Here is a 1,132,154-nt window from a genome sequence, read left to right on the forward strand (position 1 = left end):
CCTCCTTCAAAACAAAACGAAATTTCCCTCCGGACGACGGCGCACCCTCAACATTTTTGGATTTCATGCTGGCAGCGATGACGACCACATCCAAAATTCTCGACCGACCTCTCAAGGTGAGTCGAGAATTTGGTCGGAGGGTGAATTGAGTTCTTGACTTCAACAGAGCGTTTTAGCCTCTGGTTTGCAACCCTACCAACCTGGTTGAAAAAGTCGACCAAATCCAGCGTTATCATTTCCGGAACCAGTTCCAAATTTTGGAACTTTCAACATTTTCCTGAATTCTCCTGGAACTTTTGAAATTCCCGAAATGTTCGGGATCTTTTGCATTTTTCGAAACTTTCTCGGAACTTTTGGAAAAATCTAAAAAGAATTCCGGAACTTTTGACGGACATGGAATGGGAGAAATCGGAACAAAAAAGTTTGACAGTCATGAAATGGGAGCACCGGCCAAATGAATCGGGACGTGCGAAAACCGCTAATGTCCAGTTTTCCGGTCTTAAGTTCATAATACTTTTCGGAGTTGGTTGCACCCACGAAAGTGGCGTTAAAACTCGTTTTGGAGTTTCTTTAATCCCAAAACGAGTCCTTTCATCACCTCTATGCTTGTATCAACGATTTTAAGTATTACGAACTCAAAAAAACTTAGGACTGGAAAAATGAACATTGGTGGTTTTCGCACGTCCCGATTCAAATCCACCCGCGAAAATTCGCCTAATTACCTCGATGATTGCTTTCCTCCGTTATGAACTCATCATTACAAGGTGGAAATATTTTTTGGAAATTCTGCGGGTGATGTGGCAAGAAGGGCTTGATGATGGGAGACATAGAGTTCCTGTATACTGAGAGTCAAGACAATGTGAATCCATTTCTGATTGGTTCCTGTATTTTAGGCCTTCACAGTGTCACAAACGGGAATGAAGATTACATTTTCACCGATTGCAAAGATTATATTCTGGAATGGACCAGGGAATTACGGGTTCGGCAAGGAACAAACGGAATGAGAGAAGGAACAAAGAGAGGAATTAGAGAATGGGCCGATCAAAGATTACAAAAAACGTTCAATTTGTGTGATCTTTATTCCTGTTTGTGACTCCATGAGGGGGTGTTGTCTTGACTCTCAGTATAAAGGGAGTCTAATCGCTACGACGTGGAAATATTTGTTGGATATTCTGCAGGTGATGTGGCAAGAGGGGCTCGATGATGGGAGACAATCCCAGTTGCAGCGTATCACGTCGAGTCGTATCGATGCGGCGCGACAACGCAACGCTACAACGCTCGGCGAATTTCAGCGCGGCAGTGAACCTCAAAAATCAAATTAATAAGTGTCGCCGCGCCCTAGGGCCCGGCTCGCTGGATTCCTTTCAAAACCGCGTCCGCGAACCGTACCCGCATGCCTCACCTGAGAACACGGGATTCCGGGCTCTATTTTTGGTTGCTTCGCTTCGAGACAAACTCGCTAAACCCTCGCATCGATTTTATGCAGGGTATTACTGCAAATTATATCGAAGAAATATTATTGAGAAAAATGGACCACTAGATAAGGTATGAATTTCAGCATTCTGATTCATGTTTCTTCACCAAAATTTCACGTAAAACACGATGCGCTAGGCAAAAATTACCGAAATCAACTCCTTTCGAAGATATTTAATGATTCTTGGTGCGTGAATTGAAACCACCCGCTCATGAAAACTCAATGCTCTACGTGATATACAACGCGCGCTAAACGTTATCATGAACGCCTCTGCGATAAAAAAAATCTGTATGGCAACCTCAATCTTGACGCTCTGGTTCAGCTATAGCAAATTACTTATAGTTTGAACAACACATGTTGGGAAATAAACATTGCTCGATTGAGAAGATTGCTGAAACCGATGTAGTGCGCGATTTGACTCACGTGAAGCTTTGAGTTTCTTTTGAGCAGGAAGTTCAAATTTCTCGTAACCAATGTGAAATAAAAATGTTAATATCTCCATTGGAGTTGGTTTCAGTAATTTTCGTTGCGCGAATCGTGTTCTACGTAAAATTCTGGTTAAGAAACATGTATCAGAATGCTTAAAGTCGTACCTTGTCTAGTGGTCCATTATCAATATTTTTCCTTGAAATTTTTAGACATTTTAGACCAAATTACAAACAAAATTACCTGAGAAATTGGAAGAAGTATATTCACAAAGTTTATTGAGAATTAGTGCTTTGTCAAAGGAAATTTGGCAACGACTGAAGGCTTATACTGCATTTTTCCTCAGCACTATAGTATTCCTGGGCTTCCTATTGTTGGGTGCACTGCATGATTGCACCTTATAAAATGCCCCCAAAATGAACCAAACCTCTCGCAGTTTATATGTTAATAAGATACTAAAAAGAGGTCTAGGTTGAAAACTTTGAAATTATTCAAGCAAATTGAACAACGGGCACCCTGGTGAAAAATTTGCCTCCGTCCACTAATGTTTCGATGGATGGTCACAAATGTGTCTTCGCTCCAAAAGATTTTCCCCCGAATAACCGAGTGCTCACAAGCAGTATGGTCGCTCCTCCGACGCAAAGGCTTATCTCCATTTTCGTGCGCGCCACGAAAAGCATGGAGTTATATGGGCGAAAGGGCTCACGTGGAAATAGGAGATACGTCACTACGTCAGAGGGGTGACGAAATGTGCAACAGACATCTTCGAAGTAGTAGTGTTTGCTCCAAATTCACAGCGGTTGATTAATTTCCAGATTGTTCAATTCGCGCTCTCGTGTGAGCCTTTCCGATGCTTCTGCCGATCAATCACTTTAAATTGCATGCAAATTTCTTGTTACAGACTGCCAAAAAGCCCCGTGCCAAATGACCGGAGGTGAATCCGGGGCAAAAAATTGCTAGACAACTAAAATTGTCCCCTCCGTAGTTGACTCGATTTCAGAGCCTCCAGATTTGTGCGAGTAATGCCATTGTTTGAGAAGCACAGCATCTGGATCATGGGCGGAAATAGGGTGTGGTTGGGGGAGGGGGGTGGCCCTCCCCACGATTTTCCATGGCCCCTTCCAAAAAATGTCAAGGACCCAAGCTACTAATTAGTCCTGAGGTTAAAGGCATAGGGAATGTAATAAAATCCAACAGTGTTATGTTTTGAATGAACTAAAACCCACAGTGAAATGATATTTTTAAGTTAGCAAAATTTCCTCAATCTGTAATACTTAATTCCATTTAATTTGCCATTGAGAATGGCTTAAAAATTGTTCTGGAGACGTTCCAAGTTCTGCATCCCCCTGTGCCCCCCTCACATGAAATTCCTAATTCCGCCCATGCTAATGATACTAATGTTACTGCTCACCGCTTAGATATGAGATCAGTGCGCTCACTGTAATGAAATGTGATTCTAGGAAGCACAAATTTTGTTTCCTATACAATCAATCGATTTATGAAGAATTTTGATTCACTTAGAAGAAAAATAATCGCTGCTCTTGCAATGTGCCTAAGAGGAAAAACTCCTCGTAGAAAATAGCTCAAAATTAACGACGAGCGCATCAAAAAAGTCTGAAATGCATGTTTAACGACACAGTCTGCCTAAGAAATACGCGTTTTATTAAGCTTCCCGCTCCAAAAAAGATACTACGGCACAGGTGGACATCTCGTTAGAGGAGTCGTACCATCCAAACCTTGCGAACTAGGATGCGACACAATATATTCATCATGGCTGTCATCTCCGCGCGCTAATCGTGAGGAAACACCTTGGTCATTATCAACGCACAAAAATTGTGAATCTAAAACACGCCAGTTGATAAAATCCTGTCTTGTCATGTGCGTTTTGGCAGGTTGACGTCGGCCATGCGTTTATAGCAACCTAGTGCCCAAAAGGCATATCGACGGTGAAACTACCAAAACCACGTATCTCTGTTTGCGACGTCGCAGACTTTCTGTCATACTTTATTTTTTAAATGAAAAACTACTTAACATCCAGTCTTGAAAATTTCGGTGATTTTTTCTCTTTGTGCGGAGAAAATTCAGTGAAAATTTCAAGGAATGATATTGATTTGGTCTACTTCAAAAAAATAAAATGTGAGCGTAGATTTTTAAACACCGCAAACGAGATACGTGGTTTGGTAGTTTCACCGTCGATATTTCTTACGCAGATTGTGAAGTTAGGAGCGTATTTCAGACTTTCTCGATACGCTCATCGTCATTTTTGAGCCATTTCCACAAGAAATGACTCTTCTTTTATTTGCTCTAGCTAGAGTTTGCAGGCTTGCAAAGGTTTGAGACCCATTCTTTCAGTGGATTCCAGGTTCAATCTACTCCTTTAGTCTTAGTTACAATGTTGCTTCTGTGATGAAAATTATTCCGGTCTTCATAACAAATGCAGTGTTGTTATCGGAACCAAACTCTTTATTAGTTTTTTGATTACGATCAGCTATTTGGATGAATTGAACCATGCATTGAGGTGAAATAACTCTTCTTTTTGCTCTGGGTGGTATTTGCGGGCTTGCAAAGGTTTGAAGCCCATTCTTTCAGTGGATTCCAGGTTCAATCTACACCTTTATTCTTAGTTACAATGTTGCTTCCGTAATGAAAATTATTCCGGTCTTGATAACAAAATTTCTACCTGGAGCGAAATTCAGCTATGCATTCACCACTGCAAAAATGTCAAAGGAAATCAGCAAGCCCAGCGTGCATGAAGGCTTTTTCAATTGTAATCATCCTTCACATTCTTACGGCGCAATGATACAACTATTTGAACTCCCTGAATGCGTGAGGTATCACGCCGCATTTGAAGGCGTTTTCAAACACAGCCAAGTTCCGATACCTGGATTATCGTTTTGCATAGTTCATATTATTTTGTTATATTCCGTACCACCTGTTAATTGTTAATCCTCGTATAAAAACCACCTATTCGCTAAATACAATTAATGCAGTTTTGTTATCGGAACCATGCACACTCCTTATTAGTTTTTCGATTACAATCAGCTATTTGGATGAATTGAAACTGGCTTACCTGAAGCGCCTTTTTTGAAGGAATTCTTCGATTTACTTAATCTTCGTGCTATTTCTGTGTGATGTAATATTTTTTAGGGGAACCTAAACTGATTGGAGATCAAATTAAATTCAAAACCGTAATTTCCTAAAATTAATCTCAAGTGGCAGTAACCGAACACTTTTCACTCAAACGAATTGAATCAATGGCTTTTGATGCTTTCTCCACATAGAAAGTGGTCGATGATTCTGAAGTCAAAGATGAGTGAAATGAAAAGGTCCAAACCACACAAACACTCCCAAAGGTAGTCTTTCAAGTTGAACTCCGATGAAGTCTATATTGTGAATGGTCTTGAATTTGACCATGACCAATGTCATTTGTCTCTTTCGTAAATTGTGTGCGTTGTAAAATGTCAAAACCGCATTTATCACGACAGCAAACATGTTTTATTTTGTAAATTTATCATTCATTCACTGCGCTGTTTCTCCAAAAATACATCAGTATTTTATTGCATTCATTTCCCGCTGCCTATGCTCTTGTCATATTTTACTTTGCTGACAGAAATCTATATAAGGGTGGTTTCACGATAACTGGAATAGTTTTGTCGCCGTAACAGACAACACATTTTTCGGTCATATTTTTAGTAGAAATGATGATCAGAATATGACAGAAAAATGTGTTGTCTGTTACGGCGACAAAACTATTCCAGTTATCGTGAGACCACCCATAACTCAATGCCTTGAGACATTATGTGAATTTTGCTCGACTTACACGGAACACTCACAATTTTTATTCAAAATGTAGAAAATGAAAGGAAATGAGACAACGTCTGATATCGTTAGGTTGATACTGATCGAATCCGAACAGTAATCTGCCTTACCAAGGAAGAATGCCGTATGAACATTCGAGGGTTGCCAAATTCCCCTTGACAAAACGCGTGTTTTTGAGGACATTTTCGCACTTTTTCCTTGAAATTTTCAGATATTTTAGATTAAATTGCCCAACGAAATTGTCTGAAAAATCTGGAAAAAATATTCACAATTTGTCCTGTAAAAATTCGGTGAATATCGAAGGAAATTTGGCAACGTCTGAAGGCTCATACGACGTTCTTTTTTAGACTGGCAGTAATCTACTTACTGCCTCGCATCCTTCCGACATGCATAAAAATTTTCGCGTTTTGAGCTTCCGCTGTAAAAAAGTATACGTCGGTAAATACGCAATTTGACTTCCGCGAGTCACCTCACATTAATAACTCTACGTGCCAAACCTTTGCGTTAAACGCCCATCATATGACGCAATTCCTGGAGTGCCATGAAAAAATGTCCAAAAAAGCGATGGAGCTTCCTCATTATGAGGCATTTCGCCGTCATCACCAAGTTACCGGGCTCGGTCGTCGGGGAAGACGGATATAGTTGATTGGTAAATAGGTTTATTTGAAAGTACCTCAACTGTACAAAGTCATTAACACCTTAAATTAGGAAGATCGATACAGAAATTAATTTATGTACCTATAGTTGGTTGGTGAATACATTTATTTGAAGGTGTCTTGAAAACATAGCCGTTAACACCCTGGAAAATAGAGGTCGACACAAAGAGAGAAAAATCAAAAGTCAGAAAAAAAAAGAAAAAAATGGCGACGGTCGACACGGTCGTCGGGGGCGACGGATATGGTTCGATAGGTTTATTTGAAAGTACCTTAACTGTACAAAATCACTATCGCTTTAAAAAAGGAAGATCGATACAGAGTTAGTTAGTTATTTTAATTATAGACATTCAGCATCCTCAGTTAATTCATCCATTATGGGTAGTTTAACAAGGAGCATCAAATATTTTTTCGACCGTGCTGGCGTATGACACATCAATTGCAATTCAAAACTGACAAGATCGAAAATACCCTCTTTCTAATGGGTAGTCCGAATATTTTAACACGCGTCATGTCGATTTAAAAAGGTTTCCAGTTGTTTCAGCAGGAAATCTCGTCGCGGTACACTTAAAGAGAACATTTTTCCCGCGTGGGAGTTTACGCTCAGTATGCTCACACTTGTTCTTTGACACAATCACTCAAGGGAGTAACCGAATTTGGATAATATGATTTGTTCCACCCAAAACAACCATAACTTTTAACTTTTAATACTGTGCACGTTCCCTCTCCGGTCTGTGGGTGTCGGCGGCATTGCGGAGATCCGACGTGTTCGCAGTAGGGGATATCCGAGCGTAAATGCGAAACATCCTTCGATAAATATTTAAAAGCTAGCTTGCATCTGTCATCTCCACTCATTCTTTGGAGGGTTCTAGTTCCTGTTCCATATACCTGGGGGTTAATAGACGCAGGCAAATTCTCATTACAATAGTCAGTATGCAGGAGGTTCAGTAGTGAATTTCTCAGAACGTCTTTTCGTGATCTGCTTCGCCCCTAAATCATAAAAAACACAGTTTTTACAGGTATTAAATGATGAAGAAAAATCTGTTTCTTGTGATGAAATTGATCGTGATGCACCACAGCAAAATGTGCCTTGCTGTGGAAATTCAAATTCTTCAGTATCGAGAAAAAACAAGTTTGTGGTAAAAATACCGATTTGTATAGTTTTCAATGCTAAACAACGTCAAATACTCTTAAAAACATGTATCAATTCAAAGTTTTAAGCCATAATTCGCATTATTTGTAATGTTGTGAGCATTTGAAGTCAATTGTTCCATAGGACGCTATAGCTTTTTCTTCAATTTCCGCGATGCTGCAATAGGAAGGACAATTTTTGAATCACATTTTCTAAGGGTACAATCCATTTTTTCCTCTTAAATGAAATTGCTTCAGTTTGAGTTTGCTTACATTGGGATCTAAGAGTCCCATAACGTCCTAAAACTTATTAAGGAATCAGAGAGCGGTAAAGCTATGGAAATATTCTCCTCTGTATGTATTACGTTAGCCATTCTGGCCAAATTCATCCCCCATTCCACCCTATAAGCTATCGGGAAACCGGGGGATTTTCTCTCTCCCCATCTTTTGAATCATACAAACCTAGCTTGACATCCTTCCCTTTATTTCCCCCGAAAAATAACGTAGAAAACTAGAGAAAGTGCTACAGATCATTTTTTACAATATAAAATATTATTTTTTTCAAATCGGGAGGCTTACGTCCCCCTGAGTCTGACTTCCATCCCTCCCGCATGAAGCCCTGGAAATCAAGTTCACACCCCATCAATCCGAATTTTTTCGGAGAACGATTTCTGTTAAGACCTGTCAGAAATTCTGCGTGTTAATTTTCGATAGAAAAGCCCCTTATAACCCAAATTATAAAATTCAGGTCATTTTCGTGCAAGTTGAAGTGATGAGGTTGTATTAAGATTCGATGGTTTGTAGCACCAGACACGGTAGATTCAAACTTGAAAAAGTTTATTCTCCCATCTAAGTTTTTTGAAGTGAAAGTTAGAAGCCGTCGAAACTACAGTTTTGTTGTCAACTTTTTGGCAATTTTTTTTTTTTGGTAACAAAATGTTCGCCAAACAATCCTTCATGCAGTGGTAACAAAAAGAATAGGAATTTAAATGAAGAGAAAACCCTGGGTACTATAAATTTTATTATTATGGATTTATGTCCCCCAAAATCCGACACCGGAAATTAATTCATGTCATTAAGGGTTAAGTAGGTAATGCTAAAAGCTTTTAATTATATGCCCCTTGAAATTAAATGATAAAAGAACCTCGTTCAAAAAATTTTCGAAACTGGGATCAAGTTCATTGATTAATTTTGTTAGAAAGCGGCAAATTTCTACAATTTCACTTCAAAATATGTTTAATTTCGGAACATTTCAACACCATCGGAGGTGATTCTAATATTTCCGCAACTTTAAGTGAATTTACTTTTGAAAAATAGTACTCACGAAAAACATTCGCCCTCATGGAGCCGTCGCCTCTGGAAAAAGGGAAACTTCGATAAGCAAAAACACCGCGAGTGTTGAAACTGAGATGCGAGTTCCGAGTAACATTGATGACGGGACCACTCTGCTGCTCCAGCCAAGGAAGTAGCTCATGATACGCCATACTTTCCACTTAATATACGTAAGAGCTATTTTTGCGCGATTTTTCCCCTTAAGTTATCCACTCACTTAGTGACGCAATCAGAGTCACACTCTCAATTTGTAGAGGTTTCAGCAGTAGCAAAGTGACTCCCAAAATTTCGCCCCTTTTTCGGTTATTCGATTCGACCATCGAACCAAGGAAGGTTTAAGTGGAAGCTTATAATAACAGAAGACTCAGGAAAAAATTTCAAGATGAGTGTAAGAACCGTTTTTTAGTTATGGGGGGGGGGGGGGGCAAGGGGTCAAACTCCGGCCTTATTTTTCGCTATTTTCTTGTTGAATTGATGTGTCTACGGGGTTGTTATCGTTGTTTACACATGTTACACACACCGGTTCCTACGTATTTTTACACGCAGAATCGAGTTTTAATGTTGACGAGTCGATATATCGATCGGTTATATCGGTTTTTTAAGATTCTTTACGGAAAATCGACGATTTTTTGAGATTGAACTTGTTCATTTTTTATTCATGGATGACTAAATGCACCTAATATGACTGTAGTACACCGATACCTACGTCTTTTTTCTTGTAGAATCGATTTTTAACGTTCACGAGTCGATATATCAATCGCTTATATCGATTTTTTTAGGAAAATCAATGATATATTGGTATTGAAATTGGTTATTCTCCATCCGAGAACAACCAAATTTTGGGCTGGAACACATTTCCGGTCAGGTCGATTTCAGTTGAGTCAAGTTTTCGATTGGGGCACATTTCCGGTCGAGTAGAAATTAAGGTTTTCGATTTCCGGTGAAGTGAAATTTCGGGTGGATAATGAATCCCGTAGATTGTGGTTTCCGGTCGGTCAGATTTCCGATCGAATCAAATTTTCAGTCGAGTCAAATTTTCGACAGGGACACGGTACCGGTTGGAAACAGTTTCCAATTGGGTTAATTTCCGGTCACGTCATATACGGCCGGATGGATTACGGTTCCAGTGAATTGGAATTTTGGGATGGGTCAGATTTCAGGTTGGATCGAATTTCCAGTTGGGTCAAGTTTTCGATTGGAGCACGTTTCCGGTCGAGCAGAGTTTACAGTTGTCGATTTCCGGTTAAGTAAAATTCGGCCGGACGATTGGTCGATTGATTTGAGTTTCCGGTGGGTAAGATCACCGGTTGAGTAAAGTTTTAGTTAGCAGGATTAGATCAGGTTTTCGGTTGAGTAGGATTTGTGGTAAATTTGAGTTCCCAGTTCATTTAAAGATTCAGTTAATTGAATCAAGTGTCCCGTTTTATTGAACGATCCCAATTTTTTAATTGACGATTTGCGTTGTCCAGGAAGATCATCGATTTTTGAATCCAAAAATTCTGAGGGATGCACCAGAAACACAAAGAAACCACCATGCTGATTAGAAGAGAGAAAAGTACATGTAAACTTAAAGATGGAAATAAATATCTCTGAAATCTATATCAGTGTATAAGCCGCAGGGAGTCAGCAATCGCCGGCAAATTGCAAGCTCCTTCCGAATTTTAATTACGATAACATCGATATAGTGAAGATTTCTTTACGCCTTCAAATCCATGCAGCGATACTCTCCGCTTTGCCAAGGAGTTAGTTTAGTTGCATAACCGAACCTAACACAGATTATTGATGACATTTCTCGAAATCGCGAGTGTGCTAGCTGGCACTATGTATCCAAGAAGAAGGGGCTAACGCATGTTTGAATTCAAAGCATAATAATCCCTACTTCCAATCTCGTTTTTTCACCGAGTAAAAAAACTGTCTGCATTTCTCTTTATTGTTGGTAGAAGGGTAATAATTCTTGAGGATAGCAAGAATAAGATGTTTTTTCAAACTCCATCAGCAGTTTCAATAATTTCTCGAACTGTTAGAAAATACGGCAGAAATGCCGAGATTCGCGTTTTTGGCACTAAAAATCGACACTTTATCAGGAGACACGCATTTTTGCAATCAGTGTTTTAAACTTGGTGGTGGATTTGGATCATTTAAGACTGAAAAAAGGGTTTCACACTTCAAATTCCTTATCCGATAAGATTTAGTTGGTCATCGATGCTCCATCCATCAATGCTTCACACTTTCCTAATGGACCAGTGGACAAAGTAACTTTTCTTTAATTTTGATTATTCACAGTTAATCAAAGAAAGCTCATTTTATCAGTGCGAAACTTTTTAAATTCACAACCTTCTTTGAGTAAGTTGCGATCTAGTAAACGGCGACTCTTTCAGTTTCGCTTCAGAATACAATGACCGAACCAAGGGACTTAAAATACAAAATCTGATTCAGCCGCCTGCGCTCTCTTCTTTGAAATAAGACGTAGAGACCAAAAGCAATCTCATTATTTCTCCAAAATAATATTCCTCGGCATTTTTCAAATATGCGACTCGATTTAAAACCCAAAAGTATGAAGTTTTTGGTCAACATCATTGTACAAGGCCACTCACAATGGATACAAAAATGCGCCTTCAAATCAATTCGTTAACTCAATGTAAAGTTCTGACACCACTATTCGTGCGTCACGACAATCATTTTGCATACCCGCCCTTTTGAAGGATAATCATTGACTTCAGGCAATGGGGTACGAATTGCAGCAATGTCATTCGATATTCGTAGAGAGAAAAAAATCCAGAGGAGACCCACCTGGTTGGGCTCCTTCGGGGCCAGGTGGGCGGCCCCCGGTATCGACTACAACAAGGGTGTATACGGGCGATTTCACGATAAGAGGAATAGTCGTGTCGCCGTGGGTTATAAACGATATAGGACAAAAATTTTGAAAAACAAGTTGATAAATCAATAAGAATGATGTCTCTGAACTTGTCCATGCTAAAAAATATGATACATTATTATTATATTTAATGATATGAGACTTTAAAGGCCGAAGACGTCTGGTCGGCTACGCGTCGCTAACCCCGATTTTGAAACAAAGGAGCAATTTACAGTAATTAATCAGTACTGATCATGAATTGACCACTTGAACCTCCTTAACTAGTTGAAAATAAAACTAAAAACTAAAACTTATTATAGTCTAAAAGAATTTATCGAAGAACCTGTATAATTTCATTTTGCTTAAATTGTTGTGATTGTTGTATAAATTGTAAATTTAACTTGTGCCAGAGCTTTTTAGTACAGGCTGTATGCATCAATAAATTCTATCTAATCTATTCCATTTATGAATTCTTTGGCACTATTTGCTGAAAGGAAACTCTTAAGTTCAAGAAAATTGCCATTTTGAACTGAAATGTTTATTATTAAGAGAGAAATTTCTCTCTTATAATAATAAACATTTGGGTTCAAAATGGCAATTTTCTTGAACTTAAGAGTTTCCTTTCAGCAAATAGTGCCAGTCATTAGAAAGATGTATCGCCACATTTAGCAACATATTTTAGCAGTTATTAAGTGCGGTGTTTATCTCGCCAGATGGAGTCAGAGGTTTCAAAACTGTCAACTCATTACTCGCTGAAGTCTTCTCGACCAAACCATTACTGATAAGTCAGTTTTTTTTTTACAATGTAAACTTTAATTTTTATGAAAACCAGTGATTTTCAGGTGTGTAGCACTAATTCCTCACTACACAAAATCCTCAATTTAATATTATTAAACTAAAAGGAAGTCCCCAAAGTTTAGAAAAATTTTAAGGCAGCATTCACCACCTCATATCTCAAGAATTGCCAAGTTTCATCTTTTGTATCATCTTTTATTTCACATTTTCAAGTGTGAAATTATTTTATCAGAGAAAAATTTCTTTGATTACTTCCCTCGATTTGACAATCCGGAACTCCCCTCACTTTTCCTTGAGACTGCAAGACGCAGTAAAAATGGCTAAAAAGTTTCTACGCAAATATAGCCGAAGCTCAATTTTAGATTTCGCTACTTTTTTCTTCCTTTTTTCATATACCGTGGTGACGCCAGATCTTCCCTCAGATCATTTTGTCCCGACGACCTAGTCATTTTGAAAGTATGAAGGTTGATTTTTTTGCAGCTCTAAAAAGGCAAATAATTGAACAAATTTAAATATCTTGGACTACGTTTGAAAGTTCTGCCTTTTAACAGAGTCAGGAGGATAATGTTACATATGATATTAAAACATCTATTCGGTTTTTTTTTTGTTTTTGTTTTTGTTTTTGTTTTTTTTTTTGCGATGTTTTGAAATGTGTAAATGGAGTGCTTCCGTGATTAAACCGTACATTCCAATTTTAAAGGTACATGTCTTAACCGAAGTGTCATGCAGTATTTGTCATGATCCAGAGAGAAAATTAAATTTGAATACAAAACCGTTTAAGTACAGTGAATCTCGGACTATCCGAACTGATGCAACGGTCGGGCGACGGCAAACTGCCACCCGGTGGCAGTTTTCAAGAAATTTGTATGAAAACTGCCACCCGTATAAATTTGAAAACTGCCACCGGTAGTGAAAACTGCCACCCGTGTAAATTTTACAACTGCCACCCACATGAATTTCGGCGCACAGAGGGTCGAAGCGGACATTTAGAGATTTTCGGAGATCCCAGGTAAAGAAAAAAAGTAAGTGGGTGGATGCTGTCATCAAGCGATTTGATGAAAAAATCCCCAACAAAGAAGGCGAAGTGATGTCCCTTTATGACTTCATGAAAAGAATTTCCACTAAATTCGCCAAAAATCCCACCAACCTCACCAAAAAGAAAGAAGGTAAAAGTCAGAAGAAAGTTCAAATGGTAAAAAAGAAAAAAAAGAATAACAAAAGTAATGCCAAATGATGAAAAAAGCTCCTAGTAGTGATGTACTCTTTGACTGTAATTTTACTAAAATGTTACTACTTTTAACTATTTTTTACTATAAACATACTGTAAATTACTGTAAAAATACTTCTTACAATTTTTCACTACTTTCAACTAAGAGTAATGCCAAATGATGAAAAAAGCTCCTAGTAGTGATGTACTCTTTGACTGTAATTTTACTAAAATTTTACTACTTTTAACTATTTTTTACTATAAAAATACTGTAAATTACTGTAAAAATACTTTTTACAATTTTTCACTACTTTCAACTAAGAGCCCATTGACCTCTTTTCACCATAATAAAAAATTTTAAAAAAATTGTATTAAAAAATAACTTTTAAACACGCCTTTAAAAAATCATCACAGACACTGCTCAATTTCTTATCATGTGTTGATTTTCAGTAGACAGTCCTCAGCCTGTCCAAGTGTGAAGGAAAGTTTGGTAAACTGTGCGACCCCGCTCAATCGCGCTCCTTGGTCAAATTTCAACGGGTGGCAGTTGTCAAATTTACACGGGGGGCAGTTGTCAAGTCGGGTGGCAGTTTTCAAATTTATACGGGGGGCAGTTGTCCATGTTTCCAGGAAATGGGTGGCAGTTTACAGCCTCCCGCAACGGTCGGCCAGCAGTGGCGTGGCGTACTTAGCAATATATCGATTGATCTGCCATTTAAACCTGTAGAAGAGGATCGATTATCAGGGTGTTCGCAACGAACATTTAAATAATCGATTCTTTATCATAGCTTCAAATGGGGAAATATCGATGTATGTCGAAGCACGCCACGCTACTGTCAGCCAGTTCGGATAATCTGGACGTTTTGAGTTTTCGTAAAATGAATGAAAAGTCGATAAAATTAATGCAAATTACTTTAATTTCATACTTTAGAATACAAAATTAGGATACAAATATTTAGTATACTTATACACACATTTTAGGAACAATATAGAACGAAAGGGCTATCTGACATGCGTCATCGTCATCCTCCTATGCTGCCGTGCTAAGAGAAAACGCCGTATGATGAATCTTCAAGCTTTGCCAAATATCCTTTGATAAAACACGAATTTCTTGATAAACGTATGAATATTTTTCTTTCAATTTTTCATTTATAATTTTGTTCGCAATTTCACCTAAAGTTTCTGAAAATCTCAAGGAAGATTATTAAAAACTTGCCTCATAAACATTAAACAAAAAATAAACATTAAACATTACACAAAACATTAAACATAAACATTAAACAAAATAAACATTTTATCGAAGGAAATTTGGCAAATCTCGAATGTTCATACAGCGTTCCTCCTTAGCACGGCAGTATATGACCACCAAGTGAAAGTGTGGAATATGTTTCGACAAGTGTGTTCGGAAAATCCGGAGTTCAGATAATCCCGGGTTTACATACTTCACGCATTGCGCCAAACAGTACGGTTGGCGAAGCGACACGCATATTAGCGCCTTCAAGACTGCATGAATACTTCTCGCGTTGCGCGAAACTGTACGTGGATAAAACACACGATAACGTTTTATTAAGTACTCTTCATTGGAAAACAAACATATAATCACTCTCAGTGCAATACATACAAGTATGACTTGAAAGTTTCCTTTAAAAAATGATCGTGACAGATAAACCAAAGAACCCCGCATTGATTGTAAGGGGTTTAAATGATTAAGGCAAAGGTCAATTTCGGCGATCAATACTATTTTTTCATTACTGCCCACGAGCATATTCTTGCGCAACTTTCTGGCATTTAATTGATGATTCATAGACGTCGGATCATATCATAAAACACGCAAATGACATTATCGGGTGACAAAAATCACATATTGAACGAGTCAACCTCTTTCCTGTGAGGGTGAAGCCCAACATGATCATGATCGAAATGATATATTTCTCAAACCCTCCTCTTACACCCCCGACAAAAAAGTCTCCGAAACCTTTTATACCGGCACTTCCCTCCAATCGAGAAGGCACGCACTTGAGAGGTTCACATATGAGATTACATGTCGTCACCTTCCGGCCAAAGTGTCACAAGCGCCATGCGCACTGGAAAAATAAAGTCTGCTACGGTCAAGCCGTCTCGGAATCTTGAGAAAAAATCAGCTTGATTCAAGAATTTTTATCTTAAAACAAGCAATTTATTGCTAAATTCGAGATTCGAGATTCTTATTTGCAGCTACCTTATAGCTTGGATCACCTGCTAGCTTGATTTAAGCAGCACAAAAATCTTGAGTCAAACCTGCTGAGTCTCACATCAAACCAATCAAACCACCATGGCTGCTAATTCTAAGAAGTTGTTTCTTGATTCAAGATACTGCATACTCGATTCTAGAATCCTGGTTTCAAGCATGACACGAATCTTGGAAATAGCTGAAAGAATTAGACTTAAATTAAGTTTGCAGCCAACTTCTTGAATTAAGTTTCCATTGGATTGTAACCACTCCGCCTTCATTTTCGACACGGGCATTAAGTTATACATTCCTACATTCTCAAGTCATTCCAGGAGATCTCCAAAAGCCGCGCATTATAATATAGTGCTGCAAACCGAGAACAAAACCCGCGGCAACGCACGACGACTTCAAACATGATCCATGTCGGAGAATCAGTAACGTTCTATCCCTACGTTACGGAATTTTATGAAAAATGAATAAAACTTTCAGTATTTAGAATTGGATCCGAGCATTAAACGAGGGTAGCTAATTTCAAGCAGCACGGCCATACTTATTTCAAGCTATACGTTTCTTGGCGGCAAATTTAAGATTTTTTCCAGCTTGCTTCAAGCTGATTTTGATTTGTTTCAAGCTACTTTTTTTTCCAGTGCGACGTTTAAACTTTTCCGCCGCCATTTCATTTTCTCACAGAGAAATCGTTGGTAGAATATGTTTGGAAAATTCTCTGAATTTTACCGGCAGCACAAAGAAAATTCAGTGAAATTTTCAGGCAGCTTCGTTGAACGGTTTCTTTGTAACGAAATAAAATGACGACGGAAATTTTTAAACGTCACATGGCGCTTGTGATACTTTGGCCGGAAGTTGACGTTAGGTGAACGTCAGCCGGAAAAGAAGCAAATATAAGGTCCTGGAATATAGCCTGCAAGTTGATTGTTGAATCGAAATCGAATTACTTTGATCGATAAATACCACTCTTAAGATAGGGATTTATCGATCAAAGTCATTTAATAATGATTCAACAATCAACTAGGCGAACCGCGAGAATCATATGAATGTACTGCAGCGGGAAATTCGTGTGTGTCCTATGTCGCCGGCTTACAAACGCCTGGCGCTTATGCAATTTCTCAACAATGGTGCTAGAAAATTTGTTAACACAGACATATACGGCGGCCTGAAGGTTGGCAGATAACAGTTGAATAATGGACACAACTACAAGACAAACTGCGACTCAAATTTACTTTCATGCTTAAGTTTTGAGATAGACAACTGAATTTCATTGGGCCTTGGAATTTTCCGTGGCAATCCTCTGGAAGATCAAGAATGTACGCACATCTCAAGGCAGAATTTTGTTTATTTTTCTTTGAAAAAATAAATCATTAAAGGGAACACGGGGAAAAAAAATTTGATCTGGACTCCAGACTCTTAAAAACATCGACAAGAAAAAGTACTATTGATTCAATCAGAATCTAGCTTAAATCAAGAACCAAGCCTCTTAATCTAAGCGGATTTCGTTTTGATTCAAGCGAAAATCCGATTGAATCAAGAGCATTTTTTCTTGTCAGTGTTTTCAAGAGTCTGGACTCTAGATCCGATGTTTTTTCTCCAGTTAATTAGATAGCATATTTTTATCAGATTCCGACTCAGATCTAGTTAAGCTGGCTCTATATGCATCTGGCCAAATATACTGAAAAGGAAATCTGTCGAATTGTGTTATTCAGGAGTTTCAATACGGCATGGTTGACTTAGAGTTCTATTTCAAGTTTGAAAAAAAAGGAGAAAAAATCTTCAGAAGCTTGATGGCAGATGGCACAGTACTGAGCCCCTCTCCATTCCTTTGTCACGTACCTGTCGCCTTAAAACCGATCCTCCCCCTCCCGCTTGTTGTCAAAGCGTAACGTACCTTATTGACTTAAATATCTATCTTGTAACATGAGCCCTGCCATGCATGTATTCTGATGCGTCTCGCGACCTTTTACATGGTAGACATATAAAATACGTCCAATTGGCGGCAGTGGGGATTTGGCAACTGGGCAATACTGTTTTCCTCCCTTTAAATATTGAAAATATCGATCTTAGGGGTGGCAAGCTGCGTCACTGAGAGTCGATTGTTTTACATGCACTTAAATGGAGGAAAATCAGTGTATCCAACTTTCAAGAATCGCCACTGATTGGAAAGATTTCACTAGAGGTAGCTAGACTGCATTTCCCGGTGCCTAAAATCTTGTCATATTTTACTTTCTTGATAGAAATCTAAAAATCGCCATGCCCGAGACCTACCCACACAGGTCAGTCATTACGCATCTTTTTGAGATCCACTCCCCCGCCCGGCCCTAACTTGGCGGCACTCAATGCTACGTCACAATAGGTGCTCCCATAAGAAATACATTGCAGGCACTCGATACCACGTCACTGCGCAGTAGAGTTCCAAAACTCGTCCTCGGGAATGACTGCAGTGGCGTGGCGTGAATTGCGATGTATCGATTGTTATGCCATTTAAACCTATGGTAAAGAATCGATTATTACGGTGTTCGCTGCGAACACCCTGTTTATCGATCCTTTTCCAAAGGTTTGAATGACATATCAATCAATTTATCGCAAAGCACGCCACGCCACTGAATGACTGACCTGCGTAGATAGGTCTTGACCATGCCTGAAAACTATCAACTGCCTTGAATTTTTTACGTCTTGTACAGAACATTATCGCACACTGGAGAATTTGCATGCAATTTCTTTAGTGCCTCGTCTGAGAGTGCTTAAAGAGCCGATTTCACAGTATTTTTCATACTTTTTTTCTGATATCGGGAATAGTATAAAAATAGATTTAAAAGTGAGGAAATGCACCGCCTAGTGACGTTATATGGCCGCATTTCCCATTTAAACACACGTATTTTGGCAGATTAGATAATTTCGTCATATCTACTCCAATAATTGTTCGGTTAATGAACCAAGGGTATTCTCGTGTTCAGTTCACTCAGTAGTTTCCACTTAAACACGAAATTCATCAAATTCCAGACACCTGCAAATTCTCTATTTTTTTTTTTTTTTTTTTTTTTTTTTTTTTTTTTTTTTTATTCATAGAAAATATATAAATTCATAAAAAATATATAGCAAATTCTCTATTGGACGTATTTCTGCTAAAAGGAACCAGAAACGGGTGGCAAAGAAGACGTGTGCTCTTTAATTAAGGGCCGTAAGAATGAGGGGAATCGTAAGACACCAGTGACGTCAGCAGCGCGACGAAACCGCCACCGCGGTCGTTCGTGGGAGTCCAACTCATGAGCCCTGTACACAACGCTCTTATCAAATGCCCACGGCTCATGATTGCCATATATTTTGGCACTTCGTTTCGTTTCATTCAATGTGAAATTCCACTTTTCCATTTCCACCAAGGAATCACGTCCACTTTTACATTGACTCTCATACAGCTCTCTACAGCACACCTAATATGTCACACCCATCCCTGTTTCTTTTTGACGGAAATACGTCCAATTTAAGTCAACATATAGAACGAGAGAGGAAATGAGACAACGTCTGATATAGGTCGGTTGCTTTTGATCGAATTCGTACAATAATCTATGGACGAACTACGTAGAAAATTAGCAAGTTTTGAGCTTCCATCTCTGAAAAAGTATACCTCGGACCTCGCAAATACGCAGTTTGGTTCACCCGAGTCACCTCACATTAATCTACATGCGAAACCTTTGCGTTAAGTGTCCATCATATGACGCAATTCCTAAAGTGCCATGAAAAAGAATTTACAAAAAAACGATGGAGCATCCTCATTATGATGCATTTCGCCGTCATCACCGAGGTTCCAGCTTCGGTCTTCGGGGATGACGTGTATGGTTGATTGGTAAATACGTTTTTTTGAAGGTACCTTAGCTGTGCAAAGTCATTAACACCTCAAAGAAAGAAGATCGATATAGAGATTAATGTATGTATTGTGTGTATTCTGTATGATTGGTTGGTTGGTAAATACATGTATTTGACGTTGCCTAACAAAACACACTAGCCATTAACACACTAGAAAATAGAGATCGATACAAAGAGAATAATCAAAAGTCCAAAAAAGCGGGGGAATTTTCGAAAAAAGAAGAGTATATAAACACTCAGGTGTCTACCGTCGACTATTAATACATTTATGATAGTCTGACAATGTGCACCAAACATTTTTTCAATTAATGAAAGTTATCGGACCCGATCAAGTTTTCTTTTCGTTTTTTAGCACTTTTTTATCCTTTCAAAGTCCGGTAATTTTCAACTGAGGGATTCGACCGTGCTGACACATATAACACATCAATCGCGACTCAGAAATAACCATCGTGAATTTCGGAAACTACTTGTTTTAGCTCGTGTGAAATTGTGTGACAATTTAAGGCAATATTAAAAACAGCGTGGTAACGCAGGTGGTAGGTTGTCTTCTCGTTGGATAAAACAGTTGACCACGCAGTGGAGATTTTCGAGCCTTCATAATCCTGTCTCTCCTCAATTTAAATCCGTTTTAAATATTTATTGACTCTGGGTGAAACTCCGTCCATAAATATCGACTATTTTACATTTGTCACCGTCCACAGTAAAAGGAGCCTTAGCACACAAAGGCAAAAGTTTCAAAGGCTGGATGTTTGTCGATGGGTCAAAACACCGAATTTTGAGGAACACGTTGTGTCTGTATTGCTGAAGCGAAATAGCGTGCGCTTTAGTTCCTTTCGGTGTTCATAGATTGCGTTACCGCGCACTATACAGATAGGCCTCAAGCCCCCTCCATTCCGGAAGGAAAAAAGGGTATTTTTCAACAAAAATTGTGGGGGAGGACCCATGGACCCACGGACCCTCCTAATTCTAAGGGGGCAGACCTCTCACTCGGCCGGGGCCCCCCTCCAATAAAAGGCCTGCCATTGCGTCGGTGTACAAATTATTCGGTAATTTTCTACCATGAACATGCCAGCGCTAGAATCACAAATAGCTTTCCCTCGAAATAATGGCTTTTGAACTGCAAACTTTAAACTCCAATATCTCCTATTTGTTTCTAAAATAATTGTACTCAAAATGTCTGGGGAATCTTTTTTTTTTGCCCGAGGCCCAATGCCTCAATCTTTAATTATTGTTGTGGGCTAGGGTCCTCCATCCCGTGTATTGTCAGACACAAATCGACGGTGTAAGTCGGCAATCACATAACTCGGTTCGCGACGTCGCAGACTTCCTGTTGTATTTTATTTTTTAAACGGAAAACTACTCAACGGCAATTCTTTAAAACTGCCGTGATTTTTCTTCTCTGTGCTGAGGAAATTCTGCATAAACCTCTAGGAAAGATGTCGATTTGTTCTCCTTCAAAAAAAAATGACATAGAGGCGGAGATTTTCAGACACCGCAAACGAGTTATGTGATTGTCGAATTACACCGTCGATATTCTGTCCAGTCCAGTGTTCCTAATATACAAGAAACGCTTCTGAATTGATGAGCACAAGCAAGTTTCCTATTGGTTCAACACGGCGACAGGATTTTCGCGTTGATACGATAGAAAATATTATCTTTCTAAATTCTAATCTGTGGTCCGAATATTTTAACACGCTGTCATGTCGCTTTGAAAAGGTTTCCAGTTGTTTCAGCGAGAAATCTTGTCGTGGCACACTTAAAGGGAACATTTTCCCTGCGTGGGAGTTTGCGCTCAGTTTGATCAAACTTGTTCTATGATACACTCCCTCAGGGGAATAACTGGACTTTTATGATATGTTTTATACCCAAAACAACCACGACTTTTAACCATTAATACTGTGCACTTTTCCTCTCCGGTCTGTGGGTTTCGGCGGCACTTGGGCGATCCGATGTCTCGGCAAAGGGGGTCATTTGAGCGTGAGTTCGGATCAGCATTCAAATAGACAAGAGCATTCTTGCATCTTTTCTCTTTATCTTGATTTCTTAAAATAATATTCCATGAGTCCGCTGCATTTGTATTACAATAGTCATCTTGTAAGACGGTCAGCAGCGCTTTTCTTGCCGAGTCCGCTCTTCGTAATTTGCGCCTCCCCTAAATCATAAGAAACACGGATTTTACAGGTATGATGAAGAAAAATCTGTTTCTGAATCTGTGATGAAATGGATCGTGACGCAGCACTGCAAAATGTACCTAAAGGTAGGAACTCAAATTGTTCAGTACCAAGAAAAAACAAGAATTTCGATTTTCAGTTTTCGATGCGAAACGCTGTCCAATGCTCTTAAAAACATTCAGTCCAAGTTTCAAGTCATAATTCGCATTATTTACAATGTTGCGAGTGTTTGAAGTCAATTGCTCCTCAGAACGCTAAATTTTTCTTCAATTTCCGCGATGCTGCAAAATGAGGGATAAATTTTGGATGTCCTTAACGCCAAATGATGCAAAATTAACCGCTTTTAGATTGTGTATCTTATGAAAAACAGACACGATAAAATAATTAACCAATTAAGCCTGAAATTTCATGTAAATTGCCTCGGACGTTTCAGGGTGGTCTCGACTCCTCTATCAACCCGAAAATAAAAATGCAATAGTAAAATTAATAAAGTTAAAAACCCTCAGATTCCCAATAGATATGTTAAGAAGAAAAGAGAGGTTAAACACCTAGGTTTGTTGCACAATTTACTGTTTTTTTCTTTGTTGAATCATTCGCGCTATTTTTATATATTTTTCTTATACCTATACCTCGCGTTTGTCTTATGTTTCTTTTTTCTCGTCTCAAGGCAAATTATGCCCTGCTGCGTCATAATTTGTAAACTTCCCCTAGGGGCCTCGGTGAACATGAAAGATATCTTCAGGGTAGGTACGTGTGAGTACAAGATAATTAATATTAATTGATCCAACATAACTTTTTTATTTTTGTGCAATATTGAAATATTTCGTTCGTTAATTGGCTTCATGAGATGTACGACCCTTTCACGTTTTTATTTAATCTCACAATCAGCCTTATTTGATTTCCCACTTCTCTATTCTTATTTTAGGGTATTCTGCCGTGCTAAGGAAGAACGCCGTATGAGCCTCCGGCGTTGCCATATGTCCTCCAGTAATGAAACGAATTTATTGGGAAAATTTTGAATATTTTTCTTCGATTTTTTCAGACAATTTTGCTTTATATTTGATCTAAAATATCCGAAAATTTCAAGGGAAAAGATAGATAACTTCCTTCAAAAATAGTGTTTTATCCGGTAAAATTCGGCAACTCTCTAATGTTCATACGGTACTTTCCCTTAGTACGGCAGTATAACAGAATTTTAAATTTCGAGGAACTTGAAGTTAAAAAAGTATTAATTTTAACAAACGAAATTTTTATCTGTCATGCTCGAGGCTAAAAATCGTCGTTTCCCGCACGGAGGAACGTAACTCCATTTCAAGGTTGCAAAGTTGACCCAGAAAATTTAATTTTTTACATGAATGTACCAATGATGCTTTTTCCGTCGAAAATGTTTTTGATTTCCGTATGAGGTCAGGGGAAAAATCAGCGAAATATCCAGTTTCACCTGGTAAAAATATAGTTTACGAGGAGAAATTTGGCAGAGTTGAGATGCACTTACGTTCTTCCGAGATGGAATAAACGACGAAGTGCTGGATTATTCTGCAGCCCTACGCCCTCGTTTGGCACACAGTCGAACTCAATAGTTCTCAACAAAATCTTTGGAACACATCGAACCTAATTCACAATGTTCAACTTTTCATTTAAATTTTCTTCAAACTTGATGGTATGAAAATGTTTACTGTGTAATTCAATCGGGAAAAATTCCCATTCAATATCCAAAGAGTCCACAGAAAATTTGGATGAAAAATTGAATCGTATGAATTGTGCTATAGAGTGGTATCCACAGTAGACGCCAACTTCGATTTCCCAACTCTTACTGGCATAAATCGCTCCTCTGTATGTCGAAGGCCTAAGTGTGAAACCACGCATCTCCATCGAGATGTCTCAAAATTCCCGTCCCTCTTAAGCGTGAATTGATCGTTTCTTCCGATCAATTCACTAGGCCTCACTTTAAATTTCGAGGAACTTAAAGTTAAAAAATATTAATTTTAACAAACGAAGTTTTTATCCGTCATGCTCGAGGCTAGAAATTGATCGCTTCTTCCGATCAATTCACTACTCTAAAGATCTATGGTTCGTCCGTTTGATCGAAGCAAAAATATCGCGATCTATCGCATACTTCAAATGGTCCATTTCTGTTGAAATACTTCTGGACGAAAGAACAGTTCAAATGCAGTGGCACGGCGTGCTTTGCGATATATCGATTGTAATGCCATTTAAACCTATGGAAAAGGACCGATAAACAGGGTGCTCGCAGCGAACACCTTAATAATCGATTCTTCACCATACGTTTGAATAGCAAAACAATCGATGCATCGCAAATCACGCCATTGTTCGAATGAGCAATTTTCGAAAATCCGCGTTCATTTCAAGCGCATCTCAATTAACTTTTGGGTAATCATTAATGAAGAAACAGTTGTTAGGTTAGGTTAGGTTAGGCATTAGGTTAGGTGTCGAAGTTTTATTTGTCGACTAATCGATTATGAAAAATCTGAAAAGAATTCAGCTGATGAAAGACGTATTAATTTCTGCTCTCACGGCATTGCCATATTTCAACTCGCCTCCGATCGATTAAATTTAATAGATAAACAATTCGAGGGAATATTGAATCGCTTCCTTATCCGATACCCGAGGGCCGGAGATGTCAGCTTGTTTTATTATTTCGAAGAGAAACAAGGCAATTTTATGGCCTGAAATGTATACAAAATATTCTGCTAATAAAGAGGAAAAATTAAGAAAGTTCTCAAGGATTTGAGCTTACTAGTTTCCCGAAGAAAATAATGAAGTATGACAGGAAGTCTGCAACGTCGCAAACGGAGATACGTGATCTCACCCTTTGGCCATCGATATGATATGAAGCTGTGCTATGGCCTATCTCCCCGCAGGCGGTCACAAATCCTGTAATTTCAAGTAAGTAAAGCTCATAGGTAATGGGCCTGTTGCAAACTTTTGCTAGAGGAAAAATGGACGTATATCTATCAAACTGATCTATGTGGAGGTGAGAAATATGGGGTGTGCTCTAGAAAGCTGCATAAGAAACAATGTAAAAGTGAGCGTGGTTCCTTTTGAAGAATTGAAAAAGCGGGATTTTAAATTCAGCAAACAGAACTATGTGCTAACTGAATGCGGGATATTTGAGCCGCGGCCATGCCACAAGAGCGTTGTGAACGGGGCTCATGAGTTAAAGCCGAAGAGCTACAAGGAGTCCCGACCGAAGAGCCGCATCCATTTCCGTTGACGTCACTGGCGCTTTATTATTCTCATTCACTCTTAGGGCCAGAGAACTGACGAGCACACATTCACTCTTAGGGCCAGAGAACTGACGAGCACACCCCATATTTCTCACTTGCATATAAATCTGCTTGATAGAAATACGTCCAAATAAGAGTTGGACTGCATTTTGCAATTTGGACCTACAAATTCTGGCTCATCTGAAAAAACACTTATGTGCATAGGGAAACTAGTGGCATATACGTTGTTTTTAAACCGGGCCGGGATTTATAGGTCCAAATTGCAAAATGCAGTCCAGTTGTTCTTTAGAAATAATGTCCCAAAAATCACGGTGAGCGCATCGGCAAACTCTGAAATGCACTCATAACTTCACAATCTGCGTAAGAAAGTTGCGTTTGTTTGAGCTTCCCGTCTCAAAAAGGATACTACAACACAGATGAACATTTCGTCAGAGGAGTCAATCTATTCAATCCCTCCTCAACATGGCCGACGCTTCCGCGCGCAAGTTGAGGTGAACAGAGCACGAGGTCAATCACGGTGGATATCTTTCAACGCGATGAAAATGTGTATGTAAACATGCCGATTGTTATCAGGCGGTTAGAATCATCGTCCCGTCACATATGTTTTGGCGGATTGGCATTGGCTATGTTGAATATTGCGTAGTATCCTTGAGAGCAGGGGTTGGATGGAATGATTCCTCTGACGAAATGTTCACCTGTGCCGTGGTATAGTTTTTGAAGAGGGAAGCTCGAAAAAACGCACAATTTTCACGCAAATTGTGAAGTAAGGAGTGCATTTCAGACATTGCTGATGCGTTCATTGTGATTTTTGAGGCACTTTCTATAAGTCACAACTCTTTCTCTGGCAAAAGTTTGCAACAGACCCATTCTAATATTTTCAACTTTCAGTGAATTTGAGTATAAATATAAAAGTAGCTCCTGTCAGTCAGTTCAATGAATTTAATTTTAAAAAATAGTACTCACAAAACACCGCCACGGTGGAGCCGTTACCTCTGGAAAAAGGAAAACTTCGATGAATAAAAACACCACGAGTGTCGAAAGAGAAATGCGAGTTCTGAATAACATTGATGACGGGACTACACTGCTGAGTACTGCTCCAACGAAGATAGTACTTGATGACACGCCATATTTTCCACTTTATATACGTTAGATCTATTTTTGCGCTATTTTTTGCCAATAGTTATCCGATCTGCTGGTGACGCACTCTGAACCACAGTAGCAATTTGTAAAGGTTTCAGCGATGGAAAATTTTGTCGGGAGATGTGAGGTAAGTCACCTCCTTTGTAAAATTATCGTCCGTGATTGTCATCGTCGTGCATTTCTTTCCTCTTATCTTTTTTTATGATTTTTTTCATAGTGTCGCTCTGTTGTCGTAACGTCGTATCCTCATTTCAACGCGAGGCCTGCTGTTATTTATTTTCACCGGTAAATAACTATTATACTATTTTGTATCTCATTTCATTCAAAATTGTCCACGAAAAATTTTAAGGAGGTCTATTGCTTCATAATCTATTGAAAATTGAGACGCAGTCGAAGATTTTTAAATGTAACTACGCGGGGATACACATTTTGCGTCTTTAGCCATCGTTATATCATGGAGTCATAAAAAGTAAAGAAGGTTCGCAGTGAGGAAAAAATTATAATTTTGGTAACGGCAACAACAGTGTTTTATGGGAATTTTACATTAATGACAGTTACAGTTTACAGTGCTTTATTCTCAATTAATAATCACGTTCAATGGTGAAAATACTAATAAAATTTATTATTATTACGACCACCATTTTTTAATATTTCATATAGAACGTGCTGAACAGTGAATATGCAAGTAAAAAATACACACAGTTGAAAATTTCCGTTCTTTATGTCACTCTGTGTTACTTTTGTGTTTATTTTTTTTTTGTGTCAGGTCAACATAAAGGGACTTCGTTCCTCAGTATACTTTTGTGTTAAATCAACCCAAATTGCAGGCTACTCTGAGACATCGGATGATGAAGAGAGTGTTCTGCTCTGCCGTGCTAAGGAAGAACGCCGTATGAACATTCAAGAGTTGCCAAATTAACTTCGATAAAATGCTTATTTTTGAGCAAAGTTGTGAATATTTTTCCTTTAAATTTTCAGAATCTTTAGGTGAATTTGCAAACAAATTTATCTCAGAAATTGGGAGGAAAATATTCATAAATTTACCAGGAAATTCGTGTTTTGTCAAAGGAAATTTGGCAACGCCTAGAGGTTCATACGGCGTTCTTTCTGAGCACGGCAGTGCTGAACTCATGCACTCTTGCTCTCCTCCTCTTGATCAGAGATTGCGACTTGTGAATGGCTAGCGGCAGTGGCGCTACCTGAAAGTTGGCAACACTGATTTTCTTCCATTTAAATGTATGTAAAACAATCGATTCTAAGTGAGGAAGCTTGCCTCACCTAGCATTGATATTTTTAATGGATTTAAATGGAAACGAAACAATGTTGCCAACTTGCAAAATCCACTGACTAGCGCATTTCACTCTCACCGATGTCACTCAGGTCAGTGGCGTGGTGTGTTTCGCGATATATCGATTGATCTGTCATTTAAACCAATGGAAAAGTATCGATGCATAGTGTGTTCGCAAGGAACACCTTGATAATCAATTCTTTGGCATTGCTTCAAACGGGGAAGTTTCGAAAATCGATCATTTACGCCTCGCCACTGACTCAGGTTCGATCCTGGAGGCTAGCTACTAATTTTTAGGGAGGTCGCAGATTTTCAACACACAACTTTGGTCCCCTCGACCCAAAGATTTGGACGATTTGCGACACAGATGAAACTAGCACACAAAAAATTAAACAATGGCTTGTGTTACTTCGTGTTTTACTTTCTTTATTAACACAAGATTTTGGTTAATTTGCTTGCTGTGAGCAGAAAAAAAGGCAAGTATAAAGTCACGATCACAGAATCAACCCTTATCACAGAACAATCAATGGCAGATTCGTCATTCTGAAAATGAGTAAAGAAGAGTAGGTTGTTCTGTGGCGAACTAAGTACAAATGGAGATGTTTCAATGGTGAGGGATTTGCGATTTGACCATTGATTCTCTTATAAAAGTTCGTGAGAAACACGATGGTGCCACTGGTTTTCTCTGAAATCATCTCTCAAGCTCAAAAAAAGCTCTCAAAGTGAGGCCAAAATGGCGGGGATATCCCACCCTACCCTGAGAGTCCACCTCTACATCAAAACAAACTCTCCATGCAAAGATAGGGAGCAAATACATTAGCAGGATTGCCGTGTTTTCAGTTTTGGAGTCCCCAAATAAAGTGGCAGCCCTGTCAATGTATTTGCTCCCTATCTTTGCATGGAGAGTTTGTTTTAATGTAGAAGTGGACTCTCAGGGTAGGGTGGGATATCCCCTCCATTTTGGCCTCACGTTGAGAGCTTTTTTTGAGCTTGGGAGATGATTTCAGAGAAAACCAGTGACACCATCGTGTTTCTCGCGAACTTTTACATGAGAATCAATAGTCAAATCGCGAATTCCTCACACATGCAACATCTCCATTATGACTGCGCTAGGGTAGAGACATTTTTCGTGGAATTCCAATAATAATTTTTTCACGTAATTAAAGCCTGACTTTGAAAAACGTGATGACTCAAGCCAGTTGACACGCTGCTCATACGTGTTGGGTTGAATAGAGGAAAGGGTACCTATTTTTGGTGTCGACTCCATTCCCAGTCGCAAGTAAAATCGTCATGGAGAGACATTCATGATACTGCTGTTGATGCAAGGTATGACCTGTCTGAACGAAATCGACACGAGAGTAAAATTGTGACGATTTCCACTGTAAAATTTCAAAAAAAAAGAAAAAAAAAGGCGAAAAACATTTTAGCGGCTTCGGCGAGGCGTTGCCTTCCATCAGCTACATCCTTTAATGCCGCCATTCTGTTCGTTTTCGATGACGAGTGCACCAATTTACTGTCGTCTCTCTAACGTAAGGGCGTATCTCAATTTCCGTATGAACCCTAGAAAGCCTGGATTTACATGTAAAATAGGGCTCACGCAAAAATTGAAGTACGCCCTTACGTCAGAGGAGTGACGCATTGGCTCCTGTCCTCATCCGTGAAACGGGAGAGTACAACGTGTTGTGAACGCAAAAAAATTCACCGTTGCTCTTAAAACGTCCGTGGCAAATTCCAGGTACTAATTGGATATCATTTCGCAATAAGGAACTACTATTTTTGGCCTATTTAAAAGCACATATCTGCATAGGATAATTAATGGTATAATATATGATATTTCTAAAATGGGTCGAAACTCGTAGTTCCATATTGCGAAATATAATCCAATTTTACTCGAAACTACAATGTTACTTTTGGGGTAACAAATCAACACAGAAACTGCAAAATCGCGTAACTCGTTTCGCGGTGTCTCAAAATTTTCGCTCTCGTTTTATTTTATCAAACTAAGAGAAATTCCGCTTGAAATGTCTCGAGTGCACATTAGCAGCTTCTTAATCCATATACATCACTCGTGTTATATATGCTGTGTATTTGAATACAAAACATATACACTTTTTCTAAAAGAGCACTCATTACATCTATGATAGAAACCTAATACAGGCTTTACATTCTTATTCAATGTTCCGTTAGAATTCAAAATATATTTTGTATTCTAATATATTTATAATTCAATATAGAGGCTTCATGAGTTTAGAAACTGAACGATTTTCTGTACGGCATCATATTCTTTTCTTTTTATCAGAGAGAAAAGAAGGCTTACACCTACTCGACATAGTCAAATAATAATCAACTTCAAAACCTTGATACGAGCAGGTTTTGGCGCGATACCTGATCGTGGGTCAGATGTCAGATGTCAGATGCTGACCATGAATGCACCATTATAATAATCACTAATTAATTGCTCTTTGCCAGGACCTCTTTGTAATAATGCGAAAGAATTTAGATCAGGGGCCAACAGAACTGCAAACAAAAATAACGGCACTAATATAATAGGAGACCTCCGAAAGCACCTTTTGTTTAATCTCCCATTTAACAAATGGCCAGGTGAGATGCGTGCATTTTTTCTGATTGTATCATCGGATGCTTCTCTCCCTCATTCCAATGTTCTTATTTTGAAATGGGCGCCTTAAAAATTTTCGGTATATGTCATGGGTACATTGACATGAATGGAATATTTCTTTGACGGAGACATCAAGGTGAAACCTCAGCGATTCGCGGTTGGAAATTTATCCACCCACACTGAAAAAAAATCTCGGTGTATTTACTAAGAAAAGGGTAAAATTACCAAGAATGCAGGGTTCTACTTGATCCCAGTTTTTTCTTAGTAAAATTACCACTCATGGAATTGGTAATTTTACCGAGAAATCTCGGTAAAATTATTGAACTTTCTCGGTAATTTTACTGGACCTTGGTAAAATCGCCAATAATTTTTATCGACTGTGGTAGATTATCGATATAAAATGGCAAAGTTACCGGGAATTGATTACCAATAGAAATGGTCTTCTTACCTGAAAAAACAGTAAAATGCCAGTTTTTAGGTAAGCTTAACAGTCTGTTTTGGTAAAATTACCAAAAGTTGGTAATAAAAGTGAGATGGTAAAGGTATACCAACGGACCTTGGTGAAAACGCCGAGAATATTTTTTCAGTGCAGGAGAGACGGAAGTCATCGCGAATCAGATCTTTAAATGTGTAATTCTGTAGACTGAATGCAGCTCCAAGTTCTCACTTTTTTTTTTTTTTTATTGTCTTCTCTTTTAGTTCAAGCGCTCCGTTTTCCGATATGACGTATTTAAATCAAAATGACGTAAATAAATCGTAAATGCATAGTTCGTATTTAAATCTAACTGCATCGTGACACGATCTACATCATGTAAGTTACATCACAGATCTTAGGGCTCCTGGCCTAGGTCACTACGGAGACAATTCCTATTTATTTGAATACATCCCATTAATCCTGAACCCATGAATTCCTGCTTTTCCGTCAGCTCTTCTGCATAACATTCTCGCAGGCAAATTTTGAGCCGCGCGATTATAATCAAGTTCCAGGAGGAATGCGGAACTGTGCAGTTCGAGACGAAGCGCATTATGTGTTTTGATCGAGTTTTGAAACAGTAAATTGGCCCTCTCGCGATAGACAATTGCACGGTGCAGACCCCATCATCAAGTAGAATGGACGTGAAGCGGCGGCAACCGATTGTGGATAGCGATTGAGGCAAAAGAACCATAAAAGAATAAGTGAATGCCAGGAACTATCGGCGTTAAATTATATGCGACTGCGACACTGTTGGTGCGTTGAAAATCCAGCGTGCTGGGACTAGAGTGCCTGTATAGGGAGAGTACCGACAGATCGGTTCATGGAGGGCTTAGGGCCCAAAAGTGCAGCCACCCTTCTAACCAACTTCTAACGCACAAAATTTCACTGCCAGTCTGCAGATTCCAATTCTAACCAAGATGACCGAGAATGTACAGAAATGAGCGTTCTTCCGCGAAATTGAGTAAATTTATGCAAAAACTCAGTCAAACACGTGCTTAGTAAAGGACGGTTCGTAACAATAGTATCAGTAAATCGCTCTGGATAATTGAAATTCATAGGTTGGCTGCCCTTTTGGGCCCTAACTTTATTCGCGGAGGCATCGGTGAAGGCCTGATGGACTTTCGGAGTTTCAGATCTGTCGGTACTCTCCCTATACAGGTACTCTAGCTGGGACTATAGTCGCTCTATTTAGTAGAGCACCCACAATTGTTTTTGCCGGGGAGTTAAAAACACAGAAGTAATATGCTCGTTCACACTTTTTTCCTGGTCAAAGTTTGGGGTTGGTCGGAAGAAGTTACCGTAACTAATCTCACCAAGACAGACCGCATTAAGTGCAATATTTATGAACTTCGAGTGAAAACCAACAGTTAAGCTTTGGAAGTGCGTCGTAAGAAAGGGGTGCAATGATTTTTTTCGGTGACAAACATGTTAGAAAGCGAGAGAGTTATGTGCACGAAAAACACATGTTTGTACACTTCCATAAGCTTACGTTAGACCAATGAACTATGCTGTTTACCTGTTGGGAGGTGTCGTCCATGTTAAGTCGCCTTAAATTTTGCTGCGTAGGCAACATACTCACCGAGGTGCGCGAATAGTTACCTATTCGAAAAAATACATTTTTATATACACCTCCATAAGCTTACGTCGAACCGATGAACAATGCTGTTTACCTATTGGGAGATGTCGTCCATGTTAAGCCGCCTTAAATTTTTCTGCGTAGGCAACATACTCACCGAGGTGCACGAATAGTTACCTATTCGAAAAATTACATTTATATCTCTCTATGAGCTTTGATTGAACCAATGAACGATGTTGGTCTGAAGTTTGCCTAAAATTTTGCTACAAACACAACATACTTTTTGGAGGCATAATTATAGATCGAAAAACACACAGATGTACATCGCTCATACTATTTGATGGAACCGATAGACCACGTATAAAGTTATTGGCAGACGTAGTCTTCTGAAGTTCTAAGTTTACCGATTTGTTCTCCTTTCAAGAAATTAAAACAGGAGCTGGGATTTTCAAATACCGTGAAATTGAGATACGTGGTTGCGGACAACACCGTTGCACTAGGTGGGAACAGGAACACCTCCTTTCGGCACCGAAAGGATGATTTTTGAAGCACTCAGACAAATGTTCTTTACCAGCAGTGCAACAACCTTATTAAACACTCTGAGAATTTTGTATAATGTTCTTGCGATCTCAATGCCCTGCTGAAAAAAGGTCTAGTAGACACAACGAGTGTGCCTTTGAATAGAGTGCACGGACGAACACACCAATCTATACACGCAAAACAGACATCCTAATTTTCTACTATGAATAATTTGAAGCTTCAAGCGTTCTCAAAGTGTATTATTTTGGTATCATGGTGTCACTCAGTTGCCTGGAAACTCCAACGACTGCAAGTGCCTCGTTGTGCGAGTCCTCTTAAAGGACGATCATCTTATTGTAATGGAGATGTTGCATGTGTGAGGAATTTGCGATTTAACTGTTGAAACTCATGTAAAAGTTCGCGAGAAACACGATGGTGCCTCTGGTTTTCTCTAAAATCAACTCCCAAGCTCAAAAAAGCTCTCAAGTTGCGGTCAAAATGGAGAGGATATCCCACGCTATCCTGAGAGTCCACCTCTACATCAAGACAAACTCTCCATGCAAAGATAGGGAGCAAATACATTGACAGGGCTACCACTTTATTTGGGGACTCTGCTACGGGACGGCATCACTGCTAATGTATTTGCTCCCTATCTTTGCATGGAGAGTTTGTCTTGAAGTAGAGGTGGACTCTCAGGATAGCGTGGGATATCCCTTCCATTTTGGCCTCAACTTGAGAGCTTTTTTTGAGCTTGGGAGTTGATATCAGTGAAGACCAGTGGCACCATCGTGTTTCTCGCGAACTTTTACATAAGTTTCATCAGTCAAATCGCAAATTCGTCACACATGCAACATCTCCATTGAGATTTAGCATAGCCGAAACGGGTAATTGAGAGGCACGATCTTGCCGCGCGCCGCTAGGGGCCTAAAGGGCGTATCTCCAATTCCACCTGAGCCCTGTTGTCCACGTATCGCACTGCTTTCCGCGGCTCATGTGGAGATAGAGATGCGCCGTTATGTCAGAGGTTCGATGGTGTGGTGAAAAGTACAACTCAGAGGTGCTACATAATCGCCCATTGTGGTAATATTTTGTTAGTTTTTCAAGCTCAGTAGGCATTCTAGGTACATGCAACAGCCATGCTGTCATAGACGCATGAAGCGATAACTACGTTGTTACGAGGTGGTTGTCGTTGTCGCATTCGATGGGTGCACTGCAATCAATGGTATAGTCTGACGGACGGGAGTGGAAAATTTTATTTAGGAAGGGAATTTTCCCTCTTAACGTCACCGAACGTCATGCGCTAAATGGTCGTTCCCCCGCGAAAAAAACGCAATTACATTTCAAAGTTGCCGAAGTCGCCCTCGCAAATTGTATTTTTTTGGGAAATATCGGGCATATCGAAGTGAAAAACTCGCGAATTTTTCTTCAGATATCATGGAAAAACCAGGAAAATTCGGGGAATGATTACACAGGCGCTTATCGGTATAAAATTGAATTTTTTGAGTCAATTTTGCGACCCTGAAATTTAGTTACGCTCCTCGTCTAATGACGAGACGTGCTTAAAATTAGTCTGGCGCCTGATACAGGAGACATTACAACATTACGTCAGCATTAAAAATTTGAGGTAGGCTTGATGTCTGTCGCAGCCTTGCTCTTATTGCAAAAAATTGCTTTCAAGTTTTTAATGGATCCTATTAAAAAATGACGATGACGTTTTACTGGGCTTCCTCGTCAAATGGCTCCAAAAGTTTGGTATGAACTTAGAACACTGCTTTCGAGCCCGCGGCGAAGGACACCAGGCATCTGTGGTAATTTTTGGAAAAAAAAAAATCAATTTGAAGTGAAATTTTAGCTGCGCGATGTGGTGGATTTTTTTGGGACTACCGCTAAAAATACCACAAAATAAGCTGTTTGAAAAGCCGGGTTTGGAGCAAATGCCAAACTAATGCTGAACTGAAGCTGCACTGGAAAAAAAAAAAAACACATTGGATCTAGAGTGCAGCCTCTTGAAAACATTGACAAGAAAAAGGACTCTTGATTCAATCAGATTTAAGCTTGACTCAAAAGGTAATCCGCTCAAATTAAGAGGCTTGGTTCTTGATTTAAGCTTAAATCTGATTGAATCAAGAGTATTTTTTCTCGTCGATGTTTTTAAGAGTCTGGACTGTAGATCCAATGTGTTTTTTTTTCCAGTGTGAGACTAACCGTGTATTTCGGCCTTTTGAAAGACAACAATCAGCAATTTCAGCGAAGATGTCCTCAGTTCATGCGTGGACCGGTGCTTAAAATACATCAGTAGATCTCCGTAAGGGGAAAACGGTTCCTTGTTCCCCCACAGACCTTTCCCAGCTACGGATATGGGCTGTTCTATCCTTGTCAACACGTCTAGCACACTCACCCAATTCGAATGAGCCGTGACAGGAATCCTTTCAAGCGAGGATGACACTCAGGGCCAGCCCCGAAAAAGAAACAGTTACAAAGTCGCGACCGCCCACCCGCGGTAGGTAAACCGTCGAGCCTTACACGCACATACAGCGACAATGGCCGACCTCGACGCGAGGAACAATTAGGCCCTCGGTGCTGTATCATCGGCGGGAATTAGGCGGCCAAATTAACGCGTTCAAATAATACCTCTCATACCGTTAGACATTAGGACTATGTCTTTGAGCGCGGCGATCAGTCACGTGACCGGTCCTCTCCCACCGCGGCCGCGGACCCGGAGGACCGCGGACCAACCGACCGCCAGTTTCCAGCTGGTCGCGCGCCTTGATGGTTCGGAGGACCATGGTCTATCGTGCTAGTGTCTCGCCCAGTTTTAGGTTATCCCACGGAATTCGCTCTTGTGTTCCCCTTAGCGGGTTTCGCTCGTGATGTGCGCCTAAATGGTCGTTTTCTCAGTGGGTTTGCTTCAAATTTGTGCGCGCGCGAGCTTCTGACGTGCGCTTGACGCTATGGTGAAGTTAAGAAATTGTGTTTTAGTGTTGTGCCAACGGATCAGGAGTGGAACCTTGCTTCTCAGCTTGCTGTTCGTCAGTGGATATCTAACTAAACCAGGTGATTTATCCATTTGGATTTCTATCTAATGGGGGATTTTTATACGATTACCTACCGAATTCGTTTGAAAAATAAAAGTTTATTTATTTATTTTTTCAGCCAAGAAAGAGTTGAATTCATAATGAGTAAATGGTGGGAGGCTATCCGGGATAACTCAGACTTCTCCGATAAATATCACCAGTAGAACAATATCAAAATCAAGGTCAAATATTCAAGTTTTCTGCTGATCTCAATCACTGACATCAGCTCCGTGAATCATCTGTAATATCAGTTCAGCGAGCTGCTGACTTCTGTAGAAAATTTGATAATTTGGATGGCATTCTGACTCTGCTCTACTGGTCATTTTTTATCAGGGATCGGTTCCTTTTTTCACGTTGAAACTCGTGATTGGAACTTCGAAAGAGTGAGAGGTATCGATCGATTGCCTGGTTCCCTTTCGCAACTTCTGTATTTACTATACGTGAGAGAATGATTTTTTCGCAAAAAGCACCATATTCCTGCTTAGAAATGGAGGTAAATACTGCGTTTCAGGAATTAAATCCGGAATTTCTGGATGCAATGGTGTTTTCTGGTTAAAAATTGAAAGGAAATCGAGGTGGCTCGAGTGGGGTGTGGAGGTTGGCTCGTCGTTTTTTCGCCTTCAATTTTCAAACTAGGCCAAATATATCTTAACTGCAGCAACTGTTTTCTACCCGAGGATTTGTGTCATATGATTTCTACACACATGGAGATATGCTACCGTGCCATATGAGCCTTCAGACGTTGGCATATTTCTTTGACCAAAAGACCAATTTACTTGGAAAATTCAGAATATTTTTCTCCGATTTTTTAAGCAATTTTATCTATTCTATTTATATTTTTATTATTTCATCTGAAAACGTCTGAAAATTTCAAGAAAAATATGCACAACTATTCTCAAAAATAAATATTTTGTCGGAGGAAATTTGGCAACAAATACGCATACGTTGTTCTTCCTTGGCACGCCATTATACCATAGCTTCTAGACCCATCATCCTACGCAAGCACCGTCGTGCGTCAAATTCGACTTACAGGCGCTCTTGAAAATTTCCGTTCTGATCTTCCCATCAACCTCTCCTGAACCTCTCTGATCGTCGACCCAAGTGCCTCCTTGAATTGTTACCAGTATGAGAGTCAAATGAAAATTGGATAATCTAACGCCTGAGATCATTCAAGAACCGTGGAAAAAGTGGCAAATAACATTTCCTCGGAACAGATCTCATTCAGAATTTAGCACAAAACAACACTCTAATCGGTTGACCTTAGCTTCTCCTCAATAGAGAGGTCTCAATCGAACAGTCCGATACATTTGAATGTATCAAAAGCTACTATATCACTCCTGAGAAGGTGGGTCATATTTAAAAACGGGCAAATCTAATGAAATTAAACAAATTGTTAGATGGGAGAGAACGAGCCCATGAGACAATATGATTATTTTCTCTTTTAACCCTAAAAAATGGGGAGAACCTGAGCTTTGAATTTTATCAATGAATTTGTGTTTCTCGGGAAATTCATAAAACGCTCCCATTCATGCACACGTATGGAAAAAGGATATGAGAAATAGAGTATTTGCTATAAATATATTTACAATAGGTAGCTTCAATTAAGGCCATGGAATTTTCAGTGAAAAAAATTACGCTTTTAAACTAAAGGCAGTGGATCGTGTCATACACCTAACTCCACACATTCACCGACTGCCCCACATTTTTAACAGAAACGTGAGAGACAGGGGCAATTGGGCATGTATGCAGAATCGCGCAGTACACGGTCTCGAATTTTTGACTCCTCACTGTCAGCCAAAAAACGTGCGCAAACTATTTAATTTTTTTGCAGTCTGCGAGGTTCAAATGAGACTCATGTCAAAGTGCACGCATGACATGAAAATAAAGAAGAAAAAATGCTAAAAATGTGACCAATCACAAAAAAAGGAAGTGGGGGCCGTGAAAGTATTACGCAAGGCACTCTGGCCCACTGTACTGCCGTGCTAAGGAAGAACGCCGTATGAACATTCAAGAGTTGCCAAATTTCCTTTAGTAAAATGTTTATTTTTGAGGAAACTTATGAATATTTTTCCTTTAAATTTTCTGAATCTTTAGGTAGAATTGTGAACTAAATTATCTGAGAAATTGGGTGGAAAATATGCATAACTTTACCAAGAAATGCGCGTTTTATGAAAAGAAATTTGGCAACGCCTGATGGTTCATACGGCGTTTTTCCTTAGGACGGCAGTGTAGTACCCTCCTTGTACAATCAGTAAAACAGCCTCTCAGCTCCTTCTTTTGAACTGTACGTTTGACAAGCACGACACCTGTCTTTTTCCTTCTAATTCTTCAAAATATAACGGAGGAAACCTTAATTTTTATTGGAAAATAGTAAAATATATTTATTAAGAGATGTAAGGCTACGAGAGACCGAGCTTGACACCCTTTCTTCTTTAGTTGGGTCTCGTGAGACAACCTTAGACTCCCTTCTCTCTTAAGTAGCCCACATAATACTTGATCAAGTTGTGTTGAAAAATCGAAATTAAAAATTTTGCGTCAGAAACACAATCTATATATATGAGTCGCTTTTATAGCGCTCTTTGGCGCTGTGCGACGCCTAATCGCCACAAAGCTCGGTCTTCCCACAGGTCATCAGGGAGTTGACAATCTCTTATCTCATTTAACACCCCCTGTCGCCAACCTCTCACTGGGCGTCCCCTACGTCTCCTCCCAGGAGGAACCCAATCAAGCATCTTTTTTGGCAGCCTCTCTTCCGTCATCCTATTGACATGACCATACCAAACAAGTTGTTTGGTCATGACGTCGAACACGATGTCATTTTCGACTTCCATTATCTGACGCACTCTATCATTACGGACCCGATCTCTCCTAGAAACACAATCTAATATACTAAAATGTAAGTCGCAAATGGTTTCATTTATTTTCCGTTTACAGAAGATGAAAATTTGCATTATAATTGAAACATTTTGAGACGCGAACAAAAATAATCAAAAGTTCAAGCGGTTTTTTCTCAAGACCACTGGTTTTTTTAAAACAAATTTTACACTTTAATGGCTTATGACTGAGGGTTAGTTTGAACATTTTGGGTGTTTTTCATAATCAAACGTTCATGAAATCCAGCAGTACTGTCTCAGCACTGGTGCTAATTGCGCAATTTTGAAATTGTATGCACCACGTAAGGTCCTTTTTTCCGTGGATGATTTCAGTGGCGAAACGTGAGTAATCTATTATCGATATTTCTCCATTTGAAGTTATGGTAAAGAATCGATTATAAAGGTGTTCGTTGCGAATACCCTGTTTGTAGATTCTTTGTCTTTGGTTTAGACGGTAGATCAATCTATACATCGCACAGCACGTTACGCCACGGTGATGATTTAAAAGGAACAAATAGCGCGTGTCGAGTTGTTAAAATGTGCACGCACCACGTTAAATGGTGATAAAATGTGAGAATTTTGATAGCCAGATGTTTCCAATATTTTATTCCCTCGTTCCCTCTTGATATATTTACACTTAAGCTTGAGGTATATTGATTTTGCTACAAATCCGGTTGTTTTTTCTAGGCATTTAGCAGTTGTAGCGTGTTACTTTTTATGTTTATCACACATCAAAAATGGCGTTTTTGTGCTGCCACTTATTTTCAGGTTTTACTTTTAAAAAAAGAGAAAAAAAAGTCAATTAACGAAGGCACGATATTTCAGCGTCTGAGATAACGTAGCATTACTTTTTTCTCCCTTTTTACCTTCCCATAGAGCAAAATTACCGAATTCGCACTTCTCATGGATCGAAATCCATTAAAAATCCACCTGCCTTTTACGATATGTCCCCTCAAGAGCGTTACGTATTTTATGATGAGGCCCATACCTATTTTCGTTTTGAGCGAGGAAAATTGTGAACATTCGTGTGTTCACATGATTTCATCCTTAAAATATAGGCATCTAGTTCAAGTTCAAGTTCAATTTTTTTTTTTTTTTTTTTTTTTTTTTTTTTTTTTTTAATTTATTGGTGAATTGGTGCAAAACTACAGGGAACTAAATTGACGCACACATGTGAATAAGTGCAGTGCATATTTATCAGCAGTTGCGAAGAGTTTCCACGGTGTGCGATGCGAGAATGCGAGATGCGGCCCGGAATGAGATCACCAGGGATGTTGCGAAACTAAAATTTTTGAATCGGCCGGTTACTCAGCATGGCCGCACCGGAGCGAAACAGTGACACACACAATTGCTTCCAGTTGCAGCCGAAAAGGTGAACAAGCTTCTCGTCAAATCAGTGTCTGTCGACTCCTAACAGTGCTGCCGGCTCTGCATAACTAGCCTGAAAATTTACCCAAAGAAAGTTGGAAATTTTCAACCATTACTGACCATTTTTTCGTTCTCAAATGATCCAGACTAGATACATGCACCCGCATGAATATCGAATTTTGTATAATCATCGATCAATTTAACTCTTTTTTTTGGTAGGATCGAAAGAGTTCAGCGCCTCGATTGTTGAATCGTTTATCGAATGAAATCGATCGATAACTCCCTATCTTCACTGTGCTATATATCGATCAAGGTCATTCGATAACGATTCAACAATCGACCCGCAGGTCACGGTTTAGATCTAATTATAATTTGACGTCGGTGGCGATTCCTTACAGAAAATTACCATGAGATGGACCACTGCGGGTCGATTGTTGAATCGTTATCGAATGCTTCTGATCGATAAATCCCTATCTTAACAATGCTATATATCGATCAAGGTCATTCGATATAGATTCAAAAATCGGGGAGCTGGATGAGATATGAATCATGGCACCATGACATTTAATTATTCTTCAAAATTGTAAAGATAGGAAGCTATCTATGGAATAGGAATCTTGAAAATTAGTTTCTGAGCAAGATGCTAGCTTTACAACTCGTACATTCAACATGGACCAAACGGAAACAAATTGTATTCGTTGTGTAAAGTGTTATTGGAATATTTGATATTAAACCAATGAATTATGGAAGGTGCATTATGGGTATTCCCTGGGGAGGGGTTTAAACCCTCGCCCTCTCATTCTCCAAACAATTTCTTAAAAACAGGTCATTTTTCGCGGTTTTTAAGACTATTACAACTGTGGACCCAAATTTTTGATCATGGAACCTCCGCCTGCGACCAATCTTCTGCCATTGAAATATTAGCCTGAACCGCAACGTTCCCCGAGCGGCCCCTATTTGCTAGGAGGGGGCGCAATGTTCCAATTTCGATCCCCAATGACGTTACGTCCCTATCAGAATGTAGTCTCTCTCCCTCCTTTGTGGAGGTCCTGCCGTTGTAAGGACAAACACGTATGTGCCTTTAGACGTTGCAAATTCTCCCTGGATAAAATGGTTTTTTTTTTGGAGGAAAGCTATACATACATATTCTTTTAATTCTCAGATATCGATGGCTAACGAACAATACCACTTATCCGCAAACTGACAGTTTTGCAGTGCGAAGAGAAAACTTTGCCATTGTTGTAATTTTGAGTCTAGATTTGCAATTTGTTCATACATCACAGCCTCATCACAGCCTCATTACAGCGCTCAGCTACAGAATTGTAAAAAAAAAAAAACTAAAACCATCAGCTTTCGTATTTCATACGGTAGGATGCGTCAAAGTCATTGACTCATTTTTGCCAAAAGTGTCAGTTAGGTCTTGTCAGTTGTCAAAATTGTCAGTTAGGCATAGTTGAACCGCATTTAGCAGAAAGGAACCAATCCACATTAGCTGTTGCCAAATTTAACAGGCCAATTTAATTTTTTACATTAAAACGTTTGTGCGGATTCCTTTGAAGATGTTGAAGGAATTCCCTTCGCATTATACAAGAAATTCACTGAAATTTGCGCAAAATTCCGCACAACCGTTTAAATCGAGTACATCTGAAACATTTACGGAAAAATATTCAAAATTATCCTTTTTTATTGGCGACAATATGGCAACGTCTGAAGGCTCATACGGCGTTCTTCCTCAGTACGGTAGTATAGGTATGACGTCTGCATTGCCGTACTGAGGAAGAACGCCGTATGAACACTTGAGAGTTGCCAAATTTCCCTGGATAAAACATTTTTTTTTTTTTTTTTTTTTTTTTTTTTTTTTTTTTTTTTTTACAGCATTCATGCATGTTTCTCCTTGAAATTTTCAGTTATTTCAGATTAAATTGCGTACAAAATTGTCTGAAAATTTTGGAAAACAATATTCGCAATTTGCCCAGAAAATTCGGCATTTGGCGAAGGATACTTGGCAACGTCTGAAGGCTTATACGGCGTTCTTCCTTAGCACGGCAGTGCAGGTGCTGGGATCGCGAACATGGCAGCGCGCCTCGGCGAACGGCTGCTGAAGCAGGCTGGAGTGTCCTTACGGAGCGTTCTCACTTTCTAAACCACGCGGTTGTACGCTTGTATCTGTAATGTCATCTCTGTTGCCACGCCGACGCCACCGACGCCAGCCGGGCGCTGGACCGTAAAGCGTGAACGAGCCGGGGCGCCGCGACGCTCGGTAGCTGGGTGTGAACGCAAGAGCGGGCCCAGTCGCTAATTTGCGGGCCGACCTACCGAACCTACCGCACATGTTGAAACTTCCGCGAAATGCGAGCTCATTAACCCGCCAGGCGCTGATGTGTCTTCCCGGAGACGAAATGGGTCATCAAGGTTGCAGTTAGGTTGCAATAAGCATCAAGATCGGGTGTAGGAATCAGGAATCTACATATGAGGGGACAAGACGCATAAGTGCAGTTTTTGAGAGAATTAACATATTTTAATCATTTCAAGTGAAACTAGTCTCAATGCACATTCGGTGAAAACTTCGCCTCCAAATACCAATTTTTAAGCATCAAAAAGTCAGTTTGAAGTTTCTTTCCGCCATAAAGATCCATGTAATTTCAAAACTTTAAACACGTATTTCTCAAAATAGCAAAAAACTGCACTTATGCGCTTGTCCTCCAAGCCCCTCATATGAACTTTCCCGGGAATGCCCAGCTTACCCGGAAAGTTTTACAAAGAAGCGTACACATATAAACATACGTACACACGGTAATCCGACACTGGAAAGCCTGGGAAACGCAGTTAGGAACTTTCCCAATAATTTCCGAGAACGTTCCCACAACTTTTCTCGATAATTTGCTAAAATACTGGCTTCACGTTTAATTTCTGGTAGAAAATAGATTTTATAAATAAGATAAGATAGGATAAGATATAGATTTTACAGATAAATTCTCGGCCAAAATCTACCATAGAAACATGCAATTAAGTGCATGCAAAGTAACCACTCACACTTTGAAGGGTCACTTGGCATGTTTACACTAGGAGCTTTCCCGAATATTCCCAAACGGAAATGACCTGGGAAACTTTGACTATTTGTGGGACGACATTGGGAGGGCGCGTTAAACAGGAAGGAAGTATACCCCGAATTTCGAAGTCATTTTTACAATTTTATAGCGTGCGTAAGCACACATCGAGATAACGAACGAATTTGACATTTTTTTGCTGAAGTACTGGATTCAATCCGAAGTTTTTGGGGAAAAACGATTTCATTACTGTCAGAATTACGTTTCACCTGCCCCCCCCCCCTCCAAAAAAAAGAAATATCGTTTTAAAATCCAAAATTAAAGCTGACAGTATGCATACGCAAAAATTCTTTTCAGATCACTATTTGGCAACACTAGTAAAATGATGTTGATGCTCTGAAAAAATGTTGAAAAGCGGGAACCGAAGCAACAAAAAATTCCTTTTTAAGAGTCGCATCATTGTCCTATCGGACGCGAATGACGTGATAGACACACATGCTAGAACTTGCGACTTGCGCTTTCAATTTTCGCCAGCAAACTATTTTATGGCGGGGCCTTTATACTAAGGCCGATTTTTTTTCTGTTTTGTAAAGTTCAAACGCAACTTTCGGTGTTCATTGAAAGTAGTGATGTAAATCTAGTTAGGCAGCAGCCACCCGTCTTTTTTTTTTTTTTTTTTTTTTTTGGTCGTCATTTTTTAGGGGGAGTTTTTTAGGATTGGGCCGGGGTGGCTACCGCCACCTAGAATCATTTAGTCTTCAAGCGTGAATATTTTGCGTCACTCGCTTCCATTCTTCGATAGCTACTGGGGACTTTGCAGCATAAAAACAGATAGTCTATGTTCTTTCTTGCAAGGCCTCGAGCATACACAATCCGTTCGCATAAAGTTCGTCCATTGTGGCTCTTACATGCTTCGTTTGCGATTTAAGTACTTTTCTCGATGTAACTTTCAGTTACAAGCACCACGGTGCCTCTGGTTTTCATGTGAAAAGAACTCCCAAGTTTAATAAAAGTTCTTAAAGTTGAGGCCGGAATTAAAGGATCCCCTGCATTATGACTGAGTCCACTCTAATATCCAGTCAAACCCTCCATTCACAATTTCACACACAGGGAGCGAATATGATAACAGCATTTGCCATGGCTGTGGACTTAAATTCCCTCCAGAAGGTGGCAATCCCGCTAATGTACTTACTATACCTACACGAGGAGAGTTTAACTGGATATACCTGAAGGTGGACTCTTTCATAAGGTATGGATCCCTCCATTCTATGACTCAACTTTGAGAACTCTTTTGAGCTTGAGAGTTCGTATCAGATTAAACCAGTGACACCATCGTATTTCTCGCAAAATTTTACGAAAGATGAAAGCACTTACATTGCAAATCCGCATGGCATGCAAGTGCTTAACTATCCTTTGACTGAAGCACTCTCTACCGAGTAAATAAATGTGCTCATTGATGCACTTAATTTAGAAATCAGACAAGTAATTTAAATTATATTTAGAATTTGTAGGTCAATCAATTGATTTTTTTATCCTACAGTAACATAAAAATTTCCCTCACGAAACAAATTGATGTTGCTGATTTAACAATTTTGTAGTTTAAAAAAAGTGTCCGACATGTTTCAATGTAGGTTTTACAATAAAAAAATGCTAATTTAACCACCACCGTCGATAGATTAGCTCCCCACTTTTGTAAAATGTACATTTAAAACATGCCGGACAGATTTTTTAACAATTTAAAAATGTATTTGTTAAATCAGCAATCCATTTATTCCCGTGGTTTTGACTCTTACTATACTTCCTTTGTAGTTATTCCCTTGATTTAGTAAAAAATTCGACCGTTTTGGCTGTTCTATCGACCACGCAGTCGGACGCTGAAAGATGAATGTTTGTTTACTTTCTCCTCATTTGTGTAATTTCACGCCTTCCTCCGTCCATCTCCAACGAGGATGAGTCCACGCACCGAAATACTGTACAATTTAGGAAAGCGCAATCTTTAAATAAAATATGACTGCTGACATAAAGCCTCGCCAATCGGCACCGTGTCATTCATTACGAAGTCAGTGGTTGACAAATCGTGAAAGTATTTTCTAAGTTTCTTCCTCTATATTTCGCCTGTTGTCTCATACCAATAAACCAAGTACAGCCGACGCACACTGGACCGAGAATATGGGAGAATTCGGACAAAATCTGGAAACTTTGAAAGCTTATATTTTTGTAAATATGAAACAAAAAAGTTCAAGAGTAGTTTTCTTGGAATTTCCGTGAAATATTCTTTCAGAAATACCCTTTGAAATTGAAATTGTGACAAAATAAACATCAAAATTTGAAATTTTAGACGACAAATTTATGTCCGACTTCGTCTAATAGCTGGATCCACAGTGCGACGGTGAAACTGCGACAATTTAAGTTTGGTTTACGACTTACAATTGGACGGATTTAGCGAGAATCGTGGAGTCGTCTTACGTCAGAATCGCCTTAAGTCGAAGTCGGCTAACTCCCTTTCCTTCATCTTTAAGCACATGTAAGGCGCATTCCTCGGCTCCCTTCCCTTTAGGTCCCTACAAGAAATCTCTCAGCTCACGTCATCGCCAGAGAATCCGCTCTTCCCGCGAGAACTGTTCAATTTGCAGGCTTACAGGATATCCATTATAAAACTGCAAAAAAGCGTATTTTGGTTGCGGTGTTTCGAAATCTCCGCTCCTATTTCATTTTTTGGGAGTTTTTGCAACCAACATCATGATTTGAAGTTTCCACGGAATATTCTTGATACAGAGTAGAAAAATCACTGAAATTTTCGAAAAATGACGTTCAGTAGTTTTCTATGTAGAAAATGAAGTATGACAGGAAGTCTGCAACGTCACAAATCGAGATACGGATTTCTGCAGTTTCACCATCGGTATATAAAATGGGCTACATTTTGCAAATGAAACCACTGATTCTGGCTTATTGATACAGTCACTCCTCTGAATAGGAAAGCTGATGGCAAATGTGCTGTTTCTAATTTAAGTCCGAGATATCGTCACATTCTTGCCAAAATATCACAAGCGTCATGCGACGTTTAAAAATTCCCGCCACCATTTCATTGTTTGACAGAAAAATTGTTGGTTGGCAAGGAAAATTCAGTGAAATTCTCAGCAGCTTCGCTAAAAAATTTCTCCGTAAACAAATAAAATTGCGGTGGAAATTTTTAAACGTCGCATGGCACATGTGATACTTTGGCCGGAAAGTGACATTTATTCATCACAAAATGAATCGGTTTCCATGAATGAATCGGCGTAAGTCCAAAAACTCATGAGCCCTGGCGTCCTGCATGATGAACGGACGCCAAGACTCATGATTTTTTGAACTTATACGCGCGTCTAACAGAAATCGATTCAAATGTGGTCTAGCTAATTTCTCCAGCACGATCTTACAACTGCGACTGCTCTTGACTCACAGCCCGCGTCAGTTTGGGAGTTTGGCTTTCTTGGATGTGCCGAACTATCATTAAAACATCGCCCTCGGACAATTTCGGGTGTGAAGTTAATTCCTGCACGCACGCGGAACCAGTCTATTTTTGGCCGATGTTTACAGCATTTAACGCTCTTCGATCTTCGAAAGTTAGCTCTAGGTGTCCTTCCGCCTAATTATCGTCTAAATATGCTGCGGTGGAGTTTGATCAGGAGATAAAATGATTCAAAATTGTGAAATAATCTTGGGCTGTTACTCATTTTTGTGTCATTACTGATGATGCCCCTATTGGATTAGAGGTTATCACTAAGTGCGTATTTATTGTTTGATATAATCGGGGAAGTTGAAAACTCAAGGGTAGAAACAAAGATGAGAGATGGGAAAATTTCACCTTGGAGGCATTAAAATTTGATGCGTATTTATATGTCATATTGATGACCAAATTGCAATAACCACGTATTGAGCATGCATTTACCACGTTTTAACCACGTAAAACCCTTTTCTTCCAGAATTTATTTTCTCTTTGGAAAACTAGTCGGTATAATGTCTTGATAACCTCCTTGATTTTTCTTCTCGGTTTGCGCGCTGTTCTGTAAAAATTTTCAGCTATGAATTTAGCTGGTTTCTTTTCGAAAAAATAAGATAAGGGTAGCAATTTTGAAACATCGAAATGGATATACGTGGTTACGCGCTTTGGCCATCGACATATTGTCCCCTTGAGGTTTGCCTTCAATTTTGCCGCTTAGGCAACAAATACACACGAGAGTGCGAATAGTTATCTATTCCAAAAACGCATTGTTACATCGCACCATGAAATTTGATCGAGCTGATAAACGGCATTCTAAACCTATTGGCTATAGATATCTCACTCATGTTGTTTACCTTTTCTCTGGCATCATGCGTAATGCGTCTTTCTCGAAGTTTTCTTGTACAAAATTTGGTCGGAAAATACTTCAGCATAAGTGCGAGAGTAAAACTTTCCCAGTGAATATTGCAAATCGATTTTGTAACTCAAACTTATTTTCCTAGCTTACAACCAGAGACATTAAGGAACTACAATTTTAGACTCAATTCATAAACAACATATGTGTCATTAGCGTATCTATGCAGATAGGTGTTTTTGTGCGTAAACCAAGATTTGGAATTTCTAATTGCAAAATGTAGTCTAATTAGCACACAACTTATTACCGAAAGATCGCGGTGTGATTATTTATTGAAATTCGATAGCGGGGGAGGGGACTTGAGAAATTTACCCCTAATAGAGTGTTTATTTGTCTTCGATTTCAACTGCTGCTCGATTCTTCCCTACTCTGTCGTGCTAAGAAAGAACGTCACATGAGCCTTCAGATGTTGTCAAAGTATCTCTCGAATACTCACGGCTTTTCGGGAAAATTCGTGAATATTTCTCTTCGATTTTTCAGAGGATTTCGTTAATAACTTGATTTATTCCTAACTTTCTTCAAGAATAAATATTTTCTGCCAGAAAATTTGGCAACATTCGAATGCTCATGCGGCGTTTTTACTTAGCCCAGCAGTGCTAAGGCCCGGTCCAGACGTTCGTACCATGGTCAAATTTTATCCGAACTAGTTCGGCGAACCAGATTGAACGCAACTACATCACTGTCTGACGTGACAGTGTCTACTACACTGACTACACTGACTACACTGACTACGACACTGTCATCAGCGTCCAAAACTCCAAGCACTCGTACTATGGTCAAATTTTCCCGAACTAGTTCGGCGAACCAGATTGAACTCGACTACACCTCGTTTGACGAACCACAACATAAAGTTCCAGACCGCCTCGCGCTAGGTCCGTGTAATATCTCAATGCATTCCCCTCCTTCTCCAAAACGAGCCGAGCGTTTTTGCCCCTATGCGTCTGGGATTTTCGCCGACAATGTATCTTCCGACGATTGTTCCATTGTGTAGGTGAAATGGCGCTCTCCGCGGTTTTCAGTCCGCGGTGCTCGATCAGTACTGCCGTGCTAAGGAAGAACGCCGTATGAACATTCGAGAGTTGCCAAATTTCCTTCGATAAAACATGTATTTTTTACGAAATATATGCACATATTTCTTTGAAATTTTCAGATAATTTAGAGTAAATCGCTTACAAAATTGTCTGAAAATGTTGGGAATAAATATTCATAATTTTCCCAGTAAATTCGGTTCTTATCGAATGAAACTTGGCAACGCCTGAAGGCTCATACGGCGTTCTTCCTTAGCACGTCAGAGTACCGGCGCGAATTTCAGCGTCTGCGATGCGTTCCCGTTTACAATGCGAGATGTTCGCGCGTCAAGTTTCTAACAACTTTCCACCGCTCAAGCCCGGCCCGACTGGGAACCTTGATGAGCCCGTCGGAGGAAAAACCGCGCAACTGGATCGAAAATCCGATGCCGATACGCGGTTTCAGCATCGAACGGGGGAGAAGCAGTTAGTTGCGCGGCCGCAACCACCAACCTGTCTACTGCAGTGCGGTGGCTTACGATTAGAGTTGCCAAGTTCGTTGCGTGTTTTGCATACGTAATGCGACATGTGGGAAATTTCAACCAAATATAGTTAGAAAATTTTAATGTAATTTGGCGGTGTCGTGCTATTTCAGAAAATATGCAAAAATTACTCGTAATTGCCAAATAAAATGTGTTACAACGAGTGCACGAAAAAAAATGAAATTGCTGATTTAACAATTACGTAGTTTAAAAAAGTGTCCGACACGTCTCAATGTAGATTTTGCATTACAAAAATGCTAATTTAACCACACCCGATCGAGGTTGAATTAGCTTTCCTTTATTGTAAAATGTACATGAAACCAATGAAACCGCTTTTGAAACCTCGAAGTTTTATGTACACTGAGTTATGAGCTTTGAAAGTTTCCATATCATGTCTCACCTTTACCATTGACTCGATCTATTGTGCGTCGATGCGTGTGTGAAGTGTTGCCCACCAAAATTTAGAGGCGCGTCCCTTTTTTCAATCAACATATTGCAAACAGAGTATCGAATATGTATATTTTGAAGATATGTTCACGTTATATTTTGATTTAAAAAAAGAGGCGCCTTAAATTTTGATGTAGGCAACACGCGCATCTATGCCTCTCTGCGATCGCCTCATTTTGATCGTGAAAAGAGAGCTTTGAAGGTGAGAGACATCAAAGAATAATCAACACTAATGTCGAGCTTTGGCACGAGTTGGCAACGGCCAGTGGCCGGTGTCAGCTCACTTTCGACGACAATCCATCAAAGGTCGGGTGCAACCGCGCCACACGTCCAGACTAGCTCAAAGACGGATCACCGTGCTTCCCTGCGTGGCGTCTACTGGGTGACGTCACTGGGGGGCCTTTACGAGCGCGACCCCCCGACAGACCTTGACTTTCCAGTGTACATGACGCGCGTGAAGAACGCCTTTTTAATGCGGGTTTCGCACTAAAAATCTCGGCTATTTTCCCTCGGATCTCGTTCTCCGCTCAACCTGGAGATTTCTCATTCCGAACGAGATAGCTGTGCACGTCATGATTCGTCAGTACAATGGCGTGATTATCGCGTTGACGACTGGATGCGTTTAGAAAAAGCTAGTGTCAAAGGGCACGAGGGCACTTTTTTTGAGGATACTCAGATGAAAGCACCACTAAATAGTGATTTTAAAGCAGCATTTGAAAAAATAGGAAAAAATATATTTGGGAAAAATTCAACTGTGGGGGGAGGTCCATATTGGGAACTGACTGAAGCACCAATAAATGGACTGTATTTTGCAATTTGGAACTATAAATTCTGGCACTTCTGGAAAAACACGTATGTGCTTAGGGAAACTAATGGCCATATTCGTCGTTTTTAAACCGGGTTAAAATGTATAGTTCTAAATTGCAAAATACAGTCCAAATAAATGGCCGAAGTCCGAGACAACGCATCTCTGTTTGCAACGTTGCAAACTCCCTGTCATACTTTATTTTTTAATTGGAAAACTAGTCAACAGAATATCTGAAAAACTTCTTTGATTTTTCTTCTCTAATAGCAGAATATTTCGTAGAAATCCAAGCTGTATAGTTAACTTGTTTCTCGCAGAAAAAATAAAATAGGAACAGAAATTTTGAAACACACCAATGAAAATAAGTGGTTTGGCACTTTAGCTATCGAAATAGTGACTTTAGGCTACTTATATAGGAAGGAATAAAACGGTATTGACGATAAATAAATTTTGGCGGTGCAGGAACGAAGTGACAACCACTCAATATATTTCAGTTTGTTACATAGTGGACTAAAACAAAAAATGATCAATTTACGAAAGGGCCGTTTCTGAGAATTTTAAATTCCACTCCGACACCAATCCTCTAAAAAATTTTCAAAGTTACACTATAAAAGAGTCAGGAGACAAAACATTAATCCATCTAGAAATTATTATGGTGAAAAAAATTAAAACTAAAAAGGCATGCATGGACCTATTTTTCTTTCTGGGAAAGCCACATTATAGCACTGACTTTTAATTTAAAAATTTGTAGGGTGAATCACATGCAGGGGTCCCAAGTTTTTATTTCCACATTATAGCACTGACTTTTAATTTAAAAAGTAGGGTGAATCACATGCAGGGGTCCCAAGTTTTTATTTGCGCTTTAATCCTAAAAAAATTCATCGTGCCATAAAAAATGGACAGTTTTTTACGGGTCTCCAAAAGTTGAAAAAACTAATGTTCGTGCCCTTTTGTTACTATATCGACAGTGAAACTACCAGACCTCGTATCTCGTTTGCGGTGTTTACAAATCTTCGCTCTAATTTTATTTTGTTTTGCAAAATAATAAATCAATATAATTTCTCGAACTTCTTACAGAGTTTTTCTCGCACAGAGAAGAAAAATTGCGAAAGTTTTCAAGAATTGAAGTCTACCACGTCACAGACCGATATACGTGGTCTGGCAGTTTCACCGTCGATATGTTTCATACGTATAATATTTTAGGTCAAAAAATGCGTATCTCCGATTGCTAAGTTCAAAGCATTTATGTTTTATTTTATTTAAAAAAAAAAAAAAAAAAAAAAAAAAAAAAAAAAAAAAAAAATCAACCAACAAGAGCAACAACTGAGCTCCTTCCGAAATCCTCCGATTCTCTCCTCTTCCCCACGCCTCGAAAACGCCGGAAAATCTTCAGAATCATCACTCAAAGCGTCCTCAAAGACAGATCGACAAGGAAGGAAACGATCTCGTCGCTCAGACCGCGATTGATACCCCTGAACTCGCGAATTTCCTTTCCGAACCGCGGAGTGGAAAATTGAGCCGAACCACAATCAACTTTTTGCATTCCACCTCCCGCAACGGTGTGCACTGAGACGGTCATAATAGCCGGCGTGCATTGTCCATCTGCACTGTCTTCGGAGCCGTTTCTCTATGCTGCAAGAACCGCGGGCTCTGGTAAGGATTCTACGGGAGTTATGCGCTTTATACTTCACGTGGTAGGACAATGTGCAATGTGTATGACGAAATTTACCCCGGGTTGCCTCACGCCAGCTCGAGTTTTCTCCGCTATGTCCAGTGGGGGTTTTAGGTTGAAAAGCGCTGCCATCGACAAGTGTCGTAATGAGCAATGAGTGAATTGGCCTTATTCGTGGTGAAAGGAGTTATGTTACACGCTACCCCTATGCACATAGTTCGTTTCAGCATAAATACGTCCTATTTTCTTGAGAGTCAGCTGGTCGGTGTCATTGCGGCTATGGAGGGATATTAGCTGTCGGAATGGATTGAGAGGCTTTCACGTGCACTTTTCATTATAGCAATCTTAATCATGATCTATCAATCTTGCAGTTTTGGGGCTTTCCAACTGGCAGTGGCTGCAATAAAAAAAGAAAGTTTTAAAATAAATTTTAAAATTTAATAAATATATAAAAATACGCTCAAAATATCGATGGTGAAAAAGCCAAATTACGTATCTTCATTTGCAACGTTGTAGACGTCTTGTCATACATTATTTTTTCTTCGGAAAACTAGTCAACGTAATTTCTGAAAGACTTAGTTGATTTTTCTTCTCCGTCATCAGAGAATTCTGCATAAATTTCAAGCAAAGAGGCTGGCTTGTTTCTCTTAAAAAATAAAATAAAATAGGGCGAAAATTCTGAAACACTGCAAAGGAGAGATGTAGGTTTCCACTTTGGCCATCGATATTCAGGTAGGATCGTCGATGCCGGGTAAAAGGTAAAGAGATCCGTAAACAACTTTTTATCACACACTTTTTTCGAGAATTTTCCAAGAATTTTTTTCCAGTTGCCTTTTTCTTGTTGTCTCGCGTGTTGAGTGAGAAACAAGAGTAGGGTGGCTAGCATACATGTAGCCCGTTCGGAAAAGTTACAAAGTACAAAGGTTTTTCATACTTTTTTACATTTTCCCGGAGCACCTATTGATGAATTTTTCAAGTTGCGCAGGACTACGTCAAAGCACAACTACAACAACAACAAAAATTAGAACGGTTACATCGAGTTTTCATCGTGGCACGAGGCAGGTTCACGATGGTACAAGACGGTGTCATAGCATGTGGCATTGTGTGTTACACAAGCTTGCAATGCGTGCAGATTACTCAACTTATAGTTTTGAAAATAAGGGCTGTCTTAACTTTTTATTTCCACTGATCTAAAAATGTGCTATAAAATGTGAAAAAAGAGCCACGCTATGTCTCCCGCAAAATATACTATGAAGATGCATGTGAACGAAACTGCAATGGTACCTTGGGAGACAAATATTATCAAAATTAAATGGCCGGAATGATAGTTTGATCGTTTTAAAGATTCGTAGTCAAATCAAAACTACCTGACTATATTGTTATTCATCCCTTTATCAGTCACTTAAACGTAAATCCCGTCATTAAAAATGTGCAATGTTACGAATCTTCTTGATCGGCTGGAAATTGAAATTTTCAACTCGAAAACTCCAAAAGTTTACCGATAAATTTTAGTTTTCAACTGGAATATCTCCTTAGTGGGCAATGGGCATGAAAATAACTCAAAGGGATCACAGGTGAAGGAATTAGATGAGATTTCTCGTAATTTTCAGAGGAACGCTCTTGAAATTGGAAGCAAAATTATGAAAGCTTACGCCGTGAATGAACTTAAAAATCCAATACGGAGTTCCAAAAACCAAACTATCTTCTGTGTTGTATTTTCGACGAAGTTCACTCCTGGATGAACTCTATTCAAGATGACCAATATTTCAATTTTCTTTCGGAAATGTCACTCAATCTCTCCATCCGCGATACCCCTTAATTATTCAAAAGGGCACCATCTGAGCAACCCGGTGATTAAGATTCCTAGTTTTGATCCCATTAGCTTTAGGGAGAGCTCTGGCATTGAATCTTGAGTCCAGATAGTGCCTTATTAGCATGGTCCAGCCGTAAAGGGCCTGGACGCCGTAATTTTTACTTTCCTCGCGATAAAATCCGACCTCTCGAATGATTCCCGCTTCTCGAGCCGGGCCAGCGCACTTGATGGCGTTGCGAATCTAATGAGTCCAGTTTAATTGAGGCAATTCGAAATCCGAATCCCGGAAGATGAGTCCCCCGATCACGAACAATGAACCCGCGGAGAAGGGGATAAACAAAGCGATCAGCGAACCAGCCATATAATTGATCAGAACACCGCTGATCCAGGCTCAGATTCCAGTAGACTTCCTGGCGCTTGGTGGGCTAAAATTAAAGTCGAACTTTTGTGACGTCCTGGAGTTTGACATTTGACCGAATGAATTTACGAAAAACGCAGGAATCGTGGTTTTGTTCAAGGTCAACGCCGTGCTCATACTCATGGAAAGCTCTTAGAGTTGAGGCTGTAATGGTAGCCGCGTGTAATAGTAGAGTATTCTTAATTGAGTTCCTGAAAGGGCAAGGTCTTTGGGATTTAATCAACTGTGCTTCTGTCCAATTCCGCGAGAATCGCCAATATGGTTTCAAAGCAATTGCCGAGTTAATAGAATGAGCTCGAACACCATCCTATATTGTGAAAATTAACGTGGGATTATTTTGACCACATTTTGCAATTGATTGGGAACCACACTATTTGGCTCGATTTAGAAACAACTTATGCACCGTTAGTTTCCCCATACACGTTAAAGTGTTTTTAAAGATGAGCCAGGAATTGTAGTTTTTAATTGCAAAATGTTGTCCCTTTCGAAAGAGTTAACCAGAATAAGCATTTGGACTACATTTTGTAATTAGGAACTACAATTTGTGGCTCTTGCTTGAAACCACTTATGTGCATAGAGAAATGAATTGCACTTGCACTGTTTCTAGACTGAGCCAGAAATTGTTGTCCCTGAAATTGCAAAATGTGCTCCATTTCACGTTGCCTACTTTTTTAAAGAGAAATTCAAAACAAGATACCTTGTGCTCTGCGCTACTTCCCTACATTGCAAAGAATGTGCCCAAATAATTCAAGCCAAAGTTGCTTATTTTTGTCATCAAAAAGAAACAATGTGAAGAAATTAGGCAACGTCTGATGTTGTGAGGCTCCTCTTGGTCAAATTTATCCAATTGGGCTCCAACAAAAAAATAATTATTTAAAATTCAACTTTTCGAAAAAAAAATTCGCATCTGCTGAGTGCTATACCAATTTGACTGACGGGATGTTTGTTTTTCTTAATATCTTTTTAAGAAGGATAATCTCTCTCCAATATTGCTCGGTTGATCAAATCGAAAATTTCAGGATCTCGCAGCCTTTTCATGCTAGGATAACACTTTATACAATTGGTGCACAAGTTAAAATTATTGTCTTTCCTTGTGTCATCCTAGCACGTAATAAGGTTCGCAAAATCCTGGAATTATTGCTTCGATCTACCAGATCATATTAAACAGGGAGGATTCGTTGCAAAAAAAATGTTATCAGAAACTAATAGTTTATTATAATAGTGCTTTAATTTTTAGCGGTTGCGCATTTTTTCGAAAGGATCCTATTTCAGTCAGGGCTTTCTCATTATTTCTCGGCAAAAGTGGTAGAAAAACATAATTTGTTGGCCATGAAGACCTCAATTTGTGCGCACTGTGCGTCTCGCCGGTAATGGCGAACGAAAACGACAGCGATTCGCATTTCTGCGCCTGATTCTGAGTCTGATTCGGTCTACTGATTGCTCCTGATAATCCGTGTTCCGTGCGGAAACCTCAGCTTCAAGTGTTTGTTTATGGAAATTCTTTCGTCTTGAAACTGTGCGCCGTATAATATTAAGTGCTCTTGCTGATAGTTACTCTAGGATCCACCCTTTCCAGGTCGATAGATTTTTTCCCCCTTTTTTCTACAGATGGATACCTCACATAGAATCAATCTAATGTCTTCGTCGCCGACTTTTCTGTAATGGCTTATCTTAAAAATAAGAAAATATGCAGTCTTCTGTCATGAAATTTAGTGATCGGGTGTACCTTGACTCCCAGGCAGGGCCTGATTAAGGGGGTGGCCACATGGGCCGCGGCCCATGGCGGCAAATCTGTAGGAGGCGGCAAATTTTGCAATTTTTTAAATGTAGATATAAAAAAATTCGGATTTAGAAGAAATAATTACAAAAGAGAAAAAGGCGACAAAATCTCTAATTTTCTGAGAGTATAGCACTCTCTGCTTTTGTCGTCTTTCAGTGACATAAGAGACAGCTCCTTTAATTAGTTGAGTTCAGAAAGAAACCAAACACGCAATTTGGCCTGGAACGGCGCGACTTACCTAGAGAGAAATGATGACGAGGACTTGAGATGAAAAGGAGAAGCCCTCGGCGCGGCGATCGGCATGTAACACATATTAGCGCCTACAAGACTGCACGAATACTTCACGCATAGCATCAAACACAGTGCGGTCATTGCGGACAGCGTGAAACGGATAGCGCTAGGGTGGTCCAAACTGGGCAACTTCGGAAAATGAACCGCGACTCAATCTAAATTTGTTCCTTACCATCCAAATATGATACCTGCCAAATATTTTCGTTCTCCGATAATATTAACACGTGCCGACTTGAGGCTGAAAATCTCCCAAAAAATTACATTGATTTAAATGGGGCGAAAATCGGCCGATCCGCGGTATTTCGTTTTTCGGCTGTAAAATGCGCCAAAATGCAAATAACTTGCTCTTAACTTACGATGATACCTAGAGGCCTATTGTGAATGAGAAAATCACACATTCGACCCATTGGAAGGGGGGGAGGGGGTGACAGTGGAGCCGATTCATAGTTGCTGGGGCGCCGCGTAAAGTATCATGCGCTAGTGTGATACGCTCCGGGCAACTTCGGGAAATGGACCGCGTCGCTCCCTAAATTAGTTCCATTTGATCCAAAAACGACGCCGGCCACGTTTTATTTTACTCTCTTATAATGTTAAAACCTGCCACCGTAAGACTGTTTTTAGGAAAATTGCAAGAAATAGCAAAACAAGACGAATATTATTAAAATTTGTAACGTTGGTATAAAAAAGCAGCGTTGCACCTTACTTGTGTTCGACCGCACCTATAAAATACGAATTTCAAGTTTCAGCACTTGACATATAGCATTCAGAAAATTTTTTTTTGGAGAGAACCTAAAAAATATTCGAAAATATCAAAAACTGCAACAACGATAAAGTATCTAAAACATGTTCTAGCTTGAAAATTTCTGATGCCCGCTGATAAGTATCAGTGCGTATTTAAAAAAAAAATATCAATTGAAAACTGAATGAGTATGCTTTTAAAGTGAATTTAAAGCGAGTAAAAACACTGAAAATAATGATGATGACATAACTATAATAACGAGACTATATCCTAGATAAGGAGCAAGAGCAAGTACTCTATCTCGTGAACAAAAATGTGTTTTGTATTGCCAAATGTTACACAATAAATTATATACACATTAAACATTATGTAGACATTAGTTGTGGAATAGACTTTCGTAATTAAAGTTCTTAAAATAAAAAACAGGTAGTAAAAAGAATATTACCTTCTGTTCTATTCAGAAGTCTTGAGTCATCCTTTTTTTGTTGAGATCCCTGAAGAGCTTTCTGTACTCGGCAACATTTTGTAAAATACTTTGCCTCTGTGCTTATCAGCAGGTCAGTTGATTTGCTTTTCAAACTCTAGAAATAACATCATTTAATTTGCAGTACGGCAATGCGTATCAGGGAGCAGGGAGCCCGAAAATGCGAGCGCGTTCCTCTCTTATCAGTTTGGCGCATGGAGCCTCGCGCAGGGCCGCGGGGCCTAGGAATCGGCTCCGCTGTGACCCCCCCCCCCCCTCCCAATGGGTCGAATGTGTGACTTTCTCAATCACAATAGGCCTCTAGGTATCTTCGTAGGTTAAGAGCAAGTTATTTGCATTTTGGCGCATTTTACAGCCGAGAAACGAAATACCGCGGATCGGCCGATTTTCGCCCCATTTAAATCAATGTAATTTTTTGGGAGATTTTCAGCCTCAAGTCACGTGTTAATATTGTCGGAGAACGAAAATATTTGGCAGGTATCATATTTGGATGGTAAGGAACAAATTTAGATTGAGTCGTGGTTCATTGGGCCAAAAAAAAAATTTCCCCATGTTAACTTGGACCACCCTAAGATAGCGCCTACAAGAATGCATGAATACCTCACGCATTGCGGCAAACACGATGCGATCACCGTGAGACGCATAGCGTCTACAAGACTACGTGAATACTTCACGCATTGCGCCAAATACAGTGCGGTCTGCGAGGCGCAGCGGCGGAAGTTAAACTCATTAATTCACATTTATGTTTGTTCTTTTATAATTTTTTCGTTCATTTCTTATGAATGGAAGGCCTTGTCCACACAGAGATAGGTTTACGAAACTTCACTTTCGCGCGAAGTTCCGTGAACTTTTGCCAGAAGTGCTGACAGGGCTTTCCCAAAAAATGTGTTCAACACCAGTAAACGCGTCTTATGCACCTCTCCCCCGCTGGCACGTTCACTTAATGGTTTTTATTGATGTTTCAAAACGAATGAGAAGGGGGCGGCAAGTACGTAAATCCGGCCCTGCTCCAGGAAAAAATCACGCAAAGTTCCAGAGAATTATCACCGAAAAAAGTATGATGATTTCAACTATATTTCTGGCTAGTATCGAGGCCAATCAAGAGTTTTGTTAATTTGAGCATACTTCCAGTTGACTCAGCCATAGCGATGGCTGACTCAGAAGATAAAAATACACTAATTACCTGAAATATATTGTTCATGAAAACGGATTATATTTCATTGTAGAAGACAGCTTTGCTAAAAAAAAAAACTTTTCTCCTCTTGTTACAGGTATGTCTCGAGGCTCATTTCAAGAAAGAAATTTACCATTGGTTGTCAGGTTTGATTGATTTCTTTATTTTTAGTGATTAAATATGTGATGTTAACAGTACTTAATGAACAATTAATCGTGGAAAGTGAAATAATCCTAGGAGAGAATCAGGAGTTAAAATATGATGATTACAGTCTAATATTTAACGAGTATGGAACCTTCATATATAATCGAATCAAGGTCCGTTCATTATTATCTTTACCCGAATTTACTCATTAAATAAATTAATAAATTCTCCATAATATTAAGGATCCGCGAATTGGATGACGTCTTTAGCGAATAACTACGATGTGCTTTAAAAATTCGGCGGTCCTCGATATAACGAAGATGAGTTTAAAATTAGAGTCGCCAATTCAACATTACAGCACGCCACTATTTTTCCAAATTCTGTTTGCCCAAAAAACCGAACCTGCAAAATTCGATTGAATCCATGGTGTGGCAAAAATGGGGCAGTTCGAATCCGTGTGCATCTTGTCTCGCGCTTCCCCCAACGGGCAAGTCGTCGCCTCTGACGTAAGGGCGTATCTCCATTTCCACAAGAGCCTCGAAAAGCATGGAGTTATACGGAGAGCAGGGCTCACGTGGACATTAAGCTACGCCGTCAAAGGAGCGACAACGCGTGCTTATTCGGTCTCGGAGGAGAAATTTCTTCTGACCTGCACAACTGCCACACTCCAAGGTCAGGAGAGATCAAAGCTTTATATGACCTTGCACCATAAAATAGCGTTGCCGGTTTTAAACAGCATGGAGTCCGACCATAAAAATACTTTTGAGGATCTGTTGACTTTGATGGAAATGAGAGACTCCAATACTGCCGTGCTGAGGAAGAACGCCGTATGAGCCTTTAGACGTTGCCAAGTTTCCTCCGATAAAAACAGAAATTACTGGGAAAATTGTGTATATTATTTTCCGAAATTTTCAGACAATTTTGTAAGCAATTTAATCTAAAAAATCTGAAAATACCGAGGAAAAATATGCATAAATGTTGTAAAAAATACGTGTTTTATATCAAGGGAAATTTGGCAACTCTCGAATGTTCATATAGCGTTCTTCCTTAGCACGGCAGAATAATGCGCGATGAGGTGGATCCTGGGGAGCCTAGCTTCACATTATAAGTTGATGGCGTCATTGCCTCAAACGTATAGATCACCAATATAAGATGAAAAATAAATGCATCATAAGATGTGTTTCCTCATCAGAAGTCCATGCAAAGAAGATTGAAAATATCTAAAAATTTCCATAATTGAATAGGTTTATGTTAGCTGGGCGTAAGTCGGAAAACTTATGAGCCCTAGCGTCCTGCTTGATCAACGAAAGCCAGGGCTCATGATTTTTCGAACTTACGATCATTCATTGGCCAATGAACATAAGATGTTGTCCTTTATTGTTTCCCTTAAAATTCAGACGGGACCGGTGCCATTTCATTTCTATTGAAGATTTAGTACTCTTAATATATATTCTCAGTGTCCATGAGGGAAATGTCTTCCCATAAATAGTAAAAAGTTTCGATTTTTCGTACAAGATTCATAATTTTAGCCACGATTAAACAAAAAAAAAGTAATTTTCTTGTTAAAAACGACCAAACAATCATCTTTGTCACAAATTAATATGATATAATTACCACTATGGTCTGTTTTGGACCACGAACTATGATATGATCAATGTGTTGTAGGTCTGTATTTTATGTATTTCATATCCTGTCCACGTGGTAGCAACATGGTATCACTTGGTCGAGCGGACCATCATGAGACCAGTATGTTACCGTTTTGGTCCCATAGCAGTAACATACTGATCTCAACTCGGTATATTCATTTTCTCATGGTACTCTTTTGGTAACATGTTGACAGAATGGTGGCTACGAGGTACGTACCATGTTTCACTCATTATCAGCGTTGTTTTTGGCAGGGTTCACTCAACGAAGATAAAATTTTTGAAATTTAACGTAAAATTCCACAAACTACATTTAGCAAGCAGGTCTTTAAGTTCCTTTTTGCTGTTTGCAACCCACGCACACTTTCATCTTCGTTTACGTAGAAAACGAAAGGCATAATAACGTGCAAATCCCTGAACAGAAACCCGGACTTTCCACCGACTGATTGAGCTATTCAGCGGCGCGTATTGATGTCAAACTGACGATTACTCGAAGCTCATAGAATATTGAGTTGCCTGTCTCTTGATTTGCGAGACCGGTAACCGCTGTCACTCAATTTGCCAACTCATTCCATCTTAATCGTCGCGGTATTTCTTCCAATGCCCTATGAATTGAACATAAAGTAGCTGGTGGTGATCTGAAAAAGGTGTGTAAAGAAGGACTGGTGCAATCATTTCATAGAATTCGCAACAGTTGCATCTTTGTTCTCAAAATTGACCTAATTACTGACAAATCACTGCGTCAAAAATATGTAAAGAACAAAAAAAATTAATTATTTTTAAATTTTATAAGATATGAAGCTGCCTTTTGATCATTTCAGGGGGATGAAAAAAATTCTACTGACGTAGGTAGAATTTCTCCGAAGATATCAATTAAATACTCCTGTGAAGTATAAGTCGAATTTCCACTGATGGAAGAAGACCAAAAATGAGTAGTCCCACTGACCATTTTTCGGAGGGCATGTGGACGCCTCACTGAAAAAAAAAACTCCGGCCGTAAAGGCCGTGCTTACGGGCCGTATGGACATACCGTCCGTATTCCGGGATCAGAAGCCGAAAGTTCCGGGCGCAGCACCTGGAGAAATTGAAGCTGCGGTTTCAGTACCCGGAACTTTCGGCCTCCGAGTCCGGAACAGACTGTATGTGTCTATACCTGTAGCCTGTTACTTTTTTTCAGTTTATAAGAAAAGTTGAGATAGAAAGAGATTTCCACATTTGTCATTTGGACGTATTTCTATCAAACGGACCTAAGCGACTTAAGGGTGAGGAAGGTAGAGGGGGGCTTGGATTGGCGGCGGAATCGGGCGTCCGGCTTATTCCGTCCTATACTCGCAATGCTTTTCAATGGCGCTTAGGTCCGTTTGACAGAACGCGCTATCCGGGATTCTAAATTCCTCGAAAGGAACTCAAATTGGCGCTTAGTTCCGTTTGATAGAAATACGTCCATTTGTGCCTCCTTTGGATAACGTCATGTGAGCACCAACTCACCTTGGCAAAATGCCCAAGACGCAAGGATCTTATTAATATCCGCGAATTTTCCACCGAGGCCCGCGCACATAGGCTTCAGGCACGCGTTACGTTCACTGTCATCTTGTTCACTAGATGAATTTCGCAGGCAATTCTATTGTTTCCATAGACTCGACGACGTGAGCGGGGTGGAGACCTCTTTTCATTTTTAATCGGAATGTCACCTGCTGATGTAATCGGCGATTTCAATAATTTGATCCGAGCCCATCTGAAATCGAATTAGGCTTGGTGCTCGGTGGCATGCGACGTTTTCTGTTTGTTTAGACGCGGCTGCGTAACGCGGATCCCGCGAGTGGATTGGTAATTTGATTAGCGCTGAAGCATATAGTTTCTATGCTCAGTAAAACCACGTATGAATATTGCAACGCACTTGAAGTTAGGCGGTTTTGTAGCTGAGGACGGTAGAGCAGCGAGAGGGCATTCCGACGCGGCGTGAAGTATCTATGTTTTCGCTCTGAGAATTTTGAGGACGTTAATGTAAAAGTGTGTGTCATTGAATATACTTTAATTCATGCAGATTTATGTTGGGGTGAAATCGTGCAAAAATGATCGGTATTGGTCTCGATTGGATCATTAAGAATACAGGATGTCCAAGGTTCAACCCCTAGATTGTAGGAACATGTTCTGTGTGTTAAAATGAGACTTTTTCCCCTGTACGAAATTTTCTCCAAATAGTGCTCCCAGTCGAAACTAACCCCCGGCCCACCTCCCAAATTTTGAGAAAATCAACGTTTTTCCTGAATTTTGGTGATGGCTATGGATCAGATTCATGAAATGGGACCATTTTTATAAATTTCTGAGCTGAATTCATCCATGGTCTTATAAATGTCGACATCGCGAGGTTAAGGGAGATTTCGGAGAGTTTTGGACCCCAAAAAACAAAATTTTCACTGTAAAAGATCTGAAATCTTCAGAAATCTCCTTCTAATGCATTCAGTCCAAAAGTTTAGGGGTGGTTTGATATTTCCACTCATTTGAGTTCATAAACGTCGCCAATATTAGGGGGGAATATGATTCTTTTTAGATACCTGGGGACCGTATGACCGACTGATGGACTTTTTGTGGGAAAATGTATACAATTTATATAAAGGTAGTGATAATTTTTGCTATCCGTATACAACGCTCCAAAAGTCAAGCGGTTCAACTCAAGAACATCCTAGACCACAAATTTTCCGAAGTCCCAAACATTCAGTCATTTTAACCCTTATTACATGGGATGACTGGAACGTCCATCCATTTCTGAGCTTCAGATAGCCTTGCAATAGTTTAAAATGCACTAGAAAAAAAACACATTGGATCTAGAGTCCAGACTTTTGAATACATTGACAAGGAAAAGGACCCTTGATTCAATCAGATTTAAGCTTAAATCAAAAGAATATCCGTTCAAATGAAGAAGCTGGATTCTTGATTTAAGCTTAAATCTGATTGAATCAAGAGTATTTTTTCTTGTCGGTGTTTTTAAGAGTCTGGACTCTAGATCTAAAGTGTTTTTTTTTTTTTTTTTTTTTTTTTCAGTGTGGCCTATCCTATCAAAATTGAATCGCCAGATATCCATACACTCCCTCTAAAGGTACCCACATTTTGATCTCAGTCCCCTGCCCAAGATAATCCGGCTGTCTTCTATACAGCACGCGGGTGATCCGCCGCACGTCCGTGTCGGTCACTCGCGCGAGTTACGAAGCTGCTACACGCGCGAGTCAGTCGCGGCGAGTGTCAGATGTCAGACGCGAGTATCATTGTAGCCATAAACGTGAGGGGAACAAAGCCGCGTTTCCACCGACCAGAGCGAGCCGTTAATTCGTGGATTCGGGTAAGAACTGATTTCGCATGGTCCAGGGAATATGCAGTTGGCAGGGCCTCCAAGGCTCATGAGATTTTGGCAGGGACGTAGACTGAAAAACAAATTGAGATATCCGCTTTTTGTTGCCGCGGATTCCCAGCACAAAAGATCGAGGAGTCGGACGTGGGCTCTTGAAGGTGGTGGCCTGATCCTGGTTTGATTTCTCAAATCCGGCTGACGTTACTAATATCGAATCAGCGAGAGTAGCAAGATCTTTGAACGGTATTACATGAAGCTGTCATAAGTGTAGATGGAAAAATTTTGCAGCGGGGGGGGGGGCAGGGTGAAGAAAGATCCTTTTTATAATTTACGATAGTTATCTGGTATTGAGCAATCACATAAAATCATTACGTTTTAGGTGGAAAAGGGGGGGGGGACTACAGGACCATTGTAGCTCCACCCACTGGGAGCGATAATTTTATAATGTCTTATTAACAACAAATATTATAGAGATATGAACGAGCGATCCAGTGATGAAGCTATGAGACAAACCCGGCACTGATTACTGGAGCGTGTTGATTTTGATGACGAAACAAGTTTAATGCATCAGCAAACTTGAAATTATGTTTGTAAACTAATGTGTTTTTTTTTTTGTAAACTAATGGCAAAACCAGAAAAAAATATCACTTCTAACGCATTGACCTAAAATCTCTCCTCCTAATTATTTTATTTTCTCCCCATGGTGAAATGCGTACAATGTTTTTGCATAAAATCTGTAGGGAATATTTTCAGATAAGAAAAGAAGAAGTAGCAAAACTTTACCAATCAAAAGTGGTTCGTTATACCTGCTTCCTGCATCATAATAAAATGCGGAAAGTCTCCAAGAAGTTTCTATAGCAGCTAATTCAGCTGGTTTCAGCTAGGTTCATCATGCCACACAAGCGCGTGCACCAGTAATGGAATTACTCAAAGCCTCATGTGACATATTTGTGATCTAGAAAAAAAATTGTTTACAGACCGGGATGACAAAAGAAACGCTCGACATGAGTATATTACTAGAGGGGAATCCCCAATTTCAAAAATGCATACAGCACTGATTCTGGAAACCAATTTGGAAGTAAACTGCTGCTCAAAATCCAAACTTATGAGCCTACTTTATTTTTTGTCACGTGACGCACCTTATCGAATCATGCAAAGAGGTAGAATATGAATCACCAACCAACCGGTCATGCATGCAGGAGTTTTTGCAAACCATTCACCCCCAAAAATACGATTAAATATTGATACTTATGGCTAACAGTAAGCCAGAATGCTTAATACAAAATGCAGTCTTCCATCATTTTCCACCGGCTAAAAATAAAATCATGTCCCATAATCCCACCTCCTTCGTTGGTTCAAAAATTCCCATACAATACACAAGACGAGAGGAACTTAATTTTTGTCCTTACGTAATGCGACTATCACTGCAGCCACGCAACTATGATCGAAAATTAATTTTTCTGAGCAAAACCTGGTTAGAATGGGAACTTGGACAGGCTTACGAAACGCTCGCACAATGAAATTGCGTGAGATAAGTTGAGTCCGCTACCGAACAGCTGCCACCGTGGATCTAGTTTGCTACAGACTCTATTTCTTCGCTCTTATGCGGGCCACAAAAAAACCAGCAAGTCATCGTTTAAACTGATTTTTAAGATGTGCGCGCACGTAAGCCTGTCGGCGTTATTAATGATCCAGACTTTGAGGACCCTCTCGCAACTGATAATGAGTCTAATAAGGAACTAATACCGTGGTTCTATTAACACCGGCCGTTGGTTCATTGAATTGAAGTCTCATGCCTGAAACTCATATCGATGAAACGCACAAACATTAAAAATGAATTAACTAACCAAATTGAATTTGGTCGATTGGACGTTTGATATCTCTATATACAGTGACTTTTACTGCATAAACGCAAGAGAAGCATGGGTGTCTTAAAAGAGAACTTTGGAAGTGCTTTAATTTTCATTTGATATATTGTATTTCCCATCAATTGAAGTTACTTGAATATGCAGTTAGAGCAGGCCTCAAAACTTTCTGGTCGCATTTAACATAATGTGCTGAGTGGAAATGTGAGTAGGTCAACAAATCAAAACGCGAATTCTCGAACTGATAACCATTGCCGTTCGGAGGTTGTTGTCAACTCAAAAATTGAAGGCGAAATAACATTGTGCGTAACATTCGAACCTGCTATGCGTCAATAATTGTGCTTAAATGTTCAGCAGAGAAACACCACCTCTTAACCGTCTCATATTTTGAATGCAAGACGAATACTTAAAGGACACGTCTAAGTTAAGTATCTCACAGTTTTAATTATAATTTAAAGTAAAATTTACTATTGAGAGAGTTGCTTGTTCTGCCAGAAATTATGCCTAACCTCGAATGAAATTTTAAAACAAAATTTAAAATTTTTTTGAAGAAATTTGGAAAGCTGCAATCCTCACCCTGCCTTCTCATCGAAAATCGTTTGTTTTTGTGAATGTTTGATGCAAAGAGTATCCACATTTCCGTTTATTTACTAAAACTTGCCTCGACAGTCATCTCTTTTTGTCAGTTTGCACGAGATACTATCTTCAAGTTAAAATTCCTACCCTTGAACATCGAGAAAAAGAAAATAAGAATTAGAAAGCGACAGGGGAGACGTATTTTGCAAGAGTGAGTCATTAAATACATTGTACGTGGAAATATTTTCGATGTGTGGATGTGTGACTGTATGTGAGACGCCAGAATATGTTAATCCTTCAAACATTCAGCGGACCGATTATTGAAACTGATAGATAAAGCGATAGACAAAGACGACAAAAGGGATTTGGAAGGATCCTATTGGTGGAAACGGGTTGTTGCAATGGACAAAGGAGGTAGGTAATCGACTAAGTAACGGCAACCCACGAGAAACCCGACAGTTAGTCTATCATTTTCCCCCCTTAGTCGATGAGAACCACCCATTTCAACCAACAGAATTGCTTTATACCCCCTATGTCATCTTTGTCTATCGCTTTGTCTATCAGTTTCAATAATCGCCCCGCTGGACACTTAAAAAAAGGAGGAACGCTTAAAATGAGCGGTGCGATGATGCTTTGAGACTGATCTGTATTCTTCCCGCACATAGATTTCACCCGACATGAGTTGTGGCTTCTTATTCCATTGTGTCTAATTCAACAATGGGTCCTACTTTTTAATGAGCCCCATCTTCCCTCTCTGGTCCCACATGCTCATGCAAGTCAATTTGAAGGCGGGAGATCAACCGAACGAGTTCAAAAATAAGAAAGTATCCATGAAACGCGATGTAGAGTGTCTGAAAGAATGCGGGACGTTTCCGGAGTCAAAATTGTAACTACGCTACATTCTGGTTGTTGAGCACACGATTCCTCCCTATTATGCTGGGAACGGATCCGTTGTGCGTGTCGCGGATTTATGTTTCGATTGTTGATTCTTGTAGATCAGTAATGAATGATACGATTTACCGTAACGTAGAGTGCACCAAATTGCTGAGGGTACCGCCGGAGACCTGCATCTAAATGATGTTCGGTTCTAAGCAAAGATAACCTGTCTCTTTTACTCTTTTTCAGTCTCATGCAGTTGCATCTTCCATAAGTTGTCCATCGTGCAGTTTATCTCAAATTTTATTGCAGGTAGAGCTTCTTGTGCAGTTTCCGGTTAACCCTTAAATGCCCAGACTGGAACAAATTGCCCCGAGACATGCTAAAAGCATGTACCCCGCGGATTATATGGGTCGGTAAATACGATCTCTAAAAGAATCAGATATCAAATTGAAAAAAGAAGCATCGAATGTCAACACAGTCGAAAATAGGGAAGTCATATTCAGGTGGTCGGGTTTTGTTTTTAAACTCTTCTTCCACATCCGCGCGGCACCTCATTGGCAACAGCGGAGCATTGCAAATTCATGCCTCGCGGCATCGCGCCTTCAATTTTGCAAACGCAACACGGACATCCATCAAGCACGAATAGTTGTATCACTGCGCCGTCATCAACGCACATTCTTTCCCTTGCTCTATTTCCATGTTGTGTGAGTTCCGTTTGTCTTATTGTAGTGGAACCTCAAGGGCTACGTAATATCCCAGCCAAAGATAGGAGAGACGTAATTGGGCACCGATTTTTAACTTCTCTCCCGAATCTGAACGACACCTTACTGGCAGCATAGAGCGGACCATTGCGAGTTCACGTCTCGCGCCACCGCGCCTTCAATTTTGCAGATACAACCTGCACATCCATCAAGCACGAATAGTTGCATTTCTCACGCATTGCGCAATGCTTGAAGTATCCATCTAGGTTTGTAGGCGCTGTCAACGACGCGCAACCGACGAGAATCGACACGACTCCGAGGCGCGATTTATGGACGCTGATGAACTCCTCGCGGAATCAATCAGTGCGCGCTGCGCACAACTTAGAACTCCATTGTTTAATCGCAGTCGTTGTACTTAGCGGTGAACCCGAAGGTAAACAAAGAAATCCTCCGCGGGCGGGGGAGGGGGGGATGCAGATTTCGAGCGATAAATTGAAATCCAGCGGCACTTGGCGGTTATGGAAGCGAGACGGACATCGGACATGAGACGTCGGCGTCGGATTGATCGTGGATCTGGATTGGGTTCCCTCAAGGCCGGCTTGGCGCGGTGTGGCGGATCTCGGAGCCGACTTGACCAACACTTGCCGCTCCGGGGGGGGGGGGGGGGCTGAGGGCTGGGGGTCTCCCTTCACTTCTGGGCATTGCCGGCTCCCAGTTCTCGGCCTCTTCGGCCCCTCCGCACAGTTGCTCCAGTCAATCGGAGAGGTCGGACATGAAATTTTTACCAAAAACTGCGAACAGAGAATTTGCAGGTGTCTGAAATTTGATGAATTTCGTGTTCAAGTGGAAACTACTGAGTGAACTGAACACGATACTCTTGGTTTATGAATTGAACAATTATTGGAGAAGATATGACGAAATGATCTAATCTGCTAAAATACATGGGTTTAAATGGGAAATGCCGCCAAATGACGTCACTAGGCAGTGCATTTTCTCACTTTCAAATCCATTTCTATACTATTTCCCATATCAGAAAAAAGTTGTGAAAAATACTGTGAAATCAGCTGTTTGAGCACTTTCTGATGAAGCACTAAAAAATGTGCATGCAAATTCTCCATTTTGATGGCGGGTTCGTCACATTTTAGATTGAAAGGGGTGTTCCTGAAAGAAAATTTGACGAGGAAACCAATTGAACCACTTATATAACCTCAAAGTTTTGTACGAACGGAGTTATAGGCTTTTAAAGCACGTCCGAATTTTGTCCGAGCTCTCTCATTGGCTCGATCCACTGTACTCCGTCTCCTCTCCTGCCGGTCGGCCTTCTCGGTCTACTGGGTGTCGGGCAATCCGTGTATTTCTCCCGATGAGAGAGCATCAATGGATATGATGAAAACCGTAGCCTTGTTAGCACCGGTTGCTAGAATGTACTCAAGAGAGGGTTTTTGTAGACACATTTTCCCAGAAAATTTAGAAAAATTAATCTCTTTAAATTAAACTTTTTGTCAAAAAGCTCTTTAACATCATAAGAGATGTAAAGACCTAATAAGAGTTATGACTGTTATGCTGAGCTGTTATTACTGGCTGAGTATGCTGCTCAAAAAAACAGAGAGTAAGAGAATGCAATTTACCGGTCAGCATTAGCCCTGGATTTAAATGCATGACATATTAGAATTAAATTGCTGGTACCTTTTTCTCTGAGACATAATCAAGCAATTTCTATCAGAGAATCAAAATTTCAATTTTTCATCCTGCCTCACTAAAGTAACTCCCCAAAGATTTTGCTCCCACATGACTTGAGGTTCTTTTTCTCAAGAATGATCACATTTATAGACCTCGTTTCCAAATACAGCCTTATTTTATAATTTGAAGGCTTTAGGAAATTGCCAAGGCATTATTTAGTCGGGCCATCAAAACGAAAGAAAAGTCCTCCCCACTAAATCTGCAAGAATACCACTGAGGAGTGCAAATACCCACGTCAGTCATATTTTATGTCATATTTTTATTCCTACAAATTTGCAAAATATTTTCTTATTTTTTGTACTATGACTCAAGATCTGGTACCTGGAAATATGATCTCAACCTCAATGGGTACTTAAAAAAATACCCAAGGTCTCAGAGCCTGTGGATACCTCTCGAGCACAATACACGAAGACGTAAAACCGCGGTGCTGAGATGTTAAAAGCATTTCAACCGTGTCCCAAAGAAGATTTTATTACCTTATTCAACGAACAGACTCCACGATTTGAAGCTGACCAACTCCAGCGAGTTCTTCAAGTAGTCTCCCGGGAAGTGAGGGGATCAAGGGTCAAACCCATAACTCCTGCACAATAAAACTTATCGCAATAAAATTGGCTCGATCCGGGTCGAACCCGGGTTTTTTCTGCTCTGGATTCGTGTGTCAAATCGAATGTGCACTTTTTCCTCCTAAAACTCACTTACCTACGCCTTCATCGAGAGTACCATTGTGCAATACGTCCGTGTATCAACAATGTCGGAGTGTTAGCAAGAGCATAAATTAAATTTAAACTGAGCATGAAATGAAAACCCTGGCGGCCGCTGAGCACAGCTGATCGAACACCGCGGTGCCGTTTGAGTCGAAAACCTGATATTTCTCCCAGCAACTTCACTAGCGAATATATTAAGCCACCTAAGGTGAAAATCTAATGAAAATTGGGAAATAATGGAATGGGCATTGGCATTTTAAGTGCTGATAAATTAAATACGAGAAAAATACGTGAACGAAAATTTTAATTGGTTTTGATAAATTGACAAAATACGTCAATGACCATTTTTAAAAAAAAAATGTACTTCATTGATTCTTCATCGGTGAAGCCGTAGTAATTGCAGGAGTTGGCGGCTTTTCTGGGCCTTAATAGGTCCAAAAGAGAGTCGTTACAAATCTACGCATTCCAAGGAAAGCTGATTGGTCGTGCTGGCGGCGATCAGAAGTAAACTTAAGTTGTTTCAAAAATTGACCTGGATCATGATACAGAAATACTTTAAAAATCAAAACCAATCGAAATGTAAAAATCTTAAATGGCTCTTCTCCATGCAAAACCTAAAACTCTCAAGAAGGCTTATCGATGTCTTTTTCAGCCCTCTTGTCGGCCAGCGGTCCAAATCTGGGTAGTCGATGAGCCCTTTTGAAGGCTCAATTTTAGACCTGGAAAAACCGCGACATAAAGTCACAATCAAAGTATCAATATTGATGCAAGTAAAAATTATACAAGTGCATGCAATTGCATACAACAACAAGTAATTAGAAATAATAGGTTGGCTGCCTTTTGGGCCTTAACTACACTCGCGTAAGCATGGGTGAAGGCTTAATAGTTTGTTATAGATTACAAATCTGTCCATACTCTCTCAATCTAGTCACTCCAGCCAATACTCGCCCTGTAAAGGGTACTCCATATGGAGCACGATATAGGCAACGGAGTGGAGCTGAGCGACGTAGTGTATACAGTGTGCGGCACGGTTCATGATCCACATCTCCACTTTCTTCCTCGGGCCGATCTTTGCATGAACTTGTTATGCAACAATTAGTGCAGCTTTTTAGCACGAAACACACGGCCCGGCCCCGGCTCCGGCTGGCGTCTATTTTATGTAATGCAACTTGACTGCACCCGCACCCGACCCGGCTCCCGCGCGCTAATTCCTTTCCTCTTTTAATTAAACCCCTCTTTCTCCTCCTTTTCTTTTCCGCCCTAACTCCATACGAAGCTCTATTAATCGCCGGAACTCCTGTAACCGACCCGTTTAATAGACGTGTTTGAATCCGAAGGAACTATCTCTATTGTGATTTGGGTCTCGAGGCCCGTAAGAATGCATGTATGACAGGGCTCGAGATATAATGGAGATAGTTCCTTTTGATTTGAATACTTCGGTGTCCTTTCCGTTTCGATCGGGCTCTGATAGAGCGGTGTTACCTGGTTCAGTGTAATTGAGTAGACAGGTATGACGTCATGAGTGAAGTGCATCTCAATCAAAGGAGGAAACTCTCAAGAAGTATAGGTACCGGTCGAAGGAAAACTCTGTCGTCCTAAGAAAAAACACCGTATGAGCATTCGAATGTTACCAGATTTCTTCTCTAAAAATATGTATTTTTGGAGGAAGTCGTGAATATTTTGCCTTGAAATTTTGCAGACACTTTTAGATCAAACTGTAGGCGAAATTCTCTGGAAAATTGAACGAAAAACATTCAGAAAATTTCCCAAGAATTCATGATTTTTTTTCAAGGAAATTTACTCATACGACGTTCTTCCTTAGCATGGAAAAACAGGGGCCGCGCCGTTGAGGTGATGTTCAGACGATCTTAGACTTTGAGCAACTATTTTAACTTTCCGGAGATCAAATTGCCTAAGTGGCGAAATGAAGGGGTTTTGAACGAATCCGGTGCGTTTTGCATGGGCTCCCACTGGTATCCTAGTAAGAACGGGAATTTTTGCGCCAGGAAAGTTAGTATCTCTTTACGGGCGAAACAGTTTGCTAGAAAATTTGCATCGTAGAAACTTGTTTGAAAACTAGCACATTTTTTTGCTCATCAGCTAATAATGTTACATATTAACAGGAAAAAGTTTGAGATGTTTTTTGAGAATTATTGTTACAGTTAAACCTTTAGTGTCCATCTAACCAAAATTTTCGTGAGAATGGCTTCATGATGCATCTGAGAGAGGTCGATTGAGGGGCTCGGAAAACAAGGCGTATGAAAGCAGTTCTTGCTATTCCAAGAAATACGCTTTTAAAGTTTCAAATTTACATTGAGCCGAATGAAGTGAATTTTTCACAGAATAAATGTTAAGACTTGTTTAAAATAAAATCATAAATATCTCAATTATTTCGATAATTGTAAATTCGCCTTTTCTTCCAAGCCCTTCAAGTCTCCCAATTTTTATCAATGCCTCCGAAACTCCTTTCTGAGAAGATCCAGGCTCTTCCCGGAGAAATGGGCTCCAGAAAATTCGACCTACGCCTTGGGTTATTAACGCATACAGAATCGTTCCTAGGCTAGGCAAACAAAAAAAAAAAAAAAATTGACTACATTTTGTGTAAGAGTTCTTACACGTCAACATGGAATTGCTGAGCTTTATTTCACCAGGCCACAGGAGAAGCAAAAGCCTACACATTATTGTGTGTGGAGTTTATGTCGCGCCCGATACTGTTCTTCTGTATTAAGGAAAAACACCGTAAAATCATTCCAGAGTTGCCAAATTTCTCCGAATAAAACACGTATTTCAGAGAAAAGTTATGCATTTTTCTCCTTGAAATTTTCAGATATCTTAAATTAAATCGTGAACAAAATTGCCTGTCAAATTTGAGGGAAAATATTCACTATTTTCTCAGTAAATTCTGTCTTTCTTGAAGGCAATATGGCAACGTCTGAAGGCTCATACGAGGTTCTTCCTCAGTACGGCAGCATACTGTTGAACTATCCACGATTGAAAAACGTTCCGGAGCCAGCATAACCGTCAACTCCACAGTCGGCATTGGCTACGTGCCACGGGTATGACGGACGACCATTATTCGACCCCTCGCGCTAGCCCTCGCGTAGCCGGAAACACAATATTTGAACTGTGACTTTTGCGAGTTTTTATTTCTCGACGCTCGCTTTAACCCATTCTCGCGGGTTTTGCGGTCGTTCCAACGGGGGGTGTAATATTCTCCCCCCGTCAACTTTCGGGTGGAAAAACCGATTTACAGAAAGTTCGGATAATCCTTGACTTCCGGCAACCGCGAGTAAAGTTCTTCACCTCAGCTTGGCGAGCTTTTAAAAGGGAACTCGTGTTTTTTCAGCGACAAGTCGTTCGCGACACTCATTTGAATCCTTTTCAACCCTCCTTATCGGCCAGTTTTCACCCTGTTGCGACTTTTCATTTTCCCGGGCCCTTTTTGGAGTGTAATTTAAAACTTAGTAAAGCAGATACGTGGTTTTTAAGTTTATTGCCTTGACACCGGCAAGATCAGTAAAAGCCTAATTTCAAAAAGTACTGAGAAAAAAATAACCCAAAAGTTCGGTTAGTATGGGAAAGGGAACACAAAGTAACCTGGACTTTGGTCGATTCCGGTTTTCCATTGATGCTTGCGTTAAATTCTGCGCACTATAAAATTTCAGTTATTTCCTGTTCCACTCTTTCACTCCTTCAGTTAACCAAAATTAACACTAGAATACACATGTTTTTCTCAGTGATCACTTCAAAATTGAATGGATCTTATTTGAATGAACAGAAAAATTTCGTTGATACAGCTTATTGTGTTCTGATTGTTAAGACTCAAGTCGCGAGAAAGTAGTAAATGCCAACACTGGTAAAAAAAACCTCTTGGACCAATGCCTCGGTGCATTGACCTAAGAGTGCAGTTTCTTGTCACCGGATTTAAGAGTCTTGAACTCTTGTTTCAAGCGGATTTTGCATTGATTTAATTCAAAATCCGCTTGGAACAAGAGTCCAGACTCTTAAATCCGGCGACAAGAAACTACACTCTTGAACCAAGAGGTTTTTTTTTACCAGTGAAACATTGATGTAATTTCCGACCTACCAGCAGTAAGTCGACATTATTTTTGAGGACCGTAAGACTGCCTTTTGCAAAATGTTGACATTTCTCACCGACTTTTCACCTTATAGAAATTTGTCATTTGTCAAAACGTTACAGCATGCTAGTATGCAAAAGACATCACGTGTGACTTTAGTACCTAGGAAGGGAGGAATAAGACCATTTTTTATTTGTAAAGGTATTTATCGATTCTGGGAGAAGACGCAGAGGGCGCCCAATGAAAGGTTGGAGGGACGGGATTGAAGCAGAAATGTTGAGGTGCTCAATCCCCCAAGATTTGTGGTTTGAAAGAGAGCAGTGGAGGTTAGGAGTCGTAGAGCGCGAGGGAGTGCTGTAAAGCGACTTGTATGTATGTATGTATTTATCGATTCTTATAATCACTTTTAGGATCTTGAAGAGTCTTTTTACATGAGTACTGACGTCTTTACATGAACTAGAGGTCTTTACAAGGAGCAGAGGTCTTTACAAGAACTTGAGGTCTTTACAAGAACTGGAGGTCTTGGCCATAAAATGGTTAGCTTTTGAACACGTCTCAAAACTGTCTCAAACAGTCTGATAACGTCAATTTTGAAGTTACTGGTCTCTCCAGGAACACAATGGTCTCATCTTACCAATTTTTTTCCAACCACAAGTTCCATGGTGTTTTTAGCTAGCATCTTGATCCCTCTTCTTTGGCCGAAACAACAATGAAACTAACCCGACCTCTTTGTATGACTTGCCCCAATAAACGCACAGGCCTTCAAGAGATACTTCCTGCCCCTCTTCGCAACTCACTTGTTGAGGAAATGTAGTCCTCATCGGCAGTGACCGCTACTCTACGCGAGAAACGGATCCTTTAGACGTTATCCCTATTATTATCCCTGTCATTATATTGTCCCGTTGGTATTCCTGTTTTTTTCCCGCGGAGCTCCCTGCGTTTTACAGCGCGAAGTTTTTTAAATCGGACTCGTAGTAATTGTAGAGGGTACGCCCTGCTATTGAGACGTGCTGAAAACGTAATGATAATGTTACGAGTGGATGTAATTGCAATTATACCACCTCCCGAAGCGAGGCCCCGTGGTGTGGTTTTAATCCGGTGAGCTAGTCCTCTTTGGGTGATGATTTGCCGAGCCCTAACAGATTGAAAAAAAAAAATGAACATCTGTATGGAACTTCTCTCAAAAGGACCCATAAGATGAAACCAAAACCTGCCGCAAATTGAAAGTATACGATTTTGTAGTTTAAACTTGTGTCGTATACACATAAATTAGTTGTATTTTTTCTTATACGGGAGAGTATAAAAGAGTATGTGAGGGTTGTGAGGGGTCTGCAGCTAAGCTTTTTATAAATAAAGAATGAAAATGTGGAACATAGCTCGCGAATGTAATGATGTCGGTATTTCTCAGCAGTTTGCCTTCATTAGACGAGGTAGGCAACACGATCTCCTGAGCGTTCGAATAGTTGTATCATTTATCCGGACGTATGTTATCCCTGCCGCACTTATTGAATAAAATTAGTAAATAGCAACTAAAATTAGCAAGGGCAGCAAAACTTTTTTTACAGTTGCAGGCTTACCTTTGTTTTTTCAGAAATGAGATAGGTTTTTGTGCACTTATCGCTTCCTTACAACTCTCGTTTTTTTAAAATAGGACACATTTTACAGTCTCAGCTGAATTGGTTAGCTCGCTAAAATGAGGAAAATCGAAGTTTGGAGGAGTCTAAATATTGAGCGTTAGTGCTTATACATAGCAATATCGATGGCTATAATGAGAAACCACGTATCTACATTGCGATGTTTCAAAATTTCCGCTCCTATTTTATTTTTTCGAAGAGAAACAAGGCAACTTCATCACTAAACATTTACACAGAATATTCTGAGAAAAGGAGAGAAAAATTGAGAACATTTCCGAAAAATTATATCGACGATTTTTCCAAAGATGAAGTAAAGTAGGTGTGACGGAAATTTTGCACCGCCGCAAACGGAGATACTTGGTTTCGCACTTTGGCCAGCAATACGGCTCTCGAATGCAACTGGGGTGAATTCCAGCATGGAGAAAAAAAAGGAGGTGTTTGCGTTTCGGGCATCTTGGATTTTATTGATGACGTTCGGTACGGATGATTTTTATCGTCGATTTTCTTGAAAATTGTGTAGTTTATGGAAAAAACTCATTCTAAGTAATGTGTTTGAAATTATATCATGAGTTGATTCAAGCAAAAAAATCGGATGTTATGGTCCATTGTCCATACTTCGAATTACATAACAATTTCGATGGCTATAATGAGAAACCACGTATCTACATTGCGATGTTTCAAAATTTCCGCTCCTATTTTATTTCTTCGAAGAGAAACAAGGCAACTTTATCATTAAAAATTTACACAGAATATTGCTGGATTTTGCTGGAGTACCTGTGCCGACTTCCGTCACGGAATGATCAATCCTCAAGATGCAAACACCCTCTTTTTCTTCTCTATGGAATTTCACAAAACTGGCGAGAAAATCTAACGATCGATCTGGCAAGCTAGAGGCTGGTGCTCGCTCGCTCGTGCTGGCGCTTACTCGCGCGAGCGTCTCGCGCGTTTGGAAGGCGCCGCGACGCCCCGTGCTCTACGACATAGCTCTATTAAGCGCGAGTGCGAGCGACGCGGCTCCTTTTAAGGGAACTCGGGCTGACGCCGCGCGCACGCGCGGACCAAAAAACGAAAAATCATCGACCTGCTCCGCCACTCCGCCCGCCAGAAGTTCGATCAGTTAAAAATATATTAGTCCCGCTCCTCCAGGTTGCCACTTGCTAATACATTCCCACAATTTTCTAATAAATGCTAGATCCATAGATGCTTTGACAACGTTTACAGATTTGGTTTTTTCGAAGGGATTCCTCTGAATGGGTCAGTAGCGCTGGTGGCAGAATGGATATGTTGCATGTGTGAGGAATTTGCGATTTGACTGTTGATTCTTATGTAGAAGATCGCGAGAAACACGATGGTGCCACTGGTTTTCTCTGAAATCATCTTCCAAGCTCAAAAAAAGCTCTCAAAGTGAGGCTAAAATGGAGGAGATATCCCACCCTACCCTGAGAGTCCACCTCTACATCAAAACAAACTCTCCATGCAAAGATCGGGAGCAAATACATTCGCAGGGTTGCCACTTTATTTGGGGACTCCAAAACTGAAAACACGGCATCACTGCTAATGCATTTGCTCCCTATCTTTGCATGGAGAGTTTGTTTTGATGTAGAGGTGGACTCTCAGGGTAGGGTGGGATATCCCCTCCATTTTGGCCTCAACTTGAGAGCTTTTTTTGAGCCTGGGAGTTGATTTCAGAGAAAACCAGTGGCACCATCGTGTCTCTCGCGAACTTCTACATAAGAATCAATGGTCAAATCGCAAATCCCTCACACATGCAACATCTCCATTGTGTTTTGATGCTTGATTCTTGTAGATCACCTGAAAATAATATGATCAGTCCAAACAGCAACTTTCTACCTTAATTGTTATCGAGATATCTTGCTTTGAAAAGTAGGGTTTTTGATGTCATGCACCGCGGTAATGACACCCTTGGTTTCTTCCACCTTGCTTTCATCCGGGTTCCATGTTGAAAAACCAGTGCACATGTGCGTCTCACCTACTGAACTCGAAGTCTTGTAGGCGCTAGTATGCGTTTCACGCCAACTGACCGACTTCACTGCTTTTGGCGCAATGCGAGAAGTATTCATGCAGTCTTGTAGGCACTAATATGCGGTTCACGTCGATCGCGCTGTTTTGCGTAACGCGTGAAGTATTCCCACAGTCTTACAGGCGCTAATACCATTCATCCGAGTTTCACAACAACTTTCTACGTTCAATGTTAACCGAGATATCTTGCCTTGAAAAGTAGAGTTTTTGATGTCATCACCGCGGTAGTGACACCCTCTGGTATTTTCCACCTGGCTTTCATCAGTCAGTGTGACGCACATTTGCACTGGTTACTTAACTTGAAAATCGGATTGAAGCAAGGTGGAAGGAACCAAGGATGTCACTACTGCGGTGGATGACGTCATGAACCGAATTCTTCAAAGCGCGATATTTCGGTTAATATTGAACGTAGAAAGTTACTGTTTTTTTTTTTTTTTTTTTTTTTTTTTTTTTTTTATTGTCGCACTAGGTGGTTTTCAAATTTCCAAGGAAACACCCAGATCCGCAGAAACTTTTTGCCTGACAATCAACAATTTGGAAGAGCTTAGTGAAACTAGACAAATTATTGAATGATTTAACTCGCCGAATTTCAGACACCTGCGAATTCTCCTCTAAAAACATTAATATCTTAGCCAGAAGTCGATTTCGGTAATTTTCGTTGCGCGAACCGTGTTCTTTGTAAAATTTTGGTGAGATTTAACGTCTCAAAACGCTTAAATTTGTACCTTGTCTACGACTGGTCCATTTAGTTCAAATTTTTTGAGCCCGTGGCCTACGGGAGGCTCTATTTTCACTCTGCTAACTTCGCTTCAAACCGCTTCGTCCCCGACCTCGGTAGCCAGGCCGAGCATTGTGGTCGTCGCTTATTACGTCTCCACGTAAGGACGTAAACTCAATTCCCACGTGAACCCTGTCCCCCATATGACTCCATGCTTCCCAGGGCTCATGTGGGAATAGAGATACGCTCATACGTCATAGGAGCAACGATTACTGTGACAGTGTCGAAAACCCGTGGAAACCGCACTTGTCGACGACACCGGGATAATCGGGGACGGTTAAGCCCCCCGAGCCAGTCGCAGCCGACCGTCCGACGATTAGAGCCCGCGCTTTCGGGTTAATGAGATTACATAAAGTGAAAGTGTAGCGACCCGCGTCGAGCATGGGCATAGAGCCCCCCTCAGCACCCCCCCCCCCCCGCGGGCTTCACTCGCGACAATCCCTCCCCCGCCCTTCGGGTTGACAAATCTCGAACCCCCCCTCCCTCTACCGCCCTCGTTTCATCGACAGAACTAATCTATGGAGCGGATTGTTGACGGCCAGGACTCGCGTGGCCGTCTTGACGTGCTGTGATCGTTCGGAACCTGACAATCAGGGCCGTCGTGTCGCGAGAGTAAATTGTCACCCACGCAAATTAATGTGGTGGAAAGTAAGGAGAAGGTGATCAGGAAGATGATGAAGTGGGCGATGGCAATGAATATGATGAGGCAGAAGGTAAAACGCAGAAAAAAAAGTAACAAGAGGGAGGAAAAAGTTGAAGAGCAGGGAAAATAAGAAGATGAAGGAAGAACAGAAGGAGAAAAAAAAGAAGATGAAGCCAACAAGAAAAGGAAAAGAAAAGGAAGGTAGGAGGAGAGAAGACGAAGAATTAGGAAAATGAGAGGATGAAGGAGAAGAAAAGAGGAAGAAAAGGAAATAAGAATAAAGAGGAAGAAGATGACGAAAGAGGAGGTGAATAAGGAGGAGAAGGAGGAAAAAAGAAGAAAAATGAGGAAATTAAGAAGATGAAGGAGGAATGGACGAAGAAAAAGGAGGAGAATATGAAATAGAAGGTGAAAGAGGAAGAAGAATTTGAAAAAAAAAATAAAGTAAGGAAAGGACGAATGGGGAGGAAAAGGACACACGAGAATCTCTGTAAAATTAGATTAATTAAGTCAAAGAAGAGGAGTGTTAATATTCCTCCGGTTGGCGCCCTTTGTCAGCGCGTATTATTTGTGCCCTTTGCAACGGTTCTGCTGACATTGGAAAATTAAATTTTCAGTAAGTTGAGCGCCTCCCGTTTTCCGCCAAAAAACGGAGAGTTTTCGCTGTTAGCAAAATTACATCGATAAAAATCTTCGCTTTGACACTGAATTAAGCCTCTTGTCTTTAAAGTTTTAACCGTGATTGGTGGGGATATAAACGGAAGTTGGAAAAAATTTAAGGCGAGCACTCTCTCTGTAATTTACGGCATTCTTTAGAACGCTCAAGCATCTCATCCAGCCGGCCGTATTTTTGTGTTTTTCAACGAATGCGGAGCTTAAGAAAAAAAAGCTGAGAAAAAAACCTAAAGCTCCCGAGCCCGTCCTTCAATTAAGTCACATAGATGAGATATCTACGTTTGTCGAGACAAATTTTTGACCATAAAACGGGCACTTCCGTATCAAACAGCTCCAAATTTCTCGAAAAGAGGTGGGTATTAAGAAGCTTGTCCGAGTATTACAGTGTGATACTACCCGCTGCCGCAAGAGAGGAGAGGGAGACGGCGCACATGCGCCGTCTCCCTCTCCTCTCTTGCGGCAGCGGGGAGTATCACAACAGTATCTTGGGATTTAAGCTATTAGGGGCAGCGCTGGTTTAAATCTTTCAACAGCTTGAGATTTTCCGTCAAAATTTTGCCGTTCACGACGGGATCATCGATTAAATTCTCACGACGAAAATTGCATAAGGAGATAAAATGTAAGCAAATACATATGGAAATAAGTAGTCCTCAAGAATTCAAACATATTAAGTGCTCTAATGACAGTAAAAAACTTGACTATCATATTTTTCTCTAGCGTTTTTCTTTGCAGCTGCATTCCATCTTATTTATAGCTGCGACGCTTTTAATTGATGCGAGCGCTATTACGGTTCTAATAATTGATTTTTGTTTGTTTGTTGCAGGTAATATTATATGCCAGAATATATGTATATCCTCTCAAACCTGTCTTCAGTTCCGTAAGTACCCATTCACAGGCTGTAACAGTTCACGTTGAGTTGCATACCACGTACGATAAGAAGTACAAGAAGTCCTGAAAAACAACCAGAAATCGATTCATTTGGCTCATCAAGCAAATCAGTTCAGGAAACTGAACTTTTCAGTTCCAGAAACCGAACCGTGACCCAAGTAACTAGGGCTTTCAATCGTCACATTGAGACCAACCCATTAGCCTTCTAAGTGGACTGAATTTTGGAATGTGGAACTACTTTTACTGGTTGATCCACAAAAAGCATCTATACGGAGGAAAGTCAAAAGCACATGTATTGTTTCTTAGATGAGCTATTATAGTGGTTCTTTATTGAAAAATACGTTCCGATTCTACTAAAGACTTGGGTTATCTGAACGAAAGTTCACTTTCGACCGAAGACACTAGATACTCGACCCGAAAGTTTGATGAGCATTATGAATCGAAGTTTGGTTGTTCCAACCGGATTTTTTTACCACCCTGCAATATATGTAATCTTGTGACGTCATACTACCGGAGAAAACGATGCCATTTCGTTAATGAACTCGGTAAACGTTTCGCCCAAGCCAGCGAGTTTGTCTGCCGTGCACAGAAAAAATCGCATATACACATGGGATCTCCTTTAGAGTTAGGTTGTTACTGAAATGTTGCGAGGGAGGGAGGTAATGATCGTGTAGAAAACGACTTGTAAAATGAAACGAAGACAAGTGCATGCCGGGAGAAAGTTAATGACCACGGCTTCTGATTGATAACTGAATTACGATGATTAATTATTGAGGACGCTGCTAATTTCAATGCGTTGCGTTGGCGCAGAGCGATTTTTCCTCCGGAGAATTCTCGTATTATTGAATGTGGGGGAGTGCCTACCTTTATTGCAAAGCACGCTAATTACTTGCGCTGAATATAGCTTTGAATTTTTCTTCTTTTTCAGAGGCGGATCCAGCAATTTGGCAACACCGGATTACCTCCATTTAAATCTATGCTAAATAATCTATTCTTGTCGGAGCACCTGGCCCCTCCAAGAATCGATACATTTTCATATGTTTAAATGGAGGAAAGACAATGTTGCCACTGTGCTGGATCCGCTAATGTTTTTATTAATTTCAGAAAATTATCATGATTTTTCCCAATGGCAAACTAGGTCTCCGTCTGAAATTTATGATACGGACCTCCTATCCCTAGCTTTCGACTATTGTTTTTCCTCTAAAAAAATAAAAGAAATCCAAAGAAAAATAGTATAATATTAGGAATATCCCTTTCCCATTCATCCAGCATTAGTTGCATCTTAAATCATTCGTGTATAGCACTTTTCAGAAATCTTATCTCGTTGACGGGTGCTGGCATGCTGGCAAAAAAGTCTCTTGGATGCAGAGCCAAGACTCTTAATAAATTTGACAAGAAAAAACGGTCTTGATTGGATCGGATTTTTGCTGCAGTCGATGGCAAAGACCCTTAATTTAAGCGGGTTTTCTTTTGATTTAAGGAAAAATTAATTGAATCAAGATTATTCTTTTGAGTCAAATTTTTTCAGAGTCTGGAATGTGGATCCAAGAGACTTCTTTTTCCAGTGGGTGGTAAAAGTGACTTTGCCAGCGAGATGGGTAAGTGAGAAGAGAGTTGCGATTGGGGAGTTCGTGATCGTAGAGATTAATAGCAAATAAAATATGATATTATGGCTCAGGGTGTATTTTGATTCGTTCGGAAAAAAATTGTAGATACCGTGAGCGCGTGATCCTGGGACGTACTGACTATATCAGTATTTATAACCCACGTTGAGCTCATTTTATGTTTTCTCTGACTACCTCACGTTGACTATAAGCGCCTTTTGAAGAGGCCACAAGGCACCCAAATATTTTATTTATTGCTAGGCTTAGTGTCGGATAACAGAGCCCATTGAAACATCCTATGAGCCAACAAGGATCGCTGACGTCAAAGGCCTCTGTCTTTCTCGTCAACCCTTTTGTGAGAGCCGCATAGCCACGAGCCATACAGAAACCTTTTCCAGCGCTGCCACTTTACAAATAATCTAAATTTCTAAACATCAGATAACAGTCATTCCACCGTTGAGGCGTCGCAGACTAAAGTGCTTTGCAAATAATGACATGCAATCCCCAAGTAGTTCTGTAATCCCAATAGTTCAAATCAAAAAATTTATCGATGAACACGTCTGATAAAACTAGCCTCTTCTTGAGAGCTTTTTTTCGGATGTAGCTGTATGAAAGTTACATGTATTCATAACTATTAAGGGGCGAAACACAAAATCATTTTATTTGTAAAAAGAAACAAATAATTATGAGCATTAAGGTTTCCAAAACTGACGTATCTTCACAGCCCTGAGCAAATTATGTCACAAGAGAGTTGTACTTATTGCTATATTGAGTAAAACTGTAATCTTTTTTACCGAGTTTCTACCTTTAAATTTGTTTTTTGTATGTGTGTGTAATACGTATAATCGCGCAAGCATACAGAATACAGCACGTACTGCTCTTTTGCTCAAAATGAGATGAAAAACGCCTTTTTTGTAGAGTCGAATCAAAATAGGGGATTTTTAATAAACCAAACGATCCCTGAAAGGTTACTGGACGATTATTACTGGACAATTTTATGAAGATTGAACGCTTTGTTAGATATGATTTTTCGCTCAGTTGGGTCGCTGATGCCCGTTTTCTGAAAATGCTAAGTTCCCGCCTTCTTCTCTCTTCGAAGAGAAACGTAAAAATATAATGAAGAAATTCGATTTAAAGTTGCAGTTTTGACAGAACATCCACTCCAAATCCAATGAACAATTCTGTCTCAGCGCTTGGAAATCAATGTTTCTTCTCTATTTAAAAAACACAATTTTGTTCCCCTCGCCGAGGACAACAACGCCGTCGTTTGAGGAGCTTTATTGAAAAGGAAATCTGATTAGGCCGTGAGAGGAAGTGGCTGGCATTTTCCCCGCTTCCGCGCGGCGCACACTGGACCCAGTCAATAGGAGAGGTCAGACCACATTTGGAAACTTGTAAAGCTTACAAGTTTGTTCATACAAAACATTGCGGTTGTAAAAGTGAGTCCATTGGCTTCCTCGTGAAATTTTCGTTTAGAATCACCCCTAAAAATGTATAATTTGACGAATTATACATTAAAATTTGTAGTTGTTGTTAAAACTTTCATGTCCGACCTCTCTGATTGGCTCGATCCACTGTGCGGCGGGCAGCCTCGACAACGACGGACCTCGGGCTGGGGGCTGAAAACGCTCTGTGAAAGCGCAAAGCGGCCGTCGTTGACAAAGAGCCTGAATTATTCCGTTTTCATTAGTGGCCCCACAAAAGCTGAATTATGGCTCGCGCACGGGGTAGGCGCGACGCGACGCGACGCGACGCGCGAAGCACCGTTTCAAAGGTTTAACTTGGGCCGATGCGCCACGCTCTGCTGCCGTGTTACGGAAAAGAGCCGTAAGTGCAGTCTGGAATGAGCCACGGTTAGCCTCTGCTCTTATGTGTACTGCGGCTCATCCAGACTGCACTTACGGCTCTTTTCCGTAACACGGTAGTCTGTCCGAGCTTCCAGGCATCGGTTCTACTTCGACAAACGCCCCACGGAGGATAATCGCTCTGTTTACGTTCTCCTTGTTGCCCGGTTGGAATTGTGTCAAAGTAGTTTGGGGAAAGTTTTAACTAATGTTAAGTAGAATGAGAGACCAGGGTAAGTCAAACCATAGTCCCTTTACACTGAGAGTACAGACAATAAAAAACCGTTTCTCATTGGTTCCCGCATCATAAGCCTCCACAGTGTCACAAACGGGAATAAAGATTAGATTTTTACCAATTGCAAAGATTATAAACTAGAATGAACCGGGAAATTACAGGTTCGACATGGAACAAACGGAATGAGAGAATGAACGGAGATTAGGGATGAGTTGATCAAAGATCACAAAAAACCTTCAATTTATGTAATCTTCTACCCGTAAGTGACATCCATGAGCCGCGTTGTCTTAACTCTCTCTCTGAAGATCTCTAACAAGGTTCAATTATTAGACTACATTTAGCAATTAAAAACTACAATTATTTCCAGCTCAGTTTAGATAAAAAGTATGTATTACTAGTTCCCCTGAGCACATCAGTGTTTTTATAGATGAGCCAGAAATTGCAGTTGTAAAATGTAGTCCAATTCTGCATTTGCCTACCTTTCTCCATTGACCTAACTTTCCGCCTAGACTGAAAGGAGAACAAAACAAGTGAGGTTTTTGCCGATTTCGGATGCTTTAACTTTTTGTAAAGATAAAATTGTTCAATTTGAAAAAAGGGAAGTCTACAGAGAGTTGACCTACCTCAACGTGTGCAGTGCACATCTGTCGTGTTAAAAAATATTTTTTCGGACACTTCCTGTCTGATGTCAAAGGGAAAATGTTTTTCCGTGTTTCTATGTCACGCCTAATCTGTTGGTTCAAAAAGCTTTTTATCGTCAAAAAATGACAGCCAATCCTTCCGTAAAAAAAAAAAATAAAAAAAAAAAAAAAAAAAAAAAAAAAAAAAAGTTACCCACGCGGAAATTGGCTCTGTATAAACCGTCAAGATCGTTTTGAATGTCGTTGCAATGCAAAACACAATGCAAAATTCCGTTTTTCATGAGCTGTGTATCCAGTCAATTTCGTTAGTTTTAAACAAGGACTTTAAAAACACCCTCACTATTTTAGGGGATGATTTGAGACCAACAACTTAGTAGTGGCGATCTATTCGTCAAAAAAAAAAAAAAAAAAAAAAAAAAAAAAAAACAAGAAACTACGGTGTATTTACGACTAATAAAACCCACTTAGGGCATCTGTAGGACCTCAGACGATAGTGGGCTCCAAGGAATTTGGCGGACGAACCGTTAGTTAGCCGAGTAACCACAAGTCGCGCATCGCGCACGCAAACAGTGTTATCACTGTTATCAAATACATCTCAATTTTCTTCTGAGACTGTGAAAGAACAGAGAAATCTCCATAGGATGGCAACACTGCACACTACACCAAACTCTCAGCTCAACAACGCATTACATCCTTAAACATTTCGTCACCGGCATTCTTCGTCCTCGCACAGCATGTGCAGTTCAGGGTTGCCAACAACGATTTTATCCTGGCGTGGGAGTAAGGAACACAACCATCGTCGAAGAGTGTATCGGAATATGTTCTTGGTTTTCTTAAAACAGCAGAACAACGGTGGTGCTGAAATTTATAGACGCATTTAGTGGTGACGTTCGGAACGATATTGTTGGTTCGATATCTTGAAAGTCGGAATGTACTCCAACAAAGAAACACAACCTTTAAAACGAGCAATTGATAAAAAACGCTGAAACTAGCCTGAAACAAAAAAATTAATCCAAGGGACCGTAAAATTAGGAAAGCTAGTCAATTTTCATAACGTATATGAGATCACATTCACAAGAATTGATAATATAATAAGCTCACAACATAATACCTAGTCTTGAAACGAACGATATGTTCGTTTGTAGGGGCACATTTCGACTTTCGAGATATTGAAACTATATCGAGATGTGACGTCCCACTAAATGTGTCTATTGAGATTTTGCAATTTTTTTAAATGTAGGTGTAAAAAAATATCGGATTTAGAAAAAAAACTACAAACGAGAAAAGGCGACAAAATCTCTCGTTTCCTGAGAGTATAGTATTTTTTAATTTTGTCGTCTTTCAGCGATACAAGAGACAGCACCTTTAAGTAGTCGAATTAAGAGAGAAACCAAACATGCAATTCGGCCTGGAACGGCGCGGCGCAGAGAGCAATGATGACGAGGACTTAAGATGAAAAGGAGAAGCCCTCGCCTCGGCGCGGCGATCGGCATGTAACTCATATTAGCGCCTACAAGACTGCACGAATACTTCACGCATTGCATCAAACACAGTGCGGTCATTGCGGTCAGCGCGAAACGGATAGCGCCTACAAGAATGCATGAATACTTCACGCATTCCGCCAAACACAGTGCGGTCAAGAGCGGTTGGCGTGAAACGCATAGCGCCTACAAGACTGTGTGAATACTTCACGCATTGCGCCAAACACGGTGCGATCTGCGCGGCACGGCGGCGGCGGAAGTTAAAATCATTAATCCACATTCATGTCTGTTCTTTCATAATTTTTTTGTTCATTTCTTATGAATGAAAGGCCTTGTCCACACAGAGATAGGTTTACGAAACTTAACTTTTGCTAGTAGTGTTGACAGGGCATTCCCAAAACATGTGTTCAACACGAGTAAACGCGTCTTATGCACCCCTTCCCAACTGGCACGTTCACTTGATGGTTTTTATTGATACGAATAAGAAGGAGGCGGCCCATGGGCGGCAAGTAGGTAAATCCGGCCCTGGAGCTGATGTAAGGAAACGGACAAACGGGGTATAGTCTGAGATTTTTGGTGATGGGAAAAAGAGGTTGAAGTTTAAAAATGTCTATTGGAATGTGCAAAGGTCAAAATTCACACATAATGCTGAAAATTTCCACTTTTAAGGAGTTGTTTAGGGTTTTTAGCTGTGAGCACGTTTATTGGCCATGAGTTGTATTAGATGGAGCCAATGAAGGATGTACTGAGACTACTCTGTTCTCGTATTGAAGTTGATAGTGAATAAGGAACTACCTCTTCTGGCTCAGTGTAGGAACAACATATGGTCCATTGGTTTTCCCATGCAGATGGGTGTTTTTACGGCTAAACCAGAAATATGAGTTCCTTATTGGAAAACGTAGTCCGGTTGACTCTAAATTAATCTAAATATGACCGAAATTCTACGTAAAATTTGGAGGGCCTACTTTTAAGTCAATCTCAAAGCATGTAAAAACACAAATTATGAAAAAGATATCAACTAGTACTGAGTGATAGAAACAGTCAAACAACGCCAAGGTTGGCAACACAGATGCAATTAGCCATGCGGGGCGCGACGATTCGCCCGGAGTAGGTATGCCAAATGTTTTGGTAACGGTTGTTTCAGAAATAGGACGTGTCGCACTCCGACATGACGTCTGCCAGAAAGGGCCCCTCAATTTCTGTTATGACAACAGTTCATTTACGTGCAACTATAAACCGAGACGGAGAAGCAAATTGGTTCATGTAACTTATTCCGATTCTCAAGGGCGAGTCTCAGACTTGGAGGTGTAATCACATTCAAACTGTGGACTCATACAAATTATGAACTTCCTCTTCAAACGTGGGATTTGAATCAGACAACAACTATCAATAAAAATCACTTTAAACTCCTAAAAAACCTGTTAAAAGTCATTCATATAATAATTTTTGATGTGTTTAAAGTGGCTTCGTGAGACCTCTTGAAAATTAGAAAAATTTAGGAAAACGGATTCTTGGGTCCCTTGCGAGTTAGGGAGAAAACTTTTTTCTGGGCTCATGCACAAAGTATTCTTTGTAGAATAAAGAAAAATGTGTTTTAATGGCCAAGAAATAAGATTCATCAATCGGACCACAATTTGCAACGTAAGAAACCACTGTTTCTGGCTTGTCCGTAGAAGCACCTATCTGCAAAAGGAAGCTCATGCCAAATACGTTGCTTCTTAAAAAAGCTATAGTTTTTGGTTTCTAATTGCAAAATGTAGTCCATCCTCCTTTCGACAACATTAAGTATCACAAAAAAATTACAACATCGCAAATACGTGTATAGTTCTTTTTTTCCTTTCTTTTTTTTTTTTAATAACCACATTCCACTTCCGGGGTGCACTCAGAGATTCAAGTTCGTTTCAAGTAGATAAAGATGATTCACCGAGTTAACCTTTTTATTGGCCTGTTTGACATTTTTTAGAATTTACGAGCCACTTTTGGGGAATTAAAGCTCTGAGTTTACGATGTCCCTTGTGCCTTTAATGAAGCAGGGTTGTTCGAAAATGTACAGGGGGTTATGATTTATTGATTCGAGCTTTATCGTCTGTGCTCGATTTTACCAGCGCCCGTTTAGCTGTGCCTGAAGCATTGTCTCGAGCGATATTTTTGTTGGCTCGGTGTAAAGCAATACCATCAAATCAACACTCTCATCATTCACCGTTGTGTAATAATGTCGTATATTATGATCTTATTTTGCAATACGAAAGCTAAAACGAATGGTCTAACTTTTATGTCTCTTGAATATAAAATATTTCATGGGGATTTCCTTAAATTACGTATCTTCTCTGTGAGGTATTGAATGAGTTATGATGTAACGACATTAATTCATTTTGTCACTTTGCAGATAGAGGCGAATTCCAAGATTGCAAATTCGAGTCGGACAATTTTCTTTCTTACAGGATAATACAAATTTTTGTCAAAAATTTTGCTGATAGACGCGTATAAGTTTTCGAAAGATCCATTGTTTTTTCACCTTCAAGACTTCATTAAGAATAATTTTTTGAACTCGACTTGCACATACGAGCGAAGGGGGTGAGATACAATAGTTATAACTCTTCCCCAGCTCAAATTGCATTTGCTAGTAAATGAAGGAGAACTTAATATCGGAAGCTGGGAATGAAGTTTCTTAACCGTGTGGGGCGTACATAGGTTACGAATCCTGAACTATAGCATGTATGACCTCTTTCAAAACTATCAATGTATAATGGATCCATGCTACCTAATAGAATCCAGAGAGGTTTCCTTCGAAACTGATTTTTTCTCTCTTTTTACTGCCACTTTTTAAGTACCTCCGAGGAGTTATTCCCGCGTTTAATCCTCCAATCCTCTACTTTACAACCAACCCAAGGTGGACCCTGCTGGAGGCCATCGAACCGAGATCGCTCATCCAGGAATCGAATCCGGGACCTTCTGATTATAGGGCCTCCGCTACAAACATTACGCCATCGAAAGCCGAAAATACGGCACCTTTTCTAAAGTCTCTGCAAGATTGAGCAAATGGACCGCGGTCAGGAAAAAGGAACCAAGCCATAACTGCAGCTATTACCACATTTAATTGAACACTTTAATTTTTTACAAGAGAACATTTGTGTGCATTCCTTTGAAAATTTTAAAAAAACTCGCTTCGTATTATGCAGAAAATCTACCGATATTTGCACGAAAATTCGCATAACCGTTTTCTTGTAAAAGATTAAACCTCTCAATTAAATCTAGCAATAGCTGATGTGGCTTGGTTCCTTTCTGCTTAAAGCGGAGCAACTTATCTTCTTCAGTAAAGTTTCATCTAAATTCCATTGATATCTCCCGCACCCACCCAATCAATACTCAATTTTATTGTAACGCACGTTGGCTACATTTCCAACTTACTGTCAATACTCGATTAGGCAAACGTTGCTTGCGTAAAAGGAGTGATACAAACCTTGAAAAAGGTAATCTTTATTTTAATTAAAAAAGGTACCTGTAACGGAAGAGGTGCAACGAAAGTAAACTTCGATGTTGATATCAATGATTGTGCTGTGCATTTTTCAGTTGGTTGCAAGTGAGAATGACCGGCACCTTTTTTTCTCCAACCCACCGAGCCTTCCCATTTTGGGCGTTCCGCTGATCTAGAAAGCTAACGAGTTTTCGTGCCGTTGTTTCCATACTCGTGCTAAATCCACCGACGCACGGTGGTAAGAGCTAATGGAGGAGGTCGTATATGAATTTCTTGGCTAAAATTTCAAAATTTGATGTTTACTTCGTCACAAATTCTATTTCAATTGGTGTTTCTGAAAGGAAATTTCACGAAAAATCCAATAAAATGACTTCTGAGCTTTTTGGTTTAATATTTTAGGAAATATAAGCTTTCAAAATATCTAGATTTTGTCCGACTTCTCCAATTGATTCGACCCATGTGCGACGTTTGGTGAAATTTATAGAGCCGCACTTATCGATCGCTGCCTTGTTTCTAATTAGCGGTTATGAGGCGGACGCCTTTTCTGGATCTTGAGAGAGGGAATAATTTTCGATGACCTTTTTGGGTTAGCCGTGTGACAGAGACTTTATAACTAAATGTCTTTCAGTCGGGAAAATGTGCATTTCAACGCTATTTACGGTCCTGTGTTAAATTGAGTCTTGCAACACAACGCGCTTGACAAAAAGCAAGTGAACTACCTGTGCACACTTCAGGTAGTGCGACCACACGATGCCTTATCAGGGTTGTAAGTGTCAGGTGAAACCGGGGGAAGAAAAAAAAATCCTGCTTTAGAAAAAAAAAGTCTATTTAAATCATCTCATGATTATTTCAATGCAAAATAACACTTTTTCATTTCTTTTTGAAGCAATGACTTCTGTCGCAGGTTTTTATGAACGATAGTTCGTTTGGATTCAAATGGATTCTTTCCTCAGTGCAAATTCGCGTCATCGATTATCCGTTTCAACTGTGTTTAGACAAATTACTGAATTATTTAATTACTTATCATTATTTTTTTTTAAGATAAACAATCTCTAGTCTGCCGTGCTAAGGAAAAACGCCGTCTGAGCCTTCAGGCGTTGCCAGATTCCCCTCGATAAAAACCGAATTTACTGGGAAATTTTTTAATATTTTGCTTCAAATTTTTCAGACGACATTGTTCGCAATTCGATCTAAAATACAAAAATATGCATAACTTTCGTCAAAAATACATGAATACCTATAAAAAATATGGCAACCCTCGAATGTTCATTCGGCGTTTTTCCTTGGCCCGGCAGCAGTGACCAAAATTATTGACCTTACAAGCCTAAATGCTGCCCTCTGATGGGTCGAAAAGTGTTCGCCTCTTCGTCAATCTCCAACGTTGTGCGACCTTCAAAGGAGAGGTTATGACGTAATCTCTACATCATTAAATTAAAGGGTATCCCAGGATGAGGGCACCAAAATGCCCCTCCTCACGGATTTTGAATTTAATGGTCTAAACCCCTTCACGAGGTCCTAAAAACATGGTTTTGGGCAATTTTAACCTCCTGACCCCAACCACCCCTCTTCCAGCCCCGAAAAACCCATTTTTCGGGGAATTTTGGGGTATTTTCACGTTTTATTTCATATCTCCCACGTTTTTCAATGAAAATGCACCAAAATTTCACCAAATGTACATCAGGGCATTCACATTCTTGGGTTAAAAAATCAAATTTATCGAAATATATTTAGACTCCGAAAAAAATTCGTGAAAATCGTAAATTTTCAATTTTTTTCAGATTTTAGCGGTTTTAAAAAAAATGAGGACACATACATTTTTTTTTATTGGCTTAAAATGTAGGTAATATACCCAGTTGTTACCAAAAAAAATTTCAAGCCTTCACGCGTGGTGCGTCCCACCGAAAAAATAGTTTTTTTGGCGCCAAAACGGTCAAAATGGCTCTTTTGGCAACGGTTTACTCGCACGCTATCAAGATAGTAACACTAAAATCTCTAATTTTTGGTTTCAATGTTTCAAGAAGCATGCCCTAGTATCGTCAGAAAAGGTTTCAAGTCGATCGAGTCCTTACGCCCCACGTAAAGTACCGGTTTTTGGCGCCAAAATGGTCAACATTCCTATTTCAGAAGAGGTTACTCGCCGTAGGGTGGCCCTTATTTTTGACTTTACGGAATTTAAAGTGCAGAGCCCTGCAAATGGTTTCATTTGATGAGAAAATAACTGGGAAAAAATAACAATGGAGAAAAAAATATTTTAAAACGCGCCTCAAAGAGCCTAAAGTTCCGAGCGTGGCGTGCGAAGACGCGTTTTTTCGTCATTTTGCGAATTTTTTTCTCCCGATGAAATGTTTCTACGGCTTTGAAATTTATGTAGGTAACATACTTTTTAGAGTTCTTTACGAGAAAAATAATGAAATTTACCTCGCCCAATTTAAAATGCCCTTTTTACCTCATCAAAGAGGCCATGTCGTGCGATTTTGCCGATTTTCCCTTACAATCTACCCGCACGGCGCGCGGCGTGTCTTTTTTCCACCTTTAAATTGTTGCTTCAGTTTTGAAATTTTCTGAAGTAGGTATCACATATTTTATAGTAATTCACGAAAAAAATAACATTTACCTCGCTACTTTTAAAATACCCCATTTCCCCTTCAAAGTTGCCTCGTTTGGCTGCCAAAACTCGTTCAGGCAAACTGTGCCGGGAGAATGTTTATGAACAATCGACGAAATCGCATGATGTGTGATGGGCGAGGTAAATTTCATTATTTTTCTCGTAAATTACTCTAAAAAGTATGTTACCTACAAAAATTTCAAAGCCGTAGAAACATTTCAACGGGAGAAAAAAATTCGCAAAATGACGAAAAAACGCGTCTTCGCACGCCACGCTCGGAACTTTAGGCTCTTTGAGGCGCGTTTTAAAATATTTTTTTCTCCATTGTTATTTTTTCCCAGTTATTTTCTCATCAAATGAAACCATTTGCAGGGCTCTGCACTTTAAATTCCGTAAAGTCAAAAATAAGGGCCACCCTACGGCGAGTAACCTCTTCTGAAATAGGAATGTTGACCATTTTGGCGCCAAAAACCGGTACTTTACGTGGGGCGTAAGGACTCGATCGACTTGAAACCTTTTCTGACGATACTAGGGCATGCTTCTTGAAACATTGAAACCAAAAATTAGAGATTTTAGTGTTACTATCTTGATAGCGTGCGAGTAAACCGTTGCCAAAAGAGCCATTTTGACCGTTTTGGCGCCAAAAAAACTATTTTTTCGGTGGGACGCACCACGCGTGAAGGCTTGAAATTTTTTTTGGTAACAACTGGGTATATTACCTACATTTTAAGCCAATAAAAAAAAATGTATGTGTCCTCATTTTTTTTAAAACCGCTAAAATCTGAAAAAAATTGAAAATTTACGATTTTCACGAATTTTTTTCGGAGTCTAAATATATTTCGATAAATTTGATTTTTTAACCCAAGAATGTGAATGCCCTGATGTACATTTGGTGAAATTTTGGTGCATTTTCATTGAAAAACGTGGGAGATATGAAATAAAACGTGAAAATACCCCAAAATTCCCCGAAAAATGGGTTTTTCGGGGCTGGAGGGGGGTGGTTGGGGTCAGGAGGTTAAAATTGCCCAAAACCATGTTTTTAGGACCTCTTGAAGGGGTTTAGACCATTAAATTCAAAATCCGTGAGGAGGGGCATTTTGGTGCCCTTATCCTGGGATACCCTTTAATTTAACAAAGAAAAGGGGAAAAACTCCGGCCTCCGCTTCTTCACTCCTGAGTACTTCTGTGCTCATCTCTCGCACAGCAGTCCCGCGAGTTCCTCTTTTCAAAGGCGTGCGAAGCTATCCTTCCCGAGCCAGTAAATTCTCGTTTATTGGACCCCTCGTAAAGTAATTGAAATTTTTCGAAGCGGAATCCTGCGAACGAAGTTGTAAAAATTCCCAAGCGCAGGCGAGTGCAGAGCGCTTCACATCCAAGTTCCTCTCTCTTTATAACCGAGGTTAGGAAAAAAAAACTTCAATTTATATTCTATCAAAGTGGAGACTTGGTCAATATAGAGTCTAGCGAGTCATTTTAAATGATTTTCATTCAGACAGTACCGTTGAACTCATCATAAGCCCGCTACGTGACTCTTGAGAATCAGAGCGATGATTTGTTGAAGGATTACGTATGAGAAGTTCGTTCTGAGCTTTTTATATGGGCAGCTCTTAACCTTGACTGATATGTTTTCGGAGGGATAAAATACGCAGTGGACTCGAAGCTCGAGCGTTCCTACGTTGATGTCATCATGATGGGAACGCTAAAGGACTGCATTTATGTCTGTGAAGTTAGCACCCCGACTTTTAAAATTTCAAATTTTCTCTTTTGCTCATCATTGCTCATCATTTGCTCACCTCGAAAATCGCTTTCATTTTTTTTGCTCAGGCATGTACCCCCCAAAAATCGAACTTGAACTTTCAGAGAGGTCATTGACCCTAGCACCCCCACTTTGTCCGTTTGACCTGAAAATGGTCTCAAACGACGCAGAATCATTTGCTCACCTTTGCTCAGCCCTTAGTTTTCGTTGCTAACCCCTCCATCCCCCCCAAAATGAAAGGCGGCATTATGGGGGACATCAAAGGCAGCACCCCCACTTTGTCCGATTGAGCTGAAATTGGTGTCAAACGACGCAGGATCATTTGCTCACCTTTGCTCAGGCCTTAGTTTTCGTTCCTGACCTCCCCCTTCCCCCTCAAAATGAAAGGCGGCATTTTGGGGGACATCAAAGGCAGCACCCCCACTTTGTCCGATTGAGCTGAAATTGGTGTCAAACGACGCAGGATCATTTGCTCACCTTTGCTCAGGCCTTAGTTTTCGTTCCTGACCTCCCCCTTCCCCCTCAAAATGAAAGGCGGCATTTTGGGGGACATCAAAGGCAGCACCCCCAGTTTGTCCGATTGAGCTGAAATTGGTGTCAAACGACGAAGAATCATTTGCTCACCTTTGCTCAGGCCTTAGTTTTCGTTGCTCACCCCCCACTTCCCCTCCGAATCGAATGGCGGCATTTTGGCGCACATCAAAGGCAGCGCCCCGACTATGTTTAACCGCCATTCGTTTTCGGGAGGAGGTAGGATTCGGGCAACGGAAACGAAGGCCTGAGCAAAGGTGAGCAAATGATCCTGCGTCGTTTGACACCAATTTCAGCTCAATCGGACAAAGTGGGGGTGCTGCCTTTGATGTCCCCCAAAATGCCGCCTTTCATTTTGGGGGGGATGGAGGGGTTAGCAACGAAAACTAAGGGCTGAGCAAAGGTGAGCAAATGATCCTGCGTCGTTTGAGACCATTTTCAGGTCAAACGGACAAAGTGGGGGTGCTAGGGTCAATGACCTCTCTGAAAGTTCAAGTTCGATTTTTGGGGGGTACATGCCTGAGCAAAAAAAATGAAAGCGATTTTCGAGGTGAGCAAATGATGAGCAATGATGAGCAAAAGAGAAAATTTGAACTTTTAAAAGTCGGGGTGCTAACTTCACAGACATACTGCATTTTGCAATTTGGAACTATACATTCTGGCTCTTCTGGAAAAACACTTATGTGCATAGGGAAACAAATGGCACATACGCTGTTTTTAAACCGGGCTAGAATTTATAGTTCCTAATTGCAAAATGTAGTCCTAATGGACTGCGTCAAGCAGAAAGGAGCCAAGTTACATCAGCTATTGCCAAATTCAATTGAGAAATTCAATTTTTTACATGAGAACAGTTGCGCTGATTTTTGTGCAAATTTCAGTACATTTTCTACATAGTACGAAGCAAATTCCTTAAAATTTTCAAAGGAATCCGCACAAACGTTCTCTAGTAAAAAATTAAATAAATTTGGCAATAGCTGATGGCTTGGTTCCCCTCTCCTAAATGCGGTTCAAATGGTCAAGGAGTTCACAGAATCCTGGATCGTAAGCTCGCGTTCTTTTGAAAAAATTAATTCCTTGGAAACCATGTTTCAAACCATAACCATAACCAACCATGACCGTCAAAATTGTCAGTTTTTGTGAAAAAAAAGAAGACCTGAAAAGAAGTCAGCCTCTACTCCAACATGCACATTCCTGATCTGTGTAAGCTCGCTTCTTAATTAATGCAACAGTAGACATAATGCAGGAGTTGAAATGAGCAGACGCCATAGCTACCCACGTGAAATTGGTAATAATAACTGTAACTTGAATGAAGTCCACGGCTGTGGGAGAGTATATCTCAGGAAACAGGGTGTCAACTCTAGTTGGTACCAAGTGCATCTGTCCGGTGCGCTGGGATAAAAGATCAGAAAGAACGAGACAGTGTATTCAGAGCTCAGAACTGGAACAGATTTCAGCGTGGGCTGGTATCTGTGTTCCAAATCCATTCTTGTCATTCCTCCGCATTTATTTAAGCATTGAAGCTTGATTTAGATATTATTTTCATCGCGAGTGGCAACTCTGCGATTGGTAGTGAATAGTGCATGTAGCGGGACACTTATTTTTTAAAAAAATTTAGTCCTTGATTGGTATGTACCGACTTTGAAGGCGAATTTTTATGCAGTTTTAATAAGGCGGGATGTTTTTCAAAATCCCATTCGTTAATGGCAAGCTCAGGGACACCATAATTAAGCAATCTGTAGCCGTCAGTTATGTTTTAACTGTAAAAGAGCAAGTTTGGAGGCAAGCCTCATGAATACTCAAACTTCTAAATTGACGAATGAGGGGCCTGTAATTTCCCCTACCGAAAAACAGAGCTTAGCTTTTTCTCTTTTACTTTTTGTCTTTGTTGTAAAACTGGTACATTATGCTGTGTAGATAATCTTCACAATAAAAACAGAGTTTTCCGCTCTTTCCGACATAGCTCTGATGGATGGACACTAGCTAAAAGAAGCATTCAATTTACCATGAAAAATATTTCTGAAATTTTTAAATTAGCCTCTGAAATTTTTGAGACAAAATAACTTGCATTAAGCTTTGCGCAATATGTATGCTAATAAACTTTGGAGGCTTTAAATTTTAACTGATCTTGCAGCTGACTTTTTGTGTTGCTGAAATGTAGAATTTTGTGAGCTTATTACGAATGCTGTAAATCTATTATTTCTCTATGAACTAAGAAAAATACCCAAAAATAGTCAAAGCATTAAGCGGATTAGTTTTTTGCTGATCAAAAAAACAGGGAAGTAAATTCGCAGTGTTAAAGACAGTTCTATCGATTTCATTTTAAGCTTTACACTTTCCACTGCCTTCAAGACGGCTTTTCACATTCGATCAAGACCCTTCCTCTATTCTTATCTTCTCCCCTCCTTAGAAAATCTTGGCAACCACTCCGGACAGAGAAGGTATCCCAATATAATTTAAGTTAAATGGCTAGAAAAAGAAAAGAAAGGAGGGATTATCAGAGCGATGAAGCAAAGCGAGGGATCATTAATAATCCCCTGATGTCATATACTGCAAGTCGTTGGTTTTCAGACCAAAAAACCTAATTAGGGTCCAACTCAAGAACATTTTCACTCGCCAATTGTAATTTTACTCGCGAACTGTGCCAAAATTTTTAACTGTAAATTTCACTGAGTTGTCTCCTTTTTGCATGTTTTGCATGCAAAAATCAACAAAATTTAGGCAGAAATCGCGCAGCCATATTCCAGTATAGGGCGTCCATATACATACAAGTCCGGAAAGTCCGGTAATTGTACTGATTTAACGCCGGTCCGAGAGCACTGAAAAAGTGCGGAAAATCCGCGAGAAGGTCCGGAATATTTTCATTTTTGTTGCAATTCGGGCGAGGAATTCACATTTTTTAAATTTTTCGAATTTCGTCAATTGGAGTTACTGAAAAAATATTGAATTTTTCTGTTGAGGAGGCACTGAATTTCTTGGGAATGTACTGAACAAGTACTGTAAAAGTACTGATTTTGGCCAGCCTGTTTTAGTAGGCATACACCTTGAAGTAAAAAAATGCATTGTTTGAGTTAATGTTGCGACCTCTCTATGGAGATACGTATACCTTCATCTGGGAGCCGACAAAGCGTGGGGTGAGACTGGATGTTCGATCCGAGCAAATTGGATTAAACCGCGATTTGGTGCGCGTGCACGGTGCTCCCACTGCATTTACCAAAAACAGGAATACGGACGAGCAGACGAGAACGGGGCTAATCGCGCACTCCTCCGCGCATGCAGAATCATAATTTTGAATTTATGACTCACACGACCGATCGACCAATCAATGATCTCATCCGTGCGTGCGCCTGCTGCCCCACAAAACTCGCCGATCAATTTCCATTCAAAATAATAGGGGCGCCCGCCGATGCTCCTTACACGTATACGTACAGTTTTGTCGTGCTTAGGAAAAACGCCGTAAGAGCATTCGAATTTTGCCAAATTTCCTCTCTTAAAATATGCATCTTTGGAGGAGGTCATTAATATTTTTCCTAGAAATTTTGCAGACACTTCTAGATCAAACTACGGACAAAATTCTTGACTTTTTCCAAGAGGGCATAAATTGTCCCGAAATTCGTGATTTTTTTCAAGGACATTTGGCAACGTCTGAAGGCTCATACGGCGCTCTTCCTCAGCACGGCAGAGTTGCATACAATGGTGATTCCTTATCGAGGTAGCTCCTTATTCGGCCACTTCTTGCCCTTCTGAGGAGCGCTTCTGCGCTTCTCCATGTTTTAATGATATTTCAAAAAGGTCTCTCGAGCTGAGCGTACTCAGAGCTGCACGTTTTTTTTTTTTATTTTTGCTGAAAATGCTATAGATTTCGAGGAAAAGTTAGAGACCTGGATAGAGTGTCCTCAACTTACGTCCTCACCACTGACCTCTTTCTCGGGAAAATTTGGAGCCAATCCTGATAGTGTGGCACAACTGTTCAAATGAGAGAAATCAACATCGTGTCCTTACTTTTGCCTGTTGAACTCAAATTAACTTTGCTGCGGGCTGAGGGTTGAAACTGATCGACAAAGCTATAGACGAAGAAGACAATAGGAATATGGAGGGATCCTATTGGAGGAAACGGGTTGTCGCCATGGACATAGGAGATAGTTAATAGACTAACTAATGGCAACCCACGAGCGCCCATAAAGTTAGTCCATCATTGACCCGCTTAGTCTATGAGAACCACCCATTTCAACCGATAGGATCGCTCCATGCTCCCTATGTCTTTTTTGTCTTTAGTTTTGTCTATCAATTTCAACAAACAGCCTTCTGCGGGCCGAATATTGAAATTGATCGACAAAGCAACAGACAAAAAAGACAAGAAAGATATGGAGGTATCCCATTGGTGGATGCGTGCGGTTGCAATGGACAAATGAGGTAGATAATAGACTAACTAATGGCAACCCACGAGCGCCCATAAAGTTAGTCCATCATTGACCTGCTTAGTCTATGAGAACCACCCATTTCAACCAATAGGATCGCTCCATGCTCCCTATGTTTTTTTGTCTTTAGCTTTGTCTATCAATTTCAACAAACAGCCTGCTTGTTGGAAAATGGGAGGAAGCAGTCAAGTAGGGAGAAAAAACCAGAGAAAGCAGGGAAGAATCGAGGAGCAGGGCGGACAGAGGAAGAATACAATTTCGGGCTGCAATATTTCCACGCGCACTGCACCTGCGATTTTATTCCACTGCGTGCGTTTAACGCTCGATCCTCGATTCGAGATGAGCTGAGCGACCCGTCGCTTCGTCGTCGGGAGTGAATCCGCTGAGCGCGGCGCGATGAAAGTGGTGTGAAATCGCGGGAGACCTTTGCCAGGTAATTTGACCGTCACCGCGGATAATTGGCAAGAAGCGGTGACAGGACTGGTTCGGGAGGAGAGCTCTGTTGCCTTGGGTAGCCCGAAAAAGTAAAAGTGCCGAAGAGAAAATAAATTGTTTTTTAAAGAGATGCCTCCACATCTGGGTATTCATATACGAGTGAGAAATAATTGTATTTGGGTATTGGCTCGCAGACCGTCTGACTGTATTTAATCCCCAGAAAAAAAAGCGTGATCTTGATTGCCGACGGCGCTATATTCATAAACCTCTCAGTCGGGATGATTGTTGAAATTGATAGACAAAGCTATAGACAAAGATGACACAGAGAGTATAGAGCGATTTTATTGGGTATGGAACGAGTGGTTCTATATAATAGCATAAAAGAAAGAATGATGAACCAACTGTAGTGTCTCTTGTCGGTTGCCTTTGCTTATCTATTACTCACCTCCTTTGTTCATTACAGCCACCCACTTCCACCAAAAGGATCGCCCAATTTTCTCTCTGTTTTTTTATGTCTTTTGCTTTGTCTATCAATTTCAATGATCAGCTCATTGCATCTATGTTGATAAAAATTGAAAAACAATAAATTTACAGCCCTTCTTGGCTCTAAAACTCTCAAATATAAAAAAATAAAAATGAATACAATCTATTGATGAATAAGTCAATTCAAAGTGCACTGACCATGTTTTTTTCTGTCTGTTTTAGGTGAGTTCAACTGCTCAGGAATTTTTGTCGCATACCGTAAGCTACTTACTCCTTACTGCATAGCAGTTTTTTAATGGTCGTTTCGACTGTGTATTTTGAAAAATTCAAGTAAACGCTGTCAATCTTTTTCCGGAAAATGCAATCCAATTGAGATCAGAAGCTGAGGATTTTAACATCACCGAAGGACAAGCAGCGCCCGTTCTCGGAATCTCAACTTCAAGTTTGACAAGTAAACTAGATACTCATTTTATCCCTTTTGAAGTTTACGCACAGTGGGACGGTGGGTGTAAGTACCCTCATCTGAAGCTTGATTCGGGATCAAACTTTCCCGGAAAAGTCAAATACCGGGGATGAAAACGGATTTTCCCGGAAATGTTCTCAGGGGCTCCATACATATAGTCTATACAGTGCAACCAAGTACCGTTCAAAGTTGCACATGAATTGCATATGTAAGCGGTCAATGGTTACACGGTATAGAGCCCTTGATGACATTCCCAAGAATATACGTTTCCATCCCCGGTATTTGACTTTCCCGGAAAAGTTCAACCGATCGAAAAGTTTGATCGCGCGAAAGATGAGGGTCCACCCCCCGCACAGTGGATCGAGTCAATTGGAGAGGTCGGACATACATTTTTTTACTAAAACTGCAAATTTTGATGTTAATTTCGTCACATTTTAAAGTTTAAGGGATGCTTCGAGAAGAAAATTTCACGGAAGAACCAATGGAACCATTTTCAGAACCTCAAAGTTTTGTATAAATGAAGTTAAAAGCGTTTAAAGTTTCCAAATTTTGTTCGACCTCTCTTATTGACTAGATCCACTGTGCCCCGCACGTAAACTTCAAGTGCCAGCGCAACTGGCCCATTTTCGTGGACTTTTCCGTAAAAGCTACCGGTTTCGGGCTTATAGGGAACATCCCTCCGCATATCCCTAAGCTCAGTTCAATACGTTTATACTTGGCAAATGTAAGAGCCAGAAGTCAGAGGAACTTGAGGCGACAAACTGAGCACACGTGAGACAAAACGTACGACTAATCACGACAACTTGGACGACGGTTCAGACCGAGAATGTGGGGCAAGCCGGCGGTGGGTTCGGTTCAGTGACCCTGAAAACGGGCCCAAGTGCACCCATTGCGTAGTCAGATTACACGTTTGTGCCGTATGATTGCCACGCTGGGACTCTGGGCCCCCGGTCGGTGTTTTGAGCCATTAGTTGACGAGTTTTGCGTTGGCCGGTCCTTAATTCGTGCTACCGGGATTACGAGGTTGCCACGCAGGTCCAACGTATTTTCCTTGTCGACACATGTACAGAACTAGACTGCATTTTGCAATTTGGAACTACAATTTGGACTACAATTTGCAGTTAAGGACTGCAATCTTTGGCTCATTTTAGAGATATCATAGGTGCCATTAGTTTCCCGATGCAGATACGTGTATAGAAATTTAGTTCCTTATGACAAGATGAAGTTCATCTCTTGCTCAGTTTACAAACAATGTATGCACCATTAGTTTCCCTATGTACATAAGTGTTTATACAGATGAGCCAGAAATTTTAGTTTCAAATTGCAAAACTCAGTCCAACTGAGCTTTAGAAAGATATCTGCAGTAAAATCTTAAAACACGATTTGCACTGATAAGAATATGTACTTGTTCTTGTGTTAAGTTTTTTTAATATAGGAAGTTAAACACAGCCAATCCAAACTTTGTGTCGCTTTTAGTCCAGTTTGCGGTGAATTTAGCGGAGAAAACAATGAAGAGACTGGAAACCCTAGATTCAACCGAAGGCATGGGTTAATTTGTGTTTTACTCCCGTATTAACCAAACTTTCGTGTTGATTTTTCTCTCTGTGTGTGCTTAATAGTCTTGAATCGGTAACTTTTCCTATGCATACTACCCCAGGAATAAACGGTCAGGTTGCACAAAAAGGCCCCACAGGTCAAAATAGGACTCTCTTCTTAAGTTTTTTCCCAAAAGTGCCCCCAGTCCGAGATAAGGTCCCCAACCTCTTAAACAAATCTTCCTTTTGTCTGGTATTTGGCGACGGCTCGACGATCATGAATCAAAACTCTCGAAAAATGGGTGCGTTCATCAATTTTAGCGCGGGATCCATAGCCTTAAAAATTAATCTTAACTTAAAGGAGGGTCCTCGTAAAGGAAGCGCAATCTGTAAAATTATCGAGCTCAAAAATCTTCACATTCCTGAGCTTGGCACTTTGCCATTGGTTTTAGATTCGCGATCTTATTCCTGATCTTATCACTGCCGGCAGCATAGACACAATGCTTCAGCAACATTGAACTTGCTCTTAGCCGGCAACGCCCAAGAGCCGGACAAAGCACAGTGCATCTTTCTCGAGTCATTGCACGCGTAATTGCAAACTTGTGCGGAAAAATTAGCCACTATTCAATATGATATAATTTGCGAGGGCTTTCTTAACATGCGCTGTTGCCGGTGTTGATACATGACTTGTCAATTTTCATATTATGGCGAGGGTGGCCTGGTCTATTACATCACCAAGCACACAGGAGTAGTGCTTGAAGTAAATTCCACTCGCTAAAATTATAACTCAAGCAAATTCCCACGAAGGGGAATACATGTTACTCATAGTGCTATTTCGCCTCAAATATTCGAGGTGGGACTGAAGCCAATTATTGTGCAGGAATTGTGGAAGATTTGCCCGAGAAAATGTTATTATTTCACATGAAAGCGCCAGAATAGCTGCACTCAAGGTATCTTTAACAATTATATTCTCATTTGAGACATTTGAGAAGAATAGATTTAAAAGTGAGAAATTTACCGTCCTGTGACGTCAGAGGGAGGAATTTTTTCGAAGATAACATGTATTTTAGCAAAATAGATAAATAGATAGATAAATTTCAGACACATGAAAATTCTATTTTATCTTTTATGTATTCCAAGATTTGTATTTAGAATCCTTTGCTTTCCATTTGACTGGAAATAAGTGATGTCAAACTCGAATTTGAAGATTTCAACACCCGCTCAGTTTCTCTGTTAAAATTCTTTTGATTGAAAATAAATAAAAAACTAATGTGAAAATGTTAAAAAAAAACTCCTAATTTTTTTTAAAAAGTGGCGTATTTACAGAAAATTTCATTGGTTTGGATGACGATGGGTGTCATCAATGATGGTGTCAAACTATCGACCGTCACAAATCCCGCATGACTTAAAAGGCATTTACCCGCGTTACGTTAAGGAAGCGGCATGAAATGTCAACCAACTCGCTGTGACTTTGGATCTGTCAAATTTTGTCGCCCCCGAGGGAGACCCGCCTCCGGAGTCAAGCACTGCCGTGTTAAGGAAGAACGACGTATGAACCTCCGAGAGTTATAACATTTCCCCGAATGACACAAGTATTTTTGAAGGAAGTTATGTGTATTTTTCCTTAAAATTTTCCGATATTTTAAATTACATTGGGAATAAATTGTCTGAAAAATTGGAAGGAAAATATTCTGAATTTTCCCAGTATATTTGTTGGTTATTACAGGAAATATGGCAACACCTGACGGCTCATACGGCGTTTTTCCTTAGCACGAAAGAATACAAAGGCCTCAGTTAAGTAGTCAGTCACGCCGACTATTATACGCGGAAGCCTGCGTGCATTTTGAAAAAAAAAGGCTTCGTGGCCGCTTTTTGTATCGAGCACACCCACACAAAGCACCGCGCGTGTCCACTGAGAAGAAAGATGACCACTTCCCTCGTGCTAGGGAAAAACACCATAAGAGCCAATAGACGTTGCCAAATGTCCTTTCATAAAAAAAGAAATTTCGGAGAAGTTTATGAAAATCCTTTTTGCAATTCTTCAGAGCATTTTATTCACAATTCGATGTATAAAGTACCTGAAAATGTCGAGGGGGAAAATTCAATTTTCCATTCCAAATTCATATTTTCTCGGCAGAAATCCAGTGACAGTCGAATGTCCACACGACGTTTTTCCTAAGTCGGTCGCATTGGAAAAGAAAAGAACGACCCGGCATTTCACACCGCTCAAATAGGCAAACGTGACCGAGAGCTTTCTTTCCCTTGCGTTCAAGTCTCCGCGTCGCGGCCGTGAATCGCCGGGACAATACGTCGTCGCCGGGTTGACACAAGGACGTAACTAAATTTTAAGATGAGCCGCGGAAAGCATAGAATCATACGAAAGTTAGAGCTCATCTCCGAGTTCAGCGACGGGTTTACGTCAGCGGAGCTACGCGACGAATAGAGACAAAACCGGGCGAACGAGTCACCGACTCGAGTGTCATTCTGCCGCCCTAAGGAAGAACGCCGTATGAACATTCGAGAGTTGCCAAATTTCCTCCAATAAAATGCTCATTTTTGAGGAAAGTGATGAATATTTTTCCGTTAAATTTTCAGAATCTTTAGGTAAAATTGTGAACTTAATTATCTGAAAAATCGGGAGGAAAATATTCATAAATTTACCAGGAAATCTGCGTCTTATAAAAGAAAATTTGGCAACGCCTGAAAGTTTATACGGGGTTTTTTCTTTAGCATGACAGCATTGGGGCATTAACTGCCGTCCGCGGGCTCAGCGAAAGTTGAGCAACAGTTGAGAGAAATTCGCGGCCGGTCGTGGGCGTTTTGCGACTGGATTTTTTTTGAGCTGCCTTTCTACCGGCTCCTGTTCGGAGTCATTTCCGGGCTGGTCTTGCGCAATTATGGGCAAAACGAGTTTGGGCTCAGGTGCACGAGTGAAGGGTTATCGCTCGATGGATGGTGTATAAGAAGGACAGATAAGAATGAGAGGAAAGTTAGAAGAATAGAAGTGTAAGATCGGAATTTTAAGAAACTCCTTGAAAGAGACTATATTACAGTACCTGTATACGGGAGAGTATTGCCATCTCAATCCTTTTACTATAGAAAAAGTGAGCCGCTTTCGGTCGGCTGTAATGGAGCCCCAAAGTTGACCCAATGTTAGCAAACCCGAGCCCCTCCGCTCCTAGTTCGGCCTTATGTAAACAAACAAAACGGTGACAATGTTCTACAAAGTTCTAGACGTACTTTTGGATGTGATAGAAATTTTTTTATAATCAACTTCTGATCTGAGTTCGGATCGAACTTTGATGGATATTTTCGCCGAAAATTAACTTTTGAGCGTGATTATCATTCATTTCTCAACTGGTACTACGTATTCCTCAGTTTTGGTCCTCAGTTCCTCGGGTTTGTTTACATTAAGCCAACTTTTGAGCTCCATGCAAGGCTGGATTTACCTACTCGCCGCCCATGGGCCGCCTGTATTTTTCTGCCCCCTTCTCATTCGTTTTGAAGCATCAATAGATCGTATTCGACAGTGGTTCGATGTATCGTTTGGTTCAAAACAATAGAACATAACCTCAAACAAAAATTTTAGGATTTAATTCGGAAAAGCTGAAAATGACAAAATTCCTAACAACTTTACTTTTCATTGTCATTTGGTACTCGAGAGAATAACAACTCGATCACATAAGACCCGTTACCTCAGATTTCTAAATTGACTTTTGAGGCTGTGGTTATAACCACATATTGAACCAATCGATATCAATATAATCTCACCTGTGTGATCTGTCGAATACGATCTATGAAAACCATCAAGTAAACTTGCCGGTGAAGGAGGGGTGTATAGGACGCGTTCACTCGTGTTGGCCACATTTTTGTGAAAGCCCTGTCAACACTAACAAATGTTCAGTTCCGTAAATCCATCCCTGTTTGGACAAGGCCTTCCATTTATAAAAAACGAACGAAAAAATTATGAAAGAACAAACATAAACGTGGTTAATAATTTTAACTTCTGCCGCTGCCCGACCGCACTGTGTTGGCGCAATGCGTGAAGTATTCATGCAGTCTTGTAGGCGCTATGCGCTTCAGGCCCACTGCTGCTGACCACAGTGTGTTTGACGAAATGCGTGAAGTATTCATGCAGTCTTGTAGGCGCTATGCGTTTCGTGCTGACCGCCGCACCGCTCCGTTCCAGGTCAAATTGCGTGTTTGGTTTCTCTCTTAACTCGACTAATTAAAGGTGTTGTCTCTTGTATCACCGAGAGACGACAAAATTAGAAATTACTATACTTCCACTCTCAAGAAATGAGAGATTTTGACGCCTTTTCTCGTTTGTAATTTATTTTCTGAATCCGATTTTTTTCTCTCTTTTTTTGATACCTACATTCAAAAAGATTGCAAAATTTGCCGCCCCCTATATTTTGCTGCTATGGGCCGCGGCCCATGTGACCACCCCCTTAATCCGGCCCTGGCTCCATGATAGCCTAAAACTGCTGAACCAATCAGAGAGCGGCACAGAGATTTCAATACTCTCCCCTCAATAAGTACTCTAATCTGTAAGAAATTATGTTCGTCGTATCGGGAAGCTCCAAAATGCGCAAATTATTCAAAAATCTACCTCGAGGGATCTGAACTTGGCAATGACGAATGCAAACTTGGCAACGGCTCAAATTGATGTGTGGTCACGGACGCGCAGCCGCACTAATTAAAATCCAAATTTTAACACTCGAGCCCGAACATTTTTGCGAGTGTAATTGCGGCTCCAACGTTACGGAGGCTGTAAAAGCCACGACCGCTTCATTAAGCGGCGTTTTGAGGAAAGCTGCTCGGTGCTTCAGAACGGCGGCGGGAGGAAGTGAGAGCGATGAAGAGACGCGGTTGGCTCCTCTTAGAATGTACTTCCGGGCGGCTTCCGGAGTAACAAGTGTGCGCGGATGCGTCAGCCGTGGTGATTTCAATATTTTACGAGGTATTCCGTTACGCTTTGTTTAGTTTATGCTCTCCGGAGCTCTGTTGAGTAATGCACCACTAGACAGGGTCCCAGACGAGGCATTACAATACAGTTTTTCTGGAGACGAAGAAAGACGCTCACTGGTATCTTGAGGGTCATTCTTGTATACAGGGTGATCAGGGGTGAAACGGCCGGACTGCAGGAGCGTGTTCTTTGCGTCAAAATAAGGCTTTTTTGTTGGGGAAGTTTTTTTTCCAAAAGTGCCCCCAGTCGGAATTACGGCCCCCCAAAATCTCGGAAAGAAAATGGTTTTTCCTGAATTTTTGCAATGAATGTACACCAAATCTTATGAAAATTTGAACTAGTCTGTATTTTTATACCTTGAATTCATTAATGGATTGCATTTTGCAAAAAGGAACCAGAAGAATTGCGATGATGCTAAGATTGTGCATTTTTATCCTTTGCTATAAAATTACTGAAACCATGAAAAAATGTGAAATTTATATTGTAATTTTTGTAATTTTGTCTTAAATTTACAGTTTTTAGCGAGTAAACTAGACATTTTTAATGGATAATCATGTTTTCCTTCCAAGACAAAAGAAGTTGCACAATCTTAGCAACACTGCAATGCTCCTGGTTCCTTTTTGCAAAATGCAATCCAAATGATCTAAACAGAATCGAAATCTCCATTTAAAGAGGGGATTTGCGGGTGTTTCGGCTCCTGCATAGTCTGGCCGTTTAACCCTGGATCACCCTGTAGATCAAAAAATTATTTACTTAAGTTAATTCGCTAATTTTAGTTTAGTTAATCTAATGTCAGGGAACTACAGTAGTTCTACTACCTCACGAAGAAAACTTCGTGCGTGAAACCGGAAGTTGAGGTCAATGGATCTCTGAAGTTTTCTGATCGCGCATCCGAAAACCTGAGGTCCTCGATCCGCAAACTTCAGAGATCTATATGACTTCAACTTCGGGTCCCACGCACTCGGCTTTTATAACGTAAGCCCTCCACTTTACAAAAATAAATAGTATTTCCCAATAATGATTATTTTTCCAACTATCGCTCATGCTTTCTCAATTACTCTCCAAAAAAGTTTGCAAATACCTTGTATTCAAGAGAATCGGTGCAACTGTCCTCCAGGAAGAAAAATTCCACCATGAAATCTCCCATTCATTCCCTCTCTAGAAACACCGCCCATTTTCCCACAGCTACTAGACTCGTTGCTCGAAACGACTTTCCTCCGTTGAAAGGGCGCCCCACCCAACCGGTCTTGATAGCTCCCGGGCATCGCCTTCCGTCCGGGTCTGGACGTCGCATTGTGTCGCTGAGGAAGAACCGCGCATCTCCATAGGATCTCTCCTCACCTTACGCGGTTTTGCCACGGGAGTGATGAGCGGTCGTGATACAAATCACAAATCACCGTCCTAATCGCAGGAACGGGAGCAGCCGGAGCAATCGGCGACCGCAAATTCAGACAATACTCCCGCCACCCTCGCCCCCCCCCCCCCCCGAAAACGGGGGCCAAGGCGAAGCGGCTTAATATCTGCGCGCCCGGAAAATAATCGCACTAATTGAATAATTGTTCCGCTCTGTCATGCCATCACTTGCGCTCTTGCCAGAGCGGCATGGGCGACTCTTCTCGGTCTTCTCGTGACTTTCAGTCATCGAGAGTGTTGTTGAGGGCCTTGGAGCGCATTAGACATGCACCATTTATCGAGTGACGAATTATAAAAGATCGTAACTGCGAGCAGTTAGCAAAGATAACCGAAATGCTTTCGTTTTTTAACTTTTTCACGGCATGAGTTCAGTTTATTAAAGTTTATTGCTTACACGCAAAAAAAGGTATGACTCTGAAAATGGCTCGGAGATCCATAATTTCTAACCGAAGTGACTTACCGTCTATAGTATGGCTTTCTGAGCCATACTTCATTGGTCGTGAACCTATAAGCATGGCTCCACGAACTATATTTTGTGGCTCCATGATCCATAACTCGGCCGGTAAGTCACTCTTCATATACTTGTTTTTTGAGTGTACCTTGAGGCTTAAAATTTTGAAGTTAGATGAGATAGTCACGCAATTTTGCACAGTTGCACCTAATGGCACTTTGTATGTTTGGAATTCTAACGTGGTCGTCTCCAACCAGTAACCATGATGCCAAAAAAATACGCAATTGAGTCACAGGTACCACCGATTGTACCGAATGTCTAAAAATGTCGCATCAAGCTACAATTTTGACGTTTTTAAACATATTATAGTTTTTTAGGGGGAAAAATCGTAGTTTGCATAGAAATCTTTGAAAGTTTAGAGCTGTCGAATGCTGTGCTTGTTCACTGGTAAAAATCGAGGAATCATGAAAAAACTTTACCAGTTTATTGGTTCCAAAATGTCTACTCTCCTGTTTGAAACAGAAGATCATTTTTTCCATCAAACACTAAATCCTTGAATGCTAACGAACTGTGTATGTATTTGGCCCTGCTTTGACTTGACTCTGTGTTTCATCCAATGGCAACGTCTAGTATCAGCCCTCAAACTTACACAGAAATACATCCGTTCTCTTATTAGCTCTGGAAAAAGGAGTTGAAAGTTAGCACCAAGTGACAACATCTGGTCATTTTTCTCCAGCTACTTATCCGTTCTGGGCGACACAATCAGTTCCTCCGCTAATATTCTGGATCCGAGCCGGGAGCTGATTTTCCGCCGTGTCATCCGCCGTTCTACATTCGCGGCCCCAAAAGTGACAGCTATTGGCGACATCACGACTCTGAACCAAACCACGTATCTTGATTGTGACGGTTCTAAACTGCTGCGCTCTTTTTTTCTCCCTATGAGAGAACTTACCCCCATTGGATCGAATGTAATAAAAATGAGAGGCTTTAAGGACAGGTGGATTACATTTTGCAATAAGGAACCACTATTTCTGGCTCATTTTAGAAACAACACATATGCTATTGGTTTCTCTATGCAGAAAGGTGCTTTTACAGAAGAACCAAAGATAGTGGTTCCTTATTGCAAAATGTAATCCAGGTGGAAAGTGCAGTTTTTGCTATTTCAAGAGATGAGCGTTTTAACCCTCTATGGCATGAATTAATTTTGGATCTCAGTTTCTGGGGGGCACTATAATTTATTTTGTAGCTTGCATTAAAAACTTAAGGAACCAAATTTTTTTCCAAAATTTTAAATTTTTGAGAATTAATTTTTCAAAAAAAGGGAACACTAATGAAAATTTGTAAAATTATGCCACAGAGCAATTCAATTTTTAAAAGCTCGGAAATACGTTGTTACAAATTCGTAACGCTATGCCATAGAGAGCTAAGTTTCTATAAATTGAGCTTTATGGCGAAAAAAAAGTTCGACTCACTTCTCGATTGTTACGGATTTGATTTTAGTGGTGAACATTTGCCGGAGTATTTTAAGCCTAGTTAAAAATGAAATCATTAATATCTCATTTTCCCCCAAAACTGCAATCATCCCATTTTTCTTCCAAGCCCCTTAAAGGAACAAAATAACTTTGACTTATAACGTAGAAACATAGGTTTCAAGTGTTCTTATTCGATAAAACGCATTGTCAGTGTGTACTGTGAGCTTTGAATCAATATATTTTGAATGCAACTGTTTATACGCATAACTTAAAATCCGGTTAGAGAAGAAGAGGGGTGTATGACAGAGGTGAATTCTTGCGGTGACACAAATGCTGATAAAAGTGAAAGTAAAATGCAAATTCAATGCAAAAGTAACGGGGATTTTCTAAATTTGTCGTTGAAAACGAGTGTAATATGACCGGGTACTTTTGATTTGGTTTTGCATCGTCAGGGTTATACTGCGTCTCTTTTTAGAACTTCACGGCCCGTTCAAATCCATGTTACGATTTTAATAATATTCAGTACTAAGTTTTAAGAGATAGAGAGCCTTGTTTTTATTTTGTTTTGTAATCACATTTTTGTTACTTTTTTCCCTTTATTTGCAAATCTTCGGTTGAAGTATAGGGGTTGAAATCACTTAAAAACGTTACTTGAATCTAACTCATTTTTGATGTTTTGGTTTTTTCCGTTAAAATATTCGGGCTTCTTGTAACATTAGAAGGAAAGAGTAGCAACTTTGGTATTCAATGTTATTCCTTTGGTAAATCAACATTAGAACTGTCTGATATCAAGTAAGGCTGGTAAGCAGTTAACCATTATAGTATGTCCCGGCGTTACTTTTTGAATCTATTGCATTTAAATAGTTGAGCCACATTTTGCAATACTACTACTATCTCTAGGAACTACTATTTCTGGCACATTCATGGTACATGCTTGTTCACCAATGGTACATACTTTGTTTCTAAAATCAAGCCAGAAATTGGAGTTATTTATCGCAAAATGAGTCCAGTTGTTTTTCTTTACCCTGCGTTTAAGTCTCCGAATATAAATACCTTTCATCGGACTTGCTGCACAGCAATCGTACTCTGCACTAATCAGGATCAAAGTATTTCTATTCTGTCCTTAAATCAGTGTAAAAAGGAGTGTAGAATCTATTTCTGATCGTTTAAATAAAGAAGACTCTTCCCCTTCCTCAAGCGTCCTCACGGCTTAATCTGACACTCTCTTCTCTCGCTTAGCTCTTATCAAACTCTTCAAACAATACTTAGTGAAAATTTGTAAAAGAAAAGCTAATCAGCCTGAGAAAACAATCAAATAGAGATAAAAAAGAAAATGTATGCGCAGATAAAAGAAAACTAGAAGCTGTGCGTCGATTTCTACCACTCTCAGTTTTCCTCGACATCTTTCGCCCTCTTCGAACGACGTTGAATCTGTCCACTCCGTGACATAAGCACAATGGCCTCTTAATTGATTTCGGACTCAGCTCGCCCTGGAACTGGTGAGGTCCAATCAATCATGATTTGAGGTCAAGTTTTTTCTCTCTTTTTTTTCTTCGCAGTCATTATCTCTTATGACAAGTGATTAAACAGCATTAGATTGTGGACAACATTTGGCTCGGCACTATGGGCAACCGGACCACCCACTTGCGTTAAAGCAGTTTATTCTGAATTTGCAATTTGCGAAAGCAAAATCATATTAAAAAGAAATAATCTGTAATTTTTTTACGCCTTAGCTGACCGCGCTAAGTGCCAACTGAATTGGCAAGGAGCAGCTCGATTTTATGATCCTACACAAAAGCTGAGCTGTGATATCAGGGTACTTGCGCACACGTCTAATTGGATAGTTACAATATTAATGCAGGGTTTATCCCAACTAAATACATTTCAAACCTATATCAACTCAGAAAACATCGAAATCGTTAGACATGAAGTGCACGGAGCCGACAAAGAAATTTAGGAAATTTTGGACGTAAAAAAGGAAATTTAATTTGCGAAAACAACAAAATTTTTCAAAACTATATACGGCTGTTCCCGTTTTAATTTTATGGAGAAGTCCATTTACTTAGGTCCGCGGTTATTAAAGCAACCAATTCACTTCAGAAATAACCACTATTTGACTTATAAATACCAAATTAATCATAGCGAAAAACGCAGAAACCTTGAAGTTGTGTTTTTTCGAAACAAATCAAATTCGAGCCTATCTTTCCATTGTACAATTCGAGGGCTACGTAACAATACCGCTTAACTGACACTTTTGCAGCGACTTCGCCGCGTTCTACAGTAAAATATACGCAATCTAATGGTTTTAATTTTTCCAATTCCCCATGAGAGTGCTGTACTAATGGCGTAATGTATAACAAAATTGAAAATCTGGCCTCAAATTTACAAACATGGCGAAGTTTTATCTTCGTCCTACAAAGTTGTCAGTTTTCAGATAGGTGGTATTGCTCCTCAGCCATAGATTGGAGAAAATTGGAAAGAAATGAAAGGTGCTCGTGGTCCCAATAACCCCTTTTCCTCATTGAACCAGAATTTTCATTTTTTTTTAGTAGGGCATGGTTAGAAATAAGCGATACACCACAGCGACTTCAATTCGGCTCATAGTTGCAGAATTAATCGAGGTTAAAAACGGAGAATTTATGAAGCACAACGAACGTCAGTCCCTGAGTGATGCCGCCCGAAGTTTTCAAAGCCAGCTCCATCACGATGCAAGATGGAGTCCGTGAGATGCGGGCTGGTTGCAGTCATTTTTTCAATATCTCAGCCCCGATCGCTCCAACTCGCCGTTTCCTAATTGCGACTAATAATCTATTATTTCGCGCGCTCGGATCCACGTTTATGACGCCGCTGAAAAACGCTCCGAGACCCGAGCTCCGTTTCGGACAGGGAACGGTGCTTTCTCACTTTTCGTCTTCCCGACGAAGGGCCCTAACTCCGTTCCAACATGCGCCGCAGAGAGCACTGATTTAAACACATTTTAGGGCTCATCTCGGATCGTGGTTATGTGTTTGTGCCCTTTGAGCGACGACGTTTTTGACATCGCGGCGCACGAGCAGCCACGAGCGATTCGTTTGTTTATATTTTTAACGGTCGTGGATTTATGGTCCGCGATTCCTCATCCAGTCCAAAAAGCTGTGATCGGGGAATCAGGGCGGTGGGGTAATAAACTGCATGGAGGGAGGCGTAGCATCGATCAGAACTGAACTGAAACTGCATATTAAGTTTAATGAATTCCCTTCTTTGTTTATCTTCCCTTCTTTGTTTATCTTCAAATATACGAAAATTGGCTCAATCCAAGTGTGGTTAAATCGGCCAGTATCACTTGCCATACCAGGAGATTTTTTTTTTTTTCGGTGTGTGTTTGGCAATCTACTCTAGGTATTCAGTCTGAATTTTGAATGGACGATTGTCAAAGCGATCGTAATGGACGTAACGAATGGACGATCGTAAAAATATGTAAAGAAGTCGCAATAGTGAATTTGGGTAAATTTCTCGTTATGATAAGTAAAGAAAACTAAATTTTGAATCATTTTATATTACATTAACTAATGGCGTCCGCCATTTTTGGGTCCTAAGGGCTCCATTCAGCCGAAGATGGCTGAGCCAATCAGAGGTGGTAACACCAGTGGCCATACTCTCTCAATATGGGTACTCTAGTTTTCTCGTGAGGGAAAAGTACATGTGAAAAAAAAATAAAATCTAGATTAAAGTTAGGTTGTTCTTGCTGTGGACGGCAGCGGTGCTCTATTTAGAGGTCGTGGCGCGGCGTAGCGGATCCCACCGGAAACTCCGGGCAAGATATACGACGGTCAGAGCGGAAGCTGACGGGGACGGAGACCCAAACTTAGAAAACTGGGGCACGATATTATATACGATAGCGCCTTGATACAGCACGGCTCCTTTTGTTTTTCAGCCGGACGTGCCCGTTGCCCGTGCCGTATTCGTTCACTCTGCGAAAGGAGAGAAAAATGTTGCCCGGGCTTTATGGCTCTGTCACACTGATGGTGGAATTGGACACCAGTTGCCATGTCTCCCTTTTCACGCACCGTGCTAAAACGAAAACTAAATACATTAAAATGCAGATTTGAACTTTAAAGCAGCTTGAGCATCATTAATCGTTGATAAAATTGTGTATTGTGTCCTGTGCCGCGAAGAAGCCACTTGCCCTCACTGGAAAAAAAAGAACATTGGATCTAGAGTCCTGACTCTTAAAAACATCGACAGCAAAAAGTACTCTTGATTCAATCAGAATCTAGCGTAAATTAAGAACCAAGCCTCTTAATTTAAGCGGATTTCGTTTTGATTCGAGCAAAAATCCAATTGAATCAAGAGTATTTTTTCTTGTCAATGTTTACAAGAGTCCGGACTCTAGATCCAATGTGTTTTTTTTCCAGTGCTCCACTTCACAATACCGTTCTCTAACTGAAAATTTTGAGGAAGCAGAAATGACACGAAAGGGGTGATTATGGAGGTTACGCACATCGCTTTAGCGCCTTCAATTCACAATGTAGGCCAAAAAGCATCCCTCGTGCAGGAATAGTTGCCTATTCAAGGGTTTGTGTCCTGCATCGTATAGATCTTGCCTCATAATGATATTTGACACCAATCTGTCGAAGTGTATGCTGGCTCTGTTTGAAATTCAAGGCTAAGGGTAAAAAGGCTAGGTAAAGTTAATTTATCACGACATATAATTGGTGTATTATTGTGATCCTTTCCAAAAATCTACTTCCAATTTCACTTTCGAATTCGATTTGACTTGCGTAAAATTGTCCGTTTTATCTATATATTTAATATCCTAAGGCCTTTTTTGGCCTCCAACAGTTTGTGCTAATTCGATCTCGGAAACTACTGGACCGATTTTCCTCGGATTTGTTTTAAATGAAAGCTCTTACGCTGTAGACGTGCCAACATCCCTTGGTTTTTCGATTTGCGCGACCGACGTTGCAAAATTTACCTCGATTTGATAACGACATATTCGCATTTTTGACGCTGGACAGTTTGTGCTAATTCGATCTCGGAAACTACTGGACCGATTTTCCTCGGATTTGTTTTAAATTAAAGCTCTTAGGCTGTAGACGTGCCAACATTCCTTGGTTTTTCGATTTGCGCGACCGACGTTGCAAAATTTACCTCGATTTGATAACGACATATTTGCATTTTTGACGCTGGACAGTTTGTGCTAATTCGATCTCAGAAACTACTCGACCGATTTTCCTCGGATTTGTTTTAAATGAAAGCTCATAGGGTCTAGATGTGCCAAGACCCCTTCGTTTTTCGATTTGCGCGACCGAAGTTGCAAAATTTACCTCGATTTGATAACGACATATTTGCGTTTTTGACGCTGGACGAGTCATATGGTTGGGGGACCTCCCACCCTCTGATTTTCCGTTTCCCTCTCCACGTAAACCCATCCCTACCTGCTCACAACACGTGTCATCCTTCTACCCTAGCATGGGTCCTACGGCAGTTTCACTCATGTCGGGGGTCGGCTCATGTCTTCTTCCAAGAGAATTGGTGATTTATCTTCACCCTTTCGCACCGTTACATTTTCAAAAAGTGTTCTGATTTTCTTTTCCAGGAGTGTTATTTATTTTTCAAGGTTGTTTCTTTTTCTAAAAGTGGGTAATTTTTAGTTTCCTATTCTTTGTTTTTGAATTTATCATTTTGCCTCCAGGAAGTCCTCTAAGCACTGGTAGTAGCAAAATTTGGCTCGCGAAGCGAGCCAACAGTTACTCGCGGAGCGAGTAACTGGGGGTCCAGGGGGCTTGCCCCCGGCTAGCGGCGCAAGCGAGCGTAGCGAGCTGAAGCAGCTAGTATTGATTATAAGACTGTTAAAGACTTCTTGGTCACATCGTAAAATATGAGTCGTACTCAAAGTCGCTCCTTAAAACTGTAGGCTTCCCTTTGCCACAAGAATGACATCGGTCAAAGTGGTCGTGACTTCAATAGAACGATGAATAATACGACTCTACAGGGTGATCCAGTGTTAAACGGCCAGACTGCAGGAGCGTGTTATATGGGTCAAAAATAAGATTTGTTTGTTGTACACAGTTTTTTCAAACGTGACCCCACTCGGAGCTACGGCCCCCTAAAATTTCGGAAATTAAATCGTTCTTCCAGAATGTTGGCAACGGTTGTGAACCGAATCTCATGAAAATTTGTACGTCCCTGTACTAGTATGCCCTGAATTCATAAATGATCTAAAAAAAATCGAAATCTCAATTTAAAGAGGGGGTTTGGGGGTGTTTCGGCTCTGCAGTCTGGCCGTTTAACCCTGGATTACCCTGTAAAGGGTTTTCCTAAGGAAAGGAGCTGTCTAACACTAGGGAAAAAAACACATTGGATCTAGAGTCCAGACTTTTGAAAACATTGACGAGAAAAAATACTCTTGATTCATTCAGATTTAAGCTTAAATCAAAAGGAAATCCGCTCAAATTAAGAGGCTTGGTTCTTGATTCAAGCAAAAATCCGATTGAATTAGGAATTTTTTTTCTTGTCGATGTTTTTAAGAGTCTGGACTCTAGATCCAATGTGTTTTTTTTCCAGTGAATGAGCGACCATGAATACGACCTCAAGGCTTAAGTTAACAGTTACTCAGCTACGTTACAGTCAGCAATTTTGGATGGATCTAGGGGAGATCTCGAAGAATTCCAGTAGGTTGGCAGCGATGTAGACGGCTTGGTCGTTTCCGCGTGGCCGGGAGCCATGGTCGTAACTCAGACGAAAGAAACGTGAATTCTCCCATCGGACTGGACCGGGACTTGGGACCGGGGTCCGTTCACACTGGCTCCCGTGCAAGCGGCAGAATGGGTCGCCGCCGCCGCGCCGAACTGTGGAAAAAGTCTCACGCTTCGCACACACGGATCCGGGGCCACCGCGACGGGGCACGGTCCGCCAAATGCCATCTTTTCGAGTCATCTAGACTCGCCATGGCCCTTGATGTCACCTCGCAACGAAGATATGCGACCGGAAACGAAATATTTTGGAATTTTTCGACCTCCAACGAGGTTAAACACGTCGTAGTTGAGTAAAATAGAGAGTAAGATAGGTGGGATCAATTTTTGATACGCTGGAAAAAAAACCACATTGGATCTAGAGTCCAGACTCTTAAAAACATCGACAAGAAAAGATACTCTTGATTCAATTAGATTCAAGCTTAAATCAAGAACCAAGCTTCTTAATATGAGCGGATTTCCTTTTGATTTAAGCTTAAATCTGATTGAATCAAAAGTCCTTTTTCTTGTCAATGTTTTCAAGAGTCTGGACCCTAGATCCAATGTGATTTTTTTCCCAGTGTAGGCTCCACAAACTGTTGCAAAGGTTTAATTTTCAACGGTGATAAAGAGCAGGCCCGTTGTCGTGAGGCATTAAAAGTATATAGCAAAAAGCACAAAAAGCCTTGGGCACTAATCGTATGTGTGCTTAAACTCGCATTTCTTTTATAAAGTCAATTTTTCAAAAATTCCCATGTTATTGTTTACATGCCTTCTTCTTTTCCTCCTTCTACTGCTCTTTCTTCTTTCACTTCTTCTTTTCCTTTTCTTCTCTTTATTTGTATTTTTTCCTCCACGCCCTTCTTCTTCTCCTCCTCCTCCCTCTTCTAATCCGAAAAACAGCACGCCCTCATCATGAAGTTGAGTTCTATACTTCAGTAGATATAGGCACTCTATTCTAACAAAGAATCATGATCGGGGTTTTAATCTTCAGGTATTCCAACCCAAAAAAGATAAATATAGGTATGTATAAAAAAAACAGAAACAAAAAATCTGAAAAATCTGAAAAATCTGAAAAATCTGAAAAATCTGGAAAATCTGGAAAATCTGGAAAATCTGGAAAATCTGGAAAATCTGGAAAATCTGGAAAATCTGGAAAATCTGGAAAATCTGGAAAATCTGGAAAATCTGGAAAATCTGGAAAATCTGGAAAATCTGGAAAATCTGGAAAATCTGAAAAATCTGAAAAATCCGAGATATCGCAATGACTCTTCGGGGGGTATGGTCTGCAAAAAAAAAGAAGAATCCATGTGCCCACTTTCCATTCCAAGCACTTTTATTGGTCTTGATGGGCGCCAAAACTGTTTTCACTGATGACTGTTCACCTTTGCGAGGATCAGGACCTCGTGAATATTATGCGAAGAAATGTACCGAAGAATCAAGAAGGCGACACTGTGACAAGGAACTTTCGGATAGAATTTGATCATTTGCTATATCCTAAAAACTGAACGTATCTTCTGTGCGGAAAGGCAACGCTACCTACTTTTGATCCATCTTCACAAAGCAGAACCGGGAACCCAGACCGTGCGTTTAAATCACCACGCCTCTCTTGACACTATTAGGCCCGTTTTATTTTCCAGCCGTGGTGCTTCTCGTTTGGTCGCCTAAGGATCTAATCACAGTTTTGATTATTGGGAGGAACAGGAGAGATTTTTGGATTGGACTCCGCGCTGCGTTGCTAGATCGGTTGCTGAATGAATCAAATCCATAAAAAATTCTGTGAATGTCCAGAGGATAGTTGAACAGTCCATCAGACAACTAAGGAAATTAGCAAGGTCTCCTGGTGATCCTGTCCGAAGGGAAAGACCAGGAAGTGCATTCCAAATAGTAGATAATTTTCCAAGAATGGCCCTCCCTCTGCAAATTGATTTCATATTTTAGGAGAACCAAGTACGATTGATGATGAAAAGATACTCGAGACGCAGTTTTTAATGATTTTTCCACGGCAAAGAAAGAGCACTGAGTTTTTGGATGATATGGACGGACAATTTCCAATTAATTGTGATAGTACTCCATTTAGTTTTGATAACTATAATAAATAAATAAACTAAATAAATTAGGTTACTAACCTAAATTTTTCGGTACTCCCCCATCTTAAGTTGCGGCACTGTCACAGTTACTTCAAAATGTCCACATCATCCGACAGATGGGAGTAATACCACAATAATTTTAGGGGACAGTCCAAGACACTTTTCTTCCCAAGTTGTTTAAAAATTGACAAGTAAAATAAAATAAATGAAAATAAAAGAAAATAAAAATAAAACAAAACAAAACGAAGCGAAATTAAATTAAATACAATAAATTAAAATAAAATGAATTTTATGAGAAGCGAAAGCTTCAACCCCTATTCCAAAGTTCAAAATTTGTTTGTATTAAACAGTGTTCACAAGCACGAGGTAAGTTTATATTTCCACACTATTTTTAGTCACAAGCAAAACCTGATCCTGATCTCTTTGATCAAATAGGGCAAAGTTGCTTCCGAAGGCGAACGACACTGGGAGGAGCGCTAAAAAGCGAGCATTAAACACTAGATTAATTCTTCTCCTCGGTGAGAACACAACGAAACGAAGGCAACTCCACCCTGTCATCGCGGGCGAGGGAGACCGCATGAAAGGAGATCACATCCAGTTGTATAATAAAACTTTGTAAATTATGCATAGACGCAATCTTTGCACAGGCTGCGGGTAGAGAAAGCCGAGAACCCTTCGAGGAGCCATTGTGAGCCTCCAACTTTGATATCGTTTGATTATTAATTAACGCTCCAAGAATACCATTTGTGCAGATGGTTACGACTGACTGGCTCCGTCCTTCCTCAGTGATGTGCTTTTTGTCTGAAAAAGGGAAATGAAAATTAACCTATGAGATTATTTCTGAATTGGTATTTGGAGTGTAGCCGAGTGCTAGAAATAATGTAAAATTTTCTTTAAAAAACTTACATTTTATTAACAATCTTAGGCTAAGTCTTTGTCTAAGTTTATTAATAAAATGTAAGTTTTTTACAGAATATTTTACATTATTTTCAGCACTCGGCTACACTCCAAATACCAATATATTCAGTGTTACTACCTTTCAGACATTGTATTACAATGTTCGCTGATTGTGATTATTTCTGAAGTTGATGTGCAATTTCACCGTGAGATACCGTGACAAGAAAAACAGGATCACCATGGAGAAAGAGAGAGATAAAGCGGACAAATGACATGCGAAGGAGGATAAAGGGAAAAGGAGATACATGGAAACGAATGGAGGAAGCTGAAGTAAAAGATAGGAAAAGGGAAAGGATGCAAAAGGAGTCAAAGGAAGAAAGGGGGATAAAAAAGGAGAGTTAGGGGACGAAGGGGAAGGAGGGAGAAAAGGAGATGAATAGTGACAAAAGGGAGGAATAGGGATATAATGGTCCAAAATAGGGAGGAAAAAGGAGAAGACAGGGAGAAAAAGAGAGAAATCTTTGAAAATATTAGTAAAATTGCGACAAATTTTGAAGCTTGATACTCTGAAAAAGAGAGCAAAAAATTTAAGTCCAGATAAGTCTATATCCATGTCTACATACATCTCTAAATAGTCGATAAGTCGATGGTCGAATCATTTTTGAAAGCGTGTCATTTTTTTAAAATCAAAGTCAAAAGTCGCACATTCGTAGTGTATAAGTCAAAAAAAAGTAATTCGACTAAAATCGGGTTTTCGTACTTCAAAAATTTTTCAAATAGGCAATGCGAAAATTTCCTTGATAATTTCATAATTTCATATGAGAGGAGCTGTAGTTTCTCTTCGAGTAAAGATTAAAGAGGCGTGGTTATTATTCGAAGGAGTTGGTCTCAATGTTAGAGCCTGTTGAAACATCTCAGTCGTTAAAACCCGCTACTGTGATTTCAGTCAATTATTTGACTTGAGCGATACAACGGACTCTTTAAGCAAACAAAGTCAAGTGAAGCGTTTCGTTTCGTTTGCTTTAATTATTCCCTTCATGAGTCATTCGCAACTATTGTGGTGCGCATCCTCTTTAAGTCACCGGCGAATTTCTTTTCGCACAATAGATACGTCAACTCTTCTTTTCCTCTCTCTCCAACTTTTTTAGACCTACTCGGAAGAGAACAGTTACTCTGGTGAGAATATTCAGAGAGGAGACTGTTTTGTTGCTTCCTCGAGTAGAGTTTAAGCGGGTCACCAGGATACAGCTATTCTCGTGTCATTTTTAGTCCAATTAATCGTGAATTAAAGAATGCACTTGAAAGTGGGCATCTGGTAAGGAGGACGCCCAGTCCAGATTTCCTTTCACGATTTTCCCGATTTAAATAAACTACTCACCAGCAAGAAAACTTCCTTTGCACCCGATTGATCCACAGACTCGTGGACTTCTTCCATCGTGTATTGTATTTTGCATGTTTCGAAAATAGAGTTTTCCGTTAATGTACTTTCCTCATTCCAATTTTTTGAATTTGATGTAAGATTTAACTTCATTTTAAAAATTTGCAACTTTGCAAAAAGTGTCACATTCAAACTTCTCCACGGCTGATTGTCTCGTTTTAAGACTGAAATGTATCCGAATCCGCAAAAAAATTACCATGTCAAAATCATACAAATAGTTCCTATAACTTCCTTTCCTAATCGACTAATGTATCATTTCGATTGTTCCAGGTTGGTACCGGCCATTCAATGTTCAGTTTGGTAAGATCAAAAAAATTTCAATATTTTGCACAAAATTTCCAACTTTTTGTGCAAAATTTTCAATTTTTCATTACTGCAGACCTTGCAAAAAAGCTGATACCCCACCCGAAAAATACTTGAAAAAACTTTCCGTTTTGAATGATTTGCCCATCATCAATTTCATTTGCAATTCCAACTAATTAAGAAAATTCCACTTTAGCGCATGTTTATCAAACTTTTGGCTTTTTCTTAATAGTCTAAAATATTGACGTGACTCGTCTCATCATTACCACGGACCGATACCGGTACCAAGATTACATGGACTTCATTTTTCAATCAGAAACTACAATTTTTGGCTCATGTGAAAGAACACTTATGTGCATAGGGAAAGTAAGGGTACATACGTCGTTTCTACACTGAGCCAGAAATTGTAGTTCCTAATAATTGCAAATGTAGTCAGTCCATTTCTTGTCAACAAACTACATCTAGTTTTCAATTTTTTAAGAGAAAACTGAGTAATATTCCGCTTTAAATTTTTCTCTGAATTTATCGTAGATTATAAAAAATACGTTTATCTCTCAAATCACAATGTTCCTCATTTTTCTATCAAAAAATAGGACGTGAGAAGAGATCAGGTAACGCCCGTTATAATGAGATTGATTTCGGTTGAATCCACCCGAAAGAGATTCATTTTTTAAATTTTTCAGTATTGCAGTTGAAAGAGATTCATTTTTTAAATTTTTCAGTATTGCAGTTGAAATCGACGAGAACAAATTATATATAGCGGAAAAACTGTCAGAGATATTGGCTATCTTGTAAGGTCCACGGATGCACAGTCTAAATAAAGTAGGTAATGATGAATTGAGGATTCAGGACATCAGAGTGAAAATTAATTTGAACTTAACCCAGTCGCGTATAATTCAAACCCGAGGCGGATGACGTGTCCCGGGCTCTCTTGGTGGTGGGAAAAACAGAACCTCCAAACAAGGTAAACAAACCGGATTGCATTTCCAGCCAATAATTTTCCCGGGCAACGCCCATGCATGAAGCGATACCGCCGCGGTGGTCATCTCCGCCGTCTTCCCACTGACCTTAGATCTGCCGGATGCTACGGGAGACAACCGTAAGTGCATTTCGATATGAGCCGCAGTTGACACGTAGCCTAATGTGCTTCAAGGCTCAAACTGAAAGGTACTTACGGTTGTTTTTCATAGCCGCGCAGTTCAGCCGAGTGCAGAGTGTATGGAATTTAATTGCAGCGAACACCCATGACTCGGAGAGCGGTAACTCAAAGGTTCCGGAGATCACATCAACGACAGTGGCGTAGCGTGAATGATCGATTATCGATGTTGTCCCATTTGAAGCTACGGTAAAGAATCGATTGTTAAGGTGTGCGTTGCGAACACTATCTTTATCGATCTTTGTCCATAGGTTTAAATGATCGAAAGATCAATCGATATGTCGCAAAGCACGCCACGCCACCGATCAGTGAGGACTCCTTTGCCGAATTTGCCGGAGCTCTTCAAAAGATTCGCTATCGTTGAAGATTTTATAGATGATTGATCTTTTTGACATTAGGGATTCATTTAAGGAAAACAAAAAAAATTGTGTGTACCTGGATCAGACATTTTTCTACATACATACTCGGATTATAATTCACGCTGTGAATATTTATAAAAACTTGGAAATTATTCTTTCGGCTCTTAGAGATGCCGCGGGATCTCTTATGATGCACGAAAAACCAGGTAATATCAAGGAAGAAATCATGTCTATCAATTCTCCATGAAATTTTCATGGCTATAGACTCACTAGTGTAAGTTTCATCATTGCTTAAAATTGTGGAGGAATCATTCAATAGGAGTTGATATTGTGGAGGAACATCCTCCTGACAAATCACGAATTTTCAGGAAAATTGGTAATTTTTTTTTTTTTTAATTTTTCAGAGAATTTTAATCTTAATTTGATCTGAATAGTCTAAAATTTTCAAGGGAAAATATTCACAAGTTTCCTCACAAATAACGGTTTTCCAAGAGGAAATTTGGAACTCCCAAATGTTCATGCGGCGTTCTTTCTTAGCACGACAGACTACTCAACCAGCCTTTTATAACGCGGCGTGTGAAAAAACTGACATTGGAACCACGATCTTGATCCGGCTTGGAAACGTCACCGAGCCACTAGTGACGTCACCAGACCAGGATCCATGCACCCGAGCATTGAACCGATTACACTTGGCAACGGTCTATCATTACAGCCATTACGTGCACCGCGTAACCTTTCAGTTTGCACGACGGTTGAAGTGTTGGCAACTCGATCACGAACCCAATGCATCATGGGCACTGTGGAGGAGGGGGGAGGGGGGCGATGAAGTTACGGCGGCAGTCCTCAAAATTCCATCTTCTGGTAGCTTCAACCTGCTTCTGCCCACCCCCCGTCCCCCAAGGGGCACTCCGCCAGGTCAATGATGCTGAACTTTGCTTCGGTCGGCGTGCATGCAGTTGGATGCACAGGATTGTCCTTTTCCAACGTTGTCGTTTCACTTGTTTCGTTGGAATGAGGGGCTTGGAGGACAAGGTGCATAAGTGCAGTTTTTGAAAAATATGTGATATTAATGATTTCCGTAGTAAAACAAGTCTTAATGCATATTTTAGCGAAAATTCGCTCCCAATTTCCAATTTTTAAGCATCAAAAAGTTAGTTTGTACTTTCTTTCAGCCATAAGACTCTATGTAATTTCGAAACTTCGAGCGCGTATTTCTGTAAGTGGCAAAAACTGCACGTACGCGCCTTGTCCTCCAAGCCCTTCAAATATACTATGGTGAAACATCACACTGAAAAAAAATCAGTCATATGGATCTTGATACGGTCTTCCATGAGGTCCGAAGTATTACATGTAATCATAAGGAAAATACATTAAAAATGTGGCCCAGACCCTAAGTAACAGAATGATAGAATAATGTTGGGTCCACGCTATTCTGCGGGAAAAATCAAGGACCAAAATTCCAAAAAATTTAAATTAGAGGAAAAAATATGAAGTACATTCAGTGCATTCCCTGTTAGGAATATATGGTGTGAATGATGATGCTCCCGTCAATCTGAAGGATCAGCTCTTTGAGCAACTCATTGACGAGGTTCTGAGGGTTGGACGAACAAGGGAAGTCATTATCATGGGAGATTTGAATGGTAGAACCGGACGAATTGTAAAATTTTAAAAATCTAAAAACTTAGTACTTGGCTGTGCCTTTCAAAGCGAGAAAAAGGTTGTTGTGAAAGAAATTTTGATTACATAGTCACCACAAAAGTCTCTTTTTCAAGTGAAAAGTACTTTGGATGGGTTTAGCGTTTATGTTATCTTTCCCTGTCCAGAGAAGACTCATTTCTCAGAGATCATCCCGTCCAACTCCCTCTCAGGAAATTCGTGACGACCCTGAGAGTCAACTAATCCGGCTTCATTCCCGCTGATCTCGGATCGTTTTTCGCTGTTCTGTTTGTCACTGTTTGCTCATTGCACCTGCGATTTCGTGAGGTGGTGGATTTTACGACTTCATGATTTTTAATTGCTCGCCGCGCGGGCTCAAGCGCGGACCTCAAGTGCGGTAGCGGCCATTTGTTTGCTCGTCAAACATTCGAAATAAGTGGGCCACTCGGCTTCGCGTTAAAATGATTTGACGATTTGCCTCTTCTGACACGATTTTAAGGGCCTCCCGCATGTGAAACTCCCACGGGTAATGGATTCATTAATGTTTAATGTCCGAGAGCGATCGTCATTGAAAAAAAATTGTAAAGAAACCGTTGTTTCTTATTTAATTTAAAATATATTTTCTCTTCGACTCGATTTTTTTTTTTTTTTTTTTTTTTTTTTTTTTTGCTCCAGAGACATTTATTTTATATGAAAGAAAGTTTCTTCTGTACCAATTTTGACTTGCGAAGTTTTTTTATGTGTATTATATATTTTGTGTTCTGATGAGTTCTCTAATCCCAAAAAAAAAAGTTACAATGAGCGGCTTGAAGGACAAGGCGCATAAGTGCAGTCTTTGAAAAAATTGAGGTATTAATGACTCCAAGTAAAACTACGCTTAATGCATATTCCAAAACAAATTCCCTTCCAAATTTCAACTTTTAAGCATCAAAAAGTCAGTTTGAACTTTGTTTCCGCCCCCAAAGAGCCATGTAATTTCGAAACTTCAAACACATATATTTCTCGAAATAGCAAAAGCTGCAATTATGCGCCTTGTCCTCAAAGCCCCTAAAATGCTGTCGACAATAAGTTCAATTCCTTCCTCTGATCTAGAAACTGCATTTGAATAACACTTTCTTTCAGTCAAATTAATTTTGTTTAGATCAAAAAACTTTTTAAATGCAAAAACTCCTCTGTGGACCAGAGATAACTTTTCATCAATACTTGACGATTTTAATCAATTTTTCCGTTGTTCTGGCAAAAATCTAACCAAAATCTAAAACTCTGAATCGTATTCCCTGGAGAAAAACTTGATGATCCGTGAACATCCTACATTTAATTACAACTCCTCCATAGTCCAATATTTTATATTTATACGATGATTCAATTCAATTCTATGTATTTCAGCAATTATTTGTCCTATTCGACAATTTATAAACCATTAATCATGTATCATTATAAAATACTTTAGACATTGACTCCTGCCACCCATAACCTAATTGAATCCGTAAAATAATCACGGTTCCTCCCATGATGTCTTGTAAGCGAACATAAGATCAAGAAACCCGACGAATTCCACTATCGTTTGCGCTGCTATAGTCTTCGGTTGTATTCGTCGCTTGATTGACAAAAGGGCGGAACTACAATTTGAGATGAACCCGGGAAAACATTAAATTGCATGGACCTCAGGGTTTAACGCGAAGCGTGGTTACGCCCCTATGTTAGGAGGACGAGTATTATCATGAGAAAACGATCAAGCATCTGGCTTCTCAAAGGCGTCCCATTCCATCGGGTCACAGATAATCCGCAGAAGATATGACTCCTCACGCAATATCTTTAAGACCCCGCCTTGCCTATCCAATCCAAAGGGAGTTGAAGGATGAGCAAAAGTTGTTTTCGAATGGGATTTAACATTTCTTAAGAAGCAATAACACTCATCCCCTTTATTGAATGTTACATTTAAGGTAGATATGATAAAAGTGGGATTTTCCCCAGAGCGGAAAAAATTGGGTCACGCTCACAATCAGCAAGTGGGAACCAAGTTTTGTAGGAATGAAGGAGTCTGTTTTTTCACCATTTTCACCACGTTTCGTCGGTGAAACTACCAAACCACGTATCTCGTTTGCGGTGTTTAAAAATCTCCGCTCCCATTTGATTTTTTTGAAGGAGAGTAAATCAAAATCATTGCTTGAAGTTTGCACAGAATTCTCCTCATGTAGAGCAGAAAATTACAGTAGTTTTGAATAATTATAGTAGAGTAGTGTTCCCTTTAAAAAATGAAGCATGACAGGAAGTCTGCAACGTCGCATGTAGTAGATGCGCTGGCGATGTTTGTAGACATGATTAGACGTAAAAGGTTTACGGAGTTACCGCGCAATGCCATTTCGCCTTCCATTTTCGAGTTAGGCCAGAAATACACCTACGCGCAGCAACAGTTATCTACTCGATGATTTGGCTTTAACGTGGTTAAAAAGCTTTTTATTTAAGACACTACAGTAGAGTTCGCCTTCCAAATCTCAAAATCCGATGTTTCGACCTAACCCGACACATATTATTTTACCGAAAATGTTGCCTCCTTAGACTAAGGCTCCCCTTCTCGTATAGATGCCCACTCCTCCAGGCGGTTGATCATTGAAACTGATAGAGAAAGCAATAGACAAAGAAGTCTCTAGAAAAATGGAGCGACCCTATTGGTTGAAAGGGTAGGTTGTGTTAGAGGAAGAGGTAAAAGACGCACTGTAGGGTCCCTTAGGGTTGCCGTTAGTCAGTCTGCTACGCATACTCTTTGTCCATTGCAACCACTCACCTCCACCGATGGAATCACTCCATTTTCTGGGTGTCCTTTTTGTCTATCGCTTTGTCTATCAATTTCAATAATCAGCTCGCAGAGAGCGCTGTAGTAGGCTCTTTGTCTTTAAAGATTTCCCCATATCAATCGCTGAGATTAAAAGACACAACTACCCACACTCCCACAGCTCCTCTGGGTGGAATTCTGTGACAGCAAGAGAAAAAGAACCTAACGCTCCGTTTTTTTCGGTGGACCCCTAACCTCCTTCGATCCACGTCAAATAACCGCGGAAGTTTCCCATGATTCTGATTTTCACGATTTTCGGACCGCATCCGGATATCGATCTGGACGCGTCAATTTCCGCCGTCAACGATCGAAGAATTTGAGCGATTTCCTTCATTTTCGGTGCGAACTCAACCATTCACAATTAGCGCCACTTCCCAAGTCGCCCCGTTTAACAATCTTCATCGATGCCGAATTTCACAAATTGACTGTGAGCTGGACATTTTTTTCGCGGAGATATCTCATATATCGATGTGGCAACCACGCAGTGATCATTGTGTCGTACTGTCAATTGTTATCGTTATCTTGGGTCATTTTTTCCTGGGGCCATTTGGTGCACTCAAGATTTTTTTTATTTCCTCATTATTCTTCGTTTTTGCAAATCATCACACCGGTCATTGTTAGTGGTTCGTGTGAAATTTGTGGGCGGAATAGACCACCGAAGAATGACTTCCGCCTTTTCCACCGGTTTTTAAGAGACCATTTAAGAGCACTGGAATTCAATGGTAAGTGGGGAAAAAATTTCAGGTACTTACTTTCGATACTGACCTCTATTCATTGTCGTGTGTTAGTATCAATCAAAGTGCGGGTATTCTAAAATAAAAACAATTCTTTGACACAGAATGTTGAATTAAATATCATGGAAGATTAATGCTTATCAAGAAACTGTTTCCGCCGTGCTGAGTAAAACAATTGTATGAATATTCGAAAGTTGCCAAATTTCTTACAATTAAATTTTTATTTTAGGAAGAGTTGGGAGTATTTTGTCTCGAAATTTTCACATACTTTAGATCTGATTCAATGAGAATAAAATTATCTGAAAATTCTGAGGAAAGGTATTCACAGAATCCCCTGAAAAATTTGATTTTATCAAATTTTGGCAATCAGACGACCAGTAGAGAAAATAGTGTGAGACTCTCAGTGTGCGACAGAACAGTCCAGAGGGGGCTATAACTGCTAAAAGAAAATATTCGAGGAAAGGGCACTCCGGAACTGGGCATGTTTATAATGTTTCCCTCGGGAAAAATCTCCGCGTAGCCTTGAAAAAGACAGATGTTACTAATGTTGTAGGGATAATTAAAGCTTTTTCCCATCGCTACAACATCGATGCATAAATGCGATAGGCAAGCGAACATGGTCTAAATTTGTCGCTCCTTTGACGTAAGAGCTTATCTTGTTGAATGTTGTCCAAAATACATGTTTTATCAAGGGAATTTTGGCAACTCTCGAAGGTTCATACGGCGTTCTTCGTTTGCCTGGCAGAATCGTCCGTTTCACCCCCACGACAAATTCCACACTTTTCTCAGGAAACGAGGATGGAGGGAGGCGCGAGCAATCCGGTCAAGTGCGCGCGGGACGCCGCGAATGCGCTCGCCGCTCGCGGGCCGCCCACCATCGCAACGCTTTCGTCATGTCGCGCATTTCTCCGAGATTTCCTCCGAGGTTTTGAAATATACGATACCTCAATTAACCCGCCGCGGAAAGGAACGCCAACCGAGGGAAGGCCGCAATGTCCGACTCCATTTCCAGCGACGACATGTGAGACCATGTGGGAATTGAGACATCAGCTCACCGACCACGAAAATTGCAGACATATTGCTCCGAGTATTAATTTAGTTGCACCTGTTTGCTCCGAGGAAAAAACTTCGGTCAAACTGTGTTCTAAATCCTCCTGTAGAATCAAGACAACGGTTGGAAATTCCACTCTCGGTATATATCCTCCATCTCTTGTGGAAAGCTCGTTTCATGTTGAGCACACACTGAAAAAAAAGTCTCTTGAATCTAGAGTCCAGAATCTTAAAGAATGTGACAAGAAAAAAATGTCTAGATTCAGTTGCCTTTTTTGAGAGTCTAGACTCTGAATCCAAGAGATTTTTTTTTCCAGTGCAACGTGTGAATAATAGTTTTTCTTGAGAACATTGAAAACGATCCATTTGGACAACCCCGACCAAAAACAGCCCAACTACTACTTAAAACTAAGTCTGGATTATCTGGACTTAAAACTTCAGTATTCCCTGTGAACCAAATTTTTTTCTTTCATTAAGAACAAAACGAATGTTAGTAGTTCCTCGATTCCTAATTACATCAGTGAAGCTAGGAAATCAAGTAATCAGCACTAGGTTTCTGTCAGTTTTAATCATGCATCAGCAGGCTGATTATTGAAATCGATGGAGAAGACGAATGATATATTGTGCAATCCTATTGGTGAAATCTTCGAGAAAAATATAATAGGAGCGGAAATTTTGAAACGCCGCAATAGAAATACACGGCTCCTTACTAAGACTATCGATATATGATCAAGGATCTAGGAACTACACCAGTATTCTTTCTTTAGTCTACATGTTACTGAGGCAACCACGCTTGTTCTAGACCAAGGGGCTCTAAAAGTTGAAGGCCCGGTCGAAGACCCAGATGACTGATTAGAAATGCCACGCGACCGATGCTCCAAAAAAAAATCCCGATCTCGACTTCGGGGAACGCGACGAAAATCGTGATCCCGCGGAGAAAGTAATTACCCTCGCTTGATCTCGTAGGGACGACAACTCTCCGTTTGGCCGCGGTTGTGTTTTTCAGCTGGAAACGTGCACGGACCAGGATTTCCATGGGATCCTCTCCCGCCTCGGCAAGCAAAAACAACGTAACTCTAATGGGAATTCCGTGAGGATACGCGATTTCTGCTCGGTCGACGGTCATTCTATGACGGACACGGACGCACGGACGCGACGGTCGCCCGATCCACGGATCATCGAGAGTCATCCTTCTCCTGGGTCTCGTTGTCACTTTTAACGACCTACATCTGACTCGCAAATCTACCTACCAGCTTTGCCGGATGGTGCTTTAAGTAGGCAAATTTCCGCAGTTGAATATGTTATGACATACAGAATCTGGAAATACTGGGACCTAATATGTTGGTTATGTCGATGCATGCATTTTCATTTTTTTAAGTAAAATTGTTCCATGGAGTTCTTTGAGTCAGTTCTGAAACAAAATACGAAAATTGCAACCCAAAAAATGATTTTTTAGAATTATTTTAAATGTTATTATCGATTCCTAAAACTAAATGCAAATATCTTTCAAACAAGACCAAGATCAAGAGAATAGGTGTATTAGAAACATGTTTACGGTCATTTGAAAAATGGCATTTTTTCCTACTCTTTCGTTCAAGTCTCTGATGTTTTTCGTTTTCAGTGAATTTCAAACTTTGCCGTAACCTATGCAACACATTCAATCGTGCAGACCCCTTTAGCGACTCTAATCCCTCATGCTAGATGACAAAGTTGTGAATTTTCCCATTTAAACAAGGTGCGAATGTTCATTTTGTTGTCAAAGTCCGTTCGGTACAGATCTACCGGGGCAATTTTCATGATTTTTGCGGCTACCGATGGAGGATAGTCCTTGGATAATCTTGCTCCATTGAGACTAAATTACAAGGGCTCGCGTGCCGACCAGGGTGCATAGCCCCTTGGATAAGGAAAAATCAATGAATTTGCTCAAAACTCCTTCAAAAACGATTCCACCCTAACGCATTTGAGTGAGAGTGAAGGCTAGGGTTCTTATCAAAGATTTGTCCCTGCTAATTGAGTAATTTGTCAATTAAATTTAAATTCAAGACTTTGAACATGATTTGCTTTAATTAGTTCATGTTTTCTCAATAGCAAACTCATAATAATCAACACAGAACTTAATCTCAATCGAGAACTTCAACTTGATTTCCGAAGGGTTGTTTTTCGATGGGGACAGTGCCGCTTAAGTGTCGTATAGCACCAGAGAGCGCTGTCAAGCGACACGCATGTATGAATGTAGACTTAAGGTGATTCGATGGACACCATATTTTGTGTCAGAACGGTATGCGGTATATCGCATCAATTCGTTCCATTTTTTCAGCTACTCGTCATTTTTCTCCAATTTTGTGATCGCAATTCTGTTGTCAGGAGACTAAAGCACTCACTCACCAATTTTAACAAAGAAATTCAACGTAATAAAGGCGTGCTTTTTTCAGAGAGAAAACATCGCATTCGATACTGATATCGAGACTGCACTCGAATGCGATATTTTCTCTCTGAAAAAACCACGCCTTTATTACGTTGAATTTCTTTGTTAAAATTGGTGAGTGAGTGCTTTAGTCTCCTGACAACAGAATTGCGATCTCAAAATTGGAGAAAAATGACGAGTAGCTGAAAAATGGAGCGAATTGATGCGATATATCGCATGCCGTTCTGACACAAAATATGGCGTCCATCGAATCACCTTAAGGTTGTAATTGTTTACGTTTTAACCATCGAATATCGAGTGCCAGATCCATTAAACAGTCCGTTCGAAGATCGTGTTCCAGATGGCAGCACTGTCGCCGGCCGAGTCGGGTCCGAGTCCCGGCCGTGACGAACGACACGGACACGTTCTTCGTTTCGTTTTCGAGAGCTCTTACGCCTTACGCTCCGAGAATCCGTGATTACACGGAACTCCCCCCCCCCCGCATCGCTTTGACCCCACTGAACCCCCATTTTCGGATATTATCCGTGTCCACCGTCCAGTCCTCGACCGGAGGGCGTTTACCCATAAACGACTTAAAATTTCATCGCGGTAAAACTATTGTGTTATTTCCACGCAGACTCGATCTAAAACTTTTCTCTCTCTCTCTCTTTTTTTAAGCGTGCCAGTAGGGCTCGCTTTTTGAAATCACTCGGATGTACCATAGTACAGCACACAGATCAACCAATGCTATTCAACGGGTCGTCCAAATACTTTTTTCCTCGCACCCGTTTCTTTGTCTTTGAACCATTACACTGTCAAGCCCTGATGGTTTTTTACCAAAAAATCTAATGAACTGCTAATTGGAAACCCTTGAGAACATTTTTCTGTCAAAACCGTATTATTCAATTTGACAGAAACCTCATAGGAGCTTTCTTACGCTCGGAGGACTCAACTCTAGAACCTTCTTTCCCGCCAAAACTCTATAGCCAATGAGCGTCTTGCACTGTAAGTGCAATCTGTGATGAGCCTCGTGACTCATTATACTATGTACTAACCATGGCCCCTGCCGAAATCCACTTAAACCACTACAGTTATCTCGCGATATAGCTTTGGGTGTCCGGTTTCGAGCAAGGCAATAAAAGACGGCGAGGCGATTAACCGATTAACCATTCACCGTGATGCCAGGATCCAACAAATTTTCTCAAAAATTGTTTTCCGTCTATTTAGCGAGTTTTTCTTTACTTTCCGTTGAAGTACAAATAAAAAGAGACCTCATTTGTACAAATCGGCCGAATAGGAGAGAAGTTACAGTTCGAAATCCAAAGAGATTAACTGAACGCGATTTCGATGCACGGCAGTTCGCCCAAATCACGGTCGTGCGCAAATGCCGCATATCAGCTTAAAATCAAGATAATTGGACGGAATCTTTAAAATTAATTTACATTCAACGTTCATGAATCAATATTTTCTCCCAAGTTTAGCAAAAAGTACCAATTGATGCAAAAAGCAAAGACGTGAAAATAAGAGGTATTTGTCCAACATTTCAGTTATTCGGCACGCTTTTCCAACATACTCATGTTGGATTTTTTCTTCTTGTTTTTTTTTTTTTGTTGATAATTCGGATAAAATTGAGCCATGATAAGCATTTTCAAATCGAGCCAATCTGTACTGAAGATTTTGGTTTTAATCAAATTGCATGGCAGCTGGTTTGGTGCAGAATAACTTAATGTTGAAAGGTTTTTGTCAGTGGCCCTTTGTATTTGGCTCTTATAGGCTAGTTATTGGAATTGATGGACAAAGCTATAGACAAAGGACACCAAGTGAAAGTGGAGCGATCCCATTAGCGGAGGCAGCTGGTTGCAATGGATAAAAAGGGTTAGTAATAGACACACTGACGGCAACTCGCAAGAACCCCTGTAGTTAGTCATCATCGCGGTTTGATCTGAAGATTTATCGAGCCTACTTTCATAATTGGATGTATTTATGCTAAAAGGAACTATGTACATAGAGATTGCGTAAAATATAGTTCCTTTTAGCATGAATATGCCCAATTTTTGTGGCTATCGATAGAATACAGTCCTTAGGTGAGCCCAATCTCTTTAGTTTAATTAACTCATTGAGGCCCGCAAAGTGGGCATTACAGTGCGCGAATCGTCTTCTCGGGGACGGGCCGTAAAGCGGCCAAGGGACGCACCCCCCATCATATTAAAAGTCTAAAAATAATACACATTTGTCTCTTTTCGAAATTAACGAAGCAGATACAATAGTTCTGCGTGCTACTTAGGCATGTGTGTAAGGTGAATCAGACGGAGCAGTTATTGTTCCTTTTCGAAACATTTTCGAGCCCATGTAGCAGCGGCGCATAAGCAGCAGGGGGCGAAAGGTGTCTCGAAAACGTGCGTTCGCATAAGAAGCGACGGATTCCGCAACCCCTATAGACCTGTACCGATGTCACACACTTCATCGCTCCGGTGACGGAACCGCGTAACTCAACTCTCACGTGAGCCGCGGAAAGGACATAGTTACACGGAGGATAAGGCTCATCTCGAAATGTTGATACGCTGTTTTTTCACGAGAGCGACGTCCACTTACCGCTGCGAAGGATCGTTCAACGATGACACGTTAAAAGCACGACCTAGTCTTCGCCCGACTCCAACTCCTCGTTATCCGCGTCGGTGATTGGCGCCCTGCTATCGACGACATGGAGTCCGTGCCCGAGGGCACACTTTACTCGATTGTTAGGTCGTTGGTTTGTTTGTTTTACGGAGCGGAGACAATGGCTGAATCGCGTCACGCTGTGTTTTCACTCGTTGGATCATGCGTCAATTACACTTCGAAGTAAATGCTACGTCTTAATTATTTGATCGGTGCGATGAGGAGGAATCGATGACAAATTTTTGTCCTTGCTTAAAATGATTGACAGGTTTCGCAAGCATGTCTAGTAGTTGAATTTTTACATCAGAAATTATTTAATTTTATGGTCTCGATACACGATCAAATTCCGAACCAATTTTGATCAAAGTAGACTAGTTGATAGCTGATGATCACCATGCAACAGTTTTTTTTTATCAAAATTGGACGGGCCATCAACTTTTGATCAGAATGGAGTGTCACCATTCATCATTTCCTGCCGGACGTAACATTTCTGACAAGTTTTCATTTTAAAATTAGGCAAAGTAACGATTTTAAGACTAATAAATAAATCCCCACACTTTGATGGTAATTGGTTCGGGAATTTGATCGTGTATCGAGACCTTTAGTTTTCTTGCGTAAACTTAAACGATTTGTAAACCACATGTATCTAATTTTATATGGAGATCCTGCGATGTGATTTGCGTACATCGACGGTGTAACCTAGTAATACCTAGTACATTCACAAGTGTGTGTATCAGCCTTCTGCTAGTTACATCAGTTTGGTATGGAGCGGGTAGGTAACTGTACTAACTCCTTGACAAAGCGTAGAGTGTCATAGGTAAATGAAGGCGTTCCAAATCGAGATAGTTTTAAATACTTCATCGTTCAAACCTTAATTACACAGATGCAAATTATTCCAGTTCGTCGAAGAAACATGCAAGTCACTTGCAAATTGCCAGCGATTGCTAATTGCCAGCGACATTGCGACAATGAAACTGCAAAAATCGCGTATCTCGGGTGCGGCATTTAAAAATCTTCACTCTTATTTTATTTTTTAAAAGAAGACCAAAGGACCGAACCAACGTCATGACTTAAAATTCTTACAAAATTCCCTTAATAGACTAGAAAAATGACCGAAATGTGTAAGAAATGACGATTAGTAATTTTCCATGCAGGAGATGAAGTATGAGAGGAAGTTTGCAACACTGCAAACCCAGATACGCATTTCTACAGTTTCACCATCGATATGCACATGGGTACTGGAAGTAAAAACAATAATAACAATTTAACTACCTAGCGGGTTACACACCTAATTTTCACATAAATACCACTAAAACGTTTCGACTGAAAATCAAGCGTTCCTCACTTGGATAAAAACAGTAAAAATGTTTAAAAAAACTAAAAACTTAGTACTCGGCTGTACCTTTCAAAGCGAGAAAAATGTTGTTATCTGGTATTAATAGTATTATGTGAAAATTAGCCTTGTTATCTGCTGTTTAAATTGTCATTATTGTATATCTTGTCACGGGAAGTAAAAATTCTTCATGGTCGAAATTGGACGTATTTCTGCCAAACGGAGCTATGTGCATTAAGACATGAGCCCTGAGACCCATGAGAATATATGCATAACAGGGCTCACGTCATAATGCACATAGTTCCGTTTGGTAGAAATACGTCCAATTAGTGTTTCGGACACGTTACAAAAGCCTTTTTTGATGGTTGGTGCATAAGGATTCAGCAAATATTATACAAACCACTGCGAAGCCAAATGGGACCTTCGTGCTGGGTGTTTTGAAAGAGAGCTCGACGACGTGTCCTACCGCGCGGCGTCACGTCATGCGTCGAGGCGTCATAAGTTGTCGCCGTCCAACCGAATTATTTCCCGCCAAGTTGACTCCCGCAACACCGCTCCATCGACAGAACCACCAGATAGTGCTTCAAAATCATTTTATTTAATTTAGTTGTATTACTTTTAATATCCTCGTGGTTCCTGCTCTTGGGAAATCTCCTCGATTTGACAACGGAGCTCATCTGCTCGGTTTCTGATTGGAGGTAACTGCGCAAGTCTGATGCGGGATTATGCGGTCACATCGGTGAGGACTGAGTTCTGCAGCTGACCTTTTGCACTGACCCGCGGTCATTCCAACCGAGCTGGAGTGGCACCGCCTACACAGCTTCTTCAGTAATATTACCTACCTAGCTGTCACCGGCTTCTTATCGAGGTGCCTCTCGTCGTCTTGGAACTGAAAGTTTGCCCTGAATTCAGCCAAGTGAGCGTGTCAGGGATCATGTTTTGATGACTGTTCGCTTGGAGAAATTACAAACTTGCTAAATTGAACAGAGTAGGTCCGAACACTAAACGCCAAAAAATAAATAAGTTTCTGTCACAAACATCATTCAATACTTCAGGAGACGTCAGCGGCGATTTCTCCCGAAGATCGCGATTGAATCGGGACGTGCAAAAACCGCTGTCCATTTGATGGTCCAAATGTCCATTTTTTCGGTCTAAAGTTTATTTGAGTTCATATTACTTTCAAAAGAGTTGATGAGACCATACAAGTGATGAAAGTATTCGTTTTGGGATTAAGAAAACCCGAAGCCAAGTTTAAGGCCAATTTCGCGGTTGCAACCAACTCCGAAAATTATTATGAACTCAAAAAACTTAAGACTGGAAAAATGGACTTTAGCTGTTTTCCCACGCCCCAATTCAATTTTAATATGGAGGGTAAAATATCGGAATTTGAGTATTCACTTGAGAAAATTCTCATGTATACCAGAAAACAAAGCCATTAGCCATTTTTCGTAGATAAACTAATCGATTTCGAGTGAGGCAGACTCATTGAGAATCGATAATGACCAATAGCTTTGAATGGAGAGTGGAGGATAAACAGAGATGCCAATTTGTATGAATCGCTACCGTCCATTTCGCTACGATCCTTCCGCGTGCGTTTTGACCACACCCCAGCTATCTCGATTTTCCAAGCGCGATATGCTCGCCGAAGCGTCCTCGCAACCCGCGACCAGTGCTGCCATGTTAAGGAAGAACGCCGTATGAGCCTTCAGACGTTGCCAAGTTTCCTTCGATAAAAACCGAATTTACTGGGAAAATTGTGAAGGTTTTTTTGCAAAATGTTCGGACTATTTTGTACACAATTTAATCTAAAATATCTGAAAATTTCAAAGAAAAATGTGCGTAAATGTCGTCAAAAATTCATGTTTTATCAAGGGAAATTTGGCAACTCTCGAATGCTCATACGGCGTTCTTCCTTAGCACGGCAGAGTGGGCGCTAGTAAATTCCGCCGAAAATGGGTAAATTCCGCCGATTTTCCATCCACCGAAAGTGTAAATTCCGCCGATAGGTGCCACCGAGCGAGTGTAAATTCCGCCGATGGAGGAAAAGGAAAATGTTTTTGGAACGGCACTCATATTCGGCAAGAGCATCAAGTTAAGATGTTATTATCTGTTTGAAGGTAGATCTGCGCTCGAAGCCGAGGAGTTGCACTTTGATGATATCAGTAAAACCGATTTCATGTTACGCAGTCCTGGTACCGTAAAATTTTGGCGCTCGGTCTCGCTACAGCTTATAACGATGAAAAATCCGAAATCGGTCTTTGGCTCCATCATTTTTTCGGCCTGATATACTTGGACCCTGATGATGTTGATGATTCGTTCACTGATGATTTTATTGCGTCTCAACCAGACAACGAGAAGTGTCGTGCGTTTGCTGATTATCTGTGCGAAAATTACATTGCTAGCGACAGTTTGTTTCCGCCTCCAATGTGGGCATTTCACACCTCCGACACAACGCTAACGATCAACGCTTGTGAATCTTTTCATAGCAAATTCAGGGAGTACTTTTATTCCGGCCACCCTAAAATGACATGGGTCTCTTTTTTGTTTTATTTTTTGACGTGGGGCTCTCTACACCCTAAATGTTTATTTTCTACGCTCTCCTCTCCAACTTCAACTCATAGACATAGAGGTAAGCAAATTTGCACTACTTACAAATCCTGTTTCAAAAACATTGACCGGCGGAATTTACATTTTGGGTGGACGTCATATCGGTGGAATTCACAAATCGGGAGAATGATAAATCGGCGGAATTTACACTCCAGAAAAATAAAATCGGCGGAATTTACAACCTCCCGGCAGAGTGAGCATATTGCGTCACACTAGCCCCAAGCACGATAACCACGCCACCCGTCCATCACAGTCATTCATCCGTCGAGCGACGATTTTCATTCGTGATCCATGCGGGGATAAGGGTTATTGGGATGACTCAGAGGGTGGAACCCCCCCCCCCCCCCCCTGAAGCTTTTCTCGACCGGGCACGACCCACCACGGCCGTCAGCGGATCACGCCGCACGCCGCGCGCTGCTCCCCTTCCCTAGATCTGCTCGTGGACGGTGCGGGCTTCCATTCACGAATTGCTCGCAGATCGGAGTCGCTCATTCTGAGTCGGGGCGAATGTTGCCGAGCTGGTTGACTGGCGCTGATGTTTACTTAAAGTTTATCAGAATTACGATTCTTAACGATAAATTAGTGTGTTTTACACCGGGGAAAAAAAAACACATTGGATCTAGAGTCCAGACTCTTATAAACATCGACAAGGAAAAATACTCTTGACTCAATCAGAGTTAAGCTTAAATCAAGAACCAAGCCTCTTCATTTGAGCGGATTTCCTTTTGATTTAAGCTTAAATCTGATTGAATCAAGAGTCCTTTTTCTTGTCAATGTTTTCAAGAGTCTGATCCACTGGACTCTAGATCCAATGTGTTTTTTTTTCCCAGTGTACAATGAAATGAGCGTTTCAGAAAGATGAATTTCTTCTGGGGATTTGAGGGGTATACGAGTACTGCGTGAGAGCGAATTTGAAATTTTCCTCGAATTTTCAAAATCGAATTTCCTTTAAAATTTGTACCCATCTCTTTAAGGTAAAATCAATGAAACGGTAAAACAGCACAACTCGTCTTATTGTATACGTATATGAAAAGTAGAAATGAGGAAGCTATGAGTGCGCAAAGATGGAGGTTATTTTAAGGCATGTAAAGGCAAAACAGCAAAGCGCAGAACTTATGTACCCTTTCGACTCCTTTTTTATGGTGTCGCAGATGAAATTCGTCTATTTTGGTCACAATTTCTCAAACTTTTTAGAAGAGTTTTTAAAATTATTCCGAAGATTGAACAGTTCGTAGAATAAAAGTTTTCACTCGAACGCGACCAGGTCAATGTTCTCGCGAATTAATGTATGCACTTACTGATCGCACCGGTAGAGTCCATGCAAAATAAGTTCACGCACTTTCAGGCTGCAACAGAAGATCCACCATCTTGATTCTCCCATTTACATTACATGTAAAAGTGATGTCAAACGATCTTCTGTCGCAGTCTAAAAGTGGGTAAACTTATTTGGCGTATGCTCCAATGCTATCACGAAAAAAATCAAATTGCTGATCTAACAATTTTGCAGTTGAAAATAGTGACTGCAGTGTTTCACTGTAGATTTTACAATACAACAATGCTAATTTAACCACCCCCATGGTCTGCAGTCATATCGAAACATTGCAGTCATTTTTTTTAACAATTGAATTGTTAAATCAGCAATCCATTTTTTCCGTGTACGCAAATATCCCGGCTGAAAAACGGCGGATTTGCGAAAAATCCGACATCGTCTCTGTCGGAGCGAACTAAAGTTACGCAGCAAATGCGCTGTGCCCTGATAGAGCCATTACGGGCGATGGTCCCGGCAAAACGATTGTATCGTTCACGAATTACGAGCGGGCTCGGCGAGCCGCCCTCAAATTAGCGATAGCTTTTGATTGCGCGCCCGGGCCCCGCAGAACTCCCAGTCCGAGCCCGAGCGTGCCCGTAGCAGGTCTCGCTCCAGTTTTACAAACTTTTAACCAACTCACTTTTCCCCGAGCTTCCCTCTCATTTTAATTGATTGATGCCTTCGCGGTTCCGTGGGTGGCTTGCGCCGCCCCGCGCCACTTGCCGGACCGACGCGGAAATTGAGCTTTTCGAAACTGGAGGCTACGACGGAAGGGGCCGTCCCTAAATTACGAAACGCATTTTCTCGGCATTTTTTACCCCCTCTTATCCCTTGTAACGCTTCACTGAAAACAATTCTCGGCGTTTTTACCAAGGTCTGTTGGTACCTTTACCATCTCACTTTTTTTACTAATTATTGGTAATTTTACCAAGACAGACTGGTAAGCTTACCTAAAAACCGGTATTTTTACTGTTTTTTCAGGTAAGAATTCCCCTTTTATTGGTAATCAATTCCCGGTAACTTTGCCATTTTATCTCGGTAATTCTACCACAGTCGATAAAAAATATTGGCGTTGTTACCAAGGTCCATTAAAATTATCGAGAAAGTTCAATAATTTTACCAAGATTTCTCGGTAAAATTACCAATTAAATAAATGGTAATTTTATCAAGAAAAAACTGGGATCAAATAGAACCCTGAATTCTTGGTAATTTTACCCTTTTCTTAGTAAATACACTGAGATTTTTTTCAGTGTTTTGTGACGTACGTCTCTATCCTTCAACACATAAAAACAACAGGCGTAACGCTTTTCTCGATCCTTTTTCCCCCTAGAGCGTTACGTAATTGGACGTACTTCTGTCAAACGGAACTATATATGTGCATTTAGACATGAGCTCCGAGACCCATAAGAATGTATGCGTAACAGGGCTCACGTCATAATGCACATGGTTTCGTTTGGCAGAAATACGTCCAATTGATGGATGGTCCCGACCCCAATGGCGGCACGATGCCTTGCTTGGGAAAAACGCCTTATGAACATTCGAATGTTCCCAAATTTACTCATAGAAAATACTAATTTTTGACAAAAGAGATAAAGGTTTTTCATTGAGATTTCAGATACTTTACATCAAATCACGAATAAAATTCTCTGGAACAAAACTACTTACGAAATTCCACAAAAATTCGTGATTTTTCAAAAGTTTTCCAGTCTTTTCATAGTACGACGAATAAAATTCTAAATTGTCCAAAAGTTCATTCTATACGAAGCTCTTCCTTTCTGTGGTAGGTTGGGTCCGGCTGGGGTGACCCTTACCTTTGACTTATCTGAATTTTCACGGGTGGAACCCCTCAATAGGTGTCGTGTGGCGAGTAATAGACAAGATTTTTTTTTAAACGCACGTAATCCTTAAGCGTTGACAAAAATATATTTTAAAAAAAGAAAGAAAAAAATCCCCTAAGCAACGAAAGTAATAAAGCAACGTTCTTCTCGTGAGCAAGACGAAAAATCTACAGCCCATTTATTTGCAGCATTGCAACGTCTATGAATTAGAGTTTGGCGGATTTGGCAATATTGACTTGGTGGGGAAGTTTCCATTGGACTCAACTTTAAAGTGCTGAGATTAGCCTTCGACCCTACCTTGTGTGCTAAACTTCTCTCTTTTGAGACGTGGGGCTCCACAATTTCCCGTTTTCCGCCAACTACTTCACGCTTCAGCTCTTTCGGTGCGACAGAAGGACGTGAACCAGGAATTTTTCAGGTCTACGTCAGTCCCTATCTTGAAATACAGAAATCAATCAAATGACCAGAGCAGAGACATTCGACTAACTTCCCTTTCCGTTAGAACTGAGCCGTAAAATGTGTTGTCTAACTTGTTTTAAGCCACAAGTTCCCTGAGCTTTTTATTTCTTTTCATGAATGGGTCCAACTAGAACATCACTTATTTGATCCTCTCGAGAGATTCGTTGCTTCAAACGGAAAGTAATTATTTCAGAAGCCCTGTTCTCATAATAGCTCTCATAGTGAAATTCACTCGTCTAAGAGTAGTAAATTCACAATTGAACGCATCAAAAGGAACTATATCAATTCTGACTTGAGCCCTGAGATCCGTAAAAATGCATGCATGGCAGGGCTCATGTCACAATGGACAGTTGTGGATCCCTCGTGATTCATGCAAGGCACACACTCAACTAAAAAAAAAATTATTTTATGGATTAAAATTATTTTCTGCTGTCTTTAATAAAGAATATTCAAATCTGTTAAGACCTATAGCCTCAGCATAGACACAATTATTTGAATGTTCGCTCTCAACCTTATCCTTTTTCATCCCATTCTGATCGAATAAATACTTTGAACTGAAAACGGAATGCACTATTAAAATGATCCCGCGCAAAATCGGAACGCAGGCTGCGTTTCTTTGGCGATCACCAAGGATTGCGGGGGATTGTTCAAGAAAATGAGCTGGATTTGACACCAGCTAGAAACTTGCGATGGGAAATCTGCGTAATTTTCTGACTTACAGTCACTTTCATAAACCTGTGTTGGCAAATTAAGGAAATTATTTTGCAAACATCCTGGAAGACAACCTGGAAGTTGGATCTCTACCATGACAGATTCCTGTGGAGAATAGGCGTCGCAGAGCGCCCTAGCGCGCCGTAAAAGCGGCTCATACATACACATACATTTTGCAAACGCCACTCCACTAGTCCAGAAAAAGTCATTATTTTTTTAGATTTGACAATGGTGTTTCAAACTCGTCGCGTCTTGGTACAGTGGCGACAGTAATTTGTATTTGAAAGCTCGCATTCATCAATTGTCATTCGTATCATAATCTTGATTTCACGCTATCCGCCAATCCGTTCTCCCATTGTCTCATCAGAGCTTCCTTGACGCCTCCCTGCGAATTCAGCTTCTTACAAGGGTTCGCATGATAGCCCTCTTGTCGCATATATGCAAACAAGTCACTGAATTGGTACTCAAGGGGTTGTTCAGCAGAATGTTAGTAACAATTTTTCCCCGGAGTGTTTAATAAATAAACCAAAAAACTCCAAACCGCTCCAGGGCCGGATTAAGGGGGTGGCCACATGGGCCGCGGTCCATAGTGGCAAATCTATAGGGGGCGGCAAATTTTGCAATTTTTTTAAGTGTAGGTATAAAAAAAATTCAGATTTAGAAAAAAAAACTACAAACGAGAAAAAGGCGACAAAATCTCTAATTCTCTGAGAGTATAGTAATTTCTACTTTTGTCGTCTTTCAGTGATACAAGAGGAAAAACCTTTAATTAGTCGAGTTAAGAGAGAAACCAAACACGCAATTTGGTCTGGAACGGCGCGACTTACCTAGAGAAAAACGATGACGAGGACTTGAGATGAAACGGAGAAGCCCTCGGCGCGGCGATCGGCATGTAACACACATTAACGCCTACAAGACTGCACGAATACTTCACGCATTGCACCAAACACAGTGCGGTCATCGGGGACAGCGTGAAACGGATAGCGCCTACAAGAATGCATGAATACTTCACGCATTGCGGCGAACACAGTGCGATCAGCGTGAGACGCATAGCGCCGACAAGAATGCGTGAATACTTCACGCATTGCGTCAAACACAGTGCGGTCTGCGAGGCGCGGCGGCGGAAGTTAAAATCATAAATCCACATTTACGTTCGTTCTTTCATAATTTTTTCGTTTATTTCCTATGAATGGAAGGCCTTGTCCACACAGAGATAGGTTTACAAAACTAACTTTCGCGCAAAGTTCCGTGAACTTTTGCTAGTAGTGTTGACAGAGCTTTCCCAAAAAATATGTTCAACACCAGTAAACGCGTCTTATGCACCTCTCCCCCGCTGGCACGTTCATTTGATGGTTTTCATTGATGTTTCAAAACGAATGAGAAGGGGGCGGCAAAATACTAGCGGCCCATGGGCTGCAAGTAGGTAAATCCGGCCCTGAACCGCTCTTCTGCATGGGTATACAGTAATATAAATTGGACCCTACGAGGATAGAGATAGATTCGATCGACATGAATTGATCGAAAAACGAAAAAGTGAATCGATCGTCACCGATTCGATCGTCAAATTATTAAAAACCCGGTGTCGATTCGATCGACATGAATCATTCGAAAGACAAAAACGTAAATCGATCGACGGTTAATTTAAAAAAAAAAACCCGTGTTGATTCGATCGACATGAACCGATCGAAAAATGAAATCGTGAATCGATCGACGTCAATCAATCACCGATTCGATCGACGTCAATCAATCACCGATTCGATCCATTCACGCGCTTGTCGATCGACTCACGGGTCTGTCGATCGATTCACGGGTTTGTCGATCGATTCACGGTTGTAGATCGAATCGGTGTCAACCTATTCACGTTTTCGTTTTTCGATCGATTCGTGTCGATCAAATCGACACGTTTTTTTTTTTTTTTTTTTTTTTTTTTTTTTAATTAACCGTCGATCGAATTGGTGTCGATTGAACCACGTCGATCGATTCAAGTTTCTGTTTTCGATCGATTCGTGTCGATGGATTCACGTTTTCATTTTTTGACTGATTCATGTCGATTGAATCCAACCCTCTCCATAAGAGCTCCATATTTTGACATGTTCATACTCTTTCCATAAAGATACTCTCGGATTTATCTGTTTTCACTTGTGTGTTTTTGAGTTGATTAAGCTGTGTATCATCAACTAGAAATCCTCTCGCAGCTAATTAATGCCTCGTTCTCTCGCTTTCTTGCAGGTACATGATTGCTCTGCTTTGGAGGTGCGTCTCATGGAGGAGACAACCGGTTGCAAGTTCACGGTGCAAGGTGCAGGTGCAGTTTGCACTTGTTCCCTCGGCCTCGGCCGGCTATTCCACTCTCGATGTATTCAGGATCGGGGACCGGTCTCTGTTCTAGCGGACCCGCGCCCGCCTGCGGTAAGAGTGATTCACACTTTCGATTCGCCGACTGGCCTAGTTCCAAACCGGCCCTTCGCCGATACCCCCATCGTAAACTAGTCGATGTCCCCAACACCAATTTTGTCGCTCCTTTCGAGCGGTACAAATAGAGACAACGTGGATCGGAATTAGTAGAAACGAACCAAGTCGCATTTCGGATGAAAATGAGTTGAGGGTTGTTCTGCTTTCGACTAGAACGTCATTTTCAATATTACGCATGATAGTGGTGAACCGAGGTCCAAGAACTACTTTCTGAAGCGTAAACAATTTTCTGTGAAATTTTCACCTTCTTCTTGACATACAGGCGCTTTATCATCCCCCTCCTTCATTCGCTATGTGTAACTCCCTTAGAAGCGATGGTAGGTTCGATTTTTAGATACACGCATCCTTTATAGACCTCTTAAGAGTCCCTTAAACATATATCCTCCTTTTCAAATGACTATTGATTTGGACATACCATAGCATAGCTCGGGCAAACTTAACCTTAATTTATCTCGAAATTCAAAAATAAGAGACATCTAAAATGTAAACGCGATACAACTATTCGCGCAAGATGGATGTCCACATTGCATATGAAAAATGTAAGACGCGATGCCGTGAGTCGTGAACTCGCAATGCAAGACAAACGCAAACAAACACAATAAAGCGATGAAAAGGATGCGCGTTAACGACGGCGCAGAGATACGACTATTCGTACTTGATGGACGTCCGTGCTGCATCTGAAAAATTGAAGGCGCGATGACGCGAACCGTGAGCTCTCAATGCTCTGCTTTATGCTGTCAATGAAGCGTCGCTCTGATTCGGGAGAAAAGTTTAAAAAAAAGCCTGAGGACATCTCTCCTACCTTCGGCTGTATTACTCACATAGTGCTTGAAGCACCATTACGAATAAGACAAACGGAAACAAACACAATATGGAAAAATAGGGAAGGAAAGGATGCGTGTTTACGACGGCGCAGAGATACGACTATTCGTACTTGATGGACGTCCGTGCTGCATCTGAAAAATTGAAGGCGCGATGACGTGAACTCTCAATGCTGTGCTTCACGTTCAATTTTGCAATTTTTACTCCGTGCGATCAATAAGCTTTGAACCTGAAAATAGCGTAAACTTGTGCTGATTTGCCAAAATTTTCTGAACCCTTCTCCACGTGGGGAATACCCTACCAGGAGGTATCTCATTACGCCCCTTTAACCAGCCAAGGATCCACGCCTTCAGATGCGAGCCAGTCCGACCTAGAGTCCCTTTATACCCAGAGTTAAGACAACTCGATTATCAGCTGACTGGCAGCCGGCCTTGGCTGGCCATGGAGGCCGAAACGAGTGCACCCAAACGAACGATATTGAGGGATAAGGATCAGGAATCCTGCGATGTCTGTCACACAAAAACAACAACATCAACAAATTGATCAATTAAAAAGAAAATGGGATTGGTTTGTGAATAATTTCTTAATCTATTTTCATTTTGGACCGATGGAAATAACAATTTACTCTTGATAAACCACAATCAGGTAATATTTTCATTATTCTTGTTCAAATTCGAGGTACCGCCATCTTGGTGCACTCGTTTCGGCCTCCATGAGCGAGAAGCAATCAGAATTGGATTTTTTTTTAGGCCACTTTCAGCCCAACCCTGGCCCAACCAAAAGTGAGTTGTCTTAACTCTGGGTATAAAGGGACTCTAGTCCGACCCTGGGGCCCATGCACAAAATTCGTTTCCCCATGTAACTTTAACCACAAAAGTAGGTCAGTTCTACACAGAATCCATTACATACGTTATAAGAACAACAGCTCTTTTTCTCAGTGCTGAAGGCCGGCTAACAGACAACAAGAATCCCTTCCGCTGCGAGGCCTGAGGGCATTGGCGCCGTATCATGATCCGATATGAGCGCGGTGAGGCTGCGGTCGGTCGGGAGGTGTGAAGCCGCCGCCATAGGAGCTTTCCGTCGGTATGCGCGCGGCCTTGAGGACCCGCGCCACACACGAGTATCGATAGGTATCTCTATATTTATTGCCTTTTGATTATCAATTAACCGTTTACCGTATCGTGCTCGCGCGCGCACCACCGCGCCGCTCGAACGGGACCCCCGATTTATGGCTCCCCTAGCACACTTTCTTCGTCGTTGAGGTCCTCTTCACAGTAGAGTCCCTTTATACCCAGAGTTAAGACAACTCACTTTTGGTTGGGCCAGGGTTGGGCTGAAAGTGGCCTAAAAAAAATCCAATTCTGATTGGTTCTCGCTCATGGAGGCCGAAACGAGTGCACCAAGATGGCGGTACCTCGAATGTGAACAAGAATAATGAAAATATTACCTAATTGTGGTTTATCAAGAGTGAATTGTTATTTCCATCGGTCCAAAATGAAAATAGATTAAGAAATTATTCACAAACCAATCTCATGTTGTTGTTTTTGTGTGACAGACATTGCAGGATTCCTGATCCTTATCCCTCAGTAACGTTCGTTTGGGTGCACTCGTTTCGGCCTCCATGGCCAGCCAAGGCCGGCTGCCAGTCAGCTGATAATCGAGTTGTCTTAACTCTAGGTATAAAGGGACTCTACTTCACAGTGGTCCATCGTGCTACTGTGAGGAGGTCCTGGCGTTTTGGGCTAGGACGTGGTTCACACCACCTTTTTGAGCATCTGTGGCTGCGGGCGGGGCAATAGCTCCTCCTCAGGCTCATAAAGAGTGTTATCATGAGAAATATCAGAGACTTGGGGTCGGTTCGTCCTTACGGTAAAAATTTCAACTGATTTGACGTAAATCATACTTAATGTCAGTGCTCAGTGATAATTCTTGAATGTTTACGGCACTGTTTTTAACGGTATTATGAATAATTAAACCTGCGTCAGCAATCATAAAAATCATTAAAACTAAAAATGATATAGAATTGGAGTAATCCTTCGACTTCTGTCTGTCAGTATATTCAATGAGACTGAGGCCAATAAAATGCATTATGAGCTGATTCCGTAGATGACGTCATTCATTTTGTTTTTTATAAGATGGCCTCCATCTCAAAGACGTAAACTTTTTGAACTAGAGCTGCTCTGATCTGCCATTTTTTCGCAGAAATTTTAGATCCAAAATAATAAAGCAATTATTTTATTAGACGGGAAACTGTCATAATCAAGGCATCCTTATCAACTATTCTCGTTAAACTGTGACGTATGAAGAGCACAGCGATGCCCAGCCCACCAATGTTTAGATCAGGAAAGCGAAAGTTTTAATGCTATAGAGTATACACTATCTGAGGGCATTGAGGTAGACGAGAAGGGTAAAATAGTCATACTCTGAGTCACAAGGAGCCTCCATGAATTCTGTGAGTCACATGGACGTTGATGGATTGTCACTTCTATACACAGTTTTTGGCGAGAGGAAGTCTATTTGTCGACTTCAAGCAGTCGGTGGGGGCATGCATTGAAAATTTAAAGTGAAGGAACTGGTGTGTACATATTTATCTCAATGACAACAATTCTTCAAAGGTTTACAGTTAATTTGGCAAATGGAGATGATGCGTATAGATTCTTGTGGTGCAAATTTTATTTCCTCATCCATGTTACTTTGGTTTCTGTTAAAAATAGACACGAGAGGAAACTAGGCGCACCTTGATGTAGTTAGGCTGATTCTGGTTCACATAAATCTATCCAATTGCATTTCCGGTTACTGCTTTCTACTGCTAAGCCGTCATGTTTACACGAAGTTCAACCACTGGAGTATTGATACGAGAAGAGACGAGTTTCACCTCCCCAGAGAGGATAAAAACTTGATTCCAAATACGGCGCCTTGCACCACGCGTTGAGAGAGTCACAGATCAATGCGGAAAGGACCTGGTGATTTCAGTGGACGGGGATTCCGTTGTTGGTGTGAGAACACGACATCAGGTGATTGACTGCTGAAGATCAAGGTTGTCTCCGGAATAAAACTTTCTGAGTAGCAATGACGTTTATGGATGTACTAAAAGAATTAATGACCGACGTCCTTTGAGCCATCTGAACGGAGGAAAAGGTTCGGCGGTAAACATAACTTGTTAGGCTCGACGACAGTTGGGGGTAAAAATTCCGGCAACTGCAACTGTAGATAGACACTGAAATTGGCAGGTGTTTCAGCACCCCTTAGAATTGAGGGGCTTTGGAGGACAAGGCGCATAAGTGCAATTTTTGAAAAAATTGAGATATTAATGATTTCAAGTAAAAATAGTCATCAGGCATATTCCGTGGAAAATTCGCTCCCAAATTCCAATTTTTAACCATCAGGATGTCAGTTTGAACTTTCTCTCCGCCATAAGGATCCATGTAATTTCGAAACTTAAAACAAGTATTTCTCGAAATAGCAAAAACTGAACTTATGCGCTTTGTTCTTCAAGCCCCCTAATTGGACGCATTTATGCTAAAATGTATGCTGTGCACATAGTTCCTTTTAGTATAATTACGTTCAATTGTTATTAATCCAGACCTCAATCGTTCTCTTTTTCATGACTCGCGGATAGCCGAGCTTTTTCGTCGTGTGAAAATGTTCTTTCCTCAGCGATAATTTAAAGAGCTGGCATTAGCTTCTAAAAGACGCTCAAAATATTAAAGTATGACTGGACTGCATTTTGCAAAAAGGAACCAGGAGCATTGCAATGTTGCTAAGATTGTGCAACCTCTTTTGTCTTTGAAGAAAAACCTGATAGTCTATAAACAGTTAAAAACTATAAACTAACTAAACTAAAAATTATAAATTAAGAACAAAAATTACCATGTTAATTCATACTTTTTCAGGATTTCAATAGTTTTATTGCAAACGATGAAGTTGTACAATCTTAGCAACATTGCAATGCTTCTGGTTCCTTTTTGCAAAATGCAATCCAACTTTATAGCAAAAATACCCGATGGAGGCTACATATCCGAAAGCACATACGGCGTTCTTCTTAAGTACGGTATTATTTGTTCCTTACTTCAGCCCTAATTGGCTCGTAACAATCTCTCAGGGAATTTTCACCGAAATGCTTCTCTGACTTTTGAAACGTTCTTGATAGCGACGAGGGGCGCTTGCACTAAATTTGCGAAGTAGGCTAAACAATGGAAAACAAAGCCCGAAAAGAAGGCAGCACTAAAAGTTTTACGACACGTAGCGACTAATTAATTGCCACCGGCGGGACAATCTTAGCGCCTAATCTCTAATTTACTTTTTCGGCGGTCCGCCCACCCACCTATAGAGTCGAGAAATAGTGTCACTGGCTTGCAGGGAATTCAACTGGTGTAACTGGGCTGTAATTTATATTGCGATACAGGGTGACTCAGAATTAATTTCGGAGGTTAATTCTCCGAGTTCAAAGAAGACGTTTAAGTGATAAAACATGTTTTTCTTTCCTTCGCATGCTGCGAATAGAGTGTATCTTATTTGGACTCCATTTTGCGGCACAGAGCTGCTACGTCTCTGGCTAATTTTAACTTGGCTGTATTTATACTATGATACAGGGTGACTCAGAATTAAGTTCGCGAGTTCATTCTCTGAGTTTAAAGAAAACTTTTTAGTGATAAAATGTGTTTTTATTCCTTTTGCAATAGGTGACTCCTCTTAAACGGCCCACGAGGTTGCGTCGGGAGAAGATCGTCCCCAGATGCTGGGAAAGGCGTCGCCTACGCCCGTAGACATCACCCGCGCACTCAGAAGCTGCGAAAAGAGTGTATCTCATTTTAACTTCGTTTTGTGTACAGAGCTACTATGTCTGGCCAATTTTAGAAACAACTTGTATGCCAAGCATTTTCCAAAGCAGATACGTACTTTCATAAATCGTCGTTCCCCTCAAGGAAAAACGTAACTAAATTACAATGTTGTCAAATTTCCTCTCGCGAATTGCATTTTTATCCGCAGAATTATGAGAATTTTCATCTCTAGTTCTCGGGAAATTCGTATTTTACTAAAAGAAATTTGGCAACGCACGAAGGTTCATACGGTGTTCTTCCTCAGCACGGCAGAGTGGACGTATGCGGACTTTGAAGTTGTCGTAATCATCGAACTTTTTTTCTGAGTCACCCTGTATACCGTGGCAATAATTCGGAGTGTAATATTTTGATATTTCCGAGTATGCGCCACACTTGATGGCGGGTAGGGAGCCTGTTTTGAGGGGGGCGACCGCGGCGGCGGCAGGTGGGAGTCAGATCCCAAGATTAGATCGCGGATCGAGTCGAAAAGAGCGCCGGAACGCTGGCTCAGACGGGACCACGCCTTTCGTACAGTTTCATGCCTTCCAGTCACAAGGCCGCCGGATCATGACCGGTTGCCAAACTGAGATCCAGGCTGTTCTCCCTGGCTGCCGCCTACCACACGTGACCTTCGGCTTCGTCTCCGCTGTCCGACGCCGGGGAAAAAATGGAGTAATAGATCGGAGGGGAAAATTCTGATCTTTATTGAGCTCGAGATCAGAGCCGTTTTCGTGGTGTTTTCCTCGTATGCTGCCTCAAAGGTACTTGTGAGCTCATCAGAGTAGAGCCAATCGGAAAATCCATGAATCAGAATCAGAATCAGATGGACTGAAGAAGGAGTCAAGTTTTTTCGGCTAACAAGGGTTGTCTCGTTAGGTGCTTGAAGTACACCTGAAGCACCATTTTGCAGGTAGTTCCTTTCTTTGGATTAATTTCACCTGCGAGCTAGTTATTGAAACTGATAGACAAAGAAATAGGGCACATGGAGCGTAGAGTACCTTATTAGGGAGAGTATGGCCTCTTCGGTTTCCAATTCTGATTGGCTCAACCATCTTAGGCTGAATAGAGCCTTCTAGGACCCAAAATGACGGACGCTGTGGGTAAATGTAAAAACAAAATGAATCAAAATGTAGTTTCATTTGTATATCACAACGAGAAATTTACTCAAATGCACTGTTGCTACGAATTTACTCAGTATTACTAATCATGTGTAATTTTCGAGAAAAATCACCTTGGATGCAGTAAGGGTGGCAGCAAGTGCGGTTGGTGATAACTGTCAAAAGTTGGTAATGATCCCCCTCCCATCCTCAAAAACCAAAACAAAACACCGCCGTTTTTGGGTCTGAAGCCCCTCCATGGGGCCCAGAGGCTATACTCTCCCTATTGAGGTACTCTAATGGAGCGGTCCTATTGGTTGGAGCGGTTAGTTGTCATAGACCAAGAAGGAAAATGATGGACTAGAGCGGCGGATACACTTGCGAGTTAGAAGCGCTTGTTAAAAGTGAAACACCAATAGGAAACCGGAATTTCCATTGCTCGACGTCAAGCTATTGAAATCTTCCTTTCCTATTGGTGTTTCACTTTCAACAAGCGCTTCTAATTCGCAGGTGTATCTGGGTCTTAACCGTAGGGTCAGTGTCTGGTGGTCCATTTCGGCATCACTGGACTTAGATATGTCAAGCTTTATCGCACAGCTCATCAGTTTCCGAGGAGCGATATTTTTCAGCGAATGGGAAGGTAAAGGTCAAGAGGACTCGTGAGAGGGTGGACGAAGGGGAAACAATGAGAGGATGAAGATGGATGCGCTCTGCCCTGCCTTGGCAAACGCAACCGCAAGTGGGAGGCGTGAAGGTGCGACAAACTCGATGTCAATTCGATTTCAAGATCAAGTTTTTCCTATTTCGGACTCGCCAAGTCCGATCCTCACCCAGAACCTCTGTTTTAATAGGGATCGCTGTCAATGACACACGGAAACCACCGTCCGCACCAGTGGCGGATCCAGCGAATCGGCAACAGTGTTTTTCTCCATTTAAACCTACGGAAATGTATCGATTCCTGGAGGGGCCTGGTGCTCTGACAAGAATCGATTATTTAACATAGTTTTAAATGGAGGGAATCCGGTGTTGCTAAATTGCTGGATCCGCCTCTGGTCCGCGCGACGTTCGGTGGAGGAGATTTTTCACCTGACTCTTGCCGAGCCAAGGAAAAATGTCGTATGAACATTCGCGAGTTGCCAAATTTCCTCCGATAAAATTAGCATTCTTTAGGGACGTTATGAATGTTTTTCCTTAAAATTTTCAGGAAGTGTAGGTGAAACTGCGAAAAAAAATTATCTGGAAATTCGGAAGAAAAATATTCATAAATTCAGCAGGAAATTTCAGTTTTATCAGAAGAAATTTGGCAACGCCTAAACGTTCATACGGCGTTCCTCCCTAGCACGGCACTTAGTCTGATGAAGTTAGATCGTAGGATTCCAAAAAACACTATGTTGAATGAGAATGCATTAGAAATCGCTCGAAGGAAAAGCAGAAAAAGAAAAAGAAGAAAAGAAGGAGAAGGAGGGTAAGGAGGAGAAAACAGTAAAAAAGGAAAAGAAAATGGATATTTTTTCCCTTCTTTTTGTCTATTTTTCTCTTTTCTCAGCTCCTTCATACGTGTCTTCTCTTCACCTTCCTTGTCATTTTTGTCAAATCAAGATTAATTATTTTAATAATGCACAAAACAAAAATTAAACAAATTCAAGTAAACCTTATACATCCCTATAATCTTCTCAATAACAATTACACCACACTATTTAAGTTAATAAACTTCGTCGTCTTCTGGTGCCTCAGCCTCTTTCTCTTCTTCTTCATAACAATATTTCACTACTTCCGCTTCATTTTCTTCATATTCTCGGAAGCACAATAAAATAATGACTTCGGTAGATCCCTCTACACGCTTGGACGGAGGCCTGACGCAGAACTAGCAACACCAAGATACAACTATTATTGCTCTGCGGTTGCCCGGATTGCATAGTCAAGTAGATTAAGGCGTTCCGTTTTTACTTGTTCTGCGCGTGCAAAACATGTTGCACTGACAAGACAATAAAAAGTGTCTTGTCACTGTTCGTAAAGCCAAAACGATTCTTTCTCTTCTTCATCTCTCCATCTTTGTTTTTTGATTCAGAAGACGATGACTCGTTTCAGAGAGACCCGAATCTGATAGACTAGAGTTAACTCTCTACACCTATCTTCATTCCCAGCACCACTTTTTAGTCCAAGACGATCGTCTGACATTCCCTCTTATCCTCCAGATTTCAGAGGAGCATTCCTCTTACATTTTTATCTCCTCAATCTCACCGAAAGAATGTTTTCTCACACAAATCTACGGGTTCGGTCCGCCGAAAATCCGCGTTTGAGACGTGGAGGGTAAGGAAACAGGAACCAGCGAAGCGCTTCATCTCCATCACATGCATGAATGGGAATTTCTTTCGGACAAACACGAACGAAGGCAAAACAAAGCGGACAGTTATGCGCACAACGTGCATGCTGAGCACTCGCTCAGCGCTTGTGTAGATGTAAACCTTCCTATATAGTCGGCTTGTCGCATGAAATCAACGTCACCAACTAGCCCAGTCTGACAGATTCAAATTATAGGACTCCTTAATTATAGTAAGCCAGATGAGGACCTAATAGAATTGGAAGAAAGAAGGCGTAGAGAGAGAGAAGGAGAAAAAACGAAGAAGAAGAAGAAGATGAGGGAAAAAAGCAATGTAACAGAAATAGATCAAAGAAATAGGAAGGATTAAGTGAATGAGTAAGAAAACATACGGAAAATTCCTTTGATAAAAGTCTTACCAGAAAATTTTTTCTCGCGTAACTAGTGATCCAATTTTATTTACAAACCAAGTTATGATTTGGAAGATTTTTTTCTCTATTTTTTTGAAAAAGAAAATACTCTAAAACACAAATGGTTTATGTGATCGATCAACTCGTTATCGTAAGTACTGCAGATCTACTTGCAACAGCTAAGGTTGAAAAAAAAATGAAAGGACCGAATGTGACTCATTCTCACGGGAAAATATAATATTTCTTAGACCTTATCACCTTCCCCCTCAAGTCTGCTGAAAGAATAAACAGCATACCATAGGATATTCCTCAGTCTTGAACAACAATACCGTTTCACTTTCAGTCAAAAGTGAAACTTTTGAACACGCGCCAAACAGAATCATCATCTCGGTGCCGACTCAAAACAACGGCGAGGAGTAAATTACAAAAGTTTTTTTTTTTTTTTTTTTTTTTTTGTGGGTTTTGTGGCTTCTAATCCTTTATATTATTTTAGTAGGACTCTACAGCATCTATAGACAAAGGAGGGGTATATAGGGTTAAGAAGGGTTTGACAGAGTAGGAGTGTACAGAAAGGTTTTTGTAAGGTTTTTAGAGAATTGGGTGGGTAGATAGTAAAAGTAAGAGTCCCCTACACCATACAAAAGTTTAATTAAAGCAACTTCTCTCGCTTTCTGCCTCTGTTATCGCACAGCGCCGAGATTTAGGGAAAACGAAAGTCGACCGTGTAGAACACAATAAGGGTGTGAAGATACAATGAGACACCAGAGTAGACGAGGATGAGAACCTGTAGTTATTTTTTTCGAGACTGAGAAAGAGCAGATTAAAAATCCAGCGCGGTGGACAATGGCAGATACATGCGTGTGAACGCTAATTATGAGGTTTGCTAGGAGAGATTGTACTCTCTCTGTTGGTTTTGATTTGAAAATGTGATCGTTTATCGGGTTTCAAGAGCGCTTAGGAAAGTTTCTGCGAGAGGATACTGGAATTCTATCTCACATGTGAGAAGTACGTCTTTGGTTTAAAACTGAGATGCAAGTAGTTACGATCCCAGGCTTGACTTATTAGTGTCAGTGAAGATAGTGACTTGCCCAGACATGGCTACTGCAACTTGTAATTATAAAGATTTAGTGTGATGTAAGACAGTCCTGAGCCTCCCCCTTTCCCTCTGACAGACACCTGTAATGCAGCTTCAGCCCCCCCCCCCCCCCATTCCCCTCTCAAGCGTTGCGTATTTGCTGAACAGCCCCTAAACATATTGAGCCACGAAACAGGGTAATAATAATCAAAGCAACACGAGACATATTTTCTCGTCGAAATTTACGGCCAAACCTGTAGAAAATGTTGAAAAATCGATCCAAAGTCAACTCATAATTGGACATATTTATGCTAAAAGGAACTATGTGCATAGGATTTGCGTGGAGCATAGTTCCTTTCAGCATAAATACGTCCGATTGAGAAATCAGTACTTACGGTTCCTCCCGCTTTAAAAAAGTACCAAAATCAACCTAGCTCAAATCGACCTCTGAAACTTTTCCTTGTCAAATCGATAGATTTGAGATCCCAAAACATTTCATCTCCCTTCTCACACACGACCTCTGTAACTGTCAAAAAAAAATGTAGCTTCCTGAAAAAATCATTTCTTGGCAACAAACTTTGAAACTTTGAAATTAGGTAAGGCCCGAACTGACTCAAATAAATGTTGGTCTTTTGCTAAGCGGGAAGTTTGAATGCTCAACTACGCAAACCGCTGATTACTCACTTAAGAGTTAAATTTGGAATCCTCCGATGCATCCACCAGTTTGCACGTGGAACTTCGCGGATAAAACTTATCAGGTAATACTGCAGCTACTATTTTGCCTAGTGGTCCATGAAAGACTGCCAAATGCCAATGAAGCGGGTCTCTTGATGGTGAATCTCAGTGCAATGCAATGCTTAACCAAACGAACCGTAAGCTTCAATCCCGCTTTATATTCCGTGTTCAAAAGCAACGATAATAGCCCTCGGCAAATGACCATCCTCCGTCGAATTGCCTTACATTGGCGCCCATCGAGTCGCTAATTATCGGAGAAATGTAGAGCATCAACTTCTTCATTAAACACGAACAGAATCATCCAGCTCCATGAAGATTACGGCTAAACGTTCGAGGAGTTACAGTTACGCCGTTAAAGACCACGTTTTTCTTCGGCTCGGAACAATGGCACACCGCCGAGCCGTTGTAGCGCCGGTCAATGAATGAAGAACAAAACGAGGAAAACCATTATGATTGGATGCATAATCGCGCTGATGCCACATCTGAGGACGGTGGACGCTGGATAATTCGTCGCTCCTTTGGCGTAAGGGCGTATCTCGATTTCCGCATGAGCCCCAGAAAGCATGGATTTATACAGGGTGATCCGGAGTTAAACGGTTATACTGCAGCGGGCCGATTATTGAAATTTTAAAGCAGCCTGATAAGACATCGAATTGCGATATATTGCATGATTAAGATAGGGCTATGTCTTGTCGTGTCGGGTCGACATAGTTTCAATAATCGGACCGCAGGAGAGTGTTCTATGGGTCAAAATAAGACTTTTTTGTTGTATAAAGTTTTTTTTTTTTTCCAAAAATGGCCGCAGTCGGAACGTCATGTTAGCCCGCCAAATTTAGGAAAGTAAATCGTTTTTCCTGAATTTTGGCAATGGTTGTAAACCAAATCTCATAAAAATGTGTGCTGCCTGTAATTTAATGCCCTGAATTCATAAAAGATCTAAAAAAATCGAAATTTCAATTTAAAGAGGGGGTTTGTGGGTGTTTCGGCTTCTGCAGTCAGACCGTTTAACCTTGGATCACCCTGTATAATTTGATAAATGTTTCTTGATCACCTTTTCCCAGCAAACATTGTATTGCTTACACAACGAGCGAGGCGTCTTGAAAATGCCTTACCTCTAGTCGCGCCTGCAATTTCTCACCTGAGGAATCCGCCGTTTTCCCGTCATACCCGACGCCGTCGGCCCGAACATGCGTCATTACCGTCGCTCGGTGAGCGTCGGGTTTTGCAGAAGGGCGTATCGGAAGTCGGCGGTTGCTTTACGACGCGGGCGGTCCGCGGAATGCCGCCGCGAGCCATCGACTCTTTGTTTCTCTCGCCCCACTCTAGGAGTTTTCATACCGACATGGATTATTCCTCAAAGTGCGCATAATTAGACACGACTCATTTCAGCGCGAGGAACCCACGATTTCATGAGAATTTGGTCCGCGTGGCTTTTAGCGGTATCGTCTACCACCCGGATCCGGATTAACAGGCGAGGGGTGAGTTTGGACCAGCATGGAAGTAACAGGAACACAAGAGGGGTGGATTTTTCCAGCGAGCAGCGACTAATCCGACCCTGATAAGTGATAATAGTCAGAGGTAGAAAAAAAGGTGTTGCCCACCGGAGACAAAGAGACCTCCTATTGGTAACTTGGCAGTACTGGAAGATTTTACTTTTGGCACTCCAACATTTGGACGCATTTCTGCCAAACGGAACTATGTGCAATAGTGCATACAGGGCTCAGGCTCAGGTCTTAATACACATGGTTCCGTTTGGCAGAAATACGTCCTTTTAACTGATGACCTGCCTACAAAGTGGATGCTTGAAAACGTGTTGAGTATTCCGTTTTGAATCTGCACTGGAAAAAAAACACATTGGATCTAGAGTCCAGACTCTTGAAAACATTGACAAGAAAAAATACTCTTGATTCAATCAGACAAGCTTAAATCAAAAGGAAATCCGCTCAAATTAAGAGGCTGGGTTCTTGATTTAAGCTTAAATCTGATTGAATCAAGAGTATTTTTTCTTGTCGATGTTTTTAAGAGTCTGGACTCTAGATCCAATGTGTTTTTTTTCAAGTGTGTGAAATTTTCGGTTAGGAGTGCGCAAGATTCTCTTGATAAAAATGCAATTTGCAGGAGGAAATTTGGCAATATTGAAATGTAGTTACGTTCTTTCGTGAGAGGGATGACGAAAAATTTGCACATTTATGCTGAAAATGGAGAAGAATTATGGTCCACGCAAATTCCATGCACATAGTTCCTTTTGATTTAATGCACTTTCACATAGTTTCTTCAGCATGATACGACTAAATGTCTGCACCCACTTACGTCATCAACCTCTTTCCAAGATACCTGAGATGCAAACTGCATACAACGATCGTTTCAAAATCCACCGACTACAGAGACAGAAAATCCAGTCTGTGTCAACCCTTCGGCGGTGGCCATAAAACGAGGGCAAACCTCATTCCAGTCAGGAGAATGATATAAAGTACGATCAGTTGGGCCGCACTTGAAGAAAAAAACCCTTTCTATCTTTCAAACACAAAACCGTCCCACACAAACTCCAATATTTGAGAGCTACAAAAAGACCGCAGCAATTGAATTCGCGATGAAAAACGAGTTTCAAATCAGCGAGAGACAGCCAACACCGACGACAAATAGTCCAGTTCTCAACAACGCAGCGCTTAGATTCGACAGGTGCAACCGTTACCAAACCATGCGTAAAAGAGGCGTTTTTTCAATAATTCTCGAAGAGAATAAATAAATTTTAATTCGAAGCGGCAACAGAGTGGATGCTGTGAGACGCCGGGCCCGGAGCAAGGTTTATCGGACAATGAGCTTTTTAGCGGTGCCATAAAATTCGATTTTGCGAGCCGGGCCCTTGTTGGTTTTAATTGAGAGTTAGCGCAACGCTCAACTGTGAATGGGATGTAGCTTCGAGCGACTTGTTTCGAATTTAGCCGCTCTCAGGCTCGTCTCATCGACCTGCATCCAATCTCTCCTATTTCGCTTTTGAACCAGAGTTTTCTCGAGTGCCGTTTCACAACTCCTCAGGCTGAGGACCTCAGCTGTCGCGCTAAGGAAAAACGCCGTATGAACCTTCAGGCGTTGCCAAATTTCCCTCGAGAAATCACGAATTTTCGGGGGGAATTTGTAAGTATTTTCTCGCCAATTTTTCAGATAATTTTGTTCGCAATTTCACCTAATGTTCCTAAGAACTCCAAGGAAACATATCCATAGCTCTCCTTAAAAAGTAACATTTTATCGGAGAAAATTTGGCAACTCTCGAATGTTCTCACGGCGCGTTTCCTTCGAACGGCAGTCTAATGGTACCGCGCTTCGGGAGTACATCCGCCGGCTCCTCTGCTCTACATGTTCCAAGTTGCAAAATAAAACTGCCGAGTGTGATCCGGTTAAGTGGATCCTCTGGAAAAAAAATAAAAATATTCGATTCCCAACTTGAAGAAGAGATCGATTCAACTTTAACTCCAACACTTAACTATTTGTTTTATTCATTTAATTCTAAACAGACTGTATCATACTCAAAACTACTTTAATTGCCTCTAAATTGGAGTCTCCTTTAACTCGATCTATAGTCAATTAACTCGGCTTCCCTTCAATATGGGAACAGAATTCTATAATATCTAACAATGTGGACGAATCACGGACGATGTGGACGAGAGATCAAGCTGAAGTTTCGACAAAATTTCCTAAATCGTCGTCCCTCTGACATAAGGGCGTGTCTTAATTTCCTCGTGAGCCCTATTCGCCATATAACTCCACGCTTTTCAGGGCTCATGTGAAAATAAAGATACGCGCTTACGTCGAAAGGAGCGACGAAATCAGGAGGCACATTTTGAGTAAGTAGCGGATAGCAAAGCAGGCGGTAATTCGGTATGCCACCGCAGGAGCGTTCTCCGTCCTATTCGACGCTATTGCCACACGTCGCGTCGAGTGTGCCGTCGCACAGTGGATCGAGTCAACAGGAGAGTTCGGACAAAATTTGGAAACTTTAAACGCTTATAACTCCGTTCATACAAAACTTTGAGGTCTTAAAAGTGATTCCATTGGTTCTCTCGTGAAATTCTCTTTCAGAAACACCCCTTAAAATTTAAAATGTGACGGATTAAACATCAAAATTTGCAGTTTTAGTAAAAAATGTTCAGTCCGAGCTCTTTGGTTGACTCGACCCACTGTGCGACGTCGCGGCGTCGCAGAAAATAGCATGCGGTGCATCGGGTTACCGTCCTAGTCGCTTCGGTGACCACAGCCGCCGCCGCCACGGTTGCGTCACCCGGCGCCATAGTTACCGATCTTCCGAAAAATCACTCGGATTTTCCCCGGATTGCATTTTGCGCAAGATTAAGGATTAGAATCACGTGAGAAATTAGTCTACCGTAATCTGTAAATCCACGACGAGTTGGACTTTCTCATTATTCGAACTGCATTTTGCATTCAGAAACTACAATTTCTGGTTCATACCTAGAAACACCTATCTGCATTAGGAAATTAATGGCATATGTGTTGTTTCTACACTGGAAAAAGAAACACATTGGATCTAGAGTCCGGACTTTTAAAAACATCGACAAGAAAAAATACTCTTGATTCAATCGGATTTTTGCTTAAATCAAGAACCTAGCCTCTAAATTTGAGCGGATTTCCTTTCGATTTAAACTTACATCTGATTGCATTTAGAGTATTTTTTCTTGTCAATTTTTTCAAGAGTCTGGACTCTAGATCCAATGTGTTTTTTTTTCCAGTGTACAATGAGCCAGAAAATTTAGTTCCTAAGTGCAAAATTTAGGCCGTTTGCCTTGTGGGTTTTGCTGGCTTTTATTTCTTGCAGAATTGATGTATCGTGTTACAAGTAAGGATGTCTAAGGAAGGGTTTCTTCTGACATTATGTAGATCTTGATATTTTATAAGGAGTATGAAAAACGCACATTTTTCAAATTAGAGGATTTCTCACAAGCTTCAAAGTGAATTTACCATCGAAAAATCAAATTCAGATGTTTCAACCCAACTCGACAGAAATCTTTCCAAGTTCTGAAAATTTTGCTTTCGTGGGCCGAGATACTTTTTCCAGCTTAGGGCATCAAATCTAAAAAATGTGAGATTCTGATAATTCAAAATTATCAATTTATTCACAGCGCAGTAAGTCATATGATTTTCGAGGCTTGGCAAGTTTCCAGCTACCGAATAAATGAACAACGCGAGAGAAAAAATAATATGAAATTTCGTTAATGTAGGAAGTGAACCGCAAAGTGATCAAAGCTTTCGGTTGATTCTGGGGCTCACCGATTTGTTCATCATTTTCTGTGCTTAATTCAACATAAACTGCACTAAAATCATTCCAGAGGGCTTACTTTGTGTTTCATCTCTGATATTTACCGATCAGTAACTTAAGAAAACTCATATTTTTATTCGTTTAACAGTACGTAGAACTGTACGTCAGTTGATTTTTATCAAAGAAAACTGGCAACCTCGACGGGAACCTAGGACGTGTAACACGATTTAAGTACCCGTGTTCCGTGTGTCGATATGCCGTGCACCCAACTTCGACCGTCGACGACATACACTTGCCCGGTCACGTGAGGAGCTAGGACACCACTTGGCCCATTCGTCATTCTCTGATAAACATCCTTCACGTGTTGCCAATTCGAGGAAGAAGACCAAAATAGTCATGTTTGGAAAGATACTTGTTCTCTAGAGCGTACGCGTAACCTCTTATTCAAGTACAGTTATCGCAAGATTTGAAAAGTCAGCTTAACGTAATTTCGGTACTTTTAAACATGGTGACGATTTCGCAGAAAACCAAAGAAAACTGGGGAAAGAAAGTCAATTTTACATAACGATGTAGAAACTTTTCCCATATAAACTTAATGTCCTTCGTTTTGTTGAAACTTCAAAATGAGAATTATGATGGAATGCTAATTTGGAAGCCCGAAATTCCCCTGCTATTATGATTAAGCAAATGTATTGACTCGGCCGCCAAGAAGACATTTTTATCGAATCCGTAACGGAATATCGATGCCTATAGTGCAAAACCACGTATTTCATTGCATTGCTTCAAAATTTCCGGTCCTTTTTGTTTTTTTCATAGAGAAAACGAAAATTGTATGACTTGAATTTCATGCAGAATATTTTACCAATAAAGTGTATAAAGAAATATCAAGGAAGTTTTCAAGAAATTACGATGGATAGTTTTCCAAAAAAAACATAAAATATGCCAAGAAGTCTGCAACGTCGCAAACAAAGATACGTGGTTTCGCACTTTGACCATCGATATGCTTAGACCGAGAAGTAAGTCCCTCATATCAAGCAGAAACCTATTCGATTCAAGCACTTTTATCCATGATTTAAGAGAAAGTCTTCTTGACGGCAAATTCAAGTCACTTTCTGTGCACCAAAGCCGGAACGTGATTTGGGCTTTAAAATATTGTTTTTAGACTGTAATATTTCCTTAAAAAAACGTCAGAAGCTGTTACTTGATAAGAATAACAGAACTAAGCCCAAACCGAGCGTTCCACTTTGATGTGACTCACCTTTCAATGCAGTAACTCAGAGACTTAAACGCTGGAGTAAGAAAGTAGCGACAATATCAATTACATAGCCCGAGGCACTGCGCGGTGCTTTCACCTCCTTAGGAAATTTTTCGATTCGTGTATTTTGCTTTCAAATGTGCGTTTAAACATGATTTAAACCTAAAATATATAGTTATAATACCCTTTTGATTTCTTTTGAAACGGCAAGAAGAGAAACGCATACAATTGTACACATAATTAAAAGGATTATCTCCTCAATGGACTGGGTAACAAGATACTAATTGAAGCATTCCGATAAGCGTTTCTCGACCAAAATTTTACGTAAAATACGATCCGCACGACATAAGTTACTGGAATTTACTCTGAACCAAGATATTCAATATTTATCAAAGCGAAAATTCAAACCTCCCGCTCATGAAGAAGCATAGGTCTGCGTGTGTCAAATCGCGCCCTAGACGTTACAGTAACAGTCTCTGTGACATAAACATATGGCAGCCTTAATTTTAGTGAATCGGTTTAGCTGTTTCACGTTCTTAAAATTTTGGTGCAACACAAGGAGGGAGGGGGGCATTGCTCGATTAGAAAACTTGCCAAAACAGTTGTAGGACGCGATTTGATTCGAGAGGACTGATGTTTTCATGTGAAAGACAAATTCAAATTTCTCGTGGTCAATGTGAATTGAAGACGTTTATATCTTAATTAGGCGTTGATTTCAGTAATTTTCGTTGAGTGAATCGTGTTCTACGTGATATTTTGGTTAAGGAGCGTGTATCAAAAATGCTACATAATTCGTGCCCACTACTAGCCCATTATTGTCGGGGTTTTCAAATTAAAGATGGTGCATCATTTCCACAAAACGCGCTAATTACATGCGTAATACATTTTTAGATTATCAAACAGGCAGATTTAAGGGTGACACATAAACTTGCGAGGTGGATACGTACCTCCTGATCGTGCCACCAGGACAAAGTTCCGTGCATCTTTGAACAATAATTTGAACGGCAATTTCTTCCTCGGTGAGGTAATCAGACTCTTGTTTCGTTAACCTCTCGCAGAAAAACGACGCATCACATAAAATCCGGAATCTATGATGGAAAGTGCGGGTCAACTGTGAGGCGATGTCGGACCTTACACACGACTTACGTTCACCGCAATCACGTCTTGATGTCCTCCGATTGGAGGGTGTTGGCCGGGTGGCGCAAACTCACTTAGCGATGATTCATAAATAATTGTGCACGGAAACTCCGGCATAATCTCAGATTTAATCAAAGGCATAAACACAAGCATAGTTGATCATTTTGTCAGGCGTTCATTACTGGTAAGTGATGTCTCTCGCCGACACGCTAATCAAAAACCGCATAATTCCATCAGCAGCTCCAAGGAAGTCCGTGATTTTTGCTCACCGGTAACCACGATTGCCGATTTGTATCACGCTTTATCTGTCCGATGGGAGCTCGATTTATGGTTCTAGAAGCACCTCTGGTCCCTTTTCCCTGTATCACCGCTCAGATAGCTTTTCGATAATTTTTCATATCTTCAATTATCCTGTTCAGTTTCGCGTGAAATAATTTAGTTCCAGTACCGGGTAGGAAACAATTAATTGTCGTCTGGTAACTATGGATTATTGAATGGTAATTTTTTATCTTGCTTCGGTCGGTTGAAAATTAATAATCGTACACTCCATTCGTTCAACAGCACTGCTCTGCAAATATTTCTGGGCATTGATAAAGTGCTTTTGCAAAATTATTTTGTTTGATCGTAGTATCGTGCAGGTGTTATTCATCAACTTACCTGGCTTTCAATTACATGAATCCGACAGAAAAAATTTATGATAAACGTGCTTAACAAACTGAAAAGCAATCAAACCTCTGACAATTGTTATTTAAGGGGGGAGAGGGGGGTTGTGTGAATTATACATATATAACGGTATATCATTCTCAAAAAACCTGTACTCGGTTTGTCAAACAAGAGAAGCTACCGGAGACGGGGTTCGGTTCCATTGATAAGATTGAAGAAAATAACATACCAACTAATCCTGAGAGATGAGGTTTGCATGTGTAATTATCATATCAAAGATATGAAGAAAAAATCGTTTAAAGTGGACCGAGTTTATCAGAAAGGAACCAACCCACATCATCGAAAAAATTGAGTTAAGAATATTTTTGAGTTCCACTAGCCGTACATTTTCTCCTGCCAAAAACTGAGAGTCCAAAATCAGAAATTAGTGTGTTAATAAAGGGGTTAGAGTTTATTTTCTACTTTTAGCCTTGTGCAGGACTAAAACTTCAAACCTCCTTTTCTCAGTTTCAACTTGATAAGGGTTGGTTCCTTTCTGATGAACTCGATCCAATCGTAAACATAATTTTGACCTTTTAAAACCCATCGAAGTTGCCATCATTCATATATCATTACTCCTTTTACCGTATATCATATTGAATGAACGAGAGTACATAATACTACGATGATGATCTATGCAAGTAAAATTGACCATACAATTCAATTCACATGAAATATGATTCAATTCTTTCCTCTCTGCATTCATGTCGTGTTATGCACCTCTGCCTGGAGAAAGGGAGATCATATTGAGCGGTGGATTGCAAAACATCGAGTCTCATTCATGATCGTGCTAAATTAATATTTTCATCACAAACTCCGATGCAGGTGCGTTTTTGGCTCCGCCGATGCAAGAGTGCAATCTTTTTTGCAATTTATCACTGCTCGTGTGTGTTTTTTTCGTGCGAAATTACGTAACGCTCCGTGCAACACACGCGCCGAGGTGCCTCGCCGACAACCGGCGAGGTGTTTTTATAAGTTCAATTCATCCGGGAGCAAAAAACGAAACCGGAGAGATACATTAAAAGCCGATTTGAGTGCTCGTTGTGCTAATATTTCTTACAATCGTTAAATATTGATTCTTCGAGCCACGACCGCGGCTGCACATTAGGTGTGTAAGTTTCTGGCCCATATGTGCGCCGGTGAAAGATGAGGTGAAGGTGAAACACTTGGTGCGTGCTCTCAAGGTCCTAATTCGTGCTGAAAATGGGAACGCGGAGTAGGTTATTTTTTCTGAGCCTAATGAAGTTCCTCCCCCTCTCGTGCACTAACAATCTATATTAATAAAAGGTTACCTAATGATACTTGGATACTGCCGGTAAGGAGATCATAGAAAAAATGATCGCAGCACTGAGCTTTCATATGAGAGCAATGACAATGTTGCTTCAAAAGTTGCAGTTGCAATTTTACTTGCACTTACGACTTTAATGGACCATAGACAAGGTACGAATTTTAGCATTCTTATACATGTTTCTTGGTTAGAATATCATGTAGAACACGATTCTTGCAATGAAAGTTACTGAAATTAACTCCTAACTAAGATATTAACGTTTTTATTTTACATTGGTTACGGGAATTTTGAATTATGCCCGGTCATAGAAAACTCAATTCTCTACGTGAGTCAAATCGCGCCTCACGACAGTTTTAGCAGGCTTCTCAATTGAACACTCTCCCTTTCCCACCCTTCATCGTTCAAAGTGTGAACAATTTGCCATAGCTGAGCCAAAGCGTCAAGACTGAGGCTGCCAGATTTTCATATCGCAGAGATTGTCATGGTAAAGTTAAGTGTGCGATTTGACTCACGTAGACTATTGTGTTTTCATGAGCGGTAGGTTTGAATTCACGCGTCAAGAAACATTAAATATCTTAGTTAGGAGTTAGTTTCAGTAATTTTTGTTGCGTAAATAGTGTTCCACGAGAACTTTTGGTTAGGAGACGTGTATCAGAATGCTTAACTTCGTACCTTGTCTAGTGGTCCCGAACGACTCTAACTATTGCGGTAACTTGAGATTAGAAATGATTAAGTAGGTCTAGTTCAACCAGGCAAGTATTTAGAATCTAGTTCACGGGATTCTGATGCTTTTTCGTCGTTGGTGGTTGGTGGCTTCACCGCAAACACAAACGATAGTAAGCAATGCCGCAGAAGTTGAGCTTCAACTCAGTTGTAATAATAATTGAGCGCCCTGCTATGCACCTGCGCCCTTGTTGCCGTCTCCTTAAAAAATGTAATTTGGTTGCCTTAACAACCATTTAAGAGTCTTTTTACACGCGGTGTTATGTTTTTCTTCGCTGTCCTTTGTTGTGAATTATCAGGAATGCATACCAATTTATAACCGCCGCCGCGCCGCGGCAAGCTGACCGCACTGTGTTTGACGCAATGCGTGAAGTATTCATGCAGTCTTGTAGGCGCTATGCGTTTCAAGCTCACTGCACTGTGTAAGACGCAATGCGTGAAGTATTCATGTATTCTTGGAGGCGCTGTGCGTTTCACGCTGACCGCACTGTGTTTGATGCAATACGTGAAGTATTCATGCAGTCCTGTAGGCGCTAATATGTGTTGCGCCGAGGGCTTCTCCTTTTCATCTCAAGTCCTCGTCATCATTGTTCTCTGCGCCGCGCTGCTCCAGGCCAAATTGTGGGTTTGGTTTCTCTCTCAACTCGATTTATTGAAGGTGCTGTCTCTTATCACCGAAAGACGACAAAATTATAAATTACTATACTCTCAGGAAATAAGATATTTTGTCGCCTTTTCTCGTTTGTAATTTTTTTTCGAAATCAGATTTTTCTTATAACTTCATTTGAAAAAAAGTGCAAAATTTGCCGCCCCCCTAAATTTGCCGCCATGGGCCGCGGCCCACGTGGCCAACCCCTAAATAGGGCCCTGTTCTCTGTTGAATTTTTGGTTCAAATTCAGTCTAGGCTGAGAAAAAATGTTTGGTTTCGGACACTGAACTTCGGTTCATATTTAATACCAAAGTATACCGGCTTAAGCAACCGAAGTCTTTGGTGAAACGGAATGAATTATGGTATAGTTGAACCATAGTTTGGTTTCTGTGACTGAAAACTGTGGTCATTGAATCAAGAACCTTCTATATGCAATACGATCCAAAATTCTTTCTCCGTATTTTCTTGACGCGTAAAACATCAACTTTTTTCCAGCGCTCTTTTTTGCTCAAATGAAAATTAAATAATTTTTTTACATTAAATTTTTGTACCTGTAAAGAGGACGAAGCTCCAATCAAAGTATGTGGAGCCTCCTTTGGGCAGGTCGCATCTTTACAATGTAACAACGAAACAAAAGTGCGCGGCTGCGGTTTTTCGACGTTTCAAGGACTTGTAAAATCACCTCGTTCGAAAAGTTCCATGCTCCCTTTCCCTATGCTTGATGCCACGCTTTTGCAGAGCCGACTGCCTGCGCGCGTCGGCTAATAAAAACTCAATTAAAAGAAAAAACGCATTGTTCGTGTCCAGCAACTCTCGCACGCCGCCTCGCCTACATTTATGTTGTTGCCCGCGTATTCTCACCACAACACTGGTCTGCCGCATTTGGCAAGAGGCTATTATTTACATGGTATTTTAATTTGACTTACGCGCTTCTTCGTTAGCGCGTCAGCGGAATTTATAAAGCTCGAAAATAATCATATACACGCTCCCGCAGCGGTGTATCATTCGGTGAGTCTGTAAAAATAATTTTTTTATCCTCTCTTCTGTGCTTGCTGATTTCTCCGCTGGAATGGACTTAAAGATCAGAGTGATCTAACTGGAATAAAATTCAGGAAATGGTTCTTTTATGCGGGCAGAAATGACGTCATTCGCGCAAAAGTGAGAGTGCTCGTTAAGAATTATCTGTTAATAAAAATGAGTGGAGACCTAAAGTAAGTAATTATCTCATGATCGTCCCTTCTTCGCGTCAGAAAAGAGCAAAACCAGTGTGAAAGGTGAAAACACATAAAATTCAGCACTTGGCAAAGTTTGCTAAAGATTTTCTTAGAAAATATCATACAATTTTAGCTGATACACGTTTCATTCTCCTCCCGCGGCTGGTATTACAATTATTAAGTTTTTGAAAATCAAAGCCCGGTGTTAAGAGTGATACAAATCAAGTCCCAGAGCAATATATGTACAGAAATTGTATTGAATTTGTGTCTTTACTCTACAAATTTCAGCTCTTAAGAGTATTTTTCTCTTTTAAATACTCAGAAACACTTTTGAAAATGCTGAAATGAATTAAAAGAACTTAAAAGCTTTCGAAAAATAAGACTTAAATACCATTATCCTCCGTTTGGATTGCATTCCTCAAAAAGGAACCAACTTTTCTGCCACATCCAAAGAATCACTTATCTGCACTGGAAAATGAATGGCACGTGTTTTGTTTCTAAAACGAGCTAAAAAGTTAAGCTTAATGCACCACTGGATAAAAGCTCCTACGATAGTAAATTTTTGTTGAATTGAAAAGAATTATTCCTACTCTTCTTGAGGCTTCGAGGGGAATTCTCAAATAAAGGAATTTCAATTATTCCTAGATCATCCATTAAGGCTTCAAGCATTAAACAATGGAATAATCCTAGATTTAAATCAGGCAACGTCCTGAGGGATTACTTCTCAGGCGGACTTTCGAGACTAAACTCCTCGGTTTAGACTCACCTCCGACCGCGGAGATGTCTTAATTGACATCTTGCTCATTGCGCACGATTGCTTTTGATGTTCCCTTTCTCTCGATTCGTCCAACGTATTCGTGTTCATTAGTTAAGTTGCTGGACGTGAACTGTCGAAAAATAATGAAAAGAAAAAAAGAGATAAGCGAGGATGAAAAACCCGAGTGCACTTGGTGGGCTCTCTTCGTCTGCATGTCAATTATTACTCTTACTTTGAATACCCTCGTCTGTGTCTTGCATCTATCCTCACTGCCAAGAGAAAATTGAAGTATACTTGAAATTTTTACAATCAATGTTATGTATTTAAAAAGTGCATATTTTTAACTAATAAGTATTTAAACTGGAGCATTCTGTAGCATATTAGTATGTTAATACTTATATTGTCCTCTTCTTCTTTGTTGCAGGTATAGAGTTACAACATGAAAAATCACATTCAAGACTTATTTTGTGAGTTAAAATTATCGTCATTTTTAATCTGCTTTGAGATGACAATCTCCACAATCACTGAGATCAGGTATGACAAAATGTAATGCGGGTTTAATTTCTTCGTGGAGGTCATGTGAGGAAAAGATTGGCTATTTTCTTCGAGGATCTTTGGATCCTAAGGCGATGGCAGGTTTTATTACAGCTACACCCCTCAGATGTTTATTCGCATACATTCTAAACATTAAAGGATGTAACTTACAGACAATTTTATGAGGAAACTAATGAAACCACTTTTAAACTTCTACATTTTATATTAATAATAAAATGTGCTTCTAAAGGTTTCACATCAATGCTGACCTCTCGCATTGACCAGCTCCATTCGCCGTTTACTTTGCAAATTTCATTTTTACCGGGAGAAGTTTAGACATTTCTTCCTGAAAATTTCCGTGATTTTTTCTCTGATCGCACGGAAAAATCAGAAACATTTTGGAAAAAAATTCCACCAGGTAAATTTTTGTAAAAAATTGAATTTTTCAAGCCAATTTCTCAACCCTGGAATTAAGTTACGTTCCTTCGTGTGGGAAACACCGCATTTTGCGGCTACAGATTTAAAGTGGACCGCGTTAAGCAGAAAGGAACTAAGCCACGTCAGCCATTGCCGAATTCAAGTGGACAATTTAACTCCATGCACGAAAACGCTTGTGTGGATTTTTGTGCGAATTTAAGTGAATTATCTGCTTGGTACAAAACAACTCCCTTGAAATTTTCGAAGCAATCCGCACCACCGTTTTCTTAAAGAATTAAATTGCCCAATGAAACTCGGCAATAGCTGATGTGGCTTGGTTCCTTTCTGCTGAGCGCGGTCCAAGTATTTGCCGCGGAAGCTGAAGCACCCATATTTCCCTCTCTCTGAAACAGGTCTCCAGGTGAGCGATGCGACGCGCGCAGTTGCTAATGATTTCGACCTCCTTAGGATAGGTGCACCAAGTCTTCCGCTGGAAACCAGAGACCTCGGTGTAAGCATTTTCGGAGTGCACCTTGTACATCACCTCTAATCACTTAAAATAACCCTCCTTGACGGCAAGTGCGGCAAGCTGCAGTTCCCAACGGTCCGCTAACCACTCGTGAAGAAAACCGCTGCAGATGAACTCACCTTGGGCTGAGGTTTCGAAGGAACATCTGCTCAAGAGTCTGAACCGCAACTCTGCCGTAAACGCCGTATGCATATTCGAATGCTGCCAAATCATCTATCACTGAAAAAAATATGGTAGATTTTACCATTTCCCAACACAAGGATGCGAGTATGACGATAAACACCAGACTCCATGGTAGTATTTACCATATCATGGTGAGTGTCACCGGAGTTCTTATGAATACTACTATGGTTCTGGTTATTTTCACCAAATAGTATCACTGTGTAAAAAATCAAGTAGACTTACTGATGTTACCATATTTTTCTTTCGATTTCTCAGAGAAGATTCACTTTGAAAGTAAGTTATGGATATCGTTCCTTGAAATTTTCAGATACTTGAAATGAAATGGATAATTTGCTGGAGTCTAAAATTTTGTAAACTTTGTGTTTAAAATGAGACTACCAGGAGATTTGAGCACGAGTATCCCCTTGGTTTCTAATTTGAACAATTATCGGAGGACATTTGACAGGATAACCTAACCAGCTAAAATACATGTGTTTTTGAAAGGGGAATACCGTCAGATAATGTCTCACGATGGCACATTTTCTCACTGTTAAAGTAATTTTTCAAAATTTCTTATTTCAGGAAAAAAATCATGGAAAATACTGCGGACTCAGACCATTACTCACTCTCAGATAAAGCGATAAAACATTTGTGTGCAGATTCTCCATTACGAACAAAATTCTCTATCAAATCGGATTGAAAATATTTTACAAATTTTTCCCGAAAATTCGTGATTCTTCAAAGGAAATTTGGCAACTCCGAAGGCTCTTAAGGGCTATCTTCCTTAGCGTGGCAGAGATGGGACATGTTTACGGCATCAATTCCCTCGACCGACGACCGATAGGGGCGTCGCAGAGGGAAGCCGCGAAAAATACTGCCGTGCGGAGGAAAAATGTCGTACGAGCTTTCGGATGTTGCTAAATTTCCCTCAAAAAACACGGATTCGTTTGAAAAATTATGTTAATTTGTCTTTTAATTTTTCGGAGACTCATACTCGCAATTTCATCTAAAATATCTAGAAATTCGAAGGAAAAATGCCCCTATATTTCAACCAAAAGGAATATTACACCAGAGGGAATTTGACAACATTCGAATGTCCATACGGCGTTTTTCCTTAACATGGCGGGATACTTGTGTTTGCGCTCTCGCGCTCTCCTCCGACGCGTCTTCCTATGCTAATTGACCGCAGGTATCGATAATTGGGGCACCTAACTTGAGTGGGGGCGACAGGGAGGTGTCGAGATGTCTCAACTCTCGAAGCCCCACGATGATTGTGGTTGTTGCGGCCGAGTGCCGTTAGAGGGCGCGATTGACCCAGCGTTGTCAAATATGGCGTCTATTTTCTTTTAGAGAAAACAACCTTATACACATGATCAAACTAGTCTGCCTTCGTATACAGAGGAGAGGAAAAATAATGGTTTTAACTAGTTCTTAGCAGCCTGCGATAGGTTAATAAGGGTCATCTAGACTGGGTCTAGGTGACCTTGCCTAGATGGCCCCTGATAACGGTCTTTGCAGAAAAAACTAAAATGGCTGGCTCATAGATAAAAACACCTATCTGCATAGGGAAATTAACGGCACATACGTTGTTCATAAAATGAGCCAGAAATTGCAGAGTGTGGTCCACATGTCCCTACTCCGAAGATAGAGGCTTTGCCCTGTCACCAAGAGCCTTGTTATTCATGGAACTTGGACATCAGAAAAGCCTGCTCCTCGATTGTTGAATCGTTATCGAATGACCTTGATCGATAAATAGCATTGTTAAGATAGGGATTTATCGATCAGAAGCATTCGATAACGATTCAACAATCGACCCGCTGGTCTCTTCGTGAAATCTACTAGACCCCCTCCTAAAAAATAAATAATGTTGCTGAATAAATGTGTAACATATCGTCCATCTTTAAACATGTATTCCAATCAACTTTTCGGTTAGAAAAGTTTAGAATTGCTCCTGAACTGACTCCTGACTCGATTTTTCAAAATTTTCCTGGGCCTCCCTTCGGAGTTGAGGGGAACTCCTTCAATTTGTCCTTTGGAGCTGATGGAGACCCCTGGACCCCTTTTTGACGTCCTCCCCCTCACAAAATGTTCCTTGTTCCGCCTCTGAGACTTTATGGGTAATCAACGGTCTCCACATACTTGATCTAGGGCTCTCCATGAGTTACCACTCATTTTTCAGTCATATAACGGCTCTCGCATAAGCCGACTCAATCAGATAACAAACCCTCGTCACCCACGGGCAGCGCAGCGTTTCCAACGGATTAAAAAACACCCGGAGTCACAGAGTCCCTCAATTACTCAATTGATCCCATCAATTACGCAATCACCTTCCCGCGGGACCCTGAGGTGTTAACAAGGTGCGATGACTGGGAAGAACTCGAAACAATTATTATAATAACGTGTCAGCGAGGGCTTGAATGGGTGTCCGCGAGTTTTGACATGCAAATGGATAAATGGGAAACCGTTGGTGAAAATTGCGTCATGGGAGCAGTGCCGCACGGTGGATCGAGTCAATAGGAGAGGTCGGACAAAATTTGGAAACTTTAAACGCGTATAACTCCGTTTATACAAAACTTTGAGGTTTCAAAAGTGGTTTCAATGGTTTATATATATATAAAGTCGCTTTACAACGCACTTTGGCGTTCTACGACACCCAAACGCCACATATGCCTGTCTTCCCAGAGGTTATCGGGCAACTGACACCGCAACATCTCTTCGTCAACGCCCTGCCGCCAACCCTTTACGGGACGTCCCCGTCGCCTCTTCCCAGGTGGTACCCAATCCAAAACTTGTTTGGGCAACCTCTCCTCCGACATTCTTTGCACATGTCTATACCAGCATAACTGCCTGGACATGACGTCGTGCACGATATCTTTTTCAACCTTCATCACCTGGCGAATTCTCTCATTACGGACACGGTTTCAATGGTTTCCTCGTGAAATTTTCTGCCGGAGGCACCCCTTGATATTCAAAATGTGACGAAATGAACGTCTAAATTTGCAGTTTTAGTCGAAAATTTCATGTCCGACCTCTCCATTTGACTCGATCCACTGTGTGCCGTACGCAGTCGTTAGGAGAGACAATGCCCGGGCGGACCTTGGTAGATGTCTTGGAGCCCCGGCCTTGACCTACGGATGCCTCGGCCGCTTCAGCTTGACGATTCCGTCGCGGTGACGTTGGAATGTCATCGTGGGCCGATCAATGGACGTTCAGCGCTGATGCACGCCTGGCGTCTTCGCATCCGGAGTTCGGCGCCGGGTCATCTTCGTGGCCTAAATATGCGGTCCTCGAGATATTTTTCGTGTGCGAATGGAATGAACGGAGGCGTTGTGTTGACCACGCGTTACACAGAGAAAAAGCTATGGCCTATAAACCGATAAGTGGTTAATATGAAACATCACTAGTGTAGTAAAGGCAACATATAATAATTGCACATATCGACGGTGAAAGTCGGCAATCACATAACTCGTTTGCGGTGTCTGAAAATCTCCGCAACTATGTTATTTTTTTAAAGGAGAATAAATGGACATTATTCCTTGAAGTTTTTGCAGAATTTTCCTCGCACATAGAAGAAAAATCACGGAAGTTTTAAAGAATTACCGTTGAGTAGTTTTCCGTTTAAAAAATAAAGTATGACAGGAAGTCTGCGACGTCGCAAACCGAGTTATGTGATTGCCGACTTTCACCGTCGATATATACCTTAAGATGGTTCACTTATCGTTCACTGGTTAAAATGGTGCTTATGAGAATCATTAGTTCATTTACGACCACTAGTAGTGTCCCATACATATAGTAGTGAGCCACTAATAGATTTATGAGGCCATAGATTTTTCTCCGTGTAAAACAACAAAGCCACGCAAAAACAAAAAGCATTTCCAAGATCAGTGAAATACGTTCAGCAGTAACGTCATTTCTCCCAATCCTGAGGGGAGGGGAGGATAACCTGACATATCCCCTAACATGATACACGAGTAGAGAAATGAATAAATGATTACCTTGATGAGGGCATAAGACGTTAACCTAATTGAAGTTGATTTAATAACCGTTCATACTATTAACATGAGTTAAATAAGTGAATAGGGAATAAGTAATAAGTGTAGTATAGTAATAAGTAAAAGGTTGGAGGGAAAGGATTGAAGCGGAAATGTTAAGGTGCTCAATCCCCCAAGATTTGTGGTTTGAAAGAGAGCAGTGGAGGTTAGGAGTCGTAGAGCGCGAGGGAGTGCTGTAAAGCGACTTATATGTATGTATGTATGTATGTATGTAAATAAGTAAATATAAAAATAGTATGAGATTAAAATAGCCGATAAGATTTTTAAAAAATAATGTTTTCAGCAATTCGATCAATTTTTTCTGGGTCCAAATGAAATGGAAAAAAAATGACTCATCTCACCGTAAAGAATGACGTAAAAACCATAAAGAAACTTGATTATAAACTGCGTATTTGCTACAGTTTCAGGGAGCTCGACTTAAGTATATCGGTCCTCCGGGTTCTTTTCCGTATGCCCTTTATTCATGATGAATTCCTCGTTTACCAGGAATATTTCCGCGATAAAAACACGCTCGACTTAAAATTGGAATTTAGAGTCTCAATCGCTGCAATCAGTCGAGGAGAAAAATTTCTCATGGTGGTCTGCTAATAGAATTCCCATTTCATGAAAAAATGTAAAATTGAAAGGCCTCTTGTCAAGTATGAAACGTTCTTTTACGATAATTGCAGGTATTTACCTCGTGAATATGCGAATATTACTTATTTCCAGCTGTTTATAAATGGAAAGGACGGCAGGGAACGGCAGTGACCTTGGTATGAGAAGGCAACACAGTAACTTAGAGCGGCGAATACTTATCTCATCTATTCTTTGACCGCTAATTAAGGGAGTAGAGTCAGATGTGTCACATTGCCGGGTCTACGAATAGACAGCTTCATTCGCCTTTCATGCACGACTCAGTATGTCGTTGAATATTCGTTGAATCTGGCAAGGATCAACTGATTTTAACAGCCGCAACAGGTTTTATCATTCAACTTTTATCTAAGGCCCATTTGTTGAGTGCCGTGCACTTTTTATGAATCCCACATATACGTAACTGCCGGTAACTAACGTGTGCAAGGTTCACTATACGGAGAGAGATTCATGTAATGGCAATTTATATGAAGAAATTAGTTGAAATTATGAAATTCCGCACTTTAAATGTTTATTAAGAGTATAATCCCGGTGAAAAATATCATTAAATTTAATATCGTGATATTTCACGTAATTTCCAACATCCATGAGAAAGATATAATGAAAAATATTTTTCAAATTGTCAATTATCATACAGCATCACCGTTTATCCATACAGTGAGAAAATATTCGATAGTTTGACAATTTTGAACTAAAAATTAGTGAATAAACTCATCATGATAAGAACTCCGTATTGCTTTTGAGAATTTTTGTCAGTGTCTTGGAGTGACGATGATAATGCGTGTACATTCACCAGCAACGTAACATAATTTGATAGATTTAAACGCTCGGATAGGAAAGTAGCAATCCTTGGCAAAAATGTATTACATCTTGTAAAATGTATAATTTTGGCTCATCCATAAAGTTGTCCTGAAGTGATGATGAAAAACCGGGTACATCTTCCGCGTAACATAATCTGAGAGACTTAAACGCTCGGATAGAAAAGTGGCGATCCGCGGCAAAACCAGATTACATTTTGCAATAATACATATCATTTTTGGCACATCTATATAAAGTTAATCTGCACATTGGAGCTAATATGCGAGAGACTTAAACGCTTGGATAGAAAAGTAGCGATCTTTGATCACTACATTTTGCAATAAAGAACCATCACTTCTGGCTCATTTATAAAATGAACTATCTGCATAGACAAACCGATGGCACGTATGTTGTTTTTGAAGTGCATTTCCGGCAAGAAAAATCTACATTCAAGCGAATTTAAAACTACCCCTGACTCATTTTTTTTGCCATAAGGGACCAAATGCGTTTTTGTTGAACTCGGTTCGTGGGGTACAACAAACACTTTACTCTTTGTGTAAAACATTGTTGTGGGGTCTCCTCCAAAGTTGTCTTTACCGCACTGAAAAAAAATTCTCGGCGTTTTTACCAAGGTCCATTGGTACCTTTACCATCTCACTTTTTTTACCAATTCTTGGTAATTTTACCAAGACAGACTGGTAAGCTTACCTAAAAACCAGTATTTTTACTGTTTTTTCAGGTAAGAATACCACTTTTAATGGTAATCAATTCCCGGTTACTTTGCCATTTTATCTCGGTAACTCTACTGCAGTTGATAACAAATATTGGCGTTTTTACCGGGGTCCAGTAAAATTACCAAGAAAGTCAATAATTTTACCGAGATTTCTCGGTAAAATTAACGATTCCATAACTGGTAATTTTACCAAGAAAAAACTGGGATCAAATAGAACCCTGAATTCTTGGTAATTTTACCCTTTTCTTAGTAAATACACCGAGATATTTTTTTCAGTGCGAAGGCATTAATTATGATTTTGCGTCACTTGAAATTCGTATACAAGCACGAGTCCAGAAAATATCGCTCCTCTGGCGTAAAAGACGTATCTCGATTCTCGCATGAGCCTCAGATTGAATGCATTCACACGTGAAACAGGGCTCACGTGCAAATTGAGATACGCCTATACGTCAGAGGAGCGAATATGTGATCCCCGCGGTGGCAACAGCGTATCGGCATCGAGGGCGTCTCCGGGTCATATCTTAACGGTTCTCGCGAAAAAATTATACCTCCCGCATCAAACCACAGATTTGTGGGTTGTCAATGATAGTTCGGAATTACATATTTCTCCCCGATGAGGTTCCACGGAGTAGGTGTGCCGTTCGAGCGGATTCAGTGAGCTGAATAATGCAGATGTGCCAATTTTAATGACACCTTTCCTTCGCGGTTACTTATGAAGTTATGAGGAGAGATTCCAGAGAAAGATGAGATGGTCATCGATAACGTAGCGGAGCAGAGCCTTTGTCTTCTGAATTTATATTTCAGAGTTCAATTTCGGCACACGCCCAATTCAGGCCCCATTTTAATTTACTTTCAGAGGGGTGCAACCGCTTTCAAATCAAGTGAATGATTTTTAAGAGCATCTTTCGAAGGAATTTGCCAGCATAATGCATATGATAGAAATTAGGCTTGAGCTATTGAGCGAGACGTAATTTGGCAATTTTTAGCGATTTTTCCCTAATTGTCAAAATGTTTTTGTCTGTCGTTGTAGTGATATAGATCATTTAAGATATTGAATTATTGACTGGACAAACATTACATTGAAAATGAATAGAACACAAAATTCTGCCGTAAAGTTAGTTTTAGTATCAATTATTGTTTTTTTTTGTTAAAGAAAAAAAAAATAATGCATATTTTAGCATTACTGTAATTTTCTTACCTTTTCTCAGAAAACGCAGATTTTTTGGTTCATAATCGCTAGTTTTACGATGATACTGCACTATTATTATGTGTAAAAACCTGAAAAATGCTCATAGCAGAATATGCTGATCAAGCGATTTTATGAGCATGAATTTTATGAGCATTTTCAGTTATATTAACTGATTTTAACGAAATAAATATGATTTTAAAGAAATTAAATAGTCTTGTTGAGAAGACGACGTCAATTTCCAATATAAATGTCGATTATTCCTGAGAACTATCGCCCCAGGTATGCTCTCATGCTACTTTTAAAACTCCAGCTAAATGAATGCTCGACAGCATAATGCATCGTTTCAGTGGCGTGGCGTAAATTGCGATATATCGATTTTTATACCATTTAAACCTACGGAAAAGGATCGATAAACAGGGTGTTCGGAGCGAACACCTTAATAATCGATACTTTACCATAGGTTTAAATGACAAACCAATCGATATATCGCAATTCACACCACGCCACTGCATTGTTTGGCTCACACGAATCTTAATAACATAAACTTATTGCTTGATGATTGCCAGTGATATGATGTATGACTGTTTGAACACTTTCAATTCAAACTGAAATCGGAAATCATTTGCTTACTCTGTCTTGGCAAGCAATTGAAATTAATCATTATTAATTCAATGGATTATTCATCACTGTCTTTCAGCTCCTCAGGAGTCTCTCCTCTTATTTTAATTTTTTTTTTTATTCCTCTCTTTCCTCTTCTCCGTTTTAGGGCCCGGGAATAATTGATTGCTCGAAGAGTGAACTAGGCGTGGTGAAGCACCATTTGCTCACAGTGGAGGTCGAAGATGCACAGTATTTACCTGGCCGGTAAATTCAAGGTCGGAAAAAATTAAAAGCTTGGGTTTTTGATTAGATATCACGGACCCAAAATTACGTCCCTTCAAACTCGATTTATGTCTTTATTAGACACATAGTGATTTACGTGCCTCTCCGACATTTCTTCCCACTTTTAATGGATGAATTTAACATGTGTTATTATCCACTATTAGACATCGGAGGAAAATTCTAAAGTAAACTGTCGAGAAAATAGTGTCTAAGTGAGGGTGAAATGAACACGTAGACCCAGAATACATAGTAGCACCTCTTTGTGGCCCCTCCTCTTATAGCTAGTTGGTTCGACGGACTTGCGGTACTGTACAATCGGTGCGTACCTAAAGCAGGACTGTAGTTCATTTTCATGTTTGAATTATTTTTTGCAGATCTTTTCCTAGATAAAAACCTTTTTGGTTGGAATGAACTGCAGGGATTCATCCAGAAAAAGATAATTAACTCCAGAAAGAGTGAAATGCACTTCGGAATTTTCGAGTTTCGTGTTAATTATTCTGAGTTAAAAAATGAATGTTTCCAAATTTTTACATTAAACCTTGCTTATGCGCAAAATTCAGACAAAGAAACGAAATTAGAATATATCATGCTATATAGTTCTAGAATATATAATTTTGCAGAATACATAGTCCTGTTCAAATGCCATCCCCGTGACTATCGTTCAAATGCAAACATTTGAAGGAGTCACAGCTAAAATGGCTTAATTTTATCGCAAATCCTCTTTTCGTTTGACAACTTATTCACGCATTTCAAACGTTGGAAAATGTTCTTTCAAACTTTTCTATGAGCTTCCCTTGTATACTTCGACGAAGATATCCCAAAATTTGCAATATAAAACCATCACTCATTACTGATTTATTGATGAAAAATATGTTTCAAGTGAAAATTTGCAACGTAACAATGAAATCACGCCTTCATAGTTCTATCCCCATCATTTTAAGTCTCCTTGCAGCTATAAGAAAATCAGTGCTAATTGAAAATCAAAAGAAACTACCATCTAGGGAACCCTGAGAAACTATCTAAAGAGGAGGCTGCTCCCTCAGGTATGACGTCACCAGCCCGAAGCCCTGCAGAAGTCGCTCATCCGTGCACGTTCTTCGCAATGCCAAGAAATTAAACAAGTACATTATGTTGAAAAGGTCAGAGCATGCAAATGAAACACTTCTGTACCCTCCCGTGCGAGAGGAAGATGACGAAGTACTACTCAAGGCGACGCACGGTTGGACCGAGCCAATAGGTGAGGCCGGACAAAATTTTGGAAACTTTAAACGCTTATAATTCCGTTCATTCAAAACTTTAAGATTCAAAAAGTGGTTTCATTGGTTTCCTTGTAATATATTCTTCTAAAAGCACCCCTTGAAATTTAAAATGTGGCGAAGTAAACATCAAAATTTGCAGTTTTAGTAAAAAATGTTATGCCCAACCTATCTGATTGACTTGGTCCACTGTGCGGTGGGAATGCGTCCGATTCGAGGTGCTTGAACTATTCCACCGTGCTAAGGAAAAACGTCATATGAACATTCGAACGTTGCCAATTTGCTTTCTATAAAATATATATTTTTTAGAAAGGCCATGTATATATTTCTTTGAAATTGTCAGGTACTTCAGATTATGTCGCGAATAGCATTCTCTGCAGAATTGGAAGAAATGTATCCAGAGGTTTCCCTAAAAATGCATTTTTTACCAAGGAAAATTGGGCAATGTCTGAATGATCATACGATATTCTTTCTTAACACGGCAATAATTCTCTTGTGCGAGGATGGTGCCAGGGCCTTGTTTCAAAGAATAAACTTTTCAAGAAGGAAATGGGGCTTCAGATAAGTGATTGTTGTAACCTTAGAGCTGCGCTCGTTCTCTTGGACTCAACGTTTCATACGCATGACTCTGATGTAGATATTTAAGCTGGATTTATTCTCATTGATATTCGCAGTGAAGATAAATGTTTCTGTTCGATTGCTGTTCTTGTTTTGATCCGAAGGTGCTTTATTTAACAGTCATCTATAGTCATCCGCACGGAAAAAAAATTCTCGGCGTTTTTACCAAGGTCCGTTGGTACCTTTACCATCTCAGTTTTTTACCTATTATTGGTAATTTTACCAAGACAGACTAGTAAACTTACCTAGAAACCGGTATTTTTACAGTTTTTTTCAGGTAAGAATACCACTTTTATTGGTAATCAATTCCCGGTAACTTTGCCATTTCATCTCGGTAATTCTACCACAGTCGATAGAAAATATTGGCTTTTTTACCAAGGTCCGGTAAAATTACCGAGAAAGTTCAATAATTTTACCGAGATTTCTGGTTAAAATTACCAATTACACAAATGGTAATTTTACCAAGAAAAAACTGGGATCAAATAGAACCCTGAATTCTTGGTAATTTTACCCTTTTTTTAGTAAATACACCGAGATTTTTTTTCAGTGCGAAGTTGATAATCATGAAGATAATCGAGGTGGCTTAACTGATGATACTTTTACTTATAAAATGATTTTCCCCGATCTGAATATAGAACTACCGAAACAGCGAAGAGAGCTGTAAGTGCATTTCTGTGTGAGCCATGGTCAGCACATGCTCATACGGGTCTGGAGGCTCATCCCGGCCTGCACTTAATTACGGCTCTCTTCCGTAACACGGTAGAGCAGCACTATGGTAGAGATTTGGTCGAAAATCTTTTCTTGAATGTAACGCATAAAATTGGTCCTAAAACTGAAGAAATACCCCTAACTGTAATTTGAGACATATGCTCACGATAATGAAAGGGAGAAAACCTGATTTCCCGAATTTTTACAATATCTACTTGCCACTTGCAACGTCCGCCATTTCTTTTTCTTACGAGCTCCATGAAGTCCAAAATGGCTGAGCCAATCAGAAGTAAATCTTCCAGTGACTATACTCTTGTCATATCGCGTCTATAGTGACTTAGTGCCTGAAACTGTCCATTAGTGACCATGAAGTAAGTGGTTTGTATCCTTCCTACCATCATCCGAAGCTTTGAGTCGTCATTTTCCGAAGGTTTAAAGTTGATTTTAGACCAAACTAGTGGTTCCATCATATTTGAAAACAACATATAGGATCGGTTGGTTAAATTGAAAATCCTCACTACATTACGTTATTGCCCCCTCCGCCCCCCCCCCCCCACAGCGTGAAAATCTCATTGCGTGACAGTGCTCAAGTTGTCACAGTTCTCATAGGATCCGTGCAAGATTCGGCCTCTGCATTGGCGCCAAATTTCTGCGATTAAGCAAAAGCCTCGGTTCGTTTCCCCGCGAATCCACTCTGGACATCTCAAACATGTGTCCAAAGTGACAAGTCAGAAGCTGATCGCTTCTCTTCGCACTTGGAGTTGTTTCTCTTGTTCCCCCGCGCCCTTTCCGAAAAACCAGTGTTACAACATGACTATTGTTCGTTGTTTGACGGTCACCATGCGTGCGCTGCAAATCAAGCCTTGTTGCCAGAATCGGCTTCTAAATGCGAACGGGGTTATTGTGAACCTCCTCTGATATAGTCTATGACAAGACAAAAATATTTTTTGCAAAAAAATATGTAAAACGTGAGAGATAAGGCTAAAAGAGTTACGATTGAAAATGAGACGTTTTGAGGGGATGGCACGGTTAGTACACCACTTGAACACGGAATGTATAACACGGAATGTAGAATTTGAAAACGTATACTTACTGTTATTTTTCTTCATAAGTGTTTTTTTTTTTTTTTTTTTTTTTTTTAAATTTGTCTTGCCTACTTCTTTAATGAATATAAACGTATGGTTTGGTCAAAACTTTTAAGGTTATTGACTGCAGGGCCGGATTTACCTACTTGCCGCCCGTATTTTTCCGCCCCCCTCTCATTTGTTTTGTAACATCCATAGATCGTATCCGACAGTGGTTCGATGCATCGTTTGGTTCAAAACAATAGAACATAACCTCAAACAAAAATGTTAGGATTTAATTCGGAAAACCTGAAAATGAGAAAATTCCTAACAATTTCACTCTTCATTGCCAGAGAGTAAAAATTCAATCACGTAAGACCCGTTTCCGCAGATATCTAAATTGACTTTTGAGGCTGTGGTTACATATTGAACCAATCGATATCAATATAATCTCACCCGTGTGATCCGTCGATTATGATCTATAAAAACCATCAAGTGAACGTGCCGGTGGGGGAGGGGTGTATGAGACGCGTTTACTCGTGTTGGGTACATTTTTTGTGAAAGCCCTGTCAACACTAACAAAAGTTCAGTTCCGTAAACCCATCCCTGTTTGGACAAGGCCTTCCATTTATAAAAAACGAACGAAAAAATTATGAAAGAACAAACATAAATGTGGTTAAAAATTTTAACTTCCACCGCCGCGCCGACCGCACTGTGTTGGCGCAATACGTGAAGTATTCATGCAGTCTTGCAGGCGCTATGCGTTTCCAGCCGACTGCTGCTGACCGCAGTGTGTTTGACGCAATGCGTGAAGTATTCATGCAGTCTTGTAGGCGCTATGCGTTTCATGCTGACCGCCGCGCCATGCCACTCCGTTCCAGGTCAATTGCGTGTTTGGTTTCTCCTTTACTCGACTGATTGAAGGTGCTGTCTCTTGTATCACCGAGAGACGACAAAATTAGAAATTACTATACTTTTACTCTGAGGAAATGAGAGATTTTGTCGTCTTTTCTCGTTTGTAATTTATTTTCTGAATCCGATTTTTTTCTCTCTATTTTGATACCTACATTCAAAAAGATTCATGTGGCCACCCCTTTAATCCGGCCCTGATTGACTGTGTTTCCTGACAACTTATATCTCACGTTTTTTGTAATTTACTGTAATGATTACATTATAAAGGACACCGGGAGAAATTATAATGTTAGAGAGTAAAATTATTGGAATAGATGAGGAAGTACACATCGAATGTTTGACTCGATCTTCTTTAGCCCGCATTTCTGTTATAAATGTGCGATTCTCAGTTTAGTCAAATATTATGCCATTCCAGAATGAAAAACGCTTGGTATCAAAATACTATTTTGTTGCGTTTGCGTTTTATTAACTGCATCGCTTCGTGCCTGCCAAGAATAGTGTCTCTCTTTTCTCAATTCATTATTCGTACTATTTCAGTCGGTTTTTACGAGACCAATTATGCTGCAAATACTCAGAGGTCCAATTATCCTCTTAAGTAGCCGTAGCTCAATCTCCTAATTCACCACTAACTGATTTTGCAATGATCAGACTCGGGATAACGATTAGCGATCAGCGATTAAATCTCTAAATTCGGCGCAATCGAAGCGTATGGTGCGATACATGATTTGAGCGGTTGAAATTAACCGCTAATTACTGCAAATTAATTCCACCGCGCTGAGGAGAAACGTCGTATGAGCCTTCAGGCATTGCCAATTTTTTGGTAAAAAAAATAATTTTCAGGGAGACTTATGAATAAGTTTCCTCCAGTTTTTCACAAAAAAAATAATACGCAATTGAATCTGAAATATCTGAAAATTTTATAAAAAAATAATACATTTTTCCTCTCGAATAAATATTCCACTGGAGGCACTTTGGCAATGTCTGAATGTTCATACAGCGTTTTATCCTTAGCGTGGTACAATTTATCTCTCTTTTTATGTTCGATGGCTACCGAACACTATCTCTCTGCATCCTGCTTAATTTAACGCGGACTTTTTTATTTGGATTTATTTTCAGCCGCTGGTCCAACAGCTGCATGACTCTGCATTTTGCGATTTCCTAATTTAACTCATTGAGCACCTGTTCAGGAGCGTTCCTGTCATTTCTAATTGCAAGTGCAATATGAAAGGAATCATCGCAGAATTTCAAGACTTATCGAGCACCATGGAGTAGGTGTGGTGCGTGAATCCGCATACGAAATTATGAAGCACACGTAGACTGAAATGCAGCATTCACAAGGGAGAGCTTCTTTGTAGTACACAGAGGCAAATCGCCGTAGTTTATGTAATGAACCTGCTGGAGGAGTCTATGGCCCAATCAGAGACAAGAGACCCTCCACTGGCCTCTTGGCGACAGGTGGAAGCTTTTACTTTCGGGGATTCAACAGTTCCTTATGGACAATTATAAGGGAGCAACAGTCATCACCCTAATTTCGGCTGTTGACCTACCTACATGGTCGATGATGAGCTTCGGGTGACGTCATGAGCCAAACAACTTTCCCAAACGTCGGCCATTTTTGGCTTGTTTGCGAAACGAAACTGCAAACACGTTGTTAAACATCAACCATGTAGGTAAGTCAACAGTAGAATGCTGAAGTCCCGAAAGTAAAAGCTTCCGCCATGGCCAAGATACTAGTGGAAGGTCTCTTGTCTCTGGGCCCAATGTACGAACATATCGAGTGACATTTTTGTGATTACGAGAAATACAGGTTTAAAGTTGAACAATCGCCGGGAATTTTAACTCCCTGGATATAACTGAATCTAAAATAAAACTAGCGGAGTAAGGTTAAGAATTGAGGTATGGGATGACCCTCTATTTCCTCGTATATGAAATGCCAAGTCTGGGTCGATTCCATTCATCTTGCACAATGATCAATATCCCAATTTTTCCAAAGATGTCACGTGTTTCATGTAACATTTAAATAGACTAAAAGAGATAACAGAGTAGAAGGCTAAAAAATGTTCCAAGTTGAAAAAAAATGTGTATGCTAATAATGACGTAATCAAAAAATATATTCATTTAATCAAGGTAAAATTCGACATTTATCGATTCTATCATTTATTTTATTTATTCATTTTTTTTAAAAAATTTTCCCCTTCATTTTTAGGGAAGTTAAGAGGCACATAAATAAAAATAAAAATCATTCCCTTATGAATTTTGAGGAATTACATGGAGTGAGAATTTAAATATATACTAGGGGCTTATGGGGCTGCTTCGCAGCCCCTTATTTTTCCTGTACACTTTTCACTTTCACATGTTTTTTTTTTTTTTTTTTTATTTATTTATTTTCATTTAATTTTCTGTTTTGTCTTTGAATCGCAAATTTTTAATCGCAATATTTAAAGCAATAAGGTCCACCACCCGGAATATCAATTCGATTTGCAGAGAAAGAGGCAAAAGCAACAACACTATTATAATTTCTGATATGCTTTATGAAATTTGGAGAATATAAAAATAATGATTTCAAATCGGTATTTGTCCGAATAATCGGTAAAGAAATTAAGCCATTTTGGCAGCAGTTATTAAAATGACCATTGGACATTTCACCCTGAAAATGGCGAGCATCACAATGATGACAAATTATATTCATTAAACCGACTGAAAATTTGGTAACAAAATTTTCATCAAAGTTCTGATCATCAATTTTATACTTCCGAAATGAAGAAATGAAACTTTGATTTTCTATACTAATAACAGAGTTAAGTTCTTGCTTCACTAAACGAACATGCGAAGAATTCTGGAAAACGCGACCACGTTTTGGAGGACGACCGCCTCGGTCATTGAAAATTTCACTCATAACAACTGTTAAATTTAAAATTAAAATTAGTAAAAATTATTATTATTTTAACAAAATCATAACTGAAAAGTTCAATTTTTAAATTAAAAAAAATAAATCAGAAGAAAAAGGATGAAATGAAAATGGAAATTAATAATAAACATATTTATACACATTGAAAAGAACAGCGTGAAAAGTTCTGATCGGAAATGAGAAAAAAAACTTGGAGGTTATTGCCTTAATGAGGAAAAATTGGCAATAGGAAAAAGATGGAACCAATCATGAAAAACCGTAAAAAAAAAAACGCGGGAAAAGAAAAATGTAAGTTGATGGCAGTTGAGTGTTGGAAGTAACCTCACTTAATGATGATTGTTGCATGAAAACAGTTGATAAAAAGACAGCAAACAGTAAAGTAAGATGCGTAGCAACAAAACTTTTCCGAAAAACAAAAAACAAAAAACCCCCCCTTCCCCTCATCCAATTTATGAGTTTTTAGGGATTTAAAAATCGGGGACGAACCCCAGAAAATAATTTATAGTTTTCCCGAAGCATTGAGAACAACACCTTTCAAATGAACCAACGCCCCTCGCAATTAGTACAGTGGTTGATTCACAATTTCATTCTATTTTTCAAATTAGATATTAAGATTTTTTTTTAATATTAATCTATTCATCGACTTTGAAATCGCGAAAATAAATATCTCGGTTCCCGATGCTGATGATATTTTTTTCACATAGGAATAATCAGTTTCATTCTTTGAAAATTCTTTGAAAAATTCTTTGAAATTTCTCTGCTTTTTCCCATTCTCGAACCTGACATATCATGAGCTTTCAAAGTAACTGTATTGGTTTATTTTCCCTCAATAAAATAAAATCGGGACGTAAATTTTAAAACACCGCAAAAGAGTTACATGTTTTTGCAATCTCATGGCCGATATGTATTTTACAATGCGGCGAGCAAACACTCCGCTCAGCTTTCTTCTTTACAGAAAAATGTCAGTAATAAAACTTCAATACGAAGGAAAACCATGCTGAGAAGTTTTATCGGATGAAAGCTCTCAATTCCTTCCTGTAATGCGTGAGTAAGCTAGAATAGACCTCAATATTTTACGATTTGGCGAGTTGACAGACCATTCAACTTTCATCCTCGCAGAGCACTGCAAGCCAAACTCATGAAAGCTCCCGCTGGGCCGTTGATATCCCTTCAATTTTATTTGTCATATTTATGACCTCTTTTATGTCTTAGACGCATACATCCGTCTCTCGGCTGAGAAGTGCAGAGGATTCAATGCGTGAAGTTTACAGCTCGTCAACTCTAAGTAAATTAAACGGGCGTTTGATGAACTGTGTCTCATAATTTCACGGACATAAAGTCTCCAATCTTCGCCGAACGTCGGTGCCAATTTAGAGGTTAAAAGCTCCTTCCGATAGTTGATGAGCCGTCAGCTCTTTTAATTACCTTAACAGAAATCTAGGCGATTTCAATCGATGGTTAAACTAAAAAAAAAAAAATATTTCTCGAAGTAGACGGTCCATACTTCATGTCATATTTTGTTTTTTGAAGAACTATCTATTATCATTTCTCTGCGATATTTCGCATTCAATGGTTTCCTCGGATATTTCCGTTTCTCACCCTCAAACTAAGAATTGCTGTCATCGAGTCAATTTTCGTCATTTTCGGGTGTTTTTGCGACAATTAATTCGAAATTGATCCCTGTAAGCCGTAGTAAAGTTACATTATTTTTCTCCTAACCCTATGGCACATTTTACCCTGCTGCGTCAAATAAATATAATGGCATAGTTTTAGTCTCAAGATTACTTTTTTCCTCATGTCAAGTTAATCTATTCCAGATGGAATCCGAATTTCACCACCCTCATATAAATTTTGCCAAAATTGGATTGCGTTTCAATAATTAACTTTGATTTGTTTCACCCCGCTGGGACTAAAAAAAAGTCTCTCGATAGCAGCAACAAATAAAATAATCCTAATTTACTGTTGATAAGCATTTTTCTTGTTCTCAATGCGGCAACCTCTAAACTCTGGAAACCAACACCGCGTCCAATGTTCCAATCTGAGACACCATTGACATTCAAACTTGATGGGACTTCAATGGAAGTTACGGTCAACGGCTTTAGCGCACTTTAATGAGCCGTGTGCCGTCTTAATTATCCACAGTAGACCATGGTCTCAGATGCCCCGTATACCGGTGGTTCCCAATTTTTTAACCACATCAGTCTCAGTCAACGTATCATTGATCCTTCTGGACTAAAATTTTAAGCGAAAAAGATTTATCGTTAAAATGGTTCGAGGTTCGCTGGCAATACAATTTTCTATTTCGCCTTCAATTTTGGAAATTTGTAGAGAAAGCGAGTTATGCGGTAACTTGAAATACTTTGGTAAAGTGGGACGACTCATAAGAAACGCCTTCATTGTGAAAAGATACTTCTTAGCGTGGCCTGGGAGGTCGAAGAGTTGTGTCATTTTAAAACCCAGTCAGAAGTGACAGTAGTGAGTAATGCAACTGCTTTCATGCATATTATCGACGGGCAAGTAACGCCTTCGTTGTGAAAATATACTTCCTAGCATGGCCGTAGAGGCCGAATAATTGCATCGTTGGAAAACCTAATCAACAGTGTATAGTAACAGTAGCACGTAAATTAGTGAGAAGTACGGTTGCTTCACATAATTCTTGAATGAGAGTGACGACGCATGAGAAACGCCTTCGTTTTGAAACGATACTTCCTAAGGTGGCCTCGGAGGCCGAATTGTTGCATCATTTAAAAACCCAATTCACAGTGTAGCAGCGCGTAAATTAGTGATTAATGCGGTTGCTCCGCATTTTTTGATGAGAGTGACGACGCGTAAGTAATGCCTTCATTTTTAGAAGATTATTACATTTTATTTTTTAATATTGACTTCTTAAATATCGTTACAAGCCCTTAGAAGCACTCGGCACTCGGCTTGCTAACCGAACCGACCCTAAAATCTCGGGGTAAAGTTAGAACCGGTTTTAAGTATTTTGAACTTCTTGTCTGAGGGCAATATTTGGAGAGTGGAAATTCAAAACCTGATACGTGCCTTCAGGTGTTGCTGAAATTGTGCATAATGTTCATTACTGTAAGGGGAACCTACATTATTTTGCCTCGTGTACCTTTGATTGGGACATTTTCTTCAAAGTTTTGATCTTATTTTCTCGATAAGAATTTCATTTCGAGCGTTTTTTATCCCCATTACAAATGGGAAACAGTTGCTAGTTCATCGCAACACCTGATGGTGCTCATCAAGTTTCGAAAGTCCACTCTTCACTTGATGAGTTTGAGATTTTAGCCTAAAGAGATACAAGAAAAACCAACTTGATTCGTAGGACTTAACAAAATTAACAAAAAAGTTGAACGTTTCGAAGTATTTCACAACCTCATTTTCAAACGGAAAAAAGGGGGAGAGCAAGAAAAAATGAGCTGTCTCTATCTCGAAATAGCAGCAGGCCGACGACTCATTTTTCATCGTTTTTCTCCTTTTTACTTTTTTCCCTCTTTTTTACGTCGGTTAAAAAGTAGGTTGTGGGATACTTCGAAATGCCCTGTTTTTCATAGATTTTTTGTTTCGCAACCTTTTCCGACGATCCATTAGTTTTTAGCTGAGATTTTTCCAACGTTCACGAGCCCTTTTTTTGAGAACTCAGTGACGGCAGAGGAGAGGCGATTGAACTGCAGAGCGAACATCAAACACGCAGCCCGCGACGCATCGAATCCGTCGTCCATCTGCCGTAAGGACGTACCTAAATGTCTACGTGAGCCCTGTTTCACATATAAATCCATTCTTTCTGCGGCTCATACGGAAATCTCGATACGCCGTTACGTCAAAGCAGCGACGAATCGAATCCGTCGTCCATCTGCCGTAAGGACGTATCTCAATATCTACGTGAGCCCTGTTTCACATATAAATCCATTCTTTCTGGGGCTCATACGGAAATCTCGATACGCCGTTACGTCAAAGTAGCGACGAATCGAGCGTGGATTCACGGACAAATTGCGGCGGCGTGATGCGGGGATCAGAGTAGCGGTGGTGGGTGGCTCTGTCGCTCTGTCTGCTGCGCCAACCCCGCTCTGGTCCAAGTTCATCAACTGTCAATGGAAAGCAGAGTCATTCCTCATTCCTCTGTCCTCGGCATCCTCACGTCCATCTCCCAAGATCCACGTTGCCCCGCTAACTGCTTCACGCTGATTCACAAATCGAGCGATGTTGCGGGATCTTCTTCTGACGAATGGACTGCATGTTGCAATCAGGAACTACAATTTCAGGTTCATGTAGATGAAAACACTTATAGTCCAGTCAATATAGGATTTAAGAAAAAAAATTTTTAGGCTCAAGCAGGTTAAGACAGATTCTTATGTAATTTTGGTCGCTGACTCCGAATTTTTGGTTTCCCGAAAGATTCTTCTTGTGCTAACTCCGGAAAATCGGAAAAATCGCGGAAAAGCGCTTTCGAGAAACCAAAAATTTGGATTCAGCGACCAAAATTACATAAGAATCCGTCTTAACCTGATTGAGCTTAAAGCTTTTTTTCATAGCCCCCATTTGAGTCTATATTGACTGGACTATTATCTACCCAGGAAATAAATGGCATATATCCATGGGTTAAGTGCAAGATCATGTGCCTCTGATCGCAACGTTACAGACTTCCTGCCATACTTTATTCTGTCCGTGGATAACTAATTAACGTAATTCCTTGAAAGTGTAAAATTTCCCTGATTTTTTGTATAAGTCAGGAGGCTATGCTACATTGATTTCAAGCTATAAAGTTGGGTTGTTTCTAGTTAAATGCTCGTTAACTCGACAGTGATGAATTTCATTGATTCGCAAAGACGTAGTACAAGTGTCATACGTGAAGAACTCTATAAGCATGAGCTCGACGGAGAGCGCCTTCAAAACCGGATGATACTCTCTGCTTTGCCGGGCAGTTAGTTTAGTTGCCTATCCGAACCAAACCTAAGTAAGTTACTCACGAGAAACCCGTTCCCTCAGATTACTCAATTAACGTTTGAGGCTATGTTTACACGTTGAACCAATCGATATCGATACAATCTCACCTGTATGATGTATAGAATACGATCCATAAAAAAGGATCGATAAACTGTATATTCTTAACGAAAACATTAGTAATCGATTCTTAACCACATCTGCAAACTGAAAAATATCGATAATAATCGATCATTAACGCCTCGTCATTGGTTTCCGGCTTGATTTCAACCCCCGAAACGCTCTTTACCTTGCTCTCCTGCACAGCTTTCCCACACGCCGCTGAATTTGGCGTCCGCGGATAGAAGACTCCTTCAATTAGGCGTTCTTTTTAATGGTTCCGTTTATTAGGCTGCTTCCATCCATCCGTGCAGTGGTTCTTTGTGCTTCCCTCTCTTGAGTTATTTGTGCTCGTGTGGTTTCGATCATCTCGAAAATAAGACGCAATCATCGTGTCAGTCGGCGCTGAGTGCTACGAACTCGTTACCGTCGGGCCGCACCACTAAACCGAAATCCACGCTCTGTACCAACTGAGGAGATGAACCGCGGAACACTCCACTCAAGATTCGGGACCACTCAGAAATCCTGGAGATGAGAGTTGCAACTCGTGAATCAACCATGCCTCCAGTTGTTTTCGTCGCATGCATGAAAAATAACGACGGACGAGGAGTGAATAATAAAGGTTTGTGCATGACGTAGAGTCCCTTTATACTGAGAGTCAAGACAACACCCCTCATGGAGTCACAAACGGGAATAAAGATTACACAAATTGAACGTTTTTCGTAATCTTTGCTCGGCTCATTCTTAAATTCCTTTCTCCGTTCCTTCTCTCATTCCGTTTGTTCCTTGTCGAACCCGAAATTCCTCGGTCCATTCCAGATTATAATCTTTGCAATCGGTGAAAATGTAATCTTTATTCCCGTTTGTGACACTGTGAAGGCCTAAAGTCCGGTTGACCAATCGGAAATGGATTCGCATTGTCTTGACTCTCAGTATAAAGGGACTCTAGTGTGACGAAGGAAACCAGTGTTCGAAACTCACAGGCGCCAAAGCGCCAAATGCGCCTAATAAATCTGCCATGGCGCCTAAAAGACGAAGGCTCTGCGCCGACGTGGTCTCTAAAAATTGCCCCCTAAAAATCTGGATTTTCACAGAAAGTCACATAAAGAAAGAAAAATAAATCTATTTGAATTTATATAATTCAAGTTTTCAGCACTACAAGTGAAAGCTTGCTTCTTCTATCCTTCACGATTTCATTCTTGGTGCTTTTGTCTTCCCCAAGTTATAGCTACTTACTAGCTCTGTTGCGAAAACCTGTTGCGTCGAACTTTTCACTAAATTCGCCGTAATATATAGGCAAAAAGTCAATTTGGCTCCCAAAAAATCCTCAATGGCGCCTAAAAATCGGGCTTGATGCCCCACATGACTCCTGAAACTCAAAGGTGAGTTTTGAACACTGAAAGAAACGGCGGAAAATTTGATGTAGTTTTTAGCATCGTGTCTGAAAATGAAAATTACCTGAGGAATTTGAGTAAAAATATTCTTAAGTTTACTAGAAAATTCTTGTTTTATCGAAGGAAATTCGGAAACGCCTGAAGAATCATATGACTCTTGTCCTTAGCACGGCAGTGTAGGCGTGTGAACTAGATCACGGGGCAATAAATCGGGATGTTGGAAACTCCTGTGCATCCTGCGACGGGACCCATCATTCCCTCCTAGTACAGCTATGAGCTGCAAACAGGGTCGCAAACGCCGGTATCAAGAGCGGCACGCTAGTTAACGGTAGGTGATTAGAAGCCGGGATTCGCGTTACGAAGACCCCCCCCCCCTTCACCCCCGGGGGACGGGGAGCGGTAATTGGACGATGCTCACGCGAGAGCGGAGTCACCGCCCGGAAAACTCGCCGCCGCTCTTGCGGTAACGATTGCGCAATCGATTATGTTCCGATTAGAGTCGATCAAGCCGTTGCTCCCCGGTTCCCCGTCACCGTTCAACGACTGCTCATCGGGCTCGACATCGATTGTCATCGTGACGCCGCCGGGGTCACCGATTCTGATGACATTTTGGTAGGCATCCTCCAGACAGCTGATTTTATTAAAACATTTTATTTTATTGAGAAAATTTATCAAAAGCAGATGGTAGGTGAGTGCCTCGTATAATGTTCGCCTTCGTATACCTTGCTTTGCATTCATAAAGCCTTGTTGATTGGTCTACCTTGGCAAAACAGTCCCAGGAGAATATTGGACGAGTCTGATGAGAGCCCATCGGGATTTAGCTCAAGCTCCCATGCTGCTGTACCAAAGAAGAACGCCGTATGAGCCATGAGATTTTGGCAAATTTTCTTTAATAAAAAATGAATTTTAAGGGGAATCTGCGGATGTTATTCTTCGCATTTTTCAGAGAATTTAGTTGTAATTAGATCTGAAATGTCTGAAAGTATAAATGAAAAATATTCATAACTTTCCTCAGAGAAGAACATTCTATCGGAGGGAATTTGGCAACTCTTGAATGTTCATGCGGCGTTTTCCCTTAGCACGACAGAATAGAAGTCCTGAGAAAGCTTAAGGGAATTATCTGAGAGCCCTCAAGGTTCCTTCAGGTCACTCTGGCTGCCCTACAAGTTCCTGTTGGAGGAGACTAGAAGTTGGGTTCCAGTGGGTCCCAATGAAATCCCTATGTAGATCTCATAGGACCTGATGGGACCGTTTTGATGGGCTACAACCTGCAAAGCATACCTAATCACTCCTTTAACCACCCCTCAATAATAATCAAATGTTTCTATATTTCTGTTCCCAGTGGGATCTGACTCAACATGTGGCCATCCTGCCGTACCTGTAAACGCCAAAGTGTCACTCCCAAACGGAACGCTGTCTTCGGGGACCCTCGCTACCTACACTTGCGATGACGGCTACGAAATTTTTGGGTAAGTAAATTTCTGCTATTTTTCAAATGTGTGGCCATTGAAGCATAAACAGTTCGGAGATATCCGATCGTCGGACGAAACATTTTGTATCGTTTTTGTAAAATCTTTAAGTTCAAATCAGTACAATTCATATAACATGAACACATTTATATAAAAATAAATAACACGGAAAAACACTATATAGCACGAATTTTACTTCCAATTTTGTATATGTTGTCATGCACCATTAGAATTTGAATGCTAAAAACATGACAGAGTTCAACTTCAAAGGTGTACAAAAAACTTCGTCGAAAAAATGACAATGAGGCCTTTCACATCAACCTCCTTTACTGCTGGTGTCCTCAAATAACTAAAAAAATAAAAAATAAAATAAAATAAAAAAACATATTTAAAAAAAATTACTGAAGCACAGCTGAATGTTCTAAAATAATTTTAAACCAGAAAACTCCTTAAGATATTAAATCATTCTGGAGAAATAGTGGTTTCAAATGAGCACATTAAAAAAGTGTAGTTTCGATTCAAGTCGTTTAAAATTTTAAGCTGTAATGTCTAAGGCTCAAAAAAATTTGTGATAGTCTCCACTTCGTATGAGTGCGACGCTTTGTTACAACATATTATTTGTCAGATTCCAAAGAGATTAATACGCGCAATAAAATCATTAAAATCAACACCGACAGTTGTTGGGAGAGGTGTGCGAGAAGCCAAATTAACGTCTCATAATATTATGATTGAGCATTTAAATGTTGACACTAGTTGAGTGATTGAGTGAGAATTTGACTGCACCTTTAGCACGTCATGCTCTTTTGTGTGCGTTCGCTGGTTCGTCAGTGTTTCTTTGTCCATTCGGTTCGCGACCATGAAATCTCAACGCTCCGGAGAAATCGATGAAATCGGATCCAGTGAACCTTAAAGTGTGAAAAAAGTCAGCGAATGCGTGAATGCACGCAACGGAATCGCGAATACACCACTGGGGACAAATCGCTGATTGGCTGGCAAAAGAGAGTTACTACACTTAGAAATGAGCGCGGGAAAGTATTGAGTCAAATGGACGATAGGGTTCATTGCCAAGTGTAGTTACACCTTATGTCAGGAGGGTGACGAAATGAAGATTGGAAATTCAAAACATGGTAAGTGCAATCAGGTGTTGCTAGAGATGTCCTTTGCGTTTATCTCTGTAAAAGAACCTAAATACCTTTGCTTCGTTGGCTTATTTTTTGGAAATATTCTTAGAATTTGGTCTGATTTTCATGGCAATAACAGTCATGGTACGGATGGTGCATGACGTACTGCATGCGTACCGCGCATGTATGAAGTAAAAAAAAAACAGTTAACACAATCTTGGAGTCCGTGCAAAAGAAGTTCACGCATTAATAGACTGTGACAGACGATCGTCCGACGTCATGTTCAGCGTGGAAAGTAAATGCAAGAACCAAGTTGGTGAATCCTCTGTCATAGTTCAAAAGTGCCTAAACTTATTTGGCGTGAACTCCCAGCAACACCTGATGGCGCTTATCAGATCTTGAATTTCCACGCTTCAAAATGATACACAAAGCCTCTTTCTAATTCTAACTTATATTTTAACCGAAAAAAACCGTGTAACTGTTTTTGGTATCATGAATTCTTCTGAGTAGAAGCTGACATTAAAGCTTAATAAGTGTATGATTTAACCTAAAAATTTGCGAAATCAAATCTTGCATTATTCTGCTCAATTTTCAGAAGAAACAAATGGATTTGTCAGGGCCGGATTTACCTACTTGCCGCCCGTGGGCCGCCTGTATTTTGCCACCCCCTTCTCATTTGTTTTGAAACATCAATAAAAACCATCAAATGAACGTGCCAGCGGGGGAGGGGTGCATAAGACGCGTTTACTCGTGTTGAACACATTTTTTGGGAAAGCCCTATCAACACTACTAGCAAAAGTTCACGGAACCTTGCGCGAAAGTTAAGTCTCGTAAACCTATCTCTGTGTGGACAAGGCCTTCGATTCATAAGAAATGAACGAAAAAATTATGAAAGAACAAACATAAATGTGGATTAATTATTTTAACTTCCGCCGCCGCGCCGCGGAGACCGCGCCATGTTTGGCACAATGCGTGAAGTATTCCAACAGTCTTGTAGGCGCTATGAGTTTCACGCCGACCGAGCGCTGCTGAACGCACAGTTTGACGCAACGCGTGAAGTATTCACGCAGTCTTGTAGACGCTATGCGTTTCACGCTGATCGCACTGTGTTTGCCGCAATGCGTGAAGTATTTGTGCAGTCATGTAGGGACTAATATGTGTTACATGCCGATCGCCGCGCCGAGGGCTTCTCCTTTTCATCTCAAGTCCTCGTCATCGTTTCTCTCTAACAATAAGTCGCGCCGTTCCAGGCCAAATTGCGTGTTTGGTCTCTCTCTTAACTCGACTAATTAAAGGTGCTACCTCTTGTATCACTGAAAGACGACAAAAGTAGAAATCACTATACTCTCAGAAAATTAGAGATTTTGTCGCCTTTTCTCGTTTATAATTTTTTTTTCAAAATTCAAATTTTCTGTACCTACATTTAAAAAAATTTCAAAATTTGCCGCCCCCTATAGATTTATCGCCATGGGCCGCGGCCCACGTGGCCACCCCCTTAATCCGGCCCTGGGATTTGTGCCTTTGAGATCCTAACTTCTTTGCCGTTAGACGAATAACACCTTTGACGGCAGAGTGTATTGCCATAAAAAATACCTTACGAATAGCCGGTCGTCCTTCTGTTTAAAATTCCTTCTGGAACGCATTTTTTCCTGAGTTTTTCAAAGAATTTTCTTCGCAGTTCAGTCTGGTGTGTCTGAAATTTCCAAGAAAAAATTTGCGTAACTATTCTTAAAATCAATTTTTTTATCGAAGGAAATTTGGCAACCATCAATTTTCACGTCGTTCTTTCTTAGGCCGGCAGTTGTGTCAGTCCCAATCCGTGGACGGTTCGGCTGATGACGGTCTGAGGTAGCGCTAAGACGGATGAGTCACGAGCAACACGAGTCGCGGGTCTGATGAACCGGTGACCGGTGAGGCTGATGAGTGGCGGCGCTGATGGCTGATGATCGCGTTGCGGGAGCCCGCGTCATAGATGGGCGACGTGGGGCAGGGGGGGGGGGGGCGGGAAAAACGGGAGACAATCGATTGACTAATTAGCGAGGACGCGAAGACGCGGAATCGCGGAGACAATGGCTCGGGTTTCCAGTCGGATGAACGGGTCGTTACACGGTAGTCGTAGCATCTCTATTGCCTCCCGACACGACCCGGTCGTGCCAAGTCGGCGCGCCGACGGGGACTGTTTTCCCGGGTTTTGTAAGAATGAGGAAAAATCATGTGGACATTCAAACGGATCTACGGTACTGGATTACTGCCGTGCTAAGGAAAAACGCCGTATGAACATTTGGATTGCACTTTGCAAAAAGGAACCACAAGAATTCCGATGTTGCTAAGATTGTGCAACTTTTGAACCTTGCAACTATAGAGAGAAAAATTATGAATATTTTTCTTTGAAAATCTTCAGACCACTTTTCGATCAAATTGGCAAACAAACTTATCTGAGAAAATTGAAAAAAAAAATTATTCACAAAATTTTCCTGAAAATTAGTTGATTTGTCCGTTACGGATCTTTACCCCCAATAAACTATAAATTCAAGACGAAAATTACCTCCGGAAATTTAACTTTTTGCATAATGTCAGTGATTTCATTACAAAGATTGTAAGTTGCACAATCTTAGCAACATTGGAATCATCTTGGTTCCTTTTTGCAAAATGCAATCCATTTGAGAGTTGTCAAATTTTCTCGGGTAAAACATGACTTTTTGAGGAAAGTTAAGCATATTTTTCAGTGAAATTTTCAGATATTTTACATGAAATCGTTAAGAAAATTGACTGAAAATTTTGAGGAAAAATATTCACATTTTTTTCAGTAAATTCGGTTTTTCTTGAAGGAAATATGACAACGTCTGAAGGCTTATACGGCGTTCTTCCTTAGCAAGGCAGATCATGCTTATAGAGTCGATCGTCCCCCTAAAGCAGGGAGAAGGGAGCAGAGGGCTGATAGTTGAAATTGATATAATAAAGCGAAAACAAAGCGATAGACAAAATAGACATACGGAGCACGAGCACGGAGTAATCTTTTCGGTTGAACTGGGTGGTTTTTATAGACTGACAAAATTATGGACTTACTATTGGGTCTCTTCTGGGTTGCCGTTAGACAGTCAATTGCCTACCTCCGTTTTCCATTTTGCAACCACCCACCTCGACCAACAGGATCCCCATCCGTCCCCCCATATCCCTTTTGTCTTCTTTATCTATAGCTTCATCTATTAATTTCAACGGGTAGCCTGCGGTCAAGGGATTTGCCACTCTCCCCTTTATGAGCGTGGCAACAGGTGCAGCAGGTGCTAAACATTAAGGGTCGGCAACGAACCCCTCTTATCCGCTCTCATCAATAGTCGCTGTCACTTTTTTATCCTAAGGGTCTCCATCAGACTCAGTGTCGGTAGCATACTCTATCATACTCTATAATATAAAACGATGGTGAAATTTCTGAACCACGTATCTCCGTAGACTTCCTGTCATATTTAATTTTTTAAATGAAGAACCACTCAACAGTGATTTTTCTTCTCTGTGCGTAGCAAATAGTGGACATATTTCAAGGAGTGGTGTTGATTTGCTCTCCTTCAAAAAAAATGGGAGCTGAGATTTTTAAACACCACAAAAGAGATACGTGGTTTGGATGTTTCACCGTCTAAAATCATGAAGGGTAACGCGTAACGTATGACGCCTGAGGCGTGAAGCACTTCGGGGGATGAACTGCGAAGCGGTCAGGGGATGATTCTTTGATGAGAGTGACGACGCATAAGAAACGCCTTCATTGTGAACAGATACTTCCTAGCGTGGCCTCTGAGGCCGAATAGTTGCATCTTTTGAAAACCCAATTAAAAGTGTGGCATGAAGTAGCAGCCCTACTTCTTGCGGGATGTGTTGATCCTCGGGGAAACGTTTTCTTCATGCTAGTGAGGGGGCCTCTAAAAGATTTTGTCCGTGCCTTAATGCCTTATCCCACAACCCTGAGTCATATGCAGACCCTCCTGTAGCCTCTTGGCAACAGGTGGATAATGCATTTTTCGCGTCTAGGTATCGATATGTTGCCAGTCTTGAACTATTCTGCCGTGCTAAGGAAGAACGCCTTGTGAAAATTCAAGGGTTGCCGAATCCCCTCCCCCCCCCCCCCCGATAAAACCAGTATCTTTTAGGAAAGTTAAGAATATTTTTCCTTGAAATTTTCAGATATTTTAGACTAAATTGAAAACAACATTGTCTGAAAATTTTGATGAAAAATATTCACTACTTCTCCAGCGAATTTAATCTTAATTGAAGGACATATGGCAACGTCTTAAGGCTCATACGGTGTTTTTCCGTAGCAGAGCTGTCTATTGCACTTATGTATTCTTTCAAAAGCCCAATGGCGGATTGACGCGGTTTTCCCGCGGAAATTCCTGCATAAACCGGTCCCTGGCGGCTTGGAATCCGAGACCGGTCGAAAGCGTGAAGACGCGATGCGGCGCGTAAGCGAGCACCAGATGCATCTTTTAATGAGCAGCGAATTACTGCGCGCATCGGAGTCCGGTGTCGGTGCAGCGTCGCGTCGTGTCCGCTAATGCCCGTCCAAATCGATTTCCGACCGATTTTTATTGGCAAGGCCCGATGCCCGGTGCCGACTGATGCAATGGAGATGGGCTCCGCTTGGGCAGGTATTCGCTTGGATTACCTCATTAAAGCCCTAATGTAATACCACTTTCCTTCGCCAACCGCGCAAATGCTAATTCGATCTGGACGCAGACGTGGACTCGCCTGGGTTGCAAACTAATATTTTGCTTAATTCATTCGCCTGCTCTCAGCGTTTGCTTACAAAGTTCGCCTCCAGCGATGCCACGTGATCTAGGGACGAGAACCGCCCTTATGTTGCGCTGTAACCCGGTCCGTGTTTATGAGCAGCAATAATATCATAATAAAAGAATTTATGCAGGAAATTTATTTCGCTCAAGGCGAAATTTTCCGAAATGTATGTGTGAGGGGCTTGGAAGACAAGGCGCATGAGTGCAGTTTTTATTATTGTGGAAAAAAAACGAGTTTAAAGTTTTGGATTTTACTCGGACCTATAGTGTGCTCTGAATACCTTCAAAATTTACAAGTGTTTGTCTCGTGCCCTCACGGACGTCTTCTGAAATTTTCAGCTCCGTTGCGCCAAATTGAGGCTAGCAGTTGAGCTTAAAGTGACGGTGGGTCGCACTTATCCCACGCCCCCTCTAAACAAAAAATGCACTTGTCCCATTCGCTGTTTTCTGCGCGTCAAATGACTTCGAGACAAAATAGCTTGGTATTCTGGTAGACCTTACCTCCAACTACCAAAAAACACGCACAACTCCATTTTGATCAAGGACAAGCCTTTAGAGCTTCCGAGTACAGGATTTTATTTTTATTTCCATCCTTCCTTTTTCAACACGGAAAAACACGAAATGGTCCGGATTGCTGTTTCCCCTTGGCTTTTCCTTCCTGTTTTTATGTACTATGCGCTTAGTGAAGTCCAGTCGTTTTCTTGTATCTAACCTGTTGAATACAAGCATCGAGCTATAACACGCAACTGAGGCAGCTGAGCTCTAGTCTAGACTCGCATTTCCAAAACTGCTTTTATGCGCCTTGTCTTCCAAGCCCTTCATATATACGTTTCTTGCACAATTTTTTCTGCAGGAAAGTTATGGTAAATGCACTTTCTGAAGTTTAAGTATACCTAAAACTCCTAAATGGTTTAAAACTTGGCAATATTTGTTTTTCGCAGTCCTGCACCAGTTCAAGTTTATTTACAAGAATATATATGCTCTTAACTGATCGCGTGGGATGACAGTCAGCAACCAGTTATTATTGGTCACCGATCAAGCCCACATAATACGTACCGATTTTACTGCTCTCAGTGTATCGACTGACTTTGTAATTTTATCCCCTCAGTTTCAACGTCTGAAGCCAATTACTGTCGAACTTCAGCACTGGAATAAACCCTTTCCTTTCCTGGCCTAGGATATCCTGTTTCGGCACTGGCGGATATGAATGTCATTTTCTGTGTCAAGGCTTACTTTCAAGGAAGCTTCATACAATACCACATTTTATTGGATAAAAATACTCTGATGTTCATCTGTTTTAAGCATTTTATGTGGCTCACAAGGACCAATGTAAATAGACTCGATCTAGAAGAATTTGTATTATCATGCAGGAGGAATGAATGACACACACACACAGGAAAAGTGTGATTCTCGAAAAAAATATCTCCTAAAAGTCTATTCAGGGCAAATTTCAAAAAATGGAAATTGAATAATCCTTATCACGTCTACAACACCATTACCAGCCTCTTTGCTTACCTCAATCTAAAATTAGGAGTGAGAAGGCTACCCATGTAAGTCTCTCGCCGATCAATCAGGGAGCGAAAAATTTTTCCTGTAGTGAAAGGATCAAGGCGGCAATACTATCTTTGTATTTGCACTTTACTGCCGTGCTAAGAGGAAACGCCGTTTGAGCATTTGGACCTTGCCAGACTTACCCCGGAAAAAATTGCGAAGAAAATTGTCTGATAAATTGGAAGAAAAATGTTCTCCAGTTTCCCTGCTAATTCGTATTTTATCAAAAGGTATTTCCCAATGTCTGAAAGCTCATGCGCTATTCCTCCTGCTTAACACGGCAGTTTGTAACGATCAATGTTTTTTTTTTCGGTTTTTTTTTTCATTACTTCAAGTAACGCTCAGGTGGTAATCCTGCGCTTTCAGTTAAAGCCCCACACCCCTCCCCCTCTGTTCATAGTTTACAACCAGCCCGACCCAACCGTCTAGGCTGGAATACGATTTCCGACCTGGGAACCCCCGATTACAGAGCCAGTGCTGCTATAACCACTACACCACAGGAGATCAAAATGGTGAAAGAACTTATGCCCTTCTTCGAGCAAAACAAGGAGGTTTGTGCAATGCTCGCACGAGGTTTTTATACTTAGTCATAATGATCCAGGGAGGATATGATTGATTTAAGAGGACGCATCGCTAAAATTGCCTTTCAAAAGCGAGGATTGCACCGATCGGCTTGGTTCTTAGAGAGTGATTTGACCGCGTCGGATAAACTCGGCGGATCGTCAGCCAGTGATCGATTCGTCATAATTAAGGTCGCGGGGGCGATGGAGCTCTGAAGACCGGGTCGGGGGCGCGGGTCGCTAAATCATGATTTCCCGGCTGCTGCTGTTGTTGTTAGTGCAGCGGAAAATGATGCATTGAGTGCGAAACCAACTCCCAACCAAGGGTCATTCCGCCCGCCGACGCAATGCCTCTGGCCCGGACCGTTCTCCTTTGCCTCTGGCCTTATTTTCCTCTCTGGATACTTTAGATTAGCGGGCTGAATATTAAAATTGATCGAAAAGTGATAGACTAAGATGGAAAACTATGGCTAAAGAACAATGCCACCTATCTGCAAACTGACGATTTTGCAGGACAGGAAGGAATTCGGCCATTTTTGTAATTTTTTTGGTAGATTTGCCATTTTTTTATGTATATCAGACTAGCGGGCTGATTGTTGAAAGTGATAGACAAAGCTATAGACAAAGAAGACATCGGGAGTATGGAAATTTCCCATCGTTTAAAATGTGTGGTTCCCAAGGACCCAGGGAAAAAATGATGGACTAACTATAGGGTCTCTCGTGGGTTGCCGTTAGTCTATTACCTACCTCCTTTGTCCATTGCAACTACCCGCTTCCACCAATAAGACCCCTCCATACCCTTTTTGTCTTCTTTGTCTATAGCTTTGTCTACAGCTTCGTCTATCAATTTCAATAATTGGCCCGGAGAGGATGCGCACCCAGTCTCTCTGACGAAAGATCGCTCATGCATCGAGTTCGCTCGCTAACTCGACTCCCAATCCCTGATTCGGACACACCGAAAGAAAAATCTCGGTGTATTTACTAAGAAAAGGGTAAAATTAGCAAGAATTCAGGGTCCTATTTGATCCCAGTTTTTTCTTGGTAATATTACCATTTATGGAATTGGTAATTTTACCGAGAAATATCGGTAAAATTATTGAACTTTCTCGGTAATTTTACTGGACCTTGGTAAAAACGCCAATATTTTTTATCGACTGTGGTAAAATTACTGAGATAAAATGGCAAAGTTACCGGGAATTGATTACCAATAAAAGTGGTATTCTTACCTGAGAAAAACAGTAAAAATACCGGTTTTTAGGTAAGCTTACCAGCCTGTCTCGGTAAAATTACCAATAATTGGTAAAAAAAAGAGAGATGGTAAAGGTACCAACGGACTTTGGTAAAAACGCCGAGAATTTTTTTTCAGTGCAGTTAAACTTCAGAGACTCTTGCAAAATGGCCACAGCGCTAAAAGTTCCCAAGTCTTTCAGAGATGAAACGATCTCAATTAATGGTCAACGAAGCTTACGTGGTTCAAGCAACCAAAAATCGACCAATAAAAGGTGGAAGTTGGCACTTTGAGCTAACAGTGCTGCGACGAATATCGATGAAATTGCCTCGTTATGACCATTGGCGACACTCCCGAACCCATTGAACCGATTCCTAATATTTAATTCACCCGATAATGCTGCCGAGTTCAGGTAAAAGGCCGTATGAACTTTTTGACGTTGCCACATTTCTTCTAAGGAAACGACTTTTCTGGATAACTTGTGAATATATTCCCCTCAATTTTTACGAAAATTTAGTGAGACGTCTTTGTATAAATGATACAAAATAATATTCGTAACAATTTCAATGGTCAAAATGTGAAACCACGTATCTCCTCCGTAGTGTTTCAAAATCTCCGCTCCCATTTTATTTTTTCCTAGAGAAACAAGTCAACTTTATAGTTTAATACTTGTACAGAGCGTTTTGTTGACAAAGAAGAAAAATCAGAGAAGATTTCAAAAAATTACGTTGACTAATTTTTTTTTTTTAAAAAAAGTCTGCAGTGTCGCGAACGAAGATACGTGATTTTGCACTTAGGCCATCGATTTGTAAAAATTAACTCTCTTAATCAAAATCCGTTCCCATGACTCATTTGTTTTTTCTACTTTTCCCACTGCACTGTAATGCTTAACGTATCCTTGCTCCGTTTGTTAAGTTTTAAACCGAAACCAAATTTCTTGAAACAAGCAATGTATCCTTTTTAGGGCAGTTGTGGCAATTTTTAAATGCTCATTCGCGGTTCTTCCTTAGGACAGAAGAATACCTACTACTGCTAAGGTAGAACGCCGTATGAACATTCCAGAGTTGTCAAATTCCCCTCGATAAATATGTATTTTTGACGACATTTATGCTCATTTTCCTTTGAAATTTTCAGATATTTTAGATTAAATTGCGTACAAAATTGTCTGAAAATTTTGGAAAAAAATAATCACAAACTTCCCAGTAATACAAGTTTTTATCGAAGGAAACTTGGCAACGTCTGAAGGCTCATACGGCGTTCTTCCTTAGCACGGCAGCGTAATTGTTGGCACGTTGACTCGCATCGCCCCCAAATTACCGGACATCGGAGACGATGTAGGGCAGTCACAGCAGTTCTGAAAATAATTGTCTGGCTGGTCATCGCTGATCGATACTCACCAATATGTCATAATCAATCGTAATAACCGAAAATAAGGCCGAACGGAGCAATTCTGGCCCGTTTCTTACACTCCAATAAGGCCGCTAAAATTAATAGTTCCCCATTAGGTGATAATTTATTGCCACTTTATATCAGCTAAACGTCATTTGACCGTTTCATTTTTGCGTCCTCAATTCAGGTCAGGACCCACTCATAAAAAATATAATTCGACACGGATTTTTCTCTTACACTCAATGTGCTACTTTTAGTTTATTGTAACTGTTTACAGAATAGGAACCTCAATGCCGAAAAGCTTAAAATATTCCCGTGATCTTGAATCCGCTGAACAGTTTAGTTAATTTTTACTGGTTGCGGGTGTATACAGGGTGAGCGAAAAGTCCCCAACCCCCCCCCCTCTAACTTTTGAACGAATTGAGCTAAGGAAATGAAACTTTGGGAATGTTCCTATCTCGAAGGGGACCATCTTTAAACGGTCAAATTTAATCACCTTAAATTTCGTTTTTTTAACTTTTCCCGAAATTTGGGGACTTCCCAACGTAATGTTGAACTGATTTTGACCTTACTGAGATAATGTGGAGGCAAATCCAGAGGAAATTGGCTTATTTCGCAGGAAAATTGAATGACCTTTGAATTGACGTATTTGGGGGTCCGAGCCCCCCCCTTAAAATTAAATCGAAGTGATTTCTGCAATTTTTACGTAAAAGCGAACACAATTTGGTAAATTTTCCCGTTTTATTTTTTTCTTTACGATAATTTGAACCGGAGTTATGATTTTTTGAAAATAGGTCAAATTTGACCTTTGACCTATTATAACTCGGTCAAAAATTGAGATATTGATCTGCGGTTTGCGCCAAAATTCTTAGTTTTTTATGCTCTTTCGAATGAGGTATCACAAGATAGGGGTTGCTATTTGAAAAAAAAAGTTGGGGGGCCCCTGTCCCCCCCTGAGGGGGGGACCAAAATTTTGACCCCCTCAAAAGATGGTCCCCTTCGAGATAGGATTCGCTCAAGGAGGATAGCTCAATTCGTTCAAAAGTTAGAGGGGGGGTCGGGGACTTTTCGCTCACCCTGTAGGTGTTTTTTAATTGAATTAATTATTTTTGAATTCGATTTTGAGCTCCGAACGTAGCACAGATCGAAATTTCTAGTAGCTTGGTCTCAAAACTACATTTTTTAAACTGCAAATTTCAAATCGTATCCCGGCTTTGATTTGAATTTTCAAGCGCATTTTGTGCCATAATCTCTGTAAAATTGTCAAAAAAGCAGTCAACAAGCACAGCAAAGCATTGTCCTTAAAGCTAAAAAAATACTTTTTTTACAAACTGACAAGCTTCATGGGCGCTTATCGATCAGAAAACTGCGCCGTCCGACAAGCAACGCGATTTCTTCGATTGACAGAACCTGATTCGATGAACCATAAATCTCGGCTCCAGAAACCAAAAAACTTCAGCTCATTTAGTCATGTTTCAGAATCGCCTAAAGATTTTCATCTCAGTGAACTGAGACTTTGGTCCGTTGAACTAAACCTTCGATCCACCGGACAAAACCTCGGCACTGTCAACCGAGGTGATCGATTCGAACCAATAAACGCCTCCTGAAATTATTAGTTTTCATAAACGAATTTTTTTTCTGCAAATAACAGCTCAAATTTGAGTTCCTTGACACTAAGGTCCTTCCCGCGTGAACGGGCGCTGTAAAGATAGGTTCTGAATCTTTTCCCAGGCTTCCTACCCCAAAATTCTTGTTAGAGCCCGCTTGTAATTAACAATAATATAACACTCTTCCGTGAGAGAAACAGTTCACATGGATACGATACCGTTGGCATAACACGACGTTTTCCTAACGAAGGAACGTAACTCCATTCCAGGGTTGCAAAACTGACTCGAACACCTCATTTTTTACAAGAATATGACTGTGCAATTGAAGCACTGGGTACAGAAAGTGTACTTCTCAGTTTCGGTGTCTCAAATGCTTCGCCAAAGTTTCATCCATTATGATCAAAGCAAATGTATGCAATTATTCTTCGAAACTTTCACTGGATGTTTTTTTATGATTTTACAACCCTCTGAACGGAAAATTTCAGAAATGCCATCCTTTAGCATCTTTTCTGAAGTACAAATTACCATTGGATATTCTGGGATATCGCAAAAAAACCCCTATCTGTGCCCAACGCCTCAATTTCTGTCGAAAATGTTGCTGATTTTTTAGTATTGTCAGGGGAAAAATTCGTGATTTTTAGTTAAGAAAGCACGACAATTTCCTAGTAAGAATACAATCCGCGAATGGAAGCTTTACATCGTTGACGAGTAGTTAAATACTTTCTTCTGGGAATTGACGCTAAGGAAATGAGCAGCATGAACATTTGAAATTTACCAAATTTCCCCTGGTAAAAATGTGTACTTTACAGGAAAATTGTAAATATTTTCCCCTAATTTTTTTTAACTTCAGATCGGATTGCGAACAAAATTCTCTGACAAAATTTGAAGAGGAAGATTCACTAGCTTCCCCTTCTAAGTCGTATTTCATCGGGGGAAATTTGACAACGTGTATAGGCTCTTACGGCTTTTTTCCTTCGCACGTTAGAATCGACACCAGACGTTACAAACACTCAAACAGACCTACTCTGCCGTGCTAAGGAAGAACGCCGTATGAACACTCGAGAGTTGCCAAATTTCTCCGGAAAAAACATGTATTTCAAAGAAAAGGTATGCATATTTCTTCGTGAAATTTTCGGATATGTTAGATCAAGTGCGAACAAAATTATCAGAAAAATTCGGGAAAAATATACAAAATTTTTCCAGTCAATTCGGTTTCTAGTAAAGCAAATCTGGCAACGTTCGAAGGCTCGTACGGCGTTTTCCCTTAGCATGGCAGTGCTCGCAACTACACGATATGCTTGCATTTCGTAGCTGCATCAGCGTTCAGCGCCCGCAGGAACGCATGAGAAAACCAAATTTGAATCGGTGTTTTTTCACACGCGGTTTTTTGCCCCGCTCGGGCGCGGATCGTGAATGCGCGGAAGACTCTGTCGGTTAGGTTACGTGTGTGCCCGTTTCTCAGGATTATTTTCGGTCGTCAACTCTGCGCTACTCTGTGCTACTCTGTGCTACTCTGTGCTGCGCGGACCCAAAAACAATAAAAAGCACTCATAATTAAATTCCCGCGTGCGGAGCGTCGTAAAAAAACCGCGGAACCCGACTTCCGAAACCTGAAAACGGTCCCTTCATCAAATGCAAAACCGCACCCGAACCGGTGCGGTGGGTAGGAGAGATGTTATCTCCAGCACTGGATCTACTCGTAATAGTTGTAGAGTGGTTACCCATTCGGGCACGGTTGTTCTGAGCGATGGTTGAATTGGACTGCACTAAGCAGCATTCACGGAGAAATAAACCTCGGGTAACCGAGTAATTCAGCGGGCTGATTATTAAATTTATAGACAAATCGATAGACAAAGAGAAAATGAAGCGACTCTGTCGGTTTACATAGACTCAAGCGGAAAATGATGGACTAAGGAGCCAAGCTGGCAGTTTTCCTTTTAGACGAATTCATTTAGGTAATTTTGTTCTGCCAATTTTTTATACTGAAAACTGATTTTCAATGTCTTGTTTCAGATCGTCAACGATAACATGCGGTACCTCAGGAACATGGCAAGGAGAAATGCCATTTTGTGGTGAGTCTCACGCTTTTCTTACTTTTTTCCTCCTTTCTCTCGCAAGCAAGCATGCAGTCATTATGTAGACTCTCATCTTCGATGAATGAGCTCATGTCTTCAGTCGATCAATGATATGCAAAGAACTTGAAGAGGGAAAAAAGCGATGAAATCTTCGAGAGTGCGAAAACGCAATGAGAACCCAAGTTAGGCCCTGTTGACAAATTGAAAAATCTGAGGTGCACACCCTTCAATTATTTTCAGATTTGATCGAGACAAATAGGACTTTTTAGAAGTCAACGCTCATGATCTTGCCCTGTGATGATTGATTTTAATTGCGGGGGGCTTGGGGGACAAGGCGCCCAAGTGCAGTTATTGCTATTTCAAGAATTATGGGGTTTAAGTTTCGAAATTACATGGATCCTTATTGTGGAAAGAAAGTTCAAACTGACTTTTTGTCATTTGAAAATTGGAATTTGCGAGCGATTTTTGCGTAGAAGATGCATTAAGACTAGTCTTCTTTGAAATCATCATTAATATCTCATTTTTTAAAAAACTGCACTTGTGCGCAATGTCCTTCAAGCCCCACAGTTGTACATTTTTTATAAATTAGACTCTCCGACTTTTAGATTCCTTAAAACGTTCCTCATCAATCATCACCAGACAAAAGGATGGTCCCCTAAAATAACGTTCATGATAGCAGAGAAAAGAGAGAAAACAAGAGTATTTTTACAGGGAAATTGTTGGCCGAGCCTGAAATTTCACTGAATTTTATCGGCAGCACAAAGAGAATTCGGTGAAATTTCGGGGAAAGTTCGTTGAACAATTTCTCTGTAAAAAAATAAAATGGCGGCGGAAATTTTTAAACGTCGCATGGTGCTTGTAATACTTCGGCCGGAGGGTGACGATATAATAATAATAATAATAATAAAGCAAACAAGTTTGAAGCCGAGCTCGGAGAAAACTTTGAAGTGGCCCCCATAAACAGCAGGAAGCAAAAAATCAAAAAGAAAATCTCAGAAAGCATCAGAACCAAATGGAAAGGAAAGATCATGCACGGGCAATATCCACTGATGCTAGAAAATGACTCTATCGAGAGTAATCTCTCTACCATCTGGCTCAGTAAAGGAGTACTAAAAGCAGAAACAGAGAGCCTAATTGTAGCGGCACAGGATCAAGCCTTAAACACAAGGTACCGAGAGAGGAAAATCCACAAGAAACATGTGAATAGCAAATGCAGAATCTGTCACCAGTTCGAAGAAACCATTGAGCACATAACATCAGGTTGCCCAATTCTAGCCCAAAAGGACTATATCGAGAGACACGACAGAGTATGCACCCAACTTCACTACAGCCTCTGCAAAGAATATGGAATCGAAGTCGACGCAGATAAATGGTATGAACACAAACCGAAAAACACTGCAACAACCAGAGATGGAGAGACAACGATCCTGTGGAACTTCCCTATCAGAACCGATAGAACTGTTGAGGCAAACAGACCGGACATCATCCTACGTAGGAAAGGCCAAACGTGTCTGCTGATTGACGTCTCTATCCCAGCAGACAGGAACATCACAAAAAAGGAAGCTGAGAAGAAACTAAAGTATAAAGACCTAGAGATCGAAATCAGCAGGATGTGGAAGACCAAAACCCGAGTCATACCCTTTGTGATAGGAGCTACCGGAGCAGTCTCTAAAGACTGGACTAAACTGAAGAACGAAATCCCTGGGAAACATTCGCTAGTATTGGCCCAGAAGTCTGCTGTGTTAGGCACTGCCAGAATCCTCCGGAAGGTCTTAAGCTAGGTGGAGCAGCGCGAATACACCTAGAACGTTCCCACACACCAAAAACACCCCTACCGCCTACCACCTCAGGAAAGAAACCTTTAGGCAGGCGTCCTCCAGACACCTACCCTGCCTCGGTTCCTAAAACAGGTATCCTAGTCCGTGACGAGCCACCCCCCAAGGGGGAGTGAAATAACCACCACCCGGCCACCCAAACCACAAACAGCCCTCATACCTAGGAGCATTGTTTGCCCCTGTGTGAGGGCTTAAAGCAACCCAGCAAAGCTGGTGACAGCAGTGAATATGAATAATAATAATAATAATAATAATATATCTTTATTTGTTTTTTTTTATATATGGGACGGTAGACAATGTGGGGTCCCTGAATTAAATAATCTAAGGCTCTGAATAGGTATTATTTGATAGCCATCAAGTATTCGATACCGTTTTTAGGATTGTAGAATTGTCACATTTGCTACAGTCAACACCGAACAAATACTGCTCACGGAAGCAGCAGCAACTGTATTTCATCTGTAGCCACGTACTTACCTAGGATATTCGATTTAAGTCCCTGCCCGTAGCCGCCGATGCATCCGTTTGACCTGAACTTAGGTCCTCTCACGAGATCCTCAGGTTTCACGATACGAGGTTAATCCTTGTTTCCGTTATGATGGCGCGGCGCGGCGCGACGGTACGACACGTTTTCCACGGCTTACGTCAACACTTAACGTCCAACATCTTGTTCCTGCACAGCATTCAGGAGACACCATTGATCCGACGATTAGCTCTCACCGTTGGAATCCATCGAGCATTCTGGCAGAAGCCCCTCAGAGATTCTAATCCAGAAGGATGTACAATTGTACAGACCCAGAAAACGTATGCTGGATTTCGTTGGATCATTCCCTCGTCTATAACTTGGGGATGGAGGAAGGACCGAACCGTCCTCCGTTAAAGAAAACCTCGTTTGAGCATGAATTACAACATTTCTCCAAGTAAAACATCAATTGGACGTATTTCTGTCAAACGGAATTTTAAGCGCCAATTTGAGTTCCTTTTGAGGAATTTAGAATGCCAGATAACGCAGGGGATCTGTCTGTGGATCTGGGGTTTGACGCTCCCCCGTACCCGAGTTAGCCGGCAAATTGCTAGAGATAGTCGGCTACCCTTCGACCCCGTAGACTGCCACCTCGGTGACTTTCTCGGGTTTCCTCCTCCCGCCTTTTGGCGGGATAGGCATCCCCTGATGTTGCCGCTCCACTGTGCCTGCGTCCTCGGTCGTTAGCCCACATCCTGTCGCGGCGGCAACGCGGCGGCAGATCAAGCGGGATCGTTGACGTGTCTGGTTTCGTGATTCCCGCGCCCCCCAGGATCCCGGAATGCGGACCTTGAGTCCGCGCATCCGGCCCTGGTGGTTGGCGGGGGCTGAAAGCGGGCCGGACCGGAGGAGCAAGTCAAAGTTGACTAGTGCTTCGGATGGGGTTGGCCGGCCGCGTCGCTCGCTACTCGTAGGGAGGGGCGCTGCGAAGTCTGAGTCCCATGGGTGCAGTGGGTAGGACTCGGAGCGCCGGCGTAACACAGGACTCCTTGGAGTCCTGGCCGGGTGCCACCTGGAATCCCCCACACATCCACGGGAGGTAACCTTTCCGCTTCAGAGGCTCCAGTGCCGACGGACCCCTCGGGGTACGGATTCCCATCCTCAGAGCTGCTGGGAGGTTTAAATCCCTCCTGGCGGGGGTTAGGTACTCCGGAGGCAACGGGGTGCTCCTATGAGGGTGGGGTCCGGCTGGACACTGCTGCGGGGGGCCCTCTCGCCTGACGAGGTAATGGCCGTAGGCTGACCGTTGGGTGGGAATTAAACTCGGACAAAAGGGGATGCGTAGTGCGGATGCATCTCAAGGGGAGTGTCGTTAGTGTTTGGCGGGCCTACCGTCATAGGCCAAACCCACATAACCATTCACACTCCCGGACCGAGGTCCCCGGACAGCGATGCCCGGGGACGTTCCACTCGGACCGGGCCGCGATTGGTATCTGATACCTGGGAGTGGGCCTGGAAAACCCCCCCGGGGCTCGCCGAATCTGGGGGCACTTCGGTTCCCCCTCAATCCAGTGCGGGAGAAAGCAGATTTTCACTTCCGTTTAAACAAAAAAAAAAAAAAAAAAAAAAAAGAATGCCAGATAGCGCGCCGGATGCCGGAACTAAGCGCCATGGAAAAGCATTGCGAGTATAGGACGGAATAAGCCGGACGCCCGATTCCGCCGCCAATCCAAGCCCCCCTCTACCTTCCTCACCCTATGGCGCTTAGGTCCGTTTGATAGAAATACGTCCAATTTTGGGGGGAAAAAAGTGAACATTTCTCCTTATTTCACTCAGATGAGTGCACTGAATTTCAAATAGGACTCTGAAAAATTGAAAAAAAAAATCGTATTTTCTTGGTAGAGATTGTACAACGTCCAAATGTTCTTACGACGTTTTTCCTCGCTTGATATTGACGCCCTGCCAAGCGTGGCACGGTGGCTTCAATGACACAATTTCTGTCCTGCCGTAATAGCGAAGAGAGCAGTATGTGCAAGCTGAGATGAACCTCAAGCAGTGGCGAGGCGTGAATGATCGATTATCGATATTTCTCCATTTGAAGGTATGGTGAAGAATCGATTATTAAGGTGTTCGTTGCGAACACCCTGAATATCGATCTTTTTCCATAGGTTTAAATGGCAGATCAATCGATATATCGCAATGCACGCCACGCCACGCCACTGACCTCAAGACACATAAAAACATGTGCTAATCATGGCTCATACAGAAATGCACTTACTGCTCTCTTTCTATCAGGACAGTGTCGTGGGTGCGTGAAGCTCGCGATTAGGAAAGACCGATGGAGGATGATCTGTGGTCAGCAACCGGTCAACTGATCGACTTTTATTTGACCGTTAGGCGCGGAGCTTGAACAGTGTTACGGTTTTATGGAGCCTGCGTATCCAAGGTCGCCCGCTTTTACTGTGTGGCTGTGGATATACTGCACCGTACCCGCCCTCTCCCTGTCATGGATCGGTCCTCTTTCTTTCTACGTCAGGCCGCGGTTTTGCAGATCAATCTTTTCTACCGTGATAGCGAAGAGAGCGGTAAGTGCAAAAATGAATTTTGAGAAACGGCTAAGAAGCGTGTGACCGGAAAATTGTATTGGAAGAAGCCTTCCTTCTTTGTAAAACTGCCACTTATCATCCGAAAGATTCTTAGAAATCGTTTTGATGATTAGTTATCAACCGATTTTATTTCAATGACATGAAAAGGGTATTTTTCATTGTCATGTTGGGCCAGTGTTGGACAAGACAGTCGTAAGTGCTATCATCCGAATGCTTTCATAGTTGCGTTTTCAACACACAACAAACAATTTTTAGGGTCAGAAATTGGCAGAAGAGGGCGGTTTTTTACTTGAAAGCACTGTTTTCATTGACTCTCTGGAAGAATAATGGCACTTACTGCTGTCTTGCCTAAAAGTACATGATTTTTTGCGCACTTACGGCTTTCTCATATGTCTCGTCTTCATACGTAATTAAGATGAATATTTTAGCTATTCCAGTGGATTCATCTAAAAGAGACAAGACGAGTTTTAAAGGAAACTCGATTTCGAACTTTTGACACTTACTGCTCTATTCGCTATCACGTCAGTTTTGTTGCCCTACGAACTTTGGTCCTAAGCTCTGACCACCTCTAATAGGTCAGCTTTCGTCAGTCGGGACGGATCCTTAATATTTGCACAATGCATTTTGGGTACGATCGATTCATTTCGAATTTTAACTTTTAGGTGGATTATTTTGAGAGGACCGAAATTTCACTTTACAAATCGAAGGAGTGTTTGTGCCGAAAATCATATTCCAAACATTAAAACAAAGTCGAAAGTACTGTTTGCGGTTAGCAATCGATTTCGATAAGTCGCAGGAGCCGGCAGCATGCGTGTTCGGCAAATTCAAATCATTCGCATCGATTCAGTAATGATTTGTTAGTAAAAAACTTTAAGATCACGATCTCGGTTTATAGCGCCTTCAGTTTTCGTGACACTCTCCGCTTTGCCAAGCAGTTAGTTTAGTTGCCTATCCGAGCCAAACCGAAATGCACGTGCAATCGAGCGTGCTAACTGATACCATACATTCTGAAGTGAAAAAATTCTGTTTCGATTCAAAGCATAATAATTAGTACTTTATACCGTATGTTTATCCCTACATTTTTACATTTTTCTATTCAACCCAAACAGCTTTCAATTTGCTGGCGATTACTAATTGCTTGCGATAGATGCATTAAAAGCAAAATGGAAACAGTATTTTTCGCTTTCTCTTAAGATTTTGGAAAATTATTTTTTGCACGAAGATGATGATCTAGAGACTGTTAGCACGATTTTTTTTCATATTCTTATTCACTTCAAGTCTTCTGCTCTGCAGCGTCCACTTAAGACAGCTCAAAAGGTCAGAAAAAAATCCCTCAGTGACCGTTTTAAACATTTCCAGCAACATATGCAACCTTTCTCGAGTATAAATTGTCGAGCCAAATCGTGCAACGTTGCAATGCAATTAAGCCCCTCAGGTTTTGTCCTCTGTAAATCTGACAGTATGACGGAAAATTGGATTAAAGCGAAACTGAATCCTCGCAGCTTCTCCGACAATGCTTGAAATTTAAAAATAGAATAATGACAGAAAAAAAACCTTGCACGATCGGATTTTACGACGCGACGCTGCATTCGCGGGATGCAAGAAGATCGTTAGGCATCTAATTGAATCGGGTGCCTCGACAAAGAAGGTCCTAATCTGGTCCGGTTTTCAATTCTCTTGATTTTTCTTTTTTTTCTTCTTTTCCTCTTTTTCGCCGTCTTCCTCTCATTCGTCCATTTCGTGGGATTCGCATTTCATTTGACAAGTCGAGAGGAAATGACTTGCCTCTCCATTGGTCCGTTTCAAGGTTAACTTCTCGCTCCGACGGGTGCATAATTTACGCAACCGATCGCAACCGGGGTGGATCTTTCACCCTGTTGCCATTTTCCTGAAAACCATTCAAATTTTTAACAGACCGAGGGAAAACAAACTTTACACCGGGTCGTTCAAGTATTACGTTAGGGACTTCTTACGCTGAATTTTTGAGCACCTCTCACCCCCTCCCCCTCTTGAATTCCGTAAGACTGGCCTGACCTCCCTTCGTTCTTCCCCATTTTTCAATGAGTGGAGGAGGAAGCCTAATAAATAGGTAAAAAAATTATTTCAATCGGAAAATTTTATTTTTTTCTTAAATTAGTAAGTTAACGTAAGGCCGGGTTTGACCCTCCCCCTCCCCCTCATGAGACCCCCATCTCTCTTTCTGTAGCTTACGTATTTCCTAAACAGTTCTTTACGTAAAGGAGGCAATTTTTTTGAGGAGCGCAGTTTTTCCATTGGCAAGTCGAAAAATCGGAAAGTTTTTAAAAATACCATTTTGTTGAAACCCAGAGAGAAGTTGTGAGCTGTTTATCTCACTTTTATGCCAGTGGAATTTCGTTGAAAATTTGCAGTGCGATTCAACTTTTTTGATCCTTAAACATCCTGAATTAAAACCTCAGGTCCAAATTTTGTTTTTTAAAATGCAAACTTCAAATCCTCAAAACTTGGCAAAAATAAAGAAGCCGGGATAACTTTTGGAGCGAAAAAATAATAGAAGAGAAAATTTCAATTGTATCTCTGTTATTTAAATGCCTGGATAATTTAGCCCTAACAAGACAACACTGTATTTTTTAAAAGGGACTGGACTCGTCACTGAACATCACTTTTCGTGCAAGGCGCTGCTGAATCCACCTGTAATTCAATTCCAACAGGAACTCCAGTCCAGTACCGCTAGTGACTAAAAATGAGCCACACTGAAGGTCCCCTAAATAAATATTTAGGGCCGTCGAGGTCAAAAAGGGGATCAGTTTAACGATCGCCTAATCTCTTGATCTCCTGCGCTTTTAAGCGAAAAGTGTATGTTCTCGAGATAGAAATGGACTATTTATGCTGAAAGGAACTATGTGCATGTGGTTTACGTGCAACACAGTTTCTTTTAGCAAGAATACGTCCAAATATCATATAGATTGACGTCTTTTTTAATGAGGAGGAATGAAGGGTGTGGGAAGAGAATGTTCTATTTCTCCTGGTGGTCGATGGAAAAAATTGTACCTTCTTCAAAGTAATAATTATGCGGTTTTTCTACCTGCTGATCCTTCCAATCCGCAATAAAAATAGTATTCAAATTAAGTAAGAAAACCATGATGTTAGAAAAACTCGTCGTGCAATTTCTGGTCCATATGCCTGGTCAGTGATAATTATCGGAAGGAGGCAATACCGTCTCTCCTTCGTTAAATCCTTAACAGATGGACGTAAATTTACTAAAAAGTACTATGTTCATTGAGCTTCCGTGCAACATCTTTCCTTTTAGCATAAATATCCATCCACATATTGCCGCTCCACTGAAATATGGGCGTATCTCAGTTTTCACGAAAGCGCTGTTTTCCATATTAAGCCAAGTCTTCTGGGGCTCATGAAGAAATTGCGATGCACTTTTACGTTAGAGAAGCCACGATATTATGATCAATAATACAGGTGAAAAAGTCAATTCTAGATGAGGCAGTCCTGCTCACCTACAATCCGCATTTATTCTGGATTTAAAAGAAGGGAAAATTATGTTGTTCAGGGCCAGATTCACCTACTTGCCGCCCATGGGCCGCCTATATTTTGCCGCCCCCTCCTCGTTCGTTTTGAAACTTGATAAAAACCATCAAATGAACGTGCCAGCGGGGGAGGGGTGCATAAGACGCATTTACTCGTGTTGAACACATTTTTTGGGAAAACCCTGTCAACACTACTAGCAAAAGTTCACGAAACTTTGCGCGAAAGTTAAGTTTCGAAAACGTATCTCTGTGTGGACAAGGCCTTCCATTCATAAGAAATGTACGAAAAAATTATGGAAGAACAAACATAAATGTGGTTCAATGATTTTAACTTCCGCCGCCGCGTCGCGCCGACCGCACCGTGTTGGACGCAATGCGTGAAGTATTCACGCAGTCTTGTAGGCGCTATGCGTTTCACGCTGACCGCACTGTGTTTGGCGCAATGCGTGAAGCATTCATGCATTCTTGTAGGCGCTATCCGTTTCACGCTGACCGCAATTACCGCACAGTGTTTGATGCAATGCGTGAAGTATTCGTGCAGTCTTGTAGGCGCTAATATGTGTTACATGCCGATCGCCGCCCCGGCGAAGGCTTCTCTTTTTCATCTCAAGTCCTCGTCATCATTGCTCTCTGCGCCGCGCCTTTTCAGGCTAAATTGCGTGTTTGGTTTCTCTCTTAATTCGACTACTTAAAGGTGCTGTCTCTTGTATCGCTGAAAGATGACAAAATTAAAAATTACTGTGCTCTCAGGAAATGAGAGATTTTGTCGCCTTTTCTTGTTTGTAATTTTGTTTTTATAAATCCGATTTTTTTTTATACCTACACTTTAAAAAATTGCAAATGTTTGCCGTCCCTTAGATTTGCCGCCATGGGCCGCGGCCCATGTGGCCACCCCCTTAATCCGGCCCTGGTTTTGTCCACTTACAAAAATCCCCGCTGCACATCCTTTTCCCCGATGAACATTCATAAGTATACTGGAATCCCTACATTACACTGTGCGTTAATTTTTTATTCCGTCTGGAATTGGCAAGAGTGACATTTACCATTTGGACGTATGTATGCTAAAAGGAACTATGTTGCACACAAACCCATTGCACATAGTTCCTTTTAGCATACGTCCATTTCAAGACGTCACCTTCGCCCCAACAACTGTCGGTCGTCGCCTTGTTGCAGTCGATTAACGTCAGATCAGGATCAGAGCCGAGCTGCTAAATCGTAGCTTGGCTCACAAAGGGGCGTAACCACACTTCGACATGAGCCCGGGAATGTATTAGGTTTTATGGACGACAGGGTTCATAGCGAATTGTGGTTACGCCTTTATGTCAGGAAGGCGACGCGACGCGACGGTTCCGTCATCGTCATCTCATGTATCGACCAACACAATGTTGCCAAACCGCGTTTATGGATTAGTGGCGCCAGTTATGTGTCATCATATAAAATCATCATTCGTAAAAAATGAAAGAGCTTTGAGCAGCTAAATTCAAACCATTTGACAACAACGGTATCGATTATTAATCAAAAACTTGTTCGCCTTGAATCAAACCACGCGAAATTCGATATTTTATCTCCCCTTTCACCTCTTTTCTGCCTCTTCATTCGCAGTTGAGGAACTTAGAATGTCGTGGAATTGAACAAAAAATAGTGTCATCCATGTCCGCGTTCTTAAAGTCATCCGCATCACCGCACCCTTTAACTGTCAATACCTATTCAGAATCTCAAAAAGAACTGCAAGGCTTGCCTATTATACATAAATTCTCATGGACTTACTTGAGACTACATCAGAAAAAAGCAAGTTATTTTTCGAATTCGCTGCAATAAAGAATATCTCATTGTCTATACACCTATACTGCCGTGCTAAGGAAGAACGCCGTATGAACATTCGAGAGTTACCAAATTTCATACAATAAAATGACTATTTTCGAGGAAAATTGTGAATATTTTTCCTAGAAATTTTCAAACACTTTAGATTAAATTACAAACAAAATTATCTGAGAAATCGGCTGAAAAATATTCAAAAATTTTCCTAAAAATTAGTGATTTGCCGGAGGAAATTAAGCAACGCCTGAAGGTTCATACGGCGTTCTTCCTTAGCACGGCAGTATACAAAGAAAGAAAACGTTGTATAAATGTGACAGCATTGATTCTCGTTCATCTTCGCCGACGAATGATCCTTCATGTTCTTTTCCATCCAGCTAGTGATGCATCGACCAAATGTCAGTCAGATGTGAATATCACTTCTCGCTGAAAGTGAATTCGATGCGACTTTTAACAATCCAATCAAGCGCCTGACTGTCTGACTCGGCACTTCTCAAAGGAGAGAAGTGTGGCGATCTTCGGCAGAATATCAAAGAAAATTCATCGTAGAGACTTACAATTAACGTGCAATTAAATGAAAGTAAAAAGAATTCTCTGTTGTGCGGAGAATTTACGATCCACGAGAGAGTATCCCCGTCTCCTTATTTTCGTTCTAATTGAATACCGAGCCGCTATGCGGTCATTGATTTAAATTTAATGGTGATTTTTTTCTTCTTTTCATTCTTTATTTCTTTGATGGTATGATGCTTTCTGTGCAGGATAAATGAATTTCAAATTTTAACCATTGCGATGAATTGTTTTGCAAAATCGAAATGTCGGTCGCTAGATCAATCATCAAGGAATGTTCGTATTGAGTATTCGTGAAAATAACCTTTATGAATTCTTAAAATAAAGTCTACGCGGTTTTTAATTAATCATCGATGCTGATTCTATACAAATCGATTAAGAATCTGAAGCAATAACGTAAAACTAATTTTAAAGCTTTCAACGTTGCTTTTTCTTCTTTTTTTTCATCGTCTATTTTAAAAATATTCCGTAATGAGTGATCTAGGGACCGATTTTTCAAAATAATATTCATAATGCCTAAAATCCTGGTTCCTCCTAAATCCAAAAATCGATGGTTAAAGTATAAAAATAACATGCGTATCCCAAATTGCGGTATTCCAATGTGGCAGTATTAAGTTCAAATAAACGCATAAATAAATCAATAGTTAGATAAATAAATGAAACACCATGGAGAATTTAAACCGTTGCAATGGAGAATACGCATTCCAGCGTCAATAACTTGACTAATGCGATACGTAGCGTTTATGTTGGCGCCTGGATACAACTAATCGTGCTCAACGATCGTCTGTGTTGCATATACAAAAAAATGAAGGCGTTTTGGTTTCCTTCTAATGCACACGGCGGCGCAGAGTGGATCGAGTCCATCAAAGAGGTCGGACATGAAATTTTTAACTAAAACTGCAAATTTTGACGTTTAATTCGTCACATTTTCAACTTTTAAGAGGTGCCTGTAAAAGAAAATTTACGAGGAAATCAATGAAACCACCTTTAAAACCTCAAAGTTTTGTATGAACGGAATTAAAAGCTGTTGAAGTTTCCAAATTTTGTCCGATCTCTCCAATTGACTCGATCTGCTGTGCGGCGGCCGGCGCGACTATCGATTTTTGACAATACGCGGCACTAAAAGCTGAGGATCCACCTTGAACAATGAACATCCCATTTTCCGGAATTATTGTTCTCCAGATTTTCTTTTTTTAATAGATTCATTTCTTTTTATTTTTTTATATTTTTTTCGTTTTTTTTATTTTGTTTGTTTTTTGTTTTGTTTTTTCTATTTGCTTTTTTTTTGGGGGGGGGGGGCTTTTCTGTGTTTTTTATTTTTTATATGTTTTATTTTATATTATTTTTTTTGCTTTTCTATGTTTTCTTTCGTGAATTACTTACTTTTGCGTAGCGTCGAAACGTGTGACTCATCCCCTCATGTTTTTTTCGCAGGTACGAATATCGCTCTGCGGCGACCGGCGAACCAATCGACGACCGTGCGAGGTGGAGCCGCTGGCAACGCCAACGACGGCGAGAAGACGACCGTCCACGATGGAAAGAGATGCACCGAGACGATGAAAGAAACCTCCCCGTGGTGGAAGGTCGATTTACTCCGTCCTTATCCCATCAAAGTTGTCCGAGTCACTACCAGAGGGTGCTGTGGTAAGTAGCGACCTTGTCTTGAGCTTTCGGACTGAACTTCATAAATAAAAATCTCTTGGGTTTAAAGAAGAGAGTTTTCACTCCTATAATTTTTTTGAAAGACAAAGATTTTGTTCCATTTGCCATTCTAAATAGGCCCAGAATGAAATCTCCTCATCTTTTCAGGTATTGAAGGACATGGTCTGAGACATCCAAAAATGGTTGAAATCATTACAAATTCTTCCTGGGAAGGGGGGGGGGGGGCATACGAAAAACAGTTTTTTTGCTTACAACTTTTGAACGGTTTAAGATATTGATTTGAACGTTTTTTTTTTTTTTTTTTTTTTTTTTTAAATGGGAGGTCGTTAAAAGAGATTTTTTTGTTGTAAAATGTTTAGTAGTTTGGTAAATTTTTGACGAATTCATAGCCTGTCGAAAAGTTTCCATAAGTCCAAAAATCTTAAACTTATTTTTGCAAATCATCCTACAGTTACAACACCGATCACACTTTTTCAAACATGGATTTAAATTACATTTGTTACATGTTTTTCTCCCTACCCGGTGGAAAAAGAAGTATTGCGATCCCCAAAAAAGGAGAAGAAGAGGCAGAGGAAATTAAAATCATACTCATGAAGATGTTATTGCCATCTTTCGGAGTGCTCTCCCTTCCGTAGATGCACATGTTTTGCCATGGACGAATCAAAATTCATTCCAATTTCTACGTATATTTTTCTTTCATCAAGTGTATGAACGTGGGTTGAACATGGGTTTCTCTATTTTTGCAGGACACCAACCACTTCAAGACTTAGAAATTCGCGTCGGGAACAGCACTGATCTCCAAAGAAACCCATTGTGTGCTTGGTTCCCGGGAACAATCGGTAAGCGATACCTATAAATCTAATTTTAAACCTTGCAGTGTATGTATATCATCCCAAGGATCACATCAAGCCTTACTGTTCCCTTTTAAGAGCACATTGGAGAAGATTGGCCATAGATTCATAGGACTCGGCTCTTAATTTTTCTGACAATAAGTCTGATTGTTTTCTTCTATCCCCCAGAATTTCAAAATACACTGATCCGCTTCTTAGATATTTTTAGTAAGAAAATAGATTAAATATCCATTGTGGAACTACCAAATCACGTAACTCTGTTGGTGAAGATGCAGATTTCTTGCCAATCTTTCCTGTTTTTAAAGATTTCTAATAGATTGTTATCTTTCTATTATCAAATTTTATGTTATTTATGATTACCTTATCAATAATCTTCACCGATGATTTCATGCAAAAACCTACGGTAGTCTCCCTTTAAAAAAATAGAAAATGATAAAAATGAAGTCCTGGTGCATTCGCGATATGCGATTTAATAGTTTTACAGTTGATGTAGTGTTGTAACTTTATCAAGTTCATCGAGATAACATTATCGATAATTAAATTAAAAAATGTTGATCATGGTGAAAGTTACTGGAGTGAAATATTCAAACTATAGAATATGCGGAAATAAAGCATAAAGAATTCAAGCGCCAAATTCGAATTAAAATGCTCCCTAAAATTTAACTTTCCACAAAATGAAGTAAAACTCTGAAACATGAGATTGTAAAATTTAGTCCTTAACTTAATCGTTGGTGAGTTATCAGAGACCTCGTAATATGTAAAAATTGGAACGCGTTTTCTCTAGATTGAAAAAAATGTCCGGAGTAATATTGACCCTGATCATTAAGATAAATTTTCCTCTGAAAACATTTTTAAGTTAATGTATTTCAAATTGCAGAGGAGGGCATAACGAAGACTTTCACGTGCGCAAGGACCCTGGTCGGGCAGCACGTGTTCTTGCAACTAGTCGGGGTCGAAGGTTCTTTGACGCTTTGCGAAGTCGAAGTGTTCTCAACGGACGGTAAGTGAATCCTTCCTTCTCACTTTCACACTCTCCTTCAATTATCTGTCAAATTGCTGTTTTCCGCTCATTTTTACACTGTACTTCCCGTTTTTTCGCATCGTTTGTCAGTCGCCTTTGAAGAAGACACCTCGTGTTGTAGAGAAGAAAAGTTGATCCTTCGTGCGCGCATCATCAATGCCGAAGAAAAATAAAAGATGATAGCATCATCTTGAACAACTGCAACTTCCTGAATGTTTAATGTTTATCACAATCGAAACGTTGGGTGCAAAAAGGGCATTACTTAGTTGCGGTGATTCAGAATCGCCAGTGCTAATTTTTATTTTAGAGAGGAAACCATTGGGTCAATTTTCTAAAATTTTACATTTTCAACACAGTAAAAGTAACAAGAAATTACATAAAGTTGCTTCAATTATAATCAGAAACGTTAAAACGTTGAAACGTTAGCTGAGATTTTGAGACACTGTAACCAAGAAAAGCCCTTTTTACACCCAGCGCTTGAATCGTGTAAAACTGTCCTCGGGAAAAAGGACGATATTGCCAAAAAACTGAAAAAGGGAACTCTAAAAAAGGAAATTGTCATGAACTTTTTGAAAAAGTTCACGGCTTAGTGAACTTTCAAGGAATATTCAACGGGAGGTTTCAATCTTTCATTAGTTTTTGACTTTTCACACCACATTGCCTCGAAGATCGGATACTGGTCTTGACTGTGTAGTGGCCAGTGGGAGAGCCCTAGTTGTAGTTCCTGATGGAAATGGAAAAGGACATCACTAGGTGATATCTCCTCAGTCGAAGGCAGTACCACACGTGTAAGGATCCAAGTTGGAACTTTCTCGTTCCTGGGGTTCCGGGTTAAAGTATTCTCATCCGGGAGATTTTGAGAGAAACACACTCCCACACACACCCTCATATGTACGGTGAATACTCACACTGTGAAGAATCATCGGTAGTGTTCTTAGAAATGTTCTCAGGAGCTTTTGAATCCTCCTCCACGAGTGCTGACAGTAACGCCTGCGGATGCAACTATTCGAACTCGGCGGATGTCCGTGTCGCAGATACACAAAATTGAAGGCGCCTTTGCTAACTTGATTGTAAAGCAGCGTCTAGATGCAAGTATTCGTGCTCAACCTGCGCGTGTTGCATACACAAAAAGTGAAGGCGCTTTTGGTTGCTTTGGAGCAATGTAAGTTCCGGGGTGAGATACATTTTGGATTTTATTCCAAGGTTTTTAACAGTGCAGATTCGAGGCCTAGACTCAGATTCGTAGCCTACTCACAACGGGCCTGTTGCATGCAAGAGATACAGCCGTGCGAATAGACTTTCTAGTGGTTAAATGACACGAAAATTACGATGCTCACATTAAAAAAGTCTGAAATACACTCCTTACTGCGCAATTTGCGTTGTCAGGAACGCGCTTTTTCAAATTTCCCGCGTCTGGGGGCAGTTTTCTAACGGAAACAATTAACGGCAACTCGCGGCTATTTCCGGTCAACTAAAACTGACAACATAACCTAAAAATCGGAGCTCGTGATATCGTGAAATGAAATGTAGAAGGATTGCGTTGGATATTTAAAAGTTGATCGATTTGGTTACTGCATAAAGCATATGTATATGGACCACTATAAGAGATCACGTTGGGTTTGTAAACAAACTGAAGGAAAAAATAACAACAACAACAACGACTCGACATCTTCCGGAAATCACCGAGCCCGCCGTTTGCTCGTTTCCGGTGATTAGAAAACTGCCCCCAGACGCGGGAAATTTGAAAAAGCGCGTTCCTAACAACGCAAATTGCGCAGTAAGGAGTGTATTTCAGACTTTTTTAATGTGACCATCGTAATTTTCGTGTCATTTAACCTCTAAAAAGTCTATTCGCGCGGCTGTATCTCTTGCATGCAACAGGCCCATTGGACGTATTTCTTTCAAACGAACCTAAGCGCCATAAGGTGAGGAAGGTACAGGGGGGCTTGGATTGGCGGCGGAACCGGGCGTCGGGATCATTCCGTCCTATGCTCTCAATGCTTTTCCATGGCGCTTAGCTCCGTTTGACAGAACGCGCTATCCGGCATTCTACATTCCTCAAAAGGAACTCAAATTGGCGCTTAGTTCCATTTGACAGAAATACGTCCAATGGACCACTAGACAAGATACGAATTCCAGGTCTCTGATACATGTTTCTTCATCAAAATTTCACGTGAAACACGATGCGCACAACGAAGGTTACCGAAATTAACTCCTTCCGAAGATATTTAATAATTCTTGGTGCGTGAATTGAAACCACCCGCTCATGAAAACTCAATGCTCTACGTGATTCACATCGCGCGCTAAACGTTTATCATAAACGTCTCTGCGATAAAAAAAAAAAAAAAAAAAATCAGGCAACCTCAATCTTGACGCTTTGGCTCAGCTATAGCAAACTGCTTATATATGTAGTTTGAAAAACACATGGTGGGAAATGAACATTGCTCGATTGAGAAGCTTGCTGAAACCGTTGTAGTGCGCGATTTGACTCGCGTAGAGCTTTGAGTTTCATTGTGAGCGGGCAGTTCAAATTCCTCGTGACCAATGTGAAATAGAAATTTCGATATCTCCGTTAGGAGTTGGTTTCATTAGTTTTCGTTTTGCGAATCGTGTTTGACGTGAAATTCTGGTCAGGAAACATGTATCAGAATGCTTGACTTCGTACCTTGTCTAGTGGTCCATTCTCAAAGGACATTTTGAAATAAGTAAGTTTCAGAATACTTGTAAAAAAGAAATCCGCAATTTCGTATCAGTCATCCTTGTCGATGACGAGAAGGAAGTACTACAACGACGCTTAACTGGACGTATCTCTATGCCTAAGTGCATTATGACATGCCCTGTCATGCATATGTTCTTATGGAACTTAGGGCTCATGTCTTAATGCACATAGTTCCGTTTGGCAGAAATACATTCAACTGACCCGTTTCTCTCTCGCTCGTCTTTTCATACATGTGGAGCCATTTCTTTCAAAAGCGTAGCGGCATGCGGAATGGGGAAGAGGTGAAATTACGTAAAGCAGCACTCCACTGTTGAGTCTCCTTCTTGTCGAGTGGCTTCTGCGCGATGATCCAACACTCCACCGCGTGACGCAATCTTGGATCGGGCTAATTTAAATTTGTCTAATCATCGCTCGGGTCATCGGAACCGCTCTTTTTTCGCACCGAGTCTGATTGATCCAGAGTGTTGGGTTGGGATCCAGCAGTTGAGACTGATTTCTCCATCAGACTGAATTGGCTACCCCCCCCCCCCCCCTAAAGAAAAAAAAATTGAGTTCTCTGATTTTTGTGGTTTTGAGGAGAGAGGGCTACAATTTTCATATTTTCGAAATGCACTGCAGAATTATTGATTCCTGGAATCTCCAGGATCTGCCTTGAAAATACTGAGGGTCAAAGCTCCACGGAAAATAGTGGATTGCTGATTAAACGATTCAATTGTGAAAAAAAGTGACTGCAATGTTTCAAATGTACGTTTTACGATAGTGGAAAGCTAATTTAACCACAAGGGTGGTTAAATTAGCATTTTTGTATTGTAAAGTCTACATTGAGACATTGTAATCACTTTTTTTCCAGAATTGAATTGTTTAATCAGCAATCCACTATTTTCCGTGGAGCTTTGACCCTCGGTATTTTCAAGGCAGATCCTGGAGATTCCAGGAATCAATAATTCTACAGTGCATTTCGAAAATATGCAAATTGCAGCCCTCTCTCCTCAAAACCACAAAATCAGAGAACTCAATTACTTTTTTAACTACAAAATTGTTAAATCAGCAATTTGATTTTTCTACGCGGGCTGACATCTCCATGTGAACCTCCGAATCCATCTATTTAAAGTGGACACGTCTGTTGTGATCTCAGCCACAATCGCCACCTCTCCTTGATCCGATCGCCCCGACTGAGCGATTACACGCTGAGAGCAGAGCGTATTCTAATTAGTCATACCGTAAGGATCAACGGTTTTGAAACGGATTAGCATGTTTTCCGCCATGCATTTACGTCTGAGTGCCCGAGGTGCATTGCGCAATTGGGTGCCTTACCAAAGAACCGCCAGTTTTCCTCCCTATTTTCTCGCTGCCGCTAATAGCACTTAAAAAAGAGCGATTTAATGGTGATAATAGTACCTTTAAAAAGGGCAGGTCAGGATATGCTCAACTCTTTCATGTGACTACAAAGAATTATTGCCACTTTCTGGCTCATTCCCTGTGTGAAGAAATCTACTTCCCGATTACCGTGTTTTGCATTAAAGAGCAATTTTATTGTGAGACTATCAAATTAGTATCCTGATCTGCGACGTTAAAAATCTGCTGGCATGTCTTGGTAGCAAAACCGATTTAGGGTGTAGAAAAATATACTTTCGGTTTTGATGCTGAACACTTTTTGATTCTCCCAAATTATTGGGTCAAAGTCTCAAGCCATGTTAATTATATTTTAAGTGTTTGAAGCGCATGATTCCTCAGACTGGAAACAGCATAGCACCGGCAAACTTTGGGACCGATTTTCTCGAACTCACCATTATTAGTCCCAGAACTTTGAACTGCTTTGAAAAATCAAATTTGGAGCACCCTGAGCCGAATGGACGTGTTTATTGTGAAACGCCTTCATCGTGAAAAGATACTTCCTAGCGCTGCCTCTTGGTCCAATAGTTGTTTCATTAGAAAACCCATTAAACAGTGCATACTTCACATAGGTCACTCCTTGATGAAAGTAACGCACGAGAAACGCCTTCAATATGAAAAGATACTTCCTAGTGTAGCCTCAGAGGCCGAATAGTTGCAACACTCGAAAACCCAATTAGCCGTTTAGCAGCACTTAGATTAGCTAAAAATATGGTTACTTCACTTAATGGCCCAGTTGACTAAGTAAGAAGCACTCTCATAAATATTTCTTAATAAAAATTTCAAGCACAGCACGATTCGTTCGGTGGAAATTTTTGAAATTAACACGTAACTAAGCTATTAAACGTTTTTCGATGCGTAAATTCAAACCTCCTGGAAATGGAAAAAACCATGGAAAAAACGGAAGTCTACCAGAGACAAATCGCCCACTAAAAGATACCGAATGGTCTCCGCGATATGGAAAGATGACACCCTCGATTTCGCCGATTTCGGTGCTTCGACTCAGCTGTTACACGCTGTTCACACTTTGAAAAACACAAGGCTGGGAAGGAACATCGCTCGATTAAGAAACCTCCCAAAACTATATTGTAGTGCGCGATTTGATTCAAGCAGTCCAGTTGGGCTTGCTTGTGAGCAGGGAATCCAGAATTATTGTGACCAATGTAAAGTAAAAACGTTCATATCTAAGTTGGGAGTTGATTTCAGTAATTTGAATCAAGCAAATCGTGTTTTACGTGAAATTTTGATGAAGAAACAAATATCAGAATGCTTAAATTTGTACCTTATCTGCTGGTCCATTCTTTGATGAAAGTGACGACGCATAAGAAACGCCTTCATTGTGAGAAGATACCCCCTAGCATAGCCTCTGAGGCCGAATAGTTGCATCGTTTGGAAACCCAATCAATCGTGTCGCAGCACGGCGTAAATGAACGAGAAATTAGATTACTTCACATAACTCTTCGATGAAAATAACGACGCATAAGAAACGCCTTCATTGTGAAAAGATACTCCCTAGCGTGGTCTCAGAGGCCAAATAGTTGCATCATTTGAAAACCCATGATCAATCGTGTCTCAGCACGGCGCACAGTGGATCGAGTCAATTTATGAGATCGGACATGACATTCTTTAATAAAACTGCAAATTTTGATACTACTTACGTCACATTTTAAAATTTTAAGGGGTGCTTTTCAAGGGAAATTTTACGAGAAACCCAATGGAACTACTTTGAGAACCTCAAAATTTTGTATGAACGGAGTTAAAAGCTTTCAAAGTTTTAAAATTTTGTCCGACCTCTCCTATTGACTCGATCCACTGTGCGGCGTAGATTGATAGGAAATAAGATTACCTCACATAATAACTCTTGAAAGTGACAGCGCGTAAAAAGCGTCTTCATCATGAAAATATACTTCCTAGCATGGCTTCAGAGGCCGAATAGTTGCATTGTTTGAAAACCCATTCAACCGTGTCGCAATACGTAGGTTAACGAGGAATAATATTACTTCGCATAACTCCTCGATGAAAGAGACGACGCATAAGAAACGCCTTCATTACGAAAAGATACTACCTAGCATGGCTTCAGAGGGCGAATAGTTGCATCTTTTGGAAACCCGACTAAGAGTGTAGCATGAATGTGGATAGAAATGATTGTGCTGACGATGGATGTTGTTGTTTCAGAGTTCTCGAACGACCGGTGCGCCCCGGTGGGGGTGGGGAACGACGTGGAGCTGGCGGCGTTCGACCACACGTGCTACGAGTTCAACGTCGGCTCGGGACGCTCCTTCGAAGGGGCGCGGGAGCAGTGCAAGTCCAACGGCGGCGACCTCCTCCACGGCCTCAAACCCATCACCAACTCCTGGCTCCTCACCGAGCTCGACCGCCGGAAAGAGCGGCTCAAGACCCAGCTTGTCTGGATCGGCGCCCAGAGGGAGCCCGGCTACACCTCCAGGACCTGGAAATGGGTCAACGGTAAGCACTCACACTGGAAAAAAAAACACATTGGATCTAGAGTCCAGACTCTTGAAAACATTGAAAAGAAAAAGGACTCTTGATTTTATCAGATTCAAGCTTAAATCAAAAGGAAACCCGCTCAAATTAAGAGGCTTGGTTCTTGATTTAAGCTTAAATCTCATTGAATCATGAGTATTTTTTCTTGTCGATGTTTTTAAGAGTCTGGACTCTAGATCCAATGTGTTTTTTCCCCCAGTGCAGAATATACACTCACACTGAAACTACTAAACGGAGAGGTGTCAGATTTCGTCACCTTCCGGCCAAAGTATTACAAGCGCCATGCGATGTTTCAAAATTTCCGCCGACATTATATTTTTTCACAGAAAAATTGTTGGTCGAATCTGTATGAAAATTTCACTGAACTTGATCGGCAGTACAGTGGGAAATTTAGTGAAATTTTCGGACAACATTGTTGAACAATTTCTCTGTAACAAAATAAAATGGCGGCGGAAATTTTGAAACGTCGCATGGCGCTTGTGATACTTTAACCGGAAGGTGACGATATGCATTTTTCCATATGAACTTGAAAGACTAACTAAAACTTTCCCCGTGATTCGGCGTGACACAGCAACATATCGGTCAAGAATGGATCGTGTTGAGCAGAGAGGAACCAAGCCACTTCAGCTATTGCCAAGTTTTATGGGACAGTTTAATTTTTTACATGAAAACGGGGCAACTAGACAATCTTAAAGTTTCGAAAGGACAAATTATTACAGCATTTTGTAAAATTCCTCATGAAGGCTGCAATATATTCCGCCCAAATGTCATTATTTTGTCGATAATATTTAATCTTGAAACTTAGCAACGTTGCAATAGGAGAGAAACAATTACCGGCCATGAAAATTTCCGGAAAGTCGGACCTTGTGCCGGAGAATAACATCCTAAAAATTCAGAGCAATCCAAGAAGAAGAGGAACTAATACCATCGTTTTATCTTCAAGTCCATAATTTTGAAGTTTGAAACTTTGCAACGTTTCTCCGGGAGCAAAAAAAAATTTCCCGGCTTTGAAAATTTCAGGAAAATTGAACCCCACACCGTAGAGTAACATACAAAAAATTCAGATCAATCCAAGAAGAAATGGGTTGCTGTGGGATTAAGCTGCCCCTTATGAATTAATTTTTTAAAAAAAAAATCTTAAAAACCATAAAATCGCGATTATTCCTAACGTAGCTTCTACAACTGGTTCGTTTCCATGTTAATAGAACACGTGAGTCTGTGAGATGAGCCATAGCAAGATTCCAATTGAATTCCCGGGTATATTGTCGTGTTTCACGGCCTAGGCGGCTTTGGTCGTCATTTGCTCATTCAATCTGGCAACGCTTACTACAAAATACTACGCGTAGTACTACGATGAGTACGCTGGCGAATTCTTGGTCTCTCATTGGTCCGTTCTGTTTTGGAATGTTCATTCATGAATCGAAATCCAATATGGCGGATTGGCGGTCACGCACATGGTCAAGTTTGTAAACAAAGTTAGCAATCGGTCAAAAATCTTTGGCAATCTGTGGATCATTCCGCCCTCTTTTGTATTTTTTTACGTCGGAAATTACTTTACTGGTGATTTAAAATTGTGTGTCACGTTAGATTTAGTCAATCAAATCATATTTTCGCAGACGTCAGCTTTATTTGTTAAAGAACTTGTGCTTTGCTCATGAAGTCATGAATCACTTACTAAGTGTGCGAAAGCTTGTAAGTTTTAAGTACCTACTCATTTTCGTTACTTCTACAGGACCCTTAGTTACCTTACCCATCATTTGAACAATTCATTAATGTTTACTTAAATTGTACGCTCACTCTGCATGGGTTTAGCTGTGCCATTATAACAGCTAACTTAAATCAGTAGGTATCGTAGAAACACTCCAGACCTCCTTTTAACACATAAAGTTATGGATTGAATTAGGGAAGTTCTAGGTGCACCATTGTAGGCAATCCTTGAACAGCAAAAAAGAAAAGTGCTGAAATTTTACTCAATTTTGTAGCTAACCTTTACTTTTGCTGCTCGCTTTCAGCAGCTGAAGTCTAATGTGTAGATTGCTAGCTCGAAATACTTAGATTTTTCTTATCAGGATGACTTTTTATGTCAAACTTACTTTTCAGGTGAAGTCATCGCCAAGCCATCCTGGGGTAAAGATCAGCCTAACAACTACAATGGAGAACAGAACTGTGTTGTTCTCGATGGTGGAAGGAACTGGCTGTGGAATGATGTTGGGTGTAACTTAGATTATTTGCATTGGATCTGCCAACATAGTAAGTATAAGAATTTTTCAAGCTTACACCTATCATTTTATCATCTGTTTTCCTCCGAGCAGGGGGTTCCCGGTTTTCATCATTTATTTAAAGATAGCTCATTAAAGGGTATCATGAATAGATTTCTAGCTAAAATTGTTTTGCTGACTTTCAGGCTGAGGCAGATGGTCCGCTATCTTGCTTAACCTGTTTGGTGTCTGCGGTAAAATTAAGACGTTAGTCCCTCATTGCACACTTCAAATTGCAGGAATAACTCATAGAAAAATGTAATCAAGCTATGCTCTTACCCAGAGCACATATGGACTCCGTTAAGCAGGAAGGAACCAAGCCACATCAGCTATTGCCAAATTTAATTGGGCAATTTAATGTTTTACTTCAAAATGGTTGTTCGCATTTACGCACAAATTTCAGTAAATTTTCCGCATAGTATTACGCAAATTCCTTCAAATTTTCAAAGGAAACCGCACAAACATGTACTTGTAAAAAAGAAATTGTCCCGAAGTCAGTGGCGTGGCGTGAATGACCGATTATCGATATCTCGCCATTTGAAGCTATGGTAAAGAATCTATTACTAAGGTGTTTGCTGCCAACACCCTGATAATCGATCTTTATTCATAAGTTTGAGTGTCATTTCAATCGATATATCGCAAAGCACGCCACGCCACTGCCGGAAGTCCTGTTGAAGTTAATAATAGCTGATGTGGCTTGGTTCCTTTCTGCGAAACGCAGTCCATATTTACCTCCCTAGAAATTAATGGTCACTCTATTACAGAGAAAAAATTGTTTTCTTGTCCACAGTAGCATTAATTAAAACATATTCAACAAAAATTTATCTGCTGTACTTTTTCTTTTAATTCTGGAACTTCAACATTAAAATTTGATGTTTCACTCTTAAGACAAATAGCCCTGTTTTATGATTATGAAATAGCCAAGCCATACCTAGTAAAATCCAAATGGAGGTCATAGGTAAATCAAAGCACTCAAAAAAGTGTCTCAACTCACCTCAGATGTTAAAAATTCAAGATAAAATAGGGAATTTCATACTCTGAAGAATGAAATTTCTAAATATGTGAATTGCATGATTGTAGAACTTCAATTAACTTTATTTTTTTCCCTTGCTCTTCAATACAATTTTTTAATCTTGCACTCTGCATTTATATTTTAGAATTATCATGATATTAAGTTTTCCTTATAATTTTTCTTTAACTCAATCATCAATGTTTTATTTTATCAGCACCCTCAGTTTGCGGTAGTCCAGATAAAAACCTGAATACAACTATCGAAGGAAATGATTTTAAGGTGGGGAAGGCAATATCTTACCACTGTCCTGAGGGACATATGCTTGTTGGTGACCATAACCGTACATGCAAGTCGGATGGATTTTGGTCTGGATCTGCACCTACCTGTAAATGTGAGTTGTCTTTGTAAAGAAGTGATTAAACACTCTGTACATCAAATCTAATTGTAAGCAGTCTTCCATGGCTTTGGTCACTATGTGTAAAATGTGCCTAAAAATTAAACTCTGGTCTCTGAAAATAAGGGTCCTTTGCAAAATTTGGCATTTAAGGAGGTAGCAAAGCCAAAAATGTTTTGTCTTTGCTCAATACAAAATTCGGCTATCTGTGCTGACTGCATCAGAAACCTTTATAGCTTTTTAAAAAATTCAAATGCTTTTGAAAATTGGACTTTCTGACTAAAAAGGCCTCTAATATTCTGAATGAAAATTTTGATGCTGGTTTGGAAGAGGCATACAACTCCTCTCTAAAGAATGATAAAAAGTCTTAAATGGCATAGCTATTTTTTGTTTCTCTCAATTTTTTTTTCCAAATTTGTTTTATTATTCAATGCAGTGATCAATGTATCTTAATATGTCAAGATTACCAAAAAATTGACTAAATACAGAATTGTGGATGATATAGCGATGGCCAAAATGTAAAATTGCGTATTTCCCTTCCAATGTTTCAATTTTTGAAGAAAAACAAGCTAATTTCATAGCTTGAAAATTGTACAGAATTCTGCTAATCGAAAAAAAAATCAAGGAAGTTTTCAAGGAATTCGGTTGACTAGTTTTCTATAAAAAAAAAAAATAATAAAGTTATGACAGGAAGTTTGCAACATTGCGAACAGAGATACATGGTTTTGCACTCTGGCCATCGATGAGTATTTGAAAAAGAATATTCATCAAGAAGAAAAATGTAAACAAATCAGCCAATTTCTTTTGAAATGTGGTATGAAAGTTGATTCTTACACTACTCTTTACGGGAGTTGTTCGTTTCTCCAGGCTTACGGATTTTGAAAGTCAAGGTTTAGGTTGATCAATATTAAAAGGCTGAAGGGAAGATGATTTTTCCTATGTTATTATTAATTTTACTTGTTCTTTCAGATGTGGACTGTGGGAAGTTAGGTAACATCGATCATGGGGAGGTCAAGCTAACTGATGGAAGAACAACACATGGTGCCACCGCAGTCTACACTTGTGCAACAAACTATACACTCATGGGAAATGCGCAAAGAACATGTGGAGATGGAGGAGTTTGGACTGGTGACTCTCCTCAATGCCTGTGTAAGTACCACAAATAACGCTAGTGATCACGGATTTTTATTCTGCACTAGCTCTTATTTGTACGGAGCTAAACAAATTTGTTGGCAAGTGATTTATGAGTCTCGTTATTTTCAGCACTTCTGATGCAATTTCATCGGAAGCAACATTTTTATGCAGTGATTTTAGGTATGCATGACTCAGTGGAGCATAGTTCTCAAGAAGAAAAGAGTGCAATTTTTCAATTTTTTCATTCTCACTTAAAAAATTCCCAACCCCCTTTTTTTTTTGGAATCTGAAAGAGTCCCTTTTTATAGCAAGAACATCGTCACTTGTCTTAAGATTTTTTCCCTCTCTGAGACAAAAAATCTCGGGTAATAAGATAATTTATGAAGGTGAGCTATATAAGATTTCTTGTGGTGGGCCATCGTATCTCAAATAATATAATTAATTTATAATAGAATAACAACTTCCCAGCTGCAAATGCCAGAGTTTAGATAGAATAGTTAGATTTTACCTTTCTCGGAATGATTTATCATTTGTGAACATTAGAATAAAGTACAATTATTTTGCTTGAAAAAGCAAAATTTTGAAGTGCAAGCTTTTAAATTCACGATTATTATATGTTCTGCTTTTCATTTTTAAAGCCATAACTTCAAAAACTGTGAATTATATTTATGTATGTATGTAAAGATTTTCTTAGCATCTCATTTGATCAATTTTTTTTATCTATTTTTCAGTTGATTGGTGTGCAGACCCACCACAAATAGCTGGAGGGATGGTGAAAACATCAAGCAAGCGCACAGGCTCAATCGCATCATACTCATGCGAACCAGGCTTTATTCTCTTTGGACAACATGTAAGAACATTTTTCATGAGTAATTTAACTTTTTCAAATTTAAGCGTGAAATTACCCTCCATTTCATATCTGGAACTTTTTATGCCTCCTTGACAAAGTGAAAAATTATTCATGTCTCCCTACAATCAAGCCGTAGATTTGTACTTCCAAATTTGGATTACATGGATACTCATGGAACAAAGTCTTGCCTCCTTTTTCTAATGTTAAATTCTCCTCATATTTAAATATTCCTATCGCTATTTGTTTCAACATATAATTTCTTAAAATAGCTATATTTATGCGAGGCTGAAATTTTATCATGGTTTTCATCCCTTTCTCTCTCTCTCTCTGTATCTCTCTTGAGAGGCCTAGAAAATGTTAATGAGCCAAATTTTTAATCTTATAATCTGTGACGTAAATATACTCATCATAAGTTTTCACAATCGATTATATTATCATATGAATTTTTGGTACTTTTGAATGTCGTGAGCATACTCTGAGTCCTGATCAAAACTTCCAAAATTCATATTTTTTCCTCTGACTTTGTTTTGCTGTCATAGAGTTATTCATGAATTAATTACCGTACTTTTAAATTTAACATCATTTGAATGTCTCTCTGTTGAACAGGAATTGACTTGCGGCCTGGGAGGAGAGTGGTCTGGCAAAGCCCCATCTTGCAAATACATTGACTGTGGAGCGCCACCAAACATTGATAATGGAAAATATCAGTTATTAAATGGCACTACAACTCATAGCAGTTTGGTTGAATATTCTTGCGCGGAAGATTACTGGCTTGAGCCCCCAGAAAATCGGCGGCAAATTTGTACAAGGGAAGGCAAATGGTCAGCAGAGCCACCGTCATGTGAACGTGAGTAGTTTCTGCTGGTGTGGACAGACATAATTTTGTTTGACTCTCTTTAAACCCTCAAAAGTCGTATGAAACTTGTTTGGTAGTATGTAACGTCTAAGAGATAACATTAGTGGTATATGCCTTGCTGCCGTGCTGTATGAACATTCGAATGTTGCCAAATTGCTTTTCAGAAAATATTTACTTCTGAAGACAGTTATACATATTTTCCCTTCAAATTTGCAGAAACTTTAGATCAAGTCACGAACAAAATTCTTCAAAAATTGGAAAGAAAAAGTTTTCAAATATTCCCGAAAATTTGGGATTTCTCGAAGGAGTTTTATCAACACCAGAAAGCTCAAACAGCGTTCCTCCTTAGCAAGGCAGCATGATAGTTGTTATAAAAAATAATGTACACCAAAGAATTGGCTGAAAGAAATAAAATCGATTTTCATGTCTGGAACTCTGAAGAATTTTATACCTAGTTTGGAAATCCTGAGGAAGTAGGAAAAAACTTCGGTTTCTCATGTGGGAATGAGATCCTGAAAATCAGGAATAAATCAGGGAATGAGCATGATTAAGAATTCTTGACACCATGCCTAACTGAGTTGTCCATTTAACTTTTTTTTATGGAGTGTTTTCCAAGGGAGAGAAAAAAAATTGTAATTTTAATTATTTTAAGTTTAAATGGATTTGTTTCTCTTTTTTTTATTCAAATTTTTTACTCATTAATCTTTTCAGGTAAATTAGTTCTGATTTTACCTTATTATTTATAAACCCGATTATTATTAAAAAACCCGACTTTCTTCTTACATCCTACAATTGGACGTATTTAAACAAAAGGAACTATGTCCATTGTAACATGAGCCCTGTCATGCATGCATTCTCATGGATCTCAGGGCTCATGTCAGAATGAATAATAATTCCTTTTGATTTAAATGCGTCAAATTTATGTTTCCATTGTACATGTTTTTTCAGTGATCACTTGCCCAGAGCCTGATGTGCCTGCCGGAGGATTTGTGGTTGGGTATGATTTCAATGTCCACTCAGTAATAGAATTCCATTGCGAAGCAGGTTACCTTCTCCGAGGAAATCCGACGCTAACATGTACCGTTCAAGGAGAATGGTCTCACGAGCCTCCAACTTGCCAATGTAAGTTTTCTTAAAATTTATTCCCACGTTTTTCTGAGACAACTAATGAAATTTTTGAAGTGGGCTCTAGTGTCTCATAATTCTGAGTTAAAGAATTGAAATATATGTAGACAGGAAAAAAATCACATCGGACAGTTTTTCATGTTTTGGTTTGTTTTTTAAGGATAAAAAAAAAAAAATTACATCAGACAGTTTTTCATGTTCTAGTTTGTTTTTTAAGGATTGAAATAGGATCTATTTAGATGAGTAAATGTCTAGTTTGGATTATTAAAGCCATATGTATACATTATCAAGTTTGTTGTGTTGTCTGACATAATGTGGTAAAATTTTGAACCAATGCTACACCATTTTAAATCATTTGGACTATTTTAATTGGCATTTACCGCACTGCATTTCATGTTGCCAAATTTTCTCTTGTTTTATTTTTTAAAACAGAGGACCGAACTACTTAATGATTTAATTAATTATCGTCTCAGTGTACAACAGGTAGCAACAGACAAATAGGTAACAAACAAAAAAAACAATGAACAAAAATAAAACACCCACTAATGACACTTGGCCATTGTGTTAGGTGGAGCCTCTTTGTTTGATTTTATTTTGTTTCATTATTCCCCCTTTTTTGCCCCTTTTTTCCCTTCTTTCAATTATGTTTTTACCCACTTCCCCCTCGTTTATCACTTACGGAAAAAATGAAATTGCTGATTTAACAATATTGTAGTCAAAACAATGCCTGTGAACTTCCTGTGCATTTACAAAAATTTCAAGTTTCATCAACGTTCAGTCTTCCATCTAAAAAATAAAATTTCAGAGAAAATTAAGCAACATTTGATTTAGTTTTGCTTAAATCCGTCCATTTTATAGTTACCTTATGCTGTAATACCTTTTCAAAAACTCTAAATACTGACAATTAGCCATCAATCATAGATATACTTATGCTAAAAGGAACTATGTAGCATGCAAATCCTATGCACATAGTTCATTTTAGCATAAATACCATTTAGCACTTTACCAATTTACCATTCACCAATTACCATTAGCATAAATTAGCATTTTTATCAGATCAGAAGTGTGTCATTATGTTGCGTCAGGGCTCATCTTTACGCAACTCTTTCTTTTACAACCCAGCATTTTTATCTCCTCCATTATCAGCAGCACACTTCCCTTTATTATCTTTAACCACAAATAAATATGCTGACCCTTCATTCCTTGGAGAATTTGTCTCTAATCAGCTCATTTAACACCAGTATCATCGACATCCCCCCCCCCATCTTTGCCTCTCCATGACTTTTGTTCTTTATGACTTGCAAAAGATAGCTACATCTACATAGTTGCTTTCTTTGTGACTCATCTTCCTACACCAGTCTCTTTGTTATTTCATCATCCCTCTTTTCTATCATAGAGATTAATGTTCTAGAATGTTTTTATGAGGAAAAACTGATATCTCTCCAAAATTTTTTGTGCTCCATTGAAAACTGTGCTGTCCAAATATCAGCCTCTCCTCTCATTATTAATCATATTGTCTCTTAGTTTTTGATATTTCTAACATCCTCATTTTGTGTTCCATTTTTTTAATATTTCATTTTTATATTTTAATTCAATTTTTCCTCAAACATGGGGAAACCTAACATCTCTGTTCTTGCATTGATTTTACTATTATCATTTTTTGTTATTATTTTCTCCTTCTTCCTTCTTTTCAATGTGGGTAATAAAAGTAAAATTGACATTTTAGATGTGGATTGCGGTAAACTACCTTCTTTACCATACGGTTCAGTTAATTACCTCAATGGCACAACTCATCTGGAGAGTGAAGTTGTGTATAGCTGTGTCCATAATTACCGCATCTCAGGAAATCCGCGCCGGAAGTGTTTGGAATCCCAACATTGGAGTGGCTCTGCCCCTAAATGTGAAGGTACGTAAACAATCCTAATTTTATATTCTGTCACCTTAATCATAAAACCTGTGCAGGGCTTAATGGAAGTGAAACAATTTTAGAATCTCATTTCTCAAATTTACTTAGGATTTTATTTTTCTTATAACTAAACCTGGCATCAAAATTTATTGATACCTAAATCTAAAATGAAGGAAAGGAAAATGTATGAGATAGTACTGGTTGAACCAAGACAAAGTTTTCTGTTTATTTTAACAAAGTTCTCATAAATTAAGTGGATTATGTCAAACATCTAACGAATTGAATAAAATATTTTTGTGAAACCCCACAGATATCAGCAATTTTTCTTAATCATCAATGAAAAATCATAGTGATTAGTGAAAAAGCAGAATTTTCTTCAAACAACACTTAACTAGCTAATCCCCCAAGATATGTAATCTGAGATTTGTTCACAATAATGTCTGCCGGACTCCTCAGTACTCAATTTTTTCTCCTAAATTCTTCTCAAGGTTATCTAACCAGATTTAATGTTAAAGTGTTTGGAAACTCCTTTATCATTTTAACCGGGTTTTATGGCGTACATGTTATAATTGGCTTGTTATTTCTAATCAGAAGATTTAAATGGTTGATTAGTAAGAGATTTAAATTTATGAAATTACATGTTTCAGTTTATATTCTCCTTTATTGATGAGGGATATAAAAATAATCATAAAATTATATATTTTATTAGTATATAAAATGTACATTTAACTGTATATCCATAGTACTAGTATAATTATCATTTGGTCAAAATTAATGGTCCGAATGTAGCACACATACTTCATAGCTTTTTATCTCAATTTTGTCCAAAAAAATTTTAACTTATCTGTTTGAGGTGTTTTCAATACTTAAAAATTTCAAATCTGATTGCTTAATTGTGATCAGTCAAATCTATGATTTTTTTTTTTTTTTTTTTTTTTTTTAAAGCGATGAAAGTAATCAAAAATGGTAAATACATCAGATCAGAGAAGTAGGAAAAATAAATGACGCAAATCAAAGCAGCTCACAGATTTCTTCTCCTTTTTCTTTTTCTTTGTAATGCTTAAGCATTTTTCTCATCGTATCCATCCTTTTGATTCTCCAGAAATTAGATGTCCTGAACCAGTTCTCGCTGAACACAGCATTCTGTCAGTCACTGGCAATGACAGGGTCTATGGTCGTACGCTGATCAAAACGTCTGACTCGGAAAGATCAACCGCAACCTATAAAATTGGAGCTCTAGTTAAGTATCGCTGTGAAAGAGGCTACAAAATTCAAGGAGACCCTCTCAGCACCTGTGAGGATACTGGACTGTGGAGTGGAGCTGTACCAGAGTGTGTCTGTAAGTTGAACTGACTTTATAACCCAGGGGGTTGCAAAAAGTTCTAAATCGCTGACTGTTTCCCATGGTCTGGCATCTCTGCCTCACAGCCAAATTTGCAATTCGCCTCCCTTTTGACACTTGAAAATTAACGTAGAGTTATTTTCACAGGAATATTATTATGATCAACACCCAGAAATGGAAATTATAATTGGCATTCAAATTTTTTTGCTCAATACTTAGAGATGTAAGAAGAAAAACATTTACTTATCTTCTGTTATTTCCTGAGAAAAATCTTCGAAATTAATTTTTCAAACCTTAGCAGGCTTCGTTTCATTTGAGATGATAATGCATTGTGTCTATTCTTTGAACAGATGTTGATTGTGGTATGCCTGAAGAAGTCAATCATGGAACTTTCAATTTGGCCTCAAATGTGACCTACTATGGAGCGGCGGTGCTTTATGAGTGCAATGAAAATTATGAATTAGTTGGGCATGCTCGGAGATTATGCCTGGAAAACGGAACATGGAACTCAGAAACTCCTAAATGTGAAGGTAATGAAACTGTATTCTCTCTACAATAAATGAACTTTTTTTTTTTTTTTTTTGGTTTTGTATCATCTTTAAAGTAACTGTAGATTGCTAAATATTACCCAATGTCTTGATGCAATTATGAGAATCAAGTCCCATACTGTTCTTCCGAATCTTTATTTATCCAATTTAAATTTACTTCTTTTTCCTTTTTCAGAAATACACTGCAAAGAACCTGAAACTGAAGGAGGGCTGACTGCCAAAGTCTCCATGTACAATGTCGGAGGAGTTGCGCACTATTCTTGTGCACGTGGACAGCTCATGGAAGGCAATTCCACAAGAATCTGTCTCAATTCTGGAAAGTGGGGTGGAAAACTTCCCAAGTGTTCTTGTAAGTTTTTATATCAAACCTTTCAATCATCAGTAATATGTATGTATACGTTCATGTTACACTAATGTGACATTTATATAGGCAGTTTAAGAATAAATTACCACAGGATATTGAATTATTAATTCACTGCAAAGTGGTTTGAATAAAACTACTCCATCACGTTCGTATAACCATCAAAATTAATAAAAAAGAAATCGAATTAGTCAGTTAATATGACTTAAAAGCCCTTCTCGAGGAGGGATCTATATGTTGCAAAATATAGTGTTAACTGCCGTTAATTTAAGAGAAAGAAAGCTTTATGAAAAAATTCAGACTGGAGGACCAAAAAAAATCCAAGATAGTGGAGAGTATGGTAAAGAAACCTGACTCATAGCAGCATCGTGGAATTGCTGTAATAAATATATTTTATTCAAATTGAATTTTTTTTTGTTTATTACTGACCTATGAATTTTACTAAAGGGTCCTTTCAACTTTTAAATTTTACTATTTTTTGGTTTTATTTACTTGCGAAGGCACCTTGAAGTAGAAGAGACAAGTTTACCTTATCTTACTTTGTAGACATTTTTCAGAAAAATTTCATCTTAATGATTGATCAAGAACTATCCAAACAGACTGTCAGGTATCTTACGACAACACTAATTTTAGGCGTTCTACCAGATCAATTTTAAAAATGCGTGCTGGTGAAAGATCTTGACGTCCTGTTCCGATGCTTGCAAAATTGTCAAACTTCCGAATTTCTGCCCCCCCCCCCCCCCATGACGCCCTACGTAAGACCTAATCATTTTATGTATTTCCCAACAGACGTTGACTGTAAACATCCTGGGAAGATTGAAAATGGAAGAGTGATCGTAATGAACTCTTCTACAATTTACAACAGCGCAGTTGAATATCACTGCATTCCCCAGTACCAGCGAATTGGACCGTATCTCCGCAAGTGTTTGGAGGATGGATCGTGGTCAGGAGAACAACCTCGCTGTGAAAGTAAGCCCAAATTTTTGTTTCCCTCTAAAAACCGGTTCGGACAGTTGAACTGTCGCGAAACTTATTTGATGGACCAAACTTAACTCTGTTAAAACTAGTTTTTTGATGAACCACACTAAGCAGCTTGACTGTCTGTACAGGACCTTCCTTCAAAACTAATCAAGAATATTCAGAAACCCCGAAAATCATACATTTGTTGAAAACATAAAATGTGCCTAATATGACCAGACCTGTGTGTGTGACTGGAGGACTCCTTTTCTTCCCACTGTCAGAGTATTTACTCCAAATTAGTTTGTATTGGTACCCTCAACCAATCAGAAGCCTAGTTTAATTTTTTACTGTTAGCGCTGTGTCTTTATTTCTTTGTTTCCGACACAATTATATTGTACTAATCTGCAATTTTTTTTTCTTTTGCAGTGATGGCAAGCGAAGCCAGTGAATCTCAAACTGTAGGATATGCAATTAGTGTAGGAATTGGAGTCGTTTTGTTTTTACTCATTTTATTGGGACTGCTTTTTTTAAGACTGTAAGTATTTTCATCACAAGATTTGTAATTATATTTTTCTCTGCAATTGATCACTTTTTTCTGATAAAAGTATCTAAAATATTTACATTTTTCTCTTTTTTTAACAGAATACCAACAGCATCGCTGTTCCATTTGCTGTCCTGCATACTCATGAGACTTTTAATAAATTCAAAGTAAATCTCGTTTTGACATGTAACAGCAAAAGATTTTGAAATTCACAAATTGGTAGAAGTAACCATTAACCAATGACAGCAGAGTTGTCATACGCCAAAGAAAAGTAAACAACTGCTGTCTTTTTGTGCAGTTTGTTCATTAAACCACTTAAAAGCCTGAAGCAAACAGTGATTTTTCCTCTCTTTGTTCTTACAACTATTTTTCCTTTTTTTCAACAGGAGAAAAGAAACGCCGGTCAAGAACACAGAAAATGTGGAAGGCGCAATAAGGAAAGAAGAACAGGGTGCAGCTGTAACGTTATACGCGACTTTGAACGGCAATGGACATCCGAACAACATCTATGATAACATTCATGACCCTGAAAGCATGTACGATTCTCCGTATGAAGAGACAAGTCATTATGAACTTTCGCCAACTGCCAGGAGAAATAACAGTGCCCAAGTCACAATTAATGGGGTTGCTGTTCGCTGATTAGGACTTAATAAATTTTAGGAATAAATTTTACTATGAAGATTTGCTTGGAATACATTTTGGAAAACATGCCCCACAAATTGTTAGATATTCATATGCATGTACAAGAGAGAAAATCGAAGTTCTCGTCTTTGAATGTACTTATACGTTGATCCAGGCTCAAATCATGGAAATATTTAGGCCCAAACCTCACCGAAGCCTTTTCATTTATGTTGGTCATAAAGGTAAGAAGCTGTAAGGATTTTAATCCTGCAAAAGTTTCATCTTCTGATGCTGGGAAACAGTATGTTTGGTATTTTCACAGTTTTGGCAATGAATAATTTCCTAAACTTCTACATCAGCTACTTGTATTTAGTTTTCTACCTAAAAAAAGTAACATGAATACTAAAACGAATGAAAAAAAAGGTAATGAAGTTTAAAAAAGAAACTCAAATTTTGAAACTTCAGTTGTCAAAATAATGAATTTTCACAGGGAAGAAAATTCCAACCTAATCAACAAATCAGCAAATCAGCAGCGCAGATCCAAGAAATATCTGCCCCTCATCTTAAGAAAAATCAAGTCAATGGAGTTTTTAGACATTTTCAATGTAATTATGTTTGTGGTAAAAAATTAAGAAGTCCCATCTAGCACTCAATTGGAGATGGGAAGTCTCCAAAATTGCAATCCATTTAAGAATTAATCAGACAAGCATATGGTTTTCCCCGATATCTAACAACGCCTGAAATGAAGTCAACTTGAGGATGGAACTCCCAAACCCTTGTATCTCAGTTTGTAATATCGCAGACTTCCCGTCATGTTTAATTTCTTCTATAGAAAACTTCTCAATGTCAATTCTTTGAAACTTCCAATATTTCCCTTCTCTATGTGAAGAAAATTCTTTGAAAAATTCAAGAAATTATGTACGTTGATTTGTTCTCCTTCGAAAAAATAAAATGGGAGCAGAGATTTCAACACGCAAACAAGATACGTGGTTTGGGACTATCCTTGTCAAACTCCCTCGTGCCTTCAGGGTATTGTTCTGGGAACTCACCTCTGTGAGATTGATTCCAAGCAAACTTTCAATGTCAGTGGTGCCACTTGCGGCAAACAGTCCAAGTATCCTATTGAAGAAACTTTGAGTATTTTTGCTGCAAATGGCGGTACTGCTCAGTACCCTGTGATCCTATTTTCTTTGTTTTATGTTTATTTTGTACATACATTATTTATATATGTAAAAATTTGAAGTTCCGACTGCATAGAATATGTTATTTCAAGGGGCTGTGTTTCTTTGTGCAGTTATTAATGAATGGGTTTGTCACCTGTAAGAGATAGAACCTAGTGAATAGACCTTTTATACTGCCGTGCTGAGGGAAAGTGCCACATGAATCTTTAGGTGTTTCCAAATTTTTTTTGATTGACAAAATTATAAATATCTTCCTCCAATTTTCTAGACAATTTTGCATAAGCTGTAAATCTCAAGGAAAAACATGCTAAACTTTCCTCCAAAATAAATTTTAAAGGGGGAAATGTAGTAACATTTGAAGGCTACCACTTGTCGTCCCTCCTTAGCACGGTAGCATAAGTAAAATCACACGAAAATTACAATGAGCCTATCAATCCATTCTGTAGTGCCCACTTTGTAAAGTTTACAAGCTGCTTTTGCAAATTTTTTGTGACCGCGGACAGTTTTTCGTAGTCGTCAGTAGCCAGGTCTGCCATAAGAGAGATTTAAGCAAAACCTAGCCGAAATAAACAACCAATCTTACAGACTTTTTCTGAGGTATAATTTTATTCATTCTCAAGAATTTGTTCTCTCTCCTAATTTCATTGTGTTGCAAAAACTAAAGCTTTTAATAAATTTATAACAGCTTGTTTTTTTTTGTTTATTTGAGCATCTCTCTCTCTAGATAGATGTATATGCTAACCGCTGAGAATCCTGTGGATCCGGAAAATTTGGAAAAAGTGTGTTCCTAACTCAGCAAATTGCCCTCAAAAGAGTGGATTTCAGAATTTCTTGGTGTGGCCATAGTATTTTCTGTGCAATTTTACCATTTGAAAGTCCTTACCTCTAGAAAAAAGCTGTATCTCTTGCATGCAACAGACCCACTGTATCACTTCATTTCCTTCAGTTTGTAAGACTTCCCTATACTTATCACCTGCTCCATTAATAGCATTTCCTCTTTCTTTCTCTGTGTTACAGTAGCATGTAGAATATAGATTAATTTCTGTCTGAATGCACTTTATTTCAGAAACTTGACTGTCCCTCTCTTCCTCGTCAAATTTTCATTTAGATTTCAGCTTTTTTTTATCCTCCAACTTTTTTACAAACCATTTCTTTCCTGTTTTTACATCTAAGTTTACAGAAAAATTAACGTAAAATTTCTTCCTCAATTATGATTGTATCTGTAATTACTTTATACTATGGCATAATATTTTCAAATGATTTTTTCCTCACAAATTTTTGCTCACTATTTTTTGTGTCTTTAGTTATGCCATAACTTTAAGCTTATTGTGTGTATTAAAGAACTTATGATTTGTAAATTTGTAAAGGTAAGGGTAGTTTTCGCTGCTTACACTGTTCTTTCTGCAGGAGAGATTACATGTATCAAGACAAGATATGAAGAATTATCTTCAATATATTCGCTGGCTAGCAGTTTTTTCTTTTTTCTTTTTTTTAGAAATTTATTCACAAACATAACAGTTAGCCAGAAATGTCTGAAGCATAAAATAATTTCAATTCATATAATTTCCCATGGGCGTGAAATCTAAGAACAATAATTGTTTCCTATGTACATGACTGTAATTTAGAACTGACCATGTAAAAGGAGTTGGGCGTTTTTCTTAGTATCAAACTTGACTAGTTGAGTTTATCTCCAGTAATGATTTCATAATACCATACAACAAATTAATTTTCAAAGTCATTTTAATCACTCATTATTATCTGGGAAAAAATGAAGAAATGAAAATCTTTTTATGCTCAGTCTCTGAATTTTATCGGACAAGGAGTGCAAGAGAACTCTTTTGTAAGAATTTTGTCAAAAATTCTGCAAAGTCATGCAATTATTTGTTATCAGGTATGCACTAACTTTAATCTGTTAAAACAAGTCTAAAAGAATTATGCAGTTTTTGCTTCTGCAAATCGTAAAAGGGTGAAATCCAAAGTCGAAAATGCCAAACTAATTTATGTTATAATTTTGCCTATTTTGGTATGTTAGGAAGACTGTCTTTCTCTGTTTCTTTTTGGTTGTGTATGCCTGTGTACTTTGTATTGTCTGCAACGCAGAATTATTCTTGTATGGTAAACTGCTATGGCCATCTTTTATTCGGAAGTCGTTGCACCCAGCAGACATTTAAAATTCTGATAAAACCGTTTACAAGATAAACCATGGCGCAAACATTTTGTAAAAAGCTGAGAGTTATGTTTCTAAATTTGATAAAATGAAAATACAAAAATGAAGGTGTCGCCACAAAAGGATGAAAAAATCAAGAGATTGGATAAAGTAGTTATTGCAGAAGCTTCTTTTACCTCCCAGTTTTATACTAGTTTAGTGTCACTATTTTTTGGCTATAAATAGAGCCTCAACTATTTTAAATGTAAATATTGTAGATTTTGGTACGTTGTTTGTTTAAGTGTTATTTTTTTCATAGAAACTTGTAAATTTGTGTGCAAAATTGTAGATAGTAATGTGAGAAGACCCATTGTTATAAAACTAGTTGAAATAAATATTCTCAACAGAAGTCTGTTTTTTTTCATTTCTTTTATTTCTCTCTTTTCTTTCCTTAAAAAAAATGAGCTATCAATGGCAAATATCCATCAACGCTCACCTTGAATTGAGAATTGAGACTTTAAGTGACACTCAGCACAGGAGTGAAAATTGGCCAACTCATTTCACTCATGACTCCCTACTGATGTGAAAGCAAAAACCCTTCTGTAGTCGATGCAGAGGGGCATTTTTGGTTCAGTCATAAGTACAAATTTTTGTTCACTGTTTTCTCTATTCTGTGAGCTCTAGAGTCAACACCGACCGACCTTCTTTCCAATTTTCAAGAGGCACTGCTTAACTTCCTTGGAACAAAAATATGAATGATCTTTTGAAATTAACCGAACTAGCAAAAGTTTCCAACCTTAAACTGAATCTACCCTTATCATTAAGGTATTAAGTAATGGATACAAATAGAAAATTGATACCAGTTGGAAGGAGTAAGAACCAGTGGGGCTTAATTGCATACCAACGTTGCAAAGTTTAATTTGACAATTTATCTGTTATGTACTCTAAAACGGATGCAAATTTTCTGTTTTTGATGTGGATTACCCTCGGGATTTAACTATAATTATCTAAAATTGTTTATGTAAAAAAGGTACCAATCATTATCAATCTTAAAGAAAAAAGTGTTTCAAAAGAAAGTGTAAAACGTTGCGGTGCAATTAAGCCTTTTCAGCACTCACTCCTTCGGTTGTTGAGAGTGGTGTGGATTTAGTGATTTAGAGAGGGAGGCAAAGTGAAGCACACCAGAAAATAAAAAAGTAAAAAATAAGTTGTATTTCTGGGAATTTTCAATTGTAGTATTATGCACTAAAGTACCACACCAAGGATTTTAGAAATTGACTTTGACACAAGCGTCTAGTTTTCGAGCTGTGGCAACACCAAGTTGGTGTTGGCTCTGGACAGAAAAAGACCGCTTTTTTGAATTGCGCGGTCAAAGGAACACTACGTCACGCATGACGTCATTGCGACATCGATTAGTAGCTGATGGTTTCTCAAGCAACAAGCAACCCACTGTTGCTATCTCTCTCTCTAACACACAGGAATGTCCCATTGCTGATTATACGGCAGAGATTATAAAATTTCTTTTCCCGAAATTTTTAAGGCCTCTTTGGAATTTCTCGACGTTGAAAAATTTTTCTAGTACCTTCCCCATACTCTTTCCTCTACTATTTATCATTAATTTTGGCATTTCCCTTTTTCCTTGAGTGGGGAGTTGACGAAAGATATCGATGTAATTAGGCTCTATCATGTTTCCACAAATCAGCTGTGTCGTCATGTTGACAAAATTTATCACCTGTATGGACGTTAGTCGTCGCTGAAGATAGAACTTTTGTGTAACTATCAGTAAATTTCATTAATTTTTAAGAGAAAAATCGTTGAACATGTAAAATATTTCATTAAGTGTTTTCCTGTTCCGTGTGAAAAGTAGTCGTGTGTTTTTCAATTCGACTATGACGAAATTCACTCTTGTGTTTGTGATTCAGTGGTCAGCTCCTGGCTTTGTTTTCTTTCAAAATTCAAAGTAATCATTTCATTTCTTAAGTTAATAAATTGACCTCAACCTTTTCAAAATGTCTAGCTACATCAGTAGAGGCTCCACAAGGAGGTAAGTGACTCTTTTTCAAAAGTACACTGCAGTGTCTCTCTGAAGTGCTCGGTAGATCTACCGAACCACAATTGATGCAATGATTGTTTAACACTTACTTATTATCCACTCCTTTTGATCTATTTTTCTCTCGATTAATAAATCTCTCTGCAAAGCAATGTTCTAGATTTTGTTGATCCTCACGCATCTGCAACGACATCAATATTTTGAGGTTATACATTGGTACCCGTACAAATACGATTCCTCAATTTCTGCTGAAAAGATGAAAATTATAAACGCTGATCTGCTACTTTTTCCTCTTACACTGCTAGACAATGCGTGATCATGCTTAAGACATTTTGTGCAGTAGCACTTTGATTTCCTAATCCAAGCTTCAATTGAAGCTGTGCTGTGAAAGTAAACTTACCCACTACTGCTTAGTTCTTCTGTAAGGACGGGGGAAAGAAATGATGGGACAATCACATCAGGAAACAACACCATTCATCAAATATTTTTTAAACCAATGTGTCAACTGATGATTGATACTGAAGCACAGGCTATTGTCCAATCTTTTCTCTCCCCAGTTCTAACCGATCGCAACCCAACGGTCTTAACGACCTTTGCTGATTGTTAAGAGCTAGGTAATGATATTCGACATTCATATGCTGACACACTATTTAGTAGGTAATTCAATCAGAGTAGGATGGTGCTGATTATATAGCATTGGGTGATTCTGTTTCCAAATAGTCCTAATCGGTTCACTTTGACAACGCACCGTAAGTACCGTAAGTGGTTGCACAAACGGTCCTGTCTTATTTTAATCATCAAAGAGAACTGAGAGGAAGTGCAAGATCATATGGCCACATGGGAATCTTTTAAGTCAGACTTCAAGGTTGACTGCAGGATCTGTGTTAATCAAGGATCAGCAGTTGGCACTCTAGCTTACCGTGGCTACTCAAATTTCTGTAACTACGAAGAATTCTTCTCTGTATTAGTTCAAAAATAGGACTAGTTTTTAACTTATAAATATTGGGTTGTATACTGAATTCCCTAAATTTAAATGATCCCAGGGCCCATCTGGGAAGATCCTCAGAAAATCGGGCAAATAAACGTTAGAGCCATGTAAATGGAAATGCTGCTAGGTTTTATGTCCAATTTCAATAATTTTCTCTCTCCTGTTTCAGCGATATTATGGATGATGATGGCACTGACAAAGATGACACCAAAAGGTAAGCAGTCATTCATTTAGCTCAGTTTATTTATTTTCGCAATTGCTCTTGCCCCGAACATTCATTTTTCCTTGTTCTATAAGGATATAAGTGGCATTTTTTAGCACTTTTGAGACAGAATCCATAGTCCTTCTAATCAGAAATCAAACAGAATCTGCCTGACCACATCAGTTGTTACCTTATTTTCTCTCCTATTCTCCTTTCCTTTCATGTTTCCTTTTATTTTTTCAGCAGAAAAATAATCAATATTCTGGTTCAAAAATTTTCGAGTAGTATATTATTCATAATCTAATTCTTGATCTTTTTTAGAACAACTGTAATGAAAATTTCAAGGCTTTTTATGGCTTTTTATTTTTTTTTAGGCTTTTATTTCTCTGATAAAATCCTAAAACTTGAGAGGAAATTATGCGCCATTAAGTGCAGTCAGGCTGATTCAGGTTAAAGTTGACAAAATCGATGACCAAAGTACGAAACCGCATATCTTCATTGCAGGGTTTCAAAATTTCTGCTCCTATTTTATTTTTTTGAAGAGAAACCAGCAAACTTTACACCTTGAAATTCATACAGATTTTTCTGCTGGTAGAGAAGAGAAATTAGGAAGTTCTCAAGAAATTATGTTGACCAGTTTTTCAAGGAAATAATAAAGTACGACAGAAAGTCTGCAATGTTGCAAACAGAGATAAGTTATTTTGCACTTTGGCCATCGAAATGCAATTCAAATTATTTACTTCAGATCGACAACCTTAAAGAATATGACCGCCTTATGACTGAAGGACAAAAATTCGAGTAAGGACTTTGTTGACAAGATTTCCATTTGACCTAGCAAGGATAGAAAATAAAATGAAAGAAGAATATGCTACATACTTCCTGAGACAGAAGAATTATAATACAAGAGCAAATTGCCCACGAGAAATGAACGCTATGAACAAAACTAGATGAAAAAAGCCATTAGTTTACCAGTAATGGTCTACGTTATCAATTGTAAATGGTTATTTTTGTGCTAGAAGCAGGCAAACAAGATCTGTAAATTTTTACTTTAAACATCATTTAGTTTTGTAAATTCCTTAAATTCAATTTTCTCCCTCTATTACAGGAGATCCAGAAATCTCAGCGAGAAAAAACGAAGGGATCAGTTCAACATGCTGATTAATGAATTGAGCTCAATGGTGTCTACGAACAGTCGGAAAATGGACAAATCTACAGTTCTCAAATCCACAATTGCTTTTCTCAAGAACCACAATGGTAAGTATCTGCAAGTTTTTTATCATACCTCACTTATTATATTGTTATGTGCTCAAAAATTCAAGGTATTCAGATATTTTTTTAATGGGGATTATTTTCTGGAGTTGGAGGACAAGGCCCAAAGGCAATAAGTTGCAACTTCATCCTAGATTTGTCAGTTTTTTGTGTCAAGAAAACTTGGAATATTTCTGCACTTGTATCTTCAGAATCACTGTTATGTAGCTTGGCAACTTGGCACTGAAAAATCTACCTTATTGCACCTTTTTTTTTTCTTTCTTTTTTTAGGGATCAAATGAGGAAAAACTTAACGCACTGTAATTTTTGAAATTTTTTCAAGTGCTTCAGCCCTATAGCTCCCCCAGTAAGTTTGGTCCAAAAATACTCTAGTCAACAAAATATTTAAATCATTGTGTCTTGTTTGAGTTGGAATATTTCCCTCTCAAAGTTGACCAACAAATTCTCCTGTTGCCAAAATGTTCAAGCAACATAAACATTTTCCTCTTCATGCATAATGGGCCAAACTGTTGAGATAGGTAGAAGAATGAGTTCATGGCAGAAACTTTATTGAGGCATTCATGCTCAAAGGAGTTAATTTTTTCCTTGTGAAACCTATCATTTATTTTGATCACTGTGAAATAAAAACGATCTTTGCGGAAAATTTTCAGTGGAAGAAAGTTTAAAACACTTTTAAACTATCATTATTTAGAGAGCTATGAGAAAATATTTTTGTGCCCGGAGGATGTCTGGTTTCATGAAGAGATTACCTCTGTGATTTACTCTTATTAGCAGACCACCAATGTACGTTTTGGTCCTTACGCCCTTCTTACCATTTTTTCTTTTTGTTGTCTTCCAGAAATAGCAGTGCGCTCAAGAGCGCATGAAATTCAAGAAGATTGGAAGCCCTCATTCCTCTCAAATGAGGAATTCACACATCTAATTTTAGAGGTAGGTCCATTTCTATTTCATCATTCACTTGTAACTTGTATTCAAGACTAAAATTATTTTAAATGTGACACTGGTTCAGTTTTGGAAATGCTTGCCACCAAATGCAAAATTCTTTGCCCACCAACTGAATATGTGACTGCCGTATTTGTAAAGAGAATAGTTAAGAAATAGTTTTAAATCAATTTCAGAATGAATAGGTTTTCTCTTGAGATAGTCGTCTGCAAAATCAAGGTGTCTCCGAGTCTGAGAAAGGAAAACCTGGGTTAATTTAACTTATTAATCCCTCAGACTTTCATATGAAGTAGAGGAATTTTTTTTTCTTTTGCTAGCCTTTACTCAATCTTCTGAGTTTTTCATGATACTCAAAACCGAGGCTCTGGCAGACTGTTTCTTAAAAAGAGGAAAAGTGAACTTTTTAAGAAGTAAGAACTAATGGTCGAAATTTCCTCTTTTTTTAGGTACTCAATAAAAGCATTAATTATTTAAGTCTTGTTGTTCCGTACTGTTCGAAAAAACATAAAAAAGTCTGATAAAAGTAGATGTAAAATTTTGTTACTTACTTGTGGTAAAATTTAATTAATGGAGACGCGTTTCGGAGCTTAGAGCTCCATCACTAATGGGCAGTGACATCATGATGGAGCTGCAAGCTCCCAAATGTACTTATCTCCATTAATTAAATTTTCTCGCAAGTGAATATCGACAATTTATACATTTTTTTTTATCATAATTGACTTGTGGCTATTTCCTTCCACAAAGTTTCTAAGAAAGAGTCTAAAAAACTTTTTCCTGAGCTCTTTTGGCAACAGGAAATCAAGCAATTTTCATCTCCGATTCTTACGTTTTTCAAATTTGTTTTCAGGCATTAGATGGCTTCATTATCGTTTTTTCATTGTCAGGCCAGATCATCTACATATCTGAAAGTATAACGTCATTATTGGGGCATCTACCTGTAAGTCAAGTTTGCTATACAGTTAACATTCAACATCTAGTTCAAACCTTTTTGTAATCAGGGCCTATTTTATGGACAATTTCGTCGGAAGTTTAGCATAAGTCAGCATGAGGAAAAGAAAAAAAATCCTTGTCGAAGTGTTTGATCATACCGTTTGGAAATCCAAAAATAGTGGAGTCAGGGAATTAGTGTATGAAGAAATTATGGAAATCATGAATCATTGTAGCGTTTTTATTGCGTTCAAACTTTTTTTCCATGAATGGGTCTCCACTGAATAGTGCAACATTAATCTCATCAAATTCTGCCGGCAGGTAAATACAGACTCAGCACTGTTAGTTTTGCAAATTCTGAACTTGAAAAAATTATCATATTTTTGCTTTGCTGATATTCATAAATCGTCAAAATCCATGAACTTTTTTTTTTCAAGTGGCGTGGCGTGCTTTGCGATAAATCGATTGATCTACCATTTAAACAAGTGGGAATGGATCGATTAACAGGGTGTTTGCAATGAACACCATAATAATCGATTCTTTGCCATAGCTTCAAATGGGGAAATATCGATAATCGATCATTCACGCCTCGCCACTGTTTTTTTTGCTGTTTTTGAGACACTGACCACAGAAAATACAGTTCTAAACCTATTACTTATGTGAGGAGACAATATATTTCCAAGACCCTGCACTAACAATGTGAGCAATGCTAACGGGCAAGACAGAAGTTACATTCAGAGGTTAAAGCTACTTTTCGCCTAATAATGATAGACAAGCAACTTATTGAGTACAGAATTTACCAAATAACGACTTATGATTTTTGGAGTGAGTACATTTCCAGGCGACTTTTTGCAAATTAGGTAAGGATTGCTAAACCAATTGCTCAGCTTTTTAATTATCTGTTATTATTAGGTGAATCTGAGCGTTGACTTGGGGAAGTAACTTTTACACAGTAGGGAAGATAATAGTGCAGGGTCCATAAAATATATTTTGTCTGTTTAGTGTCAGCGTTTCTAACAGTTACTAATCGAATTGTTTATTTAGTACACTGAAGGGAAAAACGTAATGGTATTTTTGTTCGGCTCGGTCAGGTGATTCAAAACAAAAAATTCTCTCATTGACTAGCGGGCACCGTTCTTTGCCACAATTCTAACTATGAAAGCAAGGCTACAATGGATCTATCCTGGATTTTAATGATTCTGATCCTAAGCACATAGCGTTAAACTTCTCCCTGAAGTGCTCCAAACCTCAATTTCTCAGTTTATTGTGCTCTCTTTTGCATCGTGCCTTAATCATTACTTTTATTAGTTTTACCCTGATTTACATGTATTTTTTTGGTATCCTTTTATCTTTTAATCTTCTTTTTAATTTTGATTGTTTGAAACTCAATTTACCATCATCAAAAGTCCTCAATTTTTTTTTTTTTTTACAGAGTGACCTTCTCAACTCCAGTGTGTATGATTTGGTGTCAGAAGAAGATTATAAAGAAATTTTCAATGTTCTGAATCACCCAGCAGTTAACATCCAATATAATGCAGACAAAGGTATTCAAAAATTCACTTGCTGCTTTCTCAGAATCAATTTCAGCCGAGTTATTTTTAAAATACTTGTATCCAATGGAATGTATTTCAAAATTTCATACTAAAGCATAAAAATGAATTGCTGTGCTGAATCTTTCTTGGAAATACACTCTAGTTGGTATTTCATTTCCCTGCAAGTTCTTGGGACTATTTTTGCATTCCCCTACATAATACAAAGGAATAAAATAAAATCGTTTCATTGCCCCGCAGCAAAAAAAAATTAGAATTTCATTGTCCCACACATAACTTATTAGACTCAATGTCAGGCAAATTATTGTAAAAGATTCTTTTTGCAAGTGTTTTCTTCTGTGTTGATTTTAATTTGGGAATAAAGTGTGCCTGTCAGTACTTAGCTTAAAGAGTTCCCTCATGGGAGTAGTATCTGAAAATTTGGTTCAACTCAAACTATGAATTACCTAACCTAGTAAGCACATCGCAGGCAACTGAGACCAAATGACAAAGGTGCGGAGGAACAAAATTGTAAAATTTTTGCGCAGGGCTGTGTAACAATTATGTTTCATTTCCCCGCACTTTTCATAGCACTGCAATAAATCGGTTTCATTGTCTTGTGCTATCAATTTTGTCGCATTGCTCCACACACCTTAATAGGGTCTGTTTCACAAAGCGATAGTCGTAGGGCGTTGCATTGTTACCTTTTCTCTGCCCTTGGAATAATTTTGTATTTTTTTCGCACTTAACTAATGATTTATATTTGTCAATGTAAGTCAATCTCGGCTGATGCTTATTAATGACATCTTTTCAATTTCAGAAAATAAAATTTCCTTTACGTGCCACTGTAAGAGAAATGACATAGATTCTAAAGACGGACAAATGTACGAGCCTGTACAATTTATTGGCTACTTCAGTAAGTTTCAAAATATATCCTCTTTGAACTCTACTTTTTTGTTTCTTTCCATTCTTTAGCAAGCTATCTTTACTGTTGGGTGTGAAACTTCCACGTCAACATATTTTTAAATTCAAGCTTAGAATATCTCTTATTATACTAATCTTCAATTAACTTAAGGTCATCTAATACATCCTAATGTGTGTTGTATACGATTGTGTGATGTAAAAATTTCGAAATATTCTCAATTTAGTCATTCAATCTTAATTTTGTAATATACAACTTAGACTATGCCGTTAGTTTTCCCATGCAAATAAGTGCTCTAATGTATGGACTAGAAATTTTAGTTCCTCAGCGCACAATGCAGTCCATTTTAAAGCTTAGTACCTTTCGTTCTCATAATCTCATGCCATGCTTCCCTGTCCTTTGTTAATTGTAAGTGTCTATTTTTGGAAAGTGTCTTACTTATTGTTCTTTTTCTCTATTTATTTTACAGGATCAAAAACAGAATCCACTTCCACCGACAGCGGAGGATCTGAAAAAATGTATGAGTTTTCAAATGAAAGCGACTCTAGATATCTAAGCTCACCGGATGATTCAAATGAAAGTAAAAGGTGTGGTTTTAAACCAAAAAACTTTCTCCCACGTATTTATTGCAGTTATCAAAATTAACAGAAGTGTTGTAATGGAAATTCATAGTGGAATTTGGGATACCTTTCAAGCAATTATGCTCCAGAATTAGTCCGTATAGTTCAGAAGGCATTGGCTTCCAATTAGTAATTGCTCAAATATCTGGCTGGAGAGTAACCATGAGCTCATTAATGTTCTTTAAATATTAGCCTGAATGGAGAAATAATGCTTGCTTTTTTGAAGGTGTTGAAAATATGTTGGAACAAACTCACTCGCTCTGCTGGCCAATTTTTTTTTTTTTTTTTACCACCTTGTTTGGATACTTGACATTAACTGTTTACATCCAGTTGCCAGTGAAGCTAATCCTATGCTGTGTGGCACTGCAGATTATGCACAAATACTACACGAAAATAACTTTAAATGATAAAGATAACGCTATGAATTAATGATCTTACAATTATATGACCATGTGATAAAGCTCCTAACCACAAAAATTACTGTAATCACAACTCATCCAATATATTGGAATGATGGGGGGAGGGGGGATTGCCTGAAACGTTTCATCGTTTGGCTAAAAAGTTTATCTTGAACTCAAGTCATAACTTGAAAGTCATGCAGTTAGTCTCATTTGAACATAAAATCTAGCATTCAATTAAGTTAATTTGTGTCTATTAATCACGTCTTTTTTTCCAGATTAATTTTTGTTGGAACAGGGAGACTTGAAACTCCTCAGCTCATAAGAGAGATGTCTGTTGTTGACTCCGCTAAAAGCGAGTTCACGTCAAGACATAGTTTAGAATGGAAATTCCTTTTTCTGGACCACAGGTTCGTCTAGTTATAATTGATTATTCTTACTCATTGTCTCCCCTACCTTCTGATACTTTGATTCAAGTCACTAAATTTTTTTTTTGCTGCACATGAACATGTTTCATTTAATTCTAAGGGAATCAAAACTAAAATTATAAAATTTCCCATTAACTGAATTTTATTTTTACCAAATCTTGTTAAACTGCATTAAAATGTTTGCTTGATGAAGACTCTATTATTGTCTTAATAGTTAGTGTGAGTATCATTTTCTCATTGCCTGAAAAAAAGAATAGCCCATTTTTAGGCCAGAGTGTTGGAATACCATGAAAACAAACCGATGGAATAGGAAATAATGAAAGCGCTCTTGGCCACTTGAATTTCAACTTTTATGGCACCAAATAATATCGCAGCCTTTTTTCTTCAGTTTTCATCACTCACTTTTGACAGCTCACCCCTGGTGAAGCTCTTTGGGTGGGTGCAGCAGTAACAGTTGCCTTACTTAGGGTTTTTGACGCCTTATGAAGTCCTCTAATACTTGAACTTTTTTTTTAATTTTGAGAAATCACTCAACTTTAGTTTGGAGATCTTGTATTAGGCATGATCTGTAGCCTGATCGGTTTTTTTAATCATGGTAATTTTTGAAGATTTTTTTCCTCTGCTACGGAGTCTTTTAAAATGTTGAATATGTTATTGTTCTTCCATTTTGGTTGGCTCCTACAGATAACTGAGATTAAAGGTATAGGGGTTTCAATTTTTTTTTTTTGGCATTCGTTAATACCTCCAAAACATTTTCCGTTTATTCTGGAAGTCCTTGAAAATTTTCTCAGCTGTCTCTTGTGCAGTCTTTTCACTTAGGTTCAAAATCTCACTCTCCCCTGCTCCAAACACCAAATGAGAGGCTTGGAAGACAGAGTGCATAAGTGCAGTCTCTGAAAAAATTGAAATGATTGCAAGTAAATCAAGTCTTAATACATACTCTGTGAAAAATTCGCCCCAAATTCCAATTTTTAAGCATCAAAGAGTCAGTTTGAACTTTCTTTCTGCCTTAAGGACCGTGTAATTTCGAAACTTCAAACCCGCGTTTCTTGAAATAGCAAAAACTGTACTTATGCACTTTGTTTTCCAAGCCCCTCGAATATCGAATTCTGTCATCAAAAGTTCTAGAATATAAAAACAACTAGAAAACAGCTGCTCAACATTTATCTTTCCATTTATTTTTGCACAAAATTCCAAATATTTTTGCAATTTTCAGGGCGCCTCCGATCATCGGCTACCTGCCTTTTGAAGTACTGGGAACCTCTGGTTACGATTACTACCATGTTGATGATCTCGACAAAGTCGTGCTGTGCCATGAAGCTTGTAAGTACTAAAATAGAAAATCAAATGAGACAAAAATCGTGTTCTGCTATAAAAGAAAATATTTATCTTCGGCTTGCTCACTGGAAGCTTAGCCTTTTCTGTTTTTTTCAATACGAAATTCTAATCTAATATTCTCTCTCCTTGCTAATGGACTAATTAGTCAACTGTCGTTAGAACGCAAGAAAAGAATTCAAATCAGTTATGTTTGCCAAATTTGTTTTGAAGACTGCAACTCGAAAAGTAGATAATACATAGAATAATGAAATCTTTTTAATTTAAGTTTTCACACTCAGTGTCATAGGAGGTACGTATCATCCTCAGAAAAATATGGTGGATGACTATGATGATTCCAGAAAGTTGGCAACACCGTTGATACTCTGTTTAAATCTATTGAATGTATCGATTCTAGTGAGACAGGCTGCCTCACCGAGAATCGATTGCTTAACATACATTTGATCATAATATCCTTACAGGACTAAAGTGGAGCCTCCAGTGATTGCCCTTTATCAAATCCTTCTCTCTTTACCTAAGATCTCGCCATTTTTTTTTTTTTTTTTTTTTTTTGTAAATCCTCTGAATTTCTAACTTTTTAAGTAACCTGAATAACCTATCGAATCTACTAATTTTTTCATATTTTTTACCCCATTCTAGTGATGCAAAAAGGAGAAGGCACATCTTGTTTTTATAGGTTTTTAACAAAGGGCCAGCAGTGGATTTGGTTGCAAACTAGATTCTACATAACTTACCATCAGTGGACTTCAAAACCTGAATTCATCGTTTGCACCCACCAAGTTGTTAGGTATGCTTTATTGTTTTTTCCTATTTTTAGATAGTTATTCCCATTTGTTCCAGAATTCAACAAGAGCCTTGTTTGCTTCTTTTTTACCGCAGGAGAAATTTGCAACACTGAAGGATAGGAAAAGAATTGAAGTAACAAGTGACCATAATCACTGATAGAGTAGCTTCACAATTATTAAAAATCCATTGTAACAAAGAGTAGAGTATCGATATTTCCTAGAAGAATACTAGTTTGAAATCTAACAGGGCGGTGGCATACTTTTACCTTTAAAATTTAAGTGTAAATTTTACACTTTAGTAGTTGCACTACTGAAATAGGAAACTTATGAAAAATTGTTCATCATTTGTTTTCTTACTTTTTCAGTTATTTGAACGTAATGAAGCAAATGCGGCGGCAGGCAGGGGCAGGAGTTAATGACGACAGCAATAGCACGGGTGAAAGGAGTGCTTCAACGAGCGCGTCGGCATACAGAAAATCTTCGAACAACAGTCGGAGTAATAATCGATATCTTAGTAAATGTAGCAAAGGTATGTTCAAGAGTTCTTCATTTTGCTGCTTTCCCAAAGTGTCCAGTCAGAAGTAACAAGAATGAAATGGGGTTTTGAACATTTTAGTCATGATTTTCGGGACTAGTTGTAAAAGTTTATAAATTTAAAAGAATTCAACCGCCAGTAACAAGGCTCGAAAAAGCACATTAAACCAAGATGTTGTGGCTGGAAACACCACAGCCTCCCTCAGTTAGAAAAAAACGTATTAAAATTTAAAATTTTAAAAACTTGGTACTTGGTTGTACCTTTCCAAGAAGAGGTGAATAATGTTCAATTTATAATTCCCATGGAGTGTGAAAAAACTTCTGGAGGAAATCAAAGAAGCGCCTTTCTACCTTCATTTTATTTTTTGTTCAAAGATTCATTTATGATGCTTATTTTTTAATTTATATTTTCTTCACAGGGAAAAGTTCACATTATGAAAGCAGACTATCAAATAAATCTCAATTTTATACCCCTGGTGACAGCTCAAATTCAACAACATCTTTATCAACGGATTCTTCCTCACTTGTCTCTAGACATCACACATCCGTAAGTAAAGTTCACTAATATGATTTATTTTTGTAATTCTTCGTTCTTTTACTACATTCAATGCTGAAGCGTGCTCAGAGTTAAATGAAAAGAGTCTCTCCCAAAGGAATGATGGTTACCCAGAATCGATGGTCAAAGTGCAAAACTACAAATCTCCATTTGCAACGTTGCAAGCTTCCTGTTATACTTTATTTTTTCTTTGGAAAACTATTTTGCTTAATTTTTTGAAAACTGACTTGATTTTTCTTCTCTATCAGCAGAATATTCTGTATAAATTTTAAAGTATGAAGTTGACCTGTTTCTCCTCAAAAAATAAAATTAGAGTAGAAATTTTGAAACACTGCGATGAAGATATGCGGTTTTGTACTTTTGCTATCAATATATTGTATTATTATGATATACCACGCAAATAGTATCATAATTAAACTTTCCATAAGTTTAGGAATGAATTTTATGACTATTTCATTGACATTCCCTTTTTTATAAAATTGCAAATATACTTGCTTATCTGGTTGGCATGCTTTTACCAACAGTACGTATGTTTTATCAATTGCGATTTTTGGTTTATGTTATAAAAGTAAGGATAATCAACTTTTTTTTCCTTCCTCACAGAGACAAAGGACAAATAATGCTTCCAGCCATTCTAGCCAACAAATTCCCCAGTCGCGATCAATGAGTGTGAAACCCCAACCAGCCATGACCTTCTACGAAATGCCACCAGCTGTCTATAATCTTGCTGCAGTTCCTTCTTACCCAATTCAAGGAACTGTCAGTCCAAATGTACCTCCTGAGGTTTGTTTTGCTCAACCACTAATTCAGATTATTTCATTTTTGTTAGAATCAAGTTCCGTTTTTTCAGAAAAATTACATTTCTTAGCAAAATAAAAGTAATCTTGAAGCTCTTTGAAGACTTCATACAGGAACTAACAGGATTTGGTAACTACCAAACTTGATCAGTTTCCTCAGAATTTCTGAAGATCATTCTACAAGAATCTAAATAAAATTTTGCCAGCTCAATTAAAAATTCAGGTGCCTCCATGCTGAAATATGTAGTCTTAATTCCTTCAAATTTGTTTAAAGTCTAAAAACTTATCGTCAGATAAGAAAATTTTATAAATACATATAGTAAAACAACATGTTTCAAAAATGACACCCCCCTTCCCCCCCCCACCCACTGGGCTCCCCTCAAATTTTGTCTATTTTTAGTGTATTTTCCGAAGAAAATTTTTCATGAACTGGAAATTGTAACAACATCTGATTGGAAATTCTCTTTTTCTTTCAGCTTTTAAGAACAAGTCAGCCTTTAGTTATGGCCTCAAATCAGTCTGAAATTCAAGATCAACTTCAGAGAAAGCACGAAGAACTACAACAGTTGATAGTACAACAGCAAGAAGAACTGAGAAAGATTCACGAACAACTGATCATGGCCAAATGTGGTTTCTTGCCCCCAATGGGGAACGTGAGTAGTCTTATGCTTTTAGATTGAGAAATTTCTACCGCATCTAAAACTAAAGATAGGTCGATGAAGTGGAGATTTTGTCTATAACTAAGCAAAAATCAGCGCAATGAAAAGAAAAGAATTTAAGTGAAGGTTTTGAACAGAGAATCAGAAAATGAAGAAACTTTGGAAACCCTACAACTGTTTTTGGATGAGGAGCAATATCAGCATTTAGAAGACCAAAGATTATTCTCTTCCCTCTGCAAAGGGTGCAAGTGGTTAATACGTTCATTACGGAGCCAATCATGGTGAACTTTTCAAGTGTTTGCCACAGGCAAAAGCAGTTTTTGACCATTCATTTCTCCAACATGTGTATACTTTATTTTCAAGCAATGAGAATACTAGCTGTAGATGTACTATGAGAGTAATCGTGTAATGAACTTTATAGCTGCATGCAAGCCCAGTGTTAGTGGCACGCCAGTCTTTTGTAATAATGATTTACAGCCCTCCTATTTCACCGATTCTCTTGGCCTAACAGGAATGTGCGAGCAAAAACATTTCAGCAGCAAACGTACGCCCCCTCAAATGTGTTGGTAACCCTTTTCAAGGCTAAAAAGACAGAAAATTTGTAGAAGTATGAAATTTTATGAATTTCATGTTTAAGGGGAAACTTCAGAATGAATAAATTGAGCCTTTTGATATCCTCAGTTGTAAACTTGAACAGTTATTAGAGAATCTGTAACAAAATGGCCCAGTCTGCTAAAATAATGTGTTCAAGTGAGAAATGCTGCCTGATGACGTCATGAGGCGGCGACCTTTTTCAATTTTATATCGATTTTCCTACAATTTCGCACATTAGTAAAAAGTTATAAAATCGCTGCGAACTCTTTTCATGAAGCTGTGAAATTTTCCAAGCTATTTCAAATTTTTCTAGCCAATTCTCCATTCTTTCATTGATTTGGTTAAATTTCTTTTTTTTTTAAGTATCTTTCAGATAAAACTGCCAAAAATAATTTATTTTTAGTTTTTTTACTCAAAGTTATTCTTTGCTTCAGGCTCCAACACTTTGCCCCGGAGGAAGTGAAAGTTCAACTTCTGTTGAAGCGCAAGCGAACTACGCATCAAGACCAGCAATGATGCTTAATCTACACCAGGTAAATCGTATGCATGTATCTAATGCAATTTGGTTGTCTTGCAAAGAATTGTTTGCAAGAATTAAAATTTTGGAAAGTTCTAACATAATTCGAGGGGTGATCTCCCAATCTTTCCCTTCGTGAAAGGAGGGGACAGCCCTCTTCATCAGGTCATCAGACTCCTCCACCTTACCATTAGTATTTTGTCACCTCAGAATCAAAACTGATAGGTTGGTTTTCTAATTTCTAATGGAAGATAGAAAAAACTGCACTATTTTGGTCATTCTCATAAGAAGTAAAATCCAAATTCCAGCCTTATTGTCTAAATTACACTCAAAGACAATAAGCCCTTAACTATGAAATTGTTCAAAATATTCCGAAACAATGGTTTCCAAAACTGACAGATTTTTGGTGTTGATCAGTAATCAATGGGTCAGTTGCGCTGGTCACAGAATCGTGATGCTTGATTCATGCTGATTAGCTAATAATGACAAGATCTGTCCAAAAAGCAACTTTCTACGTTCAATATTAACAAGGATATTGCGCTCTGAAAAATTCAGTATATGATGTCATCTACCGCGGTAATGACACCCTTGGTTTTTTCCACCTTGCGCTTTTCAATCAGTGAAACTAACATTTGCAGTGGCCACTCAACGAAGAACCTGGATGAAAGCAAGGTGGAAGAAATCAAGGGTGTCACTACAGTGGTGGATGACATCATAAAACAAATTTTTCAAAGCATGATATCTCTGTTGACATTAAACATAGGAAGTTGCCTTTTGGACAGATCTTATTATTTTGAGCTAATCTACAAGAATCAAGCATCAAAACACGATTCCATGACCAGCGCAACTGACCATTATCACAAGGAAAGAAACCTGTGGTCCACTTCAAATGAAATTGGCTTCTTACAGATGTTCTCCAATTTGGGAATGTCTCATAGAAATTTTTGATTCAACTCTTTGTTCATATTTTGCAGCCGAACGTCCAAGCGCAGTCCTCCGAAGAGTTGATTCCGTATCAAATGTCTCAGCAACAAGCACAACTTCTGCTCTCATCAAACATGACTACGCCCAACTCTTAATGAAAGTAAGCTGTTAGCCCTAAGGAAAATTTTTATTTTTTATACTTTTTTCTCAATTAAGTCAGTTCAAATTTTAAGATTTATGTTTCCCCCTACAAGGAGGAGTTCCACCCTCAATGTTTAATCAATTTATTTGGAAGACAATACATCAACTTTTCCAATAACTTTCTCGGTGATCATATTTTCTCTCTGTTGCCAACTTGTGCACAGGCATGGAAATTGTCTTACTAAATGGGTTTATTTATTTTTTTTTCCTAGATAACAATGGTTCAAAAATTCTTTTTCATACGTGGCTTGATTTTGAGCTAGTTCAGCTCTGAATCTGAGTTAAGTAAGAGGAAAGAAGGAGGTAATCTTGTTCTTCGTGGAATGTGCAAAATGTAACTGCAGTAAAGTGATACGTAATACTTAAAAAAATATTCCTCCTTCTAAGAGAGAATAAGGAAAGTGAAGACAGATGTTTCTCCCATCTTGGCAATAATTTGCTTTGCTTTTGCAATTTAAACAAAAAATTTGACTTATTATCCTTTTACTTTTCCTCCAAACCACTCTCAAAATTTAAGGGAAAAAAAACATTAAATCCTCAGATTTGGTTTTCTTTTTTGCTTCAATCTGAATTTTTGTACACCAGTCAGAAAATTTCTTTTATTTTAACACGTAGACTGCCAATGGCCAGACACTCAGGCGCCCATCATTGCGCCCGCTTGGAGCTTACAGAGACTTACATGCACATAATGGTAAAATCATAGCGCTGCAGGAAGCATTAAACATGGGCCATTGGCGGTAAAAAAATTAATAGTTATCAGGTTTATTCTAAAAAGAAAAATCTGACATTATACACCACGATAAAGCAAGCTGCTTGTAAAAACACTCTAAGGAAAATTCAAAGTTGAACTCCAAATTATTTTTGGAGTCAAGACTCTTTGAAATTTACTCACAAAATTAAAGACATTTTGGATATTACTGGTTAAATATTTAAAAATTCTCCCATTTTATCATGAATAAAGAAATTTGAAGCATCGTAAGAATCCCTATTTGAGCTCATTCAGTAATGAATTAACCATCCAAGCATCTTTTCCCTGTACACTGATCCATTATAGATTTATGAAGGCCACTGCATATCGTCGCATTTCCAATTTTCATTTTTCTTCCAGTTTTTGAAGGAGCTTTGCAAGCAGCTTTGAAAAAATATGTACGGCAGTCTTTAGCAGTCTAAAAATCTAGGGTTCAAGACAAGGTCTCCTTTCAACAACCAAATTTTCATCCTATTTTCAATGGTGGATTGACCGGGTACATTTTAATGTCAATAATTATGGTTATCATACTTTAGTGGGCGTATGTCTATCAAAGAGCTTTGACCATTAAAATTATAATTTTTAGCTACTTACAGATCATTTACTTGAATTTCTCATGATTTTTTAAAAGTTTGATCATCAAATTGAAGGCTGCTTTGTCTTTGATTAGTATAGAAATAGTTATTACTATGTTCTCTGTTGTATATACTTGTTAAAACAATTATGGGAACAAAAAATTTGTTAAATTTTTAACTTTCACATTTCGTATTTTAATGTAATCCTGAATGGAATGTTTCTACCCTGAACTGTATTCATGGTGTACCTAGCATAATTTTTGTACCTATAGCTTTTCTTCTATCTGTAATAAGTATGTGGTATACTAAATACTCAGGTTTTGTTATTAATTCAAATATTTTACCTAGCTAATAGTCGTCAGAAAAAGACCGAAGATTCTTAGAAATTTGCCTGTCCATGAAATTTTTGTCGTATTTGTCCCCACCCATTTGCCACCACTTGTTTTTGAAAACAGACTTATTCTACAGCTGAACGTCACCACTTTATATGATGTACTTTCTCTAGGCTCACAACTTTTTCTTTCCTCTAGTTGCCTCCTAGATTGATACTTTGTGAATTTTGGAAAAATCTCATTGATTTCACTTGTAAATATCAAAAGAAACTTAAAATAACCAGTGAAAAAAATTGATAAAATTTCACAGTTCAAGCTCCTACTTGCCTCACAATGGGACTGTCACATGATTCTAAAAATAGCATAATGTACAACAAACAGGCCACTAGACAGGGTATGAGTTAAAGCACTACTATGTAGAATTGTGTTCCCTCTTCAGAATTCCACTAGGAAGACGAATCATGTGACAGCTAGTCTAAAAATCAACTTCAGGTATTCACAGTTAACATTGAGTGAATGGCAAAAATACAAATTACGTCATTTATATGATCTATCTTCCATTTGATCCTTGGTAAAAATACTTCTTAACATCTCAGTCCAATACCTGGTTTCCGAACTTCCCACTGTGTGAATCGTTTTCTACGTAAGATTTTGAAGAGGAAACACGTGACGTTTTCTTCTAATTCAAACCTTGTTTAGTCGCTCATTATTTGTAAAATTTAGCAAGAAATGCATTTGAGTACTTATAAAAGCTCTAGTGATAAAGAGTTAATGTAAAGTTACCCATTAGCACTGTTGACCAACGGCCTTAACCACCATGGATCTCGAGTAAACAAATCAGTAATACGGCTCGTATTCATGAAAATGTCCTCGGAAGTTTTCTGTTTTTGTAAATTTATCTTATGAGTGTATAAGCCTGGAGCAACTCACCACCTTAAACAACTGTAAATTCTCTTGAATGTAAACAATGGTGGTAGAGACGCAACGGTCAGTTGTACACGTTACACCAAGAAATCTCTTGATAAGATATTTTTCTGTTAAAAGGTGGTTAAATTTTTAGCGACTTTGAAAGTTGTTTCCTAAGCTAAAATTTAATAATAGACAAACGAAGAAACATATCTCTCTTTAATTTGAAAGAATTTTCCATAGAGGAATGGAAATATTTTTGAACGGTTCCATTTGATTCTAGGTTTTGTAACTTTTAGGAAAACATTATTCGATATTTTTTGATCCGTCATTCCTTTTATAATCGCCCTCTGCCATTCTGGAAATGTTAGTAGTTCATAGAAGGTAACATTCATTTTCCCAGTAAGAGGCATCCTCTGACTGCCTGATCAATTTGACAGGCATCTTTTTGTAATTTTTTTATACATAATGTATTACATTTTTCAAACCGAGAGAAGTTTAAGTGCTAATACTTGTTTTTAGTTACTATCAATGGCTAATCAATCTCTATAGTGCACTCACAGCTCTATGAAAGTTAGTTTTCTTGAAGCATAGTACAGCAAATCTTGGATCATCCAAACTCCTTTCTGGGAGGAATTTGAATGAAACGTTCTCTAACTCAAATAGTTTTTCAGGTCTAGAACTGATAAGTGTATTCTCGCCTGAAGTTGGTCACAAATTGTTGCAATTTTTCTTGTTGTATTATGTTTGTGAATGGTGTCAAGTTTTTAGCCGCGTATTTTTAGGTTGTCTTCAGTGATCTCATCCTGATTTTTTATATCCAGACTTGACTGGCTCTCCTGTCAGTTTGGATGATCCAAAGTTTTCTTCTTTTTTTCATCAAGGAATGCTGCATTAAATCAACAACCCGCTCAAGTCACTTCCAGAGTGTTTCTCAGTTTTTATGTTTTTAGAAGTAAGTGCTACGTATAATGCAAGCACGTCTAAAACCACAGAAAAATTTACACAGCAGATGTATGTAAATTTTTAATTTACTTTAAAAATGTATGAAGTCCTATTCATATTATTAATTTGATTTGAGGAGGTCATTTCAAAAATTCACCACTAATGTTACCAAAAGTAAGAAATGTGCTGTGGTTTCCGATCTTGAGAGGGGTGTGGACATACTTCTGTATTTAAAAGTCAAAGAAGCATTACTGCATTTTCACCGATTTGAGGAATAAGGGGAAAACCATGCGACAGTTCCCTTGTCTGCTGCGTATTTTGTAAATTTAACAATCCTGTATCCAAGGCTTGGTGGTAGTTTTCATTATCAACCGTTTTACACTGATAGATCCTTTAATTAATATGTCGAGAATGTGAATTTCTTGATTTTCCAAAAATAATCAGTTCCGCTTCTTTGGCTCTTAACTATAGAATTTAGGATGTTTGCAAATTATTATGTATTAATGTCTCCTGCCTTAATGTATTGAATTTCCACAAATAACTTCTATCTCTATAATGTATTGTTATTTTTGGAAATAGAGAAGACAAGTGGGTATGTTTTACTTTTTAGTGAGATCGTGAAAATTTTCAAGAAAACGGAAATTTTGAAGTTATACTCCACCCATACTAAATTGTGATCCTAGAACAATGCAGTCATGGATGTTATCATAATCAGAAATATATTATAAGCCTCTTTTTGTTTTGGTCGATTTTCTCTCCTCTTTTGAAGTACTAAATAGCATATTTCTCTTTGTTGTTCGACCAAATTTAAAGAGAGTTGCAAAATTCTTGTTATTAGTTCTTTATTTTGTTTTACACACTGACATTTCTTACCATTTTATTTTTTTCTCTGTCCAAATTTTAAAATTATCATTCCATTTAATGCATAGCTGAGTTGAAAAACTTGAAAAAAATTTTTTATTATTATTACCTACCTGGATTATTTTACGTTGTTATCCAAAAGTTTTGGGTGCTTTTGTTCAAAGATTTTAGATCACAAATGTTTTTTGTTTTCTTTATTTGCTCTCTTCCATGTAAGTCAATCGTCAGTCAAATAATTGTCAATATTAACGATGTAGACATCAAAAGAAGATAGAAGTAGAAAAAGAAACAGTAGCCGTTTATCTTGCACTTGCTGTAAGTGCAGGGCCGGATATATGATTTTGTCACCACAAATTTTGAAAGCTGTATCTTTTTTTTCCTTCTTGTTTTTTTTTGTTTTGTTTTGCTTTTCAATTTTGTGTTTTTTACCTTCTGAAACAACAGATGGAAAAGCAAAAAATAGCCGTTACTTTCAAAGTCTGCTGCCCGAGACTCTAGCCCTGGAAGGCCCCCTAAACGTACCTCATGTGAAATGCAATTTTATTTCTCGCTTGTCTCATACTTTTATTACTTTTTCCCGCAATCCATTTAGTTTTGAATCTACGCATCCAAGAGCCACTATCACTGCCCCAGAAAACACTTAATTATCTTGATGTTGTAAAACTGAAAGGAGTAGGACAGTTGAAAGGGTCTGTACCCTTCTCGTAGGTTGATATTGTTGTGCGACAAGGTAATTTTTAGAAATGTCTGATCATAAAACCTACCTTTTCCCTCCCATGAAAAATTTTGGGCTCTGTCTCGGTTAGCACACGATAAATTAAAGAAGAACTAAAATGGCCCACCACAAAACATTACCGTATCCTAAGTTAGTTTTTTCATTTTTATTTTTGTTTTGTTTTGTTCTGTTATGTTTTTTTTCTTTGTTTTTGAAATTTTATTGAATTTTTCCAGCATTGTGTAAAAATATCCTTTTAGAGGAGTTGAAGAGGTAGTTAAAGCAAGATCTTTCTTATTGCACGCAGAATATGAGTTTTTAGATCTTTTTATTTGCTTGCGATGATGTCTCTGTAGTTAAGGGCCAAAGAACATTTACTAAATTTTCACTGACAATAGAAATCAAGGAAAAACTATGTGACTGCTCCATTGCTTGCCTCGTATTTTGCATGTATTTTGGGCATGGTGTTATGTATCATTACCAATTTTTTTACACACAGATCCCTCTCTAGGTCTGATGAGAATGCTAGTAACTCCATTCCTCTAAAATTGTTAGTTACGTCTTTTTGGCTCTTAACTACTGAATCATGCTTGTTTTTCTCTAGATAGTCATTTCTTCGGGCTGTAATGTTTATGTAGCCACTTGACTATTCATGATTCATTTTAGGTTAAAAACTTTATTGAAGCCATTATTATCATTTATATTTTTAGCATTTCACCTAAATCAAAAGTGAAAATTATTCTTATTGAGATAAAATGCCAGTTGTGAATTTGGCATTTTACAAAAGCTCAACGGTGCTTCAGATTTATACACATAAGGATCATCGGTGGAGTTATGAATGCTTTGAAAATTTTTTAAAAACCATAATTGTTATTGTGTTTGCAACATAGCGTTATTTAATACACCCACTTTTTCTAGGGATTCAATCTGTTTTTCCTCTCCAGCTGTGTTTGTAATACATAAGTTACCAAGCAGAAACATTTTGGATCTATAGAATGTTCCTGTTGATGAAGTGAGTAAGGTTTTTTACCCCTTGTGCTGCGTCAGTACCACTAGTTTCTTAATGAATGTAAACGTGGGTCTCTAATGCCAAGTATAGATGTTGAATTGCATAAAGAGCTCCATGTTTTGGAAAACCGTGGAGTCTAATTTTAGGTGGAATTTTAGGCTAATTTTTGCACAAATAGTTTACTTGACTGTGTAGTGAATTTTTTAATGAAGAAAGTAAAATTGTTATTCAATTCTAGTTCTTTGAGAGTAGATAAAAAGCTATTGAAACTCAGGAGAAGGGTGTATAAAATGCTCGATTTTGTGATCCGTGAATGGCTACAAAAATGAGCCGAATCTTGAGTAGTGAGGCAATCATCTAAAGTGATGACCTTTTCATCACTTTGAAGAATTGAGGTCAATCGCACATTTTGCCCTCTATGCGGGCATTTTGCCCTCTATTCGGGCATTTTATCATGAAACAATGGATTTTTTTTTATGAGCTAGAAATTTGGTTGTGAATAAAGATGACGGTGACAGTAGTCTGAATTTTGGAACTTTTTGCATCCCTGCTCAAATGGAGTTCAACATTTCTGTTCAGCATTAGAGACACCCTTTATTTTTGTATCATGCACTCTGCTCTTTAAGTTTATTGTATAATAATATTTATAGCTTAAGGCTAAAGGATCATCACCACATTTCCAAAAATTTAAGATATTGTAGATTAGTAATATATCAACCGCTTGGCCTGCGATGCAATTTTCTGTCTTTGGAATGTGTAGATCATTCCTTGCATCAAATAAGGTCATTTTTTATTTGTTCAGAACTTTCTGTAGGCGTGTCATGAATACAAAAGACTTGATCTTCTTAAAAATGTCAGCCATGATCCCGTGGCTCCAAGCTACAAAGTATAGTGCTGTAAAGTAATGTTTATCTGAAAATATAGATACTTGAGCTCTGTTTTTCATCCTTAATTAAGCATTTTTTTATCATCATGTGGGGTGTTCATTCTTTACGCCATCAAAAAGGGTTATTCATACATTTCCCTTGTTTCGCACCCGCCTATCTTGCTTCAATATCATCAGCTTATGGGAATGTACTTATATTGTTCCAAGAAAATTTGTTGCATCAAATCTTTTTTCAAGAGGAAAAATATATTTGTCAAAGAGAAGCGGTCACTCGATCTCGAGTTGACCGCAGAGCTTGAATATTACACATTTTAAACATAAGTTGCAAAAATCATCTTTAATGGAAAATAGGGAGGAAAGCTGGTTGAATAATGGAGCATAGACTTGGTTAATATAAGAACTGGAGGGTGGTTGGAAAGGAGAAAGATCCTGCAGGCCTGAGTGAGCGTTGAGCACGCGTAAAATGCAGCCTCTGCCTGGTACTAATAATAGAACTACAACGGCAACACTGCTGTGCTAATGAAGAATGCTGTATGAACACTCGTGAGTTGCCAAATTTCCTCCATTACAAGGATTAATTTTGAGGAGCGACATGGATATTTTTTCCTGAAATTTTCAGGTAATTTTGATCTGATTACAAATAAAATTATCTGTAAAACTGGAAGGAAAATATTCACAAATTTTCAAGATAATTAATATTTTATCAGAAGGAATTTAGTAACGTCTGAAAGTTCATACGACGTTTTTCCTTAGCACAGCAGAACAGCGCGGCGCCCGGTGGATCAAGTCAGTCAGAAAGGTCAGATATGAAATATTTGACTAAAACTGCAAATTTTGATGCTTATTTTGTCACATTTTCAATGACAAGGGATGCTTCCTATAGAAAATTTCACGAGGAAACCAATGAAACCACTTTTAGAACCTCAAAGTTCTATATAAACAGAGTTATAAGCGTTTAAAGTTTCCAAATTTTGTCCGACCTCTTCTATTGACTCGATCCACTGTGTGGCGGTTGCGCGGCTGGGAGCATCGACGCGGGCTCCGCTACATAGTTTTAACTCTTATTCAGTGTCTCGCGTCCACATTATTCAGGTGACTTTAGAAGAGGCATTGATGGTGCTTAGGTACTGAATACAATATGAAGGGGGGTAATACTGGGACGGTCAAATGTCAAATGTGTTTGATGTTTCATTACTTGTAGAAGTACTAGTCTTTCTCTTTTCATCGTGATACTGCCTCAAGTTATTTTCGAAAATTGAAATTAAAAGTAAAATTTAAATTATAATTACTGAATTAGCCAACATTCCCTGGCTTTTCACATGGGCAATTTGCATATGAAGATATGAAAATGAGCAATTTTATTTTACATTAATTCCACTACAAATGAAAGAAACGTGTGAGGTTTTTTCTGCAGGTACTTAGTAATTATTCAATTTAAAAAAAAATTACAATTCCTCTGTTCACTAAGTTTGACTCACAGCAATGAGTCCCGAACCAGACTGGCAATGAGACTAAGTTTGATTTGTGGACATGCAGCGCTGATGTTTTTTCAGTTTCTAAATTTCAAAAAAAATTTAAAATCCTGTCTCTTTCATAAAATTTTCTGACTTTTCCCTGACCTGATACGAATTCCTGACAATTGGTCACTAAATCATGAATAAATTTTGACTTGCGAATAAATTCTCCAGAGGTAATCGAAGCAGGAAACACGATGCGCACATTAAGAACGCACAATAGTAGGTAACTCCAAATCAGAGAAAAACACAGTTCAAAAAAGCGCAAATTTCAAGCACCCCGGTTTCGCACCAAACCGAATGATGGGCACCAATCAGAGGCAAGCACGGGTTTCTACGACTTTCTGTCAAATGTTTTTTACTTCTCGCATATGAAAAGAATAGAAAAGTCAACAATTGTTTTTTGAAAATCAAAGAATCGAATATCATTCATGTTGTAGAGTACATCTTGTAGTATAAGTTGTAAAAAAAAAAAAAAAAAAAAAAAATTAAAACTGGTAATTTTTATGAGTACGGGAAAAGAACTCGTAAATAATCAGAGACGTAAAACTTAACATTAAACATTTGTGATTAAAAGACGTTAAAAAAATTGGGTGATTGAATTGAAATCTTAACGTAAAAAAAAGTCCGGAAAAAATTCAGAGAAGACAATATTGTCCTTACGTAAAAATAGTAGTTTCTGAATTTTTCTACTGACTTTTTTCACGTAATAAATCACGACTTTTCTTTTTTATTTCTTTGAAGATCTATTTTCTTTGTAAAATATTTGGTCACAGAAATTGAAAAATTGGGGGAGAATATTTGTACTAAAAATTCGCAAAATTGATCAAATAGGAAATACCTTTGTAGTATTCATTACAAGAAAATTACGCAAAAAATTCGAATTTCCTCTGAAGATTTTTCGAGCCCGATTATTGGATACGAAAAACACGTTGTTTTGAACGAAGAAACTAGAGTTGTTAAAAATCTGAGAAGATTTTAAAAACTTATCTTTCTTTAAAAAATTTTCAAAATTTTTAAAAAAAAATTGATGCATTTTATAATAAAATTTAAGAAAAGAAAAAGAACCATTAAAATTTACATAATTTTTTTTACATATTCATGAACAACATAGATACTTTTGAAAGTATGCCATTTTTAAAATATCCATGATAAATGACACAAAAACGTAGGTAAAATCACGGAAATTCATACTTCGCGGTCTTTTCAGAGCGCCGTCGACGACCGCGCTGAATCTATCAGACCTCTATCAGACCAGCGCATGAACAACATGCCAGGGCATGCCCGCGTCCGGGCAAGTCTCTGGGCCCGCGACCATAGTACAAACAACTACCGCTGCAGCGCTGCGCATCCGTTTACGTCCAGCTCCATTAAGAGTCCGTTGTAAAAGAAACTAAACCACAGATATCGATGAAACTTTTTGAAAAGGCCAACAATCCCTCTGACTGTTGAAAAACATCTTCGCTAGGAGCGCGAATGTGTCCCTTCATCCCCTAACACGCTCCCGCGCGCCCATCAGACCAGCTCGGTTTTTTAAATTTACCGCGCGAAAGGGCAACTTTAAGCTCGAATATAAAAAAAACTAAACCACGGATTTCAATGAAACTTTTTGAAAACACGGATAATGTCGCCTATTATCGAAAAACATCTTCGCTGAGAGCGCGAATGAGTCCCTTCATCCCCTAACTCGCTCCCGCGCGCCCACCAGACCAGCTCGGTTTTTTAAATCTATCGCGCGAAAGGGCAACTTTAAGCTCGAATATAAAAAAAACTAAACCACGGATTTCGATGAAACTTTTTGAAAACACGGATAATGTCGCCTATTATCGAAAAACATCTTCGCTAGGAGCGCGAATGTGTCCCTTCATCCCCTAACACGCTCCCGCGCGCCCATCAGACCAGCTCGGTTTTTTAAATTTACCGCGCGAAAGGGCAACTTTAAGCTCGAATATAAAAAAAACTAAACCACGGATTTCAATGAAACTTTTTGAAAACACGAATAATGTCTCCAATTATCGAAAAACATTTTCGATGAGAGCGCGAATGTGTCCCTTCATCCCCTAACACGCTCCCGCGCGCCCATCAGACCAGCTCGGTTTTTTAAATCTATCGCGCGAAAGGGCAACTTTAAGCTCGAATATAAAAAAAAACTAAACCACGGATTTCGATGAAACTTTTTGAAAAGGCCAACAATCCCTCTGACTGTTGAAAAACATCTTCGCTAGGAGCGCGAATGTGTCCCTTCATCCCCTAACACGCTCCCGCGCGCCCATCAGACCAGCTCGGTTTTTTAAATTTACCGCGCGAAAGGGCAACTTTAAGCTCGAATATAAAAAAAACTAAACCACGGATTTCAATGAAACTTTTTGAAAACACGGATAATGTCGCCTATTATCGAAAAACATCTTCGCTGAGAGCGCGAATGAGTCCCTTCATCCCCTAACTCGCTACCGCGCGCCCACCAGACCAGCTCGGTTTTTTAAATCTATCGCGCGAAAGGGCAACTTTAAGCTCGAATATAAAAAAAACTAAACCACGGATTTCGATGAAACTTTTTGAAAACACGGATAATGTCTCCAATTATCGAAAAACATTTTCGCTGAGAGCGCGAATGTGTCCCTTCATCCCCTAACACGCTCCCGCGCGCCCATCAGACCAGCTCGGTTTTTTAAATCTATCGCGCGAAAGGGCAACTTTAAGCTCGAATATAAAAAAAACTAAACCACGGATTTCGATGAAACTTTTTGAAAACACGGATAATGTCGCCTATTATCGAAAAACATCTTCGCTAGGAGCGCGAATGTGTCCCTTCATCCCCTAACACGCTCCCGCGCGCCCATCAGACCAGCTCGGTTTTTTAAATTTACCGCGCGAAAGGGCAACTTTAAGCTCGAATATAAAAAAAACTAAACCACGGATTTCGATGAAACTTTTTGAAAAGGCCAACAATCCCTCTGACTGTTGAAAAACATCTTCGCTAGGAGCGCGAATGTGTCCCTTCATCCCCTAACACGCTCCCGCGCGCCCATCAGACCAGCTCGGTTTTTTAAATTTACCGCGCGAAAGGGCAACTTTAAGCTCGAATATAAAAAAAACTAAACCACGGATTTCAATGAAACTTTTTGAAAACACGGATAATGTCGCCTATTATCGAAAAACATCTTCGCTGAGAGCGCGAATGAGTCCCTTCATCCCCTAACTCGCTACCGCGCGCCCACCAGACCAGCTCGGTTTTTTAAATCTATCGCGCGAAAGGGCAACTTTAAGCTCGAATATAAAAAAAACTAAACCACGGATTTCGATGAAACTTTTTGAAAACACGGATAATGTCTCCAATTATCGAAAAACTTTTTCGATGAGAGCGCGGATGTGTCCCTTCATCCCCTAACACGCTCCCGCGCGCCCATCAGACCAGCTCGGTTTTTTAAATCTATCGCGCGAAAGGGCAACTTTAAGCTCGAATATAAAAAAAAGTAAACCACGGATTTCGATGAAACTTTTTGAAAACACGGATAATGTCGCCTATTATCGAAAAACATCTTCGCTAGGAGCGCGAATGTGTCCCTTCATCCCCTAACACGCTCCCGCGCGCCCATCAGACCAGCTCGGTTTTTTAAATTTACCGCGCGAAAGGGCAACTTTATGCTCGAATATAAAAAAAACTAAACCACGGATTTCAATGAAACTTTTTGAAAACACGGATAATGTCGCCTATTATCGAAAAACATCTTCGCTAGGAGCGCGAATGTGTCCCTTCATCCCCTAACACGCTCCCGCGCGCCCATCAGACCAGCTCGGTTTTTTAAATTTACCGCGCGAAAGGGCAACTTTAAGCTCGAATATAAATAAAACTAAACCACGGATTTCGATGAAACTTTTTGAAAAGGCCAACAATCCCTCTGACTGTTGAAAAACATCTTCGCTAGGAGCGCGAATGTGTCCCTTCATCCCCTAACACGCTCCAGCGCGCCCATCAGACCAGCTCGGTTTTTTAAATTTACCGCGCGAAAGGGCAACTTTAAGCTCGAATATAAAAAAAACTAAACCACGGATTTCAATGAAACTTTTTGAAAACACGGATAATGTCGCCTATTATCGAAAAACATCTTCGCTGAGAGCGCGAATGAGTCCCTTCATCCCCTAACTCGCTCCCGCGCGCCCACCAGACCAGCTCGGTTTTTTAAATCTACCGCGCGAAAGGGCAACTTTAAGCTCGAATATAAAAAAAACTAAACCACGGATTTCGATGAAACTTTTTGAAAACACGGATAATGTCGCCTATTATCGAAAAACATCTTCGCTAGGAGCGCGAATGTGTCCCTTCATCCCCTAACAACCCGGGCGCGCGGGAGCGTGTTAGGGGATGAAGGGACACATTCGCGCTCCAAGCGAAGATGTTTTTCGATAATAGGCGACATTATCCGTGTTTTCAAAAAGTTTCATCGAAATCCGTGGTTTAGTTTTTTTTATATTCGAGCTTAAAGTTGCCCTTTCGCGCGATAGATTTAAAAAACCGAGCTGGTCTGGTGGGCGCGCGGGAGCGAGTTAGGGGATGAAGGGACTCATTCGCGCTCTCAGCGAAGATGTTTTTCGATAATAGGCGACATTATCCGTGTTTTCAAAAAGTTTCATTGAAATCCGTGGTTTAGTTTTTTTTATATTCGAGCTTAAAGTTGCCCTTTCGCGCGGTAAATTTAAAAAACCGAGCTGGTCTGATGGGCGCGCGGGAGCGTGTTAGGGGATGAAGGGACACATTCGCGCTCCTAGCGAAGATGTTTTTCGATACTTGGAGACATTATCCGTGTTTTCAAAAAGTTTCATCGAAATACCGTGGTTTTCTTTTTTTATTATTTGCGCTTTAAAGTTGCGCTATATCGCGCAGTAAATCCAAGAATCCAAGCTGGTCTGGTGGGCGCGCGGGAGCGAGTTAGGGGATGAAGGGACTCATTCGCGCTCTCAGCGAAGATGTTTTTCGATAATAGGCGACATTATCCGTGTTTTCAAAAAGTTTCATCGAAATCCGTGGTTTAGTTTTTTTTATATTCGAGCTTAAAGTTGCCCTTTCGCGCGGTAAATTTAAAAAACCGAGCTGGCCTGATGGGCGCGCGGGAGCGTGTTAGGGGATGAACGGACACATTCGCGCTCTCATCGAAGATGTTTTTCGATAATTGGAGACATTATCCGTGTTTTCAAAAAGTTTCATTGAAATCCGTGGTTTAGTTTTTTTTATATTCGAGCTTAAAGTTGCCCTTTCGCGCGGTAAATTTAAAAAACCGAGCTGGTCTGATGGGCGCGCGGGAGCGTGTGAGGGGATGAAGGGACACATTCGCGCTCCTAATTCAGAAGTTTTTCAACAGTCAGAGGGATTGTTGGCCTTTTCAAAAAGTTTCATCGAAATCCGTGGTTTAGTTTTTTTTATATTCGAGCTTAAAGTTGCCCTTTCGCGCGATAGATTTAAAAAACCGAGCTGGTCTGGTGGGCGCGCGGGAGCGAGTTAGGGGACGAAGGGACACATTCGCGCTCTCAGCGAAGATGTTTTTCGATAATAGGCGACATTATCCGTGTTTTCAAACAGTTTCATCGAAATCCGTGGTTTAGTTTCTTTTATATTCGTGCTTAAAGTTGCCCTTTCGCGCGGTAAATTTAAAAAACCGAGCTGGTCTGATGGGCGCGCGGGAGCGTGTTAGGGGATGAAGGGACACATTCGCGCTCCTAGCGAAGATGTTTTTCGATACTTGGAGGCATTATCCGTGTTTTCAAAAAGTTTCATCAAATTCCGTGGTTTTCTTTTTTTATTATTTGCCTTTAAAGTTGCGTATATATCGCAGTAAATCCAAGAATCCAAGCTGGTCTGGTGGGCGCGCGGGAGCGAGTTAGGGGATGAAGGGACTCATTCGCGCTCTCAGCGAAGATGTTTTTCGATAATAGGCGACATTATCCGTGTTTTCAAAAAGTTCCATCGAAATCCGTGGTTTAGTTTTTTTTTATATTCGAGCTTAAAGTTGCCCTTTCGCGCGGTAAATTTAAAAAACCGAACTGGTCTGATGGGCGCGCGGGAGCGTGTTAGGGGATGAAGGGACACATTCGCGCTCCTAATTAAGATGTTTTTCAACAGTCAGAGGGATTGTTGGCCTTTTCAAAAAGTTTCATTGAAATCCGTGGTTTAGTTTTTTTTATATTCGAGCTTAAAGTTGCCCTTTCGCGCGGTAGATTTAAAAAACCGAGCTGGTCTGGTGGGCGCGCGGGAGCGAGTTAGGGGATGAAGGGACTCATTCGCGCTCTCAGCGAAGATGTTTTTCGATAATAGGCGACATTATCCGTGTTTTCAAAAAGTTTCATCGAAATCCGTGGTTTAGTTTTTTTTATATTCGAGCTTAAAGTTGCCCTTTCGCGCGGTAAATTTAAAAAACCGAGCTGGTCTGATGGGCGCGCGGGAGCGTGTTAGGGGATGAAGGGACACATTCGCGCTCCTAGCGAAGATGTTTTTCAACAGTCAGAGGGATTGTTGGCCTTTTCAAAAAGTTTCATCGATATCTGTGGTTTAGTTTCTTTTACAATGGACTCTTAATGGAGCTGGACGTAAACGGATGCGCAGCGCTGCAGCGGTAGTTTTTTGTACTATGGTCGCGGGCCCAGAGACTTGCTCGGACGCGGGCATGCCCTGGCATGTTGTTCATGCGCCGGTCTGATAGAGGTCTGATAGATTCAGCGCGGTCCGTCGACGGTAACGCGATCTCTTATCACAGATCGCAACTTGAACCCCTGTGTTGTGTTTTGTTTTGGTTATGACTCCTCGATTTTTATTCCTGGTATCCTGGTGTCCAAAAAAACGAGACCTAAACCGGCCTTTATTTAATAGTAATACCAATTATTAAAGAAGTGCAATCCATCAACGTGTCGGAATCAGCTCATTTGTTGGTGAGTTTTAACTTGCTTGTCACTTTCTTCACTGCACAGCTGTATATTCTGTCTCATGTCATGGGACAACATAACGTTAATCTGCAGCGAGCCAATTATTGAAAGTTTATGACAGCATAATCAGCTATTGAAATGGAATATATTGCATGGTCAATATAAGGCTGTGTCCAGTCTTGTCATGCTGGTATAGTTTCAATAATTGGGCCACAGGTCTTGTTACATGATCAAAACAGCAAGGGCAGACAGTGAGCTGTGAACGCAGGGTAAATATTCTTATTCTGCAGCCTGATCACAGACTTTTGCTCTTCTATTGAAAGGAATGGAACAGGTCTGTTCCTTAAGCCGGCTCTAGACTATGTGGCATTTGCCGAGTTTTACTCGCCAAGTCCCGAATGTTCGGCAAGTCCCGCGTAGTCTGGATGGAACATTCGCGTCGACTCGCCTCGTGTTGACGCAAGGCAAGTAATGCGGCTCGGTATTCGCTCCAACCCGCCCCGGACCCGAGCGTCCATCGCCACATTGAGGTGCCATCCAAACTACTCGTTCTCACTCGCCGAATGTTCGCTATAGGTATCCAGCATTCAGTTGATGTTTTGTAGGAAGGGGGCGAAGAGGTGCAGCATGCTCTAATGTTTTTTCCTCACCCGGCGAACATTTGTCGTTTCTTATCAGAAATTTGTTATTTCCCAAATAACGAATTATCTTTTTGCATTCACATCTTGCGCTTTCCTTGCTTCTCAATTTAGTATTTCTTTTGAATGAGTACGTATGGCTATTAACATGCTTCTCTAGAGAGAGGCCACAGGAGTGGAGAAAAATTCACCACTTGATGGTAATTTGTGTTTCTTGCAACACTCAATTTTCATGATGATGCGAATTGGTCTTTTCTCTTTAAAGATCCAACTTTGAGGCTCTCTCATTTTCGCATGTGCCCAATCTCAACACACCAGTCTCATGGTGAAGAAGTTTTTGCATCCCTGCGTTAAAAGCCCACCAGAAATATATTGTAATGTATTCTTGTCATTATCTTTCAGGTAATCAGCAGGCAGAATTGTGAGAGTTGTTGAAGTGATGGATTGAGCGGAAGTAGAAAAACAGAAATAAAATGGACAACACGGTGTTCGTTAAAGACATCCATGCTGGCATGAAAAATATCAACATTACTTTCATTGTTTTGGATATTGGTCTCCCTGTAACTCTCAAAGAGGGAAGAGAAGTTCGCTCATTGAAGGTTGCTGATGCAACTGCGTGCATTAATTTATCTCTTTGGGATGAGCCCGGTCAACTGCTGATGCCTGGGGACATCGTCAAGCTCACCAAAGGTTATGCTTCCATATGGCGGAACTGTCTGACTCTATACTCTGGCAAGAACGGTGATGTGGAGAAATTAGGAGACTTTTGTATGGTATTTAATGAATCTTTAGACATGAGTTTACCTACCTCTAATTCAGTCAATCAAAATTCAAGTTGTAGTTTTAATAGCACTGTAAATAATGGGAATTCCAATAATCGTAGCTCAAACCCCAAAGTTCATGAAACACATGCGACTTCCAACAATGCCGCACCTAGCAAGTTTACGGAGCCTGCCGGTAAATTACCCAGCAAGTCTACCTCCCGAGGAAGAGGATCCATGAAAAATGCTCCCAAATCAGAAAGGAGGTGATCCTGGTATTTTAAACTTGTTTTTTTCCTTGTTTGTAGACAATTAATTTTCCTAAGCTATTTATCTTACCTTTTTTCTGATTTCTGCGGTTTTATCAATTCATTTTCTCTTTAACTTATCTATAACTCCTGAAACTCTGACAAACTCCATTGATTGTAACTGTTTTTAGTGTACAGAAGTGATAAAATTAAATTCACTGTAAGCATTTATTTGAGTTGCTGTTTTAAATTTTAGTTTAGAAAGCTCATTGAATGGGTTAATTTACAATTAGCTCAAGAAGGACTGAGCAGGCATCTATTCCTCATCATTTTTGGCACAAGAAAACAGTGAGGACACGCAAGTCTTTCAAGACATTGTCCCTGCTGCAAAATAATGCTTGATTTTACGGTCCTTAAAGTCCTTGAAGCTTCTTTACTTTATTTCTTCTGAAATTCATCTTTATTTATTTTCAACACTGCATGAAACTAATACAAGTTTGTATTATTTAGGTGAAATTTAATTATTTTAATAATATATATTACAGATTTTTAAAAACTGTTCTATTTTGTGAACGTCTCTTTAACTTCTGTCTAGTGCATAATGTATAAGATTCATGTAGTAAAATACAAGTTTAAAATGGAAAGAAAATCTGTACAGTTTATAATCAAATTTTTCTTATGCAAATTTTTTGGCGTATTTAATGAGTAACACTAATGGATGGTTCCTGGGGGAGAAATGAATCTCCCCCTCTTCTCAGAACTCTTTGATCAATCTGTATGTAACCACATTAAGGGGAAAAAAGGCTAAAAATTTATCTCTGTGCTACATCCAAAGAGCGGGAAATAAGAAAATTGTTTTGAAGGCACAAAACCAATGAACCTTAACAGAAACGTACTTTTCAAACGTTCTAATTTTTTTGTGGTAATGATTTATTTTGATGTCAGGCAAGAATCCCTTTTTAATGTATCCACTCACCGTCAAGGTGAATGCCTTTGCTTTGAAAATGTTTTATTGGCTCCTTCAAAGTCATCATCAAGAAGTTACATAGCATGAGTGAACCACCTACAATCATGGATGATTTAATTAGTGCTAGTACTTAATTCAGAGATTTTTGTCTCCAATTTTTGTATAGGTTAGTGTGTATTTCACAATATCAGACCTACGTAAAGCTTAGAAATGCGTGCTGCATTTTAAGAATGTAAATATTTATTTTTATTTTATCTATTGTATCCCCTCAGCTGTTATTGTTATGTTTGCCTTGTAAGTCTCTCTGTAAAAATAAACAAATATACTTTCAACCTGAAACTGGTAATTTTTGACAAACAATTCTATTTGATTCAGTCTTATTAGTAGCAAAAGATTCGTGAAGAGAAGCTGAAGTCCAAAGAAAAATTTATTTTCTCCATAATTGAAAGTTTGTAGTTCATTTTCGAAAAAAAGGAATGACGCTATTTTTGTTTTTCTTAACGAAAAAGAAAAGAAAAAAAAAATATGTATGCTCTTTTGAGTGAGAAACATAGTGTACACCATGGATTGTTGGATATTTGAACTGGAAAGTAAGAGTGAAATCACACAAAACTTTACCAATTATTAACAACCTTTCAGTGGAATAAAAACAACCTCAATGTAGTAAATTAAATAAACTCATTTAATTTATAAAAACTCGATAAAAATTAACAAATTAACTATAAAAATTCAGACTGGAATACCATTATTCCTTTAGGCACCAGAATTAAGAAAATGAAAAAAATCCAACAAACTTAATGGGAACAAAAATAAAGAAATAAAAAAAAATGTGTTGAAAAACTTAGGATACAGAATGAAAGTGAGAAATTATTAAACAGTTTGTACGGATTTAGCCCGAATCGGCGTTGCGGTATGATGGTGTCAAATTTTCTTTGAAGTTCTATTTTTTAAACAGAAAACTGGCAACACTGAAACCTGAAATTTTTGTGATGATATATTTATAACCTGGGTTAAATTCACAAACAAATTTAAAGGCCTTTTAGTTCTCTGTTGAAAAATGAAACATGAGAGACTCAGACAATAGTATCTACATCAGAAAACAGGTTATTATAAGACACATTTTGACAATGATACATAAGACGGAGAAGCTGGAGCTTGCCGAGAATGTAAGAAGATGCGGAAGGGTCTGGGTGTGTCAGCGTCAACTCTTGAAGCTGTGATAAAGAATTATTTTCACTGTTGTTGATGAGAAATTCAAGTGAGGGAAAACCAGCAAACATGTTTGCACAATTTTTTAAATGTTGTGGGCATCGTGCACTAAAATAAACTCAGCAGAAGAAAGATGAGAACACCCAGTCCAGGTTAACGACTTAAGATTTATAAAATGATGTGAAAAAAGGCTAAGTAACGGTGGAGAAAAGGAGTCCTCTTGAAAAATTGCCCTCTGTCTGAACCGTGAGCTAACAATGTTGGGACAAGATGCGGGTAAAATCAGCATCGACTCATCGAGAAAAAACTGATCATCATCATCAGATGATAGGTCCAATGATTCGATTAGAGAGCCACAAGAGATTAGGGAATAACGAAAAGCTGGGCCAGAAATAAGATCTAAAAATAGCTTTAAAGTTAAATCATCAAAATTTCTCATACTACTTTGTAAATGACAGAGATCAGTTGCAACTTTTATCGCTTGCTAAAGCAAGTTGAGTCACAGAGGGAAAATGCTTGCTCAAAAGAATTCGGGATTTATATTCTGACTGCCATTGTAATCGATTAATTTTATGCTTAGGAGAATCTTCCACACGTTTCAAAATCATATCAAGCAAGTTTAGGATGACACCAAAGAGAGCATCATGAACTTTCTTCCTCTCATTAATTTTATTGCTTCAAAAGTACAGCTGAAATCAGAAAGGACTTTATCCACATATTTCTATTATCTGAAAAAATGTGTACCCTCATTGAACCGACAGAAGTTTCACTACAAATCTTGGGCATTTAGGTTACTTGACACAAGCATGATATTTTTTAACTTATGAGGAACTTAATAAAGAACATAAACAATTTGATCACACAGCAAATAGATCATAAAAATAAAATTCTCAGTAACTACTACTGAGTGAAGGATGCTTTCAAATGTTCACAAACATCTATTGTTTTTGGCATTGTTGAAAGAGTAACTTGACCTCCATCATCAAAAGAATTTCCTCCCCATCTCAGAGAAAATTAATAACGATACATGGTTGATAAATGTAACGCTAAAAACTGAATAGCAATACAAGCAATGAAAACAAGCCTCTCAAACATATAATTGTGTTTCACAATGATTAAATGTAAAAAATGCAAAACTCAATCGCCGTATTGAAGGAACTTCGATTATGTTTCACTTTCTTTAGAGAATACTAATCAGCATTTTCCCTTGCAATTTTGTAAAATTTTTTTCAGGATTGTAAAGGTTGAGGTATGAGGTATGCCGCTACCTGACTCTCATAAATATAATTCTAGACAGTGAGAAAGTTAAAACCATGATTATATCAAAACAGGATTTGATGATACGATGTCTCTTCAATTTCACTGACGATTCACTTCCATGTCAAAGTTATGGGTAACATATTGAAGTTCAATTATGAATCTGCCCTTGAAACACTTTCACAGTAGATAATACATTTGGAGGGTGAGGAGGTGGATACACACTTTGTGAATGATCCTTGCTTGTTGGAATAATACAAAATTATTTTCTCGAATTTACACCTTACGTAGTTTAATTTTTTTCTATAAGGATGCATAAGTTTTATGATCACTTTTTTAACTGATTTGTTAGATTTCAGTTGCCGAGAATATCACAAGTCGACTATAAATTGTACTGGCTCTGAAGAGTAAAAATGTAAGTATGGACAACTTTATGGGAAATATTAATATTATATTTATATTAATATTAGATATTAATCAATAAAATTCGGCTAGAAAATGAACTCAGACAGGTTTTTGATTGGTCTAAAAACTAAGCTTTAGAATTTTTCGAGAAAATTCAGCTGCAGGGATTTGCAATTTGAGTACTTTTTTTAATTTAATTACACAAAAAAACACAATGAAGCAATTAATTTTCTATGAAATTTTCCAAGCTAAAAAAACTCTCAAAGAAAGGCTCAAAATAAAGGAGATTTTCAACAAAATCCACTGCAAGGTTGCCACTGCTAATGTATCTCTTATGGAGAGTTTGACTGAAAATAGAGGTGGACTCACCTAAATACAGGCAACCCATTACAGTCTCAACATTGAGAGCTTTGGTTGAGTTTGGGAGTTCGTTTCAGAAAAAACCAACACCATCCTATTTCTTGCAAAATTTTACAAAAGAAAAGTACTTGAATTGCAAATCTCTGTGACATGCAAGAGCTAAAATTAGAGCGTTTTCCTGTTTCTCTCTCGGGTTGTGTTCCTTTTCCTGTGACCCTTTATTATTTTTTTGTACGGCGGTAAAGTGGTTTAAAATTCTCAATACGTACTTTTCTTAGAAATTGCAAATGTAACCTGGAGACTGGGCGATCAAGCAAGACACGCTAGTGAGACGTGCAGGAGCTCCCGTGTCACATGGGAATTGAAGTATTGGCGCTGAGGACTGGCACATTGATAGGGACAAGTACCATTTAAGATTCAATATGTTTGCTCGCACAGGCATCTAAGACCTGCGGCTATTTGTATTATCATTTAAGTTCAGGCAGTCATTTCCATTTTGGAACTCCTAGGAGTGCTATAAATAGAATCACATACAAGCTTTTGAAAAATAAAGTGTTGATAAAAACAGAGACATCCACACTTCACAATAATTTAACATCGTAATTATTTTCTTTGATAAATGATTCCATAGCTCTTCTATCGTCAGAACTTAGGTTGCAAGTAATGGATGCAATTCTTTCAAAATTAGCTACAACAAATTCCAGCATCCCTAAACTTATTGTGAAGTTATGAGAATGCATCAACCTCAAGTGCTCGAGCTGCTGCAAACGATTGGTCTCGAGGATAATGAGTAAAAAATCATTAAAAAGGATTTCGGCAGCCCGTTCAGCTTCAACGTCGATTTTCTTGATGTCATGAGCATGTTTCAAAATAAAATTAGCGTAACAAATTTGGGAGCAAGTGATCCAGGTGAGCGACTTTAGCTTCGTGAAAGGCTTAAATGGAGGTTCGATCCTGGGTGGAAAGAAAGAGTCTTCATCAAAAAACGCTATCTGTTTGAACTTGAGAATTTCAATATTGGGACAAAGTAATGGAACGGTGCTCATCATCTCGTTTAGATGAGACTGAACTCCACACAACACATCCAACTCGGTAATAAGTGAGCCGCAAAATAGAACGGCATTCTTGAAAGGTTGATTACCGATGGAAGGAAGAATTAGATTCAACTTGCTAAGACTCCCCATCATCTGAGGTATAATACTGAAATCAAGCATTCCTTGCTGATATTCTAAAAACAGTTCTGATATCGAAGGAAAGTATTTACTTAAGAGGATTAAGCTTTGTGTGTCCAAGTCAAAACAGCGAAAACTTTCGATTAGAATCGACGAAAAAGGGGCAACGGAATCCTTTGAAAATTGAGTGTAGGAGGAGTGCTGAGCAATTTGATCCATGCGAAGTAAGGCGTTTCGGAGGATATATCTATGTCCATTGAAAAGACACTCAAAATCTCTCAGTTGACTTGAATCTGATTCTGTGAGGAACTCAGCTAGCCCTGCTGAACTTATATGCGTTTCTGAGAGGTGTACTTTTCGTAAAAAACGGGACTTTTTAAGGCATCTAACGCAGCTATCTGACACATTTGAGGAGAATTTCACATCCAACACTTGAAGAAGTGGACAATTCAGCGCAATTATGTTAATAATCTTATCTGTACAAGTATAGAGCATCGTAAAAGACTGCAATTGGGACCACGAAGAACAGCGCGAAAAAATCCTTTTCCGGAGAAGTTCTCTACTGTCGTCGGCTGGATATTTTTGTGTGCTTTGGAAAATTTTCACATTAAGCAATTTATCGTACTGCTGAACGAGATTATGAAAAATATCATCACTCCACTCATCTGTATTGATCATCAACGGCTGAACACTTGAGAACACACTAAAAAGATGATTAGCTATTTGTTCCCTATACTTGTAAAATTCATTTGGTTTCTTCCCGATGCTTTGAGAGTATATTGACTTTAATCCTTTGACACAGAGTTGTGAGAGGAACCTGGGATGACACCGGAGGATGTGACTATTGAGTAGAATGTTAAGGGTTTTCAGCCGTTCTATGCCATTGAATTCATTCGAAGGAGATGGATCTAAAATAGCAGATAGAGTGGAGGCGCTTACTATTTCCAAAGATAAATCCTGTAGTGACGGTACTGCTTTCTTCGGTGCCATCTCCGGCGGGTTAAATGTTAAACACTCACCTGCAAAATAATAAAATGCATTAGACTCTATTAACACCTTTCATTCTCATTATGAATACCAAAAAGCTCTCGTAATTCAACTCTTCAAAATGAGGTAGAGACAGAATCTATTAGATTTTTCAAGTTTTTATTGTAGAATGTTTCAGTCCTCTCCAACCAAAAAGTTACGAAGACAATTATAGGATGCAGAAAATACAGGAATCCAAGGACTTTTGAGGTCATTTATGAGAGGACAGATAAAATTTTAAGGCTTCAATTTTTTATTTTACAATTTCAAGAATCATTTCATATTTTGAGACATTCTCTCTGATTCTTCAACCATTCTGATACACTTGACGAACATTAATGAAATAATCATGGAATATCTGATAAGACTTTGATTGGCTGCTTAAAAAAAACTTTAGGATTAATTTTAGGTCATATTTACATGATAATTCAAAGAATACTAAAAATTGGGTTGATCCAGAGAGAGAGGGTTGGTGACGGTACATCTGGAGAAATTTCTCTTGAAAGAGTTGATCAACATTTTTGAAGCCATTCGATCAATAGGAGCGTTCGGCTATTTACAACTGTAAGGGCATCATGATGGTCTAAATCTCGTAGACCAATTGAAAAGCTGCACAATTTTCCTGTATTTAACAGATAGGAATGACCATGTTCTGTCTATACAGGTACTATGATCTACAAAAGAATTGAATCATACAGGTATGCAAAGTAATGAAAATAATGAGAATATTTTGAAAGACTGAATTATGTGAAACGTGGAATATTTATAGCACTCACCTGTGTTTCAAATGTCGGAGATGATGTTTTGAAATTCTGAACTGCCAGAAGATGAAGATTTCCTTCTTTCTAGCCAGAAAATAATCTGAAAATGAGGAATTGAAATTCGTTGGTTTTAAAATGAAAAATTAGCACACTTATTGACACAGAAGGAAATCATTGAGAATATGTTACAAAAGAGCATTTTTAGTGCCAATAAGTGGAAATACTAGACGAAGAATAGTTTTTTCAACAAATCAATTTTGGTAGATAGGAGAGAGTAAGAACAAAAATGCAAAAAAATAATAATTTCAATGGGCGAAAAGCAAAGCCTCATATCTCCATTGCGATATAACAAAATTTCCGCTTCAATTTTATTTTATTTTTTTGAAGAGAAACAAGCCAACTTTGAGGCTTGAAATTTTAGGAACAGAATATTTAGCTAACAGAGAGGAAAAATCAAGGTTGTTTTCACGAAATTACTTGGGTAGACTAGTTTTCCAAAGAGGATATAAAATATTGCAGTGAGTCTGCAACGTCGCTAATGAAAATACTTACATGGTTTTGCACTTGTGCCATTTTTTTAGAATTTTCGCAAAACCCAAAAAAGTTCTTCAGTACTTTCTTCCAACAATTTGCTAGTTCTGCCATACAGTCACTTGCTAATATATTTACTCATTCTCACTACAATATTTTCAATCAAGATTGCAAGCTAAATTCAAATCTGTGGAAATACCAGTACATCTAGCAAATACTAAAAAATTGGCTGACAAAACTTTTTCTGCCCAGTAAGCAGAGTATAAGGGACAGGCTGTGCGGAAACAATAAAAATAATACTGCAATGAACCTGGTTCAGAAATAACAGGCCCTCACCAAAATCAGATTTTGCAATTATCTGTGCGCCTGAAAATTCCCTTTAGGTAATACTCTCCATCTAAACTCATTGCCATGACCATAGTAGAGTAGCTAAGGATTATGGAAGGTTACAACTATTTCTACATAAAGCTACAGCTCTGTTGCCTGACTTCAGAGTCCACGTACACTAAGTTTGCACACTTTTAGAGTGCAGCAAGATATCCACCACCTAGATTCTCGTATCTACTTTCAATATTTATTAAACTGGAGACAGCTAACCTTCTGTCCCATTCTAGATGTGTGAAAGGTTCATCGGCAAGGACTTTCATGCTGTCCTCTGCTGGGCCCATTACCCATCTACTTTGTTATCTGCTAAATTTTGGAGCTCATTGATGCAGATCTGAGTGGTGTATTCATGAAGGACCACTGAATGGCTTAATGCTCAATTGCAAGGCGGATAAAGAATGGTGGTTGCATTTCGATTTTGGCTGCCATCTTAAAGCGTTGTGACGTCAGGAGAGTATGGGTTTTGCAAATCGTGCAATTCAAGGTTGAGCTGGCCCCCCCCAGCCTCGGCCGGCCCATGTACCCGATACTACGTGACGTCCAGAGGGTACAAATTGCGACCGCCATTCCTTTATCCGCCTTAGCTCAATTGAAAGATACTCCACTTAAGACAAGGCTGTGGGTATTCAGCTCCAGACTTCCAGGATCAAAAGCAGCCATCTGAAGTACAGAATTTTGTTGCATGAACTACACAGTCAGTTCTGGTCAGATATACAAATCGACGGAGTAAGTAGGCAATCACATAACACTGTTTGCGACGTCGCAAACTTCCTGTCATACTTACTTTATTTTATAAGCGAAAATTTACTCAACGGTGATTCTTTAAAACTGCTATGATTTTTCTTCTCTGTGCGAGGAAAATTCTGCAAAAACTTAAAGGAATGATGTCAATTTGTTCTCCTTTGGAAAAATAACATGGAGGTGGAGATTTTCAGACGCCGCAAACGAGATATGTGATTGCAGACTTACGCCATCGAAATGCAAGATCTGAAGAGAGCATACATACTAAAATTCGAAAATCAAACGGCACTTACATTCGGACATGGGATGAAAATATTTGCAGCCCTGATTTTATGTTGAAATCATTGCAGAGGAGATCTGTTGTTTCAGCTTCCCAAGGATCCGCTTAACAGTTGACCAAGAAAAAAGCGAGAACGTGTCCCAACACTGGGATGGACAAATAATGCTGGTCGGTAAAGCTTGTCGACTTCTCAAAGTATAATGTTAGGCTAACAAAATTAAATGAAAAATGTTCAGTCAGTCACAATATTAATATGCACGTGAGAGAGTGTGATAACGTAAACTTTGCCGCTGTTTCCATATTTTCCGACAAGACAATCGAACAACCAACAGGCACTGACGTTGATTGCTGTTGATTCGGGAACAGTGTGTTTACCTACCACCTCGAGCAAAAGCAAAGATTGGCAAGTGTCAAAAAATTTAGGAAAATTTTATTCAAGTTTTCGCAAGATGTGACATTTGCTTTTGGAGTTTCCTTTTTTTATCCAGGTCTCCGGACAAACCTCGTGCATCTATGAACCTTGTACTTTTTAACAAAGTTAATTCCAAAGTAAGTTCTCCATATTAACCTCATTCACTGTTACAGGTTGTTGAGTTGCGATCGAGTTCCTCACTTATTATTTCTGGAGTTCATTGAAATTCTTTTAAAATTTCTTTAAACTTCTTTTGCGTACTATCTCGCTCCAATAATGAGCTCTCCCTGTCCTATTTAAATTTTTAATTCTCCAGCCTGCTGAGACTAAGACAGCTAGTTTCACGCCATTTCATTGAATCAATGAAACTGATAGGAATTTTTGTTTAGATGCCTTCGTACTTACCTCTTTTACTTTCTCCATGCAGTGATCCTAGGAATTTATCAAAACTGGAACTCACCTCAACATTAAATAATCCAAGAATTCACCGCAGCTTTCTTAAGATAGTCAAATAAGAGGTACTAACTGTTCTAAATTTTGGTTGTAAAAAGTTCACGTCTCCCTTATCAGATTTTTTGTTGTCATAATAATACGAAGATCAGTGATTACATTACGGCTAATCAAGAAAATCCTCTAGGTCACAAAAGAGTTAAAACTAGGAGAGAATAAGTACAAAACTTCTTACAATGGATAGTAAATATTCTTTAATCCAGATGTAAGGTATTCAAAATCGAGAATGATTAAAACATATCCCAGCAGAAATGTCATTATTTTACTTATCCAACAAAATTTTAGGAGTAAAATATTAATTGAACAGAGTGAAGTTTTTCCTCCATTTATTGTTCAAAATCGGTCGAGAATCCTAGAAAAATCTTAAATCTCTTGTGGGGCAAATAAAAATTTGCATTCTTGATAAATATGAATAAGTAAAAGAGCCCCAATTGAAAGTTTAACTATTTCCTCCTTTATCATCTTCTTGAACAATGCCTTATTTTATGGTTCAACTTTGCAAGCCCTAATTCTTCAGATCAAATCCTCTGTTAGCTTATCTGATGTCATTTTTAATTGTTTCAGGATCAAGATCTGAAACAAGGCAACATGTACTCTGAATGGGTTTCTCTGAGCGATGCCATTCAGAATGAATGTGGGGATAGCAGAAGTGTCTTGGACAAATTTTCTGTGGGCGATGGCAAGAGTGTAGCAGCATCTGTAGTTAAACAACTGACTTACAATCTTGGCATCACACAACCGCCGGAACCAAGTCTGCTAACAGATGATCGAGAGGTCCAGTGGTGTATGGAGGTGACCTAACTTTTTTCCTTTTTTGAGTAGCCTCTAAATCTAACTTATTTGAAACTGAAAGAAACCTTTCCCTCGGCCCTGAAGGGTCGTCCGTTTTTGCTGAACAGCCATTTCAGGAAGAGAAAATAGTTGAAGTAAGACTGGAAGACTCTAGACTTATCATTTTATCACTATGTCATAAATTTTGCATAGGCTCGCTTTTTCAAACTAAGATGAAGGAACAGTTTCAAAACCTTGGAATGAAACATTTCCATGGCATAATGCTGTCAATGGAGAGAAGAAAATCTTAAAGAGAGTATGCATACTTATCAAGTTTTTCTCAGATATCGGAGTGTCAACTTTGTTTGTAAATTCCCTCATATGGGCAATATTCATGGCAGCGGCTTCTTCAAGCTCACTGACCTGAGGTTAAAAGAATATTATCTTGGAGGGTTTTTGAACTTGCGACACATAAGCTAGGAGTCATTTATTTTTTGTCTGCAAGTGATAGCGCTGCCATTGTCCAATAACAATTGAAAATGGCAGCAGACACTGCTGTAGCTATACTTGAATATGCGCAATAGTCTACTGCTCTTGAAAGTCAAAATTAAACGACTGCTAACTTATCGTGTGCGTCTTCTACCTACTTTGATGAGAACTCGAAAATTGCCCCAAACATAACCAAAGCCTTAACCTTTTTTCATTGTTTTTTTTTTTTTTTTTTTTTTTTTTTTTTTTTTTTTTTTTTTTTTTTTTATAAGCAGCTTATCAATAACTTTTTAAGTCTACCCATCACCAATGGGATTTTAAATGTTGCTCTGATTTAATAGGTCATTTGTCATGGACTTAGTCTACCTCTGAATGAGCCGGACGTGATTAGAGATTGCGTCAATGTATATTGTGACTGGTTATCAGCCCTTCATCCAAAACCAAAAATCAGTGTTCCAAGACCGATTTGTGAAGATCCCAACATGTATGCCAGACGGATCATCTCTCACTTTCACAATTTGTTCGTCCCCCGCAAAGGAGAAGGTATTTTTTATTTTATTTTAGTGTGTCATCTTTTCATCTTATCTTTCATCAGATCTCTGTCTCTATACCAACATAGTCACCTAAATATAATGCTTCAATTGTGATTCTAAGTGAGCAGATTAGCATTTTTACATCCAGTTTAAACAGGTGTCTTGATGATCTCTCAGGAAAATTTCCTGAGGAAAGGCTCTAAGAAAGACCAAAAATTTTGCTGCTGCCTGTAAGATTTTTAGAAATTTATTCAAAAAAATAAATACAAAAGAAGAGGGGAAAAAATGAACAACCTATTGAATTAAAGTAACAAAATATTACCAATTTTTTTCCTCTTCTGATAAATCAAAAGTCTTTCACTCCCTCTCAAAATACTTGCTGTCGTGTTTGAAGACATAGGTATGAGCGTTCTTTTCATTTTGAAGAAATGTTATCTGAATTCTCCTTTTCCAACGTTTTTGAAGCAAACATGTGCCTAAAATACGAGGACTTAGTCTCAGTTTTTCAGATATCTACACTCCTAAAAGCCACTTTCACAGCGCTATCTGGCCAGGGTGTCTAGCACCAGAATTTTCCCGATTTTCCTGATTCTCTTAGGATTTAAGGAAAAATCCGTTGTAAAATCAGGATTTAAAAAAAGTTGGCAGTCCGATCGGATTTTTTTATGCTTTCATATACGTTTAGCAGAAATTTTAATTTTTCTCTGAAAAAAATCAGGATTCGGAAAAATTATGAAATCAGGATTTAGCATTAATAAATCAGGAAAAATCAGGACTTCCCAAAATGAAAAAAAAAACTAGACACTCTACTGGTGCTCTTTGATGCTTAACTGCCACTGTAGCACACGCACCACAGGATGAAATGAGAGAGTGCCAACGTCCCAAAGGGCTGTGGAAGAGCAGTTTTAGCTGATCCAAAAAGTAAAACCAGAGAAGATTGAGCATTATTTTCTCTGTTACCTATCTTTTTTCCCCTCTTATGTGATTCAGTTTCAATGGCTTATATATTGGTTGGATGGCATTTTGCATTAAGGAACTATCTTTTACTTCTGGCTTTTTAAAAAAAACAATGTACAAGGGGTATTCGTAAAGTAAGTTAATATTTGTCATATCTTCTAAACTAATAAAAATAATTTAAATCTGTAAAGAGTTTGTGAATTGCCATACTCTCAGCTTTCTAAAAAGTTTCAGTTTTTTAAATTTGGTCTTTTGAGTGCCGAGTGACATCAGTTTTCCCACACCCGTCCCTCACCACCGCGTGTCCAAAATTGACGCGCGCTGGGGAGGTCACAAGACGGTAGCATGCGGCTTCATCCTGTAAATTGTTAAAATGGAATTTTTTGTTTAAAATTTAAAATTTCCATGTTTGTGAAGATCTGGCTTTACTTTTCCACGTAATCCCCATCTCGTTGGACACATTTTACATACCATGACAAGAGCTTTTTTATTCCATCAGCATAAAACTGGCGATTCCGTTTTTGCAACCACTTTTGTACAGCTTCTTTCACCTCATCGTCGTCCACGGAACTTTTTTCGCCAAAACTCTTCTGTAGTTCAGATAATAAGTGATAAATCACGTGGGGTGAGATCCTGAGAATAAGGAGGACGTGGGAAAGGTCTCATTTTAAGGAGGTCAACAACTGATTGGCCACATGAGCTGTATGGGGCCTAGCATTGCCATGAAGCAGCATCACTTGACGATACAAAAGGCCAAGGTCTTTTCTTTTGAATGCTGATTTGTGAGCCTTTAATGACATCACATTTTCTGTTTGCATCAATATTTGTGCTTCTTTCTAAGAAATAAATGAGTAACACTCATCGAGCACCCCTAAAGACGCGCGTCAATTTTGGACACGCGGTGGTGAGAGACGGGTGTGGGAAAACTGATGTCACTCGGCACTCAAAAGACCAAATTTAAAAAACTGAAGCTTTTTAGAAAGCTGAAAGTATGGCAATTCACAAACTCTTTACAGATTTAAATTATCTTTATTAATTTAGAAGACATGACAAATATTAACTTACTTTACGAATACCCCTCGTTTATAAGTACCATTAGTTCCCCTATGCAGATAAGTGCTTTTATAGATGAACCCAAAATTCTACATAGTTCTTTATTGCAAAAGGAAGTTTGACTTCTGTGGTTGCACTAGCCTACCAGACATTCTTTGACAAGGATAAGGAGGCTGGTTATTATATTGAGATTCAGGTGATAAATCAATAAAACCTGACTCGTTTTTTCTCAACCAAGTGTTTATATCTTTATTGAACTTTATTTCAAGTCTGGCCTTTTTTGTATCAGGACAATTTGGGTAAGTCTCACCAATGGAAATGGTAGTTTTTCAGAGTTTTCTGTGGTCTGGAAAATATGCAAAGTAAGGGAATCCGTGGGAAAAGTTTGGGACTTTTGTAACTTGTGTGTCAGCCGATGCTAGTCAAGAGAGGGTGAACAACCTCCTAGTGCCTTTTTCTATAATTTGAATCTCTACAAGTTAGGGGTTTTATTCAAAGTAAAGCAATGGTTAACATAAAGAAAAGAAAACGAAAAAATCCAATCGTAAGTTTTTTTTTGAGGTTAGAGAAAGTCATGGAATTCGGGAATGGAGTCAGGGAAAAGCAAAGAAAGTCAGGAATTCCGATATTTTGGCAATTGGATTATGAAGATTTTTTGAAAATCCTGTTTTATATATTTCATTTTTCCATGGAACCACCTCATATTAATTCAATTACCCAGAAGAAAATCACAGAAGCCCTTAAATGGAGAGTTTCATTTTGGATAAAAAGCAATGAGCCAGAAGAATAGGGCGTAAGTGTACAAAAACTTGATTTTCAGGGTGATTCGGGGTGTCAAAATCGAAAATGCAATTTTTGCAAGGATACCATAAAATGCATCATAGTTAAGTACGAAAACAATAAGTGTGTTACTTTTCACAATAAAAACTGTGTAACACTTTTATGCAAAGAAACTAGTGAAGCAAGCAACCCTATATAGACTGTAATCAGCTTAAAAGGCAGCTTCAAAAACTGTGGAAGCTGCCTTAAAAATCTTCAGGAAAAGACTTTTTACAAACCTGATTCCTACAAACTTAATCAAATTCATCTATCTTTTTTAACCAGGTGCTGATACAATCAATAGACAGGCTGTTCTGTGTCATCGAGTCTTGCGAACATTACAGCATCTCGCCCAAGTTTCCTCCTCTCTGGATCGAGAAACGTGGGAGGCTCTCTTAATCTTCTTACTTTCAATCAACAACACTCTGCTCGCTCCTCCAACAGTTAAAGGTTTGTCATCTAAATTCAAAAACTTGTGTGGAAATTAAATGTCACCTCAGTCTACAAATCTTTTTAATTAACGTATAAGTGTACCGAAGGAAAGCACAGGTACTTCCTCAAGTATTTATCATATCAACGATGATACTCCAGGAAAGCGTATCTCGTTTGCAGAGTTTCAAAATCTCTGCTTTCGGGTCATAACGTGAGAGCAGATTCAACCAACTTTTGCTTGAAATTTTCACAGAATATCCATTACATAGAGAGAAAAAATCAAGGAAGTTTTCTAGTACATATGACTAGAAACTTGCAAACCATTACAACCTGAAAGTATGCATTTGCGCAGTTTCACCGTCCATATTCATTCTGATTCATGATTTTTTCGAATTTTACTTAGAAAATTTACCAAAAATTAAATCTATAAGAAATTAGTACTTTTCACAAAAGTTAAATTGCCAAGTTTTGGGTCAATAGTATCAGTTGAAAAATTGACCCTCTCTAAGTCAAGATAATAGGAGGATATTACCCCTCTCCGCAACTCTCTACTTGGTCTCAAAATTGACAAACGGTCTCTGGAAAAGCATAAGACTAACCCTGCCCTATCACCCCAGCCAACCATTGCCTGATACCATCAAACTCCGGTCACCTGCCCGGGAATCAAAATCTGGACCTTCTGTTCATGGGGTCAGCGCTACAATTACTACACACAGGAGACTGATGAAACCTGTAACTAATTTCAACCCAAGTTGACATCAAAAAATCTGAATCACCTCATCCTAAGCATTCAAAAAGGGGAGGCAAGTGGAAGCAAAAAAAAAGAAAAAGAACGAAAGTTTTCTTCAGAAAGTGAGGAAAGGGGAGTAGTTGCCTCTCTTTTTGATCCTTTTTTATCACGTGTTCGAAAAATAATGCAAAATCATTCTAATTAAATACTTGACTATTCTATTTTTTTTTTTTTTTTTCTAAATATTTTCCCTCATGAATTTTATCCTCTCAGATGATGTTGGAGACCAACTTTGCGAACGTGTGTTAAGCGTCTTATTAGAAGTTTGGCTGATTGCCTGCGTACGTTGCTTTCCTTCACCGCCTTTGTGGAAGACACTCCGAGAGATGGCCATGATGTGGCGTCACCGAACGCCTCTCATCGAGCAGTGGAATCGGGTCAACCTCATTCTCACTGCAAGGCTTTTAGATTTTATGTATGGACCCTCGTTCCCAGAGCTGAAAATGAGTAAGTGCAAAATTTTCTGTTCCTGCTTTGTCGAGCATTAGTGCGAGATCAACAAGAGACTCTTTCATCAAGTGATTTTCCACTGTAATTTCAATTTTTTAACTCAGTATCAGTGTGAATTGGATGTATCAGGCTCCTCACATATGTATTTTTTTTCTTTTATTCATTGCTTCATTAATTATTTTTACGCCCAAATTGGGTTTGTCGGCACGAGTCGCTTCAACACTGCTAGGTTTTCGGCTAACATGCGCTAGAGTTCATTTTAAAAGTGAAATTCTCATTTTAGAGGAAAAAATTCATCCAAGCAAAATTTCTCTCATAGAGAACTGCGCAACTTTCATTATGACTATCATGAATAATTTGCTCACGTCATGGCGGTAGGTTTGCTTGCGGCTGTTGCCGCATGCCCAAACCTTAGACTGGTTTTCAAGACCTCTTTAAGCTTGGAATAGGAAAATCAAGAGGCTGTGCTCCACTGATGATGGGTCCCATCAGACCTAAAAAGCGTCTGCAGTAGCCACCTCAGGGCTGCCACAGCCAGAGAATATGGGGAAATGTCAGGGAAAAATTGTCGGGTCACCTTTATTTCCTGTCTACATTAGGTCCAATGTTTCAAAAACACATTTTGCCTGAAAACTTTTTTAATAATGTCCTATTAACCATCTGGCATATGTTCAATTGTCAGGGAATTTCACCAGAATGTGTCTGGGAAATGAGGGAAGTGTCAGAGAATTTCATTTTCTAAAGTCTGTAGCAACCCTGCATCCTAATTGGTCATAACTAGTGTCTCGTGTTATCATGTTTTTGTACTAATCAGTTCATCATTTTATAAACGTGGACTTGTCTGCTCTATCAGGTGAGGAAGATATGCAGTTAATTCCCAGTGAAATGTCGAATGACTGCATTGCTCAGAGCTGGTATCGTTTTTTACACACGATTGGTAATCCTGTGGACCTCTGTCGACCCCACGTCATAAGTCAAACACGCATGTTCCTTCAATACGCTCTCACTAATAATAACTCTGACCCAACTTTACATCCTTGTCTGTCCGTTCTGCCCATCAATTTCCTGAAAGCCATAAAAGGGATAGCCAGTCAAGTCGATGCTTTTCTAGGTAAGTAAGACGGGTTCACATCTGTGTAACCGAGTTTGTCTCTAATTTATTTTATGATACTCTATTAGAGCTATAAGTCTATCAGGCATGTGTCCGAGAAATCATACATTTAATGAGTCAATTTGTGCACATCTTGTATATCTTCCGCTGTAAAGTCTGCATTTTCATGCTTTCATCTCCACCAGCACTACGGTTTGCCAACTAAGCCAAAGATAAAGCAACCAAATGGCTTTAAGCAGCTGTCTTCCACTTTTTCTCTCTTCTGAACCAACAGACTAGTTTTCTGTAGAAGATGTATTCTATGTATTTATTTATTCTGTAAAACTATCTTTGTTTAATTGGTACCACTCTTTGTCACATTTTACTCTTCTGTCATTCTTTTCCATTTCTCCCTGTTAAGGTGTGATTATAAGAGTTTTTATTGGCATATTTAAAGTACAGACATCTGGACGCTGCTCACTTTTAAACCTCAGACGGCTCAGTTTCTTGAAATTTTCAATTCTATTAATTTCTTGTCTCTGCTTGAAGCATGAGAAGAAAAGAAACCATAGATATGACTCAAATTTGGGAAGTAACAGAATATCAGAATAGTCCTGGATGTGCCCACATGGGGTAAATAAAAAATACCAAAAATTACAATCGGTGTTACAAAATGAACTTCAATGAGTTTGACAGGAAAGAGTGTTCAATAGGGTGGCCCTTATTTTGGACTTTTTGGAATTTAATGAGCAGCACCCCCTAGATTGGTTCTATTTGATGTAAAAACACTGTAAAAAAAATTTGAGGCCTTTACGTCAAGGGTAAATGGTGCCGAAAACAGGGAAAAGATGCAGCGCGTAAAACTGAAGAAGCGCATTTTCACGCTTTTCGCCGATTTGACTGCCGTTTTTAAGGGAGTTGTAGATGCTCAACACCCATTATTGATGGTGTTTCTAACACAACTTTTTGCGTAGATTTAGGATATTTTAACAGATTTGGCCTCAGGTAATTACCTACCCCCCTTACGGTAGGCTAAAGTGGCCCCAAAACGTCATTTAAGCTCCCGAAATCGCTTTTTTCCGAAGTTCGGCGCTTGTTACGGGCAAATGCAAAGGCTTCAAGAACTATAATTTTCTTGTATGTGGTACAACTTATTCCGTAGATTAAGTATATTTTAACATATTTGACCTCAGGCAATTACCCCTCCCCCCTCCCTCGCCCTGCGCACAGTAGGTTGAGGGGGCACTGAAACGCGATTCAAGCTCCTGGAATCAGATTATTTCAAAGTTAGGCGCTCGTTACTTGCAATTTAAAAGACTGGAAGAAGCATAATGTTCCTCCACGTATAAAATAACTTTCATACAATGACTTTGGTTAGTCCGCTCTACAGTTTCATCCGTAAAGTTGATTTTTTAACATTGGGAAAAGCTTTCCGATAATCGCTAACAACCTGAAGAATCCGTTGCCGCTCTTCGTCCGATTTCGTGAGTTTCTGGCTGTACTCTTCAAACAATTAAACGCCGCGTTCGGCTGTGTCGTTGACAACCTTGATTTTTTTCACAATTTCGCGATTTTTGAGGTACTGAGGATTTTCTAGCCATGTTGATGGATCTTCTTTAAGAAAGTTTGACGAGAGATGGAATCGCTCAAACAATTTATATGACGAACAAGAAATAAAATTGGAAACATCTTTTCCTGAAATGTCTTCTGCTGATTGTAGTTTTGTTTTCTTCTCACCATCTTCGAGAGGGTTTTATTTAGATAAAGCAGTTACCATTTTCCGTTTGCACTCAACAGAAATATCTCTGTCAAAGAAAGAAAACGCTGCAGCTTCAGGGATCAGGTACCACAAATGGCTCATGAGATTTGATACCGTAGCTACAGAGATTACCGAATCGATTTTTCTATAATTTGATAGAATTTGCAAGAACTCGATGTCATGTTGGGGAGCTTTCACTGAGCGCGTTGAGGTAAACCCGCAATTTTGATGTAAACTTTCACGATAAAAACACAGACATCAAAGATACCCTTGAGCTCTGATTCGCTAAGCTCAAATTGTCCTCTAAAGAGGTAAATTTTGAGTGAATAAATCGCTTTCATCATCCAGCGCGCGTGGTGAAAAGCACCTGGTGCGCATATTACCGGATTGGAGCCAAATTCTCCTAGGAAATATTTTGCTAAAATTGATTGAATTTTGATACCGTGTGTAGCTACAAAAGCTACGGTATCAAATCTCATGAGCCATTTGTGGTACCTGATCCTTGAAGCTGTAGCGTTTTCTTTCTTTGACAGAGATATTTCTGTTGAGTGCAAACGGAAAATGGTAACTGCTTTATCTAAAGAAAACCCTCTCGAAGATGGAGAGAAGAAAACAAAACTACAATCAGCAGAAGACATTTCAGGAAAAGATGTTTCCAATTTTATTTCTTGTTCGTCATATAAATTGTTTGAGCGATTCCATCTCTCGTCTAACTTTCTTAAAGACGATCCATCAACATGGCTGGAAAATTAGCGATTATCGGAAAGCTTTTCCCAATGTTAAAAAAATCAACTTTACGGAAGAAACTGTAGAGCGGACTAACCAGTCATTGTAAGTTTTTTTTACACCCTTCCTCAGTATTTTTCTTAAAATTTGTGCATTTGAAAGTTATTTTATACATGGAGGAACCTTATGCTTCTTCCAGTCTTTTAAATTGCAAGTAACGAGCGCCTAACTTTGAAATAATCTGATTCCAGGAGCTTGAATCGCGTTTCAGTGCTCCCTCAACCTACTGTGCGCAGGGCGGGGGAGGGGGGAGGGGTAATTGCCTGAGGTCAAACATGTTAAAATATACTTAATCTACGGAATAAGTTGTACCACATACAAGAAAATTATAGTTCTTGAAGCCTTTGCATTTGCCCGTAACAAGCGCCGAACTTCGGAAAAAAGCGATTTCGGGAGCTTAAATGACGTTTTGGGGCCACTTTAGCCTACCGTAAGGGGGGTAGGTAATTACCTGAGGCCAAATCTGTTAAAATATCCTAAATCTACGCAAAAAGTTGTGTTAGAAACACCATCAATAATGGGTGTTGAGCATCTACAACTCCCTTAAAAACGGTAGTCAAATCGGCGAAAAGCGTGAAAATGCGCTTCTTCAGTTTTACGCGCTGCATCTTTCCCCTGTTTTCGGCACCATTTACCCTTGACGTAAAGGCCTCAAATTTTTTTACAGTGTTTTTACATCAAATAGAACCAATCTAGGGGGTGCTGCTCATTAAATTCCAAAAAGTCCAAAATAAGGGCCACCCTAGTGTTCAACCTAGGCAGGTGCATTTGAAATATTTTGCCGGGGTCTTACTGCGAGACTTGAATTGGTTTTGCTCTTATTTGAGGACATCAGCAAGCCAAATTTAGACAAATCCTACCTTACCATTCAACATGCCCTAGCCAGTATTGAATAACCACCGTGGATACAATGTGAGGCGTGGTTCCAGAGTTCATCCTTGCGCCATTTGCCATTATTGCTGAACAATACTCAAGATATTTCTGACTTTGATTTACCCCTGAAATATCGCCAATCCAGCACTAGTCTAACATTCTATGGCATCGTTTACTTCTTCTTTTCATTGGCTTCTTGGCCTTAAATTTAGTTCTATGTTTAGTTGGTAAACCTATTTCTTAAACCGAATCTATTGTAAACACAACACATATCAGATTTTCATGGTAGATTGTTTTTCAACCTTGCAGGTATTCAGCTCTTTCTATATTTTCATCTTGGTTCACTCCTTGTGATATTAGTGAATTTTTTCAAAACGCACCGTACAAAGTATGCACTTTTTACTAGAATTAGTCCCAAGCAACTTGGGGGTAGCTCTCTACTGCTGATAAATTAATGCCTTCTCTAATCACTATTAGCAACCAATGGTTGTAATTGAACTCAAATTACATGTAATTGAGGACAAATTACAGATTAGAAGATTCTGAATAGCATGAACTATGTTAGATTATGGTTCTCATCGGGGAGCTCAAAGGTATAATTTCCCGAAAATTGCAAAAGAATGACTTGCTGTGGGGGTCAGGGGGGGGGGGGGGGCAATCCCCCTTGACTTCTCAACTCCCTAAGCTACACCTCTGTTTTGATCACATTTTATTTTTTCTTTAAGTCACTATGTAAGAAATAATAGATAATGCCTTCATGCCCCCGGGCTTTTTTATGAAACTTACCTGAATTATTCAATATGGTTTTCTTACAGAGTCAGTTACATGTTTTGATCAATTACTTGGATAGATTTTTTTTTTTTGGGGGGGGGGAGGGAGGGGGCACCAAATGTTAATTTTTCACATTAATTTGTTTGTATGATTCAGGCTGATTGAACTTCTAGCCCTGCAATAATGGGCTCCAAAAATTAATCACTTAATAGAAGCGGTTGTGAGTTTAACCAAGCTTCTAACAATAGCTAGCAACTAGTTTGACTAAAATTTCTCATGCCCTGTGCCGCAAAATTGATCATTAAACCTGTATCTAAGTGTGAAAAATGCGTATCTCAATTGCAATGTTTAAGAATCTCCCATTATGTTTTATTTTTTTCCATGAAAATTTAATCAAAATGTCTCCTTTCAATTTTGATTGATTTTTTTTAGAATGACTCAAGAAAATTCATAGAAAATTTCAAAAGGAACTGTCCGTTCATTTTTCTTCAAACAATGAAACATAATCAAGACTTACAATGTTGCAATCCAATATATGGATTTTTCAACTTTAGCTATCAAATGTTCTTATGTAAATCTAATTTCTCTTTCTTTTTCCTTTCTTTTCTGGTGCTTGGTTTTACTATTGTCTTTGTCTGGACTCAGGAATTCCTTCTACTGTCGTTTGGGAAGTCCCCTCTTCGGTAGCCGAGAAGGTGAAGCCCCCTACATTCTCTCCTACTCCCCCCTCTCAGCGACGTATCTCAAAAAGTTTTAGCGTTTCTTCTTCTGCAGTGACAAAGGGTAGGCATGGTTCTTTTTCTAATTTCTAGTATTTATGCCTAAATTTAGTGAAAGAAAATTTCTTCTCATCTCTTTCACAAATCAAATCTTTGGTAGGTTACATGAAGGTAGGGTTATTATAGAATGAGTCTGTTGCAAACTTCAACTAGAGTGAAGCCAAGATTTATTTATTTTGAAAACTGGCTCAAAAATCATGATGAGCGCTTTGACAAAGAATATATCTCCTTACCTCTCAATTTTCATGAGACATTCACACATTATTGAGCTTCCTCGTTCAAGATGTATACCGCACCGAAGACATAATTTAACTCAGATACAAATCTCAAAATAATTGCTGCAATCTGAGGCAGTTTCTTCTTTAAAAACAAACAAAATACATACTTTCTCTCTTCTTAGAAACTGTATCAATTGAACAGCAGCAGAGCAAAGATGTTGGACAGGAGGTGTCTGCTATGCTTCTTGTTCTTATTAAGAAACTATGTCATTTGATGACAGCTATTTTAAGTTTTGTAAGGAATTGTGAGATTTGAGTCCTTCATCTGTATCTTTGTACTTGCTGTAGGTTACTTTTCGAAGCAGTAAGTCCAAAAATGCGTGAATTTCTTATGTAGATTCTGGGGGAAGCAGTAAAGTTCAGACAGGCCGTTAGACAATTCCGACTGAAAATTTCCATGCTCTCTTGACATACTTTGATATCTTGAGTTGCTCTTAATTTTTAACTAACCTTATTTTGTATGGTTGATTCTATCAGCATGAGAATTTTGAATGAACCAACACATTTTAGATTTTTACCTAACCTCATCTGCAGTGAACCAATGAATCTGAATGGCAGGGACATTATTGTGAAAAAGATTTCTTGTCTTTTAAAATCTTGCAGGAGGTTTATCTGCAAGTTCTTCTCTTTTTCTGTAAACGTTTCTTTACCTTCGATTGTTGCTTGTAATTTTCAGAAGTTTAAAAATATTCATTTTTTAGAAATACAAATGAACAATAGATTTTATTTGTATATGAGGCTACCTGTCTGAATAGAAACTGATTGCTTTACAAGAATTTAAACGGATGAATTCCAGTGTAACCATTTTGTAACGGAATTCTCTTGCCTCCGTCCTCTTCTCTATCAAATTGGAAAAACATTTCTATAAATGGGTTCTTTAAACCCTATTTTTCAGAGTATCATCTGGGGTACCTTTATACATACCTTCACCTACTTTCTCACTTCTTCTTCGTAATTGCCACTAATATTTACCTCTCTGCTTAACAGGTATTCCTAAAGCATCATTAATTGGAATAACATCTAGTCGTCTCCCAAATTCAGGGCATCCATCCACTCCAACAAACTCTGGACCATCATCTACCTCTAGTTTAAGCTGTAAGTTATCATCAGCATATTTTTTTGCTCAAAGTTTTTATGCAAATGGAACCACTAATGCTAACAAACTCAAAAAATTCAATTGCCTTCGTTTTCAGCCGAAAAATCCAACAGATTACCTTCATTATTAATAATACTTTGCAACAGCTTGTCGCAAAGTATTATTAGAACAAAACAGTTGCTCCTTCAGCATAATTGCTGAAAAATTTTAATGAGTACATCGGTGGCAACAAGCTCAAAACATTCACTGTTTTGTGACATAGTTTGAAATTTACTTAACGTCTCTTTCTAGTTTCTAAAATCGCCAGAAATAGTCATTCTTTCTTGCAAAATGTAGTTAAACTCTACTTTTGATTATCGTGTATCATGTAAACTTCACTTTAGTATTCTATTTTACATCGAATATATTAGATTATGCAGAAGAATCTTCCTGGAAGGTAGAAAAAAATGTATGTGTTTTACAACTAAGGTTTCTTTACAAATCCTAAACATCTTGGAACCTAACTTTCATTTCCTTCATCCACAGCCATGTCCTCAATCGGTCCAGAGGCCCGAAGCCTGTTGGCCTCCGCTCGCCCCAAGTGCAATAGTATTCTGAGATTGTTCGGTGAATGGTTATTTGAAGCTGCGCAAATTGGATCTGATCTATATAAAACTAAACTCAGCAACATGAGTAAGCCCTGAATCTTTTCATAGTCTTACTTTAACTCTCTTAGATTTATTCATTAATTAATTTTGGCTGGAACATGCAAAATTCGTAACTTCAAATAATTTTAAATATCCCTGAAATTCATCCTCCGGGGTCGAAAATCGACGTATCAAGTATTCATATCAGGTCCTTTAAGGAAACAAGACAAAATTTCAAGCTTGTTGCTGTTATACCATTAATTTATTGCTGTCAAAATAACAAAAATTGTAAGAGAGCAAAGATCAGGAAAATATGAGGTTATTTTTCGTTTAACAGCACAATATTACAAAAATAAATAAGGTAACAAAACTGACAAAGTCATAAATTACAGTACGAAATAAGTTTCAAGTTGGCCTCACTACTCTTATGAATAAGTCCGAGAATGCGATTTGATGTGATGATATTGAATATCGTGAACATTAATGCCAAGTCAACTGACAGCTCAGAGTCATTGCTGTAAGTCAATGGGTCAATCGATTCCATCGTTATTTTACCTTTAGGTACTACCAAGCACAGAAAATAGTGTTCATGTACTTAAGTATGATAAGCTAAATTTTTATGCGACTGAAGTATTGGAGATTTTGTAGGGTTGACACCCGAGTTGGCATGAATGATGGTCCATATCTAGGAGAGGTACAGAAGGAAACCCAGTCTTACTTTCAACATTTTTTAAAAGACTGTCATCTCAATTTTCAATACTATTCATCCAAACTGTGTAAATTACCGATGGAAAAAATTATCCGTGTTTTATTTTTCTTACATTACCAAAAGCATATTGATAGCTAAGGAACAATATTGCCTATCCGCCAACTAAAAATTTTCAGGACAAAAAAAAATTCGCTATTTTTTAGGTCAGATTTTTAATTTTTGTGTACATTACAGCGTAATTGTAGCGCTCTCATGCGGAATTAGAAAAAACTTAAAACATTTGCTTGCCTATTTGATACTGTAGAATGCCCTAAAGTCGCTAACTCATTTTTACATAAACTGTCTGTTAGGCGGTGCTGTTCCCTAGGCTGCGATATGTAGGTATGATGTATGAGCAAACCACTGGTTGTTCCTCTTTCCTAGACAATTTTCACTCATTTTCATACCTTATTTTCTCTCTTTGATCTTCAGAAAATAGCAGCTCTTCGAAAAGGCCAAGTTCAGTCATGATAGCAGAAACAGCCAGTATCAGCAGCAGTGGATCCACACGCAAAGGCAGCGGTAGCCTCAATCTGTCCCAGCCAAACTCTTTAACGGAAGAACTAGACATTCCAGCAAATCTGACGTCTGATCGCTACCAGTCAGGGCGTGCCGAAGCTCTTGGCGCATTGTGTCGAATTTTCTGCTCCAAGAAAACCGGAGAGGAAGTCCATCCTCTATACTTAGCCAAATTTTATATTGCACTTCAACAAGGCCTTAGAATAAGTGATGTAAGTTATATCATTTCAATTTTTGTGTTCTTTGACCTTGCAGTCATTTTTCAAGTTTGATTTTTATTGTCTGTAAAATTATCTATACCTAGTAGCTTTTAAGGTAGGCTTTTTAACTAATCTGTTCTCTTCCGCTATGTATTTTGGTAACCTTTTGGGTAGCTTTGGAGCTCCAAATCCACTAAATCATTAGATGCCATGTGTGAAATGGCCTAAATATCCAGCTATGACTCTCCAAAAAAAAATAAAACATAATCGGAGATTTTAAAACGTTGCAATTGAGATACACTTTTTTTGGTTTTAGCCTCCTTTGTAGGGAAGATTGTATTTGACAGGTACCTTTACCAAAGGATCAGGAGAACATCAAAATTCCTCGAATGGAAGATCGAAGATTTTTTTCCCCTTATTATCTTCAAGACAGGATTGTATGTTTCAAAATGTACCTTTGTAAAGAGTCAATAAAATATTTAATTCATGAATTTACTTGTCAACAAAGCACAGTTTTCTTTCAAAACACACATATCATTCCTCTCATAATTTCAACCTGGCTGATTTTTCTGAACACAGAGATAGCATTTTTTAGCCTTCAACACAATAGCCTTTTCTGTTTCAATTTTTTGCTTGGTTAACTTACTTTTGCCTACCTTTTGGTTTTACAGAATCGTGAGTGTGATGAAACTTTAGCCTGCGCTCTTTTAAATTCATCAGACCTTCTTCGTTTGGACCTGGACGGAGTGCATCTCTTAGTCCCATTCATCATCGACGCTTTAGAAATAGTTTTACCTGAAAAGGAGCTCAAAATCAAGTAAGCATAATAATTTCCAAAAGGCAGTTTTACTTTCCTCAGAAAATTATCCTCACCAAGCCGTCTTATCACTCGGCCTGGTGATGATTAGCACAGCCTTGTGAGCATCGGAGTTTGAGCCTCAGGATGGGTGGCAGGAAAGCAGAGAGTGGCCATAACGGACTGGAAGGGAAGGGCACGAGTAGCGCGGCACAATGATGCGGCCGGTGAAACCTCAATTTACGCACATAAAACAGTGAATATCTAGAAAACCGCACTTGGGATCTCTTTCGGCCCATGAGTGCTTTTGATCAAAAAGACTAGCCGAGAAACATATCCATGTTTCATCAGATTTAACCAGGGGGGGGGGGACGGATTTCCTATAAGCCTTTTGCTAGCCACCCTGCAAATTCAATTATTTTATTTATACAATTTTTCTTTCTCTAAATTTTAATTGAACGTTAATTTGTTTGTTTCAGATCTACCATTTCTAAAAATGAACTACGGAGGGCATCAATTAATCTTTTGTTGTCAATGTTAGTTCTTCCTCTTCATTTTCAGGTGAATATAGTCAAATTTTTCAATTCCACGTCATTGTGAAAGTAGAGGGAGGAGGGTTTGGCTTTTCAAGCTGATAAACTTTTGGTGTATGCTTGTGGCTGCTCAAGATAACAGCCGGTATCTCTTAAGCACGCAGGCACGGACGAGGAACAGTAGATTTAGAGCTAAAGTCAGAATAAACTGTGGCATTAGCCTGCGATTTACAAATCAATTAACTTTTCATCTCTCAAATTATTTTTCTATTTCCCTGTAAAAGCCACCCTTACATGCACACACCAGGAGTTCTATAATCTAAAACTGTGCTTGCTGCACTATGAAATGCGCCAATCTTGGTATAGTGGATATCTCGGGCTCCTAAATTCTTTTTAGGAGAGAAAAACGTCATCTGTTCTTTGTTACAGTAGCAGCATCAGTTCTGGAAGAGAGATGACCACCCAAAAACAAAATGTCTTAATTATTGGATATTATATGAATGAATTGCTGAATCATTACTGAAATACCTTTTGCTTAAAAATGAAACTTACATTTCTTGGATTTTCAGAATATGGTGATCAAAGAATTAAACTCGACTGTGATAGGACGAAGTCCATTAAGATTTATTCAATTGAAGCCCAGACTGATGAACCTTCTGATCAATGCCTTACAAGTGGAAAAAGATCCTCAGAACACTCAAATGCTCCTAGGTAAACTGATTATTCTATATTTTCCTTCTCTCTCTCTCTCTCCACAATAAGAAGAATCCTTGCTAATTGAAATACCATACTGTAGTGGGTACCTGATACCGCCCCATGTAGAACTGCTTTGACCAGGTGATAACGCCCAGTGTGGCAATTTAATGTAATGGTTGATGCCGGTCATTTGCCATGCCTGATCATAACCACCTCTCAAGAATAATTATCACAGTCCCAGACCTTATTAATGGAGATAATTCCTCTTTTCTGCCGTGTTAAGGAAAAACTCTGTATGAATGTTCGAGAGTTGCCAAATGTCTCTGGATAAAACATATCTTTAAAAGAAAAGTTATGCATATTTTTTCTTGAAATTTTCAGATATCTTCGATTAAATTTCGTAGAAATTTGTTCGAAAAATTTTAAGGAAAATATTCGTCATTTCCCCTGTATATGTATTTTATATTGAAGGAAACATGGCAACATCTGACGGCTCATATGGCGTTCGTCCTTAGCACGGTAGTTCCGGAATGCCCTCTTCTCTTACTCCCATTATCCATGTAGTTGTGTCACAGCTAAAAATTGCTATTGGACCACTGCACAAGGTGTGAATTCAAGCATTCTGATACATGTCTCTCAATTGAAATTTCGCATAAAACTTGACTTGCATGAAGAAAATTATGAGAATCAACTCCTGACTAAAATATTACCGTTTTTTGTGTGCATTTGTCGTGGGAAATTTGGATTCTTCACGTGCACTGTGAAATCAATATATGCTCTGACTATAAGTTTTCATAATATTTTTCAGGTGGGCTGCTTCTTAGTGTCCAAGATTCAGCAATCTTCGAAGATGTAGAGCAGTCTAACCAATTAGATTCAATGGGTGGGAGTGAGACCGCCTCAAATCTTCTTTCCTCCGGTAAAACATTTTGAATATTAATTGACGTCAATTTGATAATTGTGTCCGATTGTTTCAAATTGCTTGTGGTGGGAAAAGTAATTGTAAACCTCCAAACCTGAAAATAACTTGGGTTCTTATGGATGTTTCTGTAATAGAAAATTTGACCTGAAAATTATCATTTTTTACTTATTGAAGGATGCCTGAGTTTTATTTCTGGACCCATATTTTCAAATAGTTTGTTCTGAATTTGATAAAAGTCTAGAACCATAAGAAACTCTGAAAACTGCAGACGTACCAACCATCCTTATCTTAACGTAACTTTTACTCCTAGTAAAACTCAGCATTGGTGGAGCAGAGGATCAGCCAATCTAAAGTTCTTGTATCGTCATAGTTTACTGTGTCTTCTGTGGTATCACTGATCACCTGCCTAAATTAACAGATGCCGCAATCACACGCTGAATGTGGCTTGAATGTGGAAGTCATCGGCCGGATGCCTGAATTTTACGCGCGATGCGCAAAATTCAGCAACGATTCTCAGCAACCATCGGACCAATTTTGAATTTGTTTGAACTATTCGAGTAGATTTAATACACATCTGGATGAAAAGAACTCGAATTTGCTAAATTTCAGCCGTTGGGCGATGACTGTTGACTTCCACATTTAGCTGCTAAATTCAGCGTGTGATTGCGGCAAGAGAAGATATGCACTCCAGTTTAATGCCATGGCAGTCTCTTGTTTTTATGTATTAACTGTTTGTCCAGTATGTTATACGCTTGGCCTATTGTTGTTTGGCTTTTACTTATGATATTTAGAATTTTTTAATTTTTTTTTTATTATTTGTTCTTTTGATTTTTTTATTCCTTTTTTTTGTTGCCTTCTGCTGCAAAAGTTTAATATTTTCTGTTTTTTTTACCGTATCTGTTTTTCTTGGATTTTTCAACCGTGGTCTTATCAGATTCAATGAGCACTTTTAGTTTATCGAGCGATTATCGAAACCACGGCCATGACGGGATGCTTACAGACGGCAGTTTGGATTCGGCCAATTTCATCCTGAGTGACGTAAACGATTATCCGTATTTCCTGACTGCATCAAATAGCAAAAGTAAATATTTTTCTCATCAAAAGTAACTTTTTATCTCTCGCACTCTTCACTCTTTATTCCGTTGTATTTACTAAAAATTATTAGCCTCCAAAACACGGCAAAGTAATTTGTCAGCTGTTATTCCTGAAACTTGGATTTGCGTTCAGACAGTGAACAGATTTCCTATCCTTTTATCATTTTTCTCTAAAGCTCTAAGCTTTCTCTCTAAGCTTTTACTCTGTCAATGAGCTATCGGGTGGTTTAAATTGTGTCTTCTCTGAGACTGAATAGCTGTCTGCCAGCCTCCTATATTTTACTTTCTCCTCTTTTTTGGTTGTTATATACAGTTTTCCTGCTATATTCATGTTCTGTTTGTTTCCTGTTCTTTTTCATTTTTCTCGTCTTTTTCGTCTTTTTTCTTTGCTGACTTGTTCCACAGCCCTTCAAGATTTTTATGCATGAATGAACAATTTATTTATATATTAATTTACTGTATCTATCAATAAGAAACAGGATCCTTGTGTATAGTGGCAAATTTTTCAGATTCACAAATTCTTGCTAACAAGGCGTAAATATGCCCTCGCAGCCTTTGCTCTCACTTAATCAATTTAATTTTTGATGCGAGTAATTAGTGTCTATAAATTTGCAGCTAATTAATTTGCATCAATCATTGAAACTTCAATCAGAAGTGAAAACTCAAGTAGTAGAAATCTGATGCATGTTCCTAAAAATACCCTGATATTTAAAAATTTTACTGTAGTCTGACTATATTTGTCTCTCTCAGTTGAAAATATCAAGCTGTTTGAAAACGCTGTCTCAATTCCTCAACTGATCTTGACTATTTTGTTGTTTTCAGATTTTGCTCATGCCTTATTCCGTCGTGCCACTGATCTCGTTTGCCATTGTTTGATCTATTCTTGGAAGACTGAACTCAATGTCTCGCTAGCTGCTCTTGAGCTCTTGTCTGGACTCGCTCAGACACATATCAAAGAGACAGGTAATCATTGAGTCTTGTCATGCTATCGGCAATAGCGTTAACCTCTAAAGTTGTTGATACTTAACACAAATTGAACTATTGCTAACACAAATTTGTTGTTTAATAAAATAACATTTTACATAGAACATGTTACATTTTCGTTTAAATTTACTGGAATAAAATGATGAAAAACTTTAAAAAGTGTGTAGTAGTATTTTTACGTAAAAAGGAAACAAAGAGTTCTCCTAACTCAAAAATTTTAACAGTTCTTTTAAGAGTTTTCTCCTTGAAATTTATAAGTTCTCCAACTATTTCTATAGCCAATGTTACTTGAATAATGCAATTTTGGGAGCAAAATTAGAAGTTATAAGGTATTTTGAAAGTCTATTCAAAATTTGATAGATGACTTGGATTGAGTGAAGCAAAACTGTCACTTTTATGTCGTGTTATTATTTCAAAATCTCATTTTTTATTTCAATTTTGTGGAAGGAAATCAACCAAAATTATTTTTACCAATTTTATGGAAATAACCTATAAATTGACAAGATAAATAAAACAATTTTAGATCATGGTTGTTGATCGGTTCTTCTCAAAAATGAAAATAGGAAACGATGTTTTGGAACACCACAATGTAGACGCAACAGGTTTGCTGCACATTCTTCACTTCATCGCTAGTGCCTATTCAACGAAGGGTATCTTAGTCAATATGGAAGGTGATTCGATGGACGCCATATTTTTTGTCAGAATGGCATGCAATATATCGCATCAATTGGTTCCATTTTTTCAGCTACTCGTCATTTTTCTCCAATTTTGAGATCGCAATTCTGTTGTCAGGAGACTAAAGCACTCACTTCCCAATTTTAAGAAAGAAATTCAACGTAATAAAGGCGTGGTTTTTTTTAGAGATATCGAAACTGCACTCGAATGCTATATTTTCTCTCTAAAAAAACCTTGCCTTTATTACACTGAATTTCTTTGTTAAAATTGGGAAGTGAGTGCTTTAGTCTCCTGACAACAGAATTGCGATCTCAAAATTGGAGAAAAATGACGAGTAGCTGAAAAAATGGAACCAATTGATGCAATATATTGCATGCCGTTTTGACACAAAATATGGCGTCCATCGAATCACCTTAAAAAACTAAGAGTTTGTGTGGATCTAATCATTTTTTGTTCATTCATAAAATTTAATCATCTTGATATGATACTGCTACCACAACTTCGCTCTTTTTTCTCTCCAAATCATGAGCTTTGAGCTGAAGCAAATCTTTTTATGTATGAAAAGAAAACTTTTTATCATCTTCCATCTGGGATAGTATTTTAGTTCTATTTCTGCTTCCATTTAGATGCTCAAGAGTGCAAAATTATCGTCAAGTGGATCTGTGATTACATTTCAAACCAGTGCTCCCGGCCTCCACCGGCTCATTCAAAAGACTTACACTCAACGATTGTGGCAGCATTCCAATGCACGTCAACATGGCTGATAGCACATCCGTACCTTTTACAAGACAAAGAATCTCTCTCAACAGTGCTGGAAGTTGTTGAATTGGGAATCTCTGGATCAAAATCAATGGTAGAAGTTCAATGAATAATTGTAGCCTTTTCTCATAAAATTTTCTAAAGTAAATGTTCTGCCAAGTTGAATATAAATGAGATGTGGAGCAAAGCAGCCAAGTCGAGGCATTCATAGAAAAAGTTAGAATTCTACGAATAGCATATCGGCTCAGCAACTTCAGCTGTTGCTATCAGAGAAAGCTTGAACAACCGGAACAACCTCTGGTTCTTTTTACTACAATTTGAATCTCTAGAAGCGGATTATCTGTCAACTCAGCTTAATGAAAAGAAAAAAATCAAAGTGAAAGTTTCATTCAAAGTTCAGGGAAAAGTCAGGGAATTTGGGGATTTAGAGTCAAAGAAAAGAAAGATTAGTTAGAGAATTTACTCAAAGTCAGAGAATTTGAAAATTTAGAGTCAAGGAAGAGCAAGTCAGGGAATTGAGAAATAAAGAAACTTGGGAAACCCTGTAGTCTTTTGTGAAGGAAGGTTTATACAATGCAAATTTTATTTTTAAAAAAATAATGTTTGTTCTTAGCGTTGGAGAAGAAGATAAGGAGTAAACTATTATTTTGCTTTTATATTGATACTTTTGTAGCAATTCTCTTCCTATCATACGACATCCATTTCATTTTCCAATTTTACAGGGTAAACCAGGTGAACCTCCGAAACTGAAGGACGAAAAAGACTTGAAACCTGCCTCTATGAGAGTTCGAGACGCTGCAGAGGCTCTTCTCACTGTCATTTTGGAACAGGTTAGTCATTTTACTTTACGTACACAGTAACTACAGCAACTTCAAGTTGTTTAAAATAGCTCCTTTAAAATTCTATAAACCTTTAAGCCATTTTATAATGGGCCTGTTGCAAACTTTTGCCAGAGCAAAATTAAGAGTTGTTTCTTGTAGATAATGTCTGAAAAATCACGATGAGCGCATCGGCAAAGTCTGAAATGCACTCATAACTTCACAATCTGCGCAAGAAATTTGCGGTTTTTTAGCTTCCCGCTTCAGAAATGATACTACAGCACAGGGGAACATTTTGCTAATGGAGTCGTTTCGTCGTCGAAAATATTCATCATGGCTGACGCCAATCCGCCAAAACATGTATGACGGGACGAGATAACACCTGACCAGGATAAGACCAGATAACAATCGGTGTGCTCACGTTCATATTTTCCTCGCCCGCCTTGATTGACCTTAATCTCTCCTCGAATTACGTGCGGAACTGCGGAAGCATCGCCCATGATGAATATCGCAGACAATGGAACGACTCCTCTGATAAAATTTCACCTGTGCTGTAGTATCGTGTTAGTGGCGGGAAGCTAAAAAAACGCTAATTGCTTACGCAGATTGTGAAGTTATGAGTGCATTTCAGACTTTGCCGATGCTTTTAATCTCCAGCGCGCAGCCATACTATTTAATTCTGCTAAAATGATTATTTTCAAATACTTCCTAATAGTCCTGCAAGTCATCGAAATGGAGAAACATCACTTGACAAGCTCTTTTCCACACCACCTTAGAAGAGCCCTATCAGACTGAGGATGCGGTGCTGCTCCTGGAGGTAGAGCTTTCGGCGCGTTTTTTTTAATGTGGTATCGCCAAGAGCCCTAATCCACGGGGGGAAGGGAAGAGGAAACGGGGAGAGAAAACAAAAAATGAAACACTTACCAACGCTGACGCAGCTCCATCTGATACTTCTCCTTGTCGTTTTTTATACTGCTGAACAGCAGCTGTCCCTCTGAAGACGAAAGTAGTGCCCTCATCAACTGATTAATGAAGAGAATTAAAATGGTATCTTACCTTCGGTTGCGGGAACGAATCCACCACCAGCAGCAGCACCTGAAACAGAAGAGAAAAAAAAAAAAAAAAAAAAAAAAAAAAAAAAAAAAAAAAAAAAAAAAAACACGACGATCCCGGTACATTGGTGATGATCCCGGAACGTTGGCGATGATCCCGGTACGTTAGCGATGATCCCGGTACGTTGGCGGCCTGCCCCAACCCTGGCTTCCGGCGTCCAGGTTCCTTTCCCACCCTCCTCCCTTTTTTTTTTTTTTTTTTTTGCCCCGTTCGTGGCTTGCTGAGATCCTCCAGGGCGCAACGCCCCGGAGTCCGCCGTCGCCGGCAGGGGCGCCCGTCGGGACCCCATAAGGGTCCGCTGGGCACCCCCACCCCCGACCCCCCGCGAGGGGGGTCAAAAAGCCCCCCCTTGCGGGGAGGCAAAGTGACCCCCCTCGCGGGGGGTCGGGGGCAGGGGCACCCAACGGACCCACGGGGTCCCGACGGGCGCCCCTGCCGGCGACGGCGGACCCCGGGACGTAACGCCCCGGAGGATCTCAGCAAGCCAGTCGCAGAGAAAAAAAAAAAAAAAAAAAAAAAACCCTACTCCTCCCCCCGTGATCCTATTCCGAGGCCCCTCCCCCCCTTGAAAACCCTACTCCGCGAACCTATCTAAACCCCACGAATCCCCCCTCTCCCCGGGAACCCCCTTGGGAAAACCTACCCCGCGATGCTGCATCCAACCCCACGGACCCCCCTTTCCCCGGGAATACCCCCCTGGGAATCCTCCTTTCGCGATCCTTCCCAACCCCACGAAACCCCCTTTCCCCGGGAACCTCCCCCCTCAGCGACCCCCCCCCCCCCCCAGCCCTTGCTTCTTCAGCCGCATCTTCTTTCTTCGTTCCCGCTCTGAAACAAACAAGAAAAATCAAGAATTACTAGTATGATTTACATCTGATGACAAGACGGGCTTCTTGAATGTCATTTAGTCCCTCAATAAAGTTCAAAGTTCAGCATCCATTAATTAGTTGCACAGAGCTACGGTAAAAGGAAGTATGTGCATGGGATTTGCATGCAAAATAGCTCCTTTTAGCATAAATTCGTCCAGTTCTCTCATCAAAATTTTAGTCAAGGCACTTTGCCAAAATTAATCAAATTTAAAATTGTTTCTATCAAATTTTAATTTAAATTGTAGTTTGATACTGTCTTCAGAGTACTCACATCATGCATCATCAATCACAAGTTTGCATTCTGTTGCATAATTGAACTGCATAACGCAAAAAGAAACTAATTTTTCTGACACTTTTATACTTATGTAGAAAAATTGATGCCCTCATGTATTTTTTACTGTGAATGGAAAAAATAATTTTGTTTTGCTTAATGCAGGTAATTACTTTCAGTCGAATGCACTGCTATTGTATATTAGTATTACTTGGAATAACAAGATTTTTTTGTTTTCAGCTTCTCATAATGGGAAAACAAAAGTTGAGCTTATGGCCGACTTTACAAAAATAATATGCAATAATTGCGACTCAGGCCATGCTTTAATAAAAAAACAATTCGCAAGAGGATGTTAATATATTTACAATTTTACCTTAACATAGTGAACTTGCAAACACCCACACTCTTGTACATTGTTTTTCTATTTAAGCATGGCCCGAGTCACAATTATTGCATATTATTTTTGTAAAGTCGGCTAATAGCTCAACTTTTGTTTTTACTTGGGATATATATACAGAGTGTCCCAAAAGTCCCTTCCACCCCCTCTAAAATTTTACCTAATTAATATTTTGAAACGAAACTTTGGGGATGTTCATCGATCAATGTTAGCTACTTGTGGGGCCCCCCCAAAATTTTCGGGCTCCCCCGTGGGGAGGGGCTGCGGACCCCAACTTTTATTTTTTAAATGGCAACCCCTATCTTGTGATACCTCATTCGAAAGAGCATAAAAAACTAAGAATTTTGGCGCAAATCGCAGATCAATATCTTAATTTTTGACCGAGTTATGATAGGTCAAAGGTCAAATTTGACCTATTTTCAAAAAATCATAACTCCGGTTCAAATTATCGTAATGAAAAAAATAAAACGGGAAAATTTACCAAATTGTAAGCACTTTTAAGTAAAAATCACAGACATTACTTCAAACCAATTTTAAGGGGGGTTTCGGACCCCCAAATACGTCAATTCAAAGGTCATTCAATTTTCCCGCGAAATAAGCCAATTTCCCCCAGATTTGCCTCCACATTAGTTCAGTAAGGTCAAAATCAGTTCAACATTACGTTGGCAACTCCCCAAATTTCGGGAAAAGTTAAAAAAAAATTTAAACGGTCAAATTTAATCACCTTTAATTTCGTTTTTTTTTTAACTTTTCCCGAAATTTGGGGAGTTGCCAACGTAATGTTGAACTGATTTTGACCTTACTGAACTAATGTGGAGGCAAATCTGGGGGAAATTGGCTTATTTCGCGGGAAAATTGAATGACCTTTGAATTGACGTATTTGGGGGTCCGAAACCCCCCTTAAAATTGGTTTGAAGTAATGTCTGTGATTTTTACTTAAAAGTGCTTACAATTTGGTAAATTTTCCCGTTTTATTTTTTTCATTACGATAATTTGAACCGGAGTTATGATTTTTTGAAAATAGGTCAAATTTGACCTTTGACCTATCATAACTCGGTCAAAAATTAAGATATTGATCTGCGATTTGCGCCAAAATTCTTAGTTTTTTATGCTCTTTCGAATGAGGTATCACAAGATAGGGGTTGCCATTTAAAAAATAAAAGTTGGGGTCCGCAGCCCCTCCCCACGGGGGGGCCCGAAAATTTTGGGGGGCCCCACAAGTAGCTAACATTGATCGATGAACATCCCCAAAGTTTCGTTTCAAAATATTAATTAGGTAAAATTTTAGAGGGGGTGGAAGGGACTTTTGGGACACCCTGTATGTATACAAAACTTGGAAGAATCGTAAATGCTTCTCAAATTTTCTTAAAAAACCAAGTGCTTTCAAGTTAAGGATGCAACACTTTTAAAATATGATTATTCTTTTAGATGTTATCTATGAAATTAATTAGAAATTGGTCAAATAAATTTTACTATCGATAAATTTTAAACAACCAATACACATTTTGGAGGGCACTACTTCCGTCCTCAGCGACTCATCATGGAGAGCATCTTCTTCGTTTTTTGCAGACCTGAAACAAACTAAAAATAAAAAAAGGAATGATTAGTCCTTATCCTAACATGAAAATACAAATTTTAGTAAAACAGTTTTGATCATGCCAAATTAACGTGTACTACTCTAATGAAAAATCCATTACTTATTTGGAACTTAATGCTGTTGCTTTTTACTTTTGTCTTTTCTATCTCACTATTTACTCTATGAGCAACTAATTATGTAGTCATTTCATTTTAATGTGCTCTCCAAATGCAGAATAATTGAACTGTTCCGGTAATTGGTGGTAAATCATGCCAAAATCTCTATTAATATCAAACATAATAATTAATGTGCCATTCAGTAATCAAAATTAGACTTGTCAATGCTTGCAGTGGGCAATAAGGCAATAATCATCTGCAATAAGGAACTGCTAATTCTGTATCATATCAGAAACAATAGCAGTTAGTTTCCTGATACAGATGAGTGCTTTTATGAGAGTGTCGGAATTCTTACTTCTCAATCACACAATGTAATTTAACTGCAAATGGTGTAGGAGAGGATGCTTTTTAAAGATTTAGAGAAAAACAAATGGAAAAATGAGAAAATTAATAAAAGGAAAGTGTATGAAACAAAAGTAAAAAAATCAAAATGAAAGTAAGTAAAATAGCTTTCACTACGCTTGTTTCTTGTCGATCTGAAAGAAAGATCGTCTTCTTCTAACTTCTGACTAGGGCCGTGACCCTGTTTGTCTAGCCCCTAAATTATTAGTATATAAATATGATAAATAAAACATGATGGCGATGAGAGAGATCACTCCGGGGATGAAAGGCAGCTCTGTGCCCATCTCTTGGGCGGTCGTCTGGGTCGCCTTTGGCTATGAGGTCGTCCCACCATACAAATCTTGGCAAACCTTTCCCCGTCCATCCTCTCAACATGTTCCGACCACATTTTCCGGCGCATCTTGGTCCATTTGGCAATATCTTGAATTTGGCTTTCATAGCTACTAAACTAAAACTACTTTCGCAGAGTTCTTTCCTTGCTGATCTGAAAAGAAAATGAATGAAGATAAAAAACAACACAGAGAGAAAAATTAGCATGATTTTTGACAGGAAAGTACTAATGCTGGAATGCAATTTTACTTGCAATTAGTATACTGAAAATTAACTTCCACTCTGACCCTGTCTCTTGTCAATGTAGGAAAGATATATGAATGAGAAAGAAAAATCAGTATGAAGCTTTTGAAGAGGAAAACAAACCCAGTCTAAGAAAATGAATTAAGGTGATTCGATGAACGCCATATTTTTTGTCAGAACGGCATGCAATATCATCGCATCAATTGGTTCCATTTTTGCAGCTACTCGTCATTTTTCTCGAATTTTGAGATCGTTATTCTGTTGTCAGGAGACTAAAGAATTTACTTACCAATTTTAACATATAAATTCAACATAGTGTAGGCGTGGTTTTTTTAGAGGAAAAATATCGCATTTGAATGCAGTTCCAATATCAGTATCGAATGCGATATTTTTCCTCCAAACAATCCACGGCTTCATTACGTTGGATTTGTTCGTCAAAATTTGAAAGTGCATTCTTTATAGTCTCCTGACAATAGAATTGCGATCTCAAAATTCTAGAAAAATGAAAGTAGCTGAAAAAATGGAACTGATCGATGCGATATATCACTTGTCATTCTGACAAAAAATATAGCGTCCATCAAATCACCTTAAAACCACACACACACAGACATCACAGGCAGTATGCTGGAAATGTATAGCCTTTGCATTTATTTTTTTTAATTTAAAATTTAAGAAGTAGCATATCAATAGCTGAAGGATAAGATTACTCACCTTTGATTGTGACGTTGTAAATCACTGCTCTTGTTTTAATGCTCTTAAACCAGAACTAATCAGCATAATTTCCTTAACATTTCTGAGAATTTTCTTCATTCAATATTCAAATATCCATTCACATATTCTTACAGAATTTGAGAGAGATGCATCGGTTACTTTTCTTTCAACAAAGTAAAATATTATCGAAAATTTTCGAACGTCGCGGAGGAGTTAGGCATTATTTGTGTTCATTCACCCGTTTTGATGAAGTTCTCAATGCAAAACTATGACCTGAAAAAAAAAGAATCATCAATTCAAGTCTAAAAACATGACAATATTGGGAAATAAATACTCTAAAATGTTATTTTTTAATTTTACTTTAACAAATAAGAACTTTCTTTAAAACAAACTGGGATTTTGATGGTAGACTCTTGTTCAATTTTTCCAGATTAAGCACTGAAAATTACTCAAGATTTTGCCATCAAAACCCAAGCGTTTTTTGGATGTTTATCTGTGCGAGTAGAAAGAAAACGACCAATATATTGTTGACTTACAGAGAAAAAAAAAACTTGAAAAAAATATTATGAAACATTACTTTCTTCAACGATTTTTTTTTTTTTTTCAAAGGATATACGTATCTACACTGATTAATAAAAATATAGACTAGCGCGACCGTAATGATAATGAAGTAAAATATAAAATACCTGAACTTTGAAGAATAAAAGAATCAATATTCATTTACTATTCAAAAAATAATAAATTTTAAAAGTTAGAAAGAAAATTTTTTGAAATTTAGAAAGTAAAATTTTTGAAAATTTTCTAAAATTCAAAAAGGAAAATTTTTTAAAAATTTTTAAAATTTAGAAAGCAAAAATTTTACATTTAAAATTGAAAAATGAAAGTATAACTTTATAATAATAGAAGATATGAATATGCTGTAAGATGTACTCACGTAACAGCGTAAATCATGTTTCGTCTCTGCAAATGTTACGATTCCCGCTGCTGGCTACGCACACTGAACCCCTGACCCACTGATCTGTTCACCCATCAGACCACGTCAGTCCCTGAACTCACACTGATTGAACCTCAGGGGTGGGGTTTCCCTTTTATAAGCTCGTGACCTGTTGTTCTGTAGCCACCACCAACAATCTCCCCCACCCCCTCCCTCTGCTGACCCTTCTAGAAATCGGAATGTAATTTAGAAATTTTTTCCTTGTTTTTCAATGGCGGGCAATCCCGAACTTTTCGGAACAAAAGAAGAAAAAGGCACCCTTTGTAAGCATCATTAGCCAGGTGTTCGGCAGGGCCTTTTGTTTCCTCGAGGTGGGGACCTCACGTGTCGAAAACAATGAAATGGGGAATGATGGGAGGGCGGAGGGGGTAAACAGGAGTGAACAGGAAGAAAAACATGGGAAGAAAGTATTTTTGGGGGCAAAGTCCGTGAAAGTTTGAAACAAAAGAAAAATACTGAACTGGAAAAGAAGGAGCAAAAAAGACAATTTCTAAATGAATCGCGGTGTTCGGAAAGCAAGAGCGTCCATTAATGTGATGAGAGGAGTATAAGATTTAAAAAAAAAAAAAAAAAAAAAGACAGCAGCCTTTGCTCTCAAAACATCGTAGTTCACTCATGATTTTTTCCTCGTTTTTACCCCCCCCCCCCTCCCTCTTTAGTTACGTATTTTTGTTAGCCCCCCCCCCCCCCCCCCCCCGGTTAGATTTTCCCCCTATCGGATCTGATTTATCTTTTTCGGGATGACTCAGTAGGATGTGAGATTTTTCAATTCGGCGGATTATTTGGGTTGGATTCCCTCATAGGGGTTGAGCAGGGGGTCAAAGGCAAAGGAGGTCTATCATTTGTGAACGGCTCATCAAATTGAGTCGAATTTTTTTCTTAATGAAAGATCACAAAAAGACCTATCTACATACATATGCTGTAAAAAGTAAATTAAAATTCCCTTTGGTGGGAAGTGATGGCAACTTTTGATTTGCCAGGGTGCAAAAATTTAAATTCTGCAATGTTCTGGCACTGCGCAATGACTCCAGCTGAGCAGAGACCAGATTTCCCGTCCACCCTCTCGCTCTCCTCCGTCGGGGAGGCCTGGACCAAAAATTCGCCATTTTTGAACGCCCAACATGGTACCGTATCTATGTCTACGTCATTTTTGTAGCGATTCGAGTGAGAATTTCAAATTCTCGAAATTTTTCGAATTGCGGCAAATGGAGGTAGTGAAATAGTACTGAATTTTTCTGTTGAGGAGGTACTGAATTTCTTGGGATTGTACTGAAAAAGTGCTGTAAAAGTGCTGATTTTTGGCCAGCCTATTTTAGTGGATACCCAGTTATTAATTCAGCGTCGCTAGAATGTAATATGAACAGCTGGAGTGCGCACATCAATATTCCAGAGTTGCTGCACAGATTTTTGTCAACCTGGAATGTTAAATAAGCAAATTTTTGTTTGTTTGTGCAGTTAAACCAGTTCATAACATAGAAGAGAAAAACTACCGAAATGTGGATGAACCCCCCCCCCCCCTCTCACCTCTGTTGAAAAATGATGGAACTAACAAAAACAGCGTTGCCATGTCTCATGAAGAGATATCTCGTCATATCCTAGAATGACTGTGACCAGAGTACCGACGGTGTAAGTCGGCAATTACATAACTCGGTTTGCGATGTCGCAGACTTCCTGTCATACTTAGTTTTTAAACAAAAAACTACTCAACGGCAATCCTTTAAAACTGCCGTGATTTTTCCTCTCTGTGCGAAGAAAATTCTGCAAAAACTTCAAGGAATGATGTCAATTTTTTTTCCTTTAAAAAAATAACATAGAGGCGGAGATTTTCAGACCCCGCAAATGAGATATGTGATTGCCGACTCACACCTTTGATACCTGCCATTACTCATGCATTGATGGGTAAAATGTTGAGACTTACTAACCTGGAGTTACCGATTACGGATTACCAATACACGAATATGAGATGGTAGATACCCTTACTTGGTCAATGATGAGGTCAATTTCTAGTTTCGTTGGGAAAATTTTCAGTTTCCCTGAAAGTTTTTTCTTTCAGGACCACATTCTTTACATTAATTTTACTGATATTTATTCTTTTACTCATTTATTATTTTTTCTTTTTTTTGTCTCTTGAAATTGAACTGATTAGCCTGCTGGTGTAATCTGCAATGTTTCAAGCCTTTCTGATGTATTTTACCATGTCTTTCTGAATTGATAAGGAAATTAATGACTGAAAAAATATTGTAGTTCTATAATTTTTATCTTCTCAATTATAGGTTGGCAATTTCCCCTCGCCCTGCGGAGCAGAATCAATTTCCTGTTTACTAGACGAGTTTTCCCTTGTCAAACATTGTAACCTGGGATTGGACGGCAAGATTAGTCAGAGGGATGCCATTAACAAATTCCGTTACTTCATTGTAGACAATGCAATAATGCTCGCATTACTGGAAGATCCTTTGAGTTTAGATGAAGGTAATTAAAATTTATCAATGTTTCCGGCTATGTGGGAATCCTGGAAAGTCAGAGAATTTTGGGAGTAATGCATCAACTCAGCAACCTTAGCCGGTACCATTTGAGAGAGTGCAAAAGACTTTCAAGCCTTATTTTCCTAAATTTGAATCTCGAATCTCTTTGAGTGGAACTTTTGTCCAAATTCCACTCAAAGTCAGTGTTATAAAAACAAATAACGTGCAAGTGATATTTTTTTAGGAAGGTCAGAGAAAGTCAAGGAATTCAAAAAATTTTGACTCGGAGAATTGAAAAATTAGGAAATTATTAACCACACTCAGTATAACAAGAACAAATTTCAATATTGATTAAAATTTCATGACATTTTCTCTGAGAAAGTTTTATATAACTTCTCGAAAAGTTTTAAAAATTCTACAAATTTTTGTGTACTTTTTAAGCATGTGTGCTGAATTCATACCTGGCAATCTTGTATAGTTTGCTAGCATTAATCTGATCTAAATGGAATGACGAAGTACGTAATTAAAATGAAATGATAATGAAGAATGTAATGATTATAAATTGTGAAATTTTATGCTTCTGGTCCTTATTCAACGTGTGTAGCACATTTTATTTAAGTGTTTACAATTTTACCAATGCTTCAGTAGACAACCTCTTCGGTTCATCTCTGCTCATTTTGTCTGAAACTTTTGTCATGAATTTTTTCCAGATCCTCAACCCACAATAACAGTATTAGTTCGAAGCCCTTTTGGCCGCTACGCTTGGACACTTCAATTAAGGTTCCTGCCACGTTACCGATCACCATCGAAGCACCATCACTCTAGCAACCCCGGCAGACCAATACCAATTGACGAACCTCTCACTCGACAAACAATTCGACAAAGATATTTCTCTGATATCATGGAAAGGATACCTCCCTGTAAAATGTAGGTTTTATTGAAAGTCTGCCCCATCTGAAGCTCCTTCAGATCGAAGATTAAACTCTCAAACCACTTATTTCGGTTTAAGATGTTGCTGATTGCCTGTCATACTTTATTTTTAATTCGGATATTGATCAATGGCAGCTCCTAATAACTACTGTAATTTGTCTTCTCCGTGCGAAGAAAGTTCCGTGAAAATTCCAAGGAATAATTTTGATTTTTTTTCTCATTCAAATATTTAATATAGAAGTGAAAATTTCAAAACACCACAAATGAGATACATACATTTCAGGTTAGTAATCAAATCAGGCATTTTTCCAAATTCCTCGGCTGAGTGTCAAACATTCTCTCTCTGATTAAAATTCTGGCTCTACTGCTAATTTTAGACAAAATAATAATTTGTCTTCATTAACAGGAATTATTGTTACAAATTTGCTGCCTTTAATAGTTGCTGCAATGTAAAAGATACATGATTATTTAGAACGTGCATAGAATGTGTATAATTCTGATGGTTAAAAGTGAAGAAGGAGCATTTTGAAACGGAAAATATAATACAAGTTTGTATTTAGATAAATTCTTACTTTTAAAATATTAAAAATTTAAGAGCTCTTTGTAAAAGCATGTGAAACTTCATAAACTTTTAAAAGTTGTTTCTCTGCCTAGACATTTGATAAAATGCCTGATTGCCTATTTTCCTGCAACTCATACGTGGTGCGGGAGTTTCACCTTCAATATGTTAATGGGACGTAGGCCATCAGAAGTGTAGGCTCTCTCAGTGGAAATCACAGGAGTGTAAAAAGTTCCGAAATGCGGGCCATTTTTAGTGATACCACGTTTTTGTCTTACAGCCTGATTTCCAATTTTCCTCGTGGCCAAATGTCACATTTTATGGTGAAATGCCAGATCTTCTGGTAAAACGTCCAATTTGCCCTACTTTTTAAAGTATTGAGCAAAAAAAAAGTTATCATTTCTTCAAATTGCTGTCATGTCAGCAAGAACCGGTAAATATCAGGAAAATCGGTCATTGATCAGGAAATTCTGAGTCTATCAAGCATTTTTCAACCACGTTCAGTATAGTTCATGCCAACTTCTAATTTGAGTCATCAAACAAGTTTGTAAAATCAGACAAAACTCAATTTACACGGGCAAAAATTCAGGAAATTTCCTTAAATACATCAGGAAAATCCAAAATAGAATTTTAGCAGACACCCTAAATTGCCACTTAAGCCAAAATTTGCCTCTTGTTTGCCGATGCCCCAGCAAAACCAGTTTAAATTTTTACTTTATTATCCTGTTTTTTTTCTGAAATACTGAATTGGAGCTTTGTGAGCCTGATCAAATATTTAGATTCAAGTAAGTCAGTTCTCTTTATCCATTTTTGCTTCTTGTTTATCACACAGCGATCAGTCGATCCCCAAGCTTGAAAGCTTTCTAGTCGAAAATGTTGAGTGCTCAGAGCTTTGCCAGTTGATTGATCAACAGCACTTGTCTGAGAAGCACGCTGCTTTGGAAGAAAAACCCAGTCCAGAATACGAGAAGGAGTGCGCTCCACCGTCGCCGTGTAATGATTTTCAAACTGCAAGACTTTTCCTTTCGCATTTTGGATTTCTAGCCAGGCTAGATGAGAAACAGGTTAGTCTCTATTAAATGAGCGCAACAATATTGATTCAGGATTTCACAGTCTATTCAGGGTTTTAGTTCTCCCCCAGTATGTAGCAATCACAAGAGTCAAGTGTGTGTACACCAACCTGAACTTATTCCCTCTGAAAGAAAAATGTTTTCGTTTTAGAGAAAGGACAAAAATGAGCAATTCACAGGGTGGTAGAATAGAACTATGTCCATACTTTTCGTGGTTTTCTTGATTATCATTTTCCAGTGTAAACAATAAAAATTATATGAGCATCATTTGATCAGGAATATTATTGATTCAAATACATAATATCCTAGATCTCCGAATTGAAAATCCACTTGTGAAAATTGAATTCCTAATGTTAAAATTTTGGTAACAGTTGTGTTTACATAATTTCAAAACAGTAAATTCCTATAAGGCAGAAATTGCCAAAAAAATAAATTTAGAATTGATTTGATTTTCTGTCGCCTGGAATTTATTTTTTGAACTAGATCATTTCAGCAGATTTTTATTTTGACCAACTGCGTAATGGATATGTCATCAAGCAGTTGATGTTTATGTGCAGAGGAATTTTGTATAAATATTGTATATAATCTATTATAATGCTTTTGTAGATTACTCGTATACTTAAGTCACCCACTAGTTTATTGATGTTCCATTATTGGCTTTGTCATTGAGAATTGTTTATCTCTTTCATTCTTGATTCCTTGTTCATCTGTAAGTATTTTCCTTCGGTGATCTGTCGTTTGAATATTAAATCTAAATTTCATTACTGCTTTCAGGAAACTCCTGTTCCTCCCTTAATTACCCTCGACAGTAAACACGCAAACTTCAGCGAAGATTTGCGAGCTCTAGACTGTGTAAGTGAAAGGACGCACGATACCTGTCATGTATTCTATGTTCGAGCCAATCAAAAGTCACCTACGGAAATCTTGAACAATGTTCTCAGCGAATCTATGGTTTCACCGCAGTTTTTTGAAATCCTGCACTCCTTGGGATGGCCTGTTGCTGTCGGATCGCACCCTGGTTGGACGGGACATGTGCGCACAAGCTGGAAAATCAGTGATAAAAACGTTCATACATCGAAGTCCGCAGATCAAAGTGAAGCTGTTCACGGAGGCTGCCTGTATAACGGGAAGTCTCAGGTTCTCTACTGGGCAGACGCCTCATCTGAAATCGCCTTTGTTGTCCCAACTTTGGATTCTATTTCAAATTCTACCCGTAAGATTTTATGATCCCTCTTTTACAATCTACTCAAAAGTACTGATTATAATAAAGGGTGGAAGAAATTCCTGGGTTTAGACAGTTTTTTTAGTAATCTGACTTTCCTTCCTGATTGTCCCAAATTACAGCCGCTTATTTGTATGTACCGTAACAAATCACAAAGGCTAGATTATACATTACATGGGACTAGTTTTCCTCAAAGTTTCCGTTTTAAGCAAATTTTGAGGTTTTTCCCTCATTCGCTGCAATCTGCTGATTGCAGCAAGATTAGGTATTTTTTACACTTTTGGCTCTTTGAATTTTTTTTTCTCACATTTCATTTCTTCTTGTCTTTTTTCAGCTTTTGAAATATGTTTCAACTTTAAAGAAAACATGCGTAATTTGATTTTAAAAAACTCAAACACGTAAATTAATTCTATTAAAATATTGAGTCAAAAGAAAAGGACAGATCTTTTAAAATGCACTAGACATTTAAAAATGTTAGTAGTCGCACATTTTTATACTTTGACTCTTTTCATTGTTTAATATTTACATTCTTACATCGAGTTTTACTCGCAATTTGTCAACTCGTTTCTGGTTCTTTCCCTCCGCTTCTATTACGTGCAAGTATTGCTCAAGCCTTAAATAATTAAGAACATTTCCGTTTTCCTTAGAACCAGAGAAAGACATCAGAAGAAGTCCAGCTCAAGGCAATGGCAGAACACATTCTCCTGCAGACAGCGACAATACCTCGAAAACTTCATCACCGCACATTAGTGAAAGTAATCGAAAACGACTTGTAAATCCTATTACCACTCTAATGCTTGTATGGTTGGAGAGTTTTGAAGATCATCTAACATTCCCAATTGGTAAGAACCTTCTTCACTGATTTCTTCTTCCTATTCCATAGATTTCATTGAACAAATGGTTTGTGATCATTCCATTCCACCCTTCTTTTGTATCATCAAAGGTTTAGCCAAATTTTATGTAAAAGTCTGTGCACAGGGTCTCTACAGGTCTGAAAAACCTGGACTTATCAGGGAATTTCCTTAGGTCAGGAAAAGTCAGGGTAGCTTATGAAAGAGACCGGAAATTTGGAAAATCTGGAATATAACATGTGAAAAAAAAAAATCAGTGCTGTCTACGCAATCAAAAAGAGCCTCAGTCTGGTTGAAGGATCAGTGCTCTTAGTCACTCTCAGAACAGTGAATTGGGAATAATTTTCAATGATGAATTACAATTTTAGTTAACTGAATGGTTCATAACCAAATAAAAATAGTTTCACATGGTTTTTTTGATTGCAGTGAAATTATTTGCCAAAACTTTTTCATTATCAGCTCTTCGTGTAAAAATTATCAATGTGAAAAGCTGAAACATTGAGAGTTGTTTAGTCAGGAAAAGTCGGGACAAACCAAGGAATATTTTCACACCAATTCTGTGTGAAGAGACGAGATAAATCTTAGATGATCGGAAAAATATGGAGCTAACGAAGTTGAAACTTATGAAAATGGAAACTAAAAAGTTTTTGGCAAACACCCAGCCGCCATTAGCAGAAACAAAATATGAAGAAATACAAAATTGAAACATTAAACAACTGAAATGTGGATTAGACCCAGAACTCAAGAAAAATCAAGCCTATTTTCAAGCATATGTGCAGATTTCACAATCCTAAAACGACAATTTTTTGGTGAGAATGAAGAGTTAAAAATGAGTCGTGTAGTAAAATTTAAAAGTAAGAATCTAAAGGCATCCAACTTTGTCCTCGACGATCTCATTTATAGCAACAGCATACCCTGTGATTTTAAAAAGTCAATACTTAAAACTTGTTAAGTTTTTATGTTGTTCCTCGTGGTGTGATAATATTGTTTTCTGATTTTTCAGAGGATCTTCTCCCTTACACTGACACAGGGCAGCCAGGATCAAAGACGCAAGATAGCTTCATTATTTATCTTCATGCCTTGAATTCAGGTTTACTGCGAGTGAAATTAGTTGGACCACCTGGCAGGTGAGCCATTTTTGAGTTTATTTATTTATTTATTTATTTTATAATTTGTACAATTGAGCCTCTGGCTGAGGCTATGGTACACGTCATATTCGGTACATGGTGAACAGTTACATCAATATTTGTAAGGTACAAGTGTTAAATTTTACTAGCCTACAAGTTCGTGAAGATTATAGAAGGAGGATATAGGAGTTACGGAACAAGCCCAGAAGGGTTTGGCATGCAAATAATGATTTTCTATGATTTTAGCACAAGAAAATCACTTACAATGAGTATCTCAAAATCTGTACAAAAAATTGTCCTCGCTGAAGAATGAAGGCCACTTTTACGCAGGTGTCTAAAATAAGTTTAAACAGAAATGCTCACATAGACTCATGAGTCTGGCAGATTATGTTGTGTAAACAAGATTGCAGCAGTGGCGTTGAAATCGAAACAAGGCTACCCAAATCATAGCTTTTTTTTATCTGTCAATAGATAGTCAGGCTAAAGAGAAGGGGAATTTTTGTCATTTTAATTAGAATGAACCTCGAGGAGTCAAAGAATTTTTTCTTTTTATGTTTGTAGACACCCTTAGAACTGTTTAATTTAAAATTAATTACCTGCAAATTGAGTACCTAACTTCACATTTTTCTTCATGAAATAAGAAGTTTGGTAGAGTTTGAGGGGGAAGGATTTAAAGGCATACTCAACTCCTAACATTTCTCGAAAAAATTCTAGTTAAAAGGAACAACAGGTTAGAATAATTGACCAATGCCTTTTCATTTTGAGCCGCATTTTTCCTTTGTTTTGATGAGTGAGAGAAAACCACTCTTGTAACCTTTTTTGTAGTAATAAGAGATGGTTAAAAACTTTTTGATTTTTTAAATCATAACTATCAGTATACTAATTTATCAGTTGATTTCAAAATGTCAATCCGTCAAATTACATAGTGTCATGTCCACAAATAGAAATAACTTTTCCATGTTTTCTTACAGAATGAGTGTTGCCACGCCGTTAGTGGATGGAATGGTCATAAGTCGTAGAGTTGCTGGAACGTTGGTGCGCCAAACTGCATTGAATATGTGCCGCAGGAGGAGGCTAGATAGTGACAGGTACTACTAAGTTTCTGACAATGTACAACATAGTTCCTACGGCTGAAAATATCTAATTTCAAATCATAACATTATTTTAGCTAGTAACCAATGTGACCGCCGACTACAGCTCTAATTTGAGTTTCAGAAAAGGCCTTGATTCAACAAGTTTTTGAATAATCAGAAAAAATTTGAAAATGCCAAATAGAAAATTTCCCAGCATTCAATTTTAAAAAGGTTAAAAAATTCATTTTCAAACCTCGACATTTTTTAATCTTGCCAACCAAAAACCATAATTTATTGACAAATAAATCAGTCCTAGGACTATTAGCTGACTGATTATTGAAATTGATAGACAAAGCTACAGACGAAGAGAAAATGAAGCAATTCGATTGTTGGGAGCAGGTGGTTGCAATGGACAAAGGAGGTATGTAACAGGCTGACTAACTGCAATCAACAAGAGACTCTATAGTTAGTCCATCATTTTCCCTCTTCGTCTTTCAAAACCACCCATTTCAACCAATAGGATCACTGAATTTTTCTTTTGTATTCTTTGTTTATCGCTTTGTCTATCGATTTCAATAAATAGCCCGCTTGTAAAAGAATTAAACCCTTTGATTTCTATCCATTTTTAATTTTCACCTATCATGCTTTGACTATATTCTCTCCTTTTTTCAGCTATCACCCTCCACATGTTCGAAGACGCTTGAAGATCCAAGAAATCGCAAATAAGTATCATATCCAAATGACACCTCCTGAACTTTTAACATACCTAATAAATCAAAATAGCTAGACTTAAAAACCTAAAAAACAATGAAAGAAAATTGTGCGGTCTCCAGGTTATGATCTGTTATTTTATTGACTCAAGAGATCATACATCTTCTATTTTATCGTACTCAGAGTTACGGTGCTATTTGACCTTTAAGTAATCGAAGTTCATAGGTGCCTTTTTAAAATAGTCATAGCCTGTTGACTCTTAAAATTCGTACTGAATATTATGGTTTTGGACACCTGAGAATAGCTTCCTTTGACCTCTTTTCAATTTTCGTTTTTTGAAACATACTTTAAGTATTCCTTTGTTTATCCTTCATCTTGATGGAAAATTATTCTCCCATATACTGTTATACTAAGGAAGAACGCCATATGAACCTTCGTTCATTGCAAATTTCTTATGATGAAATAAGAATTTTCAGGAAAACTGGTGAATTTTTTCCGTTTAATTTTTCAGTGAATTTTTTTTAAAAGTGATCGAAAGTATCTAAAAATTTCAATTGGAATTATTTGTAATTTTTCTTAAAAATCAATATTCAAAGCGGAGAAATCCGGCAACGTACGGATGTTTATACGACATTACTCCTCAGCATAACAGTAGGTAAAGATCATAGTAGAACTGAGAACTCTTTCTTTGTAACAAGCCACATTAAAAAAGTTGCTCCTGTAATGTAACAGTTTTTGAGACGGCTCTTTGGTGAAGCCTCTTTCAGGACCTTCAAATGAACCGAAGCACTGAATACCAAAGATTATTTATTTATTCCCTGTATCTTTTTTCCATAATACTGTGATTATTATACAATTGTTAGATTTAGACTTGATTGTAAATAGACTGTTCATCATTGCCTCAGTGAGTGTGCATCATGTACACAATAATTGTAAATATTTTTGAACAGATGATTGTTGAATTGCGTCTTGCCTGTCGGTAGGAAATTAAGATTTTTTGGATCATAAGTTATCCTCTGTATGCATTTGATTGTTTTTAACCAATCAATCTTCTCCCAGCCATTTAGCTTTTACTTAATGAACCAGGATAGTTTATTTTAAAACAAAGAGAGTTGTTTTATCATAGTAAAATATCTATCTATCGATATGAGGCATCAAGATCAGCTAGAAATAGTCGTCCACTTAGTTCAAAAATTACCCATGAAATTCACAATAATTCTCTCTCAGCCTGATTGTGGTAGTGTTTTGTAATTGTGCATAGGGGAAATATTTGAAGAACAGTATTATTTACAGGGTTACCACATTCAGGAAATGTCAGGAAAAATTACAGAAGTGTCACGGAAAAATTGTTAAGTCACCTTTGCTTTCCAGTGGGATTTGACGTTTTGAACATCAAATTTTGCCAGAAATCTATTTCAAAGTACGTTTTTTTAACCGTCTGGCATATCTTCAATTGTCAGAGAATAAAATCAAAGTGTGTCAAGTAAACTCGTTCTCTAAATTCTGTGGGAACTCTGTATTTAGACATCCGTAGGATTTTATATTTTCCTGTAAGACAATGTGACTTTTAAGTACTTCTGCAATTTCTTATTTTTTAGTCGTCTTTTTTTGTCCAGATATTTTTGCAAAATCATCAACAAAATAATTATCAATTGAAAAGTTATAAATTCTTTCTCCCCTGTAGAAAAAGAAAATTGTTGTCATAATTACGAAATAAGCGCGATTACGATTTACTTTAAATTTTTATCTTTTGCAGGTGTAACTTGGCAAAACTCAATTAATTTTTCCAATGAGAAGGATTGTGGCTGTTAAAGAAAAATTGCATGAATTTAGTTGAATTAAGCCTTACTATGTCAGACTTTGCCTAATTTCTTTCCATGTTTGATTTTTTTTTAGAAAACCAAGCAACATTTTGACTTGAAATTAATTAAGTACTTATATTATGCTTTATAATAATGTAGAGAAAGTTCCAAGGCGCCATGTTGTTTAGTTCTCTGTTAAAAAAAAAAAGGTAAAACATCAGGCAAAGTTAGACATCATCAAATGCAATTTGGCTGATTCTGCCTCAAAAACCATTTTCTGTGAAGTTCTAAAGAAGAACACTGTATGACCTCAAACATTTTTTTGGAGTTAGACATGATTTTTCGTTAACTATGTCTGAGAATTAAGTCAAAACAGGCGAATCTTCTTTATTTCAAGAGAAGTAAGGGGCACGATATTGAATAATCTAACATGACAACATGAGAAATTCTTCATGTGTTAGTGAATGAAGTAAATTTGAAGACAATTCCCCTCTCGAACTTAGCCCAAAGACTGAGTTCTAGAGAACATCTGATCTAATTCAAATTGAACTGATCTGTTGCTCTTTATCCTTGAAGTCTTATTTTTTAAACTTATTGTTCATGAATAGTTTTTTCAAGTTATGCCTCCATTATTTATTGTTGTAAAAATGTGTTAACGAGCCATTTTATCAGTCTCATTTATGTGATTCATTAATAGTTGTTTGTGCTCAGAGCATTTCTGAGACAGCAAGAGACTACCTGTGAAACTTAGTAAAATTTAGTTCTAGTATTACTGCATCAATTGCCCTGTAAATCACTTGTATTTTTAGTCATAAAGTGCCAAAGCCACTTAGATGATCAGAAAGTTGTTCATGTAAGTTTCTCAAATAATTCTCAGTATATTGCAGTGGTGCCCCATAATGATCCAGTCGCATCATTCATTGCCGTAACAAAATTTACCTCTCTTTATAAAAGACTTATTAATGACTAACAAACAATACCATCTATTCTCACAACTGATTATGTTACAGGACGAAGAAAAACCTTCGCCACTCTTGAAATTTTGAAGGTATGTTACAATTTTTTGTATACTTTAAAGCTTGATCCGACGCAAGATTGGAAAAAACTTAAAAAATATCAGCTTGCGCATCATATAATGTAGAATCCCACACCGTTGCTAACTCATTCTGGCACAAATTGTCTCCAAGGCGGTACTGTTTCTTTGACGAAATACAACATTCAAACTTTAAAAACAATTCTGTGACACACAGAATTCACTAGCAAATTAACATGATTGTTTGTAAGGTTTAGAAAATCCAAAAGCTTAGAATTTTTTTACGATTACTAAGGATTTAAATAATAAGGTTAATGTGAATTGACTGTGAAATTGGTTAGTTTCCAATTCTTTTTGCAAGCAAATTATTGACCCAAACGAAGAAAGCTGTTTATAAAAGTTTTTGTACTGAAGTCGAGTCTTTATTGTCTATTTTTGTTCAAAGTTTGTCCTTAAATAACACCTAATTCATTCTTCAAGATTTCAGGAGACTTTCAAATAATACTTCGTTCATTTTTGTACAGAAGCACAACTTTTTCTAACTACTCACTAATGACCCCAGATTTGACTAAAATATTGATGATGTACAAAATCGAAAATCTCAATTTAATAATTTAAGGCGATCGTTGTGGAATCATCTTCCTGTGAAAATGCTGAACATTATTCAGATTTAAAATATAAAGAGAACAAAACTCAGAAATCTTTCACCCATGAAAAGTAAATACTTATCCAAGTGTAACTCCTAAGAAGGTCAACTGCGTCTGTTTTTCGTTATCTAAAGAAAAAACGAGGTCCTCTCCAAATCGTCTGGTCTGCCAAAAGTTTGTACCTCCTTTTTTAAAATATTTTATGTTTTTCTTATTTAGTGTAACGCGAAATCCTTATTTTTCTTATTATTATTATTATCATTTTTCTGTTTCTTGTTGTTCAATTTTTTCACCAACAAAAATTATGGTATTATGTACTCTCTCCACCTAGACAGAAAATAAGTATTCAAAGTCATGTAATTATATTGCTAGCAAATTTGTTAAATTTGATTGTAAGCATTAATTCTAAAAGTTATGCAGTATTTATCTAACTTGTTGATAGTTCTCGATAAATTTTATCCGTCTCTTTAAGTATTTGTTAATATAATTTTTTTTATTTTCCGTAATTTGTTGGCTTCATTTTTTCAAAACATTTCAAAATTATCACATACTGGTTCTCAAAGGAATGCATTCAATCTGTAACCACAACCTTTATTTTTAGTTTCCTTTCACTGATGCATCATATTATATGAGAGTTATCGAACAGGAAAATTTTATTTGGTAGGGGGGAGTTGGAAATAGACACTCCATAGCAGGGCCGGATTGACTTGCTTGCCGCCCATGGGCCGCCTGTATTTTGCCGCCCCCTTCTCAACCGTTTTGAAACATCAATAAAAACCATCAAGTGAACGTGCCGGAGGGGGAGGGGTGCATAAGACGCGTTAACTCGTGTTGGACACATTTTTTGCGAAAGCCCTATCAACACTACTAGCAAAAATTCGCGAAAGTTAAGTTCCCTAAACCTATACCTGTGTGGACAAGGCCTTCGATTTACAAGAGATGAACAAATACATTATGAAAGCACAAACATAAATGTGCTTTATTAGTTTTAACTTCCGCCGCCGCGCCGCGCTGATTGCAGCGTGTTTGGCGCAATGCGTGAAGTACAGTCTTGTATGCGCTATGCGTTTCACGCCGACCGCGACCGACCGCTGCTGCACGCACTAAGTTTGACGTAATGCGTGAAGTATTCGCGCAGTCTTGTAGGCGCTTTGCGTTCCATGCCGCGCCGCCCGCTGTTGACCGCAGCGACCGCACTATCTTTGACGCAATGCGTGAAGTATTCATGCAGTCTTGTAGGCGCTAATATGTGTTACATGCCGACTGCCGCGCCGCGTCGAGGGTTTCTCCTGTTCATCTCAAGTTCTCGTCATCATTGCTCTCTGCGCCGCGCCGTTTCAGGCCAAATTCCGTGTTCGGTTTCTCTCTTAGTCTTAACTCGACTACCTAATTAAAGGTGCTGTCCATTGTATCACAGATAGACGACAAAATTAGACTTATACTCTCGGGAAATAAGAGATTTTGTCACCTTTTTTCGTTTGTAATTTTTTCTCTGAATCCGATTTTTCTCTATAGCTATATTTAAAAAAAAACTGCAAAATTTGGCGCCCCCTAAAAGTTTATGGAGAGAATGTAAGTGTGATTTCTGGATAGAGTATTCCGTTTGTTGCCTATGCCACAAAAGTGAAGTCGAAAGTAATGTGCAATTTCTATCAATAGATTAACAACATCATTCGTCAATCAGAGCTTACGAAACTATATGTATAAATGTGAGGTTTTCAAAATATAGGTATTATTTCCTTCATTTGCTCTCCCAGGTGGATTTGTTATTCGTTTATTCTTTTTTTAAAGTTCAAGCCCCCTCCCCTTCTTAAGCCGGTCTTAAGAAATTGGACACCTAGTGATTCTTGATAGAACCTCTGAATTAATTAATTTTCGCCCAACGAAAAAAAAAAATTTCAGACGGTTTTTGTCGTCGGAAGCAGAACCTGTGTCTGTAAAGTTAATGCCCCCTCCGTTTCTCACAAAACCCTCCGGAGTACTCATCAAATAATTTTCTAGCACAAATCCACAGAGAAAAAAAGGAGGTGTTTGCATTTCGGGCATCTTGGAATTTTTTTTATGACGTAAGTCGGTACAGCGACGTTTATCATCGATTTTCTTGGAAATGGTGGAACTCATGGAAAAAATTCATTCTATAAGAAGTGCTTGAAATCATATCATTAGTTGATTTAAGCCAAAAATGGGACATTATGGTCCGTTTTTCGTACTACGAATTCCGGATTTCGCTGGCCAGGTTGTACCGACCTACGTCATAGGGTAAACAAACCTCAAGATGCAAACACCTCCTTTTTTTTCTCTATGGCACAAATCTAGAACTGCCACAAGAATGACTGAATCCGTGAAAAGAGGGCTTACAATTCAAGAAAATACTTCATCCCTAGTAAAGTGGGTCAGGCGGACGGACGTCATTCTGAGTCAGGCTGGTTTTTGAGAAAAATTACGCTGACGTCAACCTAGTGTTACTCTTCTAATAGAGGGCACGTCAGAAATAAGGTTACGCACTTGGGTGCGACAGGAGATCAGTTGTCTTCAGTTCAGGAATGGAAGCAAATAAAATATTCATTAGTTGGCAGATCCTCTGTTCCACTCCAGAAGTGCGATTGAAAACTTATTTGACGTGAACTCTATTAAAATATTGTCAGTGTGAAGGCAAAGCGCCCGGATTCATTCAGACTGCATGAAACAAAGTTAGTCTGCGGGCTGATTATTAAAATTGATAGACATAGCGATAGACAAAGACAGGGCCGGATTTACCTACTTGCCGCCTGTATTTTGCCGCCCCCTTCTCATTCGTATTGAAACATCAATAAAAACCATCAAGTGAACGTGCCAGCGGGGGAGGGGTGCATAAGACGCGTTTACTCGTGTTGAACACATTTTTTGGGCATGCCCTGTCAACACTACTAGCAAAAGTTAAGTTTTGTAAACCTAGCTCTGTGCGGATAAGGCCTTCCATTCATAAGAAATTAACGAAAAAATTATGAAAGAACAAACATAAATGTGGTTCAATGATTTTAACTTCCGCCGCCGCACCGTGTTTGGCGCAATGCGTGAAGTATTCACGCAGTCTTGTAGGCGCCATGTGTTTCACGCTGTCCGCACTGTGTTTGGCGCAATGCGTGAAGTATTCATGCATTCTTTTAGGCGCTATCCGTTTCGAGCTGACCGCAATGACCGCACTGTGTTTGATGCAATGCGTGAAGTATTCATGCAGTCTTGCAGGCGCTAATATGTGTTACATGCCGATCGCCTTTCCGAGGGCTTCTCTTTTTCATCTCAAGTCCTCGTCATCATTGCTCTCTGCGCCGCGCCGTTCCAGGCCAAATTGCTTGTTTGGTTTCTCTCTTAACTCGACTAATTAAAGGTGCTGTCTCTTCTATCACTGAAAGACGACAAAATTAAAAATTACTACACTCTTAGGAAATGAGAGATTTTGTCGCCTTTTCTCGTTTGTAATTTTTTTTTCTAAAGCCGATATTTTTTTATACCTACATTTAAAAAAATTGCAAAATTTGCCGCCCTCTAGATTTGCCGCCATGGGCCGCGGCCCATGTGGTCATCCCCTTAATCCGGCTCTGGACAAAGAAGACATAGGGAATATGGAGCTATCCTGTTGGTTGAAATGCATGGTTCCTGTGGACTAAGGGAGAAAATGATGGACTAACTATAGGGTCTCTCGTGGGTTGCTGTTAGTTAGTCTATTACCTACCTAGGCTCCTTTGTTTATTGCAACCACTCGCTTCCACCAATAAGATCCCTCCATATCCCTTTTTTCTTCTTTGTCTGTAGCTTTGTCTATCAATTTCAATAATCGGCCGACAGATTAGTCTAACTTCAGACTAATTCACTCTTACCATTCATTTTTCATGCATGTTTGGACTCCTGTAGCTCAATGCAGAGGTTTGATTTCAAGAACAAACTTCAAATGACAAGAGGAAAGTCTCATTTCGCCCTGGGAAATCCCTGCCCAAAGAGCACGGATTGCAATATATAGCAACTACATGGTAAAATTATTGTTACCGCATTGGAATGTTTTGAATGTTGCCTATCCTTTGATTGAAGGGATACATCTTATTAAAATTTATCGCAATAAAAATTGAAATAGTAAGCTTCAATTTTTCGTTGCATTGCAAATTGCCTATCTCTCTGACACACGGAACTCATCTCGTTGATTGTTCAAATCTCATGTATCGACCAAATGATGCACCTAACATTGCAATGCCATGATCAAACATTTGTGATTTTATTTAATTAAATCGCAATATTTTCATTGCAACGCGCTTCTAGGGTTCCCAAATTGTTTGGAGTTAACTTTAGGACACCCTGAGCAATCGTGCTGGAGATATGAACAGGTGATCTCACCGTGCAAATAAAAGGATTGTGCGGGTATCGTCGCTACGGCTCCAGATACGTGAGGATTGAGATCGCAACCTTCTCACCCCCTTACGGGAACGCTTCCCTCCGATCAAAGGAAACGTTTCTATCCAATTTACTGTCTCTCAGTCTTGCGTGGAAAATGATATGAGCACAAACTAGATTGAAAGCAATCCGTTGTCCGTCGTGGAATAATTTCAAAGGGATTATGGCCCCTGCATGTTCCTCGGTAGCAAACGATATTGCTTGGCGCTCACAGCACAAACCACTACTTCCTGAGAGGCATTTTGTGACTGGGGTGTTGCAATTATTTTGCAATGATACCGTAAAAGTATTTCAGTTGTTGTACGATACGTATCGTTGTAATGTTTTCTCAACTTTCAAACAATCTTTTTTCTTTTTTTATTGAAAAAATTGTAATTTTATTGGAAACAAAATCGTTTGGGCCACAGAACTTTTAAACATTTTCAGCAAGAGGGTTACGCAGTGTCGCAGTTTGTCGGAACGGTTCTTTTGAAGAAAAATTGGACAAAAGTTTGTCGGACCTTTTCGTTCCCGAACAAAAAATAAAATTTTATTTATTTCATTACAATTTTCAGCCACCCTGAGTCCGATTAAAACTTACAATAAAATTAATACAACTTTATTGGAAATTTCAATAAAATTGTAAGAGGTAAATTGTAAAATGTAAAATTGCGATGAGGACTAGAGATGAAAAGGAGAAGCCATCGGCGCGGCGGTCGGCATGTAACACATATTAACGCCTGCAAGACTGCAAGAATACTTCACGCATTGCATCAAACACAGTGTGGTCATTGCGGTCAGCGCGAAACGGATGGCGCCTACAAGAATGCATGAATACTTCACGCATTGCGCCAAACACAGTGCGGTCAGCGTGAAACGCATGGCGCCTACAAGACTGAGTGAATACTTCACGCATTGCGCCAAACACGGTCCTGTCTGCGCGGCGCGGCGGCGGAAGTTAATTGGCGGGGGAAAATCACAATTATGTTACACTTATAGTGTGACAAAATAAAACTAAAATTGCCTTGCCAAAATAGTGTAATATGTTGTAATTAATGTTACTCCTGATGAATTTCCTTAAAACACGTAGAACTAGGTACCTAGGTGCACCATTGAAGATTCCCATCTTCTACGTGCAAAAGAAGCACTCACCGGCATTTTCGAGCTTCCAAAAATGTAAAAATAACTGCCCGTTTGCCAACAATCTAAAAGTATACCGAGTAAGTGGCTGGCGTTGAAGAAGGAAAAAAAACAATTTCTCAATGAAAGGAGTGATTAAAATCCTTTTCACCCTCATTTAACGAGGTGACTTAAATCAGGAAAAATTGACTCAGCTTTCCTCTTTTCTCTCTATTTTTTTCCATAAGTACAAAGAGGAGTCGCTACAACATTAGTTATTAGTGCGGGGGTTTCAGATCAGATAAGCTCGTCTGATGTTGATCTTTAAAAGGGCTTTTTGGAGCGCTGAAAAAACTCGCGCTATCAAGTTTGTTTTTCGCGGGGTATTCCAAACTCTTCCATATAAATTCAACGGGTCGAGTAATATTTAAAGCATAGTCAGGCACGGCTCGACTTTTTTCCTTCACTTTTAATAAAACTTTCAGGTCTCTGTAATTATGAAAAGCTGTTTTCCGTCCAAACTTTTCCTCCCTTTTCCTTCAATCTTCCGCAGCCGCCTTTCACACCACTTCCCCGCTTTCCTCGGTATTTTCATTCTACCGTCATTTTTTTACCTCTTCGGAATTTTTGACCTCATTCCTTTCCTTTTCTATTTTTCCTCCGCCAGATTTTCAACTTTCTCAGCCGTCATTATTTATAAAGTTTCTTATCCTTTGTGCGGCGCTGTTTTAAATTTTTTTTTACCTATCCCTTTTGCGCATTCCTAGAGGGACGGTGTAGGGGAAGGGGGGGAGCCGGCCCCCTCTAACAAATATGAGGGATTTTGCTGAATAATTTTGCGACATCATTTATCCTCCACTATCTAAAATTGTATTTTAATCCATTTCTTAGCAAGAAACGCTAAAACTTGCTCGTGGGACGACTCAACTTTTCAAAATTTTCTTAACACGCTTCAACTTTCTAACATTCATCGGTCATCATTATTGCCGAATTTTATTTCATTTTTGCTCAACAAGCTGCTCATTATAAGTATTGGGCGGAGAAGAGAGTTTACTTTACGTACCCAATCACCGTGATTGACCTATTGCTTACATTACCTATTAAGGCAGAATCTCCTGAGGTATATCGACGGTAAAACTCCTAAACGTATCTCGTTGGCGGTGTTCAAAAAAGTCCGCCCCTGTTTTATTTTTCAAAGGAGAACACATCAACATCAGTCCTTGAAGTTCTCTTAAAATTTTCTCCCATAGAGAAGAAAAATCACGAACGTTTTTAAACATTGACATTTAGTTCTCCTTTGAAAAAATTAAGTATAACAGGAAGTCTGCAGCGTTGCAAAGCGAGATACGCGGTTTGGTCGTTTCATCTTCGATTTTGTCTTCTGTCTGAATTGTCCAACTTGGCATCGACTGCTGCCACTCATAGGTAGCAATCAGACTAATTTTCAGCAATTAAAATGAAATCAAACCCTTGTCGAGTGCCCTTCGCTGAGCTTGTTTGTTTACTGACTTCTTACGATAATCAAGAGAGAATGAAACATGGTCCTCAACTCGTTCACAGTTCGGACTGCTACCATATTCCAACTCATGACGTGATATTTCGAATGCGTCACGCTACGTTCATTCATCGTCGCTGAAGCGCTTTTTTTTTATCCCAATTGCGGGTAGAAATTCACGGTACGTGACGTCAAATGATGCTACAAAAAGATAGTTGGAAGGAAGACTTTGGGAAACAATCCGATGACATTTACGTAAGTACGTGTCATTGGCGGATCCAGAAACTTGGCAACATTGTTTTTCTCCATTTAAACCTATGAAATGTCTCGATTCTTAGAGAGGTCAGGTGCTCCGACGAGAATCGATTATTTAACATAGGTTTAAATGGAGGGAACTCGGTGTTGCCAACTTGCTGGATCCGCTTCTGGTACGTGTAATGCCCTTTTAGAATGAATGAATCAGTGGGTATAAGCACTAAAATTCATGCCATCAATTTTTTACCCGTCCCCTCTTCAGAGCTCTAACTTAATGCTCTAAACATTAATGGATTTGACGTAAAGTTGCAAAAAATCGACCCATGCCTTTTGAAAAACATGTTTCCCACGCGTTATTTTTGGAATGCTTGATACTCGGGTATGATGAGCAATTCGAAAACTGGTCTCATAGTCACGGGTATCAGACTGATAAAGCAGAGCACACTGATCGAGTACAAAACGTAGACAGTACCTGATATTTTCTATGACCCCCCCCCCCTCCCACCTCCACTCAACTCACCGCATGAAGTTGAGATCGGAAAGTATCGCTGAAAAAAATTGCACCGGAAAATTTATCGTCCAGGATTTAGAGAACTTTAATTCTTTTCTTTTTTTATAAATTAATTATGAATTTTATCTCGACCCGCCAAAAATCGAGTCAAGAAGTTATGAATAGTGATAAAATCTATTGCGCCCCCTCAAAATCTAATGTCTTTCCCCTGAAAGGAGAGGAGGAGGGATCAAAATTGGCCTGCCACCCCTAAAAAAGTAAGAGATAATTTTCATAAAAAATTTAGAATACTGCCTTGCCTAGGAAGAATACCGCACAAGCCTTCAAACGTTTCCAAGTTCCCTTCGAAAAAAACCCCGAATTTACTGGAAAAGTTGTGAAAATTGTTTACCAAAATTTTCAGATAATTTTGCCCGCACTTTAATTCAAAATATCTGAACAATTCAAGGAAAAATATGCATGAAAATCGTCAAAACTACATGCTTTATCAAGGGAAATTTGGCAACTCACGAATATTCATACGGCGTTTTTCCTTAGCACGATAGTAAACCTATTCCTTCACCCAGTATACAATTTCTGGGTAAAGCACTCGTCCAAATGAATTTCCAATGAGAGAGAGCCTAGAGGTGCTACGCGAAAGTTCGATCATAACGCGACCCACGGTATCGATAAACTTGTGATGACGTGATTTACGGAGGTCGATCACAACATGAGCTCGGTGGTAATTCCGGAAGCAAATTTTCTGATTAATTTAATACCGCCCCCTCACACGAGTGCGCTCGTGGAAGTTGGAGTTGGGGGGGGGGGGGGCGAAAATGGGATCAATTAACTCTCGAGCCGCCAAAAGGAGGGGTGAGGGGAGGGGCACGGATGTGCGGTCAACGCCGGGAGTAAACAATTCAAATCCGTTTCCCATATTTGAAGGCATGCCCGGGGTGAAACTCGGTGATCCATCAGTGGCGAAGCGTGAAAGATCGATTAATCGATATATCCTCATTTGAACTTACGGTAAAGAATCGATTATCAAGGCGCTCGTTGCGAACACCTTGTCTATCGAGGCTTTTCCGAAGATTTAAATGACAGGTCAATCGATGTATCGCAAAGCACGCCACGCCACTGCATTCCATCCCTCATCATGAATAAGCAGTTAGGGGGAGCACTCAGTCTTTATTAATGTTTAGATTTGCCCACGGTTTTAGGCATGGAATTCATAACTTCTGACGTAACTGGGGGTGGATGGGGGAAGGGAGCGGCAAGTAGGGGGTATTTTGTTTTGTTATCTGTATGTTCAATGCTTTGACGTATCGCGGCGTTGCGGTAAACTTTTTCGGTGGCTCTTAGAATGAATCTATAGCGGGAGTGAGCATTTTTGAAGTATCGAACAAATTTTGCTAAAATTCTGGTTTCACTATAAAAGTAGAAAACGGGTTTGCTACGAATTTTCAGAACATTTCAGAACTTGCGAGAGTCCTAACTTACATCGCACTGACGGTCATTGATTGGTCGATTGATCGGTCATTTAAACTTATGAAAAAGTATCGATAAACAGGGTGTTCTCTGCGAACACCTTAATAATCGATTGTTTACCACAACTTTAAATGGGGAAATATCGATAGATTGCAAAGCACGCCACGCCACTGATACTGAGAAACGCGAGAAGTTGTCGATTCGAAAAACACACATTCTCACCACTTAAACTTTGTTAAATCAATGGAACATGCGTAAACCTATTAGCAGATATCTGTCATTATCCACATTTACTTTTAGTCCGTCTCCAATTGCGACACATAGGCAACAAACATACTAACGAGCGTAGTGATAATTATTTCAGAAACTTTAAATTGATAATGATTATAAAGTTTACCAAATGCGGCCATTACAATGTAAGAATAGGGAAGGAATGCTGCTTACCGAAGATAACGAGAGAACTGTTGATTTTCCTTTCTTCTTCGTTTGCTTCAATTTTCCATTTCATTTTTAGTAAAGAATGTGACGAAAAATTAACACTGAATATATTTATAATATTGTATGAGCTATTGAACAAGTTTTAAATTTTTCGTGTCCTCCTCTGGGCTATTTTTTTAGCGTAGCGGTGGCCTTCAAACCTCCCCTCACAAGATTAAAAAAATTTCTTTTTTCCCCTTGGCGGATGACAATATTTCCTCTACCCTAAGGTAGCGAGAAAGTAAAAATTTATTAGTTAAAAAATGTATAAATCTGGTGCTGTACTTTTTAGGACATGATTAGTTTTAACGCATTCTGTGCGTGTGCTGTGTAATGCAATACTTTCTGAAATATTGTACACAGAATGAGTCAAATTAATATTGCTCATCCTATATTCATCACACGATTCGAATATCGATGCAATTCTAAGGTGGTCCTCATTTTTGACTTTTGAGAAATTATAAGGTCAGAACCCTGCAATCGATTCCTTTTTATGTAAAAATAATGGGGGGGGGGGGGGAATTGAAACAAATTTTTACCTGCATCGCAATGGCGCCAAAGTTGGGGCCCGCGAAAATACGATTTTAAGTAAATCGCGCATTTACGGTATTTCGCCCTAAACTTCGGGCACGATACATTGCATGCAGGCGAATAAAAATGTGCTCCAATTTTCATGTTTTAGTGTTTTTTCACCCGGAATCATCGGATTTGAGCTAAAAACTGTAGAATTGCATGTTCCAAACCCTAAGTCACAAAAAAACTTCGTTCTTCCAACTTTTTTTTTAAACATGTCGCAACTCATTTACTCGATCTGAAGCTAATGATTCTCTCTTTCTCTCTCCGCTTCGCTCTGAATGAAACATTTATAGCGAAATTTTAATCCTCCCAACCCTGCACACCCCTTAGGTCATCGCAAACGTAATAAAAAACAAGAGATGAGATGGGCTAAGAAAGGAAGGGGTGGCCGTGGCGGTGTAATCTCTTGAGCTTAATTCACTCATGTTGTCAGTTCCAATCTCGGCGAGCGGCGAGCCACCGCATAACGTTGAAACGACTGTAAGTCAAGAGCCTGGCATTAATATTGCAATAACACGGCGTCACGCATGAATAAAGTAAAAAAATGTTTATTGAGTGTGACGTTTGTGGCTAATTACAATGTACTACGCACGTAAGTAGCGGTCGTCGCATGAGGAAGGGACCCTTGTTGAAACTCAAGGAGCTCCATCGAGATGAGGACAAACGCCGTACGAACAGTCGAATGTTGCCAAATTTACGCTTATAAAACAATTAATTTCGAGAAAAGTTCTCAACATTTTTCTTTGAAATTTTCAGGTGTGGTGGATTGCATTGCAAATAAAATTCACTCGGGAATGCGAGGTGAAAAGATTCGAAAATGTCTGGGAAATTCCTGTTTTGTTGGTTGAAATGTTGCGACAACGGAGTTTTCATGAGGGGTTCTTCCTCAGCGCGACAGGGCTCGCCTGTACCTATAATCAAGTTCTCGGCAAATTTATGGGGGAGGCATTTAAAATGTGTCATATTGGAGATATTTATGCGGTTAGAGGCAGAGAAAATCGTATAAATTGTTAGCGGCACTAAACTGCAGGTCTACGACGCCGTAAAATTCATTTTAATCGATCTCAAGTTGGAGCGGAGTCGGCATTATTAGCAATAAAACAATTTTATTTCGCCTTTTCACTTCGGTTTAAGGAGACATAAACCGCGGGCTTGAGGTGGTCGTGAAAAAAGGATTTTCATTGCTTGCAACCTAATCAGACCTGGGCTCGCTCTCTCCAGTCATCTCCCTCGGATGGAGTAATTCCTCCCGCGGGAAACCGCGAAAATTCATCGAGAGCTTCAAGATGAGTTATTGTATCGAATGATTGAACACATTTAATGTTATGATGCGCAATTACATGAACTTTGACTCATAGGCTACTTATGAAACCAGAGACAGTATATTTCAGATACCCCCAGTGCTCCCACACTGAGAAAAAACTATGGCTTATAAACCTATTAGAGGTAAATATGGAACACCACTAATAGTAGTACCTCTACATATAATAATAGCACATATACCTTAGTTATGGTACCTGTACCTCAATTAGGTACAGAGACCTTAGTATGGTTCACAGACCGAGAATCATTAGTTTATTTACGACTATTATAGGTGTTCCATATTTACCTCTAATAGGTTTATAAACCATAGTTTTTTCTCAGTGCATTCCATGTCCGTCAAAAGTTCCGGGATTCGAAAATTTTCGTTCCAATTCCTACCACTTTGTGGCCTTCAAAAGTCCCGGGATTCCTTTTAGATTTTTTCTAAAGTTCCGGAAAATGCAAAAGATCCGGCACGCGTCGGGACTTTCAAAAGTTCCGCACGGAGAAAAATCTATGGCTTATAAACCAATTAGTGGTTCATATGGAACACCACTAATAGTAGTGAAGGCAACATATAATAATAGTACATATACCTTAGTTATGGTATATATACCATACAATGGTAGGAGCTACCACAGTATAGTTCACAGACCGATAATCATTAGTTCACGTACTACTATTAATAGTGTTTTATATGAACCACTAATTGGTTTATAAGCCATAGCTTTTTCTCAATGCGGAGAAAATTCAGGAAAATCTCAAAAGTTCCGAAATTTGGAACTTCTTCGGGGAAATTGGAGCACCGGATAACCTGTAATGATATCTTCTCAATAGTGTAAAAGTTACTTTCAGAAGTCAATGCTCAAAACCGATGGTGACTCATCATAACCAAAGAGGTTAACAAGTGGTTAGGTAGTCATAACTTAATTTGAGGGGAGCAGCATGGCATCACGCTCACCCTAACATTCATCGGTCATTTAGCGAGTTTTATGTTGAACAAGCTGCTCATTAATCGACATTATGGTGCATAGTTTCAGATGAACGTAAAAAGGGGATCTCTTATAAAGCTTTATAAAGAAACTAGGTTCTCTACGTCAATTTCTTCGTCTTGATGGGTAGGCTTACATTTTTGACGGTGTACCGTCAGGTTCGAGAATCGATCCAGTTCAAATTGGCCGCCAGGGATCGGCATTTTTCAACATTTTTACATATACCCGAATAAGATGTTGTATCATATGGAATTTTGGTCTTGAAATTCGCTCTTGAAATTTAAAAAGTCCTTCTAAGAAAGGTCCAAAATCAAGATGGCTACTATAATAAGCCCTTCGCGGGAAAATGGCTGCAAACGCCTTTTCAAATGCTGCGTGGTATATCTGTCAATAATCTTTCGAAGTCAGGAATTTCAAACAAGAGATAAAAAATCAGGAGTCCAGGAGGTGTCTTATGGGATTGACCCTGCCGCGGTGGCCCTCCAAGAAGCATCACTTCCAGCATAGGCGGATCCAGATACTTCAAACGGAAGGGGGTTGTCCAGGGGCTCCCCCAGAAAATTTTCGAAAATACAATAAACACCACTGTAAAACCTCGAGCATACAAAAAGGAGTTGGAATAAAGCTTGCGCAGGATCAAAATGGCACAAAGTCACTTTTTACAACTTTCAGTGAGCTACAAAAAACTGAATTTTTTTTCAACACGATGCATTTTTTTTCCGTACGAAAGCTTGAAAATCAACCCGGGACTTGTGACATTAGACATGGAAATTTCAAAAGTCAAAGTCTACGTTTCTGTGGATTTCCTAGAATGAAAAATAGGTGTAAAAAAAATCATAGGTGTCATTTGAGTTCACGCTCTTTTGACCTTATAACTCTGTAATGGTGCAACTAAAAAAAGAAAAAAAAAAAAAAAAAAAAAAAAAAAAAAAAAAAGAAATAAAATAAAAACATCGCGCACAATCTCAGCAACACCTGATGGCGCTTACCACGTTTTAAGAATTCCACTCTTCAATGTGAACGAGGCTACGGTTTCGTTTAAGCAGCAAATCCTGAGAGATGCTTCACATCGATTTTCATAAATCTTGCATAGCACATCGAATCGCAGTCGCTTTCTGCCGTGCTAAGGAAGAACGCCGTGTGCACATTCGAGGGTTGCCAAATTTTCCTTGAGGAAACATGTATTTTTGACGCAATTACTTATATTTTCCCTTGAAATTTTCAGATAATTTAGATTAAATCGCGTACAAAATTTTCTGAACATTTTGTGGGAAAAAATTTACAATTTTCCCAGTAAATTCTGTTTTTCTCGAAGGAAATTTGGCAGGATCTGAAGGCTCATAAGGCGTTTTTTCTCAGCACAGCAGTTTTGGGCTCGCGTTCGAAACCTCCACAAAGCGCTCATAGATTAACCTCGCATTCATCGCTCCTCGAGACAGGAGGCAGTGACAGCCCTCGCTCTCACCCTGCTGTCACGCACGAAAGTGACAGCTCCCAGGGCTCCCTTACGACTCCCACCTCTATTCCCATTACTTAATTTCCTTTCTCCCGGGTTTTTTCCCTCTCTCGCGAGCACTTTCGGTTTTTCCTCTGATTTGACCCGCTGGGGAAGCTGCATGCAAATCAAAAGGCGGAACGAGCAATGTTGTCGAATCTTGGGTTAATCGTAAAGAAGCCCTACTGCCGTGATAAGGGAAAGGCCGTATGACTGTATGAGCCTACAGGCGTTCAGACAAATCACTAATTTTCAGGAAAATTTGTGAATATTTTTCTTCCAATTGCTCAGATAATTTTGTTTGTAATTTTATCTGAAACGTCTGAAAATTTTAAGGAAAAATATTCATAATTTTTCCCAAAAAAATAAACATTTATCGAAGGAAATTTGGCAACTCTCGAATGTTAATGCGGCGTTCTTTCTCAGTACGGCAGTACTGTTGTGCTAAGGAAAAAGGCCGTATGAGCCTTCAGGCATTGCCAAATTTCCTCAGACAAATCACTAATTTTTAGGAAAATTTGTAAAATGAGTATTCTTCTTCCAATTTCTCAGATAATTTTGTTTGTGATTTGATCTGAAAAGTCCGAAAATTGCAAGGAAACGTATTCATAGATTTCCTAAAAACTAAACATTTTATCGGAGGAAATTTGGCAACCCTCGACTCATACGGCGTTCTTCGTTAGCACGGCAGCTCAAGAGTGTATTCGTGGTTGATCCTGAAACAGCTCCTTTCCGTATCGACCACCAGACCACGTATCTCGTTTGCGGTGTTTAAAAATGTCCGCTCAACTTTTATTTCTTAGGAGGAGAACAAATCAATTCCATTCCTTGAAATTTCACGGAGTTTTCTTTGCACAGAGAGGAAAAACTACGGAAAATTCCGAGCATTGACGGTAAATAGTTTCCCATTCATAAAATAAAGTATGATAGGAAGTTTGCAAAATCGCAAACCAAGATACGTGGTCTGGTAGTTTCACCGGCGACATGTCACACCAAGCCGGAGTTATGAAGGCTTGAACTTTTCAGTTAGAACATTCATTTTTATCGCCGCAGTCATCATGACCCTATAAAATATCAAAATTACAAAGTGTAAGATATGTCACAAGGTTTGAGGAGGGAGGGAAACCCAGGGACGTACTGGTCCATCGGGACAGTTGGACATGTCCCGGAGACTGGGGCGCTTTAGTAACAGTTCGCCTTCAAAACTTGAGAGGGCAATGTGAGTTGCTTGGGAACAATAATAGTTGCTTGTCGCAGTTTAGCCCCGTTCTAAACGTTTATTAGCTTTCTGTATCACTAACGCATCAAATATAGAGTTCTTACACCAGTGCAGTGGCTTGCTGCTTAGCGAGTTCTCCTTCAGAACTCAAGCAGGCAATTTGAGAGACTTATAGGAGCAGTGGTAGTTGCTTGCTGCACTGCTGTGATAGCGAAGAGAGCAGTGAGTGTCAAATTTTTCGAAATTGAGTTTCCTTCAAAATTCGTATAATCTCTTTTAGATGAAATCAAGAAATAGTTAAAACAGCAAAATTCATCTTAATTGCGTCAAAAACAGACATATGAGAAAGCCATAAGTGCGCAAAAAAACGCAGTCTCAGGCAAGACAGCAGTAAGTGACCATATTCCTCCAGAGAGCCAATGGAAATGGTGCTTTCAAGTGTGCCGCCCTCTTCTGCCAATTTCTAACCGGAAAATGTGTTGATGAATGTGTGAAATGTGAAAATGGCCAGAAGTTCGTTTTCTCAAAACTTCATTTTTGCACTGTCATTTGCACATCCATATGTAGGTATAAAAAAAAATCGAATTTAGAAAAAAATTACAAACGAGAGAAGGCGACAAAATCTCTCATTTCCTGAGAGTATAGTAATTTCTAATTTCATCGTCTTCCAGTGATACAAGAGAAAGCACCTTTAATTAATCGAGTTAAGAAAGAAACCAAACACGCAATTTGGCCTGGAACGGCGCGACTTACAGAGAAATGATGACGAGGACTCCAGATGAAAAAGAGAAGCCCTCGGAAAGGCGATCGGCATGTGACACATATTAGCGCCTACAAGACTACACGAATACTTCATGCATTGCATCAAACACAGAGCGGTCATTGCGGTCAGCGTGAAACGGATAGCGCCTACAAGAATGCACGAATACTTCACGCATTGCGGCAAACACAATGCGATCAGCGTGAAACGCATAGCGCCTACAAAACTGCGGGAATACTTCACGCATTGCGCCAAACTCGGTGCGGTCTGCGTGGCGCGGCGGCGGAAGTCAAATCATTAATCCACATTTATGTTTGTTCTTTCATAATTTTTTCGTCCATTTCTTATGAAAGGAAGGCCTTGTCCACACAGAGATAGGTTTACGAAACTTAACTTTCGCGCAAAGTTCCGTGAATTTTTGCTAGTATTGTTGACAGGGCTTTCTCGAAAAATGTGTTCAACACGAGTGAACGCGTCTTTTGCACCCCTTCTCCGCTGGCACGTTCATTTGATGGTTTTTATTGATGTATCAAAACGAATGAGAAGGGGGCGGCAAAATACAGGCGGCCCATCGGCGGCAAGTAGGTAAATCCGGCCCTGATGAATGGATTCAGCGTTTTGAGCTATGGGTGGGAGCTATTTTTCATGAGTTTTGATCCTCAACCGTCACCAACACTAACATGATTTTCCACAAAAATGTGAGGGTAGGTATCTCTAAGGCTCCGAGCGAGGGGTTTTCTTTTTGGGGGGGGGGGGGGAGTAGGGAGACTATGGAAGAAAAAATAATCCAGAATATTTTCATCCAACTGAACATGCTCCCTGCTAAACATGGTGGCATTTAACCCTCTGATTTACTATACGTATACCGTGCGAACGTTTATCGAAATAGATTGCGAGTACATAGATTCTGCTCCACAAATAATATCGCAATCCCTTCCAGTGTAGAGAAGTATCGATACCACCTAACAATCAATATTTATCCCTCGAATTGGGGCTTGGTTCATTGGCTTCAGTCTTCAGAGCCAATAGGAGGGATGACCTTGCCGTATTTCTCAAAGAATAAGGGCTTCCTTTTCATTTTCATCGGCTGATTGATGAGATGTGGCATCAGCCGGGGGGAGGGTGTAAGACCGTCGCGAGACAATTCAACCGGCGCCTTTTCGGAATAAGTTCCTTGACGCGCAGCACCTGTACTCATTTACATATTTAGCATCAATTTAGTTTCGGCGAGGGTTCGAATTAATTTATGCGAAGGGCCCGTCACCCCGTGCGAAATCGAACCGAATCCTGCAGGATCGCCAGCGGATTATATCATTTTCCGGTCCTAAACGGCAACTGCGCCGCTCCGTTTGGTCCCTGCTTGTCCCCTGGCCACGTTCTCTTCCGCACCCCACCCCCTTTGTTGCTAATCAAGAACCGCGTAATCTCCAATGGAAAATACGTTTGCGCACGAGGTTTTAGATTAACACGGTAGCCCATTTCTCTATTCAGTCCTACAGCTGAAGTATCAATCTCTGCCTTAATGGCAAACGGTAAACTCAGAGGGTGCAAAACGCAAAGTTTTTCCTTCTTCTTAGGAATCAAATTGCCTCAAAAATCCGTCGAAATCCAAGGTAGATTTACACAGGTATGGACAGAACTAAACAACTGGCCTCTGATTGGCTCTCCAGCGGCCCCTTAACGTCAGCCATTTTGGATGTTTTGATTATTTTGATTTATTATGTTCGGTTTATCGTTTGTCAAAATTTTGTGGGATTTTTTGCACAATTTTGGTTATACGATATAGTCCAGGCGCCTGGTAGCTAAAAATGAGGCTACCTGGAATTTTGGGTACACAGCGATTTTTTTGGCTTACTTTATGTTTTTTGGGTCGCTGAATCCGAATCTGAAGTTTCCGCACGCGTATCTGGTGAGCATTTTCCGCTATTTTGAAAAAATGGCCTAAAAAGGCCTTTTTTTGCGGTTTTTTTTGATATAGCGGCTACGGATGAGGAAAAGTCCCGGATTTAGCTAATGTTTTGAATAGCTGACAAAATTTGGAAGAAAATGGTATATGAATATGCTAGGTTTGCTCAAAAATTGAGGAACCTCGGATTTCGGAACTTTAGAACGCTTCGGAACTTGGCTGACCGCGGCGAGCCGGATCGCGCGTTGACGGGTGCGCCGCGAAAACGTGAATAGGCGCGATGTTCACGATGCTGTATCTTCCTCAATTTTCAAGCAAACCTAACATATGTATACACCATTTTCTTCCAAATTATGTCAGCTATTCAAAACATTAGCTAAATCCGGGACTTTTCCTCATCCGTAGCCGCTATATAAAAAAAAACCGCAAAAAAAGGCCTTTTTAGGCCATTTTTTTAAAATAGCGGAAAATGCTCACCAGATATGCGTGCGGAAACTTCAGATTCGGATTCAGCGACCCAAAAAACATAAAGTAGGCCAAAAAAATCGCTGTGTACCCAAAATTCCAGGTAGACTTACCAGGCGCCTGGACTAATATTAATTTTAGCTTTTAAACGCACAAACGTTGGAATGTTAATTTGATTGTATAAAAAACGGGCCCCTTAACCTACGTCACGAGGTCATGTGACACGTACTGAGGCTCATGGGAAATTTTCAACTTTTCCATACCTGTGTAAATCTACCTTGGTCGAAATCTCTGCGTCACATGATTGTGAGCGTCTGCACAATGTTGCATGTTGCTGAGTTTTAAACCCTCCCCTCAATTTCGGCAGGAACTCCCTCCTAAGCCACTTTCCTGAGAGTTACGTTCCCCCAACCGCACCCCCATTACTGAAAAAGTACACAGAGCATAAGAAATGAACTCAGATATGGAACAAAAAAGTAAAACAAAAAAATAAATTATAGTTGTGGCACAAACGATTTGAAAACTGTCACCACTGCATAAAACATATGATAAAGCATTCATTTTCCTTTTTAAAATTTTAAACTAAGTTATCAAATATTATGATCATGAAAAATGCGTCAGGTCTTTATCACTTGGTCCCCTGTCCCACTATCAAGATCCCGCAAGGCGATACTGAATTTTCCCCCTCCCCTATTTCTCTATTTAATTTTAAGACTTTTTTTTCTTTCATTAGGAGCACCCCTCCTCTTAACTTGACATATTTTTGACCATAGATCCTTAACTCACCCTTAAAATTTTTTGAACATGACGCAGCAAAATACCATATTTATTCACCCTTACAATTTTCCTTTCTCTCTTAAAAATAAGGGGTGAACCCCTCCCCTTCCCCTTGGTTGCATCACAACGCTACGCGCCTTCAGACAACTACCTCACGACAATGAAATGCCTGGATCCTAATTTCATTATTCCAAAAGATATAATGAAATTGACATTGCAGTAATAAAAGAGGTCAGCTCTCCTAGTTCATAAACCTACTCATAGAAATACAGTTTTCGCATGGAATTTCAGCATCGTGGCTTGAGCCGTAATAAAAGGTCCTGTAAAAATTTGAATCGAGAGAGTTTCTATACCACTGGAAGAAGAAAAAAAACAGAATGGAAAATACATTTTTCAGATACAGCGATTTTTCTTCAAAAGTTTTTAAAAAATTCAAAACGTTAAAAGTAACTCAGTTGTGCCTAACGACTTTCCATTCAAAATAAGGTTGCAAAGATGTACTTAAATTTGACCCCGATTAGCAGAAAGGAACCAAGCCACATTATAGCTATTGCCAATTTGACTGGGCAATTTAATTTTTTACAAGAACGCGTTGTGCGGATTCCATTGAAAATTTAAAGGAATTTTCTTCGTATTAGGCAGAAAATTCACTGAAATTTTCACAAAAATCCGCACAACCGTTTTCATGTGAAACATTAAATTGCCCGATTGAATTTGACAATACCTGATGTGGCGTGGGAAAGTGATCTGAAAAAAAAGAAGAAAAAAAATTGAAAAAAAATAAATTATAATATTCTGTTCTTGAAATTTTTTCATTTTTTCTTGGGGATTTGAGTAATTCTGATGCATTCCATAAAATTCCCACCCTCATTGGCTGTAGCGCACCTTTACAAGGGTAGGCGTAGCGTAAGTACGAACATAACTGAATTTCTCTCTCGGCACGTGAGGGTCACCAAGCTTGTCGACTTTTACCCGGCGCCGATGGATTCCAAGCGTATTTGTAACGCAATCAATAACTCTTAAACATTCACATTATTTGATGGGAAGTGACGAAACGACTGGATCATAAGGTAAAAAACGGCGACAGAGCAAACAAGGACGCAAGGACGCAAGGACGCAAGCGAGAGGAAACCGTGGTGAATTCATTGACACGTTAGATAATGGTACGCAGGCTTGCAGCGGCTTTGTCACTAGCGCTAGTGGATTCCCGCGGCGCGCCGTTGGCATCACTGCTTCAGTTTACGGATTCAGCGTTGTTGACCGGTTGTGTGTCCGCGTCGCTCCATTATCGATTCGTTTCTTTGTAGTTAATTCATGATGAATAAATGTAAATATTCGTTTGTAGGATTACCTAATAGTGAATCTAGGCAATCGCGGTGATAGTTTTCGGTTAGCAGTGCCCGTGGATCCGTCACAAGTGTTCGAATTCGTCCTGTGCTCCATCGGCCATTTTATCTTCAGCCTGAAAGGATACCTCATCACCAACGATGCGGCAACATGGGTATTCGTATACCGTTCTCCGCCATTCTCCAAACAAAGTGTGTGTTTTTAGATAAATCTGTGTTTTCATGAAAATGTGATTAAATTCTCCCTAGTGCAATGCGGGTGTGCTTCTGTGTTTTCATTCGCTCCGCCTACTAAGCATGGAAAGTGAAGTGAAGCAGCGCAACCAGCGAAATAGGCGCCGTGAAAGGGCTCAACGCATGCTAGCCCAAAAGCGTGAAAATAAAGTGAATAATGGTGATAGTGCGGAGGATGAGTCGCCCGTTCGCGAAAAACCTCAAAGGCCACCACCGCCTAACCGGCGGAAAAAATCAAAGGAGCCTCTCTTTGAGGAGGATGTCATCGACGGATTCGCCATCATGTCCTTTCGTTCCTACGATGATTTAGAGGTAATTTCACTAATTATTCTTCACCAGTAATTAAACCGTAAGTAGTTCTAAGTCTGTGGCCTTTCCTGGTCTCGCACAGTATATTCTGTTCTCCGTTGAATGGCCTCCGCTGCGATCAGACTCAGCCTTATCACAGCTGTTGTTATCGCCTCGGTTTGTTGCCAACCCAACAGGGCTTGCATTTTGTTGTGGTTCTAAAATGCAATAAATTATTTTGGACCTTATTTCCCATGAAAGTAACAGTGCGTGTTTTGCATCTGTTCGATACGGCTAAGGTGAAAGCTTAGGTCCACGATAGAATCCCTATCGTTTATTCAAGAGGTCAAGCTAGTGTCCGCAATCTCCCTTGGATGAACCTAGCTGTCATACAGCAGGTCTTTATGTACAAACCAATTTCATTCAAATTTCAAGGTTGTAGTTAGTTGTTTTTGCTGGTGCGTAGGCCGGAATATTCTGTTATCAGTAACCCTGTCTTTGTTTGGAAGCTTGCTCAGGGAGAATCATTCTGAGCGTACTTTGGGTTTAATTCTGTGTTTGCATACGTACGAACGAAGAAGGCTTTGTTAGGCTATGTTTCCACGCTCTCATTGCTACCTTAGCAACTTCCTCTCTCAGAGACCTTTCATTTTGAATTCGGTTGAGGCTCATATCAGCTTACCTCTCGTTGTTCCCCATTTTCGAACTAAAGAACTATTCTACTTTATCTGGTGACAATTTCTGTGGTCTTTCTTGTCTATTTGAAGACTACCACGGAAAATCTGTCTTGACAATATAGTTTGTTTGCTCCCCTTTGCCTTAATTAATTATCAGTGGCGTTTTTTAAACTCTGCTACCATGATGAGGGGTTTTTAAGTTCAGGCATCAAACTATTATTATGCCTCGAGTATTAGAGGTATTAGAGGACCTAGTTCAGAACAATGTCTGTTCCAAATAGAATGGTTTCAAATACTTAATACTACTAAACCAAACAGCCCTAATGATACAACTTAAGGTTCAAATCACAGGCCATGGCAGTAATAATTCATGTGACCAGATAGAGCCGAACCAGTTCCTCTCCCAATGGAAAATGAAGGAGAGTTAAAATGTAAACGGAGGTATCCGTGGATGCATTATACCCACCCATACTCTATGATACCAGGTGGCCCGTGATAACTGTGTCAGACAGTTAGTTGCCTAAACTGCAAAGAGTGAGGCTATGTGTAGATTAATGGGCATGGTACAAGTTTCGCATCGTTTTTCTTTGGCCTATTGCTGAAAAGATTAACGACACACTATAACTCGCTTATTTTGAACTCTCTTTGGTCAGTTCTTAACTCGGTCTGCAAGACAGTCTCCTGGGCAGGCCTCATCCACGTATCACATGTTAGTTTTCTGAATTCTGGTCGCTGACTCTTCCATACTTGAGGCAAAGAAAATGTGGAAAATATTTCAGTATGTTTGACATTAATCCCCATCCCATTCAAGTGAAGATTTGCTAGTGTATATTGCTTCACACTTCTCCAAGACTCACTTATCATCGCACTTGAATTGCTCGGTGTTATCAGAGGCTATTAACTATCTTCATGCTTGTGTTCTTTTTTTATCAATTTCAAGTTGAAATAGGACTTGATTCTCAAGCACCTCTAAGCTGTTTTGTATCTCACATTAAGTAGAGGTTGTGTGATTGTTACCATTTATTTCCATTACATTTCTTAAATTTTTATCAATAAAAATGATACTCTTTGTATGATAAGGAATTTATGTTCAGTTTTGCCATATTGGTCTGACGATGCTTATCAGTGTCCTGAGCATAAATTCAGCTTTAATTAATTTTCTCTAGTGGCAGTATCTATTATGAATGGGCTTTGTTCCTTAAATTTTTATGTGTGGTTATCTTTTTTATTTTAATTTTAAATTGAGACAACCATGAAGCAAGCATTCTTTGGGTTTTTTCATTGTTTATTGTCTCTGTCTTGTGGAAATGATCATTTATTCAAAGAGCACAAGGAAAAAAAACTCTAAAATGAGCTGAACACTCTTCCCCATTAGTCTTGCTTTGATAGGTACTCATAAGAGTTCATATTTTTGACTCTAATGAATTTGGGAATTCTGGCCCTCCCACTTATCCTGTTAGCTACTTCCAAGAGCACTTAGTAAACAATTTTAGCTTTTATTTTTTTTTTACCGTGCAAAACAATAAGGAAAAAATGTTAAAAGCAGTTGCAAAACTATAAAATTACCTAAGTAACCATGCACAGCCAAGTGCCACGTTTGTACAACTTGTTAGGTAGCTCTTAAAAATAATTGAAAGATAGTATTTATTTTTGCATGATTATTGCAGAGTAAAAACCCTGATACCTTTTAAGGGGAATCAGATGGGTGGCAGAAATAATGCATCCGGAACAATTTACCCAATCAAAAAGTAATACTACGATTAGGATAACCGCCTGCATTCATTCTGTAAAGAGAGGAGAAGTTAGAACTTATTTATTTTCACTTCTATCGAACATCAGTAAGGTCAGTAAACTCCAAACATTTTCACTGTGAAGGAGTGCAAACTTATCTCTATGAAACCATTAATGTATGTTGCAAGTTATTTTAAACTTTTTTTCGATGACGCTTTGAGGTCTGTGTGAGAAGACCAGTCAAAATTACCCTGATCTTAATTCTTAACGTTTCATCATCTAAAACAAAACACATTAAAATTCATCATGCCACTAAATCGAACTCTTTCATTTTTTTAATCTTTAAATTTTGAGCACTCACTTTACCGTGAAAAAATAATACCTATTCATAACGTACTTATGTATTATCTTCCTAATCTTCATATTTTCAAAAGCTTTAAAACGTCTAAAAAGTTCTAAGTAATTTTGCGTGTTCTAAGGTTCAGTGCCCTTTTTCAACGAATACTACATAAAAAACCAAGCCAGCATGCATTCAACGCTGCATCATTTGGACAGATCCAGACAGAATCAGCTTAAGTGCACTGTCACGCTCACGTCTGATTTCTTTTCGAGTTTGAATTTTTTTTAATTTTTTAAACAGGGAACCTAGTAATACAACGTTTCGAAATTTGTTTTAAATTTCCTCTACATACATTATGAAGAATTTACTAGGAAAATATTTAGTCAGAATTTTAATTATGTAGATTTCTGTCGAAAAAATTAAGCATCAGAGGGAATTGGGCGACGTCTAATGTAGTTGAGCCCATCCTGGTCATTGGCAATTCTCGTAAGGCGGCAACACAGTTTTACCTCATTTTAGATGTATGAAAAACAATCGATTCCAAACGAGGCACCCTGCCCCACCTGAATCGATATTTTTAATGGATTTAAATGGAGGAAAGACAGTGTCGCTAACTTGCAAAATCACCACCGATCCCGGTTAAATCCGTAGATTTTTTCGCAAGTGGAGGAAATTTTTTTATGAAGATGATTCATGGTTCTGAGAAGCAGGAGATTGGAAAAATTATCACAACTAGCTGCTTCAGCTCGCTACGCTCGCTTGCGCCGCTAGCCGGGGGCAAGCCCCCTGGACCCCCAGTTACTCGCTCCGCGAGTAACTGTTGGCTCGCTTCGCGAGCCAAATTTTGCTACTACTAGTGCTTAGAGGACTTCCTGGAGGCAAAATGATGAATTCAAAAACAAAGAATAGGAAACTAAAAATTACCTACTTTTAGAAAAAGAAACAACCTTGAAAAATAAATAACACTCCTGAAAAAGAAAATCAGAACACTTTTTGAAAATGTAACGGTGCGAAAGGGTGAAGATAAATCACCAATTCTCTTGGAAGAAGACATGAGCCGACCCCCGACATGAGTGAAACTGCCGTAGGACCCATGCTAGGGTAGAAGGGTGACACGTGTTGTGAGCAGGTAGGGATGGGTTTACGTGGAGAGGGAAACGGAAAATCAGAGGGTGGGAGGTCCCCCCCCCCCCCAACCATATGACTCGTCCAGCGTCAAAAACGCAAATATGTCGTTATCAAATCGAGGTAAATTTTGCAACTTCGGTCGCGCAAATCGAAAAACCAAGGGATGTTGGCACGTCTACAGCGTAAGAGCTTTCATTTAAAACAAATCCGAGGAAAATCGCTCCAGTAGTTTCCGAGATCGAATTAGCACAAACTGTCCAGCGTCAAAAATGCAAATATTTCGTTATCAAATCGAGGTAAATTTTGCAACGTCGGTCGCGCAAATCGAAAAACCAAGGGATGTTGGCACGTCTACAGCGTGAGAGCTTTCATTTAAAACAAATCCGAGGAAAATCGGTCCAGTAGTTTCCGAGATCGAATTAGCCCAAACTGTCCAGCGTCAAAAATGCAAATATGTCGTTATCAAATCAAGGTAAATTTTGCAACGTCGGTCGCGGAAGTCGAAAAACCAAAGGATGTTGGCACGTCTAAAGCGTAACAGCTTTCATTTAAAACAAATCCGAGGAAAATCGGTCCAGTAGTTTCCGAGATCGAATTAGCACAAACTGTCCAGCGTCAAAAATGCAAATATGTCGTTATCAAATCGAGGTAAATTTTGCAACGTCGGTCGCGCCAATCGAAAAACCAAGGGATGTTGGCACGTCTACAGCGTAAGAGCTTTCATTTAAAACAAATCCGAGGAAAATCGGTCCAGTAGTTTCCGAGATCGAATTAGCACAAACTGTTGGAGGCCAAAAAAGGCCTTAGGATATTAAATATATAGATGTCACTGCCTCTACAACATCAATTTTTTTCCGACGAAGGTCTAGTCCATGAACGTAGGTCTTTTAGCTTCGTTTGTAAAAAAAAATCGGCACGCACACGCCCTTGACAATTTGTCTGTGGACTATCGACTTGTCGACTCTTCGTGCCTAGGTATCCATTTACAGACAGACAGAAGAAAAAGAGTGCTGGATCCACACTCTTTTGCATTGGTTGCAAGGCCAAAACGTGCAATTATTTCAATTAGGTAGAAAGGAAAAACCCTCTCTTGACTTTCATTGAAAGTTTGACTTTTTTTGGTATGCTTACCCCCCAAAATAGTGGCACTATTTTTCAACCCTGTTACCTCCACTGCCGTGCTAAGGAAGAACGCAGTATGAACATTCAAGTTGCCCAATTTCCTTCGATAAAATGTTCATTTTTGAGGAAAGTTATGAATATTTTTCCTTGAAATTTTTAGGAACTTCAGGTGAAATTGCGAGCAAAATTATATGTAAAATTAGAAAGAAAGTATTTATAAATTTACTAGAAAATTCGTGTTTTATCAAAGGAAATTTGGCAATGCCTGGAGGTTCATACGACGTTTTTCCTTAGCACAGCAGTAAAGTTTGGGCCACATTTTTTAGTGTTCTTTCTCTTGAATCACCTAAGTATCTGGACTTGGAATTGTTGGCTTTTACATATTTTTCCCTCTTTCTTTTGGCAAGGGTATTTGCATAGGGATGACGGCGGCATTCCCGGCCCCTAGTGTTTCTATTCGAGCGCAGGGAGGTTCATTGTCCCGCAGTCCTGTTTCTCGACATCAGGAGAGGGAGGGAGGTTGTCTTAGGAAAATGTATCTAGTCGCCCGTCCTGGCCAACAGGCAGCACTCAGCTACCCAGGATAAAGAGAGGGAATTCGTAAATCCAAGTCGGTATCAGACCTCACTTACATGTGGCAAATGGGCAGGTATGTAAATTCGCTGAGTCGTAACTGGATTTCTGATGCGGCTCGTGGAATCGCCCGCCGCACAGTGGGACTGACCGTCGGGAGACGTCGGACATGACATTTTTGACTTAAGATGCAATTATAGATGTCGCATTAGGAGCATCAAGAGGTCCTTCTCGAATGGATTTTTTAGGACAGGAATCTTTTTTAAAGATGAACGTTTTATATTAATGGGAAAACTAGCTTTTAAAGTCTCCGTATCATTTCCTATTTGCTGGCTCCATTGTGCGCCGTCTCCCGCGAACCGCGGCGAAGCAACTGAATGCATTCAACCGGAAGATAGCGTGGTTTTTTTCTTCTCTTTTTACTTTATTTCATTTTCTCGAACCTATTGCCACCACTGATTCCATCGCTGATTCCTCTGCAACAGTTCGGATGGGCTGTGTGATTTATAATGCTACTCACCGAATTACTCAACGAGTTACTCGCAGGAACGGTCAGTGCGTGCAGTCTAAAGTGGATTCCCTAGTCGGGAATAAAAAACCACTAGATTTCGTGGAAAATCCCTAAGTCCCAATATCGGTTTGAATATCCTCAAAAAAACCCTAGATCTCGTTGTCATGTTTGAAAGACGTTTTTATCGTGGAATCATGATACATTATCTGTACAGTATCAAAATCTGATCGTCTTGTCCTCAATTTAGAATGCTTTATTTTCTCGGTGTTCAGCAGATATTAACAGGCACTGCCAATTTTTTTTCCTTCTCTCGAAACTGACCCCAGTGCTCGTCATTTGAAGAATGAAACACACGCACATTGATTGAGGTCTTGCTGTTTGAACAATATTTTGTCAACGGGAAAAAGTAATGGTACCCTCAAGCCCGTTTGCTCTTGGAGGCTTTCACTAATGTTAGTTGTATCAACCTATCACGCTACCTAATGCGCAAATGATGGGATAAGCAAGGGGTAGGTAACTAGGCTAGTTTCAACGATTGTTTTAATCGGTCATTAAATGCCTATTTTATCTGTTCTCTTGAACAGTTGTTATATGATGATTGTCGCGTTATTACTGGGCGTCTATGTCAACGGCCAGGACGCAAAATATGATATGGTATTCTTTGCGCCCATAAGGAAACACTGAGGCTGTCATACTTCATCTAGGATAAATCCTCCTTATACATCAACCATCTACCCTTGCTCGCTGGCTTGTTTGATCTATTATTTCGTTGTTGTTGATATTTGCGCAGCTTGCATAGTTTGTCATGCGTTTTTTCGATTCAGAGTCTTTTTACATGGTGACGAATTGCGCATCGCAGTAACTGATCACTAAGCTAACTTAGAAGCAACGTCATTCGATTTTTAAGTATCGTTGTTCGATGGTCCAGTGTAAATAAAAATGTTACTTCGTCGACGTATTCATGCGTGTTAGAACAAGTCTATGTGTTCTCCCCGACAAAATTATTCGTGTTTGATGGGTCACAAAATGATAAATGAACTAACACATAATGAATGTACGTCATTCACCAAATAAACAATTTATCAGTATTCCAATTTAGGCTATATTTTTGTTTTCCCGAAAGAAGGTTTTGTTGTCCATATTGTTATCTTGATACTCCCTGTAGGTATCGTCAATTTGTATGGTATTTAACATCTAAGTTTTTTTATATTTTAATGAAAAAATTACTTTCTTAATTTTTTTTTGCAAAATTAAGTAAAATTTATTCGCAATCACTTTGCCCCGATAATTTCAACAGGTACTGAGATCGTCCCAAAAATGAAATAGCCATTAAGTATCATATCATCGCTTGCTTTTTTCGGTATAGCGAGCAGCCTCCTATACTGCCGTGCTAAGGAAAAACGCCGTATGGACCTTCAGGAGTTGCCAAATTTCCTTCGATAAAATGCGAATTTATTGGGAGATTTGTGATTGTCATTCTTCCAATTTTGCGGACAATTTTTTTCGCAGTTTAATATAAAATGCCTGAAAGTTTTAGAGGGAAATATTCATAACTTTCTATTAAAATACATATTTTATCTGGGGAAATTTGGCAACTTTCGAAGGTTCATACGGCGTTCTTCCTTAGAACCTAGACCCAAAGCCGTCTTCACCGTGAGTCTGCCACTCGAGCGCCTGATCCGAAGAACCGCTCATCCGCCGCGGAATCCCAGCGGTGTTTAGGCGGTTTTGCAAGCAAATCGCTCGGTTGGGCCTCCGTTATCAGTTGTTTTCCTCTCGGCGCGAAGTACGGTATCTTAATTACCGAGGTGCTCCGGGCAACTTAAAACTCAAGTGCCCTTAAGCCCATTTAATTCGATGGAACCGCGGAGCATTCCTTGACGTTTCCGAGATAATCCGCCAACTGCGAGTCGCCATTCACGTGGGAATGAATTCATTTGGACGGAAAGTACCGAGTCGCTTTTTGGAAAAAAAAGTGTAAAATCTCCAATTGGTTATTATCTATCTAGCTGAAACAACCTTCCTATCTGTAAGTAAAAGAAGTTCCCTAAAAATTAGCTTTTCCTCAAAAGTGTGAGAAATTGAGGCACTTTTCAGTAAAAGAGTGTATGAGACTTCCAATATCTGCTAAGATTGTGCAAAGTAGTTCTCTAGTTGCAATAAACTTATTCGACATTTCTGCAATGCATTTTTCCCTGAATCTGCTCCGAGGTTTTCCTCACTAGTGTGAGACACTAAGTCGACTGTGATACAATTTCATCCGCCGCAAACGCTGTAAAAAATTGCACAATTTTAGCAGCATCGCAAGACTCATACCTCCTTTATCGAAAAATGCCTCAATTGAGAGGAATTCTCGGTTTTTAATCAGGAATTCGCTTCTCAAAATCAGGGAAAAATCAGTTCGAACGTTCAAGAATTCTGGATACATACTCTGCCAAGCTAAGGAAAAACGCCTTCAGGCGTTGCCACGTTTTCTTTGGTAAATCTTGAATTTTTGGGAAAACTTGTAAATTTTTTCAGATAATTTTGTTGGCAATATCACCTAAATGCCTTGAAAATTTCAAGAACAAATATTCTTCCTTTTCTTCCTAAAAAAACTATTTTCCCTCAAACTCTCTAATGTTCATACGGCTTTCCTCAGAACGGCAGTACTATGCTTTAAAACATACCAAAGTAGGACTCCTTTGCGTTAACGCGTTCAATTGTCCAAATGGATACTCTTCTCTTTTTTGTGTGCTCCACGGGTAGCTCTCAACCGAAACAGTCTGAAGCCCTTCTCCCTGCCCCGAGATGTTTTCTCCGACCTGCGTGCAGGACGGCGGCGAGGGTCCGTCTGCCTCGGTTTTGCGGCCAGTTTGGGTTCCAATTAATGATATACCGGCCGGCCGCGAACCCCCTTCCCCCCTCTCATGCCCCAGGCTCCCCCCATCGCCCAGGTCCTCCGTGAGCATCACGGTTAGCCTCCCTCCACCCCCTCGTCTTGACTCACAGCTAGCCGCTCGGGTTGAGATTTTCACGCGAGTGGATCGGTGTTTTTCTCGGCATCCACCACACGCCGCTCCAATTTTCTCGAGTCGCCCCACCCTCTCCTCTTTACTTTCTAGAGAATGGTTTTTGGTTTGGTTTCTAAGAGTTAAAAAAGGTGGAAATAACGGAATTTGTCCGGGCATCGGTGTAGGAAACCAGGAATTCCTTGTCTTCGGAGATCTGATTTGCTCTTAAATCGAAAGGAAAATGTAGTTATTTTTTCTGGAGAATCTAAAAGAAAGTGAAACGGAAGCCTTCATCCCAAATATTTCTGGAAGTTAAGGAGTGAGAAAAGTCAAGACCAGAAATACAATCACACTTTGCCAAATTTCTCATTGCAAGAGTTTTTAGAAAAAGTTGTGAATTTTTTTAGTTAGTTAATCTAGGTAAATTTTAGGGGGGGGGGAGGGAGGAAGGAAAGGAAGGAAAGGTGTCTGAAGTAGGCCAAAGTTTGCTGAGAGGGGCAAAATTTCGAATATTCTCCAAAAAAGCTCAAAAATTTATCAGAGTTCTTCAAAAACGATTCGTGAAAAGGTGAGCCTCTCAGCGTAGAAGGGGTGGAGGAACTTGAATTTTCCAGGGATCCCTAACTTATCCGAAACCTCGGAGGAAGGGTTTTGACGGCTCTTGGCGAAAATGGACATCTTATCGATAGGAATTCGTAAACACTCGAATACTCGCGCGGAAATCGTACGAGCCGCTGATGCACTCGGGCAATTTCGAACGGGGCTCGTAAAAAGTGTCGAAGCCGGGCGAAACGCGGTTTCCACCCCCGATGAGACCCGCGGAGTGTTTTAGAGGACGTTGGCGTAAAAATTACGAGCTGTTTTCCCGGTGGACGCCACACAGTGGATCGAGTCAATAGGAGAGGTCAGACAAAATTTGGAAACTCAAACGCTTATAACTCCGCTGATACAACATTTTCAGGTTCTAAAAGTGTTTCTAGTGGTTCCGTCGTAAAATTAACTTCCAGAAGCACCCCTTGAAACTTAAAATGTGACGGATTAAATATCAAAATTTGCAGATTTAGTTAAAAATTTCATGTCTGACCTCTCTGATTGACTCTATCCACTGTGCGCCGCGCTGAAAAGAGTGGAATAATATGAGGAGTATCGGGAGACCCGCTCCGTATTGACTCGCAGTTATCATGTGTTGCTACGTTAAATTCGCGTTTTATTATGTCGCGCAAGCGGCGAGCGAACACCCTGTTGCCGCGCGGTCCTTTTACATGTTTGGCTTCGAAAAGGCTATAGTCCTGTCGGGAAATAATCGGGGAAAGTCGGGGGAAAAATTGTTTCAACGCTGTGACAAGAGTCCACAACTTGCAAAACACAGCTTTGACTAAAGTTTTTGATGAGTGCCCCTGACTGTCTTCTTTAAAAATTATTTCTTGCGAAACCTTTGTCCTCGAATTTTTAAACTTTTGGATCGTTGAAAAATTGTAGAAACGAAAATTTCGGAAAAGTCTGATGCCAGCGCTGGCTCCACCTTTTTCCCCCCTCCTTGCGATGGTTTTCCTATTTTATGCTAGGAAAGTTTTTTTTTTTTAATTTTTCCCTTTATCACGGGGGTTTCCTATTTTTCGTTAGGAAAAATTTGGTCCACGGAAATTGCACATTTGTTGCACAAAAGTTGTGGGACACAAACTTACCTTATCTCCCAGCTGGATCGTAAAATGTTGGCATTTTCATACATTGATCATCCTGGGTTGTCTCCAAAGTCAGGTAAATTTTTTCTAAGCTACTCAGTCTGGTTCAACCGGGAAAAGTCAGTAAATTTTAACCCTCAGTTTTCCACATGTCGTGTTTTTGTGTTATTACTATTTTATTTTCCTACACTCAGTAAATAAAAAGCTTCATCAGCTATTTTCTGCTAAACTGAGTACGAGTGAGTCCGGAATTTTTTATGAGCTTTTGTTTGATTTTTTAGGCCTTTTTCAATGTAAAGAAAAAAAAGATGTGATACTTTTTGCCCGTTGAAGTCGTTAAACTCGCTGTCGCTGCTTCGTTGTGCGTTTTTTTTTTTTTTTTTTTTTTTTTTTTTTTTTTTTTTTTTTTTTTTTTTTTTTAGTTTTAGTTTTCTATTTTTTGCGTGCGCTGTTCAAAGAGAGACTCAATACATGGAGAGTTTCGTTCATTATTTTCCCCCCACTGTCATATCTAGAACTCTCAGCACTTCTATGAATCGTTCTCCCACCTTCATGAATTTTTCAGTGAAACAAGATGTACCTACCTAGAAGGATAAATAGTTGGGTGCGATGTATGATTCCTGGAGAAAGAAGAACACTTTTAGTCATCCGGTTTCAATTCTCAATTCCAACATCCGAGAATTTTTCTTGAAAACAATTCAACACGTGCATACATCGCGTGTCAGTGAGAACACAGAAGTGCTGAATGGCCCATCTGTGATTTAATTTTTCATTCAGTCTCCACGCTTCTCAAAATCTATTTTGTAGAATTCCCATATAAAGTGTCGACATTTTCCCGTTTTTAGAGTTTTCCTCTAAGCGTTTCTCATCCACCTATCCCAATTCTTCCTTCTTTCTCTGTAACAATTATTTTCCCGATCGCCAGGAACCCTGCAACGATCTTTCTCCTTATAGGGTTTTTGACGGTCTGGAGAACCGGGAAGTCAGAGAATTTCGGGAATAGTGGGGTGGCGGCTCGGTAACCATAGCTGATGTCATGCAAGAGAGAGAGAGAGCAACAATTTTGAAGTGTCTTTTACCATAATCCTTATCTCGAGGAGTAGAAATTTCGGCTCAAGTTTCGCAATGGTCGGATAATTAAAAAAATTGAAGTTTTGTTTGAAGGTCTTGGAAAGTCAGGGAATTTAAGTAAGTTGGATTCCAGGAAAGCGAAGAGTCAGGGAATTTGAAATTGAAGAAATGAATTATGGAAATTTTGCTTTAACACCAAATAATTAACAGGTGTCAGATTCGCCATCAGACCGGACGCGAAATTCTGTCGACGAATCGCAAACCGGCGAACCCATCACCACCCGAGAAAAAAAAAGGTTCCTCGTGGTGGTGGAACGCGGTCTAATTTGAGGTTAGACCGTGGGAAAAGGCACGCGCAAGAACCTGCCGCGCGCGATCCGTGACGTCATCCCGGGGATTGACCTACCGGGGGGAGGGGGGGGGGGGTGGCCGCGACGTGTCCGACGAGAGCTGACAGGCAGGGCTGCCGGCCGGGCGGACTAACCGGGCCCGGGCGCTCCAGGTGATGCGAGTGACGTAATCTGGCAGCGAGGGAGGCTGAAGCCCCGGGTGACGGCGGGGGAGGAGGGGGAGGCAAGGCCATTGCCCCGGATATTTATGATCATTTTCGAATACAATCCTTCCGCGGTAAAACTCGACACTCTCCTTCCCCCTCTCCGCCGTCGCTCGCCGCGCCACCAGCTGAGAGCTCTCGTCCTCCGAGGACCGGTTGGCGGTTGCACCCGTCTTGGATTCGCGAGCGCGACTCTTGTGACGTCAGCGGCCGCGGTGGGGGGAGCTGCAGGGTGTCTGCCCGGCCGGAAATTCCGGTGTGAGGTGGGTATTTTTTCACGGTGGGTTCGAAACCCGGGGGAAATTGGGTAAGTTAGGAAATTGGCGGCGACCGGAAAAAATCAGGGCATTTGTGGTGAAAGTCGAGCAATTTCTGACGAATCTACTAATCTCTCATTTTCAACTATTAATCCTTTCTGGTCATTTTTCGTCATCCTCTAACCAGCTACCTAATGCCTTTTTCCACAATTTGATCACTAAATAAGGAAATATTGTCCAAAATTTAGCGAAAATCAGCTTATTTGGGAAAAAGAAAATGTTGGAAGTGTTGTTCGGAGGTCCGGCAAAGTCAGGAAATTAGAAAATTTTGGAGTCAGAGATTAGAAATTTTGGAGTCAGGGAAAATTATGAGAAGTCAGGGAATTTGAAGAGGAAGATATTATGGCAACCCCAGAAATAGATACGGTATGTATTATGAACCGCGCTTTGCTAATATCTCAACGGTGTGAAAATTCTCATCGGAAGTCAACACTCTGATTCACGATCATATTGTTTATCTAATCGGTTCAGAAAACCTAACTTCATTCGCAAAAATAAAATGCTCACCTCAATATTCGTAAGTCATCATTTGGCGTGTTTTTTGCTCAACGATTTTCTCGTCAATCATCATTAGGCAAAAAGTAGCGTTGACTTCCAGAACTTAATTTCAGCCTCAATCGATCACATCTCTTGGATTGTTAGCGCGGGGAGTCTAAAACATTTTGTCTCATTCAAGGAATTTTCTGAAAACTGTCTCGAGGAATGCTTCCCGAGAACATGCCGGGAAGTCTACAACATCGGTAAATGGGATACGTGGTTTCCATCCTAGTTGTTTCGTCGTTTTTCCCTGATTTTCCAACATGGCAAAAAATGAACGACGGCATCCAGCATGGCGAATATCACGTCCGAGCGTAACCTCTCGGCGCGAAGCGTCGTCTCGTTCATTATGCAACGTCACTCGCTGTTATCGAGTTATTGTTTTTACGATCCTAACGAGATAATTTTTCGCGATGCAGTCTGTGCAAGTCAGAGCCGTAAAGTCACTCGTAAAACGCTGGCAATTTAGTGCAATTACGGTGTCGGCGCTGGGTGTCAGCTTGTGAGCAAAGTGCTCGTGGCCTCTGACTCTCCTTTCTTCCCTCTCGTCGCGTCGCATCGCCGCCCTTCCCCCCCCCCCCCCCCCCCGGTCACGGTTCCGTCCCCCCCCCCTCACGTCCTACTAAGGAACCGATTGAACCTCCAGACGTTGTCAAATTTAATATAATAAAATCAGGGTGTCTACAAGTCCGGAATGTCCGGAAATAGTACCGATTTTTTAAGGGCGGTCCGGAAGTACTGAAAAAATGCGGAAATTCCGCAAAAAGGTCCGGATTTGTTTTTAAATTTTGTGTCATTTTTGTCGCAATTTCAAATTTTTGGAATTTTTCTATTTTCGTCAAATGGAGGTACTGAAAAAGTACGGAATTTTTCTGTTGGAGGAAGTACTGTATTTATTACTGAATTACTGAGTATTTAATTATTTCTTGAATTCTGTAAAAACATTGTCCGGAGATACATAAGTTTTCCTGCTCTAATACATTGTTTCCGAAAAAATTAGAATGGCGTTTTCGGCGTTTTATATTGCACGGCAGTATGCCAAGGTCGGCGTTTTTAAGGGTCTGTGTCGGAGTTATTCGTTGAAAGAGCATCCAGAAAATGATTCCATGCGGAGAGGGCGCTCCTGCTAAGTTCCGCCACCGTGCAAAACAGGGACGCTCCCCCAGGCTCACGCAAGGGAATGGCACTTAAAAAGTCCCGAAGTTTGAGGGTTTCTCGTCTCTCACGTAGCTATTTTTCACGGCGGATCCGCGGGGACTTTTTACGGTAGCCGGCGGGCAATTAAACAAATTGCCGCTCGTCGGCTGAAAAACCGGAGAGCCTAATTGGTATGCGCCGAGGTTCCCGTTAGTGTCGGGAAGAAAAACCGAGGAGAGAGCACGTTGCCCGATCGCGAAAATTCCCGAATTTGTCCGTCGTTTTTAAGAAAAACCACGCGTGAGCATATTAGCGTTGCCAAGTATCCGAAGAATAAATCTACTTTTTCAAGGAAACGTTTGGATATTTTTCCAAAAAATCGTTTAGAACGCTAGCTTTGGTCGTACATGTATTACGTTAGTAGGGTGTCTAGCATCAGAATTTTCCCGATTCTATCAGGATTTTAGGCCAATCAGGATTTACTCCCGATTTCATCAGGATCGGAGGAAAAATCGTACTCGTAACACGTGAGCAGAACGTCTAGCATCAGATTTTTCCCGATTCTATCAACATTTCAGTTCAATTAGGATTTAATCCCGATATCATCAGGATCTGAGGAAAAATCCGCCATAATATCAGGATTTGAGAAAAGCACTTGTTTTTAATGCTTAGAAGTTATTTCTAGAGTTCTGCTTTTGCATACGCTTATGCGGAAATTTTAATTTTACTCCCAAAAAATCAGGATCTTATCAGGATTTTGAAAAATGATGAAATCAGGATTTAGCAGCCAAAGTCGGAGTTTCCTGGACAATCGCCTTTCCATTGGTATACATTTGATAATTTGCAGTTTGTTTTTTTACTTGTTTTACGTGTTTTACAATTTTATTCGCAAAAATGGCCCGAAATACTTTTGATAATTTGCATTTTTTTCACTTGTTTTACGTGATTTACTATATTTTTTCGCGCAAACGGCCCGAAATCCGGCAAGATCGACTCGCGGACCGTTAGAGTGAAGAATTCGAAAAATCACGACCTACGCCACGGCTCATCTGGAAACCTTTACGCCCAAGATCTCCACCGTGTCCGCGGAGGGAGGGGGAGGGGAGGGGGAGGATCTGGAAAAACGCCAAAAATGCGCTCGGGCTTTCCCTCCGCCTTTAAATTTATTCGTGTTGCTGGTGTCTGGAGCACCGATAGGCGCGATACTCGTGGATCGCACTTCGATAGGTCGAATTTCGTCGGGATGTTCGGGTGATCCATCGAAAGATCGTCGCGATTTTTCGATTTCCGACCTTCGCGGTAGGAATAAAAATAAAGCAGCCCCTTTTGACTTCGCGTAGGCTCTCGTGCCTTTTGACCGGCGTTGTCGGTCGTTGAGGTTACTCCGGCTGAGTTTAAAAATGGACTGCATTTTGCAGCTAGGAACTACGATTTCTGGTCCAGTTTAGAAGCAACGTATGTTCTGTTAGTTTCCAAAGGAAACTATCGAGGGCTAACGAACAATACCGCCTAACTAACGGTTTTGGCAAAAAATTGTTGGCGACTTTCTGCATTCTACGGTATAAAACACGCAAGCGATGATTTTAGTTTTTTTCCAATTCTGTAGGGGAACGTTTCATGACGCTGTAATGTATGAAAAAATTGCAAATCTAACCTTAAAATGACGAAACCTCGCGAAGTTTTCGCTTCGTTCTGCAAAATTGACCAGTTCGCGGATAGGGAGTTTTGTTTCGTTAGCCTTCTATTAGATATTTGTTTTAACGGATGAGCCGGAAATTGTCAGTTCCTAAGTTACAAAACGCGGCCCAAATAAGGACTGGATCGAATACATGGGTGCGGCACGGTTATGAAACGTCCATTTTTGAAGGGGGATCAATAGCTGATGGTGTCGTTTCTGAAATGAGACAAACCGTGTTTTTGAATCGGTTCGATTTATGACGCAGCTGGACCGAAAATTGCTGAGAGAAACCGAGTACAAAGATGCGTTTGAAAGAAAAGTGTGTATAGACGGTGAAATCAACGACAGAAAGAGTCGTTTCTTCTTGTCGTTGATAATTGAGGTTTGAAAGTTCAAGGGTGTGTGTATATAGAACGATACACGCAAAAACTCTCACACTTCAGGAGTTTTTCGTTAGTAAAAACTTCTGAGCCTCCAAATTTTTTTGTCATTATTTACTTCCTTCTCGCATGTGTTTTTTTTTTCTAAACAGCGCATCCGCCGCATAACCTGTTGTGCGATAGGGTATTTTTTAAGAATGGATTATTGTCAATTAAATTTTGAACTGAACCTAATCTTAAAATTGGGCTCAGTGGCAACCGTAATTCTCCATTAAAACTCCAATTTTTGACTGGAAATCTTGCAATGAATATTACATTTTCTCAGCTGAGAAACGAGGTTCCGTTCTCGAGGGTATGAGGAAGCGTTTAAGATCGAAGATTAATCTAATCATAGGTACATTTTTTTATTTATTTATTTTAACCGTAGGCCGAATTTTTTCATTGCATCGAACGATTTAAGTTCCTTCCTCAAGGCAAACGTTTTGCTTGACTCCATGCAACGAGCTTAAAATAAGCAATTTCAGCGCGTTATGCGGATTGTCAAAAACTTTTTTCCGCGCCAGCGACTCGTCGGGCGAGGGTCGACATAACATTTTTAACATGCATTTAAACGCCCGGGAATAACTGCCGACAAGTTTGCTCAAGTGGAAGCTTTCACTCATCAAACATAAATACGAGCTTAACTTCGCGGAATCTTTATTTCACTCCCCGACAAGCCGAAGTGTCTGAGAGGAAATTCGCTCCGTCCGCATAAAACAGCGACGTTAACCGCCGCTGTTGCCGTTCCGCCTCGAAAAATGTTGAATTTCTCGTCCATCGCCTTCGAGGGTATCCAAGATTCCGCTCGACGTGACATACGAGAGAGAGGTGAGCTATACGCAACGCAGCGAATTCGTAAGCTCTCAACGTCCTAGGCGTATGCACAACTCCTGAACATCCCATGCAATATGTATGCAGCGCGCCGGGCCTAGTGCTTCCAGAGTTGCCAATCGGGCACGAAAAAACACGCCCTGATTTTTTTTTTTACGGCGTGGACGGGCGAGGGCTCACTGATAAAACTGAGCTTCAACTCTAAATTCCCTCCGAATTTTTCTTGTGCAGTTTTGTTATTAGGAGTTAGTTTTAGAAATAAAACCATCTAGTGCGATACACAGAAAGAAAAAAAGAAAAAAACCTTATGAGCCTTGTCTGATTGCAGGCCCAACCGAAGTTTCAAGCGAAAGTTACAAACTATTTTTGCCGAACAAATATTTTGGGAGTACTAATAACATCGCATTACTACAAGGACCAAAATAGTTATTACCGAAAAATTAATTATGCAACTTATTGTTTCACCTCACGCACACTATTTTTTTTTTTTTTTTTTTTTTTAAAGGAAAATAACAACCAAACTGTGTTCAATATGTTTATTTTGAATTTTTCCTTCTAATGATGCAAAAAGTTTGTCGCTAGAAATAAGTCCGCCATTCGTATGTCTATTTAAGTCGTATGTTTTGTTTCATTTTTGAAAATATCATCAAAGGTGGATTTTAAGAGGCTCAGTCTAGAATGAGAGTTCAGAATGCAATATTAAGCTAACTGATCCAATTTCAGACCTTTAGTGTGAAATGTATAAAATGATCTGTAGGATTCAGCATCGTCTGAAAGTTCAAAAACTTCAGCAATCCTCAGCATTATCATCCGAAATTGCCCCGCGTAAACTTGTGATGCTTTCAGTGTTGTACTTTGCGTACATTTGAATAACTCTCAACTCGTTTGGAGATGATTGAAGAGAGCAACGAATCAAAGACGTCATTAAAGTCTGACCGATTTATCAAGCAGTTAGTACTAAGCCGTCCCACTTGAGCGCCGATCGAAAGAAATAGAAGTACAAGCTTCAGCCAGAAGTGTTTCTCGTGTTTTCGGCGCTAAGTACTCCGCAACCTTCACAGACTTGTCGCGTTGCTTAATTCATGTGCAGTGTTGCCGATCGTGTTTTTGTTTTCGCGGACACGCACTATTTTCGGCGATGTATTTCAGCAGTTTCCGAAAATTTTCGCCCCCTGAGTCATGCGCACACTGGGATTGAGCTCGATTTAGTTACAGTTTTGCGTGAATGTTTTTTGCTCTTTCTATTATGATGGTTTTCAGAATTTTTAAGGCATTGAAAACGTGATAAATCATCGGAAATAGAATGAGGAAATGAAGGAAAAAACGACGCGTTGAAAAGTAGCCCGAAAAAAAGGAATTGCGCACAGGAAAATGAAACAGGAACTCTTTTCATCTGAGTTAGCGCTATGGAATGATGCGCAGACACTCACATTTTTCAATTTCGTCAGTGTGCTCGCCGGACTTCGTATTTTGACGCGAAATCATGCTGTTTTTAATGAGAACAGTTTTTCTTCCTTTATATCTCATCGCGGACGGGGACAAGTGTATTAACAAAAAGAGGTCTGTGCAAAAACGGCAAAATCCGCCCACCCTCAGATTTCAACCAAACTTCGGATTTTGATAGGCCTATATGCCAATAGTAATCCCTGAAAATTTCAGCCCCCAAAAATAATTACAAGAGGGGGGGCGGGGGGTCAAAGTTGGAAAATCGTGCAAAATTCAAACTGCTATATTTCGGCAACGGTTACAGCTTTTTGAATGCGGTTTGGACCAAAAAACGCAGAATTGTATGTAGTTTCTATTTCATGTATCGTTTGTTACAAAATTTCAACGCAACGTTGCCATTTTTGCAATTTTTTCAATTCTTATTAAATTTTGACCCCTTAAATTTGGCAACATTGTAAATAGCAAAAAACGTCATCTCGCGATTTTGACCAAAATAAGATATGTTGTTCTCAATGCAATTCCCTACAAAACAGCACAAGTCGCATACTGGGGAAACGATTGGTTCGCAAGTTACAGCTTCTCAAAGTTGCGCACCTCGAGGTTGTTGCGCGCTGCGCATGGTATTAGCGCGCCTTGCCTCGAACTACAGCGACTTATTCACGGTTTAAAAACGCTTAGACGCTTTCATATGTTCTATTCTACTGTATTTTTCATTAGAAAACGAGAAAAGGTCCACGGGTACCAAAAGAAGGGGGGAGGGAGCCGTAAATGATAGCCTTTTTTTACGCTTTTCGCAATATTTTTAACTCAAACGAGCGGAATTAGGGCTCCTTGCACCCCCCCCCCCCTTTTTAACTCACGCGTTCTCTTTTCTCAGTTTTCTAAGGCAAAAATGATGTATAATTAAATGCAACATCTGAAAATAGAAAGGTGTACCCGCTTGGCGACCGAACCCTGCACAAACAGTAGAATTTGCATGAATGGACACACTTGAAATTCTTATTTTCTTCAGGAGCTATTTCTGAAGTATTTTTAAAATTTTTAAACTATATCGATTCATCGATTTTCGACAATATCGCAGTATTGTATTTTTCTGTGAACACTGAACGATTTGGTAGGATTGGCTACCTTACACTGCATAGGGCGCGCGATCATTGATGGACCGCGGAGTTAGGAGATTGCGAATCCTTATCTGATCTATGGGTATTATTTTAATCAATCGTGAAGATAGATTAGCACAACACCGATGATAACATGCACATTGCAAATTGTAATAACACCTGTTTAAACTGATCAATTAGTTGACCTCTATCTTTCGATCGAGCCGGGTTATTTTCTTAAATCCTGTCATTTTTCTTTTACGATGAGTGGTAATGTACAAACATGCGTTGAGTGTAAAGTCTCGTTAGAGAAAAAAAGTCGTAAAGACAAAGTTTGCCGAAGTGGACAGTGGTTTTGTTTAAAATGTAGTGCGGAATTTCTCAGGAAATCGTCGGAAGTCGCGGAAAAACCCCCTGAAAAAGTGACAATTGGCTTTAAGTCTCCCTCCGTTAAAACTCACCGTAAATGTATTTTTGATTGCTCAGATTCATTAGATTCAGGTAATTTAATTTTTTTGAACAAACAGCTGAGAAGTGCAATTTTTTTTGAGTATAAGTTCATTATACGAGAGGGCAGTCGGTGTTGTGCTCATCATTTCACAAACGGTGTTTTGGATCCTTTATTTCTATCCGGTTTCATTGATAAATGCTCTGAGTCTTCTTCTTTTAGTGCAGGTGAAATTGAGGAGTTATTGTCAATAACGTGCAAATACCACAATTCATCCTCCGGAAAGTCAAGTGATAGTGCGACAGGGTTTTTTTTAAAACTTTCCGACCATGACATTCAGGTATGGACCGGCCTAAATAAATTGCAGTTCGAGACTCTACTCGAGTATATACCTGAAAAAGATGACTGTGTTTTGGGTGCTTATTTGATGTACTTGTACGCTGGAATTACTCAAGAGCAAATAGCAACAATTTTAAACATATCACGAAGCACAGTTAGCCGTAAAATTACTGAATGCAGGCAACATTTAAACGATAGTTTTGTACCGGTGTACTTAGGGAATTTTTTGCGCGAACAAATTCGAGCCGAACAATCTAATATATCTCGTGTTTTAAATTGTGTGAAGGAAGGAGATGACACTTTAATCACTATTTGGGACGGTACTTATTTGTTTTTACATAAAAGTTTAAACTTTAGGTTTCAGCGTCAGACTTTCGGGGGCCAAAAAAAGAGAAATTATGTAAAACCCATGATAGTGACAACAACAAATGGGTTGATTCTTGAAGTACTAGGTCCTGATGAATTGTATGCAGGAAATGTCTCCGATGCAGATATTTTGAAAAACATTATAAAGACTGACTTTTTTAAGAAACTCTTCAAGCCAGGTGATATCTTTATTTTAGATCGTGGTTTTGAGCGAGTAAAAGATGACCTTGAAGCACTAGGATTCAAAGTAACGATCCCTTGCCTAAAAAGGGATAATTCTCAGCTCACTACTTTAGAAGCTAACCAGAGTCGAGTTTGTACAAAGCAGCGGTGGGTTGTAGAGGTTGTAAATAGTAGTTTAAAGCGGTTTAAGTACTTGCGTTCGGTGATTCCCTCTCAATCATATCCATATCTATACACGGATGTTCGAATCGCAGCAGCTATCCACAATAATTTTTTCCAAAGGCTTTACAGCGACGAAGATGATTCTTCTGTGGCTACTTGCATGTTAGCGAATTTGGAAAAAGAAAATATTCTCCAAAAGGTCGTCGAATGTGAATCATTGGTGAGGAAGTACAAGAACTTCGAGAAATTATCAGAGGCCCATCTTCAAGATTTTCCGATCTGGGAAAGCAGTGACTTTAAACCATTCTGTGGAACTTATCAGCTTTCATTAGCACGCTCTTACATCGGGGATCATTTATACTCGGGAAAATATGAATTTCAAGTGTGCAAAGACTCTTACATGCCTAGTTTTTCTAATTACGGATTTACAGTGAAAAAATCACAATTTTTGAAGTGTAAACTGCTGTCTCGCCATAAATCGAATAAAGTTTATTCTATATTTATTTTAATTGATTTAAAAAAACGTTCGTCAGAATCGATTATCGGTAACTACTGTACGTGCAAAAACGGTGCTCGCACTATTGGTACATGCGCTCATATCATCGCTATCATTTGGTATCTTGGATACGGCAGATATCAACAGAATTTTAAAGGCCCATCGGATTTTCTGAATAGATGTTTCCCTCTAGGAAAACCATCATCTGTAGAAACTGATGAGGAAGAAGATGACGAGTAAGATGTTTAGGTAAGCCAAACTATAAACATAGTTATGTTATTTCGTTTCGTCATGGAACAATTACCATCAATTTTTGGTTGTGTATTTGTTATTTTTGGTGCTGGGTTCGGTCGCCAAGCGGGTACACCTTTCTATTTTCAGATGTTGCATTTAATTATACATCATTTTTGCCTTAGAAAACTGAGAAAAGAGAACGCGTGAGTTAAAAAGGGGGGGGGGGGTGCAAGGAGCCCTAATTCCGCTCGTTTGAGTTAAAAATATTGCGAAAAGCGTAAAAAAAGGCTATCATTTACGGCTCCCCCCCCCCTTCTTTTGGTACCCGTGGACCTTTTCTCGTTTTCTAATGAAAAATACAGTAGAATAGAACATATGAAAGCGTCTAAGCGTTTTTAAACCGTGAATAAGTCGCTGTAGTTCGAGGCAAGGCGCGCTAATACCATGCGCAGCGCGCAACAACCTCGAGGTGCGCAACTTTGAGAAGCTGTAACTTGCGAACCAATCGTTTCCCCAGTATGCGACTTGTGCTGTTTTGTAGGGAATTGCATTGAGAACAACATATCTTATTTTGGTCAAAATCGCGAGATGACGTTTTTTGCTATTTACAATGTTGCCAAATTTAAGGGGTCAAAATTTGATAAGAATTGAAAAAATTGCAAAAATGGCAACGTTGCGTTGAAATTTTGTAACAAACGATACATGAAATAGAAACTACATACAATTCTGCGTTTTTTGGTCCAAACCGCATTCAAAAAGCTGTAACCGTTGCCGAGATATAGCAGTTTGAATTTTGCACGATTTTCCAACTTTGACCCCCCGCCCCCCCTCTTGTAATTATTTTTGGGGGCTGAAATTTTCAGGGATTACTATTGGCATATAGGCCTATCAAAATCCGAAGTTTGGTTGAAATCTGAGGGTGGGCGGATTTTGCCGTTTTTGCACAGACCTCTTTGGTACTATTTGGTTGGCTCGCAAATTAATTACTGGTGTTAAACTTTTCATTATATCATGACTTTTACCTAGTTAGCCTTTCATTTGCAATTTTAACATCTGAATCTGTCTGGATTGAACTGATAACGGAGGATCAGATAACGAAGTAAAATATTTTCATAAGGTTCGTAAAAACTGAAACAATACACTCCGTATATTTTAATTGCTTCTGCAAATCTCAACCTCGGAAACGAAAGGAAAAAAAGAAGAAAAATCTGTTCATCTAAGTTTTTGCGTCCGTTATCTTATCACTCAGTGATTTAGTGCGTACGACATGATAGGATGAAACACTTCAATGAAGACCTTGCTAGACGAGAGGCGTAGTGCGTAGTATAGAGTGACGAGTTGCTCAAGCAATTGATGGTTGAAGTTTTCATACTTTTTCAACTTGAGATAAGCGCCCAAAAGGCAGTTGATTGCAAGTTTGGTTCTCTTGGTTGCGATCCATGTGACGGAACCTGCACTTAAAGCTTGATCATCTCTAAGAAAGGAACCTTCCATAAACAAACGTCTCTCTGCAGGCAGCTTCCTCGATACATCGTCTTTTCGACGAAAAAACAGAACTACGCTTCAGTGTTGCAAAATTTCCTCTTGTACATTGTATTTCTTCCAGAAAACAGTTGACAATTTTTAGCCGAAACTTTCTCTCTTTTTCGTTCCTTATTATTCGTAAAAGCAGAAACATTTTGGACAGAAACTGCCCCGTCATATTCACGTGTCGGCCTCCTGTGGTGTAGTGGTTGTAGCGCTGGCTCTACAATCAGGAGGTCCCGGGTTCGATTCCCGGCTAGGCGACCCGAGTTTGATGGTCTCAAACAACGGTTGCCATGGGCTGGTACATGGTAGGGACGGAGGGGGAGGGGCTCTAACTGGAAGCGCAAGGATTACCACTTGTGTGGTATTTGAAGTAGTAAAAAAAAAAAAAGAAAAATTGAATTTTTCGAGTCAGTTTTGCAACCCTAGAACGGAGTTACTTTCCTTCGTTTGGGAAACAACGAAAGGTATCGTTTCTTAGACTTTATCTAAGCATTTATTTTTTCAGATAACTCCGAACGCGGCAATTTTTTTCCATCGTAAGCGTCGCTGGCGCAAAACAATATTTAAACTCCCGTTTACGCTGCGATCTGTCTTCTAGGTTTCGCCCAAACCCAATTTTCATTTCTCGAGCATCGCACTCCTTAATTGCGGGTTTATTTCATTACGAACAAATTACCTCCCGGAAAACCGCGGCTCAAGGAATCCCGACGACTAAACAGGGTGGGGGAGGGGGGGGTAACGGGATTACCGTGCCGGGAGAGCTGGGAGGAGGAGGGGCCGGGGAGTCATTTAAGGGCGAGGGGGGAAGGGGGCGAGCGGCGCAGAGTAAATAACCCCGTTTGAACTTGGCAAGGTTGGTTTTACGAGCTGCAAGTATGATACTCGATATTAATTACGACACGGCTTTAATTAGCGTTTTATTGAAGCGCGTAAATCACACCCCGCGGATCCCCCGCGCTTTACGGTTTCGAGTGTGTGCGTTCTGCTCTGTTCGATCGGGCTGGTCGTTTTTAGGGGGGTGCGTTTCGCTGGTCGATAGGCCGCCGAACCGCGGATAAATGACCGTCAGTGGCGTGGCGTGGCGTGCTTTGCGATGTATCGATTGATCTGCCATTTGAACCTATGGAGAAGGATCGATAAATTGGGTGTTCGCGATGGACACATTAATAATCGATTCTTTACCACGGCTTCAAATGGAGAAATATCGATAATCGATCGTTCACGCCTCGCAACTGATGACCGTGATGATGATGATCTCAAATGCTACTCTAACTGCCTGTTACCGCTATCAAAATGAAGAGCTCTTCATAAAATACCGAACCTCCCCCCCCCTCCCTCCCTCCCTCCCGATTGCACCACTGATCAATTACAGTTTGCACATTTCGATGAATCGCTCCGTTTTTAGCTCCCGTTTTGACCATGGAAAATGGAAACAGAGCCTATGATACGTTTTAACTCCTTTCCGCAGTTAAATGTGGGCTCAAGTGCAGTGTCGATTAACCCCTAGACGGTGTTGATCGGTGGGAATGGCCGCTCCATGATGATTGGTGGTTAATGAACGATGAAAGATGATATGGATGATGGATGATTATATTGATGATGTTGAAATATTAATGATAGTGATGCCGATCGCTAATTCTAGAAATTATTTATCCCCGCCCTCATTGGAGGATCCAGCAAATTGGCAACATTGGCTTTTCTCTATTTAAACCTATGGAAATGTATCGATTCTTGGAGCCCTCCTGGGCCATGTGCTCCGACAAAAATCGATTATTTAGCATAGGTTTAAATGGAGGAAATCCGGTGTTGCCAAACTGCGAGATCCGCCTCTGCCCGTCCATGGGTCAATAAAGGGGTTTACTATTTCGATTAACTCCTAGACATTGTTCTGTTATTACATTGTATAGTCTATCCTGTGCGTCCTTTTAAGTATTTTTAATCGATTCATTTTTTATTTCTCTGTTTCAGGTATGTACCGGTCAATTAGATTTTTTGGATAGGAGAGAAATTCCGATTCCGGACTTTACCATGCTGGTGATCATTAATTTGTAGGTATGTTGCAAAAACATCTACATTCTTTTTTTTTAACTCGTAAAAACAAGATAGCGGAAACGCCCTCCTCGACCCCCCCCCCCCTTCCACCTAGACTGCCGTGCTAAGGAAGAACGCCGTATGAACCTTCGAGAGTTGCCAAATTTCCTCCTGTAAAATGTTTATTTTTACGAAACGTTACGAATATTTTTCCTTGAAATTTCGAGGACCTTCAGGTGAAATGGCGCAAAAAATGATCTGAAAAATTAGAAGGAAAATTCTCTCAAGTTTACCAGGAAATTCATGTTTTATCAAAGGAAATTTGGCAACGCTAGAAGGTTCATACTGCGTTTTTCCTCAGCACCGCAGTAGAGCGTTACGTACATTATGGACGGTCCTTGAGGTCCCTTTTCACAGCTCCGGTCACCTAAAGGAGTTTATTCGAAGGCTGCAGTATCCTATGAAGGTTTTAAATATTCTTAAACGGTAGCTTTACGGTGGCAGAAGAAAGAGAGAAGGAAAGTTCAGCCATGCTGGGAAAAAACAGCCGAGATTCGAAGTGAGTGAAAATTAAGTGATCCGACCTCCGGTGTTTCCTTTCCGAAGCAACTTTATCCTTTGACTCCGACTTCGTCCGACAGAGCCCGATGCCAGCCAAGCGAACGGGATTCTTCGCTTCGGCGTTTTTTTCGATGCCTTTTGTCTCGGAGCCTTTTACTCGAATGTTTCCGCTTTCTAATCGGACCTTTGCTTTGTCTCGCGTAACCCGCTGCTAGTTTCGCTCTTTTCTCGAGCCTTTCGGAAGAATCCGGCGATTCTATTCTGCCAGCACGTTGATAGGTCGATGGTTTAACAGGGTGTCTAGCATAAGGAAAAACCGGAAAATATCAGGAATTTTTGCCGATCAGGATAAAATCAGGATAATATCAGGAAAATCGGACGTTTTATCAGGAATTTTTCTCACTAAGGGCGATTCCTGTCAAATCATTCAGTTTATGGTAATTTATTATTATTTTTCGAATGCGGCTGAGTAAATGGTATTATCACAGAAATTCCGCGGTAGCCTGGAAAGTCAGGGTATATTTATGGGAACCTGAAAAAGTCAGGGAATTCGTCGAGAAAGTCACAAAAAGAGCTTGATGCAAAAACGGCTTTTTTCGCCCCCCCTCTGGAAGTTCTTCAGACTTTGTCTATTGATTACTCATACTTGAGCGCTTCTTTTCCCAAATTTTCAGACCCCCGAAAAATTTTGGGGGGGAGCTAGGGGGGGTGGAAGTCAAAACCTGTGAACCTCAATATCTCTTGAACGAAGAAAGATATTGAGGTCCGGTTTGGACGAAAAATCGTCTAAAATTGCATACTTTAAGATTCTAAAGGTCGAAATCCCGATATCACATTTTTAAGTCAACATATGTGCTTTTTTCCAGTTTTTAGGTCTAGAAAATTTCTTTTAAACGAAAAATTTACAAAGATCTCAATTTTTTATTTGACCCAAAACCAGTTTTTTAAATTTTTCGTCTTTTTCCGCATCCAACGAGTGGTCCATTAAGCTGGGGAACCAAACGGTTCCGGAGTTATGATCGATTGAAGTTTCCGCTCAACGCGCGCCGACCGATTTTCGCGCGCAAAAAAGTCGGATTTGACTGTTATTAGATCATATTGAATGTTCAAACTGAGCAAAATGCATTATTAGGGACTCTTGAGGGTCGCTGAGTTCAGAAATTACCGATACTTCCAAATAATTTACGTTTTTAAGATTACAGCTCCGCAGCGCTATTTTAGAGGCCCACTGAGCGCCGACCGGCCGCTCAGTGGTCCTGTACGAAGCTGCAATTTTAAAAACGTGAATTTTTTGGAAGTATCGGTAATTTCTGAACTCAGCGACCCTCAAGAGTCCCTAATAATGCATTTTGCTCAGTTTGAACATTCAATATGATCTAATAACAGTCAAATCCGACTTTTTTGCGCGCGAAAATCGGTCGGCGCGCGTTGAGCGGAAACTTCAATCGATCATAACTCCGGAACCGTTTGGTTCCCCAGCTTAATGGACCACTCGTTGGATGCGGAAAAAGACGAAAAATTTAAAAAACTGGTTTTGGGTCAAATAAAAAATTGAGATCTTTGTAAATTTTTCGTTTAAAAGAAATTTTCTAGACCTAAAAACTGGAAAAAAGCACATATGTTGACTTAAAAATGTGATATCGGGATTTCGACCTTTAGAATCTTAAAGTATGCAATTTTAGACGATTTTTCGTCCAAACCGGACCTCAATATCTTTCTTCGTTCAAGAGATATTGAGGGCCATGCCGGAAGAAGGGCGTATGTACAAGGTTCAGCGTCGTTAGAAAAACGCATTTGAAGATTTGAAATGGTGTCCCGAAAAATGAAATGCAGCAGTTGGTTAAACCAAAGTCAATTCTCTTAAACTAGATCCTACAGCTTTGAAATCCATTAAAAGTTTAAAAGAAATAAATAATTTGCCCTCTGTAATCATTGGACAAAGTAAGCCAGAGATACGCCCTTCTTTCGGAATCCTTGTATGTACGATAAAAAAGAGGATCGTTTTTCTTCGATAACTCATAAAGTAATGAAAAAGAAGAAAATCGGGGAAATGACTTTCTGCTAATACATTTCAGTATTCTAACGAGCCAAAGTTTTTAAAGATCGGGTCACTGGTTGCAGAGAAACCCAGCTTTTTCTGGGCGCACTTGTGATTGCTGAAGACACTAAATTCACTACTAAGTTGATTTCCTTCTTTTGTATCTCGTGACAAAATTAATTTAAAGGAAATCAAAGAAAACGGTTTCTGCAGAATTTCTTCAGCTTTCTAACGAGCTATAGTTTTTTAAAATCGGAGGTTTATTAGCGGAAAAAACTGAACTTTTCCGGTTGCACGTACATGAGAAAAGTGCATTGTTATTGTCGTCGGAAAACTGTTATAATCCGCTGTTGCTCCTTATTGAGTCTGGAGGGTCTCCAAAGGTGGTCGAACATTCAATTGGTTACGAATTGCACCCATTGGATTCTGTTTGTCTAATATCAATTACATCTTGCCCCCCCCCCCCCTTCCAACGGTATGGGATATGCTGTGTTGCCAATCGTCCAGAAATGAACCTTATTGGTATAGCGGTTTCTTCTTAAAATTATTGTCTTTTCTTTGGTTGTCATTTTAAACTGTGGAATTCCTTATATGTTTGAACCGAGTGTTGCTTAATAATTTGATACATTGTCCGTAAAAATGAACTTTTCAATGGCCAAACCTTCATCACCGAATGCTCCAATTTTATGAGGATGGAAAATGCGTCGATTTAATCATTCAAAAAAAAAAAAAAAAATGCCCCTATAGAGAACTTTTCTTGTCATTTTTCAAGAGTATCTGATGAAAATTCTGTAAGCTCTTGTCTGTTAAGCTTCATTGATCTTATAATGTTGCCAAATTTAATTAACTCTCAGATAAGGTACGCCCCTTGACCGCTTCCCACTCCAACCCCCCAAGCGCTTCGTCGGGTAATCATTTTCAATAAAAAAACCCATGTTGAATATTCTGTAGTTGTTCATGCGACAGATTTCCACTTTTATTGATTAAAAAACTTAAGATCTGTCCGATGTTGCAAAGTTTCTGCAATATTTTTCGTAATATTCTCGAGAAGTATACGTTCGCGCCTGCGAGTAAGGTGGCTGATATATGTAGGAAGTTCCACGCTGCGGCGCGTCATCACAGCAGCCATTTGGGAGATTTCACTATCGCGTACTTGTGTATCTTACATCAAACATACATAGAGTCACGAGAATTTGTTTATAAACTTGCAACTCCGAACAACTCCGAAACTTAAAGCTTCGGACTGCATTAACATTACTAATGTAATATGTGCAATAAATCGTAACTCTCACATTTCACGTTCTGTGATGTACAGTAAATAAAAATGAATAAATAATCATTCTATTCGGCTAAAACTATTCCTTCTAATGAGAACAAAATGGAAGTGACACTTCTTTCACCAGAAAACAGGTAAAAATCCATATCACGGAAGGCAAAATGTGTAAATAAGAGGAGAAAGTTCGTTGGCCGGAAGAAGGGCGTATCTTCGGTGTACTTTACAGGTCAATTATTCACGTAACAAATCGACAGATTTTTCTCAAACTTGGAGGATACTCTCACTATTCGACGTAGAATCAGAAAAGCAGAATGTTGAAAAAAGGGCGTATCTCGAGATACGCCCTTCTTCCGGCATGGTCCTCTATTGAGGTTCACAGGTTTTGACTTCCACCCCCCCTAGCTCCCCCCCAAAATTTTTCGGGGGTCTGAAAATTTGGGAAAAGAAGTGCTCAAGTATGAGTAATCAATAGACAAAGTCTGAAGAACTTCCAGAGGGGGGGCGAAAAAAGCCGTTTTTGCATCAAGCTCTTTGCGGGCAACATTCAGCAGAAGATCGTTTAATTCAAAGGAAACATGTTTAAACAAGTGGATGTTTATCGAATGCCTACGGAAGTCAAGAAATTCGACAATTTTGGAGTCAGTGGAAAAGCGTTAAAAAAAATAGCCATGGAAAGTCAGGGAAGCGGAAAATGAAGAAATCACGGAAACCCTGTATCATCCCAGTCTCGTCAAAAAGTTTCCTTGTTCGATTCTAGTTCATCGTGCTTTAATTTTTGTTCGTTTAAATCATCCAGTGCGGAAAAAAATGCGCATACCCTCTCCAGAAAATCGGACGAACATTTTCAACCGTGTGTAGAAAACCTCAAAAAATCCACTTTTCCATGCTCCCGCGACATTCCTGATTCCGAACAGGTCGTAAAGGAAAAACAAGGAACAGGATGGGAGGGGAGAGGAGTCGGAGAAAGTCCCGAGGCCCCCATCTCGGCGGCGGAAAAGTCCCGTTTCGAGCGACTGCAACTGCAACCGTGTCATTTCCGGAAGCCCGAATCACCCAGCTTGTCATCCGCTCCTATTTGTCAACGTAACGCCCCCTCCCCCTCCCCGCCCGCACCCGCAGCGGCACCTATTTTTATCGCTTGTGTGAAACCGCTTATTTTAATTTCGACACGCTCGTATTATCAGGACACGACCCGTCACTTAACACCTCCTCGATCGTCGTCGCGTCCATCCGACTCGTGTCAGTCCTTATCAATCGCCCGTCGCACAATGGATCGAGTCAGTTGGGAAGGTCGGATAAAATTTGGAATCTTTTAAAAGCTCGCAACTCCGTTTATACAAAACTTTGAGGTTCTATAAGTCGTTTTATTGGTTTCCCTCGTAAAATTTTCTTCTCTATGCACCCCTTGAAATTTAAAATTCAACTATTTAAACATCAAAATTTGCAGGTTTAGTCAAAAATTCCATGTCCGACCTCTCTAATTAACTTGATCCACTGTGCTTCACCCGGCTTCAATGTTGATTCCCACTTCGGAAACCCCGTGGAAATTCCTTCGACGGGTCCGCTCTGCCGTTAGTGCTGCCGTGCTAAGGGAAAAACGTCGTATAAGCCTTCAAACGTTGCCACATCTCCCGCAATAAAATATTGATTTTTGGGGAAATTTATTCTTACTTCGCCTTGAAATTTTTAGAAATTTCAGATTAATTTGCGAGCAAAGACGTGTGTAAAAGTAGACGAAGTATACTCTCAATTTTCCCTGTAAATAGGTTTTTTAAGCAGAGAAAATATTGGAAATTTGGAAACGTTTAAAGACGTATATAGCATTTTTCTTTAGCATGGTAGAATATTCCAAAACTCACAGGCGCTAAATAAGTGCAAAGGAATTTGTCACCCTGCACGGAGAGAGGGGTTTTACAGTTTTAGTGACAACAACAACCGAAAAATTAATTTTTTGAGTGTCTGAATGGTTGTAATGCTCTGTTCTGCACTTTTTGCTCCGGTACGAACACAGGAAAATTTTTAGATGAATTGCGTAAAAACACAGAGACAGTAGAATTTCGGATAGTGCTACGAGCTCTGTAAACATGCCATAGAGAATCACGACAGACTGCATAATAGGCCTCTTATAATATGAGAGAGAGAGAGAGAAAGACGTATTACCCCCAAAATCTTATAAACACAATTGCTTTGTAAAGCTCCATCAATGTATAATTTTTTTCTTAGCCCTGCGGAGCCAAAGGGTGAACGCATTACTTTTAAAAGCCATTTACACTCCCAATTAATCACCAATCTTGAAGAATGAGACTTACTAATGACGAACGTACTTGGGTTTATTCCGTAGCGTCCGCACAGAAACGGATGAGTCACTGAACGTGGTTGTAAAACGATAGAAAAACCCGTTTCCACTCTGCTGTATGACGTCTGGGTGTCTATTTTAAAGTTTGCATTAAAGGCAGCGTAATGTACCATTCTTTTTTTAAGAACCTTGATGGCCTGTCCATTCATTTTGTCCGCTATAGCAGCACGAACGATAGAAAAAAAATACTTCAATTTTTTTTTCTAAGGCATTTCGCTCGCGCGCAGTTTGTTAATCTACTATGCCTCCGATAGAAGTCAATCAGATTCGTTTGAGATACTGTATTGAGATGACTTTTCATTTTAAGAGCTTTAGCTTTATAAAAAGCCGACCTCATCGGAATTTTGACGCGACTTTCAGGTCCGAAAGTTATGAGCACTCTCGCAAACCAACTTTTTTTCTTAAAGACTTGCAGGCCTCCTGGCACCCGGTGTTGGCAAATTGCTGGATCCGCCTCTGCATAATTTGGACACTGCAAGAGGTCATATCTTCGTTCAACACGAAACGAGCTAAAAATCCATCGTTTTTATCCTAAATTTACTTCAAGGAAAGGGACCACTTCTAAAAATTTAAATTGTGATGAAATAAACTTCAAAGTTTACAGTTTTAGCCCGTAATCTCGTGTGCGATCTGTTCCAACGGTTCGTTTCGGGTGTGCGGTGGGGTGCGCGCGTGACGGCAATATTCCACCCCGGGGAAAACTCAAAACGTCAAGATCCCGACGACGAATCTCAAAGTAAGCAAGCGAGCAGCCGAAAACAAGCAATGGGAAGTGGCGCTATTATTTTACCTCCTCTCATAGAACTTCAACCGCCCCTCCCCCCCCCTTCACTACTCCAGGATCTCGGCCCTTTTCTCCCCCCCCCACCCCTCCGTTGGGTTGGACGCGAGGGAGGGCGCGGTTGCGGGTTGTCGCCGAAAAATCACTGTCACTCCCGATACTTTTGACGTGATTATCGTAGGAGACTTCTGCCGTGCTAAAATGCCGTATGAACATTCGAAAGTAGACCAATTTCCCCGATAAATTGTGTTTCTTCATATATTTCCTGGAAATTTTCAGATATTTTGCATTCAATTGCGAACGAAATCGTCTGGAAAAATAGGAAAAAAATATTCACAATTTTCCCAGTAAATGCGGTTTTTATTGAAGGAAATTTGGCAGCGTCTAGAGGCTCTTATGGCGCTCTTTCTTAGCACGGCAGAATTACGATGGTTAAAGTTGAAAAATGCGTATTTCCACTCCAGGGGTGCAGGAACTTTCAGATCATGCGACGATTATAATCGTGTGGCCCCTCGCGTGAAAAGTATAAATGCTGAGAAAATTAGGAAGGTCAGCTTCCAGTAGGTAGCGTTAAGTCGCGTGTTGTGTCTCTTCGAAAGTATCGCTTCGATGGAATTCGCGTGTTTTTCGTTGACTCGCGGTTTTTGCGTGTTTTTGCGATATCGCAAGAAGGTGCGAATGAAGCACGTCAAAAAAGTCATAGCTTTGAATATTTCAGGGAAAATGGTGTTTCTAAAATGGAACGGCCACCTTGGAAAATGGAAAGGGTGAAATTTTAATATATGAAATTATAATTCGATCAATTTTTTGTGAGAATAGTTCAAAATTGCTCCAGAGACGACTAAGTTTTTCAAAATTTTCCGGGTGAGGACCCCCCCCCCCCCCTCTCGCGGATCCTCAGGTCTAAATAAGATCCCCAAACTGTCTTCATGGGCTTGATTGTACTCCCCTAAAGCCCCTTGATGGCTTTCCACAAGAAGTTCCAAAGACCTTCTCTATGTTAACCTCCTATGTGTATTACAACCGTTTGAATACCGTATCGCATCTTCATTGCAAAACGAGTTTTTTTTTTTTTTTTTTTTTTTTTTTTTTTTTTTTTAAATATCAAACGGAACTTATTGAAGAGCATTGACGAAACAACTTTTTTTGAAACATTTTTGAAGAGCTTTTTGCTTTGCTGTAAACCTGCGCGTGGTTATTGTGAACAGTATTTTTTCGACCTGAAGTAAATTTTTCTCTAGTGTTTTTTAGGAAAACAGCTCGTCAATGTTACAAAAAAAAAACCCTTGTACAGCTCGGAAAAACTTCTCTTTCCTTATTAAAATCCGGCTCGTATTCATTGCACATGGAGATGTTGAAAAAGTGTCGCTTGTCATAGCACGAGAATATGATTCTACTCGATAGATGCGTTATATTCGCTATTTCAAAGGCGATAAATCTTATTCTCCAAAGTACCCACTTACGATGGGGTGAAGCTGTATCCTACAACCCCTACTTTGCCACCCCCGCGCCCGCGTCGGTATATCACGAGCGCGTTAACTCGGCGCTCGGGCACGCCATAAACCGCGGAAGCCAAATTATGCAACAGTAGATTACGCTGTTGCAGAACGGTGTTTTATTTCTTTGCATTATTCGTAGCCAGCTCTCAGCTTCGAGGGATCGTCATTCACAGTCCCGGGAAGTTTTCATTCAGAGGCGTATCGTAAGGAACTTGTTCAGGGTTGTTCTTAAGTGAATGTCTTGCTTCTAAAACTGCCTGACCTGGATGATTATTCCGTTTTATTGCTGTAAAGCTATTTTGGGGATCTTGCACGACTTTTAGTTATATTTTCTTCATTTTGTACATTGAGTGTCCGGTACGCTTTTCGTTCGTTTCGAGAAACACCCAACTTTACGTCTAATTTCAGTTTTTTCCCCGCTTGAAGCCCAACCAGCACTCTGCCGTGCTAACGAAGAACGTTGTAAGAGTCTTCAATCGTCGTCAAATTTCCTCTGACAAATCATGCATTCTTGGAAGAATTTGTCAACATTTTCCTTCCGATTTTTCAGAGAATTATGTTGTTAATTCGGTCTGAAGTGTCAGGAAATGTCAAGGAAAAATATTCATATTTTTCTCGAAAAATAAATATTTTCTGAGAGGAAGTCCGGCAACATTAGACTGCTCTTAAGGCGTTTTTCCTCAGTATGACAGCACTCCCCCAGGACCTTAGCTTGTAAATCACTCCACACAATTTCTAACCACCGAACATCGATCAAATTCCCCTCGTCCGTTTTTCACAAATTATGACGCAAACAGATTCATTTCAGTTGTTCATAGATTTTACCGAAGCGCTAACCGAACCTCCTTCTCCCTCGCCACTCACCCGATACACCTCTTGACCCCCCCCCCCCCAGCCCCTCCACGAAAGCGCGTCAGAAGGTTCCCACAGACTCTCCGATTTTTTTCCCCTCACCTTGTGGCTTTTGCGGTGTGAGATCGCTCGATTTCACAACCGCGAAGTGCAAAGCTAAAAGCTCGATAAAGTTCCTCGGGAGCGAGCAAAGCAGAAGGAGCGTCAGACAGAATTTGTTATTAATTGAATCCCTTCCCGTCTGCCCATCCGATCCTCCCCCCCCCTCACCACCCTTGCATCCCCCCTAGCCCCCCTCCCTTGAGCTCTCGCGAAGCCTTTTGTTCTCTCTCGTCTGCAAACATGACAATGTTGACGGAGCATATCGGAGACAGATCGGAGCAGGATATATCTTGGAGACCCACGCTGTCGCTTTTCTTTCTGATTTTCCTGAAGGATGGATGGTTTCCGATTCTCCCGAAGGATTTTCCAACATTTTTTCGGTCACTTTTAGTTTTTTTCCGGTTGGTTTTGCAGTTCTAATTCGTCGGTTCCCTCGCGAAAGAACTTCATTTAAACACCATTTTAATTAACTTCGTTTAAACACCAATAGGCATGCAGGATTTCGATAGCTCGACGTGAAGCGATCGAAATCCTATATTTTGGAGCCCCATGCTGTCGCTTTTCTTTAAGATTTTCCTGAAGGATGGATGGTTTCTGACCCTCCTGAAGGATTTTCCAACATTTTTTCGGTCACTTTTAGTTCTTTTCTGGTTGGTTTTGTAGTTCTAATTCGTCGGTTCCCTCACGAAAGAACTTCATTTAAACACCATTTTAATTAACTTCATTTAAACACCAATAGGCAAGCAGGATTTCGATAGCTCGACGTGGAGCAATCGAAATCCTGGTTTTCTCTTGGTGTTTCACTTTCAACAAGCGCTTGCAACTCGCAGGTGTATCCGCCCGCTTTACGCAGTGGCGATTCTGCCAAGTTGGTACCACTGAAATTCGTCCACGCACACACGCGAGAAACAATCGATACTTATCGAGGTAAGTCAGTTCACTCGGAACGGAGATGTTGCATGTGTGAGGAATTTGCGATTTGACTGTTGATTCTTATGTAAAAGTTCGCGAGAAACACGATGGTGCCACTGGTTTTCTCTGAAATCAACTCCCAAGCTCAAAAAAAGCTCTCAACTTGAGGCCAAAATGGAGGGGATATCCTACACTATCCTGAGAGTCCATCTCTACATCGAGACAAACTCTCAATGCAAAAACAGGGAGGAAATACATTAGCACGGTTGCCGTGTTTTCAGTTTTGGAGTCCCCAAATAAAGTGGCATCACTGCTAATGTATTTGCTCCCTATCTTTGCATGGAGAGTTTGTCTTGATGTAGACGTGGACTCTCAGGGTAGGATGGGATATCCCCTCCATTTTGGCCTCAACTTGAGAGCTTTTTTGAGCTTGGGAGTTGATTTCGGAGAAAACCAGTGGCACCATCGTGTTTCTCGCGATCTTTTAAATAAGAATCTACAAGCAAATTGCAAAATTCTCACACATGCAACATCTCCATTGATGGTTAAACATGGATCTAAACGGAGGAAAAAACGGTGTTACCGTAAGCCGGCCTCCCACGCTGGCAACGCGCATCGGGCATTGTTCCGAGAACGCTTCGTTTATGTGATAAATTATCTTACCAATGCGGCGACAACCGCGTTTAAATTGAAAATAATTTCGTCCCCCCGCCCCCCGCCCCACCTCCTGCGGGCCGTGAATGTTCACACTCGCGGTTGTCGGTTGTTGCCTCCTCGTGCGTGCGCCGCGTTTTTATCATCCATCGTAACGCGCTCCGCTCGCTCGCTCGCTGGGCCGTGTTTATGCGTTTGCGTTTCGGCGTGGCGAATTTTTAATTACCGTCGTCGGCGTCGCCGCCCGGGCCTCGGCCTGGAACGCTCCGCGACGCGACGCTGCGCTGGGCTCCGTTGCGGGGTTATTTTAAACCGCGCGTGTGTTTACAATGGGCCAATTATGATGTCAGCGCCTCGCTCGGCGGCGTTGCCGACGCGGTCGGAAAATTCGGATTTTCGGCGGAAAAAAGTTGTGGAACTTGTGATACTCTGTGATAAGTCGGCATCTCGACGGCGCACAGTGGATCGAGTCAATTAGAGAAGTTGGACACAAAATTCTGGACTAAAACTGCAAATTTTGATGTTTATTTCGTCAAGTTTTAAATATCAATGGGTGTCTGTAAAAGCAAATCGCACGATGAAACCAATGGAACCAAATTTTGAACTTCAAAACTGTGTAAAACGGAGTTAAAAGCATTTAAAGTTTCCAAATTTTGTCCGACCCCTTCTATTGACTCGATCCACTGTGCGGCGAAATTCTGCTATCATGTATCTCGTTTGCGGTGGTTGAAAATCTCCGCCCCTATATTATCTTTTGAAGGAGAACAAATTGACATCATTCCTTGAAGTTTTTGCAGAATTGGTGCGCAAAGCGAAGAAAAATCACGGTAATTTTAAAGAATTGCCGTTGAGTAGTTTCCCGTTTAAAAATACAGTATGACAGGAAGTCTGCAACGTCGCAAACCGAGATACGTGGTTGCGGACGAACATCGTAGATCTGCCGGTTATAGGAGGTTACTTTTCAGTTTCGATTGATCAGAACTTTAATGGGCAGGGTATCGTACTCTCTACAGGGTGATCCAAAAGTCCCGCTCGACCTCTTTAACCCGTAGGTCTATGCTCCTTTTAAGGGCGATCCCCTAAATTTTAGGGGACCTCGAAAGGCGTCTCCTTTGACCTAGGAGCACTCACAAAATTTCAATCTATCTCAATTTCTTCAAAAGTCACTGAGGTGATGCCGCGATTGCCGCGTGTTGGTGTTGTGGGACTTTTGAAACACCCTGTAGAAGAAAAAGTAAGGAGGAAAAAAAGCTCGGGAATCTGCAAGAATGTAGAGAAATGTTCTTCGGGACAAAATTATTCGTTAGCTCAGCTTCAAAATTTCCTCATTGCTTGAAAAAGGTCAAAAGTACACCTAGAGGCAAACACCTCCAGCGCGTTATTCTGTTTTTTTTTTTCTCTCTTTCTTTTTTTTCTTTTCTTTTTCATTCTTTTTTCTGTAGGAACAAAAAACAAACTGGAGGTCTACCGAAAAATTTCCTCACGCCAGCACCACACGCGAGAAGGCGCTCGCATTTTCGACTATAGTGTGCATTCCGGAAAGCTAGAAAAAGCCAGGGAATTTTTTCGTTCGGGGAGAAGATCGCTCTCAAATGTCGAGTTGGTCGAAAATGAATATTTTATTTATTTTGTTTGATTCTTTAGTTCGTTAAGTTAGGAAAAATTGATGGCATGTTTCCAAAATTAGTAATATCTTGTTTTTCTTCTCCAAATGACATGTGTTCCTACTCTGTTTTTTTGTATTTCCCGCGTGTAAACTTCAGAAAATAGATAAAACACGAAAAATTAGAACTTTCGAAAATATCGTCAACCTCGGACTTGACTCCCACGCGGTAAAATTAATACACTGTCAGCGACGAGGTTGAGTTCAAATACTCGAGAATCGAGTACAAATTACTGCAACAATAGACAATGAAACTTTCATTCCCTTTTCGTTAGTCTTTAATGCTCGAATCGGCATTACGACCTGATCTTTACGGCATGTGCGCAAGAGTTCAGACGAGAATGGTCGCCGCTCGTTTAATCCTCGATATCTCCACGCACAGCGCGGCGTTCCAACCGTTCTGTTTCCAACTTGCCGTTTAATTACGGCTCTTTTAGGAATTGGATGTTTAATTGAAGCCGCATAAGCCTCCGGTGAATGAGATTTCTGTTCAGAGGCACCACAGTCTCGGAACATACAAAAAATATAATTTTGCACATTTTAACGCAGCAGCGTTTCATCCTCGCGATATGATAACGATTTTTCTCCTCGGCTCCTCGGCGCGGCACGGAGGAATCGGCGAGATAGTGGAAGTGCAAAAGGAGAGCAATCCGCACGCTTATGGTGGCGGGGGATCGCGATTCGCGAACGAAGGAAGATGTCGCGCTGTCGGGAGAAAGTACGAAAAACATACGGAAGTTTGGGGAAAATCGTATTATCTTAGAGAATTATCGTGTTTTTAACGAGTGACAGGCGAACGGGAATTTTTAAATATCTCAAAATCGCAAAAAGTCATTCTTCAGTTTTACTCTCAATTTTAAAAACTCGTATCACACTCTCGAAGCTCAAATTCACAGATTTCCTATTCCTACTGTGTGAACCCCCGCGCGTAACACATGGACCGCGTTAAACAGAAAGGAATCAAGCCACATCAGCTATTGCCAAATTTAAAAGGGGAATTTGATTGTTTACGAGAGAACTTTAGTGCGGATTCCTTTGAAAATTTTAAGGAATTTGCTTTGTATTGTGGAGAAAATTGGTAGAAATTTGCACAAAAATCCGCACAACCGTTTTCATATAAAAAATTAAATTGCCCGAATAAATTTGGCGATAGCTGATGTGGCTTGGTTCCTTTCTGTTTAACGCGGTCCACATATCTATCCTCTCGGCGTTATCAGACGTATCTTTTTCGACTATTTGCAGAGGATAGCGGCGTTCAGTAGTCAGCACTCTCTCAGCGGCTTGAAGTGGGAATTCCGTTTCTACCCTGTCGATAGGTAACCACGTATCTGCAATGTAGAAATCCTATGGGTGATTTCACGATAAGAGGAATAGTCGTGTCGCCGTGGGTTATGAACGATATAGGGCAAAACGATTGAAAACCAAATGAATAAATCAATAGGAATGATGTCCCTGAACCTATCCACGCTAAAAAATATGATAAATTATTATCATATTTCATAATATGAGACTTTAAAGGCCGAAAATGTCCGGTCGGTTACGCGTCGCCAACCCCGATTTTGAAGCAAAAGAGCAATTTGCGGTAACAAATCAGTACTGATCATGAACTCTTTGGCAATATTTGCTGAAAAGAGACTCTAATGTTCAAGAAAATTGCCAGTTTGAACTGAAATGTTTATTATTGAGCGAGAAAAGTCATTAGAAAGAGGTGTCGCCACATTTGGCAACAAATTTTTGCAGTTGTATTGAGTGCAGTGTTTATCTCGCCAGACGGAGTCAGGAGTTTCAAAATTGCCATCAAATTGTTCGCTGAAGTCTTCTCGACAAAACCATTACTGATAAGTTAGTTTTTTTTACAATGAAAACTTTAATTATTATGAAAACCAGTGATTTTTAGGTGTGTAGCACTAATTCCTCACTACGCAAAAACCTCAATTTAATATTATTAAACTAAAAGGAAGTCTCCAAAGTTTAGAAAACTTTTAAGGCAGCATCAATTCCACCTCATAACTCGAGAATTGCCAAGTTTCATCTTTTGTATCATCTTTTATCTCACATTTTCAAGTGTCGGTTACGCTGCGTCTGTTACGTAACCGACACAATATGGCAGGGCCGCCATGTTTGCGTGGACCTCCAGCAGTCCCGCGGGAAGCGCTGATACCTGATTCAATGGCTTGTTTATCAATCACTTTAACTTTGCACTGAATCAAAATAGAGCGTGCCAAAGCTGGAAAAAGGAGGTTCAATACCTTTAAAATGAGGTAATGAAATCCTGTTAAAATTGGTGCACTTTTATTTTTAAGGTATTTCACATTTTAACTATTCCTGTTATCGTGAAATCACCCCTATGAAGATACGCGGTTTCTCCTGAGCGCCGGCTCCCGGTGGCCCGGGGCGTGGGCGTTCGGCGCGCGTGATAACGAAAACCGCGCCGAGGCGGCCTTTGTGCGTTTTGTAATCTGCATTCATTGTTCCTGGCGAGCTGCATAGTCAGCACCGGCACTGTACGCACTCGCTCGAAATGCCGAGTATCGACCCGCGAGGTTCATTTCGGCGGTGAAACTAGGAAATCGTCTATCTCCACCATCGCAGTGTTTCAAAATTTCCGTCTTTACTTTACTCCTTCCGTCGTCCCTCTGACCTAATAGCTTAACACAGGCTGTCAATACTGCCGTGCCAAGGCCGCATTACTCAGGCGTAGCCAAATTTCCTGCAATAAAATTTGAATTAATGGGGAAAGTTCATCGCTCCTCTGGCGCAAGGGCGTATCTCGATTTCCACGTGAGACCTGTTTTACATATGAATCCATGCTTTCCGGTGCTCATATTGAAATAGAGATACGCCCTTACGTCGAGGAGAGACGAGTTGTCATTATAATTCTTTCGATTTTTCAGAAATTTTGTTCGCAGTTCAGTCTGAAATATCTGAAAATTTTAAAGGAAAGTGTTCGTAACTTTCCTTAAAAATGAATGTTTTCATCATTAATGTTTTAAAACATGTTCACCAATTGCAAAAATTGTAAACTGGAATGGACCCGGGAGTTTGTAAAAAAAAATTGGAAAATGTTCCTTACCGTAGGTACCCCCGTATGGCAAGGAACAAGTGGAATGAGAGAGGGAACGGAGACAGGAATTTGAGAATGTGTTCATCAAAGATAACAAAAACGTCCGATTTGTGTAATCTTTATTCCCGTTTGTGACATCCATAAGTCGCGTTGTCTCAAATCTCTCTCTGAAGCGACTGTAGCTACTACTAGAGTCCCTTTATACTGAGAGTCAAGACAATGCGAATCCATTTCTGATTGGTTAACCGGATTTTAGGCTTCACAGTGTCACAAACGGGTATAAAGATCACATTTTCACCAATTGCAAAGATTATAATCTGTAATGGACCGAGGAATTTCGGTTCGACAAGGAACAAACGGATGAGAGAAGGAACGGAGAAAGGAATTAAGAATGAGCCGATCAAAGATTACGAAAAACGTTCATTTGTGTAATCTTTATTCCCGTTTGTGACTCCATGAGGGTGTTGTCTTGACTCTCAGTATAAAGGGACTCTAGCTACTACTGGATCCACTGAGTCGATCAACCAATAGCAACCCGGGTCGCCCGACTGCCCGCGTCTGCACGAACGGGCAACTCCGGTTGCAGCGCGGAATCCCTATTCGGCTCGACTACGCATCGCGTTTCAATAGGTTAATATGCCTCGATTGTTGCCGACACAATGCCCGATCGATTAGGAGGAGCCGCCGAGCATCCCGGCCCCCCGGGGGGGGGGGGAGGAGGGGGGACATCGCGCCGACTCCAATAAATCAAGGATCCATCAATTATGTCATCGAGGGGAGCCTTCTCCCCGGCCCGTGATACCGCGCCATGCGACACGACGCTACGTCACGCCGGGGCATATCACCGGCATTCCGAGATCGTGTTGCCATTCCACTCGAAAGTTACTGAATATTTCTGTTTCAATGATTGTGAGGAAGTACGGTTAATATGCGAAGTGCGGTACTGGCAGCGATCCCAGCCGATTTTTGCCGATTTTGTAAGGCGTTTTTTACACTCCTCCAGCCGCAGAGTTAGAATCGGGCTTCTAAGAGAATTTAGTATATGCTTTTCGGTGAAAAAATTTCCCTAGGCCTTAACCACACGAGCGCAGTTCGCGGAACTTATTCCTCGAACTTGGTCAGTTCCCGAACTTATTCCTTGAAACGAGGCATATTGTCCACACGGGTTCGTCCGAACTGGAACCGGAACTTCAATAAAACTATACAATTATTGCAAAATAATAGATTATTATGACCGCCAAAGTAACAAAAATAATTGTCAAGATCATATGTAAAGGACGTGAAAAACAAAAACAAGCAAATTCACATCAAAAGAAACATATTTAGAAGCTCGGAGCACGGGGGAAATTCCAGGTTTTGGAGGAATAAGTTTCAGCTCAGCAAAAAACTTGTTCCGGGAACAAGTTCCTCGAACTGAGTTCCGCGAACCGCGTTCGTGTGGACAAGGCCCTAGTGTGTGGCATTAGCCTTTCAGACTAGTTTACAAGTGTCGTAAATCAGGAAAGAAAGAATTTTAAGGAGCGTGGATCGCAACTTATTCGTACAAGGATATGTCGTAGGTGGATCTCCGAAAAAAAAGGAGGAAGAAGAAAGGAAGGAAGAAAGAAGGAAGGAACGCTTATATTTGGTTTATTAATAATGACGAAATTGACTCAAACTGCATTTTAATCAAATGCTTTAAAATTTCGGAAATTGTCTACAGGAAATCCCCAAACCCTCCCCCCTATCCGTTCAAAACGTCTTATTCATGGCACCCAATGGGAGATGTGTCTTTTCACGGACGAGCCATGCAGAAAAGTTGGTGCCTTTTTGCGTTATGACGTCCAATTAGACTTCAACTCTCTAATTCACATGTGCGAAGTCCGAAGCTCCGAAAGTTGAGGAATCTCGCGAATTCGTCGGCTGAAGCTGCGAAGTAAGTTCTCCGCGAAAGACGCGACGGGTGACTGGTGAGCAGTAAGCAGCGTGGAGATGCGTCCACGGCCCGTCTCGCAAAAGATTCAGCATCCTATTATCCGCATTAGCATTTTACGGTCCGCTTCATACGTCTGTGTGCGTAAATGCCTCAGAACAAATGCTCTCAGTCGCCCCCTCCCCTCTCCGCCCCATCCCTCGCCATCAAGGTTGCCAGGTCATGCATTGGAATGTGGATATTATATCAGGGTGTCCACTGTACGGAAAAAGTACGGATACTATGAAAGGGCACGGATTTCGGAGGGTCGGTACGGAAGTAAGGAGAATGTACGGATATTCCGTGGAAAGGCAAGGAAAATCGAGATTTTCGTGATGAACTGTAAATAGTATTCCTGGGTATATGCAATTTCCCAACAAATTTCATTTATTAAAACCCTGGTTCGATTCCTCGTGTTTTCGGTTTATTTCTTTGTGGTTGCATCATTCCACTTTCCCAATCTGTTACCGATAAAATTGCGTGTTCGGTAAGGAAATAGTAAGGGAAAGGCAAGGAGGAAGCAAGAATTTTTGAGAGTATTCAAAGAAAGGAATTTTCGGGAAAGTAAGGTAAAAAGCAAGGAAAAGGTACTAAAAACGCTAGGAATTCCAATGACAGAGTACCAGTAGATTCCGTGAATATTACACCTAATGGAGGGTAAAGTGCTGGTTTTCAGCACAATCTGGCAACAACGCTCGCCATCCTCGTCTGGAAGCGCGACCGGCCCGCTCGGGAGGAGACACGAGAAAAGTTACAACTTTCTCGAGTGATCTCGCGTATGCGAGTGCCAAACTTGCCGCGAGCATATTTCGCTTCTTTCGAGCTTTTTCCGCGCTTTTTCTCGGGGTTTTTCGCCGGATCCCCTGTCAGCAGTGTTGTTGAACCCGGGCGTTTCATAGGGAGGGAAAAGACGGCGGTGGCAGTTCGTCGTGTCCCAGACGAAGGAGCGTAACTCCACTCCAAGGTTGAAAAATTGACTGAAATAATTTAATTTTTAAAGGAATACACCTGTGTAATTTTCCCCAAAATTTTTCTGATTTTTGCATGAGATCAGGAGAAAAATCGGAGACAATTGAGTTAGAAATGTCTGAAATTCTCTCGCGGTAAATAATGCAATTCGTCAGCGAAATGACGAGTTTTGAATGCAGGGTCCGAAAATGGCTCAGCTCGGAAAAATTGAAATTTCGCCGTATTGCTGAAATTGTATTTAGGATTGCCTCTTTTTTTATTATTAGGTATTACATTTTCCGTAAGCAAGGCCGAGAACTGACAAATTAAGCACCTCTAAATTACCGAAGTACATTCTCTCCTCGAGGATCATGAGTGTGAATAACATCATTGGTTTTTAGTTTTAATTGTATTAGTAATTTCCGTTTGTCTTTCTTCTGTTACAGGTGAGTGGCGCGAACTTTTTCCATCTATACTACTTCGACTACATCTGTTCTTGCCCTGAAATCTCCCTGTTCTCGGTAACGTTAGTATTCGTTAATCCAGGACTACACAGTCCACAAATTTCGCCTAAGCTCCGTGTAAAAAATCTGGGTCAAGTCCGCCAATTTTTCACCCGAACGTCGTTGAAATTGTGTGACACTTCTCGATTCTCCGAGTGAGTAATGATGGTGACGAAACGGATGAAAAATGAACGAATCGTTCTTTACTCATTGTCAGCAACTTCCGTCGCCCGTTGACGGTACGGTCCGCCGCACAAGGGAGCAGGCCGTCGGACGAGATCGGACATGAATTTATTTTACAGAAAATGCAAATTTTAATGTTTATTCCGTTACATTATACATTTTAATGTGTGATTCTTGAAGAAAATAACACGAGAAAACCATTAGAGCCATTTTTAGTTTTCCACGCTTTGTTTCAACCAAAATATAAGCTTTTTAAGTTGTCTGACTTTTCCCATCGACTCGTGTCCCATTGTGCGCCGTTGCGACCGGCGCAGGAAGGAACATCGTGTTGCTGTTCTGTATCCTTCGTTTTTTCTCTCTTTTTTTTATTTACTCTATTTTTGCCGCGTTTTGTTGTTCTTCGGTGAGTTGATAAAACAAAACCGTCAGTGACAGCACTCGTGTGAATTGGATTCAGAGTCTAGCGAAGCAGTGTTGCCGTTTCGATGTCGTTTATTTTTGTTAATCAGGAGTGTAAAAAATGCTCGATCTCGCGGATCGAGGATCGCGGCAAACGTGAGGCAATTTTCGGAATTGATGCCGATTTTTTTTCAATTTTTTAGCGTACTGAAAATAAATCACCGCTTTTCTTTTTCTATTTACCTAGGTATAATTTTAAACGAATTTTCCCTCGTCGTGAATTGGACGTTTTGTCATGAAAGTAAACATTTGTCTGTAAAGCAAATGAGAGAATTGCCCGAGAGGCAACAACGCCGGCTCGCAGTAAACGGGCGGCGTTTTAGAACTTTTTGCACGATTTGCTGGGGGTTTTTTTCGGACAGGGAATACATGTTCGCCATCGGAACGCTTGAAACGCATGTTTTCGGATTCATTCTTCATTGCAGCCAAAATTGAAGAATTAATCAATTAATCAAATGTTGATTTGGAAGAAAATGTCAAATGTTTTCGTCATATGTTGGAATCAAACATTTTGCAACTAGAAACTATTTATTTAGGCTACCTATCTGCTAAAGGAGCCTACGGTACACTGGAAAAAAACACACATTGGATCTAGAGTCCAGACTCTTGAAAACATTGACAAGAAAAAATACTCTTGATTCAATCAGATTTAAGCTTAAATCAAAAGGAAATCCGCTCAAATTAAGAGGCTGGGTCCTTGATTTAAGCTTAAATCTGATTGAATCAAGAGTACTTTTTCTTGTCGATGTTTTTAAGAGTCTGGAATCTAGATCCAATGTAATTTTTTTCCAGTGTACGTAATGTTGTTTCTAAAATGTGCGTGATACAGTAGTTCCTCGCTGCAGAATGACGTTCAATTTTCCTTATTCGAGCACTTGCAACTTTTAACCAATTTTAAGGCCAATTTGCGCTATGGAGCATCCCCTCTTCTCACAATTTTTTCTATCCGAGCAGCGTCCTTGACGCAATATGCGACGGTGTGCGAGACAAAGGTCGGAGTTCAGGAGAGCAGCGGACTGGGGACTGCACGGCTGTCAAAACCGCGAACAGGCATAGGGTTTCAAACGGGAGGTACGCTGTTCTCGCCCGCAGGAGTGCGGTTCGGCGCCGGTGGGCGAAGGGTCGGCGGGAGGAAGGCGGGGCAAATGTGGTGGAAACATCCGAGTAAAAAAGTAATGAATGAGGCTTGTTCCCGTTCTAATCGCGAACACCCTCCTATTTACCGCCCCACCCCCCTTCGCGCTGCCGCATGCCCGCCCCTCGCCCCGCGCCTCGGCCCCCAGTCCGCCGCTGTTTTTGGCCCCGCGATCGATGCGCCGCGCAGGCTTACCGGCAGGACAAGACTGCCGTGTTAAGGAAAAAGGCCGTATGAACCTTCAGGCGTTGCCAAATTTCTTTTGGTAATTCACGAATTTTCTGGAATATTTGTCATTATTTTTCTTCCGATTTTTCAAAGAGTTTTGTTCTAAATTTGATCTAAATAGTATGAAATTTTTGAGGCTAAATATTCATTACTTTCTTCAAAAATAAGCATTTTCTAGGAGAAAATTTGGCAACTCTCGAATGTTCATACGGCGTTTTTCCTTAGCACGGCAGAAGATGCATTTGGATTTTAGACCTTTTTCTCCTGTAATTCGAAGAGGTAAAAGGTGTGGACAGGGTTACAAAGGTCGGTGAAATCCTGGGAAAGTCAGGGAATTTGAAAGCAACCTCAGGGTGTCTGCAAGTCCGGAAATAGTACTGATTTTTTAAGGGCGGTCCGGAAGCACTGTAAAAGTGCGGAAATTTCGCAAGAAGGTTCGGAATTCTTTTCAATTGTTCGTAATTTTTGAGCGAGAAATTCAAATTTTTGAAATTTCTCTGATTTCGTCAAATGGCGTTACTGAAGAAGTATTGAATTTTTCTGTTGAGGAGGTACTTATTTTCTTGAGAATGCACTGAAAAAGAACTGTAAAAGTACTGATTTTTGGCCAGCCTGTTTTAGTAGACACCCTGCAACCTGGAATGTCTGGGTGAAGTTAGGAGATTTAGCTCAGAGTCCGGGAAATTTTCAAATTGCAAAATTTCTGTGGAAAAAAATCGAGGGAATACTAGGGAACGAATAAAAAATAGAATTTCAGATTTTATTCTACATCAAATAAACAAAACTAGGTATAGATCAAATCACGCAATGAACAAAAAACATGTATTAGTAAGTAGAGAAAAAAGCAGAGAAAAAGTGAAACGAATGAAATAAAAATATAGGAATGAAGAATTGATATTCTTTTCGGCGATAACATCGTAACTGATGGAAACCCTTCGCACAGATCCGCGGTTATTTGTCTATCACTACAGATTACAGCAATGCACATGAGACGTTGCCAGTTGGTGCGAAGAGAGACCTTGCCTTCTATTCAAACCAGATGTCGCGATCCGTAAAATTCGGCATCACTGCACGTATCCAAAGCTCTGCTCATTAAGCACGGGAATAATTATTTTCGATGTACAGCCTAATGGACAGGTTGTGAACCCGTGACACTCGCCGGATAAAGATAACTCTTATTACGTCCGTCGAGATTTCCCTCCTCCCCTCCTCTCTGTTTACGCGACAAAATATTGTAATTTTCCCACGGCGCACAGTTCGCAAGAATATGAAACGGATATTTTCCGCTCCCAATCCGGGAGTACCGTACACTACTACGACCAGTTCTTATACATATTTTTGTTGGAATGCGAGGTAAATTAATAACGTCTAGTATCAATTTTAGTCAAATGCATCGGTGCAGTCAGGAGCTGGCCCGCTTTCTTCTAGCGATTTACTTTTCTCAATTTTCAACTACTGAATTTACCTCCAAGTAATAGGCCCCTTCTAACAGGGTGGTTTTTTATACATTTTCGTATTATGTTGTGTACTTGTATATTATACATATACAAGCAAATGAAAATACTGCTAATTCTTTTCAAAAAGAATTCTCGGCTTTGCACTACACATTCCGTGCATAGCTCTCGTTTCAACGGATTTCGACGCCCCTACTGGATTGAGTTAATTAGAGAGGTCGGACATGAAATTATTGACTAAAACTGTAAATTTTGGTGTTTATTTCGTCACATTTTAAGTCTCAATGGGTGCTTTCAGAAGTAAAGTTGACGAGGAAACCGATGGAACGACTTTGAGAACCTCAAAGTTCTGTATAAACGGAGTTACAAGCTATGTTAAGTTTTCAAATTTTTTCCGACCTTCCCTATTGACTCGATCCACTGTGCGCCTGCAACATTGTTGTCACGAACGCCGAGCTTTATCAATTATCACGGCGCGAACATTTTTAGCGTGGCCTCGATTGATAAAGGAGGGACAGGGAAAGGAGGAAAAAGAAAAAAAAACCCACGGTTGCGGCTCTCGGGTCGCGGAGGAGGCGAAAATGATTCGCTCCGGCATTGAGTCGCGTTTCACGTGCTCCGACCGTCACCGATGTAACGTCCGACTGAGACCACAAGTCCGTCCACGACGATGAGTGCACGTCCAATCTGCTGTGTCGAAAAGACGAGAAGTGATTTCCTACTGACTTGAGAAATCTAGTTTTCTGAGAGAATCGATAATATAATTGATCCTTTTTCGTAGATCAATCGATCAATCGATTTAGCGCAAAGCTTACCGAGCTTCCGGCGGGAAAGCTAGAGCGGATGAATTCCGTATGAATAGAAAACGAATATATTCCCGACATTGTGCCGCGATTTCTCGCTTCTAGGCCCCACCACCATTCAGACCGTAGCTCCATTCTCACGTGAGTCCCAAAAACCACTGAGTTAAAGCGGATACAGGGTTCATCTCTAAGTGCACTTGGGTTCTTTCACCGGTGGAGCGAGGACATCATCCCCCGCCCGACATCCCTAATATCCTGAGAGCTTTGTTTATGCAGCTCCCCTCGAACCCTCCCGTTTTTTACGTTTATTTTTTAATGCACTCCCCCGCGCTCGTTTTCGGCTTGTTAAAGCTGTTTTCGTTGTTTCGGATCCGGGCCGGGTAATTTTTCAGGCGTTTTGAAATATTTTCCGGTTTCCGCGCGAGCGGCCGGCCCTGTTGTTTGAAATATTTTCCGCACGGAGAAAAACCCGTGGTTATACGAAACGAATATAGTTCAGGGGTTGCTTGACGGTTCTATGCCACGAGGGCTCAGGGAATTCTGAGCGCTTCAAGCTTTTTTCAAACGTGCGATAAATTCTTTTAATATGTTGATATTTTACAATTCATTCGCGCGAATAATCGCGAAATCGCACCTAAAAAATCAGGTTAATCCAAAATTAACTATTAGGAAACATCCTGTACCACGTAAAAACAAAACGCCGTATGAACTTTCGAGAGTTGTCGAATTTTTTCCAATAAAATGTTTAATTTTGAGGGAAGGTATGAATATTTTTCCGTAACATTTTCAGGAACTTCGGGTGAAATTGCCAACATAATTATCCGAAAAACTCGAAGAAAAATATTCACAAGTTTACCAGGAAATTCTTGTTTTACCGCAGGAAAGTTGGCAACGCCTGGAGGTTCTTACGGCGTTTTTCCACAGCACGGTAGCCTATCCGAACGTATACTCAAGGTAGATTTACACAGGTATGGACAGAACTTAACAACTGGCCTCTGATTGGCTCTCCAGCGGCCCCTTAACGTCAGCCATTTTGAATGTTTTGATTATTTTGATTTATTATGTTCGGTTTATCGTTTGTCAAAATTTTGTGGGATTTTTTGCACAATTTTGATAATGCGATATTAATTTTAACGTTTAAACGCACAAACGTTTGAATGTTAATTTGATTGTAATTTAATTAAAAAACGGGCCCCTTAACCTACGTCACGTAGTCATGTGACACGTACTGAGGCTCATGGGAAATTTTCAACTTTTCCATACCTGTGTAAATCTACCTTGACGTATAGTCTTTTCTTTCTGTTCTTCTTCACGCGGTGTGATGTCAGGGATCCATATTGAATGGGTCTCAAACGGAGGAGGTGAAAAGGAAGGGGGTTGTGGAGGGGGTGGATGAGGCGATTAGGGGTTGGTTTGAAGAGCGGCTGGAACTCCACCCGAGTGAGAGCGGCGCGTCGCGTCGTTGAGAGGCCGAGTGGAGGGCGAGGTCCGACGTAACCTGTTATCGGATTGATTGAATTCCCTTTCACTGCCCACTTGGCTCCTGACTCGCCTCCACCCCCGCCCCCGCACCCCGGCCCCTTGTCGCGTCGCGGGGGGGGGGGGGGGCAGTTGTAGCGGCCCCCTCTCGAAGGTATGACTGTCGAGTGCCGCTGATTGTGACTTCTGAACTGCAACAATCACTTAAATCTGGCAGATGATCTCGGTTGGCTCGGACGGCTTGGATCTCATCTGGAAATGGACTTGTCTCCGTCAAGAAACGACTCGTTCTACTACTGCCGTGTTACGGAAAAACGCCGTATGAGCCTTCAGGTGTTGCCAGATTCTCCTAAAAAAAACCAAATTTACTGCAAATTTTTTAAATGTTTTAGTTCAGAATTTTCTGACGATTTTTTTCGCGATTTGATCTGAAGTACCTGTAAAATGTCAAGGAAAAATATAAGTAACTTTCCTCAAAAAATACACGATTAATTTTGGGAAATTTGGCAACTATCGAATGTTCACACAGCGTTTTTCCTTAGCACGGCGGACTAGTAGACACCATGCCTCTACTCAGGGTTTCTACCGTCAGTAGAAACTGGAACAACCGAAAAATATCAGGATATTCAATATAATGAGGAACAAAAATCAGGAAAGTATCAGAATCGGTCATGGATCAGGAAATTCCGAGTGCGTCGAACATTTTTCAACTACATGGAGTTTGGCACGTGTAAAAGTAAAACATTTCATTCGATTCATCAAAAATGTTAGATTGCAAAGTCGAACAAGTGCCACTTTATTCGCTTAAAAAATCACGATGTCATTAAACGTCATTTCTCATGTCGTGATCTCGTCGATACGTCGATCATCGTGTTAGTTCACGTAACATTTTGGGAAACATCAGGAAAATCGGAAGTGGAATATCACCAGACTCTCTGTTTACTACCTCGTTCACCTTTGAGGAGTTCCTTGGATTTCCACGAGCCTGTGGCACTCTCACCATTGTGCGCTCATTCGATTTCGTCGAGGAACGCGAAGCTCTCCGCTGGGCAATTTTCCCGAACGCTCACTTGAGCGCGGGGAACAACAACCCGTCGTACGTGACCGGGCACAGGGTCGCTCGGCCAACTCTCAGCCCCCGGAGCAAATTGAATTGCCTGGAAAAATTCAGCGCGGAAAATTCGATCAAACTCACCGAGATTCCAGCGAGCCGGCTTACGACGGAGACTAACAACGGAGGGATGAGTTCCGTTTTTAGCACTTTGTGGTCGTGAGGAGTCGTTTCCACAGGGTGTGTCGCACCATTGCCAGTTGAAGCAATTTGGCAACATTGCTCTATCTCTCTCTATTTAAACGTAAGAAAATGAATCGATTCACGGAAGGGTTCGATTCGTTTGTTTTTCATGAGAAAAAATTCTTAAAAATCGTGCAGGCGATTTGCCAACACGTCATTTTCAAAACACTGTGAATCGGCGAGTTTTTTACCAAATGAGCTCAACAAGGTCTCATTCGATCAGTAATTACGTTCTCTAGAGCTCTGTCTAAACCGCATGTCGATATCTTTTTTAGTTTTTTTTTAAATCGCCATCGCTGCATTCTTTTTGGGACAGCCTACGTATTTTCCAATGTTCCTGTTTCCTCTTCCTTGACCTCTTCGAATGCTCTGAATTTCTGTCCCGTAAACTGGGAAAAACTCTTTATTTTCGCGCAGCACATGACGACTCACCAACATCACACCAACTTCCCGCTATTTCTATCTGAAGAAAAAACCCCTAGGAATTAGGGCAACTAAACCCCCCCTCCCTCCCCCCCCCCAAAAAAAAAAACACGAGATGCAAAAATCCTTGCGCTTCCGTATGGAAAACGAGTCACGCGCCAGGTCGTACGCACGAACACGGCGCGCGCCGCTAATCCTCCAAACGTTGCCAATTTCACTTAAAAATTCGTCAGGAGAGGCTGAAGCAGAGGGAAATTTCGGGGAAATGGCGGCGTCGCAGCGGATTTGGAAGCGTTTAAAACGAACCTGTACAGAGAATTAGACTTGACGTAACAATGAATCGAGGACGTACCGCGAGAGGGGACGAAGGGAAGGGGCGGAGGGCAGGGAAAGTTGATGCCGGCAAACCGAAATCTCTTTTCGAACTACCCACCCGAGCAACAACAGCCAGTAGTCAGTCCGTCGAAAGCGGGGTTGTCTCTCATCGCGGGAAATAACAGTTAATGCTACGAATTTAATTTCTCACTCAAAAGGTTACGTATTCAACCGGCGAGTTCAAAAATTGTCCAATTCATGGGTTTCGGGTTCCTCCTTTCCGCAGAAACATGTTCTCTGGAGGTTGCCGCATCTCTAATGTGTTCGCGTCGAAACTGGAAGTATCCGAAGTGGTCAAACATAATTAATACGTATTCCAAATGGTCACGCCATCGATGAGCAACGAGGGAGCTGACGCGTAAAAGTCGTCCCACTTGCATGCTTCTCCAGAGAGAGAGTTGGGCTCCAGGAAGATGAGCAAGATCTCTCCCCTCGTTGACTTTTTTGACCGTTACGTAGTTTTTATCTTCCTCCGCGAAGGTAAGTTTTTTCGAGTTGGACGAGGCCCTGCGTAACGGAATAAATTCTCGGAAATCCGACAAAAAGTGACAACGATCAACAAAAGGACACTTGAACCGACTCCGGTATCCGCGGAGCTATCTTTCGGAGTAAAAGTTACTTAATTATCGGGGGGCCCACGCCAAAACCGGGGGGGGGGGGGGGGTCTTTTGCCGGTCGGGGAGGATCTTAGCGCGCGGGAACTGGGATGAAACTTGCAACAACAAAGGATCAGGAACATCAGGCAGTGTAATCAACGGGAAACGAAAACACGTCGCTCCCCCGAAAAGGCGTATCGCAATTTCCATGTGAGCCTTGTTTTCTGTATGATTCTATGCTTTTGGGGTCTCATCTGGAAATAGAGATACGCTTTTACGTCCGGGGGGCGACGAACAGTGCTCTCCGGCCGGGTGTCGCCGCGGACATCAAAGCGGAAGGGCGCGCGGAGGTTTTTAGCGCAAATATCACAACTTTAATCGGATTTCAAAACTTTTCCCGCCCGGGAGGAGGGAGTTTTCCCGGAATTTTTCCTCGTTCGCAGAATCCGGGGAGCGATAGGCGACCTGCCCCGCCCCCCTCCCCGAATGTTGCCGAATTTTCCTTCTCTGACGACTCGAAAAACCACGAGGGAAAAAGATTCCAGGTTTTTATCGGCAACTTTATTTTTCCCCTCTCTGGAGCGCGCTCGTTTTCTCCCCCGGACGATTTCAGCTTTTCTTCTGATTGAGCGAGATGACGATTCATTAAATATTCAATTATTAAACCCGAGTAAATTTTAAAATGACCTTAAAGACCTCATTATCCCATTGAAGTAATTCCGTACTCGAAGAAGGTTCGAATAATGGACGGGCTGAAGTCTTTGAAGCTCCTTTGTCTCCTGGATAGTTTCATTCTATTTTTCGATGAAAAAAACACCGATTTTGCACATTTTCCCCTCTTTATTTCTCCCGACACGAACGGGACAAACAACCAGATTTTTCCCCTTTTTTCCGAACTTTCGCATTGAGCCGGAGAAATGCTTTCACGAGCACAACTCTGCCTTGTTACCGAGTAAAGCAGTAGCGCTCGAATTTTCGAAATCAACGTTCATTCTAAATCTCACTGATCTAATTCAAATGAACTGACTGATTCAGTTAAAACCGGAAAACGTAATCGCACGCAACGCAACTATGTCGAAGGGAGCACATACTGTTGTCTTGCCCTCTGATGTGGATTTAAGAAAAAGATCCTTTCTACTCGCTATTAGGCTCATTTCGTCGATCCTCTGACAAGAGGGCGTATCTCGATTTTGGCATGAGCCTCAGAAAGCATGGACTTATATGTAAAATAGGTCTCACGTGGGAATTTAATATTCGCCCAGGACCGACGAGTTTTTAAAAACTTTAATTCTGCACTTACTGCTAGCTTCAGTAACACGGCAGAGTTGAAATCCCCTTGTCGGGACTTATACGTCCAGCCCGCCGCGCTAAGGCAGAACGTCGTATGAGAGTTCGGGTGTTGCCAAATTTGCCATTATAGAAAACTCGTTTTTCAAGTACATTTTGAATTTTTTTCCTTCGAAATGTTTTAGATGAACTACATTAAATTGCCAATAAAATTCTCTAAAAAATTCGATTAGTAATGTTGTTAAGTTTCCCGGAAAATGCGTGTTTTATCGGGAGAAATTTGGCAACGCTCGATTGTTCGTACGGCCTTCTTCCTGAGCATCGAGAGCAGACGACGCGGAGCTTCCCACAACTACGCCCGCGATGACGAGACGTCCGGGGCTTCGCCATTCACGAAAAAGGAGAAAAAGAACCGAGAAAAAAAGTCACGACAGCACGGGGAGGGAAAAAAGAAGGAAAAAGAAAAATACGGAGCGGCGGTAGATTCGTTAATTTCCGAAGGAATGCATGCAGCGGCGATGCGCCCGGTTGTCGAACCGCACGGTTAAACCTGCGTATGACGCGTCGAGTTCTCTCTTGAGATACAGAGTGTTGCGCATTTTGATTCTTCTACCTCAGAAAACTATGTGGGGTTCTTCGATTGGTCGGCGAATTCAAGGTTTTCATGGATATCCCTCCGCATTCAGTTTTGGACCTCGGTGAACCGACAAGAGAGAGAGAAAAAGTCGCAGACGTTGTAGGCATTTTCTAGTTTTTAACGTCTGAAGTAAGTTTTGAACGAATTTCGATTGATTTTTTCCCGATAATTACGATTTTCTGTGAGAACTATCAATTGGACCATATTTTGAAAATAAGGAACCAGTATTCCTGGTTTATTTTAGAAACAGTGTACGCGTCAGTGGTTTCCCTTTGCAGTAAGGTTTTTTTTATGGAAGAGTCTCAGATGTTGGTTCCCTATCGCAAAATATAATCCAATTTCCTTAATAATAAATTCCTCCAAGTTTGGTGTGTTTATAGCGGTGCATAGTGGTCTAAGAGCCCCACATGGGTATTTTAGCACGACAAAATCCTCAGAAGTCAAAGAAAACCTGGAAAAATCAGAGAATCTCGTCCAAACCTTTCAAAGCCGGGAATTTCGTTGCAAAACCATGACATTCTTCGTTCTGACTACAAAATGTATTTACTTCCTACAGTCCCACTCGCACCATCGGAGAAAAACTGGAAGCTTTAAGTTCTTGATTTTTTAATTTGTTTTATTTTTCCACTTTCAAAAGAGTCGGCGCTACATTTCTTTTGTGGGATGTGTTTCATGAGAACTAAGCCGAAAACCCCTCGTACTTAAAGTCATGCAAAGTTCAGGGAATGTTTTCCCCCAAAATTTTTAAAATGGAATTTCAAAACTAAGAAAGCTCGTAACCTCGCAACAACTCGACTTATCCCGAGAGAACCATGAGCCGACAACCGCGGCGATGTGGGAGGGAGCCCGCTCCGGGATTCTTTTATAATAATTCGAAGAACCGTGGTGGCGGGTGGGGCGGGGGCGGCGTTGCCGTTTCCGGAAAACCCTCGCCCGGACGCCGCGGTTCGAACCGGCCCGAAGCGGCAACGTCGGGGGAGGGGTGCGCGGTCGGGGTCGGGGGTGGGGCGAGCAGACGAGGGGAACAACGGGAGGCGAGGACTATAATAGAGAACGGCAGGGGTGCCGAATTACGGGGGTCCGTCGTGACGTGGATGGGGCTAAAAAGGGTAGAATGGCAACGTTGGAGTGAGGCGGCCACGACCACCTAACCGGAGGTAACTTACCTTGCCGGCCGGCGCTTGGTAGACTGGGATCCGGCTCCATCTGGCGGAAAATTTCGGAATCATAAATTGCTTGGATCGCGAGAGTGACTAAGGACTCTTATTTTGCAATTCGGAACTACAGTTTCCAGCTCAGGATAGAAACAAACTATGCACACCCCCTCTTACCCCCTATACCTTTAAGTGTTTTTACGGATGAGCCAGAAATTCGAGTTCAAAATTGCAAAATGAAGTTGAATTACAAGATCTTAAACAGGAAAAGCCTCGATGGTTCTCTATGAATGGATAGTGCCGGTAGGTATTGTTCGGCTCGAAAGTTCCGAGAGCTTAAAAATACTTCTTACAGGGACAATTCTTCCTTCCTAATATCATTACTTAAAGACATGGGCTCGGTTTTGAAGTTGTATCAGATGTTGAGGGTAGTATTTTGCATCTCAAAGTTGGGTTCTCCTCGCGTTATTCTCCAAAAATACCTAAAAATATCTTATTTTTCGATGCATTTTCTGTAATTCAACGATCAGCTCGAAGTTGACTATTTTCACCCCCTTTGAATATGTTATTGAAGTTATCAAAAGACATAGCATATTCAAAAGATGAAAAAAACAGCCAACTTTGTACTCGTAGTTTCATCACAGCTAATGCATCGGAAAATTAGCTATTTCTTTAGGGGGAGCATGACGAAACCCAACTTTGGACACCGAATGCTACCCTTATCATGCAACAGAACTACGAAGCTGAGCCAAAGTCTGAAAATAATAACGTTAAAATAGAAATTTTTCACGCAGAAACTTCTTTTGCGTCTTTACAAATAATAACCAATTCTAGGGCAACTAAACAAACCCTCGTTGTCACGTGTCCTTGCTGCGGCTTTCATGAGATTTCATTTTCTATTGCGGTTGCGGCCCACTGTCCGTCGGGCGGACTCGCTACAAGTGCGATGACTAATCTACTGACCATCTCCCGAGATACTGCAACGTGTCCGGGACTCCGGGGGCCGAACAAAAGCGCCAGCGATCCACTCCCGAGATCGGGATGAATCGACAGCAAACAGAACGGATTGCGTGCTCGCCCGGTATTGTTTCTTATACCCTTTCATGCTCCTCTATTTTAATCATTCGACCACCGATCAAAGGAAAAGTTAAGTGGGTTCGTTTCGTTGCGGCGATGCCGGAAACACACTTAGAGAGGAAATTTAGAACATTTTAATCGTTAGCAAGGGCGCAGTAAGATCTGCTGACCAAAAATCAGTCGGCATCTCACATTTCGCCTTAATTTCTACAGGATTGAAAGCATTGCCGATTAAAACAAGAATACACACATAGCACCGGAAAAAAGGCCCTTCCAGGGTTGCCACAGTTAGGGAAAACCGGGAAATGTTAGGGAAAATGTCAGGGAAAATTTGTTAAAGCACCATCATTTGCTTTCTAGGTTGGGTTTGAGGTTTCGAACAACAAATTTTGCCTGAAAACTATTTTCTATTATGCCTTCTTAACCATCCGTCACATCTTCAATTGTCAGGGAATTCCGCTAAAATGTGTCAGGGAAATGTCAGGGAATTTCCTCTTCTAGATTCTGTGGCAACCCTGCCCCTCGATCCAGAATCCAGACTTATTAAAAAGTTGACGAAAAAAAATACTCCTGATTCCTTTGGTTTTTTGCTTGAATCGAGAGCCAAGCCAGCTTTAATTTAAGCGAATTTCCTTTTGATTCAAGCAAAATCCGATTGAATCAAGAGAATTTTTCAAAATAGTAAAATAGTTAAAGATTTTCTCTAAATTCCTGATCTTTCTAAAGAAAAGTCTCCACGTTTGAAGGCTCATACGGCATTTTTCCGTAGCTCGGCAGAATTCTTGCCACAGAGTGAGGAAAAAAGAGAGACAAATGAAAAAAACAACAACCCCACAATCGAGGCCTCCCAGGTAATAACCGTCGCATCCCCCGCTGCGAGCATCGCGCCGTTTCAGCGAAAAATCCAACCCTGCGGTGGGGGTTGCAGCCGTTTAGCGGAGACACCGTATGATCCGAAACGCGCAACTGTAAACTGTTTGCGGAGCGTGCGACTCCTGTCGTAGTCGGAGCAGTCAACAACCCATCACCATCGCCGAGGCTCGATGTTGATGGCAAACAAAAATCACCCCGTCGCCCCTCGCCCCTCCGCTCCCGCCCCCGGAGCAGGGAGTCGAGGATGCGTGAACCCGTTTACTCGCCGGGATCAATATGAACACGATGACGGGCGCTTCCGCTTTCGGGGTGGATTCCTGGGGGGCGGCTCTCGACTCGCCGCCGACGTGAAGGCGCGCAACTCCACTCTCAGGTGAGCCCCGGAAAGCGTGGGATTTTAAGGGTGGAGGGATCTTTTTTAATTGAATAGCTTTGCTGGTCGAGAAGTGTTTAGTTCTGGGGGAAAAAAACTTCGGAAAACCGAAAGATTTGTATTCAGGGTTGCCGCGATCGTGAAAACGGGAACAATCACTGCAGGGTGTCATCAGGATTTTCCCGATTTCCCCGATTCTATCAGGATTCGATCCCAGTTTCATCAGGGTTTGAGACAATTCGGTCGTCTGATCGGAGTTTTTTATCGAGCTATTTTTGTGAACTTACAATTCTCCGCAAAAAATGAGGATTTGATCAGGATCTAGCGGTCAGAAATCAGGATTTCATTAGGTTTTCCCAAAATGAAAAATAAAAACTTGGACACCCTGATTAGGGAAAGTCAGGAAATGCGACGCTGGGGAAAAAGTCAGGGAATATTTTCAATAGCGAGGCGTGAATGATAGATTATCGATTATCGATATTTCCCCATTTGAAGCTATTTTGAAGAATCAATTATTAAGGTGTTCGTTGCGAAAACCCTGTTTATCGATCCTCTACCATAGGTTTAATGCCAGATTAATCGATTTATCACGAAGCACGTTATGTCACTGCTATGAAGCATGTCACTTATCTTCCAACTGTTAACACTTTTTGGTCATTTTTAAGGCCTGTCATCTTTTAACCAGTTACTGAATTAGAATTGTTCCCCAAAATTTGATCGCTAAACAAGGGAATTTTGTCCTAAGTGTAGCTGAAGTCAGTGTATTAAAAAAAAAAGACAATTTTGAAAATGTCAGCAATTTTCATGAAGGAAGTTCCGGCCATGATTTTTGACGGCTTTATCCGTCTTCCTTATACACCCTCCTTTCCGCGTTGGCCGGTTCAATCTCAAGTGTAAACAGCTCACGGAAATCCATACCGGGCGATACCCCCCCCCCCCCCCACCCTTCCACGTGCCCGAAGGTCCGGACGGATTATCTTTAAGATTCGGAGAAGTTTTCCCCAACTTCCAGCCCCCAGCCCCAGTGTCCCCCATTTCTGTTTATCCCACCGCAGAAAAGCGAACCTGAGCTCACAACTCTCCCGCAATTTAGAAGAGTTTTCCATAAAACGCTGGTTTGACCGGTCGACACCATGATATTTTCTGATTTGAGATCGAAATTCCCGAAATGCTCCGGATCTTTTGCATTTTCCGGAATTTTCTCGGAATTTTTCGGAAAAATCTAAAGGAGTCCCGGAACTTTTAACGGACATGGAATGGGAGCACTGCTGATACTGTAACAGGAACTTTTAGAGCTTTCGAAGTTGTGTAATTTTTGAACTTAATGATTCAGTTATATAGTCATCAAACAACAATGTGAGATCGTAACATGGCGAGATATTAATTCGCGGTAGGGTTGGTCGGTCGGCGTGGCTGACAATGAGTTATTTTCGCAAGCGATCGAGCTTGCTCTCGAAAAACCCTCGGAATAAATCCTGCCAACGAAAGCTGATTTTAAGTTGTAATTAAATCAGACTCGCTCCTCGGCGGCGGACTGTGTGCAAGAGACACGCGGACTAGACGGGGAGGAGTGGTCGCAACCACTGTTGCCACTTTCCGCACATTCCACGCCGTTTCGGCTGCTCTCTGCCGGAACGCAGAAAGTGGTCCTGTTTATGAGAAAAGGGATTGCAGTGTTGGGGGATGCATTTTTCAAGAGTGCAATGATTGTCGAGTTGGTTATCCTCCTTTAAACACCTACACTGGGGGAAAAAAAAAAAAAAACACATTGGATCTAGAGTCCAGACTCTTAAAAACATCGACAAGAAAAAATACTCTTGATTCAATCAGATTTAAGCTTAAATCAAGAACCAAGCCTCTTAATTTGAGCGGATTTCCTTTTGATTTAAGCTTAAATCTGATTGAATCAAGAGTCCGTTTTCTTGTCAACGTTTTCAAGAGTCTGGACTCTAGATCCAATGTGTTTTTTTTCCAGTGCTGTTTATGAGAAAAGGGATTGCAGTGTTGGGGGATAAATTTTTCAAGAATGCATTTATCGTCGAGTTGGTTATCCGCCTTTAAACACCTACGTTTTTCGGTTCAGGTGAACGAAGTTTTTTGGTCACAAAAACCGAATTTTGAATCAGCTAATGGAAATTCGGTTTCTTCGTCCGAAAACCTCGTTCATGTAAGGGCTGATTATTGATTATTGAAATTGGTAGACGAAGCAACAGACAAAGAAGACAAAGGGGAGAAAGAGCGATCCTATTGGTCAGGAAGAGTGATTCTTATAGACTAAGGAGGAACATGTTGGAGAAACCATAGGGTCTCTCGTGAGATGCCGTTAGCCTATCTATTCTTCCTTTTAATTACCTTCTTTGTCGGATGCAACCACCTATAGGATCGCTCCCATTTCCCTTTTTCTTTTTTGGGTATAGTTTTGTCTATCAATTTCAATAATCAGCTCGCTGAACCGTAAAAGAGATGTTCAGTATTGAATGAAATTCAGTCCCTGTAACTGAATTTCTTTTTCTCAGTAAAGGCGGAAGGAAATCCCGTGTTTTCATCTAGGAGTTCGTTTCCGACGATCAGAAGAATATCAAAGCTCAATAAAATTAAATGCAACCGGCGCAAGGTGTTTTTAAAAGACACCGTCTCTCCATTCTCGCCCGACGTGCAAAGATGGAGTTTATTTAAATCGCTGATCTTCTCCTCTCCACTGCCGTGCTAAGGAAAAACGTCGTATGAGCATTCAAGTGTTGCCAAAATTCCACAGATAAAACATGTATTTTGGGGGGGGGGAATGTTTTTATTTTCCCTTGAAATTGTCAGATATCGACGGTGAAACTACCAAACCACGTATCTCGTTTGCGGTGTTTAAAAATCTACGCTCACATTTTACTTTTTTGAAGTAGACCAAATCAATATCATTCCTTGAAATTTTCACGGAATTTTCTCCGCACAAAGAGGAAAAATCACAGAAATTTTCAAGACTGGATGTCAAGTAGTTTTTCATTTAAAAAATAAAGTATGACAGGAAGTCTGCGACGTCGCAAACCGAGATACGTGGTTTGGTAGTTTCACCGTCGATATGTTAGATCAAATACCATTCAAAATTCTCTGAAAAATTTGAAGATAAATATTTAAAATTTTCCCAGTTAATCTGGTTTTTATTGATGGAAATCTAGCGACGTTTTAAGGCTCATACGGTGTTTTTCCTTAGTACGGCAGTTCTCTATTCAAGGCGAACGCATCCGAGGAACTCATGCGAAACGATTCGAGTGATCGCGGTAATTCTTGCAGGCGACGCGGGCGCGGCGTGGCAGCGCAGCCGAAAAATCTGCTTCATTTGCTGGTCCGTTAAATTCAATTCCGATCATGACCTCATCCGCTTTTTGAAACGGCGCCAACTCCGGGCAATCGCTCGCGAGTCGCAACCCGCCGCGTTGCCCCGACGCCCGAGCGAGCCCCCTCCGGCGCCGTCGGACGGCGTCAGTTCGGCAACCGCGCGCCGCCGCGATGCACCGCTGCAACTCGGATGAAAGTTCAATAGCGCGGCTTGGGGATTTTCTCGGTTGGCCATGCGAGGAGACAATATATTTTAGAGGCCCCTCGCCGCGGCGTAAAAGTTACTCTCGGAAGTCGACGATCGGATTCGCTCTTTTGATGACTGATTACCGATGAGTTGAGTAATTGGTTTCGCAATCCCGACCTAATTTGCTGCTAAAACTCGCCTAGCGGAGTGCCTAGCCGTTCGTCAGTCAGAATCGAGCGGATTTTACGCTCAACAAGTTGGTCGTCGATTGTCGTTGGGGGGTAAAAGAGTGGTGATTTCGGAACTTGGATTTTGCCTTGTCCGATTTTATAGCTTGGATTGTAAGTGAGGCGCTGCGGGGGCTCCAAAATACATTGTTTCTGGAAGTGCAGGCTGCAAGGATGTACCTAGAATGAATTTCATGATCGTTGGGGAAGTGAGGCAATTTTTGTTGGAAACGGTACTGGAACAAATTTCGGAATAGAATTCCATGACTCGTCGATTTGTCCAATTTTTCGGGATGCGTTTTGAGCCCTTTCGACAACTACTTTGTGACGTTCTTTTCCCGTTCACGGAGCAGAATAAAATCACCAAGCATGATTTTGAGTTGTTAAGACAAAATTATCCCTCCAAAGAAAAAATGGCGCAAATCTGAGGGAAATTGCGGTAATTATCGTCGGAAACGACCCCGGAGAAAATCCCCGAAAAATTCAGGACCCTTCATCGATCTGTTCAACCGAAATCGAGAGTGAACACAATACGTAGTTTATGAACGCTCTTGAAGGGTTTATACGGTGGAAGGGCGCGTGGATGGGTGCAAGAGGATGCCGATGAAGGCGCTTAAAAACTCAGAGACCTCGTCAAGGCTTGAAACTCGGCCCTGCTGCGGGATCTCTCAGAAAGGCGACATAATTCGATCGCACATAACGTTGCCCGTTTGACGAAAGGCGTATTTTTATTCAAACGTGAGCCCTGGTCTCCGTATAACTCTACCCTTTGTGAGGATCATGTATAAATTGAGATGAGCCTTTACGTCAGGATAGTGACGATAATTCTATGCTCGACAAGGCGACAACGACGCGATCCCCGCAGGAAAGAGGGGGGAGAGGCAGACAGCAGTCACAGGCCCCGTTCCTCCCGACAAAATGTTTTGCCAAGAAAATCCGGCCGGGCTCAGGAGCAACACTTTAGCTCCTGGAAATCTTTGAAGAGGCTCCCGCCTGATTTATTAATCTACCCCTCGGGGCGAGAACCGCTCAAATCCCGCCGGGATTGTGTGGAGATACGCGGTTTTTCGCGGTTTACGCGGTAATCGCCTCGAGTCTCCGTTCGCTCACCCCGGTGTTTCGCCTCTCCGTGAGCGTCAGACTCGACGTGGAGTTGCGAGGGGTGTTCGTACCCCGTGGAGCTCATGCGAAAAATTAAATGGTTTTTTTTACGGGGAGGGGGTGAAATTTTATGGGGAGAGAAAAATTTGGTCGAGGCAAAATTTAATCAAATATCAAAGATATCTTCAAATTAAGTGAAAGACGCCCCCCACTATGCACTGGAAAAAAAACACATTGGATCTAGAGTCCAGACTCTTGAAAACATTGACAGGAAAAAATACTCTTGATTCAATCAGATTTAAGCTTAAATCAAAAGGAAATCCGCTCAAATTAAGAGGCTTGGTTCTTGGTTTAAGCAAAGATCCGATTGAATCAAGAGTATTTTTTCTTGTCGATGTTCTTAAGAGTCTAGACTCTAGATCCAATGTGTTTTTTTCCCAGTGTGTGTGTCACATTAATGATTCAAGGAAGAGGCAATAGTCCATGTCGATGTTCTGAGGAAAAACGCCCTCCATGTTGATGTGCCAAGGAAAAACGCCGTACGAACCTTCATCAGTTGCTGAACTTAACTCAATAAATTGTTTATTGTTGAAGAAAGTTACGAATATTTTTTCTTGAAATCCTCTGGAGCTGTAGGTGAAATTGCAAACAACACTATCTGAAAAATTGGAAGAAAAACCATTCACAATTTTACCAGGAAATTCGTGTTTTAGGAATGAAAATTTTGCAACGCCTGAAGGTTCTTACGGCATTTTTTCTTAGCGCGGCAGCATAGATAAGGAGCTCAGAAAACACCTCAAAGTTAGCGCAATGCTAACTTACCGGTGTTCGTCAGGTATAGGTAACAATGACGCTCGTTATTTTTTTCCAAGCGAACAAAATCAGGTCATTTTTGTATCGAGCCATCCAAATGTGTCACGGTTACGCTATGAAGTATCCTCTATCTCATTGAATATTAATGTAATTTATTATGCTTGTGTGTGTTGCAGGTGGGTGCATGTTTTGCCGAAATTTGAATATTCGACGGTGCGGTAAGTCAGTCAGCCAGCACCTGTAGTCCTTTCGAATCTCTTGCTCATCCTCCGCCTCAATAACAACTCAACATAAAAAAGCTCAGATTTTTATGAGCTTTGGCTCATTGCAAAGTCGGAGTAGTAGAAAATGAAGACTTGTTATAGGCGTCTTCTAGAAACAATTTCTGCACTGAAAAAAATGTTTTTTCTATTGCATATGAAAAATTAATTAGATTTTTCAGAATAGCTTGAATTCCTTCTGAGACAACTCGTAGCTTTTTGTCCTCTTTTTAAAATAACTGCGATTCTTTTTGAAGCAAACTGGAATTCTTTTTTGGGGGTCAGTGAATGGAAGTTTCATTTCTGAATATTTCTCTCAACCGTCCTGAAAATGAAAAATCCGCACGATAAGTCAGAAAAAATGCGCAGCCTTTAAACAGCTAAGCAATGTTCAGTCATGAAGTGAATTTACCCTTCACTTGGAAAAAAAAAACGCACTAGATGTTTAAAGCTTCACTAAATTTTTTTCTCTACCTGCTTACTTTTCGGCTTGAGGTTGCGAGAAAGATTGAAAATACTTTTTTCAGTGACTTCTCACGTGGAGCGTCTGCGATTTTTACGTGACTTTCCCCAGTACTCAAAAACTCCGTTCTCAAAGCTCACAGCTCAGAGCGAATGGCAGTTTAACACACCCCCCCCCCCTCCCCTTTTCCATTGACGAACGTATTATTCCGAGGCCACGCAAGAGAACTTCGACGTCGCCGTCTAAGTTCACCGAGAGCTTTTGTCAAACCCACCCTGCAGTATTGCCAAATTTACCGCTGATTAATCGACAGCAATGGCAAAGCTGCGACAATTTTGGAGACGAAGCGGCAACGGCGCCGGACGTCGACATAACCTCTTCGCCGCGGGCCCCGCCAGAGCTGCCTCAATAATAAATTTAGTCCCAATCACAGTTGGTGTTGCCGCGGAACCGACTTTATTAGAGGCACACTGCGAGCTGTGAGACTGTGACACACTCCCCTCGGGCCCCGAATTTGAGCAAGTGCTATGAATTAACTATGATACGACTGCGGGGAAACGAGGAGCCTGAGGGTCGAATGTTGAATATTTAACGACTATGATCGATAAACCCTATCTTATCAGTGTTATTTATCGATTGATTCGATAACGATTCCACGATCGAACCGTCGGTCAACTTTCCTCTGGGACAGATACTGCCGTATCAAGCAGGATTGCCACAGTCAGGGAATTTTAAACAGTCAGGGAAAACCTGGAAATGTCAGGGAAAAATTGTCAAGACGCCTTCATTTGCTTTCTAAAACGGGCTTGACGTTTCGAACAACAAATTTTGCCCGAAAACTATTTCCTCCTATATCTTTTTAAGCAACTGGTATAACTTCAATTGTCAAATAATTTTAGAAAAATGCAATAGGGAAATCGGGAAACTGCCAGAGAATTAATTTTCTAAATTCTGTGGCAACCCTGGCCGAGGAAAAACGCCGTATGGGAATTCAGACGTTGCTAGAATTCTCCCGATTTCGTATCTATTTTTGAGAAACGTCAAGAATATTTTTTTTTAAAGTTTAAGGTCTACAAGCTTTAACTGTGAGTCAAACTTTCAAGAAAAATCGCATTTGATCACAGGATAAATTTGGCAAAGTCATAATGTTATTACAGCATTTTTCCACAACGTGATAAAATGAAAAACCTCCTACAACCTCTTGGCAACAGGTTAGTGGGAACTTCTACCCTCGGGCTGACGAAAATCGGATTTATTATCCCGAAGAAACGGTTTCCTTTGCAGGTTCTCTGATTCTCGTTACTGGGAGGAAAATACTCCTTAAGTCGATCAAAGTGGCCATAATCAGGGAAAACCGAGAAAAGTCAGGGGAATAGAACAAATTAGACCCAAAATTTAGGAAAAACTGCTTCTGCGGTCGCGCTCCAGCACCCGCGATGGAAAGCTTTTCTCTTCAGAAGACGAACCCGATTATCCTGGTTTTCCGCGAGACGACTTGGCAACGCCGCATGACGGTTTTACACGGAAATTAATGCACCGTCAAACTGACTGTTTCTCCGGGTTTTATTATAACAGGATTGCCGAGCGCACAAAATCGTCGCTTATCAAAAGGATTTTACATCGTTTCGCCTCCCTCCACCCCCGTCCGCCGCTCCCCGATGCCTTTGTCAGAGGGTTGGTGGGCGGGGGTAGCTTTTCCGCCGTTGGAATCGCTCGATGCATCCCTTTTTCCGGCGCAGATGCGCGCCCTGATTCGGATCATCACGCCGCGGTTTTATTTAATTGTCACGTCGCCTCGATTGAGCTTTTTGATAAAGAGCCTTTTGATGAATTGTTGAATGTCGAGCCTCCCTTGAGTAGCTTCCAGGAACCCGTACAGAGTACTGGGCTCCGGTTCGACAGTTTAAATGTGATGTTTTGTGCTGAAAAATGACGTCCTAAAGACTATTTTCAAAAGTCTTTAATTTTTCTAGCTATCTCTGGAATTTGATCCATTTTCGTCCGGAGTGGAGACATTTTTTTAATATATTTGCACCTTTCCCTCAGAAATCGATTGGGTTTGCTCCATAAATTTTCTGTCAATAGTTTATACTTTGGGTCGGGCTATGTTGAATAATTTTCCAAATTTTTACCAATCGGTCGTGCCGCAGGGACCAACAGCTGTTCTCAGCTTTCGTTCACTCCAGCGTGGAGTGGATGGAACCCTCTCAGGTGACTGTCAGGAATTTCCAGTTCTTATTCTTCCCAATTTTCATTTTGGCCTTCAAATTTTAACCAGGAAAAACCTGTTTGCTCAAAAAAACCTTTAGCGTGATAACCCTCTTTCCCCCACTTTTTGTGTACAATCGCCCGAGATTTCCTCCTCAATCTTCCAGTTTCAGGACCTGTTTCAACCCCCTTTCCCCCACTTTTTGTGTAAAATCTCCTGAGTATTCCTCCTCAATCTTTCCGGTTTCAGAACCTATTTTCTACAGCCTTTCTTCCACCTGTAAACGCACTTTTATTTCGCGGCCTTCCCATTTTCACACGAGACCGCTCACTCGCGGTCGGGAACCCTGCACCCCTTCGGTCCTGATAAAACACGAAATGCGGTCGTATAACCGGGCAGTTAACCGTCACAATGACATCATCATAATCCGCGAGCTCGCCGCACATGCTGTACCCGCCCCCGCCCGGATTGCCATCCCCCCCTCCCCCCGAAGGCCATTTGGACGTATCTCTGTCAAACGGAACCATGTGCATTATGACGTGAGCCCTGTTGTGCATGTATTCTTACGGAGCTAACGGCTCATGTCTTAATGCACATTGTTCCGTTTGGCCGAATTACGTCCATTTATCGGATCCGTCTCGCCGAGCGAGCAGGGACGGAGGAGAACTTATCGAGAGCAGCTTTTGCTCCCGCGAATAAAAAAATGCCGAGTATTCGATTGATTTTCCTGTCCGTTTAAGCTTCCGCGCTGTTGACTCTCTGCTTTCCTGCGGTTTTTTCCTTTTTTGTCGCCCCCCCTTTCCCCCCTCCCCGCGGTGTGGTTCTTTCGCGCCGGTGTCGTGTTACGGGGCAATTCCGTTGCCCCGCCGTCGTCCGGAGCCTTTTGCTCCCCCCCTCCCCCCCCCGGGGGGGGGGGAGGGGCAGGGTCCTCGTTACGTTCTTTTTTCGTTCGAAATGGATATCGCGTAATTAATCCTTGTCTTCGGTCCGGTCTAGCGCTCTGCTCTGCCGTATGAGCGTCTAGACGTTGCCGATTTCCCTCCGGTAAAATGTGAATTTTCCGGGAAGTTTGCTAATTTTTTTTCGGTGAATTTTTCAGAGGGCTTCAGTCGGCATTGAATCTAGTGTTTCTGTAAATTTCATCGGAAAAGTATCGTAACTTTTTTGGGAAATAACTGTTTTGTCGGACGAAATTTGGCAACCTTTTTGATGGACTTACGGCGTTTTTCTTTATCACGCGGGTGCTGTTCTCCGCTCGACATACTGCGAATCGCGCTCGTTCCCCGGATGTTTTCCGTTTCCAAGGGGCGCGCGGGGAGAAAGGGGAGTCTTTTTCTAATTTCTGGGTGAACTAATCTCCCCGAGGGGCCGTTTGCAGTCGGAGACGTTCAAAATCGGATCCGGTGTTCTGCCGTGATAGCGAAGAGAGCAGTAAGTACATGCTGGAGTGAGCCTCGAGACACATAAAAGCATGTGCTAACCATTGGCTCAAACAGATAAGAACTTACTCTCCTCTCTTCGCTATCACGGCAGTGTTCCTCTCCGTGTTTTTGGTAATGTCTGTTTAATTATATTTTAATGCTTACCGCTATTCAACGATGACTTCTCCCTTCCCTCCTTCTTCCTCTTCCATTCCTTTTTTCTATACGTCTTCTTTCTTTCTACTCCTCTCGTTTTCCTCCTTCCTATTCTTTTTTTCCTTCTTCTTTCTATACTTTTACTTTTTTTCTTTCCCTTCTACTCTTTTGCTTCTCTTTTTTCTCCTTCCTATTCTCCTTTTCCTAATTCTTTCTATACTTTCATTTCTTCCTCTTGCTCTCTCCTCACTCTCCTCTTTTTCCTTCGTCTCCTCTCTTTCCTACTCCCCAATCTCCTCATTATCTTAAGTCTTCTTCCTCTCCCTCTTTTCTTTTTTCCTCTTTTCTCTCTGTTCCATCTCCTTCAAGATCCTCAAAAACCGAATTTAATTTTACTCATGTCACGCGATCACGAGAAGCTTCAGTTTTTGAGAACCTTTCTTTTTTATATGCGAAGAGAATGATAGGGAGAAAAAGCTCATTCAAGTAACTTTTGTGGACGGAAAATTAACTCGCTATCATGTTGATATAGAGCCAATAGATAAATACCATTGCACCTCTGACTGATGTCTCAAAGAGCGGTTTTCGCCGAGGGAAAATTGAGCTCAATCGACTTTTTCTCCTTGATCGTGAAAGTATTTAATTTACCGCACGATGGCTTACTCACTTGTACACATTTTTTTTTTTCAAAACGGCTCGTGCGTCAAACTGTCACTTTTCATAGTCCTCTATCCTGCAGATCCGATGGGATTTTCTTTTTTCCCGGTTGGTTTGAGTTGCGAGAGTTCCAAGTCCGAGCTTCAATCAGACATGTAGGTCCTTTTTCAGAACTCCCCGCGTGGATGGATCTTTTTTGTTCGCTGACGTTCGATAGCTATGGAAGTTTCCACTCCGAGCCGAGCTCGTTCAAATAGACCCATCACAAGCCGGAATCTTTACATACCAATACTATTAACATCGGCAAGCCAGCCGAGGATCCATCTCCTCGGTACCGCCTTTTTGATGGAGAGAGAATAACGTGGAGCTATTTCCAAATCGCACCAAGTCGTATTTTGGAAAAAAAAAATGAATTCTTAATTCAAATTGTGGTAATTTTTTACTATCAAAAATTCAGAGTCGAAAAAAAACTATATCAACGTTGAAAAATGGCAAGGTTAATCCATTCGAAAATCTGAACTTGCTGAAGTTTTTGCACGGATACTGCACTCTGATGAACCCTTGATGGCAAAGTGTCACTCATTCACAGCAACGCATTTTCGGGTCCTTTAAAAATTGAGTTACTCCTCTGCGGCAAAAAATCGCAATTTTTTATTCGGATTTTCTCTTTTCAAAAAATTATTTTCAAAATTTCAAAATTATGACAGAAAAAACTCAGGTCTGTACGTTTTTACGAAAGCTTTATCATTGATTTGTATCCCTCAAAATAAAATCCAAAATTACATCATGCCATTATTAAAGAGGTTCAGTATATGCCAAAAACTAGAATTTACTGGATTATCCCACTTATAATGCTCTCTAAGTGAGTACGGCTAAGTACTGATAAAAAATTCGGATTTTCCTGAAATTTCCACACGTACTGTCCACTTCCTTAGCATACCTAAGCACCGTACAAGAATCCAAGTCTACCGGATTTTTCGCGCTTCCAAGCGTGATAATCCAGGTTTCGAACATGATTTCAAGTATTTGCACTAAAAAAGAACAGTAAGTGTATGCTGGGATGAACCTCGAGACACATAAAAGCATGTGCTAACCATGGCTCACACAGAAATGCACTTACTCTACCGTGCTAAGGAAGAACGCCGTATGAACCTTCAGGCGTTGCCAAATTCCCTTTGATATAACACGAATTTCATGGTAAAATTATGAATATTTTCCTTCCAATTTTTCAGATAATTTTGTTTGCAATTTCACCTAAAGTTCCTGAAATTTTCAAGAAAAAACATTCAAATCTTTTCTAAACAATAAACATTTTATCGAAGGAAATTCGGCAACTCTTGAATGTTCATACGGCGTTCTTCCTTAGCACGGCAGTACTACTCTCTTCGCTATCACGGCAGATCTGTCAGCGCTCGATGCAATCGGGAATCCAGGCCAAAGCTTTCACAAGCCGGCGCGGCGACGCGATGATGAGCCAGGAGTGGGAAGGTCGTCAGGAAGCGGCGTTGCCAGAGGGAACGATTTCCAATTTGATTTTAAGGGGAAATAGGGATTTTTTCCGGTAGTTCGGCAACGTGGCGGGGCATGCGTCATCATCCATCAGCCGGTGGATCCGTCTGTTTGAGCCGTGATGACCCGTGAACGTCAAACGTGGCGGGGTTGCCGCGCAGGCATGACGAAGGAAAATGGGATTGACGTCCTACGTAAGAGAGCAGTAAGTGCAAGGATGAAGTTTTGAGGCACTGGATTCGCCCCTGTAAAAAGCGGCAAATGCCAAAAAAAGAGGTTTTGAAAAGTTGGAGCTGGAAGCGTTCGAGCAGAAAATTTTATTGATTGACTCTTCTGTTCCTCGTATAAAATTGTCAATAATAGCGTAAAAACTCGTAGAAATTATGTGGTTTTGCTGCTGTCAAATCTGAAAGTATTTCAATTCTTGAGCACTACTGTTTTCACTTTGCTCTTGTTTCAAAGCCTTGCCCACACGAGCGCAGTTCGAGGAACTTTAGGCCAGTTTGTTGCAGGGTCCTGCTATAAATTATCTATAACTTGTTCCTGGAACCCCCAGCTTGTGAACCTAGGTAATTCGTCCAAACAGCGCTCATGTGGGCAAGGCTTAAGGAATAAAACTAACTTTACTGTTTAAGTTGAATTATTAAAGTATCCACTACAACTCTGAGAACCGTGTTATCCAAGAGGGCAGTAACTCTAAATTCCACTAATATTAATATTAGTGGAATTTTGATGGAAAATTCGATTGCTACCACCCTCTTGGGGAGATATCAGTGGAATTTTGATGGAAAATTCGGTTGTTACTGTCGTCCAAGAGGAGGTTCTCAACGTTGTAGTGGATGATGAGAAAACTGCCCTCTTGGGTAAATATTAGTAGAATTTTGCTGGAAAATTCGGTTGTTACTGCCGTCCAAGAGGAGGTTCTCAACGTTGTAGTGGATGATGAGAAAATCAGTCACGTAGACGAGCCCTGGTTGGTGGTTTGCGTGGTCGTGTGATCAGCGATCATTCGTCGGTGCACATCGCTCCGTCAGTTGTCCGAGAAAAATATTGAGGTAATTAATCAGCGCACGAGGCGCGAGTCCGGGCCAATTTGCCCGCTTGCAAATCACCTCGTGTGGGCGTGACTCGAGAACGGGATGATGACTTTCTCGCCTCCGTCAGGTGAAAACACCCACCAAGTGGATAATTACCCGCTCCAGTACCTCGAGTATACCTCAAACATTCGTTTTTTAGTCAGTCAATTTCGTTCACTACTGAAAAGCCTCTTAAAACCTAAAAATTGCGTTAAAATAAATACAAGTTGGCGGTTTTTAAACGTTCAAATTTCTACTGCAACTTAAGTGATACTCGTTAAAGAAAATTCTATCGAAATAAAAGAGATGTGCTCTAAAAAATTCTCACAAGAAAAGTTCAGTCTTTTTTAGAAGAAATAAAGTTGTGTCCAAAATTTTCAATGAAAGTTCCTTTTGCTTCAAGGAGAATTTTTTTTTCAACAACTAGAGGGATCGCTTAAATGTTTTACCTCCATGGTTTGACAAGTAAATGAGGATAGACTAGTACAGTATTTTAATTGAAGTATGATTCCAGAATATAACTTCTGCTTAAGTGAATGAGACATTTTGACGTTTTGGGATTTGACGGCTCTTGCCGTCACAATTCTCTTTTTATGCTGAAAGTTGGAAGTTTCAGTTTTAAACGATTCAAACTGTGAATCAAAATCTGAATTTTTGGTTCAAGATTTATCATGGTAATTTTATCAAAGTTAATGTTAATTCAAGTCATGATTTTAACTAGTGTTCATTCAAACTCAGCCATTTGATTTCCAGCCAACGAAGTTACCTAGTAAAAGCATTACGGACATATTTTTCGCCTCTAATTTCAGAAATAAACGTATTATCGTAAACGTCCGACAGTATCGTGTGCACATAATTTTTTCATATATTTTTTTAATGTAAGTATCAAATGCGAAAATTACATTCCCGTGATGATGAATTTGATGACGTCTGCTATGAAGTGTACCCTGAAATCCGCGCCGCGTCATGGGAACATTTTATTCCGAAGCGCAAAAAATCGTCGCCCTTCTAGCAAAAACGCGTAACTACACTTCGAGATGAACCCTGTTGTCCGTATGACTCAATGCATTCCCTGGCTCATCTCTAGGATTAGTTATGCTTCTATGTCAGCCAAGCGACGAAATGATGATAAAAACGAAAGAGGAATTATTTCTCCGAGGGGCTCTGTGGAAAGGCGCGTTTACAGGACCGCAGCGTCAGTTCAGCCGGAAGTTTTTTTTATTTTTTTTTATGTTTCCCCTTTTCTCTCGGCTGCGCGGTGCGGCGCACGTATGGAGTGGGTGAAAAAATAACAAAGGATTCCGCGGTGATATTTTGCATTCTCATGTTGTGCCACTTGCAGCAGGGATGTGTCTTGTCCGTCCGCGTCCGCCCTCCTGCGTCGTGGCCGGTCGCGCCGCTCGACAGCTCATCGCCGCCTCGAGTGGGCGCCACCACGTTGGCAGATCCCGGAGAGTGAAATTATCTGTGGCCCATGGTTTGAGTTCGCTCGGACTTAAAAAGTCACCGTTCGGCCACGGCACACGATGGATCGAGTTAATGGGAGAGGTCGGGCAAAATTTGGAAACTTTTAAAGCTCATAACTCTGTTCATTAGGGTGTCTACAAGTCCGGAAAGTCCGGAAAGTCTGGAAATAGTACTGATTTTTTAAGGACGGTCTTGAAGTACTGAAAAAGTGCGGAAATTCCACATCATGGAGGTCCGGAATTTTTTTGGTTTTTTGTCATTTTTGTCGCCATTTGAGCGAGAAATTCAAATTTTTGAACTTTTTCGAATTTCGTCAAATGGAGGCACTGAATTGTTCTGTTCAGTAGGTACTGAAATTCTTGGGAATGTACTGAAAAATTACTGTATAAGTACTGATTTTTGGCCAGCCTGTTTTAGTAGACACCTTGGTTCCTACAAAATGTTGAGGTTCTAAGAGTGGTTCAATTGGTTTCCTCGTAAAATTTTCTTCCGGAAGCACTTCGTAGTATTTAAAATGTGATGAATTGAACAACTAAATTTACAGTTTTAGTCAAAAATGTTATACCCGACCTTTCTGATTCACTCGACCCACTGTGCGGCTTGCTGTTCAGTCCCTGGAAAACCAGTGCACGATCGTGTTCCTTTAGGGGACGAATAAAGGCGGAATTCGCACTGGATGCCGCACAAGAATATTTATAAAAAATTTAAAAAATTAGTCACTCATCTGCGCTTTATTTATCTGCATGTTCGTGCATCGCGGATGCGTTTTGCTCCCGCCCGTGGAGCATCATCAGCGCGACTCCATTTGTTTTCCACCATAGAATAGAAAGCTGGGAAAATTAGGGAATTTATCGAGGGAGCTTTCATAAATTACGTAACGAACTTTTTTGGCATTTTTGACCCCCTCCTCCCGCTTATTATTACAACGCAATGACGTCTTTTTTGTAGCGCAACTGCGGCTCAGCACGCTGCATTAGCCTCAGTGTCAGGCGAGTTCCGGAAGTATCTTTCATAGCGTTATCGAAATGGGGCATATGTTGACGAGCCGGCAATCCTGCGTTGGGGTGTTTGATATTCGGGTCGAGGAGCTCTCCAGAGAGCAGGCGCTTTTGGTTCTTAAGAGCTTAATGACTAATCAGCGGCCACCACCGCCCGGCCGCACAGTCGTCCGTCTTTTTAGCATTTTCCTGAAAATAACAGTTTTCAACATGGGTTCTTACCGAAATAAGACGTATTACAAAAATGAACGAAAAATCTTACGTATGATTTCGATTGATTCAAAGCATTTGTTTAAACACACATAAGAAATACAAATGTTCGGAATGATTGAAATCGTACGCGAGAATCATTTCTCGAGATAGTTTGTTTATTTAGGTCTTTACTAAGGAGCCGTTCATTTCTGATGCGTTCGACGTTTCCCACGATTTCATCACTCTCTGTTGGCTGCATCCCATGTGTGAAAGAGATCCATAGATAGATTTAGTGGCTACTTCATTTCCTCATTACTGTCATCATCAGTTCCTTATTACTGCTTAACGCTGTCCAATTGAACCAGCGAATATATGGACCGCCTTAAGCAGAAAAGAACCAAGTCACATCAGCTAACTTAGTTGGGTAATTTACTTGTTTATATGAAAGAAGGGTTGTGCGGATTTTTTTTGCAAATTTCAGTGAATTTTCTGCATTGTAGCAAGCAAATTCCTCAAAATTTCAAAGCATTTCGCACAAACGCTCTCTTGTAAAAAATTATATTGTCCAATTAAATTTGGCAATAGCTGATGCGGCTTGGTTCCTTTCTGTCGAGCGCCGTACATACTGTTCTATGGAATGACGTAGTCCCTAAATCAGTCTTATTATGTCAAAATTCCTCCAGGATTGGGGCGAAACGATGCCCGGCGGTGGTGAATGGTCACGCGAGCGGGTAGACCTCGGCTCGGCCCGGCCGTGAGCCCGTGGCTCGTTTGCATGTGCTCGGACACGGTCCCGACTTGTTAACACGTGTAGTCGCCGATGTACACGGCCCGCGCGCAGCGGTCCCGGGTCGTGCACGGGGTCCCGCGTGCATCGTGCGCGCTGCGCCCCCTCGACCCCGCCCCGGTCGCCGAACCGGGCGCCCGACCCTGCGGGAATCGCCGTCGGCCCGCGGTGATGTGGCGGCCACGCAGCGCCCGGAGTTGGTTCCAGCTGGGGCTCGGATCGACGAGTACTTAGCGCGAGGTCGTGGAAGGTACACGGGGATAATTAGCGCGGGTGAGTGATGATCCGATGTCGCGCGAGGATGTGTGTGGACTCGGGCGCCGAGAGGGAGTCGAGAGGTCGGAAAAACCGGGAATGGTCAGGGAATGCCATCGGAATCGGGATTCAGAAAACAGAACTCGAAGAAATTGAAATGATTCATATCGTGCAAGTACACAATTCCTAGCAGGTTTCATCTATTTTCTTCTTTGAAACAACCAACTTTGCTGATTTCATAAATTTCAATGAAGATTTGCCATGGGCGACTAAGAAAAACATGTGAAAAATCCTGAAGTTAAACTTCATATTTGACCTTAATCCGATGGCTCAAGTACAAAACACTTATCTCCATTGCAAAGTTCTATCCTATTTTCTTCTTTTGAAGAGAAACAAGCAACTGTATAGCTTTAAATTCATTACGGAATTCTCAATGATACAACAATTCATACATTCAAATCGACGTTTTCACTTAGTCACAATTTATGCAATTTTCAAAGTGAAGATTTTTTTCATCTCGTCTCTTTTGATTTTCGACTTATGACCCTTACTAATGCCCCTCTTTCCAGTTTTGAAGAGTTTTCCACATTATATTGAGGACGCATGATGGGGCATTCTCTGCACCGCTCGTTCCCAGAACGCAAATTGACCATCGATCATTTTAATCTAAGAAAATTCAGCAAAGTCAGGGTTTTTTCCCGCCAATTCTTCAGACACCCTGTTCGAGTCGGAAAAGCTCAACAAGCGGAAAGGTGCGAAGGCCAGGAAACTAATCCCAGCCCCGATCGAATTTCCACGCCCGTTCCGGGACGGCGGCAAAATTTCCCGAGCTTTTCCGGCGGGTTTCCGATCCTGCAGGACCGTAAAGTTCCCGATCCTCGGTGTCTAATCCGGGCCCGAACAAAAGCTCAAAAGCGGCCGGCGCTCCTCGCGAGAGGCGAGGCGGAAAAACGGAAAATAACGTTTTCGCCGCCACCGCCGCACAATGGGACAGGTCAGTTGAAGAAGTCGGACAAAATTCGGAAACTTTAAAAGCTCATAACTCCATCATTACAGAAAGTCGAGGTTTTGAAAGTGGACCCATTGGTTTTCTTGTAATATCTTCTCTCCCAAGCACCCCTTGAACTTTAAAATTTCACCAAGGAAAGTTATAAATTTGCAGTTAGTCGAAAATTTATGTCCGCTCTCTCCTCGATCCACCGTGCGCCGCTGAAGGTGGACGGCCGGTGATAAGGCGGGATGAAAAATAGAGTGACAAAAGCGGGGGGCGAGGGGGGGGGTGTGGATAGATCTCCCGCGCCCCGCGGGGCATAAACCGCGCAACTGCGATGGGGATACGAGTGATGATAAGTGGTTTTTGCCCTGTGGGGCTCAGATACGGTCGGGTCAAGACCGGAGCGCGGCCGGCGCGGTCGGGAGCAGTTGATGAGCCGAGCGTAAATGGATTACGAGTCCAATCTTAACCGAGCATCAAATCGCACGAGCAACCTAACCAAGGTATGAAATAATAACGAGCGCTGCTGCCGGATTTCCTCCGATAATGTGACGTTGTAAATAAAGTTACGCCGAAATTCGGGATCTTGGACCCGAGGCCGATGGACTTAAACGATTAGTCCAGTCCGATAGCGCAGTCAAGTATACGAATCTTCGCTGAATGGCCGCTTGATCGGCTCGCGTTGCCCAAAGTTTCCCGGGATTTGATGCTTCCATTCCTTCACGTCACAGTTTTCCTGATCTGACTACGTTGATTTTATTTGAATCGAGGGAAACAGTGGGAAGGAACCGTTTTATGAAATACGTAACGCTAAAAATCGAATACCTTAACTGCCCTCCTCCGTAACACATAGGTCGGTAACCTCCCCTCCCTCCCCGCTACAAATGCCACGTAACCCGCTCTATTCAACCCCTTACCATCCTCGAATTGGCATTTTGTAACTTTCCTAAATGATTGTCACTCCGGTTCGATTTTTCATCTTGAATTTTCCAAAAATGGGCCCTACTCGCGCAGATTGCAGCGTTACGAACCGCAGTCGTGGAGTCCCTCTCCATTGTACCGCACTCGTAACGCAAGCTCGTATTCTCCTTTTTTTTCAATAGTGTTATTACGTATGTTTTGAACGGTCCCGAACATACTTAGCGGTTAACTCTGCGAAACATTTGGGAAGTAGCGTAATCGTAAATCGATAAAATGCAGCTCCAGATCTGAAAATTCCGAAGCGTATCATGTAAGCAGACTGACCTGAGTCTGTCGATCCTAGGTTCACTAACTGATGGGAATATTTCCCCAAATTTGTCTCTAGACGTTCAAGAGCGGTCACAGCTATCTAACGGGGGAACAACGGTAAATTTCGGGTAGAAACGGCAACCGGTGGTAGCGAGCGAGGAGCGAGTAATGGGAAGTTGCGAGTTGCTGAGCATCAATAAAAATTATGCACCTCCGCGGAGCGAACGCGAACACGAGTGAGAACCGCGCCAACAGAGGGTGGAGGTGGTATCCCTCATTAAATCACGGTGAATTAGTGCAGCGTTTACGCCTAGGCTTAGCGGCCCAGTCTTCGCCACCCGTCCTCGCTTTTCGACCCGCAGGAGGTCCTCACTCGGGGCCCCGAGGTAACGTTCCTCTAGAGAGCGTTACCTATCGTACGAAATCGTTCCGAAGGAAAGCAGAAAGTTTCGATTTCATTCGCGAAGCTTTTTCTTTCGAAATCAGTCCGAAGGAAAACGGAAAGTTTCGATTTCGATTTCATTCGCAAAGCTCTGCGGAATTCACGATCGGTTTCTTCCTCCTATCACCGCCAGGTGAACGCAAATGCTCGACATTTAAGTCCGCAGAGTGTGGACTCTCTCAGTTCGAAGGGTGTCTAGCATCAGGATTTTCCCGATTCTATCAGGATTTAAGGAAAAATTGGTCGTAAAAGCAGGATTTGAGGAAAAATTGGTTGTAAAATCAGGATTTGAGAAAAGTCGGCTGTCCGATCGGACTGCTTTCGCATACGCTAATGCAGAAATTTTAATTTTTCTCCGCAAACAAGCAGGATTTGGAAAAATTAAGTAATCAGGATTTAGCAGTCAAAATCAGGATTCCATCAGGATTCCCCAAAATGAATAAAAACTAGACACCCTGGTTCGTCATCTCCCGGACGAAGCAATATAACTTCATTCCAAGGTTGCAAAATCGACCGGAACAATGCAATTTCTTACAAGAGTTCACTGATGCAATTTTTGTTCGAAATTATTCTAATTTTTTCATGAGACCAGAAGAAAAAGCAGTGCGAAATTTCTGATAGAAGTACCCAGATTTCTCTGTAAAACTGCAATTTGCAAGGGGAAATTTGACAACATTGAAATGTAGCTACTTTACACGTTAGGTTAAGGACGAGTTGAAGTCGAAAAAATAAAGCACGAGAGGAAATTCGGCAACGCGGGATGCAGTTAGGCTCATCCCGGTAATCCGCACGATAATCGAAGGAAAAGCCGGGCGCAACTCGGGGATTTCACTCCCGAGCTCTTCAATAAACACCTCCGAACTGTTACAACTCGCGCGGTAAACAATCGCGAGAACGCTCAACTTCCCCCCGACAGTCAACATCCGACGCCGGCCCGAGTTGAGTTGCAACGTAACGAACCACTTAAAACTCGCTCCCGCCTCATTCGGAGTCGAAGTTGAGCCCAAGTTCCGCCGCCGATTCGTGAACTCCAATCAGCCGCACACTTGTTCCCTCATCTGACGCAATGGCCATATCGTACATTTCCACATGAGCCCCGAAAAGCATCAAGTTTAACGGAAAACATGGCTCACGTGGATATTGAAGTACGCCCTTACGTTAGGAGAGCGGCGATTTGTTCGGCGGTTGCGATCGACGCGCAGTCTGTTAAACCGACTCATCAAACTCGCAACGCGTATCATTTACATCTCAATGCCGGTTCACAACTCGACCGACTCGCACGCAACAGTTGGCTCGTAAAATCCGCCACGAACGGGTTCTGCGCCCGGCATGAAGTGCCCCTTTATTTTCGCCCTCCCCCCGGGGGTGGTGAAGGAAAGGGGAGGGGGGTCGATTCCGATTTCCGATCCCGCTTCGGGCGCCGTAAAAGAACCGTTCGTTTCCGAAACGGCCCCCGAAAACTTGCGCGCTCTGCGAGTTGTGGTGGTTGAGGGAAACCCAGGCTCGAATCGGACGTCACTCGGGCTATTTTCGAAATAATGTCGTTCCTTTGACGTAAGGACGTGTATAGATTTCTGTGTGAGCCGTAGGAAAGCATGGATTTATAGGTGGAACAGGTCTCATGTGGACATTGAGGTGCGGCTTTACGGCAGAGGGGTGACGATAAGATGCGGGGACCTTCGGTTTTCGGCGCGTCGTAAACTTTATCGAGTCCCATCGATGAGCGGATTGGAAGAATTTTATTTCCTCGGACGAGTTTTCTCGGATTTCGGACAAAAATTAGACCGTAAAGATGTGACAAAGTTGAACGGGATGCGTATAAATTCTTGCTCCGCGATTTGCCGAAGGCCCTCTGCCCTCCAATTTCCCTCGCTTTTCTTGCTCTTTCGATATCTCTTGAGTCGGAGTTCGCTTTTCTCGGCTCGGGTGAGTTTTCACGCCTGATCTATAATTGAGCTGTTCTGCCGTGCTATGGCGAACAACCGAAACGCCTTCAATTGTGGCCCTATGCAACACGGACATCCGCAACGCACGAATAATTGTATCCAGGCGTTGAGTTGCCATCTAACACCGAGCGCGCCTTCAAATTTGCGTGTATGCAACATGGACATCCGTTGAGCTCGAATAGTTGTATCCAGAACTTGCCATTCCGCTATCCAATTCGACCGATTGTTTTCGGGGAAGTTATGAATATTTTCCTTCAATTTTTCAGATTCGACGGATCAAACTAGGTCTGAAATTATCAGAAAGCTTGGAAAAAAATACTCGCAAGTTTTCAAGAAACACTGTTTTATCTGAGGCAATTTGGCAACGTTCCAAGCCTCTTGCAGCGTTCTTTCTCAGCACGGTGGTGTATAACTTGCAGTTAGTACGACGAGAGATAAAATATTCCGAAGACCACGTATCGCTCTCCGAACAATGTTAGCGAGAGGGACCGAAGTTTTCTCGGCCCTGCAGTCCGAAACTTTAAATTTGTTTTTCTCGAATATACTGCCTCTCGTGAGCAAACTTCAAAACAGTCTCCAAGAGCAATTTTGCAGCAGGTTTTTTTTTTTTTTTGGGGGGGGGGGGGGATGCAAAACGAGTTCCTCTAAACAACGGCGTAAGCGAAACCGACTCGAAGTCGCGAGCTTGAGGATCTCCGATCTCGGAAGCTCCGTCGGAGACCAGACCGGGGGAGTTTAAGTTGAGTCGCCGCCCGTTCGTCGGTCGTAAGCCGGGGGAACTTAAGTCCCTGTCAAGCTGCCTTTTCAGCGGTTCCATCTGATTAGAGATCGCGACGCGGTGTTGCCGGACTGTCGCCGGTCGAGAGGGTTTTCACGGGGATTAATGGTGGGGTTTTTCGGTGGTTTTGGCGGCGTCGGCGATGGAGCCCCTGCCTCGCTCGGCAGCCGGCAGCGCATCCCGCGTAATCTTTCATCTCGACCGGAATCCCGTTGCGCCGGCTACGCGCTTTTATTGCTGCCCTCGAACGTTGCACCCGGATGACGTCATCCGATGTTGGATGCGTCTAGTGGATTCTTTGTTCGCTTGCATCAATAACTTCATGGATCAAGGAATATAACCAACACTGGAAAAAAAAACACATTGGATCTAGAGTCCAGACTCTTGAAAACATTGACAAGAAAAAGGGCTCTTGATTCAATCAGATTTAAGCTCAAATCAAAAGGAAATCCGCTCAAATTAAGAGGCTTGGTTCTTGATTTAAGCTTAAATCTGATTGAATCAAGAGTATTTTTTTCTTTTCGATGTTTTTAAGAGTCTGGACTCTAGATCCAATGTGTTTTTTTTTTCTTTTTTTTTTTTTTCAGTGAAGTTCAGCGGTGGAACTTTGATTTTTTGGCTTTTTCAGAAGTGACTTTTAATTCATTGATATGCACCGTGAAAAAATTGGGAAGAAAGTCCGCGGTTAGTCATTGGAATTGATAGACAAAGCTGTAGACATGAAGAAGTTAAAGAAAAAACGGAGCGATTCTATCGGTGGAAGTAGGTACTTTTGAGAGACAAAGTAGGTAACCACAGTTAGGCCATCATTTTTTCCCTTGGTCTCCCGTTTCAACCAATAGGATCGCTCTATTTTCACTTTGTCTTCTTTGTCTATCGCTTTGGCTACAAATTTCAATAATCAACCCGCTATGTTTATTTCTATAGAAGGCACATCTGCAGTGCGGGCCGGTCACCGACATTTTTTATTTCCGAGTGCAGTCTGATCGCATTTTGCGATTTTCGACAAGCTGTTTGAATCCGCGAGTGGTAAAATTACGATTCGTTTTTGTAAAATTTTACTTTCGGTCGGAGGCGGCGCCCAATTTGCGAAGCGGTAGCGGTGAAATGGGAGCGTAAACAAAGGAAACGACGACGCGTCGGGCCGGAACCATAGCTTGTTAACTCTCCTCTTCCGAACGGACGCTGCAAGTGGAAATTACGGGCCATGCAATTTCTCGCCGAGTCCCGCGTGCCCCTTGCAGTTGTAATTCGCCGCGAACAGACGCTCGCACGCCTCCCCCCGACATCCTTGCCAGATCGTGCTGGAAATTTAGGGAATTATCCCGGAGAGTTTTCAGGTGTTTGTAATGTGAATTTAATGTTTCAGTGGAAATGACAGAGTGAGTGAAACACGAGAATGTCCTCCGTGTATACATACTGTCTCAAATTAAACGCGAATTTCTCAGAAGCGATTTTTTGGCCGCCCAAAGTTTGGGCCGAAAAATGTGTTTTTCTTAATTGTGACTACAGTTATGAATGAAAATGCACGAAAATTAGAGCTTTAAGGTTATTTTACACGCTGAACACATTTCTGACCAAAATCATACTTCAAGGGGGGTTTTGGGGAAAGGGACTGTAATTCTGAAGGGAGGGTTGTTTGGGGGAACCTCATTCGTAGAGCAAAAATGTCTTATTTTGATTCCATAAATCGATTCTGAATATATTCTTTTTAACTTCTGGACACTCTGTAAGGTGATAATTTGAGGAGATATGACTAAATAGCGTAATCTACTTAAAATACATCCATTCAAAGGGAAGATTCCGTCTTAGACGTTACGTTTCATCTAGACTTACATTTCTCTCCTTTAAATCTAATTTTTCCTCAACACGCAGCAGCGACCTGGCAACCTCGCCTCCCGCCCGCGCTCGCCCCCTTGGCCAATTCGTTGCTCGGCCAATAAAGAGCGTGACTTCTTTCCCAAATGAGCCCTGAAAGCGTTGAGGTACACGGAGAATGAGGCTCATCTCTAAGTGTAGTTACGTTGTTTTATCGGTGGGACGGTGATTTGAGTGGCCGGCGCGAGGCGAGGCGTCCCGGAAACGCTCCCGCGCTTTGAGCCTCGAACGTAGGATCGTTCATTGACTCGAGCACTTGCTCGTGTAAAAATCAACGTCAATATAAAATAGAAGGGTCTATCTACAAAGAGAGCTTGAAAAATAGCTTGTAGTTCATATTATTTCACGAGCTGCGCTTTTTTTAAAAAAAAACCCTCTTCGTAGGCAGAACCCCTCTAGCAATTGGACTATATTTTGAAATGAAATACCATCATTTTTGGCTCATTTTGGAACCGACGTACGTCCTATTTGTTTTCTGATGTAGTTTTTTTAGTAGATGTTTTCCGAAAGTGGCAAATGTTAACGTGTCGCCGAGGTCTGTCCTCTAGCCGGATCGGTGAATTTTGGTAACTTTTTCGGGGATTTTTTCTTTTGGAAGCTTTAAATTCTATTCCGTATCGTCTCTGTGAAGTCAAGAGGTTTACAATGATTCATCGTTTCCCCTCCACTGTGACGTTGCTATCGATTTTACCATTTTCAACATATTTTATATTATATTTTTAATACCCTTTTATTAAACCATTATGTTTTTCTCTCTGTTGCAGGTTCGTAATCTTGTCCTATTCATAGAGACCTTCCATGCTGTAATCTGATGTAAGGATGACAGCATCAGTGACGATTTCACTTTATCGAGTATCAGGTAGTTTCATTTCATCTTAAGGTTTCGGATTCTGAAGAGGATTCTGCCTGTGAATCACCCGAAGGCTCACAATCGATGGAGCAAGTCTTGAAAAAAGGTGCATGAAAAAGCCATTGTCTAATATCTTTTTTGGCCTGAAACCAAAGTTTAACCAATATTTTGTGAGGAGTTTTCGGATCCTTCTCTACATCGTACAAACGATGTCCAGAAGTCCAGCACTGGAAAAAGTCTCTCGGTCCTGAGTCCAGATTCTTAAAAAATTTGACAAGAAAAAGTACTCTTGATTCAATCGGATTTTTTGCTTGAATCAAAAGGAAATCCACTTAACGTACGTAAGAGGCTTGGTCCTCGATTCAAGCAAAAATTCGATTGAATCAAGAGTATTTTCTCTCGTCAATTTTTTCAAGAGTCTGGCCTCTGGATCCAAGAGACTCTCTTTCCAGTGAGGAATGTTTGCCGATCCCGTAACAGAAAAGCTAGTGTATTCGTCGCGGAATTCTCGGGAGTTTTTTTGTCGCGTCCTCCTGATGAAAATCCCGCTCCCGCCCCATCACTGATGAATTTTCCTCCCCGAGTAAATACCTGGAAGGAAATCCCTGTGAGTCGGGTTTCCGGGTGATGGAAAATCGAGACTGTTTACGGGCGCGGTATGCTCACCCGGAAGCTGTCCAATTAAGCCACCGCGAAAAATGTGCAAAGGCGACTCGACCCCGAACGGCGTGTCTGAAAAATGGTCCACGATGGGAAGGGGGGAGGTGGCACTAAGGGCCCGTGTCAACGGTTCAAGAACAGCGTTGCCGTTTCTGTGGAGAATTCTCTAATTTTCACATAGGAATTTATTTGCAATTAAATATTAACTACAGACTCTGGTAGCTAAACTTATATGATTAAGGAAAATTCCTAATCGGAAATTGTACTTTTACCAGGAAAATGTTGGGTATTTCTTGCTTAAATGCGCACAAATTTTTCTACTGAGTCTACTGTAAAATCTAAAAAGAAAAAATTGGACAGAAATTTCCCAATTATCCTCTTGCTACAAATCGAGTCTCTTTTGCTCTCTTGCAATGTGCTGCTCTTGTTAAAAATCGAGGAGTGAAATTCGGTACCGGAGTCAATGTAGCGCCAAAAAGCCCCGAGTGACATGAATGCGAAGTGAAATTAGCACCGTAAACGTGTATGTCACTCCGCAAAAAGAGCACATCTCGCTCCGTAATAGCAGAGTGTAACTTGTAAGTCACTACGTAAGGAGAAAATATTTTGCTCCACGTTCATATCACTCGGGGGTTTAGGGCGCTGTATCGACTCGGGCATAGAACTTCACTCCAAAATTTTTAAGTGTAAAAATTGAAATTTCCGTAACTTGGGTCTGGAGTTACAATTCCCCACCTGGGAAACTACGATTTTTGAAATCGGATTTGCTTAGCCAGGCTCTCTTTAGAGCGAGCTATTCATTTACTCTAGGTCCCAAGTTTGCAAGCTTCTTTTTTTCCTTCAGAAAAATTGCAAAATGGCCTCGGAGAGGCGGAACGGCGGCGCGGCGAAGCGAGGCTGGCTTTTTCGCGCTCTATCAGTCGGATAATCGAGCGAGATGCCGGGGCCGGGGCACTCGTGAGCTCATCTCGCTGGAAATGCGGCTCATTGTTTACGATGTCGTAAAAGAATCTGCGGTCCCGCAATACATACCCCCTCTCCCCCCCCCTACGCCGCCCCACCCCCGGCTGCCCCTGCAACCACCTTCAAAGCTCCCCGGCTCCGCGACTACCCCCGCACACTGGAGCGAGTCAGCAGAAGAAGTCGGCCGAAATCTGGAAATTTTGAAAGCATATATTTTCGAAAATATGAAACAAGCAGTGGTGTCGACAAGTCCGGAAAGTCCGGCAATAGTACTGATTTTTTTAAGGGCTGTCCGAAAGCACTGAAAAAGTGCGGAAATTCCGCAAGAAGGTTCGGATTTTTAATTTTTGTCTTTTTTGTCGCAATTTAAGCGAGAAATTCAAATTTTTGAAGTGTTTCTATGTTCGTCAAATATTTGTAGGTACCTATACTGAAAAAGTACTTAAATTTTCTATTGAGGCGGTACTGAATTTCTTGAGAATGTACTGAAAAAGTACTATAAAAGTACTGATTTTTGGCCAGCCTGGTTAAGGAGACACCCTGCATTGGTTTTTTCGTGTAATTTCCTTTCAGAAAGACCCCTTGAGATTGAATTTGTGACGAAATCAACATCAAAATTTGAAATTTTAGCCGTAAATTTCATGTCCGACCTTTTCTTTAAGCTCGATCCACTGTGCTCCGGCCCAGCTTGCTTGCCTCTCGCGTCAACAACCCGGTTCGTATACGAGTCACTTTGCTCGATGAGAATCTTGAATTGTCGTGTCGAGAACGGGGGAAAAAATGAAGCGCGCGGGGGGCAGCGGCGTTTACGATAGAGCACCTCTTTAGGGAGAGTGTTGACGCTTGAGGAGTCGTTTCTGATTGGCTCGGCTCTCGGAGAAAAACAAAGAGCTCGCGTTTCCGGCTTCTTGGAATGAGGTCGATGATGCAAGTGGGTGCAGACTTTTTTCACTATTTTCTCCGAAGGAAATAAGTACACTATATTTTTTGTCATCGATTTCTGGGAATATTACTGTAGTTTATGCGAAAAAGTCCTCCCTAAGAAAGTGTTAAACATTGTGTTTTGTGTTGAACAACGCCAAAACGTATACATCTTCATATTGGCTTCCAGTCGGATTGGAAATTCCTAGAATAATTGGACCTTATTTTGCAATTAGGAACCAAAAAGTCTGGCTTAGTTTGAAACAACGTATATACCTACCATTATATTCCCTTTGGATGTAAGTGTTTTTACCGATAAGCCAGAAATTGTAGTTTTCCTAATTGCGAAGTAAGTTCCAATTATTTGGACGCAAGTAACTGACGTCGGCCGAACTGCATTTTACGCTACCTAACGTATTCTCGTGTTTTATATTTTTGACAGAGAACTGAACGGTCTAATGCCTTGAAACTGTCTGTGAATTAGACCAAATGTGTATGAAGAATATACCTCTAGAATCTCACGTTTCGTAGTTGTTTAGGTTTCTGTTTAAAAATAAAACATCACAGAAAATCAGGCAGCGTCTCATGCAGTTCAGCTGATTTCGGTTAAAGCCATTTTTCATACCGTACGGCCTCAAAACCTGAAGAATTTTCTTAAAATTGATCCGAGAAAACCTGAGAAAGTCAAGGAATTGCAAATGGATTTGAAATCTTAATTCTTTGTGGCTATCCTATGTTTTTTGTGCAACACATTCGAAGAAGAATGGAATTTCTGACTGTAATATCTCCAACTGCGAAAACTGAAAAGCGCTGAAGCCCTGAGCAGAAATTTCTCACACGCGTTTTTTTCCCGCCACCGCGAAAAACAAGAGCGAGACTCGAGAGGGATTTCTACGATGACAGAAATGTCGGAATCACTCCTCAGGGTGGAAAAGAGTATCACGAGAACCAACTGTTGCCGATCACTCCCAGAAAAAAAAAAAATAATTTCATTACAAGTTAATGAACGAGATGACAAGCAATGATTCATAAACTACCAGATTTTATACTTTTCGATGAGGCTCCTACAAGAAAATCTTCGCCAGCCAACTAAGCACACAGACGTACGAAATGGAAAATTCGGGGAGTTCGACAAACGTGGGAGGCGGAGAGATAAAACGCAATTTGACTGGGTTTCATGAAAGTTTAAAGAAAGTTGGAAACGGCTCGAGGGAGGCAACTGACACTTCTAAACTTTCTGCATCTCATGTCGTCGTGCCGTGCATACGGAAACTCGCATGCCCCTGAGTATGCAAAAGTACTCGTAGCGGAGGGAAAAACCCCCATGTTTTCGATGGAGATGGAGGAGTTTTGACCCGGTATTTCCCTCTATCGCTGTTGGTTCCCATTGACAACTTTTGAGCCCTAGGCGTTTCCGGATTGCCGAAAAGCTCCGATTTGGACTAACGGCTAAAACTTCCAAGTCCTGTAAGTGTAACTATCAGATGACGTCATCAACGGATGCTATCAGTACATGTAGTCTGTCGTTGTTGTCTGTTGCTTAAAAAATTGAACTGTCTTCACTAATTTTGTCGTTTGATAAATATTTGGGAAGTTATGAGACAAAAGTTGCCTCTAAAGCTGATTTTAGGTCATTTTTGCCATAGTGGGCAACTTTCCGATACGAAATTTTTAGTGAAAAGTTCGAATTCGGACTCAACGACAAAAAATACGTATGAATACCAAAAACTTAGCTATCCCCAACTTTTGCAGACCATGGCCCATTGTTTGGACGATTAGATGAACGCAGTAGTAGAGAAAGACGAAATTCTACGTCAGTAAAACAAAAATTAAAAAAAAGGGGGAAAAACAAGAAGATGAGTAGAAACATACAATTTCACCCTCAGTAATACCGTTTCAAAATTGTTGTGTCGTTACAGTTGAATCACCCCGCATCCAGAAAAAAGTCGATCGTTTTTATGATATGAACGACCCTGTCGAGTCTAAGTCAGAATAGAGCGATCATTCTCCTTTTTTACGACTGCATCACAAGATGATTCCCGGCGAAGTTATACCCGTCACCCTCGAATCATTCGCGGAGACGCGGGGGTTGATATCGCTCGACTTCCCCCGTTCTCGGTTCTCGGACGAAACGAGGCTTGAAAATTTTGCGGGAGAAATTTTTATGCGCGGCGCGAACGGGGAACGGGGATCGGCGCCGTAAAATTGATGTAGCTCGGCGTGTCGAGCAATTTGTCAAGTCTCGGAGATTAGGGACGAATTAATTAAAATTAGAGGATGAGGATTCGGGATTCGGGAGCGCCGAGCTTCATCCGAGCAGGCGGCGCGGCGGCGTTATTATGCCGCCGGCACCATAGCTGCGCACGCAGGGTGGAAGTTTTATTTTTAAGGATGAAGTTGCAGTCAAGGGTGTGGAAAGTTCCTCGGAGTATAAATTAGTCACAGTCTAAGTCCAAATATTATCCCCTTCCGTTAAAATGTCGAAAGAACGCGAACATTTTTCAAAAATCAGCGCGCCTGGTTTTTCTCTTTTTTTGCGGAAAAAAAGAGGAAAATGATAAGATCGTTTGCTTATCAAAGCGTAAGCTATTTAAATTTGATGCACCCATTGATTTTTGTAAAATCGATCTCACTGTGTTTGTCTACTTCCAGTGACGTTTTTCCTTTTCTCAGAATCAGGAGAATGATAAAAAGTAAGTTGAAATTGCGTCCGTCGAAAACCGCCTGTAATTTTCATAACATAAATGAACCATTTGACTCCAAAACAGATGAATAGGTCATTCTTAAATAGACTTAAGGCTCTGAACTTATAAGACGAGAAGTATAAACAAAAACGTTCAAATCAACCTGTTCCAAATCTTCTAGCATTCTTGTAGCGAAAACATTCAATTTTTGTTTCAATTTCCATGTTTTCACATTTTTACTTAATTTAAGATCTAAAGCGGGTCGATTAACACTGTTTTTACTGTTTTTCTTGCATTTTCATTTTTGGCGCTGAAGTCTCTTTGAGAAAAACCAGTTCAAACACGATGATTATTCATTCAATGTATGTATAAGTTGAAAATTCTGAGAAAATACATCCCTTTTTCTGTCCCTCATCCAGTTCTTTCCCCGCATGGTAATGCGTTCCTTGCGAAATTTCGAAAATTCCGCGGCCTTAATCCGGAGATCCCCTCGTGCGGCGTTCCGAGGGCGAAAGGAATTGTTTCCGCGTTTAATGGGAGGCGAAATGAGGAGCCGAGGATGTAACTCCCCCCTCCCTCCCCCGAGTTCTTAATGGGGCATAGATTTATTTTTTCGAGTCTCCTAGCCGGGCGTTGCGGTTATCCGCTCCGCCGCGATCGCCGAAAGCTCCGGTCCCTGGCACCGGCACCACCGGGACGGCTCGGCGGCGGCGGCGCGGTTATAAAGCGGAAGCGAAAACATTAGATTAGGACTAATTTATCGTATCGTTTTAATCGCCTTTAATCCCCTCACTCCACGGTCTCCCACGGCGGCGCGGCGATATTCAAATTAGGCCCCCCTTTTCCTCCCCTGCGAAATCGGGGGGAGGGGTTAAATTGCATTCGGTCGGAGAGGCTCCCTATGCAGCTTCGGATCGGCCAGGGATGCCAATCGGTAGGAGGAAAAAAATGTTAATAAATATTAAATGAAATGCCCCTCGGAATTTATGGGAGAAAATGGGAGGGAAAGAATCCGTTTGAGCCAATGGGCGGAATTCTGGGAATAGTCGATTTTTTCTCACTTGTGAAAAGTCAGAAAAATCTTTCAAATCCTACATTGCTCGTTTTGTCGAATATATTGAAAGGCTCTGATCGGAATCATACGTTTTTTTCAGTGGATTTCAGTTTTTGTCGTGGATTCGCCTACTGAAAAGCGTTTGCAGGGTGATAAGTTCTTGAAAAGTCAGGGATAACCTGGAATAGTCAGGGAATTTCGCCCAACCCTGACAAGTGATGGAAAAGTCAGTGAATGTTGCCACAGAGCTATGCAATTTTTTCTTTCAGCCAAATCATTGCATTTCGTAAACTTTAAGACTTTTTGCGGATACAATTTTCTGTGAAAACTTGTCACCCTGATTAAAGTTCGTATCAGTAGCAACTGGAAGAAAGTTTAAAGATGGACCAACTTTTGCAAATGAGAACTACAAGTTCTAGGTCATTTTAGAACCAACAAATGTGCCATTAGTTTTCCTACTTTGATAGGCGTTTTTATCTACGAGCCAGAAATCGTATTTCCTTATTGCAAAACACAGTCCGTTCAATACTGCTATTTCTAGCTCATCCGTACAAGCACCTATCTACGGAGGGAAGCTAACAGCACTTACTGTACCTAGAATGAGCCCGAAATGGTGGTTCTCCGGTGCAAAATGCACACCATTTGCTCTTCTACTTAACCCGTTTACCGCGGAGTTTTAACGTTTCTCCCCTCCCGTCATAACAAGTCTAGTCGGCTTGCTTCGTTACGATTCCGCGGAAGCCACCGCTTCTGTTCAGTTAATTAGAGTCTGTTAACCGGCTCATTTTCAGTCTGAAAAGTCGAGGCCTTTGCGCCTCGCCAACCCGGAAGTCGGGTTTTCGCGTCTCGCCTATTTTTTTTTCTTTTTAATAAGCTGAGCTCTCTCCGGGCGACGCGACGCGACAATGCCCCGACGTCGAATGGAAAGGGGGCGGCGCGTCGCGGTGCACTCCCCTGTGATTTTTCGTCACCGGAATTTCAGGGCGCACCGGGAATATCGCCTCGGGTTTATTAAATCGCGCCGGCCTGAAAGGAATTCCTGCCGTTTACCTGCGTAGCTGAACATTTTTCCGAATATTGCCGCGTTTCGAAATAAACGCCGAAGAAAGTTGGAATGTTGCCTAATTTCTTTTGATGAAAAGATAATCCCCTGAAAAATTTTTAAATACTCATTCAAAACCAAGCGCTTTCGAACTAACCCTAAACTTACAATGAATCGTCGCTCCTCTGACATGATGACGTATTTCGAATACTTCGTAAACCCTTTTTTATTTATAAATCCATCCTCTGTGGGGCTCACGTGGAAATGGTGATACGCCCTTACACTGGAAAAAAAAACACATTGGATCTACATCGAAAAGAAAAAAATACTCTTGATTCAATCGGATTTTTGCTTGAATCAAGAACCAAGCCTCTCAATTTGAGCGGATTTCCTTTTGATTTAAGCAAAAATCCGATTGAATCAAGAGTGTTTTTTCTTGTCGATGTTTTCAAGAGTCTGGACTCTAGATCCAATGTGTTTTTTTCCAGTGTCTGTGTACGGCAGGGGAGCGACGAAAGAAGAGGTTGCTCCAAGAAAAGTTTCTTAAAGACAGCGAGAAAACTCTTTAATTTTCTTTCTTTTACGGGTTTTTTTTCAATTTTCAATTTCATTCATGGTAAAGAAAGAGATGGGAACCAAACGTTGAATAAAAGTTAACATACCACATGAAGTACTTGAAACGTTTAAAAATGTGTGTAAGTCCTCTCCTTCGCCCCTTTTTTTAAGCTTTAGGGTGTCCTTCAAACCGTCCCTCACGGGCTTCTAATAAAACGAGCTCGCACTAGGTGCTAAATAGTCATCACTGACAACATCCAAAGTCGTATAGAACATTTTAAAACACTTTCAAAACATTAAATCAACTTTTCTGTCAGTGTTTTTGAATTATTGATGTTCTATCCGGAATGCGTGAAGCGGACGGAATCTCTCGTTGACTCGAGCGATCCAGACGATGCCGGGGCGAGAGGGGTCGCGCTTTTTATTTCGCAGACGTTTCAACATCCTCGTACGAGCTTCCCGACAGATGCTCGCGTCACGGCCGAGGGAAACATCCATCAAAACATTGGCTTTCAAACACCGCAAAAACACCGCCCGCCACCGCTCACCGCTCACCGCTCACCGCTCACCGCTGCCGCCCGCTTTTGATGCGAGAGCTGTGCGCAAAACGCAAAGCAAGCACGCCCGAGGCTGCCAGAGGGTGAGGGAGGATCCGCTGTTGCCGAATTAGGCACAAAAATTGTTATTTTATTTTCATATTTTATAACCGTCCCCATGTGGGAATATGGAACGTTGTTCCCGGAGACAGACATTTTATTACAGTAAAAGGGATTATTGTCGAGATCTTGACGGGGATCTCTTTCACTTTATATAGTCATGAAGAATATTTTGCGAGCGGTTTAGTTCTTTTTTATGTTGAAAGAGGGCGTTTGCATCGTGATCCGGCAATTTTGTGTCTTGCGAATGGCAATGGCAGGTTGTAATTTTGAAAAGTTTTTGCTCGAAATCAAGTCTTGTTAATTTCGAACTGCCAATTTTAAACCGTCTTTACTAAGATTTCTTTTTTGACATATTTGAGCTTTTTTTTTCCTCAAAATTTGGGTAACTAGAAAACTTGCCCATGCGCTGGTACCAGTATAACTCCATTTTGAGCTGATGAGAACTAAGAGTAAATGAAGTTTGATACTTGGCTCCCATTTTCATCTTGTATTGTCCCTTCATAAAAAAAAAGAAAGTTCGGCGAACAGATAGATATCGCAACAATCCATTTTTTCTGGATGGAATCATTGAATCAATTGAGCATTGAATGACAGCCACTTAATTAATCCATTAAAACGAGCCTATCAATAAAGTAAAGCAACAGCGTGATAATTGACTCGGGACTACTCAGGACGTGCTTTGACAGCAGGGTTGTCACAGTCAAGGAAAAGCGGAAAAGGTTAGGGAATTTTTAAAAATGTTAGGAAAGTGGAAACGGCAGGGAAAATGACGGAAATATCAAGGAAAACTTTGTCAATAACTTGTATTTGCTTTTTGGAACGTAACTATATTCCAAGGTTGCAAAATTTTCTAGAAAAAAAATTCAATTTTTTGTAAGAATGGACCCGTACAAACTTCCCCCCAAACTTCTAATTTTTGCATGAAATCAGATGAAAAGTCAGTGAAATTTTCAGTTAGAAATGCCTAGGATTCCCTTGGCAAAATTTCTATTTGCGAGCGGAAATTCGGCAATATTCAAATTTAGTTATGTTGTTTCGTGAGAGAAACGATGGATTGCAATGAATACATTTCGCAATAAGGAACCACTATCTCTGGCTCTTTCTTAAATCACATATCTGCATAGGGAAACCAATAGCATGTATGTTGCTTCTGCAATGGGCCAGAAGTAGTTGTTCCTTTTTGCATAATGAAACCCAATCGATCTATTGCCAATCGAATTGTTCTCCAAAGCGATGAAGATCCCCCGTTATTATTGCAAAGAACCTACTCTCTCGAGTGTGATCGGAAGTGGCAACGCGGGCGGATCGTAAATGGAACCGCAATCTGGCAGGAGGGGAGCGACTAAATAAATAATAATTCAACCCGATTACCATAGAGGGGTTTTTATTTATATTTATCGCTCCGCCAAGTGTGGGTATTTTTTCGCCGTCGGCACCCCCGCTCCCCTCTCCCTCTCCGCCGTCCGGAAGGCCTCGCGTCACCTTCTCGTTCTTCGTCTCTGTCCCTGTAGACCATGTCGTCGACACACATTACAGGGACCGCGCTTCATTACCCTCTCGCGCGGACCCTGTCGACCCTTTTTCGTCCCTGTTTGCACCTATCCCTGCACTAGCGAACGCTCCATTAAAACCTGTGGATCGATTGCTGAATCAGTATCGAATGACCTTGATCGATAAGTAGCTTTGGCACCTTGCCTTTTTTTTTTTTCCTAAGAAAAATTCATGACCAATTCTTATGAAATATCATGTAAAAATAAATTCGAAATATAGGAAGAAGACAAACTTTTTCCTAAACTTTTAAAAAATGAACACTTCTAGCGCCAAAACGACGTGAAAATGGAAATTTTGAAAATATCCGGCAGTGTATCGTCGCTTCTCTGACGTAAGGGCGTAACTCGAGTTCCGTTTGAGCCCCAGAAAGCATAAAGCTATACGGAACATAGGGCTCATGTGGAAATTGAGATACGCCCTTACGTCAGAGGAGCGACGGAATATTCTAACAGACGTACCCTTTATTCAAGATTCAACCAAAACGGAACCCTCCTCAAATGCTCAAGACTGTTATCAATCTCCGACTCGTCGGGTGCCTTTCTCGCTTTCACAGCATCATCGCGCGCGGATTCCGAAAAGCATCGTCGTCGTGCGAAAACGGCTCATTATTTCAACCATCGGGGGGCCGGGGGGGGGGGGGGGGCGGCGACATGGGTATCAACAGCCCGAGGCGTGGAAATTAGCAACTAGGCGGAAACAAGAGAGCCGGGCTTGACTCGAGAATCGGCCGATGCTAAAACCGCGCAAGTCCCGCACGCCGAGGTAACGGAGATACTCGGTTTCGACATCGACCGAGTCATGCGAGGCTGAGAGTGCGAAGAAAACAATGAAGAGTCCCCTCCCCTCCCCCTCCCTCTCTCGGAGCTTCATCATTGTCTAATCAAGAACGAGTAAACTTGGGGGAGCTTTTGAAAATCCTCCCCCTCCCGCCCGAGCTGCGGTGCGGGGGGCTGGAATTCCGAAGTCGGGGGGCTGCTAGCCGGCTCGGTCGATTGTTGGAACGACCTAGATCGATAGTTATAGTTGTTTGGATAAGGGTTTATCGATCGGGGTGGTTCGATTTGCGATTCGATCTATCGAGCCACAGTCACAGTCGGAGTGAACATCTGCGACGGGTGAATTTATGATTAGCTCGCTCGTGTAAACGTATTATTTTCCGACTGCGGCTCCACGTATTTATGAGCTCTCCCGGCCGGGATAGCGCACTTGCTCGTCGGCACACGGTGGTTAGGAAGCGCCGCGTCGCAGGGATGGACTTGGAGGGTGCCCGGTAAGACATTTTTACCCCTTAAATGATGGCGAGAAAGGATGATGTCCAGGACCCCAGGGAAACTGGGAAACGGATGTGGACCTGCCGAGGGAGCTCCAAATTTTGTCATGAAGGGTCTCGTCGGGATCCCTCTTGGCCAACCTCCCAAGTCCTATGCATTCTGAGCTTTTTGAGAAACCTCTCAAAGTATCACACGGGAGGATTGCCATAATCAGGGAATACTGGAAAAACCGGGAAATGTCAGGGAAAATGACGAAAATGTCAGAGAAAACTTGTTAAATCACCTTCATTTGCTTTCTAGAATGGGTTTGACGTTTCGAACAACACATTTGCCTGAAAACTATTTCTAATTATGTCTTTTTCACCATCTGGCATGTCTTTAATTGTTCGGGAATTTCACTAAAATGTGTTAAGTTGTTTTGAGCACAGGAGAACAGTTCAATTTCTTTTCAGTGAAACAAGGGGGGGGGGGGGGGTCCTATCTATATTTTTTGTAAAGAGAAAAATCATAATCGGAGGATTGCAAACTTCAAGACACCGTCGAAAAAGTCGCCCAAAGAAAATTTGTCCGTAGCAAGTTTCACTTCACACTATCATTAATTGCCGGGTGACTTCTCGTAATAAATTATCCAAATTAAATATTTTACTGAGCAGTTTTTTTATTATTTTTCTGTTTTTTTTTTTTTTTTTTAAATAATGAAGAAAAGAAGAATAACTCAACAGTTCATCGCTCATCTCGAAACGGTGAGCATCCGTCCCGTATTTTTCATCAAATTCAACCCGAGTCTCCAGCTATCGGTATCGGCCAACACCGATTGGCGGGCAATAAATATCAGGCGGGCGCTTACGCAAAAAACATCCTCCGGAGCGAGTCCCCGGGCCCTGACGGCGGTCATTAGGAACCTTTGTGCACACCGTGTGCGCTCGGCGCAATCGTGTTGGTAATTATTTAATACGGCGATAAATTATCGCTGTGTAAAGCTCCTGTTGAGGTTTCCCCTCCCCGCGCCACCCCCCACCTCGCATCCTCCCCTGACCACAGGAAGCGCTCCTCTGAAAGATGCTCGTGCAAATGCAACTCGCATGCTTACAATCCCGCAAATACCCGCGTTGTTTTCCACGTCCCTGCGTCCCGTTGCCGAACAGAGGGATGCGCCTGAGGGATACATTGTCGCTCGGCTGACATAAGAGCGTATCTACACATTGAGATAAGCCCGGAAAAGCATTCAATTATATGGAAAACAGGGTTCATTGCTAATTATAGTTACGCCTCTATGTCAGGCGACGAAATGTGTTACCGTGCGGAGAAGGAATAATTCGAGGTTACGGAAAGAACTGGAGTGTCCGCGGTTAAAGGTAAAGGATCTTTTAGCGCAGATGGGTAATCAGGCTACGTTTTGCTGAAAGGAACCACTGTATCGCGCTTATTTTTTAAATAGCATATGTGCTATTACAGTGGCGTGGCGTGATTTGCGATATATCGATTGATTTGTCATTTAAATCTATGGAAAAGGATCGATAGACAGGGTGTTCGCAACGAACACCTTAATAATCGATTCTTTACCATAGCTTCAAATGGGGAAATATCGATAGTCGATCATTCACGCCTCGCCACTGCGGGTCGATTGTTGAATCGTTATCGAATGAGTTTGATCGATAACTCCCTATCTTCACAATGCTGTATATCGATCAAGGTCATTCGATAACGATTCAACAATCGATCCGCTGGTGCCACAAGTTTCCCAATGCATGTAGGGTGCTTTCGTGGCAAAGTTCGGATCGCTTCTAAGAACAAACTTTTTCGATTCAGGGAATCGAAGTTTTCGGTCGGGGAAACGGAACTTTGGTGCAGCTTTCAGAAACGCTGTCCCTCAGACCGAAAGCTTTAGTTACGAGAACCAGGAAAGTTCGGTGTTATGCACCGAAGTTCAGCTCCTGCAACCGAAATTTTTTCGCCAAGCAATTTTTTCCACGAAACAGCGTGTATCTTAGAAGAAAAATTGTGCTCGAATGAGCTTTTTCCCTCTCTAGAGATTTCCAGTTTTCTGGATTTTGAAGCGCGTTGGCTACATTTCTAACTTGCTGTCGAAATTTTTTCCTCAGTGTGTATGAAAAAGGGTTGAGGTTACGCGTTATAAAATGGAAGAGGGTCTAAAATTAGATACGTGTATCGCGACGCGACGTCACGACGTATTTTAACGCCTCTGAACACCATTTCAACGAGGGCGGTGAAGGGCGGGGGATGACCCAGTGAAGGAACACCCCCAGAACAGTGCGTTGACTCCGATAGTGATCAATCGTGTTTAATTCTCGGCGTGCGATCCCTCACGCAACAGCACCGCGGCAACAAACAGAAAAAAAACGTGGATTATTTCATGAGGAACAGTGCCCCGGATTAATAGCACCTGCTCAAACAGTGCGTAGAATAATACGTCCATTCATCAATGCTCAAATAATGGGTATTGATCCGCGTTCCGAGTTACCCCCTCGAGCAGGTTCTCGACAGCACTGACCGATCGGAGTGGCAGACAACGTTTGATCGGATCCGAGTAGAGTGTGCAACGCGGGGTTGCCGATCCTCGGAGTGTAAGGCGCGTATGCATCTGATTTGGGTCACATTACGCACTAAGGAACTACTATTTATGGCTCGTTCTCGAATCAACATATGTACGATTGAATTCTCTGTGCAGATAGGTGATTTTATGGATGAGCCTAGAATAGTACTACTTTATGTCAAAATGTAATCGATTTTTGAGTTTCTCTTGTTTTGTAGCTCACGTGACAAATCAAACACTCGTTCAGCTCCGATCGTCTTTGAGTGCCAGTCAAAGTTGCAACGAAGTATCTTGAATAGCGATTAGACAAGGTGTTCCAAGGCTATTGGACAGTACTTAACGGTTCAATGGGTCAAAGAAGACTTTTTTGTAGTCGTAAAGTTTTTCCCCCGAAAACGTCTCTTCTCAGAGCTACGACCCTCTCTACTTGTATCTGAAAAATCACTTAAATTATTTCCAATTCTGCGCTTAAAATGTCGTTTTTTTTCCCAACCATTTTATGAAATTGATGGTTTTTCGTATTTGTATGACCATTTGAACGTCGCTAGATTCTCCGTCTCCCATGATAAAATATTGAATATCCCAAGAAAGTCGTGGAAACTCTCTCTTGCATGCTTCAGGAACACTACATTAAGTTCTAAATAAAATTCTCTGTGGAGCCGGAAAAAAAGCCACAAGTTTTTCAGGAATTCCGCGTTCTCCCAGAGGAAGTATGGCATTGTCCGAAAGTCCACCGGACATTCCTCCTCGGCAGGAAGACAGGAGAGGAGAGTATCGTCAACGCCGCACGGTGAAAGGCAGGGATACGGTGATAAATTAATTCACCCAGTTCCAGGACGTAAGCGAGTGTGTAGAAGCGGACGTCGGACGTGCGCGCCTGTGGGTGTGTGGGTGTGTACTTTACTGCCGGCTTCATTAGCACCCTTGCACCACCACCACTACCACCACCAACACCACCGCCGCACAGTGGACCGAGATAGTAGGAGAGGTCGGACAAAATTTGGGAACTTTAAACGCTTATAACGCTGTTCATATAAAACTCTGAGCGTTTCAAGAGTGGTTCCATTGGTTTTCTCTTGAAATTTTCCTCCGGGACTACCCTTTAAACTTTAAAATAAGACGAATCAGACATCAAAATTTGCAGTTTTGGTTAAAGATTTTATGTCCGACCTCTCTAATGGAGAATTTGCATACGATTTTTATGCTTCATCTGAAAGTGCTTAATGAGTTCGCAGTATTTTTCATAATTTTTTTCTGATATGGGAAAGTGGAGAAAAATAGATTTAAAAGTGAGAAAATGTGCCGCCTTATGACGTCATCTGCCGGCGTTTTCCATTCGAACACAAGTATTTTAGCAGATTAGGTTATTTTGTCATTCTCCAATAATTATTGTCCAATTTAGAAACCAAGAAGACCCTCGTACTCAGTTTTCCTAGCACCACACTGGAAAAAAAACCACATTGGATCTAGAGTCCCGACTCTTAAAAACATCGACAAGGAGGAGTACTCTTGATTCAATCAGAATCTAGCTTAAATCAAGAACCAAGCCTCTTAATTTAAGCGGATTTCGTTTTGATTTAAGCAAAAATCCGATTGAATCAAGAGTATTTTTTCTTTTCAATGTTTTCAAGAGTCTGGACTCTAGATCCAATGTTTTTTTTTTTTTTTTTTTTTTTTTTTTTTTTTCCATTGCGTCTTTTTAAAGATGAAATTCACAAAATTTTAGACACCTGCAAATTCTCTATCGACTCGATCCACTGTGCGTAGTCGCCAGTGCACCGTATCCGAAGCTACTGGCCCGAGGCTCGAGACGGGTGGGGGGAAGGAGGGGGGAGCAGGGGGCTGTTCCTCTTCGTCAGTCGGGTTACTAATCACTGATCTAATCCGGAGCTTAAACGACGACGCCTCCCCCCCCCTCCTCCGCCGAGCTCACGGCGCTCGGATTCCTTCTTAATTTACCGATTTGGATCTCGGAAGGCGTAAGCTCCGCCCGCCGTTATCTGGATCCGCTGGAACGCGATTCGATTTCTCAGTCTGACACGTCTGGTAGGTTGTGCTTTTTAGTTTTAGTACGCCCTCGGAACGAGAGAGGAAAGGACCTCGTAAAACAAACGGAACTTGATGGTTGGACGTGGAGACGAAGAGAGATCCTCTACTGGTATCTTGGCGATGCGATGGGGAAGCGTTTTCTTTCGGGAACTCGAACATTCAACTCTTGAAGATCTACCTGCTAGTTGGATAGTTAACAACGAATCTGTGTTTGACTATGGCCTGGTACCGTCTATATTCCGCAATTCGATCAAATGATGACAAATGCGTCGTGAGTTATCCAATTGATGAGTAAAATAATTAAAACAGCGTGTTGATTGAAATAAGCATGAAATCACGTGTGCGAAATCAGATGAAGGATGGCCACTTTCCATCATCTACCTTCAAATTTGCGGCCGCAGAAATTTGATGTATGATGATGCCACCAGTCACGCATTTGATCGGAAATCTGATGGGAATTTGAGCGTGTAACCAGCACATAAGAAAGAACTCTTATCCTACAGGGAAAGTAGCTGTGCGCCGAGATGGAAAATTTCAATAGAGCTAAGAATCTGAATTCTGACTTCATTCAATTTTCTTGTAAAATATGAAATTTCAGGCTATTTTTCATGAAATTATAGAAACTTTTTGAAACTTCATTGGAATTTCACAAAACATTTCAAGAGCGATGCGATCTCAGAAGCTAGTCCAAATACAATATCTCTGCGTTTCCGAGTGAAAATAATGATTGTCAGTTGAAATTCAGTAAGGTTCGAACGTCGTAATAATATTTCTCCCGGGGAACGACGAGCTGTCATGAACCCTGACATCGTAGCAACACCGTGCTTCCCTCGTCGGACCGCTGTTGACCGCCGCGGATCATCGCAGTTCGCTCGTGGGTGGCGACGGGAGGGATGGGGGCGGAGGGGTTGTTTCAGCCCCCGCTCTCGACGTTGTGGATTTAGTGGCTGTTAATTATCGGCGAGGGTTTATCAGTATCCGAGCCGGAGACCACGCGCGCGTCGATTATCGGGTCGGTCGGTCGGGTCGTCCAGCGCCGCCGTTGAGAGAAAACCTCGTAAGTCCGATGGAAACCCTGTATGGTATCGGTGGATTCTGCACGGAACGGCAGCGCTTCGTCGGGGTGCAATGCCCTCGACGCCACCGAGGGTGGGTTTCGTCGCGGCGCTGCTGCAAGGTGGATCGGCTTTTCCGGTTTTAGGGAAGCTCCGGAAGGTTTTTTTGAGGTTGGGTGTGTTGTGGTTTGGAGTTGCTGGCGATGCTGTCAACGGAGGATCGTTGAGAGTTTTTCAGAGATCTCTTAAAAAGTTAGGGTTAGTATTAGCCTTGAAGAAAAAACTGTAAATTTGACTTTTCAATGAATCAAACCGAGGAACTATTATTTATTTCTCACTACCTCTAAAATTACCCTATCCTCACTGTGAAACTTTTCTGCCGTACTTAGGAAGAACGCCGTATGAGTCTTCAGGCGTTGTCAAATTTTCTTCAATAAAATACGAATTTTGAAGGAATCTTTTGGAAAGTTTTCCTTCCAATCGTTCAGAGAATTTCATTCCCAATTCGATCAAAAATATGTGAAAATTTCAAGGAAAAATACCCTCAAACATTAATGTTTTATTAGGGGAAATGGGTCCACTCCGGAAGGCTCATACGGCGTTTTTGTTTTGCATGGCAGAGTTGGCAATGTATTTTCGATCTAAAATGAATCAGAGGTTATGACTCTTTATCATTAAAGGCAGTCCAATCAGCAGTTACTGCTAACATGAGGAAAAGAGGGGCTTTTCACAACGAACGTATAACCTATAAGTTGATCTACGCGACAGCGGCCTAAATCCTGATTCACCTCATCAAATTTTTTATCTATGACAGACCCAAAGTTTGCAGGGTAGTATTGCAACCTCCAGGAAACCAGCCCTTGGCGTCGCAACGCAGCTTAATCTGCATTCGAATTTCTCGTGTATGGTTAGTAATGGAATGAAACAAAGTCTGGAATTAGATCGATCGGAAAGTTGGACGTTGCGGTTCGAGCTCTCACCGCCCACGTTCGCACCGGGCAACACCGAAAAGCAACACCCCCCGCCCCCTCGCTATCAGAAGGGGGGGGGGGTTGGTGACATAATTAAATTGGCCCGCAATTACTCGGCTGCCAAGCGGACGACGACGACGCGGACTCGGTTCCGCGGGTTGATAACCGACCAATTTAATTATTCCGATAATCTCGGCCGCTTACGTGCGACGACCACCGACAACCCCCCCCCCCCCCCAGATCGAAAGGGGGATGTGCAATACCGAAACGAGGTGGGGGAAGAGGGGGGGGTCGATGGTCGATGACTGGGTGGGTGTGGACGCCAGTAGTGTGGGTGATCGCTCGAAAACAAGGGGATAATCCGATTTAATGTCTTGATTCGAGATAATGATCTCATGGCGACCGGCTCCCGACCCGGAGCGTGGCGAGGGGGGTGGGGGGAGTTTTCAGGCCTCGGTGAGCAGTGATGACAGCCGGGCTGCGAGCGGCCGCGAAGAGCTGGGAAAAAACGCGAATATCCCGCTGGGAATGAGTGGGAGGTGTGTTGTTTCTGCTGGGAATGGTGGGAGAGCCTTCCGCTTCGCGCTAAGCGGTCCGGGGCCTATCGCTGGTGAGCATCTCTATGGCGTCCGGTCAAGTTGGGCTCAAGATATACTGAGTGTTTTCAAGGCTGTTTTTTTTAGTAAATAGGTGTTATTAACCTGGATAAAGTTGATACCGTTTATTAGAAGAGAAGTATGTGCATGGACCAGAGTTCCTAGCATCCGGAGCTTAGGGACTTTAATTTGGCGGGAAAGAGCATGAAAAATACGGGTCTGGAAGGGGGAAAGCCCTGAAAATGCAAGGTATTTCAATCTATAATTCCCATACAGTGGAAATAAGGGACTTGATTTATGCAGGAATATGATTGAGCTTGCAGTCAACAAGACATACTTTTTGAATCAAGTAGGATGCCTCTATCAAGGATAAAGTCGCTTTCCATCAATTAAGTGGCTCAGAGGTTTTTCATCTGGAAGATTCATCCAGTATTCATTGAGTTTAACAATGAGTGCTCTTGTAGTAGTTATTTTAATTGGTCGAAATGATGAAGGAAATGATATCACGTGAATACGTAATTATGAAGATTCCCTGAGCCACTCGAGATATCGGGAGCTCATTACAAGCGATTTAAAATTTCTGAAATACTTACTCCGAGCATTCTAATGGAGTTGTCCTTGAAGTGCCAGAAAAAAGAAGAAAAAAAACATCTTCTCTATTGAAAAGATTATGGGCCGATTAAGTTGTTTTTTTCTATCTATTGAAAAGCCGAGTACTAAGACATCCATTTTTGGTCCTTACTACGAGCCTCATTTTTGATGATTAATTTAATACCTCCAAACAGAATTCTGCAAGAATATGGCTATGCAAATTCTGTGTAAAATTTCGCTGATTTTCCTATCAGTATACTCAGTGTTGCCACAGCAAGGGAATAGCGTAAAGAACGGGAGATGTTAGGGAATTTTAAAAATTCAGGGAAACCTGGAATTGTCAGGGAAAATGATGAAAATGACGAGAATGTCAGGGAGAAATTTCCTTTTGCTTTCTAGACTAGGTTTGACGTTTCAAACAATCGATTTTGTGTGAAAACTATTTGAAATTATGTCTTTTTAACCATCTAGCGTATCTTCAATTTTAGGGAATTTCACCAAAACGTGACAGAGAAATCAGAGAAATGTCAGGGAATTTCAATTGCTTCATTGTGTGGTAACCCGGTATTTTAGTATAAGTTATTCGATATCCTTATGTGTGCTCACTTCTGTTGCACTGGGAAAAAAAAAACACATTGGATCTAGAGTCCAGACTCTTAAAAACATCGACAAGAAAAAATACTCTTGATTCAATCAGTTTTAAGCTTCAATCAAGAATCAAGCCTCTCAATTTGAGCGGATTTCCTTTTGATTTAAGCATAAATTTGATAGAGTCCTTTTTCTTGTCAATGTTTTCAAGAGTCTGGACTCTAGATCCAATGTGTTTTTTTTTACAGTGTGCAAACAGAATCACTTTCAGCGCGACCTTGGACTATCAGAAGTCAGAAACACTCGACGTCGACACCTTTCTAGTGAAAAGCAACAGGAAATAAATACCACGCGTCACGAAATGGAAGCTGGAAAATATATTTCAAAAGCGGAATTATCTTTTTGCGGACAGGCGCGGCGCGCGGCGCTTCTCCGGCGATGAAAGGGGCGACGACGGGGATGCGAGCGAGGCGGCTCCGGACAAATTATCGTCGGGAGGAATCCGAATAAATTAAGCGGATATTTTTCTAAATTAATTGATTCTGACGTTTCTAATGAATTTATCGGGCGATGCAAATGTAGCGGTGTTTTAAATTCGACGAACACTCAATTAGCCGCCGCTCGACTCCCGGCTCGGGTGAGATGCACCGTTGCCGCGCCCCTTTTCCCCCGTCGCTTTTTCCCTCGCGTTTCGTCGATATTGATTTTCCTCCTCGCGGTGGAACTGCAAAAACGCGTATTTCGATGTTTACGATGCTGTAGACTTACGTCATTTTTTGGATTCTACCCTGATTTCGTCTGTCTGTGAAAAGGAAACTCCGAACTGGAAAAAAAAAAAAACAAAAACCACATTGGATCTAGGGTACAGACTCTTGAAAACATTGACAAGAAAAAATACTCTTGATTCAATCAGATTTAAGCTTAAATAAAAAGGAAATCCGCTCAAATTAAGAGGCTTGGTTCTTGATTTAAGCTTAAATCTGATTGAATCAAGAGTCCTTTTTCTTGTCAATGTTTTCAAAAGTCTGGACTCTAGATCCAATGTGGTTTTTTTTCCAGTGAAGGAAACTCCGTGAATTTTCCGAGCGATAGTCGTGGTTTCTCCCAACTCGATAATATAAAATGAAAACAGAGATTTTGAAAACCGCAAATGAGATGCGCGTTTTTGCAATTTCGCTGTTGTTCCCGGGTTCGTAGGAATATCGTGAAGTCAGTGGCGTAGCATGTTTTGTGATAAAACGATTATTCTGCCATTTAAACCTATACGAAAGGATCAATAAACAGGGTGTTCGGCACGAACACCCTAATAATCGATTCTTTAAAAAAATAAAAATAAAAATTTCGTCTTTTGGCTTAATCGTGAATCACAGCTAGATTTTCAGGGGAAAAACAACTCTTTTCCTAAACTTAACGAAAAATGACGAGTCGGGTCAAAAAAATTCCGCATTCATCAGGTTTTCCAGGGTGTCTAGCGACCGGGAAAACCGGGAAAGTCAGGGAAAGTCAGGGAGATGAAATTGGTCCGGGAGAAGTCAGGGGAAGTCAGGGAAGAAAAACGCAGAACCGGGAGAGAAGCGAACTCCCGTCGAAGATCGCGATTTTTTGAATAACTTCACGGCGCTTCGATACTTAGCCGTGCAGCGCTCTCTCCTGGTCTGAGGTGCCATCTGAACCGTTAGTGCTGACGTAAATAAAGAGACTACATAGCGTAGTCTCTTTATTCTATGGTGCTGACTAGTGGTGCTCCCTCTCTCTATCGCTGTGTTGCGTCCGCGACGCCTCCTTTAGCGTCCGCGACACCTCTGGAAGTGCCCCCGACGCCTTTTGAAGCGTCCACGACGCCTTTAAAGCGTCCGCGACGCCTCCTTCAGCGTCTGCGACACCTTTGGGAGTGTCAGCGACGCCTGTGCAAGCGTCCGCGACAACTTTAAGGCGTCCGTGACGCCTCCTTAAGCGTCCACGACACCTCTGAAAGTGTCCGCGACGCCTTTTTAAAGCGTTCACGACGCCTTCCAAGCGTCCAGGACGCCTCTGGTAGTGTCCGCGACGACTTTTGAAGCGTCCATGACGCCTTACGCAACTTAAGGCGCGTCTGTCCGCGGCGTCCTGGACGCCGGCGGAAAATGCTGCTACCGAGTCGAGGGCGAGAAGACGCTCACATTTCGGAGCACGGCACCTTAGGAGCGGAATTTGTGGATTTTTTCCGCTCTGTCCGCTGTCAATTTCTCGAATTTTCGTTGATCGGACAGTATGCTTTGAGCCGCGAAAATGGCTGGAGGCGCTTTTTTTTTAGGAGGGTGTGGATTCGATCGACAAGAATCGACCGAAAAATAAAAACGTGAATCGATCGACACCGATTCGATGGACAAATTATTAAAAAAGCGGTGTCGATTCGATCGACATGAATCGATCGGAAAAAACCGTGAATCGATCAGAAAAAAACGTGAATCGATCAGAAAAAAACGTGAATCGATCGGAAAAAAACGTGAATCGATCGGAAAAAAACGTGAATCGATCGACGAGAAATGATTGACAATTAATTAAAAAAAAAAACCGGTATCAAGTCAATCGACATGAATCGATCGAAAAACCAAAACGTGAACCGATCGACGTAATTCGATCGACTCACAGGTTTGTCGATCGACTCATAGGTTTGTCGATCGATTCACAGGTTTGTCGATAGACTCACAGGTTTGTCGATCGATTCACGGCTTTTGTCGATCGATTCACGGCTTTCGTCGAACGATTCACGGATTTTGTCGATCAATTCACGGCTTTTGTGTTCGATTCGCGGGTTTGTCGAACTGAACACATTCGAAAATATGTAGGAAAAGCAGCGGACTGAGCGGAATTTGTCGGTGTCTCCGCTCCGATCTGTTGGCGACAGATCGGAGCGTCCTCCATCGGCGTTTTCCGCAGCGTCTCTCCGCCGCTAAGGTGCCGTCCCCGCGCAAAATCATTAGACAGATTTATCGGCGTCTCTCCGCGGCGTCCAGGACGCCGCGGACAGACGCGCCTTAAGTTGCGTAGCTTAAAGCATCCGCGACACCTCTGGAAGTGTTCGCGACACCTGTGGAAGCGTCCACGACAACTTTAAGGCGTCCGCGACGCCTTCTTAAGCGTCCACGACACCTCTGGATGTGTCCGCGACGCCTGTGGAAGCGTCCGCGACAAGTTTTAGGCGTCCGCGACGCCTGTGGGAGTGTCCGCGACACCGCTTGAAGTGTCCGCGACGCCTTTTGAAGTGTCCACGACGCCTCCTTTAGCGTCCGCGACACCTCCGGAAGTGAACTATTTCTTCCTCTATTTATTTAATTCCCGAAGTTGCAAATGTCTATAAAGTTTTTTGAAGTAAGCAAAGATCAAGTTGATGCAATAGTGGAAGAAAGAAAAGAATCTTTTTTACGAGAGTCTCCGTTGACACCATGACACCCAAAGACCGCAGAAAGGTTTTATTCTTGAATTGTAATCCATCGCTTTGAAGGGTGGAAAACATCGTACAGACTGAAAGCAAATCTTGGTAAAAGGTCATGAAAAGTCAGGGAGAAAGAAAATTCAATAGGTCAGGGAAAACCTTGAAAGTCAGGGAGAATGAAAAGAAAAATTTGCTAGACAACCCTGGTTTACGGTCTACCAGTGGGAAAAAAATTAAAATGGTAGTAAGAAGTACCTAATAATCACCGCTTATATTACTAGGTGCTTCTATGTCGGACGTCGCAAATAATAGAAAAAAAAATCCGGGCGCTTTCCACAATTTTTGCCCGAGCTCAGCTCGCGTAATCGAGATTATTGTGGACCCCTGTTAATAAGTTCAAACCGCGCGTCCCATTCCTGTTTTGAAAATAACGATCCGACGTTCAAGGGCTCGAAGCTTCGGAGGAAAAAGCAGGGACGTGACAACGGCTAGCCGGGAGCGAGGTCCCGCCTGACCTATCAAAACTTTTCGACCACGGATGAGCGACTTTCGAACGAAGCGAACCACCGCGCTTCCGGGATGAATTCCCGATCCCAACTTCGCCACCCTGCGCCCCCCCCCCCCCCCCGCCATTCCAAATCCTCCCCCGGAGCCTCCATCGCGTCATCCGCGTTGCCAGATTGGCCTTGCAAGGGTGCCACAGTCGGGAAAGACCGGAAAATCTGGAATGTCAGGGAATTTTAAAAAGTCAGGAAAAACCTGGAAATTTCAGGGAAAATGACGAAAGTTTCGTGGAAAAATTGTTAAGTCGCCTTTATTTGCTCTCTAGAATTGGTTTGACGCGCTTCAAACGACAAATTCGGCGGGAAAATTCTGTCAGATATAATGTTGTTTTACCATCTAGCATAATTATATTTGATTACCAGGGAATTTTACCAAAATGTCTCCAGGAATGGGGAAATGTTAGAGAATCTTATTTTCTAAACTCTATGGCTACCCTGTACCTGCTAAGCAGGGTATCACGTCGGGAACAGTGTAAAACGATGATGTTCATGAGTGAGAATGTTTACCACACTGAAAAAAATGAGTTAGCGTCAGATGACTAAAAATGGTTTCTATACACTAACTCAAATTGTGTGATTTGGACACACATGATTTTTGGTTTCTGTACACTAACCACTATTAGTGCTGGAAACTAATTCCGCTACTCTAATTCGCATTCGGTAGGGTTGGGTCAACCTAACCTCAAAACTGAGAGAGGAGAAAACGGCTTAGCGAATGATAACTGGACAATACTTTCAGGAAAAGAAGATTTCTTAAAAGATGAGAGGTAAAAATCAACTGACCGGTTCCAAATGAACGACAGAGGAAAGGAATATCCCATAGGTACGTGCAAGTAGACAGAATTATCCTTTAGAGAGACACACACTCACACATGAAACGGTAGCGAATGTTCACACTGAATAAACATATCTCGTCCGAACACTTGAGATATTCTTTTGAAATTACGGGAGAACACGAACTATAGAAGTAAGCAGTAAGTTCACAGGTTTTCGTAAAATATAAACTGAACGCGGAACGCTTTAATCGCAATTTAATACAGAAGATTGACGACTCCAACGAATATCATGCTTGTTTACGTTTTGAATCGAACAGACGATTTCTAACCTTAACAGGTTTATTTATGTTGCTTTCGAACGTTTTCAAGAAAGAGAGGACACTATAAATCATACCGGGAGTATTTACATTGTCAAACGAGCCCGAAATTTCACATTTTAATTGATTTTCACGAGCTGACGCGATTGAGGCTGTTGTACCGACGCCACTTTTTTGAAACTAAATAAATGTAACGGACAATGTGGCAGTTAGCGTTGAGGGCGAATTAGTTTGACCCGAAGGTGAATTTGTCTTACCACAGCGCTAATTTTACAGCTAGTGCTGTTTTCCAATTCTGGTTCGCGCTCTAGTAAAGTGAAGTCAGCGTATGAAGCGAATTGATTGGTGCTTCAGTACAATAAATTAGTTCTGAAGCCTAATTTTGATTCTACTTGGCGAGAACTTACCAAATTAGTTCTCAACGCTAACTACTTTTTTTTCAGTGCAAAAAGAATAAAAATTGTAAGGAAATTGGGAGTTTCATGAAGATCTATAGAATTTTTCCCTTTGTATAGCAGGTGGAACTGACATCGATATTGTCTGAAAAGCAGGATGTTACACCTGGAATGCCGAGAAACTGGGATAATTTGAGGGGAAATTTTCCATTCCAAAAATCGCCAAGAAAACGAGGAACTCCATGAAAAAATATGGACTTTTTCCTGCATAGTGTCTGAGTGTAACTGGAAAATTGGGGATTTTATGAGAGAGCACAAAATATTTGGAGAAATAAAAAATAATGGGTGTTCGTACAGGGTGCAGACAGAGATCAATGTCAGGCTGAAGTGACTCAATATTCCTCGTTTAACTGTTCAGGAAAGTAGAGTTTTATTACAAATTCTAGAATTTTTCTCTTGCGGAGTGTCTATCCTGGCCTCGGAAACATCGAGGTTTGCCGCTCACCGGGATTCGTCGAGAAACGAAAAATATCCCGGAATATCGGGAAAGTCATCAGGGAATCGGTTTTAATCTTCTCTATCCGCTCGAAGATCATATTATTTTTATAGGAGACCTCACATTCACATTACACACTAACATGACCTCACGGGGCCCGTCGGGCAAGCAATCGGCACCTAGTCCTCCTGCCGTGCGCGTGCTAAGGAAAAATGCCGTATAAACCTTCAGGCGTTGCCAAATTTCCCACGATAAAATACGAATTTATCGGGTAAGTGTTAATATCTTTCCTCAAAATTTTCAGACTATTGTTTTCACAACTCAATCTAAAATATCTGAAAATTTCAAGGGAAAATACGCATAAATTTCATTATGAATACCCGTTTTATCCGGGGAAATTTGGCAACACTTGAAGGCTCATACGGCGTTTTTCCTTAGCACGGCAGTAGTCCTTCCTCTCCTTTTCCTTTTTCCTCGGCGCTGAAATTCCGAGCGGTCGAAGCCGCGGTCATGGTCTCGGCTCGTGAATTTATTATTCACGGTCCTGGTAGCCTGTCGAATTGGGAGTCGACCGACCGGGGAGGGGGGTGGGGGTGGGGGGCGGGAGGGGGGGGGCAGAAAGAATGAAGACCGAGGCCTGCGACATCCGCTCCGCGATTGAGCTTTCATTCTAAGGCTTCCCCCTCCGCCCCCACGCACCTCCCCCCCATCCCCCTCCTCCCTACCCCCACAGGCCCCCGACCCCACCCACGGCTCGCTCCGCTCTTGCATCGCGCCATCGTCTCAAGAAGCATTGAGTTTCGTCGGTTACGTATGCTGTGGACTGATAATTGAAATTTAATTGAGAGTCGAAGCTTTTGACGAAAAAGGGAAAAGAGAAATGGAACGATCCTATCGTTTGGAACGGGTGTTTGTTATAGAATTAGGGGGAAAATGATAGACAGAATGGAACGCGTTAAGCAGGAAGGAACCAAGCCACATCAAGTTTTTGCCGAATGTAGTAAGGCAATTTAAATTTTCACATGAAAACGGTTGTGCGGACTTTTTTGCAAGTTTCGGTGAATTTTTTTGCGTCGTACGGAGATGGAATCCCTTAGAATTTTCGAAAAAGTCTACGGCAACGTTCTCTTGCAAAAAATTAAATTGCCCAGTTAAATATGGCAATAGCTGATGTGGCTTGGTTTCTTTTTGTTAGACGTGGTCCAAGTGTATATCGCCGTTAGTTAGTCTAAACTTTCGTCCTTGCCTCAGCCAATCGCAACCACCCTCTCCCACCGTTAGGATCGTCCCATTTTCTCTTTGCCTTCTTTATCCATCGCTTTTGTCCACCGAATTCAATCATCAGCTCCACGCCGTGGTGAGGAAAAACGACGCATGAAAATTCAAATGTTGCCCGATTTCTCCTGTTATAATGTTTATTTTTGATAGTAACTGAGGCAAGGGGGAAAAACGTCTGTCTCTTCCATTATTGGACGTAGCGGACTTTTGCTTTTTTCCCCCGATTCCTGTCAGCTATTAAGTTCGTGAATGCTCCGTAAACATTTTAAAAGAGAACAGAAACTGATTAAATTCGCCACGCGGCAACGTAGCTTGTAATTGTATGTTAATTCTATGTATTGAGGTTCGGGGGGAAAAATGTTCAATTTAATTTAATTAACTACTATCAGTTTAGCAGGCCTGGTGGGGGGGGGGGGGGGAGGGCAGCCGAAGCGCAGCCCCATGTCTCGTACAACGTTGCCGGATTTCAACGGGAAACCATTGTTTTTTGGAAAAAGATGATGCAAAACCTTGGAAACGAGATCGTTACGCAGAGGTAGTTATTAAGGGGGAAGACGGTGAGCGCAAAGATGCTAAATCTCATGTTATTTCTTTAAATTTCGTTGACTTGTCTCGAAAAATTTAAGAGGTCATGAAACGTAAGCCTAAGATCTTAATTATTTTAAAAATCTGAAATTGATTTATGGCTAAAATTATGGAAAGTATTAAACTCTCGTCGAATTCTCAGATCTTTGTTGCTGGTTGCGTACTTTACCCCCTAAAATTCTTTGCAATTTTACGAAGCTCACTCTTTATGCAAAAATTGCATTGCCGCTAGGGTTGCACGCCGCATCCCTCTTAATTCAGACTTTGAAGTTCGGAGGTGGAGGGGGGGGGGGGGGCATCGCATAAATTGTGCCCCTCCTAATTCAAACTTAGAAGATCTGGTTTTCTCTCGAAAAAAGGAAATTGAATAATTTGACACAGCGGTTATTTACAGGAAAACTTCAGAAAATTTCGGACGTTTCGGTTGTGTATGTGGTAATATTGATAACCAAAAAAATGTACGTGTTTTCATATCCTAAGTCCTGTGCTGATTCTTTGGATTCACTTCAGGTATCCGAGTTTTCTAACACATCCAACGGCAACACGGGTTTCGAGGCATGTTTACTCGTTGTCGGGAGTGTAATTATTATTATCCTCTCCTTTTTTTTATTTTAGTGCTGGACTTCTCGTGTCCGTCTGTGGCCGACTTAATTATAACGCGCGCCCCCGTATCGACTGCGGTATCTCCCGCTGGATGAACCCGACATGCGTGTCGCGAACACCTTTCGCCGGGGCGTTCGCCCGCCCCCCCCCCCCCCTTACTCGGGTAGCCCCCGGGCCCCTGAAGATACCCGAAGTCGACCTTGGTGCTCTCTCGACAGGACCGTCTGTTGGGCTCATTCATCGGCAGGAGTTATTTTTCTCTTGGTGCACGGTGCACCGAGAAGAAGGGAAAGAAGCACCGGTAAAATTACCGGATCTTGCGGAGAAAAAAAACTTGATGACGTATTTTTATCGAAAGGAACCATTTGCATTGTGACATGAGCTCTGTCATGAATGAATTTTATGAATTTCAGGGCTCACGTCAGAATATGGATGTAGTTGCTTTTGATTTAAATACGCCCAACTAATTATTTTTCGATTGTTTCTTCTTTCTCAAAATAATTGACACGTGCGTATTTTTTTGTGTGTTTCAGGTGAGATTTTTGTATGGTTTTGTCTCTCAGATCCATTCACGTTCTGGTAACCTTGCAAATCTGATTTTATACGTTCAAAAGTAAGTCAAAGTATCAATGGGTTCAATGAAAAGTTCTTGTATGCTGAATTAAACGAACATATTAATGAGAACACTTTTAAATCGGTTATTATTTATTTTTAGTGCTGTTTGTATAACCTTTAGTTATTCCAGGGGTGCAGAAAGTTTAAAGAGAAAAAGAAAGAAAAAAAATAAAACCAGTGACCAGTGCATTGCAAATGTATTCCAGTCGCAAATATATAGCAAAAGTGACCGATTTCCTGGTAAAATGCGCCATTTCCTCCGTTTTTTTTATACATGGATCGAGAAGATAAAGGAAAATTGCCTCAGTTTCGCCGCGCATTGCAAGATCGGGCATTTTTTGCACCTTTTTGTTTAAAAAAAACCAAAGAACTTGGTCCGAAGTAGTGATTATCTTACTGCAACTCCCTATAAGCGCCACAAAGCGAACAGAGCAAGTCGAACAGCATTGGGATCTGTTCCAACGGACGTTTAATTGGTTCGGTGATAGCTTTGCGATACCAACTTGCGAAATACCTCCGTCGTCGACACCGTCCCGACATCGAAAGTTAATTCCGAAGTTCACTCCGAGCGCTGTCGCGCCAAGTCCACCACTCAACGTCAACAGTCAACTGCTTAATCGGACACGGTGCAACCGTTGACCACTAGGCGGGCTCGCACTCACGTCTCAACCCGGTTACCGAATTCGGACCTGATTGGGATTTGCGGTTTTAACGTGGTATACGTTGTTGCCACGATGATCAGGACTCTCGATAACCAGTCGGACTGATCGTTTGAAAAAGTTTTTGTATCGCCACGCCCAATAAAACACTTCAAGTCGAAGCTGAGACGAATCGTGACCTGATTATAAAAACAAAACTCGTAAGCCCTTAAAAACTTTGGATTAAAAGGTGACAAGTTTTTGAAAAGTCAGGGTGTTTCGCTGCGAAATCTTGTATTACTTTCTTCACGCTGAATCAGTGCATTATTTTAATTGAGGCGTTGGGTGCGAAAAGGACATTTATTGGTTGCAGTTTTTCAAAATCTCTGATCAGATTCTAATTCTTATTGTAGAGAGGAGACCATTGGGTAAATTTTCTGAAAAATTACTTTTTCAGCGCTGTAAATCATAAAAAATATTCAGTAAAAGTTTCGACGAATTTCATACATTTGCCTCAATTATAATGGGAGAAACGTTAGCTGAGATTTTGAGACACTGTAACCAAGAAATGCCCTTTTTACACCCAGCGCTTCAATTTCAAGAGATTGCGCTCAGAATTTTCGATGAAAACAATTTTTTGAGAAAATATGTAACAACATGAAAAAGACCAGAGAATTTCATGTTTAAAAATCTTGAAAATTCCGGGAATTCTAAGTTTAAAAACTAGCTAGTCGGAGAGTTCTGAAACCCAGGAAAACTCGTAATCCTTACTTGTTTTATCGGTTACGTGTACTAAAAACTCAACGTCCACTGCTAAAATACTTTATACTATCTATGAGCCAATAAGTTAATACATACATCCAGGAGATCCTCTTTCAATGACTCGGTGCACTTCTTCAGATTTGTTCTTTGTGCATTATGTTGATATCGAAACAAGGCGCGAGCAAGGTGAAGAAAGGAACTTTCCTCCAGTATATTTATGAATACACCCCCCCCCCTCCCATCCAATCGTGCTTTTCCCGTTTGACATTCCGAGATACCCGGCTCGGTCTCTCCCGTATCCGGGATTTTTCACGGATACGATCCCATCCCGGCGGCAAATCGCATGAGAGCCTCTAACTTAACCGTCGTCGGCGGAATCAATTTATCGCTCGCACGACTTGAGACTTGTTTCCAGCCCATATTTTCATGGAGTGCTGCGCTTCTTCACCCAAGATTCAATTTGCCGAAAACTGATTCGACTCGCGATCGCGACGCGACGGGGGAATCGCATTGTTGCCCTAGCGCACGAAAATTCCGCGATGTGACTTACTCTTCTCTTTTTGGCGCAGTATGGAATTATCGGTGCATTATTGCGCGGGAGCCGCGGATTTGAGCTTCAGGTTCGGATCCTGGTTTCTGATCGCTGTTTAAAATAAAAGGGGCGTGATTTTGCTAATTCATTGAAAACCGAGGAATTGTCAGTTTGTTGAAAATATCGAACCTGGGAAAACATTCCGGAATTCATATTATGGTAAATAAAATCAAAATGAGTTTTTGATGTTCGTCCTGCATACCTCGCTTTCCAGGATCCAATAGTAAGGTTTTTTTGGAAGGACAGTCAATAATTTTGAGATGGCAAATCCGTGGATAAGATTCTTGGAATTCACACCAAAAACCTTCATCCCTCCATTTCTCCCTAAAACTATGAGGAGACGCAAAAGGAACATTTTAACACATTCTCGTTTTTTTCTTCTTTAATAATGTCAATACAATTTTCTTTTATGTACCAATCGATTTAAGTAAATGCTTAGGAACTTTTTTGCTCGATAAAATTGGTGAATTTTCGTGTGGTTCAAGACTCTCTTAATTTTCACATTTTTGGGCGACCCTTGACGGTGGACCGAGGTTAAAAAGGAGAAAGAAAGAAGTCAAATTTCAAATGTTTATTCACGCGGTTGATTTTGCAATTGCTGAAATAGCTTTTTTTGCTCGATAGCAGTATCTTACAGTTGATTGAGAACGACGCATAGTGGATCGAGTCAATCCCAGAAGTCGGACGTAAAATTTTTGACTAAAACTGCAAATTTTGATGTTTATTTCGTCACAATTTAATTTTTAAGGGGTGTTTAATAGAGAGAATTTCACGAGAGAACCAATGGAACCACTTTTAGGACCTCAAACTTTTGTTTAAAGGGAGTTGTAAGCTTTCAAAGTTTCCAAATTTTATTCGACCTCTCCCATTGACTCGATCCACCGTGCGACGTAGGTTATCAAATGGGAGGACTTCCGGTCGAACCGAGCGCGGCAATGCCGGTCGGCGATCGATTTTCGGCGGAGCGGAGATCCGCGCGGTCCGGACAGCGTGAGCAGCATCCGTATCGCGAAGCTCCAAACTCGACGAGTCGAGTCGCCCGCAGCGGTGGAGCTTTTTCAATTCGGTCGCGGTTCGGGTTCGGGATCGTCGAGCAGGAAAAAACGGAGAGCGAGCTCGTGTTTTTGTCAGAAAAATTGCTCCGTTTTCGGTGTTGGCGTCTCTCCAAGCCCCTTCACCCACCCCCCGCCCACGACGACGACCCTTCCCACGCACTCGATCGAAAACCGTCTGCACTTGCATCGTGCAGTCGAGTGCATTGCACCCACGTCGATGTTGAGAGAGTGGTTCGAAACTTTTTTCAAATTTTGAAGACGTGTCTTCGATTTGAAGAATTTTTTATTCTCTGAAGGATTTTTTACTCTATGAAGATTTTTTTCAGCGAAAGGATTTTTCCGTCAATTATGAAGTTAGATTCGTGATCGAAGGAAAGAAGATAAAAAAGGGGTAGACTAATTTTGAAAGTGGTTCAAAACTTTTTTCAAATTTTGAAGACGTGTCTTCGATTTGAAGAGTTTTTTACTCTATGAAGAATTTTTTGAGCGAAAGGATTTTTTCGTCGATTATGAAGTTAATTTGTCATCGACGGAAAGAAGAAAAAAAGGGAGGAGACTAATTTGCACCCAGAAACAAATGTACCTAAGTGAAATTTATTTGCTTTTAAATAAAAATGTTGAAGAAGATAATTTTTCCGATGTGTTCAGCAAGCTAAGAATATAAACTCAATGGGCTGCATATTATTCGACCAATATTTTTTATATTCAACTTGTTGTGAAAAAAATGTTGGTACAAAAATTGTCTTTTAGCGGGAAACAATTTTTTTAAAGTATTAAAAGTTTGTTTTTTAACCATTTTTTTGGTGCGGGCCCAGTGTTTTGCACTGTGGGGACAAGCCATTCTCGCCCGGGGGATTACATAGTTCCAGTGAAAACCTCTTGTCTTTACGTACGGTTGGAAAAAAGGAATAAAGGACGGTATATCTAATTGCATTGTAGGGGCTGTTTTAAGGGGAAAAGTCTTAACCATCGCTGACATTCCAAGCTATTTGGATCAGGAAACCTCGAAGAAAACTTGTGCTCAACTGGCAAGTTTCAAACTGAAATCAAGTAAATGATTATGACTATTCCATGGTGGCGTTAAGTATCGTAATGCTTGGCTAAAAAATGAGAAAGTTCATCTAATCCACCGCCTCACGAGTAATGGAATGAAACGGTGCTCTTCAAGACCGAATGTAAAGACAACCGCATAAAACGGAGGATACAGTCGTTCTCAGCCAAAATGCGGCGATTCACTTTTATTAGGCACTAAAGTCAAAACCTCCGTCGGTTATTGGCATTCGTACTAAACAATAACGATCGCAGCATCTTGGCTTTATCACATTTGAACCCCTTAGACAATGGATGCACATTCGCCGCGATAACACGCATCTAAATCAATTCTATACACTCTTACTACATCCTAAATTGAGTAAATCGGATGAAATATGACCTCTGGAAGTACGTAAAATATTGTTCGCGTCAGCTTTTATCTCGATAATCCTATTGAAATAAAATCTTGACAATGATGGAGAAAGCGAGACATGAAGACATGCAGACATCGTGGCGGTTCGCAGGATTACCGGATAAGCGGACCGCTTTTAGCAGAAAGGAACCAAGCCACATCAGTTATCGTCTAATGTAACCGAGCAATTTATTTTTCACAAGAGAACGTCTGTGCGGATCCCTTAGAAAACTTTAGGGAATTTGCTTCTTACTTTGGAAAAAAAAATCACCTTTTTCACAAAAATCCGCACAACCGTTTTCATGTAAAAAAGTAAACTACTCGATTAAATTTGGTAATAGCTGATGTGGCTTGGTTCCTTTCTACTTGGAGCGGTCTAAATCCCCTCTAAAATGCTATGATATATCGTGGCACTCTCTTTTTCAGCCAAACGTTTCATAAAATTTCATGAATCGTCTCTGATTCAATTTCAGTATGGCAACGCGCCCGAACCGATCGCGTGTCCTTTATTTTACTTTTTTGTATCGGTGGCGCGACAGAAGCGGCGACTGCGATCATGTCGAGTAGATCTCAACAGCGCTTAAAGCTCCCTCTCCCCATCGCCAACCCCCCAACCCCCCCGCACCGTCCCCCCGTATTACAAGCCGCCGTCAATGGGCCAACTTGATGTCCAGTAGCTCCACGCTGTCCACTGTCCACTCGAGACGGTGTCTTCATTCGACTCGGAATGCCTCTCCGCGATCGTTCGCTCTCAATGATGATTCTTGAATGTTGGCAACAATGGGCTCCGCTCATTTAAATGTATGTAATATAATCGATTATGCATAATGGAGTTAAATGGGAGGAAAACATAGTTGCCAAGTCGAGGAAATCGCCATTGATAGCGCTGGTTGTCAGCTTGTGTTTTGTGAACCCTAGCACGCGAAATATTTGACATGCTCACGTTTTTTCTGGATTGAGGGTATCGTGATTTAGGGAGTTATGTGGATTTTTTGCAATTACGGGGACCATGTACCTGAAGTTAAGAGATTGCACTTACAAGATTATAACGTCATGACTCGTGGCATTCGATCTTTCAATGAAATAGATCTTAAAATGAGTTATATTTGCCAGGGTTGGCACTGTCAGGGAGTACTGGGAGATGTCAGGGAATTTGAAAAAGTCAGGGAAAACCTGGAAATGTCAGGGAAAAATTGTCAATTCACCTTTAATTACTTTTTAGAATGGTTTTGACATGTTGAACAACACATTTTGCCTGAAAACTATTTTAAATTTTGTATTTTCAACAGTCTGGCACATATTTTATTGTCAGGGGATTTTACTCAAATGTGTCCGGGAAATCAGGGAATCAGGGGAATTCATTCTCTAAATTCTGTGACCATCCTGATATCGACGAAATTTTTGACAATGTTTTCAAAATTTTAAGACAGCATTTCAGTTTTTTTTTTAATTTATTTATTTTCTATTTTTAACAGTACTGCAGCAAGAAAAATGTTTTAACGAGCCCTCGGCGAGTCGCGCCGGAACTCCCGATAACACTATGACGTTGCTCGTGGTCGTGACTCGTGAATCTAGCGCGGTAATTAGCGGCGAGCCAATCGTCAATCGTCCTCCGAGATTGGAGAGAAAAATCATGGACTGCCTCTCGGTGCAGGTGGAGGAGACTCAACCCCTAATGGGAGGGAGTCTGACTGGCGCTGGAGGAGTCATTAAAATAATGGAGCCGAGATTATACTCGGCACTCGCAGTATCCGCAAATCCTGGAGAATGCAAATGTCCTCGTTGCCAAATCGTATGAATTATATGAAACAAATTTAAAATGATAGTGTCTACACAAAGAAAAAAATTGTTTTTAACGTAAGATGAATGATCTTTCCTTTCGAACAAAATGTTCGGAATCTCAATAAACATCCTAATTTTTTTATGACCAGTGGGTATACTCTGGCAGATGAGGCTCTCGTCGCTACAAGTTAAAACGGGAAAATTACCAACTTTCCCGGTAGTTACTGATGACCACCTACTCCCAGTAATGTCATCGTGTTTCCATCCAGGGATTTTATCTATTTTCTCGTACCGAAAATATTGGAAGTACTGGCGCCTCTCATTGATCAAGAACCAGTAGGAAAATCGGTAATTTTACTTCCTCTTCTTCAAATGTAGCCTGGAAAATACTTCCGCGAAAGCGAGAAAAAAAGCGAAATACTCTCTCCTTGTTACTGAATTTTAAGTCGTCTTTAGACCAAAAAACTCGAAACAATCACCAACGTTTCTCAAGAAGAATTTTTACGACGAAGAAAGGTAAGGGATCGTTTTGAGTTACTTAAAAGAAAGGCCACTTAGAGCCTAGTAACAGATAGTCAATCATTGTTAGTTAGTCTTAAAAACATGTTAAAATCCACCTCTCAGTTTTCTCTAGTGATTCTTCTGGGTTTGTCAACATTAAATAGACTAGACTTTCAGTATAAGCTGGTCAATCTCTATTTATTAGACTCCCAAAAATATTCAAACCCTTTTATCAGTTAGTTTGGTGATTTTTCTGAGTATTTTAAAGTGGAAGGCTATTAACTTTGTAAGTTAGACAATCTTCGTCTATCAATCGCGAAAAAGTTTTCGAACCCTCTTCCCAGTCTTTTTTCTTCACTCGCGTCTCACACGAGACAGGATGAAATCATGCCGAAAATGACTCGGGTTGGCTCCCTTCCCACGCCGCCGTGAGGGATTGCCGGCTGCGTCATTCATGAAATTAATTCGGCGACTCCAACGCTCGAAAACACATTACTCACTTGATTAATTCTATTAGCGCCTCCGCTTCGCTTCGCGGGGAGTTAAGAATTATCGCACCGACCGGCACCCGAAGCGCGTAACTCGCGGGCAGAAGCTGAGTGGGCCAACGACCAGCAAATCGATTATCGAATCGGTATCGAATCATCCTTCCTATCTTAGCAATGCTTTTTATCGATATCGAACTATTGAATACTCATCGAATGAGCCTGATCGACGAATCCCTATCTTAGCAATGCTTACTATCGAATGATCTTGATCGATAAATCCCTATCTTAGCAATGATTTTTATCGATCGTAGTCGTTCGATATCAATTCAGTAATCGAGTCGCAGGCGCCGAGTCGAACTCCCACACTCACCGGCAAATGAAAAGCTTGCGCATCTCGAATCTCTGCATCAATAAACGCCCGTTTTGAGAGATGACGAATGGGAGTTGTTGGCGTGTTACGTAGCCCGTTCGCCGGTTCCCAGACGTGGAATGTAACTTTATTTCAAGATTGCAAATTGGATGTAACCGTCCAATTTTCGCCATCGAACTTTGAATTTTCGGGTTTTCGAAACTCATGAATGGCTCCTATCGTGCTCAGGCGTAGGTTTCTAAGTGGGAATATTCCCGCTCCCATTCTGTTTATCTGGTATTACCATTACTTCAATGATTGTTCAATCAAATGAGCCTAACTGCGTTTCTTGTTGCTTAATTTTCTCTCATGGTTCAATTTTCAAACCGAGAACGAAGCTTCTTAACGCCTGAAATATCTCTATCAATTTACCCTAGATTTTGAAGAATATACTGGAAAAAGTTCAAATGTTGCATAGTTTTCTGTTTTGAAAAAGAAAACATCATAAAATAGTAGGTAGGTAACTTGTTATGTGTTCAAAGTTCAAACCGATTCCGTTTAATGCTGTCCAATTTGGAATTCTGTCTGTTTAATTCTGCCACTTAAGGTGATCTCATGCTCAATCTATTCAATAGGGTTCTTTTTACTTATGAAATCTTTCAAATTTGAAGTAACTGCAAATTCTTAATGCACACGTGCTTTTTGTAATAAGTTTGCCAATAAATTAAAAGTCTTCCTCTCATACTGGAACCCGATCGCGAAGAAGAAAACGCGGCAACACGGTGATTTATCGGTGCGCGTGCATATCGCGGTCGCGCTATGTTGCCGGTTTTCCGACAAAATTTCGCCGAACGCATTCCCGCCTCAAATCTCCATAATGGAAAGCTGTATGGCAACGTTGCATCCCGGTGGGAGCGGAGCGAAGTGTGAAACAGCGGTGCGGCGCGTCGCGACGCCGCGCCGAGCGTCGTCGGAGCGTGACCTTGACCTCGAGAGCCGGGACTGGTCACCTCACCTCGGAAGAGTGAACCCGCGGCTGACCCCGCGCATTCCAGCCCGGTTTGCATAATCCCGCACCCTCCCCCCTCCCCGCCGGGGCCTTTAGCCTTTAGCACCGCGATTTTTACGCCACGCTCGTTTTTTTCGCGACACGGACGCTTATCGAGATCGTTCGTTTTCCTGTCTCGCGGAATGGTGCGCGACATTGACCCGGTGGCGCTATAATGAAATAGGTCGTCAGCCGATTTCATGGTATTTAGGCATAAACGCACGCTTTCGTGACTCTTACAACTTGACAACACTGATTTTCTGTCTTTTAAATATACACACGGTGAACCTAAAGTCTCGCACCACTCCTTCAACCCCTAAGGTTTCGTTTTTCAGGGTGATCCCCTTGAAATTTTGGAGGGTCCCAAAAGTCGTTTCCTTGGATTTAGACCGCTCTTCAAATTTCAAGTCTCTCTCTCAATTTGTTCAAAAGTTACAGGAGTGATGCCCGGTGCCGGTGGTTCGGGACTTTCGGATCATCCTGTATAAAGCAACTAATATTTGTTCAATTGGACGTATTTATGCTGAAAGGAACTATGTGCATAGGATTTGTGTATAATATAGTTCCTTTTAGCAAATTTATATATTCAATGGATTTTAATGGCCGAAAAACCGTGTCGCCAACTTGTCTGGATCACCACTTACGTCGTCTGTAGTCAGTATTTCGATCCTGTCTACAGTATGTACTTTCAAATAGAATCAACTTTCCGTGTGAAACGTCGTGGATGCACTAGAATTTAACAGGAAATCTGCCTTAAAACTGATAATTTTTCCTTCTCTCTCCTTGAATTTTGTTGTATTTAAAGTTGACGGTTCGCATTGATTTGGGACCAGAAGAATTAGTGCATGGATGGCTATCATGCTACTATTCATGGCTCAGTTTAGAAGCAACGTTTGTACCATCAGTTATCCTGTGCACTCAAGTGTTACGGATGAGTCAGAAATTGTGGTTTTTAATCGCGAAATGCAGTCCATTCAGTAATCTGGTTTTATTGGAATCTAATAGGGCATTATGCGTGGAATAAAAAGAGCAATCTCGAATGCAGTTACGGCACGTTTGCTGTTGATGGCAGGAGTATCGGCACCGGTGCTGAACGAGTCCAGCCGATAAAGCGCGGCCGAGCCAATAGGGCACTTTGCATTTTACAAAAGTAGAGGGCACGATGTGTGATGCTCGATGCGCACGGAGCAGAGCTTAACGCGTCATAAACCTCGCACCTCTGTTTTCACCCCCGACCCGGCTCGGCACCCGGCTCCGTAATGAATAAGAGCGATTTAATTAAGCGATACCGTTCCCTCGACGCATTTATCTCCTCCGACCGCACCGCAGCACTCCCATGTCGAGGAAGAACACCGTATGAGCAATGGAACGTTTTTAAAATCCCTCCTGTAAAAAGTCCTTTTTTGAGAATGGTTTAGAGTATTTTTCAGGGTGTCTGCTGTCTACTTTATGGAAAAAGCACGGGTACACTGAAAAAGTAAGGACTTCGGAAAGTTGGTACAGAGAAGGTACGGATGTTCCGTGAAAAGGCATGGAAATACGAGTTTTTCATGATGAACTAACTCTATAGTGTAGCCTTGGGGTATGCAATTTCCTATAATCTATTCATTAAGTTCCTAGTTCAATTCCTCTTGTTTTTCGGTCTATTTCTTTGTCATTCTATGATCTCACTTCCCAATCCGAATACACGAATACAGTTACTAATGCGTGCGAGGCAAAGAAAAAGTAAGGAAAAAGCAAGGATTTTTGAGGGTTGCCAAAAAAAGGAATTTTCGGGAATGTAAGGAAAAAGCAAGGAATTTCAATGACAGAGTGCCAGTAGACACCCTGTTTAAAGTTTCATATATTTTAGATTCAATTGCGATTAAAACTTGCTGTAGAATCGGAGGGAAAGTATTCTCATGTTGCATAGCGAAAAGCCCAGAACTCCTTCAATTCCATCGATGTGCAACATGGACATCCGCTAAGCACGAATAGTCGCATCCAGGCGTTTGGTTACAATCATGGCACCTTCAATATTGTGTATCTGCAACCTGGACATCCGTTGAACTCCAATAGTCGCATCCAGGCGTCTCTGTTGCTGTGACGTCTTGCTTGCTCGTTGCGTTCCCTAATTTCAAACATTTACGAAACTTGCAATCCTGCAATAATGAAGTGGAACAAAAACGACTTGTAAAATCTCGTTGTCACATACACAAAGTAAAGACTTCGGTCTTCACTTTGTGTATTGTTACAAGGTGTATTTTTCTCAGCGCAACGAGTTACTGGCAAAGAAATAGTATTATTGTGGCAATACAATCTGGTTTTATCCGTGTGTTTGTGGGTTAAATTAATTGTTCAATTTAGCCATGATCTAGCCGAGATTGAAAAAAAAAAATTAACGTATCATTGCTAACTTATTTTCCGCTAGCACACAAATAGTTTACTTGCAGCAATGTGGGTACAATTATGCTTCTTGAAACCCGTGCAACGCCAATGAATACACCTTTCTTTTCCTGATGTGGAATATATTCATCTTCTTTCAAGTCCTTATTTTATCGCCGTTTGAACAGGAGTTGAAAAACGCAGTCTTTCTCTGCTTTTAATTGCTAACACGTTTCCAAGCCGAGGAGCATGGAAGCAACAGTTCAACTCGCCTCATTAAAACACTCGGGTGAAGTGGCGTTGTGCGTGCCAGCCTATTGTGAACACGCCCGTCGTCGTACGCGGACGGTTCAAAATTCTGAAACACCTTCCTACACGCTCTATGAATCCGGCTAATATATTCTCAGCCCTTTTTTTTACGCTCTCGTTCAGCAAAAAACCGGAGTTCAGCGCTCGCGAATTCGTGATGAAAAGAAGCTCCCTGATATCCCATTCATACTCGTCATAATAAATGCGCTAACCTTTGTTTTTTTCAGTCGAGGTGTCTCGGAAGTAATCCTCGGTCTGGAGAAAGGATTCTATGTATTTAATCGTTCTTGATAGACAACAGAATGCACATAAAAATGGATGCGTTTTGAAAAATATTCACTCATCCACTTAGTTAAAATTATGTTAGCATTGAATGTAAGAGGCAAGAATCGTTGAAAACGACGATGTGTTGCAGGATGGAAAATCTCTCTGAATCTAATTTAATCAGTTCAACCGTTTCGAAAAATTGGGAATATTTTTTCTTTTTGTAAGGGAAATGTCGGGGAATTATTTTTTCCATCTCGTAAGAAATTTTAAATTTACCCCCGGTTTTTTCGGCCGTGTTTTTCAGGGAAATCAGGAAAATGTTAGGGAATTTTATTTTTGAAACTTGCTAGACACCCTGATTCCGCTGATATTGATCCATTTCTGTAGCGACCCTATAATTCTGGAGCACGATCAGCTCATTCTGTGATTCGTGAAGTTGCGGCCCGGGGCTAACAACGCAATAAGAATATTTTTCAGTAGAGACCGTCATTTTTTCAGTCTTCTCTCCAGAATCCACAGCCTGAAAGACGCGCCGAAACGTCGTCGTATCGTCGGCTCACCAGCCTAACTACAAGCGGAGAGAAGCAACAAATTGTTATTAATTTCAGGCCCATTCACCGCGCACCTCCTCCCCCCTCTCCCTTTCTAGCCCCCGGCCTGTCCGAGTGGGAAGCTTAAATCGCTGCACGTAGTCCGATGAAATCATGGCGTGCCCGCGCGTAGCCTCCCCCCCCCTCTCCATTTCCCCCCTGCCTTTTCGTAGCTCTCCGTTGCTATTGTCACGGAAAATCTTTCTTTTACGCACGGGTTCTTATCCGAAAATCCGACCGGATCGCGCAACATGGTGCTGTTCTCTCTCCGGTGCGGTGTGACCATATTAGCGCCGAACATGCACCGATCACCGCTCCGACACGGCCCTCGACGGGCCCGCGACTGTCAGCGCTCCGCTCACCGGTGGAATACGGAATGAACGATCGCTGATCCCGCGGACAGGACGGAGAAACTCGCCTGTTTGTGGTGTGGATGAGCACGGTTTGGCAACGCTGTCGGGGTCTGTCCGGTTAGGAAGTGCATGGCTCTGTCCATCGACCTGGAAACGTGTGTCAAGGCACTTAGCTGAAGGAAGGGGGGTTCGTATTTTTTTTGAGGATCGGTTCTTGTAATGGAAGGCTGCAGCAGTCCGTGAGACCCGGAAAACCAGGGTTAGTCAGGGGAAAATGGGTCAGGGAATAGGGAAAGGCAAGGGGATAAAATAACATGATCCGTAAGTCAAAGGTAAATTACGTATGGAAAAGCGAATTTTTAAGTGTGGCGTCGCACTCACACAGATTCAGCTCGCCTCTTGGACGGATCGAAAAAGCTTGAAATTATTATTTATCGCCTCGTAGTAAGTATCTTGAAACGATGATATTCAGGACCCTAGATAACCGGAAACTACTGAGATCCGCACATGAATTTGTGTTATGAACCGGGAGTTTCTTCTATTTTCGCCCCTAGATCACATGTTATTTTTCTCACCGCCCGCGTTGACAGAAAATAGAAGAAAAAATTGGACATTTTTTACTTGATTCCGGAAAAACGGAGGGAACTTGGGGTTTTAATCGGGTAATTTTTCTTCAGGAATGGTGGAAAATTAGGGAAACGAAGAATTTTCTACACATCTTGTGTGAAACGCTGTGCACCAAACTCCCTCTGTTTGGCTCCATTACCCCTTTCCATTTCCTCGTCACATTTTTCCGACACCGGACATAACGTTTCATTATTACCTGAGGCTATTGATATTTTACATCAGCACCAAGCATAATCTAAGATTTCGTTTGATTTGCAAAAATCTGATGAATACAGGTATTTTTCGTGTCAATGTTTTCAAGAGTCTGGACTCTAGATCCAATGTGTTTTTTTTCCAGTGCGGACATTTATCATAATCCGAGGCTTTTGATATTTTCCATCAGCACAACGAGACATCAAATTGCAAAATATCCACGTCTTCCTCCTTCGTGTCGATCTGGTTTCAACGAGTGCCCCCATTGTCGTGAACAATTTTCTCGCACGCTAAATTTTTCCCGGCTTGGATTTTGCTGAAAACGGTGCGCGGCTAGACTTCCGGAGCCGGCCGGTGTGTTCGTTGCTCCTCACTCCGACGTGAGGAAGTATCTCAATTTCACGTGATCCCTGTTCTCCGTATAACCGTATGCTTACCGAGGCTCATGTGGAAATACAGATACGCCTTACGTCAGAGGAGTGATGGTGGACGCGTGCCAAGCGCAAGTCGTTGCCTCCTGGCTGCCCGGTCTCGCGTCACGGCCTCACGGCGGCGATGTCGTTGACGCCGTGATTAATGTCTCCCTGACCGGATTTAATATCCCCTCGCTTAGTCGACGTTTCCTCCCGGCTCCCGGAACACGCCGTGGTAAAGTATCCGCGAGGGGTCCGGGGCCTAGCGCGAGTTTTCCTGCGGGTGACAGCGCGGTCAGTCTCACGTGTCTTCGCGAGGTTCCCGTCGGCGAATGAAGGTGGTTCGTTCTTTTTCCTTTTTTTGTCGAAGGGGCATCGATCTTGAGCGCAGTGCTCCAAACCCGCAGGTGTCATCGCGCGAAATACTCCTGAAAAATCGGCCATGACCGACGAAAAAATGAAGACTGGTCAAGCATGGTTCTTGAAAATGCATTCACGATCTTAATATCTTCGACTGGTGACTTTTAGTCGATCGGTGCGAAACTGAATTTTTTAATGGTCCATAACAATGAGCTTAATGGGCCAGATTACCCTTGAGACCCGTAAGTGAGTTCTGAACACAATTTGAGCGTCAAAGTCACCGTAACAGCCAATGTATGTCACAAAATAAGATCGTGAGCAAGATCAAAATTTCAGGTTTGACATATAATCCAGCATGAATACTGTAAGAACTGCAATTTCTGTTCCTTTGTCTAGAGCCTGGAACGTCCGATTTTTTGTGAAAAAAAGAAAATTCTCAGATTTTTTAAGGAATGCAGGGTTCTAAGCGACCTGGAAAAATAGAGAATTCGAGAAGGAAAATTGCGAAATGTGAACTGTGCTCAGCATAAATCGTTCCTAATTAATTTTGCATATTTCTATCGGGCGTAGTGTTTAATGTCAAGAGTCAGCACTCTCGCATGTCAATTTTTCAAGAAACACGCTAGTGTACCAGTAATGCACCAGCGTGCGTTAGCATAGTCCACTCCATAAACTGTAAATGTGTAAGAAATATGAGTTGCAAAAATGTAAAAGTTTCTCGAAAGAGTTGTTACGAAGAAAACCCGGAAAATGTAAATGGAGTAACAGAGCTCTTGCATATCAGAGAAGGAAATTGTTATTTTCGGCTGGCAAAACGGTTTATTCTGACGTTTATCTTTCCGTTAGTCTCGGCAACTTTCAATGCAAAATCTGCTCTTGTAAGTTCTACCGCAGCAGTTTTCCCAACATTCCTACCACAAGATGTCCTATCGAAAAAGTTGATCTCAGCCCCCGCTCTCCCCCACCTCTTCCACGATTGCTTCCGATGCAGTGTTGAGTGATGCAATTGATGCACCGGTGCAGTCGGAGCACTGACCCCGTTTCCTGTCGCATTTTTTCGCTGCGTTGCCGCCCTGCACTTATGGCTCCAATAAATTCAGCAGTTTCTCGAAGGGCAATACTGCTACCGTGGTACACGGAATAACGCCGAAGTTTCGGGCATTGTTCATTTCCCTCCTATGTGATGCGAATTTTCTGGATTTTTTGTGTTTTTGTACACTACAATTTTTAGACAATTTATTCGCGATTCAATGAAATGCGCCTGAAAAATGGAACGACCGAACAAGAATCAACCTAACAGCCATCCGCGTTGCGTAATTTCCGGTTTTGATTTAGTTATTAAATTCAGAAGCTAAATCACACTCTACTCCCCATTTATTCTAAAATTTACGCACTCCCTGTCATTCCCAAAATTCATGACTAACCTTCATCTCCACTTCTTCTCTCCGCCAAAAACCCTCTAGTAGCTTAGTTGCCTTTAGATGCGGTGAAGCCAATTAATGTTTTGTGCCATCTCTACCGTTTTTTGAAATATTTTCCCCGCCAATCAAGCAACTTTAAGCCTTAGACGTTCCGTGAATATCCTCTAGATTATAGAGAATAGACCTGAAATTCCAATGCTTAGTTTTCTTCGGGGAAAAAAAGATTTACGAGATGGCTACATGTGATGGAGTTTGGTTGACTCCGGTCATATACGTCCAAAAATCCCAACATTCTCCAAAAGAAACAAAATGTGTATCGAAGTGAATTTGGCAACATAGAAAAGCTCTCATCGCGTTCCGCTTTGAGACAGGAGAATATAGGTTTTTCCCGATGATCTAGCAACGAGCTTTTCCGTTTCCTCCCCAAGCGGCTTTCGTTCGTTCCTGTCCCTTTATTCTCGCGGTTTGAGCTTCCGCAAGTGACTAGGACGGGATTATTTTGTCCCTACTTTTTCCTGACTGTGCAGGGGCTCGGGTTTCTATGGAGGGGGGGGGGGGGGGGGGCTGCTGCTCGCTCGCACAAGACGGTCGATGTCTTCACTCTTGTCGGGGCTATTTTTACCGGGATGGATTGCGTAAGTTGATTGAGCAAGTTTACCGTTAAACGCAGACTCTTGAGCAGTTGCGCAGCGTTGCAATATTTTGGAGGATAATCGTAATTCACGAGCCATTATCTTTGCCTTTAGTTTCTGTTCGTACTGGTTCTAGTCCTACTATCGTCGTTCGACTATAGGGCACTCGTATTTTACGTAACGCGTTTCGTTTTATTTTTTTTATTTTTTTGACTTTGGTTTGTTTTATTTTTTTTTTTTTTTACATTTTCTCTGTCTCTTGTAAAGTGCCCACTGCCAATTGCAAAACCTGAACCTCATTTCAGAATTGCGTAAAGTTTACTTCACTACGCGAACGTATACGCTCACCAAGAAATTGGTCTTTAAAACCAACGATTTTCTCTTTTGCCGCGTGCCTCTACTAATTATTGGGCTCAAATTTTTTGATCTGCTTCAGCGCAGCATAAAAAAGTTGGGCATGAAATGACGAAAGTATTTCATCCCTTGTAAACCAAGAGAAAAATCCAGTTTCCCTCAAGGAAATCTGGAGGTAAGTGAGCGGTAACTTGGGTATTTTTGTCAGAAATAAGAGACTCGTCAGAAAATGAGCCAAAAATGCCGGACCTTGGATTGGACTGCATTTAGCACAGAAGAACTACTATTCCCAACTCACAAGGGGAGCTTCCCAAGTGTAACCGGAATTTCGAGTTGAAATTTCGCATAAAGATACTAGAGATGATTTTAGGGATGCCGTATTTTTTCGTTTTTTCGAATGGGGTCGGGAAAGCCCTCAAAAAAAGGGCTAAAGATGCGGAAAAAACGCGTGCGCTAGCGGCACAAGTAAATGTAGGTGATAGAGGCTCCGATCCTTATCAGTACCGCATGGCCAAACGGTAGCGCGCTCGCCTCGCAGGCGGGAGATCCTAGGATCGGATCCTGATAACAGCTCGTAATTTTATTTTACTTAATGCTTGTTTATCTTTCACTTACTTTATTTTGCACCATTCGCTCCGCAAACCGACTTACGAGGTAGAACACGTAGTGACTGAAGATTTTTTACATATGCTGATATAAACTCGAAGTTTCTCTTGGATTGAAACGTTATATGTAATTGAATTAACAAAACACTCTAAAACTCACCAAATTTCGTTGCCAAGCTGAATTTCCGGAGTATCAGTCGAATCTGTATCTGTATCTGACTGATACTCCGGAAATTCAGCTTGGCAACGAAATTTGGTGAGTTTTAGAGTGTTTTGTTTATTTAATTATATATAACGTTTCAATCCAAGAGAAACTTCAAGTTTTTATCAGCATATGTAAAAAATCTTCAGTCACTACGTGTTCTACCTCGTAAGTCGGTTTGCGGAGCGAATGGTGCAAAATAAAGTAAGTGAAAGATAAACAAGCATAAAGTAAAATAAAATTACGAGTTGTAATCAGGATCCGATCCTTGGACCTCCCGCCTGCGAGGCGAGCGCGCTACCGTTTGGCCATGCGGCACTGATAAGGATGCAGAGCCTCTGTCACCTACGTTTACCTTGTGCCGCTAGCGGACGCGTTTTTTTCGCATCTTTAGCCCTTTTTTTGAGGGCTTTCCCGACCCCATTCGAAAAAACGAAAAAATACGGCATCCCTAAAATCATCTCTAGTATCTTCATGCGAAATTTCAACTCGAAATTCCGGTTACACTTGGGAAGCTCCCCTTGTCAGTTTAAAAACAACGCATGTGCCTTTACTTTCATCACGCAGATAGGTATGTTTTCACGGATGAGCCCAAAATAGCAGTTCTCAATTGTAGGATGTAAACCGATTAATGACCGTCTCCAAGTGAAATCCGCTAACGCCGCGGTTGTAAATAACCGTCGCGTACACGCGATGCTGAGATTCTTTACACCTTTCCATCGATGCCGCTTCGTGCAAATTAATCAGCAATAAACCATGAAGTCCAGTGCTTGCACGGCTAGGTTTGGCAACGCTGGAATAGCGAGGACCCGCGAAGTGTGCGAAAGCTGATCGGTCCGGAAGAATGCTTGTAAAACCTTTCAAGTCGGGCATCGCTCAGTGGCGAGGCGATAACGGTTGAATATCGAAATTTTCCCATTCGAAGCTGTGGTGAAGAATCGATTATTAAGGTGTTGGTTGCGGACACTCAGTTTATCGATCCTTTTCTATTAGTTTTAATGGCGGATGAATCGATGAATCGCAAAGCACGCTAAGTCTGGCATCGTTCAGTGTCAACTCGCATTCGCAGACCGAGCTTTGAACCCTTCCGTGAAATTGGACGTATTTAAGGATGGATCTCCTAGTGTGACTTGGGCCCTGAGAGCCGTAAGGAACCAGGCATGGTAGAGCCTTTGTCGCAGTAGAGGTAGTACTTTTTTATTTAAATACTTCCAATTGTGCTGCCAATTTCAAGAAGCCGCGTAGAAATAAGAATAAGCCACGTCGGATCAAAGTTTTTCTCCGCAATGAAAGGAAAAGTATGTTCTTTTGGCTGTTGCCAAATATGTTTCTCTCCTTTCTTTCACTGGGAAAAAGTCTCTTGGATCGAGAGTCCAGACTCTTTAAAAATGTAACAAAAAAAAAAAAAATAATAATACTCTTGAATCAATCGAATTCTTGCTTGAATCGAGAGCCAAGCTCCTTTTAATTTAAGCGGATTTCCATTTTAGTCAAGCAAAAATCCAATTGAATCAAGATTATTTTTTTTGTCAAACGTTATAAAAGTATGGACTCTAGATCTAAGACCCTTTACTTAGCGTTTACCAGGATTTGCTCAGCTACTGCCGTATTAGGCTCGTATCAAATGGATAAAATTGATAAAAATGTGTTACGATCCTAACGAACGGTCGTCGAATGTTGAAAATCTAAACGCATTCATTCAGCTGCCAAAATTTGCGAATTTACAGCATTCCTGCCAAATTTCTCCCTCTAGGTAATTTATGAAATGTCGACGGAAGCTATGAAGATTTCCACTTGAGCTTTTCGGACACACCGGACACTGGAAAAAAAAGAAGAAAAAAAACACATTGGATCTTGAGTCCAGACTCTTAAAAAATCGACAGGAAAAAATACTCTTGATTCAATCGGATTTTTGCATAAATCAAGAACCAAGCCTCTTAATTTGAGCGGATTTCCTTTTGATTTAAGCAAAAATCTGATCGAATCGAGAGTATTTTTTCTTGTCAATGTTTTCAAGACTCTGGACCCTAGTTCCAATGTGTTTTTTTTCCAGTACCGGATGCAATCGCGAATGCATTCCTCTCAAAATTTTCACGCGTAATATTCGCCGGTCTCCAAGTCAATCCAGAAGAAATCCGGCAACGTCGAAGGTTGATACGACGTTTTTACCCAGCTCAGGTGGGGTAATAATTAGAACGATCAGGAGACTCGTTACCCCCGCGCGTGGGACGGCGAACCCCGGGTTATTTATGCGCGTTCCGAGCTTCATCTTGATAGCAGCCCCCCTTCGTCGTCGCCCTCCCCCTCCCCCTCCCCCTCCGCTCCTCCACGGGGGTGCTAAAGTGCTGTCGAGATCCCCGTATGCATATTTCAGCGCGGCGGCGGCGCTCAGTGGAGCGAGCCAATGGGGAACGTCGGACATGACGTTGAAACTTTAAAAGTTTATATCTTCGCAGGTTGTCTACAAGTCCGGAAAGTCCGGAAATAGCATTGCTTTTTTAAGGGCGATCCGAAAGTACTAAAAAAGTGCGGAAATTCCGTTAGAAGGTCCGGAATTTTTTTCATTCTTCTGTCATTTCTGTCGCAATTTGATCGAGAAACTTAAATTTTTGAAATTTTTCGAATTTCGTCAATTGGAGGTACTGAAAAAGGACTGAAATTTTCTGTTGAGGAGATACTGAAATTCTTGGGAATGTACTGTTAGAGTACTGATTTTTGGCTAACCTGTTTTAGTAGACACCCTGCTCGTTAATATTCAAAGTTAAAGCTTGTTAAAAGTAGTTTCATGGGCTGTCTCGTAAAATTTCGTCTAAAATAATACCCCCTTTAAAGTCTTGAAATAAACATCTGAACTTGGTGAAATTATCCATGTCCAATTTCCTCCAGTGGATTGTCCCTTGTGCGACGGCGGCGTGCCCCGGGTGGAATAGTTTTCGGTCTGTCGGGGAGGAAATCGGAGTCGTCGAATACCCCCCCCCCCCCCTTCATGTCGGCGCCCCCGCTGGGTTTGTTTGCGCTCTCGACGCGAGCGCGGATTTCGTGCCCCGTTTTGGGTCGAGTCAATCGAGACGGGTTTAAAGGCTGTTTTCGCGCGCTAAAAAAAGAGATTCGGACAATGAATGAATGAATGGGGGAACGAATTCAATGAGTGCGACCGTGTGTCTCATCGTGTAGTCGGGGCGAGATTCGAAAAAAAAGGGGGTAACCTAGACATAATTGCAAGAAAAGGTTTTTATACATCAAAAAACGCAGAAAAATCAGCAGAATCTGAATATCTAAAGGTCGCCAAAAGGCCGCAAAAATTTCACCCCAAAATGGCCGAAAAACTGAAAAAATTCCCAAAATTTGCACGTTTTTCCTCCTAAATTCCTATCTTGCGCCAAAACTATTGGTTTTAGCGCCAAATGTTACTGGAACAAATTTTTAGAGGATAAAATTTTACTATGGAAAACCTTGTTTTGAGGATCATACGGTGACATTGGACCCCAGAAAATTGCATCACAAAAAAATTGATAGTTAACATCAATCGCGGATTTCATGAAAATGACCTATTTTCCTCTTGAACCGTTCAATTTAGAGTGAAAAGTTACTGAACAAATATTTTAGATCGTAAAATTTTACCTACGAATAATGCAAGAAGCGCCATCGTTTGATAATTTGAAGCCTAGAAATTTCATTGGAAAGGGAGGCACTGCGGACCTCAAGTTTCCCATCGCGGAGGTTAAATGTAAACAGCATATGTGATAAACTGCGGGTCCTCCTGGTGAAATTTTGCGGTAAAACAGCATTATACATGATTACAGCAGATAGAGGCACCGTCAGCACTGAATTTTTTTCATTTATTGGACATGGGTACGGGGAGGGGGGCAGAGGAGGAGGTCAATAATGAACGACGTGTATCCGATATTCTCATGTGACTCTGTGATAGTCCGGGTATCCGAGCCGTTATACACAATTTCTCACGAGTTTTCTGCACTTTCCCTCGGAAATCGTTTTAATCATTTGGCAGATATTTAAGGCGTAGCTGCGGGATAAATTGTAGCAGGAAGCATCGGTGGACGGGGATGAAGGGGGGGGGGGGGTGATCCCTTCTGTTTCTCCGGGCCATACTAAACCTGTGCAAAGAGAGAAGAAATTTACACATTTTAGGCACATGTTTGAAACCTCGTAAGTCACCACCGTCAAATGATGCAACGATGATTAGCACGTGTCCAAAACTTCTGAACTGACCGAAACCGCGAATAGAACCGCGATAGAAATCACAGAGATTCAATGACGCAATACGCACATGCTTGAAACTTCGTATGTCATCATCGTCCGAAATTTTCAAAATTTACGGGAACGCGACTGAAAGTAACTGCTGACCATCTGCTGTGGTCATCAGTGCCTTAGACGGAAAACTGAGATGATGCTCTTAGCTCATCGTTCACCAAAATGCAAGAATGAACCCGTCTCATAGTTCGGTTTCGGGTTTTAGTAGAAAGACGTGCCTTAATATCTTGTTGTGAAAAATCGCGTATCTGTGTAAAAAATACCTCAGGAGCATGCGTTCTTTTGTCATGAAGTCAATGCAGATGAGAACTCTTTGCAAAAAGCCGCATGCATCTTCCGAAACAGTCGATGGAAAAATCGAGAGCTCTCAATAGAGTTCATTCGGCCCTTTTCTATTTCCATATGCAACAAATTCCCGCAAAAAGTCCCTGGTTTTCAATCAATATCTCGTTTTTTCGGATTTTTTTTGGCAAGATGTTCTTCCCAAATGCGTGGAGAATCTGGAAATTCGAACTGGAGGCACGTACAGTGGAGAGCCGACAATACTCTTGAGGAAAGGGTCACAGCACTTGATGCGTATTTTGCAGCTGCGAGAAAAGCGTGCATAATGAGGGATTAGCGCGGCCGCGACGCGCGGCGTCTCTTTCATTTTTAGGAGCCCTAAGGCCCAATATATTTCATGTTGGCAAACGTTCATTCTTCAGAAATCCGTCATTCCGAAACAATCGATACAGCATATTATAAGATAACCTTGAAAATAAACACATATCAACAATACTATTGTAAGAGAATGAACGTTTTGTGGAACTGAATATGGTTCTACCATGTGTCTAAGCTGTGAGGTCCAGAAGGATCCTCAGATGATCCAATTTAAATTTTGCGGAATTAATGATAACACTCCACTTCGATTCATCCACATATATATTTGACTTGGAAGGTTACTCACTTTCATATTCTAAGATTAACTATCTGTTTTTCTTGCTCCCGGCAGACCCGGGAAAAGTTTGATCCTCACTATAAGAATTTCACGAACAGAACAGAAACTATCGTTCAAATGTATCTTCTTGCAACGACGCCTAAAAGATCTGCCAAATGATTAAAACGATTTCCGAGGGAAAGTGCAGAAAACTCGTGAGAAATTGTGTATAACGGCTCGGATACCCGGACTATCACAGAGTCACATGAGAATATCGGATACACGTCGTTCATTATTGACCTCCTCCTCTGCCCCCCTCCCCGTACCCATGTCCAATAAATGAAAAAAATTCAGTGCTGACGGTGCCTCTATCTGCTGTAATCATGTATAATGCTGTTTTACCGCAAAATTTCACCAGGAGGACCCGCAGTTTATCACATATGCTGTTTACATTTAACCTCCGCGATGGGAAACTTGAGGTCCGCAGTGCCTCCCTTTCCAATGAAATTTCTAGGCTTCAAATTATCAAACGATGGCGCTTCTTGCATTATTCGTAGGTAAAATTTTACGATCTAAAATATTTGTTCAGTAACTTTTCACTCTAAATTGAACGGTTCAAGAGGAAAATCGGTCATTCTCATGAAATCCGCGATTGATGTTAACTATCAATTTTTTTATGATGCAATTTTCTGGGGTCCAATGTCACCGTATGATCCTCAGAACAAGGTTTTCCATAGTAAAATTTTATCCTCTAAAAATTTGGTCCAGTAACATTTGGCGCTAAAACCAATAGTTTTGGCGCAAGAGAGGAATTTAGGAGGAAAAACGTGCAAATTTTGGGAATTTTTTCAGTTTTTTCGGCCATTTTGGGGTGAAATTTTTGCGGCCTTTTGGCGACCTTTAGATATTCGGATTCTGCTGATTTTTCTGCGTTTTTTGATGTATAAAAACCTTTTCTTGCAATTTTGTCCGGGTCCAACCAAATCTCGCCCCGACTAGTGATGAAAAATTAAACATTGGGATATGCTTTTCGTGTCATTGCGTAGGCTCAGGTCTATCGCCTCTTGAAACGGTTTTGGTTGTTGGTATATTTTGCCGAGTAACTTAAAAAGAGTCCACGCACTCTCGTTTCTCGAAGTATCCCTGGTGTAGAAACTAGAAATGTGGATGAAAAATTGCCATCGTGCGTAGATTTTTCAACTTTTTTCATCCGTAAAAACTCTATTTTTCAACGCATAATTTCCAAATTCCGGGCCCACGTGTCGCCCCGAATCTATTTTATCAAACGAGCCCAACTGAACACACAGAATAATAATATGTCTATTATGAATGTCCCTACGATAATATTTGTCCATACACTTTGATAAATACGTCGATTTCGGTGAATAACAGCGATAACTCACCGCACCGGGGCCACATCCACAAGGACACGGCATACTGCTGCCGTGCTATGGAAAAACGTCGTTTGAGCCTTTAGACGTTGCCAAATTCCCTTCAACAAAAGCCGAAATTACCGGAAAAATTTTGAATATTTTCCTTTAAATTTTTCAGACGATTTCGTTCGCAATTTGATCCGAAACATCCGAAATTTTCAAGGAAAAAATATGAATAAATTTCCTTACAGACACGTGTCTTATCCGTAGAAATTCGGCAACTCTCGAATGTTCATACGGCGTTCTTCCTCAGCACGGAACACCGGTGCCGTGTCTCGTGACACGCCCGCTCGTGCTCAATATTCGTTCCACGTCACAATGTGCGAAACTGACAAAGAGATGCCTAAGGAAACCGGGGGGGGGGGGGGGGGGGGCACGGAATCGATGCTGAGGAGCTTCGTAATAATTCGCTGTCACGCTACGGTAAACGGCAGATAATGCCGGATCCGCCAAGTTCCCCCCTACCCTCCCCCCTCGCCACCTCGATCCCCTCCCTCCCCTTCACGACTCTGACTGAGTAATCAATTTGTTTAAGGTTCGGAAATGTGCAATTGAAATACAAGGACCTGTGTGGCTAGTCAGCGGTTGAGTCACGCGAATGGGGGGTGGAGGGATAGGGGTTGTTCATGAAATACGTGACGCTCTCGGGGGAGAGGGGGTGGAGGGTAGCGTTACGCCTTTTGAATTGCGTGTTGAGGGACCGTCATAGGAACGATGCAAAGGGGCTAAAAATCCAAAATTCAGCGTTACGTTTTTATAAACGGTCCCCTTGCTATGTCTTTGGTTAGAGTGTTGGAAACTTTTTATAATGTACTAAATTTTGTTCATTTTTTGTGTGTTTCAGGTGAGGATTTTATCGCACGATAATTTTATGGTGTTGAGTTTTGAGAAAACGTACGGTATGAAATTTTCCCAACTTTTTTTCAAATATTTATCATTGCAAGCTGGGTGTTAATAAAGTTTCTCACAGCTTTTTTCGTCAGTAATTAGGTGAGAGTCAAAGTTTGAGAACGCAATCGAGCCATAGTTTTTTATAAAAATTTCGGGCATTATGTGACGAAATGAACGGATACCTTTTTAAATTGGCAGTTTCAGGACGAGAATTTCCTAAAATTTTGGTTGGTATCCATTTCTTTGCCGTATAAATTCCTCGAAAACTTTCGATCATTTCATTCTTCCGATTTGTTCCTTCTTGTACAGTCTTAGCGGTCGGCATAACATGGATCCTAAACAGGATCACTGAGCGATTGCTTTTTTCCCCAGAAGTTCTTATTTACATTAATTTTTTATAGATATGTAATACTTGTCTCTTTTTTTTCGAGTGGCAGTACTCGAAAATGTCTCCCTGTGTCCTCACGAAAGGCTTCAATAATCATACGCGAAATTTTGATCGACGGATTGGAATGGCGGGGGGGGGGGGGGGGGGGGGGGGGTGTTACGGAGGCAGATGCTGGCCTAAGGGGCCGGGCAAGTGCAGCCCTGCTCCGTATAAATCATCATCATTAAACGCAGTTGATTTATCGCCCTAATTACGGGTATAATGGATTTAATCGTTCCCACGGACAACCCCCCCTCCGTCCCCTCCTCGCCCGGTCGGGACTTGTCGCAGCCGATCGGCGAGGAAGTCCGATCCGACGTTGTCGCTTCCCCTTCGAAAATCGTATTATTCCTTACGCACGCAGTGTTTTTTTCCGACGGATCGGCGACACCGCTGTCGGCGTATTAATTTAGACGTAGTCGCGGTGCCCCCGTAGCACGTTGTTCAGCGTCAATTATCGCTTGCTAACGCACTCTAACGCTAATTTATCTAAATTTGATTAATCGGCCCGCGCGGTTGCCGAGTGGTGCGCCCGAAATTCAATTTCGCGGTGGGAGTCGCGTGCGGAAAAGCGACGGCTCGGCAGCGGTGTCAGCACAGGTGTTATCGTTGGTAGGTGTCGCTCTCGGGAGTTTTCAGGTGAGAAACGATTAGGGATCTGTGTCGATCAGTTGGACGTATTTCTATCAAACGGAACTATGTGCATTAAGACATGAGCCCTGAGACCCATAAGTATACACGCATAACACGGCTCACGCCATAATGCACATAGTTCCGTTTGATAGAAGTACGTCCATTTCAGTGGCGTGGCGTGAATTGCGATATATTGATTGTTATGCCATTTAAACCTATGAAAAAAGATCGATTATCAGGGTGTTCGCAGCGAACACCTTAGAAATCGATTCTTTACCATAGCCTCAAATGGCGAGATATCGATAATCGATTATTCACGCCACGCCACTGGTCCATTTGTGACGAGTGAACTTGGACGTTGCATCCTCATGAGCGGGCAGGGCCGGATTCACCTACTTGCCGCCTGTATTTTGCCGCCCCCTCCTCATTCGTTTCGAAACATTAATAAAAACCACCAAGTGAACGTGTCGGAGGGGGAGGTGAGGGGTGCATAAGACGCGTTTACTCGTGTTGAGCACATTTTTTGCAAAAGCCGTGTCAACACTACTAGCAAAAGTTCGCGGAACTTTGGGCGTAAGTCAAGTTCCGTAAACCTATCTCTGTGTGAACAAGACCTTCCATTTGCAAGAAATGAACGTAAAAATTATGCAAGAAGTAACATGAATGCAGTTTAATAACTTTAACTTCCGCCGCCGCCGCGCCGCGCTGACCGCACTGTGTTTGGCGCAATGCGTGAAGTATTCCTACAGTCTTGTATAGGCGCTATATGTTTCACGCCGACGCGACCGTCGCCGAACGCACTGTGTTTGACGCAATGCGTGAAGTATTCATGCAGTCTTGTAGGTGCTAATATGTGTTACATGCCGACCGCCGCACAACTTTTATTTCCATAAACAACCATTATTTCTATGTGGGATAGTATTTGGACCGCGTTAAGGTTAAGCAGAAAAAAAACCAAGCCACATTCAGCTATTGCCTAATTTAAGTCATTGGGCAGTTTAACTTTTTACATGAATTTTTGTGTTATGGTTTGGCAGATTTTTGTGCAAATTTTAGTGCATTTTCTGCATAGTACGAAGCGAATTCCTTAAAATTTTCAAAGGAATCCGCGCTAATTTTATCTGGTAAAGAATTAAATTGCCCAGTTAAAGGCAATAGCTGATGTGGCTCGGTTCCTTTCTGCTTAACGCGGTCTATTTGAGGAATTCAAGCCGGAGAATCAGGGATACGTTTTTCGCTTGACTTTCAATGTAACGATGCGGTGTTTTAAGTGCCTCGCCTCATTCCAATCCTTTCCATTTTGCGCACGTTATGACGTCACCTACCGATTTTATAGAAAAAAAAATTCAGTCAGAAATGACGCCAGGTTTCCTAGTGCCGGAGGACACTCGAAAAAAATTCATGGGTTCTCGGTATAATTTAAATTACCGAATCCTGGAACGGTGACTAGCCGTTCGAGAATGTATCTTCATGCATGCCGGTTACGATTTTTGGGAAATCCGAATCATTTCGTCGTTTTCCTCTCGAAAGAACGTAACTATATTTCAATGTTGCCAAATTTCCCCTCACAAATTGCATATTGGAGGATCTTGGAAATTACCAATTGAAAATTTCACCGATTTTTCTCGTGATCTCGTGCGAAAATCGGAAAAATGAACAAAAATCTCATAGGCATACTCCTGTTCAAAATTGAATTGTTTGAGCCTATTTAGCAACCTTGAAATGGATTATATTTTGCAATAAAGAACCACTATCTCTAGCTCTTCCATGAAAGCACATTTCTGCATAGGGAAACCAATGGCACATATTATGTTCTTCCTAAAATGAGCCAAAAATAGTTATTGCAAAATGTAGTCCAAATGGAGTTACGTTCCTTTGTCCGGGAAAATACGATTTTGTTCATTTTGCTGAATAGTCGCCGTTATTGCCATTTTCTTTTTCACTTGTGACCGGGCAGCTCAGTTTAATTTAGATGTATTACACCGGCCACACGATCGATTACCAAAGCGCCGTAAGTCATCCGCGACCGAAAAGGAAGTAATGAAAGCATGTATGAGATGCTCCTGCACATTATTCGAGCAATAAATTAGTCCTAATTAACATACAATCGTAATTATTCGATTTTTTATTGCTCCCGCCGCGGTTGGCTCGGTCCTGGATGCGTCGAGCTGGAAGAAGTCGGACGGACCATAAATTGAATTAATCTTCTTCCTTTTTCGTCGCAAGAAGTGCAGCGCGACGCCGGGGGCGGGCGGAGGGGGAGGGGGCGGCTGTTAATCTTGCAACTTCCGTAGGCCGTAAAAGTAATTGTTTACATTCCATCTTTCATTTTCTTGCCTCGGAATGTTTTCACAACTGATTACATTAGCCGGCTCTTTATGACTCTCCGGCACGCCAAAAAGGGGAATGAGTGATGGCGCTTTTCGAACGAAGAATGATGAGCTTTCGCCGCGGTTGGGGACTTACTCGATTCGTCGAGCGGATTTCTTCATGTGGGGCGACGCGACGGCTCTTATTTATCTACTGAGGTTTTCACGGATTTTTTAAGGCCCCGACGACTGCCTCTTTCTTTCTGTGTAGCATAGAAACCGAATTGTTCCTCGGTAAAATTAAACGGCTCACTTTTGAAGGGGCCTCACCACCAAAAACTCATGAACACTAGAACGGCAGGGAAGAAGTATGCCCCAAGCGTTGGACCAAGTGTAGTTCGAAAGCCAAAGCCCCAGCTCATCAAAGTCTCTCGTGTCGAGTCAATAGGAGAGGTCGGACGAAATTTGTAAACTTCAAAAGCTTATAACTCCGTTTATACAAAACTTTGAGGTTCTGAAAGTGGTTCCATTGGTTTCCTTTTGACATTTTCTACGAGTAGCACCCTTTAAAAGTTAATATGTGACGAAATAAACATCAAAATTTGCAGTTTTAGTCTAAAATTTCATGTCCGACCTCTCTGATGGACTCGATCCACTGTGAGGCGGTCAAAGGCGGGTCGTAGGGAAAGAATCAAGGAGCTCTCTTTAGCCGGAACATGACTCAATTATCGAGTTCGATTTTCCAGCCCGCATTTCACTTTTTCCGCTCCGATTCCTCGGGTCGTCCCGGGAGTCGAGTCACCCCCCCCCCCCCCCATCCCTCCCGGTTTTTTCAGCCCCTCCTTTTCAGTGTTCAGAAAATGGTAGAGGATTCCCGGCTCTCGACAGTTGGACGAAATTGGATCTTTGTCGTATGGGTTCGTTCTCAATTTGTAGCCTCCGTTTCAGACTCATTCGATAGAGGAACTCTTTAATAAAATATTATTACATTTTCAAGAATAAATTTCCTTTAAAATTAGAGAAATCACTGTAAAAAAATTTGGAGTGAAATTCTGTGCCGGAGTGTATCCAAAAAACCCCTGAGACTTATGAATTTTTTTTAGATTTTATTAATACCACGACTGTGTAAGTATTACTTGTTTGAGATATGACGGAACGGAATCTCTACTCCTTACAGAGTGGCTTACACTGTCAAGGAGCGGAATGTACTCTTTTTGCAGAGTATTGTACGTTTTTATGGTGATAATCTCATTCCACATTCCTATCATTCGAGGGTTTTCGGACGCTGTATGGATTCCGGCACAGAATGTCACTCCTAGATTTTTACCAATGACTAGATTAATTTCCTTTCTATAATAAAAAATATTTTCCAGAAAATTCAAGGCGCAATGTCGGTGAGTAGTCGAATCCTCTACTCGTCTTGTTGAAAAAGTGTACACTCTGGATGAAAATGTCGTATCGTGGAATTCAGCCACGCTGACTCTAGTTAACACCGTCGATTTCTTCGTATAAGTGCTTACGATCACTTTTCGCAAATGCGGCTCCGCTGACGCAAGGGCGTATCTCAATTTCCAGCACGTAAGCCCTCGATTTCCATCTAACTACATGCTTTTTGTGGCTCACCTGGAATTGAAGATAGGTCTTTACGTCAGAGGAGCGACAAAATGTATCACATTTCTATAGCATTCCCGTGATTACGAGTCGAAAACTGTGAACTCGGAGCTCCCTATCAGACGATGCACCGCGCTGCAGTGTTACGGAAAAGCCCCGTAAATGAATTTGTGTGTGAGCCACGATTACCACATGTTTTAATGTGTTTCAAGGCTCATCCCGGACTCTTCTCGGGTCTTTTCCATAACGCTGCACCATGCGCAGTGCATTGAAGACGTGCAAAGTGCAACGCGAGGCGAGACACTTCTCTTTCCGGGACTCCATTATCATTCAAAACACCGCGTTTTGTTCCCTCCCCCCCCTCCCCCTAGTCTTTCGCCTGCGACATCTTCGCGACGCCCCCCCCCTCCCTCGTTCCAGGGGACCCCTTGTCTTTGATTCTGCTATTTTATTTCTAATCCCTTCTAATGCGGACGAAACCGTCGTTTTGTCAGGTGGATTATCGTGTTCCCTCGTGCGAGCCGCCGGCTACTGGATATCAAGTGTTCCGAAGGGAGGATAAAAGGGTCGTTGTCAAATGATACTTTTGTACACAGAGTGCGTAGAGCGAATTGTAATAAAGTTGGCATAGATCTTACAATGAATTTTCGAGACCCTGCGTTGCTGTAATCGCTGTATACTGTAAAACTTCCTTTCGGACGTCAACGTTCAGATTCACCTAATCATGCCTCTCACAATCAGTCAACTCCAAAGGGTTAGTAAATCGATGTAGCAACCATAACCTCTCTGAGAAAACTCTCCCACCGAAGTGTTTACTCCGCAATTTTTTATTTTATTTTATGCTCGACATTTTCAACAAGTTGCTCATTTATCATCAGCAGGCGAAAAGTAGCGCACTGGGAAAAAAAAACACATTGGATCTCGAGTCTGGACTCTTGAAAACATTGACAAGATAAAGGACTCTTGATTCAATCAGATTTAAGCTTAAATCAGAAGGAAATCCGCTCAAATTAAGAGGCTTGGTTCGTGATTTAAGCTTAAATCTGATTGTGTCAAGAGTATTTTTTCTTGTCGATGTTTTTAAGAGTCTGGATTCTAGATCCAATGTGTTTTTTTCCAGTGCGGTGAACTCCGAATTTAACCTCTTCATCGCCCGATCATATCGCTCAACATGTTGTTGCGGGGTCTCGAAAACATGTTGTCTCCGACGCGATTCCGCTGTTTTCGACTCGCAATCGGTTCGCCGCCTTTCGGGAAATATATCCCTTCCCGCGCGGACCATTCGAAAGTGTCATCTTTCGAACCGAAATCGCACCGAACATAGGTTGAACCTATTTGGTTCGGCGAACAGAGGAGATACCAATTGGTGCGGCATCGTCCTCCCCCCCCCCCCTTCATTGTTCCGTTTGATGTCGCCCCGAACGCTCGGGGCGGGCTCGAGCGAGAGGAAAATGATGAAGTGGTCTCCCCTCCCCCCGCACCTCCCGTCGGTGGGTCGTTACGCCGTGTTTATTTATGACAACCATTTGAACTCTGTAAATAAGCTCACTCGAAGGTAATTTCGCGAGAGGGATATCGCGCGCTTTATTGAAATCCGACTTTCTCGCGCGCCCTGTTTGTTTGCCGACTTAATTAGCATTGATACGAGCAGGTTTTTATATAATTTTTTTCTCTCGCTCTTTTTTTTATAATGTCATTATAATTATTTCGAGTCCCCCGTAAATTACGTTGGGCTTTTTTCCCGATTTTTTTTAATCTCCTCACCGGTCGTCAGGCACCCCATGTAAAAATTACGACAGGGTAAACTTACCCCATTGCCCTCCGCTTGTGTTCAAAATGAAATTTAAAAAAAAAAAAAAAAAAAAAAAAAAAAAAAAAAATGCAACTGGAGGGGATGGAATTCACCTGGATCAGACTAACTAAATTACACGTTGCCTACTTTCCTTTCCTGTTTTATTTCTATCTATTTTTTTTTTCTGCGAGGATATTAATCAGCATACTGTCTTGGAATAATTTGTGTAAGCATATTCTCTGTAGTCTGAGGAAAATTCACGAGCATTCTAGCCGTTAGGTTTCAGGAAAAACAATCAAACATGACAGAGTGTCAAGTTCTTAAAAAGTCAGAGAAAACTTGAGAAAGTCGAGGGATTTTGCTCAACCCTAGAGAGTTTAGAAAAAGTTAGACGGTTTTCCTCCGGAACCTTGCATTTTCCTTCCAGCCAAAACATCGCATTAGGGCGAACTATTCTCCGTTAAAATAATGTTTGAGAAATTATGCTGAGCAAGAAAATTGAAAAGTCAGTGCATTCTGAAATCATAGATAACTTTAGATAAAAAGGAAAGTAAGTACCGAGAAATTCCGTCACGTTGATTTCATTGCTTTCTTTTTTTTTTTTCTTTTTTTTCTCTTTTTTTTTTTTTGCACGTATCTCGATAATTTTCAACTTTCGAGATTCCAGTATTCCTAGAATTCCTCTGAATGACGAATTGTAGAGAGTGTACCTATTTTTAGAGTAATTCCGTTAGCTCAATGACGTGCTACACTTTTCACTCGTTATAACGAGTATCGTTTTTTGCCTCTTTCCTCCCCTATCTATGTATGATGGACATAAAATCTGAACCTTGCAATTACATTTGCTCTACAAAGGACGTCATGAAGATTTGTCGCGTTCATGAGAATTCGTTATTAATAAACCAGCCGTATCAGCGCAAAAAATTTAAAAGCTCCCGCTAAAACATTTTAAGGCGATCTTTTTTATGCGGCTCCAATAATGTCAGCGCTTTTAACGCACGACGTCAGAAAGTAACGCACGCATCAATCCGTGCCTCATTATTAGTGCCGCAGACTTTCCAAGCTCGCGTTAATCCTATTTCGTGGAACGTGCAGCTTTAAAAAAAAAAAAAAAAAGTCGTTCAAATTAATGGCATATTTTAGCGTGAAAATATGTTTATTTTCACTTAAATAAAAGCTCATTAAATTTAATCAGGAACCGCTCTCCGTGTCATGTGTTTCCGGAATGTTCGTTATTATTTAACGGTAATACTGAATGAATTTTTAAATATTAGTTTATTATCTACTAATCTATGAGTTTCCACCATCAAGAAACGATTTTGTTAACAGTGAGACCCAAAGCGCGACACTTTCTGCTGGCTCCGTTCCCAGAAAAATAAACTGCCGTGACTAGGTTAAGTGTCTTCGTTCCAAAGACAACGTAAATTAAAATTAAAGCACACGATTCTATCACTGCCAGAAAAGTTTCAGCTGTTTTTTGTTGTCCCGAGTAGCGATGTATGCAAAGTTTCCATCAAAAACCGCTTCTTTAATGCAGCGAGTACTTTTTGAGGGAACGGTTTTCATTGTATTGAGTGCAAATTCTATCCGAGTCAAAAAAACTACTGTTCATCCCTCGCACAAAGTATTATTATTTTCAAATAATCTATAACTAGGGGCTTATGGGGCTGCTTCGCAGCCCCTTATTTTTCCTAAAATTAAAAAATAAAATTTAGAGATGAGTAATAAAATAATAACAACACTATTAAACAGAATTTTAAGTCTTATTATTTTCTCTGAACTGTTTATTTTTAAAATGTTTAAAAACAAAACGGAATAGACAAAGTCCAAATAGTAACTAACAGAGGAGGAAAGATTTAAATGCAGCATCCGGAATGCAGCTGCATTCCGGATGCGTTAAGGGGTGGGAAGGAGGGAGGGACGGACTGAGAAACTGAAAAAAGTACGTTACGTAACGGTAAATATTAAATAAACTTACCTATATGTGGATCCTTGAACTTTAAAGCAATAAGGTCCATCACCCGGAATATCAATTCGATTTGCAGAGAAAGAGGCAAAAGCAACAGCACTATTATAATTTCTGATATGCTTTATGAAATTTGGAGAATATAAAAATAATGATTTCAAATCGGTATTTGTCCGAATACTCGGTAAAGATATTAAGCCATTTTGGCAGCAGTTATTAAAATGACCATTGGACATTTCACCCTGAAAATGGCGAGCATCACAATGATGACAAATTATATTCATTGAACCGACTGATAATTTGGTAACAAAATTTTCATCAAAGTTCTGATCATCAATTTTATACTTCCGAAATGAAGAAATGAAACTTTGATTTTCTATACTAATAACAGAGTGAAGTTCTTGCTTCACTAAACGAACATGCGAAGAATTCTGGAAAACGCGACCACGTTTTGGAGGACGACCGCCTCGGTCATTGAAAATTTCACTCATAACAACTGTTAAATTTAAAATTAAAATTAGTAAAAATTATTATTATTTTAACAAAATCATAACTGAAAAGTTCAATTTTTAAATTAAAAAAAATAAATCAGTTAATAGTAAATAAAAGAAAAATGTAAGTTGATGGCAGTTGAGTGTTGGAAGTAACCTCACTTAATGATGATTGTTGAATGAAAACAGCTGATAAAAAGACAGCAAACAGTAAAGTAAGATGCGTAGCAACAAAACTTTTCCGAAAAACAAAAAACAAAAAACCCCCACTTCCCCTCATCCAATTTATGAGTTTTTAGGGATTTAAAAATCGGGGACGAACCCCAGAAAATAATTTATAGTTTTCCCGAAGCATTGAGAACAACACCTTTCAAATGAACCAACGCCCCTCGCAATTAGTACAGTGGTTGATTCACAATTTCATTCTATTTTTCAAATTACATATTAAGATTATTCTTTTAAAAAAATGCAAACTTATTTGTCTCTCTTTAAAGCACTCATAAATGCACACTTATTTGTCTCTCTTAAAGCACCCATAAATGCACCCTTATTTGTCTCTCTTTAAAGCACCTATACATGCACACTTATTCGTATCTCTTCAAAACTCCTATACGCATCGTCGCATCATTCAAATTATTAGGTATTGTGCCATTTTTATTACCCTTATTTTCCCCACCTCCCCTTTCTCTTTCATCTCTACGTTTGAACAAGGGGGGGGGGGGGGCATGTCACCGCAATGCCCCCCTCTCCCCTGGATCCGTGACAATGGTCTTAAATCCAGGAAACGTCAACTACGTCGCGGAATCCGAAACCTCAGAATCTCGGACAACTAGCGCAAGGGTTGCGCTCCCACCCCTTCACCGATGATCATTGATCAACTGCCATCACGCGTCGCGAAGCACTCAACATCTGGCGAGGGGCCCATCGCACCTACAGCTACGTGTCGTAGCCGGCCGAGCGAACCCCCCCGAACAACGCCCCCCCCCCCCTTCTCGGCCCGTCGCGGATGTAGCGGCTCCATTCATCCATCAAATACTTAAAATCGCTGTCGCGCGTTAATAACAGGTCACTCGAAGCTGTCCGAGCCGCGGGCGGGAGGGGGCGGGGGCGGCGGTGATAAGTGGAGCTCGCCCCTCGCGGCGTGAAGGGTTGCCGGGCTCCGGGGGGCGGGCGGGGGAGCGAAATCACTTCCGGTGCACGTTCCGCCGTGCCGGATGCGAGCCGGTTTATGTCCATCGACAAGCCGCTAATAGTGTTGCGAGACCGACTTATTGATTTTTCCCGCCCCCCGGCCGTCTACCTTCCGCCCCACCCCCTTTGGAAGTGGCTCCGTTGGTGTTTTTCGCGGTCGTGGTCTTCTACAGGGTAGCTTGATTGTTTTTCACGGTTCCCGGCGGTCCGGGAAACCTGGAAGTGTCGAGAGGGAAGAAAAAGACTTGAAATCCTGGAAAATACAGGGGATTTTCTGAAAAAAAAAGCGAGAAGTCAGGGAATCTCCTCAGGAAACGGGAACTTAGGATCTTTAAAACGCGAGGGTCTCATAGAATTTTATTGAAAATTGGGAGAAGAAGATTACCTTTAAATGTTCAAAAAATTAAAATTGAAAAAAATTACACATTTAAATTGAAAAAACATGTAAAGTTCAATAAACCGAACTTTCGCTTCTCGTATGTTTTGAATTTCCCGCCAGCAAATGTAGAATTTCAAGCGACACTTACACCTGCGAGTTTCGCTCGACGTCGAGCAATCGAAATCCCTCTTACCCATTTGTTTTTCATTTTCATGTAGCGATTGTACCTTCAGCAGGTGTGGGCCTTCAAACTTGAAGTACCCGGCACTCTTCGGGTCTGATCGACGAGCTGAAATTGAGGCCCCGGCAAAAAATTGATCTAGTGTACGCTGCATCTATCTTAAGGTGAAGTGCACAAGATTTTCCTCGTACCGAGACTATTAATCTCTTGTACTTGATAAAGCTCAGCGAGAAAAAGTTATGGATGCAGTAGCTTCAACATGTAATCGTCTCAGCGCTGCACGTCCAAGTGAATTCCATTCCGGAATTGAATAATTTCATCGACATGTTATCCTTAATTTTATGAATGTCGCTCATTTTTCAACGCCCGTAGCACGCGTGCGTTGACTTGGCCTACGCCCCACGCGCTATCAGCGAGGGAATTTCGCCGTGAAAATGGCACCCGGCCAGCTCGAGCATCTGTGCGCGGTGCACGGGACCCCGGGGCCCGATCCCCCGTTATCGTGCCCCCCATCACTCCCTTCCACCCCCCTCGGCGCGGTCCTTTTTATTATTCCGCCCGCGATTTACTCTTGCATCAAAGGGACCTGTCTGCGTTATCCCATTACATCGGGAAAACATTCGCTCTCCGTCGCACAGTAGTATCAAACAATGAGAGGAAATGAACAAAGTGTATAAAAAAAAGCTTATATGTGACAGGATCTGTGAAAAAGGACCTTTAAAATTTTCAAATTGAGTTGTTGGTGTCATCGCACAGAGGATACAGATCTGGACATTTTGACACAAGTTTGACCCTAAAAGCTCATCAATTGAGAGAGATATCGCGTCTTGAGGTTCCAAGACAGAAACTTGTGAGTTTTATGTTAAATTTTTATTAGATCAAAGTTTGAGGTTGCCGGCCAGGTTGGCCTAGTGGTCAGCGCGTCTGACTCTAGGCCAATAGGTCCCGGGTTCGAATCCCGGTGGTGGCGACAAATTTTCATGGAACTGACGAGTGGATCTGCAGAAACAGATTCCACTCGGCCTTAATCCCTGAAAATTTGAAAGCCTGGAGCATGGATGTGCCTAAATCCCATGATGTCTAAGGACAATAAATACTGTCTATCGATGGCTGTAGGTTCCAACGGAATATAAGCCACTAAACCAGCAAAAAAAAAAAAAAAAAAAAAAAAAGTTTGAGGTTAGCCGGCCAGGTTGGCCTAGTGGTCAGCGCGTCTGACTCTAGGCCAATAGGTCCCGGGTTCGAATCCCGGTGGTGGCGACAAATTTTCATGGAACTGACGAGTGGATCTGCAGAAACAGATTCCACTCGGCCTTAATCCCTGAAAATTTGAAAGCCTGGAGCATGGATGTGCCTAAATCCCATGATGTCTAAGGACAATAAATACTGTCTATCGATGGCTGTAGGTTCCAACGGAATATAAGCCACTAAACCAGCAAAAAAAAAAAAAAAAAAAAAAAAAAAAGTTTGAGGTTAAGTTTGGGTCAGGAATTCTGATGTTCACTTAGAAAAGTAGCAACTAACGCCCTTTGTGCTGAAAAAATTAAACTAAAATCGCGCGTGGCTTATTCCCGACGCTTATTGAACTCAGAACAGCCTAATGTGACCTTGTCCCCCATATTCGGCTCTGCTGGACGATTTGCTCTTGGAAAATAAGGTCCTTTTCACAAATCCTGTTTCACATCTTCTTTTATACGAGATACAGAGTTTTAAATGATTGATTTTCTCCGAAGGTTATCTGTAACAAAACACCCCTTAAAATTTAAATATAACGAACGTCGAAATTAGCAGCTCTAGTAAAAAATTCAATGTGCGAACTCTCCCGATGGATGGGTTGCTCCGCTGTGCGACGGGGACACTCGACCGAGACTTCTTCCGAAGTAGCTTTCGGGGAGCTGGAGCTTTCGGCTCGGGGCGATCATTATTCATCGTCGCTTTGGGCTCCGACTTCGGAAGGTAACAATGCCCCATTGTCGGGAGCCTCTCGGAAGGGAAGAAAGGTTGCGGGTCGGAGTCTCGGGTCGGCACTCGTCGAAGAAAAGCGAGTCGGAGACCCATCGCATCGCGATTTGTAGCGATAAAAACATGAACTCGGTCGAGTTGCGGATCTCGGGATAACACGTTTATTCGACGGGAAAATTGGCTTTGTTACCGGGGCCGAGTGCAAGGAAGTTCGGTTGCATTTTGTGCGTGCCGTTAGAAAGTCGAGAATCGTGTTCTCGTGCCGCTGAGAACGCACTGAATTGAAAATTGGCTGAAAAAAGTGTTTTTTTTTTTTTTTTTTTTTTTTTTTTTTTTTTAATTTCGAACAAAATTCCTTTCGTTTTACAGAAAACATATTACTTTAATTTTGGTAAAAAAAGAAGGTAATTACTTACCTCAATATATCCACGTTAATTTTGATTCAATTCAAAGAAACGTAACTCATTAGTCATCAATGGCTTGCGGGCTCTATAGTTGTAAATTTTTTCCTTTGAATTTCGCCTATAATTTTATTCGCAATTAAATCTCGCTCATTTTACAATTTTGACATGAAACATCCATAATTCCTGAAAATGAATTCTTTACGGGGTGAATTTGACAATGGTCGAATGCTCGCCCGGCGCAGTTTGTCCTGTAAACGCTATCAGTGCCACGTCACCGAAATGAGGTATATTCATCGATTAATTCTTATTGGTACCTAGAATTGGAAGAGATAATGCCATTGCTATTGTTCGGATCCAACTCCATACAAATAGTGGATTCCTATGATCATGTCACCATTAATGGCATTTACCGCGGCCTTGGATTGTCGAATCGGTACCGAATAACCGTAAACGACAGTGGCGTTGCTTGCTTTTCGATATATCGATTGACCCGTCCTTTAAACCTACGGCAAAGGATCGATAAACATGGTGTTCGCCACGAACACCTTCATGATCGATCCTTAACTATACCTGTAAATGGGAAAATATCGATAATCGATCATTGACGCTTCGCCACTGATAAACGATAATTAACATTGTTGAAGTAGGGTTATTCGACAATCGATCTGCAGATGTCACTGCTCTGTGTACGAAAGGCTCGAGAATCGTCCGTCAGCTGAGGTCGGACGTGAAGCGGGCGACGGTGCGCCTGCAAAAGCTGCTAATAGGCAGCCCGCTATGCATAATTGATTCGGCTCGCTCACGGTGCCCGGACTCGGGGACGCGATGGTGATGCTCGGTGACACGGAGTGCTAATCGCGGGGCGCTCTTACGCGATGATTGGTCTACCGTCGCGAGCGCGACGCGCGCACGCACCGAGCGCCGCGCCGCGACGCGCGAGCATTAACGTAATTAGCGCCGCGACGCGCAGGTGCGCTCGACCGACGCCAAGACAACTCCAGGTCACTCAGAACGATGTGCGCTAATTGTGATGAAGTTGTCATTTGACACAGTTCTTCCGAAGTTGCTGTTCGTAAGAAAGTATAGAACCTTCGGTTGTTGTCAATTTTCTTCTGTTAAATTAAAAATTTCTCAAAAAATTTCGATTGCATCACCTTCAATTGGACTGCATTTTGCAATTTAGAATTAAAAATTCTAGCCCGGTTTAAAAACAACGTATGTGCCATTAGTTTCCGCATGACATAAGTGTTTTTTCAGATGAGCCAGAATTTATAGCTCTAAATTGCACAATGCAGTCCACTTATTATCAGTGTATTTTCCGAAGAAAATACACTATTTTAAGATAATTTTATCTGCAATATAATTTGAAGTATCTGAAATTTCTCAGGAGAAATATGCATTAACCTCTAAGGTACATCTTTCATCACGGGAAATTTGGTAACGTCTAGTAGTAACGCTTGGATGCAAAGATTCGAGCTCGACGGTTATCCGTGTTGCGGGTTTATAAAATTGAAGGCGCGCCTGCAGAGGACTTGATTAAAACGCAACGCGTGGATGCAATTATTCGTTCGTAACGGATGTTCATGTTGCCTACAGATATTATTGAAGGAGTTTTGCTTTTTTTCCTGTAGCAACGACTGCATGCTCACACGGCGTTTTTCCTCTTTGCTGCAGTTTTCGAAGCCTCCTACAGCGTTTTTCCTCAGCGCGGCAGGCTTTTCCGGGAACAAAGCCCGAAATCCCTCTCATTTTGAAAAGCCAATCAGGACGTTACCGGGAAATCCCCCGTCCCCGGCACTTGACTTTCCCGGGAAACTCGGATTCTCGGGCTCAAACGACAACAATGGAACGCGACCGAGTTCCTCCGATTTGTGAAGGAAACTCGTCACAATGGGACAGATCACGACTGCCGGAAAGCTCGCAGGATTGCCGAATCGCCACGAAAACCGTGACAAGTCCCACCGGGAGTCGACGCGGAGCTCCCGCGATTTCGCAAAGGCGAGAGACTGTAGCCGCAACCCGAGTCAAAGGCTGCGAGGTCTCCCATTCATTCGTTCGGCCTCGGAGTCACCGCAGAGACCGGAGGAGGGGGAGGGGGGCTTTAAAGGGTTCGTTCGTGCCGAAACCAGAACTTCGCCAACTTAATTAATTCGTTCCCGATCAGTCGGATTCGTGTTTACGGTGTCGGTATTCGGCGATGATTGGGTCGGTTTTCACTTTGTAACGACGTTAGTGGACGCCGTGATTGTAGGTTGGATATTCTGGGTGGAATTTTACGCTGAGGCAAGGAATCAGCCGAGCCGATGTTGCGATTAGTCCAAATCAGTCCGAAAAGAAGGTGGTTACTAGAGTCCCTTTATACTGAGAGTCAAGACAATTTGAATCAATTGCTGATTGGTTCCCGTATTTTAGGCCTCCACAGTGTCACAAACGGGAATAAAGATTACATTTTCACCAATTGCAAAGATTATAATCTGGAATGGACCAGGGAATTACGGGTTCGGCAAGGAACAAACGGAATGAGAGGAGGAACGGAGAAAGGCATTTGAGAATGGGCCGATCAAAGATTACGAAAAACGTTCAATTTCTGTAATCTTTATTCCCGTTTGTGACATCCATAAGCCGAATTGTCTTGACTCTCAGTATATAGGGACTCTAGTGGTTACCCAATGTTCCAAAACAGAATTTTCTCTGTAGGGTTCAGCCATCATTTCCAAACGGGAATTCCGCTTGCAATAATCGAGAATAAAATGTTTCTATACATTGATGAAAGCAGAAAAAACAGTTGAATAAAAATTTGACCAGCTGCTAAGTCGTGTCCTTTAACCCCAAAGCTCCCACAAATTGAGAGCCGTACTTAATTTAAGAAAAGAAAGAAAAAAAAAACATGTCAGAGAAATATTCTTTAGAGAGAAGTGAGGGGAAGAAGTTAGGCGAGAGCATCGTCCCTTTCGTTTTTCCGTCTCTCCTTGAGTTTGGGGGAGTGTTTAAAATACACCACGCACCGACCTTAAAGGCAATCGTTCAATCGTTCCTGCCACAAAGCTACAAAAAATCACACGAAAAGGGAAAGGAGTCGGAATCGAACAGTGGCGTGGTGTGCTTTGCGATGTATCGATTGATCTGTCTTTTGAACTTATGAAGAAGGATCGACACACAGGGTGTTTGCAACGAATAACTTAATAATCGATTCTTTACCACAGCTTCAAATGGGGAACTGTCGATGATCATTCACGCCTCGTTGCTGTCGTTCGCAACGAACGCTTTAATAATCGATTCTTTACCACAGTTTCGAATAGGGATGTATCGATACTCGATCATTCGCGACTCGCCATTGGAATCGAAGGGTAGGGAAGAACAATCAAACCCGGATCAATTCTCCAGGGCAGCCCGCGCGGCGGAGTGTTTGAAAACAGCTCGAAAATTAAACAAACAACCCGTCGACACCAAGATGTGATTCGAAACAAACCGCAGTTCAAATCGAACCCTATAAAGTTCCGATCCCGAATCGTTAAACGCGTTTTCAATCGGCTTGGCGGCGGGGGCGGGGCTGAAATTCGCTCATTTTTGCAGCTCTCAATTTTGCAGGAACCCACTGACACGCTGCGGTTTCAGCTAATTAAAACTCCGCTCGTCGGATCGGATGATTAACGACGGCCCAGGGTTGCCGGGAGAGCTGTCCCTTCTCCCCCCGCCCCGAGTGCAAAATCGCGGGATTAGCCCCGCGCAATACGGGCGCGCCGCCGCCTTTTTTTTAATCCAATTAACCTTTGTTCTGGTTGGCGCTTTTAATTGCTAATTCTCTCGCGTTGCAAACCGTGTGTAAACGCGGCGCTTATCGCAATCCTCGTTCGGTCACTCGCTGTCCGTAATGAGTGCGGATCATGGGAGGCTCGGATCCAATGACGTCAGCGATCCGGGTGTTAAGGGTTGTTTTTTCATCCCCTTTTTTAGTCACTGTTATATTTGCACCGGTGACGAATAAGGACTCCTCACTGAAATACCCTGCTGCGATAGCGAAGAGAGCAGTAAGTGTAAAAGTGAAGTTCTAAGAAAACGGGACTAGAAGGGTCTGACTGGAAAATTTTATTGAAAGGAGCCTCCGTTCTTTGTCAAATTACCACTAATCATCCGGAAGACGCTCAGAAATCGTTTGGATAATTAAAAATCGATCGACTTAGTTCCAATTTAAAAAAAAATTGGTAATATCCATTTTCACGTTCGGCCAGTGTCAGCCAAGACAGCCGTATGTGCTATCCTCTGCATGCTTTTGCGGTTGCGTTTTGGTTACACACAGCAAATACATTGAAACTCGATTTCGAAAATTTGACACTTACTGCTCTCTTCGCTATCACAGTAGGTCGTGCAATGACTGAAAACTTACGTTCTATTTTACCACGGCAGTAGTGTTGCCAGCTTCCGGAAACCATCACCCGTTTTCCATTGCAAATCCCATCACAAATTCATCACGTCTGAATCAGTTTACCCGCAACAGAGGCGGATCCAGCAATTTGACAACGCCAGATTCCCTCCATTTAAACCTATGCTAAATAATCGATTCTCGTCGGAGCACCTGGCCCCTCCAAGGATCGATACATTCCCATAGGTTTAAATGGAGAAAAACAAGGTTGCCAAATTGCTGGATCCGCCTCTGACCCGCAATGCATATCTTAAAGCACAAAACCGCGTATCTCGCTTTAAGGCGATGTAGATCTTCCGTCCCTTTTTACATTTTTGAAGGATGACCGACCATCGTCGATGCGCGAAATTTCGCCCGATTTATCTCCGCCCTCTCTAGAGTGGCCGGAACGAAGACGTTCGGACGCCAGCGGAACGACTCAAAGAGAAAGAGTATCCATGTTCCTTTCACACCAACGACGGCGACGTCGATGACGACCTCGTTATGCATCCCACGTCACGCGCGTCACAAGGAGCACGTAGCCAACCTGCTCCGATGCACTCTCCGCCGATCGCTCCTTTTCTTCTTGCTTCCTCGTAAAAAAAAGCTTGTTTTTTCCCCCTGTTTTTCCGCGAAGGGTATCGAAGCTTTTATGGAAACCGTCACGGTTTAAAAGTTTCCTCTCGTGTCGCGGTCGTACCGTCAAGCTGAGAGGGAATGCCGTCGAACGTTGCCGATTTTCTGCCAGTTACTTAAAATAATTTCTATAGATTCAAGCGATTTTAGTTGCACTTTATCAAGGTGGACTCAGTTAGGAGAAACTGAGAACAAAGACAAGTCGGGGCAGGGTGTCTACAAGTCCGGAATTTCCGGAAATAGTACCGATTTGTTAAGGGCGGTCCGGAAGTACTGAAAAATTGCGGAAATTCCGCAAGGAAATCCGAAATTTTTGTCATTTCTGTCGCAATTTGAGCGAGAAATTCAAATTTCTGACATTTTTCGAATTTCGTCAGATGAAGGTACTGAAAATGTACTGAATTTTTCTGTTGAAGGGGTACTGAATTTCATGGGAATGTACTGAAAAAGTACCGTAAAAGTACCGATTTTTGGCCAGCCTGTTTTAGTAGACATCCTGAGTCGGGGAAAAAGGGCAAGTTGGGAAGAACCCGTGTTTACGGGAATGTTGGATTTTTTTGTGTCGCATCGTATGGCTTCTAGTTCTCCTAATCGGGATCGGAAAATCTCGAAATCATTTTTTTTATCCTGTGTTGTCCGGAAAGCCAGGGAATCTTTTATAATAGGTGAGAGAAAAAATGAGAAATTCAGAGAATTCCAATTATAAATTCTCTGGTAAGTCTGTTCGATGCATAATATGAAAATTGCTAGAAAAAGCGTTTCGGAGAATCTGCAGGTGTCTGAAATTCGATCAGTTTCGTGTATATAAATGGAAACCACCGAGTATGAGTTCTCTCGGTTTCTTTCAGTGGCGTGGCGTGAACTGCGATATATCGATTGTTGTGCCATATAAACCTATGGAAAAGGATCGATAAACAGGGTATTCACAGCGAACACCTTAATAATCGCTTCTTTACCATCGGTTTAAATGGCAGAACAATCGATATATCGCAAAGCACGCCACGCTACTGGTTTCTTTGAATAATTATTGGAAGAGTTATCAAAGAGTGATCCAATCTGTTAAAATATATTTGTTTATTTAAAGCGGCAATGCTGCCCTGTCATGTCATAAGGTGGTAAATTTTCTCGCTTATGAATCTGTTTTCACCTATCTCTGATTTTCTAACTCAGAAAAAAAAATTGTAAAAAATACTGCAAAGTCAGCACTCTGTTTGTCGAGTACTTTCATTGCAGACAATAAAATGATCTCGTGCAAAATGCTCCGTTTCTTGGCAACATTCAAAGCTTCATAAGGTGTTTTTTCCCAGCTTGACAGAATAACTTCACATCGTCTTGGTTTTTATCTTTTCTTTCTTCTTTTTCCTCTTTTTCTTCCTCTTCTCCTCCTGCTTTTCTCGTTCTTTCGTACGTGGTTCTAATTCACGCGGCGGGATTGTTGAGTCGCACCTATTAATCATGCGAGATCGCCAGTGCTAAATGAACAAGTTCCCTGAAAACTTCTCTTTACGATTCGGATCGCGTGGTCGCCGTAAGTTCATAAGTCGCTCTGCTCGCACAAGCGATGTAACGCTCTTATTCGTTTGTCAGGGGTTTTTTTTCGCTCTTCTCGCGGGCCGCTTGAGGTTGGCGTGTTCGAAATACTGATACCACGATGGTCGCCGTGCTGTTTCTTTTGAGCCGCTGTTTAATACAGAGCACGGATTTGAACAAGGTTTGAACTGTTCGATGGATGTTTAGAGATTTAATGATCGGTTTCATCAGGGGTGGTTCTTGTTTCCTATTTTTGTGGTAAAATTACGCCGTTTGGCAGTATTTAACCAGACTGAGCGCAATTGCATTTTACGTTGCCTAACACGTTTTTCTACCTTATATTATTTTTTGTAAGAGAGCAAAATACGCTTCGAGACTTTCTGTGAATTCCCCCAGGTGAATTATGAGGGATATATTCGCAAAATTTTAAATCAGAATGTTGGTTAATTTCTGTCGAAAAATGAATTTTGAGAGGAAATTAGGCTACGTCTGATGTAGTTAGGCTCTTATCAAATGAAAATGTTATGAAATAATATAAAAAACTTTCCTCCAAATTTATTGGAGGAAATTTGGCAACGCTTGACTGGTCATGCGGCGTTTTCCCTCAGCACGGCAATCGTAACGCCTGGATATAACTATTCGAGCCCGACGGATGTCCGTGTTGCAGATACATGAAATTGAAGGCGCTTTTGCGTTGACTTGATTGTAACCCAACGCCCCGGAATCTTGGATACAACTTTCGTGCTTAGTGGATGTCCGTTTTGCATAGGGATGAAATTGAAGGAGTTTTGGTTTTTTTTGCTAGGCAACGGCTGATGTTTGATGCTTTGATGTGGCGTTTTTCCCTAACACGGCAGTTTTCGGATGCCTCTCACAATCCGAACGATTGAGCATTCCTGGCGTCCGAGGAAACCGGACCGGACAGCGACATGAGGAGTTGACGAGCAGAGGAGGAATTAATTAGGAGATGGAAATTTGAATAAAACGGCAAATTACACACGGCCCGACATAGACATAGCGCGACGGCTCAGAGCATCCCGACCGCCGCTGGACCCGTTTTTCTCACGCTGAAAAGCCCGGCGCACGGTGGTCACCACTTACCGGCAACGGTTTAACACCGATTACCAATAAAGAAACTCGTCACCATTGATGATGCCTTCACGTTGCCTGCACAGTACGAAGCAAATTCCTTAAAATTTTCAAAGGAATCCGCTCAAGCATTCTCGTGTAAAAAATTCAATTGAGCATGCAGTTTAAATTGGCAATAGCTGATGTGGTTCGGTTCTTTTCTGTTAAACGCGGCCCAATTGAATTATTCAAAACTGAAGGAAAACGGTTTACGTATCTCTGTCATTTGCAGTAAAATAAATTCCAAAAATTATTAATTTTTTAGTTCCGCGCGGAAAATCAGGGAATTCTGAACATTTTAATGAGGAGAAACGTGGGAAAGACAGGAAAGTCAGAAATTTTTCCCCCGAGTCTAGAGACGTTCTGAATAGGTACCCAGATGTTTTGGCGAATATTCGCTTTTTTAAAAACGGACAGAATTTTTTTAAAGAGAAAGGACCCACATTTTCTCAAGCGAAGTGTTCAATTGGACGTATTTCTACCAAACAGACCTATGCGGAGGTGAGAAACATGGGGTGTGCTCTAGGAAGCTGCATAAGAAGCAATGTAAAAGTGGGCGTGGTTCCTTTTGAAGAATTGGAAAAGCGGGATATTGCATTCTATCAAACAGACCTATGTGCCAACTGAATGAGGAACTCATGAGCCGCGGGCATGGCAAGAGAGCCTTGTGGACAGGGCTCATGAGTTAAAGACTCCCTCCAACGATCTCCCCGCCGCGCTCCGGCTCCTTCATTGCCGCTGACGTCACTGGCGCTTTATTATTCCCATTCACTCTTACGGCCAGAGAACTAACGAGCACACCCCACATTTCTCACCTCCACATAGGTCTGTTTGGTAGAAATACGTCCAATTGAAGTTCCTATCGACTGAAACAGAACGGTTTCTCATCGTGTCTGTCTGTGACATCACGATCGAAGGAATCAACACCAATTCGCACGATCACAAGAGCGTGGTGGAAAGGGTAAGACGCCTTTGCGAGCGAAACTCTTCAATTAGAGACCAATTACAGGTTGATTTAGCGGGTGAGGCGGAGCACGGACGAGAACATAGAAGGCCACGTCTCACTATCCGCCAAGTCAGGGTTTTGCACCAGCCGCGCGCACTTCCCTCTGAATATTTGAAAACTCGGGAAAAGCAACTTCCGAGTCCGTTTTCCGAGGCGGAAACCTGCCACACGGTTGCACACTCGATGCAATTTCAACGTACCTCGATGGTCGTTATTAGTGTTGCACCCAACAGCGTATCTCTTGGAGGGAAAATTGGACTACATTTTGCAATTAGGAACTATTAATTCCGGCTCGGTTTAAGAACAACTTATGTGCCATTAGTTTCCCTATGCACATACGTGTTTTTTCAGATGGGACAGAATTTATAGCTCCAAATTGCAAAATGCTGTTCAGTTGTGCTCGTGTGTGAGCTTTTTCCCTCCGTATTGAGATTTTCAGCTTTATGCTGACTTTTAACGCACGTTGGCTACAAAATCCAACTTACTATTAGCAATAGTATTTTAAAGCTAAAATTATCACTAATTTCATTCAGTCAATGCGTATCTGAAGAGCAAGAATTTTCTGAGTTTGAAGAAACTCTTCTATGAATGCGACTTAAAACTAGAGGTCTCCCTTTCACATTCCCATTTCTAACACTGGAAAAAAAACACATTGTATCTAGAGTCCAGACTCTTGAAAACATTGATAAGAAAAAGGACTCTTGATTCAATCAGATTTAAGCTTAAATCAAAAGGAAATCCGCTCAAATTAAGAGGCTTGATTCTTGATTTAAGCTTAAATCTGATTGAATCAAGAGTATTTTTTCTGGTCGGTATATTTAAGAGCCTGGACTCTAGGTTCAATGTGTTTTTTTCCAGTGAATTATTTTGTCTATTACATTTCTTTTATTCTCTTCGTAAATTTAAATGTATCGGAATCAGTCCTGTACACGGTGCGAATCCCAAATTTCGGCAAGTCGGAAAAGTGAAAAGAAGAAGAAGAAAAGGAGAAAAACCCTAGATGGTGAAAATCCCTCGACTCGCCGGATTTTCCCGGGCTTTGCAACCCTGTTCCCTGTGCGCGGTGCCATTCGTGTCAGCGCGGGGAGAATTGAGTGCCTCCTAACCGGTAATAACGGGCGTTTTTCCGGTTGGAACAGTTCTGGCGGTCGGGAAGCGAGGGGGGGGGGGGGGCGAGGGGGGCGGCCAGAACAGATTAAATTGATATTAACTTACACGACCCGCGGAGGGAAATTACAGACTCATCGGAGTTAAATAATAGTAATCTGGGCGCGAGGGGGCTTGCACAGCTTACGCCCCCCGCCCCCCGCCACGCCCAACACCTTAGCCCCCCCACCCCTCGCTCCCCGCTCCCTCGAACCCCGTGAGCCTTTTGAGGATCCCATTTCCGAGAGGGAAAAATTCTTGGACTTTTCTGCTCGCCGAAAACGCACGATGTGAGTCGCCGAGGGCTTCCGTCCTTGATTACGTGACGCTGAGTCGGTGATCTCTTCCTCTCGACCGCGCAAACATAACGTTAAAAATTAAGGGCTTTAACGACGACGATTTGAAATCGCCATTTCAGTGAAGACACTATACATTTTTGAGAGACCCCGCACTGCTATCTTCCAGTGAAGTGGCGTGCTTCGGGATAAATCGATTGTTCCGTCATTTAAACTTATGGAAAATGATCGATAAACAGGTGTTTGCAACGAACATCTTAATAATCGATTCCTTACCATAGCTTCAAATGAGGGAATATCAATAATCGATCATTCACGCTTCGCTATTGTATCCTATACATTTTAAAATATCTTCGGAAGCCAACACCAAAATTCGCCTAGTGTTAACTCATGACTTTTCAGATTGAGCATTGGCATAGCATCCTAACGTAGGTAATTTGAAAAATTTCACCCATCAAAGTGCTCGCCCAGACCTCATACGTCATGACCAGGCGAATTTTATTTGAATTTTTCCCCAAACTAATTGCAGTAGACGCTTTAGTCATTTAGGCAGAAAAACTTGGTGAGGAAGTCAACGCACGTTTAAAAATCAGCATAAAGCTGAAAATCTCAATACAGAGGGAAAAAGCTCATAATGAGCACTGTTTTCACGCTAAGAGATATGCTGTTAGGTGCAACTTGCAACACTAGTCATTGAGATTACACTCTGTATCGAGATTTTCAGCTTTATGCTGATTTTTAACGCACGTTGGCTACATCACTAATTTTTTCTGATTTTTTTTCTTTTTTGTTCAATATGTTGCGCATCGATCATCACTAAGCGGAAAATGCGTTTTTAACTTTTTTAAGCGTTTTTAAGCCGAGTTTCAACTTCATTGCTTCACCGAATTACGTTGCCTAGATTATTGGTGCGTCGTCCCCGAAATATATGCTCTCCGTTCGGGTTCCTTAAAAAATGACACGATTACATCGGAAAGTCCTGTGACTTGCCGGCCGAAAACAGTTATCTCCCCATCAATGGGACCAGAATCTTCGGTTAACACGCGATCGATGCCATTCGCTGTCCACCATCCACCGTTGCCGTTGGCCGACCGACCATCGACCATCGACGGGCAGGAAGGACGCAGGAGCGGTCGCGCGCGGAGCACGGCAGACGGGATCCGAGGTGCACGGTCGGAACGCCTCTGGAGCGTTGAACCACCGACCTTCTCCCCCGCGACCCCCCTCACCCCCTCAGGATCCCCCCCCCTTCGAGCCCCCCTCCGCTCCTCCAGGATCAACCGCCCGTGACAAATGATCAATCCTGTTGTCGTCGTCGTCGCTACACGCTGCGATGTCGAACCGAACGCCTAACGTCTTTTTAACCCGTCGGATGGTTTCGAGTTTGAATTTGAAATGAGTCCATTACTTTTTCAGAAATGCGGGAAATGTTCATTAATCAATCGCTTTTCCATGGGTAAATTAGCCAAAGTACTTGTTTGTCTAATTCTACGGAAATCTAGAACTGCAGGTTGGCAAGTTCTTGCAAAGTCAGGGGAAACCTTAAAATTCAAGGAATTTTACCCAACCGTGGAAATTCAAAAAATTTTGCCCAACCCCGAAAACTCGAGGAAATCTCAGAGACTTTTCCGCGATAATTTCCGTGAAATTATCTTTTCCTGCCAAAACGAAGCATATCTTCAAATACAAAAGACTTCTAGCTTGACATCTGTTCCGAAAATTAAGGTAAAACGCTGTATGAACCTTCAGGCGTTGCCAAATCTCCTTCGGTAAATCGTGAATTTTTGGGAAAATCTGTATTTATTTTTCCTCCAATTTTTCTGATAATTTTGTTCGCAGTTTGACCTGAAGTTCCTGCAAATTTCAAGGAAAAATATTCGAAGCTTTCCTCATAAATAGACATTTTACCGTAGGATTTTTGGCAACTCTCGAATGTTCATACGACGCTCTTCCTTAGCACGGCAGAAAGGGACTCCAGATTGACGGTGTGAGAGAGGTTCGGATCCGGGACCAGGATTTAATGACGTCATCGGCAACGGCGCCCGGCGCTCGGGCGGGAAGGAAACGGAGCCACTGCTACTCCGACTGGGACTGCCGGGCACTAAACAAACACGCGAGACAGATTAACTCGAACAATGTCACTCGACTTTATTCTATAACTAGAGCGTCGAGTCGAGTCGAGCGACTATCATTCAATCTCATTCAATCACTCCCAATTGCCATTTGATTACCGCTAATCTTCCCTCATCTCTCCGCCCGGCACTGCTCGTCTTTTCTCCCACCCGGGGCTGAATCATCGTAATCTTACATCGAGCGCCGGGCCCGGGCGCTTGTCGGGGCTATGATATCCCGCTATCGATGGGATGGAATGAGATGGGATGGGATTGGACGGCTTGCGGCTTCGATTTGATAACCTAGTTACGTTTGAAAGCCGTCCTTCCGTGACGGTCGCGCGACCTTTCCGCCCGAAGATGATGGATTGGACTAGGGTAACTGTATAGGGAGGGTAAGAACATGTCGCTAATTTTGAGGTTAGGTCATGGAGCTTTTAGGGCCCGAAAGGGCAGCCAACTGATGAATTCAAATAATCCATAATGATTTGTTATCACAATAAAATTTTTCTGACTCGTTGTTTGTAAAGCTCGTATTTGACTTGGTTTTTGCATAAATTCACTCAGTTTTGCGGGAGAACGCGCATTTATGATTATTTTTGGTCATATTTGGTATGATATTGGAATTTGAAGATTGGCAGTGACATTTTTTTGTGTTTGAAGGTTGACTACCCTTTCGGGCCCTTAAAACTTCATATTTCAACATGTCTCCTCAAAACATGTACTCTCCCCATGTAAGTACTCTAAATTGGCTCATTTAATAAACAACATGAGTGCCTCCAGTTTCCCTAGGCAGATATGTGTTTTTATGCATGAGCAAAGCTTATAGTCCTTCCATGCAAAATGCGGTCCGAATGTGTCAGGGACAAACCAAAACTTTTTCAATTTTATCCCTATACAACATGGGTAATTGCACGGATAATTGCATCCGGACGGTGGGTTACAATCAAGTTAACGCACAAGCCCCTTCAATTTTGTGTATCTGCAACACAGACATCCGTTGAGCTCGAATAGTTGCATCCAGGCATCACTATATTGCCGTGACAAGGGGAATCGCCGTTTGACCTGTCAGACGTTCCACCATTGGAAAGTAAAGTGCTCATAAGGGACGGTGAAAATTCAGGGCGTCTTAGAGATCATAGTAATACTCAATGGTCTTTCAGAGAACCTGAACATGGAGTCTTCAAATGCAGCCCTCTACAGGCGAAAAGCCCCAGTCGGGGTTTTGACGCGTAGCAGCCAGGGACCCCTAATGAAAATACATCTATTGCGGATTTCGAGGTGTTCGGTGGACGAAAAGTAATTCTCGTGGATGGGAAAGCGAGATAAGAGGCAAATTACTCATCGTTTCTTTCGTCGCGGGACTGCGTGTAGGAAGGCGAACGCATCCGCCCTATTAAAGCCCGATATCAGACGCATAAATCCTGGCTTTAATTCGAAAGCCGGACAGACAGCCGTTGTCGGATCTTCGGCATAAATAGTGTTTTTTTCGGACCACCCAGCCGCGGGAACATCCCCCGCGTAATACTCCATTAACATAATAATACCAGCTCTAATAAATTGGATTGGTCTACGGTGGCTAGTTCCCGGGTGAACTGGGAAAACTGGGAGATGGGAGATGCCGAGATTCAGCAGGAGACGACTATAAAATACGCAACGCTCTCAAGAGGGGCGCAAAGGGTTTTCGAGGAGAGCGTTGAGGCATTTTGTTTTTGCGTTATTGAGGTGTAGGAACCTACGTTCTGAAAGCGGTACGAGAGGGGAGGGAAGGGTAAAATCCCAAATTTAGCGTCACGTAATTTGTGCACGGCCTCCGGGAATGAAAAATATGTGCATTTGTCTGGAAATTGGTTTTAAAACTCGGAAATTTATTCCGTTTTCGCTCCCAGAACAAACAATTTTTATGGAATTGGTAGTCCGTGTCGATTCTGCTCTAAAAAATCAAACAAACCATGAATAAGTCGAAGACTTCGCGGTGACCAGGAAAAATAAGGGAAAAGTCAAGGTATTATTGGGAAAAGCAGGAAAAATTCGGGGAATTCGAACATTTTGGAACACTTACGAGGAAAGGGCCAAAACCTGGGAAAATTCAAGTCAGGGAATTGCACTTTTTTGGAGTCAAAGGAATAAAATGCCAGGTTCAGGGAAATCCGGGGAAATTGGAAAAGAAGAATCCACGGAAGCCAGAATTCTTCCCCGTTCTATGATAAAGTTGTCATTTCCGAGTTGGAGGAATGTAACTCCATTCAAAAGTTGCAAAATTGACTAAAAAAATTCAATATTTCCCGAGATCAAACCTACCCACTTTTTGTTGGTTGGTTTCTAGATATCTGCGTGAGGTCAGAAGACAAATCCGCGAAATTTTTAATTAGAAATCCCCGAGATTCTTATGGTTAAAATCCAATATGCGCGGGGAAACTTGGCGTCATTGAAACGGAGTTACGTTCTTTCGTGAGAGGAACGGAGAAATGTTCAACGGCGGAAAATGGTTTCTCATCGAGATCGCACGGCAACAGAGCCGCGGAAAATGCGCAAGGAGTGCTTTCAGTGGCGAGCCAAGTTCGGGGCCACTAACTTGTCAATAACGGTGGCAATAAACTCGGCGAGCACTAATTTCAAGAGAGCCCCGCGGTACGGTCCGCCGGCCCGGAATGACCGGGGACGGCTATTTATATTTGTCGCGAGATTGCAGATAAATTCTCCCCTCCCCATCCCCCTGCGGCCCCCTGCGCGCCCCTCGCCCCGCACCGGGTCGGCGTGGTCGTCAATTGGGTAATTTTTCACAGCCGCCCCTCGCCGAAACCTATTTCAACAGTTCAACACTAACGGGGTTGCAATGGTCAGGGAAGCCCGGGAAAGGCAGGGGATTTTGAATCAAAGATAGGAAGATCCACGGTAGGAGTGCCTCTTGGTGGAAATCCAACCGAGCGGTTGACTAGTTAAAAAAATGACGAAGATTTTTTGTTTTGTTTCGTTCAGTAGAATTACCTATTCTATGTAGAATTAACCCTAAAAATTTATAAGGCAACGAGCAGGGTTGCCACAGTCAAGGAATACTGGGAAATTTCAAGAAATTTTAACAAATCAGGCAAAACTGGGAATAATGTCAAGGAATTTTAAAAAGTCTGGGAAAATCGGGAAACGTCAGGGAAAATGACGAAAATGACAGGAAATTTTTGTTAAACCATCTTTATTTGCTTTCTAGAATGAGTTTGAGATTTCGAACTACAGATTTTGCCTAAAAACTATTTTCAATCATGTCTTCCCAACCATCTGTCATATCTTTAATTGCCAGGGAATTTCCCGAAAATGTGTCAAGGAATTTCATTTTCCAAATTCTATGGTAACCCCGAACGAAGTAAACATCATAATAATTGGACCGCGTTAAACAGAAACGAAACCAAGCCACATCAGCTATTGCCACATTTAATTGTCTAATTTAATTTTTTACATGAGAACAGTTGTGCGGATTTTCGTGCAAATTTCAGTGAATTTTCTCCATGGTACGAAGCAAATTCCTTAACATTTTCAAAGAGATCCGCACAAACGTTTTCTCGTAAAAGATTAAATTGCCCAGTTACAATTGGCAATAGCTGATGTGACTTGGTTCCTTTCTGCTCAACGCGGTTCAATTATGATGTTCACTTCGTTCGGGGTTACCATAGAATTTGGAATATGAAACTCCCTGACACATTTTGGGGAAATTCCCTGGCAATTGAAGATATCATAGATGATTAAGAAGACATGATCGAAAATAGTTTTTAGGCAAAATCTGTAGTTCGAAATCTCAAACTCATTCTAGAAATCAAATAAAGATGATTTAACAAAAGTTTTAAGAACAATTTCCTGACATTTTCCCTGACATTTCCCGATTTTCCCTGACTTTTCAACTTCCTTTCTGTTAAGCGCGGTCCAATTTGAATGATTGGTCAAGCTCTCCGAACGGCGCTTCCCATTGTGCGCCGAGGATTTCGCGAGACGAAGTTTGCGCCCGAGCGAAAAAGGCAGCCGCGGAAGTTGTTCAACTTCGGATGCCCCGGCCCCGGCTCCCGAAGTTATCCTCTCCGGAGTCCCGACTCCCGAGTCCCGAGTCGACTTTGATTTTCCCGGCGGCGATCGCTTTCCGAGGCGTCGAGCTCGCTTCTATCCGCTTTCGTCTCGAGACTTTCCTCTCCTCGCGGTTTCACTCTAATTAGGAATGATGGATTCCGTTTGTCGAAGCACTAAGCGCATTATCCGGCCCAGGAATCAGGAATCATCCGCCCGGATTTTCTTTGCTTTGTTCGTCGCCGGAGCCGTGATTGCTCTTATTTTAGTTATCGTGCCCTATCTTGAAGATTTTTGAATGGAGGGTGTTTTGTCGTTTCTCGAACGAAAGATCGTGCGTGCACTGGGAAAAAAGTCGCTTGGATCTAGAGTCCAGATCCTTAACAAAATTGACAAGATGAAATACTCTTGATCCCATTGGATTTTTGCTTGAATCGACAGCCCAGCCTCCTAATTTAAGCAGATTTGCTTTTGATTCAAGCGAAAATCCGAGAATCAAGAACATGTTTTCCCCGCACTTTTTAGGTACCTTTTTTCCAATATAATTGTATTTCAACGTCGGAAAATTTTCTCCCTACAATATTGTTGGGCATTCCCTACTGACATTTTTCAATACTTTTTCCTTTGATCATACGCAAATATTGAAAACATTTTTGACAGAAATTGCTCGTTCATGTCTTGTAAAAAATACAGTTACTTATGCCGTAATATTGTTATTTTTCAAAATTTGTGTACCATTTACCGTGATTCGATTCCAGAGTTTAATGTGTATTTTTTCCTCTGTTTCAGGTGAGATATTGCGAGTCCGGACCATATCGTAGCTTTCAGCATGTCTTTTTGTTTAGCACTACAACTGTGAAGGTCGGTTATTTTTTCTCTCTTGTTTCAGGCAACATTAGGGTGCTTTTCAAAATATTAGGGTGCTTTTGAAATACATGATAGATCTGAAGGCTCTTACGACGTTCTTACTTACTACGGCAGTATTGTGAAAGGATATGAATCCCACAAACGGTATCAGAGCCCGAAGAGAGCCCGGGCAAAAAACACAGGGATTTGAAGGGCGGGGGCAGGCCGCAATGACAGCTCTGAATCAATAATCGGGAGCTTAAGGCCTCCCCTCGAGGACGGCTCATATTGGCACTCGACCCGCCACGAACGCACCAACACGCCTCAAGTCGGCGCGGTTAATCGTCGCGCTCGCCTCGGCCGGGAAATTTTCGAGTGTTTCCCGACGATCTCGACCCCGGCGCCGCGGAACACACCGGGGGAACGCGCGGCTAATTGCGACTCACGGGGGTGGATGTTGCTCGCCGAGTATGAATAGCGGTTTCAACCCCGGCCCACCCCCCGCCCTCCCGTGAAACACCTCCGTTTATTTACCGAGGATCCTAGCGAGTACCGCGAGTCAAAGCGAGCCCCCTCCCCTCCCCTCTCGGGGCATTGCACCTGCAACCCCCCGCGAATGGGGCGCGCGGTGTTTGCCACATCGCGCCCCCGGGACTGTTTTTTGCTCCCATGTGGGATAGGAGAGGTTCAGGTAGGCAGGGTGACGGAATTTCATGAAATTTCTTTTGAAAAATTACAGGAAATTTTAGGATTTTTTTAGATTTTAAGTATCTAATCGTGGTTTCTTGCGTTTTAGTGCGGGTTTTACACCCGACTCCAGGTATTACTTATCAAAAAAATGTCATAAATTTCAAAAATTTTCCAGATCCGTGAAATTTCCGGAATGATTTCATGGAAATGTCCATTGTTCCATATCCTTCATACGTTTCGGCACTCAGTCGAAAAAAGGGTGATGAATGTTGCTCCTTTATTATAATCATCCATAAGGAAGTATTGAATCTCCGCGGAAGTAAAAGTTTCTACCGGTAGCCAATAAGCCAGTGGAGGGTCTCTCGTCTTTGTTCTACCATTAAAGTGAGTGGATTTTTCGGAACGGTTTGGTAGCGCAGGGAACGAGCGTTGAACATCCGTCACATTTCACGATTTAATTCACGCGGCGGCGCGCACTGCTGTTGGGAGCGCATTTCCATGCTCGCGGCCCGCGTATACGCAGGTACTCGGCGCTGATGCGTTTTTAAACGAGTAATTGCCTCCGTAATTTGAGTGGCTTTCTGTTTTAACCCCCCCCCCTCCCCGTTCGATCCATCCCCTCCGTTAGTCAGTGGGTTTTCCGACCCCTGTCAGCGGTGCTTTCGTTTCACCGTTTCGTGATTTGCGGGGAGCGGGGAGGGGGCGAAATTCGGCGGGCGGGTGTTTTTCCGGCGGGTGAACCGATACGCTCGAATTTCCGCCGAATGTGTGCGGTTATCGAGCGACTATTTTCGTCGCACCTCCGACGTTAGAGCGCATTTCGAACTCCACATGAGCCGCGTAATGCATGGCGTCTTATGGACACCGCGGTTCACGTAGAAATTGAGGTACGCCTTTAAGTCAGAGGAGCTACTCTATTTTGCCGGGGTGGTTTTGAAAATACAGAGTCAGCCCCCGCTCGAGCCCTTTGTTGCGTCGATTGGAGCCTCGGCGCTTTTGATTAGGCCGTGGGAGGTAAATTCACCAGTTTCGGAAACCCCTCAAAATTGGACCAAGCCTAATTACATCTCGTATATCCCTGTTTCCCCTTCAATATTTGAGGTAGGCTTGGAACCGGCCTCTGTGGAGTAGTGCCCCAGTGAAAAAAGATGGTCCTCGGAGAACGAATTTTGTATACTCGAATCGCCCTTTGATGTTAAAATTGTCCTCTACTTATTAATGGATAATTCACTTTCACTTATCTACTTTCCTGTGTAATCGTTGTAGTGCTGGCCTTATGATCAGGAAGTCTCGGGTTCGACTCACGGCCAGGTGACTTGTTTGATGGTCTCCGGCAAGGGTCACATGAGGCTGGGTAGTCTCGCCCGGAAGTAGCCCCCGAGGGCCATTTAAAAGTAGGTATTAAAAGAAAATAAAATGAAGGATTTGTTTTCTGTGCTTATTTTTCATCCTTTCCTTTCTCTACGTCTTTTCGCGAAATAAATCATGAGAAACTTCCCCTAAGGCTGTTAATTTCTCTTCTCAAGTCTGTATGACTTTCGAGCTAATCTATTTCATAAAAGTGATGATCTTCTCTGTCATGCAGAGGAAAAACGCCGTATGAACATTCGAGAGTTGCCAAATTTCCATCAATAAAACGTTTATTTTTGAGGAAAGTTGTGGATATTTTCACTTGAAATTCTCAGAAACTTCAGATGAAATTGCAAAAAAAAATTGTGTTTTAAATTGGAAGGAAAATACTCATAAGTTTTCTGGGATATTCGTGTTTTATTAAAGGAAAGTTGGCAACGCCTGAAGGCTCATAGGACGTTTTTCTTTAGCACAGCAGCACTGTCCAATTGCTTCTTTCAAGCAGTGTTTCCTCAGCGCACCTGCGCCCAGAAATTTTTTTTACCGAATCCGATTGGGATCCATTCGATCCGCAAAGGTTCTATTATCTAGCTCCTAACAGGGTTGAGTTTACTCCCCTGTTCCTTCCCAAGTTGCTTAACGCAGTCGTGGTTTTGGCGGACTGCTCCACGGTCATTATGGCCGACTGTCCGTTTCGTGCCTTGTTACGAGTGCCCGCGCTCGGCGGAATGACTAATTGAAGGAAGCAATCATCGTGCGTCGCTGAGCAGGGTGAAGTTGAACTGGAGTTGCCCGATTTCTCGCAGCTTTGAGTACACTGTTATAAACCGAGGAGTGGAATCCAGTACCCGAGTCAATGTAGCCCCTAAAACCCGGAGTGGAATGGATGATGAAGTGAAATTTCCGCCATAAAAGCGTAAGCCACTCCGCAAACAGAGTAAATTCCGCTCCGTAATAGTCTAAGCCACTCCGTAGGGAGACTAGATTTCACTCCGCACTCTTACCGGCGCCGTATAGGCACCGGCACAGAATTTCACTCCAAAATTTTTAACAGTGTACTTATATACTGCTGATGCCGAATACAGGGTGATCAAAATCCAAAAGTCCCGCGCCACGCCTGTAAACCTTAGGGCTCTTGCCTTTTCCCTGAGGGTTCCTTTAAAGTTTTAATTCCGACGGCTAAAAGTGCGACGTACCGTATTTCCGTTTGCGTCGTTGCAGACTTTCTGTCATACTTTATTTCTCCTTCGGAAAACTATCGAACGTAATTTCTTAAAATTTTCCGTGATTTTTTATTTCCGCACGCAATAAATTATGCCTAAGTTTCAAGCCACTAAGTTTGCTTGTTGCTTTTCGAAAAAAATATAAAAGGAGCGTGCATTTTGAAACGCTGCAGTGGAGATATGCGGTTTCGCTTTTTAGCCATCGATTTTAACTCCAATTTTTTGAGCGAAATAACTGAAGATCAACGAAGTCAAGGCGCACGGGCCGTTCGGCGCGATCGGCTTCCGGCGCGGAGCTGAAAGCGTGGAGCTTTCGAGCTTTCGCGGCGGCGGCATTGTGTCTAAACGCTCGGGTATTATCGGCCGTGTTCGGGATTTGTATCCGATCGATAGCGAAAACACGACCCCCCTCCCTCCCCCCCCCCCCGGCGCTCGCGGGCCCTCTCTCGCGCCCGCCCTCCCCCCGCCCCCCGTCCCGGTGCCGTCCTCGTCGCACGTAATGAGGCAATCCGTATTCAACTCTGCGCTCTCCCTCGAATTCACCCCTCGCGCTGCCAAGTGGTCCCAGACGGGGCAATTTCGGAGCCGGCCGGGGGGACGGGGGGGGGGGGGGCAGGGGGCAGTCTGCTCATCGGTGAGCAGCGTGTTCGATGGCCCCTGAAGTCGATCGACGCGGTGGGACCCCGCTTCGTTGGAATTGAATCGCTCAGTTCGGGGGCGGCTTGACCCGAAGGGAGGGGGGCTAGGGAACAAACCCCCCCCCCCGACTCGGCCGTAAGGACTCTGCAGGGGCCCCTTTTGATGCATTCATTTTTGCCCCCGTTTTATTGGGCATTTTCTTTTTTTTCTAGAAATCTCAGAGCCTCTCAGGGCCTCTTCTTGACCCTCTCTTCGCCCTGCCGCCACCCGTCTCCCCACCCCCACCCCCTCCAATTCTTTTCTCGTTGGGGGAACATTTGGAACCAGTCCGCCCCTGGCTTCGTTTGAAAACGACTCACCTCAGAAAGTTTCAAAATGTTATCATATCGCAGACAATGTTTTTTTTGGGCAGACGCAATATTTATTTAGGTACTTAATTTTTTTTTCTTTTTTTTTTTTCTACCCCTCCTCGAGATGAACAACGGTGATTTTAGTTCAATTCATGAACAGCGTATCTCTGGAAATTTCAATCGCTCTTATCTGCGGTACAAAAGAAACATAACTTTGGAACTACTGCCTGATAGTCTCACTTTGACTCTCAGGTAACATCCACGACAAAGGGTTTCAAATCATTGATAGCTGTAGACTCCAAGAAGTTTTTCTTATTTTATAAACTTGTTCCCCCTCAGAATTGAACTTTAGTACAAGAATTGACTGAGTTATTTTTCGAACCAAGATATTCTACCTCCCTCGTTTCAAACAATGATCGATGACTAATGCTCATTCAAATACATTTTTCCGGCTGATGGCTTGTGAAGATTCGTAAATTATTATTAGACAAGTTATTTTCATATGATTACGTCATAATTTCACTGCGAACGTGGAGTGGCCCAAATTTTGTTGTACAGATGTCAGAATGCATGCCATTTAAAGGAGAAAAAAAGCCAAAAAATATGCAGCGTTTTAACGAAAACCCTATAGGTGGAAACTCTTAATTGGTATAAAAAGGAGGCAGAGAGCGTCATATTTTACTTTTTTATTTACTTCCAATCAGATAAATACTGAAAGTAAAAAATGAGCCTCCAAAGTGAATCGTGAATGAAATTGAATGTTTTTCTCGTGATAGTATTCTTTTTAAACAGACGAAATATTCTCTGCACGAAACTCCAATTGAAATGCCATGAAAACGTGACACTTTTTTCGCCCTAATTTGTCCGCAATTTGTCCTAAAAGTAGAAAATTCCGTTGATTCTTGTTCTAATCAATTAAAAGCCCAGAAAAATTTATGTAATGCAGACGTATTGCAGTAAGTATGAAACAACTGAAAAAAGGAAGGAAAAAAATGAGCACAAAAAATTAATGTACGAAAATCTAGCGAGTGTTTTAAAAAAACTCGAGCGTTTCGCATAAGTAGGGAAAATTCCGCTTGATCAAATACAATTTTCTAAGCCAGCTGTATGCGCTTTGACTAATTGAATTTTTTTCGTCTTCTCATGACTTTGCGTATCTGCAAGCGAAAGGGAGATGATGGGGAAAAAGCGAAAAATCTGGGTTTTTGCTCACAAGAAAACTCTTTACTCGCGGAATCCAGTAAATCGTTACCAGCCTTAGAGATCAGCTCGCGTGACGCTAGAAATGGATCCTCTAAAAATAGAACGTAGCTATTAAAATATTCTCCCCATTTTGCATGCAAGCATCGGGAGATCGAAATATACGTGGTTAACGTAACCTTGTCAGCGTTACTTTCTCATGCGAGAGTTTCAACAAGTCCGAAAGCTCACGTCAGAATGCACTTAGCTCACTGCAAATCTATGCAATTGATCTGTCATTGAATCGATCGCTCAGCTTGGAAACCACTTATCACGGGGTGTGACGTTGCTGATCTCTCGCCATACTTAATTTTGTACTTTGAATATTCATTAATGTGATGTCTTGAAAATTTCCATGATTTTTCGTGTTGGGTCGAAATATATTTTGTGTACATTCTTAGTAACAAAGTCGGGTCGTTTCTCCTTCAATAAATAAAATTAGAATGAAAGTTGTAAAACAGTACCATCGAGGTACCCTTGTATAATCTAAAACAGATTTACATTTTTTTTTTTAAATATTGCTCACAGCGCTTGATAAATATTTTCATAATATTATTTTAGTGGTCTATCCCGGGGAAAATCCAAACGAGCCGTAGTGTTAGCCAGAATATTTTCAGGTTTTTTATGTTTTTCTTCAAAATGTATTATTGCGCACACTATAACATTAGTATGAAAAACAATCCAAACATATTTTTCGTAATATTCCCTTTTTCAATCTCAAGAATTCGGTTTTTTAGAGTATCCGGAGCTTTTTCCAGTGTTGCCAGTATATTTGCAGGCTTTTTCAAGAAAAATTTTTTGTTATCTCCGAAAGTTTAGAAATATTTCAATGAATAACACTGGAAAAATATTGCGTAAGTATTTCCTGCTATTAACAAAAATTTCTCCCAAAAATCTCGCAAAGCATCATTTTCAGATTTTCACCATATTATTTTATCTACATTAAAATATTTTGTTCCGATCGGATGGTTCTCGATCTGAGCCATCAAAGTGCCCCACGAACATGCAACAACGACAGCGTTCCGCACTCATGCTTACATGCCTCAATTACGTTTATTCATACGCCTGCTCTACCCGTTGATGGACGATGGAGGTTCGAAGTGATTCTGTGGAAGGGGGGCGACTGTGGCGCCCCCGGTGGGAGCCGCCCGAAACTCGAGGTCGAACCCGCCTCCTTTTTTCCATGCCTCCTGTTTTACATCAATCCGCGAGCGGCGGTTCCTGTGAGAGGGTGCCCCTTGCCCTGCGTTTCCTCTTCCTCGCGTATTTTATGTTTCCTCTAAGGGGGGTGCACGCATTTTGTCTGTTTTTTGTTTTCAAAGCCGTTTCAATAAATTATACCGTTTCTTGTCTTGTTTTTTTTTTTTTCAGTTTCGTTCAGTTTTCTCTCGTAGTTCCTATGTTTTGACACTAATGCTGTCCTGCTGTGTTGGGTTTTGATTCATGTTCAAATTCTCAAGATGTGTTCTTTTCGATTCAGTATTTTTACAATCGGTGGATTTAGAATTTTTTCAATGTGTTTGTATCTGCATAGGAAGTAGTACTTCGAAGGCTATAGTATTGAAATTGGGTCCTGATTCATCAATATGCAAAACATACTATTGATGATGTTTCTAAAATGTATTGCATATATTTATGTGCATGTGCAATAACGAACAATATTGTAGTTCTGTTGATGTTTGGTGCTCCTGTTTCAAATTGAAGCAATTATATTTCGTTGAAGAAGTTATGTTTCGTTCTATACTTGATTCGCCAGAACTTCCTGATAGATAAAGCATTTTCGTTCGAATCTATAGTTGCAATTTCAATGGTTGGCTTAGGTAAAGTTCTATCTGTGTCAATGAAGTACATTTTTTTGTTTCTTTTTATCAAAATTGATTTTTTCAATCATGGCTCAATTTTTTTCACATTGAGGAACATGTTTATGTGCGATGTCCCGCAAGGATAACCCTTGCTCCTTCTGATCGCCGAGAAAAAAATGTTTAAAGAGAACTTGAGGATGACTTTGAGAAGAGAAGAAAAGAAACGCATTTTGAAGTTTGTACCTGTTACGTTGAAAAAAAAGTTCATTTTGTGTCCCAACAACTTTTCAAATCATGCTCCACGAATTCGCATTAAAACTTTCTTCGCGTTGCGATGTCTGGCGCGGCAGACATATGTCAAGGACAAAGGTTAAATGGATTTTTTTATGGTTTTTTAAGCGAGTTTTGCGGATCGTCGAGCCAAAAAAAAAGCGTCGAGAGGGGATATTAATCTTGCTTCGTTCGAGCTGCAGCTTCGACGTCCCCTTGTGTGTTTATGATTTAGAGCGGCGAGAGAGCTGCGTATCGCTTTCAAATGACGTGCACATCAAGCTCATCGTTTTTTCCGAAAGTGTCAATTTATACTCTATTTATTTTCACTTAGAGTAATTTTGACATCGTATTTTTTTCACGTAACATTTTTCAAACGGTTTCAGTTTATTCGATCTTTATTTTTTTCTCTCTCCCTACCTTTTTTCCAAAAAAATTACCGTCACAGATGTGAGTCATCTGTTTTATAATTTTTGACCCCCCTAAAGTATTTCCCCTATTATCTTATTTACTAGTTTATTTTTTCTTTTATAAAAAGCATGTACATATTTCACCTGGTGATAGTAAATTCCGCAGGACAGGCATCTGAAGTCAAGTTTCTTTTACCTGAGTAAATAACTCATTCATTGTCAGGTTTGGAGGATGGCAACTGCTACAGTAGTTCGATTTCTATGATACAATCGGTACTATATTTAAGATAGGAGAAAATCCAGTCGATGCCACTTTGCAATAAGGAACAACCATTTCTGGCTCGTCCATGGAAGAGCCTATCTACTTAGAGAAACTAATACCATATAGGTTTTTTTACTGATATGAGCCAGAAGCAGTAGTTCCCAATCGCAAAATATTGTCCAGCAGTACGTTGGTGAAAGTGTTCGATTTTAGGAATCAAGCGTAGCTATACTCTATATTTGCTGCACCATTCGCTTCTTTCAACCGGCCGGTAGAAAGAGTTTGGTCGCAGGAATCAAATAAACGACCAAGGAACCAAATAGTGCACTGGAAAAAAACCACATTGGATCTAGAGTCCAGACTCTTGAAAACATTGACAAGAAAAAGGACTCTTGATTCAATCAGATTTAAGCTTAAATCAAAAGGAAATCCGCTCAAATTAAGAGGCTTGGTTCTTGATTTAAGCCTTAATATGATTAAATCAAGAGTATTTTTTCTTGTCAATGTTTTTAAGAGTCTGGACTCTAGATCCAATGTGGTTTTTTTCCAGTGTGAGTTCGATGCAGTACATCAAACAAAGGTGCATTATGTCCCGATTTCTTTTCTGAGTTCTCGGAAGATGTAGCCGAGGGGAGAAAGTAGGGGGCCAAGAGTCCCACTTTAACTCCCTTAAAATTGCAGTTTACGTATCCATCACGCCAACACTTTGGTTCGCTTAATCTCTCGATTAAACGGAAGGAGTTTCAATAAAAAGTGGAGGACCGCAACCCCGGCCGGAGCTCCGAATCCGAACGGACTCATTATAATCCAATCACGAGATCTCTATCAGCGTTCAAACGAGCATGAAAGCGGGGCCGCGTCCATTTCCCGCCGCTCCGCAGGGTTGCCATTGGCCGGGAAAATTTAGGAAATCTGATGGAAAAATCTGATGATTAGGGAATTGTAACTGAAAAGTAGAGGAAAAATGGAACGTAAATTCATAAATGTGTTGTTACTACACTGGAAGTAAAAAAACACATTGGATGTAGAGTCCAGACTCTTGAAAACATTGACAAGAAAAAGGACTCTTGATTCGATCAAATTTAAGCTTAAATCAAAAGGAAATCCGCTCAAATTAAGAGGCTTGGTTCTTGATTCAAGCTTAAATCTGATTGAATCAAAAGTATTTTTCTTGTCGATGTTTTTAAGAGTCTGGACTCTAGATCCAATGTGTTTCTTTTTCCGTGCTGTTCTCGGAAAAAAGAGAATGAGATTGTTGGATGATATAGACATTTCCAATTAATTGTGGTAGTACCCCAGTACATTAGGTTACTAACCCAAATGTTGCGGTACTACACCCCAACTTGAGTAGCGATGCTACCGAAATTAATTGAAAATGTCCATACTATCATCCAACAAATTAGGGTAGCACTACAATTTTAGGAGGTAACTCTTAACACTTTTTCTGAGTCCAACCGTAAAAATCAGGGAAAAATTAGGGGGAAATCCCGGGGATGCGAGGCTCGGATTCCGGCGGCAACCCTGGGGACGGGTGGCGCGCGCCGAGCTCGGCTAGGAAGCTCGGAGCCAAAACCCGACGGGCTTTCGGGGAAATTGGATACTCTCTAATTTAAACGGAGTAATTAACAGCACTGGAGGCGGAAATTAATTGAGGGAAACAGCAGACACAAGCTCACGTGCTCGCGATAAAAAACGGCTCCGTGACGGGAGCGCCCCGACGAGGAGCCCGCGGGGGCGGGGCGTGGCGGGGGGGGGGGGAGAAAATTGCGCGCTGAGCGAAGCAAACCCCCAAGTTTTAAGCGGGGCCCGAGTCGGGAAAGCTGGATTTAAGTCCCGGGCTCCGATGGGAAAGATACTCGCGACGTTGTCGGGTGGGAATTTTCAGACGTATTTTTTCACTTGAAATCGCCGTGAAAATGACGTGAGTGCATCTACTGATAGGGTTTCTAGCCGTCTGGAAAACCTAAAAAGTCAGGGGAAGTAAGCTGCACTGGAAAAAAAAAAAAAAAAAAAAAAAAAACTCATTGGATCTATAGTCCAGACTCTTGAAAACATTGACAAGAAAAAATACTCTTGATTCAATCAGATTTTTGCTTAAATCAAAAGGAAATCCGCTCAAATTAAGAGACTTGGCTCTTGATTTAAGCAAAAATCCGATTGAATCAAGAGTATTTTTTCTTGTCAATGTTTTTAAGAGTCTGGACTCTAGATCCAACGTGTTTTTTTCCAGTGTGAGATGGAAAACCTGAAAAGTCAGTGGAAGTGAGCCGAAGTGGAAAATCTGAAAAATCAGTGAAAGTGAGCCGAACTGGAAAATCTGAAAAATCACTGAAAGTGAGCAGAACTGGAGAAAAAAGGGACAGTCAGGGAATTCGGCTTGGAACTTTTAGACGGATCTTTCCACTGAAAAGCTCCGTGGAAATGATGAGAGTTTATTGATAGGGTTTCTGGCCGTCTAGATAACTTGAAAAGACATCGAGAGGGAGCCGAACTGGGAAATCTGAAAAGTCGATGGAAGTGAGCCGAAATCTGAAAAGTAGGTGAAAATGTGCTGAACTGGAGAAATAAGGAACAGTCAGGGAATTCGTTCCTACTTGGAAAAAATTTTTGGGCCGTATATGCATACCGCATACTGATTCATTGGAAAAGAAAACACATTGGATCTAGAGTCCAGACTCTTAAAAACATGTACAAGAAAAAGTACTCTTGATTCAATCGGATTTTTGCTTAAATCAAGAACCAAGCCTCTTAATTTGAGCGGATTTCCTTTTGATTTAAGCTAAAATCTGATTGAGTCAAGAATCCATTTTCTTGTCGATGTTTTCAAGAGTCTGGACTCTAGATCCAATATGTTTTTTTTCCCAGTGTTGGTAATTTTATTTAATTTCTTTCTAGGTATTTTCATTCGCGGTGATTCAGGGACGAAAGCTCGGAAGTCTGGTTATCAGTCCTTCGGCAACATCTCCATTTTTTCCCCTCACCGCGGCAGCGCCGGATACCTTCGCTCAAAGGCGGATGCTCCGGACGGAAGAGGGACGGGGGGTAAAGTGGTTTGAGGGTAGGGGTTGCGCGCCGGCAGGGGCGCGGGGGGGGGGGGGAGTGCGAAGCTCGGAAATTGCATTAATTTCGAACTCGACAATAATTACTATATTAGACTTTTACCCGTTGAGAGGTCTTCGAGTTAAATGAAATACGTTTCCTCCTTTCCTGAAAACTAACTTCTGCCCTCCCCGCTCGCCCGGCCGCCCCGCGCACTCGTAACTCTCTGTACATTTATTTTGAAATTAAACAAGTTCGAATAACTTCCGCGAAGTTTTTAATCCTTTTTCTGGAGCGTTAAAGCGCGGGTCGCCGCTGGAAATAAGCGCTACCTTGCGGCGGAGTGATCTTTTCCCCGGGTGGCGCGACCCTTTCGCTCAGATTTTGATTCCGGGATTTTTTAATTAGCCATTTATTTTCACGGACGGCCGCCGCGGCGTGTTGATAACGTCCCTCGTTTGTGCCGGGCTCTTGATCTCGCCGGGTTTGTTTTTTGTCGCCCTTCGTTTGTTTTGCTCGGTATAATTTGTTGTCTGTGTCCCCGAGTGCGCACTGATAAGTGTACCCAGTAGGAATGAAGCTTTTAGACGATGAATCTGCGAACTCCAGCACCGCTGTGACATTTCAGTGTTACATCCTAAAATTCTATTTTTCTTGCTTCCTCTTTTTTTGCTGAGGAATAAGTGGATTATAAGTGCATCTCTTCGCATGAAGCCGTGTAACTTTGGAGACTCTCGATTGGTCTAGGAGCGACTCGATTTTCAACCAATCGAGAACAAGTTTGATTGAAATTTCATGAACTTTTTCAAAACTGAATGATTTTGTAGTCTTTCTCTTTGTTGGGTTTCATACATTTTTGTTCAATTCGAAACTCAACGTTTTTGTAGCCCACGAAGCGCCACTAAAAATAAGATGAACGGAACTAACACAACATGGAAGTAGAGCGAGGGAAAGGACGCGCGTTGCTGACGGCGCAGTGATACAACGATTCGTACTTGATGGATGTCCATGTTGCGTCTGCGAAATTGAAGGCGCGATGGCGCGAGGCGTGAACTCGCATTGCTCTGTCGCGCCGTTTGTTGCCAATGAGGTTTCGCTTAAATTTTTTTGGTAAAATTCTAGCAGGCCTCAGGGCAATTTGACTTAGCTTGGGCAGCTGCAGTCTGATTATTTGAATCGATGATCAAAGCTTTAGACGAGAAAGGAAAACGGAAAATGGAGCGATCCTATTGATGACAGTGGGTGGTTCCAATGGACAAAGGAAGTAAGTCTAGGACGAACTAACAGCATTTCGGCCATATAGTTAGATCGTCGTTTTTCCCCTTAGTCTGTAACCACTACCCGTTTCAGGCAATAGGATCTCTCCATTTTCCTTTTGTCTTCTTCATCTATCATCGCTTTGTCTTTCAATTTCAATCTTCGTCCCGCTGTCTGCATAAAATCACGCATATCGTCGCTCTATCATTTCAAAGCCTCTCGTCAAAAAACTAATGACAACTCAGCCGTTCTAAGGAAAAACGCCCTAAAGTCTTCAAATGATGCCTAATCTCCTTCGACAAATCACGCATTTCTGGAAAAAACGTGTATATATTTTTCTTTCGATTTTTTAGAGAAATTCGTTTGAATTTGATCTGAAGTTTCTGCAATTTTTGAGGAAAAATTTTCACGACGTTTTTCAATAAAAGATATTTTCTGAGAAACAATTTGGCAATATTCGAACGTTCATATGACGTTTTTCCTTAGCGCGGCAGAACAGTCCTCTCATCGTCGACGGGGCATATAGAATACACTCGGTGTCGGAACCACAGTTTAAACAACCCAATACAAGAAGTAATACAGCCGATTCGCCGGCGACATGAAATCGACCCTCGAAAAGCGCAAAGAGCTCATCCGCGCGGTGGCGGTGGCGGCGACGAGGCGCAAATAAAGGCAAGCGAGCAAAGAGATGACAAGCGCAGTGACAATGAAACAACAATTAACCGGTGGAGGCGAAATTAGTGGGGAAGATAAAGAGATCGGGAGGGATGACGGGGGGAGCTCCCGGAGAACTCCCGCCGGGAGCTAGGGGCGGGGGCGGGGGAAAGCGAAGGAAATCGGGGTTTGATTCCGAGCGCCGGAGCTTTCCTCCGTCGGCCACCGCCGGTGAAATATTTTCATCGTCCCCGACGACGCGAGGACTGCGGTTGCCGGCTTTTGTCTCGGCCCGAAGCTCGTTTTCTTTTCTTCGTATTGCTCCGCTCTTCAGTTCTTTATCTATTTTTTTGTTTTGAATTTATGATCCTCGTGATAAAAGGGAAATACTTTACTCGCTCGCTCGCTTATCACGCTCGCCGCTTGACTCTTCTTAGTCCAGGGATACAAAATGAAAGATTACGGAATGAAATTTTATTTTACCGAAAAGTGAAAGAGCCTGTCGAGAAAATGCCCCTTTCTTTGAAAACACGGGCATTTCCATCAAATCGCTTATGATGCGACAATCCTTCCGTGGAAGTTTACGCTGGAGTTCGAAGCTCATTTTGGTAGGACAGCGCTGTGAAAGATTGATCTTGCATTTGCAGAATCACTGCTTTAGTGAATTTCGCAGAAAATTTTCCGAAACTTAAAAATATAAAGAGTACACAAGTTTTTCCGAAAATTTTTATTTAATAGCAGGAAATTTGGCAACGCTATAGTGTTCAAACGACGATTTAATTTACGCCTCAGTACTGATATCTGAGCAGAGGATAATAATATCATCAATGACGCGGTGATGCAACTATTCGTGCTTTATGGATACTATGTTGCTTACAAAAAATTGAAGGCGCTCCGGTAAGTTTAGCTCGTGTAGCAGTGCTCGCAGCGGTGACACACTGTTACTACAGGTGTGGCAGTATAAGATACATTTTCTCTGACATTGGAAATTGGTATGCAAACATCCTTTCTTATCCTGTTCTTTTAGTTTTAGAATTTTATACTGCCACGTATTTTCACCTACGCACCACACCTTTCTACGTGCACTGCCGTATTAACCGGTGACCAGAGCGCCTTCCATTTTTTTCATATGCAACACGCGCGTCCATTAAGCACGAATAGTTGTATCAAAGCGCCATGACTAATACCATCGAATACGTTGTTTATTGTGATTGAGAAATCGTCAATGACAGTCAGTAGAACGACTATGAATGCGATCCTCAGTGTGGGGTCTCTTAAAGATATTGTCCCTATACATATACAGTAACGTCAGTAGCGCGATCTGGCGGCGCGGGCCGAAACCACCTTCACTGCTCATCAGGATTTTCCCATTTATCCGAGTCGAGTCGCGGCCACCGACTGCCGGCTGTCGGGGAGATTTAATTGAGAACAATAAATATCCCCCCTTCCGCGGCCCCCTCCCCCTCCCCGTCCCCGGACGGACGCGCCCTCGGAGCGCGGCTTATGACAATATCTCCCCCGAAATAATCTCGCGCAAAACGGAGCCCTCGTTTCCCCTAGTCGCTACTGACTCCTCTGTCGCTGATCCCCCCCCCCCCCCGCTGTCTGTTTATCGAGCTTTCGAAGCTCTGCCCTTTTTTGCGGGATAGTCGGTCCGCCGCACGAAGTGGTGGGTTTCAGAATGACGTCATAAGACGAAAATATCCATCGGGAATCGCGATGGTCGCTCCTGTTCACCTCCTGCATCGTTTGTTCTATATTTGTCCGAGAAGGCGATAAATCAATATCATCGAGGCTCAAGGTGGATTCTCTGAGTCCATGCCCAATATTGCCAATAGTTTTCCCTTCTGGTCGAGTACTGTAAGAACACGATCATAACTGATGTTAACGTGCTTTTCCTTGATACTGCCGTGTTTTTCCTTCATAATTATTTTCTATTTTTCTGACAGAGCCATTTGCCTTGACTTTTCCCTGAAACATATTTTCCCTCGAATTTTCCCTGGAACATATTTCCCTGAATTTTCCTGGTTCTCCAGTCCAGTGGACACCTCGAGATCCCACTAAAAATATCATCACTAAAATTCTTTAAAGGGCCGTTTAAGTAGTGCGAAACTCGCTGAGGAGGGAGGAGGTCTGAGCTCGTTTTATGAGGTCTTGCGAAAGAGGGGAGGGTGCCAAGCCTAGTTTTACGCAAGTATTTTACTTAAAAATAAGTTTTCATTTTTTTTCAGGTTTTTCTCCACCGTTTTCTGAATAATTGGGACTGCCAGTCTTTTATTTTTCGGAAATGACACTGGAAAAAAAACACATTGGATCTAGAGTCCAGACTCTTGAAAACTTTGACAAGAAAAAATACTCTTGATTCAATCAGATTAATTAAGCTTGAATCAAAAGGAAATCCGCTCAAATTAAGAGGTTTGGTTCTTGATTTACGCAAAAATCCGATTGAATCAAGCGTATTTTTTCTTGTCGATGTTTTCAAGAGTCTGGACTCCAGATCCAATGTGTTTTTTTTCCGGTGGAGGATAAGAGGTTGTTTTCCGCATACCTCACGGGAGGGGATGGGGAGTAAGTCAAAAAGTAGTCCAAAATGCCCCGTAATTCGGTCCGTTTCTCCGTAATTCCCCGGTGTTCGTAGAATCCCGGCACATTCGTCTACTTTCCAAGTTATCACCAACCCCGAGAAGAAGCGAAAAATCCAGCGTCTCGCGGGGGAGATGAAGGACAATAATACGATCCCGCTTCCCGCGAAGTTCGCGACCGCGCGAAAGCTCGCCGCGGGGACGGTCACGGCGGCGCCGTGGGAGTCAACTTCCAAACGACCGGAAAAACGAGGAGTGGGCAGACGCGGGCTCCTCGGCGGCGGTGGCGGGCCTCCGGGGGCGGGAAAAATTTCGTCGCGGGCGGGATAAGTTGAAAATACTCGAGTTTAATCAAGTGCCGCCCCGGCGTCTCGGGGCCGAGGAATTGAATAAGTTGCCGAGAGGAGTGTAACGAACTCCCGCTACCTGCCGAGTTTGCGGAACTTCGACTCTGATGTGATTTGTTTCGCTCCGGCGTCCGCCGCGTTGCGTCGTCATGGCGACCGGCGTCAACTCCGCTACCGCTACCCCCGCACAGTTGGACCGCGTTAAACCGAAAAGAACCAAGCCTCATCAGCTTTTGTCAACTTTAACGGGAAAATTTTATTTTTTACAAGAGAACTTTTGTGCGGATTCCTTTGAAAATTTTGAGGAAGTTGCTTTGTATTATGAAGAAAATTCACTGAAATTTGCACAAAAATCCGCACAACCGTTATCATGTAAAAAATTAAATTGCCCGATTAAATCTGGCGATAGCTGATGTGGCTTGGTTCCTTTCTGTTTAACGCGGTCCAGTTGATCGAGCCTATAGGAGAGGTCGGACAAAATTTGAAAACTTTAAACGCCTTTAACTCCGTTTATACAAAACTTTAAGGTTCTTAAAGTGGTTCCATTGGCTTCTTCGTGAAATTTCCTTCCAAAAGCACCCCTTAAAGTTTAAAATGTGACAAAATGAGCATAAAAATTTGCAGTTTCAGTCAAAAATTTCATGTTCGACCTCTCTTATTGACTCGATCCACTGTGCGCCGCGGGGTCGTTGCCGGGTTAACTTGGGGCTTCCGCCCGCGGGAACTTTCCGAGACGTGGCGATAGTCATTAGCGAGTGTCATAACTGTTCTCGGGGAGGTGATGTCTTCCAACTCCGCCTTAACCGAGTTTGATGAGTAACGTGTTGCGCTCAGGGAGAGTATATTTTAAAGACCCCGTACTATGACGATCTTAGTAATGTAATCGGGTGAGGTATAAAAGTTAAGGTTGGATGTCAACGCTCTAATGGTGGTTGATGAGTTGAGATGGTTGATGGATGTTGAGCAAAAAATTAAATAAAATTCGCTTTCTGATGACTGATGAATGTCGGGGTGATCACTCTGCTAGGTGAGTTTTTGCGAATCAGGCTAAGATTGCTAATAAACCAATTGCTGAACGCTTTAGTTATGAGTCATGATTTACGCGAGTTTCAGAGTTGACTTTCAATAGTGACTTTTAAAACATGTGATGTCTCTAAAATATATTGTTTCTGCGAGAGTCGTTTCGTCGTTCGACATTTTTACAAGGACTTAATTCCTGAAAATCAGGAAAAATTACGTGCTTTGGAAGGAAATTTTCCAGTAATTGGGGGGAGGGGGGGGTCTAGATCCTCTGGTCCCTCCTAACTACGCCACCAATTTCTAATGTCCCGTTTTGGAATAATCAATAAGTTTATAACGGAATAAAATTGCGAATATTTTCAACTATAAATCAAACTCACAAAATTTTTCACCGTCTCCGGCACTAAGTTATGTAAGTAGAATGTTGTTCTCATTAAGATTGCGGTTGCTGAAAAGAAAAGAGAGTCATTGAACAGTCGAAGAGGTCGCTGATTTTCGCTAATACCCTTGCGATTGGCAACAGATACTCGGGCCCATGACTCCATGCCCAAGGAATTCGCAGTCAACACCCCACCCCCACCCCAATCATCGGGCGGTATCTGGAGAGTTGCGATCGTTCGCGGAACTCCGACGGAGCTTTTTAAAAACCGGGAAGTTTCCGGAGCGCTCGAGGCGCGGGAGCGAAAAAGTTGAGCCGTCTGAGAAAGTTTCATTTAACTCCATTAAACTTGAAGTATTGTGTGTTTTCTCCCGACGCATCATCGGGTTGTTTATTTATCGGCGCGCGTGCATTTCGGATCGCAACTTTGGTGACAGTCGTATTGCGCCAGATGGAGCCCGCCACCCGCGCTCGCCGCAGGGAAAGTAGTTCGATAGCGTCGTCGTGAGCCACCGAGGCGATTGAAAGTTTGATGGCGCGGTTGTCGGAGGGAAAATAAGGCTCGGTTGGTATCACGGAGGATTTAAGCGCCTCCAGTGCCTTCATCGATCAACATTTTATGGAATTTCTTTCATTTGAAACTATTACTGACTGATCATGAATTGTGTGAACCACTACATAGTTCGTCAGGTCCCAGACGACGGAATATATCTCCATTCTATCGCTGCAAAGTCCACTTATACAATTCTTTTTTCACACGAAAATTAAAACGCGATGTCTGTCTTAAATTTTGCTGATTTTTGATGACGATCCATGGAAAAATCAGTGAAATTTTCATTACACTGGAAAAAAAACACACTGTATCTAGAATCCAGACTCTTGAAAACATTGACAAGAAAAAATACTCTTGATTCAATCGGATTTTTGCTTGAATCAAAACGAAATCCGCTTAAATTAAGAGACTTGGTCCTTGATTTAAGCTAGATTCTCATTGAATCAAGAGTACTTTTTCTTGTCGTTGTTTTTAAGAGTCTGGACTCCAGATCCAATGTGTTTTTTTTCCAGTGTATGAAAAGTGTTCCGTGGTTTCCAGGTGAAATTAAAACTTTTGGAATTGAATTTGGCAGTATAGAAATTTAGTCACGTTTCTCCGTAGCACCTCGACGGATGACCCAGAAAAATTGGCCCATTGATCCGAAAACACCCTAAAAAAATTAAAAAGAAACTCTAGAATGACTCTCTGCCTTTTTGAAGACAACGTTTGCGCATTTGATCGCTCTCCGGAACGAAAATGTTCCGAACGCTTCAGAAGTGTTATTTTCGTTGAATTTTCCCAGCTCTGTTGCTCTGTTATATCGGAGCTCGAGGAAATATTGCAGATTTTAAAATTGATGAGCGGCTCATAATACTTGACGTATGAGATAGGTCGGAGCGCTGAAGCGAGTCTTAATTCATTACACGCATTACGGCTGACAAACTATGTCAGACAGAGAATTTCCGAGCTGGCGTGGAATCGCTCTGCCCGGTGCTCATTAAATTTCAAGGTCAAGAGCTGAATTTTACCACAGTTTCTCGCATCATGTGACACAAGTTCACTGGCCGCCGCACCGCCTTTGCCACGTATCCCTGAAAATATTCCATTTTTGCGTTAAAATAATAGTTAATTGAGGCGTTGGGTGCAGAAAGCGTATTTCTTGGTTGCGGTGTCTCAAAATCTTGATTGCCAATTTATATTTTAGAGAGGAAGCTGTTTTGTGAATTTTCTGAAATTTTTCGTTTTTAGCACAGTGAAACTATGAAGAAAATTCAGTAAATGTTTAAGCGAATTCCATACTTTAATTATAATGGATGAAACGTTAGCGGAGATTCTAAGACATCGCAACGAAGAAATGTCTTTTCTGCACCTAGCGCTTCCATTTGATGACGTTGTCAAAATATCTTTTTAATTCGTGAATTTTAATTGAGGTTTAAACCCATGGCATTTTAACGACTCGGATTTTTATCCCATTCCAAACGAGATCAAACGCGTATTATTTTGGCTTTTGAAGTGCTAATCAACGTTTAGTACTTTAGTGGCGCGAAGAATGTGACGATTATGACCGTGATCAAGTTTTTGCTTGCTCTTTTAATAACTATCATTTTAGCGATATGGGCAATAACAATTTACACTCGTTGGTGTTCCTTCACCTCCATAATCTGGACCTTTTACTTTCCAATTAACGTTCGCTCCAAAACTTAAGAAAAGCTACGGAAGGAGTGTCATTACACCTAGTTTAAACCGTCCGTGGTTTGGAAAATCTTTACACTCCCAGCGAGAAAGTATACGGTCTTCTTGTTTTGTTATATGATGTATGAGAACCAACCAAGCACAATCTAATCGGCCTCATCTTGACACGGGTGGACTAGCTCCTAACTTTCCGGGGGCGGTTCTCATGAAAAAGAGCATCTGAGGTTGCTCCTGTTCAATGGGAGGAAAGCTACAGAAGTTGAGACCTCGAAAGGCTCTGAGAGGTTTTTTAAAAATTGCCAAATAGGGCTCCCAAATTTTGCTAAAATGGGCCTCCGTGGGACCGGGCAGTCCGTTTCTGTTCACAGAATCGATTATTCATAGTTTTTTTTAAAGGGGAATAAAGTGTCAGTTTTCTGCCAGCTTTCAAACTCAACACGCTCTCCCCCCCTTCCCCCTCAATTCCCCTCAGATCAACGTTTTCCAGACGAAGAAACGTACCTCTGTTTCAGGGTTGCAAAATCTACTGACACACTGAAAAAAAACACCTTAGATCTAGAGTCCAGACTCTTAAAAACATCGACAAGAAAAAATACTCTTGATTCAATCAGATTTAAGCTTAAATCAAGAACCAAGCCTCTTAATTTGAGCGGGTTTCCTTTTGATTTAAGCTTAAATCTGCTTGAATCAAGAGTCCTTTTTCTTGTCAATGTTTTCAAGAGTCTGGACTCTAGATCCAATGTGGTTTTTTTTTCCAGTGCACTTAAATGACCGTGCAATTTTTGTCCGAAACGCTAATTTTTAACCCAAAAAGTCTGTGAAATTTTAAATAAAGAATGTGCAAAAGTTTTGGGTAAAAATATACGTTTAGCAAGAAAATCCGGCAACGTGGAAATGTAGTTACGTGTTTTCCTGCGGGAAAGGACGGAATATGATATTTGCTCCGACATGGAGTACAGAAACGAAATCCGACTCAATGCAGAAATTGAGTCTTCGTAAAAATAGGAACGTTCTCTCCAGTTCCGTTTCCCCGTTGGCAGGCGCTCTTAAAATACCTCGACAGACCTGTCACGCAAATTTATAGTTGAAACGACCACGAATCGAGGCCTCATTTGCATCGGTATGACAACTCCGCCGCTCCCGACGACATAGACGACTACTTCATACGCGCGGCTCGCCAGATTCGCACGACTCACACTGGACCGAGTCAATGGGAAAAGTCGGACGAAATCTGGAAACTTTTGAAGTTCATATTTGCGAAAATCTCAAACATGAAAGTTCAAGAGTGGTTCCGCTGCAGGTTATTTGGTGATATTTCATTTCACAGGGTGTCTAGCATCCGGAAAAACCGGTAAAACCGGAAAATATCAGTAATTTTGGCCGATCAGGAAAAAATCAGGAACATATCGGGAAAATCGGAAAAATCGGACGTTTTATCAGGAATTTTTCTCACGCGTGCGAATCTCCTCAGCGGAGAAGTCTTACTCTTTTTTGCCCACGGTGCCAGGCAGGAGTCGTCGCGCCGTCTTTTCTAAACATAAGAACTTTATCAAAAAATTTAGTTTCCACATGCATTAATGTAATAAATATCGTTTTTACGAGAAAAATCAGGAAAATATCAGGAATTTTCAAAATGAAAAAATCAGGAATTTTTTATAAAATATCAGGATTTTTCAAAATTAAAAAATACCAGACACCCTGTCTAGCATCAGGATTTTTCCGATTCTATCAGGGAAAAATCGTTCGTGCAGGATTTGAGAAAAGTCGGCTTTTCGATCGGCTTTTCCATGCTTTCGCATACGCTAATGTAGAAATTTTCATTTATCTCCGTAATAAATCAGGATTTGATCTGGATTTGAAACAATTACATAATCACGATTTAGTATTGGAAAATCAGGAAGAATCAGGATTTCCCAAAACGAAAGAAAACTAGACCCCTGTTGAAATTGAATTCGTGACGACTGAAATATCAAAATTTGAAATTTTAGCCGAAAACTTCATGTCCAACCTCTTCTATCCGCCCGTCCTACTGTGCGACTCAGCGAGCAAGAACACTCGGAGCCTCCTCGTTGGAACAAATGAACGCTAATTTACATGTTACGGACAAAATAAAGTGCTTACATTATGACAAGTCGCCATGAGTTTCCAAATAGGTTTTCAAACCTGTTTTTTTTTCCGTCGCGTCTCTCGGAAGCGCAGTCGCATTCGGTTCGAGATTGATGCGTAAACGAGTTAATGTCCCCAGTTCTGCCGTGCTGAGGAAAAACGTCGTATGAGCAATCAGACGTTGTCAAATTTCCTCCGATAAAACACGAATTTACTAAGAAAATTCTGAACAATTTTCTTCAATTTTTCAGACGATTTTGTCTCCAGCTCAATCTAACATATCCGAAAATTTCAAGGAAAAATACGCGTAAATTTATTCAAAATTATGTGTTTTATCTGCGTATAAATTTGGCAAATTTCAAGTGTTCATACGGCGTTCTTCTGCAACACGGCAGAGTTCGGGTTGCTGAGAGGTAAAACTGCATCGCCGAGTTGAATGGTTCTTCAACCGTCACAAAGTAATTGGAATCTGAGAGCTCGGAATAAAAATTGATGGAAGCTCATCGAAAGCTGCAGTATGAATTAAACGCATCGTGTACTGGTATACCGATCAGTTATTCATTATCCAAGTTACGAGAGATTACTACTTGTCGTACAGGAAAAACGACTTCTGGAAGTGGAACAAGCAGGTAAAAAGTGGTTAAGTTCTCTGGTTTTAATGTGTTCTACAGTATTTGCGGACGGTTATGAAGCTTTCAGAAAAGTGCTAATGCTTTCATTTAAAGTTATGTTCAGCTACATAATCGCACAAGAAGAATGATCGTTGGCACTAGACTGGACGATCATCTTATCGCCGAGGGAATCTAGTAGCCAGCACCAGACGTCCAATAGATGTATTAAGTTTCTGGTCACGGATATTGGCTACTAGATTCTTGGAAGCGTATTGATGGGTAGAGGGGCATTCCACGGCTAATCAGACCATTGATTTGTTTTAACCCTTTCAGAGCTGGATGTTTGACACACTCTTGCCGCTCACTGACCTCAGTCAAAAAACGTAAATTTACATTTTTATCCATGCCTAGTTCAACTTTAGTTGAGCTTTAAAGTTCGGGCAAATTGACGGACGTTATGGTGAACCTGAAGAATTGTATATTGATCCAAGCTGAACCGTTCTAGTGCCAATGGACAGCCCCTGAAACGCTTTTTTTACTTGTACTTAACACAGAAACCAATAAATGCGTTTCTTCGCTTGCATAGTGCGAATATAGACTCAGGTTTTCTTTCTTTTTTAAAGAAAACTAACACGAAATTTCTCGTGAAATCTTTACTCCCTCTCTTTATCTTAGGATATTTACAGCTAACGTTAAGGAGATACTTTGGTTAGTTTTCTATTAAAAGAATGGAACATAGTCAGTTAAGAGATTTCTGAACAATCGAGTTACGCGTTTTCACTCTTCAGCTAACGATAAGTAACTAAACAATCCGGTAACTCCCACGACCATTCATTCTCATCCGAGTGAGAATAAACTTTAAAGGAAGGTCATAGAGCTGATCTTGATTATTGCTCGCCTCGTCCAGAGTTCCGAGCCGAAAATTAAGTGAGATCCTGAAACATTGCACTTTTTAAAGAAGATAAGACCCTTCGACTGAACGTCGAGCGCTGTCCGGATAACTTCTCCGACACTCGAAACGAGAGCCAGCACATAAATACCGCGCCAAGTTAAACCGACTCTCAATATAGCTCGAAAGTTACACGAAAAACGACTCGGAACCTTTCTAAAAATCAAACGGCGAAGGCTCTCGCAGCCGAGCGATCACACTCCCGAGTCGAAAAAGTTCCCAACTCCTTTTTTTACGACGATGAGCGGCGAAGAAGGGACGAAGAGACATAAAAGAATGTACCTACTTTTTCGAATGAGCTCTTTCGTTCGTATAACTCAACGCTCTCCAGGGTTCAAGTTCGAGAAGAGTTGCGCCCTCTGGCGGCGGAGGGACAAATTATCGCGAGCCGGAGCAGGGACGGAGGGAAATCGAATGAAAACTTATCTAATGAAATGAATTTATACGAGCCGCGCCAACGCCATCGGTTGGTTATTATTTTATTGGATGCTTTAAACTCGCTTATAACTCGCCAAGTGCCAACAAAGTGATAAACTTTCACCGCTCCGTTTCCGCGCTGAAATGCTGAAGGCTGAAGGCACGAGGCGGCTAAATGAACGCTTGTTCCGGGGATGCCCCCCCCCCCCCCGAAGCTCGTAAAAAGGGGAAAAACTCGTTTGTCGGTACCGGAGTCAATGATCCTGATCTTCTCTTTCCAGGGGGTGTGGTGACGGTCGTTTCGAGTTTATGAAAATCGCCTACTTGATCTTGGAATGTTTCTATTTTTTATATTTTATCTTGTCGATGGTTTTTGTAACACTCTTGGCAGCATCGTGTTACGGAAAGAGCAGTAGCGCCCAAAATTGTCAAAATCGAGTTTCTTTCAAAATGTGACCACTCCACTTCGAACGAGTTCATCGATTCAGTCAAAACATTACAATTAGTAAAAAAAAAGTGTATCCGTGGTTTTTAAACTTAAAATTAGTTTTACGCAACCGCGCAAGCATAGCTTGTACTCCTGTCTTGCCTAAAGTGAAATGAAAGTCCGTTTTTTTTTTTCATAGTCAAAGGTAAAATTCATCGATTTTGTTGTTTGAATCATCGAAGTGTCTTTCGGTTCATTATTGTGAAATCTAGGAAGAACAGAATATTCGTTTAGTAAAATTTTCGTGAAATTACCGTAAGTCCATCTTTTGGTTGATAATTGACTTTGAAGAGAGCGGAGGATTCGTTAAATAAAATGTTCGTGAAAGGACCGTAAGTCCATCTTTCGGTTGATTTTTACGAAATTAAGAAGAACAGAGGATTCGTTGAATGATATTTTTGTAAAATAACCGTAAGTCCATTTCTTGAAATTTAAGCTTGACACTTACTACTCGTACACGGTGGACGTGGAAGGCCGGAGCGTCGCGTCGCAGCGTTGACTGGGCGTCGCGATGCCGCCGGTCGTTCAACCGGACGCGGTGCGCGAGCATCCCGACGCTCCTCGATCGCCCGCGGCGCTGCGGTGCTGGGAGGGGGGGAGTGGGAGGGAGGGTGGGGGAGGCTGCTGCAGATGAATCAATTTACGGAAGGTGTTTTATTTACGAGCTGTCTATTTAGTGCTGCTTGCTAGCGGCTAAATTAAACACTACTCCCCGCGTGTTTGACAACCTCTCGACTTGGCTCGCCTGGGGGACGGATTTTCGCCCTGTTGCCGGGTCGTCCTTTTGGGGGGTAGATTTTGAGGGGGAGGACTTTAGAGCTCCTCTCTCGGAATCGCTTTCGAGCCTTTCCCTTAAGTGCAATCGTTGAGACAGTTTTAGTCAGTCTGGAAGAATTGAGGACATCTTCGGTAAGAGGGTGTGCAAGTCTTGCTATGCTGCTGAATTTTTGCAACTTAACCCTTTCATGTGTTACTTACCTATCCGAAAGCTCTGTTATGCATTTTTTCCCAATATAAAGCCCATTTTTTTGTAGAATTATTGTTACTGAAACTGTATTTATTTTTTTGCCTATGATTCGTGAAACAAATGCATGTTTGTCACAATGTCGGCCCTCAGACTTACTATCGTCGCCTTTCTGACGTAAGGGCGTGTCTCTGTTTCTACATGGGTCCCGGAATGCGTGGAGGTATATGGAGATCAGGGCTCGTGTGAAAATTGAGGTACGCCTTTACGTCAGAGGAGCGATGACAAGCCCTCCATTTATTCAGACTTTCAGAGTGTGAAATTTTGTCGCTCTGATTTCTTATATTTTATTTCTAATTCTTGCCATGCAAGTAATCGCGACTCACATTAAGAAAGAAGAAACTAATTAAAGTTTTAAGGCAATTGAAGTGCTGAGTGCAGAAATGACATTTCATGGTTGCTGTGTCTCAGCATCTCCGCCAACATTATTCATCCATTAGAAATAAAGCAAATAAATTGGATTCGTTGCAACTTTTACTTTCTGTGAATCATTTTACAATGCTGAAAACGAAAAATTTCAGAAAATTCACTTAACAGTTCCCCTCTAAAATATAAATTAGCAGTTGAGATTTTGAGACACCGCAACCAAGAAATGCCCTTTCTACACCAACACCTCAATTCGTCGTTTTCCGCACAAAGGCACGTAACTCTATTCCAAGGTTGCAAAATTGACTCAAACAATTCGATTTTGTTACAAAAATTTACCTTCGCAATTTGTGTTCAAAATTCTTTGGATTTTTGCACAAGATCAAGGGAAAAATCGGTGAGATTTTCAGTAAGAAATACCAAGATTTTCCTCGTTAAAATGCAATTTGTGAGGGGAAATTTGGCAACACTGAAATGTAGTTACGTTCTTTCGTGAGAGGGACGACAAATTTCCTCAGCACTTTCCATTATTTGCACATCCTCGAAAGCTCTTCAAGCTTTTGTGAAAGTGCTACTTGAAACCCATCCTTCGATTTCGGTTGGGAAATCATGCCACGAACCCTGTTTCAACTTGGCAGCCCCGATATCGAGCTGGAGAGTGGCGACCGTCGCGGAATCATCTCATACGACAAACTGCGGCCCTAATCTGTGTCATCTCCGCCGTTCCCTTTTTGCGCCCTCCGTCTTCCGTCGCCGCCGACGACGGCTCCCAGCGGAAAAATCCAAGCTTTTCCGCGCCCTTCCCCCCTCGCCCGCCTCGCCGGTCGCCGCTTCCGCTGTTTTCCGAGGGACGTCGACACCGGAAGCTGGCCGCCTCCGCATTGATTTATCGCGCCGCGCGTAGGGGTATCGATCTGGACGGGGTTCGCAATCCGGACGCGGGCGCCCCCCTCGAAGGGGTGGATTCTGAGTCGACAGTATCCGAGTGATGTCACCGGAGGCGGTTTATTTTGGAGACCCCCGTACTAATAAGTTATCCAGAATGATTGGGTGGGGTGAAAGTTAAGCTTTGAGGTCAGAGCGCACTACATTCGGCTGAATGATGATTGATGAGCCACTTGTTGAGCGAAACATCGAATGGAATACGCTCGATGATGACTGATGAATGTCGGAGTGGGCATTTTGCTATCCAGGCGAGTTTTCGCAAATTTGGTTGAGGCCTCGATGGACGATCGAACTCCGGAACCAGTTCTCGTCTACATGTAGGAGCCATTCGTTCTATAATCGTCTTTTCGCATTATTTCCGAATGAAAAGGAATCCTGCGGCCAAGTTTCGGAAGTCATCGGTTCGAAAATCGTTACTTTGCATTATTTTCAAATGGAAACTCGACAGAAATGTTCCATGCGGCAAGGAATGACGAGCGGCGGCACTCCATATTGCTCGTATTTGCGTTATATCGATCGATCTGCCGTTTAAACCTATGAAAAAGGATCGATAAGCAGGATATACCCCAATCATCGATTCTTTACCACAGCTTCAAATGGGGAACTATCGATAATCGATCATTGACGCCTCGCCACTGGACCTCATGTTTTAGAAACAGTACATTTTAGTTAATATCTATTAGTATACTCCATATTGATCAGAGAAGAATGTTGCATGATTATCATGCAACAGTCATCAAAAATGGTCTATTTTGATCAAAATTGGATCAGAATTTGATCGTCTATCGATGCCTCTATTGAGATTGTCAAACCAATCGCTCTACTTCATGGTCATCAGTTGTCAATATAGGCAGATTTGAGCGTTGACTTTCAAGAGTAACTTCAAATGACGTTCCAGGTATCACGTTTCCACCCTAAACCCTCGTGCTCCAACGAGGGGGGTCGTTCGGGGTTAACACCCTCTCAGCAGTTAACTTGTTGATTTATAGGTTTCATCGTGGGTCGAGGGGGGTGGGTGGGGGGGGGGGGGAGTGCAGCTGCCTCGGAAGGTCGTTGCAATTGTTGCATCCAATCAGGCGTCGACCGTGAAACCAATACGCGGAACCACCGCACCTCCATGAGTGGGTGGGGGGTGGGAGGGGACCCAGAAAACGGAAATATCGGTGACGCTACCAACGTGCGAACGAAGAACGTCATTGTAGCATCCAAATGTTGCCAAATCGCCCCTCAAGTAAATTAGACAAGTTTTGAATATTTTTCATCGAATATTTCAGATCTTTTAGATTAAATTTCGAGAAAAATTCTCTGACAAATTTGAAGGAAAACACCCACAAAGTTTTCGTGAACTACCCTGCCTTGCTAAGGAAGAACGTCGTATAAAAATTCGAGAGTTGCCAAATTTCTTTCAATGAAATTTTCATTATTAAGGAAAATTATGAAAATTTTGCCTTGAAATTTTCTGACGTTTTAGATCAAATTACAAACAAAATTATCTGAGAAATTGGAAGAAAAATATTTACAAATTTTCCTGAAAATTAGTGATTTGCTAGGGAAAATTTGGCAACGCCTGAAGACTCATACGGCGTTTTTCCTCAGCACAGCAGTATAGTGTTATATATTATGGGAGCTTTGGCAACGTAGGAAGGTTCTTATGGCGTTCTTGTCTAGCACGGCGGATTACGAGTTCGGTCATGCACTCCTGGGCCGAGGACAGGGGTCGTGCGCCACCGCGGGTCGAGGGGTCATAGGTCACGCATGCCCGACCGATTAGTGCCCTTATCCGATGGGCATCCGATGAATGGTGCATTGTCGCGTAATGACGCAGCCGATGTCTGTGTAAGTGCGAGTTCCTTCGTTGTCGGTTTGATCCGGCGTTTCCGGAATTCAATTGCGTCGTGCGCAGAGACCACGTCAGCGGCGTGGTGCTTTGCGATATATCGATCCATCTGCCGTTTACACCTATGGAAAAGGATCGATAGAGAAGGTACACCTTCATAATCGATTCTTTACCTTAGCTTCAAATGGGGAACTATCAATAATCGATCGTTCACACCTCACCACTGGACCACATGTCTTTGTGACAGAAGTCTACGCTCGGATCTACCCAATGATGACCGATGATTGAAGAATTTAGCGCTTGGTTTCGCAATCCTAACCTAATGTGCAAAAACTCGCTTAGTTAGCGCTCACTCCGACATTCATCAGTCATCATTAGGTGAATCTTATTCGATCTTTTGCTCAGCAAGTTGCTTTATCAACCAGAATTAGATGAAAAATAGCATTGACCTCTGAATTTAGCTTCTGTTTCACCTGATTATACATTGCGATTGCCCAGATTGTCAGTGCGGTGTCTCTTGAAATGTATTGTCTGTGTTCGCGACTTGGCAAAAGTGTTGGTTGTTTACCCGAGCGCCGGAATGATTGCTGGAGCACCCTCGAAAGAGAATGGGCGCGTGTGTTGTATCGTATTCTCGAAATGTTTTATTCAACATTCAAATGTTGACATTCACGCTCGGCTTAGATTTAGTCAATTTAGCCGTATGCATTGACGACTCTGTGATTATGCGCCATTCTCGTGTTAAAATCTCGAAAGCTGAAACCACGAACCTTTTTTATGATAGGTATTTAGCCAGCGAAAACCACTCTTAATTGAAAGTTCGGTGGTAGCGTTTTACAAAAGTAAATCAAAATAACACTGGCTCGAAAGGGAGTCGCGTAGGTTTGAGGTTTATCCTCTCACTGGGTTCATTGTAAAAGGCAAACTTTTCGTCAAATTTAAGGTTCGTTTGCTCAATATTTTTGACGAATTCGCCTTATTGCGTGATACTCCCGATTTTTTTCTCAATTAATTGCTTGTTCTAAAGTTTCATCTTTTTCAGGAACCTTTCCTTTTGCGTCACTTTCTAACTCCATGTTTCATTTTCCTTTTTTTCAGAATTCAATTAAGGCCTTAGGAAGAACCACAAGACTTAGTCCCACGATTCGGGAAAAACCTGTAAGTTTAGTTTTTCTACACTCATTTTCTTTCTCACGCTCTTTCTTCTACAGCAGCCAACTTTAATTTAAAGTATTTTAAATTCTAAGTTTACGGATTTTGGACTACATTTTGCACTGCGGAACTACAATTTCTAACTAGCTATAGAAACAACTCAAGTGCATTAGCAAGGTGTCTAGCATCAGGAAAAACCGGAAAATATCAGGAATTTTGGCCGATCAGGAAAATATCAGGAAAATCCGAGAATCGGACGTTTTATCGGGAATTTTTCTTACGCACATCTCCTCAGCGAAGAAAGTCTTACTTCTATTTGCCTACCGTGCCAGGAGTCGAGAAAAAATCAGGAAAATACCAGGAATTTTCAAAATGAAAAAAATCAGGAATTTTTTAGAAACTATCAGGAAAAATCAGGAAAATATCAGGATTTTGCAAAATTAAAAAATACTAGACTTCCTGATTAGTTTCCATAAGCAGATGATTGCTTTTACAAATGAGTCAGATATTGTAGTTCCTAACTGCATAAGTCCTCGTACTCTCGCCAGCTCCAAATCGCAGCCTCCGTCCTGAGGAGGAGACTCGTAAGTCGACGCGCTGACAAACGCGCGAATCTAAAAGCGCAGCCCATTACAACGGGAGCAATCCATTTTTCACGCGAGCCCTCGGCGAGGAGGCATCCAGCTTGTTTTACAATATTTATTAATGCGTACAAGTGTTAGATGCCGGCCGTAACGGCGCGAGCTCTTTGATGGATCTTGGCCGGGGCGCATCTCGTACCCCCGCCGCCCCCCTCGCGCGAGTCAGGAGTCATTTAATCCGGAGCTGGATGTGTTAATCGCGAGACGCGTAGCGCATCAATCCGCGTTACGCGCCGAGTGGCGGTAGGGGGCGAGGGGAGAGCGGGAGGGGGCAATTAATAACGCCGCCCGCTTTTCCTACCAACGAGTCAAATGACCCTTGACTCGCCAGACAGCCGCTAATCTTCCGAGAGTTTTACGTTTAACCCTTGGATGTCCAAGCCGGGTCGTATTGACCCGAGTCTTGCTAAAAACACGTGCACTGGAAAAAAAAAAAACCACATTGGATCTTGAGTCCAGAATCTTAAAAACATCGACAAGAAAAAGTACTCCTGATTTAATCAGATCTAAGCTTAAATCAAGAACCAAGCCTCTTAATTTGAGCGGATTTCCTTTTGATTTAAGCTTAAATCTGATTGAATCAAGAGTCCTTTTTCTTGACAATGTTTTCAAGAGTCTGGACTCTAGATCCAATGTGTTTTTCTCCAGTGCAAAGTATGTACTTACAAGCTTTAGATATAGGTCTTCAAAATTAGGTAAAAATAATGAAGACACCAAATTGAAAAAAAGAAAAAAATCGAGTGTCGACACAGCCGATGAAAGGAGAGATGTAAAAGGACCTCGTTTTTAAAATGTTCTCATGAATATGAGCGCCACCTCATTGGCAGAATAGAGCGGAGCTCTGCTAGCTCATGCCTCGCACCATCGCGCCTTCAATTTTGCAGACGCAACACGGACATCCATCAAGTACGAATAGTTGTATCTCTGCGCCGTCACCAACGCGACTCGTTTCCCTTGCTATTTCTATGATTCCGTTCGTCTTATTTGTAGTGGTGATTTAAGGGCGCCTGAACAACAAAGCCGAAGATAGGAGACACGTGATTGGACCTAGTTTTTACTTTTTTTAGTTTTCTCCCGATTCTGAGTCGCACCTCTTTAATAGCACAGAGCGGAGCATTGCAGGTTCACGCTTCGGACCGAATGGTGATATGAATACTTGCTTGAAGAAAAAACGTCCACATTATTGTATCATTGAAAGTGAAATCAATGCTAGAAAATCTGACGCGTGAAAGTTGTCGATGTGAAAAGTCTGAGAATTTTAATGCGAATGCGCAACTTAATTATTTATTTATTTTTTGAAAAATACAATTTGGGAAGGTTGAAACAGAAATGTACTCACTGGAGTTTACTCACCTGATCTAGAGTCCAGACTCTTGAAAACACTGACAAGAAAGACGACTGTTGATTCAATCAGATTTAAGCTTAAATCAAAAGGAAATCCGCTCAAATTTAGAGGCTTGGTTCTTGATTTAAGCTTAATCTGATTGAATCAAGAGTATTTTTTCTTGTCGATGTTTTCAAGAGTCTGGACTCTAGATCCAATGTGTTTTTTTTTTGTTTTTTTTTTCCAGTGCTCAAACGCGGTTGAAATAATAGAAAATCAAGCGGTCTTGAGTAATTTTTAACCAGGATCCATTACACCTGATTAAACGTAGAAAAAATTGGAACTCTCTTTTTTTTACGAAAAAGTAGCCTCTTTAACTTGGAGCGGCGGAGGATTCTTCCAATGGCAATACAGTTGTTAAAGTCGCATGAAGGAGCAATCTAAGAGCATTTTACAGCCCAACTTCTGCATCGATGCTCTCCACGGAATCCATTTACGGAATCGGAAATCTCTCGCTTCATCGAGATAGAATGGGGCGCTTACTCGGAACAGACGGCGAGTTTTTTCGAGCGCCTGGCAGAGAGCGCGATGTGTGCGGTGGTCGCGACGGCTAGTTGGCCGTTCCGTGCACAGAGCGCGGCACCGTCGGGCTGTCGTTGCCGTGACCGTGTGCTCATGTTTAATAATCTGTGACAAATTTTCTCAAGCGTTTTAATCTTTGCCCCCTCTTGTTTTCGTGTCTGCTTCGCCCGCCCTCCGCCTCCTCTCCGGACAGCGTTGTCATGTGGAAAAGAATCTAATCCGTGGTGTCATTCTCACGTCTTATGTCTCCTTGCGAGAGTCGGTAAGTCGGAGGCGCCAAGGAATGTGTAAGGTATATTCTGACTGGAAAAACTAGAAAATGAAGAAAAATTAGACGCATGTTTCCCTCTGAAAGTCGACCAAAGCTCCACCAGCACCCAGCTTCACTCACGTAGCACTTGAACGAATCGGGCAAGAGACTTGAAATTTTGTGAGTGCTTCTGTAGATCAACAGAAATAACTTTTGGGCCCCTCGAAACTTTGTGGGGATCAATCGAAAATTTGATTTAGAAGGGAATCGAGTAAAGTAATTGAAGTGAGGGTGCCTCTTTTAATTCGCATAGTGTTGCTGAATACTTCAGGTGTAGCCCAGGTGTAGATCCACCTGTTAACTGTTCGGCTTTTTGAAGCTTAAAAATCGTAATGTAGTTACGGCGTTCTTCCTATGGACACTGGGGAAAAAAAAAAAAAAACAAACAAAAAAAAAAAACAAAACAAAACAAAACATAACATATTGGATCTTGAGTCCAGACTCTTGAAAACATTGACAAGAAAAAGGACTCTTGATTCAATTAGAAAGCTTAAATCAAAAGGAAATCCGCTCAAATTAAGAGACTCGGTTCTTGATTGAAGCTTAAATCTGATTGAATCAAGAGTATTTTTTCTTGTAGATGTTTTTAAGAGTCTGGACTCGAGATCCAATGTGTTTTTTCCAGTACACGTCCGATGAGCCTGCCCTGAATAGACGGAGCCATCCCTGGAAATCTGCATGGCTCGGCAGCGCTGGGACGGACGGAAAGCTCCAACACAAACTGGAAACGGATTTCGTATTTTATCGGAATCCGATAATCCAGTTTTACCATTCCGATGTCGGTCGCATCTTCACGGGTGCTTACATTCCATTTCCATAAATTGCTCTTAGCCTGCGCTTCCGAATTACTTTCCTCCCCGCCCTCCCTTCCGCCACGCTGCATCCAGACTCAATTTCCCCACGTGTTCCTTCCCAGCCCCGGCCCGGCCTCCACCCCCCCCCCCCGCAACGTCCTCTCTCGACGTCTTCGAGCCCCCGGGCGGAATATTTTACGGACCCCGCACGAACAACATTCTGCGGAAAAGTCACTCTCGGGGATTACCATTATTTTCTCCTAATCCGGGAGCTCACTCAGGGCAGCAAGTTCTTGTTAAGTCGGGAAATTCTACTCGACTCAGGGCGATAAGTTCTTTAAAAGTAAGGGAAAACCCGGAGAAGTCAGGGTAGTTTGCTGCGGAACCTGCACACTGGAAAAAAAGCATATTGGGTCCGGAGTCCAGACTCCTAAAATATTTGACAAGGAAAAATACTCTCAATTCAATCGGATTTTTGCTTAAATCCAGCCAAGCGTCTGAATTTAAGCGGATTATATTTTGATTCAAGCAAAAATCCAATTGAATGAACAGTATTTTTTCTTATTGAATTATTTAGAAGTCAGGACTCCGGATCTGAGAGACTTTTTTTTTCAATTTAGAAATTCTTGCCTTTGGTCAAAAAATATAATTACTTTAATCCGCACCCACCCTCTATATCGTTTAAAATTAGAACTTTTGACTTTGGCTCCTAAATTTTATAATTTTTTTTTTTAGTTTCAAGAGACCTCGCGCCTAACTTTCTTGTTAACAGCATTTTCATGAAAAAATTATTGGATAAAGGCAGTGCAAGGGCATGTTCTAAAACGTTGAAATATCATGGAAAAGTCAGTGAATATTGAGTTACAATTTTGAGAATCGTGGAAAAGAGGGAAAGCCAAGGTTCTTAACATGGTTGACCCGATGTACCACTCACAGTTTGTTTTTCAAACGAATCGCCTCTGAATCGAGTCTGAATTTACATTTTGATGCGACGATTATAAAAACCGTGTTTTGTCGCTCGTCATACCTTTGTCATCAACGCAGAGCCGCTCCGTGTTGAATTTCCCGACATTCCAGCCGTCATCGAGACGTTACGAGCTGACGATAGGACTTCAGCACCAAGGAAGAATGCCGTATGAGCCTTTAGACGTTGCCAAGTCTCTTCCGATAAAATACAAATTTTCAGGGAACCTTGTAAATATTTCTATTCCAATTTTTTGGAGGATTGCATTTGCAAACTATTTAAATTACCTGAAAATTTCAATAAGAAGTACCTGTGATTTTCTTGAAAATTAATGATTTTGTTTGCGGTGATTTGGCAACGTCCACGTGTTGATAGGACTTTTTACACTGCGTGGCACGAGAGGTGTATTTTCGGAACGGATCGAATCTCGATCGGTGTTGATAAAAACCGCATCGCTGTGAACTACTTCCCATCTAGGGAAGCCGACCCGGTTAATTTATGGCGGCGTAAAAGGCGACCCCCTCCTCCCTCTCCCCTGATTCGCGCGCATGCGCCAAAGTCGGCTCGGTTTTTATGGGCCGGCCGCGACGAGTCTGATCGGATCGGAATGAGGGATTCGATTCGAATCCCGTTTTGGCGAGTTAATGACGCACGCGGCTACCTACCCCGATCTTTAAAGATGCCACGAGCCACGTTTTAAGGCGTTTTCCGCCCCTAAAAAAAGGGGGGGGGTAGAATTGTTAGCTAATCGGAAAATCTGGAAAACCGAGGAATTTATGTTTGAGAAAATTTGGATTCATTTTCGAAAGGAAAACGTTTTCTTGGTAATGTATTGTGTGGCCAAGGAAAATGTGTTATTTTCCACACAAGAGAATGTAATTCAATTCCAAGGTTATAAGATTTACACAGCGATTCTTTTTTTGACACATAAAAGATCGCGCAATTTCAGTTCTTGATTTTCCTGAATTTTTCCCACAATCGGTAGGTAAATCAGTGAACTTTTTGATAAAAATTCCTTTCAGTGTTCGATTGAAAGAATTAATTGTGAACGTAAATTTCACAACATTTGAATGGAGTTACGTTTTTTTCGTCTGGGGAACGACGAATTCTCACCTATCCATATCTGAATGTAAATTTTTAATTTTTTAAACGAATGTTCGGCAACCCTGCCAAGATTGCATGGAGATGCAGGAGCCCACGGTGAATTTTCAATCTGCTATTCAAATGATGTCCAGTTAAAACGTGAATCATGTTGCATAAATTCGATTAGGTCGCTGAATAATCCCATCTTGTTTTCCGTAATTATCGTCACAGTTGAATTCGGATCTCGTATCGGTGGATTTATGCTCGCAGTTAAATTCCAAATCGCATTCGACGAGCGAGCGACACCAATTAGGAGCTTTTTCTACGAGCCGCGCTTGTGAGGCTGTGAAACGACTGGTCGATGCTAGCTCGATTTTTTCATAGCTTCACGATTTTAGTGGTTTTTTTCCACCAAATGCATGCAGAAATTTGGTCATTCTCGATTATTATTTGACCAACTGCTGTGCTGAGGCATTGCGCTTGACTAAATGCTTAGACATTTGACAGAATGTTCACATATTTGACAAAATGCCTTGATATTTGGCCAATAATTCACAATAGCAAGAAAGGAGTCGAATCAATTGGACTATATTTTAGACTGAGAAACACCATGCCTGACTGACCCGGAATACCTTTTATCTGCATACGAAATCTAATGACGCGTATGTTGTTTCTAAAACGAGCAAGAAATACTGGTTTCTTAATACGAAATGTATGTGTGTGTTTGCATCGCATGAAAAAGAAAAACCCTATTAAATAATACACGGTGGGGAATTGCGAACTTACTCCTTTCTAATACACCACCATGCTTAGGAAAAAACGTCGTATGTATATTGAAATGTTGCCAGATTGCTCCAGATGAAATAGTCACTTTTAAGATAAGTCTTAAATGGATTGCATTTTGCAAAAAGGCACCACTAGCATTGCAATGTTGCTAAGATTGTGCAACTTCTTTCGTCTTGGAGGAAAAACCCGATTATCCATTCATAGTTTCTATTTTACTCGCTAAAAACTGGAAATTTAAGACAAAAATTACCATCTAAATTTCATAGTTTTTCACGATTTCCGCAATTTTATTGCAAAATATGAAGTTGCACAATCTTAGCATCATTGCAATGCTAGTGGTTCCTTCTTGCAAAATGCAATCCAAATATTCTTCCCATGTAACTCTGAGGGCTACGAAGTTAAATTGTTAAACAAATCACCGACAATTTCAAGCAAAAGTGATTCGTACATTTTCTAGAAAATTCACTCTTTCCCAAGAGAAATCTGGCTTCGTTCGAATGCCGTTGCGTCGTTTTTCCTTAGCGCGGCAGTTTACCTTACCCCACCCCTCGCCCATCCTCAAAATTGGAACCCGCTCAACGGAGCGAGATAAAACCGCTCGCGAGCGGAAAAGCGAGGGCGCTAACAGTATCACCGGGAGGGGGGGGGGCGGGCGAAATATTGTGATCCCGATCTTCCGCGCGGTAAAAGCTGTTACAATGTTTTGTCACATTCGTCCCCGTGCGCGAGCGAGCGAGGGAACGAGCTTTCATACTCCTGACAAACGATCGTTTTACTGCCACACAGCGAGCTCCCGGCTTTACCGGGGGGGGGGGGGGGGGGGGGGCGTTCGCGGGAGTCGGTAGTCGCCCCTCCCCGCCCCGCGGACCTGCATTTAAGAGCAATAAAAAGGAATCAATTTATTAAAAGACATAATATTTAGTTGTAACAGTATGTGTTAACATAAAACTGTAAGAGCGCGCCGGGAACGGAGTGGGGGCGGTTAGCGATAAAATTTAGTGTGATGCGAAAGTAACTTCGCCGGTCCTCAGGCCCGGATGTCGGATCCAGCGTGCTTCGCGCCCGGCGGTGACGTCAGTCTTCCTAATCCCGTATCTACTTTCAGACGTTGCCAAATCTCCTCCGATAAAACATCGATTTTTCCCTACATTTTGTGAATATTTTTCCTCGAATTTTTTAGATACTTTAGATTGAATTGCGTACAAAATTCTGTAGAAAATTAGAAGGGAAATGTTAACGAGTGGCCATGAAAATTTTAATTCTATGGGAGGGGATTTGGCAACGTTTGGGGGCTGATAAGTTGTTTTTTACGCGGCGCGGTTGGATATTGGGGTTTTTGGCGGCGGGGCGGCGACCGGGGCCCGGGGAGTCGTAACGGCGCAATAAAAAGGCTTTGCCTCGTCCCGTCGTAAAATTTAGATTATTTCCCCTTTGTTCGATGATTACGGCCTCTCCGCGCCGGCGTCGGTCCTCGCTGGGGTAGTCATTATCCGCGGGATAATCGCGCTCGTTCGGTTGCGATGGACGCTAGAATTGCATTGTGTGTTTAATGATGCGTTCTTGCTGAGCGGTCCGTCGCGGGCCCGCGCCGTTACGAGCAAAAACGACGTAAGTCCGTCCTAGATTTTTACAATTTTTTGCGGACGAAGTGTTTTATCACGGATAAGACCTGTAAGAATTCATTCTTCGGAATGCTCTTGTTTCGTAAGTTTTAATTGGACTGCATTTTGCAATTTGGAACTATAAATTCTGGCTCTTCTGGAAAAACACTTATGTGCACGGAGAAACTAATGGCACATACGTTGTTTCTAAACCGGGCTAGAATTTATCGTTCCAAATTGCAAAATGCAGTCCAATTATTGCATCATTGCATTTTTGTGTGACCATAGTCCATCGGAATTTTCCTGGATTTGTGTTTGAACGATATTGAACCATTAAAAACCATTTCGAATTTGCGTATTTTTAGTTCCCATTTAGTGGATAGTTAGCACGAAAAATATATCGCTGCACCTGAGAGTGCTCAATGAGCTGCGTTATCGGTATTTTTCATGAGATTTTCCCGATGTTGGATATTTTAGAAGAAATTATTTAAAAGTGAGAACACCATGTGACGTCACCAGGTGGCATCCCCCATTTCAACGTGTGTATTTTAGCAGATTAGGTAATTTGGTCGTATCTCCTCTAATAATTGCTCATACTAGAAACCATCGGTATTCTAATGCTCAGTTCACTCGGTAGTTTCTTTTTACACATAAAATTCCAAAAATTTTAGACACCCGCAAATTTTCCATCGCGCATCGTTGAGAAAGCAAAGATGGCGTCTGAAAATATACCTCCCTACCGCGATCCGTAGTCTTTATATACAGGAATTCAATAGGTCATTCGCTTCATCACTATGCGTTTACCTTTCGCCGAAATGCGGGGGTCGAATCCGACCGAGGCGTCGACGCTAAGGGGGCAAGGGGCGCGATCATCGAGTCATGACCGAAAACAAGTGTCGGGGGCTAACTGAATTTATCCCGGCATTAATCGGCGTTAAAAACGACCCCGAGGTGGGCGGGAGGGGGGGGGGGGGGGTTGCAGCCCGGCGAAGCACTCGCGAGCTCGAATTATACCGCATGAATAATTCATGACCCAGTGAAACCACGTAATTAGATAGGAAGCAGGCGAATCGGCCCCGCAAGCCCCTCCGACGCGATTATGATTCTGCACTCGCTCCCCCCCCCCCCTCCGCGTGCACCGTGCCCTCTCGCTCCCCCCTCTCAAGTCGGATTACTCTCAAAAATGGGTACCCCCCTTTTTTCTTCTTTTTCTTCATACTCGTGTCCAGGTGTGCATTTTAGGTTTTTTTTTTTTTATTTGAGTATTTATTCGTTAACTTTTTTTTAAATTATAAAGTGTCTCCCCCTCTCCCCTTTACTCAACAGCTTTATTGGGCTTTCGTTTGTTAAAGTTGTTACCTGTTGAAATTGACATCGCAATACGATTCCGGAGCGCGCAGAATGCTATTGTTTCGTTCCACAGAAATGACTTTTTAACCCGTATTGTTAGATGCCAAGGTGGGTCAAATGGACCCAAGGCTTGTTAAAAACACGTGATCCGTGGTTTGTGTGGGGCTGGTTCTTATGAGCTTTAGACATAGGTCTGCAAATACATCCTAAAAAAATCAGACGTCAAATTGAAAAAAGAGATGAAAATCGAGTGTCAACATAGCTAAAGATAGGAGAGACTTAATCGGACCCCATTTCTTAACTTCTCTCCCGAATCCGAGCGATAGAAACCACAAAGCGGATCATTGCAAGTTCACGCCTCGCGCCATGGCGCCTTCAATTTTTTAGACGCAACACGGACATCCATCAAGTACGAATAGTTGTATCTCTGCGCCGTCATCAACGCGCATCCTTTCCCTTGCCCTGTTTCCATGTTCTGTTTGTCTCATCGGTAGTTGTGCTTCACGCGCTGCGTAAGCAACACAGCTGAAGATAGGAGAGACGTATGCGGGCCTCTTTTTTTAACTTTCCTCCCGAATTCGTGCGACACCTCATTGCCAGCACAGAGCAAGTTTACGTCTCGCGCCATCGCGCCTTCAGTTTTGTAGACGCAACACAGACATCCATCAACCACGAATAGTTGTATCTCTGCGCCGTCATCAACGCGCATCCTTTCCCTTGCCCTGTTTCCATGTTCTGTTTGTCTCATCGGTAGTTGTGCTTCACGCGCTGCGTAAGCAACACAGCTGAAGATAGGAGAGACGTATGCGGGCCTCTTTTTTTAACTTTCCTCCCGAATTCGTGCGACACCTCATTGCCAGCACAGAGCAAGTTTACGTCTCGCGCCATCGCGCCTTCAGTTTTGTAGACGCAACACAGACATCCATCAACCACGAATAGTTGTATCTCTGCGCCGTTATGAACGTGCAATGAATTGATGTAAAATGAACATGGAAGCATATGGCACAATATCCGGCGGAGAAGACGTTTATTTTAAAAAATTCGACTATTAAGTACATGCACTTTCGATGAAAATGAAAAATAATTGAAATTTTGATTTTAATGAATGAGCCATTCAGCTACGCCAATGGTGGAAAATTGAATATAACCAACGATTTAAATTTTTTAGAGCTTTTAGGCGCCAAGAAAAGTTAATAATTAAAAAATACTTTAAAATCTCAAAGAAATCAATACTTTTAGAGTTTTAAAGTTTAAGCAAATCAATTTTAGAATCCAAACGAAAACAATCGTTGCTGAAACACGGACCGATCTGGCATCCGGACTCGCCTATTAAAGCCGAGAGCTCACGCAAAGCCACTCCAACCCGGTATAGAAGCGCCGCCGATACCCGGGAGGGGGCACTAAAAACAATGAGGGCCCCCAGGAGGGGGGAGCGGGGGGGGGGGGCTCGAGACGGTGAGCAGTAATTAATGAGGAGTTGCGACGAGATTCGCCCGCGGGCTCGACTAAACTGCAACAGGAGTTGAAGTAATTTCAACGAGGCGAGGCGCCGCCGACGCCAGTGCCGCCGGTCCCGGCCAATTCCTGCCGAACGCTTCAGCTTCACTTCGACTGCAATTTTTACCCGCTCGTTTAGCTCGCCGAAAGGGCTCTCGGGGAAAGAACCCCTGGAATTACATTCCCGGCTCCGTCTTTCTATCGTCTTAGCGTTTATTATGAAAACCTGGGGGGTCTTCTTCCTTGGCCGCCAAGCGGCGCAAGCTCAACCCCCGAGAGAAGCTCTGTGATTTAGGAAACGGGAAATTTTCCTGTTGATATTTTCTCATAATTAAAGGGTGTCTACCATCCATAAAAACCGGGAAATGCCAGGCAGGATGACATCAGGACAAATCGTCGCTCCTCTGAAGTAAGGGCGTATCTCGATTTCCTTATGAGCCTCAGGAAGCATGGGTAAATAATTAGGTTAAACAAGGCTCATTTAGAAATTAAGGTACGCCCTTACGTCCGAGTCGACCAAATCAGGAAATTTTAAAGGAAAATCAGTCATTGATTAGGAAATTCTATGATTTAAGCATTTTTCGAACATTTGATTCAATTGCTGATTTTTTAAATTAAAAAAAAAATTCAATATATTCGCGCAAAAATCAGGAATTTTTTCTTTCAAAGAACAGGAAAATATTATAGGAAAATCCAAAATGAAGTTTTAGTTCGGGAAAATCAGAGCACTGAAAAACGAAGAAATTTCGGTAACCCTGTTGGAAATTTTCTCGTAATATTTGATCAACTCATTCCCGAACGCCTTTTTGCATCTTATCTCTTATTCCGTGTGCTCTTGTGATCCTCGTAACTGCGTTCGTCGTCTCTGGGACGAGGGCACATAACTTCATTCCAAGGTTGCAAAATTGACTCAAACCATTCATTTTTTTACAAGAATATACCCGTGCAATTTTTGTCAAAAATTTGTCCAATTTTTTCATGGGATCAGAAGAAAAATCAGTGAAATTTTCAGTTAGGGATGCCCAAAAATTTCTTGATAAAAATGCAGTCTGCGAGGATAAATTTGGCAACATTGAAATGTAGTTACACTTTTCTTGGGTGAAACTACGAATTTTCCAAGCCGAGAATGCTGGAGCCAATCAGAAACGGATTCCACACATCTCAACTCTCTTCATGAAAACACTTCGCACTCAACCACGTGTGTACTTTATCTCTGCGTTTTTCTAACCAGTTTTTCCTCACTTGTTTCAGATCGTCAACAATCACCTGGGGATCGGCGACGGACCAGGGACGAGCGACGAGAGCGGGCGCGAGCGGCTCAGGGACACTCGATGCAGCTCCCACGACCGGCTCAGCGACGTAAGTACCCCAGATCCCTCCGTCCCTCTCCCCACAGCCCCCCGCCCCCCGCAAGGGTGGATTATCCCGCTGATCCCGGCTCATCCTGGCTCACCGCGCGTCCTGTCGTTTAGCGCCTTCGTGTCAATATCGCGGATTCGAATCGATTGAAGGGACAGCTACGCACGGTGATGCCAAAGTTCGCTGATAAAAAGCAAATTAATGGATAAATAAATTAATGACTTGAAATCGAACGGAGTCGTTTTCAAAAAATGAAGAGTGAAAATTCAAAACTTGATCAAGTTTTACTAAGATTGAGCAAATATCTTTCTCATTTATCGGGTATTCAGTAGTAGCTTGAGAATAACAATTATTTTCGTAAAATTATGATCGAATATGGATAGAGGATGGAAAAAGCTCTGGAGTATAAATATATTCCGGATACAAAGTCCATGAATCAAACCAAATTACTGAAAAAAGTAAAGAGCCTTCACAACTTCACAGCCCAGAATTCATGTAATGCAACTGTAAGAGTCCAAATCGATGAAAACGTGGGCGCAAATGTGATTTCGCCTTCAATTTCATCGCTATGCAATATTAACCACTTGGGAGTTGATATAGTTGTATCACGCTTTTTGCGCATGATGCAGCGTTTAAATAAGAAAAGATATTGATCGTAAAAAACTGAAATCACGTATCTCAGCTGGCGATGTTGCAGATTGTCAAAAACATTTTTTTTATTAATTTTATTTCAAAGTAACACTAATTCAACTTCCGATCGAGAAATTCGCATTCTTAAGAGCGTGCGTTGAATCAACCGTGTATCTGCTCGCAGAGGGCACACTGCACTTCGAAGAATTGTTTGTCCATTTAAAGAGGTACATAAATATCAATAAATCCGGTCAAAAATGTGATAAAATTCAGCACAGGCGAAGAGTAATAGAAAACAAGCTGGGTAACAGTCAGAGGGAAGCGGGGGCGGACCAGATAACCGATTCGGCGTATTATTCTGCGAGCGTCGTCGGTTACAGATTTCGAAAACGACGCCCTTTTCCAGCGCATCGGACGCACTGTCGGTTGCAGATAAAAATTGAGTGCCGATGAAAACACCCCCAGAAAAGAACGCCCCCCCCCCCCGGCCCGTCCTTGGTAACGCTTAAGAGACGGTATTACACTCACTGGCGAGCACACTGTAGTCTCTTTATTAACCTTCCCCGCGTACGTAACTCCGCCGTAAACTGCCGCACTAAAGAACTCCATATGAGCACCAAATGTTGCCAAATTTCTCCCAAATAATACATTTTTTCTTAAAATCAGAAATTTTAGTCATAATCTAGTCAGATTTTTTTTTCATAAAGCTATGGATATTTTCCCTTGAAATTTTTGACTTGGTGGATAAATTGGGACTGACATTCTCGGCAGTGTGTAAAGAAAAAATTGCCACGTTCTCTCGAAAATTTGAAGCATTCAAGACCAAAAAGGGCACTAGTCATGTTTTGGATGAAACTGAGATGATAGCAGCACTGAATAATATCTTCAGTTGAGTAAAAAGAACTTGGATTACATTTTGGGAGGTTAGTGGGAAACTTACCCCTCAAGATTTTGAAAATACCGGACTAAACTCAGGAAAATAAAATCGTTGAATGTACTTGGCTGACGATCGATATTTTTTACCGTTCACGTCAATATTGTCCTTGAAAAGAATTTTCTCAAATTTCACCATTGAAGCGTTAGGATCGAAAGAGCACGAAGTCAACTGGGATTCATGAGATGTAAAAAGAGAGTATCGAAAAGGCACAAATCCATTTTTCCATTCAAGAAATTCCGAGAGTAATATCAACTTTGACTTCTTGAAATTTGTACGTCTAATCACACTGGTCCTGCGCTACTATTTAAATTTTAGCCCAGAAAGTCCTCCAGGGTAAAAAAACTTTAAGTTTATCGCGGTTTCATAAAAGTCGTGAAAAAAGTTCACAAGACAAACGACTTCTTGCCCGTCTGATCCTACATGCTTCATTTCTATCATACGAAGAGACATTTGGCAGCGTCCCATCGTACATACGTCGTTTTTCCTCAACTCGGCAGTAAAAGACACCCCCCCCCTCTCCCCCTCGGGCTGCGAACAATTTTCGACGGCTTATGTCTCCGGAATAAAATCTTCCCCGCAGCCCTCGCAGCGCTCTTAAGAGATCCCGCTCGGGGTCTCGAGATGATAAAACATCGCTCCTTTGACCTAAGGGCGTATCTCGATTTGCACATGAGCCCCAGAAAGCATGGATTTATATGGAGAACAGGGCTCAAGTGGAAATCGAGATACGCCCTTACGTCAGAGGCGCGACGAAAAGTGATTGGCTCGCGCGGGGTCCGATAGAGGGGAGATTCCCCCCATAAAAGGGATGTTCCGAGGGACAGACTGCGGCAATAAACGGGGCAAAAAACGAGCTCCGAAAGACGTAACGGCCCGAGGGGGGTTAATCATAACGACGGCACGACGTCTGGTGCCCGATACGGCGCGGAATTTAATCTGCGGGTCCTTGTTTTTTTTCGGGCCGCCTTTTTAGCATTTTCCGAACCTTACGCGAGGATGTTTTCTTTCTGGTTTTTTTATTTTATTTCGCTCCTTTTTTGCTTCGTTTTTTCGGTTTTTTATTCACTTTTCCTTTCGTGGAGGAATACTTTTATCGAGCACCCAGCTGCTTCTAAAGTTGAAACGACTGTAGACCCTCCAGTGAACAAACCTCATCTCAAGCGCTTCAATGTGAGCTTAATTTTCAAAATTTCAGGGAGTTCTATTAGATTTTTGATGCGCCCCATTTTCAGTAACGAGTTCTTGAAATTTCAAGGAAACCTCGGATAAGGCAGAAAATCGCACTCAGCCGTGAAAATTGCAGCATGTAACCAAACATTGAATCTCCGATTTTGTCAAAACTTTGGTCGGTTTCGCTTTGACATCTTGGGAGCATAAAGTTTGCGCTAGGATTCACAAAAAGCAATTCTTATTCAAAATCCTGGAGATGTCATGGAAACGTCAGACAATTTCGTGCTGAAAACCTTGCAAAATTTAGGAAAAGTCATGACTTTATTTAATCATAGACAACGTCGTTCTGCGCCCTGCTGTACAATTCAAGTCAGACGTCAGAACACGTGAACAATATTTAATGCACCGCACCGTATTTTCATCACTTGTTCAAGTTAATGCAATGTCTTTCTGAAATCCAATTCATTTTATTTTTATTTTTTTACCTTAAGAATTTTAGCCCTGATTTTGTTTTCCAAACTCCCTCTAACAAAGGGTATATTTTACACTTCCAATATTGGAGAAATCACTACAGAGCGTGAATACTTACGGAACACACAAATCACACCCTCCTCGCTCCGCGATTAACCCACAGCCTCGCAATTTCCGAGCGCTCCTCCCTTCCGAGTTCTCGTCGCATCCTCCCAGCCGAGCTGTCCCCTCTGGAAACGCCTGAGCTCCGAACGGGTGGGGGCCCGTTTACTTCGAGGAGGCGCAAAATTAATTTGTCTTGTTTGATTAACTCAACACGACGCGACGCCGCTTAACTGCGTTGTAAGAGGTATTTGCCAGAGGGGTGGGGGCCGGGTGGAAGAACGCGGATTTCACGCTCCGGGAATAACTCCCTATGACGAGTGACAAGTTCTCCCGCCAGGCAGCGCTGCCGTGTCGCCTCGAGTCTGGATCGAAAGTCGAGAATCGAAAAGCTTAATTTTCAAACATACCAAAAGGAACCGTATCCGCCTACCAATAATGGGTGAATTATGTCCACTGGAGTGTAATCTCAGGCACTGATTGTAAGAGAAAAAGATCGGTTTGGAGAATCGCAGTGCAGTGTCCTATACCGGCGGTCCTCCTCGGCCATAGAGAAAAAAAAGGAGGTGTTTGCATTTCGGGCATCTTGGAATTTTTCATAGAGAATCTATAGCTTTGATGACGTCATTGGGTACAGCGACGTTTTTATCCTGTCGATTTTCTTGGAAATGGTGTAATTTAAGGGAAAAAGTCATTCTATAAAAAGTGCTTGAAATTAAATAAAGAGTTGATTTAAGTAAAAAAATCGGACATTATGGTCCGTTTTTACAGCGTCAACATAACCCTCAACGAGCGTCTTGTTTACATTGATGACGTAGGTGGGTACAAATCCTCAAGATGCAAACACCTCCTTTTTTTTCTCTATGCTCCTCGGCTAATGCAAACTCATGAGGAACTCAGAGGCTCATGTGATCAATCTTTTGACCCTTGTCCGTGTTGCATCTTCAAAATTGAAGGCGCGATGGCGCCAGGCGTGAACCTCCAATACTTCGCTCCATCCTAACAATGAGGTGTCGCTCAGAGTCGGGAGAAAAGTTTCAAAACGAGGCCCGATTGTATCTCTCCTTTCTTTACCTGGGTTTCTCACGTATTTCGTAAAGCACCACCATAAACATTCAAATTCAACCATCATAACATGGAAATAGATCGAGGGAAAGGACACGCGTTGATAACGGCGCAGAGATACAACTATTCGTGCTCGATGGATGTCCGTGTTGCATTTGGAAAATGGAAGGCGCGATGACCGACTGACAAGGAGCCTCGCTCAGTCTTCTGATTCGGAAGATGAGACATTCGCGATCGAAGCTGCACTTAGTGACGTAACACGTGAAAATGACGTGCAAATCGGTCGCGAATGTTATGTCTCTCAATCTTCCTTTTTCTTTTCGTAGTTCCTCTAGCATAATTCGATTTTTGCATGAGCCCCAGAAAGCACGGATTCATACGTAAATTGGGGGTCACTTGGAAATTAAGATACCTACGCCCTTACGTCAGAGTGGCGACGATTTCTACATGCCAAAAGCCGGCACCGTCGTTCGGAACCCGAGATGAATTAGTCGCTTTCTGACGTAAGGGCGTAACTCGATTTCCGCATGAACCCCAGAAAGCATGCATTCGTACGGAAAACAGGGCTCACGTGGAAATTAAGATACGTTGTTACTTGAGAGGGGCGACGAAGGCGTCGAAACGAGACTCGTCACTCTCCCGGAGGCGGAGCTGAGCAACAACGAGTTGTGAAGTCGGCAAGTCGACGACAAACTTTCGTTCGCGGGGATTTCCGCGGGGGGGGGGGGGGGGGGCGGAGCGAAATGAACCGCGCGCGATGCGAGGCGAGGGTGCGTCGAGTGGCGGCGGCGACGAAGGGATGAGGCCGGGGAAACAAGGAGATCAGTAGTTATTGATCAATTACAGGCTTATTTAAGACTCCCCGATTGTCTGCGGCCCTTTGTTCGCTCCCGCCGCACCTTCCGATGCCTCGGGTCGTTTTTGTTGGGGTTCCGTGTAAATACCCCCCGCCCCCCCCCCCCCGTCGTCGCGCGTGTCGCCCCCCTCCCCTCCCTCGCGTCGTGATTCGCGCTCGTGTTCTGAGGGTTGAGCGCGGATCCGCGACCTGGTGCTTCGCATCGCACCTGCACTCTGCGCGGAGATGAGGTTTTGTTGAATGATGATGAATTGAATTATGGAGTTTAAACACTGGAAAAAAAGCACATTGGATCTAGAGTCCAGACTCTTAAAAACATCGACAAGAAAAAGTACTCTTGATTCAATCAGATTTAAGCTTAAATCAAGAACCCAGCCTCTTAACTAAGCTTATTTAAGCTGATTTAAGCTTAAATCTGATTGAATCAAGAGTCCTTTTTCTTGTCGATGTTTTCAAGAGCCTGGAATCTAGATACAATGTGTTTTTTTCCCCAGTGAATGTAAAAAACTTTATGACTTAATGATGACCGTGCAAGATGTCCTCGGAGTAAGGGATGGTATATTGTAGAGATTGAGATATTTACGAAAAATTCGAGGTTTTTTTTTATCTGTGACGTATTTTTGACTGGTTCGGTTCAATTCAACCATCACAAAGCCTTCTCCCCCCTCCTTTCTTTTGCTCGTATGTTTTTTTTTTTTTTTTTTTCGTTTTGTCCCGAAAAGGTTGGAATAATAAAGGATCTAAGCAGATGAAATGAGGGGCTTGTGGGACAACGCATACAAGTGCAGTTTTTGCTACTTCGAGAAATACCTATTTGAAGTTTCGAGATTACACGGACCCTTACGGCGGAAAGAAAGTTCAAACTGACTTTTTGATGCCAAAGAATTTGAATTTGGGAACGAATTTTTTATAGATTATGCATTAGGACTATTTGGACCGCGTTTAACAGAAAGGAATCAAGCCACATCGGCTGTTGCCACATTTAACTGAGGTATTCAATTTTCTATAAGAGAACATTTGTGCGAATTTTTTTGAAAATTTTATGGGATCTGCCCCGTAACATGCAGAAAATTCACTGAAATTTTCAAACGAATCCGCCTCACCGTTTTCATGTAATAAATTAAATTGCCCAGCGAAAGTGGCTTGGTTCCTTTCTGCTTAACGCGGTCCATTTTTGCTTGAAATCATTAATATCTCAATTTTTTCAAAAGCTACACTTACACGCCTTTCCTCCAAGCCCCTCAAATAGGCTCCGTAGTAAAATACTCTGCGGAATTTTTAACCGAGTGTGGTCATCGCAGTCAGGAATACCACTGACCACCAGATCCCCCTGAAAGCATTCGTAACCAGTCAGTCCAGAGCCCACTTGCCCACTACTCGGCTTTTTTTTTTTTATCCAGTGCGCATGTTCATGCACCGGACCTTTGGAACGTGTCGGACGTTACAACGATTTCTTTCCGAGATTCCCGCCCGGCGCGTGAGACCACGCAGTCTGCCACTCGGATCTTGAATCCTTATTGAATGGTAACGATATCGATACATGATATCGATCGATAACTCCTATCTTTCGCTGTGCTATCTATCGATTTGACAATCGATTACTCGCTCTATCGAAGACATCGGCGATACTCACGTTGTCTGATTTTATGTTCACAGGCGAGCAGTCGCTGCAGTTCCGGCAAAGGATATATCGTAAGTTGCACTCCTTGTTTCTCGCATGCCTCGCTCCTGACTCCCGATGCTAAATCGCTCGTCTTTATTGGATTTTCTCCAGTGGCGTGGCGTGACTCGCGATATATCGATTGTTATGCCATTTAAACCTGCGGTAAAGAATCGATTTATTAAGGTGTTCGCTGCGAACACCCTGTTTATCGATCCTTTTCCATAGGTTTAAATGACATAACAATCGATATATCGCAAGTCACGCCACGCCACTGATTTTCTCTCCGAGCCAGTGTTGGTTCGGATTTTTTCGATGGCATTTGACATCGGTGTTTCGAACAGTGTTGTCTGGTTCCGTCTGAGAATTTGCATTTTTACGCCGTTGCGATTGCAATCTCGAAAGATAGCGGCACTGTTTTCCTCCGTTGTGAATAATCGATTCCAGATGAAATAGCCTATTTTGAAGTATTTCGATCGCTTTACATGTGTTCCAATGGGCGAAGCTCAGTGTTGCTATGTTGCGAGAATAGCCCGTGCTCCAGTGGAAAAACCGATAAAAATTCGTCACAAAAATGTCTTGAAGGGTCCCTCACTTCAAACAGAACAGCTTATTTTGAAAGTTTAAGCTCGATTTGATAAACCGTATTTATGATCACTTGGTGTGTTCAGGGTTGAAATAAACGCTAGTAGAAGAAAATACCACGGTCATGGATGGAACCGAACGTTCAGGGATGAATATCGAGCAAATTGCAAGGTTTGTCTCACCGAATTCTTGGTTCGACCAATGAAAGATTCGGTTCATCTGGCCGGACATGTCATTCGAACGCATTTCTATAAAACGAAACTACGTGCATTATGACGTGAGCCCTGTTATGCACTTATTCCAATGGGTTTCAGGGCTCATGTCTTAATGCACATAGTTCCGTTTGGCAGAAATACGTCCATTTCAGCCTGCTTAATCCAAAAATTCGCTTAAAAAATAAAACTTTGCGACGTAGGTGCATGCGACCAAACGAAAAGCTCTATCGATATGAAACTCGAGAAAGTTTCGTTCCCACGGCAGAAGTTTTCTCTCATAATGTAGCATGTAATTGCCGAGAGCCTGTCTATTTTTCAACGAGACAAGAAATACAACAGAGACATAAGATTTGTTTAAAAAGAGTTTGAGTAAGAAATGAGGGGGGGGGGGGGGGGGGCTTAGCTCAAGGAAACGAAGAGAGACGGGAAAAAATAAGTGGCAGAAAGACAAGAATCGACCGGCATTCAAGGCAACAAACGAACAGAATCCTCGCGAATCTGAAGAGGAGAATTAGCTCTGAAAGCACGCTTTTCATTCGGCGCAGAACGGGGAGTGCTCACGGCGAAGGATCAGAGCGTTTACAGTTAAATGAAAAATGAAAATTTAAAGTTCGCAAATAATAAATATGCTAAGTGCACTTCAAGATCCGGCTCCCCCCCCCCCCCACCCGCTCCGCTCTTTCTTCGCCGAAGCTTTCAACCCTTTCTTCTCCCGGAGCGAAGAAAAATACTTATCATTCCGCCCTCGAATTTGCATAAAATAAATTAATTAGATGTTCCGAAGGGCTCTTGAGCGGAAAACGGGGGAAACTTACAACGTAACAAGGTAAACGTTTTGAATAATCAATAGCAATCTTTCCCGCTTTTTAAAACTGGCGGCGGAGGGGTGATCGATTTTGAACCTCAAGTGGGATTCTGCACGCCAAGGAAACCTGAATTAAAATTTTATGTTGAGAGTTCAAGGAAAGAAGGTGGTGAGTCACAAGAGGCGTTGTCCAATCTGTGCAAGCTTTTATAATTTTGCATGATCAAAGGATTGAGGTTAAGGTCTGTGATTGTCGCGATGAAAAGCTTTACCCAGCGATTTACAGTAAAAAAATCATGCTGAAATTCGTCTTAAAACGCGTTTTCAAGAATCGGAAGCTTGCTTATTCTGGACAGCACCTGATGTGACGTATCTCTTTTCCTCCTGATTTCCTGTATGTTGGAGTGTAATTTTAAACCCTCGCTATGGTAAAAGTTACGATTAGACTTTACTATGCTTACTGAAATTTTACACGTTAAGAAAACCTAGACGACGACACATTCTGACATCTGTCGAAACACCTATCTGTACTGAAAACTAATGACACTTATGGTGATTCAAAAATTATTCTGAAATAGCAGTTCCCGACTGCAAAACATAGTCCCCGTTGATCTGCATTTTGCAATAAGAAACTAAATTTTTGACTTGCACATAAAAACACCCATCTGCATGTGGAGTCATACGGCAGATATGTTGTTTCTAAACGGAGCCAGAAATTGTATTTCTTAATTCCAAAATGTACTCCAATTATGAGGGGATTTCGCCAAAATTAGTGGCAAGTTTTTCTCTCTCTCTTTCCCTCTCTTTTTAAAAGAAAAGTCGGAAAATGGTAATATTTGAGCTCAGTCGCCTCCTCGTTTTTGCAAATTCCCGTTCACTTGTAAAATGGAGATTTTGCTGGCGTGAGCGGAAATTCCACAGAAGAAGTGTGATACGAATTTCGTTGCATTTCCGCAGAGATCGACCCCACGACTTCTACGCTGCCGTGCTAAGGAAAAACGCCGTATGAGCCTTCAAACGTTGCCATATTTCCTTCAATAAAAACCGAATCCACTGGGAAAATTTTTGAATATTTTTCTTCAAATTTGTCAGACAATTTCGTTTGCGATTTAATCTAAAATATCTGAAAATTTCAAGGAAATAACTTTCATAACTTTCCTCAAAAATTCATGTTTTATCTAGAGAAATTTGGCAACTCTCGAATGTTCATACGGCGTTTTTCCTTAGCACGGCAGTACGGGAGCGAACGGCCAACGCTGAAGGGGGGGATTAAGGCATCTTCGCCTTTTGCCGGGCAACCACGAAGCTGGCCGAGGAGATAAAGCTATTTGTGTTTATGGGTTATCAACGGCACTTTTTTATTATTTTCCCCATTTCCCCCGCCACTCCGCACTCGCGATCCCTCTGTTTTCCCAACAGCGGTGAAATGAACCGTGACTCCCAGCCGGAGGAAATGCAGGGTCGGGATTTTATTCTAAACCGTTTTGTGTAACCAGCTTTATTTATTTTTTCCACTCCGCGTTGCCGATACCGGTATTTGCTTATTTCTCCACTGAGAAAAAATTGCCTGTTAAACGGACTTCATTTTTCAATAAGGAACTGCTGTTTTTAAATTATTTTAAGGAAAATATACCTTCGCTCCTCTGAAATAAGTCGTATCTCTATTTTCACCTGTGCCGGGGAAAGCAAAGAGTTATATAGAGAACAGGGTTTATGTAGAAATTGAGTTACGCCCTTACGTCATAGGAGCAACGATACGTGCCCATTAGTATCTTTATACAGATAGTAGTTCCAGAAGAAATAGTAGTTTTTCCTTTAATCCAAATATGACGCGACAATACGCTTCGCTGAAATTGAGGAAATATTGTTTGAAACGAGGAGCTGAAACTTGAGCTGATGAAACCAATCAGAGAGCTAATATAACTACGGATTAAGAGTCTAAGTAACACTGTTGGTCGATATTTTATGCCCTACTTCGCCTCCGGTACATTTTGTTGTTTCCCGTATGAAGGAACGTAACTTCATTCCAAGGTTGCAACATTGACTCAAACACTTCGATTTTTTGCAGGCATCTACCAGGGGAATTTTGGTCCAAAATTTTTCTGACTTTTACATGAGATTAGAGCGAAAGTCAGTGAAATTTCCAGTAAGATATGTCTCAGATTTTCCTCGTAAAAATGCAATTTTCGAAGGGAAATTTGGCAACATTGAAATGGAGTTACGTCCTTTCGTGAAGGAAACGACGATTTGAGGAACTCACTCGATCAGGGAATTTTTGACTTTTGTCTACCGGCAACCCTGGCAGCTTTCGGCGACCGGCCGATCGCGGCAACTCTGGAAAAGTCTGGAGCGGTAAAGGCAGAGGAGCGAAAAAAACTTTTTTTTTTTTTTCAAGAGTGTGCAGTCGTAAAGATTTGTTAAATGGCGCAGAATTCACGAATAATGTAACAATGTATTCGTAGGAGGGACGGATGCCTAATGTTTTGCGCGGAAGAGAATCGCTCCCCTTCCCCCTCCGCCCACGAATAATGGAGATTTGCGCTGCCGGTAAAACTGCATTACCCGATGCTTGTCTCTGGTTTTCCGCATTTTTCTCCCGCGTTTATCGCCCCCCTCCCCCCTTTTTCTCCCGACTCCGCTCGGATACCTTTATGTAGTACTTTAGTTTAACAACTACCTACCCACCAATTTATCGCACCGCTTTGTGTTTTATTTATAGTCGCAGTTTGTTCTCCCGTACTTATTATCGATCCCCCCTTTTCTTTTGTCTCGCGTTTTATTAAATCATCGGAACTCGACTTTGACGCGGCCCCGACCCGATGGAGGGTCTTCTTCTTTTCAGCTCTGGATGCTTGCATGCGCCGAGAAAAAAGTTCGGTCGAAAGTTCGTGCCTAGAGTAGTTTATCCGAGAACAAAATAAAGTACATGTTTACGTTTGATTTTGGCTATGAAGATTTTAACTAGGTATACATCACTGGTAAAAAAAACCTCTTGGTTCAAGAGTGCAGTTTCTTGTCGCCGGATTTAAGAGTCTGGACTCTTGTTTCAATGCAAAATCCGCTTGAATCAATGCAAAATCCGCTTGAATCAATGCAAAATCCGCTTGAAACAAGAGTTCAAGACTCTTAAATCCGGCGACAAGAAACTGCACTCTTAAGTCAATGCAATGCGGCATTGGTCCAAGAGGTTTTTTTTCACCAGTGCAACCTAGATGCGGAATGGTAAGTTTTCGAAAAGTTAGGGAAAACCTGGAAAAGTCAGAGAATGTTTTCCCAACCCTGAACAGTTCTCAGCATAATATAGCATTTTTCATATTGCATGGTTTTGTTCTTAAAATTTTTCGTGAGAAAGATTGTTATGGGAAATTACGCCAAAACAAAGGAGAAAACAGTGAAAAGTCAGGGAACATCATGTTCATAATCCCTGTAAGGTCACGGAATTTTGAAGTCCAAGGAAACATGTCACCCTGTATATAACGCCAGAGTGTGCATGATGCACGACTGCATAATGTACTGCTTCAAATTTGATCAGAGGCAATAGGATTATGGCTCAAAGTTTTCAGTTTTTGGTACCCAACATCAACTCTTTTTCTCTCTCAATGAGCAACTTTCAGAACTGAATTTACGTATCAGCTAGCCCAGTTTTGCCGCAAATACTTGAATTTTCATTTCAAACGAAATTCATTTGTATGCCTGCTCAATTTAAACAAAGAAGTCTCCAACATCAATACGAATCTTCGACTTATCACTTCCAATCTTAATACATTTTGTTTTTCTTCTCTGTTACAGTGTGATAGTGAAGGAGATGATGATAAGGTAAGACGATGCACCATTATTACTTCTAAATTAATGAAACACATCATTCAATACACAATGATTCATGTCAAAATAACTTCTGTTCGAAGTACATGTCATCTCTTATCACCTTTGATTTTGAGTGCTTCATTTGACGCAACTAAAAGGAAACAAAACGCATACAGATAAGCAAAATTCAAACGACACGACTCGACACGAGAACAAATGTATGCAGGAAGCTTACACAGTAATCGCGTATGTTGGTCCTGTCATAGAGAAAGAAATATGGTCTGAGCGGGAAGGGGCAAATGTAATGATGGCTTTGTAATGATGTGAAAATGCCACCACCTCCCGTCCCCTCCGTAACGAACTGAGCGGGGAGAAATGCAATAAACAAAAAAAGGAAGAAAAAAACGTAATAGCAAAAGAAATAATGAAAATATAATAGGAGCTGGTGAAAGGGATTCCGCCCGTCCCTTCCCGGGCGATAAATCGTGTTTTCGCGACATTACTCGCTCGGAAAGAAACCGCAGCGAAGGCAACGGGCTGCAGGAAGAATGCCGCAAAAGCATGCGGATATTGCCTTGTTCTCCTCGATAAAATGTTTTATTTTGTTTTAGAAAAGTTATGGATAGTTTTCTTTGAAAATTGTAGATAACTTAGTTTAAATTGGGAATTAAATGCACCTTTAAACTCGAGTGAAAAATGTTCTCAAGCGGTTCTTTAGAAAAACTATAATTTTATTGGAGGGATTTAGGCAACGTTCGAATGCTCTTATGACGTTATTTCTCAGCATTGTACTGCGGTGAACGCGGATGGAAATTCGAACGGCAAGGAAAAGCTCGGAAAAGCGTCCTCTTGCGATGTGGTGTGGCGTAGGCCGGAGTTTCTCTGACTTTCGATGCAAAGAGACCGATTGTCAGAACGAGAATTAAATGGACCGTTCGTTCTTAATAAACGAGTGTAAGTGCTAAAAGTTTAGTGATAAATAATTGTGACAGACAATACTACCGTGATAAGGAAGGACGTCGTATGAACTTTCAAGAGTTGCCAAATTTTCTCGAATAAACATGTGTTGGTGTGGAGAGTATTGCATAGTAGTTTCCTTGAAATTCTCAGATATTTTTTATTAATCGCGAACAAAATTTTCCTAAAATTTTGAAAAAAAATATTCCAATTTTCCTGGTAAATTTGGATTTTATCGAAGGAAATATGGCAACATCTGAAAGCTCATACGGCGTTTTTTCCTCAGTACGGCAGAATGGGACGTGCTTTATTTTAAATGTTAAAAACTCGACACTTCTATTCCACTTGAAAATGAAATACATTTTGCAATAAAAGTGCACTTTGTCTGGTTTAGCTTCATCAAACTCAAGAACCCCTTTCCTTCGAAAAATACTGAAAGCAAGCAGTTGCATCGATGTCAAAGTTGGCGAAGGAAGTTTTCAAGGTTCTCTCGTTTCAAAGTAAATTTAACAATAAAAAATCCTCGATGGTTGTCAGACCACCCTTTCAACCCACACATAAATTACTTACTTTTGCACTTCATCACGAAAAAAAGGAGAAAAAACAAACGAAAGAAGAAGAAAATAAAGCAAACCATTGAAAGGACGGCAGTAGAGACGCCCGTTGTTCGGACGTTCCATCCCGAACCGCGCTTTTTGCCATTGTGGCGGAAGGATAAAGGAGAACATTGCGGGTTGCGGTGCTCAACGGCGCGAGAAAAGCATAAGCAGCGGTGGTTGCCTGCTCGCCGAGCGAAGGCGCGTCGTCGGAACCAACCCCGGAAAGGGAAAATAAACAGACGGCGAAAAAGGATAAAAAGTCGCTTTTCCCCCCGAGGACCCGTGGGTGGGGGGGGGGGGGGCACTCGACTCCCGCGCGCGGCTCGGGGGGGGGGGGAGGCGGAGATCTCGGCAGCTTAATTGAGAAAGTTTTACATGACAAAACCCGGACGAATTAGCCGCCGCTTCAAAGCGAACCATTCCGTCTCGATAGCTTTCAGTCGAGAGCTTTCCACTTGTTATTTTAATCCAATTGTTCGGCGCTCCTCTGTCCCCCCTCCCCCCCCCCTCCTCCGGAGTTTATCCACTTACCCGCGAGCCTGAACTCCTCATCGATGCAACGGAATCGCTTGCGTAATGCTCTCGGGCATTCGGTGAGCGAGTTTTCGGAGATACTCCCGCTCGGGACGATAAAAATCGTCGCTGTTCTGACAGAAAGGCGTATCTGCTTTTTGAGTTGAGCCCTGTTGTCCGTTTAGCTCTATGTGTTTTAGGGCTCGTGTTGAAATTGAGTTACGCCCACACTTCAGAGTCAGAGGAGCGTCGAAAAGTCCGGTCCGATTTAAAAGGGCTGGGCTCCTAAAATGCCTTTTAAGCTTGTCGTTTCTGAAATGTTGATTCCGGTTACATGATGACCACCGAAAAGGAATCCTTATCAACACTGCTGTGTCACTGAAGAGGTCGATTTTGCTTCAAAATTCTACCATTCTAATTCAAACGAGCTGGCTGATTTTGTTGAAACAACGAAATTCTTCCTTTTCGTCAAGCAAGAGTTAGACTGGTACCAGTACCACCCATAGGATCGCTCCATTCTCTCTTATCTTTTTTTGCCTATCAATTTTACAGGCCAGCCGCACACTGGTAAAAAAAAAACCTCTTGGTTCAAGAGTGCAGCTTCTTGTCGCTGGATTTAAGAGCCTGGACTCTTGTTTCAATGCAAAATCCGCTTGAATCAATGCAAAATCCGCTTAAAACAAGAGTTCAAGACTCTTAAATCCGGCGACAAGAAACTGCACTCTTAAGTCAATGCAATGCGGCATTGGTCCAAGAGGTTTTATTACCAGGGCATGCTTACCTCCCAATTTTTTCATGGTGCATGTATAATAGTTTCCGTACAACTTTTTCTTTCTGCCTAGTTCGATGTGGAATTTCATTGATTTTTGAAGAAAAATTTGCACTTTAAATGAAGTGAAGAAGGGCTGAACTGACCACAAAGATGCCACATGGGTTTCTTTCTGTTCAGTCCGCAGACCCCAAAGACTGACTTAGAGAATGACGATTACACTGTGGCGAGACGTGAATGATCGATTAACGATATTTCCCAATTCGGAGCTGTGAAAAAAATCGATTATTCGGGTGCTCGTTGCGAACACACTGTTTACCGATCTTTTTCCATAGGTTTAAATGGCACATCAATCGATATATCGTGAAGCACGCCGCGTCACTGGTTCGCAGGACCACCACCGTGATTCCGAATATCGGCAATTCGCCCCCGCTCGCGTTAGTCAACAAATCAAGATTTATCGCGCGCTGAAATAATGTTCGATTCGTGTCGTGTCCCGCGCGGTGGCGGGGGAGGGGGGGGGGGTTGGACCGATTGATTGAGTGGAGTCGGGGTCCAGAGCTCTGCAGTCCCGAGGGATCGGGAGCAAAGGGAGGGGGGCTCGTCAGATGATTCGGTGATTGTGTATTCAATTCGGGTCACCGGGGGAGACTGCCGGTTGCCAAGTCTGGAAAAGTCAGGGAGTTTTCTTTGAAAGTGAGAAAATTCTGAGGAATTTTCTAGACTCAGAAAATCTGTAAAACAAATCAAGTGTTTTAAACGATCTGTGAAAATTTCAAGATTTTTCACCGTCCCTGGCCAAATGCATCTCGAAAAATATACAATGAACTATTCTTGGAATTTTACCCAAATTTTAAGTAATTCAATGTGTTGCAATCTGATTCTTACAATATCTGATTCTTGCATACCTCACGGCTTGGCCGATCATGAAACGCACCTGAATCCGTTTGACTAACAGTAATATAGGTCTTCGCAAATGATTTGAAAAGTGCACACTGCGTCCAGTATAGAGTAAAGTGTGCTAGATTTCCTCGAGGAATCAGTCAGAGAAAAATTTCAACTTGGTGTGGGAAACTTGGAAAAGTCGGGACAATTTTTCTCCAAAATTGACAAGGAAACCCCGTAAAAACAGAGTTGGAGCGTCAAATAAGAGGAAGTTCTAAAGTGCCCTTTGCCTCCTCGACTAGAAATTTTGGCCAAGAAAATGTCATTCGATGAGATTTTTGTGTTGTGTGGCGTGTACCCTTTGACTCTTTCGGATAGTATTTCCTCACATCCTTCTTCCCGGAGGTTCATCATCCAATAACTCATTCGACTTTCCCGGTCACACCACAGGGTAAAATCAGGGACGAGTTCTATAGGACGTCCCACTGCCGTGACCAGCCGATCGCAGCGCCATCCAGCGTAGGATCCCCGTAAACTCGGAGGGGACCCCCCCCCGACCTCGTAAAAAGCTTGAAAAAACGGGAAAGCTCGGTAGTTTGCTTATTGTTTTGGGTGGTTTCCTGCCCGATCTGGTGAGGACGCGAGTCGTGCGGAAGTGAGAGTTCGGTTCGGAGGGAAAGGGAAGGAGGCATTGTAAGTAGGGGTGAAGCGGGAAGCTGTAAAAAAGTTGAGCCTCTCCGATGGTGGTCGCGTCGTGTCTTATCTCGCGTCTGCCTTGAATGCAAATGCTGCCCCCTCCGAAACGGGTTGCCAGCCTGAAAGATTATCCCGCCGTTGACTCCACGAGGTTTTCGCAGGGTCCTTGGGGTAGGGGCACCGTGGTTAGCGGTAGAGGGATGATTAGGCAGCCTCGGTGGCTCTCCGATCGAAAAGAAAGAAAATGGGATGGAGAGGATACTTGTGTTTTTGCTGATTTCAAATTTAAAATTTTATCAATAATTAGGGGGCAATCCCCCTTTTTTTCAATCTTAGGAGATCTAGCGCTGTAATGTTATGTGAAAATAATTTTTAGGAGGCTCTATTTTGTTTTTGTTTTTTTCAATATCGAGATATTCAGCGCTGTAAATGTTATGTGAATTAAGCATTTTCATGAAAAATCATGCGAAAAAGATCTTTGAAACGCCGTATGATATGAATGTTCAAAACCCCTGAAAATTTATGGAATTTTGAAATCCTACAAAGCTTGTCATCCCCTTCTAGCAGACTCATTTGAGTTTCCTTTCGTTCGTCTTTTTCAAAATTGTTTTAATGCTCTTGCAGTGTAATGTAAGTCATCTTTTTTTCCCTTTCGCTAGAGATGTTTTTTCTTGCTAATGTGTCCGTTGTTATCTTCTTGAACGAGCGTAACAATAATATTGGCAGTGAATTCGCCTTTCAAATCAACTGCACTTGATTGGCAGTATAATCACAGGAAAATTTTCATGAACCGAATGAGAAAAAAAGTGGAAAAGCGGAACCTTTCATTGTTTGCCAACGCTCAAGAAAAATCTTTTATTGAGTTCTCGAATTCATTTTCGCGATAAGTTTGTTTTTCTCGCCCGTCTTTCGTTTTCATCCTGTCTTCTTCCCTCCAAGCAACTCATCTCCTTGTTTGGTCCTCTCTTTTGAAACGATTTACCTTCGTCTCTCTCGAGTGTCTCTGTTTTCTTTGAGGTTCTTCTCGTTCAGTTTTCCTGGAGGCAGTCAAATGAGTCCACGCCTTCATGTTCGAATAAAAGAAGATACGTATATTTCAGTGGCGTGGCGTGCTTTGCGATATATCGATTGCTCTTCCATTTAAACCCGTGGAAAATAATCGATGAACAGGGTATTCGCAACGATTACCTTAATAATCGATTCTTTACCATAGCTTCAAATGGGGAGAAATCGATAATCGATCATTCACGCTTCGTCATTGTAACGGGGAACTTCTTAGGATCAATTCCGTTTGATCAAATCGTTCAGGATTTTATTTGCTCCTTCTTCTCCATGGTTAATAAGAATAACACAAGGTACTTTTGAGGCCCATAGATTTTATCGAATCTGCCCGAAACTGTCTCATTAACATAAATTTATGAATATCGACGGACATGTGTCGAAGGGTTTCTTTGATTGTAAGAGGGGTTATCAAAGATGCTGATCATTCAGGTTGACAGCACATCACGAGCTTTTACAGACTTATACGTGCTAATTTGTTCATTTTCCTCTTCAGATAAAGGAAACATCAGACATATCGCAAAGAAAATGAGAAAAATTGAACGAAGAATATTTCGAACTTTTACTAGTCCATGTATGTCCTTCAATGCAACTAATTTTTTTGTTAAAAAATTTAGGAGAATGTCAGGAATTCAAACGATTCGGTTGTTTTAGCAAAATATTCAAATTTGTCGATTCGCAGAAACGTGTGATTTGCTATCCGTGAACGAGTGCAAACACCTCTGACCGCACCCACGTTCTGTGGTTTAAAAAAATTCAAATTTTATGTTGATCGAAAAATAGCATATTGATACTTGCCGTGTGTAATTAAACAACGATGATGCATTCAATCAATAGTGTGTCATTCTCTTTGGCGGATAATTCGGAAAATTTTTTATGCGTTTTTCGCCCGTTGAACAGGACTGATTGTTGAATCGATCAAAATCAATGTATCCATGGGATCTTACACAATTTATCGATCAGTTTTATTCGATGAAGATCCAACCATTTGTAACAGCAGAGCCAGTACTACACGGCCCCTAAGAGACTTGTGCTGATGCATTTACATCAGAAATCCTATATAGGCCCTCCGCAAGGATGATTTCAATATCAACAGCCCTTAAAATGTATGAACGGAGCAGGATGATCTCTCGATCGATCATCCCCTTCACCGCGTTTTATGTCCTATCAGATTATCGGGAGATTAATCTCGTCGGCATGCAATTCGACCCGAAAGGGGTGGAAGTAAATATTGACGCTCGGGTCCCAAACTTATCGGCTGGGGTTTCTTTCCTCGCCTTAGGACTCAAAAGCCTCGGCGCTTTCCGCAACTTATTTCCAATTTTCACCCCTTGAGGTACCATCGTTACGTGAGCTTCGAATGTGTGTCGGCCGAAGTAAAATCGTCCCCTTCAAGCGCTCCTAATGGCCCGGCGACAATCCTTCTGTGCCGAGGAAAAACACCGTATAATCATTCGAACCTTGCCAAATTTCCTTCAATAACGACGAAGTTTCTGGGAAACTTTCGAATTGATTTTGGGGAGACCGGGAATAAATACCGGTATTAAAAGTGTGCGGAAATCTCCTGAGGAATCTATGCTAAAAACCGGGAATTTCTGATTTTACAGCTCTAAGATCAATTATTTGCTAGTTTTAATTCTGGTTCTTGTTGACTAGGCTTTCAAGAACTAGACAAAGTATGAGATGCAGTATTCTTTTCCTGCATTTACGAGTAAGTTTTGTATTTCCTGAGAGAATCTTTATAGGCCTTTATCTCCTCTGGACGTTTCATGGTATTTGTTTCAAAGAAAAATCTCGCTTCCGAAGTTGAGAAAAATATTGAGTTAGTCAGTACGAATCACAGTACCAAGTAGAGTCCTTGTGGAGTCCTAAGAGCGACAGCTCAGAGAAATTAATAAGATGTGTTATTTTACGGGGAAATAACCCAGAAGTTTCAATCTTACGATTAGAACTTGGGGAAAATTCCATGAAACGTCCCGTGAAGACGAAGCGTTAGGAAAATTGAAGAAAGTCTCAGGTTTTCAATTTTTCATCAAGTTTTTCCCCTTGGAAATCAGGAAAAATCATACAGAAAATGAAGAATACCAAGCACCATGCTTTTAGTTCAGTGTGTCCAAAACACAGCATGGCAGCATTTGAATTATGATACGGCGTTCTTCCTTACCGCAGCAGAATCGGTCATGAATAAAAGAAGTGAGCTCAACTCGTCAAGAGTTCAGAGCCTTAGCGGTCTGCTGAGAATGAGAAATCGCATAACTTCCGTAAGGAAATCCCACGGAGGGACGAGGTTTCTGCACTCAGCATGGCGGTGTGCCCCTGAGTGGTTAGGCCGTTAATCCCGAGGCATTCACATCGTCATTTCATATTCAGAAATATTCAGCGGTTCGCGGGACGCTAAATATTTGCCGGGTTCGGCCGCGGTGGCCGCGTAAGGGAGGATTGCAACTTCCCGCGTTGTCAGATTGGAGGTTCCCCATCGCGGAGTCTACCGGTCGGAAAAGTGAAAGGTCTGTAGTCTGCTAAGATCATGAAAAATTCCTTAAAAGCATGGTGTCTAGGACCGGAAAAAAACCTGACATTCTGCAGGGAATGAAAAATTCAGGAAAAATCAGGGAATGAAAAATTGAGGAGAAATCGGGGAATCAGCTCCAGAAATCGGAAATTTCTTCTTCCATCGCTTAGAGACCATTCCGTTTTCAGAGATGGTGGAATTTGTCGATACTTGTTTGTATTTACTATGAGTATTGTATCGGAGACGACAGTATCGACCTCCTGAATGACATATTTGAATCTTTGAATCATCATGATAATAGAAAAGCTTTCATTGAGCAGATAATGTAAACATCAGGGGCACTTTTGGAATTGAAAATTTGAATTTGCGCCAATAACCGGCCGAAATATGAAAGTAACTCGATAGTTTTCCTAAGAAAATCTTGGGGGTAGTAGGGGTAAACTTTGGTTTCTCATTAGTTCCTAAAAATCAACGATATGTGTTTTTACGCGCGGAAAAATAGCGGCTCCTCTATGGAAAATGAAGTCCACTCTCTATCACGTTTACGTTACTGGACAACGTTACTTTCATGGGGGGGGGGGGGGGGGAGAACGCTTTCTATGGCAACTGAATTCATTTTACCGGGCAACCTTACTTTTACGAGAGGAAAGAACGATTTCCAAGGTATTTATGCTTACGCTACCGGAAAATTTCACGTTTTACGCAAGGAAAAAGCGATTTTTTCCGGCGAACATGTGACAACGCCCCGGACCCTTTGAAAATAACTTCTCAAGCGCGTCTAATGCGAGTCAGCATAGCGTGATAACATCATTTTCAAGCTTTCTGCAGCTTTTGTCGTCCGGGCCTGGACAGGACACCACATCAGGGGGGGGGGGGGGGGCTCATTCCTCCGCTTCGGTTGCAAAGGAGACCGAGTGCTTTGCCTAAGATGGTAAAGGCGTGTCCGCGGTTGTGAAGTTTTTCGAAATTATTCTTTCTTGAACCTCCATGTTGTTTGGTGCACGACGTGGGACTTCCGTATGCTTAGCGCTGAAGTTCTCAAGTCTTAAACGTTGCTGTAATTAAAGTCACAGGCGACCCTCAGAAGCGATTCTTGCAAGTTGGCAACACTGTTTTTCCCGGTTGAATGAATGTTAAACAATCGATTCTAGGTGAGGACAGCCTGTTTAGCTAGAATCGATATATTTAGTGGATTTAAATGGAGTACTAACTGTGTTGCCACTTTCTTGTAATCAGTGTCGCAGGCAATGTAAAAATCCTGAACAGCAGTCACATTTTCTGAAGATCTGGTCGTGTTCGGGAAAAATAGAGGGATTTTTCAGATAACTAGGAAACGTCTGGTACGCATTGAAAAACCAGTGTGATTCCTGGCACATCCACAAAAGCACCTCCCTGCACAGGGAAACTAACGGCACATATGTCGCTTCTTGAATGAGCCAAAAATAGAATTTCCTTACTCTAAAATGTGGTCAAATTCATCAAAAGCGGTTAATGGTGTCAGATTCTCTACCAGTTTGATAGGTAAGCTAAAATGGAGCGCACAGGAGGAGCAACCTACAACAGCGGTATCTTTTTTTCCAAGTCAATAGAACTGGGGATAGAAAAGATGAGACAAATGTCACACAAGAGAACAGCACCATTCAACATAAATGTATGTGGTAACTAATGAGCCAACTGATGATTGATGCATTCAGGTTGAAACATGTCTCCTATTTTCTTTCCCCAGTGCTAACAAGACCTGGTCCCGACCTAAGCTTTATGATAGATTCCCCTTCAATTCGGGAGGTCGGCAAAAGTGGATGCATAGGAGCAGCAACAGTGGTATCCTTTTTCCGAGTCAATAACAAGACGATGGCGCGCGGTGTCCTATTTTCTTTCCCCAGTTCTAACAAGACCTGGTTCCGACCTAAGCTTTATGATAGATTCCCCTTCAATTCGGGAGGTCGGCAAAAGTGGATGTATAGGAGCAGCAAGAGTGGTATCCTTTTTCCGAGTCAATAACAAGACGACGGCGCGCGGTGTCCTATTTTCTTTCCCCAGTCCTAACAAGATCTGGTTCCGACCTAAGCTTTATGATGGATTCCCCTTCAATTCGGGAGGTCGGCAAAAGTGAATGCATAGGAGCAGCAACAGCGGTATCCTTTTTCCGAGTCAATAACAAGACGACGGCGCGCGGTGTTCCGGAATAAGCGGAAAAATCCCTCACGAGGAGAAACGCTCGGAGCCTCAGGTTAGCGCGTCGGTGAGCCGACTAACACTCGACTCGGCCAAAACCCGACGAGCTGTATTATGTATTTATAATACGTACATACGAACGGACGCCTAATGTATGCGCAAAACCCCTCACAAACACCTTTTTGTAACATCCCGAACATATTTACTTTTGATGAAGTAGGCAGCCAAGACCGGTGAAACGTCGGAGGGAAGGGAGGGGCGCGTAATAAATACACACACTCCGGGGTGGAAATATTAAGTGCTGAATAATTCCAACCTTTTCGCCCCCCGCCCCGCCCCGCCCGCCGCCCTTCTCGGGACTTTTCTTCAACCCGCGCGCGGGAGCCCTCGAAAAAGACTTAATTTCAATAATGGAATATTTACAGTTCGCCCCTCGCCTCGAGTAAAAAGCTCGGAGAGGGATATCGCGATATTATGCAAATGCTAAACCAACTTTTACCGCCGAAATATACGTCCGATATTATCCGGGAGCGCTCGTATTTCAACGACGCCCCCCGCCCCTCCGGAACGCTCCCTCGGGAACTTTTCCGCGCCCTTGCGAGAGCGCGCCCGGGATCCCGTTTAAAAAAACTAAGGGTCGATTGTTTTGTTTTATAAACACGCATAAATTGTGTAAGGAGGAAGACAAACACGGGAACAGCTTCGTTTTAATGGGATAAGTGTCGGGCCCCGTGTTGTTTTCAATCTTGGCGTTTTTCGTGTTGAGTTATCTCGCCCGCTTTTCGCGATTACACTTGTTTCACGCCGCGTTTTGTTTGCCCTCCTTCGCGGGGCGGTTCTGGCGCACAGTGAACCGAGTCAATGGGAGAGGTCAGACTTGTTTTAAAAACTTTAAAAGCGCGTATCTTCATCAACATGAAATGCTAATGGTTAAACGGTAGTTTCTTTGGTTTTCTCATAAAATTTTCTGTAAAAAGCACCCCTTAAAATTAAAATTGTGACGAAACAAACGCACAATTTTACAATTTTTGTAAAAAATTTCATGTCCAACTTCTTTCAAAGACTCGTTCCATTGTACGGCGTCGCGTAGTTAGCAAGTTTTTTGTTCGCCGCCCCCCGGAAGAGAAGTTTGTCGCGGCGGGAGTCGAGTGCTTGATAATAAGTAGTTGTTAATTTAATTTTACTTTTTAAAAAAAGACTCGCTATAAATTAAAACTGTTGGATATGTTCAAGCGGACGAAGAACAAATTACAAAGGGACGTCTCGGTCCATAATGCCTCTTCTTTGAACAAGCTTTTCAGACTTTCTTTACTTAAGAAAGGTTTTTCAGACGGTTAAACTTACAGCGCAGTCAAGATAGAAGCTCCTGAGAAGCGGTGGAAAGATTTAAGTTTTGTATAATCAGGGTGATCAGTCAATGGGATTCATTGAAAAGGTTTTTTGTCACGAAGGATAAATTAAGAAAAACCACTCGGATTTCGCGAAAGTTTGCAGTCACGAGAATTTTTTCCTTTGGAAGTATAAAATCGTCTCCTCCAGCGTCCTCCCTCAGATTCTACCCGTGATCGTAAAAAATTGGTTTTGGAAAGTATTGGAGTTACCAAAAGATGCTTTCCTCTGAACATTACTAATGAACTGAGAAATTTTGTCAGGCCGACATTTTCAATGACCTACGGGATCTACCCGCAGGGAAATCGGAGATAACTTAAAAAGCAGCAACTCTTGGGCTGAAAACTAGTATTCATCCTCCATTTCCCGTCATCGGAGGTGACCTGATATCCACTCTTAAAAATCTGACAGAAATCCACAGGGGGTCAAAAATTCCTGAAAATCATTAAAAATTACGGGGTTTTCCGGACATTTTTGCGGAACGGATGTTTCCTAGATCTTCTGAACCCTTCATACCCCTTCCCTCGACTTCGGAACCGCTCGAGTCGAGTACTTTCCAGAGTTATTCACTTCGGCCCGTAGTCGTATGCACTACTCCATTTTTAACTACCAAACTCAACTCCGGGCCTGTTTCTAACAGTGCTCCCCTCGACGAGAAGTTTTCGACCCCCGGATCCTCTTCGAAAAGATGCGGAATACGTCCCCGATTCATCTTATCCCATTCAGGAGAAGTAACGATTCTGAAAGCAGTCGAATCCGCGAATAAATCCACTCTCCCCGAAAGGAACGTCTTGAATTCGAATTATCCTCGTAATTTTTCCGCGTCGCAGCGGGCACGTTCAGGTAGGCCGTAATTGGGACTCGGACGCGTCCCTCGGGACCTCCCGCCGTCCCCGAAAACGAAAACAAAAACAAAGGCGCCGCCCTAACCTATGAAATATTCATGCCGCCCGTCCGCGTTCGTCGCCGCGTAATTATGCGTTACGCGGACCGGAGAACGTGAGCCCTCTACAGCATTACACTATACGAGAAACAGGGCTCATGAGAAAGTGCAGTTGTGTGGAGCGAAAAATTACGCCGTCGTTAAGTCGTTAACGCAAGAGCGTACGGGATGAGCCGTATTTTCCGTATGACTCTATACATTCCAGGGCTCACTTTATAATGGAGTTGGGTGCTTACGTCGACGGAGCGACTAAATTACCGCGGATCCGCGAGGCAAAGAACTCGATGAATGGGATAATCCGCTCGGATATAATGACGGGATCATCGTCGATACCGATTCATCACCGGCCCCTGGGGGACGGGGAAGGGGGGGGGGGGGTTCAATCAAGTACCAATTATTTCGCTGCAGCTCGACGAGACTCCCAAGCGTTCCTGTCGGATCGGAGATGAGTCATTCAGGAGCGCTGGTGACCTGGAAGGACGGCGATACGGAGGAATTTTCACGGGAACGATTTCGTTTGTGCGTTCTGGAAGTTTTTCTATCTGGAAAATCCGGGAGAAGTAATTGTCTTATCGAGTCACGCAATGTACGGACGAAAAACTGACTATGGTTGTTTAGGTTACACTGGAAAAAAAAACACATTGAATCTAGAGTCCAGGCTTTGAAAACATTGACAAGAAAAAATACTCTTGAATCAGTCAGATTTAAGCTTAAATCAAAAGGAAATCCGCTCAAATTAAGAGGCTTGGTTCTTGATTTAAGCTTAAATCTGATTGAATCAAGAGTATTTTTACTTGTCGATGTTTTTAAGAGTCTGGACTCTAGATTCAATGTGTTTTTCCTCCGGTGTACTGATAATTTAGGATCCCTAGCGGTCTGGAAAACTTGGAAAAAATGTCATCGGAATAAGTCAGGAAATTACCCAAGAGTGTAAAAATGTGTAGAAGTCTTTTACTGACTAAAAATCGGAAGAAAAAAGTACGATCCCCATTGATAAACCTTTCGATTTTGTCCACTTGGTTCTCCTGCTACCAGTGCAGAACCGATAGATCTTGGGGGTCATTCATAAATAACTTAACGCATAACGCTGTAATCAGGGAGGAGATTGAGGAGAGCGTTACGCGACAGGAACCTACGTCACAAAAGCGTCACGTAAAATGAAGGTGGGGGAGGGCAGAAAAATCCAAAATTTAGACATTAATCTAATTCGACAAATTCTGGCAAATTTTAGACGTATTTTTAGAACAGCCCCCGGCATAGATGACAAAAGTGGACGCTGCATCTAATTCAGACTCAAGTATACTTTTTCCACGGAAAAAGTTCGGCAAAAATGTCAGTTTCATCTCAAAAACTTGGAAATATTTTCCGAGATCGGCTGGGAACTCTGAAATTGTCTACAAAATTGCGTATTCTGAGCAGCTATGCAAAGCATCTACGTCGTTTCAACAAAAAAAGCCCACATCGCAAGGGGAGGACCCAAAGAGATAGTTTCAGACATCGGTGATGCTGTCATCGCGGTCTTTCAGCCATCTACTAAAAAGTGAACCATTCACTGTTCTACCGTGCTTAGGAAAAACGCCGTATGAACCTTCAGGCGTCGCCAAATTTCCTTCGACAAATCGCGAATTTTCGGGAAAATTTGTAAATATTTTTCCTCCAATTTTTCAGATAATTTTGTTCGCTTTTTTACCTAAAGCTCCTGAAAATTTCAAGGGAAAATATTTCTAGCGTTCCTAAAAAAAAAAAAAAAACGTTTTATCGAAGTAAATTTGGCAACTCTTGAATGTTCATACGGCGTTTTTCCTTAGTACAGCAGTGTTGCTTTAGCAAAAATTTCCAAGCCCCATCCAAGGAGATCGCGCACCGTCGGAACTCAACTGCCGAAGAATAAGGGATCGAGAATGATTTGATAAGTGTCTGTTTACTTTCGATCTGCATACCGGGTCTTCATTATTCCACGCGCACGACAAATGAACACGTTTTGTCCAAAAGGATGCACGTCGATTCCTAGATGAGCCCTGAAACACGAGCCCTATCACACAGCCAAGGATCATGTGAAATTGGACTTGTTTCCTTTTATAAACAACTTATTCAAATGCCTTCCGCAACAAACACGCATCGAACGTGACAGAAAAAGTTGCGTCGAAATTCCCAAGCGACCGGGAAGGGTCCTTGCGCCCTCTTCATTTGGGGTCTCGGTTTAATTGACTGGAAGAATAACGGAGGGATTTGAGGGATTATGTCATTCGTGTCCCTCCGGGGCTTGTATCATTACACGAGTTGGAGGGCTCGCGAAACGTTTTGTTTGCTAACTGGTTTGCATCCTCAAGTGCGCAGCTGCCTTCGCGCTAAACGCTACTCCTTTTGCGGAGATCACTCCGGTTGAGGTTTCGGAAGAGGTCGACTCGCTAATGGAGATATCTCCGAGGGTCCGGATTTTGATCGATTTCGGGTTGATAATGGGCCTTTGCTTGTTTGACATAAATAAATATGTCCTGGTTTTATTCGTTACGCTTTGTGATGACATTATGATGCGCCATCAAAAATACGCATGAAGAAAAATAGAGCGTTACCGGTTCCTACCACGATATTTTAAAATATTTTAATGTCCAATCTCAATGTCGTCACCTGCCGGCCGAAGTATCACAGGCGGCAAGCGACTTTTAGAAATTTCCGCCACCTTTTTATTTTTTACAGAGAAATCGTTCAACGAAGCTGTCCGAAAATGTCACAGAATTTTCTTTGTGCTGCCGATAAAATTCAGTGAAATTTTCAAATAGATGCAACCGAAAATTTCTCTGCTAAAAAATACATCGGCGGCGGAAATTTTGAAAAGTCGCATGACGCTTGTGATAATATTGCCGGAAGGTGACGATGTGTGTTCTCCTTCATTTGAGCGAGTATGCAATCCGCATTCCTAAGAGTTCGAATAGTGGTATTACTCATCACGGCACTGTGGAGGTATCTTGCGAGGCATTCCTTTTTTTTATCCCGCGTTTCTTTTTATTCCTCCATATTTATCATTTCCTCTCTATTTCAAGGTAGCAACAGTCGGAGAAAAACAGGTTAAAGTCAGGGAATTTTTATCATTTAGAGACAAGATTGCACTAGACCTCTCCAATAATAATCAAAGGATTTCTCTCCTAGGTGGAGTCAGGGAAATCCTTGTTAGAAAGCAATAATTCGTAACATCTGAGGCACCTTCTGTGGTATAAAGTGCGAATGTCTGCAGGTGTCAGAAGTAGCATAGAAGGAAACATACAGAGTGAAAAACTGAGGGTATTAAAACTGACGGTCGTGGAAGCAGAATTAATCTTAAGTAGCAGTTTGCTTTGACTAGATTCATTTAGGTGAAAAATTATACGCCCATTTTTCAAATATTATTTGTTTCTTTGATAAATCTACCGAAAGCCAGAATTCTTTTCCGCAATTTTCTCTGATTTTAAGTTGAACCCTTAGGCTCTCTAAAGAGCAACGATTATGAATTGTCCTCGAAAAATATGTACGTTAGAGCGCAAACAAGACTTATTTAAAGTACATAATTATATTTCAAATATGACGAGGACTTATTTTCAATCCGAATTCCTGACGAGCCTTAAGAACATTAAGCTCTGAAATTGAAAGCTTTACCGTTCCCGAGTGGCGTTCCTGCGCAATTCGCCGGCTAAGCCGTCTATTTATGTGTCGGTAATACCCGTCAAATGGCTCCGTAAAGACGTCGAGCGCTGAGCCACCAGACGACACGAATTGCGAATTCAATTTAAGCAAGTTTAAAAGTTAATAAAAATACAATTTTATTCGACGACCCGCTAATAGAGGGCTCCGGGGCTCATGCCGAACGGAATAGAGATGGCATGAAACGAGCATTTGCATAAGAACCCGATAACGAGCATAATTAGAGTTGCTCCAGGAGTTTATTTTCGTGTTACAGTAGTTTTTACTGTCTCGGCTCTCAAGCGCTCCGCGTAATCTCCTCGGAGTGAAGTATTAAACTTGAAGTGAGTCAATAGGCTAACGTGGCAGCCGAATAGGAGCGATTACGGGAGGAATAACTTTTTAAGTTCTGTTTAAGCGCTGCTTTACTTTCGAAAGTTGAAAGGAATTTGAAAAGCCCGCAACTGCGAAGTTCCGCCACCCTTAGGAAAAACACGGGATCAACATTCAGATTTTACCCCTGGATGAAACATCTAATTTTAATGAAATCTGTTTGGAAAATATTTTAAGTGTTGTGTTCTGTAATTCAGTGATGTTCTTTCGACGTATATTTCGATTTTACGCCATCAGTTTCGAAGAAAAACTATCAAGTATGACTTGCTCGATAGTTTTTTACAGTTTTTATTATTTTATTTCTTGCAGTTTTACGACAGATTACCAAATTTTTAATAATTCTATATGCATTTGAAATTAATTTTACGTTTATATCAGTGAAGTTGGGTGTTTCAGCTTATTTTAAAGTCTATCGAAAGGCTCCTATCGAATCCGAAGGACAAAAATATGAAAACCAGCCCAAACACTCTCCGGTTATTTTGTTGGTAGGCGGTACTATCTTACAGTTCTCGATCTTTTCGTAATTTAAAAGTCGGTACAGTTTATTCTCTTCCTTCTTTGAACTCACTACTGGCGATTGAAATCGACACCCCCCCCCCCCCCCTTGTATGCTCACCCGTCTTTCATGTCCGAGAAGAATCAAGAAGCATACCATTTAATGCGTGAACTCACGTAAGGCGCGCCATACAACTATATCAACTCCCCGGAGCTCAAATTGCATAAGCACCGGAATGAAGGAGAATCATGTCTCGTGCCCGCTCAGCGCTACCTCCATAAAACCGTAGCTTAATCCACCGGGTAAATCTGTAACTCACCAGAGTACGCTCTTTTTTATCGACTCCTTCAACAGTTCAACCGAACAATGTGTCGCCTCTTCGCCCCCGAGATAAAGTGTCGGAGGGGGGGGGGGGGAGGGTTAAACTGGAAACAATTCCAACGAAATCACGTCGATGGACACCGTCCAAGTTTCGGCCGTCCGCGGCGTCGTCGGACGTTTTTATGACACTTTTCGTCCCGCCGTCCCTCCACCCACCCCAACCCCCCTCCCCCCTGCGATCGGGAATCGTAACCGAGCATTGATTGGGTCGTTTTTCTTCGGCACCTTTCGAGAGGCGAAACTCCCCACTTATAAAACCGTTTTCCACCCCGCCCCCCGGTTACGTCCCTTCCGTAATCGGGATTTATTGTTACAGGAGCTTTTCTTTTTCCCGGGGATCCGGTCCCCCCGCCCCCCAACCCACCCTTGTCCCCTCGATCGACTCCCCCGGCGCGGGCTTTTGGCAGCGCTCCGCTACTGAATGTCTATTAAATCGTGTCTGCGCATTGCGGTAATTTCGTGGTTTCAATTCCTCCCTAGAAATCCACGGATCAAAGATCGTTCAAATGAGCATTTTTTTCTACGTTCGCTGCAACTGTTGAACGATGGTTTACGATGATCCGGAGGGAGCGTATTGGAAGGAATAGGAATTCTGGTCTTATATTGAATTGTTCCTGCGATGGATTTTCTTGTTTTGTAGTCGTGGATTTATAACAATGGCTTAAAAATCACCGTGTCTTTTTCTGGAATTAATTCGGTTAGAAATATGCGATAGTGCTCACGGCTTGAGTGACCTGGAAAAATCCTTAGAGCATTTTTTGTCTGCTGGGAGAATACTCTGTGAAGTTTTGGTCGATATTACATCCAGAATCCTACGTGTTACGTATGTATTTTTGTCCATTTTGTAGGCAAAATTTTCAACTAAGCTATATTCGTTGAGTTGGATTTAAAAATCAAATTTTGATATTTCAGCGGATATCTCTCTTCTCCACCCCCATAGAATAAGTTGCTAGGCGATTAGTGCTCTTGTTTGTGCCTGTAAAGGGCGCAACACTGCATAATACAGGGTCTTCTTAAAGTTCGGCTCCCTCTCGTTAACTTTTGAACGGACTTAGAAATACGAAACTTTAGGGCTATTTCTAGGTCAATGTAGTCTACTTTTTGACGTATCGAAAACTTTCATGCGGCGCCTCTGGGTGCTTAGGTGGCCCCTTACTCACAATTGTCCAACGGCAATCCCTCTTTTTTGACATACCATTGCAAAAGACGTCATTAATAGAGGCGTTTTCTAACACGAGTATATTGCAGTGCGATAATGTTGGAAGCCCCGACTCACGCTCGCGGGTCGACCGCACGTTCCCGGTAGTTCCTCCCGATGCTCCAGGAGTGCCGACGACATCGTCGCTCCGCGGGCTCGTCACCCCCTCCCCCCGTCGCGACGACTGCGGCCGCGGGCCGGCAGACAGAGCGTCTCGGTGCACCGCGCCGCGCCGCGTTGCCATGGCTGCGCGCGCAGGGCGCGTTCCCTAGCAACTGGTCCCCGCGACGACGACGGCAGACGGCCTCCCCTCCGCCGCGCCGCGACGCCCCCCTCTCCCCGCCGCGCGCCACGCTGCAAGTGCACCGAGCTCCGGCCCGTCAGTCTGTGAGTTTCCGCGCGCCCCGGACCACGTGCGCGCTCTCTCCCGGCCCCGAGTGCGAAACATCGTCACCGCCAACTGGATACCTCCTGTGTGTGTGTTCCGTGGATCGTGCCTAAGTTCCGTTTCCTCGAGTGTGAAGCCTACGCCGAAAGTGCAGCTTGTACAAAGCTCGGTGTGTTGTGAGCTCGGCCTGTTACCCCCGCCCGGTCGGCGGGAGCGTGCCGCCCTGAAAAGTGTGAGGTTAGAAAATCAATACGCGAATGGGATTTTTATTTATTTTTTAAAGCTCTCCGCGCCGTGTCTTGGAGGAGATTACGGCTGACTACGCGCTTTTTTTTTCTCCGCGGCGCTCTTCTATTTACTTTTGTTTCGAGCTTTCCGTAACTTTTCCACCCTCCGGTCTGGCCGCTGCCGTTTGATTGTTTATTTTCACCCCCCCCCCCTCCGCCAGCCCTCCCTCCTCGGTTTGCGAAAGCTTCGCTTTCGCTATTATAACTTCATACTTCGCCTCGCTCCCAGAGCGGAGGAGAAAATCTTCCCTTTTAATTTTGCAAGAACTCTTTCGCGCGGCGATAATTTATTCATGAGCCGGCTCTTATCTCTCCTTGTTCGTTTTATTCCCTAACTTATTTACCAGGGAGTTCTCTCCCCCCGCGCCCGGACCAATTTATTTTCACTTTAAAGTCCGCGATAAACGGATCTCTGTCGCGCGGAAGCTTCTTTTTATTTACTTTTTTCCGCCTCCCGCAAGTTTTTCAGTCCCGCTTTTTCATTCCTCTCGACAGCTGACATCCTTCGAATCATGCTTTTTACCCCTTGAGAGTCGACCTGCTCATCTTTTTCTGCCGGCGCGTTTTTTCCCTCTTCTGTCAGGATCTAAAACGCCCTCTCTCTCTTCTCTCTCTTGTTAATGATTAGGCTCTCACTGTATTACCCTCTGAAAAAGAAAGAAAGAAATCGTTGACCCATCATTGAATGAAAGCAGCTAAATTTCCTTTCATTTCGTATATAATAATACAATTTTGTTTTGGCACTTTTTTTTTATAAGAAGCTCAATTAAGTCGGGATATTAAAATAATTACTCATTTATCAGCAAAGGTCTGATTTTCAATTACTTTTTGAGTGTCCAAAACAGAATGAGCTGTTGGCCAGGCAAGCGTGCTGAAAGAACTTAAGTCCCTAATGTGGAATGGACCCGAAAACCAAGGGGTTTTTCACGCTTTTGCAATTAGAAAACTCGTGTGATACAGCCCCTACATGAGAATTCTATCTGTTGGATTCGGAATGCTCTCTCAGTAACCATTCAGTTCTTTCCATTAGCCTTTAGGACGCGAATCACACCTCTAAATATTACCTGCGACGGTTGAACCTCACTAAGCAGAATGGTTAATCTACTTATTGAGATTTGAGAAGACACGTATCTGCTCGAGCGTAACAATATGGCGAACGCTTTTTATCTGAAATCTCAAAGTAGATGGAACCTTTCTGCTTAATGTTGTTCAAATGTAACCTTTCTCGGTTGTGCGTGCCGCGAATTTCAAAGTTTTACTTTTTTCTTTAGGATCAGTGCCACCAACAAGTGAAGTTTCGGAAGTGCTCCATCGTTGGAAATCCCTCCTCGACGCAGCATTGGATAACCTGCTGAATTTTCACAGTCCTCCCTTGGAGTTTAACTTGTGTTGATTTTGGTGCCTATTTGTGTCGTCTTATATTTGCGACCCGATACTTTGGTTCCTGTGATTCTCTCGCGAGTGTCGGAGGTTGTAGTGTCGACGAAAGTAGTGTCGGAGGTCTAAAACCGTGACGCTGAAGCTAGAAGAGTCGAACCGCCATGAGAAGAAAGAGAAAGAAAAGATCGTAGCCAACGGCGGCGACAAAGCCATGGTCGAGTCGACGGAGGGGGGCGCCGACCCCCTGGCAGCCACCATCAACAACAACAATAACAGCATCGTCGTCAACAACAACGTGCCGAAGAAGGAGAAGAAAGCCAGGGCCAAGGCGACGGTGGCGCCCTCTGTCGGAGTGCCGTCGGACAAACCGATCGAGCTGTGCGTCAGGAAGCCCAAAGCTCGGAAATCCTCTACGGTAGGTTTCTGGTGTTCGATGCACCTTTCAATGTTGATTGTCGATAGGTGATACTAGGGGGCTACGCCCCCTGGCCGCTACGCGGCCCAACCCCCTGAAGGCGCTCCGCGCCATCAATGGGCCGCTTCGCGGCCCTATTTTTACCCTCCTATCAGTGTTAGTTTTATTTTTCCCCTAAACAATTACGATATGAGGTATACTTTAATTTTAAACTTTACATAAAATTACTTTAAAATTTAAAGGACGCGTTTTGGAACGACTGCTTGATGAAATATTGCAGTAAAACAATGAGCTATGGTAGTCAGGTAATTGGTAATAATTAAGATATCGGGGGTCGGGGATCGAACCCACATCGAATTCCAGGTGGACGTAACCGACGTCTTAGACGACACGGCCACCGCTCCACATGAGATTGCTAGCGCGAATCTTGTGTAGATAAGTGTAAAGCTGATGCGCAGGCTACCCATCTACTGCGCAACCTCCTCGACCACTGCGCATCCTCCCGCGCATAGCGGTAGCAGTACCGGAGCATTCTGTAAACTCACTCACTTTTATAACGTGATTTTAAAAAAAACCTGGGTCCTTTTTCCAAAATCTGATTAGAGCGGGCTCATCTAGGGCCTATTACCTGTCGATTTACCTAAGAATCATGGAAATCGGCCCGGTAGAACGCTCAAACGAACTATGACAAAAAGTATAAATTTACATTGTTTAAATGGGAGAATTCGCAACTTTACCACGTAATATAAAAAAACCTGGGCCATATTTTGAAAATCTGAAAAGAGTTGGCTTATCTAGAGACAATTGCCCGTCGATAGCCGCAAAAATCATGAAAATCGGCCCGGTAGAACGCTGGAACTAAGCGTTACCAGTTTCGCAAAATTAGGAGGTCTTGGAGCTTATGGTATAGATTCCATGCAATTTTGGTTTTCGTGTGACTTGAAAATTGAGAAATTTGGGTTCGACAGAAACACTCTTTCCAGCGGGGAAGAACTGGTATGCGTTGGGATTCGTCAGGGCATGAATATCCAGAACGATCAGGGAAATTTTCGGAGAATTGGTGCTGAAAACTGGGGATGTATTCTCTCTCCAATGCAAGATTAAATTATTTTTAAAATCGGTGGCAGCATAGAAGCAGACATGAGATGATAAACATTTATTTTTTCTCCTTAAACTTTGAACGGAGCTTCTGTCTTTCACGAGAGAATCTTGTGGGGAATGAAAGGAGCTTTAGGGTTTTCATCATTAGATTGTTTATTAAAAATTCGAAAAAACGAGGGAAGTATTAGGGAATGAAGAAAAATCTAAAATTCTAGACATCACAAGTAGAACTAATTTGATTCGGGCTATCTTCAATGTGTAACTGAGTCACACTTGACTCCGGAAATAAGCCAATGAGAAAGAGGAAATGACTCCAGGCACCTTGTTTGAGTCAGTCTGAAGTTGAAGTCTTTTTCACAAAAATGACTTTATGATCCTTCAAAACTACAAGTGGAACAAACTCCTCGTCACTTCAGTATACTTCTTGTGAAGTTTTTTAGATGATTGTACATCCTCCCTTCCCCTATCCCCCCCTTATGTAGCTACTTCTCCTCGTCGCTCATAACTGAACCTACAAAGTGTCTGTCCACCCGTAGACACGGACATCGCTTTCACATGGCTGTCAATCACCGAAGTTGCGAGGAGTTAGCCCCTCTCGGGCGACAAGTTTTGTTTGAAGTTCGAATCAAGCGTAAGTGACGCCTCACTTGAGCAAACACGGCTAACACACAGCTCCCGAATTAGTCACTACACGTTCTGCGGGTTGCCAGATTCCCTGAAAGCTTCGTCTGAATCACTGGAAGAGTCAAGTCTTGTGAGTATGAAACGGAAAAATGGAGTGCAGATCTGTAAGGGAAGAGTTCTCAGCGACCAGGAGACTGGGATGTATCGAAGTTGGGTTAAAGCTCATTTCAGAAGTTGAAAAAGATACCTATCAGATCACGACTAGAACTCTGTCCCCATCTTGTTTGTTATATGGGGTCGTCCCTAAACTACGTAACGCACTTTTTCAGCATTTTCCCACACCTCGCCCCTTATAACGCCTTTGTGACGTAGGTCCCTATCCTTTAACGCGTAAACACAAAATGGCGTAACGCTCTCCTCGACCCCCTTAGAGCGTTACGTTATTTAGGGACCAGTGGCAGAGCGTGCTTTTCGATACATCGATATTTCCCCATTTCAAGCAATAGTAAAGAATCTATCATTAAGTGCTCGTTGCGAACACCCATTTTATCGATCCTTTTCCATAGGTTTGAATGGTGGATCAATCGACATATCGCAATGCATGCCACGCCACTGTTAGGGATGGCCTCTCACCTTGGTTCACGACTAGGAGCGAAGGGGTTGCCATGAAAGCCTGAAACGCGCCGGCCAATCAGATGGCGGCACTCTATTTCTGTAGTAAAAGGATTGAGATGGCAGTTCTCTCCCTATACGGGTACTCCAGTTCAATTCAGCATCAAAGCAGCACAGGGATTATGGCATCCTGGCAGCAGTGTTCCGTGGGTATTATTTTCTATTCTTGACATTAAATGCCACGGAACTCGCGCCCATAAGAGAGTTTGAGTGTTTAGTGTCCAACGTTGCCCAATTGCATCAGTTTTAAACGGGATGTCGAATTTATTCCGTCCAAGATGGCAACATGGTTTGTGTACCCACTTCTGGGCTGTTTGCTCGGGTGTTGTTCAAACATTGCGTCACATTGGTTCGAGTGCGTCTCATCGGCTCTTCCGCGGGGACCTCTCAGGTGGTGCACGCTAACTACCGTGTTCCACGACTTTGATCGGAAAACCAGTGTGTTCAAAAAGAATCTCTGCGGGGGTACAAGGAGAGGCGCCAATTCTTATAAGTTTCCCATCTCTACACTGGAAAAAAAAAACACATTGGATCTAGAGTCCGGACTCTTAAAAAAATTTACAAGAAAAAATACTCTTGATTCAATCAGATTTAAGCTTAAATCAAGAACCAAGCCTCTTAATTTGAGCGGATTTCCTTTTGATTTAAGCTTAAATCTGATTGAATCAAGAGTCCTTTTTCTTGTCAATGTTTTCTAGAGTCTGGACTCTAGATCCAATGTGTTTATTTTCCAGTGTACCACCTGCGGGCTGATAATTGAAATTTATGACAGATAAAGCTATAGGCAAAGAAGACATACGGAACATAGAGCGATCCTATCGGTTGAAGTGGATAGTTCCTATAGACTAAGGGAGGATTTGATGGACTTACCACAGGACCTTTCGTGAGTTGCTGTTATTACCTACCTCCTTAGCCAATTGCAACCGCCCGCTTCTATTAACAGGATCCCTCCGTATCCCTTTTGTCCTCTTTATCTATAGCTTGTAAATCAATCTCAGTAACCGGACCGCACGCTAAATCTGGCGGTGTTAACGAGTATGACAGCTTGTGTTTCTGCACCACACTGAAAAAAAAAAAAAACTCTGGCTACGGAAGTCGTATTTACGGGCTGTTTAGGCATACCGTCCGCGTTCCGGGCTCAGAGGCCGAAAGTTCCGGGCTCTGAGTTCGGAACGGACGGTATATCTGTATAGCCCGTAAGTTTTCTTTTTCAGTGCCTGAACTCGAAACGGGTGCTTCATCCGACCTTCGCGGGGTAACAAATTTTCGGCCTTGAACCACAAGTGGGACGAGAACAATCGCCGGTTAATGATGTAACAACATAACTGGATAGCCGAATTTTCACCGGGACGATTACGGGCCCGGGTAAACAGCCCTAACGAGCGTTGCTGGAGTCAAAATATTGTCGCTGCCGCAGGCTGATCCCGCCGATTAAGGCCGGAGGGCAAACACTGTAACAGTTGGCGCCGAAATTAAGGATGGCGAGCCCATTAATACGAGTCGCGTAATACATCATTATGCCCGGCCTCATTCCGATCCGTCGCACAACGGATCGAGTCAATCAGAGAGGTCGGACACGAAATTTTTACTAAAACTGCAAATTTTATTGTTTATTTCGTCACATGCTACAGGGTTGCCACAGTCGGAGAATTTTTAAAAGTCAAGGAAAACCTGAAAATTTCAGGGAAAATTACAAAATGCCAGGGAAAAATCTGTAAGTCACTTTTTTTTTGCTCTATAAGAAAGGTTTGACGTTCCGAACAACCAATTTGCCTGAAAACTATTTGTATTTGTAATTATGTCGTTTTCACCATTTGGCATATCTCCAATCGTCAGGGAATTTCGCCAAGATGTATCAGGGAAATAAGGGAATTTCATCCTCTAAATTCTGTGGCAACCCTGATGTTATGTTTCAAGGGGTGCTTAAAGATGGAAATTTCACGAGGAAACCATTGAAACCACTTTTAGAGCCTCGAAGTTTTGTATAAACGGAGATAATGCGTTTAAAGTTTCCAAATTTTGTTCGACCTCTCCTATTGACTCGCCCCACTGTGCGGCGGCTATACGACCCGTCATAACAGTCCTCGTAAAACAATCAGACCAATTTCCACCGCGCCATTACCCGCGAAAAACGACGCCGTTAACGCGATAATTACCGACTCGAGCGAGGTTGAAAGGCTCGGAACATGACGCTGTTTCGCTAAGTAGCATTGTTAACTGAAAAAAAATGGGAGGAAAAAAGTCAAGAGGAATGAACGCCTCGTAGAAACTTTCGTACTACGAAAAACGTTTTGCACGGGCAAAAAAATCAGGAATCTTATCTTAAGAGCATCGTTTTCTTAGCAATCGCAATAACGATCGCTGAGCGCTAAGGGCAGGCTGTTAGTTAGGGACCGAAGGAGGTGGGAATCTTATTATTGTAAGTTCAGAACCACCCTCTAGGGGTTGTTCGAAGAGGAATTCCAAAATTCCAAGATCCAGATTTCCTCTAATAATCAGGTTTTCACCATTTTGCAAAACGGCCAGAAAAAGAATTCTTTAGATTGCATCTAAAATACATGTCATGAATGCCGGATGCAATCTTGGCCCTTGAAGGCATCGATTGATATTTTACATATGCCTTGTTTTATGAAGCTCATTGAAAAAACAGTGATCTTGGTGCAGGAAAAAAGATACAACTCAATTTGAAACGTTAGATCCACAAAAAATGTCACCATCTTGACTCGAAATTGTGTTGTCCTGGTATAGTTTCCATTGATAAAATACAATTTTGCCTTCAACCGATACAGTGTTGGTAAATGGCTAACACAACGCATTCTGTTGGATAAAACCTGTGGGTCGGATCATCACAAATTGTGCCCAGACGACGCAATTTTGAGTCAAATAAATGAAATTGTGTTCGTCGATCCTTTTTTTCCCCTTTTTTTGCGTAGTTTCAAATCAACCGTAATGCACAGTCTTTATACTTTTTGCCTAAAATTGCGATTAATCAAGATCAGTTATTCAATTTTTTTTTTCATTTGATCTCGTGATAAATGAGTTTTTGCTTAACTATATCGTGATTATTCTGTTGATTTGAGCACCCCAAAAGGTTCTTGTGCCTCAGTGCCGCCTCTGTCAGACGCTGCTCCGAAACCGGTTTGCACACCTCGTGCCGATGATCGGTGATCGATTTGTCACGCCGCACACCTCACGCCACCGCCCCGCAAATTGGCGAATGTGTCACGCAAATCAATATCATTATCCGACCGTGATGCCATACCACTCTCCAAAATTATTCAATATTCTAATCAATAACGTTTAAGTAACTGCCATAAGTGTACATAGGGACTGGTAAAACCCTAATCCAATCGAACAGTTGGCGCTTCGCCTCGGGGAATATGGGAAGCAACGTAATTTTTGAGTCTTACATAACACGGCGTTCTGGGAAAGCATAACTTTTTTGCGTTGATTTATTCACCTTGCATCGGTTCTTAATCGGATTTTTTTTCTGTTCTGTTTCAGGTAAGCATTTTTTTGTCACCTCACTTCGTTGGATCTGTCAATCAGCTATCCGTGAGTTTCATTCTGATTGCTCATTTACTGCAATATTCAACATGGTTGTTAGTATCATTAGAAAAATAAAGAAAAAAACTAATTATTGGGAATTGAATTATAGATTCAGCTTAACGTAACAGGAATTGGATTGAGTTCTTGGCTGGTTATGATAACCATGGATATTATCATTTTCAACGTATCAGAGACTTGCAGAATTCGTAATCATGGATTTTTAGAGAACGTCTGAAAAAATTTGGCATAAGTAGTCGAGGGAATTTGAAATTTTACTGAGCTTGTTATCTTGATTGTAAGTTCAATGTAGAAATGCAAAAACAACTCTTAAGTCGTAACTTTTTAAAGGTCGAATATCTCGAGCTGAATTTTGCTTCGATCCCTGGCGGTAATCCTCTTTGTGGCACGGTCGCTTAGTTTTACAAGCGGCCCAAATAGAAACTGGAAGAGGATTAAAGGAGCGATTCATTTAATATTATTCGTTTTGAACGTTTTTCTCTCGGGTGAGTGGTATTCGGCCGGTGGAGACATGTGCCAAACAGTGGTGCCACGTCGGTCGGGAAATTTTTCGGCCCTTAAACTGTGATTTTCGGCCGAAATGGGTCAGTTACGCGTGTCACAGAAGTTCGTGTAGATTTTATGACCCTGTATGATTTTTTCAGGGGAGAAAAACAAGAATATAAGGAAGCAGAGCTGTTTAAGCACGAAGTTTTTAAGCCGGCCTCAAAAAGACAAATGGATCTTTCAAAAACATCTTAGATGACGTCATCCACCATGTTAAGTTCTGTCGAGATTTCTCGGGGTTTCTATAGTGCTATCGAGGTGGAAAAAGTAGGACAGAATAACTGTATCCAAAAAATTGGGGAAAATTTTAAAAAGAAGATCTATGAGATTAATTTATGAGAGAATACTGACTTGATTTTCCTTTGATTATTCCCCCTGGTTTTGAGATTCCGCGGCCGTTTGAGCAGATTTTAGTATAAAAATTATAATTTCCATCAGTAAAATTGAAATTTTCCAAAATTAACAGTAGGAATTGCTCCTTTTTACGACGCTATCGAATAAATTTAGGAATTTTTGTCAGTTTGACGGAAGTTCACCTAGAAAGTTCAGACAACTGCCCTAAAGTTCTCAGACCTCCTGTTTCCCTAACCACCAAAACACGATCCTCCGACGCATCTAATTCATTTTTTCAGTGCTAAATTTGGCAACTCAGCCGCTAAACTGAGCCCGGGCACCGGGCCAAGCTTCTTTTGGCAAGCGGACGATCGGTGCAACAACGGGACAGCACTGTTCAGAAGCGAAAACATTCGGAGGAGGGACGAAAATTTGTCAGGCTCGCCCGACCTGTCATCCTACGGAAAAGAGCCGTAAGTGAAAGCCTGGAGTGAGCCCCGAAGCGCGTGAGTAGACCCTGTAACTGTGGCTCACGTAAGAAAGCGGACTTACGGCTCTTTTCCGTAACACGGCGGCGAAGTGTCAGACGAAATCTCGCTCCGAAAAAAGACAGGGAAGAGAAGATGAGAGTGAACAACCGCCCGCAGAGGGATCTTGCCAAATTTGCGTAATTCCCCGAGCGATTGCCACCGGGGCTTAATTTTTTTCGTTTTGTCTTATAATTATTCTTTTTTTCGTCATTTTTTTTATGGGAGGTTTTTTTTTTTATTAATTTGTACGCTGTCATGAGTGTGTCCGCTTTCACACGATGAAATTGCGTGCGAAGTGGTAGGATTTTCGCTTCGCTTTCATTACCTGCGTGACTCGTGTGTGAAGAATGTCGGGAATTTTCTCTTTCTTGTGTCTCAATTTTTTCTCCGTTTTATGTTTGAGCCCTACGCGCGGCTCACAAACTGAAATGAGATTCGCCTCGTTCGTAATGTCAGTTCTGATTACGCTGAAGATTTTAAGGCTGGTAAATTTTGTCCATTGTGACGTGGCTGAGAAACGTGGCCGTAGCCTGCTTCGTTCAGGAAGGCTTGTATCTGGGGCTTGTGATGTATTTTTTCCCCGACAAAAAGAAAGTACAAAAAATCTGTTAGACGGCCCGATGGCATCGTTTTGAAAAACTCGCAAGACCGCATGATATTAGTAATTTTAGTTGATTAGGAGGTATCCCAAGATTTATTTGAAAAATTGAGAAAATCCGATTTAAGGTCCGAATGTTTTCAAAAATTTTTTGATCACTCAAAAACGGAATTTCTCTAGTAACCTTTCTTTGTTTTTCTTTAATTTTCTTAACCGTTACCGCCCCTGGAATAGGATAGCAGGTCACAATTATGTGAAACATTTTTATATGGACATGATTAGAGAGGTTAGGAGAAATCCAAATAAAACATTGGGAAATTTTAGAATTGTATGGTTAGGAACACTTTTAAGCGCACTGGAAAAAAGAACACATTGGATCTAGATCCAGACTCTTGAAAACATTGACAAGAAAAAGGACTCGTGATTCAATCAGATTTAAGCTTAAATCAAAAGGAAATCCGCTCAAATTAAGAGGCTTGGTTCTTGATTTAAGCTTAAATCTGATTGAATCAAGAGTATTATTTCTCGTCGATGTTTTTAAGAGTCTGGACTCTAGATCCAATGTTTTCTTTTTCCAGTGCCCTATTTGGTTTGCAGAACGAAGCTAGAAGTATCTTATTGCGGAGAACTCCAGCTAATATTCCGAAAACGATTTATTGTAGAGTGTTCGGATTGACGAGAACATGTTGTCTCCTCCTCTCGAGATCACACTATTTACATTGTAATTGGTTTCGTATTTATTCTAATCAATCTTCGGTCGCGGTCCAAATTGAGTGGTTCTGATAACCAATTAACTCCGCCTAATCATCGCGGGGAACCAACCCTCGAGCCGATCGAATGATTAATCTCGTCCTGTCTCCGCGGATTTTTTTTTTTTTTACCGTGCATGCTCTCTTTTTTTCGCAGCGAACCAATTAAAGCGTCCCGCGGCGGCCGGAGGCGGATTTTAATAATTCGCCGGACGAGAACGGACGGCGGACGCACGGAGGCAGATTATTGATGAACTGCGAAATGATTATCGGTGAACGTCGTAATTCACCCGCTTCCGCCGATCGGCGACCGGTGAACGTGGAAATTGAATTAAACGCTGTCCGGATGTTATTACCGATACGCGCAACGAGTAGGCGCGTTTTTTAACCTGGTATTTTGCGAATCGGAGCCCGAACAATATTGATTTGCTGAAATTAAAATTGGGGTAATCGTGTGTGACGGGACCGTACGATGGATGCTGCTACAACTCTACAAGAAAGTATCAGCACGAATTATACTTGATTTTTAATTAAAATGGTCTCTGATTACGGAGTCAGATTTTAGCATCGTGACAAGGTCTGCTTTTGCGGAACTGTATCTTGACCGCGTTTAGCAGAAAGGAACCAAGCTACTGTCTGTGACTGGGCAATCTAATTTTTTTACAAAAAATCGTTTGTGCAGATTCCTTCGAAAATTTTGAAGAACTTACTTCGCACCAAGCAGAAAATTCACGAAAATTTGCACAAAAATCCACAGCCGTTTTCATGTAAAAACTTAAATTTCCCAATTAAAAGACAGCAGATGATGCGTTTTTGTTCCTTTCTGCTTGTGCGGTCCAATTTCGCTCTTTTTGTAAATTTTTATGTTCTTTATTAATCGTAAGTAGTTTACGAAGTGCACGTGATTGCTAAGCCACTTGGACTACATTTTGCAATAAGGAGCAATTATTATTGAATCATTTTAGAAACATCATATGTGCTATTGGTTTCCCTAAGCAGAAAGGTGCTTTTATGGAAGAACCAGAGCTAGTGGTTCCTTATTGCAAAATGTAATCCAAGTGGTCAACTCTTAGATTATCAGTCGTACTCAGATGAATCTGACAATTCCAAAGGTAACTATTACACTAAAGGAAAGAGCGCTGTGCAGGGTCTCTGACGTATCTTTTCCGTGGCGACCACCTCCAATGACCGGTCACCACTTCCCGTATTTTCCCCACGTGCCGGGGGCGAGTGCGATCGTCGGGGCCCGCGGTCGCGCGCGCCCCAGCACTCGAGCGCCCTCTCGAGGCCACGTGCCGAGTCGCCCGCCCGCCCGGGCCCGGGTCATGAATCCGCGATAACCCCCCCCCCCCCCTTCGTTGCCGCCGCCGCGTGGCGTTGTTCTCGGTGCGATGTGCAAAACAAATCCAATTACCACACGTGCGCGCAGCCTAGCCCGCGGTGCACCGGGCACCGGTAAACGAGACTAAGAGGCTTACGGCTCTTACGGTCCGTGCTTACTGGTTCCGATACCCTGCCCCCCGCGCCCGCTTAGAGGCTTGTCCGATCGTTATCGGCCTGCGGACCGGACGACCGCCTTTATTTGCTCGACGCCGATGTACTCGGTTTGCAGGGATCGGGGTTGCTGGCGACCTGGAAAATCTGCAAAGCAAGACGGTGGGAGCGGTTTTCTAGAGCTGTGGTAAAAGCTAGCTACCATACTATGCATCGTAACGGTGGCAGCATACTATATGCCAGACTTTTTCTAACCATTCAAAAATATTGGGTATACTCGCGCCTGGATTGTTGAATCGTTATCAAATGACTGTTGGAACCAAAGACTTGTGTGCTTTGCGGTATATCGACCGATCTGCTATTCAAACCTATAGAAAATGAGCTATAAAAGGGTGTTCGCAACGAACAACTCAATAATCAACCTTTGACCAAAATATCAATAATCGATCATTCACCCCTCGCCACTGATATGCCATAAGGAAGAACGCCGCATTAGCCAGCAGGCGTTGCCAAATTTTCTTGGAAAAATCACGAATTTTCAGAAAAAGTTGTGAATATTTTTCATCCGATTTTTCAGAGAATTTCGCTCGTAATTTGATGTAGAAGGCCAAAAAATTTCAAGGAAAAATATCCTTAACTTCCTTCAAAAATAAAAACTTTCTGAGAGGAAATTTGGCAACGTTTGAATGCGCATACGGCGTTCTTTCTTAGCACGGTAGCATGGTAGCTTACCACACCTATGCTTTATGTATCGTATCCTATATTTTAGGAACAATTTAGTATTAGTCACCACTTCGTTGGTGCCTCTTCCTAGCGACAGACCGCAGGGAAACCTCTCGCGGAGACATGGCTCGAGTTTTTCCGTCGTAACGTCATGAACGACGATCCGTCTGGCATCCATGATCCCTCGCACAGTCTCATCACCGGTCGCCCCCTCCGTCAATTTCTTTCGGATGAGATCCGAGCTCATGCCAAGGTGTCGATAGCATTCCTCCGTCCGGCGTCTGGCAAGCCACCGAGCCTGACTCACGAGCGAAGTCGACCGCTTTTCGTCGTCCCTCCGACGTAAGGGCGTACCTCGCTTTCCACGTGAGGGCTATTTTCCGTACACCTCCAAGCTGTCCGGAGCTCAAGCGGAAATCGAGATACGTCCTTAACGCCGGAGGAGCGACGTTATGGGTCAACGGTGGCCGCGTCGTCGTCGGCGGAACGCGGCCATCCATCAAGCGTTACAATGTAGCGCTGTCCGATTTTTCGAATTTTCTCGCCCTCCACAACCGCTGTGATAGCGGAGAGAGCAGTAAGTGCACGCCAGGATGAACCTCGAGAGACATAGAAGCGTGTGCTAATCATGGCTCATGTATAAATACACTTACGGCGCTCTTCGCTATCACGGCAGACAAATCGAGCGGCGCGAGCATCGTCATCGTCGGCGTTCCCCGATCGGGCGATCAAAGGGCCGGCCGCCGGGGCGCTGGCACGGAGCCCGCAGGTGGGAGCCCCGGCATCCGGAAACACTGCCTCCCCGGCTTGGCGTCATCGGTTGTAGCGCCGGGTATCGGGACCCGATTGGTGGAGGGAGGGGAGGGGGAGGGGATGTTCTAATTTGTCGCGCGACCTGTCTGAAACGCTAAAATTACCCGCGCGTCACTCTCGTTGCTTATCGGAACGGAGCGGCGAAGCGTCTTTACGATCGGGAACCAAGCGATAATTTGGACTCTATTTTGCAATCAGGAACATCAATTTCGGGCCCATCCGCACTGGAAAAAAAAAACACATTGGATCTAGAGTCCAGACTCTTGAAAACATTGACAAGAAAAAATACTCTTGATTCAATCGGATTTTTGCTTGAATCAAAAGGAAATCCGCTTAAATTAAGAGGCTTGGTTCTTGATTTAAGCGAGATTCTGATTGAATCAAGAGTACTTTTTCTTGTCGATGTTTTTAAGAGTCTGGACTCTAGATCCAATGTGTCTTTTTTCCAGTGTATGTACGTAGGGATTCTGATGGTACATAGGTTGTATTTAAACTAAACCAGAAGAGAACTGAACACGAGGATACCCTTGGTTCGTGAATTGGATAATTATTGAAGGAGATATGACAAAATGATCTTATCTGCTGGAATACATGGTAAATGCCTCCATGTGACGTCACTAAGCAGTGCATTTTCTCACTTTTAAATCTACTTTTAAACAATTTCCTATATCTGAAAAAAGTTATAAAAAAAAACTGCGAAATCAATTCTTTGAGAAGCGCTCATAGATAAAGCGACAAAAAATTTGCGTACAAATTTTCCATTGCGTCTTTCTTTTTGTCGTGTTACCCGTCAGCGAATTTCAGGGAAGAGCACGCTTGAAAAAGGAGGGATCCAGAAGTTTGAAAATATCACGAGCTCCGGAATACCCTCAAAATTGAATTTCGAGTGAAAGTAAAACAATGAGAAAAGAGTGTCTACACGACGATAAAAAGATTAGCCACTCGACGAGGCGACAACGAGCACCGCGGGAACAGGCGTCGCCCCGAGGGGTCCGAGAGGGATCCAGCGGGCGCAGCGAGGGTCACTCGAAGGGACCCCTCTCAAAAAGGAAACAAGAACTTTTAGTTGAGCCCTGGGCTACGTGAAAATAAAAGAGATTCGGGGTTCATCTGAAACATGGACTTGGTCCCTTCCAGAAACGACCGGTTCACTTATCGCCGAACCTGGGAGGGCCGTGAAAAAATACCCTTCGCGTTATGAGGGACCCTTGTTGACTGCGGCGGACGCGGCGCGTGGCGGGGAGGTCCTCGAGGGGCGGCGGCGACGCTCTGGGTGCGACAGGGCGGAGGAGGCGTCGTGTGTATCGATGCCTATATTCGCCCCCGGGGAGTATTAAACGGGGTTGCCGCTCGATGCACAATCGGGAGTCGTGAAAAACCGCGGAAGTCCGAGAAAAGTTTGGGATCGGACCTGCAGTTTAACAGATTATACTCCGAACTCCTAATTCAGGGTGTCTAGCATCAGGAAAAACCGGAGAAACCGGAAAATATCAGGAATTTTGGCCGATCAGGTAAAAATCAGGAAAATCCGAAAAATCGGACGTTTTATCAGGAATTTTTCTTACGCGAATCTCCTTAGCGGAGAAAGTCTTACTGCTTTTTGCCTACCGTTCAAGGAGTCGAGAAAAATCCGGAAAATATCAGGAATTTTTTATCAAATATCAGGAAGAATCAGGAAAATATCAGGATTTCTCAAAATTAAAAAATACTAGACACCCTGTAATTTTTCTAAGCCTAGGGTGCTCAATGCCCCAAGGGTTGTGGTTCAACAGAGAGCAGTGGAGGTTAGGTGTCGTGGAGCGCGAGGGAGTGTTGTACCTATAATGTATGTAAATTTGGAAGCCTAGAGCATGGATGTATAAATTCCGTGATGATTGAGCGTTGACTTCCGAAGGTAACTTTTACAGAGATAACAGTTTGTACGGGATCTTTAGAGTATTATGTCTCTGGTAACGTCAGCAAGTAATACAACAGGGTGTCGGATCTGCCGTCAGTAGAAACCGGAAAATATTGGTTGGGTGCTTTGGTGCTATCTAGAAAAATCAGGAAAATATCAGTAAAATCGGTCATTGATCAGGAAATTCTGAGCGTTTCAAACATTTTTTAAACATTTGATTCAGTTTATTAATTATGTTGATCTTTTAAATCAAACGAGTGTCAATTATTTTGTCGTGAGAAAAATTAGGAAATCTCGTCTAAAATATCAGGGAATCCAAAATTAAAGTTGATAAAACACCCTGTACACCACTCATTCGCATCCGCGCACCCTGTATTTTCTGTCAGGAGGCGTTATTTTAGACGCTGCTTGGCAAGGCGGCAGACAAGCCCTGCCGCACGGCCCCCGCGCTATTTTTCCACGGATCAAGTTCAACATGTTCGACGAGCTTGTAATTAATCGGCCCTTTGTTTCGCACCCCCGCCACACCCCCTCGCCGTCACCCCCTACGAGGGGCGTGCGAACTGCACACATGAGCACACCGACAAGTGCATCTCGAGCGTGACGGCCGATACAAGCCCCGATAAAACTCGCCTCACGACGACAACTCCGCCGTCCCTTGCCAAAACGACGTAACTCCCACGGGAATCCTTTTGTGAGTACGCGGTTCTTTCTGAGCACGCGAAGAGTTTGAAGAACGCCATATGAGCATTCCATTGCTGCCGAGTTTCCTTGGAGAAATATTTTTGAAACACTTTTGAACACGATTCTTTGAAATTATCAGGTATATTTGAACTGGATTGAATATTGATCAAAATTCATAAAAGAAATTCGTCAAATCAATTTCATTTTACAATATGGGACTACCTATCATTTCCCCACTCGTTTTAGAAACAACGTATGTGCCGATGATATCCATGTGAAGATGCGTGTTTTTTCGAATGATCCAGAAATAGTTTGGTGCTGCAAATTGCGGTCGCAATAAACTTCAACCATATGGTTTATCCTCCCATCCTCTTATTTTATTTGTTCCTTTCTGCGTTCCGCGCTTTGAAGAGACATCAATCGGCATCGGCGGAAGTTGAGCGAGCAGTGTAGAAACATATCGGATTTTTCCAAATTATACGATTTTTTTATTCGACCTCAGTAGCCTTTTGACAACCGCGCTCACAGACAAATTAGACGAAATGTCAAATGAATTGGGAGCCGCTCAAATTGTTAATTTACGAGACTCGGGCGGATATCCACATCAATTTCACAGTTGCCAACTGGTTGTGTTTTACTCTTTAAAAGGAAGCCATTATTGACGCGAAGTCTGCATGCTTTCAAATTCTGTAAGTTGTTTAGTAGGCCTCTTGAGCTAAGACTTGCAGCTCATTTTATCGACTACTCTTTTATACGGTTTGATGAAAAGTTCACTGATGCTCTCGAGAACAAGATGCAGGATAGGTGGAAGTCTATAAAACTAGGCCTCGTTTGTTGAATAAGTTTCTCAACTCGTCGTTCATCGATCAACACAAGGCTCAAATACAGTGCATTTGCTCCCGACTCGTTTGTGTACACACAACATGTCGAAACAGCATAATAGCTACATCGCCGATTTCCAGTTATCTAATCTGAAGCTAAATATTGAATGCTAGGTCGGGCGAGCGGTCAAACTAAATATTTGATCACGGATAAGAATGTTATTTGTGTGATCAAATATTGACACTCCAGATCAAAGTATGTTCAAATAATCGAAAGATTAAGCGAGGATGTCAATGTTAGCATGTGATAGTCATTCAAGGAGGGACAAATCTTATAGAGACCCTCCAAGATTTTCCGTCAGTTATTTCCAGTACTCAAGCCCCTGTGTTGTTCGATAATAATAATTTAAGTGTTGAGCACTCAGTCTGCAAACTTTTTACTCGTAAAACTTTACTAGTCATCAGGATAAGAAAAGACTCTCCCATCATTATCAGGTTATAAATAGGGTTGATTCCTGCGGTCAGGTTTTGCCTCACGTCATACGTTAAACAACAGGTAACTTTTTGGTCAAATATCGAGTGTTGAGTCTGAAAAACCTTTGGTTTCTGTAGTCAGCACTGTTATTCAACAATTTTGAAGGAAATAAATGTGGGAGGAAGGACATTTAAGCAGGTCACTCGGGTGGACTGTTGGGTTTTCCTCTAGCTTAAGTTCGTTTTCACAAAATAATCGTGTGTTCCTGTTTTTATCTTATAAATGAACCCAAACCGTGCGTCGTTCTTATTGGATTAAGTTTGCTTGTTACACGAACGCGTCGAGTTTGTCAGAGCTATTACACCTCTCCATTTACGGTTCGGTTATTATTAGCTTTATGCAGGAAAAAGTTCATAAAATGAACTAGTTTTTTTTCACGCTATTATGTAAGCTTCTCCTTGACATACTTGCAGAATTGTTACATTGCTCCCAGGAAAAGAGCACATACTTTATCAGAGCATGACTTCTCACTAGTACACCTAGATAGCATGATACCCCTGACATGTAAATAATTACTTTAGTAATTGAAAATTAGTTTCTTGTTTGTTAACACATGAACTTCTCTGAAGAAGGGCTGACATGTAATCTTCGAATTTTGAACACGATCGCGTAATTGGACGGAGGACTTTGAGTATTTTAATCTCTATATTTGACCTTTCGCTAGTCGTGAACTCAGGTAAATCGTGATGCTTTTCCCAACGTTAGCTAAACGTTAAATATAAGTTTTAACTCATTCTTCTCGATTCTTTCAGTATGAAAAATCGTCATGGGGGTTTTTCCGGGCGGGAAAAATAACCACCCTCTCGTCCGGAAAACTCCGGGGCTTTTCGCGAGCAACCCTGTATCGTCGTCGCAATTTTCTCTCTTCTCGCGTGACCGGAAGTAATAGAGTCCTGGCACCCGAACGCGACCACAGGAACACTCTCACATGCGATGCAAGACACCAGTGCCATGCATCGGCAGAGAGCAGTATCTCCAATCTAAAGTGAACTTTGAAGCGCGCAAAATCACGCATAACCACGGCCCAAGTCCAAATGGAGTTACTGCCCTTTTCCGTAGCATGGAGAAAATAATTAAAGCAATAGAGCAGTATTATCATTCTGTAGTGAGCTTCATAGCACGTAAGCTCGGGTATAACTGCGGCTCACGTCCGAGCTGAGTTACTGCCCTTTTCCGTAGCATGATGGAATACAGCAGTATCTCCATTCTGCAGTGAGCTTCATAGGTCGTTAGAGAATCCATAATCGCGGCTCATGTATGGATGGAGTTACTGCCCTCTCCCGTAGCACGGCGGACCACACGAAATGGCAAACGCTGGGCCGCCGCAGGGTCAAATCGGTGCATTCCTTTTATGAAAAAAAATACGCAGGGCATCGGCGGGGTTATCAAACGGCGTTAATTAAATACAGCTCCGAAGGTTCTGTTTGCCGAGCGGCTCGGATTTTAATACCGATCCGATGACGTAACCGATTCCGCTCGGCCACTAGGAAATTTCCGATTGACACCAATTTCAACGGCGATGACCCCCGGTGTTTGTTGTTCATTTTTAGACTGATTAGCGAGCCACTCGGGCCCCGCGTGGCGATAAGCCGTTCACGTTGTCGTTAGGGTCGTAACCTAACACGCCTGATGATCCGCTCGTAAATTGACCGTTACCCGAGTTGTAGCGTCCGCTCGAATGTTTGATCAGGTGGAAAAGGTGAGCATCGCACGGTTAACGTCCGGCTTTTTGTCGATTTATTTTTTCACCGCGGGTTATTTCCAGCGAGCGGGAGCAAATAATCGCCTTGTTCGCCTTGCGAAGTGTGCGGAGGAGGGGGGCTTACGTAACGTCGCGGGAGTCGAACTTGGGACGCTACGTAAGTGGTTCTTCCCGACGCATTATGGACACAGAAAATTGGAATGAATGCTAACATACAATTTACAATAAACGGAGAAGGAAATCAAAACATCTAGCAAAGATGCATAAAATGTTCCATAAAACTGACTGGTTGATGTGATGCAGAGTGTTTGCCTCACAGCCATATTTTCGATTTGAATTACGGCCAATTCGTCGTCCCTGACAGACGTACGGGCGTGTCTCTTTTTCTTCGTGAGCCCTGAAATTATGGGGTCAACCGAAAAATAGGGCTCACGTGGGTATTGAAATTCGCTTTTACATCCAAGGGACGACGAATTGTCCGATTCTATGGCAAAAAGCTCGATTTCAAGGTACAATCCATGATTTTTCCCACTTTTAGTGTATTGCCGAAGGTATTATTTTATGGTGTTGGTCAAAAAATCCAATAAGTAAACATTTCTGAAAATGTTCGCACAAAACTAGTTTTTCCTCTTGATAATCTACAGGAAAATGAGAGGAAATCCTGTGTTTCCATTGAGAAATTTCCCCGTGAAAATCAGGAAAATATTGTCTCTTCTCAAGCCTAATTTTCACGTGAGGCTCAAAAAACATGCAACGGTGAAGAGTAACTTGTTTTAAGCAGAAATATTCCGGAAAAAGATCCGGAAAAGCTCCGAAGCTCATGGAGAATCACAACGAGCGACGGTCCGCATCCGGAGATCCCGTAAGGTCCGCCGGACTCTTCGGAACTTGGGGTCTTTTTATCGGAAGTTATCATGCGCGCAAAGTGGACAGGGGAGCGGGGGCGAAAGAGCTTTTATGACTTCTGAGCTCGCGAACTCAAGTGTTTGAACCGCTTGGGGTTCCGGAGTCGGGAGCAATTGCTCGCGTGTTCGCCACTCTACCGGGCCCGGGAATCGCCGGCGCGGCGTTGTCAAATCGGGCCGAAAACCTTGGAATTTTGATCGGAGATCGCCGGTGTGCAGGGTGCAGAGTGACCATAGTCAGAAAGTCCATAAAGAGCTTTGAATTCTCTATCCGGGAGCCCAAAAGGGAAAAATTGTGAAAAGTTGGGTGAAAAAGAAAGATAATAACTCAGAGGTCTGGGGAAAATTGCAATCATGGACAACACAGGCGCATTACAATATTTCAAAGGTGAGACCATTGTACCAATGCGTCTGTATAATTTGGATTATTTTGTCTTTAATTCAAAAACATCGTTCACTTAATTTTGACTGTATTTTCATGAGTTTTTGTCTGTTTCGCTGGTGTTCCTTACAGAGACACATGGTCGAGAAAAATTCTCAAGGTGAGAATGAAAAATTTCAAAAATGAGACCATTGTACTAACGCGTCCGTATAATTTTGATTATTTTATCTTTAATTCTGAAACATCGTTCACTTAATTTTGACTGTATTTTAATTCCTCCCATTACAATCTCCCATTTCGCTGGTATTCCTTACAGAGACAAATGGTCGAGAAAAATTCAATGAAAAAAGAAATGAGCTGTCATTTTTTATTCTTCAAATTCAAGTTGAAGAGCTGGATTCTCTGAAATTTTAATTTTTTTTTAAGTATTTTACACTTTCCACTGTCTTGGAGGGGCGAGGGGTCACTTTTGGCTCTCTCTTCAGCTACTCTCTGTATTCGTCTCTGCGCCCCGACACAACAATCTGGGGACAGTACGAATTCTCAGATGAAATCGCGATGTCTCTCGACATTCCGCAAAGACCACGGAAGGGGCGGCAACAGAGCGGCCGCCGACAGAGGGCCAATTTAAAATGCAAATGGGTTGTCGCCACCCGGCACCCGCTCCCGCGCCAAAACCGCAGGCGACGGAAAACGGGAAGCTCCGGCCGGGAGCGGGAGGGGGCCCCCGGGCGACCCGACCGCCCCACCCCCGCCCCCGCCCGGGGGAGCCGTCGCAGGAATAATTGAGGTCCCTTGTGTAAACACGAGGGTAATTCACAGCCTGTCCGTCCGCCCCGACCCCCCGACCACCCCCGGCGAGGGTGGAAACGGAGAGCCCGCGAAAGAACACAAAAAAGAAAGTCCTCCGAAAGCTCCACCGACGCCCCGCGATGCGACGGGACGACATATTCGCTTGTGACACGATGCCAAGTTTCATCTAAAATTAAGCAAACAGGCTGATCGAGCTTGAGTTTTTCATGGGATGTAGAGGTCTGTAAAACCAAGGAAATCAAGAATTCGTCGTCAGGTAATTTCATCTGTACAGAAAAAGTCAGGAATTTTTATGAAAAAGGTTGGAAATTTTGTAAAATCTTGAAATTTGTGCAGAAACCACCAGTGCCGTTCGTTAAATTAAACTTAGCCACAGTTTGGTTCGATCCTCAATGATCTTAGTTACACTCTAAATGAGAACAGAGAAATGAATCTCAATGAGGACTCTCAAGTTAAAAGGAATGAATGGAACTACAATTTTCCATCAGGAATTACTATTTATGGTTTATATTCTGAGCGAAGTATGTACAGTGGTTTCTCTGTGCAGATACGTGCATTCGTCGCAATGCCTGTATGAGTAGGTGCACCTATCTATATGGAGAAAGTAATGGCACATACTTTGTTCAATATATATGTGAGCCAGAAGTAGTAGCTCCTACTTGCAAAATGTAATCCACTTATTAATACCTGAAGAAAAAAGGTTCACGTGTTTCTGTATTTTGTAGTGATACTTAAGTAATAAAGAATTGCTCATTTTCTGTTCTGCTGTTACAAATTGTAGGTGTGAAAAATTAGGAAATTTTGATCATTTGGCCAGAGAAAATCTGGAAAAGTCAATGAATTTTTTCCTGCCGAGTCTGTAGAATGCTCTGGCTTCCCGTGATTTGAATTTCCTTCTCATAAGTATCGATCCCCTTTTGAGCCCTTCGAGGGTTGAAGGTGTGGAGGTCGGCAACGCGGCGTGTGACACTCATAAGGCCGCGGCCGCGGTCGGCGCGGAGAACTGCGAAAGATTAAAAGGCAATCCGGACACCCGCGATGGAGGGTGACGACCACCCTCCGGGCGCCCACCGGGGGAGGGGGGAGGGGGAGGTTCCATTACAATAATTAACAGGCGGCTCTTAATCTAGGGGTTTAGGCGTGATGTTCCGCCGCTGTCGCGGGGATTAAGGGACCTGCCCGCTCGGCCCGCCCGCCCGCGCCCGTTGACCGGACGCGAGTTGCCCGGCAAAGCCGTTCGCGGTCGGAGCAATACCCAATTTAATTGGACTACGTTTTCAAATGAGGAACTACTATTTCTGGCTCGAATGTAAAAGCACATATCACATGAGGAAACCAATGGCAATTTTGGTCTTTCTGAAATTAGCTGGAAATAGTAGTTCCTTGTTGGAAAATGTTCAGTCCAATGTGTCGGTTGTGGGTTCGTGGCTAAGAACGTAGTGGGAAGCACGTTTTGCAATGAGGAACTGTTATTTCTGGCTCGAACTAACTAATGGCACCTTTGGTCCTTTTGAAATTAGCTAGAAATAGTAGTTCCTCATTGCAAAATGTATATAGTCCAGTGCGGCCTCGATGGTAGGCTCGTAGATAGGAATATAGTGGGAAGTCTCTTGCTTTTTGGGTCGATTGTTGTATCGATTGATTAATCGAATGTTAATGATCGGTTATCGATATTTCCCCATTTAAAGCTGTGGTAAAAAATCGATTATCAAGGTGTTCATTGCGAATACCCTGTTTATCGATCATTTTCCATAGGTTTAAATGACTGATCAATCGATTTATCACAAAGCACGCCACGCCACTGGCCAAGATAGAGATTTCTAGTAATTTGTGGTCCATGAACCTTGAAAAGTCGAACAATTTTGTAATTCTGGGAAACTCAGTGCCCTATTGTTACAGTTGGTTACCTTTTTCGATCGGTTTTACAGTTGCTAAAAAACGTATCCAAGCGTTTTACATCGATGTTCTTAAAATAGGCAGAATTAGTCATGCAATTTGATTGCATAATTGGTCGGACTAACAAAGAGTGTGCTGTATTTTGGCCTCCAAACAAATTGTTACATGATGTTTCAGCGAGTTGCTTATCAACTTTATGTTTCCAAGAAATCGACCTCAATCGGAAAAAACCGATTCATTAGCTCTACATTAATGACAAAATAGTTTGAAGTTTTACGAGCGGTTAGGATGGGGAGCTAGGGAGCATTTAAAAGTCATAATCAGCGAGAAAAACGATAAAAATGCAGCTTCGAACCCGTATTATTTCTGCCGATTTTTTGCACGTGCGTTTCGCGGGGAGGAATTTAAATACGGTAGTTAAAATACTACTCAACGCAGAACTGGTTCCACTGACATGCTACGCGTATGGCCGACTCGAACGGTGGGTATTTACAAATCGCTTTGGAATTCTCGAGAGCCCTCTGATTAATAAGTCGATCTCTGAAACTGAATTCCGACGCATTTATTTTATGGTGATCACATTATTCAGATCCTGACATCATTCGCTCGGGCTCAGCTCACAATCAGTGCAACTACTTCAATGACAGCGTTGGGAATAAGAGTAGAAGAAACGTAAATTCGAAGAAACTGTTGTTGAAGTTCTCGCCTCAACATCTCCTCAACTCGGAAAACCTGGAAAAGTCTTTTCATCACAAGTCAATTGTTTTCGGGGCCGTCCACATCTTTGAACTCCTTCTTTTTTTCGTTTTTCATTAAAAAGGTCGTATTAACTTCGTTTCGATTAGTTATTAACTCCAAGGTTAACAAACGTTGGTATTTTTCTATTAAGAGACCGAAATGTTTCCCTTTTTGGCTGCAAGACTCTATTTTGGAACTCAATAACATGCACTGAAAAAATGTGTCATTCATCTAAATTTTTCGGCTGAATCCAGTTTACTCCTCTCTTAAAATTAATTTCTTTTGAGTCGGACCGCTTTCGAAAACAAGCCGTTCTAATTTGAACAGGGAAAATTGAGAAGTTCGTGATCGAGTTCCTTCTCACCGAAGGAAACCGTTTCTGTTTTCTATACATGTCAGTAGAGTTAGTCGATGAATGAAGTCAGGGGACTTTTATCATTCGAGTTGGAGATAACCTGCGAAAACAGAATCCATTCCTTGAAGTTTGTTCTGTTTGTACGAGGTCTGTTAGATTAGAAACCGGATTTTGGTCATAACTAGCTTACTGTGCGTTCGAATTAGGTTTTCTTAGACTTTTCTGATAGCTGACAACATACTAAAGAACGCTACGTTCACAGATTTTGTTTATTTTGATCAGTGTTTATTCTGTGTCATCTTGAATACGAGGAAGTCAGGTGCGTTTTGCGATTTTCATCATACGATCACTGACAGAGCAAAGATTTAACATTACATTTTGTTTCAAGCTCGGTATACCTTGTACCGAAACTTTTGGTATGCTAAGTAATGTTTACCAAGATCATTATATGAGTTTTTCTCACTATTTTGAGTGGGTTAAACGATTCAAAACTGGTCAGGAGTTCGTTGAAGTTGAGGAGCATGGGAATCGACCATCAACGGCAACTAACATTTGTCACGTGGAAGAAGTGCGGGCAAAAGTCTCGAAAATGGTCGTTTCGAGCTTGCTGAACAGTGTAATATTTCTGAAGGCTCTGTACATACAATTTTGATAGAATATGTAGACATGCATAGAGTTTCAGAGTACACTTGCCCCTTGATTGTTGTCCGTTGAACAAAATCCAACCAAATGTTATTTTACCTGTAGCTGCTTGAACGTTCTAACAATGATCCTACATTTTTGGATAGGATAATTTTCGGTGATAATACTTGAGTGTACGGCTAAGATACGGAGACGAAACTCCAATCATCCTTGTGGATTGAAAAATTTAGTGCAAGACCGAAAAAAGAGAGACAAGTTCGGTCAAATATAAAAATCGCAAAACACCCATGAGGTTGCCGTACTTGAAGCCACATACCAACGAGGCTAATTAAGATTTTTCAAATCTGTGAACGTAGCGTTCTTAAGTATATTTCCAGCTATCAGGAAAGATCAAAAAAACTTAATTTGGACGCACAATAGGCTAGTTATGACCAAAATCCGGTTTCTAATCTAACAGACCTCGTATGTTAGAAACTTTGACAGTGACTGACTTGAACGTGACTTATATTCTAGAACTCTGTTTTCATATTAAAATGTGTTGAATTGAACCGTTCAATTCCATTGAAAGCAGCATCGGTACCAAGTTGGCAATAGACCGAGTTTCGCTCCTTCGCGCTAGCATACAAAAACTTCACACCGTACGGTGCAAAAAACGAAGAAAAAAATCGGTTCCGTAGATTAAGTGCTCGGAGACATCCCCGGACGAAAGTTTTCGGCGAAACACGCGAAGCTGAACAGGCAAAACAAGTTTTTTCCCTCCTTCCGACGTTTTTTTTCGCGCGCTCAGGCCGAATAAAAGTCATAATTAACACCTGAAAAAGTCTTCGATGAGAAATCGGTCACGCCAAAGGGTCACGCACCCGAATCGAATGCACGCGGTTTTTTCCTGGTCCTCCGAGCGATGGACGTAGTTGCATCGGTGAATGTTAAAACGTAATAACCTATTTTCTTGTTGAACCCTGGGCTTTATGAGAATGCGTGTAATGCAGGGCTTAACGGATGATGGAAATGGTCGATTTTAGCATTACCGGAGTGAGTTTTTGCCGCCCAGCGCCGGGTCTTCGTTTTTTTTATGGTAAAAGTTTTGATGGGAAAAGGAGGGCGAGCAAAAAAAAGCGCCTTTCTATCGCGGTGTCTCGATGACTCGCAAGACGGAAAAGTCGTCGCCCTCCTGACATAAAGGCGTAACTACATTTCGCGATGAGCCCTGTCGACCATTTAACTCAATGATTTCTCGGGCTCATCTTAGTGTGTAGTTACGCCCTTTTGTCAACCAAGCGACGAAGTGATCGATCTGCATGCGGATTGAATGCCGCCGTGCTGAGGTTGGGTTCGGTTAGGTCATGCAACTAAACTAGCTCCGAGGTAATGCGGAGAGTATCACCAAAATTGAAGGCGCGTCCGATTGAGAACCGCGCTAGTGGATTTTCACGGCGCTCCGGTTGAAGACTATCTCGTGTTTTTGAAACTTTTCTCAATCTCTAAAATAGTGTTGACACTTAAACTCTAGTTTTCCATTAGGAAATACTATTTCCGACCTATTTTAAAAACGACGCTTGTTCCATTAAGCCGAGAGTAGGATTCTTTTATGGCTGTATACTGTTTACCAATATTTTTCACTCTTTTCAGCTATTTTTCGATCGCTGCAAAATAGACACTCGAAAAATTTCTGGAAAAAGATTTTGTGAATAGTGGTATGATCTATCTGTTACTTTATGCAGATAGGTGATTTTATGAATGAATGAGCAAAAAATTTTAGTTTCTAATTGCAAAGTAAAGTTTAATTGAAGTACATATTGTTATTAGGAACCACAATTTCTGGTAGATCCATATAATGACTTATCCACGTAGCGAAACTAATGGAATTTGCGTTTTTTTTTTAAAAATGAGACACAAAATAGTAGTTCCCCATTGCGAAATGTAGTCCAATCATGGTTGAAGCCGTCCGATTTGCCTTAAAGCGAAGCGCTTCGCTCCGATCGTTTCCTAATTTATAACGTTACTCATACAAATCTTTTTATTATCCGTGGAATTAATTTTATTTTCCTAATTTGACCGGCGAATTCGAAAGGGCGCGCGGTGTCGCCGCACGTCGGACGGGCGACGCTGCTGGAGCCGACGGGAACGTGACGCGGTTGGGCGCGAGCGCGATTTAAAATTGAAATTTATTCCGGATCCGTTGCCGGGAAGGCTTCGCCGCTTCACATTCATGAGCGATCCCGCTGGCGTCCTTTTTATTCCGGCTTTGATTTATCGTCGCTTGTTTGTTTATTTGTTCGTTTGAAATTAAGATCGGCCCTCGGACCGCATCGCAAAATAGGCGCGGCGCCGCCGAATGCGGCAGTCCTCACCACGAGTCAAATTTTACGTGACGGAATTCGTTGCAACGCGTGGGATGAAGTGAAGACTCTAAAATTGTGAGGAAATTTGGGTGCAATACATGGAAAGTAGAGGAAAGATATTTGAGTGGGTTTTTTTTCGGACTTCAAAATATGAAGGGCCTGGAGGAAAAGGCGCATAAGTGCAGTTTTTGAAAAAATTGAAGTAATTATTTCAAGTTAACCCAGTCTGAATGCATATTCTTTGAAAAATTCGCTCCCAAATTCCAATTTTTAAGCATCAAACAGTCTGTTTGAATGTGCTTTCCGCCGTAAGGATCCTTGTAATTTCGAAACTTTAAATGTGTATTTCTCGAAATAGCAAAAACTGCACTTAAGCCCTCTGCTCCTCCACTGCTCCTCCAAGCCCCTCAAGTAGGGTCTCGGACAATTTTAGGGGTATAAAAATTCTGTGTTCTGTCACGGAGATGAACAAATCGGTGGCCTCACAATGGGCCCATTGCAAACTTCAGCTAGAGCATAAAGAACAGTTGTTTCCTCCAGGAAATGGATCAAAAATCACAATGAGCGCATCTGAAAAGTCTGAAAGATACTCCCCCAACTTCACAATCTGCGTAAGGAATATGGGTTTTTTTAAACGCCCCGCTTCCAGAATGATACCACGGCACAGGTGAAAATTTCGTAAGCGGAGTCGTTCCTTCTATTTCTTGTGCACTAGAGTAGAAACCAGCGGGCTGATTATTGATATTGTTAGGCAAAGCGATAGAGAAAGAGATAAAGGGAAAATAGAGCGATCTCATCGGTTGCAACGGGTGGTTGTCACAGACTAAAGTGAGAGAAAGATGAACTAACTATAAGGTCTCTCGTGGATTGTCGTCAGCCTATTCTCACCTCCTTTGTCTATTGCAACTACAAGCATCCACCAATAGAATCACTTGTTTTTCCCTTTGTTTTCTTCGTCGATAATTTGGTCTATACATTTCAATCATCAGCCTGCAAGAGTGGTGAACGGAATGATCCCCAGACCTCACAACACTCAAGATGAGACACGCAGGAGACCAAAGCAAGACCTCGTGATGTGTGCTTCTCGGGCCAGCATCCTCCCAGTGGAGCCCGGTACCCCACCGAAGGAGGGTTCCCCCCCCCCCCGGGGGGGGGGAGGGGGTTGGGTTGGAAACACGCCCGAAGGCGCGTTCTCGTTCATGTCGCTCGACTCGCAGCTCGGGCTTCAATTAGACGTTCCCCGTCTGATCTCGGTGTGAACTCGGCGCTTGACAAGCGTGCCGGCAGCGCTGCCGATTTGCCCTGGAACTTCGAGCGTTGTAACGACCAGCCGGCTGATCATTGGAAATGATAGACGAAGAAGAGGAATGGTAAATGCAGCGACCGAATTGGTTGAAACGGGTGGTTGTTACTGATCAAGAGGGAAAAAGATGGACTAACCATGGGGTTCATCGTCGGTTGTTGTAGTTGGTCCATTGCTCACCTTTTATGTCTATTTCAACAACACGATCCACCAGTTTGATTGCTCCATTTTCCCTTTGTTTTCTATGTCTATCGTTTTATCTATCTAAATTCAAAAATCAGCCAGCGGGAAGGAAAATGTTTTTGAGCGGGAGCGCAAGCAGAATAGAGAACCTCTACTTGTATCGATGTAGTGCTGGAAACTATGAATTCCGAAAAGCGTAACACCTTCATCTGGGCATCACTCCTATCTTGAGTTATGTATCCACCAGCTCAAAATGAGATAGTCAAAATGGGACAACCTCGTGACAGTCAAGTGTCGCCCATCAAAATTAAAAGGCTCCTCTACTTTTTAATCAACATAAATCGCCAATAGAGTGTCGAATTACTGTTTTTTTATATTCTTTTCCTGGTTTATGTTGATCTAAAAGCAGAAGCGTCTCTTAATTTTGATGGGCAACACTTAATAATCTAATCGAAGTCCCATTTAGATTGTGGAAACATAGCCGTATCCGTTCGTAGTACCACGCATAACAGCCCCATTCTATCTTTTCTCTCTTTTTGAGAACTTAGGGACTGTGAAATTGAAGACTTTTCGGCAAAAAGACGTATGAGGCTAATAAGAATGTGTGACGTAGTTCTCTAATCACAAGTAGCTTATCCAAAAGTTCCTTCATAAGTTTTTCCCTGACCTGAATCTGCTCCGACTTTTTCCTCACTATTGTGTGGAAGCAAGTCGACCGTACATAAATTTCATTCGCTGCTCCCAACGAAAAATTGCAAAATCTTTACAGTATATTGTAAGCCTCACTTGAACCGAGTTTATCAGAAAGGAACCAACCCTCATCAAGTTGAAACTGAGAAATATAGGTTTGAAGTTTTATTCCTCCAGACTCAATGTACAAAATAACATGTTTTCCCAGACTTTGAGTTTTTGGCAGGAGAAAAAATACAACCAGAGGAACTCAATAACATTCTTAACTCAACTTCTTCGTTCCTTTCTGATGAACTCAGTCCACTTGTCTCTTCATCGAAGACGTCCTCCATGTGTCGGTCTCGCAGAAAGAGGAAAATTCTAGGAAATCCTGGCAAAATCGGGAACGGGAGTGCGAAAAATACGACGGACCCCGATGTTTCTTGGGCCCGAGTTGGCAGTGAGGGGCGTTGCGCGAGTCCTGCCGACTTGTCTCGCGAGGTACACGAGGAACAGCCGGGGCACGGCGAAGCGATTACACGATTACGCTTCGAAAGCTAATTAATTCGTCACTTCTCGCCATTAGTCGATGCGATTATCCGCTCATTAACCTCCCTCCCGCAACCCCCCGACCTCCCCCGCCCCCGCCCCCTTTCGTTTACCGCTCCGGATAGCGATCTTCTCGGCTCCGTTCGCTCGCGACGATTCGGGAATTCCCCGGGTTTAATTTCATGTTGAGAGAGTGATTTCCAGGCGAAAGGATGCGAAATACTCCGGGAATGTGATCTGCCGTGCTCAGGAAGAACGCCATACGAGCCTTCAGACGTTGCCGAATTTCCTTCGATAAAACCCTAATTTTCTGGGAAAATTGTGTATATTTTTTTTAAAGATTTTCAGACAATTTTGTACGCAGTTTAATCCAAAATAACTGGAAATTTTGAGGAAAAATATGCATTAATTTTATCAAAAATGCGTGTTTTACCATGGGAAATTTGGCAACTCTCGAATGTTTATACGGCTTTTTTCCTTAGCACGATAGTGATGTACCCTCGCACTAACACCAGGGGTCCTGAGGAATTAGATGGTGGTATTCTGAGTCGTGAAGACGCGGTTTTAAATGCAGAATGTGAAGCTGATTTAATTTAAGCGGTGGCCTGGATTGGAGTCTGAGCTCCTATTAGTTGATGGCTACGTTGTGGAAAAACGAGCCAATTTGGATTTTACAGTAAAGTCGAAGCGCTACGTTAATAGAATCGATTCCAAAGTGGTTCGATGTTTCGTTTGGTTCAAAACACTAGAACATAACCTCATACAAAAATTGTAGAATTTAAGTTAGAAAAACTGGAAAAGGGGAAATTCCCAACAATTTTATTCCTCATTGCGATACAGTATTCGTAAGAATTAAAAATCAATCACAAAAAATTCGTTCCCACAGATTACTCGATTGGCTTTTGAGGCTATGTTTACATGTTGAACATATTGGTTTCGATAAATCTCAGCGATAGAATGCCTGGTTGGTGTATCGAAGACGATCCATTGATTTTTTCTCACCTCTTGCTTTAAATGAAGATTGACAAGTGATTCTTGTTTGAGTGTAACTAATCATGACTTTTATATTTTTTTTTCAGGTAAGCAAAGCCTCAAGAGATTTTCAAATTTCAGTACATTCCGTAAGTTTCTTGTGCTTCTCCTAGCTATAGCAGCTTATTTTCAGATCCCCTCCTCCCCTTAAGAACTAATATTTAATTGAACTGCTTGAGTAATTAAATGAAATATTTGAAATTAGAAGAGAGGACATGGAATCTTAATCCCGCCGAAAACTTGGCCATTATCTTTTTTTGTTTACTGTGCTCTTGTTATTTAGTTCCTAAAAGCCACCATTATGGCGAAAAATTGCCGAAGCTAATCAGAAATCGAGGCAAATTCCTCATACTAGAAGCAACTGTGCAGGGTGATCCAGGGTTAAACGGCCAGACTGCAGGAGCGTCTTCCATTGGTCAAAATAAGGCTTTTCTGTTGTATGAAGTTTTTCCAAAAGTGTGTCCCTAGTCGGAGCTACGCCCACCACCCAACATTTCGAAATATAAATCGTTTTTTCTGAATTTAGGCAACGGTTGTGAACCAAATCTCATGAAAATGTGTACTCCTCTGTACTTTTGTGCCCTGAATTGAATCGGGACGTGCGAAAACCGCTAGTGTCCATGTTTCCAGTCTCAAGTTTTTTTGAGCTCATATTACTTTTCGGAGTTGGCTGCTACAAACGAAAGTGGCGTTAAAACTCGTCTCCGCATTTTCTAAATCCCAATACGAGTCCTTTCATCACTTTTATGATTGTATAAACTCTGTAATAGTATTATGAACTCGAAAAAACTTAAGACTGGAAAAATGGACATTAGCGGTTTTCGCACGTTCCGAACCAATTCATAAATGATTTTAAAAAATTGAAATCTCAATTTATAGAGGAGATTTGGGAGTGTTTCGGCTCCTGCAGTCTGGCCGTTTAACCCCGGATCACCCTGTATACTGGAAACCTGACAACGCCACGCCGATGTACTCCTTACGCCAGCGTACTCACCGAGCAAGGCCCGAGGATTTTACAATTTAATCGCCGTGTTTGTAGAACAACACCGTCTTCCAAAAACGGTTTCGGCCCCGGCTCGCTCGCTCGGTCGTTCGTTCGCTCGCCACGGGGTTTTATTCGTTAATTTATCGCCTCGCACGTAAAAACTCCTTTTAATCGACAATTAGTTTATTACGGCCGTTAAGCTTTTTTATCTCCGCCGTCGGCGTTCCTAAATCCGTGAATGAAGTCGTTCGGAGGAGGATGAGGATGCCCGAGTCCGTTTTTATTTCTCGCGTGCCCGCCGCCCGCCGCCACCGCCGGATGCGTCACGGAGGTGTTCTGGTATGTGACGTCCGGCACGCTTGCTTTCTGTCGAGTGCCCCCGGGAAGGATTTACCATGGTTTTCAGTGGCCGGTTACAAAAAAAGCCATGGTTTTCAGTGACAGGTTCCAAAAAAAAGCGAAATTAATGCGGTCGGAGGAGGAAAAACTTTGAGAATGCTGCATTGGGATCCCGTGGATGGAAATTCAGGGTGTCTACAAGTCCGGAAAGTCCGGAAATAGTACCGATTTACTAAGGGGGGTCCGGAAGTACTGAAAAAAAGGTCCGGAATTTTTTTCATGTTTTTGTCAGTTTTGTCTCAATTTAAGCGAGAAATTCAAATTTTTGAAATTTTTCGATTTTCGTCGAATGGAGGTACTGAAAAAGTACTGAATTTTTCTATCGAGGTACTGAATTTTTTGGGAATGTACCGAAACAGTACTTAAAAAGTACTGATTTTTGGCTCGCCTGTTTTAGTAGACACACTCAATTAGGTTAGAGTCCGTTCATGATTTGCTGAAATAGTTTAATTAAAGAATATTGCAAAATGTTATGAACCTACAAATTCCAACCGTTCTCTAGAGAGAGCTCTGAGATAAGAGTCGAAAAGCCAGGGAATCGGACAAGGGTGAAATTATGATTACAGACAGACGCTCCCTCCGAGGTGAGAAAGGTAGACGGGGGTGAAACACCGGAACGCAACGGAGGGGATGTAGTGGGGTGCCGGGGGGGGGAGGGTTAAACACGCAAAGAAAACATTCGGGGCGTAATAAAAAACAAACACAAAGGATTTATATTAACTGATAGAAAAGTACGGATAAAGTGAGGCAAAGGGAATTCGACATGATACGAAAGGTCGGAACTCGGATACCCGGGGGCGCAGAGGGCGAGTGGGGAGGTTGAAGAAGTGCAGCCCCCCCTCTTCCCCCCGCGCGGCTGCCAGCAGATTATGAACTGGGAGATGAAAACAGCTTTCGCCCCGAGATAAGGAAATAAAGAGAATCCACAGGAAAAACACTAAATGAAAAAAAGGAGAAAAAACTCGATGGAAAGCGCGCGCTGGAGAGATGTTTGACGGAGCTGCTCCATCCCCCCACCCCCGGAGAGGGCAATTCGGAGAGAGGGGGGGGTAAGAAATGTTTAGGAATGAGGAGGGTCTGACAATGCAAGCAAAGCCGGAAGGGATGAGGGACGAGGATCGATCGGGGAGATAGCAGACGGGAAAAGAAGCTTTCCTCGAAGAGGAAAATCCGGGGGAGGGTGGGGGGGCGGGGGATGAAAAGATGAAGCCAAGAAAAATGCTTAAATTGGAGAATGGGATAAGGGCGACGCGAAGATGCCTTCTTTTTCACTCAAGGAGATTACCGGTCTATTCAGCGGGGCTCGGGAAATATGCAGGGCCTATTGAGTTAGCTCGTCGGGGAACCGCGCCGGGCCGGGATCTGATAAAAACCGAGGGGGCTGTCAGGGACAGCGAGGTGAAAAGGCAAGCAAATTCGAGTGCAGAGAGCGGGGCATCTCAGACCGGGGATCTTTCTAATTTCTGCCAGGGTCTCCGTCGTCGTCGTCTTCTCGGTCGCGAAAGCCACTTTACTCGCGATCTTGCTACTGATTGTAATCGCTGCGCGACACGCACGCACGCTCGCTTACACGTGTTCGCGCGCGCCCACATGCGCGGGTCGTCTGGTAGTCATTAAACTAGCTCGCCCCACCACCGAGGACTGGGATGCAAAACCGACGATGTTGCGGGTTCGTGGAGGAAACTGACCGGTTTAATGAGATTCTGGTTTCGTGAGGGATTGTTGGATGAGTCTGATTCGATTGAGGAGCGGTCTGGATGCAGCTTTTTGTACTCGATTATTGAGCGTGTTGTATTGTTGGAGAATGAAGGCGCTCGCGTATCATTTATGTTCGTTGGTCATTCCCGATCTTTGAGTTTAATATCGAAGCACGCGATAGCCTAAATAGTGACACGTTGAAGGTGTTTGCGCGGCCGAAGGAGATTTTTTCGTCCTCTCCTTCGGTCCTTGCCCAAAATCGAATCAGTAGCGTTGGTTAATAACGCGAAAATTTCATTTACATAGAAATGGACCTTTTTAACGAAGTAAAAATTAACGGTAGAATCACTGAATTGTTCTCAATGATTTTTAGTCAAAGTTCGTTTTATCAAAAATTTTCACGAAGTAGACCTCGAAAAATAAATTCCTAGCTACTGCACATAAGTTCAAACGCTACGAGAGCCATTCAACCCGATGTAATTTTTAAATTCGAAACTCATCTCTCTCGAAATCACAAACATGTTACCTCTTTCTCTCTTTTAATTTTTAAGCACGGTGCCTGTTATGTGGACTACAGTTTGCAATCAGGGACTACAATTTCAGGCTCATTACAGAAGCAGCACATGTGCTATTACTATTCGTTTTCCTATGCAGACAGGTGTTTTCTTGTTTGAGCCAGAAATTGTAGTTCCTTATTGCAAGAAACACTCCATTTTATACGTATATACAGTAGTGGCCCATTCCATGGATACCATGTTTGCAAGAGGTTGTGTGTGGAACTAACTCAATTTCACTGAGGACAGAAATCGAGGCGGAAAAGTGGAAATATGTCTCCGACGATACGTTCAAGACATGACAACGTTCGGAGCCGTGAGTGCTTGAGCGTCGCCCGAGACGCGACTCGAAGATTTACATGCTTGCACTTCCAATCTTTCCCTGTCTCCTTTTCCTTTTGACATCATCCGTCTCGCGGAAGAAATGCACGAAAAATTCGCGTCTGAACACGACAGCAAACAAGACAACAGATTAAAGAAACGGTAGCTCATAGCGGGGACGGAAGAAGAGATTTCATGAGCCAACGAAATTGAAATAAACAGAGGCGAAGGGTTTACGCCTGAAAAGAAAATAGGAGATGCGGTCTCAAAACTCCGTAACAGAGTTGTCGTACTCGACGGGGGTTTTCTATGTTTCTCGCGAACATTTCGGACCACATTTTGCATTACGGAACTATAATACACGGCTTATTTCGGAAGCAGCGGATGTGCTATTCATTTCCGTATGTAAATAGGGGTTTATACGTATGAACCAGAAATTATTATTCCTTAGTGCAAAATGTGATCCATTTAATCGATGAAATGATTATTATGAGCGTTTATGTTTCTTGAATTCAAAGAACGAGTGTTTTTTCAGACTTTAATTCCTAGGATTTTGGTTCTGGGGTGGATTTTTCCCTTTTGGACTTTTCCGAATTGTTAGTACTTTTTTTCTCTTCATAGTAAGCCCTTAAGGCCCTTTTCCAGAGGATCGTAGAAAATCGAACTTGCCGTCAATACTTTAAAACAATAGTTGGAATTTTCCTCATAATTCGCACCGTTGGAACTTAATTCCTAGGATTTTGGTTCTGGGGTGGATTTTTCCCTTTTGGACTTTTCCGAATTGTTAGTACTTTTTTTCTCTTCATAGTAAGCCCTTAAGGCCCTTTTCCAGAGGATCGTAGAAAATCGAACTCGCCATCAAAACTTTAAAACAATAGTTGGAATTTTCCTCATAATTCGCACCGTTGGAACTTTCTTATTCCCTATCGTGTAAACGTTAGTTTCAGAAGTCAACCCTCTGATTTGTCGGATCATGATGATTGATGACCAAAGAGTTGAATAATCGTAGTAATTTTAACCTAATTTGCAAAAATTCGCCTAGCAAAGTGCTCATTCCGACATTCATCTGTCATCATCGGGCGGATTTTATTTGATTTTCCGCTCAACAAGTCGCTCATCAACAATCACCACGCGACAAGCAGCGTTGGCCTCTGAAGTCAACTTTAGCCTCACTCGATTTCATAGCTTTGATAGTTAGTGAGGGATGCGGGTCTGTAAAATGCATTGTATCTGGTCCTTTCCCCTGGACGCGGTTACAAAAATAACTTTTAACCTAGAGCAAGTATTACTTTTAACTTTATGGCCATGCCCTTCACGAAGTCCCAGTTATACCAGTTCTCGAACTCGAGTGTTACATCCAACTACACCGAGCAATTCTCAGCGTCTACCTCAAGTGATATTAACATAAGAGTGACCCGAAGAACAGGAGTCAAAACACCGGGACAGCTTTCAGCTCCCAGGTCGTGATCGTGCTTACTGTTGGCGTGCCACGTTGCAGAACCGCACGGTAAATATCTGCATTTTCCCGTGTTGCTATATCGTAAAAATCGGAATTTGGCAATTCTGCGGTGGGAATCGATGGGTTCGCTAACTGCAATCCACGGTGCTCTTTCCAAGTCCGCATTCTAGGTAGTAAATATTCTTGTTGGGTCCATGAATTTAAATGACCAACGGATCCGCAGCGTAGCAGTGCTGATTCCTAGCTGCCCCACCGATAGCGTGCTTTTTTTTGTGCTTTCTGACGTTAAGGGCGTATACCTCCAATGTTCAACGTGAGCTCTGTTTTAACAGATGACCCATGCTTTCTGGGCTCATGCGTAATTGAGATACGCCTTAACGCCAGAGAGCGACGTTATGTCGATGGTTTTTTAACAGAGTTCTGATGAGGAAAATTTATGCTTTTATCGAAATCTCGGCAAACTTTCGCCCCTACCCACCCCCTGCCCTCCCTCACCCCAACCCCCCCTTTCGTTCTCTCTCCCTTCTCCCACCGCCTTTCCCCATACAGCCCCCCCCCCCCCCCCCCCCCCCCCCGTATGGGCCCCCCCCCCCCCCCCCACCCAACCCCCCCCCCCCCCCCCCCCCCCCCCCCCCCCCCCCCCCCCCCCCCCCCCCCCCCCCCCCCCCCCCCCCCCCCCCCCCCCCCCCCCAACGTGATGTAGCCCCCCCCATGGGACAATTGGTGTAGGGTGAGGTGAGGGGAGCACTGTTGCCCCCCCGTTGGAGCTTTAGGGGGTGATCGCGCCCCGGGGTTTTTCCGCCCAGGGTTCCACCCCTACGCGCATCTCCACCCCCACCCGCCCTTCGCCCTCCACGTTCCCCGGGCCCTCTTCCTCCCCCCACACCCGGGGGTGTCGTACGGAGCGACGCCAGGTCTACTCGATACCCCACGCATTTTAGTATTCCTTTAAAAGTTTGCAATGTGTTTTTTTTTTTTTTTTTTTTTTTTTTTTTTTTTATTTATTAAATTAATGTCAATTGGATTGCCGTTTGCAAAAATAAACCAGGAGCATTGTAATGTTGCTGCGACTATAAAAAAAAAAGTGCGACTTCTTTTATCTTGAGAGAAAAAACCTGATTATCCATGAACAGTTTCTATTTTACTCGCTAAAAACTGTACATTTAGGACAAAACTTACCTTTTAAATTTCATATTTTTTCATGATATCAGTCATTTCATTGCAAAGTCTGAAGTTCCACAATCTTAGCCTTATTGCAGTGCTTCTGGTTCCTTTGTGCAAAATGCAATCCAATCGAAGGTCTTGCAATTTTGCCCTCCAAAATGTCATGCAGGAATTTGGAAGGGTTTAATGTAGAATACGTGTGTCAAATCGATGAATCCCTTCGCCTCCCCTCTAAGCAAGTATTTTTGGAGGGTTACTTTTGAGTCGGATTGTGATTAATCCATAATAACATCATTAGAGATCACAGTTATTCCAGGGCCCCAAAACGTGTTTCGTCCGAATGAGTCGACGGAAAATTAACGAATTTAGTGGTAAGTTTGGGGACTCAGCTCATGTCTGGCGCGTTTGGGTCGCTTCTTTTCACGGGCAATTGGGCCGACTTGAAAGTCATTCCGAAAAGGGGCGGAAAATTCGCCCGCGTTTCATGCAAATGCGAGACCCTTCGGAGCCCCAGATGTTTTTCCTCCCCCACATCGCCACCGCCCGAAAATCGGTCGTCATGGTGCTGAAGGAAAGCGCTTTTGCGGGTCGGGACCAACCTCGAAATCAGCAGCAGCGAACCCAAGGATCACACGCTTCGCTGATCCCCGGGGAGCTCGGGTCATTGCCAAGTAAGGACGTGATAACCGAAGACAATTTCCAATGGAGTCTCTGTTTCGGAAAAAAGCTTAGCGATAGCTAAGCTGTGAAGCTTTTTCCTCGACGTTTCCTTTCGAATGCATTAAATTGAAAAGCAAATGTCATTAATTCTATCCAGAAAATTTACCGTATTCATATATATATTAGTAAAAACTATGGCTTCTCCGACGAAGGAATGCAACTCAGTTCAAAGTCACAAAAACCCGCACAGTTCAATTTTTTCAGGAAAATTACCGTGCGATTTTTGTCCGAACTTTCTCTGATTTTTGCCTGTAACCGAAGGAAAATCAATTGAATTTCCAAGCAGAAATTCCTAGCAGTTTCCTGATAAAATACATTTTGTGAGTTGGCGTTTTGCAAAGTTGAAATGCAGTTACGTTTCTTCGTCACGTAATCCTGAAATTTGGCCAAAGCTCTAATGTTCGTGCGGTGTTTTTCCTCAACAGAACAAAATGACGAAGTTTTAAAGCCAATCCAACCATTTGAACAAATTTAGAACAGCATGTTTTTTTTTTTTTTTTTTTTTTTTTTACAAAATTTAAGCATTGGGTACATTTTGCAACGTTGGAATGGAGTTACGTTCCTTCGTTGGTAAAAAGAAACTGAAAATTCCACTGATTTTTCCTCCGATTGTTCCCAAAAATCTGCACTATTTCGGACCATAATTGCACAGTCATACATGTGCTCGTCATGTGGGTCAGCTGTGCAACGCAGGAACGAGTAAAGTTCCTTCATTTTAGGAACGGCGAATCGAACACCCTCACTCTCGGAAATGGCGGCCGGAGTAGATGTAATCGCTCCTCTGGCGTAAACGCGTAACTCAGTTTCCGCATGAGCCCCAAAAAGCATAGATTCATACGCACAATAGGGCTCACATCGGGCTTGCGATACGCTATTACGTCAAAGTGGCGCCGCTATCTGAGCGGATCAAGAGCCGTCTAAAGCGTCGATGGCTGCCGAAGTTGGACACTGACGGACAGAGAGCCCGGAAGCCGGGAGGAAGAAGGCTTTAGAGGGGGGCGGGGGGCGGGCCCCGAGGGGGTTGCCGGGGCCGGGGGTCGGGGTCACTCGAGCGGAGGACGAAAGTGATAAAGGGTGGCTGAGTCATCGAATTACGAGCCCACCCCTTTCGCCGCGGGACAATCCGCCCGCAAATTAGTGTAAACCGGAAACAAGCGAGTCGCTCCTCGAGGAGTTTATTTCCGGTGGAGTGCGCGCGCGGATTTGCTCGTCGATAACCGCAAGTGAGCGAGAGCTCCAAGACGGAGCCGGGGGTAGTTCCCACCCCCCAACGACGACCCCGTCCGTATGAATCCGTGCTCCGCGGGGCTCACGCAAGAACCGAGATACGCCCTTTCGGCCGGCGAGCGTGTGGTCCTTTCGACTCGCAACCTATCCTCAACCTCAAATATTGACTCGCGAGCCCCCTCCCCTCCGTTGCCCCTTCCGATTCTCCCGCGGCAACCCGCAACCCGCTCACGCGCGCGGTGTCAAGTTCCTTTCCGAGCTCCACCTCACGTGAGAATCCGGCGCTCGAACAAAGTTGACTCGCGGAGTTGCCCGTTAAATAATAACCGGACGGAGTTCGCCTCTTAAAAGTTCCCGACGGGCTATGAATTTTAAGTTTCGAGAGTTCTTAAAATAATTGCTCCGCCGGATGACTGCTCGTTATCGAAGTTTCTCAACGGATGCTAAGACTTTTTTCAACGGGGATTCTTTCTATGCACGAGAAAATGTTATTGCTTCGTATCGAAGTGTTCGATAAGCTGAACTTTACAAGTATCTCTCTGAAATCGGAGGAGACCGTCTATCAAAACTGACGTCTAGAAACTTAATTCTCTCATTCTATTATCAGTCCGTCCTCTACCGAACTGCATCCGCAAGTCCCGGATGAAGGAATGTAACTTCATTCCAAAGTTGCCAAATTGACATAAACAATCGATTTATTTCACAAAAATGTACCCTTGCAATTTTTATTCCGAATTTGTCCGATTTTTGCATGAAATCAGAGGAAAAATTGGTGAAACTTTCAGTCAGAACAACCCAAGAATTTTCAGTTAAAATTGCAGTCTTTGAAAGAAAATTTGGCAGCATTGAAATGTAGTTACGTTCTTTCGTGAGGGAAACAACAAATGGACGTATTTCTGCCAAACGGAACTATGTGCATTAAGACGTGAGCCCTACGACCCATAAGAATATATGCATTACAGGGCTCACGCCACAATGCACATAGTTCTGTTTGATAGAAATACACTCAATTGTAAATGTATCCTCGTCTTTGCTTCTTTCCAACATAAGATCTCCATAATTCTTTCCAGCCAATGAATTGCGCATCTCTCTTTATATCGAGAAGGAAAAATATATCCACGCTCAAAACAGAAATGCCGGGCAGTAGTCGGGAAACGCTTTCCATCCTCTACCTTTCCTCCGTTCCCAGCTTCGACTTCGAGGCTCATTATTTTATTTATACCAACATCGCATCCCCAAACGACCCGAGTTTTCCGTCCGACTTCCGACCCTCGGCGAGTCGCGAAAAATAAATGACGCGCAGCGAGGGCGGGAAACAAGTCATCGCTCCTCTGACGTAAGGGCGTATCTCGATTTGCACATGAGCCCCGGAAAGCATAGGTTAATATGGAGGACAGGGCTCAAAGGGAAATCAAGATACACCCTCACGTCAGAGGAATGACGAAGTGCGAACGGAGCACTCGAAATTTCAAGGAAGAAACGTGTAACCGGAATGACGTAGCCCGGTACTGCCATGCTAAGGAAAAACGGCGTATGAACATTCGAGAGTTGCCGAATTTCCTTTGATGAAACATGTATCTGTGACAACATTCTTGGATATTTTTCCTTGAAATTCGCAAATATTTTAGATTAAATTGCGTACAAAACTGTCTGAAAATTTCGGAAAATAATATTCACAATTTTTCTAGTAATTCGGTTTTTTATAGAGAGAAATTTGGCAACGCCTGAAAGTTCATACGGCGTTCTTTCTTAAGCGCGGCAGGGTAGATGCGAGGCTTTCGGTTAGCGGAGCAGAATTCGCTCTTTTCTTCTTTCGCTCTCGTCTCAAGTCCGCTCTCGAGAGCCCGGGTGAACGAGTCCAAGCCCTTGAAATTAAAACTAACACAGTTACGATTGCACGTTATCCAGTTGGTATTAAGAAGAAAAATACGCGAGAAGTCGTCGACTCGAGAGCGTAATCGCGATTCGACGTGAGCCCTGTATCCCGTTAAACTTGGTGTTTCCCAGGGCTCACGTGGGGGCAGAGTTGGGTCCCCGGAGCGGCGAAGTGGGTTGAATGGCTCGGCGTGGAGCTCTCGAGGCTGAGGGCTCTCCACGCGCCTTGAGCGCGGATCCTTACAATTCGATCCTCCGGGCCGGATGCTGGATATGAGTAACTTGTTCCGGCGTCAATGCCTGGCGTCGAGCGAAATTTCGCCCGTTGTGAACGATTGCCGGAGTGTTGTCTTTGTGATCGTTGGCTATTGTCGCGTCGTAATGAAGCTCTTCCTCTACTCCTGGATTTGTGCTTGGATCGTGGATTGTTGATGATCGCGCAGTGCGCTTGAAATTGGGCTGGGAGTTGGAATAATTTTTGTTGGCTTTATCTGAAAGTTTCATCCGAAACTTCGAGTTTGCAAGAACAACTTTACATGAGGGGAAGACTTAACATAATTTCGAAAATTCCGTCAAATTTAATGAAAATGCCCTGAAAAACGGTCAAGCCTCCAATGCAGAGGAGAGTGTGGCAATTTCCCCTCCTATAAAACCTTTAAGCTCATTTTTTCACGTATTTTATCACTAAAGAATTAAAAGTTGACTTTTATATGATTGAAAAAGATATCTACTCCCTAAAATGAACGATATCATACTAATTCCTTGAGAAAATACCACGATAAAACTAAATCCTCCAAACGTGAAAAATTTCTCAAAAATACACCAATGTGTCTTTTGCCAGCGCCAATTTGTGCGAATTCAAAAATTGAGGCTTAACGATTGCGTTTTACCACTCTTGGTAGTAATGTTCGCTCTTCGCCTTTCCACAACTTCTAGATACCAGTTCATATTATTATCATAAATTTTTAGCAGTGTCTCATGAGCACTTCCCTCACCATACAAATCCGACTCTTTACCTCTTCGGGATGGTCGTAATAACAGCCTCATCCCCAATGAATTCTCTTACCTTCCGAGAACATCCCCTAAGGAAACAAAACGGAAAACCAACTCCCTTGCGAGTAAATCTTCCAGCCACGCCTTTAAACACAGCTACCAAGCAACCGATCCCAGCGAGTCCAGCTGCAAACGTGCAACGCGTGCGCAGGAACCCGTTATTCCCGATCAGATCAGATCACGTCCCAATAAAAAGCAACCTTTTTGAATTTTCGATACATCGATCGTTTCGACTCGATCTCACGCCTCTCTTCCAACAAGATACGATCACTCGTTAACCTCGAGAGTCGTCCCCATCCCGTATGTCGTCCCTCTAACGTAGAGACGTATCTCAATTTCTACATGAACCCTGTTTTCCATATGAATCCATGTTTTCGGGGGCTCATGTGGAATTCGAGGTATGGGTTTATCGTCAGAGGGAGCGACGATGTAAACGGATAGTGTCGAGATAGGAGGGAGATCCCCTCGCGTGTGGGCCTGTGTTTCCCTTCACCTGGCGCATTGTTTACTGAGATCATATTATGTTGATGTTTTTTTTTTTTTTTTTTTTTTTTTTTTTTTTTTTTTTTTTTTTCATCCTCGGAGGGGTCCCGGCCCCGGGCGTGATTGGGGCTCGCGGTATCGCCAATTATCGCCATCACGCCGCCGCGCGGGAACGTGCGTCCGGGGGGCGCGTGCCGGCGACGCCCACTTCCGCGCTCTCGCGGGGGTTTAGCCGAAGCTCCGGCCGTGAATCTTCCGCCGCAGACGCGCTGGAACCGGGTGTAATCAGCGATCGCCATTGGTCGATAACGCAGCCGCCTGAGAAAAACTTGTCTTTCTTCAGTGAGGGACAATATACTATACAAGGTGATCCTAAAGTCCCGCACCACCTTTTTTTAACCCTCACTGGAAAAAAAAAACCGCATTGGATCTAGAGTCCAGACTCTTAAAAACATCGACAAGAAAAGATACGCTTGATTCAATCTGATTTAAGCTTGAATCAAAAGGAAATCCGCTCAAATTAAGAGACTTGGTTCTTGATTTAAGCAAAGATCCGATTGAATCAGGAGTATTTTTTCTTGTCGATGTTTTTAAGAGTCTGGAAGAGTCTTGGAGTTGGAAGAGTCTAGATCCAATGTGTTTCTTTTCCAGTGCTTAGGATTCTCGTCCCTTTTTGGAGGGATTTCCTTTTCCTTAAAATTTTGCGTGAGCACTCGCAAGATTTGAAGTCTTCATCTAGATTTGTTTGAAAATTACCAGGGTGATGCCTAATGCTTGCGGTGCGGGACTATTGAATCATCCTGTACAGAGACCTCACACCGATAGTTAAAGGAATCGGATGAGGCATCAGTTGTGTTCGGAGGTCAACGCTACTTTGGCCTAATGATGATTGATGAGCAACTTGTTGAGTGTTAAATGCGCCGACTGATGACTGATGCATAGTCGGGGCGAGCGCTAAAATGGTTACCCAGCAATTTTTTATACATTTAATGTACACAATTTTAAAAGCCTAAAAAATACCCTATAATAACGGTTAAATCGGGTTCGCAACTCATCGGTCATCAATCATCATTCGCCGAATCTGAGCGATGACTTCCGAAAGTAACTTTTACATCCCAAGGAAGAATTATTCCGAGTTGCAATTCAGAGTAATTATTTCGCATAACGCCGACAAAAAGCTGGACCGCCACTCGAAAGTCGAAACGGAGATGCAGGCAACGAGCCCCGCAAGAGGCACCCCGCGACGAAAGCTCGAGCTTTGAAATTAAAGCTCTGAGCAAGAGGCAAGAGCAAAGCAGCCGAGGGAATTCCTTCCTTCCGTGTCGTGCTGGTTTATCTCTCGGAATGAGAACACGCGAGTACACGAGACACGCGGGGGCGGCGGAAAACGCGGGGGGGGGGAGAGGGGATTATAATAGCGCGTCACCGCCGCACCGTGTCGTGCTACTAATGATCCTCCTAAATGTTTCTTTTACGCCCCGAGATCCCTAATGAGCCTTTCCCTCCTTCCGATTGCCCTTTGCGCCGGCTCTAACCCCTCGTTTGAGAGCGAGCGAGTGCTCTGTGTCAATCGGGCCAAGCTGTCCCGCGAGATTAAATTATTAACTCTTATCAGATTAACGGCGCTCCGGAAAATAACATGTGGACGCGAGCGGTTAACCGAATCCCTGGCACGCATCCCCTGGCAGGGATTTCCGACGGGGATCTTGCGGGCTTTCGTTGACTTGAGAAAGAGAGGTTTTTTTCATTCGTTTATTTATACCCGTGCGGTTCTCTTGTTAAAATTGGACAGGGTGTCTACAAGTCCGAAAGTCCGGAAATAGTACTGATTCTTTAGGGCGGCCGGAAGTACTGAAAAAGTGCGGAAATTCCGCAAGGAGGTTCGGCATTTTTTTCATTTCTGAGCGAGAAATTCAAATTTTTGAAAATTTTCGAATTTTGTCAAATGGAGGTACTGAAAAATAACTGAATTTCTGTGAGGTCTGATTCTTCGGAAAGTAGTGAAAAAGTACTGTAAAAGCACTGATTTTTGGCCAGCCTGATTTAGTAGGCACCCTGTTGGAAAGAAGCGTTAACGAAACTCGTGTAAACCAACGCCGGACCTCGTACTCCTCGGTTAACCCTTAGATGTCCAAGCCGGGTCAAATTGGCCCGAGCCTTGCCAAAAACACGTACCTCATTGGTAGCCGGTGGTATAGAGCGAAGCATTGCGAGTTCACGCTTCGCGCCATCGTGCCTTCAATTTTTCAGATGCAACACGGACATCCATCAAGCACGAATAGTCGTATCTCCGCGCCGTCATCATCGCGCAACCTTTCCCTCGCTCTATTTCCATGTTGTGTTGGTTCCGTTTGCCTTATTTGTAATGGTGCTTCAAGGTTTACGTTAGTAGCACAGCCGTCTCGTCTTTTTCTTTTTTTCTACCTCATTTATTTTGTCTATTTATTATTTTTCTATTCCCTTTTTTCTGCATATCTAACTTTATTATTATTCAAGGAGAAAAAACTATACACGAAACCATAATACCTTGGCTCTCATCTGCAACTTTCCCAGCTGCTTTTTTCCCACTCACCCGCGGACCCCGCGGTCGGTCGCGTTCCGTTTAACGAGAGCGTTTGTTCACCTCAAACGTGCAATAAAACAACTGTTATTGGATTTAATTAGTTTCGGAGTGCATTGCCGCGAGGGGAGGGGAGAGAAAAAACCGGGAGGAAAAAGAATGCACCATTTCAGCTGTAACTAATGATAAAAACTCTCTGTTAAGTGACGCTAATTTCGAATCGAGGGCGTGTCATGCCGCCTTTTTGACTGGTGCACTCCCTTTGTTTTCAGCCGATGCGCGGCTATTCCGTTTCAGCGTTTTTTTCTCTGTTTCCCCCGCGGTCAGTCTTTGTCGCGAGCCCCGGTTCTATTTTCGGAAATTGGCGCTCTCGTGTTTTTCGACCGTCCCGTTTAGCCCCGCATTCATCTTCCGTTTTTGACGGTGGCCGTCGGCCGTTTACTTTCTCGCGAACATCAAAAGCAGTAGCGTGCTTTGCAATTTATCGATATTTTCTCATTTGAAGCTATGATAAAGGATCGATAAACAGGATTCGCAACGAACCATCAGTAATCGATTCTTTACTATAGCATCAAATGGGGAAATATCGATAATCGATAATATACGCGTCGCGGACATCAAAAGAGCCGGTAAACGGTGTGACATTTTTTTGTCCGTCCGAACTCCGCTCTTTGTGTTGGAAAGTCTTGGCGGTGAAAGAGTAGTTCGTCTCATTTCTGTGCAATTTGGGAATTTTCTGGGTTTCTGCAACTACAAACTTTTCACAACCTCGTTTCCAATGCAGTAGTACCCCCTTTTTTTGTTCGTCCTCATTTTTCTCATTTTTCTTTATAAACATCATTTATAATGAAAACTCCTAAAAGAAATAATAGTATAAATTAAAACAAAAATATGGAATCTTGCTTTTGTATCTGCTTCTTACTAAAAACTCCCGGAAATAATTTGGCATTTTGTCCAGCCTGAAGGAAGGATTTCTATGGAGGATTTACCGGAAGACACTTCGTCAAAATAAAAAACCTAATCATAATGAAATAGACTGCAAAATTATCTTTTTCGCAGAATGCTCTACAATTCATTTTCAAATCAAACGCAATTTTGGGGATTTTTATTTTAGTGCAGAAATGTCCTCTTTTTACTATCTCGCTGCCACTGTGCATTAGTTTCAGAATTATCTCAATTTCCCCCCTGTTTTCTGCCTGAAAGGTATGGTTTGATCCAAAATGCTTGATTGAAACACTCTATCTAGAGCTCCTTTCGTAACGTCAGTTAAGTTATTTCTTAAACCCTCCCCATCTCCTTTCTCTTGACACTCGCAGTAAGCACCACATTTTATTGAGGAACCTCCTAGGCTCCCCGCTCTAAAAATCAAATCTCCGTTGAAATCGAGCGAAATCCCTCACACTCTTTTCGCTCCCGAATCCCCATTTTACGTCTTCAAATTCAACGGCTCACTTGACTTCTCCCTTCCAAGCTCATTCATCGCGATCTCCTTCAGTGGCAAAGCATTAATGATCGATTATCGATATTTTCTCATTTTAACTTGTGATAAACAATCGATTATCAAGGTGTTCGTCACGAACACCCTGTTTATCGATCCTTTTCCACAGGTTTAAATGTCAGACCAATCGATATATCGTAAAGCACGCCACGCCACTGGAGGTATCACCTCGTGCTTAATGCTTGATTGTTCGTTATGAGAGGGAAATTAGAAAGCGAATTGAATCCCGAGGCTCTTCTCCGCCGCCCCCCCCCCCCGCCTTCCCGCCCCCCCGCCACCACTCGTGGCGCCGCGTCGCCCCTTTAATTAAATGAGACGTCAAAAGCAGGAGGCGAGGATGGGGGGTGGGGGTGGAGGGCGCGGCGAAGTTCCTCATGCCGTGATTTTTACAACCAACAAGTTTAATTTTCGCGACCCTCCTTAAATAAACATAAACGTCTACAGGAGACTCTGACGTCCTAATTACTGATAACTTTTTAATTATGGATTTTTTTTTTCGAGGGGTCGCAATGGGGGAGGGAGCCCTTCCGCGAGCTTCGTGCCACCCTTCGCGCAAGAAGGTTGCCATTTGTGATTCATGTTTAGAATGGTTTTAATGTATCTTTGATTAAATTAAATAATTTTGTATATAAGTTTTTTAATTTTGTTTCTAAGTTTTGGTGTACTATTCAAAGAAAGGACATTAATCTTATTTAGTTAGAGGACTTTCATGGAAATTCGTTTTGATTTTATTATTTTTATGCAGTGCTGAGCTCTTGAAAGTTTTTATCGTTTAAATACGTATGGCCTAAGCTTTACTTTAAATTCTGACATAAATTCTTCTTAAATCTTAATAAATCTTCTCAATGATAAGCTGTCATAAATCGACTTAAAATTCTTCTAACATTTTGATCTACCCTTATACTTATTTGGACGTGAGCTTGGAATATCCACCAATGATGAGGAGGTCAAGCTTGCAAATTTTTGAAAATCCTCGGATTTAAATCACTTTACTGAAAATTTCTCGAGGTCGTTCGTTTTTAAAGACGCCAATTCTAGCGGGGACAGAGAAAAAAGAATCACAATTACACTGATTGCCAGTCGCTTTAGGTTTAGAACGCTTGTAATTCTGCACTTATTTTTCTGAAGAGACTTCTTCTTTTCTTCAATTCTTCCTCTTTTTGTCCGGTTCGTCTTTTTTATCTCCATTTCCTGATAAACAGATACCACATCACAGTACTTCCCTGGATTCTTCCGCCACTGTTCCACCGAGCAATTTTTCCTTTTTCGGAGCGGAGATCGTGCCTCGATTTTACCCTTTTTTTGCTCTCTTTTTCCTGTTTCCCTCTCGAGCACGGAAGTTCGACTTTGACCACGCGATACTGTTGTGCAGAGGAAGAAAGCCGCTTGAGAATTCAAGTATTGCCATTTCCCGAGTAAAATATTTAATTTTGAAATTAGATACGAGCTTTTTCCAGTAATTCTTGAACTTTACAATCCACTCATAATGAGATAACTGATTTCAATGCTACCAGTGAGAATAAATTGATATATTTCGCCTTTCTGTGACGTAACAATAATCTGCCGTGCTAAGGAGAAACGCCATATGAGCATCCGGATGTTGTCCAATTTCCACCAATGAAACATTCATTTTTGAGGAATTTTGTGGATATTTTTCCTTGGCATTTTTACATACTGTTGATCAAATTGCGAATAAGTAAGTAAAGTAAGTAAGTAAGTAAGGCCGGGCTGGCCGGCGAGGCGCCCTCAAGGGGCCAAGGCAACTGGCAACTGCCGTCGTGCACCCCGAAGTTGGACCGTACTCCTTAACCTATCTTCGTACTATTGACACATTGAGTATCAACTATATTCCCGCAAGGCTCAGCGGCCGTCTGATAGCCAACGGAAGGTCTTATCAAAGACTGTGGCAGACGCTGCAGAACACGGACTTTCGGAGCACGGCCATGCCTCCACCGAGTTGGACTGTGTTGTTGCAATCTACACTGATAGGTAGCGCTGGCAGTCGCGCACACTACGAGTGATTACCGATTTTTCACAACCCAGTCGAACAGTCAAATTGCGAATAAAATTCGGCAACAAATTGGAAGAAAAACATACACAAGTTTTTCTAAAAATGTGTATCTTATCGAGGAAAATTCCGAACGCCTGAAAGCTCATACGGTGTTCTTCCGTAGCACTGCAGTAATAGCGCCCACATCATCTTTTGAAGAGGGCAGCTCCAAAATGCAGAAATCTCCCACTCAAATCGTTACGCGAGGAGGAAGGACCTATAGGACCTTTCCAATGTGCGTATTGTAAGTTTTAGTTCATTGTTCATAAGTGTAACTTCTTTTTCGCTCCGACAAACAATTGCCACAGACCAGAGGCGGATCCAGGAATTTGGCAACACCGGACTCCCTCCATTGAAACCTATGCTAAATAATCGATTCTTGTCAGAGCTTTTGGCTCCTCTATGAATCGATACAGAGCAGAGGCGGATCCAGGAATTTGGCGACACCGGATTCCCTCCATTTAAACCCATGTTAAATAATCGATTCTTGTCGGAGCACTTGGCTCCTCCATGAATCGATACAGAGCAGAGGCGGATCCAGCAATTTGGCAACACCGGATTCCCTCCATTTAAACCTATGTTAAATAATCGATTCTTGTCGGAGCACTTGGCTCCTCCATGAATCGATACAGGGCAGAGGCGGATCCAGGAATTTGGCAACACCGGATTCCCTCCATTTAAACCTCCATGAATCGATACAGGGCAGAGGCGGATCCAGGAATTTGGCAACACCGGATTCCCTCCATTTAAACCTATGTTAAATAATCGATTCTTGTCGGAGTATTTGGCTCCTCCATGAATCGATACATTTCCATAGGTTCAAATTGAGAAAAACAATGTTGCCAATTTGCTTGATCCGCCACTGCTACAGACTCTCAACGATAGCGGACGCGGCTCTCAAGAATTTGGTCCGTTGCTCATCCGCGAAAAAGCCCTTACTATTCCGTTGGCGTGACATTATCGAGCGCTAGCGGCTGCCACCGTTGGACGGTGAAGAAGCGACAAGCGGGGACCGAACGCAATAACCATCGGTAACCGCACGAGCGGTGCAGTAGCAAACAGCAGCCGGGGCTCCTTCTTCTTCCTCCTTTATCTCCGCGAAAACTTTTATTGCCGTTTATTATCGCTGTTTACTTTTTTATCGCCACGCCGCCGCCGCCGACCCGTTGCAATTTTCCGACCTAACGAGCTACCCAGATCCAAGGAACGTAACTCCACTCCAACGTTGCAAAATCGACCCTTACTTTTCAGTTTTTTACGGGAAGGTGACCGGTTACCGGCGGTCTGGACAGCCCGGAAAATCAGGGAAAGTCAGGGAATTTGCGATGACTTGGAAAAGTCAGGGAATTTGTGGGAAATATCGGGGACTTCGTGGGAAAAGTCAGAGAATTCGCGGGTGAAGTCCGGGATTTCCAACACAACTGCCGAACTCTAGCGAAAGTCAGCATATTTTTAAGAAAAAAAATTAGATGGAACTTTGGTCCAAAGGTTAGGGAAAGTCAGGAAATTAGAGAATTTTGGAGTCAGGAAAAAGGCACTGAAGTCAGAGAATATTCAGGGAATTGGAAGATAAAGAAATCATTGCAACTGTGTGACTGAGCGAGCTCCTGAACAAAATTTTGCAGATTTTTTTCGTGTCGGTGGAAGAAATATCTCCGACGTTTCAGTCAAAAGTGCCCTTCAGTTTCCTTCAATTTTATATCGGAAATTTTGCAACGTGGGAATGTAGTTTACGTCTTTTAGGTTAGATTTTCCGCTCGGTGGAAAATCGGTGGTTTTATGGCACAAGTTGGCGGCTCCTCTTCACCGTAGAATGCGTGCTGATAATTGCACGTTGAACGAAGCTGCAGTTTTCGCAGGGTACGGGGAGCCCTCTTCTCTGTGTTCATATCTCGGGGTTGTTTTTTCCTCTCTTTTTCACCTCTTTTTTTTCGTTTTTTACGCCGTTTTGATGATACTCCTGTTTTCATTATAGCTCGCTTGTAAACGATCAGCACGGACTCTTGTCTGATGATCCTGACTTCGGTCGAAGAATGTTCGCCGGTGATTTAACTCCGCGACGACGCACGGTGGTTCAGAGTGTTTTTTATCGGTTTGAAAAGTTGGAGAGTCTGGCTCGACGGACGGAATTTTGCAATGTGATCTCTAATGAAATTATAGGAAATCAGACGCCCTGCTATCGATTGTTACTTATTGTAAAATAGTGAAAGAGCCTCTTTCATTTGATGAGTGCATGCATAAGCCGATTCAAAGAATGTCGATTCTCGCCTGAAAATCAAGGCCTCAGTCCCGCAAAATTGTTAAGAGAATTTGAGAGGTTATTAAAATTTTGCAAGAAAACCTAAGTGATGAATACGGAGCCTGCAAAAGTCCAGAAAGTTCCAAGTTTTACTCCGAATGCAATTAACCTAGCTCCATCTATGTATAACCAAAATTCATGATAGATAGCTTAATTCATGATAGGAACTATTATGTGTGGCTCATTCGTAAAAGCACCTATCTGTATAGGGAAACTATTGAGAACATAATTCTGTTATTCCTTTGAGTCAAGAAAAGCAACTCCGCGTCGCCAAATGAAGTCCATCCCTTCTTGCGGAGTTAATTCCGCTCTTACGGACTGAAAACCACCACCAGCGTATCACTCGGTTTTCCGGAGGAAAATAGGCTCCGAAGTAGAATTCAACCGTACTTTACTCCGATATTTTTACCAGTACATGGTGTTGTTTCCCTATCGTGGTAGTAATAACATCCTAACCTTTCAATCATCCCTTTTTGAGCTTCGCCCGAAAGCCCGACCCCGATGTGTGAAGTGAACGAGCGGCAGTTTTCTCAATTAAATCCCGAACAAGTCGAGAGGGTGAAAAGCCACCGGAACGCATCAGGTCCGCAAACAAACGCCCCTGCAACGCCGCCAGATCCTCCGAAAATACCCCTATTTTACCCCATATAAAAGTTCGGTTTCTCTGCACGATCCGGCCGGGCACCCGGGGTTTTTTTTTTTTCGATGAGAGCGGGAGCCGGGTCCGTTTATCCAAACAAACCCTCCGGGACAACTCCCAGATGAGCGGGGCGAAAACAGGATCCGTAAAAAAAAGGAGAAAAATTAGGAGCGCTTTACAACGCGCCACCGGAAGTTGTGTTTACATTATCATGACAATGAAACGCGGCTGTAATCGGATTTGCTTCTGGAGTGGCTCGAGTGTTGCGAGTGACAACCGCAGGCCAGCTGCCGCACGTTCGGGGCTCCGTAATCGATACACCCTCCGATCGCGGCCCGGGGGTGGGTGCACCCCTTATTTAGAGGGGCGGGTGCCGCCGTATGTGTAGGTTCTTGTATCGATCGGAAGTAGCGGTGATTCGAGTGGAGAAAAAAAGCGGAGATCGTCGAGGTTGATATCGGATACGAGAGCAAAATGGGATCGATTGTGAGGTGAAATCGGGTTTCTGGGGCAATCGATAGCCCTGTTGCGCTAATTTGATTGCATCTCACAAATTGAAGTGAGGATTGAGGGTTGTATTTGTTGTTGATCTGTAAACAGCTCCTTTCCTTATGAAACCCCAATATGGTTTACATTGTGATTATGGTTTAAGGAGATGCCCAACGAAGCATAATATTAAAGGATGATCATAATGACGAATCTGCAGCTCAGTCCCAGAATACAATTTTGGAAATAGACCGATGCAAGGGATCAATAAAAGAAATTACAAATTAATTTATGTAGCAGTCGCTTGTATAGCGCCCTAGAGCGCTCTCCGATACATAACCGCCACTAGAATCTTTCAGGGTAGAGATTTTCCGGAAACTGGCCCCTCTACCAATTTATTCGAAAATACAAAATATATTGAACCAGGGTGTCTACAAGTCCGGAAATTGTAATGATTTTTTAAGACCGGACCAGAAGTCCTGAAAAAGTGCGGAAATACTGCAAATCAGTCCTGATTTTTTTTCATTTTTTGTCATTTTTGCGTAATCTGAGCGGGAAATTCAAGTTTTTGACATTTTTCCAATTTCGTCAATTGGAGGTACTGAAAAAGTACTGAATTTTTCTGTTGAGGGGGGTACTGAATTTCTTGGGAATGTACTGACAAAGTACCGTGAAAGTACTGATTTTTGGCCAGCCTGTTTTAGTAGACACCCAATTGAAAATAGAATCTCGAACAACCATGCTTCACTTTGAGACTTGAGAAGTAGTTAAATCGTTGAACTCAATGAATGCTTCAATCGAAATACTTTCAGTTACCCAGTTAATTGCGATCAATCCGCTCAAACAAATCGAACTCTAATTTTCCACCCGGAAAAAATCACAGATCCGTTTCAGTCGCCTTTTTGCGCGTCGCTCTATAAGGCGAGATCTAAAGGGCGACACTTCCTATATTTATTTGAATTTTATCGTCTCCGCTCCCGGGGCGCTAATCCGATTAAATATTTGATGTAACCCTTTTTGTCCCCCCGAAAGGGCGGAAGAAAAACAGTCGAGTACATCGCTAAAAAGCTTTATCATTTCGAGTCGGATGAAGTAAAAAGAGTTAAGTTTTCGACAGCTCCGGCGCATATATTTTAATTAATCCTCAGCGAGGGACTCATCGTGAAAAAACCCGTGAATGCTTATTCAATTATGTTCCTCTTTTCAAGCGCGAATAACAAAGGGGATTGATAAAAACCCTGACCTCTGTTGCCACGTCTTCCAAGATATTTAATTTTATTGAAGGTTCAATTTTAAAGTGACGATGGATTCGTGATACGTTATTCCCTGAAATATGGGGAGGTTTTGCGTGAGATTAGAACGCGAGAGTTGGATCGGGAAAGGGATCTTTTTTCCCTGCAGTTACTGGTTTTCTGCCAAAAAAAGTGTTCTTTACGAATATGTTGGAGTAAAATCCTTCGTTCTGCACATAACACGTTTTATTTTGAGAAGTTATACAGTGCCTCAGTTAAAGTTTCAGCATCTTAAAAGTAATTTCCCGAATACTAGTGTCGTGACAAATTCTCTGCTAGGCAGAGAATGAAACCTTGGTCGGCCAAATTCGTACGGATTTGTTTATTTGTATATTTTCATGGGAAGAAATTGCAAGATTCACCCCAACCGCAAGCTCTGAGTTGATAGACAAGAAAAGATTATTTGAAAATATACTGATTACAGGCATATGCTTTGAGATGTATCGCCAATGAATTGTGCCGCCCTTAAAAGCACGGTAAAACGATCGATATCAAAATGGTCCATTTGGACTACATTTTGCTATCAGAAACTACAGTTTCTGGCTCGTCTACAAAAACACACCTGCGCATAGAAAATCTAATGGTAAATACGATGTTTCTAAACTGAGTTAGAAATTATAGTTCCTAATTGCAAAATGTAATCCATTTGTTCTGGATAGAAACATCGAATATGGAATGACGTAGCCACACACTCAGTATGTTCCGGGCAAAAAATCGAGAGAATGAAGACGGTAGGAATAAAAAATGTTTTAAATAAATATTTGGAATGTGATAGCGTCAGCTTAAAACTCCAGGCTCTGAGGCAAACGGCAACGTAGGCGGAGGTTAAATTGAACAGCCTCTTGGAGCTTTCGCGGAAAAAAGGGGGTCCGGGGGGCGGAGTGGGGGAACAAACAGTAGAAATAAAAGGAAACAGGGAACAGTAACATTTAAGCCGCTCAAACAGCTGGTAATAGCCTAAGAGTTGAATGGGAGAGAGGGAGAAGAATCGAGCTGAAAGCCCGACTTTAAAAAAAAGTCCTCTCCCAGCGAGATGGTAAACTTCGCGACGAGCTAACGTCGGGAAAAGGGGGACTCGCCATAATCCCGGGGGAACCCGCTACACTCCCCCCGGCTCTTTGTTGTTCACGGTGGCTGGGAACTCTGATGCAGCTCGTCGACAACTGATTGTGGGGCGCTTTTGCCAAGTTGTGCGAAAAGGTGGAAACATTTTTTCATCAGAAAAGGAAAGAGTTGAAATTCATCCGTACAATTTGCATTGAAAAGGATAACGAAATTATAAGGAAGATGGATTAAAATCAAATTCATAAATAGAGTTTTTTTAGTGTTATTTTATTGGAACGGCCATAATTAATAAAATTAGAACCCCACTGTATTCAATATTTAGAACTTAGACGGAGAAAATTTAATTTTGGGCAGTGTGAAGCCTTGCTTTAGGATCAGTTTTCAAAATTAATCCATTCTCTACTCCTGTCATCGGAAATATCCACAAAATTGTGTTTACTACATGTACAAGGACGTTGTTCAGTTAACCTTTTTTTTCATTTGTGTGCCTTTTTTCCAATATTCTTTTTAGGCACTGAAATTATTGTAACGAAATTATTCTTTGAAAGGTCGCCAATTTTAACCTAAAGTCTTTACCTCTCAAAATTGTTCGAGAAATGTTTCCCTGAATATCTGTAGCCTCGAGGGGGAGGGTATCAACCCTTCAGTCAATTTTTCCTCAAGGCCTCCTCCTCAACTTCGCTCTGGATTTCCATATGAACAGCGAGCTGAACCAAGTCAGTTAGTATATCATTTTCCCTCTTAGTCTACAAGAACCACCAATTTCAACCAGTAGGATTGTTCAATTTTCCCTTTGTCTTCACTGGAAAAAAAAACCCATTGGATCTAGAGTCCAGACTCTTCAAAACATCGACAAGAAAAAGTACTCTTGATTCAATCAGAATCTAGCATAAATCAAGAACCAAGCCTCTTAATTTAAACGGATTTTGTTTTGATTCAAGCAAAAATCCGATTGAATCAAGAGTATTTTTTCTCGTCAATGTTTTCAAGAGTCTGGACTCTAGATCCAATGTGTTTTTTTCCCCCCAGTGTTCTTTATGTATCACCTTGTCTATCAGTTTCAGTTCCCCCGCTGTATCCATTTTGTTTGTGGATGTATTATACATTCTCGCGACAAGCCGACAAGAATGGAGCCGAACGGAGAGAAGTAAAGATGTATCATTGAAAAAGGAAGAATGTGGCGGGACTGCGGAGGCAGGCAGCCACCCGCAGCACAAAACATCAATTTTGTTAGCTTGGCGTTGCCCCTCAAGACGGAGCCCCGGCCGGGGACTGGAGGGATGAAAGGGGTCGGGGATCATTTATCTCCCGACGCGGCTTCCGTCTTGCCGCGGCGTGAGGAAGACGCTCTTTTGAATATCGGAAACCTCCCAGTCCGCTCCTTTGTTGCGCTGAATTTGTCGGCTATAAAACGCGGGACACTCCAACTTCGAATTCAATTTACGCCCGCCGAGAGATTCGTTGAATTGCGCGCGTTGGAGATAAAGTGCAGCGATTACGGGTCTGGACCTGGGACGGATTCAAGGTGCCACATTGGAGAAAAATAGGGCAGCAACGTTTTTGAACGCAAAGCAACATCAGTGTACACTGTACAGTCTTGGGAATGTTCTCTTTCTTTTTACGTTCATGGAACCCTCGTTAAAATCACGTAGAACAAGGTGGTGGAACACGTTAACTATGGGCTTTTTGGAAGCGAGAAGTGCGACTCTACTTACTTTAATGTCAACCTAAAAACTGCATCTCTTATCTCGTCGCTTCTCTGATGTAAGGGCGTATCCTGATCTGTGGGCCGATTATTGAAATTGATAGACAGAGCGATAGACAAAGAAGATAGAAGGGATATGGATGGATCTGAATGATGGAAGCGGGTGGTTGCAATGGACAAAGGAGGTAGGTTAGAGGCTAACTATCGGCAACCCACGAGAGACCCTGTAGTTAGTTTAATCCTTTAGTCTATGGGAACCACCAATTTCAATCAACAGGATCGCTCCATACTCCCTCTTTCTTCTTTGTCCATCGCTATTAATATCCATCTCAAGAATCAGCCCCGGTGCTCAGTGATCAGCCAGTGCACAGTATACCCCATGATTTCCGGGGCTCAATAGAGATTCACCCTCAGGTCAGGAGAGCGACGATCTATCAACCGATTTTTGACTGTTTGAACATTTTCAATGAACTCAGTTCTCAACTTTAATGAGAACGATATCTTGTTGCGTTCTCATCCGTGCCCTCTCCAGCGGCTCATTCCCATACTGACGATACTCCGAGTCAAATCCTCAAATCAGTTCCCAGATTTTCAAGCTCAGGCCACGGTACCCGTACTCACCTTATTATAGGTTTACTCTGAGCCTGAGCATCAGCATCCTTGCGGTGATTCAGGGAGGAGGGGGGGGGGGGGGGCGACAGACAACACGGGTTTACCGCGACGCGACGGGCAAACACGGTGTAAGACGCGGGCGGAGCCGGGAGACGGGAGACACGGAAAACACCGTAATTAACTCGAATCAACACCGGACATGACACCGCACCGCCAGGGGTCCCCGCGGCGCCCAACCGCGCCTCCCCGACCCCCTCCCCCGGACGGGACGCCCTCCCGCCTTTGTTGTGCTAATCTCGTTGCGTTGTCTGCCGGCCGCAGAATCCAAGGGATCCCCGCCTGCGACACACAGTGGATCGAGTTAATCAGAGATGTCGGATATGAAATTTTTGATTGAAACTGCAAATTTTGATGTTTATTTCGTCTTATTTTAAATTTCAATACTGGAAAAAAACACACCGGATCCAGAATCCAGACTCTTGAAAACACAAAAAGAAAAAGAAATCTTGATTCAATCAGATTTAAGCTTAAATCAAAAGGATATCCGCTCAAATTAAAAGGATTGGTTCTTGATTTAAGCAAAAATCCGATTGAATCAAGAGTATTTTTTCTTGTCGATGTTTTTAAGAGTCTGGACTTCTAGATCCAATGTGTTTTTTTTTTTCCAGTGAAGGGGTGCTAACAGAAGAAAATTTCACAAGGAAACCAATGGAACCACTTTCAGAACCTCTATATTTTGTATAAACGGAGTTATTAGCGTGTAAAGTTTCTAAATTTTGTCCGACCTCTCCTATTGACTCGATCCACTGTGCAGTTGTAACTAGGATTGGACTCGGTTCGTGTTTCGACAACGGTGGAACTGAAAAAACACGTATTTCAAACGTTTGCATCGTTGCGTACTTCCCGCGCTTCATGGTTTACTAATGCAGAAATAACGGGGCTGTTCTCCGGTGGTTAAAAGCGCAACAAGGGGTCGTTCATAAAAGAAGCGTCATGTTCTAGGGGGAGGGGGTCGAAGAGAGCGGTACGCAATTTTGTTTTCATGTGTTAAAGAAAAGGGACCTATGTCAAAGTGTTGAGGGGGAAGGGGGAGGGGGCGAAGTAAACTGAAATTTAGCGTTACGTATCACATGATAAGGGTATCATTCTATCAAGTTCGCCTTCCATAACTGTGTTGGCAATTTGAGTGGTAAAGGCGCATGAATAGTTGCCTGTCAATTTTTGACCCACTTCCCGTCAGTAAGATGATCCTATGCGTAGAGTCCTATCTGGAATATCTGTTTTTTGACGAACTGATTTTCATAGTATTAATTGTGTTCTCCTCCTTTTTTTGTTGCAGGTAAGAATCACCTCTTCATTCCTCTGCGCCGAATCTGTTGATCCGCTACTCGTAAGTTTCAGTACATTTGTCTCAAGCAAATACACGAATCATTTTTTCCTCCGCTTTTATCAAGTTGACATCCACATCATTCCATCCCCATTAAGTTGATTTGAGGCTTGATTCACCGTAAATTGGCGTTAAAAAATACCATCATTTTCTAACGAGAAAAGGTAGTTTCACACAGAAGTTCTGTAGAAGTAGGTGCGAGGAAAAAAGTAGACCCAGATCGGTCGAGGAGTTTGCGTTCCCACAAGTAAGGCATCGTCAAGAGCTTTCCCCAATGGATTTTTTTCTCTCTCTTTTTCCCGATTCAAATTCAATCCGATTAAAACACGGAAGTTCACGATCCTTTCTCCGGACAACGCTCCCTAAATACTGAGAGCCTCCTTCTCGAATTTTTCTTTTTTAGATTTGCTTTTCCTCGACGATTTTTTCTTCCTCTTTTTTTTTTCAACCTGCCGATCCCGTAACGCCGGGCTCGGCAGCCCGACACGATGAGAAACGAGGAACACGGCGAACCGCCCCCCCCCCCCCCTCCTTCCACCTCCCGGCGAGCGGGAGACCACATTATAATATCCGGCGAGGCGCGTTAATTAATAATTACGCGGCGATTAATATTCATGGAAAGTAATCGGAATTAATACGGAGCAATTATCGTCCGAGTCAATTACGTACACGCCCCCCTCCCCCCGGGTCCCTATTACGTTCACCTCCCCCCCCCCGGCTCCTCGCCCGGTCGTCTATCAATAATTCCTGCGTTTTAATTTATTTTTCGAGGAATGACCGGACCGAACCGAACCTAACCGCGGAACGTGGAACGCGGAGCGCCGGCTGGCTGCACCCGCCATGAATTTACGAGGCGGCCGATACCTCTGTTTAAACCCCCCCCCCCTCCCTTCTGCTCGCTCCTTTCCCGCCCTTGTGTTGCCTGTTTTATTGATATCGTAGTTTTCACTCTTGCATCGTTGAGAAGCAAAAACCACGGTTCTGGGATTTATTGAACTAATCATGTCTGTATGCGACATGAGCAACTTTTGTTCTACCGTGCTAAGGGAAAACGTCGTATGAATCTTCAGGCGTTGCCAAATTGCCTACGATTTTCTAGGAGACTTTTGGATGTTTTTCTTCAAATGTTTGTACAATTTTGTACGCAATTCAACGTAAGACTTCTGAAATTCCAGGGCAAAACGTGCATAACTTCAAAACAACCTCAAAAATACATGTTTTATCAGGGATATTTGGCAACTTTTGAATGATAATACGTTGTTCTTCGGTAGAACGGCAGTTTTGCGGAGAGATGCCAGATTTTACGTACGATCGCCTGTTGAAGGTTGGTTACCTTTTAATCGAGCGCCTTCTCGGATTACATCCAGAAAACTCCGGAAATATTACTATCCGGATCCTCGCCGGGTTATTTAAATCCGGAAGCCTCCGAGTCGGATCTCAGCGCTGGTTCCTTTGGTCCGAGAGGCCGCGAGTAATTATGACATTCCGGACGGCCGTTGTGTCGCGAGAGGAAGGCGACGAAATTTTTCTCGTTCCTCATCCCAAGCATCCGGAGCCTCCCCGGAATCTCGGACATTTTCTCCTCGACACTCGGCTTTTTCAACCGTAACAGCGTTGCCGTCTGTCGCAAAAACAGCTTATTGTAATGGAAACTCCGTCTTGAGGAGTCACATTGTCCTCAACCCTGAGAAAGCATGGGAAATTCGGGGAAATCGGATTATTGTCCTCGACTATGAGGAGGCATGGGAAAGTCCGGAAATTTTGCGGTCGAGCCTTGAAATTAAGGGACCTCCCAAAATTTTAACATTCTCTTAGATAAAATACGAAATTCCAGGGAAATTTTTGTGTTTTTCCTTCAAGTTTCTATCAGAAGTTGATGCAGTTCTCTACAGATAATGTCATCCAACCCAATCCAAATTATCCGGAAATATCGAGGGAAATTAACCGCGACTTATCTGTCAAGCATTATAAATGGTAATGGAATAATATACAAGGGAAATAATCAGGGAATTTGGCAACATCCGAATATTCTTACGGCGTTTTTCCGCAGCTCAGCAGCGCGATCAACTCGTAAAAATCCTCCTCGTTAACCCCGCGTTCGAAACAAACGGAAGAAAAATTTCTCCGCTCGCGCACGACTTAATTTACACCTCTGACGGGGTGGAAATCGCCCTCGGAATACCTCGAGCGTAAAAAGCCAGAGGGAACTAGAACCCGTAATTTTCTAAAGCGAACATACTCATTTTCCGTTGAGCCCTGAGATACATGTATTGTTATGGAAACTACGAATCATCAATTAATGGACTTATCACTCTTTTCATTAAAAAAAAACGGGGTCGACTACATTCGCAAGCGAAGTCTCGTTCCCAGACGAGTTGTAAATATTGGAATGAACGCTCTGAAATGAAACTGTTGGATATTTTTTCACCAGAATGTCATTTTATGACGCCTTCGGAGTAGGCGCTCGGGTGGCGTGTGAACTAATATTTTAGTTGCGGAATTTTTATTCCCTCGGTCTGAGCTAGATGAGTTTTTTGATGAAGTCTTTTTTGTTTTTTTTTTCGGGTTGTTATTTTCTTTTTTCTTTTTTAATTTGTTTAAATTGCGTTGGAGCTCTGGCTCTAATGTGACTCGGAAAGCCGTTGATGAAATGATAAATTATTATTTTTTTTGCACAGATTTTAAAATTGAGTTCTTTTGCGCGGAATTTTCCTACAGGTTGAATAATCACGCGAAAATGAGTTAAACGTAGAAATGAGATCAAAACTGGACTTCATTTTGCAATTAGGAGCTACTATTTCTGGCTCATCCGTAAAAACCCTTATGTGCACGGGTAAACTAATGGTACATACGTTGCTTCTAAACCTAACCAGAAATTGTAGTTCCAAATTGCAAAGCCTAGTCAAATTATTGTTTGAAACGTCTTGTGCGGCCTCCAAACAAATATATCTTTTAAATTCATCCTTAAAATGTTCAAGAAAATTATGTACAAACCTTTTCAAGCAAACTGTAAAATAGTTTTGAGCTTTTCAGTAACGTAATGGCTAATCCCTAATGATTCTTGAGAGAAATATACAGAGAGACATATACAGAGACATATACTGCCAAATAAAGGGCGCAGTAATGACGTTTTTTTACTTCAGAATATGGAGAAAGTTACTGATCTTTTTCCTTCTTTACTTATAAGATCCGCATTTGTGAGTATTCTTCAGTTCGATTCTATTTGCAAGAACACAAGTACCAGTGGCGTAACGGACTTCCGCTGGGCCCCCCCGCAAAATTTTTTCTTGGGGCCCCCCATGTCGATGAAATTCCAAAATTATCCCCCCTCTCCCCCCCTCCCTCCCTCTCCCTCCCTAACCCCTTCCCGTTTTTCTCTTATGGTCTAGGCCCGCAGCACGAACATTTTTTGAGAAAATCTGCCATAACCACCAAAAATCAAAATGGCAGTAGCTAATATCTTTTTTCCTTTAGGTATGGTATGTGCAGGATTTAGCCTACTTTTACGTTATGTTCTGAGGTGAAATTTCATTCAATTGCATGTTTGCGCAAATAAATAAATTAAAAAAAAAAAAAAAAAAAAAAAAAAAAAAAAAAAAAAAAAAAAAAAAAAAACGTAAAAGTACCCGATTAAATGGAGCCCCTAAAGGATCAAGGATCTAAAGGAAGGCGAGGGCTCAGCCCTGGCCCAAGAATCAAAGGGCCCCCAAGGCTTTTAGATTCTTGGGCCTCCCAAAACCCGAAATACGAAAAATGACAAAATAAGAGAAAATGATTTAGGAATCATTGAGTGGACATGGGAAGGCATGGGCCCTCCAGCAAACAAAAAGTTAGGAACAGTCTAAGAAAAGTATGAAAAACCCCAAGCTAACAATGAAAATCAGAGGAAGAAGCCCCATCTTGGTAAGTAAAGGCCCAAAGTTTGAAACCAAAGCTGAGCATCAAAGAAAGTGAGAAAAAAATTCCGGCGGCCGAGGGCCCCCTAGGCGCCTGGGCCCCCCTGCATAGCAGGGTCTGCGGGGGCGCCCGTTACGCCACTGACAAGTACACACAAATACAAGAAAGCAAGTTAGCTCAATCATGCCGATGTTAGTTTCTCTTCATAGAAAAGTTTGTTCTCAGCTTCTACTCAGTGGAAGTGGCTGGTATTCAGGACTAATTGGTGCACTGCGCTGAGTGGGTATTTCTGCATTTAATTAACGGTGATTTACCGGAGCATGCAGCAGAATAAATAAACTTAAAAGTTAAAACTAAGTTTAAGATCGTAAATATCATCTAATTATTTACTTTACGGTCGTTCCAAGGAGCTTTATCCGTACGAAGTTGCACGGAACCTCGGAACCCTCCCCTACCTCGTAACAAGGAAAAACGTCGTATGTGTATTCTACTATTGCCAAATTTCCTCTCATAAATGTATTTATTTTTGAAGATAGTTATGAATATTTTTCCTTGAAATTTTCGGACAATTCAGTTGAAATTACGAATAAAATTGCCCAAAAAATTGAGGGAAAATACCGGGGAATTCTCCTGAAAATTCGTGGTTTATTAGAGGAAATTTGGCAACGCCTGAAGGCTCATACGGCGTTCTTCCTTAGCAAGGCAGACTACGTCACCGTGACTAATTCGTAATTTCAGACTTGGTTCCTATTCATCTTCTCTTCTACATCGTTTAGAGGCATATTATACTCAACCGTCAAACTTTGGCGCGAGAATTACTGCGATGTTACATTCGTTTCTCCGTGCCGGATGAACTTCGCAAAACTTCCTAGATACACAAAGCAAAATCCTCGTTGGGATCAGGTCTCCCTACCCTTAGTGTTGAGCTTTTCAACCGCTGTCCGCAAGTTCTCAAGTCCGCGCCATGTATGGATCTGATCCCATAGCTAGAAAACAAACTTCCCGACTCAAAAAAAGCTTTTTTTCCTCTCTATATAATATCCAAGCATCCAAACATCTAGCCTTCCGCAATGGACGATACATCGGTGAAATGGACCACGTTAAGCAGAAAGGAACCAAGCCACAACAGTTAATGCCAAATTTAATCGGACAGTTTGATTTTTTACATGAAAACGGTTGTGCAGATTTTTGTGCAAATTTCAATGAATTTTCTACATAGTTCGAAGCAAATTCCCTAAAATTTTCAAGGCAATCCGTAAAAACGTTCTCCTGTAAAAAAAAAAAAAATTTTTGTTTGAGGTTATGTTCTACTGTTCTGAATCAAACCATCGAACCCTACACTCTGGAAGACGATTTATACCACTGGAAGACGATCCGATCATATCACCCGAAATTCTCTGTGATCGGTAATCCATGTGAATACCAGTAATTTCACCCCCTTTCTTTTTATTTTTCTTTTTTTTGTACTTTTTCCTTTTGAGTGAGACACGCCAAGAGTGCGTGCAAGATCAAACGATCCGCAACAACCGCCGTGAAAAAGTCATCAAAACATCCCTCCGAGCCCCCTCCTCCCCGCGCTCCACTTCCAGCTCGGGGGTGCGGCGAGGGGGGGGGGGGGTGAGCGGGAAACCGCAATAAGAAGCGACGCTTAAAAAGCGAGTAATTAACAAATCGTTGCGCGGCGCAATGATATCCCGCTCTCCCGATCCCACCCCACACCGCAACAACCCCTGGCGCCCACCGCGGAAAAGTACATCGATAAAGCCCGGAACGAGAACGCCCCCTCCCCCCCACCCCGGGGCACTTTTTTCTATCTGTTTCCCTCCCCCCTTCTTTTAATAAAACGCAAACTCGTAATGAAAACTAATGAAGCATTCACTCCTGCCTCTCATCCCTCACCGGGGGTGTCTTCCGTGACGCTGGCGCGGAGCCGGTCGAGCGTTGATTCAATAAAAAAAAAAACCACCCCTCCGGCACCGAGCGAACCCCCCGCCCCGCCCCCCGCCCAATTCATCATCGGAACACCGTGGGGGATTATTTTTCACCCCATTCTCCATTAATCCCGGCTAAATCCCATATAATACTCATCCCCTCGTCTTCAGCCTTCGACAATCCAGTTTTATAAAAATCTCATTATTTTTATTGCCTTCGCTCGGTCCCCCGGCCCCCCGCCCCCCTCCCCGTCAACGACCAACAGTCAAACCCTCGCTCGACGCGCACCGCAACCCCTCGTTGCTGGATTCCCCTCGTGGATTTATTTTCATTTACATTTTTTTTCCATCCCCCTCTCGCTTCTTTATTTTCGCTCCCCGCTCGCGCACGAGATAATGTTTATTTGTGTAATCTAATTTTGTTCCTATTATTCTATGTTTTATAATATTTTCATGCTTTATTAATGTGCATTATTAGCTTCCCCCCTCCCCGCCCCGGCCCCGCCGGAAGCTCTCCTAACAGCTTTCTTTGACAAGTGACTTAATCAAATGCGCACCTCCCGTACGAGCTGCGCGTATCCACTTCATTAATGCACGCACCACACCTAGGCCCCTGCCTTTGCCGTTGTTCAAAGGCAATTTTTCTTCGCCCGACCCGAGGGACGTATTAACGGGAACCAAGGAGTACATCGGTATTCACACACGGAATGGGTAAACGTAGCAGCAGTCAACTGTGACGTTTATTAATGCAGGAAGTGGTCGATGCGTTAAAAAAATGTAAAAAACACTTTACTTTTTAGGGGTTGAGGATCGTATTCATTTTAGTCCCTTTAACAGCTCATTCTTTGCTTTAGGAGGCCACCTTTGGTTTACATTGTCACCAAGGGAGGTCCCAGGAGATCCTGAACGTGTACAAGGACAATTTTTGCCAACCTCGAGCAAAATTAAGCAGTGTAACGTTGGAAATGGGTCCTTAAAAGGGATTATAATCATTCGCCACTGTAAAAAGTGCATAACACGAAAGAAAATGAATCGCGAGTTTTGTTTTGTAAGGTAGGTTCGGAGCTACCTTAAAGTTGATCAAAATCATAAAATTGGACGTTCAATGTACAAATCTTTTGTTTTCTCAAAAGAAGAACACACACTACATTGCATTGTAACGGTCGTAAATTTTCCACCCTCAAATTATAAATTACAAGCAAGCTGTCGGGCGTTTCTAACCGAAAATTTCACTTATTTTCTCCCTGAATGCATAAAAAAATCTGCAAAATTTTAAATAGGAACCGCACGGTATCATTCTTGTAAAGAAAATGCATTTTTTTGTTAAAAATGCAACCTTGGGATGAAGTTACGTTCCTCCGTCTTAGATACGACGAATCCTGCGTTATTTTCCCTCTTTTCAAGATCGGAGTCTATTTTCGTCCCCCTCGCCCTGACCAAAAGTCAGGAAAATGACATCTCAGCGGAAGTACCACCGCATCTCCGCTCATCCCTGCCCGGTCGGACGTGTCGACCCGACGGGAAGAAAAACCTATCCGCCGTAGATTTTCTCGAGCGGTTGAGTCGTTTCCGCTCACGGAGCGCGGATGGCTCTGCGGCGAAAGCTCCCGGATTAGCGCAACAGACCCCGCCGAATGTCGTCGTAATTGCGTTAAGTCGCCGCACCCGACGACGTCGAGTGCCGAGGAAAATCCCTTTCTCGGGAGTTTATCAGTCTGGGGTGGGAGAGGAAGGGGGGGGGGGTGTATTCTATTTTCGGGATGGGTGGGTTCGCTGCTACGCCTTCCCGTACGTCGGGGCCCGTTCTTCATCCCCACTTCATTGAGACAATAAAAACGGACGAGGAAAAGTTTTACGTCCGGTTTTATGTCCGCTTTTTCTTCCTTTTTTTTTATCGTCCCTGCGGCCGTTACCGGTGAGGGCGCAGTTGTCAGATTTTACGGATAGGGGTCTTTTTTTGTATGAGTACAAAAGCAAATATGTAAGTACTGCAATTAAAAACTTTTCCGATGCCAGGAATTTCCGCCTCAAATCTATTTTCCCGGAAGTCTCGATGATCTTTCTCACTTCAAAAAGGTGACTGGGATGTCTCAGGTAGTTTTTCCTCTCCGTTTCTCGGTATTTAACTTTTCCGGAAAAATTCCCATTCCCAGAGCAATCGAAAATGTACTCCAGGGATTCAGACTGGATCGCGAACGATACAGACGAAGTGTGAAGGGACTTAAAGGATGAATAGAATAACGAAAAAATGGACGGAGTTTATCGATCATCAATGTTTATTAATGTTGGGAGGTGAATTGCAATGAATGAGTTACATTTAGGGTACATTTGGGCGCCGTAAAGGGTTGATAACCTTTTCCTTTGAAACGAAAGATAACTCATTAACTTATGTTACCTTTGGCAGCAAATTTTCTGCAAGGACAATTTCCCTAGCGTAAAAACCCACGCGCTGAGAGCAGGGGGTGTGATACGACTATTTCGACTTCGGTGCCGCCCAAATTGCATATCTATCCAATAGAAGGAGCACTCTTTTCCAGTCAGCTCAGTTCTTTTCGACGTTGAGAGATAGATACGAATCGACGCTGTTAATTCGTTAGTGACATTTTAATCTTAATCTTCTTAATTTGATCAGCCACGTGTTAGCATCGCATGCTAAATTGGCTGTGTCTTTAACATTTTTAAGTTAAAACAAAGAATAGCTGGATGGCGTGGCATCCTTAAAAATCATAGTAGCCAACGTCATCAACCACGAAAGTATAAATCCTGGTTTCGCACAACCTGATTTTAATCATCATGTATAAACTCCTCTCCATCCCACACCCGAAGTGAAGAAATCAATGTCTTTTCTGTCCCCCCTAAGGTTTTCAGCCGCTTTTCCTTTCGATCTGACACCGCTGGAAGAAAATTATAAATTAAACCAGGGAGGATGGGTCACCGCTGGCGGAGCTCCAAGTAAATCGGGGGTAAGTGAAGGAATAAATCAGTGCCCACGGCGCGGGTGGGTGGAGACTTCGATTTTTCACCGCGGTTAAGGGCGAGTCTGGAGGGGGGGGGGGAGCGCACTCGCGGGGAATTTTCAATATTGTCTGTGTCGTAAGCCCGGGAGGCGGGGTGGAGCGGCAGGGATCTTGCCTGTATCTTGCCCCTTCAATCCTAGTGGATGCAGATTGATTCTCTTGTGCGTCGTCCCCGAGCAATTTTTTTTGTGACTTTATGGAGCTCTGAGCACGATTTTAACTTCGATTGTGATTGAATCGTGTTTTGCTCAGAATTAATGGATCGGCAAAGTAATGAGGACAATTTTCGATTTTGATTGACATCGCTCCCCGTGAGAAGACGAAGGGATGTATCTCCTGATTTCAGGGTTGTAATATTGACTTCAACGATTCACCCTTTTACACGAAATTAACTGCCGGGGTCCTACCCAAAATTGTTCTGATTTTTGGTGACAATGCGTAGGAAATTCAGCAAAACTTTCAGTGAAGAATACTTGATAGTTTTCGAGCTAAAGTAATAATAGCCAGTGGAAATTTGCAATTTTAAATTGTAGTTATGTTCTTTCGTCTTAGAAACGACGATACATTTGGTTAAAATAAAATTGTAAGGAAGCAGGGTTTATTCTATCGCGGTAGGTAACATTAGTCACCGTGTTTTTAACGGCGCCGCGCCGTACAGCTATTTTCTTTTTTTGACATTACTTTTAGAAACCAAAAAAAATTAACAGGAGATGGCAACCCGCGAGTGATCAAATCATGAAAATGAACATCATAATGTACCTTAAAAGTTTACTGCATCGATTTTCACCTATCTCGAAACATCGAAAAGAACTGGACTCTGACTGAAAATAAGTGCCCCTTCGATCGAGTAGTTATGCAATTTGAGCGGCACAGGAGTCGAAATAGTCGTATCACGCCCCGTGCTCTCAGCCCATGGGTTTTAGCGCGACGGAAGTTACCCTTCCAGCACATTGGCTGCCAGCAGTAATGTCAGTAATTAAGTTTTCTCTCGTTCGAAAACATGAGGTTATCAACCCCTTTGTAGCGCCCAAATGTACCCTAAATTTATCGCATCCATCCCTATCACCCTCTCAATATTGAGGAGAGGCTTCCTGCCGAGTCAGGTCTGAGTCTATTAATAAAAGGATTGATGGACGGGCATAAAATTCTCCAAGCGCTAAAACCCCGCCGAGAGGGGGGGAGGGGGGGGAGAGATACTCCACGTAAACTACCGCGTGAAGGAAAAGCACCGTATGAGCAGTTAATGTTGTCAAATTTACGCTTCTTAAAAATCTATCTGAATGAGTAAAATACGGTTATTTTCGCTTGAGATTTTCAGGTACACTAGATTCAGTCGCGAATAAAATTTTCCGGAAATTTAAAAGGGAAAACATTCTTAGTTTTCCTCGGAAATGCGTGATTTATCGTAAGAAATTTGGCAGCGTCCACGAGTCCATACGGCGTTTTGTCTTAGCACCGCGGTATAGAGATGTCGCGGGAGGAGCTAGGACTTGACTCGACAGTAAATTCTCATCGCCAAATCAAGGGGACGTTAAACTAAAAATGTATTATTTACGATCGTCGTTTTACACGCGCACCCAGCTCAAAAGTCTCGTTCCATAAACGAGGCTCATAAAAGCTCAGCCTCTCCGTTACACACTGCCATATTGTGTTTTTTCTCGTTTTCGGCGGCGACGTTGTCGAATGAAAAGGTTAATTTTAGATTTTGAATGATTCTAACTACGTTTAGAATCCTGTGTTCTTACGGACATAAAACGAAGGCATGGGTATGCGATGCGTGCTGTATAGTTTCACGAAGTTTACGGTAAACTTTCCTAGGTTTTACGGTAGAGACGCTAAAATTTACAATGCGTGGCTCCACCGTCATCACTTTAACTGTTAGCTTTGCTGTCCAGAAAATTCAGAGCTGAAGCTATGATCAATATAGTAAATTGGAGTGAAATCACCAAGAAACCGGGTTTCAGGGAATTAAAAAGATTTAGAGAAAATGAGGAAAGCGTCAGGGACAAATGTTTATTTTACCTTTATTAGCTCTCTACAGTACATTTGACGTTAGAACAACGAATTTTGCCCGGAAACTATTACAAGTTATGTTTTTTGGCCAAATGACATATCATTAATAATTTGGGAAATGTTTCTCAAAAGTGTCAGGGAATTAAAAAAATTAGAGAAAATGACGAAAGTGTCAGGAACAAATTTAGGAATTTTACCTTATTACCTTTACTAAACCCTTTACCTTTACCCTTTTAATTTTACCTTTTTTTATTCAGGAATTTTACCTTTATTAGCTCTCTACAGTAGATTTGACGTTAGAACAACGAATTTTGCCTGGAAACTATTACAAATCATGTTTTTTGGCCAAATGGCATATCCTTAATAATTTGGGAAATGTTTCTCAAAAGTGTCAGGGAAATCAGGGAAAAGTCAGGGAATTAAAAAAATTAGAGAAAATGACGAAAGTGTCAGGAACAAATGTTTATTTTACCTTTATTAGCTCTCTACAGTAGATTTGACGTTAGAACAACGAATTTTGCCTGGAAACTATTACAAATCATGTTTTTTGGCCAAATGGCATATCCTCAATAATTGTCAGGAAATTTTTCTCAAAAGTGTCAAGAAATGTTTCTCAAAAGTGTCAGGGAAATCAAGGAAAAGTCAGGGAATTTCATTCTCTAAATTTTGTGGCAACCCTGATGGCGACCGTACTCCACTCGACAACGTTGTCGAAATTGCTATCTTTTAATGCCCCAACCGACACTCTACCACCCCGCGCGCCTCTAAATTGTTTTAATTTTGCTCTCCGTGCGAGCTCGTTCCAGGAAGTGTCCGGGTTACCATAAAAAATTCACCCCCCGCCCCCCCCCCTTCCGCCCCTCGGCTCGCCGGAGGGGGTTCGCTTTTACGAGATCTTTGTCAATACGGTTTAAAAAGAGCTTTACGGCCCGCGCGCGGCAATTTTCTTACCCGGAATTACCCGTAATGATTCGGTTTTATTCGTCGTTAATAAAATTCTGCCCATCCGAGCGGTGCCGGTGGCGCAGTCGGAGGCCGGGGCAGTAAGTAGCGCGTCGAAGATAAAAATTATGTCTTTACAACGCCTCTTTAATACTCGGGGCAATAGCGAAGTCGAATTCTATACGAAAGGTGCAACTCGAATTTTATGTTTGTTTGAGTAGGAGATATTCATCCAGGGATTCATTAACGGGGAGTTAAATTCTCTGCCCTCACAAATTTTTTGTGAATATCATGGTGGAATCATTGATTACATTATACGAAATTTCGCGCGTTAAAGATATTCATCCAGGGATTCATTAACGGGGAGTTAAATTCTCTGCCCTCACAAATTTTTTGTGAATATCATGGTGGAATCATTGATTACATTATACGAAATTTCGCGCGTTAAAGGATTGTTGCCACAGTTAGTTTTTTCTCTCCCACCCCTCTTCCTCTCTCCTTCTCCCTCTCTCTCTACGTTTGATCTTGGGGATGTCGCACAGTGGATCGAGTCAATGGACAAAATTTGGAAACTTCAAACGCTCATACTCCCTTTATACAAAATTTGGAGGTTCTAAAAGTGGTTCTGTTGGTTTTCTCGTGAAATTGTCTTCCAAAAACACCCCTTGAAATGTAAAATGTGACGAAATTCACACACAAAATTTGCAGTTTTTGTGAAATATTTCATGTTTGACGTGTCTAATTGGCTCGATCCACGTGTCGTTTGGATCGGTGCAAGTCAATGGTAGAGATCCGACATGATGCGAAAACTTTGAAAGCTGTCTTTTTCAATTGCTTATCTTCATCAATACGAAACGTAGAGGTTTTAAAAAGGGAGCATTTTCGCTCTTTGTGAAATCTGTACTTCAAAACACTCCTCAAAATTTCATGTGCCTCAATGAACATCAAAATTGGCAGTTTTAAGCAAAAATTTCATGCCTAAGCTCTTCAAAAAGCTCGGTGGTCGACTGCGATATATCGATTGATCTGCCATTTAAACTTATGGAAAATGATCGATCGACAGGGTGCTCGCAACGAACACCCCAATAATCGATTCTTTATCATAGCTTCAAATGGAGAAAAATCGATTATCCATCGTTCACGCTTCGCTACTGTCGTGAAATCAATTTAACTTTTCGCGGCGGGCCCTTCATTAACTGCATTAAACGATCTATTTAAACTGGCCGCTGGATAGTCCCCTGTTGCCAGAAGTGACAGAAAAATAGTTCTTTCCCTCGTGTTTTCGCTAATACTAGATTGAATTTGAATTTTTTGAACTTAGTCAAATTGTAAAAAAAAAATCTCGATTGACTCTAAAAGAAATCCCGTTTAACCCTTGATTTTAGTCTCTAGTTGTATACCGCCGCGCCAAGGAAAAACGCCGTATGAACATTCGAGAGTTGCCAAATTTCCTCCGATATAATGTGTATTTTCAAGGAAAGTTATGGGTATTTTTTCTTGAAATTTTCAGGACCTTTAAATCAAAGTACAAACAAAATTTTCTGAAAAATTGGAAGAAAAATTATTCATAAGTTTTCCAGGGAATTCGTGTTTTATCGAAGACAATTTGGCAACGCCTTATGGCTCATAAGACGTTCTTCCTTAGCACGGCAGAATAGTACTGCTCCTCGGTCCGCAGAACGGAGATGTGGCAATCCTAGCCGTGGTCTCGTCCCGTCTCGGGATTAATTAACCTAACTCGATTAATTTCGGCTCACAGCTTAATTCTGCGTTTCACGCTGCTCCGACAGCCCCCCCCCCCCCCCCTTCGGCCCCGTCACATCACGCGACTATTAAAGCGCGAGTAACGCACGCACGCGCGATTACGGTGCGCCTCGCATCGCGACTAGCTAAACCGGATTATCGCCGTGTCTGCGCTGGTCTCCGATCGTGTCTGCTCTTGAATGGAGTTACGTGTCTTCGTTTGAGAACGATTCACTTAATTCAAACGAAATGTAGTGGAAATGGAGAGAATGTGCGTGGAAAAGGGAAGCGACTTGCAATATGCACTTACTCTTGAGGAATGTAGCATCCGTCTGAACTATTTCAGCAGTTTTGAAACATGCAAAGCAAATGTCATATTATGTGACCGGATTTGTGAAAAAGGACCCTCATCGCCGGGAGAACATTTTTTATTTGGAAAAAGCTTCAACATCGTTTTCCCACGACCGTAGAAGTTTCGCCATGGAGCCTCAGGACTCATTTCTCCCTCATTTTTGAGCTTTCAGGGTTAAACTTGCGCCAAAATTTCCAAGTTTTGAATAAATGTTTACCCTGCAGAAAAGGTGTTTCTTCACGGATCCCGTCCCATGTATGGTTTTTCGAAAAGAATTATTCATTTCGTAAATTGTAGTCCTTTTTCGTAGGAAGTCTCATTGAAGAATTTTAAGTTGAAATAATCCGCAGAGTTCGAATCTTAACACCTCTCTAAAACTTTCAGAAATACTTTTTTTTTTTGGTTTCAAAATCGACTTTCTAGTCATGCCTCACCAATACTATTTGAACCTAAAAACCACCGAACCCCGTCTATTCCTGTCCCTTTTGATACTCTTAGCCGCGGTGCTTCCATTTCCCGGAACTTATGAGATTTTCCTGAATTTTTCCCGGAAATTTTGAGATTTTACTGAATTTTTTCCGGAACTTTTTAATTTCCCAAAATATTCCGGATCTTTTGCATTTTCCGGAACTTTCTCGGAAATTTTGAAAAAATCCAATAGGAATCCCTGAACTTTTGACGGCCGCGGAGTGGAAGAAATAGGAACAAAAAAGTTGCGAATCCCGGAACTTTTGACGGACAATGAGAGCACTGCTTTTCCGAACGAGCACGTCAGAAATGTAAGGAAGCAACTTTCCCGCTCGCTCACGTCGGTTTAAACGCCGAAGTTCCGTATTACTCACGGCTCTTTTCGCGAGCGGAATAAAGTGCTCGTGTCGGTCGCAATAAATACCAGAAAGGAAGGTGGAAAAACAAGGAGAATAAACTGCGAGGAAAAAAAGAAAAAAGGAGGGAAAACAAACGGAACGCGAGCCCGCGAATAATTTTAAAAGAGCTCTTTATTCCGGGCGCAATGTTGTAACAATAATATAAGCTGCCGGGGAAATAAATAATCAACAATGGGAAGCCGGGAACAATAGCCCGAGTTAAACGTAAATAAAAAGAAAAATTGAAAGCGCGCCCGGCACGGGGGACGGCGGCGGGGAGTCAAGGAGGCGGGGGGGGGGGGGGGGGGTCGTAAACAGCGGAAACCCACCTCGATTCGCGAATTGCAGAGCTTTGACGGCCGGGATAACGGTGGCAGCGGGTTGGAGTCGGAGCGAGGGCGAGATCAAGGAAGACGGGGAGAAGAGAGATTGTCTTCGTTTTACAAGCTCCGTTGGCTCGATCCCTTCCCCCCTCCCCCCCTCCGCCCCCTTAAGAGATCCCTTTGCGTGTTGTGCACATCATTCTATTCCGCGCGCTTCGGCTCAGGTGTCGGATCGCTCGCTTTTCAACCTTTTTTTTTCGTCGAGTTTTTCAACCTTTTTTTCTTCTCGTGTTTTTCAACCTTTTTTCTCTACGTGTTTTGATACCTTCAGCCGATTCTAGGATCTTCTCCCTATAGTTTATTTAAGCTCACTGGAGCCTCTGTCGTAACCTCACTGTTTGTTATCACAAATGGAGGTCTAGGGATTTAGCTTTTTATAATGTTCGTATGTATTTTTGTTTCCTGGTTGAGGAGGGGGTTGAAATTACCCTGAAACGTCACAGGCTTCGTGTTTATTGTTTTATAAGCTTGGTTACCCGTTTTCTTGTGTTCTTAGTTTAAGTTCGTTTCTGTTTCTTTCTTGTCGCATTTCTTGAGATTCTTGTTTCAAAAGAATTCACTTACATACTATACATAATTCGATACTGATGAGTCGCTTCAACCTGCCAACTCCACGTCAATCTCAAAATGGCCGCCGTCTTGTGACACAATCTCTCGTATAAAAACAAGTATCAAAAGAACTTCCTCTATTTGAACTTGGTTTGGAATGTACAAAAGTGAAGGCTTCTAGGAAAGGGCGTTTGATACGTTGCTTGATTGCTCCTTCAGAGTGATCGTGATTTTGAGCCATTCTCCAACAAATTAACTCTTTGGTCCAGCAAAAGTTTGCAACGAACCCTTCACGGGAAAAAAAGTAAGGGATCATCTCCTAAAATTGTGGCACTACCCCAATTTGTTAGATGGTCCACTGAAAAAAAAGCTTGGATCAAGCATGATAATTCTTGAATTTGCCGCCAAGAATTTTCTTTATCTTGCTTTAAGCTGACTTTTTCTTGATTCAAGAAAAATAATGCTTGAGTTAAGCAAAAAAGTAGCTTATATTAACCAGCAAAATTCTTGATTTAAGAAGAAATACTTCTTGGCGGCAACTTTAAGATTCTTTTTTTTCCAGTGTATGGGCAATCTCAATTAATTGTGGTAGTAAATACCGCAACTCAAGTTAGGGTAGAATCAAAACATTTGGGTCAGTAACCTAATTTATTGGGGTTCTACCACAATTAATTGGAGCACAACCACAATCAATTAGAAAAGTCCATCCAAGAATCTCGTGCTCTTGTTTCCCCGCGATTTTTACTCGGTCCAGCTACCCTCGGAAAACTCCTTTCCCGGAATCGCGACCCCTAATCCGGGTTTTCCGCGGCGGCCTTGCAACGCCCCGCCCCGGTAGCGTCGTCTTCCGAGAACACATTTTTCCCCGAGTTTATCTCCGCTCGAGCCCCCTTAATACTCCCGTATTGTTAAAACATTAATGTCAATCTCATATTTTTACCGTCTTCTCCCCGACCATTGTGTCTTTGAGCTCGTAATTTATTAAATCGGGAGCCTCCTCCCCCCGCCCCGCCCCCCCGAGCTCGGAGCTTTCGCTCACCTCGAAAGCTCTCAATTTCGAGAAGGCGCAATCATGTTACCGAGCACAAAGGCTCCTGACTCCGGCGATAGACGCGGATTTTTTTTTCTCTCGTCTCTTCTCGTCTGTCGGGATCCGCTTTGTGCCGATCCGCTGGCAATTTAACGAATTTGTTTCTTTTGTCGAAGGAGATCCAACCGTGCGAGAGGGCTTTTCGACAAAAGGACTCGACTATCTATCGACCGGGGCCTCGTTGTCTGGATATCTTTACGCTTTTCGGGGCTCGTGTGGAAATCGAGGCGGGTTCTTTTGTTGCCTCGGGTTCGTCTCGTCTTTGCATTTCTCCAGACTGTTCTCCGGCTGGTGTCGAATTTTCCGTCTGGGGTTTTTCCTTTCCTTCCGTAATTTTCTTCTTTTCCTCAGAGGCGAGTCGATCCGCGAAGTATCGGAAAGTAGAGTTTCGTCAACCGGAAACGGAAGTTTGTTTCTCGCGGAAATGCGTTCCCTATGTGAGTTCTTCGATTGGGCAGTCTGTTGTTCGTGTAGTCCGATTTTCTGTGTAGTAATTTTTGGAGGTTTGCGGACTGGAAGGTAGTCAAGAAACAGAGCTTTACTTTATTAATTTTTTTTCAAGGAAAGTTCCTTTTCAGAGTTTTTTTTTACGGTCAGACCACCCCTTTTTTGAAAAACTTCTGTCTACACTGCTGATTGCGGAATATTCTGTCACAGCAATCTAATGTTTCCATCAGCCACTGATGGATTTCACCAGAATAAAAGTGCTTGGCGCAAACATGATGATTCTTGAATGTGCCTTCAGGATTTTTTATTGTATCTTTATACGAGCTGAATTTTTCCAGGAACAAGAAAATATGCTCGGGTTACGCCGAAAACAGCTTAAATGAAGTAGCTATAACATCACTCTCGATTTAAAGAAAGACATCTCTTGATGGCACTTTATAAATTTCCCAATCAGTGTTGTCAACTTCAGTCACGTTTCATCAAAGTATCGTAAATCATATGTTCGCGTTTTGGGGAGCTACGAATCTAGATTTATAGTGCTTTAGGGTTCTATCTTTAATTTTTTAATTGCCATGTATACGCACTCCATTTCAGGAAAATTTCGAAGCCTTTTAAAAACGGCTCTTGGTTACTCAGGAAAAATTCAAGAAAATCCCATTTAAAAGGCTTGTCTGCGTGATGAGTCCGTGTTCTAACCTTCCAAAGAATGTGCGAATCATCGGCGCGGAATTTTTCACCGTTTGCGATGAACGGTGTTTTTCACAGAGAATCCAAAAGCATCGCGATCCAACTCGAAAAAATATATAAATCATGACAGTAGTATGATTATTCGCCGTGTTGAAAAGAGGATGACGAGGCTCCTTTACGACGTTGTTTTGGCACTATTCCGTTTCGCCAGCTTCGATCTAATCCGTCGTCTCATTTTACGAGTCATTTTTTATCGCCGCCAAGCTCATTAGGCAATTTTATAACTGCTCGCCAGTTTAACATGTCGTTTTTGTGACACTAAGCTGTAAACAGGATGCGTGTCTCCCATAAAAAAGTAAGAAAAACACTCGGAATATTTTTTCCTCGCAGAATCGAGCGTTTGACGCGGTGAAAGTTGACCCAAAAAACGGAGCCCCGGGTCAAGGGTGCCGTCGCTGACCCGATCGGTTAACCGTAAAAAATCTGCACCCAAGTCCGACGCTAAGCAAGAATGCCTTATGAGCATTCGAATGATGCCAAATTTCCTCCCAGATAAAACTTATTCATGAGCAGAGTTATAAATATTTTTTATTGACATTTTCAGACACTGTAGATACAATCACGAACAAAATTCTCTGGAAATTCCGAAGAAAAATTATTTAAAATTTCCCGAAAATGCGTGATTTGTTAAAAGAAGTTTGGCAACGTCTGAAGGCTCATACGGCATTTTACCTTAGCGCCGCAGAACAGTCACCGAGATCAATTATTATTCGAAGCGGCACCAGGAAAAATGAACCTTCATTAAAATGTAATTTTTTGGTTTCTTTCTTTCACTTTTGAAGAAGTTTTTCTGCCCAGCAGTACACATATTACAGGAGTGGCCTTTCCGGTGAACGCAGTGCACCTGATATTTTAGGCGTTTTACCCGTGAGAAATACTCGGAAGATACCACCGCAAAAAGCGCGTTTCGTAATGCTGAAACAACTCATGAGCCAGTTCTGCTTCCAACAAGTAAATTGAAATGTCGTGAGAAGTGAAGCCTGTTAAGTAACCAGTGGATTTTTGGCAAGGTTGATCTGACGTATAATATGGACATTAAAAGTCCCCGGTGGCTCGAAAACAAATTCGGTGCCAAATTAATTTCTCCGGGTCATGTGGCTTCTGAGAAAAACGGAAGCGGTCCCCGTACCGCACACTGCGATGCCAGTTTGAAAAACGATGTCAGTCTTTCAACGTGACAGATTTGACTGCTAAACTGCTTTTCCTCGAAACCAAGTTTTTATAATTGCCGACTTCAAGCCGCTATAATTCCGGTCTTTGTTCGCAATTTTTAGGTGATCCCCCCCACCCACCCCCAAAAAATAATTTCGTGGAATACTTATCCGTTCTCTCCTGGTATCAATAACTTTATTTTAAGTATGTGGACCACGGGCCCTGTTCTCGTGGACGTTCTCAGGTAATTGAACTACGTTTTGCAATAAGGAACCCGTTTCTTCTAACTCATTTTAAACAAACCTATGTATATCCTAGGGAAACCAGTGGCATATATGTTGTTACTAAAAGAAGACTGAAATACTAGTCCCATATTGCAAAATGCACCCAATCGAAGATTTGAAATTCGACAACTGGTAAATGCCATGAGGTTTGCTAAGACTGTCCAGCTTATGTATCTTCTTCTTTACGGTGAAAGAACCTAAATGTCCTCGCTGCATTGACTTTTCATGGGCAAATTTTCTCCAAATGTTCACGTAATTTTCATGATGAAAGTTAACACTCTCACTTCTCTCAGGTCAGTTGATCCGTGTTAGTTAAATGAGAGAAACAGTCGCGCAATACCAGCAGCACATGATGGCGCTTACTGGGTTTTAAATTTACAGCTCACAATTAATTATTGAACAGTTCGGCCGCAGTAGAGCGTTCCCGCCACCCAAAATGCAAAATTACGATTTTTCAAGCAATTTACCGTGTGATAATTGATCTTGTTTCTCCGCGCGACGACCGGCTATATTCTCTACTATAATGTCTTTGTCTCCACAACGAAAACTCCGTATCTCCATTCAAGATCTTATGTGTCTTCATCATGTAAAAATAATACTCTATTATAGAGGAATTGATCACCATCATACTTCATTCCCTCAGTTTTAATCCTCGGTAGCATACCACGGTTATCCCGAAAAAATGAAAAGTAAATGCTCGTCGGTTTTTCATGCAACAGAAAAAATTGCCTGGAAAAAAATATACAGTGCAATTACGACGTTTTTCTGCGTACAGGAGAATGTGTCATGCTCGATTTACTCCGAGTCAGTTGAGTCGTCGGACGCGGGGTTACTGGAAAAAATAATTTTTCTTCTCCTCTTTTTTATGCGCCTCTGTCTTGGCTTCCGTTCGCCCGACCGCGTAATCACATCGTTGAAGCCTCCCTAATTGATTTTTCTTCCCGCCCGCCCCACCCCCTCGTTTTTTTCTAAATGGCAATTTTGTACGTGGAAATTGCGGGCCTTAACGTGTAATTGCGTCGGGCGTCGTTGTTAATTGGCGCTTAACGGGCCGTACGGATACTGGATACCCGAGTGTTGCCGTCCGTTTTGTTTGTCTCTTTGTCAGGGTTTCTTGCACTGTGACTGGTTTAAATAGCTCCAGGATTTGCTCGAAAAAGATTGATAATTTGCACTCGCAGAAAGATTTGTTGATGGGATTATGCGCACAAATACCTTCAACAGACCTCCGAACTAGAGTCCCTTTATACCCAGAGTTAAGACAACTCACTTTTGGTTGGCCTGAAAGTGGCCTAAAAAAAAATCCAATTCTGATTGGTTCTCGCTCATGGAGGCCGAAACGAGTGCACCAAGATGGCGGTACCTCGAATGTGAACAAGAGCAATGAAAACATTATCAAATTGTGGTTTATCAAGAGTAAATTGTTATTTCCATCGGTCCAAAATGAAAATAGATTAAGAAATTATTCACAAACCAATCTCATTTTCTTTTTAATTGATCAATTTGTTGATGTTGTTGTTTTTGTGTGACAGACATCGCAGGATTCCTGATCCTTATCCCTCAATATCGTTCGTTTGGGTGCACTCGTTTCGGCCTCCATGGCCAGCCAAGGCCGGCTGCGAGTCAGCTGATAATCGAGTTGTCTTAACTCTGGGTATAAAGGGACTCTACTCCGAACAGGAGAAAAGTAGAGTTGGACTTCATTTTTCAATATGGAACTACTATTGCTGGCTCATTTTAGAAATAACTTGTGCACCATTATTTTCCCTATGCAGATAGGTGGTTTCATGCATAATCCAGAAACTGTAGTTTCTCATTCCAAAATGTAGTCCACGCTGGGGGGAAAAAAACACATCGGATCTAGAGTCGAGACTCTTAAAAACATCGACAAGAAAAAGTACTCTTGATTCAATCAGAATCTAGCTTAAATCAAGAACCAAGCCTCTTAATTTAAACGGATTTCGTTTTGATTCCAGCAAAAATCCGATTGAATCAAGAGTATTTTTTCTTGTCAATGTTTTTAAAAGTCTGGACTCTAAATCCAATGTGTTTTTTTTCCAGTGCAGTCATTACAAGATTTTACGTAAGTGAGGTGAAGTTAGGTCGGGCGAGAGAGACTCACCAATTTGTTCAAGTATTTGTGTTCGTAAAGGGAAGCCAGCAGTCTTCTAGTAGGAAGAACAATTCCTTCCGCAAAAACCAATCGCACCAAAATTTGGTGCAAATGTTCCAATGAGAATTCCATCAGGCGGAGGCATCAAAGCGTCATTTTACAAGGAGGAACACCGTGCAAAATGTCAGCAACCCCTTGCGCCTGAATTTCCACCTTTCAGTAGTTAAGACGCACGTCACCGAAACAAATGACGTCATTTGCTTTTTTCAATAGGTTATGTTTGGTCTGCTTGGCATCACCGCTAAACATTGTATGACTCCGGGTAATCCGGCTCTTAAGCATTCAGGTCTCGTGCGCTTGTCTGCGTTTTTGCAGCCAGTCGGCAGCGGCAGTCGTTAGCCGGTAACACCCACTTTGCCGATTTTCCATGATTTTTCGCTATTTTCCCCCTTCAGATCCATGGGAAACATCAAGTACCATCCCCTATGCATGCAACACTGCAACCATTGGCAGCCGAGCCAGTGAAGAAGATGGATCTCCCGCTTCTGCCCAAGAACAAATTGCGAATCTCGTCAAATTCCAGCCCGCCCTTCCGCCATTCCCCCCTCCCTCTCCCCGGTGGGGGGCTTTTCTAGTGGTGCTTAAACCCTGGCTGTTCGACCCTGGAACGATGGAGATGTTTCTGATCTCGCGCAACCAGCAGAGAGTTAGAATTACGATAGATTTCTGCACGGAAAAACGAGAATCGTTGCTCTTACAATGATTTATAGTAGATTCTTGGTTATCCTTTCTTTAGTGTTAAGGACAGTGTTACTTTTGTGGAAACATCTATTTCAGCCCCATTACTTATGCAGCATTTTTAGATGCATAAGAAATGTTACCGCGAAGGTAAAATTGTAATTATAGTTATCCATCATTGTCCATCTCGTGCAAATCTGCACGTTGCTGTATTAATATTTCTATTCTTTTTAATCGTTAATTGCCACATTCGGGAATAAATCAGTTTCTTTCAACGCTGATCTCTGAACTTTCCAACAACGAGGGAAGCTGATTTCTCGATTCTGAAAGCCAAATATTTTTAAAACTCATGTAAATTGATTAAACCTTTCGAATTATGTAAAGTTCTTCGTTTTTTGCCTAGTATGCAAGTGGCAATTCTCAAATCGCCGTATGCTTTGACATTTTTAAGGGTTTTTGGAAATCGAAACTTTTGACTTCTGATTTAATGATAGATCTGTGTAAAAACCTTCTCTCCCCAAAAATTAATATGAGTCCACCTTCAGTTCCAGTCCTCAGAACTGAAAATCTCTACGGGCTGAGTGGTGAAAGCAAGGAATAAAACAAAGTTCCATAAGGATGAAGATCCTTTCGACGTAACGACGATTCGGGAAATCTTCCGGGAAAACTTTGTAAATGATAGATCTGTGCAAAGATCTTTTCTCTCCAAAAATTAATCTAGAGTCCACCTTTAGTTCCAATCCTCCCAACTGATAATCTCCACGGGCTGAGTGGTGAAAGCACGGAATGAAACAAAGTTTTATAAGAATGAAGATCCTTTCGAGGTGACGACGATCCGGAAAATCTTCCGGGAAAACTCGGCAACTTTCGCCGGCTCGTCCGATCAAAGGCGGAAGAACATTTCGTCGGCCAACTGCCGCGATAAAACGCGAGGAGCGATAATAAAATGAAACATCAATTCAGTCGTCCCATTCAGCCGAATCGGTTTTTTATTCCCGCCGTTCGGTTTTTAGGGTCGGAGCCTGGTGATACGTCGATCTATCGAACTGGATGACGTGGCGCACTCGCTGGGGAGGATCGCTGGATCGATCTATCGAGGAAAGTGGCGAGACCCCGGTGTAGCGCATACCGCGGGGAAAAGTTTTACAACCTCATTAGATTCCGTAATTGCAGGCGGCCGGTTCTTGCGCCCGGTGGCCTCTTATTCGGGGCCCATTAACGGCTTTATGAGGAATAATCCTTTATGACGGACGAGCGGATATGCCTGTATTTATTTAGCGATTTCGACGAGTCGCGGATTTTACAGCCCCCGCTCTACTCTGCAACCTTGGTGTAACGATCGGGGTTGCCCGAGTGTGTGTTACCTTCATTTAAAGTAGAGAGAAAAAAAAAGTAAATTTTTTTTCGGAAAATTTGCAAAAACTAGGGCGTTGAGTTCTTGAACGGTCAGGGAAAAACTGGAAAAGTCAGATCTCTTTGCTCAAGGCTTAGCTTCTAGAGGAAAGTCAAGGAACTTCGCTGCGGAAACTCAATATATTTTATTTCGATTGAAATATTGCATTTTTCTTCAATTTCAAGAGGTTTCGCACTGAGAAACGTTCGTGAGAGTAATTTTTACGAAAAATTGTGCCAGGGAAAAAAATATTGAAAAGTTCTGGAATTTTTCGCTCAAAATCTTTTAAAAATCAAGGAATTTTGAAGTTCGAGAAAACTCGTCACCTTGAAGAACTGCAGAGTAAAATTCTGCACACACACAAAAAAAAAAAAAAAAAAAAAAAAAAAAAAAAAAAAAAACCTGGAAAGCATTGTAAATTGGAAAATGAGTCTGGGTGTGCGAGTCCATTGATTCAACGTATCTTCAATGAGAGACCAAAATATCGATGGCTAAAGTGCGAAACCACGTTTCTCCATTTTTGACCTTCCATAATTCCTGTCATACCTATTTTTTCTTTTTCTTTTGAACTTAAGTCAATGCAACTTCTTGAAAACTTCCTTGAATTTTCATCTCTGTTAACAGAATATTCTGCAGGAGGTTCAAGCTATAAAATTGGCTTGCTTTCCCTCGAAAAAATAAAATAGGAGCGGGCATTTTGAAACACCGCAATTTAGATACGTGGCCTCGCACTTCGACCATCTATATTTTTTCCAGTGTATAACGATGGCGAGGCATACGTGACCTATCATCGCAATTTCCCCATTTGAAGCTATTGTAAATAATCGATTTTTCAGGTGTTTATTGCAGACACCCTGTCTATCGATCCTTTTCCATAGGTCTAAATGGCAGATCAATCGATATACCGCAGAGCACGCCACGCCACTGAAGTGTAAGTAACCGGGCGTTTCCTCTCTTTACTCGACAACGTCGCAAGTACCGTACCCGCACATTGCGGCCCCCGGGCCCCACCATAATATCAATTTTGGGATTTCCCGAGCCATAAATTCGCCGCCCGTATTACGGCTCATTTTTATTGCGTATTTTGGCAATAACGAGGGGAGCGTAACGCTTTCGACTACCTAAAAATTTCGCCACTAACTTTTATTCGCATCTCCTTTACGAGCTCGGTAATTGCACGATCTCGCTAAGCGCCCGGCTCGCCGCCTCCTCGCCGAGAGCGAATATCATTTCCCCGTGACTTATGATATTGCTCGTCGAGTGCACGGGCGTGCGTTGCGATGTAACCGCCGACGATCGCAAATTTTTTCTACTTTCTTTTGGATTTATGTGCACTTTTATTCTGTAACATTCGAGTAAGGTCGTCTTTTTTTGCTCCGGGAACGTTTCAGTACTGCGTAACACGCGTTAACTGTCCGTGTTTAGGAAAAACACCGTACGAGAATTAGACGTATTTCTATGAAACGGAACTATATGCATCAGGACATGAGCCCTGAGACCCATAAGAATATGTGCATAACAGGGCTCACGTCATAATGCACATAGTTCCGTTTGGCAGAAATACGTCCAATTTGGGAGCTGCCAAATCTTCACTGACAATGTATTTATTTTGGAGATAGTTTTTCTTCGAAATTTTCAGACACACTAAATTCAAGTGTGGGCATAATTCTGTGAAGAGCTCAAAGAAAAGTCTACATGAATTCTGGTGGAAATTCGGTTTTTATCGGAAAAAATTTTGAAACTTCCTCATGCTCTTGTGTTGTTTTTCCTCAGCATGAAGATAGAGATGACACTCTACATGACAGCTGGGGTAATCAGAATGGGGAAAAACAGCGTACGCGATGTTTGAACACATAATTATGCCAAGTAGATAGTTACAAATCCTGAGTGACTATTATTTTTTAATCCTTTACCAAACCATTCCAGCCGTAATTGAATGTGTAAGGTGATATTTTTTTCCCTTTTGGCTTCAATTCTTCAATGATAATTCATGTTTTATATTGGTATTTTTGTATCTTGAAATGTACGCTCTCAAATGAAGTTATACTCATTTTTTTCTTGTTTCTTTGTTGCAGGGTTCTGATGGAAGTACCGGTCTTCTCTCCACAACTCCACCCATCCGGAAACGTAAGTTGATCTCACTTTATATTTTCCTCTTTAAATTTTCATCTACAAATATCTTAAGGACTAGGGACATTATGGGACAGTATACTAGATTCAATCATTCTCCCCTCTGCATTTGAATTTTCACTCTTCTTTTAGGTACTTTTGACCCGTTTTAAAGCACTTCTCGCATAACGCGCAAGGCACGACGCCTGAGGCACGAAGCGCTTTGGGGTCGGACCGCTTGCGGTCAGGGGGTGTAGTCCCCCAGTCAAATATTAAAAAGTAATATCCGCAGATAAACCCCCAACATCCGTAATCCCACGTGGCAACCGCCGCCGGGGTCAATGAAAATCGAACGCGCAGAAATTAAAGGGGGCCTGGGGGCTGAGGGGGTCAGGCAGGCGAGGAAGGGGGACAGATAATGGAGACAACAATGGGCACTCGTTTTTCACAATTCGCTCGGCGGCCGGCGGAAACAATGCCCCGGTTTGGGGGAAATGTATTCATGGAGATATTCGTAAGTGGCGGCGCATGTACACGATTACACGCGCCGGCCTATTGTACATTGTAATTCGCCGTAATGCAGTGTAATGAAATGTAATGCTCCCCTCCGCGAGCGCTGCACCGAGCGATAAGCGTGCCCCCCTCCCCCCGTCGTCCCCCTTGCCCCCCTCGACGGTCAAAAACAACAGCCCCGCTGCCGCAGCCGGGAATTCGCGGAATTTGGAGCTCTCGTTTGGATTGCATTTTGCGAAAAGGAACCAGGAGTATTGCAATGTTGCTAAGATTGTGCAACTTCATCTTTTGCAATATAAGTACTGAAATCATGCAAAAATATGAATTTACATAGTAATTTTATGTCTTAAATTTATAGATTTTAGGATGTGAACTATAGAAACTGTTATCAGGTGATCATGTTTTCTTCCAAGAAATAAGAAGTTGCAACATTTTATCAACATTGCAATGCTCTTGCTTCTTTTTTGCAAAATGCAATTCATTTTTTGACCCGTCGGATTTTGGTAATTTCGAGTTGCACAATGGCCTCTGCGATCAGTTTCGAGTTCGACGCCTAGTGGAGAGACGCATCTACTAGATTTGTCTAGACAAGACTCCAATAAATATGTTTTTTCTCCTTTTCTTTTTAATACATTTTTTACCGAAAGAGCTTCAAATGAACAGTCTTCAGGACTGAGAGGAATGGAGCTTTAGTCCAAGTCGGGCTAAATTGACTCGAAGCTTGTTGAAAACATGTTCTCTCCAGGTTGTATATGGGGCCACTACGTACAAGCTTTAGAAATAGGTGCACGAATACATCCTAAAACAAGGAATCGGACATCAAATTCAAAAAAAGAAAAATCGAGTGTTAACACAGCCGAAGATAGAAGAGACGTGTTCGGGTTTCATGTTCTTCCTCCTCTCTCCTCTCTCGAATCTGAGAGATACTGCCTTGGCAGCACAGAGCGGAGCATTGCGAGTTCACGCCTCGCGCCATCGCGCCTTCAATTTTGCAGATGCAACACGGACGTCCATCAAGCACGAATAGTTGTATCCCAGCGCCGCCATCAACACGTGTCGTTTCCCTAGTTCTATTTCCATGTTGTTTCCGTACGTGAGTAGCACAGCTGGAAATAGGAGGAACGTAATGCGGCCCAGTTTTTTTTAAATTTTTCTTCGGTGGCGTGGCGTGAATAATCGATTATCGATATCCCGCCATTTGAAGCTATGGTAAAGAATCGATTACTAAGGTGTTCGCTGCGAACACCCTGATAATCGATCTTTTTTCATGGGTTTAAATGGCACAACAATCGATATATCGCAATTCACGCCACGCCACTGTTTTTCTTCCAAAGCTGCTTGTGAGCCACACCTCATTGGCAGTATTTTTCCAAATTTGGGGAAAAGGAAAAAAAAAATCTAAGTTACAATACATCGAGCTTTATTGGCTTAATCTATTGTAAAAAAAAAGAGAACACAACAACCATCTTCGCTTAAAGTTCCCCAAAAGTTACCCCATTTCCTCGTTATTTTATCCATCTAAAGACAACTTCACAACTCCGACATCTGTCGGTTCCATCCAGTTAAGGAATTATGTACTGGCGACAGATTCGGGACACCTGTTAATTCCGACTCCCAGTTTAATTCGGTAACGTCGATTTTCCCGGCTCGACGCGGCGCCTTGCCGCCCCCGCCTCCACAACACGCGCCTCTCCCTCCCCGCCTCCTCGATGGCCCTCGTTCAAATATTTGCGGATCATAAAACCGCTTTGTACACGCGCTCGCGTCAGACGTTCTTTGTTTGCCGTTCGAATTATTCCGTCACATCTGTAACAATACGAGGCCCATCAATTTCCACCGTAATTAAAGGGATGCCTCCGCTCTCCCGTTGAACGATTTTCCTTGTCGGGGAATCAATCCGCTTGTACAGGGAAAAGCGTTTAGTGGGAGGGCCTTCACGGATTCAAGGTCGAATTGGAGCTCTCCTCCAAAACGTGTTTCATTTTTTCGCCTCCCTGCGCGGATTGAAAGACTGTTAGTCCATAGATTTCCCGGGAATCATATGGACTTAATTTTGCAACCAGGAACCTCAATGTCTGACTCATCCGTGAAAACACGTGTGTGAATATGGAAATTAGTGGTACATACGTTGTTCCTATTCTGGGCCAAAAATTGTAGTTCCCTCTTGCAAAATGCGGCCCATATATGACCAGGAATCTAGCAGTGATGATGTAAGTCGATGTTCAACTAATTCAGACAAAAAAGCTTGCGATTGTGATTGCGCTACATCGCTCTTCCAGTCCCACGTAAAGGCAACTAACTTTGTTAAAAATATTCAGTTGAATTTTTGGTCAAAATTAGACAGTTTTAGAAGGGGTATAGTTGAAAAGCTGAACAGTTTTTAACATGTCGAATGAAGTGCGATGTTAGCAACGTCAAATGCACATGTGTCCTTTTCGAAATGCATATGGTAGTCCAAATGAAGGTGTGAAGTGTTTTGAAACAATTTTATCGAATTTTCAGCAGTAATAATGAACTGGGTTTCATTTTGCAATTAAGAACTACTATTTCTGGCTTATTTTAGAAACAACGTATGCGGCGTTAGTTTCCCTCTTTAAATACTTGATTTATTGGTCGAGCCAGAAATCGTTGTTCCCAACTATTGAGAAGCTAAGTCCAATTCATGGAGAGTTAAGAAATGTCAAAAAATTTTCCAGCTGAAAATTTGCCACGTTCCTGATGAACAATTAGCAATTTCCTTCTCTTTTCTAATACATTTCTACTTTGATTTTTGATTCACTCCACTGTAATTTTAACGATTGTCTGTTTTTTGTTGTTGTTTCAGCTGAGTTTCCGGGTGGGGTGCCGCCCCCGCACCCGCCGCCGAGCGGCGCCACGGGAACGGTGATGAACGGGCGGCCACAAACGCCGCCCTCAGTTCCATCCCCCGTTAGTAGCAAATTGCCGGCGCAGCCGCTGAGGGTGCCCAGCCCCCGGCAACACGTCGTGCCCCGATCGTCACCAGTACCTTTACCCACCCAAACCACTCACCCCACGCATCCCCCACACACTCCCCACACACCCCATACCCCCCACTCGACGCACCCGCCCCACCAGACGCACCCCCAACACCCGCCCCACCAGACGCACCCCCAACACCCGCCCCACCCCTCGCCGCATCCCCCTCATCCCCCTCACACAACGCATCCTCCCCATACGGCGCTTCCTCCGCACTCCACGCATCCCGCTCATCCCCCTCACCCGACGCACCCCTCCCACCCCGCCCATCCTTCGCACCCCTCCCATCCGTCCCCCGTGTCTCATCACGTGACGACGACACCGCCTGTCATCTCTACCGCAACCGTCACCACCCCCTCTGTACCTCATTATCCGGTAAGTTTGACTTGTGTTTCTAAAATGGGCGTTAGGGATGTAACAGTTTCATAATTATTAGCACCCTTGCTGAGAAACCAAAATTGAGCCTACAAATCAATGAATGAGAACCCCCGCAGATTCACACCAATACGCATTTTCACCCATTAGAGGGCGAACAGAACTAAATAATTTGTCTTTGAAATCAAAATTGAACCTTAGCAGTATGAGCAAAAGGAAGTAGCCTGATGAAGCCTCGTCATTCAGTATTTCCGATTAGCGAGCCAGCAGATCAATACGACAATAGATCAATCAATTCGTCGTTTATCGGACGAAGGAGTTTCTCCATGTCTAGACGAAGCAACCATCTTGGGTTTACTGCGGGTTGATTATTAAAATTTTCAGGCAACTTGATCAGACATCGAAATGCAATATATTGCTTGGTAAAGGTAGGGCTATGTCTTGTCTTGTGCCGACCTAGTCGCAATAATCGGGCAGCTGGTATGTTTTTAGCTCCTCAGACAATTTCAGGAGTTTGATGGGGTATGCTCATTCTTTAAGTCTAGACCGGATTATTGTAAGACGCACTTCTCAGTGGTGTACTTTTTGCCTACCCGAAATATTTCAGGAGTTTCATGGGACATGTTGCTTTTCCATGTCTAGACGAGTAACTAAGCATGTTTCACTGGCGTGCTTTTTGCCTACCCAGAAAATTTCAGGCGTTTCGTGACTCATTTATATCCAATGTATTCTTGTCATTTCAGATAATGAACGGACCAAGTTTGAGCTCGCTGCCCCGGCTGGCGGCGTCGCCGGTGTCCTCGGCGAGCGTGGCGGCGGCAGCGGCGGCGGCTGCGGCGGTGGTGTCGACGCCGTCCATGTCGATGCCCATGTCCCTGCCGGCGGCCCAGCCCCCCGGGCCGCCCCCCAGCAGCTACCCCATGCCGCACCCGCACCCCCACCCCGGCTACCTCCCGCCGCCGCCCCTCACCTCGCCCACCTACGTGCCCCCGCCGGCCCCGCAGCCGGCCCCCGTACCCCACGTCAACAGCTACCCGCCCCTCTACGCACCTTACAGCTCTACGCCTTACATGCCTGCATCGGTGAGTCCTAATTTCAATAGTTTAACCTTATTTGGACCGAGTTTAACAGAAAGGAACCAAGCCACATTAGCTATTGCCAAGTTTAACTGGGCAATTAAATTTTTTACGAGAGAACGTTTGTTCGGATTCCTTTGAAAATTTTAAGGAATTTGCATTGTATTATGGAAAAAATTCACTGAAATTTGCATGAAAATCTGCACAACCGTTTTCATCTATAAAATAAAATTGCCCAATGAAATTTGGCATTAGCTGATGTGGCTTGGTTCCTTTCTGTTTAACGTGGTCCATTTGTGACCGGATCTGTGGAAAGAGACCGTATCTCCCAAAAATTCAAATACAAGTCATTATAGTGTCTCTGTATAGAGTAAATAGAACAGGGAATTTTGGCGCAAGTTTAACCCTGAGAGCTTAAAAATTGATGAATATATGACGTTCTCAAGTTTCGAGATAGAAATTTTTAAGTCTTAGGTTAAATTTTTGGTTCAAAGTTTGAGAATTCTGATATGCACAGGAAAGGTGCCGGTAGCCTCCTCCGTAAAGTTAAGAAAGTTTAACGAGAACCGCGCATAGCTTGTTCCGGGGGCTTCTAGACAGTTTCCCGTTGAGAACTCGAAATCGCCTTTTTCGAATTTTTTGCTTTTGGCTCTCTTGGATAATATTCTTTTGGGAGCTAAGCTTATTCTTCACAAAAACGGTCACGTTTTCTAGTTTTTCTTAGTTTGCTTTTGTTTTTGCTCGGGTATGTTGAAACTCCGCCAACCGAGCAGATTATTACCCATGACAATTTGACTTAAAATCGATTCTAGCTTTAGATAGAATGACTCTCGATTCTTTAAATCCATAAAAACTTGATTAAGGACTAGAGAACTGAACCTATTTTATCCAATTGCATAGAGATGGTTGTATCAAACAGTAATATGAAGACCTGAAAGCCAGTTAATATTAGAACTGGCAGTTCGAATAATGAGACTACATTATTCGAATCTCTTTTTCTCCGAAAGGAAAAAAAATCCGTTTCATTCCGTCTGGATGTAAGTAAAATCATCCTTATCTGCATTCTGCGAAGCGCCGTCGGAATTTCGGAGAAAATCTCTTTACGAACGAAATGCAAGAGCGAGTCGAAGAAAATCAAAAGCATCCCTCTTCCCCGCCGTAAGTCATTCGTGTACCGGGGCGAAAAAGAAACGGAAACCGAAAGAAAATTACGAAATCCTGCAATCGACCGTTCTCGTCTTCAAAAGATTTCTTCCGTGCGACCGGCTCCATCGAGCTAGCGGAAACCCACTTCACTCACAACGGGACCCGTCGCAAAATCGCATAAAATTCGAGCAATACTCAGTCGTGCTGAGCAGAAACGACGTATGAACTTTAAGACGTTGCCAAATTTCCACCCAAATTTTCTCCGATTTTTTCACAGACGTTTATTCCACTATTCAGTGTTGCATTCTTAGTCGTCTTTTAAACCGCTTCTCTCCTCAAGAAGGTTTCATATGGTTTACGTTGGAATTAATTTTGGTTTATTACGCTTCTCGCTTTAACGCAATATCTTAAAAAAGAGTAAAGATACAATTTTTGCAAAATTTGAGTAAAATGCAACAGTTAAACCACGAAAATAGATCCTATCAAGGGATTTCAATGATTTAACGCTGCCAAAAGTATTAAGTACAAACGAAGAGTTATGTGGTTTTAGCAAATTTTAAGCTAGGAACGAGGCCTACGTTAATATTTTCAAAAACTGCAGCACATTTTCTTTTGTATTTTGTGTCTTTGGGGTGCATCACATCGTTATAATCTCTTGTGCAAGTCTATTTTTAATGTTAAGCTTTTGAATTTTACTCAAGTTTTGCAAACTTTGTCCTTTTTATGATCACATGCAAAAAAACCTTTCGAATAAGAGAAGCTAGTGCTCCCATTCCATGTCCGTCAAAAGTTCCGGAATTCGGAACTTTTTTTATTCAATTTCTCCCATTGCATGACCGTCAAAAGTTCCGGGATTCCTTTTAGAGTTGTTCATAAGTTCCGAGAAAGTTCCGGAAAATGCAAAAAATCCGGAACCTTTCGGGACTTTCAAAAGTTCCGGGAAAAATCCAGGAAAATCGCGAAAGTTCCGAAATTCGGAACTAGTTCCAGGAAACGGAAGCACTGAGAGAAACGACCACAAATACGGTCCGAGACCAATTAGATTGTCCGTAAAGTTCAAAGGAATTCGCTGTGACTTCCCTCGAAAATAAGCCTGTTACCGGAAGAAATCTGACAACCTTGGAATGTTATTACCGCATTTTTTTCTTCAAACGTCAAAATCCGGGGATTCGGTAGCTCGATCCGGCGCCGCCGACGGCGGATCGGAGTAGACAATGAGCCATTCCGGGAAAGCCCGATCCTCAATGGCGCAATTTCCATGATAGCGAAGAAGCTGCTCCTATAAAAATACCCGGTTCCGGGAACGCCGGGCCTCCCGAGCCATTCGAGACCAGTGGCTTGGCGTGAATTGCGATACATCGATTGTTATGCCATTTAAACCAACGGTAAAGAATCGATTATTAAGGTGTTCGCTGCGAACACCCTATTTATCGATCCTTTTCCATAGGTTTAAATGGCATAACAATCGATATATCGCAATTCACGCCACGCCACTGTTCGAGACCGCCGCCTCCCCACCTCGTCGGAGCTTTCAAAAGCTTCGAATTACCGTCCCGCAACCGTTACATCTTGTTTGAATAATTCCGGGCCCCCGCGAGTAAATAGAACGCAATATCTTCCCGCGGTTCCCGCCCTTGGTCCGTTCCCGGAAAGCGGCGCGGATTTTTCCGCTCGGCGGACCCTGACGGATGACGCGGGGGGGGGGGGGGGGGTGGAAACTGGGAAGGAAACGAAGGGATCCTTGGGAACGTCGGGAGCCGAGGTGGGACTTTGAATAGTCGCAGCTCGGTGTAATCAGTTCTGAGCTCGATTGAGTTGAGGCGAGGGATACAGAGCTCTGGACGCCTTGAAGAATCGTTGATACAGGGTGTTTGCCGTCATTAGAATCCAGAAAAAAACGGGGATGAAGCAGGAAATTTGAAGTCGTCACGAAAATTGGTCCTGGATTAGGAAATCCCAAGTGCATCAAGCGATCGATTGCATTTTTCAATTGCATGCGATTTAGTACCAAGTGGTGCAAAAGTGATTGAATTTGTTAAATACGTTGGTTTGTGGAATCAAACCAGTGAAAATTAATACCCGCTAAAAATCTTGACATTTCATTTAATATATCAGGAAAATCCAAATGAGGTTTTAATATATTTCCTGTTAATGCAATTGAATGTTTTCGAAATTTGCACGTATTTGAATATTATTTGAATTCTAATAAATTGCCGCAATGTACTTGAAAGTCCCTGAATTCGCAATTTTTCATGGTTTTTACGATGGACTTACCAGAATCAACGTAAGAGCATTTCACGGCGCGTTTCTCAATTCATTTGTCCAACAAGTAAAACTCGAGAAAAGCTCAGGCAGCGTCTGGTGCAGTCAGGTTTTTTTTTTGTTGAATCCATCCAATTCCTTTACGACTGCTTGGAGGACCCCTTTTTTTCTTTTGCCGTGGAAACTCCCTAATGTCTGACTTCATCGTCAATATGATATTTTACCTCACTGGGGAAAAAAAAAAAAAAAAACACATTGGATCTGCAGTCCAGACTCTTGAAAACATTGACAAGCAAAAGGACTCTTGGTTCAATCAGATTTAAGCTTAAATCAAAAGGAAATCCGCTCAAATTAAGAGGCTTGGTTCTTGATTTAAGCTTAAATCTGATTGAATCAAGAGTATTTTTTCTTGCTGATGTTTTTAAGAGTCTGGACTCTAGATCCAATGTGTTTTTTTTCCAGTGCTCTTTAACCGCAACACGTAGCAGAGATCAAAAGTTGGAAGAGAATCCGTCTATTTCAAGACATCTTTAAGGCTTTTAAAATCGTTCGTGCGTTCCAGCGTAACTCTTTGAAAAGTCTAAACGTTCTTGAAATCGGTTAATGGAAAGCTGTCACGACGAACCCGAACACTTCGCACATGTCCGCCCGTCCGGATGCAAAATAAATCGAGGCCGATGTTCGATCCGCCGGTCTGGCCACTCCATCACGCGCCACAATGGAGTTGATAGAGGGGCTGTTAACGCTGGAACCGCACGCGTTATTATCCGGCCGCGTTAAGCGCCTCCAATCCGCAGCCCGTCTTCATTTAATATCGGCGCATCGCGTCGCATCTGCAAAATGAATGCTTGTAATTTCTCTCGGGTTATGTTTGCACGGCTCGGATCTACGAGCGTAAACTATGTCCCGGGACTCACAGCTTGACAGCGGGAAATTGGCCGCCGTCCATAATAATAATTAACCGCCGCTCCTGTGTTGCCGGTTGGGTTGGAATAATGCTCGAGTTTTGCCGACTCATCGCCTTGTAACGCTTTTGTAAATTGTTTTGAGCTACTTTCGAGCCTCGTGTTGAAATTTTCTCAACGAATGGATTCTCTATCATGGAAGAAAACTATTGTCTTTGATTCATTTTATGGTAGTGATAAGAGGCTGTTGAGTTTTGTGATAAGAGAACACGCCTTTTGTTGCATACTAGTGAGCTAACATGTAACAAGTAATTATTCAATGAACTCCGTACCTAATTTATCAATGTCTTGACAATGACAGAAGCCGGAAAGCTTAGACGATTAAATAAAATCATTTACTTACTTAAGACTTAGTTTTTTTTGTAATGAATAGCATTTGTTAACCCTTAAACCCTTGCTTTTGAAAAATAATAGTTGTGTCTTACAATGTTGTTAGTGGATCTCAGGCCCGACTTAATCCTGTGACAAGTAGCATAAAAGCATTACGACGACGGAACTTTCGTTGTTTTGTAACAACTCAAATTTTACTTGACGTAGGTAATCTTGGGTTTCTCGACGCCGCGGGTATTTATTTTCCTCGGCATAGTAAGAAATTGCCAATAGTTTGCTGTTTTCTAAATGTGAAAAAGTAATAAATGCCCTCCAACTCCCTCCCGTGGCGGGAGAAGCTCCTCATCAACCGCAAGGGTAAAGAGGAGCCAGGAGCCTCTCCGGGTTCTACCTCGCGCACCATGAATTTCCTTCAATTGGGCGGGTAGGCAATCTCGCCTACGCAGAAGCACGTTGATTTGTATTCGATAACAAGCTACGGCGCTGATTTAGGAGGGCCAGGGCTGTGCTGAATTACGTCCACGCACGTTTCGCATTCTTGCGAAGGACTTAATGCACGGCTTTTAGTGTTTTCAGTAAATCAGAGTAGTTTTTCGACTCTATTTATCCTAGTTTTGACCATATGTTCATTCTTGTCACCATAAATTAAAACTTGAAAATCATACTGAAGCAACTAGGCATACTCAAAATCCGGTGATTTTTTGTGTGTCTTGTGTGTGAATTTCCGTAAAGTCCGAAAATAGTACTGATTTTTCAATGGCGGTCCGGAAGTACTGAAAAAGTGCGGAATTGTTGCAAGAAAGTCCGGTATTTTTTCATTTTTGTCGCAATTTGAGCGGGAAATTCAAACTTTTGAAATTTTTCGAATTTCGTCGGTTGAAGGTATTGAAAAAGTACTGACTTTTTCTGTTGAGGAGGTACTGAATTTCCTAGGCATATACTGAAAAAGTACTGACAAAGTACTGATTTTTGACCAGCCTTTTTCAGTAGACACCCTGGCGGCATCTTATTGGATGTAATCTGGCAAGGGTCAGCCGGAGTCGTGGCCGGGGTCCGATCCGGACGCGACGATTCAATAACGGCTCTATTAAGAGTCGTAGCCGTGTCGCCGAGCAAAGCGAATAGTTTATCACCCGGCTAATTTATCGAGCCCGCCGACGACGACCGGAGGGAGGGGGGCGAAGGGGGCGCGAAGGGGGCCAAATTGCCATCGCGGACCCTCGAAGCCGGGAGCCGCCAATAAACGCTAATCCCTCCCCCGAGTGAGCCCCGCCGACCCCGGCCCCGGTCGTAGATCAGATGAACGTGTGTAGATCGAAAGGGACTATGTCCGTTCTGGTATGAGCCCTAAGATCCGTAGGAATGCGTGTATGATGTGGCTCATATCTCGGTGGATATAGTTTGTTTGGATCTGAATGCGTCCGGATTCCGGATGGAGGTCGTCGTTGGGCTCAGACGCTCAGATTCGCCGCCGAGTGAGATAGCTCACGGCTGGATTCGCAGTTGTCACGCTATCAGTGCATGTCTTCCAGGGAGGCCTGTTTCATTCATGGAGGAAATGCTGGAAGTGGTGAACGGTTGGGGCATTGGTAGGTGACAAGGCTCAGAATATTCTTTTGTTTTTTTTTTTTTACTGTGTTAAAACTATCAGTTGGACTTAGTTTTGCAACGAGGAGCTTCAATTTCTGACTAATCTGTAAAAATACTTATGTGCATAGGGAAAGTAAAATTACAAACGTTGTTTCTAAATTAAGTTAGAATTTGTAGTTCCTAATTGCAGAATGCAGTTCTATCGAGCCGAGACTGAAAATACCCTTGGTTTCAAATTGGAGAAGTATAAGCAAATATTAGACGAAATACGTGGATGAGGCCTCCGGAAGAGCCGTGTCGTGTTATGAGATACAAATCAACGCGTCCTCTTGTGTAGGCGAAATTGCCTATGCGTCCAATTGTAGGCGTTTCACAGCGCGATCGGAATAGTTTTGAAAGAACTATGAGATGCCTACAACACTCGTCTTATTCTTCACTCGACGGACAAATTTCTTTCTAGTTCAAACATTGTTTTTATTTAATGGCACTTTTTGTGAACGGAATATTTTTTTTTTTTAATTTAGATTTTTTTTATTAACTCATTCATGTATTTATTTGAAAAACATGAAATTATTACTCGATGACGAAGTTACCTCCCTTTGATTACAAAAGAACTCATTTTGATTTTCAGGAAATATTCAAGGAAAAAGCTCTTCTTGTTAAAAAAAAACTTTGTTCTCTAAATAGAAGAGTGTCATGTCGTAATTCAAGGAAAAAACTTTTTTTCAGTGAAAGTCCTCGATTTTTCCTTTCAAAAGTAGCCGCGAACCCTAACTTAACACCTGGAAAACACCGCGAACCCAGATCACGTATCACGAGCAGAGGAGCTCGGCGCCCTGTCCCTGTCGAGCGGCGTTCATCGTTATCAGTCACAGCGCGTCCCGGGGGGGGGGGGGGGGGGGGTTAGGGGCGCCGATGAGAAATGGAAAAGCGGGACCCGATCGGAGCCCGCCCCGAGGGCCGCTCATTTCCCGTTCGGATCGTCAACTCGGCCGAGCCCGCAGGGACCGGGAACGGCATCGCTTCCACCAGAAGTGAAAACTCCGACCCGGAGATTACCTCCTCGCGACCGGCAACTTCCCGATTGGATCGCGACCCCCCCCCCCCCCCGGATCAACGTGGGGGGGGGGGGCTTTGACAAATCAACAAGCCGCAGAAGCGGGGCCCCTCCCGCTCGCCGGCGTGTGAACTCGTTAAAGGCTCCGGGCGATGTTCCCGCCGCAGTTTACGAATTGATCGCGCCGCAGACTTCCAGGGTGCAAATAGCCACCACGGCAGCCACCCCCGTGTTTGCTCGCTCTCGCGGTCGCGGGTCGAGATCTCGCCTGCGTTGTCGGGTCTTCAGAGATCCCTGGTGGAGCACTGTCGTTGTTTTTTGGGATTTTTGCAATCCCCAGAGAAAGCATTTGCTAGTTTTTTCGAAGAAATTTAATAAAAAACGAGTGGTGAATACGAACGTCGCACACTGGAAAAAAAACAGGAAGCTCCAACGCATTGGCGTCGGAGAGCGGCTCTGGGGGCAGTAGTTGTAGTCAAGAATGAGGGCCTAGACACATTTTGTCATTGATGTACAATCCGACAACTGTCGATTCATGTTTTGTAACTTAGCAGATTTACGTAGCCGGTGTATAAATGTGTATTGGGCTTTGATATGGCGAATACATGGCATTATCACTTGTTGTATACTTTTAATTTTGAAAGCTCTTTGGAGGTCCGCTTCCTAAAAAATCTCTGGTTGATAAGTCGTTTAGCGAGGCTGCAAAAAATTTGCATTTTTATATCTGAAAGTGTAGGTATTGGTTTTTTGTATAATTGTTTTTTTGGATTGCTGGAAAAGTAACGCATACTTCTATAATTTAGGACTGAGTCAGGGAAATATAAGGTTCGTTAAATAGTAAATATTCCTAGTACCGTGTGACACTATTGTTAACGAAAAGTTTTTGCAACTTGTCAAAGAGGTTGTTGAATGATCTTCGAATAACTTTTGATGAGCTAGAGGTAATGGTTCTATCTGCAGCTCGTGGACTTCTGTACGATATTGTCCAGAATCATCTAAATTTTCAAAAAGTGTCCGCTTGTTCGATACCCAATTTGCTCATTCATGCATACAAGGAGAAGCGCATGAAAGCTTTAGCAGACATTTTGGAGATGAATCAAGAATTAGATGAAGAATTTATGACTTAAATCACGGCACCTTAATCACGGGATGACCTTAATTACGGCAACTATTTATTGTCCATGAGATGCAGATGGTTCCATTTCCCTAGCTCATCAAAAGGTATTCGAAGATCAATTTCATCAGCCACCCGTACGAACCACGTTTCTAGTGACCCGTACTTGCTTCGCACGTATGAAACATACAATCAGAGAAAACAGAATTCATCTTACAATAATCAATAATCAGTAGGACATGAATCGTTGCGATGTATAATACGACATTATAATGCGGCATTACTATTGTAATTCATTTTAATGTTTAGGGGCATTATAAATCATTATTGCCACGTCGGAATGAAATGTTGTAGACTGAATTGAAAAGCATGTTGGCAAAATTTATTATAAAAATAGTATAACATGTAGGTACATAACATAAAGGTAATACAAATTAAATGATTAGAGCGTGTATATTTCATTACATTATAGGTATATTACAATCATTTTTGTCATTGTTGGAAATTTTGATAGTTTGAATTTTGATAGTTGATAGTTGATAGTTTGAGAGTTGAAAATTTGGTTATTTTATTTAGTTAAGGTGATTCGATAGACGCCATATTTTGTGTCAGAATGGCATGCGACATATCCCACCAATTGGTTCCATTTTTTCATTTACTCATCATTTTTCTCCAATTTTAAGTTTCGCAATTCTGTTTTCAGGAGACTAAAGCACTCACTTATCAATTTGTATATTTATATTGAGTTAAGGGTAGAGACGTATTCCTCACCGGAATTGAGGAATGGAGGTGTTACAGTAAGTCCGGCATTAGGTTCCATTTCGACATCAGCGACGATCAACGCTACGATACTGGAAGCCAGTCTTCCGATATTAAATCCCTAGCGGGGAAGAAAAAAAATGCCTAGATTTCGCTAAAAATCCCTAAATCCCCAGATTTGCTCAAATATACTTAAAAAATCCCTAGATTTTGCAAAAAGCGCCATTTTTTTATGAAGAATCATGATGTCATTCGATGTAGCGATTTGCAATATTTAAATCTGATTGGCTCGTTTGAATTTTGGCGCTCTCTGAAAGCAGTGCTAATCCAGACCAATAAAATGAAAGAATATTAGTTGATTTCTTATTATTAACAGGTTGAATGCAGTTGAATGTCAAGTACATCGAAGGACGCAATCGTTTTAATTTCCGGCTTATTTGCGGGGAAAATAGTGTTGCCAAAAAGGCCTACAAAATATAGATGAAAAAATGTTTTCGATTGTCGAAGCTAGAATTGAGGTTAAAAAGTTGATTTTTGGTAACTTTACCTCATCAAAAAAAAATCCCTAGATTTCCTGAAAAATCCCTAAATCCCTGGAAATTCCGGAAAATCCCTAAATCTAGGAATAAACTCTTAGACATCGGATGGCTGTTGGAAGCATTAGAGTCAACATTTGAAACGCTGCTGCAGAATTTGCCGGGAGTATAATCGAGTGTTGAAAGTCAGTAGAATTGAACAATGTAATAATTGCTTTCCGAAATAAGCGTTATAATAAAAAAACAACGAATCTGAACTGTTAATACTGGAACACACCTTCTGTAAATGTACCTTGCGAGAGATAAGTAAAAAAATAGATGTACTGGAGGAGAAGTGCTTCTCCACAGAGTTTGAAGAAGGAAAAAAAATGCCCAAATTTACTTACTTCAGCATTTTCGGCAAAATCACTGCAATTTCCGAACCTTTTTCTGGCCAGGGGCCAAAATTAAATGATTATGAAGGGCCACTTAGATGTTGTAGATAAAAATAGGACTGTTGAAAAAGTCGCCGTTTTCAATAAATATGTACCCGGAATGGAAGACATCTAGGGGAAAATTGTTACGATTTTCCGATGCAAATATTTTCCTACAATCTATTTTCCTGCGTTTTGGGATTATACGTACTAAGCAGGCTAAGGGCCCGTTCGCCAAAACTAATCGGAACTGTATGAATGAATTGCTCCTTTTAAAAATCAAAACAATATCGAATTGCGATATATTACACAGTTAAGATAGGGCTATGTCCTGTCGTAAGCGGCGACATAAAGTCGATATCATTTCAATAATCGCCCCAATGGCCACGATAGTTGTTAGACGTTTACGGTTTCCCTGGTAACCTTTGTTTGCTATCAGCTGATATCGAGTAAATGACTAGGAAGCTCCAACCCAGTGGTTAAAGCTTCCTTAACCGCGAAAACTTTAAAATTCAAATTTTCAAATTTTGAACGTAAAGTACATTTTTTCCATCACGAGATAAAAGCACAAACAAGTTTTGAATTGTTGACTGTATCACCATGATTCCAAAAATACAATACACAACATAGCATTGACTAACAATAAAACAGTATGCAATAAAATAAAGTCATGACAAGGAACATAGCCGAAAATGGCGCCGATTCCCATCAACCAACGCGCGGTCTCTACAATGTAACATGCTGCATTGATACTCCCCAGCTGGGACCGTCCGGAATAGCAGCTCTAGTGCAAGCACCAGAGCCGAAACACATTGGATCTAGAGTCCAGACTCTTAAAAACATTGACAAGAAAAAATACTCTTGATTCTATCAGATTTAAGCTAAAATCAAGAACCAAGCCTCTTAATTTGAGCGGATTTCCTTTTGATTTAAGCTCAAATCTGATTGAATCAAGAGTCCTTTCTCTTGTCAATGTTTTCAAGAGTCTGGACTCTAGATCCAATGTGTTTTTTTCCCCAGTGCAATCGAAGGAATGCGTTTTCCTAGTCCCTCCATTTTCATCGGTGTCCATTTCTTTGTTCGGCGGGAAGTAACGACCTGCTGCGCAGCAGTCTCGTAAGAACTTCCATGCTTTTATGGAAAGGATCATTTTGAGATTGGGGTCGTGCGACATCCCCCCCCCTCCCCCCGCCGGTGCACCTTCTGTCCCTGCGACACTGTCGTTGGTGTTACCTCTGGCTAATGAAGAAATGGGCGCTCACCGCTCCATTACCTAGCGAGAATTTGGCTGGGCCACGCGCCGTGCCTCGCGAAAAATCAGCGCAGAATTTATCGCTCTCTGCGCATTTGGGACATCGCGCTCGGACAGTGGGACATCCCTCATCCCGACGGGCTTTGTCGGCGACGACGGGATGGGACGGGACTCGGCAGGCCTCCAGATCCCCCCTTCTTGTCCCCCCGGTTCCCCCCGCGGGGGCGAAGTCGGGAGATCTGTCGCGGTGGGAAGCGGGAGACGCCTGTGTTTCGTGTTGGTCTTTTTGTTTTACTAGCTCGCGCTAATTCCGCGTCGTGTTGCACAATCCCGACACCGCGTCTCCGCTCCATTAAATCCGAAAATAACGATCCCGTTTTAACGCTCGTCCGTCATCCTTCTTTGTTCGGGGCTCTCATCTTTTTCGCCCTTCCACTCTGCCGTGCCAAGGAAAAGCGCCGTATGAACATTCGAATATTTTCAAATTTCTTATGACAAAAAAACGAGCTTTCTAGAATTTTTTTTTTTTAATTTGCGAAGAATCTCTCTTAAAATTGCACTTCATTTTTGCAATTCGGAACTATAATTTCTTACTCATCCAAAAAAACTTTAATGTATCAAAGGAAACTAATGGTACAAACGTCGTTTCTAAACTGAGCGTGAAATTGTAGGTCCGAATTGTAAAATGTAGTCCAATTAATCACATCGATAAACGTGGATCGATTGAGTTGAAAGAAATAAGTAAAAGTTGAGTAAAGGAAAAACATTCATAACTTTTCTCAAAATAAATGTCTTACTGAGGAAAATTTGGCAACTCTCGATGAGCTCACAACAATAGACATTAAAAAGTGATGATAGAAAGTGATAGTGAAAAAGTGTATATTTCCCGTGAAAATACGGCAACAGCAACTAAGTACGTATGTTAGCGCATTACAAGTATGAGGATGGTTGAGTGTTTACTGAGTGTGTTAGCGATTGAATACCGCCAGTGCAAAAATGTTTTTCGCGCCAATTGCGTCGGAGTGGAAGAGCTGGTACCGTCCACCTGTCTAAATGAAACCACCGTATTGCACTCTTCAGAGCTGCCTGATTTCACGTCCAATCCTCATATTTTTAATTATTGATCCAACCAGCGAAGTCAAGTAATTCTTAAGTAGGGCAACACTGAGGCGCCACGAGACAGCCTGGCGCTTCATGTGGGAAACACTGTTGTCGATGTGTCCCTTTTAATCAGCCTGAACTCTAATTAATGCATCTTTTTCCTATTTCTTTAGCCTTTATTTTCAAGTTCAATAATAATCATTCCACGCATCGGATATTCAAGAAATACGATCATGTTGCCGATTTTTTAAACTCTTACTGCTTTTGCCGTATGCTTTGAGGTCCAATCTCGCAATTTTATTTGTCAACGAAGGCCACGTGACGGGCCGTAGATTAAGTACCAATCCGTCTGCAAATTACAAAACATATCATTTTCATCCACCGCACTCCAAGTGTTTGAGTTTCATGTGTTTTTCGTGATCTGCCCCCTCGGTCGTCAAGATCCTTATTTCAGAAATTCAAACATGTCGAGAATAAGAGAATAAGAGAATCGAGAAGTGGCGTGGCGTGATTTGCGATGGATCGATTGATTTGCCATTCAAACCTACGGAAAAGATCGATAAACGAGGTGTTCGAAACGAGCTCTTTTATAATCGATTTTCTACCATAGCTTCAAATGGGGGAATATCGATAATCGATCATCGATCATTCACGCCTCGTCAATGGCGTCTAGTGATCGGCTCCTTTCAAAAATTGAGTCGATAGTTTCGAGCCCCGCCAAAGCGTTCCCTCTCTCGCCGAAACACAGATGCGCACAAAGAACATCCAGGGTGCAGAAACTAGACTGTGTGTCAGTTTTTTTAACAATGCGTCCTAAAAAAGAAGGAAAATTCAATCTCATTTTCCTTCCATTTCAAACCCTCGTCAATTGGTTCTCTTTCGCTGATCATAGCTCTAACATCAGCATGGATTCTGAATCTGATTTATTGACATACGCAAATAAGACAATGCGAGTCTATTGAAAAGCGAAAGTGGAAATTCAGAATCCCTTTCACTTTTATTTTCCACAAGAGAGCCGCAGAACATCTGCGTTCTGAAAAGGAGCGGAAAATTGCGGAGCGAACCAAGGCGCACGCAGCACCGCGGAAAAAAGAATCTAAAAAAAATGTGAATGGGCATAGACTTCAAACGCTACCGTGGCGAGGAAAAAAGCCATGTGAACCTTGTGAGGTTGTCAATTTTCTTCCGAAAAGTACATATTCCTCTAGAAATGTCACAAACTTATTTTTTGAATTTTTCAAACACATAATTCATGTTGATTTGTGATTTGAATTCCCCGAAAAATCCGAAGAAAAATCCTCACCAATTCGATCGGAAATTGGTTCTTATCTGCAGGAATTTAGCTACGTTGTACTATACATACGACGTTTTTCCTAAGCATGGCACCAACACTATCATACTAAGGAAAATCAGCGCCTCGAGTGGCGGTCTGGCGGAAGAATCGCAAAGCCACCGCTACGGGGCTTTGCGGAGGCGTAGCGAAGGCGCGGAAAGGCTCCGGAAAAAAAGGAAAAGGCGCGTCAATTACTCAATTCGTCAAGGGTGAATGCGTGATGGGAACAAACGAAACCTTTTCCGACCTAGGACTTGTTCCCTTGTCGGGTGTCGAGTGGTCCTCCTTGGCAAATATTCGGGACTCGAGAGCATAGCTGCCGGTTCAAGAGGAAATTGAGAATAAACTATGATCATCGAGTGTCCCTAGTTTATTCCTAGTATAGCGTTGACTGTTGAATTCTGACTCAAAAAACGGTGAGAAACTGTTAAAACCTCGCGACTAGGATGAACCAGGAAAGTTCCTTGGCTCTTCCTTATCAGAATATCTTTTAAGATGGAGAGAAGAAAAAACATGAAAAAAGAAACCCTTAATTTGATTAAAATCTAAAAATTGATATTATTGATGGGAAACGCAAAAGTAACTGCATACTAGTATGCGGCATACCAAATCAAAAACTTCTAAAATAAATTGAGAAGGAACTTGCGCAAGAGAATGGTGGCAGTTATATGTATTACACTGGAAAAAAAACATTGGATCTAGAGTCCAGACTCTTGAAAACATTGACAAGAAAAAATACTCTTGATTCAATCGGATTTTTACTTTAATCAAAACGAAATCCGCTTAAATTAAGAGGCTTGGTTCTTGATTTAAGCTGGATTCTGATTGAATCAAGAGCACTTTTTCTTGTCGATGTTTTTAAGAGTCTGGACTCTAGATCCAACGTGTTTTTTTTCCAGTGTAGGAAAGAACATGCGAAGTTCTTAAATTCGTGACGTTTAACAGTTTTCGCAAGAGTGTTTCCCGTTTCAATTACATAAGTTTTTCTTTCTTTTTCTTCCGTTTTTTTAGTTTTTTTTTTTTTTATACTAATATTTCTTTATGAAAATTATTTACGTTATTTACTTTTTTGTTAGGAATAGCATGCGACAAGTTGATCAGTATAATTATGTGTGTGTTGAATTTTTAACTCTTCTAGTGAAGCTTTGCTTCTCACTTTGGCTTTACAGGAGCGAGAAAAACGACTCAATATAATCAATCGATGCAAAAATGGACTATTTCTATCAAACGGAACTATGCGCATTATGAAGTGAGCCCTGTTATGCACATATTATTATAGGTCTCAGGGCTCATGTCTTAATGCACATAGTTCCGTTTGATAGAAATACGTCCAAACGTATACCCGCCCAACACGGAAATATTTTAAAAATATTGCTGAAATATTGTCAAAAACATTTTAACAATATTTTAACAATATCGAAATAATATTGCTGCAATAGTTTGTTGTCCGCCCCCCTGACAATATTGCAGCAATATTGTCAAGGTAATATTGATAATATATTTTAAAAATATTTACTTGCGATGAGGTTATCATATTCCATATCCGTGTGCGCGCACTCTAGGAGACGTCTTTGGTACTAATTTTCTTTCTAATGTACACATGCGTCCAGGTTGTGGATCGTAGAGTTGTTACTGACCTTAAAATCCGCGCCGTCCTAGTCGGGATTAGAACCCACGCCTCGGGGTGGAGTTGATATCCGAAGTCCAGTACTTTACCACCAGACCAGCCAGGCTTGATGTAGATGGGCCCGTAAATTCAATCTCTTAACTATCGCAGGCCTCTGAGTCCGTAATATGTTTGTTTATTGACGGATTCTTATAATATTTTACCAGAATTTATTATTTATTATTTATTTATTATTTTTTATTTCATCCTGTAATTTGTGTTTCAAATTCTTTATTAATTGTACTCAACATATTCCTATTCATGTATTACAAATTTTCGTTTTTTTTAACTCTCTCTCATTTTTTTCTTTACCAAATTACTGTTTTTTATAATTGCGTCTTTTTCCAGTTTTAATTATTTGAGCTTTTTCCTAGTTTGAATTTATGTCGATGTATTTATGTTATGTTATTTATTTTTTTCCCTTCTTTTTGTCTTTTCTTCCCCCCCCCCCTTTCTTTTTTCTAGCGATTGATTTTAGTAAGTTCCGCAAAATAATTGGTAAACAGAGCAAAACCATACGCTAATTTGGCAAACATTTTGAAAATCTAGCAAAAATTTTAGCCATAATAGCATAAACTAGTGATGTTAATTTCGCAAAAGTATAATTTGCCATTTTCGCACAATAAAATTACCACTTTTGCAAATTGTTTTGTCGTTCTCGCCACGAGGGTGGGCATTTTAGCAAAAAAAGCAAATTGCAGAAATCGCAAACCATTTTTTGCCATTTTAGCAATTAATTTTTAAATATTACAAAAATATTTATAAAATATTTTTAACATAATATTAAACAAATATTTTTAAACTAATATTTCTAAAATAATTTTAAAATATTTTGTAAATATATTTTACAAACTGTTTTAAAAGTAATTACATAAATATATTTTGTAAATATATTTAAAACATTTTTATAAATATATTGTTACAATATTGTCATGAAATATTTTAGCAATATTGTCAACATATTTCTGCAGTGTATTTAAGGAAATATTTACATGACAATATTGTTTCAATATTGACAATATTGCTGCAATATTGCTGCAATATTTCGTGTTGGGCGGGAAGACTTTAGAGTAGTTAATGAAACATAACCAAATAAGCGAAAATAGCCTCGTTGTCTCCCGTAAATTCTTCCCGGTCGAAATCGCGGTCAGTTCCTCGGCGAACCGACAACGTTGAGCCGAAGCGGCAATTATCGAACGATCCTCCATGCATACGTACAAGGTCATAAATCCCGAAACATAACGGATCATCGTCGGCCGCCACATTTTGAAGGGTCGGGGATGCGTCCTGTTGGCAAAATAAGAGAAAGTCAGCCCCTTTATCCTTCGGCCCCGACGGACGGCCGCCACCGACGTCTCGGAGAGACCCAAAGGCGGCCGCGGGATTTTCCACCCCATTGACGAAGACGGACATGCGAACCGTACGAACTGTCTCCCTCCCTCCAACGTCCTTGGGATGATTACAGCGGTGTAATTGTTCTCAAAATCGGAAACTCAACGCTTGGAATACCAGTGACGTTGGAATTTCAACCCCTGAACAGTACTGCCGTGCTTAGGAAGAACGCAGTACGAGCTTTCAGACGTTGCACTGGGGAAAAAAAACACATTGGATCTAGAGTCCAGACTCTTGAAAACATTGACAAGAAAAAATACTCTTGATTCAATCAGATTCAAGCTTAAATCAAGAACCAAGCCTCTTGATTTGAGCGGATTTCCTTTTGATTTAAGCTTAAATCTGATTGAATCAAGAGTCCTTTTTCTTGTCAATGTTTTCAAGAGTATGGACTCTAGATCCAATGTGTTTTTTTTCCAGTGTTGCTATATTTTTTCAACGAATAACAATTTTACTCGGAAAATTGTAAATATTTTTCTACAACTTTTTCAGACAATTTGGTTCGTTATTCAATCTAAAATATTGGAAAATTTCAGGGGTAAGCTCGTATAGCTTTCCTCCCAAAACACGTTTTATCCGAGAAAATTTGGCAACTCTTGAATGTTGATACCACGTTCCTCTTTAGCACGGGTGAGAACAAGGGTGTAAGTGCCGATCATTTGAGTCGCGACCTTTGTATCTTTTCGGGGGTTTACTCACTAATTTGTTTTCGCAAATGAACCGCCGTACTTTCTTCTAGATTTTTACAATTATATTTTTCTGACCAATCGTGTTATTACTACAAAAGCAACGAACATTCATCCAATCGCACTCGCGATTCGATCTAATATAGGAATCACACGCTGAGTTTGACAGTCGAATATGGAAGTCAACAGTCATCGCTCAACAGCTGGAATTTCGAAAATTCGAGTTATTTTCATCCAGATTTGTATCAAATCTATTCAAATGTTTCAGGCAAATCCAACATAATTCGGTGGTCGCTGAGTCGCGCGTCGCTGAATTTTGCGCGTGTCGCGCAAAATTCAGGCATCGGCCCGATGACTTCCTTATTCAAGCCGTTCAGCTCCCAGATTCAACGTGTGATTCCGGCTTTACTAAAGTATGCGAAAATTTCAAAGAAAAATATGCATAACGTTCCTTAAAAATAAATATCTGCTCGATAGAAGTTTGGAAGAATTTGAATGCTCATACATATGGTGTTCTTCCTTAACTTCAACACCGCAGAACTCCCTTCGATTCCTTCCGAATTCCGTCGGTGTGCGACCGATGAAATCTGCATCAACGTGCGCGCGTTTGAAATTCAAGGCGCGGAGTGCAATTTGCATACATGCTCGCCCTCGATTGCCTTTTGAGCTCCTTAATGAGCGGAAAAATCCCTCGGCGGAAAATCCGCGGAAAATGGCGGGTTAACGTCTAGCGTCTGGCTCGGAAGAAAAGAGGACGTCTTTAATTACGAGACGCGAGCGCAGTGGCGAACTAATGAAAGAGGCGGCGAAATTTCGGAGGCTCTGCGGTGAGGAGCGAACCGGAAAAGAGACGTAAGTGCATTTTAAGATGAGCCTTGAAATATATAAGAGAATGTGATATCCGTGGCTTATACAAAAATGAATCTGCGGGTTTCTTCCGTGACACGCGGCAGAGAAACGGGACGATACGACTTATTTAATTAAATATGTATAAACAAGTCGGCGAGCCGGCGGAGGGGAGGGGAGGGGAGGGGAGGGGGGGGTGATAATAAAAGGAAGAGGGTAGTTTGTGGAACTGAGTTCGCTGCAATTAGACGAAATTATTTAACCCTTGCCCCGGCTCGGCGGGCGCGCGGCTTCTCAGGCTCGAAACGAGATTACGAGTGATTAATATTAATCAGATTCTCTTCCCCGTGATAGGATACGCTACGGAGACTTAATGAGGTACATCAACACCCCCGCCTCCCGCCCCCGCCCGCGGAGCGCGCCCTTCCCTCGCGGAGGTGTCACGTTTCGGAATCGGGGAGATTTGTTCGGGGATGCTTTTTGCAATTACGGTGGAGACCCGTGCTGTCGCGCTAAGGAAGAACGCCGTATGAACATTCGAGAGTTGCCAAATTTCCTTCGATAAAATGTTTATTTTTGAGGAAAGTTATAAATGTTTTTCCTTGATATTTTCAGGAACTTCAGGTGAAATTACGCCCAAAATTATCTGAAAAATTCGAAGAAAAATATTTATATGTTTATCAAGGGATTCTTGTTTAATCGAAGGAAATTTGGCAACGCCTGAAGGTTCATACGGCGTTTTTCCTTAGCACGGCAGCGTGTGGCTTACAAGTTGTACTGTTTTAGGTTTACCACACGAAAAAGGCAGAAATTAATTTAATTCGTTTCCGCCCCTATTTTTGAGTCTGAGATATTTCGAGAGGATGGATGAACCAGGTAAGTTCTTAAAGAGGCAGGGAAAACTTTTAAGGGTTGGGGGTTTGTTCTGCGGAACCTTGAAATTTGAATGCCGGCCGAAACATCTGATTTTTTTCTGTCTCGAGATGCTTTGCGCCAAAAATTTTTCCTGAAAGTATTTTTTTTATGAGAAATCGTGCATAAAAGAAACATTCATAAATCAGAGAATTTTGATATTCAAGAAAAGTTGTCACCCCGTAAAAAAAGAAAACCATTCAAAATCAGGGAATTTTATGCTTTAAGTTTCTGAAAAGCCAGGGAATATATATTGAAATTCATAAAAACTTGTCACTGGCTAGCCCCCTTTTTTGAGCTTATTTCTTGCAACGAAAAGTTTCTGTTAAAACAAGCGCATAGCCTCGCAAATTGAGTTGTCAGTCCCTCTCTCTGCCCTAAAAAATGTAGTCCTGCATTCCAAATTTTCCGTCCGACCGCATAACTTCTCTCGTTCAATATGTGTTTTTGTTTACATGATCAATCAAGAACTGCCTCTCCTTTCATAGGAGGGTCATTCACCTTTCCTTTAGATAAAAGCTCCTTCGTGCCGCGGAGTTGAGAACATTTTATCAGCCATTCTCAATCTGAGAGAGGTTTTCTATCAGCACTCCGATGTGCTTTTATCCTTTTGTGAAACTGTCTTCTGCTAAATCGGAATGGAAACTGTCTTGGTCGCTCATGGGGCAAAAATTCGTCTGATGGATTTTCAGTTGGAAATTTTCTTTTAGAAATATCGAGTATCGTTTTAAAATCTGCGGTTTAACAAATAATTCTGTCCTCCTTTCCTATTTTTCATGTATGTATACTTGCCTTTCATTCTCTCTTTCAAAATCGATCGAAACGAATATGATTATGATACGGTATGATTATTACAATTTTCAATCGATACTTTTCACCTGTGTGGCCGATCACACGACCCAAGTTCTGGCAGCCCAGGACGACGTCTGAGATATGGAACTGGTCCAGACCAAGAACCTAACAATCAATGATCAGTATCATTTAGGTTGATTTATCTTCGTGATCGAACCTATCGGGTGCAGATAGGTGCTTCCTCTTTCACACGATTGATCGGTGCCGAAAAATATCCGCAGTCTGGACGTGACGTATCCCTGAACCGCACCGCGTTCCCGTGACCGAGATTTCCATTTCGATTCCATTCCATTCCGATTTTGACCGGATGTTACGTTTTTTGCCCCTCGTGTAACCGTGTCAACACGTTACGTAAATAATCAGTAGTTCACGATCTAAAAAACGTCAATTTTTTTTTTTTACTCGCAGTGTTCACCTTTTTTTTCTTACGCCGAAGCGCGTTTTTTCGTTCGCACGTTGTTGCTCTTGGTTTTTTTTGACTGACAAAAAATCAGAAGTGTGTTGTTGCTCTCCGCACTACGTCAAATTACTTAAGTTATCGTGTCAAGCCGTTAATCGTTTATCTGAGTACATTAATTTCTTTTCTTTCTGCCCTCCCTCAAGGAGTTTGCCCTTAGCAGCATATAATCGGCGTTTTACCGTTCTTTCGGTTTATTCCATATCGTGTTATGTTTTTTATGTATTTTTTTTGTTAGTTTCTTCTACAAGATTTAGATTGATCCTCGAGTATAGGCCTTAATTTCGTGTGATTTTTCTGACGTCAATAGAGTTTATTAGAGGAGATGACTTCTGACATTTTTTCCATCAAACTCTGAATTTTATTGTGCACTGTGCCGATGTAAAGGAATCAAGCTCCGAAAGTTTTTTGTCCTTGCCGTAACGTGTGCGATTTCTCCTCGTCAGCTAGTTTTTTCTTTATGTTTTCTCTTTCTTTCGTATTAGTTGGTAATTACGAAAATGAATTGGGCATTACGTAACCTAAGTCAAGTCACATGTCAATCAAAACCCATACACTGTAAAAACTAGTGTTATCTCAGTTGAGATGTTTATGAAGTGTGCCCAGGTCGAAGTGTCATAAAAATTTGAGCTTTTTTTTTCATTCTCATTTTTCTCATCATTGGTTTGAAATATTCGCTTTTCTGTTGGCTCCACGTTGAAATTTCGTTGATCTTATAGATAGTTTTTGGTTCTCGTGTTTTGAACCCCCACCCCTTTCTCAAAATGTCGTTAGCGAACTGATACTGAATCAATTCTGTAGTGGTGTTTTCGGGTCCGATCAAAGGTCCGCAGGCCCTTACCGACTTTGAAAAAGTCTCGTGCCCTGAAGCTTAGCGTTTTTTCGAGATAAGCTCATCGTGACGAATCGGAGCTTATCACGGCTTATCAGCTTATCAGCGATGTCGTTGCGTTTCGTGCGCGGCCCTGGTCGGCGCGGGAAGGAGCAGTTGGCGATCGACGGGTTCGCGTTCGTGCAGGAGCGACTCATCGGGCGCAAGATCATCTGGAGATGCGCCGCGTACAAGAGGACCCGCTGCCACGGGCGCGCCCACACAATCTTCGATAAGATCGTCAAACATGAGCACAATCACAACCACTGTTCGTGCCAACCTCTGCATCAGGTAAACCTCCAGGTTTGTCTACCATTCTGCCGTGGTAAGGAAAAACGCCGTATGAACCTTCAGGCGTTGCCAAATTTTCTTTGACAAAACGCGAATTTCCTGGTAAACTTATGAATATTTTCCGACCAATTTTTCAGATAATTTTGTTCGCAATTTCACGTAAAGATTCTGAAAATTTAAAGGAAAAATATTCATAACTTTCCTCAAAAATAAACATTTTATCGAAGTAAATTTGGCAACTCTCGAATGTTGATACGGCGTTCTGCCGTGCTTTAGGGAAAAACGCCTTATGAGAATTTGAGAGTTGCCAAATTTCCTCCTGTTAAATGTTAATTTTTCAGAGGAGTTATGTATGCTTCCCCTTTAAATTTTCAGACACGCTGGAACAAATTCCGACTGAAATTCTGTGTAAAATCGGGGGAGAAATATCGGCAAGTTTTCCTGGAAATTTGCATTTCATTGAGGGAAATTTGACAACGCCTGGAGGCTCATAAGCGTTTTTCCTTTGCACGCATAGTGGATAAGTCAATTAGAAAGGTCGGACATGAATATTTTGGACTGAAACAACGAATTTCGATGTTTTTTTTCGTCAAATTTTAAATTTGAAGAGGTGCCTACACCAGAAAATTTCACGAGGAAACTAATGGATCCACTATGAACACCTCAAAGTTTTTTATGAGCGGAGTTGTAAGCGTTTAAAGTCTCCGAATTTTGTCCGACCTCTCCTATTGACTCGATCCACTGTGGCAGGGCAGTATCGGCAGCGCTTGAATTTCCTTGCAAAGCTTTTCGTAGAGAAAACATCATTTTGCGGTAGAATTTTGGCAATACCGCACTGTTTTGACTGGAGCAGGGGCTACGAAGACGTGCCAAATCGGAGGAAATAATTAAGGACGAAAATCTTATCTCGAATGAAATTTGAGAGACTGCTGCCTGGTGGGCGATACATTCCGCGTATATTTTGTTATCGATTATTTCCATTATCAGGCGCCTTTCCGGCCATAAAATCTCGCAAGCTGAAACCGTCTCGTGGGAACGAAGTCGAAGCCCAAGGACTCAGAAATATTCGTGTTAGATCCTGTTTATCGAAAGCAGGAAATCATTCAATTATTGAAAAAATTTCATCAGCACACCCTGCAGGACGGGATCCCTCGGTTGTCAATGAAAAAGACAAATATAAGACACAACAGTGTGCATATTACACCGTACACGGTTGGTTTCTTGGCAATACACAATTTTAACGAGTATTATCTAAAGGGGAACATGTTCATTTGGTCCCATAATAGTGATCCAGCGCTCTGGGCTCGTCCAAAAATGTACATGTTCTCTTTTACAATCAACTCGTCCACTTATATTTAAAGAGAGAGGGTACAAATAATCACAGCCGTGTCTCCTAAGGAGGAAGTGTAACCATTTTGGCTAACCTTTCAGGAATGCACGGATAATATCTACCAAACATCCAATTTTTCGAAAGATCGGCAACAGCGCGTGTAAGACGCGCGTCTACATTTAACCCCATTCATTCCAGGTTGTTGCGTTCGCAACACGGTTTTCACCCGTAATTTTTATTCGCGCGAGTGTGAATATCAATAAAACAAGATCCCGTGTTCGCCGAGTGTAAGCTTGTACATGCAACGATTCTCGTTCTTTTTACACGGCCGTTACGTTACGTCGTTTGCGTCTTTTTATCGCGCGGCGTTGCCGATAATAACTTCAAATGAATAGAGAAGAAATGCTCGGTGAACCAAGCCGATCGACTTGAATTTTTTCATTTTTCCTAACTATCTAGCAACTTACCGGATAGTTGGACCAGCAAGTTTATCAAACCATGTGTCTTGTTTGTAGAACAGCTGTCGAACAGTCAATTAAGAAGCAGAGATGGGTGTTCTTCCGCGCTAAAAAAGAACGCCCCACGAGCCTTCGAACGTTGCCAAATTACCTTGAATAAAATACGATTTTTCTGGGAAACTTATGAGCATATTTTTGACAATTTTTTGCAGAGAATTCCATTCTCAACTTAAAGTTTATGAGTGTTTGAAATGTCAAGGAGAAATGCAGGGGTGCAGAAAGTTCTTTGGCCTACGCAGTTTCGCGCAACCGGGGATTCAGCCTACACACTATGACTTTGCGCCCTCGCAGTAATTTTCACCAAAAAATAGCGCGCTCGTAGTAATTTTCTGAAAACTAGACGGCGTCGCATTAAATTTCTAAAACGCATTGCTTTCGCAGTAAATTTTTACAAAATTTCAACACCTACAAAGAAATTATCTAAAAAATCAACACTTACACACGAGTTTTGTAAAAATCCGTGCGTTATCACTAATTTTCACAAAATATTAACATCCTTGTCACAAGTTTTCGTGCAAATCAGTGCGTTGAGCGTTCACTCTTTAGGATGAAACCGATTTTTCTATTCCGTCGAATCGAACGTTTGGTTACACAAACTAAAAATTGGGCTTGACGAACCGAATAGTTGAAACGATACAGAGCACCATGTTCTCCCTCATTTTGTGAATATGCAATTTTATCTTCCTGAAAGTCAAAATAGTTGTATCACGTGTTCTCCGCCTCATCCAACTTTTCTACCCATTCGTTAAAGTCTCCTCGTCAGGCGAAATGAGTTCACATTCTCCTTCAATTCACGTATACACAATTTTACCTACTTGGAATCCAAAATAGTTGTACTACGCGTTTCGCCGCATTCAACTTTTCTACTTAGCGTTCAAGTCTCCGAGTCAGCAGAAGAGAGACCAAGCTCTTAGTCTATCAGTTTCAATAGTCGGCCCGTTATCGACAATGAGTTAGTGAAGGGTCTTTGTCTCCGTAATAGTCTTTCCTTAGAGATAACGATTCTCACCAGTCGGTTTCTCTATTTACATACGTAAAAGAATCGATAGTCATTAAGGTAAGCTGCCTCACCTAGAATCGAAGAGTCTTCCCCTAGAGATAGATATTCTTGCCAGTCAGATTCTCTATTTACATGTACGTAAGAGAATCGATAGTCATAAAGGCAGGCTTCCTCGCCTAGAATCGATTATTTATAATATATAAATGAAGACGAATCAGCATTGCCAACTTTGACTGATGCAATTACCTTGCAAGTTGCACATTGCGCCGGCTCCTATGTAATCGGAATCGGACGAATTCTGAGAAGTCTGAATGAGATTGAAATAAGATGCAACGTATGTGCCGTCGCTGTAGGTGCACCGACCAAGATGTCGACGCGAATGTCAACGCCGGTATGCAGTTACGTTCCCGAGTTCACGTCTGATAGCTTCACCCTGAGAACGCAAACCGACCTGGAAAACGAGGATTCCGGAATTTATGACTCTGATTAGAAAACTGAGAGCTTCGACGTAGTTTTCGTAACTGGACTTTTGCAATGAGAAATTACTGTCTCTGGCTTATTCTAGAAGCAGCGAACGTGCACATGCATTGTAAGTTCCGCTTTGGAGATAGGCGCCTTTATGATTGTGCGAGCCAGAAATAGTATACTTTCTTTTTGCAAAATGCCGTCCAATTATCGGCAGAAATCGGCCCTTTTTTTGTATGCTGGTGAATCGAATACCTCAAGGAACTCGTCATTTTCATCGCAAAATTTTTTTTGATTTTTCCTTGCCCGTTCATGATTGTCGCTGATTTGGTACGAAATTGGCTAGGAATGACTATCGCGGAAAATTTCAAAAAATCTTTGGTACCAATACCTTTTTGATAATAAACGGAGACAAGAGACCCTCCATTGGTATCTTGGTAATGGTGGAAGCACTGACAAAATTCTTCGAAAAATTGAAGGACAACAGTGTACAAATATTTCCGAAACTCCGAGATTTCTCAAAGGAAATTTGACAACGCCTGCAGGCTCATACGGCGTTCTTCCTTAACACGGCAGAATGGAGGGTCTCTTGTCTCTGATAATGAATGAACGACAGACACGATTAGAATCTCAGTTTTTCTGAAGAACGCAAAAAAAAAGCTTTTCCTTTATGAACGGGCTCCGTCCGTCAACATCTCAACGAAACAAAAGACAAAAAGCTAAGAGCGAAAAAATCCCGAGCGAAAGCTGAGCCGATTATGAAAATAAAGCGAACAGCCGACGAGCAAGGAAATCTCACCGGGCGAAGAGGAAAACTCGGGATTCCGAGTCATTAAAAATTACATTAAACGAGGGCTGGCGGCCGCCGGGGGCGAGCGGATGACAAGTAATTCAATCTCGGGGCGAGGGGGCTCCCGACTTTAAATTTGATTAACCGGCTTGCAGCCGTCGGCACCCCCCCTCCTCGGTGCCCCCTGTAAACCCCCCTTCCCCCCCGGAACGCGCCGAGTTTCGCGAAATATTCCCGCCGGTCCGTGTTTTCGCTCTTTCTTCCCGGCGTTTTTCCTCCGACTTTTTTCCCTCCAACTTTCCCGCACGACTTAATTTGTTTCTCGGGTGTCGGTGCGGCTCAAGTTTGTTGAAAACTTTGAGGGGCGATCTGGGGGAGGGGGTGGGGGGGCTCGAAGTTCTTGCACAGAGTGTCGCGTGATGCACGGCAGGGCGAGGAACGAAAACACTATGCCGCCGAATAAAATTAAAGGTTCGCAGACAACTTTTTTCCAGCTTGCAGCGAAAATTTCTCCCTTTTTTTGCCCCGTCCCGTTACGAGAGCTCGGGCCGCTCGGTGGAGTTACTTTCGAAACTTCTTTGTATACTCCGTAGATCGGTTCCATAGATTCCGTAGATCTGTTCCATAGATTGGTTGAGTTCTCCCCACATCGCGCGCTATCGATACGAACCAGGATCGTTTATTCCTCTTTACAGCAAGTTGTTTGATTTGATATTATTTATTCGTGGTGAGATCGGTTTGAAGTCCAGTGAACTTATCGACGATGAAAACGCGTGATTTAATTTCTGTTTCAAAATTTCTAGGTATACTCGTTTTTTTAAAATAAATCTACTCTTCTTGTCGGAATGAAAGAAACTATGAGTAAAGCTCCAGCGCTTTTTCCAAAAAAATCTTGAAATGGATGATTGAAAAAGTGAAGAAATTTTGGTCAAAAAGGAAACCTGTTTAAGTCAAACGTCCCGTAGACTTTTTTTTTTTTTTTTTTTTTTTTTGAGATGGTGGAACCAAGGAGCCACCGAAAATGGTCAGGACTGTTACTTGTGTCGTAAGTAAGTACGAATCGAAGTTTTGATCGAAACCAGATGCTATAGCCTGAAAATTACGACTCAAAGATCTTTCAGAACTCGTATTTTTCTTTTCAGAAAAATTAAGTTTAAACGAGCAGAATCTCGGTGAACCCTTTGACACCGTCCTCCTTCTGCGAAATTGACCGCCCCATTCCGTGACTCCCCATTAATTATTGACAGCTTTTCATCTCGTAATGCCCCGTAAATTTACGCCACCCTCGCCGCCCGCCCGCCCTGAGATTTCGCCCTCCCTTCATCGCTTTGATTTTTAAATTCCTTTGTTCGCTCGTATTTCATCCCCAATTTTCCCTCCGCCAACTTTCCCCCCTCCTTCTAAAAACGAGAAAAAACCTTTTTATGCAAGGCGAAATCACCTCCACCCCCGCCCTTCCGACTCTTGTTCCCCCTCCCTCTCAGCGCACCAATCCAGGTTACTTCAAACCTCCGAGTTCGCGATGGTCGAAGTATAATCGATTTATCTCCGATGTATCGATTTACGATACGCTTTTACGAGTTTAAAATTGTCGAAGCCCGATCGATGGATGGCACGGATTGAAACGCGGGTCCCTCGCATCAGAAAACACTTATTTATCAGTGGCGTGGCGTGAATTGCGATATATCGATTGTTATGTCATATAAACCTATGGAAAAAGATCGATAAACAGGGTGTTCGCCGCGAACACCTTAATAATCGAGTCTTTACCATAGGTTTAAATGGCAGATCAATCGATAAATCGCAAAACACGCCACGCCACTGTTATTTATTCAGATCCGGAACTCTCAAGTCACGCGGAAACTATTGAATGATTATTCTAATTTATTTTCCTTCGACGTTAAGTTCACGTTCCATTTCTCCCCGTCTTTGATGGAGGATGGAGAATGGAGACCCTCGGCCCTTTGATATCCCTCTCGAGAGCGCTCTCTACCGTGCTCTTTGAAAAGCTCTCCGTGGAGTTCTCGTCGCTCCGTATCTCGCCAGAACACCCCCCCCCCCCTGCCCCTCCCTTTGCTAAAATTAAATTAGAACCTTTTTACTTGCATCGACTCAGCGTATCTACAGGGTGTGCTGATCGTAATATGAAAGAAGTTGCGGATTTATTTCTCGGGTAAAAATATTTTTTTCTCCCTGTGAACTTTTGCGGAGGAATATCTCCGAACGATTGCATATTCAGCGCCTGAAATGGATGAAAGGCTTAATATTATCGAAATCACATTCGTTTCTAGAACTCTCCTGTTTTTTCAAATTCTAGCGTGTATATTTATTTTGAATTCTCTCGAATTTCTTTTTTTTTTAAAAAAAAAAAAAAATTTGTAAGACTTCCTAATAATCGTGTTCATTTGTTTCGCGATCAAAAGGATATAGTAAAAGTAGAAATTTTTGAACGTTGCAAGTCCTTGCCTCCCACACGGAAGAAAGTAGCTACTTTCCAACGCCGCAATATTTCCATTTGCGAATTGTATTTTTTCAGGGCGGGTGTCCGATCGTGAATTTCTATGATTTTTCTTCTGCCAACAAGCAAAAATACAGCGAGGTTTCGAGGGGAAAATCGCACAGTCTTATTTCTTGTTAAATATCGGAGTTGTTGGAGTCAATTTTTTTAGTGTATTTTCCGAAGAAAATACACTATTTTTTTTTTGTAATTACACGTAAAGAATTACTAAGTCCATTTTTAGACCTTACGGGTCTTTACACATTTCTTCTTAACTTTGGAGTCAGTTTTGCAACTTGGGAACGGAGTTACAGTCCTTCGTCTGGGAAGCAACGAATGTTTCGGATTTCAGCCATCCAGCCGCTTTTTCAACCCAAAAAGTACGGTTTTTTTTTTAAAAAAAAAACACCAGAAACACCCTGTCGAGAATTTTTCCCGCGGAGGGGCGATATCTCAGTCGCAAGTGTCAAGGGTGCGCTAGCTAATAGGGCTGTAGTCATTAATTTCGCAACACCTTGGAAGATGCGAAGGATTAGAGTCTCTTCAGCGCGACGACCTAATTGCTTCAATTAGCAAACGCGATTAATGTTTTCCTTTTCGCTCCAGCGTCGAACTTTTTCAGTCCCGACTCCTCCGCCCGGACCGTCACGGTCCCGGTGATAAACGTTACGATGAGTTTCTGCAGTAGCGTGGCGTGAATTGCGATATATCGATTGTTGTGCCATTTAAACCCATGAAAAAAGATCGATTATCAGGATGTTCGCAGCGAACACTTAAAAAATCGATTCTTAACCATAGCTTCAAATGGCGAGATATCGATAATCGATTATTCACGCCACGCCACTAAGTTTCTGGTTGTCTCGTGCTCGGGCAGCTTTTAGCGGAAAGTGCTCCGGCGACTTTGGGAGTTCCGTCGTGCGTGAAGCTGGCCGCTCGTCGAATTGAGTCGCGCGCGGTCGGAAAATTCCGGACGAAGAAGTCATCGTCCCTCTGACGCGAGGGCGTATCTCTATTTTCACATGAGCCCTATTTTACATATAAGTCCATGCTTTCCGGGGCTCATGCGGGAGCCGAGATTAACCCTCACTCCCCTGCGGGCTGATTATTGAAATTGATAGACAAAGCTATAGACAGAGAAGACGAAGGGAGTATGAAGCGATCCTATTGGTAAAAATGTGTGGTTCCTATAGACTGAAGGAGAAAATGATGGACTAACTTTCGGGTTTCTCGTGGTTTGCCGTTAGTATTGATTGCCTTTTGCTTTCGTCCATTGCAACCACCCGCTTCCGCCACTAGGATCCCTCCATATCCCTTTTGTCTTCTTTGTCTATAACTTATTGGTTGATTTTTTCGAGCAGCAATATGGAGCATTGTTGAAGGAATCAAGTCGGTTCATATTTTTCGAAAATCTTGATTTTGCAGGGTGTCTAGCATCAGGAAAAACCGGTAAAACCGGAAAATGTCAGTAATTTTGGCCGATCAGGAATCTATCAGGAAAATCGGAAAAATCGGACGTTTTATCAGGAATTTTTCTTGTGCGTGCGAATCTCCTCAGCGGAGAAGTCTTACTGTTTTTTGCCCACGGTGCCAGGAGTCGTCGCGTCGTGTTTTCTAAACATAAGAACTTTGTCAGAAAATTTAGTTTCCACACGCATTAACGCAATAAATATCATTTTTACGAGAAAAATCAGGAAAATATCAGGAATTATCAAAATGAAAAAATCAGGAATTTTCAAAATGAAAAAATCAGGAATTTTTTATAAATTATCAGGAAAAATAAGGAAAAAATCAGGATTTCTCAAAATTAAAAAATACTTGACACCCCGTTTTGCAACTTCTGTAATAATTGGTTTTGTGATTGTTTACGCCCTTCTTCAATGAAGCCGCTCAATTGAGTGTGACCATGCGCCGTTCTCTGTTCTCTGACCCACTCGAAAATTCGTGCTTACGATCGACTTCGTTCGGTTTCCCATCCGCTCTCGATCCATATTTTGTATTCAATAAAATTCGGGTCCATCCCGAAACGGCCTTCCTCTCAGAATTAGTCGCGTCTCCATGCTTCTTTGGCGGTGGCTCGCGTTGCTAAACGCATAACTCATTTCCGATGTCGGTCGAGCGTGCTTTACGACCCGCGAGAAGTATTTCGAAACTGACGTCAGCGCTTTTAACGCCTTTCTCTGCGTAAAATTTCCCATGCTGGCCTCTACTCAGTTTACTGGTCATCAAATTTGAGATCAGTTTCCGCTCGCTACAATAGAATCAGCACGTGCAAGCCCTAGGAAGCGAGATTCATTTCCAAAATCCGGCCACGATTGTTTTCATCAATAACCAAAGGGCTACATTGCCGTGCTAAGGAAGAACGCCGTATGAACATTCGAGAGTTGCCAAATTTCCTTCGATAAAATGTTTATTTTTTAGGAAAGTTATCGATATTTTCCTTGAAATTTTCGGAAAATGTAGGTGGAATTGCGAACAAAATTTCCTAATAAACTGGAAGTGAAATATTCAGAAGCTTACCAATGAATTGGTATTTTATCTAGGGAAATTTGGCGACGCCTGAAGGCTCATACGGCGTTTTTCCTAAACACAGGAGTACACCGACTGACCGCTTTGCGCCCCCCCCCCCCCAAACGCTTCGCGCCTCGGGCGTCATACATTACGTTACACGTTCCATTCATAATTTTATATCAAAGAGTGCAATATGTCGTAAATAACACGGTGAAAGTATTTTATTGAATTAATTTTAAAAATGAAGTAAAATATTTTTTTAAAGTATTGATCGGGGCGTGGGGGCATTTACTTAAAGCCTACATGGTTTGAGTCCCAGCTTTGCCGTCCCAGGGAAAATCGCCGTATGAACTTTCAGAGGTTGCCAGATTTCTCAGGATAAAATATGTATTTTAGAGGAGATGTACCAGTATCTTTCTTTAAAATTCGTGGGTATTTGAGATTGAATTGCGAATAAAATCCTCTGAAAATTGTATGGAAAATACTCACAATTTCCCTAAGAATTGACATTTTATCAAGTAAACTTTGGCAACGCCGGAAGGCGCATACGGCGTTTTTCCTCAGCACGGGATAGCTGCCCACGTCGCGCGGCCGCCGACTGCCTTTACGCTACCCTTCGACCGCGATGCGCGGTGGACCCTTGCCAGACACCCTCCAAATTTTTACTTCCTGTTTGTTTTTTTTTTGAGGATCGTTACTGACGCCACTGACTTCTTCCGCCTTGGCCGTTTGAAGTCTCAAGTGTACAACCACGTTGTGCATTGGTGACGAAAACAAACCGTTTTTGCATTGGCTCTGGCGCGAAAATATTATATGGACCTAGTTTAACAGAAAGGAACCAAGCCACATCAGCTATTGCCAAATATAACGAGGCAATTTAATTTTTTACAAAAGAAGGTTTGTGCGGATGCCTTTGAAAATTTCAGGGAATTTGCTTAGTACTGTGCAGAAAATTCACTGAAATTTTCACAAAAATCCGCACAACCGTTTTCATGGAAAAAATTAAACTGCCCAGTTTTTGGCAATAGCTGACGTGGCTTGGTTCCTTTCTGCTTAACGCGGTCCATATGTGATGAATGGAACAGATTAATTGAAATGAATCAGAAACGGCCGAACGGACGGGCTAGTTAACTCGGGCGTTCCTCCGAACCGAGAGTCCACCGAGGGTGGATGCACCCCTTGGGCCCAGAGTAGGGCCAGCTAGTCGTAAAAAGAGGAATGTAACCTTTTTCTCGAATGAATTGATGTTATCTTATTTTATGATTACATTCGAAAAGTTGTATTTTACGGTTGAATCTCGCAATTGAATTTATTCACAGAGAGTGATCTGAACTGACTGAAGTTAAAAAACAAGGGTTGGGATTCGGACTTAATCTCTCGCAGATGTGGGAATAAAGGGGTCGTCAATCGCTTAATGTCTCAAGAGGGTAACTATTTTAGCTTTTTCGGGTTAGAGGGAAGATGCTGCTGCTGCAGTGACAGATATTTGTTGCATGAGGAAATGCGAGGGGCCAGGCAGAATTCTGAAGGGTGGCCTCCCTGCTGCCCCCCTTTCCCTGGTTTCATCCATTGCCTGCCGCATAAGCACCTATCTCTCATTTCGAGAGGATTTCTGTCATATTCTGCCGTGCTAAGGAAAAACGCCGTATGAACCTTCAGGCGTTGCCAAATTTCCTTCGATAAAAACCGTATTTACTGAGAAAATCGTGAATATTTGTCTCCAAAATTTTCACACAATTTTTTATACAATTTAATCTAAGACATCTGAAAGTTTCAAGAAGAAATATGCATAAATTTTGTCAAAAATACATGTTTAATCAAGAGGAATTTGGCAACGCTTGAAGGCTCGTACGGTGTTTTTACTTAGCACGGCAGTACTATACTCGTCTTTCGAGGCCTCTTGTCACTGCCTCTTGATGGACCACTCGGCATTCGGCATCAATCATTCGATCATCGAAAGTTACTCACGCTCCTCACCCCACAGTAACTGCCGTGCTAAGCAAGAACGCCGTATGAACATTCGAGAGTTGCCAAATTTCCTTTGATAAAATGTTTATTTATGAGGAAAATTATGAATATTTTTCCTTGAAACTTTCAGGGACTTCAGATCAAAATATGAATAATATTCTTTGAAAAATTGGAAGAAAAATATTCCCAAGTTTACCAGGGAATTCGTGTTTTACCGGAGAAAATTTGGCAACGCCTGAAGGTTCATACGACGTTTTTCCCTAGCACGGCAGAATAATAAATTGATCAGTTTTGATCAGTAGGAACGTTCGATGAATACCACCCGCGTTTAAATACTTCTTCGGGAAGGGTAAGAATTGGGCTTAATTCCATCAAAAACAGCAATCTCCATTATTAAATGGATCGCGTTAAGCAGTAAGGAACCAAGCCACATCAGCGATTGCCAAATTTGATTGGGCAATTTATTTTTTCACATGAGAATGGTTGTGCGGATTTTCGTGCAAATTTTGGTGAATTTTCTGCATAGCGTGAAACAAATTCCTTAAAATTTCCAAAGAAAATCGTAAAACGTTCTCTTGTAAAAAATTAAATTACCCAGTTAAATTTGGCAATAGCTGTTGTGGCTTGGTTCTATTCTGTTAAACGCGGTCCAAATAGACCCCTTTATGAATGTATTCTCATGGGTATAAGGGCCCAAGTTACACTGGAGATGATAGTTCTTTTGATATATGTACGTCTTATTACCTGTACTTGTCATGCGAAGTAAGGACGCCGCAGGAATATTGCTACATTTCCCGGATAAAACACACATTTTTTAGGAAAGTTATGCATATTTTTCCGTGAAATTTTTAGATAAAATTGCGAACAGAATGATTTGAAAAATTTGGAAAAAAAATATTCACAATTTCCGAAGTAAATTCGTTGTTTTATCCATATGGTTCGGCTGAAGGCTTTTTCGGCGTTCTGCCTTAGCACGGCAGTATAGGCTAGTTTAGGCTACCACTTGCTAACAGAAGCCCTCCCCCGATTCACCCTTCATGATAATTCACAGCGACGAGTTTTCTGTCCATTCCTCCGGGTTTCCTGAAAGTGACGAGCGTTGAACAGTATCCAGAACACCTGTCACCGCAACTGTTAATTTGTGTTCGCTCTAGAACTCGGGACATGTGACTTTTACGACTTGAGGGTCCGAGATTTCGAGATTTCGGAGGTCTTACCCCCGCAGCGCGGCCTCTTCGGTCTCCCGTGGGAATCGCTGTCGCCGAACAGTGCCAAGAATTGGACCAATTTCCCGCTACCTTCGTATGAAATACGAGATATTCTGGCACCAGTGTCACCCCCTCATGCAGGTTTTTTCCTGTCGCATCGCAGTCATCGCATTTGGCGCCTGTTATGTAACCAGCCATCAACCATGGCCAGTCTCAGAATATTTTTAAAACAAATCAGGAGTTTTGTTCGAAAAGGGTGTAATGTCCATGCAACCCTAATGAGATGCATCGCTCAGCGGGCCGAGTTGCCGAGTTCCGCTGAGAGAAACCAAGTGTCCATCTTATGGAAATGGATGCTCCTTTTCGTGTAAGGAAATTAAGGGCGGTTTTGTTGTTTCCGAAATAAGCCGAAAAAGTCGGGTCTTCTCTGCTCTCGGGTCTAATTTGAGGCGGGTATTGTCGTGCACTTCTTCATGTTCGCACGAATCCGTCGTGGGCGGAGGATTAAAATTTATTCAGCAGCACGTTTATCATGCAAGAAATTATACCTGAAGAGAAATAGAAAATCTGAATTAAACTCCCGCGGTTTTTTAAACAGTTACTCGGTGTCTAGGACCTCGGATATTACAGGGTTTTATCAGGGGGAAATCTCCTGAAAAGTAGGAGAATTAATCGGAGAATGTGTCTGGAAAGCTAGAAATGTCTTCTTTCCCACTCGTTACCTTACAATTTATTTGATGGTTCATGTCATTACCTGGCGCCAGACGATAACTCTTAAAATGTGCGCGAGGGAGCGAGTGAAAAAATCCATATTACAGTCGGCCCCGCTTAGTTGGGACACTGGTTAATCGGGACAACCGCTTTTTTGGGACAAAATCGCTCGGGACGGAATCGATCTTTATCGGGACGGAAAACTTCGTTTTATCGGGTCACCCGCTTAATCGGGACAAAACCGCCCGGGGCGGACGTGTCCTAATGAAGCGGGGCCGACTGTATTTTTAACCCTGGAGAATAATCTAGTTTTACCCGTCAAATGCAGGACAACTGCGGGTTTTCTTCAGGAACTTCACTCCTAGGATCAAGCAAATATCAGGGAATGAGAATATCCCAGACCTCTGAACACCACGTGAGCGCGGTACTACGCATGCCTGTTTTCCTTCAGCACGGCAACACCGCGCCATCCCCAGCGATGAATCGAACCCTTCGATCTATCGATATATCGCTCGAGCGTGTATCCCGCACGGGGAATCGGTCGACTCTCGCTTAATCGATAGGTCGAGTCATCATCCTCGACGGGAGCCCGAGCCCGCCCGGCTGATCGGACCATTTTCCGCCGTTCAAGGGATTTTATTGCAACCAGATGCGGCGCTATTGTTTCTCACTCTCCTTCCCCTTCCCCCCTCGCCCTCCACTTCGCTGGTGTGTCACACCCTTGAAATCGGACCCGAAACCCAAACAGAAATAGGCTCCACTCGACAGTTTCAGTTCGCTTTCGACGTCCCGGCGCGCTTGTCCCGGGCAACCTGTTGCCTCCTCGGTGTCACGTGGTATCTGGCTGTTCCGACCCTTACGCACCGTGTTTTCGTTACGGATACGTTTTTCAGTTGTGTTCTATTGACTTTTCTGTAATTAGGACTCTTTCGCATCCGGTTTTTCTATCCTCCGTGCTCTATAAGTACTGTGCTTCGTTTTGAATGCGATGTTAAGTTGTGTACTACGGACTCTTCGACTACCTCGATTTTCGTTCTTACTGCTCTCTACCTCCCCTGTGTATGAAAAAAACACTTCAGTTTCTTGAGTGCGATTTTAACGGCGTTTTAAGGATTTGACCTCTGTTCATTTGTTTCTGACGTGCGATTTTAACGGCGTTTTAAGGATTTGACTTCTGTTCATATGTTTCTGACGTGCGATTTTAACGGCGTTTCAAGGATTTGACTTCTGTTTATTTGTTTCCGACGTGCGATTTTAGCGGTGTTTTACGGACTTTACTTCTATTGATTTTTATGTGTGCTCGTTTATTTAAATTCTAAAATGTGTTCTAAATAGCGCCTACGGATTTTACTTCTATTGATTTTTCTTGCGCATTCCGTTTGTAACTCAATCTAGACTGTTTTAAAAAGCGTTTGAGTGATCTTTAATTGCGCGCCCGAAGTCCATGCGACCGCAAGCATGTGCGTGAGTGCGTTATTAGCGTCGGTTTTCGGATTTTACTACTATTGATTTTTCATGCGTGCTCTTTTTGTTATTCTTTTAAGTCCATATTAAAATGCGTTTAAGTCGTTTTTAACTGCGGAGTCCCGGAGTCCATGTGACAATCAACATGCGTGCTAAAAAAAGTGGACGGAAGATGCCCTCCTATGAAAAATGGCTACGGGCCCGATTTGATAAATACTATGATAAAGCTTTCGTTAAAGCCTTTGACAAAAACACTACCAATGATGAGTGCAAAAGCGAAGCCATTGAAGAGAGCCGTCAGTCTTGCGCGGAAGAAGAGATCGTGGAAGTAGAGCCTGAAAAAATGGAAGTGAATGGCAATTATATGGTCGCCGCACCCCCTCAATCGGACGGCCCCCCTGCGCGAAGAACCCTTCGAAGTCGGAGCTACGGGGGTTGCGTTATCGAACCCCCTCGGATGGAGGGCGCTCTCGCGTTTTGTACTTTCTCGGACCAACCGGAGGACCTAGACGACGTCGTCATCACGTGGGAAGACGGCGAATTCAAACGCGAGTGTGACGTGAAACCGGGAGAAGTTGACCCGTCAAGCGAGTGCGAAGCCAAATCGGACGATGCCGACTCGTTAAACGGAGAGCTTAACAAGTGCGACGAAGACGACGATTTGTGCGAGATCGTGGAAGTGAGGGGTAACGACGATATCGTGAAGGAAAATCTGGATGAGAGCGAGTGCGCCAGAGCGGTCGCGTCGATTCTCGTGGAGCCCTCGGACGACGATGACGAACCGGGAACTTTGTACATCTGCCTCTCGAGCGACGACGAGTGCCCCGCGGTCGATGAAAACGTGGAGTACGCACAGTTCTGCGAGGGAATCAACGACACGTCTACACCCGCCGTTGAGGACGAGCAACCTCAAGGAAACCGCGCGCAAGCTCCCGAAAATGAACCACCGTTAGTCCTTGATGATGCCAACATTGTCAGTGGTACGCGTAACACCACCGGTGAACAGAACAAATCGTCCTGTCCTAAGCCGAAACGCCCAAGGGGGCGACCTTCTAAGCGTAGGTCTAAGGGACTTGCGGTTTCCACTGACGTAGATGTCCCGAACACGAAAAGTGCTGAACTTCCTGTCATTGACGAGGCTACTTTGGTCACTGTTCTTAGCGAAGGAGGCGACAAACCGTCTGATCGGAATCCAAGAAGTGCTACCTTAGTCACCGGTCTCAGCGAAGGAGGCGACAAACCGTCTGACCAGAATCCAACAAGTGATATGCCTAACATCCATGGCGATCTGGAGATAGTGGCATCTTTTCAAAAGCCCAAAGTCAAGAAGAGGCGGCCGGGGCGACCACCTGGCAGTAAGAACAAGAAACTTGCGGCTCCCGCTGTTCTAGGTGACGTAGGTGACTCGAGCGCGATCAGTGCCAAAATTTCCAGCCCCGAAGACTCGACCTTAGTTGCCGGTCGTAGCGAAGAAGGCAACCAACAGTCCGGCGACGGGTCACCCGCGAAAAGTTCATTGGACGCTATTATCGAGATGGTGGCAGCCCAGAAGGAGGCCATAGTGAAAAAGAGGAGGCCTTACCGCCGGAAGAAGAGCGCAACTGACGAATCAGCCACTTCGAACGTCGAAGGTCAACCGCTCCCAGCGACGTTCCTTATGGCCAGAAGTATCGTAAGGGATTGGTACGTAGCAAGCGTCGACAAACCTCGGCCACAAACTTCCAGACCAGCGTCCAGCGTCGTGGAAAGTCCCGAAGTGCTCGTCGCCAACGATAAGTCCACGCCAGGAGTTGTCGTCGCCCCGAAGCCTCGGAAACTCGCGCCGTCAGCAAGCGCTGGGAAAAGCGCAGGATGCGGACCTCCCACCCTCACCCGCCACCGAGATCAGTTCACCAGCACTTTGTTTCAGAGTTACCAGGTGATGAATTCCTGGTCGCAGAGTCCGATCAGCTGCACCAAACAGCAGGTGAGAACCAAAGTCGACGGAAAGTTTTGTCTCGGGAATCGCTCTGAAGTTTTCAACTCGGAATTCGATTTTTCTTTGGGATCGTATTTTAGATTTTTGGCCGTGAGCTCCTCGCGGTTGTATGTGCACGGACAAGTATTAAAAAAAAAAAAAATTAAAAGAAACATTAAGTTAGGAAAAATTAAGTTAGGTTGACGTACCAGGGAACTATCGCAGGAACTATCTTCTATTTTCTCCAGGAACTATCGCAGGCATCTATATTTAATCTCGTCTTAAGGCATCTATATTTAATCGTCGTCTCGTTTATCTTAATATCGTCGGATTTTTTTTATAGACGTTCCATGATTTAACTTGTGGGTGAAGCCGGCCGCGTATAGTGGAATTCCTTCGTGATAGCATAGCTGACGACAGGAATTTTTTCGGAAATCGGATGAGCCAATGTTTCTATGTTTCAGTTATCTTAGTACCTACCTAGTGTAATCTTTGGAAGGAATAAATGAAAAAAAAATTAAAAATAAATTAACGCTGAAACTTTCGATATCTCCAGGAACTATCGCAGGCATCTATATTTAATCTCGTCTTAAGGCATCTATATTTAATCGTCGTCTCGTTTATCTTAATATCGTCGGATTTTTTTTAAGGTCATGGGGTCCCAATATAAGTCTCTGCCACAATTTTGTTGGAAAACCGTTTTTGTCTGTATACAATGTGGAAGTGTTGAAATTTCGCCTTTAGTTTGGCGCGATAATTTTAAAGTTTTCACAAAGTGTCTTGACGCCGCCACTCATGGCGTGGCCTAATAACTGTCCCACGGGGAGGGAGGTTACAAAGTCAAAATTCTTCAAAAAATTGCGAAAAATCAACTTCATTTCAAGTATGTTTGCAGGTCTAAGGGTGTTCAAACCCCCGAACCCCCCACCCTATTCCCTATTCACGCCACCATCCTCCGCTAAATTAAGTGACAAAACGACCAGCAATATTTTAAAGTCTGTAGATCAAGGCAGAGATTTTCATCATGGTTTTTTCAGTTATGTTGACTTATGCTTTTGCTTTTCTGTTCATGGTGTTTCTTTGTAAGTTTTATGCGTGTCGGAAGTTCTCTGTCAATATTGAAGTTGTTTTGTTTGTGTGTTGCAGCATTTAAGACGGTCACCTGCGCCGGTTGGAGTCAAGCCCGTGACATCCGCGGCAAGTGCCAGCTCCGTAGCAGGGACAGCGGCCCCCGTCGCGGCCACAACCAACACTACGACGAGCCACAGGGATATTTTGGCCACGCCGCTCCTTAACAGAGCCCACTCGCCCAGGACCCATAGCCCCGCCCGTGAGAGGGACAGCTACAGGTACGTGACCTACCACTAGTTCTTTGACTATTTATCGTGTAAGCAAGCTCCAAGTCAGGGAGTTCAAACAGAAACTTACAATTAGTCGAGGGGAGGGGAGGGGGGGGCTTAAGGGGGTCTGCTTCTTCCAGCTCCATTATTTTGAAAAAAATTCTCTCTTCAGGAAAGGTTCAATTTTCAGCGATTATTTGGAGTTGGACATTTGTTGGCCTAGCCAGAAATTTTCAATGCACTGAGAGGGGTCTGAAAGTAAACAGTTCCCTAATTTCATGTCTCCATGTCTCAAAAATCAAGACCTGTGTTTTCAAAATCAATCTCACCGTTAAGGAAGAAATGTTGCTATTTCACACTTATCTCTAATGCAAGGAAAATTTTGTAATAGTTTTACAACTTTTTTTATAATTTTGACCAGTCCGTTGTAATTCATTTTTTTAACACTTGAAAAAGTAGCAAGTTTTCCGTAAGGCGGAAAGCATGATTTGAACAAATAAATTCAGTCAATTCAATTTTTTTTTTACTGTATTAGTTTTGAAACCGACCTGCAAAACTACCCAACCATTCTCATTGATTTGAGATACCTAATTCACTCCTATTATCATTGATTCAAGATACCTAATTAATTCACTCCTTACTTCCTTATCTAATCGCAACACTTTTTGGTTTGCCTGTTTACAGTAGTAATGTCAGTACATTAAGTAGAGGAAGTGTGCCAACACCGGTGAGCAATTCTTCCCCATTTTCAACGCCTTCAATTCCTCCAGTCTCGGCTCCAGCTTTACCTCCTGTATCTTCTAGTCTAACTTTCAACAAAGCATCTGTCTGGCCAGCGTAAGTATTTTTTCCTCCTTTAACATTGATAAGTTCCCAAAATTTTCCCCTTTGAGCAATCATGATCTTTCCAGCGGTAGAAGAGAGTACAATCTAAAAGGTGCTTTTGGTATAAAGAAAAACTGTACGAATTTGTGTTTACTTTGAATCGAAGTAATTCAAGTTTAAAATCTTAAATGTCACTCGTCTAGGGTAGGATGGGGTCAGTCCGCCACTTTTTTGCCCCAAGATTTTTCCTGAGTTCCCTAATTGATGGATGAACTTGTTTGAATGCTAGGAGTGATCTTTGGACCTTTGACTATGCACAAAAAAAAATTGGATTCTTTAGGTGCATTTTCCCCCCCTTTTTTGAACTTTTTTTTTTTAAAAAAGAAAGTGGCGGAGTGACCCCACGAGTAGGGTCAGTCCGCCACATTCTTAGGGTCAGTCCGCCAGTAGCAAATGAAGACATGAGAAGTGCTGGAAAAAACAATTTAATTAAGAAAAATGAAGGAAAACAAACATATCTGAACTCAGAACTTCAGTCAGTACAAAAAAGTCTATAACTATAAGAACGAAAAGTTAATTTTAAGGGTCTAATAAATTTCAAAATTTGAATTTTTTTTTTTTTAAAAAAAAAGTTAAAATATTAATAAAAAGTCGGTGGTTTTGAAATTGAACTACATACATATAAAGGACTAGCCAGTGTAGCAGCACCTAAACCTAAAAAGGGGTCACTTAGCCAGTAGCAGAATGACCCTCGGCGTCACTGGCGGAATGACCCCATCCCGGCTTCGCTGCACAAAATTGTTACCTGACATGACAAAAGTAAAGATATTTCAAAGATCAAAAACGGAATCAATAGCCTTGAGTGAGTAGTTTACGATGATGTACTTCCCAAATTTCGATCACCAAACCACCAAAGTCCAGACGAAAAGTTCCAAAAAAGAAAAAAGTTACGATCGGGAGCAATTTTAACACTTGCGCCTGTAGGTTAGTTGTAAACAAATGAATCATGCCTGGAACAACATATAGTAGACGAGCACTTCCAACTGCTTACTCCCATGCTTTGAATTTCCCAATTCGACCACCGCTAGGGGCGCTACGGTCGACTGGCGGACTGACCCACCCTGGCGGACTGACCCCATCCTACCCTACTTACTAAAATTGCATAAATATTCATAGCTGATCTGTAAAAACAACCATACTGTCATGCTGAATAAAAATGTCGTTTGAACATTTTAATGTTGGAAAATGCCCCTTGATAAAAAATGTATGATGGACGTAAGTTATGCACATTTTCCCTTGAAATTTTCAGATATTTTAGATTGAATTAAAAACAAAATCGTCTGAAAATCTGAAAGAAAAATATTCACAACCTCTACAATAAATTTGTATATCATCAAAGGAAAGGCAGCACCTGAGAGTCCGTACGGCATTTTTCTTTAGTACCTCAGCATAGTCGGCACATCTAATGCAGCTGCAACATATTGAACAAAATATTCCAGCAATAAGTTGTGTCATAGAGAGCACCATTTGAGCTAAATTTGTCTTGTGCATGCTCTTTTAAAATTACCAGAATAGGTAGGTAATTTTTGCTTATTTCCAGGTAGTCGGGACTGTTATCACTTTCTGTCCAAAAGTTGCTATTAATGAAGTATTGCAACAATTTTTACATAATCCTCTTTATTAATCTTTTCCAGGCCGGGTGGTGCAAGTAGTCCTGCTACAGCGGCTCGTCAGCATCCTCATTATCCATCGACAGCGCCCTTGTTTCCGCCAGTCACGACGGCACCTTCGTTGGCTCCTCCCCCAAGTGCAGCGCCTTCCCAGGCACCTAACCCATTCTCTGCTGAATCTCTTTTCCAAACAAGTGAGTAAAAGCTTGAATCTACTTAGAAAAGGAGAGGCAAATGTCACATCAGAGAATGGCACCATTCAACTTCTTACGTGGTAACCATTGGGCCAACTGATGACTGAAGCATCCAGGTTGTTGACGTGATTTTTGTCTCCTCCTCTCTTTCTCCATTACTACCACCAATGGTAGCCATGGATCTCTACTGACTTAGAAGTTGTGTGCTCTCACTCTTCAGGGCTCTTCAAGTTCTATAATATACATAGGCAGCTGAAAATTTGAAAACAGAAATTTAAGAACATTGTATGTTTGGCCATGCTAAGCAAGAAACACCTCTCTCCATTCCAGATTTTGCGAATTTCTCTCAGGTGTATTATTCAAAAACCCAGTAACTTTCACACCTATTTAATTTGATTTTTCAGGACTCGTACTGGAGGATATGTAGTTTGTACCGATCCTGAAAGAACACAAAGTATATATCCTAAGGTTTTTTATTCATGAAGCGTTCCGTTGAAGAAAGACTCGCAAAATCTGGAGCGGAGTTCTGAAAATTTTGCCCTAGCATTCTTGAACTAAGTGTATGATATTTGAAGTGTGTTTTCTTTAACTAACTTACTGAGGCATCGTGGCTTTTAGCAGATCCGAGCAAGTTTCATTAAGTAAAAAAAATATGATCCATTTTAAAAACATAAATAATTTTCGCAATTTTGAGGAAGAGTCAAAAAAATTGAATAGGTCTGAGTAACATTTTTTGCTGAGTTCCTTATGCTCGAAATTGTTTACATACAATTTTTTCCAATTCATTTAATCATACCTCGTTGTCTCTGTTCCAGATCAAGCTGATTTACTAAGGCGGGAGCTGGACAATAGATTTCTGGCTTGCCAAAGTGGCGGTGCTCCTCCAACGTTTCTGCGGACGGAAATGCATCACCATCAACATCAACATACTCATGTCCATCAACATACACCATTGTTGCCTCCGCCCCCTCCGACCCACGCAACTCACCCGAGCCTGTTTCCACCCCCTCCTATTGTAAGTTCATACCTCTTTACTGCTTCTCTCGTTTTTGGATTATTCTCATCTTATTATTTCTCTTAATTTTCTTGAATTTGGTACCTGATAATTTCAAAAGGAATTGTGTGCTGGAGCAAAGAAAATAAATTAAGGTTTGCTCGATGTGGTAAACGGGAAAGCTCATACTTTCGAAACCTGAATTTAAAGGTTTTTTTGTACGACAATGCAGCCACTAATGAGTCTAGGCTCACGGCTGGTGAGTCACCACACAAACATATTGCCAAAAATTGTCAAATTGTTTTCTTAATTGGTCAAGCAGGTCAAATTAATTGGTGCACCCTATTTTTCAGTCTAAATGTGCATTCGAAGCAATATGGTAGTGACAAATACTGCCTTGCTAAGGAAAAACGCCGTATGAACATTCAAGAGTTGCCAAAAGCCCTCAATAAAATGTTTATTTTTGGGGAAAGATATGAATATTTTCCCTTGAAATTTTCAGGAACTGTAGGTGAAATTACGAACAAAATTATCTGAAAAGTTGGAAGGCAAAATATTCATAAGTTTACCAGGAAATTTGTGTTTTATCAAAGGAAATTTGGCAATGCCTGAAGGTTCAAATGGCGTTTTTCCTCAGCATGGCAGAATACTGCAACTTCTTTTTTCAATGTATAAAGTTTATGTCCCACCCTCCCTCTTTTTATTAAACTTCAACATAGCCTGTTAAGCAAGAACCTTCAATAGCTTCCGTCTTACATCTTTGTGTTTTGTTTTTGATTAATTTTAGTTCAAAGATATACCAAAACTTGGTGGCGTTGATTCACCATTCTACCGTCAAAATCTAGGACTTAACAGTTATCCAGGTTTTTCACCAGGACTCCTGCATCCAACTCTTGGTGCAACACCATTTGCGCCTCCAGCACATCTCCCTACATTTACGCCAAAGGTAAGACTCTTTTCCTTTATAAGTACATACTTCTCAGATACCCCCTAGATATTAACTCCTGAAAATTGTCTGGTCCTTTAATGTATCATCACTGTCTATGTGATAATCAGAAGTTTATTTTGTCACTTAGTCAAACCATTGTCTCATTGTGTTTTTTTTTTGTTTTTTTTTGTTTTTTTGAATAACCGTCTGAAGAGCAAACCTCAATCTAAAGAACCGTTAAATGATGAATTTTAAAATAATACTGTAACAATTTTTAGTTTTTTCAGATCAAACAATTCTCTGAGTAGTTTTTTAACTGTCTTAGTTTTCTATCAAAGTTTCATCTTTCAAACATGATGTGCTCGTTTACATCTCCTAGCTTGAGTTGCACGTAGCAATGTTGTTGATGTTGAGTTGGACGAATCAAATCTCTCTGTAAATATGTATCTCTGCTTCTCCCCTGCTTTTTTCATCCAATTTGTTTTCATCCAAGAATTCTTCTTTCTATTCCTCAGCATTTGCTGCATTTTTATGCTCATACATTTTATTTATTATTTTATATCAGTTGCTTATTTGCTTTATTTTGCTTGTTTTTTTTCAGCAATTGACTGATCCTACCAAACCTAAACCAGTGGTATGTTTCTGTTTAGTTTTTTTCATCATAATTTTATTTCAGTGGACTGAATTTTTATTTTGCTTTGCTTGAATGTCCCTACTTTAAAACATTTTTATTTTTGCAAGGTTACCATATTAGATTCACTGCTCAAAACATTTTGTAGATCCAAACGTTTTTGTAATCCCTCTTAGACCCTGGAATTCCACGCTGGAATTCTTAATGGAGCTTTATCGCATTAACACTGAATGAGAATAGTTCAACAATTATTTAGGTGCAGAATTACAAAATTTATCATTTTTTTTGTGATTTATCTACAAAGAAATAGGCTGAGTGAAGAAACAGGAGTCTATTTATCATTTCTTTCCACGATTTGTGTTTAGTGACTTCAAGTCAACTAGAATACCTGCCCTGCTCTCACTGTCAGTCAAAAGTTCCTCAACTTGTTTCGAAAGGATTAGATGCCTTGCTGGATCTAACTTTCCTCAAATAGTAGAGCCGTGTGTATTTAATGAGTGTTGATATTTTTTAAGAATTAATAATTAAGTTTGATCATCTTTCTTTTTCAAAATAGAAAACTGGCAAATGGAATGCAATGCACGTTCGGATAGCATGGGAAATCTACCACCACCAACAGAAGCAGTCAGCAGTAGAGCTGAAAGGTACCAAAACGGAAGGACTGCGACCCCCGAGTCACCTGTTCCCAAGGCCTCAGGATTTCCCGCATTTCCGACCGCCTTCTTTCGAAACGTCAGCGCACCCTGGTCACCCTGGAAGCCATCCCTCTCACACCACGCATCCTTCACATACAGCACATCCCTCTCATCCTTCGCATCCAGCTCACCCTACGCACCCCTCTCTGCCATCTCACCCTTCACACCCGGGACACCCTGCTCATGCAACCCACTCTACGCTTTCATCTCACCCTTCACATCCTTCACATCCTTCGCATCCCTCACATCCTTCCCATCCCTCCCATCCCTCACACCCAGCTCATCCCTCTCACCCTTCACATCCCTCTCATCCGTCACATCCACAGAATCATCCTGCAGCGCATCCAGCAACGTCGCCGTTCTCAACAATCGGCAAGTCTATAGGTGAGTCGATAACTTTTTTGTTTAAGTGAGAAGCTTATAAAGTGTTTCTTTCCCTATATTTAGTATTAAATCAAAAGGGGGTCCTTCTTGACCAATGTCATGTTCTTGTTTGAAGATCCTGGAATTTATTTTTCTAAAAAAATAAACCCAAAAATATGAAAAATGCCAGATTAATAAAGTGCAAAGTACATTTTCTGAAGTATGAAGGATATAACATTCTCCATTGCAGCTAAATTGTGTACCAAAAATTGTGAGTTTTCTATTAATTTGAGTAATAGAAATTTCTTCCCAACACAACATGAAATGCTCTAGTGATGAACTTTCTTCTCAATTAAACATTGAAAGCATTGAAAAATTAGTTTATTCTACAATTTCATTTTTGTTTCAGGTGGTGTAAGTGGCAGCATGTTCGGAAGGTATCCTCCGTCACACACGTTTTCATCTTTAACAGCCTTTCCTCCATCTCCGCTTCATGATCCCTGGGCTAGGTAAGGAGCTTTGATGACGTCTCTTTTTAAATAGTTTCAGCACTAAGAGAAAGTAGACTGTTCTAAGTGAGCAATTTGAATACAAATTTGTTGCTGACGATGCCTTGAAACTGCATGGAATGTGATACAAGCTGAAGTGCACTATTCTCTTCTCAAAGTCTTAATTGAAAGAAACAATGTCAATGATAGGATATACGACTTTATCTCTTATTTTTGTTTTCCAAAAAGTGGAATTTTTCAGTCTCTAAAGAATATTAAAATTAATTATTAAGCAAGACACGAAGACCTTTGAAAGTCGCTACCAGTCAGTTATAGCTCAACAAGTTCCTTTTGTTTCATGAAAAAATTATCAACAATTTTTCGTAAAAATTCAGTGAATCTGAGAAAAATTCGAAAATTTTTTTGAAAGATATCCCCTCTAAATTTGAATTTTTTTATTAATTTTCTCTGAAATATATGAAAATTAATTAGAGGTTTTTCAGTGTTGCAATGGAGATTCTTTGACTTAATCATTGCTATTCTACTAAGGTTATTTCATGATATTTTGTATATAGCTCCTGAGTCGTTTATTGGACATCGTAATTATAAGTGTTCTATCATGTTTGAATGTAAATTAATGGAGGTATTAAACTGTGTCCTCAGGTTGCAAACTAGAGCAGTGCCTGGCGCTTACCCAGGCGGCACGCCACCGACACCATGGACGATCAAACCCGATCCAGCGGAGCTCGAGCGAGAGCAGCGTGAGCGAAAGGAACGAGAGCAGAGCAAAGAACGGGAACGGATGAAACGAGAAGAGAAGCAGCGCCGGCTTTTAATTCACCAACAGCAACAGCAGCAACAACAGCAGCAACACCATGCGTCACCGTTGCACCACCACACGACTCCATCACCAAAGATGGTCAGAGACCGGAGTCCGCTCAGGGAATCAATGCCTGTCGTAGTGCCCAAAGAAGAAGAGGTCGTTCTGCTCGGCAGACCGCCTCCACACTTCCTACCGCCACGACAAACTCCACGTACGCTTCCTTCACATTTCACACCGTGGGAAAACCCCTACAGGTAAGGCCAACAAGTTTATTGCCGAATGTTGTATCTAATCATTCTATTGCATTCTCATGACACAGATCAGGAATCCCAAAAAGCTTCTCACTAAGAAGTTCTCATCACTTAGAGCTTCAAGTTTGATAAAATTTTGTAGATGAAATCAAATCAGCTTTTAATAAACTTTAAAAAAACTGCTATTTGGTAGTCTGTAGTATTGCTAACACTTATTGGACTGGGAAAGAGTCCAAGTATCTCCTCTTAATTTACACCCTCCTTCAGTGGATGTGTTCTCTTCCTAATTACAGTCCTGTTCAGGCCACCTTTCTATCACTCATTCTCTTCATACTCGCTACTATAATTTACAAGTGTAAGGACTTTTGTGTCTTAAGTATTCATGGTATCTCTGTTTGCGAAACAGCAGAGCTTAACAATTATACCAATAAAAATATTGAAAACAAATAGATTTAACAAGTTTGTATTTTCTTGCTAATAACCAAAGACTTCTGACTTAAACAATTCACAAGTTCCCGTGTGATACTGTGTTTTATCTGCATAATGAAGTAAATTTGAGACAGATTTTTGCAATTTTTTCAATTGTCTAGTGTACAATATCCACCGCAGGTGCAAAATGAAATTATGAAAATCACCTCGATTTTTACTTATAAAGCTTTGAAGCTTAAAGCCTTTCGTTCACCAATCACAACTTCTTGCAACTTGGAAAATATGTGTGGTCACTACCCACTCCCATTAAATGTATGTGGCTACCAGGGTCCTCAACTTTTTTCCCTCCTTTAATTGGTCAAAATTAATTTTTTTTACTTAACTGTTCTGCAGGTATGATCCAATGAGATTCACCCCACTAATGGCTGCATATCGAGCTGATGAAGAGTCGAAACTCTATGGTGCTTACCCTCCTGCTCCTCATTTGAGGAAGGACCCTTCGCCGACTCTCCGACCTCTACCTCCGAACACGGACCACCTGAAGAAAGAAGACACCTCGCAATCACGATGATAGACTTAGCCAAGACTCCATAGGTAGATTCCTTTCTTCAACGGTGAAGAAGAGACTGCAGCCAAACTGATGAATCCATGTGTTCTTGTTATTATTTATTTTTGTACTCTGAATCAATTTTGCAGTCAAATTAGTTTGTTTTCCTGTGATGTGTTTACGAATGTGCGACCCACATTAATACTTAGATTATCTGATAAACTTGCGTTTGATGTGTCGAGTGCAATCAAATGTGCTGTACTCTTTTTGTCGCTCCATTTACCAATAATCAAAGCAGAATAATTTTTTGCTAATTTTAGTTAAATAGTCTTTCTACTTATCGGTTTTATTTTTTTTAAATCTGATTCATCGAATATAAAAATCGATTCAAAGGCTTAAAATGTAGACGATGTGACGGATTCATGGGTGACATGCAACCAGTCATTGAGAAGGTTAACAATTTAATAACCTCCTTTTTATTTATTATTATCAATAAAATGAAACATCCTGAATCTTCAGTATGTACTTAGTTCCATCCATTATTAAGATTTTAATGTGTATTTTTTATAATACATATCAGTTGCTTGTGCAATTATGACAGAGCGTCTACATTTCAAATTTAGCATCACAAAAACACAGCTTTGTAATTGACAGAGAAAACTGCCACTTTTCAGAAATATCTGATGTATTTTTGTGTTTGTTTATAGCATCCATTTTCAAATCTAACAGCATTATATTCTTTCCATATCTTGATAGTATTTTAAACGTTTGAAGAAAGCATGTAATGCTTTGTTAGTTTTCAAAACGCAGATGATAATATCCGATCTGTGCTCATGATGTCATTGGGTACTCAAATAGTAAAATTTCAGGCTCTTTTTTTTTTCAAAGCGATTCTCGATCAGTAGCAATTATTGCAAAAACCTCTTTTTAATTTATCATCTTCAGCTTCAGCTAATGATTCTTTAGACCAGATCACTTTAGATATTTATCACATGTAGGAAGCATTTTCAAATTGTTTTTAAATTGAACTATTGGAAAATTAATATGAGAAGTTTTGTCAATTTGTCAGACAATGTCTCTCAAAACTTTTTATTTTTTTATTTATTTCTTTAAGTATTATCTATTTGTATGACCAATTGCTGTCTCTGCAAATTAAGTTCGTTATGTTGAAAGAAACCGTTGATTTCTATTCGTTTTTCCTCTAATGATTTTTGTCTCTCCTTATCCAGATTTATGTAGTATTTTTTATTTTGCCCTGAAGTCTAGATACTTTTTGCTAGAAATATTTGACAAAAACTTGATACAAATTTGAGAAAAAGTGCAAGCCTTCTTTGATAACGTTAATTGGCATTGTTTCTTTTGACAGAAAGTCATGATTTTCACGCATCAAAATTTATGCATCTTCCTTTGTAAAACTGTCTATCCAAACTTTCATGTACCTCTGAAAATAATATAGAAAGAAAAATTGTCGAAACGGGTTTTAGGTGTATTTTTTTAGTGTTTTCCCAATTTTCGTTTCAATCTCTCTCTTTGTTGCGAACAATTCTTTCTCTTCCTAAGCCTTGCCCATTGCTGAATTTTTCAGGTTTCTTTTCTCTTTATTCTCTTTTATTTTAGTCCAGCCTGGGGCAGCTGGATCCTCTGTTCTTCTATGATTTTGTTTTATTTTGCAAAGTTTTCGTTACAAGGTTTAGACTTTATCTGTACATAATATAATGATGATCTAACACAATCTGTGATTTAGGAAGGTAAATATGTATAAAAAATTAATTTGTGTAAATTTTTCAAGTGATGATTAGGTAGTGTTTACACAATAAACCAATCAACAGTCTAAATCGTGCGTAAATCGCAAATTTAACATGTCTTTCCTTTCATTAGCGCTGTGGTGATCAGCGAATTGTCCCCGATAGGACATTTTTTAGGTCTGATTCGTTTGAAATCTAGTCAGATTATGTAACTTGTGCTTGTAGATATTTTAATTTCTAAAAGAATTTTGAACGAATTCTTTCGTTTCCTGAATTTATGACTAATTCAATTGTTTTTGTTATTCTGTAGGATTTTTTAAAAGTGATTTTTGCCCGTTCAAGTCTGCACTCTGGGCAGATTGATGCTAATGCATTAATTTTTTTATTTTGTGCAAAGGTCGTCGATATCGTTGTGAGGAATTCACTGTCAAATCATGATCTGATCATCATCGACTTTGATAGAACCTATTTTTGATGGTTGTGCCTCTAAGGCTTTACGTTTTTCGGTTGATGAAGACTGCAGATGATGTTTCCTAGTTCATTTAAACTTTCATAATTACGTACAGTAATAATAATACTAAATTAATTTCTATCAAGAGTTAAAATAAATTTTCTATCGAAACGAAGTTTGTTGTCTAGACTATGTGTTAACAGAGTTACTAATCAAAAAGTTACTTGAGAAAGGAGAATGGTCCAATTAGCATGAACTTACTGCTTGGAACTTCTTTTTACTATTTCAGAATAAATGGATTCTTCCTCCTCTTCACTGTTCGAATCGACCAATTTTATACCTCCATATTACATTAATAGCCAAATCAGCATGCGGCTGATTGATATTTTCGGTCTTTGCCTCAGTATAAAAAAAATTATACTATCTTGATGCATAATAAACTTTTTTTTTTATCATAATTCATAAATAACTTTCTTTTTAATACATCAAATGCATCTTATCTTTTGATGTATCTGGCCCAGATATGATGCTTTTACTAACAGTACCGCGATGTCAATTGCTTCTCTGTGAAGACTGAAGTATTTTTTTTTTATCATCTATGAAACAAAAAACCAACTAGTAATTGTTTAGCCTTATATTCATTCTTTTTTAAGAATGAGGTATTTATTTAACACCCAATGTACCGATAAAATCGATAGGTTTTGCATTTTATGCGACTGGAATTTCAAAGGTGAAGAATGGAAACTTGTTTTTAACTTATCTGCTTTTAAGCATCTATTTTATGAAATTTTTACCCCCGCATCTTGATGTGGAAACTAGATTGGTTGTTCTAATGGAGGTTTTAAAACCAACTTTTACTCAAGTTGAATTTTTTTGTTTTCTTTTTTTTTATTTTTATTATGATAACTTAATTTTTCTTTGAATATCTTTTTCATCTTGGGAACACCAAAAAATTCCGAAACCTTTAAAATGCACCTGCCATAGCTACGTTCTCCATTTTTGTCCATCTGTCGTGTTTTATCAATTGAGACGCATTCAAGTATTATGTGACTTGTTGGAAGTGGTTGATAGAGCCTGCATTATTTTGAGGGAATAAAGTTGGACCACTTTCTAGAAATGTATTAGTTATAATAGAAGAGGAGAGGGGTCTATTTTGCATGTATTACTTAAATTCGAATCTGCTAACCAGAAAGAGGCTGAACATCGGTTGAGAAGTATAGAAAGTGCATGGCGCAACACTTGAAGGACCCCTCTAAGTGCAATTCATGGAACTTATCCTACCTTGGTCGAGTAAATCGTCTAAGACCTCGAATCTCCAGTTTTCATGAAATGCTGTCAGTTCTGATTTTTATTTGAATTTTGGAAATTCTGTTTTTACATGCTGCATTGTGGTTGAATTGGACTACATTGAGTAAATTGTGTCAGCGCTCTTTTGCCATTTTACAGCATTTTCTAATTTTAGATTCCTGTTTTCCGCTTTTTTTTTTTTTTTAATTACTGTAATGAAGATTGAATCAAATGTGAAATTTCAAGTCTCTATCTCAATTTTTTCAAAAGATACAAAGGTGGTGCCTGAGCCTAGTGATACAGGACTTTTTGATCACCCTATTGTGTGATCTGAAAATAATCAAAGTTAACTGGAAATTCCCATCAGTCAATCTTTCCTTAAAGACTCATACCAGATCTGATCATGCATTTTTACCGTAAATGCTCTGTTTTCATTTTTTCGTTTTGTATTACAAATCAAGATTAAATTGTGGGCCATTTTAAAAAAGGGCATAAATGCATTTGACGTTGTAAAGATGTACTTCTTACGATAAGTTTTTTTTGTCAATCTCAAATATTTATCTCTACATGACCACTCTTTAAAATTGTTTCATCTTATGAAGTCATTCTCCTAAACAAATTTTTATCAAAATAGAAGAGTGGCAAAGAAACACAATTTTTTACAATACCAAATCTATATGTGCTCCTTTTCCCGGATGGTCCTTCAATTGAGCGAAAATTTAGACAAAATTATGATTTAGATGAAGTAGTTGGTCTCTATTTATTTACAAAAGAAAAAGCAACGCAAGTAATGAGAGGATTTTCAATTTTCGTGTTTCCTATTATTTCTCGTTCAACTCAACAGCCTTGCGTTTAATAATAAAAGAATTGCAGTCATCATAAAACTCGCTAATAGTATATCTGATGTTATATACTTTCAAATCACAGAGGTGTTCAAGTAATCAGTCTGAATTTTGTTTTCCCTTCGAGAGAAGTAGAAAAAAACCTTAAGACTGGGCTATGCCAAAGTGGTGTTATAAATTAATGAGGTTTCCAAAGGCCAGTCAAAGTTGAAAGTTAATATTTGCCTCGGCTAGAAGGCATTTTATAGGTTTCAGTACTTGGAAAAAATTATGATGAAAAAAAAAGGAAAAATTATTTATTAAAGTCATCTTCTTTTATTCATAAAAAATTATGCAGCTTTTTCTGAGTGATAAATTGAAATTTAGCGATGGTTAATCGTTTTGAATTCAAGATGACTTTAAATTCGAGCTTGAAATTGATGCCCTGTAAAAAATATTCTAGAAAATTTCGATCGCAATTTAAAGTTAAAACAATCAGTTGTGTATCAAAAGTTCCAAAAATTCTACAACTTTTTGACTAGAAAGGTAAAAAATGTTCACGCAGCTTATAAAACTAATTTATGAAGTCCTGCATAGACTTATTTTAGCCATCAGTAACTTTCCTTCAACATATGTTTTCATGTACAGAACCAGAGTTTTGTACGTTGTATCTTGAATTGTTGTTTTTTTGTAGATATGTAAGTATATTTTATAATGAATAAAAACCAGTGTATATTGTACGGTTTTAAGTATGATTATAAATATTTAACAATTTGTAGAGCTAATTAAGGAAATTTCCCTCATTGAACGTGAAACGTTTGTATAGATAGATCAACCCTGTTTTGTAAATTTTAACAAATTTCTGTACATATTTCTCCCTTTCTTTGTAAGAAATAGGAATAAAATGAATTTACTTTGATTGTAGCACATCATCTTGTCTTCATTTATCTATTTTCCGTGAAGCTTCCTTCTATTCAAAACTATTTCTGAATTTGCCATAAACTTGCATAGATGTCACATAGCTGTATTTTAAATGATATGATCTTTCGAATCGTTATGCCTTCTAAAAAAAAAAATCCATGAGCAAACTTCCATGCATAGGCAAGTGTGTTGGAAGTCCAATCAAAATTAATAATTCATTATGAAGATTATCAAACTTTGATTACTCTTTTGAAGCTCTTAGTGACACACTGTTTGAATTTTTTCTTTAAAAAAAATCCAAGCTAATCTCTTAGACAGTATCTTTAACATGGTTACAAGGTGTAAGAGATAGATGGCAGGCAATAACTGAAAGAATAATAGTGGTTTCTAATTTCATGCCACAACATCATCTGCTAAAATATTCATCATAAAAAAGAGATTTTGTCTTGGAACAAGAACAAATATATCGAAATAATTTCATATTTTTTTGCCGCCATAATTGCCTCAGAAAAAATTTTAATGTAGGACTTGCGATTTCTTGAAGAGGGAAAGTGATAAACAATTTTATTGAAAAGAAAATCATTCAATTTATTTTTTCCCATTTTCATTTTTTTAAAAAAAATAACTCACATTTTTTAATCTCATGATAAGAACAGTCGAATTGAGAGAAACCACTGATTCCCTATCAAATAAATCTTTTTCAGATCTTGTTTGAAGTAGTTGAGTAGAAACCAAGTATCTTCATACATACATTGTAATCCTTCAAAATACTGTTTCTGTAAAAACCCTTACTCAAATTTTATACCCTGAGCAAGAGTGAGACCTTTGCCATAGTTCCAGGTAACCGTACTTCGTCGCATGTACTGTTTCCATGAGTCTGAGCCACTCTCTCGGCCTCCACCAGTGTGTTTTTCGCCTCCGAACGCTCCTCCAATTTCCGCACCATTCGTTGGGATATTGATGTTGACGATACCACAATCTGAGCCCTTTGGTCCGATCCACTGTGTTTAAGAAAACAGCTTGTATTAGTTTTGCTTATCAACAGCCGTAGAATTTCCACTAGAATTTAAAATGACGCTGATCTGGTTGAGGTTTTAATAATCTTACTCCCTATAACTAAAACTTAGTCTCTATGAAGTTAAACTCATGCTGCACTAACTTTGAGGTGAAATTAGACTTGTTTATACCAAAAGGAACGATGTGAATAGGGCTTGCATGCCAGAATAGTTCCTTTTAGCATAAATACGTCAAATTAATGACCAAATGCTTCATTGCAGGCAATATCAGCAAAAATTCTAATTCTGCCAAGATCTTTCAAATGAAGAGAGAGTGACAAGTTACCAAATTTGAGGGGCACACTGAACCATGGCCATTGTACCAGAACCATTGGGAGGGGGGGGGGGGCTTAAACTGTACAAGTCTTAATTGTTTTGTACTTTTTCTCAACCTAGTGTAGGATTACTTAATGCAATTAATTTTCATGAGGTTTTTCAGTTCATACGTCTGTACCTCAAGATTGAATGAAAATTCAATCGCATCAACTGCTCTACCGTAAAAAGAAAAAAAAAGTCTATTTTCCATGAACTGTTTTCCTAGAAAAGTTAAAAAATGTTCCCGATTTCATCTGTAATTTGATCTAGTTACATTAGGTACCCATGATTTTATGAGAGGCATTCTGATCATTGTCCATATAAAAAAGTCAAGAAAGAAAGGCACCCCTCCTCCCCCCTCACCCTAGCCAAGTCGAACTGACCTATTCCAAAATACTTGAGGATCCGACGGAAAACTTGAGTAACGTTTAAAAAAAAATACCACCTTGAACACTGTGCTAAAGTTCTCTGTGAAGATGGATGAAGATAACCCCTGGTCCACTTCGTTGTTCCATGCAATCGCTTCCTCCACTGAATCCGTCGGTAGAACGTAGACAATTGGGGCAAAAGTCTCTGTTTTAATGATTGGTGAATCGTGCTTAAGACCTGATACTATGGTGGGCTCCACGTAAAATCCTGGCCGATCAATGATCTGCAAACCAAATCAGTTCTTCAACACATTTAAAGGGCCCAGAGCATGAACGTATTCAGCGACTTTTTTGGAAATATTGAGATATTGATTTTTTTTTGAATACCACTAGTATCAATTATACTTACCTATGCAAAAAATCATTAGCCCTAACTCAATTTTTAGTATCATGACACAGATTTTAAATTTTCTCAAGCTGCAGTGTTCGACTGTCTAATTTTTAACTTACTTAGAGTCTGAATTTCTCTAGGTGTGCAGAATTTGCCCGATCGCCCGATCCGTAAATCGTGGGTGGATGATGTACACACACACCTCCAAAAACACGGTTTACCTATACTGCCATGCTGAGGAAGAACGCCGTATGAACATTCGAGAGTTGCCAAATGTCTCCGGATAAAATATATATTTTTAAGGCAAGTTATGAATATTTTACTTTGAACTTTTCAGATATTTTAGATTAAATTGCGAGCAAATTGTCTGAAAAATTGAAATACTAATGAGGGCAACTTCCTCTTAAATTCAAATTTTACCGAAGGGAATTTGGCAACGCCTGAAGGTTCATACGACGTTTTTCCTCAGCATGGCAGTATAGGTACCTGCACACCCTGGCAAGCGCAGTACTCGTAAGTATGTGCACTGGTGTAGTGATTGAAGTATCCATACGATGCTGAAGGCGCTATTTATGGTGCACGCCTTTTTTTCCAGCTGTAATTCAAATTCGTGGCGTCAAATTAAAAGTATTAGGTGTAGCCTTCTTGCTGTAAATTTTGCGAGTACCTTGATTAAAGAACCTAATAAAAATGTATAACTCACCACTTACACGCTGATTTTTGTGTAAATAACTGCAGCTGCGCTAATATATTGTTGATATTATTGTTGTGTGCTGTTCGTGAATTTTCTCAAAGAGGAGCATTAAATCGACGAAAGAACATTGGCGGATCCAGCAAACTGGCGACATTGTTTTTCTCCGTTTGAATCTATGGAATAATGTATCGATACTTGGAGGGGCAAGGTGCTCCGACAAGAATCGATTATTTAACATAGGTTTAAATGGAGGCAACCCGGTGTTGCCAAACTGCTGGATCCGCCTCTGCGTTAGAAAGAGTATGGATTTAAAAAATTAAAACTGTTGCAAAATGACATGTCTGTTGAATATTGTTTTTTTTGTACAGAAGAAGAGGAGGAAGAAGAAGAAGAAGAAGAAACTTATTAAATGAACGAACGTGTCGGTGCGAGTTCGTGAGTGAAAAAGGAGAGAGTTATGAAGGGAGTCTTTGATCAAAGAAATCATTACTTACTTGGCCACCAAATTCGATTTTCCCTCCGTTAGTTTGCACCTCTTCGATAGTTTTTTTATACTTGAGGAGAGCATCAGCATTGTGCAAGGGCCCGTACAAAGTTTTTTCATCCAAAGGATCACCAATTCTTTGGACAACTTTCTCGTAAGCTTTGATTAACCTTTCCAAAACTTGCGGGTAAACCTAGACAAGAAGAAGATGAAACCCGGTCAGTCGCAAAAACAAGCGGTGTCAGTAACATTCAAAAGTCAAGGGGTACTTCTATGGTTTGAGGAGTGAGTCTTACCATGTATTTATTGATTAAACTATCCTCGCTCCCCGGTATGTTTGTTGCCTATGCCGCGTAATTTAAGGGGAATCAAGTGCACTCTATCTACCAATAGGTTTATGCATTATTATCTATCGTATTTTTCGAGTAACTTACCATTCGCGTTTTCCGGTGGGTTTATTGCCTATGAATGAATTGAAGGCGGACTTAGCAGGTTCATAAGTCAGAACATGGATTACGGGCTCAGTCAGAGCCTATGAAGCGATATATCGTCACCCCCCGGCCAAAGTATCACCAGCGCCATGTGACGTTTCAAAATTTTCGCCGCCATTGTTTTTTTTTTTTTTTTTTTTTTTTTACCAGAGAAATTGTTCATTGAAACTGTCCGAAAATTTCACTAAATTGTCTTTGTGCTGTCGATACAATTCAGTGAAATTTTCAAACAGATTCAACCAACAATATCTCTGTGAAAAAATAAAATGGCGGCGGAAATTTTGAAACGTCACATGGTCTTTGTGTTACTTCGGCCGGGAAGTGACGATATCTATGAGGTTTTCAAATATATCGACGATGTAAGTCGGCAATCACATAACTCGGTTTGCGTACAAGGCCGGATTTACCAACTTGCCGCCCATGGGCCGCCTGCATTTTGCCGCCCCCTTATCATTCCTTTTGAAACATCAATAAAAACCATTAAGTGAACGTACTGAAGGGAGAGGGGTGCATTAGACGCGTTCATTCTTGTTGGACACATATTTGCGAAAACCCTGTCAACACTACTAGCAAAAGTTCACAAAACTTTGCGCAAAAGTTAAGTTCCGTATATATATCTCTGTGTGAACGAGGCCTTCCATTTGAAGAAATGAACGAAAAAATTATGAAAGAACAAACATAAATCGTCACCTTCCAGGCAAAGTATCACAAGCGCCATGCGACGTTTAAAAATTTCCGCCGCCATTTTATTTTTTCACTGAGAAATTGTTGGTTGAATCTGCCCGAAAATTTCACTAAATTTTATCGGCAGCACAAAGAAAATTCGGTGTAATTTTCGGACAGCTTCGTTGAACAATTTCTCTGTAAAAAAATATAATGGCGGCGGAAATTTTTAAACGTCGCATAGCGCTTGTGATACTTTGCCTGGAAGGTGACGAAATGTGATTTAATAATTTTAACTTCCGCCGCCGCGCCGCGCTGACCGCAATAGGTTTGGCGCAATGCGTGAAGTATTCATGCAGATTTGTAGGCGCTATGCGTTTCTCGCCGACCGCTGCTGACCGCATCGTGTTTGACGCAATGCGTGAAGTATTCATGCAGTCTTGTAGGCGCTATGCGTTTCAAGCTGACCGCACTATGTTTGACGCAATGAGTGAAGTATTCATGCAGTCTTGTAGGAGCTGATATGTGTTACATGCCGACCGCCGCGCCGAGGGTTTCTCCTTTTCATCTCAAGTCCTCGTTATCATTGCTTTTTGCGCCGCGCCGTTCCAGGCCAAATTGCGTGTTTGGTTTCTCTCTTAACTCGACTAATTAAAGGTGCTGTCTCTTGTATCACCGAAAGACGACAAAATTAGAAATTACTATACTCTCATGAAATGAGAGATTTTGTCGCCTTTCCTCGTCTGTAATTTTTTTTCTGAATCCGATTTTTTGTATACCTATATTTAAAAAAATTACAACATTTGCCGCCCCCTAAATTTGCCGCCATGGGCCGCGGCCCATGTGGCCATCCCCTAGATCCGGCCCTGTTTGCGTAGTCGCAGACTTCCTGTTGTACTTTATTTTTTGGACGGAAAACTACTCAACGGCAATTCTTTAAAACTGCCGTGATTTTCTTCTCTGTGCGAAGAAAATTCTGCAAAAACTTCAAAAACTTTGTTCTCCTTTAGGAAATAACATAGAGGCGGAGATTTTCAGACACCGCAAAGGAGAAATGTGATTGCGGACTTACGCCGTCGATATATATTTTTTTCGCTTTAGTACCTAACGCTCTTAGTAAATTTTTTGCTTATGCGCTGAATTTGAAGGCAAGCAAAATACACGTTCTTCACATGCTTGCGAATGAATGTCGATGAGAGAGCATAATACCTTTTTGTGAACGATGAGTCGTCTGGTAGTGGTGCATCGTTGACCAGCTGTGCCAGCACAAGCGAAGACGGCCGACTGAATTACCATATCGATGTCGGCATCCTCTGCTACAATTATTGCATTGTTGCCACCGAGCTCCAGGATGGATCGCCCAAACCGTTGTTGCACTTCCACGCCGACCTGGAGAAAAAAAAAATGTTAAAACCTAATAAAAAGATCAACTGAGAAATTCATGGTTCATGATGAGAAAATTGATTCATATTTCCGAGAAAACATTTAGCAATAAAGAATTACTATATCGCGATGGTGAAACTACCGAAGCACGTATCTCGGTTTGCGACGTCGTAGACTTCCTGTCATACTTTATCTTTTAAACAGAAAACCACTCAACGTAAATTCTTGAAAACTTCCGTGTTTTTCCTTTTCTGTGCGGAGAAAACTCGGTGAAAATTTCAAGGAAAGATAACGATTTATTCTTCTTCAAAATAATACAAATAAAATGGGAGCGAGGATTTTTAAATACCGCAAACAAGATACGTGGTCTGTTAGTTTCACCGTAATTTTTTTTAAAATTTATTTATTAAATTATTTTAATTTACAAGGTGACATGATTATTCAAAATGCATACGGGTAGCTATACTTAATTGACGGAACTTAACTTAATAAAACCCCGGGACCGCCTGAGGGCACTACATCGGGGGTCAATATGTATAACTGGCTAATTTTAGAATCGACATAGGTACAGGCCCGGACTGAGGGCGTGTGCAGGGCGTGCGGCGCACACGGGCGCCAGCCTTTGGGGGCGCCACGAAAGAAGAAGAGAGGGAAAAAAAGGGGGGAAAGGAAAAGGGAAAAAAGGGGAGAAAGGGAAGAAAGGGAAGAAAGGACAAGGGGAAAAAAGGAAAAGGAAACAAGGTTGGGCAGTGGAAGCAAGGAAGAAGGGGGGAAATGGAAGGAAAAAGGAGGCAAGAAAAGTGAAAAGAGAGTCCTCGAGAAAGGGGGGGGGCATAAAAAGCATAGACAAAATATAAAGAGAATTGCCGTCTAAAGGTAAATTTTCAGGACAAAAACTCCACCTGGTCCATAGACGGTCAGGCGCCCCTTGAGCCTAAATTTGCGGCTGCACAGAAATACAAGAGTAGGCATGTAGTAAGGGGGCGCCATAAATCCATCGAACAGGAGCCGACATAGCATTTTAGACCACGTCCTCCATCTTGGATTTGAGAATTTTTAAACATAGTAAAAATTCGAGTTTCCGGTCGAAAAATACCCTCAGACACCGAGTTTCAAAAAAATCCATCGAACAGGAGCCGACATAGCATTTTAGGCCACGTCCGCCATCTTGGATTTGAGAATTTTCAAAAATCGACTAAAAATTCGAGTTTTCCGTCGAAAAGTACCCCTGATCCCGCGGTTCACAAAGCTCTAACGAACAGAAACGGAGGCCAGAACTGAGGCTCATTTTAGGCCACATCCAACATTTTGGAGTTGAGAATTTTAAAAAGTTGACTAAAAATTCGAGTTTTCCGTTGAAAAATACTGTGAGGTACCGCGTTTCACAAGACTCGAACAAACAGAAACCGAGATAGCATTTTAGCCCACGTCCGCCATCTTGAATTTGAGAATTTTAAAAAATGAACTATGAATTCGAGTTTCCTGTCGAAAAGTACCTCCTGACAGCGAATTTCAGAAAAATCCATCGAACAGGGGCCGAGATAGCATTTTAAGCCATTTCGGATTTTCGAATTTTGAATTTTGACAGATTTTGATTTCGAACGCGTGATCCCCAAAATCGAAGCTCAGATTCGGATTCCTCGTAAAAAATCGATGCGATTTCATGTATCATACCCTGACACCGAATTTCAGGAAAATCCATCGAACAGGAGCCGAGATGGCATTTTAAGCCACGTCAGTCATTTCAGATTTTCGAATTTGGAAAATTTGACTTAAAACGCGTGATACCCAAAATCGAAGTTCAGATTCGGATTCCTCGTTAAAAATTGATACAATTTCATGTATCATACCCGAGCATAGCGTGAAGGAAAGAGACGTAACGTAGACATACTGATTCGAGCATATGAATCCAACGTGGCAACATGGGTAGTGCTCAGTGGGTCAGCGGAGGAGGAAGAATAAGAATTTATCGTGAGGAATTCCTCGGGACGAAACCGAACGCTAAGCGCCGCGGCGGCGTAGTTCAAAGGGAAAGTATAACAGAATCTACACGCGTCGTTAAACCTTTTTCCTTCACGCCATTTTAACATATGATACATGAAATCTTATCAATTTTTCACGAGGAATCCGAATCTGAGCTTAGATTTTCGATATTACGCGTTTTAATCTATTTAAAATCGTAGGAGAAATTACAGAATTATCCTTGAAAATTGATCACACATTAGTGTTTTTTTACGTCATCAAACCTCTTTCCTTCACGCTATTCTAAAATTTGATGCATGATATCGCATCAGTTTTTCACGAGGAATCCGAATCTGAGCTTAGATTTTCGATATTACGCGTTTTAATCTATTTAAAATCGTAGGAGAAATTACAGAATTGTCCTTGAAAATTGATCACATGCAGGTACGTTAGTGATTTTTTACCCCGTTTTTCTTCTACGTTCACGTAATGAAATTAGATCAACAGTTGACTCATCGACTAATCTAGCCTAACTCCCCAGAATCGGTCTAAAGGGCGAACGATTTTATCAGATAAGATGTGCGGTCCTAGTTTCCGGGCAATTGCGGTTTGATGGAAGCTGCGATGAGGAGAAACGGAAGATATGCAAAACTCGGGCGGATATTATGTGAGAAACCAAGTAGGGGAAAGGCTTTCTTTCCGAAAATTTAGTGCTCGGCCCAACTTACATGGTCACTGGAGCATCGTATAGTAGGTTGTGGGAAGCTATTTTTTTGCAGCAACAACCAATTGGATCGCATTTTGCAAAAAGGAACTAAGAGCATTTCAATGTTGCTAGGATTGTGCAACTTAGGTACATTCTTTGCAAAAAGTAAACTTTGCGACGGTAATTTTCGTCTCGAATTCATAGTTTATTGGGAGTAGAGATGAAACTAGTTTAGATGATCGTTTATGTTTGCAAGGTTAGCGACATTGGAATGCTCTTGCATAGGTATCAACGATGAGACTGCAGCGAAGCGTGTACCTTGTTCGGTGCTGGAGCTAGACATTTCGTCGTTTCCCGAACGAAGGAACGTTACGCCATTCCAAGGTTGTAAAATTGATTCAAATAGTTCGAATATCTACGCGAATATACCCGTGCAATTTTTTCCAATATTTTTGTAATTTTTGCACGGGATCGGAGGAAAAATCTGTGATTTTTGCAGCTAGATTGTACCTAAGGTTCTCCTGGAAAAATTACAATTTGCAAAGGTAAATTTGACAACATTGATATGTAGTTACGTTTTTTCGTGAGGATACGGCGCGGTGATCCCTTTGTAATGGATCTTTACTCTCTTTACCCTCTTGCCTTGCAGAAAGCCTCGAGATGTGGCCATGATTCTGAAGACGCCAAAATAAATGAGAAATAATGATATTGTTGACGCATATGGAACGCCTTCATTGTGAAAAGATACTTCCTAGCATAGTCCCAGAGGCCCAATAGTTGCATCATTCCAAAGTCCAGTCAGCATCTGAGCAGAGTAGATTGGCGAGTTCTGCGGTTACTTGAGATAATCCTTCAATTCAGAATGACGACGCGTAAAAAACGCCTTCATTGGGAAAAGATACTTCCTCGCGTCGTCTCAGAGGACGAATAACTGCATCATTTCAAAACCCATCAACAGTGTAGTGGCGTAGATCCTGAAGAAATGCGGTTGCTTGGGATAATTCTTTAATGCAGAATAAGGACGCGTAAAAAACTCCTTCATGGGGAAAAGATACTTCCCAGCGTGGCTTCAAAGGCCGAATAGTTGTATCATTCAAAAACCCATTAACGGTGTAGTGGCGCAGACCAGTGAATAATGCGGTTGCTTCAGATAACTTTTCGATGAACCGTGTCGACGCATAAGTAAGTCAACCCTTCATCGTGAAATGATACTTCCGACGAAGAATTCAATCCTTTAAAAGCTTCGACCGATTCATGGTAAAAATTATTGAAAGGAAAGTACAAATTATCACGACCCCCACCTGCTGTCCAACTTTGCAACTGCCAGTGAATGATACCAAAGGAATCCTTTTGTCCCTCGCGATTGCCTGGCCGATTTCGGAACCTCCTAAACATAGAGACGCAATACCGCCTGGTAAATTGTTCTCCTCGAGGACTTTCGACACGATTTTGGTGGTGGCTATGGAGCATAATGGAGTGCTTGGCGCTCCTTTCCAAAGTAAAGTATCCCCACAAACCTGGAATGTCAGAGAAAAAAATGGTCATTCACTTCATTCAACTTCATCAGTATTTTCTGAGTGTTAAGATTTATTTGAGGAGGTGAGTGCAATGATGCCCTCAACTCAATGATATTCTCACGTTCTCCCATAGGTACCCTCTCAAGTGAAGATTATTATCGATATCTAAAGTTGAATAGTGCATATCTCCATTGTAACGTTTAAACATTAATGAATGTGTTCTTTTTATTTCTAGCAGAGATCTAATCAGAACGTTTTAAGATGAGTAGTATAAAAAAATTAAGTACAGAAAATTACAAGGAAAACTGTTGTTTCGCAATCATCAATATCAATAAAATAAGAACGGAGATTTATCCACCTTTCTGTACGCATTTTTCAACTTTAGCCACCGATACTTCAGTGAGCATACTGGATCTTGTTTGTATGAAAGGAGAGAATTTAGTCTTCTCGTCTTTCTCTTCGGCAACAGGTATAGTTCAGTCGTATGATAGAGATCTACTTAAAGAAAGTGTTACTGTTAACGAAGCAGTTTCTGCTTAATCGCATTAGGTACAAAACTCTTTTATCATTAGAAATTAAGAATCATGCAAAGCAGAAAATGGGAAACGTTAACTCGAATTTTTCCCTACTGTACACTGGAAAAAAAAAACACATTGGATCTAGAGCCCAGACTCTTGAAAACATTGACAAGAAAAAATACTCTTGATTCAATCGGATTTTTGCTTGAATCAAAACGAAATCCGCTTAAATTAAGAGGCTTGGTTCTTGATTTAAGCTAGATTCTGATTGAATCAAGAGTACTTTTTCTTGTTGATGTTTTTAAGAGTCTGGACTCTAGATCCAATATGTCTTTTTTCCAGTGTAAGACTTTTTTCTTTCTTTTTTTCTGTTTATAAAGAAAACCCTTCTTTTTAACGAAGATATTCCATACATATTATATTTATTTTTATGCTGAAATCATACCATTGCAATAGCACTGTTCCAACCGTAGACGGCGACGGGGAAGTTGAAAGCTGAGATGACACCTACAACACCAAGAGGATTCCACTGTTCCAGCAATGCATGATCGGGTCTCTCTGATGGGAGAATCTGACCGGACAAACTTCTAGACAAGCCCACCGCATAATCACAGATATCTACGTATTCTTGAACTTCGCCGATTCCTTCAGGCAGTATCTTCCCTATGGAGCAGATAGTTAACAGTTACCCAATACCTTGGTATTAAACAGAGTTGAAAAAATATCTCATCTTTTTGATTAACATCATTTTTACTAGACATACTCAAATGGATCAGAGCTATCCATAAATCTGGTGATGCTTTCCATAATGTTTTACACGCCCTTCCCTTTTACATTAAAACTTATTTTTCTGACAGTGCACTTGAAATCGTTTGAGTAATAAAAATCTGTTGAAATCAAAAACGATAAATTAACCCTTATAGTAAACCACAAGACGACCCTGGTAAAAATTGGCGATAAGAGCTGCGTTTCAAAATACCATAGGAATTCCTATAGCCGGCTAAAGAAGGCTACAGAAAATCATATAGCTGGCTGTAGAATGCGCAGAAAATCATACGGCCGGGCTATACGAAGCGATAAAAAATTATGCAGCCGGGCTTTACACTTTATCGCCTGGCTGTTGCTTTTTCGCCATCGATTGTAAAAGGCTATGAGAAATTGTGTAGAAATTCGTGTGCTTTGGAAATCATTAAGTTTGGCACGGAACCACCTTAATATTTACAAAACACACATTATATTTTCCTTTAATACATATTTTTTTTCATCAATTAAAATGAGAATAATCCATACAGGATGTGCAAACATTTCAAAATCATGAGTTGAATAACGCTGATTCCGCCAGATTAAATATTAGAGTCTAACACAAAGCGGAGCGGCGACGCACTGGCGCCTACAAACCTAACAGGGATACTTCACGCATTGCGCAACGCGTGAAGTATCCCTGTTAGGTTTGTAGGCGCCAGTGCGTCGCTGCTCCGGCTGCCCGCCTGCCACGGCGCTTGAAGCAACTATTTCACACCAGAGGTATTGCACAGTATCATACGAAACTGAAGGCGCTCTGATATATTAGTAATAGCAGGCATCCATCAAAAATAAAGAGCTTTCCTCGCAAAATAAATCAAGATACTACGGCCCAAAAAGAGAGCAGTATTCCAAAAACTCACTAAGTCCTAGCATCCGTAATTAGTAACGTTTAGCATACACTTTATCGCCTGGCTGTTGCTTAATCGCCATCGGCTATAAAAGGCTACAAGAAATTGTGTAGCCGACTATAGAAGCTATTGGAAATCTTACAGCCGGCTGTAGGTCTATGGTATTTTGGAACTCAGATTCTACTGCCAATTTTTACCAGGGGAGGTACTAATTTAATCATTCTTTCATTATATGTTTCTGTTTCAAAAGTTGACATTGCAACCTTAACGTTAATGTGCGATTTTACTCAAGTAGATCATAGTTTATTCTATGATCATAAAAATGAATGCATGAAAAACGTTGATATCTTGGTTAGGAGTTACTCACAGTAATTTTTGTTGCAAAAATTGCATTTACCGTACAAATTTGAAAAGAAATTTGCATCTGGTATAATAATCTTTTCACCTAACTTTTTCGATATTTTTTTAAACAAATGAGGGAAAACGAATTGATAAGGGTCAATAAAATTATTTAAAAGCCACCATCTTCTTCACTTTCATGTTTATGAATCACTAATGCAAAGTTCTAGCGACGACCCCCATCGCGCGCCGCGTGGCTCACATTGATGCGCTGGGCGAGCCGAGCGGACGCGGTCGAGAGACCAAAAACGCCTGCATTTTTGCGTATCTGCAACACGCACTTTCATAGAGTACGAATAGTTGTATCCAAACGCCGGTGCAAGGCGCCTCGATTATGAGCATCGAGTATGCGACATTGATTAGTAAGCCCTGGATAGACGATCAAATTCCGAACCAATTCCGATCAAAGTAGACATGCTGATGACTGATGGTCACCATCTATCATCAAATTTTGACGGGCCGCACTTATTTGTTCAAAGTAAGATCAGAATGGAGTGCCACCATTCATCATTTCCTGCCACAGGAAACATTTCTGCCAAGTTTTCATTTTAAAATTAAGCAAATTAATGAGTTTAAGACTGATGTCTCCCGACACTTTGATGCTACTTTGATCGGAATTGGTGCGGGAATTTGATCGTCTATCCGGGGCTGTACGATCTTACCCATTTCTAAAGAAACTAGTTTTCCGAGAGGAACGATCTTCTCGCGCAACGCGTTTCCTATTTGTCTGACGATTTCTCCTCTTCGCGGGGCCGGCAAATCGGCCCAGAGCTTCCATGCCTCGGAGGCGGCTGTGACGCAGTTGTCCAAATCCTTCAGCGATCCTTCGCGAACACTGGCGATTGGAGTTCTGCTGGCTGGACTGTACGAGGTCAGAACCTGAAATATGCGATAGTTAATAATTCATCAAAATTACACTTAAAATAACCCATAAAGAACGTGGGTGCTCAATACTCAGACTCACACGGCTAAAAATTGGACTGCATTTTGCAATTTGGAACTATAGATTCTGGCTCATCTGAAAAAACACTTATGTGCATAGGGAAACCAATGGCACATACGTTGTTTTTAAACCAGGCCAGAATCTATTGTTCCAAATTTCCGGATAATCAATTATTGATTATCCGCTCGTCCTGACTATCCGAAATCACGTGTATTTAATAAGCAAAGCTGCGATTCCCAGTCTAGTCTCTTATGTGTTCTGGTCTTTAGTTTTGGCTTTGTTGGTTATATTAGCATAATGGGGTTCTAAAATTAGGGTTGCCATAGTTTCAGCGAGATTAAATTTGTAGGTTTTCACAAATTTCACCTCATTCTCCATATGATTATGGTCTAGATACTGTCTACTGATATCTATGTATCTGATTCTGCATGTGAGCGTGTTTTGGTGCGTTTCAAATCGTGCCACTTAATAAAAATAATGGACGATCCAGCTCTACTCTGCGCATACTATGGAAAGACGCTGTATAAGCTTTCAGGAGTTGCCAAATTTCCCCTGAAAACATTGATTTTTGAGGAGAGCTATAGATATTTCTCCTTGCAATTTCCCCTTACTTCAGATAAAATGCGAATATTTTTTCTGAAAAATCAGAGGGAAAGTGTTCATTTCCCCTAAAAGTTTGTGATGTATCAAAAGAAATTTTGGCAACGCCTGAAAGCTCATACGTCGTACTTTCTCTGATTTCTAATGCAACGATAGATCCCAAAATACATTGAGTAACTAGACTAGTCCAATTTTTGAATTGTTGATCACCTCTTTGCATAAGACGGGCAGTTTGAGCCCAAAAGACGATTTCGCCGGGTTTTGCAAAAGACCAAATGAATTTCACTCAACTATGGAGCACTTTAATAAGTGCACAGATATGTGCGCTATTACAGTACACCGAGCAGTGGCACTGCAGTGTAAAACGCTGGGCCTCGTTGGAGCCCGTAAAATACGGAGGAGTTGTCAGCTCTGATGACTTCAGCATCTGCAAACATTTTCCTTCCAGCCGGCTGTTACGCAACCATGCATGACATCCATGTCGAAAGAATTGCCGCTCAAAATTCTGTAACGGCGCATAGGAACTAAATGTCACCGTGTTTTGACGAAGCAAGAAGTTACTCTTGATTATCTTGGTAAAAATTTGAGGACCGCAGTTCCACGCGGTAAAAATTTCATTATGTTCAGCCTGAGGTCGGATAATTCTCATTTCTAATCAACGGAAAACATGATCAAACCTGTCCATTGGCGTCCCATTTTCCGTGATACACTCCGGAATTTTCTTCTGCGAGATCAAGCTGCTTCAGAAAGCTGTATTCTGGGTTATTTATTAAAAAGTCCTTGGGGTCCGTTGAGAAAAGCTTAGAAACTTGCAGCAAGACTTGCTGTCTACTACCTTTGACCGACCACTTAGTAAAAAGTCCCACCGTTGCACTCATGACGACCGTTTTTTATGGCTCCGTTTGGTAAATTAAACGCACCGTACAAAAATCAACACAGAAAACACAAACGATATCCGATAGTTGTTGCGGTGCTTTTCATTTGAGCGGCCTGCGTAGGCCGATCCTACGGTGCGAGTGAAACTAAGCTGCTGACAATGAGATGCGCTAGCCTTTTCTCGAGTTCAGACAAACTGGGCAAGGTTTATCATAGAGATAAGCGGCAAACAGCCTTTACTTACAGTTGTCTCATCATGTTCGTAATCATCGTTCAATAATTATCGATCGGCCGCTAAACATATTTACCGTAACACCGACTGCTTTCTCTTTCCATTTCTTGTTTGTCGATACCACCTGATTTCCCTCACGGTTTCCCAACATACTCAGAAAAGATTTTTGCATCGGATCGCTCGGTCATTCAGACGTTTAACGTTTAAATCTTTGACTTAAAATTAGTCTATCCCAAAATTTAATTAAGATTCCAGGCAAAATTTTCTGATTATTCAATAATCAGTGGATGATTACAGATTTTAAGGAAAAAGAACTACTCGATAACTAATCGATATGCTGACAGGTCATATTAATTTTAAAACGCATGGGGTGGTCACGAGCTCGCTTCATTACCTACTTTGCAGATAAGACTACTGCAATTATGACGACTCACGGATGAAATTCATTGGAATACACTTCGCAATAAGAAATTATTCCTGACTCATCTGTGAAAGTACTTATCTGCTTTGGGAAATTAAAGGCACAAATGTTGTTTCTAAAATGAGCCAAAAATAGAACAAGATAGTTGTACCTTTTTTTACTTGAGCTATAGACCTAAAATATTTTGTTCTTGACTAAGGAACAAGCTGAAGCTACTTAATGTGGAACGTAAGCATTTGTTTTCTGTACACGCAATCTTCCTCTGATTTTTTAGTCGTTTTGCTCCTGTTTTCTGATTGTGTCCGGTTTTCCTTAATTTATTTCTCCCCCTTGACTTTTCAAGGATATTCCTGACTGTTGCAACTCTGAATATGCCAGAAACATCAGTTTTACGCCTGCAGGAGAAGTCCGAGACTTGGAGGACACGAGCGACTAATCGTATAGTTTAAAATGCAGAATACGGGGAAGGACTATAATGAACGCGTGGAGCGATTAAATGAAAGTTAATTAATAATACTCGGATTAAGTCGCAGGGTCTTTCTTGAAAAAGTATGTATAGCCTCACCCGTGATTGTAGGCTTTCAACACTTTTTAAATGCGTCAGTCCCTGACCCTAGTTTGCCGCGTTAGACTTGGACAAGCAACTAAACTAACTCCGTGACAGTGCGTAGAGTATCACAAAAATTGAAGGCGCCCCAGGCCGCGATCGTGCTGTAGTGACTGCCGCTGGAATCAAGTCGATTTTAACTTGCCGCGCGAACGTTTTCCTCGACGAGTTCTACCGTGCCAAGGCAGAACGCCGTATGAACCTTCAGACGTTGCCAAATTTCCTTCAACAAATCACGAATTTACAGGCAAATTTGTAAATATTTATCTTTCAATTTTGCAGAGAATTTTGTTTCTAATTTGATCTGAAAATTCTGAAAATGTTAAGTAGTCCAGGAATTATACGTCAAATTCAGGCAGTTAAGGGAAAAAATTAATAACAAGCTGATTTTTGGCATAGTGAGTCCTTATGACCCCCTGAGTGCCCAAAAAAAAGTCCTCATCGATAGGGTGACGGCTTTGGGTTTTATGGGGGGGTAAGTGCCCCAAAATCGGTTTCATAGTCATAACTCGAGAACGGTTGCTTGTATCACTACGTATAGCACCATTTTCTGAATCCTCGTAAAATTTCGGATCGATATAAGCTCTTATTGGTTTTCCCCGGCCCCCCGGTGCCCCCCAATATAGCAAAAATGTAATTTAGAGGAACATTTTTGACAGTTTTTCTGCAGGAAAAAATTGATTAAGACTTCTCGACAGCAAATGCTGCTTTATATGTCACTCTGAACTGTTGGTACAATTCATAGTGAGTTCATTGGCTCACAATGTCCTACGTGCTGAATTCTGGACGGGGGGGGGGGGGGGGAGAGCCACTTAGTGAGCCACTTAGAATAGCACTTTTAAAGTGCACGATGATGATGTTACTTGTGACCCACTTCGTCTCTTCAAACGAATTTCGGTGTTTTTAGGGTCACAGGATGATCTTCAAAATTATTTTCAATATGAGCTTCTTCCGTACCCAATGGCACTCTTTGATAATGGCAACATGCGGAAAACCCAGAAATCAACATTGTACTCAATTTTTAAGCGATAGGTAATGACACGCCGCCGCCAGATAGTTACTTTGTCATAGACGGTGGTCATTTATTACATAAAGTTGTGTGGCCTCGCTTCGGAACTTACGGTGGTGTATTAGATCTTTACGTGTCCTTTATTCGGAGAAAATTTGGGCCAAAGTGCTCCATCGTGTTTGATGGATATTCAGAATAATTCGACACAACAAAAACGAGTGAAAGATGTCGACGATATGGAAGTAAAGTCATCCCTCGAATTAATTTTCACAAGGATCAGAACCTCGCTTGCAACCAAGAATTATTTTTGTCCAGCGATCAGAATAAGACGCAACTGATTAAGCATCTTGTTGAAAAATTCAGAGAGTCTGGACACGAATGTCAAGTAGCCGATGGTGACGCCGATCGTCTCATCGTTGAAACAGCTATGAGCATGTCTAAGACTTACAAGAATTGCGTCATTATCGGGGAAGATATAGATCTTCTTGTAATACTGATTGCGTTATCACCAAGTGATAAAGAAATTTTTTTCTTGAAACCTGGCCGAAACAAAGTACTCCCTAAAATGTATTCGTCACGAAGTCTTGATAAGAAACCTGTTTTGAAGGCAAACATTTTGCTCTTGCATGCCTTTTCAGGATGCGATACGACCTTTCAATTTTTGGGAAGGGCAAGTTAACTCTTTGCAAGTTAATGGAGAAAAAGAGTTGTTTAGCTGCAGCCGCTGAGTGTTTCAAAGAAACAGGAGTGCAACCGGAAGTAATTGCCTCGTCAGGAGAAAAGCTTTTACTAGGGTTGTATGGTGCCCCTGAGAAAACCTAGTCCTTAAATGAATTTAGGTTCATTTGCTTTAAGAAAAAAATCGTGGGCAGCGAGAAAAATCAACTTGCATCTCTGCCACCTACAGAAGACGCCGCAAAAATGCACTCTTTGCGGGTGTACCACCAGGTACAGTCGTGGCTTGGTAATACTCCGCCAGCGGATAAATGGGGTTGGCACAGAAACCCCAAACTTTCTCCAATTCGATCAACCCTTGGTCCAGCGCCTTCAAAAGTTTTGAATTCAATTTTTTGCTGTTGTGCAAAGTCGTGCGGGTGCCGAAAAATAGGACTTCAATGTTCTGAGGTCTGCATCAACTGCAATGGTAATTCCTGCGAAAACTCTAGAATTCTAGACTTAGAAGACGAGGAGCATGATGTCGATGGTGATCTTCTTGAAACGGAGGACTTGCCAGAAATTAATGAAGAGGGTCAATTGGATCCAACGAGTGAGCTATCGCAGATGACGTCAACGTCCGACAGCCAACCAAGACAAACAGTCGTTGGAAGCTCATCCACTGACGAACCGGCTCCGAAGAGAAAGCGAAAATCGTCCCGACTGACAATTAACATCCTGTAAATTTACGTCCGTAAGTCGAAGTCAAAATTTATGTTCATTACCAAAATTATACTCTATTTTTATTTCCTTCATTCAAAATTGGCTCGCATTAATTTCCTCATCTTTCTCCATACTTTTGGCGGGGACCGTTCATGTGGGGGGGGGGGACTTCTTCGGCTCCCCCCCCCGCCTCCCCCCCCCCTTCGCTTTAATTTTAATCTCAGCTAGTACTTTAAATTCTAAATTATTTTCATAGAATTTCAACTCTCCTGCATGATCGATCAGTTTTGAGAAACAAGGTTGGAACCCCTCTTCATGTGTATTTTTTCTACCAATGTTTGGGGGCTCCCTCCCCCCCGTCCAAAATTCAGCACGTAGGCCATTGTGAGCCAATGAACTCACTATGAATTGTACCAACAGTTCAGAGTGACATATAAAGCAGCATTTGCTGTCGAGAAGTCTTAATCAATTTTTTCCTGCAGAAAAACTGTCAAAAATGTTCCTCTAAATTACATTTTTGCTATATTGGGGGGCACCGGGGGGCCGGGGAAAACCAATAAGAGCTTATATCGATCCGAAATTTTACGAGGATTCAGAAAATGGTGCTATACGTAGTGATACAAGCAACCGTTCTCGAGTTATGACTATAAAACCGATTTTGGGGCACTTACCCCCCCATAAAACCCAAAGCCGTCACCCTATCGATGAGGACTTTTTTTTGGGCATTCAGGGGGTCATAAGGACTCACTATGCCAAAAATCAGCTTGTTATTAATTTTTTCCCTTAACTTTCGTATAATTCCTGGACTAAAGGAAAAATATTCAAAACTTACTTTAAAAATAAATACTGTCTGCGAGGAAATTTGGCAACATGCGAATGCTCATACGGCGTTTTTCCTTAGCACGGCAGAGTTGCCGTGCTCTCTTCTCTAGGTCACCGTTCCCGTCCTTTCCTCGGTTGGCGGTGGGCGCGCCAGTCCTTCCAGAATTTCCCCTGGTCCTTGATTTCGTCGGGGATCATGCCTTTGGGTACGTCAGCTGAATGTAAATGCGGGCGGCCGGACCGGAGTAGAGCGGCTTCAGCATAAGTCTGGCTCTCTCACTTGCCCGGACATCCAGAGGAATGAGACACGGCGGAGAAAGGAAAAGATTTAATTTGGGGGATAAAAGAGAGGGAAAGCCCTGTAAAAACCGTCCTATGAGGCCCCATGGGGCAGCTGGAGTGACCTTCAAAGTACTTACTCAGATCCGACATTGTTACTGTGGGTTTGCATAATCGTCTCTCTGAAGGGGATTTTTGCGAGCTATATGTTTCGAAGTACTCTTGACATTATTTCATGCTCGCTGGTGCTCTTTTCTCAAATTTATCGTGTCGCTTCATAATCAGAGGAGCAGCTCGATTTTTAAAAAATAAATAAATAAATAAATAGATAAATAAATAAATAAATAAATAAATAAATAAAAGTTACGTATCCTTGAAAAAAAAGCAAACTGAAATGTCAATAAAAATACACTCCTGGCAAATACTTGCATGGAGTTAAAACTGGAATTCTTATTTAAATTAATCAGATATGCTTAAATCAGAAGCATCCGAGGCAAAATGTTACTCGATTCCATATGTAAGTACCTAACATATTACCTACGTCATTAAAACAATTGCGCGATAGGTACAAGTTTTCTTGTGCAATTTTGTCTGTTACACCAGTTTCGTCGACTCGTAAAGCTTCGTCAAGTTTTGTCGGTTGGCAAACCCCAAAACGTTATCATTTCTGTCGGTTGGTGAAACGTTATCTAAGGATTGACGTGGTTCCCTCGAAATTTTTTCGCTGTATCGTTTTGCACGTTCACACGAAACCAAAAATGAAAAAGAGGAAGAAAAATGAGGGAGAAAAATGATAAGAATTGCTGTACCGCCGGAGGCCAGACGTCATCTTGCCGCTTGCCAACTCAAAATTGTAAATGATAAGCAAGGGCCTTAAAATAAAAGGCGAGAAAAATTTAACCGTCAATTATTCTAAGACCAGTGAATATATCCTCCCGGTTCCATCGTGTGAAAAGTTAAGTGCGTGACGAATCAACGGAAAGCAGACTAGCGTGATCCTTTTGCTCTTACCCACTCTAATCTCTGTATTCGGTTTTCGTGTGAGCTTTCATTAAAAATGAAATCTTTACTTTTCTTCGGACTAACTTGCTTCCTTCATTTCACTTTGGCTCATCATTTTCACGATAAACATCCGAACAATCCAGATCATCCTCAACGTGCGCTTCACGATTTGTTTGACAGTTGCTCTACTTGCGAAATAAAGTGGGTTGCCTCTCCGCTAGTTGCAAGTAGACCCTCTTATCAGAATAATAGAATTTGTAGATCTACAGACGGGTTGATTGTAGGGATGTTGTTCTCCGATCCTTCAACTGGTCGAATGTACTGTCGGATTGCAGATAATGGAAAAGAGTTACGGAAAAACAACTTCGAGGTCCTCACGGTTAATGGAATGGAAATTAGGCGTCAGTCAGAAGGACCTGTTCGTGCTTTTACTCAGGATGAAAACCAGAATGTAAAAACAGAGGGACATTGTTCAAGGACTAGATTAAAGGAGCTCATAGAAAAGTTTATGGAACACCACGATAGAAAACATGGGTAGGTACTGAAATAAGTGACAAAAACAAGGATTTTAATCTTTTTTGAAGGCGTAATACTTGAGTGGCTATTATTTAGTAAGCGAAAAACTATACAACTATAAACTATACTATATCCTTCTTGTGTGTATTCATATTAAATAAATATTTGTCTCACTATAATTTTTGCTCAAATCGAGTTTTCTTTTTTGATATTTCTATTGCCTTGAGTATTTGTTTTAAGGAAATTAAAAATTTCGACATTTAAGTTCCCTTCGTTTAAAACAAATTCCTCATCTTGAAAACTTGAAAAACTCTCAAAAAAAAAAAAATACCCTAAAAGTAAAACTTTTGAATTTTCTTCTTCAAAATCTTGAATAAATATGCAATCTTATACGATTTTTTTGTTAAAATTGCAGTTGATATGTTTTTTTATGAGTGAGATACTCAGGTAAGTTTATCCTGGCTTCCCTGAAAATTATTTAAGGGAAAAAGGTATTAAGCGCGAGGGTCCAATGGACAAACAACGCATTCCCTGGAACGCGAGTTCAGAAAGACCCTGTCAAAAAGTGCCCCATTTGGAAACGCAGGGATTTCCTTCAAATTCGTCCTACAAATAAGAGCTTGAACATTTTCCAGACAATTCGCATTTAATCGAAGGTTTGGCAACACTTGCGTGTTTATACGGCGTTTTTTCTTAATCATTCAGTGATAATATCCGAGAATGAGACAATGATTTCGATAATAACGCCTGGATGCAATGCAATTAGGTATTCGTGTTCTATGGACATCCGTGATGCATACTGAAAATGGAGAAGGCGCTCTGATTGTTTTAGCCCATGAAGCAGGACTTGTAGCGACACTCTCTCGGCCTTGGTATGGAGTTGGGATATAATATCATGAATTCTTGATGTGTGAAACTGATTAAAAAATACCCTCTGCTATCTTATCTCCTTAGTTTCAATCAGAAAATTTCGCATTGCCACATATTCGGTACGGCACTCCAGACGCTGCTGCGTGCAATGCTTCATGGACAAGAAGGGTGACCTAAGCGCCTTCAATTTTTTTAAATGCAACACGCGTGTCCAGCTGTATCAAGGCGTTATCAACATAATTGACTACGCTGCGTACATGTTGACTTGAGATATCAACATGAGAAGCTCCATCCCATCTTATTCTACCCGAGGGTTGTTTAAAAATTAATTTGAAAAATATGCTCATTACAAAATACTAATATTTTCAAATGAAGACACTTTAATCGCGATCTTTGTCTCTTTTATGGGGCACAAATTCACTAGTTGAAGTTACTCAAGAATTAAGACTGCCGTTGAAACTACAATCTAGCAATGTGTGTGATAAAGCATTACAAAGTTTATACAAGGTAACCTAGACCACCCGCGCTAGCCTTTCTCCCGGTTATTTTAGGTTATTTCAGGTACCTAGGGAAGTTACATCGATGGTGAAAATGCAGAAGTGCGGATCTCGGAAAGACGGAAAACACGATTTTCCAGAAGAGTAAAAAAACTGTCTACATTCCTCTTTATTGTTAGTAGAAGGGTAATAATTCTTGAAGATAGCGAGAGTAAGATGTTTTTTTCAGACTTTGAATAATTTCTCGAACTGTCGGAAAATACGGCAGAAATGCCGAGATTCGCGTTTTCGGCACTGAGAATTAACACTTCATCAGGAGATACGCACTTTTGCAATCAGTGTTTTAAACTTGTTGGTGGATTTTTGGATCATATAAAGACTGAAAAAAGGGTTTTACAATTAAAATTCCTTATCAGATAAGATTTAGTTTGATCTCATGATAATACAATAGGTAGACTGTTTTATACAACGACAGTTGTATTAGAGTCAAACAAGTCATGCAATGCTTCATCTAAAGGTCAAAAGTGTGATTTTCTCATTTGAGAGAGGTCCCTAGTTGCCTAACTGCGGGATGGTTCGGTAATTTCAATTTGGGCATTATTATAGCCAACAAATGCATTTCCGCGCATCGGCCTGTTCCTCCTTCATTAAACTAATGTAACTTATTGTTTCAAAATTTCGATAGCTTTGTGCTGTCTCTACATATACTTCACATTGACTTCAATTTTAGGCATCTTCGTTATTTCCCCACTTGAACCAATTGGCAAATAGTGCGCACATATATTCCAACATGATTGATATGAGCCGCGCCCTAGCGGATACTTCTATAGTGTATCGGAGATTGGCGGGACCCTTCGATACTTAGGGGGGCATCCTCGGGGGTTGGGTTCCTTGGTTGTCAGGTGGGGTAGCCCCTGGGGTTGGTCTCCTTGGATGCCGAAGGGGGCAGCCCCTGGGAGTTGGACTACTTGATTGCCAGGGGGGCAGCCCCGAGGGTTGGATTGCTTGGATGTCAGGTGGGACAGCTCCGGGGGTTGGGCTCCTGGGATGCCAAAGGGGGCACCCCGATGGGTTGGGCGTCTTGGATGCCAGGGGGGGGGGGGGGGGGGTTGCACCCGAGTGTTGGGTTCCTTGGATGTCAGGTGGGGCAGCCCCTGGCGGATTCGGCTCCTTGGATGCGAGGTGGGGCACCCCCGATGGTTTTGCTCCCTAAAAATTACGTATCTTATTGCTGAAATTTGTACTTACTGCCTGGGCCAATGATTTGCCTTCAATTAGCCGGCTATGCAAAATGTTTGTCGTGACGCACGAATAGTGGTATCAGGGTTTAGCATTAAGATTACGGAGTGGGTTGAAGGCGCTCCTCTGTATCCTATGTGAGGGGCCCGATACAATGATGCTGACCAAAAATGTTTATAAATTCATAATTATGCTCATGTAAATAATGCTCATAATTTCAGAGTCTCCAATCGAGCCGTAATTTGGAAATCGCCCGAAGAATAATTGTTACCTATTTTGATTAGTAAATAGTCAAGTAATACACGGAAAAAAATAAATTGCTGATTCAACAATTCAATTGCTAAAACAGTGAGTGCAATGTTTCAACGTAGATTTTATAACAAAAAAATGCTACATACTCTAACCACATTGTAAACTAATTTAACTACGGGGATGGTTAAAGTAGCATTTTTTTGTTGTAAAATCTACATTGAAACTTTGCACTCACTGTTTTTAGCAATTGAATTGTTGACTCAGCAATTTGATTTTTTTCCGTGATAGTCGTAATAATAGTCGTAGTAATAGTCGTACTTCGAAAAAGAGAGCCCAAACACTTGGTTCAGATTGTGGTTTTTAAGTCTTTTGCTTTGGTCATCGCATTCTCATGCAAAACAGGGAGTCGCCGTTTACAAGATCGCAACTTACTCAAAAGCGGTTGTGAATTCAATAAGTTCGCGCGGATAAACTGAGCTTTTGTCGATGAACTGTGAATAATCAAAATTGAAGAAAAGGTACTTTGTTCACTGGTCCATTTGAAAGGCGTAAATCGTGGATGGATGGAGCATGGATGTCCTCCGGGTTTCTACGGGCACTATACAGGGTTATCCTAAAGTCACCTACCACCCCTGTAACTTCTTTCCTAATTGAGATAGAATTTTGAAACTTTGGCGATGTTCCTCGGTCAAAAGTAGCAACTTTTTGGTCCCCTTAAAATTTTGGGAGGCGAGGGCTAACTTTTTATTTTCAAATAGCAACCCCCCTTTTGTGATACCTCATTCGAAAGATAATTAAAAAAGAAAATTTTTGGCGCAAACCGCAGTTTCAAACTTCTATCTCAATTAGGAAAAAAGTTACAGGGGTGGTAGGTGACTTTTGGATAACCCTGTATAACGTATACATAGATGGCTGTAGGTTTCTGACGGCATATACGCCAAAGTGTTGGAGGAAAAATAGAAAAAAAGTATTACGTATATAATTTTTTGAGAGTCCAAGCAGAGACGATATCGTCACCTTCCAGGCAAAGTATCACAAGCGCCATGCGACGTTTAAAAATTTCCGCCGCCATTTTATTTTTTTACTGAGAAATTGTTGGTTGAATCTTTTCGAAAATTTCACTAAATTTTATCGGCAGCACAAAGAAAATTCGGTGTAATTTTCAGACAGGTTCGTTGAACAATTTCTCTGTAAAAAAATATAATGGCGGCGGAAATTTTTAAACGTCGCATGGCGCTTGTGATACTTTGCCTGGAAGGTGACGATATATTCTTGAGACTCCGCACTGTCTTCTTACCCACCTATGGTGTAAAAGTTATTCAAGGAAGTCAATTCTCTGATTCTCTTATTGATGACTCACGGTATTGAAGCAACTAAAGCTTCTAAACAAGTTTTAAGTATGAATAAACTCTATTTTTAATCTTAATGATTAAGAGCAGTTTCAAATCGCTAATAATTGCAGAAATGCGTATCCCTTCATCAACTGTCATTTTCCAATCATACAACGCTTGATGTGGACATATGAGATCAAACTAAATCTTATCTGCTAAGGAATATTAGGCGTTTTTAGATGATAGTTAGTTTTTAAATGATCCAAATCCGCCAACAACAGGTTTAAAACACTGATTGCAAAAATGCCTAATCGTGATGAAGTGTCAATTCTCAGTGCCGAAAACGCGAATTATCTCGACATTTCTGCCGTATTTTCCGACATTTCGAGAAATTATTCAAAGTGCTGGATGGAGTCTGAAAAAAACATCTTATTCTCGCTATCTTCAAGAATTATTACCCTTCTACTAACAATAAAGAGGAATGTAGACAGTTTTTTTACTCTCCTGGAAAATCGTGTTTTCCGTCTTTCAGAGATCCGCACTTCTGCATTTTCTGCATTTCTTTGCACTCTGTAAAATGTATAGTAGATAGATAAAACAGTAGAACTATTTTCGCGTACCTCGGGCTTAAACGCAGAAATGCGTATCTCGTTCTGGCACCTTCATTTCATCCGGCGCGCCTTACGCACAACGCCCTCTCCTCAGTATTTCCCGCCTACAGCACACGTAAGCGGATTGGCCGTTCTGTATTTTTACATATTTTCGGGAATTCGCTGGTTTTGAAAAGTTGCAGAATGCTTATCACTGGAAGGCCTCCAAAATCATTTCTTCGTAGGTACCTATTGCTAACACTCTCTTCGGGCATCACTGCTCTCTCCAAGTAGCACAGATTGTAATTATTGTATTTAGCAAATGGGTGGTTTTTATTGGAGGATTAAGAATAAACAAATGGTACGGAATATAACAAAATAATATGAACTATGCAAAACGATAATCCGGGTATCGGAACTTGGCTGTTTTGAAAACGCCTCCAAATGCGACGTGATACCTCACGCATTCCGGAGAGTTCAAATAGTTGTATCATTGCGCCGTAAGAATGTGACGGAAGATTACAATTGAAATAGCCTTCATGCACGCTGGCCTTTTAGATTTCCTGTGACATTTTTGCAGTCATCAATGCATAGCTTAAGTGCACTTCAGCTAGAATTGTATTTAGCAAATGGGCGGTTTTTATACGAGGATTAAGAATAAACAAGTGGTTAGAAATGAAAACAAAAGCATATGAATTATGCGAAACGATAATCCGGGTTTTAATTTTTCGATTTTTTCGCGTGTTTTGCTGTCTTTTTTATTAACGATGATCGAAAATGATCCACCCGCACGTTTGCGATCGAAATTATGATTTATTTTCGTTTAGATACTCGTTAAAGTCTTGAAAATTTAGCTTTGAAAGCCGAAACCTATAACCACCGGTTCATTTCCGGAAAAAAGGCGCATGATGGAAAATAATTATAAAAAATTCCACCCACAACACTGAAAAAAGTGTAAGTTTTATCAATGGTCGTTATTCATTCTAGGGTGTATGAACGTTGATATGAGTGCCCCAGTTCCGATGTATATGTCATCATCCGTGCCCAGAAAGTAGGAATGAAAACTTCAAATGCGTTTTTCTCACAACTCGTTTTTTCGGTATGTGCCCTTTTTCCGGAAAGCTCCTCAATTACATTGTAAAGTTACAAGTGTAAAGGTACTGTTACTGCATCGGAGTGTAGTGTATGTTGCCTATCCACTGATTGAAGGCACGAATTATTGAAATTTATCGCAATAAAATTGAAGTACGTTGTAATTTTCCTCTGCATTGTACATTGCCTATCTTTCTACCGCATGGGACTCATTTTGTTGATTGTCTAAAATCGGCATTCATTTACCAAGTAATGTAAAAATATTGCAATTTCATGGTAAAAAAATTTCAATTTCAGTGCAATAAATCGACATTTTATTTCAATATTATCATTGCACTGTGCTATTTTTTGGGTATTTGATTATATGGCAGCGCGGTTTTGTTCTCCTGCATCCAATCGATGCCGATCTCATCCGCATTCACATCGTGGCTGTCATTCAGCTGTGGACTGGTTTCGCCGAGCGGACAATGGAGATGTTGCATGTGTGAGGTATTTGCGATTTGACTGTTGATTCTTATGTAAAAGTTCGCGTGAAACACGATGGTGTCACTGGTTTTCTCTGAAATCAACTCCCAAGCTCAAAAAAAGCTCTCAAGTTGAGGCCAAAATGGAGGGGATATCCCACGCTATCCTGAGAGTCCACCTCTACATCAAGACAAACTCTCCATGCAAAGATAGGGAGCAAATACATTAGCAGTGATGCCGTGTTTTCAGTTTTAGAGTCCCCAAATGAAGTGGCAGCCCTGTCAAGGTATTTGCTCCCTATCTTTGCATGGAGAGTTTGTCTTGATGTAGAGGTGGACTCTCAGGGTAGGGTGGGATATCCCTTCCATTTCGGCCTCAACTTGAGAGCTTTTTTTGAGCTTGGGAGTTGATTTCAGAGAAAACCAGTGGCACCATCGTGTTTCTCGCGAACTTTTACATAAGAATCCACAGTCAAATCGCAAATTCCTCACCCATGCATCATCTCCATTGCGTTGGTTTTCCTTGAGCCGGTCGACCTGCCAGACGCCCCCAAGTACCCATCGTGGTAGGTCTGCGGGTCATCGCCAAATCCACTCTTGGCAAACGGTACACGACGCGCTGGAGCTTTCTGTACCGATAACGGTCAAAAACTAGTATTTTAGACAGTTTAGTGAAAATTCATTAAATGCGCGTTTTCCGCCGATCGCGCACACCACCGGACTCGTGGAGCATTTCCGGTTACAAAATTGGACTCAGTACGTCATTTCCAGGGGGACTACATCAGTTTTAGACTGAACGAAGAACTTTCGACTTTCACCCCGAAAATTTAGTCCATGTAACCCCTGTCGACTAGGAAACCTTACAAAACCAATTTTTAAAACTAGCTTCCTATTAAAATTTCGCCATTTGAATTCCTAAAGTCCTCTCCAAGAAGCTGCAGTGCTTTATTAAAAAAGATCTGACTGTTTTACAAAGGAGACACTTGACAAAGTGACTAACTATTCAGTCTCTTAAGTTAAAATAAAGACTGTTAAGTTGACAGAGGAAGGCCAAGTTAACAAAAATAAACAAAATTTATTGAGCTCTTACTATGATACAATTTATCTTTACATCATATTTACATCCATAGATAATAAACGATAAACTTAACTTTGGAACATGAAACCATTTTTCTTTTCAATTTAAAAGAGCATTGTAAAAAAAATCTTTGTATCACAAAGATGAAGGGGAGAAAAGTACGAGAAAAAATGAAATAAATTGATGGGCTATGTTTCTTTTTCCTCCTTTATCGGGTTGTATCAGTATAATACTCACTTTTCCTTTTTCATTCAAATTGGGCGGAAAAGGAAAAGTGAGTATTATATTAAATTGATGGGCCAAAAGAGAAGGTGCAAATTTAAGCCATCTGATACATGATTCCTAACCAAAATTTTGCGTTAAACACTATCTACGCAATGAAAATTACTAAAATCAACTTCTAACTAAGATATTGACGATTTTGGTTTTGATCAGGACAAATGAATCAGAATGCCTAAATTTGCACCATGTCCAGTGGTCCATTGTTTTGTAATGAATGGCTTACTTACTTCAAACAAATTATCAGTTTTAAAAAAGTTGATAGTTCAGTTTTAAAGCAGTTAATTCCATTTGGGTATAAAATATTGACAGCTATAACTTCCGACAAAATTGTGTGATGAGGAAGGATTGCAGGGCTGCTAAACCATGAAGTCTGCTGCATATGCTGCTTTTCCGATGAAATATGAGAGGGTTAGTAATGCATGTACAGATGGATAAATTATGATGTTCTCCTCCTTTTCCAGGCATGTGGCAGGAACTGAAAAATAAATGTAAATTGTAGTGTAAAGATTCATGATAATTGAGTCATTTTTTGTAGTAACAACATATAGGGTTTATAATGCTCTTATTATTTCAGTATTTATTACTTACATTTTATTTTTTTCAGGAGGCCAATCTTACAAATTTGCCCGAAATCCGTTACCATTGATTTTTCTTTACACCTGGGAGAAAAACCATTAAAATTTTTAGACTTCGTGTGACGGTTCTCCCATGAAAAAATAAATTTTCCGTAGTAATACTGAAATAGCGCAGATGAGAGACATTCCTCATCCACAGGATGACAAATTTTTCACCCAAAATCTTCTGGGTTTGCATATTATCCAATAAAAATCATTTGCCTAAAAGTTTGTTTCGTTCGCTACAAAGTAAACTCAAAGATGCACAATTTGAGCAACATTTGCAAAGCTGGTACATCGTTTCTACAAAAAGTGACCCTTCTTTAAAAGCAGCCTTTGGATACTTGATAAATGAAGGTACATACTGCAATGTTCCAAATCAAGGGCTTTGAAGCATATCATGCTTCCAACAGTCATAAAAACTGATGCTGAAACTCTACATAGTAATATGAGGCAAGTAAAAACTCAATTAAGGGGCTTGGAAGACAAGGAGCATAAGTGCAGTTTTTATTATATTGGTAAAGACGAGTTTGAAGTTCTGGATTTTACTCAGACCTACAAAGTGCTCCGAACACCTTCAAAATTTCCAAGTGTTTGTCTCACACATTCATGCACGTCTTCTGAAATTTTCAGCTCAGTTGAGCCAAATTGAGGCCAGCAGTTGGGCATAAAAAGACGGTAGGTCTCACTTAGCCCGCGTCCGCTCTAAACGAAAAATGCACTTATCCCATTCGCAGTTTTCTCCGCATCAAATGACTTCTAGACAAAATCGCTTGGTATTCTAATAGACCTTACCTTTAACTACCAAAAAACACGCACAACTCAATTTTGATCAAAGAGATGCTTCTGAGCACATGATTTTATTTTTATTTTCATCCTTTCTTTTCCAACACGGACAAACACAAAATGGTCCGGATTTCTGTTTCCCCTTCGCCTTTCCTTCCTGTTTTTATATACCGTGCTTTTAGTACGGTCCAGTCGATTTTTTGTATCTCACATGTTAAAATACAAGCATAATGAGCTATGGCACGCAGCTGAGGTGGTTGGGCTCTAATCTCAAGCTTTGTATTAGCAATTAAATGAACACAATTTTTAAACTGTGAAGTTGTTTTCCATGCTTACCTAGTTTAACAGATTTTGAACCTGAAGAGAACAGATTTACTTTCCCTGAGACGACTTTGGCTTTTAAATTGATACACTTAATCTTGGCTAACAACTGAAATAAAAAAAAGAAAAAAACAGATATAAATTAGAACTTCAGAAAAATCATAAGATGTGGAGTTTTTAGAAACTTACTGTCAAATAATTTTCAATATAATTATACATTAACATAATCAAATAATACTGTTAAAATAAACAAGTTTGCGGATCGATTATTGATTCCTTAACTTTTATCATAGAGAAAGAGAATAGTTACATTTTAAGGGGATTATCTCGAATTTTGCAATGCATGCGTCTTACTCTTTGCTCCAAGAAATCCATTGCACAGAGTCACATAGAGAGAAAAAAGTATGGTAGATAGACTGGTTTTGGACTCAGGTGTTTGGATAAAGGTTATCAAAGTTCTGATATTATTTACCATACTCTAGCAATATAAACGTCAAAGTATAGAAGATGCTGCAAGGACGTAGGTTATCTTCACCTAAAAGTCTACCAGTGCTTTAAATTATCTCAACCTGTATTTATATTTACTAAGCACTCATTTTCCTATAAACTAAAATGCAAAGTCTTAAATTTTTTTCTGAACCTTCAAGACAAATTTCCAAACCTTTTCCCAACTTCCAGACCAATATATATCCTGTGGACTTAAATCCTGCAGATAACCAATTTGACTGTTTAGACGGAGAGATAGGTAAAAAGAGGAATGTATTAAATATATAATTAATATACAATACTCGGATTAAAGCTACAGCTGTCTCAAAAACACAGTTCGATCAAATCAGAAACACACTGAAAGATAAAAAGGTGGTGCCTTACCTCTATTAGCTCAAAAGTGTAAGCTGGTTCTAAAAGAGGCACAAACTTTTCTTGCAGCGATCGTAAGGAACAGAAAGGTCTCTCCAATGCTCGACTCAGCACAGCCCCCAAGAATCGATCCAGCACACGTCGATTGAGACTCCCGTCAGGTTTTATCCAGGGCCGTATCAAAATTTGAATATGTTTTTTCTCACTATAAAATAAAAAAGAATGAAAATTTTAATTGACTCACACTGATTGTGACAGACATTTTTTAAGAAACATACTTCTTTTCAGACTGTCTGAAAATTCTGAATAAATTTCTTTAAAAAGATATGTATAATCAGAGATTTTCAAACATTGCAATGGATACTTGTATTTTTTGCACTTAGCCATTGATAAATAATTACTGAACGGGCAAAACACATCTGGAGAATGCTCACACATGAAGGTGGTGACAAAAGCTACTCTGTGAAAAGTAGAAGTAGTGCCAGGTGGACCTGCAAGGCGCCGTTCAGGGGCCTAAGCACTAGTATTTCAACTGATGTGTACCTCTACGTTGGACCGTGCTCCTGAACCAGATCTCATGATACAAATCACATTTTCCGAAAAGCTTAGCAGCCATTTGATAAGCCAAAGGTAAGCCGTATTGACAGCTATAGTAGATACTACTGAGCGCTGACATATGGAGCACAAATATATAAAATAACGTACCAAATTGGACTCTGCTCTTTCTATCTCTTACTGCAAGAGACGTTGGCAGTTGCTCACACAAAAAGTGGATTGCATTTTACAAAAAGGAACCAGAAGCATTCCGATGTCGCTAAGATTCTGCAATTTTTTTTAGCTTGCAAATATAAAAAGATCACCTAAACAAAATCTGGTCTCCTAATAAACTATGAATGGAGAATTTGCACGCAATTTTTTTATTGCTTCATCTGAAAGTGCCTAATGAGCTGAGTTCGCAATATTTTTCATAATTTTTTTCTGACATGGGAAATTGGAGAAAAATTGATTTAAAAGTGAGAAAATGTGCCGCCTTGTGACGTCATCTGGCGGCATTTCCCATTTAAACACATGTATTTTAGCAGAATCGGTTATTTTGTCATATCTCCTCTAATAATTGCTCAATTTATGAATCAAGGGTATCTTCGTGTTCAGTTCACTCAGAGGATTCCACTTAAACAGGAAATTCATCAAATTTCAGACCCTTGCAAATTCTCCATTCAAGACGAAAATTACCTTTGAAAATTTAATTTTTTTCATGTTCTCAGTGATTTTTTGCAAAGAATTTAAAATGCACAATCCTAGCAACATTGTAATGCTCTTGGTTCCTTTTTGCAAAATGCAATCCAAGTGTTCAACATTTTTCCATTAGATAGATTAGAAATTTGGTTGCAAGACACTAATACTGGACTGACTGAAATGGTCAGAATTTTGTAACTTTTCACACCAAGAGAGTAAAACCAAAGGAGGCACTTACTTATCGGTCAGAGTTTTAATCTTCTGCAAATTTTCTGGCTGCGAACTGATCAATTTCCCTACTCTTCTAGCTGGCAGATCTCTGTGTTTCGAAGTAGAGACTGTTGCAGTTTGTTCATTATTTTCCAGCTGACTCGAGCTTGCACTATCCATGGGCTCACTTTTCTCCTTGTCATCAGAAGTTATCAAAGGTTCGTCAACTTCCATCCTTGAAGAATTTTGGATGCCAGGCTCCTCATTAGTGACATCTATCACTTTGATGAGATCAGATTTATTTTTTTGAGCCACAACATCCGTAACAACATCCACGTCAAGTTTCTCTCGATCCAACCGAACCATTTGGAATGAGTGGACAAACCATGATCTAGCATGCTTATGATGGATGAAGTGGATTCTATTTGTGCCTGTTCGAACGATGGCATGATTTCTCACCAGAGTTTGTATGATAGAAGCAACACGATCCGAGGTTCCAAACTTCTCCTGAGAAAAATAATAATGTTTAATGTTCATTGAATAATGATTAATTTATTCGTAATTAATATTTTATATATATATAAAGTCGCTTTATAACGCACTCTGGCGTTCTACGACACCCAAACGCCACATACGCCTGTCTTCCCAGAGGTTATCGGGCAACTGACACCGCAACATCTCTTCGTCAACGCCCGGCCGCCAACCCTTTACGGGACGTCCCCGTCGCCTCTTCCCAGGTGGTACCCAATCCAAAACTTGTTTGGGCAACCTCTCCTCCGACATTCTTTGCACATGTCCATACCAGCATAACTGCCTGGACATGACGTCGTGCACGATATCTTTCTCAACCTTCATCACCTGGCGAATTCTCTCATTACGGACACGGTCCCGTCTCGAAATGCCGGCAGATCGCCGCCAAAAATCCATTGGTGTTTGGCTCGATCAGGATGGAAGGATGGATAGAGCAATTAAGGACAGGATCATCCAGGGCAGGAGAGCCATCGCGATGCTGAACGGGGTGCTCTGGGATCAGAGCATCTCAAAGGCAAACAAGCACCGGATATATGACGCCATCGTTAAAAGTATCGTGCTCTATGGTAGTGAAGTGTGGCCTTTGACGAAAAGAATGCAAGAAATGTTGAGGGCAACTGAATTAATATTTTATATGAATTTATATTGAGGTGAAAAATTTCTCAGTGAAAATTAAGTGTCCGAGGAAAGGATTATTATAAATGATAAACATGCAAGGTCAAATTTTGGCTTGCTCTGTGAAAATTACAATGAGATTACAATTGATTCAATGATTTGTAGAACATTTATTTACTAAACTTCCGTTTTCAATGGCAACAGATAATTTAATTTGCAATTCAATTACAAATTTTTGACTTGTCATGCGTACAAGATAACAACATTGAAAAGCAAATACAATCGGATTTAACATGTTGAGTACTCGATGGTGCCCATTGTCTTGGAACATTTTTTTGAAGGGTCCACTCCAAAAAAAAGGTATGGGCTGAAAAATTTATGTCGTACAAATTTTAAGATTGTTTTTAATGGAAGTTTAACCGGGACCTGAAAAATTGAATATTGTTATGAGAAAAATGTTTTTTCCTGATCATTGTAACAAGTATTGGCTGCAATAAAATAAATCTTGTTCAACAAACACAAAATAATCACACAGTGTGTAATACATGCACGCGTGTAAACGTGAATCGGTAAGGGGTGAGTTTTTCACTAAACTTACTCCAATTTCCGAAGATATTGCACCTGCTTCTTTCCTTGATAAGAGTAGAGCAAGTATTTCTATTGCAATTTCTGCATTGGCTCTTAAGTCAACAATTAGCTGGTCATCTATTTCATCAAAGTGATGATGCACGTGTTTTCTGCAAGGAAATTAATACCAGAAATAAGTCAATTATTGGAAGAGATCGAACGATTGGAAACAAAAAGTTCTAACTTTTGCAATTACTTGATGCTCTCCTGTTTGTAAATTTAATTCTGAATGTGTTCAGCCTTTTTCATTTGAAAGAATTCAGCTTAGCTGAAAATTGTTGAATAAAGTTTAAACTGCAAAAAAAAAAAAAAAATGTCAATCAACTCTGAATCTTTTCACTAAATCATGATAATCATCGACGGTGCAACTAGGAGACCGTACGCCTTCAATGCTGTGTTTTGATTTTTTCCCTTTTATCTAATTTCTTTGGGGCAATATCATTAAGAGAGCACTCTGGGGCGTAGTTTGCAAGTAATGTTTTAAAAAGATGAAGAAAAATCACACATTATTTTACAAAACAACAGGCTTCGGCCTGCAATGTCACGAAAAGAGATATTAAGGTGCCGTTGTTTCACCAACAGTGTACATTCCTATTTTGCTGCTTGAATTTACTTACAGTCTGAACTCCTCAAGCACGGCAGCAACCAGGGGTTGAAATTCTACCATACTGACAGATCGGTATGAGCCATCCTCTTCCAGCAAGATTACTTCTGGCTTCTTATCCTCCTTTAACTCCACAGAGAACTGAAAAAAATTAATTATTCGTCAGTTACTTCAGCAGGTACAATTTTGTTTATAGTGCACAGGATCTACTTCAAAGCTTTTGATTTGACAATTTTGATAATAGGAAGGAAAAGCGCACCCCTTTCAGAGAATTTCTACATTTTAACATCTACCGTAAACAAAAATAAATTATTAAGAAAAACATCTATTTGTTCCCTCTCACCAAGGCAAAATTTTGGGCCTTGATCAACGGATAAATCAGGTCAGTAGTTCAAAGTGGCAGGACATTTCTTGACTTCTTAAATCCATAATATCCATGAAATTAAGCGCCTGATTTTATCTCTCAAAATGTGTAAGAGCACATTTTATCAAAATGACCTGAAAGATCTTTGGTTTCGTTTTTTATTTGTTATACATTTTGAAAATCTTTGTTCCCTCAGTGTCTGACACCCACAAAGACACAAAAGATAGAGGGAAAAAATTATGTTTTTTTTTTTTTAATGAAATTACTCGATATATTTCTGCACGCTCCGATGTTGTAGAATAAAACATTTTCCCTCAATTCTTATTAATGTTTGCAGATGTTTCAGCTTTGTAAATACCCAGACTCTCAGATTAAAGAAAATATATCTTGGAAAAAATGGAATGTTTTAAGGGAGTTGTACCGCTTCTGTGTCTGATGAGATGATTGAAGACCAGAGGCAGCGAATTGATCTAAAGAATCAGCACTTACCTGGCAGCCTTTCACATAGAATAAATCTTCTGACTTGAAGTTTTGGGCCAAATTTGAGATAAGGGACTCGTCTGCTTTCTTGTTCTTTTTTGCTTTTGCAATTGATGTGGATGGAGAATTCAAAGCCATTGTTGTAAACAAGTTCGATTCAAAGTCGGAATCGCTGTCTTCACTTTCGGATGTGCTGCAGAAAAATATTGCCAAATTTTGTCAGATTACATGAAAATCAATCGGTGAAATTCAAGTTACTATTTATTATATTTAGTTGAATGCCACTGACTAAATTTAAAGTAGATGGAACTTAGCATGAGAAGGACAGGAATCTGTTCAATGTTTTACAATAGATATATGCATACAGGTATACGATTAATTTTTCAAAATATGCACGCATTTTATGAAAATAACCTACAAGCTGTATAACAACTTTTTGAAGAGAAGATTTGAAGTAGTCAGTGGCTACTCCATCGGTTTCCTTGTTCTTGAAACAGGATGCAAACTTTTAAAAGCTCTAAAGAATCAAAGGGACTAAATTTTGCAATAAGGAGCTAATATTGCTGCCTCATTTTAGCATCAACACACATCAACACATATTCTACCTATTTCCTTTTGGAGATAGGTGCTTTTATGATTGAGCCAGAGACCCCCTTCACGCTTTAACGCCAAATGCTGTCCAAACTGTGATGGAATGCCAATTCAAAGAAGGACTTTGTCAAGCTGTCATTAACTTGGAGAAAAATTGTGTCCGAGACGATAAATGTCTTGCAGACATTGCAAAAAAAGACAGAAATTTCTTAAAAAAATGTGGAGAATTATTCATAAATTTCAATTTTTTGTTTGATCATTTTGCTGGTTATTCATTCAGTTTAATCTACAATTGCGAAAGTCTGCATACCTGATGGTGGTTTCTTTTTCTTTCTTTTTTGAGCTGGTAGGACGAATACCTGAGCCTAAAAAATGGTTTTTCATACGCTGTGAACAAAAATTACAATTTTTTCAACGTCAAAATTAATAAAATTAAATACCTAGATTTTTCATCTCAGGCTTCACCTTATCAAAAAAAAAAAAAAAAAATTGTCATGAAATTGCATAAAAACTATCATACAAAAAAGCTTGATCCATTGACTTAGAGCAATAACTCTGAGCCATTAGTCGACTTGGTATCAATACAATCACAATAATTCTATGTTTTCACAATAGATCACATTCTCAACAATATTTATTTGAGTAATGTGAACAGCATTTTATTTGAGTAATGTGAACAGCATAATACTTATTTTGTACAAAGACATAAAGACGGAGGGCTAAAAGCAAAAAATGAAGCTTCTTTTCAACCACCTCTACTATTGGCTAGAGGATTGGCGGCGAAATCGGGACAAGTTTGAAATTCAAATGTAGGGCGGGAACTAAATAAAATTGCGGAAACAAAGTATTCTGGATTGATTTTCGCCCAAATTCACTTACCCACTCATATTTTTTTAACTTTAGGTTAGCTTTGGTCCGTCGTTGACCGATTAATTTCATTTGGGAGTAACGGTCATCTAGAACTGTAAGGGCCTGTTTGAACCTGCAGAACCACCATGAGCAGAAGAAAAACTAACTTTATCTGAAATTACTGCCTGTTACCGAGCAAAAGTAGGTGTATCATAATAGGACGCAGTCCCAACTTTCTTAATATATTCGTTTTAGGCATTTAAAATACGTTTCGAAGATGAAATGTAGAAAAAACAAGAGGACAAGTTCAAATCAAATTTCCGTTTGCCGCCATGAATTCCCGCGCTCATTTACACACTCACACAAGCACCCAGCGCCAAACCAGGCTTCACTTTTTCCCCGTGCTTTTAGATACGAGCACTCCGTCTTTATGTCTTTGATTTCGTACAATAATTTATTACTTGTTTACTTTTGATAATTCAAAACTCTCGTTAGTACGAGGTAAATTGCTGGCTCCTTGAGAAAACCTCAATAGTTAAATGAAAATCTATGCATATTCCCCCTCCATATTTCGAGGTTTTTCAGAGCCTAGCATAGACCTCATACCTCGGTAATTTGGAATTTTATGGCAGACCTCTCCTCAATTAAAAAAATCTAGCAGGTTGAAGTCCAGAGGATGCCAAAGGTGCTCTCTGTCAACTGAAAAAACTAATCTAGAAAATAACAGACTTCTTCTCCACCAAATGACATCTAGCACTTTTCATTCGTTGCATTACATAAAGAAGGTGCAATCTTCATTTTGAATCTCTTGAGAATCTGCTTAACCAGAATTTTTTCCACTGAACCCTCCAAATTCAAAAACTTTACTAATTCAAACCTTTTGATACTTCGAATTTTACCTTAGCTAGTTGAACATATTAATTTAGAATTATTTAAAGTTACTGATTTTCGTATGTTTTAGCCAAAATTAATTACGTTAGTGGGTTAAACGGACAACTCAGGTAGGTTAGCAACTAAAAGAAATTCAAAATGATGTCCATTAACTTAATAAAGTAGCAAGAAAAATTAGAGATAGTAAATATGATAAGAGAAAAAACTCACGGTGACTAGTCGAAGATCGCCCAAGCGACTTTCTTCCACAGCGGGATTTAAACCTATTAGCTGTTCTGGAATTTCAATTCTAAAAGCAACCTAAAAAAAACCAGGGTGAAAAAATTAAGAATAACTGAATAGAGGATTTGACTAGATACTTCAGGCCACCAACTGGCGATGTAATTTTTTCAGAAACAGTTTAACCATTGTTGAATATTTTTCAGTCCTGAGCTCACAAAAATTTCTGAAAAACTCAATAATACTAGAATTCATAAAAAGAATTGGAGCATAATGGGAATAACTTGGGCTCATTTTTATTCACAGACAACAAAATGTTTAAGAACACACTTATAATCCACTTGAGACTTCGCAAAGTTTTTCTGGTCAAATAATTCATTCCCAAATTTTCCGTAGGTTTCGCACCTACAAAATTCAGCCGATTGTTTCTCAAATTAAATTAGGGGTATTAAGTGGGAGGGAAATTTCCTTGGTGATTCCTTATTTCATTGATTCTGATATTTTTTCTATCTCTCTGATAGTTTTGTTTGTATCAATTTTTTGTTACTATGTTGTTACCTGTTGAGACTTGAGAATAAATATAAATGAAGAGTGAATAAATAATGATATACTAATAATCTCTACAGCAATTTTATCAAATATACATGAAAAAATAAAAGAGCATTATATAAAGACTTATCATTCATAACAAGCTAAGTGCCAAAAAATCGAAAATTGATTTACGTGTAGCATTTGAACAGTGAAACTACCGGACCATGTATCTCGTTTGCGGTGTTTGAAAATCTCCGCTCCCATTTTATTTCCTTGAAGAAGAACAAATCAATATCATTCTTCAAAGTCTTCATAGAGTTTTCTCCTCACAGAAACGAAAAATCACTGAAGTTTCAAGAATTGATGTTGAGTAGTTTTCCATTTAAAAAATAAACTTTGACAGGGAGTCTGCAACGTTGCAAACTGAGATACGTCGTATGGTAGTTTCACCATCGATTTGGTTTTGGGCACCAAGGACAACATGCTGCACAAAAGACTAAATTCCATCATCAATAAAGTAGTGCGTATAACGTTCGAAAGATAGCATTAGTGATATGTGTCGTGACAGGGGGCAGGAATAAAAGTCTGTAAAACTTGGGAGGAACTTTTTGGCACTTAGGCCGTTATTGAACTAGTTTTCCAATAGGTACCAAATTTGAGGCCATTAGTGAGGAGATGACTGCAGCTTTGCCACCATCATAATTGATAACTTGAACAGGCTGACCTTCTGTAAGTTCTGCGTTGAATGCGAATGCTGCTCGAAATATCATGTGCTGATACTTGACCATCAATTTGATACTATACCTGTGGACAGGTGTTAGGAAAAACTTACTTTACATATATTCATAAACTCAGTCACAAAAATATGGTAGTTTGGTGCTAATATTCATTTGTGCGATGTAAGAGTATTTAACAACTGAATCCGTCATTCTTAAAAAGACTTAAGCTCTAAGAAATTGAAAATTGAGCTCTCGACAAAGTGGTATTGCTTAGGCATAGAGGCATCTCATAGCAAGTGACGAGAAGAAAAAAGAAATTTGAGGCCCAAACCTGAGAATCTTTTTATTGTGGTGGTTTCCAGGATCTTTCAGCGAAAGATTCTGGAAACTCCATGAAACACCCTCCAGCCAACCTCGCTGAAAGGCTCCACTGCGTCGTGGGTGGTATGCTCGGGCAACGAACGGCAAGCCAGAGGCAGGCTGAAAGTGGGTCGCGCGGGCATTACACCCGTGCAAATGCTGAGGATTGCCTGATGTGACTTGTCCTTACATCGAATTTAACGGAAAGAATGTCCAATTGTGGCCGTCTTCTGCCCGAAAATGTGACGATTGTTCGGCCAAAATTGCTGACCGATCAATCGTCGGGTTTTCCGGCTTAGAGTGCGGCGATCGCCCCGGGCAAGTTTTCCGGAGTGAGTTGCGTTTTGAATTCGGGTTAAGCATGGTTCTGGTCTAGCTGAAGTTGGTGTTTGGCCTGTTTCTCCCCCCCGCAACCCCTACAGTATAGAACCGTGCAAAACTGAAATTGATTACATGATACTTGATTACATGAAAAGCGGAAATGGTAAGCGCGCCATCAGATGTTGCTATGATTGGGCAACAGTTTCTGTTGGACCAAAATTTAAAGAAAATGCTAATGAAGGGGAGATGTTTAGGCTCTTACACTGAGGAACAACATGCACAATTTTAGCAATAACCTGATGACACTAACCAGGCTCCGCATTTCCATTCATGTATCAATCGCTAAATGCAAAAAGGCGTGTTACAATTGCAATGTTTAAAAAGCCTCTAATCATTTGTTATTCTCTATAAGGAAAACTAATTAAAATATTTTATTGTGATTTTCTGCGATTTATTTAAAATAAATGATAATGAGACTGTTTGTTGGTTTTCCTTTGAAAAATATAACATTCTCATTCATAGCAATCTGAAAAAGGCATTATTCGATTTTATATGTGACTGTCAACAGGGAAAATGACCTTGCTCTACAGAGACACAATTTTTTGTAGAGTGGTTCTTTGTAGAATTGGGTTGAAAACTAGATTTTAAGATCCTTTCTATGGTCCTAAAGAATAATTTACGAATGGAGCAATCCATTTTTCCATTAGGAGAGGGAATGTTAAAATCTGCAGTGAGCAGTTTATAATTGGGTAAATTCGTGACCTGAATATGACATATTACAATTTTGGCTCTCCTTCAAAACTGTGTTTCTTTCAGAAGAGGGGCCCTCAGTTCATTTTCACTTGCTTAATCTCATCCCTCTCCAGTATGGTGTTTAGAGTTAGTGTTGATCTAGAAAACATGCAATTTGTAACGCCGTTTTGCATGAAGCATTCAATTTTACCGTGATTGAGCAGATCAAACGCTATTTTTACACTGAGGCACCCTGGCTTCCCTGTTTCTGAGACTCATTTTTAGGGCTTCCCTATTTTCATACACGACCAGGCACAACCCGCTAGTTACAAAGTTTTTGCACACTTACATGTTTGAAAGCTGATAACAAGAGGAAGAAATGGGCAAGAAGCTGGAGACTTTCATCTTGCTATATTTTCCATCATGTTTTCGTCTGGAGATCATTTGTTCGGCTTGGAGTTTGCTCAGTGCAGCACGTAGGTATTTCTCTGGGTAGTGTTTAAAGGCATAAAATAACTGCAAACTGTACGATGTTTTTGCAGATTGACAACAAATTGAGCTCTGTCAACAGAATTTCTCTCCATTAAATGAAATAAATAAATGGCATGAATTGTTAAGAACAAGAAACTACAAGCATTATCAAGATGCCTGCAAACTTCAAAGAACTAAGTCCCAGACTGTACTCCAGACCAGCATGACAAAGATTTCTTATCTGTTTCATTGATAATTAACTATCATGCAAAAAAAGGACATTTTCAGTATATATCATCAAAATTACACATTTTAGTAATTTTTTATACCAAAATGAAAACTCACGAAACAGAAGAATTGACAAAGAAGAAGACTGTTTGAATTTTTCTTATGATTCTCAGACAATTTTCTTTCAACGACCATGGGTAAATATGATTTAATATTTTTCACTGAATTCCCCCCCCCCCCCCCCCTATGGAAAATTAGTTGAAAAACCTTGAGAGAAAAATATGTTTTGTACATACAATCATTAAGCAATTAAGTCTATCTCTGCTAGAAAAAATAGTACAATAAATTATTGAATTCTTTAGATGCATATTGATGGCTAAAGTGTGAAACTAAGTATCTACATCATGGTGTTTCAAAATTTCCACTCATATTTTAGTATTTCAAAGAAAAACAATATAACTTTATGGCTTGAAATTTAAACCGAATATTCTGTTAACAGAGAGGAAAAATCAAGGAAGTTATCAGGAAATTATGTTGAATAGTTTTCATCAGAAAAATAAAGTATTACAGTAAGTCTGCAATGTCACAAACGGAGAAATGTGGTTTTGCACTTTAGCCATTGACATGATTTCACAAAAAAATGATATCATTGAAAATAGTTACTGATAAAAAACTCTTCACAAAAGGATGGCAAGATAATGATTCAAAACCAAATAAAAACCGTAGAAGAAGTTGCGATACACTTACGTAGATTAAATTTGCTATGACTGATATAATGACATCTGCAGGGGTGGTAGGCTTGGGTGCACTTTTGTCCAAAGAAGGGCAAACACAATCATACAATGACCTAATGAAAAAAAGGAAAAGTTTAATAGAAAAAAAAGTAAATAAAAATATAAAAGCCAAAACCTCCGGAGAGACATGGAAAATGTTGGCAAATCTTCATTTTTTGAAATGAAATTTACAAGATTTCTGTGAGCATTTCACTTTCATCATCGCCATATCCCTTTAAAATCTTGTGACCTTAAAATTTTAAAAATGGACAAGGGGACCGCAAACAGAGTAGAGTTAAAAATTTCAACGATATCTTCGGGTTCAAATATAAAACATTTTGGCTTCATTTAATTTAAAATTGGCACGGAAAACACAAGTTTAGCTTTAGGATCATACTTACGTCTGAGAAGTTCCAATATTTAAAATGGGCAGAGCATCATGGTATATTGCGACCCATTATCTGAATTTTGTTTTTGTTCGTATGACTGGGAGGCATCAATATTCAAAGGACATGATAATTTGTAGCATAGTCATCATACTGCAAGGGACTCAACTGGGAGCAAGGACATATTATGAGTCTGAGTGCGGTAAATTTTACAAGCAATACATTTTGTCAGCGGTTCTCAATTTCAAACACCGAAGTTACATTTTTAGGTTCAATTTACACATGCTGCTTAAAGAAGTTGAAGGACTGGAGACGCTAGAATGGGAAAATGCACGATACTTTACTTTCACTATCAAACAAAGCACAACAACCAATTTATGTGTGATAAATCTACTTACTTAAGTTCCTCAACTGAATCTGGAATATACTGAACTAGGGTGTCTTCCTTGTCTAAAGATGAGATATACAGACGGGGATAACGCAAGAGCAAAATTTCCGTCAGATCAGCCATTGCCTTCAGAACAGTCTTGTTTCTGAGCGGAATGTCTCTGTTTGGCTGACCGACTTGAACTGTGTCATCATTTTCAGCATAAGCAGCGCACAACCCAAGTACTTCCTAAAAATTCGGATTATTTCGAAGATATATAATTTGAAATGCCATGCATTTTCTGAATATGACCTCACTTAGACTGACTAATTCTATTGCTGTGAAATGGATTGGATACAACTGGACAAAATGTTTTTCAGGAGTGCCACAGAATTTAGAAAATGAAATTTCCTGACATTTCCTTGATTTCCTGGTCAAATTTTTGTAAAATCCCCTGACAATTGCTGATATGCAAGATGGTTAAGAAGACATAAGTTGAAAAAGTTTTAAAGAAAAATTTGTCTTTGTCCTGCAAAATCGTCAGTTTGCAGATACGAGGTATTGTTCCTTAGCCATCGGTATGGCATATTTTAACTGTTGCTTAGATGTGCTGTATCAGAACTTCCTTTAGAGACAAAAAAAATCGATATACATACGGAGAATTTTTCTTGGAGAGCTTGATCGAATTGTATCTCAGCATTGCAAACCGAAATAGCACGAGCAATCGGAGGTCTTCTTGTTAGATGGAGAAGACGGCGTTGAACAGCCTTGGATGTCTTGTTTTTTGAACACTAAAAAAGGATTCATAACTTTACTTAACAGAAAAGGGAGGGCTCAATAAAAAATGTGTTTCTGCCAAAAACTGCAGGATAAAATCAAAGGAATCTGACTTAGTTGACAAAACTAGAAGGAAAAGAAAATTGTCAATATTCTGCAACACTTTCAATTACGCATGTAGAAAGTTTTTTAGCCCTGCTATTTTAAAAAACCCAAGTGCTCAACATTTTCATAAGGATGCCTCTTTTATATTTCCCCTGCTGCTCTTACACAAATTGCTACAATTTTGCAAAATACACGCAAATTTATTGCTATTTTTCCCCAATGAGTTGGATTTGAAAATTGTTAGTAAGTTCATCATTTTCTACTTAAAATTTTGAATAGGAGACATAAAGTGCCAAAGTCACCAAAGTTGCAGTTTGTCAAAACTTCCGCTACAGTTTTATGTTTTAAAGAAGAAACAAGCTAATATTATAGCTTGAAAATATAGAGCATTCTGCAAACACAGAGAAATAATCAAAGAAGTTTTCAAGAAATTGCGTTGACTAATTTTCCAAAGAAAAAATAAATTATGACAGGAAGTCTACAATGTTGCAAATAGAGATACATGGTTATGCACTTCGGCCATCATTATGATAATGCTTGATGTCACCCTGTTTGGTCGGCCCATCGTGTAATGTTCTATATTTAACAAGACATCATTTTACAATTTGGAACTACAATTTCTAGCTCATCTGCAAAAACTTTTACGTGCATAGGGAAACTAGTGGTACATAAATTATTTCTGAACTGAGCCAGAAGTTGTAGTTCCTCATTGCAAAATATCATCCAACTTTCCTACACTAAAATAAAATAAGCATCAATCCAGTATGAGAGAGTCAACTCCTTTGGTTCGTACCGGTAAATATGTATTTCCCATTAATATTCCAAAGCAGGTTTTCTAGCGATGCGTCTATAAGAGGTCTGCAGGTTGCCCTGCAGATCTTCTGAGGGTGTTTAGATAAATATAAAAAAAATTGTGAATCACCAATCAACACTATGTAGCTTTAAAAAAAAGTACAAAAAAAATAACCTTTAAAAAGTCATCTTTGAGAAAAAGGATTGAAGACACCCTACTAAGACAATAAGTAAGAAAACAGGCACTCTCTCTGCCTTTTCTGAGTCCTTTTTTTCACTTTAAGTGGCTGCATAAAGCATCAAAAGGAGGCGCTGTTGAATAAACTTACCTCAACTTTTTGATGCAGAAAATCTCTGGCCATACGATAATAGCTAATGCATCTTTGATTCTTCTGATTGAAATACAAAGCAGACACTTTTATGAGCAATAGAACGTTATCTTCCTCAGCAGACCAAGAAGTTCGCCTGCAAAAAAGGAACAGTTGATAACAGTTAAAAATGTATTTCTCATCAGCCACGGGAAAAGAGACAAGGTTGACAGGATGTTTGAAAAAATCTAGATATTATACATTGAGTTAAATGGGGCATTATACCTAATTTTCAGCGCAATCAATCAAGATTATTATCAAGGTTATGCAATAAGATATGGATATTTTACAAGGGTTTAAATAGGAGAATGTAGTCTGGCAACAATGCTCAGTATCCAAAAGAATAATTCAAGTGCATTCAAGTTGAATTTCTAATATTTAGGATCCCAAACAAAGCTATTTAAAATTTTGGGTTGCTCTTCTTTAAGACTACATTTCCAGACTTGCAAGCTTCCAATTTTCATGAATCAAGTCCGATTCAACAGTTCTAGGCGTCAGCTACACGGAAACAGTCGTAAAACACTAAAGCATGGAATAGAATGGAAAACATGGCTCAAGGTTGAGTTAGTCTGCATGATATTCCCTTTCCCTGGGGACGGTCCTCTTTAAATGATGGTATAACTTACTCAGTTCTCATGTTTGCTAAGGCTCGCTGGTCGATGGCATCATACAACGGCTTGCGAACTCTGACAGTTTTTTCCTTGAATTTCTTGACACGGGGGACGGTCTTTTTGATAAACTGCTTTGGAACAACAGCTGGGCCCGCTGGAGCTAGTTTCAGCTTTTTGACAACTATCTTCTTTTTCGATGGCTCTGCTTTTGAAGGCGGTTTGACCATTGCTGCAGTATTACTCTTGGAAGCCTTCAAATACAAAAAAGACTTACAATTGAGTTCCTAAAGTGGAATCAATAAAACTTAATATTGCTGTGAATAAAACAAGAATGAGGAGATGAGGCGAGTATTGTATTCCTCTTTAAAGTTAGAAAAAAATATATGAAAATTTTAATTAGTTATAGGTGTTTGAATTAAACTATTTGAGGATCTTGACTGTAGTTTTGGACTGGATTTTACAGAGTTACAAACTTAGAAGATTGAATACAATACATTCTTTTTAAACTGCAGTTATGCTGTTCATTATGAAAATGATTCTACTTATCACAATGGCATTTCAGCAAAAGAAAAATTAAAATTTTCTGAGCGAGACATACCCCATGGCCCCCCTGGAACATGCACCTCCAGACATGTAGGTTAAGAACCGCCTATGAATTATGAGAAGGAATGTTAGTAGATAAGGATGAGAAATGTCTGGTAATTTCATTCCAATCTTGTTTATAAATTAAAGGAAATGGTAATGGGGAAAGATTCTTCTGTGAGAATATGGAAACAGACTTGAAAATGTAAAAATCTACTTACAGATTCAAGATATGGATGTAATTTGATTGGTTTTCTTAAAGTTTTATTGGCCCAATGCCAATTCCTCTTTAGATGGCTGAAAAATAAATACAAGAAAATAAAGAAGTGAAGAATTGCGCAAATGATCATAATTTATTCATGAAAGTAAGTCAATTGTACACTTCACTATTTTTTTTTTTTCATTTTTGTGTGAGTTTTTCTTTTCTTTTCTTTTTGTTTCAGAACAATAATGAGAGTAAGAGTGTTGTACTGACACTCACAGATTTTTACTGGGAGGCAATGGACATTTTCTGCAATTGATGACTGATTATTGAGGATATTTAAAGTGAGAAGATTACACTTTCAGAACTTACCAACATAGGTCTGTCTGCAAAATTTCTTTTCATTAAAACACTAACAGTTATGGCAAAACCTGGGCAATCATTTATTTGCTCACCAATTGCACAACTCCAACATTATATTCAACCCGATCCAGATTGATACTAACCAAATAGAAGAGGTTTTGTTGAGTTAGGAGTAAAGAAGGTAAAATAAAAGTGGTGTTACAGAAACTTACGCATAAAATGCTGAATCAAAACCAGCTGCTCCTTTGCCATCACCTGGAATTTCGCCAGTATCATACTGCTCGACTTCATCAAAATGCCTCTCTGTTGTTGCTTTCACAACGTCTGGTTTTGAATCGAGCATTTCAATCACCACTGATTTGCCAGACATTGTTTCTCTAGATCCTTTGATCAATAATTAAAACGGATCATAATCAATAACACTTAAGTTATTTAATTCAATGAGTACATTCAAAACAGAAAAAAGAAGATGCAAAGGTCCGAATTGTCAAATTACAATTGTCATGGAGGCCAAAGAATTGAATTAGAATGGGCTGATGTGGGAATGCAACAGCTTTTTTTTTTTTAAAAAAAAGATGCGTCGAAGCACATAAATTGATCCAGCTACTTTCTTTTAGGTGTTGATACACTGAATGTAACAACGCTCTTAAAATATTTTTTTCGCATCAGAAATATGTGTCTGGGGCATTTTGTAGGTGCATGCTATCCCAATACTGCACTGTCATCCTTCATCAAGTTGTCGAGAGGATTGTTTAAAATAAATTGAGCCAATTTTTTGAGCTTTCGACTCAGAACTGTTGCCACAATATTAAAAAAAAGGTTATTTGCCTTGAGATGCTATATATAAATGTTGTTTGCCTAAGAGAGAATGTAGCCTTTAAAAGGAAATGTTTCAAGAAGGAAACTAAATTGGAAAAACGGTTAATTTAGATCTAAATTCACAATCATTAAAACTGTTGAACAAAATTAATTTTAAGGATTTTTTATCCTTTCAAAGGATATACATATCGTCACTTTCCCGCCAAAGTATCACAAGGGCCATGGGATGTTTAAAAATGTCCGCTGCCAATTCATTTTTTTACAGAGAGATTTTTCAACAAACCTGTCCAAAAATTTCACCGAATTTTCTTTGTGCTCCCAATGAAATTCAGTAAATTTTCGAACAGATTCAACAAACAGTTTTTCTGTAAAAAAATAAAATGGCGGCGGAAATGTTTAAATGTTGCGTGGCACTTGTGATACTTTGGCCGGAAGGTGACAGTATGTTTACACGGAACATAAGACCATTGACATTTCAAAAATTTTGAAGGAGTGGCATGCCTGCTTAAACATGATCAGTATTTAGGGCAAATTTGGCGCAAATCCATGGGTGGTCAAGACTTATCTCAGAGTTTCAGAAAAAATTCTGAAAAAAACTTTTATTTACAGAGTGGTGCCTACCGAGTTGAGTGTTGGTACAGAACATCATTGCATCGATCCAGTACTGGTTAACATCATCCATTGAATCAAAGTGATAAGTCTTTTTTGCATAATCCATATCAGAAATAAAGATGTATCCTCTTGCACTAGTTGTTGTGTTATATAAAGTAGCTTGCCTATTTAAGTACACTTGAACCTGGAATATGAAGGCAAATATAGAGAATATTTTTATTTGATCCACTAGACATAGGGGGAAAAAAAGAGATTTTCTGTTTTCTTTTCGTAATATGTAATTGGATAGGAATGGTTAAAAACGAGAAGGATGGACAAATTGATTGCTATGCAGTTTGAGAATTTTGAAAACCTTCCAATGTGTCTGTGAAATACATTTAATTTATAAATGTATTTCATAATTCTATCAGCTTGAACGAAAACTTCTGATCTCCATTTTTTCAATTTTTTAGCTTATGGTTTTTATTCAACTTGAAAAAACAATTCGATTCAAAATTTGCTTCCTTGCATGAACCTCCCTTTTCCCAGATGGTCATACAAGCACAAGAATATTACCAGGTCCTTATCTTTATGTCGATGAGGTCCAAACTGTACAAGTCCTAAGTACGCAGCTAGAGTCAGAACACGGTGAATTGCCATTACATACCTAAGGAATTGGTAAAACAATAAATTAAAGAATGGAATAATTTATTTTATACGTTAGTTTGATACATAAATAACTCAGTTTTCAATGCCCAAATTTTTAAGAATCGTTGTACAAGACATAGTGTAGATAATATAGTGCTGATAATTGGACGAATTTAACTGAAAGTAGCCTAACTGCATTTCTTGTAGGCTCCTTTTCTCTCATGTTTTATTTTGTTAACGGAAAATCAAGCTACTTTACACTTTTGACCTTTTTGAGAATTTACCTTATGTTATGAGATTATACTTTTTTGAAAAATAAAACATCATAGAAAATTAGGCAACGTCTAATGTTGTTAGGCTGATCCCAGTTACATCCGTTTGATTAGATTGCAGCTTACAGGAAGCATTACTTCATGATAAAACTTACACTTTTAGTAAAATTACTTCTCAAGAGGAATCTAGACCATGTACCTTAAAAACATCATAAATTAAAGGCATTTGATTTTTCATGCAATTTCTTAAAAATTAAATGCATTAAGTCTAATTCTAGAAGTTCACACGACTTAAAATGATTTCAGAGGAAGAGAATTAAAATGATACATTGAAACACTTACACGCGCCCAAATGTTAGTGCACTTCGAATAGTGATTGGAAGGTCTTTCAGTAAAATATGTTTGTAAACTGGATGAGAAAGATAGTCGTAGATTTCAGGAATCAAATAGTTCAGACTGCAAATCTGGACAAGCATGGATAGGGGCATCCGCAATGTAAGCTCGCCTATTGTTATCCAGCCTTTGTGGACCTCTGTAAAGAGAGAAAAAATTAAAATCGGTTTTTTGAACAAAGGTTTCATGAAAGTTTAATATATCGGTTGGTCGATCAAGTTGAAGGAATATTATTGTCATTTTTTAATTCCCCATTGGGTTCATGGCAAGCTGATCTACTATGACAGCTGGATAATTTGTGCGGCCTCAATTTCTGGCATGTTACTGTTAATTCTAAATTTCATGCTTCATTACATTGAACATAGTTTTGTTTCCTAAAAATTATATTTGCCAGCCAAAATGACTCTAACACTGATGAATGAAGTGTGTCCAAAGAGGTGAAAAAAAGGATATTTGAGGAGTCGAATAAGCAAGATATTACCTGCATGTTTTGGCGAGGGAGGAATGAACAATTTCCAATTCAAATCTTTTGAAAAATGATAAACTCTTGGCAGCGTTACATCCTTGATGGCATTTAAATCTGCAAGAGCTGAGATCTCCGTTTTTATCGTATCTTGATCCAAATTTTCATTGCCTTCATAAAAGTGCACTAGATAGAACAACAACTGGTGCGCCAGCTGTATTTTTACAAATTTTGGGACATTCCTGAAATTCTGCAAGTATGTCTGAAAATAAAAACATCATCTTAGTTACATACTAAAAAAAAAAAAAAAAAAAATAAAATAAAATAAAAAAGGAAAATATAAAAATAACTAACTTGTTAAAATCAGAGAGGAGGTATAAATATTCATAGTCCTGGGGAGATACCAGATTTTTGAAATTCCAAACAGATACATTTCCCTCTCTTCCTTAGTTGTTTTAGGAAGTTTTAAAATTTGTGTTGCCAATAAGGGCGGAACTTTGTAGCCTCAGCCTATTCGTCTTTGCCCAGAAGAAGGGGTGTAACTTCATTCCAAGGTTGCAAAATTGACTCAAACAATTACATTTTTTACAAGAATGTACCTGTGCAATTCTTGACCAAAAATTTCCTGATTTTTGGTAAGACGAAAAATCTGTGAAATTTTCAGTTGGAAATGCCCAAGATTAGCCTGGTAAAAAAGCATTTGGCAAGGAAAAATTTGGCAACATTCATAGGTAGTTGTGGTTGAGGGTGTCAACATACTGTCAGAAAAAACAGGTACCATTGAAAGGCAATCATAGGGGACTTCACTCTCTGCTAAAAATGACGGAATAGAGCCCTTTCACTTGCGCCGTTTGCTTTCTCTTCGGTATTAGATTGATACCATCTCAGACTGTGACATGTTCACTTATTATCATCATTTTTCATTTTTCATTCTAAATACTTAAAATTTAAAATCAATAAACTGAATTATAACTCTCTAGTTTGTGAAAGTATAAAAACTTACCGAAGATAGTACTTCCAGATCCTGTGTTGGTTTTGCTGCATCACTTGTTGAGCTTGGGGTAACGTCAGAGAACATTTTACTTTGGAGCGACTTGACCTCAGCTTTCACCTTCTCTTTTGATACCACAGACATTCTCAGTTTAGCATGATCAACCGCATTAAGGACTCTTGGGTTATCTAGAAGCAAATCAAAGCAGAATTTATCATGAAATGTTATATAAGTACAGTTCGACAGTTGAAAAGGGGCTGTTTATAAATTACTTTCCGTTAAAATTAAGATTTTATGACCCCCTTCCCCCTTCACCATTCGTTACACTCTTTTACACTAGGTCCTTATCCTAAAACAAATGATAACAAAATGGCGGAGCGCTTTCCTGGACGCCCCTCCCCCTTAGAGCGTTACGTATTTTATGAATGGCCCCAAAAAACAAAAAAGGAAGACTCTTCACTTGGTAAGAGGAGGCTCAAGTTTTGCATTACATACTTAGGTAACAGCCAATGGTTACGTTATCATCCAACTTTAAAGAAGTCGTACATTTCTTTTGGAGAGGGGAGAGGAATTTTGGGATAACATTTTGTTTGGTAAAATTGCATGAAGTCTTTTGCGAGGAGAGGAGGAGTGGGAGTAAAAAAACGCAGAAAAGAGCATTATACATAACTTGCAGTTCTTCATTTTAACACTCATTATGTTTTAGTGTTGATAGTTGTCCTTTGTTTCCCCTACATTGTCATCTTCTGCATAAAGGAGCGTATCATGATTGTGCTGTTTCAATGTATCTTAATGTCATTTTATTATTTAATAGGTGAACCATTGCATGAATTGCAGGAATTTTTCCTTAGACTTGTGAGAATAGACACTACAATGTTCAGACAAATTTGTACGTGATGCCTCACCCATAAAAAAATAAAATATTCATAGAAATATTTAAACAGCGCAGACAGGATATATTCCTTCCTGTGCAGAACGTCAAAATGTGAAGGAAACGGTCGAGTCTATGAGGTTAGGACTTAATAACGATCTAAAAAGAGAAGAGAAGGAAAAAAGAGGTGACTGACCTGCAGGAATATGAGGTAGACAAACTATTGTAAGCTTCTCCAGTCGAGATTTTGCCTTCAGAAGGTAAGAGTAAGTTTTAAGCAATCCTTCTGCTTCCAGTCGCAACACAAGCTTTATTAACGTTTTCTTATCTATTTGACCTGTTGTTTCATCACCTTCCTCTGCTTTCATTATTTTCTGTGAACAATTTGGAAAGTTGTATACATTTCCAGCCATTCCTTAAATTAATATGTACGAAGTTAAACCACAAAAAATAGGCTGGTAAGATATGGGTGAGGAGTTCACCTTTAGGGAGGAGGTCCATCAAATTTTGATACGGAGTTTATGTAAACCCAAAAAACCACAGTTTTATGCTTCTAGGTTCCATTCTAAGTTTCCTTTTTTTCTGAGTTTTTTCGTTTTATAATAAGAAAAATATAAGTACAAAAACTATTGTAGGTATGTGGGTGATTATCAACAGCAATATTCTGTATTAGTGATGGAAATTTTAATAAATTAAGTGAAAAAACGATTAAAAAGATTTTCATACGAAATAGTCTTTAGAATTTTCTTACCTTCTTCAAAGTGAAAAAGCTTGTAATGATTTCATCTTTCTGGACAGCCTCTAGAATTAGATTTTTCCTACGAAGCATCCTGTGAGATGCAAGTTTCTTCCTTAAAATTCGTTTAACATCCCTGTAACATTTGCAAAAAATTGATTAAGTTAATTTTACTTCGTACATAAGTTATTGTTTGAGGTTTGCAGGAATTGCTGAACGGAACAAACTTGAATAGCTGGTTGAAATTAAATACTTTGGGGAAGTTGGAAAAATCATTTGGGTTGGGATACTCAAATTTTGAATATAATTGTAACATTAATGTCTAAGTTGATCGGGGGGTGTGTGTGTGTGTGGTGTGTTTTTTTTTTTTTTTTTTTTTTTTTTTTTAACGAATAACGGTTCAATACTGTCCATGATGCTATTAAATGCCTTTCTTTTAAGAAAAGAATAAAAGAAATGAAAGGAAATGAAAACAAAAAATTGAAAATAAATTTTTTTCGACAAGTTTAGACTTTTATGAAAATAAAAGACGCTTCAGACATATTTTCTTTCCAGCAACAAATTGTCATCACTTTTTTTTTCCAACATGAAAATTCCACATTAATTCTAAAAACTCACTCAACATGTCCATTAGTTGTCTGAAGGGCAACAAGAGGTCAAAATTGAAAAATCCGAGCGAAAGTCTTTAGATTCATAAGAATGTAGCTAGAATAATAGGAAGTATTTAAAAAGTATACCATTCTTGATAGGTTGGCACAGGAGTTATAAAAACGTCCACAACTTTTCCCTCGTTAGCTTGAGAGCCTGCCTTTGGTTTAATGGAGGAAGACAAATTGCCTTGAGCTTCGATGAACTGTTCTATTCTGAGGCTTGTTCTATCGATGCTTGCTGTTATGGGAGTTTTGTCCAAATCATCGCTACTCTCTGTCAACATCGAAACCTAAAAGAAACCAACACATGAGCCGGATTCCATGCATCCTACAATCAGTGCCTTCCGTAAATGAGGGGTAAAAAATTTAGGTTCATTTTTCCAAAGATTACTTTAAAAAATTTTGTCAATATAAATTTTGAGGAATTTCTAACAATTTTGGATGGCTTTACAACAAAACACTGCCACCTGATTGTATTTGACTTTTTATTACTTGCCCTTGAGTATTTCCTCTTTGTTATATAATTTCTTACAGTGCGGTTTTTTAAATAAATGAATAGATTACGGTTATGTTGGGTGACAATCATTGCACGAAGAGTCATAGGCCCAGGGTATACATAAAAGAGCAAAGCATTGAAGATATCCATATTAAATAAATATTTGCACATGAGTGAATTTTAATTTCAATAGAGATTTTCAACTGATTAGTTCATTTGTAGAAATGAAACCATCATTTTGATTTGGATCCAGAAAAATTAAGCAAAAATTATTGCTTAAGTTCCGTCATAATGTAATACTTCACGATCACAAGCTGAAATCGAATATTTTATAGAGGACTATAATTGGATTACATTTAGTTTTAAGCCAAATTTTGACTGAATCGATAGATCTTGAAATTCTATAATCCTGTTCATAGCACAAAGAAATAAGAATTGTAGACATTAAATGCACTGAACTTGGTATACATTAAAATTGAGACTAAAATAAAAAAAAATACTTAAAATTAAGTGTAGAGTTTCCGCTAATAATTCATTTGTTATGAGGAGAGTGAATGCATTTATTTCATTATTTACTGATTATTCTCCATAATCCTGCAATGTTTTGTAGAGAAAATTCAAGAAAAATCACTCATCAAATTCTTCCTTGAGACATAAATTAGTGATGGAGATTCTGAAATACTGCAACCAAGAAACCTCGCACCCAGTGCCTCAATTAATAAATTCGAACCCTGCATTCTAGGTAAAGGAAACTACAGAGTACGAGTATATCGACGGTGAAAGTCGGCAATCACATAACTCGTTTGCGGTGTCTGAAAATCTCCACCTGTACGTCATTTTTTTAAAAGAGAACAAATTGACGTTAATTCTTGAAGTTTTTGCAGAATTTTCTTCAAATTGAGAAGAAAAATCATGACAGTTTTAAAGAATTGCCGTTGAGTAGTTTTCCATTTAAAAAATAAAGTATGACAAGAAGTCTGCAACGTCGCAAACCGAGTTATGTGATTGCCGACTTACACCGTCGATATACTACATATCAATGGTAAGACTGGAGAAATACGTTTATCTCGGTTTGCAACTTTGCAAACCTCCTGTCATATCTAATTTTCTTCAGCGAAAAGTACTAAATGTCATTTCCTAAAAACAGTGATTTTTCTTCTGTATGTGAAGAGTATTCTGTGAAATTTTCGAGGCATGATGAATGTCCGGTCTCCTTTTGAAAAAATAAAACAGGAGGAGAGATTTTGAAACACCACAACCGAAATACGTATTTTTGCAGTTTCACCGTCGATATGTACAGCACATATATCCACATGAAAAGGAATTTGTAAATGAAAAATCTGCAACAAAAATTTAGAATTTTCTGGGAAAACAGAGGAAGCTACCTCTTCGACCGGAGTGTCTTTCACTGCATCCTTATCGTAGTCATGCTTCTGTTTTTTGGAAGCAGGCCCTTCTTGACCTAACGCCTCTACGAGCTTCTTCCTTTTGAGCGCGTCTTTCTCCTGCTTGTTAGCCAACATCACAGTTTTTTCTTGTTCCATAAATATTTTCTTTCGTTCTAGAGTGTTTTTGCCATATTTCATAGATATAAACCTGGAAAAAACAAGAAGAAAAAAATAATGGTGACAAAAAAATGATTTTAGGCTGTTTTCAAGTTGATTTCATGATTTTCATAGAGGGTTAACATGAAAGCTTACATCTGAAACCTTGTTACTTTCGAATACTTTTAACTGAAGACTGACTATCAAGTTCATGAAATACATATTGCTAAAAGAGGGAGAGGGGTCTGAGTTTGCGGAACGAGGAGGGGGGAGGGTGTTCAGGATTGCATTTTGTGATGCTAGATTAGGCGTGTGGCACCAATTTTTCGAAAATCTAAGATGAAAAATTGATGCAAGGTGACAATTTTTCAGCCAAAATCTATCAAAAAACGCTAATTTGACAGTGGGGAATCGAACCGAGCGTTACTAATTTTTTCAAAAGAAGGATGTAGATCTGGACCTGTAGGGTACCTACAGTTGCGTTATGACAGGGAGAGTGGCAGGAGGGAATCATTGGGAATCAAAGCATCCAATTTTAGCATTGCCTATTTCGTGCCAACCTCCTCAGTGATCAGATTCCTGTCTCCACTAAGAATTAGGAAGCAAAATACTACGATTATAATCAATTGAGTAAAACGTACATAAAATTTAAAAGGATAACAGCATTCAAAACTGGAAAAAGACAAAAAGTAAGAAACCTACTGAATAACACGGATTCGGCCGCGGTCTATTGCGACAGTGTCAACATATCCTTGATTCTTCAATACTTTCATGACAAATCGTGACTGCAGTTTGGTGAATCCGAGTTTCCGGCCCATCTCTTGGGTGGAGAGACCTACTGGTCCTGCCTCCTCAATTACTTGGTAAGCCTGAGAGAGGGTCGAGCGATCCATGATTCGATTCCCATCGTTTGGAAATAGAGCTAGCAATGACAAAAAGTAACAAATGAAATTGCTTAGGAATTAAGTAATTTTAATCAAGCAATTTTTATGAAATTGAGTTGTAGAGAAATATTTTGACTTCAATAGAGGACTTCCTTCAGGGCCCTGAAGAATGAGTTGCACGCGGTTTAGTTAAATTTTGTTCCAATTCCTTAATTAAAAAATGTTTAATTTGCCAAACAAGGAGGTAAAATTGTATTATAATCAGGCAACTTTGTACACTGCGCATTACGGATTAGAATTTTAAAAGATGTTGATTTGTTCTCCTCTAAAAAATTAAAATATAAGTGGAGATTATTAGACACCGCAAACGAAGTACATGGTTTGGGAGTTTCACAATCGAATTATCAATTTATAGCTTCTTTAGGAAAGGAGCTCAACAAGGATCCCCTGATGATTCGCATTTCCTACTGAGTTCTTTACAGAGAAATACTCATAATATTACCTGCCGTGTCTCCATCATCATCATCGTCGTCGTCGTCGTCATCATCATGAAGCTGATTGAAAAATTCCCTCACATTGACATCTGGGTACTTCAGTCTCATAATCCTCACTTCTTTTTCATTACCTTTGCTGGTGATGCACTCTTTCTTTGTTGCTTCTGGATAGTACTGCTGATACGGCACCTGAGATTGTCGATAGGGATTCAAGATGAAAAGTTGTTGAGAAAATACTTTCAGTTTTAAAATCTTAAAAAATGTAAACACTTTTTCAAAATAAAAGGTGGTAATTTTTAAAAATTTCAGATCTAATTGATGGGAATAAAATTCATTCTTGAAAAGAATGAATTCATTAAAAGAATCAAATATTGTTGGTGGTTTGAGAATATTTTTGTCTGAGAGAAAAGAAAAAGACACAAAGCAATATAAAACTGGCAAAGGAGGAGTTGCGTTTTGGGCCTTTTCCGGCCCCACCTGGATTTTGCTAAATGTTTCATATTTTCAAAGTACTAGTTTTAGGTAGACTCTGTGCCAAATATTAGACCGAACGGAGCCCATGCAAGGGCGCAGCAGCGCCTCAAACCCAAAATCCTGGAATCGAAAAACAATTATTTTCGTCGACTTTTTCGACTGTTATCACTCTTCCAGCACATGATTCTTATGTATTTTTTTGCGTACTTTTCGTTTCTGGCCTTTTTAAAGGCCTCCGATAAATTTTAAGGGGCCTTATGGCCCATTGTTGCCATTTTTGGCCCATTTTTAGGGGTTTTTTCCATTTAACACATTCAAAACTCAACTTAATCCAAAAACTGTGTACATTTTTGAAAAGTACGTAAAAAAATGAATAAAAAATGTTCAGTAAAATTTTTTCCTATGTTGCCAAATTTCCGAGAAAATTGGTCCCAAAGTGTCGAAAACGGCAAAAAATCGATAAATCGCCGCGTCTAAGGTTCAAGAAAGTGGAGTACATTTTTCATACTGTACCAGATAACAGCTCTTATCCATCCATACAACATATTAAAATATCATAGTTGTACCTGGATTCCCACGATGTGAAAATTGACCGAGATGTCGATTTTAGCGGCCTTTTTATACTTGAAGGCAGCTCTTTTGAATGTTTTTCGACCTTAGTCACCCTCTATGGGTGTGTACTATATGTATTTTTCTACGTACTTTTCATATCTGGCCATAAAAATGGCTTCCTGTGAGTTTTAAAAGGCCTAACGGTCCATTGTTGCCAATTTTCACCAATTTTTAGGGGTTTTTTCAAGTTTACGTGTGTGAAACTTAATTTAATCTAGAAACCGTGTACAATTTCGGAAAGAACGTAAAAAAATACATAGAAATGTGATTTGTACCTTTTCCCTACGTTGCCAAATTTTCGAGAAAAATCGTCCTGAAGCGTCAAAAATGCCAAAAATTGGATTAATCATCACGTCGGAGGTTCCAGGAAGTGAATTATGACATTCATATGGATCGTGGGACACTTTCTCCACGCATTTTCTGTTCTTTGGTATATTTGGCCTGTAGCAAGCATCTTGAGAACCAAGGATTATCTCGAGGTTACAGGAATAAAGAGGTGAACTGGAGTGAAGGATAAAGTAAAAGCACCTTGAGGGCCCGTTTTGTCACGTTCATCTGCGCCATTACATGTTCCTTGAGATGCATTGCAATTTTCCATTTTCGATACGTTATTTGTAGTGAAAAAAAACTTGAAATTCACTTCCTGGAACCTCCGACGTGATGATTAATCCAATTTTTGGCATTTTTGACGCTTCAGGACGATTTTTCTCGAAAATTTGGCAACGTAGGGAAAAGGTACAAATCACATTTCTATGTATTTTTTTACGTTCTTTCCGAAATTGTACACGGTTTCTAGATTAAATTAAGTTTCACACACGTAAACTTGAAAAAACCCCTAAAAATTGGTGAAAATTGGCAACAATGGACCGTTAGGCCTTTTAAAACTCACAGGAAGCCATTTTTATGGCCAGATATGAAAAGTACGTAGAAAAATACATATAGTACACACCCATAGAGGGTGACTAAGGTCGAAAAACATTCAAAAGAGCTGCCTTCAAGTATAAAAAGGCCGCTAAAATCGACATCTCGGTCAATTTTCACATCGTGGGAATCCAGGTACAACTATGATATTTTAATATGTTGTATGGATGGATAAGAGCTGTTATCTGGTACAGTATGAAAAATGTACTCCACTTTCTTGAACCTTAGACGCGGCGATTTATCGATTTTTTGCCGTTTTCGACACTTTGGGACCAATTTTCTCGGAAATTTGGCAACATAGGAAAAAATTTTACTGAACATTTTTTATTCATTTTTTTACGTACTTTTCAAAAATGTACACAGTTTTTGGATTAAGTTGAGTTTTGAATGTGTTAAATGGAAAAAACCCCTAAAAATGGGCCAAAAATGGCAACAATGGGCCATAAGGCCCCTTAAAATTTATCGGAGGCCTTTAAAAAGGCCAGAAACGAAAAGTACGCAAAAAAATACATAAGAATCATGTGCTGGAAGAGTGATTACAGTCGAAAAAGTCGACGAAAATAATTGTTTTTCGATTCCAGGATTTTGGGTGTGAGGCGCTGCTGCGCCCTTGCATGGGCTCCGTTTGGTCTAATATTTGGCACAGAGTCTACCTAAAACTAGTACTTTGAAAATATGAAACATTTAGCAAAATCCAGGTGGGGCCGGAAAAGGCCCAAAACGCAACTCCTCCTTTTGTGAGTTAGGGATGAAATTGTAGTTTTTAGCTATTTAAAAATGATGCTCATAATCTGTTAAAACATACAAGATATTTTTTAACAAACTATTTAAAAGACCCTTGCTACTGGATATCAAGTATAATGCCTTTGAAATTTTTATAATATCAACTGACTTGGCCAGTTCTATGTTCGGTAGCTTGGAGTAAAAAAAACTACCCCAGGGGGCTGAATATTGAATTTTACTTCCTGCTGCTAACTCTAAAAAAAAAAAATAAAAAACAAACTTACCGTTTCAGAGGAGATCAGCTGAGAAAATTCTTGGGATTTGAAAAGTCTCTTTCGATACCGAGTGTTCCCAATGATTTTTATGATGCTCAACGCAGTGTCAGTGTAGTTGGGCATTTTTTTCAAGTGTTCTACCGCCACATTTAGGTAAAACAGCATGCGAGATTCGTATTCTACATAAAATCTTGGTAAATGAAGTAGGTTCCCATTTCCAGTCACAAAATTTGACCCAGATGACACAAAAAAATACTGGGGGCAAATAAAGTGCTCAGATTAATTTAGATATGAACACCTACTGGCGATTATTTATTTCTGGTACATATTTCTCTTATTTTAGACTTGTTTCTGAAAGAGAAATAGTACTATCTTCAGACATTTTCAATGATGAGGCTTCATCAATTCAAGATTTCTGTCCCTCTTCAAAATTTTGACTGCTTAAATTGCACCAGCAATGGGGATCTCCAAGTTATTTGCAGTTCTCTTTTCCATGCTATTATCGTGAGACTCTGAGTCTCTTTTTGTCAAGAGATCTCTAAAATGATCCTCCAATTAAATCAGTGGTATCGGAGACAGGGTGGCATGTTTCATGTCTCTACGCAAACCTCTGATGAACTTCGAACACTCAGAATTTTTCTTCTCTCACTTTTGACTTTGACAAATCAGTTTTATCTGGGCTAAAACTGGTTTGTCAATCTAGTTGTAATGCAATAAATGAGGTATTTTGACCAAAGGTCACAAGAGAGTGCGCACATGGAGAAAGCTTTAAACTTAAATTAATTTTGCAGTACAAAAATTTTTTTTAATCAATTTAAGACTGCAGTCCTTTATCCTAAAAAAAGTAGAATCTTGGAGAAAGTACAAGAATAAGTAAAAGCGCACCTGTTTACATATCAGTTTACGTTTTGATAAATACTTCCGGTGATAAAAGATGTTCTTTGGATCTAGACCCATGCCTTGAAGACTATGCTTAGAGTTGGTGATCTCACCGCCATATCTGCTCCGACCGATCCGCTCAAGCATACAAAATGGTATGCTGAATAAGTCCATGAAGGGATCTACAGATGGTGCGACAAGGGCATTGTAACGTACTTCTTGGCTGGCAACTATGACCAATTTCTGACCCCACCTGCAAAATGTTGACGGTCATGATGATTAGAAAATTATATTACCAGGTGGTTAAAGTTAGAATTTTGAGGTAGCATACTTAATGTATTTCTGACCATTTGTTTAATCATTAAAGGACATCTTCTTGATCAAAAGCTTAAAAAATATACATATGAAAATAGATTAGTGAAATGATTAAGGCTGTTATTTACACTGTGTGCAGGATTGTTACTTTATTTTGTTACAGCTCAGAAAAGTGTTTGTGTATTTTGAAGTACTGATTAGAAATTTTGAGGAGAGAATAGAAAAGAAAAGACATCTTAATAAAACATAGCATCAATATTGGAAAATTCTCTCACAATATGGCATTGATGAAAACTCTCTTATGCTGTTTTACGCTAATCAAATTACAATTTGATTACTTTTTAGCCCCTGTTGCTTGATATTCAGGTCACAAAAATAAGTAATATTATACTCATTGTTTTCTGGATAATAAGCCTCAAAATTAAACAGTAAATAAAATGATAATGCCAAGAAAAATCAAAGCACAACATCAACTGAGTGCCTTGGAACGCAAAAAACCAACTGTAAGAGGTGAAAAAAGTAAAGAACAGAAAAAAATGATAAAAATCAATAGATATTCAGTGAAAATATTTTCGGTGCAAGTTTCTAATTAATCATGTAGAGAAAAAAACCGGCAGTGATTATAAGGTTTTGGCTTCTTAGTCTTGAAAATATAAAAAATTGAAAACTCCAGAGGTAGGTCATTACGAAAAAACCCAAATGTATTTTAGTGGACAATGTCTCAAGAAAATCTCTCAACCTCCTCTCTGAATTATGTAAGACAGGCCTGACCCCTCCTCCTTCCCAACATTTAAGAAAATAACGTAGAAAGTCTGAAAAATAGCTGGTAAAAATTTCATCACAGAAAATATTATTTTTCTTTTGAAAAAGGGAGTCTTACATGAGACTGAGCTCAATCCTCTCCCTTTCTTGGAGCTTGTAAGACAAATTCAGATCCCTGAGTATCTTCCGTCATACTTGAACAGGCCTCAATGATTGCAGAACCTTTATTTTCTTAACCAGGACTGGTAAGTTTTTATGCAAAATTTGAGGGACTGGACTGTCTTTAATTAAATAAGCGTTGAAAATAGGTATATGTCAATTGCTTTGCAAGCTCTCAGCAATAGCCATCAGAAAGTTTAAACAAGCTCTGATAACCTACAGAGGAATAGAGAAGTAAAGCAATGGTGCTTCCAGGAGATTCTACTCTTTCTAAAATCTCATAAAATTCCATCTTCCGAGAGAGATAATCTCAACTTTCTCACCTGTTGAAAGCTTCGTCCAAAGTCATTTTTCGGGCCTCAGTGGACACATCCACCCTGGTTGCATACGTAGGACAAGAGCCCATTATGCCCGTATCTGTATCATCAATGGCATAGTGTTTGTAAATTTGCTCGGGTGGCTCTATCTGCAGCTACAGTGCAGTCAAAATATTGAAATGTTAATTTAAAAATAAAAAAACCACTAAATTCTTTAACTTGCAAAAGACATATTAATAAGTTTACATATTTACATATCAACGGTGTAAGTCGGCAATCACATAATTCGGTTTGCGACGTCACAGACTTCCTGTATCTTTTAAACAGAAAACTATTCAACAGAAATCCTTTAAAACTGTCGTGACTTTGCTTCTCTGTGCGAAGAAAATTCTACAAAAGCTTCAAGGAATGAAGTCAATTTGTCCTTCTTTAAAAAAATAACATAGAGGCGGAGATTTTCAAACACCGCAAACGAGATATGTGATTGCAGACTTACGCCGTCGATATGTTTAGCAGAGCAGTTCAAATTGTTTCGTTATTTCTTTGGTATATAAAACTTTTTGTGGTGCTTTTGGCAGAGAGTAACCTTGTTTCAGATAGCAATGCACTTTGTATACTTTTTAAACTCTTATGATTTGTTCATGCTTTTGCTATCAATTTGATGGTACTTCATAATCAAGCTAGTTATTGATCAGAGCCTTGAATCATGGGCTCTCAACTCATATTAACTTTTTAAATTTTATTTTCTTCATATCTGTTTCTGTTTTTTATTTGTAGAAACTGGTTCTGATCTTTATTAGTATAATATGCTTAAACTTGCCACAGGAGCTAAGTTCTAGGCAAGTGTGCTAATGTAATTGTTTTTCTCTATTAATTTGTTATCATCTGTGTATGAATGAATAAATAAATAAATACCTAAACAAATAAATTTCATGGTACTTTTAAGTGTTTTAATGAGTTTGCGGATGCAAATAACTTTTCGACTGTGAAAGTACTAGACAACGAAACTTGGTTTGTAACGTTGCAAACTTCCTGTCATACTTTATTTTTCAAATGAAAACTACTCAACATCAATCCTTGAAAACTTCCTTAATTTTTTTTCTCTGTAGAGTATAACTCTGTGAAAAATTCAAGGAATGATATTAATTTGCTCTCCTTTAAAATAATAAGATGAGAGCAGGTACTTATAAACACCACAAAAGAGATACTTTGTCTGGTAGTTTTACCTCATTTTGTATACCTCTTAAAACGTCAGAAATGGCAGATTTTCACTTGTAATCCCAATAACTTTGCGAGTACTCAGGGTATTTGGATTTGATTTTTAATCACTATTTGTAGAAAAAATTATGATAGTGTACATGTATTTCCAAATAGAGGAGGGGGGGGGTCTCTTCACTGTGGGTCAGTTAAGAGACTGCCTCTAGCAATACGTACTTACTAAACTGAACCTAGGATTGGGACAAAAAATTCTACTCATGCTTTAGTTTCCCTTGGTTTCTTCCGGGAATCATGCAAATAACTTACCTCACTGTTTTCATTCTCACAGAACCAGTCAAAAAGAATCAGCGGAGGTCGAGGTTCAGGAAGCTCAAAAAACTGGACATCTTTGAATTTGACTGCTGCATTCCACACAAAATTTTTCAACGGTTCACTCAACGGTTGGCCGAAAAAAGGAGATCTGCTCTTTTCCAAGCGAAGCCATAGCGCTAAAATGTTTGAAAGCAGAACGTTTCATTAAAAAGATTTAACTAGAAAAATGCTAGTGATAATGATTGTGTAAGTTTAACACGGAAAAGAGAAAATATGCAAGAAGCCTGACAGGATGATCTGCCAAAATTACATCGTTTTACCTCCTTTTATTATTGTTGCATGAGTGGAATCAACCAACACTTCTGTAAAAATTTGCTTTAATTGCTATGATTGAAAATTATTGCCATTTCATGGTACTTACATCCACAAAATAGCCTTTCCAGGACATATACTGACCAACAGCATCACAAACAAAATCGGCAGTGAAATTACCAGACCACGTAGCTTAGATCGCAACATTGCAGATTTCCAGTCATACTTTATTTTTTGAATGGTATACTACTCAACGTCAATGCTTGTAAACATCCATGATTTGAATGAAAACTCTGTGAAAACTTCAAGGAATGATATTGATTTCTTCCCCTTCAAAAAAATTTAAATGGGAGCGGAGATTTTATAACACTGCAAACGAGATACAAGGTGTGGTGGTTTCACCATCAAAATGCTTTCAGACTGAGTGTTCATGTGCTGAGAGAAGTGTGCAATGTCTCGCAAACGAAGGAGCAATCTTAGCAGAAAATAAGTATCCTTGGTGGCTAATACTTGATGACTTCCACAGGTATGGAGTAATCATCAAGAATGAAACTGCAATGACACATACCTCAGTTTGGTGCGAGCTTTGCATTACAATTATTTCCTAAACTAGATAATGCTCATCGTCGTTTCTCCGACCTGATTTTTCTTTTCATTCATTTGTGAGGATATTCTGTGAAAATTATGAGCAGGGTTGGTTCGTTCTCCTTTGATAAAATAAACTGAAAGCAACAATTTTAGAGCATCGCTAACGAGAAACATCCGGCACACAAACACAAGATTTGAGACAGAATAACAATCTATTCATCAAAAGATGAGGAATCAGTCACAAAATGTTGTTACGCACCTTGAAAAGTTATGCCATCCAGACCCTCCAACGCAATCTCATCTAGTAAAGTTGCAGTCCAATTGAATGGACTCATTTTCCTTGTCTGAAATGATTAAAGAGATAAAGAGTTAAACAAGACCAATCTATTTTTGATGAACATACTTATTTCTCGGAGAAAAAATGCCATTCATGAAAGTCTTTACGCTTCATCTTCGTCCTACCCGCACGCACGATTCATGACTTCAAAGTGGGTTGAGGTTATGTTGATGTTTATGTCTCAGGAGACCATGTGGTAGTGATAAGTGATAAGATAGTGTCGTGAGCATTTTCCTTGCTTTATTATATTAAATGCAAATATGAACGGGAAATTTATTAGATCCACTCACAAGTTCTTAGTTAATGTTTGCTCTACTAATGTTGAACGTGGAATGAAACATTGCCTTAACTTTTCTACCCACAGTCCAAAAGATGAGTTAGGTGAAGCTCGGAACATTGTTCGAAGACAGTCAGTTTTTCAAGATATTAAAACAAAAATTTTGATCAAAGGGCCTTTAACGGTTGCTGAGTATATGAAGTCAATCTTAACTGATCCAATCGGAGGTTATTACATGCATTCGGATGTTTTCGGTGGAAAAGGAGATTTCACAACCTCACCCGAAATCAGTCAGTTATTTGGTGAGGTAAGTACATTTTCACAGAATTATTGGCAGAAGTACACAAATAAATTGGACCTTGTCCATGGAATCATTGGTATCTGTTGCCTAAATGATTGTCTTTTACTGATTGATGGCAGTGACCGGTCCGAGAACTGTGTCCTTAAGTTGACCTAGCCTTCTGGTCTTGTATCTATCGATGCTTTAATAGCCGTCTTTTATTTCGTCTGCAGCGGACACTTCGCGGTCCGCAGGCGTCTGCAATCGTCTTTTATTATTTTGCGGATGATTTGGAGTGGGCGGGGCTAAATTTCGAGGATGCGAAGCGGACACAAGAATTCGCCTGGATGCGGACACCTGCAGACGTTTGCGGTCCGCGGCCATCTGCGAGGTCTGGAGTTCGCAGATCGTAGACCGCGGACGAAACCCTAACCTCTCGACTATATCATCTTCTTCTGTCTTCTTCACGTGCCCTTCTATTTTGTCATTTGTCAATCCTTTTTAGTCTCTATTTGTATTTTGACCCATGATCTTCGAACTTTCATATCTGTTGAAACAATTCAGGATTTTATAACTATCCAATAATTACGGTTTTATTCATTTATTGGTTGTCATTTGAAATGTGTTGGCATTTATGCCCAAATTTCTCATCTTATTTCGTTTTCGAAAATTTTTATCGAGCACTCCTAAGAAAGTTTTTATTAGATGCTTCACTATGGCAAGCTTCACACCCAGTATTATCAGAATCAGGTACACATAAACACAATGCAGTGGCGCCCTCCAGCGGTCAAACACCTACCTCGCTATGATTGGCTCTCTGAAGTATCTACGAAAATCACCGATCGTCCGCGGTCCGCAAAAAATCCTGTAGACGAAATAAAAGACAGCTAATGTGCTGCCTGTCATTGATCAAAAATAGGTATTAGTAAACAGGACTGTCAATGCCTAGGAGTATCAACAATTTGTCTTGATCAAGTTCTACTGGCTACCATCTTAACTTACTCTTTCCTTTCCGCAGACCCGCATCTTGAAATGGCAGCGAATGGATCTCTCAGGGTCTCTGGCAGTCTGGTGAACTAAAAGTCGAGGAATTTACGGTCACCTGGTAAAGTTAATGAATTCATGGGGAAAAATCAGGAAATTTCGAGAGCAACCTAACGCCCTAGCTACTTCAGCTGGTGCTAAGCGGGGGAGCGCAAACAACCTTACACTGCCTCTCTCCAGAATTTGAATCAACTAATGAAGTCCTTAAACAGATATTCTAATTAAATGATGTGTGTGGATACGGTTTTAAAATGCGATCCTAGCAGAACAAAATCCTTTATCCCTGTGCTCTTATAATTGCAACATTGAATGGACATAGTCCCTTCTTCCTGTTGAATGTTTCTTTGTCTCAGCTATTCGAGTATTTCTTGTGCAGAATAACATTAAATCTCTGCTGTTTTCAGATGATAGCTGTCTGGCTCCTAAGCGAATGGCAAAAATTGGGCTGTCCAAAACCATTTCAAATCGTCGAGCTTGGCCCTGGAAGAGGCACAATGTTGGATGACATACTGAGGGTAAGGAAATTTTATGAATGCATGTGATGCTCAATGTCGTTAAGCCTTCATCATTATTCTTTCTTCAAGATTTTTTAACTGAAGTGTAAAGCTGCTGCAATCTCGTGGCTGAAAGCTACAGTGGATTTGGAAGGACCAATTAGCACATATTTTCTTTTGTCGAACTTCCTGAATTAAAATGGTGTAAAGTAAAGAGACCATCAAAATTCAAACATCCAAATTCAGTGACACTTAAAAATAGAGTAATATAAACAGGAAATCGATTAAAACTACAGGTAAGAAAAAAAGTATACAGGATCGTAAATTTCAAAAAGTCTAGCCATCATTTTATGGAACATTAAATATGATATGGGTAAAACAAAGTTACCTAAGTTAGATAAATTAATTACAACAAGTACAACAACTGCACTAATGGTAAAACAATGTGTTGAACAAGCATATCATAGAGAACAAGTTGGGTCTAATTTCATACCAAATTGAATCATTAAGACGTAGGTCTGTGCAGTGACTGCCTCACTAAAATAAGTATTTTTTTCAGAATGGAAATCTCATGTTCAAAAGACGTGTATATACTTACCTAATCCAAGTCTTACGTCCTTCTCTGCTCATTTTTCTTATTTTTCTCTTTCTCCGGCCAGTTTTTTTATTCAAGCATCAAACATTATTCAAAAGAATAAAGTTCCTTTTTTGTGTTATTTTATTCCTTTTATTTTTAGGTTTTCCGAAAGTTTGGTGCAAACAAGGACATGTCTGTGCGACTGGTGGAAGTCAGCCCACATTTAAGTCAACTGCAGGGAAAGTTGCTGTGCCAAAGTGTAGAGCGCTGCAACACGAATACAGATATCCATTATCAAAAAGGTCTTATGAAAGATTCTGTTCCTGTTTTCTGGTATAATTCACTTCAAGATGTTCCTCATCAATTTTCTCTAGTCGTCGCCCATGAATTCTTCGATGCCTTACCTATTCACAAATTTCAAGTAATTACTTCCTGTATCCCTCAAAAGTAAAGTGCATAACTACCGTGTACAATTCCATTTCCTGAACTATTGTTTCAGCTTTTATGATTGTATGGAAAGGTGGTATTTAACATTTTTCTTTGTCACAAAATCCAGTAGAATTTTTTTTACTCTGCAGAATATTTTACATTGTATTTCTAGCGAAAGCTGTCACTTGAGCTGCAGACTTTTTATTAATCTATGTTTCTTGCCTCCTCATTAAGGTTCATTTGATTTTTTTTTCAATTTTATTATTACCTACCTGCATATTTTATATGTTTTTATCAAATGCTTTCTTTTTGTTGGCTTGCATTCATCTGAAGAGTAGCTGAAAATTATGTCCCTAATTTTAGCTTAAGAGTTTCCAGTGTTTGTTTCTAATTTGGAACGAAGGGGCAGAGACTTATTGTATTTAAGTGCATTGTAAATGAATCAATCCTCTTGACAAGATAACATTTTTTCTCTCCCTATTTCAATTTACGGTGCTAGATAAAATATTAGTGACTTAAATCTGACTAGAGCTTTAATAATCAAAGTACTCCTTATTTTCACAGAAAACTGAAAATGGCTGGCGAGAAATACTGATTGATATAGATGGATCTAGTGAGGATAAACTACGGTTCATCATCTCAAGGAATGAAACACCAGCTTGCAAGATGTTTATCACAGTAAGTTGTCTATACTTCTTGGTTATTTTCCTTATAGCAGTTAAAGTAAGCCAGTAACGCTAATTTTTGGAAATGGCGAAGTATCAGCGCAAGGACAGGATCTCTACTCAGCATTCTCTTTTGGGCCGATGGAAAGAGATCCACCGCAAGCATATACAATGAGTTGTTGGGTCATGGAAGGATTTCAATCTCCATTTTACTAGCTCTTTTTAGGTGGATAACTAGTCAGTAAATAAAGTGATCATGACTTGAACTGTAAGTGCCTGCATATAAGTCTTACTAGGTGCAGGTTTTAAGAGACTCTCTGTAGAGGGAAAAGTGTAGTTCATTCAAATAGATTGCACCCACTCCTCTTTAGGCACTAAGTATTAATTTTCTTCATTTTCCTTCTCCTAAATGTAGTAGGCAATTTTCAGGACCCTTTTAAATGCATGTGTGTGCCGTCAAAACTAGCTACAATCTTCTTCTTTTTTCAGCCAGCTGAAAAACGTGACCACTTTGAAGTAAGTCCTGAGAGTGGTGTTATTATGGATTATCTTGCTACTTTTTTAAGGAGGAAGGGTGGAATCGTCTTAGTAGCAGATTATGGTCATGATGGTGATGGCAAAGATACGTTTCGGGTAAGTGACAAAATGGCTCAAAATCTTTACCGTTTACAGTGTCATGTATCCTCCATTAAGTTAAGAGGGGTCAAAGGCTTTTATGAGGCCCATGTGAAAAAAAAACTTCGTTCATGTCATTTTTCCTCAGGGAACACTAGAGATAACTTTTTCAATTTCTATTCCATATAAGTATAAGTCTTTACATATGTAGACGCTCCCTCTTCTGGAATTTTTACATTTTTCACCTATCTTACGCTTTAATAGGTATAAAACGGAGAATTTGCACAAAAAAATTGTATTGCTTCATCCGAGAGTGCTCAATGAGTGGAGGTTGCAGTATTTTTCTTCATCTTTTTCTGAGATGGGAAATTTTAGAAAAATAGATATCATCTGACGGCATTTTCCATTTAAGGACGTGTATTTTAGTAGATTAGGTTTTTCCATCTTAGATCCTACAGTAATTGTTCAATTTAGAAACACTTAGTTCTCCTAAAAGTTTCACCTTAAAATGAAATTCACTAAATTTCAGACACCTGCAATTTCTCCATCATGAGAGTAACGCGTATTGCATAATGCCCAAAGCTCAAAGCGCATTGAGGGAGTTGGACTGCGAAGTGGTCAGAGGACTTAGCCCCCTAGTTTCATAAGAATTAAACCTGAAAATATACTAGCCAAAGTAAATGGAAAAACCGTAGGTAAAAAATGTCCAGCCTTTGACTCCTTATAAGAAGGTTCAAAAGTTTATTATTTTAAAAATATTTACCATAAACTTAATAAAATATTTTTCTTTTCTTGTGCAATCTCTAGTTGTACCTATTCCTCCCGTCAATAGCTTTTTTACTGTAGTTTAATTTCTTCAGGCCTACAAAAATCATAAGCAAATCCACCCTCTGGAATCGCCAGGATCTGCTGACCTGACTGCAGATGTAGACTTTGCATACCTCCGATCAGTTGTTGGGGAAGGAAGAGTCATCAGTTATGGTCCTGTAACTCAACGAGATTTTTTGCAGAGAATGGGAATCAACATTCGATGCGAGGTAAGAAAATGAAGCCAATTTTTGTCAAGTTGAAACAGGAATGTGGGAAGTTCAATGACGCTGGTTGCTTTCTACAGTCTGGCTCTCATTTCTTCCTGTGAAATACCCAAATCATCTTAAAGTTTTTTTTTTTTTTTTTTTTTTTTTTTTTTTTTTTCCCCTACAAAATTCCATATTTGAAAATCTCTGCTGAAATTTTCCAAGTTTTCTAGAAGAAGTTCATCATTAATTAAAAATTTCCTGGATCCTTCTAATGTGTATAATTTTTTGTTGCAGATCACAAAATCATGCATTTTTCTTCTCCAAATTGAAAAATTCTGATTAATTATAGGAAAACATAATGAAAAGTTAACAATAAAATCAGTCAAAATTAGGAACTTTCTAAATTCTTCAATAAAGTGAAGAAAAACAGAAGTTAATCATTTGTATTTCAAATGTTTTAATAATGTGCGTGCATATTTGCTGTTTATCTCAAAACCTTGTGAAAAGCTCTTGCTCAGGATCAGCTTTCTTCTTCTCAATTAGAGGAGAACTGAAAAATTTACATGAGACGATGTGTATTCAATTTATATTTTTTCCCAGATCGTTTATGATTGCAGTAAAGTCCTTACCAAATAAGTTTGTGCATTTACAGATTGAGACAGAAGATGGATGCCTGTATTTTTGTATTATAATAAATTTAAGAATTAAAATGGCAGATCTTCTGTCTTGCTCAAATAAGTGCATAAACTTATTTAGTGCGAACATTTCTTCAAAGCAAAACTTAGTTGCAATCCCAGCTCCAAAATTTCCTCTCTTCGTAATAATAACAATAAGTAAGTGTTGAGCGCAAAAATTTCAAAATTCAGTGTGCTGTTCTGGTTTTTTATTTCTCGCTCTCATCTTCTTTTGAAAAAAAAAAACCCTCATGAAAAAATTTTTTCAAGCCGCATGCGAACTGACTCTTGCTTACTCTAGCATTTTCTTCACCCTTGATTTTGCTTAGATTCTATGATGAGATAGCAAGATGTCCGTACCATACTTTTATCTTAACTATGTGTATCTTGTTTCAGATATTGAAAAAAAGGAGCCAAAATGATTCAGATAAAAAAGCGTTGGAATCAGGTCTAAAAATGCTAACTGACGAAGATCAAATGGGCGTACGGTTTAAATTTCAATCATTTTTTCCAGCAGTTCTCAAGGATTATTTTGAAAAAAATCCTGTGTCTGGGTTTTTCAGCAATCAGTGATCAATTTTACATTTTTTTTTATTTCTACTTGTCTACAAAAGTATTTTTTAAATATTGATGTTGCTTTAACACATCGACTACCCTGTCAGCTTGTAGAGTTACCAGTGAATTGTCTCATGGCCCCATAAGGCAACAGAAACGATATAAGGAAGTGGGACGGTGAAAATCATAGACGACATGTCTAGTTTGTGGTGTTCCAAAATCTCTGTTCCCATTTTATTTTTTCAAAGGAGAACTAATCAACATCATTCCTTGAAGTTTCCACAGAATTTACTTTCCACAGCACAAAAATCATGGAAGTTTTTAAGAATTGATGTAGAACAGTTTTCCATCTAAAAAGTAAATTATGACAGGAAGTCTGCAACATTGCAAACTGTGATACATGGTTTCAGAACATCATTGTCTTATGGTAAGTTAACACCAGCAGAAAACTGGTAAGAAATGCAGAAAGTGTATTGAGACAATAGTGATACAGTTTTGGGACACCAAAGTAATAATCAGCAGGATGACAGATAGTGTCAGTGGAGTTCTAGAAGCTACCAAACTGTGGCTTAAAAGATGCTCATCCCAAAATGACAGTATTGGCCAAATGGCATCAGAGAACAAGAAAGTCTTGGCAGTTAATATGTTAACGTCCAAAGTCCCCATGACGGGATGGTTTGCTTAAAATTTTCTGGTTTCAGTCCCTGCTGCAAGGAAATTTGTCAGAAATTTTTCATTCCTCAGATTTTGGTAGCAATCTGCTTTGGACGAATAAAGGAGGCAAACCGTGCTTTTCAATGCATCGGGTCTCAGGAATAAGTTGAGAGATATAACCCAGATCTCTGAGGGTGTAATGATTCACAAACTTTTGCTATAGAGCCACTTAACTCTTTAGGGAGATTTAATTAAGAGCAATGGAGCATTCAATTAGGCACCCCACAGGGATAAATTCTTTTATTTAAATGTATTTCCCATGACAACCATTCAGAATTACTCAATTCAATTTGAGAAATTCTGTGATGAGGACAGAGCCTTTGGATGAAAATTGATAACGGAAGATTTCAAGTGTGAGGCAGTCAAGTAATATTTGTATCAAGAATATACCTAGTTCTAAGTAAAACTTTCCTGCCTGAATTGTTTTATAAATTTCCTTGTTGAGTAGTTTTGTACTTTTTGTCAACCTGTGATCACAGAATAAATGTTCCTTGGGTTACCTACTTTAGTTTGTTTTTTTCTCTATGATGTATTTTTTTAGAATAAAAATACCAACGGATATCCAGCCCAACCACAAACCTTGCTGAAGATGCCTACATAACTGTTTTTGTCAGCACAACAAGACATAATCAAAAGTAGATATATAAATATGACATGGTACAGATAGGACTATGTCTTGTTTGATCTTAACGAAAAAGCAAGAAATGTTATCCAAGATCAGTCCACTGCCTAGATAAATATGTTTGATGATGATTAAAGAGAATGCGAGGAGTAACTCAGTTAATTACTTTTAATCAGGTTTACCTCATTTAAAAAGTTGGAGGTTTGGTCAAAAAGAAAAAAAGCTCTTGTAAGAGCTTCCATGAAAATGTTTAAGTAGTTTTTTCGGAGAGTAAAACAATACACTTTCAGTGTCAGTGCATTTGCTTATGGTTTCGTTTTTGTTGAATTTACACACAATGGCTGGAACCACCTCAGTTACGAGTCTTTTCTGATTGGGTTGAGCTAAGCAGAGCAGACTTGATCCATTTTTTTAGAGAAAATGAATTTGAAAGTCCTTTATAAGGTCATCTTTTTGGGCATTTCCTCCTGATAAAAATCATTGGTTGAGATAAAATATTTAATTGATTGAAACAGGTGTCAACATTTATTTGATACACAACATCCAATAGGAGGATTAAAATATTAAGAGAGTGAGAGAAAAATAAAACAAAATCTTGGAATTCCGTGGAAAAATAAAATTTAATACAAAAGAATTAGATATAAAAACAAAAAAATAAAAGTATCTCAATGACCAATTGCTTCTGATCCATACAAAGAATGCTATCCTTGCTCTTTCATACATAAAAAAGTTGTAGGGCTGTTCTTCTCAAATTACGAACAAATAGCCATCATGAGGTGAGGCTATAGCAGTGATATAAATTATAACAACATAGAGAATGTTTATATTTAAGTTCATAGAGGATCATTTTAAAATTTTCAAGCCTAAGGACCTAGGAAAACTTCACTTAGTTTGAAGGAAACAAGTCTGGAATTTGATCTGATAATGGAAACATAATATACATGAGACAAAAGCAGAGACGCCACACTCTGTGTATTAAGTACAGCAATTTTTTGCACCAGAATCATCTACTGTTAAAGGCAAAAACAATAGGCCGAAAAAATTGATTAAAAATGAATAGGCTGGAAACTACTGCGATTCCTACGAAAATAAAAATGTCTCATGAGTTTATATACTAAATGAAAATAGGAAAACTTCAGAGTGGATAATCTGAAATTAGTGCAAGAACTGTGAAATTTATGAGAATAGATTAACATTGACGACAGAGGAAAATCCAGCATCTCAAACATCGTCGTTTCCTGCATGAAAAAACATTTCTTGATTGAGCTGTTTTAGTATTCCTTACTTACATTACAATTTTTCTTTAAAGGAGAACCATCACATGATTTTGTCTGGAATTTTCAGTTATTTTTCTTTACATTTGTGAGGAGAGACACTAAAATTTTCAAAAAAATTCCTGCAATGGTTCTCCCATGAAAAAATAAAATACCGGTAGAAATATGTTCTTTTCGGTGGGAGAGTACAGCACGTTCAACAATTTCAGATTTTGCTGTTTGTTATTGAAAATGTACTTAAGATTTTCCTTCCCTAATCAAATTGACTTTGCGTCAAAATTAATTTAATGAGTCATATCTCCTCTGATTTAAACTAAAAAAATGCATTTCAAAAGTTTGTTTTGAAGGTTCTTAACTTAAAGAGAGAAAATGTGGAAATTCAAGTGCTAAACTTCACCAGAATTTAAGAGATTTTAAACGCACTAGGTTGTTCAAGAAAAATGTAAGACATACTGGAACAACATGTTTCTGCCTCAAGAGATAAAAAGTCAGAATGATTGAAGGCACATAAAACATAAAAATCTTACTCAAAACTCTGTTTTTAATACTGAGAGTATTTTCATCAATGAGATCAACATATTTTACTTCATCATATTTTTGTAGCGTTGAGCCGAGGTTGCGAAATTGTTCTAGTTTCTTCTCTATGAAAACCAATTGTTCAACATTCTTTAAAATAATGGGTCTTAATTCATCATCAAATACCCTGTTACCTTTCTTATTACACTCCTTCTTTATGTATTTGGCAGACTGCGCAAGCACATACAAATGCCGCGTTATGTTTGCTAAAAAGAATGCAAATTCATCACTTTCTAGCTTTTGACCTCTCTTTACCCCTAAACAATTTTTCCACATCGATAAGTGAAATTTCTTTACAGAACTTAAAATCAACTGTCTATGACTAGATAGATACACACCATTTTCCTTTAGATCACCTTCATCCATTAACAATAACTTCCCCAAGCTCACTTTGTTATTATAAAAGGGTCGAGAGTAACGGGATAAACATAAATTATGCAAAAAACTGAGAGCATCAGCCATAAATTCATTATGCTCCGGAAGCTCACGAACCATGTCACTGTAACTTTGAACGGTGAGTTGGACCGGTTGCTCCCATTCCTCCTCTATTTTTTTCTCCCCTTCAGCCTCTAAAATTAAATCAGCAATATCCTGCAAACCTTTGGTCTCTGCGATTTCCAAGACTTTTCTACCTCGTCTATCTTCCAATTTTACAGACGCTCCACTTTCGATGAGCAATTTTACAATATCTGTATGTTTTTGGCTGACGGCAAAGAAAATTGCAGACCATCCCTCATGATCTATAGAATCAATTGAAGCACCCCGCATAAGTAATTCTTTCACAGCTTCAATGTGTCCACTTTTAGCTGCGTACATTAAAGGTGTAGTTCTGTCAGGATCCACCTCGTTAATCAGCAATCCTTGATTGATCAGCAAGCGAACACAACGGAGGACAAGCTCTTCGTCCGAACAAGAGGACGAACAGGTTGCCATAAGCGCGTTGAAAAAGTGATGATGATACATTGGGTCTGCTCCATGATTAAGGAAGTGCACCATTAAATCAAACTGACAATAAGAGCATGCTAGCAAGAAAGGAGTAAACGAGCCATCAATTTTGTCATTAATGTTGATCTGATGCTCTGCTAGAATCTGCGTTACTCTATCTAAACTACCAGTTTTGATTGCATCGGTCAGCATGAAGCTTGTGACACTATCCTCGAATCCTCCATTGTCCGCCATTTTCTTGCACCTGTTGAAAAAACATATTTTTTAGAAAACCATATTTTCGAATTTTTGCCACCAAGGCACACATTAGGGCCATAGACATGTTAAAACAACGTTATAGATTTTGATTTAGTTAGTTTCAAACAGTTCCAAACTTTTTCTTTGTTTGAAGTTCATGACAGTTTCTGCTCCCCCTTGATATAGTCCAAAGGGAGCAAGAACAAGACAATTTCACTGCTTGAAATTTTCGCAGAATATTCTTCAAACAGAGAGAAAAATTCACAGAAATTTACAAAAATATTACATCGATTTGTTGAATAACTGAAAAATCAGGTGTGGCAGCAAGTTTGCAACATTGTAAACTGAGGCATAGAGAAAAAAAAGGAGGTGTTTGCATTTCGGGCATCTTGGAGTATTTTGATGACTTAATGACGTAGGTGGGTACAGCTGGGTACAGGGACGTCCCCTTCACACTGTACCCACCTACGTCATCAAGTCATCAAAAAATTCCAAGATGCCCGAAATGCAAACACCTCCTTTTTTTTCTCTATGAAACTGAGGTCCACCGTTTCTGAGTTTAATCACTGACATTTATAATACGCACGGTAAGTAGCTTTTACTGTTGTGAATTCTGATTTTGATTATGCTGGAATTCGTATTTACTGTGATAATGCTTGTATTTTTAGGATCAGTATCACTTAGAGGCACATGACATCTCTTCTTCAAAAATGCTCAATTCAAAATTTTTATAAAATTGAACAAACCTTGATCGCCTTCAATTGTCTCAACACTGACAACCAGAATTCAGTCTTTGAATTAGTTTTGGAAAATTTTTAAAAGCAATTTTGGGGAGAAAGAATTGTAAAACTGTCTTCTTTATCTTTTTGTTGGTGTTTTTTTATCACCAAGGAACCTCCTTGGAAAACTAAAGAATTAGGTGCCAGCTAAATTTTGTTCTTATTACTTAGATACAATTTTTGTGAGCTTGATGAGAATTTCCAATCTTCTTAATATGTATGTGCCTGCCTTGATATGAATTATAATCACGCAGTTTTGAGTGCCTGTTCGAAACTGCATTTTTAGATTGATAACCTAAGGTATTTATTCAGCAATATCCTCATCGAAAGGAAATGAATGAGGAGAAGACAAGTGCGTTTCGATTTTCTGTTCTTGTCCCCCAACTGATAAAGAGGAAATGTACTTACGATGAATTTCAAAAGGAACAGGAGATCTGGAACTCTGGGTGCTTACAGATTTTGTGATTGACCGTGGGGTTTACTGCTACATTGATGTTTCTGCCTTCAATAAGTCAAATATCATGAAAGAAACTTGAAACTGCATGCGATGGCGATATCATATATCAACATGTGAATCAAAATCAAAACAAAACGAACGAAAGGACTATCAAGTTTGTCGATGTCCGAAAAATGTTCAACACTAGTTGTGAAGTAAATGCTGGAAATTTTTAAGAATAGTCCGATGTTAAATGTATATTTAGTTAAATGTATATTTAAAAAACTAAAGCCCCATTCATACATGAAAATGTGTACTCGCATATACTGTGAGTATTTTATTGATAAAATGAAGACGAAAACTCGAGTAATGTTGGACAATTTTTCTCTGACAAAACATCAGACTTGTCATTGATAATAACATAACCCTAAAACCTGTAGTCTGGTGACTCTGGTGATAAGTGATAAGAATACCAATTACAGTGATAAGTGAGCTTAAAAAACGTCACCAAAAGTACTCTGTGATAAAATCGAGGAAGTATAAGTATCATCGTGCTAAATGTCACACACTGCATCTCACAATAGAGTGTCGATCATTCGTTTTAATACATATGCTAAATCAAAAATTTTTTCAGCAGTGCACAGCTCACTATTGCTTCTCTTCTAACATATTCTTCCCCCAGGTAGTAAGTAAGGATTTTTCTCATAAATAAATAAATAAATAAATAAAAGATAAGTCTGAATGTAACACTCTGTGAAACTCTCATAACATTACTAGAGCCCGTTTCAGATTACTTTTCCTCTTTTACTGCCGCTCCTTTGCGGTACAGAAACTTCTCTATCCCGCGCATACATCCAAGGAGGAAGAGCAATCTAAAACGGGCGTAAGCCATTATTAAGCACTAGGGTTGAATTACCAGTGGTGCACTGGTAGCGGCTGCGTCAGATGCCAAAGTAAGAGGAGCAGGACAAACACGGAAAAAAAGAGAGAGGGAAAGAAAGAGAAAAGAGGGAAGAAAGAGGAGACAGGGAGAAAGGAAGAGGGATTTTTAAAACCCATCAGACAAAAAGCATAGAGTACATAGATTTGTAATGTATATGGAAGAGCTGGCGCCATGTTCTGGTCGACGAGTTCTAAGTCTGGTGTGCGTCGAGCTTTGGTCATTTTTTCAATCCCAAAAGGCGAGGTAGAATACCTAGTAATTCCTATCCTCTTTGTTTACATCGAATGGCTGGGTATCCGTGTATTGATTTTGTATTGTAAAAGTGACCCAGCATGACATAGGAGTCTGGGCTCTGGGAATTTGGGACCTGGAAATGGCTTATAATTGGTGTCAGTTCTCCCATTTACATTATTATAAGACTCTGTGTACTCTATGATAAAAAAAGATGGTAATGAGAGAAAGTGTCAAGGTGTCATTAATGCTGAGGCTGTTGTCCATTTATCCAGATTTTATGAGGCTCCATTTTAGATGAGGGAAGGGAAAATGTTTACATGAGTAAAATGAGAAAGCGAAGGAAGGCTTCAGAAATTAGATGATTTCATCCTCGAGGAAGTACATAAATTCAGGAAAGTGTCACATCTCCAAATATTCGTAAATATTAGGCCTGATAACTAACAATAAAAATACATTTTCCAGTGAAGCGTTAAATTAAATTATATGATGACCTCCGTGAATATCTGTCATTGTTTTGACACACTATTCTCTCATCTTTTATTTTATTTTCAATAATTCATTACGGGATCATATACCTTATGAGGTTGATCTACTGCACTAATGAGAAGGATTTGATATTAAACAATTGATAATGTTCAAATTTTAAGACATTTATAAATATCATTGAAAGTTAACTGAATATATAAGCAGGTATTTATGTTAAAAAATTAATTGAAATACGCTGTAATTCAATTGAAAAGTATGGCCCATGAAAATATTGCACATTGTCTCATCTTTCAATTATCATTATTCTCTTGGGCTGACATGCTAAGAAGCGTTAAAAGAGATTTCCAAATCAGTCTTGAATTTTAATGCCTGACTACATGTCTACCACCATAACATGTTTTGACTTTCAAGAACTTTTGAAAAAATGACTCAGGTACTAATTGGAAACAAAAATTTACTCACTTAAAATCAACAAATTTTAAAGTTTGATTATTTTTAAAAAAATCAGGTCTTCAGGGGCTATTTCTAGAATCTAACAGGCTTGATTTCACACAGGTACCTAGCGAGAAAGCCTAAAACGAGATGGGCAGGTAATCCAATGTCCTTTGACTAATTTATTTATGCTGTTTTACTTATTTTTTGCAGGATTTCAAGTTCAAGAACAAAAAAAAAATGGATGTCATCAGTAAGAAGGATCTCATTGAGACAGTAACCCGACAAGAAGAGGAATTGAAACGATACAAGAAGCGTTTTCAAGGTAACAGAGAATAAGATTCAACAGATTTCAAACAGAAAATAATTCTTTTTATATGTAATGAAAATAGGGGAGGCAAGCCTGCATCATATTTCCAAAATTAAAAACAAAAAGGCTCATCTAGGGTCTGTCATGTTTAGATAGCCACAAAAATTGGAATCAGTTTAGTAGAATGGTAGAAAGAAACTGCGTCAAAAAATGAAACTTAAGGGAGTCAGAGAGCTTATATTAATGACCTGTGTTAAGAAAATGTGTTTGTTTTCTCAAATTAGAACCTATTTCTTTTTATTTCTCTTCAAATGCATTTTTCAATAAAAACAAACAATAAATGAAACTTCAATTCTCTTGATAGCTCAAAAGATATTATAAAGTCAATTTGACCCCCTGTTGAAAAAACATCAAACTCATCTAGGTACAAATGTTCAGTTTTTTTGAATTTCCTCTTCTTGCATCAACAGATGTTGTCACCGCTCACAAAAATCTTATCAAAGAGAAAGAAGCACTGGAGTTGAGTTTGAAGATCATGACTGATTCTGTAGGTACAACAAAACCACAGCCGGAATCGTCTGCTACAAAACAGGAAGAACCCTCTGAGGAGGAGAAAGGTACAGATGTCCCCTCTATAGAAGCTCAGGTAAATTTAATTTGATGGGAAAAATTTTTCTTAAGTCTCCAACATTCAAGTTTTTTAAAGATTGCATCTTTACAATCAACTAGCACACATATTAACAGTGAGACTAAGGATCTAGATTGTGGTGTTTCAAAATTTCCTCCCCCAATTTATTTACTTTTAGCAACTTTTCCTCTACTCGTTTGCTCAAAAATACTTGAAGTATTCTTGGAAGAGTAGGATGGTGGCCTATGCAGCTTCTAAAACGGGTCTCAATAATGAAAAATGTCAGTGAATGTTTCTTAAGTATTGTGATTTAGTAAAAACTTGAAAAATTGCTCTCTTGAAAAAAAAAAAAAAACTCGCCCCTGTGCACATAGGTCCCCTCCGTGAAAGACAAATGCAAGTCGGTTCATCCCTTTTTTGAGTATCATTATTTAGTGAGGGTTGCTGCACAAATTTTAAATCTTCATCCCTCTTTTATTTTCTCTGACATTGCAGGACCCTGAAGGAAAACAGTCAGATGATTCAAATGTCGCGTTACGCACTCAGCTTAACAAATTGATGAAATCTCTATCCAGCTTATCCAATGAGAAGTCACGAATGGAAGTGTGTTTTCAGACTGATAGGAAGCAGCTCCGTCAGGAGAAAGAAAAGGTTCCTATTTTTGTTTTTTCCCTCTGTATTGTCCAAGATATGTGAATTCTTTTCTTTTTAATTTTCTACTTATGGATTTGAACACTTGTAGCTCACTTTTAGGTTTTTTGTTTCAACATAATATAAATTATCGATTAGGTATCCAAAAACTTTTTTTTTTTTTTTATTTATTTATTTATTTATTTATTTACGGTATTGTGGATGTGTAGACAAGCATAAAAAATCTAGTTTCCCCTAGAACACATAAGGAACCGATAATTTTAAAGTAAAATGTTTTAACTACACATTGGTAATGCAAAGATGAAGCAGAAAACTATGTGAATGCTAGAAACTTGATATGCTTGAGGCTTTACAAAAATTTCAATCATTTCTGTTTGCAAGGAGCAGTCCCCAAAATTAAGTGTTCGATGTGTTTGGAAAATGAGGCGTACATCCGTTTCAATGTAATTTTCTTAATTGATGTTTTCCCTCTTCCCTTTATTCATTTATTCTTCTTCAATTTCTCCAGCTTCAACAAGAAATGAAAGACATGAAACAGCGCTTCGAGACATCCACAAAAAATTTTCAGAGTGAAATTGAAAATTTGAAGTCAAAATTAATCATTTCAAAACACCAGCGGGACAAAGAACTCATGGATCACGGAGCCATTGTCAGGTAATCTATACATTCAAAATTATTTTAACTTTTTTAGATCTAGAAATTATGTGTTTTAACTCTTACAAAGATACCGTGTCCAAGTACATTCGTAATTCCGCTTATTTGAATTTAACGATGTACTCTTCAGTCTATTTCTTAAAGTAATTTGATTTACTTAGTAAGATTGTGAGAACAATTAGTTTGTGCCAGTAATATCAGGTATGGACCAGTATTCTGCCTCCAACTTCCTAATGTGCCAGTAGGTTGGGTGCGTTAACCCATTGTCCTTTTTTTTCTTTTCTTGGAAAGAAAAAATGTATTGACGCAACTATTGTCCGGATCCCTCCCAAATGCAAGCAATCAGCAGAAATGGTGACCATGGAGCTTGCTACGTTGCAAGTAGTGTGCGAGATGTGGGTTTAGATCGTGACTCAAACCTTTAATGGATGACGGAGACAAATCCAGTCATTCCTCTCGCGGGTATTCAGAGGCGGTAGTGAACATACTTTCCTAATTAACCCTGGAACTTTACCGTAGCTTCATTTTTTAGTGCATGGCTGCTTGAATTTAAGCATGAGGAGCTGAAATGGGTGACTAGACAAGGTCTAAACTAAAAGGAAACGTGATCCGTTTCCTCTTTAAAATTTTACGCAGAAAGCTATTCAGACCACGAAAAGTTTGGAAGTCAACTCCCAAAAGAGGCTCTAACAAGTATTTTTAACACTGATCAAACAGAAGTTAGATCATACAAATGGCTCATTTGTATCCTTGCCGTTTTATCAATGTTAATTGTGAACATCTAAATCTTCCTCAGGAGTTGATTTCCAGACCTCCGATTATACGGTTCGTTTCCTTTGTGAAATTTTGAAGAGGAAACATGTAACAAGTTGCTCCAACTCTTGCCTTGTCTAGTGGCCCATTCTTGAACATTCTTTATTTCTAAGATATCTCTTTTTCTATTAACATTTTTTTATGTCTCCAAATACAGAGAGCTGCATCAAAAACTGCATGATGAATGTAAAAAGAGAGAAGAACTAGAACGAAGTGTTGAACTGAAAGATCAAAGAGAGCAGGACCTAAAGAATCAGATAGAAACCCTCCAACAGAAAGTGAGCAAGACGAAAGCCCCATTGCTGAACCGATTACACGAGGAAATGATTGCAATGAAGCAGCAGCATATGGTCGCCATCCAACAAGTAAGAACAGATCTTTAATGTGTATTCAACTGATCCTCATGCGGCAGAATTGGTGACAGAGTGTATGAGATCCTGTAGAATGTGTATCTTGAAGATTTTTGCTTTCACAAGATTACGCTTCATCAAGCCACTATCTATGAAACCAAACGAAAAAATTGTTTCAGACTGTAACAGATTTTTAGGTCCTCTGTGGTGACATAAATAAATTTGTTCCTCCTCAGAACCAGGAGTACATAGTGCGTCTGACATAACCTAGCCCAATCTCACCTAATTCATCAAACCTAAAATAATTATAAAACAAGTAATTAACAGAATTTTGCCAAACAATCTCTATTGAGGCCTTTCTCAACCTATTTGACGTGACATAATATTTTTTAAATAATTACTCCATGATGCAGGGAGTTACTAAAAAATCCCGGGGAACCATTTCAGGTTATTGCAGGGCCGGGCAAAAAGTGACTAGATTTTTTTTTTTTTTTTTTTGCTCAGCCTCTCACCTTGGAAATGGCAGGTGAGCGGTTTTTCCTGGCCCAAATCAAAAGCCTAGGGCCAGGCAAATGCCCAGTCTACCCCCTCCCCCTTCCCTCAAATGGTGCCCCTGAAAAGAATCTGTGGTATACCGAATCAAATTTGCTTCAAAGCACCATCAGTTGTCTCTGACTGAACAGATACACCGCTAATTTATACCGCACAAAATATGCAAAACTGCGTAAGGAATTAATGGTCAATTTAATTTTATCCATGCATTTTATGGACAACACTGAAATTAATGGAATCAGGTTTGACTTCCAAGGGCATTTTTTTATTTGCTAATAGTTGACCATGATTATGTAAGGAATGCCCAATGATTTTGTTTCCTTATTTGTTCCCCAGGAGCAAGAACGAGCAGCAAAGGCAGAAGAACAAGTTCAGCGGTTAGCAGCCATGCATGAAGAGAGAGTCGCAAATTTAGAGGCTCGATTGGCAGAACTATCCCTCACAGTCGGCTCCTATGATCATCTAAGGCAGCAGGACCAAAACGCTATTTCAAAATTAAAAGTAATAAACCAACAAGTCCCATTTTCATTTCTGAAACATTCCAAAAATTTGATTTAATTATTTGACTCCTAAACTGAAGTGGCAATCATTCTCAGGAGTGCAGAAATTTCCTAGCTTTCCCGCAAATTCAATTGATCTTAACTCATGTATAGTCAAAATGTATAGTGATCGCTTCCCCTTGAGGACTTGAAAAGAGAAAACTTACTAAAAAAATTGGGCACTCTCACTGCTGGAAGGCTGTATTTTGAAAAAATCTGACAAAATTCCCTCCTTTCATTCTGTTTTTATAGGGACCTCCCCAATGTACCCTGTTTTTATAGACATATCTATTTTCAGAAAAGAGGAATTTTTTTTAGTTGAGGACAACGCTAAGAAAATTCAATTTTTTTATTCTCCTTTGATATATCTACAAGTCACAAGGGACAACAGCCGCTTTCAAAGTAATGCTCTATATCAACGGTGAAACTACCAGACCACGTATCTCGTTTGCGGTGTTTAAAAATCTCCGCCCCCATTGTATTTTTTTATGGGAGAACAAATCAATATCATTTTTTGAAATTTTCATGGAGTTTTCCTCGCATAGAGCGGAAAAAACACGGAAGTTTTCCAAAATTGACGTTGAGTAGTTTTCCATTTAAAAAATAAAGTATGCCAGGAAGTCTACAACGTCGCAAACCGAGATACGTGGTCTGATAATTTCACCGTCGATATAAGTTGTCCCTGGCTAAGAGCCTAGTTTAGGCTCTTGTTCAAACATTCAATCGGATTGTCTCTTGAAGGGGACAAGTCTACATTCCAGATGAGCCCCACAATCCTAGCACTCTTATATAACCAAAAGCTCTTCTGGACAGTGAACTCGCTCCTTTTTAGGTGCAACCTTTTCGTTTACCATTTGAGTCCGGCAAAATACATGGTTTGTCCTCTGATTGGAAAGATTAATTTAACTGAACACATGAAAATTAGTTTTTCTCATCTCCTCAATTGATCTTTCTAGGAAAGATTGGCCCAGTTAGAAAATGAAAGGAGTGAATGCTACAAAGATAAAGCAGATCTCGATTTTGAGGCACTTGTCAGCAGGCTGAAGCACTTGAAACAATTGGTCTTAGAAGCAAGTGATACAGCAGAAAAACCTGTCGATGTTCAAGGTTAGTAACGTCTCCACTGTTGGAATGAACTGTGTGGAATCAATCCCAGCTTGAATGAGGATAAGCTGCTTATCTCAGTTTGTATCACAAGGAAATCTTGTTTGAATTTCAAAATAAAATCTCTTGTTTTAGTTCTTTTGCATTTCTTTGAAGAGTACGATAGACCATACGACGAAAAATTTAAACCTCCTACTCACATGATAAACCAGAATCTATGTTAATGGACGGTTTTGGCAGGTCTCTTAATTAAACAGTGTCCCTGCTCTGTTCTGTGTTGTGCAAAGTGTAAACAATATGCAACAGCTGAGCCAAATACCAAGATTGAGGGTGCTGTACTTTCATACTGCGAAGACTGTTTCGGTAACACTTAGGGTGCGATTCAGCTCAAGTTGATTATTGATTTATTTACGAACAAGAAGTGAGAATGTATGCTTAGGAAAACCTATTTATCTTAGAAGTTATTATCAATTATTTACATTGCACAAATCATGTCGCTTATGGAATTTTGATGAGGTAACAAATATTGTAATGCTTAAATTTGCACTTTGTCTAGAAGTTCATTAACAAAATCTGAGCAACAATTGGACGTATTTGTGCTCAAAGAAACTGCGTTGCATGCAAACTCTATGCACATTGTTCATTTTAGCATAAGTACGTTTGACTCACACACACAGATAAACACCATCAAACATTTTGAATGATTCACTTTATAGATTTTGATGATAATGCTTTAACTTTAGAAAAATACTTTTTAGGATTATTATAGAATATTAATAGCTCTTAGACAGGCTACTCCTCTTTAATATTTTCTTTTTAAAATTTATGCAGCAATTCTCCTGGAGGGGCTCATTGATAAAAAAGAAGACAACAGAAGTGGTGGTGATGATCATACCATTTGTGAACAAGAATATGATTTACTGAAGCAAGAATTTGAAAACTACAAAAAACAGTTTAATCTACAACAACAAAGAACATTGTTCAGCCACACCATCATGTGAGTACTTTCTCCAAGTTGATTGCATGCATTACTTGAAATCAAGGTTCTAGAAGGAATCAGGGTACCAGTCGCATTTTGAAAGTTTTGATTTTCTTAAATGGCACGCAATTCCTTACGTGTCCCGGTGGGATGAGTACCTAAACCGGAAGGGTATTTTACTTTTTGCGCACTAAAAGGGGGAGCATTTGAAATAGCAAAAGTTTTGTGGGAGAGTGGTTTTAGGATGGGAGAATCGAGAACACTGATAGTTTTTGAAAATAGCTAAACACACCTTTATTCACACTGGATTTAACAGCTGTTGGGACACAATACTTGGCTCTAAAAGATCTGAGAGTTTTGGACAGAGCTTGAAAAGTGACTTACAGTCTAGCTGAGGTGTTGAACCTGAGGTGTTAGCGGTTGGAACCGAAGGAAAGAGTTGAACATACGGATGGGGCTTGGAAGCCTCGATTTGTAACCCTGAGGCATATTACATAAGCCATCCGGTGCACAGATTAACAAGAGCATAAAATATATGTGATGGTGCATCCGATTGTATGCAAGCACTGGCTTAATGCCTAAAATGCTTGACAAGTGGAAACTGAGAAAGAGACAGAAGATATGGGAGGGAAAAGGATAGACACGGAATCTGTCTCTGGGACAGTTTTGAATAGAGACGTTGCGTAACACGGGGCAGTACCTTCGATTGAAACAGTTTAAGGAACCAAAGAGCAGTAAGCTGAATGTGAACTACAGAGCAAATATATCCAACTGTCATCATGCAGAGCAATTATATTTATAAATAGAGTTTTGTAAAAAAAAAAGAAAAAAAAAAAAAAAAAAAAAAAAAAAAAAAAAAGTACCTAGTAACGCACTCTATCATATCATAAGTCCCTTTCCAACATGTTTTCTGCAAATAAGTAGGTATTTGCACAATTACTACCGTTGGGGTAGGAAAATTTGCTAAAAAAATCGCAAAATTTGCATGCATTAACTCTGGATCCTGCTAATTGCTGCAGCAAAAGCGCTTACTATTGAACTATTATTATTCATCATTGATTTCGAAAAATTTCCATGTGTTTGTAAGTAAAGTATAGTGAATACTAAAACAATTATAGTGATTTTATTAAAATAGTCGATTATCGTTGTCTCAAATGATAAAATTTGTGCCAAAATATTAGTTGAAGGTGAATGAAACTGTTTTTTTTTACGATTGCACTTGGATGTATTCCACCTTATAAGGTTACAAAATTTGCATTGCATTTGAATAAAAAAAATCACCATAAGAATATGACAGCTTTTTGAACATAGCAGGATACTTTAAAGCTGCTGATCATGAGGAGGAAATCTTGACTGCAAAGAATCCAATATTCGTATTAATATCATGAAGTAAAAGGCTTTAATTGGGATTATTGAGCTTCTAAAAGGATGTTTTTCTGCATTTAAAACATTGTACGATCATGTTTTTCAGGGAAAATTGTCCTCAATTACCATCTTGTTGGTATAGACCTATTTGTAAAATGGTGTTGCGTTGCAGATTCTTCAATTGATTTTTGCTAATGTTCAGTTTAGGACAGTTGTTCTGTTGTTTTTATTTCTTACAATTTCTTTAATTGAAAAATCGGTGTATATCATTGTGTGCAGGAATGATGAACCTGGTGAAAAAACTGCCCTTCAAGGCCAAATTAAGCATTTGAAAGAGAAAGTGAACTCGCTTCAAAATGAACTTAATCGTGCAGAGACAGATTATAAAACCAAACTGGAGCAGCAGCGTAAAGTAAGATATAAACTGAGTGTTGATTTGTAACACTTCATTTTTAATTTTCAGAATATTCTCATTCAATGAAAAAATTAGTTTTATTGTGCTTACTCAAGACCAGGAATTCCTTCCTGTGAAAATACTTCAAGATATTCCCTTTAAAATATTTAGGGCAGCAAAGAAAGATGCTTACCTCATATCGCAGGTGAAACTCCCAAAGCACTTATCTCGGTTTGCAGATGAATGTGTCATACTTTATTTTTTAATGGAAAACTACTCTTGTCAATTCTTAAAAACTCCTGTAACTTTTCTTGTCTGTGTGAAGCGTATTTGAAAAAACTTCAAGAAATAATATTGCTTTGTTCTCTTCTAAAAAACTCAAATAGGAGTGGAGTTCTTTGAATATTGCAAATGAGGTACATGGTTTGGGAGTTTCACCATTGATATTCAATGTAAAACTTGGATCATCCATCTCTCTAAAATATTGCTAAGCACATTTATGTTTTCACACACTTGGAGACAAGGTGAGTGGATCAGTCTCCAGAAGTAAATCAGTTTAAGGAAAAAAAAGGATTCCAGTTGAAACAAGGAGAGCGAGAACATCAAATTCTATATAATGTATTAATTTATCACTGGAGAATTTGCAGGTTTCTAAAATTTGATAAATTTTGTGTTTAAGTAGAAATTACTAAGTGAACTGAGCTCAAGGATCTCCGTGGTTTCTGAATTGAACAATTGTAGGAGGGGATAAGATAAAATATTCCCAAGTGATATTTTTGTATTATTGTTATATCTGGGGTAAGACATTTCATTGGAACATTTTTAGACTAATGCATTTAATCATGTCTTCAACATGGAGTGAAAAATGCCTAAATTCAGTCATGCCCCATATAGTATTCTATCAACCTGTTGGAAAAGCTGAGTAAAATTCAACTGGGAGATAAGTAAACAGTGTGGAAAAATAGCTTCATATTGTAAAAAGGCATGTAAAAAGAGAGCAGATCAAATGTTTGTGCTTACTCCGCTCCCAGGCATTACATAAAGTATTCTTTTTACTTTGCTTTTTCAGCTTTGGAAGAGTGATCCTGCAGTATTGCTCAGAAATTATCAAATTATTTAAAAAAATACTTCAAGATCAATTTATTTTTTTCCAAATTCGAAAACAACACGACAGTTGCATCATCCCATTCATTCCATTTATGAAAAAATCCATAAAATTTTAAGTTCGATTTTTATTTTAAAAATAGATGTTTGATGCGGAAAAAACCGGTCTGAAAGAGAAGTTAATCCTTCATGAGAATGAATATAAATCAAAATTATTCGCGCTGGAACAGCAAGTTGTTAAACAGAGGGAACGAGCCATGGCTATGGTTCAAGAGAAAGAACAGGAAATCCACAATCTCAAGGACAGTATGAATTTCATCATTCCAGCATCTTATTCTCAATCCAAGAAGGGACGTACGACTTCGCAGTCATCAGACACAAAGGTAAGAAATACTATGAATCACCAGACTATATATATAAAATTCACACTCTGCTGTTATAAAATCTCTTTCGCCATTTGTGCCATTAATAGATTCTTGCGCCACAAAACCTTTGATAGGAGGATCTTGGGATGCTTTCCCCAAAATATAATTGGGAATTTTGTAATTTTTTTTTTTGGGGGGGGGGGGAGGGGGGTAAACAAAACCTTGTAGTTTTTCTAATTTTCAATAGTTGATCATAGTCTCTCACAACAAGGTAAACTGATTGGATTAAGATGTAGACCTACATTTCTAATTGAAAACTTAGGAAGATGCGATTTCAAGCTGTTTTTTCATAGCCTTCCTATTTTTTCATGCAAGTGGCCTAAGAAGTTTCTGCATCCCTGGTTGAAGCAAAACTTTCATGCTACTAGTGTAGTTTGCAATCCTCCATCAAGCTCACAAAATTTAAATTAGGATCTCATAAAACCTTTGTACGTGATCAGTTAAATTATGAAATGGGCAAAATTGAAGAAAAACAATATTTCTTGTTAAATTTTTTGGTGGTGAGTAACAGTTACATTCAAGTACAAATTTTTAACACAGATAACAAAGTAAACTTTGCAAGTTTTATAGTTTAATTCAAATAGTGATGTATTTTAGAGTTCTGTGGATGAAGATGTACATGAGTCAAGTTTGAGTGGCATCACCTCCACGAACGAGAGCCCTCATATGTTACATTATGCACATGAGCTTGCAAGAAGAGATGTCGATATATCAAAACTGAGACAGGCCAAACACAAACTAGAAATGACTGTGAGAGATCTACAACGCATTGTTGCGGCAGAAAGGGACCAATTTTCGCAAGATATTATGAAACTAAAGGAGGAAGTTTCAAGGTTAGTATCCCACATATAAATGTATTTTTCCGTAAAAAATTTTTTTTAGCCATTTATCTGAAGGCCACACTTTTCTTCTGTGTGTTTACATGAGTGGAAAAACAATATTGAAACAGGGATTTCAAGGCCAAAATGACGTAAAAAATTGAGCTACTCTCTGCCGTTTGAAGATCATTTTTAATTGAAAAAATGAACCAACAAGGAATACTAGTTGAATCTACTAAAAATGTAGTTGTTGTGCCTATTCCAATTATGAACCTTATTGTATAACATTATAGTTTTATGAAATAGCTTTTTGGAAAGCTCATAGATACAGTTGCAATGTATAAAACTGTTAATGAGCCGAACTACTAACTTCCAAGTGCTTTAAATACCTTTTATTTTAGCAAACTCGATTTCACATATCTGAGCATTTTTTTTGCAAAATGCACCACTGAATACCTATTCAACCTAACCTATCATTTCTTCCTTTGTTTGGTTTTTCCCCCTTTTTTTTAGCTGGCTGTAGGCTAACTATCAGTATTACAAATTCTAAAAAATAATATATATGTTTTTTTGGCTTACAGGTTGGAAAGGTGTAAGTCGAGAGAAAGTGCCAATTTGGAGTACCTGAAAAATGTGATCCTCAGCTATTTAACCTCCACAAATTCTAGTCAAAGGCTTCACATGCTGAACGCCATTGCATTTGTTTTGAAATTCTCGGACAGTGAAACAAAACGTGCCCTGATGCACATAAACAAATCCACAGTTACATGACGGTAGTTGCTGCCTCTGTTTCACCTTTTTGAATTTAAAATCTTGTGGAATCTTTCGAAGTGGGGAGTTTCTTAACGGGAGATACTGGAGGAGCTGTGGATGCAAATCGATGGCTAAAGTGTGAAACCACATACCTCCGTTTGGAACTTTGCAGACTTCCTGTCCTTCTGTATTTTTTCTTTGGAATAGCAGTCAACGTAAGTTCTTGAAAACTTCCTTGATTTTTCTTTTCTGTCAGAGGAATATTCTACCAGAATTTCAGGATATAAAGTTAGCTCGTTAATTTTCTAAAAAATAAAATAGGAGCAGAAATTTTAAAATACCGCAATGGAGATACATGGTTTCACACTTTGTTCATCGAAATGCAAATGCAAAGTAAAAGGTAGAAATTTTTTAATCTGAAGGCTGATGAATACCAAGAATCAAAATGTTGCTCAGAATGTCTCAGATCACTATCTGATCCAAAATCATCACAGGCCAAAAATCAGTATTGTCAATCCGACCAAAGAAACTCCAGCTTTATATACTTGTTCTTCTTGTCATCACCCTGTTCTCACTTTTTTGGCGAATGAGAGGGTGATTCTTCTTTTTGGATGTATTCATATTCTGTTGTAGTTGTAATTGCCTCACTGATGATTCCTATGTCAGGTTTAGCCTTTTAGAAATCATGGACTCTGTCAGGCACCATCTGTGATGATTAAAGAATAAGAAGGATAGGATAGATAAAATGTCTTTGAACTTTATAATTTAAAAACTTAAGTATCCTCCATTTCTTTACTTTAAGGTTTTAAAATTCAGTTGTATGATTGTTGAAAGCCCTTTCTTTCATGAGAAATAATAGATTATATGGAGGAGAATTTTTGTATTACCGAAATTTATTTTATTTGGATGGACTGATTGCGGCCCAGCATTAGAAATAGAAGAGAGGTATTAAGTGGTCGATTTCAGTAAATATCCATTGTAGAGTCAGCAGGACTTTGCTTTGATCCTCGGTTATACCATGTGCTGTTAATAAAATTCGCTGGAGCTGGACGATTATTGTCAAGTAACAAATTTTTCTTCCTCTCGGATCATCTCATTATGACTCCAAGTTGCGACAGTGATCGTAGAAATGAAAGAGTGTCAGTAAAAGAAGGCCCCTTTTCTGCTTTCAAAGTATAGATTTGAACTGGATGGGGCTTGAATCAAAGATCAAATCATTGACACAATTTTTGAGACAAAATTCTAGCTAGAATATGAACGATTTTTGAAAAACAAGAGGGTGCTCGTTGGTGATGGGAGGGGGGGGGGGGGTGAATTTTTCTTCGTTTTAGCACAACTTCCTTCAATATCCCATTTTACTTGCTGAAAATGGGTCATCGTTGTCGCTGTTGAATGTTGACCTTCGAACTTTCAGCCACTGTTCACTTTATACAAAAACTACGAATTTGTACAAATTCACAACCGAGTAATAATTTAAAGCTCAGGCCGCTATTTTATGAGCAGAAGTGAAATGATGGCTGATTAGTCCCTGATCTCATTGATTGCTAAAAATTACGTGTTGCGGCCCACTTTTCAGGGCGCCATTCAATGATGCATCTGTGACTTCCATTTTCAGAGTGTGAAGTGGGCTTACAACTCTGCTTTGCTTCTTATCTAATTGTGCTTACTCATGTTAATTTGCATGATTTATCCAGTTTTAATATGAAAATCGTAATGAGATCTTTTTAACATTAGGGGGGGGGGGGGTGGGTTACCATCAAATTTTAGACCATTTCTCACCCTCTGAATCCAAATGATTCCCTCGTTTCTCAAAAACCGTCCGGATACTTTAATTACCTGAAGTTTTTCCCTGAGTTCTGGGTCATCATATGCTTTGACTTAAGCCACAATAAATTCAAATCCATGGTGGCCATTTTGGGGGGTGATTTTTTACCAAGGCTCTTTAACATCAGTATTCATTATCTATTTCTTCTTTTATAAGGTAGCTAAGCACTGTAAACATTTTATAATTTTTTTAAAGAATATTAATTTATTTGTTCTAACAAGCGGTTTTATTTTATTAACATGACTTGCAATTCCAAAACTGAACCGCTGCTTTGGAAAAAAAATCTGTGTTGATTGAGGAAACAAACCAACTGTTTTTAAGATCAGTAGGTGACTATATATTTTTACCTGTTTTATATTTTAAACCAATGGTTTCAAATCGAAAAGAAGTGAGCCGATTGTCGTGAAATGCGCAAGCCATTCTATAATTTCAGTCCCATCTATTTCCATCTCACAGCGGTCGGGTCACTTTGGCGACTCTTCACCAGCTGATGGCCGTTGCCGTCCTGGTATTCGGTGGGCCCCTTTCATGGGGGGCACTTTGGCGACCCTCATGATGGGGGCAATGTAGCTAATTTTCCCCTCATCCAAAAAAAAAAAAAAAATCCCATCTATTTACAAGTATTTAAAGTTGAAGAGAAACTATAACTTAGAGGGAATTGCAAATATCACTCCCAATGATTGTTAGGAAACAATTGATTGGGATTTTCTGTCTCTAAAGAAATTTCTCATTAAAGATACAACAAATAGTTGATGTGTTTAACACAATAACGTTGTTGATACTATTTCATCTTGTGAATAGAAAAAGTCTGACAGAACTTGCGTCAGATAAGTTGGCAGTTTGTAACTCCGTTTGCAAGTAACTGCGCTGCTGCCGTTCGAAAGAAATCGGAAAGCTTGGAGGACAAGGCGCATAAGTGCAGTTTTTGCTACTCCGAAAAATACGTGTTTGAAATTTCGGAATCACGTGGATCCTTATGGTGGGAAGGAAGTTCAAACTGACTTTTTGATGCCTAAAAGTTGGAATTTGGGGGCAAATTTTTTATAGAAGTAGGTATGCATCAAGACTAGTTTTACTTAAAATCATTAATATCTTCATTTTTTCAAAAACTGCACTTACGCGCCTTGTCCACTGATCCCCTCAATTAAGGACTGACTGAGTGCAAGAACAATGGTGTGTTGCCATTAGGTACAAATACTGAAATCCAATCCCCTTCTTTCAAGAGGATATTATTAAAAGTGCCAACTGCAGTTGAAAATCAGAACTAAACAACTGCTAACCCATCTGTCAAGAGTTATAATACCTATAGTTCTTAGCAGGTGAGCCTCACCTCTTAACATAGTTCAGAAGGGCCCTGTACACACCTCTTGGGGATGAGTACCACAATCAATTTCCCATTTTATTAACACATTAAACTTGTCCATGGATACTGATTAAAAGTCATCTTTGCCCTAACTTTCTACAAGCTACCGTTTTCGTACAATCCACAGTTGGAGGTTCAATAATTCTTTGAAGAAAAGGAGGCAGTGCAGCAATGAAGGGCCAAAGAGATCCCTCATTTCAGCACTTGTGTACGGTTGGCTGTGTGTCAACAAGGAAATCAGGAAAACCGCAGCGCAGTCTTATCTCGGATTCCACACGCCTTTTCGCTTGACCATCCAAATAAGATTCTCTCTCTAACCTCTCATCGACTAGATTTTTCCTTGTTTTCATCTTTTTTTATATTGATTAGATACATAGGGGACGACAGAATATACGCGTATTAACCCTACTTTTCATCTGGACCGTTCTTGAGTGTTAAAAGAAAGAGGGATCTTCTTTACTCTTATTGCTGTGCTTCTCCTTTAATTCAAGGAATTATCCTAACTCCAACTGCGCATTGAAAAAAAAAAAAAAAAAATAAAAAACTGCGCATTGTGGAAAGCAATAGCTCGTAGAAGGTCGGCGCACCGATGACTTCGGATCAGCATCCATAGACGAGTTTAGTGCGATAAAAAAATGGAAAATCGATAGTGGTGCATATCCCCATAAAGAATGTGCGGGGTCACCTGAGGTGCCATTTACGACAAGGAATTCAAATTAATAGCTTTTCAAGAATTTGAGCTGCAGTCAAAGTGGTACCCTAGAGTTGAAAACCAGAAATAGATTCTTTGATAATGTTCTTGGTGATTGCAAAAGTACGTAAACAAAGTTTTCAGTGTTCACTGAAAACTTACTTGTACTAGGTAAATGATAGAAAATGGTGGTTGAAGATAAAAACATAATAAGTTATATTAAGACATTTACTGAAACAGAATTTTTTAATACAAGTTTGGAATAATAACCAATTTTTTCAGAACTCATAGCAACGAAAGTCCAAAAAAATTATTTTTTTGCTTCCGATGGCTCTGGAACTATTTCACTTGGTTCCTCTCTTTTCAAACTATCATATCCATAAATTCGGAGGTTGGGAAATAGTCCTTCTAGCTCCAATAGTGTCATTTCTAAGAATATACTATACCGCAGGTTACTAACATTCAGTGATTCAAGTTTTGTCAATCTGTACAAAATACTAATTCCTCTATAAGTAATATTAGAACAACCAGAAATGTCCAAGTGTTGGAGAGCTGTCACAGTTCCTGATATGTAATCCATCCACCAATCATCAGCTAGAGGGACATTTGCTATGCTCAAATGAGTTAATCCTGAGAGATTATTTAAATGCGTCAGAGCTGTATATCTCACGTCCTGATTAGAAAGATCAATACCTGTTAAAACATACTCTGTATCATATATCATTGGTAAATCCTTTGCTAGTTTGTCATCAGAGTAAATCCATTTATCAATATTAAGAAACTTAACTCCACCTCTGCGAAACAAAACAAACCGAGCTGCAGTTAAATCTGCACCACTGAGCTTAATCTGCTCCGGATCTGCTGACTGTTCTTTCAGCTGAGCTTCACGAATATCATCTTCAAAAGCCCCAAAAATGGACCCTTTCCTCTTGAGCAGCTTTCGCATCCTCACTGCAAATGGTGCTTTCCCTTCATCTGCCACCATTAGTTTTGAGAGGAGAGGCATGTCTTTGTACCTAAAATCCTTTGTAGATAACTCCATTTCTCGGTCGTATTGACTTTTATTCTCACGGGGACTTCTATGCTGGAAGCGCTTAAAAACTTGAATGTTACAGCCTATGAGTTCAGTAACACTAGTAATTCTTGTGAGCAAGTGAAGAGGCCGCAAAGTCAAAAGAGCACTCATTTTCTTTGATGCAACTTGATAACAGCAGTCGATGAGTTCATAAGAATAGAGAGGCGAAAACCAATGGAAATACAGGAATATGAAAATTTTTATAAAATCAGTGGTATATAAATTGATAGTAATTTAAGTCCACTTGGTTTTTAGGAGAAAGTTTTATGTTCAGACTTAGTTGAGACACACATGCATAAAGAATCGGGTTAACACTTTAACAGGCATCTGTCACGACTTTCAAGCACTGAGTATTACTGAAGCAAGAGCGAAAATGTTATTGTTCTGTTATTCCAAGTTTTGTGTACATTCAATCACATTAAAATTACAAAATTTTGAAATTTAAACGTCCCACAACGGGCTGAGAGAGGTCGAACATTATGGAATGATTTCCGTTTCCGTCATAGAGAAAAAAAAGGAGGTGTTTGCATTTCGGGCATCTTGGAATTTTTTGATGACTTGATGACGTAGGTGGGTACAGTGTGAAGGGGACGTCTCTGTACCCAGCTGTACCCACCTACGTCATCAAGTCATCAAAATATTCCAAGGATGCCCGAAATGCAAACACCTCCTTTTTTTTCTCTATGGATTTCCGTAACCCTTGCGCGGGGGAGCGCTGCAGTCGCGGGCGGGTGACTGATTCGCGGGGGGGAGACATTCTGGCGGGGGGGGCGTATGTGAATCGCGCGCGGGCACCACTGTTGTGCGAGAGGGTGACTGATCCGGGGGAGGGGGCCATTGTTTCGATTCATCGAAGAATCGATACACTACAGTGTTGCCAAGCCTATACACCAAATTTTCATGTCTATGGTTTTGAAATGGACATTACAAGTTCGAGTTTGTTCTGAAGATGGAAGAAGAAGAAGTTACTGTTGTTTGTTTACATAGTTCACGAAGAATATGGGGTTAGGTTTTATGCTTCAAATTTATGCTGACTTTAATTTCGTGAATTACTGAATATCTCAATACGTAATTTGGTGAAATTAAACGCCTATTGATCTGGAGATGGCTGCTAATGAGGGAATAGGTAAGTACGTAGAACTAATTTTATTTTATCGCTGACAGTCTTCCGGAACTATAATTTGGGCAGCCCAAAACATTGCCACAGCAGATAACGTAAACAATCTGTAATCAACGTAATCAAACAGTTAGAACATGATTTTCTGTTGAATGGCGTTGTAAACTGATATGAATTTTGTCGACTCATTTTTTTCCCTAAACCTACGAAACACCAAGGAGGCCATTTCTTGGACTTTGGACATGAAACGACTTAATCTGTTTTTCCACAACCATACATCATTGCACCAATATTTTTATATAGGTATTGGAAGAACTTTCAGACATTATCTTCCATAAAATTATAATGTTTCAATATAGCGATGTGTAAGATTGTTTACGTTATCTGCTGTGGCAATGTTTTGGGCTGCCCAAATTACAGTTCCGGAAGACTGTCAGCGATAAAATAAAATTAGTTCACGTACTTACCTATTCCCTCATTAGCAGCCATCTCCAGATCAATAGGCGTTTAATTTCACCAAATTACGTATTGAGATATTCAGTAATTCACGAAATTAAAGTCAGCATAAATTTGAAGCATAAAACCTAACCCCATATTCTTCGTGAACTATGTAAACAAACAACAGTAACTTCTTCTTCTTCCATCTTCAGAACAAACTCGAACTTGTAATGTCCATCTCAAAACCATGGACATGAAAATTTGGTGTATAGGCTTGGCAACACTGTAGTGTATCGATTCTTCGATGAATCGAAACAATGGCCCCCTCCCCCGGATCAGTCACCCTCGCGCACAACAGTGGTGCCCGCGCGCGATTCACATACGCCCCCCCGCCAGAATGTCTCCCCCCCGCGAATCAGTCACCCGCCCGCGACTGCAGCGCTCCCCCGCGCAAGGGTTACGGAAATCATTCCATAGAACATAACCTCTCTCGTTTTGTTTTGTTTGTTTACGTTTACAAACAACAATACTAATAACAAAGCAGCCACCCACCACCACCCACAAGTTCTTTGAGGTTAGACCAAATTTCTCGAAAAATCTCTTCTCACCAGAACCAGAGACTTACCAATAATCAGTAATTTTCAAAATTACATCGGGTACATAGGTACGTCCTTAACGATCTTAAAACCTCATTTTAACTCTCAGCAGCAGTTTGACTCATCTCTACAGTTGACGAAATCTCTGCTTCTTCAGAACTGCTCTGCGGTATTGTCTTGCAATCGGCTTAGTTGAAGCTGCGGTGTTTGAGAATTACAATATCCTTGGACACTCATATATCTAGGATTGGTTATTTTGTCTATCAAGGTCGATAGACTCAAGGTAGTTCGGTGGCAAGCGTTCGGATTTTGGCGACAAATTCCCCCGATTTGCTGTTTTACTAAGACTTTCTAAACGTTTCCTCACTTTGCGCCGCTCTGTTGCATAGTTCCTCCTGATCTCCCGGATCTGCATGAGATCAATGTAATCAGATTGGGAGAACAGTAGAGTGGGACAAGCAAATGGGGGAATCGTCTGGTAATGCGGACAGCCCTGGCCACCGTTTTCCCAAGATTGTCATCCTCTACTTTCCTAGCGAACTGACCCAGGTCTATTGACCGTGCCCTTCTATACTTCCTCACAAGTTTGATTCTAACACTGCTGATCTTTGTTGGGGTATGCTTTAGAATTGACCCAAGTCTGAAGCCCCGTGATACTTCCTCTCGCCATTAGAAGAGATTTATTTTGCCTCTGCTCTTCTTCAATTTTCATAGCAACAAATTCAGCGCTGGTTAAATTTTGACATTATTGGACCTAATGATCCTCACAGCCTTCTGTGCTGGATGAGTTTTCAGGGTGTCTACAAGTTCGGAATTTCCGGAAATACTTAGTACTGATTTTTTAAGAGCGGTCCGGAAGTATTGAAAAAGTGCGAAAATTCCGCAAGGAGGTCCAGAATTTTTTTCATTTCTTGGCATTTTTGTCATCATTTGAGCGAGAAATTCAAATTTTTAAAATTTTTCGAATTCAATTGGAGGTACTGAAAAAACACTGAATTTTTCTATTAAGAAGGTACGCAATTTCTTGTACTGAAAAAGTACTGTAAGTAAAAGTACTGATTTTTGGTCAGCCTTTTTTAGTAGACACCCTGGTTTTTAAAGTTGAATTTTCTAAGTATGTGCCAATCTCAAGAAGGGTTGAAAAGTAAACTTTTTGGCATGACCAAAGAGTGCTTTTGTTTCCTCACAGGCTGGGAAGATGTGAAAAGTATCAAATCCCTCTGAATGATAATAGCGTGCAGCGCAGTATTCACACTAACATAGCAACAGCTCAACATCTCCAGTAAGAAACACTTATGAGGAGGCCAAAAAATTCATTTTTCAGCTTTGCTTTTCTCGACATTTGGACATTTGCACCCAGAAAGTTTGATCTAAGAACCCCATCATGCTCAGGAGAGTCTCGAGGAAAATCATACCAAAATTTGACAGTCGCGTCATCATGATTTTGTTTTTTTTCACTCCTGGCTGTTCTAAATCAGTCTAATTTCTATGCAGTTAATCTGCCTGTACAAATTTTGGAACAGATGCTGAAAATCCACTGTTTTTTGCTCATTTTAAGATTGAATTAAACAGTTCAAAAGCACTTAGAAACATACACAGTTTTTCCAAGGATACAAAATTGCCAATATCTTGTTTGCAAATAGGAGCTTCATTTTGTGGTCCTTTTCGTTTGTTTAGGTGTACTGGTAGTCATTCCTCTTCATCACCTTTTTTTTGTTTTTCAATAACATACGTATTTTCTATACCTAAGTTTTGTCGATTATAAGTTTCTCACAAAATTTGTTCTCTTATTCTAGAAGTTTCAAGATGATCATCCCTATTCGCTGTTTCACATGTGGTAAGGTCATTGGAAATAAATGGGAAACCTATCTGGGCCTCTTACAAGCTGAATATACGGAAGGGTGAGCTCTCTGTCATCTCCTTTTTTTTTTATATCTTTCATCTAGCAAAACTGTCCATTGTCAAAGAAACAAAACCGAATTGGCAATGCCAATCTGCCACGTAATAATTTCGGAAGTACAGAATTTCGGTTATCACATCATGGAAGAAATTTTGCACCATATTCTGTATGATTATGTGTAGTATGAGGAGTTAATGGTCTCTAGTAGCTAGGGATGTCGATACTCAGGGAAGTATCGATACTGGTATCGACTCTAAGCATCGATACCGGTATCGATCATCGAGCTGAAGTATCGATACTTATGAGGTATTGATACCATCGATACTATTTCTGAATTATGCCGTGATTCTGAGTGTGCATATGTCTGTCGGCCGTTAAATTCCGCCAGATTTACGCCTCTCTCGAAAAAGCCCTGTTCGCGTCCTTAGTCAACTATTTTGAGCCCTTAACTACAGTTATCGAACTGAGCTTTTACCATTTTTATTGAAGTATAATCATCTTGAGAAACTTGATTACTCCGTCGTTTGTCACAGTGCATCATGAAGGTGAAATAGCGGGGAGAGAATTTTTTAAAAAAGAAAAAGAGGCCTTCTTCATGGCCAAATCAGATTAAGTATCGATACCGTCGATACTGGGGTCTTGGCATCGATACTGCATGGTATCGATATCGTGGAGTATCGATGCCGAGTATCGTTAAGTATCGATCGAAAGTATCGATACTTTGCAAGTATTGGATAAGTATCGACATCCCTACTAGTAGCTATGTCCTTTTAAAACATTTTTTTGCTATTTTTTAGGGAAAATATAATGAGTGAAATTTAAGGAAAAATGTATTTAAAAAAAAAAAAAAACTCTTTAAATATCACTGTAGTTCTCTAACATTTTTTCAAACATTTTTAGTGTTGAAAAACCACAGTTGATATTTAAAAGTTTTTTTTTTTTTTTTTTTTTTTTACTTAAAATTTACTGCTTGTTAATTTTACTTTAAAAAATAGCTCAAACGAGTTAGTTTTTTAACTAGTTGTCTTCTTGAAATTTGAGAGGTTTTTTTTTAAAAAAAATTTAACAGTTCCCAAGTAGCATTGTCATCTACTTTTTAGGTGGCGCTCATCAAGAAAATGTCTACTTTCTAGATAGAACAATTTTCTTGAAAGAAAATAGGTATAAAGTAGATCTAGAAAATAGACACAAGAAAATAGAAAGAAAATACATTTTTTCCTTGCATTTTCTTAAAAGAAAACATTTAGAAATTAGCTAGAAAATAATTCTTCTTTCAATAAATTTTCTATCTTTTTTCCAAATGGGAAGTTGACAGAAAGTAGACCTATGAAATAGATCTATTTTCTTTGGTCAGACTTTTGACTCGCAATGTTTTTTCTATCTATTTTCTGGATAACTTTCTTTTTCTCTGTTTTTTCTAGAAATGTTCTTAATATTTTTTTTCCAGAAAAAAATTCTATTTTGCTACTTGGGTTGTTGCTACAAGGGTAGCACTATGTTGCTAAGTTCTAGCATTATAAGAGCGACTTCTAGCCAGTCAATCTACGAATTTATTAGGTAATAGCTTCTTCAAGTAGGAGAGCAATAGGGAATTTTCTTCAAAAACTGAAACTAACCGAACATTTAGATGGAAGACAAACACTTTCTTTAGACCGTTTAAAAGAGAAAGAGACCTTATGCTAGACAGACTTCTAAGGTGCTAAAGAGAGATGTGTGATGTTGGAGGTACAATCTTAAACTGACACTCCTGCTGTAAAATCACCAAAAATCAGCCAGGCATTTTATCATCCGTTTCTTTACGCTTGAGATGAATGGAAGTAAAGCGTGATTTTTGTTTGTTTTGGTACGTCAGCATCGGACTTTTTCTCACCAGTTACACATATTCATAGCTTTTCTTCACCTAATTGTATTCCTCTTAAAAGGTTCCTAAAAAGGTGTGTCTATCTTCACAATCAAAATGAGACATTAATGGGAATGTTGAGTTACACCCTTCAATATTATGAGGTGCCTCTACTTTTTATGTACAAAATCGCTAACAGAGTATCACAAGACATTTATTCGATACTTCGCTCGTGTTTTATGTTGATCGAAAAGTAAAGGCCCCTTATTTCGATGTCCCATCTTGATCTTGGAAACATGGCTCTAGATTTTGGTATCAATCAAAAAAGTTTGTCCAGGCTCCAGCATGTTCACAGCTAGATGATCGCGAATATTTAGACACCAGCTTTGGCCACCACCTCAAATATGTGGGTTCGTTCTGCGTATGGCGCTGATCGAATTCGAACTCTGTTTCCCCTCCTATACTCTGAACCTACATACCTGTCTAGGCCACATCACATTTTGTGTCTAGTGCCAGGTTTTTTTGTGTGAGGCTATAAGTGAAGATTTTATCACAACATGCCTTCAATGAATATCAGTTTTCAATGTCCAATAACCAACTTTTAGGATTCAAGGATATTTGTTGAGAATTCTGATTTTTTTAAAGAGTTCAATATCCAGACACTTTGTGGTAAAAGTTAAAGGTGTAGTTGTGACTGTTAAAGGAGGCTACACTTTGACTTTCTCAAGGCTTAAAGTTCGAAAAATAGTGGAGATTTGATTCTCACAATTCCCACAATGGGCACCAAAGTTTGGAATTCTAAGGGATAAATGTTTCGCCAACAGATTATGGTTAGTTGCTACAGTCGTTTCAAAAGAATGTTCGCAATTTTACAAATGGAAGTTCTCATTTTGGAGGGAAAAACCTCATTTAAATTATTTCAGTTATATACTGAATATTTACGTACTTGGGCAAAATCACCAACACTCAGTTGAAATAAATGCTCTGTCTAATTATTTTAAAATTATTTGTGGAAAAGATCCTAATGTTTGCTTTTTGCCCAAGTTAATGAAATGAGAAAAACTGAATCTCTCATTTTCCATGTACTTTATTTTATTGTTACAGAGATGCACTCGATGCCTTGGGACTGAAGCGATACTGCTGTCGAAGGATGCTTCTTGGTCATGTTGACCTCATCGAAAAATTATTGAACTATGCACCTTTGGAAAAGTAACCCTTTGTTCAAGTGTATATGATCTCCTTAAAAACTAACCTATTTTTCATTTTTGTAAAGCATGTAAATAATTGGTTAATTCCACCGTGATAATGTAAATAAACTTTTCTGAATATTTATTTTGACATTTTCTATGCATTTCTCCCGAATAAAATATCAGTATATGATGTCACTAGAAGACTTTGTATCATGGCTGATTTTGTTTTAAACTTGGTTTTAATTTTGTGATTTTTTGTATGATATCCCAGTTAATCAGTAAGCATTCTCTTCGAGTTTTATGCAAAAATAATTTTCTGTTCTCTTCTACTCCAGTGTGCAGTAACTTGCTAATAGTGTGCAGTGCCAACGTCTCTTTCGCAGACCCACAAATGCTTAAAAAATATCTGAGGTCTTCATGGAAGGGGGTTTCTATGTGTGGAATGTAAAACCTAGGTGGAGAATTGTGAAGAGAAAGGGGTATAATACGGATGGCAGGTGGGTTAACTCGCTCATAATTTTACAAGTAAAATCATTCTGTTCCATAATGATGACTCAACCTCATTTTTCACAATCATTTCATGCTCTATCAGCAGCTCTTGAAACAAGGATGGATGATAAATAATCACCTTCAAGCACCCTCTTTGCAGATTTCCTTAAAATCTTGAGAGCTCTTTTTTTACTCTTTAAAAAAAGAGGTATAATAAATAATAGGTAAGCAAAGTTGTAGGAGAATTTTCTCTCTTAAATTTAAGGCCTGTTTGGGAATTACCCTTGTAGTAACAACTGTTTTAAAAACTTTCGAACTCTTAAATTTCAAAAAGACATCTCTAACTGTTAAAATGGTCGTATTCGGAAGCCCTTTAGGGCTACTTTCTTGAGTAAAATTCACAAGGGGTGAAATTGGGTAAAAACGTAAAGAAAACTCTTAAAATATCAACAATAGTTTTTCAATACTAAAAGTGTTTGAAGAAAATGTAAAAAAAACGAGTGATATTTTAAGAGTTTCTTAACACTTTTTCCTTAAATTTTATTAATCGTAAATTTTACTTAAAAAAATGGCCAAAAAGGGTTTCCTAATGCAAACATTTTAACAGTTTTATCAAGAGTTTTTGAACAATGTTCTTAGAGGTCATTGCTGCTAGGGTAATGCAGAACTTAGTGCTGCTGACAAATTTCTGACTATGCTACAATATGAGGACAGAGGTTGACAGAATCACACAGAGATTAAACCAAGGAAAAGAGAGTTCATCCCTCCCAAAGAATCAATCTTGAGTGCACAGGTTAACAAATATTTTCCTTGTTCAAAAGAATTTTTCTCATTTTGCATTCTTGACAGGAGCAAATTTACGACTTGTTGAGTTCACAACTACACCCAACTCAATTTGTCCCAAAATGCTACTTAGTAATTTCTGCTAAACTCAGTCCATATTTCAACAATATAAAATTCTGATGGATGCAATGCCTGTGGGTAAGCAATAATAAAGGGTGATCCAACAGCCTGCATCACCCCCTTACCCCTTGGCTTCTGGCCTATTTTCAAGGTGGTCCCCCTTTAAAATTTTGGAGGTTCTGAAAATTCGTTTTCTTTCACCTAGAAGCATTCACAAAATTCTATAAGTCTCTATCTCGATTTCTTCAAAAGTTACAGGGGTAATGTTTGGCAGTGGTAGTACAGGACTTTTGCATCACCCTGTGTACATATTCCAATCATGGTGTATAAAATCTACTGGGACATTCTTAAAGCGATTATATCTTAAATTCGCCAAAATAATACCCGAGTTTGAAGCACTATGACTGAGACTGAGGCATTGTAGAAGATTAAGAGGAAAGAAGGTACTAAATGGTGACACTTATCAAAATGGATTTTAATTATCTTCAAAATGATTACTAACAAAAAATTGTGGAGGTTATTACATTAATGTTGCGTAAACGCCAAATAGAATAACCAAAAGATAGTATTCATGTTACCTTGGTCTAAGAGCTCACTTACTGAACCAGTGTGAAAGGACGTATATAGTTTGATGAGAACATTTTTAGTAGTGGATGGTCAAAAATCTATCAGAATAGACATTGAGCCGATGAAACTGAGAGTATTACACTAGCATGAAAAGTAAAAAGTTATTTTTGGACAGATCGAAAAAGAAAGGACCACATTTAAGAGAACGATTTCTTTCTTCAAGAGCGTATAGACTCTTATCCTGGCTTTAGCTGAATGCTAAAACATTCGGTAGAAGAAAGAGAGAAAAGTAAGGGGTTACCAGTTTATTAGTACTCAGATATACTAAAAATGAGGGGAAGAAATATGAGGAAAAAGAGATGTCAGTTTTTTTCAATGGTCACTTGAAATTATCCAAACAAACCAATTTGAATTTAAAAACTGTGAATAAAAGGACTCATATCAGTGCCCCAGAGCCAAAAGGTACCTAATTCCATTGTCTTTTGAGATATCAGGGGCTAACCAGGTGTCGGCTATATTGATTCCGATTTAAATTGCAAATTTTTGAAACTCCATACCTCATGACCCACAAACTCGATTTCTCTGAAAATGTGAGTTAGGTACCTTTTAGCTCTGAGGTACTGATATATTCCATCCACAAATTCTTATCACTTCATATTAACATTGAGCTTAATTTGGAATGTTTTTGTTAGAAAAAAGGAAGAAAAATATTAAGCTCTAAGAATTCTCAAGATAAATTACATGATAAAAGAGAAAAAAAAAATTGATTTTAAAACGTGCCAAATTTTATCATGACAGATGAGAAAACTGATTCACAAAAGAAACGGTTTTATTCCCGTAATGTAAATATAATTAATTACAAAAACGTAATGATAATCTTGATGAAGGTACTTGTACGTGGAATCAATAAAAATACTATAATTTATTTCGGCGGAGAGCGGGGGGGGGGGGGGATCCACAGGTTATGTAAAAATATGATTGAGGTGAAATTTATAAATTCGATAATTTGAAGTCTTTAACTGAACTATGACTGATGTCAGGTTTGTTTTTCAAGTCGGTCATTTAAAACCGAGGGGAAGAGGGATAAAATAAGCAGCTCACATAAAATAGTAGAATTCTGAATTTACCTAAAATTTTTAAATCTGACGAGGGTTACACAGTTCCCTTACCAATTAGTCAACGACGCAACCTTTTTCAAAGGAATTGGTTTTCCACGGAGAGGGCAAATGATAAAACTAGCTAAGCATGTATTTACATAAAATGCAATAAATCTAATAATTCCAGTTGGATAGGCTCTTCAGAAAGTAAGGAGATGATTCCTTCATACACTGTGTAGTAGACAAGTGGAGCTGCATGTATCATCAAGTATATTTCTGCCATACATCAATGATTCAAACTTGAACCTGGAAAATAAGAAGATCATAATGAAACCAAAACAAAGGGCAAGGGTTACCCTAGGTTTGTACACTAGAATGAGCCTCATGGCGAAAAAATAAGGCAGATTTGATAAGGGAAAGAATTTAATATAGCAAAGGATGTACCTTGGTCTTCATGTAATGGTTGAAGGAACAATGCTTGATTAAGGCTCTTCACGTTGACAGACATTCAGGCATTCCCTCTTTCCCTTCTAACATATTTAAGCACAATGACCATTTTATTCCCCTTTCTTTTTTTTGAAAAAAAAAAAAAAAAAAAAAAAAAAAAAAAACACAAGATCTGCGAAACAGCAGGAACGTATATTTTGATCTGCGACGTTGCAGACTTTCTGTAATTCTTCATTCTTTGCATGGACAAATATTCAACTCCATTCCTTGGAAACTTCCCTCATTGAAGAGACATGAATTATTTGCTAATTTCAAAACTCACTTCTTACACAAATACAAGTATTTATTACTTGCTTTTAAACATATATTTCACATGACCTTTAACGAAAAATGCCTCATGCATTTTGCCTATTTTTTTACACTCAAAATCTTGGGACATGACATACATCAATTCAAAAATGCAAACCGCCATTAGAATTTCTGAATTGGGCAGATTCACCCAGAATCAACCTAACAGCGTTTTATGTGACCAAACTTCCTCTCATTTTTTATTTTTTAAACAAAGAACTTTGTAAAGCATTGAAACTCTTGATTTTCCTCTGAGTATGAAGAATGTACTCACTAAATTTCAAGTCAGAGTGTGACTTTGTTTCCAGGTAAAAAAAAGAGAAAAAAGAGAAAAAGAAGAAAAAAAGAAAAACAAACAAACAAACACGAGAAAAAATTAGGCAACATCTGATTTTATTGGGCTGATTCTGGCAAATCCGTTCAATAGATCAAATTACCACTTGCTTTTCTCTGACTGTAAATGGAAACATCAATGAAGTTTGTTAGGATAAATGAACGTATTTATGTTGAAAGGAAATTTGTATAAAAGATTTGCATACAACATAGTTGTTGTTTTTTTTTTTTTTTTTTTTTTTTTTTTTTTTTTTTTTTTTTTTTTTTTTTTTTTTGGCGTAAATACGTCCAAATATACAAACTCAGTGACAGACTTTCCTTAGGAATAAACATTTTGATATAGTTCAGAAATTTAGACACCCTGGTTTCATATCTCTTTTTCTATACAAAATATGAAAATACTTACAGCATATCATGTTAATGAGAAATCAAATCCATATCTCCTTCTGAGATTATAAAGGAGATTAAAGGAAAGATCAAAGCCAAAAAAGCCCCCGGCTTTGATAAAATCTCCGGTCTTATTCTAAAAAATCTCCCACATAAGGCAATAATGAAATTGGTCGGTATCTTTAATGCTGTTCTACGATTTAAATACATTCCCACACAATGGAAAATGGCAGAAATTATCACTCTGCTCAAACCAGATAAACCGCCTGCAGAATCTGCATCGTACCGGCCAATTTCTTTGTTGCCAGTTCTGGGAAAACTGTTTGAAAAGTTGTACATAAAACGTCTCAATGAAATAGTCAAACAAAATAATTTAATTATCGATGCACAATTTGGCTTTCGAGCTCAGCATTCGACAGTTGATCAATTACATCGCATCACAAAATTCATTGAGGACGCCCTTGAAAAGGGGGAATATTGTGTGGCGGTTTTTCTTGATGTTGCACAAGCGTTCGATCGTGTCTGGCACGAGCGTCTCATTGGAAAGCTTTTCTCAATGCTCCCTTGTAACCATGTGGAGCTCCTGTCTTCTTTTCTCACAGGGAGACAATTTCGAGTTCGTTACGAAAACTCAACCTCTGGTTTCAGACCCATTAGAGCAGGAGTTCCTCAGGGTTCTTGCTTGTCCCCCCTTCTTTACTCTCTCTTTACAGCGGACATCCCACAGTCCGGGAGGAGGGGTAAGTTGGGAGTTTACGCCGATGATACTCTCGTGTTGGCTTCGTCTAAGAGCTATAGAGAGGCACGTCATACAACTCAACAACACTTGAATAAAATCAACAAGTGGACTTTGAGAGATAAAACAAAGTTAAATGCCACAAAATCGGTAGAAGTAATCTTTACAAATCGCCCTTATAAACACATTCCACTTTCCCTAGGGAACGATATAATTCCACATGACACAACTGCCAAATATCTCGGACTTCACCTGGATTCCAGGCTCAGGTGGGGCACCCATATTAAAAAGAAAGTAGCCCAGCTACGTTTAAAGTTCTCTAATATGCAGTGGCTCGTCGGACGAAAGTCACGGTTACCTTTAAATATTAAGTTACTCCTCTACAAGTCAATGTTGAGGCCTGTTTGGAGCTATGGCTGCCAATTGTGGGGTTGTGCAGCCAAAACAAATTTAGATAAGATAGAAGTAATACAAATGAAAATTCTGAGAAGCATAGCTAAAGCTCGTTGGTACGAGAGGAATGTCGATATTCGGGCAGACCTCGACATTGATTCTGTGGAGGACTACATCACCAAGATGTACACCGCATATGAGAGCAGGTTGCATCGGCACCCCAACCCTGAAGCGCTCGCGCTCTTGGAATGGGACCGATGCCTCCGCCGATTAAAACGTCGCAAGCCCCATGAGCTTGGAATCCAGGGGTTCTCAAAATTCTCATAATATTAATCATCGTGCCTCTCTACGCTCTTAGGACGTAATCGGAGGTTCTTGGCCTTTGACCGAGTCCGGTCGCCCAATTCTACACATAAATTAATAAGACCTTTTTACTTTGAAGTAAATCTGTCTTGATTCTTTCTCCTTAATATTGGAAAGGTAGTACTTTTTATAAAATGTATCTAGAATCAGTTTAATATTATTTAGACAATTAAGACAAGCTTTTAAAAGACTTATATGAAGTCTAAAAGTGTTTTTTGTACAAAAATTTCTATTGTGCAAATAAAAAAAAAAAAAAAAAAAAAAAAAAATGTTAATGAGAGGACTAAAGCAAAGGAAACAAATAAAATACATGAAAAGTACCTTGATTGTTGTTCTAGCGGCGCTCGCGAGAAAAGGAACGTCCACGAGATCTAGAACGGGAGCGACTGAGCGAGCGGTATCGTCTTGGTGATCTTGAGCTGTAAAAAATCAATGAAACGTGAGACTTTTACAAAACTACCTAAGGGTCACTATTTCTTGGGGATGGAGGAATGACTGAGATAGTTTACATGACAAAACTTTTGGGAAAGCAATCAGTGGAAATTGAATACTTCCACCAGTTCCAGATTCAATTTTGAGCAGAAACTATTTCCATGGATCTCAAGTTCTGCTAAGTTTCGCTAGTAAGAGCACTACCTAGATTTGTGCATAAAACATTCCAGATTTGAGTAACCAAACTGAACTTGCAAGCAAATTGTAGGGAAGAGATATTTTCTTTCTTTTAGGCACACTTTAGTGTTGATCAATTGTCAGAAAATAATTTAAACGAAGATCTACTTCAATTTACAGGAGAAGGTTATAAAAAAAGAAAAAAAAATTGCAGTATAAACAAAAGAAAAAAGTGCAATTTCATCACAATAGAAGAGGATAAAAAAGAAAAATTAATTCTGTGAGAAAAACTATAAAAATAATATAAAATCAACTCCAGCAACAATAGATGCTCTATCGTCAGTGGAAAGAACAAACTCAAAGCTTCCAAGATGGTGTTTGGGTGTGGTACAATCAGCAATTTACACTAAACTGGCGGCTCTTCATATGTACATGGTGTGTTGTTAGGTAGTTTTCATTGCAGCTTTCCTTTTTAATTTGTTAATTGAATAACTGATTGTGGCTTCGACTGTGCGGTTATTTTGTTAAAAAATTGCAATTTTTAGATGTTTTCCTTTGAATCAAAGACTTATCACGGTTGTCCACTCATGGAAAATACCAGGATCTGGGTAACTCTACATATCCAGAAAGATACCTTTTTAAAATGCAGTAAAAGAAAAAGGGATGAAATCGTCAGACTAAATGTCATTAGAGTAAAATTTAATGGCAGCATTAAAAAAAAAGTTTGGCTCTAAAAACTGTTATTACGGGCTTTAAGGACATGCTGTCTATTCAGGTTGCAGCGCTGGAGAGTTACAGGTGTATGAACCGTATTTTCCACTGCTCCAAGTTTAGTCACCAGAGCAACAGTATCTACACCTCGAAATTGCACTCCCTGAGCTTACCATGGAAAAAGTAAGTATGGGGAACAAAACATTGCAGTAAGGATACACTGATACTTCCTGGCTGCAGCTTGAAAAAAGGTAAATTTTGAAAAAAATTGTCTATACATATAGCCTGTATAATTAAGGCGTTCAGAGCTAGAACTTTTTTTTTTTTTTTTTTTTCAGCACCCTTGCAAGTATTTCAACTTGCTTAATGGATCAGCTGCATGACAATGTTAAAATTAAAGCATTACATGACATGGTCCCCCATCAATAATTGTATGAAATGCACTGAATACATACAGGGTGATTCAAAAGTCTCGCACGGTCCCTATAGCTGTTGGAGTCCTTTCCTCTTTATAGGGTGGTCCTTTTGAAATTTCGGGGGTCTCGAAACATGGCTTTTTTTTTACCTTTGAGCACTCAAAAATGTCTAATCTCTCTCTGATTTGCTCAAAAGTTAGAGAGGTTATGATTGTAGTGCAGGCCTTTTGTATCATCCTGTATAATAAAATGTCTTAAATAACCTCATAAGAGAGCGAGAGACTGAAGTTTGTTTACATTCAAATTTCTCAATAAGAACTTGACGATTGTTAAGAAAACTAAAATCAATGCAAATAAAAATGACAACAGAAAACTTATTGCCCCACAAACATTTCCTTCCTTCTCAAACTTGCTTACTACAATACTTGTTCATTTGCAAAGAATAAAGTCAGTGCTCAGAGCAAAGTATTTCATCACTAAGCTTGTTGAAGTTTTATCAGTTTCAGATTTTCAAAAATAAAAGACTTCCTTTCCTTGATCAAGAGTAGAGTTTGGAAATTTGAAAAAGATCACCATGACGTGCAAGATATTTTGATGGTACCACATGTATTGTAATGCTAGGCTTCTAACTCTCTCTGACAGTCCACCGTTCAAGCAGGCATAGAGTGAAAACTTTGAACACCCATTGTTGCTGGAGATTTAAAATAATATGCGATCATATTAGCATCAAATTTGTAAAAAAAGAATACGTACAATGACTACGGAGATGCTAAAGAGTAGTGTTAATTTAACAAGATGACAAGTTGAGTAGGGGGCAGTAGACAGAAGGGTTGAGTAGAGGTGAACGGAGAGCTGATTGCGGTGACTGGAAGGCGCAGCGATGGCACGACCTTTACGATTCTCTCCCGATTACATTTCTGGTTTTTGAAACTTACAAAACACTGTTCATAATGGAATTTTGTGCTGTAAGTTAGCTATTCTTGAGTGACTGGATTTTGGAGATAGTTTATTATAAACCAGTTGTATTTTTTTTTATTTGCAATATAAGTTTATAACGATCGAAACCTATGATCCAATTAGGATGAAACAGGCGAGGCTTCAGGCAAGTGTTTTCAAAATATTTCAGTTCACTAATCACTAATTAACTTGGCAACTGTTCATCGCAAAGCATTTTAATGAAACTGAATGTCTTTTGAAGGAAAATAATCTCCTCAAGCCTAAAATACGACTTACTCTAAAAAATTGCAATCTTGATGCCTTGATTGAGCTAAACATCTTAGCAATTGTTTGGTCCTGAGATATCTCCTAAGTACAGATTTTTCGAACCATTCAATCTCACTTTCTGAGCTTTTCTTTGTGCTAATGTGAAAAGTGCGCTTGTTAGTTGACGTATTAATAATTAAAATTTGAATACTTGACAATTTTCTTTACTAAGTAATTTTTTTCATTTTATTTTTATGGAGACTTTACTGTGACTCAATTAAGATGGTAAAGGAGAAATCAAACCAGAAACTGAGCGACTTTGTACACTTCAGTAACTTGAGTGCAAACTCGTAAAAATAATGGAAACTTTTTCTTTTGCTACCCCTCCTGACTTGGTTTAATACAATAACAGGATCTCATTTCCTGAAAATTACTATAAAGTAAGAGCGGTGAACCGTGCAGTACAAGCTTCATTTTTAATTTAAGCAACGTTTTTCTAAAACTGTTTATATGTTTGTAAAGGATGCTTTTTATGTTGGTGGTGACTTGTAAATGTTGCTGAAGTCGATTTTGCTGTCAAAATTCTTCTGCTGACGGTTACTCTGTATTTACTATTTAAGCCACAAACAACGCTTCAAGTCTTGTGATTACTACAATAATTGATAAACAGGATATCAGTGAAAAAGGATTTTTACAGTCATTTGAGACAGAGATTATTTAATTTATGTCTTTTGTGACGGATTTAAAAACATATTCTGCGAAAAAAATTGAATCAACTTTAGGACTGATTGCTATTATTCAACCGATTTTACGGAATTTAGTAGATGTAGGACCTTCGAAAATGACTAAAGATAGACAATTACCTTTTTGTAATTATATGATCACAGGCTGTTTTCATCTTCCATGCCCCCCTAAAATATGTATTCAATCATAATTGAATAATCTCCACTTGCGTTTGAATGAAAAGATGACATAACAGAAAAGCTGCAGAGCTCTGTTTTAAAGGCTAAGCAACATTTCAACAAGGCACTTGTAAAAAACCTGTTTCAAAACCAGAAATGCAAACGGTTTAGAAGCAACCGAATGGTTTAAGTAAAAGCTTTACGCTTTAATAACATTGTCAACGCGTAAAGATGGACTACAACTGGGCCGAGGCCGGGGCGGACTTGGTGCCTAGGTAGGCAGTGCTAGTAGAGAGTGATGAAGATGGTGGATGTTGTATGTGGTAGTGGTGGTAGATTGTAGTTTTTTGGATAGTTGAACAAACAAGTAGTACAACCTGTCAACACCACCCAAATCAACTTTCAGTAAAACAGTACACAATGCCCGGCCTGAAGGAGTCAATCACTAGTTAGGATTCACTTCCTTTTCTAAGTCCATTAATACCACTTCAAATTTAGTGGAGAAAAAAATCAATAATAAAGTCGAGAAAGTAGAAACGAAAAAAGTCTCTATTCTCACAAGTAAAAACTTCTCTTTCAGGACCATTCTAGTACTACGCAAAACCCTACTTACAACAGTTGACAAAATTCTAAATCCTTCCCCCTTGCGAGTTGTGCAACTCTACCTTGGACACTCCCTTCTTCTTTTCCCTTTTCATTAACGTAACTTCTTTAAGAAAGAAAAAAAAATTCTATAGGTGTTGAGAATCAAACCAATTTTGGCGTTTAGAGAGATTTCTTTGACTGAAATTGATACAAAAATGGGTAGCTGTGCCATAAGAGGCCCTTTTCATGCTAGAGAGCGTAATACAACGTGCAAATATGTACAGATTGTATCAACTGGGCAACTACATACTCTTGTTTTTCTTTTCTTCTCTCATCACAGCACGGTTTGAGAGAAAAAAATTCTATTTTCAACAGTCCAAAAGTGTTACTGAAGACTGGTCTAGGCCCCCCCCTCCCCCTCCGGCGTGTTACGTAATACTTGAACAGTCCTTTTTTTTGGCGATTACATTTCTATTTCATTCATGTTACAGGCAAAGACAGAGCCTGACTTTTGTCCTCGCTACAAAATAGAGAATGCAAATAAAAAGAAAAACGGGTAAATAGCAGTGATGCGAACCCAGAGCAGCCTTTTTATCTATTAGGATATTCAGGCAAAAATTCTATAAACAACAGCGTAAATGGATTGACTAATCTTGTCATTCACATAATACGCTTCATTCTAACATCTTCCTAAATTCGTTTTGCTGACTAATGAGCATATTATCAATCTTACGAACAAGAGACGCTGTAATGATTGGCTGCTAGACACGATATGAATTAAAACACTATGCAAACAACTTGTTTCCTCATCAAAATTTCACGAGAATAACAAACAACACAACAGGAAGCCTGGAAATCAACTCCTTAATAAGATGCAATTAATATTGATGAAATGGAAAAAATACAAATGATGTCATTTGTATAATCTAACTTCTATTTGATCTGTGCTGAAAATACTTATTAGTACAGAGTTGATTTTTGAACTTCTTACTGCGTGAATCATTTTTCAGGTAAGATATTTCAGGGAAAACAAGTGATGGTTTTCCTAAGTTCGAACATCGCGTAGTGGCCTATTGGCTAAGTATCATAAAAATACAAGATTGAGCTGATGAAACATTTTAAAAAGGACCATATTCATTATAAACCTAATAAGTCTCTGGAGCTGAGAAAGTCGGTCAAATTAAGACTATATGAATGGCTTGTACAGCTTCTCACAATGGGTATGCTCCAGGGTTGTCATGGATGATGATCATGGTGAACTTAAGAAAGGATAAGGCAATTACTGTTGGATACCATTCTACTTTCTCAGAGTTTGAGTCAAACAACTTTTCATGTTTACAAGTTTGAAAACAAATGGGATTCCTGTCTTTGCTTGCAACAAAGAAATACAAGTAGTAATAATTTTTTTTCTAAAAAAAAATAAAAATAAATCTGAGTTTAACTAAAAAACCACAACATATTATATACACCTGACGGCAGGGACGCCATTAGAGGGGGGCAGGCTGGACATTTTATCCAGTCAGGGTGGGGATAACCCCTTGTCTGCCGTTTCCAAAGTGAGAAGCTTGGCAAAAAAAACCTTGTCACTTTTTTGCCAGGCCTTGCAATAACCTGAAATGGCGCTCTTGCCTAGCCGCAGTCATTTTTAAGGAAATTTAAAAATTTCAATTTTTGCTTCGCAGGTGTGAAAGACGCAGATTGTAGCACGCATGAGGGAAATTTGAGGAGTCATGATCAGGGGTGCAGCATCTATCAAACTCCCAAAACCAGGGTTGTATGAAAAAATGGGAAATCTGTGAAAGAAATTGGGAGACCAATCTGTGTCAGGGATTAACTGCTCAAGTTTTTCCACAAAATCGCAGAAATTTGTTAAAGAGGGAGCAAAAAAGAAACATAACATGAATTTTATTAACAGGAAGGCTGGGAACTTTCCGTCCCTGGCTATGGCTATTCATTTAGATTCATTCTTTTTTCAAGGCTCATGGTTTTAGATGAGAGAGGCAAAACATACATTTTGCTATGTAATCAGGCACGTGTCAATAAGGCAAATGTATAATTTTGCTGAAGGCAAAAATGCTGGATCCCAAGCAATAGTCTGCGTTTAGAAAATTCGGGCGAGGGCTGCAATATGAATGGGGAAGGGGGAGAAGGTGGCATAATGTACCTCATGGATGGATCTTTACAACCATGGACTTCCTGTCGCGAAGGAATGCAAACAAAAATCATTTAAATGTTTTCTAGCAGACTGTGATAGAACTTTGCTTGCTTGTCTTCCCAAAAAGGAGGTTTTTCACTTTTTACCTCATCCTCCCTTCACTAAAAAGGGCATATAAGAGGCATTTGGTGGCAAAATTGCGATACAATAATAATTGGAGCAAAAAAGGGGGAGAGGGAGGGAAGAAAATAGAAGATACACACTAGAAGTTCTAAACAAGCCCAGAGAAGAGAACATATGGAAATGATTTTTGGATTGACTATTCGCTTCCATAAAAGCTGGGCAGAGCTTTTCAGTGATATTGATCCTTCTGAATCAATTTAGTAAGTATTAGGTAATGTATAAAATGACATAAATATTACCGTCTGTAAACAGGAGAGCGCCTTCGGGGAGGTCCACCACCTCGAAATCGAGATCGGCCATTCGACATTTCTACAATTATTCGTGATCCACAGCACCGTCTAAACAAAGAGAGAAATTTCAATTAGACAAATGAAAAGTTCTTTAACTAGTGCATGAATGAAGAGACAAGGTGTCTAACTTTTGGCTGAATCACTGAGTTTGGTAACAGCCCAATACCGATAACTTTAACAAGGTTGTCATTATTTTATTATCTTCAAATTCTCTGGCTTTTCCTGATTTTTACTTTACTTTTATGCTTTTCTCTGACTCCAAAATTGTCTAATTCCCTGACCTCCAAACAAAATTTCCGCCTCCTTTTTTCTCCGTTAAAATACAATATCTATCACTGAACTTAGGATAAAATTTCTTTGTTCAAAGATGAAATGATAGGTAAAGGCATTTAGTAGCAGCTTAACATACGAAAAGTCTTAGAAATGTCCAGAAGGATAAACAGTTAGAAGGTCAACGATGTTTTTGTAATTGGTAGATGTTTCTTGTAGTCCCCAACTTCTCCCAGTCGTCACAAAGGACCCCGCACACCTCTTAGGGGAAGCTGCATCACGAAGAATTGCCTTCTGACTTATGTATTTTAATTCTCCTCAAGATGCTGATCAAAAGTTATAATTGTGCCAACTTTCTATGATGCACCGTTCTCGCAAAAAACCTATGAGAAGATTCAATTATTCAGTGATAAAAAGCCAGAAAGATTCCTCAATTCAGTGATAAAAAGCCAGAAAGATTCCTCAATTCAGTGCTCGATTGACAAGCGGCTATGTGTCAACAAGGAAATCATGGGGACTCCCGCACCGAGCAGCAGTCTTATCTCGGATTCCGCGCGCCGTTTTGCTCAACCATCATCCAAATCAGATTCTTGAGGAGCATAAGAACAGGAAAGTCTGAACGTCTACCAGGCGAGTGCGGGAGGGAGATAGCCCCTGAGTCGGCAGGTACAGATAAGAAGACGGACACATGCTACATTTTTTCCTTATTCACATCGGGCCTGTTCTCAAATGCTTTGTTCTTTTTTATTCATAGTCGCCGAATAATTGAATCTTCTCATAGGTTTTTTGCGAAAACAGTGCATCGTAGAAAGTTGGCGCAATTATAACTTTTGATCAGCATCTTGAGGAGAATCAAAATACATAAGTCAGAAGGCAATTCTTTGTGGTGCAGCTTCCCATAAGAGGTGTGCGGGGTCCTTTACTGATTTTTCAGACCGCTGGCAACCCTCCATTGAGCTTCCTTTTTGGATCAACTTCCGAATGATACACCCAAAAAGTGTCACTTTGAATTATCTGAAATAAGTTGAGCTTACGTTCGGTCTAGTCCTCTGACAGCATCTTCAGCGTCTCTTGGGTCTTCAAATTCAATGAATGCAAAACCAGGAGGATTACGGGCAATCCAGATATTTCTGATCGGCCCATATTTGGAGAAAGCATCTTCTAACTCATTTTTGTTTGCGTTGTTTCCCAAATTTCCGATGTAGACTTTGCACTCAATATCCCACTCACGATGAGACATGCTGAAACTAAGAATGAAAAAGAGGTTAGGGCAGAAAACAACAAATATGCTCTTTTGAGATTGGATAAAACTTCCTTTCATTAATAAAGGCAACAGGGGGGATAAGAAGCTTTTTGAACTCAGAAATTTTCAAAGTGGTGAGTAGCCATTCACATTATTCACTCTCTCAGTTTTTACTTCTCAGGTTGGCATCACATTAACCCAAAGACATTGGATCACGTAGACCGTGCATGTGAGCTGAAGCCTGCGACACTTCTTGGTTCTTCGCATGGCACAACGATCGATAAGCGTATAGCACTGATCTTGCATCGGTAATCTTAGTTGTCCCACAGTGCATGCGCAGTACAGGCCCCCGTGAATTTTTGTCGAATTGTGAGGCACTTTCTCAATTGGTAATTAGCTCAGCGAAGTGAAACCTTACAATTAAGTTGTACATAATGTACCTGCAACTTTCGTCTGAGGGAATTTTCTCTGAAAGTCTTTACTCTAAGACTTCGGCTACAAGTTTTGAAATGAGGCACCCAAACAGGGCATGGCCTCCGGAGCAACTGAAGGTATTCTTAGGTTTACCCGATGACCAGCATTAATACAATGGATCACGAGAATGGAGAGGCCGTAACTAGTCAGTTCTGTGACGTCAAGCTAGTAGATATTTACCGAAAACAACAAGCATCTCCGGGTCATCAGTGCATCGATGAGTGAGGCAGTCGCTGCGTGGACCAATCAGAGTGGCTCTCGATCGGCCGAAGTTGCGCGAGCGGCCCGTTTGAATCTGAGTGGAGTAACGATTTTCGGTATTACGCATTCATTTCCTCGATATTTAGACAATGTCACAAATGAACTAGTTAGTTTTCTAAAGTGAAATTTCATCCTCTTTCTAAACGGTTCTTATGAAATTTTGCGTCAGATCAACCCTGAAAGAGATATCGGCGAGAAATCATCGCGCGGCAAGCGTTCTCCCATAAGAACGCGTGTTAAACCGCGGCCGAGTTTCATCTACTAGTGTGACGCCTAACATATCAGCCCACTGTTCAGCTGTCTCCAAGGGTCGATGCAACCATTGAGTTATATACAGCAATAAGGAGAACCAAAAGGTATTGGCTAAGTTTACTTAGACAACACGACAACTATTTGTAATGGGTGGGGCTTCACATCAGCCAAAAGACAAGTCAGCTGGCTTCAAATTTTAGAAGTGCATCCAGAGAAATAAGAGCTTAAGTATTTACATATCAGTTACCATTAGAGAAAGTAGGCTCAGAGATGTCTAGAAGGTGTAGGGAAACAATAACATTCTAGGAACTGTGATTGAAGGCCGGTTAACTAACATATCTTTGAGGGAAGTGTCAATGATTCTATCCCTGTCCCTTTGGAAACGCTTTATCAACCATAAATGAATGTATTATCGTGAAGTTAAAGTTATAAGGATTCATACTTTAGGAGCCTTAAGCTATGGTAATGAAAAATGCATGATAGCGACAAAGGCTTTCGAGGAAACTTAGGCCATGAGAGCAGGAGAGGAGAAATGCAGTCGGCAAAAAAGAGAATCAATTACCTGCGAAGGCAAACTTAGGAGCGCTTGACAGATGCAATACTCACAAACAGAAAACTTCTCGCAGTTAGTTACGGTGAAAAACAATTTAGAAGAGTTCACTGCCACAAGAGGCACTTCAGAAATTCAGAACACTCCTTCAAAATTCGGTAGTGAAAATTGAGTATCGTGAAAGATGGCGTGATCCGCAAATTAATAATGGCGACCGAAGGGGCGGAGTTCAATCGTCGACATCGGCAGAAGTCGAATTCGAAAAAAGGGCAGACGTCGAGACGTCGACTCGAAGCGAACGGGTCGAATGGTTCCGCGAACTGCCGCGAATGTCATGAACATTCGCCGGGGCGAGTTCGGACGAGTTTGTTATTGTTTCTCATTAAACTAAAAACTAACCCCTTTTGAGGACGTAAGTAATCGTAATAGTACATCTACCTATTTAATAGTCAAGAACGTCTAATATTTTTCACTGAATAAATTTTCGCATGTCGTCGGATAAATTATTTTTTTGGCAGTGTGTCTGTTTAGTAGTAATTTCTTGCCTAGCCACTGCTGTTCATTGTCGGAACGGTGGGAAGTTAATCGAAGCTGTTCAATCCGGAAGTGTTTTTGAGTCAGTTTAAATTAATTAATTAATTTCTTTTTCAGTCTGAGCCCTAATTGAGTGGACACTCTACGACTTTCGCGTAGGTAGGTGGAAAAATCCACTTTTTGAGGAAAATGTACCTAGTCTTTCAGCAGTTCATAGATTATCTCCACTCGCTACCACGCCAAAGGAGCATATCATTGCGTCTGATCATTGAAGGTTTCTTGAGAACCAAGTTGATGAAAAATGCAGATGAAACTGTAGCTTTTCTTGTTCTTGAAAAACTTTAATGGCAGATTTTCTTATACAGCGAGGGAAACGTCTCTGCTCCATGGTCATAGTCGCCTTGACTGAAGATTTCTTCGATGGTAAAGTTCCTTATCACCTTTAATACGCTTTAATATCACAGGTCTTTACATCTACCTCATTGTAAGTTGCTTTCAAGCCTCTACTTTGACAACTTTATTCTTGATGTGGAAGCCAACGTTTTGTTACCCACAGGAGTTACTTGGAAATAAATACATTCATGTAGGATACCTAGAATTTACTACCGACACAGTTTCCTTTGCTTCAATCTGCTTTTGCGCAGTTCCTCATACTGTAACGTGACAAGACTGAGTCATAGAAGGGTGCCTCGGCTCCCTACTAAAGAGAGACAGGGTGCTGAAAACACGAACACAAAAAGATAAGAGGATGAAACACTTGAGGCCCAGCCTCAAAGAAGTACAACTGGAACTTCTCACACTAGTCCTAATCGGAACATTTTAATTCAAACATGGAAAAAGTTATGACATAGGTACCTATCGAGCATTCTTTTTGCACATCGCGGTAAGACATGATACTTTCAAAGACGAGAAAAATCAAGTTTATTTTCCATGAAATTAAAAAAAAAATTAGGCATTTTCACCGCGACTTGTTTCTGAAAACACAGAAATGAGACATTGATTTTTACACGCAACTTCATAAGAGTTTTTCACTTTCATTGAAGAAATTTGAAGTTCATTTTATAAATCCTTCCATTTTAAGGGGATGCATAATGAAGGTGACATCACTTAACCACAATCCTATCTGCAGTTGCATCATTTCAGATGTTCTTAAATTTTTTACTATTTTGAAGCATAACGGATCAGTACATGAAGAAAAATTGCATGTAATGCACCGATTCTGAGATGCTATCAATCCATATTCCTTGCACAATGGAAATTTTTCTAGGTTCACCATTGATGTGTATGTCTTATCACATTAAAAGATAAAAATAAATAAAAAAAGCCACTTAGCGCCCCAGCTGGGTCTTATTAGAAAAGATATTAAAAAAACTTAAATTCCCTCCAAGTATCAGAATGGAAAAATCCTGAAGACCTTTCTCTTCAAATCATGGTGCAAAATTAAGAGGAGAACGTTTCTCCAAAGTTCATTTTCAATTAAGTCTATTATTGGACATAGCCTTTCTCTGATGAAGAAAAGGAAGACATTAATGGTGACGCTAGGCTTTTATTGCTCATCAGTCGAGGTCAAATTAAAAATCGAGACCTGTTTACTTAGGTATCTACTTTAAGGGTCAGAAACAAAGCATAAATTTAGTTTAATTTACAACCATTGATGGAATTTCCTGATCCATTGTGGCTCTCGTTCTGCTAAGAGAGCTACTTAAACTTAGAGGTCTTTAGTGTCGTCCACGGCAAAGACAAGCAGCCTATACATAATGCTCCATTTGCAACAAACGATAAAATGAAAAGTAAAATAAAATGCACAATGGTGAACTAGGTTCGATTGGTTCGGTGCGTTCGGGCATCGACGTATGACCGTTCGCGAATCGACCTCTGACCGTTCGCCACGAATCGACCATTGCCGATGTCGACCTTTGCTACTCGTTCGACCGAAGCTTCGGACTTAGATTAGATTATGATAATGCATAGAGGTGCATTTTTAGATATGCAACCCTCTATACAATGAAGAAATGCAAAAATAGAAACGAAATCTGCTTCGGTTGCAAGGGCTATTTTAGAATATTAAAAGCTTAGTCGTTACTAAGAGATCATTTTGATTTATTTATTTAACCAGGAATCAGGCACCGAAGTACAAGGAAATAAAAAGGGAAAATTTCCTTCATGCTTCAGTCGAAGAAGAAGACCAACCACAACAGCTCACTAATATGAGGTCTGCTACTTCTCCTCTCGCTCCATGCTGTCTGTTTTGTCAACAAAGCTAGCCAAGACGACTTCTTTTATCATCGGAAATTCTCTGATAATTCTCTACCATTTTAAATCTTTTCTTTACTGTTCAACACTAATTAAGTGCACATAGTCATTTAGAAATTAAAAATATGACAGTCAGAAGAGCAGCTCATGCTGGAAGTTGGTACACCGCGAATGGTAATAAGTTCTTAAGTTTTCTTTCTTTGTGCCACTTTGTCCAACTCCACTATCACCATTGTCCCACATCCCTTTTCTACCAATCCACCCCTGCTGAAAATCTTATTTTCAAACATTTTTAAAACTCAAATTTGTTTCGGAAGATGGAAAATTTCTCCAGTTCAGAATGTTCTTGAGTACAACCAACCATGATTCCTGATAAGTCACACCGAACATGGTCATAACAAGTGTTACTTACTGCAAACTTTCCCCTCTATAAAAAATCAGCTTTCTATTGCATACAAAATTGCCCGCCCAACCCTACTTTGAATTTTGGTCTGTAGTTTCACGCTACAATATTTCACTCTGTAGGTATCCATTGTTTTTAATCATTCCGTCAAGCTAAATTGGTAGTAGGTACTAAGAGCAAGTGGAATATCATGACCGATAAAGGAGACATGACTGTGACTCAACTTCTGGATTATTATGAGCGTGATCTTTCAGATGTTGTGTAACCAATAATAAACTTTTCCAAGATTCCCCACTCTAACCTTCTTTGTTCGAGTTGCTGCTTGATGCCAATTTTTAGCATAAAAAAATTAAGTGTAACACTCAAGCACAGAGAATATGCATCTATTCATTATTTCATTGACATTTTATTTCTCTTAATCGTATTCAAGTACACAGGAAGTTCTTAGTTTTCACTATAAAAACAATTTAAAAGGCAGGTAACAAGGCTAAAATTTCACTAAGAAAACCAAAATGTATCGGCTGAAAACTCAGCCATCTTTCGTTGGATAAATAAAAGAATAATGGTAAAAAATCTAGGATAGTACCTGGCTGTACCTTTCAACGCCAGAATGTCGTTTTCGCAGAGCAGCATTCTTGCTTTGAAAGGTACAGCCAGGTACTCTTTTAAATTTTTTACCATTTTTCTCTTTATTATTTTATCCAACTGAGGAAGGCTGAGTTTTCAGCCGAAACATTTTGGTTTTATTTGTGAAATTTTAGCCTTGTTCCCTGCCTTTTAAATTGTTGTTTATCTTGTCACGGGCTGTGGAGCGTCTATCATATTTCTTAGTTTTCTCATGCTAAATACCCCATTTCCCCCAAAATTTTCAAAGCTAAGACCTTTTTTTGTTCCGGTTTACAAGGTGCTGGAATTTGCAAAAAACCTGCAATTGTCACTGCAATTTTGTGAGACCCAGACGTTTGCAATGCTATTATAAGCTGGTTTGTTCATTTTTCCCACTAGCGGCCATGAATTCATAATTGTTTGATCAGGAAGTTTCCGCACCCCTGATCCTACTTTAATGACTCAACTTCTGCTTTCAGTTTCTTGAAAATGCCATTTTCTAACTGTATTTTAACTTTTCCTTTTTGTAGGGAAAGATCTTGGAAGACAGTTGGAAAACTGGTTAAATGCTGCTGAGCTGAATTCAGGTCCGGCACGTGCTATAATCGCTCCGTGAGTTTCAATTTATTTTAATCTTTCAATGACAGCTAATGTTAGTTACCTTTGACAAAATGATAATGCTCTGTAATGGTAATTTCTTGTCTAATCAAGTACTAAGATGCTGAAAATATTTTGAAATTTGAATAAGTGCACAGGCTGTGTGAAGAAGCAAGTGAAAGAGCCCAAACATTTCGAGATGTATGGACCGTGAAACTCCTAAACCACTTTTCTCAGTTTGCGACTTTATTTTTTAAATGAAGAACTACTCAATGTCAATTCTCAAAAACTTCCGTGATTTTCCTTCCCTGTGCAGAAAGAATTCTGGAAAAAACTTCAAGGAATAATGTCGATTTGTTCTCCTTTGAAAAAATTAAATATGAGCAGAGATTTTAAACCCCGCGAACTAGATACGTAATTTGGAAGTTTCACCATCAATATGTTTAGGCTGCAGTTCAGGAGATATTTCAAAATATTCCACAATTATATTTTCTACATCAGTATTGGCTGTATTGACAAACGATTTAAGTTCTTCAATAAAATATAGAAATCGATGGCTGGAAAAATGCGTATGTAAACTGCAACGTCTATAAATCTCCAATGTGGTTATTTTTTTTTTTAAGAACACCAATCAAAAAGTTTCCTCACGATTTTGAAGGTTTTTTTTTCATAAGTGGAGAAAATTTATAGAAAATCTCAATATAAATTGTTGGTTAATTTATGTACCTTAAAAAAAATGAAATACGAATGGAAATTTACACCGTCACAGTCTGAGATTTGACTCAAGCCACCAAAATGATCAACACGTTTAGTTGACCATTGAATTTTTCTCATTACAAGTGCAAGGTCACTTTGAATTATAACAATGAAGTGAAATCTAAAATTTAGATTTAGATTTCAAAATGATGATACTGTTTTAATTTTATTGTTTAGACACATTTTAACACGGTAAAATTGTATTTTAATTATAACTGTCATTACTTTTTAGGCATGCTGGTTATATGTACTCTGGTGCTTGCAGTGCCTTTGCTTACAGACAAATTAGCCCAATAGTTGTGTAAGTTTGATCCTCTACCTATTTTACCATATACTTCTTAAAAAATTTTTAATCTCGCAAACTTGTGCCAAAATCTTCTATTCTCTGAAGTGCTAGTGAAGCGTTGTTTTTGCCTCTGAGCAGATAAGTCCCTCACTAGTCTATAATAAGCATGAAGGTAGAAATATGATATGAGCAGGCGAGCAGGAAATGCTTGATCACTTGCCTGCCCGTGCACGTGAAAATTTGGAAAAGCTCTTCAAAATTTGGAAAGAGGGACAATTTTTAGGAGTCTGAAGTTGAAAATCGAAGGAACAAGGAAAAAAAAGGATCCCTTTTTTTAAATCTAAGGGAAAATTTTAGGAAATGTGATGAGAAAATTGTGGAAAACTGGCGGAGGGAAGGGGCCTGAAAACGTAGAAACTTGAACGATTCTACATCTGTGGGTATAAGTGGTAAAATGGTTATTTAAGACAAATAACTTACTGGTAATGTGTTCAAACTTATTAATTTCAGTCGGAGTGAGGCAACCTCTCCTCCGATAAAATTCCGTTTTTTTTTGTTTTTTTTTTAGCCGAATTTGTGTGTATCGTGGTTAAGTATTTGCCTGTCTCTACAAAGAGAGAAAGAGATTTTTTTTTATTTTGATTTATGCATCTTAAATCGCTAAATTTTTGCTGAATGCCTCTTTTATCTTTATTCTAGTCAAAGAATTTTCATCCTTGGACCATCCCATCATTTTCGTCTCGCAGGCTGTGCTTTGTCTACAGCCACTAGTTATGAAACTCCCCTTTATGACCTGAAAATAGATACTCAAGGTATATATATGTTTTGAAGATGTATGTATGTCTTTCATTAGAAAAGAAGTAGATTCAATCTGTCTTCAACTAAAAACTGAATTTTAAAATTTTACAGTCATCTGTATGTTTCAGAAAGGTCTGTCCTTTCTTTCAAGAAATTCAATAAACTATTTAAGTATAAATCTAAAGTTCGCAAAAACAACATTTTGCTGTCTTGAAATTGGAAAAGAGGCATGTTCATTCACTATATTTTAGTTTCATGCAGAAAATTTCTCAAATACTCTCTTTAGCACTCTGAGACATGGATTATTTTAATAAAAAACAAAAAGTACGTTCATAATTTTTCAATAGGCTTCCAAGTAACTTGAATGCCTTAATCCAGTCTCCTAGTTTGAGAGAAATCTATACCTATTGGTTCTAATTGTAAGTCAAAGTTTAAGGGTGACCTGCCTGGTTTCAACTAGAATTTCTCATTCACTACAATTTAAAATTAGCTTAAATGAAAAGAGTATCTAGGATTTTACTTTCTGAACCAACACTCTTTTCAGTCTATCAATTTTTATCGAAATTAAGATGCCTATCTATTATTTATCGCAAGAGATAAAAATGTATGTCTTGTTTGTATATTTTGCAATCATCCCATGAAGTTTCCAGCTTACTGATTTAATCAGATATGGTTTGTGTCCAGTACTTGGAATTGGATACTGAATGCTATGTATTGACCCAAAATTTTGGTTACTAAAAATCAGTATCCAGGACTCGTTTATATCATGCAGCAAAGCCAACAAGATGCAACCTATTACCTCAACATGTTACTTTATAGGTGCCTCTTAAAACCAAGCAAAGTTAATCTCTTCCTTTTTGTCAAATATGACGAACTGATTGTACAAGACAAGTTTTAGCCTGACAGTTGTTTGGAAGGAAAGGAAAATTGGTTGCTTATGGTTTTTTATTGGCAGTGTGGTCGCCTTTAATCAATAATGAAAACTGTCGGTAGATGTCCTCAACTCTCCTTTTTATTAAATTTATTGTAAAGAACTAGGTACGCACGGAATACCAAGAAATTTTGCACTGACTAAATTTCAATATTATTTGATAGGAAAAAAATTAAATCCATTAATTTTAATCCCTAAATTTAAAGTATTATTTTGATATTATTTGATACGATCATTTCGATATTATTTGATAAGTATGATGATCCTTTTGATCTCCGGAGCAGGATGAGATTTTAAAAATTATAATAAAACTTTCCATGTGCCAATGTCAAGAAAAGTCGGGCTAATTTTCCAACCTCCTTCCATGCATTTTCTTACGTAGATGTGGAATTGTCGCTATGCGAGTGTAGATGCCGAGCTGCAAGCCTGTATCATTCAGAGGAATTTGATTCTTTTTATCCGTGGTAGTGTCCTATCTTCCTGGCCTGCAAAAAAATAAAAGCCTTGATTCATAATTAGACGTTGCAACATTTCTACCCACCAGATATTGTATGTCTCAATACTGAAAAAGTCACTTTTTAGCCCTGTTTTGCTCAAGATTGGCACGTAGAAAGATAGATTTTAAAATCTCATCAAACTTGGGAGGCCATAGGAAACATCATAATAAATAATATTGAATGGAGTGGTACTGATAAGGTCCACCCTTGCTCAGATTCCTCAACTCAACAATTTTTTGCTCATTCAAGATCCATTGTGTATGGAATGCATCATAATTTGGTATTTTCCAGTCTTTTTCCGGGTCCAATACAAGCCTAAACATGGGTCTGAGGGCCAACTTTAGCGAAACTCAGCCAAGATGGGCCCAAAAACGGCCCTCATTGACCCCTCCTGTAGCTGACGCTGAATTTCTTGGTATTTTGCACATAGTTCAGGGGAACAATTCTGTTTATTAATTTACTCATTAATGTTTCCTGAATTTCATTCCGTGCATAAAATTGTTCCCTTTTGTTCTTACAGTTTATGCAAAGTTAGAAGCAACAGGAGAATTCGAACACATGAGCATGAATGTAGATGAAGATGAGCACAGTATAGAGATGCATTTGCCTTACATTGCCAAAGTAATGGAGGAGTAAGTAATATCTCATCAAAATTTTTATCAATTCACATCTTTTGCCAATTGTAAATCTTTATCTGTCTCAGGTCATTTTTTCCTATGGTACTTATTTATTTCCTACAACATTTTTGTATTATTTTTTTGAGTTTGGCCGACTGACCCAACAAAAAAACCAGATGTAATAGATTTTTTTGTAGTTAAAAATATTGCTATGAACTCAATAGATTGTGGTGAAACCGATATAACTAAGGAATTAGACTCTGATCACTCTCCCATTAATATGGACATGTATAATTCAGCTATTTTAAAAGAGGTAACCACTTCAATAACAAATAAAAAAACGGATTGGAAAGCATTTAGAGAAGAACTAAATTCAATTGTTACGTTAAAAAATCCTATAGATACACAACAGCAAATTGAAGACGAAGTCGCACTTATCACTGAGCAGATCATTACAGCAGCAAAAAGAAATACTCCAATTGTTAGACGAACGAAATTAGCCCCTAAAGTTCCTCATGAACTTCTGGAAATAATTAGCGAGGCCAGGAAGGTTAGGAAATTATGGATGAAAGAAAGAACTAATGCACTAAAAAATAAATTGAATAGACTAAATAGAGAGGTCTCAAAAATGAGCTGGTTTTTTAAAAATAAAGAAACTGAAAATTTTCTGAAACACTTAACACCTACGGCCCCTACGGATTATTCCCTCTGGAAGGCGACAAAGTACCTTAAAAATCAGATTTTTTATTCACCGCCCATATTAGATAAACATAATGTTAAAGTAAAAGACGATGAAGGGAAAGCTAAAGTTTTCGCTGATCATTTGGAAAGTATATTCACTCCTAGGAAAAGTCTTAAGGACGAATGCGATCTTGCTGACAAATTGCTAGAAATAGAAGAGCGAGACAATTTGGAAGTTCCTAAAATTACAAAAACAGAATTATTTGATCTAATTAAATATAAAGTTAAATTAAAAAAAGCCCCGGGCGCTGATGGGATCACTGGTGAGATTCTAAAACAGCTCCCAATGAGAGTGATTGCCAAACTAGCCGAAATTTTTAATGCAATTATTACAATAGGATATGTGCCAGAATCCTGGAAGACTGCGGAAGTAATTGTTATCCCGAAACCAAATAAACCCATGGAAAAGGTAGATTCCTACAGGCCGATTTCATTATTGTCAGTGGTAAGTAAACTATTTGAAAGGGCTTACTTAAAAAGACTATTGCCAATTTTAGAAGAAAGAAAGATAATACCAAATCACCAATTCGGTTTCAGGGCGTCACATTCTACCATAGAACAAGTGCACAGAGTTGTGAGTCTTATAGAGAGAACATTGGAAAATAAAGAAGTATGTTCGATGATTTTTTTAGATATTTCAGCAGCTTTTGATAAAGTCTGGCATCTGGGTCTTCTCTTCAAAATACGAATTTTTTTACCATTTAATCATTATAAGCTAATCAAATCTTACCTGGAGAACAGAAAATTTAGAGTTAGATTTAATAATTGTTATTCAACATATAGAAGAATAAAGGCAGGAGTACCGCAAGGATCATGCCTGGGCCCATATTTATACAATATCTTCACTAGCGACATCCCAAAACCGAAGAGGGGCTTTATCGGCACTTTTGCAGATGATACTGCCTTAGCAGAAAGAGACAAAGACATATTTATCTCTAATCATAGATTACAAAAAGCTATCGATGAAATGGTTGAGTGGGTTTCTGACAATGGCGCCACGCTCAACGCATGTAAATCTGCTCATACTGTTTTTACAAATAGGAAAATACCACAATTACCAGTTCTCATAGAAGATGAACAAGTTCCTTACGTTACAAGCGCTAGATATTTAGGAGTTTATTTAGACTCTAGACTTACTTTTAAAGATCACATCAGAATCAAGGTGAAAGAATTAAATAAAAAGTATAAAAAAATGTATTGGTTGTTAGGCAAAAGATCAAAATTGTCAAAGAAAAACAAAATTTTGCTGTATAATCAAATATTAAAACCTATATGGCAGTATGCTTCACAACTATGGGGTTGTGCAAGCAAATCTAATATAAATAAGGTAGAAAGATTCCAGTCGAAGGTTCTACGAGAAATTATTGGAGTACCATGGTTCGTAAGGAACGAAGACATAAGGAGAGAATTAGAGGTACCCACGGTTAGACAAGTAATTGCTGAGACAACGAAGAGATATGAATGTCGTATTGAAAAGCATATCAATGTAGAGGCTTTAAACCTCTTAGATAGTACAATACCTGTGAAAAGGTTAAAAAGGTGGGAGACCTTTGAACTCCCATCAAGATTTATAAGTAGTCTGTAAGGTATGAGTGAGAGTGTGAATGGAGTGTGAATGAGGGTGAAAGGAAGAATGCAAAACCATTAAACTAAAAACCTTTATGTTATAATACATTTAAGAAAGAAGGCAGAGAATTTACAATTCCTGTTCTTTTAGATAATCATAGTATTATCTAACGTTAACATATAAAATTAATGCAGTTTGTTAAGTTTTAGTTTTAAGCCACGTAGATAGATACAAGAAACACTTGTAGTAGTTACGATATATTTAAATAAAATTTCTTTTAAAAAAAAAAAAAAAAAAAAAAAAAAAAAAAAAAAAATTTTTGAGCATTAAAGGACTTGCTACTCGCTTTGACCTCCGGATTGCTCTGGCGGTACAGTTTGCTTTTTCATCCTCCGTTCCCCCAGTTTTGTTTCTTTCCTGGTGGTTCCATGTGTATTTCCGTTTCTCCCCTCCTGTCTTGACTAAAATTTACTTAGTTAAAACCTTATATCAATGAATGGGTATAATTTTCCTCTTTCTTATGAAATCTTAGGGCAAGCAGTGCTTGCCTCGGTTACCCTAACCGTATGCCACTGCCGCCTCTCAGTCATGTAATAATGCAGAAGAATTAGTCAAATTTTTTCACTGGCTTCTAACACTAGATTTTTCGCTTGTTTCAGCTACAAGGATAATTTTACAATCGTCCCAGTTCTGGTCGGGCCTTTATCAACTGAAAAAGAAGCACTATACGGAAGCATTTTCGCTGAATACCTGGCAGACCCTCAAAATTTATTCATCATCTCATCAGATTTCTGTCACTGGGGCCTAAGATTTCGATACACTTTCTATGATAGATCTTGGGGTGAAATTTATCAGTCTATCGAAACGTTAGATCGAACGGTAAGTATTTATTCTCGCAACCTGATAATCTTATCTTAAAAAAGAGGTTCAAGTCAAGTTGATGGTTTTTTATGCTCCTCAATTTTCTCTTTAATGTTTTAACCGAGTTGAACATTTTTTTCGGAAGTTGTAAGGCAATTGCTACAAAATCAAGTGAATCCTGGGTAGTAGTGACAGCCAGCAAGAAGTCATAGATGATGTCTTGCTAACGGATGCCACTAAAGTTAAAATTCGCATGGTGTGGTACTGGAGAAAGTCTCATTGCTGTGGATCCAATGAACAACCTATTGAAGGCCACACCCTTTTCAAAAGTTGTCCTGTCAAGATACCTTTATCACTGTTAAGATATACAGGGTGTGTGGAGGTCAATGCATATACTTTGGGAATAGATTTTTGGGGTCATAATGAGACTTTTATGTCCCATGCTTGTATCTTCAAGAAAACGTTGTTTCAACATTAATGTAGTAGATCCTTTCAAAATTTGTTTCTAACTCCTTTTTAACTGTCAAATTTTGGTGGAAATTCGTTGAGGAAGAGTGGAGGGACTTGAAGCTTTCTTTTCATTTTCTGTGGTTTCTAAGGTTCACATTTTCATAAAAAGTTGCAGGCAATATCTTTACGAGGAAAATGGATTTAACACTTTCGCTGTCTGGAAATTTTTTAAAAACTAATTGCACCTTGTAAAAACCTCCAAAATTTTGATCACAAAAGATATCTAGAAAGTTCTACTAAAAACTGGAAGTAAGATTATAAAACTGATCAGCCGCAAGGCTTTCTATATAAAAAATATTTAAGAAGCAGATTTTCCCTCTTAATATATTATTTTTTTCTTCTTCTATAAATACTTGATTTATTTCTGTCGATTGGAAAATCAAATTTACTCAGTACATGGCTCATCTAAACTGTCTAATACTTTCTTGCCCTTTTTCTTTCAGGGAATGAATATCATAAGTTCACTGAATCCTAAAGCTTTCACAGATTACCTCAAAAGATACAATAACACCATCTGCGGTCGTCACCCAATCGGTGTTTTACTTGAAGTAAGTTTTTTTTCCATCTCTCTCTCTTTTCCCCTTCATGTTCTTAACGCCTGGTTCTATCTCCTCTTGTAATGGATTTATATTCTGAGTAAAAGAGCCTGAAAGAGCTCTTTGACAAGTGGTAGTTTCATCCATAGCAGGAGTGCAGAAACTTCCAAGGGTTCCCCCAAAATAAATTTAGGTTCCCCCATTTTAAGTTTTCGCTGGATTTCGCGCGACACATAAAGTAGCGCGGTCGACTGTTGGGTTCCCTCAAAACAGCACGGTCAACAGTTTGGTTCTCCAAAAACACGGCGCTTGAATGTTTTGTTCCTCCAAAAACGGTGGGCTTGACAGTTAAGCTCCCCCTAAATTCTAAAAAAAAAAAAAAAACCTCCCAGATTCCCCTAATTTTTTCGTCCTCACATGGGTTCCCCCTTTTCACGCAAACGGCCGGTCATGTGGTTGGGAAGTTTCTGCACCCCTGATCCATAGTTCAGCAAAAATCCGCATAATCAAAAGAAAAAAAAAATCTTAACAGAGGTTTTAATTGAGGGTCCGGAAAAATTCAGGTAATTTTTGCTAAGGTAAATCACAAGAAGGTGGAAAAAGTCAGGGAATCGGAAAATGAAGAAATCACGGAACACTCTCTAAAACACTCTCTTCTGGCAAACATCAAGAAAGGAAAACAACACCATGCAATTTAATCTAATATACAAGTCTTTCTGTCCTCCTGTAATTGTATACATAGTGACAATGCAAGCAGTACTTTTTGCTGAAGTAACAGCAGGTTATGTAAATTGACTTAAAACGCTTTTTTTTTATACTACTAACCCTAAGATTGAGTAAAGGTGAGTTTAGATTAAGTGAACTTTTGTTCTTTTCTAACTATATTTGTAATTTATCCAGCCAAACTTTTTTTTCAGCTCCTGAAACGTAACAGCCCTTTAAAAATTTAAATTTTCTATTCATGGCTACTCATTTTTTAGGTTGCTTTTACAGTTGTCACATTTCAGGCCATTACGTCGTTTTCATCGTTCAAGGTTTTAACTTAGTCAGCATTTTTATGTATCTTGTTTTAGTACCCTTAATGTTTTTTTGTTCCAGGCAATCTCATGTCTTAGCAAGACAAGGAATAACAGCCAAAAACTGTCCTTGGAATTCTTAAAGTATGCACAATCCAGTCAGTGCATGACGAAACGCGACTCCTCTGTCAGTTACGCAGCTGGTGTACTGACAATTGAATAACATGATCTTCAAATAACGCTTCTTTCTTCTCATCTTCTAAAAATCTCCCTTCTTACTATTTTTGTGACCTTGTTGATCACACTTAATGCATGACATCAGCCTAAAAATTGCCTACGTTGTTCTAGGTATTCAGCATTTTTAGGCATTCACTTTTTTATCTTCCTCCTCATTGTATGACGTTTTACAATGAAAAGATAAATAATTGAACTGTGAAATGTTTGTAAATAATTTAATCGAACTCGTACTTTCTCTCAAGTTTCCTCTCTCTCAGTTCTTGTATTATGTATTTACTATACTCTACAGATTTAAAAACTCTTCCCAAAACCATTCAATGATTACATTGGCAGTTGAACTCTGAAGAAATGAAACTCTTTTTATCACCGTATTTCTGTTTTAAGTCATTGCTGCAGTGTATTGTCACAGAAGATGTATTTTGTTCATGTGTCAAAAACTGTTGTCAGAAAAAATTCAGAAATGACTTTACATTTCAAAATCATTGACACAGTTCTATGTATCTAACCGACAAAGACATGCATTACGTATTTACACCATCTTCATTAAGACAAAATATCAAGATTTTTGAGCTGCATATTTTCAGAGTTCCGCCTGTCACTGATCCAGTCATGCATGTATTTTACTTCATCAGTATCTCATCACCTATATCTGTAGTTAAGAGCCACGGAATGGTAATTACATTTTCACCGATTTAAGAAAACAGGGGAAAACTATGCGATAGTTTCATTGCCTGCAGTGTATTTTGATTGGTTAAAGTCCCTGTATGTTGGGCCCTGTATGTAAGAATTATTGAAATTATAGACAAAGCAATAGACAAAGAAGACATAGGGAGTATGGAACAATCCTATTGGTTGAAATGGGTGGCTCCAATAGACCAAAGGAGAACATGATGGACTAACTCTAGGGTCTCTCAGGGGTTGCCTTTTATTAGTCTGTTACCTACCCCTTCTGTCCATTGTAACCTCCCGCTTTCACGAATAGGATCCCTCCATATCTCTCATGTCTCCTGTTTCTATAGCTTCGTCTATCGATTTCAATAATCGGCCCATAGTGTTACGTAGTTATCATAACCAAATTTTTATCGTATTTAGATCCCTTGCCAAGTGTGTTACGAACGTGAAAAACTCAATTTTCTAAAAGTCGCTTGTTACGTTTCTTCAGCTCTTAACTATAGATATATCTAATTAACTACAACCAATAAGATTTAAGAGGTCAAATTATCTCTTCCATGTTTTAGGAACCTTATGGTCACATTCGGAAGATAATTTTCTTTTGTTAACCTGCTCAATTTGAATTTTTTGTAAGCATCCCAAGTGAGATATGTACGGTTTGCAGAAGCTTTCCTCTCTCCTCTTTAGTCTTCGAATTCAAATCCCATTAACCATAGCTTCTTAAAGTTCGTCAATCAAGAGGCAAATTTCATTTCCTCTTCTCCTTAGTTAATGCTTTAAGTCATTGTGTCAGTATATCTTATTTTCTTTTCAGTATCGAATTATTTTTTGAAGTTACTGCCATTTTTATGATGTATTTTTGGTACCTTACAAGTGATTTTAGTGCTTAAGTTTGCTGTTTATGATGATCAGCCACCAAATAATACCTCTTGCTGCAAGGAAATAATCATCTCCTCTGCTCTCAGTTTTTTTCTTACGGCAAGAAATGCCTCACCAGCTTGCCCTGGTAAACGGAACTTGAGGCTAGATTTGATGTCGATCACGGCGCAACCTGTTTTTTCTTCAGAATTTCAACAGGGAAACGAATCACACAAAGGGAAATCTGGAAATCAACTCCTGCACAATATCTAAGTGTTTACAATTGACATTAGTAGCCTGGGAAAAATACAAATGATGTCATTTGTATAAGCCAACTTCCATTTGATATGTGTTGAAAATATATCGACGGTGTAAGTCGGCAATCACATAACTCGGTTTGCGACATCGCAGACTTCCTGCCATACTTCATTTTTTACACCGAAAACTACTCAACGGCAATTGCTTCAAAACTGCCTTGATTTTCCTTCTCTATGCGAAGAAAATTCTGCAAAAACTTCAAGGAATGATGTTAATTTGTTCTCCTTTAAAAAAATGACATTGCGGCGGAGATTTTCGGACACCGCAAACGAGTTATGTGATTGCCGTCTTACACCGTCGTTATGTACTTGTCAATATCGTGTTCAGGAGTTGACTTTCAAACCTCATGTTGTTTGAATCATTTTCTAAAGTAAAATTTTGCTGAGAAAATATGACTTTTTTCTGGTTCAAGGCTTGTCTAGTGACTCATTCAGGCATTTTTTTTTTTTTTCGTTGAAGGACAGCAGGTGTGCGAACCAAGCGGCTACATGCTACAACTAAGCAGTAAAATGAGTCCTTGGCTGCAGCATAGCAGCTGGACATCCTCTTAATGATTAATCCTTTATCTTTCACCAAAGCATTGATAGAACTTACATAGACAAACTTGGTATCTAATTCTGGTGTATAACTAACCCTCAGGAGTCAAACTTTTCTCAGCAGCTGATCAGGGCTGACTTTGAGTTTGGTCCATATCAGTTTCCGTTTTACTAAAATTTATGAGGTTAACACGCAAGTAAATAACTCCTAGATTTACCATTAAGACCGCTTTGTCGATGAAAAAGAGGTAATTTGCTTTTGACTCCCCTCTTAATCTGCTTTCCAAAAACTTTGTTTTTTTTTTTAAATTGCTCTTGTGCAATGGCGTAGCTGGAGAGGGGAGATCTCAGGGGATCTTGGATAGCCCCATCCAAAGAAGAAAATTTTGACAATAGAATCATTTTGCAAATTTAAATAATCTACTGTTGAAGTATTTAAGTTTTTTTTCATAATTATAAGATTGTTTGATCCCTTAACTTCAATAAGCCTCCATGAAAAATTTCTAGCTACGCTATTGCTTCTGTGTCAAGGACTTGAACTTTTTTTTGTCTCCCTCAAGAATTGTGTGATAAATTTTTTGTGATTAAGTAACTTTTAAGTGTAAATTATTGTTGTACAGTTTACCTGTATGGTTTCATACTTAGTTTTCGTCCTTAGTAAAACAAGTAGTTTTTAGGTATGTGCTCAAAATGCCTAACACAATAATTCTGTAATCTTTCTCGACCATTTTTTCTTTTGTAAAAATTAACGAAAGCAAAGGCAACCAAATAACTTAACAAAGTAATAAGTTTACGTATCATTAGTTACTCAAATACCGGACAGAACATGATAAAATAAAATTAAATGCACTCATTGCAAAAAGATGTTTTAGTTTTGCTTTTTCTATTATTTCAATAGCTCTCCTTTGCCCTTTTCATTTTTCCCCCAGGAACACAATTCTTTTTCATTAAAAATCACTTTCAGAGAGAAAACTTTGTGACCAGAAAGAAATTACAAAATAGCTCTTCAAAATTGCTTGAAAATCCTTGAGAAGTGCTGTGTGACTTTGAAGTGATCTTTTTTCTCCAGACTGCACAAACCATACAACCAGAACATTTTCAACTTAAAAATTAGAAAAATTGTGATTCATCAAGCGTTTCTTTTGCTCCTCTTGGTATGGCACACAGATTCAGTCTGTGTTCTGTTGTTAAATGTACTGAGTGGGAATTTGAACGTCTTAAACAGTTTGCCAAAATGACCCGAAACTACAGGCTCAATTTCAGCCGCTACTTATGTTTCTGACTGTCTAAACAGTTTCAACCATTTTCTGCAACTTTTGAAGTAGCTTTCCTGCATCTATAAGTAAACTCAAAAAAAAGTTTTCCCCGCCTCAAACCAAATTTTGATTTCAGGGATGAAATTGATCAACATAAGTATGAACTGCATAGTTTTTCGAAAATAATAACAAAATATATTTAACACAAATGATAACAATCACTTTTTTCAAAAATATAAAAGTAGCGATAGGAATTGTAATCCAACAATAAGGGTCAAAATAGGGTGTCTACAGAATCGCAGGGAAAAAAATTTGAACCTTCTCCTGACTATTTCCAAACTTTTTTCGGACCACCGGACAGATTTTGCTGAGGTGCCATTCATAAAATCTATTTGGCTGAATGTTAAATTTTTCGACTCCATCCCTTCTCCATTGTAACGTTTTTGTGACTAAGATTCCTATCCTTTGACACACATAAATAAAGTGACGCAATGCTCTACTCAATTCCCCTCTTCTCTCGAGCGTTACATATTTTATGAACAGCCCCTCAGCCAGCAACGAAGATCCTTTTTGCATTAATGATGAGCGATAATTAATAATTCAGAGATCATGTTTGCCATTTACTGAATTTTCAGAGAATTCATCAGGTCTCGACTTCTCACTGACTTGCATGTCTTGAAAATGAACAAATGTGAAAATGAGCTGTTCATTTCAGGAGTTCTATAATGAGGCAAGTGTGGTTCCGTTTTAGGTCGATTTTTTTCAAATTTTACTGAAAAGCCACCGTATACTTAATTTAGATGCGCTACTATATTCTAGTTTTTAGTGTATTCTACTTTTCCGAAGGAACCTACAATACTTTTTGAAACATTTTCTTGGAACCTTGGAGGCAAACTTCTAGACTTATTTTTTTGGCTTCCAGATCCATAAATTTTTCAAGCTGAGTCAATCTGACGACATTTTGCAATTTGGGGCTTCAATTTCTGGTTCTGTTAAGAAACGGCATCTGTACCATTAGTTTACTTATGTGCATAAGTGTTGAAATTTTTTTGCTAGATCTCTCCATCTTTAGCGAATCTTGATTTTACTTAAGGCTTTGACAGATCAACAAAAATTAATTTTTCTGCCTCAAACATCCATTAGATCCTGTTGGATCAAGAGCTTACATACTCCTGGTGAATTTTTTTTTTTCATTACATACATATTCTGATAGAATGGGACAAATTCATTAAGTATGTGCATAATCATAGAGGCAGGGTTTCTAGCTATCTAAAAGACAGGACAAGTTTGTGTTCTTTCAACCTAGATGCAGAAAGTCAAAAAATCTAGTATAAATGCTTACACTTTACTTCAAATCCCCATTATTTTTCCAAGAAATTATCTGGTGAAATCTGAAACTACCTATGGATCTAATAACCAAGGCCCTTATTTTTTCTCTGTTAATCTGTAGGCTATGTTATCACATACCATACTATCCAAATTTTTCTTCAAGGGACGATGTAAAGAGGGCAAATTCTACGTGCAATAATCTGGGAACTGTCATCAGATCTGTAATAATATCAATGGCACTTACTGTGTCGAATCTCAAAGAAAAACAGTATGATTTTTCAATGGTAAGAGAAGTTGGTCTTCATAGAAAATTGGATGCTTTACTTCTGTCCATAGTGCTGATTCATTTATTGTGTCTTAAATAGTAAGATATTTTATTGGCAACCATGAGAGACACTAAAAGATTTTCCCAACCGGACCACACGACAGTGTAAGAATTAGATTTCCACACCCGACGTATTCTCATTAAAATTGTTATCATCTATTGTTTAACATACATTTAAGAGAAGAAAAAACAGTGTTGCCAACTTGCCAGAATCGCCTCTGCTTGTACCTCGTCTAACAGTTCACCGAGAGCCCTTGACATTCTGAGCGAGGTCATGAGATCTTTAAGAAATATTTGTTTAAGATTCGACCGTTTCGCACCAAAAAAAATTGGACCTCCAACTTCAGGAAAGGCTACTTAATTTAATCTGGTAAATTACAATCGACACAGTTCAAATAGAAATTAATACATGGTACATGATAATAGGATGTTCCGTATTTGATGACGGCTGAACCAGAGTTAGAATTGCATAAAGTGCAGTCATAATCATTTTCTTCTTCACATTCCTGGAAAGAAGAGAGGAATAAAATATTAACTGACAAAAATAACGAATGGTTCAAAATTGTAAATAGATGAGGTTCACTTTAACATCAATGACAAAATTAAAAGATTAAAATTCTTCTTTTTTTCTTCGTCTTTTTGAAGGGAGAAAAAAAGTTTCAGTAAAGTGTCATGGCTCATACTCACATTAGAATACGCCATGAAAGGCCAGTTCATCACTGATCTTCTGAATGAGTATTGAGAGGAGGATACATATTAACTTTCTTCCTTGCGTTACATGAGTACCCCAAAAAATCTGATAGTACTTCTTACAAACAGAAAGCAGTTGTCCGCTTTCCTAGGATTTAAGGTGTGAAATAAGTTGAATGATAGGCCTCTAGACAAGGTATAAATTAAAACGCCATGCAAAATTTCTCATTTTAAAAATACTACTATAAAAACAAATCACTGAAGGGTTAGTCTAAAAATCATCTCCTAAACAAGACATAAATGAATACAATTAAGATGGGTTTGATAGAAAACAGGAAAAAAACCTACTTATATTTTGAATTACATGACCTTCCCTCCCCTCAAGGTCACGGTTGCCAGAGGGTCTTTCTATGTTGCACTTTTTTTTAACAATGATTTCGCCTCTTAAAGTTGTTCTGAGATAAACACAATATTCTATTCTATTTTTCTGTTCTTCTTGTTATTAAGAGGCAAAGATACAAATGACCAAATAACTTCCATTTCATCTTTGTTGAAAATACTTGTTAATGTCTTGTTCACGAGTTTACTTCTGAAGCTCCAGTTGTAAATCATTTTCTACAGAAGATCTTGGAGATAAAATATGCAACTCTTTTTTTACTTTAAACTTTGTCTAGTGGCTCATTGGCAAGGTTCTGGTACGTTCCTAAAATCTTGGTTAAATTTGGTTTCTTGTTTTGAAGACTAAATTTATGATGAAACTTAGGTATCTCACAGTCAAAGTATACTACATCAAGACTGTAGGCCACAATATACCAAAATATGATAAAGTGAACTGATATTTAACTGTAAAAGTGGAGTGCGTACTTCAATTGAAAATTTGGTTGATACATAGGAGTTTAAGTCTTTCCAAACGTTCGTTAAATCTTCCTTGTGGAGTTCATTATTCACGCTTTGGATCATCTTCTCTGCAATCCTGTAGATTTCAGTTAAAGCTGAAAAACAAAGCAAACCAAGTTCGATAACAAACTATAACAGTAATGCATGTGACTGATGAAAATTTCAAAATCCCTAGGAAATGGGAGAGAATAAATAAAATTAATAAAAAAAATAATTGTAAAAAAAATTAATAAAAAAAAACACAATAAAATAAGAATAATTTTCTTTTTTTTTCTTTTTCTGTTTTCAAAAGACATTTCTGTTTGAAAAATAAAACATCAGAAAAAATTAGGCAACAATTGATGCAATAAAGCTAATGCCGGATAAATCTGTTCAATTGAACTAAATTTTGCGATTGGGAACTACAATTGATCTCTCAATCAAGAAACAATGTATGTACCATTGATTAAGCATTAGTTTCTATGCACATAAGTGTTTTAACCGACGAGCCAGGGATTGTAGTTCCGGATTGCTAAATGAACTTAAAAAAAGAAGAGTACCTTGAATATAATCGATGCACTTGTCTTCACAGAGGACAAGTTTTAAAACATCTGGGTTAAGACTAGAGAATTTTTCCACAGCATTCCTGAGCACTGATATGCAAGCATTCATGCAAGTTTCCTGTAAAGATGAACAAAAAAGGTACATAAAATAAAATGCTCTTTAAAAAATAATTCAAGTTGAAAAATTTTGAGAGGTCAAGGAATATTTGAGATCTTTCTAGAACACATTAAAGAGAGCCCAAGGCGTGATAATTTAATTTCAGGAGACAAATACGAGGCAGAAATGTCCTTGGATTCTTGAAGATATATAGGGGACCATTTAAAAAAACACTTAGCCCTCTAAAGGAGAAAAGGGGGAGGCATAAAAATCCGATTTTCAGCGTTACATATTTTATGAACAGCCCCAAGAATATGTTTTCACATAGTTAAAAATTCAACTGAATACAGAATAGGTAACAACTAGAAAAAGTCTGATTGCGGGGAGCTTTCATATAATTGAAAATTTCCAACCTTTCTGAGCCTATAAATAACACACCAGTGATTAATAGGTATTAATATAAGATCTGAGATAAATACTTGATGGAAGTCATGAATTTTAAAACTTATGATAGAATTCTATAAAATTACCTGTAATGACTGAGTTTTTGGATGATCAGTATTAGTTTTATGATCTCCACTGACGATGGGCTCTGAAAAGAAAGATGGCGATGGGCTGTCTAGAATACTCTCCTGAGATTTGGGTGTTTCATCTTTTGGTTCTGTAAAATCTGCCGTCAAAAAATCGCCAAACTCATCTTCTTCAATTTTCATCTCCTTTTGAGGGTTTTCATCGATCTCCAACATTCTGAACACACTATACTTATCTTCTGACACCTTGCCAGAGATTAAACTGGGCACTTGGATGAACTGGGGAGTTGGGAAACTTTTATTTTCTGATTCACTATTTTGGATGATTTTGGTATCATTGACTGGTGCTGAAAGAAAGTTTAGACCCATTCCTTGGCTAGAATCTGCATCTAAACTGACAGAATCGAATTTAAGGCTTCTGACAGAGTTGCTGTCATAAATAGAGTCATTGTCGGAGAGGTACAAAGGATTTTCTACGACATAGCCTTTCTGACCATAAATGACTTCATCACTCTCATTAGATGAAAATCCATTCTTCACTTCTATTTTAGGTGCTGCTTTTGAGGAGGAATCATTTCCTAAACTTAAGGTCATTAGACTTTCAATATTTGAGCTGACAACTTCAGTTGACGCCAAGTTAATCTGTGATTTGGCGCTGTTACTATCAAAACTCTGGAAATCTGTGAACTCATCATCATTCTCATTACTTTTTTCAGTTTGTGAAATGTTTGAAGGTGGTAAGGTTAAAGATGTTAAGTCTGTCATAATGTCGTTAGGCATGCTCAGATTAGGTACAGCAGTATTTTTTGAATTATCACGAATGGGATTAGATAGAGAGATTTTGTTGAAACCCCCAAAATCACTTTGATTTGCACTATCAGAAAAGGTTACATCTTTTGAAGAAATACTCTTGGAGGAATCTAGGGAAGTCAAGAATGATATGGAGGAGCCAATCGGAGTAACATTAGAACCTGGGTTTGACTGGTTTACACTGGCAGTATGATCAATAAAGTCCGTCCAACTGTCTGAAAAATCACTATCACTGTGTTTTTGAGGCAAATTATTTGGCAGATTGTTCATTTGAGGGTTTGACGATGTGAATGTTGCTCCCTTTTGACTGAGATTATTACTCAACATTGATTCAAGTAAAGATGGGTTTAGTTCCAATGATGTTTTACTATTTGATAAGACCGTGTTAGTGGTGTTTTGGAACGTCTGCACCGGTGAAGGAATAGACATTGCCATTCTGTTTGGTAAGTACGTTGAATGAATTCCGTGGTCAGGTGCTGTGGGGCTCATTGCAAGTAAATTATAGTTGAGGCATGGAACTACCGGCTCCTGCAGTTTTTGTAAAACAGTGATACTGTTCCATGGTCTGCCAAGCTGAAAAAAAAGAAAGAAAGAAAAAAAAAATTATATTAGTCGTTCAATTGGAGGAATATTTGAGCTCTTATTCAGCATTTGTTGAAGGGGTGTCATCAGTTTCCAGTGAGCTATTGAAACAATTTCGTTAAAAAGTGGTAACGATAAGGAGACCCTTACTTAAAGCTGTTGGAGTTTTCAGAGCTGGCAAAAATATCCCTTGAAACGTGTCCAATGGGAAAATAAATGTACAAGTGTGAGAGGGTCTCCTCTTCTTCTCCTTCTTTCAACAAAATATTGTTACTTAATTCTAATCTCTTGGAAATAAAGGCTTAGTGCTTTTTCTAAGTAATAATTGGACGTATTTCTATCAAACGGAACTAAGCGCCAATTTGAGTTCCTTTTGAGGAATTTAGAATCCCGGCTAGCGCGTTCTGTCAAACGGACCTGAGCGCCATGGAAAAGCATGGCGAGTATAGGACGGAATAAGCCGGACGCTCGATTCCGCTGCCAATTCCAAGCCCCCCTCTACCTTCCTCACCCTATGGCGCTTAGGTCCGTTTGATAGAAATACGTCCGATTTTAGAGTTGGACTGTTTACTTTGCAAACTTTTGGGCCAATCAAACATAATGATATGTTAATGTGCTGGCTAAATATTTTTGCTGGCACATTTACCATGATGCACACAACAGTGACTGCAGTAAGTGCTACATAAAGGCAAGATCAGCTGAAAATATCTGTACCTGTGCTAAGGCAATCAGAGCCAGTACTTGATACAGCTCTTGCTCCGTCAGAAGACCAGGTGCCGTTTTATTACACAAGGCCCAGATATGGCCAAGACATTCTGTTGAGATGCCACTTGTCAATAAGACGGATGTTAGGAACTGGGTATCGCAAAACTCTTGAGGTCCTGTTGTACTTTTTGACTTAGCACTCAGCCAAACACTCCTGTACACCTTAGGTAAGGAACTTGATCCACAAATCAGCCATGCAGGTAAGCCCGTATGTGTGGAACCTTTCTGTTTCATAAAAGTTTCACTCCTGGACAGAAGGTTCTCTATCATTCTGTCTGCATCCAAAGCCTAAAAACAGAGGTAATTAATTTAATTAATTTTGAATCCATCCCATAGTTTTAAACCTGCAGAAAGTCAGTTTTCGTTCTTTGGCAAGTTATTTTGACCATTCCTTTTAACTGATGTATCCATGTGATTATATATAACTACACTTGCAGCTACTGTACAGTTTCGCTGCAGTGCTACTGATGTCTAATGGAGCGGGTTATGCCCTAAGGCAATATTGATGTGTGCATAGACTCGTAGAATTGTTTTTAGTGCGCAACAGTCAAAAGTGAACTAGCCTGGCACAAGCCTCACTTTTGATACAAGGAGCACCAAACAATATTACATACTTGGAGGCATTTAAGTGACCTCAAAAGAATCTGGTACCTAAAACATTTCCTGTAATTGTTGCTTGAATTTGCGGCACAGCAGTTGTTATTATGGATTTCACGATTTAAGGATGTGACCTGAACACCTTGCTAGAGCGTTGAGTGCACTGGTTGGGTGCAGAGTAAGCCGACATTTAATAGTCTGCAGTATCATTTACAGTGAGGCAACAGCTCTTTTACTGCCTTGGATAACATGGGTGCAGTGCAGTTCAGCCAGTATCAAATTCATCGTACCAAACAAAATAAGAGTCCACACTCCACACCAAGTAATCATATGCACTTTTAGACTGCAACAGGCGATCTGTTATCTTGATTCTTGCATTTACTTTCAATGCTGAACTGACATCACACTATCTCTGTCGCTGTCTCGAAGTGCATAAATTTATTTGGCGATGACTCTAGTTCAAATATTTACATTTTAAGTCAATCTACTTTAGAAGGTATTCAAACAGAAAACAGTGATTAATTTGAGCCCTCTGAGCGAAGAAGTTCTTTTTAAAGTCGGACTGGTTATGATAACTTCCCATCTGTCTGCAACAGACGCGCCCTTCTAATCAGGACATTCACTGGTCACTGAGCTGCACATTCAGAAGGAAATACTCCAAAATGCTTCATTAGTTATTTTCCGATTTGCATCCAAGAACTGCCGACAGTTGAAATTAGCTAGCTAAAAATGAATTGAAGGTAAAAAGAAGAAACAAATGTAACAAACCTTGACAGCAGTTGTAGAGTGTGCCATACTTCGTAGCTTTTCCTGCTGTACGAGGTAGTCTCTATGCTTCGTATCATTTTTGGCCGAATTGGATCCTACTCTTTTGTCAGGATTCATATTAGAAAAGCTCTAGTGGTTCATGATAAGGACTAAAGGGGGAAAAACCTTAGAGCTTACGAAGAAAGACGTGGGAACAAGACGTGGATACGATTTGAGGAAGTATGAAAATCAACACTGAGAGGTGAAAATCAAGTGAAGACTTGTGGAAAAACATAACTTCTTTGAAACGATGGCTAGTAATGAAGGGGACATTTAATTGAAACAAAACCACAGTTACTTCATAATGATAAACTCAAAATTTTAGACAAGGCGACAAGGACGTGATGAAATTTTTACGGTTATGTTTTGATGTTGTTCGTTCATTGATGACGTAATTCCACAACACACTTTTCGCGATGTCTGGCGGAGAAGATTAAAACTAGATCCAATTAATTACCGCGTACTTTAAAATTAAAGTCGTGTACAAAATTATTTCCCTTTATGGCAGCTGTTTACATGGGAGTGATTAATTTTTATAGTGAAAAAATACAAACATTAAATTTATTTAAAAAATGACAATTTCCAGTAAGAATGTGAACTATGCAAAACGATAATCCGGGTATCGGAACTTGCCTGTTTTGAAAACGCCTTCAATTGCGGCGTGATACCTCACGCATTCCGGAGAGTTCAAATAATTGTATCATTGTGCCTTATAAATGCGACGGAAGATTGCAATTGAAATTCTCCATGCCCGCTGGCCTTTTCGATTTCCGTTAACGTTTTTGCAGTCATGAATGCGCTTAAGTGCGCTTCAGCTAGAATTGTATTTAGCAAATGCGTGGTTTTTCAACGAGGATTAAAAATAAACGAGTAGTACGGAATATAACAAAAGAATATGAACTATGCAAAACGATAATCCGGGTATCAGAACTTGGCTGTTTTGAAAACGCCTTCAAATGCGGCGTTATACCTCACGCATTCCGGAGAGTTCAAATAGTTGTATCATTGCGCCTTAGAAATGCGACGGAAGATTTAAATGGAGATAGCTCCATGCACGCTGGGCTTGTTGATTTCCTCTGAAATTTATGCAGTGGTGAATGCAAAGCTGAAGTGCGCTTCAGCTAGAATTGTACTTAGCAAATGGGTGGTTTCTATGGGAGGATTATAATTAAAGAAGTGCTTAGAAATGGAAACAAAATAATATGAACTATGCAAAACGATTATTTCGATAACCGGCATCCCCCGAGAAATTTTAGAATTTATACGACTAATTGGACGCATTTTGAAGCTTCCATAAATAATTTTTCCATCAATTTATGCGGAATAATTTATATATATATACACACACACACACACACACACACACATATATATATATTATATATATATATATATACACATACATACATACTCTCAACACAACATACTTGCAGATTGTTGCTTTCAAAACATCTGGAAAATTTTTATTTTTTTTTATTTGGGGGGGGGGGGGCATATGATACTATTTTCAGTTCTATGAGGGCATGGCCCCCCTGGGCTCGCCCTTCGTTTGTGGATGGCAAGGGAGTTGAGCCATGAGCCGTTGAAAAGTCGAGGATGCCCAGACTGGAGACCCTTAGCATCTGACGACGGAAGAAAATGAAACGCAGTTACTAAAAATATCCCTCTGTACTGAAAATCTTGAAAATAGATAGACATTTTCCAAAAAGTATACTTCTTTGAAAATTTAAGAAGAATTCCACAGTGCCCCAGCGTGTTTCTGAAAATCTATTCACCTTTTGCGAAATTTCTAGGGTAAATTTTTCACTTTTTCTTACGAAACAAGGGTTGCACGTGAGTTCGTATTGGTTTTTCACGGGTAACACGGGCCCCGATACCAGGGACCCAGTATCCTCCCCCCCCCCCTTGTGGCGGGCCTGCTCACTGTCTACTGAATGTATCAAAGTTTAAGAAGCGTGAAACATGTGTGTGTGTTTTTCGACTGAAATCTGTCCTCACTCCGCGGTATGTATGTGGTCTATGCGTCAAAATTGAAGTCGAATTTCAAGTTGACGGTATATTAACTCACTATCTATCGGCCTCATCAAAGTTTATGGAGCGTGATATATCTCTGTTAGTCGAATAAATAATTACTCGCGCTCCCCGGCCCGTCTGTTGCCTATGCTTCGAAATTGAAGGCGAATTTAAAGTCGACGAATTCTTCGAATAAGTTCACGCAAATTTCATTGGCTTAATTGATGTTCATGGAGCGGGATTTGTTGTGTTCGTCTTCTCAAAAGGCAACCCTTGTCTCTAAAGCAACTTAAGCTATAACTTTGGCGTCACTTTAAACTGTACACTCTGCCCGCCGATTGTTTTTGCTCCCTTTATCCTTTTTTCCTATGCTCCCTACTATTTTCATCTCCTCTTTTTCCTCTTCGTTTTTTGTCTTCTCCCATCTTAGCGTTCCAGTGGCGTGGCATGCTTCACGATACATCGATTAACCTGGCATCTAAATCTATGAAAAATGATCGATACACAGGGTGTTCGCATCGAGTACCTTGATAATCGATTCTCCACCATAGCTTCAAATGGGGATACATCGATTAATCGATCATGCACGCCTCGCCACTGTAGCGCTCCTATTGCGCCTTCTCAACCCAGATAAGACAGGAATATTTAGCCAATATTTAAACAATATTGTTTTGGTATTTATGCAAACATTGGGCCAATATTGGTTAAATATTGAGCCAATGTTAAAATCGTACACCATCTTTCCTTTTGGCATAAATACTGTGCCAATACTTTGGCTGAGAATACTGTGCCAGTACTTCAAAGGGAAAGTATTTGGATATCAATATTGAGACAATACTACACCAATATTGAATCAATTTAGGGGTTCGCAGCTAGGGGATGGTGGAAAAGGGTTAATTGTGGAAATAATTTTAGAAACCATGAAAAATAAAAATAATGAAACCTCTGGGATGTTATTGAATCGATTTTGCAGATTAGAAATTTTTCATCCACCTTGGGGATTGAACCCGGGACCTACCTAACACTAACCGACGACCCTACCGATTGAGCTTCACTAGACGATGTATTTTAGTGACTTAAAACCGGTATTTAACGTCGAGTTGGACGGGCAACTAGGATATTTTCCATCTGCCTGGATTTGTCCGTGTATTTATTTTACTTTTTACTTTACTATATTTTTTAAATTTATTTTATCGTTTTACTTTGTTTTATTTCCTTGCTGACTCTATTTTTTTCTTCACTCTATTTTTTTTTTTTTTTTCAAGCACTTCATTTTTTTTCTTTAATTATTTACTTCTTATTCCTTTACTTTGTTTTGTTTTACTGTAATTTATTTTAATACTTCATCATAATTTTTTTGACTTCAGTTAATTCTTTAAATTCATTCTATTCTTTAACCTCATTTAGTTTTTTCCCTTATACTTTATTTTTTTCTTCATCTCAGTTTTTTTACTTCATCTCCTTGCTCCCTCTAATGTTTTACTTCAGTTTAGTCTTTGACTTCATTTTATCATTAATTTGATTTACTTCATTTTATTTCTCTTCTTTTGTCTCTGTTATTCTATTATTTCCACCATTCTATTATTTTATTTATTTTTTTCTCTTTAAATTTTTCATCGACATTCTGAGATGCATTTTGCATTTGATTGCAGTTTGATGTCTTCCTCATAAAGACTATGCAGGTGCGATTGCCATAATCTCACAGCTGCACAGCTACTAAGTGCAAGTTCTACAGGAGACCAATAAGCACACGAGATCAAGAATTTCTTCTTCAGTTGAATTTAAATGTTTCATTTGAAATTTGAAAAATAAAAAATAAACAACCAGATGTGAATGAATGATAACATTCTCATTCAATGATAATATTCACAACAGTACATGAACTACAAACGAAACAAAAAAAGAAATAAACTGAGATCACGCGCAAATACATTGAAAATGACCTCAAGGAGGTGGAAATTCAACAATTTCTTGGGAGGCAAAAAAATATATATTATATTATATTATATTAAATTTGACAACAACTGCAATAACCTTTATGAATAATAAGGTTGAAAATAATGGATAATTGTTCAGAAAGAACACATTTGAGCTACGTCTTAAATCTAAGCCTTATTATGTTTAATACTTTTCGTTATGGGCAGGCATTTAGTATGATGACTTATACCGATTAGGATATTGAAAATATTTTAAAAATATTTTGAATAGCAGTATTATTGTTTAAAATATTTTCAAAATATTTTGAAAATACTTACCAATGCATTACTGTCTTTTAAAATGTTTTTAAAATATATAATAAATATTTTGAATATAAATATTATATGTACTGATATTTTAAAAATACTCTCACGATATAAATTTTTACAGTATTGAAATACAAATATTTTGAAAATATTTTTATGATGTTTTGGGTAAACATATTATTTTTAAAAATACTAAATGATGATTCTTTAAATATTTTCTAAAAAAATAATTTTGATTATAATATTATCAAAATATTGTCAGTATTGTGTAAATATTGCGACAGTACTGACAATATTTGCCCAATATTGTAAAAATATTATGTCTTATCTGGGAAGGGTCACTTTTTAAATCCTCCAGATTTTTGAGATGAACCAAAAGTAATCGTCCTGATATACATTGGTTCATCAAATCTTGTTCAGTTATTTATGAGACCAATAACCTTAAGGATGGACCATAGAGTTGTGGAAACAGTATCAAAGTTCTCTTTTCAATCATTAGTACATAAGTTCATCTTCATTACAAGTTCTAGTTTTTTGTTTTTAAAAATAATTAACAAATTGGTAGGGACTCATTTTTACAATTTTATGCTAGCAGTGTTGAGGTTAAGTCACAAACATTTGACTTGTGCGTCAGGTATTTTTTAAAAAATGAATTAAAACAACTTCTCTTGGTAAGAGCTTATTTTATATCTTGCGCAGTTTTCGTGATAGCATAGCTTGGACTTAAATAGTCGGCGTTTTTAACGTTTGCTGCCTCAGGGTTCTGAAGAACATGTGTCCTTTCAAATTAGTTTGGGTAACTTCCGCGATACTGGAGGTTAAGAGCTCTGTTTCCGAAATTCTGCAACAAAAGGGACGGTTAATTTTAATCAATACGATCGTTGGTGTGGGTGACTTTGATACTATGCTGAGCGATTGCGACGAGACTTTAAAAACATGCATAGTGACATGCGTGAACAGAAATAAAATAAAATAGGAGGCATCTCCGAAAGTATCGCAATCAGTACAAGCTTCTGATGCAATCGTTTGTGCTCAATGGACGCTCTTGTTGCATGTACGCGGAATTGAAGGGGCTTCTGCAAACTGCAAAAGCGCGTATCCAGGTTTGAGACAATGCAGACTTCCCGCCATACCTTATTTTTAAAAAATATCATCATTATTCTGTGAAACCTTCCTGGATTTGTCTTCTCTGTGTAAAAAATATTCTGTGCCAATATCATCACGTTAAGCTTGTAAACTTAGACAGTACACGTGCGTTAAAATCCAGAAAACTAAAAATCTCTACACAGAGCGCTGCACTGATGGTGGGTCCAATTAGACCGGAAACGCGTCTGCAGTTGCCTTTCTGAATGGTCGTCACTAGTGTTGCACCAAACAGCTTATCTCTTTGAGAGAAAATTGTGCTCGAGTGAACTATTTTTCTCTGTTCCAGTTCAGTAGCGAGGCATGAGTGGTCGATAATCGATATTTCTCCATTTGAAGCTATGGTAAAGAATCGATTATTAAGGTGCTCGTAGCGAACACCCTGTTTATCGATCCTTTCTCATAGGTAAAAGATAGCTCAATCGATATATCGCAAAGCACGCCACGCCCCTATTCCAGTTTTCTGGATTTTAACGCACGTTGGCTACATTTCGACGGTGAAACTACCAAACCACGTATCTCGGTTTGCGACGTCGCAGACTTCCTGTCATACTTTATTTTTTAAATGAAAAACTACTTAACGTCTAGTCTTGAAAATTTATGTGATTTTTCCTCTTTGTGCGGAGAAAATTCTGTGAAAATTTCAAGGAATGATATTGATTTGGTCGACTTCAAAAAAATAAAATGCGAGCGTAGATTTTTAAACACCGCAAACGAGATACGTGGTTTGGTAGTTTCACCGTCGATTTCCGACTTACTGTCTGTACGGTCGTGCTAGGCAGAACGCCGTATGAACATTCGAGAGTTGCCAAATTTCCTTCGATAAAATGTTTATTTTTGAGTGAAGATATGTATATTATTCCCTGAAAGTTTCAGGAACTCAAGGTGAAATTGCGAACAAAATTATCTGAACAACTGGAAAAAAAATATTCAAAAATTTACCAGGAAAAGCGTGTTTTATCAAAGGAAATTTGGCAGCGCCTGAAGGCTCATACGGCGTTCTTCCTCAGCACGGCAGTATATGACTCGCGCGTCTACCGCAATCAGTTTGTAGCAAACTTACCTTCAATAGTTTTTTCCTTTTTTGGATGATGTTGAATGGCCTCTTGAAAACATTTATGAGCTTCTGAAGTATCTTCAAGTTTAATCAGAGCCCGCCCTTTGTACAAAAGTGCCTTTAAGTTATGCTGATCCACCTTCAGAGCCCAATCGCAATCCTCGATGGCCCGTTCGAACAACCCGAGATGTAAATAAGTAAGAGCTCTGTTTGTGAATATTAAAGGATTCTCCTTCGTGCAGGCTGCTGCCTTTTTTGTAGAAACATAAAAATTAAGGTACAAAATATTTGGTCATGGTAGACTTGGTCAATGGTCAAAGACTCATTAATAAAGCATTGGAAAAGGGTCTCGTTGCAAACTTTTGCCGAAGTAAAAAGAAAAGTTTTGTCAAACGGATCCTAACTTTACAACTTCTGTACAAAATCAATAATTTTTGAGCTTTTCGGAGAGATAATAATAATACGGCAAAGACTTATAATGTGACAAAAACGAGTCACTCGTGTTTCAGAACTCCACCCAAAATTCAAAATGGCCGTCGTAACTTGTCGCAGTCTTTAATTTAATATGAACAACATAACAAATACAATTTTTCTGGCACCTTTCCTCCTTTGCCTCTTAAAATAAATTTTATGCACTCATAAGAAAGAAGGCAGATTGCAATATGAAGAGAAACTGCAACTTATTTCAGTAGTATCGCAAAAAGTTACATTAGAGAAACCCCTTCAATTACTAGGCATGCAACATATCCTACATAACGATTCAGCGGCAATAATTTTACCATGCAATCGCAATTTATCATTATGACCTGTGCTTCATAGTTGGATAGGACTGGTGCACTGAATATGGCGGTCGTATGCAGGTCGACTTTTAGTAATCTTGTGACGATAACCTTTGACCTGCATGGTAAAACGCAACGGGGAAAAGGATTTTGATATCCAAAATCTCCGCTACGCGAAAAACGAAATCGTGCTGCGTTGCACTCATAATATAAGTGAGTGAGCATCGAGACAAATCAATTTTGCTAAAATACTAGTTTGGCTTTAAATCGAGGACCGGAACAAAACACGCATCAGCGATAGCTATTCCCGAAAATGTTTTTCGGAAAACTTTACTTAGAGCTAAAAATATTCAGAAGTGAAATATGCGTAGAGAAATGTCGCGTATAGGATTTGTCAAATTTGAAAGTTAATTTCTGCTCGCGGATATTTTTTGCTATAATTCAGCGCTTCTTAAAGTAGCTATTCGAGAATACTCGTAGGAAGCTGAAATGAACCGCGTTAAGCAGAAAGGAACCAAGCCACATCAGCTACTGTCAACTTTAATTGGGCAATTTAATTTTTTACATGAAATCGGTTTTCCGGATTTTGGTGCAAATTTCAGTAAATTTGCTGCATAAAACGAAGCGAATTCCTAAAATTGTTTTATCGAATCCGAAAAACGATCTCTTGTAAAAACTTAAATTGCCCAGTTAAAGTTGGTAATAGCTGATGTGGCTGGTTCCTCTCTGCTAAACGCGGTTCAAATGTATACTGTACTTCCAGGCCTTAATGAAAATTTTAAATGAAACCAGAATAATTTAGAAAAGCATGTTCGATACTTTAAGCTTTGCTTATTTCCGGCGTAGGTTAATCACATGGCGGCAATTTCATGGTGTGAAAAATTCCAACCTGGTTGTACAAATGAAGTGCTTTTTCATAGTTTTTCTCTCTGAACGCCTTATTGCCTCGCATTTGGAATCCTCTAGCCTCTTCATTTTTCATCCTTTTGTCATCGGTCCTCTCCTTTGCGTCTGCCTCAACTTTCGCCATGAACATCTCTGTAATTTAGAGATCTATTTTAGTAGAAATCGGCAGGGCCGGATTAAGGGGGTGGCCACATGGGCCGCGGCCCATGGCGGCAAAATTTAGGGGGCGGCAAATTTTGCAATCTTTTTGAATGTAGGTATCAAGAAAAGAGAGAGAAAAATCGGATTCAGAAAATAAATTACAAACGAGAAAAGGCGACAAAATCTCTCATTTCCCGAGAGAAAAAATAATTTCTAATTTTGTCGTCTTTCGATGATACAAGAGACAACACCTTTAATTAGTCGAGTTAAGAGAGGAACCAAACACGCAATTTAACCTGGAACGGAGCGGCGCGGCGGTCGGCATAAAACACATAGCGCCTACAAGACTGCATGAATACTTCACGCGTTGCGTCAAAACACACTGCGGTCAGCAGCAGTCGGCTTGAAACGTATAGTGCCTACAAGACTACATGAATACTTCACGCATTGCGCCAAACAGTGTGGTTAGCAGCGATCGGCGGGAAACGCATAGCGCCTACAAGACTGCATGAATACCTCACGCATTGCGCTAACACAGTGCGGCCGGCGCGGCGGTGGAAGTTAAAATTTTTAACCAGATTTATGTTTGTTCTTTCATAATTTTTTCGTTCTTTTTTATAAATGGAGGGCCTTGTCCAAACAGGGATGGGTTTACAGAACTGAACTTTTGTTACTATTGACAGGGCTTTTACAAAAAACGTGCCCAACACGAGTAAACTTATACACCCCTCCTCCACCGGCACGTTCACTTGATGGTTTTTATGGATCGTATTCGACGGATCACACAGGTGAGATTATATTGATATCGATTGGTTCAATATGTAATCAAAGCCTCAAAAGTCAATTTAGAGATCTGAGGTAACGGATCTTATGTGATCGAATTTTTATTCTCTCGAGTACCAAATGGCAATGAAAAGTGAAATTGTTAGGAATTTTCTCATTTCCAGCTTTTCCAAATTAAATCCTAAAATTTTTGTTTAAGGTTATGTTCTACTGTTTTGAACCAAACGATACATCGAACCACTATCGAATACGATCTAATGATGTTTCAAAACAAATGAGAAGGGGGCGGAAAAATACAGGCGCGGCCCATGGGCGGCATGTAGGTAAATTCGGCCCTGGAAATCGGACGATTTTTCTCTGGCTGGTTCAAAGACTCAGTAAAACGAACAAATCCTTGACGTTCTGAAAAACAATTTTTGCGGAATCTAATTGCCTTCATTTACCCGTCCAGACCAAAAGCTTTACCGATTAGCATGCAAGTTCGTAGTTTTATACCGAAAATCTGACTGATCGTCAGATTTTCGGTTCAGTAATTCAGATTACGAAAAATGTTATGGTTTTTCTTTACTTTCCAAGGGTATTCTTTGAAAATTTTCACGCTAAATTAATTGATAATATTTACTTACGTAATAAACTCGGAGCGGATTTAAAGGCATTCCTATCGATTGCTTTTAACGTAAGGTAAGTTACGACTCTGATTGGTCTATATCGGTCGTAAACCCGGGGGAGTTGATCTTGATTTCAGTGGCGAGGCGTAAATGATCGATCATCGATAGTTCCCCATTTGAAGCTATGATAAAGAATCGATTATTGAGGTGTTCGCAGCGGAATCCATGTTTATAGATCCTTTTTCATTGGTTTAAATGGCAGATTAACCGATACACCGCAAAGTGCGCCACGTTACAACTTGATTTATATGTAAATTTTTTATATTCACTGAAAAAAAAACTCGGTGTATTTACTAAGAAAAAGGTAAAATTACCAAGAATTCAGGGTTCTATTAGATCCTAGTTTTTTCTTGCTAAAATTACCATTTATGGAATTGGTAATTTTATCGAGAAATCTCGGTAAAATTATCGACTTTCTCGGTAATTGTACTGGACCCCGGTAAAAACGCCAATATTTTTTATCGACTGTGGTAGAATTACCGAGATAAAATGGCAAAGTTACCGGGAATTGATTACCAATAAAAGTGATATTCTTACCTGGAAAAACAGTAAAAATACCGGTTTTTAGGAAAGCTTACCAGTCTGTCTTGGTAAAATTACCAATAATTGGTAAAAAAAAGTGAGATGGTACAGGTACCAACGGACCTTGGTAAAAACTCCGAGAAATTTTTTTCAGTGTGAATCCATGCTTCTCGGGGCTTATGCCGGGACCGAAATGTGCCCTCACATCAGATGGGCGCAGATTTTTCTAAAACACTGGATGTACTTTAAATTTTTGCCAGGAAACGGATCCACTGGTAAGCACGTTCCAGCTTTTTATTCCAAAAAAATTTGGCTTGTAAAACTCGAATGAAAGCCAAAAGTGTGCAAGCGCAAAACATTAACCGTTCGGCATTTTAATTTTTCGCGGGTTTCATACTTTCAGCTTTAATTCAAGGTTATAAAAATTATTTTAAGGGAAAAAACAGCTGAGATTTGCTTGTAGGCGAAATGGATCCATTTTTCGCCAAGTATTTAGAGTAAAACTTGCAATGTAACAAACTTTATACAATAATATCTCCGTGTTTTTCACTTCGGTTCGGACATAACCAAAGTCGACAGATCAAGATATGGAGACTGGAGAGTCAGCGGAAAAAAACTTGACCTAAAGATGAACGTCATTGAGGAAGGGAGATCTAGGTAGATGCACAGTTTAACATGTGTTTGAACATCCATTTTCCTTGGTAAAAACGCCGAGAATTTTTTTTCAGTGTTGAAGCCGCAATCACACGCTGAATTTGGCAGCTGAATGTGGCAGTCAACAGTCGGCGCTCAACAGCTGAAATGTCACTAATTCGAGTTATTTTCATCCAAATGTGTATCAAATCTATTCGAATAGTTCAGACAAATTCGAAATTATCCGATGGTCGCTGAGGATCGTTGCTGAATTTTGCGCGTCACGCGCAAAATTCAGGCATCGGGCCGATGACTCCCACATTCAAGCCACATTCAGCGTGTGATTGCGGCATGAGCTGTATTACAAAGTACTGAAAGTAATAGCAGAATAAAATGAAAGTATTGATTTTTAGAGGGAAAAATTTTATTGCATCATACCTTTTGACATTGGCTCATCGTTGGAGGACGTACCCATTTCATCAAATGCTTTTTGATTTATAATTGTTCTGTTTTGAATGGTCTTCAGTTTAAGGCCGTCCATCAATTCGGGGCATTCTCCTTTGAGAAAAGCGTCTGCCTTCTTCAAAGCCTCTTTGGCACTCGGCTCATCGGACGAACTGAGATCTCGCAAAATTTCACCTGTCAACATAGAGCGTACAACTTCCTTACTATAGTGGAAAATATAATTAAAATATCTGATGGATTATCGGGATCATTTTTGTTGTCAAATGTATCTTACCATACACTGGAAAAAAAAAACACATTGGATCTAGAGTCCAGACTCTTGAAAACATCGACAAGAAAAAATACTCTTGATTCAATCAGATTTAAGTTTAAATCAAGAACCAAGCCTCTTAATTTGAGCGAATTTCCTTTGATTCAAGCTTAAATCTGATTGAATCAAGAGCCCTTTTTCTTGTCAATGTTTTTAAGAGTCTGGACTCTTGATTCAATGTGTTTTTTTTGCCAGTGTATTTTTGGTTTCGATCATATTTAGATTATAATGACGACATCTACGGAGATATAGATGGTGAGCTAATGGGAACTACGTGCATTTTGGTCAATGTCGTAGAATTTTCGTATAATTTAATCCCAATGAACAAAAAGCCAACGTTTTAACGCGCTGTATTTCGGAAGATTTATCAAAGCGAGACCGAAACGTGTCTACAGAAATCTTGATGGCTTTATTGTTATGTTTCTTCTGTTCATTTCTTTTCCACATACGAATTTTTTTTCTCATCAGTTCCCTATAAACAGACTGAGAGCGGTTTCAGTCGCTCTTGGGCTTATAGAAAGTGTACATGCGCATTTTAATCCGACAGTTTTGAACTCTGAAAATAATAGCAAAATAACATTTTGTGAAGTAGATATTCTATTGAGGGCCCGCATTACATTCTTAGCGCCTGATAGTTAGCACCCGAAAAGTAGGCGCTGTCAAGGAGGGGGGATACCCCAGACCTTCTCAGCCCCCTACCCCCCCCCCCACCTATTTTCGATAATGAGGATGACAGATATGTGAGAGATACTGGGGAAAACATTTAAAACCCACTTTTGAAAAATCATAATTTTGAACATTTTTGAGGTGCTTATTGCAACAATATTGACGCCGAAATAAAACTGGAGTTGGAAAGTAAAAGGTGACAAAAGACACGAAGAATTACATTTTAATAAACAGTTATCGACGTTTCGGAGAGAAGGCCCAAACATTTTGCGCCTATCAGAGTGTAACAGTTTGACAAAGTTCGCAAAAAGGCGTGTCTCTTGAACGGATCAAATAAACTAGCATCCTTTCCGTTATTTCTTTGAGGACGAATCGGGGCCCACCAAGATTATAATACATTTGAAAGAACTTTTGCAAATAGTGTTTACAGTCTTCATTAAGGTTTTCCGACTAAATGCGAGACAATGTACTTCATGAATGTTCGAAAAGCGGAGGACTCTGCACAGCAACTTGTGATGCAAATATTTTAACGTTGGTGTGTGCCGTGAGGTATCGCACGAAACGGAAGGCGTTTTTGACTTGTGACAACAGTTTGACATAGCTCACCATAATAACTCGTGCCTAGCATACGGAGCATACAAGCCCGTATCCCTCCCATCAGTTCTTTGGCCGAGCCAGGACCTACCAAGATACAATATATTTGATAGAAAATTTGCAAATAATGCTGACAGTTAACATAAAGGCTCCATTCCGACCAAATGTCAAACAACATACTTCTTAAATGTTCGAAAGTGGATGAGGAATTTGTACGGCAATATATGATACAAATATTTTAACTCTGGTGTGAGCGGTGGAGTATCGTTACCAGTGGCGTGGCGTGAATTGCGATATATCGATTGATATGTAATTTAAACCAATGGTAAAGAATCGATTACTAAGGTGTTCGCAGCGAACACCCTGTTTATCGATCCTTTTCCATAGGTTTAAATGGCAGATCATTCGATACATCGCAAAGCACGCCACGCCACTGATCGTTACGTGAAGTCTAGTACGTAATGTTGGCACAAACTCCAATTTGATTTCCTCGCTTTGATCGTGTGTCCGAGATCAGCGCTGATGAGCATCAGCACAAATATTAGAAGGACCAATAGACTGAAGATCACCACAGTGAAAATGAACGATCATTAACTCACCAATAGCATCGACTTTGCAGTTAAAATTGTCAAATTCTTCCTCTAAAAGTGTGTTCGAAGCCATTTTTCATCCAATGCGCACTTCGGTTTGTAATAAACAACGAAAAGTTACCATGACAACGTGGCAATGGCTGGACTTGCCTGCTATCCAAATAGGTGCCTGGCGTATTTGCTAATGCCGCAATCAGACGCTGAATTTAGCAGCTGAATGTGGAAGTCAACAGTCATCGCCCAACGGCTGAAATTTAGCAAATTCGAGTTATTTTCATCCAGATGTGTATTCAATCTACTCGAATTGTTCAGACAAATTCAAAATTGGTCCGATGGTTGCTGAGAATCGTTGCTGAATTTTGCGCGTCACGCGCACAATTCAGCATCGGCCGATGACTTCCACATTCAAGCCACATTCAGCTCCCACATTCAGCGTGTGATCGCGGTGTAAGGCTATCATGCAATGTAAACGATGCAACACCTCAATATCCAAAATGGTCATTAATTTGTAGCGCACGATGTCTTGCAGTAAAACTCAATAAATGAAGGGGCAAGGAAAAAAGGAGGGGAAATGTGTCTTTTTCGAAAGTTTGCAATATCTTGAGTCAGATGACATAAATGAACTCCAAACTCGTCCAGAAATGGACTAAATTTGATACAATTTCAATTAAATTTAATTTTGCTGCAACTACAATTCCTAGCTCGATATCGAAACGACGTATGTACCATCTCGACGGTGAAAGTTGGCAATCACATAACTCGGTTTGCGACGTCGCAGACTTCCTATCATATTTTAAATTTTAAACGGGAAACTAACTCAACGACAATTCTTTAAAACTGTCGTGATTTTTCTTCTCTATGTGAGGAAAATTCTGCAAAAACTTCAAGAAATGATATATCAATTTGTTCTCCTCTAAAAAAATATGGATGAGGCTATTCGTCGGTACGGTACCGACGGATAAATGGCTATTCGTCGGTACCGTACCGATGAATAAATGGCTATTCGTCGGTTCCGCTAGCTAAAATTTAAGAGTAAAGTCATTTCACGAGGGCGACCTAAACTGCCAGCAAGACAACTTTGTTCCTTTAATCGCACCGTTGCCGACCGACAATCTGTGGAAAATCCTCCCGAAAAACGAAAACGAAAGAAAACACCTGCAAATGAAACTAAAGGCCCCACCACCCGAAAAAAGAAGCGTTCTTGATGATTCTTTTGACAGAGTAGTACATTTCAGTATTATGATGATCATTTGACAGTGAAGTACATTTCAGTATTATGATTATTTATTTGACAGAGTAGTACATTTCAGTATTATGTGAGAGTATTAAATACATAAATTAAATTTGGAGAATATTTCTTTACAACTCGTGTTGGGTTTTTTTCCCATCTTTCACCCAATTTTTAGCTCTTAACTTCCACCAAAATATTATTAAGAAATCATATCTTTAATATAATTTACGTACTAAAATCAAAGTACGGTACCGACGAATAGCTATTTATTCATCGGTACGGTACCGACGAATAGCTATTTATTCATCGGTACGGTACCGACGAATAGCCATTTATCCGTCGGTGCCGTACCGACGAATAGCCACTTCGAAAAAATATTATAGAGGCGGAGATTTTCAGACACCGCAAACGAGATACGTGGTTTGGTAGTTTCACCGTCGATAAGTGTTTTTTACGGATAAGCCAGAGATTGAAGTTGTTTCCTCCGAACGGAACGTTTGGCCCACTCGATTACATTGCTTAGAGTGTCGGCGAGGGTTCTCCACAAAATATTGTCTCCGATCGCGGCGCCTGTGAGAAGCCTTCATGGATGGATACGCAACCACGGTCGAGGTTACCTCCAGGAGACGTGACGTGAAATCATTTTGACGTCATGCAATTGATCGTTGTTTTTCACCGACACGTACACTATTTCACGGTTTCGTTGATGTGTCCCATGCCTCTTCTCTCGATCAAAGACACTCCGTCTGGGATCGCCTAAGGACGGTTATGAGATTTCACGCTACCTCAAAATCTCGAGATCTACTCGGCTAAACTTGACCTCCGAGCTCGATCTACGAAAAAAATGAAGATCAATAACTAATTTAAGGTGATTCGATGGACGACATATTTTGCGTCAGAAAGGCATGCGATATATCGCATCCATTGGTTCCATTTTTTCAGCTACTCGTCATTTTTCTCGAATTTTGAGATCGCAATTCTGTTGTCAGGAGACTAAAGCACTCACTTACCAATTCTAACAAATAAATTCAACGTAATAAAGCCGTGGTTTTTTAGAGAGAAAATATAGCATTCGAGTGCAGTTTTGATATCAGTATCGAATGCGATGTTTTCTCTCTAAAAAAACCACGCCTTTATTACGTTGAATTTCTTTGTTAAAATTGGTGAGTGCTTTAGTCTCCTGACGATAGAATTGCAATCTCAAAACTCGAAAAAAATGACGAGTAGCTGAAAAAATGGAACCAATTGATGCGATATATCGCATGCCGTTCTGACACAAAATATGGCGTCTATCGAATCACCTACAGCTCCTTCAACTTTCATTCCTTTTCCCATTTAGTACATGCGTCAAAAGCAGTTAGCAATCCGCGGCAATTTGGATACACCTTGGAGGTTGCCTCGATAAACAGGGCCGGACTAAGGGGGTGGCCACATGGGCCGCGGCCCATGGCGGCAAAATTAGGGGCGGCAAATTTTGCAATTTTTTTAAATGCAGGTACAAAAAAATCGGATTCAGGAAAAAATTACAAACATGAAAAGGTGACAAAATCTCTCATTTCCTGAGAGTTCATTAATTTCTAATTTTGTCGTATTTCGGTGATACAAAAGACTGCGCACCTTTAATTAGTTGAGTTAAGAAAGAAACCAAACACGTAATTTGGCCTAGAGCGGCGCGGCGCAAAGAGAAATGATGACGAGGACTTGAGATGAAAAGGAGAAGCCCTCGACGCGGCGGTCGGCATGTAACACATATTAGCGCCTACGAGACTGCATGAATACTTCACGCATTGCGTCAAACACAGTACGGTCAACAGCAGCGGTCGGCGCGGCGTGAAACGCACAGTGCCTACAAGACTACATGAATACTTCACGCATTGCGCCAAACACAGTGAGGTCAGCGCGGTACGGCGGCGGAGGTTTTTAATTATTAAACCACATTTATGTTTGTTCTTTCTTAATTTTTTAGTTCATTTCTTACAAGTGAATGGCCTTGTCCCCACAGAGATAGGTTTACGGAACTGAACTTTTGCGCGAAGTTCTGTGAACTTCTGCTAGTAGTGTTGACAGGGCGTACGCAAAAAATGTGTCCAACACGAGTGAACGCATCTTATGCACCCTTCTCCCTCCGGCACGTTCACTTGATGGTTTTTGTTGGCATGGGAACGGAGTTCCCCTGTCTTTACAATCGTTCCGTTGCTATTGCTATGTGATTCCCTATGCCTCTGCGACCTTGAGCGTTTCGCCCAGTCTTCGATTTTTGGTCTGATTTTCCGATGTATCAAAAACCGTTGTATTTTTTAGCCAATCATGTCTCTACGTCAAGTTGTGTTGATTTCTAAAATTCGCTTTCAGCGAGTTCTTTTTCCACCTTAAGATGTCGTGTCTGACTGGTAAATCTGCGCAGAACCACGAAGTTCCGATTTTGGGCAAATTCTTTTTTTTGGGAGGTTCCGATTGGTTATTTTTCAGAACAAGTCCCGGTGCTTTTGGGACACCTTATGTATACTTTACGCCGAAAAAGCGAACCTGAAACTTAAATGCGTTAACTTCCGAAAACCATATATAATCCAACGAAAATAAATAATTGGTACATAACAGCTTTCTTGTATGCAAAGAAAATAATTAAAAATGTTAAAAAAGAGATGTCAACACAAAATTACATAGCCCCTTCAATTCAGAAGATACTACAAACGAACTGTACCTTAAAATTTTCATATCCCAGAAGCTAACGTTCCCATGACGAATATTGCTATCGCTAGCGATTGCAAAATCCAACTTGTTGATGTTTCAAAATGAATGAGAAGAGGGCCGCAAAATACAGGCGGCCTGTGGGCGGCAAGTGGGTAAATCCGGCCATGTCGATAAACCCAGTGGTGTGGCGTGCTGTGCGATATATCGATTGATCTGCCATTTAAACCTATGGAAAAAGATCGATAACGAGGTGTTCACAACGAACGCCTTAATAATCGATTTTTTACCATAGCTTCAAATAAGGGAATATCGATAATCGATCATTCACGCCTCGCCACTGGATACATCGTATCGATATTTCATGTGAGGAAAGAATTTAATTGATAATGGATTTCGAAAGTACGGAACCGACTCGGAGCGCCTTCACTTCCTAGGATACTCTACGCCACGCAGTTACTTCAGTTGCCTATCGGACCCAAACCGAACAAAGGACTGATTTCATTACACGTTTTAATAGTAAAATGTACCAAGAGCTACCATACACTCGGGGAGGAGTCGAAGAGAAGAAGTTTCTTTCCACTCAGTCAAAATAATCAACATTTCTTCATTTTACTCAGAATAATGGTAAAACAAGGCTGACAAAAGACAAGGAAATACACTTTAGATTGAGATCGAAATCGGCAAAAAGTAGATACCTCAAACTTTCTTTGCGTTATTTGTTTTCCTCATGAGTGGTTTCACGATAACTGGAATAGTTTTGTTGCCGTAACAGACAACACATTTTTCGGTCATATTTTTAGTAGTAATGATAATCACTGGATTTTTTTTTGCATTTACACGTTTTAATAGTAAAATGTACCAAGTTCTACCATATACACTCGGGGAGGAGTCGAGGAGAAGACGTTTCTTCCCACTCAATCAAAATAATCAACATTTCTTAATTTTACTCAGAATAATGGTAAAACAAGACTAACAAAAGACAAGGAAATACACTTTAGATTGAGATCGAAATCGGCAAAAAGTAGATAACTCAAACTTTCTTTGCGTTATTTGTTTTCTTTATTGTCTTTGCTCTTGTTCATTTGTTTTTATTGCTATTGGTGAAGGCCTGATGGATTTTCGGAGTTTCACACCTGTCCATACTCTCGCTGTACAGGCACTCTACCAAACTCCAAAAATGTGTGCAAACATGTCGGTTGCAATTCTCGCGGGAAAATGAGCAATCAATGATCATGGGTTTTTCGGCTGCTATATCAAGAGCGAGAAAATTTATTCAGACGCTGAATCTGCAAATGTCGAAGCAGATGGCAATACAAATTCGTTTATTAGAATATGGTATCTGAGACGCGGGCCCCGGGATGCTCCTCAAATAAATTGGGAGTTAACGAATTCAGATGCAAATGGTATCTCAGCTGGAGATCGGAGGGCGTCATTTCGGATCATGAAAATGAGACAATGAAGCGGGGAATTAGCCGTTGCGGCGGTCGATACGCTCCGAACAAAAGGTGGAATGCGTCAGGTTAGGGAAAGAGAAAAAATTAATAAATAAAAAAGAAGTTAATTTGCTTGATCATTGTTCGAATTGGAGGCAGTATGAAGGTCATTTTTTCCCTCGGCATCCTCGATGTAGATAACTAGACCGCGATAAGAGGACCAGCAGGTGGAAAAGTGGGCGAAGCATAGGAGGGTAGGGACACTCAACAGGTAACCGTCGAAAAAATGTCTGGGAGGATGACGATGCGGTGATCGGCATGAAGGTAATTCATTTTTCGGGGGTCCGTTCGAGATTTCGGCCGGATTGCCTTCGCCGCTCGCTGCTTTTAGAGCGAGAACTATTTTGCATGGGCAGTGCCCGGGGGGGAGCGGGCGCTAGACAGGGGGTGGGGGGATGAGGGTGCCCCGTCTGGTCAGAAATGAAGAGTGGTCCGCGTCGAGAAAAAGGAAAAGGAAAGGGAAAGAGGAGGAAAAAAGAAAATAAGGCGAGACGGATACGAGGAGGGAGCAGGAGCATAATTCAATGCGCGTCGGATGTTTTTCATTGTGAGCGCGACTTTTTGGTAATTCGCGTCGCGTGTCTTTTGTCTGAAAAATATTTCCAAATTCGGAGGATGCACATAACGAGCACGAGCCCCGGGCCCCCCGACCCCCTCGGCCGCCCGGACCCCCCGACGACACAGATTCACATTGCTCCGTGCTCCAGACAGTCGAGATAAATAACGAATAAGTAAAACAATACTTGCCCCGGGCGGCGGGGCGGTGGAGGGAAAAACGCCGGTAAAAAATAAAGGAGGAGCAGCCGTGGTGCGTCTGGCTACGGGGTGGGCACGTGAAAATTCCACGAAAAAAAAGGAGTGCGCCTTGTTTTAAAATTCAAACGAGGAGCCGCATTAGAATTGCCGAAATCTCCGCCTAAATTATGTGCATGTCTGAGCTGTCTGAGTTTCGGCAATTCGGTTGGCCCACGGCACCCCCGCCGCGGGGGGCGGGCGGGGGGCTCCAGACCGGCCCGCCAAGCCTCCGCGGGCCCGGTTCAATGAAATCTCATGTCTCGCTGCGCTGCACATCCACAATTCCACGCCGTGCAAGTGGCGTAATGCTCACTTCAATTCGGTATTTAAATGACCCAGTTTCCCTGCCGTCCCCTGCATTGCCGCCCCGTCTGTCTGCCCTCTGTCTGACAACCTGTTCATGCACCTCCCCCCCGACCCCGAGTGAAAATAAATAAAAACCCCGGCCGACCTATCGTTGCAGCGCATGCAGCCCCTGCCGTCTCGTCTGTACCTGCGTTGCTTCATTTTTCTCGTTTTTTATTTTTATTATTTTTCTTTTTCGCCCGTCTCTTTTCCTCTCGGTACTTGCCTCCGCCTCCCTGCCCGCCGGAATTCATACCGTTGTTATTTTTACCCATCGTGTTTTCTTTTCGCGGCATCTTCCGCGTCACCCGTGAGGATGCACCCTTCTCCTCTTTCTGATTTTTCACATTACTGACCTTTCTTTCATCGTGTTTTAGTAACATCGATTACCCGCCGCCGAATTTGGGCTTGCCTCCACCTCCGTCCTTTTCCGCCGCGGGCCTGGCCCGTCCAGCCACCTCGCTCTCCTCCACGCCTCATCCTCGGATCGCCGCTTCGTATCTCAGACACAGCACGCCGCGAGGGTTTTTAAGAGAGTACTTGTACCTACCTGTATTTCAATTACGTTCCATCCATTACCGTACCCTGTTTTTAAGAAATGAGTTTATCTGCAAGGGCCGAGGTTTTTCGATTTAATTAATGACCTCTATGCAAAATTTCGGGAGGAGCAAGATTACGTCACGGATTTGGTTTGAAGTGGATTTCCAAGCTAAAAAAGACTGAAGATAGAGCTGCAGGCTGATTGTTGAGATTGATGGACAAAGCTACAGACCAAGGAAACAAAAAGGACATGGAGTGGTCCCATAGAGAAAAAAAAGGAGGTGTTTGCATCTAGAGGTTTGCTTACCCTGTGACATAGGTCTGTACAACCTGGCCAGCGAAATCCGGAATTCGAAGTATGAAAAACGATAATTTCAGATTTTTTTGCTTGAATCAACTCATGATACAATTTCAAGCACTTTTAGTAGAATGAATTTTTTTCATAAATTTCACCATTTCCAAGAAAATCGATGATACACTCGTTGTACCGACCCACGTCATCCAAGATGCCCGAAATGCAAACACCTCCTTTTTTTTCTCTATGGATGGGTCCTATTGGTGGAAGCGAGTGGTTGCAATGAACAAAGGAGGTAGGTAATAGACTGTTTAACGGCAACTCACGAGAGACCTGATAGTGAGTCCATCATTTCCTCCCTTAGTCCATAAGAACCGCCCATCTCAACCAATAGGATCGCTCCTTACTTCATAAGTCTAACTTGTCTTTAGCTTTGTCTATCAGTTTCCACAATCAGCCCGCTGGAATAGAGGCGGCAATTTACGGCAAGTTTTGTCTGAAGTAGGTTTCTAAGCTCAAAAAAAAAAGACTGAAAGTAGGGCTGAAATTTATAGAGCCGCACCGCGTTAGGCCGAGAGAGTCTACCCTCATAAACGCGCCTGGCGGATATAGGGCTGAAAGTATTAGCAGGGTACCATTTCGTGTGGTCACTTTTGAATGCATAATCGACCAACCATCGATCACAAATCAACGGTGAAATAGGGCGAAAACACGTAACTCAACGGCGATGTTTTAGAGTCTTATTCGCTACTTTCCTCATTATTTAAGAGAATATTCTCGGAAATTTCTGAAATTTTTTCGGAAAACATACCTACTTATGAAAGGCTCAAAATCCTGATGTACGAAATGATTTTCCTCATGATGGACGGCAAGACGTATTGGTGGCCGAAAAGAGAAACCAAATATATCTGTTTGCAACGTTGCAGACCTATACCTATAGTTACTTTAGTTTTTCTCTGGAAAACTATACCTAGTCAGCGTAAATTCTTGAAAACTTTCTTGATTTTTCTTTTCTACCAGCAGAATTTTCTGTTAAATTTCAAGCTGTAATGTTGGTTTTTTATAATTGAGTGCGTTTTATAAAAGTAATGCACTTATCAACGCGCTCTATACGATCTACATGTACATAATAGCAACTTTCGGTAACATAATTTCCTGTTCCAGTGGCGTGGAGTGCTTCGCAATATATCGATTGATCTGCCACTTAAACCTATAGAAAAGGATCGATAAACAGGGTGTTCGCAACGAACACCTTAATAATAGATTCATCTGCAGCCACGTACCTCGTTTGCGGTGTTTCAAAATTTCCGCTTTTGTTTGAGTTTGTAGAAAAGAACTAATTGACATCATTCCTTGAAGTTTTTACAGAATTTTCTTCGCACAGAGAGGTAAAACCCGGCAGTTTTTGAGAATTATCGTTTAGTAGTTTTCCTTTTAGAAAATAAATGACAGGAAGCCTGCAATGTCGCAAACCGATATGCGTGGTTGTAGACTTCCACTGTCGATATCAGTGGCGTGGCGTGCTCTGCGATATATCGATTGATTTGCTATTTAAACCTATGGAAAAGGATCGATAAACAGGGTGTTCGCAGCGAACACCTCAATAATCGATTCTTTACCACAGGTTTAAATGACATAACAATCAATACATCGCAAGTCACGCCACGCCACTGGTCGATATGTAAGATCTCTGGGCTATGGGACCGCATTTGCCTTGTCGGCTGCGTTCGGTGAGGAATCACCGGTTGCGTCAATTTGAATTGAAGGCGCGTGTTGCTTTGACTGCCGCGACAAAATGAACGCTAACAATAGTTGCTGCTCTCAGTGCAGTAGTTTTGAACTGTGTTACTATGTTTCTTGTAATTACAAGTCATTTTAAAATGAGTGCATGGAAAAGGTCCTCTCATAATAATTTTGACGCAGTTCTCAAGTAAAATAGAGACTAACTACAGTTCAGTGGACTGAGTTTAACAGAACAGAACCAAGTCAACATAAACCGAGAAGTTTCATTCCTTTGAAATAATTTATGCAACATATAAAGTTCAACATCAAATTGATTTTACGGTAACTGAATGTAAGAAGTAACTACGGTAAGAGTGAATTGACCATATTTAAAGAGAATAGGAAAGCATGGTAAAGGGTTGATGGGTCATTAAACCGTGTGTTTTTTATTTAATATTCTGAAAGTACCATATGAGTAGATTACGTGGTGATTTATTTCGTGTTTTTCGAGCCAAAATCCCGGACAACTCTGTTTTTAAGAAGTCCAAAGGCTTGAAGGAGTTTAAAACGCACCGGAATGGCGGGAAAATGATGGAAGTGATGTACTGCGACGGTTAAATCGCCATTTCCTCTATTTTTCCGCTCATGTTTGTTACAATAAATCGTATTTCAATGTGGGGTTGTTGCTTGTTTACGACAGATAACGTGAATGAATTTTGATTATTCGATTCTGAAGATTTATAAATCCGAATTTCCTATTGTTTTCATAAATGAGGAGTAGAAAGACATTTGACAAGAGCTGTAGAAATCCGCGCTCGTCGGTGATTGGTGCCGGATGACATCATTCGGTTCGGCGCGAAACTGGGGTGTTTTAAATTTACAAAAAGTTGCGCTTTTTGAACTACTTATTCCTCGGTTTTTTAATTACTTTTTCGCGTTTTAAATGTGCGCGCTGTATTTCACGCTTCATTTGCCTTTGGAAAAATATATTCACAAGTCATAATTTGTTCATGGTATAGTGACACATTGTAATGAAAATATCGCAAATTGTAAGATAAGTTTATCGCAAAATTTCAGCATATACTGCTATTTTTTTTATACAAATATGTACTCCGACATATATTGAAATTGACCGTATATTTTTCCGTATGGTATTTTTAGTAATTTTCGTTGCGCGAATCGTGACCTACGTGAAATTTTGGTTAAGAGACATGCCATAGAATGCTGAACTTTGTACCTTCTCTAAAGACCCATTCACGCAATTTCAAGTACCTACTCTCTACTTCAATTTTTCCAAAAATCACAGGGATGATGCCTGGTTTTGGCGGTGCGAGGCTTTTGGATCACCCAATGTCGTCATCGATTGCAGTGTTATTTGCTAAAAATGAACCATGCCCATTCATACTCACACCCTCGTAACAATCGTCGCAAACAGTGAGCGCAAGCTAGTGGGTCCCAGCCACGGTAGTGGCGAATAACTTGAAGCGCTTCGTTTACGTTTCCACATATAATGTTCCCGGACTACATATATTAGCGCGTAGACCATTGTGTACGGAAGGAGGGCTCCGTGTACGAGTTGGTAACGACGCTGAATGTTGAGAAAGAGAGGCTAGACGGAAAACGGAGGAGCTAAATTCGGCCAGTTCAACCGAGGAATTCCGAAAATACCGCGCGATCCTGAAACACAGTTTAAGCCGTTTAAGATAAATTTAACTTTTTCAAGGTCGTGAGGAGTGATCGAAGACGGGGAAGAAGGGACAGAGCTCGGCATCCCGATCTGGAATTTTGAGCTGGAGCAGCCAATAGTGTCGTTCCTCTGGCGTTAGGTTGTACCTCGATCTCTGCATGAGCCTCAAAAAGCATGGATTTATATGTGAAACCGGGTTCTCATGGAAATTGACATACGCGCTTGCGTCAGAGGGGCGACGATATGCGGACAGCCTATGAAGAAATACCTCAGGCTCTCCAGGTTGCCAGATAGGAGAGAGGTTTTTCCAAATCGGGGTAGACCCTCAGCCTTGACGCAGTACATACTGGGCAAAATCGATGTATTTTCAGTTTTAACAATTTGGTGGATTATTTTTGAAAAATCGACATTTTAGTCCCCAGATCAATCTTCAGCTTTCCTGCAATGCATTTTGGGTATGATCGACATATTTCAAAAAACCCTCAGGTGAATCATTTTGGGAAAACCTTTCCTGTCTATGGATTCAAGAATTTTTGTGCAGAAAATTATCTTCCGAGGTCTTAAAACGAAGTCAAAAGTCCTGTTTCCAATCAACTATCCTCATCGATATACATTGAAAAAAATCGGTTGAAAAATGGAAACAGTAATTTTGACTTTAGCTTAAGACTTCGGAAGATGATTTTCGACACGAACATTCCTTCATCATTGATCTAAAACCTAATTTCGATTTTCCTCAAATAAACCACCAAGAGGTTAAAATCAGATAGGGATCAAACCATGACTTTTGGCTGACTTTCGCACCAGTCGCAATTAATTTTTCCCTACTGAGAGCAGATTGGATTTTAATTAGTAGATCCGACTATTTGTAAAATATACAGCAACTGGTGGCAAAACGTTTCTTGACTTTCTTTTTTCTGAAGAATTCTAGCAAAATTATCTTGGGTTAGGGTATTCCCATCGGTATTATAGTAAGATTGGTGACTCCAAACTGGCATATATTCAAAACAAAGGGGTAAAAGTATCATAAATATAATAAATGTGGAGGAAAAAAAATTCCTTATGCGGATGTATTATATTAGTTTTAACTTTATTCGATATTTTTTTCAATCCTGGAACCCATTTTGTGCTGGCTTGCTGCCACTTTCGAGTACTGATCGACATTATTAATTCTGAACGAACTAATTTTTACTGGCATTGATATTCTTCTAAGCGTATAGGCGACAGATCAATTTTCGACGGTCATCGAACCACAACAGTAGTACACAAGTTAAATTTCACATTCTGTGCAGAGTCTAGATGTTAGTTGTTTCGATTATTTAATCAAAAAATCATAAGTCAATCAATGACTTATGAAATAAGAGCAATTTCGATTGCAAGAAACACCCAGGTACATTTCATCGTACTAGCGTGATCAGACGAGGATGAATGTCTGCATAGATCGGAAATAATCGCACGGCGACGCACAGCAACTAAACTAACGTTGCGGCAATGCAAAGAGTATCATGCAGAGTTGAAGGCGCTTCAAACCGAGGTCACTCGGTAATTTGTGAAGTATCACGCAGAGGTAAAGGCGAGCATTGTCGAGAACGTCGGTCTAATTATTCAGCGACGATTGCAAAGGTGGAGTCTGAGTCCCAAAGTTTTTTCGATAATATGCACTGCCACACTTTCTACCCAGATCATTTGAAAGGAGTTCAATTACCGTGTGATTTGCAAATTTTTGTAATGGTTTCAAGCACTCCGCAACATGTTTTCTCTTAAAATTTTCAGGGGAAATAGGATCACACGACGATGATTTCAGAGGTCAACTCTTAAACAAGATATTAAGTCTTTACAGTTGACAATGAGTACATGACAAAAATACACATGACTTAATTTTCACAATATAAATTTTATTCGATCGTGTCAAAAAATAATTATCAATGTTTCTTTCAGGAACTGATTTCTTATCTTCTTATTTTGCGAATCGTTCTCTACGTAAGATTTTGAATAAAAATAATCGACGGTGAAACTACCAAACCACGTATTTCGGTTTGCAACGTTGCAGACTTCCTGTTATACATCAGTTTTTAAACGGAAAACTCCTGAACTTCAGTTCTCAAAACTTCCGTGAATTTTTTCGTGAATTTTTTTCCGTGCGCAGAGAATTCTGTGAAAACTTCGAGGAGTGATGTTGATTTGTTCTCCTTCAGAACAATGAAATAGGAGCGGAGATTTTCAAACACCCTAAACGAGATACGTGGCTTGGGAGATTCACCGTCGACATGTACTTTTATTCTAGTGAGACCTTATCTAGTGGTAATTTCACTAGTGAAAATTTTGGAGTGAAATTCTGTGCCAGAGTCTATATAGCGTCTAAAAACCCTGTGAAATATGAATGCGGAACGGAACATTTACTCCTTACGGAGTGGCTTACATTGTTACGGTGCGTAATCTACTCTTTTGGTGGAGTGCCATAGGCTTTCTATGTAGCTAATTTCACTTCGCATTCCTACAACTCGGGGTTTTTCGGCGCTATCTAGATTCCGGCACCAAATTTCACTCCTCGATTTTTAACAGTATTGTGTGGAACGTTCCCTAGATCAGATTTTGAATAAACATCATTTAATATGGAATGCGTTTAGCAGAAAGTAACCAAGCAACATTAGTTATTGCCAAATTCATCTGGGCGATTTCATTTTTTGCAAGAGAACCTTTGTGGGGAATTCTTTGAAAATGATGAAGAATTCTCTTTGTATTATGCGGAAAATTCACTGAAATTAGCACAAAAATTCGCACGACCGTTATCATGTAAAAAGTTTTATTGCCCTGGTAAAAATTGGCGATAGGAGCTGCGTTTCAAAATACCATAGGCGTTCTTATAGCTGACTGAAGAAGGCGATAGAAAACCATATAGCTGGCTGTAGAAAGTGGAAAAAATCATACGGCCGGGCTACACGAAGCGATAAAAACTTATACAGCCGGGTTATAGTTCCTATCGCCGGGCTTTAAACTTTATCGCCTGGCTGTTGCTTTTTTGCCTTCGGCTACGAAAGGCTACAAGAAATTGTGTAGAAATTCGTGTGCTTTGTAAACCCTTAAGTTTGTACGGAATCACCTTAATATTTACAAAACGCACATTATATATTTTCCTTTACTACATATTTTTTTTCATCAATTAAAATGAGAATAATCCATACAAAGTGTGCAAACATTTCAAAGCCATGAGTTGAAAAACGCTGACTCCATGGTATTAAATATTAGAGTCTAACACAAAGCGGAGTGGCGGCACACTGGCGTTTACAATCCTAACAGGGATACTTCACGCATTGCGCAATGCGTGAAGTATCCCTGTTAGGTTTGTAGGCGCCAATGCGCGTTTCGCGCTGCTGGCTGCCCGCCCGCCGCGCCGCGCCGCAGCGTACCACGGCGCTTGAAGCAACTTTTTCACACCAGAGGTATTGCACAGTATCATACGTAATTAAAGGCGCTCCACCATATTAGGAATGGCAGGCATCCTTCAAAAGTACGGAGCTTTCCTCGCAAAATAAATCAAGATACTACGGCCCAAAAAGAGCGCGGTAGTCCAAAAACTCACTAAGTCCTAGCATCCGTAATTAGTAACGTTTAGCATACACTTTATTGCCAGGCTGTTGCTTAATCGCCATCGGCTATAAAAGGCTATAAGAAATTGTGTTGCCGGCTATAGAAGCTATTGGGAATCTTTCAGCTGGCTGTAGGTCTATAGTACTTTGGAACACAGATTCTACTGCCAATTTTTACCAGGGTGTCGGCTATAAGAACTCCTATGGTATTTTGAAAACGCAGCTCCTGTTGGAATAGTGAAATATAGTATTAGTGCAGTCAGGTTGGCAATGACTGTAATGCCACACCTGAGAGGATAGTGCGCATGCGCAAGGTGAAGGTGATCGAGAGAGGTTATCTGTTATCTGTTATCAGCTGCTGCCGGAATGGCTTGTTCGTAATTAAAGATGAATAAATCTATAATTCCGTAAAGTGCGTTGATTCATTTTCATCTCATCGAACATAACATGGTGCCGAAACCCGATGGTTTGTCCGCGATCGAAAAAGTAATTACGGTATACGGTTACGGAAAAGTCGCGAGTGCTACTGCCATGTGCCAGTGACAACCATTGAAGCTTAAGATTGTGCCATCAATCAAAGCAGGTAGCCTGCAATTCCTGCAAAGATCAAGAAATAGTGTGCCAACACAAAGCATGAGCAATGCCGAACACAAGTGCAAACAGTGCAAATGGAGAGACCGATGGAGGAACAGCATCCCATGGGTCCACGAAAGCAATATCTGCCAAGATAAAGCCGCTGGAAATTGTGGCTGGAGCGAACATGGCTGAACGCTGGGAGGTTTGGAAAGCTAAATTCGAAATCTTCATGTGTGCAACGACGTGTGATGGAGAGTCAGACGCAAGAAGAAATTGTTTGCTACTACAATTTCTTGGGGATGATGCATATAGCATATACGCATCATTCAATAAGAAGTACAACGAACTCACACACAAGCAACTCATAGAATTGTTTGATGCACATTTCAAGCCAGAAAAGAATGTAGAAATGGCTTTATATAAATTAATAACAAGAAAACAAAAAGAAGATGAGACTTTGGATGAGTTCGTCACAAGTTTGAAGAATTTAAGCCTGGCCTGTAACCTAGACAATCAAAGGGATAAAATTGTCAAAGCAATTATGATTGCAAATTTGCTTCCAAAGTTTGAAGAGGTGAGAATCCAAGTATTGATGAAGCAGGACGAAACATTGGAGAATGCCATCAAAATCATCAAAACATTCGATGCATCAAGGCGTCAGGTGCAGGAGATGGATGCAACTGAACCTGTGGTAGGCAAGATCAGCAGACGTTATCAAGACGATGCAAGGCAAAGTACAGAGCAGCGCAGTCATCAAAGAACTACCAACAGTGCTAAGCAGTATGCGAGTGGTCCAAAGCACAAGGGACAATCAAGTCGGCGGTACGGTTATTCTAAGGTGCAAGCCGATGACTCGAGAAGGACGGGAAACTACAGTAGGTGCAAAAACTGTGGAAATACCAAACATTATTCTGGAAGGTGCCCTGCCATTGGGAGAAAATGTGACAATTGCAATGGGTCAAATCACTTCTCAAGAGTGTGCAAGTATGCTGAGCGAAAAGTGAGACTGGTGGATGAGGAGTCGACTGATAGCGACGATTACTATTCGGAAGATGATGGTCCTGAGCTATTCATTGGTGCGATCGAATCCAAGCAGGAGGACGATCAGTGGTATGTAACTCTAAATGTCAATGACTATTATGCAAATTTTTTAGTTGATACAGGTGCCCAAGCGAATGTAATCCCTGCTAATTTAAGTAAAAGAATAATAGGCAAAAGACCCATCCTAAAAACTAATGTCAAATTAACTTCAGTGACTGGAGAAAAAATGCAAGTTGTTGGTGAGTGCAATCTCAGATGTGTCAATGAGCAAGCGGGCAAAGCCCATGTAATTAAATTTATTGTGGCGGAAATTAATACACCCCCAATATTAGGTTATAAGACTTGTAAGCAATTAGGTATACTGCAACAAGTTAATGTAATTGCGGATGAATATAAATCAATAGTTCATCAATTTGAAGTGTTTAAAGGAATAGGTCGCATTAAGAATTGCAAGTGTAAAATAAAAATAAATGATAGTGCGAAACCGACAGCTGAGCCACCGAGAAAAATTCCTTACAGATTGCGTAGGAGAGTTTGGACAGAACTGAAAAGGATGATGCAATTAGGAGTAATTGAAAGAGTAACTGAACCTACTGAGTGGGTCAATCCAATTGTAACGGTGTCAAAACCGAATGGAGAAGTAAGAATCTGTTTAGATCCTCATGCCTTAAATAAAGAAATTATAACGCCAAAACATTACATTCCAACATTAGATGATGTTAAAGCAAAATTAAAAAATTCAACTGTATTTACAACATTGGATGCCAAATCAGCCTTTTGGGCCCTAGAGTTAGACGAAGAAAGCTCTAAATTAACAACCTTTGCCACTCCATTTGGGAGATTCAAATTTTTGAGACTTGCCTTTGGTCTTACTTGTGCGAGTGAAATGTTCCAAAGCAAAATGTATGAATTATTTGGAGACATTCCTAATCTGATAATCTATATTGATGATTTTTTGATATATGGAGATAAGAAGACACATGATGAAACCCTCAAAAAAGTACTCAAAAGAGCAGAGGAGCTAGGTCTGAAATTTAATCTGAAAAAATGTAAATTTGCAAAACCCAGTTTAGATTTTTTAGGTCATGTTTGGTCAAAAGATGGCGTTGAAGTCGATCCCAAAAGAATTGAAGCAATCCAAAACTTAAAACCTCCAAGAACACTAAAACAGCTGCAAAGGTTTTTAGGGATGATAAATTATATTGCCAGTTTTGTTAAAAATCTTCAATTAGAAATCCCAAATTTGCGTAAATTGCTCAAGAAAACAGTTCATTTTAAGTGGGAAAAAATACATCAGGAAGAATTTGATCATGTTAAAGATTTAATAACTAAAGCTCCGGTGCTAGCGTACTACGATGTAAATTTACCAATAACGCTCAATGTTGATGCCTCAAAAGACGCTGTAGGGGCAGTAATAATGCAAAATAACAGTCCAATCGCATATGCATCTTCAACATTAACACAAGCTCAGAGTAAAGCAGGACAAATTGAAAAAGAATGCTTAGGTATTTTATTTGGCTGTACTAAGTTTCATGACTATTTGTTTATGTCGAAAGTTACTGTAGAAACAGACCATAAGCCATTAATTACATTGTTTAAAAGAGAAATTAGTAAATGTCCCATAACTCTTCAAAGAATTCGACTAAAATTGTTACGCTATAACATACAAGTAAAACATGTACCTGGAAAACAAATGTATATATCAGACACCCTTTCAAGAGCTCCAATTAATAGAGCTGAAATAATGGAACAAATTGAGCGTGAAACTAATTTACACATAAGTGTAATAACAAAAAATCTAGCTATATCAAAGGAAAAACTAGATGAAATAAGATCAATGTATAATAATGACTCAATTTTATTGCAAGTAATTGATTTCTGTAGATCAGAGTGGCCAGATAAAGTGGAAGGTGAGCTAAAGCACTATTTTCACTGTAGAGATGAACTGTCATACCATAATGGTATTCTTTATAAAAACTCAGCAGTTGTAATTCCGTGTGAATTGAGAGAACAAATGCTAGAAATTGTGCATGAAGGTCACTTTGGTATACAGCGATCACTGAGTCAAGCCCGAGGTCTAATTTTCTGGCCCAACATGTCAAAAGAAATTAAAGAGAAAGTACAAAATTGTAATGTCTGTAATATGTTTCAGAACAACAATAGACGAGAAAGCCTGCTTCCCCACGAAATTGCAGATTATCCTTACCAAAAAGTAGGCATGGATTATATGGAATTCAACAAAGATCTGTACATAGTGATAGTGGATTACTATTCTCAATATCCAGAAATAGCAAAAATCAGTAGTACCAAGGCCAGTAGCCTCATAACACAGGTAAAATCCATATTTGCTAGGAATGGAATTCCTGAAATTATTTTTTCTGATAATGGGCCTCCATTTAATTCTAAGGAATTTATCAAATTTTGTAATCTATGGTCAATAAAATCTGAAACTTCTAGCCCTCAATATGCTCAATCCAATGGTTTAGTTGAAAGAACAATTCAAACACTGAAGAAAATGTTAAAGAAATGTGTAGAATCAAAGCAAGATCCTTACATAGCTTTGTTAAATTTTAGAAATTCAGCTAAAGGCAAAATGCCTTCCCCTGCGAAACTGTTAATGTCGCGTAATCTAAGAACAAAAATGTTTGTTGATAAGTCTATGCTAAAACCACAAGCAGTCCCATATGAGACATTTCATAACTTGAAAACTGAACAGGTGGAGCAAATGAAAAAATACCACAAGGGTCATGGAGAATTATCAGAATTCCAAGCAGAAGACCAGGTATTCTTTAAAAAATTATGGAAAGGTGATTGGGAACCTGGCAAAATTGTTAAAAAATGTCAACAACCCCGATCTTATGTAATAGAAAGTAAAAATGGAAAGCAATACAGGAGAAATCGATTATTTATCAAACCTAGAAAAGACTGTCAGGATGAAGATAATCTAAATAGAGGTAATAAAATCTTGAAAAAACCTCAAACAGAGGACAATAAGGATAGCTGCATCGTAGTGGAAAAAACAGCAAAAGTACAGAAATCAAAGGCTTTAGAAAATGAGTTAGAAGAAGATATCCAATTTTTATTTGAAAGTCCAAGTACTTCTCAAATTGATCGAAATTCTAATAATGATCAACAAGAAAGCATTAGTTCAGATTATCAAAGTCCAGTTGCTCAAAGTTCAAATGTAAATTTCCAAGATTCCAATAAGAATCATGTAAAATCGCGAGGTAGAGGTTTAATGCGAGGCAGAATAATTATAGAAGAGCAAAGAATTAGAAAACCTCCAAACTATCTGAAGGATTATGTAACTAAGTAAAGAAATGAAAAACAAATTGTATGTATAAACTGTGTTTAAAAAAAAAAAAAAAAAAAAAAAAAAAAAAAAAAAAAGGGAGTTGTTGGAATAGTGAAATATAGTATTAGTGCAGTCAGGTTGGCAATGACTGTAATGCCACACCTGAGAGGATAGTGCGCATGCGCAAGGTGAAGGTGATCGAGAGAGGTTATCTGTTATCTGTTATCAGCTGCTGCCGGAATGGCTTGTTCGTAATTAAAGATGAATAAATCTATAATTCCGTAAAGTGCGTTGATTCATTTTCATCTCATCGAACATAACAGCTCCTATCGCCAATTTTTACTAGGGTAGAGAGAGTTGAGATAACGAAGCTTATGGACGTCACAACCGAGAATAAAGATCACACAAATCGGTTGTTTCTTGTAATCTTTGATCAACCCATTCCCGAATTCCTATCTCCGTTCCCTCTCTCACTCTATTTGTTTCTTTCGTACCCCCTATTCCCCGGTCCATTCTAGTTTATAATCTTCACAATCGGTGAAAATGTAATCTTTATTCCCGTTTGTGACACTGTAAAGGCCTGAATTACGGGAACCAATCAGAAATGGATTCGCATTGTCTCTACTCTCAGTATAAAGGGACTCTGGTAAAACCTTTTCTAATGGCCCTATCTTACCCTGATTAGTGTTTTATTTCGTGAATAGGAAGAGGTCACTGCGTCGTGATGTGCTGGTTACACGCTCAAATTCCCATCAATTTCCGATCAAATGGTGACTGGTGCGCACCATCTACCATCAAATTCCTGCTTCCTGCAAAAATTTGATGGTAGATGATGGAGCTGTGGGGCTCATCCTTCATCTGGTTTCCACACAACCGTGCTTATTTCATGCTTATTTCAATCAACACGCTGTTTTAATTAATTTTCCTCATCAATCTAGATAACTCTCGCCGCCATCTTGGTCATCATTTTGATCGGAATTTGACGGAAATTTGAGCGTGTAACCAGGCCATTACCCTGATTAGTGTTTTATTTCGTGAATAGGAGGAGGTCACTGCGTCGTGATAATTTTAACGGCCCGACCGTCGATACATAGCGCCACACCAACCGCGTCTTCGAAGTCTGTAGATCTATTTAAATGAGCAGACTTTTTGAAAGGAGCACAGCGAGACCGGCATCACGGCGGTCCTCAACCCGAACACTTCCCCTTACGGCCTCCTCAAGTAGAATCAGCACAACTTCAACGGAAACCTAGCGGAGATTCGCGGTTTCCGCCGAGAACGTCGTGTAGGGGTCGGATCACTGTTTTGTTTTTGAGCCGGCACAACATGATGAATGGACACTAGTTGGAGAGAGACATTACTCCACTTGCGGTGTCAACAAACCGAACACGTTCATTTCACGATGAGCCACGATGTGTGAGTATTCTATCGGATTTCAGATCTCAGCCGAGGATGGATTTCCTAGGTTTTAGTATCGACGGATTCAAATGAGGATGAATTATGCAACCGGCTCGGCGCGGCGTCTGGTGTAAATAGGGCGCCAAAATTAAAGCAGTCCGTCGCGACGCGCGCCCCAGGGCGAATATCTCCAGATGACAACGTGGAGTTGGCCGGAGGGGCCACGAAAAAGTGAGAGAGGCGCCGCCGTGATTCATAATTTCGCGCCGCTGACTCTGTCGTTGCCAAACTGGAGGTTGTGACCTCTCAACCCGCAGATTTTCCATCTTACCACGATTTCTGATCAGGGACAATGGAGATGTTGCATGTGTGAGGAATTTGCAATTTGACTATTAATTCTTTTGTAAAAGTGCGCGAGAAACACGATGGTGCCACTGGTTTTCTCTGAAATCAACTCCCAAGCTCAAAACAAGCTCTCAAATTGAGGCCAAAATGGAGGGGATATCCTACGCTATCCCGAAAGTCCACCTCTACATCAAGACCAACTCTCCATGCAAAGATAGGGAGCAAGTACATTAGCAGAAATGCCGTGTTTTCAGTTTTGAGAGTCCCCAAATAAAGTGGCAGCCCTTTTCCCCTCTTTTTTTCGAGCGAATGGGGGGCCCTACGCGCCCCCTCTGGATCTGCCTGTAGTTAACATCCTCTGAAAACCCCCAAAAAAGCCTTAAACGGATGGACCAATCCGAGAACTGGACTGTTACGGCAATACTCCTTCCGCATAGGTACCTGGTACCCCGGGGTAAAACGAAAGGTAAGCGGTTTGAGACGAATTTCCAACGCTGCTGGCAACACGGCAGGCAATTTCGAAGGGACTCGTCGCAGAAGTGCGCATACTGCATTTGCGAATCACGACGTGAGGAATCGGGCAAGGAGGGGTCGGGGGGATCGAAGGGGGGTCGGAGGTCACTCTAATTGCACGTTGCCCGAAATATTATTCCAAAATGCCGCGTGTTTATGCGCAACGCATTTTCATTCTTCTTCTCCGTTCGTTTTTTGAGGAAAATCGGCTAGACAGCCCCCAAGGACAGTCTAGAGGTGAATGAAGCGTTTGCATAATTCCTGTTATTGTTTTGCTCGGTTTTTCGCTGGATTCCTTTCTGCGTTCTTATTCGATCGTCGTGCGCGCGGAAATCTTGCGTAGGTCCTCGATGCAACTTAACCATTGACTCCTAATTCATGCACCTCCTTTTTTTTTTTTTTACCGGATAGGTATTTTCAATGCAGTAACCTGGATGAGGGGAATGATGAGCAAATGTGATGCAACAGGGAAGACTAAATGGACTGCATTTTGCAATCAGGAACGATAAATTCTGGCTCATCTGAAAAAACACTTTGTGCATAGGGAAACTAATGGCACATACGTTGTTTTTAAAACGGGCCAGAATTTATAGTTCAAATTGCAAAATGCAGTCCAAATAGCGGGCTTGGAGGACAAGGCACATAAGTGCAGTTTTTGCTATTTCGAGAAATATACGTTTGAAGTTTCAAAATCACATGGATCTTCATGGTGAAAAGAAAGTTCAAACTGACTTTTTGATGGTTAAAAATTTGAATTTAAGAGCGAATTTTTCGCAGAATCTGCATTAAGACTAGTTTTACTCGAAATCATTAATATCTCAAATTTTTCAAAAACTGCACTTATGCGCCTCGTCCGCCAAGTCCCTCAAATGCACCTTAAGGTGGAGGTGGGATGGGTGGTGGTGAGATTACTGCACCTCAGATTAGGTGGGTCAATAGGCCACTAGACACAGCTGTCCAGGGAAAAAAGTCACATGACTTCTCACATGTTTTCATACACATGACGTGAATTGTATGTTAGCAAATTAACCGATGTTAATTGGACGAATTTAAATAAAAAAGAACTATGTCTACTCTGACATGGGCCCTGTCATGCATGTATTCTTTTGGATCCCAAGGCTCTTGTAAGAATATATAGTTCCTTTGGATTTAAATACGTCCAACCTAACACTTACATCATGTTTAGGAGTTGATTTACAGATCGTGTGATTGATTACTTTTTCTCGTGAAACTTTGAAAAGAAACATGTTGCGTAGTGCTTCAGAAACTTTCCGACGACTCAGAATCTTTCCGGCCACGCACCGGCCCGGTTGTATGAAATGAGGGAACTCTGTGAGAACAGGTAAAGAGCCAAGATTTGCGTTCTTTCAGCGATTTAGTGGCGTAAAAGTCCGATGGAGGGGAGGGTTGGTTAACCGGAGTTTTTTTATTTCTTAAAAAAAGTCCCAAGAGGGAAGTGAGCATGAATATAGGTTGAGAACGGAGGAAGTAAACGGAGGGTGCCATTTCAATTGATTGCAAAATTGCAACTCAATGCCGCTCAAGCTACGCGCAACTTTCTACACCCCTCATTTGGACCGCGTTTAACAGAAAGGAACCAAGCCACATCAGCTATTGCCAAATTTAACCGGGCAATTACATATTTTACTAGAGAACGTTTGTGCGGATTCCCTTAAAAATTTTCAGGAATTTGTTCTGTACTACAGAGAAAATTCACTGAAATTCGCACGAAAATCCGCACAACCGATTTCATGTGAAAAATTGACTTGCCCAGTTACATTTGGCAATAGCTGATGTGGCTTGGTTCCTTTCTGTTTAACGCGGTCCATTTAATCTATTATTCTTTTCTGTGATGCGTAGTAAGAGCACCTCCATTTCTTCGAGTCCGCGTCTGAGACCGCGCTACGAACATCAATAAAAACAAAACGAAAAAATCGCGGTATAAAACATTTTTTTTATGAAATTCCAGACGGAAAAAAACGCAAAGCTCCGCGTGGTAGGAGGGTGATGGAACTGTGGTAACATGTCACCCACGATAGCGCTGAAGCAGTTGAAATATTGCATCGGTTTTTTACTAATTGTCCGCGGGAGACAAGGAAGTAGGAAACGGTCCGCTCCAGTCTAGACGGCTCCGAGGGGGGGGGGGGGGGGGACCCAACGCGCCGGAAGGGGGAGAAAGGAATTTTTTGCAAGAATATTAATTTATGAACCAGCATTCCGGCTCTATTTTTGCGCATCTTAATTTTTTCCCTCCCGCTTTCGCGTCGCCAAACTCATCTGCGAGTCGAACGGGAAATCTTCCGATTCTGCGTCGCCCCTCTGCTGATGACTGGATATGAGTCTGCAAATTGGACGCATTCCTATCAAACGGAACTATGTGCAGTGTATAGGTTTGAATGTGAAAAACCGACAAAGCCAAGGTGTTATTTTGAGAATACTAATAAAATTAAAGTAAAATTAATAAAATAAAAAATTAAATAAATTAATAAAAATTATAATAAAATTAGTAAATTAATAAAATAGTATTCTCAAAATAACACCTTGGCTTTGTGGTTTTTCACATTCAAACCTATCCAATCTTAACTGGTGTTACAGTGATTCTCATCACTATGTTCAAATATGTGCATTGTGACGTGAGCCTTGTAATGAATATATTCTTATGGATCTCAGGGCTCATGTCTTAATGCACATAGTTCCGTTTGACAGAAATACGTCCAATTAACAAGCAGACGAGACTGAATAGATGATATCAGGGACTTGGAGGACAAGGCGCATAGGTTCAGTTTTTGCTATTTCGAAAAATACGTGTTTGAAGTTTCGTAATTACATGGATCTTCCGACGAAAAGAAAGTTCAAACTGACTTTTTGATGCTTAAAAATTGGAATTTGAGAGCGAATTTTTCACAGAGTCTGCATTATGACTAGTTTTTCTCGAAATCATTCTTATCTCAAATTTTTCAAAAACTGCACTTATGCGCTATGTCCTCCAAGCCCCTCAAATGTCTTTGTCCGCTCACACTACTGCGCTTTGTAAAAACGCCGTATGTGCCTCCGAATGTTGCTGAATGACCTTCCAGAAAATATTATATTTTGGAAAAAGTTGTGAATTTTTTTCCTTGAAATTTGAAGACTTTTTAGATCAAATTATAAACTATGTCCTCTGGAAAATCGGAAGAGAATTATTCACACATTTTTCTGAAAATTCGAGCTTTGTCGAAGGAAATTTGGCAACGCCTAATGGCTTATACGGCATTCTTTCTTAGTACAATAGCACCCTAGAAATACTGTATTCATAGTCGTTCCTGAAACGGCTCCTTTCCTCAGAGAGACCCAATATGGTTACCATGGTGCCCAAGAGAGGCCCCAGAGGTTTTCCATAAGGCATCATAAATGGATGATCTCTGCAAACCGCGTGTGTTTAGTAGCATACCAAGTATACTGCGATTCTAAAACGTATACATACTTTTTGGAATGTATCCTTAGAAGAAGTCGTACGATGATTTACCATCTCGACGGCGCGGCGTAAGTCGGCAGTCACATAACTTGGTTTGCGACTCGCAGACGGCTGTCATACTTCATTTTTTAAACGGAAAACCACTCAACGGCAATTCTTTAAAACTGTCGTGATTTCTCTTCTCTGTGCGAAGAAAATTCTGCAAAAACTTCAAGGAATGATGTCAATTTGTTCTCATTTAAAAAAGATAACATACAGGCGGAAATTTTTAGACATCTTAAACGAGATATCCACGGTGTAAGTCGGCAAACACATAACTTAGGTGACTCTAGACTTTTAGATGGGAATAGGTTTCAGAATTTGAATTCGATTTTCAATCAAGGTTATTAGGATTGTTGAACCAATCGCTTAAACCACTTCGGTCATCAGTCATTATTTTGGGTAAATTTGAACGTCGACCTTCCAGAGTATCCTTTACACTATTAGGAAGATGGCAGTAAGGGGTCTTCAAAACGTATTCTCTCCGTATGTATCACATAGATTGTTGTTGACTCAGTGTTGACACAACTTTACATACAATCAGCGCGCTTCGGCTATCCATGGTTCACATTACGTATGGGGCACAGGCAATATATCTCAGAGACACCGCACTGACAATGTACGCAATATAATCAAATCTCGCAAAAGTTAAATGTGCAGGACGTGGACTCCATACGTTATGCACTCTCCCAATCAACATCAAGCGCTTTCAGTTTTTGAAATATGCAATCAGCGTCACCTTGGAGTTAAAATAGTTGCTCAGGCAGCGCCTTCAATTTCAATCTTGTCGGCAACGTGTCATGTCAGCTGCTTGATGAAGTAAACAATCACAAAGCATTTTACATCGTCAAAAGTGCATGAAAAACACGTTGAATATGTTGTGAATTGTCGTAATGAACCCTCAAATTAGAGGTGATCGTTAATTTTTCGTGAAAGTCAATTCAAGCCTCCCGTTCATGAATTTTGGCATTTAACACTGAGAAAAGTACTTAAATCGCAGATCTCTGGCTCCATGCTCTCTTCATAAACGTGCTCTTGTCCTTGATTTTTACACGAGACAACTCTTGACACTCCAACATCGGATCCAGCTTGAGCTCAATGGGCCTGTTGCGAACTTCAGCTCCTTCAAAAAGAATATTTATGTCTCAAAGAAAATACATAGGCTGTCCCAAAAAGAAGTGGACTGATGCTATAATTTCCGAACTGATCATTGCAGCGATCTTTTCTTGGTCGCGTTTTAAAGATCAACTCAATACCTATCGATTAAGACCAAGATCATCAAAATCGGTCAAAAATTGACCGAGTTATGACGTTTTCCGTGAGAGGAGTAACAATTCAGCCTACCGTTTTTTGAAGAAAAAATCATACCGAGAGTTACGCGTGTCAAGCTTCATCTCCACTGTAACTTCTCTCCCGTAATGTTTTCCTTCATCAGTGATACAATATGACTAAAAACCTGTTGGTAACAGTGTCTAGTCGGTGTCCGACTCATGCCGTAACCATAGCGACCAGGGAGGATCGGGGAGACTCGCGCAGAATTCGGCGACAACTTCGCCCGCCAGCGACAGTTTTCGAGTGCGCGCGCTCAGTGCAGTGGCAATTTGTTTGTGCCGTTTTCATTCGTTTTTTCGAGATTATGGAAAAGGACAGTGAAATTGTGAAAGAACAGTTCACAATTTCACTGTCCTTTTCCATAATCTCGAAAAAACGAATGAAAACGGCACAAACAAATTGCCACTGCACTGAGCGCGCGCACTCGAAAACTGTCGCTGGCGGGCGAAGTTGTCGCCGAATTCTGCGCGAGTCTCCCCGATCCTCCCTGGTCGCTATGGTTACGGCATGAGTCGGACACCGACTAGACACTGTTACCAACAGGTTTTTAGTCATATTGTATCACTGATGAAGGAAAACATTACGGGAGAGAAGTTACAGTGGAGATGAAGCTTGACACGCGTAACTCTCGGTATGATTTTTTCTTCAAAAAACGGTAGGCTGAATTGTTACTCCTCTCACGGAAAACGTCATAACTCGGTCAATTTTTGACCGATTTTGATGATCTTGGTCTTAATCGATAGGTATTGAGTTGATCTTTAAAACGCGACCAAGAAAAGATCGCTGCAATGATCAGTTCGGAAATTACAGCATCAGTCCACTTCTTTTTGGGACAGCCTATGTAGCTTAAAAATCACGCGCCGACTAGCGACCGCCTTGTGTAAGGTGCAATGCGAGAAGTATTCCTGCACTCTTGTAGGCGCTAATATGCTTATCGCGCATATTATGCACGTGACAACAACGTCGCAAACCGAGTTATGTGATTGACGACTTACACCGTCGATATGTGATTGCGGACTTACGCCCTCGATCTCTTGAAACACGATTTCATATAAGAGGTTACGTGAGTAAGATCCCTTTCGTTCGACTTTTTAGGTAGAAACAGATGCTATGCTCATGTAAAAAGTTGTAGCCATGGATAATTCCGAACCGCTGCGCTGATATTTGAAATTACATTTTAAGGTAAATCTACAGCAGCAGGAAGTGAACGTCGAGATGTCAAATCTTAGAGACATAACTGCTGAACTGTGCCTCTAGCTGTAATGAATCTATTATTTGCCAAAATTTAAAGTGAAATATGTAATTTAGCAACGTATGTTGAATACTTCGAGGTGTGTTTACTTCTGAGGCGAAGTTCCACCTCAACGGAGATATTTTCCGTTGACGCCAAATTGCTGGAAACAGCGCTGGCTTCGTGTCTTTCATTCTGTTGAGTTCGCCTTCAATAATCGTGGAGGCAATTTGAGCGGCTTGGGAGCTCGAATAGTTGCGTGCTATAGTTTTGCCGTTTTTGCTTTGTCCTAGCAATGAATTTCCTCCTTCCTGAATGCGAGGGTGGGTCCGGTAAGTTGGCAACATAGGGTTTCCTCCATTTAAAGCTGTATTGAATAATCGATTCTTGTCGGAGCACCCTGACCCTCAGGGGATCGATTAGTTCCCACAGGTCAAAATGGAGAGAAAACTGCAGGGTTTTTTTCTAGTTGACCTGCCCGTCTTAGGAATAATTTTACGCAAAATAGGTACGATGGTGTTAACACTGAAAAAAAAAAAAACACATTGTATCTAGAGTCCAGACTCATAAAAACATCGACAAGAAAAAGTACTCTTGATTCAATCAGAATCTGGCTTAAATCGAGAGCTAAGCCTCTTAATTTAAGCGGATTTTGTTTTGATTCAAGCAAAAATCCGATTGAATCGAGGGTGATTTCACGATAACAGGAATAGTTAAAATGTGAAATACCTTAGAAATAAAAGTGCACCAATTTTAACAGGATTTCATTACCTCGTTTTAAAGGTATTAAACTTCCTTTTTCCAGCTTTGGCACGCTCTATTTTGATTCAGTGCAAAGTTAAAGTGATTGATAAACAAGCCATTGAATCAGGTATCAGCGCTTCCCGCGGGACTGCTGGAGGTCCACGCAAACATGGCGGCCCTGCCAAATTGTGTCGGTTACGTAACAGACACAGCGTAACCGACACTCAAAAATGTGAGATTAAAGATGATACAAAAGATGAAACTTGGCAATTCTTGAGTTATGAGGTGGAATTAATGCTGCCTTAAAAGTTTTCTAAACTTTGGAGACTTCCTTTTAGTTTAATACTATTAAATTGAGGTTTTTGCGTAGTGAGGAATTAGTGCTACACACGTAAAAATCACTGGTTTTCATAATAATTAAAGTTTTCATTGTAAAAAAAAACTGACTTATTAGTAATAGTTTTGTCAGGAAGACTTCAGCAAACAATTTGATGGCACTTTTGAAACTCCTGACTCCATCTGGCGAGATAAACACTGCACTTTATACAACTGCAAAAATTTGTTGCCAAATGTGGCGACACCTCTTTCTTACGACTTTTCTCGCTCAATAATAAACATTTCAGTTCAAACTGGCAATTTTCTTGAACACTAGAGTCTCTTTTCAGCAAATATTGCCATAGAGTTCATGATCAGTACTGATTTGTTACCGCAAATTGCTCTTTTGCTTCAAAATCGGGGTTGGCGACGCGTAAGCGACCGGACATTTTCGGCCTTTTAAGTCTCATATTATTAAATATAATAATAGTTCATCATATTTTTTAGCATGGATAGGTTCAGGGACATCATTCCTATTGATTAATTGATTTGGTTTTCAATCGTTTTGCCCTATGTCGTTCAAAACCCACGGCGACACGACTATTCCTATATTATCGTGAAATCACCCAAGAGTATTTTTTCTTGTCAATGTTTTCAAGAGTCTGGACTCTAGATCCAATGTGTTTTTTTTCCAGTGTAGTGTATTTCCTTAAATCAAATAGGGGTTTTTTTTTTATACATTTGTCGCAAATTATAGCAATCCCAAGCACGTTTCTATTTCTAAAGTCATACTGTAGAATTTGATTCGAAATCCTTAAAAATTGTCATATTTATGCTAAGGATCTCTTTAAGTCTCTTTTAATCACAGTGTAAACTGTCTGAGGCTCCGATGGAAAGGAGCTTTCTAAGGGAGAACTTTGAATACGGCTCTAAATTTTCTTCCGCGTGCAGGTCAATCGAGAAGCACAATTTCTTTTTGTTTAGTTTACAGATACAAAAGAGGTGCTCGAGGGTTGAAATGGGGCGGGGGTGTGCTGTTGGGCGTCGAGAAAAGGGCGGAGGACAGGAGCAGGACCAAAGGTCACGATGATTGAGCCGCGTGTCTGGCGTGGCGAGGTCTCACAGACAGACTGACGGCAGCGGAACAACGCACACTGGGCCATGGATTTCAAACTCGGGAAAAAACCTATACATAGAAAAATAAAGCGAATTCGGGTCTAAAAGCAAGGTCATAGGGTCATAAGATAGGGCACAAAGTTACGTACACTGGGAAAAAGACACAGTGGATCTAGAGTCCCAGCGGAGCGATTATTGAAATTTCTTATTTGTCGGACGACATAGATGACATAGGTTAAAATGCGGAGCGTGATTGGTCGGCTATGTCTTATCGCTGCTTTGTCGTGCCTTTGTCAGGTGGAGTGATCGACATACTGTCGGAAACTTAAGAGGTGCCGTTAGCTTGTCGATCATTCCACCTGACAAAGGCACGACAAAGCAGCGATAAGACATAGCCGACCAATCACGCTCCGCCTTTTAACCTATGTCATCTATGTCGTCCCGACAAACAAGAAATTTCAATAATCGCCCCGCAGACTCCTGAAAACATATACATGCAAGAAAAAGGACTCTTGATTCAATCAGATTTAAGCTTAAATCAAAAGGAAATCCGCTCAAATTAAGAGACGGGGTTTTTGATATAAGCTTAAATCTGATTGAATCAAGAGTATTTTTTCTTGTCGATGTTTTTAAGAGTCTGGACTCTAGATCCAATGTGTTTTTTTCCATTGTACCGTAAAATTTTTCCTCATCGTAAAATACGATGCATGTATTAAAATTTTTAAAAGCAACTCCTAAAATAGGAAATCGCGGTTTTTGTCTACGTTAAATCACTTTCCGCTGACAAAAATACGGAGTCTGTTCGAGTCAAATTGAGCACTAAGGCTTTGCCCATATCTTACGACGGGAGAATTTTTTGTGTGCTTTAGCAACTTTTTGCAAAGTTAAAGGTGCCTCGTATCAGAAAAGGAAGAAAATATGTGTGAAACCACTTACTTGTTTAACGCATTTCGACAGTCGAACTACCAGACCACGTATCTCGTTTGCGATGTTTAAATTCTCCGCCCCTATTTGATTCTTTTTAGGGAGAGCAGATCAATATTATTCCTGGAGGGTTTTAGATAGTTTTCTTCGCTTAGCGAAAAAAAAAAAAAACCAAGAAAGTTTTCAAAAATTGACGTTGAGTAGTTTTTTATTTTAAAACATAAAGTATGACAAGAAAGTCTGCAACGTCGCAAACCGAGATACGTGGTTTGGTAGTTTCACCGTCGATGTTGATTTCAATGCCTAATTTGGCACGCGTTGATTACGGTTAAATTGCGAGAGGGATTTGAATTTGCTGTTTAACCACGTAATTGTAAAATCACAAACGTCTATTTTTCACTTGAAGTTAATTTTGAAAGTTTTTAATATGTTCAACGTGTTTTTTCGTGACGTTTTGATGAGAAAACATGTGCTGTAGTGCTTAATTTCTTACCATGTTTCGTGCAATGTGCCAGCTTTATATGCACCAAGAGCTCAAACTGCGTGATACAACTATATCAACCTCCAAGTGGCTCAAATTGCATACCTCATGAATAGAAGGAGAACTTAATTTCGCACTGAGAATTCAAAACATGCGATACAACTATGTCAATTCCGAAGTGGCTCAAATTGTTCAGCTACTGAATTGAGGGGTCACTCAGTTTTTTGCTCGTGCTTTAATCCTCGTGGAAAGTGGGAGGGGAAGAACGAAGCTCCAGTTATTTGCCGAACTCATGAGATGATTTCAATGCCTAACTTGGTTTAAGTTGATTGTAGTTTTTCTCAAGCGGGAAGTTCGGAGCCACTGTTTACGATGTAAACTATGATCACATTTGGGTTCATTTTGGAATTTTTCGATATTTTCAAGAATGTGTTCTGTGTAAGAGTGTAATGAGAAAACTTACGATGTAGTGACTAGTGCCTAATTTCTTTTCCCGGCCGGTGGCTCATGATTGGACTCACGAACCCCGTATCTCGGTTGAAAAAGTTGCAAAAATCTTGCCACATTTTGATTCTGTAGAGGAAGTCTGGTGATTGTTTTCTACATAATTCGGTTTTTTCTACGATCTTTGACAAATATTCTCTGAAAACTTAGTACGGAAGTATAATATAAAGCAGAATTCTTTTGAAAAATTGAATTTGAGTTAAAATTTTCCTCAATCGAATCTCGTGGTCTGGTTTCACCATGATAATGGGGAAGCTGCTTTCTCTGAAGAAAACGTGTATCGAGCAAAAACAAAAAAAATCGAAAAAAAGTAAGAAAGAAAAAGTTAGACAGTTTTTGCAGACTTTTTTTTATCGAGCAGTGTTTCAAGTCCACCGCTGTGTTTTTCAAGTGTAAACAACGTTCATCAGTTGAACCGAAGTGTCAAAATTTGGGTTGTCATATTTTTATACCGCACAGACTGTCACTGTAACATTTAAAAAGCGATTTATCTAAGGTAAATTATGGTTGTTTTATTCATAAAAAGCAGGAAGTTTTATTTTATGCATCAAACACTTTAATATCATAGTCTGGGGTTACTTTCAATAATATTCGTTAACAGAAAGCACGTTCTATGTGACATTTTGATGAGCAAATATAAATTCTATTGCTGAAATTTGCACCTTATCTGAACGACCTCCAGAGCTGGACCTTTTTTCTCGTGTGCTCATCGATCATCGGGAATTTCGGATAATTTTACCAAACCTTTTCATTAGAAAGCGGTATTTCATTAGAATTTAACGGTGTTCAGCGAGTTAGTCCAATTACCAACACACAGTCAAATTATACCAAGAAAACTACAAAATCACCTGGAGTCCCCCCTTGCCGCACTAGCGCCAAAGCACCCGCGAAAGCTGGGGGGAGGGGGGGATGTCAAGAGGCCTTCACATTGGCGGGTAGCACACCCTATAAATTGAAGGCGTTACACATTCTCCAGAAGACCTGCCCACTTTCACGGTTCATCTTCCGTAATTAATTGGACTCCGCACTGCAGTAATAACAATGCCAGAGCCAAACCATGAGCGCAGTCAAGCGCAGTCAGAGAAAAACATCGGAATTGGTTCATTTGAGGAAAATACAACACTGAGCGATGGTCGGGTGTCTATATCATACTTTTTTGTTCAAAAAATGAAAAAATTTAGAACATTTTGATATTTTAAGGGCTTGGAGGACAAGGCGCATAAGTACAGTTTTTGCTATTTCGAGAAATGCGCGTTTGAAGTTTCGAAATTACATCGATCCTTATGGCGGAGAAAAGTTCAAACTGACTTTTTGATGCTTAAAAATTGGAATTTGGGTGCGAATTTTTCATAGGATATGCATTTAGACTAGTTTTGCTTCAAATCTTTAATATCTCAATTATTTTCAAAAACTGCATGCATACGCCTTATCCTCCAAGCTCCTCATTTGAGTTCATTTGCCATTTCGATGGCGTAGTTTTCGGGATTCGGGGGTAAACTAAAAAGTCAATTTGTAGAAAAAAAGAAGGTGATGCGTAACAACTCCCTGAAACAACCTCCAGAAACAACTGCCTCGGAAATTTTTTTTCATACTTTCGGAGTTGGGCAGTTTTCGAGGCAAAACTTCTGACTGTAAAAAAACCATCGTTTTCACACGTTGCCCGAAAAATTAGCCATTGCCGCCTGATGTGCGGCTAGCGTGGCGCGGCTGAAGGCTGCCAGATCTAGTGATAAATTTGCATACTACGCATGGACTCATACGGAGGAAGGATGTTATTTTGAGCACGATCTGGTAACTGTTTGGCGGCTGCGGATTGCTGGGTTCGGCCCAGACGGCGCGGCCCCAGCCCCCTGCCGCTGAGCTAGTCTTAGACACCGCGGATTCAACCACCGACTCGGTGCAGCGCACAGTGGGCAGTAATCAATTTTTAAGCCGAATCTACAATGAGAGTAAACTAACATCGCGAGATAGCCAACACATTCACTGAAAAAAAAATCTCGGTGTATTTACTAAGAAAAGGGTAAAATTACCAAGAATTCAGGGTTCTATTTGATCCCAGTTTTTTCTTGGTAAAATCACCGTTTATGGAATTGGTAATTTTACCGAGAAATCTTGGTAAAATTATTGAACTTTCTCGGTAATTTTACTGGACCTTGGTAAAAACGCCAATATTTTTTATCGACCGTGGTAGAATTACCGAGATAAAATGGCAAAGTTACCGGGAATTGATTACTAATAAAAGTGGTATTCTTACCTGAAAAAACAGTAAAAATACCGGTTTTTAGGTAAGTTTACCAGTCTATCTTGGTAAAATTACCAATAATTGGTAAAAAAAGTGAGATGGTAAAGGTACCAACGGACCTTGGTAAAAACGCCGAGAATTTTTTTTCAGTGTTCCGTCGCACCTCTGATTATTTCGATTTCATCGTGAGCCCTAGTTTGCATATGAATCCATGCTTCTCGGGGCTTATGCGGGGACCGAGATGCGCCCTCACATCAGATGAGCGCAAATCTTTCTAAAATACTGGATGTACTTGAAATTTTTGGCAGGAAACGGGTCCACTGGTAAGCACGTTCCAGCTTTTCATTCCAAAAAAATCTGGCTTGTAAAACTCGAATGAAAGCTAAAAGTGTGCAAGCGCAAAACATTAACCGTTCGGCATTTTAATCTTTCGCGGGTTTTATACTTTCAGCTTTAATTCGAGGTCATGAAAATTATTTTAAGGGGAAAAACAGCTGAGATTTGCTTGTAGGCGAAATGGATCCATTTCCCGCCAAGTATTTAGAGTAAAACTTGCAATGTAACAAACTTTATCCGATAATATCTCCGTATTTTTTTACTTCGGTTTGGACATAACCAAAGCCGAAAGATCAAGATTTGGAGATTGGAGAGTCAGCGGAAAAAAAACTTGACCTAAAGATGAACGTCATTGAGGAAGGGAGATCTAGGTAGATGCACAGTTTAACATGTGTTTAAACATCAGAAATACGTACATCCATTTGGACGGATTTATGCTATAAGAACCATGTTACACGAAAAATACGCTTATTTTAACGTCACAAACCCAATAATTCAACCTCGAAAAGAAGATAAATGAGCATAGGGGATCTAAGTACATGCACAGCTTTAACATGTTTATGAACACCAGAATCACGTGTTGTCGGTTCAACTTTCAACCTCATAATATCAATGATGATGATCTGGAATGATGGTCATCGATCAAAGGGGATGATCTAGGTACATGCAAAATTTGAACACGGCTTAAACCCGAAAACCACGCACCACCATCATAAAGTCTCAAAACATCCGTGCACAATTCATATTTGCAGCAAAAACACTACCTTCATGCCAACAACTTAATGGCTCAATTTTTATCTGATTTGCTAGACTATTCTACGGTCTCCTGTAAAAATTTCAAGCGCTACAAAATGTTTTTTTCCCCTTCCGAATAATTGAATAGTGCGCGGGAATTTTGAGAGGTTTTATTACCTATTTTTAAATTTCACTCTTTTTCCTGTATAGTGTGTGTGGGTCAGAGGCAATCAGTAATCCGAGGAAATTTGGATAGCCTTGGAGGTTGCCTCGATAAATCGTATCGATAATTCATGGCAGGACAAAGAAAGTTTATCGGTAATGGATTTTAAAGCACGGACCCGGCTCGAAGCGCCTTCATTTTCTTTGATACTCTACGCTCCGCCACGCAGTTAGTTTAGTTGCCTATCAGATCCAAATCGAACCAAGGACTGATTTTACTTATGATTTACACGCACAAAATGTGTTAAAGCTATCACGCATTCGGGGAGGGAAGACATATATTTCCACTGGGAAGACGTATATTTCCACTCAGTTAAAGTAAGCAACATTTTTCTCATTCAAGTCAGAATAAAGAGGCTAACAAAAAACAAGGAGACTACACTTGAGATTGATATCGAAATCGCTGAAAATTAGAAAACTAAACTTCCTTTGCGTATTTCATTTGTCATTTTTTATTTCTGTTTCTTCATAGACTATTCCAGGGAAAACTTTTGAGATGAGGCACTTAAATTGACAAATAAATAACGTAAGGAAATTTAAAGTTTTCCAATTTTAAGCGATTCCGATCTCAATTTCTCTCTTGTTTATTTATTTCTGAATTACAGATTTATGTATTCGTCACTAGAGGAATGTAAGGGTGCCAGTCTAAAATATACCTACCCCCGATTTCAACATTAAACACACATTATTTTTCATGGTATTACTGATTTCAGTCAAAATTGGTTCGAGTTTGACCTCCAATGATCCTACTTTTTCTGATTGTGCGGCGTGGCGTGGCTGCTTATAGCGGCCCCCTGTACCCCTACACCCCCCACCCCCTTGTCCCCTGACACCTGTCTCCGTAGTCGGTCTCACTATCCTAGACTCCTAGACACTAGACACACACACATCTACGCACTTGTCTCACCTTCGTACAACGTTGCCACCCCTGGTCAAAAATGGACGGAATCTGTGGGATAAAGTTAGTAAAGGTTCACACCAAAATGAGAATGGTAACCGGCTCAGGTAAGCTTTCCGGAAGAGTTAATCAAAGCCCTTGAGCTTTTTACCATTCTCTAGCGTAAATTCTTTCACAATATCATGAAGTCTGCAAGTATTTTGATTGACTTCAAAAGTCTATTTGGCCTGGTCCAAAATCAGGTAATCTTGTACCGTGCTGTTCAAATTTTTCGTATGTTTGGGAATAGACCATTTTCTGCATTATCTCAATCTAATTTTTAGTGCTGAATTTGGAAAGGACGAAAATTTTCCAATAACGTTGGGATTTTTGTGAGGAACGTGAAATTTTCACTAAAAGTCGTTCACCATGATGACGTCCATTCAACCTATACTCACGCTTGACGTATCCAAAATGCTATTTGGACGTATTTTTGTCGAACGGAACTATGTGTATTTAGACGTGAGCCATGTTATGCATATATTCTCATGGGCCTCAGGGCTCATGTCCTAATGCACTTAGTTCCGTTTGGCAGAAATAAGTCTATTTACAGTTGGTAAGGTAGATCTTCCCGAGAACATCGATCGAGCAGACAAGTAAAAGTAGATTAAGCCACATAACAATGCGACTTCCGCTCGTACTCTAGATGTTTTGTGCGTGTTTTGCATTTTCCCAACATCGATCAGCACCGTAGTAGGATGTTGGGAAATTTAGACAAACATGTCTATAAGAATAAGTCAACATGCCTTTTACAAACAATTTTCCTTTACTAAAATGGAATCGTCCAGTCAGGAAAACAATCAGAATATGAAAAATTCGAAAATTCGTTTTACCATGATTGGAGGAAGAACTATTGACACAGATCGTTGGATTTTAATCTCAATTTTGGCTTCTTAGGTACTGAGGTAACTTTTCCCATAGTTCGGAGAGGCCCAGCCAGGGTGGCAAAATTTCATGAAAAATAAAATCTTGAAATTTCACGTGAAATATTTTATGAAATTTCAGAAATTTTTGAAAGATATTGAAAAATACCAGTTCCTTTTTACAAACGCAAAACGTAAAAATTGTGATTTTCTTCTATTTTCAGGTTTTTGACTGCGGGTTGCATACTCAAGCCCCTGAAAAATATGAAATATTTCATAGTCTCGTAAAATTTCATGAAATATTTCACTGAAATTTCCAATCTTTCATTTCTTTCTAACGTTTCATGCCACCTTGGCCCAAACTTATTAGGAGCCCCATTTTCTTTAGGAGCCACCGTTGGGCGACGCGGGGTAAGAGGAGGGTGAAGGGGGCTGAGGACGCCCTCCCCTCCCTCTTAACTCCCTTTCAGCTCCTGCGAGCTGCATGTTGGCGCGTTTGCGCTTTTCGCGTCGGCTTTCTACGATTTTGGCTCGGAGACTGGTTGCGCCTCCGCTGGAATCGGTGGAATCTCGATGCTCTCAGCACTTAAGTCTTAAGGTCATCTTTGCAGGGTTGCCAATTCTCACGTTCCCTCCAATTCCCGTCGTCTTCGGGTGAAATCTGCCGATTTAAAAACGCTGTGACTTTAAAAATAGAAAAACAAAGGATTTTTTTAAATTGTGATGTTCTCTTGATGTTTAACCTAAGAAATTTCCTCTAAAGCTTTTTCACCAAAAGACAGAAAATTTGTTTTCACTGAAAAATTCCACCCATACATTCGAAAAATCCTGTAAAAATTCATTTACCTAATTTTCGTAAAGTGCACGAGGGAAACAATTTAAAAAACTTCCGAATTATCCGATGGCAATCGGCTACAATCTGTGACTATAGAGTTATCAAGGTCAGATTTCCTGAAAATAACTTTTAATTTTACCCGCTACTCTCGTTTTTACGTGAATTGGGAGCAAAATATATTTCAAATAGATGAGATGAAAATATCTATTTAAAAGCATTGCCTCATGGGTCACATTCCATCAGGGGTTTCAGGCGAATAGTCCCACGCCAAAAGGGATCAAAAGAATTTGTTTGGAGGAGAATATTCTGAGTGAAACCTGAAAAACATCCAGGAGTATCATTCCCTTTTGGTAAGAAAGGCTCCGGCCCGGGATGATAGACCAATGCCCGCGCATTGAAGGGTCATTGAAGGTAAGTAAAATTTCGGCGAGAAGGCTAATTTTGTGGTGCTGCAATTTTTTCAGGGACATGAAATCCTCCACTGGCCCCTTGGTGACAGGTGGAAGCTTTTACTTTCGAGGATTCAACACTTTCCTATGGACAATTATAAGGGACCAACAGTCATCTTACTCAATGAGTGGATGATGAGTTTCGTGTAACGTGATGAGCCATAAACACGGCAGAAACTTCGGTTTGTCTACAAAACGAAATTCTCAATACGTTGTTACCCATCCACCCAGTAGGTGGGTCAACAGTTCAATGCTGAAGTCCCGAAAGTAAAAGCTTTCACCATTGTCAAGATACCAATAGTTATTGTCTTGAATTTTTTTCAGCCTAATTGTCCGATCGCCTATTTGGTATCCTATAAAAATCCTTTATGACTTTTTATAGAAAAATTATCAAGTCCTGAATTAGCAAAGTAAACCCTTATCTCTTTCTTCAATTCGAGAGTGTTATATCCGGAGTCCATACTGGTTTTTTCCCGCTAAAACTGGACCCAACTGACCTATTTGGCGGTGGGCGTCTCCCGTTTCAGCCTGAAAAATAACCATAGTGCCCAGAAAACCGGTGACCTTGGCGCTGGCGTCTGGCAGGGTGGAGTTATCGAATTTCGCCACCAGTATGCTACTCCTATTATTTACCTCGGTCACGGTGGCTGACAGTTAACAGGTAATTGCGGTCTGGTAATCATCGCGTGATGCCGTACAGTTTATATCGTTTCCATCGGAAACAGCCTAAGTGAATGGCTCAAAGGTTGTGCAGTAGGTCAGTTGCACTGGTCATATGATCTTCTTTTAGTGGTTGAAGATGACTGGCCAAAAAATTATGAGCCCTGTTCAACAGTGGCGTGGCGAGCTTTGAAATATACAGATTGATCTGCCATTCATAGAAAAGGAGCGATAAACAGCACTGGAAAAAAAGCACATTGGATCTAGAGTCCAGACTCTTAAAAAGATCGACAAGAAAAAATACTCTTGATTCAATTATATTTAAGCTTAAATCAAGAACCCAGCCTCTTAATTTTAGCGGATTTCCTTTTGATTTAAGCTTAAATCTGATTGAATCAAGAGTCCTTTTTCTTGTCAATATTTTCAAGAGTCAGGACTCTAGATCCAATGTGTTTTTTTTTCCAATCCTGTTCAAATGTCAAGTCTCTAGATCTAATTAATAATAATATTTGCATTTTGGAATGCACACGGAATGAAGTCATCAACCATCGTAATTCAAGCCGCGTGCAGTTCATTCTACCTCAGTCTTACCAATAGGTCTTAAACACTTGCATTGGTTGCCTTACATTCATCACTGATAAACCCGAGGTGGAACAGAAAATGTTACGCTATGCACCATCATACGAATATCTATACCTACATCCTACTACCTACCGTGTGAAAGTTACGTAAGTTTGGAGGGTAACGCTCAAATTTGCCCAAAGCAAAGTGATGATCAATTAGAGTCGAGCAGTTGGTTTGTCAACACTTAGCTACTTTGCAAAAACGGGCCTAAGAAAGTGCTCACCCCGACATTTATGAGTCATGATTGAGCGAATTTAATTTGATTTTTGCTCAAAATAATCATCATAAACTATTATTGTGCGAAAAAATGGTGTTGACTTCCGAACTGAACTATCGCCTCATCCCATTACATTGCTTACGGATGGCTAGAGTGCGAAACTACGTGACTCCGTTAGCGACTTTCCAGATTTCCTGTCATTCTTATTAATTGTTTCTTTGGAAAAGTAGTCGACTTCCTTACATAAAATACATAAAAGTCGCCCCTATAACCCACTCTGGCGTTCTGCGGCACCCAAACGCCACATGATCATCCCAAAAATCATAGGGTAACTGACCGCGCAACATAGCTTTGTCAACGCCCTGCCGCATCTCGTCATGGGACGTCCTCATCATGGGTAGTAGTCGACCTAATTTCTTGAAAACATCCTTGAATTTCCTTTCAATTTACAATATATTTTCCAAAAAGTGCAAGCTACAAAGTTGGCTTTTTGCTCTTCAAAGAAATAAAAAACATACGAAAATTTTGAAGTACCGAGTTGGAGACGTGGTTCCGCACTTAAGCCCTGTGTCCACTCGTCAAAATGGCGTCAAAGTGGAAGCTCAAAGTGAACCGTTAAATATGATCTATCCGCGATTGTTGATCAAACAAGAGTCGCCCCGCTCTATTTTTAGATGCAACACTCATAAATTGCATCGAGTCCCGACTTAGAGCTCCTTATCGTTGAAATCGATTCTTTTTGAGCTTCCATTTTGACGAGTGGAGACAGCGCTTTTAGGCATCGTTATATTGTTCGTGCGGGCTCTAGGAATATGTTGCTCTCTAAAAATATGTGTCTCTGGGCTTGGTCGACGCGACGTGGCGGTGGACATACGTGGTTTCGGAGAAGGTCGACTCATTTGGGAGCGTGACATTGGTTTTCGTCTGGAAAGCTCCGACTCGTGACACAAGAAGAAGCGGCCAGGCTCGGATTTCAACTCCAGGAGCTAGGACTGAGAATTGAAAGCAGAGAGCAGCACTTTTTGTGGTTCTCACGAGAAACCCAACACCGGACAGTGGACAGGTGATGGTGGAATCGTTGGATGTTGCATTGCGTAATCTCAGCAGTCGGGTCCGGCCCGCGTCTAGCTTCATCTGGGACCTGGGAGAGCAACTCGGATATTACACGTAATCAACACTTTTCGGACGGAAATACTCGGCCGGGCCCAAACCTGCCGCCATCGACTCGGACATCGCTCCTGCGTCTGCATCGGACTCATCAGCGTCCTCTGGATGACCCGCCCAAGCCACAGAATATCTTTAGTCTTCAGGCCTCCCGACGCATTTAAACTACGAGACAATCAGAGCATCCGTGTCCATCCATTCACAAAGAAAAACTTTCGATTGCATAGGCGCACCTGGATTATTTTGCCAAGGGGGGCCTGGCCCCCCTACCACCGGGGAGTCCAGGGAGTATGGAATACCCCTCAGTCCGGAGGGGGGTCCGGGGGGCCTTCCAGGGAATATTTTTAAAATTTTAACTCTATTTGGACGAATTTTGAGGCCTCCATGATGCAGATTTTCCAATAATTTCTGCCAAAAATTACGTATTTTTTTTTTTTCACTTTCAGCAATGAATACTTTCGAATTGCTGCACACTGGAAAAAAAATACATTGTATCTGGAGTCCAGACTCTTGAAAACATTGAAAAGAAAAAATACTCTTGATTCAATCGGATTTTTGCTTGAATCAAAATGAAATCCGCTTAAATTAAGAGGCTTGATTCTTGATTTCTGCTAGATTCTGATTGAATCAAGAGTACTTTTTCTTGTCGATGTTTTTAAAAGTCTGGACTCCAGATCAAAGGTGTTTTTTTCCAATGCATTGAATAGATACGGAAAATTTTTGAAATTTGAATTCCATTTGGACGCATTTTGAGCCTCAATGACGCAGATTTTCCATTAATATCTGCAGAAATATTACGTTTATATTTTTACTCTCAGCAAAGTGTCCAGCAAGTACTTTCGCAAAAAGTTTTCCGTACTGCAACGCTCTCCAGTACAACCTGCCAAAAATAATGGGTAGAAATAGATGAAAAATTCTGCTGATGTCAGTTGGATCTTTATATGTCAACGGCGAGACTACCAGATCACGTATCTCATCGTCAGTGCTGTTTAAAAATATTAATTTTGTTTTTCTGAAGAAGACCAAATTAATATAATTTCTCGAAGTTTTCACAGCGTTTTCTCCTTACGAAGGGGAACATTCACGGATGTTATCAAGGATTGATGTTGAGTGAAAAGAACGGTTTCCGTTTAAACAATAAAGTATGACAGGAAGTCTGCAACGTCGCAAACCAAAATACGTGGTCTGGTAGTTTCATCGTCGAAATATCACTTTAAACTTAACTGGTGTCAAAAGGGCCGGATTTAGGGGATGGCCACATGGGTCGCGACCCATGGCGGCAAATTTCGCAATTTTTTAAAATGTAGGTATAAAAAGAAAATTGGATTCAGAAAAAAAATTACAAATGAAAAAAGGCGACAAAAGCTCTCATTTCCTGGGAGTATCGTAATTTCTAATTTTGTCGTCTTTCAGTGATACAAGAGACGGCACCTTTAATTAGTCGAGTTAAGAGAGAAACCAAACATACAATTTGGTATGGAGCGGCGCGGCGCGGCGCGCCTCAGAGAGCAATAATGGCGAGGACTTGAGATGAAAGGAGAAGCCCTCAGCGAGGTGGTCGGCATTTAACACATATTAGCACCTACAAGACTGCATGAATACTTCACGCATTGCGTCAAACACAGTGCGGTCAGCAGCGGCCGACGCGCGACGTGAAACGCATAGCGCCTACAAGACTGTATGAATACTTCACGCATTACGTCAAAAACAGTGCGGTAAGCATGAAACGTATAGCACCTGCTAGACTTCATGAATACTTCACGCATTGCGTCAAACACAGTACGTTCAGCAGCGGTCGGCGTGAAACGCATAGCGCCTGCAAGACTGTAGAAATATTTCACGGATTGCGCTAAACACAGTGCGGTCAGCGCGGAGGCGGAAGTTAACACTATTAAACCACATTTATCTTTGTTCTTGCATAATTTTTACGTTCATCTCTTACAAACGGAAGGCCTTGTTCACACAGAGATAGGTTTAAGGAACTTAACTTTTGCGCAAAGTTCCGTGAAATTTTGCTGAGAGTGATGACAGGGCTTTCACAAAATATGTGTCCAACATGAGTGAACGAGTCTTATGGAGCCCTCCCCCTCCTATCTGGCACGTTCACTTGATGGTTCTTATTGATGTTTCAAAACGAATGAGGAGGGGGCCGCAAAATACAGGCGGCTCGTGGGTGGCATGTAGGTAAATCCGTCCCTGGGTGTCAAAGTCAAATGGATTCTTTAATACCTGATCACTCAAAGTAATCCAATTGAAATTATGAATCCTAACAAAAATAATGAAAGATTTTGTATATTAAACGCAAAAAACCGCCCAGCGCGGTTTTCAGATGTCCTGCTCCGGAACACGCGTTCCACGTTTACAGGGACTAAACTGAGTTGACTTTAGCGCATTAATGCAACTATTCGTGTTCCACGGATGCGCGTGTTGCATAATGAAAAATTGAAGGTACTTTCTCTTCCCTCATTTCTAATGGGGCTCGTCATGTAGCACTCTAATAACAGAGACCTATTTAGGGAGGGTATTACCAGTTAGTGACACGGGGTCGGAGTATGTAAGGCCAATAATAATTGAATCGGTCATTCTGAAAAATACTTAAGGGCCGGAAATGAAAACACGAAAAAACATTAGAGACTGAGATGGTCGGCCCGTCCTAAATCGTTGATTATATAACAATGTTTGTAATCAATTCGTTGCTTTAATTTTTTCTAGCTCTGAAATTTGTCGATGAAAACATTTTTAACTGTTTTTCCCGTAATATAATGTGTGGCGTATGAGTCTTTTTTTTGGCATGACCAACTGAAATCGGTGATTACCTCAACCTACGAGTACTAAAATGATCGTGAGTTGTTCGTGGCTCCTTGATGCAACTATTCGTGTTCTACGCATGTGCGTGTTGCATTTTCAAAATTGAAGGCACTCTCGTTTTTCTCGCTTCTTTAGAGATTCACGGTACTCGTCAATGGAGATGTTGCATGTGTGAGGAGTTTGCGATTTGACTGTTGATTCTTGTGTAAAAGTTCGCAAGAAACACGATGGTGCCACTGGTTTTCCCTGAAATCAACTCCCAAGCTCAAAAAAGCTCTCAAGTTGAGGCCAAAATGGAGGGGATATCCCACGCTATCCTGAGAGTCCATTTCTACATCAAAACAAACTCTCCATTCGAAGATAGGGAGCAGGATAGGGGGGAAAGATTAGCAGGGTTGCCGTGTTTTCAGTTTTAGAGTTCCCAAACAAAGTGGCAGCCCTGTCAATGTATTTGCTCCCTATCTTTGCATGGAAATACAGTGAGCAGAGACCCAGCACTGCTATCTTCTTCATATGTATAGAGTAAAAGTTACTTCTACAAATAGAAGTCAACGCTCAAATTTGCCGGATGACCACAGCCTTGAGCGATTGGAATAGCAGTGCTAAACCCAAAATTCATAGGTCATAATTTGGCGAATTTTATGCTCACCATGTTGCGCACCAATTAACATACGGCAAAAAATAGAGTTGACCCTCAAACTTGACACTTGTCTCACCCGATTTCATTGCTTAGTTGATTTGTGCAGGGTCTCAAAAGTGTATTATCTCCAGGTCCGTATAAATGGGTCAAATGCGCTCTTAGATCAGTAAACAATAACAAGATTCACCCAAACGTCTAGTTTTTACGTCCAATATTAACAGAAATATCACCCTCAGAAAACCACGGTGGATGACGTCGTCTGCCGCGATAGTACAAACCATGGTTTCTTTCACCATGGATTCATCAATTGAACGTACATCTGTCAAACGGAACTTGTGTGCATTAAGACGTGAGCCCTTTATGCACATATTCTTATGGGTCTTAGGGCTCATGTCTTAATGCACATAGTTCCGTTTGGCAGAAATACGTCCAATTAGTGATATGTGCTCACACCTGCATTAGTTGCTTAAACACTTGAAAATCAGATGAGGGGCCATGCTTAAATTACGTAACGCACTTCCTCAGCATTTTAGACCCCGTTACTCCTTTTAACGTTTTTGTGACGAAGGTTTCTATCCTTCAACCAGGGCCGGATTAAGGGGGTGGCCACATGGGCCGCGGCCCATGACGGCAAAATGTAAGGGGCGGCAAATTTTGCAATCTTTTTGAATGTAGGTATCAAAAAATGAGAGCAATAAATCGGATTCAGAAAATAAATTACAAACGAGAAAAGGCGACAAAATCTCTCATTACCTAAGAGTGAAAGTATAGTAATTTCTAATTTTGTCGTCTTTCGGTGATACAAGAGACAGCACCTTTAATTAGTCGAGTTAAGAGAGAAACCAAACACGCAATTTGACCTGGAACGGAGCGGTGCGGCGGCGGTCGGCATGAAACGCATAGCGCCTACAAGACTGCATGAATACTTCACGCATTGCGTCAAACACACTGCGGTCAGCAGCAGTCGGCTTGAAACGCATAGCGCCTACAAGACTGCATGAATACTTCACGCATTGCGCCAACATAGTGCGGTCGGCGCAGCGGCGGAAGTTAAAATATGACGTATTTCTACCAAACAGACCTATGTGGAGGTGAGAAATATGGGGTGTGCTCGTTGAAGCTGCATAAGAAGCAATGTAAAAGTGGGCGTGATTCCTTTTGAAGAATTGGAAAAGCGGGATTTTACATTCTATCAAACAGACCTATGTGCCAACTGAATGCAAGATTCATGAGCCGCGGGCATGGCAAGAGAGCGTTGTAGACAGGGCTCATGAGTTAAAGCGCCCCGACGACGATTACCCCCTAGCGCGTGCGCTCGATCATTGCCGCTGACGTCACTGGCGCTTTATTATTCTCATTCACTCTTCCGGCCAGAGAACTAAAAAACACACCCCATATTTCTCACCTCGACATAAGTCTGTTTGGTAGAAATACGTCCAATTATTAACCACATGTATGTTTGTTCTGTTATATTTTTTTCGTCCATAAATTACGTAACGATCTAAGGGTGAGGAGGGGGAGGGAGGACCGAGCAGAGCGTTACGCCGCTTTGTTTTCACTAGAGTCCCTTTATAGAGAGAGTTGAGACAACGCGGCTTATGGATGTTACAAACGGAAATAAAGATTACACAAATCGGACGCTTTTCATAATCTTTGACCAACCCATGAATTCCTATCTCTGTTCCCTCTCTCGTTCCGTTTGTTCCTTGCCGTACCCCCAATGCCCCGGTCCATTCCAGTTTATAATCTTCGCGATTAGTGAAAATGTAATCTTTATTCCCGTTTGTGACACTGCGAAGACCTAAAATCCGGAGCCAATCAGAAATGGATTCGCATTGTCTTTACTCTCAAGCCCTTGTCCCACGATCAAATGAACTCATCAAATAGCCATCAAATGCAAGATGGCGACTGGTTTTCGCGCAAGTGTGCTATCAAAAGTTAGCGGGCCGTCAAATGTTGATGAACCCGCCATCTTGCATTTGATGAATTCATTTGATCGTTGGACACGGGCTTCAGTACAAAAGGACTCTAGTTTTTACGTGTTAATGGATAGGGACCTATGTCACAGAAGGGTCACAAGGAAAGAGGGGGAGGGGCTCAAAAATGTCGAAAAAGTGCGTTACGTAATTTACGGAAGCTCCGCTCCGTGTGATCAAAATATGATAGTGTGGTCAGCGCAACTGACCCATTGAGGTTCGTTTGTTGTGATGGAATTTTGTCCTCGGCGCATCGCTTTAATTGATTGATTCATTGGTTCTCACCTCTAAGTTCCTGTTTACAAACCCCATTCAAGCCGCTCCTCAGCGGCCGCGCAAGATCGCTCGCGAAAACAACCACCGCCCATCTCGGCCGCGAGCGCGGTTACCATTCGCCCCGGCAACGAGGCCGGAAAGCGAGGATCTCCAGATTAAGAAAGGAGAGACCGGAACCACTCCGCCGTGCTAAGGCAAAACGACGTATGAGGCTTCAGACGTTGCCAAATCTCCCTCGATAAAACGTTTATTTTGGAGAAAATCATGCGTATTTTTCCTTGGAACTAACAGACTTTTTTGATAAAGTAACGAACAAAATTGTCTGAAAAAAATTGAAGAAAAATATTCACAATTTTCATTGTAAATTAAGTTTTTATTGAAGGAAGTATGGCAACGTCTGAGGGCTCATACGGTGTTTTTCCCTAGCGAGGCAGCACTGCCCTGCGAGGCGGAGAAATGCATCGGGAGGCCGCTCGGCGATGCGGCACGGGGCGACCGCTGCTACTCCGAGACGCGGGTAGATTTTTTTGTGAATGGAGCCGACGGCCGCGGTGCCGTGGTGGGGGAGTGGATTACAACTCATCGCACTTGTCAACCATGAATGAAAATAAGTTACGCAAATGGAGGAGGAAGGTGCAGGGGATGGGCGAGGGGCGGGCAGGGGGGCGGCGGAGCTGCATTTGCCGAGTGCGGGAGCGTCTCATTCACGAGTGAATATGACCTATCCGTGCGTTGTTCCCATGGGACGTAGGCCGGTGAGCCTAGCCACTCATCACCACACTGCCGTGCTAAGGAAAAACGCCGTATGAACATCCGAGAGTTGCCAAATCCCCTTCGATAAATACATTATTTGCAAGGAAAATTGTGAATGTTTTTTTCCCAAAATTTCAGACAATTTCGTCCGCAACTTAATCTAAAATATCTGAAAATTTTAAAGAAAAATGTGCATGAATGTCGTCAAAATGCATGTTTTATCAAGCGAAATTTGGCAACTCTCGAATGTTCCTAAGGCGTTCTTCCTTATCACGGCACTGCTGCCGCGCTGAGGAAAAACGCCCTATGAGCATTCGAAAGGTGCTATTAAAATGGAAATAGCCTTCATGCACGCTGGCCTTTTCGATTCCTCTGACATTTTTGCAGTGGTGAATGCATAGCTGAATTGCGCTCTAGCTAGAATTGTATTTAGCAAATGGGTGGTTTTTATGCGAGGATTAAAAATAAACAAGAGGTACGGAATATAACAAAATAATATGAACTATGCAAAACGATAATCCGGGTATCGGAACTTGGCTGTTTTGAAAACGCCTTCAAATGCGGCGTGATACCTCACGCATTCCGGAGAGTTCAAATAGTTGTATCATTGCGCCGTAAGAATGTGACGGAAGATTAAAATGGAAATAGCTTCCATGCACGCTGGGTCTTCGATTTCCTTCGACATTTTTGCAGTTATGAATGCATAGCTGAGTTGCGCTCCAGCTAGAATAATTGTGTCAATTAAGGGTGTAAAGTTGATTCATGCTGTGGAAAGTTTGTATCTTGAACATGCAGGGCCGGATTTACCTACATGCCGCCCATGGGCCGCCTGTATTTTTCCGCCCCCTTCTTATTCGTTTTGAAACATCAATGAAAACCATCAAGTGAAAGTGCCGGAGGGAGAGGGGTGCATAAGACACGTTTACTCGTGTTGGGTACTTTTCTGCGAAAGCCCTATCAACAAAACCAGCAAAATTTTACGGAACTTTGCGCGAAAGTTAAGTTCCGAAAACCTATCTCTGTGTGGACAAGGCCTTCCATTTATAAGAAATGAGCGAAAAAATTATGAAAGAACAAACAAAAATGTGGTTTAATAATTTTAATGTCCGCCGCCGCGCCGCGTTGACCGCACTGTGTTTGACGCAATGCGTGAAGTATTCGTGCAGTCTTGTAGGCGCTAATATGTGTTACATGCCGACCGCCGCGCCGAAGGCTTCTCCTTTACATCTCAAGTCCTCGTGGTTTTCATGCCTCTCTGCAGGCCAAATCGTGTGTTTGGTTTCTCTCTTAACCTGAATAATTAAAGGTGCAGTCTCTTGTATCACCGGAAGACGACAAAATTAGCAATCACTATACTCTCACGAAAAAGAGATTTTGTCGCCTTTTCTCGTTGGTAATTTTTTTTTCTGAATCCGATTTTTTTCATACCTGCATTTAAAAACATTGCAAAATTCGCCGCCCCCTAAGTTCGCCGCCATGGGCCTCTTAATCCGGCCCTGTGAACATGACAGCTAATAGCTTTAGTCAGCTTTTCAAATTAAACTATTAGGATTGCAAATTATTTCATACCGCCGTAATTTTAGTTTATTTTAACGTTTTTGGACTTTTTTGTCCTAAATTATGCCTTCACCACTCTTATCCAGTCCACTATGCTATAATATCAAGAGCTCAATTTTCAGTTTTTCTTGAACGAAGATCTCTCATCCCGTAGATAAGTTACTATCACAAGTGGATGGAAGGATGCATCGTTGAAAATAGAAACGAGATAGTTAGGAGTCGGCGAGCGGTCTAGGTCGGATAGGGATTACCGTTCTAAAGCTGAGGTCGTCGCACACATGGCACGGGCCGTTCGGAGAACTCGAACAGGAAATTGTTCGTTAAAACTGCAGATTTTGGTGGTTTTTTCTACATAATTTGAATTCCAGGGTATCAGAGGCGTGGCGTTCTCTTCGATTCATCAATTATTTTGCCCTTTAAACCTATGGAAAAAGGATCGACAAACAGGGTGTTCGTGTTCACAACGACCACCTTAAAAATCTATTCTTTACCACAGCTTCAAATGGGGAAATATCGATAATCGATCATTCACGCCTCGCCACTGCAGGGTGCGTGTTTCTTGAGGGAATTTTACGGGAACACCGATTAAACTACTTTGAAACGTCCACGTGTCCGGTGGCGAGACGTGAATGATCGATTTTTAATATTTCCCCATTTCAGGTTGTGGTAAAGAATCGACTATTAAGATGCTCTTTGCGAACACCCTGTTTCTCGATCCTTTTCCGTAGGTTTAAATGGACGCATTTCTATCAAACGGAACTATGTGCATTGTGACGTGAGCCCTGTAATGAATATATTCTTATGGATCTCAGGGATCATGTCTTAATGCACATAGTTCCGTTTGATAGAATTACGTCCAAATGTCAGATCAATCGATATTACAATAATTACGAACGCTTATGCTTTCGAAGTTTCCACATCAGATCTGCCTTCTCTCGTGTCGATTCGCTCCACCGTGCGACGGGCCGCGGTGAAGAGGAGAGCCAGACAGTTGAACTTTTATGCAAGCGAGATAATTGAAAACGGCGCAAATTGATTTTCGCCGAGAATTAAAGCTGCCTGCTCGGAGGAACTAGGTATTCATTGCTTTTCTGCTTCTGGGGAGTGAGGATTAATTACGACCGGTTATGGCCCGGTTCACGCCGGAGAACCGACTCGCACTCCGCCCGGCCCCGCAAAAACCGCCGATCCACCCGTAGTTCCCGTTGGATTTACGTGGTTCTTCCGTGATCGATTGTTGACTCGTTATCGAATGACCTTGATCGATAAATCCCTATCTTAGCAATAGTATTTATCGAGCAAGGTCATTCGATGACGATCAAGAATCGACCTGGAGCTTTAATTGCGAGTCGAAGCCAATCCCTAGTAGCAGAGTTATATAAAAAATTTGTTTTTAAAAGTATAAACCGTAAATGACCACAAGCTAAAGAATATTCATAGTTTATGTAATGGATGTAAAGTTTTTTAGTTAAAAGTTTACTAAAAAACTTATTTTATTATGTAACCCTTAGTATAAAAGTTATATAACCAAATTCAAAGAGTGTATAAAATGAATTTTCATTATTCTTCCTGGCTGGTAGCGCACTCTAGTTATGAAGTGTGCAAGTTTTCATATGCGTTACTACCAGGTGGTGGATCATCGTAGAGTTGTGACTTACCTTAAATCCGCGCCGTCCTAGTCGGGATTAGAACCCACGCTTCGGGATGGAGTTGCAATCCGAAGTCCAGTACTTTACCACCAGACCAGCCAGGCTTGATATGAATGGGCCCCTAAATTCAATCTCTTAACTATCGCAGGCCTCTGAGTCCGTAATATTTTGTTTATTGACGGATTCTTATGATATTTTACCAGACTTTATTATTTATTATTTATTTATTTATTGTTTTTTATTTCATGATGTAATTTTTTCATTTTCATTTTTTTTAACTCTCTCTCATTTTTTTAGCTCTCTCTTTTTTTTAACTATCATGATTTTTAACTATCATTTTTTCTAACTCTCTCTATTTTTTTTAACTCTCATTTTTTTAACTCTCTCTCTCTCTCTCTATTTTTTAACTTTATAATTGCGTCTTTTTCCAGTTTTAATTATTTGGGCCTTTTTCTAGTTTGAATTTATGTCGATGTATTTATGTTATTTATTTATTATTATTATCATTTCCTTTTTTCTTTTAAATTTTTATAATATTAATTTAAACATTTTAAAAAAAATCAAAATTTTTAAAATAATATTTAATAATATTTTTAAAATATTAACAAAAATAATTATGATATACTTTAAAAATATTATAAAATATTATTTTAAAAATTTTAATTTTTTATATTTTTAATATATTTTTAAAATGTTTTAAAAATATTCATTGATTGTATTTCAAAAGTACTTTTGAAAATATTTTAAAAATACATGAAAAACATTTTAAAAATATATTAAATTTCAATATTTTTAAAATATTGCTGTCTAACTGGGCAGGGTTATGAGCCAGACACGCTACCAACTGAGGTAACAGGGCTCCTCGGATTGTGTGCCGAGATATCCCCTTTTAACTCGTCTCGGAGCCATTAGTACCTCTAATAATACCTATCCCACGCAGTCTGAGAGTCGAGGGTGTTCATTGAAATGAGATCATCATCATCATTCATGAAAATGAGATAGGTTTACGTTAAAGTCATTCAGGTCATTTATATAACAGTTATAATAAGCAAATTAAGCAAAAGGATACTATGCGTATAAAGAAAATTTATAAAAACCCTTCCTCAATTATATAAATTTTATATAAACGTTATCTTCTGAAAATATGAATAATTATTTTCATGGGCATTTTATATAAAACTTATATACACGATATATAAACTTTAGTTAAAATGGTGATTATATAACCGGTGTTAATTCCTTATACGTTTGTTAGGAAGGGGAAAGTGAATCATGCTACTAGGGATGGGCTGCGTTGCTTTTGCGGCGTTTCTCGACCGATCGAAACCAATGCCTCCGATTGGCTGCTCTGTTCGCAAAAGGACCGTCGCATGTACTTTTCGCAGGGTCATAGATAATTTTTTAAAGTAAAATTGTACTATAACTTGCGTAAATTTCCTGAAAAATAAAACAAACATAAAGCTCATTGAGAAGTTGAAATATCATTTCGAAGGGGGAGAAAGAGCTAGTCAAAATCCGACCAATCAATAACTCGAGAAACGGGAAAATTCAGTCGCCAAATTAAATACACTTACTCAAGAGATAAAATTAAAAGTTGTTTACTTTTACTAAGTTTAACTTTAATCAAGAAAAATGTAGTTATGAAATCAACCAATATCTCATACAATTTTGATTTATCTAAAAATGATGATAGGCGCGCAACAGCGATAACTGAGCGTGCGAGTTTAAACAATCAGCAAAGCCATTTATCCCGCCTGATTACGGCATCAGAACCCGCCAAAAATATAACTTTAAACTTCCCTCGTTTTTAGCATTTTCAAAATGTGGTTTCTTCGAAATCTAGGGTTGAAAAAAATTTGAAAAAAATGTAAAATCTGAGAAATTCCTTGAAGTCCAGTTCAATCCTCGATTCCAGAAAATGCATCGTATGTGGATGCCACTGATCTATTGTCAGCAGTTTTTTGAGGTTCAGGTAATCGAAGTCTTTGGTCATAGGAATTGGATTTAGATAAGCAGTTCTCAGTTCTGCTTATCTAAGTTCGGTATCTGTGATCGAAAACTTTGGTTACCTGGAAACAAAAAGTTCGTGTTCAACATCAACCGAACTCTCTTCCGTGCGGATAAGGATGATACAGATAGATATACCTCCTAAGCACAAAATGCCTATCAGCAGGGTGACTATAGAAATTGATAGACAAAGCTATAGACAAAGAAGACATAGGGAGTATAGAGCAACCCTATTGGTTTAAATGGGTGGTTCCTATAGACTAAGGGAGAAAATGATGCACTAACTAAAGGGTCTCTCGTGATTTGCCGTTAGTTAGTCTGGTACCTGTCCGTTGCAACCACCCGCTTCCACCGATCGGATCCCTCCATATCTTTTTTATCTTCTTTGTCTATAGCTTTGTCTATCAATTTCAACGATCAGCCCGCTGGATTTTAAGAGGATGAACCGAAATTCGATTTCTGTGAACGAAAGCCTCTATTACTTCAAACGGAGAAGTTCGTGTTCAATATGAACCGAACTTCCATCCGTGTGGATACGAATGATACACATAGATAAACCTCCTTTGCACAAAATTCCTATCAGAGCGTACCCCTCTTGGAGGCTTCGACTTCGGCCGAGGGAAAAAGGACAAAATGCGTCTCGCCGAGGCTAATCCATTAAAATTCGAAAGACCGGACTCCGGATTCGACGCCGCGCTTAGGATCATTCCAAGCCAAACCACCCATCCGCCTCGAGTTCCCTATGGGAGTTAGGTGGTTCTCGCCCAGGAGGGCAGATTAGCGCGCGAGAATTGGAGGAGCCGCCGCCGGTGGTTCTGGGTCCGTCCGAGCTCCGGGGGCGAGACTTCATTCATGAGTGGCACGGCGCGTCGGACTGGCTGAAATACCAGACTCCTAGTCCACTTTGGGGGGTTGCGGCGGGGGGCGGGGGGAGGGCGAAGGGGGCGGGGGGCCAGACGGCGCGGCGGGCCGGAGACTCGTCTAGCGGACCTCGTCAGCTGGGTCCCGGGTCATCGGTTACACGGACCACGAGGTTCTTATGACGAGGACGGACCACTGGATATCCGTTGGAAGTCGTCGCCTGGGGACCGGGGTCCGGGCCCCGCCGCCCCTCGATGCCACGTCGCCGGGAATCCCCGGAGTATTTCCTACTCCTTACCCGGCTGATTATTGAAATTGATAGACTTGGGGATAGACAAAGGGAACGATGCAGCGATTTCCTGACGTTTCCTGTGAAGTCTTTGACTTTCTTCAGTCGCTACAAACGCCCTGTCTTTCCAGGGTTTCCATCCTGTCAAAAATCCTGGCAGAGCAGCGAGCTGATTCTTGAAAGACAAGGACACAAAGGGAAAATTGATCGATCCTATTCGTTGGAACGGGTGGTTCTTATGGACTAAGGGGATGGAGAATGGGAATGATTGAATTTTCCTATGAAGTCTTTGAATTTCTTCAGTTCTTGCGAACGCAGGGCGTCTTTCTAGGGTTCCAGACCGTCGAAAGTCCTGGCAGCGCAGCGGGCTGATTATTGAAATTGATGGACAATGCGATAGAGAAAGAAGACTCATGGAACATGGAGCGATTCTATTCGTTGAAATAGGTGGTCGTTATAGACTAAGGGGGGCAATGATGGACTAACTATAGGGTTTCTCGTGGGTTGCCGTTAGTTTGTCTATTACGTAACTCCTTTCTCAATCGCAACCACTCACATCCTACTTACTAATCTCTCTGCTCGATTGTGACATCTTTGATGTCCCAAAAACTAGAGCCAATCGAAAATGGATTCCACATGGCGTAACCCTCCTTTCAAAGGGATTCCATGAATTGCCACGCGGCCCCCCGCCGAGGACCCTCTCTCGGTAGAGAATGGACAGAGAGTACCATGGAGACTCTAGCGTTCCTTCATATGAAGAGTTAAAGGAGATGCAAGAGTTGGAAAATGGGTTAGGAGGAAAGTAAAGGAAGCAGGGACAATATATTTTAAAGACATCGCCTTGCTATATTTCATTTTGTATTAAAGTTTCTTTCGGAAGCCAACGCTCAGATCCGCCCAGTGATAGCCGGTGACTGATGAGTTGAGCAATTGGTTTAGCAATCCTAACCTGATTTGTAAAAACTCGCCTAGTGCTCGGCCCAACATTCATCAATCATCACTTTACGAATTTTATGCCAATTGGTTGCTTGCGTTGACCTCCGAATGTACCTTCTGCTTCAGATCATTGAGGCGGGGTCTTTACAACACATTGTCTCTGGACGCAAATGGCGACAAGCAAAACACGGCTCAACGTGTTTTTGTGGCACGTGACGTAACGTAACGTAACGTAACGTAACGTAACGTAAACGTAGCGTACGTGGATGGAGAACTCGGCAGCGGAGTTGGCGTGAGGTTGGACGGTGAGAGCATCGGGTCCACGGACGCCCCGGCACCGGGAACCACGCACCGAGTGGAAACGAGACTGATCAGCGAGATCGGGTTGGTGAGTCATGAGTCACGGGCACCACCAGGAACGTCTGGGCGTCGCTCGGTGTTGTCAGACCAGGATCAGAGACAAAATATTCTAGGAGCCCCGCTTCATACACCTATGTTACCGAAAAGAAGTCCAAAATCACATCCACGAAGTTGGTAGCCAAAGTTTTTTCAAACGAAAGCTTAGGTTGGACTTAAAATTTGCTGGTCTCTTGCAAGGTGGCATAAAACGTAAGAAAGAAATGAAAAATTGGAAATTTCAGTGAAATATTTCATGAAATTCCACAAGGCTATGAAATATTTCATATTTTTCAGGGGCTAGAGTATGCAACCCACAGTCAAAACCCCGAAAATAGAAGAAATTCACAATTTTTACGTTTTGCGATTATAAAGAGGAACCGGTATTTTTCAGTATCTTTCATAAATGTCTGAAATTTCATGAAATATTTCACGTGAAATTTCAAGATTTTATTTTTCATGAAATTTTGCCACCCTGGTCTCTTGCTCGTCTTTGTGGTGTTTTGGACAAAGTAGGGGTGTCGATAAGGGCCAAAGTCGGCCTTGTCCCGGACTCCCGAGATTTATGGATATTTTGCGGTTGCAGGCGTGCATTTTGCCGAATCCGAAATATTTATTTGTGTTTCAACGATACTAGCCCAAACTTGGGTCCAAAGACCACAATACACGAAATTGTGCAGTTTTTCAGTGTACCACATCAGAGCTAATGCTATACCCAAAAAACTCAGTTAATGGGCTTTGGATATGTTGTTTGGGATGATTTCATCACTCTTCTGGCGTATTTCGATTTCCAAATAATCCGTAGAAATCATAGATTTATATGTAAAACAGGGTTCACGTGGAAATGGGGATACGGCCCTACTCCAGAGGGGCGACAACTTGAGATGTAAAATATCTGAAAATGGTAAACCTCGTCCTTTGGATCCAGCATGGAATCTGATGTAGGACAGTGAAAAAACGAGAATTTTCCTTGATTTCGGCCTTCGGATCTCAGTTTGGTCTTCCGTTTCGAAGAAATACAGTGTGAGTATCGTCGAAACACTAATGTCTCTGTAAAGTATACGTCATCCGCTTTAAAATATTGAAAAATCTCGGGATTACGGGGGTGGGCCGATTTTGACCCTATCGACATCCCTCCTTTTTCGGTCAAAATCGATCACAAGACCGGGTAAGAATTGGACGTATTTCTATCGAACGGAACTATGTGAAGACATGAGCCCTGAGACTCATAAGAATACATGCATACTAAGGCTCGCGTCACGATGCAAATAGTTCCGTTTGACAGAAATGCGTCCATTCAATCCTCTAAAAACCCATTTTTCTCATCAAAGTTTCTCATCGAACACGTTGGATACATCAGAAACTTCCAAAATTACGTCGTGAGTGAACAAATATTGTTCGTAGTTTACACCGGGAATAGTAAATTCAAACTTCTCGCTCGCTAAAAAAGTTAGAATCAACGTAGGGCAAATTAAATTACCTATACGTTAGGCAAGTAATTGGAACTTTGCTTCTCACACACTTTTCTCCTTTTCTAATGCAAGGCACACTACCTCTAGTCTTGGCCAAAAACATTTAGCACACAGGAAATTTTGTCCATCGAATAGTACATTGAAATGTGCAAAGTGCTTGATTTGACTCGAGTAAACTTTGGTTTTACTAGGAGCGGAGTACGTTACCAAAGAACACTTTGGTAGCGTTCGGTATTTTTTCGCTCATGCGTTGATTTTGGGTATTTTCAAGGCGCACGTTCATTTTGTTCTACTGAAAATTGTAAAAAAAACTTGTAATGCGGTGCTTAATTTCGCAATGGTCCATTCCGCCAGTAAGAGATTAAAATTTTCGGTATTGGTAAAAGCGTTTCCTCTTAAGTAGAAGTTAGTAGCCATATTCTTTTCAAAAGTTCAAACACCTCGATAGAGGTGCCAAGGAAAAATGTCGTATAAGTCTTCAGACGTTGCCAAACTTCATCTTGAAAAAATACGAATTTTCAGGGAGATTTTTAAGTATTTTTCCTCCAATTTTTCAGAGAATTTCACTCGTATTTTGATGTAAAGTATATGAAAATTTAAATGAGAATTATGCATAACTTTTCTCCAACATTTGTCTTTTTTAGAGTAAATTTGTCAACATTCGAATCCTAAAAAAAGTTTCTCCTTAGCCAGGGCCGGATCAAGGGGGTGGCCACATGGGCCGCGGCCCATGGCGGCAAATCTGTAGGGGGCGGCAAATTTTGCAATTTTTCAAAATGTAGGTATAAAAAGAAAATTGGATTCAGAAAAAAAAAATTACAAACGAGAAAAGGCGACAAAAGCTCTCAGTTTCCGAGAGTATAGTTATTTCTAATTTTGTCGTCTTTCAGTGATACAAGAGGCAGCACCTTTAATTTGTCAAGTTAAGAGAGAAACCAAACACGCAATTTGGCCTGGAACGGCGCGACTTACCTAGAGAGAAATGATGACGAGGACTTGAGATGAAAAGGAGAAACCCTCGGCGCGGCGATCGGCATGTAACACATATTAGCGCCTACAAGACTGTACGAATACTTCACGCATTGCATCAAACACGGTGCGGTCATTGCGGACAGCGTGAAACGGATAGCGCCTACAAGAATTCATGAATACCTCCCGCATTGCGGCAAACACAGTGCGATCAGCGGGAGACGCATAGCGCCTACAAGACTGCGTGAATACTTCACGCATTACGTCAAACACGATGCGGTCTGCGAGGCACGGCGGCGGAAGTTAAAATCATTAATCTACATTTATGTTTGTTATTTCATAATTTTTCCATTCATTTCTTATGAATGGAAGGCCTTGTCCACACAGAGATAGGTTTACGAAACTTAACTTTCGCGCAAAGTTCCGTGAACTTTTGCTAGTAGTGTTGACAGGGCTTTCCCAAAAAATGTGTTCAACACCAGTAAACGCGTCTTATGCACCCCTCCCCCGCTGGCACTGTCATTTCATGGTTTTCATTGATGTTTCAAAACGAATGAGAAGGGGGCGGCAAAATACTAGCGGCTCATGGCCGGCAAGTAGGTAAATTCGGCTCTGTCCTTAGCACGGCAGTCTTGACGTGTCTCCATTTGCTAGTCATAGCTATATTGTCTTAGAAAAATTGTCTGGTTAGGTACACTCTTCTCCAAAATTTGATTAACAGGTATACAGTTTTCTCTGAAAAGAAAAATGGCTGACAAACTCCTCGAGGACAGTTGGAATAATCAGCGAGTTGCTAAGTTCGGTCTAAAGGCTCCGTGGCCTCTAAAATGTCGATTGAAAACAAGATTTTCTCACCAAATGACCAATAAATTGTGTAAGTAAAGTAAAAATACAGTTGAAGGTTTGCGCCAATTGATGTGTGACTTTGCCAGAAGTTTGGGGTGACTTACTCGTACCAAGTTAGGTCTATGGCAGATCGTAAAGATAACGAGCCTCTCACTTACACTTTGAGATGGTGCCATATTTTTAAAGTTCAAGTGATTTTAGAAAAATTGCAAGTCTCTTGTTAGCTCCAGCAATATTTTGTAAATGTTACGCTCATGGCATTCTTCTTTGTATGGGTAATTGTTGAGGAGTTATCGAATTAAATTGATCGATCGCTTCTTCTGTCTTAGCAAATCTATACATATATTTATCGCAGGTAATTTGCAATCGCCGGTGATTCTTAAGTGGTCTGTGTGTTCGATAAAATGTTTTGATACAATCGCAATAAAATGCATTGGCAAAATGATTTGATCGATTGGGAAATAAGCATAATCCCGGCTCAAACGCCTTCATTTCGCCGTGATACTCTAAGCTTTGTCCCGCAGCTAGTTTAGTTGCCTCACAAACGAGAGTAGCACCTGCTACCATCACAAATCATGTACGGAAGAACAGTGTATATATCATTTAAGAGCAAAATAATGTGTAGTCTAACCGTATTCTTTTATTCCTTCGTTTCATGCTTTTTCATTCATCATTAATGACTTGAAAATTTCCCGCGCTTGCTGATTGCCTGCGACACATTGATCAAACATCATTCGATAAAATTTGGACCTACAGGCGTAGTATTTTCAAAGAATCAACACAGACAGGAGTTTTTTGGCAACTGATCAGGTGATATTAGCCACCTAAAGTAATTTCAATGGCTGAAACCTGAACATTTTACAGGAAAAATTATTAAAACCAGAAAACCTGAAAGCCCTACTACATTCTAAAGGGGAAAACTCATCTTGTATGGAAACAAGTCATCGACAATAAAAAAGAGGTCGATGAAGTTCTCTATTAATCGATGACGTAATTCTTAAGGATTATTGAAGTTGAGATATTCTTTTGAATAAGTTAAAACTGACTAAACCACGCACAAGCAATAATAATATACTGTCTTGATGGGATGGAAGTCTTTTCGCAAACTACTTTAAACAATTTTTACCCTGCAATTTGTGCAAGAGACTGTAACGAGGAATTTTTTTCAAAAGAACGGGACATTCAAAACCACTGAATCAGATTTCCGCAACCATCAATCGGCTAAACTGTCCTAAAAGAGGTCCAAATGATATTCACTTTGTAGAGAAATAGGAAAACAACGATGGGAATTATTCAAGCGTCTAGCCGACCCGTAGATTATTTTTTTATGATAATCATTCCTCTCAAATTCAAAAAATACCTGGCGAAACGCAATCGTAGAGTCAACTGCCCAGACATGATTTCGATTTGGCGGGTAAATTGTGTCACTAGTTCCCAGACGAAAACAATCACTTCTCGTGAGGTTAATTTATGAGAGACAATGATTTCATGGCCTTTTTTTTAATATTTGGGAGCTATCCGCGTCTTAGCTTGAACCTATGTGTCATGCTGCTTTAAGGAAAAAATTAAACATAAGTAAATTGTGAATTTTCATTTCATTTTTTATCTTAGAGGAATTTCCAAGAGAGATCCGTCTTAGGACCTCCCCGGAAGATCAAATAAATGTGTTTTATATTTTAATTTTTAAGGACTGACTTTCAGGATACGGACAAATTATTAATATTTTATCAATATTTATATGCACATGGTACGTTAATTGCTGTACAAGTAGTTATATAAAGAAGGGAAAGAAAAAGAAGGAGGAAGAGTATAAGAAGGAGATGGAGAAAAAGAACGATCCCCAAATAATGGCTGATATAAATGTAGAGTAGAAATTCAAAATCTACGAAGCAACATCAGGTGTTGCTAGGATTGAACATATCGACGGTGAAACTACCAAACCACGTATCTCGTTTGCGGTGTTTAAAAATCTACGCTCACATTTTATTTTTTTGAAGTAGACTAAATCAATATCATTCCTTGAAATTTTCATAGAATTTTTTCCGCACAAAGAGGAAAAATCACAGAAATTTTCAAGACTGGACGTTAAGTAGTTTTTCATTTAAAAAATAAAGTATGACAGGAAGTCTGCGACGTCGCAAACCGAGATACGCGGTTTGGTAGTTTCACCGTCGATATGGTATTTCTCACTGTAAAGGAACTTAAACACCTTCGTTTGATGGACTTCTAGATGGGACGTTTTCTTCAAATTTTTGCCATATTTTCAACAAAAATTGATATCCTCATTGGCCTTTGAATTCTGGATCTTAGCGATACACGGTTGTGCTTACCACATTTTGAATTACCACTCTTCAAATGTCGAAGTAAGCCCTTTGCTGCATAAGTTTTACCAAATTAAATTCAAATTCCAAAACCAACTTCTCAATTCTTCATTCATCAGTCATCACTAGGCGGATTTGAGCTTGCGGGGTCTCTAGGATATTTTGGCTCTCTACATATTTTAGTCATAATTTCTCTCAATTTCAAATTTTCCATTCAGGGACATGGGAGGACAAGCCACAGTGCAGTTTTTGACAAAAATTGAGATAGTCATGAACACAACTAAAACTAGTTTGAAAGCGTATTCTGTGAAAAAATCACAGCTAATATCCAACTTTGAAGCATCAAAAAAGGAGTTTATACTTCCTTTTCGCCATAAGGATCCGTGTAATTTTGAAACTCTAAACAAATATTTCTTGAAATGGCAAAAATCGCACTCATGCGTCTCGTCCTCCGGGACCACATTTTGCCATTCGGAACTATAATTTCTGGCTCATCTGTAAAAACACTTATGTGCATAGGGAAAGTAATGGCTCATACGATGTTGCTCAACTGAGCCAGAAACTATAGTTCCGAATTGCAAAATGTAGTCCAATTGACCTATTTATCTTTAAACTATCCGCGCTCAGGTGGATTCAAACGTTTCTAAGCTGAGCAATTGAACACACCAGAACATGGATAACACTTTATACGGTAACGCAGTTTATTTTTAGAAGATTACATATTCTACGCGGCCCTATGACCACATATTTGGACGTATTACTGCCAAACGGAACTATGTGCATTATGACGTGAGCCTTGTGATGCATATATTCTTATGAGTCTCAGGTTCCATGTCTCAATGCACATAGTGCCGTTCGACAGAAAAACGTCCATTTTTCGTTTCATCTTAAGCATCAGAGGACGTCTCGCGGAATTATGCTGCATCATTGTCCAGTCTCCGTCGCGCGAGTTCAGCGTTTCAGCCCCAGATTCAGCAGCGTTGCGCCTTTTCGTGGCTCTACTGAAATAACAACGCAACTGGGCCTTCAAGTGAGCCCTGTAGACCATAAAACCCCACGCTTTCCGCGGCTCAAGTGGAACCGGAGCCGCGCTCGCTGATTGGCGGAGCGAGGATTCGGGGCGTGGTGCTGAGACGCTGCGACTGCGAAGGGATCGTTTTCTGATCCCGGTAGGAATGAACTCTGGAGATGAGACGGCAGATCTCATCCCAGTCGGACGACCACCTTATTCAGCACGGATTTCTGCGCCACAATAGGAGAAATGCGCAGTTGGAGAGGAGTCAAACGGAAAAATTGAATCAGAGGGGAAATTGATGAATGAAGCGGAGGAAAATATTGCCTCTCGACGTTGCCATACATGCTCAGTTACTTCATTAAGAAAAAAAATCTGGTCGGGGTACTATGAATAGTACCATTCGGGAACTGAGTATCTTGGTTGGCTCGACTAGCATTAAACAGGAATTTCGGTATATTTAATCGATTTTTGGGTAGTGTTCAGCGCAAAGGGATTTTAAGTCGGGAATTTCCGGAAAAATCGAGTAAAGAATAATTATTTTGAGGTACTTTAGAAGTATATTTCTTCCCGCTGAAATCTACTTACATCATGTAGAATGGTGAAAGTTGACGTCAAGTTAGTTTTACGTTGATCATTATGGAGAAATGAAAACCACAAACTAATTGTTGCTCCTTTCCCATTGCATGTTACATTTGGAACCCCATTGTTAAACACTGCCCAATTGAACGGCTTTGGCAAATAAAAGAAAAAAAAATTCAGAAATTAAACTCTTATTTTTAGGATCAGGAGACAATCTGGTGTGTATAAAAGCTCTCATTAATTCAAACACCCGGACTTCAGTCATGGGATATAATGCGCGTTGAAACAATTCAGTTTTGAGAAAGAAAAGATGTTAAAGAGTGACACGTTTTTACGATAAAATTAGACATCTAAAAGTGAGACAATCCTCACCACTGAACAAATTAACGGTACGGTGTTTCTACCTAGAGATAGTAAAAAAAACTCATTGACGGCCGAGGTTCACATTTTTCGATGGCATCAGATGAAAATCACTCTTTTGAAGAAACCTTAAAGTGGGAGCCAAATTCTTTCCTGATGAACGTCTCTCATTATTTTTAGGAAAATTCATAATTTCAGGCATTAAAAAATATTCCAAAATTGTGACAACATCGGTGAAAATGCGCGGCAAAGAGCGACGGTGCATTGGCGTGACGCGGCGGAGTGGGGCATCGAAGACGCTTACAGCAGCATCCGCAACGCGTTAAGAGCCGGAAATAGCATTGTAGTGCAAACAGGAGAACAAAAAAATCAAAGAGAAATAAAAAACCTAGGTAATTTGGCTGACAACCACGTTTTTCCGACTCCCTGACCACACACTAGAGGACGGTCCATGGCTGGAAAATCCAGGTGGATGCGCCTTTTCTGAGAAGAGCGATTGCCCTCTGCTTCCCGTTGCTGACGTCAACACTGGCTGACGTAAGATGCAGCCGAAATTTGCATTCAAATCGCTTGAAAATAAGGCGCATTTCCTCGGGGTTGATGATCAAAAGAATTTGTCGAACCATAAACTACGATACGCTTTACCGTGCACTGGAAAACATGTTTATCTTTTTCATTATTTTACTCCGTCTCATTGATACTTTGCTTTTCATGTTGGAATTTATTCTAGAATTGCGTAACATATTTAGGGGATACTGAACGTTTAAGATAGGGTAAATCCTAGGGTTACAAAACATCCAAGCTTCTACCTCATGATGAACTGTATAGTATTTGGTCAAAAATACATTTTTCAGTCATTTTACATCGATGATAAGATTATACCAATTAGCCACTAGACAAGGTGAGAAAAACATCACATGAGGAGCTAGGAGGACAAGGCGCATATGTGTGTGTTTTTTTAACAAATTAGATATTCATGAAGTCAACTAAATCTAGTTCGAAAGTGAAAAATTGACTGAGAAAATCCAACTTTACAGCATCAAAAGTGAGTTTAAACTTCCCTTCCGCCATGAGGCTTCAAGTAATTTTGAAACTTCAACACGTATTACTTAAAATAGCAAAAACTGCACAAACGCGCCTTGTCCTCCAAGCCCCTCATATTACACGATAAAAAGCAAACGGGGGAAAAAATCAGAAATTTTCAAATAAACCCAGCAAGGAAAAATTAAAGTTTCCTGTCTTATGCAATTCAAACTCTCTACATGCCAAAAAACCGAAGTATATGTTTGTATCATATTTGCCACTAGAGCAATTTCTGTGTTTTTGAGTAGAATGTGCTGAATTCGTCTCGAAAAGTCCATAAATACCGTAAATTGGAGCACTAGGAAAATTTCTAGATCCAACATTTTTTGGCATCCAACAGATGTTTCTGTATTACCACGATAAATGTCTTGTTTGGATGACAAAAATTTGTGTTCATGGGAAATGTGATTTTTCGGAAAATCGGTGGGCGACGGGAGAAACTAAGGCCATTTCCCGCTTCAGCAATGGAAAATAAGTAAAAGAATCCTGGGTAAAATAATTTTCTCCTCCTTTCAGACGCAAACCACGTGAATCAGTTTTACACGAGAGTATGTCGGTGGATTACATCATTCAACCGGTAACACGTCGTTATTAGACACGGCGGAAAAATCTATCAAAAATTTGATTGAGACATTGAAAATCGTACTTTTTATCAATCATTTTTCGCAGCTACATCTGCAGGTAGCATTTGATTTCCTCTCTATGAACCAATTTCCTGTCAAACTAAATTTTTCTAAGAAATACCCGGCTTTAATAGAAACCTCAATTTTCCGTGAAATTGGTGGATGTGAGAGAAAAATTAAGGTCATTTTCGGTCTCAGTGCTATTTAAATGGAAAAAAGTGTCAGCGGTTACCTATCCCATAAAAATGGTCCTACCTCAATTTGTCGGATGATATGGACATATCCAGTTAATTGTGGTAGTACCGAAACTCAAGTTAGGATAGTATACCGCAACATTTTGGTTAGTAGCCTAATTTATTGGGGTGCTACCATAATTAACTGGAAATGTGCATATCATCGGAGAAATTGAGGTAGTACCACAATTAATTCGATTTGTCCATACCATCCATCAACCTTGTGCTTTTTTTCTGCGCATGACAGAGGTATCCGCTATTACTATACTATTATTACTATACTATACTCAGCGAGGTTTCAAGGTGATGGTGTTGAGGTGGAAGAGGGCACCTCTAAGAATAGTTGGACCGAGTTCATCAGAAAGGAATCGACCCGCATTAAGTCGAAACTGAGAAAAAGAGGTTTGAAGTTTAATTCCTACATAAGACTCAATGTAGAAAATTAACTTTAACTCCTCTTTTCACAAACTAATTTCTTTTTTTCGACTTTCAGTTCTTGGCAGGAGAAAATATACGGTTAATGGAACTCCAAAACATCCTTAACTCAATTTTTTCGAAAATGTGGGAACGTTGGTTCCTTTTTGATACACTTGGTTCAGTTAGCTTATGCAGTCGAAGTTTCGAAAAAAAGCAGTACAAAGAATAATCAATACACAACAACATAACAACAATCATAAGAATTAAACGTAGCATGGCCTTATCTGGTCTAGTGCTCGTTTGCATAAACCGAATGTTTGGTTACATTAAACGAATGCACAATTTAACATACCAAAAAGTTTTGGTGATGTGCGGTTCTGAAAGCCCTCGGCTCATACGACAGAACTTTTTCGAGTGCAGATATCCAACGTAGCGGTTCTCAAGGTGTCTCAGGTCTTCATGTTTTTCAGAGGGGCATGATTACATTAGGGAGCGCAGTGAAAATGGGGCGCTCGGGATCATTGTTTTTCTCTTTTTTTACACACATAAAAGTCGCGCCTACATTCTCTTTTTTACTTGCTAGTGAGTGTCAATAATCACCACACGCTTTCAGATGCCAGAAAGTGTCTAAATTCTTTAATACCACGTCAAATTGACCAACGATAGCGCTAGCCGCTTGTTTTGATCTCGAGCGAGCACGAAGCATGGAGAAAAAAGGCGCGATACAACTATTTGAGCCTCTGCGTAGCCCGCATTGCATAACTGACTGAAAGAAGGAGTTTCCCACATTTCGTGCATCGCACGCTTTCACACACCGCGCCGAGACCCTGGAGGAATTTTATCATTCGTTTTTTCGGAATTGAGATTTGTATTGTTTTTTCAACATCTGAGATAGTTGTATAGACTAAATCACGTAAATCAATGGACAGCGCCAGCACTCCTGAAGTTCCCTATAGTGTAGAGGGAAGATAAAATCTTCAAGATTGATTGTGTAAGCAACTTCGATCATAGAGTACATAGAGTCGTAATATAAATGGGAGAGCTGGCGCCATGTTATGGTCGACGGGTTCCGAGCCCGGTGTGCCCGGTACTTTTTTGATACATGTTCAATCCAAAATGGCGGTGTAGAATACATAGTAATTCCTATCTTCTTTGTTTTCATCGGGTGACTGGGTCCTTGTGTATCGAAACCAATCGATTATGTATCGAAAAAGTGACCCGGCGCGACACAGGAGTCTCGGAATTCGGGACCTGGAAAATGCTCAAAAGTGGCGCCAGCTCTCCCTATTACATTACAGCTCTATGGTCTATGTACTCTATGACTTAGATATATAGATGCTTAAGAAACGAAAATATGCCAAGGTCAATATCAAACAATAGCATAAGAATTACGTTCATTTCTCAATGTATGCAATTCCGTTGACACAAAAATAAACTAAAGCGTTCGCAATTTATTCTTTAGAGCACTCAAGAGAGTCAGCCATCGGATCTCAAAATCCGATTTTTTGATTCAACTCGACTCTAATAGACCCATTAAAAACTTCGTCATTGTAGAATAAAGTACCATTTTTTTGTGAGTACGGACGGGGGAACGACGAGTATCGGGTAGGGACGGATAGGGCAACAGATAAGGACGTGTACCTTAATGGTGGCAAATCCCCATCTAAATTGAATGTCTCGCTCGAAAATTGCCAATCTCAAGAAAATTGAAAAAAACAAGCGAGGAAGTTCTAATACGTTCGTACTTAACATTTTTTCTATGTAGGCGCGTTTTTTAGTTCCCTGAAGGAGGTGAGCACCGTAGATGAAATACAGAAATAACTCGCTCATCAAAATTTGAACTATTAATTTTGAGAAAACTACACAACCGCTAAAAAAATAAAGTATAGAAAAACGATTATTTAATCTACGCTAAGTATGTTAGGATCCTCTTCGCTATCTTCTTGTTTACGCCGGTTCAACATTTAAAGGCGTTGCCGCTATGTATACTAGAATTCTAGAAGCAGGTTGAAATAAAAAAGCGCACCCTATCGTCTGAGTGTTTAAATTTCGGGGGAATGGTTTTAAGGATCGCGCGTATCATTTGTTTTCCCCCGAAATGTATTTTTTCATCTTTTTTTTCATTTTTTTCCATTTTACATTAAAAAGATAGAGGCAAAGCTTCCAACGTCAAGTTATAAGAACGTTCAAATCCCAAAATGCCCTGTAGCAAAAAAAGTGAAAATTTTTGGTTCTTTGATGGTGTAAAATGATATGGACTACATTTTGCAATTTGGAACTATGAATTCTGGCCCGGTTTAAAAACAACGTAAGTGCCATTAGTTTCCCTATGCACATAAGTGTTTTTTCAAATGAGCCAGGATTTGTAGTTCCAAATTTCAAAATGCAGTCCATATGTAATACTGGTGTTATTTGTGTAATATACCTTGATGGTATGTGGTGTGAACGGTACGGGGTAATATTCATATTACACCATCAAAGAACCGACAATTTTCACATTTTTGAGTACTGCATAGCACGCACCGAAAGAATTTTCAAGTATCCAAAGATTAATTTTCGGCTATATCCACTTTTTCTTCGTTTTGCGAATTTCTTTTCCTTTTCGGAGTTTCGCATTTTTCAAAACAAGCTATTCGATTGCCGCCGACGGGTTTGGCATTAATTCTGATATGACGAAGATTTTGATATCATTTTAAGGCGCTTGATTTCGAGAAAAATCGCGGCCTGCGGCAGGCGCCGAAGTCGGGGGAGGGGGCGGAAATTCGAGGCCCGATCGGCGCGTGACGTGTCCCGGTCGCGAATTTCCAACCACTTCGCTAGCTGCCCATCGGCCATAAATCACACCAGAGCTCAATTTAGACGCGGACGCGAGGAGAGACCGCCGAAGGGAGGAGAGAACGAGAGAGAAAAAGGGGAACGCAGGGGGGCAGCGACGAGGGGGGGGGAGCGAAAAAAGGGGGAAAACAAACAAACAAACAGTTTCATTTCACTTTTGATCCGGAATTGTCAAACATTTGTTTTCCCTGAATTCTGGGGCTGTCTGCCTGTTGGCATCTCTGTCTTCGCGTCGGGGCATCTCTCTCGGGGGGTCTCTCTCCCTCCGAGCTGGACCGCCCCTCTCCTCCCCCTCCCCCTCCCGGCGGAGACTGAGATTCTGGCGCGAGGAGCCCGCAGCCGGCCGCCTGTTCTATCTCTCACTTGCTACCTGAATACTACTACTTAATACTGCTACTTTCCACTTAATTCATCTTCCCACTTATCATTCACCTGGTTCTTACTCGAGTTCCAATAAAACCCTCCGCTGGTTACGTCTCGCGCGCATTCCCCGCTTTTTTACGCTTGCCGTCTTTTCCGAAGGAAAAACAAAAGCGCGCCGCGTCACCGCACGCAATTTTTTCTCGTTTTTCGCCAAATTTTCTTTTCATCTCTCGACGAATTTACGGAAAATTCCGTCCCGATAAGAAAATTTGGGTGGACCAACAGTTTCCCTCTGGTGTCTTCGTCGAGTTTTGTGCTGTTTCTCGGGTGAAAAATTCGAACATCTTAAATTCAGGGGTAGAATTTGACAAATTTTAAGTTTCCCCTCGGAAATCGTCTCTTTACCTCGGGCCGGGCTATTATTTTTCCAGTGTTTCGGCCGAATTCCAGTGACCTCTGTGCTCTCGAGAGGACCCCAGTGAAGTTTCATGCCGCCGCGAGGCAGTGACTCGTTCGTGAGATGGACGCTCGGGAAAGACCCCTCCCGGAAAGCTACAGGACCCTCGTTCGTGTCCACGCTCCAGCCCCGGCGCGCCGGTAGAAGGTACTCGTGAAAAGTTGCCGCCCAAGTGCTCCACACATTCCAGCCGCCATGAACGCTGACCCTCTGAGAAGACTGAGCGGTGTGTCGCTAGCCACCGCGCTTAGGATAGTTCTAGCCTTAAGTTGTTTAAGTAGCCTCATCCAGGCTCGACCGCGGGTACATCACAGCGAGGAGGAGCCCTCCTCGGGGGAGTCGGGGGACGGGGACGAAGCTAGTCATGATCTCATTGTCAAATTGTTGTTGGACCTGGTGAACGTGTTGCCGTCGGATAAGTTGAGCGAGCTGGACGCGGTGCTGACCCGCGGGATGATGGAGATGCCGCAAGCGGACGAATCGGGGAAGGTGCCCGAGGATGAGGTCGACGTGCAGGACCAAGAGCTCAAAGACAAGGACCCGCCACCAACCCCAGAGCGCGACCCCTACGCTCGCGAATTCCTGGACCCCGCCAACTCCACCGCCGCACCCAACGTCAGTGTCGGCTACATCGAGGCTCCCAGACTCCCCGATATACGCGAAAGGTACGTTCGAGACAATTTTTACTTCCATGGTCTGGTGTGTGGACAATCTCAGGGAAATCTTTTGCAGGAATCCTCTCTATTCTAACGCTTTGTCTCCACGAAACGTTTCACGGGATTTTCCCTAAGTTCGAATCGCAGGAATGAAACTTGCGAGCTTTTTTCCCGTTAAACAACACAACAAAATTTCTGCTTCTTTTGAAGTCGTTCCTGGGCCTTCACAAGGATTCTTAGTTGGTACCGTGATTGGTATTGACTCTCAATTTTTTTCCCAACTTAGCAAGTGAGATTTTTCCTGTGACAAATCCCATTAAACGTCCCGTGGAGACAAGGCCTTAGGCCTTGTCTCCACGGTACGTTCCATGGGATTTGTCCTGGGGTAAAATCTCACCAGCAAAGTTGGGGAAATTATTGAGTTAGTCAATACCAATCACAGTACCAAGTATGAGTCCTTGTGGAGTCCCAGGAAGGATTTAAAAAGAAGGAGAAATTTCGTTGTGTTGTTTAACGGGGAAAAAGCTCGGAAGTTTCATTCCTGCGATTCGAACTTAGGAAAAATCTCGTGAAACGTCCCGTGGAGACAAGGCGTAATAAAATCATTTTTAAGACGCTCGATGGGCCGGGGCGAGGAAGGGAGTTCAAAGTTGTAAAAGGGAAATTCTCGTGGAGTCCCGTCCGTATGAGGGCTGATTGAGGTTCTTTTTTTTAATCCTTATACTATGGTTTTTTTCGTTTGAGCTTTCGCTGGTCGCGAAGCGGCCTTTCGGGGATTGGGCCGCGTAGCGGCCAGGGGGCGGACTCCTTAGTTGATTAAAAAATGATTTACCGAGGGAAATCGCGGCCCGGTAACGTGGCCCACACCCTAATGGGCTCTTTGCGCAGCGTAGGGCCTCTCTATACTCCATGCTAGTAAAACATCTGGCTCATAATTTGAGAATGTGAACGCAACGGGCGCTTATGGGCTCATTAACTGTCAATAGCCGCAAAATTTAAGAGGTACGGGGTACGCCGGTACGGTCGATTGATCTATGTAAAAAAATAATGGGAAGATGACAATCTGAGGAGTTGAATAATCATTTATGACCGCTCACGGGAAAATAGACCTCAGTGCCAAAGAATAAAATATATAGGAATTGGAATAATTCCATGGATAGTTTTTTTTTTTTTTTTTTTTTTTTTTTTTTTTTTTTTTTTTTTAAATCAAGCATTGCAATGAAGAAGTGCCAAAAAAGTGCGAATGAAACCAAAGAAATTCTTACGGCTGGAAATTTTCGGTTCGAAAATGTACTTTCAAAAAATATAAACATGAAGCAAACGGCCCTCAGCACACATTTTGAACACCAGTTGCATGTTTCATCGAATTCTGGAATGCCGAATTTCCAACAAAAAAAAAATTGACGAAAAGCTCCTTCCTCCCTCAGGAAGGTATTCGTTCCCTTGGGCGGTAACGCTGAAATTAGAGCTAGTAACGCGGAATTCAATCTAAAAATAGATTGGCTAATACTCTAGTAATAGTTTTACAACACCAGTTAGGACTTTTTTTGGTCGCTCGGGATCCTATTCGTATATTCAATCAACATCTGCACTTTTTTAATTCACAAAAAACACCGTTGAATAGGGGTACTTATTATTTTGAGTTGAGTTAATCTTGTCTTGTACAGGAGAGCATGTCTGAACGCAATTTTTCGTCCCCCTACTTTTTAACTCTCAATTTTCTCAGGCCATCATTCACTAGTTATTTTTAGTGTAGTTTCCGAGGGAAGTACACTATTTTTCAACTTTAAATATATTTTTCCTCAAAGTCGCACAGCTTATTCATGTACCGAACAGTTTCTTTTTTCATATACCATATTTATTGATGATTTATGATGATTATCATATTTATTTTATGATCTCTTGAATGTTCTTTACTAGGGTACAAACAAATACTTAAAGAATCATGATTCGTTAAAATATGAAAGTAATTTGTCGATTTTTCCCTTTTGAATGTTTTTCCCTCTTGAATGTTCTTTACCGGAGTACAAAAAAATACTTAAAGAATCATGATTCGTTAAAATATGAAGGTAATTTGTCGATTTTTCCCTTTTTTCTTCATGTCGCTCTTTTTTTTTCAAGGCATAAAAATTAGAACTGAATTCGAGGATTAGAGCACCCCGACACATTATTATTAATCCGATTGAATCCTGATTTTGAATCTTTTTGCTTCATTTTTCGTTGACATCTGTATTTTTTAAGGGCATATAAATTCACCGCAAATCACTCAATTTCCCCCTTACGATTAACCTATTTCTGTAACCAAAGAGAGGAAGAGAGTAAAATGTAATCGATGTTCCAGTAGATTTGCTGAGAACTAAAATATAGATTCAGATCGTGTACTTTGAAAAATACCCGACGTTTTAAGGTTGAAGTCGATACCTCATTTACTATTTTGAAGTTGACTTGTTAATGTTTAAGAATCATAATTCACATTTTCTAAAAACTATATTACTACCTTTTAAGCCTCTATCAGAGAATAACATCTTCACGGCAAATAAAGCAAGAGTATGAATATGCATTAAGACTAGTTTTGCTTGATATCATTAAAAACTCAACTTTTTCAAAAACTGCACTTATGCGCCTTGTCCTCCAAGCCCCTCATTTGATTCACTCTTTTCTAGCGCAAATGATAAAGTGTCACCAAGAGGGACAAAACATATCTCAAAAACAAAATTAAAAAAAAAAAACCAGAGGAAAAAGTATTTGTTTCCTTACTTTCTTGAAAAATTAGACACACGTCTTTTTTTGCGACTTAAAGCTCTTGTCCGATTATTTTCAGAAATGTTTTACTTTTTATCACAAATGACCGATTCGGCAGACATTCCTATTATGTAGAAGAAAAAGGAAGAGTTTCGATGGTTTAACTGGCCATAATTGATGTGGTACTCAGGATACACCCGATCTGGAAATAGGATGTTGGTTTTACGAATGATATTATACCTTGGGAAACCCGTAGTTTTCGCCACGTAAGTTGAACCCACAAGTTTGGAACGTGAGATTAGGGGTCAGACCCCCTAAAAATCCAATTTATAAGGCGCCTTAATAAAATTTTACCGAAAGGTCAGGGTAAAAAAATGTGGTATCTTATCGGTCATAATTTTTTTAAATCAAAATTCTAAAAGTTTCGACCTTCAAAGATGATCCTTGCGGATGCACTTGATTTTTCAAATTCATAACTCTCAGCACTTTTATATGATCGACAAATCAGTGCATGTCGGACACTAACTTTTTTGTTGCGCGGTTTTTTTTTTCTTTAAAATTGTATGCATTTGTTTGTTGAAGATATTATTGCGTCCGTCGTGCGTGCGTGCGTCGTCGTGCGATTAATTTAATCTAATAATGGAAAACAAAGAGAATGTAAAAGCAGCCCGAAACGGAAACGACAATCGGAAACACAGGAAAAAGCGGAAACAAGGCTAAAATACAAAATACAAAGGCAGGCACCTTACGGCACTATTATCAACTGCTAAAATAGAATTAATCTAGCTTAATCTAATAGAGTGAAATTAAAGCTCATATTTCAATTTAGATCATAGACTTTTAGGGTGCCTTTGATACATAACTACCTACCCTTTTACCTCCTATAGCGTGCACTTTCGTTTAACATATTTTTTAATCTCTAAGGTAACTACAAATTAACGGCAGGATGTGATGAAAATTAGACACTCCCTTAAATCTTAATACAAATGAGCACTTCCAAATATTGCTCGCGTAAGAAACTGATGAGATTGACTTTAACTGTCATGACGCAGTCTTTTTAGGTGGGGCATTTTTAGTTATATCATCGTGGTTACATCGCTTTTTAGAGAAAAAGGATGGAGAAAAGCGAGAAAAATGGATATCACAATTCATGGACGACATCGAAGTAATTTTCGCGTGAGTCTATTCTGCCCCTTCCTTTTCCAGAAGCGAAAAAAAGAGAAAAAGAAGAGAAGAAAAAAAAGGAAGAAAATAAGTTTTGGCGGTCATTCAAAAATCCTGAGAATCAAAATCTCATGAATTTTGGCAAATATTCGGGCTTCTTTCGGCCCAATAATTTATCCTAGGTAGAAAATTTTTATGCATATCAGAATGACTTTGAATAAAACGCAGATACATCGTCTCTTTCGTGTTGAATTATTCATGGCGATTCTTCTTATTAATTAGTAGGTTGATGTATTCAGAAAATAGACACAATTTTTTTCTCTATCCTAAGTGGAACCTCTTACCGGGCGAAGATCTTGTCATAGTGACGAATTGCGGTATAGACGTTAGGAGGAACAGGAAAGAGGGAAAGGGGCCAGAAAATGCGCGCGGATGAACGGCGTGGTGTCATTAATTTCATTTTTGTTTTTGTTTTTTTCATTGTGGCACATGACTAGCTGTGTTCCGTTTTCATAAATAACACTGGAAGATGTAAAGGAACTGGAGTAAAGGGGAAAACCAACTAGATCTGTGACCTGTTCCTAGATTGCCTTCATCTCAAAACATCTACCGACAACACTCCGGGATTTAAAAAAAATATCCGGGCCTCGTTTTAGTTATTTTATCAGGAGGTTTCAATCTGAAATAACAATGAGATACTAGAGAAATGATTCTATTTTTCATTAGGTGAATTTTTTCCTCGATGCCATGGATCGTTTTAAATCGAAAAACATCCAAGCGTCCGTTCTGAAATAATTAGAGATATCGTATTACAATTCAGGTATGTGCTAAAAACGGAACAGGATAGACATTCAAATTGGATTATATAAATGATTTGGCCTAAAACCTAGAAAAATGAACCGAATTGCGATCTGGTTCATGTTCACTGTCAAACCCGCGGAAACAGGTGAAACAATGTAAGTAAATACTAAACGCAAATAAATTTGACGGAAAATTTAAAAAGAAAAAAATAAATCCTGTTGCCTTAACTCAAGAGAAAAAAGTGAAACTACAAATTTGCAATACCTGAGATGAAAACAGGCAAAAGTGTGGAACATTAATAAAAACATTTGTATGGAGTATGAGACATAAAATTCGAGACAACCTTGCTTGTTTGATTTATTCTCAGTTTGACTTTATTTCCCCTGTCTTCGAGACCAATGTCAAAGTATAACGCTACAAGAGAACTTTTTTGTTTGACGGAAGTACATTTTCTCGCGATCAATTTAGCATTGGTAAAGGAGACAAAGGAAATAAAAATATTCAACAAAATGTTCAACTCATTTAAAGATTCATCACTTTGGAGACTGAAAAAATTGTATTCCGGTTTATCTGTAATGATTTAAGTAACTTTTCCATTTCGGAACACAGACCATGGACTATAAGGCGAATTCTAACTAAAATTCTAAATGGGTTGAATTAGAAAATTTTCTTTTGCGATCTTTGAATAAACAGGAAATTCAATGATTCATGTCGAAATTTTCACTGACTTATATAAATGATAAGTACCATAAACACCATATTTTTGGAATTTTTGTCTCTCTGCGGGTTCCATGAAATTCATTGACTTCAAATCTTTCGTAAAACTCCTCTTTGAAACGTAATTGTTCAATCGCAAAAATTTTAAGTAGAAGAGATATTACATCAATGCGCCTTAAAATTCCAACCTTTGGCATCTCCTTGGGGAGCAAACACAATTTTGGACCCGATATAGGAAGCCTGTTTTGAATCCAGATTTTCGTCAAATCGTCTTTGAATATTTTCTTTCTAGTTTCCTAATTTAAAAATTTCGAATAGTCGCGTCTTTGAACACTACATTTGCTGATTAAGCTTAGCAAGACTCGTGGGGTATCGCCCGAGTTAATTCCTCCTTTGCGCCTTCAATTCGGAGGGTATACTACAAAATATTCTATGTGGAGGACAGCTTTCGTCCAAAAATCTCTTAAAAATGTGCGTATACGATTTTTGTACGTTACTAGTTTGGCGGATAAAAATGACAGATTCACTAACATCTTAAATTTTTTCAATTAATTTCTTTATCAGTGGCGTACCGTGCTTTGCGATATATCGATTGATCCACCATTTAAACCTATGGAAAAAGATCGATAAACAGGATTTTCGCGACGAACACTTTAATAATCAATTCTTTGCGGTAGCTTCTAACGGGGAAATATCGATAATTGATCGGTCACGCCCCCCACTGATTAATTTTTTCATCCGCGGTGTTTTTGGAGATTTTGTCGGTTCAAAATTTCGCTCAAAACAGTGTTAAAAACTCCTGATAGACCTATTATATTCTATCTTCAGTAATTAATTACTTGAAGCCTTAGTCCCCTTTCTTCCCACCCCAAAATTCGCTGATCTAAAAGGGTTAAAGAAATGACGAGGGTGGAGAAATATTCAACCCTATAAAAAAGTAATACAGTTTTTCGAGGTCCGCGAGGTGTTCTAGGCACTTAAAAAGAAAAGATTGTTTGTATATTGAGCCAAACTTTCGGTGTTCCATACAAATCGAACAATTTGATTCGACAAACTGAAGTTTCGGAACTCAGTGTCGAATGCAATGTTTTATCTAAACAGGATCTTGCCTATATTCCTCTGACTTTTTTTGGCTGAGAATAATTTCTCACACAGAGACCGTAACATTCTCCCTCTCTCGGCCGAGAGATCAAAATCGTCCGAGATTTTTACTCCATCGATGCGATACATTTCACGGCGCACAATGGAACGAGTCAATGGGAGAAGTCGGTCGAAATTTTGAAACTTTGAAAGCTCATTACTCAGTTCATACACAAATTTGAGGTTTTAAAAATGGTTCCATTGGTTTCTTCGTGAAATTTTCTTCTGGAGACACACATCACTATTTAAAATATGATTAAATAAACATCTAAATTTGCAGATTTAGTCACAAATTTCATGTCCGACCCTTCTGATTGACTCGATCCACTGTGCGGTAGCTTGACCACGCTGAGAACCCGGGACGAATCATCTTAAACTCGGTTCGTATGATCGAACTACTTTTTCAATGCACATCCCTTACATTGGTGGATCCAGCGAATTGGCAACATTGTCTTTTCTCCATATAAACCTATGGAAATGTATCGATTTTTGGAGGGGCCAGGTGCTCCGACAAGAATCGATTATTTAGCATAGGTTTAAATGGAGGAAATCCGGTGTTGCCAAATTGCTGGATCCGCCCCGGACCCCTTAAGGAGCTCACGAGTCAAAAAGTTCGAGGGTAGCTGCTGTGTGGACCGAAAATTGGACTTTTAAGGGTTTCTAACTGGGGCGAAGTCCTTCCGGTTCGGGGGAGGGGGGCCAGACCGCGTAACACTGACACAAAGACAGCCCAGACGAGAAAACTCCGGGGGCGGCGCGTAGGGGAGGGGGAGGGGGGAGGGAGGAGGGGGCGAGACGGAGGGACTACATTGTAGGATGGAAATCGATAATGCCGAGTGCATCCGTGCAAGATGCAATTTGCAGCAGACACATAAAACTGCATCAGACTGCATCAGACTGATTTTGTATGCAGGATTTGGAATTGTGGGATCTCCCCCGAGCCAGACATAGCTACAGGTGGTTGTTGATTCGCGACCCGGGCCCCCTCCGCCCCTCTCCGCTTCGTCCTCACCCCCGCCCCCCCACGGCTCGCGGCTTCAGCAGTCTACCCCAACTACTCCGCTCTTTAGCGGGGAGACTCGGCACTTTGTTCTAGGATCTCCTCTCTTTACCACGGAAGAACGTCGTATGCACCTTTGATCGTTGCCGAATTTCCTTTGGTAAACAACGAATTTTCAGGGAAACTTGTGAATATCCCATGGTTAATTTTTCAGGAAATTTTCTTCGCAATGTGATCTGAAATATTTGCAAATTTCAAGTAAAAATATTTAGAGCTTTTCTCAGAAATCAATATTTTAAGAGAAGGAATTTGGCAATATGCAAATGTTCATACGGCATTTTTCCTTACCATGGTAGTTTAGCACAGCATAATGTTTTTGACCGCTTTTGACATCCTGCTCCATCCATATCTACTTGCACTTGAGTATCTTGTTTCGAGCACCACCCAATCTCGAAAGATTAAAAATCCCGGCGTTCTTTTTTGCAGACAATTTTTCTTGAGAGTCATATGTATCTTGTATTTATTTATTGAGCTCGCCCACTCGGGAGAGCTCTTTGCGATCGATTTCTTTTAGCATTGGTAGTGTCCACAGATTAGTCCAGATCGCTAACATCGGCGGAGGAGCGTGAGTAGTTTTGTGAGCGCCATTGGCGGGAAAATCCATGGGCATTTAAAACTAGGAACCAAAACTGAAATTTTGGCTATTTTCAGCAGATTTTCGGCGGGAGAATACTTCTCTTTCAGATTTTTGTGGGATGAAACGTTCCGAAGAATTCAAGAATTAGTCTCTCAGTAGAATTTATGTGGTTCAATATTTCCAGATTAAATAATTAAGGTGGAAATAAATAAAGAAGGAGAATTAATTAAAATACGAGAAAACAAGGCTAAAAATTATTGAAACACTAAAAGGTAAGACGTTTCGAGCTGCTTCCAGCTCATTTTCAGCTGCAAAAACACATAAAAACAAGTAAAAAATTGAGTGGCGACCTGACCTCAGCCGTTATCACGTAACCACTCATAATAACGGCTGGGGTCAGGTCGCCACTCAATTTTTTACTTGTTTTTATGTGTTTTTGCAGCTGAAAATGAGCTGGTAGCAGCTCGAAACGTCCTGCCTTTAAGTGTTTCAATAATTTTTAGCCTTGTTTACCCGTATTTTAATTAATTCTCCTTCTTTATTCGTATAATCGGGCTATGTTTTTGTGCTTTATCGGTGGAAATAAACAAATCAGAGTTCATCAGTATACTGAGTAGATAACATTATTGAAAAAATTTGCAGATTATAATATATCATATTTTTGAAGTTTAAAGCCTTAGAAACCGAAAATTAAAGCAAAATCCCTCCAAAATGAGACTTTTGGTTCCTAGTTTTGAATTCCCGCCAGGCCCCCATGAGAGAAGTTAATTGCTACCAACTGTTGTAAGAATATTGAAACAGAATACTTAGCATAACAGTACTTGATAAAATCTTATTTGATCAAAAACCATTATTACACATTACTATTTATACTTTTTTCAAGCTTTATAATCAGATTCAATAGGAAATTTCTCTCGATCCGGTCAAGTTCTTTCACTACTGGTAGTGCCATCAATTTTCTAAAGTTGCCTAACCTGTAAGCAAAATTACTCACGCTTCTGAAGCATTGGCTAGATTGGATGTTAGCGATCTGGACTAATCTGTGGGTAGTGTCCGTGGCGACGAATGGATGGTTCTCGTTGCCGTCGGAGGAACGGCCAAAATCCCATTGATTTCAAGGTCTAAAAGTTGAATTTTCGCGGGTTACAGTTTTCCTCCGTCGAACATTTCCGTTCCCTCATTCAACTGAGGATTAATTGTTCCTCGTTTGCTACACTAGAGAGCAGCACTTTCCAGTGGCCGAGCATATCATAGCATGTTGCTATGGTTTTATATCAAATAACCTAATTGTATGTTATCATCCTCTTATCTTTTCAATGCAGTTTTTGTGTGCAGTTGTACTTGCAATTGTTATTATTTCTTAAAATAAAAAACATGGTGACCTCGACGTGATTTAATAATTTGTTCAATTAATTTTAAGTTACTAAGACTAAGATTGAGATTTGCGCATAATTAATGGATAATCCTTAAGATTGCGGTGCCGGACACGGGAGCTGTCAGCAATAGATTTCGGGTGCAGATTGCAAAACGACGGTGGTGGCGCGACTGCGGATTGCACAGGAGCTAGGGCGCTCCGCGAGAATATATGAACAATACCTATATGAAGCGTGTGGCTCATTTTAGAACTTTGACTTTTAGAAGTTTTCTTGTCCGGACTGCGGGCCGAACGCTGCCTTTTTTTAACGGTCTATTACAGAGAAGTGCAGGTAAAGGGGAATTGTGTCGATATAAAAGAAGGGGCAGTGAACTGATTAATCGGAATAACTGGTCAAACAGTGGTTGCCCATTTTTGAGAGTGATTCTTTTCGCTCTAAATGTTTTTACTTTTTTCTTTCTTATTCCTGCGATTCGAACTTGGGAAAAATCCTATGAAAACGTCCCGTGGAGCGACAAGGCCTTACCTTTCTCCTCTTGTATTTTAATCACCCTAGCAAGGGGAACTGCCCAAGCTGCCGCCTCCGATCGGGCTGAAAAAATTCGTACGAATTCTTTGGATGAATTTATTTGACCCGTATTTTTTTGTTTTTTCCAATGCCCCCCAGAGACACCCCAAAAAAATTCCGGAAAGTTTTGCTTTGAGCCCTTGAGTCTATATACGCAGTATAGCAGCATTCTCTTGCCGTCAAGTGGTGGCTCTGCGGCAGCGCGCGCGCCCAGTGATCCGGCGGGCCCGGGTTCGGTTCCCGGGCGCCGCGCCAAAATTTTACGACCGAATTTTATATTCTCACACATTTTCACATCGATTCCCATTTGATACATTAGATCTTAAAACATCAATTAATTTACAACCATCAACGATCAATAACTTCTTCAATTTGAAGTATAGATTTTTTTTTTTTGGGAGGGGGGGAAGGGTCACGCGCGCGATATTCTCGCCAATCACTGTACTTTCACATTAGCAGACGACCCGCTCCGCCCCCTCACATCAACATATTTCTCCCGATCACCCGTATGCGTCATGATTTTTCCCATCATTATCCAGAAAATTATAATGAAAAATTACTACGAACATTCAAATTAAAAATGCTACAATTTTTCATAATGATTTTTTTTTTTTTTGGATAATGATGGAAAAAATCATGACTCATACGACCGGGCGACATGACTCATGACTCATTCGGGAGAAATACGTCGATGTGAGGGGGCGGAGCGGGTCGTCTGCTAATGTGAAAGTACAGTGATTGGCGAGAATATCGCGCGCGTGATCCCTCCCCCCTCCCAAAAAAAAAAATTATACTTCAAATTGAAGAAGTTATTGATCGTTGATGGTTGTAAATTAATTGATGTTTTAAGATCTAATGTATCAAATGGGAATCGATGTGAAAATGTGTGAGAATATAAAATTCGGTCGTAAAAATTTGGCGTGGCGCCCGGGTATCGAACCCGGGCCCGCCGGATCACTGGGCGAGCGCGCTGCCGCAGAGCCACCACTTGACGGCATGAGGAAGCTGCTATACTGCGTATATACACTCAAGCGCTCAAAGCAAAACTTTCCGGAATTTTATTGCGCATTTTTTGCGCGCATTTATTGCTAATTAGTTTTTGATGAGTCAATATTTTCTAAATTTCTCATTTTTAATAAATTTTCCGCTTCATATATAAAACCCTCTTTAGCATGTACAGCATCAACTTGTTTTGAATCCCCCGCCACCTCTTTTTAAAAGTCAAAGAGTTTTTAGAATCTTGTCCATCTGTATTACAGGTCGTCAATTTTTACAGCTCACAAGCTGTTCGTTAGTTCCTCAGATGTCCGATTCAATTTAGAGATTTTCAATTCTTCAATTCCGCGGCCAAAGTTTGTTTACATCATACGAGCGCCCTAACTCCTGTGCAATCCGCAGTCGCGCCACCCGTCGTTTCGCAATCTGCAGTGCACCCGAAATCTAATGCTGACAGCTCCCGTGTCCGGCACCGTTAAGATTGCCGTTATTGGTACCATAGAAGGTTAATTAACCTCAAAATAATTGCATGCTTGAGAGCTCGGTTGAGACTCGCATTGGGATCCTTTCAGAGTTTGTTTAAACCTCATATTAAGAATGCTTTAGGATTCGTTTGAGCCCCTCGCATCAAGAATGCTTGGGAATTCGTTTGAACCTCGCATTTAGAATGCTTGAGAATTCGTTTGAGCCTCGCATTGAGTTTCTTTAGAGTTCGTTTTAACCTTAAAATACAGATGCATGAAGTGCTCTTTCGAGCTCCGTGCTATTTATAGTGCGCGAGGTGCTCCATTGAGCCACCCCATACCTGCAAAGGCGTGATGTGCTCCATTGAGCCACTCGCATACAAAGGCTTGAAGTGGTCTCTCGAGCTCCACGCTAAAATTCAAGTGAATTCCTTTTCAGCTCTAAGTGTATACCATAAGTATTGTGTAAGAATTATGGCAGAAACGTTCCTCCAAACCGTGCTAAATTATAGTTTCTTTGAACTCTGTGCCGATAAAAATTCAGAATTTCAGACAGCCAGCTTAACAAAGTATAACCTTAATTCAAGTTGGCGACTTGATTTAAAAAAAATTAAAATTAAATCATATGGTTTCATTACATTGTTGACAAGTTAAGAAAAAGCTTATCAACGATGAAAGCCAGAAACAAAAATGCGATGGCAAAAATAGCCATTGCAACATTTGCCGCAAAATCACATTCATAAAAGATAATTCCATTTCTCTCTCTTTATTTCTCTTTATTTATTGTAATGTTAAAAATTTGTCATATGAAATTACGTCATAACATTTTGCATCGGCATGTAACCTCTGATAATTGGGTAAAGATTCATTTAATACATATACAATTTCAGAAAAAATCATTAATAGTTGTTAATAGTTTCCCAAAGGCGAGCTCTCCAACACAGTAGTGTTGGAACCAGCAGCTTGTTTATTATTATTATTTCCTTTCCTCAGAATTTGTTTCTTATTATCTTATTTCAAAGATATGCTCGGATTTCGTTTGTTCGGAAAGCGCTCGCTTTTGGTTGGCTTAAAAAGGCTCACGCTGTACCATTAGGTCCGAAAAGTTCCTCATGTCGGGGGGTCTACACTAGTCTACACTAGGTCTACGGGTCTCTTTTTAGAAACTGAATAGCATGCGCTAAAAATTGTTCCATTAAAACATCATTTTTAAAATATCGCCGATAATTCCAGTCGGAAAACAACCGCTTAATTTGTGGTCAGGAAAGGCGGCTCGGCCAAGCATTTCAAAATGCGTGAATGAAGTGACGCGTAAATGGATACGATTTATCGCATCCATTTATCCAGTCACATCCGGTCTAGCTATTCCTATTTTCCCCTCCGTTTGGCAACAGCGAGAGGATAAGTCGTGAAAATTGATGTAATTTGCCCTATAAATTCTAGACTTGGCTTCAATTCCTGTTTTCGGAATCGAGACGAACGTCCTTGAGACAATTGAGGAAAAATTATTGGACTCAGATCCTTATTTTTAGTAAGACAACTTTTTATGGGTTAAATGCGCCAACGGAAGGGGGGCGAGGGGGAGAATCGTGGGGAAAATTAAATAAGACGCGGGGGCAAAAGGGAAAAAAGTGGCGGTAACTGAGGATATGGTTGCGTAGACAGTAGCTAAATACATAAATTGGCTTGTTTTATCAATGGCTCGAGAGCGCGCTTCAGCACAACTTCTACAGGGTGTTTCGTCTGTGCAGCGACTCCTTCCCAACGTTAGGATCAGTGGTGGAGCATGAATGATCGATTATCGATATTTCCCCATTTGAAGCTATGGTGCTGAATCGATTAATAAGGTGTATCGTTGGGAACACCCTGACTATTGATCCCCTGCTTAGGTCGCAAAGCACGCCACGCCACTGGTTAGGATCCAAGTATTTCACTGATTGAATAGGTCACCAAACCGTGAACGAATTTTGACTTGTGAATACATTTTTTCAAATTTCAATGACGCGTAGAACACGATGCGCACATTTATAATGCAAAAAAGTAACTCAGAAACCGAAAATACGCAGTTCAAGAAACGCAATTTTGCTGCAAATTAAAAACACCCCGGTTTCGCATTCGCACCGAATTGAATTATGACATCCGGCACCGATCAGAAGCAAGCGCGGGTTTCTATGACTTCCGTCAAATGTCCTTCTTCTCTTCGTATATATGAAAACATTAGGAAAGTCGAATCCTTAGAATCAAATAAAACTTGAGACTACAATTCATGTTATCTGTGGTAAACGAGCAACAATCCCACATTGAAATGCGTTTTATTTTGACAAAAATTTTGAAAAATTAGAGATGTTAGCGATTTGACTGCCGCAGTACATCGGTTCCATCATTTTCCACTCATTTCGCCGCGTTTGAAATTCCTTTGAGTCTTGGGACTTTGTAAAAGCGGTCTCGTCCGGGATTTCGGCTCCAAATATACGCAATAAATCACCACGTAGCCTGCTCACCTGGTACTTTCAGAATATTAAATAAGAAACACAAGATTAGGTGACCTATTGCCACTAGTGTCATGTTTGTTTTCTTGGTGTGACTGCTCAAGAAAATTTTTTTCGCTCTATCTCAGATAACCTCTATTCTTTGGCAACTCCAACATGCGCTACCACAAAGCCTAATGGTAGGATCATCCTCAGAGGTCAAGATCAATCGAGGGAAAAATCGGCAATAAGCCTTGTCGAGCGTGGAACGGTGACATTAGCCCACTATCAGTTCGCCTTCAGTTTTCAGTATAGGCAATACGAGCTCTCACGTGGCCGAACAGTGGTATCACTCTAACATGTCATGATTGCACGAGGAAACGACGCGCTCTTTCTTCGCGAGTTCTTTAATGGGAAAATCTAATGACTATGATGGGTGGGAACCCTTTTGGCCTTTACGCGGCCCAATCCCCAGAGGACGCTTTGTGCCTTTTAAGAACAGCTCCCCGGGTCATAGTTTAATATTTTACGAATATCTAGAGGATTGGCCTGCCGATAAGTGCAGAAATAATTTAATAATTTAAGTTTACCTCGTACATGTTAGAGCGTGCTAAGACAAAAAATTAAAATCTGCTCGTACATCTTGATAATAATGCATTTTGCCGACAAAATTATATGCATCTCTCCCGATGTCATTACTCATTCATTATCCTCATCCCTTGCCGAAGAGAAAATTAGAAAGAAGAACCGTAATCCTAATCGATCGCGCCCAGCGGGCTGATTGTTGAAGTTGATAGACAAAGCGATAGACACAGACGACTTAGTGATAGGCCCTAAGTCTTCGAATAAGAATGATACAGATTTACATCTCCTTTGCACAAAATACCTATCAGCAGGCTGACTACAGAAATTAATAGACAAAGAAGACATAGGGAGTATGGAGCAATCATATTGGTTGAAATGGGTGGCTCTTTTAGATTAAGGGAGATCATAATTGACTAACTGCAGGGTCTCTCGTGGGTTGCCGTTAGTTAGTCTATTACCCACCTCTTTCGTCCATTGCAATCACCTCCTCCCACCAACAGGATCCCTCCCCATCCTTTTCGTCTGCTTTGTCTATCGGTTTGTCTATCAATTTCAACATTCGACCCGCTCAGAACGCACTACGCCGAAGCGAGGATCCGTCTCACCTGAGGGAACAGCCTGTAGCGAGGTGGTCGAGGCAATCTGTAAAAGCTTGACGGATTTGTAAGAAAGAAAAGTGAGGGAAAAAAATAGCCGAGGCGATGCGACGGTGGAGGGGTGGGGGAGGGGGAGGGGGAGGAGAGAAAACAAAAGGACGTTAGTAAAATGCTGAGGGAAGGAATAACGAATAAGGACTCGCTGAAATTGGACTGTCTAGAGGAGACTTGGAGTTGTCGCGTGCTCTTGCGGAGCGATGACTGCGTTGAGTCAACGTTGACGCTTACCCGCGGTGCTCCTGTGCATCGCTAATCCACGTCGCATCCCGCCTCGTCCACACAGTGGGTTCAGGTCATTAGTGAGGACGGACATGACATTTTTGACTAAAACTGCAAATTTTGATGTTTATTTCATCATATTTTAAATTTCATGGGGAGGTTTTAGAAGAAAATTAGACGAGAAAACCAGTGGAACCACTTTCAGAACCTCAAAGTTGTGTATAAACGGAGTTTTAAGCGTTTCAAGTTTCCGGTTCAGGTCATTAGTGAGGACGGACGTGAAATTTTTGACCGAAACTGCAAATTTTAATGTTTATTTCATCATATTTTAAATTTCAAGGGGCGGTTTTAGAAGAAAATTAGACGAGAAAACCAGTGGAACCACTTTCAGAACCTCAAAGTTGTGTATAAACGGAGTTTTAAGCGTTTCAAGTTTCCGGTTCAGGTCATTAGTGAGGACGGACGTGAAATTTTTGACTAAAACTGCAAATTTTGATGTTTATTTCATCATATTTTAAATTTCGTGGGGAGGTATTAGAAGACAATTTTACGAGAAAACCAGTGGAACCACTTTCAGAACCTCAAAGTTGTGTATAAACGGAGTTTTAAGCGTTTCAAGTTTCCGGTTTAGGTCATTAGTGAGGACGGACGTGAAATTTTTGACTGAAACTGCAAATTTTGATGTTTATTTCATCACATTTTAAATTTCAAGGGGAGGTTTTAGAAGAAAATTAGACGAGAAAACCAGTGGAACCACTTTCAGAACCTCAAAGTTGTGTATAAACGGAGTTTTAAGGCGTTTCAAGTTTCCGAATTTTGTCCGACCTCTCCTATTGACTCGGACTAGTGTGCGCCGGATCGGATCGGATCTTACCCTCGTCCGCATCCGGAGAAACATCGCTTTCCGAGTCCGAAGCCCGGAAAGACCCGCGAATTTCCTCGCTTTCCGGCCGCTAGTCTGACCAGTGGCGTGGCGTGCTATGCGATATATCGATTCACCTGCCATTTAAACCTAGGGTAAAGGATCGATAAACAGGGTGTTCGCAACGAAGACCTCAATAATCGATACGTTACCTCCACGACGACGTGCTCGATACGTTAGCTTCAGATGGGGAAGTATCGATACTCCATCATTCACGCCTCGCCACTAAGTCCGACTATCGTTCGATATGCCGTGTAACCAAAGCGAGCAATGGGCCTGTTTCTAACTGCAAATGTTGCAAATGCCACGGATATTTACAATTCAAGCCCTTACTTTTTAGAGGAAAATTTTGCGAGGTACACGATGATGCCGCTGATTTTCTCTGAGACGAACTACAAAACTCGAAAAAAGCTTCCGTTTGGTATATCCTGCGATGCATTCCCTGTCAGTCAATCAGAATTCGTATTGAAATAATAAGCAACTTTTTCATTTCCAATGAGCCTCTTGACCAGGTATGAATTGAAGCACTACGCAACATGGATTCTCTTAAACAGTTCTTCTGGAAAATGAATCACGAAACGGGGCATCTGGAAATTACCGCTCGAGCAAGATATACGTGTTGTCTATTTGGAGGTACTTCTAACAAACAGAACTATGTGCAATATATCATGAGCTCTGCGACCCATAAGAATATATGCATAACAGGGTTCACGTCATGATGCACATAGTTCCGTTTGTTTGACAGAAATGCGTCCATTAGATCTCTCCTGAATACACTAGTTTATATCTTGTTCAGGAGTTGATTTCAAAATTTCCTGTTCTATGAATCGCTCACAGCATGACATTTGGAATAGCAAACACGTGAATTTCTTTTACAGTTCAGACTTTGTCTAGTGGGCCGTCGCAACAGCATAAGGTTTTCTGGAAAACTGAACTAGAAGTTCCCTTCGATTTAACTGAAAATTCCTCTTAGTATGGCAACACCAGTGACCTGGCTTGCTTTGCAATGTATCGATTGATCTGCCATTTAAACCTATGGAAAAGGATCGACTAACAGGGTGTTCGCAATGAACGCCTTAATAATCGATTCTTTATTATAGCCTCAAATGAAGCAACATCGATTTTGGCGATTCCGGGCCGACCAACCCTTGACTGTGCCCTCCTCAAAACTCTCTTTCTCCTCTGCGCGAGCCCTTTTCAGGCCATACATGGACACGCGGAGACATGAGTGGTGTAAAAATAGTCGAGGCCAGTTGTCGCTCAGACTCTTTCGTTGTGCAAGAGTCTGTCTGCCTCTGCCGACCAGTGGCGTGGCGCGCTTTGCGATACATCGATCGATCTGCCATTTAAACCTGTGGGAGAGAATCGATAAACAGGGTGTTCGCAACGAACACTTTGTTAATCGATTCTTTATTATGGCTTCAGATGGGAAAATATCGATAATTGATTATTATCCATGCCTCGCCTCTGCTGCCGACAAAATCCGCGTCTACGACTTTTACCCGGCCCGGTGGTTAGACGCTGCTCAGAAAGGGGCCGTTCACTATTACGTCGTGCACGAAGAAAAAAACCTCGTGCGTGGGACCCGAAGTTTAGGTCATATGGATCTCTGAAGTTTTCAGATTGAGCATCTGAACACTTTAGGTCCAGCTGTCGAGGTTCGGATCACACATCTGAAACTTCAGTTCGTACATCTGAAGTACTTCAGATGTGAGAACCGAAGTTTTTCGGTTGTGAGAACCGAAGTTTTTCGGATGTGAAAACCGAAGTACTTCAGAGGTAAGAACCGAAGTTTCAGATGTCTGATCCGAACCTCGACAGCTAGACCTAAAAAGTTCAGAAGCTCAATCTGAAAACTTCAGAGATCCATATGACCTAAACTTCGGGTCCCACGCACGAGGTTTTTTTCTCCGTGTGGGGAGCCTATTTTTTTTATAAAGGTGCCTCAGAGTAGAGGAGGGACCGGGTCAAGTTGACCTCAATTTGGGAAAAATTTAGTTTGAAAACTTGAGAAGTGAAACATAGGGATTCAAAAGAAGAACAGTAGAATATTAATTGCTTCCTCGTTACCCCCCAAAAATTAGAGGAGAGGGTCATGCTGAGTCTGATTCAAGAAGAGGAAAAGCGGGGGAAGGGGTCAAGTCTATCCCCACTCTGGGATGAAAAAACCTGTTGGTTGGAAATTTGGAAGGTGGAAGGCTTCGATGTATTCTGTTTAGTATCGTGTCCTTCTGTTGATTCCCGTCTCAAAATTGCCTTCAATTCCCGTGCTATGCAACAATCATCACATATTATTATTGTCCGGATCGAGTGAGCTGCGTTCTCAACATGAATAGAGAATATCACCGAGGAGCTATGAATAAAGTTTTGTCACCAGGGCTTTGTTTATACCATTCGTTCAACACTATCAGTTGAAAAGCGTGATTTTGTACGATGTATTAATTAAAAATATTAAAGATGGCCAAGTGCTGGTACTTAGTATCCTCGGTATTTTTCAAAGAGGGAAAAAATGGAGTTTAATGAAAAAATCTGCTTCTCCAAAAAGAGGCGCATAGTGACGATACGAATTTATAATCAAAGCTACTTTGTGATGCGGTCTGAGTTCGTCTTTTCATGTTGCTTGTTCATTTTTAGGAATCGGAATTTATCGAATCATTTTTTCATTCAAAAAAAGCAACCAACAAATCATATTTCAATAGAATAATATTACAGGCTTTAGTTAGATGTGATCATCGGATGGTTCTCCCGTTCTCACTTTCGTTTCATTATATGATTCTGTGCTGTGGAACTTCAAAACATCTTTGACTTTCGTTGCGTTAACTCACACAATTTTTAGAACAAGTACGGTCCAATTTTTTTATACAGTCGATTAATTTAAATATTTTTATTTTTTCAGTGATAATGACACTCTTGATATACAAAGGTATGCTACAAGTGTAACTTTTACGTTTGCGTGTGTTCTTTTAATCCACTAATATGTTTTCAATGAGTGATACATAACATTTCGAGTGCAATTCAATGTTTGCTTTTTTCTTATTTAATATGAAGAGCAGCGTTTCAGAGTTCTGTTTACATTATTTATAACTTCATTTGCTATCAGATATTAACTGATGTAGTCTTCATCGAAAGAATTGTTAATTGCATGAAGTATATCGTGTGTAAAAATCGCAAACTCAAACAGTTTTTCCTCTCTTTAAGTGTAGATATTTCATTTTGTTGCGAACAATCTTAACTGCAGGTACGATAGTAATCCTATTATGTCACTTTGGATCATTACAAAGTGGATACGTCTTTTTGGGTTTTTATGAGGAAAAATGTTTGTTTCGCGGACTAAGCTCTTAACGAAAGCTATGAGAACACCGTAACACCCTGCTTATGCTCGGTTTTTTCGTCAAAATTTGGCGAAAAAGACACTTGTTATGTGTAAAGCATCGCAGGGAATACATGTTAAAGGAAACAACTAAAACTTAACGACCTAAGAATCTTGCTTTTCCTGCGTCATAAACAGAATTTGTTCAAGAACCAAGAATGCTTACGCTTAAAACTCAACACAAAAAATAATCTATATATATTTGAAGGGTAACCATTACACCAATTTTCTGTGGCTGCAAATTATCACGTGAACACGAGGACGCTTTAAACCGAGGTCATGCAATGAAGGAAGAAGAGTTGATAACTTATTCATTCAAATTCTGATCCGCTTGGCAACTAAGCTAACTGCACGGGAGAGCGTGGAGTATCAAAAAACTTGAAGGCGCTCCAAATCGCAGTTGTATCTGTGAAGCTCCCTACCATCGCCATCCAAACCTACATTTTTCATTCATGATCATACAACGTCTTCTCACCACACAACTATTGTTGCCTAAAAAATCCTCAAGAACACAGTTGAGTTTGAAGTGGTGCTCGACTATGTCCCTCTATGGACAAAAAGTGAATTTATCGATGAAAGCGCTTGATAACTTTTCGGGGGACATTTTGTATTTCCATAATTTGAAGTACCAAGAATGCATTTGAGCGTCCTCAAAGTACCGACGAAATTATATATCTGTTGGATTTTAAGAGAGGAATTGAAAATGTACACTTACACCAAAATTTTTAGGTCGAAGTCCTCTCTGAGTGGAACATTGGTATTGCTTCCATCGATATATTTTCACCGGAGAACCTTCAAACGCGATTTCGGCCATGCATTCACTTTTAAATTTTCTCGCAGTTAGTTTAGTTGCCTAGCCGAACAGTAAGCAACTTAGTTCAGCAGAGATCCATTCGGCGCTTCTCCGATAATTATTTTGGAAAATTAACCATTTACAACACATTTTGAAGGTGAATATTGACCTTAATTTTGTACCCAATGAGGACCTAGTTTGGTAGAGAGTAACCAATTTTTTGGATAATTTTAGGAACGACATGATCCGTCATGATCATATTTGAAATTGAGTTCCATCTACTTATAGGTATACTTTTACAAACATGTCAGTGTAATATGTTCTTTTCTTGCTGTATGTGTTATCTGCTTCATACCTACGTGGTTACACATAAAACTATTAACAAACACATTTTAATGCTAGAAATTGGCACAAAAGCGTGCCAATTTACACAAGAAAGCAGTAGAATATAAAAACTTTTGTGAAAGAAAATGTGGGCTTACTGCTGTTTTGTCGGAAATTATACCTTTTTCCCGCGCCTACGGTGAATTCATCTAGTTTGCAAAAGATTTTTTATAGAGCTCTATAAAAAATCTTTTGCAAACTAGATGAATTCACCTGTCTCGGCGGATGTTTTCGGCTCATTTAGAACATTAGATTAGTCAAATTCTGAGGAAACTCGATGAATCTTGAAAATTAGTCCATCATTTCTGTTATAATTTTTATCACTGTTATTGCTGCTACTGTACTGCTGCTATTCTTTTCCCTTCTTGAGAATTTTCATCTTATTTCGGAAAAATAGCGGCAGATTTTAAAGTGTTCACATTAGCGAACCCGCATAAAATAGGCGGTGGAAAACTCGCAACGTCGCAAGTGGAGATATGAATGCGTTTTACCTGTCGAGGCAATTCTGTTGAAGGCGCTCTGAGCAACTATTCCGCCACCGAAGTGTTGCACAGTATCAGACGAAAATGAAGGCGCACTGATGGACGCAAATTGACTTGTACAGTTTACCACTGTGTAGATTTCTACTGAAGGATCTCTCGGCGGGTTGCCTTTAATTAGTCCATTATTTACCTCTTTTTTTCAATGTAGCGCCCGATTCCACCACCAGGCGCACTCAATTTTATCCTTGCCTCCGTTGTGTATAAAGCTGTGGCCATCAATTTCAATAATCTACCGGCTGGATGAGTACATTACTTTAAAAACCTCCAATTATAAAACGGTAGCATTACTCTCCATCTACAAGTCAGTGGACTCGATACTTATCTCCATTATAAGAACACTACTTAAACAGCCTACTAGCATATCGATTACCAAAGTGCGAAACTACGTATTTCTATTGCGGTGTCGCAGAATGAATTTCCGTTCCTATTTTATTTCTTCGAAGAGGAACAAACCATTTGTATAGTTCGAACTTTTTGAAAAATAAGTTGCTGAGAGAAATCACGGGTATTTTCAGTAAATTACGTTGACTCTATGGAAGAGCTGGCTTTTATGGAAGAGGCAGAGATAGTGTTCCTTATTGCAAAATGTAAAACATTTGGACCGCGTTAAACAGAAAGGAACCAAGCCACATCAGCTATTGCCAAATTTAATGGGGAAAATTGGACCACGTTAAACAGAAAGGAACCAAGCCACATCAGCTGTTGCCAAATTTTAATCGGGCGGTTTAATTTTTTACGTGAGAATGGTTGTGCGGATTTTTGTGCAAATTTCAGTGAATTTTCTCTATAATACAAAGCAAATTTCTGAAAATTTTCAAAGGGATCCGCACAAACGTTCTCTCGTAAAAAATTGACTTGCCCAATTGAATTTGGCAATAGCTGATGTGGCTTGGTTCCTTTCTGTTTAACGCGGTCCAATTAATGTTATACAAGAAAACGGCTGGGCGGATTTTCGTGCAAATTTCAGCGAATTTTCTCCATAATACGAAGCAAATCCCTTGAAATTTTCAAAGGGATCCACACAAACGTTCTCTCGTAAAAAATTGACTTGCCCAGTTGAATTTGGCAATAGCTGATGTCGCTTGGGTCCTTTCTGTTAAACGCGGTCCATTTAACAGTGCACTGCTTTATATTAATAACCCGGCGGATCAAGCGTGTTCTTTGAATCGATGTCGCGAAAAATGCGTTATTTTCTCCCCCCCCCCCCCCCCCTGGATGAGCCTTGCGCGGCGCGTGTCATGCACACGGTGGCGGGCGCGGCCCGAGAGGCGGCGCGCGGCGGCCTTGAGTCACACGCTAGATAAGAAGCGTCCACAGTTCGTACTTGACCATGTCTAGGTCCAGTCTAGACGTCCGGCCGGCGAGAGCCAGAGGCGATTGCGAATCCAATTGCGAATGCGAATGCGACGCGGACTCGGATCGCTGATCGGATTGGTCCTGGCATCGACTCTGACCACCTGCTCGCCTGCCTCCCGCTCGACCTCCAGTTTCCACCCCCTGCCCCCACCGCCCGTCCTTGCTCCTCTCTTTCTCGTCGGCGTCCACTGCCATCATCTATTATTCTATAGGGTGTTCCGGGGATAAACGACCATCCTGCAGGAGCGTGTTTTAGGGGGAAAATAAGTTTCCACCCCCTGTCCCACCTTCTGGCCTCCACCTTCTGTTCCCACCTTCGGCCCCCACCTTCTATGCCGCTGCTCATTTTTTTCTCGTCGGCGTCCACTGCCACCACTATTATTCTACAGGGTGTTCTAGGGATAAATGACCATCCTGTAGGAGCGTGTTTCAGGGGAAAAAATAAGTTTTCACCCCCTGTCCCACCTTCTTTCCCCACCTTCTGCCCCCACTTTCTGACCTTGCTCATTTTTTTCTCGTCGGCGTCCACTGCCACCACTATCATCCTACAGGGTGTTCTAGGGACAAACTACCATCCTGTAGGAGCGTCTTTTAGGGGGAAAAATAAGTTTCCACCCCCTGCCCCCACCTTCGGCCCCCACCTTCTGCCCTTGCTCATTTTTTTCTCGTCGGTGTCTGCTGCCACCACTATTATTCTACAGGGTATTCCAGGGATGAACGACCATCCTATAGGAGCGTGTTTTAGGAGAATAAATAAGTTTCCAACCCCTGTCCCACCTTCTGCCTTTGCTCCTCTTTTTCTCGTCGGCGTCTACTGCCACCATCAAGTACTCTAGAGGGTGCTCCAGGGTTAAACGACCATCCTGCGGCAGCGTGCTTTAGGGGTATAAGGATGAAGTTTCCACCCCCTGCCCCATCGTCTGCCCTTGCTCCTTTTTTTCTCATCGGCTTCCACTGGCATGATCTACCATTCTACAGAGTGTCACAGGGTTAAATGACCATGCTGCAGAGGCTTGTTTCAGGGGGAAAAAAAGGATTTATTGCTTTACAAAGGTTTTTTTTTCCGAAAGAGTCCTCAGTTTTGGAGCTAACTGCCCCCAAGGTTTTTGAGGACTATCGTCGTCTACGTCTACTCGACCAACACCAAATTTCAACGATCAGACCGGTGCTATCTCTCGGTTATCGGTTTTAAAACGACCGACTCATTAAAAATCGAAGTCCAAGCTCGATGCCTGATCATACAGCCGTATATTTTCTGCTCACGAGAGGCACTGCGGCCTGTGGCATCCATCGCTTTTCCGCCAATGTAGGTCCACAGGTGCAGCAGTGATGAGTAATGAGAAGCGGCCAAATCGGAGATTACGTAAGCTGACATTCACGCGTCACGCAGATTCGCGCCGCGTTGATCGTTCAAGGAGTCACTGTTCGTGCTCAAGACCCCCCCCCCCCCCTCCGACCGTCAATTCATGTTCTTTACACCTGTTGTCACCAGAGGACGTTACATTGAACTTCTCGGTACATTGACAATGCAGCGTTGTTGAATGTTGAGGACATCACCGCATTACTGCCGGCGCGGCGGAGAAACACAGTTCAAGTTACTCTATCCCGAGAAAAGAAATCGTCGATCGAAATGGAATTTTTCACTCGCGATCGATGAGTAGATGACCACTTGGATTACATTTTGCAATGAGGAACCACTATCTCTGGCTCTCCCATAAAAGCACATATCTGCATAGGGAAAGCAATGGCATGTATGATGTTTCTAAAATGGGCCGGAGATAGCGGTTCCTTATTGCAAAATGTAATCCATTTGTTCTACGATTAACATGTACACAGGGGTTGAATGTTGTCGGCACTTTTGCGCGGAAATGCAACATCGATGAATTGTAACTGCACCATCGTCCAATCAGAAGGCTTCAAACACACTGAAATGCAGTCGCGAGTCATGTTGAGCACACTTAAGCACGTCTACTTTTTCAGACAATTTACGACCATAGATCTTCAATGTAAATGAAAGGTTTAGCTTATCAACCTGTTCAGTGAAATTTTTGGAAAAATAGATGTTGATTATTCCGATCATATAAGATCTCAATCTCAACTACTTAAAAAGTGCAAACGGAGTATCCAAAACTCTTTTTTTATGCACATATCTCTAGATCTAGATAAATTTTCATCGCAGCACAAAGTCTTCAACTAAAAATGGAGCCTCGAAATGCCTTCAAATGGGAGGGTAGACAAAAGATGGTACTGCAACGTACGAATCTATAACTTAAAATATCTTTCTACTGTTCGTAAAGAAAAATTCAAGAAATTTTTTTTTCATAATTATCAGTGAAAGATTCCAAAGCTTTGCATTTTAAAAGCTTTGAGAATGCTTAATCTTAGCTTTGATCAATTTTTGCGGTTTGTTTACATCCTGACATGGTGCTTTCCAGCATTTTAATTTTGTAAGTTTTGCAACGGAGATGAAGCCTCAGTTGATACGAGACACAGGCCTCCCAAGAGGTCTTATCTCTTGTATATGTCATATTAGCTTCCGGAGGAAGGGAGCTGTGAAGGGTGCAGAGTCAAAAGGGCTTAATTACATCTCAAGTAACATATTTACTAAAGAAATAATACATTTACTTTAGAACGGTCTAGAAATCTCCTCAAAAATTTGTTTCAAATTTTGTTTTAAGAACAAAATTCCCTGAAATTTTTGATGTAAAATATGCATTTTTAATGAATAAACAAAATGTACGTTAGTTTTATTATATCAGTTTTCTGAAAAAAAAATGGACGAAAAAACTAGTTTTTGATCAACATTTGTTTCATAGCTCGATGTTTGCTTACTTTCGCATGGATTTACCTTAAATTGACAATTGCTTGAGAACTGAGTGAAATTTAGATGAGAGCCAATACACTGTGGTAATACATAATTTATAAATGTATTACTCACATTGGGTTTTAATAAAAGCCGCGTCCTTTCGGTTACATAGAACCATTATCAAGGCGAATGGACAACCACAACAATTTTAGCTCCATTTACCTATTCTATTACCTACATAGGTATTGCTTAACATAATTTACCTTCTTGGCTACATTAGTACCTAAATTATGTAGCCAAAATTGAGGGTCTTGGAGGAGAAGGCGCACAAGTGCAGTCTTTGCTATTTCGAGAAAAACGTGTTTAAAATTTCTGAATTATATGAAACCTTATGACAGAACAAAAGTTCAAATTTACATTTTCATGCTTAAAAATTGAATTTTACCGGGGAATTTTTCACGGATTTTATTTCAACCCTGAATTTATTTGAAATCACTAATAAGTCAATTTTTGCTGTTGAAAACTGCACTTGTGCGCCTTGTCCTCCAAGCCCCTCGATTGTTGTTTGTACATTCGCATCGATGATGTTCCTGTGTAACCGAAAAGCCTCGGCATTTATGACAACCCAATGAGAGTAATACATTTATAAATAATGTTTCATCACAGCGTATTGGCTCACATACACACATTACATGAAATTACATTCTGTATATAACGGTGTTCAGCCCAGCGTGTTTATTATAAAGTTCATTTATTTGGTCTTGATACAGGGATAAGAACGTGACCTTATATTCGATAAAGCACAAGATCCTAGGATTTTTCAAAATGTCTGGTCGAAACCCAGGAAACTGGAGCGACGCAAAGCCTCAGCACAAAGAGATGCTGAATAATGTGCTGAAGACGATACCTGTTTCTGGTGTTGAGGATGCCACCGAGAAAGTTCAGAGTTACTTCCCTTCGTGTAAGTCAGAATTTTAAGATTTATTATAGTTTCCCGAGTCAAAAATATGAAATTTATAAATGTGAATGTTAAAATGTATGTATCATTTTGTGATCCTCGGTAATATACGCCTTCAATATAAAGACAGGCACAACGCATATCTTTGCCTCTGAACGTGAGGCTTTACATTTAGCAACATCACCCAATGTCACCAAAATGTCACTGAATCGTTTACTGGAACTTTTGAATAGTTTCTCATGCGTTTTATGATTACAATTTATCAATTTTGATAGAATACACCCTAGAAAATCAAGGCTGTTACAATTTGTCGCTCCAAGCCCCCATTTGTTGTTATTCTCACTAACTCCCCCGAGATTGAAAATGCGATACAATTAATTGAGTGTATTTGTGCAAAAAAATTATCAGCACCAATTGAACGCACATTATGTGTTCAGATTATTTAACTTTACTGAAAATTGGGCTAAGGAGCTAGGAAATAAGCACTTTTGTTGTTTTAGTTTTCACCACTGATCTTAGCAACAAACGTTGCTTCTTCAATCGAACAAACTCGCTTTTCAAACTAACCAACAGCTTCCCTTACCTTTTTTTTTGCAAGTCTTGAATGCATTGAAAGTTTAAATATACTCTGGATTTACCGCCGTGCTAACGAAAACCATCAGTGGAACGGCTGCAATCGAGTATGCTGTAATGAAGCTGAATTTGGAAAATTAACGTGAATAAAACAACATGAAGTTGCGAACCAACCATGCTTGGCCATACAAGCCATGCAATGCACATGTAATTTTTTTGTTATTCTTGAAAAGTTCTAAACATTCTTTTCTCATAATACACGATTCTCTTCCCTGCAGTGCCGTGGCGTGCTTTGCGATATATCGATTGTTATGCTATTTAAACCTATGGAAAAGGATCGATAAACAGGGTGTTCGCAGCGAACACCTTAATAATCGATTCTTCACCATAGGTTTAAATGGCATAACAATCGATACATCGCAATTCACGCCACGCCACTGTATCCCTAGGGCGAATAATCCTCCGTTGCCATAAAATAAAAAGAGCATGGCTTCTTGCTACTTGCTCCATGCAAGGCACAAAAACCCCTTGTCCAGACAGAGAGTCAAAGACCCTGCTAAAAGGGCGTAAGAGATGTAATTTCGCCATTACTTCAAAGAGGCCTTTGCTGCATGCCACCATAGTGGCGAAGCGTGAATGATCGATTATCGATATTTCCCCTTTTGAAGCTATGGTGAAAAATCGATTGTTAAAGTGTCCGTTGCGGACACCATGTTTATCGATCCTTTTCCATAATTTTAAATGGTAGATCAATCGATATATCGCAAAGCAAGCCACGCCATTGCATGCCCCCTGGTTTAAAGCTAAAGACCGGGCAGTCTGGCGATTTTACGACGCTCATCTAATAAAATGAGGATTTTGTGTTGCAGGTAGCGTGCCAACTGACACGGATGAAGAGTTATGGAATAATGGAAAAATGATGAACCTGGTGTTCAATGTGAGCTTTCCACCCCCTGCCCCTCCACTCAATGCCATCAATGGAACTGCCACTTTGGTCACGGGAGCCAAATTGCGACTATATTTCAAGGTAAGATTTCATGCAATGTAGCTCCGTCGATTCCAGTCAGTTATCCATAAATTGGACCGCGCTAAGCGGAAAGGAACCAAGCCACATTAGCAACCGCCAAATTTAACATGGCGTTGTAAATTTTTTCACGAATACTATTTTGCGGATTTTGGTGCAACTTTCCGTTAATTTTCTGCATATGTCGGAGGCGAATAGTAAAACCAGGCATTTTGTCAAATGCCTGGACAGATAGTTAAATATTTACTGTTGAATTGAAATTCTGATTATTTTCCTAATTTTAGATGAAACGTAATTCATTGATCCTGCGAGAAAGAATTATCTGTAAAAATGTGCATCCTAGAATAGTTTTCTAAACGATTTTTAGTTCCTGGATGTCATTTGTCTTGAAGTGTGTGAAGCTTTTCACACATCATTTTATCATCAAGCCACGGCAATATGCAACTCAAGGTGATTCGACGGTAGCCATTTTTTGTGTTATCGAATGCAATATTTTTCCTCTAAAAAAAACCCTGCCTTTATCTCGTTGAATTACTTTGTCAAATTTGGTACCTGAATGTGACAACAGAAGTGCGACCCCAAAATTCGTAAATAATGAAAGTAGCTAAGATTTTGGAACGAATCGATGCGATATATCGCACGTCGCTCTGACACAAAAAATGGCAACCGTCAAATCACCTTAAAAAATAAATAAAGTTGAAAATTGATCCTTTTTGTTTCGCACATGCACTTGATTTATACTTACACAGAGCGTAATCTTGTTCTGCAGGCCAATTCATCGATGACACTATCAGAAAACTGCTCGCAAACAGCAAACGATGATCGAAAAGCTATCAAATTTTGCAGTGTCCGAATTGGTGAAACTGCAGCCGGAGCTGCTGAAGATAGACAGTTTCGGGTCTCCGTTCATAGATATACGAAACCTCTGAAAAAACAAGAAAAAAGTAAGTACATTAAATATAGACTTACAATGTTCAAATTGACATTAATATTCGACGAGGACACGTTTCAAAATGAGGGGCTTGGAGGACAAGGCGCATAAGTGCAGTTTTATGAGAAAACTGAGGTATTCATGAACTCAACTAAAACTAGTTCGAAAGTATATTCTGTCAAAATTTCACAGCTATTTAACTTTAAAGAATCTAAAGTGAGTTCAAACTTCCTTTCCGCCACGAGGCACCCGCCTGTAATTTTGAAACTTTAAACGCGTTCTTCTCGATAGCAAAAACTCCACTTATGCATCTTGCCCTCTCAATTGGCAAAAAAAAAAGCTCCAAATCTTTCCTATGGTGATTCTATGTGATCTAGGGCCGAGATTCACCGCCACGCTGCGCTGTCTCGAGGTTCACGTCTTTGAAACTTTTCCTGCATTAATTCATCGCGGTTCTCTCTACATTCTACCGTGCTAAGGATAAACGCCGTATGAACATTCGAGAGTTGCCGAATTTCTCCAGATACAACATGCCCTTTTGAGGAAAGTTATTCTTATTTCTTCTTGAAATTTTCAGATCTTTTAGATAAAATTGCACACATAATCATTTGAACATTTTGAAGCAAAACATTCAAAACGTTTTCAGTGAATTCGGTTTTTATTGAGAGGAATCTGGCAACGCCTGAAGGCTCCTACGGCGTTTTTCCTTAGCACGGCAGCATTGCGGCCTCCGTCGTCGATGATAAAAATAATTGTTCTAAAATGTGCTGATTGATCCACGTGAATTATTCGAAAGACTAAGGCGAAGAAATAATCATAGAGTGGCGTGGAAAAGAATTACTCATGAGCAAGGTGCAGGGCCGGATTAAGGGGGTGGCCACATGGGCCACGGCCCATGGCGGCGAATTCAGGGGGCGGCGAATTTTGCAATATTTTTAAATGCAGGTATGAAAAAAATCGGATTCGGAAAATAAATTACCAACGAGAAAAGGCGACAAAATCTCTTTTTCGTGAGAGTATAGTAATTTCTAATTTGTCGTATTTCGGTGATACAAAAGACTGCGCACCTTTAATTAGTTGAGTTAAGAGAGAAATCAAACACGTAATTTGGCCTGGAGCGGCGCGGCGCAAAGAGAAATGATGACGAGGACTTGAGATGAAAAGGAGAAGCCCTCGACGCGGCGGGGCGGTCGGCATGTAACACATATTAGCGCCTACGAGACTGCATGAATACTTCACGCATTGCGTCAAACACAGTACGGTCAACGCAGCGGTCGGCGCGGCGTGAAATGCACAGTGCCTACAAGGCTACATGAATACTTCACGCATTGCGCCGAACACAGTGTGGTCAGCGCGGCACGGCGCGGCGGCGGAAGTTAAAATCATTAATCCACATTTATGTTTGTTCTTTCATAATTTTTTCGTTCATTTCTCATGAATGGAAGGCCTTGTCCCCACAGAGATAGGTTTACGGAATGGAATTTTCGCGCGAAGTTCCGCGAACTTTTGCTATTAGTGTTGACAGGGCTTACGCAAAAAATGTGTCCAACACGAGTAAACGCGTCTTATGCACCCTTCTCCCTCCGGCTCGTTCACGTGATGGTTTTTATTGATGTTTCAAAATGAATGAGAAGAGGGCGGCAAAATACAGGCGGCCCATGGGCGGCAAGTAGGCAAATCCGGCCATGGCGAGGGGGCACAAAATAAAAAAAAGTATCTTCGAGGGGTGTGACGGTTTAAAATTTCTGGAACGCGCGGGGAATCGCCCTTTTTTAGAGATTTAGGTCATGAAGAAATCAGTCTTGACATTCTCTCCTTCGGCCACGCCTTTGGGACCGAGTTTTGTTCAGCCATTTCCGCGGCACTCTAAAAATGGGGGGGGGGGGGGGCACTGGGACCCTCATTTGGACCACATTTCGCGATGAGGAACTACAATTTCCGGTTCATTTAAGAGACGATGGATGTGCCACTTGTTTCCTATATATAGGGGTGTTTTAATGAATGCGTTAGGAATTGTAGTTCCTTATTGCAAAATGCGGTCCATTTCGTCGCTTGGCTGACATAAGGGCGTAACTACACATTGAGATGAGCCCGGAAAAGCATTGAAACGTATGGAAGACAGGGTTCATTTCATAGGACAGTTACGCCCTTTTGTCAGGTAGGCGACGATTTGATATGACCTATGAATGTGTTTCAAAATTGCCCTAGGGACTTCATTTGACTAATGACTTTATACATTTTAAAATTTTAGCGAAGAGGACAATCAGTCTATTAGACAGTCGGATGGTGACGCTGGGAAGTGAAACTTTTGCTGAATTCGACGTCAAAAAGGCCGCTAGAGCGTGGGGGAAGTCAAAAAATTTCGGCCTCGCTGTTCAAGTTGAGGATTTAGCAAAAACCACCCTCCCGGCTGATAGTTATTTTGTCACGATGAACTGCTCCAAAGAAGCACGTAAGTTTTTACCCCGTTACACTCCTTTTAAATCGTCGTCCCTCTGACGCAAGGACGTATCTCAACTCCCAGTGAGCATAAGCCCTGTTTAACATGTAAATCTATGCTATCTGGGGTTCAAGTGGAAATCTAGGTACGTCCTTACGTCAGAGAAGCGACGAAAAAATATTTTCGTTTTTAAAAATTAAAATTGATAGTCCTGTATTTGGAAACACGCTGGAGTACTGGGTTTCATGAAGACTGCATTTCTCAACAAGGAATTCTGCCATGATGCTGTAAATGTGAAAATTACAAGTTTACAGTACAAACAACTGAAAACAGTTTTTCATCACCTAATGTTTTTGTGTACAAAAAGAGCATGATAGAATAATTCTCATGTCGACCTGCAGGAGAAAAGAAATTGTACAGTTTACTAGCCGAAGTCCCTTATACTCCCAAAGCCTTTCAGGGAGTTGGCACACCCTCATTTCTTCTAAAATCCACTGTCGCCACCCTTTCACTGGGCCTCCCCTTCGTCTCCTCCCGGGAGGAACCGGAACCCGATCAAGCATCTTCTTTGGCAGCCTTTCGTCCTTAGCACGGCAGTATATTAACACAAGATTCTGCGAGCTGATTATTGAAGTCTACAGACAAAGCTATAGGCAAAAAGGACATTGGGAGCTTTGAACGATTTTATTGGTTGAAATGTATGTTTCCTGTAGACTAAGGGAGAAAATGATGGACTAACTGTCAGGTTTCTCGTGGGTTGCCGTTAGCTAGTCTATTACCTACCATTTTTATCCATTGCAACCACCCGCTTCCACCAATGGAGAATTTGCATGCAAAATTTTTATTGCTTCATCTGAAAGTACTTAAAGAGCTGATTTCACAGTATTTCCTATGGTTTTTTTCTGTTATGGGAAATAGTATGAAAACAGATTTAAAAGTGAGAAAATGCACGGCCTAGTGTCGTCATCCGGCGGCATTTCCCATTTAAACACATGTATGTATTTCAGTAAATCAGATCATTCGGTCATATCTTCTCCAAGAATTGTTCAAATCATGAACCAAGGGTACCCTCGTGCTCAGTTCACTCAGTAGTTTCCACTTGAACACGAATTTCATCAAATTTCAGACACCTGCAAATTCTCCATAGGATCCCTCCTTATCCCCTTTGTCTTCTTTGTCTATAGCTTTGTCTATCAATTTCAATAATCGCAGCACTCCCCACCCCCGCTACACCTCCAGCCCACCCCACCCCCGCTACACCTCCAGCCCACCCCATCCGCCCTACTCACCACCCGCTTCCACCAATAGGATCCCTCCTTATCCCCTTTGTCTTCTTTGTCTATAGCTTTGTCTATCAATTTCAATAATCGCAGCACTCCCCACCCCCGCTACACCTCCAGCCCACTCCATCCGCCCTACTCAACACGCGCTTCCACCAATAGGATCCCTTCATATCCCTTTTGTCTTCTTTGTCTACAGATTTGTCTATCAATTTCAATAATCGCAGCACTCTCCACCCCCGCCACACCTCCAGCCCACCCTATCCGCCCTACTTACCACCCGCTTCCACCAATAGGATCCCTCCATATCCCTTTTGTCTTCTTTGTCCATAGCAAAAGAACAACTTAATTTGGGGAAAAGGCTGCAAATAAAATTTATTTGCAGCCTTTTCCCCAAATTAAGTTGTTCTTTTATTATGTGTATTTTGGCTGATTAAGTTGTTTCTCATTCTGTATGGTTTGTCCATAGCTTTGTCTATCAATTTCAATAATCGGAGCCCTGGTTACATTTTCTTACCGTGTGTTCTTTCTTGCCTAGGATCAGCGATGCCGATGCCGGGGTTCGTGCTGGACGCGACGCGGGAGGCGTCCAACTCGTCGTGGGGCTCGGAGTTCTACCCGACGATGTACCCGACGCTGGACGTGACGACGACGGAGATGAGCGAGGAGCAGCAGCAGAAGCTGAGCCTCGAGGAGGCGCTCAGGAAGCTCAACGCGAGCGGGATCGCGGCCGTGCGGAGCCCGAGCCAGGCCTCCTCGGCGGGCGCCGCGTCCAAGCGCAGCGGCGGCCCCGCGATCAGCCTCTACGAGCAGGAGAAGCACAAGCTCCGACACCAGAAACAGCGCAAGCTCATCGAAGCCGCCGCCACCGCCGAGACCCAACCCGACGCCACCGCCCCCAAACCCCTCCACTTCCCAAAGTTCGCCTCGTGATTCAAGCCCTCGAAGCCACCCCGCGAGGGATCGAGTCAATGGGAGAGGTCCGACAAAGTTCGGAAACTTTAAACGCTTATGATTCCGCCTATACTGACGGTGTAAGTCGGCAATCACATAAGTTGTTTGCGGTGTCTAAGAATCACCGCCTCTATAATATTATTTTAAAGGAGAACAAATGGACATCATTTCTTGAAGTTTTTGCAAAATTTTCTTGACATAGAGAAAAAAAATCACAACAGTTTTAAAGAATTGTCGTTGAGTGGCTTCCCGTTTAAAAAATGAAGTATGACAGGAAGTCTGCGACGTCGCAAACCGAGTTATGTGATTGCCGACTTACACCGTCGATATGTCGCAGGCAATTAGCAATCGCCGGCAATTTGCAAGCGGTTCACATTTTGTTTCAATATATCGCTATATTGCGGATCGGCATCATGCAACTTTTAAAGTGCGTAGTCTTCAGAAGCATCAGCTAGGCTTGAAGCGCCTTCATTTTTTGCGATACTTCACGCTTTGTCTGGATGTTAGTTTAGTTGCCTGTCCGGTCTCAACCCAACTAATGTCACGGAGTTCACTGCACGCTCTTCTGAGTGTGCACATTCCAGTCATGTTTTTAAGGTTGGAAAGGTGTCTACTCACATTATAGGCAACATAATCAGCACTCTAGTCTTGTTCTTTTATTTTTGAATTATATGATTTTCTATATTTATTCACCCTTGGCTTGCAAATTGCCGGCGATTGCTAATTGCCTGCAACATATACAAACTTTAGGGTTCCAAAATTGGTTCCGTTGGTTTCCTCATAGAATTTTCTTCAGTAAGCACGCCTTAAAATTTAAAATGTGACGGAATAAACATCAAAATTTGCAGTTTAGTAAAGTCCGACCTCTTCTATTAACGCGATCCACTGTGCGCCCTACTGAACACAATCGTCATCACAATTATATCTGTAAATAAGTGTTGTTTTTTTTTACAATGTTAGTTTAAGTCCGATTCGGGCGCTGGTAAAAATGATAATAGTATGTTCCCACATAAAAGATTACGAAGCACGGAGCGAATTCCTTAAAATTTTCGAAGGAATCCGCACAAACGTTTTCTTGGAAAAAATTGAATTTCCCACTTAAATTTGGCAATAGCCAATGTGGCTTGGTTCCTATCTGCTAAACGCAGTCTTCATTTTGAAATTAGATACTTTTGCTCCTGACTCATACTTGAAGGCACCCTTCTGCATAGGGAAACTAACGGCGTTGTTTCGAAAATGAGCCATACGTTTCAGATCCTTATTGAAAAGTATGGTCCAATAATTTATTTTAGCTCTAAATTACCATTGGCTTAAAGTTACTCAATTTGCCTCGAAATGACTTGCATTGCTTCTATAGATTGAAGTCTGACTCTGCTGGCCAGAACAAGAACGCTGTAACTCCATTCTGTGGCGTGGCGCGCTTTGCGATATATCGATTGTTATGCCATTCAAACCTATGTAAAAGGATCGATAATAAGGGTGTTCGCAGTGAACACCTTAGTAATCGATTCTTTACCATAGGCTTAAATGGCAGAACACTCGATATATCGCAAAGCACGCCACGTCACTACCTTTGTTCCATTTTCCCCCAACGATGTATTCTATTGCTAGACAACTTGCGAAGCTTCATCTCGTTTTTGTCCAGAATTACTGCGTTTCAAGTTATTAAAACAATACAATGAAGAAGGAAGGAAGACGGGAAACAAATTTTCTTTTGTATATGTGCTCATTTTGTCTGAAAGTAAGATGCAACATTGTGAATGGAGTTATACTGTTCTCACTGTGGGCGACAGAATTTAACTAGGTTTAAAAGTCAGTTTAATGGTTGGAATCTTCAATGTAAGAAAATAGTATTATTGTTTATATCGGTGAAGCTGTTATAAGCTGGCGTCTTTGTTTCCTTGAGGGTGAATCAACACCGGAAGTTAAAAAAACATCGAGGTATAGAACATTTTTGGTAAAATACTGCTATCGCTTTCAAGTTCTGAAAAAACAGTTTGTGTGTGAGGGTGTGAATGTGAGCCTAAGGGCTCGTTTCAATTGGTTCTTCACAAAAAATTTTTCTTGACAATCCCTAAAGAAATTTTCCAAATGTATAATATTGTGTTCGAAAGGTTAATTTTTGGGCTAGGCCCAATGAACCCGTTATTTGTCTGAAACTCAAAATGAAACCAGTATTTCAGCGAAATATGTGCAATATTTCGATTTTTGACCTCTTCCGCTGTAGATTCGCCTTAAGTGAGTTTCATCTCTCTTTCGGACACAAATGTTATTACATGGCGTTTTTGGCTATCATCAAAGGATTCTTAATAAATTAGGCAACTGTTTTTTTTAAATTACTAGTACAAGGTTTCTCGCTTCTTCTTCGAGAGCAAAAGGCACTTTTCTGTGTCTGATGCCTACACAATCGGTACATCCGACGGAAAATTTGTGTCCGATAGATAAATAAAATCCACTTCATGTTAAAATGGACCAGTAGATAAGGTCTGGAAAATCAAAAACTACGATAGCTAGATCCCTAAACCAGGCATCTAAATTGCAGGGTTCTAAAATTTCCTAATATACCTACTATACTGTCAAGAGGAAAACGAATCAAGACTTTGCTTCGAAGTTTTCTTACATTTTTTCTCCTATTCAATAATTTCAGGCCCTAATTATTTGTATTTTTCATCACTCCTAAACTTAAGTCTCAACACGTAATTCGGTGGAGATACTATTTTTAAAATATAGCAACAAAAGCAAACTATATACAGATAAAATAAGTCTCTTTTTTGGAACTTTCAGTGGAAATTTTCATCTTCCTAGAGATGTTCAGTTGCTCTTCCCTCTTGTCTAGAACTTTGTCCATGACCTATTGCGTTTATGTTTAAATTGAGACAGTATTCTCATTCTCTGCAGAGCTTTACGCCTAAGTCACTAATGCCACTCCCCCAGACGGCTCACCAAAAAATTAATGCATATTTGTCAAAAGCTCTCAAAGGGGGAGGAAAGAGAGGGTGGAACGTGATAACTAAAATTTCAGCTTCTTTTTTCCAAGCACTGACGAATTTTATAAAGGAGCGAACAGTGCCCTTGAGGACGCGTTGCACCACTCCAGTCCTGCTCTCCTGAAATTGCAATCTTAGAACTTTCACCCTCAAAAGAAAATTACGTTCTTCGCAGGTTGGGAAATATTCAGTATTATTCACCCTGCAAAATGTTTTGAGCGCGAGTACACGACTTTCATTTATAGTTCAGAGGTTGTTGCTCAAAACCCATCCATGTCCTGACTAAAGGTATTACACTGAATTGTATCAATTTACTCCTCATCTTGTCAACTGGTCCTTTATAATGTTATTATATATGTATGTAAGAAGAAAAGAAAAGAAAAAAACTATGTATCTAAAATGTCAAGTTAGCAACATTGTAAATGTGAGTTTATTAAGTCAGCGGAATGTGAAGTAAATTTCGGTAATCGGAATGGAAATTACCGAGGTTTTTTAATTCGGCCAAAATAGGTTAATACATTTGACTGAAGTTTTATGTAATGCAGAAATCTTACAAAGTACCTCTTTGTAGATAGAGAAAAGCAAAAAAAAAACCATTACATTAACTCAAACACCCTTGAGATGAGGCATGAGTATCTCATTGAAGGCCCTCACAAGTGACACTGTTGAGCATGACTTAGTCGTGACTGACTTTGAAGGACCAAATTTGGTTCTGATGGTGCAATTTGGTGCCAAATTTTGATAAGATTTGTTTTTAAATTGATTTTTAACGTTTTGCTACATCATAGCTTTCCTTAAAAAGGTTGGAAATGGACCTTCAATTGAGACTCGTTGCTAGCTTTTTGAACCGAATCTGTATAGCGTTTGTGTTTAATACGCTCTAATGTTTCGACCTTAAGAATCAGATCGTAGTTCCGCGCTTTTGACGGAGAATTGAAATATTACAAATGCTCTTTTGTTTCGATGAGATAACGAGAGGATAATTGAAAGCAAGATGTCGGTGAAATTTTGACACTAAAAATTGGATAGGTACGATTAAGAAGCGTCGACTTCGTTTACGACTACCTCAACCGAATTTACTCCCGAGCTTAAGAGGAGAATATAAGTAAAGAGAATTTTACTTTTACTTTAATACACGCCTAGACTGAAAAAAAATTAAACAGAACCGATAACAGTAGATAACAGCCACGATCGATTTTTCATTCGGCCGAGAAAAACTTTGTAGAATTAGGATGAAATTATGTTACGTGTAATGCACCTTATATTTTGTGTAATGCATTATGATGGAAGTTTACATTGTATTGCAAAAGAGACATCAAAATGAGCTAGGAAGTTATACCTTATGATAAGATGTATGTCAAGTTACTTCAATTATTGGTAATATCAGCCATACTGGACTAATGGGCCTGTTGCAAACTTTTGCTAGAGCAGAATGAAGAGTTGTTTCCTATAGATAATGCCTCAAAAATCACGATGAGCGCATCGGCAAAGTCTGAAATGCACTCATAACTTCACAATCTGCGTAAGAAATTTGCGTTATTTTGAGCTTCCCGCTTCAAAAACGATACTACTGCACAGGTGAACATTTTGTTAGAGGAGTCGCTCCATCGTCGGCAATATTCATCATGGCCGACGCTTGCGCAGTTCCTCGCGTAATTCGAGGTGAGTTCAAGGTCAATTAAGGCGGGCGAGGAAAATATGAACGTAAACACGCCGATTGTTATATGGTTTAATCCTGTTCAAGTGTTATCTCGTCCCATCACACGTGTTTTGGCGGACTGGCGTCGGCCATGATGAGTATTGTCGCCAATGGAACGACTCCTCTAACAAAATGTTCACCTGTACCGTAGTATCGTTTTCGAAGCGGGAAGCTCAAAAAACCGCAAATTTCTTACGCAGATTGTGAAGTTATGAGTGCATTTCAGACTTTGCCGATGCGCTCATCGTGATTTTTGAGGCATTATCTGTAGGAAACAACTCTTAGTTTTGCTCTAGCAAAAGTTTGCAACAGGCCCATTGTAAGCTGATTTACCACCTATTCTTCGGAAAACCTGAGGATTAATTCTGCCTTTCAGCATTGCCGTGATGGCCGTAATAAGGCAGAGTTACTCCTGACAAAATATTCTTTTGTAAGAAAACTCACAATTTTCTATTTTCAAAGAATTAAAAGGATATAAACTTGCATTGCCAACATCCCCGTTTTAATACTTTTTATTCATTCAATTCTGTATCTTGTCCTCTTATCTTCTTAAACCGGGTATTTTTAGTAAGTACCTCACCATAGAAATACTTATTATGCCTATTTACTGTTAAATCACATTTTTAATAATGTAATGTTTTCAACTAAATTGGTTTGCATCCTGTTTGTATAGTTCATATTGTACAGTCACGAATATTCGTGGAGAAGTAGGTATCCTAATTTTAATTATAAAATCTCAGATACGTAAATTTAGGTTTAACACAGATTATTGACTTGCTTATTTAAATGTACATACATGTAATTAAACTAGCTTTAATATTGTATTTTATTGTGATTTTCTGGCCAAAATAAAACTATATTTTTAATTTATCGACAATTCTGTGCCTTCTTCTTCCTCTTCTTCCTCTTCTTCTTCTTCTTAAAAAATTAATAAGAAGTACGGAGGGAGAATTTGAGAGTATCAAAAGAAGTATTGTACAAAAAATGTAATGCATTTAATAATTATTAGCATCCAAATCGGGTTTTTTCTTACCTAAAACTTTGTGAGGATCGTATAAAAGCATTAGCTTAAAGCACAGGGTTTAAGAAAATCTAAAATTAATCTTCATGGTGTAAGAGAATACCTACGAGTAAATTACCGATCATAAAAGCGATTTTTCAGAAAATCATCTCAAACAAAACTACTTTATAATAGATCGACATTTTTTATTATTAATATCGAAATATACATTAGAAAATAACTTACAGTAATGGGATTGGGGGAAAAATTCAAATGTGTATGTGTAAGGGTCTTCTTCAAACACATTTAAGAGACTGTCATTAGCCATGCAAGTGTGCCTCCAGCTAGTTTACTTACAGCGTTCAGGCTTGACTCTCTGAGTTTTGACAGCTACATTAATCCTTACATGTCTAAGCCGGGTCTAATCGACCCGAGGCCTCTTAAAAACAAGGGGCCCGTGGGTTGTATGGAGACGGTAAGTAGGAGCTTTGCTTTAGATATGAGTCTACAGCTACATTGTAAATAATGAATCAGACATTAAACTGGAAATGAAGAAAAAACTCGAGAGCCAGGGAATTTTTTTTACAACTACCCCCAGAAGTCCAAGGCCGGGTCAAATTAACCCCACTATCTCTTCTGGGAGGTATGGTGCCGATGCATAAGAGCTTTAGATTTAAAAAAATACATAGGACAAATACATAAAAAAATATTCAGACATCAAATTGCAAAAAAAAAAAAAAAAAAAAAAAAAAAAAAAAAAATTCCTGGTGTCAACACAGCCAAAGATAGGAAGGACGTATTTAGGCTTTGTTTATTTTTAAAAAAAAAATTTTCGCGAATCTGAGCAAAACCTCATTGGTAGCATAGAGCGATGCATTTCGAGTTCACGCCGCACGTCATCGCGCCTTCAATTGAGGAGCTTTCCGGAAAAAGGGCACATACCGAAAAACAAGTTGTGAGAAAAACTCATTTGAAGTTTTCATTCCTACTTTCTGGGCACTGATGATGACATACATCGGCACTGGGGCACTCATATCAACGTTCATTCACCCTAGAATGAATAACGATCATTAGTTAAACGTACACTTCTTTCCGTGTTGTGGGACGAATTCTTTAAAATTTTCCGTTATGTGCCCTTTTTCCGGAAATGGATCGGTGGTTATAGGTTTTGGCTTTCAAAACTTAATTTTCAAGACTTTAACGAGTTTCTAAACGAAAATAAATCATATCTTCGATCACGACCGTGCGGGTGGATCATTTTCGATCATCGTTAATAAAAAAGACAGCAAAACACGCGGAAAAAAACGAAAAATTCAAACCCACAAGAGACCATTAAAAATTGAATCTTTAATAATTACAAAATTTCACGTGTCACCGGTGCAACGCGTAAACAATCACTGCAACCCGATGATATTGCATTCAGTAGTAGAATCAGTGCGATGCATCTGTTGTGAGGGATCCTTACTTATATCGGTACCCATCACCTGCCTGCCTGCCTGCGCCCTGCGCGCTATCTCCTCAACATCGCGTCGCGGCGACCGTACCCAGGGGCAAATAGATGAAATACGCCTGACTTAGCCTCACAAAACTTGGTCTCTTAGCTCCAAAAATTGATCAATTAAGCTGAAACTCAGGAAATTTGTACATTAGGATGCGAGGAATCCGTTTCTGCCATTTTCGAAAAAGGGCACATACGCGTATGTGCCCCTTTTCCGGAATGCTCCTCAATTATAAAAATGCAACACAGACATCCATCAAGCACGAATAGTTGTGTCAGGCAAATTCTGAAATACGAGGAGTGATGCTGATTTGTTCTCCTTTACAGAAATAAAATAAGAGCGAACATTTTTAAAGATTGCAAAAAAAGGTACGTGGTTCGGGAGTTTACCGTCGAAGGTTTTTGTTGTTCATAGTTTGATTAGCCTGATTCTGTGAGGTAATTTTCTTTCCTAAAATTCCAACGATTCTTCCTGGAGAGGGTACGTGTACGTTGCTTCAATACTTCGCAGGGGCACGAGATATCGTAGCCTTTCGTCTGGCGTAAGGACGTATCTCGATTTAGGGGTGAACCCTAGAGAGGATGGGTTCGTATGTGAAACAGGGTTCACGTGGAAATTGAGATACGCCCTTACGTCAGTAGGGTGACGATATGTGTTTGTAGAATCAACTCCGAGATACGTATTTAAAGTTCTGCGTTTTTATGTGAATTACAGATTTTTCTCGACTAAAATATTTTGATAACAGATAAAAATCATCTACTGCATCTCATATTTGCAGCTGACTCAAAACCTTTTAAAATCAAGATACGTGGTTGCGAACTTTCGTCATCGAGATGTATTTGCATTTCCTGGTTTGATTCGAAAGTAAGTAAGGACACGAACCAATTCGAAAGCTGAAAATGTATTCTCAACAAATTATAATCCAATGCTAGGTCATTAATAAGTGCCAACTTTTGAGCGCGCCTCATTTTTTAACTCAGCCAGTCAGTTAGATCGAAGGCAGAATTTAGATTCCGGGACTAAGCCGGTTTTTATTTTAAAATGCAAATTTTTTGCTTCACCCCTCAGTTTCCAAACTTACGCAAAAATAAATACACGCCGATCTTGTTTACAATGAGGTCAATGAATTAAGGAAATGATTTCTTGCTCGACTAAAAATGATCATCTTCGTAACATATTGGTATCATGTCGCTACCAACATAGTGCCAACATTGTGCCGTGTTGGTACCATATCGGCACCATGTATACACCATGTTGTCGTCCATCCGATTATCTTTAGCGGAGAGAATCTACATTTATTTTTAAAAACACGAACCATGAAAATTAAAACCAGTGACCACTGTATTTGCTAGCATGTTTAGTCTAGTCTAGGGGAGTTTGCTTTCATTGAGTCATGAGAATTCGACCAGGTTAATTGACAATATCGTAACAGTGTCTACACAAAATGGGAGACGTATTTTTGATTCAAGGGTATATTATGGATAAAGGGTTCGATGAAACGATTGTGATTTTCAGGAGAATACGCGTAAAGTTAAAACACGAAAATGAATCTTATTACGCAAGCACAGATGAATTTTCAATTTTTATAGCATCGGAGAAGAAGCTCTATTGTTCAAAGGTTTTCACACACACATGCACCCAGCACACTACTCCCAGCTCATGCTGGGACTAGAAATCTAAGGATTACCAATACAGCAACTTCTTAATGTCAGTGCCGTGGCGTGCTTTGCGATGTATCGATTTTTATGCCATTTAAACCTATGGAAAAGGATCGATAAACAGAGTGTTCGCAGCGAACACCTTAATAATCGATTCTTCACCATAGGTTTAAATGGCATAACAATCGATACATCGCAATTCACGCCACACCACTGCTTAATGTCACTCATCTCCCTCATTCGTGACGACCTTCATTTTTTAATCAACAGGTGGTCTAAGAATAGACCTTCATTGACAGTTTAATCTCTTTGCGAATGCACTTCGAAGTTCATCGCTCTGTCCAATTTTTTCTAGTCGATTTTGATGACGTTGCGAATATTTTTAATTTTAATTTTTATACGTTCGTTTTTAAATATATTTATCCTTTTTATTTTTTATGACACTTTCCAGTTTTGAAGTATGAAAATTTGATCAGGATTGTGATTGCTCATGAAGACAGTCACTAAGAACCATAAGTCAAATAAAATTTGAATATTCACTAAGAAACTAAAAAAAGCCCTGTTAATTTTTTTAATATGCACCTCAAAACCAGGCTATTACAATATTTTAAATTTGAAAGGATTGATTTATAAATTAACTAGACAGCGCGAACTTGCGTGTTATGAACTAGATAATTAAATTAACGCGCTGATTGAAATTTCTTGCTCGGGCATCACAACCTGAAAAATCCAGCCTAATTGAGTGATTTCCTCACCATCTTGCATCAATGCTCACATAGCATACTAGCAGCGAATGTATGTACCTGTGACATTTCTGATTCCTAACAAGCTAGTCCACGTGGTCGAGCATATCGTCGATAATACTGAAAAACGCATATTTCGTTTGCGGTGTTTCAAAATCTTGTTCCCATTTTATTTTATTGAGGGACTGCAATCCAAAACTATAGCTTGAAATTTCCACAGGATATTCTTTACACGCAGACACACAAAAATTCAGATAAGTGCAGGGCCGGATTTATCTACTTGCCGCCCATGGGCCGCCAGTATTCGTTTTGAAACATCAATGAAAACCATCAAGTGAACATGCCGGAGGGGGAGGAAGGGGTGCAAAAGACGCGTTAAATCGTGACGGACACATTTTTTGGGAAAGCCCTGTCAACACTACTAGCAAAAGTTCACGGAACTTTGCGCGTAAGTTAAGTTTCGTAAACCTATCTCTGTGTGTACAAGGCCTTCCATTCATAAAAAATGAACAAAAAAATTATGAAAGAACAAACATTAATGTAGATTAATGATTTTAACTTCCGCCGCCGCGCCGCGCCGCGCCTCGCAGACCGCGCTGTGTTTGACGCAATGCGTGAAGTATTCACGCAGTCTTGTAGGCGCTATGCGTCTCACGCTGATCGCATTGTGTTTGCCGCAATGCGTGAGGTATTCATGCATTCTTGTAGGCGCTATCCGTTTCACGCTGTCCGCAATTACCGCACTGTGTTTGATGCAATGCGTGAAGTATTCGTGCAGTCTTGTAGGCGCTAATATGTGTTACATGCCGATCGCCGCGCCGAGGGCTTCTCCTTTTCATCTCAAGTCCTCGTCATCATTTCTCTCTAGGTAAAGTCCAGGCCAAATTGCGTGTTTGGTTCTCTCTTAACTCGACTAATTAAAGGTGCTGTCTCTTGTATCACTGAAAGACGACAAAAGTAGAAATTACTATTCTCTCAGAAAATTAGAGATTTTGTCGCCTTTTCTCGTTTGTATTGTTTTTCTAAATCCGAATTTTTTTTATACCTACATTTAAAAAAATTGCAAAATTTGCCGCCCCCAATAGATTTGCCGCCATGGGCCTCGGCCCATGTGGGCCGTAGATAAGTGTTAAAAAATGATGTTGCGTATTTTTCCTCTTAGATGTTGAATTGAGGGGCTCGGAGGTCAAGGTGCATAAGTGCAGTTTTTGCTATTTCGAGAAATACATGTTTGAAGTTTCGAGATTACATGGATCTCTAAGGCACAAAGAAACTTCAATTTTTAATGCTGTAAAATTGGAATTTGGGAAGGAATTATTAACGAAATATACATTCAGACAAAATTTACTTGAAATTATCGTAATTTCAATTTAGTAAAAAACTGCACTTATACGAATTTTCCTCCAGGCCCCTCAATTGTGACGGGAAGTCCGTAAGGTAACAAACCGGAACACGAGTTTTTGCAATCTCATCAGCAATATGTACTTTCTCATCCTATCTGAGAAAAGTGGCGATTCCTGAGAGTTGACCAATTTGAATTTTGTTTAATCCAATTTATGAAAAATAATCAAGATCATTAAAGGGTGCTTTCTCAACTAGAATGAATTATTTGAAATGATTTCGAATTGAGCAAAAACCTAGGAGGATTGTCAAGGCTTCAGAATTTTCCAAACTATCATAACTTTCACCACTTACACATGTATGCGGATATTGATTTATTGAAATTCGTAAACAAATCTATAAACATGCAAAGAAGTTAAATAGGAGATGTAGCGCTCCTATTGGTGGAGGCTAGGGGTTTCATGGAAATAAAAGGTAAGTACTAACTAAAAAGGTAGGTAGTAAAAGGTACTAAAAGGTAAAGACTAACTTTGTCTGCAAACATGATATTATTCCGTAATCTCCAGAACCTCAGAGTGTGGAATATATGTCCATCAATGGAAGTGTAAATGTCAATCGCTTTGTCAATCAGTCTCGATATTCAACCAGCTGATCTTACATTTTCGGACGCGACGAATATCGTTGACATTAATCACGCGTACTCTCATTTCTAAGCTGTAACATGAATGGTTTTAAGGCAATAGAGTATGAATGAGCGGGCCTGCTTTGCAACACACTCCTTGTCTTCTGAATTCGGTTGTTATGACTTTTCGCTCCACGTTGAACGGTGAATTTGGAAATATCTCGAGCAAAAATGTTTGCAAACATTCTTCTGAACAGTGGTCTTCATGTCTCGAGTATTTTAAGTTCCGGGTACTAAGATCTCTTCTTCCGTGGACAGTTTCATGATTTGTGAATGAAGGTAAATCTACAGGGGGCGTAACCGAACATCGACATATCGAAAAAATTTGTCTAAATGTTAGTTCCACTTGTAATTTTGGGCAGAAAACGGATCAATTAAGCATAGAGAGACATTACCTAGCTGATGACCTTCATTCAATTTCCTTTTATGTAAAAGCTGAATCAAAGTCAATAGTGCGCGAATACGAAAATTTACCGCTCTATTTTATCATTCGAATACATTAATTTAGCAGTAGTGGATCCGTTTTCTGCCAAAAATTTTAGAAGAAAACCAGTAATTTTACGAAATTTGTTTTAATGTATCGATGTTTCTTTTCATCCAGATTAGACTTACTTTAAATTTTATCTCTTTTGAATTAATGATGTCCACCAGACTAGGTCCGTTGCTTTTATGCTTAAGTCCACGCCGAATGTGACCAGATCAATGAAAAGGGGGCTTGTCTCCCAATAGAAAACTTCCTTTACTTTTTGCAAATGCGTGGAAGAAGAAAATCTGGAGATTTTGGCGCCTAAAAGCTTGAAGAAATTGAGGAGGATTGTCTCGAAGCTTCAAGAAAAAAGCTCCTAGGTTTTACAAAATCATGGTTACAGCTTTTGAAAATATAGTTAAGGAAAATTGTCTCCAAGAAGATAGGGTCCCTATTCAAAACTCCTCAGGTCACAAAAAGTCCATGCATGCGCTTATTTTAGAGTGCGTCAGAGGATCATCTGTCTTAAGTTGAGCATTGAATGTCAATGGAAGAATCAAAATGATCTTCTGTTGGACTCTACAAATATAAAGACGTTAACTTACTTGCCGTGGACTCAAGTAATTCAATTTCTCGTTTGTAATAGAGGTGTAAACACTTAAGTGCAGGAGATTCAATAATTGGTTGTGCTGCGGCTTTAGAGCATCTTTCACGCTTGAATGGCCAAGGCTTCTTAAGTTTTTCGCGACATCACTTGCGCTCTACTCCAGAAACCGCAAATGAGAGTTGCACAACGGTCATTTGCATTCTCAGATGATTAGACTTTTCACAGGGGTAGCATTAAAATCTGCTGTGACTCCTCACTCTTCCTGACCACAATTTTCTTCGGCTTTAATGAGTGTAAATACGTTGTTGTTCTTCTTTTGAATTCAAACTGCGATGTACTTACAACCAGTGCCTACGATGATATTTTTTATGAGAGTTTTTCACTTAAGAGAACAGTTGCTACGAATGGAGACAATTCAGGGGCTTACATAACAAGGCGCATAAGTGGACTTTTTGCTATTTCAAGAAATATATGTTTAAAGTTTCAAAATTACATGGAGCCTTTTGTCGGAAAGGAAGTTTAAACTTACTTTTTGATTATTTAAAGTTGGATTTTTGCGATTTTTTCACAGGATATGTACTTTCAAACTAGTTTTAGTTGAGTTCATGAATGTCTCAATTTTTTCAAAGACTGCACTTATGGGTGATTTCACGATAACAGGAATAGTTAAAATATGAAATACCTGAGAAATAAAAGTGCACCAATTTTAACAGGATTTCATTACCTCATTCTAAAGGTATTAAACTTCCTTTTTCCAGCTTTGGCACGCTCTATTTTGATTCAGTGCAAAGTTAAAGTGATTGATAAACAAGCCATTGAATCAGGTACTTATCAGCGCTTCCCGCGGGACTGCTGGAGGTCCACGCAAACATGGCGGCCCGGCCAAATTGCGTCGGTTACGTAACAGACACAGCGTAACCGACACTCAAAAATGTAAGATTAAAGATGATACAAAAGATGAAACTTGGCAATTCTTGAGTTATGAGGTGGAATTAATGCTGCCTTAAAAGTTTTCTAGACTTTGGAGACTTCGTTTTAGTTTAATACTATTAAATTGAGGTTTTTGCGTAGTGAGGAATTAGTGCTACACACGTAAAAATCACTGGTTTTCATAATAATTTAAGTTTTCATGGTAAAAAAAACTGACTTATCAGTAATGGTTTTGTTAAGAAGACTTCAGCGAACAATTTGATGGCAGTTTTGAAACTCCTGACTCCATCTGGCGAGATAAACACTGCACTTAATACAACTGCAAAAATTTGTCGCCAAATGTGGCGACATCTCTTTCTTATGACTTTTCTCGCTCAATAATAAACATTTCAGTTCAAACTGGCAATTTTCTTGAACACTAGAGTCTCTTTTCAGCAAATATTGCCAAAGAGTTCATGATCAGTACTGATATGTTACCGCAAATTGCTCTTTTGCTTCAAAATCGGGGTTGGCGACGCGTAACCGACCGGACATTTTCGGCCTTTAAAGTCTCATATTATTAAATATAATAATATTTCATCATATTTTTTAGCATGGATAGGTGCAGGGACATCATTCCTATTGATTAATTAATTTGGTTTTCAATCGTTTTGCCCTATGTCGTTCAGAACCCACGGCGACACGACTATGCCTATTATCGTGAAATCACCCTTATGCACCTTGTCCTCCAAGCCCCCACGAGTGCAAATGCCACGCGGTGGTGCAGTATCTCGGTTTGTGACGTGCAGACTTCTTGTCATTCTTTATGTTTAAAATGAAAATAATACTGAACGTTTTTTAAAAAAAAAAAAAAAAATCTCCCTGATTTTTCTAATCTGTGTGAAGAATAATCTATGAAAATGTCAAGCAATAGCGTTGGTTTGTTCTCCTTCGAAAAAACAAAGTGCAGGTGGAGATTTTATATAACTACTAACAAAACACGCCTCCCTCGAGTATCACCGTCGAACTGTAAAAGCACGAACAGTACTCGGCAGGAAGAAGTCGCGTGTAACCTCCTAAAAATCATGAAAGTCGGTGCACTTGTAAGTGAAGTGCAGCTATTTTCGACAACAAGACTTAATTAGGTCGATTAATTCATTACAGAGAGAGAAGAAGAGGCGAATTTCATGGGATGCAATATTTTTATAGAGGACACGTAGAGTAAAGACGTGGTAAAGTTACCCAGGAACTAAAAACTATAAAGTGTTGTAGAGTTTTTACATTTTCCCCCAGAAAAAATATACAAAAAATTATGAATTTGTGCAACTTTTATTGGAAGTTTTTCAAAGTTTTAGTAAAAATAGATACCGATATTTTCCAAAGACAGTGGAGAGCTCAAATTCAGAATGTTCTAAAAACACTTTTAAATTTCCCAAAAAAATCCCCCGGATAAGTTAAATGTGCAATCTATTAGAATAAATTGCGCCAAAGCTCCTTCATCCACCTTAATTATTCCGCTAAATTCGCCTTATAATTACACAATCGTGAATATGCAATAAATATTTCTTTTGTTAGGATGTTATGAATGTTTTATCGTTCAGGTTCAAGTGGTATTGTTAGGTTAAACACTGTATACCTTGAGGTAGGACATTGTCAACAATGAGTTGCAGGAATGAGGGGAAGAAAATCAAACTGACACAAAGCGGAGTGAAGATAGTGCCAAATTTGATTGTGACCTCGTTTTGATCTTGAAATTAGTTGCGGTACCTAGAGAGTAATTCACGCGCCGACGCGGTAGATCGCAGTATAATATGTTCCAGACAGGACAATCAAGATGTGTATAGTTATAAAAATCGATGGGTAAGTCGAAAAATACGTGATGTTTAACACCTTCCGCTTTTGTTCCTTTTTTGAAGGAAATACAGCCAAGATATCACCCTTAATTTTTCTGCAAATATTTATTAATAGATGAAGACAATTCACAAAAAATTTCAATCAGAGCCATTGGATGATTTTATTTCTACAAAAAGTCGAAGGAGGGAGTTGCAACGTCGTAATCAAAAATACATTTTTTTTACTTTAATAATGGAGGTACCTTTTTAATTGATTCCAATCGTCAACCGCCACAAACTTTTAATTTTTTTTTTTTTTTTTAATTTTTTTTATTGAGTATTACATATCCATAACACATAATACAGTAAGATGCGCCGACTCTTTACAATTTGACTATATTTTGCAATTTGGAACTATAAATTCTAGCCCGGTTTAAAAACAACGTATGAGCCATTAGTTTCCCTATGCACATAAGTGTTTTTCCAGAAGAGCCAGAGTTTATAGTTCCAAATTGCAAAATGCAGTCCAATTCGTCTTTTAGCATTTGTTCGTAAGATTACGAGTACAAGGTCGAGAGGGCACTTTTGTGTGGAAAAGTTACAATGATGGAATACGTAAATGGCAAATTACAGAGATTGAAATTAAATAGATTACCAGGTAAACATGATTTGAGGACTTAATTTGGATCTGATCGCAGCCGATGATTTAATACCGCATTTTAATAAATTCTATCGCGTCCTCTAATTTACACATAATTTCCACCAACTTTGAGGGTGCATCTGGCTACAGCCGTCTTGTCTTGTGGTCAATCTGTCTTTTTTTAGTATCGCCGATTCGTGCTAGTTTAGCAGGTGTCTCGATTACTGCATGAAGAATCAGAGACAGCGACTGGAAATGCATGCCGAGAGAACGTACAGGTGTCGCCGTGCGATGTTGATTCGAGATTTAGTTGCTGATTGCACCGTGAATTTTACCTGCTATTAGACAACGTAATGAAACACATTCAATATGTTTTTAAAATTTCACATAAAAAAAAAAAAAAAAAAAAAAAAAAAAAAAAAAAAAAAAAACTCCTCTCCCTATCAACCCTCTGGCAATGCAGCCAAAGAGTGCAACAGATGGTTAAGTTGAAAACTTTGCAATAAGCACCCTTCCCTTACACAGTTAGAAAATATTGGAATCACATGAATTCCGGAGCATATATACATAACTGACAAGTAACTTAAGTGATATGAAGGTGGTGTAAAATCATCGGACGGATTTCACACCGTATTATAGCATTTCACGATAATAATAGATTCCACTCCACATTATACAACCCGGTGAGATGAAATTTTTATCGGCAAAGGCCTTTGGAACCACGATCTCACCTTGGAGCGCCTGCATTTCTCCGTGACACTGCACGCACTGTCACGCAGTTAGTTTAGTTGCCTATCCGACCCAAGCTCAACTTGGGTCTCTGATTTCGATACACGCACATGCGAGTTTATCAATTGCTACCATGTATTTATTGCGATAAAAACGACTATTTCAATTCATGGCATAGTGAGTAGTACTCTCATCTTGATGTTGCATTTCTAAATATTCATTTTTTTCTATTTGTCACTGATAGTTAGCGAGCTACCAGTGACTGCTATGATTCCGACAAATACAGACTACCAAGTGAAATACAATCCAGATCCTCTCAAAGACTTCCAACAGTCGCCAATTTTGGTCTTTAGGTAATGTTATAGTTAAAGCGGCAGGGCCTTCAGACGATGCCAAATTTCCTCTGATAAAATAATAATCTTCAGGGAAACTCGTGAATATTTTCCTTCGAATTTGTTCAAGAATTTGTTCGGTAATCAGATCTAAATTACCTGGAAATTTTAAGAGAAAATATCGAAAACTCTCCTCAAAAATTGAAATTTTATGTGAGGAAATTCGGCAACTCTCGAAAGTTCATACGGCGCTCTTTCTCAGCACGGCCGCACAATGGATCCGAGCCAATCAGAGAGATCGGACATGACATTTTTGACTAAAACTGCAAATTTTGATGTTCAATTCGTCACATTTTACATGTTAAGGGGTGTTGGCAGAGGGAAATTTCACGAGGAAACCAATGAAACCACTTTTAGAACCTGAAATTTTTGTAAAAATGGAGTTATAAGCGTTTAAAGTTTCCAAATTTTGTTCGACCTCTCCTATTGACTCGATCCACTGATTGTGAGAGCCGTCCTCTCCGTCGCGCATCCATCGGACACAGCCATCCTGCCGTGCTAAGGAAGAACGTCGTATGAACCTTTAGGCGTTGTCAAATTGCCCTAGATGAAATTTGAATTTCCTAGTGAATTTATGAATGTTTCTCTTCCAAGTTTTCTGAAAATTTACTGCGCAATTTTACCTGAATATCCTGAAAATTTCAAGGAAAAATGTTCATTTCTTTCCTCAAGAATCATCATTTTACCGGAGGAAATGTGTCTCTCGAATGTTCATACGGCGTTTTTCCTTAGCAGCACGGCTGCATCGGTCCGACCCCAGCCTCATCACACGGCGCACAGTGGACCGAGTCAATTAGAGAGGTCGGACATAAAATTTTTAACTTAAAATGCAAAATATGATGTTTCATTCGTCACATTTTAAAGTTTTAGGGGTACTTCTAAAGGAGAATTTCGCGAGGAAACCAATGAAACCACTTTTAGAACCTTAAACGTTTGTATAAACGGAGTTATAGGCTTTCAAAGTTTCCAAATTTTGTCCGACCTTTCACTGAAAAAAAATTCTCGGCGTTTTTACCACGGTCCGTTGGTACCTTTATCATCTCACTTTTTTTACCAACCATTGGTAATTTTACAAAGACAGACCGGTAAGCTTACCTAAAAACCGGTATTTTTACTGCTTTTTTCAGATACGAATACCACTTTTATTGGTAATCAATTCCCGGTAACTTTGTCATTTTATCTCGGTAATTCTACCGCAGTCGATAAAAAATATTGGCGTTTTTACCAAGGTCCAATAAAATTACCAAGGAAGTTCAAAAATTTTACCGAGATTTCTAGGTAAAATTACCAATTCCATAAATGGTAATTTTACCAAAAAAAAAACTGGGATCAAATAGAACCCTGAATTCTTGGTAATTTTACCCTTTTCTTAGTAAATACACCGAGATATTTTTTTCAGTGTTCCTGTAGACTCGGTCCAGTGTGCGGCGGCGCGGCGCAGGTGAGGCGTTATTTTCGGTAGCGACAACTAACGAACCGTCACGGGTATCATCGGCGCGGGATTGATAACGCGTCATTAAATCGGCGGCGGTCACCGGCGGCCGCTCAGAAGCGCCACGCTCGCCATCCTCAACTCAACGCGTTACCGCGTTACGCAACCCGGTGTCTTCGGCTTCGACTCCTCGATCCCCTTTCGTTCCCGCCATCGGGGACCATCCTCGCCCACCCGCGCCAGCTCCTGCTCTTCGCCATCGCGAACTTGATCGTGACATCCGCGGAACCGCCGGACAGGACGCGGCACGCGGGAAGTTGATGAACGGAACGCACTCGTCGGATTTTGGAATGCGGCCTTTTGGAAGTTCACCTTCGGTCGGGAAGTGCTCGTGGATTTCGGCACTCGAGCGAATCCCAAATCCTTGATCGGTTCTCTTTCTCTCGCGGCTTTGGTTCGCTTTAAAGTTTTGAAAAATTTTCGTTTGAACGAACCCTGCAACATTGACCGGTTTCTTATCTTGGGGCACTTTGGATTTATTGTTTTTTCTTCGATTTTCGAGAGAGTTCGCGTTTTAACCAATCCTCCAGCCTTTTGGTTTTATCTCTTTTGGCGCCTCCGTTCGTTTTAAATTTTCGAGAAACTTTTTCGTATGTGTCACCGACAGTGAAGTGATTCTTAGATCCCCGTGTTGAAATTCCAAGGTTATTCGCTCAAATTGTGTTTTTTGCCAACCTGGCTCTATTGAAGTTTCAGTGTTATTTATTTCGGTAACCGTACTCTGTGTTTCTGAGCCGCGGGTCATTTCATAGCACATACCTATTACATTTACGTCGTGAATCGGTGAGATTTTTTTTTGTGAAGATACGAATCCCACTTTCTGTGATAAATTTCCGGTGAGTAAAAGATAGTTTTGAACATTTTTCGGTTTTCAAAAGTCCTCTAGGCAGAGGCTTGGAGGTATTTTATGTTGAAAAGGGGATTAAAAAATATGTACATGAGGGGTACCGGTACAGGCGAGAGCAAAAGTCAGTTCCGTCCCAGAATCCCGAGGTTTCACAACAGGTTACAGTGAAAAACGAAGACGTTTGTGTTTGGGCGATACTTTCGTTTTTTAGTCTTAAAAATGGAAGCTCAATTTTGAGTCCTGATGCGAACATCGACGAAAAGCTCCTATGATAGTTTTGTGTCCCGCATGCTGAGTCCATAGGCATACCAGTTGATGAGTTTTGAATATGTTGTTGCTGACCGAGTACACAGTTTTCTCAAATTCATTTATTCGTCAAGTCGGCGTCCTGATACAAGTAGTAAACGAGCATCCAAAGAATTTGTCATTTTTAGATGACGACGCATCTTTTGGCGGCACTCACATTTTTTGACCTCAAAACCGAAGCCCAAATTCGGATCCGGACGCCGAAGGCCAATATCGGCTGCAATTCGCGTTTATTCAGTGATCAACACTCGATGCATATTTTCTGTCTCACGTGGCCGCTAATAACGTACCCAAAGGTGTCACGGATCATCAATTGTCACCATAGAGTTCAGCATAACAGTTTGATAAGAGATAAACGCTAATTTTCGGGTCCAAGTTTGGCCCTTTTTTTCGAGGCCGTAAAATGTGAGTATCGTCCGAATCCTGGTGTTTGAAATAATATCCATAGTCAACCGCAAAATATAAAAAAACCTCGGGATTCTGGGATGGAGCCGATTTTGACCCTTGCAGATACCTCTCCTTGCCAAGTTGGGAGCAAATATTTTTAGGGGGCAGGCGTGAGGAAGAAGTAACAATAAGTCTCATAGGAGCGGTTCCTCGAAGCTACTTTTCATGAACTCCAAAATTTAAAATTTCTTAACTTTTATTTGGCGTAACAATTTCTAATGTCTTGGTTACACAACTTGTTTCACATAATATAATTATTTTTTGCCATATTTCGGCATTTTATATGTCGAGCATCACTTACTGAGGCTTTTTGGTGCAATGGTACTTTTGATGGAAAAATATAATTCAAATAAGTTTCTACATGATGGTTTTCTGATCCAAATGTCTTGATCAAACTTTCTCTGACTGTAAGGAATGTATACTTACTTCATTCGGTGCAAGTAGGTGTACCCCTATAAAACTTTCCCCTCGAAGTCACTAAAGATTTAAACATGTTCAGGATTTTTTGACAGCAGCGTTGTCAAATCAAGTAAAGTATTTCAATTGCCCAATTTCAGCATACTTGCTATCACTATTTTTGCGTGTCTCTCCTTATGGAATTGGGGAACACGCCGAATTTTTAGCGACTGAGATGTTAATTACGAGCGATAATTTCTCATTCATAATTTTTCTTTTCTTAAATTTTCAACGTGTGTTAATTTACCAAATGCGTAAGTTAATTTACACATTGGTCACAAAAAAACTTAAGATATTAAAATTAAGAAAGTAATGGAGGCTGTAATTTTCGCATGTTCATCTCCTGTGGGTTAACTTTATCGAAATAACAAACAACAGCCAAGAGCGCCAAGATTTCAGAGGTGTCATGGCTCTACCTCAAGTTCCAGGTTCTCAAAATACAAAGTATGGAAAAGGGATGGAGGCAACTGGAACTTTGCCAGCCCTCGAGTTTTTTTGTGCGGCTTCATCTCTTCTCCAGTGAAACTAATATTTTCATCGATGTTACATCCTCATCACGAGGAAACGAATAGTTCGGAAGTGTAAACACTCATGCGGCTGAAACTTAGTGGTGTCAAGTTTTCGTAAACATTCATAATAAACATTATTATGTCTAATTTCTTGTGCTAGCGCGATTCTCATAGTCAGACAAAACGTATATTTTGCCTTACAAAAATATCGACCTGAGAATGCTATTCAATAAGGATATTATCGATGTGACTAAAAAAAACAAAACAAGGCTTCTCATTTAGCGACTTTAAAAATCTTCTACCATCCTTCATCTTTTAAGTGTGAAACTATACAACAAAGTTGCGTTTTGGGCCTTTTCCGGCCCCACCTGGATTTTGCTAAATGTTTCATATTTTCAAAGTACTAGTCTTAGGTAGACTCTGTGCCAAATATTAGACCGATCGGAGCCCATGCAAGGGCGCAGCAGCGCCTCAAACCCAAAATCCTGGAATCGAAAAACAATTATTTTCGTCGACTTTTTCGACTGTTATCACTCTTCCAGCACATGATTCTTATGTATTTTTTTGCGTACTTTTCGTTTCTGGCCTTTTTAAAGGCCTCCGATAAATTTTAAGGGGCCTTATGGCCCATTGTTGCCATTTTTGGCCCATTTTTAGGGGTTTTTTTCCATTTAACACATTCAAAACTCAATTTAATCCAAAAACTGTGTACATTTTTGAAAAGTACGTAAAAAAATGAATAAAAAATGTTCAGTAAAATTTTTTCCTATGTTGCCAAATTTCCGAGAAAATTGGTCCCAAAGTGTCAAAAACGGCAAAAAATCGATAAATCGCCGCGTCTAAGGTTCAAGAAAGTGGAGTACATTTTTCATACTGTACCAGATAACAGCTCTTATCCATCCATACAACATACTAAAATATCATAGTTGTACCTGGATTCCCACGATGTGAAAATTGACCGAGATGTCGATTTTAGCGGCCTTTTTATACTTGAAGGCAGCTCTTTTGAATGTTTTTCGACCTTAGTCACCCTCTATGGGTGTGTACTATATGTATTTTTCTACGTACTTTTCATATCTGGCCATAAAAATGGCTTCCTGTGAATTTTAAAAGGCCTAACGGTCCATTGTTGCCAATTTTCACCAATTTTTAGGGGTTTTTTCAAGTTTACGTGTGTGAAACTTAATTTAATCTAGAAACCGTGTACAATTTCGGAAAGAACGTAAAAAAATACATAGGAATGTGATTTGTACCTTTTCCCTACGTTGCCAAATTTTCGAGAAAAATCGTCCTGAAGCGTCAAAAATGCCAAAAATTGGATTAATCATCACGTCGGAGGTTCCAGGAAGTGAATTATGACATTCATGTGGATCGTGGGACACTTTCTCCACGCATTTTCTGTTCTTCGGTATATTTGGCCTGTAGCAAGCATCTTGAGAACCAAGGATTATCTCGAGGTTACAGGAATAAAGAGGTGAACTGGAGTGAAGGATAAAGTAAAAGCACCTTGAGGGCCCGTTTTGTCACGTTCATCTACGCCATTACATGTTCCTTGAGATGCATTGCAATTTTCCATTTTCGATACGTTATTTGTAGTGAAAAAAAACTTGAAATTCACTTCCTGGAACCTCCGACGTGATGATTAATCCAATTTTTGGCATTTTTGACGCTTCAGGACGATTTTTCTCGAAAATTTGGCAACGTAGGGAAAAGGTACAAATCACATTCCTATGTATTTTTTTACGTTCTTTCCGAAATTGTACACGGTTTCTAGATTAAATTAAGTTTCACACACGTAAACTTGAAAAAACCCCTAAAAATTGGTGAAAATTGGCAACAATGGACCGTTAGGCCTTTTAAAATTCACAGGAAGCCATTTTTATGGCCAGATATGAAAAGTACGTAGAAAAATACATATAGTACACACCCATAGAGGGTGACTAAGGTCGAAAAACATTCAAAAGAGCTGCCTTCAAGTATAAAAAGGCCGCTAAAATCGACATCTCGGTCAATTTTCACATCGTGGGAATCCAGGTACAACTATGATATTTTAGTATGTTGTATGGATGGATAAGAGCTGTTATCTGGTACAGTATGAAAAATGTACTCCACTTTCTTGAACCTTAGACGCGGCGATTTATCGATTTTTTGCCGTTTTTGACACTTTGGGACCAATTTTCTCGGAAATTTGGCAACATAGGAAAAAATTTTACTGAACATTTTTTATTCATTTTTTTACGTACTTTTCAAAAATGTACACAGTTTTTGGATTAAATTGAGTTTTGAATGTGTTAAATGGAAAAAAACCCCTAAAAATGGGCCAAAAATGGCAACAATGGGCCATAAGGCCCCTTAAAATTTATCGGAGGCCTTTAAAAAGGCCAGAAACGAAAAGTACGCAAAAAAATACATAAGAATCATGTGCTGGAAGAGTGATAACAGTCGAAAAAGTCGACGAAAATAATTGTTTTTCGATTCCAGGATTTTGGGTTTGAGGCGCTGCTGCGCCCTTGCATGGGCTCCGTTCGGTCTAATATTTGGCACAGAGTCTACCTAAGACTAGTACTTTGAAAATATGAAACATTTAGCAAAATCCAGGTGGGGCCGGAAAAGGCCCAAAACTTTTACTGAAGTGTTAACATGGTTTCTTTCCGTTGATGTAAAGACCCATGCCGTGAAATCTGAGGGAAAACAGAGGCGGAGTTCAGACAGCAGTGGCGTTGCGTGCTTTGCGATATATCGATTGATCTGCCATTTAAACCTATAGAAAAGGATCGATAAACAGGGTATTCCCAACGAACACCTTTATAATCAATTCTTTACCATAGCTTCAAATGGGGAAATATGGATAATTGATACTCCTCGCCTCACCACTGACAGACAGTAGAATAGAGAGAGTATTTCCTCCGGCAGTATCATCGTTTTTTACCATCGCACAGTGGATCGGGTCAATCAGAGAGATCGGACATGAAATTTTTGACTAAAACTGCAAATTTTGATGTTTATTTCGTCACTTTTTAAATTTCGAGGGGTGCTATTGAAAGAAAACTTCACGAGGAAACCGATGAAAGCACTTTTAGAACCTTAAAGTTTTGTATAAACGGAGTTATGAGCATTTAAAGTTTCAGAATTTTTGTCCGACCTCTCCTATTGACTCGATCCATTGTGCATCGCTGCGACACAGGACACACAATATTGTTGATACTTATAAAAGCAGATACGAGCTTTGAAAAAATGATACTCAAAAAGAAGACTATGGACGAAAACCACATAAAAATCTCTATGGAATACTGATGTTCAATTTTAGGGGAATTTCACATGCAGCAGAACTAGGTGAATCTCATTTCCGGCAGTTTCAATTAATTTGATATCATTCCTGATTATTTTTCATTGATTTTATTCGCTAACACTGGAAAAAAAGGTCGCTTGGATCTAGAGTCCAGGCTCTTAAAAAAATTGACAGTAAAAAATACTCTTGATTCAATCGGATTTTTGCTTAAATCGAGAACCAAGCCTCTTAATTTAAGCGGATTTCTTTTTGATTCAAGCAAAAATCTGATTGAATCAAGAGTGCTTTTTCTTGTCATTGTTTTCAAGATTCTGGACTCTAGATCCAAGCGACTTTTTTCCCCAGTGAATGTAACGTTCCTCTTCATTTTTGCACCATCGGATTCTGGCGAGTATTATGTATGTTTATACGCCAGGTTTTTTCGGCATCCCTCTGTGGGATTGGGATCTCTTTCGAACGTACTTTCATTCAAATTACCTAATTACGCTGATCACAGCTGCAGAAATTCAATGCTAAGACACCCACCAAGTTTTAACCTTGTCCTTGGACGGTACCAAGATCTGCCGAGAGTATGTGCCGTAATGTATTACAATGCATTCGAAATGTTGCAATCGATTAGCGTAATTCCAGGAGCTTTTCTGTCGGACCAACTGCTGGTGGGAAGAATGGGCGGGAGTCACTCAGAAATCCAATGTTCAAATCATCCTTTTAACAAATAAAACACGACACGACTGTGTTCTGTACGTTACGCAAAGACATTAAGACGAAGCACCAGCGTCTACAAGCTTGCGGGGAAAAAAGGCCGTGCGCGAATGTGTTAGTGTGCGCACAATGAGCATTATATCTTCGACCTGGGGAATTGTGTCATTACATCGAATTTAATTTAACAAAGCCAAAAATTGCTGTGCTTTGCAAATAATGGTATCATCCTCATACATGGTTAAACTTTTTTTGGCAATGTCCGTATCCCAAAAAACTCGGCAGCGAAAGCTGAGATTTTCGGCTTGCTGCCGCGATTTGGTAAACATGCCGAAAGCTCTGCATGGTGCGTGCCGATTTTTCGACAGTAATACTGAATAGCGGCAACAGGGTGCCTATTAGCTCTGCGCTTCCCCAAATGTTCTCCTTTTTAAGTGATAGGTTGATATACTAGTCCCCAGAAGAGCTCAAACTCCTCATATCTTTACATTGTACCATGACCAATTGTAAATGTCAAGAGGTTCTTGTAGGGGTTGGATCTCTTAGCGGCCAGGGGGCATCTTCTCTAGTATGAAATATTTCGTACAAAATAGGGCCTCTATTTCTAAATCTGCACAGCTCCTTACATCTGACACAGGGCTAGATTCACCTACTTGCCGCCCATGGGCCGCCTGTATTTTGCTGCCCCCTTTTCATTCGTTTTGAAACTCGATGAAAACCATCAAGTGAACGTGCCAGCGGGGGAAGGATACATGAGACGCATTTACTCGTGTTGAACACATTTTTTGGGAAAGCCCTATCAACACGACCAGCAAAAGTTCACGGAACTTTGCGCGAAAGTTAAGTTTCGTAAACCTAACTCTGTGTGGACAAGGCCTTCCAATAATAAGAAATGAACGAAAAAATTATGAAAGAACTGACATATATCGACAGTGAAACTACCAAACCACGTATCTCATTTGCGGTGTTTAAAAATCTACGCTCACATTTTATTTTTTTGAAGTAGACCAAATCAATATCATTCCTTGAAATTTTCACGGAATTTTCTCCGCACAAAGAGGAAAAATCACAGAAATTTTCAAGACTGGATGTTAAGCAGTTTTTCATTTAAAAAATAAAGTATGACAGGAAGTCTGCGACGTCGCAAACCGAGATACGTGGTTTGGTAGTTTCACCGTCGATATGTGGATTAATGATTTTAACTTCCGCCGCCGTGCCGCGCAGACCACACCGTGTTTGGTGCAATGCGCGAAGTATTCCGACAGTCTTGTAGGCGCTATGCGTTTCACGCTGACCGCTGCTGAATGCACTGTGTTGGACGCAATGCGTGAAGTATTCACGCAGTCTTGTAGGCGCTATGCGTTTCACGCTGACCGCACTGTGTTTGGCGCAAAGCGTGAAGTATTCATGCATTGTTGTAGGCACTATCCGTTTCATGCTGACCGCAATGACCGCACTTGATGCAATGCGTGAAGTATTCGTGCAGTCTTGTAGGCGCTAATATGTGTTACATGTCGATCGCCGCGCCGAGGGCTTCTCCTTTTCATCTCAAGTCCTCGTCATCATTTCTCTGTACGTCGCGCCGTTCAAGGCCAAATTGCGTGTTTGGTTTCTCTCTTAACTCGACTAATTAAAGGTGCTGTCTCTTGTATCACTAAGAGGCGACAAAATTAGAAATTACTATACTCTCAGGAAATGAGAGATTTTGTCGCCTTCTCTCGTTTGTAATTGTTTTTCTAAATCCGAATTTCTTTTATACCTACTCTTAAAAAAATTGCAAATTTTTGCCGCCCCTTAGATTTCCGGGCCGCGGCCCATGTGGCCACCCCCTTAATCCAGCCCTGATCTGACATACATTAAGCTCCTGGAGGTTAGTGCATGCATGCTGCATTAGGGTGCGTCAAAAAAAATGAAAGTCTGAAATGTTCCGCTCCCCAGGCGGCAATCGATGACGTTTGGTAAAAAAACATGTTTGCCAAAATTTGGGCCAATTTCAATCATTTTAAATGGTGCCAAAGGTCAATTTTGTGATGAAATTATGATATTTTGGTTTAGACCTCGATTTCGTACAAAAAACTCGATTTTACGCTGAAATCGTGCGTTTACGAGAAAAATGTCGAAGAACTCGACTTGTAGAGGATAAAATTTTACACTAGGAGGACGTCTTTGTAACCGATAAAAATCAAATTGAACTAGAAAAACTCAACTCGGTATTTATTTTTTTGGTCCTCAGAATTTCCGAGGTCTTACTAAGTAGAGATTTAAAAGACTCATTTTTCACGAAAATAAGTCGAAAGAGGGTATAAATGAACTGTAGGCAAGTGTTGAGGATGCAAATGTCATCAGAACTTCCTCAGTTTCAAAAAAAGTTCCAACTATTTTGCACAATCCTCCAAAAAGTGTACGACTCGAGAAGTTGGATCGTGCTATAATAGTAGGGGGAAAGTGCTGTTTGACCGGGAAAAATTGCGTAACAAACTTTCCCTATGTAATCGTCATCAGTAGGTCCCCCTGAACAACTTCCTAAAAGTTAAAAATGGCCTGACCCCGGAATATCCCTCAAAAAAGTTAAAATTGAAAATGGCGGCCGTAATAAGAGGGTCCGGGAAATCGGTATTTTATAATGCTCATCCTGTCTCATCATGTGAGGTATCATTTCCTATGTAATTTTGGTCGTAGATTTCATAAATGAATTTTGCAAGGCCCTCCGGCCAAAGGGGGCGCTCCAAATCAAAGATGGCGGCCAAATGTGAAAGGCAGGAGGTTGCATTTTTTTAAATATTCACCTAAGGAACAACGAAAGTGAAGTGTCTTTATTTTCATGTATTTATGGCCAAGAAACTTAAATTTGATGTTATAAATGTATTTAATAAAGGAAATTAAAGGAAACATACGACTACCGAGAGAAACGTAAGCTCAGAAGAGGCCTTGCAAAATTCATTTATGAAATCTACGACCAAAATTACAGAGGAAATGCTACCTCACATGATGAGACAGAATAAGCATTTAAAATACCAATTTCCCGGACCCTCTTATTACGGCCGCCATTTTCAATTTTAACTTTTTTGAGGGATATTCCGGGGTCAGGCCATTTTTAACTTTTAGGAAGTTGTTCAGGGGGACCTACTGATGACGATTACATAGGGAAAGTTTGTTACGCAATTTTTCCCGGTCAAACAGCACTTTCCCCCTACTATTATAGCACGATCCAACTTCTCGAGTCGTACACTTTTTGGAGGATTGTGCAAAATAGTTGGAACTTTTTTTGAAACTGAGGAAGTTCTGATGACATTTGCATCCTCAACACTTGCCTACAGTTCATTTATACCCTCTTTCGACTTATTTTCGTGAAAAATGAGTCTTTTAAATCTCTACTTAGTAAGACCTCGGAAATTCTGAGGACCAAAAAAATAAATACCGAGTTGAGTTTTTCTAGTTCAATTTGATTTTTATCGGTTACAAAGACGTCCTCCTAGTGTAAAATTTTATCCTCTACAAGTCGAGTTCTTCGACATTTTTCTCGTAAACGCACGATTTCAGCGTAAAATCGAGTTTTTTGTACGAAATCGAGGTCTAAACCAAAATATCATAATTTCATCACAAAATTGACCTTTGGCACCATTTAAAATGATTGAAATTGGCCCAAATTTTGGCAAACATGCTTTTTTACCAAACGTCATCGATTGCCGCCTGGGGAGCGGAACATTTCAGACTTTCATTTTTTTTGACGCACCCTAATGCTGCATGTGTCCATAAAAACGGTTTACCTTGACTTTAACTAATTTACAAAGAGATATATGTTTTATGTGATGAGCCATTTAACAGCTGCAGCTGTTGAATGGCTTTGGTCAGTTGAACTTATTATAGAACTGTGTGGTGATAGTCGATTGGCTCCTACGAGTCAGCGAAAAATAATTAATTCCTTCTCATTAACAAATTTCTTTACCCATCTGCAATGGACCATCTTTAAATTACGTAACATAAGGTGCATTCGATCCTTCGCGATCGTTACCGAGAGTTACAGAGGAGAGAGAAGGTTGGGGAGGGCACTATGCGAAAATATAAAGAATTCTTCTACCTTTGAAAAACTTAGCTCACATTCAACGGTAACATGTGATTTTTTAGAAGCGCTGTCAGGTAAGTGTCAAAAGCACCTGAGACAACAGTACAAACATTTTGAAACTCCTGGAAACATCACCCAAAATTATCTATAATAAAATTAGGTAGCTCATTTTAAGGGAGTTTTCAGGGGTTTCAAAGTATTTTTACTTGTTGTCTCAGGCGCCTTTGACTCTTTACTGCAAACGCTTCCAAAAAATTACATGTTACTGTTGCGTGTAAGCTAAATTTTTTTAAGGTAGAACAAAACTTTCTTATTCCGTGCATATGACACACTAATTTAAGCTATTTTAGAAAGTTTTCAAATAATATTTTTTAATTAAAATTCCAGCAACACTTCAGCGAGGGCGTGAGCTTGGTAATCATTCTCTTCCCCTTCCGGCTTAATGACAAATTATGACTAGATTTGAACCGTAGATATACACTCAAAAAGAGGTATGACTCTGAGATCCATAAAAAATGACTCGGAGATCCATAATTTTTAACCAAAAAGACTTACCGTCTACATTATGGCTTTCTGAGCCATATTTTATTGGTCGTGAACCTATAAGCATGGCGCCACGAACTATATTTTATGGCTCCATGATCCATATCTCGGCCGGTAAGTCACTCTTCCCATACTTGTTTTTTGAGTGTAGTTTTTCAGAGAAACCTGGATTTTTGGTACCCGGCAATAGGTTTTTCGCGCCCCTACGTCAAAGGTAAAAGGACAAGTTCGAATGCGCTTGTCGACGCCACCTAACCCCCAAAAAATTAGGAGAAAAAATGCAAAAAAAGTGTGTGCGGGCGAGCGTGTGTCATTGATGTGCGTCTATTCGCACGTATGTTCGTGTAAAAGCGTTCTCGCTGTCAGGGAAGGAAGTCTGAGAATGCCAATAACCTGAAAATTTTGACGGGTCTGGAAAGAACAAATTGGCTCGCTTTTTTTCGGCGGAAAGCACATGGATATGAGATTGGAGAACGACACCAAATGAAGACAGTTGCGTCAAGTATGATGCTTCTGACGCAAAGGGTAGCGGAGATCACGCAATTTGTTTTAGTTCATAAATAGTAAATCAGTGTGAGACGGTTTTGTGGAATGATCCCCTGAATTCAACGAACGGCATATTCACCCCGTGTTTGCCAGTTATATTATTTTTCATTATTTACAGGACATTAACATTTCAACGTGACAATTTTATCTTACATACATACATACAAGTCGCTTTTACAGCGCGCCCGGGCGCCCTGCGACACCTAATCGCCATTCTTGTCTATCGACCCAGAGGTAATCCGGTAAATAGCATCTTGTAATTTCATCTTGAATGCCACCTATCTACTTTCCTGGACGTCCCCTACGTCTCCTCCCAGCAGGAACCCAGTCTAGCCTCAATTAGAAGTAAAGTAGATTATCTATGATGAAGCAAAACCAGATTTAGGTCTACGGTATTTACGTTCTACGTCTCCTCCCAGCAGGAACCCAGTCTAGCCTCAATTAGAAGTAAAGTAGATTATCTATGATGAAGCAAAACCAGATTTAGGGTGGTGGGTGCGCCGCTGGGGCGAGCCAGCGAGCCTGTGGTTGGTTTGCGCCTTCAGCAAAGAGGGTGGAGACCGACTTCCCCGCGGCATGTTAGGGGTTCGGCTCTTGTTCGATTGTGCATCTAGCGTATCTATACAGTATGTCGTGAATATTTTGTTTTACCTTTATTTAACACTGATTAATATAAAAGGAATTGGCATATTGTGGGGCTTGGAGGACAAAGCGCATAGTGCAGTTTTTTCTATTTCAAGAAATACGTGTTTAAAGTTTCAAAATTACATGGAGCCTTATGGCGGAAAGGAGGTTGAAATTCAATTTTTGATGCTTTAAAGTTGGAATTTAATGGTGAATTTTTCACAGCATATTTTCAAACTAGTTTTAGTTGAGTTCACGAATATCTCAATTCTTTCAAACACTGCAATTTCTGCGCCTTGACCTCCAAGCCCCTCAATGTAGCGGGCAATTAGCAATTACTGGCAGTTTGCAAGCGGCTTACATGTCGTTTCGATAAATCGCAAAAATGTGTATTCGCATAATAATGAAGGTTCGATTGGGCCATGACTAGCACGACCTCGGCTAGGAGCGCCTTCATTTTTTACGATACTCCACGCTTTGTCACGGAGTTAGTTTAGTTGCTTGTCCGATCCTAACTCAGCAAACTAGGGTCATGGTTTTCAGTACACGTTCTCCGAAAGGTGCCTGTTACTACCATGTTTGTACGGAGAAAAAGACGTCCTCTTGCATTTAATGCAAAATAATTAGTGCTCTAATCTTGTTCCTTCATTTCTGAATTTTAATATTATTTGTGACTCGCAAATTGGTAGCAATTGCTAATGGGGCAGTTGCGCTGGTAACAGAATCGTGTTTTGACGCGCGCTTGACTCTTGTAGATATAGCCAAAATAAGCAGATCTATCTAAAACAGCAACTTCCTACGTTTAATATTAACCAAGATATCATCCTTTTGACTTAATTGACTTAATATACGTATTGAATACCAAATTGTTTCAGTTCAACGGGCTGATTATTAGAATAGGCCAGTTGCGCTGGTTACAGAATCGTGTTTTGATGCTTAAGTCTTGTAGATTAGCCAAAAATAAGAAGGTCCGCCAAAACAGCAACTTTCTAAGTTGAATATTAACCGACATATCGCCATTTGAAAAGTCAGGTTTTTGACGTCATTCATCGCGGTAGTGACACTCTTGATTTCTTTCACCTTGCTTCCATCCGAGTTTAAAGTTGAGTAACCAATGAAAATGTGCGTAACACCGACTGTACTCAAATAGTCTTGTAGGCGCTAATATGCGTTTGCCGCCAACTGACGGACTGCACTGCTTTTAGCGCAATGCGAGAAGTATCCATGCAGTCTTGTGGGCGCTAATATGCGGTTCACGCCGACCGCACTGTTTGGCGCAATGCGTGAAGTATTCTCACAGTCTTGTAGACGCATCATTCATTTGAGTCTTACGTTGAGTAACCAGTGCAAATGTGCGTCACTAATAGAAACAACTTTCTACGTTGAATATTAACTGAGATATCGTCCTTTGAAAAGTCGGGTTTTTGACGTCATTCGTCGCGGTAGTGCATAACTTTGTACGCATTACCACGGTGGATGCCGTCATAAATCGAGTTTTTCAAGGCGCAATATCTCGGTTAAAATTTAACGTAGAAAGTTGCTCTTTGTACAGATTTTATTATTTTTAGTAGGTCTGCAAGAATAAAGCATCAAAACACGATTCTGCGACGAGCGCAACTGACCCATTGACTGCAACATATCTACCGCACACACCATGAGTAATCCAAATAAAACACGATGATATGGATTGCATTTTGCAAAAAGGAACCACTAGCATTGCAATGTTGCTAAGATTGTGCAACTTCTTTTGTCTTGGAGGAAAAACCCGATTATCCATTAATAGTTTCTATTTTACTCGCTAGAAACTGTAAATTTAAGACAAAAATTACCATCTAAATTTCATAGTTTTTCACGATTTCCACAATTTTATTGCAAAAGATGAAGTTGCACAATCTTAGCATCATTGCAATGCTAGTGGTTCCTTTTTGCAAAATGCAATCCATATAATGTATGTGCGCATGATTGCCGTTATTTCTAAATCTACTTGTGTTGCGTTGCTGCAGCTGAGGCAGAGTCACGATGACGATGGAGACAGTTCCGGGGGCGGAGGCGCAGCCGCAGTTCGTGGTGGCCGACTACCTCGTCTTCGGTGGGATGCTCACGTGTTCCATGCTCATCGGCGTCTACCACGGATGCGGCCTCTTCCGCAAGGAGAAGAAGAAAGTCACGTCCGACGAGTTCCTCACCGCCGAAGGAAAGCTCGGCACTATCCCTGTTGCGCTCTCCATGCTCGCTAGGTATGAATCTTTCTTACATTAGGTATCAAGTCTTCAATAGAGTCCCTTTATACTGAGAGTAAAGACAATTCGGCTCATGGATGTCACAAACGGGAATAAAGATTACAGAAATTGAACGTTTTTCGTAATCTTTGCAGATCGGCCCATTCTCAAATGCCTTTCTCCGTTCCTCCTCTCATTCCGTTTGTTCCTTGCCGAACCCGTAATTCCCTGGTCCATTCCAGATTATAATCTTTGCAATTGGTGAAAATGTAATCTTTATTCCCGTTTGTGACACTGTGGAGGCCTAAAATACGGGAACCAATCAGAAATTGATTCAAATTGTCTTGACTCTCAGTATAAAGGGACTCTAGTCTTCAAGAGCTATCATCAGTTTTTCTGTGGTAGAGAAGAGCCTCTATAAATACTCCTTGGTGGGTGTAGAGGTTGGCCTACTATCAAGGAGGTGATAGTGCCCCTCTGTCCATCTTTGCTCTGTTTTTCAGTTTGCACTGATTCCTACCTCGGTCAGTTGCATGCTCATTTTCTCGTTTTAATTTTTACATTTTTTAGCTTCGGTTCCAGCTGAGAATGGGCATGTAATTGGCCCGAAACGTCCTGGTTGTTTTATGTCTCCTCTAGCCTTGTATACCCATTTATTTTTTGTATTTTAGTGTGTTTTTATTGTTGTCTTCAAGAGCTCAAAGTCTCATTTTGAAAATCACCATCTCGGAGACCAGAGAGCCCACCCCCTCTCCCGCAGAAAAATAATTTACTTGGCCCTAATGACCGTGGAACATAAGCAAAAACCCTTCATTGGCCTCTCGGCGTCATGTAGATACTTTTACTTTCGATGATTCAACTATTTCAAATAGACAATTGGACGTAATTCTATCAAACGGAACTAAGCGCCACAGGGGGAGGAAGGGAGAGTGAGGGCTTGGATTGGCGGGTGTTGTGGAACGCGATGCTCGTTCCATCCTATACTTGCAATGTAATTCCATGACGCCTAGTTCCGTTTAACAGAACGCGCTATTCGGGATTCTAAAATCCTCAAAAAGAACTCAATTTGGCGCTTAGTTCCGTTTGAAAGAAATACGTTCATTTATGAGAGAGAACGACATTCATTACCCCTTTTTCGACTTTTTAAAGCGATTTAGGTAATTTTCTTGTAAAAAGGTTTGCGAAGAACACGACTGTCTACTAGATTTCTCCGAAACTAGCTTTCAAGCTCAGAAGAGGTCTCAAAATTATGGTCATGATGAAGGGGATGGCCTCCGCCATGATACAAGTCGAATTCTGTTCATGGATAGAGAGCAACCACATTAACAGGATTGTCAATTTTCTTGGGGAATTTAATGCTAAAGCTACGGCAACCCTGCTAAGGTATTCGTTCCCTATCTGTGTGAGGAGAGTTTGACTGGACATAGAGGTGAACTCTTACCATGAAGTAGGCAAAAACCCAACGAATTCCTTAATTACGGTTTCAACTTTGAAAGCTTTTTTGAGCGCAGGAGTTCGTTTTAGAGGAAACCAGTGTGTGTGGAACCCATCAAGTTTCTCATAGATCAAACGAGGAAAAGTCCTAAAATCGTAAATCCTAGTGGCGCGCTAGGGTGCTCTTCTCTTGGAATGTGGCTAGAATGACACCACCCTCGCGGAAATTTTTTAAAAATTTTAATGAGACCACCTATCATCGTCATAGGCTCGTCGCTTGATCCATTAGCGGGTCGCTCCGAGGTTTCCGGTTTTTTCTTCGGAATCAAAGCAGTACTAAAGGCAAAAAAGTATGACTCATTTTGGTCCTCATATTCCTAGGGTTCGTTTTGCATATTGATTTGACATTTTTGATTAACACGTAAGTGAGGGAATCATTTTTATTTTCAAGGATCTGCAAAGGCAGTGAGTGTTCACCTCTATTCACGATGCCAGAAGGCATGAATTGAAAACTTGTCCTTATCTGCTAGTAAAATTTTAGTCATATCAGGGCCCCCTCCTGGGTGCTATGCGGCCCAGACCTCAAAGGGCGCCTCGTACCCTCAAAGATGTGGCTAAATCTTAATACAGAGGGATTAACCAGGGACAAAACGTAATCATGTAGGGAAATGGGGAAAGGAAAACAGGGAAAATAAGGGGACAAATGACGGATATGATGTGTAGGAGCGACCGCAGGAGACAAGTAGATGCAATACAATGGAGAGACGTAACTATGGAAACGCATACAGGGACTACCTCCCATTAGTACACTGGAAAAAAAACACACTGGATCTAGAGTCCAGACTCTTGAAAACATTGACAAGAAAAAGGACTCTTGATTCAATCAGATTAAAGCTTAAATCAAGAACCAAGCCTCTTAATTTGAGCGGATTTCTTTTTGATTTAAGCTTAAATCTGATTGAATCAAGAGTCCTTTTTCTTGTCAATGTTTTCAAGAGTCTGGACTCTAGATCCAATGTGTTTTTTTTTTCCAGTGTAACCACAAAAATCATGAAAGTTGGCTCGGTAGATCCCTCGAAAAAAAATACATTGACAACCTTTTTTAACCTTCTTTGAAGCGTGATTCTGAGGTGTGAATGGCCAAAGTTGCTTAGACACCTCCACAAAATAAACAATTTTTGATACTACTTCTTGCTTCATCCTCCAGAATTTCGTCTATCAGACACCAAATACTGATATATTATTCTTTGTTGATTTTTTTCCCACAGCTTTTTGTCCTCGATCACTCTGATGGGCCAGCCTGCCGAGGTGTACCAATACGGGCCACAGTTGTGGATGTTCGGGGCGTCCGCGTTTCTAGTCGTGCCGTTCATTGGCTATCGCATGGTTCCGTTCTTCCTCTCACACAAGTACACCTCCGCATATCAAGTAAAAATCTAAAGAAAAATTAATCCTTTTTCACTTTAAGAGCCTAAATTAAGTACAGATTTCTTGAACTTACAGCACGTCCGCAAGCAGAGTTGGGAAAAAATTATTAGAAAACTATTTGGTCAATCAGAAACGTCCGATCAATAATTGTCAATTAGACGGATAATTTGACGATTGATCTATCTTACCAGGTAGAGAATGGGCCTGTTGCATGCAAGAGATACAGCCGCGCGAATAGAATTTTTAGGGGTTAAATGACACGAAAATTACGATGGTCTCATCAAAAAAGTCTGAAATACACACGAAATCGATCAACTTTTAAATATCCAACGCAATCCTTCTACATTTCATTTCACGATATCACGAGCTCCGATTTTTAGGTTATGTTGTCAATTTTAGTTGACCGGAAATAGCCGCGAGTTGCCGTTAGAAAACTGCCCCGTGACGCGGGAAATTTGAAAAAGCGCGTTCCTAACAACACAAATTGCGCAGTGAAGAGTGTATTTCAGACTTTTTTAATGTGACCATCGTAATTTTCGTGTCATTTAACCTCTAAAAAGTCTATTCGCACGGCTGTATCTCTTGCACGCAACAGGCCCATTCTGAGGACCGAACGTCTAGTCAGAGTTGGCGCAGACGCACCAATTTCAGTAATTGTCAAATTATTCGCGCCCAACTCTACTCTGGATTAAAATCACATTGGATCTAGAGTTCAGACTCTTAAAAACATCGACAAGAAAAAATACTCTTGATTCAATCAGATTTAAGCTTAAATAAAAAACCAAGCCTCTTAATTTGATCGGATTTCCTTTTGATTTACGCTTAAATCTGATTGAATCAAAAGTCCTTTTTCTTGTCAATGTTTTCAAGAGTCAGGGGACTCTAGATCCGATGTGTTTTTTTTTCCAGTGTATGCGAAAGGCATATTATGCTTACCATCTACTCGTAAGAACCAAAATAACATGACATACTGTTTTTTGTCTTTTAAAAATTCTGTAGAATACTTAGTTTTAGATTTTATTACGAAGATGATAACCGTCCGGTTATGGATCATTAAAGAGTTACGTAAAACTCCGAAATCAGAGACGATATCAACACCGAAAAAACAGTGAAGTTGATTTAACATTCTAGATGTAGAAAAAGTGTGCGAGATCTTGTGAAATGCTAAATTACCCGCCACAGCCAGTTAGTTTTACATCATGGCATTGCTAAAGTAACTGCTGTAGCGGGTACTTCAGCATTTAATAGGTTCTCGCACACTATTGTCACATCCAGAATGTTAAATTAACTTCATTTTTTTTTTTTTCTGTGAAACTCTGCGTTTTACAGCCGTATAGTTAAGAGAAAGAAATTGAGCCAACCGAGGCGATTTTAAACGCTATGAACGAGCAAAATTGTGACACCCACTGTGTTTTAAAACATCACGTGGACTTTAGAAAGTAGAAAATTTAATGAGTGCAGTGAATTGGAGGATTACTTGAATATTTATGGTCTTATGACACGAAACAACACTGGATTGAATATAACTACTTTACTGCTTTTATAAGTCTACGGACTTTCAAAGGGAGGAAGAAAGTGAAGGAAAAATATGTGGATACCTCATATTTACCGCGTGAAGTAGAAAAGAGCCAAGCAACATCAGCTACTGCCAAATTTAATTGGGCAATTTAAGTTTTTACAAGAAAACGGTTGTGCAAATTTTTGTGCAAAATCCAGTGAAGTTTCTGCATTGTACGACGCTAATTCCTTAAAAGTTTCAAAGGATTAAAGTGCCCAGTTAGATTTGGCGATAGCTGATGTGGCATTGGCTCCTCTCTTCCAAAACGCGGTCCAAGTCATCCCTAAAATCGATTAACTAACCTTTTAACATTATTTTCTCCTTCAATTCCCTATCTAAAATTTTGTATTGAGTCTCAAATAAGTAGATGCGAAATGAATTGGTAGAATTCCATTTTACAAAATGTCTTAAGGCAACTAAATCTTCATCGTTGATTTGGGATGCACTATACACTTCGAAAGTAATATGGTTTATAAATATGATTCATCTCCACGATGAATTTTTTTAAAATGTTGCGTGTGTATATCCTCATTCACTTCTCATTGTTCCAGTATTTTGGCGAACGTTTCAGCAAAAAATTGCAGTTGCTCACTTCAGTTTTATTCAGCTTTCAGATGGTAAATCCAACTTTATTTTCATACATTTACTTGAAAAGTAATAGAAACAATTATCCTCAGAATTTTAAAAATGTCGAGAAAAATATTAGCAGGACTTTTCTTCTTACTTTCTACATCATTTGCTGCACATTCGATTCGAGGAGTTTCCTTTGATACTTTCAATACAATGAAAAGTTAGGTCTTATTTTAACTTTATCAAAATATCCAAATGTGAAATCTAAGAGACACAATTAGAAATCGGATTTTGAAGGTAGAACTGCGAGATGAATATTTGAAAATAGCGCATCAACTTTATCACTCAACTGAGCCTCCTCGATGCATTCTAATCTGTCTCAATCTCAATAGCTCTGAGAAAATATTACGATGGCCTTACGAATTCCATTTTCAATTGAAATCGCCTTCAATCTCGATTCACGCAACCAGCAAGCCAGGCACCTTGCGTTGAGGAGCGGCGGAATCTCCAGTAGATGTTGCGTGTACTTCATCGAACTTTGCGGGGAAATGTATCATCAGCCCGAAACGGAAACTTTTGAACTCAATTAATAAAGTATTTTGTATGAAAGCTTATTATGAGACGATAATTTTTCAAAGTCGAACATGTAGAATCCTGTTTCATTTTAAATCACTCCTAAATGAATTGCCGATATCAGATTGATTTGCCATTCTAAAGTCTAATCGAAGCTTCCACAATGAATTCATCCTATTTTTAGGGAAGTTCTACGTATTAAATTAAGTCGCAAAGTTTGTTCCGTAAGTGTGCGAAGCAAATATAACAGCTCTGCATATCGTTTCATAGAGGAACTTCTATTTTTTTTTCACGTATTTACATTTAGGATCATGTATGGTTTAATTCAAAGTAATCTCATCCATTTTTTGCTATGTGAAAACTTATATTTGGAAAATTTTATTTTCAGATTTTATACTTGGCACTCGTGCTTTACGCACCGGCTTTGGCTATGCACAGAGGTAACTTTTTTGAACATTTTTATTTCAAATTTTGCCAAATGAGCTGAGCGGGTGTTTTGGATAGATGTACGATTAAAATCTGCATTAATTGTTGCTAATTTCCTCTCACGTTATCCAACAGAAATGTAATCAACATTCTGACTTGAAATTTTGTGCGAATATTTTTGATACGACAGAAATCTTCATGTTGCCTGGTTCACTGAAAAAGAAGAAGAAAAAAAGAAGAAAAAACTGATGGGAAATGTAGTAATTTACAATGCAGTTATGAACTGATTCTGCTCACAGAATATTTTGCAATTAGGAACTATAATTTCTGGCTCATCCGTGAAAACACACTCATGTGCATAGGGAGAATAATGGTAAATACGTTGTTTCCAAACCGAGCCCGAAGTTGTGGTTCCTAATTGCAAAATGTTGTCCAATAGCTAGTCATAAACATTCCTCCGATTACATCCATCTTGTTCTCACAAAAATACAGAGATTCCTTTCAACTATTCTTCATTTAAATGCATTAGTGTCTGAATAATTACATGCAAGATTTTTGAGTGAAAAACCTATGGGATGACTAACCCATCTCCCATCTCATGATTATTATGAAAAGAAACCTCGCATATTGACCACTCCAGGCTGAGAGGAGGAAAGTTTGGTATCACTTCCATTTTTCCTCTTATCAATTTTTTCTCTTCATCCCATATGTATCGTAACCGCAGAGGCAAGAAAATTTCAATATGTGCAACCTGCATTACACTTCCAACAAAGTCAAAATAACACATCAGAAAGATAGCCCCACCACAGTCGTATAACATTCTTTAGCCGAATAATTAAGTTATTTTCCATCAGTATTAGTAGCGATGACTATCAAAATGATGCACTTACTTTTTGCCGTATTTTTTCAGTGACCGGAATGAACACTATGCTTGTAGTTACAACTATGTATCTCGTTTGTATTTTCTACACAACAATTGTAAGTAAAAATTGTTTGCCTTTAGTGCCCTTTTTTGATAAATCATTTTCAGGAGTCCAAAAATTATAAGAGGACTCATAGCTTAAACATCGGCTAGACTAAAGAGCTGTGAGACTTGCAATTAACTTCGTAGTCTTTTGCATGTAATACTTTGAGACTGGATCATCTACTTGAATGGTTTAATGCGTCAGTTTTTCCAAGAATATAGCATAAGCATAACATGTTCATGTGCTGAATCCTTGACTTATTTTCCGCATCCTTTAGAACTTCCCGTCAATATGTGGAAGTATATCCTAACAACTATATTCAACGATGAGATAATATTGCGACAATGTAAATCAGAAATCAGAGTACGATATTTTTTTGCTGAGATTGTTCCTAGTCCTCATAATTTAATAGATGTCCATAAAAGACTAACGTCATCGATAAAATGAAGCGCACTTGAGACAGCATCAATTAAATTGTTTGTCACAATTTCACTCACATTTCAATGAGCCCCGAAATGTATCCTAACGCAAAACATTTTGTATGGACTTAATGACTGATTAAATTACAAAAATTCATCTCTATTGATAAAAACTTCGGCTCTTTAATGCCTATCAAATATGAAAAGGATAAAATGGAATACTAAATAGGCTATAAAATTAAGTGCCATAACATATGTTTCCTTGCCAACGAGAAATTTTGACGTGAGAACATGTTCTCTAGAGGTCTAACTTTTATCCCGCCTTGTCCATTACTCAGTGCGGCAAGGTAGCGCTCAGTATTTTGACAACATTATGTTTCAGGAGATAAGTATTAGGGCAATGGATGTCATACGTATTGCCGTCGGCTAAAATTGAAGGCGCAAAAATCCCGCTTTCAGAGCCGCAGCCTGATTAGCTTATGCATAACGCTGACCCCAGCAATTATTATCTAATTGAATTTGTAATTGGAACGCGTAAGCGAGTAATTTTCACGTGGATATTATTGAAAATTAAACAGTTTATTTGTGTGTGTATAAAAACTACCCACGCCTACGTCTACCGTATCCCACCACGACTTTTTTTTTTTAATTTTAGTTTGTTTTTCCAAAAATCTGTTTCATATGTTGTTGCTTTATTTTAGGGCGGAATGAAAGCAGTGGTTTGGACCGACTCATTTCAGATTGTCGTTCTGTACGTTGCCATGATAGCTATTTTGGTCAAGGGTACCATTGACATCGGTGGCCTGTCCACGGTTTGGGAAAGAAATGCCGAGTTCAACAGGACTAATTTCCTCGAGTATGTTCATTCAAACCAACATATTTAAAATAATTGCTCATTCAAAGTTTTCAGCTGAGAGAATTGAACTGCTTGAACCCCAAAGAGGGAAAAAACGTTTTCACATATTGTTAAGATTGCACATCTTTTTCTTTAGGAGTTAGTTGTATTCGACTTTCACTCAACACCAAGTTTTGTAACATATTGAAAATATTTCAACACGCAGAGAAATCCAGAATTCCGCACCAATAACGCAAAATCAATATTGGTAATGCTATAAATTTAAAATGTAAATTGTTCAAATTTTTAATTGTTTAATATCACCTATAGAAACTTTAATAAAGACAATGGACTAACAAGGTTAATTTTGAAGTTCAAAGTGGGCGTTCATACCCGACACAATTATGCTGAAGACAAAAGTTCAACAAATTCGAGAAACCAAGGGGAAAACCCGGAAAAGCAGCAATAGCTGAATTTTTACCGCCTTTCTCACATTATTTGAAAAATTAGGAGGTCATACGTTTAGCTTTGCGTAATTTTCAGAGTGGGTTATTTTTTTGGAGGTGGCTGAAGGGCGCCAGACAAGAGGATGAGGAGGAGGTCGAAATTCAAGAAAAGCTCCTGACACAGTCTATCGAGGGCCTCTTGTGACACAGTTTTTTTTCGATGGTTTTCATTAATTTTAATTATTAAATAATTTTTAATTTTTTCTTCAAACTGCCATTTTTCTCATTTCAAGTTGGACGTTCGATCCGACCGTTCGATATGACGCATGGTCCTCGTTTGTTGGTTCTGCTGTGCTCCACGTGACTTTTTACGGAGGCAACCAGCTCCAAATTCAGCGCTACTTCGTCGTCAATTCAGCAGCAAAAGCCAGAAAGTAAGTTCATCGATGGTTTTTTAGTTAGCTAGCCGCATTCTGACATAACCTACATAGATGAGACAATTATCCAGATTTACCAAACCGCAAGTCCCTTTAACAATGGCGTAACGAGAGTATTTGGAAAATGCGTATGATTGCAATTGACATGAAAATATAATGAATAAAATTCATGAAATTGAAATAAATAAGTATATGGATGATTTCTAATATGATAACGAATCATTATCCACGTCTACGGGTACGAATCAATAGTAAAGCTCATGCCGCAATCACACGCTGAATGTGGGAGCTGAATGTGGCTTGAATGTGGAAGTCATCGGCCCGATGCCTGAATTTTGCGCGTGACGCGCAAAATTCAGCAACGATTCTCAGCAACCATCGGACTAATGTTGGATTTGTCTGAAGTATTTGAGTAGATTTGATACACATCTGGATGAAAATAACTCGAATTTGCGAAATTTCAGCCGTTGGGCGATGACTGTTGACTTCCACATTCAGCTGCTAAATTCAGCGTGTGATTGCGGCAATACATGGAATTACATTCTGAATACATCATGGTGCCCTCCAAGTCAAAATAGATAGAATGAGATTCGTCGAGCACCCTCCAAACATGAATTTGTGATAAAAAAAATCAACTGACCCATCGCTGCCTGTTATGCAAAGAGAGAAAAGAATAACAGTTCCTCTGTGCCGTCTCTCTGTTATGTCTGATATTTTCTAATTCCTATCCTACTCCATTTTCAGGATGTTGTGGATCAATGCTGTTGGATGGACCTGCGTTGTTTTCCTGACCGTCTATACAGGGATGCTGATCTTCGCTAATTACGCGTACTGTGACCCAATAAAGAGCCATGTGAGTGCTAAAACAAATTTCATAATATATAAAAGAGAGAAACCTGAGAATTGCGAATTTCTTTTCAAGGAATCAGTGTGAACTCTCCTGAGCTTCTTCGAAGTGTGCCATGTTGAGTTCAACGTGTTATCGACCAACACGGTAACATTTTGGCTTCGTGGTGATCTCTTCGACCAAGTTGACATCATGTTGATACTATGTTGATACCATGCTGACAACACATTGATACCAACATATTCCGTAACGGACTACGTAACTGTATGATCTTAACATAATGCCAGTATGATCGTTTTGATTACGATTCACTGTCATCAGTGGTTATACATTTTAGAGAGGAGATGTGGACGATCTCAAGATTTTCATCCTCCTAATTAGGTATTTAATTTATCGACAATATTACAAATGTAAACTATAGAATGAATGGATGGTTGTGCACGATCAACGTATGGATTAAATTTTGCAATAAAGAGCCATAATCTCTGGCTTTTCCATAAAATCATCTTTCTGCATACGGAAACCGATGGTTCATACATCGTTTCTAAAATGAGCCAGAAATAATGGTTCCCTATTGCAAAATGTGGTCCATATAAGAAAGGTATTAAATTCAGTTTTTTGGTTACTTCAGAAGCAAATAATTTTATCCAGCAAATTTTCCGTCTTATAAGCTCACGTATCTAAAATTCTTTAGGTATTTTATCAAAAATTTCTCAATGGAGTATTAAAAACTCTGAACAATAGGAGCCAGGGCCGGATTAAGGGGGTGGTTACATGGGCTACTACCCATGGCGGCAAATTTAGGGGGCGGCAAATTTTGCAATTTTTTTAAATGTAGGTGTAAAAAAATCGGATTCAGAAAAAAAATTATCCATGAGACAAGGGGACGAAATCTCTCTTTCCTGAGAGTAGAGTAATTTCTAATTTTGTGGTTTTTCGGTGGTACAAGAAATAGCATCTTTAATTAGTAGAGTGGAGAGGGGAATTTAACACGCAATTTGGCCTGGAGCTCAACGCAGAGAGGAATGATGACGAGGACTTGAGATGAAAAAGACAAGCCCTCGGCGCGGCGATCGGCATGTAACACATATTAGCGCCTGCAAGACTGCATGAATACTTCACGCATTGCGCCAACCACAGTGCGATCACCGCGGCGCAGCTAGCGGAAGTTAAACTTATTAAACCACATTTACGTTTGTTCTTTCATAATTTTTTGGTTCATTTCTTATAAATGGAGAACCTTGTCCACATAGAGATAGGTTTATGGAACTTAACTTTCGCGCAAAGTTCCGTGAAGTTTTGCTACCAACACGAGTAGGTACTAAACGTGTCCTATAATGCACCCCTCCCCCTCCGGCACGTTCACTTGATGGTTTTTATTGATGTTTCAAAACGAATGAGAAGGGGGCGGCAAGTAGATAAATCCGGCCCTGATAGGAGCTACAAACGTTTAAGAAAAATGACGAATGCAATAAATTATTAATGTTTATGTTCCAGGTCGTTAGCACACCAGATGAGTTGTTTCCTCTGTACGTGATGCAGACTCTGAATGAATTTCCGGGTTTTCCTGGCTTGTTTTTGGCCGGAATCTTTAGTGCTGGATTAAGGTATGTGTATCTTCAAACATGACCATCTTAATATTTTGTCAGTAGGAAGAAAAACAAATACTGTCAAAAATTATTTAATTCATAATTTCCTCAAAACGCCTCCAGCATTATCATCCTCCTTCAAGTGGCTCCAAATTTGGATTGGTTTTTGGCACACTTACTTTGATTTTAGTGCGTCTTAATTTTTTTTTTTTTTTTTTTTTTTTTTTTTTGCAGCACTGTTGCAACTGGCGTGAACTCTTTGGCAGCTATATGGTTTGCGGAGATGGAAGGTACGAAATTCAGAGCAGGTATCGACGAGAAACATTCAGGGACAGTGGTCAAATTATTGGCTTTTTGTTTTGGCATCCTCTCTTATCTGTTGGTTTTCGTGGTCCCTTACATGGGCACTTTAGCAAAAGTACGTACCTACCTATTTTTCTTTACGGCCCAATAGCCAACATATATATAAATAGTGAATATGTTATTTTCCTAGCGCATGAGATATCTGTGCACTCCCACTAACATTTTTTTGAAAATCTGTTTTTTTAATTTTAGAATTTTGACTTGATTTAAATTTTAAAATATCAGATGAAAAGAAGGCAAAACCCACTGGAAACCTACCCGTTGCCTACGAGAATGGAGAGGCCGTAACTAGTCAGTTCTGTGACGTCAAGCTAGTAGATATTTACCGAAAACAACAAGCATCTCCGGGTCATCAGTGCATCGATGAGTGAGGCAGTCGCTGCGTGGACCAATCAGAGTCGCTCTCGATCGGCCGAAGTTGCGCGAGCGGCCCGTTTGAATCTGAGTGGAGTAACGATTTTCGGTATTACGCATTCATTTCCTCGATATTTAGACAATGTCACAAATGAACTAGTTAGTTTTCTAAAGTGAAATTTCATCCTCTTTCTAAACGGTTCTTATGAAATTTTGCGTCAGATCAACCCTGAAAGAGATATCGGCGAGAAATCATCGCGCGGCAAGCGTTCTCCCATAAGAACGCGTGTTAAACCGCGGCCGAGTTTCATCTACTAGTGTGACGTCACAGAATCGTAGTTACGGCCTCTCCATTCTCGTAGGCAACGACCTACCTTATATTTTTACTCTGTGATACATTCAAAGAAGGTTGCGGTAGTATTAACCATGTCGATATCAGAGAGGCACTGCTATTAATGACAATAAAGTAAATTCTACTACGTTTGCAGTCACTTTCAGTGATATTCACTGTGTCAAAAGGTAGAAACACTTTCGTATCATACTTTCTCCCCTGTGCAAAATATTCATGCTATTTTTGCAAAACTTTGCTTTTAAATATGATTAATAAATGAAGATTATTTTAATCTCGCCGTAGCATCCGTAAGCTGCATATTTTCTTAAAAATAATATTCAATATAATACAGAAGTATGTCAATTGCTCACTTTTGTCTCCTTTCCAGGTAACTATTTCTCTGTCTGGCGCATTTGCTGGTTCACTGTTCGGAATATTCGTCCTCGGACTGTGTTTCCCGAGGGTAGAAACTTGGGTAAATATTCTTGATGTAATATTTGAGTGGTGCATGTGTTCATGAAGAGGCACACATGCTTCGCAAAACGGAATAATTGTAGATTCCATTTTTTTTAACGAATAAACGACTAACAAGTCCCCAGCTCAACTTGATTACAAGGCTATGACAGATTCCCTTTTCTTTCATACGGATTTCTTGAATGTGTCCATAGGTTGATGTTTCTGTGTATTGCAAACTCTCTTGTGTTCCTCCATTTTATATTCTTCCTCCAATTTTTTTAAAATTATTTTTCGTCAATTCGCTGATCACTCTATTTTTTCTAAAAGAAAAGAAGGAAAGAAAAAATTGCTTTGCATGTTTGAATTTTTAAATATCAATCAATAACACATTCAATTCATTTAGATAAAGTGTCTCAAAGTTTCATAGACATAAAAGCTCCTTTTTTTTACTCATTAGACTGACTATATAGGATCATACGATTGACAAAACAAAGATCACACTGATAAATTAGATGACCACATTCGACAAAAAAAAGCATAATTGACCAATCCTTCTTTTTAGTCGAACCCAAATTCAGTAATTCATATAAGCCTTGGATTTGTTTACTTTAGGGGGCCACCATTGGACTGGTGAGTAGCACGATATTCATGGCGTGGGTTACAGTGGGAAGCATGGCTGCAGAAAGATTGGGTGACTCCAGCTTCCAGACCATCGCAACGTCAGTCGTTGACTGTCCAGATAATTCTACATTAATCTCCGTTCCCGAAAAGTGAGTATTGCCCACGTCGCAGGCAATTAGCAATCACCGGCACATTGCAATCTATTACTGTTGAATGAAAAAATGTAATACTTCAGACGTAAAGAAACTAGATAGAAAGTACAAATCATTATGTTAGGAATTGAAACAGACGTCCCCCCTCCTTTTGAGTGCATGATACCAGCTAGCAAGCATACGAGTACTCACTCGTATGCTAAAAGAGTGCGTATGTAAAATCGATGACCATAGTTGCGTTTGATTCGGATAGGCAACTAAACTAACCCCTTGGCAAAGCGTAGAGTATCACCAGATTTAAAGGCGCCCCAAGCCGATTTTTTTTTTACAGTCCTCGTGAATTATTGTAATTTTAAGATTTAACACGCGTATTGGCAAATTGCTGGCGATTGCTATAACTGTCTGTGACGGATACACTTATAAGTTTTCCTCACCATTATAGAAGTACATAAAAAACGAGGGATTATGCACGACAAGTAGGTTTGATTTCTATGATGATAATTTTCATTAGTAAAATTTACAGAATCTATAAAGCTATAGTAATGAAAGAAAACAAGGCCAAAATGGTCATTTTTGGGTTATTTTGGCATTAATGTGTCTGAACTATCAGAATTTCTCCCGGAGGCATTTGGCGCAATGCCGCCAAACAAAAACGTGTAAAAAATGTCAACCCTCCACATTGCAGAATTTTCATACAATGTACTTACTGAAAAGAAATTCGGATGCAATTTTGAAAAAAGAATAAACTTGTTTCAGAAACAACGTATCTGATACTCATAGCATCTCTGCATACAAAAGTGCTTTTCACAAATGAATCTACTCATTTTAACAGAATGCTGTTCCAACGCAGATGCTGTGGCAAAAACTTTACGATTTCTCTGCAGGAAAATAAAAATTGCTCCCTCTAGTCTTGGTTTCTCGTGAAGCTATGTTTCTTAAAACTTTCATCCGGTTCCAGGTTGATAATGGAAGGCTCGTATGAAATTCCATACCTCCACCGCGTGTCATACCTATGGTATGCGACCATGTCGATATCGGTCACTGTTGCAGTTGGGATCACCGTAAGTTACACTCTTCAAGCTTTGGGTCTCGCTGCTATTCCCCAAAAAAGGATAGACAGGATCAAAAACGGCAACTCTAACCTCCATCCGAATCCCAACAATCAGGACCAACTGCTCCTCGACGAAAATTCACGGAAACTTCCCCAGATCGTAAACGAAAAAGTCAAACCGATGACAACAGAATCCCGGTTCAATAATTGGTATAGAGCTGTCAAAAAAAGTGGTGGGCGTGGTTTCAATAATGCGTCTTGATTTAACGAGAGCAGTTAGCGCACATTGAAAAACGAATCTCGGTGTATTAATTAAGAAAAGGGTAAAATTACCAAGAATTCAGAGTTCTATTTGATCCCAGTTTTTTCTTGGTAAAATTACCATTTATGGAATTCCAACCAACAACCAATTGCGGTGAACGCGCGGTCGTAAGACAAGATGTTGGAGTTTTTTAGCCAACGTGCGTAAAAAATTCAACTTAAAGCTGAAATCTCATTAGAGAGGGAAAAAGCTCTATGAGGGAAAATTGTGCTTGTGTGTGAGCTTTTTCCCTCTCTAATGAGATTTCAGCTTTAAGCTGAATTTTTTACGTACGTTGGCTAAAAAACTCCAACATCTCGATTTATGGAATTGGTAATTTTACCGAGAAATCTCGGTAAAATTATTGAACTTTCTCGGTAATTTCACTGGACCTTGGTAAAAACGCCAATATTTTTTATCGACTATGGTTGAATTAACGAGATAAAATGGCAAAGTTACCGGGAATTGATTACCAATAAAAGTGGTATTCTTACCTGAAAAAACAGAAAAAATACCGGTTTTTAGGTAAGTTTACTAGTCTGTCTTGGTAAAATTACCGATAATTGGTAAAAAAGTGAGATGGTAAAAGTACCAACGGACCTTGGTAAAAACGCCGAGAATTTTTTTTCAGTGCAACCCTGCCGCTTTTCTATTTGACGATGCAGAACATGAAAGTGATCAGTAACGAAACTACTACTCGTACCATAATGTGGCGAGTCTCGTACTAGTACGTTTGATAATCTTCGGCTAGTTCTTTAGTCGTCAGTTCCTCTTTATAACATTTAACACTAAAAATGTTTAACTTCTTTCCCCATGCGAGAGCAACATGTTGGGTAACCTCAGCTCCATTTTAATCGGGGTTTCTTTCGATTTTTTTCTAAAAACATATCTTAAGAAATTTATGAGAAATGTACCCACCGTTAAAATTATACATAGCTGACACTTCGCACCGTGAAATTAATCCATGTTAACTCGCAAAAGTATTCTGAGAGTCGAAATTTGATAAGTACTTGTAAACATTTTCCAGAAAGTTTTCTCTTCTCTTGCAAAAAAATGTGATAGCAGACCATGCAGGTACACCTCTACGAAATGATAGATGAGTTATTTGGTCAACTTTTGACTTTTTTTGAGCTGAAGCTTTGCATTATTTTCAAGATCTTTGGAAGGAGAGTTCCTTTACTCACACACTTTGGTGAATATATGGCTGTGGATCAACAATAAATATTGAACATAATTTTAGACGTTTTACTTGTAGGAACAAATTGATACAAAACTATTTTAATACTCAGTGTATTGGGAGCAAAACTGAGCAAAAGGTACCAAAAATAAGCTGGAAAAAATCTGGGCTTGTAATACTGCACTACCCATCTCCGAACTTTTCTCACTCTCTCTGTAATTTTATTGTAGTCTAAAAGCTGTGTACTTCAGAGCCTCTGTGTATTTGTTGTTAAAATAATTTTTTTTTAAAAATCTCTGTTTTGCTTTTGTCTATGTATGTATCATATTATAAGTATTTCCTAAAATTTGATGAATAAGATTTGTGATAAATTAATTTTAAGCATTGCGTGCATTCCAAGTGTGTCCTTTAAAATTGTAAATTCACCAAGGTAATTTCGATCGATAAACACATTAAGGTAACCAGATCCATTTAAACGTTCAAGGATTTAGACCCTCGTCAGACAGTTTTGAATTTGCGACTAATTTTCTTCAAAATTAGTGAAGCTCACTATGCGTAAAGTTGTAATACTGTAAACGTGGGCCTATTTAGCCCAAATGAGCCTATAGGTCATTATGCATGACTATTGATGAATTTCATTGTGCTTAGTAAAAAAACATTAAGGATCAGCTGCTCCGATGCTAGATCCTAGGAAATAGTCGCAATTTCTAGCAAATACTTTATTAGTTCACAGTTATGGATTTTGCCCATATTGTGATGGTCTAGCATGAACTCATCGTCCTGTCTCCTCAAAGAAATCAGGTCCTCTAATTTTTTAGTCGAATTTATCTTAATAATCGCAATAACAGAAACTTCCGCGTGACGACCTGAACGAACTTAAATAATTTTTGAAACCATTGAAAGTTTGAAAAATGCACAATAATCTACTAATTTGAGAGAAAATCATTTCTTTGGATTTGGGTGCGATCCTAAAAAATGTTCTTCATAATGCAATGTACAAATATTTTCTAAATTTATTTTTTAAAAATAAGATTTTTTTCACAATTTATTTATTTTCTTTACATTTCCTCTCTTTAAAAGTCGCGTTCTGTGCCCACCTCGAGTGATAAGTAGAATATTATATAGATGCCTCACAGACTATCTACAAACAGGCTACACAAATTCTCGAAGAGCGTAGTACCTAGTATAGGTAACAGTCCATCAGAGGTGCACCTGCTTCAACATGGTAGAACGAGTAAGAGTTATGGTAAAACATTTCAAATGGGATTCCGAAGACCAAAAATTCATGAAAATCCGCAATAACTCTCATATTTTTGGCGAAAAAATATTAGATTATCGGGGGAAAAGGAAGAGATGCTCTGCCGGTCATCTCCTTAAGACTATGCCGCAGTGCCTCACCATATGGTCAACGGTGACATTATATAAAACAAAAGTGAATGGTTACTCTCAAGCCATAATTTTCATTATACATTTTTACGAGAAAAAGTGAGACGGGACTTGAATTTCTGCAGGAAGAACCTGTGTATTATTTAGCATAACACGCATCGTGTCGTGTGCGATAAATCAGCCAGCGCCTTCACTAAATTTTACACGCAACACGGTCATCCACCGAGTGCGAATAGTTGCATGCAGGTGTTTGACACGGCGCTTCTAGAACTTTAGGTCCACCTACCTTTCGTCCATTAAATAAATGTCCACCGCTATTAATGTCCACTAAACGTTAAGTCCAGTCTTTATTAAGTCCACGTGATTTAATGTCCAACCATGAATATGTCCAAAATTGTCCAAATTGTGGACATGTTATGTCCACATTTTTTTCTTCTCATTTAAATGACAGGAACCACCTCAAAAATAAATGCATACTACTACTACCTTCATTCTTAAAAACATTTCATTCATGAATCAAGTCATGGAAGAGAACCGACTCTAAGAGCAGATAAAAACATGTGTTCATTTGTACACTGTACGGATATGATAAGATGAAAACCAAAGCGGGAGCCTGGGATACGCTCGAATGTCAAATTAAACATTTTTCAGTAACAAATGCAGTCGAAATTGAAAGTCCTCTTCAACTAGTTATTTATACACTAGTTTAAATAGTGGCCTTTGACGCGAAATGGTTGCTTACAGCGTTGCGGTGCGGCAGGCAACTGGCCTGACAAGCGCATAGGCGCCTACAAACCTAACGGGATACTTCACGCGTTGCGCAATGCGTGAAGTATCCCGTTAGGTTTGTAGGCGCCAGTGCGCGTTCTGCGCTGCTACCACGCCGCTCCGCTCTGCGTTAAGCTCTAATATTTAAACTCGCGGAGTCAGCGTTTTTCAACTCATGATTTTGAAATGTTTGCACTCTCTGCATTGATTATTCCCTTTTAAACTGATGAAAAAGAAATATGTGCTACTGGAAAATATAATAAGTTTTTTGTAAATATAATAGTGGTTCCGTGTCAAATTTAATGATTTCCAAATCATTCAAATTTATGCTTTTATTTGTTGGGCTTTTACTGTGCTGCAGCGTGGTGTAAGCGCAACTAAACGCTCAAAATTGGACGTATTTGACTCAAGGAGGTCGATGTAAAAATAAGTTAAAAACAAAACATTGCGTGCTTCTTAGTTTTTTTCCTCTAATATTAATGTTTGTATAGTTTCTTTCATCACAACTACGGCTTATTGAGATTCATATCGATGCCATTGCTTGGAAAAGGTTTTACAAATATTCACCACGTTTTAAAAATGTACATGTTTTTAAAATGAAGTAATCAATTTCATTAAAAAAAAAGAATGTACATTTAAGGCATATTTTATATCGGAAATTTCAAGGATAGAAATGAAACCAAGTATTTACCAAAGACAATTTGAAAAGATGAATCAAAAGAAGAAATTAACATTTCATTTAAAATATGAGTTACGATAACAACACCTCATTCTCTCTTAATTTTCTCATTTCGATATTGTCAATATAATTTTACACACGGACGCTTAATATACACTAAAATATGACGCTTGAATTTGATTTTAGTGGACTTTACATTATTTTGTGGACTTAACTTAGTGGACGTTTAAGTAATGGACTTAACAATAGTGTGGGCTTTAGAAATGTGGACGTAAAAATTGTGGACGAAAAGTCTGTGGACGTAAAAAAAGTGGACATAAAGTCCGTGTACCGACACGGCCCGCATTATGTGTTTCATTCTAAACGTCAAGTCAGCAAGCGCCTTCATTTCTTGGGACGTTTCTCTGCTAAAAGGAACTAAGCGTCAATTTTAATTCTGTGTCGGAGTTTGCATAGCGCCCGAAAGCTCCGACTGATATGAATCTATTCTCCTTGCAGAGTGCCCTGCACTATTACGGTGCTGAATCTACTCTTTTTGTGGAGTTTCATACTCTTTTATGGACCTAATTTCACTTCGCAATCATATCACTCGGGGGTTTTAGGCGCTATATCGTCACTTTCCGGCCAACGTATCACCAGCGCCATGCAACGGTTAAAAATTCCCGCCGCCATTTTGTTTTTTTACAAAGAGATTGTTGTTTGAATCTGTTTAAAAATTTTACGGACTTTTATTGACAGCACTAAAAAATTCCGTGAAATTTTCGGACAGCGATTTCCCTGTAAAAAATTAAATGGCGGCGGAAATTTTTAAACGTAGCATAGCGCGTGTGATACTTTTGCCGGAAGGTGACGATATAGATGTCGCAGGCAAATAGTGAAATCAGGCATTTGTCAAATGCCTAGGCAGATAGTCAAATTTTGACGGTCTACATAATTTTCTGAATTTATGGCGAAGAGCTGACGATTTTGCGCTACTTTTGGAAGAATAACTCATTGAACCTACGAACTCTTTTTGTCTCTTCCTCTTCAATTGCCTCTCATATTTTTAAACGTTGAAATTCCAAAAATTCTTTATTTTACGACATGCTGAAAATTTCAAGATCAGCGTCTCTTCAGGAGCGAAAAATTGTTTAAAACGCTATTGTGTGTGCAAATTTTTATTGAGAATTTTTCTTGCAGGAGCAACGAATTATTTCGTCTGAAATTTGGAAAAGAATCAGAATTTCAATCCATGTTAGAATATTTGACTATTTGCCTAGGCATTTGACAAAATGCCTGATTTTACTATTTGCCTACGACATAGATTCCACCACCGAATTTCACTCCAGAATATTTGACTATTTGCCGAGGCGTTACACAAAATGCCTGATTTTACTATTTGCCTGCGACATAGATTCCACCACCGAATTTCACTCCAGAATATTTGACTATTTGCCTAGGCATTTGACAAAATGCCTGATTTTACCATTTGCCTGCGACGTAGATTCCACCACCGAATTTCACTCCTCGAGTGTGTGACATCGGCCGGTTCGTAAGCATCGCTGTCCTGTCCACACCTCCTGTTTGAATTGAAAAAATCACGACAGCACTGAATAATTAAGCCAAAGTTCTGCAAAGCTCTGTCAATCACTCCCCCTCTCAGCGCCGAAAACATAAGCACAACAATGGGCGAGCGGTGGGGGAACTTTAATCTATCGCGGCGTGTGCCGAAGGCCGTCGCGTCTCTTTGGTCGCGCTCCCCAGGCCGCAGCGGTTCGGCTCGGCGCTTGAAATTCTCGACTCGGCTTGCCTTCTTCTTCATTTACCTGATAACATCGCGAAATCAAATTCGCAAATTGAGATTCGCGAGCCGTAATTCGAGTGCGAAAGGTCCGGCTTCGATTCCCACCCCTCTTAGACTAGCTGATATGATAAGGAAGTGACAGTGATTGTGGAAACTGCGTTTCATTGGTGATATTTTACCCGCATTCCTGTAATAACGTTGATTGGCGAAGTTAATTTAATAGGTGAGTAATTTTTTCCTTTTGTTCAAGAAATGAAAGTCTCATAATGCCTGTGATAATTGGACGGAGTTAAACAGAAAGGAACCAAGCCACATCGGGATCGGACCGAGAAAAAGAGGTTTAAAGTTTGGCTCCTGCATAAGACTCAATGTAAAAGATAAACTTCAAGTTCAATTTTTGCATAATTTTCTCCAACAAAAACTTTGAATTTTTGGCGAGACATAGTAGAGCAGTGGTTCAGTTCAAAACCACTCATAACTCAATTTTTTCCAAAATGTGGGTTGGTTGCTTTCTGTTTAACTCAGTCCAATTAAGGCCATCATCGGTAAAGGAGCTTATGGATGCCTAGATTGCGAAACCGCGTATTTCCATGGCGGTGTTTCCAAATGTCCTCCTACTTTATTTTTTTTCAAATAGCTTAAAATTTGTGCAAAATATTGCGCAAACATAGAAGAAAAATTAGAGAAGTTTTCAAGAAATTACGTTGCTAGTTTTTTTAAGAAAAATAAAGGATGACAGGAAGTCAACGACGTCGCAAACGGAGATACGTGGTTTCGCACTGAGCGAATAGGAACCAGCGCGATTACAGTGTTTTCAAAATTGTGCAACTTTTATTTCTTTTCTTTAAAAATAAAAAAAACATGTGAGCAGTAATACAATTCATACATTTATTTCCCTTTACAATATTTTGGTGGGCGGAAAAAGCTATGTACTATTTTGAGACACTTTTTGAAAAATTATGAAGGAACAAGATTTTTACAACAATGTAATCACGCTGGTTCCTTTTTGCTAAATGCGATCCATATGATTTGAAAAAAATGCATTTTTTAAAGGTCGAGTTATTTCCATCGGAAAATACAAAACTAGTTCGGGAAAAATTTATAACAGAGCGTTAAGGTAGGTCAGTGACTTATAAAGACCTAAGGTGCGCAATCTCAACAGCGTTGCAAGCGTTGCATGACCTTTTACCGAGGCTACCTCCGGCTCAAAATTTTTGTATGGACATTAATTGCATAATTTTCGCCATTTAAAATGATGGCAGACATTCATTAAAAAAACACGCATCAAAGATGCTGTATCATCGATTCACAAGAATTGAGTCACCTCACTAGCTCTTTAATTTAAGGCAAAATTTTAAGTTATAAATGTGTGCCATTCAGGATACTCATCCGGTAATTTTCTCATATTTTTACAAAATCAATACCTGACAGATGACGTAGTTCAAAATTTAACTTCGTAGATTTTCCTCAGAAAAATAGCTCAAATAGTGAAGCCTGTACACACAATGCGCTCCTGGAATCAAGGGTTGTCCACGAAAAGGAGGAGTCTGTGGTCAAAACTTTTCCATGGTTATGAACGGGGATTCAACGGTAGAATATTTTTAAAAAACTACAAAAATTCACTCTTTCTTGATTGAATTGCTCTCCGGTCACGAAAATTTAAAACTCATGCTATCTAATCCTCGATATTGCCTATTGTCACTCTTTTACGAAACTTTCAGAGTGTTTGAAAAAGTCTAAAACCTCTTATTTTAAGTTTTGACAACTTCAAATTTTACAATCTACGTCGAATAATTTCAATGAAGTTCTTTTGAAGTAATCTGTGAATCTTTCCCCTGGTTCTTCATTCTGCGTTCTCAAAACAAATAAGTCTGGTGTGGCACTTCTTTTAGGCATCTTAATTAGGCATGAAAGTAAGTAAAGAGATGCAAATGATTTCTACAGCGATAAGTTTTTAATGGGGAAAAAGTACTCTGCATAAAACAAACTTGCCTCAACAAAACGAAGCAATCTCATTGATCGAGACATGATAAAAGTGTTGAGGTATTCAATTACTTTTACAAGAATACGCAAAACTGAACTGAAACGGAGTAGCGACAATAGTAACAAAATCTGTGGGTAATAAAAATAATGACTGGAATTTGATAGTTTTTATCGTGTCAAGTTGAACAACTTTCATTTGTTTAGAATCATCAAGCCGGCCGGCGATGCAGCATGTAGTTGATTAAACGGGGCGCTTAATAGAAGCGCATCGATAGGAGTGGCGAGACGTGATGATAGACTATCGATATTTCCCCATTTGAAGCTGTGGTAAAGAATCGATTATTTTGGTGTTCGCGGTGTGAACACCCTGTTTATCGATCCTTTTCCCTAGGTTTATATGGCAGATCAATCGATATATCACAAAGCTCGTCACGCCACTGATAGATAGAGAAACTGCAAAAACGCTTACTCGTTCGCGATGTTTCAAAATCCCCGCTTTCATTGTGTTTTATCGGAGGAGAACGCAGCGAAACTGCTGACTGCTGTTTTAAATTTTTTACAAAGTATTTTTCATGCAGCGGGGAAAAATCATGTAAAAATAAAGTATTTCTCTTTTTAAAAGAATAAACCATGACAGAAATTATACAGCATCGTAAACTGGGATGCACGTTTTTGTAATTTTACCGTCGATGTAACTACAGGCAATCATGTAGTATAATTATAGTTTGTCAATATTTACGATCATATTTTTTTATACGCCAATTGTTGTCACAGACCAAATATTTCCTGATGAATTTTCGGTAGAACTGATCAAATTTGTAGTATCTTGATCAAAGTTCAATCAAACAGTTGTCATTCTGTTGTTAAAGTGTACTAACATAGTATACATATTTTTATAAATATAATGCGCACAAAAAGTGTGCGAAACTGAAATTGTCTCATGGGTGCGGAAGTGGCCCAAACGCAAAATACGCGAAAGTGAAAGTTTCCTCATTCTCCATCCATGAGACTCAATCATATCCGAGAAATCAGAAACAATCGGCTGACCTATTCAGAATTAATTTACAAACTTTTCGTTTATCGACTCTGAAATCTTCTGAGAATCAATACGCAGTAGAATTTTTTATTTCAAAACTGGCCACTGGCCAACATCAGATATTTCCCGGAAGATCCAAGCTTGACCGGAATTATCTCAATAGGAATACCCAGCGAAGAAGTGGGCAGTTACGTAACATGGTTTTGGAAATGAGCGTGAATTTTTCAACAGTACTACAAAGTATAGATGCATAGATGGTGTTACCGGAGCTCATCAAGAACTGGAGTGTATGGATGATCACGTGCACAGAGAAAGAAACCACGGGTAGTTGGGTAGTTCATCCTCTTCATTACACGTGATTCAAAAATTTCACAATGAAATGTTTGTTAATGGAAGAAACATACGTCTGACACCCGATCGTCCGCCCCGAAATACCCGCGAGTTCGGCCAATATCGCCGATTCAACTTTCTGGGAAATTCGCACGCCTTGTTATGATTTTTCCGCAATTTGCGTCTGGTCAGTGCTACCGATGTCCTGTCAATATAAACAACGTCTGGCCGAATTTGGTGCAGCGATGCACATTGAAGCACCAGGAGTCGATATATGTCTCGATAGATTTCGTGCAAATCAATATGAGTGCTGGGAAACTCGAATTTCTTTTTGGATTTGGTATGCACTTTTATTGGATGCCTGACCAAGCATCGATCACTGACAGACAGGTATTGGTTTCAGCTGATCGAGCGAAATCAATCACCGATTATTGACTCTAAATAAATTGCACTGGAGTGACCTATCGTCACCTTCCGCCAAAAGTGTCACAAACGCCGTGCGACGTTTCAAAATTTCCGCTGCCATTTTCATTTTTTTAAAGAGAAATTGTTCACCGATGCTGTTCAAAAATTTCGCCGAATATAGTTTTCTTTGTGCTGCCGATAAAATTCAGTGAAATTTTCAAACAGATATAACCAACAATTTCTCTGTAAAAAAACAAAATGGCGGTTGAAATTTTGAAACGTCACTTGTGATACTTCGGCCGGAAGGTGACCTATGAGGAACCTGGAAAAATGAGGTTACTGTAGCACGGAGGGCGCTAAAAAACTAAAATTCAAGGTAAGTTTGGATACTAAAAACTTGAAAAAAGGAAAGGTGGTGAGCATAAATTGAAATTGGAGAGGAAGAAACGGTTCGAGCTTCAGTCTAACTACATGGAGAAAGGGAGCAGAATTAAGTTGGAATTAGAGAGGAGAAAAAAAGAAGAGAAGGACCGGAGAGTAATGGTTAAAAGTAAATATAAAGAGAAAAACTTTACGAAAGTTTCAAGTTCTAAGCTTACAGCCGAGTAAGTTTCGCTCGAGGGGTGGTGAATGTCGGATTGTTTTTATAACGAAACTCGGAGTGATGACTGCTCAATTGAGTTCAGAAAATTTTTATAAGGCAGGGAACATTTTTATACTGCCGTATTGAGGTAAAACGCCGTATGACCCTTCGAATGTTGCCAAATTTCTCCTGATTAAACACTTACTTTAGGAGAAGGGTATACATTTTTTAAACCGAAATTTTCACATATTTTAGATTAAAGTGCGAACAAAATTGTCTCGGAAAATGGACGAAAATTATTTACAATTTTCCCAATAAATCCCGATTCATCCAAGGAAATTTTGCAACGGCTAAAGGTTCATACGGCGTTTTCCTGAGCACGGCAGTATAGGCATATGCATCTCTGATAGCAACTTTGGTTTCTGAGTCTCCACAGCTCTCAGGACTGAGGCTAAACATTTTTTTGTTAACATTTAGATAAACCGATTGCGGTGATCGCACGGGTCGCAAGACGGGATGTTGAAGTTTTTTCGCCAACGTGCGTAAAAAGTTCAGCTTAAAGCTGATATCTCATTAGGGATCTCAGAGGGAAAAAGCTCACACACAAGCTGCACTGCACTAGGGATTGGTCCAACACGGCCGAAACGCGTCTACAGTTGCCTTCCTGAATGGACGTAACTAATGTTTCTCCAAACAGCGTATCTCTTTGAGGGAAAATTGTGCTTGTGTGTGAGCTTTTTCCCTCCGTAATGAGATATCAGCTTTAAGCTGAACTTTTTACGCGCGTTGGCTAAAAAACTCCAACATTTAGATCCACTTGACTCTCGAATAAAAGCTTCCTCCCCTCCTAAAAATTTCACAAATATGTAGCACTTACACTAGCACATTGCCCTAACTGCGGGGCTTCTAGCGTACGTGTTGTTACACTCATAGTCAGCTCAAGAGGCATTGCGTCGTCATATTATCTTGATTGATGCCTCAATCGTTGGGCGATCACCTCTAATTGATCAGCTGTTGTCATGAGTATTTTTTCGTTATCCTCGATAGTAAAGCCTCGTTTCGTTAATTACGTAAAAAGCACGTGGTGTAATTTTTCCGGTACTTTTCACCTGAGAATCAGAATTTTAAGCCACGCTGCGGGCTAGTAATTAAAATTGATGGACAAAGCAATAGACATAGGGGAGACAAAATATGCAGTGATCCTATTGGTGCGGGAGCAAGTAGTTGCAATAGATAAAGGAGGTAAGTTATACATTAACGCACGAGCGACCCTATACTTAGTCCATCATTTTCCTCCTTAGTCTACAGCAACCACCCGTTTCAACCGAAAGAATCACTTTAGTTTCCCTTTGTCTTCTTTGTCTATAGCTTTGTCTATCAAGGTCAATAATCAGCTCTCTGATATCGTCTCGGAAAGTGTGGAAAAGGGGCTCCTTTTATTTCGAGTGCTAGAATCTTTATGTGCTAGGATAGAAAAAACTTCCTTAAACCATTACAAGAATAAAATCAGCCCATAATTTGATCCAAACGAGAGCTCTCAATTGATATGCAACCACTTGAAATTGTCATTGGCAAATTAAATTTGCGGACAGGGTCAAGGGCAGCGTCAAACACAATTAATTGGAGAGCATTATTTGAAAAAGTGTCTTGGCGCCTCAAAATATTCGTCTTTGATAAGCGCATTTGCATTTGCGCGTTCATAGCAGTGGCGAAGCGTGATGATCGATTATCGATATTCCCCCATTTGAGGCTGTGTTAAAGAATCGACTATTAAGATGTGCGTCGCGGACACCCTATCTATCGATTCTATTCCATATGTTTAAATGGCAGATGAATCGATATATCGCAACCACTTGTTCATAGCTGATTAAGAGATTAATTTGAGACAAGTTCAATATTCTTATTTCGGCTCGAACCCAAACATCGGGGCCAGCCAGGACTCATTATCAGCTGAAAATCCAATCAAGGCAATTAAAGTCGACAAAAAATCAACATGTCATTGCTCGGTTAAACTTTATAATTAGACTTTTTTAGGCTGTTTTGCGAATAATCCCCCCTCGAAACCCCCCTCCTCCTTTTCCATTCTTCACTACACTCCTTGGTCCCTTATTTCGATACATCGCCGACGAAAGGTCCAAACCCAACTTTTACGTGACATCTAGATGACATAGAGTCGAATGGGTGACAAGGCTCAAGTTAGGCTTTTTTGCGCACAGGACAAGGATTTCTTGAGGGATTGTCATGTCTAGACTCGGAGCTTTTGTTGCATGAGAAATTGGTCTTGATTGGCGAAGCGACGTCTCGTCCCATTCACGACGAAAAAAATTCGCAGACGTATAAGTCGTCGCCTCCCTAACATATGGGCGTAACTACGCTTGACGATGAACCCTGTTATCCATGTAACCCAATTCTTTCTGGGGCTCATCTTAAACTGTAGTTACGCTCTTTTGTCAACCAAGCAACGAAGTGTCGTAGACAGATCGAATCAAACGCTGCAGACGTACCGCTCGTGAGCATTTGACCAACAGCGTTGTCAGAAATGAGTAGTGTGGAACCTTTGCCCCTTTTTTTATTTCTTTGCGATTCGTTTAATAATAAGAGTTATCTAATCATAGTAATTCGTATCGTACTCTATACTATGAAATGAACCTCATTTCACAATTAGGAACTATAATTGCTGGCTCATCCGTAAAAACACTTGTGCGCATAGGGACATTAATAGTACATACGTTGTTTTTCTAAAATGAGTCAGAAACTGTAGTTCGTTATTGCAAAATGCAGTCTAAATCATAAGAGTATCGCGTGACGCAGAACGCCTGAGGCGCGAATTGAATCGGAAGATTGGACCGAGGAGCGTTCAGGGGGCTTAGTCTATAGTTGGACTGCGCTTTGCAATTAGGAACTAAAATTTCTGGCTCATCCGTAAAAACACTCATGTGCATAGGAAAACTAAAAGTACATACGTCGTTTCTAAACTGAGCCAGATATTGTAGTTCCAAATTGCAAACTGTAGTCCACTTCATTGCGGTCTTCTCTGGGTTTATAACTGAAGAATTTTTTTTTTAGTATACATTCCTTTGGCCATCCTTCCCCTTTGGAGAGTCAGTAACGCGTGTTATTCTTGGATATGATCGATATTTGTTTTAAACAAAAAAAGAAGAAAAAAGTGGTCCTCTTCAAGAGTAGTAAATAACTTAGTCGGCCCAAAAATATATCGTATAAAACGGAAAGAGGCTTCAAAACAAAGAGAGTAAAAAACCGGGACGTCTCGAAATATTTCACCTCATTTTCAATTGGCAAAGCGACATTCAGAAGTGAAAAAAAAATAAGGAAAAATAAGTCATGAACCTGCCGTAATTGCGAAATCGAGTCTATTTCTCTCTAGAGTAGTTGTCAAACGGTTTCTTTATGATCATCGCGTTTGGAGCAAAATTTCTAGAGGAGAGAGAAAATTGGCACCAATTTTCGAAGGAAAACACAATTTTTCCATTTGCTCGCGTTTCGAAATACTTTTTTCGCTGAGTGCGTTACGTCATCTCACCGGTCGCCCCTATGCCGACAGACAAAAATGACATGAGTTACTTTCCCATAAAGGAGAAGTTTCACGAGTATACTTAACTCGAGCACGTCACAGCACTCAGAAATCAACCTACTGCACTTGATGAAAATAACTTAACTGCAAACAAGGAACCGAGTCACGATTGTATTAGCGTTCAAGAGGGCTTATCATTCCTATCACTTTAATACGACAATGTAATTTTTTCAACTTCATTTGCATAAATGTCTCGATGAAGCTATTCGGCGAATGCCGTCAAATCCGCATGAAGTGCAAATTTCCAGAAAGCGAAACTGATGGAACTATTAAACGATTGATGGAAAGAAAACATTCGCCCGGAATGTGGCGAGATTAAAAAAGACGCAAAAAATTGGTGACCAGGACTCAGCGGATCCCCGAATGTCCCGGCGGCATAAAAATCGGCAATATTTAGCGATGGTTACCCATTGTCTGTGTGTTTTCAACACTACACGAGTGATGAATTCGTACGAAGTTTTGTAAAAGTGTTGCCTAACCTACAACTTGCATGTACTTTTGACGTATTTTCACCAGCTAAGGCAATGCCTTAACTTAGACACTGTTAACCTGGTAAAGTCAGCATTCTCCAAAGGACTTTGTAAAGGAATCAACCCGAAACCATTGCGGGAGGAAAATCCAATGAATAGAGGGTGAACTACTCGTTTCTACACGGAGAAAAAACTTCGTGCGTGGGACCCGAAGTTGAGGTCATATGGATCTCTGAAGTTTTCGGATCACGTATCTGAAAACTTGAGGTCGAGCTGCCGAAGTTCAGATCAGACATCTGAAGTTTTCGGATCACGTATCTGAAAACTTGAGGTCGAGCTGCCGAAGTTCAGGTCAGACATCTGAAGTACTTCGATATTTACCGAGGGGTTCGGGTCACACATCTGAAGTACTCCGGTACGTACCGAAGTACCTCGATGTCTGACCCGAACTTCGGCAGCTCGACCTCAAGTTTTCGGATGCGTGATCAGAAAACTTCAGAGATCCATATGACCCCAACTTTGGGTCCCATGCACGAAGTTTTCTTCTCCGTGTAAAACGTTTACCTTTTATTTATAAATGTATTATTTCGTCATTTTTGTAGTGCTGTTTTTAATTAAAAATTCGAAGAACTGTCATATCCTCGATGCTCGCACAAGTGACTGTACACAATGTTGCAAAGCTTGTTAAGATAGCAGGGCAGATACTTGCTCTCCTATCAGATTCGCTTCACTCAAGTTTTCCTCGATATGTAGTGCATTATTATTTTGTTCCATGTTGATTTTTTAGACGTCAATTAATATTTACTTAATTTAATTTTGTTTGTAGGTAGAGATTTTCTTGGCTGTTTACTAACGGAGAAATATGGAAGACCTTGACGATTCCACCTCAAAACCTGATTCTGCCAGGAGGGTATGATTACAATGATACATGTATTAATTTTAATACATGTGCTTGGAGGACGAGGCGCATAAGTGCATGTTCTTGCTATTTAGAGAAATACGCTTTTGAAGTTTTGAAATTACGTGGATCCTAATAATGAAAAGAAAGGTCAAAATCACTTTTTGATACTTAAAAATTGAAATTTGAGAGCATATTTTCCACAGAATATGCATTAAGATCAGTTCTACTTTAAATCATTAATACCTCAATTTTTTCAAAAACTGTAGTTATGCGTCTTGTCCTCAGAGCTCCTTACTCGTCAAACTTTAAGAAAGAACCATGAAAAAAAACATAATAATAATAATAGGAAAAACTACTAGGATTTTAAAGTTCCCATTATATCATAATGATAGCGCTGCATTGAGGAAAAAGTTTGGTCAGCAAAACCACCCTTCGATGTTCTATAGATCGAACTGAACGGTTTAAAATAATATTCTGATTCATTTAATCCTCGAGGATGCTAGTAGGCGTATTTTACGAACTCTATATTCAACTGGAAATCTATAATTCTATTCAAGTTTGGTCCTATCCTAGCTTATAGAAATTTGCTTTGCTTAAAACTTTTCGATCAACGAATATAGGTTTGACTTTTCCAAGGGGTTTTAGATTTAGGATTTTATTGTTCTCGATTTCAGAGAAAAATAGACAGCAATAACAGCACTGAGATGGTGGCGGATACAAACGATACGGACAATCCACAACATTCGGTGTCAATCCCAGATCAAACGGAGGAACCTCGCCAAGCCGAGGTGACCCCTGTAAATAATGGCAAGGCTAAACAACCTCATTTAGAAGTAAGTGTCTGTATTTCCAGGTATACATTGTACTTCACCGAGAGTTTTCATGTAATTTTGACACCAAGGGTATTTCCTTATGTTGGCTCGCAACGCGACTTAAGCTAAGCTGAAATATATACAACCTCAGGTCCCTTGTCAATGATGAAGTTTCTTCACTGAAGGTACTTCTAGTCGACAATCGGACAGCATTGATTGGAGCCAGCCTGACTGCAGCAGACTTTGCCTGATTTCCTCAGATTTATAATTTTTCTGCGAGAAATCTAAGTAATCTACTAATCAGGCATTTTTTTAGTATATCGACGGTCATTAACCACGTATCTCGGTTTGCGATGTCGCGTCGCAGACTTCCTATCATACTTTATTTTTTTAAATGAAAAACTACTCAAGGGCGATTCTCAAAAACTGCCGTGATTTTTCTTCTCGGTGCCAAGAAAATTTTGCGAAAACTTCAAGGAATGATATCGATTTTTTTTCTCCTTTAAAAAAATAAAATAGGTGCGGAGATTTTCAAACACCGCAAACGAGTTATGTGGTCGCGGACTTACACCGTCGATATGTATTCTTCATACTCTGGAGGAAATTCACATAGAGTTTCATGGCATCATGTCCCTGAGTTTTATCTTGAAAAAATAACAATTTGGATGAGGCTATGCAATGAGAAACGCAGTTGCACTAATTGGACTGCATTTTGCGATTAGAATCTTCAATTTCTGGCTTATTTCAGAAACAACAAGAATGCCATCAGTTTCTCTATGCGGATGAGTGTTTTCACTTGTGCGTCAAAAATTTCAGCTCCATATTGCAAAACGCAGTCAAATTTTGGTTGAATACCTCAAATTGCTTCACTGAGGAGAATCCTTATCTATATTGGTGGGCTGTGTAAAGTCCGAATATGATTAGTGCAAGTAGCACAGGCTTTTCAGGTGTAATAATAAACCCTATAGAAATGATGCCATTTTCAGTAGTATTGTAAGTATTACACTGACAATGTGAGAATAGGCCAAGAAAGCAATGAAATGGAGAGCATGAAAGAGAAACTAAGGATTATAAGAGTATACGCAAGATTTCTGAAATGCAAACTGTGTACTTTTTCCAAATGTTGTAACATCAGACTCCCGAAACAGGGCACAACTCTGCGTGAGGGACTAAACGGTGTATAGATTTCTCTAATTGCGGTATGAATTCTGATGCAAGAAGCCTTAATTTACCTTCCAGTTAGACTTCACTTCTTCCGAGATACCTTTCTTACTTTACTAATTAAAGCTGTATTATCTCTATCACTAAAAATCCACATTTAATGCATTTTCCTTTTCGGTTTTTGTTTTAGGAGCCTCTTTTCCCGGGTATAATCTGTACATTCAGGGAAAATCTAGTACAAATGTTCAAAAATCAGTCTTATTTAATATCGCAAATGATCAAATATATTTTAAATGTAGCTTTAATCGCATACTTAGCAGCAGCTGTTTATCACTGGAATAAAACAGGTAAACTAAAGTTCATTTTTAAACCTAATATATTATTTTTAATTCGCCAACATGCGACAATAGCTAGTTCGCGAATGTTCAACACTTATGATATTGGTTGCTGTATCTCGAAATAAAATTATACTTGCTGTACCTCGAAATAAAATTACTTGATGGCATATTTTTAACCCGCTTTGCTCAAGATCGAGAGACAAGAAGCGAAAAAAAGCTTTTATAAAAATTGTGAAAAATCTAATTTCACCCTCCAGTATGCAATCCAAACGAGGTGTACCTCAGATTTGATGCAGCTAAGATATCTCGAGTTCTTTTGCTTATGAAAAGCGAATGATGAATTTGAACAAGGGAATAACCAACACGGTCCTTTTATAGGGAGGAAATATTATAGCTCGTCGCTCCTGATACGTCACAATACAATTATTCCCAATTGACGGTTATCCGTGTTGCATCGTTCAAAAATGAAGGCGCGGTGGCATTTTCCTGAAAACAACCTTGCAAAATCGATGGCGAGACATTCTATGTCTAATGAGCATAATCCAGAATAGGACGTCCTGGAGACTTTTGAATCATGTAACTTTTCTCCTCGATAAAATATTTAGTTTAGATATAAGTTATGAACATTTTTTCTTGAAATCTAAGTTACCTCGTTGGCAACTGTTGAATAATCTGCCAATCTCATGTCGGAATCAAATTTTCGATCGTGAGTCTACAACGCTATTCCCACATGTTTATTTAAATGTGACTTTTTTTCAGTTTCAGATAAACATATAAACTGGTGCAATGGCTTAGGAATACTTCTGATCATTGTAGGTTTACTTTATTGGATCTTATTCTACTATAAGTTCATAGTTCCATTCATTTTCCCCGCTTTTGCACCGTATATTAATTCAATCGCAGAAACAAAAATTTACAAAGCCGTGAGCAGGTAAGTTCTATTCTTCTTCTAAGACTTATCCTTTCCTTGTAGTTGAATTTCATTCACAGTTTAAGCACTAGAATGAGTGAACGAGAGTTGAATAATGTATTGTTCCAAAACGTTTCGAACGGTTGATAGTTATGTCCAGGTTAAATAACAATTTCAGAGCAAACCGAATTTTTGATGTTTTGCAAGGATAATACTTTGAAAATAATGAAAGTTTTTTCTAAATTTGGACCTAGTTTGAAGAAAAAAAGTATCAAGTAAAAATGACTTTGGGAGAAATTTTGAAGTTAACTGGTCGAATATTTTCTCCTGTTATAAGTCTCCGAAGTCGATAAAATATATTTTGAACGTGAAAATACATTAGTGAATAAATTTTGTCGTTATAATTGAGTCTTATGGAGGATAACTTGTCCTACGGATGGTTGCAATATTTAAAAATCAAAATTTCTTCTGCATATCGATTGCTAAAGTGCAAAACCTCGTATCTTCATTGCAGCGTTCCAAAATCTGTGCTCCTATTTTATTTTTTCGCAGAAAAACAAGTCAACTATATTGCTTTAAAATACGGATTATTTTGAAAATAGAAAAGAAAAATCAAGGTAGCTTTCAAGGAACTAAGTCGACTAGTTCTCTAAAGAAAAAATAAAGTATGATAAGATATCGCCATCGTCAAATAGGAAGATACAAGGTTTCCCACTTTGGCAATCGATATTTGTTTATTGAAGTTATTGAAGCTTTAATTAAATTAGATAGCCGAAACTCCACAGTTTTTTCTTTGAAATGTATAGTTGACATTTCAAACATGTTTTTTGATAAAATATCAAAAGATTTCTGCACGATGAAATTGACAGACAGATAACTCAAAGAGAGATATTTACAAATTTACCATTTCAGATCTATTTATTTTCTTCAAGTGTCCCATATTCACTCCAAAATAAAACTTTCAGGTACCTTGGAGAGACCCTGCAACTCGCTTGTATCATTGGTTTCATTATTTTTGTGTACTATGACACCGCAGGAGAGAGACGAAGACTGCTATCATTACTCGGAATAGCATTCTTCATTATCGGCGGTTTTTTGTTCTCTAAGCATCCTACAAAGGTAAACAGAAATATCTAGCTCTTGATAGTTTTTGCCGAAATGCCGATCGTTATTGCCGTTAAATCATAAATAATAGTCGGTAGAATGAACTACTTGAGTTGTCGCTCGTTCTTTCGCTCTTGTTTAATGGCGCTCTTGCATGTAGTAAGGGATTTGTAACTTAAGTATACTTTTATCGACGTAAAATTAAGGGGCTTGGAGGACAATGCGCATAAGTGCAGTTTTTGAAAAAAATGAGATATCAATGATTTCAAGTAAAACTTGTTTTAATGCATATTCTGTGAAAAATTCGCTCCCAAACAATTTTTAAGCATCAAAAAGTCAGTTTAAACTTTAACTCCTCCATAATGATCCATGTTACGTCGAAACTTCAAACACGTATTTCTCGAAATAGCAAAAACTGCACTGAAGCGCCTTGTCCTCCAAGCCCCCCAATTCCGTGAAAAATACAGTGGTGCTACTGGTTTCTCAGAAATCAACTCGTAAGCTCAAAAAAGCTCCCAAAGTTCAGGTCGTAATGGGGAGGGGGAGCGATATCCCACGCTACGTTGAAAGGCCACCTCTCCTCTATATCTATTCAACCTCTCCATGAACCGATGAGGATCAAATACTCTAGCAGGGTTGCCATTTTGTTTGGGGACTCCAAAACTGGAACCACGATAACCTTGCTAATGTTTTTGCTGTCTATCTGTGCACGGAGATGGAGAATGTGACCAGTTACAGATAGGTGGATTCTCAACGCAGCGAGAGGTATCCCTATCCTCTCCATGACGACCTGAATTCTGAGAGCATTTTTGAACTTAGGAGTTGGTTTCAAAGCAACTCGGTGGCACCATCGTGTTTCTCGTAAACGATCACCCAAGAAAAAGCATTTCAATCACAAATCCCTCACACATGCAATAACTCCATTCGTGCCTCTCCATTGAATAAAACTAACAGTTAGCTTGTTAACTAACAATTCCCAATCACAAGACCAAAGAAAATGAATTTTTAAAAGTTGCACCTGTTCTCAGTGTCATGGTCGCAGTGGCGATTCTAGGAGGTTAGCAAAACTATGATTCCCACATTTAAATCGAAGAAGAATCTTTAATCTTAAGAATTGAGATTAAAATTCCTCGCATTTGAGCAAAAATCATTCTACGTTTTATTTCTTGACGACTTTATTGCCCTCGCCCTCCTCTCATAAGTGATACATCAATAGCAATAATTAGTGCAAACTCATGATAAATCAGATAAAATATAATTCATCGGTAGACTGCTGAGTTGAAACGATCTCAAATTGATTCAGAGGCCTTAGGCGAGGAGCAAAATTTTTCCTGGAGATGATTTATGTGGATTTAGATCGAAAATTAAATAGTACTTTTTTGTCACAAAGCCAGAAAAATCACTCCTCGCAGAACATTTTTCTGAAAAGTTACATCTCATAGCCATGTAACGTGACATAATGAAGATATTGCATGGGTGAGGAATTTGCGATTTGACTGTTGATTCTTATGCAAAAGTTCGCGAGAAACACGATGGTGCCACTGCTTTTCTCTGAAATCAACTCCCAAGCTCAAAAAAAGCTCTCAAATTGAGGCCAAAATGGAGGGGATATCCTAAACTACCCTGAGAGTCCACGTCTACATCAAGACGAACTCTTCATGCAAAGATAGGGAGCAAATACATTAGCAGGGCTGCCACTTTATTTGGAGACTCCAAAACTGAAAACACGGCAATCCTGCTAATGTATTTTCTCCCTATCATTGCATGGAGAGTTTGTCTTGATGTAGAGGTGGACTCTCAGAATAGTGTGGGATATCCCCTCCATTTTGGCCTCAACTTGAGAGCTTTTTTTGAGCTTGGGGAAATCGCAAATTCCTCACACATGCAACATCTCCATTCCGACACAGAGCTATTAGAGGATTTAATTCTTTTTTCTTCGATACCGCTCAGGTGCAATGGCGTTCCGTCTTTTGGGGGATCGCCCTTCAAATTGCGATCGGAATCTTGTCGATAAGGTGGAGAGCCGGCCGGATTGTGTTCGAGTGTATCGGGAGCCACGTCCGAACGTTCCTCGAATTCGCCTACGAAGGCGCAGCATTCATCTACACTGACGATTTGGTCAAAAATCCAAAGCACGCAGTCTTTGCATTCCAGGTAAATGAGCTGCACATTTTTTTGCCCATTGAACTTCATTTCAATTCCAATTTTTTCGAAAATCCCGCGCGGATATTTCCTTTTCTGCACCTGGACTGGCTTAACACTCAGAATGTTTCCACTTGTTTGAGCCAGGAATTTGCATTTTGATCGACGCAAAAGTGTGTGAGAAACACGGTGGTACCACTAAGTATAATTTTACGGAAGCTCATAAAAAGCTCTGAGATTTCATCGGTAACTACTTTCGTAGTATGAGGAACCAGGGCCGGATCAAGATGGTGGCCACATGGGCCGCGGCCTATGGCGGCAAAATGTAGGGGGCGGCAAATTTTGCAATCTTTTTGAATGTAAGTATCAAAAAAAGAGAGGAAAAAATCGGATTCAGAAAATAAATTACAAACGAGAAAAGGCGACAAAATCTCTCATTTCCTGAGCGTGAAGGTATAGTAATTTCTAATTTTGTCGTCTTTCGGTGATACAAGAGACAACACCTTTAGTTATTCGAGTTAAGAGAGAAACCAAACACGCAATTTGACCTGGAACGGAGCGGTGAGGCGGTCGGTATGAAACGCATAGTGCCTACAAGACTGTATGAACACTTCACGCATTGCGTCAAACACACTGCGGTCAGCAGCAGTCGGCATGAAACGCATAGCGCCTACAAGACTGCATGAATACTTCACGCATTGCGCCAACACAGTGTGGTCGGCGCGGCGGTGGAAGTTAAAATTATTAGCCACATTTATGTTTGTTCTTTCATAATTTTTTCGTTCGTTTTTTCAATATGGAAGGCCTTGTCCAAACAGGGATGGGTTTACGGAACTGAACTTTTGTTAGTGTTGACAGGGCTTTCACAAAAAATGTGCCCAAAACGAGTAAACCCGTCTCCTACACCCCTCTCCCACTGGCTCGCTCACTTGATTGTTTTTCTAGATCGTATTCGACAGATCACACAGGTGAGATTATATTGATATCGATTGGTTCAATATGTAACCACAGTCTCAAAAGTCAGTTTAGAAATCTGAGGTAATGGGTCTCATGTGATCAAATTTTTATTCTCTTGAGTACCAAATGGCAATGAAAAGTGAAATTGTTAGGAATTTTCTCATTTTCAGCTTTTCCAAATTAAATCCTAAAATTTTTGTTTGAGGTTATGTTCTATTGTTTTGAACCAAACGATACATCGAACCACTGTCGAATACGATCCATTGATGTTTCAAAACGAATGAGAAGAGGGCGGAAAAATACAGGCGGCCCATGGGCGGCAAGTAGGTGAATCCGGCACTGTGAGAAACAATTGGAGATAACCAGGTGAAAATGCGATGTAAGGAATATCGATGGTGAAACGCCCAAACCGCGTACCTCGTTTGTGGTGTTCAAAAATCTCTTCTACCATTTTATTTATTTTTTTTGAGGAGAACAAATCAACGTGATTTTTTGTAGTTTTCACAGAATTTTCCTCGCACAGAGAAGAAAAATCATGGACATTTTGAAGAAGTAACGCTGAATAGTTTTTTATTAAAAAAATAAAGTATGACAAGAAGTCTGCTACGATATACTTGGTTTCGGAGTTTCACCATCGATATAGTACATCTACACTAGAAAAGTTGTGGCTTTATTAGAGTTGAAGTTCAGTGGCTGAACGACTATTTCAGTTTTAAATATTCGCACTACGTAATCTGAAATACTTTGTTATTAGTTTTTAAAGAGGAAACTCTTTTTAATTAAATGGTGTTTATGAATCACATTTAACCAATAGACTTTCGATTATTGTCATTGAATTTCATAATCGTGAAATTTAATCAATTTTAAAACCTTTAATAAAAAGCGTCTGATACCTACGACTCTATCTTCTTGATCGAAATTACTACAATGTAATTTTAAATAATTCATCATGCATTTATTTATTTAGTTATTTACGAGTTTAAAATTTCCCCATTTACAGGCGCTGAGTTGTATATATTTCCTTAGTTTCGTTGTCCAAATTCTCTTTTACTATGGGGTACTTCAAAGGATATTCTTAAAATTAGGCTGGGTGCTGCAATCAACTCTAGGTACAACCGTCATTGAATCAGTAAATGGCTGCGCCAGCGTCTTCCTAGGAATGGTAATTTATTTTGAATTTCATACCATTCAATCATTAAGAGATCTTTTAAACAATCAAGGGATACTTCTGTTAAATGTGTAATTCCTCTTCCAATTTTCCGTTAGCTGGTTTTCGAAGCATTACTTGCCATGTTTGATATGCAAAACTGAGTCATTCAAGCTTGGACAAATAATTTTAAAATATTGCCCAGACAAGAGGATCAATGAACTGCTCTGAAGACAATTCGTGTTAACAAGCAGAAGTATGCCCTTAAGTTAGTTGGCTGCATAAGTATTGATTACAATTAATTTTAATCCACGTGCATTGACATCCGCCCAAAATTAAATTTAAATTTTTATCAAAAATCTCGTGAGGCACTGAGTATTACATTATGCCACCTATCATCCACTTTTAGATGTGCCAAACAAAGTCCTGCCTGTTGAGCGCTAAAAATGTAAATCCACCCCTACTTGTGCTTATTAAATTGTAACGTTATTACCGGTTTTCAAGATTCGTTTTTTTACAAACTTTTTCAGACAGAGGCTCCCATTTTAGTTCAGCCGTATTTGAAGGATCTCACCGTCTCAGAACTTTATGCTGTCATGCATAGCGGATTTTCAACGGTTGCTGGTAATACTATACATACATATTAATGTACAGAAGATATCTACATATATATGCAGATTTTTTTTTTATTTATCACCGTCCAATTTTTACCTATTCATATTTTGGATTAGTTAGCACAGCGAAATATTTTGGGATACAAAGTTGACATTTTTTACTCGAAAAATATAAGAGCATGTTTTTATTGCTCTCCAACAAGTGACCTTTCCTTCTCAAATAATTTAAAGTGTCGTGAGCGAAGAGAGGTCAGAAAGGGCCGCAAAATGTGTGTGAATGATGAAGCGAACGTAGGTAAGCGCTCTTGGATATAAATAACGAATGTGAGGTCAGTAGCACTTGACTTTGAAACAGATCTAAAACACTGACTTCAGTACTCTCAGGCACTGAGGTCGGCAAAGGCAAACATTTGAAATTTTTACCAGTATTGCCCTTAGTTGAAAAAAATATCGATGATCTGATATGACTCATTCATCTTTTTTGAGGGGCACGAAAAATTCACCTTTACTTACACAAGTGACCAATCGTCAAACATTCATTTCGACTCCACTTGACCTTACCTTTTTCGAAGAATAAATAATTTTATTAAACCTTATCAGATAGCCTGATTTTTAAAAATAAACCGCACCAGTCAATGGACGAATCATGTAGCAAAAAAATAATCCTTTTCTCGAGATTTAGCTTGCATCATTAGATTTTATGAAACAAAAAATGTAAATCCATCACTGGTGTAGTAAGCTTTTTGGCGCCCTTACCTCTAGGTAGAGAAAGAGTATACAAAATTTATAAGTTAAATTTTAAGAAAAAAAATATTATGTAAGTAAAATTTGATTCGCGTTGATAATTTGGTTATCCATGTTTATTTTGTTACATTACAGGTACTGTTTTCGCAGCATACATATCATTTGGAATTCAGCCAGCTCATATAATAACTGCATCTATTATGGCAGCCCCAGCAGCCCTGAGTTATGCCAAATTGCTATACCCTGAAACTGAAAGCTCAAAAACGAAAGTTGATAATATGCGCGACTTGAAGAGGTAAGGATAGATTTGAGCTTCCACATCTACGACATAAATCTCTAATTCCACAACTTAAAATGGCCATACAAGTTAAAAAATGTTGACGAAAAGCTCTCATCAATGTCCAAAAAAGCCATCAATTTCATTTTCATGTCAGATGGGGGCGTGAAACTGCATCAAAATCCGGACATTTTTAATCCTAAACCTAAAATACTAGAATGTTTAATAGCTTTTCCGCGAAAGTAAATTTTATTCATTTGCAAACCTCGAAGCATGAAAATTCCGGTTCAGTTCCGCATTAATTGTTTTTGTTTTTTGGCCTGAAGTTTTTGTTCGTTTTTTTCCCATAAAAACGGGATAGTCTCATATAACACATTTTGTTTTGAGACTGACTCACACGAGTTAGAAAGTTGGCCTTTGAAGCTAGGGATGGAAATTTGCAACCCTGCGTATACCGAAGACGTGTTATTCAGTGTCACAATCGATGACTTGAAATTGCTTCATATTCTACACATGTGATTGGTATGAAAATTTTATTTTCAGCGAGGAAAGAAGTGTGATTGACGCGGCTTGCAAAGGTGCGATAGCTGGATCGGAAATGGTCTTTGGTATTATTGCCAGTATAATTGCAGTTGTATCATTTATAGCATTCATCGATCATATCATCATTTGGCTGGGTCTTCTGGTTGGCTTCGAGGGCATTAGCCTGCAGGTAGGACACAAACATTTATAAATGTATACATAGTTAGCGAGTACATGATAATGTTAGCCAAGAAGATTGACGTCGGGATCAAGGATGGAATATCAATACGTATAGTTATACACGGAAGATTTTGGCATGCACCTTCATAGAAGGAACTCCTTGAATGATTTGCTTCAGGAAATGTATCGATCGTAAAAAAATAAAAAAGATGAGACACCTGTCTGCATTGGTGCTGCTGCTTTCTTTCCAGCACAAAATTGACTTACTCATCCCACGAGGAGGTACCCTTAAAGCTCAAGAAAAATCGAAAGAAGGACCCTCAAAGATTTTGAAAAATCCAGAGTCTCTTACACTCCATTTTCATATATTCAATATAACCACTGTATTCAGTATACTGCCGCAAAAAACACTTCACCACAAAAAAATTATGAATAGGAATGTAGCATGGGAAAGCTATTTATTAAGAACACAACTCATCGTTATGAACATGAAATTTAAATAAAAGATGTATCCGGAGTGGGGAGGGGGACGAAAAATGTACTTTACTTAAGTTAGTCATTTCATTATGAATGATTCCCCCTACATTGTATTTTAACAGTAAGGGATATCATAGTTGAAGTACAAACAAAATCGAGCTGTAACTCCCTCAAAAGTTACTCTGGACATGACAAACTCACAAATTTGTTCAATCGAAGCTTACAGAACGAGTTGAATGTGTGTTTTTCAAATATAAGCGCTTCGTGGTATCTTTATGGCCTATGCGGCGAGACTGAAGGCGAACTTCAAACGACGATACCAATCAATGGGTTCACACATAGTTTGGCTCTATCAAAGCGTTGGAGCGCTATGATTGTGTGTTTTTCGAATACAACTATTCGAGCTCCACGGTGTTTTTGCTGCCTATGCGGAAAAATTGAAGGCGAAAATCGAGTGTGTGGCTATTGAAGTTAATGGAGAGAGATAAATGTGTATTGTTCGAGTAGATAACTGTTCGCGCTCTCCTGCGCAGGCTTGTTGCCTATGCAACAAAATTGAGGCGAACTTCAAATGGGCGCTATCTACCAATAGATTTAGGTATCATCAATAGGTTAGGTAGATTGTGGGATCATGGAGCTTGTGTAATAGAAATTGTCCATCCCGGAGCTTTCAACAAAGATAGATGATTGAGGTATCGCATTTTGCGTGTTAATTAAATTAAAAGAGAAAGTCTTGCCTTTACATGCTATGTTGTTTATTACAAGTTGTTGCAGTGGATAACAACGTGTGCGGTAAACATCATAGCGTGTAAAGGCAAGCCTTTCTTTTTTAATTTAATTAAAGATAGATGGTTGTTCGATGACTTACAAAGTGCATTTTGTAGATAGGTTTTTTAATCATTGATAATCCAAGTTTAATTCTTTGTTTATTTTATTGCAGTATATATTATCGGTGGTCTTTGTCCCTTTGACGTTGATGATGGGAGTTCAGCCGTCAGAGTGTCACAGGGTAGCCGAACTCATTGGCATAAAAACAACTGTGAACGAATTTTTAGCATATAAACAATTAGGAGAGTACAAGAACAAGCATTTACTTTCGGTAAGTACTCATCACTGATCAAAACGTTGAGGGTCGAATTTCTACGATGATTAATCGGCATAGAAATACGAGGAAATCATAACTTGCTCCGACGTAAAGGATAAAAATGGCGCCACACATACAATGCATTTCATATACATTTTCAGAGTGAGTGATTACACAAAGAATATTCTCGATCATTATTAGAAGAAGGAATTGGACGTATTTATGTTAGAAGGAGGTATGTATGGATGAACTAAATAGAAAATAAAACAAGAAGAAAAAATCCAACATGAGTATGTTGGAAAAGCGTGCCGAATAACTGAAATGTTGGACAAATACCTCTTATTTTCACGTCTTTGCTTTTTGCATCAATTGGTACTTTTTGCTAAATTTGGGAGAAAATATTGATTCATGAACGTTGAATGTAAATTAATTTTAAAGATTCCGTCCAATTATCTTGATTTTAAGCTGATATGCGGCATTTGCGCACGGCCGTGATTTGGGCGAACTGCCGTGCATCGAAATCGCGTTCAGTTAATCTCTTTGGATTTCGAACTGTAACTTCTCTCCTATTCGGCCGATTTGTACAAATGAGGTCTCTTTTTATTTGTACTTCAACGGAAAGTAAAGAAAAACTCGCTAAATAGACGGAAAACAATTTTTGAGAAAATTTGGTGGATCCTGGCATCACGGTGAATGGTTAATCGGTTAATCGCCTCGCCGTCTTTTATTGCCTTGCTCGAAACCGGACACCCAAAGCTATATCGCGAGATAACTGTAGTGGTTTAAGTGGATTTCGGCAGGGGCCATGGTTAGTACATAGTATAATGAGTCACGAGGCTCATCACAGATTGCACTTACAGTGCAAGACGCTCATTGGCTATAGAGTTTTGGCGGGAAAGACGGTTCTAGAGTTGAGTCCTCCGAGCGTAAGAAAGCTCCTATGAGGTTTCTGTCAAATTGAATAATACGGTTTTGACAGAAAAATGTTCTTAATGGTTTTCAATTAGCAGTTCATTAGATTTTTTGGTAAAAGACCATCAGGGCTTGACAGTGTAATGGTTCAAAGACAAAGAAACGGGTGCGAGGAAAAAAGTATTTGGACGACCCGTTGAATAGCATTGGTTGATCTGTGTGCTGTACTATGGTACATCCGAGTGATTTCAAAAAGCGAGCCCTACTGACACGCTTAATACGAAGCGCGCTAATCCTCTGTTTCTGTGAAAAGTAAAATGTGATTTCCCGCAGATGCTTAATTGGGAACTCAACAAGTATTTTGTGACTACGGTTGAAACTACCGTAAGATTATATTTGTATCTGTATTCTTTTAGGAATATCACACTAACGAATCAATGTTAATATTTTTACCCTTTCCCTTTTCTAAATGCCAATATATAATATTGCATTTTTGTATTTGTATTTTTCAACTAACAGCCGAGGTCAGAGGCCATAGCAACATTCGCTCTTTGCAGTTTTGCCAATCCGAGTTCGGTCGGGTCAATGATAGCGACTCTTTCTGTGTTATGCCCGAGTCAGAGGGAAAATGTCACCAATCTATCAATCAGAGCCTTTATTGGAGGCAGTATAACTTGCTTCATTACTGCTTGTATCGCAGGTAAGACTAAAAATATGTCAAATCTCTTTTTCATTTAAACTTCTTATCGTAAAATCTCAGATCTTCGTTTCCCAATCAAAAATACGTAGCTGTATTGCAATATATTCTCCGGAAAATTCTCTTTTCGCTAGGAATTTTTTGGGCGTTTCCGGCTGAAAATTTTGCTGATTTCTTTTCTGAGTGTACGCAAAAGTCAGCAAAATGTTGACCAAAAATCGCAGTCATATTCTTGCTAAGCATTCAATTATTAGAGTAAATTTTGCAATCTCAGAATGGTGTCACGCCCCATCGTCTCGAAAAAGACAAATTATGACTTCTGACGAAACAAATTTTTTGTTTTTCGTTTGAGATTATAAGCAATTTTCTCGTCTGTTTGCAGGCCTTTTGTATCCAGAAGAAGGGTTTGGTACGGATTTCTAGTGTGATAATGAAACGATAACAAATTTGTACAGGAAGTTTTATTTTTATTTTTACGTCAAAAATGATCTAACTAAAAAGACTGTTTAAAAGATTTTAAAATGCTCTTTTACAATGTTCCAAATATTATGTATACTTTTTTAATAAAACATTTCTATACAAGAAAGCTCTTTTCCATTCCGTCCACCTGATTACCATCTCACGACGCGCTGAACGGAAGCAAAAATGCCTAGTAAGCATGGCCGGATTAAGGGGGTGGCCACACGGGCCGCGGCCCATGGCGGCAAAAATGTAATGTAAATGTAGGGGGCGGCAAATGTTTCAATCTTTTTGAAAGTAAGTATCAAAAAAAAGAAGAAAAAATCGGATTCAGAAAATAAATTACAAACAAGAAAATGCGACAATATCTCTCATTTCCTGAGAGTAAAAGTATACTAAACATCTAATGTTGTCGTCTTTCGGTGATACAAAAGACAACACCTTTAATTAGTCGAGTCAAAAGAGAAACCAAACACGCAATTTGACCTTGAGCGAATCGGCGCAGAGAGCAATGATGACGAGGACTGAGATGAAAAGGAGAAGCCTTCGGCGCGGCGGTCGGCATGAAACGCATAGCGCCCACAAGACTGTATGAATACTTCACGCATTGCGTCAAACACACTGCGGTCAGCAGCAGTCGGCGTGAAACGCATAGCGCCTACAAGACTGCATGAATACTTCACGCATTGCACCAAACACAGGGCGGTCGGCGTGGCGCAGCGGCAGGAGTTAAAATTGTTAAACCACATTTATGTTTGTTCTTTTTTTTTTAATTTTTTCGTTCGTTTGTTATGAATGGAAGGCCTTGTCCAAACAGGGGTGGGTTTACGGAACTTAACTTTTTACTTTCGCGTAAAGTTCCGTGAACTTTTGTTTGTGTTGACAGGGCTTTCACAAAAAATGTGCCCAACACGAAAGAAACACGTCTCATACACCCCTCCCCTATCGGCACGTTCACTTAACGAATTAGAAGGGGGCGGAAAATTACAGGCGGCCCATGGGCGGCAAGTAGGTAAATCAGGCCCTGCTAGTAAGGTATCCCTCCTAACCACGGGCCCTCCATAGCTCCGGCATTGGTAACTGTATGAGATACAATGTGTATTTCACCACAGGTGTAAATAATTAAATTTTTCTGATTTGATATTTTCATCTTGAGAGTTGTAATTCTTTCCGCAAGCTTAATAGAAAAATAGACATGGTTGATCCGTTTTTAGAACCGTTGATCTACACATCTTACAATATGATTTTGAATATTTTATTTTAGGGTAGAACAGAGTGAAAGAAAGACAAGACACAAGCTGTTACGCCGGTCCGTTTTACATACTGTATAAAAATTGAAGGCGCTCCTCAGGTATTGTTTCAGTGCGAACGAGATATGAGTGTTAACGCCTGGATAATGCAACCATTCGTACTCTGTAGCTGAGAACCAGCACTAACAATCTAAGCAACGCAACTAGGTGGGGCAAAAGTTAATTTAGAGGTCAACATAACTTTCCGCCTGATATTAAAGGTAATCGATGAAAAACTGGTTAGCCATAACATTTGCCGAATGATGACTGGTGAATGTTCGGATGAGCACTTTGTCATGGGAATTTTTGCAAATAAGGTTCGACTGTCAACCAATTGGACGTATTTCTGCCCGACGGAACTATGTGCATTATGACGTGAGCCCTGTTATGTATATATTCTTATGGGTCTCAGGGCTCATGTCTTAATGCACACAGTTCCGTTTGGCAGAAATACGTCAAATTGCTCAACTCTTTAGTCATCACTTTAAGAATCTAATACATAAGCGTTGACTTCCAAAAGTAACTTTTACACTGCAGGGAAGATAGCACTGCGCGTTCGTTAAAATATATTGTCTCCGATAGTTAGTTAGTTATTTTATTTATCTGAGCTGTGTGAATTAGCTGATATATGTGTGTCTTAAATTTTTAGATTAAAATAAAGGGATGTATATTTGCGTTTGAAGGAACATAAATTTTAACGAAAAACAATTAACGTGCCACGTATTTTTGTCAGGGAATGTTATCAACTGTGCCTTATCAAGTGGATCAGACGCCGGTGAAACGAAGTGTCTTTTTCAGTTTGTACTACTTTTCAGAGGTTATACCGATTTCTTTACCAATATGATCCTAAGTTTAAACAGATTATTTGTGTTAAAAATATTATTGTAAGTACTTGTTATTAAAACCACCGAAATTGCCAATTTTGTTTTCGTGTCCATCAAGTCACGGAGCGTGGAGAAAAAATGACTTCGTTCGTCGTTTCAATGAAACATTTTGCGTCTTGCTTCGTTGTTCAGGTGTTTCCAAATGCAGATAAATTCATCACATACTTATCAAACGATTTAAATTCTTGCGAGTGTATGATTTAATTAATTAAAAATCTTATATGTATTTAGGCTCGATACTAGAGCAGTCCAGCAGTCTCAGTGAGAACAAGACAAAATTTTACACACGTAAATATTACCAGAATATAGCAGCAATTTTTTTGAAGTGCAGTAAATAGAAGGAATCACGCATGGTTGACGAAATCAAAAAATATAAAAACATGGGTCTTGAAAAATTGAGCCTATTCAACAGTCCTTCAACTACAATTCTATCGTTGCCCTTCAATGATCTTATAACAAGGTCTATAAATTGGACGTATTTGTATTAAACGGAACTATGTGTATTAAGACATGAGCCCTGAGACCCATAAAAATACATGCAGAACAGAGCTCACGTCATAATGCACATAGTTCCGTTTGACAGAAATACGTCCGATTGTGAATAACATTAGCTGCACATGATAACCGTTAAGCTTGAGAAGCTTTATTGAGGAAGAAACACTTTTTTTTTAAAAAGTCCGACAGTAGATTATGGAGTCGCATTACCGGAACATTCGTCCGGTGTTTTCAGGTGTCGAGACAGGTATACCAACTATTTTCAGAATTAATTTTAATATCACAACCGAAAAATTTGTGTAAAATTTTTCAGAAAGTAGGAAAGGAATTAACCAACGACACTAAACTTTTCATGAAATCTTAGGTGGCTCATCTGCCTATTGGTATTTGCCGCATCGCAGTCGATCAACGCTACGACAATGGAAGGACCTCCATGGAGGATTCTGTTCTTTGGCTCCGATGATTTTTCTCTGAAAGCATTGATCGCTCTTACTGACGAGTTGTAAGTTCATTCTTATGTATTATGCACTCAGTAATAGTATGCATTTATGAGGACACGTGGTTGTGATCTTTAGTGAGACGTGATTTCTTAGTGTTCCTTGTATACGAAGCTTTGCCAAAACGTGCTAAATCATCTTACCACGAGAAAAAAGGGGAAAACCCGTGTTTTACGCATATTCTTTAGTTTGAAAAGTAATTAATTGAATCAGTTACATTAATAATCAAAAAATGGATCGCAAGTTAACAAAAACACATTAATATCATAATATTGGGGTCTCAAGCTTTACTAAATAGCGATATTTATGATAAACGTTATCCCCAAGTTGTATTAGTAAAATGACATGAGTATTAAAATGCTTCCACCGCAGTACAAGTCTTGGAGAGAGGGAACAATTGAACCGCGTTTTTCAGAGAGGAGCTGACCCAAATGTTCAAAAAAATTGAGTTAAGAATGTTTTTGAGTGTTTTGAGTACTAGTCGTATATTTTTCTCTCCTGCCAGAAACTAAAAGTCGAAAACAAAAATTAGTCTGTGATAAGAAGAGTTAAAGTTTATTTTTTATATTGAGTCCTATTGAGGAATAAAACTTCAACCATCTTTTTCTCAGTTGTAACCTTATGCGGGTTGATTCATTTCTGATGAACTCGATCCAATCACCTCTATAATGATTCCAGTGACTATCAGTAATTCAATCAATTGTTTGTGCTTTCTTCATTTTTCACAGCAAACGAAGTGAAAAATTAATAAGCAAACTGGATCTAATGTTTATCGACGACGAGTCTGTGGCATGGAAATATGCCAATGAGCATCGACTAAACAGGATTGCTTATCCTCCAGAATCCTCAACAGGGTTGCGGGACAATTACGATATAGGGGTAGTCGCCTCGTTTGGAGCGATGCTGCGGAATGATCTGATTAAGGAGTTCCCTCTGTACGTTTTGAGTTTTATTTTTTTCAAGTCAAAATTAGACCTCATAGTGAAGATTTTTGCTACTGCTTTCTTTCTTCATATTTTACTTTTTTGCTGGAAACTGCAGTTGATTCCCGAAATTTCCCTTGATTTTCATATGCTGTTTAAAAGTAAATTTTGCTCCGTATATTTTATTGAAAATAAATTTAAGAAAATGTTAATAAAATATATTCTTAATAACTCTTTAAAAAATATATTCAAATTCGTTTAAAATTTCGGAATATTGTAATTTAGAGAAGGGTTGTAATTTAGGTTTTTTTCTATTTTTAACCGATTGATAAGTTTTTTTGGCAGGGCCTATACCTAATACCACGTAAAATCTAATGGAAATTTCCACGTTCCAGTTGTTACGACCACATTTTTGTTTAACTTCAAAATCTGCAGGTAGTGTGGTAAAATGTATAATTTTGTATATACCTTTAAAATAATGCCTTCGTTTATGTATTTACTCGCAGACTTGTTATAGTATCCTTTTTCGAATACTATGGTTGTGGCCTATCTGGAACTTTCCCACAGAGTTTCCACAATGCAAACAGTGTGTATCTTCCTGTAGGGACTATTTAACAATAGGTATAAAGAAGCAGAAAAAAAGAAAAAAAAAACTAATGCTTTTTTTAAAAACCTCGAGGTGTGTCTAAATTATATTAATTAGCCTGGAAAATTCCAAAATTCTCTCTCTAATTAGTAAAATCACGCCCTGTTCCTTTCAGTAAGTTGTTGAAGAAATAACTACGTATACGGTCATTTAACTATTTTAAATTTTTATTTTACAGTGGTATCCTAAACGCTCACCCAAGTTTGCTGCCTAGATGGCGGGGAGCGTCCCCGATTCCTCATGCCATAATGCACGGCGACACAGAGACTGGTGTGACGATCATGAAGATCAAACCTGATGAGTGAGCCGCTCTTGAACATTCAAAGTTAATATATAATTAAAATCGTTTTAGGTTTCAGGAAAAAGAGGGAAAAAGTGAACATAGAAAACATTCCTAACTTTTCTCAGAAAAAATATTTTAACGGGAGAAACGGGGCAACGTTGGACTGCTCATACGACGTCGAAACAGAACATAAGCCCTTTAAGCCCCGTTGTTTGATGCCACGAATCCTAACGCGAGTTCGAATAATCGCGCCAAACACGGTGCGGTCGATATCAAACTCATAATGGCGCCTGCAAGACTGTAGGAATACTTCACGCATTGCGCCAAACAGTGCGGTCGGCGCCAACGCATATTAGCGACTACAAGACTGCGCGAATACTTCTCGCATTGCACCGAACGCAATGTGAGAGTTATTTGCGATAACTTTTCGACTACGGGTAATATAGGCACATTGCCGCTGACTGGATTAAAGGCGCATCACACTGTGAAAATTACTCAACACTCACTGAGAAAAAACTATGGTTTATAAACCTATTAGAGGTAAATATGGAACACCTATAATAGTCGTAAATAAACTAATGATTCTCGGTCTGTGAACCATACTAAGGTCTCTGTACCTAATTAAGGTACCCCGTACCATAACTAAGGTATATGTGCTATTATTATATGTAGAGGTGCTACTATTAGTGGTGTTCCATATTTACCTCTAATAGGTTTATAAGCCATAGTTTTTTCTCAGTGCTCGACCGCGCTCCTTTCTCTGGCTTGCACGACGCTGAAAGCGCCGCAAAACTAGGGTCACGCGTCATTTCTTTTGAGGGTCCCTGCCCGGTTTTTACAATGGACCACTAGACAAGGTACGAATTTCAGCATTCTGATACATGTTTCCTCATCAAAATTTCACGTAGAACACGATACGCACAACGAAAATTACCGAAATTAACTCCTTACGAAGATATTTAATGATTCTTGATGCGTGAATTGAAACCACCCGCTCATGAAAACTCAATGCTCTCCGTGATTCACATCGCACGCTAAACGTTATCATCAACGTCTCAGCGATATATAAATCTGGCAACCTCAGTCCTGACGCTTTGGCTCAGCTATAGCAAATTGCTTATAGTTTGAACAACCCATGGTGGGAAATGAACATTGCTCGATTGAGAAGCTTGCTGAAACCGTTGTAGTGCGCAATTTGACTCACGTAGAGCTTTGAGTTTCTTGTGAGCGGCCAGTTCAAATTCCTCGTGACTGATGTGAAATAAAAACGTTAATATCTTCGCTAAGAGTTGATTTCAATAACTTTTGTTGCGCGAATCGTATTTTACGTGAAATTTTGGTTCAGAAACATGTATTAGAATGCTAAAATTCGTACCCTGTCTAGTGGTCCATTAAAGTGTAAATGGGTATAATTGCAAAGATTCAGCACTCAAACGATGTTTAAACGATGCAACAATTTTGAAATTTGATTCTAGTAAAATTAGTTATTTTGATTTAAAATTGGTTATGACCATAAGTAAAGAAAAAACATTCATTCTCATTGTAACAGTTCAGAAACTCTTCTTGTTACATGGAAAGAAAATAGAATGAAAGAAAATATCGCGTCGAAATTTCTGATGTTTATATTTGAGATTAATTAGGAAATTCGCGGGGTAAACTGTGTATAGCTTTTTAAATACGGTGTTCAAAAATAAAACATAAAAATTAGTGCATTCAATCAGAGATAAATATGTATTCTTTCGCGTGCACCCGTCGAATTTTGAATCCGTTCATTTCCTAAATAATTTGAACGTGGTTGCTCTACTATCTTTTACGAGTAGTTTTGCTCAGTAGCTGGCGGCCGAGTAGCGGCCTCAGGCCTCTGGTAGTAGATACGAAGTGTTGAGACCTGTAATAAAAATGATGAGTCATATTTGGGCAAAAAATTATATATTTCACCGTTCAGATAATTTTGACAAAATCGGCACAAGTTTTTTCCCCGTTAATCTTAATTTTTTTTCCTTTTGATCCTTAGATTTGACACCGGGGATATTTTGATGCAAACACGAACCAAAATCGGGCCCCACGAACACACGCCAGAGCTGCTCAGTCGTTTAGCGGATGAAAGTGCCAATCTAGTGTTGGATGTCATTAAAGACCTGCCCAAAAGCGTTCAGAATCTAACTCCACAAGGAAATGAAAATGCAACTTATGGTAAGGACATGCTGGTAAGTAGAAGTTTTAAGCATCAATGTTGCGAATGACTCGAATCATTCAGTTGCCAATCTGGTTGAGATTTGAATGGAAATTGATCGTAAAGTCATATTTTAGAGTTAAGGAGTTAAGTTCTTGGTAATTACACCGGTTTTTATAAGAGCACACGGTTATTTTCGGGTATCGGAAGAGAATTGTAAAAATACCGGGAAACAGAATAAAAGCTGAGATTTTCCTCTGATCGGCATTTATGAGGGAAATTTAAATTTTTTTTCATGGAGTGATTATTTTCCGCATCACATGGAAAAAACTTAGCTTTTCATATAGATACATCACCGATATTTTAGTCGATACTCTTACAATTCATTTAAATTTGTCACAGCTCCCCTTCTGAAACAAGAAATGACGTGGATCCTTTGGAAGAACTGGACCGCAGAGCAGATCTACAATCGGCACCGCGGGTTGTCACACCTTTGGCCAGTATCGACCATCTGGAAGAGCTTCGTCGTGAAGCTCCATAATTTCACCGTCATTCCGGCCACAAAAGCCGTTAGCTTGGAGACACTTGCCGGCACCATCAAACCCTCGATAACTGCTCCAAAAGTAGAGTTGAATAGACCCCATAATCTCCAGGCACTGCCTCCCGAAACGTGGCTCAGGCCAGGGCTCGTTATGTTCGATAAAAGCGTCAAGGCTCTGAGGGTGATGTGCGTGGACGGTGCGCAACTGTTGGTTCCGAGCGTCACGGTTTCTGGTAGAAAAACTATGGACGCGTGCGGTTTTCATAACGGGTTCCTTTCCAGGACCAAACCGTATGATAGGGTGTTTAACGAGTACAGTCAAATCAAGGGTGAGGGTTCCACCAAACCCTCTCGGGCTAAAGTTAGCCCGAAGCGACGAGGATAACTGTTGACCTAGATATCTATCTGGCTGGTAATGACGAGTAGGAAAGGTAAATGATTCTACTGGTATTTGTTAGTTTTCTACTGATATTCATTGAGTCTCTACTGATATCAATTGGACGTACTTCTACCGGACAGAACTATGTGCAGGTGGGAAAGATAGAGTGTGCTCCCTGCTCGTTAGTTCTTGGGCCGTAAGAATGAATGGGAATTACATAGCGCCAGTGGCGTCAGCGGCGACGATGAAGCCTCGGAATGACAATCCGGGAGTCAGCAACTCATGAGCCCTGTTCATAACGCTCTAGACACATGCCCACGGTTCATGAGTCCCGCATACGGTTGGCACATAGTTCCGTTTGCTGAATTGGAAAAGCGGGATTTTACATTCTGCCAAATGGAACTATGTCCAAAGTGTATGCAAGACTCATAAGCCGTAAGTATGTGTCTAGAGCGTTGTGGACAGGGCTCATGAGTTAATGCTTCGGATCGTCCTTCCGCAGCTTCATCGTCGCCGCTGACGTAACTGGCGGTTTATAATTCCAGTTCATTCTTATGGCCCGAGAACTAACGAGCACTAGGGTGTTCCTTTTTGAGGCGACCTTCTCAAAACCTTGCTCCTCGGGCTTTTTCCCATTCCTGTTTGTCTCTAACAGTAACTGTAGCCAACTAACGAGCACACCCCATCTTTTCCACTGACACATAGTTCTGTCTAATAGAAATGCGTCCAATTGAATCTTTACTGATTTGAGTGAGAATTCCATTAATATTACCAAAATCTTTCTGCTCGTTCTTGGCCAATTGAATGAGAAGAGAATTTCAGAGGGAAGTTGAATTTGCGTTGTCTGATACGTACCTGAAACTTTACCTGATACTTACTGAAAAATTTGAAGTACAAAAAGTACCCATTTTCAGTTTTTCAGCGTATATTATGAGAATGCCACCTGATCAGAAATAGTACTTTTGAAGAAGAAGAAAAAAAATCGCACTGATATGAATCGGATCCTTTGTAGTAAAATGAGAATAATTTTTCCTTGAATATAATGGCCAGAAACGAAATGGCTTACGGGCCGAAGCTGTGATACTGGTGTGATGTCTACGGATATTAAAAAAAAAAAAAAAAAAAAAAAAAAAAAAAAAAATCTTGGATAACTATAATGAGGTGTATGCGTGGCTATTGTAAGTTGCGTTATCAGTTCAATGAGTTGAACCTTAGGTTCACTACTTCACCTCAATAATTAAAATTTTAATGTAAGGCAATAAAAGTTTAGTTTGTTCAGGGTGATATGCAGTTTCTTCGCTTTTTTGCAGGCCTTTTGTATCCGGAGGAGGGGTTCGGAACGGATTCCTAGTCTGATAATGAACCAATGACATACATGCACGGGAAGTTTTTTCTACATATTTTTTACGTCAAAAATGATCTAACCAAAAAGACTGTATAGAAGATTTTAAAATGCTCTTTTTCAATGTTCCAAACATTATGTGTATTTTTTTAATAAAACGTTTCTACAAAAGAAAGCTCTTTTTTGTTGTGTCCACTCACTGATTATTTTTTCGCGACGCGCTGGATGGGAGCATGATTGGCAAATAAGGACCCCCTCTTACCATCAATCCTCCACAGGGAATTGCCAACTTTAGGGGAAAATTTTTATTTCATAGTAGGTCTAAAAATTCAAACTGTTTCTGTTTCGATTCCCTCATACTAAAAGTTGTAATTTTTTGATAAATTTGACAGATTTTGATTTTACGAAAATTGACATTTCTGAAATCCATGAAGCCAAGGTCCAGCTTACGAGCGGATTTTGATGTTGCAATTATTGCTGCGAGGAATTAAAATAATAAGCCATGAAAAGTATGCAAAATTCCATGTCCCTCCTACAGACCAACTCGTAATTATAGTCCGGCGATAAATATCTAATAGTTTTCTCCGAGCTAGTACACTTCCTCACTCATTGAATTAATTCATCCGTTTTTAGAACCCTTCCACCGCAAACCTTGCACAAATTTGAGAAAATTTCATCTCATTTCTAAGTAGAGCAGAACAGAAGGAGAGCAAGTCAAGACGCTTCTAGTACATAGTATCTCGGTACCTAGAACATACAAGCTATCCGCATTGCATATTGTAAAAAATGAAGGCATTTCCAAGGCTCACAATCCGCATAACATGTGCCAAGAGGTTGATGGTGACGCCTGGATGCAAGCACTCGTAACTTTTTGGTCATTCAGGTTGCATAGGGCAAAAGTTGAAGGCGTTCTGGGTCGTCTTCACTTCACATTGCCATTTGCGGAATATCTTTCGCGAAGACACGAAGAACAGGACCAACGACTACAGGAGCGCACCTTGCGCGGCCTTCGTCGTAGTGGACTTAGCGGACATGTGAAGCGCACCTTAATTAATAGAGACGATATATTTATAGACCCCACACTGACAATTTGAGCTATGTAATCGGGTAAGCCAAAAGTTAAATTCGGAGGTCGTTGCTATTGATGATTGATGATTAATCGGCGGCTTGTTGAGTATAAATTCCGCCAAATGATGACGGATGAACGTGGAGAAAAGTAATTTGCTAGGCAAGTTCTCACAAATTAGGTTTCGAAACTTAAAGCAACTGCTCATTTCTTTGGTCATCAGTTATCATTTTCAAACATCAACAACTCGCGCCAAAAGGGAATTTTCTTTTTTCCATAAACTCTTGCTGAACTGAACTGAAGCGTTCACTTTCGAAAGTAACTTTTACACAATAGGGAGGACAGCAGTCTGGGGTTTCTGAAATATCTATTTTGTCTGAACTCAACTATCACTAACCGGATGGAGGTGTGCCTGAGTGTTTACATTTTTAGTTTAAAGTAGGGCTATATTATTTACGTTCAGAGAAAAATTATTGTTCTCCTCAATTTCAACAGAAAAAATTAAAATGCCACGTGTTTGAAGGATATCATCAACTTTATTCATAAACTTTGTTATCAACGTTTAAAGAATGTTATGAACTGTGTTTTATCAAGTAGATCAAACACGGGTGAGGCAAACTGTGATTTGTCAATGTGTACTGCTTGACAGATTCTATACCGAATATTTTACCAATTATGATCATCAGTTTAGATGGATTTCTTGTGCTAAAGATATCACTGTAAGTACCCATTATTTCACGTACCAAAATTGCTAATCTCATTTTAATATCCTCTAAATTACAAGAAAAGGGGGCAAAAAGGCTTTGTCCGCTGTTTTGATTAAATGCTTTGCGTCTTGGCACTGAAGTTTTTTTTTTTTAAAAAAAAACAATAGAAATTCATCACATGGTATCAAAAAATTTCATTTCTTGCTAGCTTTTGACTGAATTCATAAAAACTTTTCTTTCTTTAGCATTCAATAAATTTTGCAGACAAGTAGCAGTTGCCTACAATTTGCAAGCCACTATCGATAAATAGAAAAGCAAGCATTTTAGAAATTTAAAGACTAATCAGTATTTTTCCATTAAATGGAATAGACACTTTCTCCTTCGTAAAAATATGATATGGCAACCTTCGCAATTGTACGAGCGTATACTAACATCAACGTACTGCGGATCGGACATGCAACTAAACTAACTTCGTGACAAAGCGTAGAGTATCACGCAAAAACGAAGGCGCTCCGAGCTGAGATCGTGCCTTGGAACTCTTCTACAAAGAAGATATCTCATTGCACCAATTTGCTTGGTCTGTCGAGACAGCATGGCCCGCTCGCACATTACAAGCGAGTGCAACTCGCCTACGATTTGGATATTTTTTCGTGTTGCCGTAAAAAAAGAAATAAAATGTTTAAAGAAACCACAAAATCTAAAAACATGGGTTGTTGAAAATTGAGACTTTTTAACAGCTATTCAACTGAAAACTTGTCGTAGACCTTCAATAGTCTGATAACACGGTCTATAAATTGTGAATATCGCGAACTGCGCAGTGGGAAGCTTTATTGAGGAAAATACTTTTTTTCTTAAAATCGACTTTGTTGCGTTGCATATCATTACTTTATGACTCCTAAAACACTCAGCCATTTGTCGGAGTCGTTTTCGGAGTTCTACCAGGCCGAATTCAATGATTTTTTGGTTGTCAACAGGTTATTAACATATCGAATTCCACTATCTTTGAGATTTCAAATTATGATCCAGGCTGTATACTTAAAGCCGCTAGACAGCCCTCTCGTCAGGCATTAGGCCTCGTAGTACTTAAGGCACTCCTTTGTGCCTACACAAATCTATTTGATAAAGCTAGAATCGGCTTCTGCTTTTTTTCCGCACAAAAATATAGAACAAAATTAATTACCTACAACACTACAACATTAATTATATGTAAATTAAAAACCTCCTGCAAAGTAAGGCTCACATCAAGCTTCTGTTGATTATTTTTCATGAATTGGTAGAGAAAAAAAAAACACACAATTTTCACTAAAGTCATAAAGTCATTGAAGTAAACGCTCCGTCGTTGGGAATGCTCTCGAGGTAGTTGCGTCTGGAGATTCCGTTGAAGTGAATACTATAAAAGAGGCCACTTCGACTGAATCATTAGGTGGGGGCAGAAATTAATTGCACGGGAAAAAAAAACACATTGGATCTAGAGTCCAAACTCTTAAAAACATCGGCAAGAAAAAGCACTCTTGATTCTATCAGAATCTAGCTTAAATCAAGAACCAAGCCTCTTAATTTAAGCGGATTTCGTTTTGATTCAAGCAAAACTCCGATTGAATTAAGAGTATTTTTTCTTGTCAATGTTTTCAAGAGTCTGATCGAGACTCTAGATCCAATGTGTTTTTTTTTCCAGTGCGGAGATAGCAAAGTACGGACGGAAAACTTCCGAAAATCTCGATAACGCTTTGCAATTGACAAAAACTTCCTGCAAAATGTGATATTTCCTGGAAAAATTAGAAAATCTTAGCCAGGAAGCATTGAGAAACGCTGTTCTCCGAATCTAGTCGAGGCAAGTTTACAGACGATCAATTTGTCACAATTTCAATATTTCCAATATTCTAATACTTAAATGATGTGCATAGTTAAATAGTTGAATTAAAACAAAAAATTATTGTGAAAACTTTCAGGGAGTCGTGAGGTTTTGAAACTTGACACTCAACTTTTTATGAAATTTTAGATGCCTCTTCTGCCTTTTGGTGTTTGACGGCGCCGTATCCCAATCTCTCAATGCCACGACAGTAAAGGGACCTCCATGGAGAATCCTGTTCTTCGGCTCCGACGATTTCTCTTTGAGAACATTGAGTGCTCTCACCGACGAGTTGTAAGTTCGTTCATACGTTGTATATGTACTTAAAGATAGTATGCGGTTACGGGGACAAGTGGTCCTTACCCTCCAGCGAAGCATGATTCCCTCGTGCACTCTGCACACGAGGCTTCACCGGAACGTGCTGATTAAAATTCATCTTAACGCAAAAACTAAAAGAAAAAAGGAGGAGAAAAAGTTTTCATTTTTGTATCGCGGATTAATTGAAATGGATGCACGTATAGTACGTGCATCGAATTAATAGTTAGTTAGTTAGTATAATTTTAAGACATTCAGCGTCTCAGGCTATAAACGTCTTTACAGATAATTTTGAAAATGGGAGTTTAAACGAAAATTTAGATTTTTAAATCTAAGAGAGGTGAAGAGTTTTAGAATTTTGGTGGTAATATTGGGTTCATCGCATGTAAGGGGGTTTGTATCTCTGTTGATTGTAGGGGAGTAGATCTGTGATTGGAGATATCGGAGGCAGAGCAGTCCATAAGTATGTGTTTGATGGTTAGATGTGATGAATTACAGAAGTGGCAGATGGGTTGATTTTCATGATCAAAACGGACACACTAAGATGTAAATTACTTTACAATTAATTCACGAAAACGTGATTCCATAAAGATTTTGAGGTTTTAGACTGGAGATTAAGCAAAGCACCCTAGTAGCGTGGCGTGTTTTGAGATTTATCGATTTATCCACCATAAATTTGTGGAAAGGATCGATACGTTTAATATTAACAGAGATATGTCGCTTTGAAAAATTCGGTTTATGACGTCATCCACCGCGGTAGAAACACCATTGGTTTCTTCCACATCAACCTTGCTTTCACCAGTCGGCATAACGCAAATTGGCACAGGTTACTCGCAGTGGAACTCGGATGTAAACAAGATGGAAGAAACCAAGGGTATCACTACCGCGGTGGATGACGTCATAAACAGAATGTTTCAAAGCGCGATATCTTGGCTAATATCGAAACCAGCGCAACTGACCCATTAATTACTTGCTTGTTATGTTCTTTTACATCCAAAGTAAACAAAGTAAGAAATTAATAAGCAAATTGGACCTGATGTTTATCGACGACGAGGATGTGGTTTGGAAGTACGCTTACGAGCATCGGATCAACAGGATCGCTTACCCGCCAGAATTCCCTACCGAGCTGCGAGACAAGTACGATGTAGGGATCGTCGTTTCGTTCGGAGAGATCCTCCAGGATGATCTCATCCCTGAATTCCCTCTGTAAGTACCAATTTTTTTTATTTTTCAGGATCAGAATCAGAACGCAGCGATGGTCAATGGTGATTACGGCATGTTGGCAAAAGTTTTGATACTCTATTTAAATCTATCAAATATATCGATTCTAGGTGAGGCTGTCTCGCCTAGAATCGATTGTTTAACAAACATTTACATTGAGAAAAAACAATATTGTCAACTTGCAAGAATTGTTACCGGCTATGGTGAAACATGGAAAAGATTGCCATGATAATGGAGATGTTGCAGGTGTGAGGAATTTGCGATTTGAATTTTGATTCTTATGTAAAAGTTCGCGAGAAACACGATGAAGCCACTGGTTTTCTCTGAAATCAACTCCCAAGCTCAAAAAAAGCTCTCAAGTTGAGGCCAAAATTGAGGGGATATCCCATGCTATCCTGAGAGTCCACCTCTACATCAAGACAAACTCTCCATGCAAAGATAGGGAGCAAATACATTAGCGGGGTAGTCGTATGTTTTTAGTTGTCCCGAAATAAAGTGGCAACCCTGTCAATGTATTTGCTCCCTATCTTTGCATGGAGAGTTTGTCTTGATGTAGAGGTGAACTCTCAGAATAGCGTGGGATATCCCCTCCATTTTGGCCTCAACTTGAGAACTTTTTTTGAGCTTGGGAGTTGATTTCAGAGAAAATCAGTGGCACCATCGTGTTTCTCGCGAACTTTTACATAAGAATCAATAGTCCAATCGGAAATTCCTCATACATGAAACATCTCCATTACTGCTACAGATCTACCGGAAATCGGAATGACATGGCTCCACACCTCGCGCCTTCAATTTTGTAGATGCACCACGGACATCCATCGAGCACGAATAGCCGTATCTCTGCGCCGTCATCAACGCACAACCGCTGTATCCCTATTTCTATATTGTGTTGGTTCCGTTTGTTTTATGTGTAATGATGTTTCAAGGGCTTCGTGAGCAACAAAGCCGAAGATAGGTGAGATGTAATCGGTAATCAGCGCAATCGTCCAGCCCACTTACAAACTGGGGCTCTTAAACTGGCATCAATTCTTCTATTTCTCAGCCATATCTGCACGGAATTCCTAGAAAATTTCAAGATCTGATCTGTAATGTATCTTGAACACACCGGTCACCTTCAAAGATCGTCGGGCCGACGATCTTTGAAAGGCAACAGTCAACAGTTCCATCGATGAGCCTCTTTGAAGCCCCTAGTTTGAAGGTGGGCTGGACGCTTGAGCGACACTTCATTAACAGCATAGAGCAGGACATTGAGAGTTCACGTCTCGCGCCATCGCGCCTTCAATTTTTCCAATGCAACACGCACATTAATCAAGAACGAATAGTTGTATCTCGAAACAGTCATCAATGCGCGTCCTTTTCCTCTCTCTATTTCTATGTTGTGTTGGTTCCGTTCGTCTCAGGTGTAGTTGTGCTTCAAAGGATACGTGAGCAGCACAACCAAAGGAATCCTTTTCGTCAGACGGGTCAAACATCGAAACCCCGCGACCCTCGGTCGGCGGTTGAACCCTCGCTTGTTCCAGCGAGCCTTTGTAGGCATTTCTACACTCGCCTGGCGAGACGCCAATGCGTGCAAGAGAGACAGAAAACGCGCGAGAGAAGGGAACTTTAAATTATTCCCTCACTCAAAATAACAATGGCCTAAGTGCGAAACTACGTGCTTCCATTCACGATGCTGCAGACTTCCTATTACACGGTGTTTTTTCTACGGAAAACCAGACAACGCAATTTCTCGAAAGCTCTCGTGATTTTCCTTCTCTATTTGGCAAAATATTTTGCATTTTAACACTATTTAAAGTTGTTCTAAAGCGCTAGAATGTTGGCTTGTTTCTCTTGGAAAAATAAATACCTAGGATTTGAAAATCGGATGCATCTCAATGGAGATATGTGGTTTTGCATTGTGGTCATCGATTTACTCATGTGGCTTCCTCAGAGGAAAGGAGTTATCTAAAGAGCAACTGGATTACATTTTGCAATAAGGAGCCACCATTTCTGGCTCTCCCAAACAAGCACGTATCTGCAAAGGGAAAGTAATGGTTTGCATGTTGTTTCTAAAATGGGCCAGAAGTAGTGGTTCCTTATTGCAAAATTTAATCCAACTATGAATACCCAAAATTATTGACGGACGGGTTGTAAGACAGTATGTCGGGATTTTTTAGCCGACGTGCGTTAAAAATTCAGCGTGAAGCTGAAAATCTCAATATAGAGGGAAATAGCTCACACAAAAGCACAATTTTCCCTCGAAGAGATACGCTGTTTACCCTAGTAACGATCATTCAGGATTGCAAAATGTATTGATTTTAGAGATTGTGTTGAGATTTTCAGCTTCATGCGGAATTTTTAACGCACATGGGCTATAACATTGCGACAAACTATGAATCCGGTCTTTTGACTAATTTTAAATTTGATTTTGCAGTGGTATCTTGGAGTCTCACCCAAGTTTACTGCCCAGATGGCGGGGAGAGACCCCGATTCCACACGCCATTATGCACGGTGACAAGGAGACGGGTGTCACCATCATAAAGATGAAACCATTGGACGGAGATCACGAAGGGTAAAGCGTCTTGAATATTTTAAACTATCAATCTCATTAAAAGGAGGATCGCTCCTTGAAAGATCATCTTACGATTAATCACTCACACTACTTTGTATTTTGCATTTGAATGCTCGACTTTCATGAAATATACAGGAAAATAACAAGAATTGTCTAAATACCGTCAAAGACCCTGAGAGGAAAGAGACCGTGGTGCCGGAAAATTTAAAAAGAAGATATCGATATTATTGCTTAAAGGAGTACTTTACCACAAAAATTTTAAACGAGCAGCTTAAACCGAGGTTATGACAGTTGTAAGTTTATAGTTGGTAGCAGAAAAACGCAATTTAGCTAAGAAGGTGGCTAAAGTCTTAAGCTGCAATGTATAAGACTCAAAGTTGTCGTATCTTCGAATCAATTTGTTTCTGTCTCCTGATTATTTAACTCTGTGCTATGTTGTTCATTTTTCCATCAACGGTTACGTACCTACTCATACCGAGGTTCGCTTTAACCGCAAGACATTTCAATAGTACAAATGTCCAAAAAGTCGTTAGCCCCAGCATTCGTGGTCACTGATGTCTAGCATGGCTCATAGGTTTTTGGACTCTTGCCTTGATTGCATGTCAAAAATTCTAATTAATTTTAACATTTGTCTCGCGAAAACCGCGTAACTTCGAATACATAATGAAAAATGATAGACATTTTTAATAAATAGACATAGACAAACATCTGAAGTTATAGTAGCAGCTGAATCTTTGGTTACTTCGAGAGGAAAATGAAGTTTCACTGTCAAAATGATCATTAACGAACATATATCACACAACATATTTTCTTATTCCTTCTTTACAAACATTTCTCCTCGTCATCTTCAGATTTGACGCTGGAGATATTGTGAAGCAAATGCGAACACAAATCGGCCCCAACGAATTTGCGCCAGAGCTGCACAATCGTTTAGCGGATGAAAGTGCCAATCTAGTTATGGACGTCATAAAAAATCTCCCTAAAATTGTTCAGAAGCCAAAACCGCAGGAAACTGAAAACGTTACGTTTGGTAAGTATATAACCCTTACGATCATTATTATCGTAAATATTACTCGTGCATTGTTTAAATGATCCAACTCTTTTACTAATCTGCTTACCGATTTGAATGTCAATAACGGACTTATATTCTTGCTCTTACAAGGTAAAATATCTCTAAATAGGTATAATGTAACAATGGTGAAACTAGAAAATCACGTATGTGGGGTTTTAACAAATCCGCAAGACTTGTCTGTACTGCTATAAATCGCCAGAAACATTTGAAGCGCTCAATATGATCCAGGGAACATGCACAGATAGGTTTGAAGAGGTAATGGAAACAATTGAAACACACAGGTGCGTAAGTTGATTAAGCAATTTCAGGATTCGAATAGCCCGGTTTCAGGACATTTTGTCAACGATTTTTTGTCCGCACACCTTTTTTGTCCAGTAGTTTACGCCCACACGTAAAATAAGCAACGGTGACTTGGTCCAAGCGTTATATTTTAGTCGGTATGTAAAATTATATTGACAATATGGAAATGAGAAATTGAGAGAGAAGGAGGTGTTGTTATGGTTGCTCATTTTCTAAATGAAATGTTATTACTTTCTCCTTTTGAATCATCTTTTTAAACTGCCATTGGTGAATATTTGGTTTTATTTCTATCCTTAAAATATTCGATGTACAATATACCTTGTATATGTATAAGTACTTTTTTACCTTTGATAAATTGATACATATTTTTTTCCCATCAATTTAAATGAGAATAATCAATGCAGAGTGTGCAAACATTTCAAAATCATGAGTTAAAAAACGCTGACTATGCGAGTATAAATATTAAAGCCTAACAGGGCGGAGCGGCGTGCTGCCAGCGCGAGAGGCTCACTGGCGCCTACAAACCTAAGTGGATACTTCACGCATTGCGCAATGCTTGAAGTATCCACTTAGGTTTGTAGGCGTCAATGCGCGTTTCGCGCTGGCCGCCCGCCAGCCGTGCGGCGGCGCCTGAAGCAACTATTTCACAACAGAGGTGTTACACAGTATTATGCGAAATTGAACGTATTAAGAATGACAGGCATCCTTTAAAAGCACAGATCTTTCCTCGCAAAATAAATCAAGATACTTATCGTACACTGGAAAATTCTAAGAGCCTTTTAGCTGAGGTAAGTATAGAGGTTTATCCGGTTCAGGTATAAGAAGGTGGGAAAATCTTGAAAGATAATTAAGTCCTGTTACACCAAAGAGGTGTAGAGAGTTTTAGTGAATTTTGTCTCATGGAATTGACGCTCCCCCATTTTTACCAAAACTCTCAACTATATAATATTCTCCGTTGGATCAAACAGCAAAACAGACAAAACAAAAAAACAAGCAAACCCTCATTCTTCCAAGACATTTTACATTTTCATCCAAAAACGTCGTGAGCATTGTCGTTTGTATTTATATGTGGGCCAATTAACTGTGGGTCTCAACTGGCACGTGGACCAAAACTCCCGTGCCGAAAAAACGCGTGGACGTAAATCACTGGAAAAAACAGGTGCGCGAACAAAAAATCGTTGACAAAATGTCCTATAACCAATAGCCTTCTCTCGCTCATGTAGATAAAACTCCGGGTACAAATATGGAGAGTTCACATAGGATACCCATCTGCGACCATTTGTAGTGGCTGCTGCACATGTTCTCTGACATTTCACCTACTTTTTCACTGAGAAGATGACGATAATCGTCAACATTACCAGGAAGAAAATATTTCGGTAATTGACGTGGCTACAAGAAAGACATGTAATTTTAGAGGCTCCTGAGAATGGGTATAACTACGGGGAAAATTATTCGTAATTTCATACGTTTACCTATTTATTTATCTCGTAGTGTACGGAAAAATTGGAGGTTCCGTCCTGACTCATTCACAAATATTTCAATGATAATCGACGAAACCACAAAGGAGAAAAGGAAGAGGCAATACGCTGAGTTCATGGTAATTTTACTCATATTACTTTAGCCGAGGTAATTGAAATTATCATTTACTCAGAGTATTGCCTCTTCCTTTTCTCTTTCTTTATCTTAAGTAAAACAGTCAGCATGTTCCGATACGACGTAATTACAGGAAAAACTCGTAATTTTACAGGTTCTTGAGAATGGGTATAACTATGGGGAAATTATTCGTAATTTCATAAGTTTTCCTATTTATTTGTCTCGTAGTGTACGGAAAAATTTGCGGTTCCATTCTGACTCATTTCCATATATTTCAATCAGCACTCTCACTATTCGTTTAATTTTACTATAGCTCCGCTGCTGCAGCAGGAGATGTCGTGGGTCGTCTGGAAGAACTGGACCGCCGAGCAGATCTACAATCGGCACCGCGCGCTGTCGCACGTTTGGCCGGTAGCGACCATTTGGAAATGCTTCGTCGTGAAGTTTCACAATTTCACCGTCGTCCCAGCCGCCGAAGCCATCGGCCTGGACACCATAGTCGCCAATACGAAGCCACCGACCTCCACTCCCAAGATGGAGGAGGAACCTCATAACCTTCAGGCGAACCCAGGGAATCTCCGAAACCCGGACGAGGCACCCGGAGAGTTCCTGGACATGGAGGCGGAATTCAACCTGGATGATACACTGGGACGAATTCTTGAGCCGGAGGCAAGGTCCGAGCATCTGCACGTCCTTCAGGTGAAGATGGGTCAACAGGGCACTGGGTATCGGCGGAAGCCGAAGAGGATCACCACGCGGCGGCCACGTGGGCGTCCGACGACGACGCCCAGTGAAAGCGACGAGGAGTTGTTCGGGGCCGTCGACCTGGAGGCGGCCCAACTCCCGAACGTGACGGACACCCACGAGACGCCCAAACAAGCGTGGCAGCGCTGGGTCAAAAAGGTCTACCAGCCGCCCACCACTCTAGACCCTCGGAATATCCCTCCCGAAACATGGCTGAAACCAGGGCTCGTCTTGTTCGATAGGAGTGTGCAGGCGCTGAGGGTGATGTGCTTGGGCGGCGGGCAATTGTTGGTTCCGAGCGTCAGCGTTTCCAGGAGGAAAACCATGGACGCGCTAAGTTTCCACAACGGGTTTCTGTCCAGGACCAAGCCTTATTATAGGGTGTTCAGCGAGTATGGTCATTTTAAGGGCGAGGACTCGACTAGACCCCCTTGGGATATAGTCACCCGGAGGCCGATGCGTAAGGGGCGGGGGCGAGGGCGAGCGAGGGGGTAGTTTTTAAATTAAATTAATAAAGTCGTTTTTCGTCATGTGCGAACCCCCCTCCCACTCCGGAACTTCAGCTTTGTTGCGACAATTACTAATTATTCCCGATGCCCCAACCTTTCGAATTTTTTGTTTTTGTTTTTAACCCGAACAAATTCCCTGGTAGTTGTGAGGTCCGTCATCTTGTAATCCAACGTTTAACACTTTTACTTTCCTAGCACTAGAGATATATACTTCAGCGAGTATGGTCATTTTAAGGGCGAGGACTCTACTAGACCCCCTTGGGATATAGTCACCCGGAGGCCGATGCGCAAGGGGCGGGGGCGAGGGCGAGCAAGAGGGTAGTTTTTTTAAATTAAACGTAGGATTTTTTACATTATTATACCAACTAAACATTGATCATGCAGATCTGCGGGTCGATTTTTATATCGATACCGCATGACCATCTTCGATAAAAAAGCATAGCTAAGATAGAGATTTATCGATCAGGATTTCGTTCGGGGCTGTTGACCTCGAGTGGAGGCCTCTTGTGAAAACCAAGGCTCACATCGGGTTGTAGCGCTAGTGAAGAAGAAGAAGAAGAAGAAGAAGAAGACGACCAGAGATAGCACTTTTCACACCATTCACAAAATACACGATCAGTTTGAGGGAACTCGTTAATAGGGTGGAGGAATTCCATACGGATTCAGAGCAATTACGTCACGATAGACGTCACTGCCCAAGACAAAAGTCAAAAGTTCAATACGCCCAATTCAGGGAAAATTCAAAAACAGGGACTGATAGAGCTGAAGCAGGGACTTATCATGTTCGACAGCAGTATGCAGGCGTTGAGGGTGTACTGCTTTGGCGGGGGGCAAAATTGTTGGTTCCAAACGTCACCGTTTCCAGGAGGAAAACCATGGACGTGCTAAGTTTCCACGACGGGTTCCTGTCCAGGACGGTGGGAGTTCCGGCGTGTCTTGTGAAGTAAATTCCTGAATGTTTCTTTTTAGTTTTTTTAACTATTGTAATTAGAATCCACGAACAGCACCGTAAGATTGTTTGTTAATGACTATATTTCCATGTCTATCTTACCAGTATTTTACCAAAAGAATTGCTACCTAGACGAAAAAAATAGTTTCCACAACGGGTTCCTGTCCAGGACCAAGCCTTATAATAGGGTATTCAGCGAGTATGGCGGCGAAATAACGGGTTCCTCTCCAGGAAGGTGGGAATTCCGGCGTGTCTTGTGAAGTAAATTCCTGAATTTTTTTTTTTTTTTAGTTTTTTTACCAATTGTATTTACTTTGGTCATTATTTATTTTATTTCGGGAAAGTCTAGAAGTGCACGCTTTGAGTCGCATCTCGGCTTAGATCCAGATTTGCAAATTTGAAAGTGTTGAGTTGATGTATAGTCAAAGAGAGCGGACCGGAGAGGTGGATCCTTGCAAGCTTACCAACTAAATATGTCATTTGTATTTTGTGAAATCCGAGTTGTAAATAAATCAGAAACTGGTAAAATTCAACTTTCTTCTTTTCTTTATTTGAATGGCGCCCGAATCCAGGATCACGACGAGTTCATTCGGCACCCGAGAGAAAATTAAAAACAAATTATCCTGTAAATTCAATTTGTTGTCTGTTTCAAGAAATATTACCCATTATTGAAGGCGTTGCACAATTTTATGAAATTCCAACCCTTTTTTTCTTTTTTTCTCTTTTTTTTTGTAAGATGCACGCCATTTGGTAGTAGATTCACAATGGGTAGCTCATCATTAATGTTTTCTTTTACCACGTATTGCACCAATTAACTAATTTTGTCAATAAATTATGTTAATACGCCACCTTCTTGAATCAGTCCATTTTTACTTCCCTACCACTGTTTGACGTTTCATAAAAACTTTAGAATTGATTCTATTGTTCCACAATACCCTTGAAAACGTAATTTTTTCGCATTTTATTCTTGTTGCTACCTCCTTGTGTTCCATTGAATTTATTTAAATTGCTGAAGATTGTGTCAACACTGTCAAACGTTTGTCTTGTACGTACCCACATAAAAATATTTCTGATGAAATTCCGGACCATTATGACTTAGCGACGCTACTTGCTCCGCGATGGACGTGTGGTGTTCTGTCCCTCACAAGTGCCATCTCCGTCTCATATTATATACTTGTGACTCACTGCCATCTGCGAAAATATACCCGTGTCTTTTCACACGACACGTTAAGCACCACTCGAGTCTCATTTAAATTTATGCGCGTCACAGAAGTGTTCGGTTACGCGCTTGGTCGGCAGAAGTTTAATCTTACCTACGAGATAAGTCTAGAGGCTCTTGGCTCCGTCAATAATCAGCAACAAGTTCCGGGCTTCTTTCATTAATAACTGCTGTACCGGACTGGATCGTTTTGAAAGAAATGTGGGCACGTTTAGTGACAATCTCGAGTGATTTTACTTTAAGTTTTAGGTGTTAGTTTAAGGAAAATTGTATATTAAAGTGTGCCACCGAGGATGGAACACCGAACGACAGAGATCTCCACAAAACATGTAAGAAAACAGATTTTAAGTTAATACTCATTTTCTGCATGTTTTAATGCTCGGTCATTGGCCAGTCTAATGGCATGCTTGAAATTTATGACGCAGAACGGAAAAAATCCCTTAAGGTGAAAATTCAAATTTTGTTGTGTACACCAAAGAAGCTACTTCGGCGTAGAAAAAAATCGCTTTTCAGTTTCCGATGTCAAACACATTTTTAATACTCTCAAGATCATCAGGTCAAATTTTTAAGCCATATAAGATACATTTTTATTGACCTTACAAGCATATGAAGTGGATGACCCGAAGTCGAGGCCGATCAAGGTACCTCGAACACACGGAGAGAGCGGCGGGGGGGGGGGGGGGGGGGGGGCTGGGAATTGAATTTTCTTCCAAGGTGCCGGAAACAGGAAAGCTCCCAGTGGCTTTTTCATGTTCGAGTAAATCTTGTTGCATAAATTGTTGCACGGAAAAAAATATAGTCGACACAACCAGCGGCTGGTTAAAAATGCGCCCGCTACTGTACGGTAGTTACGATAACTACCGCGGTGGAGGTCAAAACTAACCCTGTAGTTACATCAACATCCATAGTTGTTGATATAATTAGTGGGTTAGTTGTGACCTCCACCGCGGTAGTTATCGTAACTACCGCACGGTAGCTGGCGCATTTTTAACTAGCCGCTGGTTCTGTCGACTGCCCTATTTTTTTCCGTGTGTGCATGTACATACTGCCGTACTTGCGAAGAGAGCAGGAAGTGAAAGCCGGGATGAACCTTGAGACACATAAAAACATGTGCTCATACATTGTCGGATACAGCAATTTGGCAACACCGGATTTCCTCCATTTAAACCCATGGCAATGTATCGATGCTCCGGCTGGGTGCTCCGACAAGAATCGATTATTTAGCATAGGTTTAAATGGAGGAAATCCGGTGTTGTCAAATTGCTGGATCCGCCTCTGGGCTCATACAGAAATGCACTCACTGCTCTCTTCGCTATCACGCAGTAGTATGTTCCTCCATCGGGCTTTTCAAAAAAGTAAATTTCAACCAGTAATACTTGGGAACACCCCCTTTCCTCTAAAGAACTCATTCCCTAAATATCTGCAGTGGTAAATATTGGTTCTTGCCCCCCCCTCCCTCCCCCCCCCAAAAAAAAATAACGTTTCCTCTTGGATGCCGATTTGGTAATTAAAAGAAGGGCTAATGCCTCCCATGACCGTTCATAAATCCATTGATAATTCCGATTTTCTAATTTTAGTAATACTTTTTATTTTCTGACTAAATTCATGTTTATAGATAGAGGCATCATCTTGTGATGGAGAGCTATCCAGCATCAAGTCGATGACACATCCAGAGAAAAAGGATGAAAATATTAATGAAACTTTACCCCAGTGTGTAAGTAATTGTTTTACTTATTTTTACCTGTAATATTTTTATGTCTTTACATACTTTTCTATGAATCATCCAGAACGGTATCTTTAACAAGAATTTTTATTTCTGATGCCATCTTAGATCTTTAATTTACAAGTCATAAATCGTTACGTAAAAAAATAAAAATAATTCGCTGACTTTTAACATGAAGGCCTAATATAAATCCAGAATTTGACAATTATCTCATATTAAAATGATGGTAAGATGTAAATGAATATGATACCGTACCATTTTTCACCGACTAACTTACTGTGTTTTGCTATTGTGTCACTAAAGTCATTTCGCATTGTTCATTTCAGACAAGTTTTCCTGCATCAACGATCATTAGATGTCGGCAGAAACTATCAGAATTACAATCAAAATATAGTCAAACGCAAGGGCAATTTCTAAGACTGTCTTTACATTTAGCATTAATAGTCTATTTTATCGCTGTAGTTTTCCATTGGAAAAACACTCGTAAGTATAGTATTGATTACCTCTAAATAAATTTCAATGTCTTTTTTCATCACACTACAAAACAATTTTTTCGTCGTCCAGTCATGCGTGGGATTGAAATCAGTGGGGAGGCGTGAATGATCGAGTATCGATACTTCCCCATCTGAAGCCATGGTAAAGTATCGATCATTGAGGTGTTCGTTGCGAACACCCTGTTCATCGATCTTTTTTCATAGGTTTAAATGGTACATCAATCGATACATCGCAAAGCACGCCACGCCAATGAGTGAAATAGGAAATGGAAAATTGAATTTTAGGTTTCGAGAAGCTATATTAATATCCTGCCATATAAGATTTGAAACTCAAAAACAGTGAATAAGAAACATTAATGAAAGATTGTGCAATTGATTTTGAAAAAATAAACCTGGGCTTAAAAAATAACATTTCACATTTTAAAAGTAGTCACCAACAGTTTGATTTTTTCGTGGAATTGTGCTTTTTGTATGCCTGAATAATGAACTAAGAAACTGATTTTTTCTATCTTTCTCTCTATCTCCCTTTTCAAATGCATACCTGTATTGGCTGAAACTTACGATCTAGGTATCAATTTCCGTAAAAAATATTGCGCCAAATATTAGGATCCACCTTCAGTTCTCAAGTCATGGAATGGAGCCTCGAGGTTATATTATTATCTCATTTGTTCGTTTATTTGTTTATTTTTACAAAGGAACCTCGAGACTGCTTTACTTTAACCTCTCAAACTTTTCTATTTGTAGACAAACCCATAAACTGGTGTAATGGCACTGGCTTCATGACACTAATCATTACAGTTTTCTATTGGACGATATTCTACTACAACATCTTCAAGCCATTCATTCTTCCATTTCTCTCAAATATTGGTAGACTGAAACACAGCTGTGTTATCTTCAGGTAATACTAATAATTGCAGCATTTCGCAAACATACACTTAACTTTTCTCAAATTTCAAAAATAAGAGACACTTCCACGTGCGTTCATGACAGGGCACAGATACAACTATTCGTGTTTGCTGGATGTCCGTGTTGCATCTGCAATATTGAAGGCGCGATGGCGTGAGGCGTAAGGCGCTCCGCTCTATGCTGCCGATGAGGTGTCGCACAGATTCTGAAAAAATGTTAAAGAAAGAAGCCCGATGACGTCTCTCCCATCTTCAGCTGTGTTGCTCACGCACGTAGCCCTGCACCGCACCGCTACAAATAGGAGAAAAGAGAAACGGAATCATCACAATATGGAAATGGAGTAAGGGAAAGGCCGTGCGTTGATGACGGCGTAGAGATACAACTATTCGTGCTTGATGGATGACCGTGTTGCATCTGCAAAATTGAAGGCGCGATGGCTTGAGGCGTTAACTCGCTATGTTCCGCTCTATACTGCTCACCCAGATTCGGAAGAAAAGTCATAAAAGGAGGCTTGATTACGTATTTCTTATATTTAGATGTCTTTCTCACGTAGAAACTGAAACATTGTTTTTTAGACCGGCTATTGACACATGTAACTCACATAGGAATCCAAGTAGGACAGGGCAACGAAAATAAGTATTCGATAATTGCGATAAAATAGCAATTTTTTTTATCAAGAAATTGCAATATTTTTACATCTGTTGATCGATGAATGCCGATTTTGAACAACCAAATTGCGTTTCATTGGTTAGGTAATGATGAGAAGCGGGAGGATAAAATCAATTTCAAGAAAAGGAGCTCCTTCAATCATCGAATAGACAACATACACAACATTTCGATGCAATATTAATAATTATACCATGTGATTTCAATTCATTGCAAACTGTGCTTCTTGAGTAATTGCAAATTATCTAAAACCAGCATACTTGATCTTTGCAAAAAATTAATTAAAGGACTCTAGAACATAAACCTGTACCTTTTTCCTGTTACAGGTATATTAAGTTGAGTTGCTGGGTTGCAATAACGATCTCATTGACGATTTTCATTATTGTGGATACAGCATCAGATAGGAGAAGACTCATCTCTCTCGCCGGTCTTTTCTTCTTCATTTTCATCGGATTTATTTTCTCCAAACATCCGGGGCATGTAAGTAGAATCAAAAATTGAGATGGAACTCAGATACATCAAAAACATCGATTTTAGGTGAGGCAATTTGCTTCGCTAACATCATGACTTTATTAACACATTCATGACTTGCCTCAAAAATAAATATTTAACAAAGAAAATTTGGCAACTCTCGAGGCACTCTGCCGACGAATCCTGACCTAGTGACTAAAAGTTGAATTAGGGGTAAAGAATTTTAAATCACAAGATTTACAGAGAGGGTCACACCAAATATGTCAGAAGAGCGAGTATGGCATACGTGCCGGACACGGGTCATGATGAAAGAACCTCGAGAAACATAGAGCCCACGCTTATATAGGTTTGATGACGTCACGGGTAGTGAGACAAAAATTCTTCGCCTGATTGGCTGGCTACAATCGATGTAGCTATCAGATGCAAGTCTGGTCATCAGATGAATGGCTGATGGCTGGAAGATTAAACGAAAAATTGAAGATAAAGTCGAAGTATGAACAAATAATCCAGCCATCACCGATGACCAGATGAAATATATCGATGACCAAAGTTCGAAACCACGTACGTATCTTCATTGCGATGTTTCAAAATCTCCGCCATTATGTTATTATTTTCAAAGAAAAACAAGCCAACTTTATGGCTTGAAATTTATGCGAAATATTCTTCTGACAGAGAAGAAAGATCATGGAAGTTTTCAAGAAATTACATTCACTAGTTTTCCTAGGAAAAAGTAAAGTATCACAGGAAGTCTACAACCTGCAAGGTCGCAAACGGAGTTACGTGTCTCGCACTTTAGCTATCGATGTAGGGAAATTGAGAAATGGGGTTGAAATATGATGGAAAGACATGGCACTTTTGTTGAGCAGAGTTAATAATCTCGTGGCTTGAACTCATAACTCAATGTTCTTACGATCTAAATTCGTCTACTTCGGTCATAGATGACATCAGTGAAAGGTGTAAGGATAATGAATAAGTACCTATAATAAGTTTACGCATTTTTAGACTGCGGCAGAAGATCGTCTGACGTCACTTTTACATGTAAAGTTGGTAAATGCAAGAACCAAGATAGCGGATTTTCTGTCGCAGTCTAAAAATGCGTAAACTCATGTGACGTGGACTCCTGTCCGGCAATAAAATTGCTATTGCATGTTAAGTATGTTGCCTACACCGAAAAAAATAATATGCTGTTTTAGCATCTAGGAAGTCAAAAATGTGTCTGGTGATCCAAGATGCTGCCTTTACTGCCCCGCAGTTATTTTACATCTGTGAATGCAAATTCAACTGCGGGGCAGTAAAGCAGCATCTTGGATCACCAGACACATTTTTGACATCCTAGATGCTAAAACAGCATATTATTTTTTCGGTGTACCAACCAATTGAAGGAGCACCTCTTATTGGTTGAAAGTAGTAAATTGCTTCTTGCGTTAGTTGCGTTGCAAATTGCCTTTATATCTGAGACATAGGACTGATTTATTTGATAATTTAAAACCTGCATTTATTGACCAAATGAGGGGCTTGAAAGACAAGGCGCACAAGTTCAATCTTTAAAAAAATTGAGATTTTGATTATTTCAAGTATAACCAGTCTTAATGTACTATCGTTCCAAAATTCCAATTTTTAAGCATTAAAAAGTCAGTTTGAACTTTTTTTCCGCTATAAGAATCCATGTAATTTCGAAACTTCTAACACGTATTTCTCGAAAAAACAAAATCTCCACTTATGCTTCTTGTCCTTCAAGCCCTTCAAATGATGTAAAAATGCTGCAATTTCATGGTAAAAAAATTACAATTTCAATGCGTTGAATTGTAAGTTTATTTCAGTACTTCCGTCTAAATGTGCTTCTTAAGTTCTTATTCTTTAAACAGAGAATGTGTAGACGTGCATGTTCAAAAAGTCCCAAAACAGCAAGCCCTCAAAACGAGAGGCTGTCCAGTGTAATCTTTGCGATTTGAATTTATCAGAGCAAGTGACAGTTATTATTTACCTAAATAAAATTCCGTTTCCACAGGTCAAATGGGGCCCCGTGGTGGTTGGTATTTACATTCAACTGTTGATGGGCCTCCTGGTGATACGCTGGAATTTGGGCAGGAACATCATCGAATGCGTCGGCCATCAGATCGAGGCTTTTCTCGAATTCGCCAATGTCGGTGCCGAGTTTGTCTACGGAAAACAGCTCATTCGAACCGCTCCCGTCTTTGCATTCCAGGTTATTTTTCAGAAAATTATTTCAAAATTTTTAAGATCGAGTTCGCTCACTCGAAGAAAAGAATCGTTTATACATATAAAACAGTAATGTACAAAAAAATAACCGTTGTGGATATGATTGCGGAAAACACGTACTATTGACTAAAATCAATGGTAAAACTGCAAAAGTAAGCAGCATAGTTTACGACACTACTAATTTACTGTCGTAATTTATGTATTTAAATTATTTAATTTCATTTAAGTGAAAGCGAGAGCTTTTGAAACGCCGAAAACGAGATACTCGTTTTTGCATGTTAGGCGCATTTAAAGAATGAAAGGGAAGTATATCCATTGTGAGATGAGCCCTAACATGCATGTAGTCTAAAGTATCTCAGGGCTCATGTCAGAATGGATAAAGTTTCTTCTGAATTAAATACGTTCAGTCATACCGTCGAATGTTTCTGCCATCTGGACCTCCTGAGAATTTTGCCCATAATTAAATGAGTTAGTGGTTACATTCATCAAGTAATATTCTGATGACAGAAACCCACCGATTAATAAAATAACCGCCTAAATTCCACGTCCAACATAAAGAAAGATAACTACAGCATTTTGATAATGATGTGATTGATGTCATCAACCGCAACAGTGCACGTCATGGTTTCTCTCACCCGGGATTTGTCTATCTATGATGCATTATTTGGAAACTACGTGGGGGAGGGGGGGGCGCCACAAGTCAATTGTGATGTAAATTTTAAAAAATGTTCCGTTAATGGAGCTTTGAGCTCCGAAACGCGTCTTGTATAAAAAATCACCGCAAGCGGGTAACGGACAATTTTTCAAATTTTTAATCATGCATTATTTGGCATTGGTAAAGTCATACTTAGTGTCTTTCAGAGCGAGAAAGCTATGCTTTTATTCAATACAAGTACGAATTTGGCATTTGGACGGTTCTCATTACTTCTCGCTACTTTAAGTTTCAAGTTTTATGACTACAGTGAAATCAATCCATTACAGGGGATGCCACTGTTTTAACGTGAAGGAAGTGTTTTTGCCTATTCGGCTAGGTGAAGGAAAGTAAGGCGTGCGGCAGAACGTATCTTCAAATGAGTGACAGAGCGTTTGAATGATCAGGCAAGCGCCTTCAGTTGAACGACTGGGCAAAAATAGATACTTTGCGTTGAGACACTTGATCATCAGGGACTGACTGCATGGACTTCAGTATAGCCAATCCTTGAAGTTGATTCTACACTTCTTCTTTTATAATAAGGCTCTAAACACCTTCGTAGATAACATTCCTCGGAAACAATTTATTTTACAGTGCCGTGGCTGTGTGCTATGTGTGATTTTTTTTTAAAAAACCAATTCATAGAAAGGATAAAACTAAATTTGGCTCAAAATGAGCTACATTCAAACTCAAACCCAAACTCAAAATAAAATAATTCAGTCTACTCTATTTTGTTATTCTTGTTTTTATATAGGCGTTGTGTAGCGTATACTTCCTCAACTTCATCTCGCAAATCCTTTTCTATTATGGCTGGATGCAAAAGATTTGCTTGATATTCGGGGTTTTCCTCAAATCGATTCTGGATACCACAGTCGTCGAGTCCGTTTACACTTGCGCGAGTGTTTTCTTGGGTATGGTAAGTTTGCCCCAGTAATTTTCCTCATTATTTTTGTCAATTTTTCTCAGTATTTGTCGTCTAATTAAACAACACCGATGTAAAATAGTCCGTATAAAATTCAATTTGAGACTGTCACCAGTGGCGTGGCGTGAATTGCGATGTGTCGCTTGTTATGCCATTTAAACCTATGGTTAAGAATCGATTATTAAGGTGCTCGCTGCGAATACCCTGTTCATCGATCCTTTTCCATAGGTTTAAATTATAGATCAATCGATATATCGCGAAGCACGCCACGCCACTGCGTCGCACACTGGACCGAGTCAAAAGAAGAAGTCGGGAAATATCTGGGAACTTTGAAAGCTTATATTTTCAAAAATATGAAACAAATAATTTTAAGAGTGGTTTTATTAGTTTTATCGTAAAATTCGCTTTCAGAAACTCCCTTTGAAATTGAATTTGCGACGAAATAAACATCAAAATTTGGAATTTTCGCCAAAAATTTCAAGTCCGCCCTCTTTTCTTATCTCGTTCCACTGTGCGTCGTTAAAATAGAACGTTGCCGTACCTTGAATACTGGCATCGACTGTCTCGGTTCGTTTTATTAATTAAATTTTCAGGTTATTTAGTTGTTCATTTTCTTGAGCAATCTGTTCACCGAGTCGTAAAAAGTTTTCGTGGTTTGCTGGTGCTAGTCTCTTCTTCTTCTTCTTCCTCCTCTCTGAAACTAACAATACTGTTAAAGCTTTGATCAAGGGACTTTAATCATTCAGGATTAAAATCACTATTATGTTCAAACTTTCTATACTTACTCACCGTTCTGTTCAGACTTTCAATATTTACTCGCTCGGAGACCACGCGTCAGGTATGAAATTTGAAGACCAAATCGAGCAATTTTTCAAATGCATGAAAGATATTCATGTGAAAAACGAGGATGGCGCCTCTGAATACGTCTAGTCCAATTTGAAAAAGAGAAAAAGAAAAAGAAATCAAGGGGAAAAAACAGACATAGAATTGTTTCTTTTTTTCTCCTCTCAGGTTTCTTTACCGCGGGAAAGTTTCCCTATAGGACAAAGATGTACGTCGTTTGCCCGAGATGACATTCAGGAGTAGAAAACCTACGAGTGATTCGCCCATCCCGAAAATTGTCTTTTCTTCAGTTAAGTTTCTAAAAATCCTTTCCTCTACCTAAAAGTATCTACCTTCGTTCTGATGTCATATTATACGCTTTCATAACTTTACTTTCCCAAAGACCGCGATATGTGCTGCTCTAAATAGCAACATCTTTGAAAATTGGAAGGAAAACAATGGATTAAATGTATTGTTTCACTATTTTTATTTTTCAGAATGAAGCACCATTGCTGGTCACGCCGTATTTAAAATATTTAACGGTGTCTGAGATCCACGCTGTCATGACCGGTGGTTTTGCAACCGTTGCAGGTAATTCATGTTGTCACCAGACCTATGTAGTTGTCCTGAGATTCAATATAGTTCCCTATTTGCCCGTCTCTTTAACTCTTCAAATAAATGATCAAACTTAATTATGTGTAACACGCAAGTGACCCAAAGTGACCCATTCTTTCAGCCACCACTGAGACCAATTGCAACGAATATTTTTGAGCATTTGAAGTCGAGTCTTGGAGCTATTATTCCGTGCTAAAGATAAGATAAACGCCGTGTGAACATACGAGAGTTGCCAAATTTCCTTCAATTAAATGTTTACATTTGAAGAAAGTTATGAATATTTTGCCTTGAAATTTTCAAGGACTTTAGGTGAAATTGCGAACACAATTATCTGAAAAATTGGAAGGAAAATATTTATCAGTTTACCAGGAAATTCATGTTTTGTCAAAGAAAAGTTGGCAACGCCAGAAGGTTCATACGGCGTTTTCCCATACGGCGCACTTTAAAGAAAAACGACTTATGAGCATGCAAATGCTGTCAAATGTCCTCTCAGCCAATAGTTATTTTTGAGGAAAGTCATGAATATCTTTCCTTGATCAATTCATACACTTCAGAGCAAATTACAAGATTTTGTTTTTATTAGGAGGGATTAGTCAACATCCAAATGTTCATACGGCGCTTTTCTTTAGAACAGCAGTTATCTCACTCTTTTCGGAGTAGCATACAGTCCATGCACTTGAGCTAAATTCAAGAAGCAGTGCCTGAATTGACGAAATCACTAATTTTCTTTTTTTCGGTGACTTGAACCTAATTTTTTAACTCAACGTTATCTTTTACTCGTATAATAAATGGAACCCTCCCAGACCATCATTTTATTTTTTATTTTTATTTTATTTTTTTTATTTTTTCTGCATAGGCTCTGTATTTGCCGCATACATATCGGTTGGTGTCGATCCCGCACACATAGTCACGGCATCCATCATGTCTGCCCCAGCTGCGCTATCGTACGCGAAGCTAATATACCCGGAGACTGAACACTCCACAACTGCAGTCGACAATATTGCTGACGTTAAAAGGTAGGTTCCACCTCAAAAAGCGCATTTCTTTCGAAAATTCCATATTTAATGTGGGCAGCTAGCAGTGACGACTGCGTCGCTCTTTTTACGTAAGATCGTATCCCTATTTCCATAAGAGCCGCGGAAAGCATAGAGCTGTATGCTGCCGTGCTAAGGAAGAACGCCGTATGAGCCTTCAGGCGTTGCCAAATTTCGATTGATAAAACACGAATTTCCTGATAAACTTATGAATATATTCCTTCCAATTTTTCAGATAATATTGCTTACAATTTCACCTAAAGTTCCTGAAAAGTTCAAGGAAAAATATCCATAACTTTCCTAAAAAATAAACATTTTATTGACGAAAATTTTGCAACTCTCGAATATTCATACGGCGTTCTTCCAAAGCGCGGTAGTATGGAGCACAGGGCTCACGTGGAAATTGAGATACGCCCTTACGTCACAGGTGCAACGACCTAAGACTAGAGTTTGCAAATCATTTTCATGTAGGGGCTTTTATTCCTCAATGAATAGTGTTAGTTTTAGCATAACTACTTCCGTCGGTGAAAATTTGTTTGAGTCCTTTAAGATAGTGTCGTGATTTATGGTGCAAGACTGGAACGCCTGCAGTGGCGAGGCATGAATGATGGACTATCGATATTTCCCCATTTGAAGCTATGATTAAGAATCGATTATTAAGGCGTTCGTTGCGAACACCTGGCTTGAATGGCTGATCAATCGATATATCGCAAAGCACGCTACGCCACTGGGACGTCTCATCTCATGTTATCAGTAGGAGAGGGGCAAGTCGAGTGAACTTTTTCAGAAAATAAGGAAAACTAATAATTTTGAAAGAGGTTATTTTATTACTATTCATCAGTGTTTACCACTGCGGAAAATTTGATAAACATAAGATACTTGATTACCAATTAATTATGGCTGCTGAATCCAAAAATGACTTTGATTTTTCTCCATCGTGCATAGATTTTCTGGGAAATTGCATTCTCTCTAGATAAGCTCGATTCTTGAGGAAAATTCTAACTTTTCTGGGGAAAACCGAATTGATTCAGAAATACAAAGGTTATTTTCGAAATCAGTGCTAAAAATTCAGCGATAGTCAGTTAAAAATTTTGTGGCAAACCGGCCCGTGGAGAGGTTACTAGGAATAGGGAAAATTGGGCCTAACGTCCACATACATTTTTAAGTTTTGTCAAGTTGAGATCGCCGAGATTTTACGGATCAAAAACAACGAAATGACGATTGGTGTCAATGTTAACAATGTTGTCAATGTTTTCGATTGGTTTTGCGGCACATAGTGATATTGAACCAATGATGACCGTGACGACGACTAAAAATACGCAACGAATCCTCATCTTGATAAAAAAAAACTCTCCTTTTCGCCCGGAAAGATGAACAGAAAACTGCAAACACAAAAAGGTTACGTTAGTACCGATTGGAACTTATTTCTGTGATGAACATTGGGAGGGCATGGATTTACTACAGAAAAAAGAGAGCTCTTCCTGCCGTATTTTAGGGTAAAATGATAAGTGAAAAGAAAACAAGAGGCAACTAAAACATGCACAGGATGTTTTAATGTAATGCATGGCCCAAAAATAGGTAATCGATCCTTTAAAAAAAATCGGAAATTAAAATGTCAATTTGATTAAATGTTTCACAAGTATTGTATTTTTGGAGAGATCAAAATCAGCGGAATGGACCATTATATGAGGTATACGCATTCATGCAATATGATGTATATTTTCTCACCAAAATTTCACTTAGGACACGATTTGTACAACAAAAATTGTTGGAAGTACCTCCAAATTGTTCCAACGCTTGATCTAAAAAACGGCCAGTGTCTAACACATTTTTGGGATATCGACGGTGCAAGTCGGCAATCACATAACTCGTTTGCGGTGTCTGAAAATCTCCGCAACTATGTTATTTTTTTAAAGGAGAACAAATGGACATGATTCCTTGAAGTTTTTGCAGAATTTTCCTCGCACATAGAAGAAAAATCACGGCAGTTTTAAAGAATTACCGTTGAGTAGTTTTCCGTTTAAAAAATAAAGTATGACAGGAAGTCTGCGACGTCGCAAACCGAGTTATGTGATTGCCGACTTTCACCGTCGATATGTTTTAAGCCCATGCAAAAGCTTGACGAATAATTTTCATTTCCTCGAGGTTCCGAGATTTTATTATCGACTTGAGCTGAAATTGCGGTTTCGGGCGATTTGGCAGGTCCCGTAAGGCGTGAGGTATGAACGCGTTCGGCTAAGTCTGAGAATATGTCTAAATGCACACCTTCTGGCATAAGTCCACGCGATTCGCACAGTTTTCCTCCAAAAATGTTCCGATAAACACTCTTACTTATACTTTAATGTGGCCAAATCCGCAAATGTAATAAGTCGTACCAATTGCAAATTGCATTTTTCGCTAATCGAAGTGGCACGCGAGGCACAAAGATTTGCCGCCAAAGGTCTGACAAATTTTTCAAGGGCACAACTTTCTGCGTATTTTCACGTGAAAAGCATAGTTTTCCCCACAATTTTTTTACAAATCCTCTTCCTTCCCACAAATTTTTGCAAATTCGCAGCCATAATGAGTCGCAGTAATTGCAAATCGCGTTTTTCATCACTAAAAGCTTCGGGCAAAGGATCAACATGTGCCTTTTAAAAACCTAAAAATCTCTAGTGCGGTACAGGAAGAACAAGTTTTTAAATAAAATGGTCCCTATGCGTCAAGAAAAGTCGCGTTTGTTCGTACGCCTACTTTTCTGCCCTGCGTTAAAGTCTCTGAAGTGACTCCTGCATTTTGCCATCCTGATGATCTCTAGAGAGGCTCAGCATAATCAAATTTAGGTACGGAACCCTAGGAGCGTCGTTTTGCGGCGTCGGACGCCTCCGGAAAATGATGCAACCGAGTCGAGGGTGAGAAGACACTCGGATTTGTCCAGAAAAATTATGTAGGAAAATGTTCTTGGACGAGAGAAAATATGCAATTTTATAATAGGTGCATCTAAAGTTGTCGGAGTTTGAAGGTCATCATTTCCACCGACTTTTCCACTTTGACGTTCTACTTTGATCGTATAAGAAGTTTTATTGGTCAGTCAGATCCTTAAGGTTCTTAGAGCCTCCTAAGTCCTTATTACGAACTTTAAAAACCTTAAAGTCTTGAGATCAACGTTCACTTTACAGTGCGGCTGGAGTTTTACGTGAATTGTAGAGCCATCAAAAACTGGGTTAGGGCTCACAACTCCTTACACGCAGATATTGTACCGTGAATATTTTTATGAGTAATGATGCAATAGATCCTTGTTCCCTGACTCTGAAATATCTGAGAGATGCATTTGACCGAAAAATAAATTCTTCTGCAATAATTCTTTTCCCCCGGATTGAGCAGTTTCGGAGTAAGAACTTCAATCAAATCCCATATATGACGGCATTTATATTTTAGCTCAATTAGTCGCATCAATTCTGCTCCAAAAATTAATAAAATAAAACATTACTTGGAGGGTACTCGTTCTAATCTGAAGCTCTCTTCCTTACTTGTGTTAATCGTTGATTTTATTTCTATTCACTGGAAAAAAAACCCATTGTATCTAGAGTCCAGACTCTTATTAAAAACATCGACAAGAAAAAATACTCTTGATTCAATCAGATTTAAGCTTAAATCAAGAACCAAGCCTCTTAGTTTAAGCGGATTTCCTTTTGATTTTAGCTTAAATCTGATTGAATCAAGAGTCCTTTTTCTTGTCAATGTTTTCAAGAGTCTGGACTCTAGATTCAATGTGTTTATTTTTCCAGTGTTCAAAATGCAAAAAAAAAAGTTTTGTGAGCTCTTGTCTTTCTCTAAAGCTCTAAGGACGAATTCATACTAAGAAGAGCAGTATGCAAATGAAGTGAATATGTCGCACTTTCTAAGTGTGATTACTAATGATCATATACTTGCATATAAAAACATAAATTTCAGAAGTAATAAGGGAACACGATTAGAGTACTGATTTAGTTCCCTTTGATGTAAATAGACACTTTTTCCCTAGTAAGAACATGGTAAAGACCGGTGCACTCGGTAAAGCGTGTACTGAAATCCGTGACCCTGTAATTAAGTTTGAATCAGGCAACTAAACTAACACTGTGATAAAGCGTAGAGTATCATACAAATTGAAGGCGCTCAAAGCGGATGACCGTTCTTATGAAAAACGTTACCCATCTCACTTTTATTATACCGAGACACATTACTGCGATTTGGTTTACTGCGAAACAAAATTTAAGCTCCATGCAAATCGCTTGCGACAAATGTAGAGGAAATATGAATATAAAATTTTACGTGCTCATTAGTGGTTATTTTTTTTTTTATTAATTTTCAAATCCTTTTTAGCACAGACACGCACATGTATTTTCCTACCCACATTTCATTATTCTAATCTTTTTTAAGAATACTTGAAGTCCTGATAGTTTGCTCATAAAATGAATAGGGCCCAGTTTACCCAGAGTAAAAATCATACCCTTAATGACTAATTCGCATCGGTTTCCTCATTCAATGCAGCACAGAATTCAAATTATCACATTAAAAAAGTTAATTTCGTTCTTGAACAAATACACTTAAAAACTTCCTTCCTCTTCCAAAAGCGTTACGTACGGAAGCCCTTTGTTGAGAGGTCTAAAAGTCCCATGCAAAACTTTTCTTTTAGGAGAAAAAAATCAAGCCGCTTATTGAAGAATCATGATGACCGCAAAAACGAGTCATCAGCCGTCAAAACGTTCGCCCAATTTTTATAAATATAGTAGGCCAAGATGAGGAATAAAACTTACTCGAATGTCGATTAGGAGGAGCCAGTACTGAAAAGAATAGCTCTTTGCATCCTAATTCATTTGCTGAAATCTAGAAACTAAAGTTTCTCCCACCACTGTCTGTCCATTTTTAAGATATATTGGGAACTTTCAAGGTTCCAATGATAGGGAAATTATGCAGTAAACCGTGACAAGCAATTTTGGTAATCAAGGTGCCTAGTCTTGAAATAGGAGTCGAAGTAAGTGGTTTTTCCTAAGATTATTGCATTGACCCATTATCTTTATTCTAAATAAAATGTTTGTCACAAAACTAGACACTGAGTGTCTCCATGAATGGTTGACCTCGCTCTAATTGCATGTTTATCGATTTTAACGCGGTTCAAAATAACAATGAAGGCCTTAGCTTCTAATTTTCCCCAGGTAAACAGACTGTAAATTCGTTCTTGGTCTGTGCCGTTGGGCGAATAAGTGCAGTTTTTACTAATTTGAGAATTACGTGTTTGAAGTTTCGAAATAACATCGATTCTCATGGGGGAAAGAAAGTTCAAACTGACTTTTTAATGCGTGAAGATTGGAATTTGGGGCGAATTTTTCATAGAATATGCATTAAGACTAGTTTTAACACTATTAATATCTCAATTTTTTCAAAAACTGCACTTATGCGCCTTGTCTTCCAAGCCCCTCATTTAGTATTAAATATGTTATGAGCCTGATGAGAGAAGAGTAGGCCCCATTAATCCGCGAAAAACTGTGATTTTTTCTTGATACCTTTGTTCTGCATACTTACTGATGATGAAACTAAAATAACAACAAAAAAACGACTATCAAGAAATTGAGGTATCTCCAGGATTCCGATTGATTGAAAACCCTGACCCAAGGGATATTCACTCCTCTTGTAAAAATTATAAGATTCGACTATTGGTTGGTTTTAGCGATGAATCGAATGTGATTGAAGCTGCTTGTAAGGGAGCGGCAGCCGGAATCGAGCTTGTGTTGAGGATCGTAGCGACAGTCCTCTGTTTCGTTGCTTTTGCCACCTTCGTCAACGGATGCCTTGGGTGGCTCGGACTTCTAGTTGGAGTCGAGGGACTTAGCATGGGAGTAAGTATCACAGCAAGTAAGAGAAGTAAGAAAATCTGTCATTAAGGCGAACATTTCGTCTCCACCTTTGAATTTGCAGAATTCCCGTTGCGGCGAGTAAATTGGTGCAGAAGATGTCGTAATATAAATCAAAATTGTCTTTGATTTTAGAAACAAATGCTTCATCTCAATTTTTTTTTAAATTGAAGACTTTTTTTTTTTTTAAACATAAAAAATTATTTTCGACCATTTTGTTTGAGATAATTCATTGGTGAAAAATGTGAACGCATTAGAAACGCCTTCATTGTGAAAGGATACTTCCTAGCATGGTCATGGAGGTCGAATAGTTGCATCATTTATAAACTGATACAACAGTGCAGCAGCTAAATTAATGCATATCGATGGTGTAAGTTCATAGCCAATACTATTATCGTGTTTTTTTGGGATTACCCATGGTGTATGTGGCGGATATGTCGCGGAGCAATTAGCAATTGCTAGTAATTTGCGAGCCTCAAATAATAATAAACATGAAAGTCAGAAATAAAGGAACAAGATTAGAGCACTACGACGGTGTAAGTCAGCAATCTCCCAACTCGGTTTGCGACGTCGCAGACCTCCTGTCATACTTTATTTTTTGAATGGAAAACTATTCAATGACAATTCTTTAAAACTGCCGTGACTTTTTTCTCTGTGGAAAAACTTCAAGGAATGATGTCAATTTGTTCTCCTTTAAACAAATAATATAGAGGCGAAGATTTTCAAACACTGCCGACAAGATACGTGATTGTGGACTTAGGTACGCCGCGCCGTCGACACATGTTTCTCTCTATTTTATCAGCAGAAAAAAATAAAATAAAAAATCTGAAAATATCTGATACTTGTAGAGCATTGGAAGTTAAAATGCTGCTTGGAAACATAGACATACTTGTATTTTTCTTGACTAAGTACTTGACTTGAGTTTCCTAACTTTTTTTTCGTTTGATTGTCAAGCTAACTTACCTATTTTCCAATTTCAGAGTATATTGGGAACGATGTTCATTCCAGTCGCGTTGATAATGGGAGTCGATCCGGCCCAAAGCTACGAAGTCGCTCAATTGATTGGAATAAAAACATCTTTGAATGAGTTTATTGCCTACGAAAAACTAGGAGAACTCAAGAGAGAAAACAGGTTATCGGTTAGTATGATTGATTTCAACTGCTTTATTCTCTGTTCACTTCTTTTCCTGAACTCTTTTCTTATTCATCTACGGAGGGAAAGTCCATACCCATTTTTTCGGGTTGAGTAAATTTAGATTACGTATAGCATTACCTTCGCAGAGGAAACTCTTGTCTGGACCAACTAGATACCGCCCATCGGAAGTTCGCCTCCAATCTCAGCACATTGGCAAAAAATATATCTGGAAGTGCAAATGAAGCGAATAAAGTTTATGCTCGAAAACATTTTTATATCGCTTCATCAGCTCTTATCGAACCAAAGAATGATGTTGTGGTTAGATTGACACATAAATTTCAGTTGAAGTTCTCCTTCAATTCGCCGGGTAAGCAACAAACTCACCTGAAAGCGCAAATGAAATGTCTGTTCGAAAACCTCACAATTATATCGCTGCACAAGCTATACCTAATTGAAACATTAAACGATCTGGATCTATTGGTAGGTATCGTTCATTCGCAGCTCTAACTTCGTCGCTTCGGCAGCAAACTTACTGAGGAGCGCAAATTGCTATCTACGAAAGCACACATTCATCTGGCTCCACAAAGTTCGCTGGAGGTTGGAGCTAAAAGACAATGTGTTATCCTTTGGACAGATATCTGTCATTTAAGGTTCGCCTGGAAACTCTCCGCATAGGCAATAAACATACCGGGTCGCTCGAATATTTACCTATTAGACAAGCAGATTTATCTGATTCTATAATCTTTCACTTAACAGGGTTTAAATTTTTTCAATTCCTTTAGCATTTTCCAGAGGAATAGCATCGGTTGGGGGCGTTTTTAGCCGTATCCCAAAATTGAAAAAAAGTAAATGGGTGGGGGTTGAGGAAGGGAAGAGAACGCTAAAAATTGACAGTTATCTTACATCTGATCAAATGTGACAATTCAAATTTCAAAATGTAGGAAAAATTATTCACCAAGGAGAACGAGATTACTTATGAATTTCTTTCTTTAATTTTCCGCTTCATTTTTAGTCAACAAAAGGTTGAGAAATTGGGGCAAAGGCTAAAGAAGATTATAGGACATTTTGTCAACGATGTTTAATCCGCGCAACTGTTTTTTCCAGTAGTTAAATCCAGGCGTTTTTTCGGCAGGGGAGTTTTAGTCCACCTACCAGTTGAGACTCGAAGTTATTTAGTTCACATGTAAATACGAACGGCAATTGCTCACGACGTTCTTGGATGAAAATGTAAAATGTCTTCAGTGGCGTGGCTTGCTTTGCGATATATCAATTAATCTTTCATTTAAAAAACCTATGGAAAAGGATCCATTAACAGGGTGTTCGCAGCGAACACCTCAATAGTCGATTCTTTACCACGGATTCAAATGGGGAAATATCGATAATCGATCATTCATGCCACGCCACTGAATCTCTTGGAAGTATGAGGGTTCGCTTGTTTTTTTTTTTTTTTTTTTTTTTTTTTTTTTTTTTTTTTTTTTTTTTTTTTTTTTTTCGTCCAACGGAGAAAAACGTATCGTTGAGATTATCGGTAAAAATGGGGGAGCGTCAATCACATGAGAGAAAATTCACTAAAGGGTGGTTTCACGATGACTGGAATAGTTTTGTTGCCGTACTTAACAGACAACACATTTTTCGGTCACATGTATTTTTAGTAGTAATGATAATCACCCGAATTTTTTTGCATTAATCTACACAGGGTTACGTGTTATAAAGCTTTTCAGCAATTTATCGGTCTACTTTTCAATTTTAATGTATAAATGGCCGAAAATGTGCTATCTGTTTCGCTGACTTTTCACCGCGTAACAGACAGCACATTTTCGGAATTTACATAATATTAATTGAGAAGTAGAGCAATAAGTCATTAGAAAGTATTATAATACTTAACCCTTTGAAGATTCATGCGAAAAAATTCGAGTGATTAACATTTCTACTAAAAATATGACCGAAAAATGTACTTTTCAAGGATGCCTGCCATTCTTAATATGTTGGAGCGCCTTCAATTTCGTATGATACTGTGCAACGCCTCTGTTGTGAAATAGTTGCTTGAGGCCCCGTGGCACGCTTCGGCGCGGCTAGCGGTCGGCCAGCGCAAATCGCGCACTGGCGCCTACAAACCTAAGGGGATACTTCAAGCATAGCGCAATGCGTGAAGTATCCCTGTTAGGTTTGTAGGCGCCGGCAGCACGCTGCTCGCTCTGTGTTAGGCTCTAACATTTGAACTCGCGGAGTCAGCATTTTTCAACTCATGATTTTGAAATGTTTGCACACTCTGCACAGATTATTCTCATATAAGTTGATGAAAAAAAGGAAAATATAGTGTGTGTTTTATTAATACCTATTAATGTAGTTCTGTGTCAGATTTAATGATTTCCGAAGCAGGCATTTTTCTAATTTAGTATGTGCTTTTAAGTGGTGCAGCGTGGTGTGCGCGCAACCAAACGCTCAATATTGGACGTATTTGACTCTAAAAGATAAACGTTCAAATGTGTTAAAACCGAAGATTGCATGTTTCTTGGTTTTCTCCTCTTTCATTCATTTTTGTTTGGTTTCTTTAAACACCACTACGGCTCATTGATATTAATATCGATACCATCCTTTGAAAAAGGTTTGCCACGTTTTAAAAATGAAGTAGTAATGTTTTCATTGAAAAAAATTGAGGTATATATAAGGTATATTTTACATCGAAAATTTTAAGGTTAGAAATACATCCAAATACTCATCTATAACAATCTGAAAAGATGAATCAAAAGAAGAAAGTAACATTTCATTGAAAAAATAAGTTACCATAACAATACCTCCTTCTCTCTCAATTTTCTCAATTCGATATTGACAATATAAATTTACATACGGACTAAAATGTAATGTTTGGGCCAAGTCACTATTGCTTATTTCACGCATAGACGTCAACTACTGGACAAAACAGGTGCATGGACACGAAATCATTCACGGAGTGTCCTGAAACCGTAAAGAACAGTACCGCCCATCTGCATACTGACAATTTTACAAGACAAAGTAAAAACTATGCCATTTTTGTACCTTTGAAGTTTGGTTTGCATTTTTAAACATTACAGCGTCCATAAAGCGCTCCCATACGGACTTGAAAATGACTAAAAACATCATCTTTCATACTGTGGAGTGCGGCAAAGTCGCTATAACTCATTTTCGGTGAAATTATCAGTAAGGTGGTGTTGTTCCTTCGACATCGATGGTCGATAGAAAACTCGAGAACATTTAAAACAAATTCCATTTAAATATTTTAAACTTTTCCGGGGGTCCATCCCTGAATCCTCTCTCACCTCTGAGGTGATCCAAATTGCTGGACGCCAAATTAACCCGGCATCATAGCATAAAAAATAGAAATAAATTGTAGATCCAGCACTGTTTGTATGTATAGGAGGTACACCATAATAGGCCTTGTCCACACGAGCGCGGTTCGCGGAACTTATTTCGAGGAACTTGTTCCCGGAACAGTTTTAGCTGAGCTGAAAACTTATTCCTCCTAAACCCGGAACTTCCCCCGTACTCCAGATTTCTACATATGTTTCTTTAGATAAGTATTTGTTTGTTTTTGTTTTTTACGTCCTTTACATGTCTTGACATTTATTTTTGTTACTTTGGCGGCCGTAATAATCTATTATTTTGCAATAATTGTATAGTTTTATTGGAGTTCCGGTTCCAGTTTGGGCGAACTCGTGTGGACAGCATCCCTCCTTTCAAGGAACAAGTTCCGGGAACTGAGTTCGTCGAATAAGTTCCTCGAACCACGCTCGTGTGGACAGGGACCTACACTAATGAAGTGATGATAATCATAAAATATCATGAGCTTATTTGATATTAATGTGCTTTACAGGCTAGATCTGAAGCGATCGCAACATTTGCATTGTGCGGATTCTCGAACCCCGCAGCGATGGGCGGTCTCATCGGAACGCTGTCGACGCTCTGTCCTGAACAAACGCAGAACGTCACTAAAGTAGCCTTCCGTGCGGTCATCGCTGGGAGCATCACGTGTTTCATAACAGCTTGCGTTGCGGGTAAGATTTTCCTAAGGGAGGTCACCCTGCTTTTTAAGGGACGACGATGAATGCGCGACAATTGGCGGATACAGCAAATTGGCAACATCGTATTTCCTCCATTTAAACCTATGGAAATGTATCGATTCTTGGGAGGGGCAGGTGCTCGACAAGAACATTCGCGGATCCAGCAAATTGGCAACGTTGCTTTCTCCACTTAAACCTATGGAAATGTATCGATTCTTAGAGGAGGCAAGTGCTCCGACAAAAATCGATTATTTAACATGGCTTTAAATGGAGAAAATCCGGTGTTGCCAGGTTGCTGGACCCGCCTCTGGACAAGAATCGATTATTTTGCATGGATTTAAATGGTGGAAATCCGGTGTTGTCAAATTGCTGGCTCCGCCTCTGAATGCGACCCGGCAATTCGCAGATCCGGAATCGGAGTGTGCCTTGATTTCGAGGTGCTCTTAAACGATGAGTTATATTAAAAATTACCTAATCATACGACGCACAATACTGTGTTCGTGTGAGTACGCGCACGCGCCTAGTATACACTATGGAGGTTTTGAAAAACGCGCTGAAATAGAAACTTGTCGCGGTTGACCGCCAGAGAGCAGTGCTACTCCATCTCATTTCCTGCGCGAATTTGAGCGCGCGATCTTCAAATAGACGGAACTAGGAACACTCATGGGACAGAGCACAGGGAAGAATTTCATTTTAACATTTTTAACTTTTCGAGAATTTCAGAGCCGCCGTCCGCAGCGCGCATGGCGCACGACCCGCCTTTCATTATTGCACTTCTTCTAGCGTTGAAAGTTCACTAATTGCTTCACACGAACAGTTTGTAATTTTAAAAGTCGGAAATTAAAAAAAAAAAAAAATAAAAAATAAACAATTAATTCAACTCGAAGTTGTCTATTTAACAGAAGTCGCTGATTCGTTAAAGAGCCCCAGGGAGCTCTCCCCGCTAGAAATCTTTCACCACCCGCCCGCCGGAAGCGCCGCGGCGTGCTGCTTGCGCGAAACACTCCCTGACGCCTACAAACCTACAAGGCTACTTGGATTGCATTTTGCAAAAAGGAACCGCTAGCATTGCAATGATGCTAAGATTGTGCAACTGCATCCTTTGCAATAAAATTGCGGAAATTGTGAAAAACTATGAAATTTAGATGGTAATTTTTGTCTTAAATTTACAGTTTTTAGCGAGTAAAATAGAAACTACTAGGGATAATCGGGTTTTTCCTCCAAGACAAAAGAAGTTGCACAATCTTAGCAACATTGCAATGCTAGTGGTTCCTTTTTGCAAAATGCAATCCACTTCATGCATTGCGCAATGCTTGAAGTATCCCTTTAGGTTTGTAGGCGCTAATGTGTTTCGCGCTGGGAGCACGCCGCGCCGCAGCGTGCCATTAACTTACCCACATTTAATAAGTCTAGGTGTTAAAGTCTTGGCAATTTGACATAAAATTCGAAATTAGCTACTCAAAAAACACCAGTAACGATACTTTCGTGATCTTTTAGCCATTAACCGACTAATTTCCTTCTATTTTTGAGTTCTGGGCCATAATGCGCCGCGGACAGTGGCTCGTGAAATTCTCCTCTGTGCTCAATCGACACTCGTGCGCATTACTTGATAGAGGTGATGTTCTTCCTTTAATAGCTAATTCAAATATTTATGTGTTGATTCAATAGTATATTACTTGAATAATAATAGACAGCGCATCAATAATAATCAAAATAAATGATGGGCGTGTGTTGCTTTATTCGTATCTAACACATACGAAGGGCCATTCTGAAAAAGGGCACATTGCAGTAAACTGTGGCTAAGATATTAGTGTAACTTTGCCATTGTTTTATACTCCAATTAAAATTCACCTAACCCTCCATACCCAAGTAGCGCAGTGATCGCGATAAATAGCAAATTCATCGGTTGGTTCTCGTGATTATATCGGTGGCAATAAATCGAGATATTATCGCATTAAAAATTACGATATATGGCGATTAAATCGCTACACACCGCAATTTTTGGTTCGATGAAATCGCGATAAATTATCGTAGATTAAATTGATTTCGAAAATATCGCTATAAATTGCCGGGCGATAAAATTGCGATTTTATCCTTATGAGATCGAGGATAATCGTTCAGTTGTTGATGATCCTTGCAATTTTATCGCTGATAAAATTGCAATATATCCCAATTTTTCCATTGAAAAATGGTACTTGGATAGTAAAGTACCTTTATAGGGAGGGTACGTCCCTACGTCCATTGGGTCTCATGGAGACTCTTAGGATAAAAAAATAACGGCGACTCAAGGTGGGAGAAGTTGAGAGAGGATGAGAAGGGATTGCTGCCAGCCTTTCATGTTTATCACCTGCTCCACATGTTACTAGCCTTGCTGTAGTAGAAGTTCAGGTTAAAAAGACGATTTCGAATGTAATACACAAAAATGGATTAAAAACTGAATAAATACATCTACCTTTACCAATTTTTCATGGTCATATAAAGGTAAAAATTCCTTTAAAAGAGGTCTCTTTAAATATGGTGGTTAACTATTTTTTTCAGGTCTTCTCATTCCTGAGGACGGATTTTCAGCGGACGCATGAACTTGAATATTCAGGCAAAAACGTTTAAGCTATCTGAGCATGAGTCAAATGTTCTAATGTTGGCTAAAACAAATCCTTTCGGATGGCTATTTATGGACATAAAAAATACTCAAACTATTGTAAAAATTTCAATAAATTCGTATTGTTTCAAGACTTTCCCAGTTCTCTGTGATTTCCTTAAAAATAAAAGTGATTACAAGCAATCAAACTCGCTTGAAAATGACCCGCTAAAAGCGATTTTCTATAGTCGGAAAGATCCGCTAGTCTGTCGCTTCGCGCTAGCCGCGGAAAACGCCTCCTAGAGACAGTCAAAAACTGCGGTCAGCAACACTTCTTTTCGACCAGTTTTTAACTGTTTCTTGGCTCAGAAAATCTCGCCGAGCCTCGAGACCATGCACAAACGATCCAGCGCCATCAACTACGTAGGATCAGAGTCTAATCTCGAAATTTGTTTGCACGACCAAAATCGAGAAAAATCGACTTCGGTTATATGGACTGATTCTTTTGGGTCCAAATTGAAAGTTCGCCGATCGGGCTTCGGCCCGAAAAACGAGCTTGAAATATGGTATTTTCTATATCAATCAATTTAAGTTTAATTCTATAAAGGAGGGGTATCGTTAAGGGCCTTTTTTGGGCCCACCCTGAAATTCCCCAACTCCGCGATCTTTTGGTCATTGAAGGTCTATATTTTACGGAATTCATAATGGTTTGGTCATTTCCGATCTATTTCAGGGTCTACCACTGGCCTAAGCATGGGTCTGAAGGCCGATTTTGGCGAAAAATGCTGGTTTTTCGGCATTCAACGCGCTGTTTCATACCGATCCCTTCGGAGGACAAAAAAGTCCTTCAAGTATGTTCATTTGGGATGTAAGAGAGTCACTTTGGCAAATTTTGGCAACGTCCGAGGGCTCATAGGACATTCTTTCGCAATACAGAGTTCGGACTGACGGGATTTGAGTGTTGACTTCAAACATTTTTTCTGCCGATTGATTTTTCTGGCTATCGATGAGAGGTATTCTACAGCTGGGCCTGCTCTCCCTAGATCAGGGTGTCTACAGGTCCGGAAAACACGGAGATTACTCTTTTTTTAGGGTGGCTCCAGTGGCGTGGCGTGCTTTGCGATATATCGATTGTTATGCCATTTAAACCTATGGAAAATGATCGATGAACATGGTGTTCGCTACGAACACCTTAATAATCGATTCTTTACCATACGTTTAAATTGCAAAACAATCGATACATCGCAATTCACGCCACGCCACTGCGTGGCTCGGAAGCAATCGTAATGCGTGTTTTTTAAAGACAGCCTGGAAAGTATGCAATCTCTTGCGCACTAATTCTTTGTCTTGCATCAACGCACGTTTTGCTTTCCTTCTCAATCGTTAAAGTCTCCTAGAAATTCTGTCGCGCTAAGGAAGAACGCCGTATGAGCATTCGAAACTTGCCAAATTTCCTTCAGTAAAATGTTCATTTTTGAGAAAAGTTACGAACATTTTTCCTTGAAATTTTCAGGAGCTTTAGGTGAAATTGCTAACAACATAATCTGAAAAATTGGGAGAAAAATATTCGTACATTTACTAGGAAATTCGTGTTTTATCAAAGGAAATATGGGATCGCCTGAAGGTTCATACGGCGTTTTTCCATAGCACGCATCGCATCGCTAGCAGTATAGGATCTATGGTTTGTAACCATTGTGTTACACTGCACCGTTCCGAGTCTATCACAAGGGGACTTTAACGCAGGAGTAGAAAAGCAGGAAACTTTAGGTGAAATTGCAAACAACATAATCTGAAAAATTGGGAGAAAAATATATAAGTTTACCAGGAAATTCGTGTTTTATAAATGAAAATTTGGCAACGCCTGAAGGTTCATACGGTGTTTCTCCTTTGCACGGCAGAATTTGCCATGGAAGATTCGGATGAACACCGGCTAAAAATAGGCGGATTTTCATCAAGTTCGACACAATTTCATTTCTGTCGATCGTATTAAAAAATTTCCATCGGAAGTTCCAATCTTATTATACTTTTAATTTTAAATCATCATAATTTGTTCAGCTTGAACTAAAACTCAACTTAAAACAGTGCCCAAAAATAGGGCAAAAATTCCAAATCTGTGGTGAGCGCCATCAGGCATTCCTAGGATCGGGCAACCGATCTTCTCGTTTATCAGGAATCTAGTGGTTGAATTGAAATTAATTTTTTTTTTCTTTATTCAAAATATAGAGAACTACAAAGTATTAACTCTATTTGCTATAACTAAAAATTAAAATAAGACCAAAATTTAGTTCGGATCTTTCGATAAGAATTCCTTGCAGGAGTCTGAACTTTGATAAATATTTTGTATTTAAGTAGAAACTACCGAGAGAACTGAGCACGAGGATACTTTTGGTTCATAGATTGATTACCTAATTACTGAGATACGAAAAAATGATTTAATCCGCTGAATTACATGTGTTGAAATAGGAAATCAAGTTCAGCGAATATTGTATAACACAATGTCTAAAAGGTAGTAGCACTGAATATATTGGCATGTAGGGTGTAGCCAAGTGCTAGAGATAATATTACAATTTTATAAAAAAAAACACTTACATAAACTTTGACCAAGGTTTTTCGAAGGGCGAGCGCTTCATCGTCAGGGTCACAGAGTATATGTCTCAGGCAAATAGTAAAATCAGGCATTTTGTCAAATGCCTGGGCAAATAATCAAATAAATTAACTTAGATTGAAAGGAGGGGTATCGTTAAGGGCCTTTTTTGGGCCCACCCTGAAATTCCATTCCAGGTGGGCGATCATTCACGATTTCATTCGCGATTTTTTGGTCATTGAAGGTCTATATTTTACAGAATGCATAATGGTTTGGTCATTTTCGATCTATCTCGGGGTCTACCACTGGCATGATCCGAAAAAAATGGCGCAAAACCACCTAAACGCGAATTGTTCTCGATTTTCCCGAATAACATGTGGCAACGCTGAGCCACAGCGGGAGATAAATACATAAATAGATAAAACATGCATAAAATCCCTACTAATGTGGCCACTGCGTGTGAAAATAAAGGTTTCTGAACTTGCGGAATGTTCTTGACGAGGAACAGCCTCCGAATTCTGAAATACTAGGTTTTCCGTGAATTCAGGCAATAAAATATGGCAACACCGGCTTTTTTGGGGGGCTTTGAATCCAAAAAAGTTTTTTGAGGAAGGTTTTGACCACCCACGTCCATTTATTGTCAAAAAAATTAAACTCTGGCGTAAGATGAGTCGCTTTTTTAAGCCATTTTAAATAACGATGAAAAACAGGAAAATTCTAAAAAGTTTTTTTTAACAATGAGCGCAAAGTTTGACATCAACGAAAATTGGCCAAAGTGACTCTCTTACATCCCTAATGAACATACTTGAAGGAATTTTTTGTCCTCCGAAGGGATCGGTATGAAACAGCGCTTTGAATGCCGAAAAACCCGCATTTTTCGCCAAAATTGGCCTTCAGACCCATGTTTAGGCCAGTGATAGACCCCGAAATAGATCGAAAATGACCAA

The 1,132,154-nt window shown here is 40.2% G+C and overlaps 22 protein-coding genes and 4 long non-coding RNA genes across 42 annotated transcripts; 15 read left to right on the forward strand and 11 right to left on the reverse strand.

Annotated features, from left to right (window-relative positions):
• Window positions 1-6,465: 6,465 nt before the first annotated feature.
• Window positions 6,466-9,183, reverse strand: LOC140224567 (uncharacterized). Its single transcript, XR_011899848.1, has 2 exons — window positions 8,828-9,183; window positions 6,466-7,362 (listed from the first exon to the last, which is right to left on the reverse strand). It is a non-coding gene; the product is annotated as an uncharacterized lncRNA (long non-coding RNA).
• Window positions 9,184-19,006: 9,823 nt separating this feature from the next.
• Window positions 19,007-26,515, reverse strand: LOC140224568 (uncharacterized). Its single transcript, XR_011899849.1, has 3 exons — window positions 26,156-26,515; window positions 24,703-24,839; window positions 19,007-21,925 (listed from the first exon to the last, which is right to left on the reverse strand). It is a non-coding gene; the product is annotated as an uncharacterized lncRNA (long non-coding RNA).
• Window positions 26,516-35,556: 9,041 nt separating this feature from the next.
• On the forward strand, window positions 35,557-248,380 carry fw (CUB and Sushi multiple domains furrowed). Its single transcript, XM_019044136.2, has 20 exons — window positions 35,557-35,861; window positions 195,344-195,470; window positions 209,721-209,779; window positions 222,021-222,230; window positions 222,995-223,087; window positions 223,977-224,099; window positions 230,407-230,697; window positions 232,837-232,986; window positions 234,221-234,397; window positions 235,370-235,549; window positions 236,266-236,384; window positions 236,991-237,231; window positions 238,189-238,362; window positions 240,092-240,271; window positions 241,374-241,610; window positions 241,964-242,143; window positions 242,337-242,510; window positions 243,312-243,491; window positions 243,909-244,017; window positions 244,410-248,380. Exons 1-20 carry the CDS (start codon window positions 35,759-35,761, stop codon window positions 244,660-244,662), a joined length of 3,360 nt encoding a protein of 1,119 aa, XP_018899681.1. The 5' UTR covers window positions 35,557-35,758; the 3' UTR covers window positions 244,663-248,380.
• A 1,091-nt stretch (window positions 248,381-249,471) lies between these two features.
• Window positions 249,472-272,191, forward strand: Clk (circadian locomoter output cycles kaput protein Clock). Of its 2 annotated transcripts, XM_019043961.2 has the most exons (18): window positions 249,472-250,015; window positions 251,179-251,223; window positions 252,317-252,465; window positions 253,319-253,410; window positions 254,270-254,359; window positions 255,782-255,893; window positions 256,699-256,794; window positions 257,270-257,387; window positions 258,097-258,228; window positions 259,463-259,569; window positions 260,221-260,368; window positions 260,732-260,895; window positions 261,320-261,447; window positions 262,060-262,239; window positions 262,730-262,906; window positions 263,941-264,039; window positions 264,998-265,107; window positions 266,257-272,191. In XM_019043961.2, exons 1-17 carry the CDS (start codon window positions 249,981-249,983, stop codon window positions 265,100-265,102), a joined length of 1,977 nt encoding a protein of 658 aa, XP_018899506.2. In that variant the 5' UTR covers window positions 249,472-249,980; the 3' UTR covers window positions 265,103-265,107; window positions 266,257-272,191. The 2 variants fall into 2 exon arrangements, with proteins under 2 accessions (XP_018899506.2, XP_018899499.2); XM_019043954.2 differs by having other exon boundaries at window positions 249,473-250,015; window positions 264,998-272,191.
• An 8,205-nt stretch (window positions 272,192-280,396) lies between these two features.
• Window positions 280,397-283,504, forward strand: LOC109031772 (SOSS complex subunit B homolog). Its single transcript, XM_019043518.2, has 2 exons — window positions 280,397-280,557; window positions 281,592-283,504. Exon 2 carries the CDS (start codon window positions 281,663-281,665, stop codon window positions 282,218-282,220), a length of 558 nt encoding a protein of 185 aa, XP_018899063.2. The 5' UTR covers window positions 280,397-280,557; window positions 281,592-281,662; the 3' UTR covers window positions 282,221-283,504.
• Window positions 283,505-283,826: 322 nt separating this feature from the next.
• Window positions 283,827-291,588, reverse strand: LOC109031777 (uncharacterized). Its single transcript, XM_019043531.2, has 3 exons — window positions 291,305-291,588; window positions 289,371-289,455; window positions 283,827-288,587 (listed from the first exon to the last, which is right to left on the reverse strand). Exon 3 carries the CDS (start codon window positions 288,556-288,558, stop codon window positions 286,978-286,980), a length of 1,581 nt encoding a protein of 526 aa, XP_018899076.2. The 5' UTR covers window positions 288,559-288,587; window positions 289,371-289,455; window positions 291,305-291,588; the 3' UTR covers window positions 283,827-286,977.
• Window positions 291,589-291,664: 76 nt separating this feature from the next.
• LOC109031787 (ral GTPase-activating protein subunit beta) lies at window positions 291,665-336,324 on the forward strand. 3 transcript variants are annotated; one of them, XM_019043552.2, is made up of 26 exons: window positions 291,665-291,840; window positions 292,778-293,005; window positions 293,815-294,016; window positions 297,121-297,285; window positions 298,271-298,504; window positions 299,361-299,618; window positions 304,432-304,569; window positions 305,831-305,938; window positions 306,465-306,611; window positions 307,746-308,044; window positions 308,704-308,849; window positions 309,308-309,389; window positions 309,931-310,072; window positions 310,866-310,976; window positions 311,914-312,060; window positions 312,896-313,036; window positions 314,359-314,585; window positions 315,214-315,321; window positions 324,605-324,800; window positions 325,504-325,720; window positions 327,115-327,346; window positions 328,127-328,565; window positions 329,222-329,416; window positions 330,429-330,552; window positions 331,524-331,640; window positions 332,298-336,324. In XM_019043552.2, exons 1-26 carry the CDS (start codon window positions 291,805-291,807, stop codon window positions 332,410-332,412), a joined length of 4,554 nt encoding a protein of 1,517 aa, XP_018899097.2. In that variant the 5' UTR covers window positions 291,665-291,804; the 3' UTR covers window positions 332,413-336,324. The 3 variants fall into 3 exon arrangements, with proteins under 3 accessions (XP_018899097.2, XP_072156933.1, XP_072156932.1); XM_072300832.1 differs by lacking the exon at window positions 311,914-312,060; XM_072300831.1 differs by lacking the exon at window positions 304,432-304,569.
• A 19,930-nt stretch (window positions 336,325-356,254) lies between these two features.
• Window positions 356,255-737,583, forward strand: LOC109031843 (uncharacterized). 4 transcript variants are annotated; one of them, XM_072300833.1, is made up of 18 exons: window positions 356,255-356,927; window positions 554,490-554,549; window positions 566,727-566,834; window positions 573,722-573,757; window positions 579,120-579,146; window positions 682,686-682,737; window positions 686,057-686,604; window positions 687,348-687,686; window positions 727,074-727,276; window positions 727,952-728,104; window positions 729,787-729,956; window positions 730,772-730,971; window positions 731,738-731,896; window positions 732,480-732,512; window positions 733,066-733,588; window positions 733,977-734,076; window positions 734,719-735,132; window positions 735,952-737,583. In XM_072300833.1, the coding sequence occupies exons 1-18, from the start codon at window positions 356,679-356,681 to the stop codon at window positions 736,127-736,129; spliced, it is 3,552 nt and encodes a 1,183-aa protein (XP_072156934.1). In that variant the 5' UTR covers window positions 356,255-356,678; the 3' UTR covers window positions 736,130-737,583. The 4 variants fall into 4 exon arrangements, with proteins under 4 accessions (XP_072156934.1, XP_072156935.1, XP_018899185.2 ...); XM_072300834.1 differs by lacking the exons at window positions 356,255-356,927; window positions 554,490-554,549; window positions 566,727-566,834; window positions 573,722-573,757; window positions 579,120-579,146 and adding exons at window positions 598,154-598,378; window positions 599,700-600,223; XM_019043640.2 differs by lacking the exons at window positions 356,255-356,927; window positions 554,490-554,549; window positions 566,727-566,834; ... (3 more) ...; window positions 686,057-686,604; window positions 687,348-687,686 and adding an exon at window positions 723,265-725,936 and having other exon boundaries at window positions 727,955-728,104.
• A 1,586-nt stretch (window positions 737,584-739,169) lies between these two features.
• Window positions 739,170-756,532, reverse strand: Aldh7A1 (aldehyde dehydrogenase 7 family member A1). The gene is made up of 8 exons (XM_019043660.2): window positions 756,149-756,532; window positions 754,591-754,807; window positions 752,323-752,540; window positions 751,144-751,359; window positions 747,001-747,180; window positions 744,648-744,830; window positions 743,146-743,352; window positions 739,170-742,331 (listed from the first exon to the last, which is right to left on the reverse strand). The coding sequence occupies exons 1-8, from the start codon at window positions 756,347-756,349 to the stop codon at window positions 742,119-742,121; spliced, it is 1,635 nt and encodes a 544-aa protein (XP_018899205.2). The 5' UTR covers window positions 756,350-756,532; the 3' UTR covers window positions 739,170-742,118.
• A 10,694-nt stretch (window positions 756,533-767,226) lies between these two features.
• LOC109032019 (uncharacterized) lies at window positions 767,227-774,624 on the forward strand. Of its 2 annotated transcripts, none has more exons than XR_011899924.1 (3): window positions 767,227-767,636; window positions 773,270-773,516; window positions 774,489-774,624. It is a non-coding gene; the product is annotated as an uncharacterized lncRNA (long non-coding RNA). The 2 variants fall into 2 exon arrangements; XR_011899923.1 differs by having other exon boundaries at window positions 767,227-767,632.
• Window positions 770,003-806,911, reverse strand: LOC109032014 (general transcription factor 3C polypeptide 1). Its single transcript, XM_019043899.2, has 34 exons — window positions 806,770-806,911; window positions 805,605-805,786; window positions 804,087-804,235; window positions 802,534-802,780; window positions 801,658-801,903; window positions 798,652-798,832; window positions 797,968-798,187; window positions 797,107-797,317; window positions 795,313-795,515; window positions 794,591-794,711; window positions 794,036-794,213; window positions 792,981-793,156; window positions 791,996-792,239; window positions 791,464-791,653; window positions 790,778-790,868; window positions 790,232-790,406; window positions 789,004-789,175; window positions 788,448-788,523; window positions 787,660-787,895; window positions 786,995-787,130; window positions 785,648-785,782; window positions 785,023-785,240; window positions 784,213-784,312; window positions 783,116-783,327; window positions 781,285-781,438; window positions 780,095-780,184; window positions 778,455-778,531; window positions 777,563-777,746; window positions 776,723-776,850; window positions 776,077-776,215; window positions 774,361-774,839; window positions 772,899-773,091; window positions 772,044-772,137; window positions 770,003-770,782 (listed from the first exon to the last, which is right to left on the reverse strand). Exons 1-34 carry the CDS (start codon window positions 806,843-806,845, stop codon window positions 770,664-770,666), a joined length of 5,832 nt encoding a protein of 1,943 aa, XP_018899444.2. The 5' UTR covers window positions 806,846-806,911; the 3' UTR covers window positions 770,003-770,663.
• A 43-nt stretch (window positions 806,912-806,954) lies between these two features.
• LOC109032024 (protein arginine methyltransferase NDUFAF7, mitochondrial) lies at window positions 806,955-814,693 on the forward strand. Its single transcript, XM_019043918.2, has 7 exons — window positions 806,955-807,431; window positions 808,853-808,963; window positions 809,680-809,940; window positions 810,513-810,626; window positions 811,103-811,246; window positions 812,089-812,265; window positions 813,318-814,693. The coding sequence occupies exons 1-7, from the start codon at window positions 807,108-807,110 to the stop codon at window positions 813,492-813,494; spliced, it is 1,308 nt and encodes a 435-aa protein (XP_018899463.2). The 5' UTR covers window positions 806,955-807,107; the 3' UTR covers window positions 813,495-814,693.
• Window positions 814,694-815,413: 720 nt separating this feature from the next.
• On the reverse strand, window positions 815,414-819,222 carry Gasz (ankyrin repeat, SAM and basic leucine zipper domain-containing protein 1). Its single transcript, XM_072300838.1, has 2 exons — window positions 819,032-819,222; window positions 815,414-817,851 (listed from the first exon to the last, which is right to left on the reverse strand). The coding sequence occupies exon 2, from the start codon at window positions 817,839-817,841 to the stop codon at window positions 816,480-816,482; it is 1,362 nt and encodes a 453-aa protein (XP_072156939.1). The 5' UTR covers window positions 817,842-817,851; window positions 819,032-819,222; the 3' UTR covers window positions 815,414-816,479.
• Window positions 819,223-819,481: 259 nt separating this feature from the next.
• LOC109030583 (DNA-directed RNA polymerases I, II, and III subunit RPABC5) lies at window positions 819,482-844,770 on the forward strand. Of its 5 annotated transcripts, none has more exons than XM_072300837.1 (15): window positions 819,482-819,748; window positions 821,368-821,479; window positions 821,935-822,110; window positions 822,588-822,743; window positions 823,252-823,397; window positions 824,368-824,575; window positions 825,449-825,613; window positions 826,608-826,758; window positions 827,587-827,752; window positions 829,379-829,511; window positions 830,741-830,980; window positions 831,620-831,855; window positions 832,422-832,613; window positions 841,495-841,599; window positions 844,543-844,647. In XM_072300837.1, exons 2-13 carry the CDS (start codon window positions 821,395-821,397, stop codon window positions 832,609-832,611), a joined length of 2,052 nt encoding a protein of 683 aa, XP_072156938.1. In that variant the 5' UTR covers window positions 819,482-819,748; window positions 821,368-821,394; the 3' UTR covers window positions 832,612-832,613; window positions 841,495-841,599; window positions 844,543-844,647. The 5 variants fall into 5 exon arrangements, with proteins under 5 accessions (XP_072156938.1, XP_072156936.1, XP_072156937.1 ...); XM_072300835.1 differs by having other exon boundaries at window positions 819,482-819,744; XM_072300836.1 differs by having other exon boundaries at window positions 819,482-819,741.
• Window positions 832,985-838,023, reverse strand: LOC109031033 (distal membrane-arm assembly complex protein 2). Its single transcript, XM_019042307.2, has one exon. The coding sequence runs from the start codon at window positions 837,656-837,658 to the stop codon at window positions 836,783-836,785; it is 876 nt and encodes a 291-aa protein (XP_018897852.2). The 5' UTR covers window positions 837,659-838,023; the 3' UTR covers window positions 832,985-836,782.
• Window positions 844,771-846,474: 1,704 nt separating the features above from the next.
• LOC109031061 (RNA-binding protein 1) lies at window positions 846,475-861,008 on the reverse strand. Of its 3 annotated transcripts, none has more exons than XM_019042369.2 (6): window positions 860,852-861,008; window positions 859,050-859,262; window positions 857,695-857,793; window positions 853,181-854,909; window positions 851,013-851,110; window positions 846,475-847,990 (listed from the first exon to the last, which is right to left on the reverse strand). In XM_019042369.2, the coding sequence occupies exons 2-4, from the start codon at window positions 859,253-859,255 to the stop codon at window positions 854,804-854,806; spliced, it is 411 nt and encodes a 136-aa protein (XP_018897914.1). In that variant the 5' UTR covers window positions 859,256-859,262; window positions 860,852-861,008; the 3' UTR covers window positions 846,475-847,990; window positions 851,013-851,110; window positions 853,181-854,803. The 3 variants fall into 3 exon arrangements, with proteins under 3 accessions (XP_018897914.1, XP_018897905.1, XP_018897924.1); XM_019042360.2 differs by having other exon boundaries at window positions 860,808-861,003; XM_019042379.2 differs by lacking the exon at window positions 853,181-854,909 and having other exon boundaries at window positions 860,808-860,999.
• A 2,550-nt stretch (window positions 861,009-863,558) lies between these two features.
• Window positions 863,559-877,789, forward strand: LOC109031054 (protein MEMO1). Its single transcript, XM_019042347.2, has 8 exons — window positions 863,559-863,756; window positions 865,122-865,203; window positions 866,177-866,245; window positions 866,930-867,042; window positions 868,977-869,088; window positions 872,041-872,260; window positions 873,196-873,300; window positions 874,387-877,789. The coding sequence occupies exons 1-8, from the start codon at window positions 863,708-863,710 to the stop codon at window positions 874,525-874,527; spliced, it is 891 nt and encodes a 296-aa protein (XP_018897892.1). The 5' UTR covers window positions 863,559-863,707; the 3' UTR covers window positions 874,528-877,789.
• A 564-nt stretch (window positions 877,790-878,353) lies between these two features.
• Window positions 878,354-886,529, reverse strand: LOC109031076 (uncharacterized). Its single transcript, XM_019042392.2, has 6 exons — window positions 886,114-886,529; window positions 884,698-885,036; window positions 882,592-883,974; window positions 881,962-882,082; window positions 881,390-881,517; window positions 878,354-880,341 (listed from the first exon to the last, which is right to left on the reverse strand). Exons 1-6 carry the CDS (start codon window positions 886,228-886,230, stop codon window positions 880,198-880,200), a joined length of 2,232 nt encoding a protein of 743 aa, XP_018897937.2. The 5' UTR covers window positions 886,231-886,529; the 3' UTR covers window positions 878,354-880,197.
• Window positions 886,530-891,071: 4,542 nt separating this feature from the next.
• Window positions 891,072-899,791, reverse strand: LOC109030741 (tetratricopeptide repeat protein 12). The gene is made up of 5 exons (XM_019041851.2): window positions 899,675-899,791; window positions 897,479-897,679; window positions 894,277-894,425; window positions 892,615-892,858; window positions 891,072-891,249 (listed from the first exon to the last, which is right to left on the reverse strand). The coding sequence occupies exons 1-5, from the start codon at window positions 899,736-899,738 to the stop codon at window positions 891,227-891,229; spliced, it is 681 nt and encodes a 226-aa protein (XP_018897396.2). The 5' UTR covers window positions 899,739-899,791; the 3' UTR covers window positions 891,072-891,226.
• A 67,924-nt stretch (window positions 899,792-967,715) lies between these two features.
• LOC109032555 (uncharacterized) lies at window positions 967,716-1,008,462 on the forward strand. Of its 2 annotated transcripts, XM_019044743.2 has the most exons (7): window positions 967,716-969,026; window positions 988,368-988,394; window positions 995,493-995,683; window positions 997,123-997,280; window positions 998,047-998,221; window positions 1,000,460-1,000,660; window positions 1,002,467-1,008,462. In XM_019044743.2, exons 1-7 carry the CDS (start codon window positions 968,557-968,559, stop codon window positions 1,002,859-1,002,861), a joined length of 1,617 nt encoding a protein of 538 aa, XP_018900288.2. In that variant the 5' UTR covers window positions 967,716-968,556; the 3' UTR covers window positions 1,002,862-1,008,462. The 2 variants fall into 2 exon arrangements, with proteins under 2 accessions (XP_018900288.2, XP_018900297.2); XM_019044752.2 differs by lacking the exon at window positions 988,368-988,394 and having other exon boundaries at window positions 967,720-969,026.
• Window positions 998,078-1,017,207, reverse strand: LOC140224672 (uncharacterized). Its single transcript, XR_011899922.1, has 3 exons — window positions 1,015,563-1,017,207; window positions 1,014,339-1,014,523; window positions 998,078-998,202 (listed from the first exon to the last, which is right to left on the reverse strand). It is a non-coding gene; the product is annotated as an uncharacterized lncRNA (long non-coding RNA).
• A 4,378-nt stretch (window positions 1,017,208-1,021,585) lies between these two features.
• LOC109032737 (sodium-coupled monocarboxylate transporter 2) lies at window positions 1,021,586-1,051,255 on the forward strand. The gene is made up of 14 exons (XM_019045015.2): window positions 1,021,586-1,022,394; window positions 1,035,891-1,036,124; window positions 1,038,809-1,038,968; window positions 1,041,078-1,041,143; window positions 1,042,058-1,042,109; window positions 1,043,006-1,043,073; window positions 1,044,181-1,044,335; window positions 1,045,054-1,045,194; window positions 1,045,942-1,046,050; window positions 1,047,542-1,047,651; window positions 1,047,868-1,048,051; window positions 1,049,070-1,049,156; window positions 1,049,750-1,049,907; window positions 1,050,869-1,051,255. The coding sequence occupies exons 2-14, from the start codon at window positions 1,035,907-1,035,909 to the stop codon at window positions 1,051,221-1,051,223; spliced, it is 1,863 nt and encodes a 620-aa protein (XP_018900560.2). The 5' UTR covers window positions 1,021,586-1,022,394; window positions 1,035,891-1,035,906; the 3' UTR covers window positions 1,051,224-1,051,255.
• Window positions 1,051,256-1,056,996: 5,741 nt separating this feature from the next.
• LOC109032505 (uncharacterized transporter YutK) lies at window positions 1,056,997-1,081,019 on the forward strand. Its single transcript, XM_019044677.2, has 14 exons — window positions 1,056,997-1,057,278; window positions 1,066,281-1,066,364; window positions 1,067,030-1,067,188; window positions 1,068,519-1,068,675; window positions 1,069,426-1,069,597; window positions 1,070,542-1,070,695; window positions 1,072,631-1,072,834; window positions 1,074,780-1,074,941; window positions 1,075,457-1,075,550; window positions 1,076,420-1,076,579; window positions 1,077,105-1,077,273; window positions 1,078,681-1,078,839; window positions 1,080,256-1,080,436; window positions 1,080,816-1,081,019. The coding sequence occupies exons 2-14, from the start codon at window positions 1,066,317-1,066,319 to the stop codon at window positions 1,080,854-1,080,856; spliced, it is 1,860 nt and encodes a 619-aa protein (XP_018900222.2). The 5' UTR covers window positions 1,056,997-1,057,278; window positions 1,066,281-1,066,316; the 3' UTR covers window positions 1,080,857-1,081,019.
• A 1,716-nt stretch (window positions 1,081,020-1,082,735) lies between these two features.
• Window positions 1,082,736-1,090,469, forward strand: LOC140224673 (methionyl-tRNA formyltransferase, mitochondrial-like). 3 transcript variants are annotated; one of them, XM_072300840.1, is made up of 7 exons: window positions 1,082,736-1,083,065; window positions 1,083,925-1,084,062; window positions 1,084,786-1,084,992; window positions 1,085,805-1,085,927; window positions 1,087,924-1,088,102; window positions 1,088,485-1,089,054; window positions 1,090,313-1,090,469. In XM_072300840.1, exons 1-6 carry the CDS (start codon window positions 1,083,022-1,083,024, stop codon window positions 1,089,006-1,089,008), a joined length of 1,215 nt encoding a protein of 404 aa, XP_072156941.1. In that variant the 5' UTR covers window positions 1,082,736-1,083,021; the 3' UTR covers window positions 1,089,009-1,089,054; window positions 1,090,313-1,090,469. The 3 variants fall into 3 exon arrangements, with proteins under 3 accessions (XP_072156941.1, XP_072156942.1, XP_072156943.1); XM_072300841.1 differs by having other exon boundaries at window positions 1,082,737-1,082,998; XM_072300842.1 differs by lacking the exon at window positions 1,090,313-1,090,469 and having other exon boundaries at window positions 1,082,737-1,083,065; window positions 1,087,924-1,088,116; window positions 1,088,485-1,088,716.
• A 1,375-nt stretch (window positions 1,090,470-1,091,844) lies between these two features.
• LOC109032624 (uncharacterized) lies at window positions 1,091,845-1,103,753 on the forward strand. The gene is made up of 6 exons (XM_019044859.2): window positions 1,091,845-1,092,129; window positions 1,094,117-1,094,260; window positions 1,095,281-1,095,487; window positions 1,097,916-1,098,053; window positions 1,098,905-1,099,083; window positions 1,101,332-1,103,753. Exons 1-6 carry the CDS (start codon window positions 1,092,086-1,092,088, stop codon window positions 1,102,255-1,102,257), a joined length of 1,638 nt encoding a protein of 545 aa, XP_018900404.2. The 5' UTR covers window positions 1,091,845-1,092,085; the 3' UTR covers window positions 1,102,258-1,103,753.
• Window positions 1,103,754-1,104,506: 753 nt separating this feature from the next.
• On the forward strand, window positions 1,104,507-1,128,780 carry LOC109032336 (uncharacterized transporter YutK). The gene is made up of 13 exons (XM_019044409.2): window positions 1,104,507-1,104,768; window positions 1,106,055-1,106,153; window positions 1,106,489-1,106,645; window positions 1,107,401-1,107,554; window positions 1,108,555-1,108,708; window positions 1,110,708-1,110,905; window positions 1,112,365-1,112,526; window positions 1,113,852-1,113,945; window positions 1,114,826-1,114,985; window positions 1,120,690-1,120,858; window positions 1,121,854-1,122,012; window positions 1,125,859-1,126,039; window positions 1,128,584-1,128,780. The coding sequence occupies exons 1-13, from the start codon at window positions 1,104,733-1,104,735 to the stop codon at window positions 1,128,622-1,128,624; spliced, it is 1,764 nt and encodes a 587-aa protein (XP_018899954.2). The 5' UTR covers window positions 1,104,507-1,104,732; the 3' UTR covers window positions 1,128,625-1,128,780.
• The last annotated feature ends 3,374 nt before the right edge of the window (window positions 1,128,781-1,132,154 follow it).

The sequence above is a fragment of the Bemisia tabaci genome, chromosome 5 (assembly GCF_918797505.1).
Source record: "Bemisia tabaci chromosome 5, PGI_BMITA_v3".
NCBI classification, from domain to species: Eukaryota; Metazoa; Arthropoda; class Insecta; order Hemiptera; family Aleyrodidae; genus Bemisia; species Bemisia tabaci.

Bases quoted from the DNA above. Each gene is read 5' to 3' on its own strand.
- LOC109031843 (XM_019043631.2), top strand. From the start codon at position 724,116: ATGCGTGCTAAAAAAAGTGGACGGAAGATGCCCTCCTATGAAAAATGG. The intron at 730,972-731,737 runs GTAAGTTCATAC...GATTAATTTTAG, and splicing joins TGTTTCCACCCCCTCCTATT to TTCAAAGATATACCAAAACT. The intron at 735,133-735,951 runs GTAAGGCCAACA...ACTGTTCTGCAG, and splicing joins CCGTGGGAAAACCCCTACAG to GTATGATCCAATGAGATTCA.
- LOC109031777 (XM_019043531.2), bottom strand. From the start codon at position 288,558: ATGGCACCGAAGAAAGCAGTACCGTCACTACAGGATTTATCTTTGGAA.
- LOC140224673 (XM_072300840.1), top strand. From the start codon at position 1,083,022: ATGATCCTAAGTTTAAACAGATTATTTGTGTTAAAAATATTATT. The intron at 1,084,063-1,084,785 runs GTAAGTTCATTC...CATTTTTCACAG, and splicing joins ATCGCTCTTACTGACGAGTT to CAAACGAAGTGAAAAATTAA. The intron at 1,085,928-1,087,923 runs GTGAGCCGCTCT...TTTGATCCTTAG, and splicing joins ATGAAGATCAAACCTGATGA to ATTTGACACCGGGGATATTT.
- LOC109032505 (XM_019044677.2), top strand. From the start codon at position 1,066,317: ATGGAAGACCTTGACGATTCCACCTCAAAACCTGATTCTGCCAGGAGG. The intron at 1,076,580-1,077,104 runs GTAAGGATAGAT...TTTTATTTTCAG, and splicing joins AATATGCGCGACTTGAAGAG to CGAGGAAAGAAGTGTGATTG. The intron at 1,077,274-1,078,680 runs GTAGGACACAAA...ATTTTATTGCAG, and splicing joins TCGAGGGCATTAGCCTGCAG to TATATATTATCGGTGGTCTT.
- Clk (XM_019043961.2), top strand. From the start codon at position 249,981: ATGTCTAGCTACATCAGTAGAGGCTCCACAAGGAG. The intron at 261,448-262,059 runs GTAAGTAAAGTT...CCTTCCTCACAG, and splicing joins TCTCTAGACATCACACATCC to AGACAAAGGACAAATAATGC. The intron at 264,040-264,997 runs GTAAATCGTATG...CATATTTTGCAG, and splicing joins TGATGCTTAATCTACACCAG to CCGAACGTCCAAGCGCAGTC.
- LOC109031061 (XM_019042369.2), bottom strand. From the start codon at position 859,255: ATGTCTCATCGTGAGTGGGATATTGAGTGCAAAGTCTACATCGGAAAT. The intron at 857,794-859,049 runs GTAAGCTCAACT...CTCTTTGTTTAG, and splicing joins GTCAGAGGACTAGACCGAAC to ACGGTGCTGTGGATCACGAA. The intron at 854,910-857,694 runs GTAATATTTATG...TGGTGTTGACAG, and splicing joins CGCTCTCCTGTTTACAGACG to GTTGTACTACTTGTTTGTTC.
- LOC109031787 (XM_019043552.2), top strand. From the start codon at position 291,805: ATGAACCTTGTACTTTTTAACAAAGTTAATTCCAAA. The intron at 328,566-329,221 runs GTAAGATTTTAT...CGTTTTCCTTAG, and splicing joins TTCTATTTCAAATTCTACCC to AACCAGAGAAAGACATCAGA. The intron at 331,641-332,297 runs GTACTACTAAGT...TCCTTTTTTCAG, and splicing joins AGGAGGCTAGATAGTGACAG to CTATCACCCTCCACATGTTC.
- Gasz (XM_072300838.1), bottom strand. From the start codon at position 817,841: ATGGCGGACAATGGAGGATTCGAGGATAGTGTCACAAGCTTCATGCTG.
- LOC109031076 (XM_019042392.2), bottom strand. From the start codon at position 886,230: ATGAATCCTGACAAAAGAGTAGGATCCAATTCGGCCAAAAATGATACG. The intron at 885,037-886,113 runs GTTTGTTACATT...CTCTGTTTTTAG, and splicing joins ACTCTACAACTGCTGTCAAG to GCTTTGGATGCAGACAGAAT. The intron at 880,342-881,389 runs GTACGCACTCCA...TCTTCTTTCCAG, and splicing joins CAACCAAATTTTCAATTGAA to GAATGTGAAGAAGAAAATGA.
- LOC109032024 (XM_019043918.2), top strand. From the start codon at position 807,108: ATGAACGGGAAATTTATTAGATCCACTCACAAGTTCTTAGTTAATGTT. The intron at 807,432-808,852 runs GTAAGTACATTT...TGCTGTTTTCAG, and splicing joins TCAGTCAGTTATTTGGTGAG to ATGATAGCTGTCTGGCTCCT. The intron at 810,627-811,102 runs GTAAGTTGTCTA...TTCTTTTTTCAG, and splicing joins CTTGCAAGATGTTTATCACA to CCAGCTGAAAAACGTGACCA.
- LOC109032014 (XM_019043899.2), bottom strand. From the start codon at position 806,845: ATGAGTCCATTCAATTGGACTGCAACTTTACTAGATGAGATTGCGTTG. The intron at 798,833-801,657 runs GTAAGTTTGTTT...CGACAATCTCAG, and splicing joins AGCTGATCTCCTCTGAAACG to GTGCCGTATCAGCAGTACTA. The intron at 798,188-798,651 runs GTAATATTATGA...TGTCATTGCTAG, and splicing joins TGATGATGGAGACACGGCAG to CTCTATTTCCAAACGATGGG.
- LOC109030741 (XM_019041851.2), bottom strand. From the start codon at position 899,738: ATGGCTTCGAACACACTTTTAGAGGAAGAATTTGACAATTTTAACTGC. The intron at 894,426-897,478 runs GTATGATGCAAT...TCTAAATTACAG, and splicing joins CGATGAGCCAATGTCAAAAG to AGATGTTCATGGCGAAAGTT. The intron at 891,250-892,614 runs GTAAGTTTGCTA...CTTTTGTTGCAG, and splicing joins AAAGGAAAAAACTATTGAAG to AATTTCGGAAACAGAGCTCT.
- LOC109032737 (XM_019045015.2), top strand. From the start codon at position 1,035,907: ATGACGATGGAGACAGTTCCGGGGGCGGAGGCGCAGCCGCAGTTCGTG. The intron at 1,041,144-1,042,057 runs GTAAATCCAACT...TTTTATTTTCAG, and splicing joins TTTTATTCAGCTTTCAGATG to ATTTTATACTTGGCACTCGT. The intron at 1,043,074-1,044,180 runs GTAAGTAAAAAT...GCTTTATTTTAG, and splicing joins GTATTTTCTACACAACAATT to GGCGGAATGAAAGCAGTGGT.
- fw (XM_019044136.2), top strand. From the start codon at position 35,759: ATGGTGAAGTTAAGAAATTGTGTTTTAGTGTTGTGCCAACGGATCAGG. The intron at 224,100-230,406 runs GTAAGTGAATCC...TTGTTGTTTCAG, and splicing joins CGAAGTGTTCTCAACGGACG to AGTTCTCGAACGACCGGTGC. The intron at 242,144-242,336 runs GTAATGAAACTG...TTCCTTTTTCAG, and splicing joins AGAAACTCCTAAATGTGAAG to AAATACACTGCAAAGAACCT.
- LOC109030583 (XM_072300835.1), top strand. From the start codon at position 819,670: ATGCTAAATCAAAAATTTTTTCAGCAGTGCACAGCTCACTATTGCTTC. The intron at 821,480-821,934 runs GTAACAGAGAAT...TTGCATCAACAG, and splicing joins ATACAAGAAGCGTTTTCAAG to ATGTTGTCACCGCTCACAAA. The intron at 822,744-823,251 runs GTTCCTATTTTT...CAATTTCTCCAG, and splicing joins TCCGTCAGGAGAAAGAAAAG to CTTCAACAAGAAATGAAAGA.
- LOC109031054 (XM_019042347.2), top strand. From the start codon at position 863,708: ATGACAGTCAGAAGAGCAGCTCATGCTGGAAGTTGGTACACCGCGAAT. The intron at 866,246-866,929 runs GTAAGTTTGATC...TCTTTATTCTAG, and splicing joins CAAATTAGCCCAATAGTTGT to TCAAAGAATTTTCATCCTTG. The intron at 873,301-874,386 runs GTAAGTTTTTTT...TTTTTGTTCCAG, and splicing joins CAATCGGTGTTTTACTTGAA to GCAATCTCATGTCTTAGCAA.
- LOC109031033 (XM_019042307.2), bottom strand. From the start codon at position 837,658: ATGAGTGCTCTTTTGACTTTGCGGCCTCTTCACTTGCTCACAAGAATT.
- Aldh7A1 (XM_019043660.2), bottom strand. From the start codon at position 756,349: ATGAGTGCAACGGTGGGACTTTTTACTAAGTGGTCGGTCAAAGGTAGT. The intron at 754,808-756,148 runs GTTTGATCATGT...CGCATATTTCAG, and splicing joins AATGGGACGCCAATGGACAG to GTTCTGACCTCGTACAGTCC. The intron at 751,360-752,322 runs GTATGATTTCAG...CTGACATTCCAG, and splicing joins GGAACAGTGCTATTGCAATG to GTTTGTGGGGATACTTTACT.
- LOC109032555 (XM_019044743.2), top strand. From the start codon at position 968,557: ATGAACGCTGACCCTCTGAGAAGACTGAGCGGTGTGTCGCTAGCCACC. The intron at 995,684-997,122 runs GTAAGTCAGAAT...TTTGTGTTGCAG, and splicing joins TCAGAGTTACTTCCCTTCGT to GTAGCGTGCCAACTGACACG. The intron at 997,281-998,046 runs GTAAGATTTCAT...CTTGTTCTGCAG, and splicing joins AATTGCGACTATATTTCAAG to GCCAATTCATCGATGACACT.
- LOC109032336 (XM_019044409.2), top strand. From the start codon at position 1,104,733: ATGGAACACCGAACGACAGAGATCTCCACAAAACAT. The intron at 1,122,013-1,125,858 runs GTTAGTATGATT...TGTGCTTTACAG, and splicing joins AGAGAGAAAACAGGTTATCG to GCTAGATCTGAAGCGATCGC. The intron at 1,126,040-1,128,583 runs GTAAGATTTTCC...TATTTTTTTCAG, and splicing joins CATAACAGCTTGCGTTGCGG to GTCTTCTCATTCCTGAGGAC.
- LOC109032624 (XM_019044859.2), top strand. From the start codon at position 1,092,086: ATGATCATCAGTTTAGATGGATTTCTTGTGCTAAAGATATCACT. The intron at 1,094,261-1,095,280 runs GTAAGTTCGTTC...TTACATCCAAAG, and splicing joins AGTGCTCTCACCGACGAGTT to TAAACAAAGTAAGAAATTAA. The intron at 1,095,488-1,097,915 runs GTAAGTACCAAT...TTGATTTTGCAG, and splicing joins CTCATCCCTGAATTCCCTCT to TGGTATCTTGGAGTCTCACC.
- LOC109031772 (XM_019043518.2), top strand. From the start codon at position 281,663: ATGGACAACACGGTGTTCGTTAAAGACATCCATGCTGGCATGAAAAAT.